Source organism: Solea solea, chromosome 8 (genome assembly GCF_958295425.1).
Source record: "Solea solea chromosome 8, fSolSol10.1, whole genome shotgun sequence".
Lineage (NCBI taxonomy): Eukaryota > Metazoa > Chordata > Actinopteri > Pleuronectiformes > Soleidae > Solea > Solea solea.
In genome coordinates, this window is record NC_081141.1 from 23842439 (window position 1) to 24995871 (window position 1153433).

The 1153433-nt window shown below is 42.0% G+C and overlaps 20 protein-coding genes and 1 long non-coding RNA gene across 38 annotated transcripts; 13 read left to right on the plus strand and 8 right to left on the minus strand.

Moving 5' to 3' along the window:
• Positions 1 to 748: 748 nt before the first annotated feature.
• Positions 749 to 8916, minus strand: arrdc3a (arrestin domain containing 3a). The gene is made up of 7 exons (XM_058636231.1): positions 8361 to 8916; positions 5603 to 5684; positions 5334 to 5481; positions 4886 to 5245; positions 4131 to 4287; positions 3886 to 4028; positions 749 to 3769 (listed from the first exon to the last, which is right to left on the minus strand). Exons 1-7 carry the CDS (start codon positions 8638 to 8640, stop codon positions 3701 to 3703), a joined length of 1239 nt encoding a protein of 412 aa, XP_058492214.1. The 5' UTR covers positions 8641 to 8916; the 3' UTR covers positions 749 to 3700.
• Positions 8917 to 12181: 3265 nt separating this feature from the next.
• arsk (arylsulfatase family, member K) lies at positions 12182 to 17291 on the plus strand. The gene is made up of 8 exons (XM_058636396.1): positions 12182 to 12383; positions 12988 to 13117; positions 13340 to 13499; positions 14864 to 15146; positions 15240 to 15411; positions 15549 to 15773; positions 16550 to 16765; positions 16862 to 17291. Exons 1-8 carry the CDS (start codon positions 12270 to 12272, stop codon positions 17131 to 17133), a joined length of 1572 nt encoding a protein of 523 aa, XP_058492379.1. The 5' UTR covers positions 12182 to 12269; the 3' UTR covers positions 17134 to 17291.
• Positions 17292 to 17707: 416 nt separating this feature from the next.
• On the plus strand, positions 17708 to 34883 carry skic3 (SKI3 subunit of superkiller complex). Of its 3 annotated transcripts, none has more exons than XM_058636645.1 (41): positions 17708 to 17780; positions 18528 to 18628; positions 18746 to 18889; positions 19502 to 19593; positions 19698 to 19773; positions 19865 to 20011; positions 20222 to 20320; positions 20458 to 20566; positions 20733 to 20873; positions 21009 to 21107; positions 21455 to 21579; positions 21724 to 21810; positions 21946 to 22049; positions 22153 to 22279; positions 22423 to 22602; positions 22743 to 22867; positions 22970 to 23220; positions 23317 to 23419; positions 23544 to 23726; positions 23819 to 23966; positions 24055 to 24133; positions 24702 to 24763; positions 24865 to 24921; positions 24996 to 25064; positions 25318 to 25392; positions 25474 to 25615; positions 26234 to 26327; positions 26412 to 26489; positions 26580 to 26704; positions 26796 to 26919; positions 27557 to 27781; positions 28080 to 28152; positions 28246 to 28299; positions 28748 to 28859; positions 29152 to 29280; positions 29362 to 29486; positions 30064 to 30228; positions 30786 to 30938; positions 31786 to 31916; positions 33110 to 33239; positions 33572 to 34883. In XM_058636645.1, the coding sequence occupies exons 2-41, from the start codon at positions 18539 to 18541 to the stop codon at positions 33650 to 33652; spliced, it is 4713 nt and encodes a 1570-aa protein (XP_058492628.1). In that variant the 5' UTR covers positions 17708 to 17780; positions 18528 to 18538; the 3' UTR covers positions 33653 to 34883. The 3 variants fall into 3 exon arrangements, with proteins under 3 accessions (XP_058492628.1, XP_058492629.1, XP_058492630.1); XM_058636646.1 differs by having other exon boundaries at positions 17751 to 17820; XM_058636647.1 differs by lacking the exon at positions 17708 to 17780 and adding an exon at positions 17829 to 17949.
• Positions 34884 to 34962: 79 nt separating this feature from the next.
• fam81b (family with sequence similarity 81 member B) lies at positions 34963 to 45575 on the minus strand. Its single transcript, XM_058635903.1, has 9 exons — positions 45555 to 45575; positions 45304 to 45308; positions 44361 to 44568; positions 42569 to 42687; positions 41130 to 41259; positions 39782 to 39888; positions 38360 to 38471; positions 37545 to 37725; positions 34963 to 35342 (listed from the first exon to the last, which is right to left on the minus strand). The coding sequence occupies exons 1-9, from the start codon at positions 45573 to 45575 to the stop codon at positions 35212 to 35214; spliced, it is 1014 nt and encodes a 337-aa protein (XP_058491886.1). The 3' UTR covers positions 34963 to 35211.
• A 4704-nt stretch (positions 45576 to 50279) lies between these two features.
• mctp1a (multiple C2 domains, transmembrane 1a) lies at positions 50280 to 216082 on the plus strand. Of its 7 annotated transcripts, XR_009241129.1 has the most exons (23): positions 50280 to 53083; positions 102804 to 102924; positions 119548 to 119690; positions 120138 to 120217; positions 122277 to 122388; positions 123967 to 124005; positions 129537 to 129701; positions 130469 to 130599; positions 130980 to 131166; positions 139129 to 139222; positions 147810 to 147912; positions 148641 to 148743; positions 149344 to 149445; positions 149986 to 150060; positions 152735 to 152854; positions 161911 to 162027; positions 178358 to 178414; positions 186259 to 186357; positions 201335 to 201444; positions 203095 to 203204; positions 204116 to 204213; positions 212272 to 213679; positions 213770 to 216082. XR_009241129.1 is itself a non-coding variant. In XM_058636127.1 (22 exons), exons 1-22 carry the CDS (start codon positions 52556 to 52558, stop codon positions 212341 to 212343), a joined length of 2766 nt encoding a protein of 921 aa, XP_058492110.1. In that variant the 5' UTR covers positions 50280 to 52555; the 3' UTR covers positions 212344 to 216082. The 7 variants fall into 7 exon arrangements, 6 of the variants coding, with proteins under 6 accessions (XP_058492110.1, XP_058492111.1, XP_058492112.1 ...); XM_058636127.1 differs by having other exon boundaries at positions 212272 to 216082; XM_058636131.1 differs by lacking the exon at positions 50280 to 53083 and adding an exon at positions 79590 to 79858 and having other exon boundaries at positions 212272 to 216082.
• Positions 216083 to 216942: 860 nt separating this feature from the next.
• slf1 (SMC5-SMC6 complex localization factor 1) lies at positions 216943 to 249184 on the minus strand. Of its 4 annotated transcripts, none has more exons than XM_058637313.1 (18): positions 249073 to 249184; positions 248224 to 248347; positions 247700 to 247778; positions 247392 to 247617; positions 247144 to 247297; positions 246499 to 246627; positions 246304 to 246369; positions 245636 to 245782; positions 245269 to 245438; positions 245053 to 245187; positions 244779 to 244932; positions 243501 to 243669; positions 243263 to 243408; positions 242414 to 242523; positions 238052 to 238131; positions 232619 to 232711; positions 231546 to 231728; positions 216943 to 217463 (listed from the first exon to the last, which is right to left on the minus strand). In XM_058637313.1, exons 2-18 carry the CDS (start codon positions 248332 to 248334, stop codon positions 216964 to 216966), a joined length of 2652 nt encoding a protein of 883 aa, XP_058493296.1. In that variant the 5' UTR covers positions 248335 to 248347; positions 249073 to 249184; the 3' UTR covers positions 216943 to 216963. The 4 variants fall into 4 exon arrangements, with proteins under 4 accessions (XP_058493296.1, XP_058493297.1, XP_058493295.1 ...); XM_058637314.1 differs by having other exon boundaries at positions 249037 to 249089; XM_058637312.1 differs by lacking the exon at positions 249073 to 249184 and adding an exon at positions 248823 to 249063.
• A 539-nt stretch (positions 249185 to 249723) lies between these two features.
• Positions 249724 to 391605, plus strand: kiaa0825 (KIAA0825 ortholog). 2 transcript variants are annotated; one of them, XM_058637336.1, is made up of 23 exons: positions 249724 to 250074; positions 255286 to 255422; positions 263980 to 264148; positions 264521 to 264718; positions 264820 to 265005; positions 265179 to 265503; positions 276600 to 276767; positions 278940 to 279013; positions 279135 to 279401; positions 284909 to 285186; positions 287222 to 287372; positions 291703 to 291893; positions 294185 to 294391; positions 294904 to 295014; positions 296620 to 296759; positions 301250 to 301429; positions 303847 to 304080; positions 304169 to 304473; positions 304966 to 305072; positions 307650 to 307794; positions 309841 to 309990; positions 311429 to 311523; positions 390794 to 391605. In XM_058637336.1, the coding sequence occupies exons 2-23, from the start codon at positions 255292 to 255294 to the stop codon at positions 390975 to 390977; spliced, it is 3996 nt and encodes a 1331-aa protein (XP_058493319.1). In that variant the 5' UTR covers positions 249724 to 250074; positions 255286 to 255291; the 3' UTR covers positions 390978 to 391605. The 2 variants fall into 2 exon arrangements, with proteins under 2 accessions (XP_058493319.1, XP_058493320.1); XM_058637337.1 differs by lacking the exon at positions 390794 to 391605 and adding an exon at positions 367404 to 367461.
• Positions 391606 to 395470: 3865 nt separating this feature from the next.
• fam172a (family with sequence similarity 172 member A) lies at positions 395471 to 558487 on the plus strand. Its single transcript, XM_058636321.1, has 11 exons — positions 395471 to 395600; positions 397275 to 397415; positions 398200 to 398301; positions 402272 to 402372; positions 415074 to 415139; positions 417006 to 417197; positions 460440 to 460658; positions 475146 to 475265; positions 503704 to 503820; positions 510967 to 511051; positions 556196 to 558487. The coding sequence occupies exons 2-11, from the start codon at positions 397310 to 397312 to the stop codon at positions 556354 to 556356; spliced, it is 1269 nt and encodes a 422-aa protein (XP_058492304.1). The 5' UTR covers positions 395471 to 395600; positions 397275 to 397309; the 3' UTR covers positions 556357 to 558487.
• A 39888-nt stretch (positions 558488 to 598375) lies between these two features.
• On the minus strand, positions 598376 to 607487 carry nr2f1a (nuclear receptor subfamily 2, group F, member 1a). The gene is made up of 3 exons (XM_058635545.1): positions 605452 to 607487; positions 603479 to 604006; positions 598376 to 599630 (listed from the first exon to the last, which is right to left on the minus strand). Exons 1-3 carry the CDS (start codon positions 605882 to 605884, stop codon positions 599356 to 599358), a joined length of 1236 nt encoding a protein of 411 aa, XP_058491528.1. The 5' UTR covers positions 605885 to 607487; the 3' UTR covers positions 598376 to 599355.
• Positions 607488 to 611467: 3980 nt separating this feature from the next.
• Positions 611468 to 617516, plus strand: LOC131463675 (uncharacterized). Its single transcript, XR_009241096.1, has 2 exons — positions 611468 to 614224; positions 614534 to 617516. It is a non-coding gene; the product is annotated as an uncharacterized LOC131463675 (long non-coding RNA).
• Positions 617517 to 628795: 11279 nt separating this feature from the next.
• LOC131463410 (uncharacterized) lies at positions 628796 to 961072 on the minus strand. Its single transcript, XM_058635095.1, has 15 exons — positions 960980 to 961072; positions 959716 to 959898; positions 956137 to 956320; positions 910601 to 910643; positions 907837 to 908065; positions 874140 to 874252; positions 835582 to 835706; positions 831763 to 831909; positions 651499 to 651536; positions 644713 to 644833; positions 641994 to 642106; positions 641621 to 641669; positions 635774 to 635886; positions 631289 to 631711; positions 628796 to 630114 (listed from the first exon to the last, which is right to left on the minus strand). The coding sequence occupies exons 2-15, from the start codon at positions 959767 to 959769 to the stop codon at positions 629896 to 629898; spliced, it is 1971 nt and encodes a 656-aa protein (XP_058491078.1). The 5' UTR covers positions 959770 to 959898; positions 960980 to 961072; the 3' UTR covers positions 628796 to 629895.
• Positions 961073 to 962260: 1188 nt separating this feature from the next.
• Positions 962261 to 968443, plus strand: LOC131464587 (arrestin domain-containing protein 3-like). Its single transcript, XM_058637156.1, has 6 exons — positions 962261 to 962649; positions 963201 to 963258; positions 963359 to 963506; positions 964463 to 964559; positions 965499 to 965758; positions 966163 to 968443. Exons 1-6 carry the CDS (start codon positions 962394 to 962396, stop codon positions 966736 to 966738), a joined length of 1395 nt encoding a protein of 464 aa, XP_058493139.1. The 5' UTR covers positions 962261 to 962393; the 3' UTR covers positions 966739 to 968443.
• Positions 968444 to 969571: 1128 nt separating this feature from the next.
• On the plus strand, positions 969572 to 974150 carry LOC131464177 (arrestin domain-containing protein 3-like). The gene is made up of 6 exons (XM_058636529.1): positions 969572 to 969929; positions 970066 to 970123; positions 970810 to 970960; positions 972147 to 972243; positions 972363 to 972619; positions 973254 to 974150. Exons 1-6 carry the CDS (start codon positions 969674 to 969676, stop codon positions 973416 to 973418), a joined length of 984 nt encoding a protein of 327 aa, XP_058492512.1. The 5' UTR covers positions 969572 to 969673; the 3' UTR covers positions 973419 to 974150.
• Positions 974151 to 975156: 1006 nt separating this feature from the next.
• Positions 975157 to 981628, plus strand: si:dkey-245n4.2 (uncharacterized). Its single transcript, XM_058635119.1, has 6 exons — positions 975157 to 975319; positions 976327 to 976730; positions 977533 to 977692; positions 978710 to 978829; positions 979155 to 979245; positions 979636 to 981628. The coding sequence occupies exons 1-6, from the start codon at positions 975268 to 975270 to the stop codon at positions 979832 to 979834; spliced, it is 1026 nt and encodes a 341-aa protein (XP_058491102.1). The 5' UTR covers positions 975157 to 975267; the 3' UTR covers positions 979835 to 981628.
• A 6998-nt stretch (positions 981629 to 988626) lies between these two features.
• aqp3a (aquaporin 3a) lies at positions 988627 to 995147 on the minus strand. The gene is made up of 6 exons (XM_058637119.1): positions 994895 to 995147; positions 990979 to 991105; positions 990689 to 990826; positions 990449 to 990564; positions 990095 to 990312; positions 988627 to 990006 (listed from the first exon to the last, which is right to left on the minus strand). Exons 1-6 carry the CDS (start codon positions 995000 to 995002, stop codon positions 989802 to 989804), a joined length of 912 nt encoding a protein of 303 aa, XP_058493102.1. The 5' UTR covers positions 995003 to 995147; the 3' UTR covers positions 988627 to 989801.
• A 5671-nt stretch (positions 995148 to 1000818) lies between these two features.
• On the minus strand, positions 1000819 to 1022985 carry nol6 (nucleolar protein 6 (RNA-associated)). Its single transcript, XM_058635637.1, has 26 exons — positions 1022828 to 1022985; positions 1021956 to 1022165; positions 1021669 to 1021785; positions 1021375 to 1021554; positions 1021092 to 1021260; positions 1020821 to 1020949; positions 1020496 to 1020659; positions 1020038 to 1020158; positions 1019804 to 1019862; positions 1019599 to 1019700; positions 1019393 to 1019508; positions 1018980 to 1019157; positions 1018758 to 1018880; positions 1017397 to 1017545; positions 1014278 to 1014353; positions 1013430 to 1013564; positions 1013120 to 1013237; positions 1012755 to 1012909; positions 1012499 to 1012662; positions 1005901 to 1006053; positions 1005677 to 1005774; positions 1005381 to 1005505; positions 1002335 to 1002424; positions 1002033 to 1002233; positions 1001151 to 1001252; positions 1000819 to 1001055 (listed from the first exon to the last, which is right to left on the minus strand). Exons 1-26 carry the CDS (start codon positions 1022864 to 1022866, stop codon positions 1000906 to 1000908), a joined length of 3423 nt encoding a protein of 1140 aa, XP_058491620.1. The 5' UTR covers positions 1022867 to 1022985; the 3' UTR covers positions 1000819 to 1000905.
• Positions 1014366 to 1017403, plus strand: LOC131463721 (E3 SUMO-protein ligase ZBED1-like). Its single transcript, XM_058635638.1, has 2 exons — positions 1014366 to 1016096; positions 1016598 to 1017403. The coding sequence occupies exons 1-2, from the start codon at positions 1014597 to 1014599 to the stop codon at positions 1017144 to 1017146; spliced, it is 2049 nt and encodes a 682-aa protein (XP_058491621.1). The 5' UTR covers positions 1014366 to 1014596; the 3' UTR covers positions 1017147 to 1017403.
• A 1447-nt stretch (positions 1022986 to 1024432) lies between the features above and the next one.
• Positions 1024433 to 1025976, minus strand: LOC131463723 (uncharacterized protein C2orf81 homolog). Of its 2 annotated transcripts, none has more exons than XM_058635641.1 (3): positions 1025353 to 1025971; positions 1025008 to 1025217; positions 1024433 to 1024894 (listed from the first exon to the last, which is right to left on the minus strand). In XM_058635641.1, the coding sequence occupies exons 1-3, from the start codon at positions 1025584 to 1025586 to the stop codon at positions 1024451 to 1024453; spliced, it is 888 nt and encodes a 295-aa protein (XP_058491624.1). In that variant the 5' UTR covers positions 1025587 to 1025971; the 3' UTR covers positions 1024433 to 1024450. The 2 variants fall into 2 exon arrangements, with proteins under 2 accessions (XP_058491624.1, XP_058491625.1); XM_058635642.1 differs by having other exon boundaries at positions 1024596 to 1024894; positions 1025008 to 1025144; positions 1025353 to 1025976.
• A 1005-nt stretch (positions 1025977 to 1026981) lies between these two features.
• On the plus strand, positions 1026982 to 1031088 carry wdr54 (WD repeat domain 54). The gene is made up of 9 exons (XM_058635640.1): positions 1026982 to 1027566; positions 1028526 to 1028588; positions 1028707 to 1028773; positions 1029054 to 1029110; positions 1029203 to 1029330; positions 1029583 to 1029683; positions 1029882 to 1030044; positions 1030605 to 1030679; positions 1030806 to 1031088. Exons 1-9 carry the CDS (start codon positions 1027342 to 1027344, stop codon positions 1030935 to 1030937), a joined length of 1011 nt encoding a protein of 336 aa, XP_058491623.1. The 5' UTR covers positions 1026982 to 1027341; the 3' UTR covers positions 1030938 to 1031088.
• Positions 1031089 to 1041734: 10646 nt separating this feature from the next.
• Positions 1041735 to 1079495, plus strand: rhobtb4 (Rho related BTB domain containing 4). 5 transcript variants are annotated; one of them, XM_058635970.1, is made up of 12 exons: positions 1041735 to 1041809; positions 1042475 to 1042644; positions 1066143 to 1066344; positions 1067154 to 1067257; positions 1071200 to 1071385; positions 1071519 to 1072338; positions 1072534 to 1072753; positions 1073887 to 1074005; positions 1077843 to 1077993; positions 1078134 to 1078222; positions 1078317 to 1078422; positions 1078540 to 1079495. In XM_058635970.1, the coding sequence occupies exons 3-12, from the start codon at positions 1066153 to 1066155 to the stop codon at positions 1078716 to 1078718; spliced, it is 2166 nt and encodes a 721-aa protein (XP_058491953.1). In that variant the 5' UTR covers positions 1041735 to 1041809; positions 1042475 to 1042644; positions 1066143 to 1066152; the 3' UTR covers positions 1078719 to 1079495. The 5 variants fall into 5 exon arrangements, with proteins under 5 accessions (XP_058491953.1, XP_058491950.1, XP_058491951.1 ...); XM_058635967.1 differs by lacking the exon at positions 1041735 to 1041809 and adding an exon at positions 1042165 to 1042388; XM_058635968.1 differs by lacking the exon at positions 1041735 to 1041809 and adding an exon at positions 1042165 to 1042341.
• Positions 1079496 to 1091922: 12427 nt separating this feature from the next.
• Positions 1091923 to 1124252, plus strand: si:dkey-40c11.2 (drebrin). The gene is made up of 16 exons (XM_058636630.1): positions 1091923 to 1092300; positions 1108586 to 1108641; positions 1108732 to 1108844; positions 1109521 to 1109595; positions 1117267 to 1117410; positions 1117800 to 1117877; positions 1118246 to 1118397; positions 1118506 to 1118560; positions 1119226 to 1119300; positions 1119556 to 1119667; positions 1119965 to 1120471; positions 1120998 to 1121471; positions 1122358 to 1122459; positions 1122558 to 1122694; positions 1122914 to 1122965; positions 1123083 to 1124252. Exons 1-16 carry the CDS (start codon positions 1092209 to 1092211, stop codon positions 1123217 to 1123219), a joined length of 2361 nt encoding a protein of 786 aa, XP_058492613.1. The 5' UTR covers positions 1091923 to 1092208; the 3' UTR covers positions 1123220 to 1124252.
• The last annotated feature ends 29181 nt before the right edge of the window (positions 1124253 to 1153433 follow it).

Sequence of the window (1153433 nt, forward strand, 5' to 3'; positions counted from 1 at the left end):
AACCCAGCTGCTTTAGTGGTTATTGTTTTTTATTATCTTTTAATCTGCTTTAGTAGAGTTTGTATTCTTCTTTCGTTGTCTATATTATGTTCCTCCTAAAAGTTGTACCATTGCAGTTTAATTTAATTTAATTTACTGTGATATGGATAGGGAAACAAAATAATCTGAATCTGTTATCGTGTGTGCACATCATTGAATATAATTTGGTTAACGTTTCACTCAAACACAACCAAATAAGCCTTTAATTGAAGAAATTTGAGTTAAAAATTTAATCACTTAAGTCTTTGTCTCTCCTGCTCTGACCTGAGCAGATCAGTGTGAGCCTTTACAGTCAGAAAAAACTAAACAAGAGGATTAAATGTTTTCTTTCCGCCTTCTTGTGCCACATTTACCTTAAATGATAAAAAACAAGGCATCCAGTGTGAGCCTTATGGCTGCACTGCCATGCAAATGTCTGCCATTGGCCTGGTGCTGTTTTCAAACCACCTCTAGGGGCACTGTTGCACTTGTGTTGTTTGCTTGACAACCTGTGTGCTTCTAATCTGAGATAAGAGGTATTTAGGGTAAACCAATAGATATTGACTAATCATTTGTATTTATCTCAGTTGAAGGGATGTTTTTGATGTCAGTCTTTCAATGATTGACCAACTACAGTATGAAAGCCACTACACATACATATTTTTTGTGTGCATGTGTGTCAAATGCTTATGTGGTGCACTTGTCGTACAAACACCCGAACCACCGTTCCTTTGTCATTTTCAAACAAAAATGTTTATTCAAATCAAAAAAGGAAGAACTAGACAAAAGGTTAAATCATTCAGAACATAGCATATTCATAGAATACCTATACACTGTCGTAATTAAAAGGACAAAAAAAAAAGAGAAGACATGAAACAAAAAAAAAAACATACAAATTGAGAATGAAGAAAAATTCAGTGAGTAAATATTGCACTTTGTCTCTAAAATGTTTCAGATCCCATCTCCTGGGTTGTTTTAACTCTGAACATTTCAGCTCCCGTCTTTAAACAGATCAGGAGTTTTTAGCTTAGTTTTGACACTGGACTACTCTGAGGCCCAAGCGAATGGACTATGGAATCGACCAACCTGAATATGTGAAGCTTATTCATTACCGTGCAGCTTGGTTTAGTTTCCCTAAGATACGATCCAAACAAATAGAAACAGGACAGAGTGTGTGTGTGTGTGTGTTTGCCATAAAAGAAGCATTTTGTCTGTTGTCCCGTGTTACCTAAATGGTTTTTCAGTGGGGAGTGCTGGTCAACAGCTGCCTACCCCAGGCCTGAGGGGGGGGGTCTACATTTCTTTACACCAATGCCCAGAAATACATGGAAACAACTGTCAACCGTCATCAGCATCAGAAAATGAACACGATTGAGAAACCTGTCCAGGATGTCACGAAAGATTATTTTTTTTTACCTCTTCCCTTTTTGTCCTTTTTGAATAAACACGGAAAAAAAAGGTGTAAAACATTAAAAGTGTTAAACATAACCAAAAACAAAAAACCAAAAAAAACGGAGAAGAAGATTTAACGTAGACATGATCAGGTCTGTTCTGTGTCAAGGCCACGAAGATAAGATCTCTTTACTAACTGCAGTTTGTCGATTACTGGCAGAAGCCGAGTATTTAGTCATCAGCTGGATCTCCATAACAGCATGCACACACACACAACACATACAAACTTGTGTCACCTACATTTAAATGTAAACTTTAAAAAAAAAGAAAAAAAGAAAAAAAGGATTAAATAATGCATTTAATGTCCTACACTTGGTTTTTCTCCAGACCTTCACCAATGAATGTTTTTTTTTCTTGTTTTCTTATCAAAAAAGTGCTGCTTTTCTTTTCTTTTTTCCCCCTGACTCTGTCAAACCTCTGTTGCAGCCGGCCGGTTTTGTCGAATGAGTTAGAAAACCAATGTATTACTCATATCAACCTACTACTACTTGTTCTGACCAGTCTGAACAGAGGTTTAGCAACGTCCCCCAGCTTTCCATTTGTGCTGGGTTTGCTTCTTGAATGCAGAAGCTGTGTCATTCGTCTCTTTTCTTTTCTTTTTCTTTCTTTCTTTCTCTTTTTTTATAACTAGCATTCTGGTTTCACTGGTCTGGTAAAAAAATCTTAGTGTTGGTTGACTGAACTGGGCAAGTGCAGCAGGACAAAAGGGAATGTGATTCATCTCAGAAAGCTGCCTTGCTTCTCTACAGGTCTGTTCTCTTGTTTTGGTAATTTTTAAAAAAAGAAAAGAGCTCGTCATTATTTTTAAACAGTGCAACTTAAAAGAAACACCTAATGGTTTGTTTTTTCTCTTTTTTCCCCAACCGTTTGGCAAATGAGAAAAACCACCTGAGACAGTGCTTTTTGGGCAGTTATGCAAACCCGGCTTGCCCTGAGATTAGGAGTAGAGGAGCTGCAGGCGAGTCACTCCACAAATGCATCGCCTTCTCTTACACGCAAGATCACAAACGTTGTCTTGTCGGCTACAGTTTTAAGCGGCAAATGCAGGACTGCAACCCTCCTAGTCCAAACCCAGAGCAACCACAACACAAAAAAAAGCTAAAAGCTATTCTATGATTGGAGCTAAATACAACAACAGAATAACAACGAAACTAAAATAAAACAAAACAGGGGAGGCAAGCCACACTTGGATCCAAGCTGAAGGAGACATTTCAAAAGAGCTTCCAGATGAAAACAGTGTGCTGCAGTGGATGTAAAAGTCCAGTCTTGTTGTTGTTGTTGTTGTTGTTGTAAGTCACTGAGGAAATGTCATAAGGAGAAAAAGAAAACTCTTCAACGGCTTAAAACAAATTCAGTGCATTGTTCTTGACCTTTTTACGTCCAAAAAATAAAATAAAAAATCAAATCCCGTTCTCAGTGACGCTCAAAGTTATGCAGAAGAAAGTCTTAAAAAGTTAAGCCCGCAGTCTTATTCAATATTCTGACACATTACAAGGCTGAAACCAAAACTATTAGTGATTTTTTTTTCTTTTTTCTTTTTCAAATTCTCGTCATTTAACGGTGCCACACAACTCAAGTAAAGAATAAAATGTGCAAAACAAAATCCCAAATGAGGCAGGAGGACATGTCTTTGCTCTGGTTATGACTGCCGTCGTTGAAAACTCCCATTCATCTGGACTGCGGTGGTTAGAACTTTGTCCCGTTTTCTGTGGGCGATTCGGCCTGGACATGATTCGTCTTGCCCTTTGCGTGAGGAGCCATGTCTGTTATGTGCCATGAGTGCAGGAGAATCAAGGGTGAAAGAGAAACACGGCAGGCCGAGAGCCATGGAGACTCTTCATCAATACCATCACCAGGGATTTGGCTACTAGTGGGTGTGTTGTTTTTTTTTCTTTTCTTCTTTGTCATATAGACTGAATGTGTTCATCTGTACACATCCCCGCCCTCAGCAGGCAAACACAGGAAGAAAGTGATACCCCAAACGTGTATCTCCTGTTTCTGTCACTGAGGGAGGGCAGCAACAGATCCTGTCCAACCCAACTCAACTCAACTGTGGTGATTTGTCCATGATTTCGATGGTTGGTTGGAGACTTTGTTTTTTTTTTCTCCGCGTGTCAACAGCGTAGCATGAACGCCATTGTTGGAGATGACTAAACAAAGCTTGAGCCTCGCAAAAAAGGTTCCTGTGAGTTCCTCAAAAATCAGTCAGGGGGAATTTCGGGGATTCCCTTCAGCGTGATGGACAAGCGTCGAGCCTGCGCTCCTCTGTACGCCTGGCATGATCTGGATTCGGATCAATCTGGGGGTAGAAAAAGAAACAGGAGGAGTTATATGGAGAACCATAACTGATACATTTATTCTGTAATGGAAAGACACATATTTAAAAGTATTTGCTCAGTGGTATGAGATGTTTACCTCAGAGTACAGGGGAGGTGGCTGGAAGCGGAACTCGTGAATATAGGCGAAGAGAGGTCCATCCTGCTCCTCGCGGGCTGCTGGAACATCTGCAACGCTCTGTCTCTGTTCTTCTGTGACGATTTCTGCATAGCTTGGAGGAGCTGCAGAGGAGGAGGAGGAGCAAGACATCACGTCAGCATTCTTGGGAATTATCTTTTAAAATAGAAATGTGATGCGATTCGTGACCATGAGTCCTAACCTACCTTCTGGTCTCTCAGGCAGACCCATTCCCAGCCAGCTCATGCTGCACTGGCTGCTGACGCTGGAGGTACGAGAACCAAACGGGTGGAGAGGGATGGTTCCGATGACCAGGGGCAGGTTCAGGGACAGATTAATTGCCCCAGGTATGTCCACGTATACCTGAACACAGACATGAAGACAACAAGATAGGTTACACTCCTGCAAGTCATTAAGAACGGACCAATTACATTTTACCCTTACTGCTTGTCCCTTGGAACTGAGATACAAGTGGTAGTGGTTGAAATCTAGCCCTACAAAAAGGTTTGCTAAATTTGCTGCAATGATAGTACACAATGTTTAACCCTTTTTAGAGGTTGTGAAGTAGTATAGTAGAATAATATGTGGGTCAATGTCTTGTGGTCAGTCACTTATCAGAGCCCTCGTCTGGTGTCCGTCTGTTCACACGGTAAAGAGGTTACAAGGACCTTCAGGGAAGGTGTTACCACATATATTCTGGGCTAATGCTCTTAGCAGCATGTGGTAATAACACCTGGTGCAATCCAAGGTCCTGATTACACTGGCGCTAACTGAGTTACCAGCGTCCTTTAGCAGAAGAGACACTGGCTTACCAAGAACTATTGATTCTGAACTGATAATGATGCTGAGTCATGTTGATAATAAAGGAAACTTTGTGCCACTGGTGGCAAACCAAACAGAAGGGCAGCTAACGGGTAGAAAGAGCATGAACGCAGCACTTGAACAGTGAGGCTGTACTCACCATGAGTGAATACTCCACTCTGATGATGCTGCAGTCCAGGATGGAAGGCGACACTGGTGGGATCTTGAGCATCTTGCCACTCCAGGTTTCCGTTTTGCCCGAGGACAAAGACTCTCCCCGCAGGTTTGCCACCAGGTGCTTGACCTCCTTCATCTTCCCTTTGGCGTAGAAGGTCTGGGTCTGGTAGATGGCTGCCTTCGGCACCACAATGCGGGATGAACAGTTTTCAATCTCAGCAAAGATCTGGATCGACTCTCCTGGTGTGTATCCCTTCCTCTCGATTTTGGCACTTAGGGAAATAGGACCTGAGGTACAGAACCAACAGCAAAGCGTCTTGTCCTTTGTGCCGGCCTGTGGTGACTGGAGAAGAAAACAGCATGTCAAATTTGCCATTCGAGTATGGGACAGTCTTTTCTTACCATGTACTGATTTATCTAAATTTGCTTACCAGCAATAGTGGAGTGTTGATGTCAATGTGCTCAAAGACTGTAAATTCCTTCTTGGTCTTCATTGGCAGGAGCCATGGTCTGTGAAGTTCTGCCTTCACCCAGTAGCGTACACTGCCATGCTTCCCTTCAAAAGAGGTAGCCAGAGGTCTACAGGAAAAAAGAGGATGAGGAGGAGGAAGCAGTTCAGTGCCAAAATCTCACAAAAGGCTGTGGTTGAACAATAACGGTCATGACATTTAACCTGTGAGTGTCACATTGAGACACTTACGTCTGTGGAAGCTCCAGGCTGAATGCATACTCATGTCTTCCTGAATGGATAGTGGTGAGTCCTTCCTCAGAGTTGTCATCGTCTGAAAGACAAGGAGGACAATATTCCAAACACATGTATACCATACCTGTGTAAAATGCTCTACGGAGACATCTGAAAAGTCATACAAAAAAGAAAAGAAAAGAAAAAAAAAAACAACACAGGGTGGGGGGGAGGAAAAAAGAGAATAAATAGATTTAACTATTGTATGTCTGTCGTTTAAAAGAAATTAATGAATTGATAGAAAAAGAGGCAAACCAATAATTAGAGCACACCAAAAAATGTGATTATTTGAGAGGAAAAGATTGAAACTGAGGGTGGAGGAAGAAGCTGTTGCTGTGTTATTGTAAGAACAAAGACTATGACATCGCATGAAACTCATTGTGCTGCCAGGGAAACTCCAAAATCCTAACCGGCACATAAATCAATCATAAAAAGGTGCAACTGTGTGAACTCAACATGTACTCAAGTTGACGATCACCCAAATTCACTTCCTGGTGCTCTTAGCCAAGAAAATACAACTCACCAAAAGCACCATTGACAAAAACGTTCAGTTTCAGTTGATGCAGAAGCTCCCAACTCAAAACTACGACAAACAACAAGTTACCAGTCTCACCATTAGATGTCACTAATTCTGATCATTTGGACCTTAAATAAGCGTTAAATTGTGTGTAGGGCTGGGCAAGATAAAAAAAATCTTTCCATATCTGAATGTCTTAATTGATGAATTTGTATTTGTTTGGTCGATAAAATGTCGGAAAATGTTGATCAGAGGTTCTCAAGTGTCTTGTTGTCAAATGTCTTGGCTTTATTTGTTATATGGAGCAAAACATTTTCATTTAAGAAGCTGAAACATCTTAGAAACATGTTTTAATCCTTTTTTTCTTTTGAATAATGGATTATCAAAATAGTTATTGAATTACAACCCAGCCCTAATTGTACGTGTTAATGACTTGTTTTGTAACTGTCATATTTTAATCAGACGGTTGTAAACATCGCCACTGGCCATAGAAAGAAAATCTGCATTGTCGACCTCGACTGATTCTCTTCCTGGGCTGGTCACTGCTGCTCATACTATCTTTTTTATTTTAATTTTAATACATTATTGTGCATTGAGTGCAATGGAGAGTTTGTTCGACAGGTCTTGAGTGCTTCTTTTTTTCTGCCAGCTCAGCGCTCCCTCCCTCCCCCAGCGGCAGCAGCAGTAGTGTGGTAAACAAGTGCGGAGCTGTCAGTCAAACGGCAGACTCCAGCAGGAGGAGACCGGCCTAAACCGGCGCGAGCAGCTTCCCTCAGCTGCTCTGAAGCTGCTCTGCTCTCATTACGTATTCACTGTGCGACGCCGCAGTAGTCACTTACTACTACAGCCTGCATAACTGGACTCAGCCAGACCAACAACAGCAGCAGCAGCAGCTGCGTTTTCCTACCGTTTCATCACTCACTCGCTCCTCACTACGTATCACTACTGAAATCGCCATCTTAACGACAACGTTCCTCAGTGCTGCTGATAATTAGAGCCAAAACCACAGTCATTTACAACAATAAGAAGCAGCAGCAGCAGCACGACAGCCGACTTAAACCGGTTCAACTGCAGCTAAAACAGAATTGTCAACGACTCACCACAAACTTGTTCAACAAAAAAACGCCACTAAACTAAACCAAACCCGCACCATGTTAATAACAGACATAATCCTAATCCGCTAATATCTATTTAGTTCCCCCTTCTCAGTAAATAATCCATTATTTAAAAGCACAATAAACAATGCAATACAATGAACATTATCCATCTCAAATGACTTTCATGTTATCTACTCTCCAAAAAACTGCACTAGGAAAATGGTCGATATTCTTATAATTAGTTATAGTTCGTATATAGTTTTACAGTTGCACAAATTAAGCCTCTTCCATGTCGACTACACACGTTCCATGCACAAAGCTGCCGTTGCATTTTCCAGCAGAGCACATTATGTGCACATTTGAATGAAAATACACTTTGTTAAAAATAGCGATTTAAATCGAATCAAGCCGCATTAACGTGCACAGCCTCTCATTTTGCAGCTGCTTTCTTAATTAAAAAGTTGCAGATTATTTTTTCTGCATAGAGGATGATGTCATTGGCCACACATGAGCACCTTAGCCAATGAGCGCACGGCGAGGGAGGGGCCTGCGCGCTCGCCACACCCCTTTCAGGTCCAGTTTTCTGAACAGGATTGAACCGCTTTGAACAATGGGGAGGAAACTTCAGAAAAACCCACCAAGAAACGCAGAAAACAACGCGTTCTGCGACGAAAACGTCCGACAAAAGGGCAGAGGCGTCGGCGTGAATTATCGCCCCAACGTCCCGGGTCTCGACAACGGTTGAAAATGTACGTTTTCCTACTTAAAACACTTTGAAAAACACGGATATGCCCACGGAGGTGCCTGTCATTCATTCAGACACCTTGACACAAACAAGTGACGACGGAGCTGAAAATGCAGCCACTGTCCATAAAAACTAACACAACTAATAATACAAACTACACAGACTTTAACCTCAAAGTTTGGCAAATATTAACAACGCTTTACGTGTGGAATTATGAAAAACAACAGCATCCTCCCGTTTACCTGAACCGCAGCCAGCACAAAGAGCATCTCTCATGGTCACGTTCTACACATCAGCTCAGCAAAAAAAATTCAAATAAAATAAAAAAGTTTTTCCTAATTTAAAAAAAACTCTTACCTCTCTCGTGTCCAATTAAGATGTCTTTGTGATTCAGATATTCCACTTCTTCTGTGTAATTCTGCGTGTAGGCAGTGTTGGAGCCAGCGTTCCTAGACTCAGTCCAGCGAACTTTGGCGAAGCCCTTCGCGTGGATTTTCAGAGACTTGACGCGAATTTCTCCCGTGACTTCGATGGTCACTCTTCCTGAGACGCAGTCCCCGCTGGAGAAGACGGGGACGTTGCTGTCATGGTGACAGTCGTAGCTCACTGTGAAGCTCTTCACCTTTCCTAGCACCATGGTGGAAAAGAGAGACACAGGCTTGTTTGCCTTGAAGTTAAAAAAAAAAAAAAAGAGCCTGTGAAAAATAAGAATTTTTCTTGTTAAAAAAAAAAAGGTGCAGGGAGAAGATACACTGATCTGTATCTCTGCCCTGCAAAAAGCAGTAGGCACGATCAGTGGCTTCTGTGCGAGCAGTTCATTGAGATGAAGGCTGCTGAATAACAGCAGTGGATGCTGTTATCGTGCGCCTCTCTGCATGATGGTCTCCAGTCCAAGACAAGGAAAACCCCAGCAGCTCTGCTCACTTTAAGGGGACAGGCTGTGTGAAAAACAACCTTGTGCACATGCGCAGGGTTGTCACTGCCCCCTCCTTCCGCCTTCTGGTTCTGGAACAAGGCAGCGAGAGAGAAGAGTGAGTGTGTGTGTGTGTGTGTGTGGCTGTGGCACAAAGCCATAATGCCAAGTTAGGCCAAACAGCTGAAACACTGCACAAAGACATGTTCACCTGCACTCAGTCCTGGCTCCAGGAGTTAAAATACAACATAAAAATGTCAGAGAACAGCTTTGCTGTAGCTTCAGAGTGTTTTTAAAACCAGAAATTGCTGTTTCAGATGTGAAAAATGTATACATTTCAATGTAGATGACATATGCAAGTGCTAAAACCAGAGGCGGGAACTAACAATTATTCTAATAATAGTCAGAATTAAAAATGTCAGAAAATCTTTGAAGAATTATGTTTAGCGAACCTGGACATGATGTGACCTCGAATGTCTTGTTTTGTCCACAAACCAAACATTTATCGGTTTCAATGATTTCTTTGTTGTAAGGAGCAAAGAAATTAGAAAATATTCACATTTAAGAAGTTGAAAAATCAGAAAAAAATAAACCAAACTCAAACAGATTAATCAAGTACCATAATAAAGAGGTCTCAAACTTGCGGCCCGCCCAGTCAAGGCCCTGTGGCCCTATGCTTATAATTCACATTATTTCATTATAACAACAATAATAATAATCATACAAAATACATTAGGTTATTAAATTTTTACACTTTTACTTTGAAATGGTGTGCAATATCACCCCGACTCTTGTTTTGGTTTGCAATATCATGATGGATTGTCAAGATATAACATTAATTTCAAATCACAGCACAGTTCATTTTCAGTTAATTCAGTCAATATCATTGAAAACAGCTGTTTGCATTTCCTCTGTCCTCCACAGAACAGTTACAGAAAAGTACAAGTGTTCTCTTATTTCTTGCATTTAACTTTATAATAATATTTTTAGATGTCTTGTCTTCATATTCGGGCTGCAACTAATGCAACTATTTTCATTAATAGTGTACCTGGAAATGACGATGTTCTTGAATGTCGTCGTTTTGTCCACAAACCAAAATGATTCAGTTTTAATGATTTCTTTCTTATACGGAGCAAAGTAACTGGAAAATATTCACCTTTAAGAAGCCAAAAAAACAGAAAGCTTGTATCAATTATTGACTCAAACCTATTATCAAAATAGTTGACAATTAACAATCAAATAGTTGTTGCAGCCCTACAGTCATTCATAAAGAAAATAAGGTACCTAGACTTACATTGCAAAACTTACTTGTTAGTCACTAGAAATAGTAATAATGATAAGTTGCAGTCATATGAAGATCAATATTAAGGTGAAAAATACTGTATGCACTTGCATGTGTCTACACATGTGTCCATATAGAAAATAATAATAATAATGATAATGCATAAGAAATAAGTCAATCTAAAATAAGATGTTAGATTATTTTAGTGGAACAGTTTTCAGGCAGGTGAGGGAATATTCTCCATAATCTGACACCCCTATGTCTTAAATTGAATCTGCAGATTGTAAAATAATCCTATATTCCATAAACAAAACCCATATCTGAAAGACAATGATGTCATAAATAATCAGGTTTGCTACTCTGACAAATTATCATTTTTAGGGTCGTAGGGAAATGCATCCCCACATTGTGTAACACTGTGTAGACAACCTTAATCCCCTTGTCATACATTCAAGTGTGATATAATCCATACATTTAGTCTGCTATACATCCAAGCTCACTCCTCATCCCAGTGCAGTGAACAACAGAGCTGCTTCTTGTTATGGCTGCAGCACAACCGGCCTGTATAGAATGATACAGGCTGATGATGTGGGCTCATGATAACAGCTGGTGGTCGAGGAGGGAGAGCAGGCTTTAAGAAAAGCTTCCTATGTACGAGGTTACATATATTGTTTTTGGATTAAGATTAGAATGATCCATGCACACAGGGGCTGAGGGGGTGATGGTGGTGTTGATGGTGGTGCTGGGGCTCTTATTGTGTCGAAGCCTGTTTTTCAGAAAAACAAGGCTCAGAGACCCTGAACGCCACCTGCTGGTCATGAAGAGCTCCTTACACAGATGAGATGCATGTGTCACCTGTTGAACAGCAAAGTCATTACTTTTATATGAACTTTTTTTTATGGGAATAGGCATTCAAAAACAATAAAAGAAGCCATTTAATGTCATTGGTGAGTTAAATTAAATTGCATTTAAGTTTATTAAATCTTCATGACACACTTTTCTCATGATAGTGTGTTTCTGTACTGTTTCTTTTGTTATTATGTATGCTTGTTCTTTTTTTTTAATAAATTAAGTGACTATAATTGATTAATAAATGTGTTTTCGGGCTCAAGTTGCAAATCTGTGTAGTTAAATCTTACATTTAGGTTCAAAAGCTGATCATTCATTTATAATTATAACTTTACGAGGCATTTACTGGTTCATACACTTCATATAGGATTAGATCAGATTAGACTTTATTGATCACTGGGGAAATTCACATGTTGCAGTGGTTAGATTAGTCCTTTATTAAATTAGTCGTTTATCAGTCCCACAGGGGGAAATTCCCTCTTTGCATTTAACCCGTCCTCTACTAGAAACCTTCCTGGAATTAGGAGCAGCTAGCAGCCACTGGAGGAGTAATGCGGTTTGGGTACCTTGCTTAGGGGAACCCCAGCCCTTTTATGAGCTTGTAGGGACTCAAACCGGCAACCCTCTGGTTACAAGCCAAGTTCCCTTTCCACTTGGCCATGGACAGAAAAAGGACACAGGAGTACAGAAAACACAATTGTACCAAAGAGAATAGAACCAAAAAACATTTACATTTTGTTACACCATCTTAATAATAAGAGGGGTTCCTCATGTTATTAAATAGGAACAATAAAAACTAAAATAAATATTAAGTTTTGCACACAGACACATCACAATAAAAAGCCTGAACTGCTGACTCAACAAAATTGTGCTGCATTTGTTTTTAAGGTAAATACTGCCCTCTAGGGCTTCATTTATGTCATTACATGTTAAATAAGACTTGATTTAAAAGGGCTTCTATCGTAAGGGTTACCAATGTTGGGAGTAAAAATGCAACGTACTTATAATTACGGGTTTGGTGTTCTATATAAAGATATTTCACCATCTTTATTGATTCTTTTATATTTTATTGTATTTGCCGCACTGAGTTTGAAAGTAAGACTCTTATTTTGAAAGTGTAACCCGGATGTTGATCAGAACCAGCATCAGGAGGCAAAAGAGGAACTTCTTTTTGAAAGTACAACAATAACGTTATTTGAAGTGAAGGAAGAGAAACGCTGCCATGAATTCATCACCACTGACTTTGACTTTTATTGTTCTACTTCAAATTTTCCATCAAAGTTTTTGCCAAAATGGAACCAAACCTAACATTGTGATGGTGATGAGTGATGCATTTGTGAGTATGAGTCATAAGTTATTACTGTCCAGACATGGCTGCAACGATTAACTGATTCATTTAAAACATGCTCTCTTATTGTGAAAAATGTTAGTGAAATTACTTTCATTCGGCACTTATTCATGTCTCTTTACAGGTGTATAGTCACTTGATTGTTGGATTTCTTGGTTTTTATAATCCCAAAATGAGTATTTTGTATTTATATCAGGAGACGGGTCATCGTGTTTTTGTTTTTTGTTTAATTCAGTAGCCCACAATGGACAAAACTAAACGTATTTTGAGATTTCATTCTAACTGAAGGCTACATAGGTTTTTCAACACTGGAATAAAGTGGTGAGGTGAGCGATATCCAACATACAACTTCACCAATACTTGTTGCCAAATTTTACACACGGTGCCTTTTTAAATGTGAATCTTTTCTGCTGCTGACAGATATTTGTCAGTATTTCCTATATAGTAAATATGTACAGCCCTAAACCATAGATAAGTGTGTATTTATGACTTCTGAGAGAACACTATAATATGATTAATCACTGTACGTGTACTGTTTATTTTATAAGTTTCTAGGTTTGATTGAATGTGCTTTGTTTTCGTCTTTCTTCAGGATGGACGGCTGACCTTTGACCCTGGCAGCAAAGTTGTACAGCTGCCGTTTATAAACTATCTGAGGCAGCTCGGTTCCACGTTCCTCAATGCGTACACTAACTCTCCCATCTGCTGCCCTTCAAGAGCAGGTGAGTGAGCCATTAACCCACCGACACACACTCAGTCTTTAGGTATAAAGTACCTGAAAGGGATACTTGAGTACCAGTACCAGTATGTGACCAGAAAATCACTTTGGTAGAAAGTGAGTGAATGAATGTTTGGTTCTAGACCTTCAGAGAAAACAACTTGTGGAAACCCTCAATTTCAACAGGTTTTTTATTTATTTATAACTATTTAATCTTTGTTTTCAGCAATGTGGAGTGGTCAGTTTGTTCACCTCACTGAGTCGTGGAACAACTTCAAATGCCTCGATGCAAATGCATCCACGTGGATGGATTTACTGCAGGCAAACGGATACCGGACCAAGATGATGGGCAAACTGGACTTTACCTCAGGGAGTCACTCTGTCAGGTAGGCAGACGCCGTCAGGGACGAATATAAGCAAACGTCACAAACGCCAACGTGACCCACCACTTAATATCAAGTTGTAATGAGTTATTGTTTTGAGTTTTCACAAATATTGTTCTTGCGACTTGTATTGCCCCCACCCCTACTGGACAGTTGCCTTTTCCCAAAAAGATGCACTGCACCAGACTCAAAACTCAGTGGCCCCCAGGTCGTTTGAGTTTGAGACCCCTGCCATTTATATATATATACATATATATATAGAGAACATTTCAATCTACAGTTTGAGTTAAAATCATCATCATCATCAAATTAAGACCAAGTGTGTGCAAAAACCAGATAAGTGCTAAAATGTTGTATGTTACAATAAATGTATTGTCTGTCTGTGTCTGGTCACTTTGATCCTGGGGCATCAATGCCATCAAAGCCAAACGTCCTTTGACGACTTTTTTGAAAAAGGAAAAAATGGTAGCTGTGGGACATCACTGTTGACAGGCTTTAAACTTCAAGCGAGTGACTTACTAAAAGTGCAGTGCAGCAGAAATACAACAGATAAATCACTGAAAGAGTTCACTGCTGATACTGCTCTAGTATTGATCTAAATCTAGTAAATAGTAATAATATTAATACTGACAATTACTAGTGCTGTACAAATAGTGCTTAAAGGTGCAGTGTTTAAGATGTTTTCATATTATTTTTATTTGGCTGAAATGGAATATAAAATAATTATATTGTACAATCATCTATGGATTGTTGTTATTGATTATTTACTACAACAGAATAAACCCTTTATATTCACATGTTGGATTATCCTATTTTCAATAGACAAACTAAACATCTTATGGGTTTTGATGCCAACTGAAGGCCAAAATTTTGTTTTTCTACTTCTTGTTAAGCATTTTGTATTAAACTTACTTGATTTTTAAAGGTACAGTGTGTCGGATGTAGCAACAGCTACTGGTGTCAAGTTGCATATTCTCAACTCATGCCATCTAAAATGAGTGAACGTCACAGACATATTGAGACTGAACAAATGTTGTATGATGTGAATTCCGAGGGTTTGTTTATTCATTTTTTTTATTTACACAATTCATAAGAATACAATTAATTAAACCAAGTATATTTTTAAAAGTGCGAGGTGCAGAGAGAGGTCACAGAGTCGGAAATCAACGTCCTCAAGATAGAAACTCAAACTCTGTCACCACCAACAAATGTTTATGTTGGCGACTATTTCTCCCAGAACACTGTGAATCATCTCTTTGATGCCCGTCCTTGTATGTTTGTTCCCACTTCCTGTTCATGTTGATGCTGCTGCTGCCACCGCCTGCATTTTCCGTGGGTACCATTGTGTGTTTGTGTAACCGCTGCAGTAATCGAATTGAGGCCTGGACACGAGACGTTGGTTTCCTCCTGCGTCAGGAGGGACGGCCGCTGACGCAGCTCGTCGGGAACATGTCCACAGTGAGGATCATGAGAAAAGACTGGAAAAACACAAAGGAGGCTGTGCAGTGGATCCACAAAACAGCTGCATCCGCACACCAGCCTTTTGCTCTTTATCTCGGCCTAAATTTACCTCACCCGTATAAAACTGAATCCCTGGGACCCACGGCGGGAGGATCCACCTTCCTCACCTCACCGTACTGGCTCTCAAAGGCAAAGGTTTTTTTTGTTGTGACAGAATCACAGACTTTTGTTTATAAAAGTCATTGAAAAATAATATCAATATTTTTGCACACACACACACAGGTCTCCTCTGATCTGATCACTGTTCCAAAATGGCTGCCCATGGTTGCCATTCACCCTGTCGATTACTACTCCACCTTCACCAAAAACTGCAGCGGGGCTTTCACTGAGGACGAAGTCCGAAGCATTCGGGCTTTTTACTACGCCATGTGTGCGGAGGCTGATGCCATGCTGGGTAACAGGAAGGAGTGGCTCCATACCACGTTATATCTTTTAAATCCATTTGGCTGTTATTTACAGTGTTGTAATGTAACAAAGTTCACTTAAGTACAATGCTCAGCGTCTCCCACACGCTGTCCTCTGTCTGACCAGGTCAGGTGATTTCAGCCCTGAGAGAAACTGGGCTGCTTAACAACACCGTCGTGATCTTTACGTCGGACCACGGAGAGTTGGCCATGGAGCACCGGCAGTTCTACAAGATGTCGATGTTTGAGGGCAGTTCCCATGTTCCCCTGCTGGTCATGGGACCTGGGCTGATGTCCGGTCGACGGGTCGACCAGCTCGTGTCTCTGGTTGATCTCTATCCCACTGTTCTGGGTACAAAAGCTGACAAAAAGATTAAAATGTCTATTAAAGACCAGAATTAAAGGGATACTTAAGGGGTTTTGTGCAGCCATTTCCATGAACCAGTCTGGGACCTGGACACTCACCCTATAAAATCTACTTATACTTTAATTTATGGTAAAACATCAAACCCAACCTTTTCTGGCAGGAAGTTTGCAAACGATCCACTCTCCCACACCAAAGTCAATAGAGAAAATTGCTGTTTTTAGCCTGTGGGAACACAGGAGCTACTACTGCTGCCCTTTTTGGTACGTTTATGTCACTCAGGTAAATCCAAACAAAGGATTTCAAACACCACTGTCACAAAATCACACTTTGGGTATTTACTGATGGAGGCAGTAGTGTATTACAAACGCCGAAATGCTGTGGTGTAAAATCGCTGATTTTCTCTATGGGCTTTGGTACAGGGAGAGAGCTGTTTCCAAACTTCAGTTCCCACACGAAGAAAATGGCTATTTACCAGCGAGATAAAGCTGCAAACATATTCTTAAGATGTCTTAGAATTAAGTAGGCACATATTTTATCAACAGATGTTATTGTTGATCAGTGTTTGGGTCTCAGGCTGATTATAATGTGTCAATACCTCGTACAACCACACATTAAAATCACTATCATGGCTCCATTAGACTTAAATTATTTACCCCCCTGGCTTTAAAAGCAACAGATGCATGTTGAGATTTCTCTTTTATTATTATTATTATTATTAGCTTTTATTGCTTCAAATATGACACATTTGTTTTATTTTGCAGACGTCGCTGGTATTTCGTCAGTCGTTGATCTCAGTGGTCACTCTCTCCTACCTCTGCTGTCCAAATCTGGTGCTCTTCCCAAGAGGCAACGTCCAGACTGGGTCCTGAGTGAATATCATGGTTGTAACGTTAATGCGTCTACGTACATGCTGAGAAGCGGCAAGTGGAAATACATCGCCTATTCAGACGGCCTGACTGTCCCTCCCCAGCTTTTTGGTGAGCATTCAGAGTCTGAACCAAAACGAAAAAGAAACCCAGCATCAAATTCTTATCACTTGATTCATTTTTCTGTTCCTTATTCCTCTTCTGTAGATCTTTCACTGGACAAAGAAGAACTTTTCAATGTGGTCCTCAAATACCCAGCTGTGAAAGAGTTTCTGGACAATCTGTTGCGCAGCATCGTGGACTATCCCCAAGTCTCTGCGACTGTCCATCGCTACAATAAAAGAGCATTTACTGCCTGGCGTGATAGTCTGGGAAGGAATTACAGCCAGGTTATTGCCAACCTCAGGTGGCATGTAGACTGGCAAAAAGATGCGTTATCACATGAGAGAGCTATTGACAGTTGGCTTTATGGCTTTTGATGAGGGTTAAATGGGTTTGGTATTTTATGAGAGATAAGAAATGGGGATAAATGCTTTTATTGTCAGACAAAGATATAAAATTGTTCTTTTGCACTTTGTTTTAAGTATGTTAAATGCTTTCCTATTTGTTTTAAAATAAAATGGATCTTTTTTTTATATATACTGTACTGTATGTATACTGTTGGAAGGGCAAGCTAACAGCAGCCCAGGTGGTCACCCAGGGTGCTGGAGGCAGATTTAAACTGTTTTAACATTTTATTTCTGCAAAGGTTGGAGCTTTTTAGATGTTAAAGCTGGGGTCCAATAACGATTTATTTGTCATCTCATTCGTGATAATAGAAAAGTGTCTGTGTTTATATAAAACAACGTATAATTCACAATAGAAATGTATTTATGATGCAAAATTAACCTATTACTTAAAAAACATACAGAAATATAACTTCATCATAACTTGATATGGAGTGGTGGGCCACCTGAAATCTATTGGAGGGCCACCTGTGACCAAATTCTAGTTTTGTCAGCGTCAACAAAATAGTTAGGCCCGGCCGTGCTCCTACGCACTCTTTTATTTTGAAAAGTGTAGCTATTCTTCATTCACTTCCGTGTCACCACAGAAATCAGGAGGCAGCAAGTTGTCAACGCGAACAGTGGGTGGCACCAAGTTTTTCTTTTACTTTCACTTAACACGTAAATAACAATGAACTGAACCTGCTTAATGTTATTAATTTTGTGCAGATAAATGTTTGGGATACGCTGTTCTTCCTCATAGCCTCTGACAAGCTAACGGCTAATGTTACACTGCGTCCATAGAGTTAGGTAAACACGGCTAACAGAGACAATAATACTCTTCTTCAGTTCGTTTTTTTTATGTAAAGTCAATATTGCAGAGGATGATTAAATGTTTAGGAAGCTTATTTTTATTTGCACTTTAAACAATACAAAAAGCTACGCAGTGTTTGTGTCTAATGGGACAGTACATTGTGTGTTTTAGGGACTAAGAACAGAAACATCAGTGGGACGCAGAGGCAGCTGGGATATGTATGACACATTGGTGTAATCATATCCCTCTAATAACAAATAAAATTAAAAAATTGAAGTTGCTGTTCGGCTTCTACAGCAACATAGAACATGAAGAGGTCCTTCATAACACTGAAACTGTCTCCATCGTCTGTATTTTACATGTTTTTAAAGTCAAAAGTAGGCGTTTATTACTAGAAAACATGTATAATGGAAAACACAGATGTTTAATGTAAAATTAATAAAAAGTAATGGTAGGGACAATTTTCCACCTCTGTGGACAATAACAGACTAGACACTTGGTAGTTCGTAAATAGCAAAGTTATAGTTTTGGTGTCATTTGGCAGTCTTTTGCTAAGTGTTCTTGTTTCATGCAGGTAATGTCAAGATGGCCAGCAAAGAAGTGAAAAGTGAGCTGAAAAGTGCCAGAGAGGCCATTAAAAACAAAGAGTTCAAAGAGGCTCTAAAACATTGCAAGGTAAATCTTTTTTGGTTTGTTTTGTTTAATCCAATGAGTCTGGATGCTGAGTGACTCAAAGCTTGTCTTGCACAGAAATATTCTGGAGTTAATTTGCTTTCTTTAATGTGTTTTCAGGCGGTTTTGAAACTTGACAAAACCAATTATAATGCGTGGGTTTTCATCGGTTTGGCAGCCAGTGAACTGGACCAATCAGACCAGTCACATTCAGCCTATAAGAAGGCGGTGGAGCTGGAGCCTGAGCAGCTACTGGCATGGCAGGTAAGAGCCTGGGTTGGGATACACGTGAGATGAAGATTTATTTGAGGGTTGACAATGAAATTAGCAGAGATCTTTCCAGCCTTTAGATCTGCAAAAGACCTCTGAACCACACCAGGGAGCTGGTTAATTTTCCAGCACAGCCACTGTTTGTGCCATAACTACATAGATCAGTGAGCGCAAACTTCAACAAAGACTGTTCACTTAATAACTTACAGTCCAAGACAATTTCATCCAAATCCATCCTTTACTTTTTGAGCTATTAATGAAACACTTACTCCCAGATTGTCTCTTTAATTAGCCTACAGCTGGTTGTGACATGACATACAAGTGTGAAGTGGGATTTTCAGTTTTCACAAAAAGAAATGATAAAAAAAACACAGAAATCGAGTGAAGGTGTATGTTTAAAACTATATCCATGAAATGAAGTTGAAGTGATTATTTATCAAACATATCTCTTGGAAACAGTTGATTTACCTAGTGGAAAATATTACTTGTTACAGAAATTGCAATAAAAGTACATATGTTATGATGTACACAAATAATTTGTCTGATTCCAGATGTTTTTTCCTATACCTCAGTATATTTAATTAAGAATTTTTGTTTGTGCTTCAGGGCTTAGCCAATCTTTACGAAAAGACAGACCAGTGGGATTTCAAAGTTGAGCTCCCTAACATTTATCAGAAGCTTGTTGATCTGTATGCAAGGTAAGATGTGGAAGCTGTTTTACTGACGCATGTTTCTCCATAAAATATTATCAAAATTGTTAAATTTCTGGTGTCATTTATTGCTCCATGTTCTCCAATCACAGCTCAGACAGAAAGAAATGTTACGAGGTGATCAAAAAGCTGTCGGACAGTTATCAGTCTGACAAAGATTGCAATAAGGTATGTAACATGACAGGCATGTGGTCCGTGTAATAATGGAAACAAGAGAAGCATGTGTTGATATATGAATGCATTTGTATGTCGTACACAGCTGGCAAAGGTTTGGCTGCAGCTCATTCAGCTGAAGGAGGAAGACGCTGTGGACAAGAAGGAGTTGCTGCAGTTATGGCACGAAATGACCCAGCTCCTGTCTGACTGCATTAACGAGGAAGAGCAGAACAATGAAGTACAACAGCATGTAAGTAAGATTTCTACAAATGTGGGGAACAAAACATACAGCTTTATTGTTTCTCCTTGTTTATGAAGATTTTAAAAACCATATTCTTTAATCTGCAATTCTAATTCTTAAAGACACACAATTTCTTCCAAATCAGACAAAAATAAAGCTCATATTATCCTTTATGTTGTTTTGTTTTTTTGGTAATCGTTGTTTGTTTGTGGTCAACAGTTAATCACGGCCTTTGAGAAGAGCTTGCTCCTCATGGATCCTGTACCAGGAGAGAAACACCAGAAGATCTCAGCTGATTATATTCAATGTCTTTCAAAAGTAAGCACACTTTCTCTCCTCTTGCTTGTATACAAAGACCATGTCATCTTTCCTTAATCATCTGCTCATTTTTCCATCTGAACAATTACATTTCACGTTTCACACTATTCATTATTATTTATACTTTTATATTTTAGCTTCCACAAGAGGAAACCAAAATGAAAGAGGCCTGTGAGTCAATGTCGTCCCTTTACCCCAAGCAAAGTTATCCTCTTGAGGTCCTTTGTTCTCATTACCTAAAAACAGGTAAGGTATTTTTTGAAAATGTACATTTTATGAATAAAATAGGATTGTTAATAGAAATATATCTCCATTAAATGCCTCTCTAAAGCAGTTTGAGGTAATTGTTGGCTGTTATAATCAGAGGGTATGTTTTTAAATGTTATGCTACATGTTCTATTTCCATTCAAAGGTGTCCTGACTGAAGACACAGTCAGCCGTTTCTCCCGCCTCCTGGATCTTGCCCCCAACTCTGGGTTAGGTCACTTGGGTCTGGGCACTAAAGCACTTCAGGAAGGAAGATATAACGACGCCATTAACAGCCTTTCACAAGGTCAGTTTGAGCTGCGACAAAGACTGAAAACTATTCTTAGTGCAAACAGCACCTCCACTCTTTATAGACATTTGTGACTTTGGTAACGAATGAGGGATGGTTATCTGTTAACATGATCTATTTCTGTTTCATCAGGGTTGAAGAAGATGAGCTGCAGCACAGCATGGTACAGTTTGGCTGAAGCTCAGGTTAAAATGCACAGATATACAGACAGTGCTGCGTCATGCTCCCAAGGTACGTGTTGCCTACGGTGTTATATATATAACTATAGCCCATCCATAACAGCACGAAATGTCTAATTTTGTCCAAAAGAATATCTCATATGAGATTGATCTAAAGTTTGAAAGTGAAACATGAAGGTTTATTGGCAGAAATTCAATATATCAATATACTTATATTGGTATAAGCTGTTGTAGCCTTAGAATAAAACTTTGATATATCTATGTTTATGACAAAGAGGAATGAGGAGTATGCCAAGGCCACCGTAGTTCTATAAATGTGCACCTTTAGCTGTCACTGCCAGTTTATGTGGAAGTCTATGAACAATCTACTGAACTTGCGTGTTTATCTGGTTCTTTTAGGTCTGACGACGTGCGTTTCTGGAGACGAGGAGCTGAGGGTCAAACTGCTGAAGCTGAAGCTTGAGACTTTAGTTAGAAGTGGAGGAGAAAAGGCTGCAGATCATGCATTGGAGACCTTTTCACAGGTTTTCACGATTAACTAATCCGCTTATTTAGCACATTTTTTAAATATCTGGACTCTTAAATAATTGCTTAAAGCATTTATTTAAAGCTTAATTGGTTAAAAAAAAAGCTTGATAAATGTCACATGGATGTTGCATATTTTTCAGATTACAGATGCTGAAAAAGACCTTTCCCTCGTTGCCTTTAAAGGTCGTGCACACCTGAATAAAGGGCAGGTTGATCAAGCACTTAAGGTATCTTTGAATTCTGTCATACTGAGTTTTATGAGTAAAACATATAACACAGTATTTCAATTTTATGTCCAAGCTATCCATAGGTGAATCTTCGTCTTTGCACTGCAAATTGTATTATTGTCTCTTTCCTACCAGGTGTCATCACAGTTAGTGGCCTCCAACCCAAACCTGGACCAGGCTTTAGCTCTTAGAGGACTAATACATATAGCTGAGGGCCAGCAGCAGCTGGCAGAGCAGTGGTAAATTCACAGCCTTTGTCTTAACCCTTCACTTAACCCATCAGTTTTCCCGTATATAATTATAAAACTAATACTGTTTCAATTGATCCAATGCTTTACGTAGCTTTTTAAAGGCAGCTGCCGAGAGTCCAAACTGTCCAGAGTATTACTTTTTGCTGGGACAACTCTACTGGGACATGGGAGAGGAGAGCCGTAAAGACCGGAGCAAAGCTCAAACACACTTACTAAAGGTTTGTCCAATAATTTAACATAATCGTTCTATTCTTTGTATATTTTAGATTAATTTAGTTCCAGGAAACCTCTCTCTCTGTTGCTATTTGTTGCACTGTGTTGAGTGTTATTTTATTCAGGAAGAGTCATTTGTCCATTTCAGGCTGCAAAGTTAGATCCATACCTCGGCGCTGCGTTCCGCTATCTCGGGCATTTTTACAGGGAGGTCGCTAATGATCGTGGTCGTGCACGTGGTTGTTATAAGAAGGCCTTTGATTTGGACAATGAGGACGCTGAGTCGGGAAGTGCCTCGGTGGACCTCAGTATGGAGCTGGAGGACATGGTGAGTGGCCACGTTGATCCGAGACTTGAGTTTTGTTGTTTGAACTTGATCACCGTTTCCTTAAAAGGCACCTCTCTCTTGCTTTATCCTGTCCTCCCTGTTTCCTTTCATCCCTCTTTCCTCATCCTTTATTCCTATAGGACACTGCGTTAGCAACACTTGAGTCAGTGATAGCGAAAGCCACTCCAGGATCTGCTAAGTGGGCTTGGATGAGACGAGGCCTTTACTACCTGAAGATTGGGGAGCATCAACAGGCTGTGGCAGAGTACGGATTTTAAAATCTGAGACAACTAAGATTCAGACCTGGTATTAAGGAGACCTTGGTTTATATGTGATGAGCGTTACTGACTCCTGACTTGTTGTTTAGTCTTCAGGCGGCTCTGAGAGCCGATCCAGAAGACTGGGTGTGTTGGGAGTGTTTGGGCGAGGCCTACCTGAACCGCCGGAGCTTCACTGCTGCTCTGAAGGCCTTTGGCAAAGCTCATCAACTTCAGCCGTCCTCCATCTACAGTGTTTACCAGGCTGCTGCAATCAAACAAACCCTGGGCAAGTTCAAAGAGGCTGTTGCAGAGTATTTGCAGATCACAGCACAGCAGGATTATGTTCCTGCGCTTAAAGGTAGGTGTTTGTTTCATTTTACTAAAGATTTAGTTTTGTGTTGTATTTTTTTCCTCTCAGTTATAATGTTGAATTTGATTTGTGTGGGTTGCTAAGGCCTTGGAGAGTGTCAGCTGTCTCTGGCAAGAAGTTTAATGGAGGACTGTAGAGATGGAGGAGCCATTGATCTCATTCAGCAAGCGATACAGAACCTCTTCAGGTGATGATTTGACATTAATGTGAATTGATGCCCATTCTGTGAGTGATTACACATCAGTGTTGCATTCCCCGCAGTGTATCGGATGACATTCTGTCTAATATTTCTCATTTCTGCGAACGTCCAGAGCTGTGGAGCTGCGTCCAGACCTTTCCTGTTTGTGGAAGCTGCTGGGAGATGCTTGCACCGCAGTCAGCACTGTTTCATCAAACAGAGCTCAAGTTCTAGTGCCTGCCCTGCTCGCTGGTTTAGACCCCAACACACAGAGCCACATGCAGAACCAGGCCCAGACTCTCAAAATTGGCGAGAGGTACTGTATGTCCACAGCCGTTTTTCAGGCTGTCTGTAATGTCAAACATAAAATACAAATACAGAAGATTGAGTGCAAATATTTGTCTGCAGGTGCTACGTCCATGCCCTGAAGCTGATGTCTGAGGTGCCCGGCCTGTGGTACGACCTAGGACTGAACTACTATCATCAGGCGAGACTGCCATGTCCCACAGAGGATGACCAGAACTCCCAATCCCTGATCCAACAGAAGGCTCAGCAGGTAATTCACTGGATTACATGCAGCAGTTCTGCATTATTTGTTTCCACGTGTGCTCTTTTAAGAGTTTTTATTTTTTTCCTCTTGTCAGTGTTTAAAAAAGGCCATCATGATGGACTGTGGGAACCACAGTTACTGGACTGCTCTGGGAGTCATTTCCACAAACAAAGGTAACAACACACAACAATAATGATGATAATAATAATTATAATGTATGTCATACTGCTTTAGAGCTTTTTGAGGACTAGGTAAGAATTTTCCCGTGCACTGAACTCAGCAATATTTCCTAACTAAAAGAAAATGTACCAATATAGGCCACATACATATTTTTTATTTCAAGAAACATTTATTCATAACTTTGAGTAAAAGTCCTTACATTGTGTTTCATTCCCTCTTTTCAATCCCTCTAAATGGACACGCACCACCTGTAGTAATATACTATGTGGCCTACACTTGTATTTATTTAAACATATTATGTTATTTGATCGGGAAACGTTATAATTATTTGGTAGTAAGTGAGTAAGTGCAGCAGCCAGCCTCCATTGTAGCGGCGGCTTGCTTGTCAGAGTCCTGCAATGCACATTATACTGCTCAATAAGCTAAGATAATTAATAAGAAAAACAAAATTAAAGCATGCAAGTTTGAAGCTGAGGTGTTGAATCAATTGCTTGAGTATGTGTCTCATTTGCATCTGAATTAGCACAATTTTGTCTCATCACTTTCTCTCTGTCACATCAGGTCTGGAGAACTTTGCTCTGGCTCAACATTGCTTCATCAAGTCCATACAAGTGGAGCCAAATGTACGTACAGCAGCTTTAGCCTGGAGATGAGAAGTATGATCAGAAAATATGCACATGTTTTTGTTTTGTTTTGACTAGATTTTTGTCATATCTCCTCCCAGAATGTTGTTGCCTGGACAAACCTTGGTGCCCTCTATTTGAAGAAGGACAATATCGAGGTATGTGTGTGATCATTTTCTGTTTTTCACTTTATGATATCTGGCATTTTCAAAGTCTGGTCTTTTTGTTGTAGCTTGCACATGAAGCCTTCAAGATTGCTCAGTCCTTGGAGCCACTGTATGTCAACTGCTGGATTGGACAGGTAATGAACTGCACTCTTATCTTATCTGACAAAAACACATCATGAAGCAATGTTTAAAAAAAGATGTATTGAGGAAATTGCCATTTGACCACCAGTAAATTCCGAGATGGAAACACACATTTGATGCATGAAATGTTCTGTAATGTAAAGCAAAGCAATGGGAAATATGTTTTGATAAGACTGAAAATGAAAGGTTTGTTATGCGAGACTTTCTATCTCTGACCCATTTTGTCTATTTCCTTCTTTGATCCAGGCCCTGATAGCCGAGAGAGTGGGAAGCTATGACACCATGGATCTTTTCAGACACACCACTGAACTAAGTACCCATGTACGTGATGTTGAAAAACACCTTTGGGTTGCTGTTGTAATGCTGCGTGCCGTTTACATGTAACCCGTCTTTCCCCAACAGATGGAGGGAGTGAAAGGTTATGCCTACTGGGTTTGTTCCACCCTGTTGGATAAGAGCAACAGAGACTCGGAGCTGTACCGCTACAACATAGTCCAGATGAACGCCATCTCTGCTGCTCACGTGGCACTCAGCAAGTACACAGGTACACATTTTTATTTCTGTGTCGGGTTGGGGTGATTGGGACCATGTAGCTCTCTAGGTCTCCATTTACACCTGGTATTTACATATTAACAACATGCAGATCGCAGCAAGTACAAGTCTTAACACCCTCGGTCCATGTCCATCTTGAAGCCACAAAATTTCCTCTAAATGGAAACAAAATTTACAAAATCATGATCTACTGAATAAGAGTTTAAACTAGCAATTGAGACCATTAACTCTTAAATGGTCTAAAGCAATAAAGAAGTAGAATTTCATTTGCTCATAGACTTCCATTCAAATGTAGTTCCTTTCTACTTTTCATGCCTCACTTTTTAAACATTTTATATACAATGTTTATGTTACAGCATGCTTACAGCTCCTCCCAACACATTTTTCTTTCCTGTCACTCACATATGCACAAACGCAATGACACGAGACTCTTCTGTACAGTCTGACAAGTTCAAAACGTCATTTTGATCTCGTCAATATGATGTCAATGTGTATTTAAATACAAGTTGGAGAAAAACGGATCCATTCTCATGTGGTCGCAGCATTTGACTGCCGGGTTTGAACTGTCCACGAGATCCTGTTGAGATGATGCTTCTCTTGTTCTTCTCAGAGAGGATTCAGTCTGACCCTGAAGCCTTCATCATGCTTGGATACCTGAACGAGCATCTGCAGCTAGAGAGACAGGCCTTACACGCTTACCAAAGGTTTCTATCCTATTCACAGTGATTGACTTATTGACAGATAAAGCAGCGTACTAAACCTAATTGTTTATAATTGTCTTCCATCAGAGCGGTTGAGCTGCTGCGGTCCATGCCCTCAACAGAAGAACTGGCCTTTGCTCTGGGCAGCTATGGCCGTGCTTTGTGGTAACAGCTAGCTTATGTCATAACAATGCGATTGAACTGTTTTTTTTGACCATTCCCAGCCTCTTGAGTACCACCCTTTGTGTTGTGCAGCACCTCAGGTCAGTGGGAAGAGGCAGTGAAGGTCTATAATTCCACTCCGCTGCAGGAGCTCAGTGATCTGACTGGACTGGCTCTGGCCTACTTCAGGGCTGGACTCATCCCAGAAAGCATCAGCGGTGAGAGAGTGGCGAGGATGCTCTGTAATCAGAGATGATGTATGTTTGTGTAACTGTGAATAATCTGCAAACTGTTGTGTTTGAAATATAGCCTATGAACGTGCCTTGGCTGTGGCTCCCAGTGAGAAGGATAAGGCTTACATCTTAACAGCTCTGGCCCTGTTGCAGCACCGGCAGGGGAATCTCGATTCAGCCAAGACTTTGCTGTTCAAATGGTGAGAGTCCACATTGGTTTTTTGTAGGATTCTGTCCTTTAACTAAAATCTGTTTTCTGTACCAGTTTGTTATGTCTGTGAAGGTTCTCAGTCAGCCATGTCATAGCCATCTTCACTAGTTGGCTGTAGGCAACTGGACTTGCTTGAGTTAATTTGAAGTTGATTCAAGTCTCATCCAAGAGGCTTCTTCAGTTCTGAAAAAGAGAGTTTATATATGATAATCCTTTATTTGTCCCCCACGGGGAAATGTACAGGGTTACAGCAGCCAAAAACATGCAAAAACAAGTTAGAAAATAGGAATATGGTAAGAGTTGGACAACATGATGCTGTCACTCTTATTTTCAAACCTACAACAGTGTCTGTGTTGTTCAGGGATTATGGAGATGCGAGTGGACAGGCTGAAAAAGACAAAAAAAATTGAGATAAAATATTGTGCAAATATGGTAAAACCGTGCATTTGCAGGAATGCTGTTAAATTATTTAGCTTCCACAACCTGTGCCAAGGAAATTCACTTAAAACAAGAACTATTGTCCTTTACGATACTGCACAATGATGATGTGTGATAATACTTGTGCTGTCCAGTACGTACTGTACTTGCAAGTTGACAGAGGGTTTCTCTTGTTTTTGTCTCCACAGCTCAGTGTTAAAGGAGCCAATCTCAGAGTCTCTGCTGTGTTTATGTGCCCTGGGTTTGGTCCACGGGGATGTCACACTATCTGCTGCTGCCCTGACTGAGCTTCTAAAGCAAGGTTCGGCATCTGGGAGTGTTGTCGAGCAGCGATGTTTACTCACATGCACCCTGCTGGCTCTACAGGGTAACTACAGTGCTGTGCAGAGAGAGGCCTCCAGAGCTGTTCACAGGTAGGCTGCTTGTTTGAACTGTTTTGAGCACATTAATGATGGGCTGTACTCTGCATCGATGAATTTGATTGTTTGCCAATTTGCCTAATACTCAAATATGCATGTTTTTGGACCGTGGGAGGAAACCAGGGAACATGAGAACATGGAAAACCCATGCAAAAACAGGAAAAATATGCAGAAAGGCCCTTGTTCAATATTTGTTTAAACAAGTAGTTGAACCTTATATAGTCGACAGTTGTGTATACAAGATGCTCTGCACGTGTTAAATCTTTCTCCGACTGCTTTTTCTGTCTTATAGAAATCCTGGAAACCCGTCTTTGTGGGCCCTGCTGTCTCGAGTGGTGCCTCGGTTCTACCCCAGGAAGGCAAAGGTAAACCTGTGTTTAGTTTCATTCACTCTTGCTGTCGTGTTGAGGAAAAGTCCTGGTGGATTTGTTCATGGTTTGGTTTTCTGTGGATTCCAGGGTGGAGCGGTCGCTGGTCATGTTGCCTGTCTCTCCAGTATGACCCAAGGAAAGGTAAAAGTTAAATGAAATACTTAATTAATTCCTAGGGGGAAAATTTGGTGCCTTTTTATCTTTGCTCCTTCAGAAAAAAAAAATAATGCTCGGGAAAGAAAATAAGGAATATGATTAAGAAAACAGAATATCAGCAACAGATAAAATAAAAACAGGACAAGAAATATGTGCTTAATAAGAGTTCTATGGCAATGAATATAACTGAATAATAAAAAAGAATGTGGGAATGTAATGCTGTAAACATCAAAACTGAAACAGAAACTGTTGTAATGTGAAATGTAATTATTGTTTGAAACTCACAGGCTGAATACACAAATAGGTTTATGTCACAGTCATGAATTTAATCCCATGCTTACTTTACTGCCTTTTTATTATGTTTAATGTATTGCGATAGAAAACCAATTTCCTCCTTGTTTGTATATTAAACGGAGGAACTGTGTTCCTGCAGAGGGCGCTGCTGTACAGTGGAGTGAACCAGCTGGCCGTTGGAAGACACTCAGGAGAGGACGGTCAAAGGAACGCACTGAGGACTCTGCAGAGAGCTGTGTTGCTCTGTCCTGGTAGATATACATGTGCACATAAATGCACACACAAAGGATGTCTCCTAATGCTATTTGAATGATTCCTCTCAGTCCATTATCATCTACAAAGCTAATTTGGTGACAAGTTTTTATTTATTCAGTCATCTAAAGCATCATTACATCCTCATCTGCTTCGTTATTAAACAAAATGCGGCAATCACAGGGAACACAGCAATCATTTTCATAGCACTACTTTATTTTAATGTGTGAAACCACCTTACGTTAAAGGAAGACTGTGAAGCTGTAACTTTCCTTTCCTCTCTTCTTTCAGACGATCCATCAGCGTGGGCAGGATTAATGGCTGCCTGTCACACAGAAAACACATCCTGCTACCTTTCAGGCTCTGCTCCCCACAGACAAGGCCTGGAGAAAATCCTTATGTCCGTGGTTTCTGAGAAAGGTGTGTGTACATTGCCGTGCGTTTATATGTGTGTGTCTGATTGTGCGTAGATGTGTCACTGACAGCTGTTTTGTTTCCCAGTGCACGGTGTGGAGGAGATAGAGCGACCTCTCGCCCAGACTCTCGAGGGATGGGTTCTACAACAGGCAGTCACTGGTCTTGTGTTGGGAGGACAACTGGAGCAGGCTGAAGCCCTCTGCTCACAGGTACTGATGTGAAAACACAAACACAGGTTGACCCGGCTATCCCTTTGAGCCTTATCCCTAACCTAAACCCAATTCTAACCCAAAAACCAGGTCTTAATTAAAAAAAAAAAGCAATTTTAAGTTGTAGGGCCCAGACGAAATGTCCCCACAAGTATAGGTTTGTACATTGTTGGACCTCACAGAAATATAAATACAAGTATATGCACATGTTTGCACAGCATTCATAGTGAGGAGGCCAGTGTATAGCAAATAAAGGAACACACAAAAACTAGTTTTTATATCTTAGTGAGGACACATCATTAAAATAATGAATTCCCTAGCCCCTTATCCTTACCTTAACCATCACAACTAAGTGCTTAACTCTAACTATTTCCCTATCTTTAACCTAAATCCAATTCTAACCCTAAAACCAGGTCTTTACCCTGAAAAAGCCCTTTTAATGCATGACAGAATGTGAGGACCAGCCAAAATATCCTCATGTAGTACACTAGGAATACCTGTTATACTCTCAGAACCAGGCAAAGTAACACTAGTTCTGTATTTATGGTATGTTATGTACGGCTTCATTTTGTCCCAGGTGCTGAGTGTTTCCCCAGAACACCCAGCGGTGATACTGTCACTGAGACAGGTACAGTGTCAGCGCCTCCTCGTGGCCAACAGTGGTACTGTCCTCCCAGACTCCGTGCTTGAGCAGCTCAGCAACGCAGTGAGGATGAACCCCACCAATATAGGGGCGTGGCATGTAAGTGGACACTCGGACATTTCACTCTGTCATACTTTTTTTCATTCTCAAGTCCCATTTTCAGTCCTGGATTGTCGCCAGGTTGAATGTTGAAGCAGTGAATACTTTCAAGTAATCGCAACATTTAATTATTCATGCGACTTCTGTGAGATTCTCCTACAGGAGTGCTTCAAAGTTGTTGCACTGTTGCTGCAAATGCCAAAGCAGACATTTGCCTTCATTCTTTGCATAATAATAATATTTAATTGAGAAGCAATTTTTGCCAAGTAATTAAAGATATTGCCGCTTTGTGCCTGTGGTTTTATAGTTGCTTCAGCTTTAAAGACGAATCAGTGCATGACTTCTCAGGGACTATGAGACCAAAGGCCATCCATGATTTATGTTAGGTTTGATCATTCCGTCTCCGTCTAACCCCACCTTATTTCCTCACTTGCCTTTTAATGATCTTTTCCACGCCTGTGTGACTTCACCTCTCATATTTCCTCTCCTACTTATTTCTGTGTAAATCCTGTCTTTTGACCTCAGCTCCCACTCATCATTTTCCTTTCTCTTTTTAGTGGCTTGCTGAAGTGTATCGTAGCCAGGGTCTGCTGGTCCAGGCAGTGATGTCTTACAGACAGAGTCTGCAGCTTGCCTCACAGCTCGGCCTGCACAGTTGCCAGGTCGCCAGTCTGCTCAGATTAGCTCTGCTCGCTCTGGGACCCTGTATGGTGAGTTCCATGAAAACACGACACTCGAGCCAAAATATTCCTACTTTCAGGATAACATAGTTTAATTGTTATAGGACTGAACTGCTATAAATATGAAGATTTTTGAATAGGGATGACAATCCTCTGCTGTGGTAGTTTAGTTCTTCCATCATCAATAATACAATATAGTTTAGTGAGGTTATTATTTGAGTTAAAATGGCCTCAATCTAACAATTTCTTTCTTCTGCCGTAACCTACATCCTCCAGAAAATTGCAAATTTCCAATTTGTCCCTTTCTTTTGGAGGTTTGATGCTGAGTTAAACAGACAAATGTTGCCAAACGCATTACAGGAATGATCTTTTAGTTGGATTTTAGAATAATTTCTAAATAGTTTCTAAGGACAGTTGCAATATTTCTTATACTATAATGTTATTCATACAAGTAGTGGCAAGAATTCAGTTAGAAATTAAACATTAGATATCAATTGAAATCCTTATAATGACGACAGTACTGCTACTAAAATAATAGTCTTGCAACTTGATCTGGGTCCTGCAGTGCTGGAGACACAGGAACCTGCACAGTGAGTCAATTTTTAGATTTGAATATAATATTACTACACACACACACACACACACACACGCACACACACGCACACACACACACACACACACACACACGCACACACAGACCTGTCTAGATTCTGGTCTGCCGGAAGGCAGAAACAAGATAGTGTGATATTGAGCAGAGGGGCTAAAAAAAACCAGAATCCTTTCCGATGCTGACATGTGAGTAAATTTGAGTGACATTCATTGGGCGAGTAATTAAATTAAACTGAACATTACGTTTATTTTCTATGTGTCTTCTCAGGCCAAGGTCCCAGGAGATGAATGGAAGGACCTGGTAGTAGAAGCCACCACTGAGGTTTTGAAGCTGGACTCATCGCCTGTGGCTTTGCTCGTACAGGCTCTGCTCCAGTATGTGACAAAGATGGCAGCAAGGTTGGTACCTTTCACAGTTTTACTTTCCCCCCGGTGTATGTTATCAGTACGTTTGATATTTAATAAAATAAAACATACTACTGCATGTATATTTTCAGTAGAACCAGATTTGGACTTGAACTGGACTGGGCCATAGTTCCCACCCCAGGCTAATACCTGGAAATAAAAGTAGAAATCAGTCCACGGAAGAATAAAACAACCCTGATTTAAAATATATCGATATTATGCCTGGGGCCAACTTTGAAATCTGAAAATCCCCCCCAAAAAAAAAAACTTAAATCACGACTCTGATCAACAGACCAGACTAGGCTCAATAATTTCCATATATATTATTGTTTTCATGTGAACATTTGCATATCCTTCAACACATGTATGTGTTTATTACAGCTGGACTCCATTTGTTTTATTCCTTATTAGTATTTCTTAAAATGTATCATACATCTTTTTTTTACAGCAATTTAAATCTTATTTACCAAACTGAAAATTTTGAAATATAACGGCCTTTCACAGCCCAACTGCAGTACCGTCTACGTCCACTAGGGGGTTATGGTTCACACTGTTGGAATCACATAAAAAATTATGTTAAATATTGGTAGGAAGACTCTGAATGCTGCTCGACAGACTAGCACTTATCAGAATGATAAACTGGAAACCGCTTGGTGCAAACGGGCAGAAATGGGAACTATCGGAGGCAAACCACACTTCACTGTAGTAGAGCTACAAACAATAGCAATATGCATATTGATTTTTATCACACCATGTGTAATATCTATTAAATCCAGGGATTGGACAAGACTTCAGAGACTTCAATTGTATGTGTCTATATATCTTTATAGTATACAGATATTTATTGAACTTCAAAGCTGTTTTCCTGCCCAGACATAACAGCCTTCTGTCACTACCTTAAAGACCTGCCAGGAGGCTTAATTAGAGTGCTGCATTCAGCAGAGACTGGAACACAAAAAAAAGAGGCATATGTTCAATTGAATTGGCCAAATTCCCCCCAAAGAGATGCGGCAAGAACTTTTCGTGCCAAGAAAAATCACATTATCAGTGACCCCTTTGTGAACCCGAGTTAGTTTATTTATGCCTTTCACTGTTTTAAAGTCTCATTTTATTATATATAGAAGAAAACGGCGAAAAGAAGAACAGTTCTGGACTCAAGCAAATGTCTTGTATGTGTCTTTTTACAGGGAAACGAGACGTTTGTTGGAGAGGCTGGTGTACGGGACGTCTCCAGACTTCCCAATGACGGTGGTTCAGGTGGCCGGCTGGTACCTTCTCAGACACCTGCATGCCAAAAATGACGAGGAGCTGATTAATGTAAGCACACACACCTGCCTCAGACACACATGTACTGTTAAAACTGAAATATAGGTGTAATAGGATTGTACGTTTCAGTACATATAGGACAGTCGCCAAGTGCATGAGACTTAATCAAGGTAATGCAGGGATCAGAATGTGTTGAGATGTGTTGATGCATTCAAAGACCCTGGTAAGTGTTATCACTTCTGCAGTCCACTAATTAAATATTTCATGCCCTTCCTTCACTTACTGTATATAATATTTTCAATTTTCCATGATGTGTAGACGGTAAACCTGTCTTATTTCTTGAGTTCTGCATTGCTTTTTGACTTTTATTTTTTTTTATATAGGTCCTTTTGCAACACGCCAAAAAGAAGGGAGATCAAAGACTGCTGGAGTTTCATTCAGTCCTTGCTTCCGCTGCATCCTGAATTATGCAAATCAACAAGTAACTCACAAATCATGTCGCTGACTGGGTTTATAAATTCAGCTGTTCTGGGTCTGTTAAAGGTACAGTAGGCAGGATTTTGTATTGATCAATAATTCCACTATAATCTTTCAGCAGAATGTAGATCAACTGCTCTGAGAGAGAATGACACTCTTGTTTCACAGTCTCACAACTCCAATCTGCAGCGTCACAGTACCTTAAATACTCTCTGAGCTGTTATTCACGTTATTCTCCTCACTTCACTTTCAGGAAGAGCCGAACAATTCTGGAAAAATATAGAATTTGACTGACAGATATTGCAACTGCGTTGGGATCGGTACCATATTTATTCAAGTAAATTTGAATTGTGTTGCAGTAAAAACCACACGACCCAATCAAAATACTAACTAATCTACATTCTTATGCAGGGTATGAATTGTCTCCAACGTGTTTGCAATTAATTTTCATAAAACGGTCAAAAATACATAATAATTGAATTAATTCAATTCAATTAACTTGTATGTAATTCAGTCGGTACCATTAAAAGTACAGTTCAGAAACCTAAAATCACGAAAGAGTCTTAAAGAAAGTCGATCAACAAATAATTATATAATAAAACACACACACCTATAGTATTAAAAAATCTGTGGAGCAAAGTCAACAATAGACTACTTAACTAGGATCCTGCCTACTGTATATTTAACTCATTGCATTAATTCAACTGGGCATTATAGGTCTGATATTTTAAACATAACATTACATGTTTTAACATCATACAGTGTTGAGCTGATCAGGAAATCATACATTTTAACATTATCATGTTTCTGTTTCTTCAATATGGGTTTAACTAAATATTCCACCATCGACACTGAGGCTGAAATAAAGGCATTTTGCTTCGTATGTAAAGAAAGTTTGAGTTTGATTGATTGAGCATGAACAACTAAAAGACGTAGATGACACCGATTCCTTTATTCTCTTTGCTTAACGTAGAAAAAACATGAAAAGTAAACCTTAATCCTTGAAGATATGTACAAGCTATTGCACAATATTGCACCACTGTGAAAGAAACAGATAAACTCTTTGTTTATAAAGTTTATTTAGTTTTCTGGCATGAAGATTGTGTGTGAACGGCCAAGAGAAGTGGACACGAACATGTGCCCTGAGGACAAAGACAAAAAAAACCCTAAATATTTATCCTCAAGTAAATGGAAAATAAAGCTGGCGATTAAGAAGAATTTGAGCTGCCTCTCCAGTTTTGTACAAATATTATTATGTAAAAGACATTGTTTTCTCTCCAAGGCCACATTGTTTTACTACACTAGAAAAATAGCCTGTTTTAATTAGAAATGCTTTTATTTAATAACCTGTTTCAAAAGGTACATAACTGCACAAAATTAGCCAGGCATTTTCATTTACAATGCAAATTATCTTTTCTTTTTGCCTTTTGATACAAGGTTTCAGGATTTGCTTCTTCATTAAGGAGGAATTAGCTGTGAGCACATGTATAAAAAAAGTGAGTTTCTTCAGGATAGACAGTGATGTTAAAAAAAGGGCGGCTCTTCTTCAGTCACTGATGTCTGCGACCTTACTGCAGATGTGCCTGATCTCGTTCTGCAGCTTCTCCTTGTCGAGGCGAGACTTAACGTCGCTTATCTGCCTCAGGGACTCGATGGCATCGTACACCGACTGGAACCCTACGCAAGACAGAATGCATCACAGTTGGAAATTATTAATACACTACAGGTAATATGAGTCCACACTGATCACTGGATATTTGCTCCTTGTTTGTTCCGATTGTTCTGTTTTAAAACCACAGATCAGCAGTTTCTGAAATAACAACCAAGTCACGTTTCAAAGTCGTTTCAAAATCGCCCGTCTTCCTCATTCGGATGCTCAGTTTTAACTTGTACACCTTTAGATGGGTTATTATGGATGCAGAGCTGAAAGATTTTGTTATATGAAAATATAATTTTCAAGTGAAAAGAGTAGTAGTGTGATGTAGCTTTTTTATTTGTAATGTATTATATAAAAAAAACAACAGGAATCATTTAAGATAAGACATCGTAGACATAACGAATAGGGCTGCAACTTGCGATTGTTTTCATAATCGTCTAATCTGTCAATTTATTTTCTCAATCATCAGAAAATGTTGAAAAAGAGATGGTGATGTTCTCAAATGGCTCAAATTTTGTCGTCAAACCAAAATTATTCAGTCTGAATGATTTCTTCGTCGTATGGAGCAAAGAAACCAGGAATTATTCATATTTAAGAAGCTGAAAATCAACCACAAGTAGTCGTGCGACCTCCTCAAACCTTTTCTTAAACTGCAGTGATTCAGACGCACTGTTGACCCTCTGTGTGCCGGTTGAGAGAAGTCTAACAAAATGGAGGCTGAAAGTTTGAACGTGTTGTTTCTAATATGAGGGAATGACTATGGCTTAAAAAGCAGTCGCACAGGTGTACCTAATAAAGTGGCAGACATGTCCAGCACCTGTCACAGTCCACTTCAGGATGCAATGTTAGAAGTAAATAATTAAAACTGAGACTGTGATGGGCAAAAAAAATTACTATTTTAGCCTATTATTTTATTTTATTATAAATTGATGGATAAAGAACTTCTTAACCTATAGTCAACTGTTCTATTGACTAAAATACAGCTAATTTTGAATTTTGCTGTGAGGTGGAGGAACAAACTTTCCTTTTCCTCCGTCTCAGCACAGATATTAAGGCAGTAATCAATTATGTACTGCTTTTATCCCGTCTTAAACATCTCCTTCCATCTTTTCTACCTCTCTGTGAAATAGAGCGGCGGTTGAATTGCTGCAGCTCTGAAATCAGCAGGTGATTCATAAAGCGGTTCACGTTTGATTTACTGAGGCTTCTTCTTCTTCTTCTTCTTCCTTCTTCACTGTGAGTCGGACACAGAGTGCGGGGAGACGTGAGAGCGAGTGCTGCGGTAATTGAACCTTCCATATACAGCAGTGAGATGAGGATGGATGTTGACGGCAGCGTGATGCAGAGTTGAGCCGCTCCATAACTTTGACTTGTTACTTTCCCCCAGGGAGGTTTCTCAAAAACAGAAGGTCATGTCGTTTAGACATAGACTGATTTACTGGTTGGGCCAAAACTCTTATGGATACCACTCTGTCTGGTACGTTAGTGCTGAGGACGCTGATATGTAGAGGTTTTGTTGGAGAACTGTGAGGAGGAGGAGGAGGGTAGAGGTGGCTAATTGATTGGTTTTGGTTGATTATTATTTATGAATTGGCCAATAAGTACAAATTACACATGGAAATCATGTTTGTAATTTTACACTGCATTGCAGGCATTAAATATAGATTGGAGAGGCTGACCAAGCTATTTTTTTGCATTATTTGTTATCATTAACCAGTTATATTTCATCAGCGGGAGGAAAAAGAAAGAAAAGAATTGGGTGGCCTTATTGGATGTTATATTAAATTTCTGACACATGGTACGTTTCTGCTGTGAGACACCAGAACAAGAGGTACGTGACTTTTTCATCCCTTATGCTTTGTGCTGCATGTCATTTAGTATTCTTGTCAATTTGTCAGTTCATTTGCGTTGTCAGAAATTAAAAGGAGGTTTTTTTTTGCTGAATTAATTCCTGTAATAAGAGCTTCAACTCACACATGATGACTACTTAAACCAAACCACATTGCAGGTTTGCTTACTTAGCATAAATAAAACATACACCTCTCATGCTTTAATTAAAGAGTCACCACTGACCTGTAATTAGTTGGATTTGTGGGAAAAATAAATAATGTCTGACTCATTAGTGAGTGATGTGTTTCCCCCTCCTGACGCGTACACTGAAGCGTACAGTGAAGCATGTGTTTACTGGTGAACGACAGCTACACAGTGACTGTGATCCTCGCCTTTGTGATATTCCTGTTTGAGCAGCTGCAGCTCCTGATGAAGGCCGCTCTCCACTGAGCTCATCCTCAGACCCAGTTTGTTCTCGGAGCGTTTCAGCCGATCCGCTTGACTCCGTTCGGCCTGATCCACACGGACCTCCAGAGCAAACAGCTGTCCACTCAATCTGGACTCTGCCTCCACCTGAACGCAGAACACACACGAGCAGTTCATTTTGTAACACAAATACTTTTTTGGATTTATGAACATTTTGTTTTTTGAAATTCTGTCAAATATCATTCTTTTGTTATCATGATTGAAAGTTGTGATACAATTTTGAGATGATATCGCCCACCCCTACTGAATAGATGCTTTTTGGACTTTTTCTCACCTGACCAGACCAGTCTACGGTTAAAAATTAAATGGTAATATGTGTATGACTGAGTTACTGTGATGCAAATACAACAGACGTGATATTAACAGTAAAGGTAACAATGTTTGTATTGTGGCGGCCATCTTAGAATTCCATGTCAGGGTCGGTGAGGTTGTTTTTGAGTTGAAATATTCTAACGCTATGTTTTTCTTTTAGTGATTATACACTCTTATATAAACACACTTATTGGTAGTCTATTCAATTTCAGCCAAAAACCCTCCTAAAAGTTACAAATATCTATTTATTTGTGATGTTTAACACTTCAAAACACTTTCTCATAATATCTCACACTTGATTAGCACTTTTCAAAATCAAGTCTTGATTTGACTGCTCAGAAAAGCTTGATACCAAAAACTGTTGTTCTTTAAAGAACTTGCAGAGGGTGAATGAAGAGGACGCTCGTACCATGTTTTCATGTAGCCGCTGGTTGTTCTGTAGAGAATCACTGAGCTGTTGTTCTGTCCACTTCTTCAGTGAATCTGTCTGTTCTTTGACTTCTTTTAACCCACTCCACATCCTAGAAAGACCTCAGGAAAAAATGTCATTATCATTAAGTGAATTGTGACACAAATGGCTCTCCATATCCTTCTTGATTTTACACTTTTTCTGTATGAATTTCTCAAAATCACCTATATCTTGTTTTATCTATTTTTTTATTTACATATTATTCCTTGTTAATATTAATAGCATTTCTATTGCTGCTTTTTCGTATTTTGTTTCCTTTCTTTCAATATCTTTGAGGAACTGTCTGCTCCGAGTTCCGCCCCCCAGTCACGTGCTCCTTCTTCAGCCAATGGGATTCTAGCATCCAACAACTCCCGCCATTAAAATAGCTGTTAATTAAAATTAATGACAGCAGAAGAAAAGATGCTGCTGGCGCTGCACGAGACGCCGTGTCGTGATTACCGCACAGGTGAGTCAGACAGGTGAACGCGAATGTCATCACAGATCGTCTTTGTTTGTTGAGATGGTTACTCGCACTGAAAAAGAACTGAACTGTCATACATAGAGAAACCAGAGCAAAGATCTGTTAAGTCTTTTAAATGAATACGTGTGAATCATTGTGGTGTTTTTAATTAATTCTGGACTGTTGTAGTCTTGATGAACTGATAAAGTCTTCTACATTCATGTCACACTTTTCTGTATATGTTGTTTTGCATTGAAATGTCATTGAAACTTCACTTTTCAATGCCAAGTTTTTTCTCCCCTGTACTGTGTTTTAAATTAATCAAAGTTTTAGGGACTAACACTTTTGGAGTTAAAATGTGACGTGTTCAACTTCTCTCTGGCTGTAGGTGACAAAGAAACTTAAACCTGTTCCATCATGCGGAGAAGAAGGAGGTGAGCTTTGATTTAACTTGTGCAAACACTCTTCATAAGTTGGATATTGGGCCTGGAAAGGTGATATATGTAGAGAGATGCCACATGGTCACGCTTTAATAACATGTGAATTGTTATTATTTGTTATTGTGGTGGTTTTTTTCTACCAAGTTAAAATGGACGGTCGGCCACAACTTCCTTTCCATCTAACTGAACTGTCCTCTTTGTGCAGGGACCGTCTACAAATTGCAACACCGACAAAAGAGGAGCACAAATCTTCACTGTCTAACCGATCTGTTCGCTGCAAAGGAAAGTGATCATTGTAAGTGCAAACTCATGATTAACAGATGACTCTATCTCAGGGTTCTCAAATGACGTAACAGACAAGGGAGACATTTACCTAAATATCAACTTCTTTCTTGCACAAAATTCATACACTTTCTATGACCCATGTCTATTTCAAATTCACAAACTTTCAAGGATTTTCAAGGGCCACTGCTTACTTACTTGTCTTCCCGTAACTCATCGCGTCTCTTCAGCTCAGACACGTCGTTCCTTTGACTCTTGGAAATCTCTGTCAATGACGTTGTCAGTCCTCCAAGGTCACGATGGAGCTGCATAAACACACGCAGGCAAACAAACACAGTTGTTACATCACATGCTGTGGCACCGACTCCATGAACTCACCTAACCCTTTTTATAGGAAATTCTGCTGAGTCATGCTTTCATTAAGTTATTGCACTGCTCCTGAGGCGAGTCGTGGGAAAACAGTGATGATGACCCACTTTCTCTGCATTTTCAATTATCCTTATGGCGGTGAACATGCTTGACCGCTGCACCACGGCGTGTGCTGCCGTCAGTGATTTACCACCTTAGTCCACTCACAGAGCTGAGTTCAGGCGGTTTGGGTGAATGTGTGTGCGTGGGTTCTTTTTTAGAGCAGCTTTAGATTAAGGAAAGTGATGTTGGTATGAAAACAAATGACCTTCCATATGTGTTATAATCCATGTTTTATAATGTTTTAAGAGCTGGGTTCCTCTACTGAAAATTGGGTATGATTTAATAGTCTTAATTCTCACACAGCACGGATCTGTGCCACAGGTGCACTCTTGGTAAATTGCTGTGGGAATAGTACACAACTTCTTATATGGAGTCAAAAGTTATGATTAATTCTATATCACATTTTTATGTTAGTGAACTTATACAGAAGTCACAAAATAGATTATTCTATTTTTGTCCATAAAAACGAGCCAAGCAAACTTTGAAATGTAACATATTTCTAAATTTCACTAATTAAATCCAATTTTTTTTTTTTTGAAAATGTAGTACTTTTTGCTCAAGTGTGTTTTATATAGTTGGTGAAAATGGGAAAAAAAAACTAATTTAATTAGATTACCTATAGGTTGTTCTGGATAAAAGCATGTAAGACACTATTGCAATAAGCTGCCTTAATACTCTCTATTTTACGGGTTAACAGTAATCCATTCTATTAATTATTTTAATAATCTATTAATCTGCCGATTATTTAATCAAGTAATTGTTTGGTCTTTAAAACTGTCAGAAAGTGTTGATCACTGTTTCTCAAACCTGGAAACAGTGACGTTCTCAAATGCCTTGTTTTTGTCCACAAACCCAACTGTTTCAGTTTGAATGATTTCTGTGTCAAATGGAGCAAAGAAACAAGAAAATATTCACATTTCAGTTTTAATTATTGTAATAACTCTAAAATAGTCGACGATTAATTTAGTTTACCATCGCATCTGTACACTGGACCTTGACTATTTTTTTTACAAGTCTTTGTACATAATTTTAATCTCGGTCAAAATTCAGCCTTTAACGCTGCACCGTCTCTCACCTTGACTTCCAGTTCTTTAATCTTTACATCGACAGCTGCTCTGAGGTCTTTCATCTCCTGCTGCAGTCGCTTCATCTGCCGCTCCCCGGAGCTCACGTCCACGCTCAGCTTCACAATGCTGGCATCACACCTGAGAGAGGGTGATAGAGAGACACTGCTGAAAGGTGTGAGGTCAGAAAGGTGAGCAGGAGGAGAGTGGAGAGGAACTAAGCTCTATACTGAAGAACCTGACACTAAAATGGCAGACAACCGGACAAGAGATTGTTGCCCTATCAATACTTTCCAAGGCAAACTAATGGAAGCTAAATGAAGGCTGTGGTGAATCTGAAGTAGAGAGACTTTATTCCTTTGAGTGCTGAACAAACACATTTAACTGTCTCATTGAGTTTGGAGGTGAATTACTGACAAACACTAATGAAACATGGCAGCGATAAAATACGTCTACTTAAAATTCACAAAGACAATCTGTCTGTGCATCTTAGTCTCATACTCTTCTTCCTTCTTCCTGTGTTTGCTTAGGACTTAAGTTTTTGTGATTGTTATTATTCTGCCTCTGTTTGGTCTTCGTAAACAGAAACAAGACAACGCGTCCTTCACCTGAAAACAGTTGCCGTCAAGCAAAACTATCAGTCCTGACTGAGGGAGTGATTGTGTGTATACAGCAGCAGTGCAGAGGCGTAACAGTATATACAGGTGTGCAAAAGTGAAAGCGATTAAATCCTCCGATATAGATCAAAAACAGGTACATTGTGTTTTTTAATGGAATAAAGTGGTTTTAAGTACACAAATGTACATTTTAAGTTTCATGCGGTGGACAACAGCAGAGCACTGCTGTATCGCTCCGTGCTTAGCCACTGCTAAATTCTAAAGTCTTCGTTCTTGGTCACATCTGCAGAACATCTCTGCATCGTTGACTGTAAGAGACCGTGTTGTAATTTGGTTTTATTTCCCCGGAGACCGCTACCATGGTAAAACCAGTTCTGTTAGTATGTGTTAAGTTTATCTGTTTTTCTTTTTCTTTGACTTGTAATGACTAACATGGAAGAGGTCATTAGACTGAGTAGGTGAGGGCTTTTCTTCATACTCTTTATTGGACTATAAATCAGCCTTTAAGTCAATAAATGTCAATATCCTCTCTCATGTCAGTGACTGACCTTTTAACCAGTGCACTTGATTCTGATATATTAAATACATGTGTACTATAAGTAGACTTTATACAAAATGACAGTGATTTTTAATCTTGCTCCTTGGAATAAGGCAGGCCTGCTGTAAACAAGCAGTTTTTTCAAAGCAATACGACAAATGAATCCCATTTTATGACATGTGAAATACCTTATTATTGTTCTACTTTTTACACACACTTTGTTTACAGACATTTGTTGGACTAAGGGCTCTCTCTGTGTCGATGTCTGTGTGTGTGTGTGTGTGTGTGTGTATACCTGGCTACTCTTGCTCTCAGGTCTCCAATGGCAGCCGTGTTTTTTTGGTCTAAGCTTTGAACGGCTCGTGTGGTTCCAGAGGTGACAGAGTCCCGCTGCACGAGCTGTCTGTCCACTGCCTGCAGCAATCAAATATGGACGATCAGTTACACTCACTGCCACTTTATTAGGTACACTTGTTACCAAGAACTTGGTCACACAATATCTACTCAGCCAATCACATGACCGAGAACCGTGGCATTAAAGCATGTAGACCTGGTCTGCTGGAGTTCAAAGCAAGCAACAGGACGAGGGAGGAAAAAGGTGTGACTTTGAGGTCTGAGAATTTCCAGTGTTTTACAGAGAATGGTACGAAACAGAGAATGTATCCAGTGAGTGTCTGTTATTTGGGTGAAAGATACCTTTTAACTGTTGAAAAAGAACAACCAGATTGCTTCATAATGACAGAAAAGGAAACACTAACTCCCTTAACGACACCGGATGCCTCTCCCTCCACTTTATTAGGCCTACTGAGTATGTAATAAATTGGCTGATGAGTGTAAAATGGCATGTTGACTTCTTTACTTTTTAATGCTGTCCTCACGTCTCCTGTGCCTGAGCAGTTTTATGCCCCCTCACTTCCACCTTTTGTGTTGAATCATCATTTACCAAAGGATTGTGAATCCCTGACATTAAAAAGACAAATCGCCGGCTTTTAACAAGATCAAAGAGCTGAGCTTCTTACCTCCTCGTGTGCAGAATTAATTAGTTTTCTGGCCTCCATTTAAAAGTTTGGATAATGTCAGACTCTAATTACGTCCATGAGCCTTTGGTTCACACTAATCAAGCTGTGGGTTTGACACTTTTTTGTCTTCTGCGTCTTTGTTAAGCTCAGTTAAAGATGATTCAAAAACATTAATTACTTTCCACTAATGATTCTGGATACTGTTTTACATGCCTCATTGCATAACACAATATTATTTTAACAAGACTTTTCCTTGCTCATATAGACAATAGTATGAGCTGATGCTGAGGAGATTTTAGATTTTTTTAGATTTTAGACTTTAGATTTTCTGGTACAAACACTGACCTTGTCTGAACCAATCGTCCTCATGGGGCAGAACTTTTCCCTTTCCAACATTTCTGTGGAAGGAAGGTTACGTTTAGGGCACAGATTTGGACTGTGGCTTGGAAATGCTCCCTTAAAGGACATTTTAAAGTGTCACAAACAAAATACTGGAGGGAATATGCTTGGAAAGTGAGCATGAGATACTTTATTACGCCTAAATTTGGTGTTTTCAGTTGCATGTCACACAGACATTTTCTCCTCCTTTTGCGGGGAGGTGGAGAAAATATTAAAGCACATCTCTGATGTAAAGCATATACCCCTGAAATACATGAATGACTTGGGCATGGATTTACAAGGAAATGGATTAGAGAGGATGTAGATAAACTGCAGAGAAATGTATCTCTCCAGAGATAAACTGGAGAAATGATCTCATTACTTGAAGGAGTGCCAGTAGGAGTAACACGACCCCAAAAATCTATGTCGTAGTAGCTGCTCAGTGAAAGATAAGGCGACAAGAAAAACACAGAGAATGACTAAAGAGACTTGAAATAGGCACTGGTACCATTCATACCAGGCCGTGGCTTTGCCAAAATTGCTTTGTTTTGGTTGTAAGTGTTGGATGCTAGGATCGTGTGAAATCTTACTTAAAAAAACTGCAAAACCACAGTTGTTTAGTTTTCGTGATTTTGCATTTGACAACGACAACTTGTCCTTCTAACTTTCACATTCTGACCATTTGCATACCTGTATCTCCATGCTCAGCTGCTTGACAATGTGTGTGACCGTCAGTATGTGTCTCTCCAGCAGCTTGCGGGAAAGTGCCTCCACCTGGACGGAGCCCCTGGTGGACTGAAGACCTGCCGCGACCTCCTCTTTGATGCTGAAAGCCTGCTCCAGGAGCACGGCCAGTGCCGTCTGCTGACCGCCCACACCAGCCTCTGAGACATCCGACCTTCATCGTGAGGTAAAACCAAGCTTTGAGTCATAAAGTAATGAAATTCCTACTATAGTATACACTTTGTTGTCCCAGTGGGGAGATGCATTTTGGGCTTGGTGGTGCCTCCATACATCACAATCATTAAATAAGTGACATATATTACAGTTAATTAATAGATGAATTGAGTAAAGGGGGAGAAAACCAACACTGTACCTTTAGTATTGGACGGACAGCACATAGAAAACAGATTTTTCTTTTTAAATCTATGACTTTTTTAATACTTCATGGTGAGAAGAGGTGGGTCAAAATATCAATATGGTGATATATCGTCTCGTCGTCCTTCCAGGCGCAGTTGACTTTTTACATGACAGATCAAAAAGACTTCAGCTGGCACCAAGTTGTTTCCATGACGAGCACCATTTTGTGTCTTTCTACCATTCATTAACTTCAAATGATTACATTTTTTGAGCTGACAGATCATTATGTTTGGTCACTGCTCTGGATTCGGCCTTGTTTTTTTCCCCACTGTTGCTTCTTATTCTTCTTGTGTGAACTAAGGGTGGATCAAAATATCGATTTGGGGATATGTATCATCGTCATTCCTCGTGCAGTACGATAATCGGTATGCCAGGGCAAATATCGATATTTTAATGAAGACATTAAGGCGCTCTAAACTGAACTGTTCCTGCCAGTTTCACTGGCCGCCATGTATCGTGTGTCGTATTGAATCTATCTATAGACGATTCCCACCTCGACTGAGGAAGGCACAAACGAGTTTTTAAAAGCGATTTAGTCTGCTTTTATTTTGGTACTCGTATCCTGTCATTGGCATCCTGTCCTCTGTGGGCAACTTATGCACTGCTAAGTTGGCATTTTTCTGGCACTGGATCACATAAAAACCTCCACAGTGTGGTTCACTGGAGCGTTCATCTCCACAGACGTATCGTGAAGAGAGTGAGATAATGTGTATTTGCTTTCAGGCCCTGGGGTCATTCTCAAACCTGATCTCTAGCTGCCTTCATGTCCACACGATTGCTGCGTCACCCTTACTTTGAGCGATTCATTTGATCACTTTGATTCGCTGCATTGTTGCAGTGTTGATTTCCCTACTATCAGCGGGAGGAAGTAGAACTTATCTTTAATTATCTGACAGACTGAGTTTTGAGGTTTTAGCTGGGTCAATTTCTCTTTTACAATGTTAGATTGCATGAAATATAATATTGAGTAATTAAATAAGCAAAGTTACCTGCTGTGTTTCTGGTGAGGTTTTAACTTTAACTCGTATGACATTTCTTCTTTCCTAAAAGGGAAAAAGAAAACATGCACATTGTAGTATAAGTGGGACCATGATATTTACTCTGCTGTATCTCTAATGCAACCTTAACTACTTTGTAAAATCATGTTTTATTGCTAAAATCAATGGAACGCTTTGCAGTTTTCCTCTTAACAATATACACATCAATCTTTCTTAAGTTCTCTTCAGTACTTACAGGCACGCTCTTCATTTGTCACTTGAATTCATGTGTTTGTGTTGTTTGTGTTGTGTTGGTAACTGTGGTTTCCCTGAGTGTTGTGCGAATTTGTCCAATTGTTGTGCGACAATGATGCCTTCATTGTGTGCGGTGAAGTGACTTAACTTGGCTAACTAGAATATCTGATGACGTAAAACATTAGTTTTTTACCTCAACTGTGACAAACGTGACATCAGTCTATGTTACTGCAGTTCTTAAAGTAGGATTTAGAGGCATTTAAGGGTGAATTTGCAACCAGAATATCTTTTTTTTTCTTTATTGTATGGTACAATTATTCATTCTTAATAGATCCCATGCAATTATAGTCTACATTTGACAGTTTATTTTACCTGTACATTCATCACATTCACATATTAAATTTATTATTCAGTTCTACTTATATACGTAATAGAATTGAAAAGTTCACAATTCTTACTTCATAACATATTCATATAATGTTCAGTTCATCGCCCTAAATTCTCTTATACTCTTAATGTTCAATAATCTTCATCCTCTACCTGAACTGAATTTCATCTGTAGTGTAATAAAACAGTATACACTCAAGCTAACTGGAATTAGGCTATTCTTGATGGTAAATCCTGATATTTTTGTTAATGTCGGGTCACATTAAAGTAAATCCATGTTAATGTGGTTCATGACTGGACATAAAAAAAACAAACACTGCAGGCACTGGGAGAGCCATTGCTTTGATTTAGATCACTGGAAACATTTCAAGGTAAACATGCAAATGCACGTCTTTGAGTTATCTGTGTCAGTGAAGTACTTTAGTTGCAAATCACTTGTACTTGCTCTTATAGTCAATTTGATATTTTCTAGCGCTGGAGCATCAAAACATTCAGGGACAAAAAACAAAATGTCTGTAAATAATGTATTTCAATGAAGCATTCGACTACACAGAAAGAAAAGAAGTTTCAATATGAAGAAGAACTGGTACATCTCATACCAGGGGGATATGGGTTTTTTTTATGGCCAATGCTGATCATTAGAAATCAGAGCAGCTTATATGGTGTTATTTAATTTAATTTGTCAACAGACAATAGAGAGAAAGGTACATCAGGATATCTATTATTGCAACTGTTCAGTAGACAATATTGGCCCAATCCTGAATCCTTGATTCAATGCACACAGTGTACGATAAAATACTTTTATTACTGTATTACAGTCCATTGACCATTCATCCTTTTGCTGGACTGAATTAATCATGAAGGGAATGAGTCAAAGCTTCAAAGTGAAAATGGCCTTGTCATGTTTCTTATCTATAGCCTTCATTATCCCACACTGTGAGTCATGTTGCTGCCATATCATCTGGGAACCGAATGCAATTGCAGTATTGATAAAGTTCAGACATATTTACTCAATAAGGCACGACACAGCAGAAATACTTGCCACAGTCTTAGGTATTATTTTTAGGTATTATGTTATAAGCTGCTAAAATGTGTATACTATAATATGTAGTAGCTACTAGATAGTAGTGTTAGCTAATAGCTCTAGCATTTGTAGACGCCACTAATGCTAGTGGTGCTAACACCACCACCGTCATTAATGCTAGTCCTGCTAGCAGTGCAAACATAAGCTGCTAAAATATGTATAGTGTAGTTAGTTTTTTTTGTTTTCGTCCAACAAAGTAGATGTTTGTTTTTTCCTATTGTTAGTATAGAATGTGAAATTGGAAAAGAGCAGAATTAAGTGGAGGTAGGAGCTGAGGGTAAAGAAAGTGGGAGACACCACTCATGCTAGGACTGCTAACACCACCAAACATTAATATATGTAGGCCTATAGTTAATGTTTTTCTTTTCTTTTTCCTATTGTGAGCATACAGTACTTTGTTTGATTTGGCAGTGAGCAAGGGGAAGATGGAAAATAGAGTGGTAGTAGAAACTGAGTATAGCAAAAGTGATGGCAGACAAGCTAGCAGCATCTGCTTAAAGCACTAGCATCAGTGCTTTAAGCAGATGCTAAAGTATAATGTAGTTATATGCTAATAAATTATACAGTGTTCTGGAGTAGCATTATTTGCAAAACTAAATTATATTGTGTTTTTGTTTGTTTGTTTTTTTCTTCGCTGTATTGGCCTAGTCCTATAATCTATTATTCAGTTTGTTTTTTTGTGTGTTCTTTTTTTTAATAACTAAAACAAGTTCTCTGTTTTTTACTAGCTTTTAAATGTGAATATTTTCTGGTGTCTTTTTTGCTCCATATAACAAAGAAAAAAATCATGATAATTTTGCTTTGTGGACAAAACCAGACATTTGAGTTCAGAATTATTTTGAGGTTTGGGAAAAACCAATCAACATTTTTCAGTATTGTCTGACTTTTAATGGACCAAATGATTACTCAGTGAATCAAGAACTTAATCGACCAATTAATCAATTATGACAATTACCATTAGTTGCAGCGCTAGTCCTATGTGTGGAGATTTGTGTGTGTGCCTGTGTGTAGTTGTGCACGTGTGCGGCCACAAACACTGTGGGTTTAGTCTCTTATCAAGTGGACCAACGCAGCATCATTAACAGGAAAGGCCTGCTCAGTGCACACTCATCAGTTATCCTCACCATAGTCCAGCAGAAAAGCCGGTGGCAGCCGAATAGAAAACTGGCTCACATGCTCAGATCCCCATCTACTTAACTGAAGGGGCTCAGGGCAATTTGTGGTGTGGCTGCCAGTGCCCTCTTGGATGTAATTAAAGTGATTTAGTTTATGGAATGGATTAGATATTGAGCAATCCTAAGCTAAAGCAAAACGTGTGATTGGGTTCAGATGTAAAATATGAAGCTGTCTTCTATAGAAATCAGCAGGAAACTATCAACAGAGGGCGCTGTCAGAGCCACTCACACCTTCAATACTCCTACAAATTATGCCACAGTCATGTCATGTGTGTCTCATGTGAATACATGTCTGTCCATACAAGGCTTTGGACTTTCCCTTATCTCTGATTGTGTAGTTGAAAGATGTCTATCTTATTCCTTCCCCTTTTATAATTGACTTTCTCAAAGTAAAATTTAATTAGTGCTGTTCACATGAGGCATGATGTTAAATCTTGTGCATGTGTGTGTCATGTTTTTCCCACACAGAATAATATGGGGATGTGGACTCACTATTGTAATTTATTACCCCTGCCAAATTGGTTCTTGGCTATAATTTGTCTATCTATATGTTTGTAAGCAGCATAATTTAAGTTCAGGATGGATTTGTTTGAAATGACTGTAGATTGTGGCCCAAGAAAGATAGAGGAACTTACTCATTAATATATCTTCTGAAAGTGTCGGTAAAAAAGAAGAACCTTAAATCCGTCAGTGCATTTAGACTAGGGCTGCAACGATTAATCGATTACTAAATTAATCGTCAAAAATGAGTGAATTGATCAAGCTTTCAGATTTTTCTGTCTCTTTAATGTGAATATGTTCGGTTTTCTTTGCTCCATTTGACAAAGAAATCATTATTCTGACCTTTTATGGACCAAACAAACACTTGATTCATTGAGAAAATAATCAACAGATTAATTAGTTAATCAGTTGCGGCTTTAATTTAGATATGGTCAAGAAGACCTGCTGAGGTTTCAATTAAATGTGGATGAGAAGTGACTCTGTAAATCACAGGGTTTTTGGTGCCAGATGTGCTGGGCTGAATATTTCAGGAACTGCTCTTTTACTGTGATTTTCAAGCCAAACCATGTCTAGGTTTTACAGGGAGTGGTGAGGAAAAAAAGAGAACATATCCAGTGGGTGGCATTTCTCTGGGAGAAAAATGCCTTTTGAAGCAGATGGTCTGCTTTAAGACGTCTTATGTATCTAACACAGTAGCCAGTGAGTGTACGTCGAAATCTGCTCTAAATGATGCAAAGCTGAGCGACCTTGGCAGAGATTTGTGCTTTCTCCTTGTCATCTTGCTGTGTTTTTTGTTTACGTGTATGCAGATACAGTGTTAACCAGAGGGGACAGCAGTGAAACATGAACCAGAGGGGAGGATGTAATGAGTTATTATTCTCATTGCAGCTGCACAGCAACTAAAAAGAGAAGAGGCTACTCCGCAGCTTTGGCTGCTCACTGCTGCATGTAGGTGATAACATTATAACATTTGCTGAGGCCTGACCCATTTGATTGGTTGGGGGTGGGGGGGTTGGGCGGACATACTGAGGGCAAAGCTACGGCATGCAGAGGCATCAATGCGACACAAAAGGAAAACAAGTCTTTTAAACCTGCGAGGCTTTAGACTCATTGTCTGGTTGTGCTATTGTTTTTTTTTAACATTAGAGGGCAGTTAAATCACAAAAGTGTCAGAGTATTAATTTGCACTTTCATATTCAAAGTGAGCACTGAGTGTGGTGGTGTTACTGAACTTGAATTAATCAAGTAAAGTCAGTAAAACTCCAAAATAACCAAAAAACAAATAACTTCAGCTCAACGCTATTTAGATTCCCAAATATATCTAGATTTCTTCAATATGTTCACACACTCTTGGGGGCCCCCTAGTGATCAGGAGGCCCCCAAGCAGCCGCTAAGCTCACTTATGCCTTTACATACATGACAGGTTATGCTCACCCTGACATTATTATTTGAAGTTTCTAAACCAACACTTAAAAAGAATCATAATAAATGAGTGTACTTCAGTTTTGAGACTTCACCCAGCTCAGTAATCTAGAGACAGACCGATTACCTTTGCCGTTTTTTAAATAATTTGCATTGGCATACTATTTATTAAGTAGTTGGTCATTTATACATACATTACACGCATTTGTCACAGAAATTTAATCCTCCTCCTTTGGCTCCACTTGAATCATCTGTCTCCATCTTGCCCTGTCCCCTGTGTCCTCTTATGTTATGCCAACTGTCCTCATGTCCTACTTCACAACATCTGGGAACCTCCTCAAATGCTACTAAATTACAAGAGCATAAGTCTTGTTCAATTCTTATGTGTATCTTTTGTTGTGACGAAATGGGAAGAAATGTGAATTGGCCAAAACAAATGACCATAGTTAACCTTTACTTTGAAGGCGAGGCTGTAAATCACAAACAATGATGGGATTATTTGGACTGTCATTGTGTTTGATGTGACTCACAGTTGGTAGGGATGACAATGTTTTGCATCTTAATTTTCATTTCCATAATTTGACATTTGTTGTCTGTCAACAAACAAGAATTAATTTTTGCCTGAAAAGTAAGATGCAGTTTCCCTCATGCATTTTAATCTTTTTAAATAATACAAAGTGACTCAATACCATTTTTGTGTCTGTGTGTCTGATACCGATATCACATCCTACATATGATACCGATACAATTGTTGAATTATGTCTTTGAAATGACTCGGCACAAATTTGTTGTTAACCCATTCCTATTCCTATTACTATGTTAAAATGTATACAGGCTATAAACATTTGCAATATAGAGTGTCTTACATCCTCTTTTATGAGCAAAAAGTACTAAAATCTTTTAAAATCTGTTTGAATTTGGAAATGCGTCACATACAAAGTTGGCTTGGCTCGTTTTTATGAACAAAAATAAAATAAAAACGGTCTATTTTGTCATTTTTGAGCTACTCCCGCTTTAAAAAAACAATATACTATATAAAATGATTCATAACTGACCCAACACATAAGAACACATAAGAGCCTGAAGATGTAACACCACAGGATGTCCATATAAGGAGTTGTGAATTATTCCTATGCTGTGTGAGCACTAAGGGTTAATAGCTTCATAGCTCATACATGGTCTAAAATGACTGTATCAAGCTATTATCGGTATAGATACTCGAGTTTCTCATATCGGTATCGATATCGCACACAAAAAAGAGGTTTCGTCCATCCCTAACTATTACACAAGGAGTCTCCTGAATCTGGAGCTGTTGTTGTTCTCTGTGGTTCATTATGTGGGTTTTTTCCCCACAGCTGTGTTACAAACATCTCCAGCAGGCCCAGTGAATGTGGGACTGGTTATGGTTATGTAACCCACCAGCATACTGATTATTATCCAAGTCAAGTGACATGTTTTGTCCAGAGGGGGGCGCAGTGCACTCCCCCAACCCTTCATTTGAATGGAGAAATTAAAGAGGAAGTTTACCTAAACCCTTTAAGCACAGCGGGGCAGAGCAGGGACTCACACACAGCAGATAACAACAGATAAGTGGGAGCATCTTAATTTCAGGTGATTCCAGCTGCAGAAGTGACTGCATGTGCTCCAACTTCTCCGCACTCAGGGTTTTTTACTTGCATGCTGCACAGTGAGAGTGAGAGTGTGAGTGTGTGTGTGTGTGAGAGAGAGACATAAAATTTACAGTGTTGCCTGCACACTAGGCATTTTTGTGAGGCTCCTCGTGTGACTAACACCCCCTCCATCATCATCATCATCATCATCACCACCACCACCACCACACCGCGCGTCTTCCTTCTTGGCGCTCTGAGGTGATCATCAGCCGCAGCAAACTGTGACATCCATCCTCAGAGTGTGCTCAGGCTGGCCGGCTGCTGCACAGGCACCATGGAGCAGAAATCACCCAAGGATGAGGGCAACACCTCCAAGGGACAGGAGTCCTACCAGCGGAGGATGTGGAAAAATTTCCAGGAGAGAACCAAGCCGTGGCTCAGTCCTAAACTGGGGTCGGAGCGTCGCGGCACCGGGGGCGCGGAGGGCAGCAAGAAGGAGTCGGGACTGTGGATGTTTAAAAGGAAAAAGAAACAGTTGGATCGAGTGTTCTCGTCGTCGCAGCCCAATCTCTCCACGCCGGCCCGCTTCGACGGGAGCAAGAAGTCCAGTGGAGGCGATGCGGTCCCCGGCACCAGCGTGGACGGACGGCCGCTGCTCCATCCGCTCGGCGCAGCCTCTGGAGCCACGGGGAGCAAGCCCGAGCTGACGGCGCACGGAAGCCCCAAACTGTCCCAGCTCATCACGTACCAGCACAAGAGCTCCTCTCTGGGCTCGGCGTGCTTCGAGAAGCTGGTGGTGGTGGACGCGGCCGCGGTGAGGGCTGAGGATGAGGAGGAGCTGCGTAAAAACACGAGTGATTCTGTGAGTAAGAATAAAAGAAAGATGGTATTGAACACTTTTATGAAGGGGGGGGGGGGGATTATGACACATCCACAGTGGTTGGCCTGGAAATGACACAGAGATGAAGTTTGATGAGTCTGTGGTTCACCGCGGGGATTGTCAATAATTGACCACTTTATTTCTCCCTTTACTCATGTCATGTAGCTTGTAGAGGAAGAGCTGCACGGGCCAAACATCAACTCATGCAAATGAAGGCCTGTATCATCAGTGACAACATGATAATCCCTCATTAGATTACAGTTACACTACACAACCACACTGAGCTTATTTCCTCTATTTTGTAATTTTATCACAAGCGCCCAACAGCTTCCCTCTTTCTATGTATTTTGTTTTTCAGAGTAGAATAGAGGATAGTTCCCCTTTTATTGTCACAGCGTCCTCAGGCTGCAAAAAAGGCTCATGTTTGCAGGAATTTTCAAAGATAAGACGCGTAAGCAGCAGTGCTGTGGATTTACAACCGGTGTGTTCCCTCATCTGCTCACGCGCTGAGTCAGGAAAATAACTTTTATGCATCCCTAAAGACATTCCTGTTGAATAAAAGATGCTACAACATTAGTATGAGTGAGTAAAAGACAAAAGAATACAAAAATGTAGGATACGTCAACAAAGGGGTCGCTCGATACCACTTTTTGTGTCGGATACAAAACCGACATCACAATCTTGAGTATCAGCGCGTCCCGATATCGGTCTGATACAAACATGGCAGACATTTCTCTTTGTCTTATTTTGTAGAGCATTAATATACTGTGTCATATTTAGGGTTTACCGATTGTATCGTATTTTACTTTTTTCCGATATCCGATCCAGTGATTTTAGCTGGTATCAGACCGATAGCGATGCAATGCACTAATATCGCCCATGAAGTAGTGATTGAAAAGAGAAAATACTATTGCGCCTAAAGCCTTTCTTTAACTAGAAAATCCCTTGAGATGAAAATCTCCCTTACGAGCGAGACTTTATAGATCAGTTGCATAATATATAATACAAAGCAGTGAGTTCCAAAGACTGGGTTGGGACCCACAGGTGGTTCGGGGGAGATTGTTTTTGGCCCTTAAACAAATCTGAAGAATTTTCCAGCCTTTTAGTGTGTATATGTTTCCAAACGTGCATAAAATAGTGTTCTAATCCATTTACCAACTGTCTTGTTTGCTTACTTCATCAAAATGAGTGTAGGTGTTACAAATGTGGCTGTAGATGAGTCATTACATTGTGCACAAATATGAATGAATCCTCCCCATATCCATATGAGGCATGTATATATGTCTGTCTGTCTGTCAGTATTACTCAGTCATTAAAGTCAATGAAGTATCTCCAGTCAATAGAAGAGACCAGTAGTGACGTGAAAAACACATTAAAATAACTATAAACTGGACTTAGGTTACACGTTTTTTAGTTTATCCTTAATATTTCCAATAATGACTTAAACTTCAAGCACACAGTCCATTTTATTTAGTGTCCTGTTTCTCCAGGACACAAATGCGGCACAAAGTCGGCTTCCAATAGATATTTGGAAGTGTTTTTTGAGCCATGATCATGAATTGGACAGATAACATAAGTAGAGTATGAGATGGCAAATTAATACAACAAGTGCTGGTACTCAAAATGGTGAAATGAAGAAGTAGTGGCCCACTTTGAGCAGAGGTCACGATAGTTTCCATCTTTAAAAAATGGGCCTGCTGATAGAACGATGGGGAAAACACTGATACGGAGAATAAAACAACAGTCAAACCTACTGTATGTACAGTGAGAGAACATGGTAGCTCAGTGGTGGAGGGAGTCGTCTTTCAACTCAGGTTGTGGGTTTGTTTCCTGGCTGCGCAAGTCTACATGTCGATGTGTCCTTGGGCAAGACACTTAACCCCACGTTACGTGTGAATGATAGAAAATGCATGTCTGAAATGGGTAAATGGCAAATCTGTAGTGTAAAGCAGCAAGACTAGAAAATAAAAATACAGACCTATAAAAATACAGACCATTTACCATAACCAATTCAATTAAAGTGGATACAAATTTCTCTTACAACAGCAGGATTATATGATGATAAACGGGTAAGAAGAGGTGTTTTTAACATGACTGAAATATCACATGGACATGTGACAGGGTTTAAGAATTAGTGACATCTAAAGGTGAAACATAATATTTAATTTATGTGTATATATATATATATATATATATATATATATATTTTTTTTTTTTAAACATTCCTGCGTTTCCATTCAGGGTTTGTTCATGTATGAAAAATACACATAAAAAACCCCACCGTATGTCATGTCACTAAACACAGTTTGTGCCATTGCTGAAGTTGAAAATGAAAAATATTAGATAGAGAGGGCGAGGGACAGAAGGACAGAGGGAGAGAGAGAGAGTGCATCATGTGTGAAAGCCCATAAGCGCCGCAGTTATTGGAAAGCTTTTCATCTCACCACGTTTTGAAATGTTCCAGAACTGCTTCGCGAGCCTCGTCCAGATCGCTGTCTGAGAGTGATTGAGCGCATGAATGCAAAGCCAGAGATCTCCTGTCCATTAAATCTCAACAAGTCCGTTGCACTCAACAGAAGAGGAAAAAGGAAGAAGGAAAGAAAGAGAGAGAGAGCGAAAGAAAGTATTAATGACCTCGCTGAAATTGATTGAGCACATTCATCACAGCACTTACCTTCTCCGTTATATAATACACAGGGATCTCCCTGGCCAAATGAAGTTTTAGCACTCTGCACTGTGAGCCGCCACCGGCTTCCTGTTGATGCTGCTGTGTTTATCAAAGCATCTGCTCTTCATTTGTGGGATTTTTCCATGTGCTTGTAAAGAGGAGAGTGATGAAGCTGCTGCTGGTGGACATGACTCTCACTGACAGATGTTTCTTTCTTTTCCGGCACATAGTGCGCGCTTTAGTTGTCAGAAAGCATGAATAATCTCTCATGTAAGATATACAGCGCAGTATGAATCTGTTATGTAATGAGGTTACAGAGAGAGAGAGAGATGAGGAAAACCGGACATGGGATGATGGGTAATGACAGGAAACAAATGTAATCGGACAGGAGAGATAATGAGGGATGATAAGATGAGGCGACGAGAAGATGTGGCGTCTGATAAAAGACGACGTTGATGAGAGGAGAAGAAGTAAAGATAAGATGAGCTTAGATACTTTATAATCAAGGAAAACTAATTATAAAGTATCGGCACGGCTTGATTTACAATGATATTAATAAAGTAGTTAATATCTTTGTGTTTCAGTTAATATTGTTGTGTTTTCCTTTGTGTTGGTGATTTGCACTTCAGGGCCACCGTACACCTGGTACTTTTTTTTTTTTTCTGAGTTTCCAAACGAGCTGAGCCGACACTGAAATGTGACGTCGTTTGTGTATTTGTGTCGCGTATAAAACAAAGTCACAGCAGTTTCATGCAGCCGTGCTATGATGGCTCCGCCCACGTTGAGGAGGTACTAAATTGTACTGTTGTTTTCTGATTTTTCAGCTCCTTAAATGTGAACATTTTCTATTGTCTTTACTCCATATCGCAAATAAATCATTAAAACGGAATCATTTTGATTTGTGGACAAAATAAAACATTCCGAGAACATCAACAACATTTTTGAATTTCAACATTTTCTGACGTTTCACGAACCAAACAAGTACTTGATGAATCAATAAAATAATAGACGGATTAAGTGATGATGAAATAATCATTAATTGCATCCCTAAATATCTTTAATGCCTGTTTGATGCATTACTGCTCGTGTTCAGTGTTGGCGGTAGTTCTCCTGAACGCTTTACTGACCCAACAGGAATCAGCGCACTGTATAAATTCTCATTACTGAAATGAATACATAAAACTCCAAGCCACTATTTGTTGAATTAAAAATACGAATATTTATTGAACATAAAAACCACAACACAAAGCTGTTGCACAGTTTGAAAATGAGTGATGATGATGAGGGAAAAATGCCAAGTTTTTCCAAGTCATTTCTTCGTCGCCTCGACGGAGAGTAAAGACACATTTCACTTTCTGCTGTTTGCAGCGCTGTCGGGTATCGTGTGTGTGTGTGTGTGTGTGTGTGATTGTGTGTGACAAGTGCAGTACATCATTGCAGCGAGAAAAGCACCTACTGAATGGAAAGTTTAATGGCGACATTTCTTCCTGGAATGAGGCTTCGGTCTTCTTTGCACACTTTCTAATTCACTTTCCTCAGGGGAAGTATACCAGGGCCTTAAGACAGCAGGTGAAGCTCAGAACTCGATTAGACTGTGTCACCAGATTGCTCAGCTTCAACTCTTCTCTATGGGATGGAACAGAATAGTTTGTTTATTTCACAGCGGTGATTTTGATTGGGACAAATGTGGCAAGAGACGTCACTTCCACGGAAGCTTAGCTTCTCTGGGAGTTAATGGCACAGTGGGCAGGCGTGGACACTGGGCTTCTGCATGACGATTGGCGGAAGTGTCTGAAAGGCGGAACCAGTGTTTTGATTGACAGCGTTGCAGAAACATACGCGACACTGGAGCCTCAGTCCTGAGTGGATTTTTGTGAGAGAAGTCTGTAGACAAATAGCTGGTCGTTGTGTGTTAATTGCTGGGCGATATACAGTAGTCTACTATGGCATTATCAGAGACAGAAACCTCATGTGGCAGCAAGAAGACAAGAAGGTCCTTTCTGCGGGTTCTCTGGTTTCCTCCCACAGTCCAAAGACATGCAGATTTGGGGATTAGGCAAATTGGACACTCTAAATTGACCGTAAGTGTTAGTGTGAGAGTGGATGGTTGTTTGTCTCTATGTGTGACCATATGATGGACTGGCGATCTGTCCAGGATGTGACCCCGCTGATCGCCCTATGTCTGCTGAGATTGGCACAGTGTCCTCCTGAAACCCTCATATGTATGTATATATATATATATATATATATATATATATATATATATATATATATATATATATATATATATATATATATACCAGCAAGTGGTATAAGATGAGTGGATGGATGGAAAAACCCCATGTGTAAAAAAAAACACGATAGACTCACTCTCTCCCTCAGTGAGAGAGACACTCCAGGGAGAGGAGGGAGTAAAAATAGGCTGATAATTAGAGAGAAGAAACTTAATATGACGTGATCTAAGGCGAGAAATGTACCATAGACCGCGCAGGCTTTAATCAGAAGAGTTTTTGGTGTTGTGTTAATGTAATTAAATCAAACTTGAAATAATTTTCACCGGAGCAGAGTTAACACTCTGACAGTGGAGATTCTTTATTACAGTAATGAGATGCACCTGCTGGATTTGACCTATGACACAGAGAGAGAAGCAGCTCCAGGACAGGTCGCTGAGGGGCAGCGGTAATAAAAAGCCACTTGTTCCTGACATGGTTATGGTGACCGTGTCTCTATGGTAATGTTACTTTGGCACCGACAGCAATGCCATTTTCAAACAAGATGGTCCAAGTATTTCAGAAACTGCTTATCTGCTGGGATGTTTCTGCACAAACGTCTCTTAAGGTTTACAGAGAATGGTCTGAGAAGCAAAAGATAGCCAGTATTTATACGTCTTAGTTTGCATATTGCCCCTAAAATACTGTACTGTTATTTCAACGATAAGCCGAGTCCTTGTTTGGTGCAGAAAATGTTGAAAGATGGTGATTATTGTTTCCCAAACCTGGAGATGGTGGTGTTCTCATTCGTCTTATTTTCTCCACAAACCAAAATGAATTACCTGATGATTAATTTAGGTTAGCTTAGATTAATAATTGATTAATAACAGATTTATTGTTGCAGCGCTTGATCTTTGAAACTATTCCTTTATCCTCAGGATTCAGCTGCTGTTGCATCATTTAGTTTCCTGACATGCCCTTTTAAAAAACAGCAACAACAGAATAAATAAATAAAAAATATCTATACTGTAGGGCATCTGGTCCGATTAAACTGTTTATTGCGTGCGAGGTTATCAGAGCCATGAAAGATAGTTTACAGATGTTGGTACATGGTGCAGGACTGTGAAATGAGACATCTGTGTCTCCTGCTGGAAGAGAAAAAAGAGCAACATCACGGCCACGTGGGAACAGTCTGGCCTCGTTCTAGAAGTGTCCTGTTGACAGCTGAAATTAGGATTCATTACAAACCCAGGGGAAAGGTGGTAACAGACACTGACAGGCAAATGATTGATACTGACCTCGAAAGGTGTCTGTCTGGGAAACGAGACCTGGGAGAAAATAGGAAATCATGCAGCAGAAAGTTTGGCAGATGTTGATAGATGTTAACTTTCACCTCGTTTCCTGCTCTGCCTGGTGTCTGTCTGCTTTCTGCTGAGCCACACGTCTGACTTCTGTGTGACTGTGTGTCGACAACTACTGATGACACTTTACACACAGTGTGTGGTTGTCATGGCGCTAGAATTTCCCAGGGAAATATTCAATACAATTGTTTTTAATAGAGGTGTGAATCTTTTTATCACGATATTAGAGTCAAAATACCATATTATCATGACATTTAAGTCATGATGCGATATTATCATGATATTTTAGTCAAAATACCAGATTATCATGATATTTAAGTCATTGTACGATATCATCACAATATTTAAGTCACCATAAGATATAATCACGATGTTTACGTCACAATATTTAAGTCTAGATACAATATTATCGTGATATTTAAGTCACCATAAGATATAATAATGATATTTATGTCACAATATTGAAGTCTTGATACAATATTATCGTGATATTTAAGTCACCATAAGATATAATCACGATTTTTACGTCACAATATTTAAGTCTTGATACAATATTATCGTGATATTTAAGTCCCCATAAGATATAATCGTGATATTTGTCACAATATTTAAGTCTTGATACGATATAACCATAATATTTTATTAAAAATACAATATTATCATGATATTAAAGTCACCATAAGATATAATCATAACAGTTTTCAATCTTATCACGACATTTAAGCCACGATTTGATATTATACCGATATTTTACTGAAAAAAAAAATCACAATATTTAAGTCACAATACGATTATGTATTACTGTCCAGATTGTGACCCTGCCATTCACCCTATGTCAGCTTGGTTTTGCTCCAGCTCACTGTAAACACTCATGTACGTGATAAAGCTGTAGTCGATGAATGAATGAGTGAACGAATGAATGCACAGAAATGGTTCAATCGTGTCTGCAGTGCTCCTGCAGCATGGTCACTTCGCACTTATTTCCCCCCCTCACTGCTCCAAAAAAAGCTCTGGTTTCCTGTCCTCCCATCACTCTGCACCAAGTCCTTGAAGAGACAACCTTAACTACGTTCTCCCTGATCTGTCTCTGACATCTGTCCTCCTCAGATCCCGGCCTCAGTCTCAGTTTCCTTGCAAGAGCTTTCTCGCTCTCTTGACAACAACAAATCTTCTTGCTCGTCAGAAGAACAATCTGTGCTCCGCAATAAGGGAGCTTTGCACCGTGACATTGCCGTTTCCCTCCAGCTGTGTTGTTCCCTCTCTGCAGGTACACACAAACACACACTCTCTAGTCTGAGGCCAGATTGGGATCTTAAATAAGGTTAAGTATGAAAATGTAGACGGGTGAATGACTTAGCAGTGCCAGTGTGCTTTCCTAAATGGCAGCTTCACTCCGAGATAAACAGAACTGATGCTTCCCTCCTCCCTCGATCTTATTACAGCAGGATCCACCCTTTCGTCCTCCTGCTCTGTCTTATTGCAGCACCGTGTCATGATACCAAGGGCGTGAATCTCTGGGTACTCTAGGGATTAGCATTAGAGCGGCAACGCACCATCATTTTCACTTGCTTGGGGCCATAAAATATCAGGAAATGTTAAATAACTGTCTATTGCATCTCTTACCACAGGCTGGCAGCAGTAGCAGGCTTTAAGTCGGTGGACTTTATATTTGCAATGGTGATGAAATTGAAGAGGTTTCTTGAATGCATCTCGTAGCTGCTCCTCTAAAACCAACTCTGCTTTATTTTCACCAGCTTTCATGTGCTGGAGTTTAGAATTTAAAGTGTGTTGTGTGGTTTTTGCTGAAGCTCCGTCACTTTTTTCCTCTCTGGTAAGGACGGTGGTGAAGATAGTTGGAAGAAAGCACACATGGCTGGATTTGAAAGTGTCTCTGTGTGTGTAAAAGTCAGATTGAAACATCAAGCGCTCAGTGCTGCGTTGCAGTTTCATAATCTCTGAATGGATCGTTTCTAATTCACTGTCACATGGAGGGAGATATAATCAATTTCTGTAGCGTGCATTTGGCCGGTGTGCAAGATGTGCATGTTGGGTTGTGAATATTCGAATAATGAACCAATAATCCCACAAATAATAATAATGCTTATCCAATAATCCCATTTACTAATTTTCTTCTTTATTCGTGAGCAAACCCTCCAATACACCTCTCTCCTCCTGCTTCTCCGCCAAAAGCTGTATAAACTCCGCTTTTTCCAAGGCACGTAGATGCAGATTCTTCATACAGATTAGTAATAAGAATTTATTTAATCTGATGCATTGTCCAAATTAAAATCCATTTTGCTAACTACAAAAAAAGAAATCCGCCAACAGGAAGTATTTGACACACACAGAGTATGGAAAAAAGAAAAATGGACGAACCCCCAATGTATAATTTTGCCACTATTTTCTAACATATATAATCTGCTTGAATCCGGAGCTACTGAGTGACGCGTGTTCTCCTACATCTGCGAACATAAGCCTCTTTATGTGAGATTATATATATTCCTGCTCAATTTGTTTCGTGTCTCCAGAGAATCCACACTTTCACTTTATGTTTTTCTATTTTGAGTAATGCACATAAAATAATTTTTTTTTCCCTTACCCAACATTAGTGACTCCCAAAGTGTGGGCTGGGACCCTCTCGTGGCCCTTCATGATACTGTAGGTGGGCCGTAAAAGGTCATTAAATATAAATAAACACATTTTTAATTTTCAGTTTTGTAATTAAATTGCTTTTATAGGGAATTAAACTAAGCCATGCCGTTTAAATTATGTGTTATTTTTAATTTATCTGACCTATGATAATACAGTATAGTGTGTTTACAGCAATATTGTGACATTTTACAGGCGTAACATATCCATATTTGCACTCAATGTTAGTTTATAAATTGTTATTTATGACAATGGATAATTAGTATCTAAGTAGTAGTATTTAAGTATCTTACCAGAAAATGACTTTTGTTGGAAGGTTGTGGGTTAAATTCCTGGCTGTGCTAGTCTAAATGTGTCCTTGAGCAAGATACTTAACCCCATGTTGCAGAGGAATTGGTTTGAAAGATGTGTGAATGGGCAGTTAGAGGAAATGTAGTGGGGTAAAGTACAGTAACAAAGTATTTTTATTTGTGCTAAAATAATAGTTCAGAATTAAAGTATCTATCCACATGTTTACATGAAAACAATAATATATTATTGGAGTTATTGATCCTAGTCTTGTGTGGTTTAATGTTTGAGTTTGGAGGATTTGTCAGATTTCAAAATGGACCCTGACACTCGTCACTTTGTGAACGGCTGCGCAACATAATTCACAGAAGCCTGAAACAGTGATTGTGATTGTCAGCTGTTAAATCAATTGATTGAACCGGGGATAACTTTATAAGTCTTAATGCTGCTATAATGCATCGATTCATTGCCACTCAGTGGAGTCAGACTACACTGTAGAGACTGTGTGTGTGTGTTTTTATGAGGTCTAATCACAGATGACGTCCCACAATAGCCTCTGATAGGAGTTGTGACATTTCTTGAATATCAATGAGGAGATACGAGCTTGCAGAAGATGAATAAAAGTGTCATTTTCTAGTTTTAACCCTTTAACACTTTGGTTTGTGCAATCAGAGCAATTCCAATGGTTTCTGAAAGCTGAGGTGTTTCACTTGTTGGTTATGGTGGTAATTTCACTGGCGCTATTGTAAGAAGTTGGCAAATCTGGGTCTTTTCACTCCTCTCTCCACACACACACACACAGAATATGAGAGGAGAAAGTTGGGCTGTTTTTGCGCATTGAGAGACAAAAACTCAAAGTTTTTGGTCGTAAATATGTTTTAAACTGTTGAAATTTCAAATTGAACATGCAAAATATCCTGTTACATGTACAACCGCAGTGTATTTTTCATAAAAAAAGCTGTTAATACACAATTCATTAACGTGCAGTAAATTGTAAACCACTGTCAGATATTCAAAGTCCTTCGTATTTTGTCGAAAAGGACATTTTCAGGCTTCGGTGTTAAAGGGTTAAGAGCATAAACAACGATATTGTGTGCATGTATCTGCCAAGCACCTGAGCGAGGACAGTGTTTGTAAAGAGGTCAGATGCACAGGATGAAAGGACAGACGGACGCAGACGGCAACGACAACAAAACGACTCAGTTTGGGGCTCGTGGGTCGTTCTTCACAGACACGTGAAAGGGCTGCGGGATGTTTTGTTTTCCTGCTCTCCTCATGTTAATCCAGCTGAGGTCATTTGCAACTCAATGCAGACCTCACTTCCTCAGCGGTGAGGGAATATTGAATATTTGCAAATGAGTCTCTCTCTGTAGCAAAGATGAAGCTCCGCCCGTGGTGGTCGAGCCGTACGTGTGTCTGTGGATCATTGTGATCAATATACGTAACGATACCTATAACAATAACAACAGTGTACAAGCACATAAGGATAAATGTTCATGTAGTCCAGTCCATTCTAACTAAAACAGTTGATTTACGAATCTGAACTATGGTACGACGGGACAATATGTAGGATATTATCGCATATTGTGATTAAAATAAATGAATTGTGATGATTTTATATATTATCGTGATGATCCTGAACGTAAAAAAACATTTATATTTATATTTGAGCGAATTGTTGTAAACATTTCAGGTGCCGGTTTATAAAATGTGCTCTTGTTTAACTGTTTATTTTCCCACTTCACTACCTAACTACTTCAATATTTCTTTTTTTTTGTCTTTAAAAAATAAATGAACACGTGTGATAACAGAAACTCATCCAAACTAAGGGTTAGGGTTAGGGTTAAAAATGCTACTTTATTTTCTTATGTGATTCCCCTGAAGGTTTTTGTTAGCTCCTCAGAATCTCCCAATTTTGGCAAGGGGGTTTTGACCTCTCTGAAGGTTTAGTACTCCAGGGAACAATTTGATTGGAAAGTCCATTTAATCACCTAAAAAGCCACTGTATTGATTCACAGAGACGGAGACAGAGACGGAGCAGCAAGGCTGGTGATGTGGTAGAGTACTGTATGAGTCGGGGACATTCATATGTCAAAGGCCATTTAATCCCACTGGTGCGTGTTAAAATATTATTGAACTTGCATTAGAAGCTCGCTCTGACTCTGGAGCTTTACTTTACTTTAGAAAAAAACGGTGCACTCTGTGTAAGTCGTCAAATATTTATAGTGCTTTTTTAATATGCCCCTGTCCCCTGGATGTTAAAACAACAATGTAATACTGTAGAAAAAACTCACTATAACAGATTATACACAGTACTACACCTGGCACCGTTTTACCCGTCTGAGCTCCTCCATTTTCACACTTCATATACTCTACATATCAGGGATTAAATGTCCTGTGTACCTAATAAAGTGGCCGTGGAGTGTGTGTTTGAACAGGAGAGGTCAACATCACTCATAATAATCAGTTGTGGAACATACAGGTCAGCAGGCACACACACCTGAGCCTCCTTCATTCATTTTTTTTACAATCTTGTTTATAAAGCCTGACTTTGACTCAAACGGAGATCAGATTAGTTTACTGTGTGTGAGATCAGATAGATAAATCTGTATCCAGCACTTTAACATCACCAGGTGATTCAGTGAGACATTTACAGTGTTTGTTTTTTCTTTTCTTTTCTTGCAATCATGACGTAATCAGCGTTTACTTTTATATCAAAATGAGGGAATTAACCTACTTGTTGCCAAAAAGAGGAAGAACCCTCAAACACACTTACACCACTTTACAGAAAAAAACATCTGGTCAAGTGTGGATCTTCCACTGACTGACTGATGTGTATCTATATTTTAAATATTGTGTTATTGAACCTTAACTCCAACAGCTGATCAGAAACAATAAGAGCACAATTTTACTTATTAGGGCTGCAACTAAGGATTATTTTCATAATCCTTTCATCTGTTGATTATTTTCTCAAATGTCCTGTTTTGTCCACAAATCAAAACGATTCAGTTTTACTGATTTCTTTGTTAGATTGAGCAAAGAAACCAGAAAATATTCACATTTAAGAAGCTGAAAAATCAGAAAAAAAAACCCACTTAAACTAATTTAGTAATCGATTAATAATCAATTCATCGTGCAATGATTGCAGCCCTACTTATTCCAGATTGTTTATTTTGTTGTTTTGCATTCATTCTGAATTCAGTTTGTTGGAGAAAATTATTCTTAATTACTACCTTAATTGAGAGGTTTTGTGTCAGTCCCAAATTCATCCCAAGTTCATAAATGTTGTTTTTGTGTGAATCTCAGTCAAACTGCCATTTTTCTCCAGGGCGTGTGTGTGTGTGTGGCTTTATTCCAGTCTCTGAATGAGCTTATTATTGTTATTTTGTTTTACTCTGGGAGTGGTACATAAGCTTGATGTGACAGTGAAGAAATCAGTGTCTGTGATGGTTCACAGAAGTCAAAGTCATGCATGATTGGCTTGTATTTGGTGCCACCTGCTGGTGCAAAGCTGATGTGAACCTCTGGAGAAAAGAGAGGATTCTTCATCTTCTATCCCGGCCACTTTATTCTGCACACTCTGAATAAAAGTCAAGACGTTCATGCATCAGTCATAGAATCCACGTGAGGTTGATTTCATGGTGTTTATGAAACCAGTTTTCAGTCCAGACTCCAAAGTTAGGAGTTATGTAAGTGACACCATCTGTAGTTGTGTGGGTGTGTGTGTGTGTGTGTGGGCATGCAAAAACATGAAATGTGTTTTGGTTTTTTTATGACCCATTTATTTTTTTTGCAGGTTAGTTAATTGTTTTGTTTTTTTAACACTATTTGCCAGTAGTTTGATGTATTTTACTCTTTGTGCCGACATCATTTGAGTTATTTTAAAGACTGCAGTTGATTATATTCAAAATCAGTCTGGCGATTAATGCATTAGTTGTTTGGTCTTAAAATGTTTTCCAGACCTGAAAATGATGCCCTGTTTGTCCACAAACCAAAACTATTCAGCTTTAATGATTTTCTTTGTTATATGGAGCAAAGAAAACCAACAATATTCATATTCAAGAAGCTAAAAACACTTAAACCGAGTAATCGATTATGAAAATAGTTGAAGATGAATTGAGTAATCATTTAATAATCGAATAATGATTCAGTTTTAATGATTTTTGTGATTTGAAGCAAAGAAAAATAGAAAATATTCACATTGAAGGACCTGAAAAATCTGAAAGTTTGTAATGTAAACTTTTAATTATTAAAAAAGCACTAAAATCGATGATCAAAATAGTCGACGATTAATTTAATAATCATTTAATAATCGTTGCAGTCCTACGTACATGACCTAAAAGTGTTGTAGTGTTACAAAATCACATTATTAACTTTGAAACGAAATTACTTATGTTTCCCAAAATACCTCAAAAACATCTCAGAGCAACAAGCTTTACAAAAACACAGCAGAATTTACCAAAAAGTTACAAACTAATTTATATCTTACCAAAAACGCATATGTAGCATTTGAAATATGTTACTCAGAGGACGTGTTATACAGTTAATTATCTGTGTTATCAATACTGTTCATCACAGACAAAGTTATTTATTAGAAGCGTCATTAGAAAAGCATCCCCACAGTTACACACACACACACACACACACACACATCTTTAAAGAAGAAGAACTATTTACAGTTGCTAATTATCCAGAACACAGTCCGTCGCCAGTGTGATTCAAAGCCAGATCCTCAGATCTGGGTCTGTATCCTGAGCGCTTCATCAGCAGTTTGGCAGCTTCACTGCTGCATTTCCTGTCCACTGTAAAGAGCCCGTGTGATTAATAACTGACCCACTGCAGCTTCATTTTGTCACCACGAGAGAATCTGAACACGTTAAATCAAAGTGGCTTCAGCTCACGGTTGGTGTTTTTGTGCCTCGACAAAGAGGCAAAGTGGTATTTTCTTCTGAAAGGAATCTGAAATGTGCACGTTTTTGTGATTTAGATTGAATAACTTTGAAAGTCTAATTAATCTCATGGTTTTTCACATGTAAGATTGATATCAGGATTAGTGAAAAATGAAAAGACCAACCTAAAGATTGTTAAATCAATATGGTTCTGCCCCCATCACTCAATGGTCGCCCAAAAGTTGTCACGGAGCGATGTCACTGTAACGACTTGCATTTCTTTTATAAGCCAGTGTTTCCCAAGCTTTTCATATGAGGACCCACTTTTAAAAGATGACCTATCAAGACACAATTGCATATAACAACATTTTTGACTATTTCTACTCAACTAATTTATCAACTGATATAATTTTGAACATGTATTTCATAATACATAATATTGTAAAGCTTCCATAGAGCTGACCTGGCTCCTGATTCATACAAACGTACAAAAAACATGTATTAAATGTTTAATATGATTATTTTATCTTTAATTTCACCTACATTTTACACAAGCAACCCAAGGAATTAAATGAAATAAAAGTACTTTCCATTTCTCATCTTACACTGATAGAAAACCCTAAAAAAAAACCTTCAAATATAATGTTTTAAACTTTAAAGAAACACAGATTGACGTTTTCTGTTGTTTTGAAGCTCGCTGAACCCTCAGATGGATGCGCATCAAGATCTCCCACGTAGATGAAAGTGTAACGTAGGCGTGCGGAAGCTTTTAATCTCCATCTCTCCCGGGCACTTTTACAGAACAGAACTCTTGACTACGTCTCTCTACTAGGACGTGAGAAGAGCAGAGTGAACTGGCTTTCTTTCTTTTTTTTGTCTAAAGATGGGAATAGAATGAGCACGAGGAAGAGAGGTCGTCTCATAAGAGACACCTTTTGTACGGTTCACAGCAGGTCGCCACCACTGAGTGGCTCATAAATCACACTGATGCACACTGCAGCGACAACACAGTGCAGAGCTGTAACCTCTTTGTCCATCGGTTACACTGTAGCTTGTATTCACTCATTCACTCGTTTTATTCACATGTTCTTCATCTTCTAGTCTCTGCCACTGATGAGACATGTGTGGATGCATAAGGTCACTGACTAATTTCTTAATTGTTGCTATTGTTCCTACTCCTTTAACCTTTTTCTTCATTTGTTTGCGTGATGCCGATGCAGGTTGTTGTTTTTCAGTCTTTCCTCTCGTTTCGTCTTCATCATTCCACCGTATCTCCATCCGCAAAGCCTCCTCCTCATACTTGGCTCTGTCCACTTGCACCCTCGCCTCCTCATATCTTTCCTTCTTCTCACTGTCGTCAGTGTTAGAGGAAAAATCTGATGAACGTCTTTGGTTTTCTACCTGAAGTAGTTGAGAACTTGTGTCTGCGTCACTGGACACGTCGCTGGTGCTACTGTGACAGGAGCTGAAGTTCAAGCTCAGTGTTTCCACTTCCAGTGATTTTTCTTCATCCTCCACATCCTTCTCTTTGGATTCCTCCATCCCCAATGGCCGCCATGATGTTCTTCTCAGCTCTTGGTCCGGAAACTCTGTGCACTGTAGAGCTTCCTCTCCTGCCTCCTTGGTCAGCTCCTCTCTCATGTCCTCTCTGAGAGGATCTTCAGATTCCAGTGTCTTCACGGCTTTATTCATCATCCTGTTGATCCAACTGATGCAGAACGTCCTGCTGAGACTGAGATGTTTCTTTCTTCTCGATGTTGCCATTTGGTTCTTGGTTCAAGGTCTGTTTGGAAAGAAAAACACACGGAAGGTGTTTCAGTTGCCATCATTCTTTGCCTTTACCATGGCTGCTATGACTCAGTGTTCATTTTCTGGACGATGTGGATTAACTTAAAGGTCTAGTACATTAACCGACACTTACTTGGTTTTAATTGCCTTAAAAATGAGCCTCTTTTATGTACTCTAGTTAATTACCTCTCTTTATGGAGGTTGCCACAGTGTTTCTGAAGCTTATGCTGAAAGATGTCGATGCTCACATAAAAACCTGATGCTTAAAGAGGAAAGAAAAAAGAAAACTACAGAGTAATGAGTAATTACTGGTACAATAAGGCTACCGTGGTTTCCTGACACACTTGGGAAAGGACGGAACGAGCAAAGCAATCCTCTGTCTCCTGTGTGGTTTGAAATTAGATGAGAAACACTACGTGTTTTCTTGTTAATCCGTCAAACTCTCGGCATTTTTTGTGGTCTTGGATTGTCTTGTTTGCACCTCATGCAGCTCTTTCAGAACTATTTTAATCCGATAAATGTCATTCAGTGCGGAGAAGGTTTGTCCAGCTGCCGTGTCCTCGGTTGCTCAGGAGCCGCTGACAGACAGCTGCCTCTGACAACAGAGATGGCTGAACAGCGGTCGAGGTCCGTGTGGATTGAAATGAATGAATGTGTCATTCAGTCATTTCGTGATGCTTGCCCTTTCACTCACACTTGACTTTTCCATGAATTCTCAGTAAAGTAAAATTGGCTCAAAGAAAAGACAACTGACGGGACGCTGAGTCAGAGGAGAGTTCATACCTTTCCTGCCTTTATCTTCCATGGAAGGAAGAAAAGTTAAATATTCCAAAAAGTATAGAAATCTGAAAAATCTAAATAGATGTGAGAATGTCCTGAAATGAAAAAAAAATATTTTGCTGATTTTCATTTTTACAGTCACAAAACATAGTGAAGCATGCGATATATAGGATTTTTAATATTAATGATAAGATGGCAATAACGCAACATTAAGTTAAATTACAATGAATTTACGAGCCAATTAAACTTCTTTCGTCTCGTCTTTATCGTTAAATCGACTGCATTTGTTTATTTCATGCTTGCTATTTTGATTCGGGCTTGCTATTTTGGACTTTAATGAGATCAGGGTGATCTGTAATGGCTGCTGTGGTGTCTCTGTGTGTGTCTGTCAGGGACTTGGCTGCAGTTGTGTGTGTCGTGCTGGACTGAAGTGCTGACCGATAACAGGTGGCTGCTATTTCTAAGTCCTAATTATGACCACAGGCCTTAGTCTCCATAATCACGCTTGGCATGTCACAACATTACCTTTTTATTTCCCTTTATTTAATAAAATAGTCTGCTCAGCGTTTTCCTATTTCTATATTTCATCTCTGTTCTTATTTCCCTTCGCTGTCCGTCTCAAGGACAAACAGCCGAGGTTCTCGCTGTATGTTGATGCCATTCTCAGAGGTGAGAGAAGCGTCGTATGGCTGTCTCTCACTGGCAGCTCCTCCGTGTCACATTCACCCACAAATGTGTTAATTTGTTCGCCTGACATTAGTGGGCTTGCGGCGTCTCTGGTGTCTGACGCTGTGAGCTCGGGCGAGGATTCCCAGCGGAGTTTACATCTGCTGTTGACACACCAGCTGACACGTGGTGTTTGGGTGATACACACGTATGCACACGCGAACCTGTTTTGGTGTCTTAGTGAGGACACACCTTAGACATAATGCATTCCCCTCGCCTTAACCAAGTTAACCCTAACAAGTCTTAAACCCTGAAAAAAGCCCTTTAAAGTTGTGGGAACCAAACAAAATATCCCCATGAAGATAGGTTTTTAGGTTTTTTTTTGGACCTAACAAAGATATAAATACAAGTACACACACACACACACACACAGGCATATATATACACACACATGCTGGACTTTAACTATTTGTCCCGTGAGAAACACTGGACACTTTCATCTATGAGCACCACGGAGTCCAGGGTGAGTTATATATAAAGTAGACTATATACTATAAAGAATGACACAATTTCTGTTGGTTGTATATTTATAAAGAGAGGTTTTAGAGACACTTCCCTGTGAAACAATTAACATTTGTTGTGTGGAGGTTTTATGATCTCCATTAAGCAGATGTTGTGAAAGGATTTATTGTTGTGTCGTTGTTTTTGTGCTTGCAGTAGTGTTGTTGCCGGGCAGAACTGCTCTGTGTGTCTCAGTAATGATGGATTTTGGTCCAGTGGATAGTTGTGACATGTAGCCTCATTTAAAAAAAGGCTTGATAGAGTGAATATTTGAGAGAATCAGCATTGAAATGCTAAATCAGAGCTTCACAAACTTGAGGCCCGGAGAAATCTAGAAACAAATTAACATTAGGGGACGTTCTATAAATGTTGTATGAAGGTTGTGACTGGGAATGTTCTGGGAACCAAGAGGTAAAATTCTCCAAAAATTAGCTTGGTAACCATTGACATAAGTTGCCAGGTAACTTTGAAATATTTTGTCTTTATTATCAATAAATAATCATCATATGCAGTGTAATCCTAATCTCAACGTGTGATTACCACTTTGGTCATAACTGAGAAGCTGACATAATATTTTGTTTAAGCATATTTTGATATTTTTCTTTGACCAATACAAAGAATATATTGTATGTTTTGATATTTGGTAAATTGGAAGACACTTTGAGAAACAGTCCATATGTTTCCATGCACAGTTAAGTCGAGCTACAGTCGCAGCTCTCGTGAAGGATCGATATCTTCTTCAAGTCTGGTTTTAGTCGGGCTAACGTCATGCAAATCTAGTGACTGTGGTAAATATTACATAGCTCCACTTTTCTGCTGCACCCAGTTAAGTCCCACGTACGAAGCTCCATCAGGAGATAAATTAACCAAAGGGGACAGACTGTGACTAAAAAAACCCAGTAAGACTGAATAATTCCTTGTCAGTGTACGTCGTGATGAACTTCCTTCCTTCCACGGACTACACCTCATTTAAATTTTAGATTCACTTTATTCCTCATCACTAATTGAGCAGTGTTATGTTCGGGAGACCTTCAAGGCCGAGACGCGTTTATAACCAAAAAGACAGCTGCTAATGTGCGACGCTTAAAAGTCAGAATTAGCCTGGTTTTAATGAGGACGTGACCTGTGGAGGCAACTATGTCGCTGAGTTTCTCCCGACCAGTGAATTCAGAGGTGTATGGTTACAAGATCACTGAACAGGTGATATGTGTGTATTTGTATTGAGTAGAAGTCATGTGACTGTAAGTTGGTCTTATGTATTAGCAAACTGTCTGAATATGGCTGAAGCAGTTGATAATCTGTAATTGATAATTAATCGATAACTATGTGAATCGTCAACGATTTTGATCATCGATTTATCGGTTTGAGGGTTTTTTCCATTATGAAAACAAGATTTCTGATCGTTTCAGCTTCTCAAATGGGAATATTTTCTGGTTTCTTTGCACCAGACAACAAAGAAATCATTTAAACTGAATAATTTCAGTTTGTGGACAAAACAAGACATTTGACAACATCATTATTTCCAGGTTTGACAGACACTGATCAATATTTTTCCTGACATTTTATGGACCAAACTCGATTAATCGATAAATGCTTGACAGATTAATCGATTATTAATATAATCGTTAGCTGCAGCTCTAGTCTTGAATAAACCTGGTGTAATAGACCTTTTTTTTTACAGCAGATATGTATATGAAATAGTAGGAAAAACACAGTTTTTACTAATATAATTAATTACTGTCCCACTCCAGGTTTAAGAGAGTCAGGGTCGTGTCATAGTTCAGGTGTAAGAGAGCGTCACACTAATTACTTGACACTAATCTGTAGAAACTGTTATTTTCTCTAAAATGTCTCATTTTAAAACTGCGTACATGTTTCTGAACATGTTGCAGTAAAGGAATTGAGGAATAACTCAACTGAATGCTCATTATAGCTTTGCTAAAACAACAAATCTAATTGTGCACTGTATTCTGAATACAATGTATGTGAAACCTGCTTACCTTATATTCTGTCTACAGATCCAAGTGCTCGTCCTTTGGTTGCTTAGTTTAGTCTGCCGTGTCTCCTCCTCCTCCTCGTCAGTGGAAAGCCTCTGTGGTGGCGTTGTTTGCATATTGGCTTTTTTGTCATCTATAACTTGTCCCCCGATGATGTGTGTCACATGCAAAATATGTCCAAATACTAAGCTGTGGCTGCTGCGTGGTGGCACCTGCACTTAAATCTCCACCTGATGTTTTTTTTACCTTGACTGTGAGCTGCATAACCTGAAAGTAAAGTGTGTATTTATATTCAATTTCCAGGGCGTGTAGGTTGTGGCACAAGGAAGAAATGATTAGATTTTGGTGCAAGTGAGTTGAATATGAATCCAATGTAAAAAAAAATGAAATCTTGCGAGGCAGGGCAGTGTGTTGACACTGGGAACCTGGAGGTGTGCATTCTCTGAGGGTTTTCTACACTGGAACTAGGGATGGGATATAGTGTTTTTGGAAAGACTGAACTTTAGTTGTATTGTTTCTTATTTGTGAAGGATTTATTGCCAAAAAGTGCTACTGCTGTAGAACAATAATTTCCCATCTATCCATCCATCGAGACACTGCTCCACTCAAAGAGAATGAAAAGCATTGAAGTTGCACCGTGCACGTGTAAATCTGCAGTAATTGTGGACAGGTGAGGGGGAAAAAAGGGTGATGCAGTTTATTTACAAAGAGCATTGTGTGGTTAAAGGCTGATTCGCCCCAAATGGCTGCTGGGAGAGAAGGGAACCACACACTGTGAGCCAGGTCAGACAGAGCAGACCTCCCTCCTGGGGAAAAAACACTGCTTCTGTCGTCTATAGATGGATCTATCGATTGCCTCGTCTCACCGATCTGTTTACTTCTGTCTTTGTCTGTGTCTTCTCTCCCTCTCTTTCTCGACTTCACCTGCTTCATCACTTTGAGATGCACAGCCTCGTCCCTCCTGACCAACGTCCAACCGTCCTCTCTCTCTCTCTCATGTCTGTTTTCTCCTGCCAGTTAACCCTTGCAGTATCTCAAACTATAAATGTGGTATAAGTGGTAAATTTCCACTACATGTGCTGAAAATGACCTCCATTTTAAATATGTTGCCGTGTTTGCTCTAATTCTACAGTGTGTCTGAGCACTTTTTTTATTGAATTAACCCCAGGCAATAAATCCTTCACAAATAAGAATCAATACAACTAAAGTTCAGTCTTCAATAATCTTCCCTCTTCCAAAGTCACCCATCCTTTTTTATTTGTTATATTTTGTTAAAATCCTCATCCACCGCAAAAATGATCTGTAAGTTTTGTAATGAGTCGAAATATTTGATGACTATACATTATAGCTGAGTCATGTTTGGGCTGTTTATTTCTTTATTTCTCAGCACAAATATGTTCATAAATGCTCTAAAATGACTGTATCCTATTAATATCTGTGTCGGTAGAAACACAAGTTTGTGTTTTCGGTATCGGACACAAAAAAGTGGCATCGTCCCATCCCTATTGAATATGTATGCAAAATCCCAGCTCACCCACTTTTGTTTGATTAAATTCAACACAAAGACAAAAATGGTAGTTGTGTTATTACTGTAATCCATTATCTTACTTTTCCCTGTTGCTTTTCATTCATTCATATTCAGCAGCTCATCCAGGATGGTGTTGCAGTGGGTTAAATTAAAACCCCGTCACTCAGTTTGACAGTGGACTCTCACTCCAGCTGATTTTTCCGCTTCTTTTCCACGGATCCCGAGGTGTAATTTGGTCGGATGAGACACATGATCCCACGCTAATTAAACAAGCCCAGGAAATCAGTGATATCCGCTGCCCAGAAGGTTTCCTAATCAGATGCCTTTTGACTCTTTCTGACACAGCCGCTCTTCTCTTAGTTCCCCTTGGACATCAGAGATCATTACCATATCCCTAAGTCAAACAAAGGTGTCACGTCCTTTTAACTTATATTATTAAGTAGAGAAATGTGTCCATATTAAATGATGACACTGACTTTTTCAAGCTTGCAACTTGAATCTTTATGTGACGTTACGGCCTCACAAATACACAAAAAGGTCTAGGGTTTATAACTTACAGTTATTTAACATGATATTATTATTATAAAGTCTTCCATAGAGTTTAGTTGGTTGCTATGCACAACTTCGCCCCTAGATGTCACTAAATCCTACACATTGGTCCTTCGGTGTTTAGATGACGTTGTGAGACAAAGCTCGTCCATGTTTAAAATCGAGAAAAACTGCAGCTAACCATTATTTTCTAACTAACAATTATATCGCGATTAATCCGTCAGTTATTTTCAGAAAATGTCAGAAAATGTTGATCGATGTTTACCAAACCTGGAAATGATGTTCTTAAATGTCTTAAATTATTCAGTTTTAATTATTTATTTTTGTTATGGAGCAAAGAAACCAGAGAATATTCACATTTAAGAGCCTTTAATTATTAAAAAAACCCAATCAAGTTGATTCATCCATTATCAAAATGGTTGACAATTGATTTAGCAATCAATTTATCGTTGCAGCCCCAAAATCTATAAAGTGAATATTGAATAAAAGCGGATTTTAAAAGATAAAACAACTGACTCAATTTCCCTAAATCCTATAATGATAATTATAATTAAAAAAATGTTTTTACAAGAAAATCCAGGCAAAATGGGCAGCACCAAAATGAACAAGACATAAGAAATCACAGTATTTTATTAATTAATAATCATTTAATAGTTTTCGTCTGCACTCTGGTGCCCATCATTGAAATGAAGCTGTTTCAGTCATTGACTTTCAACTGGAAAATGAAACACTCTTTTATGTGTGTACAAATACACAAGGACAAACAAAGCAGAGAGGCAGAAAGTAAAAGTGGACTATTACAACTGATGAGGAGTGAGAGCGATGAACAATAATCAGACCGAAGGGCAGAAACATTTGGAAAAAGCTTCATTTGTTTATCGACTATTGCATTGATCTGTGGAGAGCTGCTCTGTTTCCACGCTGGGTGAGAAGATTTTGAACAAAAGTCGGGAGCTCGCTCCCGTAGGCTGCTTTCATTTGTGCCATTGATTATATTATTTTAATCCCAGCGTAGATGTCATGAGGTGTGAGTATAAATAAATCAGCCATTGTGGCAGAACCTCTCTCTCTGTCACTTATTTTCCCTTTTCATGCGTCTGTCTGAGCTCGACCGCTGCTGCTGCTGCTGCTGCTGCTGCTGCTGCTGCTGCTGCTGCTGCTGCTGCTCCGTCTCATACTGATAAAGCCTCGTCTTCCACTGATAACACTGCGGTGGCAGAAGAGTGATGGAGGAGGAATGACCTGAGGAGAAGCTTGTGTTTCAGCTCCACTCTCATGTCACTCCAGTGATTATGGCTGAAACTGTTAAATAGAACATTTAACCCGAACAGGCGACTGGGTCTAGTAGTGAACACACAAGCCTATGGGGGATTGGGTGCCTTGCTCGTGGGCACCCCAGCCCTTGGCTCATCCCGGGATTGAACCAGCGACCTTCCAGTTACTAGCCCAATTCCTATCCATGGCCTTATTATGAAAATAGTCGGTAGCTATTTTTTTTGCTACAAATTTGTTAACCTCAGTTATTTTGCATCATTACAGGGGAATTGTAATCGTCCCCTGTCGACTGTGTGTGTGTGTGTGTGTGTGTGTGTGTGTGTGTGTGTGTGTTTGTGTGTAATAACCAGACAGATGGTGGACACCCTGGGGTTCAGTGGTGCAGACATGACAGTGCAGGAGACTCTGGGCTAGAATTGGGATTTGTTTATATGCACATGAGTGTGTGTAGAACAGAAACAGCGTGACTCATTTTAGGAGGACATAGAAATCACACATTTGTGTGTGTGTGTGTGTGTGTGTGTGTGTGTGTGTGTGTGTGTGTGTAAAAATAGTTGCTACTGCCAGAGCGAGCAGTGCTGTTTGCAAGGTTATGCTGCTGAGACAAAAGCTCCAATCACCACATGTACACAACTGCAAGAGCGGAGTGTTTCCCAAAGTCTGTCTGAAGTGATTTGACTTGTGAGGATTTTGTGATTGTTGCTTTTTTTTCCCCTCTTGATAGATGTGAGCAAAATTGACTGTAGTTTTTCTGTTTTTGTGGTGCATTCCAGGCTGTGATCATGTGTTTTGTTGTGTTGTGTTGTGTTGGACAAAGCTCAGCCACTGAGCTCATAAGACCTGCTGATGGACACACAAGAGCACACATGAAAGGGACAGCTGTCGCTCCCTCCGCTCTGACACTGTTGGAATAAAGGAAAACACACAAGCAAACAACTATACAGTATATGTATTTAGAGTAGTACAATTTTTGTCGCTTTCCTACAACCTTATCTGAACCTTTTTTTAACTGAAGCTTTATTTCTGACTTTAAGACTGAAATGTCTTTGGCAAGTGAGACCAAACCAAGACATGGTCCGATATCAGTGTCAAATACGTGTGATTTGACAATCAAGACACTAACAAACAATAGGTACTAGGACTGAATAGTTCATTATGTTTAAATCAACATTTTCGGCATTTTGATTCTGTCTTTTAAGAATAAAAACTTAAGACCCAAGAAAAAACTTGGCACAGCACCCAAAACAGATCCCTGGGGAACACCCTTACTGTAGTGTAATTGTAATTCTAACCTGAACCTGATGTAAGGCTAAATCTGTAACTTGAACTGTCTCTTTCATGTACTCTCTCTCCTGCCTTGAGTTCTTTTGGCGACTCTGTAAAACCTTCGGTGCCAGGTAGCACAGTGGCACCTGCCTGCTGCGCTGCTCCCCGTCTTTGTCTCGTCTGGCAGTCGCCCCCCTTTCTTTGCTCCACACACACTGAGCCACGGCGGGGATGAACAGAACAGAGACAGAAATTGATATTGAGTGAACTTTCCACATTTTTGCTTGTTTCGTGTTGCTGCAGTCAGAAAAATGAAGATCAGACTCTCCTACGGTTTTCATCTACGAAGCTGTACATTTCTGCAGTATTTCTTAAAGGATCTCTCTTTTGATGTGTGAAGTGAAGTGAACCCTCCCACACTTTCTCTCAGAATGAGACTCCGCAATGGGAAGTTGTGGTGAGGAGAATTCTTCAAGTGTGTGATTCTGCCTAGTAAGGAGGAAGAAAAAACACAATACTGGTAAATGCAAAAGACCGTCAGAAGGTTTGGTTCGTCGTGTTTGCACAAGCTCCTAGTATCTGCAGTATTGCTGACCGGTGCACAGATTAATAGCCTCATTAAGGCACCTTTACTTAAGGCCATCTTGTTTTTTCAATTAAAGTTAAAAGAAAAACTCACTATGTCAGCATGGTGTCCCTCATGGGTAAGAATCCACTCAGCAGGAAAGTTGTGGTTCCACAAAATCAATGGTTGTTTCGAACTGTTGTTTTTTTTTTAACACATTTGCCACGTTTGAGTTTTGCAGTAACTTTTCAAGAATGAAAACAGGGAGCTTGCAGATTTATGTGCTGTAGGTTTATTACGGGAAGATCCACATGACTGATGCTGTGAAGAGGTTTATGTGATTGGACTAATGGTGTTGAGACTTGTTTATCTGCAGGATGAATATGTGCACGGGTGTAAACATGAGTGTTTCTCCTCAAACCAACATCTCTTCAGACAATAATGGACCAAAGGTTCCAAAAATCAATTCACATCGTCATGTCAGTTGACTGCTATAGTTCGCTGCTCCTGCCGATAATAATAAATAAAAATACAGTTTCTTTTTTTAAAGTTCAATTTAAGAGCCTCCTAAAACACGACACAGCACAAGATTTATTAGCCTTCAAGTGAACACACATCAAAAGAAACTTAACTGTAATAAATGTCTTTTCAAGACTCATTATTTCAGAAAATGCTGAAAATAGAACCTTGAGATTATTTGGCAACTGCGACTTTTAGTATCCAATTTGACACCCTCCCACCCTATAAAAACAGAGCCAGTATACACTTCACATCAATAATGCATATGAATATTTCTTTACCTTTGAATTCATCTCCACATAATCTCTCATTGGCCTGTCTGCATGGAGATTGCATGTTCTCCCTGTGTGTGTGTGTGTGTGTGTGTGTGCATGGGTGTTCTCCGGTTTCCTCCCATAGTCCAAAAACATGCAGATTAGTGGATTAGGTCATTTGGACACACTAAGGTGTGAGAGTGTGAGAGTGGATGGTCGTTTGTCTCCTTGTGTCCCCGCGATGGACGGGCAATATGTCCAGGGTGTGACTCCGCCTATCGCCCTATGTCAGCTGAGATTGGCACACCCTCATGTGGAGGATACCGTGGTAGAAAATGGATGGACGGATAATCTCTCAATGTTCCTTTTTCATCTAGTCAATTAAGAGAATGTGATCTTTATTATTAAGTTAAGAGTGTTGAAGATAAAACACGTCCGTTTGCAACGGAAGCTGCTGTAACAAGTTTGTGCTTGAACCCCTGTTAAGATGTTTGGATATTATTCCATCCTAGTGGATTAAGTGGGTCTGCATTGATCTACTCCACACAATTGTGTGTGTGTGTGTGTGTGTATGTGAGTGACAAACAGAGAGAGAGAGGGAGACGGAGAGGGAGAAAGGGAGAGGGAGAGAGAGCGGCGAGTCTGAGTGACTGCCAGTTGGGTTTGCAAAAATATCGCAGCTGGTTGCTTTGTGTGTGTCTGTGTGTGTATGTATGTGAATCTGTACGTGTGTGCGTGACTGAGTGTGTGTGAGGAAGGTGGAAGGTGGAAGGTACGCGGGGGAGCCGGTCTCTGTGTGTGTGTGTGTGTGTGTCATATAGGAGAGTAAAGCAGCAGCAGCAGCAGCAGCAGCAGCAGCAGCAGCAGTAGTGGTTGTACAGTGGAGCGTGTTCAGTGTCTGGATGATAGCGTTGCCTCTCTCAGCTGTGGGACGAAGCCTGACTGTAGGTAATCACACACACACACACACACACACACACACACGTATATAAGTAGTGTACACATACAGAACACACATACACACAGTTATATAATGGCTGTATAGTATATACACAGTTTATTTTTGCTTCTTATGTTTGTGTTGAGCGTCATTCATTCATTCATTCATTCATTCATTCACGGAGACAGTTGAGTGTGACGCGGTGGAGCCGGGGTTAAAATCTGCGCTGAATGTTTCCATCACTTGTGCACGTTTGCCACATTTGCATGCAGGACATATTTTCCTTATGAGCATTTTCATAAACCTGAGCAGCTGCTTTGTTAAGTGGCATATACTCTGTGTTTGTTTGTGTGTATGTTTGTGGTTCCACTGGGATGTGTTGGGATGGAGATGCAGTGGGTGTATCATACCCTATTTCCAATGGTGTGGAACCTGAGCCGGCTGCTCATATGACATGACATAAGCCTGTGTGTCACACTCCAGGAAGAGAAGGACACACACACACACGCACACACACACAGAGGAGGAGGTAAAACAGACTAATATTCCAGCTTTAAGTATAAGAAGAATTTTGGTAATGTGAGACAAATGAATGCAGTTGAAGTCTCAGTGTTTGTGCTTCAATTGAAACCAGAAAATGATTAAAAAGAAAGACAGTTTGAGGAGAATCTTCCCATGGTTTCAGCTCGTGTCCCTGGTCCACATCCCCTTTTCTCTCCCTGGCTCTGGCAAGATGCAGTCTTGTTCCCTTTAACTCATTTTTTTCTTCTTCTTGGGCTGGGTAGTGAACGTGCTCAGAATGAGAGCAACACAGCGAGCGGCAAAAGGTAGAGGATGAGAACACACAGGTGGAGATGGAGAGAGGGATAGTCTGAAGACACTGGAGGAGAAATGATCAAATGGGGGGGGGGACAGACGGGCTTTTCTTCAAGCATCATTTAAAGTGAAGTGCAGCTTAATCCGTTTCTGAGATCAGTTCATGACATGGAATCGTTTCGAGTCATTTTCATACCACTTTCTCCTATCTTTTCTCCTGTTTTCACTGCCTTCCAGGAAAGGGCTGCAGATTTGTGACGAGGATTCCTTGTTCTTGCTTCTACAGTACATACATAATGCACATTGAAGTGAAGTTCCCCTGTGTGAGGGAAAAATGCCCGTTTTAGAAGTGAGTGCCGCATTTGCACCGGCTCCCAGATACAGTATGTGGAGTGAGGCGCGACTAAATCATTCATTTTGTCATATAAATTGCATTGACTACATCACAGAATGTCCCACAAAAGAAACTTCTCCCTGCATGCCGCGATAAATTCACCCACAGTCGATTTATGGAGATTACTCGGGCTGCTGATTGAATTTATAAAATCCATCAGACTTTTGGTCCCTAAATTGAGTCAGAGAATTTTGAAAACGACTCCAAACCATGACTGATCACCTGTCAACGAAAGCTCCGGCCAAGAACAGCCATGGCCAACGTTGGCAGCATTTGGCAAGTGTGAATGTCTCAGCTGAGGTGTCCAGAGAGGAGGAGGAGGAGGAGGAGGAGGAGGAAGAGGGTCCTGTTGGTGCAGATCGTATATGAGAGGCAAAATAAGCCTTGGGCTTTTTTGTTTAGTGATTGTGTTGGAGCTTATTGCGTCAGATGGACATCTGTATACATATGATAGTTCTCCTCTTACTTATTCACACAAGTTATGACCAAACTAATTAGTTATCCTACTGTATTGTATCGTCTCGTCTCGTATTATATCATATCTCGTATAATCTCGTATCATCTCATATCGTCTTGCATCGTATCGTATTGTATCGTATGGTATCGTATCGTACCGCACCGTACCGTTTCGTACCGTACCGTACCGTATCGTATCATATAGTATCGTATCGTATCGTATCGTACCGTTTCGTATCGTATCGTATCGTATCGTATCGTATCGTTTCGTATCGTATCGTATCGTATCGCATCGCATCGCATCGCATCGCATCGCATCGCATCGCATCGCATCGCATCGCATCGCATCGCATCGTATCGTATCGTACCGTTTTGTATCGTATCATATCGTATCGTATCGCATCGCATCGCATCGCATCGCATCGCATCGCATCGCATCGCATCGCTTCGCATCGCATCGCATCGCATCGCATCGCTTCGTATCGCATCGCATCGCATCGCATCGTATCGTATCGTATCGTTTTGTATCGTATCGTATCGTATCGTATCGTATCGTATCGTATCGTATCGTATCGTATCGTATCTGATCAATGTGATTCCTCTACTATTTTTAACTCAATAGGAAGAGAACGTGACTTGTGAGCAGAGGGTTGCCAGGTTGTTTGAGTACCTGCCAGGTCAAGGGCTGGGCTGGGGTACCTGTTAGCAAGGCAGAACCAATCCCCCATTGCTCACTGTTAATTGGACATTCAGCATTGTCCCCAGCCACATGGGGAGCCACTTCCAGTGTACTCCTAATGCTGGGCCTTAGCCTGAGTGAATGGGTGGAATTGCATCAGGAAGGACATCTGGTACCAAATCAAGTGTGACAAAATCAATTTACAACAGTGTGAAGCCCCCGGGACCCTCATGTGGAGGATTAAGCAGTCGAAGATGGATGGACAACAGAGTGAATGGCAGCCCTGATCTGCATGGCTTGTATTGGGCAGTACGGAACTTCTGGTTTTGTGTCAAAACTACAAAATTCTTCTTTATGACATATGTCCTCTGACCCCACCCCCTTGACTTGTCAACAAATGCACGAATGACAGCAACTCATATTTTATGGCAGTTGTAATAAACCGTTTTAACAAGAGTAAATCCTCCTGTGTTACGTAAAAAGATGCAGCTGGTGACTTTTAACTACAAATCAATGTCCCTGACATCCAAACCACTGGCGAACGAGTTGTGGCTCCACGTGTCTCCCTGTATTTCAGTAGCAGTGTTTTGAATCTTGTGTTACTCCCATGAGGCAAAGTTTCAGAGTTGGATTCTTCTACTAAAACAAACTGGTTGTTCAGGAAAAGGGATTTCAGCAGCTGGGAAGCAGAGGGGTGACGGTGGTGACGGTGGTGTACCTGGCCCAGGTGTATCACCTGGGCCAGGTACACCATCGGTAATTACTCTAATTGAGGGATGACAGGAGTTACGCACTGGAGCTTTAAGAGAGTAAATAGTAAAGAGCACACACTCTGCTCATGCTCTCAGCGCTAATTGTTTTTAGTGTTGAATCAGAAGTCGAGAGCTGTATTATCTCTGGGTGAATAAGTGAAACCACTCTCCTCATTATGTAGACCTCTGGGGATAAAGCAGGTGGACTTTGTTCCAGAGATTTCAGGCCAAAAAAAAACCCCTCCCTGTATTTCTCAAATGAAATGTTCTCATTCCATTAAACGTCCGACTAATTAAAAAACGTACTCTGCGCAGATATGAGATGAATGTATTGAATCAGCATTTTTTTTCCGACCCCTCTCTCTCTGTATATTCTCTTACTTCTTTACGTCTCTTTTCATCACTGGCTTCATTCATCACCTGCTCACTGCAGCATCTATACTCCCACAGCTGCTCTCAGCCCTCCACCGGAGCATTTTTTACCACAGGTAATCATGTAAAGGGTTTGCACTCCTGTCGTGCCAGTTGGTGAGTTTGCCATGGTGGCGGTTGGCACAGAGACAAACTGCATTTTGGTTGGAAGAAATATAATTTATTATTATATAGGGAAGTCGATTTACCATCTCGATTGTAAATCGAATATGGATCGAAATAGTTGTGTCACGTGTTTTTTTGCCCTCTCTCTCTCTCTGTGTGCTTGTGCATTTTTTGCATGTAAAACATGCAAACACATACAATATTTTCACGGACCGGTATAGAAACAACTAAAAACAAAGTCTCTCTGATTTAGGTGAGAGTTTGGTAAAATGACCTGAAAATTCAAGGTATTAGCCTATTTAGTTTAAATGTTTTTTGAGAAGGCATGTTGGGTCTTTTCTTTTCTTTTTTACTATACACATTTACTGGTAATGTGACAGAGAACGTCAATAATAGTTGCTCATTGTTATGCAGCTGTGTTCCATATAACAGATAAGAAAAATGAGAAGTCGTTAATGCCCTACCGCCTGGTTAATGTTCTTAACCTTTCACGGAGCAGTTGGTGCTGGATCACGTCCAAAGTGGTGCAGCTTTAAAATCTGGTCTTTTGCTCCAAACACTGTAGCTCCCATTGTTTTTCGTTGTTGACATTATTCCACCACCGTGAATTTGCACAGAAGAAAGTGATGGTGATTCAATTAAAGAAGTAGAAGGAGATGCTGTCAGACTTCTGTAGAGAGTGATTATAGAGAAGATGCTGATCTTTACTCCAGCATCACGACTCACCCTGTGTGTGGAGCAGACGTGTGGAGGCCATGCGTCGGCACGCTTACTCAAGATTATGCCTCTGATATTATAACAAAGGGGACATTTCATAACTCACATAGCAGCCGACATTCTCCTATCAGGAGAATCTCTACACTGTGTGTGTGTGTGTGTGAGAGAGAGAGACAGAATCTCCCTTCCCTTATTATTATGTACGAAAAATGACTCAGCGATTTCAGTATAATAATAGGTTTCACAGGGGAACTGCAATGCAATGGAAATGATATGATAATAGCCTTTTAATTTTCACACTTCTTTGATTTACTTCCTTTGAGGGACACAAGAGTGGTGTTACGTCATAGACGGCGCAACGGTTGATCACATGACGGACGCATACATATTCACTATTACTCACATTCACACCTACAGAGCACAGCGTGTGGTAGGAAGCCAGAGCGCTGCAGGGAAACCCCAAACATGCAAAGTCTGCACAGACAGAAGAGCCTCAGGCAACAGCACTTGCACACGTTTATTTTCATAAAACCGAGCTGCATCGTAGGAGAAGTCATCTGGAGCGACTGCCGTCAAATCAATAATGCATTCACAATGGGTGAGTTTACTCTTACCGCTCGTCTTTCAGCACTCAGTTGTGATACGAATATGATCAACAGTGACCTAAACATTAGTCTGACACGTCGTCAAGTGTAGTTAAAAATAAGAGTTTGCAACTGGTTTTCGTTTTTTTGTAACACCTACCATTGATAGCTTATACAAAAGATGATATACATTTTATTCTGTTCATTATTATGAAACTTTCGTTTGGCCATTTTCACATCTCATAGTCCACTAGACTCGGTACGATTGTGGCCTCAACAGTCAGCCTGCCCGAGTTTGCTTGCTGCACTTTAGTGAAATGAAACGCACCTCTTGAATAATGTATTCCCCTCCTCGCCTGAGGCGGCCCCGCGTCAAGAATTACTGAAGGAAGAAGACGAGACAAACCAATGAACAACATAACTCGCTCATCTGCTGGTTCATGCGGGACAACTTCTGTTTCCGCCACATAAGAGCAAATATATGACCGATGTTAGTCCGAAATATGAATCTGTTAACAACACATTTGTGCTGAGTCAGTGACATAATCCTCCAACTTTGTAACATATATTGTTCTCCCCCAAAAAGAAGAAATAAACAGCCCCAAACATGACTCGGCTAAAATGCTTTTGCTGATTTTTATTTAGATTTTTTACAGTCTGTGCATAGTGAAGCATACGATATTGTTCATTAAAATCTGTCCGATATCCAATCCCTGGTCTAAGTACATCAAGAAATGCAGGGCATGAAACAGTAGGTGGCGTCGTAACAAATAACGGAGACATTTACCTAAATATCAACTTTCTTGCCTTGAAATTTTGTTTTCAAATTCACAAACTTTCAAGGACCCATGGGAACCCTGCAGAGAATATATGCAGCGTGTTGCAATGGCAATGTTTTTTTTTAGAGCTGAAACGATTAATCGATGAATCGATTATTAATCGATTACTAAATTAATCGACACCAATCGATGAATCGGTTTGGCGCTTTTTTCATGATTAAAACAAGATTTTCGATTGTTTAAGCTTCTTAAATGTGAGGATTTTCTTCATTTCTTTGCTCTAGATAACAATGAAATCATTACAAGTCAATGATTTTGGTTTGTGGACAAAACAAGACATTTGAGAACATCATCATTTCCAGGTTTGATGAACACCGATCAACCTTTTTTAAGGTTTTCTGATATTTTATGGACCAGATGATTAATCGATTAATCGAGATAATAGTCGACCGATTAATCGATTATGAAAATAATCGTTAGTTGCAGCTCTAGTTTTTTTTCAGTTTTCTTCTCTTAAAAACCAAACACATGTGAAGTGTCTTGGGTGTGTGTTCTGCCGTGAATTTGCTGAGTCAGCAAACAGGCCCCCGGACCATGACAATGGTGCTGTGCTGTGCTGAGAGCTGCTCTGTGCGTGTGTTTTGTGTTTTTGTGAGTCATGTCAGCGTGATCTCCAACTGGCGCTGACTCCGGCTCCTGCTTGCTTTGACATGTTGGTCTGACAGTGGGACGAGCAGCTCGTCTGTCGACCGTTTTGGCGACACTTCATGCCACATTCACTTGTGAGAAACACGTGTAAAATGTGGAAAAAAGAGAAGAAGAAGCTGCTAAAGCTAAGCAGTCTGCCCGTGCATATGCTCGTTGTATGAGAAACCCCACCCCTCCCTCCCCTCCCCTTCCCTCCCTCCCCATGTCATTCATTCATTCACTTTATCTGTTGTCTTCGTGCACCTTTTCACATCTCCTGTCCTCTCCGGTTTCATCCATCATGCTTTCATGAACCTCATCGTCCAGTCCCAGGTGTTCACCGGCCATCAGTCTGCACCTCTGATGTCTCTTCCATTCTTTCTCGTGAATACTCGCTTCACTCCATCACCGTGGACCTGGATCTTTGCGTTTCATTATTTATGGAGAGTTGCTGCAGTTTTGCAGGTTGTCGTACGCGGCCGATAAGAGAGATGTTCCTCTAACGTGCAGAATTCGAATGAGTCTGTATTGGTACATACAGCAGACAGGATCTGTAAAAGAAGCTCAATACTTCTGTTTGTCTAACCTCAAATGCCAGTAAATCCAACACAATGGTCCTTTCACAGCAACGACAAAAGCACATTCTTATTATTTAATAAAAACAAAACAAAACCCATAAAAGTTAGATTTATGTTGTTTTGCGTCTCAGTGCACTTACATTTTTTCCTCCTTGGCAACCCAACATAATCATTCTTACTGCTGTGCATTTATTGCCTCAGGCAGCCGTGCGGCAGCCATTTTTCAAAAACACTTAATAAACTAAATGCATTTAACTGAATTAAAGTCATGTGCGGGGGCAGTTTCAATCTATGGACTACTGAACAAATCTCTGTCGCACAACTATAAAGCAAACCTTTATATAAGGAATACCACATCAACCATAGCGGTCGTATATGAATGGATTTAATGTAGCGAGTTAAACACACAGACTTACCATAAACATGTATATACACACACACACGCTACAACTTAATCTCGCTTATCATGAGATTGACCTCCTCTCTTCTGCTTCCCCCCCTGGTGTTTATCAGCCGATCAACTCAATTCCCCGTGACCTAAAGTGGGCCAAAGCTCAGCTCGGTCATCTGGTGCAGCAGCAGGATCTTGACACAGATGGGGGGCGGGGGGGGGTTATTGCTCCTGGTCTGGGTTAGACTGGAATCACGCACAGTGCCGGACAGCCGGGGGTAACGTTCAGAGCAGAGCGGCGGCGATAAGGAGGATGATGGTGACGTCTCTGTTGTGATAGAGTATGCCGGGGTGGGCAGAACAATATGAAACTGGGCTTATCATAATCCTGAGATCTTTTAATACAGTGTGTACAAGATTGGAGGTGACATATGTCACACCTCATGGAATTTGTCCAAAAAAACACATGAAACAGAACAAAAACCATGGTGCAGCATTGTTATGCAAAGATATTAAGACTGAAAATAAACTATGGACTGGCGATCTGTCCAGGGTGTGACCCCGCCATGGATGGATACCATTATGGTAGAACCTCAGGACTTCCACGGAATGACCGTCCAATCACAGACAAGAACTGCCAGATATCAAAAGTGAACGTTATCTTGGAAAAAGGGGCAGAAGCACTCACTCAATGAACAATTCTACAGCCATAAAATCAAAATAAATCTTGATTATCATGATGGTCACAAGAGGGTTAACGCACCTCCAATTAACTTCCATCTCTCCGCATCAACGCCATTGTTGTTTTTGTTGTTCGAGCCATAAGACACTTTGAGATCCTATCTGAGCGAGCAAGACATAATTCTGATCAGAATCACATTCAAAACCATCCCCCCTGTCTGTTTTTGTAGCTGTCCAATCAATCAAATCAGAATAGACACAATCTAAATACGAACTGGGTGTAGTTTCTCATCGAGTTGTGTCACTGCGGAATGAAAACAGGTCGATGAAGCACTCACCGCTGCGAGCCTTTATCAGAAACTCTTAAGACATTAAGGCATGTTATTTGCTGCTTGTTCTTGTCGTGATATCTGCTGCTGGATTGTCCAGGATTAATGTTTGTCTGTCTAATGATAATTCCAGTCGAGTCGTTATTTAATGAAGAGCCTTGCAGGTGTTCATTCATGCACCAACTAGCTCTTCTTTTACATCACTGACGTTGTATAAAGAGCTATTGATTGTGGTCTTTGATGGATGCGCGTTTGACGCTTGTTAAACAAAATAATCCCGTGGAAGTCAATCACCTGATAACTGTTGAGCTGCACAATTGATTATTATGGAGATCAGCATGATTTTGCCAAGTCATGATTTTTACAGCCTTCATGAGGTGGAAGGAACGATTAAAAAAACACTCACTGTAAGTTGATCGTGTTGAATTTCTATTATGGGGGTGAAGATTAATGAAGAACATATTAATATTTACACGAGTGACATTTCACGTTATTTATTCTTAAATTCCAAAGGGTGGGGGGGGGACTGCATCTTTACTGTCCTGACATGATTCATACTTGTATTAATACAGATTGTTTGTCAAATATCTTGACATGTTTGACATGTTTTTTGTATTTCTGAAAGATTACAGATACAAACAAAATGATGGTAGTTTAATTAGAACCACAGCAGAGGAAATGGCAAGCAGACAGACAGACAGACAGACAGGCAGGAGATGGGGTCTTGCATGAGGGCTAAGAACAAGAGTATATAGGTGAGGAGGTGTGTCTCGCCAGGTAGAGTGGGGGTGGAGTCAGGTGAATGAACTGTGACATTGCGATTATGACTTTTGTGTGCGCACAGTGAGTCTTTTTCACATCGTATTTAAAATCCTCTCATTCATAACAGTTATAATGTTGTCATTTCACGGCTGGTGGAGCAAAACAAGTGACATCTTTATTTTTTTCCTCTTCTTTCAGTAATTAATAACCAGATTCAGTGTGAGTTAAGTTCTCCCTCACCGCGTGTCTCTACTGCGGTCGTGAAGAACTGATAGAGTGAAATATCACCATCTGGGCCAGTAAATCATCTTGTAGCAGCAGCAGCAGCATAAAAAAGAACGTATTTTGACATCAACATCTGTGTGAGAGCAGTGACATTCACACAGAAATGTGTTTTTAATAGTCATCGTAATCTCTGCTCTGCAAAAAAAAACAAAAACAGATTCAACCTTGAGAATTGTTAATTCAGCTCAGTTTTGATGCTGTCTTTTTTAGTCCAATCCCAATCTCAATCTCAAGTATTGGATCAGAGCAGATCGGGACTCTTATCTGTGCTCCAGTTGAGAAGTCAGATATTGTTTCATTTGCGCACACAAACAGTGCAGCAACACTTCTACGGATAAATATGTAACTTTACTCTGTGCACGACAGATTTAATGTGAAATAAATTGGACAGAAGTGCCGTTATATCATAAAACACACAACATAAAATCATAAAAGGAGACGTCCAGGAACTCATAGAATCAACACACGTTGGAAATAATCATTATCAGTGTAGGTTTTCCAGTGCAAACATTTACAAAATATAGAAAAATATAGAATATAAGGAAGGGAAATCACAATATCTAGTCTAGCAGCATTTAAACAGGTGATGGCCGATGGATAGAAACATAAACATAAGAGACAAGTGAAAAAGGCAATAAGACAATTATAATAAAAGCTGCTCGTTTCTACAGCTGTGGATTAAAACGCTTAAATTGTCACTTTATGGAGTTAAGGAAACAAATTGCACTTGGAATTAAGGATTTTTTTATTTATATTTTTGGTTGCCAGGGAGCTCTTGTAAAGATTTGAGACAAAGATTTGTTGGAATTTTCCAATTATTTTGCTCATTGGTTGGTCGCTGTGTAGCACAAATGCTGCGATATCAACGAACATGCAGGCAAGTGATATTCTCACCATTTCTGTGGCAGTGACATCAACATGTCGCGCACAAATACAGAGCTGCACCAGCAGAGAAGAGAGCGCGGCTGAGGTTTCTTTCTTTACCTGCAAACACTGGTGTACTCTGCAGCTCTGACACTTAAGCAGATACACGTCATGGATTGGGACGGCGGTGAATCGACAGATAATCAATAATTGATCGTCCCTTTTTTTCCCCTCACCGTTTGCTTATTTCTTTGTCGGGATTTTAACCGTCACCCATTCACCGTCATCACTGTTGTCAGTATGACATTGTAACTCCACTGCAACAAGAGACTCATTATCCCTGTGTGTGTGTGTGTGTGTGTGAATACACGGAGGAAGAAGAAGAAGAAGCTTGTTCTTTGTGCAGTGCACCACTACACTGTTATTAAAAGAAACACACTCACCAAAGAGACCTTATTATCTCTCGCAGAGAGAGAGGCTCTTTGGCTGCCTGTACCTGCTCCAGCACTGTGTTTTGTCACATTATACATGACATTACCAGGCTACACACATACACACACACACAGAGGAGAGGCTCATTTGTGGCCCTGAGATAGTGATATTTAATGGAGCAGCTTGTGTGTCTGTGTGTGTTTTATTTAGCTTTTGTGATGAGGAAAGAAGACGTGTGCACCGAAAATATAATGTAATGCACAACTTCAAATTTCAAGCCACTGTCAAATCAAACTTTATTTATATGGCACTTTACATACAAGGCAATGCAACTCAAAGTGATTCACAGGATACACAAAAACAGAATCAAGGGAAGCCATTTGTGTATTATGCATTAAAAACCGCAATGAAGATGAGAGATAACTCTATTGTGGAACAAACAGCTGTGAGACTAAAATAGTACTGGGTGATCTAAACATGAGGTAAAAGAGAATTAGAAACATTAATAGTAACAGATAAATCAGATAAAAGTAAATAGATGAGGTACTTTGAGGGACGGAAGATGAGATAAGCTAGAACATGATAAACAAACAGGTGCAGTAAAATAGAAATTAAAACAAATTTGGTTAAAGGACACAGAAAATACGAGTACAAACAAATCATAAAACTCGTGTAAAAGGTTAATCTGTTGATTAATACAATCACATTTAATATATATTTAATATTCACTTGTTTTAATTATTGAAAAAAGACTCAAACACACCCTCTGGCTGCTTTTGTCCATGTGGACTGCCGTAGACACATGGTGGCGCAATACTGCGTCCTTCATAAAGCAAGAACCTTGACCTAAAGTACATATAAAAGGCTACAGAAGTTCCAAACACTTTGACAAACATTCATATGAGGAGTTTAAAACATTTTTAACCGATGAATCTTTCAAAATGTTCCACACTGGAGCTTTAGATTGACGTAAGAAGTCCGACATGTGGAAGAGTCTATGTGTGGTCTTACTGTAGGCGAGAGAACGACAGACACAGAAAGGAAAAGGGATGATTCACCTTCCCATTGACTGAAGTGTCACTTTACAGGGTTTCTGATGAACACCTTGTCATAAGTGACGCACTGAGTGTGTGTGTGTGTGTTTGGGTGAATAGTTTCTTTTATTGAATTCATTTCTTTTTTGAAGGTCAGGGTTTTTCAAATAAGAGAAGACAAATAGAAAAATGGAGACACATTGACGTCATGAGCTTAATCACGTGGTGTTTTCATTCTCTGGCACATGAATTGAAGAATGTTGTGATTATTTGTGTGTAATTTGGGCAGCCTGTGGCCAAGTGGAAAGGGAACTTGGCTTGTAACCAGAAGGTCACCGGTTCAAGTCCCCACCAGGCCGAAAGGGCTGGGGTACCCCTGAGCAAGGTACCCAACCCCCATTTGGGGGTAGCGCTACAGCGGGGGAGCCCACTGTTCCTAATTCTAGGATGGGTCAAAATGAAGAGCATAATATCCCTAAGGGGATATTAAAGTATCTAAAATTGTTGTCCCTCAACAAACACGGGTTTGTAGTGCAGCCTTTACTGCAGAACCCTGAAAATTCTTTGAGGTCCAAACTCAAACATTAAATCACGACTCTGATCAACACACAAGACCAGGTTGAATAATTCCCTCATCAAAATAATAAGATATTTATACTGAATTGGTGAACATAGTCAGAAAGTTTGGGGTCAGAAAACTTGTACAACAGTCCAACACATAAGATGCCTACTTGTAGCGCTCACTTCATTTCATGTAAGTTATCATTAATTAGCTTTTTCTGTTAGTTTACGATGAAAAGCCTGGATTTCACAGAAATGTGTTAATGCACATATGTACTGTACATGAAACCTATGCTATTTTGTGGTCTTGTACTTAGCTAGCTTGTAGTTAGCTGCCGGCTGGCTAGCGCGTGTGCTAAAAACGTTCCTTGTAAGACTTGTATGCGCATAGACTTTCTCGCGTGTACAGGCTAGCTTTATCTATAAGGTACATTAGCCACTTGCTAATATCATATACCCATTCTTTTATGGAAGCTGGGTCAGGCAGACTGTTGCCGTCGGCTAGTACTCATTTATTTAGGTATTGTTCGCGGTCCTTAATCAGCAAAGAAAGAACATATTCAGAATTATTCAGGGGGAGGACCGTGGACATACATGCTATTCACTATTTGTAGGTGCACCTCTGCTTCAGTAGAGTCTTTACAGAGAAAAAACTTGTGGTGTGTTGAAGGAAACAACCTCCGCCTGTGTTTCCTGTGCTCAACGGTTTGCCTCCCCCGTTTCATCCTATATTTAGATGGAGGACATGAAAGAAACGTCTCTGGCTGCTCAGCAGACCACACGGACAAAAACAAATAAACCTGAAGAGCCTTTATGTGGCATTTCCTCCTGTGTTATCAAGTTATCAATTTTTCAGCATTTAAAAACCAGTTTTAATCTGGAGAAATTGAAACTGGTTTTAAATGCTGAAAAATCCAAAATAATGTTTTTTTCAAACTCATCTGTTCCCATGGAACAAATCCCCTCAATTAGAACTTCCCATGGCAGAGCTCTTGAGCTGGTTACCAGTTATAAGTACCTGGGATTTATTATTGATGGGGAGCTATCTTTCAAAGTGCATGTTAGAAATTTGGTTTCTAAATTAAGGGTGAAGCTCGGTTTCTTTTATAGAAACAAGTCTTGTTTCTCCCTCAGAGCTAGGAAGAGCATGATATCAGCGATGTTGTGTACATGTGTGCCTCTAACAGTTGCCTACAGTCTTTGACTCCAGTCTATCATTGTGCTCTGAGTAGAGATGTTCCGATACCATTTTTTCCTTCCCGATACCGATTCCGATAATCATGCTGTTGGTATCGGCCGATACCGAGTACAGATACCGATACCAGTGTGTTAAAAAAAATAAAATCACACTATGCTTGCGTGTGATACTGTGATATGATTATCATTGTGGTAAGGCCTTGCTCAGGTTAAACCCCATGTAAAACATGAATGAATACAGCAAATGGAAGCCATTTATTTTTAAATAGAACAGTATAAAAAACAGTAGTACAACAGCAACAAATACATATAGGAATAATTATTAAAAACAAATTAAAGTGCAGCCATTATGTACTAAAATAAAAAGGCATTTAAATCTTTAAATAGTGTAGTATTGTGGTATCGGATCGGTGCCTGGACTCCAGTACTCGCCGATACCGATACCAGCATTTTCGGCAGTATCGGAGGCTTTTCCGATACTGGTATCGGAATCGGAACAACTCTAGCTCTGAGGTTCATCACTGGCTGTAGCCGCCTCACCCACCACTGTGAACTGTATGCCAAAGCTCCCATGTCTTCTCTGTCTGAAAGACGCTACACACACTGGATGACTCTGGTCTATAAGGCTCTTCTCGGCTTGGTTCCTACATATTTAAGTACTTTTCTTCAGCGGACCAGAAGCCATTATGCCTTACGTTCAAATGACATTTTGCACTTGTCTGCCTCACGCGTTCGGACCGAAATGGGAAAAAAAGCTTTCAGTTTCTCTGCCCCCTCTGCTTGGAATACCCTCCAAACTGAACTTAAATTGCATGCTCTTATTTCACTGGGAGCTTTCCACTCCATCTTAAAAGATAGACAACAAAAATCCATTGAACAGGGCCTGTGTTCTTAAATTGTTACTGTGACCACAACTCTTGCACTTTATGTTTGTCTAGTTGTACTCTTGTATTTCTATGTTTGTATTGTAGTTGCTGCTTCCTGTTTTTATTTAACTATGATGTGTGCTGCTGCCCTTCTTGGCCACGTCACCCACACAAGAGATCTTGATCTCAATGGGTCTTTTATCTGGTTAAATAAAGGAGAAAAAAAAAAAAAGGGACATGTGAGATTACACTCTGTGGCTGAAAGTGAAACCATAAAGAGAAGTAATGCACGAATAATCCCTGTATTAGCCTGTGAAGTGACATCACTCACAGCTTATCTTCATAAAACACTTCCTGATGCTGCTGTAGTTCGAGGATTCATGACATACAGTATTCAGTAGAGCAGAGTGGAGTAAACACTCCATAAACGATGAAATCACTGATAAGAAGAAGAACTAAAATGTAATAATGTGACATAGTAGAATGTGAACTTGAAATGTGAATAATAATCACTTTTATTTAGGGATAACTGGGTTTTTATTTGAGGCAAAACTCGTCAAGAGTCTTTGTGGCTGAAAATAAAACCATGAAGAGGAATAATAATGACGACTATTCACCTGTGATGCGTCACAACCTCACGCTCGACTTATCTTTATGATAAACGACCTAATCCAACTTCATTTCTCAATATGATTGAGCATTTTCTTGTGAAATGGGTGAAAGTAACTGTGCTGCATTTGTGTGAACGTTGAAACTGAAATTGTTTAACTCTGTTTTTACTCCTGAGGCAAAGCTTATCAACAGACTCTGTGTCTGAAGATAAAACCATCAAGTAATGAATGTATTAACTATCACTTTCTCTGTTCACCCTGGTAAACAAGAGGAGAATCTCAAAGATAACTAGGGCTGCGACGTAATAATATGATGCAGTCATTTCCGTGATTAACTGAGGAAACGTTTGGTCCATAAAATGTCGGAAAAATGGCCAAACCTGGAAATGATGACGTTCTCAAATGTCTTGTTTCGTCCACAAACGAAAATTCATCAGTTCTAATGATTTATTTATTACATGGAGCAGAAAAACAGAACATAAATTCACATTTAAGAAGCAGAAAACACTCAAACTGATCAATCAATTATTAAAACAGTTGATTAATCTAGTAATAGATTAGTTGAGTAATTTTTGCAGCACTAAAGACAACAAATTAATTAATTAATAGTTATTTATTCATTCATTGAGAATACATAGTGAAAATATTATTACATATTATTTTATTGTGCACACACAAATTCATGCCTTGAAGGAAACAACTTTTGTAATCTCTATGATTTACGTTTCCTTTTTAGTTTATGTGAACATTCATAATTCACATTATATTATGTTACATTACATTATATTCTTTTTTTTTAGGACCCTCAATTACAATTTATAGTTGAATTCTACAATTAGAGCTGGCCCCAAAGTCAATTTGCTGCTGATAAAAAAAACAAAAATGCATCACTTTGTGTTAGATTAATAGATTGGATCTTAATTCTGCCATGAAAACGTGTGACATGTTGTGTTTTTCTGTGTATATTTGATATATATATTTGTGCAGCTGTTTCTGGAAGTCATCATTAATCCAGCATTCATTTGGATCCATACTAAAAAGCCTTCATAACAAAAAACACTTTTAGAGGCTGGGAGTGTGCCTTTATTATGTTTGAACGAGCAAAGCATTTGGATAAAATGCAAATGCATCAACTCATTATTCAAAAAAGAAAAAGCTCAACTCGTTATCCATAAATACTCTCACTCAACCAATTAATTGTTGTTTTGCAGCAAATGCAAAACAGCAACTTCTTCAAAAATGCACAAAGCACAAAGCTTTATTTAATACTCCAGAGAACCTTTCATCCATTATACGACATTGACTTGTTTACTAATGTTTGTGTCCTCGAAGCCAAGGAGTCGAGAACCGCGAGTAAAACGGGAAAAATAGACGTTCAGAATCGATTTTAAAGGGGGATGAAGATGAGTCGTGGGTTTAATGTCGGGGCTCGGGGAAAATAGCTCCTCTACGGCGAGGAGAAGAAAAGTGTCACGATCTCCGCGATAATGAGCAAAGCAGGAGCGAGTTATTGTCGTGCAGGAAGGGAAGAGTGGAGAGCGTGGAAATGACCTGCCATAGCTGTGAGGGAAGAGTCTGTCTCTGCAGCAGCAGCAGCAGCAGCAGCAGCAGCAGCAGCAGCCGGGGCCAAACACAGGCGTCCCTCCTCAATAACTCTGCTGTCCTAACATTTAATCCAGCATAAGACTTATTTCACTCCAGCTGAAGCAAAGTGTTGATCTTTTGTTAAACTTTTACCAATCAGTCGAGTTTTAACAGCAGCAGCACAATATACAACGACTAAGTACAACTTTGAAACACTGAAATCACTGTGAGGAGTCAGTTAAAAATAAATCACTCCCTATAGATTATTCCTCTGCTGCGTCGTCTTTCACATGAACTCTTTATGAGGAAGCTAAAGGTCATGCGTGAGTCATGGAAAAAGAAAAAAAAAAAGGTGAAGAAAACGGACCAATTAAAAGTCGACTGACAGACACGTACGTGGTGAAGAAGACGTCAACAGAATTTTATTTTACGACCCGGCTCACGAGGGTGAAGTGACGAATAAGAGCAGATGGAAAAATGCTTAATTTATATCTTTATTTCCTGCAAAAATCAATGATTGCAAGAACTAAAGGTGAGGAAAATTAATTAAAATTAGAATAGAACACAAATGTCTTACTATTTTAAGTTATTCAACCAAAAATACAGAAACAACAACACTTCTGCTTCTGGGTTGACGTGTGTGTGTGTGGCAGAAATCTGTTATTAAATTTAAGGCTGTCACAACCAATCATTTTTGCCTCAGGCAATTAAATACCACAGCAACTGAGAGAAAAGTGGCCGCATCCACTCTATTAAGTCTCCCTTGTACCTAATAAAGTGGCTGAATAGTGTACAATAAATGTAAATACCTCAGGTTTCACCAAACTGTAGCTTTCTTCTGTCAAACTACACTCAAATAATGACATTAACTCACTTAATGCTGTAGATTATACAACGGAGCGACGTAGGAAAGTTTTCAGTAAGAAAACTGAAAAGTAAACAGGAAGTAAAGCTACAACAAGAAGTAACACAGCCGGAGAAAAAAACAGCTTGTTGCTTACTGCACTTCAAAATAAAAGCACTTGCATGTTTTCAAATGTAACCCTTAGAACACAGAGCATTTCATCTGCTTTTTCCCCCCATTACTATGTTAAAACGTACAGTATATACAGAGGCTATAAGAATGTGTGATGTAAAGTGTCTTATATCCTTTTTTTTTAGCACAACCCCCAAGGTTGATGAAAAAGACTATATAAACACACCTGAGCAAAAAAAGTACTAAAGATCTTTAATATCACTTTGAATTTTTTTTTTTTTTTTTTTTTTAAATAATATGCGATAAATTAATCATAACTTTGACTCAACAACACATACGATGACGAAAAACTGCGTTTTGTAAAGCCTGAAGACGTGCCCTATAAACACACACACACCCCCAGGATGTCCATATAAGGAGTTGTCTATTATTCCCGCTGCGATTTACCAAGAGTGCACCTGTGGGTCGGATCTGTGCCGTGTGTTAAAAGGCAACAGATTTGTTTTTCCCATTCACTGTAAGTAATGTATATAGGATTTTAACATCCCTTTTAGCGGTTTTAAAGCAGGTAAATTAATTCATATTAAGGAAGTTAAACTTAACGTCAAGGCAACAATTATTAATAATAATAATACAACACTGGTGTTACAGATTTGGTCCAGTCAATAGAAAAGTGAGCCTTTGTAATCTGTCTCAGAGCGGAACTAAAGCCATGATGTGCTATATCCTCATAATGTGCTGCTAATCCTCCTCCTCCTCCTCTTCCTCCTCCTCCTGCTTCAACTGTGAGCAGCAGATAGTAAACATTGTGTCAGGTGGGAGTTTGGCTGCTGTGGAATATCCTATTGAGTATCTACTGTCTTTACAGGAGTGCCATACACAATACATCATCATCACTCTTATTTATTGATGAAGAGTCAAATTCCCCTTTCCATCATCCCCTCTACTGTACACACACACACACACACACACACACACACACTAGTATGTAGTTAATGGAAAAGGGAAATTGTTATTGATTCATATTTTGAATGGATTCCAGGGAGATTCTAAAGTCTAAAGGCTTTTCTGTAAAATGCTGCAGGCTCGTGTCCAAACCCCGCGGACGCTCTCCAGCGTAATTCACCAGGGATTATTCAATGTAAATGTTAAGTGCTCCGGTGGTTGGATCTCACTGGCTCGGTGCCATTTGGAGATGTCTTCTCTTCTCTTGTGTTTACAGCACATTGTGCTGCTGATGCTATTTGTCGTGTTTGTCTCCACGGAAACACAGCCAGCCACTTACAAATCGTGAAAAAGCTACACCATCTACTCGTCATCTCGAAAGCCCTATTTGGACTATTTTGGGTAACATTGGGTAAAAAAAGGCTCTGGAAAATTGACCCCAGGTGATAATAATCCCATGCGAATAGACCAGCAGGAAATCTGTGTGTTAATAATCCGTCATATCCTGTATTTTCAAGCATGAAGAAGCATTCAATTTCGTAGCAGGTGGTCAGACAAGTCCGCGGCAAAGCCTCGGGTGTTTTTGGCAAATGACGAACGCACGGGGGACTTCTGAACGCTTTAGGCGAAGACATCTCTTTCCAAAGTGGTCGCACACTGAACCCCAAACTGAAATCAAACGCAGCCTTTCCTCCCTGCTCCAGTTTCGTGCTTTAGCTTTTGTCGGCACCATGTTGATGTTGTGATATCAGGAAGCTACGTCACACATGTACGCACGTGACAACAGGAGGTGGCGGCGGTGGGCAATTCGATTGACCCCTCCCACTTGTGGTGGTTTTACTGAGATTTCTTATCCGGCGTGAATTGGCGGTTAAAGGAGAACCTGGCTCTATGTTTATAAATGTGGGGTGTGTAGTTGGCCCAGTGGAGCGCCTCGGGCAGCAGCCAGTCTGAGTTATCTCCATAAAAAGTGCTTGTTTTTGCCAGATAAAATGCCTCAGATTATTGTTGTAAGAGTCTGGCAACATAACCAAGGGAGTAGGTTTCTTTACCAGATTTGTGGGTGACACTTGTGGCACTGCTCTCTCTCTCTCTCCCGTCTCCTCTGTGACTCACTGCGACGTTTCTGCTCGTAAAAATACGCTCGCACCTCGCACCTACGCCCTTGTGTACGTGTGCGCCGACGCTGCGAGAGGAGAGCAACCGGGGAAGCTCCAGTAACTTCACCTCAACTGAAATGACAACGTTTGGTCCACATATCAATCATTCTCTTTCATGTTTCAGAGAACAGGGATTCATTTCCTTAAGTTTCAGATCAGCCGTTCACAAACTGAAGAGTGTCGGCGCCCGCTTTGAAATCTGAAAATCCTCACTCATGACACATGAGACTAGGATGAATAATTCCCACATATATTATTGTTTTCATGTGATCATGACCTCACGAGAGGATTTTCAGATATCAAAGTTTGGAAATAGCTGCACTGCAGTTGTTAGAGGGAAAATTGAGTCGTCAGAGTTTCTCGTTTCCTGATGGTTTCAGACATGCCTCTTAATCCCGCCGACCTCAGTCAACGACAGTGTCCGTCTTAGAGCAGGGAAAATGTCACTTTTATTGGACGTGTGTGTGGACATTGGACACTCTCTGTCTGCTTGTTTTGTCCTTCCTGTACAGTTGTGTGCAGATGTGTTTGTCAGCTTTTGTTCTTTAGGACTTCAAAGATCTCGTCGCGTCTCCTGTCGCTTCCTCGTACAGCTGGTGTTTTCCGCTAATCCATTTTAAATCCTCTGGTCCCTGTAACGCTATGTGCATCTCTTGTGTGTGCCAACAAACGTGAAGAATGAAGGGTTTACTTTGTGTGCAACAGAAGCAGAAAAAACTGGCTTTTTTGTCTGCGCCAGTGTTTGCTCATCATGATTCATAGAAACACACAGTTCAATTACAGTTACATGCACTGATAGCTTTTATCCAATCACATCACTTTTATTCCGTCTGCCCTGAATGTTCACATTTGTTTTCTTTTCCGATATTTTTCTTTAATTGGTGCACCAAACAGAATCATTTCAGTTCCAGCATTTCAATTTTCCTTATTTTCTCTCTTTCCTCCCATCTCCTGTTTGACAGCTGGTGCTGGGAAACGTAATTGTTCTGCGGTTTCTTTTTTCCCCACTGAGATTGGGAAGTTGTTAACGTTACACAGCAGCACATTTTCCTCCCAGCAGTTGTAGTCTTGAGTTATGCTCTGTACGGAAGAGCCATGATCTGTCCACATTCTGGAATAAATGTATTATTCTTGCACTTTATCACCTTGCCATAACAATTATCATTATCATTTTTTCAACGGAGTTGAAAAATCCATCCAAAATCGTAATAATACATCACTTTATGTATTTTCTTTCCTTGTGTGTTTCTAGTTCAATAAAATCCATAACACAAATGACTTCAACTGTGAATTCTAGTTCATTAGTAGTAATTTGCGTCTCTGGGTTTCCTCATGTGTAGAAATAAAGACGTCGTTAAGATCCATGTTCATCAGAGTCGTTTGTGTGGGACGTGCCAGATAATTGCTCTAGTGTAACGAGACTGTGTGGACCTCAGTGGGATTAAACTCACCGTTATTAACCTGTGGCCTCAGTTTCATGGCTGTCACTCAGGAGTAAAGAACAACATCCAAGGAAGAGGATTAAGGCTACGCTCAGATTAACCCTTAGTGCTCACACGCCACGGATCCGGCACGGAACATAAAAAAATGTGTGTTTTTTTATGTCTTTATGTGTTGTTGAGTCAAGGTTATGATTCATTTTAAATCACATTGTGCAGAATTTACAAAATAGACATTTTGTTTCTCTTTTTTTTTCTTCAAGCCTAGTGAACTTTGATTTGTGACATCATTTCAAAATTTCCCATATAGGATTTTCTAAAAAGGAGTAGTTTGTGCGTTTAATTAGTTGGTGAAAATGGAAAAAAATATATTGCCTCTAGGTTCACTTCACCATGGTCTGTGGTGTGGCCACGTGACATAAGAGTAATCATATCTGAATCCATGTGAGGTCTTGGCAGTAACAATTAGTAATAATTTGAGGTAATACACTTTTATTTCTAATGCAGTTTCCACCTTTGTGAGAAAGAAAAGGAAAAGCCAGTCAAAATTCAGATGTGAAACATCAAATCTCCTCCGTCTTTGCGTTAGATCTGAGTGACATTATTCCAGACAGAAAGTGTGCATCGTGTTAATAAGGAGTCTTCCTCATGTAGCTTTTCTTCTTCCCTCCGTTTGCTGAGAGGACATTCTGCTCGTGTCTCGTGGGAGTTGCTCTGATGCCAGCCTTGATAGTTTGATGGTAGCCTCCCCGTGTCCCACCGGCATTTTTCTGCTCTTTCGCGGGTTATTCTTAGCTGCGTGTCAGAGTGCGATAGCAGGGGAGACACGACAGGAAAAGCCCACGCATGGACCGTCTAATGGGGAGGAGAGAAGTGAAGGCGGGAGATGGAGCGAGAGTAAGATTCACTGCATGTCAGCGCACAGTCCGAGTCATCGTGTGGTTTTCTGCCGAGCCTTGGGCTCCGTGGGGAACCATGTAGTGCTCGCTGACCACAGAGTTGACTTGTAAATGACCAGAGGAAAGACACAGAGCCATGGAGGTCATGCTCGATGTCACACTCCAGGACACTTGTTTCATGTTTCAGGACCAAACATTAGCTTTTTCACTGTTTACTCTTTTCAATCTGATCTTAATCCTCTCTTAGTGCTTCCTATAGTGTAAAACAAAATAACTATCAGTGAATAAGGAGAAGCAGCAGCGGGTTTGTTACGCTTAAAAAGGACAGACTTGCTTCTTGTCTCCGCCCACCCCTACACAAACGCTCCCACGTTGGCTTTTGACCCTGAACGAGCTGTTGATTTGACCAGTTTTTATTGTTGCGATTGTACGACTTGAACTTTCCTGATCTCAGAGGACCCATGTCACCGCCTCCATCACTGCTTTTAGTTACTGCCATCAGGCAGACGCTATAAAGTCCCACTGGCCCGTAAAAGCGTTTGCTAAAAGCCCTTTATTCCCTCTGCAATATCACACTGCACACGACTTTATCTGTTGTTGTTTTTTAACCGTGTTTCCTATTTTACTGTTTTTATTTTGCGAGTTTGAAAGTGTCTCGAGTCTTAAATGTATCGTATTTTATTGCTGCAGCCGTGCCAAAGAAAGATTTCTGTCACTGATTGGGACAGAGCCTATCTATCTGTCTTATTATCTGTAAGACAGAAGATTTATTATTTTTAGGTCCTCTAGGTATTATATATCTATATTTTATTTATTCTATTTATCTCTGATGTACAGCACTTTGCTTTAGCTTTTAAAGTGCTTTATGAATAAAGTTGGATTGGATAAAAACACTAGAAATGTTCTGGACTGGATAAACTAACCCGTGTCACTTCTCTCTCTCTCTCCACACAGGGCATCAGCATAGTGGGTCCCAGTAATGCAGATCCCCCACCTCGTCCTCCAAGTCCAGCCATGTACCAGCTGGACATCGTCCTAAAGAAAGGGAACAACCTGGCCATCCGAGATCGGACAGGTAGGAGGTTAATTGCGGTTTCCTTCTCCTCGCAGTCTCAAACTTGTGGCCCTCCAATCGATTTCATATGGCCCTCAAAACCAACTTATAATGAGTCATGTTTTTTTTGTGAAATTTTAATTAAATTTATATTGTTGAAATTTTCCAATTATTTGTAAAGCACTTTAAAAACAACCACTGTGGACTAAAGTGCGGTGCAGAATACAGGATCCTTGAAAAGTCTTAAAATGCCATAAATTGAATTATTCATATTTAAGGTCTTATGTCTTTTAAAGTCTGGAATTTCATGAGGTGAGGCATTACATTTCTCCAGGCAGAATGAACGTATTGGTTTAATGTTTTTATTTCATATCCCGACTCGTGGACATAGTTATGTGTTTGTTAGTGTGCGTGTGCCGTTTGTCACTGTGACCCTGGTCGTCATTTAAACGAAGACGAAGAACGCTGGAGAACTTTGAGCAAAATTTAACGAAACGTGACGACGTGTACGAGGCACGGTGTGAACTTTGTGGCAAAAACTTCAGGCTCTGGATTATGGGCTGCAAAGCACTGAACTCTCATATGAACTCTGATAAGCATAAGTGCTTCACAAACTGCCGATAGTCGTTTGCTGCTACCAGTCGTCGTGTCGCGGTACGTGACACTTCTTTTCCCCCCCAGTAATGCTCTTAGTTCTTCCTTTTTGAGGTCTTAAAAAAAGTCTTAAAAGTTCTAAACAAATGTGCAGATACCCTGAGAGTAATGAATAAAAGACAGAAACGCTCACACACGGTAATAAAATACATATAAAAAAGAATTAAAAAAATAAAACAATATGTTGGTGAGATATTGTCACCAATATTGTTGTTGCAATATCATGTTGGTATATTGTTATATAATTTAAGCTCCTGTTGCCCAACCCGAGTAAACAGTTGCTTTTTCCACTTGACCGGCCCCCTACTGGCCAGTCTAGATGCTCAGTGACCCCCAGGTCATTTGAGATTGAGAGCCCAGGTTCAGAGTGTGCACTTCATTTTCCTGTGCTCCGCTCAGTTTGTTACAAACCTTCACCAAGGAAGTTGTGTTTTTGGTCACATTTGTCTGTGTGTGAGCTGAGAGAGACATTTCTCAGCATGTAGTTTCTGGCCTCAGGGGGGAAATTAGTCATTTTAGTGCTGATCTGGGTTCAGATTGCGATTCTATTTGACACTTTCATCAATATCTCTGCTAAATAATGTCAATGTTCCTTTAAAACATGTAAAACTTCCTCATATGTCGTTTTATTATATGTAAGAACACTGCGGAAAAACACACCCACACACTTGTTTTTGCCTTGTTTTTTCCCCCTGTAATTTACTTCCTCCTCTCTGTTTTCACCTCAGATATTTTTTTCTCGCCTCTGTCTCCTCTCTCATCTCATTGCACTTTTATAAAGTCACACATCTTGTTCTCGCAGCTCGGCTCGCTCCATTTGTCAATGCGTGAAGTGAGACAGAATAACAAGGAATGATGCGCTACATTTCCTGTGCGTCGAGCCATGGGACACAAATCCAGCCTCCGGTTTAAGGTGGAACGTTGCCACATCCTGAGCCCATGCAGGCTGTGTGTGTGTGAGATGATGCTGTGTGACCTCCTCGCTGCTTTTGTGTGTTTCCTGGCTTAATCTTTCTTTTTTAACCTACCCAGTAGGAGATGCACTGAAATCAAGGCATTTTATTTATCTTTGTCTTTATTTGTTGCGTGTAAAGACGACACAACAACACTAAAATCCAAATCCAAAAACAGGCTTTCAATATTAAGTTTACAGTGGATGAGGTTGAATTATGCTTTGTGGACCCAAGTTTAGGACATGGCACAAAAATCCATATTAAATGAATTGTTCTGTATTCAGTGCACAAAAGGGCAGTCACACGAGGCAAAGGTACCCACAGACCTAAAGGGCAGAGAGTCAGAGAACAGCAAAGGTCATGCAGTACAGACTGCAGGACCACGATAGGGAACACGCCGGTAGGTCACTGACGAGATGATCTGGCATTGGATGATGGGGAACAGGTGTAACTTATCAGGGCACGGCTGCGGTCACAGCGCGACGGGAGTGGAGCTGGAAGTGCAACTACTGGAACACACGCGATGGTCATTAGACAAAAGAGGAAAACACCAGAAAGTAAGAGGCTCCATAAACACTAATGTGTTCTTACCTCGTCGTCCACACCATCCTGGTGTTTTAGGAAAAAAACAAAAAAAAAAATACAACGTACACTATATAGACAAAGTTATTTAGATACGGAGATTGTGATGACGTATTCAATTACATATACAAATGCTTTTATGTGAATTTGTGTCCATTTATTCTGTAGAGCATTTATGAAGTGAGGCAATGATATTGGACAAGAAAACCTGGCTCACAATTTGTGTTCCAGTTCATCCCTTGATCAGGTTAAGGGTCAGGGCTCTGTGTGCGGGCCGCTCAACTTCTTCCATACCAAACTTATCAAAGTCAAACAATGCCTTTATAGTCGCTGCTTTGTGCACAGTCAGAATGTTGGAATAGAGAAGGACCTTCCTCACACAGTTGTCATTGTCCCAAAATGTCTCTGTATGCTGAAGCGTTAAGATTGTCCTTCACTGGAGATAAGGGGAATTCAATACTCAACAGATTGCATTCAAATCTTTTGTCCATATAGTGTACATCGGACATAAAAACATAAGATAAAACATAAACCAAACAAAGCAAAAGCAGACAAACAAGATTGCGTACATACAACAATGTGAGAATGCGCCAAAATGTTGTTTTATTTCAGCTTGGAACAGTATGTCAAACCTGGCATATGTACGCTGGTGTGGGTTTCGTGTGTATGAAGCCATCGCTTGAACCAATGCCATGTTTATGGAATTTGAAAAAGAGCGAGAACTAGAGCGATCGTGTAATGAAGCAACTGTTTCCATGTGGATGAGGCCTTTAGGCGATTTGGTAAAAAACAAAACTAATTAAAAACCAAACACACACCAAACAAATCAAAAAGGGTCCAACAAACAAGATTGCGGGACTCATTTGACTTTATAAGTGCCGGACAGATTTCCTCCTGCTCTCTGTGGAAGCTGCTAGAACACGGCTCCTGCCCTACTGTATATTGTATTTAAGCAGTGTTTAAGTGTACACAAGGAGGCAATTATGTCTGGCATAGTGGGAAAAACCAGCCAACATAAACAAACGAGTACCTTCAGGCAGTGGTTGGACTAGTGATGGATGCAGAGGTCTCACTAATGGCTGAAGCAGTCACGATGACGACTGGTCCAAATAAGCCGGTCTGCTTTCTCGGCTGCGAGTACCCGTCCACCGGGATAATGAGCAGTCAGGCCCAGAGCGCACCTGTCCTGTCGAGAGCACATCCTAACAGCTCATTATGGAAAGGACAGGAAATATAGACGTAGAAGAAATATTACATTCAGCCAAACCCTGTAGATCTCGAGTTTTCAAGTTGCAGAAGGCTGACATGTGATTGGTGAGAGTTTCCATTCACCAATCAGTATTTAGTCTCCCTTGACAGGTACGAAGAGAGGAGCTTGATTGCGAAATGAAAGTAGTTCGCTGGGAGGAGCAATTTAATTCTGCCAAGTATTGATCTACTAAAAGCCCTGACATGAATTATAAATGGAACACACAGTCTCCACTTTTATCTGCAAAACATTTGGAGGCAGAATCTTTTTTTTTTCTTTCAAAAAACAACGACAACTACAACAAAGCATATGTAAATTCACCCAAGTCACATTTTCACGCCCAGAGAAGATGGAAAAGAAACGAAAAGTGAAAGTAGCGTATCAACACCCTGTGGCATCAAAATGAGTCACACCAAGAAGAGTTCACGCTGTTTACGGAAACATTCACCACAAAAAATAACTGCTGGGAAATAACAAAGACTTTGATACTAAGAAAGAAAAGAAAAAATCTGCTCATCTGCTGAGATTATAGGAATGAACACACATAGACTTTATCACAGACAAACAGACACACACACTTCTCATTATCGTACCTCCAAGACCGTTTGTGATATCTAGAAAAATCAAAAACTATGGACTGGTGACCTGTCCAGGATGTGACCCGGCCTTTTGCCCTATGTCAACATCCCCCGCAGCCCTCATTTGGAGGATAAAGGGATAGAAGATGAGCTGGAGCAGATAAATAGGGCTTTGCGCTCATATACTTGTCATTGCGGTGGCCCTCAGGACAACCGTCCAATCACAGACAAGGTTCACCAGTGTTTGTGACATTTTTGACAATTCTACAGCCATAAAATCAAAATAAATCCAGGGTTAAATGGGTTATACTATGTAATTATGTATATCATGTATGATAACATACAACTCATATAGTCTAGATTAGGGGTTCTCAGATACCTCTATACGGAGGCAGAATAATATCATCAACAACGCACTGCAGTCTGTCCTTTTTCACTGTACCACAGCCTGTGCTGCTTCTTCTTATTCACTGATAGTTTGTCATGTTTATATGTTTATTTCCTGCTTTGTTACTGTTGTTTTTGTGTCGTCTTTAGTGCACGTTCTTGGGTATTTTTGTTTTACTCCATCAACAGATGTCTCCCTATAGGGAGTACAGTTGTAGAGCAGCCAACTATGGGAAGACGACTAACGCAGACTAGTACTAGTAGTACCACCTGAGAAGATATTGAGCTCTTGAAGTAACTCCATTATCACCATCGTTAAAACTAGGGTTGGGTAACGTTCATAATTGAACCGATACGGTACCGGTATCGGTGTCTGGAATTCGGTACCAGTGCCAAACGGAACCTTATTTCGGTAACGGTGCCTTAGTTGTAAAACAAAGTCTACACTTCTCAATTTCAGTTATTTATTAAGAAGATTTAAGAATAGTAAATAAAAAGTTAGTTAGGTAGCTAATTACCTGAATGTGTCGATGAGGTGGATTCATCGCTCATTTCGTCATCAACGTTTCTAGCTGTTCGGGCTTCAGGGATGTTGCTACTATTAGTGCTAGTAGTAGCACCCACACACACACACACACACACACACACACAAGAGGAAAGGAGAGACGAAAGGCCTCATATTCCACACTGTCTCGTTGTCTTCCCTTGATTTCCCATCACTGACGTTCCTTATGTGATGAAAGGAGGCTTCTTTTTTTGTGGTTAAGTGAAATAATAAGTACAAGGGATGAAACTCAAATGGAGCAGTGCTCAAAGGATGTATCTGTATCACAAAATGTGCACAAATTGAAGAGATGAAAGCAACTCTTGAGAAAATCAAATAGTAATTCCAGAAGTAACAGAAGAATCATCTTTTATTTTTTACTTCAACAGAAACTATCAGCACCAAACCCCACATTATATTAAGTTAGATTAGTCTGAACAGGATGGCGTCTGTGTCAATGATAAAGTAAACGTATTTTTCCACATTTGATTTGACTTATTATGACTATGTTATTATAAACGTATATATACTTTAAATGACATGAGCATTTCAGAATTTCAGCCTATTGCACCATTTGTGCTGAATGGGCATGTGCTGTCAGCTGAAGTGTGTGAGGGTGGACATGCCTTTGCATCATTCTGCTGACACGCTCTGTTCTTCACCCAGAGAGAGATGTGATGTCATGTGACATGCTTTGACCCGGATAACAAATATACAAGAGTGGAAATGTGGAAATGGACGAACAGTGTAGACATCAGGTATTTAATGTATGCGTTTCAGAGTTGTTGTGTTGAAGTTCCGTGTGTACAGACCACACGTCTGCACTAATGATGTGGTTTCCTATGTAATCCTGCCTGTCTCCATATGGCAGGGAAATATACATTAAAGAATGTCTTGTGGGGTGATTTTGAAAAATGCCAAGAAGTGGGCTGAGAGCTGAGTGAGGCAGAGGAGGGAGGGAGGGAGGGAGAGTGGGGAGCAGTGCAGGCAGAGTGGTCTGGTAGGGAAATCTTTTATTTGACCTGCCCCCTCTTGACCAAACTAAATACTCATTGAGTTTGAGACCCCTGCTTTACACTAAACGGTTACACTGTGGGTTTCACTGGAAAAAAGTGGTTTTAGGGGTTTAGTTATGCTTCAAATGTTGTCACAAGTAGAAGCTGTAGTGATGGCCATATGGCACATTTAAAAAGTTTTAGTTGGTTGTTTATTTTTCTGGACAAGTAAATTCTGCCCAAGAGGAAAACATACTTTGAATTTCACTTTATCCCACCGGCTGTAAAGGCCTGCTGTGTCCCCAGAGGCTAAACCCTGTCATAGCTGTCACATAATGATGAGCTGCCAAGAGGAAGCTCTGTTGCTTTTGTAGATGATGTCAGATGAAAACACACCGTCCTCTTTCTCTACCCAAAGTTCCCCGAGGGTTAGGAAGCACAAGGTGAGGCCTGTCATATACCCTCTTGCAGCAGCACTGTTGCGGAAGAGGATGTATCTGAGCATCCTGAATCTTTCATGATGTGTTGTTGCTGGAGAGGTAAATATCTGGGAAGTGTTCAGAGTCGTCCTCAGGTCATAGCTGCAGGCAACTCAACTTGATCGGGGTAAGCTGACGATGTTTCACATCTCATCTAAGAGGCCTTGAGCAGGTCCAGTTTCCTAGTGAAGATTTAGAGAGAATAACAAATGGATTTTGTGTAGATTGTTAAGCTTTCTTAGAAAACGTATCTGGTCAATGTGAAGGTTAATTCTTGGTAATTGTACGTGTGAATCTATGCCACAGGCAGTCTTGTATAAAGTACCTTAGGATCTTACCAGAAAATGACTTTGGTAGAAGTTGAAGTCACTTTTTTTATAATATTACTTAAGTAAAAGTCTTAAAGTATATGACATTTACTGTACTGAAGTATCAAAAGTAATTTGCTGGTATGAAATCTACTTAAGCAAGATCATATAATATGTTTTATATCGCCCGTAAAAGAACTACAAACAAGTGAAGTGAGGACTTTGAAAACACAGAGCCGGAACCAGGGGGGGGGGGGGGGGTTCTAAGATGTCTAGTAAAAATGATTGAGTAAAGCAGATAATTAGCTAAGATACTGTACATGCGACTACGACACAGCAGAGGAAGTCAAAAAAGACGGATGGACGTTGCATTAATATACTGCTGATGTGTATGTAAGTTTAAAAACAGTAGTCTAATGTTTGATATTTAGGCTGTTCCATGGGTTAAATCAATAGATTTTAGGATTGGCACATTTTTCTTTTCAAATTTGATCTCTGATTTCTTTCTTGATTTAATCTATAAGCTTCATTTGTTCGGACTTTTCTGATATTTGACCTCGTCTGACACAGGTTTTAATGTTGGTGCCCCTCTGTAATTGAGTTTGACACCCCTGATCTTTGCCGATATCAATATAGAGGGTTTTAAAGTGCTTCCAACGTGTAGTTTGTGTATTTTATGCTTTTAAACCACATAACTTAATACTGCTGTAATTCCACTGCAGGTGGAAGAACATAGACCTCATAATTTTAACAAATCATTTTATTCATCATTTTATTCTTCTATAAGAACAATTGACTACTAAGTGTAAAAGTAATGACTAAGCGTTTTAGTGTGTTATTTTCATGCTCTTGCATATTTTGCCTTCGTTATACCATATGTGTGTTTGCAGGCATATATTTAAATGACTCTTGTTATGATAACAAGTTCTCATTCCGCAAAGTACAGCGAGACTACAGTGAGAGACTAATTATCCTCTTTTTGGCGCACAACAGTTTCTCAGAACGTGGAAGCTGTGAGAGGATGAACCAACTCTGACGGCTGATGTTGTCTCTTTGTTTTTCTCCCTCTCTCTCACCTCTGGTGTTATTCTCCCCCACGCTGCGCAGATGTCGGCGTCACCTTTGTTTCTGCTCATTCAGCGCGGCTGTGTTAAGCGTGAGCTCACACTCTGCATGTTAATTACACACAGAATTTAGGATCAGTGTCAGTGGGGGGGGAAAAAAACCAGAAAGAGGCAGAGGCTTATGTGTGTGATTATGGAGAATTGTAATATCGCACGCTCTCGTCCCATCTGCCAGCGTCCCAGTGATGGAGCGTCTTGTTTTTGCAGCATCTACCAATGCGTCTGCTCGAGCAGATTGCATTCTGGGTAATGGGAGACCCCAGAGCTTGAAAACATTAGTCAGTTCTGACACTGCACATACTATATAGGCCGTTTATGGACTCAGACACAGATGCACAGTCACACACAAGCCGAGCGTGAGGCAGTTGAAGGTTTTGCAGCTGGAGCACGACTGAGGGTTTTATGGAGCGCTTTTACAACACTTTACTCCTCTGTCGTGTCGTTCTTATCTCATTTCAAGCTTCAGTGAGCCCTCCTCCATGTCCTTCTTTGACAGGTCAACCTTCTGCACTGGACATCAGTGATGCAGTGAATCTAAAGAAGCAAAAACGTTTAAAGTTTAATGTTAGCTTGGCTCGTAGTTTGTGACTTCTGCACAATTGCACAAAGCCTGAAGATGTGACCTATTAACACACACCTCTAAGATGTCTATATAAGGATTTGTGTATTATTCCCACTCCTACAGGGAATAATACTGTGGCACAGATCCATACTTAGTTCACTGTATTTCTACAGTTAACTCAGGGTTAACTGTAGAAATATACACATTGCTATTCAAACTATTTCCCATCCATTATTTATAGGATAGAAACAGAGAACGAGAGAGGTTTTTTTGCTTCAGTGGATTCACTGTGCCGTGACTCGTCTTAAATTTACGGGGGTGAAAAGTGAGTCTTCGGGCACATTCTGACATTTGGTGCATTTATTTTTTTTTCAGTTGTAAACAAAAACAGACTTGCATTAGTGATGGATTCATCATCGGTATTATATCAGCAGGTGGTTCTTCATCCATATTTATCGTGATTTGCCAAAATGTTATCAGCAGGGGTGACGATCATGAGGTTCGACCACATTTCACTGATCAGAAATGTGGAATGTACTGGTTATTGTATTTTTAGAGCATTCTCTTCCTACTTTAATTTGACTACTGTAATATCCAAAGCAGAGAGGTAATAAGTATGACACTTATTTTTAGACCATCATATAACTCTGTCCTTTAAAGAAATGTAATTAGATACTGATATATTATCATTTAATAATTCAGGACCCTTTGTCTGGCCTGCGCTGACACAGAAAGATATTGATCATAAATGTGTAATGAGTATCTGCAGATTTATGATGATGATGGAGGGAAGTAGAGTAATTAACGTGTCAGTGTGACAGAAAGTAGGAGTTTTTTTGAAGGATTTACAGCCCTCACACCGTATTTGATCATTATCTTTCACCTTGCATTCAGTAGCAAGCACCTTTTTATTATCCAAGTAAAAAAGGACTTGACCAACACAGCGGGGCAGACCGAGTATTCCTAAATTTGGACGTGACCTTACCTGAACATTGTGCCATTAAACTGCAGCACTTTCATTTCCTCAGCACACATTTACAAGAACTATCTGCAGAAGAGGAGGCGTCTTTTGTGAAAAATGACACGAGTGTATCCTGCACTTAATATCTCATATTTGCACATACGCACAGACAGGTGCAAAGTGCGTCTGCTGCACGAGGAGACACATTTGCATATGCCCTCTGACTGTTAGTTAATCCCAGCTCTGCGCTGGCATTTAAATGAAAGCATTGGACTTTAATTAACTGTTTTGAATTGTCAGCACGCCCCCATAATGACTGTTATGTAATAACTGAACAGGGCAGCCTTATTTTGTCCTCTCAGGCCTGAATATACAGTAAAATGCGTTCATCGGGATGTCATTTGTGCGCTGATATTGGCATTTCGAAGAGCCTCCAGGCTGAATACGGAGGAAATATTGGTTTAATAATAAGGTAAACCTTGTGGTTTATGGGCTTAAGAAATGCTCTATTGTTCACAAAAACTCGGAAAAATGCCTTTGTTTAATTCTTAATGGAAAAATCCCATTCTATATAGTATAAAATGATTTTAAGGCAGATTGTAGCAACTACACATTTTTCACAGTAGAGTAAAAAAAAAATGCATTTTTGCTGTTTTACAATAGAATTTCTATGTATGTAACTTTCTATCAACCAAATGATGACTTTTAAAGGAGGAGGATTTTATTTTCCATCATACAAATCACACAATCTTCATTAGTGGACTAATCTGTGCTTTTTCTGTCATGGTTTTACATTGACTTGAATATCAAAAAATAAGGAACAAAGAGTGATACAGAACACGTCTTTTATCCTTCTTTTACAGAACTGTGTAACAAACATTGTTACATCCCAAAAATAAATATACCCAGCTAAAATGCTTTTGCACCCAGGTAGTGTGCACGAAAGATGCAGTCAGAGCAGAAGCAGAGTCCCCAAAGATGCAGCCTTTTAAAAAAAAATAATTTTTCGTGGTTGAATGTTATGCGTGATTAATTTTTTGACTTCTCACAGAAGCCCACTGAGCCAGCTCATATGTGGGTATAAAAAGGTGAATTCAGTTTATTTGCCAAATAAATAGCAATAGCATTTTCAAAGGTTTTTGATAATAAATTTGTATATTCACATATTATTGTTGTTTTCATATACGTCAAACAACAGCAACACACTGGAGCAGCTTATGATTTTTAAATGACGTGCCCACTGCTCCACCACTTTTGAAGCGACACTGAGGCAAACTGTGCTTCCTGATGCTGGATGCACAGAGAATATGTAGATGTGTATCGTTTTCTCTCTTTGGCACAAAAGAAATCAACTGGAAGTGGGTGTGATGAGGCTTTATAATGAAATGTAATTTGGAAAGGCGCGGAGTGAAAAGGAAAATGGTCAGATGAGGGAAGGACGGAGGGAGAGCTGCAAAAGGTGATGAGTCTTCAAACTTAGCAAACATGGTGCACAATTTCATTTTGTCAAGTGCATGAAAAAAGAGAGAGCGAGAGAGAGAGCGAGAGCTACTGCACAGTTAAGACAAACATTGTAAGGCAATGTGTGCAAAGTAGGAATGACTCAGCGATACATATGGACACACTACATCCCAAGTGTGTGCACATTGTTAGCTCATGCTTCAGCAAAATATGAATATGAATATTTGCATTCTGTGCAATCACGGTGTTCTTTGGAACATCTCGTTCCAAACATAGTATAACAGAACAGAACATTTTACCATGTGATGTCCAACTATGTCTCCGTAAGCAGAAAACGATTGTTTTTGAACTTTGATGGTCTGCTATAGGGACAGGATAATATACGATATTGGCGTACACAGTTATTAATATGTCGATTTCTACGTCCATTGGTCACGCCTCCTGGAAGTGGGAGGTGACTACACCCTTTCCAGACTCAGTCTGGTGTTAGGCAGGCGAGTTGGAATAAAAATGCTGCACTGTTCCCCGTGTGTGCATGGGGTTTCTCCGGGTTCTCTGGTTTCCTCTCATACAGACTTTGGGGGATAAGGGTTAGCTGCCCGTTGCTAATTTTTTATTTTTTTTTATTTTTATATGTTTATTTCGGTCATGTCAGTTAGATCACTCATCATCACACATCATCTTAGTGTAGTTCACACAAAACACATAACCGAAAGGGAAAGCAGGAGAAGCAAAAGCTTATCTAGTCCCGCCCCCATTATCCACAGACGACATATTTTCATCATACAATACATGATAATGCCAATGTTACGCTATTACCACACTCACCCTTCAACGCTCCAGGCTTTTGTAAACGAGAAGTTCACCAGAAAGTTGAAGTTTTGCGACAATGACAGGTTTGAATCCATCACTGGTCCCGTTCATTTCTGCTGCATCTTAAGTTGCCAACATGGAGGTTTATAGAGACTGAGTCAGTAATGTCTGGAGTTCTATAGTGTTGTTGTCTTTTTTATGTCTCCATTTACCAGTGAAAAATTGTGACAATAGGTTTTGTGATTGTGGGCTTTTGTTTACATTTGGATAAAGAGTAATGTTTTCCAACTTACGGTGTCTGGCAGCCTGGCCCACTGGCAGGCGGGCAGACAGTGAGCCGTAGTTTTATGGCTGTTACCCATTAGGTGTTAGATGTGTCATCGATAATGTTTTCAGCCTCCTGACAGGAAGACTGAGAGCGGCTATCAAATACAAGTCTATCAGGGGCTTTTAGGTCTGCCTGTGTGCCACACCTCAGGCACATTCACCAGCTGAGTGTGCCACATGGGTCCTCTTATAAACACGTTTCATTTTACTCTCTGCTGCATGCGAGTATGGTATTTAGTGGAGGGTGTCAATGGAATCACAGAGAATGAATACTTCAACGCCTCTATTTAACCACTCAGTGTCTCATTGCGTGTTTGTCTAATTCCCCTCGTTCACCTGCTGTCCACCCACCAGCCTGTTGAAGCAGGAAGGAGGAGAAGAAGGTTTTACTATGTCTTTTATGGTAATATTTTATGTCGGTAACACAGCCTGGCCCCCTTACTTCTCTCCTTCAAAGGGAGCTTGTGTGTTTGAGACTGCATTTCTGCATTAATATTTCTAGAAATCTGCATCTCTATTCTCCACTAATGGACCATCCTCAGCAATCACCCCATGAAACATCAAAGTGAGGGAAGAAATGTTTGATACTACTTTATTTTTGTTTTTTACATTTAATTGTGTGTATTTGTCACTAATGGATTTCATCACTGTTATTCCCCTAAAGCACAAATACACAGGTCTTTTCTTATTGTTTTCATTGAGAGACACCTAGTGGCAGAACTTGAAAAACATGAATAGAATAGAATAGAATTTAATAGAATAGGCTTTATTGTCATTGTAGTTTTACAAGAAAACATTTTTTTCCTACAGCAGTAGAAAGACAAACAATGAAAATAATAATATAGCAAGATAAAAGCTGTTTTATTCTATTGTACCACAGAAGAAATGAGCTTGTTCCTCTTATTGCTTACCCTATTTTGGAAGGGGACAGGGTCCACATGGTGATGAGGTGTCACCTCACTAGAATACGGTAAACAGTTTTATTCCCACATCAGTCGAGGGCCTTAGCTTTAGCATGATATCCCTGTGTGTGTGTGTGTGTGTGGGTTCTCTCTTCCTTTCACAGTCTAAAAACATACTGTACAGATTGGGATTAGGTTATTTAAAGACTCTAAATATGCAGAAGAGTGTTAGTTAATGTGAGTGTGAATGATTGTTTGTCTCTGTATCTTGGTCGTGTGACGGACTGCTGCGACAAATTGCACATACATAGAGATGAGAGGAGGAGTGGATATTCCTTTTCGCCATCAATCATACAGTAGCTGTAGTGACTCAGAATCTAAGATTAGTAGCAGTAAGAGTGTCGTAGCGCGCCGGGTAACCACATACAGCAGCTCCACTTTTATCCTCAATTTCTGAAACAATGCCATGATAACTTGTAATGCGATTTTGAGTTGAAATATTCAAATGGGACAAAATTGAGCAATACCACTGCAAATCGTGGGGGGCAGTATGGAGTCAATCGTCCCGTCAGTCAGGAAAATGACCAATCACATTTATTGGTACTCAGAACCCTGCAGGTCTTCACTGTAACTCACTACTGTATACACAGACTGGTCTTCTGTGTGCCCATGCCCACAAATCTTATCCTCTTTACGTCTTGGCAGCTGCGCCCTACCTAACTTTTCCACTTTATCAGTCTGTGGCACCCGTTTTCTGTTTACCCAGCACTTCCATTTCACAGCCTTCTGCCCACGAGGTGGACACACACACATCCAGACGCCACCAATCCATCAAACCCCACTGCTTTGAACACCAGACCGGTTTCAGCCGCTTGCATCAACCGCTATTCATCCCCCTAAACGTCTTGTGTTTCATGACCTCTCCGCCCAGCAGACGCACATTCATTTTCGTCCTTTTCTTTATGGACTTTACATAACTGTGGTATATATAACAAAAAAAGCATAAAATATAAATTTCATTCATGCTGTCTTTTATGTCCAAGGAAATCCCTCAATCACTCGCGGGTTCTGTGCACCTGCTGACTCATATTCAGCCACCCCCCACTTACAGCAACCACCTTTTTCATTTCATTTCTTTTCTGGCTGAGTGTGTTTATGGCACCATAAAGCTGGCACTGTGGGATGCACACACTCCGAGTTGGTGATGTGTGTCTGGGGAATATCGACCCCATGGGACTCGGGGAGAGAGGGAGAGAACCGCTGCAGTTTAGAAGATTGGCTGCTTTTGCCTCCCTGATGCAGCCACCACTTATTACCATCTATTATTATCTCATCTCCGTACGTGATACAGCATATTTCATCTCATGGGAATCGTTTCCTATCCCAATTATTTCACGCATGCCTTCTGCATTGTCTCTGGTATTTACCGTGTATCTGTTACACCTCACAGTCATGCCATCCCTCGTTGCCTCTTTTCTCACTCCCTTCTTTTGTCGTCTTCTGTCACCCGGTCCCTTGCTGCAGCGATATGTCAAGTGCACTGCGGCGTGCACAGCAAGAGTGTCTGTGTGATTCCTCCAGCTCTGCTGGTGTGTGTTAGAGATCCTGGGGTTGTTTAAATGTAAAGATAAGGACGTCTTTTCCCAGCTGGCGAGTTTCACATTTAGCTGCTGCTGCTGCCACATTAAAGCACGTGGTCTTCAGTCTTTATTTTGTACGAAACCCATTTTTTGGATCTGGTTTCAGGCAAAAAAAAACTAAAAACCAGAGCATTAAAACAAAACCACGCAACAGACAGGACTGAAACGTGACATGAAACAACAAACAAACCACATTTAGATAAATAAAAGTCCAAAACTTGAAATAAAACAAAGTGTTAGTATCATGACATTTAGGCGGTTTACGGTCTCTGATTAACATCGCTAATCTTGTTGTTTTCTTTCATCAACCATCATCATGTTGTCTGTTGTGGATGTGCTGTAGATGTGTCTATAATAACAATAATGACAATAATAACAATAATAATAATAATGATAATGATAATGATAATGATAATAAAGAAAACAGCTACACAGCTGCTAAACAGAGAACATGATCTATGATATCTCTGGAGTGTGTTTGGTTGTTTACTTTTCTTATATACCTTTTATTACACGAGTATGTTTTATCGAAACATGACGTTCATTTCTTTTCATATGCCACAATTTTACATAAGTGAGTCACTTTTTATTGTATTGTAGTAACCTTGTGTAACTGCTGACCCGGAAATGCCAAACCGGAAGTCTCTCAGAAAAAAATAATAATGGCAAACATCTACTTGCATGTTCCTGCCAAAAATAAGGTCTACAACCAGTGTTACGTGAGTGCCCTCTGGTGGTACTTGGAGTAAATTCAGAAATACTGTTCCACTGTATATACCAGGGTATGTGATCAGGGAGGAGCTGAGGCATTTTGACTGCAGTATATATATATATATATATATATATATATATATATGTATATATATATGTATATATATATATATATGTATATATATATGTATATATATATATATGTATATATGTATGTATATATATATATATATATGTATATATATGTATGTATATATATATATATATATATATATATATATATATGTGTGTATACCAACGTGTGAAGTATTATGTGAGGAAGAGGAGGATGATGAGAGAGTAAATGATCTTATTGGGAATAAATCTGCCTCCTGTGAAAAGTCTGTTGCTGACTTTGCTCGACTTATTTACACCACAGTATTCTAAGAAGATGCTTGGGTATAAAAAGTTTGGGAACCACTGATCTACAGCAACATTAAGACAGAAATGGAATATGATGGAATAAGATGGCAGACACTGAGTGGGCAGAAGAATATGTGCCCATTTGTCCTGGTAATAGAATAAAGATATGAAATTTAGAACAAAAAGATTTCCTCTTGTCATCATGATGAATGGTGAATATTACTTTTTGAGATTGAGACTCATCTTCTACTGCTTTATCCTCCATCTTATCTTATCTTATCAAGGATTTGTAAGACATATTTTTTGCACGTTTTAGGCACAGTTATTCCAAAGCATGGAAGGCAAATTAATGTTTATTCATTCATTTATTTATTCTTCTGTTATTTATTAATGCATGTTTTACATTGTAATCAAGTCCACCGTTAAAAGGTAAATCAAAGGTAAATCAATGGCACCACCTAGTGGGCAAACTGAGGCAGTATGGGGCTTGAGTTCAAGCTCAGTACTGGTCATCACATGACCTTCAAGAGCAAGAGTCATGTGACATACCCTGCGACAGTAGCATGGAGAAAAGTCTGAAAAAAGAAAAAAAAAGTTGAAAAAGTCATTGCATCATTATGTTGCAATAACTCTAACTGAATTTTCCATACGTAAAAGTATTGTTTTGATATAAAATGATATATAGTTTACAATAAAAAATCAAAAAGTATTTGTGATGCAAAATGATTTTGAAAATGAAGAAAATATAGACAGAAATGACTCATGATAATGATGTTAATTGGCGGGTCATGACCTCTGATTTAGACCGTTTTGACATGAGATCGTTAGGTTAACACAGGTGTCACTCATCACTAATTAAAGCCCCACACCTGAACACAGTGGCCTCTTAATTAGTGTCATTAGAAACACAAGATAAATGTCATTAGCTTACGATGAATTCCGTGTCAAAGTGGCTGCTGTGAAAAGACATCAATCATCAGCGTTTGTCTGTGTCTGTGCTCTTCTCCTGCAGGGACCAGTGACCCTTATGTGAAGTTTAAGATTGCAGGGAAGGAGGTGTTTAGAAGTAAGACCATCCACAAGAACCTGAACCCGGTGTGGGACGAGCGAGTCACCCTACACGTGGAAACCCTGAAGGACCCTCTCTATGTGAAGGTAATTCTTCTCTTGTTATTTAAACAGTTTTCTTTACATTTTTACTCCGTGACTTGAAGGACAACAACTCAGTGTGAAAACAAGGCACAGACAATGTTAATGACACATAATTTGTGATTATTTGTGATAATTTGTGATTTTTATCGGTAGTTTTCATATCCCCATTCTTACAGAAACACTCAAAGCAGTTCTCCTTCTCTCAGAGTGTCTTTATATAAATCTTTTATTGCTGTCCCTGGTCTTTGTCATTGTTAAAAAGCCATTTTCCCACTTTTCTTCCGGCGATGTGTCAGATTTTCCATTGTGTATATATTTCCTCTCCTATACCAATCCATTGTTTTTGACAAGGAGGAATCCACTTCTACTGCATTTCCATGTCATGGAGTTCTTATTTGTGATCATAATATCATAATATTTTCATGAAATAGCTAATGTTGTTTTTTGCAGGTTTTTGACTATGACTTTGGACTTCAGGATGATTTCATGGGCTCTGCGTATCTCTACCTGGAATCACTGGAACATCACAGGTCTCTTTATCTTTTTCACTTTACACATCTTGTATAACAACAATCGTATGGCCCTAATCTGGATTAAAAATCCCTTTATGTCTTGACTCAGTCTCCTCTTGAAGCATCTTTTCTTCAAGATTCAAGATAAGTTCATCGAGACATCAAATCGAAAACACCAGCTCAATATGTACATGGTTAAAAATGATAGTTTTAGAGGTCACAGGTGATGCAGTCATTTTGATTAAATGCAGTATATTGTCGCCCTCTAGTGGCATTTTTTGATAACTCACCTCACGCCTGCAAAAACAAAACTTAACTGATTCCATCAGTAGAATTATTTGTACCTGTGCTGTTTCCTCATATTACTTGTCAAAATATGATTTTTGTTTTGTTGTAAGTGATGTATTGGTGTGTAGAAACTGTAATATTAATATAAGAACATCCAGTGTGTTCACCTTATGCTTATGCTGGGTTTCATTCATCTTTCTGTTGATCCACATTCCTCCCTATTTCTTTTGAACTGGATTATTTTTTTACACCCTCTCAGAACATTTACTATTAACTATCGCCATGTTAAGGTTTCATAAAACTGGAGAACAAACAGGTTTCGACAGAAAAGGTTAGAAACTACCTTCTGAACGACACAAATCCCTCTCGGAAGCATCTTTTTTGATGCAGCCATTGCTGCAGTCTCCCTCCAGTGGCAGACTGTGGTAACTGTCCTAACCCTCATCGCTTGGATTAACTGTACACTGGATTGTAAACCCTCACTCATTACCTTTTGTGCATAGATTACCTGCAAACTAGCAGTTCTTAAAATGGACAGGGAGGGAAAGTATAATCTATGGAAGTCAGTGGAGCAACATATCTTACTCTTCTACATCCATGTTGTAAGACTTAAACTGGTCAAAAATATGTATCTACTGGCTGTTAAAATGGATCAGGTCTGTGTGTAAAGTCCCCATTATACACATATAACAGTGACTTAATGTGTTGTTAGGGGGGCAAATGAGGACTAAAATGCAGTTTTAGTACTTTGACCAAAAATAACAGTCGTCATTCAAATAATTAGTTTGACATGTTCAGTATGTAAGAATTGGTGACAAAACGGGAAACTAAGAAACACAAGGTAAGCAAGAACAACCAAACAACACAATCTGATAATATGATAATATGAAGACCATAAAAAAACAACCAAGAAATGTAACTAACAGAAAAAACGAATTCACTATTCACTATTTTGTCCTCCCTCCACTGGCTTGTTTTTGAGGTTCAAACTTATTAATGTGATGTGAGTCATCTCCAGACTCCTGCCAGATTAACGAGATCCTCCAACCAGTTTGTTTGTACTTTTTTTTTATTTTTTATTTATTTTTTATTAATCCCTGTAGTGAAATTCCTTCTCTGCATTTAACAGATCCTCTACTAGAAACTGTGTGCAGCCACTGAGCAGCGCCCGTGAAGCAATGGGGGTGGGGTACCTTGCTCTGGGGGCAGCCAGCAGCCCTTTGACCTGGTCACCAAAGGAGAAATATATAATATGATTCAAATTAGAAAGAAGCAGTGCAGTAAAAAAGTCTGTGCTGCTCTGACATGAGACGGAAACTATTCATCCAGGAGATGGAAAGGAAAATTGGCTTGTAACTGAAGGGTTGCCAGTTCAAGTAACTATTCCACAGACTGTAATTGCAAGCTAATTTAACTTTATTTCTAAGTTTATTTTTGATTAGTTTTACCTGTTTCTGCCGTATTTGTTGTGCCTGTGGTTGTTTTTTAGACCAGGTTTTTCCTCAATCCTGGTCCTCGGGAACCCACTGCCCTGCATGTGTTAGATGTTTCCCCGCTCCAACACACCTGACTCAAATAAATGGCTCATTTATCAGGCTTTTGCTGAGCACCATGACGAGCTGACCGCTTGAATCAGGCGTGTTGGAGCAGGGCAACATCTAAAACATGGACCCGGATTGAGAAACACTGTTTCAGACAGTCGAGGTCCATCAGGTCTACTGTTTTCATGTAAGAACTCACAGCTGTTGATGTTGACGTGAACATGGTTTTTGTCTGTGCTTCTCTGTAGGACACTGGACGTGACGCTGGACCTGAAGGACCCGCAGTATCCTGAACACAACCTGGGCACCCTGGACCTAGGTGTGACTCTGACACCGAAGGAGGGAGACTTCAGGGATGCTGTAAGAAAACGATGTGACCTTTTCAGTCAGATGAATCATTCATGTGTTTCTCTCTCTTCCTGCACACACTACAGTACATGTCCTCCTCATTCAGGGGAATTCTCCTCCTTCTTCTTCTTCTTCTTCTCCTCTATCTTACATCGTCTTTGATTTGACTCCAGTACATGTTGATATAATGTCTCATATAGTGTAAACAAATATATAAACACTGAGAATCTCAGTCAGAAGCTTGATTATGTTATTCCAGTTCAGTGAGCTGCGTCTTCGTACATCAGAAACTCATCAAGAAAGCGCTGGCTTCATTCAGCCTCACGCACACTGGAAAGTCTCCAGCTCAGCAGATACATGTGCATAAACATAAGTGTAATTAATATGTTCAGTGGAAAAGTTTTTTTGTGTTTTCAAAGAGCAGCGGATTCTCTCTCTCTCTTTTTTTCTCTTTAATTATGTTGTCTGCTGCCTCTGTGGACATGCTCCGTGTTTCACAGTTGCATTTATTTCTGTTCAATTATTTGTTTGGATAATTGGACCCCCGCATGTTCTACCCGGAACAAGGCGGAGAGTCATGGGGGAAATATTTTATTCCTTTTGATCTGACGTCTTCATTCTGATGCTTATTTGTTTGCTGCAGTTCAGAGAGTCCGCATTTGACAGAACAAATAAACTATTTAGGTTAAGCATCATTTTGGATTTCTCCCACTGTGACGAAAATGAGTACAAGGTTATGCCAGTGCATTCTTCATGGCTCTCTCTGCTGCCATCTACAGGTGTGGAAGAGTAAGGGAAATAGATTCTGTTCTTTTTTTCTTTTTCTTTTTCTTTTAAACAAAAGCACATGTTGCTCATTTTGGCATAAAATAAATATTTAGCTCCTCTAAAACAGTGACATGTTAGGGAATCCACTTCCAGTTCTTTGTGGATTCGATAATCCTTCGTTATTATTGCTGATAATCTGGCAAAATTTGACTCAGTGATTCAATAAATACAAATACTGCACATGTAATTCTTAGTTTTATATTTGAGCCTTTAGTATTTATATGAAATATCCGACTGTGTGTGTATTAAGCTTAATAATCCTTCATTATATTGCTAATAATCTGGCAATTTTTTACTCCATTTTCCTATTTGAGCCTTTAGTATTTATATTAAATGAGACACAATTGAAGCCAGCGACTGACACAATTATAATCCTTGTTGTCAGTTTGACGTGAAATGAAGCAGGTAAATCAAACAGGAATCAGCTGACGGTTGTGTCATGTTTGTCTGGTGATAAAAGTATAAACCTGACGATGCAGTAACAGCAGTAATCGTACGTACGTGTCCGTGTGTGCGCGCATGTCCGCAAAGCACCTCTCATACACTTCCTGCTTAAGTAACTTGCATGGATTGACTGTCCTGCTGTCCTTTCTCTAACCTCGCCCCCCTGCAACAGACCAGGGCTAACTTGAACGCCATGCTCCCCCCCCCCAACACAAACCCACCCCCCACATGACCTTTTAACCCTTTCACCTGTGATCCTGCAGCTTTCAGGGGCGAGACAATGGGGGGCGCTCTGTAACCGCTTTGTCTCATTTACAGACCATGCTTTTGAGAAGGAACTGGAAGCGATCTAGTAAGGTAAACTAATACAGCATGAACCTCCCCCCCACACCCACAACACCTCCAACTGTACTGTGACCTCACTACTGACCACACCTCACCTCACCTCTTCCTGCACTCTTTACTGGTGCTCTGGTACATGGATGGAGTCTCCCCCAGCCCCTTCTCACCTCTTTCCTCCCCTTTCTTCCTTCCACAGTGGTATTATATGTGTGTTTTATTATTATTATTATTTTCCACAAGCTGCAATACACCACCTGCTTTTTACATCACCCAAGAGGATGTAAAAAAAAAATTTGATTTCCCCTCTAAATCTGCAGTGTGTAACTTTTAAATGTAAACAGAGGTCTGTTAAATTTAAACCATTGTCAAATGACTTTGCACAATGTCAACCGACAGAATCCTGTTTCAAAGCCTCAAGATTCATTATTTGACAACCTGTTCCTGTTCATTCCAAGAGTGTCGTGAAAATGACACTATACGCTCTATTATTAATAATTATTTATGATTTTGATGAATAAAACTATCCACTGAGCCTAACCTTAACCTCAGTCTGGTGTCTAACCCTAACCCCATACTCATAACCTCAGATTTTATTTTACTGCATTATATGACGCTCTCTGGACGAGAACGGGTAGAATCTTAAGGTTTTGAAATCTTACATTCTTCAGCCAGGCACGTTCCGGGCGATACCAGCTGTCAATCACAATTTATCGTCTCATTTTCCCCTAAATGGGAACATAATTTACCAAATTGACACCATGTTCTTTTGAAGAAGAGCTGTGATTGGTGATTGAGACCATAAACCCCTTTTAGGAAAATGTTTACTGACGTTATTAAGTGAGACGTACAAGCTCAGAAGAGAAATCAACGACATTGTGATTAGTAAAGTGAGACGGCTGTGAACAGGTTGGATTATGACTTTTGTTGGAATGAGCGTTTCTTGCCCCCCCCATGCTGTAGTACTGTCACACAGAAGATGGCATCTCACATAGCTGTAGCTGTAGCGCAGTGACTCTAACAGTGTGAAAGTAACACTAACACAGTTAATGCAGTTCTTTACATTTATTATGATGTGGAAAATACAGCCATTGTTGCATCACATTCGATATATAAATACAAAAAAGCGGTGTTAGGGTTATGTTAACATGAAATTAGTTTAATTTATCACAAATCCTGATTCTTGTTTTGAGCTAAATTGGTGTTTCACACTAAGTTTACTGAGCATTTTCAGACGAAGGACACCAGTGTTACATCGTTCTTATATATATATATATATATATATATATATATATATATATATATATATATATATATATATATATATGTGTGTATATATATGTATATTTAAAATGCTTCACAGACCAAGCTACTGACCAGACAGAGGCAAGATGGTAACGTCAATAACAATGAATCGCCAAAACTTACACACTGCAGCTTTAACTGCAAGCAGGACTACACCCAAAGTGTATATCGTTCAAGTCAAAAGTCATATATAGTTAAAGTTTATAAATTTACACCAAAGGTGGAAGTAAAGCAGTACAAATATTCACCATTGTCATATAAGGAAATATTGCTTATTTTACTTTTTAGAACATATTGTTTTTCAGTTTGAATAAATATGGGGCTAATCATTCATGTAAAAGTTTTACTGTGCAAGAAAAATCTAACTCAGATTAAATCAAGTGTCTTTAATGTGGCTTCAAAACATCATTTTCTAACAAGTAAAGTGATCATTTGGACTATTTGCTTTTTTCATGAACCTGAGCTTCTTCCACCTTTGACCTGCTCTGTGTATTGCAGCTACTGTGTGAGAAAATAACAGCATTTAATTTGTTTTTCGGGGTTTTAAAAACGTCCTGTAAACAAAATCTACTGTTAACAAAAAAAAAGAAGAAAAGACTATTTTTTGTTTATTAACTGAGTATGGGACACTCTTAGAACCCTTGATGTCAGCTGGAAATTTTAACTTCCCATCTTCCCACATGTGAGAGAACAATGATCACATTAAACAAAAGGTTTCATGTGATCATTGTTGGCTGTCAGGGTGAATAGAAAGCATGCTGGTTGAGGCTCTGCTTCTTATTTGTTCGTGCATGAAGCGCCTACCATGTTTTTCTTTTTGTTCTTTTTCTTTAATCAAGTACAGCAACGTTAGTGTCAGGGATGATTCTGTAGTATTCTTGTTTGCTGCTTCTTCTGAGCAGGAACTTGTGTCTCTATTCTTGTCACTGAGAGGGAAACAAGCCGAACCTGGACACTTTACCAGAAAAGTTCCACAAAGAGACACTTTCAAAAAATGCAATAAAAAGTCAAATCTACAATTTGTTAATTCACTATTTTGTCGCTTTATTTAACAGACAAAATTATTACTCATTACATTCCGAAATAAAGTGAAACACAAGCAGATATTCGTTAGTGTTGCAGATGAACGAGAACGACGACGAGTGGCTTCACTGTGTGAAGTGATGATGATTTTCCATGTCCATATGGCTATGTGTGTCACCGTAGCATGATTGTGTCTCATGCCGAGGGCTCGATGTTCACGCACATTCAGCAGCGGTTTCCGCCCATGGCCTTTACGCACACTGAGATTTCCACTGACTTCCCGAAATCCTTTCACGATCTCATGAACTCTAGTAGATGGTGAAAGACCGAAAAACTCTGTTCAGTCTTGCGTTGAGAAACTGTGGCATTAGAATGTGTTTTCTGTGATCAGATTGGAGCGGAGACACATCAAGGACTCACTGCATTTACACGTCTGTTCAATGTGGTCACAACCTGTCTCCGACCAACTGATCCGCCAGTGGTTTGGCAGATGGGATGACAATCTGTTGGGTGTATTTACACCTGTACCTGTAAGTGGTCAGGTGCTGTGTGATTGCAATGCGATCACAGAAAATGCATTTTAATGCCAGATGTAAAGGAAGCCATACTCTAAGTGCTAACTTACAGTTCTTGAAGATTGGTATAAAAGTAGTACCTGTATAAGCTTTTCCAGTCTTGTAAACTGTCCCAACTTTCTTGCATGCAAAATATTCAATGTTTATATTTACTATATACAATTAGATTTGTCAGTGAAAACAATGTCAATCTTCCCATGTCCTTTTTGTCTGTTGAATTAAGGTTCAAGTCATTCAAGAAATTACAAATGTAAGTTTTTATTGCCTTTTACAAAAAGTGTCCCAACTTTTCTGGAGGTTTTCCTCAATTGCACCTACAGAGGCGCTGAACGATTCCTTAACTAACAGTAAAAAAAGTTTGATACTCGCCAAGAGACACAGATACACATTTGAAGTGTGCTTGGTTGGAGCCGGGCAGACGTCCTGCTGTATTGTGCTTCCCCAAACCAAGCCTTTGAAGCCTCCAAACTGGGCCAATCCCGCCTGTGACTCGGGAATTAGCTCAAACACTGACTTGCTACTGTGCTACCCCACCAAAAAACAAAAAGCCGCTGCCTCCGAGTTGCCTCCCTGCCTCCGTACATAGTTATTTTTACACCACCACTCCTTTTTAATGAAGCATATGTGAGCGCTGAACCCACAATAGGAGACGCAAACTATTCCTGAAGTAGTCTCAGATAATAATAATTACAAGTCGCACTCGGTTCAGGTCTCTAACTTTAATACCACGAGGCAAACTGCTTATTGTGGCACTTCAAATGAATTTCTCCTTGCAAAGGGCTGGCAAATGTTGAACCTCGTACTAGGACTGAATTAGTTTTGAAACTGAAAACTTTAGTATCTCTTGGAAGACTTTTAGCCTCTGAACATCTCGGCGCACAATCCCATTCCTGCTGTGCTCTGGCAGAGAATCCGAATTCAAATAGCCCGTGGTCGTCTGAAAGAGAGAAATATGTAGCAACAAAACAAGGAAACAATTAGGGGTTGCGCTCGAGTAGGACATAACGGCAACCTCTCATCATTAGCATACAGTGTGTTATAGGCGCAAGTGAGCAGTGGAAAGGAAAGATGTGGGAGTTGCTGTATGGGAGGTTGGCTGTATTTCAGGGAGCCATTCCCATTGTTTAATGTCTGGAGAATGGAAATTAAGAGGCTCCGTCTCCAGATCAAAGGCCTGCACTTGCAAGGCAGGGTTTGTTCAGAGTTTAATGAAATTCACCCGCAAAACAAAAGCTATGCTAATAAATTCTCCCTAACGAGGAAGGAGGAGAGAGGAAGGCAGCGCGAGGAGAGAGAGCGAAGGGGGAGTATTTGTTTGACAAATAAATACCACGCTCTTTGTTTTAGTGAAGGATACTGACACGATTCAAAGAGAGGTTAAATAGGCCTGTAAGTGCACAGAAAACTGGTGGAGGGAGGAAATAAAAAAAAAAGAAAAAGAAAAGCCGAGTTTAAAAATATGGATAATCATCAATCTGGATTTGCGGAGCTGTCAACCTACGGCACCGCCAGATGGAAGGAGAAATTTACAGAAGTACACTGTAGCAGCATCTCGGTGGTCTCCCCCCGTTTTAGATAAGACAGCCTATGAATCACTCGCCCCCTTTTTCATATTTATCATATTCAAAATGTGTGTATGAGGAAGTGAAATGAACAAACAGATGCAGTAATGTTCTTGTGCAGAGTGTGAGGTTTGTCTGCAGTGAGAGGCTGATGATGATGTTTCTCAGTCACAATACAATATTATCACGACGTTTAAGTCGCGACACGATGACTATATGCTGAATATTGTGATTATATATCGCGATCTGCGTCTCGCAACGTCCCATTTTTCTCATTAAATCTCGTCCTGCGAGACTTTCCATGGTTTTGTGACAGTGATCTCGATTGCTGCGACTGCCGTTGAAGACAGCGGGTAAACTCTGTCCACACATACCGCGCCATATGTCTAAAGTGAACTGGTCATGTGACCGCCCCTATGTGTAAATGCGGAAAAAAAGTGTTTCCCTTACGCTTGTGATAAACTTTTATACCGACGGGTTTTACGAAATGTACGAAATTTCTGTTAACAGTTTTTTTATTGCGATATTTAGGTTTTGCGCATTGGAAACCCAACTACTGTCTCTCTGCTTCATGGTCATACAATCCAAAAATACCTCCAGATGTTTGATTTAAACTCTGTCGGTGCATTTCTCACATTCATCCTGCGGCGGTACGTCTCCATCTTCCCTCCGGGCAAAATCTCGCACTTGGCAACATCTAGTGGACTGAAACATCTAATTATCATTGTTTTATTCTTATACACATAAAGTTTAAAGTTTTTATTTGTAGCATCATTTAAAAAAAAAAAACAACACTTGGTGTCTCAACAGTCACTTCCTGGCTGTTTTGGTCAGGTGAGGTCACACCTTTAAGGGTCAATTTGATTACTTTAATTTTTGTCTCATCTCGTGTGTTTTGCCTCCTCCTCTCTGTGTTGTGAAAATTGTGAATTTGTCGTTGATAAAGTTCACACAAGTTGGTTAATTACTGCACATTATGTGTGTGTGTATTGTGTGTGTATTGTGTCTGTGCATAATACCAACGCTTGTGTAAAACGTCTCTTTTACATCTGTGTGTTTGCGCGCGTGCCTGTGTCTGCTGCAGTATCAGAGTATGCGTCTGTCAGATGTGCACAGAAAAGCCCAGCTGTGGCGAGGCATAGTCAGCATCAGTCTGATCGAAGGTCGCGGCCTGCAGCCCATGGACGCCAACGGCCTCAGTGACCCTTACGTCAAATTCAGGATGGGGCACCAGAAGTACAAAAGCAAGGTAAACATCTTCATTTAGTGGTCGTAACAAATGCACATTCTGGTGACCTTGAGACAGGTCTTTTCAAAGACACACATGGATGCACGTATACTCACCGGCCACTTTATTAGGTACAGAGAACACTTGATAAAGTGGGAGCTGCTCCTGGTGTGCACGTAAAGTTCTGTTTCTGCAGCTCATCTTTTAGGTTTTAACGCGTCGTGTTTTCAGAGATGATCTTCAGTTTTCTATAATTTTTTCTCTTCTTTTGGACCGTTCTCTTTTAACTCAGGAGATGGTTGTGCGTGCAGGTTATCCCATTCCTTCTCCATTCTGATCAGCAGGTCGTCTTTATTACTACATCACTATTGAGTTCCTGTCATGCGATTGGCTCATTAGATATTTGCATTAACAGACAGTTGGTGAACAATAGAAAGTGTTTATCACTGATTCCTTTATAGCAAACTGAAACATAACTGTAACATTGAATTGGTCATTTGATATTTGCATGAGCAAGTAGTTGAATTGGTGTACCTAATAAAGTGGTGAGTATATGTCTTTCTTGGGACAGTCCAAAACCTTTACAATTTAATATAGGTCCAAACAAATCAGGCAGGGTCAAGGTAAAAACAAAACAAAAATACAAACCAGATTGAAGATTAACAGGAAAAACACTATGAAAAAACATTAGAGAGCAGTGAGAGCAAACACCTGAAAATGATTCACTGTCCTCCGATGTCATGTTATGTTTGAGCCTCATGTTGACCAACAATGCATTTGCTCCTCAGACAATGCCCAAAACACTGAACCCACAGTGGAGGGAGCAGTTTGATTTCCATCTCTATGAAGAGCAGGGAGGCTTCGTGGACATCACCGTCTGGGACAAAGACGCGGGCAAGAAGGATGACTTCATGGGAAGGTGCGGTGGTTTTCATCAGTCTTGATGAATATGCAGCAGTCTCTGTCTTTTTTTGCAGTCTGATCTGCATACAACATCTGTTGCACGTCTGTCCATTCTGGAATAGGCATCCGTCCTCTGTGTTCCATCCTTATGTTTCTTCCATTTCATCTTCTCTGAGTTGTTTCTTACTCAAACCAAGGGTTTATGAGCAGAGGATGTTGCATCATTGATATAAAGTTACATTGATTTCGTTTAAGCACAACAGGTGTAGCTTGAATGGCAATTATCTCATGTCCAAACAAAGCCACGTCTTTAATTTGTTCCGTTTTTCCTCCTCCTATTAATATACACAATTCGAATTTATTTGAATAAACACTAACTCTGCACTTGTTCTCCAGGTGTACCGTCGACCTGTCGCTCCTCAGTAAAGAACACACACACAAGCTGGACATGCCGTTGGAGGAATCGGAGGGCGTGCTGGTGCTGCTGGTTACGCTCACCGCGTCTGCCGCTGTCTCCATCTCGGACCTGTCCATCCACATGTTGGACGACCCTCACGAGAGACACCAGATCATGCAGAGATATGTGAGTCATTTTCACTTTTGCAAGAGCGACCTTGTTTCATGTCTGCTTAGCTTCACCGCTCTTATGATGTCATCAGAACAAACACTGTTTTTGCAGAAATCTGGGACGTGACTAAGTAATAATACGACTTCATAGTAAATAACAGCAGATTAAGTATCAGAGACAGAACTTAGCCGGTAGTTCTACTGTTACAGTTCCCTTTTTTTGTTCTTTTGCTACAAAGTAAAGAAAAATGCACATTCATGCTGTTAATGGGAGTTAGTTCGCCTCCATCAGCAGTAGGTGACGTCACAGAGGAAGGATAAGAAGGCAAATGTGTGCTGTGGCCATTTTGTTCTACACATGATACGAAAAAAGAAACCTTTACCCCGAACCCTGAACATTTGAAGAGAATAACTCAAATGTAAAATATCACATTATTTTTATTTCAAACTGCAGAAAATTGCTTCAACAATAACAAATAGTTTAACGATCGCGTTGCTGCTTCCGCTCGATTATTGCGGTGATAGCAGAGGAATGTTGTGGTTTCCTCACGAGGACACACATTCCCCTCTTGGTGGAAATTGTGACGTTCAAACACCATCATTCTTTATTCACTGAATCTGTTTCTGTTGCACTTGTTTCCTTTCACCTGTCATTGATACGCCAACTTTTCCACCCACCTGGGAGTGTGAACAAGTTTATGAGACATTAGAAGGCAAAAATAGAATAGTTGGGGCCACACCAAAGTGAACTGTTCCACTTGGTGGAAACACAGCTTATGTTGAAATGATGATATAGTGCAAAATGACGACCTATGAAGTGGATATAAAAGGTTTACTCTGGGGCTACAGATAGCACACACGTTTTATTTTGAAGTGATCGTACACTCGTACAAACTCTCTGCCAATAAACACTTCTACATGTTACACACCGGACCTTTAAAACCAAGTCCTACAGTATAATTCACATTTTCCCACACACAACTACAACCACAACCACAACAGTCTTTATGTCACTTACTGAGTCAACGTAGACGAATAGATGAAGTTGTATTGTAAAGATCACTGAGTCAGAGTGACGTGTCAAGCGCCCTCGCATATGTGTCATCGGTTTTGTCATCGTTATTAAGTCAGAATTGAAAGGGAGAGCAGAGAAGAGAGAGATGCTCGGTACAAGAAGGGAAAAAAGAAAGAAAGAAACAGAGATTAGAGGTCAAGGAAGGTGACGAGAACACCCTGTGATTCACGCCACAAGGATTGTGCGGCATTTGCATCAGAGTCCTGCAGCGGTGTGTGTGTGTGTGTGTGAGTGTGTGTGTGATTAATGCATGCATGTGTTTTTATTTCAGTGCAAATTGTCTTAGCTTGTTAGCCAGTTGTCACTGATCTGAGCTCAGTATTAGAGCGAACGAGAGAAAGAAAGGAAGAAAAAGAGTAAGCCCTAAGGCCCCATCTGTTCCAGAGGCCCTCCACTCAACACAATGCTTTCAGCCCGTGTCTTTGTCTTAGCCTAGTTAACCCTTCGCACCCTGTCATCCTCACTCCTCGCTACAAAGACACTCCAATACGACTCGCACACATCATCGCAGATGCTCTCAATAGAGTTCATTCACTGACAGCCTTGACATTTCTTTGCACGTCAACAACATGTTATGAGGTGTTATTCCTGAACGCTGCAGCCACACTTTCCATAGAAAAGATGAGATTTGATCACTTGCTATTTTCACCTGGGACAAAAAACAAATAGTACACGGATAACTTTAATTTGTAGAGGAGATCTTCCCATGAGCACCGCTTACTTCCACGTGTGGCTGAATGTGTTCAGAGGTCAGTAGCCGTGTATATGATCTGCTCTGCGTTTGTCAGTGTGTGTGTGTGTGTGTGTAGATGCACATATGTCGAGGCTCCACAGGACAAACACGGGTGCCGCGACCTACATAGCCGTGCCGGTGCCTTATTGGCTAGCTGCAGGAGGTCGATCACTTTGCTCTGCGCTGCAGCAACCGCCCAAGATCAGAGGGGGGAGCTCTAGGACCGAGACACACGCATACTGTGCCTCTCCTCACAAAATGACAGCAGGGAGTAGTGTTTGTGTGAGTGTGTGTGTGTAATGGGGGCGAGAGGTAAAGGGTGAGGGTTGCACAGGGAAGGGAAGGCGTGTAAAATGAAAAGAAAAAGCTATTTCACCTCTCACACAACTTGCACAGATCCCGTTTTTCTGCTCGGCTGAAGCCGAGACATTTCCCTTCCTTCTTCGCCTCCCACGTCAACCCCCCCCCCCCCCCCCCCCCCCCCCCCCCCCCCGCCCCCCCACACACTCTTTCTCCCACACCCTGCGCTCCAGTCATCCTCGACTCTTTTTCCTCTGTCGCCGCCGTGGCCCTCCTGTTATATGAAGGGATGGAGAGATAGAGGGTGAAGGGAGGTTGGGGGGGGATGCAGATGGAAGGGGGCACAGCGAGGTCGGTTTGAAGACTTGAATGGTCTCTCGCTATTAACATATTTCTTTTTCCCCTCAGACTGGCTGTCTTTCTGCTGGAGAATTCAATGAAGATGTACCTTATTAAAAAAACACTGATAAGACCAAGTACCACCACTCATTTATAACAGTGCTGCTCAAAAAAAAACCTACTAATCTGCTGTGTGTGTGCGCGCGTGCGTGCGTGTGTGTGTGTGTGTGTGTGTGTGTGTGTGTGTGTGTGGGTTATGTTATTATGCTTGGCCACAATTTGAATGTCTGGTATTATCAGATTGAAATCAGCTGACAAACATTTGCTGCACTACTACTCATCACAAACACACACACACACACACACACACACACACATTCTCGTACATCATTCTTAGTGAGGACACTCATAGATGTGACGCATCCCCTTACACTTAACTCTAAACCTTAAGTTTTAACACTGAAAAAGACCCTTAAAGTTGTGTGGACCTGCCTAAATGTCCCTGCCTTCCTCGTTTTATGGTCCTCACATACACACACATGCATACACATGCATGCAAAAACAGTAAGTACCTCTGTCAGCTATCTAATAAAGCAATGGGGGTTGGCAAGTATCACGCTGTCATCAGCACAGCTTTAAAGAGCACATACCTTCACATGCAAATGGCGGCGAGGTGAACGAGGCCATTCAAACGCCGTCCGTCGGTCTCAGACAAACACGCGTACGAGGGATTTTTAAAGTAATGTGTAGCTCTGAGTTACACAGATTAAGGTTTTAAAATCTCAATCTCAACTATGCGTTCCTTTGACGTGCCCTTGTCAAACCCCGACTGTATGTGCACAACACAGAACTCCTCACATGGTCACAGTGAGGTCACTGTGCTGCGTTTTGGTGGGATTATTCCCCCCCCCCCCCCCCCCCCCAGACACAGGCTGGCTGTTTTATATTATGATAGCCTTATCTGTGCACATGCCATGTGTGTACGTCTGTCAGCTCTGTTCTGTGCATATGTGCGCATGCATATGAATGCGGCTGATGGCTGAGCTTTATGCAACGCAGTGCAACACACACCCACTCAGTGACAATTGCCTTGGATGTACTGTTGCTCACTGTAACCTTTCTTTCATCCCTAATTACTGCTTCCAAAGGAGTAGAGAGGGACAGCGGGAGCAGGAGAAGAAGAGATTTATGCATTCTGATGGCAAAGGAGCACACGCGCTAATGGCTCTTAATGGGCCGGAGGTGGCTGCAAGATGAGTGGATGAGGGGAAGGAGGGCGTGGTGACCTCCACTGATGTGGTGGCACTTTATCGCCCAAACCCCCGTGTACTGTATTACACACACCTGCAGTACCTCTCCCAGCCACTCCGGTGCACTGCTGTATGTGTGAAGTGAACAAGTGAATGATCTCAACCCACGGTCTACAGGAAGTACGACGAGGTCCTGCACTTACTGTAGACCGTTTGACTGATTCCATGTCTACGTTTGAAAGTGGAAGTTCACAGGTGTCACATGACACAGCCAGTCACATGGTTTCCACTCATACCGGTTAACGTTATCATGTATTTTCTTGGAGAAAAATAATCAAAAATCAACACCATGGTGTATTGAAGTTAGACCTGAAACTCAAATTAGACCGTTAACTCCTCAGGAAAATGTGGGAATTAGGCAATGTTCACACAGAAGTTCCATTCAAACAGAGTTCTACTTGCAACCGGCAGTATCGCCCCCTGGTGGCTGCCCAGTAACTGTTTACAGTCATTTTTTTGGGGACTGGCCACACCACAAGATAATAAAATAAATAAAAAATAATTTTAAAAAAAGATACCGTAATGACAAGTATATGGGCGCAAAGCTCTATTTCTCTACATCTACATCCATCTTCTACACCCTGGACCATAGTTTTTGAATGTTCCAGTTCTGCTTAAACGTAGTAAATGTAATTATTCTAAAGCTCCAAAACCTATTTTCATTCATTCATCTTCTACCACTTTCTCCTCCACATGAGGGTCACGGCTGACGTAGGGCGACAGGCGGGGGGGGGGGGGGTCACACCCTGTACAGGTCGCCAGAAAACCAATTTTGTCTAAAGTCATTTCACACATAATACCAACACGCGTACGGATACCTTTATGAAATGTATAAATATTACACACTGGACCTTTAAGAGTGTGAGGTTATTGATTAAGTGGCCGAGCATGGCATTCTCTCATTCAGTCATCGTGCTCTCCCATGACATCATGAACATTTGGTTGGTGTTGTAGCGTTCACTCTGTCATCAGATCAAATGTCCCCCCCCCCCCTCCTTGACTGAATATGCTGAATGTGTGTGTGTGTGTGTCACATTGTTATTTCCAGCGCTGATGAAAGGTGACACGATGCAAAGATGACAGTGAGTCATAAGGCCTCAGCGGCAACTGCGTTGATTCATGTGTGTGTTTGTGTGTCTGCGCAGCGAGACAGAGACGGGAAGAAGACGTCACGGTGACAACATGTCAATCGCTGACAGGACGGGGGTTTGTCTTATGAAAGCCAACTCTGTCCATCCCTTTATTTTTCTCCCCCCCTCCCCTTCTCCTCTGTCCATCCCTCCTTTTCATCTCCTGTAATGCCTGTCATACCACCTGCGTGCTGATGGGGGTGCACAGAGACGTAAATTGAGGGGTGGGGGATTGGTTCTCGGCCTCCCTTCATCTCTCTTTCACTCTACCTGTCCGTCTGTCCGTCCACTTCATCTATTTCTGTCGATCTAAGGAGGGGATTTGAATCCTTGTGGAGGATGGGTACGTATGCATGTATGTGTGCGTGTACGTACCCTCCTCCAATCATGGCTGAACCTTAAATGTCCCCTCGGGGAGAAAATGGAGGAAGGGATGGAGAGTGTGTGATTGGTGGTGGGGGTGAAAAATATCTCTGCATCCATTTAATAGAAGAAATTTAGTCTGGGTTTCTTTGTTAGATCTCTTTGCCGTTGTCAAAAGTAATGTCAATTTGGTGTATTTTTTATTCAGTTTTACAATTAAAAGAAAATAATATGTCAACGTTGAATGTGTAAAACTCACAAATACACTCAAGAACTGTGTGATCCAGTCATTTAGAAAAATTGAACCAATAATAAAATAATTCCTCATGTTGGTTGAAAACTAAAACAGACAAAATAATGTTTAAAGCTAATATTAAGCCACTGTCAGTTCATAGTTTATAAAAGTTTAGCTAAAGACAGGAAAACAAACGAGATTTCAGAGATTTATTTAATAAGCTACACTACGCAATAGTGGAAATATGAATTTAAGAATATAAAACCTTGATTTGTGGTAATGTATTTATGAGGAAAAGAAGTTCATTGTAACTGTATGCGAGTTTTCTTTTCCTCTGAAGTGCAGCATATTATTGGGGCTGACTTAGAATAGACACGTTTAAGAACTTTGCTTCTGTCTGTGTCTTTTCAGTCTCTGATTGAATTGTGTAATTGTTTGTTTTTTGTCTCTACATCTGCAGGTTCTTAGATTCAGATTCCTTTCATTAAATCTTAAACTAAAGTGCTGCATTTTAAAGCCTTAATGGTTAAGAGGAATGTAGTCAACACTGAGATCTTATCAAAGGGAAGAAAAGAGAGAAGACAAAGGTTAATCTTTTTGGTTAATAAGTTAAAACACAAACGCTCCGTGAAACAATTATCAATGATTTCTCGGATAGGAAAACATCTGGGACGGAGATCAGCTGATCCACGACACCTAAAGCTTTATTATGTGTCACTTTTGCTCATGTGTTCCACACACACACTAACAGCTGCTGCGTCAATATCGTGACACGTTGTAACTGTCGGAACACAAACACCAGCGCATCCGGCCGACAGTTTGCCCTCGCCGCCTTCCTCTGTCGCCTCCTCCCTGCCCTCCCTTTGACTCTTCCTCCCCTCTGTCTCTCCTCTGTGCTGCTCCTTAATAATCACAACAAGCAGCTGTATCTTCAGAGGAAATCGTGCCTTAAGATTGAGAGTCGTCCCCTCTCTCTCTCTCTCTCCCTCCCCGCGTACGTCTCTCTTTTTCACACACTCTCCCCTCTCATCTCCTTTAGAGGGCTTTTGGACAATGATATCGCAGGAAACAGGCAGAGTCTGACAGAGTTGGTAATAATGAATTAAGTCTGTAGCCTGGCCCTGACTCTGAAATTTAAATTATAATTACTCCTGTGGGGATGGAAGGGGTTATTGCCAGGGAGAGGGAAATAAATGGAAGTGAAGTGAATTTGCACTCCGCTTTTAAGACGTGCCGACATGCTACTCAGTTTTGGCCTCAGTGAAGCTTTTTCTATGCATGTGTTTATACCTGAGCGTTTGGGTGTGAACAGAAGAGTTTGATGATTGTTTGTGTGCGTGTGTGTGTGTGTGTGTGTGTGAGACCGTGCCTCATGGCCCAGATCTCCACAGGTCTCCCTTTTTATTCGTCACATTTACAAACTAGTCTTCACACAGTCATCCCTCTTTCTCCCGCTTATTATAACCCGCTGCATGCAGTGTTTTCCTTTTCTCATTTTCAGACAATCACTAAGGCCTCATGGCAACTCCTGGCTGTGTATGTAAATGTTGTTGTTTTTTTTACGGCGTGTAAACATGCGAGAGGAGAGGAATATCAAGTGGACTTCATTTGCGAGAGGAGTGAGCTTGTTTGTCTGTCTTTTTGTTTGACTGATGTGTTATGTTTGCTTCATTTTCATTTTTTCTGCATGTGTGTGTCTGTGTGTGTGTGTGTGTGTGTTCCAGTGCCAAACACATTCCAGGGAAATCACATTACATTTCATTCACAGTTTTCTGTCATATTTATCATCCTATTCATTTTTTTTAATCATACATTTAATCACATTTTATAACATACAGTATGTTTTACTTCACTAAAAATACATTCATTTTACCTCTTTATTCACGCATCTCATCAACATAGTAGCATAGTAGTGTTTGAAGTGATTTTTAAGTTAATACCAGTTAGTATTTTTGTCAATTAAATGAAAATCAGCTTCATGTAAATAAAGGCAATTAAAATTGCCATTAATCTTTTGTATGTAGTTCATTTTATCGTTCTCCTTTCCTCCACAAGTGGCCAAATGACTAACTTACACGTTGTCAAGTTCTGTTGTTGTATAAATGTCACTAACTGATATTTACTTACTTTAAATGTTGTATTGTTGTCTTACCCATCATATTATAGTACTGTAATTGTTCAACATAAATCAATGTGCACTCTTCTTTCTTTTTATTTTTAAGTTCTGGTGAATGTAAAAAAAGAAAAAGTGCCGAGTTAGAGAATATCTTAAGTAGGCAGCAGCAGCAGCAGCAGCTCTTCAGTGAAATTAAACTCGCCCATTTGTCTTCGCCGATAAATGCCAGCTCTACATTTTCACACGCGCGCTGCTAAAGGACATGTTCTACCCTTTTCCTCTCTTAATGAAATGTCAGGCTATTGACCTGTCTCTCTCTTCGATGCTAATTTGCCGCCCTCTCTGGCCTTTCACCCCTGTCCCCTGTGATGTTGCAGAGCCTGTGGAGGTCGTTCCACAACCTGAAAGACGTCGGTGTGGTGCAGGTGAAGGTCATCAAGGCTGAGGGACTGATGGCAGCGGATGTCACAGGTAAGATGGCGTGACCCCCGAGGTCAAACTACAGGTTGCAAACCTCTGTGGTTCTCATACACAGTGTCAGACGCTGGACCCAGTTCAGACCTGGTATTAACATCCGTCCGCAGTGATTCCATCGCCACTGTGTCCTGAATGCGTCTTCAGATCACACAACCACACTTGGAGGTGGCCGGAAGACGCATGTGGACACATTTTAAGGAGTGTCGTCACTAGAGATTCATCCAGGACGTATTTAGCACTGCCTGCATGTGATCTGATCACTGAGGATGGATGTTTTTAATAATCTGAACAGGGCATTATATACTTATGTGCTTAAAGGTCATGTGACAAATCAATTAAATGTCTCTTCTTAGAGGGTTTACAGCATGTGAAGCTAAGAGGAGCAGCTAATGAGATGCATTCAAAGATACTGGTAATATGACTATTAGTATTAGGGCCACATGTAAAAAAATTTCTAAATTAGAAAGAAGAATTCTGAGTTTAAAGTCATTCAGTTGGAATTCTGACTTGAATTTACACGTGGAGCATGTTAAAGATGCATTCAAGGAACCTCTTAAAGTTCATCACTTTTGCAAACACACATACAGTACAGCACCTTAATGCTCACCGGATACTGCCTCCTTGTGGTAACCGTTGCGCCACAAATTTGGGGAAGAAAGATTCATTTCTATCACGGCAGTTTAGTGAAAAATTTCCTGATTGACCTTTTAAATAAAAAGAACATTCATGCACATCCATACCGATAGGTGACACTATCAATTACAAGTGCACGTACAAGTTTTTTTTTTCTTTGCTTTAAATAACTTTACCTGTGTTTGGGATTGTAGACATTGAACAATTTCTGCGGTGCCTTTTCCTCCACCAGCAATCGGCCATAAATCTAACCAAAGATAAAGTCAGGGTGTAATTTAGTTTTAAGGGATGATCCTGTGTGTGTGTGTGTGTGTGTGTGTGTGTGTGTGTGCGCGCGTATCCTCAGAGAGAGTTAAAGTCTACTTTGTGCAGGTCACTAAATTTGTCTCTACATTTTTAGAAAAAGACGCCGCGTGCTCATTTGAATAATAGAGAAAAAGTACACATTTGAACCAACAAATCTCTCTCCCCCCTCCTCCTCCTCCCCCTTCCTCCCTTTCTCTGCTCGCTCTCTCTGAATCCTCCATTCTCCATTAATTCTTACTTTTAATTAGGTCTGCAGTGGACAGGCCTAGTTTTTCACTCTGTATTATCTAGTAGAAAGAGGGGAAAAGTGTGTGTGTGTGTGTGTGGAGTTTTTCTCCATTTGAAGCAGCCTCAGTCCCATTAGCCCGTACAGAGTGGAGCTGGTTGATTTGGGTTATTGCGAGGTGTGACCGGAGTGCAGGGCTAATGGCTCTTGTATTTCATTTCGGAGCAGAAATTTGCTCCATGACCTCGTTGTAGAGCTCATCATTCAGTCTGAGCTTTGTGGATCCTTGTTTTTTTTAAATAATAATAATAATACTAAAAAAAAATCAAAAGTAAAGGTGTGGAAATGCACTGAAATGTCCACCAGCTGTTTGTTTGATTTCCACCGTCGTCTCTGCCGGCTTGACATGGTCGTAGAGAACATTGTCTTTACAGCCTGTGGTGGTGATTTTTCAAACGTGCTTCACTTCAGAGTGAGTGTTTTACATAGAAGCTACTACAGCTGTAAACAGACGACAACAAAGTTTTCATATTTCATGTATTTGTTTTCAGAATCGTGACACAGGACCAGTTTTACTTTGACTTTACCTTAAGCTCTTATTTTGTGTGTGAAATTAAAACTGATATTTATCATATTACACAGAACACTGAAAGACAACATGGGAAACGTCCTTTGGTTTCACATTTGTCATTTTACATATTCAATTATTTGTGTTTATATTCGGAATAAACAGTTTATCATTTTCAATTCGCAATGTAAAGCAATGCAACGGCCGACATGTAAATGTCTTATTATGACTGTTCTGTGTTCTATGCCAATTTGAAAATGGAATACATAAATGTGAGCAACAATTCACATATTTAACCCTTCCCCCTAACCCTAGCCTCTGAATGTCCATCTTGCCTTTTTTTTATGTGCTTATTTTAACCTAAAAATGTCCAGAAAATGTCCTGTGAGTAAGTGCTTTTGCCCATTTTTCCAGAATAACTTAAAATATCTGGCAGTGACTTACAATTTACTGCACGTTAAAATAGTGTATGAACAAGTTAGAATGAAGAAAAACAAAACGTTTTATTGAGCAACACCAGAATTTGCGTGGTGAATTTGAAATTTAAACAGTATAAAACATATTTAAAATAACATTTGTTTTGAGTTTTTGTCTCAAAAAATGGAAACTTATGTACACACGTTTGTCCAACTCTCTCCTCTCTGGAGACAAAGACGCTGATTTGCCGGCTTCGTGAAATAGCACGAGTGAAATTACCTTAATAACCACATGTTTCAGCTTTCAGAAACCGTTGGAACCGTTGTGTAATTACAGTAACGCAAAGTGAGCTAAAGGGTTCACCTTTAAAGGGTTCCCACACTTGCAGCTATTGTAGTTCATATTTTAGACATTATCTAACGTGGCAGTGCTCCATCTTGTGTCAAAACACAGTTAATCTTAAATCGTTTGACTTAAAACTGGTCGCAAATCAAACTGCATTTTCCAGCCCTAATTCCTATATGGTCTATGAAACCCTTGTTTTATTAGGTTTCACATTATTGTCATCAGATATGGAAATATTTTCCTCATGTTCCACAGAGAATGGGATTTTGTCAGTCAGTCAAAACTCTCAAAAACAACACAAACACACAAGCAAAGAGACTTTTCAGACGGCTTATTCATGCTGGGAGTCCAATGTGTGTGTGCGAGCGTGCACGGGCGTATGCGTGTGTGTGTGTGTGTGTGTGTGCGTGCACGCCACTGGCAGAAACAATAGCTCAGTGAGAGCCGTGTAAGAGCCCTCACCGCGTGAACACTCTATTTTAACATCCCAGACCAAGAGAGGGTCAGGAGCAAGGTGAGAGAGAAACAGGCGGACAGACAAACAGACGCACAGAGAGCGAGGAAGGGAGAGGAGGTCAGTGAGAGAGTTCACCATCTCTCTCTCTCTCTCTCTCTCTCTCTCTCCCTCCATCGCTCTCTCTCGCTCTAATTGAAGTGTTTTTGTGGAGTAGCTCTTCTCCAGCCCGAGTGGGATAACTGAAAATAGTCTCTAAAACCAACAATCCCTTTTGTCCGCCTGCTCTTGTCCCTCTGAGTGGCTGCTCTACAGTTAGAACATTTCAGCAGGACACACACACACACACACAGCAGCATCACGCAGTGTGCACACTCTTTTTCAGTCTCCGTGTGGAGAAAATACTGTGGATTATATTATTATGCAAAGACAAATTTGTATGCTTTGGTCACAAGTCCACTGTATCATGATACTGATTTTGATTTTATGGAAGAGTATTAATGAAAAAGCATGAATTCTGAGATTAAAGTCAGAATTCTGAGAAAAAAGTCAGAATATTGAGGGCAAAATAAGTTCTTAATCTCAAAATCTTGACTTTGCTGTTTTATTTTTCTACTTCTTTCAAAAAGTTTCACGTGGCCCGAACACTCTTCCGTATAAATCTTAACATGTGCAACATGTGTGTGAGATTTCCAAAGTGTGGGCCCCCCAGTGGTCTGTGAAGGTACTGCAAATAAATACATTTTTTAATTTCAGTTTTGTAAATAGCTATAAAATATATATGATAGATTTTTAAGAAATACTAAAACAAATCCATGGCGTTTACGTTATTACGTGTAATTTTTCTTTATCAGACCTAGTATAGCAGGTAATGTCATACATATATACATATATGTATATATATGTATATATATACATATATATATATATGACATTACCTGCTATACTTAATTTGTTCATTTTAATAAGTAAATAGTTATTTGTGTTGAAGTGGACTGATTATTAATCATGTCAAAACAATTATTGGTCCTAGTCCTAGTGTGTTGATCAGAGTTGTGGGTTTGGATTGTATTCGATTTTAAAGTGAGCCCTGACACTGTTCACTTTGTGAATGGCTGCCTGAACTGTTACATTGATTGACATACACTGAGGCCAAGTAGGAAAATAAAGTTTGTGTTGTAGTGTTGCCAACTCAGTGTTGAATAGAGCCTCTCTCTCAAAACATGACACGACACAAATGAACGTCCTTCACATGAAACTGAAAAAAGGGTCTTTTCAAACCTGGGATGGGAGAAAACACTGATAAACACAACTTCCTGTACTTTTTTGTAAGGTAAATTGGCAACTGCTAGCTTTCAATCTCGTTGGAATATCCAAAACTGTTTGTTTTTATCAATATCGCAATATTGTATAATTTTTTTGTTGGATTTTTTACAAAAGTATATGACATTTACTGTACTTATGTATCAAAAATCATTTTTTGATATAAAATGTACTTTGTAATGTAAGTTTGTAATGATAAGTTGTGAATAAACAACATGTTACAGCGTGTGAATGTGTATGAAAGATCATGCAGACTAGAAAAGAGCTCTATAAATGCAGACCATTACTAACTGAGGAGTAAAAGTAAAAGTTGCTAGAAATATAAACAACAAAGTGAAGTACAGAGACATGAATTTTGTACCTAAATACAGTGACAGCGTATTTGTACTTTGTTACATTATGACACTGGAATCTTCCTCATTTGACATCAGCGTAAACATCATCAAACCTTCAGGTCATTTCTTTCCCTCAGAAATGAAAACAGTTGCATCAAAAACACACCACACAAAAAAAAGCTCTAAATAATAATTAAATGTGGTTATACATGAACACCAGAGCGTGCAGTGCCTCTCTAACCTCACCCCACCGTTAAATACCAAACTTCCCGCGAGGCAAATTACAGCGCGCCGCTTCATCTCCTCCTCACTTATCTCAGGGCGACGTGAAATGAGTGTGAGCCCACTTTTCTTCTCTGTGGACCATGGTGGCACCCAGAGCTGTGCTCGGCACGTTACCTGGACGATCGCTGAGCGGCGCTCAAACCCCGAGCGTGTAATCGCTTCAGACAGCTGCCTCTGGTGCTGGTGGCCAATAAGGTGAAAGTTCATCACCGGCGACGACGACAGCGGCAGCAGCAGCAGCAACTGATTTGGAGTTGTGCTCAGTTCATTTACGTCGCTTAATTTGAGTGACTGCATTAAAATTAGCCCGATTTGTTTATACTATGGAAGATCCACCGTGATTAAGGAGGAGCTATCATTTTCCCAGCTGAGAAACTCGTGCCAAAATATTTTTCACACGTTCTTCATAGTAAATCCAAAAACCTAGTTTGCACTGAAATTCAATATAGAATGGAGCTTTATTTTGTGTGTGTACTTTGTGTGAACATTTTGTCTGGAACCCGCAACTTTAAAGGGCTTTTTCAGGGTTAAGACCGGGTTTTAGGGTTAGGATTAGGGAATGCATTATGTCTATGAGGTGTCCTCACTAGGGTTTTAAGGTTTGTGTGAGATTAGGAGCAATAATACATAATAATGTACTGTGTTGTATACACATTTCAATACTTATTATTAGATTATTAGAACGTGTCACTAGTTTGTTCTGAATCAGCTGTTTATCACGCGCCACTTGTTAAGTTTTGACTTCCACAGAAGCTCAGCTTCTCTGGGAGTCAATGGAGCAGAGGGCGGGCACAGACGCTGGGCTTCTGCATGATGTTTTGGAGGAACTGTCTGAAAGGCGGAGCCAGTTTATGATTGACAGGGAAGTGTGTAGTAGACAAATAGCTGGTCGTGGTGTGTTATTTGCTCGGCAATACAGAAAGTTTTCATCAGTACTTGTACACTGTAAATAAAAACACTATTATAGCGTTTCAGTTTTACATAATTATCACGTTTCCTTGTTCTAGTTGTTTCGTTTGCAGAATTTAGTTTTACACAGTTCTCCATTGCTTTGTTGTAACAATGCCTCAGTTAATAATTACAATGTTATTACATGTAGGCTACACAATGTATTTTATGTACAATGGATACTGGATCTGGATGTTTAAGTCATGGCATCCTCATCATGGCTCAGCACTATTACAATTTTTTTTTGTCTATTTTTTTGTGTTTTTTATTGAAGAAACCTAAACGTCTAATGTCGACACAAGTGTGCGGCGCACAGACGCATGTCCTGAGAATCGGGCTCATGTAGTTTTAGTATATTAGTATATTTTAGTTTACAGGACCTTGTTCTCCCTCTATCGCAGGAGTTCCTCGCTGTCGATATCCACATCAATAAAGCGTCACAAGCGGATATGAAAGGCAACACCTACGGCTCCGCATTGATCACAGTGACATTTACTCTGCGCCTCTCTGGCTAAATGTTCTGCCCTTGTCACAACATTCGAAGAAAATCACACCGATCAATGACATTCACACACTCATAATCCCAATTTTACTTCTGATGCAACATGTGAATGTTCTCTTTTTTCTGTGCGAGTGGGACATACCTGACCCTGCCTTTTCAAGTGATAAGCTTGAACAAACAGCTTCCAACAGCTTGAGTAAAATAATATAATAATAAAATAATAATAATAAAATAATGATCAAAGGCTGAATTAAGAGTTTTTTCAGTTCATGTTTGTGGCAGTTGAAAGGAGGTGGTGCTGGCAGGCACCGGGAGCCGCTCTCAGTCCTTTCTGTGTACAAAGAAAGTGAAATGTGAGATGAAACAAATGAAGAATATAGGGCATAGTGCAGCAGCGCGTGTTAACCTCAGGAGGACGGAATAACGTTGTGGTTTTATGTTTTACTTTTCTCTTACTTTCTTCTCTACCTCATTACATAACCAAAGACATTTGCAAACTAAGTTTTATGTAATTAACTTTGCATAAATGGCTCTATTTTATGATTAACCTTGCAGTATATCACACATGTGGTGCATGGTATCTATGGAACATCTTTTATATTGTAATTAAGTTCTATTTTTTACATGATTTATCCATAAATCATTTGGTTGCAGGTTGCATAATGTTGCCTCACTGTCTCCTTTACGCTTTCTTATGCCTCTCCTTCTATGTTTTGTCATTATTAGTGTAAGTGTAGTGTAACATGAGGAAGTCAGTGTTTAATCCTTGTGTCATTGTTGCGTTCGCTTCCGATCATTTGTATTATTGTTCATATCACGCATCATTTGACTTTAACAAATGATGGGAAACAACAATACAGAACTTTTTTTTTTGTTTCTTTCTCCCTTTTACCCATTAGACTCCGCCTCCCCTCCTCGCCATCCAATCCCCAAAACTCACATAATGAGTCAAGAGGACCTACTGCATAAAAACTGAATCAATCATAACCCGTTTTCCCCTTTTTTCCCTACCACCCAGGGAGTGGTACTGTATCATACATATACAATAGATCTTCAATGATTAATCAATTATTATATTATTTTATCTCTAATCGTTTTGTGAAAGATTAAAATGAACTCTTTGACATCTCAGCTTCTTAAAATGTGAATATTTCCCGGTTTCTTTGCTGATCAATATTTTCTGACGTTGTATGGACCAATCAATTACCAATCGATTTATGGAGACAATAATCGACACATTAATCGATAATGGAAATAGTTGTTAGATGCAGCCACAATATATTATAGTATACGATCATATCTTTATAGCAATTTACGCATGATCATTTATTTCATTTTGGGACCGTGTAATCCCACTGTATATAGTTCTTATATATATATATATATATATATAGTCGTTTTAAATATCTATAACCATGGTTCTCAAACTGTGGTACCTGTAACACCAGTGGTACACAAGGTTCCTCTGGTGTCCCTTTTTAGAAATACTGTTCCGGAGTGCCTAGAAAAGGAGTCATTTTATCTCTCGCTCCATCTTAATCTAATGTCACCATACCGGTGTGTGACATATATGTGAGGAAGAGGACGAGGAGGATGATGAGAGAGCAGATTATCCTATTGGGATTAAATCTGCCTCCTGTGAAAAGTCTTTTTTGCACCACTGATATTTCCTCAGGTGGTACTGGGTCCCTCACAGAGTGTGTTCATGACAAGCTCTCATCCTTTCATCAGCTACTACATGTCCTGCTCGTCTGTCTTCGTCCTCGTCTCTGAACTTTTCTGGCCTTCAAAACCGCACGTGTTCCATTCTCAACATCTCGTCCTCCTCGTCCTCCTCCTCCTCCTGAGTGCCGAGGGCCACGCTCGTCCTGGAGCTTATCTTCTCGTCGTCCATGTTCCCAGGTTGTTGATAGAAACGGCTCGCGGCCCTTTTTTCCCCACTGATAAACCGTTGTATAATGTATATGACAGTGGGGCTAAACATGAAATAATCATTACATATTGCAGCTGTGATAGTGTACGTGCCATAAGGGGAGGAGGATGCACTGCTCTGCATCTGTTTTGGTCGTATGAGCGACTGGAGACGGACAAAAGATGTTGGGGGTCACTGCAGATTCTTTCCCCTCTATAAGCCGAAACACAACTTCAGTTCCCACAGCACGTTTTTTTCCTTTTTTTTCTTTCTTGCACATCTTTATTTTCCACTAACAAGGTCAATGCTGTATTTTTCTTTTCGCAGGAAAGAGCGACCCGTTCTGTGTGGTGGAGCTGAGTAACGATCGGCTGCAAACGCACACTGTCTACAAAAACCTCAACCCAGAATGGAACAAGGTCTTCACTTTGTGAGTGGAGTGGTGTGACGTGCACACGGACACGCACAGCTCGCATTCACTGCACTAACTAGCCTTAAAAAACAGTTCATCTGTCTTTTATTGATTTATTTATGTATTTATTTACACTTTAAGGGACATATGTTCCAACACAGAGGGACTCCAGGCCCTAGTTTGTGTTTTTGTGAAAAAAAATAAAAAATAAAATGTAAAATACATTATAAAAGGCTGCAAATACATGACATACACAATTAAGTTTAGCAAAAATGAGTTTCTAGCCAATGTCTCACCCTCAAAGTAAAAGATTTTATGCCTGAAATTGATTTGATTGATTTTGTAAATTTAAATTAACATCTGTTATGACTTTTTAACATGGGACACTTGTTAATTATTGAACTTTAAACCTAAAAATGTGGAAAAATTGTGAGTTAAAATTCAATTTATTTACAACGTGGCTCCAGTTGAATATAAATACAGACATCCATGTAATTCTACAGGGAAATCCTATATAATCTTTCTTTAAATGCGTACATTTCTCATTTCTCTTTGCACAGTAACATGAGAAGATGCAATTCTGAGTTTTATCTATTCATGTAAATGCCATACGTTTGATTTTGCCTTGAAGATTCTTCATATCTAAAGAGGCCTGTGCACGATGTGACGACGTTCTCACAGTTTGAATTTGTAGCCCCATATTTTAGGGACACATGTCAGTGGCTTTGTCTCTGTGTGTGGTCTAGTAACGTGAAGGACATCCACTCGGTTCTCGAGGTCACTGTTTACGACGAGGACCGAGACAGAAGTGCAGATTTCCTGGGAAAAGTGGCTATTCCTCTACTAAACGTGAGTCAAAGATAGATTTCTCTGTGTGTATGTGTGTGTGTGTGTGTGTTTTTCTTTTTTCTCCTCTCCCCCGGGGGGAATAGAGAAGAGAACATAGAGGAACAGTAAAAAAAACACAGAGGAAGATATAAAAAGCAGAGGTTATTTTTGCAACTCCACAGACGAGACTGTTATTATTTCACCAAAGAGAAAGAGATGACAGGAAGGAGACAAAAAGTGGAGAGAGGCTGAGGAAGAGAAAAAAGAAAGATTGATAGGTGAGAAAAAAAAAGACAGTAAAGGGATGAAAGATGATATGAAAATGACACTGATCGAGAGATGGAACGATGGGATTCGGTGCGACTGAAAAATATAGATAGCCTGTAAGAGAGGTGCGTGTCTAATGTATCCATGCTCTGCTGTACAGTGTGATTCCCCAGGATAGTTAATTTCTGTTTGACAGAGTCGAGCTGCACTGGGTAATGAACAGGTACTTGTCAGAGTTGCCACAGTTGTTTTGGGTTCCCTGTCAGCGCCAGCAGCTGGGGTTCAAAGGTGGCCCGGGGAGCCGATTCAGCCGGGTATTGCCAGACAGACGCCTGTCATGTCCCTCTCCCACAGATCCAAAATGGAGAACGCAAAGCCTACGCCTTGAAAAGCAAGGAGCTGACAGGGCCAACAAAGGGGGTCATCTTTCTCGAAATAGACGTGATTTTTAACGCTGTAAGTCTTTCTTTTTGGCTTTTATTTTTTCTTATTTTTTGCCCTCCACCTCCATTACCCCGCCCCTCTGTCTCTGCATCCTCTCTTGTTCCTCTCAAGCATCCCCCCCACACACACACACACACTAACACCACCCTGCTGTTGTCTTTATTCTGTCCCCCCCCCTCCTCCTCAGCTGCCATCTCATCCCTCGTCCCTTGTCCCTCGTCCTCGTTTTGGCTTTAATTATCGAAGACTCCCTCTCAGGCTTCTTTGTTCCCCCCATTCACCATCGCTGTGTGTGTCCTATAGCGGCCATCTTACAGCTCTCTCTCCCTCTCTCTCCCTCTCTCCCTCCCTGTAGCCTCTGACATGGCAGCGTGCTCTACGTGTTTTTGCTGCCATGTTGCATCAGCGCACAATGTGTTAGAGAATCCTTCAAATTCATCCCATAACTGCCCCCCCCCCCCCCCTCCCCCCCTCCCTGCTAATGTATGATCTGGATCAGTGTCATTACACTCTCACCAGTTGCTGTTGATGACTGAGTGTGTGTGTGTCCAGGTGAAGGCCGGTCTCAGGACGTTGAATCCCGTCGAGCAGAAGTACATCGAGGAGGAGCCCAAGGTGTCCAAACAGGTACATCAGCAGCCGCCACTTATCCTCTACCTCTCTACCTCTCTGTCTCGCTCTCTATCTGTTTTCTTTTTTTAATCTGCGTCCACCAGTGTATCAGCCATTTTTTGCTCAGCTGTCAGAACAAAACCAACAAGCCTGTGGAGAGTGGCATCTCGTAAAGTGCAACAACTGTGTGGGCAAGATACAACAAGACGATTGAAGGGAAAAACGCCGTTTCTTTTTCCCCTTCGTCCCTCCTTTCTCTCTTTCTCTCTCGTCTCTCTCTCCTCTCCCCCCCCCCCCCACATCCACTCTGAGTGGTGAATAGAAATGTCAAGCTGTCAGCTGTGGGGTGCATAAGTAGATTGGCTATCCTTATAGTTGGCCCTCCTTTGCCACTGCTGCTTTGCACTTCATTGTCACGCCACTCAGTGTGGCGGCACCACAAAGGCTTGAATAGTCGTGGCCGGCCCACATCAGATGTGTCATACGAGTGACCGCTTGGGCTCCGCGCCGCAACACAACACAACACAACGCAACGCAACAAAAACACAACACAACACGTTTTTTTTGTCAGCGCTGCACAGTCCGTGCTCGTTTGTGTCCTCGCTGCGTCACATTCACCGTCCCACGTGCGGAATCCCCCTTTTCTTCGTCTCCACCTCACCCCTGACCCACAGAGATGACCCACGTCCGTGTCTCGCGTCGATGATGTCACCGATCTCTGCTTTAAGCTACATCTCTATCATCTCTATGTGTACTTTTAGTTCCAGTTTCACCTCGTTGTTGGTCTCAACACAAATCCTTGTCGTTCATGTCGCCATCGTTTTAAGAGCTAATCAAACAATTGCCTCCTTAGCTGAATATTATGGTTTAAATATGAGGAAAATACATTGTATTTACACTTTTTTTCATCAATTATTACCTATAACTTAACCCTTAACCCATTGCAGTAAGTACACGACAGTTTGTGGTGGTTATTGCGGTAATTTCACTTGCGCTGTTGCAGGATGCCGGAGATTTGGTGTCTTTGTTGCCAGAGAGGAGAGAGTTGGAAAAAAGTTGCCCTGTTTTTATTGTAAATTATGTTCTGTACTGTTCGAAATTCTAATTAAACGCGCAAACTTTTAGATCTTCCTTCATTTTAAATTGTTAATACACTATTTTAACATGCAGTCAATTGTAAATAACTGCCAGAGGTGTTAAAGGGTTAATGTATATAATTGTATTTGTTCCATGTTGTGAGTGGTAGGAAAAACAAATAATGATAATAAAAAATAATAATTAACATCTCGTTTACCAGTGCACCTGAATTAGTTTCTGAAATGCTTGTTTTTACCTGAAAAATAGTCGTTTTCATGTAGCCTTTGTGTGCTGACACACACACACACACATACACAGGGAAAAAAAAAACACAAGCTGCTTCCTGCCAAAATACCAGCATTTAATTGCAATTATGACATTTGATTAAACAAATGGCTTCACTGCTTTTCTAAGTGTTTTTCTTTTTTCTAAGGGGAGGGTAACTCAAGGCACTCAGTGAATTAATTCTTGAAGAATAAAAAAAAACATATATTCTTATCGAGGCACTTATGGCAATAATGAGCCTGGAAGAGTACAGCGTGTACATCAAGTGCACGCGCCGAGGAACACTGAAACGGATGATTCACCGTCTCCGCAGTCCTCAGGGTCTCTGTGTCCCCAGCAGGACACCGTACAGTCATCCTCAGTTTGGCAACAAAAGAGGCTTCACATAATTATACTTAGAGAAGAAGAAATTCCTCCTCTCATCCGGCATCAAAGCAGCCAAATCCACCCAGGAAACACACACACACACACACACACACACACACACACACACACATACACGGAGACAATAGACTTTTAAATGTAGAGCTACTGTATTTCCTCATCTCACACACTCACACAGAATAAAATCCTATTTTTTAAAACAGTGACGTGTCCTACGGGAGCACTTTCTCCTGGTGGTGACCTGATTGGGTGGTAGCTGTTCACGTTGTGTGGACCCACAGGGAGGACACTTCTCTCTCATCTCTGGCCAAATGCCTGCAGAACCCTGAGGGAGGAGAATCCAGGGGCCATGTTGGAAATGATGATTGTTATTGTTGTTATACTGAAGTTTATCCGTGGGACACGGGACATTTTGTCCCGCGTCTTCATCCGTAGTGAAGAGAGCACAGTGATGTCCTTGTGGCGTCCCGAGTGCTATAATTCTCCAGCGGTGGTGCACAGAGTGAGGTCAAGTCCACAAATTTCCAGCCATAACTTGTAAATGTTGAGAAAGTGACACACACACACACACACACTGTGATGATGATGAGACTCACCGGCAGTATGTCATTTCAAATAAGGCACTAATTATGAGATGCAACACATTTACTTATTAAATTATAAACATAAAAGACGGAGACGTGACCTTCAGCGTCGTGTCCTCACAGACATCCGAATCAAAGCGGGACCTCACACACACACACACACACACACACATGCAGATTACTAAGGAACAAAGCAATCCGTTTACTTTGCCTTTTTAAAAAGTGTTATTTCTCAATGATTTACACATGTTTAAATGTTTTTCTTTGAAACATGGCGTGATAAATTCTGCTTTATCCTTTATCCTGTGACCTTAAGCTTCCAACCACTCACTTGTATCTGTCTGTGTCCCCCGCTGCAGCTGCTGTTGCGTAACTTTAACAGAGTCCGGCGCTGCATCATGTTCCTCATCAACACTGGCTGCTACATCAACAGCTGCTTCGAATGGGACTCTCCACAGAGGAGCATCTGTGCTTTTGTGGTACGTACAAGTGTAAACCTGCAGCTGTGCAGATCTGGTCCCGCGAAACCTGGTCTGCATGTATTGACGGACGATAGTCTGGTCGCACTTTTTACATCCGTTAACACACGGGGTTTGTGCAGCTGTGTGGTCATTTGGACGGCCGGAATCGAGTGTTATCTCTTACCTTAACCTCAAATCTTAGCCCTAAACTTAACCAGTTCCTCAGAAATGAGGACCACTCATTAGGACCAGGTTTTGGTCTCCACTGGTCCTGACAAGGTCAATGTTTATGCCAGAAAAGGTCCGAAAAAAGTAAGAAATACACACACATGCACACACACGCCTTCTTTTTTAAGCAGCTGCATACTCAGCACAAGAGATTGTCAACGTCTTGAGAACAGTCGAGAACATTTTCCACGCTGTAAATTCCCCCACTGCACACTCACTTAATATCAAGAGGAGATGAGGATGATAATGATCATGTCTGAAGCCGCAGTTAACTCATTTTGTCTAGTTTCCAGCCTTAAATAAAGTAAATAAGCTCACTCACCTACAGTAAGTACACACTGTAGTTGCCGCAGCTCTTTATGGAACTTTAATCTCAGATGTCTCGGATGCCAGATCTCCTCACACCTGAGAGTTTCCAACACAGTTTCAGAATAAACAGAACACTTAACATATTTTGTCCCTATATTATCAGTCATTTATGTGCTTTAAGGTTTTTGAATCGTGAGTTCATTGTTGCCTTTTCTGTCATTTTGAACCAGTTTGGTCATTAATATGTTCTTTTATCCCTAGAGATGGTTGTGTGTGAAAATCTCAGTACTTGTCTTAACCATTCATATTGGCTTTTTAAAAAAACAAACACTTGTTGAGGTGTACCTAATAAAGTGGCCAGTGAGTGCAAGTTTCCCTGATTTTGAGGCTCACCTGTAATACCTCCAAGGCCCACAAGTGGGCCGCAGCCCACACTTCTGGGGGATCAGTGTTTGTGACTTGTAGAGGATAAAGGAGTAACAAGCTGTGTCTGCAGACTTTTGGAAATGGCAACCCTCTGTCTCCTCCTGTCTCCTCAGTGTCCGCTTTTAAAAAGGTAAAGTGTAATTGGACAGCAGAGACGTCCTCCTGCAGACCGACAGACTTGGTCCCGTGTTAGAAATGACAGAGGAGACATTTAATGCTGAGTCCCGGCTTGAGCAGCTACAGGACAGGTGGCCCTGCCCTGACCCCCCGGGCCCTTTAGCGTGGAGCGCTAAGTGTCTCCACAGCAGACGTTGGGACATAAGACATGAGCAGCATTTGGGCTTTGTCTTCTCTGACACCGGTTTCATCTCTGCAGAGTGTGTGTTTGTACAGCAGGTCACAGTGTCATCACAAGACACGGCTCAGAGGAGACGTGGTATTGATCAGTTAACATTTTCCCTCTGTGTGTGTGTGTGTGTGTAACTGGTGTTCCTTATGTTGTGGGGACCTAAATCTGCTTACACTGCGTCACAGTATGGGGACTTGTGGTTGATTTTTTTAAGGTGAAGACATGTTTTAAAGTTAGGCTGAGGTCAGGGTTATGATGAGGTCAGTAGTAGTTATAGTTAAGGTTAGAGTAAGTCTCCAGGAAATGAATGTCATAGAAAGTCATGGAATGTCCTCTTAAGTCATGGAAACACGTGTGTGTGTGTGTGTGTGTGATAGAGAGAGCCTGGCGTTTGCATTTCCTCTCATGTTAAGGCTAAAGGCTGCTATTTTATTGAAAAAGAAATGAAAAATGTCGGACAAAATGCTGGAATTCACACAAAACAAGGTCATCTCAGAATTGCCCATCTGCATGCATGAATGGAGAAGAAAGGCTTACAGCCTTGGATCGCATGGACTCCATGTCAGCACACACACACACACACACACACCATGTCCATAGCTCGTCATCCTTTAAAAAAAATAAAAATATAAATATATTGTTTATAGTGTCAACTATTCATATCCTCATTGTGCTCTTTTAAATATAAAGTATTCAGGTAACGATAAAGGATGTATCTAGGCCAAGGACGCAGCGTTTTATAGTTATAGATACAAAGTCAGAAATGTAGGTGTCACTGTGCTTTTCCTTTCACCGTCTCCCCCTCCTCCTGCTTTTGGGAGCCTGCGATCATAGGAGTATGCACTTAGCTAAAAGCATCCGAGTATTTAGGGTCTACAGGTACCCCCCCTCCCCCTCCTCCCTCCCTTCCATTTCTTCATCCTTCTCTCGTTTCTCCCTCACTTTGAGAGGCCTCTTAATCACTTTGCTCATCTCTTTAAGTGGGTTTTTATGGGGGGCCATCTGGCCAAGGTGGTGCGTTCGTGAAGGTGTGCGGCTCGCGTGCGATTACGGGGCCCACGTCTGTGTCTCTTCACATGTTCGCGTGCGCGTGTCTCCCCAGACAGATGTTGCTCTTAACTTTGCGACAGAGGTGCAGTCGTGGGCGATTCAGCCTATAATTTACACACGTAGTGGATACGGTGAAGGCCGACGGTACATCACAGTGTACTTTACATGTTGTGTTGTGTGTGTTTTTTTTCTTTTTTAGTAAATAAAACAAGCTTTGGGATTTTTTTAGCTTCTTAAATGTGAATATTTCCTGGTTTCTTTGCTCCAATTTGACCAAGAAATCATTGAAACTGAATCATTTTGGTTTGTGGACAAAATAAAACATTGGAGAACATCAATGTTTCCAGGTTTGGGAAACACCGATCCACATTTGTCAACATTTTCATGACATTTTATTGACCAAAGCAAGTAATAATCGTTAGCTGCAGCTCTAGATCATATATGAGAACAGGAAAAGTCACATTTAAGAAGCTGGAAACTGCACGTTTGACATTGTAGCTTGAAAATCTCTACTTAAATTGCTTGTTGCTTGTATAAAAATATCCGCCGGACTGTTTTTCAGCCACCGCTTCTTGGTCTTTGCTGTCTTAAAAACTTAAAAACACTGCAAACTTCTATCTCCTGTACTGAGACGAGTGAAGTGCTCACGTCCTCCTCACAGCAACTTCAGAGAACACTTTAAAATCATGCACAAACATCAGTCATGTTTGTGCATGTGTGTGTGTGTGTGTGTGGGACAGGTGTGGGGGGGCGTGCTCTAACATCCTCCCCGTTGATGAGCCGCCACTCATCATTATAACATTCCCTGCAGGAAAACTTCTCAAATATTTCCTCACGGTTCCCCACGTCTCTCTCTCTCTCTCTCTCTCTCTCTCTCTCTCCGTCTCCTTCTGCCCGGTCCTGCATTGCCAGCCGCTTATACATATCGCCTGCCCAGTGCCAGCTGTGATTAGTGTATATGTTGTGTGTATTTTGTGTGCATGTGAGAGAACACGCCGCCTTTTCACTCTCTTTCTCTCTCTCTCTCACACCCACGCTGTTGTCACCCACCCATCCCGACAGTGAATCAGCCACCGTGGCAGCTTTGCCTGAGGCGTTGGCACAATGGACGGGACTGGAGTTACCTCCTGTCCTGCATGATGGGTGGTGTCTGTGTCTGTTTGTGTGTGTGTGTGTGTCTAGGTTAAGCGTCAGCTTCCGCTCCTCTCCACACCTGCGAGCCTGAATGTCTCTGCCTTTTCAATCCTCCGGTACGATCCACCCTTGCTCATCTTTATCTCTTCCCCCTCTCCTCTCCTCCCCCCCCGTCCCTGTCCCTTTCACCTCCTGGAGAGTTGAGGCCATTGTGGAGCCGAGTGGTGTTGGGTTCTGTTCCCCTGCCTCTGCTACTGCCTCTGCCACTGCCGCTGCTGCTGCCAGCTCTCCCTACAGCCGCTGCAAGACAAGGCTGTTATTGCCCCGGGGACGGCAGGCCTCAGCAGCTCTTCCTCCAAACAAATTTGCTGTAACTTTATCTGCAATTGGACCCTGAATTGGGAGCAAATAGAGGCAGCTTTGTGAAGCAAGGGGAAGGGCGAGGGCAGCGAGCTGGGGGTTGTTGGGGAGGCAGGGGAAATGATACCAGGCTCTTTTATGTCAGGCAAAGTAGGACTCTTATCAGGAAGAGAGCCCAGACAAGGGAGCTACTTCTAGAGGAAACTGGAGCACCTATCACCTGCTTTGCATTTAGATAAAAATTCACCCTGTTGAAATAAAAAAAGGGTAAGGAAGAGAGAGCGAGAGAGAGAGAGAGAGAGAGAGAGAGAGAAAAAAAAAGCAAAGACAGGTACAGAAGCTGCTATTGGAGTGTGTGTGTGTGTGTTCTTGTGTGTGTGTGTGTTTGCTCATGTCTGGCAGTTTGATACATGGCTACACACACACACACACACACACACACACACACACACACACCACTCCAGGTCTCTTTAAATTGCTCCTTTGACTCCTCTTCAAAGAACCTGTCTAACTTTTAAAACTTTTAAAGTCTGAAGTTCGTCTTTGCCCACAGCAAGGGACAGCTTTGAAAGATATACTTTCACATTTTCTTTTTCTTTTTTTTTTTTTTTTAATGCTCTCCTGATTTACAAAATGAACGTTAGTTGAAATATAGTGGCGCGACTAACGGAGAATACCAAGTCTAGAGTCTTAATCACCAGAGATTGACTCGACACAACCCCCCCCCTTCCCTCCCTCCCTCCCTCCCTCCCCTCTGTGGAAGTCGTGGAAGTTTCCGCGTTACCACTGTTTTTAGCCATAAAATGGTGGACGCTTTATTTCCCCATTTTATTAAGACGTTTTGGTGACATTGATTTTCAGCTGCTTTTGTAGTCATGTGAACAGGATCAGTTGTGCCTGTGGAGCCGTGTTCTGCAGCAGGACAGCAGGGGGCAGTCAAGCACCACCGAATGATGGGGAGGTCCGGTCACAAACAGGACACACACACACACACAGTCTCCCCCCCCCCCCACCCCTCAAACTTAACAGGACTTCTACTTGTTATCTGGCAACACTTAGTGCCAGCATGGAAGTTGATGTAAGAAAGATAAAGGGGGGAACTCTGAAATCCAAACTTCAGTTTCACTCCACTGAGACAGAGCAGGGGGAAAGTTAGCCCGGTGTGTGGTTAATGTAAGCCAAAGTACTGAATATTACCCTCCCACAGTGCTGCGGCTCAGCGCTGTCAGGACACACAATGTGTTTTTGAAACAAATAATGCAAGATACGGCTCTCCATGTGCCGTGCTGAGTGCTTGAATAAAACATTTTGACTTTTTTTTTTTTTTCCCTGTGAACATTTTTAATATATCTATCAACTCGAGGGGATTTCTTAGTGTTTTTTTATTTTATTATTATTATTTTATTTAAAAAGAAGGCGTCAAAGATTAGAACAAAAATGGAATCCAACGTCTTGTCAGAATTATTTAGTTGCCCCAAAAGTTGTGTGTGGATGTTTTAGCCAAAATGCGTCTGCTTTTGTTCACGTGTGCGATTGTCTCTTTTAATTAGGACGTCTCATTTGGATTTTTTTGTGCTCTGATGTGAGGTTTGCACCAGTTTACACGCAGCCTTCAACTCTTGAGCAGATGTGACAGTGGAAAGTATTGTTTTGGGTTTTTTTTTGGTCTTTCACTGGAATTTACCAAAGACTTTTCTTTTTTGTGTTTAAAGGCAATTTATTTTCAATTATTCCTGATAGTAGACTAAATTATCTAAACTAAACAAACACATGAAAATGAATATCTGAGATCCTCTTTGTGTTGTGTAGACTTTTCTAGTTTTTAATCCTCAAAAGTAGATTTTAAAGTTTGCATTATCTACGTCATAGATATAGTTTATATAGTTGAGTTCTATTTTCACACTAAATAAATAAAAGACAGAGTGAGAGTTTGTCTCACAACACTACATTATGTCTCTCTGACTACACAGAACATTATTCCCATAAACTACATCTGGAGCTTCATTTACCATTTTCTTCTCCTTCAATCGAGCATGTTTTGATAGTTTTTTCTTTCCCCTCCTCTGCCTTTTTTACCGGTCACTGACATCCACAGCGGGGCTACTTCCCACTCCCTCTTCCCCAGGCGAGGAGCCTGCTATCTGGTGTAGCGAGCGATGGGGGGCTGGCTGTGATTGCCCGGTCCTGGAGGAAAGGTCCTGGCACTGCAGGGCCCCCATTACTCCACCGGGGGGTATGTGGAGACGGGGCAGAGCGTGGCCGCTGCCTGAGCTTCGGGTGTCCGGTTCCTCCAGCTGCCAGTCAAAACTTCGCCCTCAGCTAATATAGCTGAACGGAGGAGGAGAATGAAAGTGTGTGTGTGTGTGTGTGTGTGTGTGTGTGTGTGTGTGTGTGTGGTGGTGGGGGGGGAGAGACACGACAGGTTAAACAACCTCAGGGTGTGTGGTGAAGAAAGTGAGGTTTCATATAAACATCAGGAGCAGCTCATTTCATCGTAATATTCCAGCAGTCATAATTTTAATAATAAATAAATTAATGCTTATTTGAAAGGAGACGTTGTGCGTGTGTGTGTGTGTGTGTGTGTGCGCGTGTGGATTACAGTTATTTTTAGCCCGCACCAGAATAGACTTAAAACAAATGGAGCTCCTTTGTTTGTTTGACTGAAGTCATGTTTTTCTTCCACTCCAGTGTTTATGAGTTTTTTCCACATTGGATTTATGAAGTTTATTAATTTGTAGTACACTGAGTTAATTTTAATATGTTGTGTGTGTGTGTGAGAACATTTGTGACGCACATGTTTGAGTGTGAGTTTGTGTTGGAGGGAAATGGACGTGTTGTTTGTTCGTATACAAAAATGAATTATTGAACAGATTCTCTCTTAAACCCTGACAGAGCTTTGTCAGAGTGTGTGTGTGTGTGTGTGTGTGTCCTGCTGGGAGATTTGCTTGTTGCACCAAGGCCACTCCAGGTTTTTATTTGAAGACAAAACTTTTCTTTTTTTTGTTTTTACGGTGAGCGTTTATGCAAACCGTCCAAACTTTTTCCATGTGAGACAATTTTTAATTGTTGTTTTTGTTGTTTTGAGGACACATTTTGATTCAAGCCTATCTTTGTGAGGACATTTGACCTTTTTCACAAAATTAAAGGGCTTTTTTATGAGGGTTAAGGGTTAAGATAAGACTTTAAGGTGAGAGTTAGAATTTGGGTTTAGGGTTAGGCTGCACAAGTGTGTGTGTGTGTGTGTGTGTGTGTGATATAATGGCTCCACCGCAGTAACACACTCTTCATGAGCTGTTTATTGTCATATTGCACGTTAACCTTGGACTTAAAACACAAAATAGAGCTTATTTTATTGTAAAAAAAGAAAATTCTCCCTCTCTGTCCCACACACACACACACACACACACACACACACACACAATGAAAAAGAGCGAGAGGGGCTCATTCCTTTGTTGACATCATTCAATCAAACAGAATAGATCATAATAGGGGACCAATAAATCCTACAGTACAGATATAGTCTCTATTTCAGTTTGTGGGAAAAAAAAAAGTTTCCCCCGTCGCTAAATAGAAAGTAATTAATTAAAAAAAAAAAAAAAAAAAGCCTTTTGAAATAATGGATTTCATGTACTTGAATGTGATGAATCTGTTCAGTGAGAAAAAGACTCGGCGTTAGGTTTAAGTTTCACAGCGTTGACTGTAATTGCTGTTGAGATTTTTTTTATCAGCCTTGAAAAATCATTGTTTATTTAACATGAAATTATAATTATTTAAAAAAGGATAAAAAAATAGAAAGATGATTATATAAATATTATCTTTGTCTCTATCTCTATTAATGTAGATCTACAATTATAAGTGAGACAGTAATGATACTGACATTAGCAATCATTAAATAACATGTAATATTCTAAGTAACTGTGTGTGTGTGTGTGCAAACATACTTTTAGCCATAATTTAATGTTTTACCTTCGATTCTTTTGTATGTAACAAGTGTTTTTATGTAAATTTTGGTCCACAAAGTAATTTAAAATGCACAATTGACAGGTTTATTCAACTTTTACACAAAAGCAAAAATCAAAAAACTGCTCTTTATTAAGATTAGATGAAATTAAATTCACTTATAAAACCTGTGATGAGTACAAAATATGAACAGAATAAGTAATAGTAAAATATTACTATCCAGACAATTGTATTATGTATAATATACAATATTTCATGATCGAAAGCGGCATATTATTGCACAGATGTACTTTACACTTTTGTAAATTATAATTATATATAGATATATATTGTTATTATTAAAAAAGGATGTGCAGAATATTGCAGTTCTGATGGAAGGTGAAAATATATATAATTTGACTTGTATATAGTTGTGTATAATTTGAATTCTCTGGTCTGAATATAATTTGAATTCTCTGGTCGACATAAACCGATGTTAAAGTCTTTCATTGTGATATAGGGTTTTCTTTTTTCTTTCTTTTGGCCTCATGGTTCCACGTCTAATTAGCAGTTTAACGTTCCCACAGCCGCCGTCTCTTAACCTCGACGATAATCTGCTGTCAGAGGCTAAAGAGCTGTGCCAAAAAACCAGAATACAACTTTTTTTTTTGGGGGAAAGGTTAATATTCAGATGGTTCTTTGCTTGTTTGGCGATGAGAGGGGAGGCAGAGAGGTGATGGTTTTGGCAGATGGACGCGGCGGAGGTTAGAGATGGGGCATGTGAGTCTTTTGGGCTGATAGAGAGGGTATTGGGTCTTGGAGTGACAGGGTTAGGGACTGAGGGTGTGGGGTGTGCGAGGTCAGCCGCCGAGGTTCGGGGCCTCAGTGTGGAAGGGGTCAGCGCTGACGTGCTGCAGCTGAAACGGTACATGACCTCAGCCTCTGGGATGATTGGCATGGAGGGAAGAGGCTCTGACGGCTTGTACTCATCATCCTCAGTGTGCTCGTGCTCACGCTGAAGGCCCAGAAAGCCTTAAAGGGTCAGGGGATTGAACCCCCGGTGCCGCGACACCAGGGCCTGCACCTTTGTTGGAGCGAAGCCATATTTTTCCACGGTGGTTATGATTCTGCATATGAATGTGTGTGTGTCGCACATGTGGTCGCCGTACGCTCTCGGGGGTTCAGTGCGGGGGTTCAGTGCGGGGGTTCAGTGCATGTATGCGTCATTAACCCTCGCTCTTCTCACGTTTTTTTGTCCCGCTTTTCTTTTTCCTTGCAGCTCTTTGTCATCTTCGTGTGGAACTTCGAACTCTATATGATCCCCCTGGCTCTGCTGCTGCCTTTGGTCTGGAACTACATCCTCATCGCGTCGGGGAAGGACACGCGGCAAGACGTGGTGAGTCACCCCCCCGCCGGATCCTCGCGTATCCCTCCGCCTTTCTCTCAGCGCGCCGCATGAAGCCTCGTCTCACAGGCGCCATTGTCTCGCGTTGACGTCGCACTTTAGTTTTCTCCACGACGTTCATTTTGGTTTCAAACAAACAAAAATCGGAAACGGGAACAAGACAAACACACAAACTTATTTAAACTACAACCCTTTGATTAAATAGCCGTCCTAAACTTGGGAGCAAATTGGAATTTAATTAAAGAAAAACATCTCTGCTGTTTTTCTTTCCGATCCATTTTTTTTTTTTAATAACTCCATCTTCCCGTCGAGGGGCTGCGTTCTCGGCGCAATCTCACGTTTCTCACTTTGCCTCCTTTCAGGCAAAGAAAAGGGAGAAATAATAGGCTGTCACCTTGAGCTACGTTACGCCACTTACCTGGTGGTGTATTTATTTAATTCATTCATTTATTATATATTTTTTTCTATCTCTTATACCAATTAAATGATGTCAAAGCAATGTCATGGAGAAACAGACATGTTTTAATCACGGCCGAGCACATTTGGAAGAGTGGAGAGCGGGAAACCACAGACAGGACTGGACGATGGAGTGAGCGTGAACAATGAAGTGATTAATTTTAATAAGTCTCTCTCTCTCTCTTTTTTTTTCTTTTCCCCGAGACTCAGTCGGAAATAACCGGTTTAAAGACTTTCTCTATATGTGTATATTTATCTCCTTATAAGGCTTCTTGTCATTAGATTTGATTGGATTTGGACGAGATAATGAACCATAATCTAATTTCTTTGCATACATCCAATTGGAATTAGTCAAATTAAACACAGATTTAGGTTGTAAGTGCTTTTTGTATAAGCCTCTATTAACATAGTATTAGAAAAAAATACTTTTAAACTTATATGAGACAGATTCAGGCTTTCTGTTTGTTTCACAACAACCTGGTTTTGGTTAATATCCTCAAATTGAACTTATTTACAATCACTTCAATCCATAAATGAAGGTTAATATTTGCAGTTTGGGTCACAAATCCCCATTTATGTGACAGCCAGGAGTAACATTGCAGACAGCACCTTTACCTGCCTGTAGATGGCGACATTGCCTGTAAAAAGAAAAGAAAAGAAAATAGTGCACATGCCTTAAGACAAAACCCTGGCCTGATGATTTGTCCCTCATATATACCTGCTGCTTACGTTTGTCCACACATAATGGCATTCTCTTTTTTTTTTTCCTAATTAACATGAAGCGACACGTTCAGTGACACGTTCTCATGACACGCCGCATACTTCACACACAAATAAATTCATGTAACTCCCACTTCATGCAGAAATGCTTTTCTCTGGCTTCCTGAAAGGGACCTTTGTGTCTGAAGTGCCTCAGGAATTGGTTGGAACATTAAGACAAGTTGATACTGTTGATACTCTTATGGCAAGTGCCTTCTTTTTTCTCTCCCGCTTTTTTATTTTTTTTTTAAGAACGATAAAACTGTCGCACAAAGTTGTCCCTGTGCTCCGAGACAAAAACAGCGGAGATATGGACACTTATTAACCGCGCTGTCGTATGAACGCTTCACTTTCACTGATTTCAGGGTCTGATACTGAAATGTGTAGCGTCACGGCGATGAATTTGATTCCACATGTAGACCAGGAATGCTTTAAGTTACAGTAGGTGCTTTATGATAAACTTATAACATCATTTTTTTTGACTGTTTTAGTCTAATGGTTTCAGACCCAGAACAAAAGAGTTGGTATTTCCTTCTGTTTTAGTTTTGTTGTTACTTTCTTTTCTGTTACTGATTATTCTTTTTCTTTTGGTTTGTGCACCATTCATTCATTTACTCATTCATTCTCTTCAGAGTCTTTTGCAGGGTCATAGTTTTGAATTTGAAGAATGAAACGTCTTAAATACTGTAGATCAATGAAGATTTTCCTTTTTTGTAATAATAGCACTGCTAAAAAAATAATACTAATAATAATAATGATAATTTCTAATATTCTTTCAATGAACTTTCTTCACTTTATAAAGTGCATTGTTGAGTGTTTTGTTTAAAGCTGTTAGTGCTGGTATTTAGACGTGTGTGTGTGTGTTCAGGTATTACTGATGTTGTGAGGACCGCAATCTGTTGACACAGTCACATCATGGGGACTTTATGGGGACAAAAAGCAAGTCCCCATAATGTAAATGACTACATTTTAAGGTGAAGACATGTTTCAAGGTTAGATTGAGGTTAGGGTTAGGATTAGGATTAGGATTAGGCCAGTAGTAATTATGGTTATGTCCTCTGAAGTCATGAAAACCATGTGTGTGTGTGTGTGTCTGGAAGTGGGCAGGTGGTGGGATAGTCATGATGAACACAGTGTGCACTAATACGGTTTATTGTACAACCTCCGTAAACTACTGGCAAATGACTGTGTGTCTATTTACAGTGAATCACCGCGGTAACAAAGGTTACTCTGTCATTTTATAGTAAATGACTGTAAATTGGCAGCTGTTTACCTGTAACTCCACACTTTTTGGTTCCTTTCGGCTGCTCCCTCTCTAGGGGGCGCCACAACGGATGATCCTCATATGTGATTTTTATGCCCTGACACAACCCTACCATTTATCCGGACCGGCACAAGGAGTGCACTAGATGAAGTTCACCTGGAGATTAGGTACTTTGCTCAGGGGGAGTCTGACCCTTGACCTAGCAAGGACTCGAACTGGCAACCATCACCAAGCCAAGTTCTCTTTCCACTTGGCCATGGGCTCTCAGACCCTTATCATTGAAGCCAATATTCTAAATTGACATGTTTCCTTAATCTGTGGTGGTCATTTTATGGCTCAATACAAAAAAACATGTTACAGAACGTGCCTTTAATCAAGATTCAACAATATTTCATGTTTTTACTTTAAATTCACAGTTATATTCACGTTATTACTCAGCGTTTTCCCCCATAAACACTATTTTACTCTAACTTCACCGTATTAGCAGTCTTTTCCTGTGTAAATACTGTATTTAAACTTGAGGTGTTTCTTTCATAGCCATACCTACAGTCATTTTACAATAAAATAAACAAAAACAGTCATAGCCTGATCCATGATAACACTGTCATCAGTTATGTGATTAACAGTAGAAGTCTGTGAAATCTTCCCTGATATAATCTGGTATTTTCCTCCTTAATTCCAAATTAAACATTTAGGCCGAACCGAAACTACATTCACTATTTGCATGAGTGACACCAAGTGCTTGTTTGGTACCGCATGTGTGTGCGTGTGTGTGTGGGAGAATACAGGGAAGTTATCTGTGTGTGTCAATGTTTGTGTGTGTTTCTATCCCACGTCTGTTTCTGCTTGTAGCCGGATTTGTACAAGACTCTGCGAGCGGCCGCGGTTTTATGTAACAGTATCTGATGACGCTGGGATTAATTGTCAAAGATAAGAACCCATTAATGCTTCATTTCTTGCCGCTGTGACAGTCGTGCTGAACAGTACAGCGCAAGCACGGGCGACACAAAGAAGATTCCCTGACACTTCTCTCCTCGCTCGTCTCCGCGCCACAGTCTCGCTGTCTGGATACCGGTGAACGAGGTGAACCCTCTTTTTACTCGCTGGGTTATCAACTCTGTGTCTCCTTCAGTCGCGAGATCACTTGACTTTGTCAGACTGGAGTTTATATACGCAGTCAACGTCAGAGTCAACTCTGAAGGCGTTCATGATTTGCAGGTGTTTTTGTTTGCAAATGCTGCAAACACACACACACACACACACACACACACACGTTCAGACAATAGTTCCCCCGAGTCCTGTCCCTGTTTGTTTTTAGACAGTTTCCCCCTGATCTGCAGGGGGTTCAGGGGGGTGGGAGAACAGTCCCAGTCCCCTGGATTCATCTTCCGACTCTTTATGAAGCTGAAGTCTTGGACGACTCACCGTCCCCCCCCGTCCTCCCCCCGCACACTCACACTTGGCAGGCAACAGAGAAGAATAGAAAGGAAAACAATGGAAAAGGTCTTTCTAATTACTTTAAACAACACACCAAATTAAAGCATTGTGTGCGGAGCCGAGCGAAGGGTCAGCATCCGGAGCGCTGCGGTTTTCCAGCAGTCTGGGGTGAGGGTAATGCCAAAGGAATCTCTGCTGAACTTATTCTGAAGGGTGAAAGAGAGAGAAGGGGAGAGAGAGAGAGGCTGGGGGGAGAGAGAGAGAGAGAGGGAGAGAAGCATGAACTACAGTACAGATTCCTTAATGAAGTGAAAGGTCTCACTTCATCTGATGAGTTCAGGGTGATTTTACACCACAACCGCACTCCTTACTTCTGTCTATTCCAAATAAACAAACCCAGTGTTCTTTACACGCTGTAATTCACCGCTCAGGGTCACTGACTGTTGTGTGGTTACACGCTGCTTTGCAAACAGATCCCGGATCACAGCTCCTTACCCTCGCCCCAACCTTGACCGGTGCCTGCTAAGCAGTCGGAGCGTCCTCAGAACAGCGATTAAAGGAGGCGACTCACCAGCGAGGTCGCCGACCTCCCTTCTTATCGCGTAGCACTCTGACCCGCGACCCCTGACTCCTCAGCACCGTGAGCCTGACCTGCGTGTCGCGCCGTAACATGCTCGGTGAAACAAACCAACAGAAAAACGATGACCTTTTACTCTGTTGAATATATGCAGAGGATGATGCTGCTTTTACTTTTCCTGCTCGGAGCTGATCATGTACTTTCTGCATTTATGTGAAGTCCACTGTTGTTGGGGAGTGGAGAAGCACGTTGAGCCCGTTCAGACTTGTCCTGATTGATCCGATCACATGCAAACGGAACTAATTGGTGTCAAAAACATCACGTCAGGGTTAGGGCTCGATTTTTTTATGGTTTAACCCTTTAACACCTAAGCCTCATAATGTCTGTATGGAGTGCTTTTGCCCATTTTTCCTAGAGTGACTTTCAATATCTGGCAGTAATTTACAATTTACTGCATGTTAAAATAGTGTATTAACAATTTAAAATGCAGAAAAACCAAAAGCTTTATGTAGAAAAACACCACTGTAGTAAATTTGAACAGTATAAAACATATGTAAATGTCCAAAAACAGGCCAAAAAAATGGAAACTATGTAGGCCTACAGGCGTTTTTCCAACATTCTCCTGATTCGCCAGCTTCCTGCAACAGCAACATTTCTATACGGGCAACTTCTCAGCTTTCGGAAGCAGTTGGAATTTTTCCATTCGCCCAAACCATTGCGTAATTGCGGTAATGCAAAGTGCACTATGCTCTGCGTTAAAGAGTTAAACCTTATTTCATGTTACAGCGTCGTGAGTAGGGCTTTGATGCAGTCAGCTCGGACACGTGTGCAGTAAAGACTTGTTAAAAACCCTAATTTTGTTCAGACATGATGTCAGTGTGTATTTGAATAAAGGAGAGTGAATCCAGATCTGATCTCACGTGGTCTCGGGAGATGAATCCAGGATGCATTTTAACGCCAGGTGTGAACAGTCACACTTAATTCCCTCCACGTGCGATCACATCGCTAAGGACGGACGCTAGCGCCAGGTGTGAACGAGGCCTTTTAATGATGTGACCGCTTCCTTCCCATCTCGCTCTTGTTTAGAAACCCGTAACAGACCGGAGCTCAGATCCATCCCGAGCCTGCTGCAGAGGAAGCTGCCAGCAGGCTGAGCTCGGTCAATCAGAGGACAGGCAGCTCCTCTGCGAGAGGAAAAAGGCTGCAAGGCGTGTGTGTGTGTGTGTGTGTGTGTGTGTGTGTGTGCGTGTGTGTAAGCATGTGTAGAGTATATTTTCATAGCCGTGTGGTGTATTCATGTGTGTGCTGGACTGCGTGAGCAAATACGATGGGCGTTGAGATTATTGAGCGCGGAGACATCCCTGTAGAAATCCTTCCTCGCCGTTTTCGCTGGCCCAAAAAGGCTTTTACCAGATGTTATGAAGGTGCTCATGTCAGTGCAGGCTGTTCACATGAAACATGGCGATGTCTCTCTCTACCATAGGATGATGGGCAATTAGGTCTAGTCATTTTAATCCCATATGTCCATTACACTGATTCACTCACCGGATTTCCCCCCCCCACCCCCGACATATTGCAGAACAGTATTTTTAATGGTCGAAAGGATACTTTAAGTTAGAGCTGACGATTCTTCATCTTAAGCATCTATCTATAAATGCAGGAAACGTCTGTCTGTCTGTCCATCTGTCTGTCTGTCTGTGTGTCTGTTGGCTGGCAGATGACTCACTAAGGTACCAGTGTGGGCAGTGTGGATTTTTGACGTTGTTGGGTTATAAGATACAAGAGATATCAGTGTAAATGTGACATATATGTATCCCCGGTAAATGAAAGAAAACCTGTCTCATACTAGAGGAGGATTGGACAGGGGCGTTCAGATTTGAATAGATTATCATGGTCAAATTACTGTAGTTTGAGGGGTTAACAGACACGATTTTAATGTCGTCAAACGCACAATTTCAAAAGCGTAAATTTGATATTGAAGAGAACTAACGGATGGCACCGACTAGTCCTTCTGAAGTCATGTTAAATCATGCAATGTTCTGTGAGATCCCAAATCCCTGGAATCTCATCCCTAAAACTGTGCAGAAAAGTGTGTTGTGTTTTTAAAATCAAGTCAGATTTTTGAAAATCTTCGTAAGTTGCCCTGGTATGTGTTTGGGTCGGCCGGCCCTTGGTTCCACCCTTCAGTGTGCTGTTGGTTTCGGCTCGTCCACTCAGTCCAGTCAGTCCAGATTGTCAATCAGCTGCTCAACCTGTTCCGTACCTTGACCCAATCCACTGCAACTTCCTCCTGCTCTGAACACACCCCCACTTTCCTTCTTGGGGGAAGTGGTGAAGAGAGTGAAGAGAGCCAAACCTCATTAATGACATGTGTGCTTCTGTCAGGTAACAACCTGACACTGAGCTGAACACTGCAAAGGCTTCCAAGAATCGTTTGAACCCAAACAAACTCTTCTGCACAAAGACGACTGACTCTCTGGAAATGAAAACAAATACAGAGCAAACTCTTGGATGAAGTGGAGACGTCCTTAAAAATAAAACCACTCACATTTTGTCATAAACACACAGTATGTAATTTCCTAGATGGAAGATATTGGGAAGCAGTGTTGGAGTGTGGGAATTGTTTTCCTCTTGCCTTGTTTGGTGACCTTTGGCAGCAGGACTCACAGAAGTCATAAAACACACTAAAAGGTGACCCTTTTAATTTCACCTAGAATAGAAATATAGAGTTCTATGCAAATAAGGATAATGTAAGTACACTACTTACTAAATGATATACTTGTCTTGATGTTTTCAGATATTTTAATGCAAGCTTATTACATATTATAGTCTTTAAATCAACGTAGCTCTAGTTGAAGCTGTACCACTTTATCCTTTACTCTCCTGACTCACTGTGACGCCGGTGAATTGTTCAACAGTGTCAAAAACAGCAACACTGGCTCAGTTACAAGATAATAATGTTGGTTTTTATTTGAACCGTGTGCATTGGCAATTTTATCTACTCTTTTTTTTTCCCTCCTGATTTTGCATCTTACGGAAAAACAGAAAACTGCATCTCTAAACACACTGTCTGTGCCGTGACATCTGCCCTCATTAAGAGACACACAACACACGCGGAGCAAGTATTAGGAGCGCTGGAAGGAAGAGAGGGAAACGCTGCCTATTATACCTCAACTCCTCCAGAAAGTCACACTGTCACGTTTCCTCCCCCCTCCTCCCCCCCGTAAAAGAACTGCAACTCTGGAAAGAAAAGGAGAAGGGAGATGGAGTGGGAGCAGACGAAGACAGAGAGGCATTCAGAGAGAGGGGAGCATAGTAAAGCAGCGGTTGTTGGATGGCAGGCACTCCTCAGTGCCGAGTCAGACATGGCAGTTGGTGACAGGTGACAAAATCAAAAGGTCATGTCACTTTTAACTGGGAGCGCCTGTGCCCCACTGATTTCCCCCGTGCCGCCCCGGCTCCTCTCACTGTCTCTGCTCAAATGGCAGATAGGATGATGGCAGGCTGGCAGGCAGAGAGACAGGCGACGGGCAAAGTTTGAAGCGGGACGGGAGCATCGGGAGCATCAGAAATGCCACCGTGGAATCTTCTCCGTCTCACCTTGTTGTGTGTGTCTCTCTCTCTCCCTTCCTTCCTTCCCCTGGATTTGTCTATAACTCCCTTCATCACATTGAACCTTTGTAACAGTCTGTGCTCTTTGCTAACAACATCGGCAGCTCCGGGTGTCTGCCTCGCTGCCGCTTCTTCTTCTTCTTGTTGTTTTGTCTGTACTGCTGTAGCTGTTTGCGGGGTTTTTTTTTCTGTAATAGATTGAACATCAGCGACACGCGTATCAGCCCTCGGCCTCTTTCCCACGGCTGAGTGAAACAAACAAATGACACGAGACGGTATCGTGTCTCTAAAAAAAGGACATTTTTACTGTGTTTGCTGATTCTGAATCTTAACAGTGTTGGCGGGAACGAGTGAATGATCTCTGTGACTAAACACACTTGCCGATTTGTGAATGAATAAGGAATGAGGAACGTAATTTAGGATGCTTACGTCACAGAGTTGCTGCCTGTTCGGCTGTTTCAGACTAACAATCCCCTTCAGACCCATGTTAATGCCTCTTATTGTGGAATCCATGCATTGTCTACCGCTTTATCCTCCACATGGATAAAGCTGTGCCAATCACAGCTGACAGGGCGAAAGGACAGATCGCCAGTCCATCACAAGACCACATAGAGTCAAACAACATCCACTCTCTCACAGTCAATTTAGAGTGTCCTAATCCCAATCCCAATCCCAATATTGTGTGTTTTTGTATTGTGGGAGGAAACCGGAGAATCTGGAGAAAACCCACACACACGTGTACACACGACGTAGGCAGCGGCAACATTGCGCCAGCAGAGCGAGGCGGCCGCAAACAGGCTTAAGTATGACTGAAAACACAACGAAACAACCATGAAAAGTTGTAAAAGTTAACTCTACAACTTGAAAAAACCCTGGTTGCGCTGCGCGCCCATACAACAAAAAGCTACATTGTTGCTGTGTGTACAAAGACCAGAGGCAGAATAGTAACATCATCAACAACAGAAAGAAATCACCAAAAGTAATGCACTGCAGCTTTAAATGAAGGCCCCGGCATTCCTGTCTACAAAAGGCTGTGGAAAAACAGCTAATCTTTTCCAGCGCTCACAGATTTGGTGTTGTTTTCATGAATATGGAGCCACCCTTCTCACCCCCACCCCCTGCCTCCAGCTCTGGTAGCACCCTGGCCTCACCCCTATCTCGCCCCCTTGCTGGGCGAGCCACAGTTGGGGCAGTGCAGATGGAAGGCCCCCCCCCCCCCCCCCCCGTAAGGGCCATGGCTCTGACAGCTTGTGAAGGGCCTGTGTGGGTCAGCCAGGCTCCGCTAGCAGCCCTTATCAGACACACAAGCCCCCCCCCCCCCCTCGACTCCCCAGTCTGAAGAAACTGTGGTGTAGGCAATATGTACACACACACACACACACACACACACACAGATACACTCATACACTCATGGACAGAGCATACCAAGTAGGGCCTTGAGATCCCCCAGCCAGCCAGTCAGCCAAACCTCAGCAGCTGGAGAGGTTAAAACCCCCTCACGTATCAAAGAGGAAGAGCAGCAGGAGGATGGAGGGAGGGAGGGAGGGAGGGATCGAGGAATGGGAGAAAAACGGAGGAGAAAGTATATCTTCATGTTCGCTGGGATGTCTGCCTTGGCGTCAATTCCCCCTGCGGCTGTCATTGGGAAGGTTAGGAGGGGAGATAGTGAAGCTGGAGAGTGGAGGAAGTACGGAGGCATTTCAGGCAAAGGGTGAAAATAATGTGGTGTGTGTGTGTGTGTGTGTGTGTTTGGAAGCTTTTAGCACTTTTTCCTGATTTAAACGCCATGATGTGTTCAGGGGGAGTGGAAGCCCCTTAACGAGACTGCACTTGTGGGTTAGGTACTGTATATGTCGGTCAATTTCAGAGGAGTTCTCGTCGTGTAGCAGGAGTCGATCACTATCAGTATGTTTCCATGCAGAGTTGTCGCTTGTCAACACTGTTGATCAGACTACACGATATTTATGTCTGGCAACTACAAGTGCGACCCACGACCAATCAGCATGCACGACACTGCGGGAGTTCATAGGTCACGGGATAAGAAGTTGTCAATCATTATTTACCGGGTTGCTATTTCTCACCAAAATCTGTGCCGTGGTCGTCAAAGAGGCAGAGGTTCCTCAGTGTTGTTTTACCTAACAGCAGCAGCAGCAGCAGCAGCAGCAGCAGCATCCCTACGACACGTCAGAGCACTCTGTTATCCTATTGGTCAGCATCCAGGATCACGTCACAGGAGATGTCAGACTTGGCAGGAAAATAGAAAAGATTTTAACAACAGCTAGACTTCTCGTCGGGGTGTCGTGGAGCGTCCCAGATGCCAAATCTCTGTTCTTTGCGCATCGTCCCCGACAACACAACTATTTTTTTTTTTTAATTTGTTTTCTAACATCATGTAAACATAGTAAAGTAAACATAGTATTTGCACAAGGTATATTGTGTTTTATGTGAAAGAAACATCCCTCCACTTTAACTGAGGGTGTTTTTTTGTTGTTGTTTATATTGAAAATGACTCATTTCCAAAAGCTTGTTCACTTTCACGTACCACATTGATCAGGCACATGTGGTGTTAACTGTTGTGAAGTTACAGGTCTCAGAATCACTCTAACACTACACAACCTGAGCTGAAGGTCACAGTAATGACACCTTCTGTACTTAAGTGGCCTCTTCTTCTTCAAAAGGACACACGGGCTGCTGTCGTGTCACAGAGGGAAAGCAGAATATGCACATTCCATACAGTGTGTGACGATTTTTTTTATTATTTTTTTCCCCTAACAACTGGTTCACCCGTCAGTATGTGCTGTAAGGGTTCAGTCACACGGGAAAATCTAAGATCCAGTCATTCCGGGCGTTCTTTTGGACTGGAATTTTAACAGGCCTCGTGCACTTCATCCGTCACAGAGCGACAGTAAATGACTGAGACAGATCTGGCTCTGTTAGGCTGAATGTAAATCTGTCCTGACATTCAGATTACGATGACCAGACGCATCGCTTTTTTCTTCTCTTCTTCAGGATTGTCCTGCAGTTTTCAAGCTGGAATGTAAATGAAACAGTAAAATGTTTTACAGTACGCATTACAGTCGTCTAAGCGGCTCTAAGTATAGATTAAAATCTCAATGTGATGCCGAGAAAGAAACGGTTTAGCTTGGGCAAGTTGGACTTGACCGCGGAGCTAATCTGCACATCAAGTTTAAGATAGCTGTCGAGTCTTACACCAGGTTTGTCACTGTAGGTGTCAAAGTATCGACTTAAAGAACCCAGATCAACATGAACAACATGAACGACAGGACCTCTGTCTTCTCATCATTACTGAAGTGCACAAAGTTAGTTGACATCCATGCGTTAATATCACGACTATAGTATTAGATTTTTATCTCTCTCTCATCTCTGAATTTAACACTGAAATGGTCTGTGTGTGTGTGTGTGTGTGTGTGTGTGTGTGTGTGTGTGAGTCAGTTAACGTGCGGTCGCCAAGGCCGTTGCTATCGTCCATGAGTCAAAGACGAGCGTCGCAGGCTGTGACGGTGGCAGCTCGTTCTTATAGAAGCTGTGAGTGTGTCTATGGTCAGCTGTCATGGTGAATTTTGAAGATCCTGTGACGTCCGAGGTGTTGACAAATGAGCAGGAAGTTGTGCTGATGTAACCCCCCCCCCCCATTTAATGAAGTAGTTTTAGTTTTGGAGGGGACATGGAAGCTTGTTTTTGACTCCCACAGAGTCCTTAAAACAACATTTTTATCCTAAGAGGTGTATGACACGGGCCATCTTGTGCCACCATGTTTTCTACAGAAGCCTGAATGGACAAACCAGTGTGTACTTAGTGGTTACTTCGCAATTCTTCTGTAATTCTCAATGATATCGAGTAGAAAGAACGTGGAGACAAGAGAGTAAAAGCAATAACAATGTTAACAAACAAAAAGCCTTAAAATAAAAAAAATTTAATAAAGATGTTTGAATCATAACAATTTGGGAGATCTGAAAGTAAAACAGTTTAAGATCATAGTGATAAAAGAGGTGACGTGCAGCCGTCTCACCATTACAGTCTTGCAAACTGGACCTTTACGTCATTAAATACCTTTCATGTATAGGTCAAAGGTCAAATTTATTTATACAGCCCTTTTAAAAACACCCCTTGTTGTCCCGATAAGCGATTAACTCCAATAAGGAAAAACGATTTATAAAAAAAATAAGAAATAAGGAAAAATATATAAAAGCTTAACTTTTTTGTTTGTGTAGGGATCAGAGCCGAAACAGCAAAAAAACGTAATTCTTGCAAATCAGCTTCTTTTTTCTTTTTTCTTTTGCTCTCAAGGCCAAACAGACGCATTCATACAAACTCTCAATGTCATTGTACCCACTTATATTCTTTGCCCGTCTTTTATATTATTATCACTATCTTTGTGTGTGTTTACGGGGCCACGGTGTAATCTGTAGTAGCTTAAATCATCCCTGTATTATTTGAATAGGTCTGAATATGTTAATCCCCACCTCAGTAGATACTGAAATTGTCAGGAGCTGCTCTGCGGGCAACATCGGCGCGACGTGATCCCGTTGAAGGCAGAGGCTTTGATGCTGCAGTCTTGTAATGATAGTAATTCAAACAACATGATAATGGAGGGGAGGGGGATAAGCAGAGCAATGATATCATACAGCAAATATAAAGAGGTAGATGGAAGAGGAGAGAAAGACAGAGAGGTCATTTATATCCTCCCTCTGTGAGGCAGTCGTTTTCAGCGCACACGTTTAGCCGCGGCAATCTTCAGGGCAGACGACACGTTCCGCGTCTCTTTATTTATTAATTTTACACAGTGTCTCATCGCGGGAAACACGACTTCTCTCCATAACCACGGGCGATGGGAGGGAGGGAGGGCGAGCAGAGTGGAGAACGGAGGGAGACAAACGACTCTATCACTCTCTCTGTCTCTCTAGGTCATGCTTCCCCAGCGAGCGCACGCTCAAGCTTTGTTTAAAGTTGGGAGCGGAGCGGGTGCCAGCCGCGTCGTGGCAAAGCCTCTGTGTGGAAGAAGCCGTTGTGTTTGTGTTTTGGCACGGGTGAAAAGGAGGATTTTGGGGGAGGAGCCATGATGACTTTATAAGCAGTTATAGTTCATTTGTTTTAAGAGGATTTTCTGTCTTACAGTATCACGTGAGAACGTGATACACTTCCCTCTGTGCGAAGTGTTTGGTATCAATGAAGAGATTTTGGAAGTGTGAACCGTCGAGCTTATTTGTCTAGACCAGGGGCCTCAAACTAAAAATGACAGAGGGCCCAGTGAACTTCTAGTCTGGCCAGCAGGGGGGACCGGGGGCCGGTGAAGTGAAAAAAGTCCAACAGTTTAGTTTAATGAACTGTTTAGTGATTAGAAATGAAAACGATATCTTGATAATCCATCGTGATGTTGCAGTTAAACAATATTTAATATTTACATTTCAAAGTAAAGTGTTTATTCTGATACTGTTTATAGTGTTATAACATATTTATGAAGCAAAATGAATCTGTAAATAACAAAAAACAGACAGAAATGAAATGGAATCAAAACATTAAATCACAATAACATATAAAATAATATGATAAATATAAGATAATGTATTTTTTTAATTATTATTGTAAAACATACTGTTGGTCAGTATGTTATGGTATGGCATACGTGGCATTCTTCTGTGGAATAAGATAAAAAGAAAAGAGTAAAAAACACTAATATAATGCACAGATTTATAATGTACTTTACAACTGACTTGACTTTATTTCGTCCTTGGGCTCAAATGTGGGTCTTTAACAGCTCAAGTTTGTAGAAATCATCTGTGATGTCATGTGATGCAAGGTGCACATAGGGGGCGTGGCCTCAACAGCCCTGCAGTAAGTTGTGTACCTGTGATTGAGGAAAAACCTTCATATTCAACTGTATTTGCATCAAAAGATTATGATCAAATATATTATTTACCAACTATGTTGAAGTTCCCAACATTCAACTTTGAACTTTTTGAACTTTTTGAACACAAATTCCCGGAACTTTGATCCAGTCACACAGGCAACAACTTTAGAAATAAAAAAAACCCCCATAAAACTGTGACACACATGCACAGTATTGACTGTACCCTTTCAACTGTGCTGATCTGAACTCTTCTTTGTTTGTGTGGGAAGCTGCATTTACATAAGAGGCTTATGTCAGCCGCCACAAAGTTTCCCCCCTTATTCCGATGAAAAACAAAAAGGACAAAAGCCATTGTCTTGTTAAGTAATGATTTTTTTTGATTCCGCCAAACTAGTTTGTGCAGTTCTGGACGTGGTTAGGGGCTTGCGGTGATGCTGAGGCTGAACAAAGGTTCTGGTGGGTTTGGGGTGGGGTGGGGTGGGGGGGGGGGGGGGGTGACGGGGGTGACGCTGGTAACCCAATACGACAATGAGAGCAGATGAGCGCTGAGGTTGATAACTGTACGGCTTATGATATTTATGTAAATATGGGAGTGGCCATGTGACCTTGTGGCTTTGTCGTGTGACTGACACAAACACAGCGTGCGAGGGTTGAACACGGTGATCTGTGGACCCTCGCGTGGGGAGTGTTCACAAAGACACAGTCAGTAGTTATCACTTAACAGTATCGTTTCAAAGCGCTGACCCAAGTGGATCTGATTACTTCAGGGGTTTTTCATGCATGCCGAGATACATATTTATATATTTAATTATCTTTAAAAATGAAAATGAATCCCCATGTCCTGCTTTGAAACGCCTTAAAATGCCACACATAAAATAAACTTTTCTTTGGAAACAGTAGTATGAGTAAAATCATACTACTAGGCATCTTTAATATTATAAGTGCACACAGAATATTAACCCTTAACACCTAAGCCTCAAAATGTCCATCTTCTGGACATATTTTAACCATAAAAGGGCCAGAATATGTCCTGTGAGTAAGTGCTTCTGCCCTTCTTTACATAATATCTGGCAGTTATTTACAATTTACTGCACATTAAAATAGAGTATTAACAATTTAAAATGAAAGAAAAACAAAAGGTTTTATTAAGAAAAAACACTGTAGTTGTACACAAACAAGTCTTTGTCTTTATGTCCAAAAACAAGCAAACGCTCTCCTCTCCAGTGATTCACTCCTGATTCGAGTGATATTACCGTAATGACCACACGTTGGCTTTGACGTACAACTTCTCAGCTTTCAGAAACCGTTGGAATTATTCTCGCTGCGTAACTGCAGTGATGCGCGTCGTCTGCGATGCGCTCGGTGTCAAGCACAGGGACAGGATTCAGCAGCCTGAAAACAGCAAATGAAAGAGTTAAAAAAGTTATGCAGCCATGAAGGTCACTTCAACATCTGCTCACTTTCACTTTATGTTCTCTTTATCCATTGTTCTGCTACACAGAACCCGGACTCATGTTTTGTGAATGTGAGACTATAAATTTGGCCTTAAATAAAAAGGCGTGAGCTCATGACCTGAGATGTACAGAATATTTTCCCATAAAGCCTCGTCTCTGCTGCGTTTCAAAGGCTACGTCTCACATACCATTGTTTTGTTGTGCAGTATATTTATCCCAGTGTGCGTCTGTGGTTGTGAAACTGTGCACGCTTGTGTCATTTTTCCTTTTTCTCTGTACAGTATACGTTTGGCGGCGTCTTGGGGGCTTCAGGGCTACACACACGGCAGCTCCCGTTTCATCGGTTGTGGACCACTGAAGCACATAGTTGCCGTTCTTTGTGACTTGTCTCTTTCTTTCTCCTTTTATTTTCCCTCTCTGGTGGTGCATCGCTCTGCGAGAGAGGCCACAGAGATGATAGATGGATGAGCACATAGAAATCCAGAGGTGGAGGTTAAGAAAGAGGTCAGAGGTGACTCGAGCACAATGAGAAGAAGAGTTGTGATGCCTTGTCACGCCGATTGGTAGATTTAAATGCCTTTGTGATAGACTTCAATCCTCAGCGTCGTTGGAAATTCAAAGCCAGAGCGTTTATTTCCAGAAGTTTCAACACAATCCAACAAAAGAAGGTTTCTAAAAATGAATTCAAAAACCGTTTTTTGAAGCTTGTGACATGTTTGCACGCCGCTGCGCGATGTCTCCACACTCTCCTCACAGACAAACTTTAACTCGCCTCTTCGACTGCTCTGACGACATTAACCCCGCGTTATCTCATGTTTTATCTGTGCATAAACATTTTTATTTACCATCTCCCTTTCTCTCCCCCTCCCCCTTTCTTGTGTCACAACTGTCAGCAAGCGGTGGAGGACCTGCTGGAGGACGAGGATGAGGATTTTGACAAAGATGACAAGGTAATTATGTCTCGTGTCACACACACACACACACACTGCCTGAGGAAGGGTTGACACTGCTTCACAGACCGGAAACACAAACACAAAATGACTCTATCCTCCCTCCTCCTCCTCCTCCTCCTCCTCCTCCTCCCTTCAGTTATTCCTGCTGCCTGAGGCACAAACACATGTACAAAGATTGTACAACCTTTTAACCTTCGGAAAAAAAAAAAAGTTTTCTCTCTAGCACATTCCTTACCTTCTTTTTTCTCCCCCCATTGTGTCAGTCTTTTACTGCACTTTTTTTTTCTCTCCCTCCTTCATATAACGTTACGTTGAATTTATGTCACTAACATTGTCAGTTACCTGAGAACAGACACCCATATAAATGCTTAGTTAGGTATTTAGGTCCATTCACTGCTCCTTTATGTCCCAGTAAAACAGCATCTGTGCTTGTCCAGACACTATCGCGTGAACAACAGGTGGCTGCTTTACTGCCGCTCTGTGTTTGCACCGTCGGAAGAGCGGCTGAGACAAATGCCTTTGGATGGTGTGTGTGTGTGTAGGCGACGTTTATCCACCTTTATCATCTGGGTTTTGGTGAAGCACAGAATGATTTCTGTCTAATCCAGAGCAGAGGTGTCAAACTGGGGGCCCGTGGACCTCCCCGTCCTTTAAACACAGTGACACAGCTGCCGTCAAGGTGATAAAATAATATATATATGTATATATGTGTATATATATATACATATATGTATGTATATATATATATATATATATATATATATATATATATACATACATGTATATATGTAAGCTTGTTTGCTGTTTTATTTACAGTTGTCCATGTTATTATTTACTTGATTTCAGACTGAGCCACTTATAGATTATTATTATATCCATGCGATATTGGCATAGTTCCCGGACTCGTGCATTGCTCAAGGGCTCTAAGCGCCCCCTAAGGTGAAAACAGAGGCAAAATTTAGTTGTACCGAATTTCCCGAAACTTGTTGGGAAGATGTTATAGACCAAGACGAACAAAAAAGTCGACCATTACCATGGGCTCAACTCAACAGGAAGTCTGCCATTTTGAATTTTTTTAAGTGAGCTAGACACATGATGTGGCACCATCATGTGTCAACAATCTGGTTTGGTTTGCAATTACCACTGCAAACAGTAGCGGTATTTGTTTTGGCTCCAGGGGCCTTTGACCAGGAAATTTGATCAAGTATGAATTACTTTCTGCATGCAGGTCGCAGTGAACCTATACTCATGCAACTGTACGACTTCTCCAAAGCCTTTTCTCTGTTAAAGGGTCAAAAGTGCAAGTAGGCATCAAAGTGCAGATGGTCAAATAGTCATCCCGCCAGTAAGTCAGCCAGCCAGTCAGACAATCAGTCAACAAGGCAGCCAGTCGGGCGATGAGCGCACAAAGATACGTGAGCATCACATCCTCTCCCACAGAGACGAGAGAGAGAAGTTTCATGGCTGTGAAGTTCCAAGGCTGAAATGTACAGGCGGAGGAAGAGGAGGAGGAGGAGGAGGTGGAGGAGGAAGAGGTGGAGGAGGGAGCACTGAGTGAAGATGTGCACCAGACAGAGACAAACCTTGAACCATTTTCTTCACCCTTCCTTTATGCTTGCCCCTCACATCAGGGCATTTCCCAGTGACAAAAAAAGGAAAAGTACATAGCATTTGTAAAGCTGCAGATTATATGAAATACATTTTTTTCTGCACTTTCATATTTAAATAAGGTGCCGCGGCTGCAGCTCGTGCAGCCACAGTCAGTCAGATTTCGTGCCAAACTGATTATTCCACATCAGAAGGCCTTGCTCTGTGCGCTCACGCCGCGCTGGGATGCTGGATAGTAAAGCTGCCACAAAGGCTACAATTTACCAACTCTGGCTTCACACATTTTGATCTATTGCTCCTCTCAGCTGTTAGCATTTCATTTGAGATGTGGGGAAAGTTGAAAGGGGAGGGGGGGGGGGGGGCATTTTTCTTTTTCTTCACCTACATCTCTCTCGCTCTCTCTCTCCTCCCACTCTTCTTCTACCAGTCCCTCAGTCGTGCCCTCTTTTTTTTTTTTATCTTATTCTCCGACACAGACTCTCCTCTCTATGGAAGAGTATTAGGGCCACATGTAAAAAGATTTTTGGAAGAAAGTGAAAAAAAAAATTAAAAAAGTCAGAAAAGTCTGAGATTAAAGTTAGAATTCTGAGAAAATAAAAGTCATTAAAAGTCAGAGATTAAAGTCCTAATTCTAGAGATTAAAGTCAGAATTCTGAGAAAGTCAGAAAAATCTGAGAAAAAAATCAGAAAGTCTGAGATTAAAGTCAGAACTCTGACTTTTTCCTCAAAATTCTGTCTTTAATCTCAGAATTCACGCTGTTTTATTATTTTTCTTTCTTTCCAGAACAGTGTTTTTAAGCCTTAACAAATTTGTCCTTGACATTAGATGTGGATATGAGGTAACTTAAGATTGTATAAGTATTAAGGATGGGTCAGGAGAGGCCTCTTTTATGGCAAAGAGAGGTAAAAAAAGAGAAAAAAAAAGATTAATAAATGTGCCAAGTCCTCATTTTAATTGAACTTGAAGCATATGTTGCAAGTACATACAATCCATCCCAGATGTTTACTCTGACCATGTGCACAGCTCTTCCCAGTGCACCACAAGGCAGCTATTAGCTGGATAACCTTTGCTCCAGAGGCTAAATGGGGTATTACATGGCCAAAAAGTAGAGCACCTGTTTCTCATTGCAAGGAAAGGACCCCTTGCAGGCTTTTTTGCCGTGGCTCACCACATGTGTTTCGACTTAACAGATTGTTGGGCAGACGCGAAAAGTCTCTTTCTTGTGAGCGAGCGCTGATATTAGTCACTTAATCTCAATGAAAGTCCAGCATCTAGACTAATTGATGGGGACGGGGCAGTTGTTAAAAGCCGAGCAGGCAGGCGGGCGCATGACAGGTGAAGGAATGTTGGACACTTTGGTTTTTTTCTTCTTCTTCTTCTTCTTCTCCTGCTGCTGCTCCCCCCACTTCTACACATTATTGTGTGACCTTCAGTTTATGGACTGCAACTTGATTTTCATCACACACACACACAAAGTCACACGTGCATCAAAAAAAAGAAAAAATGCTCCAGTTTTTAACCTCAATTTTCCATAAAACTAATTTTAAACATAGTGGCAATAGTTGCAGGTGCAGAACATTAGTGCAACACATAGATGGAAGATGGTAAGAGAAGAAAAATGCACACTCAGGATGAACATTTATATTTATATTCAAATTCTGCAGGAAAGAATGTTACCTTGGTACACTAAAGATGTTTAGTGTAATGTAATGTGTTTTAATGTACATTAATCAAATAATTGGTTTTACCTCCGCCAAATTGAAATATTTGTAATTTATTCCATCTTTATTTGAATGTTCTGAAAAAACATTTGATATACTGCAGCTAAACACACTTCATTAATCTGATATCTGATGGAAAATATGTCTATTTTTATTCATCTCTGATATCTGTCGCATGTTAATGAGGTGCGTTTATCTGCAGTGAATCAAATGTATTTTCAGAATATTCAAAAAAAGATGGAATAAATGACAAATATTTAAATTTGACAGATACAAAATACATAAATAAAAATAGGATGAATAAATACAGTAATTGTAGAGTGTTGACCAGTGACAGTAGCAGCGGCAGATATGATGGTATATAGGTTACAGTAAGTGCAGAAGACGGTCAGCAGCATGTTATAATGTACTATCAAACAATGTGAATGTAAAAAAACAGCAGAGGTGATCATTATGTGCAAATGGGTGTGTTACGGTGCCGTTACAGCACAGGTAGTTGACAGAGTTCATGTTTTCCTCTGATATCACCTCTGCATAAAGTGAGATGAAGCGCATAACATTTATATTTTTCTTTTACTCTTTGAATTAAATTCTGTGTTCCAGTGCCTTTGTGCCTTTTCACTCCCTCCCAGTGCAGCTTGAAGTGACACTGAGACGCTGTGTGGTGCAGGTATAGCAGCAGCAGCAGCAGCAGCAGCAGCAGCAGCAGCAGCAGCAGCAGCAGCCACATGCAACTCAGTCCCATATTTACAGGCTTACTGTGGCTGCAGGGGCTTCACTGTGCAATGTAGCCTGTGATGTATCTCCTCACCTGTGTGTGTGGAACTGTCCAGAGCTGGCATGAGGCAATCACCTCAGGCCCCTGCATGGGTGCAACTGTTTCTGCGCTTGAATATGTTAGTATGAGCGTCCTGCTTGTGTGTGTAGTGGCTCAGATGCCTCCCAGAGGGGGAGCTTATGAGCATGTGTGTGTGTGTGTGTGTGTGTGTGTGTGAAGGGGAGAGAGAGAGGCTGAAAGAGTGAGGAGATTACCCTCACACGGTTGACTGGTCACTGAAGCGCTCGTGCTCCGCTCAGCTAGGCTCCACTAGCCTCAGGAGGACCTGACACCGATAAGATACACATTGCAATCATGTCCTGCTCACGGGCTTACTGCTCAGTGCACTCCCTCTCTCTTTCTCTCTCTATGTCTATATATCTCTATCTCACACACACACACACACACACACACACACATGGACCTGCAGCAGTCGCCTCCTCGTCAGTTTCTCACTCATTTCCTTCTCCCCTCCCTCCCTCCCTCCCTCCCTCGTGTGCACAGCAGATAGCAGTGGATAAAAAGTTGATATTATTATTATTGCTTAAATCAAGTTATTTTTTTATAAACACAAATCTCAACGGGATCTCATTTTTTTGTGTCTTTTAGTTTTAGTCAAAACTTGAGATAATTATTCTGGCAGTGTTTTTGACCTTCTTTTAATGGTGTAATTAGCGATAATGGCCCCGTTCAGACCTTTCATTAGCATCGATCCTCAGTGATCCATTCACACGAGGATATCGCTAAGTACGACGCTTCACACCTGCCATTAAAATGCTGACCGTGTCTCCTCCTGACCACATGAGACCAGACGTGTGGACATCACAGAAAAAAACACCTCATATTTGTCATGATTCTGACTGTTTTATCTGCGTCTGATGGCGATGGGTCAGTGGTTCTGAAATACAATCACCCAAAATAGACATGGAGCTATTGAAAGTGCTTATATTTTGTGCAAGAAACAAGTTAAGTTGATATTGAGGTAAATGTCTCCTTTGTTTGCTACAACGCCACCTACTGTTTCATGCCCTGCGTTGCTTGACATACGTAGACCAGGCCTACGCAGGACAAACATTGATTCACATGTCACTGTCCACTGTCTCTTTCTGCCGTTTGATGTGAGATTCCGCGTGAGTGGACGTATACTAGGGCCTTTACTAGTTGTCCTCCCATCTTAAGCTGTGTCAGCACATTCAGTCCTTGAATTTGAGGGAATTAGAACCTGGAAAGTCCTGGGACCCTGGGTGGAACTGGGTCTGTTCATCATGTTTTCACCCAAACGCTGGTCCAGATGAGTTATTCTTATTCTTATTTTGAATCATTTTAAGGTCCTGCTGATGACTCCACTGTGTGTTTTAAACTGATGCTTCACCGTCTCACTCCACTACATCTCTTTATCCTGACAGTCGATCCACCCGCTGCTAGTTTCCCCTGCAGGTTTTACTGATGTACACACAATCCTTGGGTCTCTGTCCAGTATATACATGGACCAGCAGGGGGTCTGCACACACACACACACACACACACAGATATCCAGTTGTCATCCTGCAGGCCTCACATTGTCTCTCTGTTGACTTTCTCTCCCCGTCTGTGTCACAGCTTCTGTCCTCGCTGTCGTCTGTGTGCCATTAGCTAAGTGCCTCAAGTGCCGCGTGGCTCTGTGCTCCATGAAATGTTAAATAAGACTCGTACTTTAAGCTCAGTGTGAACACGGCTGCAACGGTTTCGTGACTTTATCTCCAGTCAGCGAGCGGAGCTCTTCCCGAAGCCACCGGCTGCTCCTCTCGCTCGGTCCCAGTCACGATCGCTCAGATACCAACTTGCCTTAATGTAATTGGACTAAAAAGAGCACTGGGAATTAAAACAATGTTCTTTTTGACTGAAATGTTGTTGTGAGGAGACAGACCATTGAGCTTGTGATTGCAGAGGGGTTGTCCTCTGGTGTTTTCAGCTGCTGAGGAGAAGGGGAAGCGAGCGACGGGAAGAGAAAGGAAAGTTTTGAACGTCTGTGTTCTTTTCTTCTCGCCGCCTGTGAAGGATGAAAAGCGTCACGCTGTAAAAGATGCTTTTGACTTTTCCGCCTCATTTTTCCCTCCTCCCCGTCTCACTGTGTGTGTGTGTGTGTTTTCTCTCCGTAGTTCAGCAGAGACGCTGGTAGGAACTGCATTTTAATCATGTTTGGCTAATAGAGGGAGGAATGGAAACAAAGGAGGAGGGTGAAAGAGGCATGCAGGAGTATTGTCTCTCTGTGCAAAATACACTGCATTGTTTATTTGTCTTTCCTCCTTCTTTTTTTTTTGCACACACACACACATCAGGTGGATCATCCCTCACATTTTTCTATTCCCCCCAGATACACATCTCTTTCTTTGTCTTTGGCTTCCCTGTCATTTCTCCTTCAGTCTCAGACTCTCTGCTTTTCTCCTGACACTTCCACTTTAACTCTGGCTTTTGTTATTTAAATGAAACTTTGGTGGGTTTTTGTGTGGGTCTTTTTTTCCCCCTAGTTTTGGTCCACGTACCTGCAGCGACTGTTTATATTACACTCAACATTGTCATTGGAGATGATCACTGGATTCTCCTCTGCATATTATTGTCCGATTGAGCAAATATACAAACCTCAAATCGACTGTATATAGAAATGGACGTAGGAGGTCGGACAGAAGTGTGAAATCTAATATATAATATCTGCAGTGCATTTGGTGAGAGAGCTTTGCTGTCTATCTATAGTCTAGTTCAGCCATTCCCAAACTGCCGGGGCCCACTTTGAAAATCTGAAAATCACGACTCTGATCTGCACACGAGACTAGGAACAATAATTCCCATATGTACATATATATATGTGTGTGTGTGTGTATATGTGTATATATATGTGGTTATTACAGCTGGACTCCATGTCATATTTGAAAGTGCGTAATTATCCATGAACATGAACAACAATTTATTAAAAATTATCAAATTAACAGTGAGTGCAAATCCTGAAATGCTAGGCTTGTATGCTGACCGGCTGACACTGGATACTTATTACATTAAATGTCACAATTTTGCTATTACCTGCAACACTAGGTCAGATAAAAGAATCATTTAAATGGCATGGCTTTGTTTTAGTTACAAAACTGAAAATCAAACACATATTTATTCATATTTAACCCTTTTTTCCCATTTCTATGTTGGAACGTACAGTATACACAGAGGCTATAAGGATGTGCACCGTAGAGTTTCTTATATCCCTTTTTTTTCCCGGCACAACCTCTGCAATCTGGTGAAAAAAAAAATAATAATTTCCACCAACTGTATGAACACAGTTGAGCTAAAAGTACTCAAAATGTTTAAAATCGTATTGAATTTGTGAAATTTGGAAATACGTCACAGTTCAAAGTTCACATGGCTCATTTTTATGAACCAAAAGAAAAGAAAAAAACACTTTATTTTGCGACTTCTGCACAATTATTGCTACTTTATGTCGCTACTGAAAATGTGATATGAAGTGAATCATAACGTTGACTGAACACTGAAGGTGAATGTCCTTAAACGGCCCACACTTTGGGAATCGCTGGTCTAGTCATAGTCGCCAGAAAACATCAACAATCAACACCAACACCACGACCCCCCCCCCAGTTGTAAAAGGTTCTAACTTTTCACGTCAATGTCTGTGGGTTGTAAAGAGAAAATCTCACTGTAATTTATCCACAAGGACCGTAAACCAGGCCCGTGGGAGGACAGCTGTGATAAAAACCATATCCTCGAGGATATGTTGGCTTCCTGGCACTTTGAGTGGATACGGACCATGGTGGTAAGTGGGCATGTGTGTGGCTCCTGGCACTGGCCATGTGTGTCACTGTCGTGCGGTTTTTTCCTATTCGCCCCATCGTCTGTCCAGCGGGCTTCGTGTCTGCCGTCCTGTCGGGGGTTTTGTTGTCCAGCACCTTGTTTCCTGTCCGCGTCTCAATTAACCCCCACGCACTGCACGCTCGGCCCCTCCGCCCTGACCCTCACCTCGAGGCCTCCCTCTCTCTGCCTGCTCTTTAAGGTGATGGCGTAAAAAACTAAGCGGGGCTTCAGCTTCAGAGGGGGCTGCTTGTGTATTGTTTGTCTGACTTCTTTGTTATCACTTTAGAACTGTTACAGTGTAACGACACGACTGTAACAGTGTGTCAACTCTGCTTTGCTTGTGGGACTTGTGGTGCAGTTCAAGGGCGACACTGGGGGAGTTTTCACACTTGTTTGGAATATTTGAATAATATGTGAAGTGACAACAGCCATAAGGGAATAAAATCACATAGTTGTATGTTGTACTTTTTTTTTTTTTCAATGCCAAAAATACACTTTAAAATAGAGATAGTTTTTTTTCTCTTTCAGAGGTAAGAGTTCTTTTAACACTTTATAACCGTAACTGCGTTTACACGTGCAAATCTTATTCTAGCTCATTAAAATCATTCTGATTGGAAATGACAAATTCCCTTTTTTTCATGGAGCAATTGTAGTTGTAGAAGAAGTTTTACTTTATCTTTATACTTTATTTCTTTATGGTAAATAAACACTGTTGTTGCTGCTCAGCCTGAGCTCTGTGTTCCTAACCTTTTCACCATTAAAACATTCTAGAGCTGCAACTAACGATTCCTTTCATAATCCATTAACCTGTCGATTATCTCTGTCAATTAATCAACTTGTTTGATCCATAAAATGTGGCTTCTTTGTTATATGGAGCAAAGAAACCAGAAAATATTCACATTTAAGAATCATTGAAAAAACACTCAAACTGACTAATTGATTCTCAAAATAGTTGATAAGTTTAGTAATCTATTAATAATCTTTCCAGCCCTATACAGTCAAATTAATTTAATTAAAAATGAACCAACTTTGAAATAAATTAAGCAATATTTGGATTGTTTGTAGTTTTTGTTTGTTGTGAATAGATTCACATATTTCAAACACAAATTTGTCAATTTGCTTTTTAAAATTGTGTTTGACGTCGGCATTGGATGTGACGCACAAAATATTAAAACACTATTTACTCTATAGGAGCCACTGCAGAGGGGCTGAAGAGCCACATGTGGCTCTAGAGCCGCAGGTTGCAGACCCCTGGTTTAGGCTGTTCTAGTGAATGAATGTAGTGTCCTCAGAAGAATAGCTTGGCAAACCAGTGTGTGTGTCTGTGTGTGTGTGTGTGTGTGCGTGCGTACGCTTGTTCTAAATAGTTACTGCATAAACAGCCAAACTATTTCATATTATTAAAGCAAATCCCACCGCTCATTATGCTTAATGCACCAATACGTCTACTCCCTCTTCTGTTATTGTTCTGTAACACACACACAAACACACACGCACACACGCAGACACACACACACACACGTGCGGCTTAAGCAACTGAACTTTCTGACTGATGAACTATGCATCAAAGGATCATGACGAGTGCTCGTTGCACCGTAGGTGAGGAGCTCTTGTGTGAGACTCTCAACCGAACAGGATGTGGAAGATGGCAAACACACACACACACACACACACACACACACACACACATACATACACACACACATACACACACACACTTACACACACTCTCCTGGTCTCTCATTGGACAGAATGTGGAGCACAACACTTGACAGCGGTGTCGTCTGAATTTGAAAGTCAGACATGTAAGAAAGCAGCCGCCACCTTTTCTTTTAACAAGAGTCATAAATCTGTAATGAGCACAGAAAGGATGCATATTTTATTTACCTTTTTCTCTTTTTTTTTGAAGACGTGATCCCTTCACTTCATAGCGATGCACCCTCGCTCTGTCACTTGTTTTTTTTTATTTTTCTTTCTTTCCAAAACATAGTTTAAAACAGTGGCTGTTACAAGGGATATTATTCCATTTCACTCTCTGAACATGGATGTGTAATTAAAAGGTATAACTTTAAGTTTAAGTTTAAGAGTCAGGTGTAATTTAACCCAAATAAGAGTAGAATCATTTTTAAAGTCATTATTTTGCTTGTTCTTTTATGCAAATTAAGAAAAACATTAATACATACACGTTAGTTCACGTAAGATATAAACCTCTTTTGCCGGCGTCAAAATGCAGGTTTTAAATCTTTTACTGTGAATTTTGAACTAAACGTTGACTTTTGCAATTGCAATTGTTACATCTAACAAAAATGACTGTGTAGGTATGAGTCACATCTACTTTTTACTGCATCTAAAGTACATTTGTACTCTGGCCAAAGCCAAGTAATCAGAGTTTTGAGGTTGTGTAGCAGCATATGTTTGAAAGCGGTCCAGACAGAGACACACGGTAGGAGGAAGACAAAAAAGACAGACAGACAGACAGACTGACATATGGAGGGGGAGATGAGCTGCAGCAGCTAAATCAGGCCAACAGAGGACAAGAGTAATGTTGTCCCATTCATCACAAACTGCCAAGCTGGAGACCCGGAAAAGGACGGAGGAAGGAGAGAGCAGGAGCAGGGGAGCAGAGGTGAGGCTGGGTGGCATTCAGCAGGAGGTGAGGAATAAAAAAAGAGAGCAGAATTTGAGGGGTTTTAGTCATGAGAGAGAGAGAGAGAGAGAGAGAGTATGTGTCTTTTATTGGGTTGTGAGGACACATTTTGGTTCAAAGCATCATTGTGAGGACATTTTGATGTTCTAAGGACATTTAAGCAGATTCCTTGTAACCTAAAAACCAGGTTTCAGGGTTTAGGTTACCTTTAAGTTGAGGTTAAAGTTAGGTGAGATGTTAAGGTTATGGTGAGGGATAGGGATTTTGATGATCGATGAAGAACGATGAAGAAATTTGTGTCTTTTACCAGCAGAGGGCACACATCAAACCAAAGCCTGACATCGTTATGAGTAGAAGAAGTCACAGTGAAGCTGATCGATCTGCCCGGTACGACTAATGACCACAACAGTTGAGGCTAAATAAGCTGAATAACGTCCTTGACTTCTATGCTGGCGTCCTCTACAACTATTATGGTGTTTTTTTTACGTTGACTTGAGTAAAAGTACAAGTATCTTACCAGGAAATGACTTTGGTAGAAGTTGAAGTCACTTTTTTATAGTATTACTTCAATAAAAGTCTTAAAGTGTATGACATTTACTGTACCTAAGTACGTTTTATAAGTTTTAGGAGTAAAAGTAAAAGTATTAGAAAAGTCAGGAGTAATGGTTGAGCCATGGTAGCTCAGTGGTAGGGTGAGTTATCTTACAACTGGAAGGTCATGGGTTCAATTCCTGGCTCTGCTAGTCTACATGTGTCCTTGAGCAAATACTTAACCCTAGTGAATGAGTGAATGGCAAAACTCTAGTGTAAAGCAGCTCATCAAGACTAGAAAAGCTCTATATAAAGACATACCATAATACCAACTCTTCTTCTTCTGATTTTATTTGGTAGTAACGAGTAACAAAGATAGTTGGAGTAAAAGTTCACAATTTATTTAGAAAATGTAGAAGTTGCTAGAAATGCAAATAAAGTCAAGCACAGATACGTGAATGTTGTACATACAGTAACAAAGTATTTGTACTTTGTAACATTACAACACTATATTGGCCCAAGCACACACACAGTCGGTATATCAGATATCGGCAAAAGGTCCAATATCGTGCATCCCTAGTATAAGATTACACCTTTACTGGTTATGGTTTAGAATATGTCCAAGTAATGAAAGTATATCAGTGCCGTGTCCTGACAAGAATAGCTACTCAAACCTGTGTGTGTGTGTGTGTGCGTGCGTTAGCGCTCGCCCGACCGACCTTGAGTCTGATGGAGTCGCTGGTGTGGTGGAGGTGATGAGAGGCCCCAAAGGGAGACGGGGGGGGGGGAGGAGGAGGAAGATGATCAGTGGCAACCAACCTACTGCCGCCGAGACACATTAGAGACACAAGTGCACACACATAACACCAGAAAACCCTCCTCTTTAGAGGAAGCAGAGGTCAAACTGAAAATAAGTCACCACCTCTGCCTTTTATTTCCCTCTATCACTCTTTTTCTTTTTTACATACGTGTATATTTATCCTCGCTGTGGGACTCGCCTGGCTGAGGAGATTAATTAGCACTGGAGAGCGTTGTCTGCCTGGTCCACCTTCAGCTGACAAGTCTTAAGTGGAGTTTGACTTTGGTTTTTGTGGCAGCAAAACCGGGATTATCTCAGAGAAATCTCCGTGTACATCACACACACACACACACACACAGACGTACATGTATACGTAGTCTTCTCACATTCATCCATTTGGACCTGTGGGAGTGGGATTCCCATTCATGTCTTTTACTATGGCCTTTGTGAGTGTGTGTGTGTGTGTGAGCTGCTTGATGAGGACCGTGAGGACATGCAGTGCATTTCAACACATATTTGTGTGTTTATGATACAAAAAAAAAGCGTTGGAGGGAAAATAGAGATGTATTCCCCAAATTCATTAGTGGATTAGGTGTTGTATGGAATAAATTATTGAATAAAACAGCAGCCTGCATTTTCCACGCGACACTGGAAGAATGCCAGAGCGTGTGGTGTTTTCAGAGGCCGAGCGGGAGAGTGGGGAGATGCTCTTTATGACCACTGGATCCACAAATAATAACTCTTAAATCCCACTGATTACTTTGTGTTGGAGCCATGTCTCACTTTCTATTTGTGAGATTTCCCCCCCCCAAACCACTAGGGGGTTGTATTTAATTTCTTAGGTTCTGCCTGAGGCTGACACCACACCGGCCCCGGGGGTCATGCTAGATTACTTGAGGTCACCTGTTGTTTTACTCAGGTGTTGCTGATTGTGAGGGACAAACAGTTTTCTACTGCGCTCGTGTTTAAGTTTTGTTTCGATCTGTTTAATGGAAATGGAAAATAAGCATGTTAAACAATACCTACCAGTAAACAATCAGCAGCCAGTAATGCCACAGTACAGGACTTAGTTGCTACACTATGTAAGTTGTATTGCAGAATTTTCGAAAACATGATAAAGGAAAATTGTTGTTTAGCAAATATTGGGAGTTGAAGGGAACTCCCAGTCCTCACAGCGAGAAGGTTGCTGCTCTGCGTCCTGGTCCGGGTCTCTCTGCGTGGAGTTTGCATGTTCTCACTGTGAGTTTGTGGGTTTTTTCTGGGTCCTCCAGTTTTTGTCTCTGTGTATCCCGCTGTTTGCCTTATTTGCTGGGTTCTGACGGGTCCTTGAAATCCTTGAAAGTTTGTGAATTTGAATACGCCCTTGAAAGCTTTTTTTTTTAAAATATCCCCAAAAAAGACATATGTCATTGAAAGTGCTTGAATTTTAACTAAAAAAGTTAATATTCAGGTAAATGTCTCCCTTGTTTGTCACGACGCCACCTGCTGTTTAATTCCCTGCATTGCTTGATGTACACAGACTAGGCCTATGCAGCACAAACGAGGAGTCATAATTACTAGCAGTGCTGTGGACACTGTCCACTGTCTCTCACCGACGTTGACGTGACAACATTGAGCGAGTAATGTTAAGCAAGAGAGAGTGACGATTAGTGGGAAATGAAAATTCCATGATTTCGGTCTCACCAAAGAAAATTACAAAGACTGACTTTTGGCACAGCGACCCTCGTGGAGGATAATCGGTAGAATATGGATGGATTGAGAGAAATAGGTTTGCGCCTATATACATGTCATTACGGTAGCCTTTAGGATGTCCGCGGATTCACCAGCGTGTCACACGTTTGTGACGTCAGCTTCTCAGCAGCATAATTCCTTAACGGTTGAATAACTGCCAGATATCGTAAGTGAAAGTTATCTTGGACAAAAAGGGGCAGAAGAAAGAAGCACTCACTAAATGAAAATTTTTTGACAATTCTACAGCCATAAAATCAAAATGAATCCATGTGGCCTGATTTTCATGATGGTCATAAGAAAATCAAGCGTGTGGCAGAACATAATGTATGTAGCCTTCAGTTAGCATCAACACCCAAAAGACATTGAGTTGTTAAAATGTTGACGCCACAACACAAACACCGCTGTGAGAAAAGTCCACAGCATTAAGCAGCTGAAGAGCTGCAGGTGAGCAGGTGATGATGAAGAACAGGTGTGTGTCATCAGCCACCGTTAAGCTGCTTCTGCAAACTCTCAGAGAACTAAGGCTGCTGCATTTATACTGGATAGTGCCAGTGACCCAATTCTGATCTTTTTCCTCCCATGTGGCACAAATTATATATGAACGTATAAGCAGGAAAGAAGAGCACATGGATTCTGGTATCGTCAGATCAGTTTCAAGACTCATTTGTTGTGGATATAAATAAATCTGATATATGTACATTTGCTTCCGTCATCTAAACGGTGTGACTCATACGTCCCTAAAAATGTCACTGTAAACATCCACGATCGTGCAACTCCCTTTTGACCAGTGAAATGGAAAACAATGGAAAACAAGTAATAATCCACTGAGTGAAACGGTTTGGTTTGGTATGTATGTTTCTTGCATTTCCATTTGGAAATTATTACCAAAATAGCACTGACATTCTTTGGGGTACCAGAGTAAAATGGTACGGTATGGTACGGTATGGTCCGATTGAAGCTAGACCGGCTCCACCCAAGACAGTCAAACCAAGCTGGATCTCCTCCATTGTTGTCTGCTGTGTCGCTACGTATCTCGTTGACACGGCCATCGGGCACAGCCCACACCACTCCTACCAAGTAAAGATACTGTTCTCAGTTGAAACGCAAGCCTGACCCAGGGCTTTACCGTTCCAAACTGTACCAAACCGAGCCATACCATGATGGAAACACGGCACGAGAGACGGGTAAAACCACATATGACATGATGGATCATGACAAGTCGACACTTATGAAGGATTGGATTACGAAGTGACTTCACATTACTGCCAAATTATCCATCAATCAGTCCAACACATGTCCGTCTCTCTGTCAATACTGAACGTGTCTGGTTTGCTTTATTTGAAAGTTTCATATTTATCACTCATGTGTTAGTAGCTGCTAGACTGACTTGAATGTCGCCAGTTGATGTTAACGAATTAGTTGCTGCAGTGTTTTGTATTTATTTATTTGATTTTTCAGGAACATATAGCGACACAACTAGTTTGAGATACACACGAGATGCTAATCGTATGCCGTAGTTATGATTCTGTCTTTCCTGATACTCACACAGGCTTTGGAAACGGGATTTGCGTCGCCCTTAAATCGCTCACTCAACACCCGTTGCCTTTTCCTCCCCCCTTTTTCTGGGCTAAAAAATGGTGAGGAATACCCGACACACACACACGCACACACACACGCACACATTTACAATATCAACAAGAACGCGTTCGGACGCCCTTTGGGAGCCACATATTAGCATCGTGTCACATTTTATTTGACATTTCAATTTTTACTGTGCTGCCAGAGCGAGTGAGGAAAAAAGGGAAAAACAAAAACAAACAGGTGCAATTTTAGCACAGCGGCAATGAGCAGGAGCCAGTAGGGGTTCGGACTCATTTTTGTGGTGTGATGGGATGTATGCTGCTACAATATAACTGTTAGGTTTATCATTTTTATGGGGTAACCCAGCAGGGAGAACAATGCCAATGGAGGTTAAAATGCTCTCAAATGGCTCTCTCTATTTCTACCTAGTAGATATAGGACAGATATTTGAGTCTATCCTAACAGGCTCAAGTCCTCAGTGACCTCTCTCTTGTTTAGCTCTAGGCCTTAGGTCAGTAAAGAACAAACTGTCTTTGCAAAGTTTACAACTGCTCACTTTGCACTTTTGTGCATATAGATGTACTCCGCCGTGACGCGGCTACCTCTCTGAGAGAGAAATGGAGCAGTTGAGTACACAGAGGCGTCGTGAATCGCTCCTTTGTTAAATATTTAATCGAGTGTTCCAAGGAGTTTACCACAATTGTTTACCACAATTTACCAGCAAGTGCATTGTGGTTAGCCTGAGTGGGCTGTTTCTGCATGTGGGACTTTATCTTGTTTCACTAGTTGTGTTTCCATTACATCCATCCGTTCATCCATCTTCTACCGCTAATCCAAGGTCGGGTCTCAGGGGGTAGCAGCTTGAGCAGAGAAGCCCAGACCTCCCTCTCCCCGGCCACTTTGTCCAGCTCTTCCGGGGCAATCCCGAGGCCGGCCGAGAGACATAGTCCCTCCAGCGAGTCCTGGGTCTTCCCCAAGGCCTCCTCCCAGTGGTACGTGCCCGGAAAACACCTGAGCAGGGAGGTGTCCAGGAGGGCATCCTAACCAGATGCCCTCTAGATGCGGAGGAGCAGCGGCTCTACTCTAAGCCCCTCCCAGATGACCAAGCTTCTAAGGGAGAGCCCAGCCCATTTCGGCCACTTGTATCCGCGATCTCGTTCTTTCAGTCACTACCCACAGCTCGTGACCTTAGGTGAGGCTAGGAACGTAGATCGACTGGTAAAACAAGAGTTTCCATTACTGTTTTCTGCAAAACAAAAACACAATTGCTTCTTGCAGGTGTTTCCATTGGAGGGTGTTTTGCGTATGAGCCACAATTGCTATGAAGTCTAGTCTGTGGAGGAAGATGGCCGAAAGTATTTTGCGTTTCCATGGTTCTGGATATTTGAGAGGGGGCAATGGAGACACAACTATTGTGGCTTGTTTCCTTTCTAACTCATGCTAACAATGCTAACAACCAGTTTACCACCTCCACCAATGAGAGAACTCCCATGATGCAGCCTGTTCTACACACTTTTACTAGCTAAGATATTAGCATGGCTGAGATTTTGAATCAAACCACACTTTAAGACATCATGATCAAACAAGGTATCTATATTGTCCTTAAAAGATAGTTACGACATGCAACTTTGTGCCTTAAACATTTCTGCTACCAGCGCCATTAGCGTTACATTTTGTCAGAGAATTCCCTCTGCACGTAGAAACATGTCAACTGTTAAGTCCAAGAGTGGCTACAAGTATTTATTTGTGAAAGGCCACAAATAAAAGGTAATAAAGATATAATAATCTTTGAACTCATATTTACATGCAACATGCATTATGTTTTAAAGGTAAAAAAACGCTGTAGCTGTGATGTTTCACGTAAATAAATAAAAATCGGGTCGTGTTTCACAAGTTAAACACTTTTAATGTGAAGATGCCAAACTGAAATGTTTGGTCTGTATTTGCAGGAGCTTTGTAAATACACTCAATCTGACAAATCGTCGCCATGTTTGATATTAATAAAGAGATTCTTTCTCAACTGATAAAGCATTGAAAAGTAAAATTGAAGAGACAAATGTCTTTGTGTTTACAGTGCATTAACCAGAGGCCGTTTATTTACTCCAAAAAGAGGCAGAATAATAACACCAGCAACAAAAACTATAAAAACGTACACACTGTAGCTTAAAGTATAATTAATGATGTTGTCCAGAGTAGACAGCTGTACTTTTATACAGTTTTAACCACTGACATCTAAACTGTAACAAATGAAGTTAAAACATTCTTACATTCAGTTGTATTTGATCTTTCTTGTCTTATCTGTGTTGGTTGTCTTTTATAGATTCTTACCTAGTGTGTCTGAGTGTTTTATTTAGTATTTTTATCCATTTATGCACCTTTGTTTAACCTTCTTTGTTAGTTTTCTGCTGGTCTGATTGTTAGCTCCGCCCCTGATTGGATTCACCTGTGTCTAATGAGTTTCACCTGTGTCCTGTGTATATAATCTCCCTGCTCCCTGCACTTTCTGTTTGTCTCTTGGGGTTCACTGTTGTGTCATGTTTCATGTCTTTACTGTTTGTACTTTAAGTTGCTTTTAGGGGATGTTTTTAGGATTCTTTTCTCAATGAATCGAGTACTTGAGAAAGTGTCAGAACATGTTTGTCAGTGTTTCTCAAACCTAGAAATGATGATGTTCTCAAAAGTCTTGTTTTGTCCACAAACCAAAATGATTTGTTCTGTGGAGCAAATAAACCTGAACATATTCACATTTGAGAATCTGACAAATCAGCTCTAGTTGCTTTTAAATGTTTGTACTTTTTGATTTTGTTACTTAAACCCTCAAGTGTATTAAGTCTTACCATGATGACATTTTCATGAGAAACTCCTCATTTATCGCTAAATCTCTAAAGTTTGTTTATTGGTTTTTAACAGTTCTGAACAAGAGAACTAACTCCAAACATATATGCACATAAAGAGAATAAAGGAAAGGGGGGATTTAAAAAAACTGTTGGTGGAACATCACAAATGCAAAAAGAATGGACTCACACAAGCCAGTGGTAGAATACAGTTAATCCATTATATACTATTTAATCAAACTAAGGGGATCTCAGGTTTTCTGGGAAAGTCCCTCTCACTTTGTCTGCAAAGTACGCAGCATCTGTTTCCCGCTCAACTCACTCTCATTTCAGTTATAGCAGAGTTCTGCTCACGCCCCGAATCGCTGTTGAAGACGTAAATATCAAATATGTTTAATACTTGTGGATTTGAAATGGGGTCGACAATGTCTCATGATATTAAAATGACGTCTCAGAAGGCACACACGACTGTCTGAAAGGCCCCAGATTGGGACCTAAATCTGGCCCTTTATCCTCTATACATAATGCAAAACTCACCACTCTCAGTGTGATGTAAGCCGTGTAGCAGCATCCATCAGAACACTGTTTGTCAGAAGTGCCAGGATGTGTAGTGGACTTTGTGATTAGAACTCAAGCCAAGTCAAAGAGAGAGAGAGGCCTTAGCGATTTAACTTTATTAGCCTCGCCTTCAGGTCTCCAAACAAACCCACTTAGTTTCCCTGACAGACACACAGAGAGACAGCTGGACACACAGGCCTCCAGGCTCCTGTAAACACTCAGTTCCTGGTTGTGGGTGGGACTGGAAGTCGGTCCGGACCCAAAAAAACACAAAACAAAACATGCATGTTCTCATAATAAAACCTAACGTGGGATCGTGGTTAACGCATACACATGTTTGTCAACAAACCACAGAAAGCACGAGCAAACTGAGCTCTGGCTTTACTTTACAGGAGTAATGATAGGATACAGTAAATCTGCTCTTGTGAAATAAGTCAAGTAATAACAATATTACTTGTGTTTTTATTGCATCTTAAAATTTGAAAATTGTACAAACAAACAAAATAAATATCTGGGTGTTAACATATGGATGATACGTTCAATTTCCTGCAATTAGCTTTCCTTTAATGCTACACACTGGACCTTTAAATAAATCAGCAGACTGCTGCATTCTCTTCATTTTAATTATTTAAAGCTTAACGCTTTAAAATGTCTGCTGCAAAAACTTTTTCTTTTTGTTGATTAGCCTTGTGCGTGGAGTCGGCCTATAAGGCATAAGTGAATTAGGCAGCCCCCAAAAACATTTATATATCTAAATAGTGTTGAGTCATTTGGTTTTATTTTGCAGTTGAAGATTTGCTCATTTAGTGCACATTTGCACATCTGCTCTAAGTTTTAAAAACCAAGGTCATTAAACTGGTTTTACTTGTTTAGTTGCTGTCACTTTGAATACCAACTATTTTATGTTTAAAAAAAAAAAGTGACTATAAATCTAATCAAATCATAGTGTTACATATGTATCAATAGTCAAGCACAGGTGGTGGAAGGGGGGGCACCCCAAAATCAAATTTCTTCCCAGGGCCCCATAAAGGCTTGGGCCGCCCCTGCTTGTGCAGGCAGTGACTAATGAAAGTGCCTGTTTTTTTTTTTTTCCTTTCCTCATACTTCTGCATCAGGTCCATCTATCAGCGGTGACATTACAGTCCACAACAAATTTGTTCACTGTGAAAGGAAGTGCTTGTAAAAGTCAAAGGCCCTCACTGTCTGATGTGTGTCAGGATGAAATATTGTTTGTGGAGTCACACAGCAAGACCAGGTGTGCACATCAACCTTATCTAATAGCTGTAGGGTGTGTGTGTTTTGTGCATATTAGGTTGCATTATAAGAACAGGTTGCCTGGCTCCATATGTGCACAGTGTGCGGGGAAGCTGGGAAAACAAGGCTCTCCGTGGCCCTCGTGTTATTGCTACCTCCCGCCTCCCAGAGTCCTGTTTGAAGACAGGAAATAGGAGTCAGACCACAGTCCGAGGGGCATGTGGCAATGGTTTATACTCCGGTGACCTCTGACTTATCCTCTCCACCCCCGCCTGCTCTCTCACACCACTCCCCTGGCCCTTAAACACTTTCCCCTGAGTCCAAAAATAAAATGACCCGGCCCGGCCCGGCTCGGCTCGGCCTGACCCAGCACAATGGACCCTGCGTTCTGAGATTTGTTTGAGCGGGGCAATGAAAAACAGATGGACACTAAAGGAAAGGAGAGATGGAGGAAGAAAGAAAGGGAGTCTTGTAAAATATTTGCGAAGAAAAATAACCCAGGGACTCTGTCTAATTATATCTATTTGTCTTGTGTGGTTTTGCTGGGGAGGCCATGTGGTCGCCGCGACTGCTCCACGGTTCATTTTTCATATTATCTGATCTGGGATGGAGAGCAAAAAAGAAGCTGGTGGATTGGGACTCAGTGGGAGGGTTGTGGTGAGGTGGAGGGGAGGCGGCGGGGGGGTGATATCCTCCGAGGTCCTGGAGGTTTCAGGTTTTCGATTCCTTTACTGTCTTCTTTGGTTACAGTGACACGGATTAGTCTGAGTTTTTATTTCTCCTGTTTCCCTCCTTCATCAATAACCCAGCCACATTTATACTGCACATGTTATTTTCTCTGTCAAAAGAAAAGCACTGTTTGATGACCAAGCATGGTTTTACCATCATCCTGAGGTTTCTCTTTAACTCTTCCTAGTTGTGTTTTAACTTTTTGTATTTCTCTGGATTTAATCAAACCGCTTCATAAAGACTTTAAGCATAAATCTAGACACAAACTTTTTTTTATATCAAGTGCCACCTGAGAAAGTATTGAACTCTCAAACTACAGACTTTTCACACGAGGCAGATATATTCCCAATACTCTCATCACCCTCCTCTTCCTCACACTTCACACACTGGGATAGTGAAGTTAGATTAAGATGGAGCAAGAGATAAAGGGACAGCTCCAGAACAGTATTTCTGATTTGCCTACAAGTACCACCAGAGGAAGCTTGTGTACCCCTGGTGATACATGTACCACCAATTGAGAACCATGGGGTCTAGATTCTAGGGTATGATGTTACATGTAAAATAAGTGCTTCTATCCGAAGTCAAAACATTGGCGAGCGTTGTTGCCACAGAACATTTCTGCTTTATTTTTTTATGAACATTTGGTTCATTTCTGCGTGTCGGTGAAAGTGTGTCTGCTCCGAGCGTCAGCAGAGTCGCAACAGCATCCAATTATTACATGATTAGAGGAGATTTAGGCAACAATACAGAACCCTCATGTGCAGGATGAAGAGGTAGACAATGGATGGATCTTTTACAGATTATATTCTTTAAATGTTCCAAGACAACGTGTAAGAGAAGGAGAGAGAGCTATAACTTGGCTGAAGCCTCCTCTGAACCCTCCTCTTGTTGGGGGCTTTTTGAGAGGGGTTGTGTGGCTTCTTTAGGTTTGGTAACATTAAGTATTTCTGACCCATCTGTCGTTTGGTAACCTGGGTGACAAAGTGCTATGAGCTGCATTATTGGACAAAGTTGGTAGGGGGCGCATCAAGCCAAAACACAAGACTGAAATATAAGTACCTTGTTTTTTTATCAGTGAAGGTATTCATGCTGGATGCTCTTTCTGATGCAACCCTCCCATTTATCCAGGCTTGGGACCGGCACTAGATGTGCCCCCCCCCTGTGGCTGTGGTCAATTTAGACTGTCCAATTAACAATGAGCAATGGGGATTGGGTACCTTGCTCAGGGGTAACGCAGCCCTTGACCTGGCGGTGACTCGAACAGGCAACCCTTTTGTCACAAGCCCAAGTTCCCTTTCCACTTGGCTGTCGGCCGCCCCCTCCATCAGGGAAGATATTCTAAATGAACATGTTTCCTCACATTTTATAGCTTAATACAATAAATATTAAACTGTCTGACAATGATAGTACCACTGCACAGTGGACACTGTATGTTATGCCTACACCAGTCTGCGTGTTGATGTCCTCACTCAGCCACCAGGTCTACATCACTCCCCCGTCACCTCATTCTGTCCACATTCATCCTGTCCCCGCCCGTCGGCCGGTCGGTCGGTCAGACAGACAGACAGACAGACAGACGGACAGTGGGCAGCTTGTTGACTGTTGCATGACTTCTTTAAAGTGTCACATTGTCTCAGAAGGTGGAGGGAGATTTACAGTCTTACTGCCTGTCTAGTTTGTGGTTTTTGCCCCTCACGCCACACAGTGTGTTCTCGGGGGTTCTCAACCATGAGAAGTTGAAAAGGAAGAGCTGCTCTTGCCTGGCGGGTGACAGCGTTAATAAGGAGAATGATGATGATGTCACGACTGGTGACATCATCACACGGTGCCAGCCAACAGAACAAAAGAGGGCTCTACAGCCGTTCCTCCTTGCTGTCTTGGCAGCAGAGAGACACAGACAGAGAGGCTAAGGATTGATGCATCTATTCAGCTTTCAGTTTAATTCTGCCTCTGGATTCCACATATTCAAATTTTCCTGTGTGAGCTTTAGTGAGGAGAAAAAAAAACATTTTTGATTTGTTCTGCTGACTTTATATCTCTTTATATTACTGCCTGGAATAAAAGCACTCCGTCAGTTCACGCAGGATATCCGGTGATTTGGCTTCCCACTTCAAATCTCTGACGCTATTTAAAATGTATTGTTTTTCCCAAAGACGCCTTTGTCGAGACTCGTCTTTCTTCTGCATCCCTCTTCCTCCCTTTTCTTCTCTTCCCTTCCCACCCCCCCTTTTGCTTTCGGTGTCCCTCGCTTACACCTCTATCTGTCCTCTCGCAGGACTCGGAGAGAAAGGGCTTCATGAACAAGCTTTACGCCATTCAGGACGTGTGCATCAGCGTGCAGAATGCACTGGATGAAGTGGCCTCCTATGGCGAGAGGATAAAGAAGTGAGTTGTAAGCTTGCTCCTCGGCACCGGGCCCGCACCGCTCCGCTTTGCTCCGCACATCCCAGTGTTTTCCCCTCACAATGCCAGGTTGCCCCACTTCCCCTTTGCCATCTTAACTGAGAATAAGTCAGCGCTAGCTGTCAGGGAAACTCTGCCAGTGTGACACCCCAACCCGGAGACACAAACACAAGCAAATCATCACATTATCGAAGGGTTCTTTACATAGTGAGGCAGAGACCTCACAGTATTATAGAAGAGAGACCCAACACCCGGTCAAGACGAAAAACACGACCTTTAAACAGGAAGAAATCTCTGCCAGAGCAAGGTTAATAAATGTGCCTGGGCCGGTTGTGGTGAATGACCGGTTGTGGGGGACAGAGGGGAAGAAGGGGGAGCTGAAGAAGAGAGAGACTAGGAGCAGAACAGAAATATTGTAAAGACAATAAGTCGTAATATTCTTAGTGTTGTTCATACCAGCAGTAGCATGAATTGTATGAAATGTCATACTGATCTTAATCTTAAACTGAACCTCTTTAGACATATTCTGCGTGTGAATATGCAGATGTCAGGAGGTGAGGGAAAAGATTTTAGGTTTGAGAGTCTTGTGGTTTCTGTTTTTAGTTTGGTTTGACCAAAGAAAACTAGCCAAAAAAACTAGCCTTGGCTGTCAAATTTTGAATTTAACCACATTCATATGAAGAGAGCTGTCAATGGAGAGTAACAAAAAACTTCATTGTTGCCAGTTGTTCTTTGAGAACAAACATTTTTCCAACCACTATCTACTTCATCTGTGTTTCACTGAGTATTGTGACGATTATTTTTATCAGACCAAGGATTTCTTTTTTAAAGGTTCACGTCTAACCATTTAGTATGTGACATTTAAATAAGCAAATGTGCACAGCTGGGACTTTGTTACAGATAACAGATAACCTGTGTAAACATGTGTCCTAAAGCTTCTTGAGCTTTGGCTGCATCCATGTGTTTCTTCTTCTTCTTCTTAATTAAAATATCCGAGCACCAGCTCTAATCATCACTAGATGCTGACGTCAACTGTTTCTTACCGTGATGTCATTTTGTCTGGTCTGGTGAATAGAAAGGCTGCATTGAAATGAATCTCCCAATTATTCCCACTTTTGAGCCATTTATGGCGTCACTGTTAATGTGCAAAGCACTAAAGTCACAAAGTTGCCCCCAGAGGCTAATTTGTCAGCAGCCATCAGAGCCAATGAGTTCCAAGGTTGCATCTCACATAACACCACATGATCTATCACCTAAATCATGTGCATCCTTGATTAAAGACACATTGCTACTGCCGTACATCTGAAGCTAATGAAAAACAGGGGACTCGGTTTTGATTAAAGGCTGTCCTAAGTCCACGGATTCTTTTGTTTTTTTTAATTTTCTATTGTAAAACAAAACTAAAATAGCTGTGACCTGTGCTTTCTGTAAAGCTGGAGCGCATTTCCCCTCTGAGTCATTGCCCATTTTCACCCAACAATGCTGACCTGTAAAACTTTGAGTAAACTTATTTGCTTCTGTGCATTTCTGGGAGGTTGTGAGGCGTTTGTGTTGCAGCTTGTTACTGATGAAAAATGCACTCTTTGTTATCGCCTAACTTAAACAGGCCCACTTTCACGTCTCTCTTCACAGCACATTTAACTGGACTGTGCCTTTCTTAAGTTGGCTGGCCATCGTGGCTCTCGGGGTGGCCACCATCGCCATCTACTTCATCCCGCTGCGATACATTGTGTTGGCCTGGGGTGAGCTCATGTCAAATAATGTTAATTCATAAGAATACATTTCTGTGTTCCATGTTGCTCTTTTGGATCTAAGATACATCCAAGCTATTACATTACATTACATACTTTGGTGTAAAATGGCTTTTTCTGAATATACGGAAGAAGATTAGAGCCACACGTGAAAAATTTTTCTGAAATAAAGTTTAAAAAATAAAGTCAGAATTCAAGACTTGTCAGAATTGAAAATGAAAGATGTTTTATGTTCACAACTGGTTGAACGTGGGTAATTGTTTTTAAAGGTCGCCGTCATAGCAGAATTCATGCTTCTTTTTATTTCAACAGAAAAGAGTAGCGTGGATGTAGGTCAAATGTTTCTTTATAATACGTTTTTTATCATCTGAGATCTGCCGCAGAGGTATTTGTGTGTTCCATGTTTTCTTTTGTGTATCTAGGCTACATTTTTATTAGACACTACGTTAAACATGTACTATATAAATGTTTAAATGCCCTCGCTGGTCAGACTCATCCAGAGACGACAGAGCTGCAGCAGCACTTCACTTCGTTTTTAAGAGAGCTTCCAAATCCTGGCAACAAGTCTCTAGTCCTTGGATGTAGTGTCAAATGTAAAGATTATTATTATTAGTGCTATTTCATGAGTTCACAATCTTATTATGTAATGGCTGTTTTGGCTCAACCCAGACAAAAAGTTTGTCAAATTCATTAAAGCTTGGGTAGGATGGTGGCAGGTGCATGTGGAGCCAAATGTGTGTGTTTTTTTAAACAAAAACAGAGTAGAGTGGATGTAGAGAGAGTGGAAATGTGTATATTTTTGTCTGACATACAATCTGTGCTAATGTCCACCTGTCTTTGCCTGTAACTCTTTTCCATCTGCACCCACTGTTTTTTCTCTCTCTCTCCCTCTCTCTCTGCAGGCGTGAATAAATTCACCAAGAAGCTGCGAGACCCTTACACCATAGACAACAACGAGCTGCTAGACTTCCTGTCCAGAGTCCCGTCAGATGTACAAGTGGTGGGTGAACTTTCCACCTTATCTTCGCCCTGTTTTTCATTGTTGACGACACATCTGTCGGATCCAGATGGGGTCAAGGGTCAGGGCTCCTTTTTGTTTCACCGCTATCTTTTTCTCTTTCCTCCTCAAACGCTGGCTCTTCACGCTTGTATTTTATCAGGGTTTATTCATGTTGATCCAAAGTTTTATCCACACAGAATAGCAGTTTTAAAGTCGTTTTTTTGCTCTTAAAAGCTTCCACATCCTCTTCAGTTTCGGGCTGAAGCATTTGCTCGATTATTCATCGATTATGTAATTAATCGTGAATATTTTCTGGTTTCTTTGTTCTATATCACAAAGAAATCGTTCGAACTGAATCATTTTGGTTTGGACCAAACAAAACATCATCATTTCCACATTTTTCAGCTTTTTACGGAGCAAAATAGTCGTTCGTTGCAGCTCTAGTGTCCAAATACATGGCTACAGCTTTGTAGTATAACAAGGTTAAGCGAGTTAAATGCACAGTGAGTAGGCTGATTGACTCCAAACACTCACACATACTTGCTGTTTTGCAGCTTTGCTAGTAATTTGAACAGAGTGTAAACCAACAGTTAGTCAGCCCCATGCGGTTTTTGCGTCCACACTAACTGCTGTGGAATCAGATGAACTCAGAGTGGCTGACTCTGATTACAGATGCTTAGTTTGGGTGAAATATCACCGCGTAGGTGCATGTGTGTAGCATGCTGTGCTGCTCGGGACAAAGTGCAGTTTAAACTGCAATTAAGCAGCAGCTTGTGAAAGTCGTGGGGTTATCCAGGCCCGATGGTGTCCGCTGTGGCCGCTAAGCCCCGCTGAGCCGAGTTCAATTCACACGTACACGAGTGCACAAGCACACATGCGGGCTGAGGCCGAACGACCCGAGGCCACGCCGGTCCAGTCCCCCCTGCCACATCAGGGCTAACACACTTCCTCTTTGATCGCTTGTTGCCTGCAACTTCTTTCATCTTTACAGGGTCATAATCCTTGCTCCTCTACACACCACTGCCAGCCCCTCGTGTTCTGCCCCCCCCCCCCCCACCCCTTCCAGTTTTCTACCCCATACCGTTTTACAGTTTCTGGGGCCTGCTGAAGCAGTCGGCACAAGGCAGGTAGCCACTGGCTTAAATGAGCCCAAGCTGTCCCCTCTGGTAAAGTGCAGCCACCTTACGCACCTGGAGCCTGGAGGAGCTGAGTGGTGTTGAGGCCCAGACCCGGCAGGTACAAGGTCTTTACAAGGCCCCTAATGAGGGCCTGCTGGCGAGGGAAGGTGGGGGCAGACATGCTGCTCTGGTCTGGTGCCCGTGCTGCTGGAGTTGTACCTACTGTATAAGTAAGACTTTAAGTGCTACTGTAACGGTTATTGCTGCAGCTGGTGGAATGGTAATTGTTGCCAGGTTTTACTGACAGTTTGGAGGCTCAGTGCAGAGTGTGGGTGACAAGACCCGAGGAGAAGGGTAAGAATAGACATTTGTGAGGGTGGAAATGGAGAATGGAGTATAAAAGAGGGGACATGTATCGTAAGTGGAGTTGACTGATTGCCAGAGATAACTAGTTTTAATTAGGTAGTCTAATTTATATTAATAAAATACTGTAGGTAACGCTTCGATTCACTTTTTCGCTGCCTGATAAAGAACTGAAACTTTGCTAAACTCTGCCCGATTTGACTCCAATGGTTAGTTTTCTGCTCTGCTGTCATTTGCTAAAAACAGACCGGAACGTTCTGATCTACACGGCGACCCGCCGCTGCCTCCGGTGGTGGCTTCACCTCATTGCCTGCCCCTGCCTTGCTGGGTCAAAGCCATCCGTGGGGATTGAGCCCTTGAGGCTCTCGGGCCGATACGGAGGGGGTGTCAGGGTCCAAATGGAGCAACCCCTGAGGGGCAGGTGCCCATGGCACCCGCTGGCAGTGGTGCAGAGGGGCCTACTATGTCTGACACCCTGGATAATTAATGAAGTGCTATTTTAGGGCCCCGGTGTGACCTAACACACTGACACACACACACACAGCTTTAAGGTGGGTTGGAGGTGTGTCAGGCTACTGTTCCGCATCATTTGCAGGTGCTTCAGTGCAGCCAGGACTGATGAGGTTCTAATGACTTTATATACAAAGGGCAACCGTGCTGGTCCACGGTCCATCATCACGCGTGAACCTGTGCAGCAACAGCTTTCAGACGCAGCTTCTCATCACTCACATCATCACTCTGCTGTTTATAGAATCCAGATTGCATAAAAGAAACTTTGTGTTTAGCAAAGTCACGTCTCATAAATCACACGGGAAGAGGAATGTACATTGTTTTAGATCAGGTGCATAACTTTGAGTTCAGATAATGTGGATTAAGGCTATCAGCTCTATATGACTCCAGCACACAGGAAGTTATCCTGTGTGCTGTGTTCATACATCTGCCTCCCTCATGTTGTGCTGCTATAAATGAAATAAAGACTCCCTTGGTCAGGTCTGATAGTATTGCATGACAGAGCCTGTTTTCAGAAAGTTCATGCAGACCAGAGGCAGAATTGAGTATCACCACGTGTTACGTAATGCAGCTTTAAACCCAGCTCTTTAAAAACACTGCCCGTAACAGTTCTGTCAGACACACTTTAAAACTAAATCCCCCACTGGTTCATACAAGCTGCAACAATGTGAACCGTTTACTTAAATCATTACGTCCCTGTGTGAGCAGCAGTGTCAAGGGCAGGGTGTGAAGTGCATGTGTGAGCGGAGGAGTCACCGCGTCTCTCGTCTGGGAAACAGTTTCCAGTGTCTGGTTTGGATCTTTGACCAGTGTAAGCTATCTTTATCGTTATTATCAAGGAATCCTTCATGTCCTCTAAAACGAGGCCAAGCTGAGCACCTTTATAGTGCTAAGTGTTCCCTACTTGGCGTTTGGGAGGTGTCAGCGCAATAGTATGTTTTACGACACCATTAGCCGTGTGAGCTACGGAGTGCATAAATAGGGCCAAGGCAATTAGCATGCCAAGTGGCCCTTTATGATTGGTGTAAAGGAGCTGGATCAAGCCCCCAGTACAAAAATAAGCATGAATTCCAATTTAGCGTCTAATGAACGGCGGGGAGTTGGGTTAATATTTTTAGACAACATTTATGTTGGGGATGAAACCTCACCGGGCACTCAAAGGTCAAAGGCAGGGTAGTTAAAGGTTGAAACACTGCCAGACGCCATTACTCACATCTACCAGAGGTGTCTCTCTCCTTTACTCTGTCCTTCCCCCGACTTTGGCAACAAATTTAAACATTTCACTGAAACTGGCCAATTAGTCACTATTCAGAGTGTCGTGCCACAGCAGCTAACAGACAAAAACTTTCCTTACCTTCTAATTTTTCACCTTGACATGCTTTTTCTTCCCCAACAATAGACATTAGTGCTGAATCCTCCGATCGGCACTGTCTGAACTGTACACAGGAGTGTTTCCCTGGAAACATTTAATCACCCTTATGCTCCGTTAGGCGTCACACGAGATGAAACCTGCCGAGATTCTGCGCTCAGGATAACAAAGTATCATTAAAAGAAAAGTAGCTCTGTTGCCTTTCCTTTTTTCTCCACTTCATTTATTTACTCGTCTGTTTGTCTTCTTTGCTCACTGTCACCCACCCTGGTTTCACTCTGTGTGTCTGCCCACACCTGCATCATCAAAACACTGTCAAAGGTTCATTGTGAGGGAGGGAGGGAGGGAGCGAGCGAGGGAGCGAGGGAGGGAGGAGGAGGAGGTCCCGGGATGCTGTGTGTGGATAACACCGTTAAACGAAGCGCGGTGCATGATACATGGCGCCCCTTCAGCAGAGAACACTTCAAAGCCTGTTTTGCACTTGTACTGTCAACATTTGGGAGAGGAGAGGAGAGGAGCGAGGGTGGAGCAGCCTTTGAGCAGCGCTGGGTCTTTACCCACTGCCTTTTTCCTGCTGATGTTCCCTTTCAGCTCGCAGCTCGTGTACCAAATTGCTTATATGCTCGCCGCATTACCTCACTTTCTTACTTCCACCCAATTCCACTTTCTTTTATTTTGCCAACGTCTCACTTTCTCCCCTACTTTTGACTCTAACTAGCTCTTGTTGTCTACACACTGTGTGTGTGTGTGTGTGTGTGTGTGTGTGTGTGTAGGTGAGGTGAGGAGGGAGCCAAGGGTATAGCATCAGGCAGGCCTGTCACCTGTAAGGTGGAAATAAACTTGTGAGGCATAAGCCCCATTTCTCCTGGCTGGCAGCTCTTCACAGAGAAACTCCTGTTTGATTGAGATATTGTATTTTTTCTCCCCCCCCTCCCCCCCCCCGCACCCTTTTCTTTTTGTCAATCCCCTTCGCTCTTCTTCATGAGAAACAAAAACCCACTGACATGCAAACTTTTCTTTGTGTGTCTACACAAACAAAGAGTTTTGTTTTGGACAGGAATGTCATAGCACTGAATTGAATTGCCGATTTTTATTTTATTTTTTTCCTCTTTTCGCTTGCGTGCTGTAGGCGTTTGGCCGTATAATGGGACCACAAACAGCCGCTGTGATCGCGCACAAATCCCGTCCTCCTTTTGGATCCGTGGGAGCTTGAAGCAAAACATTGATTGAGGATGACGTTTTATTATGTCCGTGTTCCTGCACTACACGTTCAGATGTGCTGTTTGCTACTTTGCTCGCGAGTGAATTAAATCATTCAGCCGTTCGCTCACATCTTCCTTTCATGAGTGCACCACTGTCATTGATTGCAGCCGATGTGGGCGCTCTGCCAGGACTGTCATGGCCCCTGGACGAAACTACCACAGCGTGCACACACGTACGCACATTCCCACACACAGATGGGGTCATATAAACCCGTCTCCGTCCCCTGGGTTTTTGTTCTGTTGTCTGCTTTAGTTGGCAGGTCTATAAAAGGATCCACACCCACATGAGAAAAGTATCTGTCATCGCCCGAGTGTCCACAGTCTCACCCAGTCTCCTCCTCACTCTCCATGTTTTCACTCCTGTTTCTTTGTTAGTCCGTCCCGCTCTCTGCCCTTCCGCCCTTCATCATCCTCGATTTGTATCTTGTTCCGCTCGCCCTCCCATCACTTCTCCCCTCCCGTGTTTTCTTCACCTGGACTGCCTCCGTCTTTGTCACCTCTCAGATCCGTCCCCTGCTCCCTTCTGTCACTGTATCCAACAAACCGGTTGTATTTGTACAGCTGTTTGGTAGGATGTTAGTTTGCCTTGTGGACAGTGAGGGATCAGATCAGTCTGGCTGCCTAGTGAGGCGTAGAGAGCAGCACATGTCGGCCAAACCACCATGTAAACGCCTTAACAGGACACTGGTGACCACTGCTGTGAGTCAGAGCAGCAGAGGCTCATTTTTTTGTCATCCGAAATTTCGACATCCATTTGAGTTTGGGGGTAAAGTTCAAATTCAAGCCTTAAAAAATCCATTCAAGTTAAAACTATACAGCCTACAAGCGCATCAAGCGCCACTTGGTCCAGCAGAGGGCACTCTAAGTGCAGCTTGGCTTTGGATCCTCTTAGAGTCAACAGGTAATTTCATGGGTTGTTTTTTTTTACTGTGAAAATGGAGGAAACAGGCAAAACCTCTGAAAGCCAAATATCAGAAAAGAAAGCTGTTACTTTTTAAACCTTAAAAAAACGCGTTGAAGTTCAAAATAAACAGTGTAGACATGCATCAGACTGTTTGAAGTAATTACTACATGGTCCAGCAGAGGGTGCTGTGAGTGCAGCTTGGCCTTGGATCCACTTTGAATCCATCAGGAAAATTAAGACCTTGATGTTTTTCTGTGGAGGATGGAGGATACGAGAAAGTAAAACCGTCTTCCTGAGCATCTGACATGCAGCATGTGGAAGTATTTCAGGCTTCACACCATAGACCGCAAACATCTGACTAAATCTGCTGACTCATCTGTTAGCTTAGCTGCCAGCGCCACTTGATTGAGGCGACGGAGGGGAAGGCATCACGCGCTGATCGACCTGATGTGACTAATAGTAAGAGTAACTATAAATGTTGCATCATCATGTTAGCTGTATCATGCTAGCATGATTTTTGGAAAAAGTGACAGCCCTATTCTACATCATAGACTGGAAAAATTACCCCAGGTACCCCATAATTTTGTGCAAATAGACCAGCAGTAAATATGTGCGTAAATATTCCGTCATATGCTGTTTACAAGTACAGTTTTCTGTGGATTTTCTAGCATGGAGGCGCTTGAAGAAGCATTCAGTTTCGCACTCGGCGGTCGGACAAGTCTGTGGCAAATGACGAACACCATTCCGAACCAAAAGAACGTTGAAAGCACTTGTCAAAGACACGGGTCTTCTGATTGCTTTAGCTAAGTGCTTATGTAAGCACCTCGTCATGTAGGAAGACGAGGCTATGTGGCTAATAAGATGCTAATAAAGTCAACCAGTAGGCTAATCCCTGGTGCAGTTTTGTGTTTTTTGTGAAGCAACGTCATACACACATGACGACAGGAGAGGGCAGCGGTGTGTAAATCGATTGTAAATCCTGTCCAAATAGTGCTTTAGCTGTTAGCTCCACCCAAGTGAGTCGTTGGCATTTTTGTGACAGCCTCAGTGGATTGGTATAGTGTGGTGTTTGTTTGTGTGTACACGCTGATTTGCTGGGACTCGCATGTACAGTATATGCACCTCAGATTTGTACAGTGCAGGCAGATAACACTGGAAGGCGACACTGAAGCGACAGCGCCAAACTGCCGGAAGATGGATGATGAAGGCTCGTTCCCAGCCAGCGCTGAGACACGCTGCCGTTCTCAGTCCACGGCAGACAGAGACCCACCATGAGGCAGAACAGAGGAACCATATTGACGTCAGTTTGTTGTCTGCCTGGAGAATCAGAGAGGATGTCACTCAGTCAGGCAGACAGAGTAGCCTGCAGTACACAAGCCTTGGAGGGATCCCACAGACAATACTGGCTCTTTGGTGCTGTGACTGTTTTTTTTTTTTCTTCTTCCTCTATTAGTATTCTGATTCAGTGGCTAGTGCTTGTCAGTGTCTTGAATCTGTCTCGGCTAGCGACTGTTTTTGTGCGTGCGTACACACGCGTGTGTGTGTACATCTGAAAGGGAGAGTCTGCAGAATGACAGTTCCTGGTTGTTGACGCTCAGCCACTGTGATGCCGTTGCATCCGAGTGTCCCTCACTTGAAGAGCTGTTTCTTTCTAGACTCCACTCACCAATCAATCATGTCCAGTCAGAATCAGTTCCCCCTTAAGGATAAATAACACATAAATGACTGCAGCATGTTTGGATTCAGGTTTATTTTTTTGACATTTTTGCCCCTAATTTGCGAAAAACTTTGTTTTAATGCAATTGAATGGAACATTTTGATGTTAGGTTCAGGTCTTCCCCGATAGAACATGATGTCCATTTTGAGGATATGTTTTTTGAGGAGTGTGATTGACAGCTGGTGTCGTCCCACAGGTGCCTGGTTGCAAGTGTCAAGTGTGAACTTCCGTCTTGAATCTCATATTGGTATTTTTTTTTGTTTTATAAGCGTGAGACGGCGTCCATTTATTTAAACGTGCGGTCTATGAGCCGAGCACAGACTTTGGTTTTCAAAGGGTTACAGTAAGGTTTTCCCCCTCCTTCTCATTTCTTTGCCCTTTCTCTCCTCACCATCTTGCCATGCTGAGATGACTCTGTTGTCTCTCCAAGCTTTCCCATGAGCCCTTGCCCTGTTCTCTGTTTGTTTGTGAGATCCCTTCCCGTAGGCCACGGTTCCACATCTGTGGAAGTGTGTGTGTGTGTGTGTGTGTGTGCATCTGTGTACGAGCACAAGTGTATTCCGTGCTTTGAACAGTGTGTATGGATTGTCTGTGTGTGTGTGTGTGTGTTGTAATCAGTGTGTAATCCCTTCCCTTAGGCCACTGTTCCACACAGCTGGACTCAGAGAGCCTCTGGAGGGTTTCTGTGCTATTCAAGCATCCTTTGCTCTTTCCACCTGACTGGGTGGTGTGTGTGTGTGTGTGTGTGTGTGTGTGTGTGTGCGCTTGTAATGCGACGTGCGTGCTTCTGTGTGTATTTCTGTGTGTTTTAACAGGTGCAGTACCAAGAGCTGAAACTGGATCCCAGTCCCAGTCCAAATAAAAGGAAGAAAAACAACCCCGGGTAGATGACTTTGTCCGCCCACCGACTCCTCTCTTCTCCACTTTTCTTCTCTCCGTCTATTACTGGACAACCGAGGAGCAGGAGCAGGAAGGCGGCGGCTCTGGACCAGCTCCACGCAACTGTCCTTCCTTTTGTTATTTCCTGTTTTCCTCCACCTCACCCTGTCTGTAATAACTCACGGTGTACAGTCGAGTTTCCTGCTGTGTAACTTTTGTACAAGAACGCGACGTAGCAGTCCCCTGAGTTACGATCGCCCGCGACGCTTTTGATTGATTTTTAAAGGCGAGCGGGGAGCGATGGCCGTAGTGACCTTTTCATCCCCTCGTTTCCTCTCTCCATCACTCTGACAGCTCGGTGAACTCTTTGTCTGTTCAAGTGTCACACGATGAGTTTGAACATGTGTACTTAAAGACACGTCCATGTCCATCCAAGTACAAGCCTTATTATACCAGTATGTCACATGATTACCCCACAAACAACCTCCTCAGACCGAAGTTATCAAATGATTTTGGTAGCGTGTTTATATTTTGTAATTGTTTTTGTATTGAAGTATCGTTTGTTTTCCTCCCCTCTTGGATGTAGTAATGATGTTATGTTCACTGGCAGTAATTTGGATGGCCCACACTTAACTCAGCCTGCCAAGTTGATTAGCAATTATGGTGGTAGCCTCCAGATACGTCCTTTTAATCAAACAAACAAACAAACAAACAAACTGGACCTACAAGCTGACGACTTGTGCTGGTATCTCACTGCGTTTAATCAATAGCCAGATTATCTTTTGTTTTTTTTTAAATAAATGGGCAATCTGTGATTTTATTTATTTATTTTTTTTTAATGACATCTGTGCATTGTGTTGCCGAGATCCAAATGTACAGAAGTAAGCATTTAAGCAGCCAAACCTGACTGTTAGAGAGTCACTGTATCTCCCTGTCTGCCTTTAGTCCAACAGGAGAGGATGAAGAAGTAGCTCCTGTGAGTCTGTTGGGTCTGCGACAGTCTTCCACTCTTTCCTCAAACTTGGATATTGAAGCTGCTGCTGCTGCTGCTACAGCTGCAGCTGCTCGGTTTCCTCGCTGCCTCCCGGTCCTCGACCTCCTGCACCGGCACATGCTCTCGTCTCATTGACTGCACATGCAAACAACCTTGCAATGTGAACCTGCGTTGAGTGAACTGAAGTTAAGTTAGTTTAGGAAAACAGAAGTGCGTAACTTTTAAATACAAATGTCTGTTATAGTCACACATTCATTCACCTCTGTCAGCTCCACGCGATTCTCTATGTGTTTGATTGTTTTTGGTCGTAAAGCGGAGTGAATTCTTCTACTAGTTTTGACGATGTAAATGTGTCCCCGCCCGCCCCTGCACTGCTGGTGTACACACACAAACGCTCCCTCAGTCAGGTTTGATTGTGATGTTTGACGGCCTCTTCTCAGATTGTTTCTGTTCACAAACAAGTCAAAACAGAGGCAGGATCATAATCGCCACAAGTTACGCACTGTAGCTTTAAAGTGAAAAACAAAGCAGACCAACTACTTAGAAGGTATTTCTTAAAATAGATGAATTACTGAATCCTTAAATGGTTCTCAAAGGAAAACAGACACTTGGCGCTGGACCCTAAACACCACAGTTGTCCTGTGAGTCGTCCTCTGTACCTAATAAAGTGGCCGGTGAGCGTAGCGTATCGCTAGTGAATTCGCCGATAACTTAACCGCTTAATAACACGTCAAAACCAGCAGTTCAGTTCAGAGTTCCATGTTCTCACCATGTTCTCAGTCTGTCAGGAGGCTGTTGCTCCGTTAATATAGACGTCACCCGGTCTATGCAGAGTGTCGGCAGGCAGACGGGCCTTTAGGCAGCCGCAGCCCCTAATCTGGTTTGAAAGGCTGGTCTACCTCCCTCTCAAGTCCCCGTGTGTGTGTGTGTGTGTGTCTGGGCAGCCACACACACACACACACACACACACATACACCCAGAAGCATGAACACACGCAGCTACAGCACACACTAACATGCTGTGTGTGATGCTCTGTGTGTGATGCTGTGCCCCAGGCTGGCTGCCCTCTCCATCTGCCCCACCTCCTGTGCCCACAGCTCAACTTTGATCTGCCGCTACACACACAGACACACACACACACAGAGGCAGAGGCTCGTACTGTAACGTGTGAACTGTGCATAAGCGTTTGCGTGTACATGTTTATGTCATCAAAGACGTGTTGCTTTTCTCAGTGTCGGTGTGTGTCGCAGTAGTTTGTCCCCTCCAGCTGTAGATTGATGTGTAGATTCAGTCGTGTGTGTGTGTGTGTGTGTGTGTGTGTGGCAGAAGTGCCAGCTGTTAGTCAGTGTGCTGGTGGAAAGTGCCGTCAGCGAGATGAGCAGCAAGTCGTTGTGTGACAAGATGAGGCTCTGAGGGGACTTAGGCCTGAGATGTCAGGGATGAGGGTGTGTGTGTGTGCTATTTCAGATCCTTCTTCCCATCATGCATCTCTGCGTCTGCTCTCACCGCGGTTCCCTCGTTCGTCAGTGAGCGAGGTTGCGACCCTGTCTGAAGGGAACGGTCTCCTGGGCTTCTCGTTGAGCATCTGTTGAAAGATCACAGCTCATGCTACATTTGAGGAGGTCTCCTCTCATCCCACTGATCCCTCCACCCTTCTCATCTTCTCCTTCCCTTTTACCCCCCATTTTTTTCTTCTTTTTTTTGTGTCCCTCAACCCGTTTTGTCTCCCTGTCCGTCTTTATCACTCTGAAACCCCCTTAGCAGCGACTCCGGCTCTCTCTCTCTCTCTCTCTGCCATTTTGTCATCCTCGTGCCCCGGCCTGTCTGCTCGCCGTCACCTCTCCCGCTCGCTGGCTCCCTCCTCACCCATCCATCTCCATGCTTAAATATCAACAGGCTTGGATCTGTCACTCCAGAGAGCCATTGATTTTGTTTTGTTGTGTTGAGGAATCCACTTGATAGACAATAACAGACTGTCCCCCCCCCCCCCCCCCCAGAGCGGCGTCGCAGACTGATTATAGCTTCCTCAACAAACACACTCGGTGGTTCTTGAAGGATGTCTTTTTATAATGCCTGAAGGGACCGTGTGAATACGTGATATGTATGCGTCTCCTACTGTATGTAGTTATTTTACAGCAAATTGTTGTGACTATTGTGTGGTACTGCATCCAAATGCTGTTTATTTTTGGGTCATTTATTATTTGGTTTGCAACTAAAACCAAAGTGTTTTTTCTTCTTGTTTTATTTGTTTGTTGAGTAAAAAAAACACAAAGAATGTAAGAGATTGACAGCTGCAAAGGGTTAAAAACAACAACAACAACAACAAAAAAACAGCACTTTTATTTGCACCACATTGAAATGAGACTATTTTTTAAATGATAACTGTACATAGCTAATGACTATAATAATTTATGGTTGTGTTTTATACTGTATGCCTGTTGATGGTCTGGTGATAATGTTGTAAAGTAGGTGTATGCCTGCCTCATTTTCTAAAAATCTGTCTCAAATCTTTATGTTTTCTTCTTCTGCCTGCAAATGTTGCCTGCCTGTGACATATTTTTTATGTATGTGACCAATGACATTTCAGGAGAGGAAATACTGTAGGAGGTGAGACGTGTATCGGTCAGAGAAAGAGAGGTTGAAATGTATATTTCTAATTTGACAGATGAAATGCATCTGATGTATGTTGCTTATTTTGAAATGAAAAAGAGAAAAAAAACAAACCAAAACAAGATTAAATATTTTTTATCATCTTCAGTGTGGATTCAATTCAAGTGTTTCTTTCTTTTTTAAAGCAAACACTGGTTAAAATAGGAGACTTATGTACAACATTAAAGGGCAACTAGACACACAATTCAGGTTCAGGTTCAGACCTTCTGATTTGAGCAGATAATCTCGCCAAATGATCCGATGAGGATGAATGTGAAGCTTGTTTATTGTTTCCTGAGAGATGTATCGCAACCAAACGGAGAACTAACCCGACGTTTCTATTTCTATGTTTCTGTGAGATCCCAAATCCCTGGAATCTCCTTCCAAAAATCAGTGAAAGTGTGTGGTTCTGCGTCTGGACTGGATCGTGTCGTCTGTGCTTTCTCGGGATTAAAACATTAAAAGTCGGTGACAGTTTGTTGCGTCTGTGGTGAGATTTGAAAATCCTCTACTATGAGGCAGGATTTAACTCCACTTATCCTAAACACACAGATCTCATTGCTTCACTTCACCTGTGGTCAGCTTCAGGAAGTGGCTCAGTTCACAAGTATCTGAATCCAGGATAACGTTTATTTTTTAAGTCACGCCACTTCAGTCGTCAGCGCAAACAACTCTCTGCCCAAAATTGCAGCGGCCATTTTCCTCTAAATGACTGAAAATAAATCAATAGGCAAACTGCTAAAGTGTGAACAAACGTATTTATTTACTATAAATAACACCTACCAACATGTGGAAAAATAATTTAATCTTGAAACATTGAAACAAAATGTGTCAAAGTTAACATCTACAAATGTACAGAACAGTTTAAACAAACTAAAGAAATGATCATGACTTCAATTAGTGCGGTACAAATGTGGTGAGGGACATCTCCCATGATTCCCCACTGTACTGTATGTTAGTGTACGTTTTCTCAGTGTATTTGGAATCAGGAACCATCAACTAGCGTCTGTGCCCGACACTTCAGATGCTCCAGAATCTCCATGAGGAACTGTGTGTTCTGTCCTGTGCACTCTTTCACAGCCTGGGACACCTGACCCAGGTACATCCCTCTGCTGAGCTCCAACAGAGTCTCTACGTCCTCCGCCAGCCTCACTGCCCGCTGGTCCGTCCAGCCCGAGGTCACGGTTTGGTAGGAGTGGGTCTCCAGGGCTTTGACCAGCCTGTGGCCCAGGCTGCGGGCCCCGTCGCCGGGCTTGTGCGTGCGGCCCGGGAGGCCCCTCTCCTGCTGGTAGGAGAAAATCAAGTGGGCCAGCAGAGTGGATCCGGCCTCCAGGAGCGGGAGGTTCCAGACCTCGGCGGCCGCGTTTCCCGGCGCCGAGTCGCCGACCTGTGCGCAGTGAAGAAGCTCCTCCCTCTGACTCGGCGAGGAGACCAGATCCAACGCGGTGTGTCCGTCTCCATCGGTCTGCTGGAGGAGAGATGAGCCTGGAGGAGCAGAGGGTCACAGAGATTATCAGATTATATGACCTTTAAGTCTCTGTGATGATTGAAAAAAAATTTACCAGTTTTAAAGAAATAAGTTTTCTGATTTGTCAGCTTTCTAAATGTGAATGTTTCTGGTTTCTTTGTTCCATGCAACACAGAAAATCATGAAAACTGAATCTTTTTTTGGTTTGAGGAACGCTGATCAGCTCTCTCTGACATTTTCTGGACCAAACGATTCCTCGATGAATCGAGAAAACAACGGACAGATTCGTGGATCATGAAAATAATCGTTAGCTGCAGCCCTAGCAGTATTTACTGAAACTTAGAATTAGAGATGGGACAATAATCATGATTAAGAGCTCTAACAATGAGTCGATGAAGGTGAATTTCTATTACTGGGGTGATCGTAAACAGGGAAAATCAATACTCCATGCGTCATGAGAGGCTTTAAAATGCTGTCTATTCAGTCCTAGTGATTTATTTCAAAGTGCCACAAGTGTTGTTTTTGCTTTCTGTGACATTACAACATTTTACGACACTTTCTGGTGGCATCAGTACATTGTTTCGTTGTGTCTGTATCGGTATGTTTTCAAGAAATAAAAAACCTTTTCACAAAGCTTAGATAAAAGCTCCACTCATTTATGTACATGACACAGGAAGTACACAACTTTCAAAACAGCCAAAAGTTACACACTGTAGCTTTAAATGACCTTGGAGGTTAATGAGTCGAATGTAAACATCCTGCCGGAGCATCGGCGATAACATCACGACACAGCTCATGTTGACATACCAGCTTAAGCTACTGTAAACTGCACTATCACTGCACGCGGCCAGAGACACAGGGACGACGCATGGGGAGTTTAAGTCCAACGGCTGCTTTCCCACCGGGCCTCAGTGCCACTCACTGGGCGTGGAGCTGAGCGTTAATGTCAGCTGACACCTTGTGTGAACTGTGTGACTGCGGGGTCAGTTTGTGTTTAGGGTGAGTGACCCTGATGGAGGCTCACAGCAGAACATGTCAGTGACCTGAGACTGGACTGGGATTAGGGATTTTTACTATGAAGCACAGTAGGGGAAAATATACACCTAGTAGCACCAAGAAAGTGTTGTCTTTGGAATTTTGGAGGACAGTAGGTGGCGTCGTAACAAACGAGGGAAAAATTTGTTTGTAAATATAAATATCAACTTCATTTTAAAATTCAAGCCCTTTCAATACCCATGTCAATTTTCAAAAACTAGGGCCTCAAGGGCCTTGAAATCCTACGTTCAAGGACGGGGGGGGGGACAGCCGGCATTATTGGACATCAATGTGACTACATTAACAGCACTGAGTGAGAGTTATTTCAGCCAATGAATATAAAATGATAAAACTTTTATATTTTATCAAAAGGAGAAAAAAGAAACTGGACACACAATGGCCATTGGCTGCTATGATTTGTAAAGAGCAGTGTTGTCCATGGTCGATATAATCCTGAATCTGTATCTGTATCCTCTCATCATTGCAGACAGTCAGACGTACACACGACTTTCCAGGTCACCTTTGCCCTTTAAACCCTGCCTCCCTTCACGCCGACCTTTTGTTCCCCGTCCTCTTAAGAGAACTCGCAGTTATAATGGGCAACTTTTACCAACTCCTCTGTTGATTCTTCTGCTTTGTCTGCTCACAAGTGAAAAGCCATTTATTTCCCAGTGTCAGACGGGGCCGCGCGCACTTAGCCTACGCGCGGCGGGGCCGACTTTAGCGCCGGCCCTTTGTTTGCTTTCACATCGACCCATTTCTGCGGCAAACTGCCTTTGATGGCACTTGACTGTTCAACCTCGCCGCTGCTGCCACCGCTGCTGCTGCTGCTGCCACTTGTGAGTGGGTTTATGGCTCTGTGGAGGCGCGGCGTGACACGCAAGACAGACAGTGTTTGTATACGGATGTGTGTGTTTATCGTGACAGAAACCTCAGCGACTCAAAACACAAAAATGTCAAAAACATAAAAGAAAAAAAGAAAAGGTTTAAATGTAAAGAAAAAAAAAAAAACTGTGCCGGAAACCGATCCAAACGCCGAGGTTATGAGATCGCTCTTAGCGGGGAAGGTCGGCGCTCGTCTACCTTCCCGTGCTTGAAGCCTGAGTGGCGAAAAACTCAATCTGCATAAATTGTGGCGTTAATCTACATAAACTTTTACATAAGCGGCAACATTTCACATGCAGGGGTCAGGTGTTGAGGGGGCAGCAGTCAAGGACGTAAGAGCATCGGATTTTTATCAAAGTGGCCACAGGAGAAACGCAGAGGGGCGGGAGGCGGAGCAACATCTCCTGTGTGTGTGTGTGTGTGTGTGTGTGTAGATGTTCAGCGTGGGTCATAATCACCAGGTTTTTATAACAAGCCGTTCTTACTGTTATTACTCATCTAACAACAGTGGCTGTTAGGGCAACTATTTGGATAATTGACTAATTAATTTGAAGATTAAACAATTTCCTGGCTTCTAAAAATAGGGATATTTTCATCCTCAAGTCATTTGATATCATTCAAATTCATCATTTTGGCTTGTGGACAAAACGACGCCATCATTCCCAGGTTTGGGAAACCAAAAAAAGTCCAAAACCAAAAAAAGTATTCGATCAATCAAGAAAATAATCCACAAATGAATTGATTATGATTTAAAAAAAGAACCAGGACGCGTAGAAAGAACCAGGACCACCAGACTGTGGATTCAAAAGAAACAAGGAAAAAGAAAACACACAAGACACATGAGACACTGCGTCTGTGGAGATTGATCCGTCTTTGTCACTTAAGATGAACATTACAAAGAAAAAAAAGACAGAATGGCTTCTATAAAGCGAGGCTGTTTGTCTTCATCCCGACACACTGCTCCGTGCTTTTCCTTTGAGAGCTCCAGCCTTGGACTAAGCTCTGCGAGGGGCCTTTAAGCCCGAACCACCAGCTCAAGTGCTGGAGAGTGTGGAGTGTTTTTCAACCAGAGGTGAAAAAAAAAAAAAAAAGATGGGAAGACGAGATTTACTTCTCCTCACTCGTAGTTATTTCTTCTTTCATCAAACATGTGTATCTAGTGTAGAACGTAAAGAACAAAAAACCACAAACAAGAAAAAGGACAAAAGTTAAATACACGCAAGTAAACGTGTGTATTATCACTCGTCCTCTATGACTGAGTTCAACCCTTTACACCTGGAACTTAAACGCATCCTGAATGTGTCTCTCGTGACCGCGTGAGAAAAGATCTGACGCCTTTTCCTTCCTCAATATTGTGATGGTGGCTACAAATAACTTAATGTATGGAAACTGAGACTCGGACGACATCAGTGGCTGAGGAGGCGGTCTCTAACTGCATCCTGAGAATGGAGTCTGGATCTGAGTGAGCCTTCACGATGGATTGGGGAGAGTTTCGACTACCGTATTTAGAGCGATCTGCCCGTGACGGCATCACTCGGGACGAAACTGGGTCTTCGATTCAGAGATTGTTCTGATCAGTGAATCCCACTTGGGTCAGACCGAGAACAGTTCCTTTACTCGGTAGGCGGGGTCTGGGCTGCGAGACACGTGGCGCGATGTCGTACTGGTGCGACGACAACGAGCTACGGCATCGAACGTGACATAACCGACAACAGTGGAGGACGTCCAGCTACGAGAATAGACGGCCGGAAAAACAGGAAATTCTGTCGCCAAGCAGTTGTGGGTGGAGCCGGTCTAGCACCATCCTAATCATACCGTAGCAGTCGTGGGTGGAGCCGGTCTAGCACCATCCTAATCATACCGTACCATTTGACTCTCAAGGGAAGGGTAGGGGCCGGTTATTTTGGTACTGTTCCTAATAGGAACACAAAAAAATGCGTACCGTAATGTACCAAACAGTATATTATTCTCCTCTCATGGGAAAATACATCGTTACAGCAAAGACAATTAGAGCTAATTATGGTTGTCCTACTTGTTTACTGTGATCCACTGGAGAACCTGCCCCCCCCTTAAAACTGGACACTAAACTAAAACACTTATTTCAGGAGCAATCTGCTCTGATGTCTTCAGTGTAACACACCTGTCACTTTCCTCAAACGCGTGTACGACAAACAAAACAAAACAAACAGATCTACGCGACTGCGTGTCTTCAGCTTAGAGCTTGGTGTCGCCTGGCGACATTCCCTGATGGTCGGAGGCAACAGCAGCAAAACACAAAAGACGTGTCCATGAAAAACATCAGAACTGAACTGCACTGCACTTGTGTGTTTGAGCCACTGGAGAATAAATAGAGAATAACTGACTCCGTATTTATCATCAGTGGCTACAGACGCGCACGCGGTTCAACGGCACTTATAACACAGACATCAAAAATCACACACAAGACATGAACATAGCATCACTTGCTGTGTATAATGTAACATACACCACACACTGTTATGAGACCAGAGGCTTGGGGGATGGTTTTGGTGCAGGCACGGCGACTGAAGTGAATCCAGGTACTGCCGCTGGGTGTCAGATATGCTGCAGTGGAGATAAATACAACACCTGGGGGATTACATGAGAGCACAGGGTAATTACACCACCCTTTATGTGTGTGTGTGCGTGCGTGTGTGTATGAATTCTGCTAAACCATCAGCTCGCACTGAAGCTACAGCAGAGAGGAGAGATTTCACATTATGAGCAAAAAGCCAGAGCCTGATGCAGCAGCCAGATGCTTCACACACACACACACACACACACACAAACATACACATTCATATATATACATACTGAGCACAGAGCCCTTTGGCCTTTAGAGGGCAGGCGAAGACAAGAAATATAAAAGCAAGAGTGGAGGAAGGGAAAATTGGCGCAAAAAGAGGGAGGGAGGGAGGGAGGGAAGGAAAGAAAGATGCAGTGCTCCCTCCCCCTATGTCTCTCTGACTCTTTCTCTCTCTGGTCTGAGGGGCTGAGGCAGACAAGCTGGAAACCAAGCAGCTCCACAGCAGGGTAAACATCCTCTCTCTCTCTCTCTCGTTCTCTCCCTCCCTCCCTCCCTCCCTCACAGACTAAAAAAGTGAGGCAGGGTGAGTGTGTGAACTGCAGCCAGGGGCACGGCATCGCATATCCACGGGGAGATGCTCGCTAGCGACTAGAAACCACAGCAAAAAAACAACAAGTCAAGCACCAAAAGCAGCCAGCGGAGAGAGAGAGAGAGAGGGGAAGAGAGAGAGAGAGAGAGAGAGAGAGAGGCATCAGATGCAGGGGGGAGAGAAACACCAGCCAGACGTATATGAATATGCTAAAAAAATCTGCCTCTGCTTTAGCACCGGGGTCTGAGCCGGAACACTCGGTAGTCAGTGTGTGTGTGTGTGTGTGTGTGTGTGTAAAAAAGAAACATGGCCGGGGGGGAGAGTGTGTGGCGGTTACGTCCAGAATTACAGTACATCTCCCTTTTGAATTCTGCCTAAATTATACTAACGCAACCACATCGAGTGGAAACTGCTGTCGCCCCAGTCACAGGTGAGCATCGTCTAAAAGGGCTGTGTCTAAAGGGGGGGGAAGGACAAGGGCACCATGCAAAAGCATGGACACCAACTGCTGCAGCTGCTACAGATGTGGACTCTCGCTTATGTAACCAAATCGATGAAAACGGTTGACTTTGTTTATTCGGTTACATCCCAAAACCTTACATTTTTACACCTTATTTTTGTATGTTTCGCATTTAGAACGGAGAGTTCTTCACCACAAGAAGCAGAGGAGACATTAGCTGTTACTCGAAGCAGTCCGATTACGTAGTTCACGTAGTTTACGTAGTGTAAACAGATCTGCTCTCGAGCATTTCCGAGGGCACTGACCTGGCAACCAAAGTGACAGCAGAGACGATGCTGTGACTGCCATCGCTACAACACTGAATCCTCACATCCATGATAGTGAACTTAGTCGGCTCTGCCAGCCAGGACCAGGAGCGACTGGAGTGAATACAAATATGTGCTGGATAATCCCCAAACTGTTGAGTAGGATTTTTGCTTGAAATGCAAATGTGTCTCTAATATAGTTACTCACACTATTTGAAAGTGAAGCCAACAGGAAAAAAAAAAGAACAGAGGAAAAATCAATACGTGAACTTAAAAGAGTGTTTTACAGACATGCATTATTCCAACAAATTACAGGTGATTATAAATCTGTTTGAACTTGATTTTTAAAGTGGAATATTGTGATGGTTAAATGTCTTGTTGTGGGGAGATCTATTGTCTTTTAGTGGAAAACTAGCCTCGCAAGATCAGAAATCAGGAGGTCTCGTGAGAAACAAGAACTGCTTTAGGGCACGACACTCACCCGCCTCCGATTATAAGATCATATTATCGTAGACACTCATCGCGGCCGAGCTGCTGAAAAAGAAGTGGACCAAACCCGAGGAAGAGGAAACGACTGAATGGCAAGAACTGGAAAACAAAGACGCATGTCAAACCAATTCTGACCTGGAGAAACTCTCTGTTCCTCAATGTTTGCGATCGTTGTAAAGGTGTTTGCGTGACCGCTTTTTATGAACGATGTTCCATCAGCATCAGCATGGACAAGGCTCCACGGTCAACGGTCAGCGTCTGCGGTGAGTTTTAACGACGGTGAGGATAACGTGGCAGGCACAAGGGGGCGCTCTGTAGAGAGAAAGGCGAAAGAGCGGGAAAAAAAAGGTAAAACCCTGATGGAAACCCATTTAAATTGAAGATTCAACACTGTTAAAGTTTGTAGTTTTATACTGTGTCACACAGGTATGAATGTACATAGCTGACCCACAGTAGAAACACAAGCCGGATCCTGGTTTAACATTACAAAGGTCAAACTTCATGAAAAGCCGCTAAATTAGACGAGAGACGGAATAGCAGCAATTTCCTGTTGACACAATAACATGAATATGCAATCAGATTAATTCCTTAAAACAAGCTGCAACAGAGTCGACCTCACCGCACCCGACTTCACCTTGAAAGCGCTTCTCTTTACATTTGACGCCACACGTTCTCTCGGCGTCGCTCGCAACTCTTTGTTTTCCCTTTGCAGCGCTCATGTGAAGGTGAGCTAGAGGTGGACTTCATGGCGGGAACCATTAAACGTACGACACTTGACGAACGCTGCTGACTTCCAACACCCATTTTTTTGACTTCTTGTCAATGAATAAAAATATTATTTTTTTCTTTTCTATTACCTTTTGTTTCAAATGTACTTTTTAATTCCTTCAAGAGTTGTTGAAAGTACACGAGGCAGGAGCGCGGGGGACAGAGTACTATCATTTTGCACTCGTGGAGTGTATGATGATTTAAGTTCAGGGTTGTTGTGCAGAGACAGAGAGTGATCTTCACGCCAACAAAACAAACTCCTCTCTGGCCTTTACCCACGCTGTTATTCCTTATTTTCAATCAGCGCAGGAACTCATAAAAGAGATGAACTAAACCTTGAAACGGGCTTTTGTTTGCAGATGTGTTTTCAACAGCTCTCAATTATCGCGTCGTCCATAGAAACAAGCGTATGACTAACTGAACCTTGTCAGTGTGAGAAATAAATAAATAGAGTTTAATGTTCCTTGACCCCCCCCCCCCCCGCTCCCGTTGGCCTTCGTTCTTACTGAACGCTGTGGTTGTTTGAAAAGAAGAAGAAGAAGAAGAAAAAAAAAAGAGCAAGACCTGCGAGTTTGTACTTTGCAAAGGTGAAGCGATGAGGAACGTGGAAGGAAACCTCTGTGACGAAGAGCAACATCAGTTGTTTTTGGCTCATCTCTGACCCGCACGTATACAAACACTACAATGATTTGGAGAAAACATCTAATTCTGACTTTAGTGAACCCAGCGTTCACTGTGGGGACAGATGTTGAACATAACCGTGAGATATTTAACTGCACTGAAATTAAAGTTAACACGTTACGAGCAATTTCAGTTCACAATTCAACAAAATGTTGACACTTGTCCAACCGTTTTCAATTATGAACTCTTTCATCATGAAACACACGACTGTTGAATGATTTACCTGAGATTTTTCTGACAGATAATGGAAAAGTGAATTGATTTGTGATACTTTTTTTTTTCAAAAGTACATTTTCAGTTCATTATTTATGGTGTAAAAGATAAAGAAATTAGATTACTGAACAAACATGACTTATGTAAACATGATATATGAACACGACCTTTACATTTAGTTTGAACAAACTGATTTAGTTTGCGTTTAATGAGGTTTGAGCGATCATTCCCCACGGAAACATCAAATATTACTCTACTACTCTATTCTTCAACTAATCTGTATGATACACACCGACACACTGGGGCCGAGTGATCTGGGGAAAATATCTGATTTCGGTTTTTCTGAGAGTTCATGCAATTGCAAATTCAGTGTGGTGATTTCAGTTCAATGTTATTTATTTTATCTAACATTTATTATAGAACCAGGAAAAAGTCCCATTGGGATTAAGAACCTCTTTTTTGAAGGAAGACCTTGTCAAGACAGACGGCAACACAATGACCTCAATTTGAGTTCATTGAAATCAAGTGTTTCACAAACACAACTTCATATAACGGGGGAGTAGATAGCATGAAACAGGCACGGTGAGAGGAGGAAATAAGAAGTATATAGTCGGAAAAAAAAAGTCCTTGAAATACAGCCTGGAGAAACCTGCAGCTGAAACATCAACACGCGCGAATGAAGCCGAGCGCTCCAAACACAGTCTCACCTCTAATGGTACGAGAGCTCAGCTCCTCTCAGCTTCCAGTTCAAGACCCACAGGGAAATAAGTGCTGAGCGGAATGAACTTTCTTTACCATGTTGACAGTGAAGAGGCCCAAGTGGGTCGAACACGCAACCTCTGAGTGTGTGTGTGTGTGTCGATGACAGAGATGGACAAACAGACACAGACAAACCATGACAGTCTGCGGCGGTCCGAGGGGATAGTGTGTTTCCTGTGCCACTGAGCAAATGACATTTTTCTGCTCCACAAACACTTGTTCACGTTAAGGTCTGCAGGGACCGACGCATGCATGCAGCGCGGCGAGTGCGAGTGTGTGTTTTGGTGTGTGTGTGCGTGTTCGTGCGAGACGCACAAAACTCCACAAAACAAGACATTCAAGACGGGAGTCGTGCAGCAGCCTCTGCTGTCGTCTGACAAACAATAATAATACTGTGCTTCTATACTTCTATAGTTTTGTACTCTTCAAGCCTCTAAACGAATCTGAGTGTGTGTGTGTGTGTGTGTTTTTCTAAGTCTAGGCGGACTCCATGTGCTTACTAACACGGTGGGCTGTATTGAGAGGACGCCATCAGCGATTACAGTCACAGGGCCGAGTGGTGACAGCTTAAAGGATCTTTTCTTTATTTCTCCACCCCCTTTGCTCACTGACACACCTCCTGTGTGTGTGTGTGTGTGTGTGTGCCAGGTCTGAACTGCACAGTTAAAGGCTGTGGGTTATTTTCCATTCCGATCAGAGGTACAGGCTGCCTTGGGCCACCCTGCAAAATTTGAACAACTCAACCAGCTGAGGACGGGGGGGAAGACGAGGAGCATAATTTTTGTTTCGTTTGCGATACTTATGAAGCATTTTTGTGTTACGCTGCAGTTAAGCTGTAGTTACGACGTGAATGGGGACAGCAGCGAAGATGCTTTGCAGAAGCATGAAACAAAAACACCTTTTCTCTATCGTCCTATGGCCTGAATCATCTACGACAGTGTGTAACCTCAACTATCTCTGTAACGTAGCATGTGAGATTCAGGGAAAACAACATTTGTGTATATGTAAACATACAGCACAATAGCCAAGGAAACACACATTCTTGTAAAGCCTCCTGAGTGAGGACACTTACATACATTCTCTGCAGCTCCTTGGCCTAATTTCAAATCATCACAACTAAATGTCTAACCCTAAAACCAAGACTCAACCCGTTAAAAAAAAAAAGCTCTTTCAAGGTGCGAACACCTGCGGAAACATCCCAGCAAGGTCAAAATGTCCTCACAAAGATAGGTATGAATCAAAAATGTGTCCCCGCAGCCTACTACAGACATGTACACACACACTTAATATACACAGGGTCATGTGGGGTGGCCATGGGCAAAGGGAGGAGGAGGGGAGTCAGCCTTGCCCTCAGCCATGGCATCGTTTCTTTGCCAGCTCTATAAGCCTGGAGGGACTGAGGTAGAAGGGGGTAGGAGGTGGGATCCAAACCCCCGATCTACAATTCACCCTAAAAACACACACACACACACACACACACATACACAAAAGCCTCCATGCAGACAAGCTTACAAAGGGGGTGAGATCACTCCCAAATAAAGCTTTGTTGGTGTGCCAGTGTCAGAGTTGCCCTCTCTCTCTCGCTCTCTCTCTCTGGCCTGGCAGCGAGGTTCAGCCTGTCTGTTGGAAACAACTAGGACAACAACAGGGTGAATGCCTAAATAAAGTAAAAAAAAACACACAGTTTCTGGAGATGTAGCAGGCACACTGGAGGAAAAAGGAATGTGATAAATAAAAACAAAAAGAATACAAAAACTAGACTGTTTTCAGGAAGCGTTTTTACGGTGCAGCGAGTCTCCCCGGCCAAACAAACTCATTTATGGCTGCTTTCAAAAAAACAGCCACGAGCACAAGAGTCCTGTCCGAGTAAAAAACTGACATGAGTCACAACATAAGGAGGGTTAATGGAAGTATGCGTGATGCAGCCATCCTCCCCAAAGCCAAAGACTTTTTTTTTTTTTTTTACATTTTACAACCTGGACTCGCCAACCACATGAAGATCACAGGAAAGGGAACAAGAGAAACAGTTATAGCCTAGAGTCAAGAGGACCACCTCCTCAACAACTCCCTGCTGTAGCCTTTGGATACCCCACCATCAAGGTGTGAGGAAGAAGCAAACAGTCAGGACCAGAGCGAGGGGGGGGAGAAGTGTTTAAAATTCAGAAAATCCTCACTCCTATTGTTCTGCTCGGTCCTTGCAAAGAGACCAGGCCGAGACAGCAGGCCCAACGTCTACACACGGTCTTCTAATTTTACTGATAGATAGCTGCTTCTTCGTCTGACCTCTTTTAATTTGCTTTCCCCTCCTGTTACTGAACGAGGGAGGGAGGGGAAAAAAGAGAAAAGGGGAGCGCTCTCTTGTTTCCTCTCCGGGACCAAACAATCCCAGTCTAATTTATTTTTTGAGGACAGAATATGTACATGTGTTAATGGGAAAGTCGAATCAAATTAACTATAATTAGGCAAACTGAGAAGTGAGCAGAGGCAGACGTACAGTATACGCTACATGGGAGATTTGTTCACCGCGAGCAAATTACACTCCTCCCTCAAAAACACGTACGCGTGCATCTCCTCCGACACCTGCTGCCGTACACCTCGCCGCGTCCCCCGAGCTCCGACACCCGTCGCGCTCGCTTCAACCCTCCTGAGCGCCGAGTGTATGTGGCACGCAGACACGCAGACATGCAGGCGCCGAGCTCGTCGTGTCGTGACACATTACAGAAAAAAAGAAGGAAAGAAAAAACTGCATGGGAATTTTGACGCGTCCTGACTCCTTAAATCTTGTCAAAAAAGACATTAACAGATATCTTATGAGGTAATCTGTTTGGACAGTTCTGTGTAGTAAAGAGACATTATACATGATCGAGGATTAATACAGCGGGAAAAAAACAAACAACTGCTCAAGCCTCTGGGGCCCCAGTATCATTTCTGTGAGCACATCATTCTTTATGAACACAACGCAAGAACTAGTTTGTTATTAATGTATAAAGCATTGTTGTCGTGCTCTTAGCAAATCCCTCAAATAACAATAGAATAAACAAAAACATTATATACACTCCAATTGATGGCAGAGCTGAGTGGGAAATCCAAACTGTTTACTCTTAAGCAGTGCGTTAAGAGCCCAGAGTTAGAGATGAGCAGACTGGACATCCATATCTGTATCATAACAGCGTCTTTTGGGTCGTGACAATAAGGATAATTAGTTGATATCCTTTCAAAATTTGAATCGTCTGAGTTATAACTCGTTAATTGTTGCTTACAGATTAAATCAGCAGACAACTCTTGTTTACTTTCTTTAAACGTTAGCATTCACGGGAAAATTCAAAGACTTACAACTAAAAAAACAGTGTAGAAACATTGAATCATGGGTAAATATTCCGATATTCTACTGTTAAGGTAAATTGTGCAGTAAACTATTCAAAAACCTAGATGTGGGTGCTGCTGTCTCCATGTTTGTCGCCGGGGAGGATGCTAGGCCCATGAGTAAGAAATTAGGAAGTCATTTAAATCTTTAAAAACAACAATCACAATATTATCTTAGAAGATATGTCTTATCCACTACCTAGTAAATGCCTCAGTCAGTGTCACGCTCCGCCTTCTTCTCCGCCTACATGCAGCTCTGCATGCAATCAGCTCACCTGCAGCAAGAGCACACCTGCTCCCAATCCCTTAATCGAGCACCTACTTATTCCCTGGTTCTCCAGTCACTAGTGGCCACATTGTTACAGACCTCTGTGTGGTGAACGTCACAGCTCTCTAGAAGTTATCTCAGTGCTCTGGTGCTAGTTATTTGCAAGTTATATTCTGCCTTTGTTAACTCCTGTGCTTAGAACTTGAACGACAATTTAAAAAACAGTGTGTATGTTGTGAGCAGAATATTTGTAACACATTTGGAGGGTTTTGTTTCAAAAATGAGCTTTAACAGCTTAGTTCAACTACATCTAACCAATACAGTTATTGATGGACACCCAAGGTTGTGATCTCAGTATCTAAATCAAGCAATCTCCCCCACCATCAACAGGTCCTTCCCTGCTCCACCGGGAGGCTAGTTAAGATAAAACTGGCCTTGCTTATAAGGTCACAACAGCATTCAATCTGTCAGTAAGCGCCGCTACATTTGTTGGCTGCATTAAATTGAAAGCTCGCCTTGGCTTCTGCAGCAGCAGTGACACGCAGCCCACCGCTGCACTAAATCATCGGCTAAATGGCTAATTCTACAGATTAGCTCTCTTGGCAGCCAACTGGACAGACAAGTTAAAAGTGTTTTATTTTAACATTATATGATTCCATCAGCGTGATGGAGACCATTTGGTTTAATGAATCGTTTTAAGGAAGATGGATTACACAAAGACGTATAAAAACAGTTGGGTATATCCCATCCACTTAGGAAACATAAACATGCAACATACAGTTAGAGGAGCCATTTTTAATTGAACCGCCCAGATTAATGGCACTTGCAAAAATGAAGCACCGAGACCAATCTCGCAGTGAGAGAAACCTGTAATAAAAAAAAAAGAAAAAACATGCTCCTATTTTGATTGGCAGTCCCAGTGAAAGCAACTGGCCTGACCTAATTAACATGCACCTGGACACACAAAGGAATTGATTTTTCCATTAATTTACAGCCATCATCCACATAATACTGCAGTATTTTTCCCAGAATCCCAGTGTCCACGTGATGGCACGACAGCACAGCCCATATTTGTTAAACTCCAAACAGGCTTCAATTTAATAATCATAGTAGATTATTAATGTTTGTCTTTTGTACCTTAATTTGCAGCTTTGACAGCTCACACTGATAATTATGATAGTGTGATTTTAGCAGCAGAGCTCAGTAATAGTAGTTGTGGCACATCGCAACATTACACTGTATGAGAGCAGACGAAGCACAAATATTAGCATATATTGCAAGACAATCGTTGCGATAACTCACGATATCTGTCGAACAAATCCATACAGCAAATTCATTCATCTGCAATCGACTTACGAATGCTACAGCAAGATTTAAAGTAGCGCTGGGTGTTGCTAACAATTTTCCTTAATTGATTCCATTCATGATTCAATTCCTTATAGATTCATTGAGCGATATTTCCGTAACAACATTGCTTGGTTATAAAAGAGATTCTCACAGAATGTATCCTGCAAATTCAATAAAAATGTAAAATATGAATTTTTAAACCATTAAAACATTTTCCTGAACATTTTTGGACCAAACAACTCAAATAGAATCAACCGATTACTGGATTATGAAAATCTTAAATTGTAGCTGCTTTGTTTCGGTAATTCAAACTTTGAATTAATTCAGCCTAGAAGCGTAAAATACATGTCCTGAAGACTGAGTCTCAGAGTGTATTACTGAAGTCTACCCACCTGCGTGCTCCAGTAGCAGTTTAGCTATGTCCACATGTCCATTCCGCAGGGCGTCGTGAAGTGGACTGACTCCTCCCACCTGGTGATGGAGCACAGGTGCGGGGAGGTAACGCAGCAAAGCCTCCACACACGCGGTGCTGCCGTGATTACACGCTTCATGCAGCGGCGTCCAGCCTGCGTAGTCTACATGTTCACACACACACAGAAAAGTTTGTTGTTATCTGTCACAGCTAGCGCTCTCCAGTGCTAACTCAGTTAGCAAACAAGCTAGCAAGCTTAATTTGGAGGAACTCACACAAGTAAACCTTTGAAAAAACGCAAATAATGTGAAGTGACGGAAGCCGTAAACACAACACTGTACATATAACTTCATTTTAAAAATGTTAGAACAAAAAGCACAATGATTTAGACAACTTTTACAAAGCCATGAGACATATGACCGAGAACGTGTTGAAACTGTTAGTTTTCATTTTTGTACATTTTCTAAGATATATACCAAAATGAATGGACTAATATTACAAAATAAAAACATAATGACATCAATGTTTTATCTGAAATTAAAATTCCAATGGCCACAAATGTTCTGCCGCATTTATGGGCTCCTCCAGTCTGACAACTGCAAGGTGTCAGCGTTAAGTGATTTGATTTCAGACCTCCCTACAAAGGAACATGTTCATTTAGGCAGCTACTAAACGTTGATAACATTTTACGCACAAAGAGGACAAGTTATTATATTTGACCTAAAGAGAAGAAGAGAGGAAATCCCCCTGAAATCTCAAAATTGATTCAATTCACTTAGCAAAAAAGACCATAATGTATAACTCTGAGCCTCTAAACCTATCCTGCTCTTCCTGGACACACCCTTTACATTTTAGTTAAAGGTTAACCTCGATGACGACGCGCACACACACACTCCTATTTTTTCTCACCCCCCTCTTTTTCTTCCTCTTCAGTGTTAATCGCTCCTCGAAAACCCAAGAGCAAACAGTGAGAATGAAGCGAGATGACAGTGACACAGAGGTTACAGAGACACGGAAAACGTTAAAAAAAACAAAAAAAAGAGGAAGTCTTACCCTTAATGTTGACGTCCGTGCCAGGAAGCGCCAGGATCTGAAGCACGGTTTCCACTTGGTTCTTCTTGCACGCTCTGTGTAGGAGGGTCTCTCCTTCGTCCAGGACACACAGAGTGGACAGAAAAACACCCATAAGAGAGAGAAGAGGCGGAAGAGAAGGGAGAAATCCAAAATTAGGGTGTGTCTGATGTCCTGCCCATTGTCCCCCTCCGTATGGTGAGCACACCAATAAAATATCACAGAAATGTCCCCAAACACTGACAAAAAAAAGAAAAAAGCCTGACCTAAAAAAGTACAAGCCGCCAATGAGGATGCGATTTAAGTGATGAGAAGAGAGGGGGGGGGGTCTTTCAAAGGGGAAAAAAAATAAAAAATGGGTGGTTGTACTAATTCGCCTTTACTTCTTTTACGGACGCAGAGATTTTCCACTTACACCCCGAGCCCGGCAAAGTTAACATCAGGGCGGTCGGCGAGTGAGTGAATGTGGTGGTGAGAAAGAAGACTTGCTTCCTGTCCGCTCGTCCCTATATTGTTACTTGAGAGGAAGTTATGGTAGAAAGCCCACGCACAAAGCCTCAGAAAAGGATTCTTCACAGATCCAGGGTTCAAAAGCTCCGCTGGGCATTGCTAGTGTCACCACGTGATATTTAATCAGCAAACGAGCAGCAAAAGAGGCACAGAAAACACATCTCATTTACATTTTTAAAACACAATTTTCAGCCCCTCTTTGCTCTTTTTTTTTTTTTTTCATCTTTACCCCACAATGCCTTCTTTTTTTCCTGATTCAATATTAAATCGGGAATATATTAGTGGAGCGGAGCCCCCTCCTTTCATGTATGGCTGAACTTCAGAGGGAAGTTAAAGGCCAAGCATGAGTGGCTCTGTGCTCGCCAGTATAATACAGAACTGCAAAGCCTGTAATAAATGCTTTACTAGTTCTCCCCAGGATGCCACGCCTGTACAGGGGCTCCACTCCAGTGCAACAGAGCACAGACGGGGGCAAAAAGAGGTGTGGGGGGGGGGGAGTGGAGGGGGCAAGAAGGAAGAAGCAGTGGAGGAGAGAGTGAAAGGGTTTCCTGCATTTCAAAGCAGATAAGGGGGGAAAACATAGAAAAAAGCCGGGACCTATTTATTCTGAAGAATTCCTTTCTTCCAGGAGGTGTCTTTGAGGATGTAGAAGATGTATTAAATGCCATCCGTCGGTGGTAAAGAGGTTGAACAGGGGATGGGAAACATAAAACGTAGAGATGGAAGGGCTGTTTATCAAAAGGAAGATCATTCGCATTCTCTCCCGAGAAATCCAACGCAAAACCTAGCAAATAGAGGGTAAGGTAAAAGTGTGTTCAATGTGAGTTCCATCCTATTCAGGATAAATAACTTCCAAATCTGTCTCAGTTATAAACGTTGGAAACCTCTAAAAACTGTTTCGATTGAATAACTTGTTCAGATGAAAAATAATAATTAAAAGGTGTTCAAAAGCCAAGTTGACAAAATGTCAAGTGGAAATAATTATATATTGGGGAGACTGGGACAGCCCATGGGTGAATGGAAGGGAATTGGGCTTGTAAACGGAGAGTTGCCAGTTTGAATCCCAGCCAGGTCAAGGGCCTGGGGGAACCTCTGAGCAAGGTACCCAATCCCCATTGCTCATTGTTAACTGGACACTCTAAATCGACCTCAGCCACAGGAGGGGGGGGCCACATCCAGTGTACTCTTCGTGCTGGATAAATGGGAGGGTTACATCAAGAAGGGAAGAAGCCAAAGAAAAAAGAAATCTTATTGGGGAGACAGCGACAGTGGCCTTCACATACCACTTCCTGTGCCATTTCCTCAGTCTCCTTCATTGGTTTATGTCTCAGATTTATTTGCATAGTAGGCTTCTGCATCCAAATGTTTATTTTAAAGCGATAACACACTTACACAACTTTCATTTGTGTTATATTCAATTTCCACCAATAAAACCAAACTAAATGTTACACACAAATGACACTGGTACAGTGAATGTTCTGCTCTGCTAAAAAAAAAACCCTAATGACTGTATGAAATTACATCGACTCAAACACAACAGTGCACAGTTGCTGGCAATTTGTAATTTGTCCGAAAAGCAGACACTTGTGGTTGAGCAGCATCAGCATCGGTGACAATACTGAAGGCAATCAATGAAACAAACCCATTTGAAACCCAAACAGAGGGTGGAGCACAAACCAAACAACAGTCTCTAATGAGTAAGTTGTACTGTGTGCCATGACAGTGTTCTACATGTGCTGCTCTGCTATTACTGAGCTCTAAAACGCTGTGATTAAACACCCATTCCCCTACACCCCATGTGTACACATCCTCACAAATGCCAGGACCAATCCATGCACTGTTAAATCACTTTAATGGCTCCAATTTGGACACAACGCCTCTATTATAGGGGTAATTGCATGCTCAGCATTTACAAGCACGGAAAGGATAAATCCGCCTGTCCTTTTCTATAAATCCCCCGTTTCACACTTTAATAGAAAAGTTAAATGTATGTGTTGCTCTTTATGTCCTTTAGTCTGCTAACTACAGTTCTGTAAAGTGTCGCTCGGCTTGCCAATCCCTGGACCACAAAGCTGTAACAATGCCATTTGTCTGGAATGTGTTAGAAAGGTATTCTGTGCCACTTTAGTGGATATATTTAAAACTCAAAGACTACTGCTGTTCACGGCTCTCAGAGCAATGGTTGCACGTTAATGCCCCCTACTCAAGTGTACCGCGGCTTTCACTCGGCCTCTAAACGAGTGAGTGGCCTTCAAGTAAGTGACCATCATTTAAAAATTCCACCGGTGAAGATTTTAATGCGCGATATTTTCGTTTAAATGCTAAAAAAAAACACAACATGGGGCAGCAACAAAGGCCCCGTGATGCCAGCAGGAAGTAATGGGACCCAAACACAAATGTCTCTGGAATAGACGCAAATGCTAAATATAAAAGCTTATATTGAAGCATACGTTAACAACAGATGGTACGTAATCAATTTTCACTTCAAATAATTCCTTTTATTCACTGTGTGGATAGTTGGCTCATGAACTGGAGTTGAATTAAATGAAGAGACACACTGTGAGTGTTCCTCCACCACACAGACTTCTCCGTTTAATTCTTCTGTTACCTAGTTTCTAATAACCACAGAGTGCTAATTCTGTCTCACGTCAGTTCCGGTGTCCATGAGACGATCCGACTTTAACAAAATGTCCTGTACTGATGTGCCTCAGGAAACACATGAAACACTCAATACAGTCACCACTTACCATCATAGCTGTGTAGAGAAAAGTACTGATCAAATATTTGTGAACTTTCAGTTTCAGAAACACTTTCAGTTCTGCAGCAAACTTCTCAACTAACTATTTGCGAGCGGCACGACTCAAACTAGATTCAGGTGTTTTTTTCAGCTATGATAGTGGCTCGTCGAGACATGGTGGGTAGTGGTTTTGAGTGCTTCCTCAAGTCTAAAAAGAAAAACCGTGTCTGTGATTTCTGCGTCCATTATGGTGTTAAAATGATCATGTTTTGGTGAATTAAAGGTGCAGTGTGAAGGATTGTCAGTATTGGAAAGACCTCCTTATCCTTGTGTTGGGTCCTTTTTCTCTGGAATCCAGAATGGACAAACCAAACACTGGCTCAGCAGAATGTTTGACTTGATTTTTGCGCTGCCTGAAGGCAAACTGTAGGATCTCTACCATACTGGGAATGGAATGGTGAGGTGTGGGTTTGACAGTACAGGTTTAGATGCTTCAATACACCAGGTGGTACTTCCCATGCCCGTATACGCTCAGAGGTCCACTTTAGTGCGTGTGACATAAGAGTTAGGGTTAGGATCCGTGTCCACCTGTTGATCGGTGTAACCAAAAGTATTCCGTTGCTATACGGCGCAAAGAAACCAGAAAATATTCACATTTAGGAAGCTGAAAAATCAGAACGCTTGTTTTAATTATTGAAAAAACACTCAAACCGATTAATCGATTATCAAAAGAGTCGATTCACTTCAGTAATAGATTCATCTAATGATCGTTGCAGCCCTACATCCATGTCCATGCACATGTGGAAAGCTACATGCATTAATATGCAGCGAGCACGGCCTGACCCTTACAGTTTCCATTCTTTGATGGAAAAAATGTTGCCTTGTGAAGCTTAAGTTCACAAGAACAATCAACCTGGCCTTTGGTGGATTCTGCGGCATGAACGACGACTTCACAAGTTTGTCTCAGGAATGCCGGGAAGCTAAAAGCAAACACATTTTAAAGTAGCGGGGAGAAAAAAAAACCCACAGCCGTTCTTGTCTGACACCCTACATGCATTACAGTCGGGGCTGATTTAAATTGAAACCTCTGCTGAGCTTTCCGAAGCAAATATGGAACTGAAAAAGAGAAGTTGATCCCAAAATCCCTCAACCCCCTCTGAGCTGCTGTGACAAAGATACTGAGGGTGCAGGAGGCGAGAAAGATGCTCCAAAGCAAAGAAGTGCAGCAAATAAGAAAGTGAGCTTACATATGTGGGAGAAAGAGCCTGTAAGAGAAAGAGAGGGAGGGAAGAGAAAGGAGGATGAGCGGGCGAGAGGAGAGGATGCTGTGCCGATGGTTCATCAAAAATTAATGCCGACCGCATCGGTATAGAGATCACGTAGTGGAAAAACAACACATGCCAACAGCCTTGAGTCTCCTGCCTCAGCCCTCCCTCTCCTTTACCCTCCACCCCTCCTTCACACCAGCAGCGGGCCTTTCTGATCAGGTGGAGGAGGGAGATATGAGCTCTGACATCTTCCAGAGTTCACACAGAGTACCATACCTCTAATTGCAGGAAGTTCCACCACTCCAGTTGCTGTATATCTGCAGTGATAGCCTAATTGCTGCATTTAATATCCCTAAAATGGAGATCTGACGTGCGTGTGTGCAAGCGTATACTCATATGTGTCATTGTTTTGCGTGAGAAAAGGCCATTATTTCTCTGCGGGGCCATTTATTTATTTATCCGTTACTTTAAAAAAAAAAAAAAAAAAGAAGGTAAATAGCACATGAGGAAAAAGACGTGCAACAAAACAGAGTGCGATGTCGAATTTAAATGTGAATAGAACAAGCGGAAAAGGAGGAGGAGGAGGAAGATGAGGAGGAGGAAGTGAAACAGTGGCGATACAGTCCACACTCTGCCCTGAACGTACACATCAGGCGTACTTATGCAGCAAAGTTGCCCTTACAGCTGACGAGATGGAAGTGTGGTGTGGTGCAAATCAATCACTCTGCCCATATATTATGTGCTCTTCATTAAACTGAAAGTGATGACAGAGCGATCATGTCCCTCTTTACTGATGACCCAGTGCAGTGCATCAGTCCATTACAAGTCTGCTGCTTGCAAATGTGAAGCTATACTGTCAAGCACTCTGTGTGTGTGTGTGTGTGTGTGCATGAGCCGAACCTGCTGCATTGACTCTGTTGAAACCTCGGGGGATGTTCTCCTTCTCCACACTTGTTTCCTTCTCCAGCGAGCTCTGGCTTCTGTATGAAAAGAAAAAAAGGTTGGAGAGGAGGAGGGGGGTTAACGGGCGATGCACACACCACATGTACACGCATGTACTAATCCTAATTCGATAAGAGATTTCCCATGATTCACAGGAGCGAGCCGAATGTTTCGGTGACTGACCGTTCCGACGTGACAGCGAGGAAACCCAGAGGTACAGAAAAGTGGAACGGGCATTACTGAACTGTGAGAAAGTGCCATTAGCAAATGAATCCCTCGGGGTGCTTTATCATCTCTTTTTTTTTGAAATATGACAATATCTGTCAAAACCGCACCGCATCGGCCCCACACACACACACACACACACACAATCCTGCAATTTCATCTCCAAAGTACTTTTCCTCCCACTTAACACCTCAAACACAGAGCCGGTGAATACGATGTGAGCAAGCACATTAGGAGGAATAACTAGTAAAAGAAAGTGAAGCCTCTTCAAAGTAGTGGCGTGCTAATAGCTGTGGGCTGTCACTAGTCCTGCGAGTGGGTATAGGAGATGTGCCTGCATGGAGCCTGACAGGTGTCGCGTGTGTGTGTACGCATGTGTGCGCGTGCGCGTGTCGCGGCGAAGCGCAGTGCCATCCGTATTACAGGGAAGAGGCTTGTTCCCTGGTAATTGGCTTGTTCAGAAGCCAGGAAGAAGCTCCCAGCAGTGAGGAGGAAACACACGTCCTGTCACGCATTGCTTGTTATTAGCGGGGACAAGGCTGAGAAGAGATGAGACAAGCTCCATGTGTACGAGTGTGTGCTCGCACATATGTATGCGTGCGTGTGTGTGTGTGAGAGAGAGTCCATATGAGTGTCTAGGATGAAGGTGCATCACATCTCTTTTTCAAACCACTTCACCCAAGTGTCCCGTGTCCATATAGGCTGGCAGTGAAGCGGTGGAAGTTGACAGAACTTGGCTTGTGTACGCCTCCTCAGTTTCTCCTTCCCTCATGGCCTACTTTAGGACACCAGTATGCTGTCAGTGGCCCAGCGTTCATTTCTGAGCCTGGGGCACCATGAACCCTTGGAGGACAACTTTCAACAAAGCTATATGGAGGGAGAGATGAGGAATATTGTATATCCAATGCCACACCATGAGGATGCTACACATTACGCAAACAAGGCCACAACAGAAGAAAATCTACTACTGTATCTTTTTATAGGGTTGCAAAAACAATCAATTATTATAATAATCTTCAACTAGTTTTCTTACCTTTATGCCGCACTGAGAAACTTTTAAAGAGATACTTCACTGATTTGCATTTAGCTTTGTATTACTAGAATAGGGGTAGTATTTTTATTTTCTTCATTCTTTTTTTTTTGTTACGTGCTCCCTCAGTTATGAACACGAATGACAGAGCTTGTTTTCAGATGACGGATGCATCACAGAAATCATGTTACAATCATGTTCACAAAAGCCCAAACAGAGGCAGGACACTAACATCAACAACCTTAAATGTATGTCAGTAAACTGAATATCTTCAGACAGAACAAGACATTTGAGGACACTGCCATTTTGAGGTTAGGGAAACAGATCGAACCATTTTGACTATTTATGGACCAAATAAAAAGATCGATCTTAACTATGCGACACCGACCCGGATAATACACAGATTTGGTCAGAGGAGATGGAGCCAAAGTAGCACAGGAAGACGGTTTAGTTTAAAAAGGTAGTCGACAGGAGGAAAACCTCCATTTAATTACCGCCTCCCTTCTGCTAAAATCCCTCACTGCCACGGAGTCAAGCGGTCATCTAAACAGTCGGTCAGTCAGCCGTCCTGTTAGCCTGGCATGGCTTGGACGCGTGCCCGAATGCACAGGCTGTGTGTCGGTGCAGAAGAAGCTGAAACCGAAGCGGCCGCAAGTCACCGTTAAAAAAAAACCAGCCAGGAATGAAATATAAAGGAGGGTCATGTGGCCCCTCGCAACCTCTGTCTAGAAATCTGATACTAAAAAGATCCTACCTGGTTTGTGTCTCATCTACACGTGTGGACACACATTAAAAACACAACCCCATTCAACTGTTTTTAAATCTTGTTAAACATTATATTACTGTGTTTAACAACGCAGTAGATGACCGTCAACAACACTGAAAACACAAGCATGTCAGACTAGAAGCATTAACGTATAAGTATTAACAGCATCACAGAAAATATGTGTCGTACCGAGAATTCAACCTTGAAACACTTTTAGTTTCCGTGCTTGATTCATCACTCGCTTTGTCGTTGTGATTTCTTTCCTTCTTTAAGGTCAAATTATTATTTTATTATTTTTTTTTTTACATGCCCTTTGGCATTTCTTTATCTCACCAATGCAGACTGCATTCCTTATTTTTATTCCCGTGTTAATCTCATGTCTGTGTCAAAGTAAGCTAAATATTAAAACTAGAGCTGCATGATATGTTCAAAAAAATAAATAAAATCATCATACTGCAATTATTTTTGACAGATATTGCAATCGGTACATGACTCAAAATATAATGTTCAATTTGGAAACTTAACTGCTATGTTCATGAGAGGAATTGAGTGATTCTACTGTTTTTTTTGAGTCACTTTCCAAAAAAAAAAAAAAATGATACTGATACTCTGATACTCAAGAGTGTCTATCAATTTGGGAACGTCAAACTGCCATCTCAAATATTTAACGACTCATTGTTTCGAGCTACTAAAACAAGCAGAGAGTGATGGAGGGATGAGGATGAACCAGTAGCCTTTCCATGAACTTGCTCCCTGGTGACTCCTGGCCTTCTCCAGGCCAACTACCTGCTGGTGGAAGAGCAGATGTCTGACTCAGGGTATGGAGAGCAAATGTGTGTGTGTGTGTGTGTGTAATTGCATTCAGAGAGGGATTTAGTATGCAAGAGGGAAGATCAAGAGAGGCGGAGAACAGGGGTGAAGGCTGAGAGCTGGTGGTCGAAGACAAAGGCCTGATGGGATATCAACTTCATGTCCAAATCAGACCTAGCCGTGTGTGTGTGTGTGTGTGTACTTCTCTTTAGGAGCTTTTGTCTGGCACAGACACTGACATTGTCAGTACCAGTAGTCCTTGTGGAGACCAAAACCTGGTCCTAATGAGGCAGAAGTTTGGATGAATTTGGATTCCAAATGAATGGAAGTCAACGCATATCCTTAAAAGGATAGCTTTGTGATCACGTGTGTGTGTGTGTGTGTGTGTGGAGGGTTCTAACCTCCCGTTGCACCCCTTCTGTCAGCCCGCACACACTGATAGGATCAGACCTGGGCATGACCCATCACATGCCAACTCCTCACACTCTGTCTGACCTCCATTTGCCTCTCTCCAGCTTCCCCTCGGTTCCTCCTCCATTCATGCATCTACAGACACACACACACACACACACACACCCTCTCTCCAGGTGTTCCTTTGTTCCTTTTCCCTCTCATTTGTCTTTGAAACTCAGCATTTTGACTCATTTGGCCTCATTTTGTCTTAAATGCCTTAAACATTATTTTAGCCATACAACCTGACAAAGGTGATAGAAGCAGTCATTTGACAGAATGGCAGATGTTTTATTACGACACCGATGGACTTGCACACTGTGCCTTTAAATCACAAACTTTGTTTGGGAGGCAACAAATTCAAATGTACAAGAGAGCGAGGAGAACAGAAAAGAACTTTTAAAATGTTCTCCATTCTTAATTATATACCCATTTAAACCCAGGGTTTTTGACTGGTGGGAATGTCTTCACCAGGCATTCACTCCTGGCTCAGATGACTCAGATTTTCTGCTTCAGAAAAACCAGGATGAACATGCTCGTTTCTTCCTCTTTAATTTTGGCAGCAATGCAAATTCCTGTGCAATGCATTAGTCTCACAGCCACGAGCACGTAAACCGCCATGAATGTTTGTAGTGAACCCATTTATTTATTTATTTCATCATTCAAATCAACTGAAAGGAAGGACAAACAACCCACTGTAACCTTGTCGCTGAGCTGAGCTGTCGTTTCCTTCTTCCTCTGACTCGTTTTGTTTCCAGTTGTGACATCACAAGTCACGCACGGGTAAAGCAGAGGTAAAAAAAACACACGTGGCAGAACAACCACTTTCAATGGGGAACGGTGTTAATTGCCTTCTTTAACAGCTTCACAAATCCCTGGGTGCACCCGCTAATTTTAGTGTGAAAGAGGCTTTATTGTCCTCCGCGCCGTCCCCACCTCTGCATGTACTGTATGTCATCACATGTTCTGCTTGAGGCATTAAATTGAACCAGCGGGGAGACTTATCAGCGTATAGACAGACAAGCTGTGTGCAACTGACCTGCAGTCGGTCTCCTGGCTGGTGCAGCTGTGGGAGGTGGGTCCGGTGCTAATGCGAGCGCCGCTGGGGCTCTGGGCTAAACTTCCCAGAGCGGGCAGGTAGGACAGCACCTGTCAGAAGTCACGCAGACACACAAGGTTACGCGGCGCCTTTACATTTCCAGTCGAATATGCATCTTTAGGGGACTGGGGACTGCAAGAACAAAGAGAGAGCCAGATGTTCTACCGCAACATTATACCGAGGGTCGACCACATCAGCTATTTTTTCTCTCTCTGTGACAGTCAACTGGAACATAATCCGTACCGTTTTTTTTTTTTTGCAAGTTAACTAAAGCAGAACATCTGTGCTTTATGATTTGACCAGAACACACACAAAAGAAGCGGTGAAAAAGCTAAAAGATTAAAACTTCACATCAGTTTGACTGGAACAATCTGCTTATTTATGAAGGTCAATTAAGACACAACACCTTTTTAATTAATTTTGCCCCTTTAGTTTTGTACTCTTTTGTCTGTCGATATCATCATTTCAACCTCTGGTTTTTACAGTAAAGATTAATGGTTGGTTAAGGGAATGCGAGTCTTTAGGTATTGATGAATGTGATTGTGTCACATATTGTAAGTTTCATCAGTGTGTTGTAGTGTATGTTTTATGTCTGACCCCCCGAAAACAAGATGTCTCATCTCAAGGGGCTATAATGTTACACAGAGTTACAGCAGGAGTATTTTTAACTGTGTGTAATTGTGTAACTACATTTTCTAATACCAAAATAGTCACGAGACAGAAAGACGCCGAAAATGAAGCGATGGGAATTTGATGTTAAAATGAAATGAAGAACACATGTGTACGCACCATCTTCTTGAGAGAGAGAGGTTCATCTCCCAGAGTGAGTCCACTTCTGCAGCAGAGATTCCTGAATATGGCGTCAGCCATCACCACCTTCAGTCTGGTCGAGGAAACCCTTACGACCAGCTCCACCACAACTGCAGGAGTCACATCTGCAGGAAAACAACAACACAGGGAAAACTTACTGGACTGTCAAAAATGAATTCAACAACATTCAGCAGAGCATGCAGAGTCTATTCCGTACCCTGACTGATAACGGTTAGGTGCTCTGCTAGGTCTTGGAGGCCCTTTTCCACCAGGTTCTGGTTCAGTTTGAAGTTCTGCTGACACCAGAACTCCACCAGCACAGACAGGAGCTCAAGCAGAGTGTCGGCCAAACACGGCCTCTGCTTCTCGTCCCTCTCGTCGTACTCCTTCGTTGAAAATAAACGACAACATCATCAGGTTCACCGTCACACAACGTAATGGGCAGGTTATACAAATACTATACAAATTTTTATATCCAAGATTATTCATTTCATGTATGAATATTAATTATTTAATCACTAAAATGTGTAGTAGATCCAGTCTCTCTTCATATCATTTGCAAAAGCTCATATATTACTACATTAAATTATAACATTTTTTGACTTAATAGTAGGAATGATATCATCATGACATCACTCCTACCATAGGATCACACAATATATTTCTTTCTATACAATCTTAATGTCTATAGAAACCTATAAAAAAGAAAATGGATTTTGTTTTTGATGTCTTCATGATGTCACAGCAGGGTTCCCCACTAATTACATTGACTGTGGCAGCTTGCCACTCAATTTGGTCTGCCAGCGTTTCATATAATAACTACAGAAATTTCTAAATTTCCCACGCTGACATTCCCGGGACACATAGAATGACATCAGATCATGACTCTGCCTCCGGTGGCATGTGTCAGAGAGAAAGTTGCACTCCCACCCACTGCATTGACAATGACTTGCTTTACGAGGAGATGCCAGTGGTCTGCAGACGTCATTGAAAAATGCATGAAACTCGTGGACCTGTTTGTCACTCGAGTTGGTCATCTTGGTAGTCTTTAGTGTTTAGTCTTTACTGCTTCGTTGGAGAGCCGCACACTCTTTGCTGTCACGTTCACTCACCGTCTCTCGCGTGCAAATACACTGTAAGACTGGTCATTTGCGGCAGTGGCAGAAACTCTGGCCACGTCCAGTTAAAACATTCATAAAAGGTTTTACTGTCCTCGCTAAGCAGTCAGAAACTCTGTCCCTACCACTGTCACTGTGCATGTTCAAGCAACAAGCACACAGTTCTCAGCAGGCAGGCAGACCTGTGTAGCCTTGTCGAGTTATTTTGTGCACACACACACACACACACACACACACACACAGACACACACACACAGACACGGGTGAAAACAATACCCTTGCTCCCGGCTATGGCTCCAGAGCAGTAAATACAAGAGAGAGAAGAAAAAAAAATAAAAACATCTAGTGAGACTAACAATGTACAAGTTCCACATTACCTCACTGGCAGCATGTACCAAAAGCTGGGTGAGTTGTTTCACAGCTTGAGAAAGCAGCGTGGAACGCTCCCACACAGTCCAAAAGGCTCCATAGAGCAAAGACCCTGACGCTGAGGCCTGAGAAACCGCGGTTCCCTGAGGCTGCACAAAATCACTGAGCGACAGAAAGGCAGGGGTGGATAGAGGGAAAGACAGGTCATCTAAGTAAGTCGAATATGATTTATTAAGGAATATGCATCTGTATTTAGGTGTACTATCATTTCTAAGTCGGTACCCTGCAGTGATAGAGTGCAGCTCCCCCTGGAAGAGCTTCAGGACAAATGCCACGAGGTCATGATGGAAACGTCTCAGCGTTGGCGACGCAGGTGCAGGGAGTGGGTGACATGTGACCTCGCTGGACAGACAGTAACTGAGAACACACAAATAGAGACAAGCGGTAAATACGCTGCATGAGGATATTTGTTTGAATAATCTGTGACATCGGGATTACCTGACGGCCGTCTGCAGGAACGGCCACAGGCCCATCTTACACCGAGGACACTGCAACACCTGGGAGAAATATTTTTTCATTCTGCTGGGAGCCATCCAGGGAGGGTTGGTGAGGAGCAGGTTATACATGACCTGCAGGAAATTTCGTTGGAAGAAAGGCGTGGCATTTTCCTGCCAAAATAACGCACACACGACAAAAACGGGCTGATATCAAATTACAAAGAAGTCCGAGAATGGAAATGTAATTACAATATATGGTGGAAGCACATAATAATTCATTTCTTTGCTCTATATTTTTGTAAACTAAACTGGGTTTAGGATTTTAGCACCAGGTGTCATTTTCTGCAGTTTCCTAATTCTGCTCCTACCTGCTGTGCATACTCTAAGAGGGAGGTGAGATGCGGCACCGGTGGCAGCAGCCCGGGGAACATGGCACTCCTGACCGAGTCCAAGGCTTCAGTGAAGAGACCGCATTCTATCATCGTGCCGACATCGCTGAAGTCTGTTTCCGTCGCCTGGGGGAGGGGGGGGAGAATAATAGAACTATGATGAAACGCAAGAGGTTTATCGGAAGGAGGAGAAAAACATGGCACTCAAAGAGACGGGAGGCAGAAAAGGGAGAGAAAAGGTGAGGGCAGAAGGGTAATGGAAAGAGGAAGTGAATGGGCATCGCAAGTTCTCGGGGGGTCATTTCTGACTGTCACTTATTGGCAAATAGCATATGGACTCGCGAAATACAGAATGGAAATACATGAGCACTTATAATAGCAGCCTGATGGAGATCCACTTGGGTAAGGTATAGACAGGACAGTGAGGAGTATTGTTAATAGGGCTGCCAATCAAAACTCTCCGATCACCTGACAGCGGTGGTTAAATCGGTGACCTGCGTATGACGCTCACTTGCTCTGCACGTCACTTTCCATTGAAATGTATGACACAAAGAAAATTGAATGACCCGATCTCCTTGATGAAATACATAGTTATTTTAGAGATGTATGGCAGTGATGAGGAGAGCGTGGCGTGTACGCATGTCTACCTGTGACTGTGGACAGTGAGGGTCATGGTAACCCAGAAATTCCAGGAAGCTCAGTCTCGAGCGGCCCTGTGGGAAAATACACTGTTAATAATAACGTCAAAAATAACACATAATGCACGCAATCACCTCAGTGCTTTTTGTTGTTGTGTAGACGCAAAACAAGACCAAACGCACACACACACACACAGTACTCACCTGCTGTTTAACGACATAGTCCTTGAGCTCCATCTCCAACTTAGAGAAGTCAATATCGACGACGTCGGCCTTCGTCACTTCTGCTGGATGATCATCTGTTATGTTGAAATTCATGTCTGTGCAGTTGCTCTGCCACGGAAAAGAAAGATGTTGTAGTTTAGATGTTCAAACTAAAATTCCAAGCCAAACTAAACAAAAACAACTTAAATAAATGATAATAAAGAAAAAATAAACTAAAGAAAATCCTATTGTGCGCTGTCAAAATGTTTGACCGCTACATGAAGTAAAATCCCAGGTGTAAATCATCACATTAACGATGGCTTAGTTCCATTTAGCTTCATCAGCGTTGCACCGTCCTGGCTCACATAAACGGAACACAGCCATCATTAACGAGATCAGTAACATGTGCTCCTATGTTGTGAAATTCCATTATGGCTACAGATTGAATTGTAGCTTTAAGTTTTTTGGTTTGGTTTACAGGGTAAAGGAAAAATGACTGTTGTCTTAAAAATACGAACTAAAAAAACTAAGTAGCATCTCTGCTTTTCCTGCTAAAACATGTCAAAACGGCTGCTTTGCAAAGAACCCAAATGTGTAAGAAAAAAAACCAACTAATCCTCATAATCAAAAATTGGTCTGACTTACTCCAAAAAGGTGCTGGACAATGTGGGTCACAGGATAACAAGGTGCATTGTAGAATGTTGAGTTCTCTGTGATGGGTTTAGCGATGACATGAGTGATGGAGACGTCACCGGGAGGAGGGATGTTGTAGATTTCGGCCTTTCCAGCTGTTAGCAGCCTGCAGAAGATTAAAGAATAACATCCAAATGTTATATTTTCAAATTTTCATTCTTTGTATTTTAGAAAGAGTGTTTTTTTTTTTGTCTTTGTACCGTTTGAACATGGCTCTGCGGGAGGGCTCTTGGACCATGAGGAGAACCTTCCACCCTTGAAAGGCCCCAGTTAGCCTCCCACTGGCCACCTTCTCCCTCCACTGTCTGGCAGGGTAGAACACAGTTGGAGCACCTGTAGAAATGGCCACCTCATAGAGTCTCTCCACAAGCCAGGAACCATTTTTAACACTCTCCAACACGTAGTCTGGAGTCACAACCCACTTTCCTGCAGGAGACAGGATTACATTAGAGTTCAGTGAAGTGCTGAACTGAATGAATATAAACTATTTATGAACATCATAACGGACCTGCTGCACAGGCCGCAAAAAACTTTTCACTGGACAAAACCTGAGGGATTATGAGATGGGTGCTGGCTTCCTGATAGACCTGGAAGACAATCATTGCATCTATTTGTCAGATAGTTAATCAACAACACTATAGAGTAAACACAGTCAGATCTGGGTCATATGTTACACAGACATCATGACAAGACAGCAAAGTACAACTAATATCAAAGTCATGTTGAATGGAGGGACGATATCAGTATCAGGCGATATTTTTTGCTTTAAAATGCATTATTGGATATTATCAAACATGCCAAGATCCCACCAATATGATTATTGAAGCTACATCAACATGTTTAAAGTACATTTGTTGCATTTAAATACACCTTGAATGACTTCTATCTTTTATAATATAACAAAGGACTGACCACATTTGAGCCATCACAGCTGGATTGAAGGTGATCTCATAACTAATAATTATTATTAGAAATATAATAAAGGAAGCTTATTTTAAGACGCTGAGATGTTTTGGAGGGATCCTGACTCACCGAGCCACCTATGTATTTCCCTCCCAGCTGCTGGACTCCCTGGATCAAAACCCTCTTCTCTTCATGGGTCTTGATTCCAGAGATCTGGAAAATGTGAGTGCAGGTCTCCATTCAGAAGATGAAACTAAAGAAATGAGGAAAAAGACAGTTGTAATTGAGCAGGTGAAGGCTCAATTACACCTTCACCTGTGATTTGAACCAGTTACAGGGATAAGTCCTTTCCTCTTGGCCACAGGCTGTCCTAAAACTTGACCTAAGCACCGACTTTTGAATTGATAACTATTTTAGATGGTTTTGTTTTGTTTAGATTTGTACAAAAACATTTGGCATATAAATATGAATAGCTACATTAATACCGTTCCATATCTATATTGGGATTTTAGTTGTTACATAGGTGCACATAAAGTTTGTTGTCCATTTTTTGGCTGTTGTGTCACACATTTAGTGAATTATTTTTGAAATGACACGAAAAGCTGTGTTTTTTCGGTCTGATCACTGGGGACTCAGGAATCGACTCGGGCTCGATCACAACACTGCCTGCATGCAAAGTATACGAGCTGGATTTACTTCCTGTCACGGGAATCTTATAATAATCTTACATCTTTCTAGTGTCGATAATCGGCCATTTGCAGATCAAAACACAGCTCGTTGATCAGGTAACTGTCTTATTGATGCGACCGGTAATAAATCAATAAGTCTCCCACCAGTTATGCACAGTTGCGCCATATCTGACGCTGACACATCAACATGCTGAACCCTGAGCAGTGTTTGGAATCACTACTTATCTGCTGCTCCGAAAATATAATGTTTTACTCCGTGGAAACACGTAATCCGCTCATTTGTCTTTACCATGCGTAGAATTCGTGTTCGATCCTGGCGCCTCTTGTTCCTTGGTTGACAGCGTCGTCACTCCGGCACAACCAACTGTAGAGCGAAGGGGGGGGTGCTCCTGATATTTTTTATAGCTTGTGTACGCATTAGCAACACTAAAATGGCCACGTATCACAAGACGTGTAAAATATTATGGAGAATTCGTGTTATATTAAATGCTTCATGTTCCAGGAGTCATAAATCGACGCGGAATAATGACACGACCCACCCCCGTTTGTTTTATTCAGTTGGACGTTCCTGTTTAGCGGAAGTTTTACGTTCCCCCTCTTTGTTTACATTATGAAAATTAGTACATTCTTCGTTATATTTACATGAAACCACATTATTAAAATGAGTCAAACAATAAACAAACACGCAAGCAAAAAAACAAGAACTGACAAAGACGAGGTCTTGTGTTTATTCAAAAAAATGTTTTAAAAAAATAAATAAATTTAAGGTTTTGTTAACATTCACAGCGACTTTTTAGTCGTCGTTTTAACGTAACTTGGTTGTTAGGTATAGGGAAATTAAAAGGAACGTTTTTCACAAGATAATTTTGACGTTTGTTATACCGGAAGTGTTCATCTACCACGTCCGGGTTGTTGTCACGGACGCTTTCTAAAACCGGAACAATCACCACCGCGCGCTGTGATTAACGGGAGTATCCGATTGATCGATTTACATTCACTTGACTTTGATTGGAACGCTGCTCATGAAAACGCGTTTTTAAACACACGGTACATACACGGCGTTGTTCGGTGGACGGTTAGTGACAGAGGCAGACATTTGCTGTTTTTTTTACTGTGGTGGGGAATGGATAAACACTGTATGTGGTGTTGTTAAGTTGCCCTGGTTTGCAGCTTTGTTGTAGGTTAAATATGCGTCATAGACGAATGTCATTAGCAATATACACCACTGCTAATGCCCAAACTAAATGTGATGGATTCATTGTGAGGAATAAATAAAAGGAGCTTGTCAAAGGTAAGATACAAAAACACCCCTCTTTACAAAATAGTGCAGGTTATGTGTTTGTTAAAGTTTTAGTAATTTTATATGACCTTCCCAAGTTTATTAGATAAATGTTGATTTGTAATGATCTTATAAGATTGTCTGACGATTATCTATCTGAAATATCACTATTTGCTACCATGTTCCACTCCATGTTATTGTCATTTATCCTAAACTGTTATTTAATGTCTATTTTGTGAGTTATTTACCATATTTAATCAAAAATACCCTAATTTCCCTGGTCACATGGCAAAACACCTGAAAAAACAGGACTATAGTCAACAGCTTCACTCTCTTTAAGATATGTTGCTCTCATGTGACAAAGTTTTAAAATAAAATGCAACCAAATGAAAATGTAAAGGAGATTAACTCTAATTTCAAACAGTGAAATGATTACTCAATAATTGAATGTGCAACACTCAATCAGTCATATATTAGTCATAATAACAAAGAAGGGAGAAAGATTTATTTTCTTAGTTAATTGAAAATAAAGTCAGTGTTTGCATGCAGATTTATTGAGAATTATACATGTTTGCAATATAGGATATGCGGATGTGTTTGTTTTGTACTCCTTTTCCTCGCAGTTATCAAAAACAGCCACGTAACCTTTGCTGAAATCATGACAGCTGTGATGCAACAAGCATTAAGCTTTAGTTACACAAGACAATCTGCTCCTATCGTGTCAACATAGTCTTGTTTTTCAGTGGCTGTGGTTTACTCCTTGCGCGTGGTACTTTAATACTGTTGAATGATGATGATTATTCCCCAAAACAGCCACAGCAAGTAATATCGGGATTAGATCATGTATTATTCATTCCCTCTGCGTAAGCTGATCATACAGGCATTTGTTGGCTGTTGCACTGCAATGTTCAAAGAATCTCACGCCACATAGTATTTCAACAAGATATTATGTCCACATATTTCCCTGTAGTAAAGAGGAAAGGTGATCAATACATTTTAATAACGTACATTTAACAGCAATATCAGTGTATAAAGTCTGATGAGACTAAAGCTCACAACTCAGCAGACAAACCTGACTGTAAATAGAAGGGGGCATTATATCAATATTATATATCAATATAGTGATGTTAGACAAGATATTGTCTTGCTTTTGGATATTTACATATTGTGATGTGGCATCTTTTCTTAAAGGAGAGGTCTCAAACTTGCGGCCCATGGGCCATATGTGGACCCCTAATTGATTTTATGCATTATTTAATGCCCCATCCATGTTCAATACACATACTTTATGCACTTTGTTCTCTATGTTGTGAATAAATAGAGAAATCCTGCACTTTTAACCTTTCATGGACGTTTGGTTTTCAGACAGATATCGCTATATGATTGTCTTGCAATATATTGATTATCACATACAATCGTTGTATCGTGATATTATTAATATCGTGGACCATGTATCTGGCACCGTATCGTACTCCTGCTTATTCAAATATTATGATATATCGTATATAATAAATAGTAATGAAAATACATCGTATAGACAGAAAACTATATAAGGAAAGTCAGTCAATGACTTCTTCTCTTCAGTTTTACGCCTACGACTATTTGTGACCACCTTAATAGGCAACTTCATTGTTTCTTCCACAAGGAAATTTCCTTTATTGAACAATAAAAGCCATAGAATTACACCACATATCATCTCAAATGAAAGGCAACAAGTGCATTTTGAGTATGCCGTACAGATCATAAACAGATAGAATGTAAATACCAAGGTATTATTTTGCCCCGGCCTCCACCGTACAGAGGAAAATCAGCGTTCCAGAGCAACAGAGCCACGTGGTTGCCATGTGTCCTCCCTCCCCCCCCGGGTGTACATGAGATAGTTCTCAGCAGTGCTGTGATTTCAGAATATGCACCTATTTAATTTATTATGTTTCCGTTCCTGCAGACTGTTAGGTACCCCTTTTAAAATAATGTTGACTTTAACTTGACATGCTCTAAGTGGCTTTAAAGCGGCGGCCTGGGGGACGTGCTGCTAAATATTTCAGGACAAACTCATTACTGTAAATAGGCCTATGTGTTAGCGAAGCTTGGGTAGACAGGCAGCAGCAAGAGAGAGAGAGAGAGAGGGGACAGTGATGTGTGTATGTGTGTGTGTGTGTGTGTGTGTGTGTGTGTGTGTTTCTTCCCGTGTTCTAATAGCTGTATAGAGCCGGTGTCTCAGGCAGGAAGCGCCTGGCCCAGTTGTCCCTGTTGCAACACTGTGAAACGCACAAGGGCTTCTCCAACATCTGCTTTGTAAAGAGCTAATGACAAGACAATGGAGACTGGTTGATTTAAAGTACACTACTAATGAGGCCCTGTGAGCTGCCAGGAGAACCCGACACACACACGCACACACACACACGCGCGCAAATGTACACACTCACGCTTTAGATAACAGATGATATGTTGGCAAAGCAGGAGGTACAGTAGACGCCTACAGCAGACGTCTACTGTACACACACTCAGACCCTCTGTCTGAGATGTATACAGTACATACATACACACACTTTTCTCTATATAGTTATAAGTAAGTAGACCAATTAATGTCTCTTTTTTTTTTTTTTTTTTTTCACTACATTACATATTTTTGTTCTCAGAAACTTGATAAATGTTCCCAAGAAGACAATCTTCACAATATGTTACGCAATTATCAAAATATCGGCATCATATATCGGCCACTGACTGCCCTGTTTCCTAAAGATCAGCGCATAGAAAAAAAACATATTGTTCGACACCTTGTTATGAGGACATTGCAAAATGAATCCCTTCACCCCTGACTGTAACCATCACCATCTCATTTACATGCCCATGTTTTTTTAACGAGGGCCAGATTTGATAATGTGAAGATGTCCGGGGACCAGTGGTCACTTCAGTAACAGTAACTTTTACATACAAAAGCACTGTTTTATTAAAATGTAATTTTCATTGTCACAATTATCAGTTTTAAATGGAAATGTAACCACATCTAGGCCACGCAGGAGTGAGAAAAAAAACCAGGTGGGTTTCAAACCCAGGGCTCTAGTTCCAGAGTGCAACTCTTTACCAGCTGAGCTAATTGAGGCAACATATGACAAATGCTGATTTTTTTTTAGGCCATAAATAATACATTATAAAACCAAGGCTGCGTACAAAGTCTCACAGGGGCCGGACTTTGGACATGTCTGCCCTACACCTAATTAAAACCTAAAACCGACAGGATGTATGTAGTCTTCTGGTTTGCCTAATGATGCCAACCAGGAATTAACAATATATTGAGTAGTCCATCCATCCTTCTGTCTTCATCCTCCACATGAGGGTGGCAGGGGCCGCTGTGCCAATCTCAGCCGACATAGGGTGATAGGCGGGGTCACACCCTGGACAGATCACCAGTCCATCACAGGGACACATGTAGAGACAAACAACCATTCACTCTCACACCTACAGTCCAAGTTTACCTAATCCCCATTATTGTTTTTCGACTGTGGGAGAAAACCCATGCACACACGGGCAGAACATGCAAACTCCATGCAGTGAGGCCATAGTTCCGACCGGGTCGCTACAAAGGCAAGAGTGCTGGGGTGAAGCCACTTGTTGCTAAAATAAGTCAGTTTGACTGGGCTTCTATTCTTTCCCTTGATTTATAACATCTGTAAACGTTATTCTGGAGAGTTTCAGTTCTCCTTCAATAGAACATGATGTTAATTTTATAAATGATGTTCCAATTTAGAGGAAAATAGACGATTAAGCACGGCACAAATCGGCACGATTGACAGCTGGTATTGTCGACTAAGTGCCTGGTTGCAGGAGAAGTCTGTGAATTTCCCTCAGCAAAACTTTAGATTCCAGATTCTAATGCGTGACACCACCACCAGTTGCCACTTGTCATAACCCGAACAAAAGTGTTAACCCTCAGAATGCCCTTGGAAGTTGTGAGGACCTGCTAAAAATGTCAAATTGTCCTCACAATGACGGCTTTGAACCACACTTTGTCCTCTGAGCCTAATAAAGACACTCACACACACACACACACACACACACGCACTGGCTCAGCCCCGTATAATTACAATGTTGAGTTCCATAATCCACGGATTGGAAATCTTCTTCTCTTTCAGTAATGGCTGTGTACAGACGCCCGTCTCAGACTGTGTCGCAGAGGGAGCGTGATGATGAGGGGGAAACAGTATGAGAGAAGAAGAGCGGGGGGGGAGAAAAAACAATAAAGGACAAGCTTAACTGGTGGGGCTGTCAGCGGAGGAAAATAATATTTGTCCAGCTGGACAGGCCTCCCTTTGTGCACGCTAAATGAATGTTGAGTTCCCTGTCTGCCCTGTCAGGGAGAGTGGCATAGACGGCATGCAGCAGCGAGGAAGCAGAGCGGAGTGCGGGGAGCTGTTTGGAGTTTGACAGGGATTATTAAAATCAGAGCCGATGACGAGCAAGGGGCGAGAGGCGGAGTGTGAGAAAGCCAAATTGACATCGACACTCTCCATTACCTTCCACTTGACTCGTGTTGATGACAGTGTTGATATGAGAGCCAGCAAGACGGCACCGGCATGGGATTGGCTGTTAGCATGAGCGTTAAGCACCATGGGGTAGACGGTCGGGTTGGTGTTTGGGTTGGGGGGGGGGGGGCGGCGTGTCCCCCCCAGTTTTAAGAGACGCAGAGAGATGAGTTGTTTATTTAAAGCCTCGACTGAAGAGCATCTCGCCTCATTCTTTATTTATTTGGTCTATTTTTTTTTTTCACCCCCTCCTTCCGTGTTAACTCACGATAGTGTCAGTAGGTGGAAGTGGTTAGAGGCTCAGGCAATGAATTTTGATCAGAGGGGTCTCCTCCGACAGCAAATTATGCTCCGAGGGAAGACGGAGGGGAACTGGAAGAAGCTGTTTCTGTTGATGATAAGCTTCGTTTTGTTTCCGGTCCTCCAGGTGCAATTGATTTGTGCCTGCGTGTATAGAACTCCTGTTTGGAGGAAATTTCAAATTACTATAGACCACCTGACTGTGAGTGAGTGGCTGGTGTCTTGACACACAACAATAATAACACAGCTCTCCCAATTGGTATCAGGCTACACTGACACTGGTGATTAAATTCCTGACACTAGTCTTTACATTAGTTTAAATATATGTACATCTATAGTGTTGTTCTTTGCTGTAAGGCTTCGATATCTCTCATTCTCTCCCTGGTTCCTTTCCCTGTAGATCAGCATGGAGTGGCCGGCTGACTTTCCAGATGATCATGCCTTTGTGGAGCTGCTGCTTCCAGGTGTTTCCAGTGACCTGGACTTTGAACAGTTCCTAAAAGACACGGAGGAGAAACTCAATCTAAATGCCAACAGGTCAGTCAGAGAGATGCAATATGTAATTCTGCTCTTACACAAACAAACAAACTAAAAAAACTAAATTCGATTAGTTCAGGTCAGTGTTTTTATGCCATTTTTTGAATTTAAGAGACACAAATGTAATCAAGCACTGGATGATTATTATCCACGTAAGCTTACACATTTTTCTTCACAGAAACCTGATCCACGCTGAGTTTCTATACGATGTATTTAATATTTCGTTTATTATGTTCCACTGCAGTGTGGACACAAAATGCAGATTGGAGAGACAAGACCGTTAGTGTTGAATTAAGCTGTTATAAAATAAAAAAAATAAATTGGCGCCATTAGCTGCACCCATTTGTAAAAAACCCATATTGTTCAACCTCTAATTTCAAGACCCAAGTGGCATTAAATGCTGCCACAGTCGACAGAGATACCGCCTATGGGAAACCCCATACTTCCATCTGACTGTCAGGTGAATGACAGCGAGGAGGGAGAGAGAGATAATGCAAAGGTCAGTTTAAGAACCCGAGCACACAGATATTCTATATAATTCTAAATCTGTAGCTTTGACAAAACAACATTTGATGGATCGCACTACTTCTCAGGCAGATTGTTCAAAGGTTTAAGCAGAAAATGGCTCACAATGATGGGAAATAAGCACTAATATTGTTTACAACTGTGGCAAGAGGTAGAAACATGAAAGCATGATTAAATGCCGAAACACCGTATCCATCTTTCTGTTGGACCATCGATTGTGCGTGCAGCACTGATTTACACTCTCACTCTCTCTCTCTCTGTCTGTCTGCCACTCTATATTTACTGTCTCACCATAAAGTTCAACCATGTCAGTATCCGGAGTGAAGAATGTCCAAATTACCAGTCACGTACGTTTGATTTGTTTATTTCTTGAGTACACACTGCGGACTACTTTGAAGAGTGGATGACAAAATGAATCACAATTTGTTCATATGTCATCTGAAACCATTAAAAACATCAGAAAATTGCGACGGGGGGGGGGGTGTTGTGTTTTGTACCAGGTCATAGTCATCTTCTGTAGTTGGCTGTAGGCAACTAGGCTTAATTGAGTCTCATCTTCAGTATTTTATCCCCCTCATTTTAAGCTTTATGCATCTATAGAAGACTATCAAACAACAAAATGACTAGACAAGATACGTATGACAACGGGATTTCACTGTTATACTGAAAAGGAGTGGACAAGACAGGAGAAAAAGGTTCCTCTGTGCCTCCTGCTGCTGATTTAGACTGAAGTCATCAGGGTTCCCACAGGTCCTTGAAATGCTTGAAAGTTTGACAAGACATGGGTCATTGAAAGTGCTTGAATTGTGTGCATGAAAAAAGTTGAGTTGATATTTAGGTAAACGTCTCCCTTGTTTGTTACGACGCCCAAGATCCCGAGGACCATCACTTGTCCAGATGCAGAGCGTGCTGCAACTCAATAAAAGTGTGTCAGCACATTAGGTCCTTGAATTGGAGGGAATTGGTCCTGGAAAGTCCTTTAAAACCAGGCTGTGGAATCCCTTGGTCTTATATAAATAAAAACAATATTAAGTGCTTTGCTATGTATATGTTCTATTTAGGTATTTCCATTAACTGTATATTATTATTTAGCCTGTTCTTCTGTTGCTTCATTCTGTCACTAGATATGCGCAGACCTTATTTGGACACACTGCGCCTTAACACCTTAACACAAACACTTTCCAGTCCACATGGTGCCATGCTTTCTGATGGAAGACGTCAACAATTAAGAAGATGATTACCATTTAGACTTGATTTGAAGCGAGATCTTGCAAGGACGTCTGCCGGTATACACACAGCTGGACAATCAATTGCTGAATATCACAAGGCCATTAAAACTCAAACACCTGGGGGAGAAACCACAGCAGTACATGACGTGGACACTTTTCTTGGTATGAATTGAACCACAGCCTCGTACACGCAAGACACAGAATGTGGAAAGCATGGAGGGATAAGACTGTAAATGTTACTGTGTGCTAGTGCAGTATGATTTATGTTCTTGAATCTAAATAGCAGTAAATAAAAAATAAACTAAAGCGACAACATCAGTTTGTAAAATTGACATTTGTTCAGCAGGAATAAAGTGTACTTTGTGCAGCATGCACGGAGGAAAAACACTCTCTTGATCGGCAGCGTCTTGAGTATCTGGGAAATAAGCATGCATGCCACTGTGCAGTATGGTAGTTCACAGATAAAATCTTGGATGTTTTGCTGTTTCTCATGTTCATATAAGCACAGTCTGTTTTTGAGGAGTCTTAGTGGAATAAAAATGTGGTTACTCTTGTGCAGGTCTCCTCACTAGGTCTCATAAGAGTCACTAAAATGAAAATCCATCCTTCAGGGTCAGCATCAATTCAACTAAAATGTGGTTACTTTCTATTTCTCCTTAAGTGGATTTGGGAGTGAAATAAGATTCTTAAAGATGGACTCGTTTTCTTGTTACGGTTTCGGGTGGTAGGAGGACTTGGAATGGTGCTCAACATGCTAACACCTAGCCACATGCTAAACCAGAGACCCGCCAAGTGCTGAAAAGCAAAAAGGGGGTCATATCTTTTCCTATTGGAGCAGAGGTGACACTTGTATACTGGGACAAGGGCAGTAGTCCAGTTGAACGTGCATGAAGATGTACTGACTGAGAACAGAAACACACATGTCCGTCAGTGATGGCAGAGAAAAAGAAAATAGAGAAATCTTTATTTCAGGTCTTTTATGATTCGTGAGGCTGAGGGCAGATGATGAAGGACAGGCTAAATGTAGCAAGTGAACAAAGCCTCACTCTGGCACCATTAGTGTCTGGGACTCGTCCCTTCTTCCGTCTACCTCTCCGTCTCCCTCCCCTTCGGTCTCTCTCTTTCTTTCCTTCCTCTTTCTAAATGGGCACATAATAATTGAAGATTCCACATCTTGAAACGAAAACCCTTGGGTAGATAATTCAAGGCTTATTACCAAAGGCCAGGCCATTTTTCTGCTTTCTAAGCATTAAAGGGTTATTTTGTGTTCCTGCAGATGGGAGAGGGATAACCATTATGAGAACAAAGCGTCCGGATAATGGAGAATAGGGCTAAAAATAAGGCAATCCTCCTTGCGCCGTGGGGGACCACTGGTCAGTATTTCTTGCTAACCTTCCTCCGGCGCTTTTACCGTCAGCACACACAGGCAAACAAAACCTCACAGGACCTTTTTCTGGCTTCAGCCTTGGTGGGCCGCAGACGCATACACACCCAAACACACACATCCAGCTCACTCACCTGCTTCCTAATTGACTTATCAGTGTCTGGGACAAATTACGGAAGTGGAGGAGAGGAAAGGGAAACCCAGAGATAGGGGGACATGGAGCTGCCCACACCCATGAAGCACTTTAGCCAGTTTATGGGTCAGAGTGACTGGCCTGCTCCCACCTCTCAAATGTCAGAGATTTTCCTACTCCCTAATTGAATGAGATTAAGATAGGCTGACAACGGAGCAGGCTCCCCCAAATTGAAATGCTGTAATCCATTAGTTTTCATCAGATGGGACAGTGGCATGGAGAAGGGCTGAGTAGGGAGTGCGGAGCGGGAACGGGGGGCCACCAGGAAAAGACCTATAATGAAGTGTCAGTGCAGGCCTGTGGACTGCAGACAGGCCTCCAGTTTCACACTGACAAGGCAAATGGCTCTCACTAGTTTGCTGCCAATCTTGATCAGTGTACAATATCAATACTTTTAAATTTGATTCTTTGTGTGTAAGGGCTTTCGGATAGACCCGGCGAGTCGAGAGTTCCCTTTCACCGAGCAGAAATACTGATCTGTAGTCCTCGCAGTATGTCGCTAGATTTGTGTTTAGCTGTGCGTGACACGTGTGTCAAGTTAAGTAAGTATATCAGCTGTATCGGTTCTCCGGTATCATTGGCTGGGCGGCCGGGGGCGGCTGGGGGCACTAAGTGGACGACAGGCCGGGCCAGAACGGGATCTGTTTTCAGCCTGTTCATTCAGGCCCATTCACTCCTTTTCGTCTCGCAGAATGGGGCCCTTTGATGGAGGAGATATTTTGTTCTCAGGCGACTGGTTTGGCACCGACTGGAGCTGGAGCTTATTTGAAAAGGATCTTCCTGCCCCTGTTGCCTGCAAACCCCCCTCCTCTTCACCTCCTGTAGGCAAGCAGAGGGGAGCAGAGCGCAACAGACAGACAGCCCCACAGCAGCCCACCCACGTTAAATTAATTCTGACAAGGAACTTAAGATAACGTCAAAGCGCTGACTAATCGCGGGATTGGGTTTCTGTAAGTCAGGGAGCTGTGAAATGTGCCATCATATCTAATAAAAGACCTCCGGTTGCTCCCTTTCTCTCAGCGGTGGCAAGGTTTGGGGGGGGGGGCACAGTTGCCGTGTCGACTGTCTAGCTAGACCGGTCTGAAAAACAATTAGATTCCACTTTAGCAGTGAATGTGTGTGTGTGTGTCAGTTAGGGTAAGATGATTGACATGTTTGTCAAGAGGCCTAAAGAATCCTTTCCTTCCAGTTTCCTCTCCCTCTTCTCTCATTCTCCGAGTCTTTTGTTGATTTCCGCGCCGCCATTTTTGCCATTACGGGTCGGTCCATTGTCGTCTGCGCTCGGAAAGCTGAGCGGTTTTATTTTCTGTGACTCCTCTGTTTTCTACCCACTTTGACTTTCCTCTGCTCTCATTCTTCTCTCTGTCTCTTCCCTCTGCGTCTGAGCTGTTGGCAGTGGAAGTCATCAGGTTTGGAGCTAATCCGGTTCCAAGTTGATTAGGCTGCAGGTAGCTTTGGCGCCGGGATGGCAAAAGGTCACAACATTGTAGAGAGCTGGATGGACTCCTTGACACAGACTCTCCACAGTGACTTTACAATTTACAGCACACGGCCCTAAGGAGGGGTAATTGAAAGGCTAGAGTAAAGAAAAGGAAATGAGGAAAGTTTGGAGGAGGAAGGAGGAAAGAGGGTGGCGTGGTGGGGAGGGGTGGCACGCGGAGACACAAAAGAACTGCATGTGCTGTTGCTGAAGCCAATAACGCACATTGTTTTGATGAGTGAAGGCAAGACAGAGATTATTGGAAGTGGAAGACGCCTGAAAGCCATACTTCTTCCCGCAGACGCGCTGGTCAGAAATCTGTTTCGGTTATGTCCTCATATAAATTGAGTTCTAGAGGCTGCGGTTATATCTCGTCACGTCTCAGGCTAACGAGGTGGATGTTCTTAAACGCTGCAGTTTAATCTGACCTCAACGTTGCAGTTGAGCGTACCTACATTTTTAAATTTTATTCTAAATGAACTTCAGAGAGTGTGTGTGTGAAGCGAGCCACAGATGGAAGCCCATTTGGAACCTGCTGTCTGCGCGAAGTCCTGGGGTGGAGCCCAGAACGAACATCCACGTTTATGACGCACTATAAACACACATACAGCGCTCTCCGCTGCACTTTAATCCGCAATTTCTTTGCAAGGCCTGGCATATGACAGACATCTATGCCAGAATATTAATTTTATGACATTTCCTACTTCTGCATTCATTCGTTAATGTGGATTTCTTCTCTTCATATTTACCCTCAGTGATCTTTAAAAAAAGGGGAATGGGATAATGTTGAATCAGTATTTTTAAGTTACTGTAACAACATTTTCTGAACAAACAAGTATCTGAACAGTCAATGCTGGTCATTAAAACGTGTGTTTCATGGTTTTGAATTGAATTTTATGACACAAGCAAAGTAAAACCTAGTTTTTGGTATGTGAGGGCCACCATCGTAGGTCCCACCATTAGATGTCACCAATTCTAACACATTGGACCTTTAGGAGTTGCTGTGAGGACACAGTATTTTTCCTATACAATGCAAAAAAAAAACGTTTACCCAACCATAGAGGTTCTACTTCACCAGAACCAGGTTTTGGTCTTCACGAGGACAGCTTGTCCTGACAAAGTGGGAAAAAAAATACAATAAAGTCCTATTCTAATGAAAGGATTAGAGTATTGACCGGGAGCAAATCACTCCAAACACACAAAACCACTTTATAATCAGGGTTTCTGTCAGTCGTCAGCAAGTTGGCATGAAGAGATTAAAGTGAGCTGCATCATTTGGCCGGCCTAAAGAAGAAGAAGAAAGGAGGGAGAGATGGAGTACGATAGTTAAAGCGAGAGAACGATAGCATTAGGCAGTGTTCAGTCTAGAGGATAGTGGTTTGAAACAGTCTATAACATTTTATCCTCTCCCGTTTTTTTCCCCCTCCACTGAAACCGAAGTGTATCAGATTGAACGGTTATTTAATGTGTTGCCATTGTAAGACATCTGGATGCGTTCATGGCCCAGGAGCAGGCAGGAGGTGGTTTATAGACCTGCAGTAGGGGATGAGCTGTCTGATGGAGGCGAGGTGCTTTGGTTTTGTGTCATACACACACACACACACACTTTGGGAGTCAGACATGCAACTGCAACTGAGTGATATTTGCATTATTGATTGATTTCTGAGTAGCCTTGTAGGGTTTAGAATGTGATTTATTATCTTTGAACGGAACATCTTAGTGATCTAACTGCCATCTTTTGAGCGGGAGGATGGGCAGCCGCTAAAATCCACGCAACGTCATAACCAAAGACATGAAATGGTACTTGCTTCACTCGACATAAAGGCCGGTGTGGGGGTGACACTCTTTATCTACTCATCCAGGGGAGGAGTTGAAACACTCCTAAACCCTGTTTCCACCAAGTGGTAAAGATTGGTATGGAGCACTACATTTTGATTTGATTTGATTGTAGTCTTTTATTTTGAAAGTGAAACGGAAGTAGCGGTTAAATAACTTCTAATTCTGAATTGATTTATAACGTCAGTCAACGTTTTGTCTCAATCACTCTTTATCAGTTTCGGCTCTTTATCAATAACATTTGCTGTGCATGTTATTACATGTAAATTATGTATGTATATGTATATATATATGTATATGTGTATATATATATATATACACATATACATATATATGTATACATGTATATATGTATATATGTATATATATATATATACATAAACATACATAATTTACATGTAATAACAATAATTGTGTAGTGCTCCATACCAATATATATATATATATATATATATATATATATATATATATAATGTACATATATGTATATAATGAATTATGACAGAGAGAGACTTCAAATATTGCCATCTGTCCTATACGTCCCGTGGTGGAAACATTAGGGTTTACCATTCCAAACCACACTGCACTACTGCTTTGTGGAACTCTATTGGCATTAGAAACTGGAGATAAGCACGGACTGGATGCCCGTTCATGTGTGAACCCGTCATACAACTGACTTACCTCCACCTCTCTTCTATTTTTAAACCCCTACCACTATATGTACTACCACATACACATGTTCGTGCACGCAGCTGTGGGAGCACGAGTACATTTCCAGTACACACAAAGTCGTACAAACACAAGAGCAGCACTCATGTTTAATTATGCAGGTATGAAACGTCCCACCCCACCGCCGATCCCAAACACACATGCACGTGCACACTAGCGCTCGCCGCTTACATAAATATACATGCAAAAGATTTGCATGGAAATGACTGAACACATCGAGCCCGAAGATGTCATTTCTAATCTGTCATATAACAGCGGGGAAACGGAATAGCTGATGCAGCCTGTTAAAATCAAAAGAGCTGTGTTTGTGTTATTTGCGTGTGTGTTTGTGTGTGCGTGTGTATCAAAAGGAAGACGTAAGACGGCAAGCGGTGTACGTCTGAGACGCCTGTAACGCCGCTCCACGCCAGATGCTTAGCACACACTCACACGCTGATATATTGATGTCTGAGTTCATTACTGTTGATGCTTCAGTATCCGTCTTCTCACGGCACAGACACTGAAGGAGAGAGCGAGGGGAAACCCAAATATGTTGTGCTGTGTGGGTCCATGTTCACTCACCTTCAGTATAGAGTGTGTATACTGTGTGTGTGTGTGTGTTAAGGCCCATTTATACTAAATTTCTGTCCATTCTCCGTCCATCTGTACCAAATGTGATCTCCCTGACTACGCTACATACCTCCGTGTTTCTTCCTCTAGAGGGCAATACCAAGTAGCAGACATCATCTTGCATGATCAGAAATGAACTGAAACACAAGCGTTTTCTGGCTGCAGGGATAAACCACCAAGCACTGTCAGCCAGTTTTAAATGCTCATATTTCTTGGCTTGGATTGGACTATTGACTCTATACTGCCCCCAGTAAGTTCTGGTGGTATTGCTCCATTTCGTCCATCATCATACACACAATGATGGACTCAATGAACACAAAGGCTCCTTCCATCTTTGTCTTTTGCGTAGAGTATAAATGGGCCGTTAGAGTGGTTGTGAGGTGACTTGTTTCCTGTGTTGCTCCTACAGTATGTGCAGCAGCAACATCTGTATGCTTATCCCAGCTGATATAAGGCAAAAGGCGGGGCATACCCCGGATAGGTCGCTTTGTATGTAACATTTAGGAGGGCTTATTGGCAGGAATTGAATACACCATCCATAAGGCTTACCCATGCATTTCCTTTTCACTCAGCATTGAGCAGCAGCTGAAGGAGATCCAGGCCAAAATGGGAGACTCCCGGGCAGGGGAGCGTCCGCCGAGTCCCTCAGAGTGCCTCCAGTGGTTAAGCCCGAGAATGCACAGCAGTGGCAGACCTGCAGCCGCAGGACAACAGGAGTTCCTGGACTTCCTCAGAGCTTTGGTAATAATAATACATCACAACGCTGATGACTCTGCCTCGTGGTAATGATAATAGTGATAATGATAACAACAATAACGCTATTTGCTTTAAGTATTTCACGGACGATTAAAGTGTTTGAAATGACTGATAACTGATGATCGTGGCGATTTCATCAATCAGCGCTGACGTTCCCTCAATTTCCCAATTAACAGCACTGACGGTCTGTTATTAACATAAAGCTATCTGTTGATCTGCAGCTCTGTTTATTAAAATTACCTTCAGTTTGCAGGGGACATGATCCTGTATTGGTTAAAAACACATTTTATGAGGACCCACTCGATCCACTCAACTACCATTTTGAAATAAACGTCTTTATTGCTCTGTCCCTTTCAGCAACAGTACCTGAGATCGGAGGAAGACGGGAAAGAGGAAGCCACACTTCAGCTGCTGCTGAATCTTTCTGCCCAGTGTGGCGCTGGCTTTCCTTGCACCCCTTCTTCCTCTTCTTCCTCTTCTTCCTCCCTTCATCCTCAAGTGAACTCACCCTCCATCAACCTGGTTCATACAGTCAGCGATAAAACCTCAGAAGAGGTAAAGCATTTCATGTTATCAGTAGCCGAATGCATTGTTTATGTCACATGAACGTCAGAACGTCCTGAATGTAACGGCGTTGTTTATGTAATTCTTCCAAGATCCAGGAAGTGTGGGAGGACGTGCGTCTCCAGTTACGCCGCCACCTCCTGGACCGACTGTCTTCTCACAGCCCAGCTCATCAGGGCCCCGCACAACTTCCTATTCTCTCCGTCCCTGAGCGTGTCCGCTGTCTGCAGCAGCTCTTCTTTCTTTACCCCGAGTCGGAGGTTCTCACACATTACCAGGTGCTGTGAAATAATTCCATAATTTCCTCCATGGATTAAAGACGTTTGCATTCGAAATACTTATTTCCACCATGAAAAATGCAGTTGTTTGTCTTAAATTCCAGATAAGATATGATACACTACTATAACAGTGATTTTGTCACAATATTCATATTTAGATTTTATTCATCCAGGGCCTAAGAAGCCAATCTGTGCAGGCTATTCTGCACTCGACGCTGAGCTCCAGCCAAGGCGGTGAGACTGGATTTGAGAGACTTGTTCTGGGTTTCTGTTCCCTGATCCCCGATCTGACTCAGCGGCTCACAGAGGAGCTGCACGTCCTGTGTGGACTCGCAGAACCACACACCGTCCTCGCTTTCCTTAATGCGGCTTACTTCAGGACCGTGGCCCAGGAACTGTCCTCCCTGGTGGATCAGGCGTGTGAAATGGCCCTGAGGGACAACACCACGCTCGGTGGCAAGATTAAAAAATATTCAGCCAGGTCACGGGCAACTGTGGGTGAGTTGATATTACCCCGTTTTGCTAAGTCTGTTTTTGTTTCTCTCAGTTGTTGTCAGAGTTTGAGCAGATTTGGAAATAAAGGAAATAAAACAATAGAACAAATAGAACAATAGAACAAAACCAAAGTCAGTGAGACTCCAAAAAAGACATATTTATCAAAAAAGGTGAAATTCATATTCATTTCATACTCCCCTTCCTTCCTTTATTTATTAATGTATTTATAATTCTTTAAATTCAATATTTAGTTATATCGAGTAAACAGCTGCTGTAAACATGATGAGTGTTGAAACTGAAATGAAAGACAATCATGATACATGAACAAAGACTCTGTAAAATGAATAAAAACTACATATTCAGTCAATATACATTGAAAGAATACTATTAAGAATGATTATCACTGACCTCTGTTTTTTCTCTATTCTCTCAGTTGTGAGACTTTAAGTACATTTTTGTAATTTATTCCAAGAAACCGGTGCAGCAAACTTAAACGCTCAAGTTCATTTTTGACTCTAATTAAAATTCGAATAATTTCCACTCTCTCCCTCCCCATTTTTGTCCATTTTGTGTTCCCTCCCGACTGTAGTGGTGCCGTGTTTGTTGTGAGCCACAGCCGCGGCCTTTGTAAGTGATTGTCAGTAACTGCTGTTCCCTCTGTAATTGCTTTTCTTTTTTCCAGCCCTCCTTCCTGTCTGCTTCACTTTCCTCTTTACCAACAAAAAGAATAGAGCAGCATTTCCAAGGCCAGTGCTTCCGTTCAAACTACTTTCGAAACACTTACCACATACTTTATCTCTGACTCTGATAACCCTGATCCCCAAGTAGTATTCAAGGGTTTGTCGACGGCGTGTTCAAGCCAGGGTTAATTCACTTCAATAAAAACCCTATTTGGTTATATGCATCTTTACAGAAAGCCAATTAAATCTGAATGAATACGTGGAGTTTACTAAAACAGAAGAAGGCCAGCGTCATCACTCAACCACTCGACCACAGAATCTGAATAATCTTAACCTTCTTCTTACTTCAGAGCGGCGATGCAGTTGTTAAGTACGAGCAGTAGAGGGTGGGAACTTTCTTTTGACCCGGTTGTAAAGTGTGGGGGGGGGGGGCGGAGGAAAACAAAAGCACAATGTGAATAAGTGTATTTAATATTTGCCACCTTTGCCGAGGGTGTCACTGTAATTGAACGTGCCGTGATGTTATTGACTGAGACTAGAGACGAGCTCGCGCCGTCACAAGCGGTGTCACTTTTGATACGCACTTTCTCCCACATTCTCTCTCTCTCTCTTTGTTTCATATTGGCCTATTTACGGCTCGCTGGTGGGTTAAAAAAAAAAAAAAAAAGTGCGTGAGCCATTGTTTACTTTTTTTTAGAAGCGCTGCACATGTCAGTTTCCCTGCGGAACGGTGAGAGGAGTGCTTTTACATCTGCCATTCTTCGATAAACACACCACCAGCCTTGCTTCTTTTTCTCTCTCCCTCCATCTCTCTCTCCTTCCATCTCCCTCTCTGGTTTTTTTTACTTTGCCTCTCCTTAAACGCGAGATGAGAGGAGGCAGCCAGGATAATTGGCCATGCGTCAGTTGGGCTGTTTGATCACGTAACGTGGCGGAGGCTACACACCTACGTGCCGCTCAACAAACCGTCAAATGTAGCACCGGAGGCAGAACACGGCTCCAAAGGGAGCGGGGGACCCGTGCTGTGTAATGATCGTAAAATGGAGCAGTTTTGCCTGTGCTGGTTTTTACGTGTGTGTGTGTGTGTGTGTTTGACTATCAGCTGCAACACAGCTTTGAGAGCTACAACTGGGATTACATTTTTGTGTTGTTCATGTTTTAACTCCTCCCCCCCCCCAAACAATTCAAAAACCCACATATACACCACCCCAAAAAACGCCCGTGGCTCCTAAAGAGCCAGAGCTTGAACATTAATGCGTAATCTGCTTTCACACTTTTACTGTCTCTATACTGTACGCTACGCCCATAATTGTCATGTCAATTATAACGGTGGTTAGAGAAAGTGAGGCATCCCGATGACTCGTAAGATCTCGCCCTCCTTCCCCCGCTGTGTTATTGTTTATTTCTGCAACAAAAAAAAGAAAAAGAAAGAAAGAGGCAGGCGGTAGGTGTATTTTGATAAGAGCGATGCCGGCGGAGACTTGTGCACACTCCCTCCCCAGAGGAGCAGCACTGTCTGTAGCATCAGCCACTGTCAAACCACTGAAGCATTTAACAGCGTTCATGGCGAGATCTGCCTCCTCTTTTAACCCCCACTGACTCAAAGGTAGGCCCTGACATTGTGCCTAGACAGATGTGAAGGGTCTCACCCTGCCCCTTCCTCCTCCCCACCACTCCTGTGTTCAATTCCTCTCTCTTTCTCTTTCTTTTTTTTTTTGTCTTCCTTTCTTGTCCTTTTCCAATTTTCCTGTAGTTTTCCAAGTGTAATGGGGTGAGCAGTGAGGCCGGGGAGTGTGCTAGACAGGTTGGCTGGTCAGGAACAATACAGGCTTTAAACCTTACTGACACACCTCACTGCGTCTACAGGGGAGTGGGTGGGCCAAGTCTGCTTGTTACTGTTTGTGTGTGTGTGTATGTGTGTATATCTCTTTATATGTGTATATATCTATATTTATATATATATATATATATATACATATATGTGTGTGTATATCTCTATATATGTGTATATATCTATATTTATATATATATATATACACATATATGTATGTATATATGTATACATATATATGTGTATACATATGTATATATATATATATATATATATATATATATATATATATATATATATATATATATATAGTATTTTTTTTATATATATATATATATATATATAAATATATACATAATTTATATGTATGTGTGTGCACCTGCAACTTAAAACAAATACTGGATTGAACATGATGTTCAACACAATTTTACACCTTTTCTCTCAACAGTCCAGCACATTACTGGTGACTGTAATTTCAATAATGTTAAAGTGACACAATGTCAGATTTGCTCTTTGGGTTCCCTCCACAGATGGTAAAAGGTATTGTTTGTCACAGCTGTTGTAAAATATACAGTACACTGCGGTGACAACCATCTCTTCAGACCAAGTACATTAGCCTATTTCCTGTTTCATATTATACAAATATAATTACATGTAAGAGATGTACATGACACCAAGGAAGAACGATCATCTTTTCCAAAACCTTCAACCTTTGTGCAGTGTTTTCACATTTACTTTCACATTTTAAATGCACCTATATTTGGTTATTCTGTGATCATTTCAATGAAATGTAAAACATGCATGTTGGGTACAAGGATGGAGCTGTTAAAGGTCCAGTGTGCAAAACACGGGGGGGTGGGATTCACTTGATTGCAGTATACACCTCCACCCCTAGATGCCACTAAATCCTAAATACTGATTCTTTAATGTTTAAATGGTCATTTTGAAACTATTACACTTACAGACTATACTATATAGAAAAGTGAACATAGACTCCTGGTTTCTACGGTGAAGCCAATCAGGAAGTAACAGTTTATTTAGTAGCCACCAGGAGAACTTGGAACTTGAAGTTTGAATGTAAGTCTATGAGAAGGTATACACTCACTTCTGACTTCATTTGTATTGTCAGTAAACATTTTCCAGAGGAGTTAATGGTCTCAGCTGTTAGTTTCAGCCTCTCTTCAACAGAACATGATGTCAGTTTTGTTCATTTCCTTCCCATTTCGAGGAAAATAGACAATAAAGCACAGCAAATATGGGTTTGCACTCGTGTGATTGGCAGCTAGTATTGTCCAATCAGAATGTGGGTGGCAAAATATCAACATGATACTGGCCAAATTGTAATTTTGGAAGATTCCAAATGAGTTCAGATTGTTATGGCGGACATCTCGACCGGTTGCCAGATCCTTCTGCAAATCCTTCAGTCTTAGCGTGTACATTTTCTCCCTGTGCATTCAAGTGAGCGTGCATGCAGCCGAGTGTGTTTTCAATCACCTTTGAGCATATGTCATGTGCATATGTCTGCCCTGTTTGTCTTTGAGTCTCTGCTGGTGTGTCTGTGTGTGTGTGTGTGTGTGTGTGCACTAATTGCAGGCTCACACAGAAGATTGTGTGATCAGAACTCATTTAATGCCTCCCTTTTAAAAAAAAAACGTGATATCGGTGATTTGCATATGCATGTGCGGGAGATCCCTGTTTGTGTCGCACATCAAAAGCTTTTATTCCAACTTCTCTGCACAGACACGTACAATTTATTCCCCGACAATCGAGCGCAAGGGGTGACGGCGAGGTGGTGAATTCCTGTTCAAACACTTTGCAGCCTCATTCTGATAGCAATAATTCCAGTCCCACTTCCACTAATTTCCCCATATGACGACGTCGGCAGCTCCCTATAGATAAAAAAGGATTGAGTTAGAAGAACATGTATAGCAAGCACAGTCACCCCCACTGCGCCCCCCCCCCCTTCTCTTCTCGCCCTTTCTGGCTCTTTGAACTCTTTCTTAGAGAAAGCACAGCAGCCTATTCAGCGGGGAGAGAGGTTCTGCAGTGATGCGAGATAGCTCGGCTGAAGCTCTGACTGGCATTGGAGGTGCTTGTGGGGATTGAGGCTACTTGGGAATGGCGTTTGTTAATATTTAATAAGAGCAGCTCCTCACTAGATCATATCTCTGCCTGGGTTTATACACACTGTCAGCCGGGAACGTGCACCCGCATGCTGCCATGTAATTATGTGCAAGGTAGGAGGGTTTGTGTGTGTGTGTGTGTGTCTGTGTACATGTGGCATGGTTCTTCCAGTTTATGGATGGTGCATTTTCATGCAAGCTCTCTCTCTGTCCTTGTAGATGCTGAGAGGGCCTTGTTTAAGAAAGTTACCACGCGGCGCAAGTGGTTGTTTACTAATCTCGACGAGAAGAGCTGGGTCGTTGCTCTCTGTTTGTGTCCAGGTGTGTGTGTGTGTGTTTCATGCGTCCGTGCTTATTTTTTCCTCTAAATCACGGATCCAATGAAATCACAGACAAGAATATGTTTCATGGCCCTTGAGAATGTGTATTATGCATGCCATTTATTTTTTTTCCCCCCCATTTCCTCTGAGTGGTCACAAAAGCTTTTGTGTATCACTCTTGAAAAGCTCAAGGATATGAACATTTTCCTGGCACCTTCGATTGAGAAAGCTCATAGAAAAATGCCTGGCATATTGAGAGCAGCCAGCACTGATGAAGAGTAAGTGCGAGTCGCCTAGGGCTTGAAAACAATAATGCGAACAAGGACGCTAAACAAGTGGGTTTTAATGAAATGCTCCCATCTAGACAATACATTCCTCCCTGTTCTTCATCCAGGCTGTTTGGTTCAAGTATGCGGAGGAGGCCAAAGAAATTGTAACCCCTATCTCGCTGTCACTGCAATTTTCACCACAAAGAGAACCAAACACAAAGACAGAGCCAGAGGAGAAAAGAAAAACAAATATAAAGTGCAGCAAGGTTTGTCCTGTTCCTCTGCCGCCACAAAAAAAAAAAGACGTCAACACAGTTACACCTCCTTCGTGGCAAGGCGACTTAATTGAGATATCACATAATGCTACTTTCCCCTTCTTTGAAGGGCAGGTGGCCCCTGCTGTGGACTGGTTGGACAGCACCCAAGGATACAGCCTCAAGAGACTGGGGCTTGGGTGGTTTGTGTGTGTGTGGGTACGTGTGTGTGTGTGTCAGAGTGTGTATTTGGGAGTCACAGCAGGAGGCCTCCCATAATAAGGCTGTCTGAGCGAGCAGTGGGCCGCAACTGACGAAGAGGACCCCAGCTGTCACAGGGCCTGGCAGGCGGTCCACAGTGGCTCATAGCCTCCTTCTATCCACATACGCATTCAGACATGCACAGAAGTACCCCAAGGCACCCACACGACCCTGCTTGACATCCTATGAGATGAGCACACAAGGAGGCAGAGACACAGAGAAAACACGGGGACAAAAATAAAAAAAACACACAAGTGCTCAGAAGAAGCATCAAAACCAAATATAGAGGGGTACACAAGTAACGACGTGCACACAAATTCACATCACAGGGACAAACCGGCCTATTTTACCGTGTAAATACTTCGTTATAGTGTCTATAGCATCAATGAAGTTATTTATCACACATAACTTTCCATCCTCTATCACACACTCTCTCTCTTGGCTGAAGATCAGGAGAATTGTGCTGAGTCATGTCCAACTGTCTCATTTATTGTCAGTGCCAATGTCAAAGGCTTGCTCTGTCTTTAGTGGCACCTCTTTCACACTTTGTGGGAACTGTTGAGTTTCATTTAGGAATTTAGTTTCTGACCATGTCATTGTATCTTGTGGGATCCCACAGGGGTCAATACTTGATCCTCTTTCATTCAGCTTCTCTTCATGCATTTACAGGGGAAATGCACCAGTTGAAAACGGTTGTATAGGTTTTTGGGTCTTACATGCTGTGTAAATGAAAGTTGTATGACGAACTGCCTCAAGGGACCTGACCCCATTGTTGACCACAGTTCTGAAAATGACTTGAAAATTGCTGGCTCTTTATCACAGCTTGAGCTTTTCTTCTTAAAGGTCAGGCGAGTAAAATTTTGGTTGAAATGATTTTCATTGGGCAGGAATTGAAGATAAAAATATTAAGTTTTTATAATTGTATACCTTTATTGTATGACATTTTTCATTACAAGGCCGTCATTTTGGACCACCGTGTTTTTACAATAACCCACAATGGACAAACATGTTTTGAGTTTTGATGCTAACTGAAGGCGACATAGTGTTTTCAACACACTTGGATGAATCTTACACTCTGTGCCTTTAAAACCACATTTGCCAACATTGGGTTACTAACTATCATAAAGCTTGTCCATGCTTTTTTCTTTTATTTGCTTGATGATATAAACAAGCACGTCTTGTCCTTTATGCCTTAAATGCTGGATGTAAAGTGTCTTCTCTTCCAAGAATATACGGTTTGTGCTCTCTGGAGAGGGCATTGCACAACACACAGAAAAGCCATCTTTACATATTGTGATCACATGATGACGATGGAGGCCAGTAGGGAAGTGTGCTAAGTGAGAAGCAGACCACCCCTCTGCTGGTCTGATTTACACTACAGAGAGACGGAGTGAGAGACAGAGAGGAAAATGAGGGCCAGAGGATGAGAGGGGGAGAGATGCTGTGCTAGAGAGAAATTAAATCAGTGGCTAAATTATTGCATGATTGCCCATTCCCCAAAGACTTGGGCATCATTTGGTAGAAAGTGTCTAATAATTGGTTTTCGGCCATGTCAGACACTTGCAATTCCCCCCGCCTAATGGCTCTGTTAGGAAAACTGGGCCTCCTGGGTCGGAGAAAGACAGAAAATCGCCATACGGCAAAAAGCGGGCCATCACCCTTCTACTTTTTTCTCCTCAGACAAATGAGGGAACAACAGAGAGGAGATAGACAGAGAGAGGGGGGAGAGAGAGAGAGGGGTAGTAAGATGGAGAGAGTGTGTATGTGAGTGAAGAGGAAATGAAGTGGCAATAAGTGCAGCCAAAGGGGAAATGCTCTTCACCATGAGTTTAATACATCAGACTGGGGATTTGGCAGCCCGCCACACAGCAATTGTTTACCTTTTTGCTCACTGGCTGCATCTGTTCTGTTTTGTAAACGGCACTAAACTATTCGCCCGTAAACACCGGAATCAATAACAACTGCTAAGGGAATTCCCTCATCCCGCCTTTCCCTCTCCTTCCCTCCCTCTCTTCCCTCTCTTCCTCATGTTTTCATCCCTAACCACCACCCCTTTTCCTTCCCCTGGATCTCCTCCTCCTCTCTCTCCTCTCTGTTCCCTGCCAGTCATCAGCTGTGTGTGTTGTGTGTGTGCTGTGGAGTTGATGGTGGAAGCCACAGGAGACACAGACAAGGAGGAAAGTGATGGCTTGCCAGAAATACCTGCTCCGCTTGTTTGTTTTCTTTCTTTTGTGTTGCATTGTTGTCATTGTTAAATGCTACAAACCTGCGACTGGCCGCCGTAGACCCTCGGAGTTCGGTGTTTCCAGACGTTTCCTGTAACGTCTGACAGCGTCACATCCTCTGTATCGCCATGCCAACGACAACAACTCGTGCAATCGTACGGGCTCCTCTTTGCTTTTTCAAAGCGGGAGAATTCCTCTCTGACTCCCCGTGTCACTACATCGCAGGTGTATTTACACCTGTACATACAAGTGGTCAGGAGTTATCCCACAGCGATCCATTCACAGAAAATTCATTATAATGCCAGGTGTAAAAGCTCCACTTTCCAATTTACACATTTTGTTTTACGACATTGCGTTACATACTGTAGGCTTGTTGGCCTCAGAGAAGATTCATAATTCCTCATGGTTATCACAGTAATAGGACTAAGCATTGATTTTCTTTTGTGTTTAGAACTACATCCTCTGACTCTAATGTCATGTGGAGGAGCTTTTATATTAACATATCATTTTTGCTCGGCTCTCAGCACCGGCAATCGTTTATTGATTCTCAGTGCACTAACCTTTGTTTGAACTCTCCTGCCTGCTCGTGCCCTCCCTCATCCCCGTCTATGAGACATGCTACGCTCGATGCTATATGACACACCTGGGTGCTTTTAAGCACACCCTTTCCATCAACTGGCTATGAGAGCCTCCATTTGGTCTCACTGTTGTGACAAAGGTATAATGAGGTTTAGATGGCTGTGTACTAGACTGCGATGGCTATAAGGCTATTTGGCTAGGGAGGTGACTATAAATACCCATATAGCTCGGGCAGCAGAGCTCGATGAGAGGCTGAGGCATCGCTAAACATCAAGGTCATGTGCAGCAGCTACTTAGAGTGTGACTTAGTGTGTGAGTGAACCAGTTATGGGGTCACAGGTTGAGGGACTAAACGGGGAGAAAGGCGACAGGCAGAGACGACGCTCCTGATCAAATGGCGGTTAATAGCTGCTCTGCTCATATAAATAGTAGATGGGCTGGTTTTTTTTATATATATATATATATATAGTGCTTTTTTTGTAGACTTGATGTCCACACTGCAGTTTACCCATTTACAAGCATTCACTCACACGTTCTCACAAAGCAGCTGTGACACATCTGTCATGTCCATTCACAGTCACCAGGAGCCACCCGGGGTTAAGTCTGAACTCTCCCAATCCACCTTGACTGCATCCGCAAGTCATGATGACAAAAACCATGCTTGGACGTGGTTTGAGGATGCGTACTACTTTTTTACACTAATACGCGCCAATATGGCAATTTCTTTGTTACCACTGCCACAATATTAACACAGATTGTCATGTCATTTATTTTTTCCTAATGTTTAAAATCAAATGTACTACTAAACAGACATGATGTCAGTGTGGGAAGTCAGATCCAGTCTCACTGTTACAGGCGATGATGTCATACAGGTTCAGCCGGTCTAGCTCCACCCTGACCGAACCGTGCCATTTTACTCTGGTACCACCAAGTGAAAGGTGCCAAAAAATGAATGGTTGGTGCTGCTTATTTTGGTACTATTTCTAATGGAAACACCAAAAGATGACGTACCAAACCGAGCCACCGTTGTCTTGCCCAAGGACACATTGGCATGTAGGCCCGCGGAGCTGGGGATGGAACCCTGAGTGTCTCCACCCCTGACCCACCCTTTCCCCAATGAATGTGTCTCATCTGGTTTTGAAATGTTTACTGTTGAGTTGTTGACAGCTTTAGTTTGCCCCCTGCATTGAGGCATGGTTTGCCCATGACTTCAGAATTTGACATGATCAGTAGTGGGTTCGTGCGTGAATGAATGTGGAAGCTGGAGAGAGAGAGGCTGGCATGTTGAGTGTCAGCCAGGTTGCGCATTTAAACATGCGGTATGAGGAAGACTAGCACAGACTCCCCCTGGACCCCATTACAGAGGAGCTGTCTAGCTGTGTGGACCCTTGCAGCTTAATTACACAAACACACACACACACACATATGCGCGCACATGTGAAATAATTACACAACTATTCACATGTGATTTCATACGTACTTGCACATAAATGCATGTATACACAACTGAATTGCAAATACAAGTAAACTTAGGGTCAGAATATTATTCCGTGGTGGCCACGGCGTGTGGTTGCAGTGTGGCAATTATCCCACAAGACTGACACATGCAAATGTGTGTGAAAATCAAGTCACTTATAATGACCTGTATTACATGCACATAAACACAAACACAGAAACTCATCCACTCACACTCATAATCACACAAAAAATAGGATACACACAACACACACACACACACACATACATTCTGAGTTGAGCCTCATGCATGATTAAACCAGGCATCCTTGGGGACAGCGTGTTGTCATATTGTCGGATTTTGTTCAACAATATGGCAAAATTACATTAGGATCCAGAGGCGATGATGTTACAATTATTGAAGAAGGGCCCCACTCGTCTTTCTTTCCTCCTCAACGACGCTCAATCATCTCCGTGCTTTCAGAGTCAAGGCTAATGCTGAGTTCATCCATTCCCAAATGCTTTCGCAGTGAAGGAGCTCATTTAGGCGGACACACAAAAGTATTTGTGCATGTGTCTGGAAGTATGGCAACGCATCTCCCAGCCGCCCATTCTCTGGCTTAATGCGGAACATCCCCTGGGTGATGGCTTTGGCAGCCTCCAAAATGGGAAATCCATATTTGCCGAGGGGGTCATCGACGGGTTAGGGGGAGAAAAAGTTTTGTGCTGGGAGAGGAGGATGTGCATGTGTGACTTCTCAGGGAATAAAGTTTTGCATATTATTTTTTCTTTTTTTTTCCCACTGTCTCTTTGTTTATGCTGTGTATTGGGAAAACATGAATGGGTCGATATTTATACAAGGTGTCATGCAGGGTAAGACTGCCGGATGGGGCTGTTCTCTGATGGGGGGGCATGTAATGTAAGTTAGGAGGTTGGGTTGAAAACCTGTTTTCATGAAACTGACTGTTGCTTTGCTGAACTGTAGTGCAGCGCTCGTGCCTCCGTTTCACTGTCAGTCACATAGTCACAAGCGTATGCACAGTTCTTTCTTTTTATATATGCCGTTATATTCAGAGTATTTTGTTTGTTTGTGTCTTCACAGCACCGCTGGAGCTTCCCATGAAAAACAGGAGCTTTAGTCTGACCTCCCACCAGTTGAGGGCGCTAACCCAGCTGGCCGGCACTCTGTTGGGGTTTGAGAGCGATGTTAAGGAGCTGGTCAGAAACATGACCTTCACTGACTGTGCAGGAGACACCCCCTGTGTAAAAGGTACGACTTACCATGTGTATGTGTATACACATTAGAGATGCAATAAAGGGTGTAGTTTCTGGGAATGCTGAGGTCATACGTTGTTTCTCAGAAGTTCTTGGTGATCTGAGGTGCATTTTCTGTATTACAATTTAAAAAATGAAGATTTAAAGGCTGACTTATATTCTTAAAACTCCATACGTTGGCCAAAAACTGTAAAACTGCATTCAGTGCAGATTTTAAAACACAATTTTCGAAACCAGTCATTCCCAGGGACTGGGTCAGGACCCACAGATGTGAAGCAGATTTTTTTCAAGGGTTGCCAAATACAATTGCACATTTTTCCCCAACCTTTTTACCTCAGATTTATGCACATATAGTATGTTTTTGATAACACACGGTTAAAACGAATATTGGATTCATTTGTCGAACATATATCTCCTGGAACTGTCTGGTTGACATATCTAGAATGATATTCGCTGTTACAGAAAGGGCAGTTAAATAGTCAGAAAAGTTCTCTATGAAGTTTGCACAGATTTGCTGTTGCCAACATTTATATTGTGAACTGGGTCGCGACTGTTTACCATCTTCAAAAAAGTGGGTTTCCATATTTTAATCGTGAAATAATCCGATTTTTTAAAGACATGTAAACATGTTCGTGTGACTAACATGGAGATAATGCTTTTGGGAATCGACGGCTGCATATACACCTTCAGTCGGACCAGAGTCGGACTAAAGGCTCATTTATACTTCATTTTTGTCCGTTTTACGGATGAAAGGCTCCGTCCATCTCCATCTTCTGCGGAAACAATAGAGGAAGCCGGGAAATCAGCAACAGAGAATGGTGAAATTCAGGCTGGTAAATTGATGAGGAGACAGTTTTTATGCCGTGTCAGCTCAAAGAAATGTGATATTCTTAAATTAATTAATGGTAGGAGGCTTTGGAATTTTGGACATCTTGATCTTCAGCCGTAGCGTGACTTAACTGTGCATGGACAAGTACTGGCTGATTGAGACCGTTGAGTAATGGGCAGAATTTGCAGAAAATGATAGTTTTCAGTGGCAGGCTGACACATGAAGTTACATAAATTAATACAAATCTGACAACAGTCACACAAACAAACCCTAACACACACATTGTTCCTTGTTCCACAAGACAACCGCGTCGTGTCTGAAGAAACGTGTCATTAGAGTTGGGCCGTCATCTTCGGTGTTTCAGAAGTGTTCTCGTATCCTTTTCCCTCTGTCTACTTTGAACTGCTGTTGCATAGATGTTAAATGAAAGCTTTCGGTGCATGGAGTAATTTCCATAAAGGTTACATTTACAAAAACAAGACTTGCAGAAAGGCTCAATTTACAGAGAGGTAAACAGCCTTTAAAGGGCAGTTATCCAAATCATTAATTCCAGGCAATCAAACAGCTTAATTACCAGAAATTCATCAGATGGGCTTAAAGGTCAAAAAGTGATGCGTTTTCTGCTTCCTCCTTCTTCCATTCCATGCAGTCTTGTTCGGGTAAATTGCCTCGCCTGGGGTCTTACTCCTCGCCTTCTGATTAGGAAACTGCGGCCTTGATGTTCACGCTTTTTAATTGCAACCCAGCCCAACATCCTGTACGCCTGTCTTCACATCACCCCCCCCCACCCCCCTTCCTTCCACGCCCCCACGCATACACACAATCTTCCCTCATGGAATTACTCCATATATAGTGGATGCAATCGGGGTTCAAATCAAAACTAACTCCCAAATTTAGACTTATAAAAGCCACCGACATTAGCATTTTCTGCCTATTTCTGCTCCGTGTGCAGATATACTGTGGTCACCGCATCGTCTTTCAGCTTGTGGGGTGGGGGGGGGGAGAGTGGGAGCAATCTGACCCATATCTGACTTACATACATTTGCTTTCATGTTTCTAAACTTGGCATTTATTCAGGCCTTTTAACGCACAACATCATACAGTGAGTTTTGTGTGAAATGGAAATAGTCATGCTAAATAATGCATAGATTGCAAAGATGCAAGGGGGAACGCCCACCACAAAGGCTTTCTCTTTTTAAATTGGAATGTCTACTGTATAATTACGAGTCTCCAGTGAAATTTCACCAACATGAATTGAGAGCTTGACCTGGCAGAGTTACTGATTAAGATGTATTTTACACACTCGGCGGACATACATTATGTATATTTGTCTCTCAGGGATTTCGAAGAAGAGTAGAGAGGATGAAGACGTGATAACAGATGGCAAGAAAACCACGACAGAAACACCAGAGGTGAGAAAGTCATGATATTATTCAACATACTTACATACTTTTTATATACTTACAAAGAGGCCAGAGCATTTGTTACAGTTGAAACGTTAGGCTGTAATTGGCTGTTCATTTGTTTTTCCAGGCCCAGGTTCTGGAGTTCAGCTGGAGGTCAGCGTTTAAGGGTCTGGTCCCTCACATGGAGCACTGTGTTAAAGTGCTGCTGGATGATGTTTGTGCCAAGAGTCTACAGCATGAAGAGGCCCTTCACTCTGCAGGACACACCTCTGTCACCCTGTGTAGCACAAGCGGACACACCACCACCACCACCACCACCACCACCCCGACCAGTCTCAGAGAGGACTCCTTCCACATGTACTCGGAGAGGGACACTCCCAAAATGATAGCCAAGGTACTTTGGTCTGAAAGGTTTATTTTAAGTGTGACTGGATGAGGCCCTCACATATAATCCACCCTCACATCACTGTATGTGCTGTCCTGAGTAAATCCAGCCTGAGACATGAGGGACACTCACCCTTACTGAAAACATGGCTGTCAGATTTTAGTCTTTATATTATGGCACACAGGAGTTATGGATCCACTGTTGTTTATAGTTTGGATGTGTTATTTTGTGGCTTTACCTTAGTGACACAAACTCACCAAATGAGGCCCTATACTACAATCTCATATATCCCCACAGGCTAAAAATGTTGATCTTGGTGCGGGAGAGTGAGAGATATTCAAGATATTCAAAAATAAATCGGGTATAGATTATTTTAGGTCACTTTTTGGTGATGTCTCTGGCCAACAAAGGTGGCACACAGTCACAGTGCGTTTACATGCCTGTTAAAAGTCCAATTTTAGTTGGACTAAGAGTCAAATCGAGCTGGTCTTAGTCGGACTAACATAGTTAGATCTCACCGTTCCCTGTTTTTCATGTAAACGTATGGCAGCTGTGTGTCAGTGTCTCACACACCCACAAAACACACAAAAAACAAACGTCAGGATTTTATTCTGTACTGAATAACATGGCATCTAGCAGAATTAGTCAGACAGATGTGAGATCATTTTCTCGGGTGATCTGCTTATACAGTGCATTCATTGGTTGCAGGGATTATTGATGATGCAATTCAATCCTTCAAAGATTTTAGAAAACTATCTGTTCTAAAATACCCCGTCGTGCACGAGCCTGTTGTGTCTCTTTTCTATTCATCCTTCTTCATCCACCTGGCTGAACAATGCAGGTCCACACACACACACACACACACACACACACCACCCAGGCCCCGGGGTAGACTGATGAGGGTTTTTTTCTTTTTTCGCCTTAGAGGAAAGCACCCTTCATAATAGAAAGCCCAAATGATTTGGTCCTGACACAGTGGACACTCTGGATCAGAAAGGGCCTTGGGTAGGGCCATCAGTATTACTTAAAAGGGAGGACTCGGGGGACAAAGGAGAGACAGGAGCAAAACCAAGAATCAGTGAGGGTGATATTATGAGATGGTGTGTGCAGTGAAGGGTGCTGAATGGGGAGAGAGAGTATACACACGGTACAGATGCATACAGAGGACGGATCACAAAGGCAGAGAAGCGAGGGTGGAGAGCGGGATAAAAAAGGGCTCGTGCGAGAGGGAGAGGGCCTGGGAAATGGCAGCGAGAGGTGAAGTAGACACCACAGATGTGTTTTTTCTCAGGAGGAATTCCAGCGTCGGGTGTGAGACGAGGCTTAGTGTCTAAATCTAGGAAGGATCTCCAGTGTTTGACACTCTACCGTTCTCTTCTCTTCCCTCGCTAATTTCAACCGAGGAACTTCTCCGGGAAAACTTTTTATAACCCACATCTCTCCATCTCCCCTGCTCCCCCACTCTCCTCTACACTGTGCAGTCGCTTATCAGTACTGTCTCACCTCCCTCCTCCTCCTCCCTCCTCCTCCTCCTCCTCGCCAGCCCTTTACGCTGACAGTAGTTGTGGCTTTCATTGCTAACGAGTGTCAGAATTTGTCTGTGCTCAGGACCTGTACAACATATTTACGTGTAGGTCAGTGCTTTAAAGATGAGGGCCTTTCAGCTCAAAGGTTATACATGCATTCATTTGCATTCAATAACACCGAGCCAGACAGACGTCCAAGACAAGACAGTTAGATGCATGTATATATTTACCCCGCCCCCCCCCCCCCCCCCGTTCACTTCCCCTGTCCTGTCCTTTTTTCTCTCGACACTAGTGTTTGCGCAGAGAGCAAATTACTATACAAGATGTAAGCTTGAAATATGGCCGATTTACAGGCATTATGATGGATCAATATTTCACACATTTATATTCATATGGGGGCCCCACTTCACTGTCTGGGTTACTATACATATGTAGGCTGCGGTGATACTGTTCATCCATCAGAGCGCTTTAGATAGTGTCCTTTTTTTTTAAACTGGCAGTCAGATGTGTGCCGAATGCCAAATAGCCGGCGCTGAGCAGCTGGAACTCGCCCTCCTGTCAGAACCTGGAATTGAACTCTACTTGTTTGGGGTGGGCCCCCTCTAACCTTGATGCTAGCGCACTATTACAGCAACAGAAGAGCCTCTTCTGTATTCACACTCCACTGACGCTCTCACCTGTGCGTTCGGCTCTGCACTTGTCTGTCTACTCCAAATTCAGCACACACACACACACACACACACACACACACACACACAAACAGGTCTGCTCTAACACTTTAAAAAAAACAAAAAAACACACAACTTCATAAAAATCTCTTTCACCTTGCTGCAATAGTCCTGGTGGGTTTGCAGGCTTTGATCTTTGCTAGTTAGGGTTTCTGGCTGACTTTATCATGGATGTGTGTGCGTGTGAGTGTGTGTGTGTGTGTGTGTGTTCAGGGTTCAGAGCTGGTTTTAGGGTTAGGCACTTAGTTGTGATGGTTGATGTTAGGATACGGGTCTAGGGAGTGTTATTATGTCTCTGATGTGTCCTCACTTTGATATAAACGGAAATTTGTCTGTGTGTGTTCTTGTAGTTGTAGTTTTGTGAGGACCAAAAATTGTATAAACCACACGGAGTGAGGACATTTTGGGTAAGTGGGGACATTTTGGCTGGTCCTCACATCTTTGAAGGGCTTTTGGGGGGTTAAGACCTGATTTTGGGGTTTGAATTGGGCTTAGGTTTAGGTTAAGGTTCGGGGCTATAGGGAATGCATTGTGTCTATGAGGGTCCTCACTTTGAATGTGTCTGTATTTATATCTTTGTGAGGTCCATAAACGTACAACCCTCTCTGTGGGGACATTTTGACCTTGTGGGGACCTTTTTGTCTGGACCCCACAATTTTAAAGAGCCTGGTTTTTAGGGTTAGGGTTAGAATTGGGTTAACAGTAAGTGTCAGAGTTAGACATTTAGTTGTGATGCTTAAGGTTAGGGTAAGGGGCTAGGGGGTACATTATTATTATAATAAGTTTATTATGTGTCCTCACTAAGATATAAAAAACAATGTGTGTGTGTGTGTGTGCGTGTGTGTGTGTGTGAGAGAGTACATGTTTATTACCACTTTTTTCATAAATATTGACCTTGTCAGGACCAGTATAGTCCTCGGGGAGACCAAAACCTGGCAGAACCTCATTTCTGAGCCACTGGTTAAGTTCAGAGCCAAGATGTGACTTGTTGGTTAGTTTAATGATAGGGTTAGACATGAAGTGGTTATGGTTAAGGATAACTGTCCAAACGAATGGAAGTCAATGCGAGTCCTTGGAAGGATCGCTGCACAAACCTGTTTACTCTGGATTATCCAGGTAATGCTGAGTGCTGTCTGCCTCTTCCTCCTCTCACCTCTAAACTAAGCTTCTAATGACTACGTACAGTCAGATATTGACTTCATTGTCCAGACGGCCGTTGTTCTCAGGCCTTTAAAGCGCACTGGAAGCTTTTTACCGGAGAAAATAGTGTAAAGAGATTGTGAAATTGTCAATCGTGTACTCATGCTCAAGCCTGGATCTGACAGAACGTCGAAACTTTTTTTTTCCACTCCGCTGTACATTAACTCAAGTAATAGCGCGCAGGACTTTAGACACAAGGAATACACGCTGTGATTGATTGATTGATCAAACTGGCATTGATGTTTCAGAGTTACAGTGGTGCACGTGTGTGTGTGTGTGTGTGTTTTTTCCCCCTCCTCCTCCTCCTCCTCCTCCTCCTCCTCCTCCTCATTGAGACTTGGCTCGCAGCACAGCGGTGGAATATGGAAAATATGCTTTGTTTCAAAGAGATTTAAAGAGATTTCTTTAAGGAGCCGGCCGACACATAACTCTTATGTATGGCTGTATAAATTTGGATTTGAAGTCGTACACATGTGTGACTCCTTGGCACTCGCCTGATCATCTTTCACTGAGCTCGATGTGATGGCAATAAGAAGCACATGAGGTAGAGGGAGCCGTGGTGTGTGTGTGTGTGTGTGTGCGCGTTTCGTCGAGTGTGAGGCTGAACACATTTAAATCAAAACGGTTTTAAACAATGCAATTTCATTGCTTTTATTGATCTGTTTCATATCTTAACAATTCTCGACTTCTCATCCTTATAATAGAGAATTTTCTTCAATCAATTTATCAAAGGTTAAATATATATAGATCGATTTAATGTTTATGCTGCTGCAGGTTTGTGAAATGATGATCGGTGTTGAAACCACAGTTCACATGGTTTCTTCTAACTTCACTCAGGAGCGAAACTCAATCTTGAACAGTTTGACTTTCTCTCTCGATAATTATAGATATTGACTGATTTGAAACGTTTTGTTTCCGTCACGGTCACGTTTTCTTTGGTTTTCTTTTGCCAGAGAGTTCAGCCCCGTTTTAATGGTCCTTCATGTCATTTATATATCTTTTATGTCGCAATATGACGAATGAATGGAGTCTTTATTTTCAGAATGTGAAACAAAAACATTGTTGTCACATCATGAAAACAAGAAAATGAGACAAAAGGAGTCGAAGGAAACACAGAATATATGTTTGAAAAGGAGAGGCCTTTCACTTATTAGTTCCCACTTCTTTTTCACCTGCTCATAAGTGTTATTTACAACCAAATGCAATATGAATATTGCATTTGACTAACAATTTTTTTCATATTGGATTCATCTGAAGTTTGGCTCATAAAAATGTCAGAAAATGTTGATCAAACCTGGAAATGATGATGGTCTCAAATGTCTCCTTTTGTCCACAAATCAAAATGATTCAGTTTTAATGATTTCTTTGTTATGCGGAGAAAAGAAACCACAAAATATCATTTATTTATATACGAGTCAATACTGTATTATCTACCAATTCCACATTACGCATATCCTCATCCACATTTCTCTTAACATATGTCTTTTTCTAAATCTACAAAAAAAAATTGCAATTAGCAACTTAACCCAAACCATTCGGCCCCGGTCTTGTGTGATTTTTGACGATTTCTTCCTCGTAAGGGCTTCAGCCGCGCTGATTAACCGCATTAATTAAAAGATTGAGACGTCACCGTTAAATAAATGCCGGTGCGTCTCAAGCAAACTTGCACACTCAACTTAGTGAAAGCGCTTTGATCAGCCAGTTTCCCGCTCCCCGGAGAGAGAAAGGTGCAGCCAGCTCTGTCCCTACAGGCCTCTCTTCAGGACAAATGTGGATAAAAGCGATAAGTCCTCGCTGATGCTCCAGCAGTTTATAGAATAAGCTGTAGGTCTTTCACTTTGCTGAAACAGCTCTCTCTTTCTCTCCGTCTCTCTCTCTTTCTCTCACCTTTCCCTGACCCTTTCTTCTTCTTCTTTCTGACTTCCCACCTCTTTTTTACATGTATGTGCTGGAACATTTCTGTGTGATGTTATAAAGTTAGACTAAATAAACGTGTTGAGCAGTAACAGTGTTTGTCCATTTTTTAAGATCATCTTGTCCTCGTCTTATCTCACCCCTCTAGTTCTGTGGAACAATCGTGTCCGAGTTGGAAGCCTTGCTTCCCCTGGCAGCGGCCTGCGGGGAGAGCTTTCTCCTGGAGGTGCGGTCGAGCTTTTTGGAGGCTTGTGGCAGGGCAGCGTTTGCCATGTTGGGCCGTTTGCAGGAGAGGGCCCTGGCAGTGCCGTCCTGTGCGCCTGTGAAGAACCTGCCCGCTCTGCTCGCCACCTGCATTTATGTTCTCCAAAGACTGGAACACTACCATGCCAGGCTGAAAGACTCCACTGCTACAGCCGCTAAAGTGTAAGGAGGAGGGGGAGGAATGGCACACTGCAAAAAGTGATTTTTAAGAATGTACAATAAACCAGGTTTCTGGGACATTGTGCTCATTTTTAATCTTACTTTAAGAAAAACATTGTTTCAATCAAGTATTACAGCTTACATTATGTGTAAAAAATAGCAGACTTAAAATTCACAATCATGGATAGGTATAAATTCTTTGAGTCATCTTAATCAATAAGCATTTCTACGGAAGAGTATTAGGGCCACACAAGAAAGAAAAAAACAAATAAAATGGCATGAATTTTGGGAGAAAAAAAAAACAGAATTCTGGAATTAAAGTCAGAATCCTGAGGGAAAACAAATCTGCATTCTGAGATTAGAAGTCAGAATTCTGACTTTTCTTTTTTTAAAGTAAGAATTCTGAGGTTGTTTTAAAGAAAAGTCAGCATTCTGATGACTTTAATCTCAGAATTCTGACTTTTTTTTTTTTAAATCTCAGAATTCATGCTGTTTTTTTGTTTTTTTACCCTAATTCTCTTTCATACATTTCTTACATGACATCATTTCTCATTTTTGGCCTGTTTTTTTCTTGTTTTAAGGCTCATTACAGTCTTAAACTGACTAGAATTGTAGGCTAGTTTTAAGAATTCTAGCCAAGCACATTTTCATTTCCTTATTGGCACATTCTGCTCCTTAAAACGAGGCCATTTAAACCAATTAGATACTATTTGGCTTATTTCTAGCCGGGTTGTTATTTGCAGTTGCATATTGGCTGCATTGAATGTGTACATACAGTACAATACCTGGCCAAAGGAAAAGAAAATAAAAGGATCACAATTGAATTTGAGTTGGACCGCTTTTCGCATCAATCTTCACTCAGACCTTGTGTTTATGATGAAGTTGGAGCACATACTGCAGTTTAGTCTTTCTTCTCCAGCACATCCCAAAACCGATCTCAATGGGTTTAAGGTCTGGACTCTGAGGCGGCCAGTCCATGTGCGAAATTAAGTCTCCCTCAACCACTCTTTTATAATGTGAGCCTGAAGAATCCTGGCGTTGTCATCTTGGAATATTCCGGGAAAAAAACCTAGTCATTTATTATATATCAGTCGGCAGCTGATCTCATTTCTTTTTGGGGCACATTATTGTTGCTGAACTTTGACCTGATCATCTGCCCCCACATGCTTGTAAGGTTAGCATGAAGCAAAAATATTAAAGTATGTGCTTTTCTTTGGCCTTGCAGTGTATAATATGTACAATATGTAGAATTCAAGCAGATTTAATGTGTATTATAACTTCTTTTTATCTGTCCAGCGTTCTATGGCAGAGGAAAAATGGCGGATTTCTTTAAAAGCCATCTTTGTTTTGCTGTTGTGTTGATTATGTTCATTGCTTAAGTTTTGTCATTTAAAAACTGGTGTTTTTTTTTAAGAACAGTCAGTCAAAGACAAACCAAAACTGTGTGTGTGTGTGTGTGTGTGTGTGTGTGTTATACAGAGATAAATCTCTGTTACTGTTACTATTTAAATTTGATATTATGAGGGAGGGTCTATAAAGTAAAAAAAAAAAAAAAGGAGTGGAAATGATTGACAGGTGGTAATGGCAGCCATATTATGTCTACATATGGCGACTTTTTACGTCCTGTAATTCTCCCTTAACCTCTGCTCTCCACAAATCCCCTCTAAAGGCATCTGCGCTGCCCTCTGTGCTCCCGGTGTCCCACCTCTTGCACTGTGCCCCCTCTGGTCATAAAGCACTCTCTCTCTCTCCCTCTCTCTCTCTCCCTCTCTCACTCTTTCTCTCTCTCTCTCTATCCCATCATTCAGGCCTCCTGTTTTTTAAGTGTCCTGCACTCCTGTTAAACTCTTGCCTCTCTCTGGAAAGTATCAAGGCCCCGGGCAGATTTAAAGGATACAAAATGTCACACTGAGCGTTCGGAATAAATCACATGCTCTTTTATTGAATCGGTTCACCTCATGTTTGTTTTCACAGGTTTAGTCTGAATCTGTATTCATTCTGCTCTGTGTTTTTTTTTTTTCCTTTTTTTAATTTCTAGACCCTTGACTCTGCTGCCAATACAGAAGTACCAAGAGATGGTGGACGCCTTTAGAGATCAGCTGATCCGCTATTGCATCCAGGTCTGCTCCGCGTGCATACTTCAGGATGCAGAGAGTCACCACTGGGCTGATCCTAAACCCTTTTATGAGGTAACATTTCCCCCTTTATCGAAGCAAACGTGAAATATAAATGGACAAAAACAACTGTAAAAGATTAAAATACACCTCTTAAAGAGATAGTGCAGTGTTTTTTATTTTTTTTATGTGTTGACACGTTATCAACACTTATTTCGCCAAGTGCGCCGGCATTTCCATGCATCCACTGGGAAACTGAAACTGGCTCACGCTGATAACATGGCAGTCATCAGGGACAGTACAGAAAATCAGATTTTCACAAAAAGGATCACCTAATTAAAATCTATGCCTGCTTATTGTTATGATTCTCACCATTAGACAGCCTTTTTTTTTTTTTTACAGCTGGAACGTGGAGTTTGTAAAATTCCCTTACTCCCCCATGCACACCAAAGTCCATAGAGAAAAAAAGCAAAATTTTTATCATGCAAGGACACTCGCTTCTCCACTGTTGCCTCATTTGGTAAGTGTGTGTTTTTTGGCTTAATTTAATCATAAAAGGGCCAGAAAATGTCCTGTGAGTAAGTGATTTTGCCCATTTTTCCAGAATAACTTTTAATATCTGGTTATTTACAATTCAAATAGTGTATTAACAGTTTAATATGAAGAAAAGCAAGAGGTTTTATTGAGAATAAACACCATAGTTGTACACAGACACCAGATTTTGCGTGTTCAATTTGAAATTTGAACAGTATAAAACATTTCAAATGACATTTGTTTGAGTCTCTTTGTCTTAATGTCCAAAAACAGGCCAAAGACGCTAATTCTCCAATATTAATCTGTAGTTACTGATGGAGCCAGGATCGGGGTTGATAACTCATGAGGAAAAATGACTCATTTTCTCTGTGGACTTTGGTGCAGGAGAGTGATGCTTCAAAAAGTTGAACTTTCCCTTTAAGAGTGCCTGGCGTTGAAAGCAAATCAGTGAAGCCAATAACTTGTAAAACAGTCCCTGTGTAGTTTGGCGTTTACTTCATTAGTTTCATTGTAAAAAAAAAAAAGAGAAAAAAAGTGAAACATTTTTAATGCCAGGCTTGTTCTGTATAATTCGAGGCACTCAAGGAATTATACTCTGGAGTCTTCTGGCTTCTTCTTTTCATTCCCACAATACACCTTTACCTCCTACGCTCCCTTGTCTAACGGAGCCTTCTATACTCTGAGCTCCCTGAGAACATCTGTGGCTTCCATGCTGCCCCGGGGGCTCCAGGGATTCAGCTGTCTGAAGTCTGCAGTCTACACTGGGACCGTCTGGAAACAGCATAGGGCCCCTGGAACTTTCCTTACCTTCATGCCCTTAAACCAATCTAAACCTCCCCTCTCTTTCTTACTTTACCCCTGCTTGTGCCTTTTTTTTCATCCCTTTGTTCCTCCCTCCTTCCCTGGGTCACTGGTGTCAGACAGACCCGCTGTGTGCAGGTGTGCGCTTTTGTTCAAGCATGCCTGTGCATCTGTATAGATGAATGCATGTGTGGGTGTGCAGCAGCAGCAGCAGCAGCAGCAGCAGCAGCATCTCAGGATGTGCGCTTCATTTTTTCTTATGTGCACGTATGTGTGTGTGTGTGTGTGTGTGTGTGTATGTGTGTCTTCATTTTTGATGTCTGTAGTTGTGTGTATCGGGTTTCCATCTTCTGGATCCCCAGCCCTGTGTCTTGGCTCAGTGCTGCTCCAGAGAGACCCTTCTCCAGCTTGAAATGTTCTCTCTTTTCTCCTTATTTTACATCGATATCGACACATAAATAGCTGCTGGCACCGACGTATTTAATATGCTATAATAACAACGTATGAGATCATGACCATGGCCAACTTCCTTGTCACGTTTTTTGACTTCAGATTATAGAGAATGGAAGCCCGGTCATCATTCTCAATTGTTTCTCCTGAGCTGACTTGGCTGGTTTGATAAAGTTTTCTATTTCGATATTTGTATCCTTATTACGAGTGTAGATTTAAAAAAAAGAAAAACATCCACTGTAAATGAAAGATACATATGTACACTCTACTTCTAACTATTCATTTAAATGAGTTCATTTATGAATGTATCGCACCCATTTGACCTTAATCTGAGGGAAATGTACCCAGGAAAATACAAATACAGACTACAAAGCGACCATAGCTCAGTGGCAGACACGGTTGTGGGTTAGAATCCCAGCCCCCGCTAGTCCACACGCCGATATGTCCTTGGGCAAGACACTTAACCCCACGTTGCACTTGACAACGTTGTGTGAATGGGTATGAAAGATGTATGATAAAAAAACACAGATGACATAAATTCACAGTATGAATGTGTGAGTGAATGTGCATGAATGGGTGAATAGCAGAAGTAGTATAAAGCAACTTTGAGTGGTCATTAAGACTTGAAGTGCTATGTATGTATATTAAAGCCGTATGTCTAAATATAATAAATAATGTCTAAATATAATAAATAATGTCTAAATATAACTGAATGTCTACATTCAAGTTCACAAGATGCTCCACACGACTCTATCTGTGTCAACCTCTCTCTCAGTATAGCACTGTTTTTTCACACAGTTGCACTGAAAACACCAGGAAACACTGACCAAACGTTTCAGAAGTGGATTCTGCTGCTAAAAATAAACCTGCATGTTCACTCACACCCTTTAGTAATCACGATTTTCAAATCGAGCAGTTCTTACCAGTGGCCTGACTATGGGCCTCCATGTGCAGCTGCTGCTGTTTCCTTCACCATGCAGCTCCAAGTTCCTTTGAAGCGCCCCTTGCTTGTGTCCAAGATAAACCAGGCTGCAGAACCCGAACCCCTGTCCACGCACACACACCAAAAGAATAAAGTAAATAATTACAAATGTTTATATGCAAAGATACACAGCAGTTGTATGTTTTGGTTCCTATTGTCACGGTGTATATGGATAAAAACATCCATAAAATCAAAACCAAGGCCTTTGGCCTTTCTTATTTGATACCAGTGAGTCTTTGGTACTTTAAAGTTTCCCGGTTTCTCGACATGATATTTTTTGTTACGTTATAGCCGCTAACTAACCTGACACAGTAAAGGTCAGAGGTCACAGAGGCATTGGTAATAAATAGCTTAATCAATTTAAAAAGTGGACCAAAATATGGGTTTTAATTTGGGTGTTACTGAGTTCTGATTATCCAATAGAGTGTGTGATTGGGACTTTTAAAAATGTAATATTCATATAACCTCAGAGCAGACAATGTGCCCCCCATGTGATCTCTGGTGCCCCCAGGTTGGGAACCATGGCATTAGAAGACAGATATACATCACATTACATAACACACTGTGTATGTGTTAGAGTAGGTAGACTGTACTGTCCACAGGGGGCGATAGAGGTTCCACACTGGAGCTTTTCAGTTAACCACACACTTGTTCATTTTCACAAACACAAACAAACAATACGTGGAGGATTATAATGATAGACATAGTCACCGCTCTTAATAAAGACCGTTTGGCCCAATCTGTACTTTGATAAAGTTGATAAAGTTTAACATGAATGAATAATAAAACCGATAGCAGCTGCACGTGTAGTTGCAGCTGGTCTTGTTGGTTTCCATCCAACGTCTGCATCTGCTCCGCTGAGTCCGCAGGCAGAGGATGGCCGGCTAATCCCGGACATAACTCTCGGTCACGCTCCCCATCAACGGGCAATCCCTAAATGACTCTCTCCAGGGAGGAGAGAGCGAGGGAGAGGGAGAGGGAGAGGGAGGAGAAAACAAAAATATGACATAGACAAAGGTAAAGTGGGGAGTAAAATGAGAGGGGACTGAAGTTTTTGGAAGTGTCAGTAACCTCCTTCCTTCCACACACGCATATCATTCTCCTGAGCAGTTTATTATTGGAGGATAAATGTGGATTTTAGAAGCAGAGGAGGTGAAGTTCAATAAAGGAAACCTTTCCTGATAAAGCTGCAGGATGCCAGGATAATAATCTCCCTCTCTCCATCTGTCCTCCTTCTTTTCCCCCCCGTCTGTCTCTCTGTATTTCTTCTCAGTCTCTACTTGTCTTACCTCACTTTATTCAAAAAAAATCTTCTTTTCCATTCACTCTCTGCATGTGTGTGTAAGTGTGTGCCAGTTGTGATGTGTTCTCCAGTTCAGGACTTTAAAGCTGTCTAAAGTCCCGGTGGGGGAAGAAGCCCAGGTGCAGAGTGCAGGTGGCGTGACCACCGAGACATCCTGGCGTTGACAGAACTGTCTCTGTCTCTCGCTTTCTTTTCCCCTTCATGTTTTCTCTCTCACTCTCTTTTTATCTTCTCTTCTCTGATTCCTTTTCTTCTTTAACGTCACAGTCCATATCACAATATGTCTTCATCTGTTACTCTCTCCCTCTCTCTTTCCGAACCACTTTCTCCCACAGGGCGAGCGCTGCTCCTTCTCGGTGCAGATGTGGTTCTATTTCCTGTGTGGGCTTCGCAGCGACCTGTGGTCAGTCCTTCCAGCTGATGTGGCCTCGGAGGTCCTTGGCCAGGTGCTGTCGGAGACTTTACAGCTGCTGGTGCAGAGATATGCCAGGGCCCGGCCATCGTACAAGAGACATCCGCAGATCAGGTACTTTATCGTGGACCATTCTGACCTCACAGATGTCTGAAAAAAGTATTTTCTCTCATATAAACAAAGCCCTTCTCTCCCAAACTGTGCTATGTGGGTTTGGGTTAGGTTTCCTTGGAGGAAATACTGTCAATACTGGTCAATGTTTTTCAGCTCCACTCCCATCACATACCCTGGTATATACAGTAGAACAGTATTTCTGATTTTCCTCCAGGTACCACCAGAGGAAGCTTGCGTACCATGGTCTATGGGAAAAAAAATCTGTACACCATCACTATATGTACCATAATTTCACGATATAAAGTTGTGAATAGAAGTAATAGAACTTTATCCTTGCTGCACTGCAGACAGACTTCCTACTTTATACCAGAATGGTAATTAACAGAGCACACTCACCTGCGGGTCCTTCATTTTCAAAGACTTCCTTCAGCACAAAGTTTATTCTTGACCTCGGAAACGGTAGCAGCTGAGGAGACGAGTTCAGCCGCAGCTTTCAGGCAAACAAGGATAAGAGGTGCTTCAATGGGAACATCTCCAAGTCTAGGACAGAGGACAAAAACTTGATCATGTGACCGTTCTCAGTGGCCCGTTTAAGGGTTAAGAGTGAACTGTGAACCACCTTAAGTGATTCCTCTGAATTGTCAATGACCATAGACCTTACGTGTTTACCTCTGTGAGTGATTTTACAGCATAATATCCTCTTTAGCTCCACCAGGGTTGTCACATACTACAATTTCAAACTTAATATAATGATGATATGAATGATACCATCATTTATCTGACCTAGAATACAATGTCACACACACTCATTCAATGTTCATTTGGCGTCATATTGTCATCACTGATTGAATAGTTGACACAGTCCACGTTTCTCAGGTTAAATCCGCTATTTTAAGAGAAACATGACACTTTCAGTCACAGGTTATCCTGTTAAATATCACTATCTGTAACACTGAAGATGTTTTGACACGCCCATCTCCTTCGCATACACTGTTAACGCTGCATTAATGCAGACATGGCTGTGCGCTGTATGATCGCCTACTTTCACTTTTCAGCACCTGCGGGCCCGGTGGTGGAGGTCACAGGGTTAGGAATGAACTCAGTGTTAGCATGTCTTAAACACCGTCTGCACAGGTTCAAATAGTCGTCCTCCCGATCCTCCTCTCTGTCTTTTATCCTCTGAATGACTGAATGATGACAGTGAACAGGTGAAACCGTGACACATTGAGAGGATGAAAGAGTGACGGAGACAGTGAGCAGTGTACGTATAATGTAGCACGGCATGATGTCAACACAGGGCCTGGTTTGTGTAGCTTGTGACGGGTGGGTCGGTGGTGAGTGTAAGCCTAGTCTAAGCAGATCGCCTTTTATGGCTTCTCCATGTTTCCTGTCTGTGTGGATCTCACATGGGCACCGTGATGCTTCCTCGGCTCTCCCCCCAGTGTCACTCCATCTCTGTGTGTCTGACATCGATTTGGGCCCACGGGGAAACGGGAACGAGGAGAGGAGTGATGATGAGCAGCTCTCTGCAGCCGATTGAGGAAACAGATTTATGGACGTTTAAATGTAAAGCCAGTGACATTTAGGAGTGAAATCCAAAACCAGCAGTTTCATTTACTGTATGTATCTAGCACTGACATCACAGAGATGTTCTGCTGTATCTCCGGAAGGAAATATTAACTTCATACGGCTCTGTTTTCTCCTGCATCTGTGGCAATATCTCAAAAACTAATCATGGTAATTTCATGAAATCAGTCATGAACTAATCATTTTAAACATGTAGGACCAGGAGTGGGAAACAGTGTTCTATAATCTTTTAAAACAATGTTCCTTCCACTTTATTTGTGATTTTCTCGTGTGCTATATATATATATATATATATATATATATATACTCACCACAGACGGGAAAGGAACCACATGGTACCTTCATGGACCTTGATTTTTGACACTCTAGGGTTGAGATGTTTAGTTTCCAAGTATTTCAATGATTGACTCTGTAAAGGGTTAAGTCTTCACCAGTAATGGTTTATGGGTTTGAGGTCTGGACTCTGTGGTGGCCGGGCCATGTGTGAAAATGACGTATCGTGTTGCCTGAATCATTCTTTCACAATTCTGGCATTGTCATCTTGGAATATGCATGAAAAACCTGGTCATTCTCTATATACTTAGCTAGTAAACGGGCACATACTGTTACTGAGCTAAAACAAATAAAAAGATACATGTGTGTATCTTTTTATTTGGCCAGGAAGTCCATCATCCAATCTCATCTTTTCTGTTTTTCTGTTCAAGGGTTGACATCACGGCGATCCTGCTGTATGTGGAGCAGCTCCTGTGGAGTTTGTGTGACAGTCCCGAGGCCTTGGTGCGCGCAAACCCTTCCGTAGCGTTCACCATAATCGCGGGTGGGTCAGAGTGGCCGTATTACATCCACGGCCTGTGTGAGCAACTCCTGACGGTCCTCGTCGTTGTCACGGCACCTCTGCCTTTGCTGTACAGGTGTGTATGCGTGTAATGTTTGTGTTCTTGGCCATGGTTCGAGTCCCCACCAGGTCAAAAAAGGCTTTCTAGAAAAGTTTCTAGTATCTAGTATCGCCCTGACCTCTGTGGTCTTGTGGACGTGGGAAGTATGAATCCGGCCTCATCCGGCTGCATCCATACGACCCATAAAAATGCATACATTCTGTTCTGGATGTTTAAAAATGCTGCTCGCTCCATTTCAATTTAAAAAACTTTAGGGCTGCGTTTTAGTGTGGATGTGTGAAATTCTCCAAATTATTGAGGTGTTGATTACTTTTAAATAAGAGCTAAAATGCTCATCTCTGCACAGATCGTTTTGATCTTACAGTAGTATGCATGTCACCTTAGAAACTAGCTTTTATAACCACATGAGAGGATTAAAATAAGGCATATATGCACTATGGCACCACCTGAAGTACGATATCGTAGCTCTTTGTGCACATTAAAGATGCATTGCTTAAAAGTGCCACATGTCTTCTCAATCCCTTCAGGACATTTATGATTAATCCAGCGAAGGAGTCGGTGCCACTGCAGCCCGACTGCTCTGTTGTACACTGGTTAAACGCTGTCAACCCTGACCTCTTCACAGAGCAGGCCATACGGTATGTAAAGCACACGCATCGCGCCATCTATCACCCGTCATATGTACATGCGCTGCACATTATGGTATGCTAAGCCGTCAACACACCCACTGTGTGCAGAGAAACATATGTGTGTGTGTGTGTGTGTAGAGTCTTTATAATCAGACGCTGCTCAGAGCCTCAAACTGCAGTTGCTCTATTAATGTAGCACAGATGCAAGCGGAGGAGGGAAGAGAGGAAAAAAGAAAACACTCCACCGTTGCCACTGAAGCTGATTTTGTTTATGTTTATGATGTTTGATTTACACTCGAGGTGTCAACAGACGGCGCTGTGAAGTATACGTGCTTTTGCATGTACTGTATATCCGCGTACATGTGTGTCCAGTTACCGCCGGCGGCCTCAGCGCCGCAGTCCCCACTCATCTCCCTCACAGCCAGAGGTGATGTCATGGCGTGCTGATGGAGCACAAATCAAACTAACCCCCGCGCTCGTGCGCCTAACTTTTGCAGGGCTGAAATTAGTTTATTTTTATGACCTCTTTATTTCTCTGCTCCCACCTCCTGCCTGCATGCAAAGGCGCCATGGGGCCCCAGCCAGTGGCCCAGGGCCAGATCCACTGGGTCCTCATCCAGGACTTGGCCTCTGTGGCCAGATATTTCCCCAGGCTATTAAAAATGAAACCCATTGTTATAGTTATTAAATAAAACAATAATAAAATCACAGAGCACATAAATAAATCACCCGGCATTACAGGCTGTAAAGTAAGCATCTGAGGTTATGTTTTCTGGTGTGTGTTTCTGCGTTTGCACACACTCACACTTTGTGTGTGTGTGTGTGTGTCTTGGTTCTGTAAGCTGACCCTGTGCTGTAGACGGGTAGATTTATCAGAGCAGTTAAAAGAGGATTTCTCCTGGATTTGCAGTCCCAGTGACATCATAAATTGTGCTGTCAGATCGGGGAATAGTTTTCCTCAGTCAAGCAGCAGGGTGCACCGTGCTCCAGCTCCCCGGCTCAAACAGAAAGGCTAATTTCTGGGCAGATCCCCCCTGCACCGCCTCCCGCGTCTTCGCTCCTCAGACAAACTCGGACCGTTCCCGCCGTTAGATTTTTATTGAGACGTATAAAGTAACACGCAGGCACACACACACACACGCACATGTCAGCGTGCTCTCGCACTTCACACGCACTCATAACAACAAGCACAGGCACACACACACACCAAGGATACGGCTCATTACCCACAGCTGGCTGCCGCCTCTTGCTTATACAAAAGATGTAGGAGTGGGGCAGTGCTGTATATTCATGTATTTGGCCGACGACCAAACGTTAATTTGCTTTTAGCTGGCCAAGATTAGAGCTAATTCCTTCCCGGTGCACACTATAAGTCAGCGAGAGTGGCAAGAATTTGCCGACTAAGCCTCGTACTGTGGAGTGAATGACACGGGAGGAAGTTACGCTCGTGGCGAGAACATGTCATTTCCTCCCAGACTGTCATCAAACATGATCTCTGTCTTTGTCTTTTCCTTTGTTGTTGCAAAACAGACTGCTCTCTGTCTGTACGCTCACCTGACTCTGCAGAACTGTCACATTTTTGCTTTTTCTCTCCCCCACCCCTCCGACTCTCAGAAACGGCTTTGAGGGCAAGTCAGCCCTTGCATGTCAGCTGAAACTGCTGACCTCTGACCCCGGATGCAATCCCAAGTTGCTCCTACGAATGCTGCTGTACAGAGATTGTCACCTGCTCCGAATACTCCTGGAAAACTCTTGTAAGTCTGCATCCTCACAGTGGATGTGTTGGTAATAATACACTTTGTGTGTGTGTGTGTGTGTGTGTGTGTGTGTGTGTGTGTGTGTGTGTGTGTGTGTGTGCTGTCTGATTCCTGATTTTTGGATTTCCTTAAATTCCTTAAATATGTGCACCAGTGCATTTAAAATAGTTGTGGTTCCCTAATTTTCTAAAACACAGACGTGTTGTTTGGAGCATTATTTGGCTTAATGGCTTAAATGTAGCATAAATGTGTTAATATTAAAATGTTCTACACTGCAGTTTTTGATCTAAACTTTATTTTTAATATAAAACCGGGCCCTCGGAGTGGACGCTGCCGTTGCCTCGTACGGAAACATGTTTACCAGTGACTTAATTATGGTCGCTTTAAGATCCTAAGCGAATTATATAGACCTCAGATGAGCTCTATCAATTTTATGAAGTTATCATCAGCATCTTTGCCATCATCATCATTTTCACCTTGGTCATCATCATCACTAAATCAATAGAGCGCAGTAATAAACACTCAACATGCCCGGGCGGAGCACACACGCTGACCTTTAAAGATTTTCCCTTACTTCTACTCTCCTCCGCACCAGCAACAGTCTAACCTTTAAAGACTGTTGTGCACTCGCACATTAATTCACATTATAGCGACCTCATTAATAACAACTCTCACTGTCTCATTCTCTCGCTTGGTCTGAGTCTGGCTCAGAGGCTGTGCGATGCTTCGCCCCGCACGCCGCCGTAAATCAACGCTGGAAGCGCTGACTCTTGCGCGTTATCGCGGTGACGGGCTAATTAACCAGGAAGCAGACAGACAAAAGGAACAGCTTGACGGAATGTCTACACTTCCATGAGAGACTTGTATACGCACTCTTCGGCCACTTTATTAGGTACACCCGCTGTTCAACTGCTTGTGATGGCAAATATCTAATCAGTCAATTAGAACTCATGTAGTTCTCCCTCAGGGGGCACCAGAGATCACATGGGGATTATTAAAGTTTAATAGAAAATAGAAAATACCAATCACAGACTCTATTGGATAATCATAACTCGGTATCACCCAAATTAAAATAAATGTTTTGGTCTGTGACCTCTGACCTTCTGTGACCATTAGACTCATCAGGTCAGTTAGCAGCTATACCCAATCACGTTCCTGTTTCCCTTTGTTTTTCATTAAATTAAGTATTTTTTCTTTTACAAAACAACCTAAAATTTAAATTCAAAATAAGTGCAATTTCAGCGATATTATGCCTTAGTTTACCATTTACTAAGGTACAAAACATTAAGCCACAGGTCTCTGGAACTGAAGAATATAATATTAGATTCTAATCATAATGTAAATTTTTTCTCAAATTCATTTGGGTGGGCCCGGATTGGACCGGCTCTGGTCCACGGGCCGTACGTTTGTCAGCCCTGGCTTATGCCTCTGATTTGTTACAACCAAGATATGCACCAGTTAGTCGCTCATGTCGCTTTATTAGGTATCTTTTGTACCTAATAAAGTGGCCAGTGAGTGAATACGATGTTTTTATTTAAAGTTAGAAAAAAAAAAGTATTCACTGATAAATAGATATGTAACGGAGCATTGCATCCCTGTGACTCATAACACGTAAAGTTAATGTATTTGCAGAGTGAGATAAAACTGATTTATTAAAACTGTTTTTTTAGTTTTGTAAAATCCCTCAAACAAACACTACCTCTGGTACACACACACACACACACACACACAGATACACACTCACACATGCCCGCACAGCCTTTTTATTATGATCAGTGTGTCTGCTTCCAATTACTGTGGTTCACAGAGAGAGACAGGGCCTCTGTGACTGGTTGACTGGTTGTCCGGAAGATAAACAGGTGTATGTATTGGCTATGTATCAAGGCTGGATAAGCTTAAAGACAGGGAAGGAGGGACAGAGGAGTGAGGAAGAATAGAGAGAGAGAAAGAGAGAGAGAGAGAGAGCAGCTGACATATTGACAGAGAAACACCAACACACTGGAGTTATTGTGCGCCGCCGCTGCAGCACAAGTGGAGACTCTGCAGAGACGTGGCAGAGCACTGTCATCTGTTTCTCTGAAGTCATCTGCTGCTCCATAATGGGATCATTATTAAAAGGCACCTAGTTAACCTGTCATGCTCTCCAGAACCCCAAGTGGAAATTAATGTTAGTCACCCCTGTTTCCTTTGGACCAGTGCAGACGCAGCAGTGATATCCAGATAACCCTCTCCTTAAGGACCAATTACCAGACAGGCAGGGAACAAGATGCCAGTGGAACCAACATAATGCTGCTGACTAGACTGATTGCAGGTCAGGGTGCTTGACCACGTGTGTGTGTGTGTGTGTGTGTGTGTGTGTGATGGTGAAAGAAAAAGGAACATAGTGACAGAGACAGCAGCTGTGTCCAAGTGACTCGCGTCCAATTTCTCCCCGCACATGTGACTCAGATCTGATTTCCGTTTCATGGCTGTGTGGACGCAGGAATCCAAATGTCAATTTGGATTTTCAAATCAGATTTATGTTTATATTTATTCTGACCTTAAGTTTATCTAGTTTGATGTTTTGGCAGTCTGGACAGCTAAAAAAACCCACATTTTTACAGATCCGTGTCAGTCTGAACGTCTCGGTCGATCAGATGGGATTTCAAAGTGTCTTCTGCGTCCGTTGTGAAGCGGGAAAACTGATCAACAACAACAACAACAACAACAACAACAATGGAGTAGATCCGGAAGTTAATTGGAGGCGCGCTAAACGTAACTATAGGACCTGATGATCGGACCTGATGACTTGCAATATATAATGTGAACAGTTGGTCAGGAAGATCACATCTATCTGATCTAGTGTTTCTAGATCAGATATTTATCCAATACAAGGCCACGTGACATGAATACATGTATCCATGCGGCAGTGAAACGAGGAAAGAGACGTCCATGAATGAATGAATGAAAGAATGAATGAATCAAAATAAAGAACAAATACTGCCTTCAACAACCCAAGGTCAGTGAGACAAGACAAAAGAGAGGAAAACCCGTATCACAACCCATTCTCATGGGTTTCTCTATCTCTGTTAGAAATGTTTTACATGTGAACTTAAACCAACCTATTCCATAGTTCCCCCTTATCCTCTCTTAATCTTTATTTTATCCTCTCTTAATCTTTATTTTATCTTATCTTAATCATTACTTTATCTTCTCTTAATTGTGTCCCTCTTCTTCTCGCAAATATGACATCAGACTCTTGTAGTTGTGACTGCGAAGCACTAAATCTGATCTGTAATTAATTCGATTCTAATCAGGTTTGTAACAATGTGGCTGGTAATCTGAACACAGCCATGGGAGACAGAGGGAAATCATGTAGACCTTCGGTGGCGGTAATGTTTCTCTCATGTCTGGTGCTCACGGATATTATTCCCGACGCAGGAGCTAATCTGGCCTTGTGATTTCTCTTCCTCCAGCACAGCGCCCCCTCATTGGCTGCTTGCATTGCATACATTCTCGTAGTCTGATAGCTGTCATCTCCCACACTGCAGACTGACAGACGGCTGGATGTCTGCCACCTCTGGAGCAACGGGCCTTTCCTCAAGAACCGCTGTCAACTTACCACACACACACACACACACACACACACACACGTATACATAGAAATACATATGGGTTACAAGCGCACACGCCTCCATCCTCAGTCCATGTGCTCAGACGGCAGCCCCCACAAGGACACCTTGTCAAAACCTCTTCCTCTTCACTTCCTGTCTCCATGTGCTGTAGATCCCAAAGCCAGGGGGTTTGAGTTCTGTTTCTTTTTCTTTCTCGGCCTGTTTTTCTTTTCTCCGTCGAACACAGATGGGGTTTTTTTTTCCCCTTCCCTTTTCTATTCCACAATGCATTTTGTTCACCTTCTCTGTTAACATGTGTCAGGTATGGCAGCCTTGACATTTTCCGATGTGTTTTTGTGCAAAGAGAAATCAAGTTTGCTGTTTCACAGGACAGAGGTTTTACATCCTTCCCCACTGACCTCCACCAGGCATGAGATTTTCTGAATCATTATTCAAAGAAACAGAAAAAACAAAAAAACTGCGCCGTGAAGGTGATTTTACACTCACCAGCACACTGTTGTTGTGTTGTTATGGAGTTGCCTGCTCCAGAATATCACATTTCATAAATGCACTTCTCTCAGGAACACTTAAACTTTCCGTGGGAATTATGTGGATTAAATGTATCATTTTGTATAATTGAAATATGTGCAAAATTATATTAAAAAAATATATATAATATATATATATATATAATATATAAATATATAATATACTATTTAAAAAAAAAAAAACCATGATGCACATTAATTTTTTATATACATACTGTAGATATATACAGTATAACTATCTTCAGAGAGAGGTTAGCTGAACAAATGCAATGGTCTTCAAAATAAAGTTTACAACTTTACAAAATTTTTTCGGTGAAATTGCAGATTATTATTTAATCTCTTTCAGATTTTACCCAGGACAGTGCCTCAGAAGTATCCGCAGAGAGTTGCCAAGGAGGAGACGACTTCATCGTCGCACTCTTCCAACTTTTCAGTGGCTTGAGTCATGTTCCCAAGGCCTTGATTCAGGCCCTTCTGCCTTATCTGGAGAGCACACGTGTTTGGGAGCATCTCTACACACTGGCAGGTACGTTACAACTTGATGTTGTACTACAAATAGGCAACTTGGTGTCCACTCTTATATGCTGTGCTTTATCTGTGTCTATTTGACATCATTTGCTGCATCACTTGAACATAGTGACTGAGACCATTATCTCTTCAGGAAAATTGTAAATTATGAATTAAATGAGGGTTATTTCCCCGTAGACTACATTCAATCTGTGTTTTTTTTATTTTTTACAACCAGCAGAGTCCTAACTCTTTCTTCCGTCCTAGCCTGTGCTTTTCAAAACCTATTTATATACTAGAGGTGCATATTGTGTGTTTTCATAGTTGGTTAATTAGGTCGATTATTTTCTCAATTAATGGTTTGGTTTGTAAAATGTCAGAAAATGTATGGAAAAAATGTTGGTCAGTGTTTTTCAAACCTGGAAATAATGATGTTTTCCAAATGTTTTAATGATGTCTTTTTTATATGGAGCAAAGAAACCAGAAAACATTCACATTTAAGAACCTGAAAAATCAGAAAAGTTCTATTTATAATGAAAAATAAAAATCCTCAAACTGATTAATCAATTATTAAACAAAAATTAGTTTAAACCTTACTCTACTATACTACCTGGTAGTAAAATATGATGTTACATATAATGTGTTAGTTTAACATTAACTCTACTATGACCATATTGTTACAGAATATTACATTTAATTCAAATGAAAAATTTGCTTTATTTTCATAGGTTTTTTTATGCTCATGGTGTATTATTTATCTTCTCTTTGCTGCAAAATAAACTGATAAAGCCCCCGAAAAAGCTCATTATGACATCCTCATATCATAATGAGAATAATGAGAATCCAAAATATTGTGACCAAGCTTTTTCTTATTTTGAAAACAGGAAATGAAACGGCTGTAAATGCGTGAGTAAATGTGCTCATGACTAATATCTACTCATCTTTATTTTTTCCTTTTTTGCAGCCAGTGTTGACATTGTATGAACGTGAGCTGAAGCCTGACTTTAATATACTGTTACAGACGCTGCAATTACTCCCCGACTCTTTCGCCGAAAGCCTCTGTCTCTCTCTCTCTCTCTGTCTCTGTCTCTGGTGCAGAGCTTAATCAGAACTCTTGAGGAGTTTGGAGCTTCTTTTTGCTGGTGATTTTTATATCCTGTGTGAGTGGTAATTATCGTAGCATAAATTAGGATGATTGGAAGAAAAGTATTTTGGATGGAGACGGAGCGAGGGAGGGCTCGGCGGAGGGAGAGAGAGCGAAAAAGGGAGATGGATTTGAGCTGCAGAGAAATTCTCAAAGTCATCCAATCAACCATTTATCCTCGCAGAGTAATTAGTTTAATTATTGGCCTGTGACAAAGCTTTGTGTTCTAATTTTTGGGTACAGGATACCCCCAGTGCCCTTATTCCTATTTAAAGTGTTCAGCGAGTTTAACTTTCAAAGATTACACACTGTAGGTTTCACTATTTCTGCACATGTTTCATCACACTGCAGCAGCTTGCTTCCAATCAATACACTTGTCAATACGGGAGCGGGCGGCGTGACGTGTGAAAACTTTGAAAAACGGGTCTAGGTCTCACCTGCCACAGATTGCTGTGCAGTGTTCTGTTGTGGGGTCTAAGGTGAAACGTCACAGGTGACCCCAGAGATTCCAGTGCATCCTTTGCTTTCTTGCTGCTGACCTGTGTTAATGGGTGCCCCAAAAATTCCTGCTGTAAATGCTCTAAATGACCATGGTTCTCAAACTGTGGTACGTGTACCACCTGTGGTACGCAGGATTCCTCTGGTGGTACTGTATTGATTGTTTAAATTGTATTTTTTTTACCCCAGAATGAGGCTTTTATTTTTATAATCAGCTCCACAGAGGCCGTCATTTTACAATACCATTGTGGTCTATTGTTTTTACAATAGACCACAATGGACAAACTAAACATCTTTTGAGATTTGATGCTAACTAAGAGCTAAATAAGTTCTCCAAAACAAATGGAAGTGTAAGGTGAGCGATGTTCAGCAGCAACATGCAACATTCACCCATAAATGTTGCTCCATTTATAGCATTTTTATAGTCATAAAATAGAATTATAATAAAAATACTATTAAACGTTCTCACCTGTAGCAATGAGAGCCCCCTTTCCGCTGCATCTATACTTTTGAAATAATTAAAAACACGGTGTTTTCACTGCAGGCAACACACACATATGCTTATTAAATTCAGCAGAGTGAGATTACCTTTACCAGAAATAGAAATAGACTTCCAGTTGACAGTCTCAAATATGGCTTGCATCCTCTAATAGCGCCACACTGCCCAGGGCCGTACTTTAAAACTTTTTGCCCTCCCTAGATGAAGTCATTAAAATCAGTTTCAGTGTGGCGTTAAGTCTTAAGGCCAGCCATCTTTACCTGCTCCTCTAATTCTAATTTACCCTGTTTGTCAGACACAACGAGGACGGCACCGGTGGTGATAAGCTGTGTTCGGGCAATCGTCACCAAATCTACCCACGGCCTCCTGGCACATCTGGTCTCCATGGTGATGGGTTGGCCATCCGCAGAGGGGCTGAGTGGAGCCTTGGTCAAGCAGAATCTACCAGGGAGTGTCCTGGCGAAAATACCCAAGGAGTGGAACTACACACCAGCGCAGGATTCATGCGGAAAAGAGTCCGCCACTAAGAGTACGCGCAGACTAGGTGTCAAGCTTTCATAAACTTAAGCACTGTTCTCCAACTCTAACAGCAAACACTCCTTTCTTTCTCCTTTCAGCGGTCGTATCCCTGCTTGTCCAAGCCATGTCTTTCGTTTTCACCAACCTGCCCTTGGCTGTAGCGTCCGTGCCTCTTCCCGTTCGCTTCCTGCTCCAAGAGGCAGAGAAGCACCTCGCGCAGCATTCCCGGCAGCTGCGCTTGGTGGGCCTTCCGCTCTGGGCCTTGCTCGGCTGCCTAATCCAGAGCTTGGAGGAAGCAGACACACTGGAACGAATCAGCGGGTTGACACTGGACCGTGGGGCAAAGGATCGACTGTCTCTGCTGGCTGAGTGTCTCCAGGCTGCCATGGGCATTCAACAGAAGGTAAGGACGGAGGATTAGGGGCTGTCACTTTTTTTTACCCCCCAAAAAAAAATCGAGTTTGAACAAATATAATGTGACAAGCTATTCCTTTGAGGATATTTGGATATTATACAAAAACACACACAAAAATATGAGAGGGTTAAACTCTCGGAAAGAGATAATAACTAAACTAACATGTGAATACTTAAAATACTGCCATGCGCATGTCTGCTTAGGAGGAAGTTTTAGCTTTTTTGTGCCGCAGCAAATCCATATAACATCACTTTTCTTCTTTTTCCTGATGAATCAAGAAGGCATGATAAAAAAACAACAACTAAACAATAACAATTTAATCACATTTGCTGTTAAGATATGATATACTATTCTCTTTTAAGCTTAAAATTAAGCTTAAAATGTACTGCTACATAATATACATTTAAAACACTGATAAATAATGATATTAATGGACTCACTCGTCCACCTCGGTGGTCTCTTCTCGTGTCTTCTCATCAGGGCGTCCCCAAAGCCACGGTGCTCAAAGTGCTGCAGGCTCTGGAGGAAAAAAGACCCAAATGGACAAACATGCAGCTGCAGAAGGCCCGCAAGCTCTGCGCAGACAGGTGAGAGGTCAACCGCGGGGACCCGGCGAGAGGTCAAGGTCACCGCGGTATCGATGTAGCTTGTATAAATGTCTTCATTCATTCATGAAAGTGCTGTAAATGTGTTTTCCATCATTACTCACAGTTAGTATTGATTATTCCCGTGCACATTCAGCAGAAAAAAAATAAGCATTTATTTTATTCAGACTATCTCTCTCTCGCGCTCTCTCTGCTTTTTATAAAATGAATTTTGCAGCACACGGTTTTAGTAATTTATGAATTTAAGATGTAAAGGATTGATAGTGCGACGAAGGAGGAGGTTCAAGCCGATCAAACTGACCGGCCGCTGCATTTAGATACTTGCTATTCAATATTGATGCTAAAACAATAAGAGAGCATCAAAATTCTGATGTATCATCAAGATCATTTTTCCACTGAAAGCTCTGTGAGTAGGATTAATGAACGTCAGATGTGTTTGTTGTGGTAAATGATGGACATGCTGTCTGAGTGAGTGGACCGCGGGCTGCAGTGATGGGAAAACAGCTTTCACTTTGGGCTGATCTGTGACCTTTGGCTCTGCATTTTGTTGCTCATTCCCAGAAATTGCGTCTCTGGTCGCTTACTTCATCATAACAGAGTCTGGACGCATCCATCCTCATGAAAAGGTGATTCTGTGCCATAACACAACATGTGCAATTAAAAGAAGAAGAAGAAGAAGAAGAAGAAAAAAAAGAAAAACACTGAGTGGATTATGGCCGGTTCTAGGAAATGCTGTCTGTTTCAGTGACAGGAACTTGGGGATGACACAGAGGGGTGGAGGGGCCGGAAAGCGGGAGGAGGAGGATGAGGAAGAAGAGGAGGAGGAGGAGGGGGGCTGAGTGGAAAAGTGAAAGAACAGTGATTATGTATCACCTGTCGGAGGCATTCAGCGGGATCATTACTATTCATTAAACTAACCTTCACAGGGATGTGACGCCTGGCTTGTAAACAATCACAATACATTGTCAGAAAGAGCGAGACAAAGAAAGAGGGAGACTGAGAGAGAAGTGGATGTCACAAGTCCCAAAATAAGTAGCACTTCACTTACAAGCTCGCTCACTCTCTCTCTCTCTCACACACACACACACATGCAGGTGGCTTACACATTTTACCTTTAACCCTAACTAATAATGCAGAAATTAGATTCTGCCTCTATCGGACCAGGCTTTGGTCCACAAAAAGTAATTATTTAACCCGTTAATGGTCCTAAAGTGTCAACAAAACAAGGACACTTATTGGGACATTGCATTGACTTTTATTCATTTGGACAGTCTTACTAAAACCCTTAACCGTACCCTTAACCATAATCACCTAATGCCTAATCCTAACATTTTCCTTAACTACAATTCATATCTTATTCCAAAACTTTACCCAAAACTGTCAGAAATTAAGTTCTACACAAGTCGGACCAGGTTTTAGTCCCCATGAGGACAACTGCCCCCCGAAAAAGTCAGCGTTTGAACCGAAAAATGTCCTTAAGTGGCAACAAACGCATGCACACACACATAAAACACACACAAACAAGCGGTTACAAAGAGCACTTGCCCCCTCGCGAGCCCTCCCATCTCACTTTCCCTCCTTCCTCTCTCAACTGTAATCCCCCCCCCCCTCGCCACCCACCTTGTCTTTGCAAAGTAATTTGTAGAGGAGAAGATTATTGTTCTCCATCATGGTGACCCTGGCTGGGCTGACGGGATGCATACACAGATGAAGATGAATGCAGTTATTCCTTGGCGGAGGTCTGCCTCTTTCAGGGCACATTGGCCCTAATGACATGATTGATAGGCTGTCCCAAATCCAGAGGGGCCCTCATTAATCACCCCGCTGACTGAATCCAATCATCTGCTTCACCTGCACAGTGATGGACAGGAAAGGATACAGTGCAGGTGCTGACACGGATGCACAGCCACCGTCGCCGACAACGCCGCCGCCCGGGCCACCGCCGAGCGCCGGGAATGAGGGGGATGTACGTACGCGGACGAGACGGGACTCCTCTTCCTTTGCCACTCTCAATGTCAAGCAGCCAATGGCGGCCTGACAGGCAACACCATTTCTGCCACCTTATAATTACAAAAGGGAAGCGAGCGAGAGGGAGAACAATGACAGGAAGTGTATGTGAAGGAGAGGGTTTGATGGACGGTGGTGTGATATCCATCCATACCAGGAAGGGCAGGAAAATGATGCCGGCGTCTGCCAGGGTTGGGGACTGTACATGCATGAGGACCTTGACACACAATTACACACACACACACACACACGCGCACACTTACCAACACATACACAAATCATCTCGAGTGCGGCAGCATCCTTCGGCCAAAATCCCCCCCCCCCCCATGTATGTCATGAATAGTGATGGAAAGAGTGAATTTGGTCATGTGACCGTCAACAATCTGTGCTCACCTTGATTTCTTTACACTTTCGTTTGCTCTCAAAACCAAAAAGAATACTCGCGACATTGCTCTTGAAACCGGAAAGTACTTCCTCTGCCAGTTGTGTTGTATTCAGATTCTTCCTCCCGCCCCCCCGCCCCCCTTCTCCCAACTCTGTTTCTCTTTTTAGCGTCTTTGAGCGAGATGGGGAGAGCGGAGTCGCTGCGGATGAACTGACTGAGCAGAAAATAGGCCTGATGCTGCTGGAGCTCTGCCATAAAGCAGGTGGCAGTGACTACCTGAGGCAGATCTATCACATCATCCAAGGCAATGAGGTAGGGAAGCACTCCTTCTCCCCAGCAATTAGGTGGCTGCTGGCCTGAGGCCGCAGGCTGTTCAGGAGGGAGAGACAGAGGGTGCAGGGCTGTGTGTGTGTGTGTGTTTGTGTGTGTATTCTGCTTGTTCTGATCTTCTGTTGCTCGGGAGACCTCAAGAGTGCAAACCTACTGCGATTTCCGACGTTGTATGCTCTCCACATGGAGAGTTACAGGAGAAGTTCCCATGGAGGAGGCCAGATTAAACAAAATGAAACATATTATTTGTGCTAGGACTGTAAAATGTAAGAGTTAAGTGACACGTGGTCTTCAAAGATCCAGTGTGTGGGAAGAATTAGTGACATTTTACCACGTTCTACATCCAGGGAGAGCAGATTACCACATCAATCTAACCTTCTAATCCTGCATGCTCAATCTCATATTCCATTTCAGTAGAGGCGATTTCCCACCAGGAATGTCGTCCTTCTTTGATGACATAGACATAGCTTGAAAACATGGAAAGTGTTCCCTGACCGGTTTGTCCATTTGAGCTGCAGTTGATACCGTGATGGACAGAATTGGAATTTTGAGGAACAGCTCAGGTTGAATGGTTTGGAAATAGAGTAAGAGGGTTGATATAGACGGAGCTTGTGTATTTTTTACACAATATTACATGTTGTAGTAAAGATAAGAGTATCGATAAGTATCGGTACCGATAAGGAGTATCAGTATCTGTATCGATATACATCCGTACCCCTAACAGAAGTGAATATACAGTAAGAACCTTATTCAAGGGAAGGGTACCAAAGAATGGAATGACTGAGGCCGGTTATTTTGGTACTGTTCCTCATGGAAACGCCAAAATAAATTGGCACATGGACTTAAACTTATCTGTAACTCTCTGTCCTTGATCCTTGAGGGAAAAATAATGTCCAGAAGAAAAAGCTGAAAAACGAGTTTGACTTGCGGCCGTTTTGTGGCGCAGAGACTGACTGTGGCTCGGTAAAGTTGGGTGCATTTGTCCGTCAAAGTTTTAAGGAAGGAAAAAATTTTGCAAGTTTGATTTCACTCTCGTATACAGTTCATTCCAAAGTTACATTAACAGTGTTGTCCGAAACAGGGAGGCGGTGCTCGGAGTCACTGACACGGTCATCCTACAGGCCGTCTGTTAGGCCGCAGTGTGGAATAACACAATTATTAGCACCATATACATTATGCTGCTGCTGATGGAATCCATAAACAGCTATCACCCTATGTAGCAATTTGAGAGAATGTGAATTGGATATGGGAGAGCAGAGCGGGCGCCGACTATCTCCACCCACCCAAGGTCGAGGCAAGAGCACGCAGGTCAGGGACAGGGCCGGGCTGCCGGTGAGGTGGAGGGAGGGGGGGGTGGTTCGGAGGCCATGTCAGGCTGACGGATGGGAATGTAGTGGATTCACACCGGGAAGCCCATGTACACGCAAACACACGTTGAGACATACTGTACACACACACACACACACACTTATTATTTTACTGATGTGCCTCGTGAGGCAACAGCAGGAAGTTACTACAGCAAATGTTCCTAAAAACCAAATTAGAAAAAGTAAGTAAAGTATCTTTCCCTTTACAAGTTGTATTTTTTAGTATTAGTATTTCCAATACTCATTATATCAGAGTATATCTCTGCAATAACCAGCTCTATGTGAATTATCTTGGTATCAAAATAAAGATAACACTTGTGAGATAAGTTTCACTGTGGATGCCACTGTGTCAGATGCACATGGAACTCAGCATAAATGAAGGTGTGTCCCCCCCCCCCCCGCCTTAAAAAATATTGCATTTTAAAGTAAATATCACTTTTAAAAATATGCAGTAGGAGCTTAATGCACTCTGATGCGGCTGAAGTGAAGCAGAGCAAAATTAGAGAGGTTTTCGGAAAAGAGATTCCCAGGCATTCTCGTTTGGCACAGTTTGGCACAGTTTGGCACAGTTTGGCACAGTTCAGTCTATCTTTGTCTATCTACACCTTCATTATCTCATGTTTTTCTCTCTGTCTTTGATTCTTTTAACTCTTGGATGCAGGAAGTGTTGCTGTCGAAGCTGAGTGGCGGCACAGACTCGACAAACCGTCCTCCGCACTGTGTGAACTTTCACCTCGTCTCTGACCCCGATCCTGTCAAATTCAACCCTCTTCACCAGTTTGACCACGTTGGCAGGAAAAAGTTGGATCAGGTTTGCCAACACTTTATTTTGAAGTCATCATCTCACACCTGTATCTGAGCAGCCTCAGCCTACACATGTGCCATCTTTATTTCATTTTTTTTGCTCGGCAAAATGATTTCATACTTAATTATTTGAGTTTCTTCATGCGGATGTTAACTTTCTCCAAAGGTGAGCGACTTAAAGTTGAAGGTTAGAAACTGTTGTGAGTCTCTAGTGAACTGGATACTGTGGCACTCTCTGAAGTCTGCGAGGTCTTTTCTGGGGCCTCGGTTTCCCCCTATTCTCCATAGGTCGCTGCCTTTTTCCCCGTTGCAGGAGTCAGGGTTGGCAGAAAGAAAAGAGCACAGTAAAGGTGAAAAGATGAGAGAAGCTCCCTTTTCCATAAAAAGTGATTAATGTTAAAGGCAGAGTGCCGTCTTGAAGTGCACTTCTGTGGGGGCTTTGAGCTGTATACCCTTTTACCACACGCTTATCCCCAGGAGTACCACCACCATGTTAACCTAATTGTTAGATTATTTTTTTTCCTCTTTCTTAAAGGGGACACATCTTCTTACAGGTTGAATAAGGTTATTTTTATTGTACTATCAAGGGGGAATACACACTGATATCGCACGGAATGATCAATGAAGGTCAGTTTTTCCTCTTCTTTAAAGAAATGGATTGTTTATACAGTGTTTATTTATACATTTGTGATGCCTTGTAATGCAGCTGTGTCGCCGCTATTGTTTCCGAGCAACAGACACATTTTTAATCCTAAGGCTTCGCCTGCTTTTTCAGCTTATCACGGGGCTGCATAGCTTTGCATAGAAACATCCTATTAAGAGAATGATTAAAATGCCTTCTCCGCTTCAGGTGCCTGTGTTGTTTGTCAAATAAAATGGAGGGAGGAGGAGGAGGAGGAGGGGGAAGAAAAAGTTCCATCCATCAATCACCTATGAGGAAAGAGCACAGAGAGAGAGGGATGGATGGAGGAAAGAAGTGGAAGTTCTTTTACTTTTAGTCGATAAAACTCAGCCTGGAGTTGAGAGTGACATTTTGGCAATCAAAGCAATCTGATTTTTATTTGCTTTCCCAATACGGTGCGAGTACATCTGTGCATGTGTGTTTGTCTAAGTACAGGAGCGCGAGAGAAGAGGGGAGGTCCATGTCTGAGTGGAAAAAAACAAAAAAAAGAACAGAGCATTCAGAAGAGTAACGACTCCCTCCCAAAATTGATTTATCTTCCTATAAATGATGGCTACATCCCCCCAAATGGATTTATAAATTAATTGCTGTCTTATTGGAATAAAAACCTTCTTGTGCGGACATGATTGATCGCCCAGTGTCAGTGGCCTGCACTGGGGACCCCCCTCCTCCTTTGTTAGTGGGTCCCAGCTGGAGCAGTAATGCACTGATGGTATTAACCCTGATTAATAACTAACAATGTGCTCTCCTCATACATCAACAGAGTGCCGTGGTGGACTGGGCATGGGACTGGCCGAGGCTGCTGTCGGCCTATGAGGGCACGAGTCAGGTCACCTTCAAAACTCTGCTCGCCAACAGGTAAGACAGAGATTTTCTCTTGTTACACAAACGCACGCTCGCTGACACTAGTTTGTGTCCATCGTGCTCCTCACAGGTGTTTTTGTTTGACATAAAAAGCCTCACTCCTGCACAGAGGCATGTGCTGCCTCTGTAACGTAATAATAATCCTTATGATCTTTATTTATTGAGCACATTTCATGCAGAGATGCAGCCCAAAGTGCTTTACACAGTCAAACAAGCAGTTGGGCAGTTAATTAAAGGTAATACAATTTATAATAAGTATTATAATTGTATTTAAGATGAAGCAAAATATTATCCTCAGGGATAAACAACAACTAAAACACTGGCAAAAATGACATATTCAAGTATTCTTTATTGTCACTGTTATGCATATACATTAGGGCTGAAACAATTTGTAATCGTCAACTATTTTGATAATCGATTTATTCAGTTTGAGGGTTTTTTCATGACTAAAACAAGATTTTTGATTGTTTCAGCTTCTTAAATGTGAATATTTGCTGGTTTCTTTGCTCCATATGAGCAAAGAAATCATTTAAAACTGAGACATTTTGGTTTGTGGACAAAACAAGACATTCGAGAACATCATCATTCCGACATTTTTCAAACGATGACTCGATTAATGGAGAAAATACTCGACAGATGAATCGATTATGACAATAATCGTCAGTTGCAGCTCTAACATACACGTAGCGACATTTTGTTTCGGTAACTCTCGGCTTCAAAATGCGTAATACTCTAGAACACACGGCACACTATAAACAGCTACATGAACTGTCCAATAAATGTATATAAAAGACATATCAGCAGCCATGTCACTGGAAAACAGATGGCAGCGTAGAACCAAAGCAGAACTCTGTCGAAAATAAATAAGAAGACGTCAGACAAAAAGTCAGCAGAGCAAATACAAGAATAAAGATAAACGGAAAAAAAAGAAGTAATAAACACACCAGAGATTAGCAGATAGGAAAAAAAAGGATGACATCACAAAAAGGCAAGTCGGTAAAAATGGGTTCTAAAAAAGTGATTGAAAAGAATTCACTGAAGCCTTATCTCCTCAGATCGAGAGAGTCTGACAGAAAAAGCCCAATTCCCTTCAGATTCTGGGAACGCTTGACTTTGGGTCTAAGAAATCTAACAAATAACAAATATTACATGAAATAAGGTCATAATATCATGGTAAAAACCGAATTAAAAGCTGTAGTAGTGTCGTAGAGTGAGGGTTTTCGCTCAGAACACGCGAAGAAGGATTTTATTTCCATCTCTGAATCCCCTCTAACTTTTGGCATCAGCTGGAGTCAGTGGGGGATTGTGTAGCCTTGCTGCTCTTCATCAGACGCTCTTGTCTTGCACTGTGTTCAAAGGGCCCGAGAGCTGCACAATAGAAAGTGAGCTGTGGAAGAAAAAAAAAAAAAAAATTAGATTACGTTACTATACTGAATCACGCCGTTGTTCCTGTCTTTGTAAATGCACACATGTGAGTGATTGTCGTGGACAAAATCTCTTGCAGATTTTGGCATTTGAGGTATTCCTCCTGTCTGAGTTCTTTAGTGGCCTTGAGACAGATATAGGAATAGTTATGGATGGGAGGGGAGGGGAGGGAGGGAGGGAGGGAGGGAGGGAGGGAGAAAAAAAAAAAGAGTATCTGGCTGCTCAGATCTCGGTGTCACCTGATTGAAGAGTTTTTCGCCCAAGTCCACCTCTCTCGTCCCATCCTCCCGCTTCCCCTCTCCTCCCCCCCCCCTCTCCTCCTCTCCTGTTCTGCTCTGCAACGGGCATAAATATTTATGCAGGTATGTGACACATATTAGATGGCAATACTTCAGGCTGTTCCCTGTTCTCCATTCACAGCTGTCACGCTGCCAGCTATCAGGGAGCCATGGGGCTACTGCACCTTGTCTCCACGCCTACGCCCAATCCATTCTAAATCACCGTCATTGTAACACACACACACACACACACACACACACACATATGCAAACACACACCTTTATAACAAAGGGCAAGCTCTGCATCTGCCAAGGACACAGGTCTAATAAGGGTGAAGTACGCAGCGCTGTGCTGTGACGAGCTTTGTCGCCGTCATGCCTCTACCCCATCTTCCCACACACACACACACACACACACACACACGCTCACTGCTTTTTTTCCCTGCCCCTTATATGGTGCTCCGTTGCATGTTAAAACAGATACTGTCATTGCTTGACTGAGCCAAATTAGTGTTGGGGCATTCATGAATAGAAACCGAATGGAGTGGAGTCCGAAAGGAAGAGAGAGAGAGAGAGCGGGTAAAGAGAGATTGGACTCACAGTTTGAGACTGTGATTGACATGGAGAGAGAGAGAGAGAGAGAGAGAGAGGGAGAGAGAGAGAGAGAGAGAGAGAGCAGTCACTACTGACAAAGCACCAAAAAAGTGTGAGGAAAGATGGGAGTGTGAGGGGTGTGTGTGTGTGTGTGTGTGGGGGGGGGGGGGGTTGGGGTAAAGGTTATATAATTCACCCTAATCTCACAGAATCAGAGTTTCTGAGATTCTGTCATTTGCCTCATTAGCTCCTCTTTTGTCGGGACAGAGGGGGCAGATTTCATGGAGGATTTGGAGAGCGGCTCGAGACGCTCTCCGCGCGCGGCGCAGGAAGTTAGTTCGCGGCTGGCGACGTGTAAGCTGTCAGGAGTTCTCCTCAGATCCATCTGCGACTCAGAAATATCTCCCGAGCTATAGAAGGCCATTCGCGGGCTAAGCTCACTGATGTTGAATCCTCTGATCCATTTGTTAGTGCAGATAAGGATAATGCTCGCCGCCGCGGCGCCGGAGACTTGAAGTGCCCTCGGCAGTTTCCACAGAGGTTCCACAACAAACGCTCCTTTGGCTACGTCGTGTTGCCGGGCAAACTGCAGGTTATATACTTGCACACTTTGACAGCATGAATCATAACGACGTTGCCTCGCGCTGTACTGAAAGACCCATAATCCTGACCTTGTGGTGATCTGTGTTTTCTAACTTGCAAGTTTTCGTCTCCTTGAATGACTTTTCCTTCAGCCGCGCAGAGCCAATCACGTTGTGTTCCTCCTCCCCAGGACTTAGCGGTGTGTCTCATTGGCCTCCTATATATTGTTACAGTGGCGGGACAGTTATTGTGCGCAGGGTTTATATCACATTCTAATGGAGCAAGGCTATGAGTTAAGGGCGGTGGGCTTTTACACCCGGGCTGTTAAATCACTGCTCAGATGACTTCATTAGCAGAGCAGGACACATGCTGTGACACTTGCGCCTGCAAACACATAAACACACACACACACACACACACACACACACACTTTCGCCCTGCTGCCTTGACAGTGTAACATCGGGGGCCAGACGGGAGGGAGAGTGGATTTATACAGGTGTGTGTGTCCTTCTGTGTCACCTGTCACTTTACTTCCCTCAGTGTGATGGCTCATCCATCATGTGCAGATTGAGCTTTTCAGCAGAAACCAGACTGATTAATACTACCCCAGGACCCCCAGGGTTGACTGGCTGACTCGTCGGCTGGCTGACTGACTGGCTGACCTGGCTTCTTGGAAGTCTCTTTGTTGGAATGGATGGATGGAACTTTTTTTATTTTTTTATTTTTTTTATCCTGCTATAGTTTGCTGAGAAAATGGAAGACGGGCTTGTGGTGAAGTCGTAATCAGTTGATGTTTAGCGAGCGTTTTAACACTATCCACGGTTCCCGCGCCTTGGTGGACATCAAATTCAAGGACCTTTCAAGGACTTTCTAGAACCACTTCCCTCAAATTTTAGGACCCAGTGTGCTGACACACAACTTAATATTGGAGGGCAACTTGTAAGAGTGTCCACCTTTATTGATTTGCAGCACGCTCTGCATCTGCACGAATGGTTGTCCTTGGGATCTTAGTCAAAGCCAGTCTTTGTCATTTTCTTTGGTGAGCACAGAGATCCTGGAATTTGCATTTCCCAGGCATCACGTCGTCATTTGCTCTCTCTTGCTTAATGTTACTCACTCATTGTTCTGCATGGAATCTCAATGTCAATAGTGGAGGGACACAGTGGACAGTGTCCACAACACTGCAAGTGATTGCGACTGGACGTTTGTTCTGCGTAGGCCTGGTCTACGTACATCAAGCAATGCAGGGCATGAAACTGTAGGTGTAGCACTTTCAATGACCCATGTCTATTTAGAGCGATCCTTCAAGGGCCTTGAAATACATTTTTCAAACTTCAAGGACACGGGGTAACCCTGCCCTGTTTTCATATCTTGCTCTGGGCACTTCCAGCAGAAGCTGGTTGGATGACCTCAAAGCCCTGCTGTGCTCATGAACATCTATCAATCTCAGATAAATAAGATGGGGCAAGGCCATTAAGTTTAAAGTTTAAAATACTGATGAATACACCAGTGTAGTACACCAGTCAGCATCTCTTTCACTTGCTCACTCATCCTCCTCCTTCAGCGAGATAGTGTGAACGTGTAGACTGCAGATTCAGAATGGATGTGGGATTGCATTTACCTCCTGAAGCCAACCAGGGAATAAGAATATATTGAATAGCCACTAGTGGGCAACTCTGCTGGTTGCAAAAAGGACAGAAGTCTATGGGAAAATGTCAGTAAGTATGATTGACAGCTGGTGTTGTCCAATAGAAGCTTGGTTACAGGTCACCGAGGGATAAATGGACACTTTTTTGTTCCAGGCCTGAATAGGACTACAGAATATTTCTGATTTAGCCGCACTGATGTGTATTTGCTCACTTATTCTAACACAAGTCTCAAGTTTCCTTTTCCAGATGCCACAATCAATGACACTGAATGCCCAGGTTAAATATGTTCTTGACATTTTCACACTGAGGTTTTGTGTTAATTTCCATGATCTACAGGAGGAAATGTGTCTCACTCTCTGACTCCAAGTTATGTGCCGCCCATTGTCTCCAGACAGAGAACTAACTGATACCAAATGGTTTCTCTTCATTTGGTGATCTATGAATGACACTCTTGGATGACACTCTACTATGTCCTTGGACGCCCCCTTCTTTACTCGTCAGTCTTTCACAACATCGTTTTTTTGCACAAAAAGCAACACAACCTCTTTGGGATTAATCAAAGCGATGTTGGACCATCGCTTTCTTCTCCGACTCGGTGTTGCAAGGCCTTCTTGAACTGTCGTCATTTTTCTTTTCCGTCCAACAAAAGCAACACAAATCTCCTGTGCAAAGAGGACGTGCGGTGCGTTGCACACAGATGGAAGTCACATTTGAAGACAACTGCCATCTGCCAAGGTGACTTTTTGAGACTTTTTCTTTGAATCTTGTGTGTCAGTGAAGGTCCTCTGACCCGGCGGATAAGGGTCAGCCTGGAATGAGAGATGAAGTCTCATGTGTCACAGGGCGCCTTTTCCACTCCATCATAAAGCCCTAATCTCAACCAAGGACATTCATCCTGACATCTACACGACCGGTCCAACTGCTCCAGGTACTGTCTCCGAAAACCAGTGCGGGACGTTATGAAGACTACCTAAATCAGCCATTATTGATATTTAAAGTTCGATATGTCATGACATTCTAACACTTTTATTTCAGTGCTAGCAGCATAGGTTTGCTCGCTTAAAAATGGTAAGCTACTCTTTAAATACTGAACACTTAAGCATTTCCTTTGCATTCTCTTATTGTTGCCGTTACCCCTCAGGTCCATAACAATAGCAGTTTGTGGAGAAATGCCAGTCTGTGGCATTCTTTTGCTTGAGCGGCTCCTTAAATTGCGGCAATAGACACTTGTGCTTTCAGGAAGTGGGCAATCGCCATCTGTTCCTGGGCGCTGCCATATGGCGGGTCTTTTTCTCAGGGAATAAAATAAAAACAAATATGTCAGAATGTTCGTCTTCCTCCACGGACTCTGATCAACCTGGGGAGAAGCTGGATCTCAGTGTGTCTGGATTAATGGTCTTACTTTACGCCTCGGGGAACGAGGGAGTGTGTGCTCGCGGTCGGTGCGGCTTTGTGTTTGTGCGCGTGCCCGCGCGAGGGTATGCACGTGTTAATTCACATTTATGTACCTGGATGTATTTCGGGAATCATTTATCTGACTTAAAGGGTGATGTTGTCGTACCATTTTGAGCAGCTGGTTGCTGTAGTCTTGGAAGCATTAAACAACACGGGAGGAAAGAGCTTCAAGGTTAGCCAGAGTGACATTTCAGGGCTGCTGCTGCCGCTGCTGCCAAAATAACTATAGAAGAAACACTCTTGAACCATCATCAGGCTCTCCATCTTGCGAGGCCAGAAATTCAAAAGACTTGTCACTTTTGAAAATCAGGAGAGTGTGATGTGTCATTGAGGAAGGGCTTCTTTCTTCTCCCGTCGATCTCCTTGTGTGTGTCCCCTCCGCTGACTGACAGCTGGGGACGCGGGTTTGTGTTGGTGTAGACAGAATACATCTTTTGTCGGCTTGGTTATACACGGCGTGTTTTGTCTTCGCTACCCCTGGACGGCACTGACACAGTGAGGTTTTCATTAGCCATAAGCAGGTGGTGGAGGGAAGGGACGAGCTTTGCACGCTCAACTCTTGTTTCCATGCTTGCCGGCATGTATCTGCACTGCGATAACTTCTATACAGTTATATGCAAAACACCCGGGTACATGTGGCTTGACTGTGTGCGTGCGTACATGTTCACGCTTATATTTCTGTGTGTGTGTGTATGTGTGTGATATTTGGAGGTTTGCTCCAAAGGCGAATAAATCAGTGATGCCTGGGATAAGGCCGTGGCCCCTCCTCAAACTGCACAGACAAGCTGAGAGGCTCATTAATCAAACGGCCAGTCACAGATGTGATGGCTTCCACACAAACCGCCAGCAGACTGTGAAAGTCACATCCAACAGAGTCAACTGTCAGCCAGGCAGGCGGGCAGGCGGGCGGGCGGGCAGGCAGGCAGGCAGGCAGGCCGGCCGCACTTTCCCTCCCCTCCCTCTCTCCTTCCCCTCTGTTGTATTTATCTCTCAGTCTCGCTTTACCTCCACTCACCTCCAGCGTGATGCCTCAGTGTGATACATCTGAAATATTTGTCTTGTCCCTCTAAAAACGATCTGAGGGGTCGAGGCAAATCCATCTTCTCAGAGAGTGGTCATGGTCAAACCATTGTACAGACAGGAGGCATCAGTCATCACTGCGTGTCGCTACGCCGACTGTAGACGCGGAAGACTCTATTTTGTGGTCCCCCTACAGTTGATAAATATATTTTTCATCAACTAAATTCTCATTAAAAGCAACTAAAGCTGTATATTAATTGCTCATCAATACGTAGTGCATACACAGTGCGTTGGTTCATGGTTGCAAGCCTCCTTCATGGAAATGCAGTCATGTGAAAATGACTTTTCCATTCCCCTTCTGGTTATGATATTACATATCATCACCATTTCACTCCTGCAATCTCAAATCCCAACGGGTTTAAATTGGTTACAATTGTGAACAATGCTTACAATAATATCACTATTCACTGACAGCACTGTTAGTGCACAGCGCTTATGCCACAGAGCAAGCGTCTCAACAGGATTATCTGGTGATCCCCCCGCGTATTGTGAACTTCCCGCATCTGACCTCAATAAATTTCCTTTTCTAAAATTGTCATTTCGGATGATTTCATAACATAAATAGCTACATCTGCGATTGTTCCGACTTCCAACCTTGAGTGAATAAATAGTTGGAGAGACTCGGCAACACCAGAGCTAAAGGAAAAAATACCATTTAATCTATGGTAAAGCCCCCAAGGATGGGGTAGAAATGCAGGATGGAACAGGGACAAGACAAAGCAACTGTTCCTGATTAAAAATGGCAAGTCCCAGGGCTCTTCGGATACACTGGGGTATTTGCTGGTACAAATATAAAGACAGTGCTCCACAGGGCAACAGAAAGCTATGCTTTTGTCTTAAGTATAATGCTGTTGGAAGGGAGGAATTTCTCTTGTTCTGATGCCAGGATTTTGATGATGACTTCAGTGCAGTTGGAGCCTCTCGCATAGCTCGACTACATCTTGAGAGATCAATTTCTTTTTTTTGCTACATGAACCTTGCGAGCAGCTATTTAACCCAGGTTTTTATAAATATGTGTGTGATTAAACACACAAGTCCAGCAAATGTTTTTAATAAATGCATCTAATAACACAAAGGACTGGTTTATATTAATGTAGAGTTGAGAGACATGAGCAATCTGTCCATCATTCCCTGTTAAGTCTTGTCAAATTGCTTTGAGCAAAGCTGGAAAAGTTTTTACACTTGGGCAGACCGTGACGGGGAGTGATTATTAGACCGTTTCTGATTTGAAAATTAGCATTTTCAAATTATTTATGACTCATGTTTTTAAAAATATTTTGTGCTAAAAATGGTCGTCGTTTGCAGGAAACTGGGCCATTATCAAAGTCTGACAAGAACAAATGAGTGATGTAAAGAAAGTGATCAACAGTGATTGCTATAATGTAATACTATATATATATTGTATATATATATATATCTTTATGTATATATATATATATATATATATGTATATATATATATGTATATATATATGTATATATATACTGTATATATATGTATTGTTTGTATTATTTGTATTTAAATAATCATAGACATGCTCAAATATACATGAGTGGGGATTGTATGATATAGAATGTAAAGGGGGAAACCCATGGCTTTGCTTCCACTATCTGGATTTCTCTGACTAACGGGGATGCACCACTTGCACCATGGCAAATACAAAAACAGATTTTTGTCAAAGCACAGTGGTCGGTCTGAATTCCTGGAACTTCACAGCTATTTCGGATTCTCTGGGTATTTATTTTTGAGCTCGATCAGCAAAAGATTTCCATATTTTGCCCCTGGAACCAGTTTTGTCGACCAGTTTAGTTGGACTGTCTGGGACCCAGATCAAGACATTGTTTGACGTGGTTGCCATACTTCCTGCTGATTTACTGAGTTGACTTTTTAGCGGACCGCTGCAGTCCATTGTCAAGAGCCAGACTGTGACCGTCTGTTCAAGTCCTCTTTCTTCTTGCTATTCTGTTCCATGTGCCATCATTATTCAGATGCTCTGGAGGTGACACCGAGTTATGCTTTCGGGTTGCAGAATATGTTTGGTTATTTGATTGAGTGTTCTGAAGGATAACACTGCACAACTTTCCATGTTGAACTGGAAAAACAGCAATCACATTTTGTTGACTTTGCCAATAGTGCAGTCCCGCAGATTAACATGTACAGTATGTCTGATTTTATTTGGTAGTAACAAGAAACAAAGATAGTTCAAGGAAATGTAGTGGAGTAAAAGTGAAAGTTGCTAGAAATATAAATAACAAAGTTAAGTACAATTTTGTACTTTGTTACATTACAAAACTGGGTGTTACAGATAAAAATAATCCTCTTTAAAATATTAAATTCTTCGAGTTTGGCAGAGTATAAACACCCTCCCCTCGCCAGCTCTTTGAACTGACAAAGAGCGCATAGGCCAGTTTCCAGAGTTGACCAAAGTGCTGTACATCACATAAATACATGAAACAGACAGGATATAAAACAATGTAAGCTAAAAACAAACAAACAAAAAACCCAAAAACTGCAATATAAAACCAATAAAAACAGAATATAAAACCAATAAAACACTCAATACAAGAGCGATAAAAAAAATATAAACACAAAATGGTCAGGGAACGCCAAGGAGAAGAAGTGGGTTTTTAGTCCAGATTTAGGGGGGCAGCTTGTTCCACACTTTGGGAGCCACCACAGCAACGGATACAACAATTGTGATTTTTTAAAAAGTGAACATTTTAATTTAATTCTAAAATAAATTTGGAGCCAGTGAGATGCCAACACAGGTGTTATAGGCTCTTGTTTATCTGTTCCAATCAGAGACTACGGCAGCCTGGCTAACATTAACATAGAGGGCGTAGCAGTATGAGCCTCTTAAAGTCATTAAAAGAAAGGAAAGGCTTGACCTTCACTAAAAGCCAAAAAGTGAAAAAAGCTGTATTTTGACCACTGAATTAATCTGTTGATCCATTTTAAAATTAAAAATTTAACATATATACTTTATATACAGTAGTACTTTCCTCCCAACTGTGTTATATGGGTTTGGTAGACTTTGAGAACTTTGATTTCGTAAGGTTTATCATACTAACATGTTTACAAAAACACATTGGTTTGATTTATCCAAACATTTAACATGCTCGTCACACTGGACGGAGGAGACATCAGCCAAATTCTTATGACGTGTGTGAGAGACGGTGGAGGTTTGTTATTTGGTGGTACACCATGAGGTTATATATCCTGTCGCCAAGCTCATTAGCCCGTCGGCGGTGCCCGAGCTGTCCCGGCCAATCGCTGCGCTCCGCTCGGCTCTGCCATTTGCATGTGGTCCAAGAAGAGATAATTAGAGGGATCTCTGCCTGTCACTGTTAATCTGGGATTTAGTGAAGGGCTGTGACGGCGACATGCTGATGGACTGACACGCATGTTGACACACACACACACACACACACACATCCAGCAGGGTGGCACTACATACTCACACCAGCATTCAATGTACACACGTAAACAAACGAGTAAATACCTGAACACACATAAAAACATATACATTTTCACCAACTCTATAAACTCGGTGTTCTTGACCTCTGACCACAGCATCTTCTCTTTTTCATCTCCAGAACTTCTCTGCGTACTCCGCCGCTCCTCCATTGGTATGTTCGTGATCACATGTTGACTCAGGGGCTGTTTACACCAGTTGTACTCTGCTGTTGACACAGGTTTTAGATCCGTGTTCAGATAGACTGCGCTTGTCGCTTCCAAAAACGGGCAGAATGCTCAGTAAGCCTCTTGAACAAGCCCAGCTGTCAGCCGTATATACTTTCACACGCGTGTGTTCCGATGCGCACGCTTGCCAGCAAACATGTACATGTTGCGTGCGTGCTGGCACGCCACCAGCCGCACACAAAGTCACTCAGTCACACGTCGCTGATTGGCAGGCCTCCCATTCCCCCCCCCCGCCATCATTCCAACTGATTTGTCCAATCAATCTCACTCGGAGAGTCGCTAAAGCGTTGACTAATATTAAGAGTAGAACATGCAACAATTAAAACATCCTGCAGGTAATTACAGAGCTGGTTTAGCAACAAAATGCTGCGTGTTTTCAGTCTGTTTTAGCATTTTAAACGGTCACTGTGATCCCATGTCGGTTTTATTTGAGATTCATTTTCACATGACAGAGATTTATCACATGATGTGAGGAGACAACAGGGCGACAATAACACGCTGTTAAAATATGATCCAGCAACAGCATGTACATACGAGAGTGTTGAAACTTTCTCTTTTGCTTCCTGGCATCTCTGTCTTCCACTTCCTCCCTGCTGTATATTTCAAACCATCTCCACTGCAGACCCTCGTGTTTTCTTCTCCTCTGGTCGAGACGTTTTTGAGAGGTGTAGTGAGGCTTTTTTTTACGTTTGGTATCATTCTGCAGCTCACTGTGCTCAAGCAACTCTTCTGGCAACCTGTATGTCAAAGTGCCGCAAGGTGCATTATTGGATATTTGGCAGTGGGTTTGAGCAAGAGACCAAAACCAAAATGTAAACAACGGGCCATAAATGAAAATATATATTATGAATATACTGGCTACATCATTGTTAACATTGAAGCCAATATTTCCTTTCCTATCATCATATAAAACTTCATAAACTGGCCTTTTAAATGCATGTCACAGAGACAGTGTTCTGTCCTGTACAAGAAAAAAAACCTGTTGTTAAAAAAAAAAGCTGAATCGATGTCCTCGTCACTGCAAAGCTTGTTTTTCCACCCGAATGACAGCTCCGTGTTTCCGTGAACTGTTTAATGGTGCATGTTGAGAGAGGGTGAGCGCCATTGCTGACCCCATCCATCCTGCTCTGTGACCCTGTGTCACCACTGATGGCACATAATAGTTGACACTTGACTTTAGGGGCTTTTAAGAGCCAAGAGTTTCCGAGGGCCTGGATTCAAATTCTAATGCGGTCATCTTTGTACTTGAAGCCTCTGCCTTTTGTCCGGGCATGATCTTAACACTGGTTTCCTCCTTCTCCTTTGCTTTTCTTGACCGTTTTGTCTCGCGCTCTATTTTTCTCTTGTCTCCCGCTCACAAATACTCACATGCCTCACACTTTAGACGTTCTCAGACACACTTTGGCTGAATTGAAATAGCCTGTCCCGCCCTCCTGCCCCTGTGCCATTACAGGTAAGAACAGGGGTGCACTTGTCTTGACACCTCTCTTGACAAATCTATAGACAGACGGAGCGAACACTTCAACGGGAATCAACCCTTTCCTTTCAACCTTTCCTCCCGTCTTCTGTCCTCTCTAATGTTGGCATACAGTACTGTTTGAGTCAGGAAATATAAATATTTGACTTCAGTTTTTTACTTTTTAATCATAATGGGCAACAATGTAATATGCTCTACACTGACTTTCCGTAGCTGCAGTGTTTTTTATGGTTTAATGCACCAGCATTAGCTAATAGGGCATTATGCCTGAGACTGGTGTAATAAACCCTCTGCAGTAAATGCTTTGGCATGTCAAACTGAATTCCTGTCTTGCGTCATATCATTTTCGCCCAGTGTTTACATTCTGTTGTATCACGACTGTCTCCTCCAAACCTTGGCTTTTCTTTTCAGTGAAACAGTATCTCCGGCGTGATTAAACAAAAGCACAGAGACATGTGGTTAAAAGTGGAAGCGCTGTCAAATAGATCTTTGCTTTAAGGAGAGGGGGGAAAAAAGCATATTATTTTTAACAAATGCCATGTATTAATGAGGCACAATCATGATAATCCACACATGGGCAACCTACAGCCTCAGGTACTTGTTTACCTGGTCCACGACCAAGAAAACAACAAAATGACCCCCAAAAATCAATAAAAGACCTCATAACCTCAAGTTTAAGGACCGTGAGTCTGCTGATTACCAGTTACCGATTACACCCATTATGAGATAACACTCAGTATCTGTAGAGTGCTATAACAAGTTACTGCAAATGACTCAGTTCCTAATGTCGAAATGTCACAGTAAAAGCAAGCAACAAGCCTTTGAACTGGAGTATTCACAGGAAGTGAAACGTGTGTGCTTCCTTTGCGTATGTGGATGTTTTTGTTGAGGATGGCTCTTATGTGGACTCATATGTCTGTTATTTATGGGTTACACTTGACTCTACAATTCATTTTACATTTGAAAATGTGAATGTGATGCATTTTGGGGATTAAAATCTGATATGTTTTCATAATTTTCTCCACCAAGAAAGACGGTTATGTTTTGGGCTGCTGGTTGCAAAACAAACACCCGATCGTCCAGTTTTTTAAAACTGGACATTCACAAATGTCACCAGGAAGGTACTAGCTGTCAGTCACACTGATGGTCAATCATATGGGCTGTGCATTATCATCTATATTTTACTCTTAATGGGCACATCGTTTATGAAATGGACATAATATGCTATTAAAGAAAAACTAAAAGTAGCAATTAAATCCATTAACTGATCAGGAAAAGCTTTACTGACATTATATGAATGAAGTAAGAAGTAACCTCATTTTCCCATATACTTCCATCCAAATTGAATTCTGCAAATACTACCAACAGAGTTGCCCAGTGGCAGCTAAGTAAAAAATAATTTGATTTTGGTGGTGACACCCAACAACTGTTAAGTTTGCAACATAATGGAGTGTATTGACGGTGTGGGAAACTGAGCAGCCTTTGTCCAGTCTTGTGTTCTCTGAGTGCTTCCTCTGTCTCACTCTGTGGCCTCTTGCTTAATTTCCATCCATCCATCCATCTTCTACCGCCTTACCCTCCACATGGGCGCCGCTGGTGCCAATCCCAGCTGAGCAGGGAACATCCTGGACAGGTCACAATTCTATCACAACACCACATAGAGTCAAACAATCCATCCACTCGCCCACCTAACATCAATTTAGAGTGTCCAATCCCCAAATATGGATGTTTTTGGACTATGTGAGGAAACCAAAGAGTCTGGGTCTTCTTGCTGCAAAGGTAAGAGTTCCAACCACTGCACTACACCAACCATGTAGCCCTTTTGCTTAATTTAGCAAGAGTATATTACTACTGGCCACCACTGGTATACTGTATAGTGTAAATGAAGTGATTGTAAGCTGTGTATCTGGGGCAGATGGTAAGTGTGTGCTTACGCTCTCCTTTACTTTTGACTCTCACTCTCTTTCCCCACCTTCTCAGCTTTTTGCGGTATGCTCCTTTCAATTCTCCCTCTTTTTCTTACCTGTTCTGTCTTCTCCTTTCACCTATCTTCTCAAAGAGTCCACCGTGGGTCATGTTTTCTGGAGTCTTTGATCACTGAGTAGTCTGAGTAGTCACTGACTACAAGGCCTCTCACCTCCCCAGTGGTTGTTGCAAAAAAAAAAGGGGGCTCACTTATCTGTCGTCTATGATGTTGACGGTTGAAAGCATTTGCTGATGTTTGAAAGTGTGTGTGTGTGTGTGTGTGTGTGTGTGTCCACTCAGACATGATGAAAGACTTTGTTAGAGCACCATGTTGTGATCATGTTGCAGCTACATTGTAGCTTCTGTGTGTTCTCTGATGGTTGATAAGCAAAGTATTCAACGACAAAAAAAAAGTGCATACAATTTTTGCATTTTTCTAAAATAGCTTCAAAATGTTGGAGTTCATATCTTCTACTACCCCAAGAATTTCAGTCATATCTATTTGTTCAGGTGTTGCATGGAAAACATCCTTCATTGTGCCATTATGGGTTTGTCCTCAGGCCACAAACAGTGGCTTAAAGAGAGGAAAAAGCTTCCTTTTTTTTTTTTTTTGCCTCAGTCTCTACACCTCATGTGTGTAAACGGTGGTTTGGTGTCTGGGAGCTTCGCGGATCCATCCAACTGCACAATTCTCCCCCCTTTGTAAGATGCAGGGGATGGCCTTGATGTGACAGCTTGCGATGTTAGCCCAAGTTGTTTTTGACAGAAGACAGAAGAAAAGTGGAGAGGAAGGAGGGGAAGCAAAAAAAAAGAGAAGAAACATAAAAGCAAAGCATTGAAATTTCTCTTCTGAGGTGAATCCCCTTCACAGAAATCAATTCTTTATCTTTTTATATTTTGTTGAGAAAAAACCCCTCTTTATTTCCTTTTGTACCGTTGCTTTGTTGTGGCTGTTAAGAACAATCTATTTGATTGAATTTGCCTTTGGAGACATTTAGTGATCTTGATGGATTCTTTGGATGCAGGGCCTTGCTTTGCTTGATGGAAGCATCTTTTTTAGATGTTTTTCTCCCCCCGTGACATTATGGAAACAGGTCTACCCTTTACAGCAGACTGAACAGTGAGTGGTATCATTTGACATATTGTACTGCTTCATGCCAGTCTATCAGAATGCCAATGACAATCATAGGAAAGGACATTTAGATTACTGTCGAGGCTCCCTGTCCTGTCTCTTCCTATCTGGTCTCCTATCACTCCACCCGTTTTGTAATCTGTCTTCTCTTCATCTTGAGTTTGACTTGTAATGATGAAGAGCTGGTCTGGGGGGGTAGCAAGTGTGTGTGTTTTATGTGAATGGGTGGGTCTTGTCAGCCTGTGTGTGTGCATGTGTTGTGTCCAGTATCTCTGCCCTCTCTGACTCTGAGTGTGACCCTTGGGTAGAACATTGCAATCAGTCAGCCTGCCCAGCCCTCCTGTCTAAGTGTGCTCCCTCCAGCCCCTGAAAAGAGCCCTTCTTATCACCGTGTGATGGACCTTCTCTCTGCCCCCTCACTGTTCTCAAGGTTAGCCTCCATCTGCGGCTTTTTCGGATTCTGTTATCCTTCATACTGGTATCTACAATCTATCCGCCGTTCTCTGCTTTTTCTAAGTCTCAGGAAGGACTCTGGATGTTGGAGATTTTTACTCTCCTTCCAGCTCTTCCTCTCAAGGTGAGCCTCTCCCAGTGCTCTCCATTTAGCCTTCCACCAGCTCTCTATCCTGTACTTACACTCGTCTGACAAAGGAGTGGAAGTTTAAAGGTGGCTCACCTCCCTCCTTACTCTCATCCTCACTTTGTCTCAAGGTGAGTCCCATCCTACTCCTCTCGTTTCTGTATCTCTTCTTCATCTCCTCCCCTAAACCCCCTCCTAGCGCTCTCACACTTTCACACACACACACAGGCTTGTGCAGCTAGTCTTGTTGGGACTCATTTGAACCAAAACGTTTACCACAACATTAATTAACCCATAACCCTAACTATTCTCTCTCGAATCTGAACTGCTTGCCTAACCCTAACCTAAAGGTAGATTTGTCCCTAACCCTAAAACCAAGTCCTAACCCTCAAGAAACCCTTGCAGAAACCTTGTGAGGACCTGCTTAAATGTCCTCACAATGTCAAATTGTCTGCATAACGATGGGTTTGAACCACAATTTGTCCTCACAGCCTGATAAAGACCTGTATATACACACACACATGCACTTTCTTACTTCCTCAAGAAAAGTTGGACCATACTCAAGTCTCTCTCCCTCCCTCCCTCTCGCTCTCTATCTTGTTCTTTCTTGGAAGCTCTTCCCGCCTCCTTCTTGAGGGCATCTGTAGGGTCTGTACAGTTCTGATGCCCACATGCCTGTTGGAGAGGTCAAAATGCCTGCAGTCGTCTCGCTGCCTGCCAACAGCAAAGTAGAAGTTTCAAGGAGATTTGTTCTCTGTTCTGTATTTACTCTATTTGAGTGCGATGAACTGAGCACTGCTGAACACCTGCCAGAGCAAACAAACACTTAAAAATAAGCCCTCTTTTTAGTTTGGACTCTACGGTGCTATACGTTGATGTGGGTTGTCTTCCAACCAGAAGGACAGTGATTCGATTGCCAGCTCCATCATAGTCTAGATGGAAATACAGTATGTGTCTGTGGGCAAGACTTCAGATTTAACCCCAGATTTCCTAAAAAGATCAAGACTGGGGGCGTCTAAGTTTACTCCTGTTGCCAGTCCTAAACCTGGATAAATGGACAGAGTTGCTTCAGGAAGGATGGTTGGTGTGGAATCTGTGCCAAATCAACAATGCAGATAGGAAAAAAACTGCTGTGGCGACCTCTAAGGGAGCAGTCGAAAGAAAGATAAATGTGATGGTGTGATTTTAGATTTTTGAATAACTTTGAAGATACGTGAAGCACTTACAGTAATAGCAATGTAAAAAATAGTGTTTTTTCCATCATCTGAAACTCCACTAATCCTTTAAGTTAAGTAATTAAGTTCATACAATAGTGTTGTGGCTATAATGGTTCGGACTGGAGTCCTTTTCCCACAGGAAACACAAAAAAGGTTGAATTGTAACATTCAATTTGTATTCTCCGTATGATGTCGTAATGTTTCACAATGGTTTAATGGATGGGTGCCATGGTTCCAACAAGAACGACATATAATGATTGTTCAGTTGAATATTAATTCAACATTAAATGAGGTTTAATACTTGCAAATGATACATATCATGTGTCAAATGAGGATTAGCTGAAAAATACTAAATCAGTCTGGCATTCCACACATTTATTCCATCCCTGTAGCAGATCTTTCTCACCTTTGTATATGTTTCCTTATATTCTATGAGCACTGAGTAATACATGAGTGGGTACCAGTAGACTTTCTTACAGTATATACATTTAACCTCACGCAAGTTTCCATTGTTACCGTCGTCGTCCAAAACAAGAGTGTTGTGCTATGGAAAAAATGCACAAAGTATGGAAACTGGAGTTGCTTGAGGATTAGTCCATGTAGGGAGCGTGCAGACCAACAAGGAAATAGGCAGATGACGAAATTTACACATTACACATTTGACACAGAAAGTATGATCCAGCCCCTAGTTTTTTATTTATCCTTCATATAGGCCATAATTCTCCTGACCTGTATCCAATGTTTGCCTGGTTTGAAGGTTTGGAAGGTGCTAGTGGGGTGTATTGGGTGCCTCCTGCCTAGAAGTACAGTTTACTTGAACTGGCGATCGTCGGGCCGCCCCATAAGCAGTGTATTTTTAGTCTTTTAATACCCATTTATTTAATCTAACTTTGAAGAGTATCATTTTACCTACAGTGGCATCACATTCAATACCGTGAGCTCACCAAACCCTCTGGAGGTGGTTGGGCCCATGCAGAGGGAGACCAGTGTGGGCTGATACCTGTCTCTCTGTATCTGTATAAGTGAGAGCAGATGTGGCTGATATCGCTGTCATCTCAGAGCTGACACCACCGATCACAGTCGGCGCCCCCCCTCCGGCTTTCCCTTCTTCTATCCGTTTGTTGTCTGCATCGCAACGTAACCTGTGTATTATACCAGGTGTATGTGTATTTGTTTGTCTCCTTTTTCACTATTCGTATCTTTACAACACCTCTCTGCCTTTTCTCTCTTCCGCGCAGTAATGGTGCACTTTGGGAATATGCACTTTATGCAAAAGGAGTTCGTGTAGGGAGTTATTTCCGTACAGGATACTGTGTGTTTGTTTGTTTGTGTGTGTGCGTGTGGGTGTGTGTCAGAGAGCATTTACAAAGGGATCGGCCCTGGGGGCGTCGATGCATCGCCGCAGTGGAGGGAGAGCAACAGAGGGTGGAGGCGATAGTTCATAGCAGATGTAGCAAACAGCCAAACCGGCTCGAAAAACCCCTCGCCACACTTGGCTCTGCACTGCACAGTTCACTGCTTACTTATTTATTTATTTATTTATTTATTTGGGTTTGGGGGCAAATGTATGTTCAGTGGCGTTGGATATCAGTGACAGGAAGGATCAAAGAGCGACGCCACAAATGAAGCTGTCAGAGTGGCCCGACAGCTGGGTCCCGAGGCGATCATCCCTCGCTCGCACATTTTGTTATGATCGCAGTGAAACCTCACAGCAAGAAGCAAAGAGTGAAGGGGGAGAGAGAGAGAAAAAAAGAGAAAACCATCATCTCCCCAACCAGAGAGAGAGAGAGAGAGAGAGAAAAAGAGACAAAACGAGTGCCGCTCGCTGTATCATCGCCGTCCATGATGGAATGAATTATGAATGTGTGGAGGGGATTAGGAAACAATGGTTGAAGTCACTGGGATCCTCGCCTAGTTTCCTCACCCTCAGCCTGGCAACTAATTAGCACTTTCAACACCAGTGTATGATCTCATTAATGTGATTTCTGCTTATGTAACGTGCGTGTGCACGCACACGCGCGCGCGTGTTTACATACAAAACGCGATTGCGGTATTATAACATAAAGCGACTGAGCCCGTGAGCGAAAATGTATTGTTTATTGTCGTGCTAATGCAGTTAAAGCGATGAATCAAATGCTCCTTCTTGTTAATGTCGAGGCTGCGGTAACACTGTAAGGTTTCGTTGACGGCGCTGTATTTAAACCAGGCTGCCCCCCCCCTCACTTCTTGTAATTATCTTAGCTATCTGATATTATGTGATGAATATCATCAGTCATGGTGTCATAGTAACTGATTGGTCCACAGCAAAGGCAGTTTCTGTCTGCATCACCTTAATGGGGGAGGAAAACATTTCAAGATCATACTGGAGGTAGAAAAGTGTAATGTTTTAAGAAGCAGGAATCACAATTTTTTCACTTAATTGCACAATCTATTTGTATAGTAGATACAATTCACATCAGCTAATTAGTATCCACACACTGAGATACAGCGAGAGGGAGAGAGAGAAAAAAAAGAGGGGGAGGAAGCAGGGAGAGGGTAAGGGTAGATAATTAGACAGAATTAAGCCATCTCTTTTAATCTAGCCCCTGAAAGAAAGAGAAGGAGAGAAAGAAAGAGAGATGGGGGTTGGAGGTTGGGGGGTGTCGGGGGGTGAGGCCGGCACATTCACCCCTCTGCTCGCTCTCCCTCTCTTCCTCACTCACTCGCTGTCTGGCAGAGGGTGTGAATGTGTGGGAAAAGAGGGGCCTGGTGCCTTCGCCTCGGCAGAACGGATCAGCTTGTGTTTCTGAGGCTCTCGAAGTGTCCCATTGTCACGATGTCACTGCAACTCAAGAAGGCTGACCTCTGACCCCTATGGATTCATGGCAGTCCACCGCGGCAGCACCCCCACAACGCCAAAAGGGCCAGATTGCCACTAGGCGCCCACTAGGGGGTACTCAATCCTTTTGCAGTGGAATTTTGAGGTGCTTGCCGCTTTTAGGGTGTGCAATTCATAGAATATGTGCCAATGGATCTGTCCGTCTATGTCCCTCTGATTAGGGGGTCCTTTCCCCTCACTCTTTCCCACTCTTTTTATTTCTCCCCTCCTGCTTTCCCTCAGTCGCGCCGTCATCTCAGGCAACGATAGCTCTTTTTCCCCCCTTCCCTCGCCGTCTCTCCCTCCTACATGCGCTGCATCCCGGTACCCATGAATATAGCGAGCGCCGCCAGATGTCGCAAATACATCATCTGAGGGATGTGGTGGTGATGGAAAAAAGTCAAGGCACGTACGAGTGGGGGATGTGAGCTGACTTGAGCTCTCTGTGCGTCTGTGTGTGTGTGTGTGTGTGTGTCACTGTACACCAGAATTCATCTGTGCATGTTTATGCTTGTGTCTGTTTTCCAGGGTGTGTGTGTGTGTGAGTGCCTTTTGTGTGTGCATGTGTGGAGGTCACAGCAGGTCAGCATATTGTCCCTCAGATGTTTGATATTTTATGTATAAGAGCGGCGGCTAGAGCAAGAGGATAAGCACGTTCCTGACAGAGGCATCTCTCTGCCACAATCCGCCACCTCAGCAATGTACAGCCCAGAGTCAGATCAACAATGGAGGGGAGCTGACTTATATCCAGAGAGAGGGCTGATGGGAGAAAGAGGGGAGAGTGTAAGTGTGTGTGTGTGTGTGTGTGTGTGTGTGGGGGGGGGGGGGGGGTGTTAGAAGACCAGGACTACAGCACTTGACAGCACTATTGCAATAAAAACCTCTGCCATTATGTACTGTGCTGTGTTTACATATGCATGTTTTCTGTCCCGCATGCAGCAAGTCACATCATAAACACAGAACAACAACACATAAAAGTGCCCACCCCTCATTTATTCATCGACATGGAACATGTGCATGCGTGTGTGTGTGTGTAGCAGATCTTATGTCTGGTCCTAACGAGGCACAACCTCATTTCTGAGGCTCTGGATAAAGTTTGAGGTAGTATGAGTCCTGACAAGAATAGCTGCACAAACCTGTGTGTGTGAGTGTGTGTGTGCTTTCATGACTTTGTGAGGATATTAATTATAAACCTGAGAAGTGAGGACATTTTGTGAAAGTGGGGACATTTTGGCTGGTCCTCATGTTTGAAGACCTGGTTTTAGGTTTAGGATTAAATTTAGTCCAGGTTAGGTTAAAGGTTGTGGTTAGGCATTTAGTTATGTCTGATTGTTAACCCTTTAACACCTAAGCCTCAAGATGTACGTCTGGACTTGCTTATTTTAACCATAAAAGGACCAAAAAATGTCCTGTCAGTAAGTGCTGTTCCCATTTTTCCAGAATAACTTTCAATATCTGGCAGTTATTTACAGGATTTAAAGTAACATTTGTTTTTGTCTCAATGTCTAAAAACAGGCTAAAAACAGGCGTTTTTCCAACTCTCTCCTGCTGATTCACCGTCTTCCTGCAACAACGTTAGTGAAATCACCGTAATGACCACATATCGTGCTTTGACTTGCAACTTCTCAGCTTTCAGAAACAGATACGCTCTGCGTTAAAGGGTTAAGTTAAGGGGCTAAGGAACACATATGTCTATCAGTGTCTTCAATAAAATAGATGTACGAGAATGAGGTATGTGTGTGTACTTGTATTTACATTTTTGTGAGGTCCAAAAAACATACAAATCGAACTTATCATTGTTTTAGAGTCAGGGTTAGGGTAAGGCACATAGTTGTGGTGGTTAGGGTTTGAGTAAGTGTCTAGGGAATTCATTATGTCAATAATGTGTCCTCGTGAAGATATAAAAACGAGTGTGTGTGTGTGTTTGGGGGGCCAGTTGCACCCTCAGATCAACCCTTAGCACTGAGGACGTTCCCCAGAGAGGAACTATCCCAAACAGCACTCCTCTCTCTTTCTCCTTCAGGGGGAAAAGTTTACTGCCAGCTTGCTTTTGTAGTCGTCCTCAAAAGATTTGCGGCCGTCAGCATTAAAAGGCACAGATCTAAGGAGAAGTGAAATACCTACAGAAGAGGGAGAGAAGGAGGCGAATGAGATGGCGGCGAACTGATACAAACACTGAAGGCAGACACTAAATGCTCCTCTTTATGTCGGCTTTGTACCCCAACAACAACAACAACAACAACAACGACAGTACCAAGAATAATCCAGACCATCATCTCCTGGTGCTTCGTTCCCCCCGCACTAATACTTTTATGAGCTGCCCCTTTTTTGCCACACAGATAGTATTTTTTATTTTATTTTTTTTCCACACAATCAGGCACATGTAGGCCGGTTACCAGGGCGATGATGTTGCAGATGACATCATGCGCTGTCCGTGTTGTGAAGTGGGCCGTGCTCTGGCAGGGTTGATGGGATGGTGGCGTGAGCTGGCGCAGCACTCGTCAGTGTCTCTGTGTGTCTCTGTGTCTCTATCTCTGGCTCTGAGCGGCGGCTTGTCCAGTACGCCTCGTGTTCCCTGGGAAAAAGATTAATTATTCAACACACAGCCTCAATTAAATTTGAATTTGGCAGTTCAAGTAACCTTTTAGCATGGCACATTTATTATTAAGGCGAATGCGTTGGCCCTGTTTAGATTTAGAGCTTATCGGATTCTTTCAGCCCCTTATCACATAGGCAGTTTACTCGTGACGGCTGTGAGTCTTGGCCTTGAATTGGCCGGAATGCAATACAAGATATATTTTCTCAAACAGCTTCTTGTAAACATTTGTCACTATAACTATTCCTGCAGTGATCCTGTGGTTTATTACGCACCCAAGCGCCGAGTAGTTTTACGCGTGACTCATGCGGAGACACGCGAGGCATGTGGCGTGAGCTGCTTTCACTCAGCTTTGTGTCTCCGGTTAGGACTTACACTATTTGAAGTGGCAATCGAAAAAAAACAAGACGGAGTCGGTCTGACCTGCGTTTTCAACAAAACTACGAAACCTAAATGTCTTTCTTTCCTTTTTCTTTTTTTCGTCACGGTCCTTTTTTGATTTCCCAATTTCCCCCCCGCTGAATGGAATCGAGGGTCAGGAACAAAATAATGACTCACATTGGAGAGAGAAATAATCAGGTTTCAATTTTTCCAGACACACACTCTGTCAGTCTGTGCTGACACATATTCAGCAAATACTCAACGTGTAGACGCACATGGCCACAAACACACAAACGCTCCGACGCAACACAACACAACACAACACAAGGCATGACAGGAAACAGCCTTGACGGTCTCTCTCAATGATCCCCCCCCCACTCCTGCCGCCTCCCCCCCAGTTCCTGTCTCCCCATTTCTCTATTCCTCCATAAGAGGAGGTGTGCCTTTGTCAGACAGGAGCACAGAGACCTCACAAAGCGAGGGAAGATGTCACAACAAACAAAAACAGCATAGTAACCCCCCGAAATCTAATCAGGAGCCATTGATTCATGCGCTGAATGGAGACTGAGTACCTTGAGAGTGGCTCATCCAATAAGGCCATAGACAGCCTGACAGGGGCCTTCACAATTCAGCTGTATAGTTCCCTATCATTCTGTTCTCACCTTTAGACTCAGCTCGACAAGCTCACAGATGATACAGTAATAACTCCACTCCATTGCGGCGTTATGAGTTCTTTTTTAGGCTCACTAGTGCCTCAATCAATGTTTTTTGATTTCCTCTCTAAATTAATGTGTGGAGTAGGTTTTTTTTTTTTTGGAGTGTACACTAATAGGATTGAGTCTTTAGTGCTTCGTTATAGTGATGGTACTTATGGAGTATGTTTTAATGGAGCAATTCAGCGCAAGGCAAACTTAATTCAGCAAGGTGGCCTTGGATTGTTTTTTTGTTTTGTTTTCTCTTAAAACCGAAATAGTAATGTGCACAAGCCGCACATACTTGTGTGTTTTCTCCCTTCCTTTTTCATTACATTATCAGCATCAGCATCAGCATCATCATCATCACTGTGTTGCTTCTTGGTCTCTTTGTCAGCAAACAAAAGAAATCACATTAACAACGTAACTCCATTAACTCGGCGCGCGCGTGTGTGTCTGTGAATCTGTGACATTTCAAATGAAATTATTTAATCTATACGCGCATGCCCTTCTGTGCCTTTTTTTAAAAAAAATGCTCCATATAATGCAACAACTTTGCTCTTATTATTTGTAATGATACTTTTGGCATTATGGAGTAGATGTATTGATTTTTTGACCTAAAGCATTTATCGTGGAGGTAAATGTTATTATTTTAATATTGGACTCATGCTAATTTAATAGAGCAGAACATGCACGTCAGGGCGTGAGCCGCAGGGTCTTTCTCTCCCTTTTTTCTCCCCCCTGTCTCTCGCATTCTCTCCCACTTTGCTTTGTGCATTTGTGCAATAATATCAGATAATGCCACAGACTGGTCATGGCTTGTCCCCAGTTTTGATTTATTTGCGTGTACGTTACAAACGGAGCATGTCCGGGAACATGTTTGGAGACGAAATGTGGTCACATGTCTTGCTTATCAGTCTTTATGTGTTGTCATTTAGTTTGCATGATTTTATGGTTGCGTAATTTCTCTTCACTCCTCGGTCACAGAGATGAGATTTTGATTTCCTAGTGAGATAAAGTTAAATAAAGAGTTCTACAGTTGGACAGACAGTGGGAAAAAAATAAACTCTCAGTTTCTCCACCTCTCCACCTCTCCACCTCTCCTTTGCTTTGCTTCCCTTGTGTGGTCCATCTGGCAGTCGCTCCCTCCATCACTGCTCGCTCCAGCCTTATCCTATATATCCTCTTCTCATCATCTCGGTACAGTGTATTAATATTTAATTGATTATTGAAATATTCAAGGGAGTGCACCATCAGCAGGGGTACAGTACAGGAAACACAGTGTGGCCAGGTGGGCTATAGGCTCTTGGGAGGGTCAAAAGGTCACACTATGTGGGGTTATGCAATAAACAGTTTCCAAACCCTGGATGTATACAGATACAAATCTGCCATGTTGTATTTGTCTGCTGTAGGTTGCACACAATAAGTTCGACTCAAAAGTCTCAGGGTAGCATTACATTGTTTTAGCAACACTGTAATGACCGTATCACTTTATTGGAATGCAGTTTTAAAGTAACACATGTTTCAGGAGAAAAAGCCCCCCGACAGCTTCTAGGTGTTAAAGTGTCAAGTATTAAGTGTGACCTGCCCCTTATACTAACACCCCCCCGGCTCTCTTACTGTAAAACTGGAGTGAAACCCTACGGGCCGGTCCATACGGGAATGAGTGTAGGTGTTTTTTGTTTTTATTGTATTGAGCCGTGAAACCTGTATTTTTTTTTACAAAAATCTCAAAATGCCGCCCTTTGTGTTTTCATGTAGACAACAAATACACTACTTTGGGAAAATGATGATGTCATAGTCCCACTTCTCTCCCTCTCTGTATCTACAGTCAGACCAACTCTTCATAGTTAGTTAGTTAGTTAAATAGTTAGTTTATCGTCCACGTATTGGGGAAATTCATTTTTGCAGTTTCTGTACGTTTGCATGCCTCACGTTGCAAAAGTCATGGCAGAAAAACTGTACTTGTGTAGAGTGTGAAAAGAAAAGCATGTGACATACGTTACATAATATGGCTTTGTTTTGTTTAAGGTGGAGTTGGCTGAAGGTTATCAGGCTTCTGCTGAAGCTAAAGCAGGCTTTATTGTATTTCATACTTTTGAATCTCCATTGTCATGGTTGGAAATGATGATTGAGCGTGGATCTGAAAAGTCACTAAGTTGGCAAACCAGTTGTTTGGTCTGTTTGTTTTATACTAACTTTTTATTTCCCTTCCTTTCCCTTGGTTTGGTTTATTCTGCCTCTGTCTCTGCAGTTGTATACATTGTAATGTGCACATGTTTGGTGTAGCAGCACTAAAGCGCGCTTCGTTGTTTCGTCCAGATGGAGGGAGACAGTTCCTGAAACGATGGCGTGTTTGCGGGAAACTGCGTCAGACCTGTGTTTGTCCGACCAGTTCATGTCGTCAAATATCTGCTGTGAAAAAGGTCTATCACTCCAGGCTTAATCAAGCTTTACATACACATGTTGTACAAGCTGAGACCCAGCTTTCAGTCACGTCATTCCCATCCAGCGATCCCAACAAAGCCAAGACTTTTGCACAGTGCTGTATCTCGTCCAGTGCGAGTTGAATGAGTACATATGTGGGGATTGGAAGGGGAGCGGAGGGGGTGGTGGGTGGGGGTGAGTGTCTGCTTGTCTTAGTAGACCAATGATCCCTGGCCTCTCAGTTGTTGCCATGGCAACTGACCCATTTGCCTGCTGCATAAGAAAGTGCGGGGCGAAAGATGTTAAGTGTGAGACGGGGTCAGGTGGACTTGACAGACAGTTCTAGTCGCAGAGTCTTTCCACGCGGCTCTCGACTCTTCGCCAGCGTCCTCCCTCTGTCTGTCTGTCTCTCTGTCTGTCTGTCTGTCTCTCTGTCTCTCTGTCTGTCGCTCAGCCATCTAATCAGCTGTATTAACACAGGGACACTTGCTGAGCAGGGTTAAAAAGGGCATCCATTCACTCAGCACAGACACCCTTCACTGCTCTCCCTCTCTGAGCATTTGTGTGCATGTGCATTGTTTAGTGGGTCTGTAAAAACTTATTAGAGTGGGTTGTAGGTGTGTGAGTGTCTCTGTGTGCTTACTCATGCTTGGACAAAGAGGTGGGGCCTTGTTTTTTTTAACACCCTGTCAAAGGCGTTACCAGTAGAAAGGAGGATTTTGGGATGCCCACCCCCCCTCAACACCACCACCACCGCCGCTGCCGCCGCTCCACCCCACAGATATGAAGCTGTCATGTGAAGAATAGCTGCATTCATTGAATGACACTTATTTTCTCCCACTTTACACAAGTGCGGCGAACAAAACAGGCAGAGGAGCAGCCGAGGAAGACGTTCCCTTCGCCTTCATCGTCAGTGACAGACATGCGGCAATTACCTCGAGCCTAAGCAGACACCTGGAGAACTGTCGCTCCCTGCCCAGCTTTGTTACTGCAAATTTGCAAAGTGCTGATGTTTACTGCGCATGTGATCTATGTTTGTTTGTTTTCCGTGTGTGTGTGTGTGTGTGTGTGTACGGAGTGAACCCCCACACAGTCTGTCTGTGTCCTGGTCTGATCTCTGCTGCTGTATATTGTGGTTTTACCTTTAATATTTGGACCTTGATGCTGGATAATGATACACATAACACAACCTTGAGTATCTACCAATACTTTAACAGATTAATAGCAGATTAATGATAACAAATAATAATAATAATAATAATAAAAAAAATGCCCATACATTTCTAACTGCAGCTTCATTACAGTATGTGTGTCTTGTCACTTTGCCCATTGTGGTTACCTAATAGCTTGGCAGCGATGTGCCTCACCACCTATGCCTAAATTAAAAGTCTCTTTCATGCGTAGGTGGCGCGGCAGTGTTTCCCTGTAGCTTACCTTGCCTCCCACCTGCCTGTCCTTACCGCTCTCTCTTCACCTACTCTCTGGCCCTGATGGCCCGTAGCCCATGTTCCCACTATGACCAGGTGTCCCACCTCACCAGAGAAGTGAGAGTGTGTCTTAATCAGTCCCACACACACACACACATGCGCACACACACTGCTAGGGACACCCTACTGTCCCCCAGCCTTATGTCTCGTAGTGACACTTGGATGACACCAGCAGCAGGATTATAAGAGCATATTTATTAGCCTTAGCACTGGCCATATGCAAGGTAGGAGGAAGAGACAGGTATGAAAGGAACAACAATGAGTGAGTGAGTAATGCAATTATGATTTAACCCCAATCAGTTACTTAAATGGCTATAGAACATCAGTTTTCATTACTCTAAAATCTCTTTTCCTATGTTCGTAAGGGCCTTGCTTTGCAAAGGCCATAATAATCACTGTCCCTCCTCTGCGCATGACCAAGCCATTTCAACCTTGCCTCTCATACTTTATTTCCTAACCGTTCAACCTGAGCCGTCCCTTGAATATCTTCATTCCTTCATTCTCAGCATCTTCAGCTCTGACATCTTCCAGCTCCACCTCCTGTCTTTCAGACACTGCCTCTGTCTCCTAGTCATACATCATAGCAGGTCTCCCGTAGACCTTTTGCTGCTGTCCTTCTGTCACACAGACACAGAAGCGTACCATGCAATCAAAACATGGCTCAACCCACATAACCTTGATGCATGAACCAATGAAGAAGAGGCCAGAGAGAGTGGTATGGGATTATTCCACGCTGGACAATAGTTTATGTAGTTTAATAGTTTATGCGTCAGGTTTATGTGGGCGGAGTCATTCCACTTCATCACACAAATTTCGGCCCATGAACTGTTTTGACGCCCTTACCTCAGGCAGGAGACCGTACTGTACCGTACTCTACCAAACCATATACTGTACCAGTCAAGTCTAATCTGCATGAAGTTGAGCTCAGAGAATCTGGGAGATGAGGGTTTTAAAATGGATCCCCGAATTATATCTTAAAAGTGCTTTTTTTTTTTTTTTTTTTAAACAAGAATATGAACATTATTGACAGAATCGTTAAACTATTGCTAATAATACAGAATTTATTGTGAGTAATCACAATTTCACCACATCTTTTTTGTTTGATCTTAATACTGAGGCTTTAAGGGTTATTAAAAGTATATGGTAGAAAATCATTTCTTGTAATTACTCATATTATTATTTGGTGCAGCTCTTCTATTTTACGCAGCGAATATGGTAGTTTCCAGTCTTTCAGAGTAAAGTCCATGTGACATCCAAGGAACTGTCATCACTCACAGAAGTCGTGTGAGAGTGTTGACCTGTGTGTGTTCAAGATTCTTTATATAATTTGTGTATTTGCACCAGTATTAGTGTTAAGTCCTTAGTCCCTCTCGAAGGTTGAGTAAAAAGATCAATTTGGACTATTTCTCTCTCTTCATCTCTCTTTGTTGTTTTGTGTTTTGGTGTGTGTCTGAGATTTGTATCAAAGTGTCATTGAGGCAGAGAGGCCCAACCCCAGTAATGGTAATGAAATAGAACCATCTGAGACGGTTCAAAGATGTGCATGTGGGATCATGGGCTATGATTCTGGGTGTAATTTGAATCAGTTCTGCAGTGGGACTTGTGTGCGTCTGCATGCCCACTTGCATGTTCATGTAAGTGTACGGTGTCTTCGGGGAGACTGCAGTGTAACTACATAGGACATAGAACACTGAACTGACTGAGCGTAGCCCTCACTATCAGACCTCCACTGAGGGTATGGAGATTACAGTATGGCTCTGGGGTTGGGAAAAAGGGAACTGTACAGTATGTGCTGGGGGCAGGGAGCGGCTCAGCAAGGCGAGGCCCTTCTGTCTCGCTGTCATCGCCTGGTGCCACTGGGGGTTGAAAGTGCCAGCGTGCATGTGTGTGTGTGTGTGTGTGTGTGTGTGAGCAATGCAGTGATGCGGGTGGGCGCGCAGCCGAACGGGGCACTTGACTGGCACTGTGGCACTTAGCTAGCGAGTAGCTGCTGGCTTGGCGGCACTCCAGGTTAACTCGGCGTGCTGTGAGGTTTTTTGTATCCATGTGCGTTGGGTGATGTGGCACCAGATGCCACTCCATGTGCCCAAATCCTGTTGACATTTGGAGCGTGGGCAAAAGCAGGCACACAGGAAGGAAGCTGAAAAAGTGGAGGGAAATTTAATTAAGATGAAACGGCATGCGATGGCCATTGTGGGCTGTGATCAAGTGAATCATGCAGGCTAACAAATGCTATGAAGGCGTATATTCTTGTGTCACCTGGATACAGGTATGGAGTTTTATAGAGAGTGTGTGGGGGACAGGCAGGTGAAGAGTTTAGGAGTGGAGAAGAAGAGGGAGCAAGGGAAGGTGATTGAGAAATGGGCTTGTGTGTGCATGGGTGTGGGGGGGTAATTTGATTAAGCAGACTGGCAGAAGGAGGAAGTGGGAATGGTAGGGTGACAGGTTGATGCCAGCACCTCCTGGCATGGCCTTCACCCTTCATTCCTGACTGAGAGGAGATGGTGTCATAAAGGGAAAGGGTTCACAGTGTTTGGCCCGAAATTGCAGCAAAGTAGGACAAGAAATGGTCAGATTTAGATCGACGTGACGAGCGGAGACAGTGAGAGAGAGAGGGTGACGGTGGGTGCCAAGGAGTAGCGAAAGAAGGGGTAATGAGGAGAGTGACATGGGGATTAAAAGAAAAGTAGGTGAGACAGAAAGATGGTGAGTGGGTGGTGATATGAGGAAAAACGACAGAAGGCAAGTGAGTGGAAGAGTAGGCAGGTGTAAGGGGCAAACTGATGACACCATGTTAAAAAAAGCCCTCCACAGTTTTTATTTCAGTTTCACACAACCTGCTTTCCAAATCACTTTTTCTAAAGGCCAATCATACTTTTTAATCACCATATTGTGAGTAATCAATGGGAGATTGTTGGGTTATATCAATGGGCTACCAACAAAACACTATGCCGGAATGAGCCAAGTGTTTATCCTCCAACACTTAGAGTTGAACACCGCTGATGAGCCAGTCATTATGATGAGCATAAAACAGACGGAGAGACATATTGTATTTTCAGAATACAGTTCCGAGCAGTGTGACAAATTAACCAATACGAATTGGTTATCGGTTATAATGGCCTGCTTATTTTAAAGTTATGAATCAGTTTAATGCTGCCGCTAATGCTGTAACTTCTTCAAACTCTCATCAAAGACTTTCCCTAGACTTATATACATGTGAGACACTTTTTAATCTATATCTGACTGTTGTGTTCACTTACTTCTCAAGTTTCCATGATTTCCTTGGAGTAATTTTTGCTGTTGTTGATGTTATATTTCGGCCTCTGTTTAGCCTTCATGAACGGAAACCATGTAACATTACATATATATAATATATAATATATAATATATACCTCTGTGCAGAGAGGTAAATGTCGACATGAGATCTAAACACAAAGAGAGAGTTGTATGGAGATGACAGGCTGCTCAATAGAAGTATTTTTCACTTAGACCATCAGTCTAAGGTGCCTCATCGGACTGTTCCATTATACAGTTCTAACACTACTCGGCTCAACTCGACTAGTGTTTTTTTTGCTTTACCATTAGGGATAGTACCTGCTACTTGTTGCTTTTTTGGTACCTGCTCTGGCGACGTTGTAGGCGAGCTGAGCCCATACTAAAAAGTCACGTCCACAGCTGCTGTCTGCAGAATTACACCGTGGTCCGTCGACAAGGTGCTTTCACGTTCCTGTGTTTGGTGGCTGTTACTGTAGCCCCTTCATCTACATAGAGTCATCCTCTAAGGGAGAGATGCACAAGCCTAATAATTACTGTCAGACTTCTAATAGACACCGTTATCACTTCAAAACACTCTTTTTTTTTTGCACTGTGGCTCTTTCAGGTGTGTAGCTCATAGTATCTTACAACCCATGAAGTCAATACTGAAACAGTCATTCTTCTCAGTACTGTAAAACATAACTGCAGCAGAGGTTCAGGAGGCTTTGGGGGCCAGTTTGGACAGTCCCACAACATGTCTCCTAGTGGGTTAACACACGCACACACACACATACACTCACATATACGACCTCATTTAGATGCAGAAAGCCGGGGCTGATGTCTAGCATCAGGTCTCACAATAATTATTTTAAATTGCTACTAGGAACACAGGTCCTGGTGGGATATATTACCGCTACTCTAACCAGAGATGAATTTCAACCTGCACATATACACAGCGACCTTCTGGGTTTATGTTTATATAAAGTCTAATAGAATGTGTGTATAAATGTGTGTGTGTGTGTGTGCATGAGGCCACAAACAGCACATGTCTGCATGCAGGTGGTGGTTGTTCCTTTTTTTACCCTCTATATATCAATGTTGTGTATATATAGTATATCTCCCTGGGAGTCTTACATTAATGTTTTTTTACATGTTGAGACAAGGTCATATGACTGCATCTGTGTGCTTATGTATGTATATATATACAGCTGTGGGGCTGCTGTGCTGAGTGGGTGTGCTGTGACTGCTCATCTGTATAAGTGGTTATTGTGATCAGGTATCAGACACCGGCATGATGGAGACTAAGTGTGTGTTTGTTGTGTGCAGAATCACCTCCATTCACCCGTCTCCTCAGACTAGACCCTGAGTGATTGGGTCAAATGGTGTGTGTATGTATGTTTGTGCATCCATGCTCTAAAGAACAGTCTGGCACTCACTCACTCACTCACTCACTCACCGAGTTCTCTGAACATTTAAAGCACATTTGAACTATTTAAAATTGCTTTTGGACAAGTTAGTGCCCAAAACCAGAGTGTCACAATGATCCAATCAGTTGTGATACTCAACAGGATATCAGCTCTGGTGTTAGCTCTGATGTTAGCTTTGCTTTTAGCTCTGTTATTATCCTTGCTGGTAGTTCTACTATTAGCTTTTCTTTTAGCTCTGCTGTTAGCTCTGTTGTTAGAGCCTTGCTTTTAGCTCTGTTATTATCCTTGTTTGTTAGTTCTGCTGGTAGCTCTGCTGTTAGCTTTGCTCTTAGCTCTACTACTAGCTCTGCCTTTAGCTGTGCTGTTAGCTCTGCTGTTAGCTTTGTTGTGAGCACTGCTTTTATCTCTGCTATTAGCTTTACTGTTAGCTCTGCTGTTAGCTTTGTTGTGAGCACTGCTTTTATCTCTGATATTAGCTTTACTGTTAGCTCTGCTGTTAGCTTTGTTGTGAGCACTGCTTTTATCTCTGCTATTAGCTTTACTGTTAGCTCTGCTTTTTTACACTTCACAAACAGACAGAGCTTGATATTAAACTTAGGTTCCATCACTTTTACTGTGACATAGCTGCAACATCAGCAGACAGACACATCTGGACTCGTTGTGTGTACGTGTTTACCCTGACAACTATAGAATGAATCATTTTATGTAAATAATCATTTTTTAAACAAAATATATTAAATTGAATGAATGAATTTGTTTTGTCGTTAAAAACAACAGTGTCGTTGTTGTGGAACAGTGGAGGCTCTCTCTCATCATCACGCTAATTTTCTCAAACTTCCCTGGTCTTTCCTGGTCGGCTGGATGGTTTTAGTGCCTTGAAGTTCCTGGACCTATGTACTAGGCTATGCCTTTAATTAGATAGTTCACTATGAAGTCACAGAGGATGTGTGTTTTTGTGTGTACAGGTGTGCAGGAGTCTCTCCTCATTGTATCCAACCAGCAGTTACTCAGCAGTACATGGAAATGCCATGTCCATTATCTAGTAACTAAAACAGAGGGTTTTCATTGAGTATGCCACTGACACCATCCCTACATAATACAGGTGGCATACTGTCATGGTATGACTCTACATGGCTGGAGAGGAGGTAATGGTGTGAGGTATATATGGATTTAACAGTCCAGGTACATATGCAGGAGGATGTACAGCTTCATAAACTCAAGAGAAAGAGAGGGAGAGAATTATAGAGTTAGTGAGTTGGAGAATGAGAAACATCCCTTCCCTATATGTGTGCATTTCCTCCGTCCTTCCATCCATCCCTCTCTTTTCTCCCCCTCCTTTAACCCTCACCTGAACCTGTCAGCTCTGTATTGCAGAGAATTTTCCGGCAGCTCTTCGACATCTCACTCTCGCCCTGCCTGTCAAAGACCGCTGAGGGCAGAGAGGGAGAGTGAGAGAGAGAGAGGTTGAGGGAAAGGGAGCGAGTGGATGTACTGATGAATCCTCTCTCAGAGCAGAGAGTTCACCTCTCAGGTAATCCTATAAAAAGCCAAGGTGAGATGCTCCTCTGCCTCCTGCTCATTATAGCATCTTTACCCTGCACCGCAGCCACTGCTCTCTCCTCCTAGAGGTATGTTGGGATGGTGGTGCAGGGCGAGGGAGGTGGGGGTGACAGGGAGCTGGGCAGGCGGGGGCAAAGAGGAAGGGAGGCGTAAAACCTCACTATGCACATAGTTGCACCGCATGCACCATGTCTGTTAGAGTTTTTTGTACCTCTTCTTCTTCTCCCCCTTTTTCTCTCATCCCTCTCTCTCCTTCTCTTTCGCTCTCTGTCACCCTCTCTCTCTCTCTCTCTCGTTCTCACCCCCTCCCCTCCTCACCGCTCCCCTCTCAGTTCCCTTTTTTAATCTTTTATTCATAGCTTAGCAGGTAATGAAAAATTTATGCCCTGAGTCTGGCATTGAAATAAATGCAAAACGAAAACAGAAGCAGTTTATACTGACAGTCTGAATATCTCTATCTAGAACAAGGCTGCTCTCTGCAAATCAGGAAGCCCGGTGCTCTCCTGTTAACTCCGCCGTGTAAATGATGCTTTGTGGCTTCCTGCGAAGCCAGAAGATTAGTGTGTTTTGTTTTTCCCTCTATACTCCCGTCCTGTCATCTTGCCCCGAGGGGAGGGAAGAGGGCAGTTTTTATTTCTTTCTCATGTGCATCATATCCCCAAATCTTTCCAGGAACACCCCCACCCGCCACCACACCACCCACACCCACCTGGTCCAACCCTCGTACCAGCCCCCTGTCTTGTTTTCAGGTAGTCGATCAAAGTGGGCAAAGCGTTGGATTTGTTTTTCTACATGGTGATTGTGTGTATTCTCAGGTGTATTCTCAAGTGTGTTTGTGTGTCGGTGTCTGTGTTTGTGTGTGTGTGTAAGCCCCACTTTCGTCCCTCGCCTGGCTTAAACAAAACAAAACATATCCACCCACACATGAACACACACACATACACACACATACCAGTCGGCCCTCACGGCTTGTAAGTGGGACTGTGTCTCTCTTTGGAAGTGTTATACAGAGGCTAACTCTTCCCGCCAGCGCTGGCATATTGCTGCTGTTGGTTTTGGAAGTGGTATCCCCCCCCCCCCCCCCCCCTCCTCCCCTCCTCCCCCATCCTCACCCTTTCATATCAAATCTGTTTTATAAAACCCAACCAAGCTATCTGTAGTAAAAAAAAAAAAAAGATCATCTGCGTTACTGAATTTGCATCATGCAAAAAGTTGTTGAATCTTTACAGCGCGGTTGTTATTAAATGTGTGGAGACATGCTTTTGTGTCGGTGAGTGTGTGTGTTTGTGCGAATAAGAGAATGCACTTAAACTGTGACTGTAGCGTGTGTCTATGCACGCTTGCATACGTGTGTGTGTGTGTGTGTGTGTGCGTGCGGTGTATTGTGAAGTCCTGCTGTCAGCTGTAATGATGTGTTGTGGTAGAGCGCTGAGAGCAGAGAGAGGCCGGCTTGGTCTCGGCCATGGATCTAACTACTGATCTGATACTCTCTGACAGCCAGGGAGTGGGGGAGAGAGAGGGAGAGAGAGAGAGAGAAAGTGATGGAGAGAGAGAAAGAGACCAGATTCAGGGCAGAGAGCAGGGAGAGATGGAGAGATGTTCAGGTCTAGAGAGAGAGAGAGAGAGAGACAGCAGTCAGTGAAGAGAGCAGGATGAAGGACAAGCCAGAGCTAAAAGAAGGGAGAACTGACATTTCACTGCACAACCATTCATGGTTGTTTCTAATGGGCAGTTTGGGGGTGAACATACAGCACCCTGCTAACCCCTGTAAAAAGTCACGCACTCGAATGTTTTGTTGGACGGCCTTTCGCTTGAATACGATACACATTTGTCACAATATTCATTTCAGTGCACAGTTGTCGTGGGAACTGTTTGCCAAGGTCTTGTGTTTATGGTGGAGTTGGACCACTGTGTTCAGTCTTTTCCCAACAATGGGTTTAATGACTGGACTCTACGGTGGCCAATATGTGTAAAAATGATGACTCATGCCCCCTGAGCCACTCTTTTACAATATTGGCTTGATGAATTCTGGCATTGTCATCTTTGAATGTGCCCCCCACCCCCACCCCCCAAAACCTAGTAATCGGTGTATTTAAGAACTACAGGGTTCCAATGGGCCCTTGGTAAGTTTGTGAAAATTGCCCTTAACAGACATGGGTCATTGAAAGTGCTTGAATTTTGTGCAAGACAGAAGTTTAGTTGATACTTAGGTAAATGTCTCCCTTGTTTGTTACGACGCCATCTACTGTTTCATGCCCTGCATTGCTTGATGTCCGTAGACTAAGCCTACGCAGAACAAACGTGGAGTCAAACTTACTAGTGGTGTTGTGGGATTCCATGCAGAACAATGAGCGAGTAGCCTTAAAATAATGACAATGTGATGCCTGGGAAATGACAAAATTACAAAGACTGACTTGAACCAACATCCTATGAAGGGCAATCACTTGTCCAGATGCAGTGCGTACTGCAAATCAATAAAAGTGGACACCATGGACAAGTTACCCTCCCATCTTAAGCTGTGTCTGCACATTCAGTCCTTGAATTTGAAGAAATTGGTCCTGGAAGGTCCTTGAATTTGATGTCAACCAAAAGTGTGAGAATCCTGGACATCATTTTTTTTAAAGGAGCATAACATTTCTGAACCTAGACCTGACCCACTGGAGCAACACTGCCCCCGCAGGCTTGTAAAGTCGACACAAGAGTTCAACTCACGCATCGGACTATCTGTGAAACAATGGTCGCACGGTCCAGCAGAGGGCGCTGTGAGCACAGCTTAACCTTAGATGCCCTTTGAATTGAGTGGTCAACCCAAATTAAATATACTTACTTTAAATAATATTGTTTCATACTTTATTATTAAATTGTCAACTCGAGCACAGCAGGGCCTTTTCCTCATGGGAATTATCATTAAGGAGAGCCTTGTTTTAGTGTGTGTCTGTGGGTACTTTATATCTTTGTGAGGACATTGTATCTTCTTTAAGTTAGGGTTAAGGGTAAGGGTTAAGCACTTAGTTGTGATGGTTAAGGTTAGGGTAAGGGGCTAAGGGAATGCATTGTGTCTATGATGTGATAAAAACAACACACACACACACACACACAGTCGCTGGCAGAGCATGACGGTGTGCAACGAGGACGAGTCGCCCAGCAATTAAATAAAGATCTTTAATTGGCTGCTTCATATTAGGGTCAACAGCTGCAGAGAGAGAGAGAGAGAGGCTAGTCGTGTGCATTTCAGCACATTCATAATACGCATATGTGTACACACGCCACACGCGCATATGCTCACAATGATATACTCGCACACACACACACACACACACAAACACGCACGGCTCCCGAACAAAAATTCAATTATTAATGGACTGATTGCTCGAGTGGAGCTTCTCTGGGAATCTGAACCTGCCACACTGAATAAAATAAAACCACTGCTTTACATTTTCATTATACCAAACCGTGTTTTAAATTGCAAATGCGTCTCGGAAAAACCCACCGTCGCCCCTCCCAGCTCCCCTCCCTCTCTCCTCTTTTTTCCTTGCTGTCTCACTACAGCAGCCCTCTCCTCCTTTCCCTGTCCCCTTCCTCACCAGTTACACATACACACACACACATTTTTACTGCTGTGGCATGTGTGTGTGTGTGTGTGTAGCTACCATTAAGCAGTCTTATTAAAGGGAAAGGTTGTGTGTGTGTTTGTGGGAGAGAGAGAGAGAGAGAGGGAGAGAGTGCGAGAGGAGTTGTGTGCATGAGGAAGTGCTTCTGGGCCGCGCGGCACAGCTCCTCCGCTTATTTGCAATCAGGTCAGACAGACAGCACAGCCACATACACCACTGTCACCTCCCTCTAGACTTCCTCCTCTCCTGCTCCCTCTCTCCTCTCCTCCTCATCCCTCTTTCCTGTCTCTCCTCCACCTCCCTCTCTCTCTCTGTCCGCTGTGTTTTTCCCCAGCTCCTGTGAAATAGCACATTTTTGTCAAGAGTTGCATATCTCAATTATCTCCTTCATTACACAAAGGACATTCTCTTTTTTTTTGTTTTTTCCAACTCTCTTTCTTCCCCTGACCTCTCCATCTCTCTCTCTCTCTCTCTCTCTCTCTCAATTTCCTATTCTAATTTATGTCCATAGATTTAATTATCACCTTGGTGGCCCTCACTCTGTCGCAGGTTAATCTTAAAGCCCTAACAAAGTGTTCTTTTTAAAATGAAAACATATCTTTTTGTCTGTGTTTTTGGCTATTTTTCTTTTTTTTTTCTTCTCAAAAATCACTTGTTTGTTTTTGGTCCCACAGATTCACTGGAAGATACTAAAGTATGATTTTTGAAGTGATGGCACTTTTGTTCTTCCCACAGCTATGTAACTGCAGAATGCTCACCACGCGTCTCCCCTTATCATTATTCTAATCAAACTGCTGTTGTTGCTGCCGCCGCTGCTGAGAATTTAAAATGCATGTCCTCATACGCACGCACACACGTCTATGTGTGTGTGTGTGTGTGTGCTCCAAAGGAATGTTCCCATGAATGAGCGGCCTGACACCTGTGTTTATTTGAGATAAGTTGAAAGGAAATGAGAGAGAATGAAGTGGCCTTATAGGTGGAATTAGTATTACCTGTGGTAATGGGATGGGATGCAGTATGGGGCGAGGACGTGATTTAACGTGCTGTCTAAGCCGGCGCTAACAGTCCAAACACAGCGGTGTATGTATATTGTGTGTGTGTGTGTGTGCACTTACAACAGCAGGTTCCCCCCCACCCCCCCCCCTCTATTATATGTACATGTAATCTCTCTACGGGAGCTCACGCATCTGCCTCTCACATGTTTTTTGAAAACTATTTGTGTCTCTGTGCGTTTGTGTGTGCACATGCACCGGGCGACCACATATCTTGTCAGCAAGCATGTACAGTGTGTGTGTGTGTGTGTGTGTGTGTGTGTGTGCTACATTTTTATGCACACCTCCCTCTTTCTCTTTGTGCTCCTGTTTCCCTTTGCTACTCCTTTTTTTCTCATTTGTGTATATTCTGCCTGTTCATTTGCCTGCGTGTGTGTGTGTGTGTGTGTTTGTATGTGAAGAGAGTGACAGAGGTATAGAGGGAGAGAGAGAGAGTGAGAGAGACTAGTAGTGGTTATGGAGGGGGCAGAGAGGCTCATGGGAGTTGCGCTAAGGGCCATAGTATCACTCCACTGTCTCTCAGGGCACATTGTTTATGCATGGGGCCACATATGCAGCAGGCACAGATACTCACTGCATACTTTCAGAGACACTGTGAGGCGGCATGTGTGTGTGTGTGTGTGTGTGTGTGTAAAAGTGTGTACAGAATGTGTGTATGTGTGTGTTGGCATGTTTAAGTTTTTTTTTTTTTTTTAAGTGTGCATGTGCGCATGAGAATGCTTTCCGACGCCATTGCAGCCCATCGGCGGGACAATGATCTCATCCCTCTCTTGTCTCAGCACCCTGCCGGCCATGTTGTTCACCTTCACACCGTCGTTTCCCTCTTTGTGCTCTGAGGGAATCTGCTCACACACACACACACAACCTGTACACTTTTGCATATGTATGTGGCTGCTGTGGTTCGGTTTGAGTGTGTGTGTTTGTTCGCGTGTGTGAGTTGGCCAGTCAGACAAGTGGAAGGTCAAGTACTTATGGCTGCTGCTGCTGCTACGGCTGCTGCACCACCACCTCCACACCTCCTCCTCCCTCCCTCCCTCCTTCCCTCCCTCCTTTCCTTCTGCCTTCTCCCAGAGAGAAACAAGCTCGTGCCAGATGTCCTGTTAACAATCACCCCTCGGTCCTTCCTGAATTCGCCTCCATTTCACTTGTCGTCTCATCCTGCGTTTCCTCATTTAATTAACTCCATCATCCAGTAAAAACGCAGTGACAAGGACCCTGCTGCCTGCGTCCTGCCTCCTCCCACGTAAATGCAGCTTTTACACCGTGTTCTCTCCATTTTAGGGACCTTTTAATCCTATGTATGCCATTAGCACATCTATGCCCTCACACCTGTATTTGATGTCCACTGTCTAATGCTCGTGGCCGGGACTCATTTTTATTCAAATATTTTACACCAGTTGTTCTCAAACTTTTTTTATACCAAGTGGAGAAAATACTGAGCTCTTATAGTAACACCATTATCACCAACGTTAAAATACAGTGGTGTAAATAGGCCGCGCAAAGTCAGCCTCCTCTTCCTCACATATACTTCACACAGTGGTGTAGTGAAATTAGATTAAGATGGAGCAAGAGATAAAGTGACTTTAATAATGATTATTTCATTTCTTGTTATGTTTTTGGTATTTGTTTCATTTTCTCCACACAGTATTTCTGAGTATTTTCTTCCACTAGAAGAAGCTTGTGTACCACTGGTGGTACACGTACCAGAGTTTGAAAAACATGGTGTTAGACAATTTATATAGCTTCAGTGACATTAAATAAGATACTTTAAAAATTGATGAATGGCAACTAACATTTTACAGAATTACATATATAGATATGATTTTTTTTCAGACTCATTTATTCAGTTATATTATAGTAGTATAATTAATAATTTGGTGTAGTGTAATGTGTAATTTACACTGCAAATTGTTTCTTCTACAAATCACACACACACACATAAAAAAAACATGTTAAAACAACTATTTTAACATTAAAGGGCAAATTATTTCATGTAAAAAGTAAAGTTTTAAAGAAAGGATTCATGCGATAGTGGCCAGTAGGTTTTCATTTACGCATAAATCTACCTGTTTTTACACTTGAGGGAATAAATAGAAACAGATTCAGCAAATGAAGAATGACATTAAGAAATGACGGACGATGAGAGGTGGACGTACGTATGGACTCATAAGGAGACCAGAACATCGCTCAACTCCGTTATAGAATCAAATATTAAGACAATAATAGACGGAAACAGCGATCACCCGTGATCTGACCATGATTTCTCGTCATCTAATGCTTATCTCGGTGAACTGACTCCCAGTGCATGAAAACATTTCTCTCATCGTTGAAAACTGTGTTATTACATTAAAATATTGAATGTAAACCAGGTGACAGGAAGTGTACGTGTTTATCAAACGCACTGTCGTCAGGCTGGAGGGAACAGAAGCATGAACGGTGAGTCTAGAAAGGCATAAAATATGACCCTCTTAATTAAAATGCAGTAAAATTAAATTTGAAAGATCAGGTTAAGGTGTTAAACTTGTCAGAGATGGAGATTTAGCCAGTGGCATAAGATGCCACGAGGTAATGAAGGTCATATCTGAACTACTACACTCTTATGGCATAAATTGCGGAGCCCGCGGTCAATCCACCTCCACGTGTACCCCCCCCCCCCCCCTTCCTTTTTCATCTTAATAAATATCATAGCAACCACACATGTATGTATGTGTGTGTGTGTGTGTATGTGTGCACGCGTGACACTGATGTTGCAGTGCATCGTGACATGACATTTCTCCTCTGTGAGCGTCTGTCAGGAGGTGTCATTGCAGTTTTGACAACAAGGTGGCACTCTGCACCAAGACAAATCCCCTGAGGCCCTTTTCTATTCCCTAGAGGACACCTTTACCCAGTCAGAGAGTGAGGGGGAGACACACACACACACACACTCACATGTTCACACAGCTATCCCTTTAAGGACTCACCTATTTGAAGCTTTATTCTTAACCTTAACGATTCATCACAATTCAAATCTTAACCCTGAACCAGCTCCTCAGAAATGAGGTGCTGCCTCATTAGGACAAGGTTTTGTCTCACTGACGACTACACACACACACACACACACCCACGTTGGCACAGCCTTCTTCGTGAGGACACTCATTCATAGACATAATGCCTTACCCTATACCATCACCAAGTGAAAGCTCAAACCAGCCTCAACCCAATTTTAGCTGCAGCCCTAAAACCCAACTTGTCCTTGACAGTTGTGTAAGGACCAGATTAATGTCCTTACAAGGTCAACATGTCCTCACAAAGATAGGTTTGAATGAGAGTTACTCCTCACAGAACACACACACACTGGTTTTCCGTGACTTCAGAGGACATTGCATTGACTCACATTCATTTTTTGGAGACCGACTCATAATTACTACTGGCCTAATCCTAATCCTAACCTTAATCTAACCCTGAACCTCAAAATTTAGTAATTTACATTTTGGAGACAAGCCCCCATAATGTGACTGTGTAAACAGATTGAGGTCCCCACAATATAAGGAATACCAGCTACACACACAGAGTGGTTGATTACTGTGTATGTGTATGTGACGCTGCAAAGATAATCTCTTTACAAACATTCTCTTTGTGCTCTAACTGCTGTCAGTATATTGTGCATTTATTTGTGTCCATACCATAATCAAACAAACAGCATACACTGATTAATCCATATTTAAGAAATGTCCAATTAAGTGGGATTATTCACTCAAATGCAGACATATTGCATTATGTTTTCTTTTCTTCATATAAGCCTCACGTGTGTGTGTTTATTAGTTAAGTCACGTTAATGCTGCGTGTAATATTTTTGAAACTGAAATGTGGCTGAGTTTGGTCAGTGAGTAAATTGTATAAATCTCTTTTTTTTTAACAGAAAAGACCTATTTTCAATAGAAAAAAAGAGCAGTCTGTGTTTTTATTACAAGGAAAAATGTGGAAGTTTCAGAAAAGCTTTTTTAAATTAATTCAAAATAGCTCTTTTGTCAAGGAGGGTAAAAAAAACAATGGGATGTTTTTGTGTAAATGTGTGTCCTCGGTGGTGGTCTGTGTGTGTGTGTGTGTGTGTGTGTGTGTGTGGCATGTCTTTTCCTTCCCTCTAAACAGAGTCCAGGTAACAGTGTGTGAGGATGCTGCTCTCACTGGAAAGAGATCACTGGCAAGTTTGCCCAGAGCCATCTGTGCCAGACCTCAGACTGAAACATCTGTGCCTGTGACACACTGACACACACTGACACACACTGAGACACACACACTTGGGCTTCTTTGTCTTAATGAGAACACTATTTGACATAATGCATTCCCTGTCCTCATATGTTTAACTTTACATTAAAGCGAGACGTCAGTCGCCCCCCTGAAGAGTTTGAGTAATTATCAAAAATACTGCTGGAATCTCAACCTTTAAACGTCTTCAGGTTTTCTCAATTAAGTCATTCAGGGAGTAACAATGTATTGAAGAGCCACCAGGGGGCGACTCCATGCATGTCTATGGGAAAATCAATCCATCTATCCATCCAACCCATACCTATCATCTCTTCCTTCCCTACTGCCTTCCTTCCTACTATCCATCCATCCTACCTACCTACCTACCTACTTACCATCTCTTCCTTTCTTCCTGCCTTCCTACTGTCCATCCATCCATCCTACCTACCTATCTACCAACCATCTCTTCATTCCTGCCTTCCTTCCTTCCTACTGTCCATCCATCCATCCTACCTACCTACCTACCTACAATCTCTTCATTCATTCCTGCCTTCCTTCCTTCCTACTATCCATCCTTCCCAACCTACCTACCTACCTACCTACCTTCTCTTCCTTCCTGCCTTCCTACTGTCCATTCATCCATCCTACCTACCTATCTACCAACCATCTCTTCATTCCTTCCTGCCTTCCTTCCTTCCTACTGTCCATCTATCCATCCATCCTGCCTACCTACCTACCTACCTACCTTCTCTTCCTTCCCTCCTACTGTCCATCCAACCATCCTACCTACCTACCTACCATCTCTTCCTTCCTTCCTGCTTCCTACTGTCCATCCATCCATCCATCCTACCTACCTACCTACTAACCTACCTACCTCATAGACATACATTCCCTAACTCCTTACCCTCACCTTAACCATCACAACTAAGTGCCTAACCCTACCCCTAAACCCAATTCTAACCCCAGCCCTAAAACCAGGTTTTAACCCCCAAAAATCCCGTTAAAGATGTGAGGACCAGCCAACACACACACACACACATCCCATGAGACACGTACACATTTCTACATTGTCACACTGCTTTGATGTAGCTGTCACCCACTGAACATATGGCACTCACCCGTCCTCCCCCCCCCCGTCCTCCCTCAAACCTTAAGGTCCAACGTCAGATATGACGAGCCGCGCAGAATCAGCCTCAATTCTTCTCCGTAATAAAAGGCTAGTTATTCACATTATGCCGAGGTCACTCTCAAAGCAACTGTCAAATTAGGCTGCATTTTGATCTGATTGCCGAAGCGCGTGCGGGCGGCGCGGCGGCGGCGCCGAGTGTTACTCAGGCTGCAGTTCAATAAAGGCTGATTTGTAATGGCTGGGTTGTGTTTAGTCAAAGCTGAGGTCATTCAAAAACTTGTTCCCGCGCTCTCGAGTCACATTACGGCGAGTCAAAGCATGTAGCGGTGTATGTACAGTGATTTATTTCTTATTTAAAACTCATTGAGTGACATGCCCATGTGCTGAATACAGCTACTTACTGAGCTGATTGTTGAGGTGAATGATGTGCAAAGTGAAGTGAATGCTATGTAATTTCTCATGTCGGGAGCATGAAGAGCTCTGCTCTGTTTTACAGTGTTTGTATTAAGATTTATCGATCGACTGATTGGGTCTTTATTTACATGTCATGCACAAAAATTTAGATTTGGTTTCAGCGCAAAAATCACTGGTTATTCAACTTTAGTGCACAGAGCATTTCAGCTACTTTTTTTTACATTACTACTTTTAAACATACAGTTTATTCCGAGGCTATAAGAATGTGCACTGTAGAGCGTCTTAGGTCCTTTTTTCATTTTCACCAACTATATAAACAAACCTGAGCAAAAATGTACTCAAATGGCTTCACAAATATAATCTGCCCTTTAATTTTTTATCCTATCAAACCAAGATGAATCAGAACACATTATGAGGAATTTTACTAAGAAAATGACATTATTGTTCCTTTTATAGAGCGACATAATAAATCATAAAATGAGAGAAATCAGAATAAGACTGAGAGTAATATCCAAAACACACTGCAATTATAGATGTAATTCTACACTAAATCAAATTCTATAGAGCCGCAGGAATTCAGCACAAAGAATCTTTGTTGTGTCCAATAACAATGCCGATATCAAAAACCTGAGTATCTACAGACAACGATATTAGTCCAATACAATCATTTTATAGATGTATTAATGCTGAGTCATTGCTGAGTCATTTCAAACATGACTCAGCTAATATTATTTTTTTCCCTGATATTTATTTTCTGTGAATGTCTGTGCATCTGTGCGATTTTTGGATTATATCGGATTTTACATTTTGTATCTGACTGATATCCGATCTAATGATTCTGACCAGTATCGGACCGATACCGATACCGACCAATACTGATTCCATCCCTAAAAACAGCGTGACATGAGATTTAGACCACATCATGCAGCCCTAATTTCTTGAAATCATATGTTTTCTGGCATAAACACTGACCTTGTCAGGACCAGTAGTCTTCATAAAGTCCAAAACCTGGTCTTAATGAGGCAGAACCTCATTTCTGACGAACTTTTTTATGTTAAGTGGCTAAGATTTGAGTTATGCCCGAGGTTAAAGTACTGGTGATGGTTAAGTTTAAGGATAAAATGAATGGAAGTCAATGCAGCGTCCTGAAAGGGATAGCTCTGTGTGTGTGTGTGTGTGTGTGTGTGTGTGTGTGTGGCCCTGAGTGTACAGTTAATTGTCAGAGACTAATCACCTCATTGTCGTGGCGCCTGTAAATTCAAAGGCTAATTCCTGTGTTGCTTTAAGGGTCGATATGTCTGCTCACTCCATCCTTTGTTTGACTCTTCCACTGTTTCGCCGCGATCACTGTTATTACAACGCGATGCTGTTGGTGAATTAATAGGGTCTGATTGTTCACTGGAGTCAAATACGACCACAAGTGTGGCAACAAGGCAAAGTATTGTCCCCGTTATCACGACTCACTGTCTACTTCTATAAGCTGTAATTAGACGCTACAATTATTTCCTTCCTGTTTTCCTTCTTGCTTTTTTTTTTTTTTTTTATTAATTTCCTCGCGGACTCCATTAGCCTTTTACAATTCAATAACCAGTTTTTATATTTCATCATGGCCAAACCTTCTTTCATTAGTTATGAGAAAATGTCCAACAGAGAGGTTTGAATCCAGGATGTATTATACTGTGGCTTCAATGGGTAACATCCAAATAAATGAAGTTCATTCAAACCAAAGTTAGCAAGTCAATTAAGGACTTTAAGTGAAACCTTTTTTTAAAAAAAAAAGTTTGTTAACCATTTTCATTTTTCACTGCAGTGCACATTTAACGTCACCTCACTGGCTCTTTTTAAGATTCTTACAGATGTTTTACAGCAGTGGTCAGCAATTGGTGGCCCGTGGGCCAAAACTGGCCCGCCAGCATCAGTGTCTGGCCCAGCAGGCAAAAATGAACAAATTTAATATCCAGTTCAGAGCTTTTATTCTGAAGGAATGATGAACTGATTCAAATAGATTATGTCGCTAGTACTGACAGTTAACCTAAACTCAATGTTTGGTTTGAAAAATATAAATAAAAACACTGCTGTTGTCATGGTGACAGCCAAGTTTGGGTTAGTAAATGTCACATGTTTGTCTTCGTAACAAGCTGGTTTGATTATTTTAGTTTAAGGCAGCAAAAACGTTGGGTTTTGTTTTTAACTGAAGAAGTTGGAAGGCACTTTGCCTGAAAAAAAAACACATTTTACGGCGAGATCATCGCGGTGGATCGAGCGGCACGTGGCAAACGTGACAAATATACAGTCAAATGAAAACAACACTCGAAGCAACAAATATTATTATTTTTTTTTTGCTCCAGACATTAGAACAGAGACAGTAAAGCAGATGGCGTCATTAAAAGGAAACCAAAAATTAAACGGTCCATTACCTTGAAGGGAAATATGGATTTGTGTGTATTTAACAGAGTGTTTGGAATGTTTTTGAGTCATGTACAGCAAGTAAACTACTTTACAGACATGTCACACTTATATGTGGAAAGTGAATTTTTTTTTTGCTCAATTTGAAATCCATAACATCAAACACAGTGTTTTTAAAATCTTCTTTATCCCCATCTTCCCCTCTGGTGAGGCGTCCAGTCCTGACTCAGTGTTTACCCTCCTTCTCCTCCTGCTCTTCACGCCCTCCTCTCCCTCACTCCCCCCAACCCCTTCTCTAAAAGTGAAAGTGCTGATTGCTTTAAAAGACCGCACAGACACGTTGGCAGCCATTATCTATGGTTAGAGAGAGAGAGAGAGAGGACCGAGGAGAGAGCCGGGGCCTTTTATCCCGACGACTCCGCTCCACACCCCCCCCCCCCTGCTGATTTGTGTATGTCAAAGCTGCGTAATTTGGCCCAACGTATGGCCCAGCGTGCCACAGTTAATGAGGGGCTGTTTGAGAGTTAAATGCACATGAATAATCATGTGGGAGCTGGAGCCACAGAGTAAAACAGAGAGAGGGAGAGATTTGAGGGGACGGAGTGATCAGAGACAGAGCCGTGTGATGCTAACCGCGCCACAGGGCCCGTATCAATATGAACATCTGTTGTGTGACGCTGTGCATATGTTTTCATACCCATGTATATCAAAAATGCATGTGCGTGTGTTTCCTCATTCGTACAGGTCAGCAAAGTACCTTTAAATTCCATTATTCCATCAAATGTGACGTGCTAAAGTAAAACTGTCCTGTCACTAGGGTACAAACATTTCTAATTATCACAATAAAATATTTTAAAGTGATTTATGGAACAAAAATGTGTCAAAAAGTGTGCGTTTGCACAATGCAGACACACTATCAATACACAGTGAACTGAACCTTTGTTACACTGATTTAGAAGGAAATTATAACGTTATATACGTCCATTTTTTCTTTTATTTATTCAGTTATGGTTTATTTTTATAGGGACAGATACAATAACATATATATATATAGACTCTACTGCTAACACTTGTCCTGTGCATGCGCCGTAGTGTGGTTTTATCATGAGATGAATGGTGATAATATAAAAGTAATCCAAGTATAAAATGCCTTATTAAAAACAATACTTGTGTTTTATTGTTAGGTAAACTAACAGCTGTAGGAATGACTTATTAAAAGGCATAATAGTATCTTATCCCTGGTATTTGTGTTCGATTTTTTCCTTTTTGTCTGGACCTTACGCCACGTTTTTGTCCTCCGTCACAGACTGCAAAACAGGAAGTCATGTGACAGTGACATAATGTATAGAATAATAACCAATATTGAAGAGTTGTTGGGTGGAAAGAAAGAAGATTTCTCTTCCCTCCTATGGATCAGCACATGTGCGTGAAATGGACCTCCAGGAAGAGAAAAAAAACAAACCAAACAACTGAATAATTGATATAAACGTGATGTTTAGCAGTGCTGCCCTAGGATACGAGACTCCTTAGTGGCTGCAATTAGCTCCATTGAAACGCCGGTGTGCCGGCTCCGGCTGCTAAATAGCCTTTTGTTGACATGTTTGTCAGGTGTTTGTAGATTCATAGTTTCCTGGCGGTGGGAAAGAAACAACATGGACCCCGACACGGTGAGAAAGTACAGTGTGTCCAAGCGAAACAGGAAATGGACGCACATGATGTCTGCTTCATTTTAAAAGTGGCAGCGGAGGAGGAGCCAACGCTGCTTTTGTAGCAATGTGTTGACACTTGAATTCAATTCCAGCTCAAATGAGGCCCGGAATCGCGGGGCCCGAGCAATGAATCCATATATTATCCAGCCGCTGATAACACACTAATTAGGCCCTGGTGCGGGGGGGGGGGGGGGGAGGAGGGGTGTTTAAGCATGCAGGGATCCCTATGTGCTCCCACAAAGACCCACTCTGCCCAGCACCAGCTATCAGGGAGAAGGAGTGTAATGGTAGAAGTCAAAACAGGGCCATTCATTTGCTCTTGTTGAGCTAAGTGCATTCTTGGCTCACAGTCGGGGGGCCATCGCGGCAGACTGTGCGGCTAAAGCCAGAGAGCCCATTTGTGGAGGCAAATGTCACCGTGTCACACCGCCCCGGCATCTTTGTCTCACTGGGCTGGTGTCCTGCCGTGTCCTTCAGCTGGAACACACTCTCTCTCTCTCTCTCTCTGTTTACATCTGTTTCACCTTCTTCCTCTTCCTCTCTCTCTCTCGCTTTAATTCAGCATCCCTCCCCTCAGATTTATGTCTTTCACATCAGTTACTGCTCAGCACTCGAGCTGCAGAGCTTTTTCGTTCTCCACCTCGTGTCGAGAGCCAATTCATCAGGACAATCTCCTGGTTCTTCAATGAGCCAGCGAGGCTATTTCCGGTAAACTGTCAGACAGCGACGCACAGATGTTCTGCAGTCGGCGTCTGCAGGAGTTACACAGAGTGTTTGGATGCAGCACTGCTGTTGCTCTGCTGCTGTTGCTCTGCTGCTGTCCCCCCCATGAAGCTTACATTTAATTGTAGGCCATGTTGAATCAGGGTTAACTAGAAAAACGTCTACTAAAAGACAATATTAGCGTTTTCGAGCTGTATCGGAAATTCTAAACGCTTTCCTGTTACCTTAAAAGTCCAAGTTTACCCTTAATGACAACTGACCTAAAGGGTTTATTTATGTATTAAATTTTCATTCTATAAACTCGTGTGGTACGAGCATTTCCTGTTAGGGCTGCACCGATAATTTGATTAATCGTCAACTATTTTGATAGCGGATTAATCAGTATTGATTGAGTTTTTTCAGATTCTTAAATGTGATTATTCTCTAGTTTCTTTGCTCCATATCACAAATAAATCATGAATTGGTTTGTGGACAAAACAAGACATTTGAGAACATCCTCATTTCCAGGTTGGAGAAACGCTGATCGACGTTTTCTGACATTTTACGGACCAAGCGAGTACTCGATTAATCGATCATGAAAAAGAATTGTTAGTTGAAACCCTTAAGGCTATTTATTATAACATGATGACTATTATATTATAACATTAGGTTAGTAACAGGTGCTTTTTGATGAGAAACAAATCAACAAGTCCAAGAAAAAACTGTTTTGTTTTTTTGAAGCTATTAAAATGTCTTCAGTACAATGCAGAGACAACAGAAGAAGTGTTGTTTGATAAACATTTATTTGTGTATTGCTCTTATTAAATTGTTGTGTTTTATCAGATGGAGAGGAAATGAGAAATAAAAGATAAAAACATCAGCGTCATACATTGGCTGCACTGATTGTTTACATGTTGTTTTGTTTGTACTTCTATTCCATTTGTCCGAGCTGAGCTGCATTTTTCCATATTTTCATGACCCTTAAGTTTGGACTTTCATGATCCTGGTTTGGGGTCTTAGTTTATAGTTTTTTCTCCCTGTGTGTCCAGTGTAAATTTTGCCACTAGGGGGCACTAACAAAAAAAACTGAGTGTGATTACACTAGGAAACAAAAATTTAGTCTCATCTTGTTGAGACATTTTGATGCAGAAATGTTTTATCTTTTAACTTCCTGTTTTATTTTGAAGCTGTTTCTCTTACTTCCTGCTCTGCTGAATTACCTTCACCTGTGCAATATCCTGTTATTCTCTGCTGGATTTGTCATGCGTCGTTTAAAGCTTTATTTGTACAGCACATTTTATACACAAGGGCAACTCCATGTGCTTTAAATCAAAAACAAACTAACACTTAAAATGTGTTAGGATAAAACCCACTTTTAACATAAATAAAACCAAGAGGAAGAAAACAAAAAGTGGGACTCGTGCAACCCCTGTGCTCATAGTTTTGGATTCTTTTTATCGTGTGACTGCCTTTTTATGTCTTCACCCTGCGTTGCTTCAATAAATCTGACATCATTTTTTTGGACTTGTTGCCCTGCACTTGGGTCCAGTGTTGCAAAACACACATATCATTGCACTGTCCTCACCCAGAGTGTGTTTGTCCACTCCTCTCGCCTCCTGCCTCTCCTCCGTCCGCCCCCTTTCTTTCTTCGCCCGTCAGCCGGCGGACACTTTAATTTGTGCATTTATGAAACACAAACTTAAGCTTTACTGGAGAGGAGTGATTTAAGGCAGAGATGGAGAGTAATCTCCTTCATCCTTTCTTCTTCCTCTCTCCTTTGGCTCTTCCTTCCCTCCCTCCCTCCCTCCTTCATGTGTCATAGCGACTGCTGCTTTCATTTTTCCTGTTGCCTGTTTGCCTTGCAACTACAGTGCGCCCCATGGTTTACATGTTGCCACTCTGTCACAGACCCAAACAGAGCGTGCGTGTGCTCTCGGCCCGGAAAAATGTTTTATAAGGCAGTAACCGTGTGTGTGTGTGTGTGTGTGTGTGTGTGTGGAGCTGCCAAGATAATGAATCGGCGACGCAGCTCATGCATGCTAATGTTATGTTGTAAGCAGTTTTGTTGACAAGTGCTAATACTTCTTTCATACTATCATCAAAAGCAGCTAATACAACAGCCATTACTCCGCAGCACTCCATGCAAGACATGATGGATTGTGACCTTAATATAGGTTAGCTGAGTTTTGAAAGTTAAACAACCCGCAATAAATCACGGAATTATTACAATGCTCTTTAATTGGTTAAGGACTGTTTATTTCCTAAAGAGGTAGCGGGAAAAAAATTGGGTTTCGGCACTTTTTAATTTGCAAAGTGCATTTTCATTACAAATGGCAGTTTAATATTACCCTCCTTTGTCATGCAAAATACGCAACACACTGGCAATCTATTAATTGGGCAAAAATGCGGTGCAAGCGTAAATCCCTCTCCCCTCACACTCTGTCACTCTCTGCTCTCCCCCTCTCCCTCTCTCCCCCCTCGCTCTGTTTGGTGATAAGGACTGGTAACATCGATCAGAACCAGAGACCAGGACGTCAAACTTAAACACTTACTCTCTTATACACTGCGCCAGTCCAGAGATGAAAAAAGACGACATTAAAACAAGAGTAAAATTAGATTCAAAACACAGATGACAGTCCATTGTCTGTTATGTGGCGGCAGCTTATTAAGAGATGGTAAATATGAGGGCTCGGTAATTATGTCCTGCCCCCTGTTGGTTTTGGATTTCAGCTCTTCTTCTTCTAAGCAGACAGACACAGTTTATACGACTCCTCTTCCATTTCTAATGTTGTGAGGACAAAAAAAAAATGCTTATCAGGTCATATTATTATAAAGGTTGTAGCGTTGTTTTAATACACTTTAAAACATGTAGCTCCTTCGCTTTTGCTTAAAGAAAAAATAGTGCAGTGTTTGCTCACGAGGGTCCTTGAAATCTTTTTGAGTTTGAAACATTTTGAGTTTGAAACATTTTCTTTCAAGGCCCTTGAAAGTTTTTGAAAATCGCCCTAAATAGACATGAGTCATTGAAAGTGCTTGAATGTTGTGCAAGAAAGAAGTTAAGTTTATATTTTGGTAAATGATTCCCTTGTTTGTTACGACGCCACCTACTGGTTCATGCTCCCAGGGTTGCTTGACGTACGTGGGCTTCGCAGGACAGACGTCCAGTCATAATTACTAGTTGTGTTGGGGACACTGTCTACTGTCTCACTCTCTCTCGCCGCCGTTGACGTGAGACTCCGTGCGGAACAATGAGCAGGTAAAGTTAAGCAAGAGAGAGAAAAATGAGGATTAGTGATGCCTGGGAAAATGACAAAGACTGACTTTTAACTTGTCCAGATGCAGAGCGGGCTGCAGATCAATAAAAGTGGACGCCATCATGGACGAAGACACTCTTACAAGCTGTGTCAGCACATTTTGGTCCTTGAATTTGAGGGAATTGGTCCTGGAAAGACCTTGAATTAGGTGTGGGAACCCTGATTAATATGTGTATATTTTTCTAAATAAGAAATCCCAACTGAAACACTGAAACCAGTTTCCCGGCATCCGTGGTCCGTGTCCCTGTAGTTCATTTCGACATCATCTCAGTCAACTTTACTCACAACAAATGAACTGAGCAAAAACCGCTCTCATATTTTTATTACCCATGAAATCCGGCCTTTTAACAGAATTTTTTGTGGGTGTTTTTTTCTTCTTTCCCAGAGTTGGAGCAGCATTCAAAGAAGGGCGGAGCGGGAGAAAAGCCATAAATGAGGATGCAAACCTCACACGGAGTGTAAAACACATTATGACCGTCATACAAAGCATGAATACATCGAGAGGCGAGATTCGTTTTAACAGCTTTTTTTGCCCTCCCTTTCTTTCTGTTCATTCTTTTCTAACAGCGTATGTCTTTTCATTTCTGCGCTTTCAACAGAATGAATTCAGTGTGGAAGTTATTTTTGCCTTGACCCTGTTGACTAAACCACTGCGGTCCTTGCATTTGCTTTGACTGTCACGTTTGAGCTTGTTTCTGTTGTTCTCTAACTTTACAATATTATATACACTTTTAAGAACTAATAATGTCACTTTTTCCGACGCTGACCCTCCTGCACACACACACACACACGGAACATTGTCACTCTCAATAATCTCATGGGAGCTTGAGCTCTTCTCGCTGTGTTTGGCTCATCGGTATCTTTACATGACGAAACAAACAAACTTTTTAAATAAATGTAAACGTGTCCGTTAGACCGAAATTATACTTTCTGAAGGTCTCACTGATACGTTAACATTAACAGTTAATGAGGGTCAGGGGTCAAATTACTGGCCTTGGCTCTCTGCGCATGGCGTAAAGAAGAAGAAAAGACAGTAGGGAGAAAAACGTGATGAATCATGTTCATAATCAATCAACCTGTTGATCATTTTCTCGATTAATCCAGTACTTGTTTGCACCGTGAAATGTCAGAAAATATGGAAAAATGTTGATCAAACCTGGAAATGGTGATGTTCTCAAAATGTCTTGTTTTCTTCTTTATATGGAGTGAAGAAATCAGAAAATCTTCACATTTAAGAAGCTAAATAAAAAGTCAGAACGCCACCTAGTGTAGCGGAAGTAGCCGTCTTCTAGTCTGCTGTGCTTCTAGGCTGTATACATTTTTTGGACTCAAATGGGGTTTTTTTATGTTTATTTTTTTTTTAGATATCTGAATGATCCTTAATGAGCACACGTGTTCATGTGTACGACAAATAATTTTCTTTGTCAACCTTTATTTGAATAAAGTCGTGGGGGTTCAAACGACGTAAGTCCTGAAAGCGGAGACTCGCAGCGACTCCCTGATGGCAGCGCTACGACATGTAGCCAGCTGGCTTTGACAGGGTGCCACCTAGACATGTCACCGTGCTGTCCTGTGTCTCTAACCCCAGCCAACAGACACATCACACACACGCACGCACAAACATAACACTCCACGCACACACACACACACACACATACACGATATCCCCCCCGAGGCCATCACTCACCCGTCATTCTTCGATGCCTCGTAGACCAATCAGGCGTCGTCTCCTGAGACGCAGTGTCACACATTTATGGATGCATGACAAAGTGCTCCTTGATTTCCCAGTGGCCGCTTTCTGCAGCCTGCTCTAAAACACGCGCGAACATACGTACATGCACACACACACACACACACGCGCGTGTGCTTACACACGCAACACATTTCATATGTGATACAGGATACATGTCAAAGGACATTACAGCAGGAGTAAAGTGAGATGTTGTGAGTTTCGATCAGAAGACAGTGGTCCGTTTGGTGAGTAGAGCGCGGGAATGTCACTGTCATTTCTGACATTTACGCATCAAATGAAATCATTTCAGCCGTTACTTTGCACTTTGAACGTGACCGTGGCGCTTTTCACACGCCGTACGCGGCGGTTACAGTGTAATGCAGCAAACGAGGCCGGTCGCTGGGCACTAAAAGCATGTGGTTTTCGACTCGTAGGAGATGTGAGGCCATAACCGCCCCGTCACTTCAGGCGGCTCTTGCTTTGGCTTTGGACCTCGATTCATTCTGCAGCAGAGAAACATGCGCGGCCCACCAGCAACACTCCCACCTACGGAGAGGAGCTCCTCTCTGATGTTGACATTTAAAAACAAGGAAAAAAAGCTCTGTGGTTGACCCGTGTTCCGCTCTCCCCCCTGTGCTTTTTTCTCCCGAGTTTCTCTCTTATTTTTCTCCGTGTTTGTTGCATGGAGCCGGGCTAAATGAAGAGACCTGTGCGCTGAACGATTTCACTATTAGAATAAAGAGAGCATAAGAGAGAGAGGGAGAGAGAGAAAGGAATAAGTAATAGCAGTAGTTCGTTCAAGTTGTTCAGGGCTCTCAAAGTTGCCTCCAGCATGACCCACAAAAACAGTGATTTTGTTCCTGGGAAAAGGCATTTTGGACCCATTACTCAAGCCATTGAGGTTGTGCACTCACATGAAACAAGGCTGGCAGGGTGGGCGTCAAGGCAAGGAAAGGTATAGCACCAAAGCTCAATTGCAAACATAGCTTTTATGCCGGATGAAAGCAGAACTTCAATTGCCGAGAGCTTTCAGGGTCTCGTGTACGGGGTCGCGTTGGAAGAAAGGCGTACAGTAATGTCACAAAGCCATTTCTGCAACACTTTTGCACAATTACGGCCCCCTTTTCTCTAAAAATCCCGTTATTTATAATAGGCCGACCGACAACAAATGCACAGGAGCGGCTTTGAAGCTGAGGGAGCTGTGTGCGGAAAACATGTGACAATGAAGAGAGGAGCATAATCTTCATAAACCAACAGCGACTCACCATTTAACTGTGTGTGTGTGTGTGTGTGTGTGAGAGAGAGAGAAAGTCTCTGTTTTCAAACCTCTGTACGTGTGAAAGTGCACAAAATGCAGTGAAGACTAAAATCCCTCCTCTCTCCAAACTCTTCTATCAGCGCGGAGTATTTATCGCTCTCTCCAGTAACAGGAGCCGCGGCGGTCTGATGTTGTGACACCAGCTGCTGCGAATTCAACATTTTCCTCTTCTTTTTTTCGTGCTTATACGAAGCGGTAATTGTTTGTGACACAAAGCCTGCTCTTATCCAAAAACCCGCGACACGATTTTAGGCTTATGTGCAATAAATCAGTCATAAATCAATTTACCAAACGTATATTCTGAGTTGGCTTTTCACTGTGGGCATGTTTTGGTGATGGAGTAATCCTTTTTAATAGAAAATACACACACACACACACACACCACACTATCCTCTTTTTTTCTCCTCCTCTTCTTCTCCTTTTTCCTTTCCTTTTTTTACAGAGTTTGATGGATTAGCTTCTCTGCTGAAAATTCCACGGATGACATCCTGGAGTGGAAATCCAGGTGTGGTGATCCTCTCTCTCCCCCCCCCCCTCCTTGAATGCGGGAGCTGCAAATTGCAAACTGGGTGGGCAATATGCCATCTCAAGCTGAGAGAGAGAAGGATAGAGAGATGGAGAGAGGCTTGTACATGCAGGGTTTTTGTCTTGAATTCCTAATCAAAAGTTTAATTATTGAAATTATTATTATTTGTCCATGTGTTACTTAATAGCCAATCATTAATCGTTTAAAAAATGCCATCTTCAGTCCACCAATTAACCGGAAGGGGTGAAAATGTTGTAAAGGTTCACGGCGCGTCGTCTTCTGGCAAAAAGGGGCCTCACACACCTTTAAGATATTTGTCTTTCACTCCCCCACTTCCCTCACTTTACCACTTCATCCTCCACGTCCACACGGCGGGTGAGTGGTGGGGGTCAAGTGTAGCTCAGGTGTGCCGCAGACAAAAGCTGACGAGAGTAGAGAATGGAAGCTACTGTGCACACGTCTTTTTTCAACTCCAGCCGCCTGTGGCTAAAACACTGGCCGTGGCCGTCCCGGGGAAACAACGCACCGCTCTCTCTTTGTCCGCTCGCAGAGGCGTGACGTTTGGAAAAAGTGAAAGTACCTGCAGCCGCGTTCCGGCTGGCCTCAGGCGTGACGGACAGGCGTGTCAGCAAGCGACACGAAACACCTGGGCAGCAACATTAGCTCGGCAGACGCTCGTGCTCTGTTGCTGACTGAATCAGCGATTCGCTTGTTTCCGTCTTCTCTCTCGTCGGATTAGGGCGGATCCTGTGCAGCCGGGACGGTTGAACTCCTTTCGGCGGGTTCGTCCCTTTGTGTCTCACCTCCCGCGTCCCGGAGTTGACATGCAAGTTACTCCTGTGCTAGTACCAGCAGATACAGGCACATACGCACCTGTCATAAACGTGTGGGAGACATGCCGACATACCTCTCCGTGTCTCGCACACGAAACACACCCACAGAGACACCTTCTCACACACTCATGCACCTCGAGAAGATCACCATCCCGAGGATTTATAGATCCTAATAGACATTCCTCGCAGTGCCCTGGATGAGACGTCAGAATTGATGGCATGCAGACTTTTATTACCTGGTATGGTGTGTGTAATTAGGTTAAATAGATGGGGTTGGACACGCATGGTAAAGGCTACATTTCCTGGGCCCCGGCTGGATTTATTGGCCACGCTCTGCTCTCCGAGGTCTGCTCTAATGCACTCATTTGCATGGGGGCACATGGAGCTGATGTGTGTGTTACTTTGCCGTCAACTGCTAAGCACGAGGGCCAGCTTATGAATAGTTTGGTTCAGCGGTTGGCAACAGCCCGGGCCCGCCAACTGTCTATTAGCTATGATATGAAAGCTGCCTGGCAAGTGTTAGATTGAAACTTGACACGTCGAACAAAGCTCATTGTCATTGTAATTACTATACGTTGAGTCTTAATTTCATGGTCGTCCATATTGCGAGTGTGATGGGGCTGTCTGTTACTTACATCTTCAGTAACAGCTGTCTATTCAGCCAGTGTATCCATCCGCCTTTCATATGTTCAACAGCCTCAGAAATAACGACTTCCTAATGACTGTAATCACTTCAGACGTAATTATAAAGCATATCCATTGGTACAATTAAACAGTATTTTTCCGAAGAAACATACCACTTCTTTTTTTTTTTATCCAGATGTCCAATCAAGTGTAAATCGCAGATAAACTAATAGCAGAGGACTATATGTGCTCTGACCCGTGCATTGAATAGGCTTTAAAAGGGATCACTTCATACCAGTTACTCTGTCATTTGCTTGAGGGTCCGTCCCATCTGTCTGTTGAGGACAAGCTGATAATGAAGTGTATTAATGAAGTAAGTTTGATAATGAGAGCGAGCTGGCCAGCAGTAAATGACAGTGTAGGAGCGGAGGCGGAGGCGGCGGCGGTGGCGGTGGCAGTAGGCGCCTGCAGTGGTGGATGTTGCCGTGCAGACTTTTTGTGACCTTCACAGGTTCCAGTTTCCCCTCCAATACCCATCATCAGATTGAATCATTGAAGGGGCGTGTGTGCTTTTGTGGGAGTGTGTGTGTGTGTGTGCGTGCAAATACGGCACGATGATCTCATTCACCAAGGTCTCCCTCCTTCCTAGTTTGAGGGGAACAAAAATAATCTTGCAAAGAGGGACATTCTCACTCACACGCATTCCTGCACACGGCCCACCTCTGACTTCAAGGCCAGGTAGTCGGGCTTGGAGCAGCTGAACCATGTTACTCACACACACTCACACACACACGCGTGAACATTTAAGTTGAATTTCCCTGTGCATTGGGACGAGCACTTTAAGTGCTCCACAGGGAAGTGACTTGCTGCAGTTTGACTGATTCTCCCTGCAACCTCTGTTGGGCTGCATGTGTTCAGATTACAAGCCACGCTGATCATATCCAATTCAAATCTGATTCATTGCAGATCACAGTTGACAGATGACGTTCATTACCACAAGTGTCTCAAACAGCCCACATGCACACACACACACACACGTAACTTTTTGCATGCTAGTGGCACGATACCACCGATATCACAAACTAGACTATGTACCGATACCGGTCTGATATTGTCCATTTTAGACCTTTTAAACTACGAAGCACATTTGTGCCGTTTCAAGCCATTTCAAAAACATAATTCTACAAGTCTTAACATTATGAGAATGAAGTTGTAATATTCTGAGATGCTTAATCTCATTATCTAATGTATTATGATTAAATAGCAACAGAACACAGATACAGTCTGCTTGCTCTTTACCCACCAGCCATGTCCTCCTCCACAAAAGAGATGAGGTCTGTGTTTCTGATTCCTTCTTCCAAAGAGACTCAGTTTGTTGCACAATCAAAAGTCCTGATGCTAAAGATGATGGTGCTGATGTGCTAAACATATTATTCAGTATTTCTTTATTTGTGAAGCTCCAATTAAAATGTAACTTCATGAAATGATCCGCGTTTCTCATCTCGACACAGGTTTTCAGCTTTTATTTTAGATATTCTCATAAGATTACAACTTTATTCTTCTAATATTACAACTTTATTCTCCTAATATTACAACTTTATTCTCGAAAGATTACAACTTTATTCTTCTAATATTACAACTTTATTCTCCTAATATTACAACTTTATTCTCGAAAGATTACAACTTTATTCTTCTAATATTACAACTTTATTCTCCTAATATTACAACTTTATTCTCGAAAGATTACAACTTTATTCTCATAATATTACTACTTTATTCTCATAATATTACAACTTTATTCTCGAAAGATTACAACTTTATTCTCATAATATTACAACTTTATTCTCATAATATTACAACTTTATTCTCGAAAGATTACAACTTTATTCTCATAATATTACAACTTTATTCTCATAATATTACAACTTAATTCTCATAATATTACAACTTTATTCTCATAATATTACAACTTTATTCTCGAAAGATTACAACTTTATTCTCATAATATTACAACTTTATTCTCATAAGATTACAACTTTATTCTCATAATATTACAACTTTATTCTTATAATATTACGACTTTATTCTCGAAAGATTACAACTTTATTCTCGTAATATTTTGACTTTTGAAGGTCAAAATCTTCAGTTTGACCCTAATACTCAATACTAAGCACGGGATATATTGGACTTTTGGATTATTTTATCCATTCGATATCCAATCCAATGATTTCCACCAGTATCGGACCGACACCGACATTGAATATCGTATCAGCTCATCCTTATATCATCATCGACAACAAGAGAAAACATCATATTTGTGAGACCACTCAATATTGAGGTGGGAGATATGCAAGTTGTGATGTACCTGAACTGAGGGGAAATCCAGAAACAGGAGCTATCATAGTGAATCTCTGTAAACGAAGTCTCTCAAAGAAAGACGGTATAAAAAAATCAACGTGGATTCTGGTTTGACCTTTCTCATTCTTGCAACATGGCCTCATACTGAATATTTGACTCAAATCTGATTAGAAATATGCAATTGATGATCAGATGTGTGTGTCCACACACAGAAATCAGATCTGAGTCACATCCATAAAAAGAAAAAGTCACGTGAGTCACTTGGTGATCTGAAGGTGGCCTTGTTCTTTCTGTCTGTCCATTAATACCTGCCTTTATTCTCTCTCTCTCTCTGGTGCATGCGTATGTGCTTTTCACCTTTCACTTTTTTTTTTATTATTCCCCTTCCTCCTCGGGCTCAACTTCTATATGCTCGCCGCTTCTCTCCCTGTCCCACCCTTCCTTCCTTCCTTGCTTCCTTCCCCCCTCCAGGCTATGAGACAGCACAGAGGGGTCTGCTGAAGACAGGGCCCATTGACAGGCTAGAGTGGCAGTAACTTATTGTCTATTGATGGAGTGTGACAAATCATGTGGGAACGCAGGGGTGCGTGGCAGTGAGAGCCGGGGTGTTGAGTACGTGAGTGTGCCTGCATGTGTGTGTGCGTGTGTGTGTGTGTGTGTGTGCCCGCATGTGTTTGTGCCTTTTTGTGTCTATGTCTGCGCCTGTGTTTGTGCGTTACGTCTTAGTGTGGGGCAGGCGGGCATAGCCGGGACCCTTCACAGCTCATTTAGCCCAAATGGGGCCACCTGGGTGGTGAGGGGGCTCAGCAGGGGAGGGCCCTGGCACTCCGGAGCCCCGCTGACAGCCTCCAAATATAGGGGCTCCATCGGCCTATTAATCAACACAGCCACTCTGACAAATCACCACAACTATGACCTAATGAGAGGGGGAGAGAGGAATGAGGGGAAGTGCAAGAGGTAGAGACGTAATGGGGGAGGTGGAGGGGAGTGTATGCGGGCGAAGGTGGACAGGCTGTAAGCGCGGAGGCTCGGAAGTGACAGCGAGAGCAGTGGATTAATGAAAAGGAAATGAAAGAAGGAGTCGCCGGACGGTGCGACTGGCAGTGCAGGCCGTGGGGGCATATGCCACGGCCATGAGGTAATAAGAGGAGAACACTACCACAGTTGTCATCAGTAGCCGATCTTCGCCCCCCCCCAAATCATGCACTCATAAATGTAAGTGTGGATTAGCAAGCACCAGCTCAGCCGCACCACTTCTCCTCGACTGGGAAAAAGAAATGAGACTACCACTACTGCTTTCTTCCTTCCTTCTTCTCCTTTTTTCTTTTTTTCTTTTTTTTTGCAGACGCTTCAGTGCAAATTAGAGGTGAGAAGACATTTGAGTTTGAAAGCAAACAACATTGATGTATGTCTCCTTCTTTGGTTCCCACCCTGAGGTGAGCCAGCATCTAATCTCCCCACTACAAATCTCAGGTCCAAATCACATTAGCCAGGATCAGAGGTGAAACTGGAGCTTTTCAACAGCAGCCTGTTCTCACTAATGAACCCCCATGGCCATCCACTGCATATTACAGCCACACTGAGTGAGGGGGAGAAACTTTTGCAATAATCATTATGTAATTGCACAATGCCTGGGTTTGCTATTGCCCTGACATTTCAAAAGCTCGATAGCAATATCTTTATGCTCCTCTAGAGGGAATATGTTTGAAATGGCTGTACTGTATATGATTGATGGTTTTCTGAGGCTAAGCAATCTCCTTTATTGTAATTATATAATGCAGTGTCCATCTGAAGTTTATACTCGGCAATATTAGTTTATTTGCAATGAATTTTGTGTTGTGAACCCAGATCGAATTAGATCACATTGATTGTGTTTGGTTCAAGTGACCCAGCTGTTAAGTCACTCAATCAGGAGAATAGAACCCCACCTATCACCCACAGCCAACAACAACAACAACAACATCAGCAGCGTCATCACACACACACACACACACACTGAGAGATAGGGTGAAGTTGTCTCAAACTTTACTAACACTTCAGCGACAGCTCCTTCTTTCCCAAGGCTACATCGCTCTGTTTACACGCCGCTCTGAATATGCCTGCTGTCCACATTAATACAGCGAGTCTGAGTCACAGAAATTGAGAAGTTTGAAAAATGCTGCTGGCTCAGTTATCATTGTAAAACTCCGGGGCTGCGTTACAGCCTGCACGGGCAGAGACGAAGCAGCAGCTGCCCACATTCATTTCCTGTTTGAAAGTATTTTTCATTGGCATATGATGATGATAATGTATACATGCAGGGATGGAAGCTCTGGAGTCAGTGATGAGTTAAGTTGAACGATTTTATATGTAAGACAGCTCACATACAAAAATCCCGGTACAACCATTGTCTCATTTAAGTGGATTAAGAAACCCACATTAAACTCCTGATCGGTTCTTATCAGCAACAATTCCATTATCAGCTCCTTTGACTTTTTCTTGTCGTTTTCACCATTGTTGGTTCCTTTTAGTATTTAACGAAGCAAACTGAATAGGACAGACTGAGCTTCCTGTATGTGTGTGCCGAGTTTACCTGAATGTGAAGCAGATAACTCCTGATAAGGAGCTGGAACGCTCGTTTCGACGCGGATTGTTTCGTTTTGGAGCGATGCAAAGGAGTATATGGACGCCCACTTTGTTGTTGGGGGGGGGGGGGTAATTAATATGCAGCACGCCACTGAGCACTTAAGTGAATATTCAAAAGCAGCACTTACATATTGACTCGTATCTGTCTGCGACGCTGCCCAGCCACAGCCATGGGATCTGTGTGATATACTAAGCCGCAGCCTGTCCGGTCCATCGACTGGACCAGGATGGAAGGCCCATAGAGAGGATGCACAACTGCATGCTCTTCCCATCCATTACCGACTTATGGTTAGACTGCAACAGCTACTACAGCCTCCAAGTGTGAGCAAAAGAAAAGCCCCACACACACACATACACACACACACACACACTGACATCTTGTTAGGTATGCACACACCATCTGTTTCAAGTTCACACTGACTGAGGCCCGCCGATGAAAGCGTTACACATTGTGTGCAGGTGTGTGTGTGTGGATACATTACCAAAGGATTCTTCACCTACTCACATAAAAGGGACTCATTAGGCCAAGGTGACTAAAGAAAGGCTCTTTCCCAATGAATGAGAAACATGTACTTTATAGGCTATTATTATAATAATAATTATAATATTAATATTAATAATAATAATCTGCTGCTTCTTGATGAGCAGTTTGTGCAAAATGGCACTTTTTCAGAGTTGGGCACCATTTGCTTATTTAAACTACCACTTGTTTTTTTTTAGACAAATGATAAAAAAAAATGCTCCTAAATTAAAATACACTGATTATAAGGATTAAAATGTGTCTTCTGATCCAGTGTTCTACCGGACTGTTATTGTACCACCACCCCCTCCAGCTCTGTCAACAGCTGCAGCTGTACAGAACATCATGCTCTCTGAATGCAAAATATAGATACAGCAGCATGTATTCATTCTCACTTTATCTGTCACAATAAGCAATTTCCTATGTCGCCAATGCCAAATATTGTCACGAGGGATGAGTATAATTATCTTACCGATGCCAGTACTGCTTATCAATTCTTATTGATACTTTTCCATAATGTTGGATATGTTACAGAGCTGTTGAGGAGTTGTGTATTCCTTTGTTCACCAGCAGAGGCCTTACTCCTCTGAGTGCAGTGAAGGACTGGAAATCGTTTATGAACACCAATAATAAAGCAGTAAAGGACCTGATGCTTTGGGAGGAATTCTGCACAGTTGTAGCTGTGTTGTTTGCATCATCACAATGTTCTTACCCTTATATTGACTTTAATTTCAAATGTTAGCAATCTCCGAAGAATGGTCTTGTGTTGATGTTCACTAAGTATTCAAAATGGCACAATAACAAGAGGTGAATATGCTGCCTGCTTACTAAAAAGTAACAAAATAAAACAGAAGACAATACATTTATTGTAACCATGATGATTTCCTTACTATCATTGATATGAAGAAGAAGTTCCAATGTACAAAAGTGCAACAACAAAGACCTGCAAATAAATGATTATATTATATTATCATTAAATATTAAAGCAGAAATAAAAACAAACACTACAATGAAGCTCAAAACATGTCAACGCACAAAAGACTAAATTAAATAAAATTAACGAATACTTAAATTGTAAATAAAGATAAGTAACAAGATTACAAAATGATTTGTTAAGAACTTCAGTCGGAAAGCTATAAAATGTTATCATCATGCACAAAACAAAAAACAAGGTCATGACATGCTCAAGGGGGCCCCCTAGTGTTCGCTTATGCCTTGGGCTGGATAGAATTAATGTAACGTAAATATTAATGGCAGTATCATTTCAGTATCCAGATACGTATCGATACTTTAGTAGTGATCAATGAGGAACCAGCGTCAATTCAATACAGGTTATCAATACCCATTTCTACTCATGACCCTGGTTATCAGTATTAACAGGAATCTGTTCTGTTTCCATAGTGGAATTTATCTTTGTGACCGTGATATGAATTGAACCCTCTTTTTCTTCGTGTTACCTCTGTCCCACTGTCTTAACTGCCCCCTAATTTGATCTCACATAGAATCCCCATTGAGTCGTGGGCAAGGTTACCAGAGACAGACCCAGCGACGTCCAGCCATTTTTGTTCTCAAAAGAGACAAAATGACTGATGCGATGTGACATTTAGTGTCGATGATGGCAGCCCCAGACAGTAAAGTAGCATATTAGTGGCCCTCACCTCCCTTTATGTGACCTACACTGCACAAGTACATTAATGTCACTAATGTGCCTGGTTTTCTCTGGCACACCGGCGCTGCAGAGACACGACAATGCGAGTCAGCGGATGAAGAGCAAAGACGACTTCCTGACAAATCAGGCGGCGTTTAAAACATCTACTTGTCATGTTTTTGTTTTGTGTGCGCGTGTGTGTCTGCAAAACAAACTATGAATGATGTTGTTACCCCACTCTTTTCATAGAATTTGACAATGTTTGTATTTCGGTTGCAAAGAAATCAACAGTGCCAGAGGGCTGTGTGCACACGAGTGAGTGAGCGAGCGTGTGTGTACGCTCTTCTTAGCTGACAATAGACCTTTACAGAATCAAAACCCTACAAGGTGAGGCACAACTTAAAAAACCTCCTTTCATCGCCGCGCTTATCTCTCGCACACTGCTGCTGGCGGCACGAAAGAGAGCGAAGCGTCGAGAGAGGCGGCGTTATTATTTTATTATAAGGACAGAGAGGGTAAAATGGAGCACATGCGATACGGATCTGGAGATTAGAACCAAGCAGAACAATAAATTATGCAAAGTATTTGAAAACACATACAGCCATAATTAAGTGACATTTGATTTTAAATGAGGTGACAGCAGGGATTTATTTATCTCCTTAACCCCCTAAAAATGCCATTAGCATTGTAGAAAATGAACTGTTTGAAATGGTAAGAGAATAAGGGCCCCGATCTGATACACAGTAATGAAGAACCCCCCCAACCAAAGACAATGAGGCTACACCCATAAATTCTGCCGTGTATAAGCTCGTCATCCACACTATCCCAGCGCTTCAGAGCCCTGAGAACTGAGGGATTTTGAAAACACTGCTGGCTCTGTATTTGTTTGAAAACAGCTTTGTTCAGGGGTTTGTAGTCGGGATGGACAGAAACATTGACCCACATTCCCGTCCTGATTTGTTCTTATTGCCACAACTCAGTTATCAGCTATGAAAGAAAAGCTCTGTTAAAACCTACTTTCAGTTTCGTCTCATTTTACCAAAAATTCCCACTCTTTTCACCATTATTGTTTCTTGTTAAGCCTGCTCTACACGAGAGGATCATTGGCCACGTTTCAGTCCCGATCCGGCACTTCCGACAATCATGGGCTCCTTCAGATTTGGGGCTGGTTTGAACAGAGGAGTTAACAAGCCCGAACGTACGATTAGGATTTGAACAGCGATTGGGGGCGTGAGCAATAACCCAGCATCGACCATTGAGAGCGAGTTGACCGGGAAACGGATGTTGCGTACTTTTGTTTAGAACTGAAACAAGGATAATGTGAAGACCGTCTCCTGAGGCCTGGTGGACGGTAGAGAAAGAGGACAACCGTGTGGATTTATGTCAACGGTATTTCTCACACACACACACACAACAGCTACTAACTCATGAGGCCAACTGTCCGCCTCCGTGTCTGTTTACATTCTGAAGTCACGTTAAATCACGCACGTTTCTCGGAGATCCCAAATCCCTCGACGAAGTGTGTGGTCCTGCGTCTTCACTGCGATCGTGTCGTCTGTGGTCTCTCATGTTTTTAAAATCAAGTCAGATTTGAAAGTCCTCTAGTGTGGGGCAGGCATTAGTCGGAAACCAAGCAACCAAATCTGCTTCCTGTTTACACCGGCACGCTCATACTCTGTGTTCCTGAATTATCCGTTTATATACGTGTTGAAGCAGATCGTTTTTATATGAACGTGTTTTCCAGTGAATGAATATCCTCATAAAGAGGGAGAAATGGACGAGCAATGTCTGCATAGATGCATCACAAAGCTACAGGATTGTCATCACTTCAGTGTATTTACAAGTATTTGCATTTGCCGGCATCTGGAACTTTTCTAACTGAAATTGACAGCTTGGTTAGGCTTTGTTTAAGAAAAGCAAGATGCCCTGAAAAGGAGCCTGTTCTGTGCTGAGAGGATCCACTTGTGGGATTAGACTCGACTAATACCTGGAGCTATACGGTAGTTAGCCTAATGTAATGTGTGGGTGCTTGCTATTGCAGCGCCCTCTGAGAAAGCTTTTACTGCTGCTCCTTCTACTCCGGAGCAAGTGCCTGTAATGATAATAGTCATTTAGTGGCGGTTATCGCTGCATGTATGTTACATTCAGCAATTAAAATGTGCATCAGGCTTAAATTCCTACACACACCAAACGAGATTAGCCCTCAATAGAAGGATTTATTTGTTTAAACTGCACAATACTGCGTTTGATTGATCGTCAGCATCAATCGCAGCAAATCAATTTTAATTAAACAATTATTATATACGGCTACAGCGCAGATATAGTTTTATTGTGTTGTCTTTTTACACCGCGGCGCTCGCACGTGGTCTTCGCGGTGCTCCAGTTCCTTTTATCCCAAGTTTTACTCCCAACATGTTCTTCAGCTCAATCACTCACTCACTCACCATGAAATCAACCACACGAGCAAGTCACCCAACTAAGTCACTACATAAACCATAAAAACTAAAGAAAAGTAGCGTATGCTGAAATATGCAATTTATTCATAGCGGCTAAGGAAATGATATATAGCTGAGTTTGAATAGAAGTTTTGCCAGATCAATGTCTAAGAGCGAGGCCTTTGTCTGAGAGCAAGTCGCAGTTTCTCAACCCCCAGTGCTCCTTAGTAGATTTCACAGTTTATATATGCACAGACGACAAAGAGAAAGTACTGAATAAGTAATAGGCTATTTCCTGGTAGCACACTGAGGTGAAATCGCTATGAACATCTTTTTCTCCCCTCTGTGTGCTGTTCAGTGGGGAGATTGCCTGAGCGAATGCTTGTTCTCGGTGTTTGCGCTTGTGTGTGTGCGTGTGCGAGCAGGGCGAAATCTGAAGCTACTGACTGTTTATCTGAATCACCTTTGTTCATTAATTCATGGCTGATATTTTATGCATTTGGTGGCAAGGTTTAAAGGAGTATACCCCAAATGCAGTCGCAAGACGTGGTGGGAGATGGTGCGCACTGGCGGGCGTTAATCATTTTTTGTCTTTAAAAGAAGTTCGGAGGTCCGACAGATCGCGTGAGTGGCAGGAGAGACTTTGACATGTTTGGATCTCAGTGGGAAGCTGAAGGTGAGCTTAGGTTGGCTCAATGCTGTGGCGCTGGCAGAGAAATTACCCACGGCAAAAGGGTTGAGGGAGACTTGATTAACCACTGAAGGTGGAGACAAGGCTTGATGTAGACTGAAAGAAGCTCAGGAGTAATCAGAGAGACATCCATAAAGATGTTTGACACAGAAGACGCAGCTGTATCGTCCGACACATTCCGCCCTGACCCTATAGGGTTAAGTTTGAGGCTCTGTCTTCGCTCGTAACTGTTTACCTCTTCTGTCCGCCTCTCGATTTATACCTCTCCCTCTGTCCTTCTCCCTCTTTTGCTCACGGAGGTCAACGGTGGAAGACAGATTGTCTCGTGTAAGTTTTTTTGATTCCAGAGACCAGCAGGTAACAGGTATACATGCCCATGCCCGCCTGACTTACTTCTCAAAGGTGCTTCTCAAAGTCAAGGAGAAATCCTCAAAGGGCTGAATCTCAAGGATGTCGTGTCATTGACTCCTACAGAAGGACTCCTCCGACCTGGAGAATCCATCAAAGTCTATGCATGATTCCTTCACATGGAGAATGTTCATTTTTACCCTTATTTCGAGATTCAGGAAAACAGTTTGAGTAATTTTGAGTAATTTAACAGCTGTCTGGTTGCGGAAAACCGGCCTTGGAAGTTCAGGGCTGCTGGCCTGGAGTCTTCAGAATAAGAAGGTCTTACAAAGTGTTTGGTTTTGTGAGGAAACACCTATTGCTTTATCTTCATCCCGTTTTACGTTGATAACGGTTCTCTCTGCTTCTTTTTTTGCCAGCTTTTTTGTGAAGGGGAAGCGGTAACAGTGAGGATACAGCAGTAGACGATGGATGGATTGATGGCTGAACATTTACGGCGGTTTAAAAATAAGTACTTCCGAAACTGTAGGGGGAGCTCCGTAGAGAAAAGGGTGAAAAAGCGACCAGAGTTGCAAAGTTCTGTTTGAACGAACATGGCTGATTAGTAAATGCGACGGCTAAGCATTATGTAACGTACGTTATTTCGTCTACTAAATTGATTACCGACTACCAATGATGTTGCACTTGCTAGCCTGCTCCATCTTTGCCTTTCCAGAATGCCAGGAAGGATTCTTGTCTCATCTCTGAAGGATCCGCTCTAATTAGGAAGAACATCTTGACTCCGAGAAGCACCTACTGACTGTCCCGGCTAACTTAGTCTCCAATTACTGTAGGAACATACGAGAAGAAGATGAGAGAAGGAGGTAGAGGGCGGTCATAGGGCATAGGATAAAGGTCCAGTCGTGTTTATACTTCATATTTTATTTAAAGGCGTCATTTTACACGTGTCAAATCATGTTAGCGACATAGTGGCAGTGGATTACAAAGGCTGAGTGGAGCTGAATTTATTTTTTTCACAGTAACTGTCACGGCCCATGTGGTGGGAGTTTGAGCAGCAGTGTAAGACAGTTGTCAGGCATGTACTGGGCAAGGCTGCAAGGTGCCAAGGTGGTTGGCTTCCTTAATGAAGGGCCTTGCTTTAATGATTTACAGTCACTCAAGGGACAGGGGTCACACATAAACACAAACACACACACACACACATATAAGAGCATACACATGCTCACATTGCTCGGTGTCACAACCTCCTCTTGGCTGCTGTTTTTGGTGAGAGGTGCCAGCCTGCTCAGCCAAGCTGAGTTCCTAACAAGAGCCAAATAGTCATGAGAGTGAGAGACGGAAGAAAGGAGAGGTGAAATGAGGAGGGGGGGGGGCGGCGGTGGAGGGGGCTGAGGTGGGTAGATGTGAGGAGCAGAGAGCTGTCAACCTCCTGGGACATGTGCAGAGCTCGCCGTGTCTGTGTGGAGCAGTCAGCTGCACTGCACTGACCAGAAGATGTTGGCAGGTGTTTGGTTATTTCCTGTTGTCCCTATTTTTACTGCATGTAAGAATACATTCACAAACAGCGGGGATTCTAAATTGGACCTTACCTTGTCAAACACAAACATGGCCCCTCACTCTTTTTTCCCCAGAGCTACACATGATAGATCTCACCCACAGAAGCGGAGCGAGCCTATCTGAGGAATGTACCAAGCTGTGTCCAGTAGACTGGTGCTCAGTCACACTGTGGTGGACAAGCAGCCTAATGATGTCTGAAATACCAGCACAACTGCTATGATATGCTGTGATAATTGCCACCCTCCTGTCCGCAGTGCAAATAAATGTGGAATCGGTAGGCAAACACATTAATATGGAAATATCTACATTAATTTGGAGCATGGTCTAAATTATTCAGTAATTAAGCCACTGCAAATTTGCACAAACTTTCCTCCCGATGACTGGAGAGAATAGTGAGGGGTTGGAAACAGTATTTGAAGCATGTGGTCACAGTTTTGACGTATTGAGCAAGATAATAATAATAAAAAAAAAAAAAAAAAACGTGTTCTTCTGCACAAAAGTGGAATTGGCCCACAGAACGCACACACATTCATGCACTCAACCCGAGCTAAGAGATGTTTAATGGAGGAAATATGTCGTATAATAATCATTTCAATGCATCATTTTCCCATCACAAGCTGCTATTTTCAGCAGACTTACACTTTAGTGATTCCCCAAACTGGCTAATTCTTGAGTTACAGCAGCGTGGTATCAGGCCCATAACAAATAATCATATAAAAGTTGATGAAATGCAAAAATAAAAACTGGAATGTGTAAAAGAATAAAAATATAACAACCTACCCAACAACTATGTCACTTGATTTGATTTGATTTATTTGACCGACTAAAATATATATAAACACTGTAAAGATGTATACGATCATCAAATAGTCAAAATGTTGACCAAATGAAACAAATAATACATAAAAGACAACACAAGAAAACAATTATGAATGAGTCAATTCTTTGTTTTTTGTCTAATATCCATTTCTCACTGGCCTTTTTTAAACCTTGATTAAGATGGTCTTAAATCTTCATGGTCCGACAAAGTCATCTTTGTTTTCTCCTCAAGTCTACTTTCCCCACATGTGACGCACTTGACCAGAGTGATTATGTGTTGGGCTTCGAGTGTTTACATAACGTGGATGACCTACAACTCGGTGCTGCGACTAAACGCCTCCTTACAGACAGAGACGGAGCACCTGAGCCACTCCTACGCCTTTTGTGTGGACGTGGTGTGAGATGAGAAGATTGATGCTGATACCGCTCTCTCCTGTCTCTCCTGTCTGTCTGTTCAGTACCAAGCAGTATAAAGACACGGAAACAAGTGCGGGGAAACTGCCAATCTGGCTTTGTTCAACTGTAACAAAATGTGTCTGGCTGCACACTTGAAGGTTACTAAATAACACATTAGCGTATGCATTTGTTTGTTCACGTCCATACAAATGTGTTGTACAAGTGAGCGAGCTTTACAAGTGCAAGTGGGTGAGTTTTGTTTTCAGGTTCTCATCTCAGAACAACAACACGACAACAGTAAGGCTAGTTCACTTGTCGGCTTGCTGAAGACACTTCAGCACTTCAGCATACATTAACCCTCTTATGACAGCTATTGTTAGTCCACATATGCTCATGAAGTTGACAAAAAAGACTTTAGTAGACCATATTTGTCTCTCAAAAAGCTGGCACCACCTCAAGTTACCTATGGCATTTACCGCTTTATCCTCCACATGAGGGCCGCAGGGCAGCTGGAGCCACACCCTGGACAGGTCAAACATATAGATTCACCTTTACATTCACACCTATGGTCAATGTAGCGTGTCACATTCTCATGAGTAGAACGTGCAAACTCTATGCAGAATGGCCCTCGGTCGGACCGTGTCGCTAACCTGGGTCTTTTTGCCACAAGGCAACAGTTCTAGCCACTGCTCCTCTCGAGTTAACCTGTTTTACTCACTCCTTTTCCTATATGATACAAGATGCTGCGTTTTTTTTGCAAAATTCAGCAAGTGAGTCCTAACAATTTGTTTTTGCCATGACAGCTAGAGAGTAAAAAAAAAATACAGCACAATGTCAAATGTACTGTAAGTCAGCATCTCTGCTTTCCATCTGTTCTACTGTGATGTAAGAATAAAGATAGAAAGATGATACTTTGTTACTGATGAGGAAACAAGACCTATTTAACACCAGGTCCTCAATACACATCCCTATGACCCCATGACTAGGGTTGCAAAGGGGTGGGAAATTCCTGGTAAAATTCCAGAAACTTTCATTGGGAAATATAAAAAATTGGAAACGTTCCATGGGAATTATGGGAATTAATTGGACTTTTTGCAACCCAATTCATGACACTGAAGTGTGTGTGCCAACTGACGCGTTAGCTGTCTTGTTCCTCAGATTTATACTTCAAAAACCGTGGTGTTATGTGGTTTTGTGCGTCCTCTCATGTCCCCCTAAGTTTCTTCTGCGTGTGTGTGTGTGTGTCTGCCAAATCACGTACTTGTGTAACTGTGGATGTCCCTTCAAAGGGACTTCACTGATCTGTCCGAGGCCCTTTGATCAGCCTGTCCATGACTCGTCTGCACTCAGTGGCCCTCGAGACAGGAGGGTGTGTGCTGGGTGTGAGATGGCACTGGTTTGAAGTTGGGGAGACTGTTGTTGTGACCCACATGCTCCCTCTCTCTCTCACACACACACACACACACACATATTCTACAGCATAATTTGAAGGTAGCCTGTGTGTAGCATACTAAGATGGCTCTTTATTGTCATGTTCAACATCCATACTGTTATTGTAGTTTTAGATGCATGGAGCCAAAATGGCATGACAAGATTAGAGGAGGTTATGGAGGTTTTCGGTGCATTTACGTTAAACGTAAGGATTCATGTTTCCTTTTAAATGCATTTGCTTTGTTGCTGCATACTTTTGTCCTTTTTGATTCGCGGCGTGTGCGTGTCTCGTCGCTTCTGAGTGGACGTCATTTTGGATTGAGATGAATTTCAGGTAGGGCACTAATACTGAGTGGCGTCGCCGTGCCACGCGGACATACTGTAGACCTGACACTGAGTTGATCTGACAATTGAATGGATCATTGTAGCAGCTAGCAAGTCAGAAGGTAGAGCATAATCCCTTCTGTCAAGTCTCTGTCTCGTCAATATTCAAATCCAGCCGGCTGTCCAATGGCTGTCAGTTACAATCTCCCTCTGGCTCATGGCCTAGCACAGGCACATATCTAAATTGAATTGGATGTTTGCTTCTCAATGGAAATTGAGTCAAAGAGATGACCTCCCCACCCCCCACCTCCTGTCCCGCATTGTGAACTTGTCACTTACCCTAACTGAACTAGATTTTAGTGTACAATATCCATTCCAGGCAAACTAATAACTATTTTAGTCCGCATTGTGAGGAACAATGTAGCTTGAGCTTATAAGCTCGCACAGATTTGTCTCACAAGTTGCGGTTTCGCTTCCTGAACGACTGATGCACTTTATTTAAAAGCACTGACAAGTCATGAGCTCCCTTCATGCGCACGTCATTCCTTAGACGTACTCTGCCCTGACTCTTATTTCCATGCACCTGAAGCACTGCAGTGTTTTGAAAAGTGAAGGCCAAGTTGAGTGGCAGGAAATGACATTGTATGAACCTATAAAGTGGTTCTGCAGAACAGACACAGACATACAGGGAAAACTCGTATGTCTATCATTTACCTTCGTCGACGGAGTCTTGTCTTCCTCAGTGAAGTCAAGAAATATAAGAATATACTGAATAGCCACCAGGGGGCGACTCTGCTAGTTGCAAAAAGAAGGCAATCTGAATATGGGTAAATCAGCCTTCTTCTCTCTTGACTTGTTTACCTATTTATTTTTGCTTTTTCGACTTCGGGCTCGCTCACAGCGGATGATCCATTTGATTTGGGCAGAGATTTTTTTGCTGGGTGCTCTTCCTGACCCAAACCCTCCCATGTTTCTGGACTTGGGAACGGCACAAGGAGTACACTGGAAGTGGCTGGGGTCAATTTGGAGTGTCCAATTAACAATGACCAATGGGGATTGGATACTGGTACCCCAGCCCTTGATTTGGTGGGATTCAAGTTCCCTTTTCCTCTTGGCTATGGGTGGCCCTCTCACTTGATTTATAAAGTCAAAACCATTGTTTTCAGGAAAACCAGCTGGTATTGTCCGACAGGGACCTTCCATTTGCAAAATGGCATCCTAGCACTGGCCACATCGCTATCCTGGAGGCTCCAAAGCAGGAGTTCAGATTCTTATGGGTGGTGTCTCAACCCCTTTGCCACTTGGTTGTCTCTAAACATCTCTGAAGGCTATGAAGTCTGACATTGCCAAGGCTTATCTTAGTCAAACATTTTTAGGACCTATTTCCATCCAGGTAGCTGTCGTAAAAGAAAAACTTCATCCGTCTTTGTCCAGTTTTCAATTGTCAGGCTGCTCGCTCGCCACTCTGGCGGTTCTACTCGTCTCCAAAGTTTTTGAAACATCATCCCTTGTCTTTCTTTTTTCAGCGGGTGAATCAGAGTGCCTCTGGTTTAGCGGGAGACACTTGTCAGCTGTGCAGCCCAACTCTGTCATGTGAATTGCCGTACATTCAAAAAAAATCTCTTTTTGAACTCGTCTTTCGCTCTAATCGCAGGTTCTAACCCCGAATGAGACGTGCAGAGACGTGACGACCACACAGAGTGATGTCTGCTCATGACAACTAACCAGATTTGAAAGGTCTGAAACTGAAAGTGGTTTTCACAAGGGTGGAGAAAAAAAAAAGAAGAACATTTGACCACAGTTTCTCTCTATCGCTCTCTCTCCATCCAGCTCTCTGTCTTGCTCAGTCCGTCTTTTCTTCCCTCTCTGACACATGTCGCCCTGGCATGCATGGAAAGCCGTGACCTTTGGAAAGTTTAGCACTTTAAATATTTAGGCTTGGGTTATGATGGATCCTCCAGGCCCTGCGGCAATGTGCGAAGCCTCTGATTAGGACTGCTGTCAGAGTCATTTAGCTGAGTGTCTGGCAGCTAGTGGCGCTCTCTGTTTGACAGGCGAGCCTTTTAAACAAACAGCGGTCCCAGTGGCAGAGCAGGCGGGGCACCCACTGCCACACAAACACCAGCTCTGTGAGAGAAACCACTCAGCCCACTGACAGCTGCAGAGGAAACCACTGGCCACTCTCTCTCTCTCTCTCTCTCTGTCTCTGCAGCTCACAATCTCCCAAGCACTTTGTCTTTTGGGGTCGCTCATTTTCCCTGGCACAGTCTATACTTGCACTGCTGCCTGATTTAGTGTGATGCTGCTTTTTCTCCGTTTGTCTTTCTTACCGGCTTCTTTTTCTCACCTATTAGTGTTTTTTTGGTATCAGTTTTGTTGTTGTTGTTGTTGTTGTTGTTGTTGTTGTTGTTGTTACTGTTCTGCCTCACTTTGGTCTTCATGAAAAGGAAGAATGCAGCATTATTGTGTGCTGCACACTCCAACTAAAAACTAGCAATACTTTCAGACCTTACTGAGGGAGCATCTGTGTGTATACAGCGGCAGCACAGAGTGGGCAGGGCAAGAAGCTGAAAGGCTGTAATAATAATAATAATAATATTATTATTATTATAATAATAATAATAACATGTGGACAACTGTAATTAACACTTGACGCGCTGATATATAATTAAATGTTGACGGTAATACATTTAATAATGTGATAAATACAACCCTACGTATTATTATTATAATAAATACTGATCATGCCAGTTGCTAACGCCCTGTGTTTCCTTGGAGGAAGAGGAGGAGGTCACAGGCCAGTTTTTATGATCCAATCCAATTTTATTTATGAAGCACATTTTTAACAGCAGTTAACAGTTGACCAAATACGTATTAGAAAAAATTGTAAAATAAAAATAAATCAAAACAGAAAAGACATAAAACACGTGAGTAGACACGACATCTCACCCAGAAATTGCAAAAAGGAGAACTGCCTAACGTATAATTTATAATAATTATAACTTGATCGTAACTGTGGGGCTGCATGTGGCCCGTGGGCCGCAGGTTTGACACCTTTGCTCCAACCTCCAACCAAGTTGTTTATGTTAAAACCAATCAGTTCCTGTGTGAAGACACTCGGTGACATGACAAGCTGATAGGCTTAATCAGCAGTGTACAGACTCCTTTGATAATGTTTATAATGCAAATTACTTTTGTTTATTTTCACAAGTTGTGCTCTACAGTTTTATTTTTGTCATTCTGTGTCGCGTCAAAGTTTCCCCTGTGCTGCATTTCGAGTGAGCTTCAGTAAGTGCGTTTGCCAGATGATCTCTGGGCAAAGCTCATGCTCTTAATTTGTCGAACATCACTTCTCATTATCAGCTGGAAATCAGGATAGATGCTCTCCGTCTCGTGTCTGCTTAGTCCCGTGATTAGCACCGCTTACACCGAAATACATCTGAGGGAGCCTTTTCATCTCACTCTGAGACAATCTCCCGTGGCATCAATCCTGTAAATATATGAGTCTTAATATCTGTGTCCTATTCTGTATTCAGAGGAAGAGCCGAGTCAGCAGCTCCAGTATTAATGCATGAGAAATGAGCAGAGCCCATAAGAATTAAAGGGTAAGACTTCCCTTATTAAGATGTAAATTCCAGCGAAAACTTGCCGAAATGAGGATACAGTGAAGTTATTGTCAACTTTAGCCTACTTATGCATTTCTAAGAGGCAATGTTGTGTTGTACTTGTTGAAATTAGACACACACACACACACACTGAGCAGGCCGCACCTTGTGTGTGCGTCTCTGTCCCATTTCCAGCGGCAAGATCTCACCGAAATCTCTACAAATATACAACTTACACTCGACGGAACAATTTACACTTTTGGCAGCGTTATCTAGTGACAGCGTACATGGCAACTATTGTGGTAATTCAATCTCTGTCTCTGTGTGCTCCTGCTTTCTTCCACACTCTCTCTCTACCTCTGCCTCTCTCTCATTTCAAATTTGCACTTAACACCTTCCTGGGGAAAGGCTTCTCATTCATCAACGGTGTTTGTCCCGGTGACAAGCAGGGCGCCTCCTGCATATCAATATCAGCTAAGACAATGCTGAGCCTGTAACCTTCAGCTAAATGTCATTCTGCTTAATCCTATTTGAAAATTAAACATTGAAAAACCTTTAGCGCACCTTCCTGTCTCGCTCTCCTGTCTTGCTCGCCCCCCGTTATTGGCCACCATTCGTCTCTCTCTCTCTCTCTCTCTCTCTGTTTCTGTTTGGCTCCCTGTGTGACACTTGTATTGTTTTGTTTGCGTGTTATTTGTGTCCCATAATGGCTATTTAGCACAACTGATTTTAATACAGGGGCATTTTGTCTGGCCCGCAGTCAGCAGTCAAAGGCATGCTTAAAGCTGCACAGCGTAACTTTTAGTGTCATTGTTGTTGATGTCATTGCTCCGCCTCTGTTTGGGCTTCATGAGCAGACACGATGTAGCGTTATTTGAATGCTGAACTGACTTATATACTAGACCCACGGTTCTCAAACTGTGGTATGAGCTTTCTCTGATGGTAAAATCAGAAATACTGTTCTGCTGTTACTGAGTGGAGTTGAGGAATTTTGACCAGCGTGCGTAGAAAATGAAACAAATAACCGAAAGATTATAATAATTAGCGTCACATTTTCTCTTCACTATACCGTATGAGGAAGAGGAGGATGACGAGAGGGCAAATGATCTCTTTGGGAATGAATCTGTCTCCTGTGAAAAGTCCGTATAGCTGACATTGCTTGGCCTATTCACACCACTTCAAGAGCTCGATATCTTCTCAGGTGGCGCTTGGTATGAAAAGTTTGAATCAGGCAATATTTCAGACGACTCTGTTTTCATCATAACACGGGAGAACTCTCTGGCTCTTTACAAACTCATTAGAAGTCTGTCAAGTTTTGTGATATATAGGCGGATCTCCGTTGATTTAAAGTGACGGTGAACTCTGACAGGTTGGCGGTTCGTCGGGACCGAGTCACGTGACATCCAGAGCTGTGTGCAGCAGCAGGGCAGACCGATGGACGAGCTAAACGTCTTTTGAGTTTTGATAAAAAAAGAAAGAAACCAGAAGCTGCTTCATCAGAAGAAACCTTCCTGTCAAAGCTACATATTTACATCCTGTAGATCTCTGGCTCCTCACTCACAGTAATTATCACTCTGATAAGTTCTGGTCAGGAAGAGAAATCTGAATTGACCACACACACTGTGACGGAGGCTGAAATCGTACCTGTTCTGCATTGAGAGGCGCTCCCGCTTTCTATTATTATCCTTGAAACATGTGTGATATATTTGGTCCCCCCCCCCCCCCCCCCCCCGACCCCCTCCTTCTGCTAACACACATACGCCTCACATCACATACACATGCACAGAGCAAACGTATATGGTACATATTTGAAGATACAGCGAGGCATCGGATGGGAGGGAGGGCAGGATAAAAGGAGACGCAGAGATTGCAATGAAAATGCAATCATTTGCAGTCAGACAGATATAATTCCCCTCGGAGGGAGTGTGATGCGGCAGCTCAAAGACAGCCTTCACCCTAGCTCTCCATATGGATTTGATTGACCACAGTCACTCATCTAGGGATTCCACTGAAATACTGCGAGTGAATTACAACGTGACTACCTTTGATGTCTTCATACTAAAGCCCTCGATCCACTCTGTAACTTAAAGAATTAGAAAATGACGCACTGTGGAAGTGTGATTCAACGGGACGGAGGAGCAACAATTTCCTTCGGGGAAATTAGTTGCCCCGGAAAAAGGCACGGCTCTGCAGCTGTTGTCCTGTGACTTGGTCTCGGTGACAAAAGAGGAAGGAGTGTTGGGTGGTGTTAGGGTTAGAAGGAGGAACTTCTGTGAAGCTGACCCACTCAGAAGGAAAGAAAGAGAAAAAGGAGTGAAAATGTAACTTATATATCTTCTATTCTCTCGAGTCGGAAAAACAACTCATTATTTTTGTGCCATTTTTAAAACATAATTCTCTAACTGTCTAACAAATATTCTTCAACATAAAGACACAACAAGACTCAGCTTAAACGCGGATGCAGATTTCTATTAACATTCTTACAGTCTGTGCATAGTAAAGCACGCGATATACAGGACATTTTTATCTGCCCGATATCCGATCCAGTGATCACCGATGACCAGTATCGTACCGATATCGATACCGATACCGAGTATCTTATCGGCTCATCCTTATCAATTAAACTGAAATAAAAATAATCGACCACCATAACATTGTCACAGCAGAGCGATTTGAAAGAGCCTGAGAGTGTGTGAGATGCGTTTTTTTGAGCAATAGATTACTCATAATTCCTCGGAAGCAAAGCTGAGTCCAATCCTTTTTTTTTTCGTCTGTGAAACACAAATAAATGTGGTTCAAAAAAAAACATAACATAAACAGTATTCTGTTGCTGTGCTGATCTTGTATTTTGTGTGTGTGTGTGTGTGTACAAGAAGAAACCGGCGCCGCAGGTGTAAACATCCAGCGCGTCTCTTTGTAGCTACTGCTGGATGCTTGTTTTCATTTAAGACTCGGTGTCAAATGTATGTTAATATTAAAAGAGCTCATGTTCTGTCTCTTCTCCTCTCTTCTCCTCTCTTCTCCTCTCTTCTCCTCTCTTCTCCTCTCTTCTCTTCTGTCCACCCACTCCCTGCGCTGTCTGTGCTTTCCAGGTGGGAGATGCAGGAGGATGCAGAGCTGGAAGACAGAGAGAAAGCGATGGTGGGAGAACTTAAGAAAGCCTACTTTGTTTGCTGCTGCAGTCGGGGACCACGGGATCCTCCTGAAGCTGATGAGGCAGCAGCGGCGCAGACCCAGGGGGAAACACAAGCATCTGATAAAAGTCCTGCCCAATAAAAAGTCCACGCAGTTGGAATTTTTTATCAGGTTGCAAATATTTCGCTTGTAACACGGACTGGAATATCTGTGACTATGTGTGAGAATCAGCCGAGTTTATACGTATATACTCTGCACGTATACATTAAAATGTGAGTGTGTGAGATGATGAGAAACAACAAAAAGAGAGTGAGGGAGACAGTCGTCATGCACGTGCATCACACACAAACTCCCTGTGCTTTCCATCACATGCATTTCATCTTTATAGAAGCTCGCTCTCAGAAAAACCAGATCTGGGAAATGGAGAACCCCTGACTTGTTTGCCTGGAACAGGATGTGACTGTGTGATCGTTGTGGAAGTTTTTTCTTTCTTTTTTTTTGAGACAGTGAATGTAAAGACATTGGTGTCAGCAGTCTTCCTCCTGGTTCCTGGCAGCAAACATCAAAAATAACGGTCGGGGAAGCAAGAATTAGTAAGTTCTGACTATAGTGTGTCCCAAAATCAGTCAGTATTTTGTACAACCTGAGAAAACGTGCATATATGACGTGTAGCGCCAACTCAACTGTGTCTGTATTTTCTTATTTATGAGATGGAGATATTAATGCTTTAGATTTTGAACATGAAAATAAAATTACAGCCTTCCTTTTCTTTTGTGTGATCCCAGTGTAATCAATAATTTACAGTGATTTAATGCTGTGGAGTTAGTATCACATTGTTGAATACATACTGTACATCATGTGCTCTTCCCGCTTATAGTTTATGATTTAATTTATGCCCTTTCACTACAACAAGGATATTATTTTAGCTTGCGGTGGCTAAAGCTGAGCGATAAGGAAAACATTTAATTCTCTATAAGGAATCTATATAATATATATATATATATATATATATATATATATATATATATATTATTATATATTACATATATATAATATATCACAGGAGGCCGATGTATTCCCAATAAGATCATTTGCTCTCTCATCATCCTCCTCTTCCTCTACCTCAGTGTTCTATACACACTCTTCCTCAGCTCCACTACGATCACATACACGTGTAGCACAGTATTTCTGTTTTCTTCCAATTACCACCAGAGGAAGTACCACAGTTTGAGAACCATGGCTCAGAGAGATATGTCATATTTTCCTTGACTAGATTTTCATTGCAAATTTGGAATTACTCTCAATGCCAAACCATGTACGGGATAAAGAAAACGACAAAATGTCCAGCAGGTGAATTTTACTTTTGCCTCTAAACCAGAGGTGTCAAACTGGAGTTTTAATGAAAACATGGCCCGCGACCTTCTCATCCTTTAAAAAAAAGCACTCCAAAATATTATTTACTTCATTTTCGATTTATTTATCTCTGTTTTTGATATGTATGGATTTATTTTTACTTTGAAATTCTGAATATATTTATTTGCGACATTAAGTAATATCAAGTAAAGATCATATTGACCCGACTAGACGCTAATTGGCCCTATAAGGACATTAGAATTTTAGTCTAAATAAAGACCATCAATCTTTTCAAAATTAACGTCATTTAACACAATAAAGTGTATTATACTGTGGGGGGAGGGAGATTTTTGACGCGTCATATTGTTGTGAGATTAATAATGCTTTGATGTCTTTTCTCTTTGACTCTCCCTCCCCTCCATCTTCCTATTGTGGACAGGTGATAGACTCGGAGGACAAGTGTCAGTCAGGCTGACAGAATCATTCACAACAAATCATCACAGAGAGCGATTCGTCGCAAAGCGTGAATTGAATTTTCTATTATCCGCGATTCATTTGCGGATTATCAAGCCTACGCGAGCACTTCTTGAATCCGGGAGCTCGTGCATGGTGACACATTTATACGGGATAAGCGGTTGAAGGTTTTCTGATTCCATTTCAGCTGAGTTCCCTCATGTGTGCATTTGTCTACATCGACAACTGTCACTGCAAACATGTGGTTGTGTTTGTATGTTCAGCCAATGAGCTCAACAAGCTGTGTGTCAGCAGACAACACAACACAACACAACACAACCAGCTCTGTCTTCTATTGTATACACAGAATTTGATGTTGCTTTAGACACAGAGGTGACACATTTATAGACATTATTCTTAATCGTAACCATTTCATTCTGTCATCAGTTCAACGGAATCCGGTTTTAAGGAGACATTTAATTCAATAAAAGTGTTCCTAATTCATCCTTAATGTGGAAGAAAGTGACTTAAATTCACGTAATTCACACAACCTGTTTTCTTTTGTAAACATTTTTAAATCTGAGAGCGAGGAGAAGGATTCCCCCTCGCAGCTGAGCAACTAAAGACTTCAGACGTCTTTATGAGTTTGCTTGATTTAAATAAATGTTCTTTTACCTGCCAATTTTCTTTCAAATTTAGCCATAACGTACTTCAATTGTGTTCATGATTTGGGATAAATTATTGCGATAAATATCCTGTTAAATCAAGTGACTTCTTTCTCTTTAGCCCACGAGTGACTGTGTGATTTACTCCAAATGGAAATCCTATTTACTCTGTTTTCTAACATATTAAGCCAAAACTCTGCATTGTTTGGTCAAAGGAAGATGTCATCAGGTGGTTCCCAAATTTCCCTGGATGTCCTCTCCTTGGCAGCTCTGCAGCGATGGCCAGTCACTGTCTATCTTCTCCTGGCTTTCAGCCCATTTCATCCCATCTGTTCTAGAACTAGCAAAAGGGCGTTGTCTTCTTCTTCTTCTTCTTCTTCTTCTGCCTCCAACAACGTACAAGCTGCTGCTCTCCTTTCCATTCCTGCTATTACCAGGGCTGTGAGGATTGTCAGAAGGCCTCAGCAGCTAAGTTGCTTGTCCCTACATTGCTGGACCAGACTGTGGTTCTTGGTGGTCTTCCCTTCTGAGGGCATCTCAAACAGGATGATCATCTTTGCCTCCTTAGACCACAGACACAGTTTCCTCCTGAGGTCCACCCTAACAGATTCTCCTCACTCCTTACAGCCAAACACTTTCTTCCCCTTGTGCTGTCATTCTTATGACGGGAGCTTTTGGCCAGGAGAAGCTGTCATTAGTTGTTTACAGACGTTCCTTGAGCTTCTTGACCCTCAACCACAACTCCCCCGAGTGTGCAGCGAGAGCCAGTCACTGCCATTCTTCTCCTCATTATATCGAGTGAAGTATATGGGTGAGTCCATTTTGTAATGTTTAAGTTCCAATCATGTGACCTAATTGGACTCACATGCTGCACTGAGTGAGCCAGAAGCATCTCATCTCCTTTGTCTTGTCAAACTCAGATAATATCAGTGCCACAATATGTCATCTCTGTTTCTTATTTGGGTCTGCCGTCACAGCATCTCCAGTGCTCTGCTTGGGGAAACAGGGTAGCTCAGCTCCCCAGGGAAACAGCTTTAACTTCTAGAGGCCGTCCTGAAGTAGGGCACCCAGCCTAAGTTTAACCATGAGGCTGTTACATCAACAGCACATGGCATGACGTAAAGTTGCAGGTAAATGGCACACGGGAACATGGTGTGTGTGTGTGGTACGTTGGTTTTGAGTTAAGTGGCCTTTAGAAAGGCGACCAGTCCTGGTTCCTCTCTCTTTAAATGCTCAGTAATGTGCTTTGACCACATCAACAGTTGTGCATGAATGATCCAAAGGAGAGACCTGTGAGGAGCAAAATATCTGACATCTTGAGTAGTTAGTTTGTTGAATTTAAGAGGTGACATTTGCAAAAACCTGTGCTTTACGAGACTTGTTGCTTTTAACAGAGCTCACAATGATGACACACAAAACCAAAATTATAAGACCATATTATAAATTGCTGTATTTTTTTTTTATTCATTTACTCCTCGGGATGTTGTGCAGTAAGTGAGAAGTCAGTCATTTTCCCTCAAGACTTCCATTCAAACCATTGCTTTTATTTCTTACAAGAGGCCGGCACTCAGTTTAGATTAGATTTAGATTATTCATTTCTCAGTGTGCACTTTGTGACGTTCACCTGTTCTCACGAGAGTCTAGTGTTTGTTTCTAGTGTCCAGAGATTAAGAAGAATAATATTTTTATTTTAATATAATTATAATTATTTATTTTTTTTACATTTTTTCACCAATTTTGCCTCATGTGTGTCCTGGTGGACAGTAAAACAACAGGACCCCAAATAAAAATGGATTGTGTGCATGATGTTCAAATCATTATTGGAAATTATGGGGTTAATCAAAATATACATATTGGCAAAATGTGAAAAATACGACCAGTTTTGTTGGTGATTTTAATATATAGTTATAGTGAATATATACTGCTTTTCTTTCTCAGAATTCTGACTTTGTTTTTTTTTTATATTCTGTTTCCAATTTTTTCCCCATGTGCCCTAATCCCCCCCCCCCCCCCCCCCAATCTATACAAGTTATAGATTGGACCTTTATATATCTGAGCGCACCCCTGGATGAACAGTAGCAGCAGCGGCGGCGGCTGCTGCTGTGCTACTGTCTCTTTAAATACGCCTTACAGGCCGTTGCCCCGGTAACCCGGAAGCTTCACGCTCTCAGACCTTTGCACGGCTCAGAGTTCTTCCTGTTTTAGAGATTTCGAGGAAGCAACAGCAGCAGCAACAGTAGCAGCAGCAACAGCAGCAGCCAGTGGACAGTGGACAGTCACGTATGTGCTGATGGTGCGTGAGTCGAGTAGAAAGCGTGCATGCTTCTCCTGTACACGGTTGTTGTTCCCTCTGCGCGAGCCTCGTCCTCGGTTCCATTCGGGCTCCTGAACCGAGTGTAAAGTGAAACAGCACGCATGTGTCCTACTGTACAGAGCGACCGCACACATTCCAGGAGTTGTGTTTGCGTTATTTATTTGCGTGTTGTGTTGTAATGATTCGGGAACGACACAAACAGCCGCTGACTGCTGCTACTGTTGTTGTTGTGTTGACACGAGTGACTGAGCAGCGTGAGACAGCTGAGCGTGGGAAAATGGCTGCAGCCTCACGTTTGAATCAAGTGTACCGTTGCTGTGTTGGCGTAATTAACTAAGTTGCTCTCATGTCACATAGCAGCGTTAGCTGAAGTGTAAACTCACTGTTGTTCTGGCAGCTACAGGTTGTGTTGCAGAGCAACTAGGACCAGTAGGCTACATATACATTCTGTTTATTGAGTGCGACCTTTATTTACTGTTGTTAGTAAATGTGTCATTTGGACAGCAGCCATTTTGACATGCTACATTTAATCCCAGGTGTCAACAATCAAATTAATTCAGATTAGCTTAAAATAATTGTACGTGGTATACCTTAAAAGCTAAGGTTTTCCTCGTCCACTTGTTAAAAACTATCCATGCTAAGTTCTCAAAAACATGTATACACAAAGAAGTCAAGTCAACAGGTAATGATGTAACCATTACTGTAAATCAGAAGACAGACAAAAGTCACTATGTTCTAATAGGCAAACAACAACATAAGCAGTAGTCATGTTAAAAGTCCAGTTAGCAATGCTAACACTAGCATAAGTTTGGCTACGTCCAAACGCCATGATCTCGCACACACAGTTACTGGACAAAAACAAATTTTTTCCCAGTTTTAAAAATGACTATATCATTTACAAGGATGTTAGTTGTGTGTCCTCAGTGCAGTGGAGGTACCCACAATCCTTTGCAAATGTATGCTTTGCCAGGCATTTTTAAAAGAGCTAGTGGATTGACAGCGGAGTATTTTCCATATTGTCCGTAGTTAATTTTTTCATGAATGTAAATGTATGATATCAAATGAAAGAAAAACACATAAATGACTGGATAAGTTGATTAATACTCAGGTGAAATTGCTATCTATGTTAGCTGATGCCACTGCTTAGCATAAACAATGCTAGAAGTCCTACATACAAAATATAATATTTATAAACATAATCTCTCTGTAGGAGGCGATTTGGAAGGATTCTCGACTTTAAAAGCCGCCAAACGTCGCACTGTTGTGACTTTTATGAATTGAACAGCACCATTGCTAATGTGAGCAGTAACCACAGTGAGTTCCCGCTAAAAAATGGCTGCCCTTCACAGGGCAAATATCAGTGTACTGAAATAGAAAATCATTTGACAGACTTCATACATTCAAATGTTATTGTATACTGTATTTATAATCTTGCACTAGGATCAATTAACAAAATAAAACATGTTATATAATATATTTTTTTCCACCCCATCACAATCGTGACTTATACAGCATTTGTGGGCTTGACTGGTCTTAATTTAAAGGTCTTTTTATGACTGAGATCGAGTCAAGAATTTGTGAAAAAGTGGTCTCGAGTCTATGCGGGCAAGTATGATTTAACAAGTTTCTTTTTTTTTCTTCCACCTATAACAGGTTGTAACTCAGTGATCTGCACGAGCAGAGGACCCATGATCTCTCATCCTTGTGCTACCTCACTTGCGCTGTACATATTGTGGATCACCATGGCTCAGGTTGCTGGCCAGGAGGACAGAGAGAAAACTACTGCACTCAAAGGTGAGTGAAGAAGACTTTTTTTGTGAGGGATATGAGCTGCAATGCTGGGATCAGACTACACATTTTGACAATTGCAGTGGGACATTGTTTGACTAAGACAAGAATCCCTGGAGGATCCAGGTGAAGGATTGTCGTATGGCTTGAAACTGCAATATGCACTCTCTGTGGATCCTCCAGAGTTTCTCCTGCTGCGTTCTCACCATGAGCTCACCTGAGCACGGAGAATATACCAGGGACTTCTGCAGACATTTACGTTTAACCGATACAGCCCCGATGGAGGATCTTTGTAGAATCTCTGGATTTGATTGCATGTCTGGAAGCAGCTGGTCTGATCCAACCTTTTTGTTCTTGAAGAAAAAAAGCATTCCTACTGCCTCCAGAGATGCAGCACCAAACTCTGCTGCAGGAATAAAAAAATGAAAGAATTTTATCTCACATTTTCATAACCAAATGTTTGCTGCTACATTGGCCCATGAACTAGAAACTGTACTCACCTGTTAATGTTTAAACTTTTAGTTGGCTCCAGGAGTAGATAACCTTGAATTAAATATATTCAGGCACCCGTCCTTCTTTTTGTCAAAGTCAATAGAGATTTTTGGTTAGTATTTGAAAATCTTCTATCTTCTCTTTTTTTCTGCCACTTGAAGATGATGAAAAGCTCTTGGTTTTAGTGTCACGGCACAGTGTCTTCTTTAAATCCTTCATAACTTAACAAAATAGGGAGAAATTATGAAACGGGTATTTCTTGTCACCTTTGATCTTCCCTGTTCTCTTTCTTGCTTAGATTTGCTGTCAAGAATAGACTTGGATGAACTGATGAAGAAAGATGAGCCTCCTTTTACTTTCCCTAAAACTCTGGAGGAGTTTGAATATGCCTTCAATGAAGGTAAGTTGATCTTTAAGTCATAAACCACAAGTCTCCCAGTGAGTTCATTGGCTTCTTAAGAAGCATGCAAAAGACGTCTGCTTTAATCAAATAAACAAATCTCATCAAGTGTTTACAACAGTACTGTCAGTCTAGGTTAAATACGTCAGCTCAGGTAAAACAGAAGGTCAAATCCCTGCTGCTGAATCTTAGCCAAAACCATGTGAGCTCTGGATAGAAACAGGAGCTACTACAGCTGTACTTAACAGTCTATTTTCCATGTGGCTCCTCAATAAGAGTAAATCATCGACACCTGATGCAGTAGACACATATTTTCCTCTTTATTTTCCTTTGATCAATCACATTTCATTGATATTGTTCAAACTTGAGTGGGGAAGCTCGAACGCGAACCTTAAAAAACAGTTTGAGTTCAAAATATACAGCCTACAAGTGCTTCAGACTGTGTGAAGCAATTACCAATTACCTGCTTATCAAAACGGGACAACAGAGTGTGTGATCTGTCAGTTAAAGTAGTAAAATCAGCCAGTATTCTTTAATGTGCTACTGATTTATCCTCCACATGAGGGTCTGGGGGCCTAGAGCCAATCCCAGCTGATGTAGGGTACGCCCAGGTCGCTTGACCATCGCAGGGCAAACATTTAGAAATGAACAATCAGTCACTCTCACTCACTGAAGCCAGTTTGTCAGTTTAAAATGTTTCCTTGTCATTCATTTAAGACATTTTGTCCATTGTCTACCACTTTGTCCTCCACATGAGGGTTGCGGGGCAGCTGGTGCAAATCCCAGCTGACATCGGGCGAAATGGGGGGTGCACCCGGGACAGGTCGCCACTCCATTGCAGGGCCAACATATTGAGACTAACCATGTTTCAGTCACACACTCACACCTATCAGCAATTTAGAGTGTCCAGTTGACCTCTGCATGTTTTAGGACATGTGGGAACCAGCAACCGTGCTCCCCATTTCTCACATAATTTAAAAGTCAAAAACTTTTTAGTCAGCAACATAAGTAACTCATCATCACCTGAGCTACAGTGTATCACCTTGTGCAAATTGACAGCACATCCTTCCTAGGTTTGGTAGTTTGCCAACACCAAAATAATAACAAAAGGCTCTTAGATCATTGTTTTGAAATGAATGACCTAAAAGTGTCTCTGCTGTCCTCTGAGATGTTTTTCTTGGAGATTGAAAGTGTGTGTGTGTGTGTGTGTGTGACTTAACAGTGACAGCAAAGAGCAGAGCTCAGCCTTGATTGGTTTGGTGTCCAGATGATATAAAAGTCTCTTTAGGATTCTCACTTTAATCAAACCAGGTGGAGGGAAGGAGGAAAGAGTTGGAAAGGTTGGTGGTGGTGGTGGCTCTTAGCTCTTAGCATTCCCCTGTAGTCTCTCTCCCCCGCTCTCTCTCCCGCTCTGTTCTCTGTCAGAGTCTCTGCTGGCTGTCTGCCTGGCTGAGTGGGGGACATGTTGTGTACTCTACGGCCCGTCAGTAACCTACTCAGCCTTGCCCTCCGCCTGACGGAGCATTTGCATAACCTCGCTGTGCCTAAGAACAGAGACACGCAGGCTCACCCCCCACCGGCCACCGTGCCAACACCCACCACCCCCTCCACTGCGCCCCCAAGTACCAGCTCAATCTCCCATGGAGGAAGGAACACACTCTCCATCTCCTCACCCTTTTGTTTCACCTTACCCCCCCCCCCCCCCCCATATATACATATATATATATATCTTCCTCTTCTTTTCCTTTTCCTACTCAAGAAAATACCAAACCCAGCTTACCCACCTCCACACACACACCTACACACTTGGAAATACACACTTTTACCCATCTGTATGTCCTGTCAATTTCCACTCAGGCTTGTTTTTGAAGGATAGCATTTCTATTAAAGCCACGGTGGCCCTCAGGCACTGTCTCTGGTATGATGGCTCTCAGTTGCTCTGGCTCGCAGGCATTTCTATAGCTACGCCAAGGCTACCTCTGCCTAAGACAGGTGGAACAAAAATGTTAATTTGACCATGTAATGATGTGAATACAGACGAGTCTGTGTACAATAGTTTGCAGGTATCTTAATCACTGAAGATGATGGCTTCATCTTGCCAGCCCTCCGGTTTTCCATTACTGGAAATCCAAGGTTATGTACACCTAATTAAGCGGCCAAATTGAGAACAGAATGCTAATTACGAAAGAAAAAGAGGAGAAAAAGTTGAGAAAAACCTTATTCCTCTGAGAGGATGTGTTGGGAGAGGCAACGGAGCCCACACACCTACACACACACACACACATACATACACCCACTCTTTTCTCCCTCCCTCACATACACACACAGACACGCACATCCCTCTTTCCTACAGTAGGATTTCATTACAGCTCCCGTCTTCCTTCTCTTAGGCAGTAGTGTTTAGATCCTCACCCTTCCACGAATGCATAATTGATTTTCTTCAAAGGTGCTTATCATACACACACTGCTTCATCCTAACTCCTCACTCATCTCCTTGCTCTACCTCTCAGGCACAAGTCGCCTTTTTTAATGGAACACAATGTCAAACCCGCATTCGAAAATCACAAGTTTATCAAACGGCACCGCGCTGTAACGCACACAGTGTGTTTAACAATGTGGGATTCATCACACTGATAGAGGGGTGAAAATGGTGGCAATTTAGAACGAGATGAAAAAAAACTAAACAAACCCATGCATTGCTTTATCTCGCAAAGATATTACATTTATTTATATCTTAGATGGGTTTTTCCTCACATTGTGCAATAATTGAGAAAGTATGAGAAGCCCTCTGGCTATTTGGGTTAAATATGTGTACTTTTCAATGGCTTAGTTCTCACAGATTCTGCAGTCATAAAGGTCAAAATTAAATTTAACACTGTTTAGCGCTTTATTGTGTTGCAGTGTCAACGGCAGGATCGATGGGCTCATTGCTAAGGTAGTGGCTCCACAGCCACGCGAGGGTAATTGTTTATTAAGACAAAGAGTATCGCGCCATTTCTGAGCAGCTTATGAAATAAAACCTGGCTGTGTTCAGAACTCCTCTAGTTTCCCTGAATTACAATAAATCACTTAAAGCATGATCCCGGGGCGCGATAGTGTCTTCTCAGTGGGTGAATGTGCGTCGTGATGGCAGTGTGACTCACTTGAAACCGTTTAGACAAAACCCAGTGACACTAACTCCACAGTATGTCTGCACCTGGTTGTCCTGGCTGGAGCTGCTGGTGCGTCAGTGTGCCTGAATGTATGTAAGCTTTGCTAGTTAGGGAGACTGGCTGATGCCCAGTTGTTGCAGTGTGACTGTGTGCCAGCTCACCTTTTAAAAAGGATGCAAGCTCACGGGGACAACACAGGCACACGCTCGCAGACGCCACCAAGTTCTTTTTGCCTCTGGAGATTTCAGGTGGTGAAGAAAAGCGGGACAGACCTGTGGCGTGGTGCCAGAGTGAGTGAGCGAGGAAGAGGAAGAGGGAGAAAGAGATGGACACAATTAAAGAGGAAGGGGAAGAGGGGCTTTTTAGACGGAGGAAATTTCTGAGGGAGAATTTTTGCCATACCAGCTGTCCAGGCCCGGCAATGCCAGACTACCCAGAAGGCCGGTGGAGTCGTGACTGGAAGAATGCTGCTTCATCCACAGGCCCTGCACCTGCCATAAGGGGGTGGATGAGGGAGGGTTAGAAAACACAAGGAACCCAAAAAAAAAAACAAAATTAAAAAATGCACACAAAAAGTTGATTGTTAAAACTTAAATGCACAGTGTGTAATTTTTTGATGACGTCGGGTAGCAGCCCGGGATCGTGGGAATTGTTGTTGTCTTGTTTGATAAGTAGTCCTGATCCTGTAAGCCACGTTTACTGAACACTGAAGCACTGAACCAACACCTAACCGTACCATGATGGCATTTGTGACAAATACACACCTAAATGAAACTCCAGTAGTACTGAATATACTTCTTTCTTTCGTTCTTCCACAGATGGCCAGCTCCGACATATAAAAACAGACGAACCGTTTGTGTTCAATGCCAGGGAAGATCTTCACCGCTGGAACCAGAAACGCTATGAAGCTCTCGGAGAGGTAACACCTGACTCTTTCAACTATCTATTCTATATTTTAATAAGCATCTCTCAGGTTATTCATCCCTCAGCAGCGTCAGCTCTGTTTCTGGGTCTATTATGATATTTAATTCCGACCAGCTATTTAACACGACTCCATAAGATGTACCAATTGATTATTTGGAGAGGGGGGGAAACAAAGCACATAATAAGCTTTTATCACACATGGAACACGGGATGTTGCTGTAGTGTATTGTGGATTTTAGCATTCATATACTATATTATAGACACATATACAGCATTGTGAAATGTTTTTATTGATCATGAGTGCACTGCAGAGGGCCGAGGTAAATTAAAAAGAAAAGTGTTTTTGGTTCTCAAATAGACTGTCTAGTTGTTATTTTTTTAAATCCATACTTTCACAGCAGAACACTGTGAATGTTCATAAACAAGGTTTAACATGCTGGATTCATGCTGGAGTAAAATGTGCATATTTTTGCTTACAAATGAGAAGAGTTGCCACCTTCTTTTGGTGTAATATGGTGTCGTCAATGCCTCTGTCATATTAGAAGGGGAGTCGTAGTTTCAGGCTGCTCCATGAATCCTCCATGTGAGGGTCACTGCTGGTGCCAATCCCAGCTGTCATAGGGCGAAAGGTGGGGCACACCCATTGCCAGTCCATTGCAGGGCCAACATTTAGATAGGAAGAACCAATCACTCACACACTCATGCCTATGGGTCCAATTAATGGATGTTTTTGGACATGGAGGAAACCGGAAAACCCGGAAAAATACCCATGCAAGGCTGATTTGGTGATTTTCAGGCTAAATTTGCCACCAAAAAGTCAGATAAATGTTTCAGTTACATTTAAATGTGTAATCTGAACATAATCTGGGCAGTGATCCATCTACTGAGTCAGGTGCACCAGAATCTGAGCATAGGTCAGCGAGACGGAGTCTGCCTGCTGAGAACTCAAACACAATCAAACAATCAAATTACATAGAAAGTCAACGTGAATGCCACTTGTGTCACTTATGTCGCGCGGCTCGATGGACACAATAAATCTGTCGTTTTCGGGTCAAACATTGTTGGGTCACATGTCGTCCTGAAGTCAGAGACAAAATGATAGTGGCAGTGTGCGCTCAGCCGGAGCTCTACGACAATTCTGCTCTCTCAGGATGACTTCAGCCATCGTGTAAAGAGAAAGTCACTGCTCCTCTTCTCCTCAGATTTCAGTCGACTCCTTTTTCAGACTTTCATTTCAAAGTTTCCGTGCCACCTTTTGAAGTTCTGAGGCTGCCCAGCTGCATCATCATATACCATATATCTAACTATACCTCAGTGTTAGAGTTCACCTCGAATTCACTCCCAGTTTTCCCCTTCATGCAAAATGCATTAAGATAATGAGACAAATGTTCTTTTGTAATCTCTTTTATTTGCATCCCCCGCTATGTTGCTTTTAATTGTTGTACGCATTCTTTGAAGTTCAAAGCAAAGTGATAGACCCATTTGTGGGATTACCTGTGTGTTTTTTTGTTGTTTCTAATGCAGGTATACAGCCGCTCCTTTGAGAGCCTGACTTCTGTGAAGGCTTTTTACCCCCCCCCCCCCCCTTTTTTCTTTTGCCTGCTCAGGCATTATCTCCCGACATCTAAAAAGACTGTAGGAATGAATATTTGGTAGCAGGGAAAACAGTGGCTCTGAAAGAACACAGAGACATTTAAACTAAGTGAACTCAAACATCAGAGGGGGGCCAAACATTTGGAGAAAACAAATGCTCATCAAGCGAAATGTATGCAAATTTTATTCATCCTGCTATTTAAAAAAAAAAAAAAAAAATGACAAAAGCGTCTTCTTTAGGGAAAGAAAAAAAGCAAACAGTGTCAATCAGAGTTGATATGAGCGGCTGTAATGAGAACAGATACTGTGTGCGTCGGGCTGCGGGAGACGAAAAGGAACCCTACCTGAATAAGCAGTCGTGTCTGTCTGTTGTTTTTAGGCCACAGATGACTCAAGAAAATGAATACTGTACTCCTCTTATACAGCGTCGCGAGAACAGATGTATTGTTTTTCCTGCTAAGAAATATGCTCCATTATAAATAGACGCAGCCACTGAATTTCTATGCCTTTTCGCTGTAAAATTAGGTTATGCTGCTTAGTCAGCCTCCATATGTGCGAGTTCCAGAGTGTGTGTCAACCCGGCGTACCTGCGTGATTATTTCTGTGTCAGTGTAGCAAACACATGCAGATCACTCTCCGAGCTTGGATTTCTCTTGCCATTGTTTGTGAGTCTAGTCATTTCTCCATCCCTCTGCTTCATTTCCGCGCGGGCAAGGGGGGGGAGCGAATTAGTCGGACATCTTGATGGTTAGAGGTAAAACGAGCTTCCAATGCGGACAGGCCTCTTATTAGCCAGTGCCACTCCACTGCACACCCCGGTGCCCTCCATCAACCTACCACCTGAGACGGTCTGAGAACTCGCCGCAATTCAGCCCGAGAGCTGTGAGAGATGGCACAAGGACACGGGTGCACGCGTTTGCCCCTGGCAATGTATGAATAGAATGGCATCATCATTGCGCCCTAATCTCTCCCACCGTCCCTCCATACCTCTGTCCACCTCCCCCTTATCCTGTCGTCGTCTCAGTGTCTTTATATCCTCATGGTTCTATATTTTTCGTGAAGGAGTATGCGCGCGTGCGTGTGTGTGTGTGTGTGTGTGTGTGTGCATTTGTGCGTCTCTGTACATGTGTGAGGGGGGCTGGGGGGTGGCGGCTGTATTGTCAGACACATCACAGCACCAGATGTCCAATTTGCACTTCAGCCTCGTCTGAATGGAGGGACGGATACAAAGAAGGAGAGGAGAACGAGGATGTTGGTGTGATGGCCTCCAAGCTAAAGAAGGAGACGGGGACCAAATTTGGGTTTGAGCACTGAAGAGCAGTAAATCATTTTCCTCTTCTCATCTTTGATCTATATTAAAAAAAAAAAAAAATAATAATAATAATCAAAAACATTTATATATATATATATGTCTGCCATGATGTGCAGAGTTCAACTCCACAAATGCATTCTAACTCGTAGGACTTGCTGGAAAAGGTTTATGCAGCAGGTGGAATCGAACCAAACTCAGTACACTCTCAGTACAACTGAGAGTGGAAGTTTGCTGAGGGAAAATGTATCTTTTGAAAAATATGAGAAAGCTGTACATAAACATAGTGGCATATAGTGTATCTTAGTCTATGTGATTATGGGGAATTAAAGAAACACACATATTGGATGTTTGTACAATGCAAGTTAAAGAAAAGAGAGCCAGTAAACCAAATTATTTCTTGATAAATTGACTAAAATTATAACAAAAACAATCCTGCATGTGCACTAAAAATCTTTTCAGTTTGTTCTTGGTGTTTAATCTGGTAGTTGGCATCTGTAATATTGCGATATTTGACCCTTTCTTTTGCCTCTTCTCTGTCGTCCAGTGAAGTCGGTCTTATCCTGCACTTTCACCGTCCCCTGAATAAGTTCTTGCATAATACTAGTGACAGGTAAACAAACCAAACAAACCGACACTGCAAACAGTTACAGGTATAAATGTTACCTCCTATCTAAAGGTGACAGTTACACATATTGGACAGTCTGTTGATTCAGTGCAAACATACAGAATATTGACGATATTTTCTCCAACAATTACGTATTACGTAAGTTTATTCAAAGGAAAGCTTGATCAAAATTGACTATGAAGCTGTTTTCCTTTTTTGAATAATATATTGTCGCATAATCTTGGCTAAAATAATCTGATATGATACAAATACAGTTGAATATCACTTGTGGTACCGCAGCAAAAAAAGGTATTTTCTCAAAGACAATAGTACAGCTAGAGACATGGACGTAGGCATTTATACGCTATATTTTCAATTCACTCTTTGTAAAAACCTACTAAAGCCCAGAAAAATCTTATTTGCCAACAGTTTCTTCAAATTTTCCTGTAAATTCTCATTAATTCCCATCAATTTGAAACTATTTTGAGTATTTCCAAAATTCCTGAACAAAAGTTCCCATTGCAAGTTTCTGGAAAAAAACGGTAATTTTCCCACTCCTTTGCAACCCCTAAAGTCCTCGCACCACATTTGAATGTGCTATTTGTCATTAGATCAAGCATTACTTAGCGTGTTGTGGACCAGATCTGGTCAACATCATTCCAACCATGATTCCACCTTCTTTGTCTTTTATATTCTGCGTTGTGTTATAATTATTCTATAACTGAAACACAAACTAACACCCGGAAAGCTGTCGCTCATTGTCCACGGTGGTGGCCGTATAGCTGCAGCTGCAGGGCAGTGGCAGTGCGAGCTGCAGGGTCACCGGTGCCTGTGTAGGTATCAGTCGTCGTCTAATTCCTGTGATTCAGTGATGAGTCTCTCTGATAGAACACAAGCATAGGGTCTGGCCCAGATGGAGCTCTATTAAGCTGTTAATAAATGAGGATTCTTCTCTGCTCTGCCTGCATCTGTGGAATGGAAGGCATGCACACATTTGTAGACACGCACACACACTCACACTCACTCACACACACAGTCAGAATATTATAATGAAGTAAAGCTAGCCAGATGGCTGAATTAGAAAGCTGTCTCTCTCTCTCTTTTTCTCCCTCTCTCTCTCTCTCTCTGTGTCTCTCTGCTGTCTTTCTCTTCCACTCTATACTGTCTCTCAGTTATCTTTTTTTTCTTCTTTTTTTCTTTTCTTGTTTCCACATTATCGATTTTGGATGTTGCTATAGCAGTGACCAGCTGGCCGAGGTTCGAGGCCCTGCTAAAGTGCCCTTGAGCAGCAAATTCTGAAGAAAAGCTTTTATTCTTCTTTTCTATTCTATTCTAAGAAACTGGTTTTCCTCTACACTGTGCAGAAATTTCAGTATAGTTTTCTCAGAATAAATGTGATATCCAGTTAAAATAGTATAATGCATTCGAATCATTTGTTCACTGGACAAGACGTGTGGAGAGTAGATTGTTGTGTAAAAACAGAAACAATTGGAGTTGACTTGCAGACCATTAACTGCCAAACCAGTCAAATATGAACCTGAGTAGATGACATCTTACAGTTTAACGTTGTCTAACATAGTGTCAGGCAATAATGTGCGACTTGGTAACGTATTGCTTTACCCAGTGAAGGGCTTGAATACAGTACAACAATCACAATTACTAAGCAAATGAATGCTGTTTTACTGAGTAAGTAGATTGTGTCGTGCAGCAGGTCCCGTCATGGAGAATATGGAGGAAACAGTAAAATCTGGGAGAGACAGATTTTTTGCTTTGGGAGCTTGTGTCATGTTTGCAGTTCTGCACTTTTACTGCTCATTTTTGTTCCAGTAACATGGTGTCAGTTGGAAATTAAACTTGTTTTTGATCACTTTTTGATTATTGCGTTCACAATACAAATATAGTCACGTAATGATGACGTTGCTTGACAGTTTTGATCCTCATAGGGCTGCAACTAAATTAATAAACTATTTTGTTAATCAGTTGATTGGGTAGAAGAGTGCCCAATTACTTAGAAATAAACAATTAAAACTAGTTTTGGTTTGTGGACAAAATAAGACTCTGAAGAACAACAGTTTACCGAACAATTACTCAATCAATTGAGAAAATAAGGAATTGATTAATTTATTATGAAAATAATTGTTAGTCGCAGCCCTGTACTTTTTTTTAAAGGAGTAACATTCAAAAAGCGGACTTATTGCGCTTGCTGTCTAACCTGCCCGTGTCGTTTCTTAGGTTAGATGCTGTATATCAGATGTTCTTCTCCGTATCTATAGCACTTCACATAAACAACAAGGGTGACGTTATTAGGTCGAACAGATCCTTGAACGGAAAAGTCACGGCCCAGTCATGGAGACACGGCCTTCATAGTGTACTTAAAGCACCAGGAGGCCCTACACCAGCCACAGAAGTTTGGGAGCTAATGGGATCTCTCGGAAGACGAACCATAAATGACAGCTGTCTGCCCTGATTCACTGACTGCCATCACGTCTCCATTCCCCCAAAACACTTAAACACTGCTGCTGTAGCTTCTGCTGAGAGCAGGGAGAAGGAAACAGACACAGTCAGACAAAAATGGTTGCGGGGTATAAGTGAGGTGGATTAGAGTTGATGAAAGAGAAGGGAATTGGACAGGGATGGAAGTTAGAAGAGAGGGGGGGGTATTAGAGGAAAGACAGGAGGGCTGGTAGTTACAGCACTGGCATCTGTCACGACCGCCGGCACCCATGGTGGCATACAGTACTTTACTTTGAATTAGCCCTCTGCCGGCTTCTCGGTTAACACCTGAGGAGGTCATTATGATGCTATTAGGATGAGTAGTGCACGGAGGGCAGAGAGGCAGCGTGGAGAGGGAAGGAGTATCTACGCTAAGTGTAAACAGTCCGTCTGTCAGTCTGCGTCTGAGAACTTTCTTCCTTCCCTGAAGAGCCCTCTCACTCTCTCTCTCTCTGTCTCTCTCTCCATCAACGACAGAGACCTCATGGGAATTACACCACACACACTCACTCTCTCTCTCTTTGTTCCCACATGGACTGACGGATCACAAACTCACAACAAAAGGCCCTATTTTAATACCACTTTACGTTGGTACACGAGGCTGACTTTAAATAAACAACCTCTCCGCTGCCTCGCGCCGTCTCTCATTTTCGCAGTCTGTCTCCGAAGTATGCTCTGCTGTTGTCGCCCTGCATTGTTCAGGGGGATTTTCTTCTTTATTTTCTTCTTTTTCTTCCTCTCCTCTATTCTCCCTGGAGAAGGAATGCTTTCCCTGGGTACAGTCAGTGATACGGCGTGGAGCGGCTCTTTCAGTGTCATTATATAAACAGCTTTGATGCCTCTTTTTGCTCCCTGGTTTCTATGGCTAAGTGGCTTTTTTTTTGAGCGAGGGCTCTGGACTAGTGAGACAAGAGATGTGCGTGTCTGTATAGGAGTTTCTCGTATATGTATAAGCTTCATATGCTACTGTCATTGTTACCCATAGTTCACGCCTCACAATGCCTTAAACAGCTCTGTGAATATATCGCTCTTGCAACTCGAGAGAGCACTCGGAGAGCACAAACCTCTGCCAAGGCTGCTCCGTTTCCCATGGTGCCATCGCGCTCTCGTCTCTGCGTCCGGTTTCACACCACAATCGGTTCTTGGGTCATAACCTACGTCCCCCAGAAAATGTCACCCCCTTCCGTCCTTTCCCTTTTGAGTTATGCTGCTCACACACAGACCCAACGTAATTGAATGCTGCTTGTGCACAGTACGGCCTTTTATCACTAGTTTGATGTTCATCTCAATTTGCAAGGTGTATATTTCACTGTAAGTGATGTTAAATGGGTTGTAAAGAAACATAAATGTTTCGTCGAGGCTCGCAGTGATCCTGGTAAACATCTGCTCATATTTGTGATCGTCTCCGAAAGGTGGTTTCACATCATTGCTTTCCAGTCCTCCCCTGTAATTACCTCAGTCAACCACTGCCCCTTACCCTCCCTGCCTTCCTCCTGATCACTGTAGTGTCTGGTTATTTTTGTTTTTCATCTTATTCTCTACCCCTCCTCTTCTTCATCTGCTTCTGTTTTTCTGTGCGTTTCCTTGTTGTGTGTGTTGTGCACGGGAAGGATATCCGACCCATCTCCTCAGGTGTTGTTAAGCCAAACCACACAGCACACATTAAGCGGATATATAAAAGTTGTGTTTACAGCGTATTCCTCATATTTTCATATTTAGTACCAAACTAACCGGCCCCAACCATTCTATTCCTCGGTCCGCTTCCCTTGGGGTACCAGATTAAAATGTTATGCTACGGTCAGGGTAGCTCCACAAACCGAGCAGGTAAAAAAAAGGACTTCTTGGAACCAAAAATGAACGTTCCCCACCTAGGGGAACCATCCTGTGGGTGCCATGGAAAGTTTCCCTAACATTCCCCCAAAGTTAGTTTTTGGTTGCACGTTTGGTTCCAGATCCATTGTTGTATGTCGCGTTGTGTCACGGTCTATGTCTGCGTTTATTGTCATTGCACCGGTGCAGCGTTGTGGTGCTATGTGGCCATCGTGGGTACAGCCCACACCCCACCTACCAAGTAAAGGTCCTGTTCTCAGTCAAACATCAAGCCTGATCCAGGACTTTACCATTTCAAACCATACTTCTGTACAATCTCATACTTTTGGACAACATTTTGACATGATGATGGGAAGACAGTGAGAATGCCCACTTATTAAGAACACATAACATCTTGTTCCCTCTTCTTGGTCATCCCCTCTTCCATTTGCCGCTTCTCCCCTCAGCTGTTCACCATAGTGGGATCTGGCACGAGACTCCTGGCTCCCGGGGATTACTTTTCCACGTCCCCCTGCCTTGTCTCCGTCCTTTCCGCCCACTGAGCCCTCCTCTAAGTCTCTTCCTTCCTCGCTGATCCCACTCTTCTTGCTTCATCACCACGGCACTTCCTCTTCACAAACAAACCACAGACGCTAAAGTGACCTCGGCTTCAGAGGAGACTCTTTTTTCAGACTCTCCCACGATCACTGTCACTGTCGTATAGAGAGCTCGCTTTCAGAATACATGATTATACAGCTGTCCTGGTTATTGATGTGTGTGTGTGTGTGTGTGTCTGTTGGTGTTTGGAGATTAAATTGTGTAGTCTGGCAATTAGGGCTTGGGGTTTTATAGTTAGATTGACAGTCAGGGTAATGTGGCACCCATATTTTAAGCCCAGTACACAACGCCATGACTAACCGCGACTTATGTTCATTTAAAAACATTATTAAAGTGTCCAATGACATCAGATCCTTCATTTTCAGATCATTTTTGTAGCTTGTTCGTCAAAGGAAGCCAGGTATTTAAATGCCTTTTTCCCCCCTGTTCAGTGAAGACCTTTGGTACCGATAAAAAGATCCTGTCCTGGCACTGAAGACTGTATCTCCCTGACATATGTAGGCCTAAAGATACGGAAGCAGGCAGAAGATGGACTTATAAATTAGATAATTATATATTCTTATAGAATTTTATGGACGGCCCGATGACTGACCATCGTGGCTGTGCGTCTCGGGCTTTAAATGTGTCTTCAACCTGACTAATTCTGTCATTTATCCTTTTGAGTTTCTTGATCGCCCGACATGTCTGTTGAACTGTCCCACTTAAGTCGGTGTAATTATTGGACAGTTAAAAATTGTAAATAATCCCAGTGAATCGCAGACTAAATGCTGACTTTTACACTTTTTTTTGTTATTGGCAAATAAAACTTTTATATTGCTATCAGGAGCTGGGTCTGATCTACAGAGGCAGACATTTTGGACCACCATGTTTTTACATTAGGTTTCTAGAAGTTCTCCAACACTCTTTAAAAAGAAAGGAGATGAGGGATATTCAGCTGCAACATGCAACTTATAACCAGTAACCACTTAGCAGGGGTCTTAAACTCAAATGACCTTTGACCTTTCCTTTTTTTTAAAAAAGGATAAACTTTCTCGGGAAAAAAGTGATACGATTTCAGAATTTTGTCACAATATTCCATCCGGTTATCACAATATTTCACAGAATTTCAAAATTGAAATGGTTTATTTTGAAATGGAAACAGTTAAAATGTATTTATTATGCAAAAGGATTCTGTAAATAAATACTTTCTGCCTTAAAGTAAATGTATAGTACTACATTACAAGAAAAAAGGCAGAGCTGCAATCAGTGACAAATACTTTTTTATTGTTTGTAGTATACAGTGTCAAGGACATTATAAGCATTTCTGTGGTCAAAAAAACCCTATTGATTTGAATCGACTTCGCCTCTCTCATCCCTTTAATCTTCCCTCACTCACTCTCCAATATTCTCCTCTCTTTGTGCGTCTTAATATTATTTGGCAAATCCACTCACTCGTGTTTCTCCTAGCATCCACTGCTGACAATAAAGGCACTAAGCGTCGCTTCCTGCAGGCATTTCATTAAAGCACTAATAGCACATTGATAATTAGGTGACAAAGAGGCTTTTCCTATTGTACTGATCAGCTGCTGAGACGTAGTCCTCAGAGGCCCCGCACAGAAGGAGGTTGGCTCCGTGTGTGTGTGTGTGTGTGTGTTGTTAGTTTCTGCGTCCTGTGTGTCTGCTTTCAAGTCTTTGACATTGCTTCTTAAAACAAAAAAAACTAGATTTTTGTCTCCTTTGCCACTCTGTTTGATCCTGAATCAAAAATACAGGGTCACATGACTGCAGTCCACGTTATGAATTGAAACATACAGATGCCCGCCACTATGCCGTATGTATATTTGATTCTTACTTATAATCTTCAGTGTCCACGTATCAGTGGAAATGAGTTTTCACCACAAAAATATTGCATTCCTTCGAGGTTTTTTTTTTTTTCTTCCCCCACTCGGCCCCTCGTTCCTCCATTAGTCTCTCTTCTTATTCTATATCAGATGGTTCTCGCGCCACCTGAGGCACTGAACAAATAACATACTGCAAATGAAATTTCCTGTGAGGCTTATTGATGTTATTAAACACTAGCATACTGAGGCCCAAAATCATTTTAGTCTTCATCAGAGTGGCTGACATTTTACTGAATTAGCTGTTGGTGGCTTTGGGTTTGGCGGGGTTTGTCCACACACACACACACACACAGAGAGTCAAATGTTGGAGTAGATCTTCTCATTTGGTCGATGTGGCCTTTGATTGGCATCTATAAGGCTAATACTGTACACGCATAATGTTATTCCTGCATGTTGTTCTTTAAGAGACAAATACAGTTAGCCTTCGGAGATGAAAGAGAATCACATTATCGTAACGATCATGAGGAATTTCACATTTGACTTCAAAGCAAAGAAGCCGGCCTTGTTTTTTCGTACTTTAAATTTAAATTGCGTTTGGCCTTTTGTTGTCCTTTCAGTTCTGTGTGAAAAATCAATTACGCGCGTACCAATCTGCCACCCCGGAATGTTGAAAGCATGGAATATTGTATAACCTCGACCTGTTCTGTAACATTTGTAACATGTAACTCAGGGATGTGCACAAATTTGTCGTCACAAGGTTGACATTTCAGAACTTTAGTTTGTGTTTGTCAAACTATGACATGTCGGCTGTATTCACTTTTTGTCTTATTTAAGTTTTTGAGTGTTTGTGTTTGCATTTAAAGTGCAAAGATACAATTAGGTAAGTTGTCATTTGTACAGTAAGAAAATCCGTTTCTCTGTGCAATGAAATTCTTTCTCGGTGTCCACACAAATGTCGAGTTAAAAGTCAAAAGAAATAGACAAATAGTTATAATAGATAAACCGTTTAAGTCATAAAATAACACACAATAAGGGCAGGATAACTGGAAATGCAATAGAAATAGACATCTGTTATACACAATGAATTATAAGTGTAGCTGTGCATGTTGTGCAAACCAAAGTAGAGGTTCTAGGTATTAGCTGCAGGGAAATCTGCAATGTTACAGCAGCACAGTAATATATGATGTGATTTAAGCACCAATAAGTATAAAAACTATATAACATTTTAAATATTTAGAATAATAAAAAATAGAATATCACATACGATGTAAACAGTGTTTAACCCATCTATTTACAATTTGCTAGCACAGAAACTTTACAAGTAAATGCATCTTTCAATGCAAGTTTGACGATGTAAAAGATGAATGCCTCTCATACACGTCTTTAAATAGTTAAATGTTAATTCATGTTCATATTTTAAAAGAAAACTGTCATTAGCCCATTTACAAATGTTGTATTTGTTAAATTCCCTCATGTTAAATGTAACGCTACTCTTCCCACACATCGAGGCCTGAGCATCGCGTCACCCCTAAGACATGACCGTCCCCGTCTGATGCTTGTTTGTGTTTGGACTCTTGTGTCTGTTGCTCAGTTGGTCTCTGACTTCAGCGAGGACACGCTCCGCAGCATGTGGCACCGCCGCCACTGGCCTTTAGTTTCTTGATTTTAGTAGGTGTTTCAAAAGCAGCAGACACGCGGCCACATGTCGCTCGCTCCTCCCTCCCTGTGGTCCATCGACGCAGACGTGATCGGGACAAAGACTCTTGTCATTGCACGTGTTTGGGAAACATTATTACGGCGACAATAGCTGCAGCACGGCTCGCTGCCGGTGGTCATGTGTCCCCCCCCTCGTCATCTGTCATCTGTTATCACTCTAAACTCCTCCGGCTTTCCCCTCACAACTGATCAAAATATCTGAATGTGCTCCACAACGTGCTCTCTCTGTTGTCAGCTGAGCTGTACGTGAAGAAAAGAAGGAAAGAGAGAAAGAGAGAGAGGGGGGAAAAAAAAGAGAAAAGGGAAAATGGAGAAGAAAGTTGTTAATGTCACTGAACCATGAAAGGCTTGGCCTGGGGTTGGAATGACTCGGTATACAAGGTTCTTTAGTGCTGTGGCTGCGGGGATAAACATAACTTACATCAGCCCTTCGCTTGTACAGGAGATTTCCTCTCCTGGCACTTACAACTACAACACTCACACGGTGATACACACACACGGTACAATCCAGACACACACACACACACACACCAGAGGGCAAATGAGGGTTCTGAATAGTATTTTTTATTCTGTTTGCCAGCATCACAGTTATTGCTATTACTTGTTCACACACAGTCACACAGGTTGTTTGGCTTTTGTTGGATGTATTTGTATCAACAGCAGTGTAAAAATAGACCGTATCATCAGTGTAATGTGTGTTCTTTGTCTTTTTCCCCCCTCTTTCTTTCTAGATCATCACTCGGTATGTTTATGAGCTGTTGGAGAAAAAGTGCAACATGACTAAAGCTTTCCTGCCAGTAAGTACCTCGAGTGAGAGGGAGAGACAGAGCGCGGCGTTTTTTTGCCTCTTTGATTCATGCCCTTGAAGATTAAAGGGAGTATTAAAATATGAAAATTGACGTAAATGCTTTGGCTTCAGAGTGTGATTATATTGAGTCCCCTGTTTAAAAAAGAACATAAAGAAAAGAGGATTGTCAGGAGTCGGCTCCTCTCATTTCTCTGTCAGTCTTTGTCTTTTCCTTTCTGTCCTACTCACTTTCCCTTAAACTCTACTTTCTCCCCAACTCTCTTTTAACCCCCTCCTTCTGCGCGCACACACTCCTTTGTGCAAAAGTGTCCCCTCAACAAATTAACTGTATTGTGACATGTCATATCAAAGGCGCAGAGGCGCAGCATGCTGATGCTTAATCTGTTTTGCATTCATTTGCAAGGAGGGGGCTTTCTCAGCCATCATGGAGTTATTCTTTGCCCAGCTCATCCAGGCTCAGAGCACACACTTGATCCCTTTTATTTGTTGTTGGAAGCATTTTTTGTCTCTGTGTCGTCCTCCCCCCGCTCCTCCTCCTCCTCTCCGCCTTTACCCCTCCATCCCCTGCTCTTTTTTTTTTTTTTCTACCCTTGTTCATAAAAGTTGTGATCATTTTTCAGGCCGCGTTTATAGGGATGTTAGGCAGCGCTGGTGTTTAGAAGCACAGCATAGTTAGCTCCGGCGCTAACAGTGTCCATAAATCACTTAGCCAGGGACTCAGCTCCTTTCATTAGCCCCCATACACTTTCACTGGTTTATCTGCCTGCCCTATTTATCTCATTATTCCTCTGGAAAATTGCTCAGTTCTGGCTTTTCTGCCGCCCACCCGGCCGCCTGCGTGCATGTCACACTTGTGTGTGTGTGTATGTGTGTATTGGTGTGTTAGCGGTGGGTCCGTCCACCTGCATGGCATTGAACTTGTGACCACAGATTTTAAGTAGATTAACTGCAGCCAAGTATAGGGCGAGGGGAATGAGGGAGCACAGGAGAATAAAGGGTAAGACTTTCTACCCCCCCCCCCCCACTCGCCTCCCTTTGTCTGCTTGGATTAAGTTTTTGCAGCTGCCACCCGTGGCTTTTATGGACAGTGTTTGTCTCCTTAGAGATTCTTGCAGGGATGCAAAGATGCATGGGATATGGACAGAGCACACACACACACACACATACGCATTGATTGTCCCTGTGTGTGATATTTTCTCCCTCAGTTTTAATCACACAAACACTGGTTCCAGATCATGATTATTGATTATTTCCGTACTAATGCATAATGTTTTTTGTTTTTTTTATTACAGAGGCCACAGTGGAGAAGCCTGTTTCTCCTTAAATGCTTCCATGTTAAAATAAAAGTACACATTTTATTGTTTCATTTAGTTTTTTTTAATGACTCATTTTAAAACAACAGAAATCAAAGCTGCACAGTAAATAATGCAGTGTTTAAGTCACACTAAAGGAGTCAATTTTACACCAGTTCCAGTAAAGACCAATTACACTCGTACTCGTACATAGTGTTAAATTTAACAAAATCAGTTGAATTTAGCACTATTTTAGTGTGTTTCTAACTCTTTATATTAAAGTTACATCACAGATGTTGAATTTCATACTATCTTCAGGGTCTATTTAACACTTTAATGTTAAGGTAACAATAAAAAAAGCTATATTTCACACTATTCCAGAGGGTATTTGGTGTTTAAGTGTCTCAGTGTCACTTTAACCCTGCAAAAAGTATTGTGTGTAATTAAAAAAACAAAAAATCACAAGTCGCTGTGGCAGGAATCAATATCAATGTCCCAAGTGCCTAAAAATAAAAATACATGCACAACTAAAGTGGCAACTTCTGTTTCTCTGCAACATTAAGGACGACGCCACAGAAGATGAACCCACCAGTTTTATTTACCTGAGCCCTGATGCCTTGTCCAACCCATCGAAGCTGCTGGTGATTATCCAGGGTAGTGGCGTAGTACGGGCCGGTCAGTGGTCCCGGAGACTAATCATCAACCAGGACCTGGACTCGGGGACACAGGTCCCCTTCATCACCAAAGCAATGGAGGTAAGGAGCACAACAAAAGAAGCGCAAGTGAATGTGTTGGATGTTGTATTGATGTTCTTGTCTTATGTGCTGTTGTGTGCCGAGTGCACTGAGGACGTTGCAACTTTTTCTTGGCGTGTTTTTCAGCACAAAGAGTTTACATAGAGACACACTGCACCCTAACCCTAACCCTGCACAATGAGCACCAACATGCAATAAAATAAGAAAATAAGATTTAAAGTCGTTGTCCCTTGGCCCGTTATTGTTGCAGGTAACAATAATGGCTAAGGAAATAAGATAGGGTTGTTTTCCAGTTACAAGAAAAACAGGAAATAAGGATCAAATGCTGTTTTTCCATCACAATAGGGTTCAGTTTGGAATGGTAAAGCCCTGCGTTAGGGTTATCTTTTTGACTGAAAACAGTACCTGTACTTGGTAGATGGGGTGTGGTCTGGTCTCAACAGTAGAGTGCTATTTAAAGTTGGTGAAGTTACATGATTAATTTGGTAATCCCTCACTTCACCCTTTTTTGCACGAGTGGCCAGGCTTTTATTTTGAAATACTCACAGGATAGGAAATGTATGTCACAGCTTTAACTAGTGGCCAGGCTTTTATTTTGAAATAATCACAGGATAGGAAATGTATGTCACAGCTAAAAAAGGTTTGTGTTTTTACAGCATTGTCATTTTTGGACGACAAGGAAACCAATGGCTTGATTTACAAAGTGCTTTAGGGACGAAAATCTAAAAGTGAACCTGATTTTATTACTGCTCGCTCCAATCGCTCACTTTTGAGACTTTTGTCTTTTCATACACTAAACTCTGGATGCACTGTGATTTAATACACTTCAAACTTCAGTATACTGCACAATTTTACACAAACATGTAACAATTAGTCATAAAAATGGTCCAGAGTCTTACTCTATGATGAGATAATATGATGATCTATGACCTTAAATAACGAGTGAGCCTTATTCACATGTGCAAACATAGATTTTAATATTAATACTGCACACATATGGTAGGACCTCAATGTTCCATTCATTGTACAAGAAAACACTGACGCAAGTCCATTTTTTGTGATGTGTCATCCCTGTACATTCACGAGTGACTGAGTTGTGAGAGGTAACGTAATATAAAATGTAAATCTGCTTTTCTTTACCCTACTGAATGGTCACGCGCGTGTGTGTACGCCCGTGTGTCATCGCGGGGGAAAAGGTGTCTCTGACTGTCTTGTTCTTTTCATCCCCATCTCTTTGCTCATTTGTCAACCTGGCCACGAGTACCTGTGTAATTTCATCAGCCTGCTGTTCAAATTGACTTAGGGAAGATCCTGCTCTCCCTCTCTCCCTCGTCAACCCCCCCCCCCCCCCCCCCCACCACCACCACCTCCTCCGTCCATCAGAATGCCATAAAGACTTTCCACTGCTGTGTAAAGCCAGAGCTGCTAAGCACAACAACAGGAGAGATTTGGGTTGTGTGAGTTTTGGGCTCATGTGTGTACTAACGGATCATTCCCGAAACTGCCTTTTACAGTCAGCCTCTCGCTGGTGTTACAGTTGTGTTGCAGTGAGTCCAAAGTGACAGCTTAGATATAGAGAACATGGGATGTGTGTAGTGCACAGTGTTGCTCATTCATCATCGTAAACAGGAAATCGTGTTCTTACACCCTGACAAATCATCATCCAGGCACTTACTCCACGCAGTCCTTGTTTTGTGTGTGTGTGTGTGTGCGTGCACGCTCAGACATCAACAGTCAATTCATGCTGTCTTCAACTATTACGGGCATGTTTGTGGTTGGTCGTGTCATGCCGTGTAATTGGTGTGGATGGGTTGTGCGCGTGTGGAGGAGTTACAGCTACCACATCATCCACAGAGAGAGTTTGTCTATGGTTGCCATGTTTGCTGTTTGAAATGATCAGCTGATCTGAATGTTTAGTGCCTCATTAATGTGTATATTTTGGCCGTAAGTATTTATTTCTTTTCATTTGTGGTAGTCTCCATTTTAGCATGCACAACTTCACTTTTTTATTCTTTTTTAATTTACCTTACTTTTTATCAGATTTTGTATATTAATATGCACTAGTGGCCAGGCTTTTATTTTGAAATAATCACAGGATTGGAGATGTATGTCACAGCTAAAAAAAGGTTTGTGTTTTTACAGCATTGTCATTTTTGGACGACAAGGAAACTGATGTTGTCGGCTTCAGGAGTTTAATATTTTAAAGTTCACGGACGTAGGAAGACTATGAAGGAGGGGAGATTTGATTTATTGACCGTGTACGTCTGAATCCACCTCCATAGGTTCTGTATGTTTCATACCTGCTGCTCTTGCCATGGTGTTGTTTGTTCCTTTCCAGCAACAGTGCTGCAGTTTATACGTAAATGTTGGTGCGTGCGCAGAACGCATGCTTGGATTTGTTTACGTGACACTCAGAAAAACAAACTCTTGTCTTAGTCCTACTAAAATAGGACTTCTAACACGTAAGCTGTTTCACATTTCAATCCTGTTTACCGCGATACAAAGTCTTGTGTTGTTACTGCCGCTGTGGTATCACTGTCACCGTCTCCACCTACACACACAAGCCTCAGCTGAATACAACTTTCACACTGACTTTTCCACAGCCATTGTGGTAAACGCAGGAGATGACAAACAGGAGGAAGAATCTCATGAACCAGCTTGAGGAAATACAAACACTTGCTTAATTACTAATTATACAGTAAGATATTACAGTGTTGACATCCAGCGATGTGAGAATATGTAAACGAGCACTCGTCGTCTAAACAAGCTCACTGACGCAAACAAAAAAAATCTCAAAACACATGTGTGCAAATGTGTCACTAAAGCAGTCATAACCGCTGAAGCGTCATATAACTTTGGCAACATGACAGTTACTCAATATTTATGATTTACAAATGTGTTTGAGTGCAGGATTGTGTAAAATGTTGACATTTTGAGGTTAGGTTTTATTGTGTTTAGTTGAGACTCCCATTTGTTCTTGAGTGCAGCTCATGTGGATGTACTCACGGGAAGTTGTTTGGAAATACAATGCCTGCAGGGAAGGGTCAAGTTGAGCACATTCAGGGAAATATGGTGGGAACACACACACACACACACACACACACACACACACACACACACTCACAAAGCACTTCATTTGACTGTTGCAACTATTCAACTGCAATGTGTTTGGGTTTACACCAGATTTAAGGCTATACCGTTGAAAGTCTATGAGTATGGATGTGTGAATATTGGATTATTTGTTTGACTGTATATAATAAGCCAATAAGTTAATATGGCTATTCTTAATTATATAAAAAAGATTGAAAACTGAAAAATGATTTTCCAAAAATAAGACAAAATCTACCAACCCCATGGATGACCTAATTTGTGGCGCATCTATTATCACAAGAGGGCACTAGCAGCAAACGTTAAGTTTGTGGACTGCAAGTGTGTTTGCAGAAGGGATTAAATTTACCGGGGTCTCTGAATGCATCTCGTTAGTGTCCAATTTTAATTTAACACGCTGTGAACCCTGCATTATTTTCACTACCTCTCATGCGTTGGTGTTTAGAATAATCACCAAATATTCTAATTATACTTTTGGTTGAGATGCCCATCTCTTTACCACGCTTAAGTATAATCAGCCTTTCCTCATTTCTGATTGTACAGTGCAGTAGAAACTTACCATAATGGTAAAATTTGTAATAGTGTCCAACGGTTTGAGACCACATTCCCGTGCACTTGAATGGCAGACTCTTTGATTTAAGGGTCCAATGTGCAAGAATAAGAATTGGTGACATCTAATAGTGAAACTGATGGACCTACAGTGGTTATCAACTAGTTCAGCGAGTTGTCTGTGAGCTTATGAGATTCCCATAGATACAGATGCTATTAACCATGTTCTTTATTTGTATGTTTATGTATGAGAATGTATGTGGATGGAGCAGTTCTTTATGTAAGCTTCTGCCTGCTTCTTGCATGTGGAAAAAGTACATGTAGAAGACTTATTTTAAGGCTATGAAAACCACACTAACAGTACACAATTCCTGCCAAATAACTTCCCCTCTGGACCTTTAAAGTATACATTAAAAACTTTATTATGCCCATAGGAGACAGTTTTCAGTGAGTAAAACTTGTCAAGTCATTGTTGGTGTGATAATGCATGCAAGTCAATACATTTAAGTCACTTTCAACATACAGTTTAGACTGTAAGAAAGTGTACAGTTAAAGGACGTTCCTCAATTACATCCCCAGGCATCAGTCCACAGTCATCATACAGCAGCAATTAAAAGTTAAGATTTATATTAAAATAATACTATAAACATCCCATTAAGGTGGAATGACAATTGTTTTCCAGTGTCTCGAAAAGCATGTTAATAGTTACAACTCAAATAGAGAAAAACTCAATGGGCAAAGAGTATATGCTTGAGACTTTGAGCAGAGTTTAACACCAGGTTAAGGCAAATCTTTTAAGCTTTATCTTTGATAAAAGGAAATCTCTTCACATGCATGTGTGTGTATGTGGCTGCACACATGGAAAAATAGCTATTCCCATAGCCTAGAGGTAAGGTGACAGGTGAGAGGAGGATGTTGCTCAAGCAGCAACTAGTGAGTGGGGGAAAGAGGTGGAAGGAGAGAGGAGTCTGGGTTTGGGGGAGAGGGGGGATGCAGCGAGGACGAGGAATTATGATTGGTTGGAAAGGGACAGAAGAAGAGAGAAGTCGAGGAGAATAGAAAGGATTGAAGCAGGAAGAGAGAAATGAGAGGAGGACTAGGACTAGGGAGTGACTGCAAATGGGGTGGGACTGGCAGAGGACAGACGGGAGTATAGAGAGAGAGTAGGCAGAAGGCAGGCGTCTGACAGCTCCACTACTGGGAGAGGGCCTCTTAATGACAGCTTATTCCTTCATGATTTCAATTTCTGACAGTCGACAGGTCTGCTTGTTGCATCATGGCAGCTGTATCATTACCTTCTGGCCCTGTCACTGCTCTGCATCCTGAGACTGAGTTGGTGGAGGTGGAGGGTGGCGCTACTGGGATTGGGGGGGGGCAGGAGAGAGGGAGAGAGGGAGAAAAAAAGAAATAGAGAGAGAGAGATTGTGATGCTATAGCCAGAATAATTGCAGAAGGACGACACATTGGAAGGTGGGATCATTAGTTAAAGCAGCTGGTGGACTAAAAGTGAGGCTTCCGGCAAGTTTGGAGCCAAACTTGTTGATCTCTCCCGCTTCACTTATTTGTTCTAACAAACATTTTCTTAATTTGTCCTTTTCCCTTCACTTTATCTGTTTCAGAAAAGTTCTTCTACGCAATGCTTTCGAATAACTTGGGTTAATAAAAGTTCATCTCTCGACAAAATTCGGTTGTTGTCAGTCTTTATCACTCTTTGGACAGGATTGGACCAGGGAGGAAACGATGCGTTTAATTTCGGTTTTAACGTCGGTTTCAGTTTGTGACCATGGTGCATAAGCACACTATTTTAAAAAAGAGATTTATTTACCTAAAGCAATCGGAAGTCCCCGAGTTTGCTGAAAACATCCGAGGTTTGCCACAGACTTGTCCGACCGCCTGGTGTGAAAGGGAATGCTTCTTCAAGCGCCTCCGTGCCCCACGGAAAACTACTTGTAAACAAGATATGACGGAATATGTTCACAGGGGATTAGTATTACCGGGGGTAATTTTTCCGAGCCGTAATATTTACTGACATCGTCCGGTATTGATTACTGGACGATGACACATTTAGACTGGACAGAGACGCTCTGGTAATACCCCCCCCCCCCAACATATCTACATGTAAAAGTGTAGTATGTCATGTAATATGGCTTTTCTTAAGAGGAAGAGTGATATGATGAGTCAGTATTGCGAAGAAGAAAAACATAAAATCTAACAATTTTGCATTAATGCTTCACTAAAAACAGTCTGAAAAAAGTTTAGTTGTTGTTGTTTAGTTGAAATCAGAATCAGTGTCCGACACACATACACTGTCTCGTATCTTTTAGCAACTTGTTTATACATAAAGATCTATACTGTTCATTATGCCTCCCCTCCTTATCACCCCCCTCTCTCAAACTCTCTCTCTCTCTCTCTCAATAGTGAGTCAGGCTCGACACTGGAGACCCACTGGAAAGAAAGAGGGGGTGTGGTGTTTTCAAAAGTGTGTCAAAAGCCTTGGGGTTTGTATCTGCCCAGAATTTCAATGGGAGGCTGAAAGGGGGCAGCGGGGCAGACAATCTCAAACACAGAAATCCTCTCTTAATTTCTGTCATGCACCCCCCACCCACCCCCTTTCTCTCTCTTTTACACCCCCCCCCCCCCTTTTTTTTTTCCTCGGAGCTGGATGATGTCTTGTTCAACATCAGATTCACACTCTGGCATCGTCCTGTGTTGTTTTGTGTTGTGGCCTTGTGTGTGTGTGCGTTCTCTCTCTTTCTGTCTCTCTCTCTCTCTCTCTCTCTCTCCCTCCCTCCACTCATTCTGTCTCTCCATTCACAGTTCGTCCACTTCCTCCTTTCTCATTAGTTCCTCTAATTCCCCCCGAGCTGTGAGTTAACCTGTGTGTGTGTGTGTGTGTGTGTGCCAGCGATAACATTGTGTGTGCACCGGGTATCTTGAGGCATCAGGTGGCTACAGAAGTCAGACACGTATCATTCTGTCCAGCTTGCCAGGTTTAGCCTGAGGACAGTGTGTGTCTGTGTGTGTGTGTGTGTGTATGTGATAGGGTCAAAAGATGCTCTGCCTAGCCATGGCCTTGTAATGGTAGCCCTGCGAGCAACACACACACACACACATGCACAAGTCCAGGTGGAAAGGTCCCAGCACATCCCGAAGCTCAGATCAATGCACTTGACACCTTCAAAGGCAGGTGTGGGGCCTGGACTTGCTCTGGGGTTAAACCTCTTTTAAATAGCCTCCCATGGGAAGGCAGCTGTCAATAACCCACCATAATTACCGGGGCCAGGCCCGCCAAGGGCTCGGCTGCACGGGCCAAATTAAAAATTGATCAGAGGGAGAGAAAACATTATTTTGTGGTGGTATTCCCTGTCCTAACAGCGCTGCTGCTGCCGTGTGTGAAATCTCATCAACCCCAGGTCCAACGTAGATATCTAGAGACCTATTTATCTATCTATCTGACCCCCCCCCCCCCCTCCCCGTCCACATGAACAATAGAGTACTGTCCCTGTTGTAAAAAAAAAAAAAATGTATTTGCATATTGAGTGTCTTTCAGCCTGCTTTTCTTGAGTGTGTGTGTTTATACACACTCTGTATGTGTGTGTGTGTGCATACTGTATGAGCATGCGGCTGATTGTTATGTGCTCCAGGTAATCGTACATCATCCCCTATCTGTGTAGCATGTGTGTGTATTTGTGTGCGCACCTTGTAGCAGTATATTGATTGTGGTCTCATTGAGTTTCTCTTGGCAGAGAGCCTTTATTTGTCGGCCCGAGAACGATATAAAGAAGATATGTTCGTCCTCGGGCTTCCTCTCGGAAAACACACCGACTATTGTTTTCACAAGACACTGATGAATGAGACTGACAGTTTATAATCGGTCTGAGGTATTTACCAAACACACCGTGGGTCATATCACATTGCTTTTGTTATCGCGGAATATGTACAGTGTGTCGACGATGCGGGGAGCTACTCTTCCCCTTTACAAATGAGGCTCTATTTAAAATACGTGTTCTTTTGGGAGGTTCTGCCAATATTCTAATTACCACTGGCATCTGTAATTTCCACCCAGCGCAGAATCTGCCTCAAAGATGATTCACACGAGTGAGGAAATGCGAGCACACGTTATGACATTTCATATTTGGGCTTGGAACAGAAAAGAAAGACACATAGTCAAACTCTGTGGTGTTGATAAGTGTTGATTAGCCACTGTAAACACAGGAAGTGTTGATTTGGACACTTTGAGTGTAACAGTAAATTAAGTGTGGACTTTTTTTTTCCTTTTTTCTTTTTTTTACTCGTCATTTAATCCAGAGTTCCTTTGGATTTTCCAAAAATGGCACAAATCAAATTGCTTTTACTGGAATTCCCCCTCCTGCAGAAATCCATCATGAATAGTATGACTGAAAATAAAAACAGTCGAGGCATAAAAAAAGTGGTCAGGGATTTGTTTTGGTATTGTTTTGTTGTGTTTTTATTTAAAAAAAAAAAAAAAAAATCATAGCACACTTTCATCATGATAAATATGCCGCTTTTCCACTACATGGTCCCAACACGGCACGGCACGGCACGGCCTATTAGTCATAGCACCTTGTACTTTTTTGTTAGTACCTGCTCTGGCGAGGTTCCAAGCAAGCTGAGGTGATACTATGCCGGGCGTTGTCATACTGCCGGCCTCTGTTTAGTCAGAGTATGAAGAGCCATGAGCTCACCGTCCTACACGAGAATCAAACCTGTAGATCAGTTAAAAAGACTTGAGAATCCTGAAAACGTGTGTTAATCTCTAAATCTCAATATTTCACAGAGGAGTCTGGTATATTTAGTCTTTTAAATTGACTGCGTATGTACACTTTGTTGTTTGTTGTGTCATTTTCTAGGCTGGCACTGCCACAGTTTTGCCTGGGGGGTGGGGGGGGGGGAGATAGGAACATGATATACAAACGAGGACAAGTGAGAAAGGTTTTGATCTAATTGTGAAAGATTATTTGGGAGGAAACATTTATTAGTGTGATAATTGACTTTATATTTTTTTTCCCCCTTTAAATTAACACATTACACTATCAAAACGGCTTTGTTTCTCCGTGTGTGTGTGTGTGTGTGTGTGAGGTGGGTAGTAGGTCATTTGCTGCTGCAGGCTGTGTGTGTGCGTCCCAATGGGAAGGTCTTGTTTAGTCTCTCTTCCAGAAGCCCCCAGGCAGTGTGTGGTGGATACCTCTTCACTCTCTCACTGGGAACACTCGTCTATGGCACACACACACACACACATACACATATAGAGAGAGAAAAAAATGAAACCTTCACAATCTCTTGCACAGTTCAACCTGTGTGGCAGCATGTTAACTGTGTGATGAAGCTTTTACTTCTGCACTAATCGGCCATAACACTACCTGTGTTAATGCTGATACTGTCGTGTGCAACTTTTAAATATAAAGACAAAACAGTTGAGATCATTGCAACACGCGTTCACCCAACACTGATTAAGCTTATCAGCTCCACAAGACTCTCATCCTGTCACCTGGCGACATTCCCGCGCTGCACACAGGAAGTCATAAGAGAGACTGAGGCTTCAGTCGCTTTCCAACTGTAAAGTTGCGTGTTCAACTCTCAGTTCCCCAAGTCTACATGCCTTATGTGTCCTTGGGCAAGACACTTAACCCCATGTTGGAAAAATATGAAAAGTACTAAATAAAAACAGACTATTTACCATTAATACTTCTTCCGCCCCTGTTCTGCCATTGTATACCCACAAACGCTCCCTCAAAACAGAGGCAGAATAACAACAACAACAAAAGTTACACACTGCAGCTTTAAGCAATATCGCCCGCAGACACCGACACACAAATTCAAGGCTCTCTTTCATCCTCTTGCAAATGTTTACATGTATCCTTCATCTCAGCAGGTTTACAGAGGTTAGAAGTTGTTTAGCGGTGGACGCTACGGGAGGAAATTGAGTTTTGTGATGACACCACACGCGCTGCACTACAAACACACACACGCACGCTCACACGCTCACACAATCAGCCACTGAGCATCTCGCGGGGTCAAAGTTGAAACCTGCTTTAAGCTCTACAGTGCCAGTGTCACGCTCCTGGACTGTGTGCGCTACACTTTGATCGATGAGAGGAAACCGGGCTCTTAAACAAGGGTGACCAGGGTTCTAGAGGGTACTCTAGGGTTACAGGCAAACAACAACACATCTTTCCGTTAATAGTTTTAGTGTCGGCTTTGTGGTTAGAAATGAAAATAGATCCCGGAGGGCTGGAGTGTTCCTTAAGAAACTGTTCTGGTTTTGTTTAACCACAAGAAGCTGCTCAGACATCTATTCCAGTTTTTTAATAATTGTACCCACATTCATATTTGTCATCCTGAAGAGATGATTAGTAATATACTATGGATTTATTTGATACTTCTGTTTTCATCATATGCGTCCATATGTCTTGTAGTTGTTCACTCTCTGTATGCAACCAAACATCAAGGTGTAATCTTTATTTAAAGGTTTATCTTTAAACCTTTAAATAAAGGTTCATTGTAAAATATGATAACCTCTGATAATCTATGTGTAATAATTTTTTTTTTTACCAAGAGTCGTCCATTGTTTTTGGGATAAATAAATAACTCAAAAAACCTGAAAACCTGAAATTATGACGATCTTTTAGTCACGTCAAGTAAACAGGGAAAACAAAACCTATCTTTGTTAATGTTTAAATTGTTTTTTTTCTTCACATTTGAACGAATGAGTTGTATGTTGATTCTGTGTGACGTTAAGGCAAACTTACAATAAACGAGGAGAAAATCTTAGTCGAATCAGTTTAACATCAAAAGAAAACCAGCAGATTACTGCTGTCGTTACTTTAATTCATTTGTCTTTACTTTACTATTTACTGTCCATATAAATTTGACCCTTGTGTAAAAATCTGTACATTTGCAGAGGAAAGAGAAATTAGAGTTTCCCTGCAAAATACTGAATAGGCATGTCAAATGTGGACATATAAACAGATGATAATGTCAGGTTTAATGTCTTAATGTCTTCTGTCTTCTCGTCCCAAAGTGCTGAGGCTGAGCTCACGACACAACACCTACACATGCGACTTGTTAAGATCGGCTGCTTTTGTCACATTACATGTCACTTATAGTTTCATCTGCGCTAACACCATTCTGTGCATTTGCTCTGCATCACCTCCCCTTTATCTGATGTTACGGTGCTTGGTGATAGGTGTTATTATCCTGCAGTATGCTGACAGCCTATCCCTTAACCCTCCTAGGAGCACACTATGCTGCGCTTGGCTGACTTGTTTGCGCTGATGTCAAGTTTTAGCGGTTAGCAGGCGGTTACCATATGCCACTGTGCTGCTGTCGCCCCTAATGTCACTCAAACGAATGTCAGCCTTAGCTCAGAACACAGAACACACCCAGAGACGCGGCGACAGTCACCACAAAACACACACGTACACACACACACACACACACACAAACAAAAGCAAACTTGCCATGAAGGAAATGGAGATATACTGGAGTAAGAATAGAGGAGTCACATTCTGTTTGAGGTGCCATGATAGGACAAGCTAGTCGACGAGGTATTTTGCCAGCTGATGGACGGACGCTTGAAGTGAGAGAAGCCATGAATGACACAAACACAAACCTTAACGTACACTTAAGTGTGCAGTAAACTGCTGGTTTCACTGCAGACATACACTTTAGTCCAAAAAGAAAAGGCCCCTTTAGAACAAGGGTGGACTCAACGTACGCTGTGCACTTGACAACTGAAATGCTCCTTGTTCACTACAAATGGAGCAGCATCAAATATACCAAAAATAAAATCACTTTTTTGTGTTTATCTCAAACGGAACTCTCGCATAAGGTTGTTCTAACTGATAGAACATTATATTACGACACATTTATATTTGTACAAAAGGCTTGGAGTAAATGCCAAACATTAAAAGCAGATACTCAGGGGTGTAGATATCAGGAACTTGGACTTGCTTTAGTTTTCGTTCAGTTGTCTGTATCTGCGCTCGTGAGGATACAATGACTTGGACGACTGAGGACCTTCAAAGACATGAGATAGAGACGTTGATTTGCACATCTCTATGTGCATGGCCAAAACTCAGTAACAGACCTTTCAGCAGGTCCTCACAACTTTAAGACTTGGATTTATGTTCAGATTTAGACTTGGATTTAGGGTTAAGGATTAGGCATAATGACAATTGTTGTCCGTACTGATAATTCTGTCTGACTTGAATTTGTTACCTCTTTAGGACCTTTTTCTGGCATGAACACTGACCTTGTCAGGACCAGTAGTCCTCATGGAGACCGATACTGGTCCTGAGGCTGAACCGAATTTTTGAGGAGCTGGTTAATTTCAGCACTGAGTTAAATTCTGGTTAGTTTAAGGTTAGGATTAGACATTAACTGGGTATCGCAAGTCTTTAAAAGGATAGCTACACAATATGTGTGTGTGTGTGTGTGTGTGTGTGTGTGTGTGTGTGGCTGCATTATAGCTGATAACCTGTCGTGTCGTCCTCCCCTCTTTATCCATCTTAAGATGTCGGTGGCTGTTTTCTCGTGTTAACCGAGTTGTTGTGTTTTGCTTGGCATTCAGGGTGGGAACACGGCCCGCGGCTCTCTGTTCATTTTGACCTTCTTCAAACTTGCCCTTCCCTTTTCCTCCCGAGTTTTTTCTTCTTCTCCCTTTTTCTTTCTTGTTTTTCTAAGGTTTCTGTTTCCTCTTCATCTCTCGGGCTGCCTTTGTGGCTGTTTTATCCAAAGTGCGGCACAGTAGCCTTTGGAGTCGCTGTCTCTTTGGCCTCTGACAGATCAGGATGGCAGTGTGTGACCACGGAGGATTTAGCTGCTTCTGCATTCCACTTGGAGACTCTGACTCACTTTCTGTCTCTCCCTCCCGCCTCCATCCCCATTTCTCTCACTCTCCGCGTCTAAATTAAACATCAGTTAAATTGCTGAGCAGCAGCTTCGATGGACAGTGATAAAGTAGTAACATTATAGCAACAGTGACATGACATGGTGCTGTACAACCCCAGGGAATGACGAGAGAGAAAAGTGCTATAATCCATTTTAATTTCACTGATATCATTGTATGAAGAGAGGGAGAGAGGCAGCGGTTGGCAGTGAGAGAGGAAGGCAGAGGGATAGAAGTGAGATGTCTCCGACCAGAGACTGCGCTCCAGCTGACTGCAGTGTCTTCTGGTGACCTAGTTGCAACCTCTTTGAAGTCCTCATGCTGATCTCTCTATAGGCTGCAGAGGAGAACTGCTGCATAGACCCGATTGAAAAAAAAAAAAATGATTAGGTGAATCACATTCATGGGTTTTTTTGCCTCTGCTCTAAATCTCTGTAGCCACAGATATACTGCACGTGCACATGTATGTGTCTGCTTTTTGAGGGCTGTGTTTTCGCGTATAATGCACGTATTCCTCTCGGAGTGTGTAGCTATAATGTCGGGCCAAACGCAGCCTTTATCCTTTAGCCCACCGCATTATAGGAGACAGTGGTGCATTGTCAGGAGAGCTGACCTAGAATAGTCCTATCACTCTACATTGAGCTCCACGTCTGCCCTCTCCTGTGATCACTATGCTGCCAATGCCGCAGTCTATACTGTGTATATGTGTGTGTGTGTGTGTGTGTGTGTGTGCGTCTGTGTGACCCAGTTCAGTTGGAGGTGTCGCCAGTCTTGCCCCTGGTGAGGACATGCATGTTAGGGCACCAAACCCTTTAGATGTGTGTATTCTGTTCAAACACAGCTGTGTGTTTCTGATATATAAACACTGATGATGTGACTTGTGTCATCATTACAGTATAATGTAGACATTTAAAGCACAACTATGCAGGATTTTTACCCTAATTTAACGGCCTTGGAGAGTCGGGGGAGATTGGAGCGGAAAACCGGCCTTCCAGGAAGCGGGCCGCCGACCTGGAGTCCTCAGAATCATAAGGGCTCATGTTCACCGGCAAACTGTTCAGCTACATACTTGATTGATTATTGATTATATGATCGTCCAAAGGTGTATTCACGCCACAAGCTCTACAAGTAAAGCAAAGGTGCATCATGTCATGTGATGTCACGAACACCGAGTGACGCTGAGAATCTTCCCATTGTCTCACTGTTGTGTCAGAAATAGAATCCCACATGAGCTTTAGGAGACGAGGCTTTAGAAGAAAGTGAGTCATTTGTTGCATTGTTGTTTGGCTCTATAGCATCAGCCCCAGGAGAGTAGTTCATGTTGTGTTTTCCACGTGTGCGAGACACACAAGATAGCAGAAATGTAATGTAAAGTAAATATCACAAGCAACACACAGAAATAATAGCCTCATATTTGCTCTGAATGCATGATGTGATTATATAAGAAGCTGCTTTAAGACGCCGGATGTGACAGGAATGCTAAGACGCCAATCCAGACACGTGTCACTCGCTCATGTTCGAATCTTTCTGTGCACAACACAAATGATCGCACAAGTAACACAGCATGAAAATGTCTTTTCCCTTCTTAAGAAGAGCCAGAGCTAACGCCGAAAGCCACAGAGCTCTCGGATACACATACGAATGCACACCGTATACCGTATGACATGGCCACTCTGTGAACTCCCTCAATTATCCACAGCCTTTCTCCTGCACCCCTCCATCCCTCCGTCTTCCCACCTGCTCCCCATTGAAAGCCTGTGTGTGTGTGTAGACGTTCACTCTGCTGGGGGCATGCTTAACCTTCTTCCTGCTGCACAACACAAGGAGACACGCATGCTCGTCTTCAAGTTGGGCTTCAATTAAAACACCCACTTCACTTTTTTCCCCTCTTCCTTTCTCCTTTCCCGTCTTTCTTTCATTCCCTTCCTTTGCTTTCTTTTTGAAGTTAGCCCGGGGCCTCGCAGAGCCTCATCAACCCTTTGCCTTGGCTAGATTGCATACAGGTACCCTCTGTGGCTATTTCAAATGACTTAATTAGCTTCTGAGTGCAGAGGGTTTGCAGAAGTCTCTCACTCTCTCTCTCTCTTCTTCTCTCCCCCCCCACCTCACCCCCTCTGTCTGTCTCTTTTTCTCTGTCTTCAGAGAGAGAGAGAGAGAGAGAGAGAGAGAGAGAAAATGATTGAGCCCATGTGACACATTTAGTCCCTTGCCGTGTGGTTTCACTTTCTAGGTCATGCTCTGGCTGTGAAGCTGACTGCCTATTACCTTGTAGCATAAGACGACACACACTGAGAGACACATTGCAATGAACTGTGCGCCACACACACACACACACACACAAAGTGCAAACACACACGCTTGATCCCACTGTATGTTTACTTTGATTGTCACCCTGCATCTTAGGCTGTAGGCAACATTCACCCGGCAACCCCCCCCCCCTCCCTTGTAATTGATGTTATTTTCATTGATGCAATATTTATTAATGCAGCAGTCAAGTAGCATGTGAACTGGTACAAGTGGAAATGCGGTTGCTATTTGCTCAGCTGGTTTGGTGTTTGTTTGGAGGCGGAGACACAATCCAACACTGTTTTTTGTTGTGTTAAGTCCCCGAGCGTGAATTCCCATACACACACACACACACACACACAGAGTGATCAAGGTGTAGCCTTGTGTTCTGACTGTTTTTTTTGTTTAGTTTTTTTGTCTGTGACGATAACGTCAAGGGCACGGCCCGCCGCTGTATGAAAAAAAGAAAAAAAAAGAAATCTATGTTGCCATATCCATCTTAGCCACGATACACACACACACATATACACAAAGCAGCGTATCGTCTCGGCTCTCCTTCAGGGGGACACAGAAAACAGCAGAAGCATGTTGGATATTGCCGTGTTTGTTGTTGACGACGGCGGCTTGAAAGTAAGAGTCTGTCAGACTCCTATGCAGCAAAGCAAGAGGTAGCAGTCACTCTCGCAAACAATCACAAACCGTGTCAGAAGTTTTGTCAAGTGACAAGCAAATGGTCCCTGACTGTACCTCCTTTGGCATTGTCAACTGTCAAGGTCTTGAAAGTCGTGTGGTGGTGGTGGTGGTGGTGGGGAGGGGGTGGAAGAGGGAAAAAGTTTTTTTTGCTCCATAAAGCTTTATTGTAATGAAGTGCCTGACGGAAACATATGACCACAAGGATGTGATCACTGATGGTCATCAATGACTAAATGAGTTCTCGCAGCCCTGGGGCCGCGGACGAGATCTCAGGGGGTTGGGCAGAGCAAAGTGCCTGTTAACTTCTGGCTCTCTGGTCCAGCTATAGCTTGCTGGCTAGCTCCGGGCCCGTGTTAAAAACCTGGGCCTGGTAAATTAAGTTTGGCAGCGTGGACAGCCTGTGGCACCGCACACATTTGCACGTGCACGCGCACAACGCGAGTGCACTCACAGCCGTTTGATGTCAGGCATTCACACACACTCACATTCACTCTCCCATTACCCAATCTTAATTGGCTACATTCCCTCTTCCTCTCCTCTCTTTCTCCGTCCCCCTCTCTCTCTCTCTTTCTCTCTCTCTCTTGGACAGGCCTACAGGCCTGTTGGTACGCTGGCACACTCAGCAGCCGAGTCTGGGCATGCGAGCAGGTTTGAGGGCATGGAAGAAATTGGAAAGGGGGAAGCAATACAGATGGGTGCAAGGATGAGGTTCAGATTACAGTCAGGTAGGGCTGCATGATACGGCCAAAAAGAAAAAAAGACATTTATAACGTAACGGTCAGTACTGACTGCAGTAGTTGTCCGATTTTTAAAGACTGAGAAACCAGTGGATAGTAGTTTTAAAGTTCTTGTCTTGTCAAACAAAGAGACATGTGACACTTTTCTGACACGTAACGTTGTGTAGTTGTATTGTGAGTGAAGTTGCACTTATTCAAATTTTTGTCGGACTGCCTTTTGCATTTGGCGCAACATAGCTGCGATAGGCTATGCATTAATTTTCAGAGAGATGGATGGATGGATGGATGGATATGTTGAGTCTTTTCCAGCATCCCATAGTTTCTCAGTGGGGTTAGAGTCTGGACTCAGTGGCGTCCAATCCATGTGAAAATGATGATTGTCAGCACAATTAAGTCTATGCATTTTGAGTGAATTACTGTCCAAGTTTACGAGCACTAGAGGGCAAATTGTTGAATGCTAACACTAGGTGGCGACACACCCTCATTACAGCTTATTGGTATTAGCTGTTAGCTGCATGCTTGACCTGTTACATCACAGACCAAAACGATATTAGCTGGTAGAACCATCACCGTCTTGTGCTCCCTTTGCTTGAGTCCAATGCAGAGAGTCTTAACGATTAACGATATTCAGTTTTTTGAGCCATGTCTTCTGTCGCTGTCTTTTATTTCCGGGTCAAAGGGAATTGTGGAGCGTGAACACCAGTTTGGGTCCATTTGAATGTACATGCAATAGTAATTTGACTCGCAAACAACATTATCTGTGTGTGTTAGTCCGAAATTTTGATTTTTCTTACATCGTGTAAACAAATAAAAGTCTTTCCCAGTGCATCAGGACATTTTCATCTCGGTTCAAAAACTTACCTCAGAAGCGAGACACGACCAACTGAAGCAACTCCAAAGCGTAACACTTTGGGTATGTTACTTTATTTTGGCCGGGCAGTGTATATTGTTATTGAATTACTGCTCAGCCCCACAATCAGGACATGAGTGAAGGAAGATGATAGCGATGCCTCAGCACAGAGTCACATTGAACAGAAAATATCTTGGATTTTTCTTTTTTTTTTTTGCACATTTCCAGGCTACTTATTACAGCCACAGTCAGAAAGGAGATGCTTCTCTCCCTTTCCCACTAGCTGAGGAGTTGTCATGTGCTGTCAGCCAGCTTGTTCTCCATGTGCCTGTCACTGCTCTGGATAGGAGCTCTGGGTCCCAGCCAATTGGTGAACTGTGTGTGATTGTGTGTGTGTGTGTGTGTGTGTGTGTGTGTGTGGATGTTGCCCTCAGAACACTTTGTTGATTCTGCTCTGCAGTGTCAGTGACACATTGAGTGGATTTGGTGGGAGTCCCCTGGTTTCCCTCGTGCTGAGTTTACTCCATCTGTTTACTCCCCAAAAACACTCTCAAATCTATTACCCATCCTTCTCGCCTGTTCCCTCTATTTTTCACCCTCTCTCTCTCTCTTATTTACCCCTGACTTCTCTTGACTTGTTGTTTCAAATCAGTACCTGTGTGGTAGTCGGATGGTGTGCCTGCCGACAGCCAGCGCTTGTCTCTGCCTCAGCGGGAGGTGGGATTGAGTTTCTCTCAGCCATCCATCTTTTTACTTGAAAGGCCAGAACACACTATTTTCCTGGATCAATGTTTGCGCGTCTGTGTTTTTGATTAACAGGATAGTTGAATGAGAGACTGCGGGTTAAAAATAAGTAAATTACACTGTGTTGCATCTGGCATTTGTCACAGATCAATGGAGAGCTGTGGTGGTTGTTCTGGAGGTATTTACATGTCCACCAGGAGCTCAGGTTCTTCGTCACCCCGTCATACCTTATTCCTCCTGGTCAAAAAAAAACCTTTACTCCTGAGTTTATACAGGGTTCTGACCAGGGTTTTATCGACATAATTCCAGGGTCAAATTACTCCGCAATGCACAGCAATGTTTATTATTGGCTTTGGCTCCGATTGGCATTAGTGGGAAACCAGGACTTGGTTGAACATGCTCATTTCTTCTTTTTCTGCTTCACTTTTGACAGCGAGGCAAATTCCAGCCTCATTTCCAGAACATTCTGGCTATTAGCAAAGCCCTTAGTCAGTGAGCCTTATTTTTTCCAACTTGGGACAGTGCTCAATATTTTTTTTTTTTATTTCATTTTATTAGCATAATACAATCACTCATTCACCTTTGAGATACCAAAGATGTTAAATAATAAGTGTGAAGTCACATTTTAGACACGTTAGCTACGTTAAGAGATGCTCCATCCACGTTCAATACATAGACTTTAAGCACTTTGTTCTCTATGTTGTGAATAAATAGCAAAATCCTGCACATTTAACTTTTCACGTTAACAGATATTGTGACGTATCACTATAGTATTGTCTTGCAATATATTAATTATCACAGGGTTAGGGTTGTGTTGTGAAATTATTGGTATCGTGGACCGTGAATTGCGTATCATATCCCAGGTATACCGGCTCATTTTAGTGTAAAAGAATTCACAAAATGACCTATTGATCATCGTTATTATTTTAATTTAGGAAGTAATGCCGCATAGTGACGTGAAAATAAGTGAATGATACTTTCTGAGTGCACTGTATATCCTTTGTTTTCAGGATACATCCCACTCTCCAAAAGGTTATCTTTGAAATAACACCCACCAAATTACACCAGTATTCACATTAAATAAAATATCTGTGTCAGGATTGTGAAATAATCATTGATTTTTCTCCCCCCTTTTTGCACACAGCATCACATCTGAAACAACTTCATTAAGCTCATTATGCAACCCCATGGTACGGTTTTATAATGCTAGTCCTGAGTCTGTGTGCGATGCTATGAATTGATAGTTTACATACCCAATGCCAAGGGCACGACCAAGGGCTCATGAATGAGAGATGAAAAGAAGTAGAAGTGGAGCAAGGGAGGAAGAGAGAGAGATGTGTTTTTTTTTCTTCTTCTTCTTCTTCTCATCCTTGCGACTGCCTAATTAGCCTGCTACACAGCTGCAGGGATGAGGTTCAATAGTTTGCCATTGAGATACAACCATGAAAAACCTGGATTACCTGCTTTACCGTCGACCAAAATCTGGTATTACAAGTATCTGTCTTGTTCAGCAACCTGGAAATCAAAGGCAGTCTGGCTATAGCCAGGTGGATGTAGATAAAACCTGTTGTTCTCTGAGAGGAGACACGGTGGCTTACTCGGGGTAGAAGACTGGAAAAGTGGCGTGGAAGCTGAAGAGCTTTCATGTGCAGTGTGAGAGACACTTTTAAATTGAAATACAAAGTGGTAGCAAGATCGGGATTATGACTCGTGTCACTGAAAACAGAGAATAGTTATGAAAAGCATCGGACATGAGCTCTCATCGTTATATTTGATATTTAAAGATGCTGAGTTTTGTTGTTCTTTATGTATTTGCTTTTGCATCTTTTTTTTTGCAGAGGTCAAACTCACTTTTACTAATTGGTGTGCGGGTGTGCGCAGAAATAACTAATTATAATTCAGATTCAGATTCAGAAAACGTTATTGGTACCAGGAGGACAATTCATCAGTAGCAAATGTAGTAAAAATTGATCCTGATCCGAGTTTAGTTGACGTGGAGTATCTATTTGTTCTGCTCAGGGTCAAGAGAATCCGGCGACCTGAGGGTAGGAGCTTGACCTCAGATGCCAGGATGTGATCTTCATATTCTTTACATTGAATGTCACAGATGTTTCGTTATATTTAAAAGATACAGACTGCAGCTTTTAAACAAAAGCATTGAGTTCATGTGAAAATATTTGTTTCCAAATCCTTGCAAGTTATTCTCCAACTGAAACCAAAACATTTAATGAATCCCATCTTTATCTTTAAGTTTTGCTAAATGTAAAAGTGTGTTACAGCAGGATGGTGCAATATAGGAAGCAGAGGTCATTCACCTGCATTTGTAGTCTAATTAAAAAGAGCACTATACATGATTTAATGACATGCAATGAGCAATGTGTGTGTGTGAGAAGATAGATACAGAGATGCCTCTAATGTATTAAACCATAATAGAGAATGGCATATTAAAATTCCATTTATCTTTCTTCCCCAAGTTCATTCTGATTAACTCATCAGATAAGCAAAATAATCACTTATTACTCTGATAACACAGATTCACCTCGCTGAAAGCTTCATTATGGCACAAAAAAAAATGATGTTGTGATGTTTTTACATCTAATTATGATTCATATTGAGATTTAAGGATGGAAACTGCACGGAAAATGTCATGTTTTCCTCTGGATGTGGGTGTTTTGTTAGTGTTCTCCTTTTATTTTAAATTTCCCCCGAACAACTAACTGTGGTGGTGTTTTTTCGTCTCTCGCTGTGTAGCGGCGCTTGCTTCCCTTTTATTACTGGCACAGAAAGAGTATAGCCGAGTGTAGACTTGGAGGGTTAGATGGGGCTAATGAAGTTGTCAGAGGCGTGTAGCACTGAGGCTGATGGGAGGGCCTGCCACGCAGCCAATAGCGAGACTACGCCTGTGATCAGTGGAGCATGATGGGAGACCACCCTGCGCAGCGAGTGCTGAGGCCCGGCACAGCCCGGCAGATCAAAGAGCTGGCCCTCCAACACACCAGCAATTAGAGAGATGCAGCAGCAGCAGCAGCAGCAGCAGCAGCAGCACACACCTTATACTTTGAGTAACACCTGGATGTACACAAACACAAATTTATACCAAATCCGTGACCGTTTCCTGCCTGCTTGCACTCGACTTTACTGCAAGCAGGGAATAAATCTAAGTACGACTTTATAAAACAATTAAAAATTCATAAAAGTATGTCTCACTTTTATATTGATGTCTTTAGCCTTTCATTCACCTCCTCGGGACAGTTTTGCACTCTCTCTCTCTACCAGATGATCTGTTTCCCTCCTCCAGGTCCATGCCCCTCTCCTCTCTTCCTCCATCTCCTTTCTGTCTTTTTTTTTTTGCCCTTCTTTGGTTAAAATATCTCATTAATAACTTCTCCTGTTAGCCTCCAGTGTTAGCGTGCGGCTTGTTCTCTCCCTGCCTGTTCTCTTGCTCCGCTGCCTCTCTGTCTTTCCTCCCCTTCCTGTCCGCTGCTCTCTGCTCTCTGCTCTGTGCTCTGCCCATGGTTCTTGTTTGAAATTCACGAGTGGTGCAGTGAGACTGCAATGAGCTCCGTACAGCACACACTGCCCTCTGTTTCATTCATTTTCTGCCTTCTCTTTCAGAATCCATCATTATTACCAATTATTTCCATAACCGATTCATCCGTCGATTGTTTTCTGGATGAGTCGTGTACAGAAAATGACGATTGTTGTTTCTCAAACCTGGGAATTATGATGTTCTGAAATGTCTCATTTTGTCCACAAACCAAAATGATTCAGTTTGTAAGATTTCTTTGATATATGAAGCAAAGTAACCAGAAAATATAAAATATTCCTAATCATTCAGGTTAAGCACTTTGTGGAATTAACTTTATTCTAAAAAAAATTTCAACATTCTATTACAAACTCTGACTTACTGTTTCATTTTTTCTCTTTGCTTTGGGAGCAAAAAAAACTCTCTGTTGTTGTTCTTCGTTTGCCTTTGGTTCATTTAAAATGCTGATGAATTTTACCTCCACTTTATCTTCATTTCTCCTTCCCAGTGTGTGCACTGCACTGTACTGTATGTGTTGCTGGAGGCATAACTGCTGTTTGCCCTTCTGACTTCTCATTGAACTCTTCTGTTGCAAACAGACACCAAGGAAGAGGGGAGGTGAGAAAACTCTATGTATTAGATCAAAGATCTCAAACTTTTTAAACCAAGTACCACCTGAGAAAATATCCAGCTCTCGAAGAGTAACACCTTTATTATATACCAACGTTAAAATACAGTGGTGTAAATAGCTATACGGAGGCAGATCTATTTGCTTGCTCATCATCCTCCTCTTCCTCACAGATGTTATTTGTTTCATTTTCTACACACTCAAAATCAATGGATTGGATATCGGACAGATGAAAATTTAAAATCCGATACAATCCCAAAACCCTTTGTACCACGTGCTTCACTATACACACACTCGGTAAAAATGTAGATACAACTCAAGCAAAAAGATTTTAGCTGAGTCAAAAGTATTTGTTCCAAAATGACTCGGCACAAATGTAATGTTCATAAAAGTTCACAAGTAGTCTGAAATGGCTGTATCGGACTAACAGTATTTCTGATTTTCCTCCACGTACCACCAGAGGAAGCTCGCGTACCACCGGTGGCACACTAACCACAGTTTCAGTACCATGGCATTAGAGAAATTTGGTATTTCAGAAACAAAATATGATAAATGTGCAAATGTGTTCTATGGATTCTGTGTATGTAAGGTGTTGATGCTCCTCATCACGAGTATGAAAGAACTGTCGTTGCCCTTTAATGACAGCAGGGACATTTTGTTCCTCTGTGGTATTTCCACCTGAGTGATTATCTGCCACTTAATACAACTTGTTTATTTGATTTTTTTTGTGTGTGCATTTTCCCTACACTCACTGTCCTCCATCTACAAACCCCCCCCCCCCCCTCGTTCTATCTGACTCCATGCATCTGTGTGTGGGTGTGAATGCACATTTGCTCTGATTAATAACCTAATTATTCTTCGAAAGCGGCAACTCTGGGGCAACGTTGCTTGTTTTTGCGTGGTCATATCGGTCTGTTTAAGGAGATAATAACACATGAAGCAGCGCCGCGCAGTATTCAATAACCATATACGTCGCAGCATCGTTTTCTTTAACGTCGATACAGATACAGAGAGAGCTTCAATATGCATCTATCATATTTATGCACTTTGCAGACACACTTTGTGATGTAGCGGCGATAACTGTGGCCTCGGATTTACAAAAATGATTCTGTTTAACAAGAACAAAACTCCAAACTGTTGTCTTTTCGGCCACAGATGTAACAATACATGCGCAGTCGTGTGACGCTAAGTCTCCAAGGGAGTTTTAAAGAAAAATAAAAGAGGGAGGTGTGGGAGGGCAGATGGCACGCCATGCTCCTCTTCTCTCCTCTGTCCTGAATAATCACCATCCTTGAGATGATGGGATGCTGTTTCAAAAAGACCAGCGTATGCATGAACTGTGGCTGAACTGGAACCTGCGTGTGAACCACTGCTGGTGGTGGTATAGCTCAGCCCAGCAGCCATCCATGTCCCCTATAGCTAAGGGAATTCCTTAAGCGGATAGATATTGATATTGGTGGAGGTGGAGGAGGAGGAGGGGGAGGAGTTTAGTGCACGTTTGCGTCCAGCGGGCGCGACAAATATTCAAATCCTTAAAACACTCCGTTTCAAGTGAAACTCCTGCATGAAGTACATATTAGAGGCAAACATGTAATGGTTTGCTCCATCTGGAAGACATCAATAGTGGATTATTATTGAGTTATCAGTGTGTTGGCTGCTTGTGTCTTGAGGAGAGGCCATTTCATATGAATATTTATTTGCACAGGGACATTAGATAAATGTGTGGGATTATGAGATGATTAATGAGAAAGGAAAGAAAGCAGGATTTGATAAAACAAATCTGTTTTTCACTTGTTGAAGTGATATTAGGACATGAAATGAAATCAGTCAAAATGGATTTCAGAGGGGGGGGGGGGGGCGCAAAGCACCATTCGGTGTCGGATGTGAAATGTGACCCCGCCCACAGGGGTTTCCCCTCTAAAATGAGTAAAATACCTCAATGAGTACTTCAGTGCTTGTAAATGTACTATAAGTTTGTAGATGCATGCTCATTATGGCATGTTTGATGTTAATGAAATGACACAATGTTTATTGTACTTTTGTTTTGGTGCAGTCAACAGCAGCAGCAGTTTGTGTGATGTGGACTAGAGAAGCAGAGGAAGATGGCGAGTGAGAGGCAGAAGTATGACATACACACATAGAGAGAGAGAGAGTGTGTGTGTGTGTGTGGGTGTGGGTGATTTGGTCAGGCTGGTTTGGCAGGTGAGCAGACGTTAGCTCCAGGCTGCTGTGCTACCTTTTGATACAACAGGCTTTGTGGAACACACATGGTTTTCCTCTTTTTTTTTTTACACCCCTCCATCCTCTCCTCATCCTCCACTCCCTTAAACTGTCACTGTCTGCATGTAATCTCTTTAGGGCTTTTATCATTTCTCTGCCTCAGATCTTGCCTTTTCTTATACAGTTGCATTTTTTTTCTTACCCTGAATAATATTAAAACTGAGCGACAGAGCAGCCAGGAGGACAGATGTGTTTGAGAAGCAGGAGCTGTCGTACCACATCAGACAGATAGGTGGCAGTATACTGTCAGGCTAGATCAACACTTTCTTCCCCATTTCACTCCCCTTTACTGCCTCCTCCCTCTTACTTAATGAGATCCTATCTATCTATCTATCTATCTATCTATCTATCTATCTATCTATCTATCTATCTATCTATATATATATCTATCTATCTATCTATCTATCTATCACATATTCATTATTATTATTGTTATTATTATTATTATTATAATATAAAGTCGTGGATTTCAGCTTCAGCCTCCACAATCACTGTTTTTCATCATTCATCATCACTTCTATCCCTCCTCTCCATCTCCTTCCAGGCCATCTCTCTCCGTTCTCTCAGTCCCCGTCCCCCCCCCCCCCCCCCCCCCTCTCCCCCCGGAGGTGCCACCTGCTTAAATGTTAAAATGTGGCAGTGTTAGCACTCGTTAGCATAGACGTGGCTATTCATTTCTCCGCGTCTGATATGAGGTGCATAAAAGGATGGATGGATAAGAAATTGTCATACTGCGTACCAGCTGTGACTCAGTACCAGGAAATGATGTGAGCAGATAAATACACGGGCCCGTGCGCGTGCGTGTGCACACACTGTCGCACGCACGCACACACACACACACACGCACGCACACACACTCTGTTTGCCCAGATCAAGGCCGAGGCTCTGAGGGACTAGAGGGAGATCAGGCACAGAGCGCCTATGGAAATAGATGGCTTTGTCATAGAAACACCCACGACTCTTCCCCAGAGACGCACTACTGTGGTGGTATCCTCAGCTCACAGACTTTTATTCTTATTTTCCTCCCTCCGCTTGTTCTTTAACTTGCAAGTGACACACACACACACACACACACACACTCTGCTCTCCCTCCACTCTCCACCTACCTACCTTTTCATTGTTCCTCCCAAGCGAAGCAGCTAAAGTGCAACTTTCCTGTACTCACTACTTTTGGCATCATTTACTTTACATAGGAATGTACTTTTCAATGAATCTACACAGTGATTAAATTAAGATTAAAGTGTATTATCATTGAGAAGTGCAGGACCTGGAAGTGTAGCATCTCATCTGAAGGGCAAATCTGCAATATTGTGCAAATTACAGTTTAAATAATAAATGTTAAGGTGCAGGTTCATGAGAATCAATGGTAGTATATACTTTATTATATGTATATACACAAGGTGGCGCTGACACATGAAATATACAGCAATTAATGAATGTTTATTTGTTAGTTTTTTCAGTGTATGTGTATTATTCTATAAGCAGCTTGAGGTTAGTTTACTGACGTTAAAACAGTTGTGGAAATGGTCATGCATGTATGTATTGGTCTCAATATTCAAATGATCCAATATTTATTCCATTCATATCCAGCTCCTTTTCATACACTCAGAACCTGTATGATGTGCTGCGTCACATGTCCTTTTATCACATTTTGTTTCCCTGCAGTGCAGAATATTGTTTCCCTTTTTGTAGTCTTTTCTTTTTTTTTAAATAAGCCACCCAACATTTCAAAAGCTATCTTGCTGGTTATTAAGTTGTTATGTGTTTTGCAGTTTATAAATTACACCCCCCCCCCCCCCCCCCTCCCCCTGCCAACACAAGGCCAGTACACAACATTACACAATCCAGTTAAAGTCTGTTAAATATCACGTCCGCTGAATAATCAACAAAATGAAAGCTTGTTACGACGCTTTATTATTTCCCCCTGCAGTTTATTTCTTTCTCCCACTGTATTCACTTCCATTCTCTTCTCTTCTCTAAATGCACTGGATTCAACAGTTATTTTCATCCCCTATCCGCCCGCTCTTTATCTCTTCATTATGTTTTTTGAAGCTCGGGAGCGAAGGCAGTTGTGTGAAACGTCTAAGCCTCAGTGTGTGGTAGATGAAAATAACACAAAGTAAAACCGATTCAGCCTGGACTATTACTGGACACCTGGAGATCGTCCTTTCTGTCTTTCAGGTTCCCTCGCTCTCCGCGCGTCTTTCTCTCCCTCTGCTAATGTTAGCAAACCCCACTGTAGGGCAGCATCATAAGGAGATTATGAGTAATTGTAAGTGTGTATGTTTTTTTGAAGGGGGTGGTGCGCGAGTGAATGGCGGGTCCCTCCCCCCATCAAGTGGCTTTGCCTCGCCCGCCTGCCACCCCACTGAGCCGGGGTTTGATTCTGGCAGTGGCTGCTCTGTCAGAGATCACAAAACGGACACTCCCCCTCTTTGCATGGCCTCTGTCTCAGGAGTAACTATGCATACGCGTGAGTGGACCAGGTCCTGAGTTTGCCCACATGCTGGTAATTGTAAGCCCATATGTATAAATGCACACCATAGTTTAGAAGTAGAGAAACTTATAGCTGAAACCAATATGGTGTGAGAGATATTGCAACTTTTACATATATGTGTGTGTGTGTGTGTGTGTGTGTGTGTATATATGTATATAAATATATATGTATATATATATATATATATGTATATATGTATATAAATATATATATATATATATACATATATATAAAAATGTGTTGCCTTTATCATTTTAAAGATGCAATATGTAACATTTCTGCATTCAATTTGTACATACAGTACACTGTTTCCAACAGTGCTTCCAACACTGTTTCCACCTTTTCCCACCTCCCACCTGACAGAGCTGAGGGTCTGCGGTGCCGGAGGTGACCACATGTTTGCAGGGTCAGCCAGAGTAGCTGGGTGAGAGCCAGCCTGTTGAGAGTCAGGGCCACTCGGGGAAGACCAGGGTTTTTGGTCAGACAAGCAGCGAGACCTGAAGTGTGGGCAAACTGGGTGAGGGGGAGGTGGGGTGGGGCGGGGCGGGGCCACGGAGCTTGTATCCTGCAGATTAGAGTGATGCACCCTGCCATACACACAGGATGGGCTTTTCAACACAACACAGTGCCCTGGCCATGACTCTGCTGAACTGAATTGTTGCAATTATGCAAGTGTGTTCATGTGTGTTCGTGTGTGTGTGTGTGTGTGTGCTGATGTCAGAAAGAGGCATGCAGGCTTGTTCTGATGGGTAACGGCTGCATAAACTTTTCACCCCACTTTCTCATGTGATCAGACTGAAACAGCATTCCACAGAGAATGCATGCGCCTTGCACCTGTGTGTGTGTGTGTGTGTGTGTGTGTGTGTGTGTGTGTGTGTGTGTGTGTGTGTGTGGCTTTTGTGTGGAGCTAATAGCAATAAGAGCAGTGGACTGTGGATTACCTCTCGTTCAGACAATTATCTTTCCACCGGTCAATTCAAGGTCAGTTTTACAAATGCGTTCACTTGCCAGCAAACATGCTTCAATCAAGTGTGTCTGAATGAACACGCTGTTCCAGAGTAGACAGACATACATGGTGCTGTGTCACTGTTTTTGCAGTATCTTATTTCATGTATATTTTTATATTTTTACTCGGGAGGAGCGAGGGGGCTGGGGGGGAGGGGGGGGGGGGTGAGTTGTGGGTCTGAGTTTTTGCTCACTGACCCGCTGCAGACCGGTCACGCGGAGTGATTTACATGTGCGTGTGCTATTCTTTGATTGTTTTTTGGATGGGTTTGGCAAGTGAATGAGGCCTGATGTTTGGAGCGCTTTTAATAGGCCGTGCGCGTGCGCGTGCCTGTGCCCGTGTGTGCTCGGTCTTTAGCAGTGTGCCGCGTCTCAAGCCCCTTATTCCTGGGTAATTGTGCTGCAAGTCTTCAGCCTCCCCTTTAGCCTGAAAACCAAGCTCATTGCGGCCCCCAAAGAGCCCCCCCACAAGGTAGAGAGAGAGCGAGAGAGAGAGAGAAAAAAAAAAAATCCCAAGTTGTCCTTGTGCATAAAAGTAGATTCTACTCTCCAACACCTTTTCAAATTAATATTTGTGATGGGCGCCATTCTGCCAGCCCCAGTTTCTGTTCCCTGCCTTTGTTCCTGCGTTTGATGTAATGGAGGCAAGGACAAAGAGGAGAGCAGGCAGAGTGTGTGAAAATGGTAGTTAAGTGGGCTTAAGGGCTCCTTCAGTACCTTCTGAAAGGCCTGGACCCTGAATAGGACCCTCGCACCGCTAAGCTGTAGTGCAGTAAACAAGACAGGTCCGGCACAAAGGTGCGTCTCAAATGAGCACAGACACCCTCCTCCTCTTTTTCCTCACCCCGTCTCACCCCAACCTCCCACCCGACTCTGACATCTGGCCAATCCCAAGATCTGTCTAAGTCTTCACTCACTCCCCCCTCTTTTTTTTTTTTTTGAAGGAGAGCATTTTTTTGCTCTCCCTCATATCTTTTCTCTTGTTCTTTAGTGTTTCTTAGCACTCTCCTCTGGTGTGTGTGTGTGTGTGTGTTTGTGTTTTGTTGTACCGGTCCCGGCTGGGCAGCCTGCTCCCCCTAGCCAGCCTTGTCCCCAGTGCTTGGGCGGTTCGGCTCTTTTGTTGAGTTAATTGCAATGAGTATAATGTACTAGTCTCTCTGAGGTCCGCGAAAGACAATTAGACAATCCCAAGAATTTAATGAGACACCACCAGCACCAATCCCCTACACTCTGCTTTGAGAAACACCCTGCTCTCCGTTGGCACTGCCTGTGATGTTGCGAGGAGGGGGTTGCGATGCAGGTTGCCTGTCTGTGTCTGTTTGTGTGTTTACCAGATTGTTGGTCTGCCCATCATTGAAATTACCACAGGGAAAAGACCCAGTAAGAGATAAGGTAAAAAAATAAAAAAAAAACCCATCAAAGGAAATGGTGTGTTCTGAATTCTGCCTATATTTTAATCCTGCATTTATGTGGCACATTTCCAGGCCTGTTACACCACGGGATTCTCATCTGAAAAAATTGCTCTTCCTGGACAGGACAGGACAGACTTTCTGGGAATGTCCGTGTAATTATTAAGAGCGATTATCCTGTTCACCCAGTGAAGGGACGGAGCACTTGACAGTGTCATCCTCGAGAAGAAGAGGGATTGCTGGGGGGCCTGGGTGATAGACGAAACCCTGGGTGGCCCTTTAAGGACTTCTCCCCTCTCCTTACTCTCACTCTCGCGTTCCGTGTCTATTCTGTCTCTATTATTTCTCCCATGGTGTTCCTTCTCGGCCTTTCTCCCTTTTCTCTTTTCCTGTCATACATTCTATCGTCAACTCCTTTAGGACGGCTCTTTGGATCACACCGAGCTAAAGCCATCCTTTAACTTCATAGGAAATATCCATAAGTGATTCATTATATCTCTCCCCGCCACCTCACATGGAGATTAATTAATAATATCACTTTGCCCTTGTCAAGTACCTGTAATTCACAACCTTAAAACCTACACTTGTACCACGTCATGAAGGAAGGAGTTTTTTTCCTCATGTTCCTTTTGTTTTCTTTCTCTCATTCTGTCACTCCTGTGCTTTTTTCTCTCTCCCTCTCTCTCTCTCTCTGTCCCTGGCTAATCATGGTGTTACAACAAAAGACGGGGCTCCATTATTGCATGTGTGCGTCCCAGAAGAAAGGAAATGAGAGCGGGACAGAGGGTGGCCGTGCCCTGACACCGCACTATTAATCTTCCAGTAAAGCCTTGTCAGGCAGAAACGGACACAAATGGATCACTCCCATTAACTGGGGGAGTGTAGGTAAGGGCTTTAACAAGCGTTTACCAGAGTCCATTTTCTCACTAATGAAGAGGGGGAATACGCGACCTCCCAACCAAACCTGCCAGACCGCTCTTAAAGGTCTGGATGAAGAGATGGGGGGAGAGGAGAAGGAGGTAGGAAGAAGATTTGGAGGAGGAGAGAGGGGAAAAGAATAAATGAGCAGAGATGAAGAGCTCTGCTCACCATGTTGACATGTTGTATCAAGCGTGATGAGAGATTAGAGTTGTGGCACCTCCATCCTCAAGGCCTTCTCCATCTTCTCCATGACTTCTCTGGGAACTTGGGTTTTGAACTTCTTACCTGTCACTCATCACAATGTCACCCACAAATATGACGCCTGAGTCAAAACTACGACAAAAAACCTAGTTTGGTGACGTCGGAAAGCAGTTTGAGCTGGACAACATTCAGCAAATTGCAATGAGTCATGAAGCATCAGGAACAAAAACAGCCGATAAAATAAAAATAATACAAAACAAACAAACACACACTGGCTAATCAGTAGTAATGAATACTTCCTCTCATGTTTTATAGGGGGTTTGGCCTTTAAGTTATAGCAGAAACAGGTAAAAGGGATGATGCCATTAAAATATGATCAATTTGACCTGGTCCCTTATCTTAAATAGAAATTTGTGTTTCTTTGGATTGTTTTCTGAGTTTGACAAAAGTAAGTACACTACTTAACAAAAAATAAATAACACTATTCTTGTTGTTTTTAGACATTTTAATGCAGAAATATTACATATTACAAAAGTCAAGCTTCAGTTCAATATGCTGTTTTTGTAACAGCATCAAAGCTGCACTCAGAGGAGTGAGTCCGTGTGTGTGTGTGTGTGTATTTGATGCCTCTTTAGGACCGTTTAGAGACCAAAATCTGGTTCTAATGTGGCAGAACCTCAGTTCTGTGGATCTTACATTTGAATTGTAGTTAAGTTAAGTTAAGTCTTCAGAGGAGGAGTGTCATAAACACTGACTCTATCAGGACCAGTTGTCCTCATGGGGACAAAAACCTGGTCCTAATGAGGCAGAACCTAATTTCTGAGTAATTGTACAAGACTTTACATTTGAATTGTAGTTCAGTTAATGCTTTGTTTAGGCCCATGGTCCTCAAACTGTAGTACGTGAACCACCAGTGGTACGCAAGCCTCCTCAAGTGGTACTTTGAGGAAAATACTGTATATACTGTAACTGTATATACCAGGGTATGTATTATGTAACAACAATAATAATGATAATAATAATTGGAGTCACCTTATCTCTTGCTTCATTTTAATCTAATGTCACTATACCAGTGTGTGTGAAGAATATGTGAGGAAGAGGAGGATGATGAGACAGCAAATGATCTTATTGGGAATAAATCTGCCTCCTGTGAAGTCTGTTAGCTGACTGTGCTCGGCCTATTTACACCACTGTATTTTAACGTTGGTGATAATGGTGTCACTTCAAGAGCTCAGTATCTTCTCAGGTGGTACTTGGTATAAAAAGTTTGAGAACCACATGAATGAACGGAAGTCAATGCAGTGTCCTGAGAAGAATAGCAGCGTAAAACCCCGCGTGGTGCGAGTGTTCTGCGAAACGAGAGGAGACTTGAATTTCCCGACGCGTGATGTCCCTCGATGCGAGCCGGATCGGTGAATAATGGCTTTTGAAAAGCCACATGATAATAAGAGATGTGCTGGAAACTTATCAAGGATCAAGCTGTGGTGCCACAGTGTAATTCATCACCACCCCTACAGATGTCACAGTGTTTTTAGTTTAAGTCAGTGAACATGCAAACACATTTTTACATACTCGCAGAATTCCAGCGTCGTCGTAAACACTGGATGTCACCGTAGCTCTCTCTCCCTCTCTCTCTCTCTCTCCCTCCCTCTCCAAAAAATGATGCATGTTGTGTGTGCTGCCTGATTGTCTTTCTTGATCCTTTCCAACCATGTGTGAAACCCTCTGGATAGGTTTCTTGTGCATCAAATGGATGATAAGGCGGCGATATCTGGAGATGGATGTGTTTGGCTTTTGTTTTCCTCTATGTCAAGCGACTGTTAACAGTGAGACCGGTCTCCAGACTGAGGCCAGATCAGTGGAACCAGCGTTATTACAGAGATAGCGGCACTCGCTGACCTGGGTGATACCGGAGAATGAGCAAGAGTGGGAGACAAGGGCGGCCCAGTCCATGTGTGTGTGTGTGTGTGTGTGTTATCACTGGCTCTGTCTTCCACCGGCTCCCCGGGGAAACTACGAGACGAGTGGAAGACTTCACCTTCCTCCTCCTAGACAACCCCCACCCTGTCTTTCCTAACACACACACACACACACACACAGACACACACATACCAGCAGCCTACCCCCCCCCCCCCACACGCCCCAAACATTTTTAATTATATCTTCTCCCAAGTAGTGCGGCTCAGTAACCAAGGAGCTGACATTGATGCATGTGCTGATAAATCCGCAAACACTGGAAACAAGATTAACAAAGATTTTGAGGAAAGGGTGACAGCTAATTTTGCGCAATGGTCGGCGCCTCATTCAAGAGTGATGTTTTTGATAGAGCGAGCCACGCCTGAGAATTCATGCTCTTTGCAGGGGAGGGGGGGGGAGAGGACGTGAACACTGCACGTGGAGTTCCGCGGCATTTGCACTTTTTAGATTGTTCTCTCTTTTTTTTTTTTTAAATCTGTCATTCCAGTCATCCTTTCATCCAGCCTTGCTCGTATGTTTGTTTTTCATATATTTGTCGTGTACAGTAGCACATGACCATAAAGCAGGATGACATAAACTTTCAAACTTTTTCTTTTTCTGGTCTTTAGTTTCACAAATATGACACCTTGGCGAATCTTTGCCACAGATATTTACTGGAGAATGTCCAATCTTTATCTGTGTGTGTTAACTTGTATTTGTTGCCTCTTGAGGACCTTTTTCTGGACACTGACCTGGTCCTAATGAGGCAGAACCTCATTTCTGAGGAACTAGTTAAGTTTAAGGCTAAAATTTGAATTTTGAGGTTAAGTTGCAGTCGTCCATATGAATGCAGTGTCCGAAGTGTGTGTGTGTGTGTGTGTGTGTGTGTGTGTATTAGTGCCATTCTAATCTGTGTGATCTAATCAGCGGTGTGTATTGTGGAGTTGGTGACATGCCACTCCAGGCCCATGGTCTTTGCTCTCAACTGGATCTCAACCCACGGAGACACTGATACACAGTGCTGTGACAGAGATATCAGTCTGCCTCATCACACACACACACACACACACACACACACACACACACACTAGGAAAGAGAACAAGATAACAATCATACTTCCACAGCTGATTCCCTATTTCTCATTGAAGAAACCACGCCATCTTACTCCCTTCTTTCCTCCTCCTCTCTGCAGCCAATCTCAGGTCTCTACAGGAGAAACATCTTGTAGATTCCTTTTGTTCTTTTTTTTTTTCATGCCAATTTTTATTTTTTTAGTGCCACTTTTTTTCCCCCCTTCCCCTCTTCTCTTCCATGTCTTCCCCACCTCTTTATGTGCCGTCTCCCCTCTCAGAATCGCCTCCCCTGTCTTCATCTGTAGGCAGCTGACAGCTTCTTTCACTTTTCTTTGTCAATTTCTTCTTCTCCCTCTCTCTCCCTGTCTCTCTCTAGCCCTCTTTTTCATCCCGCCTCCCCCCCACCACCCACCCCCCCATCTGCTTTCGCTTTTGTTTGCCTGGCCCCTCTCCCATCCCAACTTGATAATGAGGAATGCGGTGTGACCCTGACCTCCATCGGCCCTGCGACCACCTCCGACCCCTCCAGGTGACCCCCGGTCCCTGTTTTGACAGCTTGATTAATTACCCAGTGTTATGATTTATGAGAAAAGCAGTATGTAAAAATAATAGACAACAGGTGGTCTTAAAGAAAAGTGGTAGATCTGAGCGAGCTCCGAGTGAGGATTGTGGTGGCAGTGGGGCCGAGGGTTGAGCCCGTGTGTGTGTGTGTGTGTGTGTGTGAAAGAGAGCCGAGGAGAGAGCGAGGATGTATTTTACAGCCGCTCTCCATGCTTAATTGCTTTCAACCGTTTTTTTTGAAGGCTACATCGGGTTAATAGGAAAATGTCTATTGCTCCATGCATGGTTTCCTTAGTCGCCACAGCATGGATTTCTCCGTGTGTATTTGGCCGTATGGCGAGAGGATGAAGGGGATTCCAACATACATGCGTAGCTCCATGTGTGTGCTGTGGAGCATAAACCCGGCCATGTGGTAATGACACTATGGAAAATGTGCAGGAACACACACACACACACACACACACATACACATGCGGCGTACACACAGAGAGATAGACTATATTCTCTGCCACCTCTTTTCTAGGTTGCATCCCATGAAAGTAAGCAGAGTAAATGGCAGGGCAGTGTTTACCCTTCACACTTCAAACATAGCTTGTGATTGGCTGTGGCGACCTACCATGACTCATGGACCTGTAGTGCAGCTCCACTTAGAGAGAGGTCAGACTCTTGGACTGTGCGCGTGTGTTTGTGTCACTGCGAACGTCTGTCTCTGTGTGCTAATACCGTGGCCTTCAGATTTATTGCCAATTTCGTGAATATCGCCCGTTACACTCTTGACTGTGTACAATACCACTGCAGATAGAAATGAATATTTTACACATTCTGTATAAGATGGCAAATTTCATCTCATGAAAGGTCACGCTTAACATGAAATATAACACACGCACACTTCTTCTCCCATGGCAGCAGCAGCAGCGTTGGCAGGACCACCAGTTCTCTCTGTGGCTCTTCCTATATAAGGTCACAATAACAGGGCAGGGGTGAAGGGATTCCTCTTTGACCTCTGGCCCGTAGAGGTCGCGGCAGTCCTGTGATGTTCAGTAAGATTAATACCCCGTGTGCAACAGCGTAGTCTCATTATTCACTCACACAATGACAATTACTGGTGGATGACACTTGCAGCAGCCCACCTACAACATAACTTTGCAGTCTATTGGGAATTTACCTGCGTAAAAGAATACAACGATTACCTACATGAATAATACGCACTTTATTAGGCACACACAACACCTTAAGATGTGGCAGGAGAGGCACCTGGTTTGGTTTTCTGTTGCTGTCAGAGTTATCACAGTCTTTGGAATAACTTGTTGTAGGTTACTGTTGCCTTTCTATCGTTTTAAACCAGTCTGGTCATTCTCCTTAGACCTTTTTGCATGAAGAAGGCATTTTCATGCAGAGAACTGCAGCTCACTGGGTGTTTTTTTAAGTGGATCAGTATTTCTGAAAGAGTTAGACCAACGTCCATGCCACTTAAGTCACCCTTCATCGGTCTGAACTTCAGCATGTCGTCTCGACCGTGTCTATATGGCTAAATATAGTGAGTCGCTGATAGTTGACTGTCTGATATTGAGATATTTGCGTTTGGAACCACTTGAAACAGATGTACCCAGTAAAGTAACTGAGCTAAGAGTTGACCATGACACACACATGTGCTTTCCCCCCCCCCCCCCACTGCTGTGACGGCTGTGTGCAAATAGGTCACTACATTCACACGCATGCACGTGTTCATGTGTCTGTGATGTTTAGATGTGACCCTGGTCGACTCGCTCTGTACATAATGGCCGTGTGTGTGTGTGTGTGTGTGTGTGTGTGTGTTAATGCACTAACTACCTGTCCAGATGGTGAGGCAGAAACATTCATCGACGGTGCTCTTTAAGAATTCACACTGTGGTGCACCTTCTCTACTTCTTATGCCTTATTTTTTTACAGTCATGTTCAGACTTGAGATTTCAAAAATAAGCTTATTCTTTCCTTACAACCATCATCTTTGTCTTCCTTCCTATTCAGGCTTTGTCTTCCCTCCTTCTTTCCTTCCTTCCTTCCTTCCTTCCTTGGAGTTATTAGTGGCCTTCAGGACAGGGTTGCCCCTGGGATGCCTCCACTCCTGACTTCCCTCTTTTTGTAGCTGTTCAGACTCCCCCTCTCTGCTCTCCCTGATTTATACATTAAATAGTTAGGCAGGAGGGCAGGGAGGCACCTATCGTTCCATGATCTATATCTCTCTGTGCCCTCATTAAAAATACATGTGTATGCTTAGGGGAGACAATATAGAATATATAAATCAAAATGCTAACGGCATCAGAATAAGCCTCCTGTATTTATTTCCCCATAGCTTTTCCTCTGTGGGCTGAGGTCTCTTCCTTCCTCACTGTATCCGTGGATGTACCTAGCACATGATATTAGAGCACACTGTACATTTTTATCAATTCATTAAGCAACATGATTTGATTATCCGTTGGCCCCGAGACGTGACTCATAGTTTAACTGTTAACAGATTTAAGTCGACCACACATCTGGTCAGTCGGCTCTGAGATCTGAAGTGTCACTGGGTTTACATGCACAGTTGTATCCTTTGCAAATGACACACAAGTCTGTAAAGGTGCAGGGGAGGGGAGGGGGGGGAGGTTGTGGGAAGAAAAAAAATTGATAAATGACTTGTGTAACATTTACTTGCACAATCGATAGCTCTGACAATTTCCACCTGGACGGTGATTAATGCTACATCCACCCTCAATCTAGCAACCCCCAACGCCACACCTCCCTCTGTGTGTGTCGTGCTGAGAACAGATGAAGCAGGCCTCCCAACTCCACTGCTCCACTGTGTGTGTGTGTGTGTGGCAGCAGTGTCTGTCCCCACACTTGGATGCTTGATCAACCATTGAGCATAAGTAGTGGCTGAACAAAATTCACAGGCTCACAGACATTGATGATGGTAAATAATCGCCACATAAACTGACTCTGGCATCGCACCGAGCGGGAAACTCCGCAGCGTTTGTGCCAAAGTCTTCGCGTCTTTCCGCCGAAAATAGACAGGTCGAGGCGAGGCGAGGCGAGGCGAGACGGGAAGAGAGAGAGAAATGGAGAGTGAAACAAAGGGGGAATAAATGTAAATGTGAGCAAGAAGAGAAGCTGAGGCATCAGGGATCAGGGATCAGACGCGGTGCTATTCTCTCTCTCTCTCTCCACACTTCCACCACCCACACCACGCCGCTCCACTTTGAACTCACGTATAAATATTCAGCTCCACATATGAACGCCGCCTAAATGAGCCTAGACATTAATGCCAAGGTTAAAAACCTCGGCCGCCATGCTACAAACGCGACGACTAGACTAGGCTGCAGAGGTTAGCCTCGGAGTCTGACCCAAACTATTTGTGCTCATTAAGATCAAGAGAAAAGATAATCATTACCACAGTCTTATTTACTTTGACCAAATTAGTGTGCGACTACATTAGCACGAGCAAAACGCACGCACAACACAGTCTTTGAACTTGAAGGGGGAAAAAAAGTTGTCTTTTAAGGGAACTTAATTAAACGTGCACCCTTGCAGTGGGCGATTTGTTCAAAATTAACTCGGGGAAGACGGAGTTTGCCTCAGTTTTCCTGCGTACACGTTTGTGTTGGCCCGGTCACTTGATTGCTTGAACACACAGGGATGAGGACTGAAGGTTGAGCGTTTGTATGCTGTGTCAGCATTCTGATTTTCAGTGTGTTTTAGTTGTAGCTCGTTATCTTATTAGTGTTTTACTCAAGCAGCCGTAGATTAGTATTGAACTTAAATTCCTTTGTGATATGGATTGGAAATTCCTCTATCAGTGGCACCTTGGGAGTTGTCAACGAGCCAGTAGGCGTGCGGCACACAACGACGCTTGGGATTGGCCAGGAGACTCGGAGCTCATTCTTCAAGTGCACAGAAAAAATGTGAGAGCAGAAAGTTGCTGCATGTCTTAAGAAATCTACGTTAAAATATCAGTGTAGAATTCCACATATTGCCCTTAGTAAGATAAGTAACATGTTGATCCTTTAAGTACTTGCGTAACCACTTGGGCATCAAGAGGATGATTGACAGGGTGATGACAGTCCAGTCTCATCACCACATACAGTTTGTGTCTCTCCATAGCCTCCGCGGTACAGGAACTACTCCTCCCTCCTTCTCTCAGAGAAACATAGCTGAGTGCGCGGTGAGTATGGATGTGTGGAGGGGGGGGGGGGGGGGCGAGTTTCCAGACTGGTGCTGTTAAGATGAGAAAGGGGGCACCGTGACTTAATCTGACAGTACTGTGCGATCTGTGTGGTATGTCAGCCTCAGGGAGAAAAGAGAGTGGAGGAAAAAAGGGAAGGAGAGAAGAGAGAGAGAGAGGGGGATCGGATGGATAAAGGGGCCCTGCATGCAAGAAAAGCTCACGTAGAGACCGAGACAGACAAGGTCACACAGAGCAGGGTGGCCCTGACAGAGAGGGAGAGGAAGAGTGCACTGGTTATTACAGTATTTACCGTCCCGCTCGGCTCCTTCATACCTCTTCATTTCATAGGAATAGTTGTGTTTTTCTCTGTCTTTCTGTGCACATTTTACTCATTAACTTCATAGTTTCAACATTAACTAGTGTTAGATTCAAGCCATTGTCCTGCGAGTTCACACAATGCTGATTAGGCCCGACAGCAGTGACAGGTGACATTCCTGCGCTGCACACAGGAAGTGATTCATTTTAGGCAACTTTTGCAACTCTTCTTGTCCCCGCCCGCTCATGCACTCCTGCTGCATACACACAAACGCTCCCTCTGTCAGGTCTGATAGTTTTGCTCGCCGGAGGTTGTTTTGAGATGGAATACGCAGCCGAGGCAGAATACGCACTGCAGCTTTAAGTGTGATTTCATTGTGATGCTAAGACTTTGCCCCGTGCTTATTTTCCACCTTGGCCTTTCTTCTCTGTTCAGACCTCAAACCCAACTGTAGCCTGCAGACATCCCTCCCTCCCTCCCTCCCTCCTCCCTCCTCATTCTCTTCCTTCCCCTCCTTCTCCTCCTCCTCATTGGGTCTGTTCTGCTGGGTGACCCTTTCCTCCCTGTCAGTCAAAGCCCCGGTAGCAAATCAGGCGCCGCGTACTGCTGAAACAAGGAAGTGGAGCGAAAAAGGCGGCGGAGAGAAGGAAATCGCCGCTCGCCCCCGATCCTAACAGCTCCCTGTCAGAAAGCGAACAAAGTGGGAGCTGCCCCGAGAGCCAATTCCAGTCGACACCCTATAGATTACACGCCGATTCTTGTGACGCAAGATGCGTGGGTCGGCGAATGTATTGAAATACCTGTATAATGAGAAGGAACGACATTTACATGCTCCCCTTTCAGAACACAGCCGCACACACACGCCCTCGAATCCATACAACCATCCACTTTTCTCACTGCATGCACCCGTGACCGCTATCAGCCGAGCTTTGTACCTGTCAAGTGCTGTCCTTTTCCCTGTGCCCAAAGCCCTGCTCACTACATGAGAGCTCTCACATCAAAGCGTCGCCGAGCTCCACACGCACAGATGAAACACCCTCTCACCGCGGCTGCCTCTCTCCCCTGCTCCCGCACATTAGACACATTTCATTTCATTTCATTGCAACGCCGGGTGGACAAAAAAATAAAAAAAATAGAGGTGCCGCTGTCTTAAAGGGACGTCTTATTTACTCTCCCTCGCGTCTGTGTCGTCGTCCACTGTTGCTTTTAAAAAAACGATGCAAATGGAGGAGAGAATAATGATATATCACGCACCCGAGTCTTCTACACACCAGTGTCGTCAGAGTGTGCACATGTATGTCCGGGTTTATGATAACGACATTTAGAATGATTCAAAACCCATACAGAGCTAGTGAGGCGTTGTTGTAGAGTGTAGAGGAAGAGTTTCGTCACGACGATGAGACAAGCCGCGGTCTCCGTAGCAGCGGCAGCCTTTGTTGTGCTATCTGGCGCAGGACAAGGCCGACAAAGGAGCGCTAAGGAGAGTCCGGAGCAGGGTGATGGGGGGTCTTACAGGGGTCGGGGGCGAGCCTCTTGACCGCTGGCCCCAGGGCAGAGACTCAGTGTGGTGGTGGCACAGGGGCACCCGCGGGGCATGGGAAGAGACAAGAGCGACCCAGCAACCAGAGGACTGTGTTGTGTGTGTGTGTGTGTGTCTGCTTTATGTGAGACACAGTGTGTGTGTGTGTCTGTGTGTGTGTGTATAGGACAAAGGCAAAGTGACCCGGTGTTAGCAGAGTGTGTGAGAGAGATTTAGCGGCATAAAAAGCAGGCTGACCCAAGGTTTGCAGTGTGCGTTTGTGTAAGATTCACACTTTGACAGCTCGTCACAAAACAAAACAGATTTAGCAGGTGTATGCAGTCCGTGTGTGTGTGTGTGTGTGTGTGTGTGTGTGTGTGAGAGAGAAAGAGACTTGACAGTTGGCTTGAAACACAAAGACTAAATGACCTAAGTTTAGTCTCTACGACAGAGAGATTTAGCCGTCACAAAACAACACAGGGACTGGGATAATAACCGTGAGCTCTGTGGGAGCAGTGAGTTCTGTGGGATTCGGACAAAGCGGTTTTTATTTTGCGTCTCTTAAAACATTTCATTTATCGTGTTTAATGTTTAGTCTGTTTGATAACGGCAACACATTATAATTCTGCATTATTTACACGAGGAAATCATCATTTTATAAATAAAATAATCCCAAAAAAACCCCCAAATTATTTGAATGGAGATATATATATATATATATATATATATATATATATATATAAAAAAAAGGTCTTTCCTGTGTGCAGTCCACCAGCACCAGGCTGAAGAATAAGAGGAGGAAGTGACTGGAGCTGGTGTCGAGACACCAACGCGGACCCCTCAGTGTTGGAGTAAATGATTGCTTCCGACACAGAGACGCAGTCGACGTTCCTCTAAATACACCGATGTCCTTCTGGGTGACTGGACGGCTGAGAGGGTTAGCACTGTTAGCTCGCTTAGGTGTGTCATAGGCTATAGGCCACTACAAGGTTAGCATGAGGACACTGAGGGCCACAAACACTGGGCCCCTTGAGGTTAGTATAAGTCCATTTGGGGCCAGAAAGCAGTGGTGAGTGTAGAAGAGACTATTTAGAAGAAAAGTTGCTAAACCGTTAACTTTTGGCCTTGTGGCTCAGGATTAGAGGAAAGGGGATATGCACTCAGTGATGAAGTGCATCATTTATTTTTTTGTGTATTTTTCTGTTTTTAGTTTTCTGAATTTTATATTTAATTCATTTCAAATCTTCTTTTATTTTTTTATTATAATGTTGTTGCCATATAAATGTGAGCTGGCTCTTGTTAGTTATTGTATCAGGCTGCCACCAGTGGGCAGTGGCACAAAGCTGGTGTGGATGTGGTGAGGCTGCATTTCTCTGTCGCTCTCCTCTTCCTTCTCTATCACTGACTGTTTTATCATTTGAACAAACTCTCTCTGATTTCTGCTCTCTGCTTCTCACTCTTTCACTCTCTTCTGATCTCTTTTTCCTTCCGGCGATTCGTCCTTCTGAACGTCTGAATATCTCTGTATTAGTGCGCAGATGTCTCTGTGATGTCAATTTATTTTTATAATTTTTTTTTTTTACTGCATTCTCACACATAATATACTCATTTGGGGCTAAAAAAAATAATAAAATAAATAAAATTAGCCGACACAGATATTACATGGGCTTTTAAATAATTATTTACATTTTTGCGATTAGGTTTACTGTGTTGTTTTTTTTTTTGTTGACATTTTCAAAAGAAAACACGTTTCTTTTCTCAGGGTTGTCTTTTTCTCGAACGCAGATTTTTGCATCACAATGACATCGAGCGAGGGAAGAATGTCCAAATGTGAAAGGGAGTGAGAATCAGACTAATTTTATAATCCGAACAAGTGTGAAAGTGTCATTTTGCTGTTGTCAACACACGGCAGGTGCGAAGGGAAAGGGGTGTGTGGCAGGTTTGATGTCGGTGGGCACAGGAGGACACACACACACACACACACACACACACACACACACACACACACCAAGACGAGCACACAATGTGTTAACACTTATTAAGAAAAGAGGAGACGTGCAGCCTTGAGAGGACGGTGCGAGCAATGGCGATTTGCAGTAAACGCCGAGCTACGCTGCCTCTTTCTCCCTCTTCTTCATCTCCTAAAGGTCTTTTTTGTCAGCACCACTGATATCTTTCCTTCTCCTTAGTGCCGGGACTCGTCTGTGATGTGTGTGTTTGCACAGGCTTGTACCCATGAGTTTTCCGTGCTGAGTGTGTGTGTGTGTGTGTGTGTGTGTGACTTCAGTGAAACAGGAATCTCTCCATTTCCTGCTTTAGTTTCAGAGAGCTTGGGACAATAAACACAGTTAATTAAAAGTTGAAGAAGTCACTTCAGGCTACAGGAAAACTTCCCTTTATCCACAGTATGTTTCCCTTCTGTCATTAGTTTTTAATAATCACTCGGGTTTGTGTTCTGTTACATTCTTCCCTCTCTTTTATTTCTTCATTTTTTTGAAGTAAGACGATGATTATTTAGTGTATTCATTCAATTTTTTTTTTGAATGGCTTTTATTATCTTTAAAGTGACAGCCACCTACACACACACACACACACACACATAGAGATGCAGCTGCAGCCAACTCTTTTGTTGAGTAATGGTGGAATCGATTGAGTTTCATATTAAGTGACAATTGGCCTTTGGAGTTACTAAATGCTGCTCACTGACTGAAACCACTGAATTGTGAACCCTCGTTACTGATACACTCTCCTTTCTCCCACTCTGCCTTTTCTTTCCGAGTGAATTCACAGCTGTAGCTTTTAACTTTACACATTTTGTATTCATACAAAGTGAATATTGTCTTTTTTTTTCTCTCCGATAAAAGAATGTTCTACTTGAAAAATGACTGAATTACATTCAGAGTTTAGATTTTTGAGTGCGAATTGATGAATGCATTTATTTGTAACAAAGAAATATCACAACAAAATGAAGGGATCTAAATTAAAGTGGAACAGAAGCACATATACAGTAAGAAGGACATTGTTCTGTGTAGGAAAGTGTGAATTATGTTTAATTAATACAGGAAATAAATAAAAATAAAATAAAAACACTTAATGGATTCAATACAGATTCCTCTTCCTTTCTCACACACAATTCTCTCAGTACGCGCATATTATTTATTTATTAAGTCCTTGTCTTATTTGGTTATGAAATCCTTTTTTTTTTTTTTTTGTTAAATTGTCATATAAAAAATAAATGTTTAAAATGTCTGATGATATATGTACAATGATGTTTCTTCTCCGTTTCAGGACGGCTACGGCGTGATGGTGCTCAACCCGAACGAGAACTACCTGGAGGTGGAGAAGCCGACCGCGTCCAGCCCGCTGCCCTCGCCCACCGAGCCCACGGACGAGCCTGCGGAGAAGAGGGAGCGCAAAGACGACAAGGAGAGCAAAAAAAAGAGGGAATTCTATGAGAAGTACCGCAACCCGCAGAAGGAAACGGAGACCGAGCGGATACCTATACGGGTACGTTGGTGCACGCGAAGCTCGGGGTGGAGGGACAAAAGGAATATGTTGAATCAAAAAAAAAAGAAACAGGCGTGATGGGGTAGGCGGACAGAGTGACAGTTTAGGGTCATCAGAGGTTGGACTAGCGACTTAGGTGAGAAAAATGGGAGGGAGGAATTCGGGCAAGTTTGGAAGAGACAACAGGGGAAGAAGGTGCAGGAGGAGGAGGATGGGAGGATGGGAGGTGGCTATAGCCGAGGAAGCGAGAGAAGGAAATGTTAGGCAACAAGGGATGAAGGGAGGATGGGAGGCAGAGGGAGAAAGAGAGGCTCTTGTGTGGTCAGCCTGTGTGTGAAGAGGTTGGCCGTGCTCCAGTCGCCTCTTAGTGAGCAAGTGTTAACCACATGGCTACCTCCCTCCCTCCCTCCCTCTCTCCCCTTCCCTCCCTCTCTCCCTCTTCCTCTCCTTCTTTCCCTCTCTCTCTCTCTCTTTTCTCTCTCAGATGGTGGGCTGGTCAGTGCCACTCTGGCCCTTCACTCTTGTTGACCGCTGGGATTATTATCTCGCTAACACACACTGTGCAAACACACTGCAAAATTCTTATCATGTTACACGGACTGTACACCCTCTAATCATACACCCACGCGCACACACACACACACACACACACCTATCGCGGCCAGTTTACCTTGTGGTCAAACACACAAAGCGACCCGCCCCCCACCCCACCCCCCTCTTTTGCATTAATCGAGTTTTATTGTGAAAATAAATATTGCCAAATTGATTGAAATTAAAACACTGTTGTCCTCTTCATAGATTCTTTCATCGCTGCCAACAACATTCATAATTCACAGCTCGCTCCCGTTTGGTCCAGAATGTTTTACTCTGGAACGCTTTCTTTCAATTTAGACATTTAAAAACTCATTTATCTTTGATTTTGTTGCATAGTAAAGTTCCCACGTGGATTATAACTGTGTCACACTTTGGTTGATGGCCGTAGCGTCACAATAATGTGTGTGTGTCTTTTATTTTCCACTTCTTTAGGACTTTTTCTGACATGAACACTGATCTTGCCGGGAGTAGTCGTCCTCATGGAGACCAAAACCTGGTCCTAATGAGGCAGAACCTCATTACTGAGGAGTTAATGGAGTTTTAGAGCGAATATTTTTGAATTGTGGTTAGGTTGAGGTGTGGGTTTGACATTAACTGATTGTAGTAACGTAAGATTTTTAGCCACTGGGTGCAGGCGGAGATCTGGTTTAACGCGCTTCAACAAATGGATGTCCAGGCAAACTTGGTCTTTTGGGTTGAATTCCCTTTGTTTATTGTTAATATTGGTATTTGTAAAATTATACAGCGATGAGTCTTTTAAAGACCCGATAATCAGGATAAATGATTGGCTCCCACAATAACGCTAAGGCTGTCCAAATCAATAGAAATCAAAGTTGTCGGTGCCTGTTAATCTGTTAATTTAGTCGCATTATGGGAAAATATTCACATTTCTGTGAATACAGTTCTTATGGGGACATGTTTTAAGGTAAGGATTAGGCAGGTGTTGGTTATGGTTTAGTCAGCCTCAAGGAAAATAATATGTCAAAGTGCATGTGTGTGTGTGGGTGTGAAAGACAACAGTCTCTGTTGGAGGGTTATAGGGTTGCTGTGGGACAAGGAGTCAGTGTGTGTGAGCTGTCAGCGTAGGCTTTAAATTCTCACCCCCTCCCCTGCCAACACACGTGCACACTGCTTCACCATCATTCAGCTGCTTTGCACTCTCCGACACAAAGGCCTCACAGTCGAGTCCACCGTGACTTAACAGTAAATCATATATGTCTTCTTCTCATACACACCTGTGCACCTGCCCACAGTGGTACCTGTTGATCCTAGTCGAGGTCAGAAGAGACAAACCCGATTAGTTGGACCAAAGCTATAATAACTCAAAAGAAATTGATGTGATGTGATGACTAAAAATCTGACCACTGCCTTTACTTGTTGCAGACCGTGTGCATCCTTTGCACAATCCTCTATCCACTGCCATATTCCCAGCATGATAATGCAGTATGTCACAGAGTGCACCTTTGGGATGCAGCAAAATCAATGTCTAACTGTCAAAGTGGAGTAGAATCTTAAATACTGGACAGTTTGACAGCCTTTTGACAGGATTTTCACCGCTCATAAAGACCGGAAGAAAAAAAAGGACTTGCAAAACTGGAACTGAAACAAGTATCAGCTCAGGGACATTTTCTTCTCCTTTAAACATAAAAAACCCAGCACAACGTTCTCTGTCATGACACCTTTAAAGGGATTAAATATCTTAACTCTATCTGTTTGGTTTTTCGTGGGGGTTTGGCAGAAGGTTTTCAGCCAAATACACTTGTCCTTTATAGATGCAGGGATTGAGGAGACACAGGATGAAGATTAATGGCTGAGCAGCTCGGCTCTGTGTGGTTGCCCCTTGAATTTTGACCTGCGACCCCCGGATTCAGCCGCATGTTGTGTGTGTGTGTGTGTGTGAGACCTCGCCTCTGTCGGCCACAACAGCGGTGTCACTCACCAGAGTTGTGCCGCTGTGCAACCTCGGAGGAAGCTGTAACAAGCACACACACACACACACACACTTATATGTATATTGTAGAGTATAAAAATGAAGGTTGTTTATACATTACAGTACAGTAACAGTGTGGTAATAGGTTGGTAATAACTGGGAGGCAATATTATGGTACAACCATCTTATTGAATGTCTGTAATCAGTGTGATACCTTCATATAGGAATGTTTGTCAATGAAAAATTCCTAATTATCATATTAGAATGTTGAAATCCATCCCCTCTTATGTCCCACTCGCCGTTTTCTTTCTTTTTACCAAGCGACTATGTTGCACCTTGTATAGAGAAACAAAGCCGTATTAGTATTACCATAATGTTGCAAATATCACCATACTTTTTACATTATTGTTCCAATACTGTAATGTAAAGTGTTTCTCCTTTGCCTCTTATAGTCGGGGGGGGGCGGGGGGGTGTAGGCAGTGGATCAAAACAAAACTCTCATGCAGGGCTGTTTTCATCTCTCTCTCTCTCTTTTTTTTTATTTTTTAACAACACCCACCAAAGATCTGTACACTCTGTACACACACAGGCACACACTTACACATCCAAAAACCTTTTTTTTATTCACTACACCTCTCACTGTAACTCCAGCTGAGCTGCCAGACCACCTGCACGCAGCCACTCAGAAACAAACGCACCCAATTATAAAGCGACTTCTTAAAATATAATAACGTCCAACGTGACACAGGACAAAATATTCTAAATTTGAATGAACACCTGGCTTGTTCTGTACTTTTTTTATTTTGTTTTTGACTCACAACGATCGACACACACACACAGCAGCCCCCTCATAGAGTTGAGTTGATTAATACGCTTCCTTACGCACATTAATAAGCTCTTAACTGCTTTTAGGATTCTTACTTTTTAGCCCTGGGTTCATAGTGTGCAACCTCTCAACCTTATCTAATCCCTCTCCTCTGCTCCACATCGCACACCACTGGGCCATTTTAAAGGGGGGGATGTTGATTGAGGACAGAATGGAGGGATAGAAAGTGTGATAGGAGGGATGCTGATGATGATAGTGGGATAGTGGGCGGTGGCGGTGGGGCAGTTCCTTAGCACTTTGCCATATAGAAGTTTGGGAGTTCACTTTACTCTGAATTTTAGCAGTAATCCAGTTAGCTATTTTCTGTCAGCCAAGCGGAGGAATGGCAGGAACAAAAGGCACATTCATGGGCTTAAGAAGCTTCCAAAGAGTTCACCCAAGGCTGGCTGGCTGGGATTAGGCCAGCAGGCCCTGGAAAGACGGAGGGTGGTGTAGGCGGGGGGGGAGTAGAGCTTCACCTTTTTTTCAGCACCACTTATTTTTATAAATGATAGGAATAGATTGACTGATTGGCCCTCGCTCCAAGAGCATTTTGAAGTTGTGAGTGAGTGAGTCGGACTATGTGGCTAAAGATGGGTATCAAGATAAACATTTTTATTATCATGTAATTATCATGTAATTTACATGAATACATGTCAGAGTGTTAATGACTGATTTATGCCCTTAAGTGAAAATTGAGCAAACCAGTAATTTGTGGTTTTAAACTTTTTAATGGAAACATATCTGGGCTACAACAGTGATTACATGTGTCATACATGTCAACATGTGTTTCTGCATAAACATAGTGATGTACGCTATATGGACACAAGTATTTGGCCACACCTGTTAAGTTTTGACATCAGGTTTTTTCAATCAGCCCCTTATCTCCAATGAAGGACAAACGTAATGCTTTAGCATACTGAGACATTTTGGACAAAGCTATGCTTGAGGAAGGCCCTATTCTATTCCAACATGACTGTGATTCCTGACTTCAACCCCATCTGGCGCCTTCGGGATGAACTGGAACGGCGATTCTGAGTCAGGTCTTCTCGTCCGACATCAGTGCCCGACCTCATAAATGCTCCACAGAATGAATGAACACAACGTCACATAGACACACTTCAAAATCTTGAGGAAAGACCTCCAAGAAGAGTGGAAGCTGTTATAGCTGGGTAATAACCTAACCTAACCCTAACCCTTGTCCAGCCCTAATGGCATCATCAACTACACAGCTCAAGCTCCCTCTAGGACAAGGTTGTTCTCCTTGTTGCTGAGGTTTTTTTGTGCACCCAAAAATGGTGGACAACACCATCACCCAAACTTTAGCAACATTAGCAACTCTTGCTATGTAGTAGTTAGCCCTGGCAGACCCAGCTCTGCTAGCCTCAGGTAGCCATACCTCCAGCACCTATCGTCAGACCCGCCTGCTGTCGAGCGTCAAAGCTGTCAAGCATAAGGCACGTCCTATATTTCTCTCGCACTAATCTTCAGTGCTACGTCAGGAAAGAGAGCTGTTTGTGTTTGACTGAGTGTGGAGGACACTGAATGTTTTAACAATGACATCTCTCCACTTTTCTCTACAATTACTCATTTGGCACAATCACGCCACAATGGGTGTGCTAGTTTTCCCACTCGAGGCCTTTTTATTATTCCTCTGTGTTTAACAGTTTCACCCCCCTCCTCCTCTTCTGGTCAGAGTTGATGTCAGACTTTCCTCTTAAGGGTGGGAAACAATTTCTTTGTGATGTATGAGGGCAAACTGGAGGTCTTGTACTATCGCATACTTATCTGACTCTTGTGGACTGTAGAGAGTGTGTATGAGTATCCATTATTTAGCCCACTGCCTCTCCAAGACCCATTATTCCCAGCTGCAGCTGTCCACAGGGGCCGGCTGAAATCCATGTCCTTGTCTGTGCTCAGCAGATGATGCCCTGTATCCACCATGTTCTCGCTGCACTACAACATCCTGAGGATGCACTAATGTATGTGCACACACCCACAGAGCGAAACTTGATTATAAACATTAAGACATGGACACACCAACATGAACACAGGTAATTGTATTTGACACGGCTCCACAGTATTTCTCTATGGAAGTGGGTTTATTTGCTCTTTGTCACCTTCACCCCTTTGCCCCAAACTGTGGTCCACAAGCAATTACACAGACAGGGTTTATTTGACCTCTGGCCTGTGGTTGTGCCAAAAGGTATGGCTCAGCATTTCCAAGGACAGGTAGGGACTTGATTAACCTCTCAACTTGGTCAGAGGAGCAGTCAATGACCAGGGCTAGAGGGCAGCTGACCTTCTTGCTGCACAGAACAAATTGGCTAGATGCCATCTTTATTTTTAGGTGTGTGTTGTTTTGTGAGTGTGGTGGAGAAAAGAAGAAGAAGGGGGAAAAAAAAGAAGCTTTGGCCTCTGCATGTGTTTCTGTCCTCACGAGTTTAGATGGAGACCACAGTGTGCTGTGTTTTAAATCAGTACATTTGACCTCTCAAAGTTTTAAAGGGGGGTGGGTTCCATGATTTTTCAACCTGGACTCTATGTGTGTAACTGTGTAGGTGAATAGAGCTAATGCCTTGTTACCAATAAATGACTTAAATAGTTTTTATAAGCGAACTCAAGTTTTACCGCCAAGTGGAAAGGTTTAGCTTGGTACAATACGGTACATATACGGTACCAGAGTAAAATGGTACGGTTCAGGCCAGGCGGAGCTAGGCTGGCTCCACCCACAACAGTCAGCTGATTGGGCGACCGCCAAAAATGCCACTTCCTTGCGACTGGTGTTTCTTCACCGCCCACAGTCTATTCTCATATGATTGATTGTCGTCTTGTATATTATGGGATATAACAAGCTGCTGGATGTCCTACATTGATGTGTTTAGTGTTGTCGTCCGTTGTAAAGGTACCGTTCCCAGTCGAAATGCAAGCCTGACCCAGGGCTTTACTGTTCCAAACTGTATTTACCTTGATGGAAACAACACAATGGATTGGATGTGGTGATGCAGCTTTGTGTAGGGTTGTGACTTTCATCCTGTGGGCGTAGACTCACAGCGTCCACAGTTACACCCCCAGTTTCCAGAATTTTGCGTCCTTGCGTTTCTTTGAACTCCGACTCAAACAAGTAGGGATGGCCAGTGAATTGAAATCCCTCATCTTTATTGTCCTAATCGGCTACATAATGGTACTACAGCTTCACTAATGTCTTCAGACTATTACAGCAACAATTTTCGCCATTAATTGACAAAAAAAACTTCCAGTGAACATAAGAATGTCACATTTGCCCCATGACATTACATCGTAGCCATAACTGCTCTGTTGCGACTGCCAGTAGAACTGATCTACTGGACTAGTTTCTGTAAGTATTATTCCACTCATTTATAAACACAGAGTTTTAAAAGATCCCAGAGTTCCCCCTTTAAATTTTGTGCTCATCTGTGTGTGTGTGCGAGCCTTCCTGAATATGTGTAGTGCATAACTCTGTGTGTGTGTGTGAACACATACCTGTGTGATTGTGTGTTTGCTCAAGGCAGAACCCGTGTAGCTGGTCTCAGATCCCTGCTCCCAATCTTCTAGTCAGGTCAACCATCAAACACATCCATCCTGCCCTCCCTCGCACCTCCCCACCTTCTGAGCTCCCTCCTCCCCTCCCTGCTTCCCGTCTTCCTCCTGCCTCTTCATCTCTCCTCTCTCCCTCTGTCTTTTCTGTCTCTGCACACCAACGCTGTTGTGGCCCCGAATAAACGCACATACACACATACACACACGCGCGCATGCACGCACACAGCACCTCAGGGTCACGCAGGAACAAACACAGCCTTGTCTGGCTGCCTGCTCTCCTTTGCCTTATGTCAATTACGGGCTCGCAGTAATTTCACCTGACAATCCGGGCGGCAGCACGAAGACTAGCCGAGATGTCACAGCGATGACCTTTCTGGCCCGCAGCCGCTCTTTTCTAATAAAGAATCTCACAAACCTGCAGCAACTTCCTTTGTACTTTGTTAATGAGTTATTGATTTGAAACAATGCCCTGGCAAATATTGTCAGAGCACACTGACCCCGCCAAGGTCATGCTATTTTATTGCATACAGTCTGAGCACGCTAATCTGCACGTGGGATGACATGTACGCTATTGTTTTTCTCCCCCCCCCCCCCTCTCTCTCTCCCTTTCTCTTTCTTTCTCTCTCCTTCACTTACTCTCTGTCCTCTGTACTTTATATACCCTCACTGCATGTTCAGTAAAGTCTTATTCACACTTAAACAACCCGGTATACTTACCTGTGATTTCTACACCCATGCAGGCACAGCTGCTAAATATGGGATTTCTGCTGTGTTTCCTTTTTGTTTTCACCCACGTGTGAAAAGTGACGACAAGGACATGCCAAGAACGAAATAGGTCGTAGGAATAAGAACACAACAACACAACAGAGCTCTAAGACAGTGTTATAGTTGTTACAACTTTGTATCTTTTACTTTGTTCAAACAATTCTAAGTTGTACAAAGTGAAGTTAATAAAAGACTTTCGTGGACGATGAATGCATGTCGCAGCGTTGCACCAGAGATGACACTGGAATTATTAATTACTTAAAATACTTAAGAATTTGCCAAAAATGTGCCAGGTCATTTAATCCCGGGATTAAATGTTTTTTTGGAACATTAATCTCTCTGTCACATACAAGTTACACATGTTTTTCCACCTCGTTCTCCCGTTTCTCTCTCTTCCTCACTGACTTACTGCATTTGTCTGTTCTTGTACTTCATATCCCCTCATTGCAAAGAAATAAGACTCCTCCACATACATTTCTCTCTCTCTCTCTCACACACACGTGCCAGTGTGACCCCCCCCCCCCACCTCCTCCCCACGTGTTAGACGACTTACGCACATTTTCACCTCATTCTCCTTTTCCCCTCTTTTACTCTGCCCTTATATTTTATATCCCCCTCATTGCAAAGTTAAGTAACACACCTGCATATACATGTCTCTCTCTCTCTTTCTCACCTCCCCCCTTACCCCACCTCCCCTGGAGTAAGACAACTTACACACGTTTTTCACCTCATTCTCCTTTTTCTCTCTCTCTCTCACATCATTATATTCCCAACTCTCCATAGGCACCGTACCTGCTAATTACCCACAATGCCACAGTCATTATTTTCCCATCTCTGACGCTAATTTGCTCCATACCTTCCTTCCTTCCTTTCCCCCCACTCTAGCAGAACCATCAGCTCGCAGACAGCTCCTAGCTAACTTCACCTCCTCTCCGTCTGCCTTAACAGCCAATAAGGAAAGAAACAGAGACAGGAAGCGAAAGGAGAAGAAGGAAAGGAAAAAAGAAAAAGGATGGCGAAGGAGTACACATCCCAGACATTGATTAGAATGCAATTGCAAACAGGTGTCGTCAAGGTTCACGTTTTAATTGCGCGCGCGGAGACGTGTACGCAGTCACGCACATGCAGACCCGACCCGCTCTAATAATCTAATTTCCAACACCAAACGTGTAATTACGCACATTGCTTACTTAATATTTAGTCATTAGACCAAATGAAAACAATCCTGCCCCGTGCTGATCAGGATGGATTATCGTGTATAATGAGTCGAGATGGTTCAGTGGCCTGAGAGCAAGAGGAGACGGGGGAGATTGAGTGTGATCGGTCAGTTTGTCCGACAGAGTTGAGTCGCCGCGTGTTTATCTTTATTCCGGAGGTTTTGAGCCGAGAGCGAGCTCCTGTGTAACGCGAGTCACTTCTTTCTCCCGATTCTTTTCGCAGGAAGGAACTCGTAAGACAATATTGTGTATAGTGTTTCTTGTGTGTTTCTGTTGATCCTGCCTCGGCTCCTCACTCTCGCACCTTGAAATGCTTATTGACGTTATTTGGAAGAACTGGAGCCAGAAGTTCAGACCCAGTAAAGTTGTTTAGGAATCCTGTGACACTGTTCTGACACTCCTGGCTCCCATTGAAAGATTTTCGAAGTGTGAAAGGTGGACTGGCTCTTATCCACTAGATTCCTTCCGGTCCTCAGAGCTCACTCTCTCCTGACAAGAAGTCCCAGCTTCCTCAGAAATTTTTCCAAGGTTGTGTGTGTTTTAGACGACCGAGGAGGAGGAGGAGGAGGAGGAGGAGGGAGGCCTGAAGCGGCTGTTTGTCAGAGTGTGTTGATGTTGTTAGATTCATTGTTTCCTGTGTTGGTCAGACACTGGGTTTGTGTTGGCGTTGTGGCTGTTATTCTGGCTGTAGCACACTCCTCTCATCCGCTTTCCCCTCTCTGCTTCTCATTACAATGAATAAACACAGGGCCAGTATTGGACCGGACAACTTCTGAAGAAACAGGAGTGTGTGTTTGTGAGTTGTACTCTGTGGATTTGAAGCAGTGGACCATGACTCTCTCTACGTGTGTGTGTTTAAGGGTGCAGGCAATTATGTGTGGCATTGAAATCGAGTGTGAGTTGTTATTGTGTAAGTAATGGAAAGATCTAAATTGAACAAATTCTTGAAACTAGACAGTTGGAAGCCGAGCACATCCAACAGTTGGAACCACTTACCGACCGATGCCTGGTCCAGCGATCTCTTAAGATCACTTCGACTCACGCTGTGTGACACGACGCTAATAAACTGGCGTACGATGTGTGTACACGGTGCAATAATGACGCCAAGTGAACGGCAGGCTCAGAAGCTAACACACTCTGACACTGAGATGTCATTCTAAATCTGTCAGTCAGAAAAAGATCCCACTTTGGTCACATGACCGTGGCAATGGCCTCTGTAAACCTCGATGTACTATCACCACGTTTTAGGAGCCTGACAACAACTGAGTGATGTACACTGCACACAGTTTTTTATAATCAGATTAAACACCCTTCTGTTGATGGGGAGCAGAGACTTGCATAAAACCTAATTTCACCTACTTAGCGCTTTGTGTATGTATACACTTACACTGCCACTTTATTAGATACACTTAATCTGCTTGTCAACGCAAATATATCATCAGCCAATCACGTGGTCAAGATGAGTGGAAGTTCAAACTGAGCATCAGAACGATGAAGAGTGTTTCAGAAACTGGTGGTTTGAAGAGAGTGGTCCAGTCAATCAACCACTCATTACAAATATAATATCCAGAAGACCATTTCTGGATATAGACGTGCTAAAGCAGCAGACCACATCACTTCTATCACTCCTGATCTCTCTGTACCTAATAAAATGGCCAGTGAGTGTATACTCAGTATACAGCAGCCCATACATTATATTTGGCATGAGTTTTACACACTGAGCAATCCAATTTACTATCACCCCCAATCACCAGCTGTGTGATGGAGGTACTTACACAAGATTATACTGTTGCAGCTGTCGGCACAAGAGGTCACGATGACAGACAAACACAGTTCTGTTTGTGGTGTGAAGGTTCAAGCGCGTTTGTTTGTTTGTCTGTCTGTCATTGGCAGGCTTCCCTCGTGGGGATTGATTTTTTTAGACTCAAGACCAGTCAATTGTCCAGTCAGGAGTCAAGGAGTCAAGATATTATGTAGCCATTTCAGGAAAAGATGATTTTTTTACACAAACTAGTCTATTTCTAGACCTGTAGTCCTCTTTGGGACTTTTAATTGGTCTTAATGAGACAGGAGAACGGTTAACATATAGGGATAAGATTTTGGTGACGTTGTAAGTCATTGCAGTACCCTATAAAGAATAGCTGTGCAAACCCGTGTGTGTGTGTGTGTGTGTGTGCTGAACACACCTGTCAATCCCCTCACATGATCTGCTGCGTCTCTGCCAGACACGCTCAGAAATGTGATATAGCCTCCACAATGTGTATGGTGCACTCTTGCTCCCTTCCTCTTTCACTTTCTCTCTGCCTTTCTCCCGTTACTCTGTCGCCTTTCTCTCTCTCTCTCTCTCTCCCCCCTCCACTCCTCCTCCCTCTGTGCCTCTCTCACCATTTTCATTTCTTTTTGATACTAGTTAGCTGTCAGCATCTGGAGACTGTCTCGTCCCGAGACTGTCCTCGGAGTAGATTTGTATTTCATATTCTCTGTGGGGACAGTATGGATCCCTATGTATGTAAACACACACAAACAGTGCACTCCCTCAAATGTCCCTTGACAGTCATGGCTGAAGGATGTTGGCAACAGGTGTGCAGTTGGGATGCTATTCTGACAGTGCTGGCAGATGCACTCGCAGCACACACACACACACACACACACACAAACAAACTGGAGGGAACTGTGGAAAAATAAATAAATAAATATATAAATAAATAAGCTAAGATACTGTGTGAGAGCTGGTGACAGGAAGACGGTCTCGCAGGGCGGAGAGTGTTCCACCGCAGCTAATTAACCCCAGGAAATAATTGCTACAATATGCAAATGCCGGTGCAGATAATTCACTACACTGCCATTGCCAGGTAGTCAGTCACTCTGTCGCCTGCCTCTGAGGGTGCAGGGTAAAGAAAGATAGTGTCCTGGTGTGAGGGCTGTTTGTGTGTGAGGTTGGGTTAATGCGATCGGGAGTGCGAGGGGACATATTTGCCACAATGAAGACATCAACTGTGTGAAATGTTTCCTTAAGTCGAGAGTATTATTCATCGTGTACAATGAATAAGAAATACCTTTGTTTTACTTTTATGGGGGAAGCACACGTGCTGATTGGATTGGGGCTGATGACGCTTGTTGCCCGGAAGCGTAAGAGTTTGTTGCGTTGTGTGACGAAGTATATGTATATATATATATATATATATATATATATATATATATATATATATATATATATATATGTGTGTGTATATGTATATATATATATATATATATATATATATATAAACATCTTATTACATCTTATATATATACTGTATATATAAGATGTAATTTTACAACACATTGTTTTCTCTTTGGCTTGTAGCTCAGTTTGAGATGTTGGCTTTTACTATTTTTTTATTGTGTTTTATTTTACATTTTTATTGTGTCCAGCACTTGTCAACTGTGTTGTCTTTAAAGTGCTTTGTAAATAAAGTTAGATTGGAAGTGCAGCAGGTACGAAACATACAGAACCACGGCGCGCGATCCGTCGCACCGATCGCTGTTTTTTCTGTGACGTAAAAAAGCTCAACAGGAAGCTGATTCAGTGGCACGAGCTTATGGAGAGATACAGCGCCACCTATGGAGGCGGAGTCTAGCGTAAACGGTCAATACATCGAAATTTTGCTCCGTGTGTATACTCTAGCCTGACTGTCTGCCACACAGTTACAATTTCAAGGTTGTATCGTATCGGACACGAAAAATAAGATACAAACTGATTTGGAAGTTTACACACGTGCAGGAAAAGTGTTTTTGTACAGTAGCCTTAGCCTTTCCTTACGTCTCCATAGCGGACATTGTCACTAAAGAGTGGGTGGATAAGTGGACAAAACAGAGACGCAGTGTGAAGAGAAACTAGAGGAATCAGCAGAGGAGAAAATAGAAGCTAGGTGAGAGGAAGAGGGACGAGGGAGGCTAATGAAATGGACTTCACAGATGAAGGGTGACACGGCGGAGGAGAGAGGAGGGGAGACTTCAAAGGACTTTGATGCCACAGCCTTTCAAACGGACAACTCTGCTCCAGCGGCCTGCCCCTCCGCACGCACACACAAGATAACACACACACACACACACACACACACGTCCGTGCACAGCACTGATGGCAGAAGGGCAGGGCAGAGCAGAGTTGCTTGCTCTTGCATCACGCTGTGTGTGAATGGAAGTGGGTTCTGACACTCCAACCCCCACATGCTAATCTAGCAGTAAACACAAACACTCTGACAGGTTAATTTACCTCAAGACAAACACAGCAACAAAAACACACATCAGCACATCATCAGACAGTACAAGCACACACACACACACACACACACACACACACACAAGTGAAAATCTCATCAAATCACAAGCTGCCTCACTTTCTTCTCAAAGTAAACACCACCATTTCTTTTTAAGTGCATATGTGTGTCCTGAATGTTGAGGTAATTATCTTCCTGTAATAATATACTGTATCACTTTGTAAAATACAAACAAATCCGCAAAGAGAAAGAGAGTTCTTTTAGACATCCTCCTCTGTCCTTTACCTCATATCACTAATTATTTGTTTTGGCATCACACGGAAGAGTTGGACACTCAATTATCAGATGAGGTTACATTATCTCCATAGTCCGTTAGTGTGTTTGTTCTCTCACTTTCCTTCTTCTTTTTTTTTTTTTCATATGTACATATCTATGCTAATTAAGAGAATAGTGTGTGCTTGTGGGTGTTTATATACCGCACATCACATCACACATCACAGTGTGTGCTTTCTTTGGCACAGTATGCTGGGATACAGGTGTTTTTCTCGTGTGTAGTTTAACTTCTTGTGGCGATGTATTGTTGAACCGTGCAGATCGATAGGAAATCAAAGACTAAAATCAATGTCACAAGTTCATTAACGGATCCCTGTTCCTTGTCTGTACTTTGACTATTGTTCTCCCTGGTCCTGGACAAGCGCTGACATGTCTGCTTAATTAAACACATCTAGTTCTGTGTGTGTGTGTGTGTGTGTTTGTGTATGCAGATAAGAATGAGGACACATGTTGTATTTCTTTGTGATTGTGAACACCTGTGTGTGTGTGTGTGTGTTTTGTATGTGCGTGTGTACATGTGTTTTCCCTTTGACCTTCCCCTAGTGTCGTCCCATTATGCCTCTACTGGTATAGATGGATCATCGATTCAGCAACGGGGTACAAATTAAGATTTAAACGTTACGTCTCCGGAGTTATTGAGTTTTACATTTAGGGCATTTGCAATATGCAAGACTTATTGATCTGCTGGAGTGTGGCTCTTTATAGAAATCACCTCAGGCCACCAGCACTTTTTTTTTGTTTCTTTTTTATACTTCTCTTTTGGGAACCAGTTTTGACGCCGTAGCTTTAAATTTCTCGGAGTCTGACATCTGTATTGACGTTGAAGTCTGAATGGCCGGGACGTTTTAAGTGTTTCTTAATTGCGCAGCCGAGTTTTTTGACAGAGTTCAAGCTCATGAGGGCTTTACCCCACTTACCCCACTTATTTTGACTTTTTTGTGTGTGTGTGTGTGTGTGTTGCAGGAAAATGCCTCCTCCGAGGAACACGTGCTATACGTGTGGGACAACTTTGTGTCCAGAGCCGCAGCCAAGAATGTCTTCATCATGGCCCACAGCTACGGAGGGCTGTCTTTCGTTGAGCTGGTGAGTGTTTTATTTTTCCACCTACCTCCTACTGACATAAAGACACACGGATGCACACAATACCATCCTGTCAGCACAGCAATCACACTCACACATGGTCACAGTGGAAAATCTGCATATTCCATCCCCTGTACGGGCTAAAAGTCTGCACACACACACACACACACACACATGCACACGTTACGCACAGATATGTGTGTAGAAACACGCAAAGCAGCGCGAGTGTCGGTCACCTCAGGGAGACGGGTCGTGGAACATGGTGGAACAATTAAAAACAAATAGCATTTTGTTTCCTTGAAAAAGTCTCGCTTCTGTAAACAATCTGGTTCATCCTTGTCCTTGGGCGCTATCCACCTCCTCTACACATCAAAAACACACGGATTAAAGCAAAAGAAAGAAAGAAAGAAAGAAGAGGGAATGGAAAATGCTGGATAGCTAAATCTAGGGATGGCGAATACAACAACAACAGTGTTACTGTTAAACCAGATCTCGCCGCCTAAAGAGAAGACAGAAGATAGTTTGAACAATGGTGGGAGGGGGAGCAGATTTAAAAGAATTAATGGTTCACAGGGGAGGGTGAAAATAAAAGTTTTGGCCGCAGCCTCTTGGCTTTATAACTGCACCCCCGGGCTAAACGGGTCTACAGTGTGTCTTTCGCAGGTTATATGGCGGCTCCTATAAGCTTAATGTTTGATTTTCTACCGTTTGCTTTACCGCGGGCGTCCACCTGGGACCCTGCATCACATTATTGATCATCACTTTCTCTTTTGTTAGTGTCTTAATTAATAGAGTTACTTAATAATAAAGTGTGCAGATAGCCGATACCATCACGGTGAGTTATTCTTACGTGTTTGGTGAAGCAGTAAGGAGCGATGTTTGATGTCGTACCCCGCTAGTTTGCTTAAGTTATCCTCTAGTCAGCGACTGCTCAAGAAGTGACTTGAATGATTCATTTCCATCCACTTAGAAATGTTAAAAATGACCAGTTCACTTCCGAGAAGACGGCGCGGTGTGTGGTTCACCCGCTGCCGGCGGCTTCTGTTAGAAACAATCACAGCAACAGCAGCAGCAGCAGTAATCGAGATCGCTGTTGGACAAGATTTTACGAGAAAAATGGAAAAACCTGCAAGTAGCACTTTTAGAAATAGCACTTTTATTTACATTACATGTACAGGATATGATGTGTTATCCCTCTTTAATCTGACCTTTAAATAAACAGTCTGGGGACCCGTGTATAACAGGTGTCACCACACTCAATGCCCCCTCTCATTCACAATATGTCTCTTGTGATTGGCTGGGATCAATAATAATAATAATAATAATAATAATAACTTATAGAGCACCTTTAAAGAAAAGATCACAAAGTGCTTTAATGAAAGTCAAACACGACGACAGACGAGTAAGAAGGTCACTGGTCGGGATTCGGCTTCGATCGTGGAGTTTGCATGTGGGTGTTCTGCAGCTACTTCAGTTTCCTCCCACTTTTCCAAAACATACAGAGTAACTTTACTCTGAGAGCTTTGATTTGAGAGCTTGGTTACATGACCAGTGCTGGTTTCTCGATCTGACGGATTTACTGATACATCTTTTATTATTAAGGACATACCTCTCCTCTTTTCTTGGGAGGAGGAGAGAGGCAACAGAGTGAGGATGTGGCAAGTGGGGGATTAAAGGTGGGCACTTGTCCCAGCGGTGTTTTCAGGAATATGCTATTTTCTCTCTTTTTTTTTTCCTTTCGTCACCTACTCTTTTTTTTTTTGTTTAGTATTTTGTAATTTTAATTTGGCTGCTAAATATTCATGCAGTGTTTTGTCCATGACAGCTTCACAATCTCCTGGGCTTTCTCACAGTGTGACGAAGAAGACGAGCTATTCTCTCTGTTTGTATCTCTCTGTCTCTCTGTGTTTCCTTCAGTCAGAGGGCTTTGTACGCGCGTGTATGGGTGCGTGTGTGTGTGTGTTTGTATGTGTTTAGAGGCCTCGACTGAGGCTCTAACTGCAGTCTTTTATGTGATATCCCTGTCATGTGAGAACCCTCTTAAAAAACACGCAGACAGTATGTGCATATATAGCAGATTCACGGTATATGGTGAAGATAACATCAAAACAAAGACTTGAAAGACCCTCGTGTTCGCTTTTCACTTACAGGGTGTTTCGGATGTGCCATTGTCACGTTTCCCCTGGAGGCCGCTCCAGCGTCTGTTGTCTATCAGTGTTGAAACTCCTTCACCTCTTTCAATATAACACAGAAAACTCAACCACATAAGTGTATTCATTAGTAACCTTCAGTTGCCTTTATCTGCAAACTTGCTAAAAGAGTTTTTTCTTTGTATATATGATTTTCTGTTTTCGGTGCATTGTCCATGCAGAGTATTCTACTAGGCCACTGGTCGCCCACGCTGTGCCTGCGGGCACCTGGTCGCCCACAGGCAGCCACTAAGGTGCCCGCAGCACAGTTCTAATAATAGCAAGAGTCACCAGTGGAACTCACTGACGAAATCTAGCCCTTTAACAACCTCAGTCCACCCCCCTTCATCATTTATATATAATGTAAAAAAGAAATAATGTCACTGATTGTGAATGAGTTCCCTGACAGAAGTGATGTAGATCTCAGTTTCCGGGCAGGTTTTTTATCCAGCGCTCTCACAGGTCTGTGGACGTGATGCTGTTTGTTAATAAAAACCAGTAGGGAGACGCTGCTGAGCAGTGGAAGTGGACCTGTTAATAAGTGTTAATTACTGTGATCAGTCGCCCAACATGTTTTCAGTTTAGCCTCCTGGGCATCACCTGAAAGTTTTTCTCACCTCGCTTCATCAGTGACGAGTTAGACAGCGGGTCATAGTTATTGTTTTAGTCCGTGTACAACTAGACCTTTCTAAAATACAAGTAAACGTGTCAGTCCATCTGTAATTGTTCTTAATTTGGACTTTAAGTTGCACTAACACACCCCTGTTTAATTGATTGGGAGTTGAGCTTCTGCTACATATGAGTTGGACTCACGCTGGCCTGAGTGCAGGTCAGTATTCCAGTTGAGTGGCATCAAAACGCAATGAATGATGGAGAGAAAGAGATGACAGAGAGAACGTTCTCATATTCTGCTGCTGTTTACACATTGATCTTTGATTGCAGGACTTGTTCCTACTGTCAGTTCCATCCGTCTGCACTGACTCTGAACAATCTGGTGTCATTGGACACAAATGAATTGGAGGCGGAAACATATGTATTTTATTGAGTAATTGTGGATTTTCTCTGTATATTTTAAGTAATTTATGTTATTGTATTTTTATTTATTTTATTTGTGTATGCTTTCATGGTTGCATCTCTGCCCCGACCTTTGCCAGGACCATCTATCAGAAGAGATGTTTCATCTCAACGAGTTTTTTTAATCCTTGTTAAATAAAGGTTATAGTAATTATTATAATAATAATAATAATAACAGTAATATATAAAACAACTAAATGGAACATATCAGTCTCTGCAGTCTCATGCTCTGCTCTATAGGTTGTTTGGTATTTTATCCAAATGCACTCAAACCACATATACTGTACATACTGTATGTGATGTCATGTAAAGTGGCAAATAAACATTTCTTCCTGTATTTTGCTCTCCCTCACACATACTGTAAGCACACACACACACATTCATACACACACCATCTACTTAATTGAGGAGAAAGTGGTCCGGCGGGACGGGATGGGAGGTGTGTGCGCATGAGCAGGCGAGAGCAGTTTGGAGCCTTGCGGGATGAACCGTTTGACACATGAGAAGACCCAGAGAAAACAAGCTGTCTGTGGGTTAATTACTGCTCCCCTTTGCAGTTAATAAATACATTTCTGATCAAGCACATCAAAAAGGCCCGCCATTAATTTCCCCTGCTCCCTCCCCTTGCTCCGGAGCATGTTAGCCCCTGTTTGGAGTGCTCAAGTGTTACATTGCAATTTGATTTCTTTTAAAACACTTTACTGTGTGTACGGACTAATTATAGATACATCAAAGGGTGTCTAACTGCCTCTGAATGAGAGCGCGAGGGAGAAGGGCAAGCTTGTGCTGCAGGGGGAAAGGCTCGTTCTATGCTTCACCCCCCCACCTTTATTTTTCACCCTTTTTCACCCAGAATCCACGCATCCATCTCAGTTCACTGTTCTGTACTCCTGTCCTTCACTCTGTCTCTTCTTTATAGAGTGTGTAGTCCCTTCTGACACGTGTTTTCATGCTTGGCCAGCGTGTTCTTCCCCGCCGCTGCTCCTCCTCACGCTCCCTCAGCTGTATACTTTTAAAAGGGATATTTCACTGATAGCACGTCTGCCAGTCGCGACACAAGACCCGAAAAATCCCACTTAACTAAAAGACTCACCTGTAAATTTTGCTTAAAGAGACAGGTTTGAACGTCTATCGCCCCCGTGGCCGTTTTCAGCCATAGTCCAGCTGTGTGCAGCCGTCTCACTTCAGACTAGTGATATACTGTAGTATGTAGCTGTTGTGCTCCCACTGTGTGCAGCGTGGGGATGTCTCCACAGACACAGGCATTATGTGAACTCATTTGATAATGTTTCAGTGTGTGTTTGTTGTCGTTTAAGAGTTATGTTGCTGCTTTTCCTGGACTTCACCCTTTCACTCACCCATTCCAAAGTCCATAGAGAAAATTGCCGTTTTTGATGTCACTTACCCCGAAGTCACAAGATATCACACTCGAAATAACAAGAACTCCTCTGTGCCTCACGTTATACTGTCTTCACCTGTGGACATACAAGCTCTAAGTTGTAGTGTTGTAGCACTTATTAACAGGTAAAATTGTATGAAATAATGAAGCCCCTGCTATCCATCCTTAACTTCTATATTGATTTTATTTTTTTAAATAAATTCCATTAGTTTCAACGGACCTTTAAGGAAATGCTATTGTCCTTGAGTGCTGCATTGCCACACAAGTGAGACTAAAATAATAGAACCATACAGAATTAGGGCCCTCAATCAATCAATCAATCAATCAATCAAATCAAACTTTATTTATATAGAAGGCAATGTAACTCAAAGTGCTTCAGTATAATCACAGAAAGCAACAAAACCCTCACCCCCCCACCCACTGGTATTACGTGTTAAAAACAGAAAAGAAGACAAAAAGAAGTGAAGAAGTGAGGAAACACTGAGACTAAAATACTAATGGGTGATTTAAACAGGAGGTAAAAGAGAATGAAAAAGAAACATAAATAGTAACAGATAAAGTGTAATGAAAAAGACAAGCAAATAAGTAAGTAAATAAAGAATTAAATGAGGTACTGTGAGGAACACATGATAAACAAAGAGGTGCAGTAACATAGAAAATTTCAAATTTGGTTAAAGTACACTAACCGGTAGAATAAAATCATTTGCGTCAGACATTTTCCTTCCTTTTCATGAGCAGAAGTGAGGGCTGGTTGAGCTGGTTGAGGGGAGGTGAACGTATACGTGGTGGTTATGTTGAGGACAGGTTGTCTAACCCGCGCTAACCTTCTCACTCAGCGAGTGAATAAGGAGCGCCGTTATTGGACAGGACAGAGGGCAGCGTTATATAAGGTCTTATGTAAGAATGCATCTGTCTCCCAGTACACAAACGTGTGGGTGCCGAGCAGCCAGCTGCCAAAACAGCCCTTGAAAAACATTATTACAGATTTGAAGTGCCCTCTATGTATACGCCACATACAAACAGTATAGAGCATGCTTTCAAATGATCTGTCTGTGCACTTTCTGGATTGTGCCATCTGTTTCAATCTATAACAAATAGATTCTCTCAGCCGTCCTTGGTTTTAATGTGTGTGTGTGTATGTGTGTGTGTGTGTTGTGGATAAGCATCAGATGTGGGAAGACATGCTTGAGGTGAGACAGACAGATACGGAGGATTTCTTCACTCCTTGTGGACTTCATCGCTACTGGTGTGTGTGTGTGTGGAGGATGAAACACTGCTGGGTGAAACAGAATGAGTCAGAGAAGTTTGTTTTACATCGTTGAGACTTAAGAAGTGATTAAATTCTAGAGATTTTTTTTTTATTTCATGGCTGATACCAATAACGATACTGATACTCTTTGATGATTCTTTAGGGCGACATTGGTGCCAACTACGCCCTCTCTGCAGTCTCTGACCATTTGCCCGTGCAACACGGCACCGACCACACGGAGCTGCATGTGCAAACATCAAGTGCACATCCTTTTACAAGTATCTTTCTGGAAAACCACCAGAAATGTACATTTGTTGTGTGCATTTGGTGTAAAACAATACTTTTCTTTCTTAAGCAAGACAAAATTGGCTGGAGGTTGTTTGAGGTTTTCCGTCTCGTCGGAAGTGAGCAGTTTCCACGCTGCTGCCGGTGTTTGTGCTTTGGAAGACGTAACAAATGGGTCTTTTGAATGGCAGACACAACGGGTATTGATCTTCTCATTGCATTGTGAAGTCTGGAGTGGTTCAAAACTATTGTCAATGCTGCCTAAGTGGAAAATGATTTGTTTATGTCAAGACAGACAGCAAACAACATGGCACTAATAAAGCAAAAAAGGTTGGAATATGACTAAAAACACAAATAAGTAATAAATATGAACTCTATCATCACCCCTGCAAGTCCAACAGGCCACATACACACAACGTTACATTGTTTCTGTTCATGAAGACCAAACGGAGGCAGAATAGTAACATCAGCAACATCAAAAAACACCACCAAAAGTTATCCACTGAAGATTATTTCCCCCAAAAACTTTAAACTGTGTCAAACCAATTTCCATCAGCGTGTATCCGAAATGCTCTTAAAGCAGCACATCAACCTTCACCTGAGTTCGTCACCACACGAGCACTTTAATTTGTTGACAGAGTCGTCCCAGTGCAGTGAAAATGTCCGCACACGGGCTCAGAAGAAAAAACCCCCCCCTCGTCTAATGTTGTATCTGCCGCCTCCGAAAACTCCGAGCACTGGCCTGTCTGTTGCTTCTGGAGGGGGATGAAGAGAAGGTTTGTTTTCATCTCAAGGTTCTCCATAGCTAGCGGCAGCTTGCAAGTGATTCACCGAGAGTGCGGTTTCCTGTGTGAATGCGTGCATGTGCTTCCGTGTGTGTGTGTGTGTGTATATCTGGCCTGTCTGTATCTGCAAATGGGTGCACATGTGTTGTATGAGGCTGTTGCTTGAATGTGTGCGTGTGTGTCAACCTGGAAAAGCCTCAGTTGCTGTTTTCCATCATAATGGAACGGTAAATCCCTGGGTCAGGCTTGCATTCTGGCGGAGAGCAGCACCTTTACTTGGTAAAGCGTGGCGTTGTAGCGGTGCGGCGACATCCAACAGCTCTTTCTTTTCCTGCTCGGTTTGTGGCTGTTTGTCTCAACAAGACGTCAAACAGACTGCGGGCGTTTGCCTCGGTTTCCATGGGATATTCACACCAGTGGCGGTTGCTGGTTTCCCCTGGAAACAGGGGAAAGCTCATTTCAGGCCCAGTTATTTACACATAAGTTCTTACATAAATTCTGCAAACGATCAACTACTAGAACTAGGAAACGCGATAATTATATAAAACTGAAATGCAGACAGGACTGAGGCAGAAAAGGCTCCGTTGCTGTGTATCTTTCTGCAACACTGTCAATCAAAAAACTGGTTCCGACTTTCGGACAGTTCCACCAATCATCATGCAGGAGCCCAGCTGTCCTCCCACCGCTCCATTGACTCCCAGAGAAGCCGAGCTTCCATGGAAGTGACGTTTTTTTGCCGCATTTGTCCCAATCACCGTCGAGCGAGTGGTTTTAATGCGGAGGCTGCTACGGGAATACGAAAATCACGTAAGACGAGCTGTCATCCATGATAGACAGTCTAACGCCCGTCTATCCATACCATACCATTTTACCCTGGTACCAAAGAATAGATAGGTTGGAGATTGGTTATTTTGGTACCATTCCTCATGGAAAAGAATGACATACTATACTGTACCGAACCGAACCGTTCCACTCAGCGGAAACACGGCTAATGATCCTGAGCAGAACCAGCTTGTTGGAGAGCAGCTATTAGAGCCATGTTATAGGGAGGAGAGGAGGAGAGGTGATGATAAATGGCCGGGGCGCACTAGCAGAAATTAGTGGAGCCGTATGCAAAGCTGTGGCATTTTGTTTGATGTGAAACAAAAGGACCACCGTGACAAAAGTGCCTGCCAGCCTGCACAGCAGGGCAGCAGCCCTTAGGACGTACACCATCTCTACTGATGGTAGAGAGAGTGTGTGTGTGTATGTGGTAATGCATGCATATCATGCATGGGCCTGTTTTCTAGCCCTGTCTATATTGTGTATATTATCCCTCTCTGTGTTTTGTGCTCCACTCGTAATGACAGACAATGCCGAGCCCTTTGTACGCCAAGAAAAAGAGAAGAAAAAAAAAACCATGGCTTGTTCCTCAGTGCAGCTACAGCATATTTGCTCTATTAAGCAGCTGAAATATAGACGTCTAATTTCTTTGTGAATGAATAGGCATCTTAGAGAGCGGCTCTCCTCTTAACATAAGGATGTAAATTGAACTGTTTAAATGTCACAGCGAGCAGTGCTGATTTGATTTGAATTGATTTGCTTGTTTCTGGAAAGGAAAGAAAAAAAAAAGACTTTCTTTGCCAAACCTTAGCTGCGCTGGCTGCCACAGATAGACCAAGGTCTTTCTTTCCACCTCAACAACACATTGTGGGGCTTCTGAATTCTTCTATCTGCTGTGATTATGTACAAATGGCCTTCATTTGCCATCCATTTCAAAGCTGTAGTGCTGCATTGTGACTAGAGGCAGATGACGCAGACCAAATTACAGCGGGTTTGCTGCCTGAAAAGGATACTCGCACAATAGGCTTTGTGAAGTATTCCCTTCAATACGTCGCCATTATCCTCACCTTTGTTGGTGTTTCTCTCAATGTTTCAAGACCATCTTTGGTTTCTAGATTACATTTGTAGTGTTGAGGAAAAGTGGGGCGGGGGAATACTTTACTCTTCTGTGTCTCACACTATTCCGTCAGTATCTAGAGACATTGATTCTGTTTCTTTTTTTTTTGTTATTTTTACTATTAATGTCTTGTTTTATTCATAACATAAACGCAGTCTGTTGCCGTTCACGGTTCATTACTTTCTCAGAGAAGGTTGTGTGTATGTCTGTCCGTCCGTCTGTGAGCGACATAACGAGGAAGGACGAATTTTGATGAAATGTTCCGGGGGATGTTGGTCACAATGCGAGGAGGAAATTATTAGATTTTGTCGATAAAGACGGTTTTGATTTCAGGGATGTCTTTTAAACGTTTGTTAATCTGAGCAGCCCTGGCAGAGTTTGTGTGCTTCCTATGGTTTGAATTGTTTTATTTTTGTGATGTGCATATCCTTCTTATTCTCTCTTGAGGATAGAATAAAAATCATATTAATCTGTTTTTATTTGGCTGTATCTTTCATGACGCCGTCTCCGCCAAACGTGAGATGACCATAGAAGCTTTACACAATTCAATGAAGAACAAGCACCAACGTGTACAGCGTATACAGTTCTAAATGTTGTAAGAAACCCCTGAGTGGTGCAGCTTGGACACATCCTCAGTGATGAACCCGGGGACATTGGGTGTTTCGGGTCTCAGGTGATCAGACACCCGGGGGTGCGGTCCTTAGTGTGTGTCCACTACTGTTGTTTAAAAAGAACGGGTTCTATTTTCTATTTAATGACACTTTTATTCTATTCTGCTGACAAATCTCTGCACCGCGATGTTCTCGCTACGTCACGACGCCATCAAACGAGGTCCTCCTCTTACTGTTTTGCCTGAGATGTCCCCAATGGCAGAAATGATGTGCCGCACCTTTTAAGTTCAAGTTCTTTGATAATATTTCCCAAAAAATGTGAAGAGAAGAGAAGCAGCTTGGGCCCAAAAGGCAGGACAAACTTGGCGAGAATACAGAGTAAACCACATCTGTCCTGTGTCCCCACCCCCCTGTTTGCTGCTATAGCTATCTTTTCATCCTCGGAATTCTTCGTACATCACTCACCAGCAACAATGAAGCGTCTGGAGTTATTGATGAACAATAATGGTGTCTGTGATCCGTCTCTTGTTTAGTCTCTTTTGATAAAGGGAAAACATGCATTTCCCAAAGTTCCACCGCGCCTATACCGCCACCTCCTCACGACCACGGACACGAACTGTCATCATCCGACGTTTTTCCTCTCTTTCCCACTGAATGACTACTATATTGAATGAGTGGAGTGATGGAGGTTCTCCTGAAGGGCTGTTTGAACTGCGAAAGCGGTGGACTGTTGAGAGTCGCTCTCAGGGAAGTGATTCACCTTGTGTTCAGTGTTTTAACAGCTGCTTCCCCTGAACTTTTATGTGAAGTGCTACAGGTGACGGTTCATAGAAAGCATTCGCGATTCAATGCGAAACTTTTTTTGTTTTCATAATGAACTATTCGCGGGTTAGAAAGGTCAAGCGAGACATCACCAACAACCAAGGGCAAAATTAAGGCATTAAATTTATTTCTGTGTGTGTGTGAGAGGTAGGAGTGTGTGCCTCAGCGGCCCAGAGGCAGATATGGAGCTGTAGCTCTCACCTCGAGCTCTGACACTGGAGTGTTCAATAACGCTTCAGGATAACTTGCACCGTCGAAAACCCCATCTTTCTTTATATGCGTCTTAAGTCCATATATCTCTCTCCTCTCGGTGGTTGTGAGTCGTGCGCGTGCACAGCTGTCTGTCTGAGCAGCCCAGTGAGTCTTTCCCCTCGGCCGCTTCACTTTCCCGCGAAAGTGACAAGAAACGACGTCTTCGCCGCTACTCGCGCACGTAATTAAGTCACGCACCACTTCTAATTGGTCTCTTACCCGATTTTAAATGGATAACACATTTTTAGATTCCAGTGTATAAAGATACAAGGGAAAATGTCACTTGTTAATATTCAGTAGCTCGGCTCCTTTTGTCTGACCATTGATGGCTCTGAATGACCAAGCACGCTTTCACCAGGTCATCGCACTCCGTCGCCTTCCTTCCCTCAAAACACTCGGGCGTTGCCATGGTGACGTAATTGAAAATCATTACATCTCAAATAAGTATTGTCGAGGTGACTATTCATAAGTCTCTCACCTTTTTGTCTTCCTGTGTGTGTGTTTTTTTTCTCTCCCTCTCCAGTGAAAAGGAAGTGAAAAATCCATCTGTCCTCAGTGCATCATTGTGCCGAGGCTCTTTCTAATCTCTCTTGTCCTGCTCCACCCTCCTGCTCCTACCCCACCTCTTCCATGCATGGTCCTTTTTGTGTGTGTGTGTGTGTGTGTGTTGCCACTTTTATGATATAAGAAACCACGCTAGTTGAAGTTCATTTGAGTTCAGTGAAATCTTGGGGGATTCATCATTACATATTTACTGGCTGAGGCTGATCTTGCTGTAAGGTTCTACCCTCGTCCCATTGATCTAGTGCGCATGTTCACTCCTGAGGTTACGGGACGTGCTTCCATTTGCATAAGGCCCTGGGCAAGGTTCTTTCCACCATTGATTGGCCTGTCCATGAGCGCCCCGTGCCTTCTCACATTGATCACTTTGTTTTTTCCCGGAGACAGTGCTACTCAGAGTTCAGCTGCTGCTCCGGCACATCAGACCTGCCGGAGGAAGAGTGAGAGAGAGAGGGAGAGAGAGAGAGAGAGAGAGGGGGAGAGGAGTGAGTAGGAGTCAGAGGGCGTTGATGGAAAGGTTTGGAGCTAATATCTTGATATTTCTGAATACTTTTCATTAAAAAAAGTAAAAATCAATTCCAGTTTTCACCCTGCCGCCTCCGTGTCCTTACACCTTCAGTAAGAAACAATGCAGTGCAGCGAGCTGCAGCACAATCTCTTGTGTTTTGAGACTTTCCGTTGCCAGTTACACACGTGCAATAATACATGGTAGGAAACAAGTTGTCATCCGGGCGTTACAGTGTAGTCTGGTGGTAATGATTCATCTTCTTATGGCAAATATTGGTCAGAAAAATCACTATTTGATATTTAGCGCAAATTGTCCATGCGTGTTTAGCAATGGCATCCAAAAATGAACAGCCCTCCCCCTCACAGTATACATGTATTCATTTATATACACTGTACATGATATATAATGAGTTATTGCAGGTTTCATGGCCAAATAACCGAGGTTAAATAATAATTACATGAATCCTTCTGTGTGTTTTTGTGCACGTTTCATTGTGTGTGTGTGTGTGTTATTCTTACGGCATGGCGTCAGCGGCGGCGTAAAGGCTCAGACTCCCATGATGCACCGCTTCCTCCTCTTTGTTCTGCGTGGTGAAAGCAGCGTGCGGCTTTGTCTGCCTCCGTCTCTCGACGCTCTCTCTCTCTCCCTCTCCGCTCGTCGCCTCCAGAGGCAAGGTCTCCCTCTCTCTCTGTCCTGTACTCCTGTAAAGCTCACTCACTCACTCACTCACTCACTCACGCTTTCATTCACCCTTCTGTGCCCATTGGGCTTTGCGTTCCATGCGTTCTTTTGCCCCTCTCCTCGCGCTGCATTTGTTGTGTTTCACTTTCCCCTCTTAATTCGCAATGAAACGCACTTTCTTTCTTTCTTTCTTTCTTTCTTTCTTTCTTTCTTTCTGTAACCCCCCCTCCGCCACCACCACCACCACCTACCCCCTCCCGGCCCCTGTTGTCAATCCACTCCACATTACTGTTCTTTTTTGTGACACTCGGACACTCGGAGCTTCTCTGGTTGCGCTCCTCCTGCCGACTTCACTTATCTATAAACTTAAACTCTCTGCATATTATGGTCTGTGCTCCGTCCTCTGCCTCCGGTTCACTCGTGTTGTTTTTCTCTCCTCACATCAGCCTCGCTCCTTCATTCTGTGCCATCCACGACTGACTGACAACAAACACAACTTAAGAACAGTTCCTGCCTAATAAAAACGTGACCTCTGAGGTTATGTTGTTTATTTGTTTGTGTGAAATCTTTAAATGGGGGAGAGAAAAAATTCAACCTGAAAATGAAAGAAATAGTAAATAATTTTTCCGTGTTTTTTAATACCTGGTAAAAGCACGTCGCTTTCAACACTTTATAAAACATTTTCCGAGCAGACGTCACACTTTTTGTCTATTTTCCCTATTATTGGTCCTTTTACTCTTAACTTACTCGTCTCATTCTTCCCAATTGCTCTCATTCACCGTTCCCACTGTGGCATTTCCATGCATTCACCTGCTGTGTGTGTGTGTGTGTGTGTGTGTCAGCTGGTTACGACCTTGGTCACCTTCAGCAGAGACGGAATAGGAGCGGCTTACGTGAGCTTTGAATGTGGGGAAGATGACATGTTGACAGCTCAAATGAATCGCTCGTCACACGTCATCTTTTTTTTTTCTCCCCCCCCCCCCCCACACCCCCCACACACCCCTTGTTAATTCTGCCGTAAGAATGCACACAATATAAGAGAGAGGATTCTTGAGGACATATGTGGTTGCACATTGTCATGCTGGCATCACTTGAATCTCACTCCTTCCCACCCAGTTTTACTTCTCCCTCTCTCTCCCTCTCTCCCTCTCTCTCTTCAACGCTGTGAATGGTCTCATTCGACAGCAAATGTAGGAGGAAAGAATGAGTCTCAGGCACTGAAAGGAGGGAAAGTGTTGTTTCTGAAAAGCTGTGAGGAGCAGCAAGGCGGGCCCTGGTGCAAATGTCAGTGAACTCACTGACTCTCGGGTTGAAGTTTAAACCCTCTTTTCCCCTCCTCTGCGTCTCCTCTCCTTTTTCACCTTCTCCCGCCTTAAAGTCTGCATCTCCATCCACGCCCGCCTCCTTCACTCCCTCTCTCTGTCTTTCACTGCTTTTTAAAGTTCACTGAATGGGGAGTTGGTATTCTGTGGTGTTTTTTTTGCCTACTCCAAACCCTCCAAATACCAGGGTCACAGCATTGTTTTTAGCGAGTTTGTGAGGAATTCTTCAGTATCGGTGCTTCACCTGCAGAATACGCTGCTTATTTCCACAGCGTTTGTCTCTCCAGTGTTTTAACAGAAGACACAACTGATGTTAAAGGGGAAAAAAAACAAAAACAGGCCATTGCAGTTTCTCAGTCATACATATTTTGCACTTCAAGCATGAAATACCCCCATAGTGACTATTCAGCTGATCTATTCCCAACTCTGTAGCCTTTGATACTTATGGAAAACCGAGTTTGAATCCATTATGGCAATTTTTTTTTTTTCCAGGGATGTGTTTTAGTTATGTACCTGTAGTAAAACATATTTAATTTTTGAAACCCTCGGAAAGCTGACAGTGAAAAGAGATGAACTGTTTTATGTGCCATTTTAAGGCTTTATGTGCTGTGAAATACGACGGGGGCTATGAAAGAGCAAAAAAAAAAAAAAGAAAGAAAGAAAGAAGGGGAAGGAGAGCAGAGTGAGGAAGCGGGGAGAAGAAGAAGAGCAAGCGAGAGGCTCCTGGTGAGGAAGTAGCCTTTGATGTCTTTGCCGGGTTTCGGTGCTGAATGCGGGAACTCACTGAAGGGGAGTCCTCGTTTCATGACGGGCGGAATATGAAGCTGGATGTCCGAGGAAAAATGTAAAACACACATAGATTTGCACAGATTAAAAAAATAATCCATTCGTGTTTCTGTGGATTTGCTTTTTGCTCGATTTCTTGACCAGTGAGGTTTTAAATGGTCGCCCTGTCGTGTCACTCGTTAGTGAAGACTCGTTTGTGGTTTGTCATGTTAAGATTTGTTATATCTCTGTGTGTGTGTGTGTGTGTGTGTGTGTGTGTGTATTTGAGGTCTTTTTCCGGCATAATTACTGACCTTGTCAGGACCGGTGGTAGTCACAGCTGGTCCTAATGAGGCAGAACTGGTTAAGTTTGGGGCTGAGATTTGAGTTGTGGTGGTTAGGTTCAGTTCAGAGTTAGGAGTTTGTTTAGCCCGTCCACATGAATGGAATTCAACGCAGCGTCCTATGAAGAATAGTGTGTGTGTGTGTGTGTGTGTGTGTGTGTGTCCCAGTCTCATATATATTCTGCTTTCCTATTAGATGTCTTCACAGTCGGCGGGTCCTCTGGACTCCTCTGACATCAGCTGTCATGCATGGCCTGTCTGCCGCTCTCCTTCCCTTCTCACTTTTTTCGCTCTCTCACCCCTCGAATATTAAAAACATCTTGGTCATGTCAGACATCCTTTAACCACACCACCCCCCCCTCCCCTCCTTCACCACCTACCAGTTAACATGTACGATAACCCCCCCCCCCCCATCTGTGGTGCCCAATCCCCAACCTCGACGTCCATCTCTTCTTCCTCCGCCGCTCCTTCCTTCCCCGGTGTCCTGGGTGTCACCCGCCCTCCACCCCCCTGTTCCTCCCGCGTGACAGCACTTGCGTCCTCTTCACCTCTTGCTCCCTTCATGTGTGTCTTGTTTTTGTGGCCCTCACTCGTGGTGATGCTTAGTTGATTTGGTCTGATTTCTCTTTGATGAAAACACTAGGGGGCACTGCCTGTCCTTTGTTCCCTTAGCAGGATTTGATGCATGTGTATTTTTTGTCTGTATGCGTGGTGTGTGTGTGCGCCCGTGCGTGTGTTCCTGTTTGTGTTTGTATTTTTCCCCGTCCTCCCCCCCCCCCCCCCCCCCCCCCCCTCCTCCCGTCTGTAATGGATCTGCATTCAGATGGACAGGAAGGCAGGAAGACAGCAGGTCTCTGGTGGTGACCAGGGTTAGTCCACACACACACACACACACACACACACACACACACGCGCCCTGTGTTCCTGTTTGGTCAACCCAGGGGTGCAGGTTAATGAAAAGGTCTTGGACCACAGAGAGGAGCGACAGTCATCTCACAGACACCTCTGCTCACCTCCAGCCCTCCGAGACCCTCTCTCCATCCATGACAGCCAACCCTCCCTCCACCTCCCTCTCTCCCCTACGTTGACCCTCTGTCCCTGCCCCCCCCCCTCCCTGGGTCACCCCACATCGTCTGGCTGCCCGGTGGCCACCAGAAACACAGCTCGCCCAGTGTGGCGTTACAACGGAGGTAGATAAACTCAGAGCGTGGTGCTGTTTGTTGAGGGGGTGACAGGGGGGAGAAAGAGAGTGCATGAGAATGAGAGTTATCCGAGTGATTTTAGACAAGAGGCCAAAAAGATGCCATCATCTCCTCCTGACACCCAGAGTTGTTTACTGCTGATATATCTGCGATTGTTTTTGCGAAAAAAGAAAACTCCAGAAAAGAATTATTGATTTGTTGTGGTATCCTTATTATTATTATTATTATTATTTATTTTTTATTTAATAATAAGCAGACAGCTGATGAGGGATGTTTGATAGTGCTAATTGGCAGCTCCCGTCCGTGCAGTGGGTTGGGGCTGGGCGAAGTGAAGCGCCGCTATTGTTTAGAGGTGTCAAACCCGACGCAGAACAAAGAGGACAGGAGAAATGTGCTGCGCTTGCCTATCAATGTGCTGAATGCAGCTAAAGAATGCACACACACACACACACACTTATAAATATATATTATATATGTATGAATGCACACGTGTATGTCCATCCATGCACACACACACACACACACACACACTGCATTACCTGGAGTCGTACACCACACCAGCCTCACACACACACACACACACACACACAGAGTGGAGACAAACAGCCTGAAAATGACAAGATAATCACCACATTCAAACTTACCTTCAGCTCCGGGTAAATGTCTCTCTCTGAGACAAACTAATAAATATACTGTTTTCTTTTCAAATGCTCGCCACTGAAGGCCCTAATTACCATACGCTGACAAAGACCTGACAGAGGTGTAATAGTTAAAAAGGTAATTTGACTACAAGTAGGAGTTTGGGTGGGGAAAAGGGTCAGCGTGCCTGTCCCCCCCCCCCACTCGCCCGCACCACCACTACCTCCTCCTCCTCCTCCCCTGCACCCCATCTGCCGTTCTCTTTAATGGTTTATTCACGCTTTTTCGAGGACTTTTTTTTTTTTTGCATGATTGACTGACAAGGTCTTTTTCCGAAATAGCATCTTCAGTAATGAGAAATAATTGACTCCCTAATCAAAAAAGGGGTTCACGGAATCCACAAACCCAACTGTAATCTTCTGTGGCATTTCCAGCAGAATTGACAGTCCTCATAGCTGCGGGCTCTATACCACTTTGATTTAATTGCTTTTTTTTATAAGATTAATAATATTCTTTATACCGTATTGGGTGTGTATGGTCCGTGTGTGTGTGTGTGTGTGCTGCACACTCTTCTCTCAGGCTTTGTTTTTAATCAACAATATCACTTGAAAAGCACTTTAACTGGTGTACTACTTTTTTTGTGTGTGTGTGAATTTTTACATTTAATTCATTAAGGGAATCCTTGTGGTGATTTCATTATGTACTTCAGAGTGTGTCACCGTGCTTGTGTTTTTTCTTTTATAAACCGTGTTACGAAACACTCACCGCGACAGTAGCAGAAGAATAAAAGTACATTTTAACCTAAGTCCACGTCCAAAAAACTTCATTTTTAAAGTTATGTTTATTTGCTATATTTTTAATTAACACTAATGAAATTATTTTTCTTAATTAGATTTTTCAGCAAAGTTGAGCTTCTACTATCTGTGGTATTAAAAAAAAACTTATATTTAAGGCTTGAAGAGGAACTGTTTTTTTTTTTGCTCTTAAATCTGTTTTAATGGAACATCATCATGATTATTTAGATATTTTTAATGGCTTTACTCTGGCTGTTTAATTGACTAATTGAATTGCTTTATATTTTTCTTAAAACCCTACATTAGTATTATTTTTAATCTTTAATTCTCGTGTCTTGATTACTCTGGGCATAAAAGTAATAATTTTGAAAGTGAGTGTAAGTTTTTTAGAAGACGACGGGGCAAATTAACTTGTAGCTTCCTTCAGTCTGTTCAATTTGCAAATATGGCCTCAATACCTTTTTTTTCCCTCTCTTTCTTTTTCTGACTCATCTTTTCCTCACGTTTTAAATCGTAGCTCGTGGCGATGAGAAGTTAATTTCAGATCGTTATATATTTCCATTAATTTCATTTGGCCTTCTGTAGTTCTTCCCTCACTCACTCACTCACTCACTCACTCACGCTCATCTTCCTTTCAGTTCAGGGGGATCACACAGTCTCTGTTTTTTTTTTTTTGTCCTTTTCTTTTCTTATTTTCCCCTTTTTCAAGGGTTTGGTCCCGTCTTACCCCCACGGCACTGGAAACAAGCAAATATGAAGGATGATAAAGTGAAGAGAGGAACTCTCTCTCTTTGTCACTTTTCTTTTACCCCCCCCCCCAACTTTTTTCTTTCCCATGAGCGCTTCACACTTAGAGACGGGTCGAGTGGCCCTAGAAGTTTGTACAAAAACACCTCCCCTAAGAATCCAACTCCTCCAGCCCTGAAGGGACACACACACACACACACACACACCTGATTTGCCAGTAACGTGGAGAGCAGCAGGCGCCTCCAGATTTGTTGTTTTTGTTTCATTTCCCTTCTCTTCTCTTCCTCCTCCTCCTCCTCCTCCCCCCATTCACAGCTAAGGTGAAAAACAGTCCACTGAGATATTTGGTGGATTTTGCCATCAGCTTACCACCACAAAAAAAAACTACACATACACATACATTAACTGGACTTCATGTATTGATTGGTGAAGCGTGAAATAGAATTTGTATAGATCGTCTTAGAAGGTTAAGAGGAGAAAAGAAACGAAACGTGTATAAATATAATAAATGAGCCAAAGTTGATGACAGCGAGTCGAGTGAAGAAAGTCACACAATTGTTAAAAATCTTTGCACCACTTCACATTTTATCACCACAATTTTAGACAAATTTAGGGAGAATTCCACGTCGTGGCATGTTGAAGTTCCTCACTGTACCCCAATTTAGAAAATTTTGGCTCCTATGACAGAAAATGGGCTCAGTTAGTGCAAGGAATTTGTGTGTGTGTGTGTGTGTGTGTGTGTGTCTGAAATGGACAGCAGTACCCGATGGATATTTAACACATTAGCTTTGGCAGAGCTGTGAGTGGTGTGAAAACACACTGATTTCCTAAGTGGCAATCATATCAGCCTTGCCGTCAGAGAGGCAGCCGAGAGCAAACATCTGTGTGTGTGCGCGTGTGTGTGTGTGTGTGTGTGTGTCTACAGCACTGCATTAAATTTGATTCAGTAAACTTTTTATTGTTGTGTGTTATATTCACCATGAGGATCATATGTTTATTTGGCTCCTGGAAAAAAAAAGAAAGATTGTGCCTCATATTTTCCACTTTTTGTGTTTTCTGTGTCTTTTTTTTCTTTTGGTGCCATTAACTCAATGATTTATGCCATCAATCTGAAGTTTTTATCAACGTTTAGGCCCAGAGTTTAATTCTTTCTTGTAGTTTTTCAGCCTGCTCTGTCTCTGTCTCTCTCTCTGAGACCAGGCTTTAAGCTGTCTCCTCCCTGCCAGGGTTCAGGGATCTCTTGGTTCTCCTCGTGTCAGCATAGCCCTGAGTTACGACACAAAGGTCTCAGCCTCCTCCTCCTCCTCCACCCACCCTCGTTAGGCCCTCCGTCAGTCTCCTTCTCCCTCACCCTATCCATCCTCGCCCCCTGCTGAGAGTCACCCATCCGAAACTATGTTAAAACGGGTCGTCCCCCGGCGTGCACTTAAAGCCGTCCCTTTAACCTGCTCCGAAATACTTACGGCTATTATTGTAGCTTATAAATCATTAAGAAAGTTTAATTATACGAAAATTTCATGGTGGAAATGTGCAAGCTGACACATGGGAAGGGGAATTTAATGGGCCAGCAAGTCCCAGCACCGTGAGGGAAAATATTGAGGTTAGGTTTCTATTTTACAGCATTGCCGGAGGGTTGAGAGACAGGGAGGACAGACAAGAAAGGAGCACTTTGAGAGTGAGCCAGAGAGAGAGAGAGAGAAGGCGATTTGACGAGGACTAAACTGTGTCCGACATGCAAAAGTAACTTTCTCATTTCATTCACTCTCAAAGGCGCTAATGTGGCCTGTTGATTTGGGAACGATGGAGACGCTGCGGCCACTATAGCCTGTGCTGGTTTCCTTAACTAGGATTTATTGTAATTAACACTTTAATTAGTCACCACGCCGCAATTTCACGATATTAAAGAACGCCGTCTAATTAGGAATGATCATATAGAGAAAACAACATGCGATATATGTGTAATGTTATACTGGCTTTACAAAAGTTGGTCCACTTTCTTAATTGCGTCACTTAATTCACCGTTGTTACGGCTTATGTAACTCGAGCGGACTCGTTTATTTTTTAATTTAGACACAAATGTAAGTCAATCAAAGTGTTTGGACTTATTAACACTAACCGCCGTGTGCAGACGTTAATTAGCAATTAACAAACGTGAAATACCGATATCCGTTTCGAGCTGATTTGAATGCACGAGCGCCGTCGCAGTAAAAAGTCGTCAGTCAAGTTGAAACCAAGAGGATTTCACTCGTCTGGAATTGGCTCGTTATTGTTTTGTGGAATTACAGTCACCGGAAGGAAGAAAAAAGTTGTTTTAAAGTTGTTCTACAGAGTTAAATAAAGTTGTTTTTAGATGTCATAAAGAGACAAATACGTTCTTACATGACTCATCCTGATAAAGTCAATTGTATATAGAAGTCTAACAATATACCTATTTCTGTTATGGATTTTCTTATTATCCCCTCAATAAACATTGCTTGAACAATATTAAATTATGTTTTAACTAAATAACACAAAAAATAAGTTTGTCAAATCAACTTTTCAGTGCAAGAAAAATCCAGTTTTAGTGTCTTGGCATTAAGGGGCCGGGGAAGAAAACGGTGTAATCTCACATAAATAAGAAACACGTGGCAGATCCATTAAATAATGATCTGCCACTCTCCATTATTAATAAATGGCAAAAAGTGGCCTCGATTAATCAGCCTGACAGGTGATCCAGTCCACCTCGAGTTGCGTTTACCCACTACGCTGCTATTGTTTAACCACAGCCCACATCATTCATCCCTTCTGCTCTTCCTTTTCATCCATCCTCTCCCTGTCCCCCCTCTCCCTCTCTCTCCCTCTCTCTCTCCTCGCTTCCCGTCTTCCTCTTGTTTTCCACGCGGGCACAAGCGAGGCGCAGCGCCCACAGCCGGCAGGTTTCCTGGCACGCCGCTCCTCATCCTCTGCCTTTTGTTTCCACCAGTGGACGACCATTTTCAGCTTCTGCTGTGTCAGTAAATATTTATTGGCCTTCCTTTTCCTCCTCACTGCCCCCACTGATGTCGGTGTGTCTGCACATGTGTGTGTGTTAACTCTTCAGTGGCGTAAACTCTGACCTCGTCAGGACCTGTAGTCCTCGTGGAGACCAAAACCTGGTCTGAACTGACTTCAGAACCTCATTTTTTGAAGTTTACACAACGTTCCACGACCACGTGTCTGTCGCTGTCACTCACCACAATTCTCCGTCCTCACTCCGTCCTTCATCATCTCCTCTTCACTCCATCATACATGTGGACAACAGAGGAAAGAAAGGAGGAAGTTATTGCAGTTTTCTCCTGCTCTCTCTCTCTCCTCTCTTCCTCCCTCTCTACACCTTCACCACAGCCAGAGTTCAGGGAGGGGAAAAACCCTGCGAGTGAATTCATGCGACCTCACTGAAAGACGCACACACACACACACACTCTCCCTCACACTCCCTAGGGCCCTGTGGCCTCGTGCTGGAGAGGGCTTCCTTCCTGTGGTTAAGACAAAGGAAACTGGGGACAGACAGGGGACCTGGGACCTCTGCTTCAAAGCCACAGGAAGTGCTGGTGTTGTCTCTTCCTGTGGAGAGTGTTGGAGCGTGGGGGGGGGGCGGGAGGGCAGCTGCCTGTGTTTTCACAGTCAGGAATGACTGCTTCTCTTTGACCTGAGATCAGTTACTCGAAACATACAGGAGCAAGTGCGATTGCATGCACACAAAGACCGATCCTGCGGTGAAACCACTCAGTCGCTTGAAAGCCAAATCCGGCTGAGGATCATCAACTTAATCACTGTTTATCTATAAGTCTATTGTCCTTATTGATTTACGACAGAAGAACATCACTGCCAGAGCATCTGCCACCCGTCATGTTTGTTTTTTTTTCCGACTGTCTTTGCGGTCACGTGCGCTGTGTGTGTGTGTGTGTGTGTGTACTCGTCTGTATGTGTTTGTGTTTCTGCTGCTGTTCCATTGTTGGCATGTATTATGGGATTTGTGTGTGTATGTGTGTTTGTGCGTCTGCACCATGTGTTTTCCAACCTTGCAGTGTTCACGTGCATACATGTTTGTTTGTTTTTCCCGTGTTCGCCCTGGCTCTTCTGGTGCTCTCTCCTCTTACTCTCTGGCACCGACCGGACAGTTAATCAATCAAATATTTAAGCAGTGCTTCAGTGCTCAGTGGGAAGTCCTAGACTATCTGTGGCTGTTGGCAGTGGCACATTATAAGCCTCGTCACTGGCACCAGCGCGGAGCTTCTCTCCCTCTTTCCTCTTGGCCTGTGCTCAATCTTTGTGCACTCCCACTAAAAACTCTATATTTTGTCTTCCTTTTTTTTTCCCTTCTCACTCATCCTCTGTCATTCTCCTATCTCTTATTTTTGCTGCTCTCTATTCTCACCCGCTCTCTCTGCGTAATTGTGGCTTTTCACACCGACTATCTGACAGTGAACAAGGTCTCTTAAAGAGCTCCCATCTTTCCCGTCTTTGGTTTTTTCCCCCCTCTCTTTTCTCTCACACCGCATTCTTTCCAGGGATGAGTCTGCCTGTCTCCCCGCAGGGATCTCCATTGTGGATTACCATTCACTTTTCGCCCAATTATCTAGTGGCTTTCGCTGCCTTTGACACATAATTATCAAAGGCCTAAATAATTGTCTTTATTATTGCCGGTGTTTAGATGTACCATCAGCGGAGCTGTCGCGAGCAGGGGAGCGTCACAGGGAGAAACGAGAGACAGAGAGGGAGAGAGAGAAATGAAATATTTATCTCCACCAGAGATTAGCTTAGCATGCTGTTAAATGATGTCCCGACGCTTATTTCCACTCCCTCGCCCAGACACATAAACATGATTAATATGCGGCCTGAAATACATATCGCCACATTCACTGTCGCACACCCATCATCACATCCCGTCCGACGTTTGTGACGAAAATAAAGATTTATGTGCGACAAAAAGAGCGCCGTATAGCTGTAGCTTTGTGGCAGGAAGCAGCTGTACTTTAGGTCAGGTTAGAGAAAAGTCTTTGTGTGTACGTCTCAAAGAAATCCACCTAATGCCCCCATGAGTGACCTATGACTGTCTTGTCTGTTGAGTAGAAGTGCACAGTTTGAATGTATGTGGGCCGGTCTGTGTCATCAGCTGTGACTCAGCTGTGTATCAAAGGAATGCAAATATGATGCGTGGTTGTGGTCAAATGAAAAACTACACCACACCGAGGGAGGGTTTTTTAAAACCAGCTTGAGCATAACTTTTTTTTTTTAAATGTGTTGCAGCAAAGTAAATGATGAACGTCGAACCATCCATAATGATTATTCAACTAAATCAGGTCTATGAGCTTAAAATGGTGCAGGGGATCAAATATGTCAGAGGGTAAAAGGCATTTCATTAAGGCTACATCCATACGGCCACATTGTAATTTAAAAAGTTTCAGTTTTTAACTAAAACTATGATGTTTAACTGTCATGTTTGTACCAGCGTAAACCGGAAGTCACTTCTCTCCTCTGTAGTTGTTTGCTTAGTGTCAGAAAGTATTATCAACAAGAGACGGAAACTTAAAGTAAGCGTTAAATGCTTTGGTTGTTCAGTGGGTAATCGTGGTCTCGTCAATAATAACCAGTCGCAAGGAGAGCGTGGGTTTACTGTGCCATTTTTTCCTGGTGTTCTATCCATCCATCCATCTACTGTCTACTGCTTTATCCTCCACGTTTGGGTCGGTGGGTGCCAATCCCAGCTGACATCCCAGACCCTGGACAGGTCATTTGCCAGCCAGCCCATTGACAAACAACCATTTAATCCCACGTGTCCAAAAACTCAGGAGAACCCGGAGAAACCTGCAAACTCCACACTGAAAGGCCTCAGACCAGGACGCGAAGCAGCAACCTTCTCTCTGTGACGAAACAATGCTAGTCACGTGCGCCACCGTGTGAGTTTTTAAACAAAACGAAAGTGAGAAGGGTCTTCAAACTCCTCTGTTTCAGTGGTTTTTAAAACATCACGGCAGTTTAAACGGAAAAACCTAATTAGAACATTTGGAGTTTCTATTTGTTAGCATGTCAAGCACCATTCCGAGTCTTTCTACCACCCATGAACTCATTAATAACCAGTTCTTTAAGCTTCGTCCAGGTGCCTCAGTCAATAAAACATAAATGCATCGTCTTTTGTTGCGAAACATCTTCTAATTTTCATTAGCATACTCTTTTGATAGCTTCCTCCTGTAACCTTCTCCGTTCCTGGCAGTTTTGTTTTTCCTCTCACATGCAAGTCGTCCATGTCCGAGCTCCACCCGAGCTTCTTTACCCTGCACATCCAGCTGCTTCAGCATTAAAGGGAAGGCCAGGAGAGACACTGCAAATGCCTCAACATCTGTGCGTTGGTTTTTAGCTCAACAAGTATTTCCACATGTTTCCCTTTGTGTTTTCCCTGTCCGATACGAGACTGATCACGACAGCTGCTCGGTTTCCTTGTTAAAGCTGCAATCTGTGGTTACTTCGCGGATTAGCACATTAAACGTTCCATTTTTTTAATTTTTTTCTGACTAACAGTAACTCACAACATTACGACACGACGAGTGATACGTGATAAGGATCTACTGCTGTAGACACCGCGAGAATCAGCCACCGAGACTCAGACGAGCACAGATTTTCCTTTCAACATGCAGCAATCCACGCTCGTCACTGTGGCTTGTTCAACACGAGACCCACTGGTGTCAGAATGATTGTGGTCGAGGGCCACACTGCACTCATTATTTGTCAACCTATTACCCCAACTGTTACCACAGCCAACCACATGTGTGGAGGCAATGTGGCAACGAGGACCTGTCAGGGGGAGTGATTTATCTCGCCAGTGTTTTGGTCTGTAATCTGTGGTCGAGGCGTCATCGGGAATACGGACTATTTTTTTGGTGAGGGTTCGTGATTTATGTTACTTCATCACATTAGCAAATGTGTAACAAAGCGACGCTCATTGGCAACAACAGCAAAAATGGTGTTTATCTTCCTTACAGAGTTTTTCAGTCGATACAAAATGATATGAGTCTTTTTTATTTACGTTTACGGTTGTTATTTTACAATTTTTTTACGAATTTTAAAAAATATGGTTAACGTGTCATGCATCTATGCATTTCATATAATAGTTATCAGTGTAATTTCTCATGTTACAACCTCTACACTTTATTTACACACTGTGGTCTAAGTATATATAATATATAATATTTAGAAATGTGTTATATTTGAACGTGTTATAGAATAATTGAATGTCAAACTAGAAGTTTTGAAGTGGTTAAGCGTGAGCTTCTGTTCAACAATTACAGAGAAACTTGAGCAATAAAAGTTAGTTAGAGACAAATGTTTTTTAAACCATTAAAACTTACTCGGGGAAACTTGTTTTTTACCCACCAAAAAGTATCTTGTGGCGCTGAATCAAATTAATTTGAATGACTGCTTTCGGATTTCCAAAGGTCTCATTATCTGGGAAAAAAACAACAAAAAAAAACTTTTTCCCTCCCCTCATCTGTCAGCTTGATGAGACAGGCGCGTGTGCCTCTGCACTGTCTAAACACTTAGGTTCAGTATTTAGGTTCCAGACTAGCACCACCATCTAAAAAACCCCAGCTCCACTCCCACCTTAGCAGCTGTGCCTTCCCTTTTGTTCCTGCCTCTATCTTTGTGTAACCACTGTCTGTCAGTCACTTACTCCACCACCAAATTGCCCTTCTGTTGTGTGCTCTCCCTCATATCTGCTCACATTCATTCCTTCACCCATATGCATATATCCACGTGCGCGCGTACCCACACATGACGACATGCACACACACTTCCTCCGGTCATTGTATTTAGTATTCCTATTCTGAGTGTTTTCCATTTATCTGCATATCCTTTGTTGAGCGCTCTGAAGCACTTTTGTTTTAAAAGTGGCATGTTGAAATGCTGTAAACAAAGATGGACTTAAACAACCTGTCACTTTTTGGAAGGTTGGCAGATACAGTACAGCTCACTCTGGCACAAGTTGCATTACAGTTTTAATGATTTCCAGTGAATTCAAGTACAGAAGTTTAATACCAAATGTGAAAAGTATTATATAAACTATTGAAACGGTATAGGAGCAAGATAACATATCTTTATTGCTGTCCCCACGTGATGTTTTCGAGCGGATTGTAGTCGTGCGCTCAGCTTCCTCCGCGGGCGCTCGGTCTACTGTCTTGCGTTTCCTGGCCTCTGTTCGCAGCCCTTATGCTCAGGGACCGTCCCGTTTGGCTGGCACCAGAAAACAAGACCTTGACTGACACCTCCAGTTTTAAAAGGTTGACTTCTGCTGCTCCCACGGGCCCAGTTCTGCCAGAGAAAAGCTTTTCAACCAAGCGTGGATGAGGAAGGGAGTACAGAGCGGGGTCCGTGTCTCTCTGTGTGTATGTGATGGCATGATTTTGTGTGAGCGGGGGGGATTTGTCTGCGCATACGTGTCTCCTTTTGTTGTCTATCTCTATTTTTCTTTTTTCCTGCTTGTGGTCGTACCTCCCCATCTCATTCTGCGGTGAAGACGCTCCGGTGGAAGCCTTATCAGCCGGATGATGCATGAGTCCTTAGCGCCTTAATAGATTCCATTTATCTCTATACACTCCCACTTTAATTTGGCTGGGTGAGTGAGGATGTATTCAAATGCCCACTGTCATTATGATGTACAGCCACCCAGCGAGAGCCTGCGTCTGTGATTGCGACAGCCTGAGTGTCAGACACATGTTCATTCGGCTTAAACTCTCCAAAAAAAAAAAGTGGTGTTTTATTACACTTGAGTGTATGAGATAAGATTCATGGCGATCATATTCTTGCGTCTAACCACCTACTAATGCCCGCTATTCCAGTCCCGGCCTTAGTTACAACATTACCTCAATCTCCCGCTGAAGTGCTCGCCTTACTCTCAGGCACCAAGCCATAAACACCATCACCATTTTTAAGCCCTGCAGAAGTCAGTAGTCGCGCACACTGCCAAGAATTTGTCCCCCCCCCCCTCCAGATGACACTTAAGATGAAGCTTTAATGCCGTTAACATTTGTTCTGCACAGCTGTAGCACAGTGTGTCAATGACCACACACCCACTGCCCATACTTAGTGCTATGCCGCAGCACTGTGGCCATCCCCAGTCCACCAGTCCTTTCCCCAGCCTCACTAAATCTATACAGTAAGTGATTGTTAACCTATTGTTGCAAGTCCTGTTCTCCTTTCTTTCCGTTTTATCTTAAAGGGAGGCTGAGTGAAACGGCTCGTTCCCAGTGCCGGCTATGCTGCTCCTCAGGGTAGGGCCGGCGGTGTGGGAAGTCTATTGTACTGCGGTAACAAGTCCTTTGTGTGACATTTTCCTTGGCGTTGACATTCAGAGGGGAATAGGAAAGACGGGGCCTAGTGATGCCACGTTCTCTGTGACATGTGAAGGGAAAGGGTATTAAGAATGGGGGGACTGAGGTATTTGAACGTGCACGGGGAAGGACATTTGCACAGGACGTGACAAGGACACGCCGCTGATGTTGGGAGCAGCTCTTTCATATTTCACTTTATAACATTATGCTATACACCAGGTTGAATCTGTATGCGCCGGGTTCAAAGCTGTCCACTGGGCCGGTGCTATCATGGTCTGAGGAGAAGGCTGACAGCGCGTGTCACACGGGGGATAAAACTTTTATTAGGCAACTATCTACTGACACAATCACCGTGTCGTATTAACATGATTTAATTTGTGTCCGTGCATTTCAACAAGCCCATTTTTGTTACTTATCTTACACCAGTCATTCTCCATAGAGTTTTCGTTATGAACCATTTTATTGTCAATTTTTGCCACAAGAAACACACAATAACTAAAAATACATGAACATAAAACTACATTAAGAAAATACAGTGCAGACCCACATATGGGTTGCAATAGATTTTTTTCCTAGCCTTTTATATTAGATTTATTTTTATTTTTTTAAATTGCATACATAAAATGAAGTTTAATTTCATTCATCAATCATATATCTTGGAGTTGCCTGGATAACCAGTTCAAAATAATAGTAGGTATTCCATAAATGGCGATATAAAGAGTCAAAAACTTTGAATTGTGCACTAATTGTTAAAGTATATTGTTTAATTAACAGTTGTACACAAGCTACCTCTGGTGGTACTTGGTGGAGAAAAATCTGAATTTTGACCCGAGTGCATAGAATGACGATGATAGAATGATCTTATTGGGACTAAATCTGCCTCCAGTGAAATCTCTTGATTTGATTTGCTTTCTTTCTTCTTTCGGCAGATGAATCAGAGGGAAATGCAAGTGAAGAACCGAGTGTGTGCCGTGGCTCTGACCGACTCCGCTCACAACATCTGGCTCCAGGAGACGAGCAAAGGCACGCAGGACTGGATGCAGCAGGTGAAATATAATAGCCACACACACGTACACACAAACTCACCCTGAAGGGAGAACATGCTAAAGAAACTGTGCTGCAGCCAATTCCCGAGCTTCCATTATCATCATGTAAATTCATTCACGTGAGCTGAGGTCACTCGTGTTCTCCTCTTCTTGACCTACACGGGCTCCTCTGACCGACTATAGCCAGACTCTGAAGTCATCGAGAAGCATTGTTTGCATGTTTTCCTTTTATATTTGTTATCAACCCCACCCCCCCCACACTTTCTCTTCCTGGGTTCATATCAGTGAATAACCGGAGACGGTTAACCCTCGACGGTGCGTGTGCATATAGCAGCTCCGCGGCGTTCGTGTTAGCGCACACGCGTGTGCGGTCCTCCGTGCTCGCGGGCGAGCGTGTGAGATGGGACGCACGCGCATTTGTGTTAGCTTCATTTTAGCACTTGCCCTTTCTGATGTGACCTCTGCGCCATACGCAGCACCTGGGCTCACTCAGTATGCACATACTGATGAGGACCAGCCAAGACCAGAGGTGCTCGAGAGCCAGAGATGCAAATGTCACACAGTCACACACACACACACACACACACACACACACCACACACCTTTATCTGTATTACATCCTCTTTTATGTCCCTTGCCTTTTGTTTTTCCTATTTCTGTCATTTTTGTTCCTCGTGTGTGTTTGTTCGACGCACTGCAGTGTGTGTTACTCGGCTGCGGATGTGTATTTATGTTCGTTAGAGTTGTGGGGATTCAAGGTTGCACTGGCCCTCTTCTCCTTGTCTGGCATCTCCTATTTTTGATTCATCTAAGGGATGGGTGTGGCACGGCGTAATTGGAATGTTAAGTGATTTTCTATTTGTGACGATTACCCAGAACAATAAATCTGAAATAACCTTCTTTGTCCAGGCGAAGGCAGCTCGTACTCATTAACCCTCAGTCCTTTTTTTTGGCAGAATTAAGAGATGGAGACTGCCTAATTAAGGGGATTTTCTACAGGGAAACAGTTGTGCACCTATGTTATGCTCTCTAGATTTCTTGTGCATGCAACCAAGTGTTTTCTGTGCCTCTATTGCATAAACTGTTCCCTCACTGCATCAACAATGATAGCAGAATACTTACCACTGATGCTTCCTCTGTTAGTATTTCTCTATTGCACTGTAGTTAACTTCAGTTAACTTCACTTAACCACTAAAAGCTAATCATTTTAAAGGATTTACACACTTCCCGCTGGTTGGACGTCAGTCAGCTCCTAAAGAACTTCTTGATTCGGTGGATCACAGTAGGACTCTGATCTGCTTACGTGAGAAACAAACACTGTGTAAGTGCAGTTATTCCACCTAAAGGTCAGAGTGATCTTCTTTCTTACCCAACATCCTGGACCTGTTGTTGGCACGGCTTTCGCTCGTTTTCCTTATAGACTTTTCACACAATCCACAGTCGAAAAGCACATGCTTCGATCGGTGCGGTGTGTCACGCCGACTCTCGATGCCTTTTAAATGCTCACTTTTAAAGCAAATCTTAATCAATAACCCGTACAATGCTGGATCTCGCTTGTGAACGACACTCAAAGGCAGGACGTCACATCGTGGCACCGGGTAACGTACGAATCTGTGCACGTGGGGTCTGGGCACCTCGGTCGCGCTCTGTTCTCTGTTGGACAGAGATAATGCCCTCCCTCCAGGGTTCAAGAAGTCACTCGGTGGTGGGATGGAGAGATGAAGAAGCGGAGGCTGAAAAGGAGAAGATAGGATTTAGAGATCAGCACCTGCTGGGCCGAGTTATATAGACCAAATGGGTCAGATGAGGGGCACATGACGTCACTGCCCGGAGAGGGGGGAAAAAGCGATCAAGAAAGAAGAGGAGCAGAAATAAGAAGAGGCAGAGACAGAAAGATTCAGCCATCGACTGAGACAGAATAAAATAGACGTAGAAATAAAGTATGAGAAATGTTCAATAATTTAAATCCTATTGACTGCTGCCGAGGAAGCGCAGGTTGGAGCTGTGGAAAAAGGAAAACAAAAAGACAGGCAGGGTGTGAATGGAGTGAATACAGATGGAGAAGAGGAGATGAAGAGATGAATGTGGGCAAAGATGAGTAGAATAGTGAGGAGAAGTGAGTGAGAGAGGGAAATGTGAATGATGGTGTACAGCTGGCAGCCTGTCACAGTCTCCAAGGTGTCTCCTGTCACCGTGCTGGCCTGCTGTCACACTCTAGTGGCCTGCCCAGAGCGCACACATACACACACACACACACACACACACGCTGAGTACACTACAGTCATGAATAAACCATCCTAATCCACAGAGATTATACAGCAACTGGATGAGGTGGGAGCCACAGACACACAGAGAGTGAAATACTCGGAACTACTTTCCGAGAAGTTAGGTTGCAGACTGTCATGTGTGTTATGGTTCAGGAGACTTTTGTACACTTAGCAGAGAGTTTTTTTTTTATAATGAGGCTTTTACCGCAGGTGCTTTGAAGAAGAGTTTAGAGACACGGCTCACTTATACAAATCAGTTTCCTGGAAGATCAGTTTGGAATTGAAGATACGCGCACAATTTTTTAGTGTTTCATTTAATTCCAGCTCACAAATCACGAGTAAAGCAAAACACTGTACATGCAAAGAAGGGCCAGTGGTCAGTTGTCAGTAAAGATTTGTTTGGACGACACCACACACACACACACATGTTTTTTGGAAGATTTCTCAGGAGAAATTTTAAATGGACCAGCTGTTTGTACACAGATCTGTACTCAGGTCACAGGGGCAGTGAAATTTCATCTGCCATTGATCTGTGTTCTCCAATCTTTTCCTATGGGAAATTTTTCACTGTTTTTTTTTTTTTTTTTGCAATTTCCCATGCTGCAGTTACGCACAAAGCTTAGAAAAACCATATCAAGGTATTCCTGGCAGAGCTGCACGTTTTGATGTATAATTTGTGCCTCAAAAGAGGCAGGGCGAGTTTTGCGGGCGAAATCCTGGTGATCGAGGAAGAAGAAGTAGTTCCTGCTTTGAACTTTGGACTAGCTAACAACACTGGCTATTTCCTGCCAAAGTTCCTCTCGTCCTGATCGGAGGAGAAAGGTTACGTCAAAGATGCAAGAGTGCTGTTGCCACAGTCCAGCAGAGCTCAGCCATCTTGGCCTCCAGACTTTGCGTTTGCGTCATTTCTCCAGGTGCCCTCTTCCAGATGTTCTCTTCCAGATGCTGCTTCATGTTTTTTGTGCGGTGAGAAAAAAAGGCACTTTCCTGACATGTCAGGAGTTCATCTGACCATCTGATGATTGTTCAGAAGCAGATGATCGGTCCTCACGCCACTGTGCTGCACAACAAACGGCACATTCGGGCTCAGGTTCTGAATAAACCCTAGTTTTCCATCCATCCATCTTCAAATCTTCATGTTTTTGCACTGTGGGAGGAGAACGTGGAGAAAAACCCACGCACACTCGGGGGAGAACATGCAACCTCCACGCAGAAAGGCCCTTGTTCGGTCCAAATACAACGTGTTATCTGTTACTTTAATGCAGTTTCTGGAAGTTGGGGCTGACGCATCCCCTTTAAGGAGCCCCGTGTGTTTACTCCAGTGACGTTTGCTGTGTAGTGGATATGGACTCACTCACACACACACACGCACAGGAGACGTATTTGGTCCTCATGATGGCTCCATTAGATCAGACTACCATCAGCTAAGTGCAGAGGTTTTTGGGTCCATTATCCTGTGTCCCTGTGCGCGTGAGCACGTTGTTTATGTAATGGAAGCAGAGTGGCCTGCTCTCTGACTCGCACAAGGCAGCAGGTGGTGGCTCACACACATATACAGGTCAGACTAGGCTCAGAAGCATCCTTCACATTTTGGGGGGGGGGGTTAGATGTGTCACCTGCTTGTCATTTACACTCTCACACCATGTTGATATCATATACCCCATTCGACAAGCTATTTTTATGCAGGTTTAAATGTTTTTTTCACCAGTGGGAATGTGTTTACATCATTTGTGGGTCAAATGACACTGAAATGCATGTGGATTTTTATCGGCTATGGTTCCAACAGGTATTTAAAACCCAGATTAAGTATGATCCTAATCCCCTTTTTTTCATATTTTTGTTGTGAAAGATGCTTTATTGGTTACCTTTCAATACTTTAATATTTGTTTTTATACCAAACACCATTATCACCGACGTTAAAATACAGTGGCATAAATAACTCGAGCAAAGTCAGCTATGGACTTTTCACACGAGGCAGATTCATTCCCAATATGATCATTTGCTCTCTCATCATCCTCCTCTTCCTCACATATAATTCAGACACTAGATAGAGATGGAGTGAGAGATAAGGTGACTTAATTGTTTATTTGTTTAATTTTCTACTTCCTCAGCTCCACTCCGATCACATACAGTTGAACAGTATTTCCCACCAGAGGAAGTTCACGTACCACTGGCGGTACATGTACCACAGTTTGAGAACTATGGCTTTAAAGGACCTTTCAGAAGTTTGTATGTGCGTGTTGTTGACACACGCAGAGACACAGAGGAAGGGAGGAAGAGTCAGATGTGTGTACATGTTTGTTTCCGTCTGCCTTCGGTTCAGCGGAGTCATTGATCAGTGGACGACGAGCTGCTTGAAGTGACGACGCGATGCGTCAGAGGCAGCCGATGGTGATGCGCCATCCTTTTGTCACGTCGCCCTCCTCTAATCCCAGCCAGCAGGCCTTGTCTTTATGTGACTGCTGTTATGCCCGCGGTCTCTCACAGCACTGGGCCTGTGCTGTGTGTGTGTGTGTGTGTGTGCAAGACTTTGTGTGCACATGTGTGGTTGCCTTGACAAATCTATTCAAACCCCGGCCTCCCTGCCTCCATTGGTGGCGATGGTGGAGATGAAGGGGCGAGGGAGGAGGGTTGTTTGAAAGACTCCACTCCTTCGCCTCTCTCCAGCCGCCTTCAGCCCCGCCGCTCCACAGCCCAGCTGACATCTTCCTTCAGACAAACTGAATGAATTAAAGGAGGATACAATGAGACACTTGATGTAGCAGTCAAGCAGCCCCACTGCTTCTGTGCCGCTCTACACCGCTCTGCCCTCAAGCCAAGGCTCAGAGGAGAGCACATCTAGGGCAAAGCAAAGGATCTAAAAATACACAATATGCCACTGTTTACCAAGATGACTTGTCATCTTACCCCCAAAACCTAAACCTCCCCCACCCCCCTCCCCTTCTGCCTCCCCTCCGTACCCCCTCGTCTCTAGGCTGATCTTTCATCAAACCTCTTTTGGCTTGTTCTCCTTCTCGCTGCTCGCACTTTTTGATTGACAGGGCTGAAGAAATGAAATATAGAGTAAGGGAGTGAAGCGGTTTGTACTTCAGTTCATTTTTATTTCTTTTGATTGAAAAGCTTTTTTTTGTGCTTTTTTTTAATAAAACACAATCCTGTACACATTTCCCAACTGAATTTTGTTTACACACATGTTGATATCACTACCACATAGTATTTGATAAGGGTTTGTGTGAGATGTTTAATCATAGCAATTTCATGCAATCACTTTCCATGACCCTACAGCTAAGAAATGATTGTAGAAGAAGAAATCTTCAGATGATTTACACCTCTAGTCAAACATACAAACAGGGGCTTAATCAGGCAACGACTTTATGTCCCAGTGCAATTCAAATGTATTTATATTGTGCCAAATCAAAGCCAGAGACCAAGATCAGTTGTATACATTTTCAATTAAACATTTTAAACTTGTTGTAGGTTATCAGTAATATTAATTACTATGTATTTTGACAGAAAAACATGATCATCTCTGGGTGTTTGTGAGTTCATGTTGGATCACGACTCAAACAGAATGACTTTTACCAAACGTAACGACACAAATGTTAGTTTAAAAGTTTAAAAGTTACACCCTGACTGTATTTGCTACTTCTCTGTGTCCAGTCCCTCCTCTCTCAGGGCCTTGGGAGTCCGGGGGGGTTGCCGAGGGCAAAAAGAATGCTCAAGTGTGTGTTTGCGTTTGCACGTAAACGTGAGTTTGAAGGGTTCACGCCGCTCCTCATCTTCTCAGACCCCCCGCGGTGCAATCAGTGACCCTCACACACGGGCAAACATGCACAACACTGTAATGGCTGTCAGGGTCCAGGGTGAAAGCAAAACAAGGGCAGATAAGGAGTGATTCAGAAGGACGCCAGCTGCACATTCTAATCTCTTTACATTTTCTCTTTCTTCTACTGAACTTTTATCTTATCTGTGGAACGTCTTCTCCAAGCATTCCTCATTATACTCCCTCTGTCTCTCTCTCTCTCCCTCCCTTTTTCCTTGTTATTGTGTACTAACCTTACACGTCGCAGCATACCAAACTTCATTACACCGTGATATGTTAGTCATCTGCTGACTTGGTGAAAGAAAACTGAATATTAAAATGTTTTAGGAAAGGTTTCACAGTCCCTTTGAAGTAACTCGGAGGGAATGCCACACAGGCGGGAAGATTAAGACAGCAGAAAAGTGGATAAAGAGGTCTTCTCTTCTTTCTGACAGTGGAGTTGTCAACCACAGGGGGGTTTGAGAGGACGTGGGGTGTTTGCAGGGGGTTATGGGTCAGCAGGCTGGGCAGACACCCTCCCCCAGGGCACCAACTGATCCACCATGGTAGAAGGCCTCAGCTCTCCACCACAAACAAACGCCAAGCTGTCTGAGCAACATGTCACAGAGCTTTTAATTGCTTGTTCCTCCCTCTCTTTTTCTCTCTCCCACTCTCTCCCTCCCCCTTCTCTCCGTCCACCTCACTCAGCCCCACACACACACACACACACACACACCACTTTCTCACTTTGTGTCCGTCCCGTTCTGCTCCCCACCTGTCCCCCGTTTCTTTGTCTTCCTTTATCTTCCCTCCTTTCTCTTTTTTCCCCCGTCAAGTTTCTCTTGTGGCTTTTTTCTTTAAATGTAACTTTCAAGTTCGATTTTTTTTGAAAAATGTCATATTTCCATGTCAGTCAAAAAGTGCAATATTACATATTTTATACCGTATATGTATTTTACATACACATACCCTCCATAGGGTGTCTATGTCCTTACCGTGTCTATACATTAGAGAGTTTATTATCTTTTGGAAAAGTATAATGATGAGTTTTTAATATGGCTCCCCTTTCCTGCACAGCACTGTTGTAACTGGGTGTCGAGTTCGGAGCCCCTGGACGCGCCGCTGGACGCGATGCTGCCCGACTGCCCGCGAGTCTCTGCAGGTATCAAACATACTCACTTCAGCTCCTATAACGCTCTCTCTTCAACAATATAATATGCTCTCTTAAAGAGTATAACATTGAATGTTTTCACTTTCCATGGCATGATTTCAGTCTAAGACTAAGAGTAGCCTAAAATGTTAATAATTGCTCCTTCAAGGATAAGCAAATCAATTCCAGGTTCTGTTCTTCAACGGTGGTGTACATGTGCAGATCATCAACGTTCACCTGTGTTTGTGCGCTTTACTTTGAGATCTTAGTACGACGTCGCAGCAGATAATCTTGAAAACACACACATGCAAACGTAAACATTCTCTCTCAAGCCGTTTGGTTCCGTTTCTTTTTTTGTCGCTTCGTTTGTTTTCCCTCCTTCTTTTCTCCATCACCGGCGCTGTCTCCTATTTTCGTTAATCTGCTCCTGTGGTGTTTGGCTTCCCGTCCCCGTGCCCTTCGCTGTGGTCGACTGGCCTTGATGATGTCACGGGCCATCGCGAGAATGTGTCCTTAATGTCGGATTAGGGATGAAAGCTGTAATCCTCAACATGACAGTTGATAAGAGATGATGATTACAGTGTTGTTTGAAGAGTGACCCACATGGAGGCATGTTCGTACAAGCACTCAATGAAAAACAAGGGAAGTCAAACCTATATGTATATATATATATATATACATATATATGTACAGTATATATATACATATATACAGTATATATATACATATATATGTATATGTGTATTTATACATATATATGTATATGTGTATATATACATAGCTTGCTTACTGCTTTAGTTCTACGTTTTGCTTTTGAGTGGACGTCCACAAGTTTAAGTATTGATCGTTGGGTATCGATTGTTCACACGTGCTCTCTGGAGATCACACTTTTCTGATTTTATTCTCTTTAAAGCCCCTCGGTGACATCATTCTGAATGTGCAGACCGTCTTACACATGCTCCACGTGTCCGTGAGGACATCTCAAGCGCTGCTATCTCATCTCGGCCACTAAAACACCATGTTCCACATGCATCCGTGTGGGAGGGTGGCCTTAACATCTTCCAGTGAATCAGCTCCTTAAATGTCATCTAGCCTTCAATACAAAACCCATATTGTATTTCATGTTCAAATGTCAGGGTTTTTTTTTTCATTTTTTTTTTTCATACTTTAATGTTTAATGTCTCCTCTCAGTGGCTGCTGTCGGGCCGAAAGACGGCAACCTTTGAGCCAAGATATCTCGGTCTACTTTTTTTTGAAACTGCTGGCATGCCTGATATTGTCCCAACACCGACCTGTTTGACATTGCGTCCATCTGTATATATGCTCTATTGACTCGTGCTCTATTGACTTTTGCTACTTTAACCAAGCTGAAAAGATCTGAGTCTCTGGCCTGTTAACAGAGCTGCCAACTCAGCTTGTCTCTGGTCTTTTGGTGGCAGCTTCTGATGTCAAAGGTTGACTCGGTTGTCTTTGTGTCCTTGGCAGCCTGGCAGGTTCACAGGCAGCTGCAATTGTGGTGAGAGTCACAGCAGAGCAGCAGAGGTGATGAGGTTGAGAGAAGGTTGAGGGAAGGCTGTCATGGTATCGCGGCCCAACCCTTCAATCAACACTCTCTCGGCCCCCAACAGTCGCTTCTGCTATGACCATGACAGCTGTTGTGTGAGTTGCCATGGCAGAGTATGTGTGTGTTGTATCTCTGTAGGTGGGGTTACTCACCAGTAAGCGAACAGACCAGTGAATCCTCGTTGTCGTGCATGCACATACACACACACACACACACACGTGTAGCTGCTGCTGCTACGATGAGTCGAAAGTTTCACTGAAAATTAGTCAATAAAACAAAAATGCTTGTGTAAATGCAAGTTTTCATTCCTGTTACTTCCTGCCTCTGCCTCTGAAACCTACTAATACGTGATAATGAACTAAACCAACATAGCAACAATGCTAGGTTAGCATATCTCCTTACAGTGACAGGCCTGGCCTATAACACTAATTCAGCTAATTCATTCTCTGTGGGTTGTACTGAAAATAAGTCAATAAAACAAGTAGAATGCTTGTGTTAATACAAGTGTTCACTTCAGATACTTCCTGCCTCTGCCTCTGAAACCTAGTTAGACGTGTTAACGAGCTAAACTAACCTAGCAACGATGCTAAGTTAGCGTATCTCCTTCAAAGGACAAGCCTGGCCTGTAACACTATTTTGTCTGTCGGTTGTACTGAAAGTATGTCAATGAAACAAGTTGAATGCTTGTGTTAATACAAGTGTTCACTTCTGTTACTTCCTGCCTCTGCTAAGTTAGCATTATCTATTTCAAGGGACAGGCCTGGCCTGTAACACTATTTTGGCTAGCATTAGTCCGTGGGTTGTAGCATATCAATAATATAACTTCATTATTTAAGATAAACTACTCAACTTGTGATTAATAAACACAACTTTCTGTTGTGTTCTGTCTGTTATAGCAGCAACATAATCGCCATTTGCTATATTCATCAAAGAATTAACAATTAAAAGCACTTGCTCATCAAGAAATGTGTTTGTTAGATTACTCAGCTAATTGTTAAATTAATCATCACATTAATCATTTAAAAACAGTCTTTTGGGACTGCCCAACAGACACACATCACAACGTGAACCGCTGCTCTTGTGTGGAGCCAGACTGAGCTTGGCCTGGGGCAACTCGGCTGCTACGGCAAATGGCAAGTGATCAGACGCACGGATGTGTGCTTAGACATGGGTAAAGGGACCAGTCGGACATCGCGATTCAGGGGGAATGGTTATGTTCTCCCTTTCCTTACTGCTCTCCATTCCTGACTTTCCATATGCAGCTCCCTCTCCCATCGTCCTCTGCTTGCGTCCCATCTCCACGTGTGGTGCAGCGATGATATGATGAGTTTGCTGCTGGTAGACTCTTGGCAGAGGGAGAAGTGTAGGCAGAGCTTGTCTGTTATTCCTAATCATCTGTGAAGTGACGATGGTGAGGCAGCATGGCTCTCAGGCAGAGCTGCCTCTGAGGACTCTGAGAAAGGATAATGTGTAGTGGGTGGTGTCTCCTATAACGTCTCCATTTCTTGTTTTAAATGCGATAAAACCTGGACCCATTCCCTTTGAAATTTCACTGGCTACACTCCCTTCTTTTTTATTTTCACGTTTGTCTTAATCTTGTTTTTTTTTCTCCCCCCGTGGTCTTTTTTCCATCTCACAAAAGGAATTTGTGCCCCCAAGAAGGTCATTGCTCTGGCATTTGGCAGTGGCCTGGCACACTTGCAGAATTTTATCAGTTAAGAGCACACCAAACACAGGCTAAATATGCAGATAAACTGGAACCAGTCTCCTGCTGGAAAACCTCCCTGTGTGTGTGTGTGTGTGTGTGTGTGTGTAGCTCAGCTTCAAGGCCGACACAGGAACGAGTTAGTGCTTTTAAGTGGGGATGTTGAGGTCTAACCTTATGTGGAGGTTTTTATGCTGAGATAAATCAGGTGCCAAGAAATACAGTACGGTTGATTAAAGACAGAAAAAAAGAACATTCAAAACATTCAAATAGTTATTTTTTTGTTTTTTTCCCCCTTGTTTCTGTTGCTTAGCGTATTGACTTTTCTTCCTGTGGTGAGATTGATGATCGTTGTTTGATCAGGAAAGATGCTTTTTCAAAGGTGGGAAAACTCCTTTGGCTAATAGAACACACAGAAACACACACACACACACATGTGCACACAACTTCCTCTTGGGTGATTACTCATTGTCCAAGCTGATTATTAATTACAAAGGGGGAGCTCTCTGAAGGTAAACACTGATTAATGGCTAACAAAAGTAAGTTAATGTCTTACCTGTACTTTAATTACCAACCCTGCTCTGTTACAAGCATCCGAACACAAGGCTGTAATTAACCCTAATGGACTGCACAAAGACTCACTTTCATTTTCTCTCGCAACATAAAAACTCTACTGTATGTTATTTGGTGATGTGCCCACTGTTTTTTGTTTTTGGGAAACACGAGAGAAATCTCCTACTGTATTTACCCAAGGCTCATCACATGCTCACACACACATTATTCGCAGGGCAGTAAAGTCAATTTATTATTTACTCTGTGACGCTAGTTGATATTACTTGACTATTACCTTCACCTCATTTCTGACCACAAAAAACCTCTGCTTGTCTGCACCTCTTAATCACACACACACACACACACACACACTCAGTCCAATTGGTGTTTGTGTGACTTGACGATAAAAGAGGAAACACACTCAAATTAACCTCCAACAACAACTGTTTTTTCAGCTTGACAAAGTGGAAATCCGCTACATCAATGGAAGTGTGTGTGTGTGTGTGTGCGTTTTCACATAATGTGTTATCTTAGTCTGACTGGCACACGTTTGTGCTGGTGCTGCAGGAAATAGACAGGTAAACTGTGGTGAACCGGACCTTAACCTCTGACCTGGATTCACTGATGTTGGATCAGGCTATTGTGTGGGTCACATTTGTGACAGACACAGTGTGTTGTGGAAAAAATGCTGACACAGACGACTCCTGATGTCAAGGCCTGAGGGGTTTGATAGAAAACAATAATAAATAATAGTTTGTGACATTTATTTACAGAAATAAGTCTGTGCAATGTGTGTTTTGACATTATAAATTATTATAACCATATAATAATGTCATAAAAAACAGCTTGTGGTGGATTTCTTTCTAAGGTTACATTTCCCTCTGTTATTTTTCATTTTGATACCCAATGTTAAAACAGTGTTAGTTGATTTTTTTTTTTTTTTTTTTTTAAGTATAGGAAGTTTTCTGCTTTATTTGATAGAGTCAGGAATTCTTGGTAACATCATCCATATTTGAGGCAAAAAATATGAAAACGAGAGTGTTTGGTATGAGAAAGAATGATTTTGTGTTCAAACTTCGCATAGAATTTTCCTTTCCCATAGTCCCTTTTTTCTTCTTATTGAATTTGTTGTGTGTGTTGGAGGCTCTGATGGGGCAGGTAAAGTTTCACAAGCTTCCTGCTGTAAAAGTACTTGTGGAAATAAATCTGCAACATCTTGACCCCGGTAAGAGAAATGGTTTAATTTTACAAGAAGAAGTAGGGTTTTTTTGTTTTGGCTTGAAGTCACTTTTAAAGGAACAATTTTAGAATCCAAGCAAAATATATTTGTGGTTAGTGATGGAAAATTAAGCTGGAAATAACAAACTTAATGTGAAAAGAAGTACACCTGCTCTGATGCTCCCTCTTTTGGGAAAAAGATGGATTTAGGTGGATTTAGATCTCTATATAAATCTATACTTTGGAACAGACAACAGAAGTAAACCTACTTCCAAGTTCCAAATTTACCAGGTAAATCTGATTTAATTTTTGTGTTAAAAAAAAGAAAGCTTGGAACATTTAAGATGTGCAAGCTGAAGAAAAGACTTTCCCCAGCAGCAGTAGAAGACAGCCTCATCTTTCAAAGACTAAAATGTAAGAAATCTTGGCAGCGTTTCTCTCTTTGATGTGTTTTAAAGTTGATTTAGCTTTAGATCACAGGAGTGGGAGAAGTGGTTTTGAGTGTGTAACGACTGCACATAACACGGACGGACACAGATACAGTATCACAGCAACCATTAGTACAAAACACGTTAACCAGTCTTGATTTTCTGTCTCGCAGGTAATATTCCCCTCAGTCCACTGTCAGGTCACTGTATTGTCCCAGGGTGACGGGCCAATCAGTTCTGTCATAACAGTGTCCACTTCTCAGGGACATTGTCTTTGAATCAAAGACTTGATCACTTTGATTCAGTTCTTTGATTTGTTTCTAGTTGACTGTCCGTGCTTATTGATCCATTCCAGTGCTTCTTTGCTTTGTGTTGAACTCATATCTCCGTTCGGATCACAATCAAAGATGTGTTGACACGGTCAACGGACGACACATCACACAACAAGACGTCTGTCTGACTTAACTGGCAAACAGGAAGACATGAAGTTGATCAAAATGCTAGTAGAAGTAGTAGAAGAAGAATTATTCAATGACGTGAAAAAGTTGTTCTACTAGGGATGTGAAGTGCACAACATGTTTTAGGTCCAGTTTGTAAGAATTAGTGACATCTAAGGGTGAGACTGCAGATTGCAACAAATGATGGACTCCCCCTGCTAACCCCTAAACGCTCAAAGTCGTGGTCCGTTGTCGTTTTTACATGAATTCAAAGCTGTTTCATCTCTCTGACTGTATATTTACCAGATTTGGGGTAATTCTGGCATCATTGTGTATCTTCTAGCAAATGGGAATATTATTTACTGGTGTCAATTTCATAGTTTTATGGGGAAATCGGTCGTTTTAAGGGTGGCACGCAGAGGGCACACGAGGAAAAACAAGAGAGCGCAGCGCCCCTGTTACCCACTTTATATGATATGATATGTATGTAATATATATCCATGCATCCTGACAAAAACGTGACGTGTGATGTATTATCACATCTCACACGCGGGGTGGGTTCTTAAACAGTCGAGGCTATTGTGATTATGCTAACTAGAAGCGTGTCTGGAAAACCCAGTCTGTGGTCTTGGGTTCACCCCTGCACTGAGGTAAACTCTATCCAGGAGGCATTTTTTATCCTCTCCTCCATTCTCATGCTCTACCCATCATCCCGGAGAAAAGAAGAAAGGGGAGAGAGAGACAAAAAGGGAAAGAGCCTGGCATGCATAAATGAAAGTTCAACAAGGTTCAATGAAACACTTATACAATTTGCTACAATATACTGGGGTTTTATAATCTCATTATCATCTTAGTGCCAGATTTGCCCATGAGGGCTGTTCCGTATTCACTCTTATTAGCTCCTCAGATTTGTCCATTTGTCCTTCTGCTACCCGCCTCGCAGCCAATCACCGGGAGAGAAACTCTAATAAATACCCCCTCCTTCTTATTTTATCTCCGTTTTTATTTTTTCTTCCACTAACTATACCACCTACTGCTTCATATAGTTATTTATTTTTTTTACTTTTTCTTCTCCACTAATAACTGTACATTTCTCTTTCTCTATGTTATTTTGCTTTAAACTCCGTTTTCAGTAAACAATACGATAAAGAATATTTAATATGCTTTGACTTGAACGCAACAAATGACTGGGATAATTTATTTGGAACAAAATTGTTATGTAAAAAAATGGTCACCACTGAAAAGTCTGAGCACATTTTGAATAAACAACATCAACAAAATTGTACAATACACAGTATTTGCAATAATAATAATAACATTAATTTGTATAGCACCTTTCATACAAGGACTGCACAATAAAAGGACAATACAATTTAAAAAGAAAAGAGATGCAAATATAAAACAATAAAACACAACACAGTGTGGAATGAAAAGGAAAAGTCTAAAGTCAAGAGGTTAAAAGCCTGTTTTAACTTCAAAATAAACTAAAAATGCAATTAAAACACAACACAAGGTGGAATAAAAAAGGAGCTATTTGAAGGCTATAGATAAAAAAGTTAGGTGAGCTAGTGAGCTGGCTTCCCTGATATTTAAGTGTAGTGTCTTCCATCTCCAATTTTCTTCCGACTGTTGTTGGGAACCTTCAGCAGACAATCGCAGTGTTTTTCGCGGTACGTAGCTATCAAGGGAGTTGGCAATAATAATTGTTCAAGACCAGAGACTCTGCCCTCTCTGAGTTTTCAGAGGCTCAGTTGGGGGAGCTAACGTACAGGCTACAGTAGAGGAGGCCACAGGCTGCTTTCGAGTCCCCAAGCCGCTTAGCCGTTGTGTGTAGTGTCCATCCCTGGTCACTCAGAGGGCATTTGCAGATTAGTGCTTCACAGACATGGATCTTATTTGCCCATATGGCCTCTTCTCATTGAGTCAATATAAGTTCTAATCTTCCTAGCCTTTACCCCTGACCTCAACATGTGGCAAACTACTTAGAAAAAGAAAAAAGAACACACAAACCACACGTACACATACATACATACATGCTACATTTGATGGCTGCGGCATCAACGGGATCAAGCGTAAAGACGAGGATGAAAACCGCACACACCGCCGCACTCCTGATCTCCAGTGGCTGCGGGGCATTACAGCGACTTTTCTAATATCGGGGTTGTGGTGTACCATAATAACAATGTAGGTTCTTGTGGCGCTCGACTCGTCTTTCACTGGTGTCGAGTGAACCCACTAAACCCTAGTGGGGTGCAGGAAATCCTCCTGACCGCTGCTCACATTTAAACTCCGGTGTCACGATGACACTTTTAAAAAGTACTCCTATGATGCTAAATTTAATTTTTACTTACACTTACGTTAGCCTGTGTTAATATGATCAGTTACCATTATGCATCTGAAATACATGATCGTTTTTATTATTATTTTATAATATTAGGCAGTAAATATAGTGTTCCTGGGCAGGGGAAAGTATTGAGATAATTTAGATGATGGCTGGAAGAGGTTTGTGTAATGTGTCAGAACATTTGACTAAACTGCATGATTTGCAGCCATTTTTTTCTTAATTTTCTAGTTTAAACTATTTATTTTCTCAGTTTTTGTTAGTTTGTTTGTTCCACTGGTTTCCTGTTGTGCTCTGTCACACACACACACACACACACACACACACACACACACATAAACGCACAAAACTAACAGAATTAATTGACTGGCTTTTCCAGATGTTGGATCTCAGCATGTGTTCTTCAGTCCAGCATTTAGGCACACAGTACGTGTGCGTGCGTGCGTGCGTGTGTGTGTGTGCGTGTGTGTGTGGGGGGAAAGGATTTGTACGTTTAAATCCACTGCTGCCGTTTGGCGAAACATCTTTAATATACCGTGACAGAGATTTCAACTTCTCTCTCCTCTTTTGCACAATTAGGATATAATTAAATGCACATTCGAGATAATGTTTATGAATTCGAAAAGAGCAAACATGAAAGTGGCGAGGATGTATTTGGAATGCACATCGTCGTCAAAGGAGTTATTTCAAAATATGGAGGGGAGAAAAAAAGCACCCTTGAAAGTCCTTGAGTCATAATCAGCCTCAAATCATAATTTTCATTTGTCTTTTTTCCTTTTTTTTTGTTACAGAGAAAAGAAAATTACATCTTATTTTCCATAATTATGTAAACAAAAGTGGTGGATTCAATGACGAGCCCGGTTCTGAATATGCAGCGGTGACCTTGGATCTTCCCTCGTGCTCCTTTTTGACAGATAAAAACTTTATTAACCAGCCATCTCCGAGACAGGAGACAAACAGCCCGTGAAACCGATGTACACTAGTTTAAGAGGAATGTGGCAATTAGAGGAGTCTTTTTTTTTTTTTTTCTCCCAGTGAAAGCACAGAGGAGGAGGAGGAGAAGGAGAATGATAGTAATAGACGAAATAAACAACAGTAATACACGGCTTGTTTGTGGCCGAGGAAGCAGCAATTATAAAGTGCTCGGCGAGTTGTGCTTATTGTGCCTGAGCGTAATGAGATGAGGCTGCGCTGATCCCTCACTGATGCCATGGCTCATAATCCCAAACCCTCTTTTCCTGGGTTTATCCACCAGCGTTTTCTGACTTGTCACTGGCCTGTCACTGCTCCGGGGTGGCTCCTCGTGACCTTTAACCTGTGAGTGGCCTGACTTTTTTTTTTTGGCTTCCAAAGGCGCCTGGCTCTGAGTGAGTCATGAGCTTCGAAGGCAGCAAATGTGTCATAAAGTGCAACTGAGTGCGTTTGTTTTACGTCCAAACCAATTTCTCCGTTGAATAAAAACGTGGCTCCGACTACCACGACTTTCAAAGTCATACGATCCCAGTGCAGGTCACACTTAATGACTTGTTGTAAATTGACGACGGAGGTTCCAAGCTACACTATCATTCACCTCGTGGAATGATCAGGGAAAGCAGACTTTATTTTTCTTGGTTTCATATCTGCAGGTCAACGGCGCTGAACTTAAATTGTACGAGTTCAGTCTGTTCTCTCTGTCAGTTTTTGTTTTCCTTTGTTTTTTGATGTTGTATTTCTCCTTTTCCCTCTTCTTCATCTTCTTCATCTCTGGAGAACCCGTCTCGTTGCATTGCCGTCAGCCCAGCCTGTTCTCTGATTGGCCGGAGGGTTGGCTGGAGTAATTACAGGCTGAAAAATCAAATCAGGGTCAGCGACGTGTCTGGGAGGCTTTTTTTAAACATATCTGAATATTTCACTTGACTGCCAAACAGGTGCCGATCATAGGGTTTGCCGCCAAGCATTTTCTCTTTTATGATTATTTGGACTTATATCCAGGACATAAATCTGTTTTTAAACTATTTTTGTTCACTTTTCTTTCCCCCTTTTATTTATCGTGTTTTTACCGAGACCTGAAGATGCATGGTACATAAATTAAAAAACAAATACAAGAAAACCATGTAGCGTGAACTAGAATTTGAATTCCTTGATTACCTGCATAATTTGGTCTAAAACCCTGTGTTTCAAGCCACTGAGTTTTATTATATACTGTCCTGATTCTGTCTTTATCGAGACAAAGTTCTGGAGTTTGTCTTGTGACCGCTTTCTTTTCCCCCTGAGGATCTTTAATCATGTCATCTGTCACAGGTCACGTTCATCTATATTGTTTACTTGTGACCCTCTGTACTTGGAGAGACACACACACACACACACAGATACTCAGCGACACTTGTACGGATCCACCCAAGAAGAAAATTGTTGTGTGTGCAGACGAGTTATCAGGGTGACCTACAGACAGTGTGGTTATCACCTCTGTGAGCCTCTTAGGGCTAAACTACAGAGCCCTGCAGGAAAAACACCACTCCTGCCTTCCTCCTGCATTCTGCGCGGGGTCCACTGGACAGTCAGCATGTCCTCCCGTCTGCAGAGCTCACCTCTTATCTAATCAACACGGACAGGCCACCTCTCCACATACGCACGCACAAGCTGCATACATGCCTGCAGATACACAAGCGCTCATAGATAGTCCTACACATGTTAGACGACACTTAGTAAAACACCCTCAAAGACACATGCACCCACATGCTGATAATGACTGACAAACTCGCATTGATCTGGGCATGCTCTGCTCTCCCAGATAGGACTTGCTGTTACAGTGAGATGTGGGAGTGGCCCAGAGGGCAGTGAAGAGGGTCTAAGGCCAAGTGGTAGACATGTAGATTAGTTAGTGGAGGGCGCCAGCAGGTTGGACGGGCGACCTCAGGGCATTTAGGACATAAATTAGTCCTGAGTGAGTGAGTGAGTGAGTGAGATTCCCCTTCCTCATCCATGAGGCTCCGTCACTTGACCGCCGTGCACCTCTGCCCTTCCTTCCAACCACATTCATCTTCACCTTGTGCTTTATTACCAGCCGCAGACGAGACAGTCGGTCTCATACGTCGTATAACCTTGAGATGAAATCCATCTTTTTGGCGCTATTTTAATCCTCTTTTGTTTGGCGTCTGAAATGCTTTTTATCCTCCGGCGTTACAGTACATGCCAGCCAACCTTCTGATAGTCAAGAGCAGCCTTCTGAACAACATGAGGCCAGATAACAGAACCCTAAACAAAAGAGGTCGCTTGCCAGAGCGGGTACTGTGTCCGAAACTCCCTTCATGAGTGCTAAGTGAGGTTGGCACCGGCGGTTGGAGCAGCGTCGACGAGAATCAAGGGGGGATTGGATTGAGTTTGGCACCAGGCAGCTATCAGGCAGTAATTAGTATAGCTAACATCCCAGATGAAGCAGTCAAGTCTAGGTCAGGGTAAACAACTTCAAGGGTCTTAACGGGTAAGGGTTGGAGGCCAAGCCATGCCCCCTCCCCTCTGTGAATGTAAGTTCATGCCATGCCTGCTCAGATTTGCTGAAATCTGTGTTGACCTCTGACCTGGAGGTGTTGCAGCCAGTCACATGTCAGACTGGCTCCTGCGGACGACACTGAATGTGTTCTTATTAGATTATCTCAGTAGTTCTGCCTTGACGCGACCCAACTCGGGAGATTTAGCCTTACACAGGATGAAGCTTTTGACATAGATTTTACATTACGGCTTAAACCCATGCTTGGCATTCCTGACCTCAAATTGCCCCAGGATCAACCTTTTTTTTTTTTTTTTGTCACACAGCAGGCTCTTAAACCAATAAACAGAAAAAATTGAATGCATGCATGGATGAACAAGAGAGCCAAATTAATCTGTAATCCCTTTTTTTACTTATGGCAGGTTTGATGTAAACGTTCTGTATGAATATGCTGCTGTATGTGTGCGTACAGACGCACAAGAGGGGGCGGGGGTGAGTCACTCGCTCATGTATTCATTCCTGGTTCCTTAAAATACCTCTAATCCTCTAATGCAACCATAATCTCTTTTGAATACATTGAATATTAGTCGACAAATCACAGTAATAAAAATGACACGTGAGCGTTTCTTTGGGATGACGGTGTTCACCGAGGATTTAATCACAGGGTCTAATCGCAGCTGACGCTCGCTGCTTGACCATTATAATAAGGTTCATGTCCATTTAGTCTTTTCTAACCTCGACACAGTGAGACGTAAAATGGCCACCGACCCACTGCAGACATGGAAGCCAAACCTTATCATGAGCGTATCAGCGATACATTACAATGAGCAACGGTATGTTTCGTGTTCCATAAATTGTAATCATGAATTTCCTATTGTTCTTTACACAAACTAAATCATCTTCTCGCTCGCTTCGGTCTCACAGGAGTTGTGTAAACAAGGTGCTGCTGCAGAAAAAAACCCGAGGTTTGAACCATGTGAACTTTGGTGCATTTCATTTATTCGCTGTGTGCTATTTGTGGCGCTTTTCATCTCTCGTGTCCTGCCCTACTTTCTGTACCTTGTTTTTAGTAAACACGAGCTAAGCCGCGCGCTGCACAAACTACACAGCCATTAGATCACTGCACTAAGTTCTGACCTCTGACCAGCTAAGCCCCTGCCCTGCCCCCTGGTAAACCCCTCACCACACACACACACCTCACCCTGTCCCATCTCTGACCCTTCTTGGAAGTGATATTATGCCTTTGGATCATCCTCCTTACCTTCCTCTCTACAGTATTCCTATTAGCTCTGTCATGTGTTGGTGTTCACAGATGGTGTGTTTGTGTGTGTGTGTGTACTTGTCTTTATATCTTTGTGAGGATATTTTGACCTTGTGGGGACGTTTTGTCTCAGTCCCTCAACTTTAAAGACCTGGTTTTAGGGTTAGGGTTAAAGCTGGGTATAGGATAGGGTCAGGGACTTGATGGTGAAGGTTAGGGTGAGGGAATGCATTATGTCTTATCATGTGTCCTCACTAAGATATAAAAAAAAGTGTGTGTGTGTGTGTGTGCTCTGAGGTGGCATGAAACAGAGATTCACTCACAGCTGTTTGGACTTTTTGCTCATTGGCCACCATCGTCTCCCCCACACATCCCTCAGAGGGTGGTCTATCACGGACACACAAATGGCCATGACCACCCGATCGTTCAAATGGGTGTCAAAATTTGAAATATACACTCACTCAGCCACTTTATTAGGTACAGAAAACACCCAATAAATTGACAGAGTTATGTGCACTCTGTTATTCGGCTGCTCTGTAGCACATACATCTGCTTCAAGGTTTTTGACGCCGTGTGTGCATTCACAGCATTGGGTGTTTTTTTATAAAAATTTACATATTTTTGAAGCCTCAAGGAAGGCTTTGCAAAATCAGTATTTGCAACTAGGAACCCTACTTCCTGCTCTTCACTATATGTCCTTTGTTACATACTGTGTATGGTTTAGAGGTGGGTTTCTTCGTAGCTTAGGTGTGGTTATTTGGTTTACATTAGTTTGTACCAGCATCAAAGCTACATTTGGAACTTTCACTCACTGGATAGTTTCTCTTTAGAACTTCAGAAGGTCAGCTTGACCATGTCTACATTCCACAATGCGTTGAATCTTTGCCGTTTTGATATATTTAGTTGTTTGCGTTAAGAAGCAGCTGGACAGGTGTGCAGAATAAAGTGTCAGGTTAGTGTATATGAGTGTGAAATTCTTCTTCATTCCTCACCCTCTCCTCCTCTGCGTTCCCCCTGCGTTTGTCATGATGAAAATGTTACGCTGACTGACTGAATGGGTGTGAAAATAAGTACGGGTGTTTTTGTGTGTTGGTTGGGTCGGTCTTTGTCAAGTCTCGGGGCAAATGGAGAGAGAAAGAGAGCGTGAAAGCCCAGCAGGGTGAGAGGTCCTTGGCAGAAGTTGCCGTCTTGACGTCCATACTTAGTTCCAGCTGAGTGCCCACAGTGGGCACGGCCACACGGCCTTCACTCTAACCTCTCAATTGAGGACCACTGCTTCCCTGTTTCCACCTCCCCTTTTTTATTTATTCTTTTCTTCTCTTTCTCCTCCCCCCTTTGCCTCTTTGTACTTTGGAAATGCTTCAGCAGCCAAAACAGAGAGGTTTCAGAATTGATTTGTCAAAGCAGCGGGGCCAGGTTTGTGATCAGACAACCAATCGGAAGTTTTTTGTCTTTTTTTTTCTTCAGTCATCTCTTAATCAAAATAGAAATCATTAAGACGAAGATGTTTTTAACTGAATATCAGAAAACACGAACGGGTTCATTGTTTGTTTTCAAAGAAAGGACAAGTTTGTTTTGTGCTCTCATTGTTATTTTTTTAAGAGATTTCCTTGTTAGAGACTTAAAAAGTCTCATCTCATTTTCTCATGATTCATATTCATAAAAAAAGCAGTAACTTTTAAAGTGGAAACCACGCTGAGCTTGGTTTCCAGAGTTTCTGTTTTTATTATTGTTCTATGACCTTGTTCCTCTACGATGCACTGACGCAGAATATTAAGGTGCTTCCTGAAATCATGTCAGCCTCCAGTTGTTCTTCCATTATTTGTATTATTTCTTTTCTTATCGTCTTATATCATTATCTTTACTTTCTCACTTAAGATCTATTGATTTTTATTTCACTTCTTCAATCTCCTGTGTTCAATTCTTTGTTTTCACTGTGTGACTTTACTATACAGTGATGGTTCGAGTGTGAATGGAAAACTGAAAACCATTAAGTTATGCAAAAATGCTGTGAACATATGTGAAACATGAAGTAGCTTTGACATAATGTCTTACTTGGTATTTGACTGATTTAATTAGCAGGTTGTAGTGAAAGAATTATGTGTTGGATTGTCATTAAATATGTCAATCAACAGCGATTCATATGTTATGAATCCTTTCATATAGCACACATTTTTACAAATTAAAAAAACATATTTTTAAAGCCATTTCATATTCTTTTTTTTTTCTTTTCTTCTCAGATGTAGAATTTGAATTGCAAAAAGTTTGGTTCTGCTTCTGGAGCATGCCGATACTGTTCGGCTGCAGAGACGCAGAACAAGACTGGCGTCGGTCCAGCCCAGAGAGGGTCAATACAGCTCTTTTATAGGCAAACGTTTGCAGACGAGCAGCTTTTTGGCCAGGCCTAATGAATTGCGGCTGTATCGATCTCCATGGGAAATGCTCATATGATACAGGAATAAAAACACTGGATGAAGAGGCGAGGTGGAGGTGATATGGTCGGCGATGGGGGAGGGAGGCAGGGCAGGCGTGTTTGTGCAGACTTTGTCAGGATGCAGATACTGAGATCAAGATTGGGTATTGACGAGATAGCGGCGGCCGGGTGACTGAGCCACACAAGCTTGAAATAAACTGTCGGAGGCACATGGCCAGTCATTACAGTGAAGCTGCCTGGCCCTGCTCAACCTTGAGCCAGTCGATAAGCTATTATAACCATGCAAATTGTGGCCAAATAGGAGACCTGACATATTGGTATTATATTGCTGTGCAGCCACCGGGTTATGCATCGTTATTGGGAGCCGGCAACAATGTGCATTATTCTTTCTCGTTGTTTAGACTCGTAACGGGGGAAAAGACAGTAGGACAATAGTGTGGTGTGTGTGTGTGTGTGTGTGTGTGTTACGAGGGCCACTGTTCTGCCAGTCTCACTTTTTTTTTCCAAAATATCACAATATCATATCTGACTCCGCCCTCCCCACACACACACAAACACACCTCCCCTCTTCCTCTCTGTTTCTCCTCTCTTCCAGCAGGACGGCAGCCTGCCAGGTCATTTACTCCCAGTGACAGTGAGACACATCCAGCAGGCCAGAGTTTGGATGATGTAATTTGGGCTAAAGGCTGTGTAAACACTGCTCTGACCTTGGTTTTAGATTTGTCAATAGGGCTGGGTTTGGAGAACAGAGGAGGGGATTGTGTGGGATTGAGAGCAACATGCCCTGGCTGTGATAGCTGGAAGTCTCTCGCTAAATGACTGATATGATAACCTGAGCCTTACCTCTGACCCGCGCTGCACCGCTTTAACCATCTCCCTGCTCTCCTTTCTCTCGACGTCAAAGCTCTCCGATCACCTCTGCTCTACTATTTTCTGTTTGATACAGAAGTACTTATTTTCTCTTGAGCTCTTATTGCCCTCTCCTCATGTTCTCTCTACCCTCCTCTTTCCTTTCTTCTTTGATAGCAGCCCAGCTCTGCACAGCGTGTCCACTGTCTGCCCTCAACTTCTCTGCTGTGGTGTTTTACTCCATTTCTGCTGTCATCTGTCCTAAGCGGCTCTTCATGAGCTTCAGAGGTCAACACAAGTAAACACTGGCCGACAGCCCAGACAACACAGACCTATTGATCTGGTTTGGTTGGAGAGGTGAGGGGTCTCCTGGTGGGCCTCGAGGAGGGTTATGACCCGCAGGTCTAGACTACACTGTTTTGAATCCTTCATTTTGGGGAGGTTAGGGAAAACGGAGTATCAGGCCAACAGTCAGTCAATGCTGATCCGCTGAGAGCGCCTCGGGGCTGCCAGGGATGCAGGTGCATGGCTTCAAAATTTGGTCCAAAACAGAATGAATGATACGAAACACAGGATGTCTTTTTGTTGACAGCCAGAATATTATATTAGCATCGCTGTTGTCATAGTTCAGATACAGATGTCGAAAGAGGCTGGTGTCAGTTTGGAAAGCACAAACCTTAACATTGCTCAAATTCTTCTCCATCGTCTTCTGTGGGGATTTTGTCCCATCACGGAACGCTAATCACACTGCATGCAGTAATATCTGCTCTGCCTGTAGATCATAATACACCTGATTTCCTCCTGAACCTCCTACATTATCTCTACCCAACTTTTTTTACTGAAGCCAGTGTATTGTAGTGTACGTGCTTTTTTTAATCTCTGGTGGTGGATTCTACATGCATGAAGAAAAATGTTCAGTTATATTTTCTGTTTGTCTGTGAGCAACATGACTCGAAAAGTAAAAGACAGATTTACTGGGGATGTAGATTATGGTCCAAGCAAAAAAAAAAATATTCAATTTTGGTGGTGATTTAGAAATCGATATGAATTACTTTTACGAGATGTGGAGACGTTCTCAAATTTTAATCCATAATTTCTTTGGAAATACACTGTTGTCGTCGTCTCTCTTTTTTTGCTGCACTATTCTTTGAAACCATCCGGTGCCAAACAAAGCACTCCTTCCGAGATTGTGCAATACCAGTCAAGGCTGTGGCACAATACATTTTATGGGTTGATCATTTTATTAGCTCAATTTTGTAAGATATCCCCCAACTGCACGTACAATGTTCCGTGTCAGAATCTTTCAGGGTAAAACAACAGTGGGGATGAGATCCATAACTGATATGGCCAACAGTGTTAGTGCATTTATATGACATGAGAACAATGATTTGGAATCATGGTGTAAGTCTGACTAAACCTGGACTTTAAACTGGGTCAGTGTCAAGTGTTTCCAAACTGTGTTATGAGATTATTTTGTCACTTGGCTCAATCAAGCAATCACTGTACATTATGCAAATATTACAGGCAATACTTGATTAATTGTTTTGAGTGTCTTTTTTACTAATTACAACAGGTTTCTCAGATTTTTCAGCTTCTTAAATGTAAATATTCTCTGTTGTCTTTGCTCCACATAACAAATAAATCATTAAAAGTGAATTATTTGGGTTTGTGGACAAGACATTTGAGAACATCATCATTTCCAGGTTTCGGGAATAGATTTTACAGACCAAACAAGTGCTCGATTAATCAGGAAATGAATCAATTATGGAAGTAGTTCAAGTAGTTGCACCCCTAATCACATTTATGCATTTATAGTAGCTCTCAAATACTACACTATCCACATCACCATTCATTCTGGTGCTGGTAATTTTTTTGTCCGACAAACTACTAGACATCACATCACCATCGTTTTAGCGACATTAGCAACTCATGTCACAAAGTCGCCGATAGCCCCCTCAGGCATCATGCTTGCCCACTGTCAAGCATTAAAGTCAGTAAACATAAAACAGCTTGATAATTAGTATATTATTGCCAAGCAGCTGGCTTTCGAGATAAGATTTTGAATTTGTACATTTGAAATAAAAGATATGAATGGTGATGTTGTGCCGTTTTGTCACCTTTTCTTTAACTATTTCCCTTTGGGAAGCGTAGTAACAAGTCGCCAAACTTTCCAATCCACAGTCCTGTGGGATCAGATCGTCAGGCTCAGCTCACAGTGGCGTCTTTGTGGCTTTTTTGAGACTGAAGCCCATGTCTGCTCTGAGTGGTGCAGCTGATAGTTGGGAATACACAAATTTGTTCCACCAAGTTCTGCGTGCAATGGTTCACAGATGGGCGGCGATTAATCAGAGAGGTAACTGTGAAGTAGTTTGCAATTAAACTGGAAAGCTCTGAGGCATGCTAATTGAATCAGAAAATTAGCGACAGCGCTGCACCGAGCTGTAATAGGCTAGCTGTCGCTTGCAGCAGGTGCTAGCCCACTCAGCTGTGGAACAAGGTATTTAAGTCACATTAACAGCAGTAAAAATATTCCTTGATTTGGAACAGGTAGATTTTCTGCTCGCTTTCACCACCCGTGTCACCGGGATGAGCCAAACTTAATTAATGCATTTGGAGAACACACAAAGAAATTGCGGTGTTAGTGATCTCTTATTGCAAATATTAGTCTGCCTTTTTTTTTTTTCCATTCCTGTCAATTCCTCCTCCCCATCTTTTTTCTTCTTGCCTGCTCTTTCCTCATCTACTACCGCCCCTCGTCTTCCTCCTTCCCCTTGCCTCCCCAGGGGTCCTGTTTGCTGACATCTCTCTCTCTCTCTCTGACACAACATGAAAAAGTGGTTGGAAATTAAAAATTGATCACTTTTGAGCACAGGGTTGCCGTCTCCTCTGCTTGTTGAATAAGAGAGTGAAAGACAGAGTTGTTTTTTTTGTTTTTGGCGGGCGGGGGGGGAGGAGGCTGCACCAGCTTAAGTTCTTTCAGGGTTTCTGTGGAGTCAGAGTTAGGGGAGGGGAGGGGAGTGGGAGTGGGTGTGCAAAGGTGAGGAGAGTGATACAGAGGTAGAGAATTCCCTCGGGCACACAGTGTTTGTGGCTTTAAAGCGTGCAGCCTGTCACATATACAGTAAGAGCAGAGGCCATGACAGAGAGGGTAGGGGTATGTTTGAGTGTGTGTGTGTGTGTGTACTCTTTAAGCAGACGGCATCCTCTTTTCTGCCTGTTGAGCCCCCCAGTCCTCCTCAACATTCCGATCCTGCCCCTGGCTCTGCTCACTCTGATATCTTCATCAGACACGCCTGCCTGTAAACACACACACACACACACACACACACAGATAGATGCCTTACACTGACACTCTCCAAGCACTAGAAAATACTTCGACAAATACTGTACATGCAAACATGCTGCCTTGTGCACACACACACACTCACACACTCACACACACAGCTGTTCATGTCGTCCACATCTCATTGACTCAAACATGTTCCGTCTCTATACGACACATGTACACCTTTACACATTCTCAGCTGCGTTTGATTAGGCTGTTATAGGAATGATTATGTTGCAGTGTAGTGTTTCAGCATCTGCTCCAGTCAGAAATAAGACAAGAAATAAGAATAAGATCTCAGGCTCCGATAAAAAGCCGTCCACTGTAAACTAATGCCGTGCATTGATTTTTTTTTTTTCCTCATAATGAGTTCCCAGAATGTAAAGAAGCACAAGAGGCATTGAAACATTCACATACTGTACCCTCCTCTATAATATAGTTACGCTTCTCTCTTCATGGAAACATTCATAAAAGATACATAATGAGAGTATGTGTGTAAGTGTTTCAAGGGCTTGTCAGTAGGTTCAATATCAGCATGTCATCAGAACACCTTTAAGTCGCAAGGCTTTTGCACACCAGATTCTTTCTCATTCAATTTATGTGAAATAGTAATAATATTTTCTCAAACACGTATCCAGTCAGTATGAGCTTTCACATTAATGGAGGAATTGCACTCCTTTTTAGAGCGAGAATCTTTTTAAGTACACTTCAAACCAATCAGAAAGCATGTTTTTGATCTGACATATTAAACCCTTAGTGCTCACGTGGCACGGATCTGTTCCGCAGGTGCACCCATGGTTAAATGTGCCGTGGGAATAATACACAGCTCCTTATATGGACATCCTGGGGGTGTGTGTTTATAGGTCACATATTCAGGCTTCAAAGTTATGATTCATTTTATATCGCATTTTTTGTAGTGATATAAAGTAGCAATTATTGTCACAAATTAGACTGTTCATCTTTTCTTTTTGATCATAAAAACAAGCCATGTGAACTTTGACCTGTGACGTATCTCCAAATTTCACAAATACAATCCGCTTTTACACATTTTGAGTACTTTTTGATCCAGGTGTGGGTTTTGCTGAAAAAAGGATATAAGACACTCTATGTTGCACATTCGTATACCCGCTGTATATACTGGACGTTTAAACATGGTAATGGGGAAACAAGTTTGAATCCAAATTCACCTCCAAATTATTCGCAATTTGGGGCCTTTTATTCTTATGAAACATATATATGTGTGTGTGTGTGTGTGTGTGTGTGTGTGTGTGTGTGTGTGTGTGTGTGTGTGTGTGAGTGTGTGTTTGTGTGTGTGTGTGTGTGTGGATTTGTCCCCAGTGCCGCATGTGCTTTTATGGCAAATCATGCTGTGGCATAAATCCGAACTCTGTACTGTTCACCCCTCCAAAATTAGTCAAAGGAGCCTTGCTTTCCTAAAGACTCTTTCTTCATCTCCACACCCCTTTCTCTTTCTTCCTCTGCTTGGTTCTCCCCCCTGCTGAGAGGATAAGGTCACTCCCACTCTTAGTCAACTGCAGGGCATTTACACTGAGGTAACTCTGAGGTTAGCTTGATCAGCTTTTAGTTAGTGGAAACTTTGGCACCTGCCGTGAAATACTCCCTCAGGCACTTTAGTGTACTTTGCCTAAACTTTTACTTTTCCGTGTTTACCTCAAATACCCAGTCGAATGTGTAGCATTATTTAACTCGGTTGTGAAACAGAAAAGAAAGTCACATTCTGCGCTTTGTGTAAATGGATCAGTAAATATTTTCCTCCCTTTGATGCTCTGAAGATAATTTCCTCTGACATAGGTCATGTGGTTTTTAGGAATCTAAATCAAATCACATTATTCCAGCAATCTTCATTCTTAAGAGTGAAAGGAAGCTCCCTCCCTTTACAGCGACAACAGTTCAGCTGCCGGCAGCATATACGAACACCAGATTGTTAAACAATTTCAAATTTCAATGCCAACTCTGGCCTATTCATTCCCCCCCAAAGTGTTCCCTCCATCCCTCCCTCTGTCCCTCCTCTGATCCCATTTCACAGTGGAACCATCATGAGCTTATCCCAATCTCAGCCCTGGCCCGGGGCCCAAAGCAGTGCAGGGCTCGCCTGAACTCAGCTGTGAACTCTTAACCTTTCCTTCAGTGCCCTTCACTCTCTCGTTAGCCGCCTCCCCCCATTCACCCCGACTCCATCTCTGCCTATTTTAGGAGGGTTTTGGATGAGGGCCTCTATGTGCAGTGGATGCTCTTATGCACGGTTTACAGGCCACGTCTAAACACACTCAGGGTGTCGAGTAGAGCTCAACAATAACATAAACTCTCTGCTATTATCCAGACTGCAGCCAACACACCAACAAGCCACCCAAATTGGCAGCCAGCCAACGAGTCGGCAGTCGAGCCTGGGAGTCGCACTGCTGCTCGCTGTCAGTCAAACAATTATCATAGTAGCCGTGTAGCTCATCAGCCAGTCAGGCATCGTGAACGTTACAGAGCTGGGCAAACTAAAACCATTCTAACACTGAAAATGTGTCCCCTGAGGCAGTTGTTTTTAAAACTACACACTGTGTTAGCTGGCACTGGCTAGCGGCTAATGATAGCACAGCCAACACTGCAGACACTTAAGCCTTGTTTCCGCCAAGAGGTACAACGCAGTTCAGCTCGCCACGGTGAGGTTTGGAGCGGTTAAACCCCGATCTGACTCGGGTTTGGGGTTGGGGGCGCGTATGCTGTATAGCGATAGCTGTACGCTAAAAGCACGGCACAATGTAGCCCGCCAATGAATTCCGTTAAGAAGAAAGCAACACAGTGACCAAAGGGTAACAACAATGGAGTGCATCCAGCGTTTTGAGTTCTTTGTTCTCACCATGTGGCTCTTTATCACATGAAGATGACACGTTTGTTTGAGAGGAAGCTGCAGGCTACACAGGAAAAACACCGCCGTCAAACACAATTGACAGTTTTCAGCCAGTCAACACATGGTATGGATCACTTATTCTTGGTAGCCTTCTCAACATTTCAGAACAGAAATGGGAGTAATTCCATAATGTACTTAACTAAACCGAATTGTACCACTTGGTGGAAACAGGACTTAACCAGCAGCTCAAACCTTGTCAATCTCTACTTTCCATGTATTACTCAGCTCAACTTTCACTCTCCCTTTTCCTTTTTTTTCCCTCTACGTCTATCAGCCAATGTATTTTTCCGAGTTTTAAGAGTTGCAATAATGAGATTGAGGTTTTAAGGACCTGAGCTCAGTCCACTCAGTCCATAGTTGTTTGTGCCACTGGTCATGCCGTTCTGGTCCCCTTAGCCCTCCACCTGATAATACTCTGCTGGGCATTTAGGGGTCGTGAGAAGGTCAGGATAACAGTTCTGGTCTATGAATGGAACTGAGCATTTAACCAGAACTTGAACAGAAACGTGAGGGATTGCAATTTTGGAATATAGATGTACATAAAAGACTGAACACAAGCTCAGTAAAAATGCTCTTGAATGTACAGTACATTCTTTGTCCACAGTAGGCAGTGCTGCTGACGCTTGTAATGTCAGCCAGTATATCTTACCCTTACTGGAAGTATAGCACATAGCCAAAGTGATGACAGGATGGAGGTGCTCCATGGCTTTACACTTCTACCTTTGCCCCAGCCAGAGCTAAAAGTGCACATCATATCAGCTCTCAACTGTACTCGCCGAGGGATGAAAGAAGAGAGAGTAAGATAGGAAGGTGGGAGCAGCGGACCTATGCTCCATGGGAAAGAACTTGTAAGAGCTTGTGACACTTTGGTGGCCACTGTGTGCATGTGTGTCTACACTGGTGTATTCTGCGTAGAATTGTACACACGTGAGCGTGCGTGCATGAGTGAGTGCGTGTAAAAGAGAGGGTTCGGGGGGGGGTCTCAGTCGCAACACATCCCCCTCGTGAGAGGCACATCACACTGCAGATGACCCTGTCCAATGGCGATGGCCCTTTTAACTTCAGCACCCTGATGCAATCCGCTGTAAATACATTAAACCAAGCTGCGGAGGAGGAAGCTTCTTATCCGTCCTCTCTGGCACTTTCTCCATCTCCCTTTATCTCTTTTTCACGCCCTTACCCTCTTTCACTCTCATTTGCTTTAAAGCGCTTTCATGGTATGTCTCTCTCTTGTTTTTTGTCTTATGCACTTTTTGGTCTTCTCTCACCTTTGCTGCCTATAACTGAACGTATACCACATGCAGATACTCCCTTAGTTTCTAAGCTTCTCTGACACCGACACTCTGGTTTATCGGCTCTCCTTTACCGCCAACTGCAACCGCTCATCCTGCTGCAACCTGGCTGGACACAAGCCTCAGACCAAACCTGCCTTAGGGTCTCAGCGAGTGCCAAAGGTGTGTTGAGTGACGTGGCACTCTGGCTGACCCTTGACAGCTTGGCAGGCCTGCCTCCCTAATGAGATTAACCGGGTAATGCCGACTTTGTGTCTGTTTCTCCTGCCGCCCAGCTTGGCCCACCCTGGGGCTATTTATTGAGCCAGCAGCAGGACAGGGTGTGCCAGCACTTGCAGGTTGAGGGAAGGACAGCGCCTACAATCCCACTGCCCTCTCTTGTCCCTTCCAGCCTTCGACCTGGGTCATACTTTCAACTTTCTGTGTTCATGGAACAGTGCGAGTAAAATCCACATGCGCATACAAGGCCGCAGTCCATTAATACTAAATTGAAGGTCTGCATCATTCCAGGGTTCTGTGCATACGCACACATGCCATTCCAGTAGCCCCAATTTCTCTCCAGGAGTTCACCCTCATTTGAATGTCTTTGTATTTGTATAGCAATGTGTTGTACATGTGTGGGTATCAGTGGAATTTCCTGCATTACCTCAAGCAAGCATCCATTCTTTGTTGTATTTCTTTTGACAAAAACAAGACCGGTGCTGTGGTTGTGGGTACATAGTGGACTCACGTAGCAACTATGACCCAGGCATTATGCATGACTTTTGTCTTTTTACATGGCTGTGTGTCAAAACTCCAAAAGTATATATCTATTTTCTGTCTTACGTTGTCTCTGTGACAGATTAGCAGGCTAAAGTGAGGACAAAGAAATTCAATCACCAATTCAGAATTTCGAATCAGGTCGAATCAGTATGTGCTCCTAGATCACATGGCCAACATGATTCTGAAAGTTAAACAACAGCGGAGGGGAGTGCTGTCCTGTAGAACTAAATCTCACTCATGAATAAACTGTGATAGCTGCCATTTCTTCTATAGGGGTCAAAAATGGTAGCTCTAGTCTTTTCTTCCACATGTACAGCTTCTATCCTGAGTGGTCACACAAAATTGTTCTGTATTTCTAAGGTATTTGTATCTGATCTGAATGGCTCACATTTGAATTGAATCATAACAATGAGGCTGGTAATCAGAAGGTAGCCTTCGTGTCCCACTCTCCAGAAACACACACACACAGGTTTGCACAGCTGTACTTCTGAGGACTCTGCACTGACCTCTATTCATATTAGACAGACTTAATAAAGCCTTATCCCTAACCTGAACCATAACCAGTCAATACCGTACCTTTACCTTAACCCAACCACAATTCTAAACTCAACTAGTTCCTCAGAAATGAGTTGGTTTTGGTCTCCATAAGGGACTACTGGTGTGTTTGTGCTAGAAAAAGGCCTGAAGGGGTAACAAATGCAAGTGCACAACCACACACACACACACACACTACAACAAGCCAGGGAACCGATCAAGGAACCCCGGAAACCTAGCTCTCATGCATGCGTGTGACGGGCTTTGATGATTGCCCACAGCAGCGTAAAGTGCAAAGCTGCTCACTGTACCGCCCTGTGAAGACACAGAGTTACTAAAGCTGTAGCCACCAGCCTGGAACTAGTTAGGCAGCAAGACACCTACTTTGTACATCCAATTATAACATTTGCAGCAAATTTAATTCAGAAGTTGACAATAAAATCACTTTCTCTGTATTAAATTAAGTTTTGTTACCTCCCTTGTTACCTCCTTCTGGTCTTTTGTTTAGATGATTCTGGGAGATTTTATTTGACCCAATTTTATGCCAGCATGAGGGTTTTAATATAAGTGCCTCCCATGGTGTCCACCCTTTACCTAAGGGCAGGTTCAAGTTCCATCCAAACAATCATCTCGTACCAGTCGTTCATTGTGTACGTTTCCCTGCCTGCACCTGGCAAGAAGAACGTGCACGTAACGAACATACTAATGCTGTATGCCCTCTGTGCTCATCGTTTACACTGAAGGATTGTGTTAGAGAAGAGTGAGCTCGCTCTTCACCTTGTGAATTGCTCTCAGGTCTCACGTCTGAAATTAGACTCTGATATGTTGTGTGTCTCTGCTCATTTCTGTCCTCATGAGAGCGCCATGGACAAATGTGTCATCCTCCGCCAAGAGCAATACTTAGAGGTGAACTTGCTTTAACCCGAATATCATTTTCTGGGTTTCAGTTTAACACCTTTCTTTCACACACACGCAGCCTGAAAAGAACTCTCTCTCTCTCTCTCTCTCTCTCTCTCTCTCTCTCTCTCTCTCTCTCTCTCTCTCTCTCTCTCTCTCTCTCTCTCTCTCTCTCTCTCTCCTTCCATTTCTCTATCTGTCAGTTCGGCACAGAGGAATCACAAGATGCACGCTGAAAGGAACAGACATACACATGCACACACCCGCACACAAACACACTAACTGCCATCCGCCCCCGTATCACTGCTGATATGAACCTTTAGAAAGAGAGAAAAGAAATCCTGCTGAATGAAATGAAATTGTGGATTTAGAGGCCGCCATGTTAATCTCCAAAGAGAACCACAAACATAATAGCCATGCAGTTGGACGTACAAGAAACTTAATTAACTGGCGACCCTGTCCATAGATGACAGGTCAAGGGAAATCGCACCCACACAGAACCAGACCTTTTCATGGTTCTGCATTTTCCACAAACCGAAAATGTCCCTCAACCTTTTAAACTCTGTTTATGTCTTTATATCTTTAGAATGCCCGTAAACAAATACAATGTTTTCTTGCATACATCAATCATTTACTGTGACATTAAGAATGTTTAATGTGATGGCTTATATTCAAATGTACAGCGATAATGAGTTGATACATACTGTGCATACAGTCTACCTTTATACAGTATATATATATATATATATATATATATATACAGTATATATACACATAAATATGTATACCCTGGAGTTTGTTAGGGACTACTTGTGAATGAGTGACCTCATGTTTATGCATGTCAACACAACCACAGTGCATGTGTTGTTGCCTGAGTGCGTGTGTGAGGGTTTGGGTTTTCCCTCTTTACCTCTGTGTGTGTGTGTGTGTGTGTGTCACTCTGAGTGTGGTGCCCAGTACAGGAGCTGTAGTTTGCCCCTTACAAGACCACCGGCGCAGGGGCAGCATATGGTGGGGTCCCTGGTCTGTGGGGCTGACAAGTAACATTTTGACCACAGCACAAGCACAACTTCCACCTCTTTAGACACACACACAAGACTCAGGCTTTGGGCTGTGTGGTATAGTGGCTCGGGACTGCGAGTTTTAAACCTCTTTCACACTAAAATTAGCAGGTATACCTGGGATTTTTTAACCTAGATATAGGGGAGTACCACTGACATCACAGTCATTACTGTATTGTATTAAGTCGCTCATAAAACGAAGCAAGATGACATAAAGTGTATTAAGAGCTGTCTCAAGTTGTAAAAAGTAAGTTAAGGTAAGACATTCATGACAAAAGGTTATGCCTGCTCTGCTTGACTCAACTCTACTCCAGAGAGTCTCGTCACTGGAAGAGTCATGAGCGTGACTTCCAACACAAGAATCAAACCCAACATTTTTTTTAAAAAAGACGAGCCATACAGCGAGCAAACATGGCTGCAAAAAAGCAAAGAAAAAAGAAATTCATGTGTGCACTTGGGTTTTTCCCACTAAAGCCAATCAGAGCTGAAGCCAATAAAACATGTGTATTGAGTTTAAATCTGATCAAATATCTGTTTAAACCTTGGTCATTTATATTTATTTATCAACTTTATTTTACTACACAGTAAGGTCAAAAACTTATTTACAAGTGAGGCCTAAATGAATGGCGAATTAAAGACGCCTAAGTACCCCAGAATAACTTAAGGACATTAAACTGAACTGCACTGGCAACTAAGATGGATACAATTATTTAAAGGACTTACATGGTATAGGCCTTGGTTAATTGACTAATTTGAACATTTTCCTGTAGGATTTTTGTTTGTTCCAACAATTGCACTTGAGGGACTACGTCTGTCAGTGCCAGAAAAGTAAACAGGAAAAAGGGCGTAATTTTTAAGTGTGCCTGTGTCAGTGGGGTGAAAGAGAGGAAGAGAAAGTGCACATAAGGTGCAAAGTGTCAAGAGGGCCAAGAGTCAGATAAACAGATTAAGAAAGTAAGTGAGGAAAAAGAAGATAAAGTAGTTAGAGACAGGGAAAAGGAGGGCACGGATGTCGTGTCGAGGAAGAGAGGAAAAGAGCAGCCTGAGAGGGAGGAAGATAGAGGGAGGATCCCACTGGATGGGGGGGGATTGTAAAATCACACTACACGGTCCCTTTTGGGACAGCTGCAGACGGGAGCACACTCCCTGCTGCATGCAGGAAGAGGAAGCTTTGCCAGCATGGAAAACATACAAGAGACGAACGAGACACGAGTAGAGCAGAGAAAAACGCAGTTCTCCCCAGAGATGAAGTGGGAATTTTTCTGCTAGCGCACACACTATGTAGGCAGGGAGCACAGAGAGAGAAGAAGGGAGGAGATGGCAGAGAATAAGTTAAAAAAAGAGAGATGCTGAAGGGCGGGAGGGAGGGAGGGAGCGGCATGATGAATGGATGGAAATGGTGAGACGTACATGAGAAGGGTTCAGAAAGCAAGAAAAGCAGGGGTTAGTAAGTCAGATACAAAAGATCTATAACATCATTGTGTAATGAGACTAAATGGCAGCTCTTATGGTCATTCAGCCATAAATCTAAGTCATTATTATCATTGTTATTATTATTATTATTATTATTATTATTATTAATAATAACAATAATAATTATAATAATTATAATAAATAATTTGCACTTTCCAAAATGCCTCAACATGGCTCACTAAGATGTATACTGTAAATGTATTAAAATGTACATCACTGTATGAAATGCTCACACTTATACACTATTATAGTACTATAATATAAATGTTGTACAATTAACAAAGTACTATCTGTCCTCAAAGGCTACTTTATGATGACGACTCAATATCTAATATAATGATATCTGATAGCCTATATCAGTCCAATACTGTCATTTTACATTTTTTAAACTACAAAGCTATTAATCTGCAAATTACCACCCAGCCATTTTAAAACACACAATTCCCTCAAGAAATAACTATAAACCTGAAACATGACTCGGCTAAAATGTTGTCTGTGCATAGTGAAGCATGTGTATATATAGGATTTTTGGATTGTGCTGAACTTCAAATATCTAGTCCAGAGGTTTTCGGACCAAATTCTGACACAGTGTAGCGTATCAGCTCATCCCTTTTTTGTTTTTGTTTGAGACGCTGCCATTTCACAGTTCTGCAGTTTGACTGCAAATTTTTGTTTCTATTTAAGTGGATTTGCTTCCCAAAGAAACTTTGTTGACATCACTTTTTGATAATCACATCATTTTTTTTACAAGAGTAATGTTTTAAAAGTAAGTTACTTCACTTCCTGAGTAACTTCAACATTAGGTGAAACCCGGCATCTATTATTTACGACAGGGTTAACAACCCCTCTGTGTAACAACATACTATAGGATATTCAGATGTGTGTGTGTGTGTGTGTGTGTTGAACATGAAAAGTGTCATTACACCAAAGAAACCTAAGTGGCGTATAAGTGCAACTCAGTTAGAGCTGGGGGGGTCATGAGAGTGGCTCTGATCAGAGGTCAGAGTGTAGCGCTGTGAAATGGGACATTACCGCTCACCAACACAGTAATAAATACAGAAAGAAACTTTAACTGCTGTAAAATATGAGGCAGCGTATGCGGTGTTCATGTCTGTGAGTGTGTGTGTGTGTGTGTCTGGGACTGCAGTTTTGCTTGCGGGAGGGAAGAGGATGGGGGTTAGGAGGGGTTTTAATATGCTACTTTAGCCCTTGGGGGGCTCTACAGTTGAAAGTCAGTGCATAAAGCGTGCAGAATCACACCAGCCTGCTTTACAGAGGGACTGTGGTGGTGGTGTTGGTGGTGGTGGTGGTTTGGACGGGTGTTGGGGGGGGGGCCCTGCTATAAAAAAGTGAAATCATATCACTTAGCAGCTGAGTGCAGATGAAGCTGTGTTTGAACTGGGAGGCATAAATTATACATTGTAAACAGAGCGTTGGGAGACTACGGCTCGTTTAAATTATGACAGAGGGTAGTTTTTCCTCGCCTACTTTCTGCCTTCACACACTTCTGTTTCTGCCGCGCTCACTCACAGTTTCCTTCCCCTTTTTCCCTCAGTCCCCGTTTCCTGCTGACTTTTTTTACCTCACGCCTCCCTCTTTGCCTTCTTCTCTTGACAACTATACCTTAACAAGCATCCACTGTCATTGTTTGCTGTTGAGGATGAGCCATTTCCTCCTAATGTTTTCTTCTTCCAGTGCGGTCAAAATTAATGATTAATATCTAATGTTGTTGGTTTTTTAAATGCTATTAAAGCAGCTGTATTTTGGTAGCTTTCAGTGCCATTGCACCACAATGCACCTTCACATCCACCCTGGCTAAACACTTCTATAAGCTCACTTTAGAATGCATCGGTCTCGCTCTACTCTACCATACTTTGGCTAAGTGGATCGCTGAAACCTGAAAGCCGTGTTTCCACATACCAAAACGGTTCAGTTCGGTATGGTTTGATGTTTTTGTGTTTCCATTAGGAATAGTACAAAAATGACTCTTCTTGTGTGACATCATTGGACTGTGACGGACTTTCTACAGTTAATTTGTTGGTGGAATATTTTTTTAATCCCTTTTATTTATTCCCACCGTCCTTCACTAAGCCCTCTGCGACTCTCGCATTATTGAGAAGTTACTTCTCGTTCATGTCGTGGCTGGAGGACAAAAACTGGGTGAGCAGTCGTGCAGATTTCTACATGATCAATGGTTCCTCTCCCGCATAGTTCAAGTTGGGCTGGCTGTGTTTTCTTTTTTAAAGGTGCCTTCGTCCCCACTGACAAGTGCGAGGTTATTGATCAGTTTATTCTATTTGCCGCTGACCGCTCGGCGCGGTCTCTCTGCTCACAAGTCAATAGTGGAGGATTGAGAGGGTGAGTGCCTCGCCTGACCTCTCCTCCCTCAATCTCTCCGTCTGTCATGTCCGCCACATACACACACATGCACGCACACATTAGGACAAAACACACACGCGCACAAAATGAATGACTCTCGCTGCCCGTTGTACCCACACCTCTGATCCCAGCTACAATTTTGATTAATCTTGAAGTGCTGCAAGGTCAGGACAGGACTGTGTGTATATGACGTTAGCTGATGCTGTCAGAAAAAGGTCTTAAGCTCGGCCGGGGTGGGTGCAGACTGTTTTATTTTGTTTTATTGTCAGTGTGGCTCTGAGTGCAAGTGTGTCTGTGCACTGGTGGCAGTAGATTGTGTCTCCTGTGGAGGTCATTGTTGGGATCAGTGACCTTGCCCATGTGGTTCCGTGTGTGTTTTTGCATACATGTTTGTACTGATTTGGAGAGTCGTCCACATCAAGGACTGTTGAGCCATGTTTAAACAAACAAATACAAAGAGCTCTGTCAGACTAGGGCCACATCCACAGTCTTCCATATTTGTAGAAACCCCGTACCTTCTTCTCCAGATGTGCCTGCCTACATGTCTGATCGGGCATACATTTGGAAATTATGACGACACTGCTTGCATTCACTTCTCCATTAGTTAGATTATTAGCCACAACTCAGCTTATCAGGCTGGCACCATTCAGTGTGCGGCTGCTGTCACTGACGCGCTGCATCTCACACACCTCTGTTGTTCAAACAGGGAGCGTTTCTGCTCTGGCTGTTTCGGCATCTGCGCCTTTATTTGATAGGATAGTAGCACGAGGGGGAGCAGATATGCTTTAAAAATATACTTTTAAAAAGGTTTTTATACTCAACTAAAAGCCTGTAGTCTTCAGTATAAAACTGCATTATCCGTCAATCCTGCAAGCAATACATTTAATAAATAAATCTGCTTTAGTTCTAGTTGGCATCATTGGGAACATAAGACCTGCTCAGCAATGTTTACATTATAAAACTTGGGGCAATGGTTGATTTAAAGACAGACCAAAGTAAAAGATCAGCATTATAATTATTAAATGATTTAGTTTATGTGACATCATAATTCACCCACAGGTAACTAACTGCCTTTTTTCATGGTTTCACTCAGGTTTAAAAATCCTGGGTATTCCTTAGTCTCACTCGTCATTCGTCTCATAAAAGAAATCCCTGTTTCTCTGCCATTTTAATTTGTGGCAGAGAAACAGGGATTTGTGGTTCACTTTACCTGAATGGTCATGTTATACATTTAGTATGGATGCAGTTTACTGAAATGCTCCTCTGGACGCATATAGTTTTTATCCGTAAACTTCAAAAACTCTTCTGAGGACACATTTTTCAACAGAGGCAATGATCATCAATGATCATCTCATCGTTTAAGAAGTGATGGGCCAACACACTGCAGTGTCAGAGGCACTTCTCTGTCCTAATGCATGCTCACAGGTACACGTACATAGAGTTGTATTAAAGTTAATTCGACACTGTGATAAAATGAAATATTGTGGTGACATTTCTTGTATATTTTTGGGGGGAATTATGAATTCGCACTGATCAGTCTGTCCCTGTGCTCATCGGTGTTGCTTCATTTTATGACTTTGTTCATTTTTGAAGAGCAGACTGGGGCCTGCAACCCACTGCCTCTCCACAGAGCAAGAGGAGATATAATTATTCTCTTTCTGACTCATACATCTCGATGACTTATTAATTTGGTAACTTGAAGCAGCTTATCAAAGGGTTAACTCTAGGCCACAGTTGCCTTTATGGGACTATTTCTGGTTAAGAGGGTAACACCACATCATTTTGTGTCTTTCTGCTGTTGATTTTTCAGCAATTTTGAGACCTGACAGCGGCTTGATGCTTTCTCTTTCCTGAAGTTAAGAGAAAAGCAACAGTTGTTTGTGTTCAGTCTATCATTTCTTATGTGGGTGTAGATTCTATAAATGAATACACAGCACACAGTTACTTCATATCAACTTTATTCATCTTTTTTTATATATATATATATAAATCTCTGCTTTGTTTTTTGACCTATTTATCTCTGATTTCTTTTTTTTTTATTATTATTTGGCGATCGTAAACAATGTCATTTTTCAGTATGCACATCATTGTGCCTGATTGCTCTTTAGATCCTCTCATTGAGATTCAACATTCTCGTGCCTTTTCCACCTTCACGTACACTCTATTCCCACATACACTGCTGTCATTCACACACACACACACACACAAACACACAAAGACAACACACACACACACACATGCACACAGAGGCCTGATGTGGAAGGAGTGCTGCCTGGAAAGTGATAGCAAGAGAAAAGAAGCTCTGGAGAGTGAGTTATCTCTTCAGATGTCATTGAGGGGGCGCCTCTTTTCTCTCCCTCTCCTTCCCTCTATCATTTTCCTCTTTCTTCCCTTCTCTCTGTCTCCCTCCCTCCCTCTCTCTCCCTCTCTCTCTCTCTCTTGTTCCCACTTGCTCTCTCAAATCATGTTCACCTCCAGTGGTATTCAGACAGTCCAAGGACAAAGTAGAGATATGCTGGGAGCAATGGACTGTCCGTCAGTGTGTGTGCTTGTGTGAGTGCATGGATGTGTACAACAGAGAGAGAGGGAGAGAAAGGGCTTGTTGCTGAGTCTTGAAAGCTGCTCTTCCCTTGTCCTAACAGATTGGAGTCTCATCCCGCTCCTATTTAACCCCCTCCCCGCCGAATACGACACCACACCTTTGCACACAAACAAGACGCACACTGGACGTGGACGTGGACACATTTAACAGCACAACAACGCAAAGTTTAAGATTCACAGAGAGCTATCGTCGAGGTCACGCCCTTGTGTTTAAGGACTGTTACACTTACTTCATTTGATATTTATTGACTTGTCAAGGTGACTCTAATGGCATTAAATAGTTCATTTCCATAAAGACGTAAGATGTGTGTGTGTGTGTGTTTTTAAATATTCAGTTGTCTGAGCCTTGTATTTATTGCAGCAAGCCAAGGGTCTTTATATTATTAAGTCATGCAGTGTGTTAATGTGGCCTTGGCTTGTCTGACTAAACCAGACTGAAGTAGATGGCCACAGGGTCTGTGACCCTGAGAGAGGGAGACACACACACACACACACACACACACACACGCTACACAAACCTAACCTACTCTCTTCATGACACACACACACACTCAAGCAAGAAATCCATCCCGGAGACAGACTTCTCCCTCTGTGTATGTGACGAGGCAGCTCCGCTCTCTCTCAGACAAACAGGGGAAATCCTCCTTGTCTTGCCTTGTCCATCACAGGCCATCTCACTGTCCCAGCGCACGTGGGCGCCTGCAGACCTCCTCCCCATGCAAGACATCCAACCAACACACACACATACACACCGCAGGCCCCTTGGCTCCAGGCGGGTTCCCCTGACGCAGGGACACACGCAGGCAGGAAGTTTGAGTGGAGGTTTGTGTCAGTTTGCTTCTCTTAGAACACTTCAAGTCTGACCCTCTCTTGACCAGGCGGCTTCCTCCTCCTCCATCTCTTCGTAAACAACCACATCCCAGCGACAGAAGGCGTCCCGGCTCGCCAAGTGTAATAACATCATTCATGTTTTGATGTGAGGTGGGAAGTCTTTGTGAGTTAGGGAGGAGGGCTGACTCTCGGAGATATGTGTGTTTGTGTGTGTGTGTGTTTCCTTTTGGATTTGCTCTGATTGCAGGGATGGATGGCAGATGTTCGTCATGGAGAAAACCATAGTAACCTGTCACCTTAGCGGTCTTCTCCCACTATTTATCCTCCATGTATCATAGAGACAGACAGACACACCCATTCCTGCACATCCTCGCACTCAGGTTATGTCCACACAGCGTTTGTTTTCATTTTCAAAAAATGCAAAAAAATGATGCTCCAGTTATGTCGGCCGTCCACACCGTCCCTGCGTTTTAGAGTCAAGAACATGGAGAAGTTTAAAAACACTCCTTGTTCTGTTTTTATTTGAAAAGCAGCAAAAAAAGCAGTTTGATGGTGTATGTGTCAGCTCTTTCTATTATGTGTCACTAAAATGTAGTATATCTGTGGTATATGTCGCATATCTGGTGTTTCCGTTCCCTGAGCAGCACCGATTACTGCATACTGAAAAGTCCCAACACTGTATTTATTGAGTACAATCTACCTAATCCCCATATTGCATGTTTTTGGACTGTGGGAGGAAGCCGGAGAACCTGGAGAAAACCCACACACACACAGGGAGAACATGCTAACTCCACGCAGAAAGGCCCTTGTTCCAACCGGGGCTCAGGTCTTCTTGCTGCAAAGGCAAGAGTGCTAACCGCCACACCAACCGTGTGGCCACCTTTCAGCATGTGATGTATGGGATTATCCCCACAGATTGAACAGAACGTAAACAATCTTTTTCTTTATCGTTTTTGAAAACGTTCTCCTAAAACACAGTCATTGATCGATTCAGTTAATATCTTCCTCCATGCATAAAAGCTGTCATACACATGCCAGGCTGCTCTTCTCCAAAAACAGAGAAGAAGACGTACCTGGATTGTCATGTGATCTAGGTTTTCAGGCCATATTAGTATAGATGCAGATTTATTCTGAAACAGAGCTAAAAAGCAGTGTGAAATCACCATTTTTAAACGATGTCGCCCCTCAGACACACACACACACATATATAAAGAAGCGTTGTCCACTGATGTTGTTGAGTGTGCGTCAACTCCATTAGCACATTCCCAGATAGCACCAGAGCCCTCTTATCTGTGGCGACCCATTAATTACACTTTGTTCCTTTAAGTGATCTATTTCAGACCTGCCCCGCCCTCAACACCCACTCCGCTATCTCCAACCCCCCCCCCCTGAAATGTGTTACAATGCATGGGATCAAAAGGTCATGTGACAAGTACCTTTATGCATGATATACTAGGTGCATGTATGGTAATTTATTTGAAACAAAAGGCAGCATTCTTAGATTTCTCTCTCTCTCAGCCCAAAACTGTGTGGAAAACATATAGTCAAGTGTATTCCCTCTCTCTTTATATTGGTCACCTTTATTATCGTCTTGTGTTTTGTGCGTGTGAATGCCGCCCGTGGATATCTGCATGTGCCTGTGTCCTCCTGCATGTGGATTTATCTTTAGAGATATGTACAGAATGTGACCTCTGCTTCCAGGAGATGCCAGTCCGTGTTCGACAGTCAAGCAGTGCTGGAATAGTTGCTGAAATCCTTGTGTGTGCGCTTATGCTGTTTACGTGTGTGTGTGTGTGTGTGTGTGTGTGTGTTCTGTTCGTCTCCACATCTGTGTGGTCGGAGGCTAAATGTAAAAATGTGCGGCTTTTGCGACTGTGATCATTTGCATTCTGACTGTTTCTCTGCCCTGTGGTGTTCCTGCAGCTTTGTTTATGAGTGACACATCACACAGAGGCTGAATAATCGTTGCCTAAAAGCTCTTTTTTCTTTTTAAGTTGTAAACTGAAGAGTTGCAAAGTGTAGCGTTGGGTATGATCGCTGTTGCTATATATAAACATTGTCAAATCTGCTTCATGCTTTTTTCATACAGAAGCAGCTGCTTTGTTGTTGCAAGGCTATTGTTTTTCTTCATAAACATGGAAATTGCTTAGCGGTTACATGTCACATTAAGAATTGTGGGTTAACTACAAGATTAATATGTAAGTTAGCAGTTTATCTACTCAGTTGTTTTGCTACTTTTTTTAAAAAAAAATTCATTCTTCATATTTAAGTTTACTAACTTATTTATTCCTTGTTTTGCTTCAAGAAAAGAAAATCTGCAAATTTGCACCATTTCCATTTCTCTCATACTCAGACAGACAGACAGAAGTCTGAAGTACTCTGATTACTGAGTTACTGAGTTCTGAGAAGGCAACGCTGTGATGTTTCTGCATTCCTATGCATCATAAGTGTTGTTGTCCTGAAGGCGCTTGGAAGACACCATTGACCGTGTCAGGACCAGTAGTCGTCGTGGAGACCAGAACCTTCTCCTAATGAGGCAGAACCTCGTTCCTGAGGAACTGCAATTAGGGCTAAGATAAGATTTCAATTGTTGTAATATTATGTTATGGTTAGGGTTAGTGATAATGGTTTGTTTGGGCATATTAATGGAAGAGCACCAAAAACTTGTATTGATATATTTGTGAGGTCCAAAAAACAGGACATTTTGTCCAGGTTCCATGACGTTAAAGGGCTTTTTAAGGCCTGGTTTTAAGGTTAGGCTTAGGCACTTAGTTTTGATGTTTTCGGTAAGGCACTAGGGAATGGATTATGTCTACGATGTGTCCTCACTAAGATATAAAAGCAAGTTTGTGTGTGTGTATTATAGGGTATAGTACAGATGTGCCTGGATTTGATGATGTGTTTTCAGCGAGGGTGTGTGTGTGTGTCTCCAAACCTTGGCCCAGGCGTCATGATGCGTGTGTGTGTGTGCGTGCATGTTGTCCTATGTCCGTGCACATATGAGCATGCGTGCAGCGCCTCCATTAATGGACAGTCTTTGTGGGGCCCTCTCTTTTCAGCCGTGCTGCTTTTGAGACACATTGTGCCCGGGCATAGAAACAGAAGCTCTCCATTGCCCCTCAATGGGCCAAAAACAAAACCATGTCAGGCGAGCTAGCAGCCCCCGAGTGTTTGCCATTTAAGTCCCAACCAATGGTTGCGCAGATGGAACAAAGGGCCTGGACAGGGAAGGAGGCCTGCACTGTTTACAGTGGTAATGTCTGGGTGGCTCGCTCAACAAGGCCCCTCCAGACACATGCATGTGTGAGCACACTCAGTCACTCAATCTCCTCTTTTTCTTCCTGTGAGAATCAACAGGTACATGTGCAGATTAATAAATCCTGGACATGATGGAAAACTTTGTTACTTGGAGATCTGACGTTCAAAATGAGCTTTTTTTTGGTTTGTTTTCTGGATCTTTCCTATTTATAGAGAAATGTCCACCCTTAGTTATTTTTTTTCTTTTCATCCAAATCTCCTTTTCAATGATTATATTTGAAAAACAAATTATTGCTCTGTCTTCGTGGAAATAGACAATCAACACTTTGATTCAAACAAAATAAAAGAAAGAAAGAGGACAAAGTGAACAAAGAGGTGGAAAATAAATGAGATCAAATGAATGAATTTACAGTGAAAGTACAAATAATTCAAATAGATAAATAAAAACCAATAAAGTAAGTTTTTAAACTAATATACTTTACATAATTCATCATTAGACATTAAATCTGGATGGTTTTGTTAATAGTTACCTCTCTTTTCAGCCACATCTACAGTATAAATGTAATTTTTATCAATAAAAAAGATTTGTAACTGGATTTTTGAGATTTGTAAAGAGATCATTCGATTATTAATTTTATATATATTTCTTTGGACAATAAAATGTTGAAATGATGACGTTCTCAAACACCTTGTTGTGTTCACAAACCAAACGTTTTCAGTTTTAATGATTTCTTTGTGAAAATATTCACATTCAAAAAATCAGACGTGAATTCCACATCTACAACAGCACAGGCATGAGTAATGTGTTCATAAGCTGCATAAATATATATAATGCTGACTTGATTTGAATAATTGAGTGCATCTGAAAAAACAAAAAAAAGAAAATCTGCATCTCTGTTATTATTAATTTCATTATTATTATTTCAACGTTAGAAGTAAATGACAAAACGGCGCAGCAATGTGTTTGCTGAATGCCAAACACAGCTGCCTCGTCTCTTATTCAACGCGCCTCGTCCCCCTTTTCAGTGCGGCCGAGTGAAACAACTGACATTGAGAGGTGCTGTCACAGGCGAGGGTGTGTTTAGGCTTTTGATTTTTACTGAAGAGGAGAGGGGAGAGTCTGACACTGGTATCAAATAGCCTGCGCCGTCCTTGGACTGGGGTTATCTTGTAAATACTCTCGCTCCAAGTCTATAAAAGCGAGGGTCCTTTATGACGGCCAAGGCCACTCATTCACGTTAAAATAAAAAAGCACTCAGTGCTGCCTCAGTGTCTGGGTTGGGAGGCGGGGAGAGTGGGGAAGGATAGATGAAGGGAGGGGAACGGAGGAGAAAGAAGCAGAGAGACGATGTACTGTTGCCACAGTTTTTTAGGAAGGAGGCCTTGTTGTCACAAGTTTAACTTAAATATAATGTAGTAGCTTACTTTGAGTGATGATTTGAACGAGTTAATGCAAGATTCTCCCCTGTGTCGGCTCTTGTTTGATTTACTTTCTTTGCGTCTCTCTGTTCTGTTTGTGTTTCATCTCCTACCCAAACCCCCCTCCCCTCAGTGGCCCATGTAGCCAAGGATTCCGGTTCCTCATCTCTGGATGTGTAATGACTTCTGCCTTGTTTTTGTTTAACAACAACACATAGTAATGAGCAAAGTAATTAAAAGCAGTGCGAGGGAGACAGAGGGGGAAAGCAGCAGCCCCACTTAACCGACGAGCATTAGAAACGAGTTGCATTAGAGAAGCAGCGGCGCTACCACTGGTGTGATGAAATGAGCTCTGTTTTGAGTTGTTTCTCTTTTTTTTTTTTAATTCCTTCTTTCTTGTGCGATGCATATGTCTCCTGAGCTCCCGTGGACGTGGAAAGACTTGGCACTATGTTGATTTTATTCAGGAAAAAGAAAGAAAGAAAAGTTTGATTATACTTGATTATACCCGTGCCGCCTTGAGTGTTCACCTTAAGTGGAAATTGAGGAGCAGCGGTGGAGTAAATTTGGACAGAATTAGTGTTTTGACTATATTTTGTTACCAGGGACAGAGTCGGACGGGCAGTGCGGCTGACCGCCTGTCACCTGCCTCGGCCTCTTTGACCTCGTCTCCAGTGGCGTCATGTCCGGATCTTTGTTTGTGTCAGCAAGACTAAAAGGTGCCTCTAATATAAGCAATCACAATAAGAACTAATACACACACACACACGCTCACACACGGAGAAGATCATCTAATATCAGTGAGCGTCGGGGACGGACATCCGATCATCTGACAACCAGGATACAGATAGCGATTCCCCACCACTGATCCATGCAACAGATAGTTTTCACAAACAGCAGCCCGGCTAAGGTTTCAGCCGGCATCGCCGCGCACTGCTCCGCCTCACATCGAGATAAAACAAAAAGCTCAGGTTACCCCTCGATTGGTAATCGATAAGGAGATGCTTTGTTTGTTTTCCCATTTTGATGAAAACTTTGACAAGAGGAAATGAGAAAATGCGTGCTCCTGCATGCAGTAATATCAGTCCTGTTTTTCTAATTTTTGCTCTGTGATCGTATCATTGCTCATCTCCTTTTTTTTTTAATTGAAGCTTATTAAATGTTTAACCCAAGTGTCTGTATATTTGATTAAACCCTCATCATTGTTTAAAGAAATTAAATTCACCCGAAGTTAAGTATCATCACTTTACATTTCCCTCTCCTCAAAGTCCTCTTCATCGTTTGAATATTTATTTATGTTATAAATGAAGTAAAGAGATATGGCCCCCTTCATATCAGTGTAATTATGAGCCACAGAAAAGGAGTTTGATTCAAATAAAATAGGCCATTTGTACACAAGCAATTAACTCGCGCGGCTTTAAATAATGTAGCCCAGACGGAACCTAATTATAGTCGGCGTGCTTTGATTCAGGCTTTCTGTCGGAGTATCACTCGGGGCGTCACTTTGGCTTTTCAGTCACCTAGCGTTTGTTTTGAAATTTGTGACAATCAGAGCCGATTACCATTTGTAACAGCGTGTGGTGTTTGGTGCTGAGGGAAGAAAGCATGGCCCATAGCTATGGAGGAGTTTCATTTGGAGTTTGTTCGCTCTCTACACTGCACACAAATGATAACAACTCTGTGTGTGTGTGTGTGTGTGTGCTGGATTGCTTGGTGTTTTGGGGGAGGGTACAGTGGGTATGTGCTGCATGTTGTGTGTGTGTGTGTGTGTGTGTGTGTGACATGTGTCATTGTCTTGTAGCGAGATCAAACAGTCAGTCAATTACCTTGAGAGGGCTCCAGTGGCTGTGACAGAGAGGAGGAGGAGGCTAAATATCCAGGATCAAATGCTCCAGCTCTGTCTGTCACATGACGGCGAGACGGCCTCGGCCCGGAGCTCAGACGGCACACGTCCAACGGTCAAACGCGGGGCGCGGGGGTCAGCCGCTGGACTGACACTCTGCCATGACCTGAGCAAAGAGCACGGCCTTCACCTTCACCACAGACGTTGTTCCTCCACCTGTTCTTACAGTGAAACATCATCATGGAGCTGTGTACTTGTAGTTATATCTTTGTGAGGTCCAAAAAAATGTAAAAACCCATTTTTAAAGGGCTTTTTCAGGGTTAAAAACCGGTTTTAGGGTTATGGTTAGAATTGGGTTTAGGTTAGGCACTTAGTTATGATGGTTATGGTTAAGGTAAGTGGTTAGGGAATGTATTAACTCCTCACTAAAACATAAAAACAAGTATGTTTGTGTGTGGCCTCTCAAGGTTATAACAGTAGTTACAGTCTGTCTGTTAAGCCTGCTGTTGCCTTATACTAATTATAAACGCATTGTTCAAATAAAAGAAAAAGAACACGTAGTTCCCTCGACAATACTCAGCATTATGGAGCTCACACTAACATCATTGTATTTACAATAAATGAGGACGTTATTGCATTTACACTAAACTCTAGATTAGCGCAATTACAATAAACACGTTAAAATTGTCGCACGAGGCTTAATTGATTTATAGTTAAGGCAAGAAAGCGCACACATAAATACACAATGTACAGTACTTTATTTTCAAACTTGGACCAATTAAATACAAGACACAAGATCTAATTAAAGTCGTCTTTAAATTAATGATGGATGGAGCACTCTGTTATAACTTGTTTTTACAGTACATGACATCAATTAGCCCAATCTGTAGAAAAAAACTTTCAACAGGGGACTAAAACTGAGGGTAAAGTAGTTCTCGCCGGCTGTTTATGGGCCCACTTTACCCGGCAGATACAGCCGCACGACACTTCATCGATCCACACATCTTATAAAGATATTACTTTGATTTGTGGCGTAGCTGAGGTAATTCTCTCCCGCTCTGTCTGCGGCGGGCCAGTGAAGCCTGGCAGTGCAGGATCCTCCTCTAAATCAGTGGTCACATCTCCGCTTTGACAACATCCATTAGGTTCGACACACTTTGGCTATTAAATGAAGAGTGGACATAAGCTGTTTAAGGTCTATTTAAGCCGATGCAAGGTTGGGTTTATGTCTCTGTGTGAGTGCAGGGGGTGGATCCAGAGTCCAGAGTCATTGGAGGGGCACAGTCTCATCTGCATATTGGCACAGAGACGCCCCACTGGTGACCCCGAACGGCGATGGGATAGGGTGGAGAGGCTGGCGGCGTTCCGCGGGAGTTCACCGCCAGTTCAGGGTGAACGGGAGAGCGCTGCACCATTGATCGCTTCTGCGGGAGAAGAAGGAAGAAGGGGAGGGAGAAAAAAAAAGGACAAAACAGACGTAAAAACTCGAGCGTTGAGACGGGGGAACCTGGAGGAGGAGAGGAGGCGGTGGAAAAAAAGATCACAGTGACTCAAATTGGATATAAATGATAGATTAGAGGTGTGAGAGGGCTGTGTCTTTGTTTTCCAGGGATGGGTGTTATGTTGAGCCCTACATAGGTAGCACAGTCACAGAGTACCAGGTTATTGACTCCCATGATTGCCAGGCGAGTAAATTTGACCCAAGGCACTGACTGCAGTCTGGCTGCTATATAACGCGCAGCACAGGCCCTTAGCTCGGACTGATCGAGAACCCGAAATGCTCATACACACAAATGAAACGCACAGCCATCGTCCCAACATCAGCCCCAAGACCCCACAGTTACACAAACACACACACACACACGTACGCACAACATCTCCATTAATGTGTCCAGGCAGGGGTCAATCTAATAAACATGGGGTCAGCACAGTGGTCATCAGAGGCCCGTCTATGGTGAGAGAGCCTTTAAGGTTCCTCCTAATTGTATCCCTGCAGCCTTCTAGTCTAGCTTTTTATAGCTGATAAAATGTACACAGAGGAGAAGAGAGGACATGAGGAAGGTACTGAAGAAAGGAACGAGGGGTAAAGAGGTATTTCTAATGTAACCGCTGATCTGACTCATCCAGAGGGGTCACAGTGTTCAACCCTCCTCCGCTGGGAACAGTTGTTTTCAGGAATCTTTCTGCTTAATCTTTGCTTTAATCCTCACGGGGAAATTGTGGGGATCAATTTTAATATTTTTATCTCACAAACAAACACAAGTCAAAAACTCTTTAAAATGAAAACTCATTACTGCTCGGCCTGTTTTTCACTCATCCCCCGGTCTGTAAACATGTAAATTTTTCCTTGGATCCATCCATCAGGGGATGGAACGCTTAATATCGCCTTGCAGCAAACCTATTCTTCCCTCGGGGGGGGGGGGGGGAAACAAGGGGGCACCTCAGTGCGGCTACTCAAGTCCAGTTACAGTTGTGTTGCTAAGCAGCCGAGCTGTTAGCCAGCGGCAGAAGTAACAAGCCATTATCTGTTAGCGCTGAATGGTTAGCGAGCAGCAGTGGAAATGAATCGGGCAGCAGCTGCGGCCACGATCTACAGTATTCTCATCAACGATGCTGTGATGCGGAGCCGGGGTCTTCAATAGAAGGAGTTCTGAGTTAAAGCTCTTCCGCTTAAAGAAAAAAAAAAAAGCTGGCCTGTGATATCTTAACCCCAAAGAACCTGAGGCACATGTACCAGATTTCAAGCTCCAGCGTGACCCCAACTTGGGAACTAGCTAACCCAGAAGAAGGTCAGAGGGAAACCCAGCACTGCTGCCTGTCCCCCCCCGCTCCACCGCCACCACGGCCAGACCACCTGATATGTTAGCTGGTTTCCTCTCTCCAGCTTCTGTCTTGCCTTTCCTCAATCAGCCCTTTAGAATGAATGACTACCGCTCCACTGGTTTCACTTAGAGCGCCCATTGTGCATAACTCTGGTTTTGTTGGAAGGGCCGAGATGGAAAGAGCGACATGCGGTGGTGTTGATTATCACGTATCCACTTGGATAACATATTAAAACCTGTCCCATTGGACTAATAGGTCATAGGCTGTCATGGCTCTCATGCTGAGGGTTTTTGGCTCCAAGTGCGGGATTCAGTGTTGTGGAGTGTTGAGCCTGAGACCTGATCCACAGAAGAGGACTTTTAGATATTACCTGATGTTAAAACCTTTAAAAAAAAAAGGAAACCAGAGACTCCTAATTTTTAAATATCCAGTGTGTTTTATTGACAAAAACCAAGTATGTCTTGGTTTTTGTGGCCTCAAAATAAAGCTTTTATGTACTTTAGGTATAAGTCCTGCTCTACAGAGGCCACCATCTTGTGTCGCCATGTTTCTGCAGCCGCCCCAAAAACTAGAACTTTGAAACTGAAGCTTACTTCACAAACAAAATAACACAACATCTATTCTGGTATGCGAAGGCCACCATAGTTCCTCGACATCCTGCATGACCGGATCACAGACTCAGCCGGTCACGCTAAATACACCAGACTCCTCTGTTAAATAGTGAGGTTTTACAAATTTCCTTTGCTAAATGTTGGAGATTAACGCATGTTTTCGGGATCTTTTAAGTGTTTTTAACTGACCTACAGGTACTAAAACAAAAAAACGAGTCGAGCCGTGCTAGTTTCTGTATTTTTTGTAATTCTGACACGTTGAACCTTTAAGCACGAGAAAGCACACAACAGATGATCCAAGCAAGATGCGGACACAAGCACACTTGGTGTTTGAACGAATCGTTTCAGAGTCCAGAGATTTGTGATGTAGAATGAAAACAAACATCAGGCAGCTAGCTGCTAGCTGCTAGCTGCTAGCTGCTGTGTGTGTGCTGTTTTGCACTACAAACAGCAAAAAATAAAACTGGTTGGAATCCAAAATGGTTCATAAATGTTGCACCGTGACCTGGAAGTGATTTGGAATGATTGCTTTGTTGTTTATTGTTGGTTACTAACTGGGCTAGTGTTAGCTACTGCTAAAGGCTAACAGACATAACATCTGGTGTCGAAGTTCCCTGGTCAACTTCTTTTTCCTTGAATGTATTAATCAATTATGAAAACTGATTCAGGTGTGTAAACCCCTCACACTTCATGCTCATTTAGCAATATAATCTGTTCAGGAGGAGGCTTGAATCAGGCCTGAATATCAGGTCTGTTGTCCTCGGTTGTGGGGCCAACATTAAAGGACTACATTGGTGTCTTGTATGTTGAGTCCCACTGTAATTTATCTTCAAATATCCACATACAAACTCCTCCGTTTTGTGGACCCGCAGGCACGGAGAGACACGAGCTGACCTCCTGGATGAGCTTCAACTCCATCTTCAGGTTCTTCAGTGAGGTCCTGGAAGCCAAAGAGGGCGAGGAGGCGGAGGAGACCTCCAACACCGTCACCACACGCAGCAGCTCCCTCAAAAACAAACACCAGGATTTGTAGGCGGGGTGGACGACCACGATTTGAAGCACGGAGGAAAGGGAGGGGGCGCAGGGCTGAGGGATCAGAGGGCTGAAATGGAGAGTGGGAGGCTAAGGTTCCAGATCCTTTCTGCTATTTCTTTCTCTTCCTTTTCACCTCCATCTTTCCTTCCTCGCTTTGCTCCGTGTCATTTCTCCCCTCCAGGCCTCTCCGGCTCTCCCCCCCCCCACACACACACACACGGCCTTGTTGTTGTAAGAGAGAAGAGCGCGGGGTCACCGTGTCGTGTATACATCACAATAACGTTTTGCATTACTTCTAGATGAGCGCAACTGTCAAAGCAATACGGGCCCGAGTGTTGCCGCTTTCCCGTGGGCTGCGGCCCGGTTGTGGGTACGGGGCCGCGGCAGCAGAGATTAAGGCTGACAGGCGCTGTGCACAATGCACTGTGGTGCACCTCTAATTGTCCTGACATCGGCCTGAACTGAGCTAATGCCCCTCCTGCCCTCAAGTCTGCACCGCTCAGTCTCTCCTCTCTCTGAATCTCTTCAGAACCTCCTCCCCGCGGTCCTAGAGCCTGCACGAAGAATCGTCCACGTCTGTGGGAAAATCTGCTAAGATTCAATACTTATTTTGACCCGACAAATGCCTGTGTTTGTATTTCTTTTAGCCCATGCTCAACATAATTGACTTTTCAGAGTGCAAACACACTTCACCCGTGACTTGTTTTCATGACACACACAAGTCACCTTTTTTTTAAAATTCAGCATTGTTTAAATTATGTATGTCTGGAATTACAGTGATAAGAGAGATTTGTTTTTGAATGCAACGTCTCAGATTTTTTAATACTTACATATATATATATATATATATATATATAAAAAACACTGTGGAGAGTCCACCTCTTTGTTTTGTTATAAATCACGTTCAGACCCTCGGAATTGATGCCTGCGCGTGATCGAATGCGATGAAACAAATAAATACAAACCCGTGCTGAATGTGGAGAAATCCAGGAGCATATTTAAAATCACTTAAAGTCAAGCGTCGGAACGGGTTTGAGGGATATCTCATTTTAACAGGAGCCAGAAGTCAGCACACAACACTCATAAAGCCTCAATATATCGACTTACACATGTCAGGAAATCCAAGATTTCAATATTATTCTAAGCCTGAATGATATTTCCTTAGATGTTGGCATAAAAAAATGTAACATATCTATCCCCACCTTTTCTTCCCCCCCCTCCTCCTGCTCCATAAAGCACTCTTCATGTGTACTTAGAAGTGACAAAGTCAGCTTCCTGCTCAGCTGGACTTAATCTGACTATGTGACACAAACATGATAATGAAAAAAAAATCCATAAGTCTGGTGTGGGTTATTTCATTTTTTTTTTAATATATAAACCACTCAAGGCTTAATGGAATACATTTCTAATGTGTCATGACATTAGTAAAAAAAAAAAACTAAATCTTATGATACCTTAGACACTTGAAATAGTTGTTAAAGTTGAAACGTGTGGTTTAAGGCTTTTATGGATTATCTGTCTGCTGTAAATGAGACAAGTGTGGCTGATGGTTCGAGGCCTAATTTCACTTTTTAATTCAATTCAGATCTCGCTGTGTGTGTTTCACTCTCTCTTCTCCAGGTTTCAGGAAAGAACTTGGCTCATTGTTTGACTTGATTACTTTCATTTTCAAGATACCGTTGCTCTTGTTTTCCCTCTCCCTTCCTTCCTGCCTTCCTGTTTGTTTTTCCCCACTTCATAATTTGTATATTGTTGCCTTAAGAAGAAACAAGACTCTGCTTTACTGTTGTTTTTTTTAATAATATCCAACAAAGCCATATTATGTGAATGGAGCTGGAGCACAGTGTGCAAACAAGGGGGAACTAATTATGTGTCCTTTAAATGAAATGTGGAAGGTTTTATGTGCTTTTTTTGTATTTGAAAGTGTCCTGCCAGGTCACTTTTATTTTTAACACATTCTCAAAGGTTCTCACTCATTCTCTTTTGATTTTTTTTTAAAAATGTGTTAACTGAACATTTTACATGCTACAACTCTTTTTTTCCTAAATAGTTTCCCTGGTTTGTAATTAAACCATTAAACATATTCAAGGAAATAAAAACCAACTTTTTGCATCTTGGTTCATAAACAATCGGTGTTTTCCTTTCAAATGATGAACTGTTTTATTGTGAATATTTTTTGCAGCTTGTGCGCGTGTTGTTTGGGTGAAAGTGAATAATGAATAAAAGTTTGTGAGTGCATGGAAAGATCCTGAAAGTGTAAAGTTGCAGCGGGGACGAGAAAGTCGAGCAGCGAGTGAAAGGAAACCGATCATCTCACATGACATGTATGAAATCTGAGTGAGGAGGAAGACAAACAAGAACTCATATTCATTTCCCAACAAACAAACAAACTTGTTTAATTTACTTTCACACATCAGACTAATCTATGAGAGAAAGAGTGACGTTTTTAAAACGGATTATATTGACAATAAGACGTGTGTCTACAGGAAAACAACCTCCAAACAGTAATTCTCTTCTTTTTTTGCTCATTAATTTAGGCAAAGTGAGTCCCTTATTTTTTCTCTCACACACACACACACACACACACATACGCACACACACAGTGTGGTTTTACAGCATCATTTGTTTTCACACGGTGAAACCGATCAGGTCATTAAACGCCCCCTCAATAAATCTTTAGAAACCTTTTCCATTAACCCCACGAACAGCAAGTGGAACCAGGCGAGTCTCCCCCTCACGCCGCGTCACAGCGCTGATTAAAGGGTTAGCCATTCAATCACAGCGACACACACTCACTCACTCATTCACTCACTCACAGGAGTAACATTTGTCTCAACCTTTTTATGCCTTTCATAAAAATGTATCCACCGCAAGTTATTTTTGACTTGAGGGAACTTGTATCCAAACTTCACAGGACTCTCACGTGAAGTTGAATTAAATACTCACATGTTCACCATTTATTGTTTTTAATGTTACAATGTGTCAACATTTAAAAAAAAAAAAGTTGTGTAAAGTGAAAAGTTTGTGCTTCATTCCTGCAGAGAAACGTGTGCGTCATGCTTCATATGTAATACGCCCATGGAGCCGAGCCGACATGGTCACCTGGTAGCTGCCCCTCGTGTGTCACATGGTCACGTGGTAGCTGCCCCTCATGTGTCCATCCGGTGTTGGTTTATAGTAAGGGCTCTTTCTTTCAGTGCTTCCTTAAAAAAAGAAGACAAAAAAGAGAGATGTTTCCAAACCAGAATGATAAGTGGCGTCGTGAACGCAGCGCGTGGATGTATAAGAGGTATGACTGATTTGATTATGGCTTTTACTCATCGCAGCTTTTGTGTAAAGACAGTAACAGACACGTCCTCTATGGATCATATAAGAAAGAAAGAAAAAAAGAAACAGACATCACGGTCTCTGAGATTAAGGGTGAAATCCTCTGTCAAACTCAGAGAGAGAGAGAGAGAGGGGGTAGGGAGGGGGTCTGTTCTGTAATTCCAGGATTGTAAAGAAGTAGGTCCACATTAAAATGTGTGGAATTAAGAGTCAATTCAACTCTAATTCAGGTTTGGACCAAATACACTATATTAGTTTTGGATTTAACAATAAAAACAGTGAAATTTAACACAATTTCAGATTATTTACCAATTTTGCTGTTACAGTAACACTATCCATTCTTCCATGATCAACCACTTTATCCTCAACCAAAGGGTCGCTGGGGATGCTATGCCAATTTCAGCTGACATAGGGCGATAGGCGGGGCACCACCTGGACAGTACGCCAGTCATCCAAAAAGTCACCAAAATGTCAAAGTTTAGTACGTTGTCCAAAATCACTCAAAAACGTCATAGCATAGTATGTCGTCCAAAATCTAAAAAAAGTCATAGTATAGTATGTCGTCCAAAATTGGTCAAAAAAGTCATAGTATAGTATGTCGTCCAAAATCACTCAAAAAAGTCATAGTATAGTATGTCGTCCAAAATCACTCAAAAAAGTCATAGTATAGTATGTCGTCCAAAATCTAAAAAAAGTCATAGTATAGTATGTCGTCCAAAATCACATAAAAAAGTCATGATTTTGGACTACATACTATACTATGAAGTTTTTGACCGATTTTGGACGACATACTAACCTATGACTTTTTTGTCAAATTTTGAACGACATACTATACTATGACTTTTTTGACCGATTTTGGACGACATACTATTCCATGACGTTTTTGACCCATTTTGGACCACATACTATACTATGACTTTTTTGACCGAATTTGGACGAGATACTATACTATGACGTTTTTGACCGATTTTGGACGACATACTATACTATGACTTTTTTGACCGATCTTGGACGACATACTATACTATGACGTTTTTGACCGATTTTGGACGACATACTATACCATGACGTTTTTGACCGATTTTGGACCACATACTATACTATGACTTTTTTGACCGAATTTGGACCACATACTATACTATTAATTTTTGACCGATTTTGGACACCATACTATACTATTAATTTTTTTGTCAAATTTTGAACAAAATACTAACCTATGACTTTTTTGACCGATTTTGGACGACATACTATACTATAACGTTTTTGACTGATTTTTGACGACATACTATACTATGACGTTTTTGACCGATTTTGGACGACATACTATACTATGACGTTTTTGACCGATTTTGGATGCCATACTATAATATGACTTTTTTGTCAAATTTTGGACGATATACTATACTATGACTTTTTTGTAAAATTTTGAACGACATACTGTACTATGACTTTTTTGTCAAAGTTTCGACGCCATACTATACTATGACTTTTTTGTCAAATTTTGGACGCCATACTATACTATGACGTTTTTGACCGATTTTGGACGACATACTATACTATGACTTTTTAGTCAAATTTTGAACGACATACTAAACTTTGACTTTTTTGACCGATTTTGGACGACATACTTTACCATGACGTTTTTGACCGATCTTGGACGACATACTATACTATGACTTTTTGACCGATTTTGGACGACATATACTATGAAGTTTTTGACCGATTTTTGACGACATACTATACTATGACGTTTTTGACTGATTTTGGACGACATACTATACTATGACTTTTTTGTCAAATTTTGGACGATATACTATACTATGACTTTTTTGTCAAATTTTGGACGATATACTATACTATGACTTTTTAGTCAAATTTTGAACGACATACTATACTATGACTTTTTTGTCAAAGTTTCGACGCCATACTATTACTTTTTTGTCAAATTTTGGACGCCATACTATACTATGACTTTTTTGACCGATTTTGGACGACATACTATACTATGACTTTTTTGTCAAATTTTGAACGACATACTAACCTATGACTTTTTGTCACATTTTGGACGACATACTAAAGTATGACTTTTTGACCAATTTTTGACGCCTTACTATACTGTGACTTTTTTGACCGATTTTAGACCACATACTATACTATGACTTTTTTGTCAAATTTTGAACGACAAACTATACTATGACGTTTTTGACCGATTTTGGACGACATACTATACTATGATGTTTTTGACCGATTTTGGACGCCATACTATACTATGACATTTTTGACCGATTTTGGACGACATACTATACTATGACTTTTTTGACCGATTTTGGACAACATACAATACTATGACGTTTTTGACTGATTTTTGACGACATACTATACTATGACGTTTTTGACCGATTTTGGACGACATACTATACTATGTCGTTTTTGACCGATTTTGGACGACATACTATACTATGACGTTTTGGTGTCATTTAGGAGAACATCTTGTGAAATAGATCTGTGTGGTTAGTCTAGTGGTTAGCACTCATACCTTCGGAGCCAAGGAGTCAAGGTTCGATTCCCGTTTGGAACATTTCTGCAGGGGTTTTGGACGACATACTATACTATGACCTTTTTGACCGATTTTGGACCACATACTATACTATGACGTTTTTGACCGATTTTCAACGACATACTAACCTATGACTTTTTTGTCAAATTTTGGATGACATACTATACTATGACTTTTTTGTCAAAGTTTCGACGCCATACTATACTATGACTTTTTTGTCAAATTTTGGACGCCATACTATACTATGACTTTTTTGTCAAATTTTGGACGCCATACTGTACTATGACTTTTTGACCGATTTTGAACGCCATACTATACTATGACGTTTTTGTCAAATTTTGAACGACATACTAACCTATGACTTTTTTGACCGATTTTAGACGACATACAATACTATGACGTTTTTGACCAATTTTGGACGACCACTATACTATGACGTTTTTGTCAAATTTTGGATGACATACTAACCTATGACTTTTTTGTCAAATTTGAACGACATACTATACTATGACGTTTTTGACCGAGTTTGGACGACATACTATAATATGACGTTTTTGACCGAATTTGGACGACATACTATACTATGACTTTTTTGACCGATTTTGGACGACATACTAACCTATGACTTTTTTGTCAAATTTTGAACGACATACTAACCTTTGACTTTTTTGACCGATTTTGGACGACATACTATACTATGACGTTTTTGACCGATTTTGGACGATATACTATACTATGACCGATTTTGGACAACATACTATACTATGACTTTTTTGACCGATTTTGGACCACATACTATACTATGACGTTTTTGACCGATTTTCAACGACATACTAACCTATGACTTTTTTGTCAAATTTTGGATGACATACTATACTATGACTTTTTTGACCGATTTTGGACGACATACTATACTATGACTTTTTTGACCGATTTTGAACGACATACTATACTATGACTTTTTTGACCAATTTTGGTCGACATACTATACTATGACTTTTTTGTCAAATTTTGAACGACAAACTATACTATGACGTTTTTGACCAATTTTGGACGACATACTATACTATGACGTTTTTGACCGATTTTGGACGATATACTATACTATGACCGATTTTGGACAACATACTATACTATGACTTTTTTGACCGATTTTGGACCACATACTATACTATGACTTTTTTGACCGAATTTGGACCACATACTATACTATGACGTTTTTGACCGATTTTGGACGACATACTATACTATGACTTTTTGACCGATTTTGGACGCCATACTATACTATGACATTTTTGACCGATTTTGGACGACATACTATACTATGACGTTTTTGTCAAATTTTGGACGACATACTAACCTATGACTTTTTTGTCAAATTTTGAACGACATACTATACTATGACTTTTTGACAGATTTTGGACGACATACTATACTATGACGTTTTTGACCGATTTTCGACGACATACTATACTATGACGTTTTAGTGTCATTTAGGAGAACATCTTATGGAATGGATCTGTGTGGTTAGTCTAGTGGTTAGCACTGATACCTTCGGAGCCAGAGAGACAAGGTTCGATTTCCCTTTGGAACATTTCTGCAGGGGTTTCGGACGACATACTATACCATGACATTTTGGACCACATACTATACTGTGACGTTTTTGACCGATTTTCAACGACATACTAACCTATGACTTTTTTGTCAAATTTTGGATGACATACTAACCTATGACTTTTTTGTCAAATTTTGGATGACATACTAACCTATGACTTTTTTGTCAAATTTTGGACGACATACTATACTATGACGTTTTTGACCAATTTTGGACGACATACTATACTATGACGTTTTTGTCAAATTTTGGACGACATACTAACCTATGACTTTTTTGTCAAATTTGAACGACATACTATACTATGACGTTTTTGACCGAGTTTGGACGACATACTATACTATGACGTTTTTGACCGAATTTGGACGACATACTATACTATGACTTTTTTGACCGATTTTGGACGACATACTAACCTATGACTTTTTTGTCAAATTTTGAACGACATACTAACCTTTGACCGATTTTGGACGACATACTATACGATGACTTTTTTGACCGATTTTGGACGACATACTAACCTATGACTGTTTTGTCAAATTTTGAACGACATACTAACCTGTGACTTTTTTGACCGACTTTGGACCACATACTATAATATGACTTTTTTGTCAAATTTTGAACGACATACTATACTATGACTTTTTGACCGATTTTGGACGCCATACTATACTATGACTTTTTTGTCAAATTTTGTACGACATACTAACCTATAACTTTTTTGTCAAATTTTTAATGACATACTAACCTATGACTTTTTTGTCAAATTTTGAACGACATACTATACTATGACGTTTTTGACCGATTTTGGACGACATACTATACTATGACGTTTTTGTCAAATTTTGGACGACATACTAACCTATGACTTTTTTGTCAAATTTTGAACGACATACTATACTATGACGTTTTGACCGATTTTGGACGACATACTATACTATGACGTTTTTGACCGAGTTTGGACGACATACTATACTATGACGTTTTTGACCGAATTTGGACGACATACTATACTATGACTTTTTTGACCGATTTTGGACGACATACTAACCTATGACTTTTTTGTCAAATTTTGAACGACATACTAACCTTTGACCGATTTTGGACGACATACTATACGATGACTTTTTTGACCGATTTTGGACGACATACTAACCTATGACTGTTTTGTCAAATTTTGAACGACATACTAACCTGTGACTTTTTTGACCGATTTTGGACCACATACTATACTATGACTTTTTTGTCAAATTTTGAACGACATACTATACTATGACGTTTTTGACCGATTTTGGACGACATACTATACTATGACGTTTTTGACCGATTTTGGACGACATACTAAACTATGACGTTTTTGACCGATTTTGGACGACATACTATACTATGACTTTTTCACCAATTTTGGACGCCATACTATACTATGACTTTTTGACCGATTTTGGACGCCATACTATACTATGACTTTTTTGTCAAATTTTGTACGACATACTAACCTATAACTTTTTTGTCAAATTTTTAATGACATACTAACCTATGACTTTTTTGTCAAATTTTGAACGACATACTATACTATGACGTTTTTGACCGATTTTGGACGACATACTATACTATGACGTTTTTGTCAAATTTTGGACGACATACTAACCTATGACTTTTTTGTCAAATTTTGAACGACATACTAACCTTTGACCGATTTTGGACGACATACTATACGATGACTTTTTTGACCGATTTTGGACGACATACTAACCTATGACTGTTTTGTCAAATTTTGAACGACATACTAACCTGTGACTTTTTTGACCGATTTTGGACCACATACTATACTATGACTTTTTTGTCAAATTTTGAACGACATACTATACTATGACGTTTTTGACCGATTTTCGACGACATACTATACTATGACGTTTTTGACAGAATTTGGACGACATACTATACTATGACTTTTTTGACCAATTTTGGACGACATACTAACCTATGACTTTTTTGTCAAATTTTGAACGACATACTAACCTTTGACTTTTTTGACCGATTTTGGACGACATACTATACTATGACGTTTTTGACCGATTTTGGACGATATACTTTACTATGACCGATTTTGGACAACATACTATACTATGACTTTTTTGACCGATTTTGGACCACATACTATACTATGACGTTTTTGACCGATTTTCAACGACATACTAACCTATGACTTTTTTGTCAAATTTTGGATGACATACTATACTATGACTTTTTTGACCGATTTTGGACGACATACTATACTATGACTTTTTTGACCGATTTTGAACGACATACTATACTATGACTTTTTTGACCAATTTTGGACGACATACTATACTATGACTTTTTTGTCAAATTTTGAACGACAAACTATACTATGACGTTTTTGACCGATTTTGGACGACATACTATACTATGACGTTTTTGACCGATTTTGGACGACATACTATACTATGACTTTTTGACCGATTTTGGACGCCATACTATACTATGACATTTTTGACCGATTTTGGACGACATACTATACTATGACTTTTTTGACCGATTTTGGACAACATACAATACTATGACGTTTTTGACTGATTTTTGACGACATACTATACTATGACGTTTTTGACCGATTTTGGACGACATACTATACTATGACGTTTTTGTCAAATTTTGGACGACATACTGACCTATGACTTTTTTGTCAAATTTTGAACGACATACTATACTATGACGTTTTTGTCACATTTTGGACGACATACTAAAGTATGACTTTTTTGTCAAATTCTGAACGACACACTAACCTATGACTTTTTTGACCGATTTTGGACGACATACAATACTATGACGTTTTTGACCGATTTTGGACGACATACTATACTATGACGTTTTGGTGTCATTTAGGAGAACATCTTGTGAAATAGATCTGTGTGGTTAGTCTAGTGGTTAGCACTCATACCTTCGGAGCCAAAGAGTCAAGGTTCGATTCCCGTTTGGAACATTTCTGCAGGGGTTTTGGACGACATACTATACTATGACCTTTTTGACCGATTTTGGACCACATACTATACTATGACGTTTTTGACCGATTTTCAACGACATACTAACCTATGACTTTTTTGTCAAATTTTGGATGACATACTATACTATGACTTTTTTGTCAAAGTTTCGACGCCATACTATACTATGACTTTTTTGTCAAATTTTGGACGCCATACTATACTATGACTTTTTTGTCAAATTTTGGACGCCATACTGTACTATGACTTTTTGACCGATTTTGAACGCCATACTATACTATGACGTTTTTGTCAAATTTTGAACGACATACTAACCTATGACTTTTTTGACCGATTTTAGACGACATACAATACTATGACGTTTTTGACCGATTTTGGACGACATACTATACTATGACGTTTTTGTCAAATTTTGTAAGACATACTAACCTATGACTTTTTTGTCAAATTTTGAACGACATACTATACTATGACTTTTTGACCGATTTTGGACGACATACTATACTATGACGTTTTTGACCAATTTTGGACGACATACTATACTATGACGTTTGTGTCAAATTTTGGACGACATACTAACCTATGACTTTTTTGTCAAATTTGAACGACATACTATACTATGACGTTTTTGACCGAGTTTGGACGACATACTATACTATGACGTTTTTGACCGAATTTGGACGACATACTATACTATGACTTTTTTGACCGATTTTGGACGACATACTAACCTATGACTTTTTTGTCAAATTTTGAACGACATACTAACCTTTGACCGATTTTGGACGACATACTATACGATGACTTTTTTGACCGATTTTGGACGACATACTAACCTATGACTGTTTTGTCAAATTTTGAACGACATACTAACCTGTGACTTTTTTGACCGATTTTGGACCACATACTATACTATGACTTTTTTGTCAAATTTTGAACGACATACTATACTTTGACTTTTTTGACCGATTTTGGACGACATACTATACTATGACGTTTTTGACCGATTTTGGACGACATACTAAACTATGACGTTTTTGACCGATTTTGGACGACATACTATACTATGACTTTTTCACCAATTTTGGACGCCATACTATACTATGACTTTTTGACCGATTTTGGACGCCATACTATACTATGACTTTTTTGTCAAATTTTGTACGACATACTAACCTATAACTTTTTTGTCAAATTTTTAATGACATACTAACCTATGACTTTTTTGTCAAATTTTGAACGACATACTATACTATGACGTTTTTGACCGATTTTCGACGACATACTATACTATGACGTTTTTGACAGAATTTGGACGACATACTATACTATGACTTTTTTGACCAATTTTGGACGACATACTAACCTATGACTTTTTTGTCAAATTTTGAACGACATACTAACTTATGACTTTTTTGTCAAATTTTGGATGACATACTATACTATGACTTTTTTGACCGATTTTGGACGACATACTATACTATGACTTTTTTGACCGATTTTGAACGACATACTATACTATGACTTTTTTGACCAATTTTGGACGACATACTATACTATGACTTTTTTGACCGATTTTTGACGACATACTATACTATGATGTTTTTGACCAATTTTGGACGACATACTATACTATGATGTTTTTGACCGAATTTGGACGACATACTATACTATGACTTTTTTGACCGATTTAGGACGACATACTAACCTATGACTTTTTTGACCGATTTTGGACAACATACTAACCTATGACTTTTTTGTCAAATTTTGGACGCCATACTATACTATGACGTTTTTGACCGAATTTGGACGACATACTATACTATGACGTTTTTGACCGATTTTGGACGACATACTAACCTATGACTTTTTTGTCAAATTTTGGACGCCATACTATACTATGACGTTTTTGAACGATTTTGGACGCCATACTATACTATAAAGTTTTTGACCGATTTTGGACGCCATACTATACTATGACTTTTTTGTCAAATTTTGAACGACATACTAACCTATGACTTTTTTGTCAAATTTTGGACGCCATACTATACTATGACATTTTTGACCGATTTTGGACGACATACTATACTATGAAGTTTTTGACAGATTTTGGACGACATACTATACTATGACGTTTTTGACAGATTTTGGACGACATACTAACCTATGACTTTTTTGTCAAATTTTGGACGCCATACTATACTATGACATTTTTGACCGATTTTGGACGACATACTATACTATGAAGTTTTTGACAGATTTTGGACGACATACTATACTATGAAGTTTTTGACAGATTTTGGACGACATACTAACCTATGACTTTTTTGTCAAATTTTGGACGCCATACTATACTATGACATTTTTGACCGATTTTGGACGACATACTATACTATGAAGTTTTTGACAGATTTTGGACGCCATACTATACTATGACTTTTTTGTCAAATTTTGAACGACATACTAACCTATGACTTTTTTGTCAAATTTTGGACGCCATACTATACTATGACATTTTTGACCGATTTTGGACGACATACTATACTATTAAGTTTTTGACAGATTTTGGACGACATACTATACTATGACGTTTTTGACCGATTTTCGACAACATACTATACTATGACGTTTTGGTGTCATTTAGGAGAACATCTTGTGAAATGGATCTGTGTGGTTAGTCTAGTGGTTAGCACTCATACCTTCGGAGCCAAAGAGTCAAGGTTCGATACCCGTTTGGAACATTTCTCCAGGGGTTTTGGACGACATACTATACTATGACCTTTCTGACCGATTTTGGACCACATGCTATACTATTACGTTTTTGACCGATTTTCAACGACATACTAACCTATGACTTTTTTGTCAAATTTTGGATGACATACTATACTATGACTTTTTTGTCAAAGTTTCGACGCCATACTATAGTATGACTTTTTTGTCAAATTTTGGACGCCATACTATTCTATGACGTTTTTGACCGATTTTGGACGACATACTATACTATGACTTTTTTGTCAAATTTTGTACGACATACTAACCTATAACTTTTTTGTCAAATTTTGAATGACATACTAACCTATGACTTTTTTGTCAAATTTTGAACGACATACTATACTATGACGTTTTTGACCGATTTTGGACGACATACTATACTATGACGTTTTTGTCAAATTTTGGACGACATACTAACCTATGACTTTTTTGTCAAATTTTGAACGACATACTAACCTTTGACTTTTTTGACCGATTTTGGACGACATACTAACCTATGACTTTTTTGTCAAATTTTGAACGACATACTAACCTGTGACTTTTTTGACCGATTTTGGACGACATACTATACTATGACGTTTTTGACCGATTTTGGACGACATACTATACTATGACCGATTTTGGACGACATACTATACTATGACTTTTTTGACCGATTTTGGACGACATACTATACTATGACTTTTTGACCGATTTTGGACGACATACTATACTATGACCTTTTTGACCGATTTTGGACCACATACTATACTGTGACGTTTTTGACCGATTTTCAACGACATACTAACCTATGACTTTTTTGTCAAATTTTGGATGACATACTATACTATGACCTTTTTGACCGATTTTGGACGACATACTATACTATGACTTTTTTGACCGATTTTGGACGACATACTATACTATGACTTTTTTGAATGATTTTGGATGCCATACTATACTATGACTTTTTTGCTAAATTTTGAACGACATACTAACCGTTGACTTTTTTGACCAATTTTGGACCACATACTATACTATGACTTTTTTGTCAAATTTTGAACGACATACTAACCTATGACTTTTTTTTCAAATTTGAATGACATACTAACCTATGACTTTTTGTCACATTTTGGACGACATACTAAAGTATGACTTTTTGAACGATTTTTGATGCCATACTATACTATGACTTTTTTGACCGATTTTAGACCACATACTATACAATGACTTTTTTGTCAAATTTTGAACGACATACTATACTATGACGTTTTTGACCGATTTTGGACGACATACTATACTATGACGTTTTTGACCGATTTTGGACACCATACTATACTATGACTTTTTTGTCAAATTTTGAACGACATACTAACCTATGACTTTTTTTTCAAATTTTGAATGACATACTAACCTATGACTTTTTTTTCAAATTTTGAATGACATACTAACCTATGACTTTTTGTCACATTTTGGACGACATACTATACTATGACGTTTTTGTCAAATTTTGAACGACATACTATACTATGACGTTTTTGACCGATTTTGGACGACATACTATACTATGACTTTTTTGACCGATTTTGGACGACATACTATACCATGACCGTTTTGGTGTCATTTAGGAGAACATCTTATGAAATGGATCTGTGTGGTTAGTCTAGTGGTTACCACTCATACCTTCGGAGCCAAAGAATCAAGGTTCGATTCCCGTTTGGAACATTTCGGCAGGGGTTTTGGAAGACATACTATACTATGACCTTTTTGGACGACATACTATACTATGACGTTTTTGACCGATTTTCGACAACATACTATACTATGACGTTTTGGTGTCATCTAGGAGAACATCTTGTGAAATGGATCTGTGTGGTTAGTCTAGTGGTTAGCACTCATACCTTCGGAGCCAAAGAGTCAAGGTTCGATTCCCGTTTGGAACATTTCTCCAGGGGTTTTGGACGACATTTTTTTTATGACCTTTTTGACCGATTTTGGACCACATACTATACTATGACGTTTTTGACCGATTTTCAACGACATACTAACCTATGACTTTTTTGTCAAATTTTGGATGACATACTATACTATGACTTTTTTGTCAAAGTTTCGACGACATACTAAAGTATGACTTTTTTGTCAAATTCTGAACGACATACTAACCTATGACTTTTTTGACCGATTTTGGACGACATACAATACTATGACATTTTTGACCGATTTTGGACGACATACTATACTATGACGTTTTTGTCAAATTTTGGACGACATACTAACCTATGACTTTTTTGTCAAATTTTGAACGACATACTATACTATGACTTTTTTGTCAAATTTGGACGCCATACTATACTATGACGTTTTTGACCGATTTTGGACGCCATACTATACTATGACTTTTTTGTCAGATTTTGAACGACATACTAACCTATGACTTTTTTGTCAAATTTTGGATGACATACTATACTATGACTTTTTTGTCAAAGTTTCGACGCCATACCATACTATGACTTTTTTGTCAAATGTTGGACGCCATACTATACCATGACGTTTTTGACCGATTTTGGACGCCATACTATACTATGACTTTTTCGTCAAATTTTGAACGACATACTATACTATGACTTTTTTGACCGATTTTGGACCACATACTATACTATGACGTTTTTGACCGATTTTCAACGACATACTAACACTATGACTTTTTTGTCAAATTTTGGATGACATACTATACTATGACTTTTTTGTCAAAGTTTCGACGCCATACTATACTATGACTTTTCTGTCAAATTTTGGACGCCATACTATACTATGACTTTTTTGAATGATTTTGGATGCCATACTATACTATGACTTTTTTGCTAAATTTTGAACGACATACTAACCTTTGACTTTTTTGACCAATTTTGGACCACATACTATACTATGACTTTTTTGTCAAATTTTGAACGACATACTATACTATAACTTTTTTTCCAAATTTTGGACGTCATACTATACTATGACGTTTTTGACTGATTTTGGACGACATACTATACTATGACATTTTTGACCGATTTTGGACGCCATACTATACTATGACTTTTTTGTCAAATTTTGAACGACATACTAACCTATGACTTTTTTGTCAAATTTTGAATGACATACAAACCTATGACTTTTTGTCACATTTTGGACGACATACTAAAGTATGACTTTTTTTTCAAATTCTGAACGACATACTAACTTATGACGTTTTTGACCGATTTTGGACGACATACTATACTATGACTTTTTTGACCGCTTTTGGATGCCATACTAACCTATGACTTTTTTGTCAAATTTTGAGCGACATACTAACCTATTACGTTTTTTTAACGTTTTTGGACGACATAGTTAAAATCATAATATAGTATGTCGTCCAAAATCACCCAAAAAAGTCATAGTATAGTATGTCATCCAAAACCGTTCAAAAACGTCATATTATATAGTATGTCGTCCAAAATCAACCAAAAAAGTCCAAGTATAGTATGATGTCCAAAATCGGTCAAAAACGTCATAGTATAGTATGTCTTCCAAAATCGGTCAAAAAAGTCATAGTATAGTATGTCGTCCAAAATCACTCAAAAAGTCATAGTATAGTATGTCGTCCAAAATCACCCAAAAAGTCATTGTATAGTATGTTGTCCAAAATCAGTCAAAAAAGTCATACTATAGTATGTGTCCAAAATCACCCAAAAGGTCATAGTATAGTATGTCGTCCAAAATCAGTCAAAAATGTCATAGTATAGTATGTCGTCCAAAATCACCCAAAAAAGTCATAGTATAGTATGTCTCCAAAATTTGACAAAAAAGTCTGTTTAGTATGTCGTCCTAAATTTGACAAAAAAAGTCATTTAAGTATGTTACACTATTTCAGAAGTATTTAACTATTTTAGCTAAGTTTAACACTATTGTAGAAAATATTCAACTATTTTAGTTAAATTTAACACTATTTCAAAAAGTATTTAACTATTTTAGCTAAGTTTAACACTATTGTAGAAAATATTGCACTATTTTAGTTAAATTTAAAGGGGACATATTACGCAAAATCAACTTTTTAACCATTTTAATACTTATATTTGGGACTCTGGGGGCCCTACCAGTCACCAAAGTGTGGAAAAAGAATACTCCGTCATGTTTTCGTGGTTCCCCTTAGTGTAAGTATAGGCGATAAAACACTCGATGTTGAATTCCCTGCGTTTATGACGTCAGCATGCGCATTTCACCGCGAATGTTACCGCCCCACCAGTAAGTTTACTTCGAGAGCTCCACCTTAGCTCCACCTTGTCCCTGCGAGAGTGCAGGCGAGGGAGGAAGAGCGGTATTATGTCAACGCAGAGGGACAAGTGTGCTGTTCGTGGCTGCACAGTGGAGCACAGTGTTTTACACAAACTTCCACAGAGGATTTGATATATGAAGCTAATGTGCCGGATAAAGTCAGCAAACGTGTGTTCGCACTAGACAGCGGTCGCCGTATTTAGTCAGGGGACGTATTTCACCGACGTACAAACACACACACGTTGTTAAGAAAAGGTCACATAGAGCTCATAACTGACCATTCTGACACGTCCTAATTAAAAATATTTGTTCAGTACGTCCCCCATGACCGGAGCACAGACTCAGTCTGATGCAATCACATATACAGCTGGCGATCAGCGGTGCTGCACTCTCTGTGCAGAGGTGCTGCACTCTCTGTGAAAATCAGCTGATCGCCACCGCTGATCGCCAGCGGCGAGCCGCCTAAACGGCCGCTGTATGCGACTGATCGGCAGCTCCGGTGCAGACCGGTGACTATGCTCCGGAGACCTCGCCACCGCGGCACCGCTGATCGCCACCGCGGCACCGCTGATCGCCAGCGGCGAGCCGCCTAAACGGCCGCTGTATGCGTTTAGGCAGCTCGCCGCTCGCCGCTGGCGATCAGCGGTGCCGCGGTGGCGATCAGCGGTGCCGCGGTGGCGATCAGCGGTGCCGCGGTGACGAGGTCTCCGGAGCATAGTCACCGGTCTGATACAGTAACATACAGCGCCAGCTTATGCAGCTCGCCGCGCGCCGCTGGCGATCAGTGGTGCTGTTCCTAAGTGTTTTTAACTGATTAACAGTTCGGCACTGTTCGGCTCGATCCTTATGTAGAACGTCTCTTCCTGTGACGGCACTCTGGCTGTTTTCTGCGCACGCTGCCATGTTGATATTGTCAGAGAACTAGTGGAGGGAGGGGGAGACGAATAGAGCTGTAAAGCGCTGTAACGAGGACAAATCAGAAACCCCCTGGAAGAAGTGGGTGTGTGTTTGCCTGTGTCTCATTTGCATGTAAAGGGACCATGCACGAAAACCGAGCGTTCTGAAAGGGGCGGGCTTAGCAGGGTTATTGAACTGCTATGATGCTTCATCCTTATGGTATTTTGACCAAGGCATGTCACTGACATGTTCATTAGGACACCAGGGAACTATTTTAATGGGGGAAATAGGGTATAATATGTCCCCTTTAACACTTTTTCAGAAAGTATTTAACTATTTTAGCTAAATTTAACACTATTTCATACTACTTTTGTAGTGAAGTGGTGTCACATTAACGCTTTAAAAAAGTGCATGATTACGTGGGTTGGGGGTGGGGTCTCTGACATGGAGAAAGTTGGGGATATAAATATACATATATATAGATATACAGTATATATATAGCTATATCTATATGTATATATATATATATGTACTGTATGTATAAGCTGCCACAGCCTGATATTTCAATTTTTACTTGAAGAGAGTTGTTTTCACGCTTGCTTGCTCCAGGCCTCGCTCTGATGTGGACGCCATCCGTGCAGAAGATGAACTCTCTCCAAAGAGACCAGGCGGCAGGCAAAGTTGGAATGTCACCCCCCACCACACACACACACACACACACACTCTCTCTTCAGCGGATCACTGTCAGATCACTATTTGCATAATTATATGCTCGGCTCAGAAGAGAAAACTAACCCCCAAATTTTACGGGTCAGCTAGCTGCAACAATCAATGTTTTATCGGGTATACTAAGGGGGAAAAAAATATCTTTAACAATCATGATGGAGGAACTCTCCTTCTTTCCTTCTCTCACTCCTTCTCTCCTTCACTCCTTCACTCCTTCTCTCCTCAGTTCATTTCAATTACTTTATTGGCACAACTGCTTTATCAGAAACAATATTTCCAAAGCAGATTAAAAAATGTAAATTCACCCTTTTGGCTTTAAAATAAAAACTCAAACCCCCTCATTCTCTCTCTCTCTCCCTCCCTCCCTAAGTGAGCAAATACTTTTTCATCTATTGACTGAGAGAAGAATATCTGGCTTAAGCTTTTGGAGGTGCATTCAAAGATTGTATCCCTTCTTTTCTTCTCCCTGCTTTTCTCTGCTCAGCTCTATACTGTGTTGTTTTTTTTTCTTCTCCTCTCTCAGCAGAAGAGCTCTTTAATATCATATATGTGTGTGTGTGTGTGTGTAACAGAGAACTCACTCACTCACTCAGTGGCCGGTTTTTCGTTAGACGTCATTACATATTCATTGACTTGCAGAGAAAACCCATTTAATCCAGTGGAAACAACTCGTCTTCAATCGCCTTTTTCGCTCCTTTCTCTATTCTAATCAGGACTCGGGGACGGAGACACTGAGCACTCGGGGCCTCAGACATCATCACATTTAGGGGAGGGGGAAAAAAGAGGGAGATACTTGCATGGGCTTTATTCCTCTAAAGGGCAAGGACGGTGAGGCTTTAGAGATGGAAGCGGGGGACTCTTGGACACAGGTGTTGCACCAAGTGGGGGGTGGCTGGGCCTCCGTGTGACTGAGTTCCCATGGAGACACAACGAAAAGAGTTTATTTTAATGTCACCGTTTCACGAAATCAGAAAACACAAAGTTTTCAAGAGGTGGGCGCACAAATCAACACCAATTCACTAAAATTGCTGTTTTACTTAAACACATTTTAACAATTTCAAGCACCTGTGTTGCCTATGTTCACTTTATTCAGAGATCTCAGAGACCAAATGTGACACAAATGACCTCTCTCTTTGTTTTTATGGTGTTTTTTTTGGTTCCGGTTTCAGAGAATTATCTCCTGAGACGATGGAAAACTGTGCCATGACCTGAAAGACAGAAAGTTTGCTTCTTGACTTATGAGTCCACACTCAGTCGACACAGAGTAACAGAGAACTGGGACCCACAGGCAGTCACGGGAGGATTTTCACCCAAATAAATATGCAGAATTCTTTCCTTTTTAATTCAGATTTATGTAACACTGGGGGGGGAATGGCATAAAAATAGTCAAAGATGTGAGATGATGTTATATAGTTTTAGAGTAAGAAAAAGAAAATTAATTCAACACTTTTTCAGTGTGTATTGAACTCTTTTAGTGTTACTTTTGCACTAAAAGAATTGAATGCAACACTCTTCCTAGTGTCCCAGTAACACAAATAATTGAATTTAATACAATTTAAATGTGTTTTTAACTCATGTTAAATAAACCGCAAAAAACTATTGAAATATTGATTTCAACACTATTTCAGTGTGTATTAAACTTAAATTTAGTGTTAAAATAACACACAAATAATTGAATTTAACACTATCTTAGTGTTTATTTAAGTCTTCTAGTGTTAGAGTGACACAGATAATTGAATGTATCGCTATTTAAATGTGCATTAAATACATTTACTGTTAAAATAACACCAAAATAAATGAATTTAACACTATATCTTGGTGTTTATTTAAGTCTTCTAGTGTTAGAGTAACACAAAATAGTGTGTATTTTACACTTTTAGTGATTAAAATAACATAAAAGAATTATAAAAGAATTGAAGAATAAAATAATTGAATTTCAAACAATTTAAGTGTGCTTTTAACTCCTTAAGTGTTAAATAAACCTCCAATAACTATGGAACTATTGATTTTAACACTTTTTCAGTGTGTATTTAACTCTTGGTGGAGACTGTATCGTGACTCATGAGTTCACTCTCAACAGGCTCAAAGTGTAACATGGGTCAGGACCCACAGATCAGATGGGTCACGGGGGGCGGGGCCCATCTGTTTTAAATAGCATGCATAAAATCAGGTTTTGATTCATTAATCAAATGTGTATCTCTTGGAAACACCTTTTCAAACTATGGCAAAAATAATTGATTTACATGAACAGTTTAGGAAACACTGACATGTGACATGGCTCGACCCTGTCAGAGGCTTTTTTTGTGGAAATGTAACTAGTGAAAGTCTGTGCAGATCACAAATGACTGAGTGAATAACTGTGACATGTTTCAAACTTGGTTCAACTCAGCGACGAGTCTTCACCTGCTGCCTTAAAACAAACCTGAGCAAACTCGTCTTGACAACACGTCTCGTCTCGGGCACAAAAGGTTAAGTAAATTGTTTAACTTGTGTTTAAATTAATTGCTGTTCAAACCTGCAGGAGCTTGTCAACACTGCTGCACGTCAACTCCCCCATGATACTCTCACTGTGCTGCTCTCAAGTTTCACAACAAAAAATATCATTTTAAGTGAATTTGCCATTGTTTTCAAATTGATTTCAGAGAGTTCCCTCTTTGTATTGTTAGCACGGTTTGCTTGTTGCATCACACTGACTCAATATGTACAACTTATTTATTTATTTTTAAATTAAGTTTCTCTGTTGTTACACATCATGATAATTAAATAATAATAAAACTGGCTTCATTTTTTTAATTTAACTATTTTAGTAGGTATTCAGGCTGTTTTAGTGTTATCTTAACACTAAAACGGTTAAATATTCTGTTTTATATAGAGTTTTATATTCTGAAATATATTATTTCAAAATGAATTTGAAATAAGTGTCAGTGTGAACTTTTCCACATTCATATAATGTAATGTTGGCATGTTTTATGGCCTCATTTCTGCTTCTTGGTCATGAATGATTGATGAACATGACAAGAAAAATAAACAAACAAACGGTATGTCTAGTGTTAGAGTAACACAAAATATTGAATTGAACACTTTTAGTGGTAAAAGAATACTAAAAGAATTGAATTGAACACAATTTAACTCCTTAAACAGCCAAAAACTATGGATTTCAACTTTTAAAGCGAACAATCTCCACAAAACATGCATGAACTTCATTGACCGACTGAGCTGAACACACACAGAAACACACACACACATACACACACACCTGTCTGCAGCCTCTTATGAAAATGCAACATTACAACCGTCACACAGCCGTGGAAATGAGCAAAGCAAACCGCGTCTATTGCAGCACAATTGCAACAGCTCAGGTTATTAGAGGAGGAGGAGGAGGAGGAGGAGGAGGAAGATGCCAACAGTGTGAGGCTGAAGTGGAATATAATAGGAATATTGCCGGGATATTGAAGTGGTTATTCGTTTGTGATATTTTCTTTTCTCGCCTTTTTTTTGCTGTCTAATACTCATAAGTAGCCACTACAGCAGCAGCAGCAGCAGCAGCCTCACGTGCGCGCGCGCGCGTGTGTGTCTGTGTGTGTGTGTGTGAGTGTATTGCATGCTTGACGATCCTGGCATATAATACTCCGATTGTGGGACAGCTGTTGGCAGAGCCGTTTTACGGTGCTCACTCCATTTGGCTTTAATAGCAGCTTTCAGGCGGAGCGCTCTCCTCTGCAGCCCCTCTCTCTGACCAACATCCCCCCCCCCGCCCCCTCAAGTACACCTCCTCTGATACTGTGCTGGCCTAAAGACTCCTGCAGTAAAACAAATAAATGTAAAAATAAAGAAATAACAGCCTCTGAAATGCAATACCTCACTTGAGGAATGGACATTTTTGGGGGGTTCACGGTCTCTGATGGTTTCAGTAAAAGTCAAGTTTCAGGGCGAGCAGGAGTGAGAGAAGGGAGAGAGGGAGGGAGGGAGGGAGGAAAGACAAATGGAACTCGGCCCACTGGCCTGGTTAACAACTTATTGGAAAAAAAAAACTTCTGTGTGTCGATAAAAAAGGATTTTAAAGACCTGTGATCGCGGCCTTAGACGCAGACTGGCGAACACAAGCAGACCAATGATGCGTCTAATAAATAAATAAATAAATCATTAAATAAATAAAAATAATTTGCGCGTGTGTGGTGGTGGGGGGGTGATTAGCAATTGTTTTATGTGTGTGAATTGACATCACTTTACATTTACTTTAATACACTATAATTCCGTTTTAGTTTCTTTTTTTATTTAATCCTCTAAATTAAAAATACAAATTGTTCAAGAAAATGTCATCCTAAATAATACAATCAAACTTTATAATTCTGTGAAAATGTGTACTTCGATGCAATTAAATTATAAATAAAGTCATAAGGTAGATTTACACACACACACACACACACAAAATATCAGTCAAAGGGAAGCGATTGTGCATTAAATTCACTTAAAATACAGTTTTAATAAATGATTTTATTTATATTCATCTGAAAGTTATTTAAGAGTTTGTTTTTTCCTGTAAAAAACTAATAATGGCATTTTCATTTGAAAAAAGTGTTTTATTAGTTTTATTATCATCGATGAGCAGAACACAAAATGCGCAGTCTTATTTTAAAGCACTGTATTAAATCGAATGAGGTCGATTGTGTGTGAAAAAAAAATTATATTTTTATTGCACTTAAATAAACGAAATAATGAGGTGAATTTCCTTGAAATTAATAAAGTACAAAAACTCCCTAAATCAATATCATATTTGAACTGCAGACGATATCGATTAGTTTGTGTTTAGAAACATTGACTAACACTGAAAAAAGTCGTTTTTTCATTGCCTATGACATTATTGACATTACATATTTCAAACATATAAATATATAAAATACGTAAACGACATAATTCGAGGTAAAGTTAAATTAATAAATATAATGTTTTTACTTTTTTACCTCAGTGTTTCCACTTCCTGTATAATAATTAATATAATAACAAATAATAGTTGTATTTACAGTATTTTAAAAGAAAAAGGGATTGAAATCTTTGTTAAAACACATTTGATTTTATTTATTTATTTATTTTATAATGTAACCCTTTTGGGTTTAAAATCTCTGACGAGGAAAGGAAAAAGAAAAGGAAGAAAGAAAAAAGAAACATTGAGTGCAATGCGATATTAAATCACACATTATAGATGAGTTTCATCATGTGGACGCAGCCCTCCGAGGATAAACACGGCGGTGCGTGGGGTGAGAATAAGCTCCAAGTTATTATTACTGCTGAGGGAGAGAGAGAGAGAGAGGGAGAGAGAGAGAGAGAGAGAGGCCTTTCAGCAGCAGCAGCAGCCTCGGCCTCCATCCTCATTACATCCAGCCCCCAAAAAAGAGATGAAGGTCTAAATGAAGTTATTGCCATCCAATGAACTCAAATTAGCTGGGCCACACCATGACAGACAGCTCAGAGAGAGAGAGAGGAGAGGAGGGGGGAGGGGAGGGGAGGGGAGAGGGAGTGGAGGCATATAGGTGGTGGTGATATTGGCAGGTGTATGTTTTTGATGTGCATTTCATGGTTTGCGGGCTCCATAAGTGAACTTGAGCTCATTTTGAATCTCCGTGGTTAAGCGAGTTAATAACAGCGACTTGTGTGATTATATTAAAGGGCCTGCAGTCACCTTGCAGCCTGATCTGTGAGGCCTCACCCCCTCCCTCCCTCCGTCCTCCCTCCCTCCCTCCATCATCCATCCTTCAATCCCGACGGCTTAGACTTCCTTCCCATCTTTCTCTCCATTCTCCACATCAGCCATTCAAAATAAAATAAAATAAAAAAAAGAGAAAACGTGTCTCAGCCTCTCTCAGCTCAATCGATGCCAGATAATTAAATAATTAAAAGAACAGACAAATAAAAAGAAAAGGGGAGGATAAATACATAAAAGCAGACTTAAAAGATTATAGAAGATAAACAGTTTCTGTTGGCAACTTAAAGTTTATTCCACAAAGGAGCAGTGCAATCTTTCTTTCTTTCTTTCTTTCTTTCTTTCTTTCTTTCTTTCTTCTCGCCTCCTCATCACATCACTACTGTGTTGTCTATCCCTGAGTCAGCAGCAGCAGATGAAAGGAGGACAGAGAGAGAAAGAGTGTGACAGAAGAAAAAGGAGTAGTTTGACATGCAGGCAGCGAGACAGAGGCGATGATGGGCGAGGGACGGGTGGGAGAGTGGGAGTTGAGTGAATTTACCTGCTCCTCTGGTGGCGAGATGTGTGTGTGCGTGTGTATGTGTGTGTGAAGTTAACGACACAGCGGCCAACTCTACTTTATGCTGTTTATCCCTGCAGCAAAAGCTGTCAGGTGGTGACAGATTGGCAGCATCTCTAATCAGAGCCCTTCTCTGTTCCCCTCTCTCTCTCTCTCTCTCTACTTCCCTCTTTCAGTCTCTCTCTCTCTCTCTGAAATCTCTCCCTCTCTCTCTCCCCCCATTCATTCACTCCTGATCCTCCACAAATGGACTGTTACTAATGGCATTTATTCTTTGGAAAATACATATTGTGTGTAGATAAAAGTCTCCAGGTAAACTGTTCAAACAGAAGCTGCAGACTGTGAATGTTAGGGGAGATTCATCAATGTAATTATTTAGTATTGGATTAGTTTTTGTGATTGTGCAAACGAATTGAATATAAAAGAATAGAATAGAATAGAACAGAAAGACTTTAATGTCACATCTTTTGAAAACTAGTGCATTAAAAAGATTCCAACACACAAAGACAATTAAGCATTAAGACATATACCATTATAGTACTAGAGTAGAGTAATTCATAATAAGAAATTTAAAATGCAGTAAATTAACACTTTAGTATTGAGCAAAATCTAATAAATTCAATTTACGTGAAGTGGAATTTAAAGAAAAATTACATGGTTTAATGTGCCCATTTGAAATTAAACTTTTTGTTGTTATTTTTTTTTTTTTTGGATCAATCACACATAAATACATCATATTCTTTGATGCTCCATGAAAGAATATGATTATTTGATATTAATATTAATAGAATGATCATAATACAACATTTTATTTTTACTTTTGACTGAACTTTCTATATAAAGTGCATGTGTATTTTTGTTAATTTTCAAAACAATAATAAATGAAGATATGTGAGTGTACGTGTGTGTGTGGATTTACTCGGCAGTCTCCCCACACTCACACACATACACACGGATTTCACTGGGTCTGCTCTGATCCACGCTGTGGTCAGGAGAACATGAGTGGACCTCTGAGTCTCTTGCTGCTTATCTCGCTGACCTGCGCACAGGAGCTGCGTGTTTGTGTGAAGGTGTGAACCTGTCAGAGGGGACTTGTTAGGACTTTAGCTCTGACTGCTGCGCGCGCTCCAGACATCCGGGGGTGGCATCGATTTGAAACTTGTCCTCTGTCTAATTTGATGATAACATCCAGAGTCTGGGCCCCCGCCGCAGCACCATGGACAGCGCACTGTCCTGACCTCGCCTCGCTATCAAATTACCCCCGTGTGTCTGCCACGGACTGTGGGAGACCACGCAGCACCGAGTTATGGAGCGAGAGAGAGAGAAGAAAGGGGGGAGAGAGAGAGAGAGAGAGATCTTTGAAGCCAGTTTTCTTAAACTCTGTAAATCTGTGGTAAATCAGCACGAGGTTGGTGGTTTACGTCTGCTGCTCTACACAAACCCTCTGTATAAACAATATCGTCACATCTAAAGGGCTGCTCCGTATAATCACACAACTCTTCTCTCGAAAAACTACACACTTGCATCAGTTATTGCAGTAAATGAATGGGTGTGTTTCTACAAATAAATAATATCAGGGGCTGCATGATTATTTATTATTATGATAAACAAAAATAGTTTCAAATCAGTCACTATCTATAATCTGATGTCAGATTATTTATTTAGGAGGGGGTTTAAAAGTTAGATAAACGTGAATTGTGGGTTGAAACTTCTCAATAAACATCATACACGTGTTAAACAGAAAAAAATTAGTTAAATCCTTCAACGTTTTATGTCTTATACACACTGCATTAACATTGGTATATTTGCTATTGATAACAAACGATTTTGCGATTTATATTGTTGATTTATTGTCTGTTCATTTATTAATTTATTGTGGATTTTTTATGAAGTACACTATAAAAAGGTCCTGTGTTGAAATGTGATTTAGGTTAAGTAAGTGCTGTTTGAAAATGTTTGAAAATGTACTTAAAATACATTAAAACTAACAATAATCCAGGGAGAACATGCAGTGCATTGACACTACAGAGACATCAATGCTGGTCGAGTTAAACCAGTGCAAACCAGTCAATATACAGCTGGTGGTTTAATCCACCTATCGACCTATAAGTGCATCATATTGACACCAACTTGTGAGTAAAAAGTGCATTTTCCCTGAGTTATAACGAGTTTGTTTTTGTGTGTTTTACAGGTGACAAGTTGTTAAAAATCCCTGCTAAAAAAATCATTTTGCAGCATGAATGACTGCTCCATCACGAGTCCCACTTCCTCGCGCCAGCCACAGTGGCAGTGCCTTGAAGTTTTGTGGACGGTTGGTGGAGTCACGCGCACACAGACACACACAAACACACACACACACCAGTGCATGCAAAAAAAGATGCTACAAAAACACACATGCAGGGACCAAACAAGCAATTTATATGTTGTGCAGATCTTCTCAGAAAACTACACACTGATGCTGCACGTTCTGTGGTAACAAGTTGATGGTGGGAGAATGTTTTAAGTTTGAGAGAGAGAGAGAGAGAGAGAGAGAGAGAGCAAGGGAGAGAGAGAGAGAGAGCGGCTGTTTGATGGAGCTCTACAGCTTTGAGACAGCTTGTTAATTAAAACCCCAAGAGATGAGGCTCTGCAGCCACCGTCCATATCAGAGCTCTGCTAACTATACTGACAGCAAGTTACTTAACAAGCGCGCGCCTCAATCCCACTACCTTTTTTTTTTTTTTTTTTTTTATCACGGGTGAGCAGTGAGATATTCTAATTCGTTAAAATCCCACTGTGGCTGTGAAATATCTTGTTTTCTACTTAAGAAATTATGACACACACATAAAAACCCCATCGTATTGTCTGTCATTCCTGTGAAGGATGGAGCTTCCAAATAGAAGCTTATGCCTCCAAATCCACGCACACATCACCGGCTTAAATGTGGCAAATTCGATTAAGGAGGCAAAGAAGGGAATGTCAAAAAAAAAAAGTGAGTGAGTGAGTGAATTAAGTCTAGACGCAGGTTTTTGGGGGGCTGGTATTAAAATATTATATAAATACTTTGTATTCAGGCAGTGGAATTATATATATATATATACATATATATATATTGATATACATACATGTATATGTATATATATATATATATATATATATATATATATATATATATATATATATATATATATATATATATATATATACATATATATATGTATATATGTATAGTTTATTTTATTTTTTTTCCAGAATAAAAGTAGCTCGTGATTTCAGATGTGATGTCTCAGTGCAGGTACAAAGGAGTCAGAATTAAGTCAAAAACAAAAGAGGCAGCAGAAGCAAGCACGCGCATATGATGTGTGTGTTTGTATTTCTTCGTGAATGCGTTTTCTGATCACTTTTCAGTCGAGGTCATCACGCGCTTTGTCCCATTATTCCACCTTAATTGAACCCCTCTGCCTGCGGGGTCTCCGCGCTCAGACGATGATGATGACTTGTTTAGTGGAGGAAAAAAACAAATACCAGGAGAGTCTGATGTACTCAAACATGTATGATGGGGCCCATCATTATCGTCATCATCATCATCATCATCATGTGTGCCGATTGTTCATAACATCATAGTAGTGACAGTCACTGAAATGCTGCTTTCCTCTTTCCTTGTTAGTCACGTGTTCGAGCAAAAACTGTTGGTAAAAATAAAATGGCAGCGAGAGAGAGAGACGTGGATTTGCAGGGAAATGAAGTCAAGTGAAGCCTGACTGGGTTTGTTGTTGATGTTCTTCCTCTTCTTCGTGTTCTGAGGGCGGCAGGTGCAGAGATCCCGTATATACAACATGCAAACCTGCTGTGCCACACCACACACCACCCAACAGGGGAGTGTGTGTGTGTGTGTGTGAACGGATTAAAGCTATACTGCTCAATCATCACTATATGAAACGTTGCCTCTTTTATTGCTGTTATGTAAACTTTGTGAGGTGTGTATGTGTGTGTGTGTGTGTGTGTGTGTGCGACTGTGAATCCCTAAAAAATATAATTTAGCAAATGTATACTTGAATGAAAGTTTATATATGTAAATATACATTCCTCTATTAAAATAATAAGAATAATTAAAATTGACTGTGCGTGTACACAGTTGTAGCCTGTAGAGAGGTTTTTACATGAGGATAAAAAGGAAGCCACTGTGACAGTAGCCAAAACCATGGATTGTTTTTTTTTTATTGTTTTCATTTCACCAGTTATTTGGTTATTTAGTTATATATTTAGCGTTGGGGACATGGCATATATATATATATATATGTACGTATATATGTGTATATAGATACATATATATATATATGTACGTATATATGTGTATATAGATACATATATACACATACGTATATATATATACATATACATATATAAAGTGTATATATGTATATATATGTGTATATATACATTTTTTATACGTGCATTAAAATGTCAGTTTGCAAAAATTTGGACCTCAGATCAAAAAATATTGTAACGTTCATGGTTAAGATTGAAGTTAATAAATCAGAATGAAACGTTTGCAGAGTTTGTTTCCTCACCCTCTGTGTGTGTCTGTGTGTGTGTGTGTGTGTGTGTGTGTGTGTCTTTGTCACTGCCGCATCAAGGCCCCTGCACCTGATGTGTTTGCGCCTGTTCTGGGGCCACGCTTTCTTCTGTTTTTTTTCTTTTTTTTTTACAGACAGCTGTAAAAGGCTCTCCAAGTCTCCAGCACATTCATCAACGTCAGACTCCGACAAGCCGCTATTTAGTGAAAGTGTAACTGCAGCAGTATATTTTAGAGCAGAGTGAGCCACTCAGCAAACAATACAATGGACTTTTTTTTCTTCTCTCCCCTCACCTCCTCTCATTGGCTGCAGCCAATTTAAAACAGATTATAAACTCTCTCTCTCACACACACACACACACATACAGAGACGAGTTCTGAACTGCTGAAATAGAATTATTGAAAAATTGCTAAATTATAGAAAGTTACATTTTCGATAATTGTATGATTTTTACCACATGTGCAGCTCCTCCACAGACACATTATGTGTCATTATATTTAACAGCTCATTCTAAACATTTGCTGCCAACGCGGTGTTTAACATTTCTGCTGTGTTTATGTTATACTTGATATTATTTCTCTTTTCTCTCTCTCTCTCTCTTGCATCCACAGATCATAATAATTACATCCTCTCTCTCTTTTCTTGTTTAATTAATAAGACGGAATATGTATTGTGTATTTGGAAAAAAAGGCAGGATAATTTGAGTCCCTTTTCATTCGCTGCAACATTCAAACATGACTCCCCGTGTGTGTTCTGCAACGCTACATTTGCTAAAACAAACAATTCATTATGTGAAGCTCAAATAGTGCGAGAGAGACTAGTCTGCGTTATTATTACTATCAGCAGCAGCAGCCCGCGTTCGAAGGGAACGCTCTGCTGCTCGCGCGCACGCGTGGCTTTAATCGATGCTTAGCAAAACCAACACAAATGACAGTAGACATGTATATATATCTATATATCTATATATATGTGTATGGATGAAGGCATTATTTAAAATGGGGGGGGAGAGAGGAAAGGAAAGAGAAGAAATTCCACCATTAGAGCTGAAATCCCTGGTTTGAAAATGCCCCTGCACGGAGACGCTGGAGAGAGGGAGAGAGGGAGAGAGAGAGTATGAGGCGGTCCTTGTGTCAGAGGGTCCCACAACAGAGAGCGCCATCTAGCAAACAAAGGTAGAAACAATAACAGCATGGAGGGTCTGAGGGAGAGAGAGAGAGAGAGATAGAAAACGAGAGTAGCAGAGCAAGGGAGTGACAGCGAGAGAGTGTGTGTGTGTGTGTGTGTGAGAGAGAGAGAAAAAGAGAGTGACAGTGTGTGTATGTGTGTGTGTGTGTGTGCGTGTCTTTACGCACACGGCACACAGAGGCGCAGAGGGACGCCACAACAAAGCGCGGCGGTTTTCTGCGCGCTCTCTCTCCAAACACTTCAAACTTTGTGTATCATTCACGCCACAGCGCGTTCAAGCGTGTGGTTTGTACAACATTACAAACCCACGACACACACACACACACATTTGAGGGTGATTTATTAGTTTTAGAGCTGTGTCTCCTTCACTTTTTTATACTATTATTATTATTATTATTATTATTATCATTATTTTCATTATTATTATTCCAAAGGATCATATTTTAATGGGCATCCAAAAGGGTCAAGATGGCTAACCCAAAGCGTTCAGTGCAGGTCCAAGTGAAAATAAAGAGAACTTATAATGTCACAGAGGGAGAGGAGAGAGCGACTTGTGACTCCCCCACTTCACAAAACCAATCGATACTTTTGCTCTCAAGCTCCATCACAGCGTTTTACTCTGTGTGAGTGTGTGCGCGCGCGTGTGTGCGTGTGCCACAAGCAAACAATGCATCTTCTGTCGACTACATATAGTTGCGAATCAATTTTACAGTATTATACAGCACGTGTCTGTTGTTCCACCGCTGCTGACAGGTGTAAAGAGCACACAAGTGCAGGTTTGACCGCAGAGAGAGGGAGGGAGGGAGGGGAGGGAAAGGGGAAAAGAGAGAGAGAGAAATGGTCACTGTGACGTGTTTCCAACAAGCCCCACGCGCCGTGTGATCTCCTCCACTCATCCTCAGCCGCAGCCCATTGTTGCGCACACAAAGACACAACCAAGTTGTCAAGCCTTAAACCTCACGGCTGATAATGATAGTGTCATAACAGCAACTGCGGTTACAGCCACGGCACATTATACGCAGTAATAATAATAACACACACACACACACACACATATATATATATATATATATACACATATAGGATTATTAGTGCAGTAATGAGTGCAGAGCTATAACCGTAATAGCTGCATGTGGGTCATTTAGTGCATTATTCTTATTAATTACCTGCACAGTATCGTATACATATTGTAAACTAAAAGGTTTTAATGATTCTACGTCATTTTTATTTTTACGACATGCACTTTCACAGGCAAAATTATTATTGTTATTATTATTATTGTTTTATGTGGTAGGAAATAAAAGGAAAGAAAAGAAAAGAAAATGTCTCTTCTTGACACATCACTTAAACGTGACATTGAAGTGGAATAATACTTAAGGCACCACGTGAGTGATTAGTCTGCTTTTGCAGTGATATATGAACCGAGGTGTCAGGCAAAAATTCGTTATCTTGTCACTCGCTTCCTCGACAACCAGCAATTTGTGACGATTTTTTTTTCTTACTAGCTTAAGGCTTTCAGCGATAATCCTCCACAGATTCAGCTCCACGCAAAGTTTAGACAGACAGACAGAGACTGCACGGCCACGCGCACAATAATGTGGCTACATAGAAATGAATACAATTGAAAATTATCTTTTTTTCCCCTCCCCTCTGTAATGAACTTAATAACCTTATTTTATTATATTATTTTATATACATACATAATGACGGTGTATGTGTGTGGTCGTCTCATTAAAAAAAACATGTTACAGTTGCACAAAACAATTGTGACGTGTGTAATATTATTATTAATTTAAAAAAACTTTATATCCACTTGGACACTGTGTGTGGACAAAGTTAAATTACATAATCCCAACACGTTTCATGTATCAGTGTGACGCACTGCCTACAGTTCTCTACTTATCACTTGCACACCTACATTCACACTCGTTCTCTTTATTTATTGTAATTATTTCTTTTTTTTAATTCCCAGAAACAAAAGCCTTAATCCTTAATCACAATCACACCGTAAAAAAATGTAGTATTGATAGCAATACTCTCTCTATCTCTCCGCCATTGTGCTGCTGCTCCTCTAAACAATACTGCGAGATTCCATTGAAATGCTGCACATCAGCAGAATTAAAGGAACTTTGTGACAACTTCCCTGGTCTCCTGAGCTGAGTTTATCCACCACCACATTTGCACGAATCACAGGAAAACACACCGAAGCCGGTTCTTTGTGGAGCACATGTTTGGTTCATGTATACATGTGTATATATATATATATATATATATATATGTATATATATATATATATATATATATATATATATATATATATATACATACACACACACACATATGTATGTATATAGAGGAGAGAGTGAAGATGCGACAGGGCGTCTTTTTTATTTGAAGTATGACGAGCTTTGTGGTTCTGGTCTGGTCTTGGCTTTTCATTCGATGATTCCACACCAGCTTTTCAAATAAGCTTCTTTGGCAAACCAATGCCGAACCCCCCCAACACACACACATACACCCCCTGCCACCCTGACATGAATGGGCGACTGACCTTTAGGGCCGTGTCCACTCTGCAGTCCAGTTCTATCCAAATAAGCTCTTCTCTACCCCCCCACACACCCACTAACCCACCCACCCTGCCTCATATGGTGCCAGCAATTCCTCACTGATATCATCAGCGGATGCAAATGAATTTTGACGGGGTTGGGGGTGCAGGAGTGGAGGGGTGGTGGTGGTGTTGGTGGTATTGGTGGTGCAGTCGTGGACAAAACAGCACAGTGGCTGCATGGGGAGAAGATGGGGAATATTGAATACCCCGCCACCAGCAGAACCATCCCCCGAATTCAATATTGCAGAGTGACAGGGAAATAAAAAGAAGGAGGAAAAAAAGAAAAAAGAAAGAATACTCACATTCCTATTCCAGAAATGCTGGGCTGTGAAATACCACCAAGAAAAAAAATCGCCATTCAAATGAGATGCGTTTATTTCTGCATGGCCTTTGAAGAGAGGAGAGGGGTCGTGTCACTCAAAAGAAGGAAAGGGCCACTCGCGCTATAACCCCCTCCCTCCCTTCTCTCTCTCCCTCTCTCCCACCCTTCCCCTTTTCTCCCGACCCCCACTCCTCACTCTTCTCTTGCGCACGCACGCACGTTTTCACTGGCGTTGGGGGGCGACACCGAGGCTAGATTAGAGCTTTGCTCCTTTAACAAGGGAGAGGAGGCACTTCTATAATCACAGCGGCGGTATGTGTGGGGGCCACAAAGGAGTTTGCAGAACATCCCCAAAACACATCAGTGCTACATCCAAAAAACACAGTGGTTATTAAAGAAGCACTTCTACCTCAGAGCTGGAGACTATAAGAGCTGGATTAAGACAATTCACTATGAGCAGATGATTTAGGATGAAGAATAGGGTTGAGGATTTAGTCTCCACTGTCATCAGCTCCTTCCCTCAAGCACATGCACGGACATACAAATGTGATGGATGGTGCCGAGTAAGATGGAGGGAGGAGGAAAAAGAAAGACATGTATTTATCAACATGCTGCATGTATGTCCTCTGAGGGTGGCTGAGAGAGAGAGAGAGAGAGAGGGAGAGAGAGAGGGAGAGAGCATATGGAGACTAAAGGGAGTCAATGGGGAAACCTCACCACTGTCACGAGCGGTTTCTCAGTGGCGCAGATGAAAAATGCCCTTCAGTGCATCGTTACAGTAAATCATAATAGAGCCACAGCAGCTCCAATCCAGCTAAACACAGGCAGACGTACAGTAGAATAGATAGATAGATAGATGGATAGATGGATAGATGGATGGATAGATGGATAGATGGATAGATAGATAGATAGTCTACACTAAAGCAGTGAGAAAATAATATTAAAACATCACAAACAAGACATAATGCATTAACCTAACCTTAACCAGCATAACTAGGTGTCTAACCCTAACCCTTACCTAATCCTAACACAAACCCAATCCTGACCCTAACCCTAAATCCCTCAACAAAAAACCTTTTAAGATATGAGGTCTAGCAAAAATGACGGGTTTTCAAGAACACACACGCACACATACACACGCATATGCTGTCATAATAAATCTAATATCGTAATAGAATATAAAGAGAATTAGTCCATTAAGTAGATCCTTAGAAAAATGACATTCAGAGGAATGTTTAGTGGTTATAGAGGCTCGTGGGTGCATATACCTGGTAAAAAAAAAAAAAGCTCACATATTCATTGTCAGTGGATCATAAAGTAAAGGAGCACAGAGGTTATGGACTCAGTGGATTATATCTTTACAAGCATTATTCTGCCTCAGTGAAACTGCACATGCAGACTCCAACAAAGATTGGTCAGAGGCATGAATGAGGCCTGTGTGTGTATGTGTGTGTGTTTTTGTTTTCATAAACATGAGAATCCATCAAACCATGAAAGTGAGGACTGTATACTTTATTTTATGTATTTATTATTCCTCTTGAAAATAAAGTCGAGTTCAGTAATGGTCAGAACTTTTCTTTATTTTATTATTTGCATCATATAATGCGGGGGGACTGGGGTGAGGTGGGGTGGGGAGAAATGGGTCAGTGATAAATTGTGTCTAAGCGTTGATGTAATTGCAACAAAATGCTGCTGAGTAAAAAAAATAAAAATGAGGAACTCACTGAGTGTGGTGGCACACACACACACACACACACACACACACACACACACACACTCACCATCTGGAGAGTATTAGAAAGAGAAGCCGTAAATATTGCTGAAAAGCCCGGGCGTTATCAGGTATGTAAGCCCGGGCATTAAACTGCATGGACTCCCATATGTTTGACATAATCACCCTGTTGTGTGGATGTTTAATGAAAAAGGAAAGGATCTACGTTTAAATAATGATCACTTGTAATTAAAATAAATAAATAAATAAATGAATAAAAATGTATGTGTGGATATTTCCCAGTGTTGTGTGTTTACGTTTTTTTGTTGTTATTATTTGGATGAATTGCTGCATGGGTCGTGGGATGTTTGCAGGAGATGCAACAGGTTCAGTGAACTTCAGCTCCAACTTTCCTCCTCTTTAATTTGGACAAATTTAAGAGCAAAATCATGGTGTATGGAGTTTTTTTTATAATGACACGCGCACACACACGCACACGCGCACTGAGAGTTTGACTGAAAACGAGAAGTTCCTCTTGGGCTGCAAACAATCTGTTACATCCGATTCACGCTTTTCCCCTTTAAAACCAAGCACTTCCTGTCCGACTATTTGGATATTTGTCTCTCTCTCATTGTTTTTTTTTTTTCCTGGCACAGTGTGATTTATTCCACGCAGGGGGGGGTTTCTACATTTCCACGCACATGTATGCAACATTTCTCCAAATGCTATTTTCCCACGAGCTATAGTTGGTGCACAAACAACTTTCACTGTACAGGTTTAATGCCACGTGCTGATTAATTTCTTATTGATGACAAGTGCGCGCGCACACACACACACACACACACACGGACACACGTCCATCCTCTTTCACTTTTTAGGTATAAATTTATATCCCTCCTCCCCTTTCTCTCACATTTTTCTCTCTCTCTCTCTTCCTCGCTCACTCCCCCTGGCTTTATCCGTTTCAGAACACACAAGAACACTGTGCAAAAAGACACACACACACTCACACACACACGCGCGCGCACACTCACATAGAGAAAAGAGAGAGAGTGAGAGGAGGAGGAGGACAGAGAGAGAGAGAGCGTCAAAAAAGAGCCTTACTTTTTTTTTTCTTTTCCTGCCATGAATCTTCTTCATCCATCCGTCGCTGACAGAGTTTGACTTGATCCAACCGTGTCTTCCTCGCTGCTACAAAAGTCTGTGCGGCTGCGCTTTAATTAATATATTTTCTAGCCAGTGTCCCCGAAACTGCGGAAAGCTTTGGAGAGGGGAGAGGAGTGCAGATTGAGACATATTGAGCCCGCTTTTAAAAGGATCATTTCATCATGTGGGAGGTTGGGACACACAAAGTTTGGACCCGTGACTGGCATTCCGGAGAGACATGCATATTTTAAAAAACAACAAAGCAAGACAGAGACCGGGGGCCCCGGGGGTGGGAGGGGAGAGAACTTGGAAAAGAAGTTACTATCAGATGAACAGCTGTCATTGTTGGGGCAGAGCCTGAGCGCGTATTGAGATATAGTCATCTGAAAAGAAAGGGAACGTCACATTTTAATCCACTCAATAAATGTGTTTTAGCTTGAAAAGAGATAACAATAATAAAACTATACATAAACTTTTAAGCTCTTTTCATGTTATTGGGAGTGTTTACACATTGTGTGGCTTTAATTTAAAGGCAAACTATTTTTTGGTTTCCATTTTTGCAACTCTGACACTACTAAATATTGACCTGCAAATTAATGAACACTCTCATAATAACCCTTTTCTTAAATGTCTACATGGAAACAGGTCAGGTTGCAAACATTTCCCTCCACTTCGTCGTCTTTGTTTTTTATTATTTTTTTGTCAAGTCACACACACTCAGTTGTATATCTCTCTCTCCCAAGTAAAGCCTGTGTGCTTAGCGCTGTCACTTCTGCACAGCTTTTACAACATCACCCCCTCCTCTCCCTCCTCCCCTCTCTCTCTTACACTTCTTTTTTTTTCTTCTTTCCCTTCACTATGCTTTACTGAAAGGTTTTTTTTTCCTCTCTTGTGCACGGGGTCCATTCGTGTAAAAAAAAAAAAAAAAAAAAAAAAAAAAAAAGGAGTGGAGAAGGCATAAATAAAAATGTGTTGGCTGTGACGAGAGATCTGTCCGCTGGAAATGAAGGGCCGGGGGGATGAAGACAAAGGGGGGAAAATGCATGCAGTGGTGTAGAGCTGGATATCTCTGTTAGTTGTCAGCGTTTAGTCCATGGCTGTGGAATGCTAATGAGTGAGCTCTCTCTCTCTCTCTCAACCCCCCCTCCTCCTTTCACCTCCCCTCTCTCTCCCTCTCGGGGAGGAAAATCGGATCGATAGCTGACCCGATGGTTTTGGCCAATGCTTTATTTATCTGGCCAGGCAATGATATTATCAGCCTTGAACGTTATATACAGCAGACGTCTTCCTAAATCAACACAAAGGGATCCGCTTACACAGCGATCCAGGCTTTTCTCACAACCACCACCTCTCTTTCTCTCTCTCTCTCCCACTCTCACTCAGCCAGTAGCGCGCGCGCGCTCACACACACACGCGTACGTATACTCCTGCTGGATACACGCTTTTACGCACGCACATAGAACGACCTCACACACACGCACACATATAATATATATAAACCAAAAGCACTGACTGCGACAATAATGACCAAACTTGACACAGGGAGGAGCCCCCCCTCCCTTATGTTACATTTACAACCAGGGATATTTTATACCCCGCAGAGCTGGATTTGATCCACGGCTTAAAGGTTGCCTCGAAGGTCCGCGGACAGATCTCACAACAGCACTGTAATTATAAGATATGGCCTCTCTTCATTGACTGTGTGTACACTGTGTCAATACAGCGAGAAAACCCGGGCTGTTTGCTGAGATATAAGGCAAACATCTCACGGGGGGAATCCATTTAATTTTTGGACATGTGTCCTCCTCCATGTATCCTTCCCCTCTCTGCCATTTTGCGTAAAGCTCGTGTGTCATTAGGTGTGTGTGCATCATTTTTTATGTGCGTGCAGGACAACATGAGAAATAAGCCGTGTCATACTTCAGAGGGCCCCCCATTCATTCATTCATTCATCCATCCATTCATTCACACACACACGCAGCAGCCGCTATTTAGAAATTGTTATTGTCTCAAACAACAGTATTTGTCAAATGTGCAGAGCGGGGAAACGCAGACTATAAAAGTCTAAAGTGAAATGAAGTGACGTGTGACGCCGATGGGACGTTTTCCACTGCTGCGTAAAAACCGTTGGCATGCCTCGCACTGAGTCTTCTTTTTTTTTTTGTTGGAGAAATAGGTTCGCTGACAAGTTAGGATAATAAATGTTTCGCTTTCAGACAGATATCTCAAACGTGAAATCGCACCCAGCTGCTCGTGTAAAGCAAACAAATAGCCCCCCGTGTTTGGAGTCCTCCACTTGTGGTTTGATGAATGAAACCAGACAAAGGTAAATGGTTATTTAACTCATTTCGTAGTAACACTTTGGTAACCGGAGTTTCCGAAATTACAGACACAAATGGGGCCTATAGTGTGCCACATATCCATCTCCCTTACCCACCGCAGCCTCAGCACAACCTGACGCTGCATTCACTCCCACATCCACTGCACTTCATGCAGAATGTTAATACAAATCATTAAATAAATTGTCCTCATAAATAATAATAGACAAATGTGAAACGTCTCATTTCAACATTTATAGACTTGCATAATCGTTTGAGCTTCATAATAATTAGATTTATTTACAAATCGTCCACAGCCTGAGACAAAAATACCACTTTTTTTTTTCCTTTAAGTCCGCGTGTTTTTGCTCGTATCGCCTGCACAGAGACGTTAATTAGAAACACATGCCACAAATTTCATCTGTTTTTTTGAACTGTTGCTTTATATAGCCCGTAGTGTAACAATTGTACAACAGAATGCTCCTCTCAGCGAGAGGATAAAAGATAGTCACTCTGGAGGGATTTAGAATACATTATGTGGAAAACAAGCAGCTGAACGCTGCGTTTAATAACCCAGCAAACAGTTTAGTCTACACAAAACTAAAATGACCTATTCCGTGATGGCCATGGTGACGCCATATCCATTCTCTTACGAACAGAAAAAAACACCAAACATTTATTCCCACATGCTGTCCAGGAAACAGACCATTTGGATTATTCCAAAGGAAAAGAAACGCGCCAAATAATCCCCGAGCTCCACTAATTGTCTACTGTGATGGTTACATGTGTCCATTTATTTTCAGTTTCAGTTTTTTTTATTGAAGTTTGTTTCAACATCGTTTTGCCTCCAGTATGAGGCGGGGAAAGGGTGGGGAGAGCCCCCTCGTGTTTTTTTTTTTTTTTTTTTTTTTTTTTTTTAAAAGGTGCATTTCTTCTTCACCTGACCTGCGGCTGCATGTGGGAGGATTATCTCCACAATAAACAACGATCCAACCTGAAGAAATGTCACTTTCATGTCTGTGCGGTGAGCAACAGCCCTGACAACTGACCCAGAGCTACAGACTTGGTCGAGGGGAGGTGGAGGGGGGGAATCTAACAGGCACAATATGTCTGGACAGACATTAATCATGAGAGTAAAAACCTGTTCTCCTGAGACACCGAGAGCATCCGAGGACAACCTATACAGCATCATTCCAACTAATGAATACTTAAATACTGTAGCAGCCTTTTTGAGCAACACAGCCAATACAAGACCAATGTAGCAGGGATTTCCCCCTCCCCCACACAGTCTTATAAGTCAGATAACAAATATGGCGTTATGAAACCCAGGCCCTTACATGCAGTTCCTCTCCTCTCCTCTCCTCTTCTGTCCTCCTCCTCCTCCTCCTGTCCATCATCACTGCTGCTGCCAGTCAGCAGATGAAGATGTGGGCAATATGGCAGCTCACACAAGCAACACGTCTGAGGATGATGAGGAGGATGAGGAGGAGGATGAGGATGAGGATGGGGACTAACAAGGCAAATTCAACCACTGTCACACCAAAGAAAACACCACATCTCCCCTCTTTCATATACATATATATATACTGTATATGTAACGCCTTCCACTTTGTCACTATGTAGGTGAGAGTGTACGTAAAAAAACGACATAGATGTGACTCCATTACTGGGCTTCCTGCGTCATTTCGGAGACAAAAACGCGCGCGCACACACACACGCACACACACACACACAGAGCGACAGACAGAGAGAGCATCGCAAGGACAGAAACTCCACGTAACCCATCTGACACATTGAGGACTTATCGATGTGCTCGTTACACTCTAAATGTATCAGGCAAACCAAGGCCACATCTCTTTCTCCCTCTCATACACACACACACACACACACACACACACACACACACACACACACACACACACACACACACACACGTGTGTTACCCCCCCTCCCTCAGTTGTGTCTGCACTGCCTCCTTATACACCCCCCCTCACTCCTTCCCCCTCTCCATTCCCACACAATGCATCACACTCGGTGTGTTCCTATCGACTGGCTTACATGCTGTAAAATACATTTTCCAGATTGATCACGCATATCACAGCAGCTTTGCAGCGGTGCCTAACCCTTTTGCCAAACGACGCCCACATCAATACTGAGCCATGTATGCACTATCAAGGCAGTGTTTTTTTGGAGAGGAGAAAGAGGGGAGGGAGGAGAAGAGGAGGAGGAGGGAGAGAGGGAGAGATATTGTTTGTTTTGTGCAGAGAATCACCTTGATTAAGCCACATGCAGGAGGTGGTAGGATACAGAGGTGGATCGCAGTGTGTGTGGCGCGCAAAAGGCTTCCCCTTTGCTGTCTGGGAAAAATATGAAACATTAATGCGCTAACAGGCTGGCAGTGGCAGACTGGCTCAGTGATGTAGCTTCCTTCTCACAGCCTCCCTCACCTGCTTTGTGCTCGCAGTTATGCAGTTGTGTCTTCAGGTATTGTGTAATTATCACACTAATGTCGTGTACCACCAAGTTTTTTTCTTCTTCTCCCCACTGCTGCGTGTAACCGAGGTAAACAGAATTATATGTGCGTCAGTGCAGAATTGCTGCCTCAGTACTCTCAGATTCAACCCTCAAATGTGTGTGTTTAAAAAAAAAAAAAAAAAAAAAAAATCAGCCCGAGTATTTTATGACAAGTGCTTCCAGGAAAATGCTTGAGAATGAGACATCGGTTGCCTATTTCTTTTTTTAATAGTACAGTCACCATCACACAACTTCATCAACCGACCCTTCTGCAAAAAAAGCTGTATCATGGAGTAAGCAAATTGAAGGCAACAACCAATAAAATTCAAGAAACAATTGAAAAAAAAAATTTCAAGACGAAACAAACAAAAAAATTGTATTTGAAATGATATATTAAAAGTGCTTTTGATTTTCATGTCTCTCCTCTTTGACTGATGATCGACTTCCACGCGCATTCAGGGGTCCGGGGAAAAGGCGCCCCAGACGTCCAGTTAAAAATGTCCTGGAGGTCAGTTTGCTGCTGTTGCAGGTCCATTGTTTTCAATTAGGGGAAAAAGTTCAACCATCAGCGGTGATATTGTCATAGCGATTAGACTGTTTTCTTATTCGTCTAAATTTCCTTTATTTTTCTGTTTTTAAATTCTCACTTCAATTTTAATTCTTGGAGAACATAGCTTCGACAACATATATCGCACTCATTATAAGAAGCAAAAGGTTATATCAAAAAATTATTAGTATAGAATCACAGAAACCCTGGTTTAGAACCAGAAAAAATACAAAACAGAGAGGTACATAGACACAGGACAAATTCTTATAATTGCTTGGAAACATTATTTTCCCGCTAAGTCTTGATTCTTTTTTTTTTCTTACTGCGCATATGATGTTTTTCATTTTATTTGTATTTTTTTACAAAAAAAAAAGAAAATAAAGACTAGTATTTTACAAAATGAAGAGTATTGTTCTTGAAGATGAGGGTGGATTTACACAGGTGTAAAGTCCAGATCCGATATTTTTCTGTACATAATGTATTCCATCACAGTCCCAGAAGACAGAAAAAAGTAATGTCTTCCAAGTTTCTCAGAAAAGGTCCTATATATAGTCTTCTTGGAGGAGGATGGGGCGAGGGCTGCTGAATTTTGGTCCTTTTTTTCCCCTCTCTCTTTTTTTTCCACTTTCATATAAGGATCATTGGATGGACATGTAAGGCCAGTTGAAGCTGCTCCCGGATAATAGCATATCCCTGATGAGGGTTTCAATAGGAGTTTTACCTACCAAGCGGACGAAGAACAGCTGCTCGATTACCGATGAGGAGACGGTGCGCAGAGAGGGCAGCCGCAGCAGGAGCTTCCCAAAGCGGCTGGGCTGGTTCGGGTACTGGCTCCTCACGTACTCCTCCAGGGCGCACTGGGATTTCTCCTGTAGGCTCTCGATGTGAGCAGCGTCTGACAGGCCGCAAGCGTCTGAGACAAACACACACAGACACACAGCAGAAAACACTGTGGTTAGGAATCATCGTGTCTCTATAAGCCCCCAAGGAAGTGCATGCTGTGGAAAAGTACATGAATCTGATATGAAGACTTCAGGATTTAAGCATGCAGACTTCCACATTATGATCTTTGTGTTGTTTGTATAAAAAAATAAATCACCCTCCTGGGTTACATATGTACACACACATAGCATAAATAGTAGTGTTTGTTATATAATGTTATTATAAATAATTTATACGTCACGCCTGATGGATTAACATGAAATACAAAAAAATCACGTGGTGACTTTTTTTTTTGTCCAGCCCCACTAAAGTGCACACTTTAGACACCAGACATTCCAAATGTATGTATTTCCTCCAGAGAACTCTGTGGTTATCATTCAGCATCAGCCTTCACGTGTTATTGACAAAGTGGAATGAACAAACACGCTGCCCAAACATGCTACGTCACACTCCTGCCTGAGCCAGTGGGGACTGTCATGCAGAATAAACAGCGAGCAAGATATCTGTGTTTGTATGACTGCTCTTACAACAGTCAACAAGAATGTGGAGCTAAATGTAACGAAGACAGCGACGGAATGGAGGAAGGAGTGTGGGGGCAAAGAGAAGGCGACAAAAGGGACACTGCAGGCCCACAGGCCGCTGCTCTGCATGTCTGGACTCTGGGGATTTTTCAAGTATAAGGAAACATAAACGGCACTGATGAATCTGAAATTGCACTGGATGTAATGTGACCTAATTATTCTTGCAGTAAGCTGTTAAGTCATTTCGCTGCTCTTCTCTCCATAGACCAGACTTGGCCTGTTTTTTTTTTGTTTTTTTTTTGCACTGATGGAGCCTATAGGACAGGCCGCTGGAAGCAATCACATTTATTAGCGGAGGTGAAGTCAATAGTCACGCGGAACAGGCGACATAAAATGTCAGAGAATGTGCCCCTGCGTGTGCGCAAACAGCGCGCGTGTTTTTGGTCGCTCACCAGTGGGTTATATGTGCAGCCACGCTTCACTATAGACAAAAGCATAAACAAGCGGTTTTGTTGCTGCATTACTGCGCTTCAGCCTGTTTTCCACATAACTCAAGCATGCGTGTTCTAGTGCTAATAAAGTGCTGTAAAGGCAGGCAGCATAACCTCTGGCGTGTATGGTCCCACATGGAGCCTGTGCTGCTGCTGCTGCTGCTGCTGCTGCTGTTTGTCCTTAAGAGATTCTGTATTGACCTGTGTGTCTCTATACAGACTAAACAAGACAGGCAGCCTTAGTTTTCCAAGCACTATACTACATTAAAACAACGGACACATGCTTTTAAGCCTATTCGCGATTCCTCGCTGCTATAACTCACTATGGCCAGACACAATAACCTTATGAACCCCGGGGGCAACGCTTGCAATCTCGGGGTGATTTAGTGTGACCTCTGCGGCCGGTCAGTGCCCCACGTATATGCAAATCCCCCTGTGGATTAACGCTGAGTGTCCCTATTTTTTTTCCTTTTTTAAATCTACAGCAATCAATGCAATAGTGTTTGGGGGTGAATTCAGTTTGGGGGATTTCTTCTTTTTGTGACGCAGAGATTTAAGACTACAGAGGCTACAGTTGAGTGCATATGTGTCAGGATATTTCTCCACAAGGCCTGCAACCCTGCAACCCAGCAACCCCTCAACAGACTGGGACACGAGAACAGATAGCTTCCAGATTTGCAAAAACGACTATTTCTGTGGTTGAGTTCGCTGCGAACACACACTCTGCAACCGTGCACACGTGGAGAGAGAAGGAGTAAATGTTTGGAAGACAGTGATCCTGCACTGTGGTGAGATGGTTGAGCCTGCATGGCCATCATTATTTATGCATGAAAATACTGACAAGCTCCGCGTTATTAAAAGCAAACAATCCACGCCGTTGTTTGGCAAAGTGCCACGTGATTTTGTAATAGCCCAACACCACGTTGTAGCGTTTGAAAACTCAAGGATGTGTCAGGAAACATGGAGTTAACCTTAATGCGCGTATGGAGTTTCGCCGGGTAATCTCGGTTGAGTTACTGTGCAAAAGGAAAATATGGTCAAATATGTCAGTGCACGAGGAAACATTATAGGATGAGCAGGCTAATAACAAGTAAAGTGAATCTAACAGGCTGTCACATTACTTTAATGCGGCATTAGAGGCAAGAGACGTCTTTATTTGTGTTAAAAACGCACGTTTATTTCCAAGTGTGCATCCAACATTTTGGCGTTTCAAATGAGCCAATCGGTGCCAAACCTCAAGAGTGAAAGTGGTTATTATGGTTGTCCTGAAAACTAAAAATATAAAATCAGAAAGTCCTTCAACTGAGTAGGAAAACCTGCAGTAATATGGTGATGTCGTATTCGCCAGAAAAAAAGGGGGAGAAACTAATGTTGATGGTGGTTTTTAGAAGCTGGAGAAAAATCTGTTTGGTGAGAAATTAAGTTTAGAAATAATTAAAATCTTGTGTCTCATTATCACATATTATGACTGTGTAACATTTGAATATAATATAATATAATATAATATAATATAAAAAGTGTTAAGTTGATGTACATATGCAGGTGTGGATAAGTAAATAATGAACAGTAATTACTGAAATATAATAAATGACAAGTGTGACAACTCCTCACATAAAACTGAGTTAAGACGCTTTCTAGGATTTTTTGAGGTTGGGGATTATTTCTATATAAATTCGAATTTGAAAACCCCACTAAAACTTAATATTTTATCATAAAAGTGTCCAATTATAGATTATATGTGGCCATTTTAGAGAATTTTGTAATGAGCCCAATTTGAGACAATGGGCTGCAAACTTTGAGATTAGTTCACAGATAGTTTTGGGGCCTGTGCGTAAGTGGATTTAGACTCCTTTCCCTTCCATCATCACCACACTCCCCTGACATAACAGGCCTAATGGCACCATGTGTACACAACTAGCTCCAAAACAGCATCTAAATTACGCACCGGGGGTAAGTGAGGACCTTTAGGACCTTGCCCCAGTCAGCCATCAATTAAGCTATCAACAATGTAGGCTAGTTTTGAAAATGACTGCTGATGACTTCTCAGGAGAAACTCTCCTTCGGAGAAAAAGAAAAATACAACTAAAGGAAATTAATAGGTCATGAAAGATTCATCTCCACACATCATGTGAGACTCTGCAGTCTCCTACAGAAGCGCCGCACTGACATATGAATCAACTCCCATCAGCGTTTTGATCTCAAGTCTGCTAAGGATTATTTCCTGCCCCTCCAAGACATGTGTTTGTGCACGCAAAACAAGGATAAAAGCACGCAACAACACTCGTAAACGCATCAGCTGTCATATATCACCCACTGATGGACTATTTCATCTTTACGCTCAATTATTTGACACCTGTTCCAAAATTTATGGACGCGAAATCACAGCGTCAGCCTGGACTCAGGCGTACTCAAAATATAATTCTTGAAAAAAATTAATTTAATGTCAACATTTAGAACATATTTATATATACGTGATTGTCACTTGTTACCTATTTCTGTTTTTTTTTATGTAGAATCTAAAAAACCTGACGCGCTCACTCAATCTGGATTTGTTTACACGTCTTATGCTGCGGCTACAACTGACATGGGAATGCGTGTAAGTGGATATGGAGCAAGCTGTTGACAAAACAGCTCTTCCACCGGCAACACACACATCTCGTAAAGTCAGATTTGTGACCGGGCTTTAGCTGACAAGCCATATCCTTGATGCCACGGTGTCATGCGTCCCCCCGCGAGCCTCGCTCCCACTAACACGGGTGTAAAAAACCTAGGCCCCATGTTCCTGTGTGACATGTTTGGACACCCACCTGATGTAAATAGCACGATGGCCTTGAGGCAGCTGTACTCTGCCGAGTCTACGTGCAGCGTCTTAAGCTTCTCCACTTGCTCCTGGAAGATCCGGATGTGATCCATGAAAGCCACGACGCGGTCCGCGGACATCGGGGAGGCGTGGAGGCCCGCCGCGGCGAGCAGAGGGGCCACATGCAGAGGCATGGAGCACTGGGCCGCGTTAAGCACAAACAACTCGCTCCACGTCAGCCTGAGAAGGGACACCTGGTCGGTGATCTGCAGGTCGGGAAAGAAAGGGATGTTCCTCGCCCACTCCACGGCGCTGAAGAGCAAACGAGCAGCCAGCTCGCAGATGTTCTCGATGCCCATGATATTGTTGGGCTGCATGCACTGGCTCCCGTACCGGGACGTCGGGTAAGGCTCGGCCCGCAGCAATAACGAGATGTATCCGGACAGATAGCAGTGGCCGTTCAGAGGGTCCCCGTTCGTCAGCGCGTACTGGCCTGGGTTGGGCTGAGTTGGCGGCATTCGTCCTCGCTGAACCGCTGACAAAAAGATAGAGAAAAAGAGGAAATGTGCATCCAGGACTGATAAACATTGTTCATGAGTTATAGTACAAAGCGTCCAGAAAGCTATAGCTACAGTGTGTGTGTGTGTCTCTTCTCTTCTCCTCTACACTGAGAAAACGGCAGGATTCAGTAAACGCTTTTCCTAAACACACAGACTAATGTTTTTTTTGCCGTTTTGCGTGACAATATTACAGATTACACATTACGCGTAAATATCTCATGAAAACAAATGTGTTGCTGTGTCCCTGAACATTACCAGGCTACTGACTGCATTTGCATTGAGGTAAACAGGCTACACAACACATGGCTGAGTGCAACATGGAAATACAATCACACGTAAAACACATCTCCAAATATCCAAAGTAAAATTGCCTAATTACTATTACCATAATCAACATTTCGAGGCGTATTTTGACAGTGCATGTGCTGCCATATTTATATTACTTTAGCTTTGTGCGTTTTTTTTTGGTTTGTTCCTGTTTATTTGAATAATTATTTATCGTGCACACACATGTCACAAACATGACTGATAATTACTGTTAATTGCAGCCACATTTGTACATTTTGCCCACGCGAAAAAGGGTCAGCTGCGACTCACAGGGACCCAGCTATTGTTTTAATATTAAAATTAAATATTAATATGCAGCCAGTGTGTATTATTCATGCATGGGCTTTAGGTTGTGCAGGGTGCAGATTGTAGATTTTAAATGAGGGGATGTTTGCATAAATTGGAATAAAACACCTAACATTAGTGGGGGGAAAGTTACACGGCCCTGTATTACAGCAGGCAAAACAATTAGCCATGAACAACTTCAGCGGCGTTGTTCAGTGTGTGTGTGAGCTGTCTAGTCAGCAAAGGGAGCAGGAGAGAGACGTGGGGTTTGTAGTGTGTTCATTTTACATCCACACACTCAGTATATGTGTGTACAAACCCACTATACTATACGGTGTATATAAATTAATGAGCTCCTTCAAAAAAGAGACTAATAGCTTTGTGTGTTGTGTGTACACACACACACACACACACACACTTTAACAACACTATCCTCTTCTCCTCTAAAATCTAATGCGTAAAAATCGGCCTGTTTTTGTGCCTAATGCCTCTGCCGGATAATGGTGTCGTTTAGACTAGAGGAAAAACAAAATCAGAGGGTCAGCTCGACGAGCCGCTTTGTTCACGAGACCAGCCGTTTACAAGCACAACTGCTCTGCTTTCGCAGCGCTGGCCTTTCACCCTCTCACATATGAGCATTCATGCAAACATCCCCTCAGAAGAAGGGGAAAAAAAAACATGGATGGAGACTGCAGTAAGCCCAGCCATATAGCCTGTGTGACCTTAATGCAACATGGCAGCCCTGTTTGGATGCGTAATCATGTGTGCGCTTTCATATGTATACGTAGAGTTGTATATATATATTCACCTTCCCGGCGCATTCCCACTTTTAAACACTTCTTCAGCCGGCAGTATTGGCACTGATTCCGGTGGTGCTGGTCAATGGGACAGTTCCTATTGGCACGACATGAGTATGTTAAGTTCCTCCGTACACTCCTCTTGAAGAAACTTTTGCATCCCTCGCAGGTGAACTGGCCATAGTGTTTGCCGCTCGATTTGTCTCCGCAAACCACACATTCAATATGCTGCTGACTCTGTCCAGAATTCTGACTTCCCTTTTCCCCGGCGGTCCCCGGTGTGGACGGGGGTCCCGGCTGAGTGGGGGTCTGCGGAGTGTGCGGCGCCGCCGACGCCGCCTGCTGCTGCTCCCTCGCCGGCTGCGCTGCTGGGTTGGGGCCGCTCGGAGGTCCACCGGCCACGTCTTCCTGCGGATCTCGCCACACGCTAACTACCATTGCCATATCTCGGCCCCGGAAAGTGCTATAAAGCGAAATGGTCGCCGGTGTTTTATGAAGCGCAGCGGAGAATAGAAAATAGATCTCAAAAGAGCGGGCAGTGCAAAGTCAAATCGGAGCACGCAATCTCATACAAGGGGGGTTAGAAGAACGCGATCAATACATTCAGAATACAGGAGGGCAGATTGAATCGGCACCCGATCAGGATAAGCAAGTATCGGGAGGCCAGTTCCAAGGTAAATTGCAGACAGCCATTCAGGAATCCCTAATCTTGAAGGAAAACCCGAGTCCAGACGTAACAAATTGCAGCTTGATATAAAATAGCCACAAAGGGAGAAAAAAAGGTAGGAGCGATTCACATGGACGCAGGAGCGAGTAAAAAAAAAACCTTTTGCTGGAAAGACACGCGATCCAAAGTGCTGCGGAGATAAATTCCTTTCTCTTCTCTTCCCCTGGCTCCTTCACGCTCCCGTCTTCGTCTCTCTCGCGCAGGAGGGCAGGAAAAAACTGAAGAGCTGGATTTTTTTTTCTTTACATCTATATTCTTAAACAAGCCTCATCATCTCGCCCAGCAGCAGCGAGAGAAAACCGCGTCGCCGAACGAAGTGCCCATGTATAGTTTCACCTCTCTCCAGCAGGAGGAATGAAGATACGAGGAGGAAAAAGATTAAAAAAATAGAAGAAGAGGAGGAAAAAACACCAACAACTAATAGAATATGCAAGAAGAAGGAGAGACCCAAAAAATGAATGCGCTTAAACGGGAGGACCAGCAGAGCAATGTTTCCGAAACGGGGGATCTGCGCGAATGTCTGTATATAGTGAACTTTGACACTACTATTGAAACTGACACGTTTCTATGGAGATCGCTGCGCCTTATATGGTGCTCATGTCAAGGAGCCAAGAGAGGGGCTGCTGGAGACTGATAATCAAAGGCGACTGACTGGCCAGAGCCCCGCATAGAGGAGGAGGAGAGGAGGAGAGGGGGGTGATAGAGGGAGAGCGAGCGAGAGAGAGAGAGAAAATGGGAGGCTAAGGTTATAGCCAAGCCCTCTCTGCTTCTCTATTGGTTAGTGCCCCTCCGTTCATTCACTGCAAAAAATGTCCATGCCGATAAGCCACAGAGTCTCGTGTTCGCGTCTCAAAAAATATAATTGTTTCCTGAAAAGTCATTAAATGTGCAGTCATCACAGATTCCCACTCGGTGTCCAGTCGCTGTCCGAATGCGTTGTAGATTTCCCCACAACCCTTTCTTTCTCTCTCTTTTTTATTTTTTTTTTTAGGAATCGCTATCTTGAAATAAGCCAGAGATAGAGGCGAGGAGATCCATTCAAAAATAAGCAGCTGATGCAGAAACAGTTGCGGCGATGAGTGATGGAAGCGTCTCACAGCCGCTGGATGGATTCAGTCTCCTGGTTTTTTGAGGGTAAATCCGAGATTTCCATGCAGACTCAGAGCTGAAGCCACTGTGAGCGCGTACAGCAGGGAACGGACATTTCTTGTAGTGTTGCCATCCACGACTGGAGGGGCTGTGGGGGCTCTGACAGGCACAATTTACATTGAGCTCGCCCCGCGCTGCTATTTACTTTGAAACCTGATTAGTATGGGCCGTCTATTGTCACCAAAAAGAGGAAGAAACCCTGGATAGAATAGCTGAAAAAGCGGGGTAAAGGCAAAGAGGGGAGGGTGTGGGGGGGCAAAGGTTTTTACGCACGACAAATAAACCAAAAAACTGTGCGCAGCGGTGAAACAGCCACTCTGACACAGATATTCCTCAAACTTTCAAAATGGTTTGCCTGCGTCCACTATCTTTATTATAGCACGAACGTGTGTCATTATTCGCTTTGGAGCGGATTTACATTTCCACACGTTGTTCCGTCTTTGGCATGCGCATTGCGGTAAACCCTTGTCTGTAATCGGCACAGTCTCGCTGATTAAAACTTACAATTTAGTTTAAAGGCGCTTATAAAAGGGAGGAAAAATGTCAATGGGAAGACTGATGCATGAAGCGAGCGTGTTGTACAAACGGCGTGTCGTGCCAGCGGCCGGAAACCTCTATAAATAGACGGAGCAATAAGCAATATTCAATAATTACCAAGGTCCTGCAGTCTGCACAATCACTGAGCTGGTGTCACATTATGTCTTAATAATGACAGTAATTCAAAATCATGTGAAGTTGCGGGGAATTTGCATGGGGATTCCGGCTCTTTTTGTGTGAGGGGCTTGTGCAGCCTCACCACCTCTCCAACTCAAAAATGTCTGGATCGCGCTGCCATCTAGCGTACAATGTACAATTACAGCCTCGCATTAGTGCAGGCACAAGCCATCAAACTTGCAGTTTTTACACACTTAAAAGTTGATTTCGCAAATATTAAAAAACGAGACATTGTGTTGCGTGAACTGTGTTTCCTCCCCTTTTCTAATGTTTTTCTGGGAAATGTACATTTTATAGTTATTTACAGGTAAACATTGTTGTAAAAGTAACTTACAGAGAACAATAAATGAACAATAATAGGACAAGGAAAATGAAAACAGAGTCAAAACTACACCACCATTTTAATTAAACTTGACTCAAATGGGGGCACGGAGTCAAAAAATGACGTTATTGTTCCTCCAAATGCTTTATATTTGCACAGTTTTGTAAAGGACTAACACATGAAGTGACTGCTAAACAGAAAGTATTCAAAGAGGCTGAATGCACATCTTTAAACACGGAGATATTAAGGAGCGCAAACATGCAAGTTCCCCCCTTTGGAGACGCGTAAAGGAGGGATGGGTTGTTTTTTAAGTATTCAACATGAGAGCTCTCTCTCCCGTCCCTGTCTCGGACACTCCACTCAAAGTCCCCGGCCATGTCTCCGGCTCTTTTGAAAAGGTGAAACCAATAAGATTAAATCGGACAAAGATTTCTCTTTTTTTCTCCTTTCCTCCTCTCTCTCCCTCTCTCTGTAAGTGTATCATTAAGATTTAACTCCACAGATTGGGGAAAAAGGGGGCTCCGCAGGAGAAGAGAGGAGAGGAGAGTGAGAGTGAGAGGGGCAGCGAATGGGAGCAGGGAGGCTCTAATAGAAAGCTGGGGAAGCGGAGGGAGAAAAGGAGAAAGTGGACAGCAGGACATTAAAAGAAGGAGACGCAGCAGCAGCAGCGGCGGCAGCAGCAGCGGTGCTGGTGCTGCTTGTTCACGGCGGAGGAGCAGCTTTGTGTCTGGGATAAAAACCCCGCCGCAGATGAGGCAAGTACACATTTTTTATTTCTCATTTCCCCCACGCTGCACATTCACGCGCCGCGCTCCTCTCCTCTCCTCTCCTCAGCGCAGAGCCACGCTCCTCCGCGCGCGCCTCCTCATTAACTTCAGACTTGTTACAACTTTTTTTTGTATTATTATTTTGATAAACCGCATCTTTTCTCCTCATAATGACGGATTAGACTCGTGCCTGCTTTTCGTCAGCGGCGCGCGCACCACACACACACACTGAGATCCAGAGTTAGAACTATACAGGCTGGACTTGAATGAGATCAACCGCGCGTTCATTCACCTGCACGAGGCAGATTTGTGGTTTGAACACATAGTAAAAAAAAAGAAAAGAACGATCGATAACAGCCTGTTTGTCACTGAGATTGTGTCACTGGATTGAAAAAGGCTGCAGTTTGTGCTGTGATGATGTTTTCCATGTCAACTGTTAAACAAACCAATAAAGACATGGACAAATAATTAAAAAAAACTATTTGTATTTATGTAAAACGTCATGATGTGTGTGTGTGTGTGTGTGAGTATATATATATATATACACACATATATATATATATATATACATATACATACATACATACATACACACATACACATACATATATATAAGCTATGTGATTCATCACAGCATTATTGACATTAATGACCCCCCCAAAATGTTAAAGTAAAAAGTAAATAATAAAATAAATAATGTAACAAAATGAACCACATCAACTCATTTGAAAATTTGTAAAAAAATAACACTGACATGAATCCCATTAAATGAATGCTAATTATTAATAATAATGTATTCATTAAAATATTTATAATATTACATTTTCACCTATTTTACCTCTGTCTGTTCTCATTTAAGCAGAAAATTACTTCTAGAGCGAGAACACATTGAATATAACACTCTTATTATTATTACCACATATGTCTTTCAGCAATGGAGGCATTTACGCTTCACACAGCAGTCGTGTGTCACACACACTGCAATTTAATTTGAATATTTCTGAATAAATAGGACTAATGCAAAATTAAAAACACAAACACACAGATTGATTATTGAATAATCTTGAAATTGACCCACCTCTTTTACTCAAATGACTTCACAGGTAAATTATGAATGAGGATAATATTATAATAAATAAATAAGAAAGCAGATAATAGTTTTACCCTAGAAGTGTACAGAGCGTATTAGTTTTAAAGTGTGTCACAGTGAGCTCTCCCTCACACATTCAGCTGTAGTGCATCTGAAACCAAATAAGCAGAACTATCAGTTAGAAAAACACTGAGGTCACGAGTGCAAGGCCCCCAATAAAACAACACATGAGCACGAGGAGCCGTTTGTGGAGAGCACTTTTTCAAATGATGCAAAAAAACGGACGCGGGGAAGGAAAAACATTACGAGCAGGTCGAGGTTGTGTTCGATTATTGATGGTGAGTGATCACGTCAGAGGTGTAACCACAGTGGACACTCAATGAGACACTGCACGCAGCCTGAAGGGCCCTCTCTGCTGTGTGTGTGCGTGCGTGTGTGTGTAGGGTCACAGAGCTGAGGGTCACATCACCACTTTAGTGTCTGTCAGCAAAAAATTTAAAAACAATCCGACAGACACTACACTAAGAGTGTGACACGTAACTTTACGCATCTGCCACGTCGGTCCGGGCTGTTAGTGTGTTTGTTTGAACAACACGCGCACACCAACACGCGCACACACACAGATTCATGTTGTCATCGAGCAATGTGTCGCAATAAGACGTAAAGAACTTCACACCAGTTGGATTCACTTCTTTTTTTTGAGTTAGTTTTGATGCATGAAATAATAAACACGAACATGCCAGGACTTTGCCTGTGAAGCTGCTTATTGTAGATGATTATTTGTATTATATAAAATATTCTTTTTCAGTAATTATCCGAGCATAGAAGTAACAGGAAGTAAAACAACAAAGAACATATATATATATAGTTAGTTGTAGGCGTTATTTTGCCACCGACACACGCACGTTTAGTCCTTTGTGTTTCTTACAACATTATTATGTTTTGTGTGTTCATCCTGCAGGGGATTTTTTTTTGTTTTACTCTACAAAAAGTTGAAAATAAAACCAGTTAAAAAGCTTCACAACCTTTGGAATCAAAAGTAGCTATTAGTTAGTTTATAGTTTCTAAAGTGAAGTCACTTTTAATGAGACTCTAAAGTGACTTAAATAAAACAAACACTCATACTCATATTTTTGACAGACCCCGACTAATTCTGATGTTTGAATTGAAGGTTTTGTTGCTTTGAGTGGTTGTGTGTTGAAGAGGGAGGAGGGAGGGGGGGTTGAGGTGTGTGTGTGTGTGTGGTGGGGGAGGTGGGGGTCGCTTCTTTTTTGTCCAGATCTGATCCCCAAATTATTCCGGGGGGCTCAGATTGGTGTGAAAGGGACGAGAAGGTCACTTGAAATCGCCTTTTATCCTCTGGCGTTTTTTTCTTTCTTTTTCTTTTTTTTTTTCCTATGGATCAGCAACTTTGAATGGACATAATCTAATCGCTGTTAATAGAATGGCCATTCATGAGAAATGGTGGAAATAACGTTAAAGCCTTGTGTGTATTATGGGCTGCAGCCATTTAAGGCATATATGAGGCATTTAACAGGCAACAGGAGTTCACCAGAAATTAATTATAAAACCCTGTTAAGTTTAATTTACATTTCAAAATAAAGGCCACGCATATACAAACAGCAATCAGTGTAAAATAAACACATTAATATCCTGTTTAAATGTTATATTTTTGGACTAAAATGAATTGTAAAATTGCATAAACATGATCTTCTTTCATATAACTATAGATATTATTGTTGGGGTTGTTTCCTCATTATTTTTAATATGGCTTGAGGTCCTTCACATCCAATGCGAGATGAATGGGAGTCTTTTTTTCCCCCTTTTCCATCCCACACTGTAATTGACGACAATAACTGCAATGACTTTGCCAATTAGGCTTGAGGTTAGTGTTAAGTTGGAGGGACTGTCAGTTTATTCTATGGGCTCTGGCTTTATTGCTCACTAACCATCATTTTCTTTGGAGTCCACGTGCTAATTACTCTGGATGGTCCCAGAGACGGAGATTATAAATCCATTAGCAGCCAAACCCTCGTGGTTCCACTAGTGCAAACACTGTAATTTTGCAGCACAGCAAAGTGTAGCAGGAGCTGGGTTTTTCAGCTGCGTGTGTGCGCGTGTGCCAGCGTGTGTGTGCGCGTGTGCACTTCTTACAGTGTGAACGGGAGCCTGGCGTGTATCAGTCAGCAGCTACACTGAAACACAGAGTAAACTAAGCAGAACAGAAAATGAAATGACAGGGGAACATGTTTGACTGCCAATGGCTGCTGGTGCTTATTTAAAAAAAAAAAAAAAAAACCCTCGTCATGTGACTGCGTCCACGGTGAAGCATCAGCTGTAATCATACATGATCAACACGACAGCCTCTTAATACTGTGGCACCAAGTTAAAGGGAAATTATTATTGTTATTATTATCACCATTATCCCCTAAGTGCGCGCAAATACGTAGCGCGAGCCTTAAGGAATAACACGAATTAAAAATAAGACAGACTTAATATGTGCTTCAAAAAAAAAAAAAGGAGGCAAAACTCACAGAAAACGGGACCCACATGGGCGGGTGCGGGTGTGGGTGTGAAGGCATCTCACCCTTAAAGTAATTTATTTCAGGGAAACCAAAGGGCAAAGGTGGAATTCTTGAGAAATTCAACAAGGATAAGGGAGCTTTAGGAATTCTGCACGCAGATTATACTTTCATCCCATCCGCACATTATCCGACAACACACAGTAGAAAATATAGCTGCGCGACAAAAGACGAGAGAGAGACAGATTAGCCTCCGACACAGAAGAGTGCAAAACTATTTTTCTTTTTCTTTTCTTTTTAAAGGAGTATTGCGAATATAAGCAAAGGGGGGTCAACACAGTGGAGGTGTGATTCCCTGTGTGAGCTCCCACAAGAGGAGGGAGGAGAAGAGATGACACAGCACTAAAGGCTCCAACTTGTTCTTACTCTCTCCTCCTGTCATGAGTGAGGGAACAAAAGAGCTTTTTCATGCATGCATTTATATTAATAACACACGTATATAATGATATTAAACCCAGAGCAAAGCTGAACAAGGATTGAATCGATTATGTGGAAACGTATAAACACATTAGTCTACTTTCTTAGCTTTTTTTGGCCAAATGTGAATGTAGTTTTTCACTGATTCTCTGTGTGAGAGTTTAATAAGAACAGTAAAGGACAATGTAGGAGTAAAATAAGAGAGGTGGGGCTATTAATACAAATCCAAGTCCTAAATCCAGAGAGTCCTGACATGAATCCTGACACTACTAACCCCTTTTTGGTTCAACTTGGCTGTTAAACTTCTGCTTTTCAGCCAAACTAAAGGGCATCACATTGACATTAACACTACATTGTTTACCGTCATAATATAATATATATGTTATAATTTTTCTCCTTTGTCATTTAGTCCGCTGCAAAAACAACTCACAGTAAGGCCATGATCATAAATGAGCAGTTTATAAATATGTAGAGAAGAGAGAAAACTGTTTACTGTGATAAATAATAAAAAAAACATTTATTTATTGTACTTAAGTGCTTTGATTCCATTCAAAAATATACACATTGCTGTATAAATACATGCCCAACTCTCTAAAAAGTATAATTGTGTAATTTTTAACTAATGTGTCTCATTAAAAACATGCATTTTGAACATTTAGCAGCAGACCACTCACACTCACACACAAAGAAAATCCCTGTTGACATGAAGTGAACGTGGGCCTGTGTTTAGTGTCCAGACGTTGGCAGATTGTGACCTTATCAATGTGAAACTTTTAAAGATAAATTATTCATAGCACCTGTTTATTAATGTGTCCGGCCAAAGAATGACGAAGGTGTAAGATTCAAGACGCGACTCAAAGCTGCGAGCGAGCATCAGCATCAGCCCCGAGGCTGCTGTGCTACTTTGTGTGTCTCCTTTATTCAGCACTGAATATGAAAAAAAATAATAAAATTAACCACGTGTCTCCTGACAGGAGGTGAAGAGGAGAGAGGAAAAAACAACAACAACACAGAAAGTAAGAGCATGAATCTCTTCTTCTGGAACTCAATCCGCCATTTTGTGTGTGTGTGTGTGTGTGTAAGGTGCAGCCACAGTCTCAACGTCATGTGACTCACAGGTGTCCAGTGATTATGTCGGTCACTAAAGTGGGCCACCCACATTGTCGTCCCCCCCCCCGCCTACTTTCTCCTTCGCTGTAATTTGAAACGAGAAGCAGCAGAGTTTGTGAAAGTGATTCAGTGCATGATATAACGCTATGTTTGCTTTCTCTGTGTAATCAGGTTTGTGTGTCGTGTGTGTGTGTGTGTGTTTTTTATCCTTGCAGGCACAGAGTGACGTGGACGTGGAGGCGAGACGGTCAGAGAGACAGTGGGACGTGTCGTTGGTGCGACGCAAGGACCGAGACTGGGATGAGATGTAAATTATGGAGAGTGATGTTTGGTGCCGAGTGTTAAGATCACTTTGCCTGACAATCAAAGCACTTAAAAACTGTAGTGTTTAACTTGTTGATATGTACAAATGTCAGTTACATTTTGAACCATTGCTGCTATACACACACAAACGCCCCCTCAGACAGGTCTGATAGTTTTGCTTGACAGGCCCTGTTTTCAGGTGAAAATCCAGAGCTGACCCAAGCCAAATTAGATTTTGGGGCCCTTTATCCACGTAAATGATATAGTGGTTGTCACAGACAGGATTCACCAGCTTGTCAAACGCTTCTCAGTACTCTAACTCCTAAACGGTTGAATAGCTGCCAGATATCGAAAGTGAAAGTTATCTTGGAAAAAGAGAGCGAGCAGAAAGTCACACAATTCTACAGCCATAAAATCTAAATAAATTAGGGTTAACCTTATATAGTCTTTCATAGGAATCTCAAAACAATGGTCTTGTGTTGCTTTTCACGTAGTGAAGGTTTTCACAAGTATTCAAAATGGCACAATAAAAAAAAAAAGAGGTGAATATGGTGTCAGTCAACAAAATGAAACAATAACAATGAATAGAACACAGTATAATATTATCTTGCTTATTGTGTTTTTGTTTAACAATGCCATGTCTTGGCTTGGGTAATGTTTGTGAATGTCAACATACACAAACAATAAAATAATGTGTAAAAAAATAAAATAAATAAATACCGCAATGAATTGCTCTATGGGGGGGGGGGGGGGGCCCTGGCCCCTGTTTGCTTAAGCTTTGGTGAAAGACGCAATGTACAAATAGTGCTACATTACGGTTCATAAAAAACAAAAAAAAAAACTGAATAATATCATCAACAACAAAAGTTATGCAGATAAAGAAGCTGGAAATGATCAGAATGCCAGTGCTTAGTTGTTGCTCAGTATTATTGCAGTAGATCAACTGACTGTTGTTTATCATGTTCACAAGAAGTTCAAAGAATGTCCTCACTTAAATTTAATAGTGCATTTAACCCAATTTATACCATTCGTTTTGTTATTTGACTTGATTCTATTGCAGTTTTCACTGTTTTTCCTTCTCCTACATGCTTGTTTTATTTAATAATACAAACTAGTTTGTTCCAAGTTTCAGAGCCGGGCTTCCCAGCATGCTCTGAGGCAGGGTGTTGAAGTCAAAATTGTGTTCTAAATCATCACAGATGTCGCTCTGTACTCGGTTATTGTTGCTCTTATGTTATGTGCACATTTAGTTCACCGTTCCGCCGGCGGTGCGTGTCGGACTGAAGCTCGAATTGTCACTTTTAACTTGCTAAAACATAAATAATGTTTTTCACTTACTTAAAAGTTTAAGACTTTCTCTTAACTTGCATATGAAGACACATGAAATGCTCAAGTAGTATATAAACAACAAGCTACTTTCTAACACCAACAGTTAACTAGGTAATAAACTAACTCAACGCAGAGACAAATCCAGGCTTCCTGGAACTCAAATTCGTTTTGGATCCCTTTTTTTTCTGTCTTTCTTTGAAAATGATCACAGGGCGCTTTTCGGGAAACTGGCAGCTTATTCTTTCATAGCTGGAGGTCAACATAACACTCAGCATTAATAAAACAAATATGACTGGGATGGATATTCACGATGATCTATACAGATGTACCGGGCATGAGCGTGAATCATGTGTGTGAGATAGTGCTGAAGGAGAGCAAAGGGGAGACACTCACACGTCTCGTCTGTTTACTCGTCTCTGTGTTTGTGTGTGTGTGATAGCCGAGTCAGTTTCCCTCAGATGTTCCTTTTGACCTCTGACCCCAGAGTTGGGGTCAAGCCCTGACAAATGAGATGGTCGAGTTCTGGCCAGAACAGCAAACATTCCACAACAATCTTCTGTCCTCCTCCCCTCCCTTCATATCCGTCATTCCTCACCCCTTCACTCCTCTCACTCTGTCTCGTCCACAAGTTGCCAGAGGAAGTTCTCATTTCACACAAACGTGTTTTTTAGTTTTTTTATTGTACGTGTTCATTGCTGGCCTTGAAAAAGAAAGCAACAACCCTGACATGCATGTGGCTTATTTACAGGACAGAAAACAACAGAGTACATCTTAGAGGAGAGGTTGTGTTGAGATTACAGGCTTGTAGTTGTGTGTGTGTGTGTGTGTGTGTGTGTTTGGAACGCTTGTCAGTGATGTCAAAGATGAGAAATGTTGCAGTGTGGTTTTTTTTACACATGCTGCTGGCTCTAGCATTTCCGGCAACATTTCTCACTCGGCCTCCCTCACACCATCCGCTCTTCTGCAATATCCCCACATTTTTCCTCCCTCCCTCCCTTCCTCCCTCACTCCTTCCTCGCCCGCCTCATCTCTTCTCCTTTTACCCTGCCCCACCCAAGCCAATCGTAACCTCTCCCTCCACCTCCTCACCCCCCCACACCCTTTTCCCTTCCACTCACTATTTTCTCAGATTTTCTAACATGCCATTCCACAGAATACCTACCACCTGTGTCTCTAGGGGGGGAAAAAGGGAGCTATTGTTATTCCTCTTCAAGAAACTGGTTAAGGTAAGTGGCACCAGCTATTACAATGGTTCTGGTTGTTGTGTTTCTGCATTAACTTTTTTTCTCACGCACTGACCTCGGCTTCGCAAGCATCACCACCCTCCATCAGAGCTGTAGCTACAAGTCACTGCTGTAAAAACACACACACACACACACACAGTCACTACCAATGAATGTCAGCACCGCAGCCACGGTGCCACGACGGAGCCTGGAGACCAACAAAGCCGGCTGATACTGTAACGGCGAGTGGATGGTGCTCTTGAACTTGCTTTCATAATGATGTAATATGACTAAAAGGCAATGCAACTCAGCAGAGATCTTAATAAAAACATGTCAGTCTCGATATGTGTGTATGTGTGGAGTTTTTTTTTTTCTCCCCCCCCCCCCAACCCCTCTTCACTCCCAGTTGAACTGTGATATCATTTGATGTCGGTTGTTGTGTGATTCGCTGGAGGATACGACTGCTTCGCATGGATCCCGGGCCTGGACAGGACTGCTGATCACGTGACTCAGTGACATGGACAGATCTGCAGCTCTAAGTGTCTGTGCAGTGGCGCGTCGCCGTGGTCAGTCTGGGCGTTACGTGTACAAACACTCTGCTTTGAATAGCAAGAAGGGAAACGATGTGATTGAGTGCAGTTTTGTCTTTTTTTCAGCCCTGTGCTTCCTTCATGTCTGAGGGTGGGGACACCTGGACTGTGGTCTGTGATGATGAATAACAATGGTAGTTACAGCCACAGACTGTAAATAAAAGTGGACACAGTCTTCCAGCTGCATAAGGAACTCAGGAAACTGCAAATTCAGACGTGAATGGACGACAGCAGCTGTCAATCACACTGGTGTCCACTCATATTATCATCCATTTTACATAATAAAAATATATATATATATTACATACATATTCTATTTAAGATGATTTGGAACTAGGGATTGACACCATTAACTGCTCAGGAAAATGTTTAATGATTCTATAAATCCACTCAAAGTGAGTCTCCCCCTGCTGGCCTTACTTCCTGGGCTTCTTGCAAACTGGAAGACCATTTGTAAATGCAGTGTATTGTTACAGGTGGGAATGTTATGAAAAACCCTTTTCACATTGCAGTTATGTTCACAAATTAATGACCAGTTTTGCCACTCATCAGCTCCATTAGTCTGGATATGGAAATGGATCTAACCTTCCAGTAAAAAAAGAAGAAGCCTAGAAAGTGGGATGGAATTAGCCCTTAGCCACCTGGGGAAAACTCCACTGATTACCAAAAGAACGCAGTTTGAATAGAAGTCTATGGGAAAATGAGCCCAAATCTCACTTGATGTATAATGTCCAACATTTTCTTGAGGCCAGACAGTTTAAGGCCTTCTTCAATAGAGCATCAAATCTGTAAATTATGTTTTCATTTAGCGGAAACAGACGATGTCACGTGGTTGCAGGTGACATCTGATGGTCAAAATCCGAATGGTCAAATCTCCAACCTCAAGGCTTCATAAAGGGAGTTTGTCGTGCAATGGGAAGACTACATCCACGTTTTATACACAGTATGTGGGTTAAACCAAGTGAAAGGCTACAGGGAAAAAAATGTCTTGGAATATGTGTGTAATCATGTCAATGTCCATGGTGCAGATCAGCTGATCGTATTCACCTCCCTCTCCTCCTCCTCCTCCTCCTCCTCCTCCTCCTGCTCTGTTTGTCCACAGGCACCTCCACGATGTAATGCAAAGACTCAGAACCACTTGATTCCCTGCCACCACCCACCGTTACCCCAGTGTTACTGTAGCATGGATGTCTTCCCCCTGTCCCCCAGGGCCTTGGTGGTGCTGCTCTCCCCCACCCCCTTCCTCAGCCAGCATCACCCACCAACCCAGTCTACCACCCCACCACCCCGACCCCCAATCCCTCCACCTCCTCGCCTCGCTCCCTGATTCTGTGTGTAAAAGCACCCCCTGAATGATGGATTACTGTGTCACCGCTGCCTGCGAAGGATTAATTTGTTTCATTGATTTCTCTTTAGGCAGAATGCCAGCGTCTGCCGCTTCCCACCTTTTCCCCAAGACTCGCAGATGTAATAGACGGTAATGGCCTAAGACAAATCAACCCGTTTCTTGTAAAAATAGCACCAAATAACCCTCCCCACCCCGCCAGCCTGCACTCTAGTCACGAGCACATCAGGTGGTGGTGGTGGTGGGATATTGGAGGTGTTCGATTCGTCCTCATCCTCCATCTTTATCACTCTATCTTGCTATCCCCACACCGCTGTCTCCCCTCATCCAGTACTGAGCCAGAGGAGACCATCCAGTCACTCTAACAAAGCCATAAGTCTGCTGTACTTACAGCTCCCTCTCAGGCCCAACAATGGATGGGTAATGACAGCGTTGTCTGGAGGGGGCTGTGGGAGTTAGGCCATTCTCTCCAGTAATGGAAGCAGTTACTGCCATTCCCTACACACCTGCAGGAATAGCTAACTGTTAACCACTGTGATCTATGGCGAGGCCTTACCACACTCGGCTGTGGTTGAAGTGTTGTACTGACACCGGTGAATTAGGGGAATGACTGCACAACACATCTTTGTGTCTTTGTAACGGTGCATGAATTTATCCCACTGTCAGGTAAGAGGCTTATTTACAAATAAATCTGTGCCAGTTATACAGTCGGACCTGTTTTTCTGCACATTTACACATAAAAAAAATACCAGAGTGGATACAGAGGAGGATCGGAGAAATATGGCAGGTGGAAAAGATGACGTGTCAAAATCACATGACTGAAAACCTCCCTCCCACTTCCGCACATTGTTGGATTCAAACCACAACATTCCATCACTCCATCACACACACTGCTTATCTTACTCCCAACATTCACTTTGCAGCAGTGGATGGAAACACACAGATTTTCTAATACAGAATATAATTTGCGACACATTCAAATCAATACCTAGCAAGCAAATAAGAATCGGTACAACTCTCAACACCATAGACTTACAACCCAGCAGTCCTGACATTAACACAGACATAAGATGCTGCCACATCTTTACTACCCTGTCACTGCTTTGAACGATGGGAAACCCAAACTGCCTGTAACATTAAGCACACCACTACAGGCTGACTGTCCTCCAATGCTTTCCAATCCCACATGAGATTTATGAGCAGAACCAGATCCATTAATCCATTGTTGATTTGCTGTGGCTGCCCTGCAGGGTTTTTGGGATCAGATATCATACAGTGCTGAAACTCACCCCGTTGTGCAGCAGGGCAGACCGTGCAGCACCCTGACTGTTGCCATAAATGCTGCACCAGGCAGTAAAAAGTAAAAAAAACAAAAAACAACCCAGTGTTGTTCACTTTTTTTAAATGAATGACACATTTGAAGCAGCAACACATCCTCCTCCCGCCTCGTTCAGACACAACACGGCACATATGTGAAGTTTTTGAAAGAAAACACTGTCACTTACATTAAAAACGGCAACATAAAACAGAGTGACAAGCCATAGAAGGATCAGTATGAGTGAATTAGAGCTGATACGCAATGTGATAATGACCCAGGCGGCAGGGAAATCTCATCAGCTCCCTGCAATCAATTTAACCGTGTTTACAAAGCCACAGACTGAGGTTTGTGCTTGGGGACAGAGCAAATGGTCACCTGGTGCTCCACTAGATCCCCCTGCTAAGCTGGCCTCTCCTGGGTAAACCTCCACAAAGCCCCCTCATGTCTGACACCACCGGGTCCTTCAAATACTCCTCTCAGACAGAGGATTAGGTAATCTCACCATGATACTGTCTTTTTCTCCATTTCTATCATTCTCTCCCTCTCCCTCTCTGTGTCTACACCCCTCCACTGTCATATATTACATTCTCCCCTCCTGTTCTGTCTCTGGACTGTTGAAGTGCTTGTTCTACTCGGGGCACATCTATCCTCAGGGGTCCTCGCACTCTTAAGTGCCTCGAGAAAAGGTTAGTTGGCAGGTAATTGTCCAGCTGTGGTCGGGCTTATCTTAATTGTGGGCGCTTCAGTGTGAGCTACAGTTCCTTTGATGAAGAGACTTATGTGGAATAAAAGGAGGAGACGGGAGGAAGTGCCATTTTAAATTGTGTCTGGTGTTCGTCCTTTGGTTGTTTGTACTTTGCACATAAGCAGTAAAAGTTGAAACATAAGGTTGTCATAATTTTGATAGGACATATAGTTATGTACAGCTCCAGTGCATAACTTGCTGATTCTTTGTTGTTTATGATGTTGTTATTCTGCCTCTGACATTATTTATATGCTGCGTCCTTCATCTGAAAACAGGTACCGTCAAGCAAAACTATCAGACCTGACTGAGGGAGCATGCGTGTGTATATACATCAGCAGCACAATGAGCAGTAACATTCATTTCTAAAACTTTCCATGGGTGCTTCATTCATAATCCACCATTTAAAAGTGTACAATAATTGTTGATTTTCTGTGCATAACTGAACAGCTTCTTATTATAACAAGATATATCAAAGTCAATATACATGTATATATGTGCCAGTGTGTGTATAGCCTACATGCATATGTCAATAGGAAGCTTTGGGGGGGGAGGGGGTAGTGTTTGCATTACCCCAGTCAAAGGTCATGACTGGCCAATAAAATATTTCCAGAGCACCATCAATAACTGCGACATGCAGACTAATACAGTATGGGATTGTGGGTAGGGGGAGGAAGCCTTCTGCATTAGCTTGGAGCAGAATGGATGAACCAGAGGCCAAAAGGTTACTGGACAGACTTCAGCCCCCCCCTGGCCCCGCAGCCTCTTGATATGAGCGTTTGATAGCGGCAGGCGCAATTATAAAGGTATACTTCAGACAGGTCAAATGGGAGAGGGCAAAGTGCAGAACCTTTAAAGCACTGGCTGGAGTCAAAGGTTAGGGTGGACAGAGGACATCATAGAGTTCCCACTGGACAAAGGCGTAATGGAATCGGAGATGTGGAGAAACAGGGTAGGGAATTACGATCATATTTTGTCTTTGTTTTTTTGTGAATTCCTATAGAAAATTACAAGAGTTGGGTGAGTATGAGAACATTATTTCATTATGTTCCTGGAACATGACCTTATTTTAGTGTTAATTGTGAACAATGTCATTCCAATGATCTCTTCCCTTGTATTATGGATGCGTGGGTGAGTGTGCTGTATGTATGTGTTTTACATCTATTGGACGAGCATAATGTAGCCTTACTCATTCATTTCCCACAGCATTTTTGACTGGAAACAAAAAAAAAACAAGCAGAGCTGAAGCTGAATAAATCTCTCAAAATTCAAAGAAAGTGGTGATCAGCAATTCTATTTGTTCAGATGTGAAGTGTAGAGAATATGACGAGGTTTTGATGCAATAAGATGAAAAAAAAAAACACATTACAGTATCTATTCTTTAGGAAAGTAGTAAAATCTGTCAGATTAGACCAAACACTTGAGGAAGGTTAACAACTCTTTGGTTTGACTACAGGATGTACTTGTGTGTGCTCATGTACTGTGTGTTATCTGAGGAACCATCGACTTCATGGCTATTAAATATGAATAGCCCAAGGTCAGGGAAGGTTGTGGCATGTGTTTAGCACCAGTGACCAATGCCAAATGTAAAGGTCAAAGTGGAATTGCCTGAGTCGGACCAATACGCCGTTTGCTCATCCACATTTATGCATCCCATCGGCGGTGATTTATGGCGTGAGATAAGCGTACGGATGGGAAGAAAACACTCTCTTTCTCCTATCCCGTCAGACTCAGTAAATATACTACTCACTTATATCAATCACCATGTCACTGTGAATCGCCACTGTATGCTTCCTGCTCAGATTAAAAAGTGCCTTTGTCTTGTCTTGTGCCTTCTCCCTCCAGCTCTGGGGAACACACTGACACTATTGTTGCTATTTCACAAGCTTAATATTAGCATTTCAAACAGCTGTGGTATAAAAAAGTAGCGAGCATATTCAAAGTCAGCACAATACTTTAGAATATGCGCCATCTCCCATGGATACATCAAACATATATATCAATCATACGCGATCGAAGGTCCTTGATTGATTTCAAAAATACTGAAAACAAAGAGGCGCGTTTGAGAAAAAAAAAAAATTTCTCTTCACTGACAAAACGTCACTTTAAAATATAATGTTGCCTCCTTTCTGTCTATTCCAAAAGAATAATGCTGTTTTATTTGCTTTTAACAGGCTTCCATGCATTTGGTTTTCATAAGAAAAAAAGACTAAAACAAGTCAAACCTCCATGCTGTTACTTTCGTCAGATTTCCACAGCATTTGAGAGGGTTCAGACTGAAACAGTTTTCATGCTTATAAAACAAATCACAGTCGATTAAGATCAGTTTACCCTCTTCTGTCCTCGGCAGGACAAAATTCCAGTGTCGCAGCCAGACGAGGCTGTTCGGCATTTTGCTGCAGCAACCGCTCTGGGGGGGGGGGGGGTAACTTGGCCGGGGCCAGCAATTAACTCGATATCCCGGCTTTGGCCTCCTGAACGTGTTCCTCCTGTCCCTTTAGCTGCTTAAATGTGAAAAACAGCCCGTCACCGGTGCACCACAGCCCCTGCAAACTATCCCCAAGTGGTTCAGAATCCAGCCAGAGAAAAGTCCAAAAAGAAAACATGCGTTTGAAGTGCTGGCCAAAGCGGAAACACGGTCTAGTGGGCTGCTTTTTAACCTGAACCATAAAGAAATATTTTCCCTTTCCTCCAATAGTAATAAATTTGCTCTTTTCCTTTATTACACATGTTATGTTTTTCCACGGGAAGATCAAAAAGTGATAATGGTCAACACCATGCAGGCACCGGTGTAAAATACCTGACACTTTATGTTGAGTTCTCCATTTGTATGCATTTCACTGACATGAACGCAACGAAAAAAACAATGTTTGCCAAGGTGTAAATGCTAATATATACTGTATATAAATGTATATAATGGGAAACTTGTCAGCGCTTGAAACCAGAAGTTCACTGATGTCACCTGCAACCAGGCTCCTATCAGATGATACCATTGTCTATTTTCCTCTTAATAGAAACATCATTTAAAAAAAATGAGAGCTGAAACTAATGATTGAGATATTTAAAGAAAATGTTTACTTGTGAGATGTAGGCTAACTTTACGAATAAACCTCAATTCAAGCTGAGTTCTTTTTGAGTCACTACTTGATGGGTAACTGCTTCTTGGGGTTCACTTTTCAAACTACTGCACTAATGTAAATACTGTCTATAAAATATAGTGGCAGTTGCTGGTCTTTGAAACAGGGGAAGCTCATTTCAGGCCTAGTTATTATTTATACATAAATTCTGAAAATCCACAACTAGAACAAGTGAATTACCGATAGTTATGTAAAACCGAAATGCTATAATACAGTTATTATTCACAGTGTATATGGACAAATGAAAATCATCTATATTGCTGCGCAAATAACACACAACACATCACCATTGCTCACAGCTGCGCGTGAAGGTCACTAAAGACATAATAAACAGCTGATTCTGAACAAATACGTTCTCGCGCATGTTCAAGTATTGAAATGTAAACACAACACAGTACATATTTGTGACTGACTGAAATAGCGCGCACACCTGCCGCAGAGCGCACAGATGCGCGCGCACACACACATACCCGCTGACGTTACGCACACACAAACGCTGTCGCTTAACTTGAAACCACAACCAACTCTGTGCAATCATTATTTGACCAACAAAGGGTGCGCACTTTGGGGCTCAGCTTTCCAACAATTTCGGACATTTTCACTCACCTGCTGCTGGGGCGCGCCTCCACTCCACGCCACGCCACCTCCACCCGTCAGTATGTCAAACATGATCGTTTCCACTTCCGCACTAACGTAGTGTAATTTCGCGCGCTTTTCATAGTCAGGTGACCATTTACATTTAACGCCTGATGGGCGGGGCAAGAGGTTTTAAAAGGACCCGCAAAGAGCCTCATGGAGCAGTGGTTACGGAGAAAGTGACACCTGTATTTGCAAGTGCAGCGTTGGATTTTGTTGTTTGTTGATGATATTAAGAGTTAATTGATATTACTGTTCATTACTTTCTTGTATATACATACATTTATTTATTTTTTTCCTATTTTTGTGTATTTTTCCCACCTGTAAATATGTTTTCACTGTGTTCACCCTAAGAATTTGGGACATCAAGTCAATCAACTGTGCCATCATTTTTGTTCTTGTTTAGAGAAGAACCCAGCGACAGTATTTGACTGGAGCTGTCTTGGAGCAATCGCGACTGATAAATACTATCACATCTATTTCATCACACTGACTGTACAGTATGCAGGTCAGCTTTGAGGAACAAATGACATTTTCCCCGACACACACACACACACACATCCATTCTTCCCTCCCTGTGCGAGCAACAGTTCGAAAAGGCTGTTTATACACAAGACGAGTCCTGTACGACGTGTCACATTCATCTCTATTTCCCATCCACCATGGGGCATTTGAACCACATTAGAATCTATTACCACCATGCAGATTCAGCCCCTGCTGACAATACAAATCATGATAAGATGGAGCAGTGACTCCATAAACACCCGGGCTTATATATCACACCATATGAGCTGGGGCTGGATAGCAGATCCTACTTGTCATCCCTATGTGATCATCTATTCATATGGATGAACTAAAGGTATGGCTATCATTACATCTCTGTCTATCTTTAACCTGTGTCGTCCCATTCAGACAATAGATATAAATAGTCATGCGTGCGTGGACGTGTGTTTATCCGCGGGAGCATCCATCACTCGGCAGTCGGATTTCCAACTCAGCTGCTTGTGAGGAGAGATTTATGCTGTAATGCATCAAATCAACAGACCTTTACAGTAAAATATGATTTTATCAATAGGCCTGATCGATAGTGCATGCAAGACGCTGTGTAATTATTATAGAGGTCTGGATCAATGGAACTGTTGTGCATGACCTCCTGCCAAAGGCTATGGAGGTGGTAGTCACAGACAGTAGAAGAAAGGTTTGTGTCGTGGCCCCCGAGATGTTTGATTACATGGACTTAAGGTCATATCTTCCACGTGCTGTAACTTATCATGACAAGCCTGTGGGCTGAAGCATGATACAGGCAAGGGAAGTTGTTTTTTGTTTTGTTTTCTGTTTTTCCAGAGCAACGTCTGCGTAGCAACTGAAAAGAGAAAAACATAGCACTCATTTTTGTGGAGAAATTAAAGAAAAAAGTCTTTATAAGTGCAGGTAATGAATGGCAACGTTTAAAAAGCTGTGGCAAACTCAACAAAATCGGAAACAGCATCATACACCAAACAAAAAAAGGAGAGTTTAAACAACGAGATAGAGGAAAATTATATTTAGAAAACTTCATGCACGACAAAGACAAAAATAATCACATCACAAGAAAGGAGTGTAAGTCTTCATCCGTCTTTATTGTTTTTTTTTGTCAAGATAATTTTGCAACTAATTATTCTCTATAATTGTTTCTACTTTTTCCATTGTCTTGTTACTGGATTTTGTTTTACAATTTATAAGATAATTATAATATTGTCATTATTGTAATGTAATCTCCTGTCTTGGTCTAAATATTGTAAATAGAATAGAGTAGAACTACCTTTATTGTCATTGTACATGCAATTATACAACAAAATTGGTGGAGCAACTCCTATCAGTGCACCTAAAAATACAATTGAAATGTAATAAATAGTAAAACTTACAGTTACTTACTTCAGGTGTTTCTGGCCTGAGTGTGCAACAGGTTTTAAATGTTGTGTTTTAACTTTTCCACAACAAAAAGAAGACTTTGTTTGAGATTTATTTTCACTACCATATGCCCCTTTCCTCTTTTTCTTTCTACCTTCAACACTATATATTTATATGATGGGTTAAACAGGGGAATTAATGGCGCCAGGTCTGTTTAAAAAACAGTCATTGTCACTGAAGTGAGTTTCCTCGCACCTCAGCCGACGTTGGAGATTATAAATGATAAAGACACACATGACTGTCTGTACGGGAGCGGGGATCATTTGTCCTGAAGCACAGCAATCTAAGAGTGGAAGGAAAGACTTGTCAAAAAAAAAAAAAAGAAGAGTTTTGTGTTAGGCTGTGGTTTGAGAACTCTGCATTAACACACTCACTCAGAGTCACACACACACACATACAGTACACCAGAGAGAGAAAGTGGGGGAGACAGAGAGCGAGGGAGTGTGAGGCAGGGACCAATGAGGCAGTTTATATCAGGATTTTGTTTCACAGCCACGGCCTCCTGGGAGAGTGGGGTCTGCCAATAACACTTAAGAGACAGAGCAGGAAAAGTAAGTGCTTTTATTACATCTCATCACTCATGTAATTTCTGGCAGCATTTGTGATTACAGATCAAGTGATTGACTAACTACACATTCGGCAGCTGAGTTATGAACCGGGTGCCTACCACTCGAGCCCCGGCAGATTCTCCGTGTCAGCTGTAACTCATCCTATCCCAGGGTGCTAAATCAAAGAGCACACTGCGGCCGGAAGAGTTAAATAATAACTTGAGCTTTATTGTAAATCTGTCAGAAATTACACCTGCACAGACATCACAGCCTTGGCCCTGATGTTGTACTGCATGGGGTGAAGAGGCTAGATGGAGGGGGGGGGATCAATAGAGACCCCGATGGAGGTATTGACGGATGACAGGTGAGGTTGGTGTCTATGCATGCGTGTGTTTGTTATGGGTGTGTATGGATGTGTAAGGGGTAGGAATCGCCCTGGGGTTAGGCAGAGAGCACGGCTCAGGGTGTTTAATCGACAGGCCTCACCTTGAATCGATTGGCGCGAATCTCGCAGAGGCAAAGACGTGATACACAGCCGGCACTTACTCACTCGCGCCGAAAAACAAACCGCGGGGAGTTGAGTTGCAGAGATGATGCGGTGGGATGGGCCGACGTCTCACTGCCATCAGTGGACTGCATGTGTTTGTGGTCTGTAATGAACGTGTTACTCACAAAAGCAAATCAATGAGTGAATGAATTAAGAAGATCTTTTAATATTTTATTGATTAGCCTCTTGGGTGCAGCAATGCGATAACCTTCTTAAATACCTTTGTTTGGGTGCACACAATTAAAATGAGTATTTTTTACTTATTCTGCCTCTGTTTGGTCTTCATGGACAGAAATGATGTCACATTATTTCTATTATCTATTATCTTTCATCTGAAAACCGGCTCTGTCAAGCAATACTATCAGGCCTGACTGGGGGAGCGTTTGTGCGTATACAGTGGCAGTGCAGGGCCGGGTGGGGACAAGAAGCTGCTGAACAACCAGGTTTTTTTCGTGACACATGATCTAAACACAAGTTGCTAATATATAAAAGTTACCAATTACAGTTTTAACCTTTCAAAAATCCGGAATCAAAGAAACAAACAGCTTCAATGCATCCTATTTATTATTTTCCATGATATATATATATATATATATATATATATATATATATATATATATATATATATATATATACATATATACACAGTGGTGATAAACATTGAAGTAAAAGTGTTAGGAAAAATGCTAACTATTTTGTAACTAGAAAAACCAACGTGAGCTACTTCATATTAAATCCCGACTTCACAGAGCGCAAGGCTAATGAAGGACTTCTCTCTAAGACACATGAAAAGTGGAGAGAGAGAGAGAGAGAGAGAGAGAGAGAGCGAGGCTCGGAGCACAGAAAACTCAAAGGAATGATCCTATTTACCAAGAGAAACCTCGTCATATAGCATTATCTCTGCAACAAATCAATTTCCTCACACTCAAAAGAGCCATAGTAGCAGGCACATGTGACTCATACAGCAGAGATGGGCAGCCATGAAAACACTCCACCGTGAAATGTCTTACAAGAGGCCAAGATCTGAGAGGGCGTTATGTCTTCAATAAACAACATACTGTAAGTATTAAAATCAATGTGGCTTGGTGGTGTGCAGGGGGAAAAAAAAAAATCCTCAACCCTCTCAAGTTCTGTCGAAATGTTCGCGGACTGTATGCAACTCCTACACGCAGCAGCTTTCACCGCACACACAACAACAAAAGCCCAGATTGGGTCAAGGTTCACGAGTGTCAGTTACTGAGGTGGTTTATAATAAAATCACAGTTTTGGGGGTAAAGTGTTGCCCTTCAGTGCAGATCTGAATCAGTCTTCAAGAGCTCTCACGGAGCCGACGAGGCTCTCAGACCCAAACGCGTTTCTTTTTGTGCGTGATTAGTGTTTGTGTTGGATAATGGAGTGCGCAGCGACGCCGTCTCTCCCAAGCCAGAGTTGCGTAGAGCAGGGGTGTGATTCAATAAACATCATTTGATTTGGAGTGGTTCGCATGACTCGACATAAACGTCAACAGTGAGACTACATAAGTATAGGTGGTGATCAGAGATGGGTGAGTGGGGTTGTTTTATTAGGGCGTGAATGAGTTATATTATGTGTACAGATCTCATTGTGTGATTTACCATCAAAATATTAACTTTTTTCAAAACTTGAATCGCCATTAATGAAACCATATAAACCCTGGGTGAAATATGCTGCATCACATGTGTCTTACCTTTGCACTGTTTCAAATTGTGCTTTTCCATTTGATAACTGTCAACTGCTCTGCTCTGCTTTTTATAGATCATTCCAAGAAAGTGTCACAGGAAGAATCCGCTCCACTGTGCTCGGAGCCGTACCTGAACGGTCCAGGAGAGGAACGAGACGGAGGACGCGAGGCCTGCAATCCCGGCCGGGAAGACGACGGCGACGTCTGAAGTCAATGTCCAGGGTTCAGATGGGGAGAGGAATTATAAATCGGAGACTCGAGGCCAGCGTGAAGTCTTGTTCTCGAATAGTGACAAGAGGCTCCCCTCTGAGCCCCAGGACATGTGCATCTGCCAGGAGGTCTGGGTTTTAGTCTAAACTTGGGACTCTGTGAAATGCTGCTATCACTTCCAGATTTTTGGACCAGCTCAGTCAGATATGTAGATCTTTCCTGGAAAGACAAACACATGTGGAGGGGAAAAAAAAGATGTTTAAAAGAATATCCTGCTTTGTACTGTTTGCTCATGGGTTGCCGCATGGGTAAATTACTTGATGCCTTACTGCAATAAAATGTGGGCTGTTTTTTTTCTTTAAATAAAGCTAAAGTAATTTAATGGTGCCTCTCAAAGTTCAAGCCACTTTACTGTAGCTCTCTCAGACTTCCATATAACAAATAAAGGAGTGAGTGCCAGCAGCCTTGTGGTGTTGCCAGCTCATCATGATAAAAGTAAAAGTGATGTTTGGATTATACCCACTGAGACAAAAGAGGTGAAGGAAAAGGAATAAAATTTAATGAGTGCAAACGTGGATGTATGGTTCTGCCAATACTTTCATCCTGTTAAAAGAGTTTTTCTCTCTCCACTGACACCCAGTGTTTGTCCATTGTGAACTGTTTGGTTTCCTCTTTCTGCCCCGAAATATCGTAAGGGTCTGGACCTCATGACGTTAAATGCCTAGAGATAATGTACAGCATGTCGGGAATATGTGTTATACAAATGAAATTGATCTCATTGGAGTTGACCCTTCCCACGCAAAAAAGGGACAATCTCAACCAGTCGAGCCTCTTCCACATTAAAATAAGTGGGTATACAGTATATGGGATTTTGTAACAATAGTTACATTCATCTTACATTACATTTATATATATATATATTAATTTGGCACTTTTATCCAAAGATACCTGACATAAGCTACCAGCACTGTCATCAGAAGCAACTTTTGGTTATGTGACTTGCCCAGAGACCCATCACCATGTAGAGTAGTGAAGCCAGGGATTGAACCCCTGGTTGAAAGACAACCCACTCTACCGTTGACCCGCTGTCACCCCTCATAGAAATGTTGGAAATGTCTCTTACTGTGCCGGAAACCTGCCACCGAATCTCCTCTTCGCCCTCAAACAAGAACATCCCTCATCTCACTGTCTGGCCAGTGTCACATCTGTCCCAAGTTGTAAAAACTAATTTTCAACTAAAAAAATTCCTATTTGACCTGTGACTGAGTGAATGCAGATTAAAAACATTCCTGCTGATCAAAAAAACAGCGATAATACAAGTTTTTGATCACTTGACCAGTGGAAATCATTAGATTTGTTACAGTATTTTGTAATAAACCATGAAAACGCTCACATTCTGAGCCTCGCGTCCTGTCCGGAGCCTTGGCAGAGTGCTGGACATCGGCCTGCACTGCTCTCCCGCCGACCTGGGTAAAAGATGCAGCGTGGTGAAGACGATGTCTCGGCTTGGTCTGTCTCTGCGTGCAGGTTCTTTCCTCAGCTCCAGTTGCCCTGCACTTCTGCAACCGCCTCCCTCTTTCACCGTGTTGGATTTGATTGATGAGTGGTCATTTACTCTCCTGTCCATCCCCATTTCAGACCTGGATAAGGTAAATGCTGAATCGTGTAACACTCCATCTACTTCATCGTTGTTAGGTCTTTCTTGACTTCCTTCTTCTTCTTCTTCTTCTTTGTCTGCACAGTAACTTTTGTCATTGTTCTGCTGCTCCTCAGTGCCTGCTTGTCTCTCCACAACCTGACTCCTGTGCTCGAGGTCCTGTCAGGAAGATAAATACAGAGTAAATAAGAAATGATATCTGCAATAAACAATGTCAATTCATTATGTAACATTATGAGACATCTAATAAAGTGGCAGGAGTGATATCTGGCATCTACGGGGCATTTTTAAGCAGAGAACTGCACCTCACTGGGCATTTTCTCTTTTTTGGACCATTGGACCAAAACCTCTGTTTTAAACCCTAGATATTGTTGTGTTCAAAGTCATTTAAATCGCCACTCTTCTGGATTGCGATGCTTGCTTTAGACTTCAGCAGGTCGTCTTGACCATGTCTACATGCCGAAAAGCACCGATGTCACTGGCTTATTAGATATTTGCATAAATGAGCAGTTGGACTGGTGTTCCTCATGGAGTGGCTGGGCGAGTGAGAATCTTAAAAGCACAGTCAAATGAATTGAATCAGACGTTTCAAAGTATTGCTGCTATTCTGAAAATTTCACTGGGTACAATTTGAAATTTTAAGTGCACTCCATTACGTCAGATATTATGTGTTAGCTTGTTTGCCTGCTGTACTAACAGAAGGTCAGATATCAGTTTTCTCCCACTGGATTCTTTATAGATAGTTGTGTTAGCTTGGCACAGGGACTGAACATGTGCACATACAACAAAACAACCTTTTGTCTGCTAATTATTGCCAGTGGCATGGTTTTTGTTTAGAGTTAAGAGTATTTTGTTGAGTTACACATATAATGCAAGAAGTATTGTAACAAATATTTCTCTTTTTTTTGAGGATTTGATTAAAAGTAACTTGTCTGGAAACACTGTGCCACTAAATTTGACCCTTAAGGATGGCATATCCAGCTGAAGTGTGTGTACAGCAGTGATGTGTACATACAGTATACAGTGCATGTACATGTACCTCAGTGTATGTGAGATGAGAGAATTGCCCTGGTTATGTTAGATTTACCAATGCACAGTATAATTCTAATTGGCTTTATTAAGGGGGCTTACATCTAATACCTGCTTGGTGAATTGCTGAAGGCTTTCTCACTGTGTGTGTGTGTGTGTGTGTGTGTGTGTGCGTTTGTGTGTTCTTGTATGTGTCTCTTTGTGAGGACCAAAAACATTTTTTAACCATAGGGCAGGGGTGTTTTTTTTGTTTTTTTTAACGAGGGCCAGATTTGATAATGTGAAGACACCCGGGGCCCAATGGTCCCTTCAGACCTTTTTTTAAAAAAAAACAGTAAATGTTACATACAAATGCACTTTTATTTTCATTGCCACAATTATCATTTTTAAATATAACAATGTCACCAAATCCAAGCCACACTGGAGTGAAGAAATGAAAAAAAAAGTCTGCCTTTCTTTCACTTCTGGAGTCAGATAACATGATAAAATAATAGCTGCAGGCCGTACAAAATCTCACCGAGGGCCGGACTTTGGACACATTTAAAGGTCTTTTTGAGAGTTAAGAACTGGTTTTAGGGTTAGGGTTACGTATTTAGTTGTGCTGGTCAAGGTGAGGGAGCTATGATGCTACAATTGCTGCACAAACATGAGTGTGTGTGTATAATATGTGTATCTGTTACCTGACCTGATCAAGAACAATAGTCCTCATGGAGATCAAAACCCGGTGAGCCTACCATAATGAGGTAGAATCTCATTGAAGAGGAACTTTAGGGCTATCGTTTGAATTGTGCTTAGGTTAAAGTTAGGGTTAAAGCTTTGTTTAGGCTGTCTACACGCTAAAATACAGTAGTGTAAATAGGCCGAGCAAAGTCAGCTACAGACTTGTCACAGGAGGCAGATTTATTCCCAATAAAATGATTTGCTCTCAATTTGCTTATTTAATTTATTCCAGTTTGTTTTTTTTGTCTCTCGTCAAAATTCCTCAGCTCCACTCTGATCACATACCCTGGTATATACAGTAAAACTGTATTTCTGAGTACCACCCCAGGAAGCTCACGTACCACTGGTGGTGCACGCACCACAGTTTGAGAACCGCGGGACTAAATGAATGCAAGACAGTCCTTAACAGGATGGCTGCATGAACCAGCGTGTGTTCAGTGTTCCCTGTGTATCAGACATGAGTATAGATATAGACACACAGTTTGACTGTGGCAATAAAACCAGACTCCATCCACTCACAGCTCTGTGCGGAAGCAGCATTTCAGGGTTCAAGTCCAATGAAGCAGCAGCAGATGTAATGAAAGAGACTTAAGGCGAGAGGAAAGCTGCATGAAACTGCACCACAACATTTGACCCCATTTAAAAACTTGATACCAATTAGAGAGTTGTGGGTGTAAATTATTTAGGAGATCTCTCACACTAAACACACACAAATAATTTTAAGGGGCAGGCATGCGTGAATGTGCACGTGAATCAACACAGTCTTGTGCGTGCACACACACATGCACAAGCACGCACACACACACACACAGATTCCACCATGCTCTGGAAACAGACTCCTTAATGAAGCCTTCCCCAAGTGAAAGTAGAGCAGAAATATATACTGGCCCATTTCTGCCTTCACTTCACCCTCCTCTCCTCACTCACTCACTCGCTCCCTCACTCACTCACTCACTCACTCACACACACACTCGCTCACACACTCACCTTCTCCACATCATTTGTTTTATTCATGTTTCGCTGTCGTTCTCTTTTGTCTCAATGAGTTAAATCACAACCCCCTAATTTATGGCTACAGGCAAAGACACTTCTACAAACAAACCGGCTGATGAGAGGGGATGACTGAAAACATACAGCGCGCAGCGGCAAGCGACGCGTGTAAATCTTAAAATGTCTGTTTCTGTCTTTTTTATCTGTGGTTATTTACATAAGAAATGACAACGTGTGTGAAAAGAATGGCTGTGATGCAAAATGGAAAAGGCTGTGCACTGGAGGAGAGAGGAAGTGAAAGACGTGGAGGAGGAGGAGGAGGTGGTGGAGGTGGTGGTAAATCCAGTGACACTGAGTGGGGAGCACTCAGGTGTGGTGAGAGGATTATACAAAACCCTGAGAATGAATGACAGTAAACACCTGAATGACAGAGATGGGGAGTGGCGGGAGCTTTGCTCTGTGTGTGTGTGTGTGTGTGTGTGTGTGTGTGTGTGGGGTGGGGGGTACGCTGGGTGACAATTTAGTAGTTGTCACTGACATTCTGAGAGGTGAGTGAATATATTCACTACTTCATGCTTTGAGAGCTGTGCTGTTTACTCAAGTGCAACTTGTTAAATTGTTTCTCTCATTACTGCATGCATGAAAACGAGACTAGCAAAAAAAAAAAGGAAAACAAATTTGGGTTTGAGAAGTAAACAACAGATGCATGACAATCTCAACAAGGCAGACAGGAAGTGTGAAGGAAGAAGAAGAAGATATCAATCACTGCTGTTGAGTTAGCAAGTGAGTTACACATTGGCATGTACAGTATGTGAGGCACCTGGTATTAACATCCAAGTTTAGGTTTTTGAACTCTCCCAGTCTGTCCTGAACGCGTCCTCAGATGTGGTCACAGGTGCCACAGTTAGAGGTGCTTTGAGGACACATGTGTCCACAGTCCTGAGCGTGCATATGATGAATGATTAAATAGTCTGTCCTGTCTATACTATATTACTACTGGTACTACTCCTGCTGTCTTGGTCAGGGATTGTTAATCTCACCGAGCTTTATTACTGCTTAAATAATGGCTAAATATAGAATAACCCTAACCCAAACCCTTGTTATTCACACGTATCAGTGCTCATACGCCATTATCGCAATATAAACGCTAATCACCGGATTATTTATTTGAATTTTAATGATTAAAATGTATTTTATGTTACAGCAGCGTAAGTAGTGCTTTGATCTGAGCAGTCAGACTCGATTAAAACATCAGGTTGACATCAGTGTGTATTTGAATGAAAGGCATGGACGCCAGATCTGATCATGTATATAGTCACAGGACACATTTTAATGCCAGGTATGAACAGTCCAGTAGTTAAGTCTGTCCACAGACGATTAAACGAGGCCGTTAGGACGTACGTTAAAACGAGGTCTGAACGATGCCTAAGTAAGCCAATAAAGGGGCCATAGAGCGAGACGGAGGAGGTGTGTTTGTCTTACTTTTACCGTGTTTTCTTTCTCTGCGTGCTCTGTCAGGAGGGGATTGCTGATGAGGTCTCTGAAGACAGCTTCATATTCTGGTTGATCACGTTCTCTGTTCGTCTCCCTGATCCCTGAAACACAAACAATCTTATCAGCATCTCCCCAAAAAAAAAAGAAAAGAAAAAGAAAACTAATCCAGTCTTCCGCTTGTAGTTGTACATGGCTATTTAAATGTAATTTACCAAGTGTGTATGTCAATGTCTGTGCAGATGAGCAGGCTGGGGGGGCGGGTCAAACTAGCTCATGCTGCATTGTTAAATACCACGCTGCTGATTTCTGTTAACTTGCGTGGATAAGTTCTTGCAGCTATCACAAGGCGTGCCAACACATTCGCCGCGGTCTTGTGGAATACTCAAATATGTCTTTAACCTTTGGCTCGGGGTTAAATTCAGAAAAGAGCAATACATGTCGATTCCTAGATCTGTGCTTAGTGAAATCCCTCACCTCTAGAGCTATATCACTGTACAGTGCTGACTCTACATGAAGCGTGACCCCGTTTCCCTCACGGCGACCCCCTCCTCCTTTACACAGCCTTGGAAGATAGAGGAGCACAGGGGAAAGGCATGCCAAGGCAGAAGACACTTTTAAGCAAAGATTAAAGGTTTTTCTTTTTAATCAGGCATTTGGCAGCAATGTTAGCATTTCACCCTGGTGCGGCTAAGGATCAATTTTTAATGCTGCTATGCAGAGAGCAGACAGGGTGATTGGCAAGAGAGAAGCTATTTACAAAGGATCTATTTACAAATTTTCCATAGAAATATGCAGAGGGCACAAGTGACACCTCTTACAGAATTTTAAAGAAGCGTTCTCCTTTTCTCCACTTCATCACGAGGCACGACCTCTGTGAGCCCCCCCCCGATGATCGCTTAACTGCGAGTGTGTGTGCGTTCGCTCACGTGTCTCACATGTAAGAATAATAAAAGAAGCTATATCTCTCCCTTGTGTTGCATTGTGTTACATTTCTCCATGTTGTGCTGCCAGGGGCTGGGTAACTAGGTCAATCAACCCTGGTGTAAACACATCACAAGGATCCATCAAGAACATGCTAATGACAATGACTCTTTTTTAAAATTTATATTTGTATATCCGCGTTGCACCGTGGAAACTTAGTATGCACCGTGCAACTCCCTGAGGGACGTAAACTTGTTCAGCTTGTGTATATATACAGTATACGGGGCAAATGTCTGAGGCCACTGTTAGATTAGCTGTTTTAGCAATGCTCCAATGACCATATATATAATTATTTTCAATCTCTTTATTGGAAGGCATCCAGAAAAAATAGGGAACATGTATGCGGTATTAAAATAACTGAACATTTTCTGACAAATAAAGCTTCTACATGGCTAAAATGTCTTAGTATTTAGTGTGACCTTTCCCCAGGACACTGGCTCCACTCTAAATGGAGTGGAACCCTAATTAATGTCATTGGTAACACCTGTATTTGTCATGTATAAAAAAACACAAAGGTCTAATACACTACGTTTATTCAAGACTCTACATGAAGCGTGACCCCGTTTCCCTGCATACACACAAAGCTATACATGCTAAACTCATTAGAAGCTCGCTAATACAAGACCCGCTTTCAATCACAGCCAGACAGAATGACAACCATAAAATCATAATATAGCATCAGCAAAAAAAAATATTCAAAAAAAGGACAATCTCAAAGGGAAATCAGCAAACAAACTGCACCATCAAGATGTGATCTTCAAGCTAAACAAATGACAGCATGACAATGATGGGGGCTAATGCCATAAAATCATATTTGGAGAGGAAAAAAAAACTAGCTGATAAATCAATGACAATCAAGGGCTGTCCTCCACAGAGTCGAGAGCTGATTATTAAGAGGGAAATCACCTGGACAGAGCACTTAAACAGGAACTCAGTGATGTAAGAAGCCTGCTAGTATTTACCTGAAGATTATTCAAGAAAAAAGATTTAAGATAAGCTAAGTGCCAAGGGAGGTTACACTAAATACTGACTGTAGAGGCGTTTGTTCTGAAAACTGTTAGTATTTTCCATCCATCCATCCGTTTTCTACCACTTTATCCTTTTCCACATGGGGGTTGCGGTGGGCTGACATAGGGTGATAGGCGGGGTACACACTTCGTCAGTCCGGACCACATATATATATATATCTATTGCATGTTTTTGTACTGTGGGAGGAAGCCGGAGAACCCAGAGAAAATGCACGCACACACGGGGAGAATGTGCAAACTCCATGCAGAAAGGCCCTTACTCCAACCGGGGTCTTCATGCTAACCACTACACCAACCGTGTGGCCTATGTTGTCATTAATGCAAACATAGTTGCTGAATGTTCTGGTTGTATCATAATAAAGTGACCAAAAAAACGGTGCTCATTAGAACTGCGGAAACAACAAAGCTAGTGGTGGCCTATATGTGTCTATATATGAAAAGTTAGACTTCAGACTTCAGAGTCAGACTTTCTAACTACTAAATGTCATGACCAGGAACTAAAACTTGGCCATGACAAGGTTATTTGTTGTTAAATTAGTCAGCACTATACAGTGAACCCACATTGAATGTGAGAGCAGGTAGTGACCCTTGAATTGTACGAGACAAACAAAATCTCAACATGTACACAAGTTCAGGTCTGACCCCACTGTCGCCCCGTGTACCCGTCTACAAATGCATCCCTGAATTAATCCATATATCCATTCACCCATCCATTATTCAGCCGTCCATTCATCTGTTATCTAGCCGTCCATTCATTCGCGCATTCAACCGGCCTCCCAGCCGACCAACCCACATACCATTGATCCAATGATTGACCCTGCACAGGCTGGATCAATACTCTCTTAAATGGCATCATTGTAAGCGCTTAGGCACAATGGCCCGCCGTTGTTTGTGCAGTTCATTTCCAAGGTAGCGAGGCCATGCAGGGCCCTAACCTGAGTCAACTCTGCTTTCTCCTCTGCTTACATGATCACACCCAAGAGAAGCGAAGGGGACACTGCCAAAGGTATTGAGCCTCCTGAGCCTCCTGAATACATGCAACAAAAGGGGCAGTGGTCCATGCACACACTACCTGCAAGGACTGACAATTAGATCCGACGGTTTATGTGTCGGTAAAGTGTAACACGGGCGCCTACTGGACGATACAGCTGTCAAAAAACTGGCATTGTGTTCGATTGAAGCAGACCTGAAACTAGCGACTGGGTCCAGTAACTCCTCAGGAAAACGTTGACCAATGTTATAAATGAGGTGAGAAATAGGCTCATCTTCACACGAGTTCTTTAGGCAACCGGCATAGTCGCCCCCTGACGGCTAACTTCCGCCCTACTTCCTGTTTATATACAGTCTACGGTCCCCACAGAAGGACACGACGGCACAACGTAACGACATAAATAATGAGCCGGTAGCTCATCGTGATATATAGTCGTGTTTCACTGCTGCCTCCATCCGTCTTTGTCGTAACATTTGTTTCTTACGCTGAGTGGAGGAATGTTGTGGTTTCCTCATCAGTTCATACATTTTCTTCTCCTCTTGCCTGCACTGTTATCCACCGTTAGTGCTACTCTGCCAGTGCAGCAAACTGCAGTTTCTATTCACGTGTTTTGATGAGCAAATATCAACTATTTAAACATTTACAGAGGAACAAAATCCCAAGTTAGGGTGAAGCTCAGCAAAAAAAACCTCATGTTTCTTCTAATAAACTATAATATGACTATTTATTTAATTGCATTCAACAGATATAATAACTGTACGTCTCTGTCATAAAGGTATTATTTTAACACCAGTGACCTGGAGGAGTTGTAGTATTCAGTGCACGGGTGTTCAGTATCTCACTGAGTAGTCTATTGTGGCTTGGTGTGCATACAGAAACCCTGCTGGGTTAGAGCTGGGGCTGGGTCTTGGCATTAAATGACTGGGACTCTGACAAGTCTCTGAGTTCTGTCACTGCGGTTCACAGGTCTTGTTAGCCAAGGTGTCGGCAAGGGTGGAAATGACTGTGTGCGAGTGTGTGTGTGTGTGTGTGTGTGTGTGAGAGGTGAACATAGACAGCACTCCTACCTCCACCTCCTCACCTGACACCAGCAATAAAACTAAACAGACCAAGGTTCCGTGTGTGTGTGTGTGTGTGTGTGTGTGTGTGGATGTGTGCATGGTGAAAAAAAAGGGGCTTGTGTGCTGCAGGGTTGCTGCTGCTGTCACCAATTTGCCAGGGCCTCCAGACGGGAGTTGGAGCAAGGTGACGGAGCTGTAGCTTGATAAACACAGAAGCCCTGCTTCGATTTCCCATCCAGTCCACTTTGGAAACACATGGCTCTTCCTGGGCGCTCCTGGCCCAGGGATGGAGGAGGAGGAGGAGGGGGCAACAGGAGAGCAGAGAAGGAAGTAGGAGAGCCACAAGAGAGACACAGTAATGGGTGTGCTATGAGGAAGAAGAGCAGTCAGGAGGAAGGCTGAACAAGGGAGTAGTGGAGAGGAGGTAGAGCACGTGTTAGAGATAGAGAGAGAGGGTAGAAAAGGGTGACAGGTCTCTGGGGATCAAGTGTATTGACTTCTAACCACATGACAGAACTTCCTGGCTTATACTCGGCAGGAAAGAAAGAGCTACAGTAGGTGCACTGCAAGAAAATACTTACAAAAGATTATTTAGAAAGTGAAAACACAACAGAGAGATACGGGCTCTCACTCTTAATCTATCCTATTCCCTCCGTCTTTTCTTTTTTTTTTTGCTTTCGCTTTGAAACAACTTCCAGCTGACAGCCGAGGTTTAAAGACCAGCTCCAGTTGGAGGAGCAGTGAAATGTCAGCGAGGAAGGTGGGGCACCAAACTCCCCTCTGCCCCCTAGAGAGTTAAGGAGATCACATATTAACCCCCCTCTCCCCAACAAACCCCACCCTGCTGCTCCTCTCCTCCATCCCTCAACAGCCAACTTAAGAGGACAAGTGTGGGCTCTAAGCACCAGTGATCAAACACCGGCGGCTGTTGGGTGTGCTAGGCTCAGGACGGTTGGCCTAATAGGATTGGAAGCCCCCAGGTGAGCCAGAGGACACCTCCAATCAGCGTGATTAGCCAAAGGCTGAGCAGCGTTTCCAGCTCCAGCGCTGAGTGATGTACGGCACTAAAAGGATCACATGTGTGGTGCAGAATATAAGCAAGTCATGGAGCGTACGACCGCGTTAGAAGGTGCATGTCTAAGTTTTCCACGGATTGATGGAGTTTAAAGGTTGCGTGCCGTTTGAATGCGTCAGAATGATCTGGTGATTTGTTGACGGCGTGCTGAGTGCACAGATGTGTGGAGCTGTGGAATAATCTCGTGTTTTTGGGAAGACTATGCAAGGACCTGCACGCTCACACATCACAGGTCTCACCGACTACACTTTTTACGAACATATACTGTACAGCGCATTCATGAGTAAACACACACATTACACACCCAAGTACACACATACACACACACAAACGTACAGAGAGGCTTTTATAAACTCATCATATCCAAAAAACAATTACCAGAGACTAAGCTCATCACTGACTAAGCAAAAGTCATCCAGCGTGTAAAACACACAATATAATTAGCACACATCAAGCTGCTGGGTCCTACTGTGCATTAATGATGCTTCCCTCTGAAGTGAATTATGGTATGATGAGTGAAAAGTGAGTGAGGAGGGGCTTTGGGGAGGAGCGAGACATAATTTAGAAAAATGGAAGAAAATAGAGTGTGGAGGAAAAGAGGAAGAATTTTTTTTTTTATGGGGTTCATTGATCCACCGTCATTTTCAGATAGAACGCTTAAACAGATATGAAGTGGTGTGTATGACAGGGTGAACTCACCTGTGGCGAGAGCCATCATGTGCCAGGTACCACAGGCGACATCGCACACCTGCATAGAAAGATAACAAAAACAAACATGTATGATAAAAGTATGTGATGATGTGTTCGTTTTTGCTGTGAGAGGCTGAACGGCTGCTGTGACATCACTGATTGCTGTCCATAGTTTTTCATTTATTTATTTTTTAAAGCCAGCGTTTCTCAGCTTCACCCTTTAAGAATTTATGCATATCCACCTCAAACTCATATACTCGGAAAATCCTGAGGCTTTCATCTACTTGAGACTTGAAGAGCCTTGAAACATAATTTGCACAGTCTTTTCACACACACATGCACATGCAGAGGCGCACGCACACACACACACACACACACACACCTTTCTGCCTCCCAGTAGAACAGGCTGAGGGGTCCGGAGCTTTTTGAGGCCTGGACGATCACTGCCCACGGACAAACACGGGACCTGACCCCAGAGAAACAGCTCTCCACCTGCTGCAGGTATGAAAACAATGAAATGTTTAGAAAACCTTAAAGTTACAGTGTGTAACTGTCGTTGTTGATGTTAATATTCGGCCTCTGTTTGGTCTTGATGAAAAGAAATGACGTAACATAATTTATATGCTGTTTCAGACCGACTGAAGGAGCGTTTGTGAGTATACAGCAGCAGCGCAGGGGCAGGTGGACACAAGACGTGTTGATCCCATCAAACTGGGGTTTTTTTGAGCAGTAGAATTCACTTCTGAAACCTTTTCTCTGTGTATTAACTCATTTTGCATTGAATCTAATGGACATTTGTATTTAAAAGTCACGCACTAAAGCATGTCTTGATTACACTTACATTAGATTGGAAAAATAACATACAGTGCAAGAAATGGTTCTCTATATCCAGTTGCCCCAGAGCCAGGAATGATCCTGACCACAGTTCACCACTCAATACTGAATCTTATAACTCTGATTTACTCTGAATCAAAGAAAAATATAGCAACTACCATTAAGAATGGTTATACTTGACTGAAAAATACAGCTTATCCTAAGTTTTCTCAGTCTTGCTGACCTCAAGTGCCTATACCCTAACCATAACCTAACCACAATTCAAATATTAGCCCTAAAGTTCCTCAGAAATGAGATTCCGCCTCATTGGAACCAGGTTTTGGACTACTGGTCCTGACAAGGTCAGTGTTAGTGCCAGAAAATGTCCTAATGAGGGAACAAATATAAGAACAGAGACACACACATCACACTGTATGTACTCACATAGCAAACACTCAAGCATCCACTCACTCAGCCACCTCAGTCGGCCTATTTAAACCTGCCACTAATAAATTTATATTTACTGCCTGCATTGAGGACTTTTAAATTATGGCATACAATAAACCTGGCACACACATCTCAAAAGCTCTTTCAGGGGATGTTAAAGCAATATAGTAAGCAATTTTCCAAAGTGGATTACAAATTTCACATCCAGGTTTTATTGCACATTACGATAACTTAACCACATCTAAATGTTCTGCATAAATGGGAAATATGTGCTGCTTAATATGCTATTTTTCATTTTTTAAGAAGCGCTTTGCAAACCCTGCCAAGCAAGGGAGCACGCTGGTTTGTATGGTGGGGGAGTCAATAATCTTTATGAGGTGGATTTTAATTACAAGGAGATAACTGAGTATCCTCCTCACGGCAGGCCTCCATCAATCTCTATCCTGCATCAAGCTGCACGTAGACTTCACACACACACACACACACAGGCGCGGATACCCTTTTCAGACATGACTGATCAATCAATCAGTAATGTATTATTTTCATTTCAGCAAAGCAAACCTTGTAATAGCAAGGGAGGCAGGCGTTTTTAGGTGTTTTACCACACACTCAGGCACATGAGCATAAACCGCGTGGGCACACACACACACACACACACACACACATACACAAAGGCTGGCAGGGTAATCCAGCTAAAAAAGGTTAAGGCTGATGTTTTCCCAAAGAACGACCGTCTGTGAAAGGTCAGATCAATCATGTGCTAAGCATGCCTCATAAGCAATCCATAAAGAGCTTGTTTTAAATAATAACATTTTATAGATCACCTAAAGACATAATGTACCACAGGCGAGCGGGGCCCTACGCTCTCCAAATAGTCCTCATCGCCCCAAGAATTCAAATGGGACCAAAGTTAATATGTTCACTGCAGTTCATTTAATGAACCGGTGGCATTTCCAGCGAGAAAGCCGCACGCGCGGTGCCAGCAGACGTCTCTGTTCAACAATAGGCAATTCTTTTAACAGAATATTGCAGTGCAGGAATGTGCTGTAAATGTGCCCCGGTCCTGAAACAAGTCCAATGTGTTTTTCTCTTTAAGTGGCTGATGTTACATTTGTTGTGCAACCACTTTAATTCCATCTGTCTGACAGAAGGAAAGCAGCGATTGAAGGAGAAGCGATCGCTCGACACTGTAGCGGTGCAAATGTATTGGAACTAGTTTTCCTGGCGGTTCAGTTGCTCTCTGTGACGCAGAGGGGAGGGGGTGAATCGGATGGGTAAAGATCATACAGGTAGACAGAATAGGGTTTAAAAAGTACATTTAGTTTGACTCAGTCAGCTGAGCTTGTGGAAAAAAACTGATGCAAAGAGGTGTTTCTTTATCTCCGGAAGCTACGGGAACAGCTGTATCTTGGCAGCATAGTTCAGGGGATATCTGGTTGAACAACAAACCAGTTCATTATGTGCCCCCGTCTAACACAGAACACTGAAACAGGGTGCACTATTGCACAACTTAGCTCAGATGGTTTCAGAGATATCAAGAGCTAATTAGGGTTGAATTTGTGCTCCGAGTGATGTCATTTGAGGACACCGAATCCTTGTTGTGTTAATTAAAACTCAAAGAAATGATGTAGATGAAAAATTAGCATAGCTCACAGCCACAGTGAGGGATACTGCTGGGAAAATGAGTTGATATGTTGTTTTGTATATTATGAGCAGCGAGTGGAATGTTTAACGACGGAGAAATACATCACAATGAGATATCTGCATTGACTTTAGACACGTTTTAAGAAACACACGCAGCGGGAGAGACACTATCGTACTTTGTGGGATCCTTGTCTCACCTGTGACAGCTGCACCGTAGTTGTCCCCTGCTTGTATCTGTGTCACTTTGGCTAGCCGAGAATAGCTGAGAAGACAAGGAGAGGAGACGGGATTCCTGTCCTCGCCGAGTCCAAGCTGTCCCTGCGAGCGATATAATGACACAGTGTCAGTCACAGGATTAAATAAAAGTTTAATCCCAGTGATTCCAGTGCTTGTAGATAGAAGAGTTAAATTAAGACACATGCCAAAGTGGTGTTTCAATTTGAGAGGAAAGAGGAGGTTTTTTTTCTTCCTCTTTAAGCGATCTAGAGTATTTTCCCCATGCACCTCATCCTAATTCACGCTGCCCTGCCATTTCTGAACGTAAACATGCTCGTTAGGTGTGACTTGTGTACCGTCTCCGCTGTGTCATAATTTAAGTGCATCTTTGTAAAGCCCCCGTTGTAATATCTGCTGCGTGCGGTTAAATATGACAAGGGGAACTGGCAATTCATCTTGGCTGAAATGGCTGTCACCGAGCAGGAAATACTGTTAGAAACAGCACACTGCATATTTCTTCCACCAGACAAAAAGTCCACTGTGTTTCATGTTTCATTTACCCTCATGTGCAACCGCCTGGCAATGCAATCCCTCATCGGTGAGAGTGTCTGTGTAAAACCTCTATTCAAACACAAAGGCTTAATAACCACAGCATCTTGTGTAGTACAATAGAACGCACTGTCCTCAATTTACATCTCTTGCTCTGTGTTACAAATGGTGAGGGTGTTCAGTTTGACTCCTCTCAGCTGTCCTGCTTCTCTCTCTCTTTCTTTCTCTCTTTCTTTCTTTCTTTCTTTCTTTCTTTCTTTCTTGTGCACTCCTGCAAGACACAAAGGGATTTCTGCGCTGTGCTCATGTGCACGTCAGCATGCCCCTGGCATATGTTTGAAAGTGAGCACAATATGTGTGGGTTTACATTTTAACTGTTGGTGTGTGTGTGTGTGTGTGTGTGTGTGTGCGGCAGGGATCTGCGTCTTTAATTGCTTATTCGAATGTGTGCTACTGTGAGGATTTGTACAGCGCTGCAGCATATGTTCCTGCTGTGTGAGAGTGTGTGTGTGTGTGTGTGTGTGTGTGTACGCCTGCCTCTCTATCAGACTGTTTAAATACAAGTTTACTTCTGTTGAGGTACAATAAGTGAGCAGATGTGTCCATAGGTTTATGCATCGCCATGCCTTTATACTACGTATGTGTGTGTGTGTGTGTGTGTGTGTGTGTGTGTGAGTGTGAGTGAAGGGGCACTGTCAGGTGCTGCTCCATGCTGTGCCAGCTGCATCTGGAGCCATCTGTGTCGGGGCTCAGAGGGAGGGATGGGATGACTTTAATGTACTTGAACCCGAGACAGACCTTTTCCCAGACAGTTGTCAGTATGAAACCAAGATAACTGGGCCCAGTCAAGCTGAACTGGCTGATGTGGGAGGTGAGCAGGAGACAGATGCTTTGGTTACACTGTAACCCCGGTCAGACTCACCAGGGAACCTCTGGCAGTCAGATACACACAAACACCGGAATCCGTTTGTTCCAATGTCACAATTCGGTGTTTTATATCAAAGGCCACCCTCGCTTTTTATTTTTCTCCAACTTTCTACAGTGTAGTGGCATTTGGTACCTGCTCTGGCGAGGTTCCAAGTGAGCTGAGCCGATACTAAAATGTGCCGGCCAGCGATCGGCGTCATGTGCACGACGTCCGACACAGAAATCAAACCCTACATTTCTAAAAACGGGCAAGAGCGTTACAAACCGCGTCGAGTCGAGCCATAAATTAGCTGTTTTTCCCACATTACCTTTGTCTCCATACCTACTGTTGATGTGACAGCTCCAGAACCAGAAGCCTTATTTTCTATGTGAAACCAAGCAGCACACATCTGTTTTTTCTCTACAGAATGTGGTTTTTAAAGATATTGTCCTTTCATGTTCATTCATGGAGGAAAAAAAAGTGGCAGCAAGGCAGGCCAGCATGAATCATAAATTGAATTACTTAGTACAAACATACAGCATCATTGTTCTAGGTCTCAGAAAAGGGATGTAGAAAGAGCAAGTAATGCTCTGATGAGGCTTCAGCCCATGTTTTCATTTTATGCTGATTTATCTCTTCTTTTTCATGACAATACTTTAATATACGTTGGTGTTTACATTTAGAAATGATAGCCTCGACTTACACCTCTTTTCCCTAAGCACTACAGGAACCTACAGCAAACAGAAATGATGTTATTCTTTGTTTGCTTCGCTTCAAAATGCAAAACACACATTACACACACTCCGGCAGTCTTCTCTATTCAGTCTATAGATACAACGCACATCACAAGATGGCAGACTTCATATAACAAGCCCCTAAACTACCTACATATATATATATAAGGCTTATTCTAAAGCAGTGGAATTGATTATGCACTGGAAGACAACAACGAGTTTGTAATTTGAAACCTGAAGTTTACACATGGCCATAATTGTCACGATTTATTTGCATGCAATAAACTATCACATAATAGAAACAAAAGGGATATCGATTCAAAAATCCTAACCACGCTGCACATTTCGCCCACGAAAAAAAAAGTAAGAACAGCACAGTGCCTTAGCAATAATCCTCCACCACAAAGAAAACACAGAGGCCTCGTAATGATCTTGCAGCAACAATATGATTAGTGAAGCACAAAATCAATTAATGCAGCAGTGGAATCAATAGGTGTCTCTCAGCATATATGTCCTGCAGTTAATTAATAAACAAAAAAGGACATTAGGCAGCAGAGCATCAGACTGTGGCAACGACTGTCATCAGTCACATCGTGTGTACTGATGGCATCAGCAGGAAGGAAAAGGGGGAAACACAGACAGATACAAATGTGAGCGTGGCAAAATACCAAACACACCCAGAGGCAAAGATGCTTACACTATGCACACGTGAACATGCATGCACAGACACACACTAATGCACAAACACAGGGCATGTGTAGATGCATGGGATCAGTAATGCTCATTTTACTCCACTGCTGCAGCTCAGGCCATATCAGCTTCAATTTGGAACGGGTCCAGGGTTCGATGGGGCCTGAACTGAGTTGGAACTAGGCCCGGGGTTTCCACCACCGCCACCATCAGACCATCTCCTTTACAATTTGCCACGCCTGATGAGTCACCCTCACATTACACCACAGACAATTGACAGGTCAAAATAACACTGACTCTAAACTGTACCGCACACATACAGTATATAAACACGAGTTACTGCTATGTAAGGTTATATCTGTATCAGTGGTGATTGTTCAGCTTCAGCTGTTCTCTATGGGACGGCACAGAATAGTTTGATTTTTTCACTGCGGTGAGCTCAACGGTGATTGGACATATGCAGCTAAATAGTCACTTCCAGGGAAGCTGGGCTTCCGTCAAAGTGGATGAGGTGGTGGGCGGAAGCCAGACTCCTGCATGATGAAAACGGAGAACCAGTTTTTGACTGACAGCTTTTCAGAAACATACATGACAGCGGAGCCTTTTCTGTCTCAGTCCTGGGTGGATTCTGTCAGGGAAGTCTGTAGACAAATAGCTGATTGTGTGTTATTTTCTCAGCGATATAGACCATTTTCATTTTTACATACACACTGCAAATAGAAACAATGTTATAGTATTTCAGTTTTACATAATTATCACGTTTCCTTGTTCTAATTTAGCTTGTGCTTCTGTTTTCATTTAAAAACAATCTGTGTCCAGATTTAGCTAATTTACCTAATACAATCCATTCAGGTACAATATATTACGCAGGCACATGATTGATTCTGTCCTCTGCAGTTGTCCCGCATAGTTGTATGAAATGGTTAAAAATAGTACAATTATTTCCTTTTATCAGATCAACGAAGAGAAACTGAAAGTAAAGGTTTTTCATTCACAGCTGATCGTCTAGACATGGCTGTAACCACTCAGGGAAGTGAATGAGGGCAATATTGTTTCCAAAAAGATCAATTTTGACCATCTATACAAAAATGTATCCACAAACAAAAATAAAGCCAGCAGTTTTTTGTTTGTTTTTTTGTTTATTGTTATTGTTTTTAGAATTTATGTGTGTTTTAAACAAAAAAATGAGTGTTCTGCTTAAGCTTCATGTAATAACGGTGAGTTGAGCCATTTTCTGACATAAAATCTGGGAAATATCCAAATCGTGTAACGGCTGTAACTCCATGTTGTCGTTTTCTTCTCCCTTCAACTTGTTTTGAGTCTGGTGCATTTATGATGTCATAATTCTTGCATGGATGACAGAGTAGTGGTGGAAAAAACACCACAGAACAAGATCAGCTATTGGCAAACAGAATGGTGTTAATCATCTTCTTTTAGCAGATTCACAAATGCCGTGTACGAGCCCTAATTTTAGTGCAAAAGAGGCTTTCGTTGGACATCAGCTCGGTGCAGTTCATTGCCAGACTCAAGGTCCAAATAATTAAAAAAGCAGACACAAATATGAGCAAAGAGGAAAATGACAACATAAATCAGACATGCACGTTATTTGTGGTTCTCAGGCACACACGCAAAGGCCAGACCTTTATTTCCTGATTTGTTTCCCTGAGAAGCGTGTAATGTTATCCGGGAGGAATTTTGTTTTGTAGGTTTTGTGCGAGTCATCGCTAACGCAGATATACTGAAATCTCCAGTTCATCTCGGTGCAAACATTATCTACTCTGTATGAGAGCAGTTTTTCCCCCTCCGTCCACCTCATTACCGAGGCTGTTTATAGCCCGGGTTTTAAGTCGATTGGATTGCACGTCAATGCAGGTCTGTGGCCAGTTGAACTCTTGTGTCAGAACTTTGGCAGAGGGTTGACCCCGCTATCACACCGCTGACATTACAGATCCAGACATGACTCTAGACTGCAGATGTATTTGTCTTTATTGAATTAACTGTATCAGCTACACTGGCTCGCTGGTTAATTTAATAATCTATAACGTGAATAATAGCGGGCCGATATTTAGATATGCGTGCTCTACGTTTAAAGAGCGAACGCAAAAGTGATTGTTTACTCTACGAAACAAATACATCACTTTGAGTTCACTTACTTGCTTCGAAACTCACTTGCCACCGCTGTTATGCTGTTAACATATTGATTCTGGCTGTGGCATGCACTTCCTGACATCATTCAAATTCCTTCTCACCTCAATCATGTGATACAGCGCAGGCCGTCCGTCTTTTAGTCTCAGTAGAAGGAAAACAATGAGATTTCTATCTGTAATACTATTACCAGCCGTAATAGGGTTAGAGCTGCCTGGGTTTACCTTGGTAAGGCAGCGGAGAACTTTATTAGGTTTAAGACCTTTTGCTTTTATACGGCTACTGATACATAAGAGCCTTTAAGCCCCAGAGAAGGGAAGGTATCCGCTTAGCAAAAGAAAGAAGAAAAAAAAAAAAGAGTTCACGATGGCCTCTCGACTCACGTCTTCTCCAGCGACAAACAAAGTGTTATCTTTCAAGAGGTGGAAGCATTTTTTTTTTTTTATTTTCACATGTTGATGGGAGTAGTTTCAGTGTGGCACTATGTGTCTGATTACAGAGGGAGTCTTAATCAGGTGGCGCAGTCTGCGAGGGGCCCCTGGGGCCGAGAGTGTGCTACATCCTGTCAGACTGCACAGAGAAACAATCAATCATCAGAAACGGCTCCAAGACGGAGGATAGAGAGCGAGAGGGGGCAGAAAGACATGAAAGATGGAGGACGAGTGAGGAAAAAATTGGGGAAGGAAGGGTACAAGTGGAAAGGTACAAGGATGGAGGAAAAATAGAGGGAGCGAGGGGGGGGGGGGGAGGTGAGAAGAGATAGGAGAAGCAGGAGGAAGACGGAACGCGATGAGGGGAGAGAAGAGAGAAAATTGACTGTGCCCTTGCAGAGACTAACTTGGAGTTATATAGACGTGCGGACGCTTATGAAAATCCAATGAGTCCAGTTAGACTAGACGCCAGGCTGCAGAATAAGAGTGCAGTGTGGAAGCCAAGGCCACGTCAAAGCTCATAACAGCTGATATCTAACATTTTCACTGCTCCCTCCGTCTCCCCTAACCTTCACCTACGCGTTTGTCTCACTGTCCTGACGCAGCCTCACCCAGCGATCGCATTTCCGCCGCCGTTTCCAAACGACCTCGCGGATAAACACGGAAGCCGGGGACCAAAAGAGAATCAGAGAGACAGAGGGAGGAACGGAGGGATTGAGGTGGGCCTAGGTTTTACACTCCCAGGGATCTGTCTGGAGGCTGTGTAATGATGCGGCACTTTAAAGAACGACTTAAACGAAAGGCCAGAACAATCCTCAGTGACAGGTGGGATTCTTTATCTAGCAGAGGCGGGGGAGACGGGACAGGTCCAACAAACACACACACACGCTCACATACATTGAAAAGGGCACACACATGCATAAACTACAGTCCATCCCACAACGAGGATTTCCTGCTCTGTCCATGTGAAGCAGAGGAGTTGAAATGGACAAACTGCAGATCCCATAAAGGTGATTTATAGAATTTAAGAAGATGTGCGTTCTTGGCACAACATGAAGGATATTAAGTGCTTGAAGGGAGGGCTCAGACACAATCCCCCAAAACCTTTTAATCTGTACTCTGGAGAGAATAAAGACCTCAAAATGTTTTCGAAAAAAAAAAAAAAAAAAATCCGGGAGAAGTTTCCATGTGTGTGTATTTGTAGGTGTGTAAGAGAGAGAGTTTGTGCAATATGAAAAAAGGCTGCAGTCCAGCGTTGTTCTTATTCCGCTTCTCCTGGCAGAGCCAAAAGTGGAAAAATGTTTGGCTCACCTCTTGCCCCATTCCCCAGGAGAAGACATTCCCACCATCTGAGGAAAGAAAGAACAGGAGAGAGAGAGAGAGAGAGGGAGGGAGAGAGAGAGCACAGTGAAACAACAATTTAAGTGAGGCAACAAACAAAATCCTGGGGTTAAAATAGAAAAAAAAAAAAAAAAAAGTGAAGGGAGAGGAGGGAAATGCGTAGCTGACAAAAGTGGCTCAAGCATCATACATCAAGCACTTGTTACCTCTCTCGGTGCTTGTGATTGCACATGACTGCAAACAAGTCAGTGATAAAAATCTGAAGAAAGATGAGACCGATCGGGCTGGCTTTAAAGATCATCAATCACAGCCCTGTAAGCTCAGATATTATTAGTTCAAGTAAAGCTGCACTCTTCCATTTTATGGACATCATAAAAGACTTTGGGAGGGGTGGAGGTGGTGCGGAGGAGATCCCCCAGTGTTTTAACTAGGACCGGGATGGATGTGTTTGGAAAAGCAGACCGGATGGATGGACAGCTCTAATGTATGTAGTAACGCTAACTGAATCACTCACACTGCACTTGGCTCCCCAGGGGAAGGAATGTGGGACCTGAGTGGAAGGCCCCACTTACACTGTGTGTGTAAGTAAAAGTGTCGTGTTGAAGGGGCAGTGCGTGTTGTGGCGTGTTGGTGTTTTCTATGACCTTGTGGAGGTTTTTGGTGACAACACATTTGGACCTTAGTGCTCATTAAAACCTCTCTCACACTGAAATTAGCAGGTGTATCTTGGATTTTTTTAAACCTGGGAGAGTTTCTCAATAGTTTCTCAGGTGGTACTTGGTATAAAAAAGTTTGAGAACCATGGATTTTGAGGATCTGACTGATGAAATAAATGTCCCCATGTTTTAAAAAGTAAGGATTGCTATAAACATTAAATGGAGCAGATGAAGAGGAAATGAACACGTTCACCTGGGTCTAATGTTTATGATTTGTATCTGTATTAAAAAAATAACCTGTGTGCTTTGCAGAGTAATTTAACTCAGGAGTGAATGCCAATTAAACGAATGGGTATAAAACACCGCAAATTAGGAGATTATACTGATCGTATAAGACGAGTATATAGACGGGACTGTTGCTGCTGCTGCACGTGTTGATTCCAGAGGTCAAAATCAAAGCAGGTTTAAGACAGAAATAACAGGTGCACACATTCTTACTGTCAGAACGAGACACTTTTATGATTCTGTTGACAGGTACTCCATATTTCTGTTCTTTCTTTTTCTGTAACAATAAAGAGTGTCATGACTGAGACAAATGACTAATGACAGTTCGTAAAAACGCCCATGTGGTCCTGTGTGGTGAAACACTGTCAAAATACAAACACACATAAACGGTGAAGTTTGCCTACATTTGGAAATATGACAAAAGAGTTCCCAAAGAAAATAGGTTGCTTGAGTTCTTATGAAATAGATGAATTTGAGACTGCATGACACTTTCTTTGTATTTTCTTTCTCCTCACTATAATTAATTAAGAACACCAGGATCTGTGTCTATAAAATGGCTCCAAAAGAACATAAGGAAGGTTGATTTGTTTAATACTACATGCAATAAACAGCATATTCTACTCTTTCTTGCTGCTGTGTATCTTTGCTGAGCATATTTTTTACGCACGATACAAGTGCTGCAACGATTAATCGATGAATCTAAACTATTTTGATAATTGATTTGCAAAAACTAACACAAGCTTTCTGATTTTTCAGCTTCTTAAATGCGAATATTTTCTGTTTTTTTTTTGCTCCATATAACACAGAAATAATTAAAAAAACACATTTGGTTTGTTTGTGGACAACACAAATTTCAACATTTTCTGACATTTTTCAACATTTTCTGACATTTTACGGAACGAAACAAGTCGAGATGAATTGAGAAAATAATCATTAGTCGTGGCCGGACAAAACAATAATCAAAATCATTCAAAATCATATAGAAACTTTGGGGTTAACCGACCACACATATACTGTATATATCTGACATGATCACTGACTACAGCCTAGTCAGTCCCCTTCAGATCTTCACACGAGTCCCATAATATACAGACATGTGTGTGTGCATGATTCAGTGTTTCGTTTTGGTCTTTCACGTTCATTAATGTGATTTTATTGCGAGGCACACTGAGTTCACTTGTGTATGACATCTGTTATATAAATAAAGCTGACCTGACATTGACTGTAGCCCTGCGTTCATGTGTATTTTTTAGGGTAAATGACCACACTGATGTGATTTATATCACACTACAAGCTTTAAATGACTCGGCGACACCTGTTGACTCACCATTTTCAAACGATTCCCATCAGTCGGCCATTACTAATACGATATTACAATGGGTTTAAAAATACAATAATCAAACGAGGATGATAGAAACGTGTGTAGGACTGCCTGTGGCTACAGTTATTATTGCTTTCTACTAAAACATATTTGTCAGTCTATTCCACTGCTCCCTTGGCAATGTCTGTTTTCTATTCCTCTCATTTCAACTTTTCCCCCCTTCTCTCTCTCTATCTCTCTCCCTCTCTCTCTCTCTCCCTCTCTCCCTCTCTCTCTGCCTGCCAGTGAGGACATAAAAGCTCGTGTGAAGTCCATCACTGCCTGGTGAATAGCTGCCCTTTGTGCCTCAGAACTTAATTCACAGGCTGAAAGGACCCCAGCCCTGCCATAGCACCTCTGTGTGCTGCCTGATTCAAAAGAACACGCATGTCCGCCGAGATGTGCCTGAAAGGCTTCTGTTGCGTCGAACATACCAGCTTTAGTCAATTTTAGGGGGGTGGGGGGGTGGATTCGAATCGAACATCACAAGGCAGAAAAGTAAGGGGGGAAAAAAGCAATTCCAGCGTCAACGCCGCTCTAACAATCACTAACGTCTGTCTATGTTGTTGTCAAGGAAACCTGCTGGGTTGTTTTTTTTTTATTTTTTTTATTTTATGGTTGCCTTGACCTCATTCAATATATAGACCATTCCATGCATTACCATTTTAACGTACCCAAAGCAAAGTCACCGGGTGTTACCGCCAGCTCAGGGGCAACAATGTCACTTGGAGGTTGTGCAGTAAATTTGTATTACCATTTTGAGAAACATAACTTTCCTTTTTTTTTTTTCTTCTTCTTCTTCTTCTTCTTTCTTTGGCATGTGTGAAAATGGATTGTTGCAGAGGACATCAATAACACACCAACCTCTCTCTCTCTCTCTCACTCTCCTCCCTCAGAGACTCTCGCCAGGCTTGTTAGGCCTGACACTGGTACCCAAGTGAACAAAGGGACTGCACGGCTTAGGGCTGCCCTGGAATGTCAGCGGGTTCACATTTCACATGCAGATGCGTGACCCCAGAGCCCTTCAGTGGGAAGGTGCGCTTTAACCTCACAGAGAAGCAGAGGGGAGGGGGGGGGGGGGGAGAAGAAGGGGGGTAAGGGGCACCTTATGGGGAATCTGGGATGGGGGAAGGGGTAAAAAAAAAAAAAAAAAAAAAAGAATGTCTGCACTGCTGTATCTGTTCTTATCGTGCTATATGTCTATCTCAAGCTAGGTTTCCAAAGACAACTGATGTGAAGTGAATCTTGAGTACGTTCATTGAGATAATCAATAGGCCGTGTTACCACAGAAGAATAAAAGAATAAAACCTCACGCCGTAAATAAAGAGCATCAGCGGTTGTTGATTCACTGCTGATTCCATTAATTATTGAAGTCATTTTTGCTTCCACTTAGTGAAGGAATGTGTTTTTTAACTCCTCACTTGCGCTGTACTTTTCCAGCGCGGCAAAACGTTTTATTTGCTGACTCTATTTCCATTACACTGTTATCGCACTGTGTTTTCCGCCTCCATGACGCTTTAAAACCTCAATGTTTCAAGACTTCCAAATTGTCACTCTTTCTGTTCAGGGTGAAAGAAATCCACCTTCAGTTCCTGTCCTTTCCTCTTTCTCTATGTTCATTCCCCCCCAAAGAAACTGCTGCATGCTGTTAAATTCAAAATTCCGCTCATTTACCTGATAGAGGAGTATCATTTTAAATACTCTGAAAACCTGTCAGAGCCAAACCCTTTTTATATGTGATCTATATTGCGCCCCCTCTCTTCCCTCTACAGCCAAACACATGAAAGTATTCCATTTTTAAAGTGCATACTTAAGGTTTCTCCCCAAATAAGTGAGGAGAAAAAAAAAAAAGCACAATGGGAGGGGTTATGTAAGGCAAAAGTACTGTGAGCTCTACAAAAGAAAACCAAAGCGACTGTCATCTGCTCTCTGTAGGCCCAGCACAGGCACAGTTTCAACTCAAGAGCTTTGCACTTGTGAAACATCGTCTCTCTCTCTCTTCCCTCGTTACTCGCGCTCTCTCTAACCCAACTCTCCCTACACCCGTTTGCCTCTCCCTCCTCTCCTTTGCACTTGATAGTGAAGACTTCAAAGACAACAAGATCTTCAGCAAAGCACAAAAACTTCAGGCACGTTTGTTTGTTTTGACCCCGGAGCACCTCGGTGCAACCCTCTGCCTCCGACTTGCAAGTCCTGCAAAATACATGAGGAAGAGAAAGAGAGAGAGAGTAATTCAGAGCTGCAGCTTTTTTTTTTTTTCTTTTTTTTTTCATCTACCTGCCTGCAACCCTCATTCTTCTGCACGCGCGCGCGTGTGTGTGTGTGTGTGTGTGTGTGTGTGTGTGTATGTGTAACTAAAAAGCAGCTCTGGCATATGGCACTGCATCGACTACGGCGACCTCACACAGAACTGATGACAGAGTACAAAGTACTAAAGTTTCCTGAGAGGCAGAGGACTCTGAACTTTTCAAATTCATTTTATATATTTCACTAAGAAAATGAAAAAAGGAATCAATAGCGCACACACACGGGCGCACGCGCGAGCAGGCGCGCGCGCACACATTTATGTTTCCACACTGACTCATCGAGCTTGGCCTCTGTAGGTGTGTGGGTTATGATTTCTTTTTGGGAAGTACAAAAGGGCCTCATCTATCAGCAGGTGGCTGCCTCCAGCCAGGCCCGGATCTGTCATAACAAGGAAGTAGAGACGATAAAAACCTTGTAAAGAAAAAAAAAACAAAACACAACATGGTGCAGAGAATGATGCTAAAAGTTACCTAAGATGACCATAAAGCTAAAACAACAGAGAGCACTTCAGTTCACCATATCCTCTCATCAGGAAAATGATGTTGGGCGAGCGCAACGCCAGCTGTGGAGCTGGGTACCAAACGTGATTCTGACACAGACGGAAAATGTTCTCTGAACTCTGAACTTTGAATGAATGATTGCATTTTCTTACTTAAATTAAAAGAAAACACATTAGAAAAACTATAAATAAAAGAAAAGGATAACAATAATAAACTGTGTTCTGTAGACCGCCACTCCTGCTTTACATCTCCTGTTACCATAGTGATTCATTCATATAGGTTATTCCAACAAATTAGCAAAACATGTGAGCAGAAATAAAAGTTCAGCCAACTTTTGTCAGTGACTGATATCTAGCTTTGGTTGATGTGTCAGAGTGCAACATATGACCCAGCATATACAGAAACTGGGGGAATTATTGTGCAACTTTTGGATTTGACCAGTCAAATAAAAGTGAATGGAAACACAGAAAATGAAGAAAATGTTATTCTTTTTGAAATATCACATAATAGATCATAATATAATAAGGACATTCAGAAACATCACTCCAGTTTTGGCATTTCACAACACTGCAGAAAAAAACTAAAAACTGATGAGGACATCTGTTGACGTAAATATCTTTTTCTAGTAAGCAGTCATTAAATGTGTCCATGTACAATATCTGCTTGCTTGGTGCTCTTTCTTTTTACATCATCAAGTTCTTACGTCTTTGGTGACCTGGACTTCAAATTCTGTGTAAATGTACTCCTTATCTCTGTAACTTATCACTCTCAGTCATTCGCTTAAGAGTAGTGAATAGAAACTGTTACCTTCATTTGGAAAATATGGTTCAAATTTGCTATACATATTAATGGAAAGCACACTAGTATTTACATAAAGAATCAAATATTAAGCTTTAGCTGAGAGGTGAATTCTAATTCCATTAAAAAAACCAACCTATTATCAAAATATTACTATTCATTTCTGTGTTTTCCCCGTGTCAGAGATTCTCGATCCTTCCATATTCACATCAGAGTGTGCTACATTGTAAATCTGCGTCTCTGTGTGTGCACATACACACTGTGTTTAGCAGCTCTGCCCTCTAATAGTTGAGACATCTATAGCATCCAGAGCAAGGCCAAGGGAGCAAGGGAGCAATCCATAGGCCTGCGTAGCCATGGCAACTAAACAAGGAATAGGCTAGATGTCAGGCGAGCATGGCTAAATTACCCATTAGAGAAAGCAGGAAGGGGAGAGGGGGAATACTGGTCAGGGCACAAGAGGCTAATGGGGAGATAAGATGGCCAACATACAGACTACACACACACACACACACACACACACACATAAAACAAAGGAAAAACAGACAGGGGCGTCACATAAAAGCGCTGGTGCAAACACATACTGGAATGGGAAAACACAATTGTGTACAAACGCACAAATAAAAAACATCCGCACGACACGACGCGCACAAATTAACACATGCTGACGTGACGCACATACAGTACAGTACAACACAACACAACACACACACACACACACACACAAAGGGAAGACAAAATGGTTTTAATAAAGACGCCCTCTTGGAGAGGTTGCTCATGAATGTGAGGGAGATGTATTTATAGGAATCCTCCTGTGAGTGAGATCCTCAGCCTCACATCTGCTCACGAGAGAGAGACAGAGACACACAGAGGACAAGATCGATTGATCAATCGGATTAGATAGATAGATAGATAGATAGATAGATAGATAGATAGATAGATAGATAGATAGATAGATAGATAGATAGATAGATAGATACCTGATGCAAGTTCACACATAAAGACCAAGGACAAATTGATGTTAACGTCTAAACTATTGCAGGTGTGAAAAGGTAAACGAGGTGTTAGCCTAATGATTTATTCCTGTTGTGCACAGAAATGTGCTCATGCACATCTGTATCTAAAACAAGCTCACTCGAAAGTCTGCACGCACACACACACACACACTCACACACACACACATACAACCTCACACACGCACAGACACACACAGTGAGAGAGAGAGAGAGAGAGCGAGAGACTGCACAGACTCCTCCTGACTTTAATGCTGCACATTCATTTGCATGTGCCATAATTAGCGTCAGGCGCACAGAGGCTGGTCCTGAGGGAGCCCTGTGATAACCGCTTCCCCTTCTATTAGGGCTCTCATTCCAAGAGTGTCAGACATTGCACATCTTCATTGCGAGGCCTGCAGCACGGCGGCTCAGTGGAACCTCTGCCACTGTGGCTGCTGCTGCTGCTGCTGCTGCTGAGGTGCGCAGGATGCAGCGGGCAAGGCTGTGGGGATAAAGGGGGCTGCATGGAGGACAACTGGAGGATGCATGGGTTTGTTGGAGGGTGCGTTTAGAGGCGGGCGGGGGGGAGAAAGCGGGGACTGAGGGACGTGAGAGACAGAAAAGGGAGTGAGGTGATAAGTTTGGAAGAGAAGGAGGGAGAAGGAGGGACAAAGAGAGGTATAGTGTATGGCAGAGGCGTTTGCACATTGTGCGGCAGACAGACAGGAAGACAGGCCGGACAGAGGTAATGAATGCAGTTATTAAATTGTTTCAGCTGCAGAGAGGTCTATTCTTATGCCATTATAAAAGGAACAATTTATCCCCACTGATCGGCCCTGTCTCCTTTCTCCTCGCTCACTTTGATCTGCCAGCATATTGCCTTGATGTGTCCTATTCAATAGCGAATCTGGGGCAATTTTAATGCTTTTGTACCTCGCCACCGCTCCACTTCTCCCTCCCTGTTTAAAAATAGCTGTTAATTATAAGTGCAGTTTAAATGTCTCTAGTGACCCAGAAATGCAGGTTGGAGTGAGAAGAAGGGATTGAGCATCTCCAAGTTTAAAAAGGGCTACACGCCATCTCTTCCCTTCTTTATCATGCTTTCTTCAATCTCTCCTTTCTCCTCGCAATCCCCTCCCAGTTCTTTGTCTTCTCCAATCACACCCCCCCACACCCCCCAACCTCCAGTTCTACTTCTCCATTCCTTTAGTGTTCCCCAACATTTCTTTTACTGCATCTCTCGCGCTCTCTTTCTCCTCTGTGGTATTTTTCAGCTTGGCGGGAGTGAGCAAGGCTAGAGGATAGGGGATTCGGTTCCTTTCTCTCAAGCGCACAAGAGAACTGCAGCGAGACTTTGGAGACCATGGCGATGAAACCGCTTCAGTCTGCAGATTGTATGTGCGTTACACTGCGTCTTTGTATCTCCCTCCTCAACTTCCTCCACTTTTGCAGCCGTAGGAGTGGGAAGTTGAAAGAAAAGGCATGTGAAGGTGCGCTAGGTAGCACTGCACACGGCAGAGGCGCAGAGTGTATCTGTGGGGAAGAGAAAGGGCTGTGCAGGGACCTGGGGTGTGCACCTGGGGGGTGCAGTGTTATAAATAAAGTATTAGCCTCTTGAAGGGAACAAAGATGTGAGGGCTTGTCTGTGCAGCTCTGTTTTCCCCACTAACTCTAACTAACAGTTAACCCACAGGCATGTTCATGTACGGCTTTCATCGCTGCGGAGGTACACCAACCAGTACAAAGTAATCACAAGAGGTGAACTGTAAGATTCTCCTGTCAAAACTCTGGACACGCCTTCTCACTTAGGAGAGGTCAGGTAGCCGCGTCCATCATGTCCTCCGTCTGACACGTCTGACACGTCTGACTGATTCATGTCTTTGTGTGTGTTTTGAAGAAGTGACGTGCAATAAAGTTGGAAAAGTTCACAGTTGTTGGATTTTTGATGGTAAATCACTAAAAAACACATAAATGTCAATGAGAACAACACGTGTGTATCTAACATGAAGAAGTCAACCATGTTTTATGGCCAGTGTTGATCTTTAGAAATGAATCTACTGATAAAAATTTGTAAAAAACAACAACAAATAATACTCAAAATTGCTTATATTAGGTAGTCAAAAAGCTAACATGTAAAATCTTATATGAGAAAATAAAATTTTACTGACTTTATCTGAGGGAAAAAAGTATAATTTACACAATTCTTTGCCAATTCATTAATAAAATTGGCAGAACCCATAAAGTTGTTTAAAAAATAGTAAAAAAAAAAGAAATAAATTGCCTCTATCTGTACTCATGTCCTGTGTTGTAAAGCAATACAAATAAATAAACTAACTTACTTTAACTTACTCACAACATCCTCTACTTTCATCTTTCTAATACGGCTGTAAAACAACACAGATTTAAATTAAATTATGACAAATCACAATAAAGCTCCAAATCCTTTTTGGTTTGTGTAGCTGAATTTATTTACAGGTTTGCGCTCCACGTTGCTCTCATTGTTCGTCTGTTTTGGCTGACGCTAAATCAAGCTCAGGTTTGTGAACGTGACGCCAGATTTGTTTGCGAGTGGAGCAACTTCTTCTGTTAGCTCCATTAATCAGTCAGTTCGTGAAGAGATCACACCCTGTTTAATATTGTGTCGAGATTCATGCTCACTTTATGGTTCGCACAAATCCTGGTGCAAACAATGACATGAAACTGATTAGTAACACTTGGGAGATTGAAGATGAGAAGACTACAGATATTGTGAAAATTGCTCTAAGCCAATTAAACAGTCTGCTGCCGCACATTAATACTCTTATCACACCTCCTTCTCTTCCCATTCTCAAGGTGTGCGCGCCTAAACCTGTCACTAACCAAATGGAATGCAACAAATCTCATATTACGATGGTATTTTCTCTCTCTTGTCGCCGTTGCAAATGAGTCGCTGGAAGGAGCAAAGGTCTTCCTCCAGTCATGACAGTTTTATTGTAGCTCCAGACTTCCTCGGCATTTCCTTGTTTATGAATGTAGATCCACTGAAATGGCTATTGGAGGACATATGCTGACCTCAGCACACTGTAACCTACACTATTGGCTCCAACTAAAAATGAATATGACCTCTCTGTCTCTCCACTGGCCCCTCCCAGGCAATGATATACAGTATATCTCCATCAGTATCCATGGTCTGGACTGACAATGGAAATATGTACAGGGGATGACTGAGCAGCGCTGAAACAAGCACTCAGTGCAGGTCCACTCACTCAAGGCGGGCGAGGGCTTGATAGATAAATGAGAACAACGTATTGGTTTGTCCACAGGCGTAGCGGCACTGACACAACTCATAAAACAAAGTGTTAATGCCGTCCTTGGTAGGGAACGCGTGATAGTAAATAAAATGTTATCTCGTCGCTGCGTGTGAAGCACCTTTTAACATCAGCACCGCCTGCAGAGGAAACCACACAAGTGTCAGTGGAGAAAGTGGCTCTCTGAGCGAGTCCAAGTTAACAAGGCTGGTAAAAAAAAAGATTCTTTCATGCTAAAAGGCAAAACTAGTAATCACACTAAAAGTTAGTGTGCCGTCAAACAGTTACAAACAAGCAAATGTGCCATTTTATTTTGTCAATAAATATGCCGAGAGTGCGTGGATAAATCAGGTGACATCCTCACGCAAGAGTTTTCGAAAGTGTGACGGTAAATGTCCGTGGAGCTCGGTTGACTGATGTCTGTTTTCCAAAACACAAGGATGTCGGCGGAAGAGAATTTTATGCAAAGTTAGATTGTGGAGCCACTATTTGCCCTCACAGGCAAGACATTGAAGTCAGTTTTTAAAGTCCGTTTTTATTCTATGTCCATCATGAAATCAATCATGACTGGAAGCGGTCTCAACTTAATTTCCCTGCAACCATTTTGCAATTCAATAACCCAATTAAAATAGTCTTAAAATGCAAAAACAAAACCTTCAAGACACCTTATAAATAAAGAGCAATGGAAGGCAATCAAGGGCGAAAGGGAGAAAAGACGATGAGATGAACAAGGATGACAGTGTGGAGATGGGAATAAGAGATGCGAGTTAATGACCTTGATCGGACCAGGGACACGGAGAGCCTGAGGAGGAGGAGGAGACGTAAGATGTGCTGCCGTGACAGTGGTGCAGCAGCGCGGGTGACAAGAGGAGATGAGGAGCCCGCACTTCTTGGCTGGTGTTACACATTATCATTGTTGTTAGCCAGGGGCATCGGGGGGGGGGTTGTGTATGGGTATGAGCTTGTGTGCTTACAGAGCGAGGTACGAAGACATCCCGGTCGAGGTCTTGCATGGTGACAGAGGCTGATACCAATCTAATGAGATAAGAAACGTATGCAAATGAACCTGGCCACAGTTCACACTAATCAGCTTAACGCCCCGATAGATATCAGCCACATAAACACACACACACACACACACACACACACGCACACAAGCTTTTCAGAAGTTTAAACCAATCAGCGAGAGGATTTGCCACGTACACATACACACATACACACACAGACTCACTCACGCAACACTTATAACAAGTCAAACTGTTGCTCTCACCCTTTTTTATATGTTTATTCACTTTCAAAACAGGGTCATACATTCACACCACATTCAGCACGGTGTGTTTTAACATTCACACAAGAATGAAGACTTCATGAGGTACTGTACACCTGTCCAAACCGCTCGTTAATGCAAATATCCAATCAGCCAATGGCGTGGGCAGCCACTGTCTGTTTGCATTTAGGCACAAAGACGTGTTCAGGGTGACCCAAATTCCAAGCGAGCATCAGAATGGAGACGCGAGATGATTTATCTGACTCTAAACATGGCAGCGTTGTTGGTGCCACATGGGCTGGGTCTTCAGAGACTGCTGATCTACTGGGACTTTCAACAAAACCATCTACAGGGTTTACAGGAAATGTTCAGGAAAAAGAAGTAAAATATGCAGTGAGCAGCAGTTCTGTGAGTAAAACTGCCTTGTTGATGCCGCAAGTCAGAGGAGAATGGCAAAGACCATCAAAGGAGTGGCCAGTGAGTGCATACTGCAACCAAAATAGATGTGTGGATACCTGCCGTGTAGGTGATCTGGTTCTTGGGATCATGTCTTTCACTAAACACCGACTTAAGACGAGGGGCCCTGGCGAAGGAATGCAGGAATCCAAAACAGCTCAGCGCAACAAGGTATTTCATCTATATGAGTCTAGACGGCAGTCAGGAGTGACCCATTTATACGTCATGTCCTTTGAAAATGATCAATCGTCATGTACATGACGCACACACAAAGTTATCTTATCTAAACTTACCTTGTCATCACCTAATCAGTATATCATTTCAGAAACACAGGAACGCATAGTTGCATCATTTACATCACTAGCTAACTACAGTCAACTTTAGAGAGGAAGTCTGTGAAAGAGCAGCCCAGTGCAGAGTCTCAGGGTGTTGTTTTAAACGGTGTGTAGTCACCAGACGGAGGAGAAAAGTCATGGCCCAGCTGTACTCCTCAACACATCCCCCCTGTAGCTATTATTGTCTGTGAAAATCCAGGGCATCCTACATGGTCCGGGTGCAAAAGTGTGACCAGAGTACAAGACTGACCATGAATATCACAGATGCCCTTTATAATGTGACCACTGACCTTCACACATGAAGACGAGAGAGAAAGAAATAAGAAGTCTGAAAAATGTGATGATACAGAAATGCACTCATTCGTTTTCATCTCGTTTCATTTGATGACACTTGATGGCTCTTATAGAAATCAAGCATGTAATTGCTGAGCTAATTCTATAATGTGGACAACAAGACACTTGCAATTAAGTGTTGCAAATAGGTGCGGAACAATACGTTAAACCATATCTGTTGGCGGCAAGCACGTACTACAAATCATATGTCAACAGCTGCAATTTAGCGATGAACCCTTGAATCTTTTCTATTTCTGCACGTCATCTTCGCACATCCCCTCTTCTTTTACTCATCTCGCTCATTCTGTTTCTCTCCGTGTCTCCCCGCCTCTTGGATCTCTCTGTGACATTTACCACTAAGCTACCTATTTCAGTCGACCTATTCTTAAGCAAAGCTGGCCCAAGACATCTTTATGGAAATCACCGCTCTGAGTGTGTTGATTTGCAAAGGGCAAGGAAGCTTTTCCAGACCGGTCTCACCCTCTCTCTTAGGTCGTACAGCGAGAGACAGACGGCGACTTCCACAAAGACAGACAGTGACGTCGAGGAAGCGGAATAGAGAGCACCTTGCTATAACTATATTGGTTGGCTCCAGCATGTTGGCGCCCATCTTATCTGGCTTCAGTCCCACAGCATTCATCTAATGAAAACCTGGCTGGCCGGCCGCTTGGCTGTCTCATCAAGGCCCATTGCCAAAGGTTCCTCTCCTCTGCATCAAAGTCACTCTGCTTTAATGTAGCTTTTATCAATGGCCAAGTAAAAGCAAATAACTTCACTAAAAAAAAATTTGAAAGAAACCATAAAAAGAAATCTAAGCACAGAGATGAAGGGAGAGGACTAATAATTCTTTAGGGGCACTCGGGGGGGGGGGGGGGGGAGTCGGGCTGATTGTGGTAACAATCCTATCAGAGAAAGGATGTTTATTATGGTTCCACAGCAATGCGCACACGCAGGCACGCACGCATACAAGCGCTATATTCTCACAGCCAGGGACACAGAAGAATGCAAACACACGCGGGTATGCAGACACACATAAAAAGGAATTAACTACCGCATATAGTACACATGGTACAAGTACGCGACATAGTCATCACGCTTTGAAAAATCCCCAAGTGTCACATTACAGTAGACTGCTAAAACGGTGTTGGCTGGTGATAGCTCCGAGACCACAGCCAGACTACAGTAGCAGCCAGTCCCCCGGTGGATGACTGGGCTCTGAATATGAGTTCAGTCACTGTAACAAACCCCCACTTAGTCACTGGCTCTATCATGGGCTCGCTCTCTCTATAGACACTCTATGCAAACAGGCCACTTAAAAAAAACGCCATTACCAGGAGATCGCTCGAGCCTTAGTGAGCATTTCTGAAGTGCTGCGTGTGTGTGTGAGCGTGCGTGTACGTGTCTGTAGAAGGCTGTGAGAACAAAGTTTGATTCAAACCCGTCTATGTGAGGAAATCTCGACCTTGTGGGGACATCTTGACCTTGTCCTCACGGATGTAAAGAGCTTTTTGAGGGTTAAGACTGGGTGTTAGGATTAAGGTTCGGTTAACCCTCTTATGAGCATCATGATAATCAGGCCGCCTGGATTTATTTTGATTTTATTGCTGTAAAAAAATGTTCAATGAGTGAGGTGTTCATTTCATCACCCACCCAGTCCCACCATGTTCCATGCAGATCTAACGTGCACACCTCGAGTTTGAATCCACGACGACCGTACATTGCCAGCTGTGCAGGCTTCCCTTTCCAGTACAGTTGATGGCACACTCTTGTTTTGGCCAAATACGACAACGAAGAGGACGGTAACCATGGAAACTTGCTTGAGGTTTTATGAGGCAGTCCGCTGGTACCCACACGTGTGCAATTCAGTGCTCAAAATAGAATAATGGAAACGCCAAAGAAGACAAACCCCAAAATTGGAACGTGAGATCAAATACGGCATGGCCTGGAACGCAAGATTGACAGAAAACCTAAAAGCCTATGTCACATAACCAGGCATGCATGTGTCAGTGTAGACAGGAAGCCGATTCTATCCTCTTCCATCCTTGTTTATGCTGCAGTTGTCATGAAAACAATGGTGAAAGATAAGCACAAGGATTTCCGTTATGTGACAAACAGGTCAGTAAGTGAATGCAGGTAACTGCGTCATACCAAAGTTTCTAAAGAACTCAGTTTCTGCTTGACCAGAGATTTCAAACTTCTCTATTTGTCTGGACACTGAAATGTCAGGGTAGTGTGGACTGCAGGTGTATCGTTATGCATTTTTCATACAAAAAGGGCTCACATTACATTGTTAAGTAAACCCAGGGACACGTTATTGGCTTAGCAAACAAGTGACAGTTGACACATTGATTACTGTTTACACTCTTCTGCAAGAGGTACAAAGGTGGATAGAGATACCAGAGAGCAACAATGGGGCTCTGTGTCGAGTCGATTTCTGAAGCAAGTGGTATATTTGGAGGGAAGTGGAAGACATAAAGTCTAATCTGGTTGCAAACATTTTACATGCTTCTGCTTTTTGTTAGAGCGCGCAAACGTGCACAACGTGTTTCACTTTAAACAATCAGACAACGTGTCTCCAAATCCATTTTCTCTGGAGAACATCGTCGTTTTTTTTTTCAAGAAAGAAGAGTTTGACCCATGTGCTGACCCACACTGCCCTATCTTCACCCTCGCACTCCCTCCCTCCAGGTCTCAGACTCCACTGACGCCTCCCCCACCCATCTGTCTCTCATCCCTCTCTCGCCCTCTTCCCATTTCTCCCATTCCTCTCTCAACCCCTTCACATCTTTCTCTCATCTCTCTCTCGTCCAGCCTCTCATCACTTGTTCATAACTTTGCAGCAGTTGTTAAGCCAGAGTCATAGTTTCCATCAAAGAGACCATGAATGGATATTTTTAGGTTAGGGGGATTGTGAGTATAGCCTTTCTACAATAAACCATGTCATACCATTAATGCCATGTTACACCGAACAGGGACCTGTCCTTCTTCTTGAGGGTTAGTCGTACCATGAGTGCACTGTATCAATATGGCCGTACCCCCTGCCACCTTCACTCCCCTCTCGCCGTCTCCTGGATCATTGTCAAACAAGACAGCAGATTGGGAGTGGGCAACGGGTGTATGCCAACGTATTCTGGGAAGGGCTCCAAAGAACATATTTGTTAAGAAGGGAAGAGAGCGGAAATAGCCTATAGTGTTTGAAGGGAGGCACGGCTGAGAAAGTTGGGTAAAGGAAGGGTGAGTGATGTGGAGTGAGGTGGGAAGTTGAGTCAGTGGGTGAAAATGAGGTCGGCCAGCGAGAGGGAGGATTGCTCGTGTGTGAGGATTGACTCATCACTCACATTTCTGAGTCAACACACTTGTTAAAGGTGCTATTTTGTCCACTGCTTAAAAAAAAAAAAAAAAAAAATACAACCTTGAGGTTTGAGAGGAAATAGAATCTGTTGCTGTGCAACCAGGCTTACAGGTGTTTTCTTGAAATGACATGTTGATTTTAATAGTGAGGAATATGTAACATATGAGTACATATTTAATTGTTAAGTCTCTGTGGAGTTCGCCCTCACCAGGCTGTTGATATACTCTGTGTATGTGTATGTGTGTGTTTTCCATGTTATAGGCCTCACCTGTGACATGCCATACTTCAGTGTCAGCGATTTTGTGGGGTCAGTGCTATTTTGCACACCTCCTGGAAAATGACTGACCCTAGAACAAAACACGCCGCCCGTGACAGCGCGGCCTTTGGACACAGTTTTTGCAACCGTGGATGAGGACTGTCCTTTTAAAAACAAGTATAGTAGAGTCCGTAGTTACAGTATCAGGCTCTTGTTTTGATTAACGACCCCGAAGGGAAACATAAATTAAAGGAAAAGTGTGGTTGTATGAGGCACTGACCTCGTTGAGCAGAGAACAAACATGTGAAATTGAGGGTTGCTTTCCCTGAAAACAGGGCTGCCAGAAGGGTCACAGGAAGAAACAGACTATCGCTTAAGTCCATAATATTTCAAGAATATGTTATATACAGTACGTTTTTAGCTCAGGGGAAAGAGGAGCTGCTTGACTACTGCAGTTGATCAGTTAGCGTCTGATGAACAGATGAATAAAATCAAACTAATGCACAAAATAACATGTTTGGACTTACTCAACAACACACCTGTGTGCTGTGATGAAAAAATGCTGAATTCCTAGTAGATGATGTTCCTTCTTTGCCTGTTGGCAGCCATGTTGTGAGTGAGTATCTATGTCTCCTGCTGGTGTTGGTAGAGTCAGTGGTGACAATGTGTCAGTGTTATATAAGTATGTCAACATTTTTCAAAGTAGAAAAAACTTTAACTCGTAATATCTCAGACGTTACACTGTGGCCAGTTCATGACAAAAGAGAAGAAGGCGACGAGGGATTAAGAGTGTCCTATCCGGCCCGCGCGATGACCTCTAAAGATGACAGTGAAATAGCTAAGCAACTTGTCAAACGCCATCATGTGACAAATACGTTCCAGCTCTACGTTTTCCTCGTGCCACTGCAGCTAAACTTTGAACAGGATGTGTGTTCACACAACTAGCAAGGTCAGAAGAGAAACTTCAAAGAGATTTTTTGACTCTTTATAGGATCAAGCTTTCTTTTGCTGTCTCTTGTCTTCGTTCTCTTCCTCACACACACACACACACACACACACACATAAAGGCAGTATGAGAGCAGACATGCAACAAATGCATAAATATAACACAGAGACACGTACACGTGAGAAAAGGGTTAATAAACAACCTCGTACACAAGAGAGTGCAATAAGAGGTGGGATGTGTGCACATGCAAACTGCCCCCAACACACACACACACACGACCCCACATCACACACATGTACATAACATGTGCACTCGCTGACATGTGGGGGTTATGCACAGCCCATAAACTGGAAGCGGCACCTTCATGCGAATTCTTCCCTCTTGACAACAGAGCATTCTCATAAGCTCCAGTAGTCAGCTGTCTACTGCATTCTCTGAGGGGCAGGCATGACATTATGTTAATTTAGAGGCCCTTCGAAGTGTGTGTGTGACTTTGTGACTTTATGCGAGTTTGTGTGGGCCGGTGCCTGCATGTGTTTTTAAAGCTGTGCTAGATACGAGCAAGAATGTGTAAAATACATTTCACGAATAACGCTTACAAGGTAAACGCTGTATTAACGTCTCCTTGACGATGAACGTATCTTCATCCATCTGCACGGCTCCGCTCCCCACTGTGTGGCCACAAATAGACGTGCAAAGTGGCTCAGTCCTCGTTGAATGTTTATCCAGGAAGGTGGATGATAGCAAAACGGACATCTCTGTGCCCCAGTGTATGATACTCCCCTCATAAGCCCGGCATTTCCTGCCCTATGAGAGTTGTAATTAAGAGAGCGCTCGACAGCGTCACAGCCGGCAATACCCCAGTCCTTTATATATATATATTATTTTTCTTAAGCACGGGAGACGAGAAACTATAGGAGGTTCCTCGTCAGTAACAGCTCCCTGATTAAGACAACGCTGTGGCTCATGAATGATTGGAATTCCTCAAAGAGAGGGGCGGGTTAGTGCGCAACGGGATCTGAGAATAATATCACACACACACACACACACACACACACACCTGTCAGTACCAAGCAAGCAAGCCATCCTCTCACACCCTTCTTACCCTTTGCTTTGATCTAGGGCCGCAACGATTATTTGAATAATTGATTATTAATCAATTACTATTTTGATAATCGAATAATCAGTTGCTCAGTGCTTTCGGATTTTTCAGCTTCTTAAATGTTAATATTTGCTGGTGTCACAAAGAAATCATTAAAACTGAATCATTTTGATTTGTGGACATATCAAGACATGTGTACTGTGTCCAGAAAGCTTCCTCAGATCACACAAAAACACTTTCAGAGGTGGATTTAAAGATGCGTTTGTCCACATTCCAGGTGTGAACAAGTCCAATTTAACGCGATGGGACAGATGTTAATACCAGGTCTGAGTGGAGGCCAGAGAGCAGTACACATGACTTGCAAGGAGCAGCACAGGGGAGGGCAACAATTAGTCTGTTTGTAAACAAGTCCGTCAGTTACGACCCCACATACCCGCCTCAGTGCTTTGATCGCTCCGCCCCAACCCAGGAGGGGGTGCTTTGTAAGGGAAGGTAGAGAATGTCAGAGCACTTGAGCTCCACTTCAGAGTGCACAGGGAGAGGGGAGAGAAGTGGGACTGCCCACCCCGAACTTGGAAAAGTTACCATGAGCACTTAGGATCACAATGCAGGACACAAGAAAATGAAATGCACGTTCCTCAAAGGTTATACACTGGAAAAAGAATGTAAGACATCAGTGACAGTAAGAGAAGAGGAGGTTAATGTAATGTAATGGTTGAGATGTAAAAGAAATGGAGGAGAAAAAAAAAATCCCACCTCTTGGTTAAATTAATGTGGAACTGAGCAGATTCCTGACAGCTCTTTATTGCCCTGGTGAGAAGTCAGTGGCAGGTAGACAAGAATAGATTAAGGTAAAGCAGGGACAAAAGGCAATCTCCATAAATGCCCTTCTATGTTTTCTCATCCCCCGTCTGTGTGACTGTCAGCCCAGAAATGTGTGTGTGTGTGTTTGTGGATATATGTATCGGCCTCTTTTCATTTGTGTGTGTCACTACATGATGTTAGAGGAAATCTAAATTATTGTATTAGCCCAACTACAACCAGTAGGGCTGGGACAATATGCTTGACTATGCCAATTCAATATGTATTGTTCTATTCTATTATTGTATAGGAACTTTAGAATCGATAATTTCTTGAGACAATAACCCTCGAGTCGTATTTAAAAACCAAAAAAAAACATGCACATCACATGTAAGTCAATCATTATGATATTTATCTATGAATATATTGAATGGGACAGTGGTACATAACTTCATAAATGATGTCTTTTAGAAATGCCTACTTTAGGGTGGGAAACAACAATACTTCCACGATACCCGATACTTCCACGATACCAATATTATCACAATACAACAATTCTGTGATAATAAAGATATTGCAGGACAATCATATAGCGATACATCACGATATCTGCTTAACTGAAGAAAACAGAATGTTGAGAAGTTAAAAATAGTGCCGGATTTCTCTATTTATTCACAACATAGAGAACAATTATCCACTATTATACCGCTGTAAACTCCCTCTTCTCCGGCCAGGTAACTTATCACCAAAGTGTAGCAAAGTAGCGACGCCGGGCGAGTAAAACGTAGTCTACTCTGCGTTCACTGAGCCAGTGCTGTAAGAAAACAAGATAAAGAGCCTCTCAAAACATGTCTTTTCAAACCCTGGAAACCAGAAAACACTGATAAACACAGCTTCCAATACTTTTTGAGGCAAACTGGCAACAGCCACTTATAGCTGTTCCTGTTCAACAAGCTACTGCAGTGCAAATATCACAATTCTAGAGACATTTTTGCAATTCAATTTATTTTCACCACCCCTACAAATTGCCCTAAATCATATGTCTCATAGTCAGACTAACACACAAGATAATACAATTGGGAGTTGAATTACTGGACTCAATTGTAGCTTCAGCACTCAGCGTATGATCCACAGTTCCCACCCCCCCGAGCTCAGAGCTTTGTCCCAGAAACATTAGAAGAAGAAGAGGAAGAAGACAATTGGGTGAAAAACATGACTCAGGCATTTTCGGACTGACGATGAAATCAAATTTAGGCTCGGTCACCTTAAAGAATCAAACATTTTTAAGTTAATGGATGCTAGAAAAGACACACAATGGTGCTCTACATGCTAACAACTAGGTCAACCGGAAAATGCCGAATACGAGCGAGCAGAAAGAGGGCAAATCGCCACCAAAGCGCAGCGAGTCAGGCACACTTTATTGAATAAATCGATTCCCCCATAGTTCTTGTACAGCGGGATAAGGGCAGTAAGTCAGACTTGGTACTGTGCGTGGAAACACAGTGTGTGTGTGTGTGTGCTTCTGAGGTAAGAGTACGGGGCAACGAGGGCACAGGGTTCAGGGAAGCGTAAGGTAATCCTTTAAGTGGAAGACTTTAACTCTTTCAGAGAGTAAACAGCCAAGCAGTTGAGGGAGTATTGTTGTTGGGTAGTGTTACAGAACTGCAAGACTGCCCCGGGGCACAGTGTGTGAGTGACTTAGGAAAGAAATGTATGCAGCAGTGTGTGTGTGTGTGTGTGTGTGTGTGAACCTCTCAAGCCATGTTCCGTGCAGGCTGCAGCCTTGAACAGCTCTGTGGCAGGGAAAAAAAAGAGAGCAGATGCCTCTTCACTGGGGTGCATCGGGCCACCAAATCGGAAATATCACTGATCATGTCCCAATTCAATTACAGGCCACCAAGTGATGCATAACAGAACTGGCTTTTGTGTGTGTGTGTGTGTGTGTGTGTGATTGGGTGTGTCCTTGAGTCCATATGTATGTGCCTATCTGAAAAGTGTGTGTGTGTGTTATGTGTGTGCGGGCATGCGTAGCTGGCGTGTTAGTGTTCCGGGGGGTTAAGGGGGAAAGAGGATGACCTCGCACAGCTGACGGTCAGTCATGCAGGACAGAACAACACAATAACACTCTTGTTAACCAGGACATGGCATAGCTCCCACCTGTTACCCCCAGAACCACACACAGGCAGACACATGCTTGCACATGAGCGAAGAGACTTAAAACACACACGCACGCACACACACACACACACACACGTACATTTTTAAGCACAAACCTTGGGAAAGTATTTAAAAGCCCATACCGGGTGCTTCTCTGCGATGGCTCATTTGAAGTCTCTCCCTACTTCATTTAGCAGCACACCCATTTATCTCCTGGGCTGTCGGGGAAGTTCTCATCGCTTGGCTCACTTCCTGTCTGTCTGTCTCCCTGTCTGTCTGCGTGTCTGTGCGTGTGTCTGTCTGCTGAAACATTGTAAACACGCTCTTCAGACTAACATGTTTAGTCTGGATCCCGCCTGGCTGCAGAGGAGAAGGGCTGTGGAAACGCTGGCATGCTATCACCCGAGTGTATCGCGAGGGCAAAAAACAAACAGAAACAACAATTTGGTGATGTTACAGTATATATACATATATATATACAGAGTATAATTACACACTCTCACACCAACTCACACACACATACTGTATGTTATTGCAAATAATGATCACCAATCTTTAAAAAACAAATAACGTCTTTGCAACTGATTAAGAGGCCATATAGGGAGTGAAGGGAAATATTAACATGCGAGTGTAGTTATAACCTGGATAAGGACAATAATGTGTTGCTGTTTTGTGTTGTTGCGTACAAACAACAAACCATCTAAAGCCATTAGACAGTTTGAAAAAGAAGCAAGAAAAGGACCTCCTTTCATAAGGAATAACGAACGCTGACGCTCGTTTGTACTCTTTATTTATCTTTATCACACTCATCTTGCAGTGTTATTATATTTGTGTGGTTTGTGTTACAATATGTATACTCAACTCCTCTCTGTGTTTAGACATCTCCGCCATGGGAAACACTGTGTAGACTAAATCCATCCAAAGATGGAGACTCGACGCGTTGCTGAGCGAGTTGGTGAGAGATTGAGTGGGTGAGCGAGTCCTCCAGTCTGTCAGAGATAAGATACAATCCTGACTATAAATAAAGGCTCAGTGACGACTAATTAACGAAGTAGACGGGAAGACACAGTCAGACATGGCTGACAAACGATGAGAGAAAGTAGAATCTCGTCTTTGTCAGAGCCTGTGCATATATTATTCCATACATCGAAGATATGTTAAGCTCCGGCGTGCAACTTTTGCAGATGTTTGTCGTTGTTTTTCCTCTGCCTGTTTGGTCATTAACAGAACCCACGTGTATGCATCCTGCATCCTTTATCTAAAAAGGACTCTGTCAAGCAATATAAGCAGCCCTGACTGAGGGAGCGTTTGTGTGTAAACAGCAGCAGCACAGGGGCGGGCGGGGACAACTGCTGAACGACCAGAAATTTGGAGCATTAGAATTCACTTCTGAGACTTTCCTTTGTGTTTTCAGTGACACCGTTTGCAGCCATCTTGCTTTTAAAGCACAGTGTTGCTGTTGCATCCATCTGTCTTTATATAAAACCTGTAACTGCCCCATATTGTCAGTTTTTTTTGTTCCTACTCATAGGCTGATTCATTATTATATAGAGTAGAAGAAGAAATCAAACTACAGATTTGACATTAAAAGTAGAAAAATTAGACAAGATTGCTGTGTATTTAAGCGTTTCATTTAATATTTGTGTATATTTATAATATTAAATATATTTTTGAAGTGACCAAATCTTCATATATAGGTAAAGTTTTGTATTCTGATTTCATTTACTTTATTTACTTATTTATTTCACAGGTTCACAGGTTTGTGGAACAAGCCCCGTTATTTAACCATGATCTTGAGCCTTGTGCTTGAAACTGGAGGGAGCAACACAACCAATAACTAAGCTAAGTGAAGTGTGAGAATCTATGTCGAGAAACAGAGAGAAGATTTTGACAATGATTTGAATCTTACAAACAAAAGTTATGCACAACAACTTTAAGGTCACTTACTAGGTAAGGTAGGTATTTACTACCAACAACTTTTATCCAAGGATAAAATAGAGAGCTAAATCGAAAATAAATGCGCGAGAGTGTAGGGGATCATGTTTGTGTGTGGCAGTCTGGGGCAAAGGGGCACAGAACAGGGAGCAAGCAAAAAAACAAAAACAAATTCACAATACCAGCTCAACTTCCAAAAGTGTGAAAATCTCTATAAACCCATCAGCTCCAATAACAGGCAAGGCTGAATAGATGAGAAACAGAGGAGGCGGGGAGAGAGGCAGAGCTGGGCCATAGAATGAACTGGCCTCCACCATTCACTTTTAAATTTCCTCCTCCACAGTCTCCTGCACACTGTTAATTACTGGCCAGGCATTCCCCTGCCACCTTTTCACACATAACAAGCCCCCCATCCAGACCCACCAGTGGAATATGCCTGCAGCCTAAGGATCAAGACCAATTATGGCCCTAAGCTGGACCTATTCCTGTTTAGCCCAAGGGGGGCACAGAGGGCGTTAAACAGCGGAGAGGAGGGGAGCAGAGGTGGTGGAAGTGTTATTTTTCCCACAACATAAATGTGTCTGTTTATTTCTGTGTTGCTTGCAGAGTTTATAGTTCACTGTGAAATAACAAAAAAAACGCTGGTAAACTGGACCTGGAAGTGACCGCACACAGGACTGTGTAGAGCAGGGGTGTCAAACATACGGCCCGGGGGCCAGAACCGGCCCGCCAGAGGGTCCAATCCGGCCCACAGGATGAATTTGTTAAAATTTCACACTACGATTACAATCTAAACGTAATGTCAAATACAATATTTTTCTCTTCCAGATACATGTGACGAAATGTTTGTGCCTTTTTAGATCCAGTGTGATGTGTAAATAGTACATTTATGCACGATATTGTTGAAATTGCACTTATATTTCTCAAGAAATTTCATGTTTTGTAAAAATATCCTTCATTAAATGTAAAACAAAGGAGAAAAAAAAGCAAGGATTTCTTATTGTTTATAGGTTATTAGGCTATTATTTTACTATTTTTACTGGTCCGGCCCACTTGAGATCAAATTGTGCTGTATGTGGCCCCTGAACAAAAATGAGTTTGACACCCCTGGTGTAGAGAATGAAAACAGGCAAACAGAGAAACAATCACACTGTCATTACAAGGTGTTGGATTAAAGTATTTAGTTATTCAGCGTGTCTTTTTATGTATGTTGCCGTAGCGATGATGGATAATCAATGAGACATGTAGAGGGAGAGAGGCAGAGAGACATAAAGAAGGAGCAGAAAGTGAAATGGAGGGATATATTGGACAAGAAAACACCAGCCTTCATGAAAATGTTCATTTGCTCTCCAGATAGAGGACAATAATCTCTCACTCTCTCTCTCTCACACACACACACGCACACACAGATGCAAATCCATGGGTGGAAATATCAACATAAAATATATGGATGGATGCACACAAACACACACACACACACACACGAGCACTCTCGAATTACAGCTTCGAGAAGCCATTAGTTTCCCATATAAGCAGACCTGCTGATGAAAGCTCATAAAGGCGGCTATGTAAATAAAACAAATGAAAAGCCAGTGCTCTGAGGTGAGGGGGAGACGGAAACCAAGGGAACCTCTGGGATTTATTGTTTGTGAAAAGCTGCTCCATTTACTCTCGCCACTGGAGAAGAGTGAGCGATGCCAGCGAGGAGGCATTACCCAGTGTCTTCTAATGGCAGGGAAAGCAGCACACCCGGCGTCGGTCTCACAGCTCAATGAATCGAAAAAGGTGAGCGAGAGAAGATGTAGGTGGTAACAACACGTGCGGAGAGGTTACGACCCTCTCACATGCACATGCACAAGGTGGATACACAGAGACGCACACATATAGGCAATCATGTTTCAGCTATTACACGTCTTATCAAGGGGATTTTCCGCATGAGGACAAAGGGGGCGAAAGGTTGTGGCTCGGCCACGCTCTCTCTCCGCAGTGTGCCGCGGAGGAAACATCCCGCGGTAATGAGCAAGTTCAGGGCTAATAGGGCCAAATACGACCACTTTGTATCAGTGAAAACACAACTTGTGGAACAGAAACCATGACTTTTCTTTTTTTTTTATTTCACTTGGCTCATCCTATGATCATCTCTCATCAATATCTGAAATATAAATCAGGCCGGTAATCAGCAGCTCCTCAAATGATCAGCACGCATTCAGTCATGTGTTTATGCTTTTACATGAGTGGGAATAAAAGTCACCGGCAGTGTAAATAAAAGAAAATGCCAGCTTCTCCTATACTGCGCACTTATTTATCCATACGTGTTTCAGCAAGTCACTTATAGTCACATCAACAAGAACGGAGTGAAGATTGATAGGAACAAATTATACGTGGCGCTTGCAGTGCGATATGCTGAGTCAAGTCAGAAATGATGTAGTGCCTGAATGTAATATTGTACTTATTCTCTAAACTCCAGTTTTTACCATAAAAGGCTTTGAGGAGTGCATAACGTACACATAGAGAGGACGGCGTGTCCCCAAGCTATGACTTTCATCATATGTGTGTGCATTACGTGCACAACTGGATGTTTTTCTGTCACTGTAATGTTAACATCTAGTGTTTCTGTGCCTTAAAGTCCATCAGTCACTTTTAAGTGGGCGCTGAGAGACTCAGAACCCCGAGCTTCATGACTTCATGTTAGTATAGGGGCCAAAGCAGGACTTACACATGCTTTAATCTCAGAATCAACTCTTTGGAGTGTTCAGGGATCCAGAGGTTAAGGGTGCTGCAGGAATCACTTGTATTTTGTAAATGACATGAGAGGGGAAAAAAAAAAGAATGTAATTGAATCAAGCAAAATAAGAAACAAACGTATCAATGAGCCAAATTATGAGGTAATGGGATACAGGAGGTTAAGTGAAAAAGGAAAGCCAATAATCTGTAGACCACATCTGATATGTGGATCACAGATAAAGGGTCTGACAGTTCAGCAGAACAGAGCCAGCCGTCGCTGTGAGCCTGCACACGGTGAGAAAAATGGGTTTCTCTACTTCCCGTGACACAAACGCGCTTCCCATGGTGTGGCATTTAGCATAAACAGATGAGCTAATCTGAGCTGTGGATAACGCACCTGCCTCATTCCACTAAATAAATAAGCCCGGTGCCCCAATCCTCCTGCCCGTATGCGCCGCTCCCTCTGCACTTCCGTCGCCGCATCCCCTGCTGTGCCGCTGCTCTCCATTTATTTCCCCACCTCTCCATCAGTCAGGTGGATGGAAAGAGGGAACGAGGGAGAGTAAAAGTGGAGAGAAAAAATAGAAAAGGGCTCATATCATCGGTGGGGCAAAGGTGAATCGCCTGGGGAGGCAGCAGGAATGAAATTCTCCCAGTCCCATTTTACCAGCCATTCAAAGCACATTACTCTGGAGAAGGGGAAACTTATAAAGCCCCTGCACTTGAACACATTTCTGTGTGTTTATGGGAGACAGAAAAGGGGGCTGCTGTACCCATACCACAGTAATAGATTCCCAATTTTAGGCTCCCCCCCCCCCTTTGTCTTTCTCTCTCTCTTTCTTTTGCTTCATCGCTTTCTATCACACACCTCATTCCCTGTATTCTTATACTCTCTCTCTATCCATTTCTCCATGGGCATGCTGTCCTTCCCTCTAGCTGGGGGGGGGGGGGGGGGGGGGGGGGGCATTGCAGCCCCAACTGTTTGGAAAAAAGAATATCAGGAAAACTGTTTGTTTGTGTCTGCCCCCGCAGACACTGAAAATGGTTTCACTGAGGAGGGCTGATGGAGTTGATGATATAACTGTCATCTCCCTAACATGATGGTAGTCTATGATATCTGCACCGTGACTGTGGCCAGCTGCAGGTAAAATTGCTGCTGGAGCACACACTTTTTCTGAAAATGATGCAATGGCGTGCAGCAAAATGGGGGCAGTTCATTAGAGGGTTAGAATATAAGAAATTGGGATCAACCTCTCCACTAAATCCTTTAAGAAAAAGAAAAAAGGGGGGAGACAGATGAGGAATGCAAAATGGTATTTCTAGAAAGGGAAAGATATTTATGCTGGGACGTTTAAAATCCCCACACTTTTCAAGTGTAACTGTGCCATTTTCTGGGTTAGTGGCTTTGCTTAGTGCAACATGCTAATAACGGCATCACTCTTTAAACGGTGAGAGTGGAACCATGTGGGACAGCGCTGTCACTGCCGTAATTACAGGAATACTTTCAAGGTGCAAGGGCAACCTTCATATAATAGTTACTAAATTAGCATATCTGTAAGGAATAATAGTGATCAAACACCTCGTAGCGGTAGCACACGCGCTCATTATTGCAAACGGCTGTACACGGTCATTGAAGCAGGGGCAACATGGCGCATAATTATTGTGGATATTTTCCGCGCCGTGATGTATTGGATCGGGCCGAGGCTCTGCCATGTGTGTATTTTTTATCGACACAGATAAGTTTGAGTAAAACTGAACTAATTATCATATGATGGCTCCATTACATGAAGCTGCTCACAGGCTATGATTAACCTATACACCTCTCCCAGTTTCACAATTGTGGGGTCATTGGGTATAATATCTACCGCCTTTAATTAGGTTACTGTGTTAGTCCTTTCTCGTTTCCTATTGGCTGCTCGGGGATAAAAGTATAACATAAACACCTATTTTATGGTGATACGCTTCCCTTTGTGCTCATTTGCCATAGCTGAGTTACAGATGTCGCGGCGCTCTGACCGCTGTGAAGTGACAATGAGTGGAATCACAGGTCAGCGCTAGTCTGGAGTATTGCACTTCACATTTTACTGGACTAACTCATCAAATATTTCCCCAGTAAAACACTTTATTAATTGTGATATGCCGAGCTTTATGACAGATGAAAAAGGAAGCATGAACCGAGTAGGGAAATAAACATCTCGGTGTCATGTCAGATGTTGTTTCAGGCAGAGGAGAGGAGAATGTCTTTGGAAGCCGGCCGTTTAGACGGGACGGCAGGCTGCCCATCAGTGACAGGCCCCAGGCCAGCGTACGACTGGAGGAGCCAATCGGAGGTGGCAGGTGAGACCTGGCCTGGAGTCAGATCAGCCGAGTCCAGCTGGGGCCAACACGTCAGTAGACGGTAGCACCGTGCAGGTGGCCTGACACAGACGTAAATGTGACCTGCCACTGATGGACTCTGACTGAATTCGGTTTGATACAAATCAGGCTGAATTTGCATTAAAAAAGCTCTGTGGGAGGAAATGTGGTGTCAAATGCTCACAGGAAACAAAGAAACGTCTAAAACCATTATTATTATGAGTCTCCGTAAAATGTGAATATTTGATATATTGATAATTCCCTTTTCTTCATTTTATCAACATTACTGCTTATTTTTTCCCCTAATTTCCTTCTATGTTATTATTATATTTTCTAATGTGTGTATATGCATGTTGTGTGTGTGTATGTGCAATTTGTCTCTTTTAACCTTTATTTAACCATGGAAAAAAAAATCTCTTTTTCAACTACAACAAGTCAGCAGCCATACATACATACTATACAAAAACATAAAATAATCAAATGTGCAATTATTTAGGATCACAATCTTAATCATAAACCCACACAGAATCATAAAACCCCCATAAATCAGCAAGAACATCTACAGACTGATGTGCCTCCAAGTCTTGTCGGAGATCTTCCTGCAGTTCATCCAGGCAAAGGGAGCCACAAACATAAAAGCCTTTTTCCCCCAGTTCAGTTTGGACCCTCGGGACAGACAGTATATGTGTGTATGTATATATGAGTATGAATTATGTGATGAAATGTTGTAGAAAGATGTCATCAGGAAGCCCTGTTGATTAATCAATTCACATTTCAAGGAGAAGAAGAGATTACACATGCTTTAAACTTCTTTTCAAACATGAGAAGAAGCTAATGAATGTAAATGATTTGGCTTGTATGTCCGCTTGTGAATTGTAAATGTCTTCTTCTTTATGTCGAAATACACTAAACTAAATATTTGGAAAAAATAGATTTAGTCTTTATTGTATTTTTAAAGGTGCAATATATACAATTTGGTGATTTACTTGCTGTTAATGTTATTATTCTGCCTCAGTTTGGTCTTCATGAACAGATATGATGTATTATGTATATCTGAAAATAAGCTCTGTCAAGCAATACTATCAGACATGATTGAGGGGACATTTGTGTGTATATACCAGCAGTACACGGTAGAGCGGGAACAAGAAGCATTATCTTTAGCAGACATTTTGCTTTACCAGCACAATGCTGCTGTTGCCTCCGCTGATTGGCTTAATTAGCATTGTGTGACCTCATCTCATGATGGTTTTAACGTAACAGACAGGTGTTTATAGTTTAAAAAAAAACAGAAAAGACCTCACCATCGCAATCCCCTCAACTCAACTTCTCCATTACTCAACACTTTACCTCCAAAGTAGAGGGAACAAAATGGCCCGTGCGACTTATTTCCTGAGTTGATAAGGATGTATTTTAATCAACATCGTGTGCAAATGAAATGTCACGCCCTTTAATGTGAGAGCACTGTGGGAAATGTCGATATAAATGTCAAGTGGTTGCAGGGATGTGGGACCAGAGGGGTTGATGTCATCTATGGTACAGTAGACTGAGAGGCCAGTGGGCATTCCCAACCTTAACATGGATATTGGAGTGGAATCATTGCTCTGAGCTTGAGCCCTGATTGTACCACATTTGAGTAGATAAGCGTTGGCTTTGTTTACAGAAAAAAACGCTGAGAAAAAGTTGTGGATGGCCAACAATCACATTTAGGTTGGATGACAAGTTGTATCACAGAGACGTTTGTTGAGATATTAAATTAAAGCTAAGTTTGAGCTAAACTAATTCCATCCAATTCAAATAACCTTCTTTGTCCCAGAGGAGTCACTAGCAACATTTTAAAACAGCTTAATATTGTATGTAGGTATGGTTTAATAATTGACAAGAAGTGCTTAGTTTCTGTTATTTTACTTCTTGACTTCTGTGTGATGAATTGAAATCGATGTGTATTCATACATACTCTATTTGTGTGTATCTGTATTCTGAAAGCTTGAGTGAGTGTTTTTTCTGCAAAATATTATAGAACTGTTGTGATGATTTTATTCTAACCTATTGTTATTGTTGCTATAGTTTAAAAAAAATCAACTAACCTGTGACTGATAGTTATGTTGATCACTTGGAGCCACTTTTGCCACATTTCTGTCACTTAGCATCTGTCGTGATGCTTCATTTGCTGTAGAGTAACTATAGTCGCTTATCTCACTAAATTTATCTCGTATGTCTGCCCTCCACTGAGTATCCATGTACTCCACGTCACGTCCACTCAAAATAAGTGTGATGGTAAACACTCATTGTACTTTTGCTTTGAAAAAACCCAACCAGCTCTCTAAATAAAGCTGCTTTAAATAAATTTCATTAACTGATGGGAGCAGATTTAGTTAAGAGGCCTTTCTTTCCTGCTCGTCTGCAATCATCAACTAAAGGGCTGAAATTTGCTTGCCTTAAAGTAGAGGGGGATTATTTTCCCTCGCAGATATAATGGTCCACCTGTCAGAGGGAGTTAGAGATGACGCCCTATCACTGACAGGTATACTATCACCCGGGCCAAAATTCAATATTTCTCAGTGGAAAATTAAACTATAGGGAAAATAAGGACATGGAGTGTGCACCTACCAGGGGAGACATGGCTGCTCATATCTTGCTGACGACATAATTCCACTGCCAGAGAGAAAGAGGGAGAGACAGAGGTGGTGTCTGGGCATGTACCTATGCAGACCGATTGTGCTGTGTATAAGTATGGTGTGCTATAGTAGAAGGGACTTGGGCTCAGGCTCAAATTAACTATGTGGCAGACTGGACTGTCAGCTGCAATTACCTGCCTTACACCTCCTGGACCATCCTGGTAATTTATTTCCTCTTCCCCCTCCCTCGATGCGTCCCTCTCCTCCTGTCGGCTCCCTCTATGGTCCCTCATTCCAAATATCAGCCGCGAATGTAAACAGGCCTTCGCCACATCCCTGTCAACTCAGAGGGCCTAATAATGGGAGCCTTGCCTTGCTATTTAGAGGCTATTTTCCATGAGGAGATGGGCCACGACCCTGTGCTCTCTGCCTCGTTCCCTGCCCCCCCTTCCATGGCCTCCCGACCGCATTACAGGACAATTATCTCAAGCCCGGTCGCACAGTGTACGGAGGTTAAGTTAAATAACCACTGGCAGACACTGATTGCTTTTTTTTTTTTTTTAGACTATTCTATTACAAATTAATTTGGAGGACTTGGCATGAGCTGGAAGTCAGGAGGTTTTCCACTTTAGAGAGAAATTGTGTGCATGTGTTGTGTATATGTTGTATTATTTGAATTTGTTACTATGGATATCAAAACACTGTTTTGGGGGTTTCACATGTTGCCAAGTCCACTTTCGTCTAGTTCTGAGCTAGGCCGAACTTCTCTTTGTTCTCTTTTTTTTGTTGACTCCTGATTTCAATTAAACCCGATCGATTGTTTCTCATTATACCTCATCATTGTGAGTCGGGAGCATTACAGGGGCTATATTTAGGTTTTTGCTATTTCTACATAACAAATTCAACATCATCAAATCTCCTTCCTTGTATTGCTGCATGTAGCAGTATTGCTGAAAGGGAGCATTGAAGCCTCTCGCCTTTCAAATGCAACAGTGTTAGAAGCTTGAACGATCATCACCGCTACCTGCTCCCGGGAGAAAAGGTCTGTTGAAAGAGAAAATGAATCAATCGCACCTTTAATGACACAGGTAGGGCTGGGCAGCAACGCTGTATGATCAGTATCTACCTGACTGAATCACAAAGCAAATTTGGGTGATGGAGCTATTTAAAATAAGCTGCTGTTTCATTCACATCACCTTCTTCAATTTTGCAGCTCTTAGCGCCGATACTAAAATGTGACGTCAACAGACTGCCGGCCACTGATTGGTCAGAGAGTGTTATCACTGGAAGAGTCACGAGCGCGATGTCAAACCCGAGCGTTACAACGAGCATACATGGCTGCTGTCCGCATTAATAGTCCACCGGACCAGAATTGTGTCGAGCCAAGCTTAGTTATAAAGACAATAGACACAAAGGAGGGCATAATACAAACATGATACATGTTACCTGAACCTCACAGAGTTAACCTGAACATAACGTTACAAGGTTACAAGTACTGGCACAAATAACAGAACACAACACTTAAAACAAAAAACAACACACCTAGCCTATCTCTACGAAATACTCTAGAGAAGTGTTTCCAAAATTCTATTTGTGGGATAACAAGATGACAAACTATCGTGACCCAATTCAGAATATAAAAATCGGGACAAGTGGTGGATTTGAGCATAACACACAAGTTGTCTGACTACTTTTAATGGCCCACACAGATATGTGTTTGAAAATGAAATCGAAAGTTAAATTTATGAACGTTATTTGATTATTTTTTTTAAGAAAATGACCTGCGTCCCATCTGTGCGTCTCTACCCAATGTCTGACAATTACACCTTTATCGTATGTGTGTTGGTTATAGAGTAAATGTGCAAGCCTCTGCTTATTAAAGACGGTATGTGTGTCCTGGCATCTGTATGCACCATTGCAGACTGTATACACTGACGTCAAGGCCAAGATCCACCACAGTAACATGGCTGTGGTCATGATTCCTAAACTCCAATGAGAAAAACACACATTTAGCCACGATGAAAAATCAAAGAAGTCAAGCCGCTGATGAGCTAATGTGTGTTTTTATCTCGCCGCATCATAGCATGTGAAAGAAGAAGTGTCAGCCTAGGCAATCCAGCCATGTAGTCACACAGTTATTCAACTATGCGTATTAGCTCCGGGCGAATTAGCTCTGGCTCAGGGATGAGGCTTTTACATGAAATCTATACATCAGCTCTGGCTCGTCCACCTCGCAGTATATGATCATCAGCTGATTTGCTGAAACATTACACAGCTACACACCTTTTTCTCTCTGGGAAACATTCTTTTTTATTCTCCATCTCTAACTCTCTTTCCCCTCTTAGTAGATCCAAATCATTAAAAAAAAAAAAAAAAAAGTGGTGCAGATGATTACAGTATTTCCTGTCTCCTATGAAAATATAATTTGGGGCAAGGAGGTTATTAGCTTGTAGGTTAGTCTCTAGGTGATTTAAGAAAGTAAGAAGGGAGAGTAGGTCTACAGGGGAAAAACTCAGTAAGAAGGGAGAGAGAGAGCGAGAGAGAGAGAGAGAGAGAGAGGGGAGGGGTGGGGGGTAGAGATAGGGCCATATTGCCGGTTCCACTCTATTTCCAGCCCAGTGTCAAAATGAATTTCCCATCTTAATATGGAGAAAGTGCTTACTCTCTGAAATACCAAAAAAGAAGTGTTGGTGGTAGCAGCAGTAAAGGAGAAGGAGGAGATGGGCTCAAGAAGAGGGGGATGTAGAGAGAGAGGGATAGCAATGAGAGGGGGGTATAATGCTGACAGTAAAATAAAGAAAAGTGAGGACTCAATTAAAAGCCGGGAGTTGACAGAAAGGGGGCTGGCCCTAAAGGTGCATCGCGGGAGGGACGGATAGTAGAGGACTCTCCTGCCTTAATGAGCTGAGCCCCGGGGCTCGACTCGCTGGTTGACCGGCTGAAACCAAATGACCGCACGCCTCCTGCTCAGCCGACGTGAGGAGCAGCAAAATCCTCGATGAGCTGATAAGTGGAGATTAATTAAGCAACGAGTCTAACATTGTCAGTTGTGAATTAATGTGCTTGTGTCTACTCAGTATGGCATGCGTGTTTAACTGGGTGTGTTTGTGTAGTGCGCAAACAGCCTCTGAGGGATATAAAAAAAAAACTATTCATAGCTTGGATTTCCAGGAACATTAATGACTGTGCTGCTGCCTATATCCCAACCATGACATCAGCAACAGTTTATGGTGAAAAAAGGCCAGGTTATGGGATGGAAATGACACAATTTAGGCAGCGGGTTCTCAGCTCAGTTTATAGGCTGCTAAAAACAAATCCCAAATCATTTTGTAAACCTCTTTTTTTCACATTTAGATTATTATTATTATTATTAGCCCCCTCAGCTAGAAAGCCTCCAATTATTTCCTCCCATTATTTCCATGCCTGGATGGAAACCGCATTTATTTATTTATTCCCCCCCCCTCCACAATTTGTCCTCGCAGACTCTGTTTCCACTGACGCTGCTCAGACGGAACATGAAGCACTTCATTTTTTACAAGGAGGGGAAAGTCTCTCCTCGTGATCCTGTATGTATTTTCTGTTCTCTTTATCACCACTTTAACAGCAGGAGTAAAACGAGAGACAAGCAGAAAAAACCTCCCGCGACTGCCAAGTGGCAAAGTTGAGCTAAAGCTGGAGCGTGGAATCACATGAACTAAAACCCCTCAAGGGAGAGAGTGAGAGTGAAAGAGAAACAGAAAGGAGAGAAAAGGAGATAGAGGCAGTATGATGGGCTGCTGCTGTTCAGTGTTGGGGATGATAAAACAGTGGGGGTGAATAAGGGCCTTGAGCTATGATAAACACATGCACACACTGATGCCCCTACACACACACACTCACTCGCATCACTGTCTTACCACTAAAGCACCTGCCTCTCCGTGGATGGGGTTGATTGCAGAGCCCTGACTCATCCTTGGCTGCATGTCGAACCCTGGGGAGCCACCGATTGGCATGAAGATACTAATGGAGGAGAGCGGGCGAGCTGCTGGGAATGGCAAATCTCCGGCTGTGGGGATGCAGCGGAAGTCTATGTGGGATCTTGCTCTCAGCCCGGAGTTTTGATCTACAATGAGGCACAGCTTTTGATGTCTTAATCATCTCCCTCAATCGAGCTCAGGGAGGTAGGGGAAGGCAGAGCAGGAGAGAGGAGACGAGAGGTGGGAGGGCACGGAGCGATGCATCGGGGGAAGCCCAAGGATGTGAGCCCTCTCTGTGTGTCGAAGGATCCGAAAAGTTGTTTTTCTCTGGATGGCTAAGTCTCAGTTGGCTCTGTAAACCCCGAAACCGAGGTAAATCCTAACTATAATTGTAAATACAATGGATGTTGTTCACTAATGTGTGTGCAGAGAAGTTCTTAGTCCCCGCGGTTAAAGAAAAGTAAGTGCATGCACACCTGTCACGCCTCTATTTCTCTATATAAACGTTTTGAGGTGGATGAAAGTGGTGCGCTGAACAGAGAATTTGAAAGAAGACGAGCGATGGCCCCAAAAGATAAAGACAGACGAATTTCACAAGAGCAGAAACTGAAATAATTGTGTCAGAGGTGGAAGCCACATAAGCCACACTCTTCCATAGTGTGTCCTCTGAAGTGACAATGTTTTCAAAGAAAAATAAAAGTCTGGGACGCCATAATTCAGGCAGCTAATGCTGTGTCCCCTGAGGTAAGGAAGTAAAACAAGGGGTTAACATTAAAAAATGAATCGCAGCCTTCGTCATTCGTGTATGCGTGGTTTCAGGAAGTTCTAGATTTGTTTGCAGAATACAAACAAATTTAAGTTGGAACATATTGATGAATTCCAGATTTTACGCCTCAAACGTTCTCATACACGGTTTAAGCACAGACTTGTGAGTACACGCTCTTTGTGAATGAGGCCCGTTCCTCGCAGCTTTCTCAGCCTGACGTGGGTTTTCATTCAAACGCACTTTTGATTCAAGTAACAACAGACTTTCTAGCTAATTTACCAAACTCCTCTGCACGGTGTACCTGAAAAACCCCAGAGTCGAGGCGCCGCTTTGACAGATAGCAAAGTTCACACGACGTTACAAAGTCAAACTTCACAGAGGGCCTGAGTCAAAGCGCCTCCGCCATGATCATAAGAGATGCAAGGGAGCCAGAGTTCAGCGTAATCCAATTAAATCAGCAGCCACTGTCTTGGGCGAGGAGCAGAGGCCAGAAAGAGAGGAAGAGAGAGAGAGAGAGACGGAGAAGTTCAGAGTGGGAGGAAATGAGAGATGGAGAGGGAGAGAAACAGAGTGAGAGTGAGAGAGAGTCAAGATTAAACAGTCAGATGAAAGAGGAGTGAGTCAGAGATGTATTCATTCATCAAAAGTTACAGACCCCCACCCACGGCTTCTCCTCAGGGCTAAGTGTTTCCACGGAGAAGCCTGATGAAGTGATGAGCTGAGGGAGGAATGAGAGAGAGAGAGAGAGAAGGAGTGAAGTGAAGAGGAAGCCCCCCCCCCCCACACCCACAGCCTCACTCACGCTCACGCCCTCCACCGCCAGAGCCACCATCACCATCTAAAGATCACATCCCATCATGCTGTATCATCTCCACACAGCTCCATTAGAAACAGACACAAGAAATTAATAAGTTAAAAACATTTTTTTTTTCCAAATTCCATGTCATAGTTCCACTGACAGAGAACAAAAAACTAGCACCGCAGTGTTCCCTCTTCATGTCGAACACACAGAGCCGGGGAATCATCTAATAAGACGTTTGAAGTTTAAACTGGGGTCTCTAATGCAACAAAAATACTTAATTAAAGTGTAACTGCCATGGTGAGGACGGAGCACAGCAAGGGGTAATAAGCACTTGTCGGTGAAGTGCAACAAGTGACAAGTCTACTCTCTGTTACCAGTGGAATGGTATGCACCAGCGATATGAAAAAGAGCCTTTGTCTCTCGTTTCACTCGTCATTGGCCCACTTTTTTTTAATTGACTAATCGTAGCCCTCCATCGTGACCCTTGATTTGACGTTGCGTCAGTGTGACATCGACGCTTAGAGTCGCTGATTTATTGACAGAAAGATGCAAAAGTGACGTGACGTAAAGTTTGTAATCAGCCCTATTTTAGCGCTCCACCCTCCATGCACACCTCCCATGTGATTCTGCACCAACCATACACCAACTGCACATGTGAAACACAAAAAAAAGAACAATCACATTGTAGATTTTACCTACATCTCTACTTGAGTATGTCCTTTCAGACACTTCTCTCACTTGGAAAATGTGATAAATATGTGAGGTGCATAGATTTTTGGAGATGTTACCATTAGTGTGAAAGGCAGACAATGGTGTGTAATCCATGTAAATTATGCCGGGAGACTCAAAGAGCACCGAGTTCAATCATGAATCTGCTTTCCTAATCCTGCGCTCTGATTGGGCGGCTAGACTTTGCCGAGACTTTGCACATTGTGTGCAGCGATTTTGAGTAACTCTGCTATTTGGCTTAGAGTGAGAAGAGATCAGCTTTTGGACCACAGTATAAGCAGCAGCTCAATGAAACAGGCATAAAAATGTGTCTGGTCTGGGCTCAGTAAAATAATATTACATTTACACTTGAGACTTCAAAAGGGCGTCGCATGTTCCAAAAATTGGAGATTGGCTCTATTTAGCACCGGAGAGAGTCTGCAGTCAATAAATTGAAAGATAAACACCAACGATAGAGTCCTCAACTGTCACCCTTGAGACAACATTAAACAGTATAAGCCCAGAAATTAGGTGTTCAAACATAACAGCGAAAAAAACACACATTTCCTTAAATACGAACCCAAAAATGTTATTGAGCTTTCTTTTTCCCCCTAAATTATGGCACACATTAACTCCAACCCCTTAGCCACTGAATTTAATCCATCAATTAAGCAAAGAGCTGTTGCGAATTCTGCTCATTGCCGGCAAATTCGCACACACACACACACACACACACACACACACACAGTATCATTGCAGATTTGCTGCTTGCTATATTTATCTGGTACTGATGCATATTTATTTCTAATTCTTATATGGCTGCAGGCTGTGCCGTGATTCGCCATCCTCAACCGGCATTAGTGGCCCTATAATAGGGCTTAGAATTACATGTGAAACCCTGTTGGAGTCTCATGGCTGGATTTAAGGTGGGATTTATCATGTTCAGAATTATTCACTGCTCAAGTGCCTTTCCACTTCTCTATGAAGAAAAGCCACTGGGTTGCGAGACCCAAAAAAGGGCCAATGTGGAAAGAACGGGGAGGGTGGGAAGTCGATAATGGAATGGCATGAAGATTGGGGAGGAGTGGAGGTACGGGGGGGGGAGTAAAGCATGATGGAGGAATGACTAAAGAGAGAGAGGCAAAATAAGGATTTGGAGGAAACTTAATTTCAGCTGAGCAGGCAAAATAAATCGATGATGAGAAAGAGCCAAAGTGCTAAGAAGTTTCCTCAAAGAAATATGGCTCGGGACCGTCTTAATACCACCACTTCATTCACTGGTAAAATTACATTTCATGCACATTTAAACTCCAAGTCAAATACCTGAATTGGAATTTAGTCTAATGATCTGCTTTTACAGAGAGTTTTACAAGTAGCAAGTCTGAGAGAATAGCCATGATTTTTGCCTGTGTCTCTCATTCCCAGCTTTGTTTTAACCTCCATCCTAAAGCCAAACCATACATTCACACACACACACACACACACACGTAGAAAACTGGGTTGTGGAAAACATAATGGAAAATGAAAAGTCCTGAAGGCTATAGAGTCTCTGTGTCTGTGCTGTTGACACACATCAGTCTTAAGTGTGCTCGGTTCACCTCTCAAGAGGAAGAGGGCAGGGGATGAAACGCATACACACACCTTAGGGGTTAAAAGAAACATGCCCGAGGACGTACATACTGCAGACGTACTGCGAAATTCACAAATAGTGCCAGAGACTGTAAAACAACTTCAGCAAAGTTGGAGAGAGACAAAAACTAAACACGGTCAAAACAAAACACAGTCCCTTTATTTTATTTAACACGGACCCTGTCAAGGGTCAACTGAGGCTGGACGCTGTTTATCCACAAAGAGGCTGGTGGTGGATTATTCAGAGTATAAAGTTCATGATTATTGCAAAGATGGCAACACTTTTTTTACATTATGAGACTAAATACTGTGTTGGTTTACAGATTCTTCATAATTTGACGGCGATTAAAGCTTATCATGTGTAACAAATGTCCCAAACAATAAAATCCTTTTCAAATGAGTTCACACAATTAAGTAGGGCTGCAACTAATGATTATTTCCATAATTGATTGATCTGTCGATTATTTTCTCGATTAATTGAGAAATATTGATCAGTGTTTGTCAAACCTGGAAATGACGATCTTGTTTTTGTCCACAAACCAAAATGATTCAGTTTTAATGATTTCTTAGTTATATGGAGCAGAGAAAATTCACATTTAAGAAGTTGAAAAAATCCCAGAAATATTTATCATTTAGTCATCGATTAATAATCGAGTAATTGTTTCAGCCCTACAATTAAGTTCCACACCACTCATCTACTCATTTATTTCTCAGTATTGCGGCGTATCGATCTTGTGTCGCCTGGTAACATGTGAGACGGCTGCAAAGAGGTTAAAGTATGACAGAAAAACACAGGAAACAGCTTCCATGAAAAGTTTCACATGTGAATTCTACCATTTAAGTGCGTCTTGCCCCCGCTCTGCTGCTGCATACACCAAGTAGCAACTGACCTTTCTGTAAACTAAGGTGTCGCTTGCAAACAGGCTGCGATTGGATGATACCATCTGTCAAACACTGAGCATTTATTAAACTCATATCATGTGCTATTGAAGGAGACTGAAACTGATGTATGACTGTGGCTCATTTTCCCATAGACTTCCATTCAAATTAGCTTCTTTGTGCAACCAGTGGAATCTGATAGTCGTGCTTGACAGAGCCTGTTTTAAGATGAAGCTGTTTTAAGATTTTTTTCAGCTTCTTAAATGTGAATATTTTCTGGTTTCTTTTCTGCTCCATGCAACAAATAAATCGTGTTTATTTTGGTTAGTGGACAAACGTCATCATTTTCAGGTTTGAATAACAGTAATTGACGTTTTTCAGCACTTTCTGGATCAAACAAGTACTCGATTAATAATAGAGAAAATAAAAGACGGATTCATCAATTGTGAAAAAATAATTATTAGCTGGAGCCCTGGTTACATCTTCTGCTCACAAAGACTTAACAACAGAGGCAGAATAATAACAACAAACAACACAACCTTTTTTAGCACTGCAAAAATACTGTAAAAACAGAAGCAGCAACCTTTTCAACCAGTAGCACTGACCCTGGATTTCCACTGGACGCGGAACGGCCGCGGAACGGCCGCGGCGCGGTAGCCGTTGCAAATAGCTTCCATTCTAATCAATGTGAGCATTCCCACCGGCCGCGCTGCGGCGCGGATCAGCAGCGGCCCAGAAGCGGCTCGCCGCGCCGCAGCGCTATCGATAGGAATCAGTTCTATTTTTTCCGTTGCCGCTGCTGAACCTCGTAAATTTCAACGAAGCAGATCGCACAAGACAGGAAGTCGGACACAGTATCAAAGTAAAACACTTCCGCCCCCCTTTCAAAATAAAACACAATACGCAGGTCACAACTTCACCTCAACGTTACGTCATAACCGGTGCTCCCAGGTCAACAGTCATTTGATCCGAGGGTCTCGGAGACAATGGACGACGAGAGACTGATTATGGAAGTGGAGAAATGAAAGAAGCTGTGTTGTTGTTGTTTCCTTTATACACACAGTCTATCGCGGGATCTCGCGTCCGTTCGAGATTATCGCGCGATCTTCCGTGAATACCGCTGGCTCCAAAGGCTCCGCGCCGCTGCCGTAACGCGCCCGGTGGGGATTGACGTTTGGGAGAGGACGAAGCAGAACCGCGCCGCGGCCGTTCCGCGTCCAGTGGAAATCCAGGGTTATACTTGCTCATAATTCACTCACACCGTGACTGGCCAAAGAATTGGAATTGCAAATGTGCATATGATAATCCCACATGGGCTTAGGGAGGAAATTCACTTTTGTAGAACATCTGTGCATTATGTTCTAATCTATTTCTTCATTCCTTAGTTTCCACCCCGGCTTTGACAAACAATGTGACTGTACCGAGATTAGACTAGATATCATCAATCAGCATTTATTCCTGATGAAAACAGCTGCCTTACTAAGCGTCACAACATGAATATTTACAGTCGCATGACGCCAAGGACTGAATTGGGTCAAACGGCGAAACATTTGTGCTTGCGATCATTCGGGGTGAACGTTTCTTCTGTGCAGAAAGGAACTTCTTCCTTTGTCTTCTTTTTACATCACGTTAATAATTAATGACACACGCCTAATAATATCTTTTTCACTGCTCATTGTTTCACTTGGGACTTTCCTTAAGACTAATTAGTTCCCCTAATTTTTAATCAGCAAAGCTGCGTTTTGCTCTTTCTGGCAGCAAACAGATAATGCTTTTATCTGAACACACCTGCTGTAAGGCTCTGCAAAATGATGTTATTTCTGAACATGGCTGTTTCTCCTGAATATAGCGACTCAGATACAATCCAAACAACTCCGCGCTGTTAAGAGAATGAAGATTGTTATATAAGCTAAACAAATACAAGGATTGCAACTAAACACGCGCTTAAAAATAGGAATAAACAGCAATCTGCCACATGCAGCTCACACCACCCTCCATCCCACCAACCCACTGTAATAATGAAACATGGGATTGCGGTGGAGGACAGAATACAACCGTGACTCGGAGGAAACAACAACAAAGAGCACAGAGCAGCTTGACCTTTGCCACCATTGGCAGCAAACCAATCACTAGCACCCATATCTGAACATGTGCCCCAGGCCAGACTCACTCCTCACACAGAGCAGAGGAGGAGAGGAGAGGAGAGGAGAGGAGAGGAGAGAGGGGATTTGGTACAGCCACATGATGGTGGTGAGAATCAGCCTCCTCCCTCCCCACCACTCATAGCTCTCCTACCTCTCCCAGCCAGAGGGCTTTTCCTTACTCCTCCACACTCTTTCTCTGCTATTCATTCCTTTCTTTCCTCACCAGTTTGGAAAGAAAAGAAAAAAAAACAAAAAAAACTTGTTTCTCTTGCACTCCGTTGAAAGATCAGCAGACTTCCCAATGTGGTTGAAGCAGTTTTGTTTTGTTATTTCTGCATATCATTGCTGTAGGTGAGGAGAAATGATTTTTTTTTTTGGTGTGTGTGTGTGTGTGTTTAGCAATTCTGAATCATCTTGTCCTTGGCCTATAGGCTTTGACTTGGCTGTGAAGCAGTCAGAGGGTAGTTGGTGGTCTGGATCATGTTACCGGACCAGCTGTTTCTCTGCAGAAAGGAAACTCCGGCAGACACATCAGAATAATAAGACCACAGCGAGTGTATTGCAACATGACCCTAATCTTCTCCCTAATAAAATCAACTCCATCATCACTGGGTATGTTGACTCTCCCAAATAGTCAGACATAAACACAGATCCCAGGCATGCCGGTGCTCAGACACAAGCATGCGCACGCTCCAGCGCACAAATAAACACCAAACAGCCTAGTAGAAATTTAATTGTTGTAAGTGAAGCCACACACATGATCCAGAATATATTTGGCTCTTTTCCACAATGTGCTATGTGCATGTCGACCAGATTGGCCAATTACCCTTGTGGAGAAAAGGACAAGGGTCATAGTGAGGTTTCCATGGGGGATGAAACATCATCAGCTTGCATGGACTCTGCTCAAATCATCTGCTACAACATGTTAGATTTCCCTGCGTGTCTGTGTGTGTGTGTGTGTGTGTGTGATCCGATGATTTTTTTTTTTCCCAGTGTTTCATTATCAGGGCACGGTGACAGATGGTGGAATGGGATTCTCCATGGGAGCAAAACACTCAGAAAGACACTGTTATCATTTCCATGTTGGGTTAGCGGGGGAACAGATTTACTAGTGGCCACAGACTGATGGTGTAAGACAGACACCATCCAGTTTGCCGGTTGCAGGTTCGAGTCATTGTCTGTGGTCTTTAATCATTTATAGTGCGTGAGACGGATCGTGCATCTCCCCGCGCCTCTCGTGCACCTCTGTCATGGAAGTAATCAGTTTAGCTGTGACATTCTGTTTTTCTGTGGTTTTCGCCGGATTCCATGTCAATATTTAATTAATTTGCTTGACGCGGAGGGTAAAGATTAAAGAAATGTATATTGGATTATCAAAGGCACAGAGGCAGGCAGACAGAGAGGTTGACTCACTGCAAAAAAAATCCAACCAATTACAGTGGATTACGAGACTTGTTTGGCTCACGTTATGATGCTACATCCCGTGCTATTATCACATATATTAAGCGTCTGGTCGCTGTAAAGACACTCGTGAAAAATAACATTACAGAGGCTGCCATTGCCAATTCTGGAAAGTGTTTAATAGACTGTGAGTGATGCTAATCCACCGAAATCCCAGTAAAATGTGGAACAAAACAATAAATTCATAAATAAATGAGAGGGAGAGGGGGAAGGACAGTGCAATGAAATATGCAAAAAATATCAAATCAACACTTGGAGGATTTATATTAAAACAAGCTAAAGCTTCTTTCACACTAAACATTATTATTACCACTGTGGCGGTTCGTCCGCCGAGTCTTTTACTTAAAACTTATTTTAAAACTCAACAGCAAGTGTTCAAATTAAGGTGCTAATGAAATGAAATTAAATGAAGTAAGAGCAAGAAAAAGACGTCGTGCTAAAAACATTTATGGCTAAAGGCTATGCTAACAGCGGGAGGATTACTGCCAACATTTAGGCCACAAATGAAGCAGACGAAGAAGCAATTCACGTGGGTCTTGCGTTCCACCAAATGGAAGCCAATAAAAACACATTCCCACTCGTCAAAAACCAATATAAACTCTTCTTTGGACCAACTGGAACGGGTTATAAGGGGAGTTTACCAATTGTCCTACATAGACGGTTACATACATACACACATACTAAATTCATACACGTAAAACACCAAAGTCCTGACCTCTAAAATACCCACAAGGTGTAAGAAAGGTTGTGCAAGCAATGACAGGGGTGGAGGAGGGGGGCGGGCTGTAGACCCAATTAATCGGACACTTTGACTCCACTTCCGTCTCTTCCAATTTACCAAATCTGCCAGACAAACTATTAATGTGCACACTGCCAATGTGAAAACTTCTTTAACCCCCATTAAATTCAACCAAGGTCATAGCAAGTGTATGCTTATGCTGGCGTGGGATCAAACTAGCCCTATTAAATGTGATTTGAGGCAGGGGGGGGGGCCGAGGCGGCAACAGTGTGGCTGCTATATAGCCGGGATCTTGTGTAAACAGCTTGTATAAGGGCATTATTTTCTAAATCCAACTTACCGAGGGCTTAAAGGTATAACATTGAACAGCATTAGTGTCACTGTTTTTTTTTTTTTTTTATGGGAGAGGTTTGAAAGTTCACAGTGAGGTCCTTCCAGTGAAAAACCCATGTACAGTGTCAGTAAACATGTCAGAAGAGTCCAATAACCTTTTTTTTTACCAGTAATTACAGTAGGAGGGATGGCGGGCAAAGCTGTGTGTAGGCATGCGCGCATTTGCTGAGCGGATTGTGTTCATATTTTAATTATGCGCGCATGTGTGCATTTTCTTAAGCGGTGAGTGTGCTTTTAAAGCAAGGGGGATTAATTTGGAGTGAGGTGGACCTTGGCAGCGTACAAAAACCCTAACTGTTTCCGCGCCTCTGAGTTCAGGGCTTGTCCACATGTTCAGAACAAGGACACACACAAGGAAATTAATAGATGTGAACAAACTCAATAAAGCAGTGACATCTGCACAGAGAGATGCACATCCTCACACACACACACACACACGTACCGATCTGTGGTATTAGCGCAGTCTAATTTAGCTGTAATAACGTATCGAGGCTGCTTATGAGGCTGTCAGGAGTAGACGGCGATGATGTCACTGGAAACAAATGGAAACACACCTTCACATGTCTCCTCCTATTCTGGAGGAAAGAATACTGATGATTTCTGTAATCAGTGGCGTTTTCCACAGAAACGACGCTACGTGGGAGGGTCAGCAGCTAAAGTTGACCACAGTGGATTGTTTTAGCCAGCAACATGTGCCTGAGATAGAAGTGAAATATCACTGCTGTTGAAGCAAACACACAAAAAGAAAAAGAAAGAAAAGTAGTACAGATGCTAAATGTTTCTCAAGTAAAAGAAAGTCCTGTGGTAAATGATGTGTAAACCGTTCCCTCCCTCTGAGATCTGCTTAAGTGTCTGGGGATTATGTAAAGTGTTGTGTTTAGACAACACCTACATTAGACCCTTTTCCGGCAGAGGTGAGGTGAAGAATGTATGCACCTCTCTCTGCTTCCACGTCCTGTTCCAAGCTTTTATTACTCCAGAGTTGGCACAGCAGGTGCAAAACCAGAGAAACCAGAATTCCTCGCACACTCCTCCTCCACCTTCTCTGTTTTATCTCAACATTATTGTTACTATTCCGTTTGTCGTCGAAGGTTGTCCGTGAAGAGAAAATAAAAAGACTGTTGTGACACATGCAGCCAGGAGGCCTTTCTTTAGGTTTTATGTGTCAAGCTATAGAACGAAGGGCAAGGCCATACTTTCAATAATAATAACAATAATAATAATACAAATAATGCATTTTACATATAGGCGCCTTTCAGGACGCACAAGGTCACCGTACAAAGTATAAAGACAAAATGCAAATGTCAATAAAATAAGATACATGACTGTATGTGCTGAATGCTCTTTGTAGCCATGGTTCTCAAACTGTGGTACGCAAGCTTGCTCCGGTGGTACCTGGAGAAATCAGAAATGCTGTTCTCCTGTGTATACACCAGGCTATACAAATAACTAAATAATAATATTTGATAATAATAATTAGAGTCACCTTATCTCTCACTTCATCTCAATCTAATGTCACTATACCAGTGTGTGAAGTATACGTGAGGAAGAGGAGGAGGATGAGAGGGCAAATGATCTTATAGGGAATAAATCTGCCCCCTTGTGAAAAGTCCGTAGCTGACTTTGCTCGACCTATTTACACCACTGTACTTTAACGTTGGTGATAATGGTGTTTCTTCAAGAGCATGATATTTACTCATGTTGTACTTGGTGTAAAAAAAAGTTTGAAGTTCCCTAAAAGCACTTTCCAGTCTACAGAGTCAACGAAGAAGACAGTAACCATAGACGCTCGCTTTCATTCATCCTTTCAGAAGCCATGCACACACAGAAAGTATGACCTTGCTCCACAAGTCCACATGATGAAACATTGGGGGTGTGAGTGTGAATGAAAGAAAGAACATATGAGTAAATGTAATCTATAAAAACACATTTAAAGTGAAAAGCAGAGGCGGAACATGATCTGCAATTGACTGTACATGGAGTCCGTGGAGAGCACGTCATTTTGCTGTTCCTGACACGCATGTCTGCTAGTATGAACCAACTGTTGGAAGGACGCGGTCCAGTAACCCAGCACTGCTCTGTGTAGACAACAGAACACTAATGGCTTCCCTGAGAAATCAAAAATTCACAGTGGCAGCATCGAGTGTGACTCAGTGCAGTCCCATTGGATGACTGAGGGACACATGCAACATGAGAAAGATACACTCACAACTGTGCTTTGAAGAAGGCTGCGGTGGTGGTGCACAAACCTCTCTGTGAGTCGTGTGTTTGTTTACTACAATAGTCCTTTGAATGTCGACAGCCCATCTGAACAAACCCAGCAGTCCACAAGGATGTTTGAGTTCGCGAAATGTGGCCGTCGCTGCACCATAAATCAGACCAACTTGTACGTGAGATTATTTGATCTGAGTCCAAGAGCGATCATAGCTCGCCGACTGTGTGTGGGCTCCCTTTCTGGGCCAGAGTCCATAACTGTGGATGAACAATGTATCTCTGGTCACAAGGCTACCCCTACACGCAGCAACCACACACACTGTTCGCTCACCCTAACCTAGAAAGCACAGCTGAAAATGGAAAACAACAAGCGGCCAAGCCATTAAGGGAATTACAGGAATTAAAGCCATAAAAACTTTTTTTGGAATGGCTCCAGTTATAGTTTACAAGAATTAGGATTAAATCTAGAATGAAGGGATGAAGCTTTTTAAACCGTGTATGTATGTCAGCAACCATTTAACCTGGTGCAGATGTCTGTCTGTCCAGTAAACAGTGCATTTAGAGTAATGGAAACTAAAAAAAACACTGTTTTATTTTTAGTCTTTGTGTCTGTGCTTAGATGTGAGGATTATAGCCATTACTCTGACCCATTCAGCTCTAGTTAACCAGATTAAGAACCTTGGGTCATACATCGCTGCCTCATGTCACCCAGTGACATTACAGCATGAAATTATCACACGCTCACACACAGAAAGGCCAAACAGGCATCTGAGGACACACTCTCAGGCTACGTTCACACTTAAAATGAATCACTTTTGCCGTGTTAATGTCTGGTGCCCACACAATTCCAAAGCAGAATGAATGAATTGAAGAATATGTGCACATTAATTGAGTAATTCTTTGCGTAAAGCTGCTTCACTAACTGGAAACAACTCATGATGGGTCTGAACTACGCATACATTAAAAAAAAAACAGATGACTCAGCAGTTTCTCTGGTCCTCAGCAACACAAGATGACAAGCTCTGTACCAATCAGACGAGCGGATGCTGAGAAAATGGAAGGAAGAATAATTCCCGTTTTCATCCGTACAAAGTGGTTTGCATAGCGAGGTTGTGGTCTGTGGACGCTTCCGCCTTGTTACGCTGTCAAAGTGTCAGGCGCAATGTTCTCTGCTCTTTAACACAAACACGGCGACGGGCGAAGGCAAACACATGGACACATCTCGACACGCGGCTCTTTGTTTGGCGCTGTGTTTGCCAAAGAGAGGAACCCGTGTTTGTTTCCTTAGCCACTGTTACGCGAGAAGGAAGGAACTGCCGCGCTCTACATGCCATCACTCCCGATATTCGTCACACCGCTCAAACTTAGTGGAGAGAAGAAGGAAAAAAAAAAAAAAACCAAAACCCATGTGTTAACACAAACGTGTTACACACACACACACACATACACACACACAGACCGATACACTTGAAATCAATTTCACTTGCCCCTTGTCATGCCTGTCCAGATGATGGCCCGCCTTCTTTTGTGTGAAGGACCAATCATGTTTATTGTTGTTGCCTTGGGCATGTGGTGAGGTGGTGGGTGAAGTGAGGTAAGTGGGTTATAGAGAGAGAGAGGGGGGGATAAAAAGAGGCTGAGAGAGCTGTCAGTGCTGGAAAATCTCAGAATTCAATAGTGTCTCATATACAGTTTTACCCTATCATTACCACGGCGCATCAAGTCCACTCCAGTTTTGGAGTTATGCCAAAATAAAGACTTGCTGTCAGACAGTGACTGTGTGTTTGTGTAGTTGCCTTTCTGTCTGTAATTTCCTGCATTATTGTATGAGTCATTAAGACACAGCTATTGACGTTGTTTTTTGTTTGTTTTTTTCAAAAATGCTGTCCCTTGTTCGCAGAACAGAATAAAAACTAAATATAATAGAATATCACTTTATCAATCCCCCGAGAGGGGAAATTATTTGTGTTAGAGCAGTGGAAAAATAAATAGGCAATAATAAATAATAAATACAAACAAGTTTGCACCAAAATGCCAGCGACTGAGGGAAGAGTGGATTAAAAAAAAAAGAATGAAAAAAAAAGAAAAGAAGAGAAGATAAGAAAACAGAGAGCGTGGGCATGATGGGAGAGTTACTCACCCGATACAGGGAACATTCTGGTTCAAGGCTGTCAATCAAATGTGCCCCTCACCCCCTCAACCACACACACACACACACACACACACACTCACTATTGTTCTTCTCTCTCTGAGTCCAGATGCACCTGGAGGAATCCAAGCAACCCCAAAATGCACAGGATCCCAAATGTGAGTGTGTTTCTGTGTGTGTGTGTGTGTGAGTGAGAGAAAGAGAGAACCCAGATGTTTCCTTGCCCTTGCCTCTCGCTCTCCCTCTCCTTCACTCTCCCTCTCTCCACTCGCCTGGTGGGGTGTCTGTGGGCCATGGACATGTGCACTCTGTTGTGACTAGTACCAGATGTGCTCCATTGACCCAAATCACCTAGGCAGTAGACATGCCACATCGGCCTGACTCTTCAAGACCCACCACACAATCACACACACCTGTTTCCATTCATGAGCCATGCCGGGAGAGGTGCATCCTGGGAAACCCTGTCAGCTTTTTTTTTTTTCATCTGTTGTTTATGTCTCTTTTTTTTCATTCTCTCGATTTCTTTTTCCTTTTTTGGTCTTTTTTTTTTATTGTCAAGCTCATCAGGGAGATGTTTGCTCTGGGGGATAAGTATGGCCAAAGAGAAATTTCAAGGCTTTGTGAAAACAGAGCTAATGACACGGTGGATAGACATTAATTTAATTTCCAAACACAAAGAGCTGGTACTTGGTAACCAGATATTTTGGGGAGGGGGCCTGTTTGATTTGGGACCTTGTTTCATGTTACTGATTCTGAATTAGCTTAAGTAAATACACCTGCACGACCTCCAAGTACTCCAGAGTTCAAAGTCATTCAAACATTTAAAGAATGGTAATTAAATTACCCCTGGTGCTGAATAACTTTAATTTGGTAGCTACACAAATTGCTTCCAGCCTTTGTCTTCTACAAAGCTCTCTCTTCAGCTGCGCTTTAATATTTTATCAGGCAGAACTTATGGCAACAAACGGCCACTCATTTTCTAAATCTTAAGTAATCATAGCTAATTCTGGCCATTTAAATGTGCTCTGGGTCTCTGTTGTTTTTGCCGTCGGTGAATAACATAGGCAGATGTACAGGGAGAGGGAACTTTACGACAGGGGCTAAAGCTAACATAAGCTTTTCTACGCCAAATGAACTTCCTCGTCCTGCCGGCCTGATTTATGAAGTGAAATAAAAATGAGTCCCTGCGTGGTATTAGTGGGTTTTTCAGAGCGGGCGAAGTGGGACTTAAAGTCCATATTTCAACTGCCTTGTGGGAAGGTTTTGGCCCATGTGGGGCCCCTTAATATGGTTAGAGTGAGGTCCACGTGAAATGCAGCCACAATGCTCTACAACAACTGTTCATTTTGATTCTGGCCTATTGCCAGCATATCTACTACCTGAGTCTCTTTGAAGAGCGACACATTGGCCCGGGTATTTAACCATGCTGTTTGAGGTCCTGGTTCTGGGAGCAGAGAGATAGAGAGATGAGGAGAGAGACTGGGAGACAGACAGAAAGAGATAGAGAGATAGATGTGGAGAGGATGGCACAGAGTGAAAAAGACTGCAGTGGCAGAGGCAATAGAGGCTTGAACTCTGATGAAATAATCTAGTTTGTGAGCTGACAGTACAGACAGACAGACAGACAGACAGACAGACAGACAGAGAGCGGAGCAGAAGCAATACCAGACCCCTGGTGGCCTGAAGTTGTTTCAGAATCGACCCATCAACCCATTATTTTTCAATAATGTGTATCTGTAACACACTTAATAAAGTGGCAAAAGTGGCACCATGGTGCGGCCTGCTGCTGTGGTTTATCTGCTTTAAGGTTTGACGTGTTGTGCCTGAGGGATGAGCCAATACGATACTCAGCAGAGGTCGGATACTGGTCAGAATCACTGCAATGGATATTGGACAGATACAAATTTAAAATTTCAGTTCACAATTGGAGAATTGTGTCTTTTAAATAGCTTGAAATGGCTGTTAACAGCTTCATAGTGGATAGTAGATGACTTCATAGTGTATAATGACTGTTTGTTAGATTGGTATCGGATGTAAAAAGGTGGTATTGTGCCACTCCCATTGTGCATTCAGATATCTTTGCATGTTTCTGAAATACCCTTTGTATTCTGAAATACTCTTCAGTTTGAACTTCAGCAGTATGTCTTGACAATTTGCAAGTGAACAAAATCCAAGCTGTGAAATAAATGAATAAAAACTAGTGTGATTCTAACACGTTGAGACACACACACACACACACACACACAGAACTAACATTAGAACATCAGTATGAAGCTGAATGTAAAATCAGAAAAAAAACACACCCTTTATTTAAAATAATAATAGCACGTTTATAAAATCTCATGTCGGCAGATTCAGTGTGTTTATGCCAGCCGGCTTGCTACAGAAAAGGAGTGAAAGGGCTCTGCTGGATGGAGCTCTTGGCTTTGATATAGTTTCTGGGCTGGAACTTTGGCAGCATGTTAAATATTAATAGCGATTAACCCAGTTCAAGCTCTGCAGCAGAGAGTACAGACAGAGTTCAAAGAGCCTTCTGCTCTGTGCGGGCACTCTCTGCTCTCCAGCAGTTTAGCCCTGCTATCAGGAGGCTGCTGCTGCTGCTGCTGCTGCCGCTGCCGCTGCTGCTGCTGCTGCTGCTGCTGCACTGCACCACAGACCAGACTGGCCTTTCTCACATCGGTTCAAATACAAAGAGGGAGGCATGATAGAATGCACACAACATGTGTGAACAGTGTGTACAGTGAAGTTCTCAGAGGGTTTAAAGACATAATTAGCCAATAATGAAAAGGCAGGCTGGCTAAACTCTCTGTCCCGCTCTCACTCTCTCTCTCTCTCCAGCTACAATCCCCCCTCTCTCTCTTTCTCTTGTTCTCACTTGCTGAACTCCTGATAAACTCAGCCTTTCAGAGCAACAACATTCCTCAGCCTGGCACATTCACCCCCACTAAATAGGCCTGGACACCTCAGAGATCAAACACAATCTCCATTGTGCTGCAATTACCCAGACCTCTGTCTCAGCTCCCCTGCCCTTCACCCCCACCTAAACGCTTTCCTTCTTTCTCTCTGACTCTCTCGCTCTCTCTCACTCCGACTGACTCTCCGCCCACCCCTACATCTCTCCTCCATATCCCTCTTGCCCTCTGGAGATGATGGTTCTGACGCAGTGGGCCTCAACAAAAGCAGGCTTTGTTTACAGAGAGTGTCTTTGGAGAGGAGTCCAGGGCAACCGAGTGCTGTCAGAGGGGAAGTGTTGGCTGGATGCTTCGCAGAGCGCCGAGCATGTGTACATTCGTTAACACACGATCCTGCGACCCTTTCTGCTCAATTGCATCAATTTAACCGTGTTAACTCTTTGTTGGGTAGGTCAAAGTGTCACACTTGTAAGAGCGCTGTTTTTAATATAATGTATTCATGGAAAATATGAGGTCACGCCGGCAAAGTCCATGGAGACTTGTTGAGGTTTGGAGCGTTGCATTGTTATTTATATTTGAGCAAAAATCTAAGCCAAATTCAAAATGCTGTCTCTGAATGTGGTTTTTAATTTGTAGTTGAAGACAGTGGATTGTCTTTTTTCCTTTTTTTTCCTCCAGTTGACATTACCACACTGTACTGGCTCAGACGGTTGCTCTCATCCTCTTTGCTTCTTAGGCTCGTAAATCTTCAGTGTTGAGAACAAAGTGTCCTTCAGGACCTTGGGTACTTTGACCATCAGTTACACAAACATTCTGTTTGTTGGTTTAGACATAAGTGAAAGCATATGCTGCGCAAACTATAATTTACTGGGATTCACATAAATCCCCGCTGAATAAACTGGTGCTGAATAATGCTCCCACTGTTTCCGTTCAGTGTGGTGACATCATTCCAAATTGACTGGTGACTTAGTGGCCCATTAATTGATCGACTGTTTGGGGATAAAATCAACTATAAATAAGATTGTGAAAAGAAGAAAAAAAAAACAAACAAACAATAAACTGAAACCATATTACAACTGAGGCAATTTTAATGTGAGTAATCCCAAAGCAAAGGAGGGTTAAAATTCCTGATGTCTGGCTCTTTCCGCCTGATGACTCTGAAGCGGTGAGAGCTGTGGTGGGAATGCGAGGTCACGCTGTCTGCGTTGCGTCCCCCATGATGCATCTGCCAGCGAGTGCGGCCCCACTGTTAGCCATTATGTACCTATTAGCCTTGATTATCTTCTGATAGCCGAGCGCCAGTTGGTTTCACTCAGCCTGACAGTCACAGCACTTTGTTTAACCTTTCGACTGCCGGAGCAGCCGCCCCCTCGGCCCCATCCAACGGGAGACACAACGCAGGGGGACTCGAGCAGAGGACCGGGATGGGTAGAGGGAAAACAAAGACAACGCGGAGGCTTGACGATCATTAAGAGACACACTTCCAAGAGCATCTTCTCAGTGATGTCACCAGATGTTGTGTTGAAGGAAGAAGCAGCGTTCCTCTAATCTAATAAATACGTTTTATTTTAAGTGTAATACTAAAACAAGCAGGATAATACCCCCCCCCCCCCATCACCCTCTACACATTCCTTTATGTATGTTGCCCGAGTGTCACAATGTGGACACATACAGTCTGCCTTCTCTCGCTAACATCCCCCATGAGTCTTCACAGATCTGCCTGCCAGACATATTCAATTTACAGCTCTTCCTGGTCCCCAGTCCACAAACGTGAGGAGTTATCTGAGACAGAATGAGAAGTGAGAGTCGAGGCATCGAGTGTGGCTGGGATAACGCGGAGCAGCACAGGGCGGCTGAGTTCCCCCTGTCCCTGCCTTGTGTTAATCTCTCTGGAGAGACAGAGGTGGCCATGTTGGGTCAAAGCCTCTACATCAAGAGCAGCGGGCCTGGACAGCTGACCTTGGTCTGGGAGATGGGAGGTGACAAGAGAGGTGGGAGTTAGGAGTATGTATGTTGGGTTACAGAGGGCAGGGGAAAGGGGAAATGTGCATGTGTTTGAGTTGCAAAGAGATAGGGGGAAAGAGTGTCAGTGTGCATTTCAGTGTGTTGGTGCTTTATCTGTTTGTAAATGCTCACAGTGACACAGCAGACCCCCTGTGGAAAGGTCTGTGCTATAGCATTGAGGAGTTATGCTAAGAAGTATCCAGCTTGTGGTCTATGCGTGTGTGTGTGTGACCTGTGATAAGCCCTGTGGAGAGAGCTGGACCCCCGCTCAGTGTCAACCGCACAGGAATATGAAGAGGGCAGAGGGGGTCAGTTCACCACCCTTTAATGGGCCTTGGGTGACTGAGCTAGGGAAGAAGTTGTGAAGAAATAAATTACTGTCGCGTTCTGACGTTTTTAAATGCCTCGTCCTCAGCAACTGTAAGCTTGTCGTCTATTGTTGTTATTTCTGAAAACAGTGTGACGCTGTGGACATTTCATTCATGTACGTTTTGGGTCAAATTAGCTTTAACCTTTTTCATTTTAGAGGGTTTGGGCCTGTTTTCGTTTTGTTTGGTACATGTACTGTACATTGTATTTTTAGTTTTGTAGTTGTGAATTGTGGATCACTGTTTTGTTGTTGTGTATACTGTATGGATTTTAGAAGAATCTACATTAAGTAGAAAAGTATGACTTCACTCATTCATGCGTCACTTCTCATCCTTTTGCTTCTGCGCGATACAATTATTATAAATGCTCACGTGGTTCAATCATCGAGTGAAGTAGATTTACTCGACAGAAAATAGATTTAGGAATGTTTGAACAGACCGCCGGCGTTTAAAATCACAAACGTCCATGTGTTCCATTTTAAAAGCGTGCATCTGTCAGTGGCCATCCCGACTTCAAGAACACCGAGACAGAAATTGCACGAGGTTTTTGTTCCTGTATTTCATGTTCACCTCTGCACCTGTTAACCTTTGTCCACCACGTTGCCCTCTCGCCTTCTGTCCTCCCACCAGGGACAGTCAGAAAATAAGCATCTATTTTGGAGAACAGTGCTAAGTGAGCACGAGTTTCTATTAATATCACAGTGTCCAGATAAAAGGAATCTGTAAAAGGCCAACCAGCTGCTCGAGCTGTCCATCTGTGTTAACCCGCCCTCTCTCTCTCTACTTTTTCTTCTCAGTTCCTACGTGTTATTCTGTATACCTGAGTTCAAAATCCCTGAAGCTGTTACAAAGATCATTAACATCACACCACTGAAGTGGTTACTATGGTTACTACTTTGTTCAAACGAAACACAATATATTGAGTGTTGCATTTCTTGCTACTTCACTACGTATATTAATGGGTTAATGGCCAGGTCAGCTGCTGGGCTGGAGGACGATGCATCACTCCCAAAAATGAAACGGAAGAAGAAATAAGCACGTTCATGTGGGTCTTGCATTCAAGGGAAGCCCATGACCAAGTGGAAAGGAAACTTGGCTTATGACCAGAAGGTTGCTGGGGGCTGGGTCACCCCTGCGCAAGGAACCATTGCTGGTTGTTAATTGGACACTCTAAATTGACCCCAGTGGGTTGTGTCAGAAAGGGAATCGAGTATAAAATCTCTGCCAATTCATATGTTCGGATCATCTGAGTCTTGCATTCCCACTTATGTCAATCAAATCTGATAAAAGTCCTGAGGTATTTGACTTGTACTTAAACACATTGCCACAGGTAAAAAAAAATCCAGCACAAAAACTGTTTAAACCCGGGTTAAAAGAGTGTGTACGCATGTGAGTGTGTACTGTATGACACTGTTTTGCTGTGACACAGACTGAGGTCATGAACTCTGGACTAACTTGGCCCAGCCTGCAAATTTCACAGCGCCCTTTATTTGCAAGCGTTCGAGTGTGAGTTGTCTCAGGCACTTACACACACATGTGCTACAGACACAGAAGAGCACACACACACACACTCACTCAAACATCTACTGGCACCCAACAACACAGTCTCTGCAGTCTTTAATCCTTCTCGTTTAGTCAGCGGCGGGGGGGTTTTGTGTGCAAGGTCTCTGCCCTTTGTATTGATCACATTGAACATGAGAAGGACTTTCCATGCAAGGACCTGTCCTCTGAGAGGAGACATGCATGAAGAGAATGAAAGGTCAACGGGAGCAGGAAATAGATTGGCAGGGGACACAGTGGGACAAGACAAGGCGACATCAGAGACAGAGTGGGTTACCAGAGGTACGGGGAAAAAACTATGGACACAGTGAAATGGCAACAGCCGGTGCCAATCCAGTTTTATTGTGTGTAAATGAATGAAATGCTGTGGAGGTCAGAGCTCTTCCACCCCGGCAGCGACGCGCTGATCTCCTGAACCATGAGAAACTGAGGATTGCCCACGTGAAGCGTCAGCATTAATCTGATAATCTATAATCACAAGGTGGCACAGGTGACGAGTGCCCCGACATGGCCTGTGAACTCATGCGGCATCACGTTCACCTTATCAAACTGTGTCAGGTGCATTATGGAGAGTGAGACAGAAAGCTCACACACTGTTTCCTCCGCCTTCCTCGCAGTACACACAAGCGTGTGTTTGAACGAATGTCATTATCGCGAACAAACGTCTCCCTGTCTGTCATTAACTAGGGTTATGTCTCTTAACCCACATCACATTTACACATTACTCACTTATTCTATTAGTTGTCACAACCACAGCAAACCACAGCAGAGGGCTCGTCTTATCTCTCAAATGTTCAGCAGAGTGAAACCCTGCAGTCAAGTGAGACGAGTGTCTGTTACAGTCTGAAGTGTTACAGTATGTTCTGTCGGCCTTTGTAAGTTTTCTATGGTGTGGTCTAAGCATTTTATGCTTAAAATTACACTACATAGCATATTGTGACAAATACGACTTTTGCTACTGGGCTTGCTGACGAAACATTGTGATTTTAGGTTTGCCAAATTGTGTCATCATTGGGTTTTTAAATGGAATGATATGACTGAATGTTGGTCGCTATATATTCTATTCTATTCTTATTTTAACACTGCAGGCATATTTTCTTCATTATTTTTGGGTCATTACAGCATTGCCTCTACTCTAATAGTGACTTTTGCACAGTACCGTACACTTTTTGTTCCTAAAAGAAAGGTTTCTGTGCAGATGCTGACATTTTTGTTTTCTGAAATTGTTCATAAGCAAATGAGAGAGAGGGGGAAAAAAAAAAAACTACAGAATCGTGAAAAAGTCGGGGAAAAAGGCACGGAGGTAATGAACTCTTTTAAGTGTAGTTTGTTTTAATTAATCAGATTAAGTAAAACAACCTCAGCTACAGCCCACCTTATGCTTTGGAGTGGCAGCATCTTATGGGTTCCTGCATTCCGTTAAGCACTTTACGCTGATCAGTGCCCCAGGAGGCCGATAAGCAGATTAGGCCTGATTAAAGTCGTATCAGTGGAATTTGAGCAGGGGACCTGCCAGGACAGACACACTTAGTGGTGCACCCCTCCTTCCCTGCTCGCCCCCTCACCCCTAAATTCAACCCCCTGCTTGTTTATGACTCAACCTGGCACCTATCCAGATGCCATCAACCCAAGCTCACCACAGAGTCCGCCAATACATGCTGTACATGCCCACAGCAGGATGACATACGTGCACACATGACACGCGCACACTGAGGGTGTGTTTTTGACCTCAGGAACTAGTGCAACAGCTTCTGAGTCACCAGCATAAAACAAGGCTAAACAAGGCTATAAGTGGATGCGCTCAGTTCTCTCAGAGGGGTGCCATGCCCCAGGGGCTTATTCCACTTGCTACCTACATATGTATTAATGCACATGACAGCTTCTTTATGCAGACCAAACACACCCTGTAACACTTTCACTTTCTAGTTGGGAGATCAGAGAGAGAGAGTGAGAGGGAGGGAGCGAGTATGGAGGGGTGGTAATAAAGTGGTTGAGAGAGGAGGAGCAGCAGCAGCCAGAGCGAGAGCAATAAACAAATTAGTAAAAGCTGATTTGTGGATTTGTGCCCTTTTTTTTGCCTCGTTTAGAATAAAAGGGGCGGCCGGTTGAATGAGAGATAACAGCAGGTTGCATTCCCTTGAATGCGGCACGGTAAATCACCACTGTCACCATCCCCTGACTGGCTGGGCGCGAGACAGATTGACAAGTTGACAAAGTACATGGAAACGGAAGCCTCATTAGCATGTCATACAGATACAGCGCCAGTAAGACAAAGTCAAGTGAAGTTCCGCCTTTAAAGAAACGGAAAAGCTTACACCTCATTCCCACTGGGGAAAAAAAAAAAGACAAAATACTTTAAACCTGTGTTAAAATGTGTTTTTGTGAGAATGTGATGCATCGCATGCACATTGGTTTTTGTCCGCTTCATTTCCAATCAGCAATAGTAGGAACGCATTACTGGAAACATTGATAGACATTAGCCATGAATGTCTTTTTTATAAATGTCATCAATCAAATCATCTTGTTTTTCATCCAGGTTCAATAATAGTTCAATTTAGTGGGAAAGAGGCTTTCAGTGGACATGTTTCAGTCCGATTTAGCATGAACCAGCACCTTCAACTTCCTCAGCTGGTAGGGCTGTGTCCCATCATAAAAGAGGGCATGCTCAGTTGTCTTGTCCTTTACTAAGGGGTGGAGACATGTCTTTGTGCCAGGCCATGAGAGCTCTTGGAGGATGCTGTTCCCATATCTAAACCACATGCTCTGTGTGCTGTGACAGTCCTCCTCACAACAGAGCAGTAAAACCCTGGGGGTGAATTTTTAAGTACTGCTGGACCATCTGTGGAGGTGGGCTCTGAGCTGCAGACTGACAGAGTTTGGCCACTGGCGTTGTCGGTAACAGCCACATTAGCACTGCTCCACGTCTCTGTACATCACTTGGCGTATGAGGGGCTGGGAATAGGTTAAGACCCGACCGAGACCAAGCCAGATCAGGCTGGAGTGGGCCAGATCTGCCAGAAACCTCCATGATTTCCTGGAAGTATAAATAGCCCTTCCTCTGTGTTTGTCTAACCTCCACAGGCCTTCTCTGACAGACTAGTCATATACATTATACACACTGTAACATATATTCCAAATGCAGCTGAGCAGGCACACACACACACCACTGTCTCCGGTTCATTTCTCATTGAGTGTGTTGGCCCTGCAGCCTGTTATCCTGACCTCAGGAGGGAATGGGTCGGCTTTGGGGCCAGGGAAGGTGTTTCTGATGAACTGGGTGCTTGGTTTGTACAGACACTCTGAGTGATGTCCACATGTTGGCCCCAAGAAGGATGAGGTTGGGAAAATTAGGGGGATGTGATGATGCAGGGGGAAAAGCCTTCTGTAGTTTCTCACATGCTTGCATGGAGGTAACATTTGTCTCGAGCCCCTTTGACACCTCGATAGCTGATGATTATTTACACTGTCAGTATCTGACCTCTCTGTTTGGACCTACAAACTTGTACTTTGGTAAAAAAAAGTGACAAAGAACCAAAACAACAACAACAACAATATAAAAAAAAAAAACAGAAATGTCATATTTAATTATTAATAACAGCAGCAAGAAAATAGGATTACTACAGGTATTTTGTCAGATGCTTGCCGTCATGGATTGTGTTTAACTTTGAAAAGCTTAAGTAGATGGAAGTCAACGCAAATCAGGTGTTTAGGGATTAAACAACACCTGCATCCCACTTGGGATCTCATCACTCAAGGTGCATTTAAGGGTCAACAGCCACAGTTTCTCTCACTCAAACTCTCGTGGCAGCTCGCTGTGAGGGTGCTGCTGTTTATGCCTTGGTGTGAACACAGCTAAAGTGATGGCTGTGCAAGGATTGTTTGACAACTGTTTAGAGGAGTCCGTGGAGCTCATTAGAAGGATAGATAGCCAGCCTGGTGGCTAGGACAGCAGAGACAGATGAATAGCAAGGGAGATAGGATGATAGGATGATAACAGAGATAAAAGAGGCAAAGGCAAAGAGAGACGGGTATGGAGAGGGAAGCATTCAGTCGGAGTAAGGCTGTCAATTGCTGTGTGCAAAGAAACTTTGTATTTAGCATATGTGTGCTGTAGAGACGCGAGATTGGATAAGGCTGTTTTCCAGAGGGTAATCTGCAGGTCATTCATTCTGAGCATTAATTATAGATCAGAGGCTATTTACCCTGTATCTTTACTATCTACACCCTCTGGCACAATCTCACCCCCCCCCCCCCCACCCAACCACCACCACCACTCCAGTGCCAGTGACCTGCAATTGACCGTTTGAACCCTCGTCTTGAGGTCAGGTGGGGTCCCACACTCCAGGGTCAGGGACTGGTCACTGAGCACCGCCCTGAACACTTTTGTACTAATGCCCTTTATTACCCTGATTTATGTAATAAGCAGGTTGAGGAAAACTAAAGTTTACAAAGAACCGCTGATGGCAAAACACAGCCAGGCTTTTCTCGCTACCTCTTCTCTACGGAATAATTCCCCCAGGAATTGCAGACATGCTCTCAGTGTGCTGCAGAGAATAAATTCTGGCTGTCTAGTGGGGTCCCAGCATTCTTGTCTCCCCTGTGGTTCTGACCATGAAGTCATTTAGCCCACACCCCTCACACACACACACACACACACACACACTTTCTCACTCCCCACACCTCTTGTGGTCTTTAGAAGAATGCAAAAAGCCACCCGATTCGTCGCGAAGCCTCAAATGTTCATTGGTAATGAATTATTTTAATGACCGGAGACTCTTAGAAAAACAAAGCTCTTAAATCACCGGACTACTCAAGACATTGTGAGGGGTTGTTTTCATCCTGTTCAAAGCACCATTTGGCTCCCATGAGCTGAATCAATGGACAAAAGAAAATTGAAAAAAAATGTAACTCTTCTGAAAAGCGTTTGTTCTAAAACAGTTTACACTGTGAGTAAAACCCAGTAGTTAAAGAGAAAAGACACTTATTCCTGTGTCCTTCATTTATAAATTGGAGCGCAATGATTTTTCTTCTGATAAACGACGCTGCAAAATTTACTGTAAATATACTGTATATCAAAGTCTCCAACAGGCAAGTTTAAGTTCTGCAAGCACTGGGTTTAAAATGTAAACAACATTTTGGAATAGATACCTTTTTTTGACAGAAATATTGACTAAATAATCAGTGAAATATCAAAAACACATTTTTATATAATGCAGTCAAGAGCTACAAAATCCCCACGTATCTGATAGAACCTTGGAGTGAAAAGGAGCAAAAAAAAGAGGTCTGAGGCTTCAACTAGGTAAATAATCCCCAGTTACCTTCAAAAAATCAGTCATATACAGACCATACCGTGTACTACAGTTGGTAATACTCCCGGGTGATGCAAAGAAAAGCCCTTCACATGCCAACGAGCTAAACATCTGGCACACAAAACGCAAAAAAAATACCTTGACATTTTAACAGTTAGTCATACCAGAAGTTTCCTTTCATAGATTACATGTCTTTTCCCGTGGTGATGTCTTGTCAACACCAGCACGGTTATTGTTTACGTTGAAAACTGTTTACAGGACGCTGATCTCAAGGATCAGCCTCACACACTATACGTACATAACTGCATACAATATGTCCACTCACACAGAGATATACTGTATGAATGAGTGCACACACACAGATGCAGTTTCACTGGAGAGTCAGGCTAACATCCCCTAATCCATAGGGCACAGCCACTCTTGATAGCATCTTCATGCCTGCTGTGGACAGCCCACACTTATTACCTGGGATATAATCATCTCCCGACTCTCTTTGCCTCTCCCTCTGGCTACACACAGGAGCACCTGTCAATCAAAGTGGCCACTAATGCACTCCATATGAGACACCACAAGCGAGGAATTCTGGAAATCCCATATTCTGCCCTTTTATTTACCCTCCTGATAGGTGGACAAATTTCTTTATTGACACGAGTAATGTGGTGAGGAAGGAGGTTTCTGGGTTTCTTCTTCTTCTTCTTCTTTTTTTTTTATCAATCTAAACACTGCTTATTTAAAGTAGAGGTGATGGAGCAGTAGATAGGGGAAGCATGATGGTATGGATCTGTGGGGTCTGGTTGGGGCTTCTTGTTTTGAAATAATTAAATGTGATCTCTCATGCCCTTGATCCTGGGGGGTAAAGGAACACAAGCAGGTGAAATGAACCACATAATTGAAAAATCCAGAGTGCAATCCAAAACTAAGTGGCCTTCTGAAACCATACCACGGTGGGCACAACAAATTTAATAAATAACTGCTGGGTACCCCAGGAGGGGGGGGGCCTCTGCTGTCCTGTCAAAGAGGCCCAATGTTTCCAGGGGTTGCAGAGCGTCCGCCGGGAGCGGAGGTGACACCGAGTGTGTTGTCAAGCGTAAATCCCAATGCAGAAGGCCCTCGCGAGATGGGTGTCCATATATCAAAGGTCTCACTGACTTGGCCTGCCATTTGATCTCCGCTCAGGAAATTCAAAATTCCAGGCAGATGAGGGGTGAAACTGAGAGGCCCTTAAGCCCAGCTTGTGCTAGTGATTAGGGGCAGCTGTTTCGATTCACATTTCGAAGGACTTGAACTCCGCAACCTGCCACATTTTTACGGGGTTGGAGGGGCTCGGACAGTCCAGAGAGCAAGGCGGTGGCCGTGGCCGTGGTCGTGATACGACAAGTGTAAGGGCAACATGGGGAATGATGAGATTTGACAAAAGTTGAAATGTAGTGAATTGTGTGTTTAAACCACAGGTTTGTTAAATGTCCCGTTTCAATTAGGCTGAGATTTCCTGTGAAAACTTAACGAAGATGTGGTTTAAATCAATTATTAAATTGTATAAAATGTAGATCAATAGATTAACCTTCAAATTGTTCACCCTATAACCATTATTTATGTTATTTTGGTTGCATTACTGGAATCTACAAATGTACTTTAGGTTTAAACAGTACAACTTATGTGTGTGTGTCTTGTGTTTCCATGTCTGGAGATAGTTTGAAGCAACCTCCTCTGGTATTACAGTACAAGCCATTAGCAATGAGATAACAGGAAAAGAAACAACAGTACAGGCTGTCAAATGATACACAGGATACATGCTAAACAGAATGAAGTGGTAAAAGACAGGACATTGAGTTTAAGGGAGTGAGAGAGGTGTGTGACAGACACAGAGAAAACGATGGAACAGGCGCAGAGTGGTGCAGGCACATAAACGATTAGTCCCAAACATGAGTTGACAGCTGGATGCTTGACCTTGGCTGGGTGTGAGCACAACAACCCCCAGTGTTCATTTACATCCTTTCCATGCCAAGTCATTTAGACACAATCCTTATTCCAGTGAAAAGCAGGAGGAAGAGGAGGGAGCCTTTAGGTCAACTCTTTTTATAAGACCTCCGATTGTCAGCCAAGTTTAGAGGTGTGGCTTAGAGTGAGGTGCTGCTGGCATTACAAACAACCTTCACACCCCCCTGGGGTCCATTTGGGCAGACTGACACGTTCACATTCAGAGTCATATTACGAAGTGTCAATGATGAGATGCTTAGAGGTGTTAGTGGGGAGAGTCTCGGGCCCCTATTTTTATTGCCATGTAAGTTGGGGGGATTCCCAGCTTATTAGACCATGATCTATCTGCTCTTAAACAGGCTTGGAGGTCATTGAGCTGTTGTGATCTGGGTCAAGGGTGACCAGCTGATATGTCAATCAGTGGATGGCTACACTAACTGACAGAGGTACAGCTACAGCTATATGGAAAATATGGAAAACCATGTTTATGGCCTCTTTCGCCATTCAGATTTCCACAAAGCAGTACTTTCGCAATTCTTTGCATTTCCATAGTCACAAATGAAGATTAGGACCAAAATAACTGATCCACACCATTCCAGTTATTGGCACCCTCCTGTTGGGGTATCAGGTCACAGTGGTCCAACATCTAAATACAACAGAGAACCATCACTTTCATTTAAAGGTGGGGAAAAGACAAACTTAAGCTTTTCTTCTTGTGATAAATATCTGCATGGCAATAAGTCCACAAAATACTGAATGTCCTCCATTCTATACCATGTGTTTACTTGTTTAATGTATTGGCAGGCTGCACTGTGTCACGCTGGTATGATATCGCACTATTTAGGTAGCTGATGTGGCTATCACCATCCGCCCTGCACGCTCTGTGGAGGACGTTTAAGCCAGATCAGGGTGAACCATTCCAACTGGAACCCTGACAGAACGAACAGCAGTTTACCGCCTGGTGGAAATAAGACTATAGTGTGGCCCATATAAACGGGGGGGGCGGGGCACACCAGAAAACAAATGAACAAGATGTCGATACAAAAGTGACCTTTCACTCCTCTTTAACCTTTTGAACTGCACCTACCTGTAGATGATTCTTAACAAATGGTTCTCTTATCAGCCAGCAGCAAGAGGGGCCGGTGACCTCTTGACCTTTCTCAGATACCTGTAAGTGATTGTTTGAGGACACTTGTCGTGTGAGAACATCATCAAGGCTCATCACAGGCCTCACTCAGGGTTCACCCTGCTCTGATCTACAGACCTAAAAGGTGTTAAGGGGCAAAACTACTCCGACTATATTTGTGATTACCCCACTCTTGATATTAAATCCTGTCTTTGACAAATGCCATTTATCACATTATATCACTAAGTAGCAGGCAGTAGTGTTCATAATTTGAAAAGGAAACGATCCACCGGAAAGCAATGAATATAGTTACACAGCACTTAATTGGATCAGCTCTGTGAACCGTGCCTTGCCGTTCACACAAGTGAGAGGCACCCTCTGCCAGGCCTTTCTGTCACCCTTATGTGCTGCGGGCCGTGCCCTGGATTTATTGTACATTTCACACTCCACCACCACACAGAGAGCCAGTGATGTGGCCCTAGCATTGGGGTGTTAATTGGCACAACCTCTGCCAAAAGCAAGACAAATAACTCGTGACTTCTTCTGCTTTCCAAAAGTACAGTAGATGACATCCCTTGTCAGTGTATGCACGGTGGTTGGGATGTGTGTGTTTGTGTATAGCTTCATTTCAAGTGGCGGTTGGGTGGCTGTCGGGGGGGGTTTGGGGGGCTTCCAAACTTTCAGGAAATGAGAAATGATGTGTTTCAGGTATTACCAGCGCCATACTCCCATCCCCCGGGGCAGTATTAGACTCGCATCTGACTGAGAAGAGTAAGAACAGAGCGGTGTCTGCGTGTGTGTGTGTGTGTGTGTGTGTGTGCATGTGTTGGTCAGTCAGCTTGTTCCTGCACCTGTCTGTGTTCCACGCTGAAGTGTACATGTGTGGGATGTGGTTTTATTCAGGGGAGCGGAGAGAGAGAGAAAAGCAGGATTGGTGTTTAAAGCTCAGCACTGACATGATGAGTGTGTCAGAGTGATACTACAGATACACTGTGGTGCGCACTGTTCTTTTTTTTGCCAAGCAGTGGGCTCACTTTGGTTTGTACAACTGGAAAAGACATTTTCTGTAATAAAGCCTGACTTGTTTCCACGCGTTACTTTCCACCTCTCTCTCTCTCTCCACCCCTCCACCCCCCCACCCATCCCTTTTGCTGTGTCCATTTTCATTACATCCAACATAAACAAGAAAACTTAATTTCACGGCAGGTGAGGAAATGTGACCTCCTTTACTCTGCACAGTGTGTGAGTGTGTGTGGGGGAGGTGCACAAGGACTGTGGTGATTTAAAAGAATATTATCAGCTCATACTTCCTCTTTTTTTTTGACTTATTGCCTTAGACAACACAGCACTACGAAAAATGCCTTACATGTAAGCTGTACCGTCCTGCACAGATGTTCATATTGTCCCGTATACTGTACAACCTTCTTATCTTGGTCTCCTATTGCTATTGATACTGAGATTTATTAACACTGTTTGTTATGTCCTTGTATGTTTAAAACCTGGTCAAGTTAAGTCAAGTTCATTTCATTTTCATAGCCCCACTGAGGCCTAACTATGCCAACTTAACCCGGGCTCGTGGTCCTCCAACTGTATTGTGTTAGGGCTAATCATCTTTAATGTGCTGCGTTGTAAACTATTAACTTAGGAAGAGCCTGTTCTAATTACCCATGGGCCTGTTTATATAAACTTGGTAAATTGGTTAACATCGGCATGAGCCTCGCGCTCTCTCATTCACTTTGTCAGAAGGGCCCGAGTCAAAGGGTGTTTGTGCAGATGCAGATGGGCAGTAAATCAAACTCACTGTAGCATTAAAGCAAAGCCAAGACTCTGGCTTTTGTTTCCAATTGAGAGTATGTACGCGTTTGACCCTGAACGAATGAACCACACTCCACTTCAAAAGAGGTTGCCACTGAAGTTGATTTTACAATCACAAAATGTACATCACTCGATACCCTGGCGAAATTACAGCTTAACTCAAACAAGCAACACATGTTGAGTTTTTTAATGTATGAAAGTTGTGTGTGTGTGTGTGTGTGTGTGTGTGTGTGTGTGTTGAGCGCAGACAGAGACAGGATCAACTACAACTGAATCTAAAAATGTATCTTTTGTCTCGTGCTGGCAGTCGTGCTGCTTCTCCATTGACTCCAATGTAGCGGTGACAAAAAGAGCCATTGATATAATCTTCGACCATGACAAGCATTAAAGGGCCTAATTCTGCCCGCTTCTGTATTAAGCAACTCTAAAGCTGATTTCAATTGCCAGCTCCTCAGTGGGGGGGCAGCAGGGAAGTAGACAGACAAGGGAGGAAAGGGAAGAAGCAAGCTGAATCTAGCTGGCAGGCAGAGAGTGGAGTACCCACCCTCAGACCAGAGACTGTAAACTCAGATTAGGGGGTGGATCAAAGCCTGGATTTAATCTGGGCCACTGGGCAAGGGTGGGGATTATGGCACTGTGTGGCACTGACAGTTGCCCTCACTACACACACACACACATTTGAAAATGCTCATAATCAACCCATTCATGTGCAGTAATGCATGTGTGTTTATAAACTCATATTGTATACAGGCTGCTTTGAATAAAAGGGAAAAAAAAAGAACAATCTAAGAGGTGAGCTGAGTTTAAACCCCAATCCATCTCTGCGAAATGGCCACAGGCAGAGGAAAGACGACCGAGACACCGCAGGAAGAGGAAGAGGAAGAGCAAAAGGCGAGGTTCCATAACCTCCAGTCTCCACCCACGACTCCATCGCAATCTCCTTAACACACCATTACAGTCACACACACACACACACACGTAAACGTAGTATCACACTTCTGTTGTGAGAATGAGGATATAAAAAAGTAGTGAAACTCTTCTGAACAGCCTTACCAAAGTCTCTCCCCCCCCCCCCAAAAAAGAGACCTGAGAGTTAATTTCATCCAGTGTGTAATTCTACACTGTACGCCCTCACTGCCACTAGGCTAATCCACCGTTAAACTCAGTCTGTGACACTACACACTGTGCTCACTCTTGCCTCTTTTTTTTTTCTCTTCTACATATTTTTTGTCAACGTTGCTAATCAGGTTTTTAACGTGACTGTAACACTTTTGAATTGGATCATTTTGCCTTTGTGGGCTGTGTGCGACTCATCCATGTGTTTGGTTGGTCCACAATAAAACAATGCAAACATACACATTACTGTGATCTTTCATTCACACCAGTGAAGCTATGTGACACAGATTAAATTAGCTTTTTATTCCAAAAATATTTTTTCCTGAATTGTGAAGACCTCCCCTTGTTAGAGGTGAAATTCACGGGTTGTTTTGATCGCTGAGTCAGTTTGTAATATGCCTTTAGGGTGTATCCGAGTTCAGCTCTCCCCCAAATCTACCCACGTACCCCTAAGGCAAAGCTCTGAATGTCTTGAAAGAAGTAATGGGAAGACGTGCCAGGGTAATGTAGTGTGCTGACTTTTCTTCAGTCCTCCTAGACTTCTCCCCCTCCCCTGTTTCTCTCTCTCGCTCTCCTTCTGACACACACACACACACACATACACAGACACACAGTGGTTTAAGAGCAGATGCGCACACACTCACACATAACTCTCACACATAAAAGAGGACCCTTGCTTTGCTGGTTTTACTTGATTAAAGTCGGAGCACTGGGGTCTTGGCTGTGCTCAGTCTGGGACAAAGAGCAATATTTTTGGGGTCCGTTCTCCCTCAAAGACCCTCTTGTCAGGGGAGGCCCGGAGAGAGCACTGGGGGAGCACAGACCAGCTAAAGGCCAGGCCATTTATCATAGTCCACCAAATGAAAGAATCTAAATGTCTCTTTCTTCCTCCCATCTTTCTCTCTCTCTCTCTCTTCCCATCTCTCCCTTTCAGCCTTCTCTCTTCTTTTTTTTCCACTCTCCTTCCCCTCATCTTCGTCCCCCCCCCCCCTTTGTCCAGATCCGGTGGGAGTATAGGGGTAATAGAAGCTTGCCGGCGTTGCTTGCAACAGAGCAAAGATTGGAGGAGCTGCTTGGAACTGGGCCCCTCTCACGCTGGGGCCCTGGCGCTTTTTTTGTGTGTCGCGGGGTGATTTGTCAGGCTGCAGTGGCAGAAGTCGAGCCCGTGAGGTTGAAAGGCTATGACCCCAGGAGTGCTCGCTCTCTCTCTCTCTTTCTGTGTGTGTGTGTGTGTGTGTGTGTGTGTGTGTGAATTGCTGGAGACCCGCCCCAGACTCGGGCCATAATAGACCTGAGTCCAAAAGAATGGGCATCCAGGCTGGGACAGGGGACCACAAAGGCCTCATCTGCATACTTCAGGTAGACACACTGTGATAGGAACTGACAGGGGCGTGACAGACTCAATGGTAGTGGGGTCCTGTGGAGGGGCCAGACTCTGTGCAAGTGTGTTATTGAGAGAGAGTGTGTGTGTGTGTGTGTGTGTGTGTGTGGGTGGGTGAAGATATGGCCACTGATGGGAACGTTTACCACTTGCCTCCACTCGTCTTGGCCCTGACTGAGAAAAATCAATAACAACTAATCTCTCCCAACATAATAAAAAAGCAAAATAGTAAACAATGGCTTTGTTTACCCATCTGTGTGTATGCCCCCTCTGTGCCTTTTGTGCGGGCTGTTGGCCTGCATACAAACAGGGCAGAGGGCACACGCACACGCATGTGCACGGCGCACACACACACGCACACACGGCGGCTGACAGCTGACACACTGGGCTGCCATACTTCTCTCTCCCCTTGCCTTATTCAGCCTCTCCCTTTGTCATTAAAGAAGGAAACACTTCTTCACTTGGTTTGTTTGTTTACTGGTTCCCACCTCTCTTTGGGGAGTTAGGAACAGAAACAGAATTCAATCTCAGCTGGCCGCCTGCCTCATCCCTGAACACACCCCACTTCTCCTTCTCTCCCTCTCTCAGCATCCTCTCAGCATGGATGAGTAGATTACATATGCTTCCTTTCTGAATGAGTTCACTCGTAAATAATGAATTGATTTATTGTGCGTTTGTACGACTCTCAAGGATCTTTTTTCCGTTGGAGTGTCACAGTGGTGGGGCTGTCTCAGAGGAAGAGTTAATGTGGAGGCTACGCAAACGCGCATGGAGCTGCTCCGAGGATGTGCGCTGTGTGGGTACACAAGCACACACGTGCGATGACACACATCATAAAAACTACAATGAGGTGACTGATGAGTCCAACAAGTTTTTCACTCCAACTCGGAAAGCATACGGCGCACGAACCTTCATCGAAAAAGGCTTGGCTCGGTTATTAAACTCCTTCACCCGTTCCAAAAAATCAGCAGCATTGGAAGCAGATGCTGCATTCTATAAATACAGGACGAGAGAGTGGAGGGTGAAGGTTCCCCTGTGTTGTCCTTCAGAATACTATCTGGAAACATTTATAATCCACCAACACGAGATAGAATCGGAGCACAGGAGGAAGAAATGAGCATAAAAAGGCATGAAGGAGTAATGAGCAAGAAGAGAAAGCACGATGGAGAACGACTCCGGCATAGGAGGAAAAAAAAAAATATGTTGCACAAAAACTGACGCAACCAAAATGGGAATTTGTTTTTTTTTCCTCTCCCCAGTACAGGAATGCTGTAGTGCTGCCAGTGCTCACCAAAGGCTAAATGCTGGTGACCCTGCCAGTTGTTGGTCTTAGGTCACACACTGATGAGCAGAACAGAGTGTGTAACAGGGCCTGGATGTTCTCAGGAAATGGGCTGCAGCCAAGGCTGAATTATTAAAGCAATTACTGCAATGATCTCCAATGAAACCTGTGATGGCATTGTAAAGGCAAGAACAAAAGCATGGGCATCGACTAATTGTTGCACAGACTGTACTCCATTCAAATAACCGGATAGAGAGAGAGAGAGAGGGAGAGAGAGGGAGAGTTCTCTCAGAGACAGGGGCAGCCGGGGGAAGATTGAGAGGAGGAAAGAACTGTGACCTGTTCTTGAATTTCATGTGTTGTAGTCTGTGTCTGTGTGTGAGCAGGGGTAACTAGGCAGAGACGGACTTTGATACAGTGTTTAGCAAAAAGGCCAGACGGATCTAGAAAGAGAGAAGGGGGTGTGGGGGGGTGTGGGGGGGTGTGGGGTTCATCAGAAGATGAATGGCCTCTAAGATAAATGCATTCAGGCCAAAGCAGGCCGACCCCCACTCTATACCCGGCCCACTACCATGACATCAGAACAGAAGGGGAAAACATCTCCTCTTTGTGGAAGAGCCTAATTTAATTTGTACCTTCCAACGAGGGGTAAATATGTTTGAACTGTCTCGCTGAGCCAGCGGTGGCCCGATCAGGTTCTCACGGGAAACTGCTCCGAGCAGGATATCAAGCCCGCTGCATCACAACTTCACTTTCTAAACTAATCTAATTTCTGGGCTCTTCTTTTCTTTCACTCCCCTCCCTCGCTCCATCTGTTCCTATACTCCTCTCCTCTCGCGAGGCTGTCACTCCCTGCTGTCCGTGCTCCGTGTCATTCCGGCTCCCGGCATTCCCCGGGGATGATCCCTGTGACCTTCTCCATGTCTTACTGGAATTTGACGTCAAAGGTCCTGTTGCTAAGAATGGAGTTTTGTTTAGTAACAAATATGACCCTTTGCCATTGCTTAGAGTCAGTTTTGTGCTCACTCTTCCCTCACTCTGACTTTATAACTTGTTTATTAACTCTCACACTCTCAATCCTCATTTTCCCTCCTTTTCTCTCTCTCTTTCTCTCTATCCATCGCTTTCTGTCTCCTCTTTTCCTGCACCAATGGATCTTCCCTTCTCTCCCTTTCTGCCCCCTGGTCTCATCTCTCGTCTCTCCCTGGCTATCTCATGTATTATTTCAGTCTACAGGGGCTCAGGGTGGAAATGAAATATGGCGGCCAAGCCTCAACGGGCATGCTCATATTCTGTGTAATTACCTCAGGCTGAGGACCAGGGCTCAGCTCAGTATCTATAAATCTGTGCCTCTCACTGGCCCCAGCCGCCTTTTGAAACCCTACCCTGCCGACGCATCGTGGTGAGACTCTGACCCATGGCCTTTCACACCGCTAGGGCTGCTGGGAGTGACCTATGACCCCGCGTTGGGCTCTCACAGAGTCTGCTCAGTCTGACCCCTCCGAGCCTCGTGACCTCCCAAGTCACAGCTGTGCCTGATCTGTCCTTAGGGGCCGGAAAGGAACACGTCAAATGTTTTTTTTTTTGTTTTTGCTTTTTTTTGTTTGGTGCAAGCGTGCGTGGGTTCACATGTGTATCCTGATGTGTACGGATGGGACTGGGGTGTCGGGTGTTGGTGTGTGACTGTGTTTGTGCTTGGATCTGTGCAGCCTCACATGTCTTTGTGCCTTCCATCTTCAGCGACCCTTACTGGGGAGTGTATACATAAAGGTAGGTGGGTTACAGAAACAACGTGCCTCTAACGGCGAAGGCTGCGACACGTAGACAGGGTCAGACAATCTATCAATCACGCACACAAAGGTCAGGGACTCCTAATGGCAGTGTGTCTGTAAGTAATGCTAATGTCATCTGTTAAAAACATATAGTCATAGATGATTTATCGCCTCGTATCGATCAGTAAAGATACATCCAATCTACAATTGTGGAAGTAGTCTCTCAAATCTAGACATATTGAGATTTAATGACGCGCACGGGTGCAGGTCATGTCTGGTAGTTTGATTCTGACCTCTAGGCCTCTAGATGTCATTTCAATCTCCAATATTGGGCTTGGGTTTTAAAGGTAAAGCCCAGGTAGGAGGAGTGAAGTTACAGTTAGCCACCAGGGGGCAACTGTGCTGGTTGCAAAAAAAGAACTTCATTTAAATAAAGTGTGTGGGAAAATGAGCATACTTCTCATGTGATTTATAACGCAACATTTTCCTGAAGCGTTAACGCTGGTTACACGTCGTCTTCAATAGCACAGGATGTTTCCACTTCACACTTAAAAAATAGATTAGACAGAATGTGACACATGAGTGGACACCAGTGTGACACCATCATGACGCAGGTCAAATCACAATCTTAAAGCTTCACAGTGAGAGACTTGAGGACTATTTTTATAAACAGTCCGTGCATTAAAATATTTCCTGATCTAACATGGATGGCTTCATGGAAATGGATGGCTTTCCCCCACCTCTCTTCAACCAGTTATTTTAGCTTTTTGAGTTCTGTCTGCCCTCTCTGCCCCCCGACCTCCTCCTTCAGTCAGCCTTTGACAAGAAGAGAGGGGCACATGCTGGACCAAAGAGGGGTCTCCTCTCCTTCCTGAACACTTCCTCTTTGTCTACAATACACTTAGTCTCACTAGAGTAGAGCTTTCCCCCTCTCCTTGTACCTTCCCATTCCTCCATCCACGCTCCCTGCATGCTCTTTCCCCCATTGGCCTTCAGAGCGCCGTGTCCGACCAGAGCGGGGCCTCTGTGACCTGCAGCTGTGTTTACTGTCAACACAGACCAGTGTTAGGACAGCTGGGAGAACAAGAGAAGGCCAGACAGTAAAGAACATGAGTGCACATAGGCTGGGCAGCACATACACACCCCAAAATCCCACACAACAACCAAACATAAGTACAAAAAAAATACTTGCTGTCAGAATTAATGTCATACAGACACTTTGACCTGCACACATGACCAGTCGCTCAATATGTACCAGAATCCAATGGCTATCAGTGCACACGTGACAACATGGCGTCACTGCCACCTTTTACAGTTTCTATTTTGTGGTGGTGTTGAAAGCATCATGACTCTGGAGCCCACACCTCATGAAGGTCGAGCCCTTCTCTGGCAGCCTCATTTCAGCAGAATGAACATGGGGGTTTCATGGAACTGCCTGTAAGAGATGTGAGGGGACAGTGTGCTGCTCACTTCTCTCCTTCCTTTACCCCCCCCCCATCACACACACACACACACACACACACACTTAATTCACACGCAACAGTGACAAAATGTTGCAAACTCAAATATCCTCTCGCCCTTTTTATGTTTCCCCCTCTTCCTGTGCGCCAGCTGATTCAGTGGGACAGACACTGGTTCACACACTCTGCATCCTGTCCTGCACACATACTCACATACATACACACACACACACACAAAGTTCATACTGGTGTTTAAAACATTTCCCTGGGATTTAAGATTTCCCTGGAGCCTGTAAAACCCCACCATAGTTGTGGTATGACTCTCCCCATGGGTCCTGTCAAGCCTGGGAGAGAGGAAGCTCCACTAGTTTGCCGTGCGAGGGAAAGTCCCCCTCACAAGAACGAGCAACATCCTACTGATGATAATTATAAAAAACATTCCCATTAATGTCTCCATCACAACTCTCACACCGATCCACCGCTTCCCTGTGCTGCAGTGACTCACCACTCTCTGGAAACAGTGAGTCAGTACATTTCTCCTCACAGGACAACCAATCATTCACGTCTATATCATCTATCTATGTGACCAACTCTATCACGGCGATCCTCCACTCCTAAAAAGGTATCGACACTCCCTCATGACTATTGACACAGCTTAACAGGTGTCAAGTGGACCTTCCTGAGAGGATATTGACATCCTGCTTTTAGTTCCACTGATGCACTGTTGCATATGCTGATGACACCTCTAACACCCCGCGTGTTCACCACAAACCAACTTAGCAGCAGATAAGTGAACTCACATGAACCCTCATCACCTGTAAGTCAGACTTTCTCTCTTCTCTCTCTTCTATGCATCTATACTTTCTCCCTCTCTTTCCCTATGGTATGGTTTCCATGGAAACAGAGCTAGCAGAAAAGAAAAAAGTCAAGAGTGAGTGAGTTATTTTTTTTTCTAATTTTTTCTCTCTCGCTTGCCCTCCTGCACTTTTGCTTTCTCTCTCTCCCTCTCTCTCTCTCCCTCTTCCACTCTCCCGTTCACTGAAAGTCAAGCAGTGTGTGGAGCGATCAATATCATTAATCAACACAACTCAACACCACTCAGCTCTGCGGGGAGAGATGAAGAGGCACGGGGGAATGTCAACATGCCGGCCTGGAGTAGTCTTAACCAATGATACATATCACACATCACATGGATGAGAACAGGGGCGAGGAAGGAGAGACAGAAAAGGACTGGAGGGACAGACAGAGAGAGACAGATAACTGAGGAATGGAAGTATGCTTTCTAGGTAGAGATGGAGAAGAGGCGGGCGAGCAAAAAGAAAGGGGAGAGATTGAGGTGGAGAGATAGAGGAGTTATTACTTGGTTGTCACCTACAGTCTAAAATCCCATATGACATCAGCAGTGAAGTGGTGACAAGAGGTGGAACATTCATTTATCTGACTCACTGTGAGATATGAGTACAGTCAGTAAGTACAGTCACTATTACACCATCTACTGGAGCTGCTGCTGAAACAATACCTTCCCATCACTGTCCATTGATGAAAACACTGCTCATTGGTCAGTGCCCAACCTAAACACTAAGATTAATACAACCGTGTTTTCTGTGATGGCTGTCATTTTTCAAGTGCAGCTCTGTGTTTGTGTTGCTTTTTCAATCATACAGTACATACTTTTATCTGGGAAAAGACTCCCGAGGATATAAAATACATTTACACTGTAAAAACAATGGTCTACCTACAGGATATACTGTAAATGCCAGCCCACTTACTCAGTGAGACGACTGGAACAGAGCTAACCAAACTACTCTGTGCACTGGAGACCTATTTAAAAAAGATGAACAGTTATTTAACGACAAATATGAACGCGCTGAATTTCATTTGTCAATTTGTCCGAAACAAATGAAAAATATTTTTTTACTGTACTATTTATGCTCGACGCAAAAGACGGACACAGGTGAGGCTTTCATCAGTACTTTGCTTTATTTTTGTCCGTCATTCTGAGAAAACGGAGCAATACCAGCAGGAATCCTGGGGGCAGTAAAGAGTTAATAGTTTAATCAGTTAGGAAAACGATGCAGAAGAGACTATACATGAGTTTATAAGAGCCTTTCCATGGTATCGTGACATCGTAGAGTTGTCAAAAGTGGTGGCGGACATATAAAATATTGAAAAAGTGAAAAAGTGAACTCACAGCATGTGCAAGGGCTTGATTTTATAGGAAGCATAAAATTTGGTTAGGGCTAAAAGTTGACGCAGCCTTTGTATTATTTCTTTTCAAGAGACGGGAATAAGGAAAGTAGCAACATCGCCTCCATGTTTGTAATGTTTGACATATGAATGTTATGGGAATGATAAAACCATATTTACATAGGAAACCCAACCCTTGTCTCAGAGAGTCAGCTTTTCATCATGGAGACGTCTCTGTGCGGGTAAAGAAACAAAGATGTGGTTTCCTTATAGTCAGTATGACCTATTAGACACACATATTACTATTATTATATTACATTTTTGCCTACAGCCTTAAATCATATCATCAATAGAGGTATCCAGGCACAATATCTTGACTGGATACTGTCAATTTTATACCTATATTAAGTATATAATATAAGAAAACAGGTTTTGGTCCCCATAAGGACAAGATCTTTTCAAATATTTGACAAAACTAAAATTGACATATTCGTTTTAGACGGTCAGGAAAATGTTTTCAAAAGGTCGAGACAAAAAAAGGGCGCGGATGGGATTTCCAGCATCTCACTCACTCACTCACCAGATCCCTCATTATCTCACTCATCCCTTCATTCCCTCTGTATGGTTCACTGTCTCTCGACTTCGCTTACATCTCCTTCCTCTTCAAGTGTAGGACAGATAAGTACAGCGGAGTTGACAGCAGTAGTGGTCTTGTGCTGTGAGCCGGGGTGGGAGGTGAGTGGGATGCTCGGTGTAACTTGCCAGCTCAACTTAGCGCTGCCCTGAAACAACTCAAACAACTTTGAAGTAAAAGTTTTTTTTTCCCTTCATATAACGCCTCTAAATCAAGACTCCCGTCAAATTTTCATTTCAGAATACTCTACACTAGACAATAATACCCAAAACCTAAGTACAAGCACACTGCAAAATGTTAAGATCAATAATTCATGCAAATCATTTTATTACAATGATCTGTAAGTAGTAAACTACCAGTTGAACAAATGTGTTTTTCTTTATGCAGATAGTTCTGTATTTGTCGGTAACCTCTTGGAGGCTAAAGCTTAGACTGTAGTGTCAGCAGTGCTGCATTGAATCGCTGGCTCTTCAGCTCAAAGCCCAGCATTTGCTTGTGTAGGATTGGGCTGCGCATGGTACACATGCTCCAAGGGAACACAGCTCACCCAGGCAGATTTAGAGACTTGTTTGTTTATTTCCTCTAACTGTGCGAGACAGAATGCTTTCCCGCATTAATATTCAGCATCAACGCCGCTCACAACAAGGAAGAGGAGACGAGAGAGCGCAGGAGAGGGAGAGATGGAGGTATGGAGGCGGACCTCCTCGCACTGCTGCTGCTCCGTGAGGAGGCAGATTATTTAAAGACTGATTGAGACGCCAACGTCAGACGGATTGGGAGCGTGAAGGCAATCAGTGAACAGATAAGGAGCTGTTACCTGAAGACGCAGCACTGTGCTGACTGGTTGGGTAGTCCTCCCTGCACTGTCTGATAACAGCCGACTTTTAATGACCAGTGAAAGCTGGCAGGAGACGGACACTAAACAGATCAACCTCTCCTCCCCTCCGGCTGCGCCTGGCTCTGCTCACTAGATATACTAACCCCCTCCTCTCATTCCATCCATCCATCCATCCTCCTGCAGTCTATCTCGCCATCCTGCCATTCCTCCATCCGTCCATCCACCCCTCAAGCTAAATGCTAAGAGCGATGCTAGCAGCGTACACTGCAGCCAAGAGCCATGATGCATGTAAACACAGGAATGCATCTCGATGTGCGCAGATATCCAAACGCAGTGATGAATTCGTCTACATGGGAACAATTGTCATATTTTACCCTTGGGATCTCTGTTTTTTTATTTGTGCATCCATTAGACTGACAGAATTCATAAAACACAAAAGTCTTCTCCTTAAACCTCTTGGCTTTAAAAAGGTAGGCACTTATTGTGCTCGCCCTGTGTTGGTGGATTACAATTAGCCAGGGATTCTCCTGCAGGGCATAAATGTGTTGCTTTCAGATACAGGGATCCATTTGACTCTAATGTAATTATTGCACGGGGGCTCCCACTGCCCTCGTCAGCCACAGATTAAGGGCGCTCTCGCCCACTACTTGCTTTCACCTTTGGCTCCTCTGCTGACACCGTGCGAAACAATCTTACTCTCGCGCTCTCTCTCTCATTCCATCCCTTTCCAAACTCTCTCCAATAAAATAACCCTCCTGACGCCTCTGCCTTTGTCTATTTGTGCTCAGCCTCCGGGCCGAGTAAGCTGATAGGCTGTCAGGGGTCAGCTGGCTCTGAGTGACTGGCTTAATGGGCAAGGCCGGAGCCTCTGCCTGGGAGCCAATGAGCAACAGCAGCCTGGGTCCGTACCCCCTTGTTGACCCCCGTTAGCCCACAGCAACGGTGACGTGCCTCTGCAAACACAGCCTGGGGTGGAAGCGCCGGGTATCTGCCAACAGAGGTCCCCCACACACGTACTGACGTACAAGCAGTCATGTGCAAAATCTCTCTCTCTCTCTCACACACACACACACTATGAGATTATACATCTGGCTGCCAAGTGAGGATCCCTCACATCTTTGCCACCTTTTCTTTTTCCTCTCCTCTGTTTTTATCCCTCTCTTTCTTTCATTCCCTCTGTCTTTTCCTTCGCCCCCTCATCCTAACTCCATCTTTGTGAAATACAGTTCTTGACATCAAAGTGGCAGAATATTAATCCCACCAGAAGTATCTGTTTCGAATGTAGGGATCAAGAACCAGGTCGAGGATGGGTGGAGGAAGGGAGTAGTGGTACATGTGTGTGTGTGTGTGTGTGGTGCAGGGTGACAGACAGAAAGACGGAAAAAAGGAAATGGATGGATGGGGGGGGGTAAAGTAGAACATATTGCTGCCTGAGTGGGAAGCACCTACACAACAATTACTGTTCACTAATCTCCACGTATAATACAGGTCTCACACATTATGGCGTTCTGCCTCGCAATTAGCATAATCACACATCATACCACTATAGAGGAGCATCCAACACGTGATTCTTGATATAATGGAGCAAATGTTTCAGATGGGTGGACAAGAAAAAAATAACATTCAGTGAATTATTCCAGTGCATCTTATTTCAAAATGTCTTTCAAAATATTATGAAACGCTGTCAATCCAGACGTGATGTAAGCTGCTTATCCACTGAGGGTCACGTGAGCTGGAGTCAATCCCTGCAGACACTGAGTGGAGAGGCATGATGCACGCTGGACCGGTCATTAAAAGGGAAAAACTTTGTTCCCTTTAGTGTAACATCGTGATTACCAACAGCTTTATTGATCATCTTTTTCCAAAGAGCAGTGGTTCTCAAACTGTTTATACCAAGTACCAGCTGAGGAAATACTGAGCTCTCAAAGTAACACCATTAAAATACAGTGTTGTAAAAATACAAGGTGGCAGATTTATTCCAAATAAAATAATCTACTCTCTCATCATCCTCCTCTTCCTCACATATACCTCACACACTGGTATAGTGACATTAGATTAAGATGGAGCGAGAGATAAGGAGACTGTAATTACTATTATATAACAATACTTATTTAATTCATTATAACTGCTTTCATTTTCTACCCATTCCGGTCAAAATTCATCAACTCCAAGTACCACCAGAGGAAGCTTGTGTACCACTGGTGGTACACATACCACAGTTTGAGAACCATGGTTTTAAGTGATTTCTGCAATATGCAGAGTTGTATTTTTAGGCAATTCTTCTACATATACTTGGAATTGGAATGTATATTATTATTCTTTTCATATTTGCTTTAACAGTTTAAAAATAAAATACACTTACAATCACACACTGTACAGTACTGTATAGATTAAATGAAAAAAATAGACATGGCCAGGCCTTCTATAGATCATAGCGTGCAGGTGTAAGTCCTGTTTAGTACAGGGACACGTGGAACGGCACAATGGCTGCATTCAAAGACACATTTTTCTTTTCAGTACAGTAACATATGCGATCTGCAAGTGTCCAATGCTCTTTTTTGTTTTTTCTTTACAAGCAACTGCCGAGGTAATAAGCGAACTGCGAGTGCAACCACATTCTAACCAACCTTCCCATTCATTTATGATTGCATGAGTTGCCAGTTAGCGCTGACGTTCATTAAACTAAACATCAAGTAATACCACACTTAACCCCAGGGAAAACACATGGTTGGCCACAGTGTAGACAAAGGCATTTACAGTGATTGTCAGAACATCTGAACCTCCCACTTTCCCTCGTCAGGACTGACCTTGTGTAAATACTGGAGGAACGGGTAATGCTCCTCAGATGTGGTCTAATTACAGCGTGTGTGTGCGTGCGTGTGTGTTTGTGTGTTCTCTGTTTAGCAAGTGGTGGGTCGCACAAAAGGTGTTAATCTGTACAAACCAGCAGAGAGGTGAGGGAGGTTGAGCACTGTCATGCACTCACAGTGCAGGTGGGAGAAAGAAAGGGAAAAGAAAAGCAAAAAAAAAAGATCTTTATGGTATTGCAAAAAGAAAAAAGAAAAACGTTTTAATCAGACAAACAATTTCCTCAAACCAGCTGTTCACTTTGAGGAGGTCAGCACAAACATTCTTTCATTAAAGCATTATAATGATTCATTAAAAAAAAGAGAAAAAAAGAGGATAGAATTTAACTACATGGATGTTTGGAGGCCAAAAAAACAGAAATATCTACTTTAATTAAAATATCTCTTTACAATGATGTTGTTTCACATGTTTGGGAAATTACATTGTCAATAAAGCATAAATCAAACATCTTTTATCCACAAAATCTAGGGTTGTAAATGTGTGCATTTTTCCTAACTGATAGTTGAACAGGTTAATTATCAACGTTCAGTTAACTTTTAATAATAAATCCAGTAAGATAGTTAAAAAAAAGTATTTTTCTCTGTTGCATTTTTTAAACGTTGCACATTAACCGCACATTGGTTATGTGACAAATCAGAACTTTGAATAATATTAATGAGAAAAAGTAATACAACTGGGCTCATGTCAGGCTGCAGAAAACGGATGGATACACAGATATCAGGGGTTTTTGTTGTTGTTTTTACTTCTTGTTAATCGCTGTTAACTGCACGGCTGTAGTCGCTGCTGTGCCCTGGCAAATTTCAACCAGACATCTGTTTCCCGGCACTTTGAGTTCTTCTTCTTCTTCTTCTTCTAACTTCATTAGTACTTCACCTGATGAGCGCCCTCTGCTGGTATGAACCCTAATTCCACACAGCCATTGTCAGTTAATTATTAAAATGACTTTGAATCAGTAATGACGAGTCAACTAACTAATGGTTAACATATCTTAAATAAACACACAAGCAGAGGCAACCCATGTTAGCAATTTGATTGATTTATTCGGGGCTTATGAAACACCACAAACAGGATACAAAGATGACTTTTTCATAGTTGTAGTTCTAGAAAAAGCAACAAAAAGGTACCAACGGAACATATCACAATCACAAAGCCGAAATAAATCCGGGTTCTTTCCCTGCACTTTTTCAAACAAAATCTTCCTCTCGCCTAAAACTGACCGTACAACGTCTCACCTGCACAAAACTCCCACTCTCCTGAAGTGACGCAAGCAGGAATCCTCTTATCCACACAGGCACAATTAACAAAACAAACACACCTCATTGAGTCACAGAGACGGCGAGCAGAATTAGCTGTTTTTCTTGGAATCGCTGCATGGGATTAGTTGGATCCATAATAAGTTTACACACCGTGGTGCCAGTGAAGCTGCAATGCATTAAACCCTAAACACAAAACCAGAAGGACAAATAAATCCCATGTAAGGTAAATAACCAAGTATGACAGAGTGGACCAAACAGACTAAATATTCAACTGAGTAAATAACGCTCGCGCGGCGCTTAGTTTAGATTTCAATTCTTTTTTTTTTTAATCATGTGCTTTCGGTTACAGATCTGATGTACTAACATAGAGTGCATTTGTTTTATTTGTTTTGTAAAGATCATGCCTGCCTTGGCATCAATGTGCTGTGTCTGTGTTTGCATATCATATTGTGTGTGTGTGTGTGTGTGTGTGTGTGTGTGCATACGGAGCGAAGAGGTTTCCCATCTGCTTCTTCAAAAATGTTACCGAGATCCATATCAGACCTGGCTCGAAAAGAAACAAAAACTCCAAACTTGTTCTTTTCCAGACCCGTCTGGAACAAGTCAGACTGCGCCTCAATAGACAACAGACCCACTTCACGGTTCTAGATTGAAGATGCACACTAAAGTAAAATAAGATGGCTTTCGCAGGAGCGAGGTGAAGCTTTCAGACTCAACAGGGAATTCTGAATGTGTTGGGAATGATGGAGGAGTCGAGCAGCACAAAAGAGAAAAAGTCGTGGGCGCTGGCCAGATGAGGTCAAGATGTGGGACGCTCCTCATGAGCCTCAGCAGGCCACTCAAAACGGAAACAAAAGGAAAAAGATTACAAACATATTCATATACACACGCACACAACTGTGAGCGAATGCTCTTTGTATATGACAACACAGATTTTATCTCCACTGGTCATAAGAAGACAGAGAGGTTTGTCTCTTTTAACCTTCTCGGGGCACAAAGGAAGACAATGACATAAACTATATAAAGGACAACACTTTGGGGTTTTGTAGCTCAGTTTACGACATGTCAGAAACAGAGGAGGGTGTACTCCCTGGCTCGTGTATTTGAGTATCTCATAATGCAGCTCTGAGCCATAAATTTCGCCAACAGGAAAGTTATGGACTGGGCTCACGAGCAACATGCTTAAATGTGGCCCGTATCAAATGCATGGGGATACATTCTCCAGCGAGAAATGTGACACAGCAGGAAATGGCGTAACAGATATTTTTCTTCGGGACAACGGGGGCCAATAACTGTCACTTTGGTTTAGGCCCTCGGACCCTCAGCTCCGTCTGTCTGGTCAGTCATTTCTGGAGGGAAACCGCCGTATTAAAATGCCATTTTGCAAGGCGGATAACATCTTCCCAGACCTGGTCCAGTGTTCTGACTGCAAACGGGTCCCAGAAGAACCCAGAGTGTGAGTGAGAGGTAAGAGCAAAGGGCAGGGAGTATGAGGTATCCTTAAAGTCACTCTGAGTTTTTGGTGAAAGGTAAAGTGAGGGTTGGGTTTGTGGGGTCTCGGGTCCCTTGGCTCCTCCTGGCCCCCTTTTACTGGTTCTGGCATATATTAGGCTTTATGTTGTACACTTAATCTTTATTGGAATTTACACTATGAACTGACCCATACTAAATATCAGCCCTGGGAAATGGAATACAGCCCCCTTGCTTGTTCTCAACCACCACCAACTCTCCCTAATGTTTACACAGTGGAATGAATATACGCTTATGGCATGTAATGACATATAGTGGAAATAAAAACCCAAAAAAAAAAAAGGGTAGTTTATATCATGAAATATCGTTAATTCAACCCAACACGTGTTATCCCATGGCGAAGTGGGGAAAAAAAGAGCTTTTCCAATTATGATCTGAATTTGAATTTAGTAGTTTGCCGTCTACAGTCCAGATCCACACACTGCGTTTCTGAGGTTTAGCTTCTTCCGATGCGTAAATACGGCACAGACGCTCTCAGCGCCCTCTGCTGAACGACTTGGTAATTACTTTAAACTGTCACATAAGCTCTCAGGGCTTCATATTTTGATTCTGAGTCCAACAGCGTGTTCATATTAAATAAAAATAGTGCAATGATGTAATTACTCTGGGGTCAAGTCTTAAATGTTAGCATTGCTATTTCTTTTGATGCACCAGGTTGGAGACATCTGATATTTTGTACAACTTGCAGCTTTAATTCTGTGAAAATTTGTTTCATAACCAAAACAAATAACGTGAATTGGACACTGCTTTGAAATGGGAACTTGTGTATCAGAATTGACTGGAGGAAATCGGCATGGATACTCCTATGGAGCCCTATGGACTGAGGTTAAAAGTGTAATCATTTATCCTTTTGTTTCTGAGGTCACATTCATTAAACTTTAAACCTCACTCCCGGTGTGTCGTCGCCATTCTGCTCATTTGCTTTCATACGAACGTGTGAAAAGGCATTAATGTGAAAAAGCAAAAAGGGGAAGGAAAAACAAACACTGCGGTTGAGAAACAGGCGGAAGCTAGTAAAGCCCAGTGACCGAGGTCAGCTATCTCAGATACACATCACTTAAGAGGAGCCATAAAAGTTCAAGAGGAGGTGTCTGTGTCGATCCAGAGAAAATAAACCCAAGCCTGACTATACAAGGACATCAGCGCGGAACACACAGAGGCCCAGTCGGAGTAACAACAACAAGCAACAAGGACAAAATCTACATCCATCATTCAGAGGCAGATACAGTATGTCTTACATGGAGGAACACGACACAATTTGTCCAAGTGGATTGCATTCACACGTCTTCTTCTTTTTTTTTCTTCCAGAGGCATGAACACAACCACGTCTTCAGCTTTCAGTCACTCTCACATACTGTAGGAAGGATGTTTGCACTGGGATTTGGAAGCGTGAGGTATCCATGTCCTACTGCATGTTCCTAATATCTGAGCCTTAGTAAGAGGTTAACCAGACATCACATGTCCGTGGTCTGCAGGGGCTAGTTCAGGTCCACTTCATGCTACAAACACCGAAGAAAAAACAACAACATGTACACAGAGGCTTAAGAAGGACACATACACATGGAAAACCATACAACCATATCCTCATAGTAAAACCACAGGGACTGGGCCTTACAGCCGGCGTAAAGAACAAACAACACAGGCTGTTTATCATTACTTATTGGTGTATGTACATGCCGGGTGTTTGCCGGAACATGATTGGTTGGTGCATTCATCAATCTGATAGTGATCAGTCCCATATAGGGGAGATTAATCATTAGCTCTGCAGGGGCAAATGCATGGCACGGCAGATAGTGATTATTGATGGGTTAATCCCAACTCCATGGCTTTGCATTCAGGCAACAGCCTCAGGGTCTATCATGCTAAAAAAAAAAAATATAATGGTATCGCTTTCGTATTAAGGCATTAGGGTATGGTGGTAATATGCAGAGTGGTAATGGTGCAGTGGGGGAAAATTAGGCCCATTATGGTTAATGCACCAAATTCATATCAATATATTAGTGCATTTACCTGCTGCAGACCACAAATCTGCAATTTTCAATACAATACGGGAGGGATGAACACATTCCGTGGGTCAGGGTAATATGACAGTGTCACCGATGGAAAAATACAATTCCATCACCCTCCTCTTAGTTTTTCATTATGACTTTTCTTTCTCCACCTTTCCTTTTCTCTCTCCCACTCTCTCCCTCTCTCCCTCTTGGAAGTGATGTTTTGCAGAAGTGCTTTTAAAAGCCCCAGAGGGTAAATAGTGCTCGGAAAAGTAAACAGAAATGAGCTGACCTTGCCAGAGTTTTGGCTCTTGACAGCAGAGCTGCTTTAAGACTTCAAGCAGCAAGGGTCACCACTATAAACAAATCCATTCCAATGCCAGCAATGCATACACAAAGAGAGACCGCAAACAAGTTTCTGGCAAAAAGAACATAATTAATGAAAACTCCAGAGAGAGAGAGAGAATGAAAGAAGAAAGAAAGGAGGATAGAGACAGTGAAGAAACAGACGATGGGGGTGGGGGGGGGGTGTTCTCATTGCTGAGGAGTAGAACTGGTGGGAAGTGCAGGCGTAGGAGATGAAGCAATAACACTGCAGAGAAAAGGGTGAAAAATTCCTCACCAGTGTATTTAAAGCAGGATGTGAGTCAACTCACCTGGCATCTGTTTTTGTTTTAGCTCAAAGGGCAAAGTTCATGGCTCTTAGGGTTTCTGAGCAACAAGAGAACCTTATCAGCTTTAACAATAGACGGTACAACTAGATGGAGTTTATTTCCATATGCAAATTTTCTCTCTCGATACGTCTGCACACTTTTGTCTTGTTCGTCATTTGTGTTTTAACGACGTGCAAATTGACAATATGGAGTATGTAAATATTGGATAAAAAGCCAATGATGTGATGGGAAGGAGTCATTATAAATTAGTTCAAACTTGATTTTTGGAAAAACTGACAGTCCTAATAGGTCCATACACTATTAAGTATTAATATTCTTTTCTATTTGACTGGAAAGTGTTTCTTTCTCTTGGTATATTTTGTTAAAGCTTAATTTTTTAGACAATTAATAAGAGTTGGTTCCTTTAATATTGTGTCCATGGTGTTTTCAAATGTATTGTTTGGTCCCCAAAGCAGTGATTTAGTTTTAATGATTTCTTTGTTGTATGGTCAAATCAAACTGATTAAACGATTATCAAAATAGTTGACGATAGTCATCGATTAATACTCGATTAATCCAATAATCGTTGCAGTTCTGAACACAACTACCGTGTGAAGTTATTTCACTCTGGCATTTTCCACGGTGTTTTGTTCCAAGCAAAGCAATTTTCATTTTGAAGCGGTTGATGGTGTTTGGTTATTGTTCCACAAGAGTGTATAGGTCATAAAGTGAGTGTGAAAGCCAGCAAATGTCAGCACCTGGCTCTGTAATTGTGGCGGCACTGACAGTGACAAACAACCCCATCGGATCTTTGATGATATATTATGCGTCTGCTATTCTATTGGACAGTAAAATGTCACTGCACTTACAGCATTTGTCAGTGTGCACAGTACTTGGCATCAAATCTTATAAGTAGTAGAAAACATGCACCTCCTTTCGCTCCCGGATGCGTCTCCGCTGGTGTTTTATTCCGGGGAGAATCCTCCACTCCCGGTCCTGGATGGCCTGGTTTGGGGCGGTCTACAGTGTGTAATGTGTGTCTCCTCAGGGCAGTGTTTGTCATGTCGGAGAATCTTGTTATATACTCCATGTTCCTCAGCCCTGTGATAAGTCATCGTTATGGCTGGCCAACCTGGCAACCCTGTGATAAGGGAGCCATGTTCAATCACTGAGCTGGCTAATATTTCAAATTCGATATTGTTTGCCTGCAGTCGAACTTCCCTCCCTTCAGCCTGTGTGCACGCACACACACACACACACACACACACACACACACACACACACACACACACACACACCTACACACACACCTACACACACACACACACACTCTGCTGCTCTCCCCTCGTCTTTCTATCAGTCTCTCTGTCCGTCTCTTACATGAGGGAGTGTGAGGATGTGTGGTGTCTGTAACCAGGAGGAGGTAATGTTAACACAGTGCAGTGCCGCTGTCATGCCAACATGACATAATGCCATTTATTTAAGATGGTGGAAGAATAATTATTAACAAGAAAGAAAAAAGGAGATTAACCCACGATTTTAACTGATTTTAACTATTTTCTTTTTAACTGATTTAACATTGCTCGCTTTGATTCTTGTGCCGGATGTCGCGCTCACGCCTCTTCCTGTGCACGGCAGTCTGACGACGTCACGCATAATATCAGCTCAGCAGGAACTAAAAAAAAGTACCAGGTACGATCACTAATGGGAACGTAAAATAACCGCAGTGTGCCGAGGTGAGGCGAGGCGTGCCGTGCTAGAGGAAGAGGGGCTTTACACTGCGAGGACATTTGAACATGCTCACAGCCCTTAAGCAAACATTCCTACATTCACAGGCCCCCGTGTGTGTGTGTGTGTGTGTGTGTGTGTGTGTAGTGGTCTTGATGATACTCTCCAATCAGCCAACCTACAACCACATGCTTCAGGTGAGGTCTGACCACAACTGACATGAGAGCAGGAGAGAGAGCTTTAAGAGCGCAAACCCATCAATACGGTGTCCTCCAAACTTCTTGTGAGCTCTTTCCCTTCTCTCTAACTCTAACTAAAAAAAAAAAAAAAGAAAAGAAAAGAAAAGAAAAAAAAAAGCTGATGGGTTTGGTTTGGGAATGGCTCCTGCGGCTGTGTTTATACAGCATTAAGTGAAGGCAGTTTAGCAGGTGCATGGTGCTGTAAGTACAACCGCAATCCACCGCTAAGAGGATTAAAAGCTAGGATGATATCTTTCTAGTAAATAACGTTCCTCTGGAAAGAAAATACAGCAATAATGGAGCTCTTCTCCTTCCCCTGGCTTCATCCTCTTTGCATTAGAAGACAAAAACTAAGCAAGAGGGAGGAAGAGAATGAGTTTATATGGAGTGAATAAAAAGAAATTAAAAAAAAAAGGAAACCAGGTGTTAAGCCCCTCCAAACTGGCCTGTGTAATAGAGTTCTGTTCGGAGGGTGTGGAGCCAGCGGATAAACAGCATGCTGGTCGATATATTTGCTTCCCTCTACTCTATAATCCCGACAGTATTACCAAAAGAGTATGCATTATAAGCATCAGACACGTCTCAAAACATACACTAACTTCTCTCACAGAGCCCCTATTCAGGAACAAGCTAAGCTCCTGTGCTGTATCGCTTTCCAAACTGGCAGAGATAGGCTACTCAAAGCAAGTAAATGAGGATGAATCATTGAGAGCTCAATTTCCATCATCTCAATGGGCTCTAGAATCACCACAGGAGCTTCCCTGTGCTGACAAGTGTTGCCTCTGCCACTAAATGTTGTTATTTATCCCCGGTTTCCACTGCTGCGTTCAGTTGTGCTGTGTTGCAGCTGTCCAGCCACAGGAAAGTGATCTCAGACTCAGTCGTGGATAGAGAGGTTATCTGGCCCTCACAGCAGGGCTGTGGTAACTCTTATTGTAGGAGGAGAACACCTGGTCCAAGTCTCTCACAGTCCCCCTTTTTTCTTCACTTTTAATTTCACCATTTCTCCGGGGCAGTGCTGCGTGACTACCTGGGGGTTCCCCTCTGCCTGCCTACTTATAAAGAGACAAGTGCTGGGTGTTTACACCTGCTAGGCCCCACTGAAAGCCTATGGGTGGAGTTAGTGACCTGCCCACTCTCTCCACCCCGCTCCTCCCACTCCTAAAGGAAACAATCAGCCTGTTTGGAAGGCATCAATGGCTCTCCCAGCTGGAGTTTCTCTTTGGTTATTGAGCACACACTGGACGCCACTGCGTGCTTGTGTGCGACTACGTGTGTGAATGTGCGCGACCAGTGTTGTGATGAGCGCTGCTCAAAACACACTCCAAGGCCCAAGTGGATGGGTGGGGCAGTGGACTCTTTTCCACCTCATATCACACAATGCAGCCAATTCTGCTGGCCACTGAAGTGGATAGAGGAGGGTAAAGTCCCGGTCTTGAGTGGGTATGAACCCCTAGATCAGTGACCCGGCGGGACAAAAGGCCCTCTCACAAGCAGACCCCTTCACTAACCCTCCAACACGACTAAGTTAATCCCCTGAGCCGACAGTCTTACCATTACTGCTGAAGCACTGAGTTAGCCTAATTACATACAAAGAAAAAGACATGTTTCAAGGAGCGGGGCAGCCAGTAGCAGAGTAAAATCTAAGTGCAGTGTTGTTACTGCTGTGACTTGTAATTGCAAAGTTACTCAACAGAGAAGTTCCTCATGGGAAAACATGCAATGCTTGTCGAACAAGGGCCACTGTTGTGTATCAGCCGTCCAATCACAGAGGAGGAGGTTCTTCTAACATAGACAACCTTTTTGGGGTGGTCTATGTTTAATGCCTAATGTGGCACACAGTGATAGTATATGAAGATGTGTTATTTTACAGTTGCCTGAAACTCAGAATATAAAATCAGTTGCCAGCTAAACATGAGAAGTGGTTTTAGGCGGGGTATCCATGCCACTCTAGGCTCATACATAAAAGCAACACATGAACACAGTGTGTGCCACAGTACTTTCCACTTTATCATGAATGCAGAAGCAGGATTCAAAGAAAGAGGAAAGTAAAGGGAAAAAACATTTCAGTCATAAAAGCAATAATCTTATCAAATCCACAGAGGGCCATTTGATGGCATCAGAACCTCAGCCAGCAGGGATAGACTGTTGTTACCAGATCAGAACCCTTCTTCTTTAGCCAAAGGGGAAATATTCAGAACTACCGCCACTGTTTTTTTTATTATTATTATTGTTATGATTATTTTAGAGCTGAAAATTACTGGAGAAAAGTTTGAAAACCCAAAGGTGGCCTGAACTTAATCTGCAAGTAAATGATAACAATGAAAAATGGAACTTTCTAGGCTAACACCCACCTTTCCCCCCCAAAAAAAACAATGTCACATTCCTGAAGTGTTTTTCTTTTTCACCCTTACATCAGCTACCACTTCAGAGTGTCAACAAAATGATGAGATAATACCGAAATGGAAAGGTAATGATCGAGCGTAGCAGGGATGCTGTTGGACTCAAAGGCAGTTCCTCTTCTCTGCATGTTTTGGTCGGGAAATGTTCACTTTACCCACCTGAATTTTGATGAAGTGACGTGATTCTCGGTTCATATTTGATTGGACAGAACCCTTTGCCACATTGATTAATTATTCTTCCCCGTGGAGGTGACGGCTTATTTCAGATTAGACTCGTGACGGCACAACAAAGTGCAGCCCTTCCGTACCCTTTTCCTGCTCTTAGCCCTCCTCTTACCTTTTTTTCCCTTTACTTTTTCAGGCCGACACTGTGCAGCTTTTTACACCAAAGGTTTGAAAGGTTCGCTTGTCTCTGAATACAAAACACCACTGCCTCTTGAACTTTTGATGGTGGCTGAAAAGCGAAGGGAAAAAAAAAAATCAGAAACACCTCTCTATAAAGACATCACAGGCAGGGTTCAGGTGTAGTTCACCTGAACTCCATCAATTTCAAAGGGTTGTGCATCTGCTCTTCCTCCCTTTTCTTATCTAGCTCTGGCTACTGAGGAGAGAATGTCATATGCAGGGGTAGAACTGGAAAACACAGATGTATTCAAGGTCATTCTGGCCTGGTGGTTGGCTATGAGGGGACACTGGAAAATAGGGGTGCTCTAGTGAAGCTAACAGCTAAGCTAGCAGCTTTTGTAACTCAAACTGGTTTTTAATGTTATCCAGTTCATGGGTTCATCACTTAAATAGTCCATCCGCTCCTGGTCCCTTTTCTACAGATATAAATAGACGGAAAATACAAATAACACATGGTCTCACATGTGGATGAAGTGTTGCTATTCATCAGCGCTTATGAGGCAGGGAGGTAAAGACTACTAGAAAAGGGCCGTGTTCAAGGGTCTTGGGATAAGCCATTGATTACTGCTTCCCATGTACTTTAATCAGCCTGTACTGACACTCAACCACTGCTGGAGAAGGACACCCCATTGTCTCAGAGACAGAAAACACAGAGTTTAGGGGGTCCATATGCCACACTAATTGTTTATTGACTGTTCACAGCAAGAAGGAAGATAATTAGGGTCATTAACTAGTGTAACTAAGCAGACACAAGTTGTCAATTCTGGATCCCACCAGGCTCGTTCTCTCTATTGTAACAGGCTGTGTAGGATAACCGGTGTCTTTCCATGGGAAAACAGCTGGAGAAAGCGTGGAAACACGTTCTCTTCTGTTTTTATTATTCCTCCGCCTCCTCTCTTCTTCTTCTTCCTCCTCTTCATTCCATTTTTGTTTATTTTCCTCCTACAGAGCGGGTCGTGTACATCCCCTCATCGGCCATCGTGTGTTTTTTACTCCCTCTTTGGCCTCTGTTGTACTTCAGATGTTGACATGAAGACAAACACACTTGTGCGCAAACACGACAAAGTTTCCGTGTGAAATGTGAGGAAAATGACACAAAGTAACTGCTGGTGAGAAGCAATAATGGAGTTAAAGAATACAAGTGACACGGGGTGAAAGGGTGATGTCATTTCACTGTACATTAATTTCACAGTTAATGTAATGTTAAGTTGATGTTCTGCAAAGGAAGTAGCATTAAATTTGAAGAAAACTTCATCATTAAAACAGCCTCACACGCTTTCTCCTCTTAGTTTCTCCTGTATGTCATCTCTCAGAATCCCAGGACAGGCTGCTATGATGTCTCGATAACCTTGAGTCTTTTGGAGGTCAAGGCACTCGTGACATAACTTCAAAATGAGAGAAACCGTGTTTTCACAGTGTCGTACTCCCCGCCTCTTGTGTTCTCCGGTGTTATTTTTTCCAATTTTACAAAGCCAAAATGACAAGTTGAGTAACTGGTCAGGGAACTTATTTATTTAGCGCTGACACAAGTGGTGACTTAACAAACACGGCAGTTGCCAAACTCGAGTGAAACCTGACAAATTTCAACTGTGGGAATTTTTTAAAGCAAGCTCTCGTTCCTTCTGATGGAGGACGGTGCAAATCAAACATGTCAACATGGAACACGGTCTCCGAGGTTCCTCGCGTCTCTCGCCACGCCTCGTCTCGCTCTCACACACAGCGACAAAAAACTTCCACTTCAAAGATCATGAGAAATGGTCAGAAGCACAATCTGGGTCTTTTTAATAAGACCCAGATTGTGTTTGGATTTTCACTAGAGGAATCTGTATTAAGCGGGTGTCGAGGAGGTGTTGAAAGGCTCTCAGGCAGACGGGCCCTCGCAAGGACGCCTGTGGGGTCCTGAGGTTCCAGAGCATGTGGGCAAAACCATCAGTTACTCCCAGATTTTATCAGGTCACTACAGCAGCTATGTCTGGACTCCCCAGGGACACACTAACACACAGCTGTGGAAGGCATTAGGGAGAAGAATATGAGCCACAGCCAGAAAGAAAAGGCTACAGGGGATTTTCTCTGTCGTGTCAAGTGTGTGCTAGTGAGACTAAATATGTGGGTGAGTGAGAAAACATAAGCAGCGAATAGTGGAGTGTGGGTCTCCTGTACGTGCATGTGTGCAAGTGTGTGCTGCTCTCATCTGTAAATTTATCTCTGCATGCAGGACCGGGCCGGCTATATTCTGTGCCATGAAATATTAGCAGGTGGGAAAACACAGTTCTGGGAAGCTTAGAGGAAAAGGAAGAAAATGTATGAAACAAAAGGGGAACAGACTCAAGGAAGGGGTTTGTGAAACAACAGAGGAAAGTCCTACATGAAGGAAAATACAAAAATAAACTTGCTGTAAGACCCTCTGTACCTTCCTTCACTATTTGGGAATCTGTGGGGCTCTTGGATTTGCATAACAGCAAAAGGCAATCAATAGAAGTGGGGCCCTTTGTCAGGAACTGTCAACGGGGCAGGGGCCGCGAGCCTGGAGCCCCCGTGTCAAAAGTGCTTAGTTGGGGTGCCACTCGGACATGACAGGGCCTCAAGGACAGGGGCGAGGGGTTAAACTGCTAACAACATTAAATGTCACCCTGGCCCTACTTAACTATGAAAGAAATACAAAGTGCCTCACATCGAGTACTGTCACCAAGCTTAGGTGATATATTACACTTCCTGACTCAAAAAATCCCTGCATTCATTACTTGTTACATTCCACATCCAGTGAATCTGAATATTATGTCACACACGGGGCCGCGTTTTTGTGCTGATTCCATAAAATGTGATACTATTACCACGGCTTGTGTGACTTAACCTCAAAGTTTTCGTGGATTAAACCCGTCTCGAGTGTCAGCGAGAGGCAGCTGACAAAGTGTTGATGTTTGTGTCTCCCCGTTCGGCTTCTTCCCTTTCCTAATTCTTAAATAATGCTGCTCATTCAAAGTTGGCTCTTTCATCCATTATGGATCAATACCATATTTGATTTTGTTTGTTCTGTGCCAAGTGTCAATGTGCACAAGTCAAAGGGAAGCAGCCCTTTGTTTCATCCCGTTAATAAACACTAAACCAGTTAATATTTCATCTCCTCCACTGAAGGGCCTCTGAGACGTCACTGTGTTTAACACCCACTGTCTGTAAAACTCCCAGCACTTTTTCTTCCTCTCTTTTTCTGTCTTCTGTGTTTGGTTGCAGCTCAGATGTCTGTGCAGGACTATGTTCTGTGACTTATTTAACAAGGGTTCATTCTCTTGAAAGCAGTTCCACCCGCAGGACCGACCCAGGCTTTGACTCAACTTTGTGTACGTCTATTAATAAATTAACTATTCTGTCACAATCTGAAGGAAAGATTCAATTATTCACAAATTGTAATGCATAATTCCATCAACCATGTTTTAAGCAGGGCTATGAATAATTTTGCCATTTTACTTTGGATAATTAAAGCAGTAAATCTCTCTGTGCGGCACGTAACAGCCTTTACTGACTCTGTAGTTCAATTCATGTTACAATGGAAAAGAAAACAAGTCACATATTCTGTTATGGTAAAGCCCGCATTAATCACGAGCTCCAGGTATGAATATGCATGGAGCGATTTAGTTAACAACGCTTATCGGAATATAAATCACTCATTTATTGGCAATCTTTCAGGTGTGGAGGATGGGCGGAGGCGGGCGAGAAAAATGGGGTGAAAGAAAGAAATAGAAACATATTGAAAGGGCGAGGACTGAGGAGGGCTGTTGGAGAGAGAGAGGGTGGGCGTGAGAGATTTGGAAAGACAAAGGATGTTGTGTGTGTGTGTGTGTGTGTGTGTGTGTGTGTGCGCGTGCACATGTGAGATAGAGATATGGATAGGGAGATCAGTTTACCACAGCAAGTGTGTCCTGTGGCTCTTTTTCACTCAATTTGGGGATACCACATTAATTTGGGGAAACATGCCTCCCTCTCTCTGCCTCTCACTTTCTCACACATCTTCATTCAGTCCCTGTAGATGAAGACTGAGTGTGCTCACAACTCCTCTGCCATATGTCTCTGCTGAGACAAAAGTGCCTCTTAGGGTTTTTCTCACAGTATTTTTCTCCAGTCACACGGTTTGCCCCTGGTCACTGCTCTAACCCAATTAACAGGCAGCCTGTGGCTCCCCCTGGTCAGCTAAAGACACCACCCCTTCCCCTTCCCCTTCTCTCTCTCTCTCTCTCTCTCACACACACACACACACACACGCACTCACAAAAGCCCCTCACTGTGCTCTATGCTGCCCCTGCTGACCTTTCTGAACCTTACAAAGATAACAGCTGCTCACCATCCACTTACATTGATAAGGACAATGGTAACAATAGCCCCAGTAAAAACAAAAGTAAACCATAACTGGGCGTTGAAGCCTTATTTAGGTAAAATAAAATCCTATGACACAGCAGTTGGACTGGTTTTTGTGTCTGGAATGTGTGCTCCTGGAACACAAGATTTTTAAATAAATACATCATTTAGAAGATTGCAATACATAATAAGAGGATTTCTTTTTTGTTGTTTCCACAAATCTTTGCCAAGAGAGTGAAAGAAAAAAAACCCTGACATAGGTCAGGTTTGATCATAGCCCCCTAGTGTTCTAAAAGTCAAACAACAACTCAAAGTGTGACCAGCACATCCTGGAGAGGCAACTGACCAGTAGGTAGAGAGAGAGAGAGAGAGAGAGGAGCAGGATGACTTGGAATACTGCAAACACATCAATCAACCAAGTGCCCATCCTCCCTCCTTTTCTTTCTCTACCACTTGCTCAGGTCCTCTGTTTCCCTGTGACACTCTCTCTCTCTGTCTCACACAAACACACACACACACGCACACAAACACACAGACACACACATTTCCACTTCGGCTGTCTCAATTAACCCATGGTTAATCTTGGACCTCCCGTAGCAACTTCTAAAAGGGACCCGGGTAGAACGGGAGATGGTATCTGCCAGGAAGATTACAGTGCGACAGGCAGATCAAAGAGGGCTGGACTTTGGGCCCCAGCGATTAGCGGTAATTAAATAAAGTATGTCTGTTTAAACTTCATTAGCAGCTGGGCGTTTGCTCCACCAGAGTGGGCACAACTCAACCATCCTTAATTAAAAGATAATCCACGGGATCGCCCCCTAATCTCCTTCCAAAATATGCTCTCCTCTCCCCCATGACGGAAGGTTTTCAGTCCGCTGCTGCTACAGAACAGGCCGGTGGGTGGAGGTGAGCACTAAAGCGGCCAACAGTCTGAATAGAAGCCAGGCGAGTGGGTTCCTCCTCTCTCCCCTCTTCCAACCCCCCGACCTGAAGAGGAGTAGAGAGGGGGGAAGAAAAAAGAAAAAAAAAAAAAAACCTGCCCCCGATAACATCAATTTAGCATGCTATTATCTCCAATGGTGGAAAACTACACTCCGGCAAAGTCTGACATAAATCTTGGAGAGCTGGGGGGACATTGAATATGCATGAGCTGAAACAGATATGACACTGCTGGCACATTAATATTCTTGTCACTGGAGGTTTTCAAACTTTCAAGTCGATGACTTGAGCGAATCCAGTCTGGAGTTTCCATAAAACAGGGCAAAAGAATATTATACATAATTAAAGACCTACAAGCTTCTGAACTCTGAGGGCGAAGAAAGAAAAGGAAGAGAGAGAGAGAAAGAGAGAAATGTGTTGCCGCGGATTCCGCAGAATTTAGATGAATCCACAGTTTGAGTAAGTGTGAAGAAATACAAACGTGCGGATCAATCAGCTTCTCTATCAGTGTCGGTGTCTTGATACTTGGGGCCAAGGAGCATGTGCTTGACACTTAAGTATTTCGTAAACCTACAGCACGCGTGTGTGTGTGTGTGTGTGTGTGTGTCTGTGAGTGTGAGTCACACAATATTGCCACATAAAAGAAGAAAAAAAAAGTTGAGCTATTTCAAACAGGCACACATACAGTTTAGTTGTCAAAGTCACTCAGTGACAGGGAAGTGACGGCAGCGACGAGGACTGATGGCTAGATTGCAGCTTTGTTCCGAAAATGAATGGATATTGATCTGAAAGTTGTGATAATTACATGGTCATGGCTTTCGGGCTAGAAATCTCCAAAGCCCTTATTTACGTCACTCACGACATGCAAATGAACAGTTGGAGCATCCACGGCCCGCTTTTTCCCTCCCCGTGTTTGCTTTCCCTGGCCCACTGCTAAGTACCCGTGTCATAATGCTCTTTCCGTCAAACTTACCCTTGCTCTGTAATCAAGGGTCATCCTGGAATCATTTCATTTTCTTACTGGATGGTTTGTCGCCGCTCTCTGTTTGTATTTATGTCTCCAAAACAAACTGGCCGTCGTGCGTTTCCCCTGGATGCTCTTTTGCAAAACTGTTTACTCACCCACTGTCACTCTCCCATTTCCTTCCGGCCCATCTCCCACAAACACCACACATGTATATATATATAAAAAAAAAATAAAAAAAACACACAAACCGGCTGCCCCTGAGCCCTGGTTGTCCCAGATTACCTTCGGTTCACTTAAAGGAAGACACACAGTGTGACCCCTCTCCACCAAAACGCTTTATTAAACTCAGATGTGCAGCCACTTTCCGAACAACATGCTCTTATCCTCCTCTCGCTCTGGTTGAACCACGGGGTAAGAAAAAAAAGAGAGAGATCCACTCAAACACTATGATATCTTCAGACTGATCAGACATGCTTTGAGGTTTGACCCAAACTGTGTGAACACTGAGGTTTCCAACAGGAGGATGGAGAGATGGATAGAAAGATAGATGGCCCACTGATCCTCCTTTGGTTTACTGACCAAGGAAAGGGCTGCAGGGCCCGGTGGCACAGCAGCGATCCAGACCACAGTCTGTCTGGCTTCCCAGACAGTCACAATGAGATGGGGAAAGAGCAACAAGCACTGAGCACCGTCGAAAATCACACAATACGTTAAAGAGTATCATTATAAAATGTGCAGTGTCTTTCAAAGTGGGAATTAGGCAAAAGCTCTGGGTGGATTTGAATAGAAACTGACGGACTGTATGATAGAGTGGTGTGGTTGTGTTGGCTGTGGTGCAAGGTTGTCTGAGGTCCAGCCAGAGACAGTCGAGGAAGATCTTCTTCAAATTTACTTCAAAATAAAATTAAAAAAATTCACTTTAAATACAATTTACTACGACTGTGTGATAAAACAGGACTGTGATACAATTTGTGATAAGAGCGATAAGATTTAGACATATTTACCACACACAGCAGTTTTAAGTGTTTGTCAGTTTCGGCCTGTTCAGCTCGCATATGCAGGATACGCCCGTTCCTATTATGAGCAGAGTCTATCTTACTTGTGAGAGAAAAGGGATGAATTTGGGAAAGATGGAGCCAAATGAAAAGTGGAGCCAAGGAAAAGTCAAAGAGTCATCCTCGTGTCATCCACCCAAACTGACGACATTGTTGATTAAAACATGTCAGTCACACACACATCATTTTGCAAGAGCACTGAAGAGCAGATGAAGTCAAGTCTGCACGACGTCGGTGCCAACCAGGACGAGAACGACACCATCGAAACATTTGCACCCTAGTGTAAAAATCCAGATAATTATGTATAATTGTACAATATTAGTTGTTGCTTTGTGCTATGACACGTCAGGGTAAGTGGTACGGGAGTTTTATGCTGTAACTTATTCATATATTGTGTTATGCTTTTCTTGTAAACTTATTTTTATTTTTTTATTTGTTTTACAGGGACTCCATAGACAGCGTTTGTCTGTGTGTGTGAGCCTTTCTTACATACCTAAACACCACCTGTGGAAGGGTGCGTTTGATTTATTGTTCTGGGAATTTTCACGTTAAAAGGTTGCACCTCAACCAAGTATTTCACTTAACATTAATTGAATTCCTTTCCATACGGTCTTTTTTAAGCTGAGGAGATGACGGCTATGGGAGGACAATAAACTTGTTGCTACAGTGTTGATATGCAGGTGGCATCACACTGTAAATAGGCCGACTGATCCATCATATAATTAGGCCCCTTTGGATGTATGAACTGCCATTTGGTCCATCATGTTATGTAAAATTGACTCAGTACCAATGACCTGTCACACTAAAAGCAAACACACAAATACATTGGGGGCACATAAATTATGTGAATTACACAATATGCATATTGCATAAATACAATGCGGCGTATGCACAGTGACACATTAGTTTAAAAGGCGGTAGTCAATCACAGCCGCGAGTACAGAGCGGACGTCACGGGTACGTGCGCAATGTGGAATTGAAATATAATACGCCACTTTCTATCGAGTTACAAAGGAACCCACCTCTCTTTGTGCTATTAAACAATAAATAACGCAACGCCCCTCCCCGCCCCCGCTTCACCGACATAAACCCTTAAACACACTGATACTGCAATCACGGCTGACAGAGCCTCACTACCCGAGAATTACATTTGTCACGTTTACTTCTTCAAGGAAATAATATACTGACCTCTTCATCCTAGAACATTGTAGCAACCGCAAACGAAAATAGTGCCGGGGTTACCATGGTCACTGCAGGAGCACTGGCAACAGCAGGAGCAGGAGCAGGGCGAGGGGGTGGGGGAGAGCGAGAGAGACACTACATCGGCAACATTGTTAACAGACATATTTCATAAATTGATCCAGTTCACATAACAAAGCTGTGGAGCAGACACATAGCCTGACCTTCACCATCTCTTAAGCAGACCAACAATAAATACATAAAACCTTGCTCGTTTGACAGCCACTATCTGTAAACCTGAGCCAGCAACCGCCAGGCCAGACCCCCAACCCCCACCCCTCGTACTTGTCTCTCTCGCTTCCTCCCATCACCTCACCCCTCTTCCCTCTTCATCGTTTGTGGAGTATCTGTGCACTTTCGGGTTATTCATCATCCGCCGTAATATATCCCCTCTCAGGTCTCTGTGTCTCCTCTCCTAGCTCTACCTTTTCCCCCCCACCAACAAATTCATTTTGCCCTTGACAGGGCCCAGTCTGTGTTGTGACACCGGACACCCCATGTGTAGCCACTCCTATGACACTAGGCGACAGGCATTTAAAGGCTGCCCGTTCTCAACTGGACAAAGTTTAAGATAGTGGCTCCAGTGTGGCAGAAAAGGGAGGGAAAGAAGAGCAGGGACAGTAGAGCAGGTGGGGGAGGAAGAGGGGAGGGGAGTCAAGAGGTGTGCAAGGACAGCTCAGCCTTGTCACACCATTACAACCGGCTGTGGTTATATCGCCGTCTCCCTCCTGAAGGTGTTTTTCGGCTCCAGCTGATAAAAAGCCCCTGGGCAAGGTGCTTAGGTCAGGTCTTTAAACACAAGGGGAAATCTATCCCGCCTCTCGGGTTCTTCCCCCGCTGATGCCACTGCTCTCATTTCCCCACTCGTTGCCTTAATTTGACGGCGAGGCCAGATCCTGTTGGTGTTGGCGAGCTCGGTGAATGGGCAAAATGTCACGGAGTCACAATAGCGCGAGGAATTGTCAAGCACCTTGTATGGTACATGGCAGCTGCACAGCAAGATAATAGATTAATTCCACGAGTGTCTGAGCCCTACAGGACAATATTGCTTTTTCTTTCACCCGTCCTATTCTCGCCGGATTGTCGTCTCACACTGATACACACACATACTGTACACTCAGATTCGTGTAGACACACACATATATATATATGTTCAGCCTCCATTCTTTCTGAATTTATTTAGTGACACACATTTCTCACTTTTTCTTTTTTTTTTTTTTTTTTCTACACAGAAGAGGTTAGAGTGTGCTGGAGGCAGAGCATGACGCAGAGCGGGTGGGAAGGAAATTGCAAAGACAAGTGTATGTGGTTACAAATAGTCTATCTCTACGTGGACTGGAGCTGGATCCCCAGCCAAACACATCAAGCAATTATCAGCACTTTAGCTGGGAGACCTGTCTGTCCTTCTTACCACTATCAGCCCACCACAAGTTCACCTGCTGAGGAAGCCATATAGAAAAAAAAGTGTGACCCAGAAGGAAAAGATGGGAGAGAAATGCAGAAGATGTCAGTCAGGGTAAAAAAAAAACGTGTCTTCTGGTTAGAGACATGTATGAGAAGATGGACTGATGGGCAGTCACCTGTGCTTTACATGAGCATGTGCTCCCAACAAGAATTACCAGAGCAGAGCATATCTTCTCTGGTGTATGTGCATATACAAAGGGGATGGCAATTAAGGCAGACTGACAGGCCCACTGCACTACAATCCCTGCATTTATGAAGACATGTGAGCAGACTGAGAATGCATACGACGAGTAGCATTTCATGCAAATGTGTTCCTTTCTGCAGAAACATACTGTACATAATATGAACAAATTCACGTGTTCTCTTTTGATGCATAATGAATCACAGCACACGATTACTTGGTCAGAACAGCCTCATTTGACCTCGGCAGCCTTGGAAGCAGCCAATCGTGTCGTGTTGTCGCGGAAAGCGCAAGTAAATGTGGCGTCTCCGCTGTCATCATTCATGCGTCTCTCTGGGTTGCTATGACGCTGCCCGGCCTCAGTGAAGAACATCGGTTTGGTGCTGGAATGATGCTGCCCAGCCAGGGCATTTTTGCGGGCACAGAGCTTTTGGCCTCGCTCCACAAGCCACAGCGGCGCGCACACTCAATCTGCACTTCAATGAAATCTTTTCATGCCATTAGAAAAGACATGAAATCTAAAGGGCTGCTTGCAGCTTTTTTTTCCCCCCTGACTGCACCACAAAAGGAAGGCTGGAACAATGGAGGCATTGGGTTGTTGCAGCTCTCAATTGAGACGTACTGCTCTGAAATGCACAGCATTATTATGAGGACATGCCAACTGTGGTCCCCGTCTCAGAATGATCCACATATTTAGCATTACCCGAGCTTGGCATTTCCCAATAGGAGTAAATATCTGGAATTCCAGGCCGCCTACTAGAGGGATGCCATGCTAGCCAAGCGAATATTAGCCTCTGTGATGTCACCACGCTGCGCAGTGCACGGCAGAGCGAGGATGAACAAGAGAGGCACTCTGGAGAGTTATTTGCGCTATCCATAGGAATCCTGCATATATAAGACTCATGCAGCCACACACTGAGCTAATTAAGTTATGCATAATTAGCTAAAAAAAAAAGAAAGAGGACACACGTACGTCTCTCCATATAATATAATCACTTACAAAAATAAGTAAGGAGCGACAACTTAAATTGTAATTATTTTTGTTTTCAGCATGCTTTTAAGGTCCAACGTGTAACATTTACCACGGTTTATTGGCAGAAACGGATTATATTACATATTAGTATATAAATATTTTTTAGGCTTTCATCACTTTTACATAAAAATTGTTTGGTCTTCCGCTCCATAAATGAATTAATCATCGATCAACGAATCTATTTTATAATCAATGAATCGCTTTGAGTGTTTATTAAAGCACTAAAACAAGTTCTCTGATTTTTCAGCTTCTCAAATGTTAGTATTTTCTTTCTTTCCTTTACAAACAAATAAATCATTACAACTGAATAAGTTTGGTTTGTGGACAAAACAAGACTTCACCATTTCCAGGTTTGAAAACATTTTCTGACATTTTCTGGCATAAATGATTACTCGATGAATCAAGATAATAACTGACAGATTAACTCTAACTCTAACTCTAGCCTTCCTTTAGTAAAGAACATTGCTTGACAAAGGCCGACATCGTGCAGCCCAAAACCAGACAGAAATACTGCACTCTCACAATTAGATATGACACATTATTTTAAACACTGGAAAAAACTGGAGTCTGAGAGAGAAAAAAATAACAAAAACAAAAATCATTCAGTTGATTAGCACAAGGCTTTTTACTAATTAGCTTGTTTAGGAAAAGCTAGTCCTGCACAGGCCACCATGGCAGACTTATCTGCTGGGTGCAAACACGGTTGCTCTGAATGCAAACTAAGGCAGACTCTCGACAGAGACGTCACGTGCCAGTGACTCAGTCTGATCCAGGAGAAAAATAAGCAAAACAAAAGTCTATTCAGACCCAAGCCCATGTATAGACTTACCCACCCCCTTATTAATATGCAAAAAAAGAGGAACGAAGACGAAATGAATGAAAGTAAACACAGAAATCTCTATTGCACAAATCAAATGGCATGGTGAATGAAAAGTGTCGTCATGACTGTTCACTTGTGATTATTCTTCAAGGTAGTTTCTTTATGACTGTAGCAGAGTAAAGGTGCATTCACTCGTGTGCTCGTCTTCATGTGAGTGTTTGTGCATTTGGGTGATTGATGTGCGATCGGGGGGAGCTTGTTGGTACATCAGTGCTTCTGGGTTGCTTTGCCACAGGATGCCCTGATCGGCCCCACAGGCAGCACTGATCTCCTCGCAGTGGTCCCCGAGCAGTTGCCATTAAAGCTGTTGTGCTGCCGACTTTAAAAGGAGACCGAAAAGTTTCCCAGACACGAGAACAGCTCAGAAATGTTCAAACAGACAAACTAATCAGTTAAAACCAGACAGTTCTTTCCGGTATTATCACACACAATTCTGCTCCCCACTCTTATGAAGAAAACTCAATCACAGCCGCTCATTTCATTTACTCACTACAAACAAAATTATACACAACTGTGCCATAGGGCTGCTTTTTTTTTTGGATATCAGTTTGATTTTGGGGGAAAAGTTCAAACTCAAACCTTAAAATCCCATTGAAGTCCAAAATCTACAGCCTAGAAGTGCATCAAACCACCTTAAGTAACTAATGTTTCGCCCAGCAGAGGGCGCTGTAAGTGTAGCTCGACCTTTGACCCATTTTGAATACCCTCTTGGCCAATCAGAACGTTAAACCTGTATAGAGAAGGAGGATAAATCATATGTCAGCGAAACAGGAATAGAATCATGAACTTTGTAAGCCATGGGCCATAAGGTTGACAAAGGGTCAGTGTATGTCAACCCAATGGCTCCTTTGGAGAAGTTCAACAGTCCACAAGGAAGTACGACATCATATGAAGAAGTTCAACAGTTCATATAAAAGGAACAGGACATCTATATGTCAATGGAGAAACAGGACCGTCCTCCTGAAGAGAGAATATCAACACCTGTGAAACATGTGACAGTATTTCAGGCTCTACAGCATAGATGGCAAAGTAAAGACCAAGTCTGCGGACTCTGCTGTTAGCTCCACCTGAGTGAGCCGGCAACAACAGTTCAAAACAGTGCGACTAGTAAGAGTAACAATAAAAAAGTCAACTTTGTCTATGTGTGTGAGTGGGAGGAGAAATAGAATATCTACAAATAACTAGCACGTCACATAATATTCAGGCACAAACCCCCATTAACAACACTGAGGGTTTTTTTTTTATAAACTTTGACTTGAAAGTAAACTAAACTACACAGAACACTGTTGTTGTCTGAGCGGCAGTGAGGTCAAACTCACCAATGAAACGCCACATCCTGGACATCTATGTTTGGACTTATTTCAAGTCTCCAGTCACCTGAAGATAATAGAACACTGCCTGCCTTCCACTCTGCTCTCTGACAGTTATTGTTCCTCTGCAGCTCATAAATCTGCAGCGCTGGGATGTTTGCTAAAAGGGGGATCTGTGTCAAAGGTCACTGAGCCCTGTCTTTTGGCCCCCTCACACCAGATGGCACCTCAAGGTTTCTCAGGCTGTCAAGAGTTTTCTCTCTACTTCCCACCACCCTACTTCACTCAAAGTGTACCGTCACCCCTTTTCCTCTCCCAAAACCCCACCCATTTATTTTTCCCACCCTTTAGCCTCAGACCCGCACGGCTAATCATCCTCTGTTTCAGAAAAGATTGGACTCTTTTTTTTTTTTCTCCTGGTGGTAGAAGACTCCAGTATGAGGTAAACAGGAAGAGAAACCTGAGCGTACGCTGGGAAATGGCTGTCAGAGCCTAGTCAAATACCTACAGCGAGAATGTGGGAAGCTCACAGCGAGCACTGGCATTATTGTTATTCACTAATTACAGCATTTGGAAGGATTTTTCACGTTTTCTTTTTTTAACCCCTACTTCATTTTCCTTTCCTCACTCCTATTTTGTTTAGCAAATAGCTTTTTTATAATCCTCACTGAATCAATTTTCTGTGTCAAAACGAGTAAATTAGCTCGCTTTATTTTGGAATAAACCATTAATACAGGAATGGCTGGTAATTAATTTCTTGTAATTGCCCCACTGGGATTGGTGTCAGCTACACCCACTCCATGAAAATGCTGTATATTAGCTTAACCACGGCTCTTACTGTGCCTCGAAGTGTCTCGGGTACTACTTTTGGTAAAGTAGTTCATACATATAGCAAAATGAAGTCTAGAAATGATAGATTTCTAAAGACTGGCAAGAAATGTATGTTTTTTGTATGTTATCAGTTCCTCTTGAACAAATTAGATGTAGTTAATACTTGAACTTAAGCCTAAGCCTGAGCTTATAGCATTGCTGCTTGTAGTAATAACTCTTTGAAGGCACATAACACACCCCCCCCAAAAAATGCTTCTTTAGTTGTAATACCTACACCAGGCTGTTTAACATCACTAATTTGTCATTTCCAGAGGAACGGCCTGGAGAGCAGAATGAAGTGCCTTCTCTGGGCTAAGCTCCTTATGTTCACTTGTACATATTGGAGGATTTGTGCGAGCGAACTCCAGTGTGTCCAGGTAAAGTAGTCCCACTCCACTGACTGTGTAAACAAAGGATATGAGGGAGCAGCTGCCTTGTAGCCTCACTCAGCAAGAGTCCGTGGCTCCAACTCTGTGCTTCAGACCTCCAGACAGCACATTAACATCCGTCTCCCCAGCAGCCTGATTTAGGTATCTTCTCCAACAGGTTTACTCTGCACCCAGTGCCCCCATTCAGAGGCAGAGTGCTGTTTTCCTGCGGCGTCAGGGCAAGGTGGCAGAATGTTGGCTGCTAAGTGTGTCACCCTGGCTGAGGTTGGGGCACTGTGGCACAACGGGAGCATTTCAATTCCCTTCCTCCATCTTCTTTCTCCCACTTCCCGCCACAACACACACACACACACACACATGAAACCAGGGCATGCCCCCAGTGAACAGTGGAATAGACAGCTGCCACCAGTGGGCCTGGGAGGGCCTGACTTAAAAAGAAAATTCAGAGAAATAGCTGTAACCCAAAAACAGCCTCAGCGAGCTGCAAGCCTCCATTGGTGTCCCTATTTTCCTATTTGAGATGAAGTGATGATAACTGCAGTGAGGGAGGGCAGCGGTTATGGAGCCTGCCAAAAGACAGACAGATTCTTCCCCCAGGTCAGGAACCATGGGGAATGGGCAGGATACTGAATCATGAGGCTACTCAAGGTTCCATTGTCAGTGTTTTTTGATGTCAAAAACACACACTTTAATACAAATGTTCTGTCTTCATGGACATATTTGTCCGTCTGCATGCACAAGTCGCCTCGGACTCGCACACACACAAGCACATTTACGGAATAGGATTTCCAGATACGGCATCTTAGGTTGCAGTCGATTGATGTACAGCTGATTTAGTGCAAGATTTGCTCCATCTGACAGAAATAGCTTTCCAATATGTAATCAAATAGACACATTTGTTCCACTCTCACTGTACATTGTGAAAATGGACGATGAAGGGAAAAACAAACAATGGTATCCTATGAAGAAATGTGCAGGGGAATGTATTAAGGAAATTGACATGAGGTAATCTCCACCCGGGGATGCAAAGTTTAAAGGGGGTTCAATAAAATGCCCATGTGAAAACCAACACATCTCCACAAGCTTCCTTCTCTATTCATGACAGTGTGGGATGATTATTCACAGCTGTAAAACTAGCATATACTGCAGACACATCTGCTTTTTTGTCCCGTTATGGGCAAAGTAATGGACGGCGCTCAGTAAAACAGTTGAGGAAAAGGACAATGTTTCTGCCCTAAAGCAAGAGAAATATTACAAACCAAAAAAGGCCCAAATCTAAGTGAAACCAGTTATTAGAAGGGGAGGGAAAACTAGCAGAGAGAAGGCCTTTTTTTCCACGTTTATTCACAGGCTCGGCGATTCACAATTTTAGAAAACGTGTGTGTATATTATTGTATAAGTATGTGCTACAATCCCATGTAAAGCCTCACAAGCAGCCACTGAGATTGATGAGGGGATAATCTGCGTGAGGTGTGTCGCGTTGGAAGTCCACGCTCAACACTTAAGGGGAGACACTCAATCAGGATTTAAAGTTGAGAAATAAGGTGAGGTCTAAAGTGAATCAATACCTCGGCTGTGGAGTGGCAGCCACCTGCCAAAGCAACTGGCACATCCACTGTGTCTTCCTCTGGACATCAGGAGTGAGTAGTGAGTCTCCTTTAAAGCAGAGGAGTCTCCATATGCCCTCTACTCTAAATGTGGGCTTTGTTTCTTTGTCCTTTATGTTTCATAAATAAAGTCCTGTTGCTTTTCTCTTACCAATCAATCAGCGAAGAAAAACATTCACTTCTTTTTTCTTTTCTTTTTTTCTCTGTGCAATTTGACTATCTCATCCATGACATAAATACACATAAACTCTGGGAGGTTTTTGGGGTCTCATTTATATTCATTCCGAATGACCTCAGAACAATCTTGGGAACTCTCCCGAAAGTCTGAGACAAATAAATCCAGCATGGACGGGAACCAGAGATAAGGAAACGGAGAGCGATAGCAAGAGCAGGAGTGTGAGATCTGTAAGCCGTGTTAAAGCGGCGGGGTAGGGCACTGTCATGGCTGCGTGTCTGAAAGGGCTTCAGCCTTTGGCTTTCTTTGCATTTTAACACGCCATAAATCACTCTCCCAGCTTGGCCCCGCGTTACGTGAATGATATATTTTATTTACACTATAGAGGAAAACACACATGGTCTTTATTAATCATCTCCCACCTTTAATAATGAGTCAACTTCCACTCATTCATCACTACTTCCAAAGCCATGCCTGCAGAGGAATATGGAGGGTGGGGTGGGGAGGGGGCGAGAAGAAGGAAAAACAAACATAGTTGGCTAACAAGGCTGCTCGAGATGGGATAAAAACGCTTGAAAATGCGATTGTCACATTCTTATGACATTAGGAGCCAATGCTGTAATGTGAGTGTGGTGATTTTATCCTCGGGGATTCAAGCTACTTAGTTTGTCACTCTTTGAAAGTAAAATACCTCGATGACATGAGAACTTTTCTGCTCCCTGACATGTTTACACAAGCCGGCTTCAACACCATTACTCATTCTCACTCGTCTCCCTCAGTAGTCTCTTCTAATGTTCGAGCGGAGGCGTAACCGCAGCGCTGTGACACGGGTGTCGTAGAAATCTGCAACATGTAATAATAATAATGTGCCAATGTGGCTGCATTACTGTCAAGGCTCATGAAAACGAGGCAACCTTTCTCTCTCTCTCTCTCTCTCTCTCTGTCTCTCTCCACCCACTGCAAAAGATGTGCGCTAAGCGATAGCCGATTTCTTGCCTTTGTGCTTAAAATAGACGTTGCCCTGCTGTTAGAACGCCAGTCGGATGCAGTGCGGCGTTGAGGAGTGGTTCCTCATGTTGGAAATCATTGTGAAATCTATCCGTCTTAGCGGCAGTGTTTTTTAAAAAAAAAAGGAAAAAAAAAAGAAAAAAGTTGTACATTAGTCTGTTTGGAGTCTTTGGAACTGGTCCAAGTCACACAAGAGAGGGAAGGGAAGCTGTTGAACACATCTCTACTGGTCTCCACTGTGGGAAATATAATATGACACTGAGATAATAAGTGACAGTGGAGAAGTGTAACTAAATTCTTATATGAGGGGAATATAAAGGCTTTGCCATGCGAGCAGCGAGACAGGAAAACAGTGGCAGCAGAAGCTACAGTAGGATTATTGATGTCTGGAGATTGTTGTAGTTCAAATGCAAACACAGGCACACCTCAACCTGCATGAGCTGAAAGCATGAAGGACAACACATTGTGTTTTACCTTCTGGTTTTTTTCCAACAATGTAAATCTACATTTAAAGCCAAACAACAGATTGTTTCTAGATTTACATTTGTTTTTATTTTAAACTCACTCTTCATGTATGTATATGTATCCATTTAAAGCACACCCTGGGGCCGGATCTGGCCCGCAACACCAGATTTATCCGGACCCATGGTGTCCTCAATCACTCAGCTCATGATTGTAAAATTAGCAGTGGTGATGATAGAACGGAAGCTAAAAAGTTGCCTCAGAATAAGGGCTGCAACTAATGATTATTTTCATTTTCATTTTTTTAATCTCGACAGATTATATTCTCAATTACTTCATTTTGGTCCATAAAATGTCAGAAAATATTGATTGTTGCTTCCCAAACATGGAAAGCTTCTTTAAATTATAAAAAGAAATAACAGTCAAACTGATTAATCAACAATCAAAATAGTTGATAGCATTTAAATAGCATTTAACTATAAAACACAACCAAACGCTCATTTTTGAAATAGGAAAGGAAATGTATCAGTTAGGTAACATGTCACAGTTACAAAAAAATAAGATTTTAACATAATTTTTGCTTTTAAAATGCATTTATGTTGCATACAAATATGTTTAATGATTATATTTTCTCTAAAAAGCCCTTTGCTTCATTTATGTCAATGTAGCCCAGTGAAAAACACAATGGTGAAAATCTTTGATACTTTTCTTTGAATTTCTGGACCAACAAATAGATCCACTGCAAACGTGTAGATGGCGGCACTTATCATGTGTAAATATAAGATATATAAAAAGAAAAGCAATAAGTTTTCTTTGCACTATTTTGCAGCGAGCACTCTGTCATTTAGTGAATAGTGAAAGCTTAGATCTTCTCAACACTGAGGCCTGTGTTTGTGCTTAATGAACCAAGAAAAAAGGTCATTATAAAATAGCAATATCATTTCTTTGAGAGCGCTATAGCTATCATAAAGTGAGTGGGAAAGTAATAGAAATAAGATTTAACACTGGGCCCTGTTAATGTGTGCGAAAGAGGTTAACTGCTGTGTTTAGTAACAAGCAAATGCTCCTCCTCCCATTAAAGGTGGCTGTCTCTTTTATTGTCTTGCTTTAGTGAATCGTCACAGCTTGGCACTGGCTATATAGCATCAATAAACATAATTTTATGAAGTAGCATATAAGCAATAGCAGGTTCAGTGATTAAAATGATTTTGTATATGGCTGTACAATATAAAGCCACAAAATAACTAATAAATTGTGGGAAGAGAACCATTTTGGAGTTTATTTACAAGGACGAAATGCCAAGTTTAATGATGTGTTGTGGTTACCATCCTTTCTCCCTGCATGTCCTTTCTAAAAGTTAATTACCTCAACACACCCCAGTTGTGTTCCTATGAAAACTTTTTTTTTGTTGGCATCACAGTCCCACCTCTTAATGATACAGATTTAACAAATTGCCGTTAAATTCTTTTCTCCTCTCCCCTTCGTTTCAGTAAACCCTGACATTTTCACTCCCCTCTCCAGCCAATGATTTATTGAAATCTATGAGCCTGTAATCCTATTAATAAAGCTCTCTTGTCCATGTTACATTTATTCTCCTTCTCTTCCACTTTTTTTTTCTCCTGCTCATTTCTTCCTCTCTGACACTTCCCCTCCGTATCTCTCTGTATGTCCCTTGGCTGACCCCTGTGAAAATGTTCCACTCGCGAGCCTGAGAGAAATTCAGATTGATACCAAATATAATGGCCAGAGTGGGTTTCACACGTAACAAGGTTGATGGCCGTGATCACGGGTCATTGAGGCGGACTGACCATTAAGCCAGCCGTCTTTACCACCGTCTCACCTGAGACTACATCTAACAGCATACACCTCCTCATACACTACAAGACCATTCTTTTCTTATTCCCAAAAACTACCAGAGAATTTGGCTGCTTTTGTCTGGAAAAAAAAAATTTCTTTTAAAAAAGGCGGCTCCTTTTTACCAACTTGGTATTTCATTCTCTCAAGAATTGAATGATGACTTCTTGCCGTTTTTAATTTGTATTGATTTGCATGTCTCTGTTTCTCTCAGTTAAATGTCAATGTCATTTCAGTTTCTGTGGTAAACTGTACTTCTGACTAAGTGGTCGGGTTATTGCAGGTTCTGTGAGTGTGGGTGTGGGAATAAGAGCCTTGATGTACACTATGTTGAAATGTAACTCTGTCACTTACTGTATGTTTTATGTTGAACCCACTCAGAGCCGATACGGTTTATGTGAAGGGGGGGCTACTGGATAATTATGTAAATCTGAAACAAGGAAACGCGATGATAGAGTTTTTATTTACAGTGGATAATATGTCCGAACGTAAATGGGCTATATCGCAGCGCAAATAACACACAACAGGCTGCTATTGTTTCTAGACATCACTCGTAAACGCTGCATTGATAATAATTCGCCTTTCAGACACTTCCTCTGATCGTCCTGCATCAGCCCAGTGTCCACACCCGCCCGCTGCTCCATTGACCCACAGAGACGCTCTGAGCTTCCCTGGAAGTGACGATTTTGGTCTTCTGCTCTGTCTCATAGAGATCAACTAATGGTTTGAATGCACCGCGCCAGATGATCTGTGATAAACGGCTGATTCTGAACAAACTGGTCATATAGTTCATCCGAGTTCTATAGTGTACATACTGTTACAAATACACGGACAGGTAAATTCAGAAGTTTTCTTATCCATATGTATACATATATATATACTGTATGTATATATATATATATATATATATATATATATATATATATATATATATGTATATGTGACAGAAGCAGGACACGAGCCATGTTTGAATAATAGAATAGGGAGATATCCTAAAGCAAATAGCGAAAGTTACGACTTATTTATCTCGTCGCGTGATAAAAGAGGTGGAGACATTTATGAGTTGCATGGTTTTGATTCAAACGTCCACATAAACAATAAAACGTCATTCACTAAATCAGTATAACAGGAATTTAAATGTGCATGCTGTGTTTACTGTTGATAAGAAGTATCTAAATCAATCAGGATATTTGTTGTTTTTTTTTCGTCCTCATTAAATACAATGAGGGGTAACAGTCCCGGAGGCTGCATAAACTACCCGTCTACTTGTCTGAACCAAGGGAACACGGCAATATTTATTTTCATATTTCAAAGACCCAAGGAATTACATTAATTGAAGGAAACACTCTGAGCTGTTAAACCCTCGAGTGGACAGGGGCTGCAGATTTGTCAGCAGGCATGCTGGACAATAAAAGTGAAGCAATGATGGAGGAAGTGAAAAGTTTAATGTGGCTCTCACTTGGCTGCATAATGTGTCGTGACCGATGAAACATTTCCCAGCGGTTCACACGGCTCTCTGTCAGCGCTGATGTAAAAGCCCTGGAGGCAGGGACCTGGGTCTGCCCTTTAAACTGGCGCCTCACTCTTTCAATTTGGTCTTCACCACAAAGAAAGAAAGAAAGAAAGAAAGAAGAGGAGGAAAAAAAAAGCAAAACAGAGAACAAGAGGGAGTACAGAACAAATATGAAAATGTATTCCTAAGTTGAGCTGTCGTGATAAATGTGGATCAAAGGGTGAATCTAGCGAGAAAACATGTTAAAAGGATCCATCATGGTTATTCAAACTTTTACTGTGTAATTTACACGGGACAGACCTCTGAAGTGTGTGGGCTGCCTCACAGAAACTTAACAGTAGAACAGTATACTTACTGTTTAGTAGTAAAATTAAAAAAATTAGATAAAGGCAACTTTTGCTGCCTGTATATATGCCTCAAGACAAAAAAACATTACAATCGTAAATTAATGTGTAACTGTTTGGTGAAAATTGTGAAAAATGTCAATGTATATCTCTGATATCTCAAAATGAAAAATATCCCCAAATATCTCCTCAAAGCAAATCATGTTTAGTTTAGTGTCACATCAGAGCAAAATCACAGAAAAAAAAGAAAGAAAAAAAAAACTACTTAGGGATTCATTTAGCAATTGATTGATTTATTCATACATTTCATTTATTTTTGCAGGGACAGTGTGTGCACAATTAAATGTAGTTAAATGCATCTGTTGTCCCCGGGCAGGTAGGCAAGAAAACATATTTCAATAACAGTTCAATACTATCTTGTTCAGGAAGAGGATTAGGGCCACATTTGATTTTTTTTTTTAGTTATTTGGGGGAATTTCTTTTTAAAACAAGCCTGAATTCTGAGGGAAACAAACTCAGAATTCTAGACTGAAGTCACAATTAATCTCAGAATTCTGACTTTAATTATGGCATTTTTCTCAAAAGTCTGAGATTAAAGTCAGAATTCAGGCTCTTTTTTCCCCCCAAATATTACTTGGCATGAATTAAACAATAGAACACATAAAATACAAAGCAGTAAGAGCTAAAACTTAGTCAATCCCGACTTTAACCACAGTTCAAGTGATGTTTAAATGCAGTAAAACCTAATTGTCTCATTGTCTCAATTGTCTCTCAGGTACCCAATCACCCCTAGAGGACGCCCTCGTTATTGCAGTACTGCCACTACTGGGGTAGAACAGACATTTTTTGATCAGTTTTTGCAGCCTTACATAATAGAAATAACAGCTATTATACATTATGCGTTACATAATATATGTTTGTTGAAAAGTAAACTTATTGAAGAGTTGCTGTGACTTCATGATCATTGTGTGTGTCTGAAAAAACAAAACAAAAAACATGCCTTGTGCCATGTCTTTATTTCAAACTTTGTTTATGCATGGCAATCTTTATCCCCCACTTGTTAAACAGGCCTCACGTGAATAACTAATTTTAGAAAATTAGTACACTGGCTCCATTGCACACAATTGACTCATTGTTATATTCATGAGAAGTGAACAGACGTCGTCCAATTGCAGCCACAAAGGAGGATTGAGATGCTTTACATGGAAATCTAATAGGCAATTTACATTTAAATTTCTACTGTCTCTGTTATGGGGGGATTTAAAAGAGCAAGGGCCTGCTTTTAATGCCTCCATGCTGTCTCCATACCACCTCTTCATCTCTTCCCCCTTCTACATCACCCTCTCTCAGCCCCCTGTGTCGCCCACAAAGGGCTTTCATCCTCACCTTTAAGGCTATCCAATCAACTGTGCACTCCACGTAGCTTTTTGTGGCGATCCCTCACAGGCAACCAGAACCCCCAAACAAAGAGCGTTCATTAAAATATCTCCAACAGTAAACCTCACGGGTTCAAACGGATACATTAGCCTCTCTGCTAACGCGTGTCCGAGATCAAACCGCGAGTGTGAGGCGGAGAACAGGTGAGGTTTGCCAGCGTCTTAAAGCCCCAGCACTCGAACCAGGAGACGGTCGGGCTCACAGTGCCTCTGCAGGCAGTGACCAAACAGACTTGTCTTTTGGGTCAGAACACTAATGACGTGAGGTAAAGTGGGCGGACGAGCGCCTGTTCAGAAAAATGAGTGGGTGGCCAGACGTGGCTTTTGATGCACAACCGTGTCGCAGTCCGATCAAACCAGTCCCTAATCCCTTTTTATTAATACAGCGGCTAATGATAGCAGCTCACGCAGTCTGTAGCCTTTCACATGAACACTACTAGGGCTGCTTTTTTTTTTTTCTCAGTAGCAGCATATTGAAAAGTGTGCAGAGTAAAGGCAGGGCTGTCAGTCGAATGAAGTATCTGTCATCATAGGGATATAAGATGATGAGATGTCAAGGTGTCAAAAACAGCTGTGGCAGATGACAGTGTGGCTAACTAGCTCGGCCAAATACTAAAAAGTTTTAATAGCAAGTTCACGTAAAGGTCAACAGAAGACCATGTTCTTATGTTGTCAAACTTTTTAGAGCACTAACACTTACACACGACACCGCGATTCTGTGACATCCACACAGTTCAGGGATGTTAGCTGTTCACAAAAACACTCTTATTTTCTCAAGGTTATTGTGTCTTTTTCATCACACGGCACCTGAAACGCCGAGCAAATGTTCTCGCCGAGTAAAGAGGACATACTTTTCTCTCAAAGAAGCCAAATGATGGAGGATTAGTAGTCATCCTAATATGACAATAGTTCTCATGCAGCTACGGATTAATTTGTTCCTTTGTGGACCGGGGAAGGCGGGGAAGTGTGGAGGGTGAAAAGCTACAGCTCCATAAAAATCCAACTTTACTGCATATAGAATTATACACCTTATGTGCATCATAAATGGTAGGTAATTCATCCACAGACGTAATAAAGCATAGAATATGGAAGGCATATATTCCACCAAACAATATACTTCAGCGCGGAAGGAAGTAAATATGGTAGTGTGATATACAAAGTACACCCGTAAATTATTGGGCTATTTAACGAGTTAAACATCGCGAGGTGTGATGCACTGGCGCTGCGAGTGCACTGCGGTTGTCATTCGAAAGGATAATAGTGACTATATGGCGCTGTAAGCGTCTGACGACTCGCGGACACGCTCTGCCACGAGGAGACTCTGTGCACTGTATCATCCACGTCCTTAATAAAAGGCGATGGCGCCTTCTGAGCATAAGGAAAGTTATGGAAAATATCTCTCACCCAAGGACACAGCGCCAGATGTGCTAAGACTTATGGGAGCAATCATAGGTGGCCAAGGCTCTGGTGTGGGCCTTATTAAGTTAGGCTGCAACCCAGCACCTTCAACTTATTAAGCTGTCAAGAGTTGCAATGATTAAAACCAAAGAAAGGTCAGTCGCAGACCTTCAGCATTGTGCAGACCCTGATATTTGCTTTTAGGCCCCAGACCTAATGAAGATGTTTTACTTGATACATGCAAGGGGAGGGAACTAAAAGAAATAGTTCTTTTGTGGCACTTTTTTTTTCTCCCCCTCCCCAACTTCCCTTATTCATCCTAGATGGCTTGTAAAAATGTCCATTACTCCTATTTGCTCTTTCTCCACAACTCTATCCTTCTACTCGTCTTCCTATCCTCACCGTCTCCTTTGAAATTAATTTAATCCATGACAAAGAAGCAGATAAATAGGGAGCGATAAAAGAGGGTAAAAGAAGAGGAGAATAAGTGAGGAAATCAGAACCGTGGGTAACTGTGTGCTATTTTGCACTATCCTGCTCTTCCTATTCAGCAGTTTTGCATAATATCAGCATGTGTGGGGATCAAAGGGAGTAGGTTAATGGGAAAGAGGCTAGGGAATAATTACAGGGAGGGGACAGGTCGGGGAGTGGTGGGTCCAGGTGGGGACACCCCTGCTAATATGCTCCCGTTATGCTGACAGCAGGATTCCGACGTCTGCCGTCTGAGATTAAAAAAGAAAAGAAGGGGGGGAAGAAAAAAAACAATCTTGGAGAGTTTATTGAGAGCTGTCATGGGCGTCCCTCAGATGCTAGGCGACGGTGGCCGCTTACAGATTTATTCTCTTGTCATAGCCGATGATGCCAGGCAGGGAGTGGGAAACTGGCAGATGCTGGGGGTGGGGGGGGGGTTTGTTGGAGTGAGAGAGGGAAGAAGAAGAGAGGAGGAAGACGGTGTCCAGTAAAAGGGAAGGGTTCAGGGATTACAGCCCCAGGGCAGAGAATCAATCACAGTGGATTGAGGTAGGGTGATTTGGGATGTAGTGTATGACGGGGATGGGGGGTCTAGAAATGGCATAGTCTTCAACAAGCGCCACTCAGTCACACCATTTCAATTTTAGTGCTCATGGAGAGATTGTATGTGTGTCAGCTCTGGATATGTCCCCGTCTTTCTGTACAGAGTATACATGCTGCTCCAGCTGCATCCACCTGCACAGGTAGATGTACTGTAAGTGTGACCATGCCAGCGGCCACACTATTAGCATAGAGACCTAATGCTGACATGCCTTTGACAACCTGTGAAATCAGTGTCATTAGCAGATCCAGGGATGAGGCTATAAATGATGGATAGGGGGCAGTGGGAGCGAAATAAATGAATAAAGGACGACGGGGCAAAAAGAAGTGAATCTGTGCGAGTTCAAAGCGTGCCCTTGACTTCAGAGGGGGGAAAAAAGAGTGGAAGTGGTTTGAAATAGAGAGATCTGTCTGTTTTGGCAGTGCTCTTCAGGACAACCTGTGCGCGCGGCAAATTGCAAATGATGTAAAACCGAGGGGGTCAGGTAAAGTTCAGTTTGGCCTCAGAAGGGATGAGAATCGAGCACCACGTCAGAACCTGCTCCAAATTGTCAAAACAATCACAATCACTCTCCTCTGACTGATGTCATTTTGTTGTTGTTGAAGACAGTTGAGCATTGTTGCATTGAAAAGTGGATCTCACACTTTAATTAACGCCAAGAGCGCCACGTCACTTTCTGAAACCACAAGTTCACCTACAACCAGACACCTAGTGGACGAAACCAGCTGTCAATCACACTGGTGATCGGACACATGTAATTAAGACCATTGAGTCCTCAGGGAAATGTTAACTGATGTTATAAATCAAGCAAGAAGTAGACTTGTTTTCGCATAGACATACAGACCATATAGATGTCTATAAAAAAAGATCCAACTGCATGTTTCTCTTTCCTTGTGACATTGCAAAACATCAATTTTAAAAGTCGTGCATCTGTAACGAAAGAAAGCGAGAGAGAGGGAGAGAAAGAAAGACCACCCAGGTAGACGGATACACACCTGCTTTATCTCAGGTGACTTTGGAAGTATGTGATACTCGCCCACTCAATAAGCAGACAGGTTTAATTGTGCAGTTCTTCAGCATCAGAACAGTGATTCTGAAAGACTGGGACATGGGAGATTTTTGATTTAAGATGTATGTGTATATGTTTTAAAAGACTACTTACTACTTACATAACATGAAGCTGTAATTCAATTACAAAATTATCTCCTTCAAAAATGAGTCACTAAATTTGACTGATATTTTGATTTGGGTCATAAGAGTTTGCCATTTTTACAAGGGGGGGTTCTCCATGTAGAAAGGTTGGGAAACACTGTATAAGAGCACTAAAACGAATGGGTTTTTTTTCAACTTAGGTGGAATATTACTGATATATGATAATTATAAAAATACAACCTCTCATTTTTAGATTCTTATCTAAATTCCCTGATTTTTTTACACATCAGATTCTTCTCACATTTTTCAACGTGACAAAAACTTGACAAAAACTCAAGGACATCCACGTGACAAGAGGCAACCAGCAGAGCCACAGGTCTGAGATCAGCCTTTCCTACAGATACCATAACCATGGCCATAATTACCTCAGTGACAGACTGAGCCTCAGACCTGCTTCTGGAACCACTGGGACCACCATCCTGATCTATTCCTACCATGACTGCTGGCAAAGTCTGTCTTAAAGCTGCCCTCCTGTCCGAGCTGTAGGCCGCCCCAGCGGTTTTAGTCACATGTCTGTCGGTTTTAAACTCATTATCATATGTCCTCTAAACCTCAGACATCGGCGTGTGATGACTGTCTCAGTCGACCTGAGGACTGCGGGCTAAATCACAGTCGTCTGCGTTAGAAAAACCTGTTCCAACCTCTTGTCTCTCCGCTGCCCTCCATGGAATCCGTGCCCTAAATAGTCATGTTTTACCTGAGGCCTCCTCCACCTCCCCTCTTCCTCCACTGTCGCACCAGACTCCCAGTAGGTGTTTCAAATACCTGGGTGAGGGGTGTTCGCGCAGACTCTGACGGTGAGGAAAACAAGTCCAACTCGCGGCAGTCAGAAGCTGAGCAGAAACTTGTCGACACTTTTAAGAGGATCCATACAAAACTGAATATTTAGCTGCTCTTGCTTGGAGCTTACTGTATGCTGACTGTGCACTGATTCAATTCAAAGATGTCTGGCAGGAAAAAGAAGACGTATACAGCCTGTAGCTATCCCAACAGGAGCAGTAAGTGAATAATAATGTGCTACTGAGAGCTCTTTTAGCATCACATCTTTACTGCTGGTAAGCATTGTGTTTGGCTCCCTTTGCTCCCGCGTAGCACAACTCCTGTTCTTAAGGAATAAAATAAAAAAAAAACCTCATCCGTCTATCTTTGTGATCAGTTACAAGCTCATTATGTCGGATCCGTCAACATTTTTGAAAAGCTTGAACGCTCTCTTTTCTCCCTAATAGTTCCCAGGATACACTCAACTGCAGTTGAAAGCTCCAGTTACCTGAAACAAATTGCCTGAAGAAATCTGAACTGCTTGCTCGTCTGCAAACGCAAAGAGAGAGGCATACAAGAAGCTTCAAAACATTAAAGCACACAATACTCCTGTGTTTTCAGCCTTCTTTCTTTTTTTTTCTTCTTTTCTTTTTGAATTGTCCGCTTAAAAAAAGAAACGAACAATAAAAAAAAGTAGTCGTAGTCTGTGTGTGCATTCACGTTGAGTTTGTGCTTTGGGCAAAACGTTGTGTTTCACCACATCCCCACCCCCCCCCACACACACACACACATATTCCCGCAGTATAAAAAGAGCTTTGACACAGAGGTAAGATAGAGTTTCACAGTGTGTTTGAGGAATTGTAATACGTTAAGATGTTACCAACATGGTTTCCATTACAGCGGAATAACATATTCGCATTTTGTAGTGATAAGCACTGAGGGGGCGTTCGGAGCGTAGCCTGCTGGGACACACTGAGTACGTATGTATGTCGACTGATGATGGGAGGACGGAAGAAAGACGACTGGCATGTGTGTGATGAATGAGAGAGTCAAAATTAAAGAATTGACACATAAAAAGGGACATTACATAGATTAAATCCCATTTTTCAATCGTAAAAGCAACAACAAAACACATAATCAGAAGCGGACCACCCTGATATTCCATTCCAATGTGATGTGTTTATTTTTAAGTCTCTCTCTGTATTATTCTACATCTCTTTGGCCCCTTTGCCTGTGCCATGTGAGGCCTTATCGAAGGCTGTGGAGCCCAGGTTGGGTTTGGCTGCAGACTGCTCTGCCCACTGGGACAAGATGATGGAGCACTACAGCCAACACAACTGTTTACATCCACCCAGAGAGCCTGTGCACACGTAGATGTCTCAATCAAAACAAGGCCAGCACATCCACAGTATAACATTTTTTTATTTTTTTTTGCCTTTAACATGTAAGAATTATGTGAAATTGAGTTTGGCAGAAGCTGATCACAACCAATACAATAGTTTGTTCAAGGTTCGGGGGCTTTCTTCAGGTAACAATGTGAAACAACTCAATTTCTGCACAACTGTGTAGGCAGTGTCCTGCCCATATTGCCTGCGTGGCCTTGAGAACCTCTCAGGAAAAAGAAAATGAATCTTCCCTCTTTTCCATGAATGCATCTTTTGTGAAGCATCGTATTCAGTTGGTCATAGAGTTGGTCAAACCATATTCTCCAAGGTTTTTACAAAGGTTTGGCAGAGGCAACCTCTGCTGGAGAGAACAGACTCGCAGAACAAATCAGACGAGAACAATAAAACACAGGGGAGGAAAATACTGTGCAGTGCAGAGTCAGAATTTGGGTAGTGACACATTTATATTCTTTTGGTTTTGGCACTCCAGGACACTGATCTGGGAATGAAACGATGCATTTGAGGTTAAAGGGCTGATTTTTCAGGTTTAAGTCGAGTGTGTTTACATCGACAAAGCACGAATTGTGCGGAATGTGATGACTGCCTGAAATCGGCGAGACAGAAAATGGTCAATTTTTAACCTCACTTGTCGTTGTTTAGAGAGCAGAGCAAACAACAGGGAGGAAAAAAAAACCTCTGTACATTCACAAATCCCTCAGTGTGTGTGTGTGTGTGTGAATAAAATAAGATAAAATGAAAAAAATAAAGAAAAAGGTCTCAGCAGATGATTGCAAGCAGAAAGATGGGGATGGATATAAATAAAGAGACATTTCTCCATTTCTCTCCCTCTGCACCTTTCTTTTTCCCCTCTCCCTGACTCCACCATCCCTGAACTTTCTTGTTGCTAGGTATAGCTAAAATGATTAGCTGCCAGCAATCAGCCCCTGGCCAAATCAGCTTTGAACTGGTCAGGGCAGACTTATCACATGATGGCCAGTCCCTCGGCTGGCCATGTGCTGCGCGTTGGCAGGTGAGACCTGCATTACAGCTTGCATAATTCCCCAGATGGGTGCGATGAGTTCACAGCAGCTTTAGCAGGAACCAAATTGTGGGGATTGCTGACATATAATCGTTTCAGAGAGCAGAGAGAGAGAGAGAGGGGGAGAGAGAGAGAGAGAGAGAGAATGAGGGAGAGAGAGAGAGAGCGCATGTGTGTTTGTGTGTGTATGAGGGGGAGATAGCGTCAATACAATTTGTACTGTTTTTGGAATTCCCAGACACACGATATGTATTACATGCACGTACACACTCATGAAGTGAAAAGTCTACTCATGAATTACACACACACACACACACACACTCGCATACAAACAGAGGTGAAGAAGACAGAACGAGGTCAAGCACAGATGCAATAAAAGCCGGTGGTGTCCGACTGCTCGTCTCATCTCGGGTTCATCACTTTAAACAGGCTGAAACAGCAGGAGAAGGATGCAGTGCTGAGCCCGAGACTTTCCCAATTAGGATGAGTCATGCACAAAGTCCTCTACGCGCACACACACCTCACTCTAGGAGACAGCCTGTCCTCTAAGAGGTGAACATGGCCTAGGCAGTGTGATGTGATGGTAAGAAGGGCTTGCATTTTGTGGGTTGAAATGCAGAGTATCATCTCAGTGTGCCCCCTCACTCGCTCTGACTTCTTTTCCACCACTTGTTTTTTTTTTTTTGTTTGTTTTTTTTATAGCACACTGTTGTTTTAGTGGTCTAACACAAGGCTTTGACCGCAGACACCCACTCCCAGTGGGACCGGTGAACTGACCAACTTCCTCACAGCCCTGGTCTGATGTGTCAGTAAGCAGAATCGCCACAAACCCTCTCACTGCTACTCATCTGTGTGTGTGTGTGTGTGTGTGTGTGTGTGTGTGTGTCACGCCTCCCCAGCCCTTCTCGCCTGTCCTCGGCTCTGCACCCCAAACACCCCTGGAGCAGCAGTCGGCTGAGCTCTGCTTCCGCTATCATGTGTACCTTTTTCCTTCTATTTCCACACTCTCTGACAGCTCATCTACTGTGGGTAACACGCAGCAGAGAGAGAGTGGGGAAGAGAAAGAGGGGAGACAGGTGCAACTGTTGACTCTGGGATACAAAGCAACAATGTCCTTTTTTGTCCATGCAAAAAAAAGAAAGAAATCTATTTAAAAAAAAAAAAAAATCTTTCTGGCTAAAAGAGTTATGCTAAAAATTCAATAAATTAAAGATTGTAATATGTGGTGGAAATATTTCAAACTAAAACAAGCCTGTCTCTACTTATATTTGCCTTTCCACTTCCTAATGGCCTATGTCACATCAGCCTGAGTGTGAGTGTGTCTTGTTTTGGCCTGCTGTCAGAACAACTCTCCTGCTAAACAGACATATTCGTAGTGGCACATTTTAGGGCCCTGAGGGTGGGGGGGGAGGAAGTCCCCTTCAGTATTTAACCACTATTCTCACGTCAAATGCACTCTTCATCCTTTGCCCCCCTCTTCAAACACACACACACACACACACAGTAATGTGCACACGCATACATAAATACACACACCTTCCTCCACACACATACACACACACCTGATCCAGACAATCACCATGCCACTACTGATCTACAGTCCGTTGAGGTCACGGCAGAATGACAGCTGTCACAGAGTCCCCATTACCCCCACGCAGCAGGGAATTAAAGACAAACAAACCTGCAGCAATAGGAAGAGGAGGTGAAATTGTGTGTGTGTGTGTTCTGTGTGCATGTCCTTGTGTCCCTGCTGCAGAGTTACAGTGTCAGAAGAAGAGAGATGTCATCCTGTTTCCTGTGTTTAAAGGGGCAGAATTCATTTATCTTTATATTCAAATTATGCCCTTGAAATTGTAGTAAATGTGTATTAAACGTTACCAAATGCCACTGTCGAACCACTGTGAGATGGATTCTGACAATGCTGATCAAGCCAATCCGCTCCATACGATTAGCAATGAGTGTTTCTCAGAGACTTTGCAAGACCTCCGGATTCTGAGGACTCTGGGTAGGCAGTCCCTTAGATTGCAAGACACAACCAAACAAACCATTTAACCATCGCAATGACTCTGAAGCTGATAGATGACTGCTAACAGATGGGAGTATGACTGAAAACACAAAGAAGTTTCAGGTCTGATAGTATTGCTTGACTAAGCAATAATGTTACATTATTGTTTCTGTTAACGAGTAATAATAACATCAAGATCAACACAAATCTGTTATTTATCCAAGTAGAACTGCACGTGTAACTAACCTGAATAAATCCCTCCAGTGAGGTTAAATATTATTCTCCAGCTTACCATCTATAACAAGAGATTCCTCAAATTAAATCTGATACAGCCTGCACCGATGGACTCTAACAAGCACAGTCCCATTTCTTTGTGACTTGAACCTGAAAATCACCCAATTGCTCTGGCATTTACAAGTGTAATACTCGAGTCCACGCTCCTCCGTGCGACGGCTTCGCCCGCAGTTTGTGATTCCTTGCTAACAGCGCGGCTGCTTTGTAGTTTACATGTGTTCCACATCGTTTAGCATGCAGCCAGGCACAGTGCCACCGTGACTTTTAACCCCTGCTGGGGGGTTGGGTTGGTCCACAGCCCCCCTCAAGGGAGAGCATCACTCTAATGGTAATTTAAGTGTAAAATCTGGTCCCTGAGAAAAAAGGTCACCGAATCTGCATAAGCCCCTTTAGCCAGGCTTAGGACCATGTTGGCCTTCAAGAGGATGGAGTCAGATGATTTGAGGACTAGCTCCTCTATCCCACTTTCCTTCCATGGCTCTCTTCTTCACCGGGAAAACCCCTCACTTCCTTTTCACCTCATCCCCCCCCCGCCATCCAAGTCCCTTGACTCTGAATTTTCACTTGGAGCTTGAGCTGTGACTGTGAACAATAGTCAAGAGACGCAGTGGAAGCAGGGCCAGGGGAGACGGGATGAGACCCTCGGTTATTCCGCCTTAGCTGCCCTTTACATCCTAAGGGGGGATTCAACATTGAAAAAAAAGATCAATACTGTCGTCATGTGTGCTTTCCATAAGCACGACATACACGCCCACATTCATGTTCACCACACGCACACTGACTCACTCGCTGCTCTTGTCCTCGTGTAATCAATCCAGCCCATTTACTGGCAGATGGGAAAAGTGCAGCTGAAACAAAACAATGTCAGTCATCTGTGGCACCACATATTAGCGAGGAACTGCGGCTCCAATTCTGAACGTAAGCATGTGTTGTTTTGTCTTTTTGATCAGGGTTTGTCGTCGTCGTCCGCTGTGTTGCTCTACTTCAACTGCTGCGAGGCTCCGAGAAGCTGAGCTCCTCTTTCAGCAGATGGCAAAATCAGCTGTGGGCAAATCACTTTGTGGTTCTTATCTACTAAAATAGTAAAAGCATGTAGAATCAAATGCAGTATCTTCAAATGAAGCACCACTCACGGAAACCAGTGCGTATGGGGATGAAAATATGTTTATACAATTATCCACTTGTGGCACTAAGCAATGAAAGCATAAACACTTACATGTTTGCATATCATTTAAAGAAAAAATTTAAAAAAAATCTCATTATTTAAGTAGAGTACAATCCCCCACAATAACAAAGTGCTTTTCTCGTCATGAATAAACATTCACACTCTTTTCCACAGCAGTGAAGAAATAAAGAAAGACAGTGGAACTCTAACGAGAAGAGGAGGAGAGGCAGTTAAGTAAAGTTGAACCTCGAGTCTGAACCAGCGTTCATCACACTTCAGAGTTTCCGTTCATGCATGCAGCGCTTTTAAGAAGTACAATAATCGCCAGGGCAGGGCCGGGCAAAATGGTGTTTTCAGAATCAAAATAGTGTCAAGCTTCATTTCCTCCTCTGCTGCCACTTAACAAAGCAGTATTTTGAAGCCGTGCAGGACGCAGCCATGACAGTCCATCCCTTGAGCATTTCCCCCCACATTTGAAAACATGTGGGAATGCTTTCTCTCAAACATAAAAGGATCAAGCCTCCCTGTATACTAAAGGGAAACAGAGCTGCCTTGGCACAGTGTTAATTTTAACAACTTCTCCCTTTATTTGCTACGGCATTAACCTTGAGGCCGCTGGACCTCTTTTGAAGTGGTTGCTAGCTAAAATGAGAGAATCCAGAGTGAGGTCAGCAAGTCTGTTATTAAGAGTTATTAATGTACAGAGGGCTCTGACTTTGAGTTATGACTCTAAAGTTTTTAGCAGAGCTCAGTTCAATATACAGTATACACGCATGGGTAAGAATGACAGACTAACTTGTAAGCAATAAAAGGCTATTATTGGTAAGGGAAGGGATTCAATGAATATGGGTTTTTTTGAAGAAGGATTTAAAAACAGAGACAGTGCCAGAAGACTTAATCCTAACCGGAGTACTGCTCAGAGATTGGGTGCCAGAGCAGCAAAAGTTCAATCACCCTTTGATTTTTTGACTCGGTTTGAACTCTGACTGTGAGGGAGCCAAAAGACAAACCTGAGAGGTCTCCGAGCACGGCGGGGAGTTAAAAGTTAGAGCTCATATTTGACATATATTGCGTCTTTTTTTTCTTCTTCTTCTTCTTCTTTTTTATTTTAATGTAGACCTAAATGATACAACGGCACATCATATAATATAACCTAAGGGCAAACACGCAGTAAGATCACTGACGCTTTGGCATTTAATAGTTTATGTCATTTGAAAATATCTGGTATGATTACCACATTTTTCTTCTCTTTGAAAATAAATACAATTTTGGGACACGAGCCCACAGTACACAGCAGGATAAAACATTCTCCACCACCCAAAAGCCGGAAAGGAAAGTCAATGTGGCCAAGATCAATGTGACATTTGTAATGGATGACGATGGATCACTAGTTTAATATTACGCCGGTGGCGACACTGGCCCCTACGATATCTCTTGATGAATAAATGTAAACTTGTAATCGGTTCCTTAAAGAGCAGGGCCATTGTTTGTCTTCTCTCCCTCTAGCCCAACCCCACAATTGATCGAGCCTTTATTGAATGCTCAAACGCTGCATGCAACAATTGATCACTCCCAATTAAATGTGCACTGGATGTTTCCTTTCATACCTACATCCCTGAATACCAAATGCTCACGGACACCGCTTTTTTTTGTTGACAGAATGACTCATAGATCCTGACACAAAAGCATGGAGACGTAAGGGGATAAAAAAGAAAAGAAAAAGCCTTAAAATTAATTTAGAATTTGATTTCCCCTGTTATTTTCCTCCCTCTTTGTTTTCCTTCGCTCTCATTCTCCCCTCTCTCTTTCTCTCTTATTCTGTGCTGTTGTTGGCTTGACCTCTGCTCTCGACCCCTGACCCATGACCCTGAGACATCTGACCAGTCACCACTCTGGGGGAACCAAATTAATAGAAGCGTTGCTCGTTAATTGCATAAGGGGCCAGCTAAGAGATTCATCACCTCAGTCATTGCCATTGCTTTACTTTGACCCCCCCTTCTGTGGTTTCCCAGAGGGCATTTAGGGGCAGGCCCAGCTGTGCTTTTCCTATAACCCTCCCTGTGTTTGCTGTGTAATTATTCAGCATCAGCCCTTATTAATCAAGTCGATGCCCTTACGTTTTAAATGGAAATTGCAGGGATTAATACAAGCATTCATTTTGTCCAGGAAATCTTGATGGCTTTAGCCCACTAATCGAATTGGACTAAAGAGGCCACGGCGATGGGAGGGACTTGATTGAATTAAGGGAGAGGCAAAAGCACACATTATACTGTATCAGCCGGCAGCATCCTGAGCCCAACACTAACATAGCTACAGTGACACAAACACAGAGGTCGCAGAGCACGGCCCACCGCGACACTTTGATGAGTCATAAGTGCATCCTGCATAAAGGTGTCATTTGGCCTCATTAGGATTAACGATTCTGCAAATAAATACTCTGATTTTATAAGAACTACACTTCACTGCATTAAAATACTGTTAAACAATACTGTTATATACAGAAGAGAATCAATTGTAACAGGTCACTTCGTTATTGTACTTTTGCAAAAGAAAGTCTCTGACAAAACCCTAATGCCAGTGATTTATGTTTTTCACCAGATTATTTCACAAATTAAAACATGTGCAACAGGCACAAGAAACAGACAAATATAAGAACTAGCCACTCTGTTGTCGTCGATGTAAGTAAAGGTAAAAGGCATCAATGGGAAAATGAATGGTGAGTTACAAACAGAAGCATCCTTTGCCTTGTAACTCAGCAGCCAGTTCATTCTTTCACTTACAAAAATGTCCAGTCGAGGCAGTCAAGCACTCACTGTCAACGCTTGTACACAAGGCAGTGAAGGAAGGGACTCCCTTCCCTCGCGGCCTTTATTGATCCTCTTGTAGGTCAATGTGTATTTGCTCCAACAGGTAACCCTGTGCACCTGCACATGTGAGTGGTTGACCAGCAGCGTTTACACTTCAGAATCCTCCTTCAGTATTTCACTGTAGCTCTGTGGACTCAACAGTTTCCCTCAGGTGCGTGTTCATGCTTTCACACCGGCATGGACCGGCACCGTTCTCGTTCAGGCTCTAGTTCCATTCAGATCCCCTGGTGCTCACTTTCATAACAGTTAAGACCCAAAGTTCCACTGTCCTATAGGATCAATGTCAAGGGTGATCAACATGGTGGATCGCAGCTGGAATTCAGGGGACGCCAAAATCGTCTCACCTCACATTTTGTATTTTCTTGATGTTCTTGGGAAGCAGAACCATGCCGGAGCCGTGTTGGTGTGAAAGGGCTTAGGTTAGTATCATCAACGGTTTCTGCTGCCCTTGCAATCGAGGAGCTGATTTCTTTCATGTGAGGTCTTTAAAAGGCGCAAGCAGACTCAACAAGTTATCAATTAGCCTCATTAAAGCGCGCTGAGTGTTGCTGGCAGGTCGTGCTCTGCAGTGCATGCCCCCAGAGCTGCTGTGTCAGCGATTGCGGCATTTAGTAGGTGCTACTCCATCTGGTAGGAACATCTCGCTGCTGTTTTTTAATGTTTCTCAGACTGACCCAAATGTGCCTGAAAGTTGCAAGCAATAAGAAAACAATACATGTCGCTCCACTGGGACGGCAGAGCCTCTGCCACTGCCAGCTGTGGAGTACGCCATGCCAGGCAAACTTGCCAATAAGTTGCCGTGGTTTCTTCACATGTCTGGTGTCGGTCTCACACTGTGGCAAATGTGGCTGTTGGAAGTGGTATTTCATGAAGGTGTCGAAGGACCAGGTGTTGCTGGAACTCTCATCTACCCACTGAGTGGGCTTAACACTGACATTAGGTGTATGGCATGACTTGATTACACAATAGCGATCAGGTAAACATAGGTGTGCACCCTGGACTCCCTCCACTCCCAACTTGATCGCCTTTTGGCTGAATTTGGATTGGCTCCATGACCCGCACAGGAGGGTAATGGTGTTTTAATAGTCTGATTAAGATTGTTGTTTTGAATGATTTCATGGTTGTTACCTCATGGCTTTACTCTGGCCTTTAAAGTATTGCAATTTGCAAGCTTCGTCTACTTTAGTTACTCATGGTGAAGGACAATCCTCACAAACAATGTGAGCCACTGTGTGGCATTATGGTTGTAAATGACCGTCGAATGGTGGTTAAGGAGGATTTTTATTTTCCAGAGATGAGAAAGTGAATTTTGGAATTCATCTGCACTCATACGCAAACTTGCATGCACATACATTCCCCCATGCAGACATGTGCACACCCACACACATCACCATATTCATGTCTCCACTCATACATAAACAACCCCCCCCCCCCCCCCCCCCCCCCCCCCAACCCATTCTTGTATTATAAATGTACTCAGTCCGTCTGCCATTAGATTGCACTAAGTTCCTCTGTCTCTCTGCCTTTCTCTCTCACTTTGTTGCAGCTCTCGGGGTCAGCGCAGGCTGCTAAGAGTCAGACCATGATGCCAATTATCCACCGGATTCACTGCTGGATACATGACACCCACCCTGCACGGTGCAATACTGATCATCTTCAAATGTGTAGACACACACATGCAGACAATCCAGGAATAAATGCACAAATCCATTGTACAACAAAGTGCCACTAAAAGCAAAGATAAACTAAAAACAGCTTTAAATGACTTAAATCTGGGACATGCATGTCAGTAATGCGGAAAAACAGCACATGAATCCTATTTTTACGCATTAATCGATCATAAAATACCAACTGATCTTTGTCTAAGTCACAAGCAGCGCAATAGACTTAAGTTAATAAAGTACGATCGGTCCAATCTTCTTCAAACATAACCGCTAAAGGTCTAATGTGTAACATTTAAAAAGGTTAATTGGCAGAAATTAATTATACTATATTATACCATAATTATGTTTGTATAGGACCTCGTTCAGACTTGCTATTAAAGGGCAGGAATTATGATCGAGATTATGTCAAAATCTCAGTGGAGGGATAAAAATCTCTCTCGCGTCTCTCATCCCTCCAATCTCTATAAACGTCTTTTGCTGCAGAAACGATTTCAAATCTTCAAAATTATACTGAGCCCTCAACTCCACAGTTCAGAAAACTAAAGGTTCTAACAGGATCTGATATAAACATTCAACAAATGTATGTGTTTATGTATAAAAGCATGTTTTTGCCTTTATACTTACCTTTATCATTCAGGGACTTCCTCAAATCTAATTCCCTTGTTCCCTCACATAAACACCCGACAGGCTGATCAGACCTTTATCTTCCTTTTTATAAATCAAAACACGGACATTTCCCGCTCAGATATTATGGTGTACAGACATGGAACTCTAACATTCATACAGAAGAGAGATTGTGTACATTAAAAATGTGTAACTGAAATGTGTTATTACTTTTGATTCATGATGTTTGATCAGGTTTTTGTGTTTTTGTAACTGTAAAGATTTGTGTTTTATTATGTTTTTTTAATACATTTATTTGTTTGTTATTTGTTATAACTTTTCTAATTGGTGCAAGTTTAGTCTTTTTTTTCTGTTTCCATCTTTACTTTTCCTTTGTATAAACTTCTTAACCTCTCCTGGCACATTTTTAAAACCTTTGTTTTGCTTCTGGATTTTATGGCTATTTTTGTGTGCAAAGTAAACTAAACTAAACTAAACATCCATCGTGAGCGATCCAATGACATGCAGACAGCCGTCAGTGCAGGTCTAAACACTCCAAACCCTCCAAACCCTGAACACATCCTCAGATGTGACCACAGACATCGCATTCGGAGGTGGTTTGAGGACACATGTGTCCACATTCCTGAGCTGCATGAATGCAATCTGTCCTCAGGACGGAGAGGAGACACATTCTCTAAGCTGTCGTCCTCTCAAACACTGAAGCTTTACAGTATGTGTACACTAACCAGCATTTGTAACAACTGCCATAAAATTATACCTATCATCAGGCGACTTGTTTTTCTCATGATTAAAATCTTATTTCATGTTACAGCAGTGTGAGTAGTGCTCCTATACAACGCAGTCATGAACCATGGATTAAATATGCTGGACTGATGAACAGAATTGTAAACCAGCGGCGTTAATTATCATCACGTGTTGCTTCATTTTAACCTCATAGATCATTCTGCGTCTCTGGAGACACGGACGCCGAGTGCCCACTTCTAAGGGAGAGTAGCCACAAAAATCATCTCCATTTAAAGACAGTTAGTCTAACTGCAAACTAATGAATATTTAAATGGTGTGGGGATTACTTTGTAACCCTTTCCAGCTTTATGCAAATCAACATTTTTCTTGATCACGCGCGTCCTCCGAGACGTGTCTTTTGGGAGACGTCAGATGTTGCTTGTGAACAGAAAACTCACATGTTTTTAGAAGTTACCTCTGACCTAAACCACGGATCCGGTTTGATTGACGGGAATCAAGATTCACTTATCTTTGACTTCAAGTCGATTTCTTACTGTGGATATTTGAATTATGGATTCAGTTTAAACAAGAAACATACAATGAATTTAATGTTTCACGATTATAACTCAAAATATTTGATGAAAAGTTATTTTTTCTTGCCACTGCGGTTACTGCGTTGTGTAAAAGAAAAAAAATGAAAGAACCCCTTCCATCCGTTTAATCAAGTGCAAACATGTTAAGATACCGCCACAGCTTTAGCATCAAATCCTCTATCCAATCCAGCAAATCCACCTTTTCTCTCCCTCCTTACCATTCCACCTCTCCGTCATCCTTCCTTTAACCATGTCCTCACTCCCTGCAACCCAGATTGACAGACAGATTAGATTGGACACAGTTGACGGCGGTGGAAGCAATCAGATCCGGTGTTTGGCAGAGGTTTTGTTTGTGTAAAATGACACACAGTCTCCCCCCACCACCAACACCACCACCATACTCCCCTCCCCTCCCCTCCCCTCTCCATAAGAGACGCCATTGGCACAATTTCACAGAGCGATTACTATCGGGCCTGGTGGAGGTGTTCCAACATGTCATTTGTCTGTCATTTGTTTGTCAACTCATGACAGTTCCATGTCTCTCCAGTGTATTTGTGTGGGTGCACGCGTGTGTGTTTGCGCGCACTGGTGAACATGCACGTTGTTGAATATTTCCTCCCTCCAGCACCTCTCCTTCAGGTATCATCGTCTCCATTTGATATGTCAGTGACATTTTTTTGACAGCATGTAGATAGATAAGATTTGTTGCGCCTATGAACCATCGAGGGATTAGAAATGCACACTGGCAGGCACTGTCTAGATAGCTTTCTCTTGCCAATGTGAGATTCAACCAAACAGCTTTTGTGATTGTGATCTATGTACTGCTCCTTAGTTTTGCATCGACTGTGACATGGAAAAAAAACCCTGCCACACAGCATTTACTGTGGCTGCTCCACAAAGCTGTATGCATTTCCAATTATAGACAACAGAGGGGATTTTTCTTTCTTTCTTTCTTTCCTTCTTTTTATGGGAGCGATGTTTTCAGCTTGCGATAATGCAATTTCCAACTCATTAGTTAATTATATGTAAATGGAATTATTTGGGCTCTGAAATAGTCTGTATATAAGGACGTGACAAGAGGAAGGACTGTGCAGCGCTAAGGCTCTACCACTTCAGTCCAAAAGTGTTCTCATATCTTAACGATTTCTGTGTGTGTGAAAGTTCACACTGACCCAAAACAGAAGTACTAATGCCTGAAATCCTAGATAATTGACATAGAATTACACCAACTGACCCTTAGAAATACTTAACATCTGTTCAGCCTCCCCTCCCACACCCCTCTATTCAAACATACAAATGGGCAGAAGTGTTTTTCGTGGCCCATCCCTCCCATACGAAGGTTCCAGGGCCCTTTCTATTCATAGGGTATTGGCCAATGAGCAGTTATCTCACAGCCTCTGTAAAATCAATCATGTCAGATTTGTTTAGATCCTGGCCCAGAGAAGACTCGCGTGTTTATGTGAGCAGACTATCACAGCGAGGGATGAGGGATGTGCGGCTAAGATTCATGGCATTCACATATCCACAGAGAGCAGCTTATCAGTCGTGTTTGGCCCAAGTCTTTGATGCCGCTGAAGTACAAATGTTACCATGTGGCTGTTGAGTATTAAGACAGGGAAAAAAGTCATGTATTGCAAATCAGCTGCAACTCCCTCTACTGTATATCTGAGAGGAAAAGCAGCCATGTTTATTTGTTATTTTCTTTTCTTTTTTGTCACAGCCCTGCGCGCTCTCGTGTCTCACACTTTATTTCATGCAGATTAAAAAGAGTCGAGCTTCGCTTTGATCGGATCTGGCCTATCTCAGCTTCTATAACCCCCCCCTCCGACATAATCTGGCATTCCAACGGTCTCGTCAGCCTCCTCCTCATCCTCCTCAATGACCGTCATCTCTGTAGCAGCCCTGAAACATTACCAAAAACCCCAGCGTCACTTGGCCTGATTTATGGTGTCATTAATGTCAGGCTATCAGTGGACATGAGCGCATGAGACAACAGACGAGCCGCCCCAAAAACAAATAGTTTTGATTAAAGTCAAGGACATTCCGTGCAGCTTTTCCGTAGAAAGGCATTCATCACATTTGATGTTGACCCTCCCCTCCTTCCCTTCTCCCTCTCTCTCTCTCCCTCTCTCCCTCTCCCTCTGCCTGTCTGCATGTTTGGTGATGGAGATGACAGTAAAGGCTGCAGACAAACCAATGGCTGAGCTAACATAGATACAGACAGCTTATGCGAGAGGGGTTATACAAATCGGTGTGTAGTACAAAGTTGGAACAGCAGTGAGTGGATTAATTGAACACTAAAGGGATTAACTGTGTAGAGGTTTATGCGGACAAACAATGGGTCACAGAGAGAAAGAGCTCCATTTGGACTGAATCAGGTGGCGAGCCCCACTTTTTAATTTACTAGATCATAAATTTGCAGTAACGGTCATATTTTACACGCAGGGATCCCGCATTGTCGTCCGCTTCCTAAAGACAGCATGTGCTATGTTGCCTGTTACACACGACAAAGTTTTATGTTTGGCTTGTCAGCAGATACGAGGTCCGTGCCAAGATTTTTATATGACGCTTTGAGAGTTGCAGTAATAAAGAGATAACAGAGATGGAAATGCAGACATCGTTTATAGTTTCCTAAAGCAAACATCTGTTAAAGTGACAGGAGAGGGCCTGATGTGAGGTGGATTCCGCAGACGATGGGAAAAGCACTTTAACGCTGTTACCCACTTTTATCTCCCACCAAAAAAGCTTCCCGTTTGTGTAAATAGATCCCAAAGAGTCTGCGCAGCCTTGCTTCTTTCCTGTCTCTCTGGCCGGGGCCACCCAGCCTGCGCCCCCGGCCCACAGGACTCGACAATGACTCACAAGGTCAGGGTTCAAGAGGAGAGTTTAAAGACGATGATATGAGAATTGAAAAAGTCCACAAACAAATTAGCTAAAGAGGGTAGAAGAAAACAGAATGTGCGCGGTCGCTGAGGTGGCGTGTAACACGCGGACTAAACACTACAGAGCCTGAGCCACTCATATCTGTGCTTATCCTTATCTAATAAAAAGGGAGACTTAAGTTGTATTATTCTAATTCACGAGTGTGTTAGTGTAAGGCTGGCTGTTTTTAAGTGTCATTTTGTCACGGCTCGGGAGGAAAAGTGTGATTTTAATCAGGGTAGCTTTAGGTGTTTTCCTGCGCTCCAGATGTTCCAGACCCTGTCTGAGAATGCTCTCTTTTTTTCCTTTTTCTTTTTTGCTTTATTCCTACCCCTATTGTGCTCCTCTCAAGGTCTCTCTTAAACGTCTCTCCCACTCAAATATTTGGACAGTCACAAGAGGAGAGAAATGAATCAGGTGCAACTTGAAGAGACAGAGAGAGAAAAAGATGCTTGTTGTGAGATGCGGCACATACACGTGTGTCAGTACAGTGTGTCCACACACACAGATACATATACACATAAAGAAATATATATATACTGTATATATATACTGTATGTAGAATATGTACAAGTATTCACTCGTGTGTGTATTTCCAGTATATTTTTCCCATTATGACCACCATGCTCTAATAATTGAAGTATCACATGGTTGATATGAGGTTATAAAATGAGAGACTCCCCCTCCTATGAAAGCATATGAGCATTCATATGTGCATATGCGTGTGTGTGTGTGTGTGTGACTGTGTAGGTCTAGCCCCCGATTTAACCAGCGCCACATGTGACACTCAAAGAGGGTCTGATCTCCTCACCCCTGCTGGGACCCATACACCCCTGGTTCTCATTGACTTTGGTTTCATGCTCACAGGGCAAATGCAAAATGGCAATAGAAAAAAGAAGAGAGAGGGAGAGAGAGAGAGAGAGAGAGAGGCGGGGGGAGAGGATATGTGGGGTGAGAGAGAGAGAAAGAAAATAAACATAAAACAGAGGATAATACAGGGGAAAAATCCAAGCCATGTGGTTCTCCTGCCAGTAAACAACAAGCGGCCCTGGATGGAGACAAAATGAGGTATCCAAGGGTTTTAATCCTGCAAGTGATGTTTGTCTGTAAACGCTGCTACGTTTGTGAAGATGTGGAGTTATGCTGACTCCAAGAGAAAAAATAATGAGTCCCACTGGTCCATCACAGGTCCATGATGCAAGAAATTATGTTCCAAACTTTCTGTTTGTTTTTCTTTTCCCCTTCCTTTTTTAATGAAAACAGACTAGGGAAGAAGAAGGGGGAAAAAAAAACGGTTTAGCGAATAGGAATATTTACAATGAACACAAACAACAACATTATGTTCCCTTGGAAGTCATCCATATCTATTAGATTTGGCTCATTGTACTTACATCTTGAATGAAAGACTTGGCCACGATTCAGTCAGAAAATGTGCACAAGCCACCAAAGCAGTGGCATAAATCTAAAGATCAGGCTGTATTGATAGAGCCTTGGCTACCGATTTGGGAACACGTGTGCATATCCATTTCCCTGACACAGACTGATTGCACATGACTGGAGAGGTAATAGAATTGTCTTTAAGAGGTTGGACATCATTTATTACAAGAGGAAGGTAGGCTACACCTGCGGTGTGTCCCATTACTCCAAATATCACTCCTCCTTTTGTCAAGGGCTTCATCTAATGGCTTAAGGCCATATCACCCAAGTCAAGTACCCTGCCATAGCTAATCAAACACAGCAATATCGCGTCTATATTTCTAATCTGGGACAAATTAGCAAACATCTGTAAGAATACACAAGTGCAAATGTTTGTAAATTCACTTTACGCTTTAGTACGTTTGAGGTTTTTAAATGTTGTGTATTAATGAATTCATATAATTGAGATTCAACTGTAGGCTGTATGATTTTCTGATGAAACATGAACATCTAAATCCGTTTATGACACAATTAGGGCTGCAACGATTCATTAATGCATTAGTACATGAATCGTCAAATATCTTTTGATCGGTTACATCGAGACAAGTTTTTTTGATTTTTCAGCTTTGTACATACGACAAAAAACATCAATAAAATTGAATCGTTTTTTGGTTTGTGGACAAATACAAGACATTTTAGAACAACATCATGTTCAGGTTTGGTAAAGATTTTAAGATATTTTATCAATGCATCGAGAGAAAATAATCGCCAGATTAATCGATAATGAAAATTATCATTAGTTGCGGCTCTGGACACTATATTTACGTATTAAACACAGACTGGAATCATTCCATTTAGTCAATAATGTGCACGCGCTGCATCCTCCATCCCGAAAAATAAAATTAACTATCAATGTTATAAACTTAAACGGTAAATCAGCCAATGTCTTCGTCCATGTGGCTGACTTGAGACACAATGTAGGCATTATTATCAAATGCATAGACCTCACAACCTCCCCTTAATTCCACATGTAACACCTGGTATTATTACAAAATGTCTCAAACTTGGGCAAACACCCAGATAATGTGGTTAGAGGTCAAATTATTATTTCATGTTCAGTCATGACTCAGATTTATAAAGCTGTACATCTGCTTTTTTTCCTACGCCAAACACTTTTAGTATCTGTGTAATCTTTTGTCTTGCAGCGGAGAAGATGGTAAAAGGAAAAAAAACATATTCAAATATAAATTTCATACTACAGAAATGTTTCTACATGGAACAAATGATGTTATTGTTGTGAACGCGTGCTCTGCGAGACTCCAACAACTGCCCTACTGAGATAAGCCAAATACCTGGAATTTAATGACAACTCATTGAATAAAAGTAGCTTTTATGTCTTTTATTAAAAATTCTTCACCCATTGCGTTGTCATCATTAATACTGATATGCTGCATGTCCCAATTTCCCCCCTCTCTCATCATCTCCTCTCTTCTCCTCTCCTCTCCTTTCCTTATCTCCTCAAAGTTTCTTACTGGGAGGGAAGGCAGCAGTAATAAAAGTGTCGGGATGTACCCCGGGGGAACTTATTATGTCGAGAGAACTAACGGCACAATGTTTTCTGCTGCCTGTCTACCTGTTGGACCGTCTGCCATTGATCTGGGAGGCAGGTGTCAATACAGGAAGAGAAGACGAGACATCATTATTGTCACAGAACTGACGCCGCGACAAATGCATGCAGAGTCTGACATCTGACACGCCGTGAATTCCATTCTCCACAAACCTTTTCATGACCATAAGGAGGAGAAGAGAATAGAAGAAATTAGTGCATAATAAATGTGCACTAATACGAGACAGTGGCACTGTTTAAAAGACAGGAGGCGCCCGAGCTGAAGATGCTGGGATTTTTGGGAGTGACCGGGATTAGAAACGAGCCTATTCGAGGGACAGCTCAGGTTGAATGGTTTGGAAATAAAGTAAGAGAGTCATGGTTGAGATGGTTTGGTCAAGTTGCACAGGATGTTGAAGATGGAGGAAAAGAGGAAGACCACACAGAAGATCCATGGATGTTGTGAAGGAGGACATGAGGACAGTTGGTGTAACAGAAGAGGACACAAGGGAGAGGACAAGATGGAGACAGGGGATCCGTTGTGTAGTGACGGATGTGATATATAAATATATATATATGTAAGATTTTTAGATTGTACCAGATTTTATGCTCATCCCTAAACATAAATTATTTCGAACTTGACTTTTTTTCAATGCCACACTGACTCTCCGCTTCTTTTTTTACTTGATACCATGAATAAAAAAAACAGCTTTTCCCCCATTTCTGTATATAAATCATCACATTTGTTGTTCAGTGAATCGCTCGCGACAATACACTGTTGTACGCTTTGTCGTGTCGCTACTGTATGCAAATTCAGCAGCGGCTATTATGCGTGTAAAATATAAGCGATTACAGCATTTGTCCCTCTATAAGGGTAAACGTGTGGCATGAACTACAGTAGAGTGCCACAGAATAACTAATGCATGGGGGACGTTATTAAGAGAGAGAGCAGTGTTTGCATGTTCAGATGTTTTCTTGCTAAGCTAAGTCATCAACATTAGAAATGCAAATCCAGGTAACACGTCTTCCTTTATTCCTCGCCTCCATGCGCCGCGCGCTATTATTACGCCGCTGACATTCCCTTCTTGTCCTTAAATCAACATCTTACAGCCTATTAGCTAAAGCTTTGGGGGACAATGGCGACAGTGGACGAGCCTTGAATTTCACAATGCATACATACGTACATAGCTCTCTGAATACCCACTGTACTGTAGCTCTTATAATGTGTGTGGAAGAAAAAGTCACATTTTGGTCTTTTGATCACTGGGATGAGTTCCAAGTTGTATGAAAAGAAGCAAATTATTAGCATGCCTTTTTGTCAGATACTCCTGTGATGGGTGTGATTTTCTGGGTTTTGACAGATGGTAATAAACCACAATTTATTTTACAATATTTAAAATCTTCAACTCATCCATTAACAAGGCCCAGGGAGCTTTTATTCAGTATAAAATAGCACCAAACGAGTTAATCTCATCAGCAGCAGTGAGCCAACGAGCATGTAGCATTCTATTTGACTGCAATTTAATTGCTTACTTACTATTTTGATCATCGATTCATTGGTTTGAGTGTTTTGTTCAATAATTAAAACAAGTTTCTCTGATTTTTCAGCTTCTTAAATGTGGATATTTTCTTACTCTTACTTGGTTTGTGCACAAAATGAGACACTGATCAACATTTTTCCACATTTTAACAGACCAAACAAGTACTTGAACAATCGACCGATTAATCAGTCTCAAAGAGTGCGCTTGTGTAATGAATGAAGGTATGTGGAAAAGATCTGAAGTGACGCGAGAAAATGAAGTTAATACACAATTTTACCATCATATGGAATGTAATTATTTGGTTAAAATAATAATAAAATTATTTTCATAACATTGCTTTTAAGGAATCAAAGTATTTAATCAATATGCAGTCCTACCTGTACACAGATTATGGGCTGCAGGACCCATTTACCCTACATCCAATCTGTCCTGTTGCATTGTTTTTGTACAAGCTGAATAAAACATAATACCCTCCTGAAGCCACTAGGGGTGTTATGAGAGAAAAAAAAACACACGCATGTTAACACACACACACACACACACACACACACACACACGCACACACACCACAGTCACCAATCTCAGGCTGTTTTCCTTGCTAATGAGGCTTTGTCTTTGAGGGAGCTTGGAGGACAAGAGGTCATACAAGGTCGGACTGAGACGAGGTCAGTCCACTCATCAGAGCTGCGTTAGGAAGTCTGGAGCCAATGTCAGTCCAAATCATATCTTCTTGACGCAGACAGGAAAGAAACGATGTGTGCGTACGTGTGTGTGTTCCCGTACAACTGTGCGTGTGTGTGTGTGTGTGTAACTTTTCCGTACAGAATGTCATCTTACAAGCAGCTGCACAATCTGCCAACCCCCCCCCGTGTCATATTTTACCTGTCTGTCACTTCACCTTGAAAAAAGCACATGTTGAGTCTGTAATTCCACAACTCGTGACGTGGTTGAAAACAGGGGAGGGGGAAACAGCAGCACTAATCACTCATTAACGGTACGAACAAATATCTGTGCCTGTCATCCCACAGGGAGGCGGTGGAGGAGATGAGAGGCGGTGGCTCGGACTGGTAGACAAACACAAGGATGAACACACACACATTCTCCTAATTACCCAGGTCACAGTGCAAGAACACACTCCTTTTTTTTCCCCTCTTCTCCTCTCCGCGCTGACACCGAGGCTCCTGACTGTGCCCTGAAAATACACTAACTCCTTGTTCCTGTCCTGTCTCGTTTGGCTACCGGTAACTCACACGAAATATTCTAGGAGTGTCATTCAGCAAAGGTGGAGGAGGAAAAAAAGGCTTATTTGGAGAAGTTCCCTGTGCGGTGCGGTGCCGTGTCGCACTGTGCAGTCAGACTAGTCAGTGTCTTTAACTTCAATAATTGTGATTTATGCCCCGGCCTTCGGCAGCGCGCGGTTTTGCGCAACGCGGACAAGTGACATATATTTTCTGCGCTCTGAGTGACCTGACCTGTCCCCGGTGCTCGCATACTGGTCCTTCCCAATTCATCTAGACCTGTCACCCACACACACACACAGAGAGAGGAAAAAGGAGATATCAAACACATTTCTAGGAGCAAGAAGGAGCGATGGAAGCTTATTTCAACTCAAATATAGAAGTACACCACAAAAGAGAAACTAGGGCATCAGATGCCCCTGTTCTTTGATACAGGCAGTGGTGACACTAAACTTATTTCTTTTTTTTCCCCCCTCCCTGTGTTGATTTTGTCCTTGCTGCAGGATGCCTTAGATACCAGCGGCGTGTTCTCAGAGGAGGACAATTTTAGCTTGTCTAAACCTATGGGCTTCAAGTGGAACAATGAGCCTACAGTATAATGACCAGGAGGACGGAAATAAAGGGAGCGACCTCGACAAATAGTCCACTGTGTTTGGAATTCTCTAAATCAACTGCAATTTTATTTCACTTGTTATTTGACGCTCAGGGCTCAGAGGAGAGACAAGGATGGACAAATTAAACATGACTGTATGAAAGTGAAACTAAATGTCCACTATCAAATTCACTCAGCATGACTCTGATGACCTGTACATCAATAAAATCCTTCTTTTTTGTTTCTCCCTCTCTAGGGGACGACACAGAGCGGATGATCGGCATGTATGATTTGGCAGAGATTTTTACGCCAGATGCCCTCCCTGACGCAACCCTCCCATTTATCTGGGTTTGGGGCTGGTGCAAGGAAGGTGGCCCCCCTATGGCTAGTGTCCAATTAACAGTGAGCAATGGGGATTGGGTACCTTGCTCAGGGGTACCTCAGCCCTTGACCTGGCAGGGACTGAAACTGGCAATCCTTCAGTCAAAAGACAAGTTTTCAGTAACATTTTCCTAAAATGCTGTCATGTATTATTGACTGAGGGCCTATAGGTCAGCAAATGACAATTTAAACACTCACAACAATGCACTGTATTAAAATATGGGTCAGTTTCTTTGTTTAACTTCAGGTTACATAAGCTCCAGAGATGCTCAACCTGGAGATAATCCTGCCAGCTCCTTCAGAATAACCTTTAGTTAACGTCAGAGGGATTTCATGTGAGAATGCAGCAGTGAGTGAACGGGTGAGTGTCCTCCTGCTTCCTGCGTGCTCAAGCCAGGTGCAGAGCCGAGCCACCCCCCCCCTCGCCTGGATCCTCTGGAGATACTCCTGCTGTGTGTTGTGATTAAGTCTCACCCAGATAATCTCTGTCAAGTTGTCAAGGCCAGGTAGATTTGTCTTTATAAGTAGCTGTTTAGACACAAAGAGACAATCACATGCTTCTGGATTCTGAGAGAGGGCAGAATTGAACTGTGTAGCCGCGTAAAAACAAAAGCTCAAATGTGTAAATGAAAGAAAGTTAGAACGTTATCCATTATCCTCGCACAAGAATGAGCAAGGCTTCATGGGTTCACTGCAACGCATTAATTACTACCACAGCTAACCTTCAAGTTTGACGCACAAAAACAAACCCACAGTAGTATTCAGGTAGTCGTGTGTGTGTGTACTTAGAAAACACGGAGAAGCGTCACTTTTATCCACACGCTAGCATGACAGAACATGCACCTGAATGAAATGAGGGGGATTATGCATTTTATCTACCTGCAGCACATAAGAGAGAGACAGGCCAAAAGACACCTGACACATGAGGCAGGTGAGGAGGGTTAAGGCTGATTGATCCTCTGTTTTCCTCTGACAACATTTGAACGAGGCAACATTCAAACTTGCACAAAGCTCTGTTTCCTCACCTTGCATAAACAGCTCTAAGCACGGGGAGAGCACGAGGTGTTGGGATGGTGGCACAGACTGTGCACCGCACACAAGCACACCTCACCTTTGGAGATCTGATTGAGTACAGATTCAAAACAAGGGGAGTTTTTTGTTGTAAATTACGTCTCTCAGACAGGACTTTTCACATCACAGAGAGGAAGGCGGGCGCAAAAAAAGAAAGGAAAAGCTAAATTGAGTTTGAGTCCAAGGTCAGTGTGTAGCTGTCTGAAGAAAAGTCAGATATCTCCCACAAAATATCTATCAAGTTGGGAAGAAGGCGCCCTTGTCCCGACCCCTGCAGAGTTGCTGGAAAGAAGGTTTCTTGTAAAAAAAAAAAGAAAAAAAGAAAAAAAAAAGTTTATCCGAGGGTACAGAAGATTAACGATGGTGTTTTCATTGGCTGCTCTCTCTAGTCGTCTTGCAGTACTTAGAGGTGATAAGATCAGAATATTTATCGAGCCTCCTCTTCAGGTCATTTGCTATGTTAATTTTATGAGCTTGATGTTGCCTTTGTTTTTCGGTCATGTGTTATTTCTCCTGAACCCTGGAGCAGAGAGAAGAAAGGGGGATTTGTAGACTTAGCATGCAGTGTCTTCAAATTAGTCACCCATGCATAATTATTTATGCTGTGCAGATGGGGGGGGGGCAGTGGAACAACTAATTCTACTTGCTCCCTGTGAAATTTAAAATCTATTATTTTTCAATCAGATCTTGTTTTCACAACTTTATTTATTTATTTATTTCTTTATTTGTGATAAAGTATCATTATAAGAGTAATGTGTTGCCCTTGTGGAGTTCTCAAGGCGAAGACAATCTATGTTTTCTTATATTGAGTCAAAATCTGTACGTAAACTGGATTAACACCGGCCAATGATGTTATCTTTATAGAAATATGCCCTCTTAGTTCTTGTGCTACAGCAACTGCTTCCAATCCAAAAGAAACTAACAATCATATTATTAATATGGGGGAAAATCTCTTGGCAACGCTGTATCTCTCTTCTTGTTCTGACCACTGTCAAGTTCATTAGGTGTTGTGGCTGAATGGATGGAAGCCCGTGAAGCCTAGGCAAACTCCTTTGACCATAAATCAAACAGGGAGGGTCAGGACATCGGGACAGATACGGCAGCACAAGCCAGAGCATCACAACTATGACCTCATCTCAGCTCCCCGTGAAAAATCTGTTACTCTAAAAAAACATAAACATTTCAACAAAGATAAAGGTGATATTATGATGCAAACTCAGAGAGAGGCAGATAACTATTACGTTGATGAAGCTTTTTCTGCCTGAGAGAGAGAAAGAAAGAGAGAGAGAGAGAGAGAGAATCCTCTACCGTGACATCTGTGGGTTATTCATGTGAAATTACATAAATCTTTCAAACTGTTTTAAATCACCGTCACCCTCCCCTCCTTCTCTCTCAATCCGCGAGCACTCACCATTAATGCCTATATCAACCGCAGGAGCCAATTGTTAAAGAGAGGTTCTAAGTGCACCGCCCGATCGATATTGATAATGTTGAAAATGTGGCAGGAAAGAGAGCGAGAGTGAGGGGGGGGGTAAGAGGGAGGGGAAAAAAAGAAGAGAAAGAGAGAGAGAGAGTCAGACATAAATCTGTATGCGGTGAATAGGGGAGAGCAGCTGCAGTGGCCTCCGAGTTGTCCCCTTCACCTCTTTGGAAACATCATCAGCACTAATCAGGGCCCTGCTAAAGAAAATGGTCCACTTGATTTACACTTACTACCCTCTGCTGTGTATGTGAGAGAAACTGAAAGAGAGGAGAGAGAGAGAAGAAAAAAACACAGAGTGAAAGGGGATGCATGGTAAAAAAAAAAAAAAAGAAAAGGAGGGAAAATGAAGGGGGGAAAACATGATTTGGAGGGCACTAATAATAGCAGACGTATAAATTTGGAGCGCCACATTCCTTCAAGGTCAACCTCAGGTGAAGCAAAAGGTTGTCTAAAGGTCATGCAGGATGAGGGCCGTGTAGGCCTCAATGAGAGTCAATAACACCTCCCAGTCTGCTGCAGACGTGTGGGGGTCGCCCCTGCTCTCACATCAATTTGCTAGGCATGGACCGAGGCAATAAAAGAGATGGAGAGAGACTTAGCCAGAGAGAAAGGGTGAGAAAAAGGAAAATGTACAGGCAGATTGTGAAACAGCTCGCCTTTCAACTACTAACTGCTTTTCATGTAAATGTCTTGGACTGACACTTCTTACACATCCCTCCCTTTAGCCTCTCTCTCTCTCTCTCTCTCTCTCTCTCTCTCTCTCTCTCTCTTCCACGTGCACGTACAAACGCACGCACGCACACACACACACTCCCTGTCTCTCTCTCTTTCCATCTCTTTTACACCAGTATACTCTCTGTCAGCAGAAGAATAAAAGAGAGGGGAAGGCGAGGGGAAGGGGCAGGAGGAGAGAGTGAGAAGGGAGTGGAGGAGGAGGGAGAGAATGAGAGTGAGAGAGAGAGAGAGAGAGAGAGAGAGAGAGAGAGTGAGAAGGGAGTGGAGGAGGAGGGAGAGAATGAGAGTGAGAGAGAGAGAGAGGAGGGAAGAAAAAAGGAGAGAAATAGGAGAAATCAGACTCTTGCCGGGGTTGGAGAAAGGTCAGTCCTGACAGGCTCGGAGGTTAAACTGCCGAGTTAAAATACTGTTCATTATCCTCTGCAGCCTCTTCCCAAATTCCCCTCTTTTGTGTCACAGTCAGTGCCCAGCATCAATGTTCCCCACCCCAGGATTTATTAGACATTGTTGAGCAGCGAGAAAGGGGACCTTTTCTGTACAATAGTAGCAGTGATCCTATGGCAAGGACAATACTGCTGCCAACACAATTACAGAGCCTGGCTTGAGTTATAAGGGTTGTAGGGCTGACACTACAGTGTGTACGTGTGTCTCTCTCTCTCTGTGTGTGTGTGTGAGTGTGTGTGTGTGTGGAAGCACAGGGTGATGATAAATACAACCAGCGTGTGGTACATTAAAAGTACAGTTTGTTTATGTTGACCTCATCTGCAAAAAAAAAAATAAAAAAATACTGAAAATTGATAAAACAAACACCAAAAAAAAATTACAATTTACATAAATTTCCGCATATTTAAAGCCACCTTATTCCAGTTCAGGGAATTTAATTAGTACACATGAAGAGAACAAAGCAGGGGAATATCCATAACACGAATTAGGCTGAATCACATCATTCATTACTCACCAGAGAGCAATGAGATGTGGCACATGGCAACAGAACCCTGCCTGAACCGGACAAATTAAAAACACTAGTAATTAGCGCTATGCAAAACATGGTGTAAGTTTATTACCTGATTTATGTGGCTTCCTGTTTATAAGGGCACAGTGAGCTGGCTATTTGTCTTTTGCCTAGCATGCTTAAGATTCAGAACGGGTTTAAATGATTTATTAAATGAATAAACAAATAAATCACCTCACACCTAATTTCCCTAATGATATTAGAAATGACTAACACTACAAATTGTGCAAAATATAAGCCACTATTAACCCGACGCACCTTTCATTTCGGGGGTTCAAAACGTCCATCCATTTTCATTTGTGGAGGAAAACAAAAACATGATTAAAGATTTGACTCCTGACATGGATTCCACAAATAAAACACTCCACGTTCCAGTTGCCGGATAAAAGCAGGTCACACACACACACACACACACACACACACACACACACACACACACTCACGGCTGTCAGCAAGACGTCAAAGCCGACCTATGAAACACTCACTTCCATGTGAGTCACAGAGAAGTTTACCCAACGTAAGGCCCACGTGCCCACGTGCCCCCCCCCCCCCAAATTCAAACTTTCTCATTCTGTGCCACTCGCAAACACATTCCGGATCACCCCGACCGTCGTCTGAATTGTATATTTCTATTTAAAGAGACATGCTGTTTTCATCTTTTGCCCCTCTATTCCCAGGAGGAACGAACAGAATATAAAAAAGGTAGACTTTAAATAACAAGAGACTGCCATAAGTTCCCCTGCTAGTTCGCACATTAGCCTCATCTGTGAGTGAGCGTCTGACACCTACTAAAATGTTTCAGCTCCGTACGTATAAGAGCATAAATAATTCAAAATTAATCCCCGCTGAGGGGGACTATGGGATTCATAAATTACCCCAGTCAAGTCCCTAATGCAGTCCCCCGGATTGGAACACCTATGGTAACAATCGAGCAGAGGCGCTCATTACAACTGGCGACGCGATGTCTTAACCTTTGATTATTAATTTCTCTGGAAGCCGGTTATACTTTCTCATTACTTACATACACAATATACGAGATAATAATAAACATCTAACACAATACAACGGCTAAAAATATGCAGTATATACAGTATATGGGAGGGGGGGGGGGGAATGTTGTAGGGGAATTCTAAATTGTAAACAAGAGTTAAAACAAAGCATTTAATGACCATAATACTCCATATATCAGAATCAATTACATACTTAGCACAACTTATAGACTAAACACATTGTGTGGGGGCGTCAGTTTAAATGGCCCTATTTATATAAATAGTTGACATATGCATCTTTATGTCAGCTCACAGAAAAATAATCGCAAAAGTAGAAGAGAATACAGAAATAAATATAATTTAATGTGTGTACTCTCACTTTACAATAACTTCAGGTTGTTGTATTTAATGTTAGAGAGAAAATAACAGTCAAAAGACGCAACAATAAGTACAGATTTATAAAATGTATACATTTAGACACAGACACAGATACGGCACACAGTTCAAACTGTGGTGCGTGTACCACCAGTGGTACGTGATATTTCTCTGGTGGTACTAGGAGAGAAAATCAGAAATACTGTTTTACTGTATATACCAGAGTATGTGATCAGAAGCGAGCTGAGGAATTTTGAGGGCGTAGAAAATGAAACAAATAATAATTAGAGTCACCTCGTCTCTCGCTCCATCTTAATCTAATGTCACTATGTCTAATACTCTACTATGACTAATGTCACTATACCAGTGTGTGAAGTATATGTGAGGAAGACGAGGATGATGAGAGGGTAAATTATCTTATTGGAAATAAATCAGCCTCCTGTGAAAGGAGTGTTAACACCACTGTATTTTACCGTTGGCGATAATAGTGTTACTTCGAGAGCTCGGTATTTTCTCAGGTGGTAAAAGTTTGAAAACTACTGAAATGGACCTTGAAACAAATATGAAAAACATGGACGCAGCCATGGATACGGCACTCATCCGTCGAATAAAAGGCGCTCAGTGCACGTTCTAAGTAAAACATGCATTGAATCACCTCGTATATGTTTATAATATGAAAGACTTGAAAGACGAACACATAAGCACAAGTAGAGATGAAAATGCCAGTCTGAAGGATATCAAAGCCACATTAGATGTATCCACTCAGAAGATGTGGAAACACAAAAATGATCCTCTAAAAAAAATAAAAAAAAGGGGGACGACTGTAGCAGTTAAAAGAGAGTGGCGTTTGGTAGTGGTGGGGGGGGATATCCGATTTAGAGAGTGGTTGGAAATATACATATCAAAGGAAAGACATGGAGATTTCCTTCGCTCGTGCATCCCATCATACCATGTACACCCCCCCACCTTCACTCTGTGAGTGAGCCGAGAAAGGGTCTGTTGCAAATTCTCAGGTAAGAGAGCCAGAAAGCGACTTATGACGCTCTGCCGTTCATAATCCATAGGTTCTATCAGCAGATTACGAGGAAATAAAGTGTTGGGAGAGACGTAAAGCGGGACTCCCCGTGCCAGATGAGACAATGCGGGTTTGAGTCTCTACACTTCACTCCAATTCACATAATTAACTACCGCAGCGTAGATAAAAAATGTTTCCCCCTCCAGGATACAGCAATAAGTTATTTATGTCGCAATGTACCATAAATATCTGCTGCATCCAATATGGAACCTATATTAAATCTAAAACACTACAACATTTCATTTGTTTGTAGAATAAATCCAGGAATTTTCATTAAACGCACCACGCCACGTTTAATATATCGGTCTCCCAGTCATTCTTTCCTCTTTCCCTCCGTTTTTCTTGACTTTCCACCCTCTTTAGCACACCACTGGGTGTGTGTAGGGCAATTCATTCGTCACACGGCTTTTCCCATTAGAGGCAGACTGCTAAATGCTTCACCTTTTGATTTTGAGGAGGAGTACAGGATTTGTCAGGGGAAATTGGAAGGTGCTTTATTGCTCCAAATTTCATCACAATATAAAGGCTTATGTGGAAGGTGGCATAATCGTTGTCCTATAAATGTCTCTGTGTAGATTACATGCTTCTTGCCCGGCTAATCCCGGTAATTGATGAACTTCTATGCCCGAGATTTTTTTTGTATATTATTTTGTAATTTGTTTATTAATTAAGATAACACTTATTTTGGGACCTCAACCAAGTAAACATGATTATGTGCTCTGCGGGGTGAGTGTTCAGTGTGCTGACGTTCCCAAAGCAGCGAGCTTGCCTGACTGGCTGCCTGTCTGTCTGGCTGGTTGGATGGCAGGCAGGCAGGCAGGCAGGCAGGCAGGCAGACAGGCAGACAGGCAGGCAGCAGCTGCCAGGGAACGTCTAATAGTCTTCCACTGAGAAGTTTAATTCATTTGCCATAAAGCTAAAAATAAACACAGTCACACTTAATTGGGCTCTGAATGTGAGCATTATTGGGCTTTTGAAATAAGGCAGGACCACAAATTATAACCAAGGACTCAACGTTTAAACAGCCGAAACACGGCGGCGAGCAAACAGATTTTTAGTTATTATAAAAGGGGAGATAGAGCTATAAATACTAGACAAAATAATAAGGAGGTTTAAAACATTGTGATTATATGATTTCCAATGTCTGTGGGGAAAGCACCAGCAATTTGTTAGCGGCTGATCATAAAGATACAACAAATATATTGTGAGTGCTAAGAGCAGATAGTAGTATTTCTTATGACTATGATGTCCTTATGGAGTTTATATTCAGAGATGATTCAAAAGGTTGTTTTTTTTTTCCTTGGAAGTATCATATCACGGGTTACAGTCCTGGGATGAAACATCAGTGTTTATTCAAGTTTATGATGTAGAGAGACTTTGAGGCAGGATGGAGGAGGAGGGTTTCGGATAAGAAGAGAAGAGAGAGGAAATCAAAAAGATTTACATAAAAAAGTGGAATAAATAAGTGCCTGGGATACAACAACTTGGATTTACATACATTACCCCGGCTCTATCTCTTTGGGATATTTTACAGTTGTGATATGCGAGGGAAAGGCGGGAGGAAAAACTGAATATGACCTATGCTCTGCAGGCTCAGCCAGAAAGAGCAGATGCCTGTAAGAATACTCAAGGAGCAGAGGAAAAGGTTGAGAGGATGACAACAAAAAAGCCAGAGGAAGGAAGAAAAATGACACTAAAAGGCAGGCACGAACTGATTGATGCTCTCTCTGTATTTGAAGATCAGTGGCAGCCTTGTGGTGGCAAGCGCAGAGGTCAGCGAGTGTGTGTGTGTGTGTGTGTGTGTGCTTACTTATAAGGGTGTGTGGCTGTCTGGCTTGTGCGTGTGGATGTGTGTGTTCAGAAAAGTGTGTCCAGATTCTCCCTCCCTCCCTCCTTCCCTCCCCTCTAGCTCTCCATTGTAGGAGCGGAAGATCCTCAGTCACTGGGTGGCGGGGGGAAATCAGATGTGAGCACAGAATATCATGCTCGATTTGGCCAGGGACTGGAGCCGGGGCTGGAGGAGAGGAGAGGAGAGCACCATGATGTATCGAGCCGTTTGCCAGCCGGATAAGGCACATGGTGGCGGCCCTCTCTCTGCCTGTCAGCAAATACACATTTTTCACCCAGCAGGAGTAGTGGGAGTCCTGCGTATGTTTGTGTGTGTGTGTGTGGGGGGGGGGAGTAGAGGGGAACCTGTGCTTGTTTTTGTACAAGAACAGCATTTTATTGTTGGACATGCATGTGATGTTTACTGTGTATTTTGGTGTGACTGTAGTGCATGAATACATCTGTGGATGTGAGCATTAGGTGTGTGTGTGTGTGTGTGTGTGTGTGCTGAGAGGGGTATGAGCAACACACTGCAGACACAGCTGTTGCATTACATGGAGGCATGGAAGCAGGCCGTTTCATCTCGTCACGGCAAACGCCCAAGCTTCTGCCGCTAACAAATAACTCCACACAAAGAACAAGTGGCTCTAACAAGACTAAGTTTGGGTGTGGGTGAGTGTATGTGTGTTCTTGTATTTGTTGCCTCTTTTCTGGCATAAACACTGACCTTGTCAGGACCAGTAGTCCTGATCCTAATGAGGAAGAAGCTCATTTCTGAGGAGCAGGAAGATTGGAATTGTGGTTAGGTTAAGGTTAAGGTTGGGCATTAATTGGTCAAGGCTTCAAAAATGAATGGAAGTCAATGCAATGTCCTTAGAAGAATACAGTAGCTGCACAAACCTATGTGTGTGTGTGTCTTATAACTCTGTTGTCCATCGTCATAAGAAAGGAGGAAACACAGCTGTGACTGACAACTTCCAACCTCTCACTTATACTAATGTGAGTGCGCTTTCAGAAAGCAAATGGAAAACTGCATGAGTGGAAGTGTACACTCACTTTATTAGGTACACCTGTTTTACACAGCTTGTCAACGCAAATATCTAATAATATGATCACACGGGAGGCAACTCGATGAATTAGAATGAGTTATTTTTGCACACACACACGTCAATTAGTGATTGAGTGAATTTGACCTCTGCATTCAACCCATCATTATTACACACCAGAAGTGAACACACACATGGTGGGCACAGCACTGGGATTTGAACCGGTGACTCTACAGTTACAAGCTCAATTCCTTTCCTCTTGGCCGTGGATTCTGAGATATCTATTGCAATCAAATTCTGTGGATGATTCTGGACCTGTAGATACAGTAGCTGCTGCTGAGGACTGACGTGGACGTGGCCCGTTCATGAAGGGAGATTATTGTGACTGAACACGTTCACACTATAATCTAAGTCCTGCACTCTGTGGCAGCGATGACGACGTGTCAACGTGCACAGATGAAAGACAGTTATCCAGAAATGTGCCAGTTGAAGACACTTAAAACTTTCTGGATGTTTCAATGATCAACAGGATTTATGATGACAGTGTCAGACAGGTGTGTGTGTGTGTCTCTGTGTGTGAGAGAGATCAACGCAGCTGCAGGTATGTAGAGATGAAGTCATTTTCTTTGCAAACCTATGTTTTTCTCTCTCTTTAATCTCTCATGTTTTGTAAAATCACTGAAATCCCATGTTGTTGCCATGGGGATTATGCAGAAAACAGTAAAAAATAAAACGTTTCTTGCTTTGAGAGACTGCCATGTTCACAGCTTTGCAGTTTTACTGCTATTTTCTGTTTGAATAAAGCGGGGAGTGATCTTAGGGCTGCAAATAACGATTATTGTCACCATTGATTAATCTGACGATTATTTTCTCGATTAATCAAGCAGTTGTTTGGTCCATAAAATGTCAGAAAGTGTTGGAAAAACGTTGATCAGTGTTGTTCTCCAATGTCTTGTTTTTGACAACAAACCAAAATATACAGTTTTCATGATTTCTTTGTTATTTGGAGCAAAGAAACCAGAAAATATTCACATTTAAGAAGCTGAAAAATATTAATCAACTAATCATTGCCGCCTTACTTGATACTAAATCATAATTAAAGTTATATAACGTTTCAAAAGAGTCATGCAATACCCTCAGCACAGACAGTTTTAGGTGCACCACATATTGGCAGCGTACAGGAGGTTTCTGTGCAACACACACACACACACAGTGTTCTGCACACAGGGACAAGCCTTCACACTAAAGACCTTTTTTCAGCTGGCGTTGAGGGAAGTGGGCTGGGAAGGCCCTTTGATGTGGGAACACCGAGGTCAGCGAGAACAGTGTGTGCAGCACTAAATTCCATCCCCCACAACAGTTCCTTTTGCACGTTGCTAAGCCTATCTTCAAAACATGTTTATAAAAAAAAAGTTTTGTATGTAGGAGTGCAGGATGGATAAATGCCATGTTTCAGGCTACAGTCACCACGTTCCCCTCAGAAATCTGCAGTCTGTGTTGCATTTAGGAATAACTCTCTCATACACTTTTTTTTTTGGGGGGGGGGGCTTTTGTTTCCGGAACCAAGGGAAAAGGCAAAAGGTCTAAGCGGCACATAAACTAATCTCAAATGTCATGTTTTATTAGACGCAAATAGAGGAAAAATGTTCGGCTCACTCAGCCTGCTGAGTCAATGAATTTGTCAAAATTTTATGATAATTCATTCAATTACTCTTTAGACATTTAAATGATGTGGAGAGTGAGGGAGGAGGTGACGAGGGTCAGTTGAAAAGTGAAGAGGAGGAGGAGAGGGAGAAGAACGAGGGGGGGGGGGGGGGGGGGGGGGCTGGAGGAGGAGGAGGGGGAGGAGAAGAGGGATTGGGAAATAATCCTACTCTTGATATTACACTCCCTCCAGAGGCCTTTTAAGAGCTCCATATCACAGTGTGAGGCCTCCTAAACTTCTCTCCCCCTACTCACCAACTCATCAGCCAGTCAAACCCCAACTCTCCAAACACCACTCCGTGCACATACCGCACAAATAAATATCAATAGCCGAGCCCCATGTGCATATACTAATTATAACATGCACATGAATTTGAAATATTGATCCAGTGTTTAACATTACATTTAACGTTAAATCCCGGATCCATATGCAGTTATGTGTAGGCACAAAAATCACATAAATAAACATAAACACACATTGACAGTTTTCTTGTCTTTTTCTCTCTGATATACACCCACGCTCAAACACTTCCCCTTTCGTTCCTGGGAGAATGACAATAAAAAGGCCCGCCGCTCTCTTCGACCCTTGACCTCTGATCCCTGAGGGTCACCCACCGACTGTGCTGGAAGTAAGGGGGGAAAGAGAGAGAGAGAGAGAGGGAGGGATGGATGGATAGAGGGGTGATAAAAGGCGTGGATGTAGTGGGGCCCTGGGAAAAGCTCCCTTTTGACAGTGCAGTTGAGCTCGGCATCATGGGTAAGCTCCCCCTCTAGTGTTCACTGGCCTCCTCCATGTGTGTTTTCCTTCACAGGAAAGTTTTCAGTCACTGTCCAAAGCTGTTGTAAATCTGAATAGAGACACCTGCTACAAGCAATCTGCTTGGATTTAAATATCGCGCACCGCAGGTGGCCCACAAAATGTTCCCGCATATGTTACTGAAGCTGGAAACTTATTGCGTTCACAAAGTCAGACCTCCAAAGACAGATAAAGTTCTACATAACTGAACATACGTTTTTACAAACCGTCTCAATCACAGCTCTCCTCACTATTTATGTTTTCTTGTGTAATTGAAGGCACTATATTGATCTTGACATATTATGTCAATATAAAATCAGCCCATGACCAAGAGGAAAGGAATTGGGCTCATAACCGGGCGGTTGCTGGTTCCAATCCCGGGAAGGGCCAAGTGCTGGGGTGCCCCTGAGCAAGGCACCCAATCCCCCCATTGCTCGCTGGGCCCAGATAAGTGCTACCCACTGCTCCTGCACCCAGCTGGTATGTAATAATCTGAGATCACTAATTGGTTTGTTTGTGTGTGGAAAAATAACTCGTTCTGATTATACTATGTCATTTTAGAATAAACTACACAGTAGTGAGAAAAGCACTCATGATTCCATTCCTTGCATTTGACATCAAACTAACTTCACCAGAGGTAGAAGAATGAATCAAGGTGGTCTAGTGTGACTTCATTCATGAAGTTTATAAATGCTGCTTAATCTTTGGAAACTCAAAGTTTCACTTCATGTCATGTGTTAAGTGCACTGCATTGGAGACACACAATCAGATTGGAGAGACAGACCATAAGTATTAAACTGTTATATTTTATCAGATCAGAAGAACTGGCTAAATATATCGGCCAAAAAATATCGGCTACACTGATGTGATTCCTGAAGATCGCTATCTCTACCGGCCGTAGAAAAGCCCATGTGGTAGTATTCTTGCCGGTGGCTTGGCTCTAGCAGCGAGTGGATTCACAGCATCTGGTCGCCATTGCCTCAGAAAACAAGCACAGTGTTCCCCCATTTATATGTTCTAGCTTAGCCTTGCCTGAGGGCATGCTAATTACCTTCACTCTCGCTCTAAATTAACCAACTTTCACTGGGACTATGTCGCCACTTTCAATCCAGTGTTGATGGCAGACGGAGGTAAAGGGAGGGAGGGAGGGAGGGAGGGAAGGAGAGCAAGGAAGGGGAGGGAGGAGCAAAGGGCAAAAATAGAAACAAACCAATAATCTTCTGCATTGCCTCCTAAACGAGAGCCACTCTGTCCCTAATGTAGACAAGTCATTTTGTACAAGCCGTTAAAGCCCACTGGGCCAGGCGAGCACGCAGTGCAGCGCCGCCTGTTTCAAAGATCTTTTGCAATCAGTTACACAATGGACCCCCTCATTTTATACTGCTACATCATAAAAGTGCTCCTTTTGTTACATTTCCATCCTTAAAAGGGTCTTAATCCCCATCCTTTCAGGCCGGTCTATGGCAAATTCCTCAGGGACATCCCATTCGCTGCAAGGGCTGGAGTGACCCACTCAGAAACCAGCATGCAGGACTTTGAGCTTTTCTTCTGCTGCCACTCTCCAGAGAACATTAAATCGTACTTTTCATCCCCCTCACCATAGGGGGAAGCCCCTTAATGATGACAGAGAAAGAGAAATTCCTCCACTCGGTCCTATGACACCATTCTGCTGTCAAGCAGGCGTCTCGGCGGACAGAGAATCAAACATGGCTTCCTGCAGGTGGAACGCCAATGAAGGTCACAGTACAGTGCAAAGAGGAGAGAAGGAGGGAGGGAGGGAGGGAGAGAAGGAGGGAGAGAGAAAGAGAAAGAAAGAGAAAGGGAGGTAGATCTTCAGAGGGCGCCGAGCTTTTCCTGTGCAAATTAAGTCATCTACTGAAAAAAAAAAACATCATACGACGTTATTCAACATTTCTAGGTTTCAACCTGTTTCACCAGGGCTCAGGATAATAACCTCTTTAATGGGGCTGTATGCTAACATCTAACTATTTAATGTCTGATTTTTTTTGTGTAATGTTTTAAGTACAATTCTTTTTTGTTTGCCTGCTTCTAGCTCCTTAAGTTTGCGTGTGTGTGTGTGTGTGTGCCTTTGTGTTGCCATTTTTCTCGCAGAGACGGTGCATTTAATCAGGTGGAAAACCCTCTGCTGTCCAACCCCCCGGCCTGGCTCCCTCACCCGCCTCTCAATGAGAACATTGTGCCAAAGTAAGACACGTCAATCAAGAGCCAAATATTCTTGTCAGTCGGTCAGCTACAACATTCTCCAAAAGTTAATGTTTGGTGAGAATGTCAACCTGTTTTTTAGTGCATTGACTTATTGACTCATTGACAGCATGAGTCTTAGCTACCATAGCTAACTTTTAGGAAATATTATTTTCCAGGTATGGAGGAAACTCAAGATGACTAGTTATTAAAGGACAATATCATCAAAAACATATTGTGAATACTATACAGGATATTATGATTAATAATTGCTATAACTTTCATTTTCATGAAAAAATATAGATTCATATGCATCATAATGATGCTTTGACAGTTTTTGGCACATGTCAATAAAACAAGTTTATTTATTTATTGTCTTCTGTTAGTTTTGTTGCCAATTATAATCACAATGGGGGTTGTTTGCCTGGTAAAATTATAAAAAATAATAAAAAACCAGACAAGTCTAGAATTCAATAATCATAAAGCTGTTGTGTCAATTTGGATATTGTACTTGGTCATATTGCAACTTCCATTATGTTGTGATTAATTGTGCAGCCCTGCTAGAGTTAATCAATCTGCAAAAATTGAATTCATCAGTTTTTCTCATTTTAATAGTAGTAACTGTTTGAATTGTGATGTTTTTTAGCCTTTTGTGGCATCCGTGTCTGTGTTAGTGCCCTTATTACACAAGCTGGTCAGTCAGTTAAAGGCACTAAAGCTGTGGGATTTGACAGGGTGAAGATGTCACTGATAGTTTCCAGCATGAGACCAACAATAGTCCATAATCCGCCGGCTACAAGCTTCACCCCTCTGTAATGGCTTTTTTGACCACTCGGCTTAGGCCGACACAAAAGTCAGGGAAATGTGTACATGGTGGCACAAAGCCACCTCACATACTCGGCACTACCAGGAGGCTGCAACTGGTGCATTTTAGCACAGATTTGTACCAAAGTTAAAAAATACGTCCTTCACTTGTCCAAACTGAGAGAAAATACACACACAAAAAAAAAAAAACAGGAGATGCCATCAAAAGCAATAATTACATGCAGAGTCAGGGAGGGGCTAGAATGAACCAATAATCACAAGCAGCACTGACGCTAAAGAATCTGATTAAACTGCTAATGACCTGTCACTCAACAGTAGGGGCAGATGTTTATAGATGCCCAGTACCAACCACACAGCTCATCAGTCAGAGTCACAGCCTTGGCAGCCATGTCACCTACCACACCCACTCACTTAGCATTGCAACCACACCGTGCTGGGGAAAACCCCGACAACAGCCACCACAGCAGCAGCAGCAGCAGCAGCAGCAGCAGCAGCAGCAGCAGCAGCAGCAGCAGCAGCAGCAGCTTTCACGTTCATGATGGAGGATGCTGAGTGGTCACTATGTGCTTTCACACAATCAGAGACAGAGGTCAGCCGTGTGCGTGTTCATTTATTGTCGTTATTTCTTTGCCATTGGCACCGTCGTGCTTTGGCCGTGGTGAAACGCCGTTGCCCCCCCCCCCCCCCCCCCCCCACCTCACCGAGCCATTGCCACCGTTTCTTCCACCATTTGTGATGCGAGGCAGCCATTTTCTTGCGACGGCGGCGGCGACTTCCTCAGCTCTCACCCTGACGCGTGACACTCATGACAAATTGGATGTGGAAGTGAAGGTGATGGGCTGTGAAAGCATCCACACCTCCCACCACCACCACCACCACCACCACCACCCCCCATACACACTGTGCACATACACACACAGAGGCAGCCAGACACACAAACACATGAATATTGTCCATGTGTTTACACAATCTCTCACACAATACACTTAGCCACTCAGGCCCTGCCCCCGCCACAAAGCAAGAGGTTGTGTTGTAAATAGGGTGACGACCTGGACGTGTAACACACAAGGAAAAGGAAATTGAAATTTTGACTTTCTTTACCTCAAACATTGACTCGAAAATGTGTTTCCCTCTACAGCCTAATGTCTCCTAATAATGGAAAAGAAATCCAAACCTATTTACTCATCATTCTGATTTTACCCTTGGTTCAGAGGAAGATTCCCATTTTCCACTTAATGTGGAACCAGGATGATACACTACCAACCTTGCTCGACTATATTATTTTCAAATAAATTATAAACCAATTAAAAAGCCTCGTGTTACCCACCTATACACTACAAAATTGAGCAATTTCAGCCAGGGGAAAATTATTATACCGAATTGTACAGCAATTATCATAACATTACACTAATTCCCATAGAAGTATTTAAATTATATGGTTGGTTGATTGCATGATGAATTAAATAGCCTTTTTTTATCCTTACTAAGAACCTCATTCAACAATCAGAATGGGAGCTCTAAGGCACCTTCAAGACCAGACAGGCCGGAACCGGTATAACCTAATAAAGTAGACATATTATTAATATTATCTTCACCTCCGGGGACTTAATCCAACCTGTAGCCTCCCGCCTGATCTACAAGTGCTTAAGGAACATGTCATTACACTCACACTAATAATGCAACAAGATGTTACAACTCCACGTCATGAGACTTAATTTCCTGCAATCACCTGGAGTTGTATTAATTAACGTCTAGTGAAATGTGACGCTTTCAACAAACAGCCACGAGTTTGCCGTTGTGAATCTGACAGACGAATGAAAAATCTGACACAAAGATGCTTACAAGTGCAACGGAAACGGCTGCAGGGAAAAACTACAAACACCAACCAATGTTAAATATTTGTCTGTCTGGTTTACATGATGTATGATGACAAAGGAACACAAAATCTTTCATCTATAAGGTAAGATATGACTGTTTAAGTTTGGTTTTAGAGTCATGACGTCCTAGAACTGAGTGATTTTATCAATGAAATGACCATTAGTTTGCAAATACGAGTAGGGCTGAAACAATTATTCGATTATTAAGTGATTACTAAATTAATAGTTGACTATTTGCAGCTTCTTAAATGTGAATATTTTCTGGTTTATATGCTCCATTTGACAAAGAAATCAATACAATTGAATCATTTTGGTATTGTGGACAAAACAAGTCATCGGACAACGTCATCATTTCAAGATGTGGGAAACGCGGATCAACATTTTTTCACATTTTATGACATTTTATGAACCAAACAACTACTGGAAAATAATTGACTGATTATGAAAACAATCGTTAGCTGCAGCTCTAAATAGGAGCAAAGTGTTAATTCTGTGGATGAAGTACATGAATCTTCCCGAAAGAGAAAACAGACATCTGTGTCCCTAGTGATTCTTGTTTGGACATTTGATGTGTCGTAATAAGCACTCCAGATAATTGGTAACTTTTAGTTATTTTGGATACAGATTAATGCATTCCTTTTGTGTCATAAATGGAGTCGCCGTTTGTTTCACTGCAAACCCCAGTCCCAGTGACAAATATACAACAAGGAGGTTTATCGGAGATCAATATAAACATGGATGATGTTGTTTTTTCTATCACCATTACACTGTACAGTGCAGTTTTAACCTCATCATGATATAGTGAAGCAAAAAAAAAAAAGTAAAACTCAGACATAACATCTGGCTTAGTGAAAGCACATGATAAAACATTGCATCTTATTATAAAATGTCAACGAAACATGCACACTCATGTCGCAAAGATCCAGCGTGTGAGAATTAGTGTGAGCGCAACAAACTTTAAGACTCCTATGCTCAACCCACCCTTTCCGAATCATGTCAGCAAACTACAGTGGCCTTCAAAAAATTTACTTAAAATGACACTAATGTGTGTAAAATCTGACTCATATCGGTATCGATAGATGGATAATCGAGTTTGTGATATCAGTATCGGACACAAAAAAGTGGTATCGTCCCATCCCATTAATATGCTACACTATAACAAACTGGACCATTAAATATACAAACGTTTATATATATAACTCACACAAATCATAAATCTATGTATAGATAAGTAGACAAAAGGCACAATTACACACTGAGCATGGTGAGAATAAGTCTTGTATTTCATAAGGTATGCAACTACATACGGCAGCTACTGAGCCTGAAAAGGAGTGAAAAAATGGGAAAGTAGTAGCAGTTTTTAGTCACTACCTCAGTTTATGCCCAATTATTAACACTTTGTCATATGTAGATCCAAAAAATGTTGAAAAAACGCTCTAAGCAATCAAACACACAAGCGAGCATATGATTGCATGACCTTACATGGGTGTGGTTATCGAGAAAATTAAAGTCCACAGCTGGAAAGGCCATTCATAATGTGCTTAAAACATCGCTGAGCTCGACAGAAACTAATCTCCTGAATACATCCGACTATTTGACAATTTTACAGCTACAGTGCTGTTTCTTATACTGTAACAAGGCCATCACGTGGCACAGACTTCAAATACACACAAATGAGGGAGGTGGAATTATTATTAGATTACTAAGGTGAATGTGATTAGCAGGAACTATAGCTTTGCTTTTTGAAAACATAATTGTGCGGCGTATTAAGCTGCGGGCTCACATTATCAAAGTTGTATCAGTCAATTGACAAGGCTTTTATAATTAGGCATGCGGCTCTTTGAGAGACGAACAAGAAATTTCAGCTGCACAATGCACAGCAGGCTATATATTCACTTACAACCCCTACAGGCAGCGCAGAGCAGTCGTGTTGCCTTTCATCCCTCCACACTATTGTTTATGGAGGTTGTAGAGGTCCCCAAACCCCTCTGTATGAGGCATAACTTCAGTTGATGAGCCGGGATGCTGTTAAGGGAAGGTAGAAGAAGGAATATCCATCATGCTTGGCTGCTTAAAAATGATTTAATTGGTGTAAATTTACCAGGCTGTTATAATCTGTACAGTATGTCTCAGGTTTTTTTTTTTTTTTCTCCTGAAGCCATGTCCCCAATTTCCCCCTATAATTCATTCACCCATCGAGACATCAGTTATGTGCACATCTCTCCTGTTGATGGTTGCGGGGAGCTGAAGGAGATATACAAATGTTATGAAAAAGGTCATTAAGATTTATAATTGTTATAATTATTGTCATATTTTACATTTTATTCGAATAATTTATGAATTTCTTCATCCAATCGTCCATCGTGTGAACCAAAAATAAGAGGACAATGTGGCAACACGATGATGAAGCAATCCAATTAACATCATCAGTGTACACCGACTACAAAATGTAATTACGCTAAATGATTTTCGCACACTGATCACAACCAACACTGTACTAAGTATAAACTTCCCTTCAGCCATATCATTTCCTCTTAAACATCGATGCTGCCAAAATCTGAAGTGCCTCTATTCCATGTTTACACATACATTTTCTCTAAGACACTAGGCATCACAAAGCTATAGGCCCCGTCTGTGCACGGTGGCCATTGTCAACCCATCAGGCGAGGGCTTTTTGTGCCATTGTGCTCGGTGACAGCTGAATGAGAGGGAGTGTTTCTCAGTACCAGGATGTGTGGGAGACACCTGCTGGGCCGGGTTGCACCGGCCTGCTCTGCTCCGCCATTAAAACGTGTAGCACTGGGGGCTCCTTTGTTAGGCAGGAGCTGTTGGTGGCGACATGTTTGAAGTGTCACAAGTGTCAGTCTTTATTAGATCCAGAATGATATTAGGGGATGGAAGGGTGTGCTTAGTCAAGGAAAAAGGGGAATGATAGATGGAGCAAGATGGATAAAGAGCATCCTCTTTTTTTTCTGTGAAAATTGAAGTCTGCCAAATGGTGAGTGAGGCTAACCTGAGATAGGATTGTCCTGAGGGCTCGTAGTTGGAGACTGTCAGTGTTAAGCAAGCCCTATTTTAGCCGGACTAAGACAATAGTTTGGATTTCTTACATGAGTGTCATGTAATGAGTTTTTTAGTTGGACTAGCATACCAAGATAATTCCATTCAGTCTGATTATTCTTGCACGTATGCATGTTCTGCACATGCACCAAAATGTCCTCGCTGGTCTTTGACCTGGAAGTTAAGATAGTACAATCACCATGGCATCAGCTATAGCAGGGGCCTCAAACTGCCCGGGGGGGGTCATCACAATATTCCATCACGATAACGCAACTAGATATTCATGATTATATTTCACAGAATTTCAAAGTAAAAGTGGTTGTTATGATAGTTCACAATCAAAAAATTTACTTACGATGCAAAATGTAATGAAAAAACATGATCATATAAATTTTCATGACAAGCGCTAACAATCATATGTGGTATTATATTCTGTCTATAGTCTAGCTACAGGTGGAGGAGTTTGTGGGCCAGTTCTTATTATAACTTGATATTAAGGGGTGGGCTGCATAAAAATCGAGTGGGGTACCACGTGTGGCCCGCAGGCCGCGAGTTTGAGACCTCTGGGCTGGAGCAAAAGCTGTGGAGAAGACCCATTTACGATGAACATGTACAGCAGTTACGAAACATCCAGAACCACAAAACGATCCATCTCACGTCTGCTGTTTGTTTGTCTGTGACGTAGAAAGGTTAACAGGAAACTGATTCTATAGCACTAGCTTATAGAGAGATACAGCGCCACCTATGGAGGCGGGGTCAGACAGGGCCAATTAATTGAATTTCTTCTCCACATGTACATCCCCGGACATAAATGTTCTTCCTGGTAGAAACACACAGCTCAGATGTCAAGTGAAGCAGAAGCAACAGGTGCTAACAATAATTAGCATCAAAGCAACATCACACTTGGCGACAAAAACTGAATTTAAAGAAAATAGGCCAAAAGTTACATATATATGGTAAATATCGCACACTGTTGCTAGAATCCATCACATAATCATCTGAGGTAATGAAGCATCTACTTACCATTGTTTTCATTAGCATACTGTCTCACAGAGTGGAGATATTTTCACTGTGCGAGTGTTTGCAACGCCCTTGTCTGCATGCATTTCCAAAATAACTAGAGAATACAGGGGGAGATAATTTAGGGGGGGCTGCTGCTGCTGCGGTACAAATACGGAGGTTGCTGGGAGCACACATCAATTGACATCTGCTCAAATGTTCATCGACAAAAGGAGAAACACTGAGGAAAAAAAAAATACAGGAGAAAGGGGGGGGGGGGGGGGGTCCTGAGAGGGGGGAGAAAAATCCATAATTGCTCTCATCGCCATATGATTTTCTGCAGGCAATTTTCAGGGAGCACACACTGACCTTTGCCTACTTAATTCCTGTGCAGTAAAGAAACAGAGAGATGATCACTGAGGCACATAATTACACCCTCATCGATACATGGATCTATGGGATGGGCAATGAATGCAACCCAGGGATGCAAGTACAATAGACATTACACTCACTCACACACACACACACTGTACTCTGACCTACATGCACACACTTGGAAGACAACACATGCCCACACACTCATCATCACGGGCAGTGGCATATATTTCTATCTGGATGCAAAGTCGATGTGAAATGCATGGTGGGTAATGATGATGTGAGGGTTTGAAACTGCAAGCTGGATGGAGGAGCCCCATATGGCTCTCTCCGTCCGTGTCATTACCTTGTTACGCCTCTGACTTCCATTCAGCGAGAGAGATGAAGAGAGAGGGAGAGAGAGGGAGAGAGAGAAAGAGAGAGAGAGGATCACCCAAGACCACGCTACATCTGAAATTGTCTGGGGTCAACAGTGCCATAATTACTTTAAAATGTCAGCCTGCAATAAAATACAACAGTTCATCTGGCAGAAAGCAAATTAGCTTTGACCATGCCGTAATTACCCTTTCCTGCAGAACCATTAGAAGAGATCAAATCTTCACATTCTCTGTTTGAGGAAAGGCCATCAGAGTACACTCCACCTGACAAGGATGCACATTTGCCATTTTCCGGGGGTAATTAATTGTCCTTATAATAGAAATTTTATATTGGACTTTGAAATGGAAAAAGTGTAATAACCTGACAGTTTTATCTGAACCATTTGCTGACACCCTTTACCTTATTCCTGCTGCCTGGTATTTGACCGAGTTGTATGTTCAGATCCTTTTGACAGAGGATCGGATGAAGATGAGGACGATGGCATGTGTCATGTAAAGCAACTGATTGCCGGCAAGAGCTGCATACTGGAATTTTGAAAGGCTTTCAAATTGACAAAACCATGTTGACCTTTTATTGTACCTATATTGTACCATTTTTGTCTAATCCCATGGTTCAGAAACTTGTCCCCTTAAAAGTAGACGTGCTGTTAATCAGGTTGTCAAGCGATCAAGTCGGCTGGCGATGACCTCACCATCCACACAGTGAATTTGAGCTTCTATCCTCTGGATGGAGTTTGACAGACCTGAGATGCAAAGCAAAGCAACATAAAAGTAGCTTTGTTCAAGCAGACATTCAAAGGTCAACAAGTAACATTGAATATTATCTAATTTCTATTTATTTAGCTAGTTTTTGTTATTTTCATTTCTTGCCATATGTTCATTTCCAGCATTTTTAGCTTTCTATTCTACTTACTTTGTCAATTTGAGCATTGTGCATTTATTTTTGACATGAATTCAAATCCAGCAACACCTGTCCTTGCCTTGTTATGTTAAACATAATAAGCCTGAATCCTGTGAAGCCCTGATGTAAATCTTCACAAAAGTAAGTTTCAGCCTGTGAAATGAAAATTAAAAAAAACTTTCTAGTGATCCCTCCAAGCTGTAATTGCACTCCCTGTGCACATGACTACAAAGGGAGTGAAAAACCCCAATCATCGTCTTTACTAATTAGAATAACAGTGATCTTGAATGATCTAATGTGTTCGCCAATAACCAAAATGCTCGTTGGTCAAGTTGATGAATATTTTAACAAGGCGTTAAGTGCCATGGTCCTTCTCCATGCCCCCGGGAGGCGAGTTTGATCCGCCCGAGCAAACGACACTGGTGTACTACATATTTGTAGCCTCTCCCTGGAGTAGAGCGCTACAATAAAAGCAAAAAAATAAATAAATTTGCCATTATTTTGGCAGATATTGTCACACCTGATCATTTATGCATCTTGCCTGTCACTTTTTGGAGTGTGCAACAACAAAGAATTGATATTTTCTGTAGTTATGTGGTTAAATGTGAAGCCCGACTGGTGGGGTTACAAACTCTGACTATACCATTTATACAGCATGATGTGAAAATTCAAGGATGGACTTCTATGAAATAATATGAAATGAGAAATAAAAAGGCAACTTAACTTAACCTAACTTAAGCCTTAATCTAAAAATGAGAGCGACTGCTTGGTATTGAAGACTGCACACACACAACATTGAGTGATGTGATGCATGTGACTACAAGTAAAGCAACAGAATAAAGGGCAATTACAGATATAGTCACAAATCTAGAGCTTCTCAATTCAACACTTTATGCAGTACAGACAGTGCATCATATTATTTGACTGATCGACGTGGAAATGGACAGAAAACTCTAACCCTAAAAGTAAAATCACATTTCCTGTGTTAGTCACAATAAAAAAATACAAAATACAGTGTTATATTGTGAAATATCGCAGCACAATTCTGTGAAATCATAATTATGTCACTCATTGTGAATGTTACCGTTAAAGCCTGTGAAATCCTTGAAATAATTGAGGGTGTACATTTGGAAGATGATTCACTATAATGTTAAATTACATTCCTCACCCAGAGCTCAAACACACACACACACACACACACACATACGTATTTAGTGCTTAGCGTCAGAGCCTGAGAGAGATGTTTCCGATGCAGCCAACACACGTGAATAGAGATTAGGTGTAGAATAGCAGGGCGTGGACGGAAGCCCAACACAGACAATTGAGACTCTATCTCAGGTAGCTGCGTAAGCCGCTCTACTGCCATTTCCCTGCTACTGCTGCTGAATCTGAGTCTCGGCGCACAGGCATTGTAACCTTATCAAATTAGCTTTGGGCCCAGTCTGTCAGCCAGTGCTGCTGGGTTGGCAGCCACGACCATGATTAGTCATATTGAATTATACATTCAGAGCCTGTACGACACCTTCCACATCAACACAATACAACACACATGCACACACACACACACACACACACACACAGGAAGCCACAGACATACTGTTTTCAGAATGACACAAACTCGTAGTGATGACAAATAAACACACACACACACACACATCAATGTAAAAATGCACACACATAAGCACACAGCCAAAAACACACACTTTTCTGTTTTTTGGAACAGGGTGATGTGGATGTGCGTAAACAGGATTAGGAAAGACGGTTCCACTGTCACACACACATCCAGATTGTAATTCTCATGCCTCTCTGACAGCTTGGCACGGCACTAAGTCACCTAATGTTTGCCATGACATGAAATCCAGACCTGGGCACAGATGAGGTTATCAGTGGGAGAAGATCTGTAGAAGGGAAACACAACTTATCCAGGGAACTGTACTCTGGTACTAATGCCTACACGCTTGGATGACTGGGGGTCGAAGGAGAATGGCACAGGGCACAAAAAAATACCCAGCATAAGTGCCGATGGCACAGCTGTTCTGGTGGCCGAAGATTCCGATCGTGCTGTCCTTACACACGTGTGAAACCTATCTAAAAGTAGCTGAAAGATTACAATCCTCTTCATTAAATTTATCTCTCGCGACATAAACTTTTAATATGCTCACCACCAGTGTGTATGGGACTTCCAGGGCAGCTTAAATGACTGCAACCTGTAATTACTGTTCCGGCGCTTGATTAGAATAATCTGATTGCAATTATTCAGTGACTTTAAAATACAAGCCTCGAGCTACAGAACAATAATTCAAGGGCAGTGATTGGGAACGTGTTTCTTTTTTGGCTATAAAATGACGTTTTAATCGACACAGAGTGAGAGAGGTTCCCTGCTAAGGAGCCGGCTCCCTCAATTAAAGACCATTTATGCAGTGAGGGGGAAGACGTTGTGCTGCGATGTGGAGTTAATCACCAGCCAGTACACTTACACAGTTCTCACGGATCAGGGAACTAACCCCTCTAACGGGTAAATAGGCAGAAAAGCAGCACTCCAGCATGGCCACAGTCACACACACACACACAGGTCTACACATTTATCCTTTTAAGGACTCTGCACTGAAGTCCACTCATCTGGACGGTCGAAACTAAGTGTAATCCCTCACCTTAACCACAATTCAAATCCGAGGCCGAAACTTAACCAGTTCGTCAGAAATGTCTCCATGAGGACTATACTGATACTGGTCCTGAGAAAGTCGGTGTTAAGGTCTTGAAGACCTAAAAAAAAAAAAAAAAAAACATACACAAACCAAGTATTAAAAACAGTCCTATCACTTTTTAGACATGTCAACACTAATGTAGCTCATCACTCCAAGGAGTTTGTCATAGATTAATTTTTAAAAAGAAATACTGTATGACATGATCCCATGGTCAAAGTCAAGGACAAACCTGGTGACTTAAATCTTTTTCTTTCTGATTTACCTGAGGAAAGGAGACTTCCATGGCTCCCTTCCAGGCTGACCCATGATTAGTGATTAACTGAGCTGATTAGTCCTTTAATACACAGAGAGATTTTTTTGACCTCCAGCAGTGTAACGTCATATTTTTGTGCACCAATAAATATGTAAGAAACTGTCGCTTCAGGAAAAAGGAAAATGACTCCTACAGGGGAAGAGTCTTTAAGGAACTCGTAAAACAGCGTAGCCTCTACCACAAAAATATGTTATACTTAATAAAAGCAAGTAATAACTTCAAAAAACTAAATCACACAAATGTGCAATATTTACCGAAACAACCAATATCTGAATTTAGAGAAATTAGATTTTTGTGGAACTGATGAGGAATCAATTAAGCATTGATGAAAAATTAATAATAATCTTATCTAATAATAGACTTTTTGCTCACTCACATGTCCAAAAACATGACCGTAGGTGTGAACGTGAGAGTGAATGGTTGTTTCGTCTCTGTGATGGACTGGTTGACCTGTCCAGGATAGTGTACGCCACCTTTCACACTATGTCAGCTGGGATTGGCTGCAGCGACCCCTGTGACCCTCATGTGGGGGACAAAGTGATAGAAAATGAATGAATGGATAAATAAATAAATATAGCATAGACATAAGTAAGAAGCTGTTTAGTGCAGTTTACCTGCAGCGGGAACTTTCTCTTAAAAATAGGGAATCTTAATTGACATGCACTGTATTTTTTTTAAAGCTTAATCGTTACCATCCTGAATGATTCTGTGTCTTAATTGACTGTGCGATATTAACAAACGCACTACCAAGGGAGCATTAATCAGAATTACTCTGCCTTAACCTCGGTAAGTGGCACAATAAGAGACGTGCCCTCTCTAATCAGCTTCATTGTGTTATATCACCTCCGCTCTAACTATATCACCGAGAGTTCAAAGACCCCACACTACATGTTATTGCCGAAACCATCTTTAATCAGCGACATTGGTCTTTGTTAGATCACGGAGGTCTGCGTTGTAATGAAAACGCCAGCTAGCTCTGATAGCAGCCTAATTGGGAGATAATGAGCCAATAACATCAATGGCTAATGACACACAGAGTCTAAGTCACACCCCCCTCAGGCCACACAGAGGCTCATTCACCACTGATGGAGTGCGGAGCTGGGAAGTCTGACAGAGCTAGACCATGCTCTGTACAAACATGCTGTCTTGATGGCTTCATTAGGGCTGATGAAAGGTGGAGCTGATGCTTCAAAACTGTTCTAGTCGACTCTGGCTGAAGGGAACACATGCAGACACTAGTTAGTCAGTTAGTTAGTTGTCGACTTGTATCCCTCCAAAGCATCATTAGTGTATTATATATTTAATTTAGCGATGCAGCAATTATTATTTCCACAATTGATTCATCTGTAGATTATTTTCTCAATAAATCCAGTAATTTTTTGCTCTGTAAAATATCAAAAAATGTTGAAAACTGTAAATTATGTTTTGCACACAAACCAAAATGATTCAGTTTTAATGAAGCCGAAAAATCTGACAACTTGTTCTAATTATTGAAAAAAGACAAACTGATTAATAGATGACCAAAATATTTGACGTTTAATTTAGTAACCGATTAATCATTGCAGCCCTAATCATCTCCAGGGGTAGAAATCACCAGACACCACAATACGATATATCACAAAATGTTCACGATACTTAAGTCACAATACGATATTATCAACATATTTAAGTCATGATACAATATTATCATGATATTTAAACCATGATACATTATTATCACAATATTTAAGTCACGATACCATATTATCACAACATTTAAGGCACAATACGATATTATCAACATATTTAAGCCATAGTAGAATATTATCACGATATACAAAAAACGATACTTGGTGTCTTTAAAGTGATTTAATATTATCATGCAAAATACCACCCCTAATAATTTCATTTTCAAAAAGTTAAATGTGTACTGCTTTTCAAAAGAAAGCAACACGGAACATTATGTGTTGTTTTGTTTTTTTTCCAAGTTGACAGCTTAAGCGTTGCATGAGTGTGTGGGCGTGGGCTCCCGTAAGTGGGTAGAAGAGGGCTGAACTTTTGTCAGGTCTCAACAATAAACTAGCTCACAGTAAACAAGCCTGATGATGTATAATCCCATTACGAGAGGAACCAAGCATGGAATAAACGACCCCACTAATCCACACTATCCTTACTCTGTAACCTGCACATAATCCTGGAGAGAGAGACATATGAAGAAACTGTTCTGTGCTCAAATGTTAGCTTTTTTATTCATTACAAAGTTGTATGCGAAATAATAAAAAGCTGGAAAATAGACTCTATATCACGGGGACCGATGGTTTAAAATTATGCCAATCCTGTTTGTTAGTTTCAGACATTTGTATTCATGAAATACTGCATTCGGACGGGATTACTTTTACATGGGTACGTGGAGTAATGTCATTTCACCACAGGACATTTGTAACATTAATGGCCAATTTGCATGGGATAAGAAATCACAGTAAAACTACTACAATTGGGAGGAGTAAATCACTCCATCTGACCCACGACTTCCCAGACACAACTAGCGCTTGATTTATGCACCGCCAGCACCTCCGGTTTTCATGTGCATACTTCGCTGCTTCTTGATATCGCAAGTGAAGACATACATCAACATAGCGCCTCCATCCATGCTTGCAAATCCACGCAAAAACTACTTGTAAACAGGAGATGACTGAATATTTACGCACATATTTACTGCTGATCTATTCGCACCGGATCAGTATCACCTGCTGGGGTAATTGTTCCGGACAATTTTACCCCAGGTAAGTCACCATAATCATCATCTGGACGGGGACTAAGATCACTGAGAAGCTCTGGTAATAATTACTTTACCCCACCTCCTCATGTAAAACTAATCCCACCTGAATAGAGTTGAAGAGACTGAAAAGTTCACTGTTGTCAGAGAAACAAGTGTTTAAAAGAAATACACTCAAGGTGTTTTTTGAGACTATTTTTATGACAATGGTACAACAGCATGACATGTTGTTGTAGTGTCATTAATTGGACATACTCTTTAATCAGATTATAAAAGCAGTTACTCACTGAGGTTGTGTTTATACAATGATGAAACCTGAAACATATTGGTTAAACACATCTGCATCCTGATAAGTAATCGAAAAATGTATAGTTTTTTTTAATGAATAATTCTGAATAAATGTATCTAAATCAAAGAAACACCATCACTGTGACTGTATATATACAGTATTTCACATCCCTTAAAACCACTGAACTTCACTCCTCGTATCTATTATTTTTAGATTCTGCTGACTGAGGGACATCGGCCATGACCTTTCAATTAAAAGAAACCTCAGCCAAAAATCACTACTCGCAAAGCCAGACGATGTAAAGCGGTCTATGAATAATCTAAAACAGCAGAGTGATGAAAAACAATTCTTTTTTCAGGAAACAACAACAGAATGTTTCTTTAAAAAGCTTATTTAGCAAAAGACATGGCGGAGATGTTAAATGAGGAAAAATGGCTTTGTCTTACAGAGTGCTCGTGTTGAACTTGCACTAATATCATAAGCTGCACTCTCTCTGCTTTACTTTCAAAACTTTGCTGAGCAAACTTTTTCTGCCAACTCCTGTACAGCTGAGGGAAATTCATCATTATCAGCCAGTGGATCAAAAATGGAGAGGGGGTGAAAATGACAGATACAGCAAAAGTAAAGAAGGGGAAGGTGGGTGGAGATGATGTGGGGAGTGAGGATACAGAGAGATTGGAAGCAGACAATGAGCAATGGTGGAGAGTGTATGTGTGTGTGTGTGTGTGAGAGAGGAACTGAGAGGTTCCTTGAAGTAGACCCTGAAAAACCGGGGACCAGCTGGACTCAGAGTACTGTGTGCTGATTCTGCCTGCCCTCCCGATCCCTATATCCCTTACCCTCCTTTCCATGAGTTCTCGCCATCCAGACACTCTTGTTCTCTCTCTCTATTTTTCTTCCTTCTCATTCTGTCCTTACATTTTAACTTTAATTGCACCCTGCACTTAACTCATGCCCTTGTACCTTCAAATGACACATCTAACATCTAACATCAACTTCAAAGAAGTGCAACTCAACTCTGCTGTTTGTAAAATTGCTGATTCTCCAACCTTTAAAGTGTAACGTGATCAGTAATCAAGCACTAAATATGCCACTTGATGTGGAGTATCAGAAGAATATTATTGACATCAATGCTGACACTAGCTATGTTTACATGGGTTACATTTCTTTATTCCAAAAATATTAATTCTGGTTAAAAGTGACCTTCATTTACATGGACGCTGAAATGAAATGATCCGATGTGCTCAGTTGGAATGAACTATTTTGAGACGCACAGTGTTGTCTAATTCTCGGGAAGTAGAAGCAAAAGCATTTGTCTGCTCGTCCCCTTGCTGTCCACTATCCGTCTTATTTTCCTCCTCATCTGGAGGAAAAAGTCTGTGACTTTAGTGTCTGTTCATTATTATTTTATGGAATGAAACAACATCAGTAACAAAACGGAAACACGTTTACGTGGATGGTAGCACCAATAGGCATATACCAAACCTCTTGATGGGGATATTTATCAATAGTCTTGTGATACTTCTCTATAATTCAATGCTGAGGATGTCTGAACAAAGAGTTGTGGTGGAGTGCGTTAGCAGTTCCCAATTATTCTGAAGCAAAGGTATAAAAAATACAGAAATATCGACATCTTTTGTCCAGACGTCTTACTGATTCTCTGATACAGACCAGTGAAGAACAAATACCCCTTTAGTGCCAGTGCTTGATAGACATCCATACATGTGAGAGAACACTAAGATTCTGGGTACTTTCTGGCTCAACTTTCATCTACATGATATTTTTGTCTTTCACAACGGTCACCGTATCAGATTATTAATCACGGTGGGACGGACTCTCGCCGTGTGACCCCAACCAATCATCGTTCATGACACTGTGCAAGTTCGTAGGCCATTGGGGAGTTGTCAATCATCACTGGGTTGCTGAAGTGCCAACATTGTTTTTTAACTTTGTGGTGGTCATCCCTTGAGAAGGCGTCAGAGAGGCAGAGGTACTGTTGCCAAAGCTCAACGAAACGTTCTTTGGTGTCACTGTTTCACCTAACAGCAGCAGCAGCAGCAGCAGCATCCGTCTTCCTCTTCGCCAGGTTTAGGTCTGTATGTTACCCCACGTCAGAGCACTTCGTTGGAAATGTCAGACTATGCAGGAAAATAGAAAAAATTCTAGACTTCTCGTCAGAGTGTCATGGATCGTTGCAGACGCCAAACCTCTGTTTTTTAGTCATGTTTCACTACACGTCTGTTCATCGTTCTTGACGCTCATTATCGGGTCGGACACTGGAAATCTGTCGGTCGCGATGGCTTGAAAATCGGCCTGAATTCATGTCGTCTGATCCCTGCATTAATCTTCCTCTCGGTTAGTCCATAAGTCTAGATCTGCTTTCTCCTCCAGGTCCAGCACAGATTTGCAGGGGGAACAGAAACAGTCAGCGGTGTGCATCCCACAACATCAGCTTACACAGTCATATTTGACCTCACCGTGGCAGCAGCTGATGTATTACAATACTCAATTTGCTATGCCTGACCACACTGGCAAGTAGCTACAGGACTTTTTATTTATTTGATACAGAAATAACACTTCTCAACGGCAAGGAATGTTGTTTTAAACCCAATACTGTTAAAAATGACGCTTGGCTTTACAACAGGAATCATCAACAGCTACAAGACTTTATAAAACAGAAGCTATTGATGACTTTACATCGTAAATGATGTATTTACAAACTTGCCTGGTTTACTCACAGTAACCAGAATGTGTATATTGACAGTAACATCAGAAAGAGTTCAGAGGAAAAACACCAGGCAACACTGCTCACCGAGTTAAAGTTTTTGTATCTTTAAAAACCAACCAAGCAACCAGCTAAACCCATAAATAAAATAAAATAAAAGCTTATTTGTCAGGAGGATATTGTTTTACTTATAATGTAATACATGCCCTGTTTCAATTTTGTGACACACACTATAAAAGACTAGATTTTTCTCTCAGTATTTTGGATTTTTTTCATTTCACCGCAGTGTATTAGAGAAGGCAAAAATAAGCCTGCGTGTTTGTATTTAGTTTGCTAAAGAAAAAGGCACAATGCTCTGAGATGAAGAAAAGGAGCAAAGAGAAGGAAAACAGGTTCTTGAATCAAAGCCAATCACTTCAAGGGCCTGAACTTGGCCACTGAATTCTCGAAAAAAAATGTTCTTATACATACAAGAAAAAGAAAAGTGATAAATAAAATAAATAGAGGTGCGAAGGTAGAGAAAGTGAGGTGAGGAGGAGATTGGAGTTGCAGCCTCCACGTGCAACTGACCTGTTTCCAAATAATCAGCGAGAAGAAAAAAGAAAAAGATTTATTCCTTGAGAACAGGAGCAGTTTTCACACTCTACCGTACAACAAAAAAAAGAAAAAGAAAAAAGAAGGAGCAGAGATGAGAGGGTTGGCTGCATTGTACTGCCCCACTTAAATCTTACTTTCAATTCACGAAAATGTGTTATTTGACTTGGCAAAGGAGTCGGTATGTCCCATGGAACAGCAGGGAGTCTTACCCGGACTTTGCCAAGATCGCTGCAGCCCTGCCGAACAGCCTTCGTCTTGGCGAGCCAGTGACCTTAGTCTTAGTGGGTGGTTCTACTCAGTGGTGAAGAAAGAAAGAGGGGGGACATGCTCAGAGAAAGGAAAGAAATCACGATTGAGCATAACCTTTAGTTGCTCAAGTCCAGACTTAGATTTTGAACTTCGCCTCGTTTTTTTATAAAAAGAAAAAATACAGACAGAATGAGATGATTCGTAACAGACTTGAGAGGTAAGAGTGAAACAGTGTCTAACACTCTGAGGCCCAAGCTACGGTTGTTAACACTGGCCCGGCCTGCCCAGACCCACGGATCCGTCAGTATAATGTGACAACCAGAGGTGGAAAATATTTGTTTTGCCTTGTGAACGCTGGAAAGTGACGACCATGAGAACAACTTAGTAGTATATACTGGTGCTGTGAAATTAAAATAATGCACTTATTAGAGTGGTGGAAAAATCCAATAAAACTTCTCAGTGATTGGCCTATGACAGAAATCCTATTATTTCACTTTTCTGAGACACTAAATCAGCGCTTGTTATGGGGACTTGTCAAGCCAAATGTCTTTCTAAACTCATAAGCTATATATTCAACACAAGCAATTAAAGTGGAATACAGCTGATCCCGCATTTGGCTTAAAGAAACCCAAACAATAAACCGCTTCGGTGAAATAAAACGTGGCTTTACATTTTGTAACACGCGCGCCAATTTCATTGAAAACAAAATCTATTACTTTCCATTTTGTAAAGTGCAGTTTACAAAATTATTGTGCTCTCCTTTATAGCGAAAATTTCATTATAGTCCCCCCCGCCCCCATTAAATAAAAAAAAAACTAATAATGTGATCATGTTCCATTTCGTTTACAGCACAGGGCTGTGTGAAGTCAGCACACAGTCACTACATGAAAACACTTACTATAAGCACTGCAATTAAAAGTGACCTTCTCCGTTAATGGCTCTATTTGTGCACACAATTTGCCAAGGATTCATGCTCACTGTGGTTGAGAGGTCCAGACTCAGAGGAGGACAACTCTAAAAAGGAGCCATCTATGACTGCCAACATTATAAACCTATAGGGAGGAGCCCCAGACACCCGGCTGAAAAAAAACCAAGTCTTTCCATCTTGAACTCGTAGGATTTTGAAAGCTAATGCACCCCACACCATCCTTCCTGTGGCCCACATTGGGGAGAATAAAAAGAGAAGAGAAGCCCTGAGACAAAGAGAGATGTTGTGAGGAGGACAGGAAGAGGGGATGAGGAATTATGCCAGGGCCTGAAGATTCATTTTGAGGTTGGATTTAGAGAAATGGTGTCTGGCAAAATGTGCAGGGTCAAGCCCTGCAGGCCTGGAGCTCAAGCAGCCATCTTGGCAGTGACTCCGTCAGCGCAGTGAGACGGGAGGAGGGATTGCTTTACAAGATACATCAGTCTACTGGGACCCACCATTTCCTCTTTCCCAGTGTTGCACTAATGCAGCTTCTATTTTTCTTTCGTGCACTTTATCTTTGATCAGAAATATACTGCTTTGTCGACAAGCAGTGTAAACATCCACATAATTCGGAGCAGAAATCATTACTTCCTGTAGTTATATTTATACTATTAGGATGATGATACTCAGAAGGGAGCAGATAATCAAGGAACTCCCCCCTTCACCCCCCCTGAAGGGCAGAGAGCTCTTCTCCCCTTTGCTTCTTGTGAATACTTTTTTGGTATATATAAAGGATCAACCTTGGATCGGAGTCACTTTCAATAAACATAGGAATTCAAATAACCATTGTGACATATTTCGCTTTCTCCCTGACTTTCTTTCTCTCTCTCTCTCACAGTGCACTTCCCCTCTACAGGGGCCTCCTGCATGGGAAACATAGACGTGCCATAAAAGGCATACAGTGTTGATCCAGCCGATAAGCTGACCAGTTGGGTTCATTTATCAAGGAAAACCTTTTGCTCAAATGCGATCCCCGTGTATGATGGAAAGCCCGCTGACAACCCAAGCTCATCCACATCGCTGTGGTTCTTGGCATGGTCTTGTTGCAGAAACCCTAGCAGTGTTATTACAGATCTTTAGTGGCCTACAACAGGACATTAGTTAAACCAAACATGTACAACTGAGTAAGAGAGAGGGGGACGAGTCTGAGTGATGTATACCAGATAAACCCAGGAATGACCTTATCTAGCTTCACACTGCAGTTTACATATGAAGAAGAAAAGCAGTGGCTGCTCAGAGACACACAGAGACAGTAAATAAAGCTCATCTGGAACGGGTTTCTGTCTGTCTCCCGTACAAGCTGAAACCCAATATTCATATCAGATCTGAATGCAGCGCAGCGATAATAGCTGAATATTCATTTTGGTGCAAGCGGAAGACAAACATTCCCGTCCTTAATGACATCTCCTGGGAGGAAGTTCATTTCGCTCGGTTGTTGCGCAACAAAACCCTGTCACTTTGAGAGGTCAGAGGGGGTTCACACTGCTAACATTAACGCAAAACCCAGTGGCAAGTGGGTTCGTGACACTTCCTGCACGCAACAACAACTTTAAAGGACCGGGGGAACAAGGAACATCGGTTCTCCAGGTAGACATGATAGCACTGGCCTAGTTTGTGCAACAGCGACAAACAACATCATCACAACACACGAAGACTTGGAAAAAATGTAAATTTGCATTTTACATATTCAATTTCAATTAATTAAATCTCATTCAATCACTTTGAGAGTTTTACCTCAGATGTGGTTCCTCTATTGAACACGTGTTTGTTGTTTTGGTTTTCTTTTCTCCATGAAGACATTTAAAAGCACAAATAGGCTCTTTTCTTTCAACTTTCCCTCAGGAATAAAATTACATTTTTAATCAAATGTGAGATTTGTGTATTAGCCTCAGACCTTTTTAATGGCATATTTGTCACTTGTTAATTGAGCTTTGCATGGGTTTATTGTTTGGATACACAGTCTGATAAATGAAACATTCTATTGTTCTCCTTTCATCAGTTTATTCACATGACAAATCTCAAAATCAGGTGCAAAGTCACCTACGGACAGATGTATTCCCAATAAGATAATTTACTCTCTCATCATCAAATTAGATGAAGATGTAGTGAGAGATAAGGTGACTCTAAGTATTATTTGTTTAATTTTATACGCACTCAGCTTCACTCCGATCACATCTACGGGTATATACAGTAGAACTGTTTTTCTTAAGTACCACCAGAGGAAGCTCACATACCACTGGTGGTACCCGTACCACAGTTTGAGAACCATGGGTCTAATTCTTTTTTCTTATTTTATCAGGGTTTTTTTTACATGACAAATAGTAGGTTTCACAAAATGACATCACTTCCTTTGTGAAAGGGAACATGATTTCAAATCAATCCACCTGGGGCAATTACAGAAATAGTAATTGTGTACGTGTGTGTGTGTGTGTGTTTCCTGCATATGTGTCTGTCCGTGTCACTGGATTTTGTGGAAAACTAGTGGTGTCAAAAAAAACGGAACTCATCTTTATGGAATAATATGATAAAAAAAAAAGAGAAATAAATTTTAATAATACTGTTTCGAGTCTGTATCTCTGGGTTAAAAAAAAAAAAAAAAAAAAAAACTGCAGCTGTAGTTACACACTCTTGTGTGCACTGATTGATGGTTGCTGTCCATACAGGCCTACATTTGAGTGGATTGGAGTCACAGCACATGAGCAAACACAAGTCGGAAAGAAGACTGAGAAACTCTCCACTACAAAGAATAGACTCTCTGCACAACACACACACACTGCAGAGAAGCACACTCACACACACACCACACCCACAGATCCACTTCCCCACCTCCAGCGCTTGAAGATCTACCTGCCAGCTGCTGCCAGTCGCGGGGAAAGATGGGCTTTGTTGGTTTTGTGAAACCCACCGACAAGACCCCCCTGGAGACTGCGGGTCTCCAGCAACACAAGCCTCAGCCTTATCCACTCCGCCGCACAGGCAATCTGTTTTCTATATTACCAGTCTGTATCACTGTACTATGCACTATAGAACAGCAATTGAGCAGGAAATTAAGTTAGGGGATCGGTATTTGGCGGAGGAGAACGAGCTGGTGTGGTCTTCCCTCTCCACATACAAGGATCATTAAATATCACACGAGTTTCTTGATAAATTTCCTCTTCTCCTCCTCTCTGCTGTTCACATAAACTCACTCCCCCTCTTCCTAACCCACTACCCCTTCTTCTCGGTCTTTCTGTCTCTTTTCCTTCTTCCTCAATTTCCCTCTCATCATTTGCCCGTTCCTCTCTCTTGTCTTGCAGTATTTGTAGTGTGCATGAAACAAAACATCCTAATGGATGTTTGAACAGCTTGAGATGTGTCGGCCTGGGAACTACCTCCCTGTGACAGGGAGCTCTGGCAGGGAATTGAGACCATTACACGGGGAAAATAGGGGACATATTTCTTTCTTTTCCTCTTTGTTTATTTTTTTTTCTCCTCTCGCCGTGTCCTTCTGTATACTCCTCCCTCACTCCTCTGTCTATTTTCACTCTATTCTTTCTCTGTACATACAAACAGAGGATAGTTTTTTTTGATTAACAAAATAAGAGGAACTTTTCCACCGTCCTCTTCTACCTTTACCCTTTACTTTTGCTTTTCTCCTATATATATATATGTATATATATATATATATATATATATATATATATATATATATATATATATATATACATACATATATATATGTTTTTTTTCCTACAGTTTTCAGTGAGTTAGTGTAAAAAGTTAGAATGTAACTGGAAGGAAAAAAGAGACCGAGAGTGAGCAAGGTCTGTGCCGTCACTATCCAAGAAACTTTCACTCAAGCAGTAGTTCTCACACAAAGATTTCTTCCAACTCCTTTGTGAATTATCAGTATTATTTTCTAGTACAAAAAGGACTTTTGTTACTTTTATTAACTTCTTAATCATGATCCTCATTATCAAACTAATAATTAACTTATATTTCAAATTACATTTAGGTTAATTTTGGGTATTGGAGCGACCCAGATCTCGTCTTATTAATGACATGTATTTTCATAGAGGACATTGATTCCATTCCCTCCACTTCTTCTTCTTCTTCCTTTTACTTTTGGGAAAAATCTTAATTCAGCACGACTCGAGTGGACCACAGACCAATTAGTTGGATGTATTCATTTGACAGCTCAATTTTTTTAATGTTTTCACCAAACTACTAAAAACAAATGTGATTTAAAATTCAGATTTTTTACGATATTGAGTGCTTCATTTTTTTGTCCACCAACCAAAACAATTCAGTTTTAACGATTAATCGATTATAAAAATAGCTGATGATTCATTTAGTCATCGATTAATCAAATTATCGCGTGCAGCCGTTACATTTTTGTGCATAAACCCAGAGCAAAATACACATGGCTTCCCTGTATTCATCCAAAAAAAGAGAACAGCACAAACTCACTAAGAGCGATTTCTTACTGCCCGGGGTCAATCAATAGTGGTAGCAGCTAAATTAAGAAGTGATACAAGAAGCATTGCTTTTGGCTCCTGGTTGTACCGTGCACGATGGATATATACTAATACACAGTCAGACAGATAATCAAATATGTGTGAACAAATGAATGAAGAGAGCAAATACATATACATTGTTGTGCAGATAGATTTATGACCATCACTGGCCACATGGAACACACGCAGCACTACAGGACCGCGCAGTGGTCAGCAGGTAAGTGGGAGGCAGTCAGAGAGATAAGGCACCAAACGGGTCTAAATCCCTCCTGAAGCGGTCGTGATGGACAGACAGGCCACCGTTAACAATGCGGTGGCTTGTGAGAGCAGCAGCTGATGGAAAGATACTCTGGCATTTGCCGTGTTAAGACGTGGCCCTTAAAGATTTCACACTTCCAATTTCTTTGAATTATCTGCCATCTCCAGGCTGTCACTCAGCGCTGACAATCTCAGATTCTTGCTCAGTGCGGCAGCAGCAGCATGTGTTATTGACAAAGCAATCCGCCGCGATGCAGCGACGCCTGATAAAACATTAGTCAAACAACACACAACGTACGACTGTAGGCGCAGTTCGCAGGTTGGAGGAACGCTGCCTCTCTCTCTCTCCATTTCTCTCTTACTTTCTATTACTGTAGGTTTTAATGCAACGTACAGCGTAAAATATGTGATTGTAGATTCACAGAAAACCACAGACGACGAGATGCAGCACTTCACAGCCAATTAATGTGTATATTTACAGTACATTACTCTACTTTCACAGTAGTCTTCTGTATCTTTTCAAAGTATTACTTTACGTACTTTACCAAAGATTACCACTGTTATTTTGCAGTATTTCCCAGTACAAATACAGAAAACAACGGTATTTTAACGTAACTTTCCGATGAAGCCTCTGAAATGACAATTAGATATTTTACGGTGAAATTTACAATGAGAAAATATTTACCAATGAGCGTCTAGTCTGGTCGAGAGAGGAAAAAAAGTGAAGAAAAACAACGTGTTTGTTTCAATGTGGAATGGTAATAAAAAATGCAAAATAAATCTGGTCATTTCTAAGTGAATAAAAACAGATAACTGTAATTAAAACAGTAAAAAAAAGCATTTAATATGATAATTATAACCAAATGTCTATTCCACACGTGCACATATCGTCCACTGTTAGCTTGAGATCTTGCATATGCTTGTATCTTTGTGAAATACCATGATTCGGTGCAACTTTTCAAACTTTGAGGATCTCCTCTAAGTATACAAAGATTTGCTTAACCTGCAGTACACAGAACATTTGTTCATAATGTCCACCTAAAGCTGTGGTGACAGCTACAGAGCAACACTAAACAGACTGCTTATCAGATCTTTACCGCACTCATTCGCTGAGTGCTACAGACAGGCCATGATAGAAATATCACAACACCCCATTACCCTCAGTATTCGCTACATAGTACACAGCCTGTGCTCTCCATGAATTATTAAAAGCAGACAGATTAAGCTGCAAGGCTGAAAGTCTACAGGCACGCTACAGATGTTGCTGAGCCAAAACAGTAACATCAGAAGGGTGTTTTCGTTCTTTTTCTTTTGCTGATAGAAAGGGCATTTTTTAAGTCTGAGGCAGATTAGAGAGAGCGAGGGTGGCTCTTTGGATAAGTGTATGGGTTAAAAAAAGGGGGAAAAAAGAAAAAGGGAAATGGTGGGTGGGGTTTTTGGACGTGTGTGCACATGCATGCGTGTGTGTGTGCATGTCTGTCTGATGGGCTGGAGGTTGAAGGGCACAGTGTCAGGGCTTGTCTGACATGTGGCCTGGTGATTTGGCCGGATGGTTGGTTTGCTGTCGAGATGGCTGGTTGGGTGCAGTCAAGCTCAAGGCTGGCAAACCTCTCTCTCTCTCTCTCTCTCTCTCTCTCTCTCCCTCTCCCTGGAGTGACGGGCTGAGACATTAAGACAGGCGTTTTAATTAACTGTGCCACTCTTCCACCTGCTGCCCTCAATATGCTCCGGCCCAGGCAAGCTGTCTCTCATACCACTGACTCTTGTGCACCCTTTTTGCTTTGTCTTCCCTCTTACTCTATAATGTTTGATACTCTCTCTCTATCCCTGTACTTTTCAACGTATACCCTCTGTAACCTCTCTGTCCTACATCTATTGACGTCCCGCTGCAGTTTGACTCTAATAGATGAAAACTCAAAACCAGTAGATGAAATAATTCTATGACAGAATTAGCCAATTTCTTTTTTTTGAACTTGGGAGAGAATTAATTTCTACATGTGTCCTGTTCCACTGACCCTCTAACTATACCCGCAATAATACCACACACACTCTCTGTCTCTCTCACACACACACACACCCATTTCAAATCTAACTGGTAATTCAGTTCTGCTCGACACTCATCAGGCTATTCATTAAGGCCTGATTGGAGATGGATATTTCTGTTCCCTCATGACAGAATGGAGCTAGGGATCAAACTGGGGACATAACAGGATTTAGAAGACCAACTGCAACACACGGCGGCTCTCAGAGTCTGAGTGTGTGTACACATTTGCACATGTGGGTGTGAATACATGCTACAAATGTTTGCATTAATATGTGTAAATGTATGCTTGGCCGTTTAAGGATCTCATTCCGAGGAGGTGACTTCTGTAGTTTAATCATTTAGATCATAAATTGAGAATTAATTCAAACAGAAAGGAGCAACAAATGATCCACTTTCAGCACTTAACTTAAATTGTATTACACTTTTAATGGGGTTAATAATAGACGCATTAGCAACACAGGAAAACGACTCTACAAAGTGTTGTATTAAAAGGATTAATGTCCTCCCTTCAGAAATAAAGCCAGGTCTCGGAGATACAGTTAAAACTAACAAATGACTCGGCTCTGGCTCCATGATGGGGCCTCAGTCGCAGGCACACTACAGTAAGAAGACAGCAACTGGGGCCAATATATCAGCCAAGCAGAAAGGGAGCATTCATCTGCCGTGTAAGGAGAGGTGACTTTGAAGTTCTCCGCAGCGAGGTGAAAGAGCAGCCGTGGCCTCAACCTCTGTGTTTATGTAGCCCCACTAGCCCTGGGAGAGCTCTTAATGAATGATGTGGATGGATGGACACCACAGCTAAAAGCACACACTCACACATCTGTGTGAGGGCCAAGACACACATCAAGGATTTAAGCACATATTTCATGTGCAGGTCGCGGACGTGTCAGCTCGTACGATACACGATACGTGGAAACATGTACACGTATGTGTGCATGTCGGGAACGGAAGATGCATAAAACAGCGGGTAAAAAGACACGGCTGGATTTAAGTAAGTGTAATAAATGCGTGTTTTTTATCGCCTTGCGCTGATATGTTTCAAACATGTGCGGGGACTAACCTGTCAGAAGCATGCTATGCCAACATCCTCCAGCAATCTCTCGTACTGGCGAGCTCGGGGGCAGCGGCACCTCCTCTGGTGACAGGATGTTTTTCTTCGCGTTCCCACACGCGCGTCCACAGCCCCACTGAAACAGCTTGCCCTCACCTGCAAGTCATTAATAAGTAAATGAATGCACTTTACAAGTGAAGCCAAAATAAGTAATCATGTGCTTACAGATTCATTTCTGCAAAAGGTAAAATATCATATCATACAAACTGTAGTGCTACTGCAATAGCTTGACTTAAAGGTACAGTGTGTAAAATTTAGCAACATTTAATGGTGCAGTTGCAGGTGAACGTCCGACGAATCACCAGCCCCTTCCACGTGTGTTGGTGGACATATGTTGCTTTTAGTTAGCACCAAAACTCAAAAGATATTCGGTTTACGGCTGCACATTTTCATAACTTATTCTGGTTTCTTTGCTCCCAAAAAATCAAAGAAATCGTTAAAACTGAATAATTTGGGTTTGTGGACAAAACAAGACATTTGAGAACATCATCATTTCTGGATTTGAGAAACAGATTCAACATTGTATGACATGATATGACATTTTATGGACCAAACGATCACTCTGTCAAAATAATAATCTTAAAGATATTAACCATTTCTACCATACCCTAATGACTACTTATTATCAAATAACCAGCTGATTATTTTCTTGTGTAATCGAACAGTTGTTTAAGCCATAAAATGTAGAAAATTAAAAGGCTCTGTTTAGTCAACAAATGCTTATATATCCTATTCACATTTAAGAATCTGAAATCAAAGAATTGCCTTTTAAAAAAAATGTACAACACACGCACTTGAACCACTTAATCGATTATCAAACTAGTTCTTCATTAATCTAGCGGTCTTTTAATGATTTAATAATAGATTAATCATTGCAGCCTTTGCAATTTGATAACTGCCCTTGGATTAATTATTCATTCTTAGATTAAATGCAGCATATGCAAGACTATTGATATTTTAAGTTCAAAACAAATGGGTATGGTCATGTCATATGGCATTTATATGATAATACTAAGAGAAGATGACGTTGGAGCCAGTGCAGTTCCTTTATTGATTGCAAAGTACTGGTTCTACCCCATGCAGATTCCTCTTGCATCTCTCACCAGCAAACCTCATGTTGTCCTTGTTGTGCTGCTGCTGCAGCTGCAGATGCTGCTGCAATTGGCCTCCGGTGATAAATTATGGATGCAACGCAAAAGCTGTAAAATTTGTTGTATCTTCTATTATCTTCATGTTAAAGGCCACAAAAGCTCTTCAGTGAAGTCAGCCATTAAGAAATGACAGGTATTGCTATCAGGCTTCTTTATAGCCTATTACCTGCAATGACAGCATCTGCTGCTGCACCACTGTACGGCCTATCACATTATTTGCAGCTAAAGTCAGCTACTGTGTCATTTCGCCTCATTTTCTTGACAGTGCTATCATAAATCCATTGGGCTGCAGGGGAAACTGTCGACTACCTAGATTATCTTCATAGCCTGAATGAATTCTGAAATGTATGTAACAGGCAATGACTGTTATGGATCAGAAGACAGGGCCATATTCTCACTAACTCTCTCTATCTCCTTCCATCTCTCCCTCTCGCTCAGGTGATATGCTGATCGAGGGCTCGAGGGCTACGATATTCACATAAAACTGAGTAAAATGGCTGAACTTTGAAGCGCACAGAGACAGGTCGTGACTGAAGCTGGGCCGTCGTCCGCATTTGTTAAATAATGTTGAATTGCTGAATTGTGTATTTTTAAAAAATAAAAAGTTCGAAAAATATAATTAGCCCTCTTATTTAAACACTGAGAAACGAGACGTTCAGTAGGGCCCCCCGGGGGCTTTCTTTCTGTTCTGCAGAGTGAGAAATTTGGAGGCACTCTAAGGACTGCCAGTAAAAATTCTATTTATTAACAGTCTGGACAAAAAAAGAATCAGATTTTTCTGTTTTTTGGATGCCAGAGATGGGGGCTGCTCTGAGGTTGTGAGGTTATTAGAATGCTCTTTGTGCATATTAAATTTAGAAAATCACTCAGCATCAACCACATTAAAACCCATTTTCTTTGGTCAACCTTGAAATTTATTAAGCTATTTATGACCAACACCTCTGTGACCATTACTGTGTAAGTAAGTCTCATCAAGGTCAGTTAGCGGCTATACATGATCATGTTCCTGTTGTCTGAGAAGCAAATACTCAACGGTATCAAAGAAGAAAAAAAAAGCAATATCTCAGGAGCTGCCTTGTTTTTGATTTTATGGAAGCACAGGACACAGTTTTTATCCATATACACTGTGAGAAAAGGAACACAAACCTACAACTGCTGTTTATTTTTGCATATAAATGTTTGTAATTATTCACTTTATTCTTTTGGTGTGTGTGTGTGGACAGGGGTTTGGATTGGGGGGCCCTGGTTTGTCTTGGACACAAGCAAAAACAAAGGTTGTGAACCACTGCTCCAAAACACATTTGTAGGTTGTTTTAAAATGTGATTCGAGTCAGTGAAAACACTCTCACACTGATCTCCAATCGCATTCTGGATCACCGCTAACTTCGACGCACCACTGCAAAGTCAAAACCGTCGACAAAAGTGCCCCGAAAAGCACCCACTCAGCAAAGCTCGCTGTGACTAAAGCACGGAACACTGCAATAAATAGCAGCTGCACCATTACTTGAGGGGGAGATTGTTTTTACACTCAGATGATGCATCACTTGCGATTAACAGTGTGGACACTCTGCCAGAAACAACCTCATTTCAGATAAAATCCTATTTTTTCTGCAGTCTGAACACAGCCTGACAGTAAGTTCCAGTTCTAGTTATTATAGAGTTGTACATGGCGTGGTTGTTGACAAGTGGGCACAGTAATCCATACGCTGTGGCCCGGCCATGTGGTTGAGTCCTTCTGAAGAGAAAATGTTCACTTCATATCAGTAACTTTACAATGTCTGTTACACAGTCTCTTAACATTTTTGACAGCTATAGGATAGGATAATTATTCTGTTGAACTGTGAGATTCATACGATTTTTTTCTTTTTAACAGAAACCTGATTAGTTGATTTAAAAAAAACAAAAAAAACCTTCTTGGCATGAAACAGATCGCATCAGCGATAGTAACCACGCCTGGGGAGTGAAATGGGATTAAGTAAGGAGATATGTTTCAGCGGAGCTTATTTTTAAATTAAATCATACAGACCTGTTCTGTGGAAGCAAATCTGAGACGATTATGAAACCTCATAACCTCTTAAATACACTGATATTGACTAAATACAATACATTTATTTCAAGTGAGAGGATGCATTGTAATTCATATATGTTATGTAGTTGACAAGCGATTTTCTATTTTGTTGATTTTAATGTGTATTTAATATTAACGACAAAATGTAAATATAAAAAGGAAATAAATGTATAAATGTGCAACAAACAATTATTTTCATATTCGATTAATCAAGTAATCTTTTGGTTCTCAAAATGTCACTCAGTGTTTGTCAAACCTGGAAATGATGATGTTTTCGAATGTCTAGTTTTGTCCACACAGCAAAATGATTCAGTTTTAATGACTTCAGTGTCATATGGAGCAAAGAAACCAGAACATATTCACATTTAAGAAACTGAAAAACCGGAAACTCAAAATATTTGAAGATTTTCATGAGGGGGCATAAAGAAAAAAAAGGTATCTGGTGCAGTGTTTACTGTGGAAAACAAATTACAAATGGATTGATTTATGCAAAAGCAAATCTTATAATTATTTGATGACAACATGTTTACTGGATGTGCATCACCGTACCTGTCAGCACAAGATTGTGGTTAGCCCCACAGGTGACCTTCGACACACGACCCACACACTCCACAAAGCGGGGGATGACCACACTTTCATTAGAGCCGCTGCCTATTTGTCCATAATCATTGTGCCTGTGGGGGGAGAGGAGTACAAACACATAATTAAAGACATAATTAATTACCTGCAGGCATCATCGTATCACTCAACCCGACTCGCATCACTTTGAAAGCGTGGAGATATTACACAGCTTTCATTTTCTATAGGGTAAAATAAATAATCAAGTCAATTAAACTATTGCGGTGAGCGGGTTCCACTGGGGACCGCGGAACATATGCGTTTCCTCCCATTTCTCGCGAATCCTCTTTGGGACAATAACGAGACGCAGCCCTATCAGAAGTGAAACACCTCAGTAACTAATTAGACTCTCAGGCTGCAGTCTGACAAAATAAAAAGTGCTTGAAGGAAGACTTGCTCTCCTGCAATTTGCATCTGCCACTTTTTTTTCCTTTTTTTTTTTTTTTTTTACTGCATCTGTTCCAAGTGCCATTCAATGCTTCTTTCTCCCGTCTTTTGTTGAGAAGTGTTGAGCCCCAACTATTTAAGCTCACCTCCTACCTACCCACAGCTTTGTTCCTGCTCCTCTGCAGACCAGTAATGAGCCAACCGCCACAAAACCGCGAGGAAATTATGACTCATTACGAACGGGGGTCTAGACCGCTCCACAGCCTCTCCCACTCACCCCCCACTCCACCCCACATGCCCACGTGTAATCCCCTCTCCCCTCTTTTTCTTACTCTCATCCCTTCAGCCCATAGAGAAAGACCCCAACACCTCCCTATCAATTAGAGCCTATTACAGAACTCCCATGCTAGCAGGGCAAAGGAAGAGGGCCTTCACAGCTCACAAGTGTGTGCAGGAGAGATTGGGAGAGTTGAATGAGGAGCCTTAAGGTGCTCCTTTCACACCCTTGCCCTTATCCATTATGCCAGTCTGTAGAGCCGCCTAGGAGAAACGTGCAGCCCTAAAAAGACTTGGGAATGAAAATAAATCAAGGCAGGGATTCTTTGTCACACCTCTTTTTCTCTCTACTCCAGTGTCAAATTATATCATAACTAGTAGCAAAGCCACATGGTCACTGTGCTCCTCCTTAACATGGAGTGTTAAAAAAAGAAAGAAAAGAAAAACAGCTAGTTATCTCCACCGAGGAGGTTATGTTTGTCTGTTTTTGTTTGTGAGAAGCAATGACTCGAAAAAGGAAAAAAAAAAAGGAGGACATATTCTTTTAACATTAGAAAGAAATGAGAATATTTCAGTGGTGATTCAGACACAGATCCTTCACCTCTATTCAGATTCATGAATAAAAAATAAACACTTTTCAAGGGCTAACAGTGCATTCAGGGGAGAAAAATCCAAACAGTTTGGGAAAAACTAAAAAAACACAACAAATACTACTTACTCTGTTCTGTTTTAACCTCTTGTTTTATTCTAATTTATAATTACTGACTGGCAAATGTGTTAAAAAACAGCTCTGCAAGAAAACAACAACAAGCAAACAAATAAAAGGAGTATTGAACTGCAAGGCCATAACAAACAATGTGCAAACTGGCAGTGTATGTATGCATACTATGTGTATAAAACAAATACGTATATAAACACTGAGTTTAGTGGGGGGAGATTCTCTTGGTCTTATTTGTATGCACGAGTGAAACACTCTGTTTGTGTATTCATGGATCAATAGACATTTTAACATGATAAGATAACACACACACACACAAAGCCTAAAGTGTGGGTGAAGTGCATCAACTTGGTTTGTTTTAGTACCGCAAAGTATCTCTGTGTTGTTTTGTTTACCACCTTATGTCTAAAACACGACGGGGCTAGAATCCCCCGCCTTGCTTATAAGCCCATTTTAGTTTGGAGATGAAGCTCATAGTGGACGAGAATTGTGAAGATCCTGATTTATATACTGTCTATTTATATAGTTTTATTCACTCGCACCCTCCATCAAATTTCATCCCGCGTATTAATTGGACTGTTGCTCTTTATTTGGACCAAAAAAAAAAGAAGAAGCTATTTTTCTCCCCAATATGAATCATCCTTTCAGTCAAACACGCTACGTTCTAGTGTCTTTTGAAGCTTCATTGCATTTCAAGGCAATCCCTCAGAGAGCGAACGGCTGAGATCACATGGGTTTGAGGTGGTTCGGAATGGCAAATCCTGCTGAAAGTGCCATTTCCAGTCGGAGACATCAATTTGGTGTGTGAAACGGGGCCCCGGGAGAGCCTGGGAGATTCCTCTCAAGAGCAAAAAAGGGCCTGGGGATCAGTGCGTACTCACCTGTATAAGATAGGAATCTCACAAAAGGGTTCAAATACATGGAAGCAAAGAGAGCATGGAGGAAAAGAGCAAGGGGAAAAAAACGTGATAGACAACTTTTAAAAAAAAGTGAGTGTTAGAGTGAAATGTTAACCCCTTTATACAGAACACATTAAATTTACTGTGATGTCATTAATCTATTTTCTATGATAGAGGTTACAATAACAAAGGAAAATACAGATGTATCATGATAATGTATGCATTATTAAAGCAAATAAGGCTACAACTTGTCCTTATTGACTTTGATACTATTGTATACAGTTAGTTATTTGCATTAATAAAAAAAGAAAAAGGCACAAAACAGGCAATGACCTCCATCTGGGAGATTGTCAAAGCCCATAAGTATGGTTGATAGGGTTATTAAAATGCTGACATGCACAAATAAAAATCTAAATTACTGGCAGTACCATTTCTGGCCAAACATTTTGATAACTGTAAACCAGTGTACATAGGCAGCGCTATTAACTCTAATATAAAGCCTCAATTAGCCTAAGTGAGAGCAAAATGGCTGATAATTATTGCACCGACTCATTAGACTTGTTTTGACACTAAAACCACTTAAATCACCACAAAGGCATAAACACAAGCGCGGAGGCAAGTACACACATGCAGATGTTGGAGTTTATTTCCATCATAATGAGGCAGATACGATACAGGTTGGGTTTTACTTGTTTAGACTGAAAAAGCTAAACACTTCAGACTAGATTTAATGGGGTCTTGCCATTCCCCGTGTAATTTATTAATCAGACTACGGGCGGTAAATTTCATGAACTACGAAACACAACAGTAAGGAACAGTGTCACAGTGTGCAATAGCACGTGTTTTTAACCTCACATGAGTTGAATGTCATGACTAAGCACAAAAAAAAAACCTTATGTAGTTTTGTGTATAAAGAATATTCCTGGATATTAATCAATAAAACAGAAGTAGGTTAGAAAGTTATTGAACTCGGGGGAGAAAACTTGGAACGGGACACTTCTCTCGACTTAAATGAAATTACCCCGAGTACAAAAGCAAGCAAAACCCTCCTGCTTTACCACCTATACATCTTAGCTAATAATGATACAGACTCCTTAGGTATAAAATCCTTGGGGCTGGCCATGAAAGTTTAAGATTCAATGCGGTAAAATACAATGTGCCATAAAATATTAATGCATGTGGTAAAATTATGCTGGTGGTAATATTTTAGATTGCCGCTGTCTGTAAAAGAGGCATATATGTATTTATTTACAAGCCAGGATAGTGGATGGGGGCTTTGTTTGAAGTCATGTTTATGAATATCGACTCAGGCTCCGAGGTAAGTGGCTATAAATCTGTGAGAGGATCTTTGTAAAGTTCCCTTGGAGGACATAACTTCAGGTCTAACCGCCTCCTTCCTTCACTTGACTTTTAAACATTTAGATGTAGCCCGGCCAACTGCATTTAGAGCAGCTTCTAAATTATAAAGGGCTCATTTCTGAGCGTCCGAGTGTTAACCTATCAGAGTTGATAAATTGTCGTAATAGATTTCCCGAGGATGGGAACATAGGTGCGTTTTTGGCCCTTGATCTGAAGTGTTTATGAACATGGGAAATAGTCAAATGGGTCTTTGCACAAACTGCTACGTTCCAGATGTTGACTCGGATGCACTCATCGGAAGAAGACCTCAAAACCCTTGGAGAAGCACACACCTGCACTCCTTTACACACACTTACATACACTATAGTGGTTTGTTGTTTATCCAAACATGAATTCGCATTTAAAACCTCCCAGTCTGATCTTCCTGCGCTAGTCTCTCTGGATAAAAAAAAGAAAGATGAAAAGTATAAACTACCTGAAGCCATGAGCGTGACCCCGTGCTAACGTGACGTGCACTGTCGAAGCGATCAGAACCATCATGTATTGTATAGCTCATATCACCTGAGGCTATGGAGACCATCTGGAAGAGTTCTGTGGGTCCGTATAGGATGAACCTTTCACATATGACTCATTCACAATCTTTCCGTTTTTTTTGTCCCCCCCTTTTCTCTTCTTAATCGTGTTTATCTACTTATTAAATACTTTAAGGTTCAGATTACACTGCATTCATAACGCTCTACAGCTGAATGACCCCAACGAACGATGGACACGGAGACAACTGTATCCTCTGGCTACATGACGATCACACTAGCAGTCGGGATAAAGACGGCTAATTTCCTTCCTGTCTGGGTTCAAAGGACTCAATCACAGTGTTTTCACCGCTGTACTCATGCTACACTCTTAAATACACAATGACAAGTGGTGATAAGGCTGAGCTCTGTATGTACTGTAGTGATGGCACAGCTGATGTCACTTCACAGTCATAAAAGACTGTAAAGTCTGAATTGATCCAACCGTCTCATTTCAAGAAAAAACAGCTTCCTCCTGAGCTAAATTGGAGAAAACTGACAACACCCCCATTAGAATTCCACCCTATTCTGTTTTAAGGCATATATTTTTAAGAAAGCCTCCCGCTTTCTTCACGGCCTCTCTCATCTCTTCACCATTATGTCTGTCCCTGACACGAGCTGCCACTAGGTATATCAGTTCACACCCTAAACAGAGAGCGAGAGAGAGAGAGAGCGAGGTGCTAAACAAGGACATGGAGACATGTCACAGCACACTTAAAAGCCTTCGTAGACATACAGGAGTTCAGAGGTGGCAGAGTGAAAAGAACGCACTTTGTGATTTGTACTCGCGACACAAATTATTTTTTTTGAAAACTTAAAATGTCAGTTATTTACATCTATGGATGCCAATTTCATAGGATCACGAGATCTCAAAAGAAAGGCTTGCAATCTTTCGACTAAAAAAAAAGGAAAACTCCCTCCTGTAATTTGTTTCTGAGGCTGCGTGTGTTTGCTGTTATGCTGTGCGAGATCTAATGCAATTAGGCTAAGTTCAGTGCTTAATTAGTCTTGATTACCTGTTGAACGTCGCAAACAGGCAGCCCTCCTGGCTCCTGATGACACGGAGGTGGAGTTGTGCTAATTACTAAGTAATGTGGAAATGAGCAAAAACTGAAAATAAGTCACAAAACCCTGTTGTATAATGTGTGTCCCGCACCAAACATCCCCAACCCCTCTGTTGTGTTGTTAAAGATTTAAACAGGAATTAGAAGGTAGAGGGGGCACATGGTTGCTCAGTGGCTAGCATTGTTGCCTCACAGCAAGGAGGTCATATATATTATTTGGACTCTCTACTGTACATTAAATGTGAGAGTAAATGGTTGTGTTTGCCTGTTAGCTCTGTGAAGGACTGGTGACCTGTAGTGGCACTCCTGATGCAGATGCTCAGTTACAAAGTATAGAAGCAGATAAGAAAACAAGTGTTCTGGGAACATTTCCATTGAGGTGTTCTCTTCCTGTTTTTAAATTAATCCATGTTCCTAAAGTTACTCTATTAACAAAGATGTTTTCTTTCCTTCAAACATTTCTTGTTTTGTGACTGCAAATCACGAAGCCCACACCACTTTAAGTCAGTATTTACAGTTAGGATGTGGGGTGTGCTCTTTTTTTTTTTTTTTTTTTTTATTTATTTAGCTGTAAGGCAGAGTGTGATAAGACAGAACGAAGACTTCCTTCATAACGAAGCACAAGCCAAGTCTGACATAATCCAATCTGGTCCATTTTCCATCAGCTTTTGTCTTGTGTTTTTTGCTTCTCTTTTGGACTTTCCTTTGGTTGCGACGACAGCTCACAAACCTGAAATGACACAATTCGGTCGCACTTGTATGGCGGTGAGGCTGCGATCCAAACGGCTTTTCTGCGTAGAAATCCTTGAAGACCCACACACATTTAAATCTGGCCCCGGGGGCAACAGGCTCTAAACCACTAAAGATAAAATAAAATAAAAAAAAGCCCATCCAGGCCAAAAAGCAGAAATATATATTTTAAGGAAGGGCTTACCATGGCAACAAAAAGGCATGTCAAACTTGTGGAAAGGAGGCATTCTGACTGAGGAGTAAACACAGAGCACTGTGCCCGTAGGAAAGCCTCGGAAAAGCTCTTTGCATATTAAAGGGCCCAGCCTCACACATGTATACAGCAAGAAAAAGGGAGACAATGATGGTAATAACAGGCGAGGCGTCAGGGTGCGGAAAAGACGGTTAAACGGTCATTTGTGAGAAGAAACGTAACAGGGCCTAATAGAGGCTGCGCCATAGGCAGGGTCTTACAGAGAGAGAGACAGGGAGAGAGAGAGCCAGACAGACACAGAGAGAGAGAAAGTGTTTCCTCCTAAGTGTTATTGGGCCCCAACAAGAAACATTCCCTCTGCTTCGCTGGTCTGCATTGAGTCAAAACATTAACCATTTATTAAAAAAGCTTATTTGCTTTATCAACACCTGCTTCGACAGAGACTCCAGATGTTCCCATGTAATTGAAGGGAACAGACACTGTGTCACACTCTATAAGTGAGTGGAAGTCTACAGAAGGTGAGACTTGGCAACTGGAACTTTCAGGAAGAAACGGAGGCGAGAGCATCTTTCAAAACAAGTGCCACGGAAAAAAGCAGCAGACGTGTGCTGAATGGTAGGGCTGGGGGAAATATCTTACTTGTTTATATAGATATAAAATGGAAGTTTTAAACGTACTGTTATATATTTAAAATTAGATGGAGCATTAAGACACGAGATAACATCAAAATATTAACTATATACTCTAACGCAGTGGTGCCCAACCTTTTTTCCTTGTGTCCAAGACAAACCAGGTCCCCCACACACAAAAGGATAGAAGTGAACATTTATAAATGTTTATATACAAAAGTAAACAGCAGTTTTTGTTCCTCTTCTCACAGTGTATAAGGATAAAAAAAACAAACTGTCCTGTGCTTCCATAAAATCAAAACCAACGTAACTCTTGAGATATTGCCTTGTTTTCTTTTGTAGAAACCAGTGAGTCTTTGGTACTTTTGCATTTCATAAACAACAGGAACACGATCAGGTATCACTGCTAACTGACCTGCCTGACCTGATAAGACTTGCCTAAACAGTAATGGTCACAGAAGGTCAGAGGTCACTGAAGTGTTGGTAATATAATAAATAAATTAATGAATTTATAGGTGGAACATAGAACAAGCAAAACAGTAGGATTAAATTGCAGCCTTTGCAACTCACAAATTGTGTTGAATCTAATTGTGAATTTGTTTTTGTTTTTAAAAACGATTAATTGCTGAGCCTTCTACAGAATGCTTTGTCAAACACTTTTCTACTTAAAGATGGAGAGGATAAAAATCTATCAACCTGTAGCTTGGCGACATGCTGTGGCACCATCGCGGTGAGACGCTGATATGCCGTGAAGATATTTTCAATCCTGAACATCTGACCAAAACTGGAAGGATTTCCACAGAGAAGTGAAAGAAGGAGGGAAAAAAGAAAGTGTGGGGATTCTCACCAAATGAAACCTTGCTATATTCCTCTTCCTCACTCGCACTCATGCTGTGAATGCTTATATTTCAAGTGTAAACACAATCAGTGCTGTGCAGGAATGATGAAAAGCCGTTACTCTTATTATAGGGGAAAATAACAAGCTCTCATGAAGGGATTGATTGTTTTCAAATCGTAGATCTTTGTAAGAGGAGTGTAAAGTAGAGCTAAGTCTCCATTATAGGACGCTGCTGCTACATTGCTTTTGATTTTCTGTCAACATCCCTCTTACCAACCAGGCACTGTATTTACTAAATGCATCAGGGCCAAGAAATGGATTAAATATATTGTTCGTCTTCTGCAATCCAAATTGTGTCAACCAGTCAGCGGTATTGCAGGTCTTTCATCCTGTACGTCTCACTCTGCCAATGTTTATAGATACTAGACTCTGTTGAACAGTCGACTGCACAATATGTGCTACTGTAACAAAACTCAACATAAATTAACTGTAAAGCATGCAAGCAGGCTACTCACTACTGTAAAGCTCTTTACCTCCGATGTGAGGATTACACACAGAAAAGGAGGAAAAGGAGGTTGCCCAAACATGTGCCTCCACAAACCAAACCCTGTTTTTGTTGTTTTCGCTGGCTTCATTTAACCAGGATGATTATTTTCAGAAGAGTTAGTACGTGAAAATGTCACGTCAAAAAAAGATAACAGGGTGTACAATGATTATACCGAGATTGGAGTTATGCCAAGATCACACATTCAGGCCGATTTTCAAATGGTCGTGACCGACACATTTCCAGTGACAAACAGACGTGTAGTTTAACATGACTGAAGAACAGAGATTTTCTTATATTTTCCTGCCTAGTCTGACATCTGCTACGACATGCTCGTTAACGTTGACCAATAAGATAACAGAGTTGCCGAAAAGGAAGAGGGATGCTGCTGCCGCTATTACACAGTATATGAAGTACATGGTACTATAATGGGTCCACAATGTTTCTTTTTCTTGTGTTTATGGCACAAGACCATGAGCATCACCCACAACGCTTCAGTAGCCATGACTGACAGCTCCTTGCCCCGCCTCCCCAATGACCTATGAACTTGCACAGTATCGTGAATGACGATTGGTCGCGGTCATACTGGAAGTGTTGCCAGTCACCCCCGAACAAGACATTGCAAGAATCCGTGCCACTTTGACTGATAATCTGACACAGTGACCATTGTGAAAGACACAAATATTAAGTAGTCTGATCCCGGCATTAGTTATTATATTTTGGTAGTGGTAGGTAACTTTTCGAAAGGTATTTCGAGTGCAGTATGAGTCATAATTATCACACTAAACGCTACCAAAATGATGATGATTTTTTTGGATTCTGTCAGAAAACCAAAACCAATTTTCCTCAGCTGAAGAAAAGGATTTTTGGGCTGTTGAATCCTTGCAGCTCTACAGAATTTCCTCATATGGCCATTTTATCGTACATTTAATCATGACTTTGGATATTGCAGTCACTTGTATCGCAATTTTGGCTATTTTGTGATTAACAGGGTTCCCACACCTTGGTTTACATCAAATTCAATGACTTTTCAAGAACTTCCCAGGACAAATTTCCACAAATTCATGGACCGAATGTACTGACACAGCTTAATAAGATGAGACGGCAACTTCATCCATGGCGTCCACTTTTATTGATTTGCAGCACCCTCTGCACCTGGTGATTGTCCTTGGGAGTCAGTCTTTTTAATTTTCTTTGGTGAGTCAGAGATCTTGGAATTTGCATTTCCCGGGCATCACGTCATTTGCTTTCTCTTGCTTTACTTTACTTGCTCATTGTTCTGCATGGAATCTCACGTCAACAGCGAAGCGAGACAGTTGACAGTGTCCACAACACCGCTACTAATTATGACTCGACGTTTGTTCTGTGTAGGCCTAGGTGCATGAAACAGTAGGTGGCGTCGTAACAAACAAGCCTAAACATTAACTTGTTTTTCTTTTCAAATTCATAAACTTTCAAGGATTTCAAGGACCTGTGGGAACCCTGGATTAATTGTGCAGCCACAGAGGTGAGGATAGGTATTAAAATAAGGTTAAAGCAGCAGCTTCCTCACCTAGGCTTCTATCACTCTTGACAAGAACCTTAATATAAGTATGCACGTATTTGAGCACGTACACGAGATCCTTCTCTAGCTGTGGAATATATCTTTGGCGGCTAAGTTGCCCTGCCCAACTGTCTATTACAAGTCCGTCATTTGCCCCCTTCCCCTCTCCCTGAGAGCAATGGCCCTGCTGTCCCTTCTAAGTACCCCAATAAATTCAAATGTAATGTTCCTAAATGAGATCACTTACATGTGCCATTTCTCTTCGACGATATTTATCATCTAACACTTTGGCCTTCATTAACAAATGGCACTCAAGTGGTGCATGATCCCTCATCCCTGCAGCGGGGTAAAAAGAGACACAGAGGGAGACAAGGTTGTCATCAAATGACACAAAGTCGCCCGGGTGGAGGTTAATACGTCACTCTGTGGCCCAGGTCATGGAACAAAGTGTCTGTAGGTGCTTCATGAGGTCAGCTAAATAGCCGACCAGAAGATAGTGTACGCAAACGTCACAAAGGCAAAGGTGCACTCTGTGTCAATTAATGTCTGGACATTCACAAACTGTTATAGTACACTATTGTTGTTGTTGTTGTTGTTGTTGTCACTCAGCAAGTCAAAGATGTAAAAATGACTCATCCCTGTTCACAACAGTTCAGAATCAGACACACATGCGCACTAAAAAACCCTTTGTCACAGCACAATCAAACATTCAGTGCAAAAATCCAGCGGCCCCCGCACTGTCCAATGAGGATCCGCTAACTGGTACGTCCATTTACATGGATGGATTTAATTGGCTGCCAGTGTTAGACAGTGGGGCGCTCCATTTGCATGGGACTACTCCTGTAATATAGCAGCGTTGTTCATCACTTAAGGTTAAGCCTACCTATTGTTAAATTTATAGTCTCAACTATTCCTCTTGCTCTGGCACTCTCTCCTCATCTGCATTGGCAGAGAAAGTGCTCAGTTTAGCTATTAATTATTACGACAATGGAAAGATGCACAAAGCAAGGGTAACCCCTTTTTTATTTCCTTTAATAAACATTTTAAAACAGCTTCATTATAATAATGTATTTTGATTAACGATGTTTACCACAGTGCTGCTAGTGAAAATTGCTTTCCCATAAATTAAACCAATAAAAGTTAGTTGATGAATTATTGCCTAAATGTAAAATGTTACAGTCTAATTCATTCGCGGCAGCGCCACTCTGTACAGTATCCACAAAATCTACATATTCAGAGAATAATAAACATAATTAATTAATTTGATTTACTTACAGCTAAACTGAAACATTTTTGTTTCCTTTCATTTTCAGATGCAAAATCACACAAAGCAGGTAAACGTGTTTAAGAGCAGTTTAGTCGTGAAACTTAATTCCAGGAGTTCAGTTTTCACTTCATTTGTACCATGCAAAATATATAATGTACCTTAATACCTTATCCTTATACGTCAAATTATACAGTAACATGTATTTAAACTAGATTTGTATTTAACAATTTTAGTGATTTACTGTGATAAAATAAAAGACACCGGCACATAATTGTACCAAAACAGTTTAATTCCAGTGTGTTTAGATTTGCACTTTTCTCAAAAGTGGATATTGATTGAAAACTACTTAAAAAGAGGCCAAATTAACACAATTAAATCTGAGGAAAAAAGCTGATGTATTGACATAAAACATGTCAGGTAAAAAAAATCATGTCACATGCAAATATTAATTTGTACTCCAGCTTACATGATTCTTTGATTTTCTTTCTTTTTCATCATGGCCACTTTAGGGTTGTGATATCGCTTGTTCATGCTGATTTCAAATAATGCTTTGCAAGTGTTTAACAGAGCAAAAAGGGCCGTACCCTCAAGGTAAATGTACTATCTCGCTCAAACAAAAAAAAACAACAAAAAAACTGCCGTGAAAAAGAGTTGGGGGGGGGGGGGGGGGGGGGGGCGTAGGGGAGCTTTGTGGGGCAAGTCTAACATTTTAACATCTCTGTGTTTCATCTAAATCACTGACAACAAAATAGCCTCTAGCATGATTCGCACTCGCTCTCTCTCGCTCTCTCTCCCTCAAAGTTAACTATGACATCTGGCATGGGCTCTGAACACCATGACAACAGACATCACGGCAGCATACAACTGTAGTGCAAGAAAACAGACAATGAGGAAAAGAGGAGGAAAAGAGGAGGGTGCGGGGGGGTGAGAAACACAGCTTGTTAATGGGAGAGAATGCAATGTAAAGAGATCAGTAATTACCATTATTTAAACAACTCCCAATAACAAGTGGATTATGTAGAGCCTTGCTGTTGTGAAGACGAGCTTTGCTCCAGTGTTTCTGATGTAAATCCCTTTCTCTTTTTTTTTTTATTCCCTTCCCTGAGTTTCAAAATCTAGGAACTATTGTCTTTACAGAGAACATACGCTAGTGACGTAAAAATGTACAGTAAAGTACATAATGGGCGCAAAGCTAATAATGGAGGACACACACACACACACACACACACACACAGTTGTTTTACAGTGGATATTTGTATGCATTATTCATTTAAGCATAAAGGAACCAGAGGAGATGGTACAAGAGCCCCTCTGTGTGCCCTGCGGCTATTGTCATGGTGGGCATAATGGGAGGGGATTGTAGTGCAAATGTTGTCATCTGTACATCCTAATGCTGCAATTTGGGACAGAACGAGCCAGGTCTGAAACGATGATGTGTGGATGAAGACAGACGGAGAGAGAGAGATGACAAAGTCACAAAAAGAGAGACAGTAAGAAAGAGAAGGACGGGAGGGACAGAGAGTCTTATCTTCAGTGGAGTGAGAAATACTGTGGCAGGTAATACTCTGGACACTGCCACTCACTTCCCCAATCAGGCAGAAATTATAATTTTAATAGACATTCAATTAGATTCATTATTTTGCATTTCTTCCATGTGTCGGTCAAGACCCCTCTCCATTCAGATTTATCTCCGAAACACATTTTTGTTCAAGTAAAACGATGGATTGACAATGCGAGGGAAGAGTGAAGTCAATTCTGCTTGATGTCACCGACGACTTAGCATGTAATTACTGTCACACATGCATAATAGCAGTACTTAGAGAAGTGCAAGGACAATCAATTTAGCTTTTAGGACTGCAACTTAAGTACAAGACCATAACTTTATTTGAAGAAGTGAGAGTGAAGGCTGTTAAAATGTGAATATTTATAAATATATGTAGTGTTTTGGAATTTCTTCTCCCCCCCACTTCTGCTTTGTGATTCTGGATGCATTGTCCAGCAGCACTCTCTTGTGGAGGCTGAGTATAATGCAGCCTGTGTTCTGTACTGCAGCCACTCTCCTATGCAGCACTTCTCCTCTGGCTGGATCTTCCCTCCAGCCTCTTCCTGTCGGAGACGTCCAACCACTTCCCCTCTTTCTCCGTCTGAATTTCTCGCCGGGGCCCGGGAACAATCTCTGTGACCTCTTAGTCAAATATTTAGATGGTCGATTCCAGGCCCCTTTAAGGAACTGCCTCGAAAAAAAAACCTCTCGCCGTAAAAGAAATCGATGGGATGAGTTCAAATGCCAGTGGAAATGTTCAAACGTAAACAGGTTCATGGAGAGACGATGGGGAGGAGTGTCGGCAGAGGTGGGAGAGTTGGTAGAAAACGTCGGCGGGGGGAGAGTCGACACAAATGTATGCACAGCCATAGAGTGGCTATGCATATGCATACGGGTGGAGAGGGATTACACACAGGGATGAGCACAGATACTGAGAGGGTTTAAAAAGAGGTTGAATGCTCAGGACACAATGAGGCAAGGCGGGGCATTTATGTTTACCAATGGAGGGGAGGAGGGATGATTGGGAAAGGAGATGAGGGAGGAGGGTTGCGTCCTGAGCAGGGAAGGAAAGCAGGAGAGAGTATTTGGTACATCATGACAAAAAATGGGCTTCGCCTCTTGTGCTAAACAGACTGACCTCTAGTTGGGGCCTTGAGAGGAGGAGGGTGTGTGTGTGTGTGTGTGTGTGTGTGTGTGGAGGGGGGGTAGAGTAGTTAGGGCAGCCAACTCTCACTGTTCCCTTCAGGGAGCGACACTGCACCAAATAGCATGGACAAACCAGGGCATTAATATCCTCATAGTAACCCCCTGACAATACCCCATTATGTATGTATGCCTCTGTGCATTACACACCTTGAACTAGAAACAATCGCGCCCTTTTTCTTTCTTTCCCCTCAGCACTTGAACCACAGCCAAGAAACGCAATGAGCGCATTTAATTATATATTTTTTTTATTTCAGAAAAAGGGTGTGCACATGCACACTCACACACACACAGCCGAACACCTTCACTGTGTTCTTTACATAATCAGTTACCTTCTGACACCTACCTTTGCAGCAAATGACTGTTTGCCTTTTATTCTACTCTGTGTTTTCTCTCTATCTCTCCCTTCCAGCCATGTGTATCATCTATAATTACAATTCACACTGAATCCAGTCCGCCATGCTTAAACCCGGCATACAGTGTTAAATAAGAAAGCACCTGGTATGATGCAAAAAAAGGGGGGGAGAAATGACAAGAAACACCAAGGGGAGGGATGTAAAGAGGGGGGAAAAACACATCTAAACAACAAGCTCTGGCCGTGAGGGTAACAGCATCGGCAAAGTATTATGATGTTTCTAATGGGGAGGCCAGTCTCGTGACACGGGTCCCTGTCCAGATATCGATTGCTCCAGTGGCTGCAACACTAACAGTGTTGGAGAGCCATTGAACTTAAAAGCAAATAGTCCTTCTCCCCCGCTCAGCGTCCTCTCGCAGACGATCAATACAGGTCGGCCCGGCACAGCTAACACCTCTATCTGGAGTAATAGCCTTCCTCGTATAGTTACTGACCAGAAAGAGATACAGACAGGCTGGAACAGGTTAGGGAAGGGGGTTTGAAAACCCAGAGAAAAAACATTTACAAGCAACGTTACAGGACGGCTCAAATATACACTTAATCATTATTTATCACTTTAATGCTTATACCGAGGACCACCTGAGAAAATATTGAGCTCTTGAAGTAACACCATTATCACAAACGTTAAAATACAGTGGTGTAAATAGGCCAAAAAAAGTCAGCTACAGATCCTCCTCTTGTGTTTGAGAACCATGGTGTTATGCTTTTTCGATGCAATTCAATGTCCTGAGAGTATATTTTGAGAATATTACTCACACATTCAAATACTGTCATCTGTAATACAAACACTAACATGTTCTGATATTTCACGAGCAGCTCAGACAAGCAGTAAAACCAGTGGTGCTTGAACACCGACTCCCCGCCTATTGTCCTTTAAAAGTCTTCAATTTACTCGCGTGTTTAAAAAGGTAGGAGGTGGGACGGGCATCTATTTGAGCCACATTAGCCGTGTATTAGCCACTGTGACCCTAATGTTCCCCACTCCATTACACCCTGCTGCATGGAGAGCAGCGGAGAGGACGGGCTCTAAGAAGTGAGGAAGGCCGTGGGGTTCAGCATGGCTGGGCAGAGATCAAGTGTGAACGGGGAGAAACGCCCATTGCCCATTCTGGATCACCCTGGAACCTCTCGGGGACCCCCCAAAGGGACACACCCTGCATTCAGCTCGGTCCTGTCCAACACGGCGAAAAATAAGATATGAAGTACCCCTTTGCATGTATGACACAAACAATTGTTCGTGTCCATGTTCAAATTAAAATGTCTTTAATGAAAGGAAGTACTTCCACAAAACCCTTAACTGTCAGCAAACAAGTGGTGTGGATCTTATAGTTACGTATAGTGGGCAAAGACCATCAAAAAAAACATTCCTTTTTATTTAAGTCACTCAATACCAAAGAAAATCCCTTTTATTCTCTTTACTGTAAGGGGATATTTTTGCTGTAAGTGCTGTTGGACAAATCTGACTCTGTACAATGGTTTCTCCATCACCGGTCTTTGTGTTTAAGGGTATTACTGTAAAACAGGCAACTACATAATAGCAGGGTTGAAAGCAATACGCAAAAAAAAAAAAAATGAGTGCAGTTTTTCCAGCTGAAATCATCTGATCCCTTCCATGCCTGAATCAGCTTCAGCTGTAAGCCAGATCGCCGAGGAGGAGGAGGAGGAGGAGGAGGAGGAGGAGGAGGAGGAACACAAAGGGGAGAAGAAGCAAGTGAGAGTGAAAAACAAGAGACAGTGAGAGATATGACAGAGACAGGGACGAAGAGAAAATTTGAGAAAATGCAGCGTCGTCTGGAGTGTTCCAAAGATGGCTGATGTCAGAAGACAGTTCCTGGCATTAGGACTTTAGAGTGAAGCAAATTATATGCACTGGCCAAGGAAGAGGCCAGTGTGAACATGGTATGAAAAAGAAGCCTCAAACATGGCGGCGCAGAAACTCAAAATCTCTTGGCTGGTGGATTTCTGCAGCAGCAAGCGACTGTGTGGAGAAGTGCTGACTGCTGACTGCAGGAGTTTCACTTCTAACCGAGGATCAGAAGGAGATCCGTCGTGACAAAAAGTCCCTCATTAAAGGCTCAGGCAGACTGTGACCAAGATTACGGCAAACGTGTTCGTTAGCAAGTGGGCACGTTCGTGCCGGAGTCAGGCAGAAATCATGACTGAACTTTAAAGATTCTGCCGAGAATTGCACTCTGTGCAGCGCAACACACCATGTTCATAGTTAACAAAACGTGTGCACACACAAGCTCGCATGTATGAATCTACAAATATCAAGCAACTTAATCCAGGTACTATTCTCAAACAAACGTCAGGAAATGTTTCTAATAGTATAATATGTGGTTGCTCTGGTCTTTTTCTTACTTTAACATATTATAAATACTTTTATTTCCTTACTTTTTTTCTATTTTCTTCTATTTTCTACCTTGTTGTGATTTGTGGGAAGAATAAAGAGAATCTTATGGCTCAATAATGAACAATAGCACCAACATTATTATTATTATTACAAAGTTACAAGGGTGTCGTGTCTAGTCTGCTGTAGTACGAGAGACTGTGGTCTTAGAAGAGAGAGAGACAAAAGTGAGTGCACCTGAAGTGGTGAAAGCAAGTGGCTACACCTGTGTGAGGGAGCGCGTTGAAAGAAGCAGAGTCAGCAGACACGTGCGTCTCCGGGGAGCAGCGCTTGGTGAACACTATGGGGGGATGTCCAGCTGAATACCAGAAATAAGAGATCCAAAAAACAACTGTCTTGAAATGAAAGTTACATTTTCAGAATAGGAGACATTTACTCATGTAAACACAAACTACAGAGGCCTAGTTGGCATCGGCTGGCATCTGCTGTTGAATACCCTTGAATGCAGCGAGTGTACAGTAGATCTATATAAAGATGGAGATGGTGAAGAGATTATTAGGGCATTGCTGCAGATACCTGTGTATTTATTCATTAAAAAAATAATATAAAAAAACATATGTACACTTTTCATGGATTGGAGACTTTCAATGGGATAATCAGATCTGCGAAGTTGAAGTTAAATATGTCGTATGATGTGAGCATTCATGAAACTATTTTAGGCATTTGATTGGCTTGGCATTTCTGCGTTAATCCGAACCCACATTTGTGAGTATCTGTAATTGCACTCAATTTGCAGCTGTACACATTGGCAAAATCTTATTTTCTGAATTATGTAATACACATCTGTGACCAATTGCACTCTAATTCCTCTCTGTACAATTTCCTACGAACATAAAATGTCTGATTAAGTGATGTGTCACCCACAAAAATGAAGAGCATATTTAAATATCAAAAGAACAGCTCCCAAGGTTCAGCCTTCCCAGTTCTTAATTGTGTCTTAACTGCTCTGGCCTATATTAACGGGCAGAAGTGGGCTGGTCCTCTATCTGAACTCCATTAGCCCAGTATTAGCCGTAGTGACCGTAATGGTCCCCACTTCATTACTCTGTTACTGGGAGAGATGAGATGATGGCCTTGGGAAGAGATGAAGGCCTGGGGGTTCAGCATGGCTGGGCAGAGCTCAAGTGTGAACAGAGGAAACGCCCCTCTACCCATTCTACAAGTCCCAAATTCCCTGTGAGACCGCGAGACGGGCACCAGCCTGCATTCAACCTGCCCCTATCCGACTCACATGCCTCACACAAAAGAATCCAGCAGTTATGAATGACTCTTCTTGTCATAACCACACCCCTCTCACGCATCAGAAGACTCCGCAAGCATATTAATGACTCGTGCCAACAGATAGCAGTAAGCTACAACAGACAGTGATCCCTTAATATTCATGTATTTACGTTCACCTCATTCAACCAGAGAGAAAGTTTTTCAAAGGATGTGTACCTAACCACTCCAACATGTGCTTGGTAGGCTACAGGTTTCGTTTACCGACCCCTCCCCTCCTGTTTTTCTAGTAATTCCCAAAGTTATTAGGTCTAATTGCACTAATTGCTGCGAGGAGTGGCCACAGGGCATCTGTAACAGGCTGTCTTTGACAGCAGTGAACTGTGCGTGTGAAGAGAAGTCAAAAACAAGTGGCACTGTCCTACGGCTGAACCCAGAAACTGCTCTTACACATGTCTCACCTTTCATCCTCTGACCCCATTATTTCTCCTTCCATAGAAACCTCACCAAACAGAACATGTTTGATTGCCCTGGCCCTCCGATCTCTCTCCCTCTCATAATGTTATCTTAAGAAATGTGGAAACGATTGAACCCCCATTTGATTTTGGCGGCCAAAATGACTACCACATTGGCGTTTCTCCGTGTGTGTGTGTGTGTGTGTGTGAGGGGTTCCCCCCAGAGATTCCAAAGTGAGATTCCAGAGGGATGTGCGATCCAGTTGCTCTCATCATGGCAAATTGACCATGTGCACTTGACGGCCAGCTGAGTAATCTCCCGACACGTCGGATTTAACACACCACTCTGCAATCACTGAAAGAAAAATAACTTTGGGGAAGAAAAGTCATAAATAACCTGGCAGAGAGGGAGCTTCACTCTCTACTTGCCCTCTCAACCTGGTTGAGAAAACAGTCAATAAGAGAGGAGCCACATGATTTTCACTTGAGTTATGTGGTTGCAATCATTAGGAGAGCCATTATATGCCCGGGAGTGTAATTCTAACCTTGAATGCTGGAAGTTGTCAATAGAAGAACATAGTTATTTTTGGTAATAAGGGCTACGGGGAAAATTTAAGGTCTGGGGAGGAGAAGGATTTTTTACTGATGCATTTTATAAATTGTTACAAATTCATTCATCCAAATAAATAGAGCGCTGTAGGCAGACACAGGTTATTATAATCAACTAATCAGATCAAGATTGTAAAAAAGGATGCATATTTCCCATAGACGTATACAAAAACGGATAGAGTCTTTCAGTTTTCTTGGTGAAGTCAATCAGAAAGTAAGAATATACTGAATAGCCACATAAAAAATTAATTTGAATGGAAGTCTATGGGAAAATGAGCTAACTTCTCACTTGATTTATAACATCAGTAAAGAGTTAGTCTCAATCGCCTGTTTAGGGTCTTCTTTCATAGCACAGGAAATCAATGTTGTTCCCATTTAAAGAAAATATCGCACAGCACACTGTACAGTATGTGAGATGATTGACAGCTGGTATTCTCCATTAGGCGCCTGGCTGCATGTGACATATGTGTGCGTCCGTTTGCAAAATGTCAACCAGCCAAATTTCAAGACCTCAAAAAAAATATCGGACTTCAGATTCTTATGGGTGATGTCGCGACCGGTTCCCACTCGATATATCCTGAAGAGCAGTAGCCTAAAGCGAAGTTAACTGTTCGTGCAACAATGCTTCTTGCTAAATCAAACTGTTGAAAGACACAGATAGAGAGAGTGTCAATACATAATGAATAAAAACAGACAGACACTGCCAGAGATAGTCATTCCTCATTGGCAGTGTGAGCAGGAAGTGGTCTGGAGCCAGACGGATGTAGGCAATATTCTTTGGAAGCAAGGATTACAGTTGGCTCTTGTAAGACAGCGGACTTTTCATCACACAACCACACTGAGCCACTGATGAGCTCCCAAATCTGTCACCAGAACATCAGGAGTGGCCCTCCAAATTAAAAAAGTCTGCTGCCATAAGAAAGAGCATAATGAAAGATGGTAAAATTGAAAATGTGTGTATGCTTGTCCACATTTACCCTTTCACTGGCCTGTCTAAGAGTGCCCCTGTGTGAGTGTTACACTGTACTAAGAAGAGAGGTTGAGATGAGCAGGCAGGAGAGGGAGATGAGGAGAGTGAGAGGGAGGGAGGGCAATTGAAAGGTTTAGGGGGGAAAAATGTGGTCACCGATTGTTGGCAGCAGATCCAGGGAGAAGATTATTGGACGGTAACCCAGCGGCAGATGTCTGATGAGTGTCTATTAACCTGCTTCCTACATCTCGTAGGCCATGTTGCTGATGAATTCAGACCAGGAGGCCTTGTCCCGCCCAATAGGAGGGGTCGGTAATCCCTCTCCAAGAAATAGCTGCCAGAGACCTTAGGACCTGATTGGCTGTATCTGTGCTGCTCTGGCACAGATAACAGGAGAGGGAGGCTATTGAGGAGATGCAAGTCAACCCCTGCTGCTTCCTGTCCACTCCTCCTCTGCCATAATATCTCTCTGCTCTTTTAGCCTTCATTTCATTCCCTTCCCCATATTTTTCCCCTGTGTTTACATCCACCCATATCCACTTTATTGGATGATCTGATTACCCTTTCTCATTTTCTTCTACCCTGGCCTCTACCCTTGTGCAAATGCCTCCATTAATACCTTACATTCTTGCTTTACTTGACCTGAAATAGTAAAAAAAGTAGACAGACTGAACAGGCTTGGCCACAGAGAACCTCATAGGGTGTCTTGACTGCGGTATGGCACCGTCTCTCTCCCTAGTCGCTACTGGTTCAGGTCCAACAAATTAGTGCACAGACATGGCAGAGTCTCTCCCACCTGCTCCCCACCACAGACTTCTGTACGGATGTGATGGAGTTGCTGAGAATATTAATAATTCTCGGGGAAATGGTACTCCCTCAGTATTGTTTAAACCATACTGTATTTGGATGGGCAGCATTCTTTGGGCCAACGCGGCACATTTTGGCCACAGTTATCACAACTAAAAATTTATGATAAACAGCTGATTTGTGACGAGATATCAACTGAAATATTTCTCTAAACCTGTTACGGCCCATTTGGTGTTTTTGTAAGAGAAACCATGTCCCAAATGGCTTGATGATAAATGAGTTTGGTATCATCTGCCAACAATTCATTTTTCTGTCATCACCTCTTCGACTTTTGCCTCCCTCCCCTTTTGCTCTCTGTGCTGACAATTCTACAGGGAGGCCATGTGAAATAAAAATCACGTCCACCCGACCATCTTAGTATGCCAGTTAGTTCCCATTAAACCTAAACTAGCAGCCAGCTAAGCATAGCCCAGGACAACAGGGCTGGCTCGAGTAAGTGTGGAGGGCAGAGAAAGGGAATGAGAGGAGTGAGAGCTCAGGGTCTCTGCTCCACATCTGTTCCTGTATTAAAGGCATATGGGCCGGGCCGGGCCAACAGCTCATGAGCATGCATGGATCCCCATCCTGAGCCCAATCAGTCTTGATGGGGGTGATGTAATGGACCTGCCTTGGCCTCCCTTGTCCTCCTCAGCACAGTACAAACCTCACAATCCTGCATAGTAGGCCTGACAACATGCCAGCTCACTGTCAACACCTGCCCTTCAAATGCTGGTGGGATGAAGGGACACATGCAGGGGAAAAGAAGGGATGGAGATAGACTGAGGGAGAAAAAGAGAAGGGGAAGGGGGGGTGGTGGCCAGTAGGCGCATTCAAGTCATGGAAGGCTGTAAAGAAAAATAAATTGAGCCAGAAATAATAGAAGCAGTAAAGAAATGATAGGTGGAGAGGGGATATTTAAACTCAATAATTTTAAATAGAAATGCAGCTACTCCATATTGATATCAAATACACCTGAGCCAGATAATTCCAATGTCAAGTCAATTTTATTTATATAGCCCAACATCACAAATACAATTGGCCTCGAGGGGCTTTTCAGTTTGTACAGCAAGTGACACCCTCTATCCTTAGACCCTCACATCGAGTAAGGGAAAAACTCCACAAAAACCCTTGTTCAGGGAAAAAAAATGGGAGAAACCCCAGGAAGAGCCACAGAGGAGGGATCCCTCTCCCAGGATGGACAATAACTCCAATGTGGTTGTTTTAAGCATATGCCAAAGCATGTAATATTGGCCGACTAATAAATGTGTGTGGCTTGAATGCATTAAATTTGATTTACAAAAAAAGCTTCACTTTGGTCAGTAGAATTCTGCCTTGGTTGGAACAAGTGATGATTTGCATTATTGTTGGCCTTTTTTAAATCACTCACTGGTTATTCTCCGATGACCCCTGGCATCAACAAGGCAATTTCACTGTCACTCATTGGATAGTTTCTCTTTTTTGGACCATTCTCTGTAAACCGTAGAGATGGCTGTGCATGAAACGAAACTTGCTGGTAGATCAGCAGATTGTGAAACACTCAGACCAGCCCATCTGGCACCAACAAACATGCACTTAAATCACCTTTATTCCCCATTCTGATGTTCAGTATCAACTTCAGCAGGTCACCATGTCTACATGTCTGCACATATTGAGTTGCTGCCATGTGATTGGCAGTATGAGACGCCAGACAGACAATGGGCCATCGATACCCTGATCCTGCTGCTCTAACCTGGCTATGTCAGAACATTTGGAGCCACTAGAACAGGGTCCCCTTGCACATTTATCAGTAACACTGCCATGCCCAATTGTGTTTTCATCCGCCTCTACAAATGGCCATTCATCTTGGTCATAGTGTAACGGAGGACAAGTTAAGGGAAGGTAACAGGATCAAGGGATACTATGCTTTGGTGGACAGGTATGGCAGGGAGGAAAAGGTTCCCTGAATGCCTGACTTGGTTGACTGAGTGTCATCTTGGGGTGGGTGCTTGTGTGCAGCTTGGCTTCACAGAAGGATAAGGTGTAGTCACTCTGTGGTGACCTGAGAGCTTGTCACAGGGGATGTAATGAGGTCAGATTACAGGCTAGTCCACAGACTGGCTGCAAAAGGTTGGCCCGTAATCCTTCAGTCATTAAAGGAATGCTTTGTTAAAAGTGGATGGAAGAGAGGGGAAAAAAGAGATGGAGAGAAGGCAGAAGAGGGGGGAATATAAGAGGTGTGTGGGGAAACTCAATAACACTTGATTCAATATGAAAAGCCTCTTGTTGCCACCCAGGAGAACCTGACTAGGAAGGATGTGAGAGAAACCAGCCGAGAGACTCCTACAACCAGGAACAAGACTTGCCTTGTTCCGGGTTTAAGGAGCAAACAGATTAAGATGAATTGATGCAAGCTTAGTGACTTTGGAGAATGGGGGAGCGAAAAAAACGCCCACAGATCAATAAGGCTTAGGAAGCAAGCAACCAAAGACAGAATCTCCACTCACATTCAGGGGGATAACACTCAATGAAGGAAAAGGTCTCAGATCTCACATATCCCTATTTTGTGTGGTTTAGATTAAAAGAGGTTTAGGTATAGAATGACAGAATTTAAAAAATCAGGGGAAAAACAGGACAAAGTGAGATTTCAAAGAATAGGGTTTCCGGGAAACAAAAAGGCCCATCATTTTTAATGTTGACATTTTATGTATGATGTACGTCAGAAAATTATTTATTGAAGTATGCTAGGCCCACCTACATTTAAAACAAGAACAATGAAGCAAGATTAACAATTCACACATGCCTATTTTATGAATATTTGCATATTGTCTTTAGAATTCATTTTTTGGCGGGGAATTGTGAACATAAGCGCCTGTTACTAAGTTCAAGCCAAAAAAAAAAAAAACACACAAGGGGTTTAAAATAAAGCATATGCAGACCATATCAAAGGTCCTTTTGCTAGCAAGCTAACATACATCCAGTGTCCCACAGTGCACTGTGACAGATCTGTGCTGAAACCGGCCTGGCGGGGCCTGTGCCCTGATGTTTGCAGAGATCAGAGAGAATCATCTGGGTTAACGTGGTAATTATACGGCAAAGCCCTGCTATCTCAGGCTGGATCTGATACTGTTTTTCTCCTCTTTACTCAGAGATCTCAGGCCTCCAGTCAGGAGAAGCGACAGATGTCTTCCAGAGCTAATCCCTGAGGACTTTTTCCACCACTGTCAACTTAATAAAAACAGACCGACCTACAGAAATTGCATGAGTTTGATTTGAGGGAGAGAAAAAAATAGACCTGGACACCCATACTTGATTTCACTTCCGATTAGGGCTGCAACTATTGTTCAATTATTAATCGAAGTTTGAGTGCTTTTGAGTGTTTTCTGTTGAAGCTTCTTAAATTAGTATATTTTTGGACAAAGCAAGACATCTAAGAACATCATCTTTCTAGGTCTGGGAAACACCGATCAACATTTTTTAACTTTTGCTGACATTTGATGGACCAAACAAATACACAATTAATCGAGAAACAAATCGACAGATTTAATCATTACTCCACTGTGACACTGTGTCATATTGCCAGGTTTTAAACAGTTGCCAAAACTCACTTCTTATGTCCAGCATTAATAGACAGATTGGTTTATCAGAAGAGTACTTTATTATTACTTTCTGCAAATCAATCTCTGTCCCGTTAGCTAAAAGAATATCTAACCAAATGCATATTGACTGCCATAGTGTTTGGTGACCCTGACATCTGCTGAGAATGACCCCATGGCCATTGTTGAACCTGAGTCAGGTAATTTGGCCCACACTTCAGTGTCCTGACTGAGTTATGATTAAACAGAGGAAACCATTGGGCTGACCCCAAACTAGAGAGACCACTGGCTGAAGCAATTATGAAAAGGGCAGCATGAGTATCATTAAGCTGCTTTGCATAACATGGTAAATGTGATGAAAATGTCATTTTGTTTTGTGGAGAATTTAAATAATAATAATAAAGGAAAAAAAACAGCTGACCTCTGACAGTACTGAAATTAGTGTATGTTCTCTGCCTCTCATGTAGTGTTTAAAATACAACCTGCAACTGACCTTCAATCAATTTCAATTTGGAAAAATATTCAATAATATTGCTGCACCCTACAAAGAATGACCAAATATAACAATATTATTACTGTATTAATCACAGTTGGGCTAACCAATAAACCTGCATGGGGGGCAGGAGAGTTGTACGGCGATGACTGTTATTTCCCCATATGTTTGTTTATGTTTTTCCGTATTTATTGTATTGTGTATTGTTTCTGTGACCGCAGGTGTGCCCTTTAACCCCAAAGTCATTAGCCTTTACAATCTGTGTCTCTAAACCGCGCCACGCCGGTGCAAAACACGTGCAGAGAAAGAGAGAGCGGGAAGGGGAGGAAGGCTCCAGGGCCAATTACAGCCCCAAGAAAACAAAGGGCTATATTTCAATGATTCCTCCAGCTGTGCTGTTTATGAGCTGTGTGCTTAGTCTCTCTGTGACCTTCACCTCCACACTTGCCCTCTCTGAGGGAAAACAAGTTAAAATGGTCTGACGCTCAATCTTTCATTTCCCTTGTTTTTTTCTCCACTATTTCCACTGTGTTCCTTCAGCCGCTAGCTGAAAACATATTGTTTATTTGATTCAGAGCTCTGTTAATATTTGTTATTTCATTGTTTTTCATGGTGTAGGACTTTTAGTGCCACCTTGACGTCCTATTGTGCCATGTATGAAATACACTTAGATGTAAAAAATAAGAAAAAAATATGGACTAATCTAAGGCTTAATAGCAAAATGTGTGTCATATGTAACCTTTATAACTTTGCTTGTCAGTCAGTCCCCCTGCCACACACGCACACACACACCTATTATGGACCTCATAAGCAGGGTCTGGGTATCAGTCACTGTGGCCCTTTGACAGGTCTAACCTTCCCAAGCGGCAGGATACACCATCTTCACTGCACTCCTATTGACCAAAGCAATAAGCCATTCTATATGGTGTATTAAAGTCATTTTCCACATGCTACCTCAGCACGATCCATTGTTCATGCAAGTTCCTGCTGACCATGAAGGTGGAAAGAAAGAAAAAAAAAAACCTTCCCCATGCTTCCGGACCAAATTGCAACACTTTGCATGGTTTACATCATTTAAAGAATAAGTCCTCTGCTGGAAATGTTATTTTTTTTCCATGAGGACATAAAAGGTGGAGTCATTATCACAGTCACACACAAGGCAATTTTGGACTCTCAAAGGGGGACAAAGGTCCCTGAAATGGCACAACACTTGGGAGGGCATGTGTCCTGACAATCCAGTGAGCATGTTCCATTTATGTTCTGAATCCAGTCTCCCATGTCATTGCCCTTAAATTTGGGGAAAAAAAAGGATAAAAGGAGAGGGCGCTTTTGTTGGCAAGCAGGTGCAGTGTAATATGTAGAGGCCATCTGCGTAGTCCAGTAGCTGCACTGCTCCGCGCCCCGTGTCAGAGGTGGTGCTGGAACCGCTGTGTTCCTCAAACGGCCTCTGCTGAAATCAGCTCCAGTCTGAGACCATGTGACAAATGATTCCAATCTAGGCTGAGCGCCCTTGACTTGACCCTGACCGCTGTAGACAATAAGGGCAAGCTCAGTCACTGGAAAAGATGTTCTGCGCTAATAAACCCGAATGTGGACCAGCGGTAGCAGCGAGCAGAGGCACGGCGGTGGGGGATTGTGGGGGTGGGGGGGACTGTGGGTTCAGGTTCTGACCTCTCAGGTGCAGGTTGATAATGAGTCTCCCTGTTTGCTCTGTGAAAATGACCTCTGAGAGATGAAAGGAGCCAGAGCACAACAAAAGAGCCCTATTCTCTGCTCCCCTGAAATGGGATTATTCTGGAGGATTGGCTTATGAATGCACTTTCTATTTCATTGCTTTTTAAGGGCACTTAAGCCAAAATACAAACATGTAAAAGTAGTTAGGCTAGATGCCACCATACACGAGTGGCTGAAACCAAGCACACCTCCCGTCAGACCCCACACATGCAAACAGCCAAACACACATTAAAAAATGAACTATTGCACAAACACACATGCACCGACAATATCCCAAATCCTGCTTGTGCCTCCCCTTGTCTCCTTAATAAACCCCATAAAATGAGTGTGCTCGTGCCAAGTGTGGCGCTGTAAACATGCCACTCCAGAAAGGTTCTGGGCATCCCGCTAGTTATGCTAATGAAACCCCCACCCTCCTCTGTTTTTCACTCTCTTATCCTGCTGGCACAGTCTTCAGTCTTCCGCAGTACACCACTCCATTGTCATCCCCTGCCCCTGTTCTGTTGGCATCAGACTAGATAATACACAGCAAAACGAAGATCCAAGAACCCTTGTAAAAAAAAAAAAAACATGGCAAGAGAATAATGTGGTTATTATTTCTCTGAACTCAAAACCAGGCCATTGTTCTTCATTTTTGCGCCCCAATTTGTACATAAATATGGTACAAAATATTTTTATCTCAACAATGTGCACACACAAACGCCTAATTATTATCATAAAAATGACTCCTCCGAGGTAAGCAATAGCAGAAACTCAAGATAACCCTCACGTCTGTCTGTTGAGCTTCAACTCGTCAAAAGTTGTCAAAAGCACAGGCAGGAAGTAGAGGTAGGACTTCTTGTTCCAGTTCTGACACAGTAGAGAGTATCAGCAGGTTCTTTGTCATGGGGACTTTGAGGAACTTAGTGTTGAGAGGGGAAAGTGCTGGACACGACAGGAACCACTGAAGACTGCTGAACTCTGCTGAGTGTCAGTGTGGAAGCCAGGATTATACCTCCATCCTCTGGCTGCTAAATACAAAACCCACTTGTCAGTGCCTCCCCAAAGTTTTGTTTGTGTGAATCAAAGTCTGAGTAGGTGAGAGAGAATATACTGTATATCCGTGTGTCTCTGTGTGTGCGCGAGTCCTCATGGCCTCACGTGCATGTTGCTTTCACAGAGTTGTTCTCCGACATGTGGATTTGTGGCTTGACTGCAGAGGAGTTTATCACAGATAATTACGTAACAATGTGCTGGAAATGGCACAAACCACGGACAGTCTGAGGTGGCAGATGCTGAGACTCGGCCAGCCCACACAGTGCCCCATGCTCCCTTCACTCCAGCACCACCAGGCCACTCTAAGCTCGAAATGGCAGCAAAGAAAACACAGCTCACGTCGACTTCTTTTATTTCTCATCCTGCAGACCTTTTCCCTCTCTTCTGTCCAACTCACTTTACCTATGTTTATACGTTCACACAAAATAAAATGGGCATTTCTTTCTAGAAGTCGACTGCCACAGTAGTGTGACAGACGCACACAAAAGGTTGGCGAGTGTAAAACTACACAGTGTAGGGAATGTGTCCTGACAGCCAAAATCGTCTTTACACGTATCCATGAGTCTGGTGCAGTGATCTAATCTTAAAGTGTTGACATCTCTGCTCAGTCACAGTAATAAAACACTCTTCTTCAGCGACCACATATTTTTGCTAACAGGACAAAAAAAACAAAGGCAAGATGTGGTACAACCATTAAACACATAAACGAAGTGATCCGTCACCAAGTTAAAAAGCAAATAATAAACACACATTCTCAAACACTGAGGCCATCCACATTACTCCATGTTTGTTTAATTTCTTCTGCGGATATGCAGGCCATCCACCGGCTGTTAAAGAGCCTCGAGAATGGAGAGGCTTGAAACCGCTGTTGGCTCCGTTTTTGTTTAAAAACACAAGTCGACTATGAGCTGTGAGTGAGAAGCTTTATTAACACATCCAGCTTCAGCTTCAACCCCTTCATTGGTCTCATAAAAGAAACCCATATGCTGATTTTTCATCATTCTTTCTTGTTAAGCCCCGCCCCACACTAGTGGATAGTTGGCCAGATTTCAGCCCCAATCTACCTTCTGATTTGAGGCTGGATTATCTGGCCAAATTATCCTGTACTGTGAGGAATTAACAGACGCGATTTAAATGTCATCGGACACATCAACAGTAAGATAGGCAACACACACAACAGTCCGCCTCCATGTCTGTTTACACTCTGAAGTCACTTTAAATCACTCGATTTCCAGTGACATTCCAAATCCCTAGATCTCCACCCAGTAATTGTTTGATTAAACGATTGATTGCATCGTCTAGTTTGTGCTTTCTCAGGATTTTAACATTGAAAATTGGTTACAAAGGTTGTTGCGTCTGTGGTCTCCCACATTTTTAAAATCAAGTCAGATTTGAAAATCTTCTAGTCTAGGACAGGCTTTAGTAGGACTTTCTGAAACCTAAGAGAATCATGATCACATGATCACATGATATAAGTTCACTCATCTGGACGTAGAATATTTCTTAAACTGCTGTTTTCAAATGAAAAGGTTGCGGTATAAAAGACTATAACCACCATAAAAATGCACTATATATGCAGGAAGCAGTTGTGGGTCTAATGGTGAAACCAAGAGCTGAGGAACCACTGACGTGCTGTTTGCCAGACTTTGTCTCCTCCTCTACCTGAGCATTCTCTGAATCGAGTGTGTGACCTTGAGGTGAACAAGGCACCACATTGGACAAACCTATGACAGGTTCATTCAGCCATTCATCCACAGTAGACATCATTAGCTCCATATTTTACAGGTGTCCAAAGTGATATGGCCACACTGTGTCAGTCTGTGTGTGAGACAAAGTCTGAGATTGTGGCACCAAAACGAGAGAAGAAGGCAATGAGCTGTAAAAAGAAGACATAACCCATACCAGAACCTGAATGGGTTATATTTTTAATTTATATATTGTCTTTACATTTGCAGGTATCATTAACTTGCATATTACTACAACATTTACTAGCTGGCATACGCAGTAGTTCATTATATTTACAGAAATTTTGTTCTGCTATCAATAAATAGTGGAACCGGTTTGTCGTGTAAAGTTATTTTTTCTTTTTCCATAATCCAGTCCTCCAGAAATGAAATTTCAATTTATTCTGCCATGACCCCCAAACAAAATATGAATAAGAAATAGTGTATGCTGGGATACTCTGCAATTAAAAAGATTGCCTCGCAATATAATTTTTTTTTTTTACTTGAATAAATTGCTTTACAAAATAAAAGACTTTGGCTGCTGAGTTATTAGAGACTAAATTTCAGTGTCTGCATTTCTCACACATTCTGTTAAGGTTGCCTTCACTACCAATGTGTGGTAACGTCTATATCACAGATGGTGGTGGTGTGTGTGTGTGTGTGTGTGTGTGTGTGTGTCTGTGTGTGTGTGCGTGCGTGTTGGCATACCAAAGTGGAAATGGAAGTTTATAAGGTCACTGGCTAAAAGGTTCTCCTCTGCCCTCTTAAGATAATGAAAACAGCGAAGCGAGAGCTAAAATCTGACCACTGCAAAACTGAAACCGCACCAAGGTAGGAAGATGAATAACCTTGCAGCACCAGTCCACTGATTTCTAGGTATCAGTGCCTTTTCAATTCACTTACTTTTTGTAATCATCAAGGTCAAAAGGCATTTTCTGCAACAGCAGAAATAAATAAAACAGGTTGGCAGCAAATTAAAAAGAAGGGAGAACAAAGCGATGCCTCCAGCTAGTAACAGGGAAAACAAGGTTAGAAAATCTCACATGAAAGCTAATTTTAGATAACATCAAGCATTGCCATTTGACTAATTGGAAAACACTTAATACTTCACACAGACACAACACTTGCACTTAAACAATTGCAGTAAAGGATTTTTGTTGCGCAAAGAATTATTTCCCCTCCCCATCAATGCCTGCATGACAAAGCCGTTGATGGTGAATGTGGTGACTTAATGCAATGTAACCTTAAGACACTTAACAGTCATGCTCTCTGCAGTAATTTCACTTTAAATAAACATGTTTTATTGATCATGTTTAATAATGTTTTAATTATAATGCATGTTTTCAAAGTACCGGCAATGTTCCATCTTAAGCTGCCATTTTTTTTCATCTACTTCTAACCTCTGACTGGGTACAACAACCACAAGTAATATAGAAGGAGCCACTCACTCTGCAGTCCATTGATTTGCCAACAGTGAATCATTACTTATGTGTGATGGTAGTTAGGGCTGAACAATTAATTGAAATTTTATCGAAATCGCAATACATAATAATAATAATAATCGCACATTTTTTTAAAGCCAAAATATGTCAAAATATCATTTTAGATTAATTACTGTCTTGATCTATACACATAATATTCTGCAGACTGAAGAGAACATCTTTGTTTCTCACAGATCTGCACAAATATCACACAGTAATCACAGTCATTTTTAATATGTTTTTCGAATGAAAAAGAGGGTATCGATATATTATGAATCATATCAATTCCTGTCAAAAATAATCGCAGTTAGGTATTTATTTTAAAATTGTTCAGCCCTAATGGTAGGTAAAAACAGCAGTGTTTGCCATGCAGCCCAAAAAAGCTTGTCTTATTCTTGTGATAAACACGCACATGACGAGAAGAAAGAACACAAAATGCTGAAAGCTCTATTGCAGTGGTTCTCAAGTGCCACCAGAGAAAATATTGAGCCCTTGAAGTATCATCATTATTGCCAATGTTAAAATACAGTGGTGTAAACAGTCCGAGCAAAGTCTACTACGGACTTTTCACAGGAGGCAGATGTATTCCCAATAAAATAATCTGCTCTCTCATCATCATCCTCTTCCTCACATATACTTCACACACTGGTATAGCGAAATTAGATTAATTCGATATACCATGGAATATACAGTCGAACAGTATTTCTGACTTTCTGAAGTACCACCAGAGGAAGGGTACGCGTACCACAGTCGATGTTACACTATTTACGTAGCTGACGCACATAACATAAATAGGTACGTCGTTTACGTAATTCCTGTCGACACACACCACCTGTAGTGAAAACACAAGTCACATCACGATGCACCGTTCCAAAACACACCATGGCGAGCAGAACTGCACTGTGCCACTTTGTGGAAATGAGGCATAAAACCCTAGAGTACTGCAAAATTAGTAATATTATGTAAAAAAGTAAACAAATTGCAGGGGTCGTGTAGTTTATTCCTCAAGGTTGTAATGCACTCCAACCTCCAGCCTCCTACAACACAGCCAGAGGTCTCTCATTTGTCTGGCTCTCTGGTCAGGGACAGATTTCTCCTGGCTAGCAGGGAGACAGACACTTTTATTAAGTGTTGGCACCAGACAATGTGGCCTCTGCCTGTTTCTAGTGCTCCTAATTCTCTCAGTCCGTGACAGGATTTTGGGTCCATTCGAGCAAACCATAAAGCATACAATATATATATATTTTTTTTTAGGTTTAAGGTGCAGTTTAACAGAATTTCAAAAAGGGTTGGAATAGTTTATTACTGTTTAGAAGCCTCCGTCTGAGAGCAAAGCAAGCATGCGGGCGAAAGAGTAATGATATGCTCTGGGTCAATATTTTACACAATGATGCATTTTGGGAGGCGCACCTCTACGGGGCATGTGTGAAACAATGTATGTCATAACTACCCTGTGCAGCTTATTAATCTTCCCTCACCCTTTCATCAATCTGCTTCCCCCCCCGCGCAAACACAGGTTACATTCGCGCGTTAAACGAGGGGCCATTGTTCAATGTGGCACGAAAAGGGTGGCTCCAGGACGGTGATGTCTCTTTTTTGCACAAGGCAGCCAGGAGACACAGCAGCACAACACAGACTTCCCCTGGATGTTTTTAAATCAATGACGGTGTGATTACGCAGGGAGAATGCTAGTGAGAGGCTAATGTGTTGTCAGGCCTGTGCGGCAGGGAAGTTTATTTTCTTTCAAACTGTGTATGAATCAGATTGCGTAAGAGAAGTTATTTATTTCATCGTGTTGGGATTATTTGCTTTTTTCCTCACAGCAACATTAGCTACACTTGTAGGGCTGCAATGAGTATTGCATTAATTGATTATTAATTGATGACTGAATGTATGGTCAACTATATTGGTACTCGATTAATCTGTTTGAGTCTTTTTTCAATGATTAAAACATGTTCTCAGATTTTTCACCTTGTTAAATGTGTTTTCTGGAAATCATTAAAATAAGTCATTTTTGAACAAATCAAGACATCTGTGAACAGGTTTGGGAAACACTGATCCAATTTATTTTTACTTTTTCTTACAATTGATGAACCAAATCTTTTCCAGGTTTGAGAAACACTGATCAACAATTTCTGACATTCTATGGACCAGATGATTACTCGATTAATTGATTATGAAAATAACCCTTTGTTGCAACCTTATACAGTAATAGCTTTACATGACAAAACTAAAAGCAGACGACTTCCAAGCTGTGTGACATTATGCTATGTTTGGTTATGATCAAACTTGTGCAGGGTTCATATCCAGTGAAATAAATGTTGTCATGCTAACAACTGGGAACCATTTGAGAGGTATGTTGTGAAGTCATACAGTATGCGCCGGGCTAAAATAACTCCACAGATGACAGCGAGGGAAAAGTCGCGGCTATTCTTGTTCCTCCACATTTGAACAGTCATACTGCAGCAATTATTCAGAATCTTTGATTAACCTCAAAAGAGGCAATGCAATCATGGCTGAAAATCAATTTCAGGGACATTAGGAGAAATCAAAAAGCTAGCACAGTGCCAACAAGGCCAAGGGCTTGTGCAAGAGAAGAGAGGGGATTTCTTTCTTTTTTTTCTCATCATTGCTTCAGTTTTCCTTTTGCTAAGAGCAATCAGCCAGCAACACCAGAGAGATGGCTGTTTGTCAGAGCCATGTACAGATTCTGTTCACAACTGCGAGTGATGTGGAGCCAGGTAGCATCCAATTAGTGTTTAGTGTAACTTAATGCAAAGTGCTGGCACTCAGCTCACCGAATCCAACTAGTTGTCACAGAATTTCCACGCTTCTGCTGTCAAATTCATGAACATTTGCTGATTTGTTTTGCCTTCTTGAGGAGCCATGAAGTTGAAATGAGACATTTCCATCAATGCCGCGCCGTGTACGGCCATTTTCTGCTAAAGCAGATTGGCCTGATTACTTATGAGACAGCAGGCACATCACCAGCAGCGTCTTGATGCTTATTGACAACTGTGTTGCTTTAGAACAACATTTGTTCCTTTTACATATAGAGCAATTTGTAATGGCACAGGTTCCAAAGCTCTGAAATAGATGTAAATCCAATGAAAAATGGTCATGATAAACACAGAGCATGGAACATTTCTCATTTAAAAAAAAAAAAAAAAAAGAAACTAGGTGAAAATACTGTACATATTTTATGCTTTATGTCCATTCAATGCAGGTCTTATTCAGCCTGATAATTACATATTTAAAGACCATATGTCTTTTTCATAGCTGCCCGATCTGGTAGATGAAACAGAGAGTGATATGCCAGAGACATCACAAAAAGAGAGATGATGGGCTATATCTTATTTGTCCCCATTTCATGTATTTCATCCCACCTCCATCTTTATTTGTCATTTTCTTTTCTTTCCCTTTTCCCTTCCTCTCCCCGAGTGTAGACAGCTGCATTGAGTGTCTCCACAGACTGTGGTCTCTGGCAGAAGGCGGACAATTGAGTTTTGGAAGTGGCATGGAACGAGACAAAGGGAGCGTGGGGTGGCTTCCTCCCTCTGTCTTCCTCCCCATCAGGGCTGCACGGGCAGACTGCCCACTCTTTCATAACAGCATTAGCAGAGACCACGCAGCAAAACACTGGAAACTCCACCACACCATGTATCCTCATCAGCGATGTCTTCTCTCTGACCTCCACCTCAGTTTCAGTGACTCACATGAATATGGGAAGATGAATATGGGCCAGCATCTGAGGTTACGCCAAATCCAACAAGAGATGGGCTTGTCAACCATGAAATCATCTTTGCAGAGGGAGTATGGACAAATTTGGATTGGTTGGAGGTACTTTCATCCCTGGGAAATTTCCTGACCTTTATTTTATGTTCTAGGCCATAAAGATCAGGTAAAATGCTATCATAACAACCAGTATAAAGGAACATGGTGGTCTATTATCCCACATAATTCCTCTCTGGGCATCTATCATGATTCACTGTCTACTCAGAAGACATCGCAGAGCACCTCCATAGTTGTGCACTCTGTAGCTCTTCTCTTTGCCCTTACTTGGTAACACCCCCTATGACACACTTGGCTCAGCTTCCTTACACAAACATTAACACACACACGAACACAAACACACACACTTGGGTTTGACCTCCAAGGTTCAGTGAGAGCATTAAATACCAATTAGAGTTCAGATAGGCCAAGCTGAGTCTGAGGTTGTGGAAAAAGCCTTGAGGAGGCCTGTGGGAAGCAACTTATTGGTCCCCAGGCTTAAACCTGCGCTTGTGAGTATGTGTGTGTGTGCTTACATGCTACCAATGCTGGACTGAACCAATCATGGATATTTTATTTTTCCTAACTCATGCTCCCATTGCTCATGTCTCAGACAAAGATTTTCACTGTTTCAAACAAGGAATACATGGCAAGACATTAAGGCAATGCTGCACAACTTGGGTAACACAGGTGAAATAATATAAGAGGACAATACAAGCATAATTTTACAATATATATTTATACAATACTATAATAAACTGTACCTTATATATCTAGATCTACATCAAAACTAATTTTACAAAAAGTCTGGGACGTATCAACCTCACAAACACAATTTGTGACATGTAATTTAAGTATCTTAAACACAGACTTTGGAGACTTTCTTCAATATTGGTTTCCCTCTTCACTCGTGTTGCATCCACTACTTTTCACTTTATCAAACATGTCACTGCATCAAAGATGTCTCTGTGTGTGTGCAGGGGTCTCTCTGTTTTCTTCCTTTTCCTCGATGATAACTTTCATTTCAGTCACATGGGTGATGCTGTAATAACTCAGCTTTATGTTGAAAATAAAACGGCAATACAGGAGAGAGCATATTAGCAAACGCTCGGAAGGCAACCCTCTGAGAAATATCCGTTCTCGGCAGTGAATCTCGAGACTGTGTGTGATGATCTGCTGTGGTTATCTGGTGGTTTAAGAGTCATGCCCTTTGCTGTCCCTCTGTTATTTACCCACCAGACACACACAGTTTGATAAATGTTTTGTATGACCTTCTAAATTTGTTTTCCTTCCTCTTAACTGTGATTTTATTTCCCTTGGACAGGCCAGACAGTGTGCGTGTGTATGTGTGTATGTGTGTGTGTGTGCGCATGTGTGGCTGTGTATGTGTGTGTCTGCTTATTTGTCTCTTTTGTGGGGGGAAAAAAACAAGGTTTATATCCAGAATGATAAAATCTACCCCTTCTTTATTGCAAATGACTTCCATCAGTTCCACATTTAAACAAACAACAGAACAGAATCAGAACAAATACTAATAGCAGCGCTCCCACAGCCGCTGACCATCCATCTATCATGTGTCTCCTTCGGAGTGGAAAGGGTTAAATTCGCCACAGGCCAGAGCAGAGTCAACATCGGCCACAGCTTGGCTGGCCTACCCTGCCAGATCAATATCTGCAAATAATAAATTAGCTCCCCAGAGGGTCGCACTAAACCTTCAGCAACACTACGCTGGAAAAGTCCACAATTGGTGTGTGTGAGACTCAATAAGCCAGGTGAATGACTGTGCAGGGGCACATCTTTAGCACTCCATAATAGAAAATTAATGGTGCTCAAATCAGTGTTGAGGGCACCCTGAGGGTTACCTAATAGACCTAGTTAGAACTGTCATCCCTCCCAGAGTCACCTAAAATATCACATGCAAACACAGGAAGCCAAGAGGAGAGGGAAGATTCAGAGAGAAATGGGAGTGTACAACTTCATGAGTGTGTGTAAGACGACAGGTATTGCCAATTTATTTAGGATATTGATTACTTTAGTAAGAATGTTGTGTGGTGGTTTGGTTTTCTGATCAGTGTAATTATACCTGCTTTTATCTTCCTCCGTCTCCTTAAATATCCAGTTTCTCTAAATTGACACTATCCAAAAAGGCGAACAACCACACTAAAAAATAAATAGACACATATTTTCAAATTATGAGTATCTATTAACCTACTGGCTCATTTAATTCTTTCATTAGCATTGGCAGCAAAGGCCCAGTCTAACACAACTCGGCACACTGTCCACTCATCTTGACAGAGATATTAGTTTGATTTTTTTTAAGAACATTTTCTGCCGGTGGTGTTTTACTTCAATTGCACTATTCAGTATTCTGCTCGTATTCAAATGCAAGAATTACAGGGTTCCCACACCTTGGTTGACATCAAATGCAAGGCCTTTTCAAGGACTTTCCAGGGCCAGTTCCCTCAAATTCAAAAAAGTGCTGACACAGCTTAATAAGATGGGAGGGCAACTTGTAAGAGCCACTTTGTCCAGGGTGGCGTCCACTTTTATTGATTTGCAGCACGCTCTGCATCTGGACAAAGTGACTGTCCTTGGGAGCTTGGTTAAAGTCAGTCTTTGTAATTTGTCTTTGGTGAGACATGAGACATTTCCCAGGCATCACATCACGTCATTTGCTCTCTCTTGCTTAACGTCAATCGCTCATTGTTCTGAATGGAATCTCACGTAGAGAGACAGTGGACAGTGTCCACAACACTGTTAGTAATTAAGACTGGACATTTGTTCTGCGTAGGCCTAGTCTATGTATATCGTATGTATAGTATGGCGTCATAACAAACACAGGGACATCGACGGCGGGAGACTTTTACCTAAATATCAATTGAACTTCTTTTGCACACAATTCAAGCACTTTCAATGACCCTTGTCTATTTAGGGTGACGTTTTTCAAGGACTTCACGGACCCCTGGGAGCACTGTACTCATTACGAAATAGTTCATAGCCCTATGCAAACACATACATCTCCATTATGGTGGCTATAATCTAGTTTCATTTCAGAAAATGAAATGAACATATCATTCATTAACTTAACTCAAGAACCAAACTTTAAATACAATAATAATCAGATCATGCATGTTTATACTTGGAACTCAACTACATAATAGCAGGGCAGACATGGCAATTTAAACTATTTTCTTCTGGGAATAATTGTAATAATACAATAGCTGACCAAAATATTGTACCAAATAACCTCAATCTAAAAAAATGTTGGACCTAATATCAGGAAAAATACATAAATAAACCTGAGCTGCTCTTAATAACAACCACAGTGATTACGCTAACAAAACTTTCAGCAAATAAAGCCTGATTGAAGGAATGAGTTGTACTTGGTACACAGTATAAATATGTTGCTTAAAGTACATTATGTTGGCTGTGTTCAAGCGTGAACTTGTCCATTCCACAGTGCTGCTGTTTAAAAGCAGATCCATATGCCTGACAGGCTGGTAATGAGCCTTAAAAGCAATTCTGATCACTTATTCCAGCTGGTTTATTCCCCTTCCCCACAAACACAACTATTGGATTCAATAAACACACTTCATATTGATTGTGAACCACACAGCAGCACATGCACCTCTTACCCGCACTCAACAAGATTTATTACAACTTTGCATGCCAGGCAGAAATGAAGAGACACAAACACAAGCACTTGCACACACATATCTGCTAACAAACGAACACACACACACACAAACACACACACACACAAGGCACAAGTTTAAATACCCAATGATTTCTCATCAATGTACGCACATGCACACAACCCTTCGATTTTTTCCCCCCTGACCCTAATTTGCTTATGCAGTAATATCAGCGGGGTTGTGGTGTGTGTGGGGAGGGGTTAACCTCCTCATTTCTCCTCCTATCCCTCTTGGGTATGGACTTGGGTAAACTGTCTGCTGCACTGACACTGAACTTACCCACATGCCGCCACACTGCCATCCTCCAGTGCAAACAGGGTATGTCGCTCTCCACAGGCCACTTGTGATATTTTCAGAGATGATGGAAGACTTTGGAACAAATGTGGTGCCAGCTGGGGGGGAGAAAAAATAAAGTTCCCAATGAGGTGAAGAAGCAAACTGTATCTCCAAATTGCGCTGTAGTCAAGTTGCTATACTCCATCAGACTGGAAAAGCATCCCAAAGATAGGCACAGCAACAGTAGATCCTCTCCGGGTAAATGAAGACAGAACAAGGTGAACAACAGAGGCAACAAGAAAGAAAACGCAGACTCCTTCATGGCACTGAGCTGTGTAGATCTGATGTTTTTAAGTCCCTATGTGTATGTCTGTTTTTCTGTGTGTGTGTGTGTGTGTTCATGCCAGTGCCACAAAAGAAAAAAAATGAAACAGCCTATGAGAAGAAAAGAAAGCCTGGTTCCTCATCATGCGCTTGTTAGCTTGTCCAATCTATGGCAATCAGCACAGTCCCAGGGGTTGAAAGACACGAGATGCCGGGGAAAGGGAAGCTGAGGCTGAGGAAAAGATCAATACTGCACTGTGAAACAAGAAGTGTGGGCTATTTACTCTCCATTGATCTGATGATGCTGGAGAAACACCTCACTCGGCTATTAAATTGAGGGTATAAGTCTACTGGTGAGGGATTTTTCTTCCTCTCTCTCTCTCTATCTTCACCCCAAGGTCAAGAAAAAGCCAAAAACATCCATGAACAAAAAAAATGGATCACTTGGGCCAGGGAAAGTAATTAATCTGCATTAGAATGCCAAGGGAAGAGGCACTTACTACACATCTTAAGTGAAGTTTTGCTCAGAGCGACAAGAGACCCATGGCAGCAAAGGATGGACGACTAGAGGACACAGTGATAAAAACAAATAGACTTCTAGCAGGGGGGCAAGTAGAGCTTCGCCTGAGCTACTTTAATCCTTGGAGTCTTACCTACATAAAGTGGTAAAGAAGAAGAAGAAAACACATCTTTTTAGGTATTTTTAGAGCAATGAAATTAGTGGCAAAGATAATCGGTTTAGGTGTAGGTAGGAAAGGTAGATGCAAAGATATTGGAATATTTTACCTATAAATTAATAGCAGATTAAGGTTTATACTTTGAGAACATTTTTCCATACGGTCAAAGATTACACCACTGGCAGGAAGGGTCATCACTGTTCCACAAGACATTCAATCCAGATTAATTTCAATACAAATATTTATTCTTCCGAATTTAGGCCAATTTTGTAATTCTACAATTTCTATTATATTCAAACCATTGCCAAAATAGTTCACACAATAATAAATGACACACCTATTGGCTCCATGCTGTGTTCCTCAACATCGCAGAGTTTAGAGCTTGTGTTAAGCCTGCCCCCATTAGAGGATTTTCAAATTTGACTTGATTTTAAAAAAAACGTTGGAGACCACAGACACAACAAACCTTGTAAACGATTTTTTATGTTTTAATCCTGAAAAAGCACAGACTTGACGATCCAGTCAAGACACAGGACCACACACTTAATTTGTGTGATTTAACGTAACATCAGTATATAAATGTACAGGTAAACCACCAGCATTGTCAGTTTGTAGCTGTTCAAATCAACTTCAAATCAGCCTGAAATCTGAAGGCCCCAGGATTGTCGGAAGGGCCCGATCGGGACTGAAATCTGGTCAATTATCCTCACATGTGGGGCTGCTGGGCTTTACAGATGACATTCCTGTGCTTCACACACAAAATCACTTGTGTGTCAAGACGGCCACAGTAATATTAAGACAGTAAAGCGACACGACTGCAAAAAGGAAGTTTGACAGGCTTCTTGACCTGCGACCCCACGCTGCTGCTGCTGCTGCTGCCACTGTATCACAAATGCTCCCGAAGTCAGGTCTGATAGTTTCAGATTACATCGTTTGTGCTCACAAACAGAGGTGGAATAAAAACAATCAATAACAACGACAAAAAACATAATGAATCACCACAAGTTTCACACTGTTGCTGATATGGCAGAAGATAAAAATAAGGCCTTCAAAATAGATATCTGATGCATGTACAGTGGCAGAGCTGCTGACATGCAAACATTTCTTGAGGTGTGAACTCATCCCTCCATGTCTTTCTTCTACTCCTCAGAGGAGCCTTATTGACTGTGTGGCTGTATTACAACAAGCAGTCTCTAATGACTCCCTGAAGACCTCTCGATCCCAGCTGCCCGCCCGCCCGCCCTATTCTCTCTCTCTGTCTCTCTGTGTCGCACTCACAGCGTCTCCCCTGCCCGGCCTACTCTTCAGGCTCCAGTTCAGCAGCTAATTAACCCTCTCTAATAGCGTAGATTACATTAGCTTTGAGCGTCTCACACCCTCCACTGGACTCGCACTGCCACACAATGAACCCAGCCTTGCTTTACAAATCTCCCCCTTCACAAGAGCACAATTATGAATTCAAACAACTTCTTATCCACACTCACTCATCCAGGGACAGAGGCCCTCCTCTGCAACCACCCCACTCTTCCACTGCCACCCACCTCCCATGCCTTCACACGGAGAGTAATGAGAGAACTGAAGAGAGGAGACCACACAACAAGATGACCATGATGGGGGGGGGATATCAAGGGGAGAGGGGAATGAACTGCTTTTGGGGTAAATCAGAGAGGTCACCATAGGTGTTTCATTGGGTGAGCCTACAGAAGCCCAGTGATAACCCTCCATCTTAACATTCCTATTCAGAGCAGAATGGAATCTTAATTACTATGGGTGGGTTTAGAGCCAGAGGGGGAATACCAGAACTAAATGGAGGTTTACGCTAGAAGTGGCCAAAGAGAGGGGAATTAGATGCAAGAATGAATGACTTAAGCCAGTGGAAGGTGTTTTCTACACAATGGCACAATGGTCAGGGAAACTTGAAACCTTAATGACATGTAAAACATGTTTATTATTGGTAATATTACCGACTGTGACGCGTCATAGCACCCAAATCTTTAACATACACAAATACTGTACCTCTCGATGTGGTATAAAGGAGGATTACATCATGTTCAGCTTTGTGCTTTAAGAATGTAAGAAGGTACTATGGTTGGTTAGTTATCTTTGATGTGGTAGAGCTAAGGAGCACCATCACCATTAAACCACGGGAGTCCAACCACACTGTAAGTGTTCAAACCAATGGAGTAACCCGTGAGGAAGGCTGAATCAATGATATATATATATATATATATATATATACACACATATATATATATATACATACATACATATATATATATATATACATACATATATTTATATATACAATTTGAAGTTTTTTTTCTTTTTTTCCTTTCTTTTACAGAACTTAACAGTGTTTTATGAACGATAATGGAATCAGATACAGGAGGGGGGTGAAAAAAGAAGAGCAGGAAGAAATAAAGAATGGTGGAAATGGATGTAATCTGCTCCGTCTAAATGTAAATTGGTACATTTGTAGAGAAAGGACATTCTCATGTTTCTTTGTCCGAACAAGTAATTTTCCCTCTGTCCCTCTTCTGTAAGGCTTGCTATAGCAGCATTTTCTGCAGCACAGAGCACTCTCCTTTCTATTTCAATAGGACAGCTCATTTGCTAGACTCCTAGGCCAAACTGCTGACTGGGTTTTTCAAGGCCGTGTACTTTGTGTGTCTGTGTGTGTGCGTGCGCGTGTGTGTTCGTGCACCACAGTACTCGTGTGTATGTGCACAAAGCTTGTGTGAAAAGACAGAAAACAGGGAGAGGATGGCATGAAAGAAAGATAGGCAAAATGGAGGGAAAGAGTGGGAGAGAGAACACATTGTATCATTAGGGCACTCAGAGATCATTAGATATATAAGGGCTCTGCTATGCAAGGTCAGGGCTGCAGTGTTTTTCTAGGTCGGCAGAGGAAGAGTAAAACCAGTCTAATCAGCCACTTTGCTCCCATCTCTTCTCTCCCATCTCTCTCTCTCCCCCCGTTGCACTCCCTCACCCGTCGTTCCATCCAGGGGTAGTGTGGATTACAGCCCACTATCCATGCTCCCCCCCGTATGTATTTACTAACATCATCAAGGCTTATGAGGCAAGGACATGGTAAAACTCACAAAAGCAAAGAAAGGCTTTGAGGTAGAGATTGGCCTCGTTATGAGGTAAAGTTGTCTCGCTCCCAGGATCTTCAAGGCTGCTTTAACAGGTGCAGTTCGCCGCCTGACAATCCAGTATTTTTTCATTAAGGCCATCTTTTAATGTGGAGTTCAGCAACTGGCAGCCTGCCCCAGTAAAGTGTGTATGAATCTGTGCGTGTGTGTGTGTGCGTGTGAACACATGTAAGGGAACACTTTTTTTCGGCTAAGTAGATGGACATGGATTTTATTGAGAGATAAATCCAATAGGCTTTAGCAATTAGCTTAGGCTTTAATGCTGCGGAATGTGGCACTGCCATATACTTGTCCCTACACAACTAAACATCAATAATAAACTTGAATTATTGCCGTGTGGCCTTGTCTCTGCCAACCCAGCCACGCTGCAGTTTATATCCATGTTTGTCCAGACTTGTATAATATATGTTGTAAAGACTTTAAAGCAATTAAGTTAAAGGTGTCAAGTGTATTTCATCTTAATTGGCGACAGGGAGTCTTGAGATATGACTGAAAACGTATTCTGTGAGGTCACACTGACCTTCACTTTTGACTTAAACAGTTTTGTGTCAGATGCCGTGAAGATTGCACCGGGCATTCCACATGTATCGCTCTCACAAGAATGTAATGAATGTGAGGTCATACTGACACTGACTTTTAAAATATTTGATAGATAAACCTGGAGAGATTTTCTTTAAAATTGATAAAGAACTCATAGTCTGTATATATAACATATATAAAGTATATATAACATATACTTTATGTTATATTAAAAAGTTATATGGTAATAAAGATTCAGCTCATACTTTAGCTGCCTGGCTCTCTTTTGGTTTACTCATCACCACTCTGGCAGTGTCATTATCAGCTGAAGAGATTTAACAAATTAAAAATAATTACCCAAAATAGGTTTCTCTATTTAATGCCAATTTTAAAAAATCTGGGCAGCAGATTTGTTTTTGGTTTTGCCTTGTTTATTGTTGTTTATTAGGATACCCATTAGCTGACATGGAGCATCAGTTATACTTTTTGTGGGGTCCACCAAAAACAAAGACAGGAAAAGATAAAAATTCATTAATTCATTCATTGTCGACTACTTTTATCCTCCACATGAGGGTCAGAGGGCCACCCAGCTGACATAGGGTATGAAAGATAGGGTACAACCTGGACAGGTTGCCTGCAGGGGCAACACAGAGAGACAAACAAACATTCACTCTCACATTCACACCTACAGTCAATTTAGTGTCCAAATAACCTCTCCATGTTTTTGGACTGTGGGAGGAAATCCATGTGCTTAAAACACCACAAAAAATGTCAATTACAAACATTAAAGTAGATAAACAATCTGATTATAAAAATGTCCCTCTAATCTTATTCATATGCAGTAGCTGTATGAATGTTTTCATTGATCTAACTCTAAATATAAAAGCCAGTTTTTTGAATCAAATAGGGCTGCAACGATTATTAATCAATTATTTAAATTAATCATCAACTATTTTGATAATCATTTATTCAGTTTCAGAGTTGTTGTTTTTTTTAGAACTGAAATCAACTTTCTGATTGTTCAGGTTTTTACATGTGAATATTTTCCGGTTTCTTTTCTCCATATCACAAAGAAATCATTAAAGCTGAAAAACAAGACAACATGACATTTGAGAAAATGATAATGTTGAGGTTTGATCAACATTTTTCAACATTTCCCGACATTATATGGACCAAACAAGTACTCGATTAAGCGAGAAAATAATCGACAGATTAAGCGATTATTGAAATGCTCATTAGTTGCAGCTCTCGTATCAAACACAGGTAATAAAGTCATGCCTCACCACTTTGTGCCTACAGTCTCCCACATGTCCACTGAAGGACAAACTGCTGCTGGCTGAGGATGACATGGAGGCCATGCCGCTGGTAATGTGTTGCGTTCATCATGATCATGATGGATAGCTTTCAAACGGACCCTCGGCTTTATAGAGATGAATGTTCTGCTTGGCTTCTTACTCAGCACTTTGGCCTTTCCCCCACTCATTGTGTGCTTCATCACACAAACACCCTTACCCAACCTACCTAAGATGGAGATTAGCAAAGCCTGTCTGGGAAATGGACCCAACTAGAGTCAATCAATCAATCTTGTTAATCAATCAGGAGTGAGAGAAAAAAAATCATATGCAAAAGCATCTTCTTATGCTCTTTGTTTAATGTGAAGTAACTGTGATACAGTGTCGTGATAGGTGGGCGTTTGTGCGCTTGTATGGCGTGTGATAAGAAGATGAAGGCGGAAAGAGAGAGGGAAAAGTGTAAAAGAGGAACAGTGTGTAAAAGAATCCCCCTGCTGCTCTCGACCGTCTCATTAGGCTAATGTTTTTTTATAAGGCACTTCAAATGTCAAGGCATTGGTGGATTTAGTGTAAACTTAAATTCCATTACCTGGCAGGCATTAATTGCTAACTGAGCCCAGGGATCTATCCCGAGAGACCTCTACGTTTCCTCTCTGTCATCTGGCTAACTATTCTGTCTAGACTAACTTAGAGCACCATAATCCACCATGGGGATCAATAAACTGCACATAATTCAGCTCCAATAATGAGCTTTCACTTCAACACGAGCGGCAGCCCTCTTCCCAAGGAACCGGCAGGGGCGTAAAATGATAATGTAATTATTAAAAGGACAGACAAAATGAGTAAGCACTTTCACACAGAGAGGGAGGGTGAGCCCGGCCTCAATTAGACACACTTAAAGCTATCATTGTTATTCGAGACAAAGCTAATCAAGGAGGAGATACAGGGGCATCCATTTCAGCAGGTAATGGAATGACGCTTGCTAGCTCTCCCATTTCCCCCAGCTCGTGATGTTATAAGGGCTGCACTGCAGTCCCGCGTGAGTGGGCACTCTTTAATGGACTGCAATGGATGTGGTCTTGTCCACCAATCAGAGACACAGAGATGGGGGGGTTGGGGCGGGGCGGTTAGAATGGAGAAGTATAAGATTCTCACTCCTTAATAGCAGCTGTAAATGTGAGGAATAATCGTAAAAGGGATAGTTGAGGAAGTGCAGTTGTATTTGGTAGTGACACATCATTGGTGCAGTTTTCGTGAACCAGTGTGTACGGTGGCCCTGAAGACTCAACACGAATGCAGAAGTCACAACGGAAGTCAACAACCCTGTATACTGTAGGTCTACTTATCTTAATAATATTATTTGCCACTTTATCTCATTATTTGACAGCCTTTGCCAGCTAGAAACTGACGTTTGTCAACACCTCACTCTCCTGCACCAAAGTCCTTCGAGAAAAAAAAGCTATTTAAGCTCAGAGGACACAGGAAATTCCAAACACCAAAGTCACAAAATAAAATAGTGATGGAGGCAGCAGTGGATTAACAACCCGTGTGTGTTGTGATGTCAAATTGCAGATTGTTTTAAAACTATATTTGCACATGTTGAGTGTATTGAAACAACTTTAATTACATGCTTAAATCTCTATATTTATTTGCACACTAGCCTTGCCTTGGCATCCAATGATCAAATTAGCAGCTGCCTATTAGCCGAGCATGAGAGATCATCGGGTGTGTGACAAAGTAAATTTTAACCTGGAGCCTTATCTGCTAACTACTCTTTCTCCAATTATATGCATCCTTGAACTCCAGTGAAATCAAGAGAGGCTAGTTCTTTTTTTTCTTCCCTTTTTTACACCCAAGCGCTCCTAATTCATCTGCAGGCTACAGGGGGTCCAGGGTGGATAAATCAGGCCTTCATGGAAGGGTTGTTCCTACTGTTTATCTGCTGGTGACATTTGCTGCACAGCCCCAACCACACCATAATTACCCCACTTATTCACTAAACAGGAATCATGCCTAGCAGGAAGCCCTCTGTCACAAAGGTCGCAAGACTTAAGGCAATATTCTGTCTCCAGAGTTCAATGGTCGTGGATTTGTGAAAGAAGTCCATTCATTTGGACATCAGCATGAGTTCACTTCAGCGCGGTCCAAAAAGAAGATGGGGACTAAACTGACTCTCCTCGATCGCTGGAACAAAGAGCATCAAGGCTGATGACGATGATTAATTTACAGCCGAGTGCACATGCACTCACACGCGGCACACCTTGGCACACTTCGAATGTCACTGCTCCCATAGAGGACTGGCATTTGGAGTGGATTCTCCTGCCCCTGGAGCGGATAGCTCTCCATATCCCCCAAGAAAGTGAGTGTCAAGAGAGAATGACACGGGAAAAAAAAATAAAAAAAAGAACACATTGAGATGATTCTGTTTGGTGTAACGTTCAGAATATATCATGTGATTGTAATCACAAATCGATAACAGGGAATTGTATTAATTGACATTATTTCCCCCTCTATCTTCATTAAGTAATTTTCATTTTGCAGGACTTACGAAGCTGAATGTTTTAAGAAAATCCAGATTTGGAAAGTGCCAATTAAAACTATAGATAGTGTTTGTTACTTTCTGTGCTTCAGCTGCCGAGAGTTCTGCATAGTTTTATCTGTCAGAGACAGGAAGCACAGATGGATGACGAGTGACAAAGGGATATTTGGTCGAGGTTGTGCAGTAATGAGCGTCACGTGACTCCCACGTCGAAATTTCAGACGGCCTCTCCTGATCTTAAAGCTGCAATCAACACTCGACCATCTGCAACACCGCAAATTACCATAATTGGTGTACATTACATGCTTATAGAGAGTACATTTCTACCCACTATTCTTCGCCCCTTAACAAGATGAGCGGCGGAGATACTGGGAGAGCAACGCTGTTGATTAGACACAGATAGCAGAGGCAGACAGCCACACTTGTTGTCTCGGTGAAAATGGATAAACTGACAATCAGTTTGGTGAAGAGCCAGGTGTTTGGGCCAGAGTGCAAGTAGGCCAGTGCGCGTCTGACACAAGCACCTTCCCTACACCTGGAACTGGGGCCGAGGTGATCGACAGCCTCGCCGTCTCGTCAGACAGCTCACAGACAGAGCACAGACAACACTTAGGCCTCTTCCAGCTGCTCTACCCGAATAAATTGAACTTGATTAGAATTAATCACACTCAACCATGTGCAATTTGCAAATATTAGGGAAAATATTCAAGAAAATCTGTTTGAAAGACGGTGGGGAAACTCTGCGAAAACCATTCCAAACTAACAATGTGGCTGCATTTTTGACTCTGAGATGTTAAACTAAGAAGCAACTATTTTTTTATGTTAAGTGCACTCCATGTGTGGGCTATGATGGATTGAATGAATTAACAACAACCACACAGAGTTCCAGCATTGGTTAAAAGTAAACTGCTTGTGCATCAGGTGAGAAGGTTCGTACAACTTTTGCAAGGTCAAATTCAGCACCTGTTAATTAAGCACTTTCAATTACGGCTGCAACGATTATTTCATTAATCTATTATTAAATTAATTGTCAACTATTTTGATAATCAATTTATCAGTTTTAACAGTTTTCAGCTTCTTAAATGTGAATATTTTCTGGTTTCTTTGCTCTATATAACAAATAAATCCTTAAAATTGAATCAGTTTGGTTTGTGGACAAAACAAGATATTTGAGAACATCATCATTTCCAGGTTTGGGGAAAAAAATTCCACATTTTATAGACCAAACAAGTACTCCATCAATCAAGGAAATAATCAACATACTAATGGATTATGAAAATAGTATAAAGAAATGTGTTTCATAATAACATAGTTATAAAAAAAAAAAACAGATGTAAAGACTGGCAATGACTGACCACTATGTTAGGCACACCTCTTCGACTGCTTTCCAAAGTAAATATCTAATCAGCCAATCACATGGCAGCAACTCAATTCCTTTCGACATGTAGACATGATCGAAACAGGCAGCTGAAGATCAAACTGAGCATTAGAATGAAGAAGGAAGGTGAGTTAAGTGACTTTGAACCTGGGACACTGATGATCTAGTCATGGTTATTCAGACAGCCAGTTGTTTATTTCAAATTCAAGCCCTTTTCAAACCTTGAAAACACGACATTAAAAATTCATGCTCTTTCAGGGATTTCAGGCACCCGGACAAACCCTGAACTGAAGTTATCTTTTAGTGACTTATTCAGCACAAGTTGTATTAAAAATCTAAATTGGCCGTTGAAACCACGCCAGCCACAGGGAGATTTCGCTGACAAAATCACCAGCTGCGGTCCTACATGACACATACACAGACGTATATAAGCAGCCACTTGCCATATCGTAGGTTTCACTACACCGCACATCAAACAGCGTTAAAGAAGGTGTACAATGAAAGCATCATGATAAGGTTGAATCACTCACATTAATAGAATTCATTCAGGATGAAGAGAGGGGGGAAAAGTCAGCATAAGTTATCTGTCTCCTTTCCTGTGTATACCATGAAAAGATGAAGTATGCAAACTGCCCAGTTTTAAACTTGTATCTAATTGTCTCACGTCATGGGTCCGGGCCGGGGCATTGTTGCTTGAAGAATAAATTGGGTAATTCAATTAAAGTGCTTTCCAAAGACACATCATAAGTGATGGAGAATGACTGTAACCCAGGCCTGAACTCCGTGTCCCTCCTCTCCCTCCCCCTCCATCGCTCTGCGTGCCTGACAAATGGATGGCGGTGTATAATTGAAACACATTGCTGCCAGCGTAGGTCAATAACATCGCTCTCTCTGTTCACCGGCACCAGATTAACAGACTCCATTTTATCTTCGCTCGGCCTGTCCCAGCTTGACAGAGCTGGAGCGTCAGCTGCTTATCCATAAAAGAGGCCCCTTATCTTGAAAATAAACAAATACATAAAGTGCAACAGCCTGCTGTCTGTCCAAGCAGTTAAGGGCTACTTAGTTTAGGGCAAACATGTGGGCAGTGTTTTGTTTAACACATCATCATAGGAGATGGAGCACAGCTGTCACCGGCTCATGTCATTCTCCATTCAGTAGATATTTACATGGATTCACTTTTACTTTTCAAGATTTGTTTTTGAGACGCAAACTCATTCCTCGGTGTCATTTAATGTCACTCATTGATGTTTGTCTAAAAACAAGGGCAAATGTGCAGTGAACAAAAATCCAATGGCGATGAATAATTAACATGTTTGATTAAGAACATTTTTAAGACCCTTCCTTCTGTAGATGTGTAAAGCACATCACTGTTTATGCATGATAAACATTGAGGATTAATGAGGTTTAGCACAAGTGTAATATGAAGCTAAAATGGGTGATTATGTGTATTTAAGCCCAAGCATAACAAATCTACTGGCTTAAATTAATTTGATAAACAAATGGGAAAAGCGGGGTTAAGGTTCAAGGGTATAAAAAAAACTCCATTATCCCCCCCCCCCCCACTCCTCACTCTGTGCTTTCATGTAATTATGTGTTAGGTTAGACAGAATTAATTAAATCTAGTCCTTTCAGTTTGTTTACATTTTAGTAATAATTCCTGACTTTCAACATTAACTAATTGAACAAGTAGCCCTCAAAATTAATTCTAATACGGGGGTATGTGCGGACAGAGATTTGTGTGTGTATGCTTGCGTGCAAACACGTCTGTGTTAATTTTGTGCGGATTTTATGTATATAAGCCTATACTTGTGCGTGTTCCCACATACAAAATTAGCCATGGACGGATATTCAAATAAGTCCTTTGTCAGATGGGACTGTGTTGGGCTGGGACAGGACGCACTGTACAGTACAGTAATCCATGATGCACAACAAGGTGGCAGCTCCATTGTCTGTCTGACACGGAGAAATTATTTGCAGGCGTACTCGACCAACAGATTAAACCACTGTTGGGGGGTTGAGATAAGATGGCAGCCAGTGGTATGGAAGGCACCTCTTCCAGCTCAAACAATGCCTTTTAAATCCACTCCCTTCTCACAATCAGGGTGTTTGACATTACTCTTCAGCCTCCCACACATTCATTCTCTCCCGACATTGCACCTTTCATTGAAGGGACGGCTTAAAGCTGAAGAGACTTCATCATTTAAACTAATCTGCGCATTATACGAGAGGCCACAGAGACAAATGTCAGAGAGACGCTCACTGTACCTTTTTCAAATGCACTAGATTCCCACCATTGTGTCCTATTTGGCTTTTTAGGTGGAGTAATGTCAGGGCAGAGAAGTTACGTGGCACATTTTCTCTTTTAATTCAATGCTCGCTGCTTGCTTGTCGGCGAGCCAAAGAGTTTCTGTCCTTCCTGCCATTACTGTGCGTTTTCTTAGTGTTTTATTAGTTAATCGTGACCTTGGCAGGGTTTCACTCTGTCAAATTAAATCTCTACTCTATAGCTTCATACTGCAAATGACTGACCTTAAACGCTCTCAATAGAAAATTCAACAATTACACTCAAAACAATATAACGTCCTTGAAACACAGAGGAATTATCAGTGTGAAAATTATTATGGTTCCCTTTTACCTTAGTCTTAACTATAGACACTCGAACTGAAACATTATGTACAGTGTCCACAATGATTTAGATTTACCTCCATTTGAACCATCATGAAATTACAAGTTTTCTGGATACACATAATAACCTGTTTCACAAAATGTCAACACCTACAATTGCTTTAATACAAGATGTACTCACTCACAGACCATTCACTCAAAAACTTCAACAACCTTCAATAAGAAGTGTGATACAAGTTTACCTCAAACACAACATAGGCCATGATCGGGTAGTTCTTCACCACATGCATATACACCTGGGTTTTACATGCGTCTACGGTGTCCACATCAAGATCCGATTGCTATCTGATCATCCTCACCTTACATCCCCTGCCCCGTTAATGTATGGACTCCTCTTTTCTTTTCGAAACAGGGACAGAAGTCGTAAAACTGACAAAAGCAGAGGAGACACTTTAACGTTAGCTGTGATGGAGCGTAACGTATTTCTGCTCATGTAGTTGTTGTAGGTGGAGCGGGGACACATCAGAGACGCATTGCATTTTACAGTTCTGTTCAATGTGATCACAATGCGTGGCAGACAATGTGTCTCGGGTCTATTTACACCTGTCATTACAAGTGGTCAGGTGCTATGTGATTGCAATCCAATCCCAGAAAACACATTTTAATGCCAGGTGTATCACATGCTTCTGCAGGCTACACACAATAAATTCACTAGCCCTGTTCAGAAGGGAAAAACAGCGCAGTTGTTTTCCAATAGACGGGAATGCAAGTGTTTTTGTATGAACCAGCCCCCCCCCCCCCCAAGCATTGATCAGCCACTTCCTCAAACATCCATGCTTTATTGCCAGAAGGTTTCACCAAACAGCTGTTTGTTCCAGGGGCAACTGCCTACTCTAAATTTGCTTAAAAAAGATTATTGCCAATTAGATGCCCATTAATTGTGCAAGCATGGGATGCTGCCAGATGTTTACATAGGGGAGAAAAATAGCCCTTATTTAATTTTTCCCTCAAAGCCAACAGCACAGTCTCTAAGTGCCACTGTGTTTTATTACACACAAACACAAATTGTAAATTACATTTTCAAATTTTGCATATCGAATGAGCATGAGTGAGCTGTGTGCTGTCCAAGGAGGGTATTTCTTCAAGGAAGAATTTTCCTACAGTACAACCATTAAACAAAAACAGTAATAAGTGTAATGCTTTTAGTCGCTTTTAATTTACCACTGGAATTGAAACTGTAGTGTAACTTTTCAAAATAAACAAATTTCTGTTTTCAAGTAAGTTCACATAAGACAGAGTGATGAGTTTTACATCACGAAGGATAAGATCTACGCTAGTAAAAGTCAGATGGCAGAACAATTTAGGTCAAGGAATTAACCCCAGTTCACAGAAACATGAGTGAGGTAGTGAGATAATGGAAATAAAATTTGAAAGACATAGACATAGAGGCCCCCTTTCAGAAAGCTCTGCACGCTCACCTGAGGTGGTGGGTACGGCTTTGGGTATTTCTTAAGTGATAGAATTAACACCCTGGAGATTGAAGGTAAAAAAAATGTAAAAGTTTTGGACAAATACAGAGGTCACTGTAGAAGACCCTCTAATGCAGAGTATTTAGTCTGGTCAACAGGGGGCTGGTCAAGTGAAAACAAGGGCAATTTGTTTGTTTATAAGTTGGTGGGCAATATTTGTGACAATATTTCACAGAATTTCACAATAGCCCGTAGTGTCTGTATTGACATGGAACAATGTCTTGTTCACAATAAAAACCCATTTATGATGTAAATTGCAAATCTTTAACTTCAAAAACATATAGAAGTAACTCAATAACGACTGATGCTCCAGGATAAATTGCTGCCTGCCAAAGTTCCTATATAAGTAAATGTAAAAACATACAGTGCAGTCATAACTTCCCCACCTTCTGGAAATCCACTAAAATCACTATTGAAAATATGATTGAAAAGTTCTGGGCAACAACCTAAAACCTGCAAAAGCAGAACTTTACAGCTTTACAGTGCTCATCTGTTGGTGAATTGGTGATGTATGGCTGTCAGCTGCTCTAGCAATATGGAACCTGACCCCACAACAATAGCCCAGGACCCTCAGCGTCTGCTCCAAACTGGCAGAAAGAGCTGAATGTAGTCCTTTCACTGGTTAACGTCTGACTCAGGTGCTGCCTGCCCGAGTCCCAAAGCGGCACACACTTTTTTATTCCCAAGCCCAGTCCCTGCTCAGCCCTTCGCTTAAGCTTCCAGGAAGAAGCATCTATAGGAGGCATCGTTAGTTTACCTCTGACCCTCTTCTGAGCCTACCTTATTAGAGGAGCAGAGCACACAACCTGTCTCACCTCTGAAGACGGGCGCTCAGCTAGCCCATGCTGCAACTGTGAATAAGACAAGAGGGATAAATAGCATTCAGAGTGGAACGTGAAGCCCTCGCAAGAGACTGTATGGAGAAGACAAATGAATGTTGAAATCAAGGGAAATTATTCAACCATTTACAACCCCCCTGCTAGCACATCACAGTTATTCTATTTGTCTTTTACCACTTAAACTGTAAAATCATACAGAGCGCGGCGACCATTCCTCTCTCCGGTTTGTTGCCTCACTTCCACAAAATAACACATCATTGGACAGATAGCATCAATTCTGCCCACAGTAATCCCAGCACCTCTGGTTGTATCACTCATTCAATTTCAGCCGCTGGCTACAGCAAACATTACACACTGCATCAAGATTACCAGCGAGAGAGAGAGAGAGAAGGGGGGAGAGGGCTGTATCCATCATGCCATGATGCTCCTGTTATTGTGACAGATCAAATTCAGTGTGTGTGTGTGTGTGTCCTGTGAGTGTGGTTTCTTGGCAGGCCTGGTTAGGATTAGGGCTGAATGGTTTAGGTAAAATATATTGTCTGATATACATTGCAACTAGGGCTGCAACTAATAAATATTTGTATTTCTTTGTAATATGGAGCATAGAAAACAGAAAATAGTCACATTTAAGAAGCTGAAAAATTATATGTATACATAAAAAATTGATTATAAAAGGAGTTGACGATTACTCGATTACTTGAAAATGGTAGCACTGAAGCTTAAAGTAAAATAAAACAAGTTATAAAACAAGATCACCACATAACACCATGAAATGCCAGGATGGGAACTTTTATGTATTTAGTTATTCTTTTGATTAATTAATTAGCTGTTTTGGCCATAAAATGCAGGTTTACTGTCATCAAGGCGCAAGTTAAGTGGAATATTCACAAGAAGCTGAAATAACAATATTGGCTTTTTTAACTTAAATTGGCAAAGGAGCCGGCAATTAATTAGCTAATCATGTTAGCAATTGATTAATTGGTGCAGCCCTGCCGTTCAAAAATAGAACGATTAAAATTGCAGCCTTTGCAATTTGGAACTTGTGCTGTTTGCGGTTTTTGATTTAAAAACAACTAATTGTTTAACCCTCGTCAGCATCCGTGTGACTGCGAAACGCTGCTCTACTTAAATGACCTCTTTAATACAATAGCCGAAGCCCTGGTAGCCACACTTGTATTAGCTGCCGCAATTAACCTTGTGGAGTTATAACCCGGAAACCCCACCCACATAGCTGCAGGGCAGAGGGAGGAGAAAAAAAGAAACCTGGCAAGAAGGGTGATTGAAGAACATGGAGGGAAGACGTACATGAGAGATAGGTGAATTTATAGGGCAAAGATATAGGGCAAAAAAATTCATGGGTAAAATGAAATTCCTAAAAAACAAAGGAGAGTTTAATTTCAATGATGTGGGGATGCTCTGGTTGTTTTCCTGCCTGCCTGTCTCACTGCTTTGTCGGCTGTGCTATGTCTCTCTCCTCTGGGAAACAAGGGTTTGCAACACCGGCCTTTGAGAGCAAGGGGGGGGAGAAGATGAAGAGGCAGTGTCAGGCTGCCTTTTAATGGTCAGGAGTGTGGTTAGTTGCACTGACTCAGGCCTCTCCCCTGTGACGACAGGTCCACTCCACATAACTGGCCATAATTCAACTCATTTGGCAGTTTGAGGTCTTGGAGGTCTAGGGATAAAAAGTGTGGAGAGGCCTAATGGCAGATGGAGGCACCAGCTGAGGGCACTTCTTACGAGATGTCCGCAGGAGAACATTTCTGCAGCGGCCCTTGGAAACCACACCGGTCCATTAGCTATTGAACAGGAGGAACAGGCGAGAGGGGAGCAGAGGGAGACCAGGTACACTGTTGTAGAGCCACAGGTATGACATGGCTGTCATACAGAGGGGACATAAATGCCCTCTCTGCCTTTATAGCAATCTGAAGATATTATTAAAATATCAAGTGGGGCTAAACAATGAGTCATTTTCAAATCCAAATCAACTTGAAACAATGCAATCACCAATCCACAAAAATGAAATTTTACAGTTTTACATTTCATTCTATGCCCATGTTTCTCAAACTGTGGTACAGTACATCTTTCTCCAGTGGTGCTTGGAGGAAAATCAGAAAAACTGTTCTACTTCAGCATCAGAATATAGAAAATGTCCAGTGTTTAGAATTAAGAGGGAAATTATAATTTCAAATGATATTTTCATTACTTTGTTATTAACTCAAATTTAACTATGTTTGTGTTTTAATTACTACAGTATACAAAGAGTCCTTTATCTTACACAGTGGGTCCTTTTCCATGGACTTCAGTTGGTTGCAATATACAACTTCACCCATAGATGCCACTAAATCCTACACATTGGTCCTGTGATATTGCATGGCACAATACAACAAGTGGACGTAATTTTCTGGTTTTCAGGCTGAGGACAACCCAGAAGTAAAAATATATTGAACAACCACCACCACCAGGAGGTGACCCTGGTGGTGGCAAAAAGAACTACGCAATTGATTTATAACATAACTAAACGTTTTCCTGAGGAGTTAATGGTATCCATTGCAAGGGTTAGGGTTAGTCTATTATGTTTCCATTTAGAAGAAAATAGATGAGAAAGAATCATAAATATAAGTGGACACCAGTTTGATTGACAGCTGGTATTGTCCATTCGGAGGTGAGGTCAAACCACAAATCTCGAGGCTTCAAAATGGAGCCTTAGATTCTCAAGAGTGACGTTATGTTTTAAATCCATGACTTGTATAATACAGTATATCGCTCAGCCCTTAAAACCAAGCTATCAAAAATCTAGATTTCATTTCATTAACACGATCACATTAGGACAAGGCAATTGACATCGTCAAGATCTACTGCCGTCTAACTTTATATATACAGTCTCTATAAAGTACATTCATCATTTTAAGTGTTTGCATACTGTACTCAACCTTGAGAAGATTTTTTTTTTTTAAGTACCCAAACCGTCAAAGCGGACGAAGCCTTGGACAAACTTTATCATATCTGACCACTGCTCATGAACCAATTAATTTAACCTGGTAAGTGTTGATTAGTTAAGAGATAGTTCAGTGATGTGGTTCAAAATTACAGAACCGCAGCATCTGTGGTGAACGTTTACAGGGGGAATATCCACCACGTCTGTGAGTCTCTGTGGCTCTGCGGGGCGATATGCCTCCTAAGGGGTATTAATTAAGATGTTGAAGGAGTAAGTGGGAAGGGACCGAGATGAGGCACAGTGTGTGTTTGATAGGAGAAAGGATATTTTGGCAAATTCCAGTCTGGGCATGTTTTTTTTTGTTTTTTTTTATTCGGGGAAGGGAGGGAAGGGGCATTTGAGAAGGCATAGAGAGAGCATCTGGGAGGGAGAGAAGAAAAGAGATTTCTGTGTGTTTGACTGTGTCCCTTTCTCTGTGTGTGTCTCAGTGTGTGTGTGTGTAAATGAGAGAGAGAGCCCTGCTGACCTCACGTTGGAGTCTTCCTGCTACACAATTAAATGGTGTTGGAGCACGAGAATGAATAATCAGTCGGCTTTATTATCACTGATGTACAAATTATAACACTGGTGAAAATGGACAAAAAGAAGGGGGTTCGGCTTGCGTATCTAGACTCACACAAATGTGAGAACGAATTGTGTGTATTTCATTTGTATCATATTTTGTGTCTGTACACACTTGACCAAAAATATTATTCTGTCTGACAGAAAGATGTCAGTGAGTATTACACGCTCCCGACATTGCCCGATTCGGTCATCAGCAGAGAGCAGACTTCATCATAGCACGATATTAAGATGAGAGGATGAGGAAGGGAAAAAATGTTTAAATTTGACAAAGGGAGAGGTTTTTCCGGCCCAAAGTGGGTGTAATTTTGGGATTAGGATTGGCCGTATGCTGGTTAGGGGACATGTATATGATGTGAAGGTTAATCACAGGCTGCCGTTTTTGTAATGCTAGTCACTGCACTGCCGTGCAATCAGCACTGTGCGAAAATAAGTGGGTCACAATGTGAGACCTTGATTAAAATCGCAGTGATTATAGTGCGGCTTCGGCTCTGATTTTGTGGGTTTCCCAACATCTGTCCTCTAGAGAAGCAACCCATATGAATGAAAATAGACACAGACTATAGAAGTGTAAGCACGCCTACGACGATGCTCCGTGGGTGCACACTAACACACGCACGCACACACGTGCCTGCTCCCCCTTCACAGTGTGCACATGTGCACATGCACACAGAAACAACCACAAAGCCTCTGACATACTGTACATTCTACGGTTTGTCTATCCTCACCCACACACACACACACACTGACACACACACAAATGCATTGTTTCTATAGTGATCCACTTCTCCTGACTAATTACTTCTCTCGACTATTGAGGAGCATACTAAAACAGCATATAATGACAATTATACTGTGACATTGACACCACGTTAGCGTCTTCTATTCTGAAAAAGCAAAGGGGGGGAAATGGATACACTATCTATTTCCAGAGACAGGTTTTCATTTTATACTAAATGCATACGCAACGCCTCAGGTGAAGAAAAAAGTACTTTCACTTGCTGTAGTAAACATAACATGTCCTACAGTACACTGCAACATGCTAAATAAAAACACACAAAAGGTAAACACTCACAAAGCTGAAATAATAAATAATAATAAATCTATTTGGTTATAGAGTGAAAAAGGGGAGTAACTGCGGGATCGATACAGTTTCAGCCCTGTTTTCCCCTGTTCCTGTCAAGTTCACTGGGAGTCTGTGTGTGTGTGGGGGAAGAAAACAAAGTGCAGAGTGAGGGGGGAAACAATGCTCATGCCATTTAACAGCAATGTGAAATCAATATATGTTCTGAAATGGCAGGAAAAAACATCATTGTAAACTAGTTATTGACGTGTTAAAGTAATTTACACTTGCTAGTACAAGACAGATCGTGGCAATATTTATTTAGCCGGCAAGCTGGCGGTGGGAAAACGATACGGCAGCTGCAGCTATCACCAGATGCTGGTGTTACAATGTCCGTCCATCAAACCTTCCCCCCGCCTCCCCTCCCTTCTTCCCACTCTCTACACCCTCCTCCTTCACTTTCCCCAAATGGCTGGCTCCCTTATCCCTGCAACCTGACAGTCTTAAAACAACTGTATAATTAGAGCTGCATCTGTCACACAGGTTTATTCTGGCGCTCTGTTGAGGAGTCGGAGGCTGTGTGCGAGAGACGCTGGAGGACACGGCACCAGAGCACAGGGAGGGACGCATGACACAAGTCTGGCCCAATAATACCGTTTGTCTACTTGTTTAACGGCTGGAATTCAGGGTTGTTTTTTTAAAAGCACACAGCTTAAAAAAATCTGTTTTAAAGTTTTGAGTTTTGTGACTTTAATTCATCTTGCTATGGAACTGCCCTGCAGTTAAATCTTTTTCTTTTTTTTTTTCATTTGACATCTGTATTTTTAAGCACAAAACTCCCCTCCATGTCCTGTTATTGGTATGTTAGGCTGAGAGGCTGCACATGTAAGGTAAAAAAAAAGCAGGTTGATATGGAAATGTACCTGTATTCTTTTCAGTGATGGATGAAATGAGGGGCAGTGTTGAATAGCGTGGCACTTGCTTTCTTTTGCAGGTTACGTGGGTCAAATAACACTCATATCACACAGATAAAAGATAAGTAAGACACGGTACTATAGACACACACACACCATATGTTGTGCATTTCTTATTATTTTTGGTTGGTGTTACATAAAATGACTGTTTGTATGTATCAATAAATTGTAAATGAACACGTAACACAATTTAAAAAAATTAAGTTTAGGTTAAATTAATGGCAGCACGGCATCAGACAACAAGTGAACAATGCAATTAGTCTAAAGCAGTACATCACTCCATGCTTGCCACCTCTTAAAAAAAAAGGGTGGGGGGACACAGAGAGGACAAAAGAGGAAATATGCAGCTGTATCATGAGCTATTCCAGTATCAGCTGCTGCAATTAGGGAGCACAATGTAAAATGTCACAGCGGATCTGTATCATCGGCAGCCCTGTCACAGCAAAAGGCCAGGAGGAGCGGAGAGAGAGAGGAGAGAGACGAGAGCAGAGGAACACAGGACAGTGAATCCCATCGGCCCGACCTTGTTTTAGTAACACGAGAGGGAAGATTGAGTAAAGTTACGGCGGGACAACTCTGGGGCTCGGGTTCACAGGCTGCCATGTCAACATTCCCCTATTAGGAAGGGACACATGCAGGCAGAAGAAGAAAAAAATATATGATTAATTGGCAATATGCATGTCTTTTCTGCAGGTGAATAAAATGTAAGAGTGCACACAGGTGCACATCCTGGAGGGATAAAATATGCATGTGTATCTTTTACTGTGTGTGTAAATCACTGAAGAAAAAAAATACAGTAGTTTGTGAAGAAATGCTTTAGCTAAAGTAAGGCTGAAACAATTACTCAATTTTCATAATTGGTGTGTTAGGAGTGTTTTTGAAGAATTTTTAACCTTTAAATGTATTATTTTCTGGGTTTCTTAGTTCTCTTTGACAAATAATTTATTTTGGTTTGTGGACCAAAAAAGACTTTTCCAGGTTTGCGAAACACTGATCAACATTTACTCAACATTTAATCAAAAATGTTAAACATTAAACATTTTCCAAACAAATACTCGATTAAATAAGAAAATAATGGACAGATTAATCGAAAATTTTAAATAATCATTAAATGCAGGCCTAAATTAAAGATGCAACATGCAAATGTTAATAAATATCATATGCAGACTTTTTGAAAATTAAGTTTGACATTTTAAATTCTATTTACTACAATTATATTATTGAAAATAAATTATCTGCATGAAATGGAAACAGATCAATTTAAAACAAAACAAAACAACATGCTCTAAATTAAACCAGATAAAACTTCTTATTGTTGTTACCGTCCTGACTAAACCACTTTCATGCTGCTACTTTCCATCTATATTAGGGGAAGAAGGGGAAGGGGGAAAAAAATGGTGACGAAAGATGCCGTTTAATTTTCGGCTCAGCATCATTTTGACATGTGTAACTGATGAATCTCCACAGGATGTGATAAATCATTTGCAGATTTCTTCTCTCTTTTTTTTTTTGATCACGTCGGGATGACCAGACTTCTGCCCACACTCATTACGCTCGGGGAGCAGATTGAAAGCACGCCCGGGCATGCTCTCTGTTATTGTCATTATAATACCCGCTCAAGCTTCTGAGCAACTGGAGAATTATCACCTCGGCACACGCACACCCACATACACTCCGACGAGAGGAGGTCTGTGCTCGCCCACAAACAACGCCGCAGGCAATTATTGTGCTTGTCTGAAGGTAAAGCACTCTCCTGATCTCAGATCTGTCCAGAACAAACTGCAGGACACATGAGCTTTTCTTTCTTTTTCCTTTTAGGGGCAGAATGAGGAACATTTGAATGGGGAAGATTTGAAAAGCCTTCTGACTGCACTGTGAGGGACCACAGCACAATATAAGCTCCCTCTAGTGGCTTCACAGTAGATTGCAAAAAAGCAAAAGAGGCGGTCAATATAGAGGGTTATTTTTGTTATCATATTAAAACTTTACTTCCATGAAAATAAACATTAAACTAAGAACAAGAGATGTATTTGTGAAATATACTATATATATATATATATATACACTATACTAAATATAATTAGACCTAATCATGTATAGTATGTAAATGAGAAAATATTTTACGTGTGTGTTTCAATGTTAAGTCTAGTGTGGGGCTGAATAATTAATCAGGTTTAAAAATCAAAATGGCAGTTTTCAACAATGCAATTAGCAAATTGCAAAGGCTGCAGTTTATTTGCCTTTATTCTGCGTTTCATGGCTTTCAAAAAATGTCCAGCCCCACATAATGTCTTAATGTAGGGCTATATATATATATATATATATATATATATATATATATATATATATATATATATATATATATGTATATATATATATATATATATATATATACACTCACACACACACACTGTGCCTCAGGTTTGTTGGACACATCAGTTGAGCAAGAGTTTGTTGCTTTCTGTCCGTTAATAAATTTAAAACCACAGTTTCCACTGGTTTTCTAACAAACTATCTGACATTTTATCACGATAGCTATTGATACTGACCGATTTAAAGCCTTTTTATGTCACGGTTATGTTTTTGGCCAGATAGTTAAAGACTATCTGACTTGTTTTAAGTCTATTCCACACAGGAAATGTTGAACTGAAGCTGGACTTTTAAAAAAAAAAAGTTATATCACAAAGGAAGTCGCACAACATGACGAATGAATGAATTCTTTATTTTGAACATGTAAAACTAAAACAGCCTGCAGAAGGAGACGTGAAGGTTCACACACAGTACCACACAACACCCCCAGCTGAGCTTGCCACTAAGGAATGGCAGCAGTGCAGGGAGAAGGAGGGGAGGATGTGGACAGAGTGCGAAAGAGGGAGCAAAAAAAAGTATATGATAAAGAGGGAAAGTGGAGAAGGGACTGTGCGTGAGTGTTTATGTTTTGCCTATTTTGCTACAAGCTTTTCAAAGTCTATGTTTCGCCTACAACACATCTGGGAATGAGAGTGAAAGGTGACGAGTTCCTTCTGCTCTTTTTCTCTCAACCACCAACCTCCAAAAAAAACGCATTTTCACCGATTCCTTCGTTTTTCATCGACCTGCATACAAATATCTCCGCAGCTGCTGCCAGCTAACCTCTCCCTGACATCAATTACCTAAAAATAATCATCATCATTCCACCAAATTTGGGTAAAATTGGTTAAATTAATGACAACAACAGAAACAGAAACAACAAAACTAAAGTGGGACAGTGTCTAACTTAGAAATCACCTGCACAGGCTGTTTTAAAAAAAATGAGACTGTCTGGAGCAAAAGACATCAGCAGATCTAAGTGTTTTTACTATAAACACTGAACACAGCAGAACATTCAGAGAGTGAATACTGATATGGAGCTCTGTGATTCCTCTGAAGAGGCGTCGGCAGGTTAAGAGGATACCTTTTTCTCTATATTTTCCTACTGTTTTAGTCACGGCTGTGTCTTCTTTCCAATTTCACTTTTTTCCCCTCTATCTTCCTTCCTTGCAAAGGTTTATCCCTGAGGTGTCCTCTGGGGCTACCTACTGGATAAGCCATTTGAAATGCATTTTCTAAAGAACCTTCCATTCCCTTTTTCTTTTTTTTTTTTAACTGCTACTATCTCTCAAAATGTCCTTAAGAAAAAAGTGTGAGAGAACGAAACACGAGCAAACGTTTTAAAGTACAAAATAGAGTATGCTGCACTTCTGTGTGGAGTTTACTCGTGCAGAAAGCGTGATGTGGACTTCTAAGACTGTGGTATGTGCCAACGGGTGCTGCACACTGAACTGCTCAGAAAGATGCACCTAATGATGCTTTACATAATCTAATAATCTCTCGATTATTTTATCAATTAATCGAGTAGTCGTTTAGTCCGTAAAATGCCGATCAGTGTTTGTCAAACCCGCAAATGATGATGTTCTCGAATGTCTCGTTTTGTCCACAAACCAAAATGATTCAGTTTTAATGATTTCTTTGTTACATGGAGCAAAGAAACCAGAAAATATTCACATTTAAGAAGCTAACAAATCAGAAAAGATCGATTGTCAAAATAATTGACGATTAATTTAGTAATCAATTGATTGAAGGTTCATCATCAGCTCATACGGTTGGTAAAGCTGGCTCAGGGATGTCCCTAATCCTTTAATGATGGAAGTTAATATTAATCCAAACTTATTTCAAATCACTTAGTGACTTCTAAAAAGGTCCTGTATTTGAAATGTACGAGGGTTGAATGGAAGAAACAGAAAATGGCTCCCGTAAGTATGTTTATATATGTGTATACTTGTTTTATTTAAACACACACTATGTAATTTTAGCCTTTAGAGGTCTCTGAATCAAAACATTTACCCAAGACTTAGTTTGATGACATGGCGAAGTAGTGTAGGATCATGGGAATTACTGTCCTGCTGCCACGAGGCTCTCCCTGTAAAGTGGGGGGGTGGCAAACAACTGATAATGAGTAGTTGTGATCCATTAATGACAAATAACATACAATGGAATGGAAAAACAAAAGACAACACACTAGCTAAGTGGTAGTACTGGATATTTTCTTCCTCCCTGTAAACTGTAGCAGAGATGAGTTGACGTTATTAAAAAGTAGGGATTATTTTCATAATTGATTGGTCTGTCGATTATTTTCTCAATTAATCGAGCACTCGTTTGATCAAAGAAGCAAAGACGGAGCAAAGAAATAAAAAACACATTCACATTTAAGAAGCTGAAAAATCTAAAAACACTCAAACCGATAACCAAAAATAGTTTAATTTAGTCATCAATTAATCAAATTATCAAATATAAAGCGGCCAATATGAATTGGTCCACTGCATTGAAGAGAAATATAGAGCTCTATGGATTTAAAGAGTGTTGAGAATGTTTTGGCTAATGTAAGTAATTGGTTTTGTCATTTGTGATATTGTATCATACTATACCTTTAGAATAGCTCTTTTTTTTTTACATGTACTAAAGGCAAGAGCCTGACTTTTCTGAGACCGTCATGTTCCTAAAGCAGCATGAACACCAAAAATCAGCCAGAGCCTGCATTTCACATTTTAAAGTCAAATGAAGAACGACATCCTTTATAGTTGAAGCACTTGAGGAAGTGAGGGGGTGAACGGAGGAGTTTGTTCAAATCTGCAGTCTCACCATTAAATGTCACCAACTCTTACACACTGGGCCTTTAAAAAGTAAACATACGACATGAAATAATGGAAAAACAGCACATGAAACAAAACCGATTCTAAGGTTGAGAAACATACCGTGTGTTATGTTTGTATATTAAGTAATGACGCAATATCTTTAGACATTTTAAAAAGGGCAATCTAGACAACTAAAGCCATTATCAGTCTGTTACCATAAAGTGCATCACTGTGCCACATCATGGACTGCAGTCTGCTTTGTCAACGAATTATGCCAATTACAGCCAGAAACCCCTGTGGTGTTTTGATAAGACCTTCCACCACTTCTCCCAATGACGCAATTTGTTCCAGTATTTGTTTACAGAGAGAGGCTGTGACTCGCAGCGAAAATAATATTTGTTATCTCCATTTGCCATCAGAGCCGAGTGAATCCACCACTGGCTAATCTTAACCTGGCTTTCTCATTGAGGTTTAATCTGGTCACGGCAACTTGGCATTTGCTATGGTTTATGTGTGTGTGTGTATGCATGAGGGTGTGTGTGATTATGTGTGTGTGTCCTACAGTGAGTGTTTGCATGTTTTGTTTTCATTTGAGGAGGGTGCAGAGGAGAGAGAGAGGGAGAGAGATAGGCAAGCCAGTCATTCTCTTCCTGTCCTCCTCCTCCTCTTCCTCCCCCCCCCCATCCATGTCAAGAACCAATCACGTGTGAAAACTTGCCTTAACTTCACTTGCCTGTGTGACTACAGCGTCAGACAGAGTTTGACAGATCTGTGCGCCACAGAGGCGTCTCCCCACCATTTGGCATGCCATGCGCGTCTGGTGCGCTGGAGACTGCCTGTCAAACGCCTATGAGTCGGTGGCGGAGCCAGGGACCCTACGGAGCACCAGATGGGCCATTAAGGTAGTATTAATGTAGATGCCATCGCTTTTCTCCTCTGACTGGGACATGCTCTCTCGAACTGCGAGCAGCTGCTGCCATTTACTAGGACAGCTTCCTGCTAACTTTGGCCAACTGGCATCAGTGCCGACTGCCTCTGAATGTAATGATACACTTTTTTTTCTTCCTCATATACCTGTGACTGTTGTCTTTCTCTTCACCATGCCCCTCCCATTCCGGAGGTTTTAACTGGATAAACCTGATTACTTCCAGCTTTTCCTGCATCCAGTGTGACACGCACAGACACACTGGATGCACGTGGAGACAGCGATTTCCTCCTCTCCCATTTTCTCATACACGTAAAAACATCAGCTCTCCTAATAGGTGTGTAGAGGATGGATCCATCTGTACATCCTCTCTTAAGTTCATAATCAAGGCATGATATTCAGCTGTGTACGGTTATTTCTGTTTAGGCCCTACTGAGTGCTAATATCATGCTTTAATTGAGAGAAAATTGGCTGTTGGCAAGAAACTGAAAAGAAGGTTACCAAAACCCCAACCATGGATAAGTGTCGCAATCAGTAATATTCTATTTAGTTAAGTAGCCTAAAATGGGATGTTTTGAGATCATTATTCAAATCACATTGACAAAATCCTATTATGAGAATTAGTTTCCAGAAGGAAATGTACAGAATTATTGATGTGTAATAAATGTGCTTCCAGCGTTGCATACACTGGGGGCATATTAGGAAACAGTGGCGCATATGATTTAAACTCAAACAAGGTCACAAACACCATATTCTCTTTCACGCTGAAAAAATAATTCATACGTCAAGTTCAAACTTTTCATTGCATGCACTAAAAAAAAAAGAAAAGGAGAAAAGAATGACAAACAATGAAAACAAACCATTGTGAGTTCCAGAGTGCAGCAAAAGTATTGAACTATTTCAACACTGTGGCCCTAATGTCAGACAGATGGCTTTGTCTTGGTATCTTTGAAAAGACACACATCTCCAGAGGTGCAGGTTAGCCTTCCAACACAGCAAAGACTAAATCTCTCCGTTCCCTCTCTTCCCCTTTTCTCACTTTCCTCTCCTTTTTTCAGGAGAGCCCAGGGCCTGAGTGGAGGAACAAGAACAAGCGTCCTTTGAGGGGCCCCTAGGGGAGATAGGTATAGTAGTTGAGGTCTCTGTACACCCACACTTGGCTCCTACGTACTGCATAACTTGTAACTGCAGTGGAACAATAGACAAGTGATAGAAGTGTATGCTCTCTACAGCGACTTTGCCAGCCGCGCACTTGCTTTCACCTTCTCTCAGTAGCGTCAGCCCGAGTGAGAAGAGGGGGGGTGGGGGCCGTCTATGTTTGCGTCTCGAGGGGCAGCTCAGATGAGGACTACAGGGCTGGCATCACCGGTGGTCAGTGTTCAAAATCAAACGCACCGTCACCGAAGCGCAGCAAACGCTTATGCTCTTGCACAGCCGTTAGTGTACTCGTGGTATCAAACTGACACCTTCTCCCTTGGCTGCTCCTGACAAGGAATTTCCTCATTTAAAAATTTGCTGTACTTTGCCAAGAGCACAGCAGCAATTTGTACAGTTGTGAATACATTTGATTCCGAGCAGATCAGATAACGGTTTATTGTGTCAAACAACAATATGCAGGTCTAGACATTACAAATACATGGCATTCTCATACGATCTAAACTATAGACAAATAATAATATTTCTCTTGTTTAATGACCTTAAACTGTGGAATGAACCAGATGTCTGTCAACTCAGCCCGGATTAGGAGCATATTCGCAAAATTACTAAAATCACAAACAATCACAATTCCCAAGGATCCAAACTAATTTCTTCACAGTCGATTGAGAACAGCAATTACTCCAATGGTACTGGTCAATGAGTCGGGTCAACCTTCGATATGGGTAGTTAAATACTGGAGAAAAAAACGCAAATTGCACTAATCTGTCCCATCTACCCAGTAACCAATGCAGCAGGGAGAAGCACATGTATTTGCATGTGTGTCTCTCTGACAGCAAAGTAAACTTGACAAGAAAATGGGGTATGTATATCGACGTGAGATGGTGAGTGGATCCGTTTCCCACAGATTTACCCAGGAAATCCAACCTGCGATGAACAGGATCAGGCTCCTTTATTTACAAGGTGCAAATTATTGCTTTGCCATGCAAATGCTTTCAAAAGCACTGTAATGCCATCCCGCTTTTGTGGGGAAATGATCGCTGCGGCAGGACAAGCACGCCAGGCTTTGATGGGTGCAGAATAACGGTGTTACAGAGCCTCGCAAATGTGTGTGTGTGTGGGTGTACTGCAAATAGGTTATTTTGGATGTTTCTTTTTTAGAAGAAAGGAGGCATTACTGAGGCCCATTGGAGCACTGAGGTATACTTCCAACCAAGGCGATTAACATGAAAGGCGATATCTAATGTTATTCTCCACTCCTGTGAAGAGAGAAGCAGAGAAAAGCCTGTAATCACATTATTATTTGTGTTGGAGATCAAGATCAATCAGGGTTAAAGCGTGTCACAATGTTTAACAATGACAATGGATGGTTGCTTATGTAGGAGATACACACAGCACATTACTGCGTGATATGTGTGATTGTGTGATACTGGGGCTGGGGTGGGATTTACATTATACCTGAATTTTGACAGAATATACTCAACATATACTGCTTCTATATACACGCAGAGGATTATGGAGTCATGTTTGACAACTGTAAAACATGAACAAAAAAGGAGGAGTCACTCATAAAGAGACAACAACAGAGAAGGCTTCACTCCCCTCAGAAGCCTGTACTGAAAGCAAGGCAGCGTCGTATCACTTAGGGAGAAACTCAAATACAAGCTATGGCAGCATATGCAAACTACAGAAAACCCAAAGCCTTTAAATGAAGGAACAGCATCAGAGGGCTAAAGATGGAATTCATTCATACAAATATACTGTAACTGCAATTAAAAAATGCATAGATTTCATGATCCCTCAAGCAAACAAGCACACTGTTCCTGCAGCATAGCTGACTGCCAAACATGGATGTCACTTTTTTATCTGCAATTCAAATATCTGTTCGACCTAAAGAGGGGATTTCAAAATATAAAGCCTAGAAGCATGTCAGACTGTCTAAAGCAAATACTAAAGTGTCCAGCAGAGGGCAGTGTGAGGGCAGCTTGGCGTTGGATGTACTTTTTACAGTTTATGTTCAGACATCACAAAACCAGAGCATCTGAAAAGCGACACATGCGTAAGTATTCCTCTTTCTACACAGTAGGTGACTTAGTCAGTGAAGTGGCAGAAGAGACCTCACAGAATGGCAGTGTCATGAGTAACCAACGTCACATGACTCTAAAGCAGTATTTGGGGAAAATATGGAGTAAAGCCCTATTCGGACGGGATTAGTTTTACATGGAGGTGGGTTTAAGTAATTAATACCAGAGTTTCTCAGTGATTTTAGTCCTGTCCGAATGTGCCATGTCAGTAATCATTATCGGACGATGTCAGTTAAGATTACGGCGACTTCTACTTTGGGTAAAAAGGTCAGGAAAAATTACCACAGGTAATACTAAGCCAGTGCAAATAGTCCAGCAGTAAATATGTGTGTAAGTATTCTGTCATGTAGTAGAAGTAGTTTTCTGTGGATTTTCAAGCATGGAGAAGCATTTCATTTCCCACGAGGTGGTCAGCCAAGTATATGGCAAACCTTGAGTGTGTTCGGCATACGACGAACACCATTCTCAACACGTTTCAGATGCACGGGACTTCTGATTGCTTTAGGTCAATAAATCTTTTTCCAAAATAGAGTGGTTATGCACCACAGTCTCAAACTGAAACCAATGTTTTTTCCCACACTGAAATTAAACACAGCATTTCCTCCCTGGTCCAGTTGTGTGTTTTAGGAATTGTAGCTTTTGTCTGCTCTATATTGATGTGTGTCTGCACTTGTGATATCAGGAAGCAACGTCATACGCACAGCTATATCAATTTACCCCGTCCACTTGTAGTAGTTTTGCTGAGATTTTTTATTCTGTGTGAATTGGCCCTTAACATTACAGTTGTACTGTTGCAAATTTACATTACTTCACCTACACATATCAAACTAATCAAGTCCGAAATAGTGCTAAATAGTAAATAAGTCTGTCACGTCAAAAGGAATAACTTGCTGCGTAACTTGACTTTTGGAAAAGTGACAACCCTACTGCTAAACCTCAGTCATGCAAGGTTTTGAGCTGGTTGGGCAAGCAAGTGGTGAGAGAGAGACAAACTCAATGAGTGCATTGGCAGCGTGTGTAGAAAAAGCAGGGAGGCAGGCAGTGATTAACGGAACACTTCAGAGTACAAGGCACAGCGGTGCTCAAAGAAAACAGTGATGATCTCCACTTAATCGCGGAGAAGCCTGGAGCATCTGCCGCCAGAGCAGGGCAGCGGCAGCGGCGAGCTCCTGCTCCGCTAGGCTGTGATCTCCAGAGAGCCGCGGCCATATGCTCGGCTCTGCCGCAAACTCACAGGAAGTTAATTTTCTGACAAAACACGGGGATAAATATGACATTCAAACAAGTTGTGCTCAGCCAGGCTGAACACAGATGCCATGCCAAACTCAAGCTGCACACGTGTCACACTTAGGAACCGAGTTTATTTTCATGCTCCCACAGTCACTTTTCTGCCTAGAACTGATGAAATGCAGACAACGGGTGGTACGTTTTCAGCGAGGAGGTGTTAACCTACTTTGAGACTGAGCTACACTTTGTATACAGCCAGGAAAAATCTCATAACACAGCAAAACAAACAGACCTATGGTATATGATACGGGGCATGATGATACTACCGAAGCTACCGCAAAAACAATCATGATGACTGCTAATTCTTATCAAAATGTTTGCGTAGGAGAGCACATGGAGAACTTGAGAGGGACTGTCCTGTGTAAAGAACAAACACATCCATCAAAAGCACAGAGATACAGGGCAAAAAATGACAATAAGATTAACTTTCATTTCCATCCAGACACAGAACCCAATGGTGTGACGTTAAAATAATGCCAATCAAACAATTTAAAAGGAGCTCTGTCAAACCTTGTCTGTTGCAGGTGAGATGCCATAACGGGCCTAAACAAAGGGCTCACAGGTGTGAGCAGAATCTCAACACCTGACCAGTGGGCCAATAAAGAACGGAATATAGTGTTTCTCAGCTCTCCGCTGTCTGCTACCACTCAATCTCAGATTGGTAAGGAGAAACGAAGCCTTGGGGGTGAAGCTGGCAGTTCCAACCTATAGATTCTTTACAACAAAAGCCAGTATCATATAGTACACGCTGTCTGGGGGATAACTAGAGGTGGGGCAGCTAGTCTGGACCTAATGGAAAAAAAAAAAAACAGCAACGCACACAGGGAGGCAGTAGGGATGAAAGAAGTTGAAGGTGGGTGGTTGGAGGGCAAAGTTTGGGCCTCCACCTGGGGCAAACAGATGCTACTAGTATGGATAAAATGAGAGAAGGGGTTGATGATGAGATACACATACCAACAGGTCCTATTCTCTGCCACTGCTGCTGCATTTCCCCCCCGTCAGTATCAGTTGCTTTTGAGAATAAAAAGATGAGGGCTGGGTGCAGTCATGCGGATCTTGACGGCCTTTATCAGGCAGAAGAGGTGAGAGCTTTGGCCCCTGGGCCTCCCTACTACTGCTGCCAGGTGGCCAGGTACTCTGTGCACCCCCCTCCCTCCCCACTAAGCATGAGAGTACCAGTACCATGTGAACTGTGAAGCTCTGTTCTGGGCATTTATGTCTACGTAAATATTATGTGACAAGAAAGCAGTAATCTGGAGAAAATAAAACACATCTGAACACTTTTGGTGATTTCGGCTTGTGCTGATGCTATTATTCCATCTCTCTTCGGTCTTTGTGAACATACAGTAAACAAAGATATATGATTTGTATGCTTTGTCCTTCATCTGAAAACAGGCTCTGTCAAGCAAAACTATCAGACCTGACTGAGGGTGCAAGTGTGTGCATACAGCAGCACAGGGGCCTAATTCTTTCCTGATATAAAATAAATTGCTTCCTGTGTGGAATGAGAAAATATCAGCAGGCAACACAAAACCTTAATACCCCTATAACTGAGAAATACAGAGAGAGAGAGAGAGCGTAATGCTTAATCAGCATTGTGTGAACTGATTTGACAGTTAAAAGCGACGCACTACAGTTTTAAGGTGTCACCTAAAGATTGAGAGGAAATTGATCTTCGAGGTAACCGTCTCCATATGGACTTGAGCACAGAAATAACAGATAAAAACTGATAATATTCCCGACCCTCTTTTTGAATCCATCCATTACAATACGTGGGAGTAAGAAACTGAATGTCCTACTGTATAACAATGCACTAATGTAACTGCACAAGACTGGAAAAATCTGTCGTGAGATGTAATATATCCACTGCACATGTGCACAGAGCTACATATCCATATATCAAGTGCTGAGTGGCAATCATTCACCTAGACACTGTCACGTTGCAGTAAATGGGCTTATTTTGCATGAGAAGGAAGATGGAGTGATGGGCCGCAGTAAGCAAAAGAGCGTCTGAGGGACTGAATCAAATCATATGAGTAGGCAAATTTAAGCTTGAATGCAAGTGGAACACTTCACTGGAGAGCCAATTGCAATTCCACAGCACTTAATATAGGATTTGTATGGTTTAACAGCATGCTACTGTATGGTGTAAACCATGTAAGGAAAGAGAGAGAATACCACTATTGAGCTATCCAGACCCTTAAGGTAACTCATGCCTGCCTCCATCAGACCCTCTCTCCTTCCTTCTTAAAGTCGAATTAAAAACGAATGGTTTTATTCAACAGAATTTATGTAGATGTTTTAAATAAGGCATTATGAAATCCGATGTTTGAGTAATATGAAAGTGTATTATTGTGAGAGTAGTCAGTGCATTGACATGCATGTAAACAGTCTGATTTTAGTCAGACTAAGACAATAGTTTGCTTTTCTGTGTGTCATGTAAATATGTTAATCCGAGTAAAATTGAACTAATCTTAGGTGTACAAACATACCAAGATAATTCGATTAAAAGTCTGATTACTTCTGCATGTAAACGCTTAGTCAGACTGGAGGCGGACTGAACTATCCCTTCAATTATGTCCTTATTTTGTCATTTACGTAAAATACACTATCATCTCCATACCTGGTGTTCTTTGAAGTCGGCCCTCTGGAAGTCATAGCCAAGCTGGGCGTAAAAGTTGTTCCCGAAACTGTAGGCCTGCCCAGTTTGCGTCCATATGAAGGAGTGTCTGCTTCCACAGGCCACCCCAACTATGTTGTCCACATCCATATCGCTTCCTTTAACTTTTACTTCCTGTGGCAATTTAACCTCGACGGGATGGTCTTTTACTTCTCTCCGTCCATCTCCAAGCCTACAAGTAGACAGGAAATACAATTTTAAAGATTCTTCTGTGCATGACATTTAGGTGATTCAATATTTAATGTATTTTGTAATATAAAATATTATATTATAGTATTTTATATTAGTTTTTTTTTGTTTTTTGTTGTTATCCCAAAACCTTTTAAATGTAATACACAACAGTTTTTTTTACATGGCATGAGCTACACTATTAAAATGCATTAGGGCTGCAATGATTGTTCGAATAATTGCTTATTAATTGATTACTAAATTAATCGTGAACTGTTTTGACAATCAATTATTCGGTTTTAGAGGTTTTTTTAATAATTACCATACAAATCCACAATTGATTAATCGATTATGAATTATTGCTAGTTGCAGCTCCAAAATGTAGACACAGATGACATATGTAGGTGAAATTGTATTAAATCAAATTGCAAAAATGGACTAACACACCCAAATAATGCAATTTGAGAGTCAAGTTAATACTGTATGTTCTGTTGGACTGCATACGTTCAGTCGGACCAGAGTCAGACTCAAAATGGTCTGGGCTCTCTGCGCATACACCACAGTTTCCACCCCTAGCTAACATTATGGAAGAATAAGACACCTAATAGTACAATAGTACATTTTGGACTGACATGGAATCCAACTTTATGCTCTGTCAGCTTAAAGAACTTGCTTTTTTTCACTTTTGGATGATAGGAAGACATGGAGTGGTCCTTCACATGCTAACAACTAGCCGCATGATGCTAAAATAGAAAATGCCTACTCATATGAAGCGGAAGTAGACACACTTTACTCGATAAATGAATTTTGTACTGGGACAAAGACAGTCGCCCAACAGTGCATGAATAACACAGTTTACTGCACTGAAAATGTTTTTATAACAGTGAGTAATTCTAACTTGCATGCGACAGCAACACTGAACTATTGTCTTTCTAGCTTGTTTTCACCATACAGAGTCACATATATACAGCATGTCCACGAGGCATATTTCAGTGAGGTCAGTTCTTGTTCCAGGGGAAGAAATAATAACTCAACCTCAACTCAATTTGTAGCTATACAAATGACTTTACATAAGCCTACACGTAGCTGAGAGTTGTGCTTCTGTCTCTGTGTCCCCAGTGTGAGTGAACAAAGAACATCCAAGACCCCGTTTCAAGATGAGCTGGTCAAACGCAGCCCCAGCACCCTGTGACCTGTGTGCTCCCAGCAGCTTCAAACAGAGCTCCACTGTTTGCTTCTTGATAAAATGCTCTTCTTTGTATTTGTTTCCCTGAGCCAGCGTCATAACCTGCAATGCCCCAGCCATATCTGCTAGTTGGCTGCATGTCTGGGAAAAATAACAAACGGTCTTCTCCATTATTTCCACAAACGGGGAACGAAAGGTCCTCGCCCGCTATCCCCACAGGAGCCTGTATTGATTACAACAATGCTTCAACTCAAGACAAGACCACTCTGGGGTCACTGCTATTTCCATCAGAAAGTTTGCCAGTTTAAATTTACACATCTCCCATGTACTCTCCTCCTCTCTCTCGCCTCCAGTGAGACACACAGGAGAGCTGAGGAGTTTTCAGATATCAGAGTGCCAGTTGTGTAACTGAGCTCACCCTTTGCTCTGAAAGTGGGTGTTGTGGAGCTCCAACTATAGGCTCCTCCAACTATAAGCTCCCCACTAGAGCCTCGACCTGCTTAGAGGGGTCAAAGCATCATGAGAGGAGAGAGAGAGCGAGACACAGAAATGGGAGAGCAGTGAGAGAAGTGGAAGAGGAAGGGACAATGGGAGACGGTGAGAGTGCGAGAAGTGATGCCTTTGTTTCTTTTATGCATTTAAGGTCTGCGGTGCTGCTGCTGCTGCTGCTCAAGTACCTGAGGGCCACTGAATCACTGTAGCCCTCCGGTTTTAAGATGTCATTACGGGCAGACTGAACAAGTTTTAACAAGTAAGCTCACCAGGAGCAAAACAACTATGTCTGTTTGTTTGCATCTCTCTCGGACTTCTTTCACTGCTACATTATATTACTACAAGAAAATGACAATTAGGGCAGAACAAATCCAACCTCAGACAGCTAAACTTTCATTACACAACCAACTTTAATTTAACACTTCAGATACAAATTAACTATAACACCATTAAAGCTCTGTATCAAAACAACAACAAAGTGGCAACAGGTGTAACAAATTAAGAATGGCAATAGGTAATCATAGTTTGGCATGTTAGTAAAATTAAAACTAGCTCATAAATGCTTATTCTTATTTAGTAATACATTTGTTTTCTTTAATGTGATGATGGCATTAATTAGAAAGTTATAATATTTGAGACAGAAAATATGTGTTAAAAGAGTGAATGCTGTTTTCAAACTTCTGTTTTCATGGGTCCAATGTGGATGGAGCCTGGGTATAATTTCACCTTATGAAATGCAGGTCATATTAAGTTCCTGAGTTGTGGTATATCAGCAAAAGGGCATTTTCAGAAGATTTTTTAAAGATATTGTTCAAGTGAGATTTTCTCATAAATAGCAAATGAAGTCTTGGATTTACTTACTGCCCACTGGTGCCATTTCCCCATGCAAAGATCTTGTTATCCACTGTGAAGAAAAAGAACAGGACAGACTGAGTTGAAAGAAGACACGATGCCTGGAATTGATATTCTTGGCTGTAAAGTAGTTTATAAAGAAGAAGAATAAATATTTGTCAGCACTTCTGCTTTTCAAAAGACACAGTAGACCGAGCCAGCACCGGTAGTATAGGGAGAGCGAGAGAGGGGATGACATACAGCATAAGGGTCAAGCTGCACTGAACCCAGGTCAGTGTAGTAGGGAATAACTAAGATTATACAGTACTGCGAAAAAGTCTGTTGTACAAGTTAAACTCATTGACAACTTGCTATATATAAAAAGGGGAATTTTAAGTCACATCATTTCAATACAAATACCAATTATCACAGAATTTGACAAATATAAAAACAACTCATAATTCAGATACTGCATTTAAAAGAATGGGAAGTAGGACTGCAACTAACGATTACTTTCATAATCGATTGATAATTTCTGATTTCTTTGCTCATATAAATGAGATTGTTTTTTTAATTACTAAACAAAACACCCAGACCAATCAATCAAATATCAAAAACAGAATATAGCAATCAATTAATAATTGGTCAAATGATCTGAGAGAAAATAGCTCAAAAAGCAGCAGTCGTAAAAAAAACAAAAAAAAAAAAGGTGCAGTGCTAATATTGAGAAAATAATTAAGCGGTTATCTTCAAAAGCTTGAGATGTTTCACAGCACTAGCTCAGGTTGCGTTTTTCCCTTTTGTCCTCAAGTGTGGAGTGAACGGTGCCGTGTCAGTGGGCGGACTCTCTCCCCGCTGTGTGAAGTTTGATTAATACAGCCTCGACAGAGAGTTCAGAGACTGGGGCCACCTCTCACACACCCTGCTGTAAAATAATGAGCCTTCAGCGGGAAGGGATAATATACATGGGAGGGGAGAGACACTTCCTTAGCCCGAGTCCAAGCAGAATGTATTCAAATGAAATGAGCAGAGGAAGCCGTCCTAACTGATTAGACTTGTCTCAAAAGAGTGGGAGAAGCCTACATATTTCTCCCTCTATGTACATGTATTTAACTGTCACCTTTCGGCACTAACAATCCAACGTGGCACTGATCTATTTGCATATGGTTTCTATAAATACCTGGACCTCTACCTGTTCCTGCAGTGGTTCCAGTCATGTTGGAACACAGACGAGCCTTATTGGTCTTATGGGATCTCAAACACCTCAGGGGTAACAGCCAATAGCAACAGACTTTACTCATCAAGCCAGCAGAATTCTCATATATTATAAAATATGCTATATGATTTACCTAAGCTTGTCAAAAGAGAAAAATTATCAGGCAAATGTGGGGTAATAAATTGTATATCCATGCTGCATATGTTTGACTTGTGACCCTTGGCATTTTAACAGTTGGGTTGTATGACAGAGTTGCAGCAAAAATGTGTGAAAGGAAATAACACGACGAGCAAAAATACTGGAAACTTAAGGGAAAATGTGCAAAAAAAAAAAAGGTCACTGATTTCTATAAGAAGAACTGTATTTTACAAAGAATTCAAACTTGATGTTGTATCAATATATATTGAGATTATCCAGATACAGATATAGAAGAATGGTTATATCATTATATTTGGTCAGGTGTAGCGTATTGTATCGTTGTGACAAGTGTATTATCAGCAAAGCCTGTTTGAATTTACTGCACACCAAGTATTGTCAATCCACCTTTAGTTAAAAGTTATGAGCAGAACCAAAAACTACAAACACAAACTAAAGAAATAAAGAAGAAATAAGCAGTCCACAACATGACTCAGCTTAAATGCTGCTACTGATTTGTATATGCTTTTTTTGTATCAGATTTTATATTTTTCTCTGCCCGATATCCGACCCTGTGATCAGACCGATACTGATACCGAGTATACCTTATATCAATATTTTGTCCAAACCCTACTATACAATGGTATAGTTAGTGTGTACATACAGTACAATATAGTCATATTCTGTTGTCTTGACCCCACAATAAATATGAGAAAACACAACTTCAGTTTGAGTTCCACTATACACGGGCACAGCGAAAGTTTTAAGTGTTGCTCAGAAAACTGTGGTCACACCACACACACGTTATGAACTAATGTAAAATACTTACATCTATGTACTGTCACTACGGTCACATGAATACTAATAAACATGAGAAAATACGAGAAACAAAGCTACTTTTAACAACACAGACAGAGACAGACGGAGTGTTGTTGTGAAACTCATCTGTGAGCAGCTGTGAGTCTAGAGCTGTTACTGTCATGCATAAAAAATAAAGACACAGTCCAGGATTTTTAAGTTTACTTTTACAAGCATAAGAGTCCTCACTGGGATAATGAAATAATAATTAGAGTGAAAATGCAATGGGAATTAAGACTGCTCTTACTGTTCCAGAGTTGTATTTCGTTGTTTTGTATTTTTTTTTTTGTTTTTCTTTTCTTTTGCTTCTTTAGCTCTTGAGTGCTATGTGGGAGTACGATAAATAACAATGCTTAGACTGTGTATAACTGAAACAGAACAATATTGGCAGCCCAAGGTTTCCTGCAACACTCACTGTTGCACATAAGCACAGTGTTAACAAAGCCTGCTTGTTTACACCAGGCGTGGGTCAAAGAGTACAAATAAATAAAAAGGAAATTTACTTTCTTTACACTGATTTGCATCAGTCGATGTTGATACTTACTGCCATAATATGTCATATAATTAATTATGCTTTGCTCCTGATTTGAAGATGCCATTTAGTTGTAATTATAAAAATCTTCATGGAAAGAAAACAACAAAATCTTGTTGAACAAAAGTCGAACCTTAGTCGTGGGAAAGATTCGCTTGAGTTTGGTTTGTTCTTTAGACACATGGGGGAAGGCCCGCCCTTCAACACACTCTCATTGGCTATTGTAGGCTGTGGGCAGAGCAGGGAAGCTTCTCATAGGTCACATGTGGGGTCAATCGAAGGTTCGGTGTTCAGCACCATTTTGAAACAAGACAAGCATAATTAAAGTTAGAGAGACGTTGGAATTTCAGCCACTGTAAGTTGGTATTTATCGATGTAATAACGTGTTTTAGACTAAGTATTGGATCGTCAGTTGGATCATCTGGACCTTTGTTGATGTAGCAGGACCATTTTTTGTCTGGATTTTATGGACTGTTGCATTTATTGGGGGCTTCACCCCTGAGTTTGAACTGTTTGTTTGCTCGTTGTTGGGTCTGGCAGAAGTGTTAATTGTGCCTGATGTTGTGATTGTATCTCGAAAATGGTTTGCCGGTTTCTGTGATCATGCCATGCCTGTCAGTATGTTCAGTGACCTGTGACGGTGTCTGTTTCGGTTACCGTGATTGGCAGAGCGTCAGGAAGTGGGTGTGTATGTGTATGGGATGACTGGGATGGGGAGAGAACGGCGATATGAGGGAGCGAGTGAACCGAAGAGCAGGTTGTTATTGTTTTGGAGTTGGCTACGGTCTACAGTAAACTGTGTTGAGAGAGAGAATAAAGTTGCAGTAAAAACAAGGTAACGTCCATAGCTTCCTTATGCAAGGGCTGCTACATTATGTTCTCTGACGGCCCAAACATTATTGTGCAAAAGTCCTATGCCACCATTAGATTTGTCATTTAAGTAATTATTTCTCAGAACAGATTTAAAATAAAACACTTTTGTGTTAAGTATTTAGTGTGACGTACCCTTACACATAGCACAACCCTGGCTCTCTTAAACATGGAGTGAACCCTCATTGATGCTATTGGTAAAACCAACTACTACATATCAACAAAGATCTGCTGTGAGAAGGGTCTATTACCTATACATGTTGTATGAGTTAAACTCATTGACAAGACCAACTTTCAGATACATCACTGCAATCCAAATGCCAAGGACCACAGAAAACAACAAAGCTGGTGGTGCCCTGAGACTTTTGCACAGTACTGTACATAACTGTGTATAAATATATATAGTTATTAAACTATAGCCCTACTTTAAAAGCTTACAATAAGGTAATAAGAAAGGACTGCCACTATTAACCGAGCCCAGTCGTCACCGTTTATGTATGGCCACTAATGTGTATTCATCAGAGTATCCAGATGCATCACTTCACTGCGATAGCCCCCCTCACCTTGTATCTATGAGTCCTCTGTTATCCTCAGAGTGGCAGATGTTTCTACCCCCCTCCAACCCCACTCATCCACCCACCCAACTCTCTCTCTCTCACTGTGGCAAGGGCAGCGGCTGGCGCGGGGGCATGGAGGCCGGAAGCGGTGCATCAGGCTGACGTACAGAACTGATGGGCAGTGCTGAGAGCTGGCAGTCTGGCAGGTTGAGTGTTCACCATCCTTTGCCCCCCACTAGCCCCCTGCTAGCCCCTGCTGCTCTGCACCATACCCAGGCACCAGCATCCCAGCAGCGGGTAACCCATTGCTTTGCTCCCCCATAAAAATAGCCCATCCCATTATTCTTCTGCATCCCTGGGGGCCACAAGGTCTCCAGCATCATTACCAGGACTAAGGATCTGACTCTGCCATCACCACCACCACCACTTGGCAACCCCCCTCCTCCCCCCACCCTCATCCTCTTGTCTAATTATAGGTCAAGCACTCTTTTTGTAAATCATAAAACCTTTGTTCTTATCAAGAAAACTAAACCGGAGAAAGATACCGCGGATGGAAGACGAGTGGAGCGATAGAAAACGTAAATCAAGAAAGAGGAGGGGAATTTGTGTAAAAAATAAGAAAGGGGGGAGAAATTTTTCAATTATAAAACCAAGCTAATTTGGTATGACCAGCGACTGTCATGCATGGTGACAGAGCTCCATTATGCAGTCATTTGAGCTCTTTCAAATTAGTTATGTTAATGTCCTGCGTGTGAATGTAACACTTGGATGGGACAAGATTTCAGCAATTAATTTCTACAGTCAGCGGAGAGACAAGCAAATTTATTTTCCCCCTCTCAGGGAATTGGTGGTGGAGGGAGTGAGGAGGGGAGAGAGCATTCTGGAGCAGGGAACAAGCTAAACACAAGACCTAAATAAAGCCTGAACAATGGGAGCCAATGCCTCCTCATTCATTCAATTGACAATGTTTTGCAGCTTAAACCTGTTTTATTAATTATGTTTGACATTTCCTTAATTAGTTTCATTTACACCAAATCAATCCCTGCTGCTGTACAGCGTCATTTATCATTTTAAAAAATTTGCATAGCCAGTGCTGACTTTTTCTACTTAATTATACATTAAAAGTGTCAGCCGCGCTTGCTGCCTGGCATTATCTGAGGCAGAAAGGTTTGTGGCTGGACGGGGGTGGCATTAATCATCAGGGCGGGAGCGGGCAATGGGTGCTCCCAGTCGCCAGCGGGGGAGCTAAGCGGGACTTCTCATTTTCCAAGCTTGATGCTTTCGGGGCCACGGTGACCTCAATGACCTACGGGGAGAGGCAGACAAATCAGCGACCTCCAGCCCCAAAAACAACTATAGCTTGTTTATAAAGCACAGCGAGAGGAAGGAGGGACTATTACCTGGAAAAGTAAAACGCTGCAAGATATGTGTAGCCAAATCAAACATGCAAGACCACAGCATGCAGGAAGTACTGTAAAAGCAAGAGATATACTGTATGTTTTGATAATTTTCAGCCGTTTAATGTACCAGTAATGCAGTCACTTACACTGCTGACGCTCTGTATTTAAGATTAAGAGTTTCAAAAAGTTTCAAAAACCATTAAAGAGAGATGTGTTTTTAGACACTATTTTTTGACGGCTTTTTAAAAACAAAATATATAATAACAAAACTAACGGTAGTGTAACATTTGTGTGGGGAAAAGTCTTTGACACAAGTCACCCAGTTTTCTCTTGATCCTTAGTGAGGAAGTGTTCTTAAAATGAATCTTGAAGAAAAGGGTCAAACCTGTCCTCCCTCAGTCTACAAGGTCATTTACCACTCTCTAGTTTTCCTGTACACATTTGTTTTGTGTTTTTAGAATATACCCTACGGATGACTTTTTACATTTCTTTTGTTGACTTTACTTTAGCCTACTGCAACTTTGAGCTACATGTGAGCTTTTTGTGTGTAAATTACTGTTGCGTCAACAAAGAGGCAAAGAGTCAACAAAGAGGCATTCATTCATGTTGATGTAAACCTACTCAAATTAAAGCCAGCAGCATTAAATTTGAGGTCAAATTATGTTTTCTGCATTAAAGTGATATGTGCTTACAGGCTGAGGAGTTGGCATGAAATAATTACCTAAAAATAACACTAGCGGTGTAGTGGCTAGCACAGCAAGAAGGCCACCAGTTCAAATGAAGATCTTTCCGTGTGGAGTTTCCAAAATCTCCAACTTTTGAATATTAACTGACCTCATGTTAACCATTCTTCATAAAGACATGAATTGTTAACAAAATTGATCTCTTGATATCTTTGTCAGAAAGAAAGTTATTTAGAATCTTTCCCAAAAAGGTTTTTTATTCAAAAGAAAAAGTCTTGCATAATTTAATCATCAGGAGAAAAAAAAAATATCACTCTATCTCTTGCAGCATCTTAATCTAATTTCACTATACCAGTGTGTGAACATATTATGTGAGGAATGATGAGAGAGTAAATGATCTTATAGGGCATAAATCTGCCTCCTGTGAAAAGTCTGTAGCTGACTTGTCTTGGCCTATTTACACCACTGTATTTTAACGTCCGAGATAATGGTGTTACTTTGAGAGCTCAGTATTTTCTCAGGTGATATTTGATATAAAAAGTTTGAGAACCACTGACTTAAATAATTAAGGCAGAGCCATTTGACATGTTTGTCCAGGCAATGTCTATCTTGGGTCTGAAATACTTAAAACTTTGTGTAGAGGTCAGGTGGTTCCTGGTTTGATACCTGGCTCTTCCAGAATGTGTCAACATACCTTTCAGCAAGACACTGAACCTCTAACTGTGTGTGGGGAATGTGTGAATGAGGCATAATTTGTAAAGTTCTGTGCCTATATGACTGCAGTCCATTCTAATTTACATGTCAATAGTAAGAGCAACGTATTCCACCATAACTCTAATAGCAATAGTTGGCAGAGGGTGGCTATTACTTTCCCTTCGGCAAGTTTGCGAACATGCAGCAAACTGACAGCTCAAACACCTGGCAAGCTTGCTCCTGAGTAAATCTTCAGAGTGTTGAGGTGAACATGGCTTTACAAATCACCCATTCAGGAACGAGACAGAAATTGGCAGGTAGGCAGAGCCGTGGTGTCAGGAGTGAAAATTACTCTAAAATGCGAAGCACAGCGAGAGGCTGACTGAGTGAGGCTCTGAATGGGGGGAAGCTACGGGTGTCACCGTGTACTGTGTGTTCACTTGGGAAATCGAACAAGTGTATTTGTGAGGCGAGTCAACGCTGTTGTCCTTTGAAAACTAAAAGAAAAAATAAGTCAGGTTCTGATATACACAAAAAAGTGCAGCCCATATCAAGCTACCTGCTCATTAGGGCTGCAATAACAGAAATAGATACAAGGAGTCGCTGATGAATTTAATTGTCGATAATTGTCAGTTATGTCATCAAAGGTTTTTTCATAATGTGGACAAAGAAATCTTTTTTCAATACGGAGCGAGACACCTCACTTTCTACTAGGGCTGCACACGTTTGCTTTGTTATGTAATGTATTCTAAACAGCAGCAATGTTTATTAACAGAAATATTTAAATTGTCTTTATTTTTATTAGGCCCAAAACTACCTCAAGGTAAAATAAAAAGAGTATTTTTTTCATTCTGTTCAATTATTAATGACTAGTCGACAAGTCAAAATATCACTTTTATTAAGTTAATCTTTTAAAATTAGATCTCCATTTAATTTAACTGATACCATATGAATGTACGATATGTCAATCCTAACATGGTGAGATGCTTGAGCCAGAATCATTGAGGACATAAAGCAGAAAAAACTAAATAAAAGCCTTTATAAATCCACTGATTTACTCAAAAAAAAAAAAAACTCCCCTGGAGAAGCTGTATAAAGATGTAAAGGAGGCTGTAGCTATGGCTTTGCTTGCAACGTCCTTCAAGGGGTAACACAAAAGAGAGGCGGGCAACAAAAGGACCTGATGAAGTGGCTAAAGCCCTGGCATGCCCCAACAGGAGCTGCAGGGGGGCAGCAGCTACATGCGCATGCTTCACTGCCCCGTTTGGCCCCAGCTGAAATACTAACCATCCTCCCAGGGTCATTAGATTAAGAAATACAAAACCAGAAGCAATACCTGGAGATGAAACGGACCAGAACAATACTGAATAAGAAAGTGGAAAAAGTTATCCTTGCTAATAGCTGGGGGGGGGCTACTTACGAATTAATTCCTGAACTTAAAGGGGATGGAAAGTCTGAGTGTTTTTTATTCTGCAAACTTCCTCATCAGCATGGTAATAGTGGCACATGGACTGTGGGAGTTTCTGTTAGTTCAAAGGGAAGCAGTTGAAATAAGCCACAGTCTCTTTTCACTCATGAAAATATTATAATTTATATAAGTGATCACTCTGAAAACTAGAACTTTCCTTTCTCCATCTACGGCTCAAATATCGCGTCAATTCCCCAACCAAAAGCACCCCTTTAAATGCAAAACATTCCCACTATCAAGGATTAGGCTTTTTTTTCTTGAATATATGAAAAAGCCTTTGTGAAAATATGATGATGAATTCATGGGCCTAAAACTACGGGGGTAAGTTTTTACATCGGCGAGAGAAAAAAAAATGAAGTGTGGGGAGGAGAAAAATCACCTATTTGGATGGCATACATTACCATTACTCTTGTATTGTGTCTCCACTTTTCATAATGAAGGGGATAAGTGTCCTGCTCCGAATGCGTATCCGTTGACAATGGAGGCAGACATTACTTGGTTAAAAGCTCAGGGTCCTGTGGGTAAAGAGGCCCAGAGAATAAAGAGTATCCGTCATGGCTAACGAGCTATAAGGATAGCACATTGCCTTTATAAATCACTAGATCTTGCTGTTTATTTAAATTCATTGGTGCCTCATTATAACTGAGCTATGCACCTTTAGGTCCAAGTTGATTAGGAGTGCCATAGCTCAAAATGGCTTTTAATTCAGTGAAACGTAGCTCTGACCTTGGTGCCGTAACCCTGACTAAAACACGCAGCGACTCCCACATTAATAATGATGCTACCTTTACTGGGCCACAGAGCCGCGCTGCTGCTACTTAAAATATGTATTATTAGTTACCAGCGACGGCACATTTATCACACCAAATTACCCTTCGGTGTAAAACTGCTTAATTCTGGGTCCCTGTACCCCTCTGCACTATTACCTGCTCTTTAGAAAGGCCTGGAATTAAATGTAGGGATGAAATGTCAGGGTAATGGGGAAGATGCGGGTCGATGGGATGCACACTTGATCATTCCCTCGTGGCCTTCTCCACATCCGGACGATATACTGTATGTGTCTTACTCATAAAAGGCAAAATTCCATTGAGTCTTTCTTTGCAGACCTTTAAAGATGTAAATGAAGGGTAGTTCTTTGAAAGTGTACTTTTTTTTACACTGTTCATTAAAATTACATGCAAAACATTATCTACTCCATGCTAAATGGGAATTTTATAGTGTCAAGATTTCATGAGAGATTTATCTCACAAACAGAAACTTTGGACGAGCGGAGAAAACTGAAGCGACCATAAACTTTTTAATTCCCTAAGCCAATGGTTTTCAAAGTATGGTACATGTACCACCACTGGTACGCAAACTTATTTTGCCGGTACTCGGAGGAAAATCAGAAACACTGTTTTACTGTATATACCGGGGTATGTGATTGGAGTGGAGCTGAGGAATTTTGACCAGAGAACAACAAACAACAAAAAAGATTATAATAATTAGAGTCACCTTATCTCTCATTCCATCTTAATTAAATTATCTGAACTATATGTTAGGAAGGGACGATGATGAGAGAGCAAAATAACTAATAAATCTGCCTCCTGTGAAAAGTCTGTAGCTGACATGTTGGTGCTCAGTATAAAAAGTTTGAGATGTCTTAGCAGAGTGACTTTGGTTGCACATACTGTACATAAACAAGGACCTGTGTGCACAACCACACATACTGTAGCTCCACCCACCAGCCTTCTGTGGACAGACACAGGGAAAAAAAACAAGCCCGAAGCCACTAAACACTTGTCATTGTTTATCCCATGTGTGTCCACCAGAGACTGATTACTTTGAATGACGGGTAAACGATTAGATCAATTAGGAGTTACTTTGGAGTGGGCATCAACGGCGGCCTTCTGCAGATTCGAGACCTGTGGGACTTGGCCCATCAGAACCGCCTCATTAGGTCTCTGGACTCTACCCAAAACCACAGCACAAAGACAAAGACAGAGGACCAGAGGAGATGAGAGAGGGGACAGAAAAAAAAATAATAATAATAATAGAGAGAGGATGCATCTTCAATGGGTGAATTAGATGCATTCCTACTGTAAAGCACCTCTGGGATCAATTGTTTTTATGTGGTGCAACATCTCAAAAACATGTTTAAAAAAAAAAGACTACAAAGTGATCTAACAGACACAATAAGTGGGAGTATTTTGAGTGTTGGCCATATAATCCATTGTTATGGGACCGATGGGAATGCATCGGTATACAGAATTACTTTGTCTCTGAGGAAAACATCAAAAAGTCCAGTAATAATTTAGATTACCAGGGACAACGCTACGTGGGGCTGACAAAGGAACACAGTCAGTGCTGGCATAAACACATTCCTCATATCAAACGCCGCCCGTACAGGACATAAATACACTGTATGCACAATACATTAATGGAGCCTGCTTATCTGAGCAAGTGGCGAGGCTGGCGCAATGGGGAAAAGAAGACGTTACACACGTTCCATCAGATGTCGAATCAATTAGTCACGACCATCTTCTAGAGTCAGAAATAACCACTCGTCCTCCCGTCTCCGGGGAGCCGGGGATGGGCCCGGGCAACAGAGGAGAGACGGGAAATGTTCCAGAGACCCAAAGGGGGGTAAAAGAGAGGAAAATTACAGAAAAGGAGGAGGAAAAAAGTGGATAAATAATGCTGTCTGTTCTATACTGCACAGACTAGCATCTCTATTTTCACTGGATTTCCATACATGGAGAGAAAAGTCTGCACTCTCAGCGTAAGTGCTTTGCATATCAGAGGGCATTCGTTTTGCACAGTGCAAACAGTCTGGTCATTAACATATGATGACATTATCTCCCTAATCACACTACAGAGGGTCTCCTGTATAATATATACAACACAAGTGTAGTGACTATTTAAATCCTTCTTCTTTTTTTCTACAGTATTATGGTCCTCACTGGGTTGTGTTTGTGACTTTTTCCTCTTCACAAAGCTTTTAATCTTTTAATCTGAAGCATAAAGTCTATACCACTTTGCTAAAAAAAAAATAAAAAAGGTAAATAGATAATTATTCTGCATAAATGAATCAATGAACTTGAGCTAAAAGTAGATGCACAACAGCCTTACACCTGAATAGCACTCATTATTACTGGGATAGTTAAATAAATCTGTTTCTGTTCATTGTGGTACAGAGAGGTATTTTGTGGCTGCTGAGATTCCTTTCTTGCTTTGGTAATCTCCCTGAACCAGCAGATTACATGGCAATGTATGATGTGTAGAAGAGCGCAGTATACAGACTGAATACAATCCTACTTTTATTTAAGCTTATGAATGTATTTTCTGAAAATGTAGATACATCATTTATGTTATTTGTAGGATTATAGTGGGCAAAACGTACAGTTAATTTGTTAAAAACAAAAACTTCTCTTGCAATTCCATTTCTTTTTAGTTTAGGTAGAGAAAAGTTGCAAGTTTTCATACAATCAGGCAAGTTTAAGTCTCTTAATATTGCAATTATTGGGATTCATAATTTGTCTTCTTTTTTCCAGTGGACAAATCTGTCAATTAATGGATGGACCACGTGGGATTTATGACAGCAGATTTTCTGCAGATTTAACAGAGATGCTGCTTTTAAAACTCATAAAAGTTCATGCTTCGGTTTTGTTTTTCCACTGACTATTTCAGACGCTATATAGTGTTTGGTTGATTATTTCAATCTGCTGATTATAGACCAGAGTGCTTTTAACAGTACTTCAGAATCTGACCCTTTTGTGGGTCATAGTAAGGGCATTTAGTGCAAAGAAAATGTATTTTATACAAAACCAGGTTGCTATGTTAGAAAGAGGGGAGCAATTCACAAAGTATGCATGTGGACTGTTTAGGTTTATAGTGTACGAATGTGGCCAGATAAATTCTCCTCCCCACAGTCCACAAGCACAAACCAGCCCTCTGAGTCTAAGTGTTGTTGTTTGCACATGGCCTTAAAAAAGAGACAAACAGAGATGGACACTTGAACTTAAGAAACCACAGCAGAAGAGGCCACGCACAATCCCACAATCCCCTCTGATTCCTCCTGGTTTATTTTCCCAGGTTGCAGCACAAAACTCCTTATTGGTAGGGGTTGGCAGCAGAGCATCAACGAGCGGCATCACAACGCTCTGGTCTCCGCTCCGAATCCACCACATTAGATGGTGTGTGTTTGTGCCCTAGGGATCGCAGCGCCTCAGCCTGTGTTTGGGGTACTTTGTCAGATGCCTCAGTGTGTGTGATTTATGAGCTCGGGAAAGGTTGCATTTCCAGCACGCGTGGACGTCCGCATGGTAAATGGAGAAATTCTGAATTTATTAACATACAATGAATGATGATTAATGTTTTGGTATAGATCATGCTCTCTTTTCAGATGCCTCAGTGTGGGGGTGATATATGTAGCAATAAAACAATATGTATGTACTCAAAAGCACATTGTACGAGTGTCGAGTCCATGACTCTTTTAGACGCGTTCGCCGTGTCCCTGTGTGATGACAGGTTATGCAAGGCATCATACTGTTGTCTGAACTCCGTGGACATTAATGTATACACATATAGCACCGCTATACCTGCTCTGCATACATTATCCTCCACACAAAGTGAACTGTTCTCTTTGGTGGCAGCGGCACCTTGCATAGTCAATGAGAGACGGTATAAATTAAAACCACGGGGAAAAACTGGGAGCAAAAGAATGCAATTTAGACCGTTATCAGTATACATTTAGAGGTCCATTCGTCAAAATCCCCACCATTATTAACTTTTCTATTCTACAACACATCTTGTGTCTCCCTCATCAGCTTTTTCAATATCTTCTCAAATACATTACTGCAAGTGTCGAGCGTATATGTTCACCCAGGGCCAATTACTTCACCGAACCATAAAGGTAAGCAGTGCCGAAGACGGTTCTGTCATATATTTGCCTCTGTGTCTCAGCCAGACCCCTACAGTGGGAGGTGGGAAATACAGGGAATATCAAACATCTCTCGCTCTCTCTCTAATCACAATGACAACAGAGGACTCAATATGCAGGCGCATGTTTCACACAGGTTTTTGGGAATACGTCCATAAGGGTGAATGAATGTCTGCCCACATGTTTAAATCTCAAACTGGTGACTCATGGACGACTCCTACTTATGCTATGACCTTAGTATTTCACCCTTGAATTGAGGTTGAGTAGCGCTTTATGCCTGCATGTGAGCAAAGAGAGGAAAAGAGAAGAGGTATCTGCGTAGTGTGATCATTCCAATGCGTTAAAAAAAGAAAAAAATCAAATGTGTGTGTACGCATATCTTGATGCGGCTGTCAATATGTACACTCTATATGTGTGCACGTTTTTGTGTTTGCTGCATATGTATGAATGCGTGTATATATACACACAATATACCGTCAGAGTGTGTGTGTATGTGTGTGTGTGCACGTGCTTGTGGACTAGCTTCATATGTATGTGGTTGCTGTCAGAAGGAGTTGACTGGTGATGAGGGATGGAGAGAATCAGAAACACATTGGGCTGGGAATGGGGTGTGAGCCGCAGGGTCGCCCTGGCACAAAACACAACTGCCTCGCACATCATTACCCTCATCCCCCTAATGCGCACAACACTTAGAGCTACAAACAGGCTCCAGAGCGCGCGCACACACACACACAAACATTAAGCACCATGGAGTCACACAGGATACCACACACGGGTATATACACTTACAAGTCCATATACACACCGACACACACAGTGATGAAATCCTGAATAGTTTGAACTACTAAAACTCTAAAGTGACAAAACTTTGTTTGATAAACAAAAATTTTTTTTTTTTTTTTTTACACATTCAAACTATTTAACAGGCTGTTGGCAGATTGCTATCAAACTTGCGGCCCTCGGGCCACATGCAGCCCACCATTACATTTCACGTGGCCCGCCACAATAAATACATGGTTTATCGTGAATTATATATATTTATATTTCAATATAAACACTTTCATTTAGAAATTTGGTGAAATGCTGTCACATATATAATTTCAAGCTCATATCATCCACCTCGACCGAGGTTTTTCCTAAAAAAGTCTGACCAAGCTCAGTGCCATTTGAGTTTGAGACCCCATTACCTAATGGGGTATGCGTCAATTAATTTATTTCATTTAATAGATTAATAATTTGCTCCATTAATGCAATAAATGTCTCCCAAAGCTCAAAATGTTGTCTGCCCTCAAAAGCAAAGACACTCAATGTATTATCATGGAGGAGCAAAGAAACCAGAACATACTAAAAGTATAGAGCTAGATTTTCTCTTTATAAGAAAGAAACTCACTCAAACTGATTAGTCGCTTATAAAAATAGTTAATTTAGTGATTGATTTTTCATCAAAGAATGCAAAACTTCACACACACACACATCTTTTCCCATTTCCCAACTCAATGCAGGATCAATTCAAACAGGATTAAGCTCCACTGGGAAAAGTATACTTATTCAAGTACAGGACCCCCATAAAAAAAAAGAAAAAAATCACAGTAGTTTCACACTGTTACGGATGCCTTCCTCGCTTCTTGCTGCATGAAAGGTTTTAAGGATGGTGGGATCGGGGGAGCGGTAGGGCAAAGAGAGGAAAAAAGACAGAGGGAGAGAAGAGAGCAGAAGATATGATGCAGAAGAGTGGAAGAGAGAGGTAAGCCAAGCATAAAATAACTTCAATCTAACATCCTCTCAGTGGGGCGGTAGGAGGCAAATAGCAATCCCACCAATGCCGTGTACTCAAGGGGGATCCCCCCACCTCTCACTGACCCATAGAGAAGAGGATCATGGGAGAGCAGGGACGAGACAAACCCACTTCAATTAAGGCACGGCGTTGTCTCGTCAGCACGGCAGATGAGGTGTCAGAGAGTTCAGCCGTGGATAGATCTCATGGAAGGGGAAAAAAAAAAAAAAAAAAACAGTTCCTTGCTCAGCACAGTCGGGGTCTTGCACGCTTCGGCCGTTTCTGTGTTCTCCTTTTGTATTTTTCCTTTTCTCGCTACCTCACTTTCAGTGGCCGGCAGGCGTTTATGATATTAAGACTTTTTTTTGGGGGGGGGGCCTTCCTGCAGGGTCAATTTGGCAGGGAATACAGCAAACCCACTTGTGTCTCTTCACAGTGGCCTCTTGGATTCCTGGTAGATAAACTTCTTATCAAATTTGTGCATTAGCAGCAAGCCGCCTCAGCACACCTGCAAATGACATTTAAAGGTCAGAACAACATGTACGGGTGGGGAGTCTCATGCTACATATTATGGAGCATCAATACTGCTGGAGCGGGCAGAGGAATGTTTTGGAGAGGGAGAATGAGAAACAGAGTCTGCTTTGAAACTAAAATGAGCTGTTTTCAAGGGGGGGTTGTCATAAAAAAAAACAAAAAAAAAAACCTTCACAAAGAACAGTGCCAAGTTGCCAGGTTGCCTAAAACATCGAGGGAAATCAACTCATTGTGCTAATAAAAAAAAAAGTGTGACATTTTTTGCTACACATCACACCATCCACTACTGCAATGGGACAAATGTGCCATCCTACACAGAGATTGTATTTAAAATGAGAGAGAACAGAGGAGGGGGGCAATAGGACAGGGGCAGACACAGGGAGACCCTGAGGTATTCATGAGGCAACTCCTCCAGCCAAGGATTTCCCAGAGATATCTCTCTCTGTGATTAGATTGACATTACCATAATATCGGCTTTGTCACCTCGCAGGCCAATTGTTAACGAAAAGTGCCATCCTGTCCTCTTTTCCCATGGAGGCATCAGGCAGAAAAGCAGGCAGGCATCCCAAAGCAGAGAAGCCGCTTTCCCCCTCTCGCTTCACCCACAACCCAAAACCCCACCCCCTTCACCACCACCACCACCAACACCATCACCACTCCCTCCTGTGAAGCTCCGTTTGGGAGATACAAGCTGGATTTGGCTCTCGTCCTTGCCTCTTCCACAACACTCTTGCATGGCTGCCTGGTGTCAGAGCGCCAACTCTCCCAGCCCAGCTGCACTGATTAGCACAGGCAGATTATTAGCCAGGCATCTCCTGGAAACGCTGCATACTTCTTCTCCCTTCTCCTACTCTCTCTTTTTTTGGTTCTCTTTTTTTTGCTTCACTATCAAATCCTCGTGTCCAGCAGAGTTAATTGTTTGTGTCTAATCACCCAACAAGGAAAAAAAAAAACAGTAAAAGGAACAAAATAACCCAGACAAACAATACGTGTCACATGTATAGAGGCAAAGTAGGCAGAGTTACTGCTTGTGAATATATCAGCAAAAAAATGAGCATTGTAAAAAAAGAAAAAAAAAAAATGCTCACTCATCTTTCATTTTATGATTCTCTTTCTCTTCACCCCCCTTTTCCACCTCCTCCTCTACTGTCTAGCACCTGTCCTGCTGCCAAGATTTCACCTCCAAAACCCCGGGATGTGGGCATCCCACTCTCAAACTTGTGCACTGCCTTATCTGTACCCCCACACACCAACATCCAGCATCTGAGGCATCCTTCCCTCCCTGTGCCAGAAATATGCCGGCATCTCTCTCCCTCACTCTCTCTCTCTTACCCCATTCTCCATCATGTTCTCTTCTCTTTCACCCTCTCATTCTCTCTCTCTCTCTCTCTCTCTAGAGCTTTGCATTTGAAATTGAACAGACACACAGCCAATTTATCATAGGCTGACATGTGTCATGTCCAAGGCCTAGCCACGGGGACTTACAGTAGGCATTGCATTTATCCCCTTTGTTGTCAGCAAGGACCAAGACAATACCAGGAGCTATTAAAAAGGCGTAGAGGAGAGAGGGAAAACAGATGTGGAGAACGCGAGAGGTGAGAACACACCAATAAACATCAGCTGAAATTGCATATACCTCTGATGTTTACCCCACTGAAAGGTTACGGACCCCTGCAAGGTTGAAGCCAGCACATTTTGCTAACCAACAATCAAGTATTTGGTGATGCATGGCATCCCTGTATAACCCTGAAACGAAGCCAGAGCAGAGACAGGAGATGGATCGGGTGGAAAGTAAGCACAATATGGGGCTGGACTTTTATGCTGTGTGTCCATAATTTAATTTTGTTCAAAATGTAATATTACTTTGGAGCAAATTGTGGACTGCAGACAAAAAATTGACGTAGTCCTCCAGTCGCGACACCAAGTTCCATTTCGAAAAACTCAAGATTTGCGAGTTGACCGACACCATGTCCCCCGCAACCAGTCACCTTGGACAACACAAGCTGTGAATCCCTGGTTGTTCACTCATGTATTGTCCATTTTCCTCTAAATGGGAAAATAATTGACACATTTGATATTGTATTTTACTGACTAAGACTTGAAACTAGTGATTGAGACCATTAACGTCTCCATAAAAGGTTTACCGATGTTATAAATCAAGTGAGAAGTTGGCTCATTTTCGCGTAAACCCTTCCATCATACTTCCTGGAATATGTCCATTTTTATGGACATATTTTCTACTGGGAAAACAATTACAAATAATGTGAGATACATAAAGGAGCCTCAAAAACTTGCACCCATTTGCTGAGCTGTCATTTAAATGTTTTAATAAGCTCCAACAAAGACCAGGAGAGATACTTAAGGTAATCATTCCCAAGAAAAGGGGGACAAAACTGTAATGTGCATCATATAAAACCTTTTTCTGTCTAATCACTTTATCTCTACTTTAATCGCCTTTCTCTTTGAACAGTTTTCTTTAAAGTAACACATGTCCTTATCGTTACACTGTGTGAAAGAGGCTTGAAGGATGACCTCGTCTGATAACACCGTCACTACAAAGAATGTATATATTCTCCTTATGCAGACGAGTTAGAAGAGATAAAGAGTGGGTACAGAGGCCAATGAGATGAGGTGTGTGTGTATGTGTGAGTGTGTGATAATGTTATGAACCAGAAGGTTATTAATTGGCATCTCTCACGTTCATAGGCTTACATTCATTCCTCCTTAACACCATTTTGTCTGAATGTTGAATAGGCTGCCTGTAGGGACTTTATATTCAACCAAATGACTGACAGACAATCCTCACAATGGCCAAAGAAATGTGAAAGACAAAGTAACACCCTCCTCCTCCTCCTCCTCTTCGTCCTTTTACTCAAAGCTAGCGTCTACATTACAACATCATACATCCTTACACAGCGACGGCAGCCTACTCAACCAACAAACAGGCAAACCTGAGAGCTTCTGAGACTGTTCATCACCCAGTGGTAAGTGACCTTTAACAAACTAGCTTTGGAAGCCATTTTAGCTCTCCCAGTAATTAACAAGTGGTTATGCACGGGAGATAATTATGGAAGGTCAAGTGTTTGCCTGCTACCCTTTTCTAGATGCCATTGGGCCCCTGACACAGAATTTGAAGTTCAGAGTCCGTCATTTTCCTGTCAGGTTTTCCCGAATAATGCTGGTCACATGGGAATAAGTCACTTCTGTGGTCTGCAGTGTGAGGTAGAGACGGCTCTTGGTCGCTGTCTAGACTTGGAGAAAAGAGGCCATAATGTGGCCCTGTGGCTAAATATCAGATATGAATCTAATAGAAGAAAAGAGAGGGGATGAGACACTGAGAAGAGACCCAGGAGTTTTACCGTTTAATGACAAATGCCCTCACTATGTACACCAAGGCTTTCAAATTTAGACACAGGCTGAATGATAACTGAAATAAAGGCTAGCCATGAATAGCTAGGTCCTATTGCCTTAAGAGAGTGAGAGATACTTTACCACTTACACATCCCGAGCTACACAGGCGCACTGTTGAAGTATTCCGCTCTCACAGCTGTGTATATTTACCCTATTTTTTACTTTCATAGTGTAAAGGCTGATGTTGACTGCTATTAAATTTCCCTGGAGGGCACACTCCTTCACTCTCATGCTCCTATCAAATGAACCAACAAAGCATATCAGGATGTCGTGTCTGTGAAACACTGCATCACCTTTGTTCACCCTTCATCAACCCTCCGCCCCCATGCTATTACCTCAGGACTATTCCCTATTCCCTGCTTAACCCTTGTCTACAGGTCTGGTGTCACACAGAGCAGCACTCCACCGCTCTCCATATTCCACAGTCCCTCACCTCGGCTGACATCTAACACTCGCTTGTCGCCTCTGACGTGCACGCATGCATACTAACGCGCTCCAACGCGTAGCCACAAACACTGGCTGCATGACAGCACAAAAGTGCTGCTACGCTGTAAATTACGACGACAGATACAAAGATGGATGATAAGCCAGCAGAGGGCTTTGATGCCTCCACATCTTTGCCCTTTTTAATAGCAAAGAGGCACTTGTCTTTCCAACTGAACTCTGACCCTTATACTCTTCACAACACACAAGCACTGGCACAGTATGGAGGGAGTTAACAGTGGCAGGAGAGAGTGGCACTGGGAACGCCCGTGCCAGTTGCCTGCCGACAGCACCTTTGGGACTGCTCAAGTTTGATTTGATGGCTTTCCCCGTTAATTAGGGTTTGGAGGTGACTCCAGAATTGGAATTGGGCAAAGTGTTCAAAAAGAGATGTGCCAATTCCCACACCCACTCCAGCTCCACCTTCCAAACCGCATGTGACCCATATACTGCGGTGCTTAGCGAAGAAAAGTAGAACAATCAAGTCATTTGAAGTTACAGGCCACTTTGTGTTTGTGTGTGTTTTCTGCCAACGTAGGCAGGGCAGTTCAGTCAAACTAATCACGTGAAATAGGCTGAAAGTGTGTACGCGAGCAAAGTCAACAACAAATAAGAGAACAAAGAGGAGAATGTTCCTTAATTAACAGTGCATACACATTTGTTCAAGCATATCAATATACATGTCAAGTAACACTGTACCCTGCTGGTGTGGAGAAGACTTACAAGCATTTTGCACTCCTGAGTTTTCCCTCTTAAAAGCAGTATGCAGTGCTGTGTAAAGACGATACATGAGAGAAACACTGAGATGAAAGAAAAGAAAGCAAGGAATACCTTATTTGTAACTTGTTGGATGACATTTGATCACAGTAAGGACAAGGGTCAGGAGATGCCCAGTCTCTCTGACACAGATCTGATCAACATCCTGCTGCAAGGCCTTCACTGACTGCAGTGTGAGACTCTTAAAACACATACAGTGCACAGTGTGGCCCGGCTATTTCTGATTTACTGTGTGCATGCCGTCGTCCATTTTATTTTACAGCTGGCTGGGATGCCACCGCAGAAGGATACTGCAAAAAAGCCCCAAGGTCAGGCCACACATTCACTGAGATAAGAAGACACATGCACTCATATTAACACATATAACATCATGTTCTCACTTTCTGTCCACCCGACATCAGTGCTCATTCTGCTTTGTCCCCTTCAAGACTGCAGGTCATCTCTCTATCAACATTTCTCTGACCTTTCTAGATGAAAGCCATTTTTTTTTTTGTCTTTTGTTCAATCCAGAATATCACGGAGGACATCAGTGGTACAATAGCATTAGCAAAATAAGACAAAATAAATAATGGGCACATCAACATTGTACGGAGTCAATAAAACTTGATGGGTAACTACAATTTGAAACAACACTCGTAAATCGTAAAGGCTGCAGTTTAGGTTCTACATTATATACCACATCTGATCCATGGTTTATGCTTAGATAATCTTCCTATAGAGAGATTTACAGAAAGGACCGATTTATTATTATTATTATTATTATTATTATTATTATTATTGAACAGTGATGACTTTTTCTTCTCATCATTGCATTTAAATATAGAGCAGTGATGCTCTGTCATGTTTTAAATCTGTTACTAAAAGCTTGACAAATCACATTATCTGTCAGAAAAATTGCAAATAGGTCTTTTCTCTGAATCATCCAGCCCTAATTTGTACCCATATAGTGAGATTATGTCATGCACGGGTGAGGGAAAAGTAGAACGAGTGCTGGGTTAAGTCTCGGCGATGCCATACAAGAGATGGGAGAGTTGTAGAGAGAGAAAGGGGAGAGAGGAGGTGTTATTGGGGGTGGGAGAACACTAACAGTGTAGTGACAGCATGTAGAACAGTCACCAGATACCTTTAATCAGTGAAATGTATTTCCCTCCTGCTCTGACCGGGAATTGTTCGGCGGTCAGACCTGCTGGGGCGGCACAAATGAATCTTGGCGGAGGTGTGGACAAAGGCGGCCGTAAGGTTATGGCATGCAGATGATTGGAAACTCTGCCGCTTTCTAAGGGAGCTGCCACATCCCACAGAGTGGGTGTCACCGGCAGATGATGGGGACAGGGCACACCCGCTCCCCGACCAACAACGGCATGGGCAGGGCTGCCACGGTGTGGATGCAGGAGTGTGTTTGAATGCACACCCACACACATATAAACCAATCATACATAACCAAAACTGTACAAATACGATCACATTCAAACAGCAAAACTGAAGATTGTGATTACTAATTTATAGAAAAGCTGTGTCGGGCATGAAAATCAAATTAAAATATTTTAAAAAAGCAACGATTCTCGTATTCCCACTCTTACAATTTTCAATTACCTGCGATTCAAGTGCTTGCAAAAAATAGTAATGCACATCATTACTCCAAGGGCAGGAAGCCTTTTAATCCCCCTTTGACCTCGCAAATGCTTTTATAACCTTAAGCTAAAGAGTTCTAAAGAAAATCTCCTTTTATCTGAGGGCGTTTATTCTTTTTTAACCCCATACAAGTGGGTTTTGGTTATGAACTTATTACGTCTGACTGGATCTTAATCTTGTTCAGGTGTAAAACCATCTCTGTTTATAATATATAATATGCAACATTTGTCCGATACTTGAGGTTATCAAGAATGCTATTTTTTCTCCCCATATGATATTATTTTAATAACTTATTTTGAAAATGATGTGACCTATTATTCATATTCCTCTGTTCAGTGAAGAGCAAGAGAAAGCAAATTTAGGGCTTCCCTGGCCTCACACTGTTACCCAATCAGAATGCAGTGGGTGTGGGTACAGGCAGCGTAGGGTGTGGCTTGTGATGCCCTCTGACCTGAGCCCCTAAGGGAACCTCACTCACACAGATGTCTGTACTCCACACTCTCTTCCTTCACAAGCTTTGCCACTGCTGATTGTCGATAAATAAAAAGCAAATGAAAAGCAAAGAGCTTGAAGATGTTGTGGTGGTGGTGTTCAAGGTTTTTACAGATGGTAGGCAAAAGAAAAACAACAAAAAACACACACGCACAGTGAGAAAAGGGCAAATCCAAAGCATGGGTCGGGGGAAAAAGGGTAATACTCCAGGTGTAGAAGTGTGGGTAGTGGAAAGGAGAGAAGTATGGGTGAGTGGAGAGGAGGATAGTGTGTGTGTGTGTGTGTTTTTGTATGTGAAAGAAAGAAAAGAGAGAGTGAGAGATGCGTGCGTGTATGTGTGTATGTGTGTGTATGTGTGTGTGTGTGTGAGATTGAATGCTGAGGTGAGAATGTTCTTAATGGGATACAGGTGACAACATGCTGACCAAAGCCACTGAACAATGATTACTCAGGAAGCTGTAGGTGTGTGTGTGTGCGCGCTTGTGTGTGTGTGTACGTATGTGTCCGTGACCAAGAGAGAAAAAAAGACGTGAAGCTTTAAAGCATAAAACAAGAGGGATAGACTCTAATAAGCACTACTTTCCCCAAAAAGGAAAATCTGCATTTATATACAGTATATATTTAAAAAAAAAAAAAAAAAAGCAGTATCCCTAGAGATAGTTGCATCAAAAAAAAACAAGGAGATGGAAAGTGTTGGCTCACTATAATGTTAAGACATGTTTTTTAACTGAACTAATTTTACTGATATTTTGTCAATTTCTATAAGGGTTATTTAAAATTACAATTTTTCTTTTTATTGATTTAAACTGTGGATTAGCCATTTTACTCTCAGAGTAAATGGTGACAATTGTGTGTTATTCTGCACTTAATAATGGCAATGCAAAATAAAATATAAATATAAAAACTCTTACCAATAGTGGTTTTAATTCATATGAATGTCTTGCTTCTTTTGCTCCACTAATAATTTATAATTAAAAGCAAAAAAAAAGTCAAGGTAAAAAAATGTCTTTCATATAGAACTACTTCAAAAATAGTTTAACCTTGCTCTCTTAAATCTATTTTTGATCTTATTAAAAAAAATTGGAATTAGGATTAAATGATTACTCATTAAAACCAACATGTTTAAATATCTCGTTGCCTAAAAGCTAATGTTTATATAAAAATTGCTGTGCTGTTAGAAAATAAACTGAGGTAAGAAGTATGTTAAAAAATGAATTAACTTACCATTTGGAATTTGGTATAAATAAATTAAATGACCATAAAAATAAAGTCATGGTTTTTTAATCGTTTCAATTTTCTTAAAATTTGATTAAGAAGCAAAACCTTGTTTTATGGAGCCCGACTTAAAAAAGAAAAAATGAGTGAAAGAAAAGAAATGAATTTTCAAGCCAAAGTTAAACTTGGCTGGTTAATTGTTCACTTTGACTTCAACGTCGCCACATTAAAGATTTGTATTAACGACTGATAACTGGAGATTGTTTTCATTAGTGTTTCTTTGTGTGTACCTTGACCTCAGGTCCTCCACCAGTCATTTTCCTCTGAAAAGAGAATTATTCAGATGCCGTAATGCCAAAGCAAATTTATTTACTATGTCAGACTGGAGTTGAATTCTTCTAAAAGGACTTGACAAAATTAATTAAAAATATTTTCCGGGGTAACTTTGTCATTCCTCTTAGTTGTGAGCTCGCGCTGCGTTGCCAAATTTACATCATTCATCAGAGCATGATTCGCACCTTACCAGCGGTGTCCTCCTCCACAACAGCAACAACATTGTGTGGAACACTGGTGCCACCTAGTGTTAATTATGTGACCTTTTGATTTGATCAACAATAATTGAAATTATGTCCAATCAATACAAGCTGGCAGGAAACACACATTCATTTACAGAAGCCTCCTGTATCGTGTTTTTTTTTTTTTTCATTTTACTCACATATACTGGATGGATCAGAAAAACACGTTTATTTTCATTTTAAACAATTCATTTTCAGTCAATAAATGTTATTTCATCTGATGTTAAACTGGGACGTAGAATAACAATTGCAGGTCTCAAAAATCTATTTTGTTTTATTAAACATGGAATGATTTTCACACATAAATACCTCTGCTGGTATCAAGGGTCACCCACACCCACAAAAAGACGTTTTGTCCAATTTAAAACCACACCAGGAATTGTCCCTTTTCTACATGAGACTGTTTATATTCCTCAGTGAGTTGAGAGGGAAAGAAACTTCCACCAGTGCCGACAATTCATGACATTACAGTTCACTGGAGTTAAGGGCTGCAATGATTATTAATCGATAACTAAATTAATCATGAACTATTTTTATAACCGATGAATTGCTTTGAATGTTTGTTTTTGTAATAATTGAAGCAAGATTTTTCAGCTTCTTAAAAGTTAACATTTTCTAGTTTCTTTGCTCTATAACAAATAAATCATTAAAACTGAATAATTTTGGTTTGTGGACAAAACAAGACATCATTTCAAGGTTTGGGGAAACACCAGTGATGTTTTTCAAAAGATTTTTTTTACAGACAATAAAGGACAGATTAATCAGTTATGAAAAAAATCGTTAGTTGCAGCTCTACTGGAGTCAACACAACTTGACCACACGTTAAAACTTCATTTCACAGTATCATCAGTTCATAATAAAGGAGATGGCTCTCCAAAAAAAAAAAGGTATAAGAATTTCGGACACGCATATGATAATCTTTTTAAAGTCCATTGATAAATGCATTTTTCTTATTATATCACAATTTTAAGGTTTTTTTTGATCACGGTCTCAAATTATTGGCAAACAAAATGTGTGGTCTCGTGTATCTGAAATCTCAGCAGGGTTTTGATGTGGATAATTGTGACCATTTGGCGTTCACACACAAACTCTCCGTCTCTTTGCCACATGAATGCAGAGACTAACACACAGACACACTGTATTTTTTTTTTCTTTTCCCCTTTTCCTTGTTGCCTGAGTGAGACTGCATCATGAACTTATACCCTCAACTCTCCTCTCTCATCTTGGGAGCTTTGGAAATTAAGTTATTCTCATCTGGCAACCCTCTCTACCCTCAATCCCCTTGATCACAAAGAAGCCGTCAAGCCAAAGATATGAAAGCACCCCACAACAACCCCCGAACCCCCCCTCCAATAAGCATGCAATGTTTCTTATGCAAATGCAAAAGAGAAGCACTTACAAGAGGACTTTTAAAAAGTATGGAGACCCCGTCAATGTGGCCGGGTATTATAACGCTTACTTGCTAATTTCTATGGGTCAGCTGTGAAGGAATAGAGCTGCCAATCATTTTCACATGTAGCAGAATTTGTCTGTCTACAAACAGGGATACTTTGCTGTTGCTATGGCGACTAATCCGAGTCCACAACTCCCCGCGCACACCCTGTCCACTGTCTGCATGTTGACACTGTCAGGCAGTTTTTGAAACTACCTGATCACAGAGTTAGCTGGAGGCTGGCGGAGCCACAGGAAAGCTCCCAGAGAAGAGTTCACCGTTCTTGAGGTTTGTCGCAACTTCCAACAAAATCCAACATATACAGAAAAGGGAAATGATTTACCGCCCATTAATCTGTTGCTCACTGAATATTTGTCATAAATTTAACAACATCGTCTAATATTTTTCATAAACAATGAAATCTTAGGGTTTAATTAATATCATTCTGCACAGTAAAACAAACATGCTATGAAATAATCCCTCAGACATAAACAGGGCTGTTCCTTGAAAATATGCAGTGTGATATGTTCCCGTGTTCAAAATAGTCACAACGACGTGGGGGGGGCAGACAATTAAAAAAAAAAACCACACACACATTTGCATGACGGTAAATCTCAGTGTATAGATTTTCGCAAGGAATATTGTAGGCTTGTCTGTTTAAAATGCTGTGCATAGATCCTATACCTTCTCTCTGCAAATCAAATATTCATGCACTACCTTGTTGTCTCTAGTCCTGAGGGTAGAGCTTGAATTACATATGCCTCACACACACATCTTCATGAATCATATATCACTGTATACCAACACACACTCATAGTGGCCATTATGGAGTCCACACACAGGCACACACACACACAAAAGACATGTATGAATACTCATCTACACGTGGAAAAACAACTGTCCACCTCTTAAGGTTTATTTAGAGCTAATGGAGAGGATTGCACTTCTCTGCTAAAAAGGAACTAGGCGATGAAACCTCAACACTACTATAGCACTTTCGTATGAATGAGATGCTGGTGAGGGAAGGGGAAAAAGAGAGGAGGATGAGGAGGAGTAACCTGAGGGTGGACGGGTGTTTTCAGGCCTTTCTTGGTGCCAGGGTTTAGGCTCTGCAGCCCCCACCCCCTTCATTTAAGCAGGAAAATTGATGTGTATCATTAATTATGTCAGTAATATCATAAATCATCACTGGGTGCAGTAATTAATTATTTTCAAGTCATGAAGAACATGACGGAGAAGAGATAAATAAGGGGAGAGAAAGCTATAGGCTGGAGTAGAATGAAAGTGGGGGGAGACGAGTGGGGGGGGGCAGAGAAAAGGAGAGGGATGTGTGTGGGGGGGGAGATGGGGTGCTATTCGTCCATCAGTAACTGGGGGGGTACACTCACACGCTCTATTTACCAGACCATTGGGATGTGACGGGAACGTGACAGCCCCCCTCCTGCTCTCACTTACCAGCGTTCTCATAGAGGACCGACAATTAGGCCCGAACGAGACAGGCACTTCCTGGAACAGATGCTGGCATTCCCTATGAAAATCGACCATGTCCTGCCTCAGAGGTTAAGGTGTGTAGCACCGTTACCAATCCCCTCTAAGAACTAAGAGCCCAATGATGGACCATTTATAATCAAAGGGCAGGGGAGAGTACGCTTATATAAGGCCAGCAGAGCTTGTCCACGGAGCTGAATGCATTTTATTGTTTGAGTCCTGCCCACCACTACAGGAGATGTGAGGTTTCAAGTATAGAGTGTCTCAGATGTCTTTCATACAAAGCCACAAAACAAGTGTTTGTAGGTGGTTGGCAAGCAAATTAAATTAGTATTGTTAAGCCATTTTTATTATTAAATATTTATGTATTCTCAAGAGTATTATAGAGACTACTTACTTACCAATTACTTTGATATATAGGTCCACATTGGGACATTTATTTTTATATATTTATATATTCATGTAGTTAAATTAAAATCCAAAAATATAATTATTGCTTTGACAATTGCCGTCCCGAGTTTTATTTGACTGGCTTCATGATACTTGTACAACAAGCAGAGTGTGACGTTCTCCCCTCTTTAGTATTATTTGATTAAATGGCCACTTGAATGGAAAGCAGTTCAGTTAATTAAAGAATAAAAGAGCAAATGAAGAGCTCTCTCTAAAAGGTTACACAAGCACAACTCGTAGCTCTATTTGTAGTCTATGCACTTGGGGTTTTTTTTCGGAATCTTTAAATACAGTAAATGGCACCTGTACTCTTTGCCTATAGCTAATGAATCAACATTTTTTAAAGGATATTTAAACTTAGGGTTGTACACCAAAGTCCTGGGTTCCCATATTTTACCTCATGTCACAGTTACTTCACTGAACAGGTGTAGCTCACACACATCTGACAGTTGTTAAAAACTAAAAACTGTTTGCTTTCAATATTGACCCTCACAATTATGGATGCAAAATTCAAAAGTGGAAACTTTCAAAAGTTATTACCAGGAATTTATAGAAATAAATGGAAATTAAGTTAACTGAAATTCAATTTTTCCAAAAATATAAAAATATTTAATATACTGTAAATATAGATACTTATATGTCTTTCTATATACAAATATGAGTCTGCATTTGTATATGGCACAGTTTCTTTAAATCGTCCAAAAGTCCCTGTTAATTCTCATGGAAAGTTTTTCCACGGGTATTTGCAAAGCTATACTCACAATAAATGTATCATTGGAGTTGTCACCAACAATCAGACGGCAAAGTTGCAAACTACTGCCTGGTCTAAAGTTCTGCTGACATACCAGAGTAATGTGATTATGGCATGGATTTTATTGGCAGCAGCAGCAGCACAGTGTGGACAGAGGTCCAGTTAGCAGTGTGGCTCAGGTGGATGCTGTTGTGCCAAAGCACAGCTGCTCCAGGCTCCAACTATTTGGGTCGGTGAGTGCAGAGCTTGACATGCACACTTGTGTTTTTCTTACTAGAGTAAATTAACTTCTGTTTAGATTTGGCCATTACTCTTTATTTTCTAAAACAATATGTATTCATTGAGACCCTTTGATTGTAGACTACAGTACTATCCCTTTTTACACTAAAATACAAGTAAATAGTAATAATTTGAGTCATTTTTACTTTGTTAATGTTCACTTACACACACTTAACATGTGTTTTAAATAAAACATTTTGTTCCATCAGCATTGTGCCTCTTTGTGTCCGTTTTTTATGACAATGGTGGAAGTGATAAGAAATGAAACTCAAAAGATACCAAATCCAATTGAAATATGCTTAACAGCTACAATAGATGACAGACATTATGCTGTTTTTTTATGGTAGTATAAGAAGACACTTCTCATCATCCCACCTTTACTACACTCTATGCGTGCTACATCCTGACTGCAGAGAGTCTCAAAGTGGGAGAAAAGGTGATAAGAACACTGACCGCAGCCTGGGAGATTTCAAACTCTATTGACTTCAGCTTGGTAAGCGTCGACTGACTCACAGGCTTGTATGCTTTCTCCCAGACCTTTGTGGATGCAGAATATCGATCTGGACGATGGGGAGGAGATGAAGGGAAGAGAGCCGGTGCTGAGAAAAAGTAAACACCGCTCTAGATGACAAAACACTGATCACCCCAGAGACCTAGACCTTCCTTGCTCCCTCCATCATTCTTCCTGACCTTTGGCACGTCGGCCTAAAGCCGGTCCGTGTCTGCCGAAAGTCATCCAATCAGATATGTGAGCATTTATAACCGACAAGATTTTTGTTAATGTATACATGCAGAGGACAGTCAGTAACAGTTGTTGAGCAGGAGTGGGGTTCAAGGAACACCGGCATCTAAGCCAGTGTTTAATATCAAGTATGCGTGGCAAAGTTTAATCAATACCAGGCCTTTTGTTCCCAGCCTTGCTGAGGAGCGCAGCGACCATTCACTCCAGAAAGGTTAATGCTGAGGGTCAAGTGATTTCACACCCACACCAGGATCCTCCATGTCACCACAGCTACCACGCCTCCAGCCACCATGGCACCAGCATCCTGATTTATGGGTTGAGAGAAGGTGATGGGGATGGTGGCGGGGGGGGGCTGTGTTATCTTATGATAATGCTGTCCCTCTGTACTCCCACAAATGAACGGAGTGAGACAGAGAGTGAGAGACAAGACAGCACACTCAAACTCCCCTGCGCCCACGTGGGTAATTTCTTCTATTTTCCTCTGCCGTCTCTTTGACATGGTCCTTTTGTTTCATCCGAGCAGCTCCACACGCAGACAGAATGGTAATCTTTATAATAATAATTGCTCTAAATTTGCGTGTCCACTTGTGAAAGGGTAGCGACGCCTAGTTCGACGGCGGCGAGTCATGATGGATTAGAATATCAATAATATCATTGGCAGAAGACTACAAATCTGTGAGAATTGTTTATAATGCCTGTCAACAAATCAGACAACATGTTGGGGGGGGTTTTGCGTTAGAAGTGGGAAAAGTGAGGCTGTAAATATGAAGTCTGAAGTCTTGCTGTCTATGTGGATAAATCTATATAATGGGGGGTGCAGTGGTTAAGAAGGTGCCATGAAAAAAAAAAAAAAAAGGAAGAGGTGGGAGAGGAATTAACATAAGGACTTATCTCACATGGGCCATTATTTAAACCCTCACCATTCTAAACACACCACCCCTCCAATGAGAAAGACAATAAATAATACTTTCAAATAAAATCTATTCCCTGCAAATTCTCTAGGATACAGCCCATCATTATCAGTAGGAGGGGACAGACAGCAATTAATAACACAGCCACTCGTCTCTCGGAGAGCATCCATCTTATTTTCATTAGGTCTATTGCCGTGTGTATACGCTTGTGTGCGTACTTGTCCACGTTATGTGTACATAGAAGAGGCAGTGTAACCAAGTGCATATGTATGCGTTGAACGGTACGTTCCCTTATAGCCCAGCCTTTGCTTTGTGACTTCTGGATGTATCCCATTTGAAATTATTGTTTTGTGATCCTGCCTTTAATATTTCTAATGCCTCATTAATGCTCGACAAGCACCACCTTTGATTCGCGTCTCTAGTTTTTCCTTGCATTTCTTTTTTTTCCCCATCTCATGTTTGGAGGCAGTATTCCCTCTACAAAAGGGCAATTGCGCTAGCATTAACATCCTCTCGGTCTCTGGGGTTGACAATAGCAATTAGCTTCAATGACGGAGCGATATGAGAGGCTGCTGATTGACAGTTGCCCCCAGAGAAGGGGCTGACTGAGGTGACAGCTGGGCTCTCCACTCCCTCTGGCTGCCCCAGGCTCTGGCCCTGTGTCATCCAATGCAGCAGCCAAATCCTTCCCCAGCACACAGTCACGTGCCTAGTTACATCCTGTGCGGTGGCCAAACCCTTCCCCTTCACTCAAGCTCAATGCCTTGTTGTATCCTGTGTGTCGGTTAAACCGTTCCCCTTGGCTGATGCCTGGTTCTTGTTACGCTCACTACACTGAATTTTTTTTTTTCTTCCCTTTTCCCCCTCATCATGCTGTATACGTGTGCTTGCACAAGCACAGTGTATATGTATGGGAATGTGTCTGTTTCCATCTTCTCTGATATAGTACAGCCTGACAGTTTGGTATCTCCTCTATGTCAAAGCAACAACTGCAGCATGCAGCCCTGACACATCAGTGACTGTTTCTTCACTGGAAGCCTGAGGAAATGAAGCGCTCCACGTCTATTGATCCCCCTACACTCCACTGTGCATCAGGGAGACTTTGTTTTCACTGCCTAACAGAAACACAGCTCCATCAATACAGTACAGTATTCCTCGGCACCAGCTACTCTTCTCACACAGTAGCGTCCCAGGAGGCCTGTGATAGACTCCACTAACTGTACACAAACTGTACAGAGAGAGAGAATACAATATGTTTGTGTGTGTTGTGATGTGTTTGTCAAAGTGCAGAGGGGGCCCTGGGATGGCAACGGCAATTTAAGGAGTATAAAAGACATATTGGCAACAATGCTTTGTGAATGATGCATTATGTAATCTGCCCCCGGAGTATAGCTATTCTCCTCCATCTCCCTCACTTTTTCCTCCCCTTACATCTTTTTAGCTCTGTTTTTCTGATCTTTATCTTCCTCACTCACCCTCCACGTGTGTCTGTGTGGTGGGGCTTTTAAGGCTTACTTCCACACGCATCAAAATAAGTGCCAATAAACAAATCACTGCACTAAACGGCATCAAGGTCACATCAATCTGAGAACAACAATGCTGACTGGTTCCTATTAGTTGAGGGGGGGGGAGACCAACCAGGCAGTGGGCCAGTGTGTGCGTGTGTGTGTGTGTAGGAGAGCGTGCACATGTGTTCCATCAGTCAGCACTGAAAGAACCACACCACTCTTATTTATAGCATACTGTACTTCACGTTCAGCCTTCAACCTGTAAACCAGGACAATGGTACAGAGGTCTGACCATGTGAATGTGTGAGTGAGTTTGGATAAAATACACACCGTCTGGTGTTAGGCTGTCCAAGGATGAATGTGTTTTTTTTTAAATAACTAAAACAAATTATTTGATCTTTCAGCTTCTTAAATGTGAATATTTTCTGGTTTCAAACTATTTTCGTGTTTCTTAATTTCGATTTGTTAACGAAACAAGACAATTGTGAAATTTGGGAAATACCAATCAACATTTTCTGACATTCTATGGACCAAACAACTAATTAATTGAGTTAATAATCTACAGATTAATCGGTTGTTGAAATAATTGTTAGCTGCAGCCCCACAGATGACCAATGCAAATAAAGCATGGCGATTTGTTCATGACTTGTTACGGTGTTGAAAACAAAGATGGCTTGCAAAAAAATTCTGATATCGTCAGGATGACCATGATTTACCAGGGTGTATGTGCCGCTACTACCTGCTATTACGTTTCCTCTTCTGTACCAACTTGCATTGTAGCCTACAATTTAGTAGGCGACATTATCTTACAGTCCACAGACAACAGACTTCACGTTTGTACCCAAATTTATGTTTGAGGCCTTGCCATTTCTGATACTTTTTACAATGAGCATTAAAGTATTACGTAGCTGATGTTGCGTCTTTAAAACTAGCATTATACTGACGCCTGATTGGTCAACCAAAGCAACAGTAATTAACCAAATCACAGAGTGACAAATGGGAGACCTTTTAATTACAATGAAAATCAAGCTTGACAGCAACTGATAAAATAAAAAAGGCACTGTGATAAGGAATAATTTTCTAATAATAATAATAATAATAATAATAAGATCTCTCTCTCTCTCTAAATGTGCTGTTGTACAGCAGCATCAATGCACTTTTGATGAAATGACCATGACTGTGCGGCACATTTTTGTCAGTGACTTTTAGCTTGTTCATTGGAGCAAAGTACATTTCTCCTCCACTTGCCTGACAAAAACCCACTTGTCCTGGACAAGGTGACACGTCTTAATGTCAAGCACAGCAGAGAAATCGCCTACACACAAAACATGCCTCCAAATGGAATGGAAAATTATATAATTGTTGTAATGCTGTAAAGTTGTTCAAGTTTGCTTAACAAAATAAATCTTTCTGTGAATAGAAAGAAAACATGTATTAACCATCAGCCTATTCGTCTTTATTTGTTAACCTCCCAGCATAACCTAATTGTGCAGTTAGGATTCTCTCTGAGGCTTTTTCTTGAAGTAAACATTTAGGCACACACAGAATCCCCCTCTAATAACAGCACATGGTTAACTTGCAGGGGAGGGAGCTTGTGTGGGTCAAATGGCATCATTTAACTTGTGTTCCCCTCCATTTCTTTTGCCATCAATAAAAAAACATGCATATTCTATTCCACTCACCTCCTTCAGTCACATGAGGTGAGACACAAGACAAATAATATCAAATTTTTTAGTCCAAGCAACATAGTAAACAAGTAGTTTTAACTTGTGTATCATGTCTGTGTGGTTGAGTTTGATTCTACAAGACACCCCATACAATTGATTGTCTCCTCAAGTGAAGTACAACGAAAACAATGAGAATATACTGCTGTAGTGGCAGCAAAGGCATACAAATGCATTTGCTGTACTTAAAAATAGACAAGCAACCTAAAAGATCCGCGCACACGCACGCAAGCACACATGCAGGCACCGGTAAATGTTTCAGTCTGTCTCCATTAAATCGTTTCTCTAATCACAATTATTGATCAAATGAATTCATGAGCAACTGGCCCATCTTTACTCTCTTTACTCAAGCCAATGCAGATAGAGCTCTCAAAGTCTGACAACACAGAAAATACCCAGGCCACTGCTTTCATTTAACTAGACATACATTAAATGATATTAATAACACACCACTTAATGGATCAATTCACTCTATGTAAAGTGGAGTGGGAAGATGGGAGGGAAAGGAAGGAAGGCAGAGAAAGAGAAAGACAAAAAAAGAAGGGGGGGATTACAAGGCAAATGAGGTATGGTAGGATAGGGAGAGATATTTCTGTGTGTGGGAGAGGTGTGAGTGGGAAAAAAAACACCTTATTAAAATGACAAGCTTTTCCTGGTTTGTGCTAATTAATTGTGCACTGCCACTGACTGCTAATTTGCTGGGAAAAATGCATCCCAAAAGCAAAAAGGGGGGGCAGGGGGGGGCTCCTGCTTGAACTTTGCCTCAGACGCACCTAATTCACCGGTGACTGCAGCTGTGTCCCTCTCCTGGACGGCAACACTATTAAATTAGAGCGCCAGGGCCATCAATTTAATAAGCGCTGGAGCAGATCATTTGAATAAGGACAGTATTAGTATTCTAGCTGAGCACAACTAAGAGCAGCTGACCTTTTTCACCGCTGAGAAGATCCTTGAACACATCCAGCTGAATCAGAGAACACGGTAATAAGCCCGTCAATGTTTAACAGTGTCAAAAGGAAGGATTTCTTTTTTTTTTTTTGCTCTCTTCTTCATCCTACCCCACCCCCCTTGGTAGCGCCACGCAATTGTCCATCAAGCAAGCAAGCAAGCAAGCTAGGATCTCTGCAATTTCAAAAGGAGGGATAGACGATGGGGGGAAAAAAAGGTAAGAAGGGAAGAGGAGGGAATAAAAAAAAAATATACTCACATAATGCTGAAAGAGATTTATGATTAATTGTGCTAAAGCCTGGACAGGAGTCCATTTGTGCATGCATGTGCATGTGCATGTGCATGTGCATGTACACACACACACACACACACACACACACACACACACACACACTCAAACACCATGTGCGCCCACATACAACTTCTTTCCAGATGCAGAATTGATTTATGTGCATGTTGAGGTGTGGAATTGATCAGTGCACATCAAAATTCCCCATGAACTCCAACATAACAAATCAGATCCTGACCTTTGGCTCCAACATCTTTAGCTGCTGATGCACACCTGGGGGACAGCCTATTAAGTACTGTTTTTGACCCATGCTGTAGGTGTTTTGAACAGTACCAGGGTGAATTGGCAGGATAGTGAAACATTAGTGGTAGTAATGCACTGGGCTGTGAAATACATCATCTACAGTGACAGTTATGGTGCCTGTCGGACCGTGGAGAAAGAGATTTAACTAGCCTTTTGTCTGCATGAAATAAACATTGCATGGGAGGTTAAATGCTCCAACATATGACTGCCTGGCCACAAATCAACCACCTCCTAAGTACCTACCACAGTAATGAGCATTTGGTAAATAGCACTGAAAAACAACAGCGACACCAAGTAGAAATACTGCACATTATTGTTTGTTTCTACACTTAATTTCAAGCATTGTTCCAGGATGTATTTAACTGCTCCATTCTTTGCATTCTAACCAAGCAGATTTAGAGGTTTACAGAAACACTTCAAAGTTCTGTAATATGACAGAAAACACAATAATCAACAGAGGGTAACATTGAAAACAAGGTCTGCGCCTAGTCTGCCACTTCTTGGGCTATCCACTAGATATAATTAATATACAAAAATGGCGTCTCATTCACTCTACATGCAGCACTTAAACGCAGAGGACAAGAAAGATCCATAAATAATGGGGGAGTGAGATGGTAGATATGTGTTTGGCCTGGGAAACGGCCAGCTCTGTGTTTTATGGGGCTAGTTGCAATGTTGATGAATATTTGCCGGTCCGAAATCATAGCTTAATGTCAGCCCACAATTTGTTGCAATTAGTCAGGTGATTTATAGGAATGCCGGCCGAGTGCATGGTAACAATTAACACAGCTTTCTTTGGGCTTTTTTTATTAATGGGGTGTCGCACCAGAAGGAGGTTTCGACCAGAGCTAGTGCATCTGCAGGTCTCTTGGTGTGTGGCACCACACTGCAGCAAAGTGGAGGGCAGACTAACACAGCAGAAGCCACAACGCCTACACAAAAGGACTCACTCTAGCCCCGTGAGTGTGAGTGTGTGAGTGTGTGTGTGTGGTCAATTTTATGTAGATTAGGAAGATATTTTTTTTACACATTTAACAACTTAAACTAATTTATGATTATTGCTTCTTCTTGTTTTTTAATACAAGTGTTTTCTAAACAAAACGGTACGAAGTGTAATTTACAAATACACTGCAATATTTATCCGTATTTTCTGAAATATAATCTCCATTTTTTGATTCGGCCGCATTTGGCATTGAAGTGTGTACTTGTGCAATAAGACAAACAGTTAAAAAGGACCCAAACAGCTGTTCCGTCTGGCAATAACAGGGTTCAAGTGGAGCGATGTGCCCCTAAACGGCTAATAAACGGCACAAAATGAGCCTGCAATTAAATTTATACACTTGATTGCACTGCTGTCATGTCCACTACAGGCTTATCGAACACCTGGGATCTATTTCCTAATAGAACCTTGGGGAGAGTGGGAAGCAGAGAAAAGAGGAGGGAAAAGAAATGAACAAAGCAATCTTTCTTCTCTAGTATTTTTGGCTGCTTTCTCAGACGTTTGTAGCAGATCCTCTTCAGTCATGCAGAGGGTTTGAGGTTTTTAAAAAGGAAAGACAAGAGAAGGGGGTTTTCACAGAACACTTTTGCTTGGCTCTAGCACATGAGCTTTATATACTTAAATGGCTATATTCATTTGTAGTCATTAGTACGCTGTGTTATGACAGGTCCTGATAAAAGGTTTGTGTTTATAGCTTCAATCAATGTGAATACTACAAAAATATGCAGAGAAGGGCTGCATCTTGTAATATTAAATCCCTTCTAATTTTCCAGTATTTTGAACAATTGTGCATGGAAAGCAGAGGGTAGCATAAATGTCTATATATGTTATTTGCGACCTGTCTCACCAAGTTACATGCGTCAGAACATGATAATGAATAATGTTGTTGCAAATCTAATGAAATGACAGATTCTATTCTAACAGACTCCATAAGCGCTGACACCGCACTGCAATACCTCTCAGCCCGGCCTCAACACTCCATTTCATCAAGGAAAAAAAAAAGGTGTCAACGCAGCAAATTATAATCGCTAATATACCTTTATTTCATGGTGTTTGACAAAACTGTGACATTACTGTGAGCATGCTCGTCTTTTTATCATGTCTCGTGTACTCTCCTCACTTTCGCACTAGTCTCAAATTCAATTTAAAAAATATCCAAGTCCAAGGATTTCATGTCCTATGACACACACTGACTATGATTTTAAGAAATGAAAACAGTCTGGAGCATACTTACAAAACTGTGAAAATGTATTTCAATTCAAAAACATTTAACACCAACATTTCACCTTTTTGCCAATATAAATAGTAAAACACCATCTTGCTCTTCCACAGTATGAGTAGGGCTACAAAAATGACTTTAATTAATCATCTATTTTGATAATAGAGTAATCAGTTTAAGTGTTTGTTTTTTTTCAATAATTCAAATAAGCTTTCTGATTTTTCAGCTTCTTAAATGTGAATATTTTCTGGTTTATTTTGCTGCATAGAACAAAGAAATCATGAAAACTGAATCATTTTCGTTTGTGGACAAAACATGACATTTGAGAACCTCATTAATTTCCTGGTTTGAGAAACACTGATCAACATTTTTCAACAACTGACATTTTACGGACCAAGTACTCGATTAATCATAAAAAATTATAATTTATTATGAAAATAACCGTTAGTTGCAGCCGTAAGTATCGGTGGGAAAAAGTTCAACCATGAACAATGAGAGTGTTCACCGCGTTCTCCTCCAACTGACTCGATTTCCATATTGAGAACAAGACATCCTTTTCTATAAGCTTCCCTCAATTTGCTAATTGCACAGGGTAATTGCAGAGAGCTGGGTTGATAGAGAATGTCACGTTTTGTCGGCCATGGGCCCACAACCCCTCTCTGACCACTATTGAGTCACATTATGTATGTGGCAGGAGGCCAACTAACCCCCTTTCCTTTTTTTAAATGGTGGTGGGGTTACTCAAAAATACGCAGCGAGAGTATTAGCCACTGAACTAGGACTGACAAGGGCAGTTTTCCCACCATCAAAAGGCACCTCACAGTCAAGCCGAGACGTCAAAAAAAGTTAAAGTCAAGTTAAAACCACCCTTTAATGCAAGCTGGCACCAGTATCAGCATCTTCTTGTGCTGAATGAAAACTTTAAAAAATTGGAAATTTAATGGGGACTAACGTGTGACATTTCTGTGCTAGGAGCCAAAACCATAAATAATTCAGTCAGCCTCTTACTTGATTACGTTTGCTAATTTTGTGACCTTGTCAAGCAATTATTTGTCAATCTCTGCCTTTTTCTCTACTTACCTGGTTCATTGGTTCACTGAGTGGCTAACGGTATTTTAACTCGGGCTAAATTATGAGTGCTTTCTGAGGTAGCCGCAACACAATTGGTTCAGCATGTTTCACATTTAAGAAACTAACAAAGCAACTTTTCCTGGAATTCACTTTTTTTTTTTAAAAAGGACTCATCACCAAGAAACGTGGAAATAAAGAAACACATTCTTTTATCTGCTTTACTTTAATCTTAAATGATCCCTTCTGACAACTGACTAACGATTATTACAGCTCAAACAGTTACCTGTGAGAATAGCCATAAATCATGTTAAAATAACCAAGACCGTCAAGCGCCTTTTTCCCCACAAGAAGCAACCTGTCTGTAAGCGCGCACCATCTGTACATAGTTAGAGCTGTATGCACACAGATGGCAGCCAAACACTCCCAAAGTTGCTCCGTCCGCACGTCTAACCTTACAAAGCAAACTAATTAACAGTAAAACTCGGGGAGAAGGAAGGAGTGGTTTGAAAGAGTTTGCAATGACTCTAATGAGGAGAGTGAGAGAGAGAAGGGTCATCTATATAGTGAGGCCAGAGGGGTGGGAGGGACTTCGGCGGAGGCTCTGGCTTTACTGCCCTCTTAAAGATCCACATTAAATGAGGGCTACATTTCGCCGAGCCTCTGTCCCGGCACACAAGCCTTTAACAGCATGGCGCAGGGCAGAGGGCAGGCATCTTAAAGGAGGGAGACGAGAGTGGTGGCGGAGCTGGGAACGAAGCAAGGAACCTTGATTTGCCAAATAACGATATCACTCCAAGCATTTCCTGTTCCATACTTTATTAAGACCAAAAGCTCATAACAGTGTTACTGTGGGGTTCACTATTTTTTTTACAAATGCTGTGCCATGCATTTCCATCCACCTGTTGAAAAACAACATTTTAAATAACCTGCATGGCAGCTATCCTTGCATTTTATTTCTTCCCGTTAAATGACAGGCAACCAGTTAATGTGTTATTTTTTCCGGATGTCTTTTCACGAGTGTGTGCACTCACACTTTTCAGTGGCTTTACAGGCTGATGAAAATCATTTTGTGAAAAAGAGGACAACCCCTTTGGAAAGTTAATTAGTAGGAAACAAGTGGAGGGAAAAAACCAGGAAACGAGAAATGACCCAGCTGCCAAAAGTAATAACGTTTTCATTATTTATTTAATTTTTCATTTATGTATGTGTTCAGACAGAATTAATAATAGAAATCCCTGAGAGAAAATATTTGTGCTGGAACCCTATTAGGATCGGGCCAAGTGCAGTGGCATAGTTAGTTAACATGCACAAATGTAATGCCCCCCCCCAAAGGGGGGGGGCATTAAGGTGGTACTCAAACTGCTACCCCATCCTACCTTTAAACAACACAATTTAAGAAAAAAGCTAAAGCAATAAAGCCATCATGTGTTTGCCAAACGCTGGGAAACCTATCGCAGTAATCACCCTGACATCTATTTAAATGTCTGTTGCTCTGCTTTCATTATTAAAGTGAGATGTCCATTTTTTTTTCTCCACGCCGAGAAAACTCGTAATGAAGCACAGAATCAATTAGACGTCCCTTTGGACAGTGGAGTTTGTGCTGTTCCATTTCTCGTCCAAACATTACTCTGCATGATATTCCCTGATCTGGCCTGTGTTTGCTTTTTTTCCTCACTGTTTACTGCAACACTTCCAGGCCAACTCGCATATGATTTTTTTCCCCACTGAGATTCCAAACATACTGCCCATATTTCGCTCTGGAGAAAATGAGGCCGGAAAGGAGTAGTGGCGAATCATTCAAGGCTGTCCAAAGATCTCTATTACAAAAGCAGATTTTACTTCCACTTCCAACACAGACATCTCAGATAAAAGGCACGTCAGAGGCAACTGGTTTTTCTCATGGCGCATTATTTTTACTTATCAAACATAACCACCCGATTCTTGGCTCTGCTATATTAGGGTTTATATGCTTATTATATACACTGTACATATGTGGGCCTGAGATTCTGTGTCTCAAATGGGGATGACATGAAGAGGAAAAATGAAATTAAAAAATGAGATGAGAGCCTTGGCCATGTGTCAGCTGAAAATTTTACACTAACCATACGTAAGGTATTTCTTTCTTCCTCTATTTTACCGCTCAAAGCACAACGGCCACAGCCATGTGTGAATAATCACACAGAGGGCCTCAGCAGTGCCCTCACTGCCTTACAAGAGGCTCAGTGCAAGGGCAGATGGGGGGGCCGCAGGTTGAAGGACTCAAGAGATGGGGAGGGGACGTAAATGTTAACACGTTGAGGATTTGGATATCCTCACAAGCTTGTCTCATTAGCTGCTAATTGGCAAGACTTTCCTCCCCATCTTTTGTTCTGCATACGGTTTGTCTTTTTTGGGATGGAGACAGAGAAGGTGTGTGTGGTGGTGGGGGGGGGGGGTGGTCTAGCAGGATGGTGAGCTACATATTTCAAGTGCTTTATGCTTCGCTAGGAGAGTGTTAAGCCCATATTACAGCAATATAAACACTCCGGTCCTACCATTAACCTTATAAAGCAACTGGGTGCAAAAACTAAACGCTCAACCTGCTCAACCAAATTAACAGAGATCAAGGAGGAGAGCGAAATGGAGTGAAATGGAGAAAGAAACAGCGAGTGTGAGAGTGGGCGAGAAGCAAGGACACAGGTTATTTTTCCCCCCTTTTTTCCACTCATTCACCTTCCCCAACTGGGAAATTGTAGAAAAAACATCAGCACAGCTAAACGGTGAATTATTACCAAAGCTCCCCTCAGCGCTGGGTACAAAGCAGACATATTGGAGTTGTCATGCAGGGGGATGGCCAATACTTTCCTCGAATTATTCTGAGTATTGCACTCCTTGACAAACATTAAACAAGACAATAAAATACATAGGTGAAAGTGTAGTTTCCTACAACACAGATGGCTTGACAGACATGAAGAAAAAGAAAATAGGTCTCCATATTAACAACACAGCTTCCTGACAGTCCAAGTGCATTATTCATTTCCAGAAGTAGCCACTCGAGTCCATATGAACCCCATCTTGGAGGCAGAATGATGCCATGACTGGGGGGAAAAAATGAAGGGTCATGTGGAATTTTCTTTGGCCGTCATTGTCGACGGTGTTTTCATCTGTCTCTCTTTGCTTATATCTCCCTCTCTTTTTTCTACCCCTTTAGTACTTTAGAGAAACGACTGTGTGCTGCATGACAATTGCAATCAGATAGATAGGTCAATTGTCCAACTCTGTTACTTCAGAGGACTTTTTTTTTTATTATTAAAAAGGTATTGGATTTCAGGTCCAAATAATTCTGAGCAAACTCTGTCTACTGTAATCTATTTTAATGGACATCATTAAACTGAATAGACAGAGCTATGCGTCTCCCCCTGTTTGCAGAGGGATTTTTATGATAAGGCAAAGAATAGAGGCTGTATCAATACTTGCTTTCACTAACAAGTGGTATAATATTATGCTCTGCAATAATTCAAGACTCTTTTCTTCATTAGCAACAGGTGCATGAAGTCATTGTGTTATTTGTATAAGTTTTTTTAGGTTAAAGAAGAAACTATGTGATCACAGCTGAGGAGAACGGGTAAGAGCTTGAGGAATGTCTGACTCATAAATGGCGCAGTGCTTATCAACAGCATGCAGGAGGAAATATTAAAAAAAAAAAAAAGAAAGAACAGTGCAGAAGCAACATGATGGTTACAATTACAGTGAGAGAAACAGCTCTGTTTTATGTTAAGAAAGATGTCAGAGAGGAAGAGAAGGTTAGGAAGCTGGGTCACAACCCTCATATGCTGCTTAACACCTGACACCAAAGCCTTACCAAGGTTCATAACTCATAGAAAGAGAGGTGAAGAAGAAATGAAGGGGGTAAATAAAAGGAGAGGGAAAAGCCACGCCCTGAGCACAGCTCTTCTTTTTAGAGCTGGTATACAGACTTCCTGTCATCTGTCACAAATATTTTCTTACAACCTGTTAGAAATCATTAGCCATAAAATATACTGTATATATATATATATATATATATATATATATATATATATATATATATAGTCCTCACCAACACCCACTCAAAGGCCAAATCAAAGTAACCATTTCTGACCAAACAAGTTTGACTTCTACCACAGTCCATTGGGCTCACAGCAAAGCCGCCAGTAGAAGAATCAGAGCAGGTCACAGACAGGCAGCACGTGAGTCCTTGGCTTAACTACAGCATCCAGCAGATCAAGGGCCTTGAACGAAAGCAGTACTGACACCGACCTCTCCGAGACCCGGCAACTGAAACAGCCGTAACAAGGCATTAGCGAGCACCTCTTTGTACCCTCCAACTCTCAGCCTGGGTCTAAAGAAACACAGCTGCACGGGGCGGAGGGCAAACCTGCAAGCAACGTGGTGCCCCTGGCTAAGCTCAAGGGTGCAGCTGGGGGGTCAAGAACTCAGAGCAACGCGAGCAAAGTTTACCAAGATCCATTTTTTCAAAAGTAGCACTCGAGCTCTGGATGTACATTTTACAAGTAATCATGTCAGTTTTTAATTTCACATTTATTTAAATGACTATTGTATAAACATATACAATTTCCTGTTGCGAGTGAGTACAAGTTTAGCTTGCCCTCTAAGAATGCAGTAAAGCTGTGTGTGTGTTTTTTGTGTGTGTCTGCATGTGTGTGCACGTATGGCGGTCGTCTCTGTGCGACTGTGGGCGTCTGGAGGAGAGAGAAGCCTCATCTGTTACCAGCCCAGCCCGGCCGGCCCACCACATGAAGTAGAACGACAGGGTGTCACCGCCGACGACAGTGATGGATGCCCTAAATTCTGTAGGCAACTTGGGCAATTGGACACATTAACAACAGGCACCTGCTTTCCCCCGTACAAATCTATTAAAAGATAACAGCGATGGCGGCTCCCGCACTATTAGTAAATTATAGCTCTGTCTGAGTGTGAGGTAAGTGTGGGCCTCCCTTCTCACACCTACCCCCCACCCCACCGGCTCCTGCTGCACTCTCATTGGCAGTCTCATAGTGCCACCCAGTGGCAGCAATTCGTAAAGCTCAATATTTGAACATGGACAAAAAAGTAAACAGAGGAGACTACATTTTCTCAAAGGTAATTATTCCGCCTTATCTGAGACCCATGTTCTACAAACTAAATGACAATTTAATCTATAATTTATAGTGAAATAAGATATCATTACATTACACACTTAAACAAATATGTTTAATAACAGTTTAAGTGTCAATTTTAAAGATGTGTCAAATAGCAGCAGCTATTCATTGTTACATCTACAATTGGAAATATTTAAATCAGTTTCTTTGTCCCAGGATGTTGTGCACTATTGTGTGTATTAATGGGTGACGTGACTGAACAATTAATTGTTGTCAAAACAAAATGGTAATTTGACACAATGCACTTAGCAAGTCCCATAGGATGTAATTTAGGACATATCTGACCCAGAGTTTATACTTTACTGGCAATGGTTTGAGTAATGGAAATGCATAACCTCAAGTTTTCATCCTCCGAGTATATCGAGTAATTGATTAATGTGGTAATGCTCCATTATATTTTAAATCTATTATGTTAATATCAAACTGAAGCTTCACTTAAAAATTCCAATCGCAAATCATATTGCAACTGCAGAATCTGTCCGCTTATTTTTTTTTTCACAAATGGTGATTGTTCTTCACCTATGTGAGCATGTCATGGTTTCTCTTGCAAGCCATTTTTCCATAAATAAGCCTTCCCTTGAGCTGACTGGGGCCAAATGGCCAGTGATTGGAGACAATGTGGCCGACATAAAACCATTATGATCTACTCAAGATCTCCTCTATTAAAACGTTAACCACAGACAAGTACTCTCCGTCTCCACATGACACCGTGATGACATATCTCAGGCTAGAGCTCAGGTACGCCACATAAACGTGTGTCACATAAATTTGCTGCGGGGTAAATATTTCTGTCTGTGTGGAGGGTATGTGTTTGCGAGCTGACCAAGAATAAAGGGAGGACAAGAACCAGTAAATACTTTTACAACAGGCAATTTGTCAAGATGCGTAAATGTCTTCAATTCCCAACAGCACTGGGGTAAAATTTACAGTCACTCGGGAAGTGACAATGCACAAAAAAGGACCACTTTTTACTCTCTCCCATCTCCCTCAGACCACTAAAACCTTCAATAAATCTCCTCTGGTCCCTCCAGATGTCTGCCGTTGTCAGATATCATGCCTTGACAATGCCTTCTGCCATCATTGTCTCGACAGAAATATGATCTGTGAAACTGCAGTGTCACATCACTTAACATGATTTAGCCTACGCTAGCTTGCACCATTTTAATCAATCAAAAATGTCACCTTTTTCCCCTGTAATGACGGCGGAGGTATAGGATTCCTGTGTTGGGGGTGATCTATAAGACTTATCTAGGCTAATGTTTTATGACTACTGCCAGCTAACGTACTAAAGGATACTCCTCTCCTCCTGTCACTGGGGTTTCTATCAAAGTGGGACAGTGTTCCCTCACAGGAAGTGAAGACAGCACTATTTATTTGACATGACCTATACAGAATTTAACAGTACTAACTGATCTGTTTTCTGTATGCCGTGTGTTGTATGTGCTCCACGTAACTACACGGTAGAGCAAGGTAATATGGACAAATGTGTCAATAAACACTGTGTAATTTGGACTGAATTACATGGGCATGGTTGCTTTCTCATGCAAATATAACTGCTCTTATTACATATTTGAGGTTATTGTATCTTTTTACTATAACTTTTGCAAGACCATCTAGAAATGCACTATGGACTTACTGAGCTTGGGTTGAACAATGAACAGTGTTTTCTTAATTTTGGACAAAGTTACTGAATCTTCCTGATATTGGATAAAAATAATAAAAATCGATTTGTTACTGATTCAATGAATTATTTGATAACAACTACTACTGATTCAACTACACTATGACATGGATGAATGGAAGCCTACATCCCACATCTTGCCAAACAGAGACACGCTCTGTGTAGTGTGGGAGTATGAAAGGACACCAATAAAACCACAAGCCCAGCTCCTACTGATTCAATTTTTTTTTTGGGAATCGGACCACAGACAACCAAAAATCATGCTTCGTATCCATATCCATTTTAAAGATATTAAAATATTATTATTTACATTTAGAGTGTATTTAGTGTGCAGTAAAATACAGAGTATGTTATACAACTTTACCTGTGACCACAATGGAATGACTAGATCCACATGCCAGCAGCTTCACAGTGCCCAGCCTAGCCTGCGTGAACTCCCTCCGATGGGCCTCCTCTGGAGCGATGCCCTCTGACCTCCCACGTTCAGACTGGCCAAGCTCCCCACTACCCCAGCAAAGCAGATCTAAATCCAACTCGTGGTCTATGTCCTGGGAACACATACAGTACAGAGAACAAGCAGAGGAAAATAGTTTGGATTTTTCTCAAATTCAACATTAATTTGTTCATTAAAACAACGAGTGCATGCATGCAGCGCTTTCCCTTGGCCTCGGGAATATGGATGTATTTTTCTACGAGTAAAGAAAGCACTCAGAGAGGGCAAACCTCGGCCAAGGTGGCTCAGTTTCCCACAGTGTCAATACACTCTGCTATCTCACGAGGTTAAACTCACTGCCGTGAGGTGTCTTTCCATCAAGCCAATAAAAAAAAGATCTACTTTGATGAGGTCAGGAAGCAGCATAGGATCATGGGAATTGTTGTTTTGTTTAGTTCCCTTATCCTTTAAAAGGAAGAGCTTTGGTGGTAGAAAGCACTAGGACTGCAACAAGCAATTATTTTCATAATTGATTAATCTGTCAATTATGTTCTCCATTAATTAAGCAATGAAAAAAAAATGTTGATCAGTGGTTCTCCTGGAAATGATGATTTCTTTGTTATATGGAGCAAAGAAACCATAAAATATTCACATTTTAGAAGCAGTTCTTTAAAAGGCACCCAAACCAAGTAATGGATTACCCAAAGAACTGATGATTAATTAAATTATCAATTAATCGAGCATTTGTTTCAGTCCTAGAACGCAGTGAGTTGTGATTCAAAGAAAAAAATATGTACAACAGAAGGCAAACTAGTAGTATCAAATACGTCTTTCCTCTCTCTGATGCTTCATAGGTTTGTCTTTGTAGTTAAAGCAAAGATTGAGTGGACAAATTAATTAGAAGTGGAACAAAATTAAACTGATTTCAATGGCAGCACTGGAATGCAGAAATATGATATATTCTATCTTTAACAACTGTTTTTTTTCCCGTATCACTACAAAAAATCTAATAATTTCTTCTCCTCAAGCCACAACAAATTTCATCAAAATTGGCTTAACTTTTTAAACCATGTTCATCACAGACAGACAGATAAACAAACAAACAAGCATACAGATATAGATAAAATCCAAGCATTTGACAAGACTCTTTCCCATCATCTACATTTACACACCAATGGACATGAAATACATCTTTAAGTTTTCAAATGTCACAGCCATACATATATATCCATCATTTATTTTGTAAATGAATAAATAGAGGATTTCTAGAAGGCATTAAGTTCTCAGCCTTATCTATAACAAACTGTGGATCTGACGCAGATCACCAATATTCCGCTCAACGTGTTTATTTACATTCTGCCCTCTGTGCTAATTAGAATGTGACCCCACACACACACATGCAAAAACAAACATGGAAGCCTGGTGTATATGTGCACACGTACGCTCATACACCCCACAGCCATATTACCAGCACAATTCCATCCGACTGATATTGGAATTTTCCCAAAGAGCAAACCGATAGATAACCTATTACAAAACTATAAGAGATCGATAGCTAATTTCTTTGCATTGATTACCACTTGGACATTTAACATGCGCCCTGTGGCCACAGTGTGTGTGTGTGTACCGCAGGCTCAGATCCCCATTGGCCCTCATGAGTATTAAAATTATCGATTCAGACAGAGGACTAAAAATGTCAAGCTGTTCATTAATCTTAATAAAGACTGGACTTGACCAAGGCACCTTTTCTCCCAATGCAGGGACACAACCTATCCAACTAGGAGCACATACAAGGCATAGATTAATGAGCTTCTACTGAGGGATGTGATTTAAGTCTTTGCCATTAATAGATCAATTACAAAAGAACACGTCTTTTTATAATAGTACTTACTTTCACCTCAGTGCATCTCCTGCAAACATTTAAATACATATTGAATATGGCTTCACCATATGAGGAAAACATGCAGTAATGTTGTTGATGTCAACGTAATAAAGCTATGGCATTGTGCTTCTGCTTTGGTTTCACTGCCAACATAGAGCCTGACAGTGAGCACTAGGGCAGTGTGACTATGTGAAGTAATTAAGAAGTTGTCCAGCAGAGGGCGCTGTGAGCACAGCTTGGCTGGCATGCTTGCCCCATTTGCTCATCAGAAGAGGACAATAGTCATGTTATGCTGTTTTGAGGCTTTCTCTCTACAGTAGAGTATTTCTGGTTAGAAATACAAGTTAAATTCATGTTAACACTTTAATCCAACTGCAACATCTCTTACTGCAGTTATCTCTTCCATTTTCTCTGCCCACTGAGTAGTTTTGTGTTTGCTAGGTCTGGTCATACTGAGGGAAAGTTATTAAAATGAAAAACAAAAGAAAGACAATCATCTACCTTTCTGGAAAGTTCATGACCAAACAAAACTAGTGCATTTCGATATCGCAAAGAAATGACAATACATTTTAAGATACATCGTGCAGGCCTAATATTAACTATGTAAAAGTAGTCAAGACAAGATATCATGTGTTTGAGCAGCAAAGATATTTTTCTTCTTCAGGCCCTGTGTTTCTTTCAGCACATCAAAATTCAATTAAGTTCATTTTTTGGCCAGCGTCAAAATGCTCACAAGGGGATGAGGGTTTGCTGGCTGAAAAATTGCAATTGTTGGGCAATAATAGGGCAAAAGAAGGGAAAAATCTCTCATACAGAGGTAATTTCTTTCCTAAACTTTGCTGTGTAGAAAAATAACTATGGGTCAAAGACGTTCACACCGGGGCTAACTACAAAGGATGTGTCTAAATTATTAAATATGACAATTTCAGATGCGTTTTCAGGTGCAAATTTCAAAGACACTTCACAAAGCAAGCAGTGCTGCAGTAATGAGGTCAATGCAGCTGATTTAAAGCTGCATCTGTCACGATGGCTTTAAAAGGTGGCTCTCTGCAGTGGACAATATATGTTCACAGGCACCGTCTGATAGCCAGTATAATGTCGATATGCAAGTTTCAAAGCACGCACGGCCGTCTTTAGCTTAATGATGGCCCTGAGCAGAATTTCATTTGCTCACTTTTCCTGCTTTTAATTAATTTCATATTTCTGCCATATTCACTCGTTTTACCTACTCCCACGTGGCACGAGAGCTGTCATGATTTGCTACTATGATGTCCAAAAATAAGGGAAATAGATACTGGATCATTTTGAAATAAAAATAAATAATGAAACATGTTTGTCTCTTAAGAATTATTCCAACAAACAAGAAAACATAAATAACAACAGAGACCATTTTTCATTGGCCAGACCATTCTACCAAATCATGTGAGTCAAAAAAAGGTTTAAATGTTAGATAAATTCCGAGTTCAATCATGCCTAGACAAGACATATCAATTCAAGTAAACAAAATCAAAGAAAAGACTAAAATGCAAGGCGTATTTACAGCAACAAAAAAAACGAAGAATCCAAGAACTGTATACCAAACATACACAAGAGCAGAAAAGGCAGAAACACAGCTTCTCAGAACTAACCTGTGTCGATGTTAAAGGACAAGAACTTTCACTGCCTTCTATGTTTCCCTTCATTTTCTCACATATGTCTGCTTTTCTTGTGGCCTTGACTTCATTTCCTTCTCCCACTGTTGCACTCAGAGCATTTCCACGGTAACCATCTCCATAGCACCTTGTGTTTACTGTTGTCTAAAATTGGGCAAACTTTTAAAACAGAAAAAAAAAGGTAGAAAGGCACCGACTCAGTATTTACCGTGCTGCATTTACAACTTTAAAATCACAGGCAAAGTAACATTCGTTGACTACTACAACAGTGGACTGTACTCCCTGTCTAAAGTGAATGTCAGTGACTTCTTTTCAGCAACAACAGGAAACCTTCAACAAATCTTCACCTGTTTGCTGTAAATCAGTTTTACTCAGTGTTGTAATCTAACAAACTATGCTGTACTTAAGTACAAAATTCACATATCTGTACTTTTTTTGTTATTTATAATTCTAGCAACTTTTACTTCACTACATTTCCTCTAACTGTGTTACTCATTACTACCAAATAAAATCAGAAGAAGAGTTGGTTATGGTCTGTATTTATATAGGGTTTTGATGAGCTGCTTTACACTACATTTTTGCCATTCACATGCTTCAACTTGGGGTTAAGCGTCTTGCTCAAGGACACATATAGACTAAAGGGGCTGGCAATTTAACCCACAACCTTGCAGTTCAAAGATAACTCGTCCTACCACTGAGCTACCATGGCTCAATCCTAACTCCTCACTTGTTTAATACTTTTACTTCTAAAACTTAAGTATACTTTATATCAGAAAATTACTTTTCAGTACTTTTAACAGTACAGTAAATATCATATACTTTAAGCCTTTTACTTATGTAATATTATTTAAAAAAAAACTGACTTCAACTTCTACCAAAGTAATTTTCTGGTACGATACTTGTACTTTATTTAAGTATAACTTTAAGGTACTTTATCTTCCTGCTGCGAAGGCAAGAGTGGAAGAATTTATGAAATAGAAAATAGAAAAATAAAAAACTTGGGATATGAGTTTAATGAAGCCAAACTACCAACCCGCTAGGCTAAAGGAATTGCTAGCCCCAACGAGGAATGTTTGTTTTCAAACGTTTGGCGCTGGCACGGTCAGCAGCCATTTTGATTGACTCACAGCAGGTGTAAGTAATCAGATTAATGACGACTGAGTTCACTTTAACGTCCGTTGAAAACATATTCAGGGGGTAAACACCCAAAAAATAAAATAACAAGGTTGACAACACTTACATGAGTCCACACAGGTGAGTTTACGAGCGGAGGGAAACTGACAGTTACCGACACCGCGAAAACGGAGAAACGGCTTTTTTCACTGGGGGGCGTGATCGTGGTCTCGGCTGTCCCCCCGATGCCCCGCCCACTTTTAGACTTCTATTTATTGGACGTCTATTTATAGTTTTAAGTTTATTTATTTTTTACATCTGTGGAATTTCAATTAATACCATATCATACATATAGGAACAATAAAACCAAAATGAATATTATGTCTTCCTGCTATTTTTTCTTTATTTAGTTTTTATTAATGTAAATTTATTTAAAAACAAAAAAAACAATGAACAATAAATTCTGTGAAACACATCATTGTGACCTTTATTTTTTACATTCCACAAACAGTTTGTTATTGAAGTTATACGAAATCATTCTAAGTGGTTAAAATAAAATATTTTATTATATTTCTTTTAAATCACAGAAAATCAAAACCTTTTTTACTTGTGTGTCATTATTGTGTGTGTGGGGAGAGGGGGTTCTCATTACTGTAGGTGGCAGTAGAGGTCTTTGAGCAGACTTGGTGGACGTTTCCATTAGGCTCCACATACGTCACGTCGCCGCCATATTGGTCCGGTAAAGACCAGAGTCGAGTCCATGCATGGTCGAGTCACACAGAAGAATGATTATTATTATTACTGTTTTATAACTTGCAATTGTAATTGTATAACACACATGTACAATTCACAACTAATCATTATTTTATGTTATTCTGTATGCAATACAAATAAAACTTATAAAGTACTTGTATATTGTACATTTGTAGATGTGGAAATACGTTTATGATTTATTACCCTCACTGTCTTTGCTGCTGTATGTACATTTCCCCATTGTGGGACTATTAAAGAATTGTCTTATCTTATCTTAACTTATCTTATCATATCTTGTATTTGTGTTTGATTACAGCGATTGCAGCCTGCATGTCAAACAAAAGTAACTTCGGAGCCACGTTTACAGACCTACTCCACAGAGATCACAAGTATGTTAGTGTACTGCATTCAATTACAATTTAAAAGATTGGCTCTGTTTTTCTGAATTACTGAGATTACTTTTTTTTTTTTCTTTTTTTTTTAAATTGTATGTACTTTTTTAATTATTGTTTTAAGCAGTCTTGTGTAACGAAGTATTTGTACAAAACTGGTTTTAAGTGAACGCTTCCATAAACAAAGAGTTCTTGCCCGGACCAATATGACTGTCCACCGTTGATTCCATATGGGCGTTCCCTTTTTCCTGTCTCGCTGCACACAATTTCCCAACAACACGGGCGGAAGTGACAGTAGAGGGGAGGGTGAACCTACACAGAGATTTTTCAGCCGTTTAAGCGACACGGTTAGTAATAACGGTTTCGTACGTATTTCGTTCACGCTTGGCCGCAAACATGCCTACTGTTGACAACCTGACGATCATTTACGACGCGCTCAACGAGTACGAAACGTTTTCGCCCGGAGACACGATAACGGGAAAAGTCGTACTGGTCCTGTCGAAGGACACCAAAGCGCAAAGTCTGTATATTAAAGCCAAGGGGGACGCTAATGTGCGGTGGACGAGAAAGTCCGGAGACAAAACTCATACATACCATGCACACAGGAGATACTTCAAACTGAAGCAGTTTTTAATTCCAGAGTCTTCGGCGGGTAAGTGACAGTTCAGTTAGACACCTTCCACAAGTCGTCACCTGTTTGCTTTAAGTCAGTTTTACTCAGTGTTGTGATGTAACAAAGTACTTACTCATGTTACTCATTACTACAAAATAAAATCAGAAGAAGAAGCGTTAGTAATGGTCTGTTTATATAGAGTCTTGAGCTGCTTTACTCTACAGTTTTGCCATTCTTACATCTTTTAATACCCATTCACACGCAGCAACATGGGGTGTCTTGACACATATAGGCCGTTTCTCAATATCCATACTTGTGCGTACTTGTGAAAACGTCATCAACCTCAGTCCAAGACCCTTTCTCAATACTCCGCTATGCAAGGATGTACTCAAGTACTCAAGTACTCTAGTACCCTAGTACCAGCATTATATGCACACACACAATACTTTCTCTGAGTATTGAGAAAGGACCATAGACTAGCAGAGCCAGGAACTGAACCCACAACCTTCCAGTTGAACTTGCCATACCTCTGAGCAATGATTGGTCCAACCACCCTGAGTGTTAACACCAACATTCTCATCTTCTTTTAGAAACTGACATTTCTCGAGGGAGCCATGTCTACCCATTCAGATTTACCATACCATCACAGTACGTATTGTAAAAATGTGTGTAGTTCCACAGTGTAAATGACATTAACAAACGTGACGGAAAACATTAAACATTAACCTGCTTATATTGTCCAACACAGAGAGATGCCGCCATCCTTCAAGGCAGCTCATGGATCCATCATTTACCGGCTGGACGCTGTACTGTCCAGGAGCTGGAGGATGGACCACAACGAATCAAAGGAGTTAAAATTCGCCTCAAAGTTCGTTTCAAACCTACAATCACTGATGGTGGGTAAATATGTGACCATGCATTGACACATCCATCTATCTACCACTTTATCCTCCAGATGAGGGTCGCTGTGCCAATCACAGCTGACAGGTTAGGGTGATAGGTAGGGTATAATGAATCGGAAATCAGAAATCTAGTAATGAGATTAGGCCCTGCTTTGCCCTAATCTCATTCAAAAGTATTAAGAAACACTAGGATTGTTACACAACAATAGTGTGTAAGGTAGTAGTTGATGTTGTGTTCTATGCAGAATTGAGGCAAACATAATCAATTCAAGGCAGGTTAATTAAAAAGTAATTTGACATGGAGGTTTGGAGTTGAAGTTCAGGTCCCACATGGCAGCAGGAAGTGGACTTAAGTCTTGAACACATAGTAAGAAGAATGGCTGAGCAAACAGGGCAGGTGTGGGTGTGGGTTTGTGTTTTGGGCGTTTCAGCAGAGAAATGTAATTTGAGACCTAATTTTTGAAGACGGGGCAACTTTTTAAACAGGACAAGGTGGTTAGTAACACCACATTTTCCTGTGGGGTGACACAGAATGCAAAATACCACAAACCATGATCGAAATACCAAGGTGCATGAAAATTCTCATGCTGTCTTGAAAAGAAAAGGCAAAGGTTTGGTCTCCTTTTCTTCATCATCTGTGTGTAGACCAGAAAAATGTATTATTGTTGATTTTATTATTGTCATAACTATTATTATTATGGCTGTAATAGTCTAAAAAATAAATACATGCTAAGATAGGCTCACTGTATTGTTGTATCCTTACTACAGATGTTGAAAAAAATCAGCTGAAAATGACTCAAATGGAATTATTGTTCAGTAGGAGATTATATTTAAAGGTCCCGAGTACATGTGTGTCTTTCCCTGTGTTACTTTAACCATGCACTACTGTTGTTTTAATTATACAAGTGGACCAGAAGTCATTTTTATGTATCTTGTTTATTGCATTCTAGGCTCCTCAAGTTGGTTCCACAAAAAAAGAGATGGGGCTCTTCTCAAAAGGACATGTACACATGGACGTCACTATAAACAAGAGAGCGTATGCTCCAGGTACATGTCAGCACCGTGATCTGTTGCCTAAAAACACATAACTTGTTTTGTTCTTGTCACACCCAGTCATTTGAACACACTGCAGCAACAGGTATTTTTTGTCATATTTGAATGGTTGTACGTTTTTGGACAGTCACGATGAGATGGTGTCACAGGAGAAGCAGGTGTTTCTAATGACATTATTTACATTTAAGTACATTGTGGTGTCACAGCTGTGAACTGGTACTTGATCACAGCTGACCCACCACGAATGGTATCATTAACACCTGTGTGTCGTGGAAATGCTTTGTGGCTCATGTAAAGCAGTCAAAACAAACAGCTGATAGGCAATCTTGGTCTAATTTTAAGCATTTTGGTGGCTTTCGCTGACCTACATAATGATTAACGTCATTAAAATTTCGCCTTCAAATGAAACTGTGTGCTTGTGGTTATAATGCGGGTTGTAAACGTGCTGCGAAAGGTAATAGCAACATGAACAGTACTCTCTGTCTAGAAGGTGGTGAACAATTTAGACAGAGTAGGAAAAAGTCATGACAGAGGAAAAAGATAGCAAAATGTCAAAATTTCCTCAGACATTTGATACTACTGTCTGGAAATTGAAGTTTCACTTGCTTTCAAGTGCTCACTCCCATCCACCAAAGTCCACAGAAAAAAATAATTCTTAAATACCTACGGCCTCCACCAGTAAGTTCAAATATGTAATTTTGTGATTTTGGCTTTACCGAAGCGACATGTTCTTACCAAATAAGGCAGCAATATTTCTGCAGCTTCTGTGTCACTTTGAGCTAAAAACACAGATTTTCTCGACAGACTTTGGTGCAGGGGAGTGAGCAGTTTACAAACTTGAGTTCGCAGTCCGAAAAGGTGTCAAACCCCCATAATAGTAATAGTAAATCTGAATTGATTGTAAATATTGTTTGGGTTTTTTTCACTTCATAGGTGAAACCGTGGTGATTGCTGCAAAAGTCAACAATTCCTCATCCAGTGACATGACGCCCAAATACAGTCTGACCCGGAGTTTGGTGTACCGCGCCAACGCGAGTACCAAACATGAGAGATACGTTGTCCACAAAATTGTGGACGACAAGAGTATCAAACCCCAAACACAGACTGAGGTCCAGTGTACCATGAAGATTCCCGATGGTGAGATGCCGACGATCCAGAATTGTGAGATCATCTCAGTCGAATACGAAATAAAGGTATGTTTGAATTTGTAGTCAAAAGCCCCGGTATGCTTCCGTGCACAGATGCGAATAATGACGTCAATGTGCAACGCACAGGCTGTGTGGAGTACTAAGCCCCTCTCACTAAGCAGAAAAAACATTAGACAACAGAAGAAGTAGTCGCCAAACCAGACGTGTACGAGGGAGCTGTAGCATCGTTCTCTTCTTCTTTGGTAGTCATAGTTCTTTTAGCATCCTATTCCGTGTCCAGACTTGTACCGCCGCTCAATGGTGAAGTGGGTTACTACAGGACCCTGACGAGCAAGTACACCAGGGTCCACGATATTCAACACGCAATGCAGCATGCACGGCAGTATTCCAGGGCCTTAAGTCCATCGACAGCGATATCAATGCTGTTGTGGTTTTTTTTTTCTTCTCAGGTCTACCTGGACATCAGTTTTGCATCCGATCCAGAGGTTGTTTTCCCAGTGGTCATTATTCCTCCGCTTCTTCTTTCTGACCATCAATCTGGTGGAGCTGTGGGTCCCTATCCAGCTGGAGCTATCGGTGGCCCTAGTAACAGCGACTTCCCTCCCCAAGCTGTGGGTCCGTATCCTTCACCCTTCCACCAGGGACTTCAGAGCCATCCAGCTCCAGCACCTGCATACCCACCTGTTATGTACCCCGCACTGCCGCCACACGTAGCTGGAGGCTACAATAACCCAATGCCACAGCAGCATGGTCCCTATGCGTCTCCGTTTTCGTCTTCATCCTCCGCCGCTGTTCTTCACCCACCGCCTTCTGTCCCGACATTTCATCCACCCCCGTCCGCCCCAGAGATCAAGCCACAGCTTCCTCCATCTTACGACATGTCCACAAATGCTCCACCCACTCACAACTTGCCTCCTTCTGCGCCAATGATGAACGTGGACTTCTTGTCTCAGTCCGACGAAGCTCCCCCAGCATATAACTTCCTTTTCCCACCATTTGCGCCTGAAAACTCCAATTCAAAATGAGAGTGACTGAATCTGTTAATCAATTACTGGGTAAGAATGTGTAATCAAAGTTTTAGTACTATTTGGGTGGGAATTTTTAATTTCGTCATGGGCTTATGTCAAACTCAGGAGGGGGCCGGCCTAAAAACAACTGCTCAGTAGGGGGGTGGGCAACTTGACCTTACAAAAATCACACAATATTCCATCGTGATATTGCAGTCACTAAAATTATGATTATTTCACAGAATTTCAGAGTAACATAGTTTGTTTTGATACTGCATGACGTATAGTTTGAAACAAATACATATAAAGAGGAACAACTTTAATTAAGCCTCTACGCAAGTTACAATTGCTTGTATGTGTTAAATATAATCAAATGTAGTATTGTAGTTTTATTATTATTATGAGAAAACCTGTCAACATTCTGTCGCCTCGCTGGCAGTTTAAAAGGAGGAGGAGGCTGCCGGCCGGTCATGTTTTCATTAGAACATGATATTAAGTGGTGGGTCATGTGAGATTCGTTAAAATTAATTTTTTTTTTTTTGGCATTTCATTAGCCAGTGCCTACTACATAGTGAGGTGCTTAGGTGTCGTGCCTCTGACAAGTGCTTTCCGCCTTCTTTCAGTCGGGAACGGTGTTTTGTCATTTGCCGAAAACACCGAGGTTTACCGCAGACTTGTCTGACCGCCTTGTGTGAAATTGAATGATTGTTCACAGTGCCTCTGTGCTTGAAAATCCTCTGAAAACTATTTGTAAACAGGACATGGCTGAATCTTTATGCAAATCTTAACTGACGGGACTAAAATCACTAAGAAGGTCAGGTAATAATTACTTTATCTCACCTCTCTATGTAAAACTAATCCCATCAAAATATGGCTTTAACGGTAATTTCACTGGAAATGCAGTCGTGTTCAGTCATAAGTGTTTGCATGTAAGCAGCTATAGAAGGAAGAAGGATGTCTGTGATTTTATTGTGAGATACAGATTTAGGTTTTTTTAACGTGCCTTGTTCAAGTTTAGTGTTCTAGACTGATCCCATACCTCATTTTTCTGCACTGTGACTACTTAAAGACGATCAAACTCAAATCTCCTTTTCACTGAAACATTGAGTTTAATCAGAGACTGTTATTGTTTTTAGTCTAAGGGTGCTTTTCGTGGACACAAAATTCGCCTGGTGGACAAATTCTACAGAGGAAAACTGGTGACAGAAGCCTCATGTATTTAGACATCCATTTAGGAGTTTTAGACTGGAGAAACCATCACTTCCTCTGTTGAGTGAACCAAGACACCAACTATCAGCCACCTACAATGCTGTCCTGAGCACTCCTCCAAAAAGAATCAACAAGCAAACGCATAACAACAGTGAAGTCCAACAGCCACACAATAGTAGAGTCTGTCTCTCAGGTGACCCACAGAGGCTTGCTGCGTGAATGGGTCTGCCATCTCTGATAGCCTTGTTTATTTTCTGTCATTACACGGTACTTTGGATTATTTGTATAATATTTTGTTATATATTTGTTTTTATCTTTGCATGAAACCTAATTCATCTGATCTTTCCGTCTTGAATGTGATGTCACAAATTATACATATATATATATATATATATATATATTACTATAACAGTGTTTACTTATTGACAGACTGGTGATATTGTGTCCCCTCAGGTCTTTATACAATATGTCTGAAAAATGCTACATAAATAAAGACGAAACACTGAAAGATTGAGATGTTTGTCTCATTTTATGCTGTGCATCAAATAAAAGTAACTACTTTATACATAAGTATACATTCCCTTAAATGCTAAAAATTGTAATGTCAATTGTTATCAAGTGTCATTGGTCCTCTTTGATGCAGATTTCAGATTTGAAAATCTCTGTCACCACAGAGCAATGTAGACGACACCTATTGCAAAATGTTATGGGAGGAAATACCCAGTTTATTTCTACCAAGTACTCTCCCTTCTTTTAAAATTTGGGAAAATTCAGCCATTTAAATCTATGAATTAATTTCAAGTAAATGAATTCAGTAGATTAATTGTAATCCTGTTACCTACAGACAAAACAAACACAAACAATACAGTGTAACCTGTGAGTCACCTTACGGGATTTCACAAGATGTGTGAATTTCCCCATAAATTAATCATTTTTATAGTTTCACAAACATTGTCCATGTGACGGTGAACAATAAAATACCGTTTATCTGTGTGTTGATTGTGAGGTGTTGCTAGTTAGAGGAGTGCCTCGTACAGTAAAATGCACACTCTATACAGGGAAATACTGCTGAATTACAGTAATATACGGCACTACCGCCTGAAAGATACATTAAAATACAGTTTTTTATGTAAGACATTACTGTGAAAACACAGTAATATATGGCATTATATATATATATCACCGAAATTATTAGAGTGTTTATATCTCATCATTATGACTTAGTATATCACAATTATGACTTACTTTTCATAATAATGACTTAGTAACTGGTAATTATGACTTAGTTTCTCACAATTGTATATTAGTTTCTAAAAATGTTGAATTACTCTTCCCTAATCATGACTTATTATATAATTATGACTTATCATATTATAATTATGACTTGTTTCCCCTTAATTATGACTTAGTATATCATAATTATGTGTTAAAAACGTTAACAAATAAATCCAATCTACTGCAGCTCAGTAGATCCAGTAAATCCACTCACTCCCACTTTAACTCGCAGATTTTAGCAATAAAACCCTTATAATCACTGTTGATTGCGTAAACGTGGATGTTCTGTTGTTGCGCAGCGTGTTATAAAGACACGTAAATTCCCTCTGATGGTCTTATGGGCGGTTGATAAACAGTCAGTGCACTTGTCAGATGTCAAACATCATTGTTTGTACAGTATCAACTTACTTCACACGCTCCACGCACACGCTGCGCTCTGTGGAGCAGCAACAGGACAGACCGGAAGACCATGTCTCCGATCAAGGACCTGTTTCTGTCATATGACGCCGTCAACGCGGAGAGAGTCTTCTCCGAGAGCGACATCCTCACCGGGACGCTGTCCCTGACACTGTCCAAAGACACCAGAGTGAAGGCGATCTTTGTCAAAGTCAAGGGGGACGCGCGCGTCAAGTGGACAGAAGGAAGTGGAGAAGACTCGACCACGTACTCTGCGCACATTCGATATTTCAAACTCAAAGAATACTTATTGGCAGAAAGCGGCAAAGGTAAAATCTATCCCCTCTTACTATGATCTTTTAGTATGTAGCCATTGTAGTTTCTTAATCTTATTTTCGAAATCTTTATATTATTATTTTATATTATAGGACGGATTTTAAACTTAACCCACACTTTCTTTTGTAGGCACTGCACTTTCCAAAGGAGTCCATCTCTTCAAATTTACCTTTCAAATCCCACATGGGTAAGTATAGGAATGTCCAGCCTCCAGTATGTTTCACTGTGACTGAAGGGTTGCCAGTTCCAAGCCCAAGTATAGATGGAAGGGTTGCATCAGGAAGGGCATCCGGCATAAAATGTGCAGATCAGCCGCTACAGATGGCGGAGCCAAAAGACAAAAAAATGATTACTATCATTATTATTATTATTATTGTTATTAATATTATTACAAATCACTGCATTCATTTGAATGTTCATATCGTTTTATCCTTGATAGATTCCTCATTGGCTGCAAGCCATTTTCAGAGCAGTGGTCGAATTGACGTCTATAGCAGTCAATGTCATAGTAATGCCACATAGATTTTATAGATTTGGATGCATTACCGATGTGAGTTGAGACCTTCTGATTTACCATTACTACTTTGCTTACTTAGTCAAATGCACATTTATGATATCCCTTTATTTTTGTGGCAAAGATCCATCATCATCATTATCATCTATCATTCATCTATCCGTCCTATACAGCTGCAGACCAGTCTTATATAAAGTACCTTGAAGTACAAGTATCTTACCAGACAATGACTTTGGTAGAAGTTGAAGTCACTTTCAATCATATTTACTTAAAAGTCTCACAAGTATATGTTCAAACAGCTTCCTGGATGCAGTGTTTAAACCATCAACCCCCCCAGTCTCACTCTCTCTGTCTTACAGGGACATGCCGTCATCCTTCAAGGGTAAACATGGAAGTATTGTCTACATGCTTGAAGCCAAGGTGATGAGGAGCTGGCGGTGGCCGTCCAAGGTACAAGCCGAGTTTAATCTCGCCTCAAACGTCTTGCGATACTTTGGACTCACTGCAATGGTAAGTGGAACATGGTGACATGGCCTCACAGGCAAAACTAACGCACACACACTTTTTGCATCTCTGGAGTCCGTTTGGGTGCTGAAAATAGAACAAACACATTAAATCACACGATATTTACATATGATTGGGAAGTTCAGTACAGGAAATAGGAAATAATAATCTGGAACTTCCCCAAGAGGATGAATGTGTTTTTTATGGCTCATAATGAGAGTTATTGTAAAATAATGTGGGGGGGGGGGGAAGAACCAAACGTGTGTTAAAGTGTGTTGTCAGTAATTGTGACTTCAACAGGAAGTGCTGGTGGTTTTTGTGAAAGTGCAGTTAGATGTAAGAGGTTGAAAAAGGGGAAATTGGCTGATTGGTGACTTTGTCAGTTTGTATTGTGTTTACATAGATGAGGCTAGCTTCAAATGAAAGTGACAGGATTTAATACATTTCTGCCTTAATGAGGGATTAAGTTCACATTAATTATTAATTGTCAAGGCAATTCACATTGCCTTGCAATAAGTACTATATCAGAGAACCTTTTATCTTTACCTTTGTAGCCAATCCAATATGAACAGTGATGGTAAGGTCAGTGCTAGGACAGAAGATGCTCTTGGAAGAGCTGGGTCTTCAGGAGCGGGGACATCCCTGTTGACAATCCCCCTCTGTGGATCTTCCGTATTCCCCCTGTACTAGGGCTTTTGTGGAGTTCTTCTAAGGACAGTGTGAGTCACTTGCTGTATACACTGTAAAGCCCTTCGCGGCAAATATTGTGTTTGTGATGTGATGTGATTCATGGTCTGAATCAGCTTTGGGAAACGTTTTTTTAGCTTTCCAGGCTGCACAAAAACATCTAGCATCTATCTATCCGTAGAAACTTTTGGGGACAGAGGCTGATCTGAACTGAATCTGTGCTCCATGTCTGTTTCTCTGAAACTCTAAATACAACTTTGCCTCGCTCAAGGCTGTATTACTTCCCATCAGTCTTCATTGTCCGTTATTCCCCCTCAACATAAATAAAGAGTGTAATTGTAATCTCATACTCTGGAGATGCAGCAGACTGTCTGACCCTCTTGGAGAAGGGTGTGAAGAGCACAGTCTCTAATTATCTGGACGACAGGAAATAGTTGAATAAAGAAGAATATTGTGACTTTGCATTGTGACTGGATTTGGAGGTGATATATCTTTTTGTTTCTAGTGTCCACAGGGTGGTTCAGTGGAAAAGAAGATGGGTGTTTTTTCCAAAAGCGTGGTCCAACTGCATGCTGTCATGAACAGAAAGGTTTGCTCCCCAGGTAAAGCCACTCTAGCTCTTCTTTCTGTTCCATTTCCTTCAGAAAATAGTCTTCATTTTCTGTGAATGAAATGAATGTAATGTAATCTAACTTTGATATAATTTTCCTTCTTTTATTAGGTGACAGCTTTTCAGTGGTTGCCACAATCCACAACCCGTCTTCCAAAACGATAAAGCCAAAATGTGGCGTATATCAGGAAATAGTGTACCGCGTCAAAGGCTCCCACAAAACCTGCGTTGAACGTCTGTGCAGAATGGTCGGGGATGCGATCGTGCCAAACTCAGACAAGACAGTCTTCTGGCAGATTAATGTTCCCCCCAACGCAATCTACACCATGATCAATTGTGATATTGTCTCAGTCATATATTACGTCAAGGTATGTGTTAATTTTGTCTCGCCTTTACTGTGGTATAGTTTTCGTTTGTTCAAAAGGGTAAAATACTGGCAAGTAGGAAAATAAAAAGGAAATATAGTGCAAAATAAGGCTGCAAAAGCAGTCTTCATGGTTTGTTTTAGCACCTGGTTGATGAGGGCATGCGCACAGTATATGTCTTATTTTACATTGTGCGTGTTTTGAGTTGTTTTTTGATGTTGGTTAGTACTTTATAGAGACTCATGTTCATGTGAATGTACTTCATTAGCATCATCCTATACATGATTTATTTGCACAGGTAGCCCTTTACTTATATATAGAATTTGAAGTTATTTCAGTGGGTTTATATGCACAATTCTTTAAGAAAGTCTTTTATTTGATACATTTTATTATAATATTCCCATATTAAATTGTTGTTTTGCTTCTACGGTGTGTTGCTGTGTGAGTCATGAGTGCATGTCCGACACAGGAATCTGTATTTTTAGAAATGGGCACACGTGACTGCTGTTGAGGACGTACTACTTCGAATGGAAAAGACGAGCTGAGTAGAGCTGACTTGTGCTCGATAGCACAGAACAATGTACGTATAAATACTGTCACCGGTACGTAACGTTATGTTGTTGTTGTTTTTTTCCAGGTGTATTTGGACATCAGCTTTGCTTTCGACCCAGAGGTGGTGCTACCACTGGTTGTCATTCCCGCCACCTTTGCCCAACTTGAGCCAGGTGAAGTTGAGAGGGGCCCAAGTGACAGCGACTTCCCTCCCTCTGCTTATTCTGCTGAATATAACAAAGGGTCATAATAATCACTGGCCACAGTAGACCGCTCCATACCAACAATACACTTCTGCTCATTCTCCTGTACACGGAGATGTGAAAATATGTACATTGGTGACTTTAAGCATTTCAAACGGTTTGTTACACACACAACTGAGCCTGATTGCACTTTACTTTGAGTGTGTTGACAATCTGCCAATTTTATATTGTATTCTCTATATTTTACGTGTATTTTATTATTTTTGTATTGTGTTACCCTGACATTTTCTAAAACCTATATGTACTACTACTGCCTGTCTTGGCCAGTGCACTGAGAAGATACGTTTTCATTAGCATCTAATGCATTTCCTCTGCATATGCATCGGCAGTTTGTTGTACTTGAGTACATTTCGGAAACCTGAGAGTGTCGCAACAGACCAAAACATCTGCAAACGGCAAAAATAAAATTGCATTTGTGAATAAAGTGGCTGTAGTGACTAGTAATGACGACAAGCGCAGAAATAAAGTGAAGTGGACTGATTATTAATCTCTCCCATGTTGATCCTAGTCTCGTGTGTTGATCAGATTTTAGGTTTGGGTGTGGACCCAGAATCTGAGGATTTTCAGGTTTCAAAGTGGGCCCCAGCACTCTTTCAATTTAGGAATGGCTGCAGTAGAGAATACAGTTTGAGTCCATCCATGTCTCCTGAATTTCATCAAGGCCTTTCCGCATTCTTGGCTGAGCATCATGACAGAGAAAAACATCACGTGACCTTGCAAGTCCTAAAAACTGTCCCATTCCTCACAGTAACGAGTGGGTAATCCCATTCAGCCTGGAACAATGCTTTCACCCTCTAACAGATTTATGACCTTGAAGTCTAATTGGTAGTCCATGGAGATGATGCACACTGGTAGTGAACACGTGTTTTTTGCCTGCTATAGTGGTAAACAAGAGTGTGTTTTCCAGTAATGAAAGACAATAGCTGGATATGTAGAGCAGCACACACACACACACACTATGCTCTCACATTACCAACCACTAAGTGTCTCTTAAGCATTCTTTCCATTAATGTGAAAGATTTCAGAGAAATCAATTCCAATTTTTAAGTCAGAAATATGATACTTCCATATTAAGAGGTCCTAGACAGATATACATCATCTCGAGAACTTTGTAGTTATGGATGTGAACAGTCAACTGATCTGTATCGAACTTGAACTGAACAATATGGATGGTAATGTAAACATAGCCGCATGGACCCTGGTGATTGATATTTATTTTGTCCATATTAAAGGTCCGTGTTGACAGACCACTTGCAATATAATGGCAGTTCATAAATGTACTAATTCAAATGCTGGTCATGTTGAGGCAGAACCTCATTTCAACAAACGGTGGACGACAACTAATAAGACAACGAGACAGAAAACTACAACAATGAATGACAATACGGCGATGACAATGAATAACGACAACTAATGTCGACATCCATACTATTTCACTCTGGTACCCCTAAGGGAAGGGTGCCAAAAATGGAACGGGAGGTGGTTATCTTTGGTACTACATAATGAAACAAATATGTACTATACTAGCATGGAAAAACAGCTCAACAACAACAACACAAAACTACTATGAAGAAAATTCCATGCTTTAAAGAATACATCCACTATCACGCCACGAAACATGATATTTGAATGTATAGATAATACAGTGTCCTGACATGAACAACTTTGCGTGTGTGCTTGACTTCACTCACCCATCCATCACACGGAGGCACACAGGGAGGTTCCATGAGGTTTTTGTTCCCACCCACTTTGCACTTGCTGCTGCTGCTGCTGTAGCAGCTTTATACAGTAGATGTGGAGGAATCTTTAAAATCTCTGCCTGTCATCGCCATCGTCATGGTTAAAAAGCTGCTGTTCGTCTGTTCGCTCGCTGTCGCCATTTTCACAAGTAAGTAAGACAAATAGCAAAAGTTAACTTTTTTCTAAGTAGTTAACTGTCTTTAAATGTAGTCGGTTTGAATTGCGTAGCAAAGTTAAACGGTCCCTGAGGCTAAAAAAGTTAAAGTTAAAAAAAAAGTACGCTATCTGTCCAACTAGATTCACGTCTAAACATACGTAACAAGCCTTAGTTTAAGGGGCTGTACGTGCAAGTGAATTCATGTTCAGGGGTTCGGTAAAGGTGACGTGATGACACAGCAAACTTTTCTCTGTTTAGGCTAATTTAGGTGGATATTAGCTAAAAGTGAGCTTAAATGACGTTACGTTCAGTACCACCGCGGTGAAGATACATTTGACGGTGCTTTATTGCCGACATTAACCACGTTTAATAATGGGGCTCTGATTTAGGGACCGTCAATAAATTTCCGCTTAAATAGAAGGAGATAACTCCACTGCTTTGAATGGCCTGCGTGTCACGTGCCCCACTAACTCACAAATCAAAGCCTAATGGTATTTGTACTCTAAACACGCTTATATTTTATTTAAGTTTTTTATTTATTTACTTACTTACAATTGTGAGATAATACGTTATAAGCATGCGACAGTAAATCACGTGCCCCCCAATTGATTTAATGCAGCCTGCTACATTAAATAAAAAGTTCTAATGAGATATTTATGTCAGTCTTTGATATTTATAGATTAATTTTGCACCATAAATGTGTTTTATTGTGGAATATATATAAAAACAAACGCTTTGATTGTGAAATCCTGTGAAATATGGTCACAAATGTCATTATTTTGATATCATAATGGAGAATCGTGATATAATCTTAGCTCATATTGTCCACTCTGACTGAACAGTTGTTGAAAGTTGGACTTTTTTTCACTTGACCGACCCTGTCCTTTTCACTTGACCGACCCTGTCCAATTCAGCAGAAGTATTACTGTGTTAAATTACCTTAATTAACTCACATTGAAGCTAAATAATATGTGCCATTGTACCTTGTTTTTCCACAGCAGCCTTGGGCTTTAAGATTCAGAACAAGCTTGTAGGCAAATGCCTGCAGGTGCAAGAAGGAACTTGGGGAGGTCGAGTATCCTTAGGGGAATGCAGCCCATACTCACCCATGCAGGAATGGCTTTGGATCCCAGAGAGCCAAGCTCTCAGCAGTCACCACACTGGAGAGTGTCTGACGGCACCCGAAGGAGAGTATGAAGGTGTCCACCTGCAGCCCTGCATGTTTAAGATGGACAGTGATGAGACTGGTGACCGAGTGGCAGCTGTGGATGTGGACAGTGAGGAGAGCAGACAGACGTGGTCTTGCTCCAAGAAAGGCCTCCTCACTTTGACTGGGAGGGGGCTGCACCTTAGTGCCTCTCCACAATCCACTCTGGTTTATGTGTCACGAGATCACAAACAGGTAATGACATTAACTGTAATATCTCATAGAATATTCAAAACCAGGGCCTTAGGTTTATTGGAAATAATAAGTTAATATTGCTTATTATGCTTTTATTTTGAAGTCGATTTGTTTTCCCAATTTACGTATATACGTACATGTGCTCGAGTTTGCGTGTGTAAGCAGCTTCACGTAGCTTACGTGAGATGTGTTTAATTTGTGAAGAACAGGTCGCCATGTTTGGGATTACAATTGGAATTGCAGTTACACTAAAAGGTATTAAAAAAATGGCATGCAGGTTTTGGTTACTATTGTTTTGGGGGAATTTTGATTGAATAAACAATGTAATGATGGCATTTTTACTAAGCCTACTTAAAATGTAACATTGCTCATTCATAACATTTACATACAATTTTCTGCTTTTTTTTATAAAGAAATACAATAAATATTGATTGATCTGGCCCTCAACAATATTTTTTTTGTTACATTAACATGTTTTACATAGACATCATGCTACTTTAAACTTATTGCACTTCCTTAGATATAACTTGATCAAATAAATCTAAAAGTCAAGTACATATAGCAACTTTCTTTGCTTTCTTTCGACTAAGAATCAGGATACACTGGCTTAACTTAAAAAAATGTATCCTTTAATATATTTTAATCAAATTAAAATGCTATTAACTGCGATAAACGATTGAACATCTGTGATCATTTGTGATAAAGGAACATTTAAAGGAATCATTTGACAAATCCAATCATTCTTAATGCATTAAAACTACTATGTTCTTGATGTTCTTTGGCTCACTCCCTTTGCAAACAGGGCAGCAGGTGGCGCACACTTGACAACCAGACATTGTGCAATTTGAGAGATCACAAACATCACCAATCGCAGGACCAGTCCCACCACTACATTGGAAAATCACCGGAAGCTAGGATTTTTCCGAGTTCCACTGCTGATCTTCACAAAGAGGCTGAACCACGTAAGGACCTAAGAGTGTTATAATAGTTCTAGTGTCCTGAATTCTTTCTTATTAACAGACACGCTGAGTTAGAAAGGAAAGCAGCTTATATACACAGAGGAGGGGAAAAGAGACAATGAGACACAGGTGTGGAGAACCTTATCGCACAAGCAGGAATGTCTAATGCTGGGATTGGATTACACAAATTCAGGCAGATTAACATGTGATTTGGTCGTGACCCAATTATGACGCAGTGCAAACATACAGACATAAACATGACAAGAGGAAGAGGGGATACTGTATTGCTGCTTTTACACAGTGACACCCAGAAGTGAGTCCACCATAATTATTTCTTTTTTGTGTTTTTTGAGCACAAGACGCAAACATCAACCACACCATGGTTCATTATCTGCACGTGGGAAATTCCTTCAGGCAAAGTCTGCAGAGATGCCGATTTATGGAAAATGGCCACTAGATGGCCCTAATAGAGTTGATGATTTCACACCAGGAGAGCCCTAAGCCCTTATTGACTTACCCTGAACACGCCTCAGAGTCTGTGAGTGTATAAGGGTGGACCTTGGGACCTGGCTTAACTTGACAAAACACTTAAAGTCGTCTCCTCATCATGTGGTAATTCGTCACTGCTGCGCTAAAGCAAACACACTTCAAACACACTTGTCAGTTGCCGCCTTTTGTTGACATGTAAACCTAACTGAATAGGTTCAATGTTTATAAAAATTAAAGACAGACAGTTGTGTATAAATAGTATTTTTGTATTTTGGAGCATATGCTTGTTTGTATTTATACAAATTACATCAGCAGTACTTTAGATTGATTTCTTACCTCGGTGGGAAAAAAAATTATACTTTCCTAGGTGGCTATGAATTATAAAAATATAAAAATATATATTATGTAAATATAAAATCACCTTGGTGACATTGAAAAGCTTTTACTTGAAGCAAGTTTGTCAATAAAAAGATAAAATTGTAGAGTTGCATCTAACGATTATTTTCATAACTTTATTCCCTGGACTTCCAGTTGAGGACAGAATGGACAACAAGGCTCCAGAAACATATCTCTTCACAGACGGGACCGTTTTGTCTCAGAGCACCAATTCCTCTGCAGATCCCAAAATGATTTTTTTAAGTATGGACTATGGTAAGTTTGGTTTTAACGAACGTCAAACATATTCTCGATAAAGTTTGTAAAATGAAAATATGTTGTAAATAAAATAGTATGTAACCTGACACAGTGAGACTATATACTGTGACACCACTAGATGGAGACAGGTAAATGAAAAATGAGCACAGTTTGTGGCGGGTGTGTCTGTTTGTCATGGAATTTCAATGGACTTTTGTTTTGCAACTTGAAAGCTTTGACAGAAACACATGAACAAGAAAAAGTGGTCAAGGAAGGAAGAATGTGGCTTTTACCAAGTTAATTGTTGTTTTTGCATGTTCATGTGTTCATACTGTTTATATAGGGATGGCCTGGAAGATAACCATGCTGGTACTGAGCTCTCTGGCTCTGGTGCTGGGGACTGTCATTCTTATCGTAAACGTCCACTCCAATCGGTGAGTGCGCGACACCGAACACGCTGTCGTTTTACTCATATTTTGCTTGTCATTGTTTGCATACCATTAATGATTCATCAGGTTATAGTGAATGATGAAATACAACACGATACTAAATAATATAATAACTTCACTTGAAAAAAACACAACAAATGGAAAAACCGTGTTACCCCGCATATATAGAACAATTCTGCATGGTTTAGCACGTATTAAACTTTAATGAAAAGACTCCCTGGACTATTTTAAATAGGAGAATGTATAAAGGTCAACTTAAAACCTTTTAATGTGGTTTCATGCGGCATCAGATTGTACATCTTTTCTTGAGTTCTGGTGCAAAGTTAAATGATTTACCTCCGTGCATCTTCCAATCCCATTGTGTCTCAATGCCAGACGGAAGAAGGTGGTGTGCGTTTTGAAGTCGTACGCCGTGAGGCCGGAGAGGAGCATCCCTGGATCCCCGGCGCCCAGCGAAAGGGCCCCACTGACGGAGCACGCCATGCGTCTCCCACAGTCGTCGCCCACATTGCAACGGGGGGAGATCCTGATCCAGTGGAAGGACGGCAGTGTTACGCCACTGTACGAGGCCTGACCTGATGCTGCTGCAGGTTTGGACATGGGTACGTGTGTGAGGGAGAGAGAGAGAGAGACAGAAGGTTAGTGCGCATTAAAGAGAGAGAAATACAAGTTTAGTGGGTACTGTAGACAGTTTGATGGAATGAAAATCTTACAGATCAGAATCTTGACATCTCTGTGACACCTGGTTCACACCTGTTGCTCTTGATCATCTGCCTCACACGGCAAATACGATCAAGACTTCATTTTCTGATTTACCTCTGACATGTGCACCTGTGCAGGTGCTAAAAACAGTTTTTACATGTATTCAGATTCAATCTGGACACTAAATCCACAAGGAAAGGTGTCATTTGTATGTAATTATGCTGGTAGAATGTCAGTTTCATTATCAGTAGGTCTTTTATCTACTTTTTTACACGTGTTACACTCAAAGTTTGTCACGTCTGAGTCAAAATGTGGTATGTGAACCAACAGTGGTACTTGGAGGAAAATCAGAAATACTGTTCTACTGTATATACCAGCGTATGTGATCGATGAGAGGAGCTGAGGAATTTTGACCGGAGTATGTAGAAAAATGAAACGAATAATAAAGGAAATACTAATAATTAGAGTCACCTTATCTCTCGCTCCATCTTAATCTAATGTCACTATACCAGTGTGTGAAGAGATCTTATTGGGAATAAATCTGCCTCCTGTGAAAAGTCTGTAGCTGACTTTGCTCGGCCTATTTACACCACTGTGTTTTAACGTTGCCGATAATGGTGTGACTTAAAGAGCTCAGTATTTTCTCATGCGGTACTTGGTATAAAAAGACGGAGAACCACTAATTATTTTAAAGAAGCTAATCTGAAATTGCAGAGGAACATGCACGAATGGGACCACGTCGGCCCCCCGCTTTGATGTGAGCTCACAGACACACTTTACTTATTTACTTAACTTTAAGACTAATTGAATGGCTCTAGAGTAGATGATTTTAACTCTGTGCTGATCTCACACATGGTGCAATTCTTCACAACATGCGTATCACGACACGCCTCGGCTGCTGAGACTTGCACTTTCAATGTTAGGATTAACCAGGCTATTTTAGGGAAAGTGCAGCCAACTGTGTTGAAAACACAGGAAACACTGGTGAAAGTTGTTTTTGTGGCATTTTTCAGTATTAGAAAATCAACCTAGTTTAATCCAGCATTTGGATTATAGTTTAATTTGAGTTCATTTAAATTGTTGTTGAATGGATTGGATCTTAACAGTTGTTACAGCAGTATTCAAAACAACCGATATCCAGATTTCTGGAGGTTTCTGCTATATTTAAAAGGTAAAATGTGTCAAATTTAGCAACATTCATCAGTGACGTGTCGGCTGAATATTCCTCACCTTACTGTTAGCCTTCACCAACGATGTAGCCTTCAGTTGGCATCAAAACTCTGTCCATTGTGGGCTTCTGTAAAAACATGGTGGTCCAAAATGACTCATTCTGGGATAATGAAAAACAGCAATTTATGCAATCAGGTAATTTAACACTTTGTCTTCAATTTCTGCCATGGGAAAAAAACCCACCTCAAATTTACACTCTTGGACCTTTAACAGTCTTCATTCGTACATAAACATTGAGTACCATGTTTAAACTTTCCATTATTCTGCTCTCAACACTGTTCATTTATAAGTTCTGTATGACGACGACAGAAGCAGCTTCTGTGGAGCATCTACTTATGTGTCACTGACATCTTGTTGTCATTAATTTGTCAGAAACTATTTTGTAATTCTGTGAAATACCTAATAATAAATATCATATTGTATTTCTATATTTCTATATCTTGTTTTGTTGCACAGCTTCACATGACGCCTAAGGCAAACTTAAGAATCGACAGGTTTTGCTGTACATCAGCAACCATTTTTCCTGTGGTTTATTATGACTATCCGGAGTCAGACGGAAAGGGAATGGGTAGTTAAATTAATTACATCAGTAATTTCAGGTATGTTAAGTTGATGATGATGATGGTGGTTCCAGAGGACATGGCATTTCCTCCTGGTCTGGAAACTTCTCTCCTCCCAGCTGGAGAAATCCATTTACAGTTTACAAGGATGTTTTTTTTGAGAGGCCTGTTGTTTGGCAGGTTAATTTGATCTCTTCTTTATTTCAACAATAGTGAGCAGATCTGTGTTTTGACTAAACACTGCCTGAAGGAAAGACCGCATCAGTGTTCACCAGTGTAAATGTTTTGTTTTAGTCAAAAGTGCATTTGCAAGCAGAACGTCTAGTCTCTCTTTATGTGCACTTTAAATTAACATTTTTCTTTCTTTCTTTTTTTTTCAAGAGGAAGTAGCACCTAACCCTGAGCTGAAACCCTGTCTCCCCTGCTGGTAACATTTACAGTAATGAGAGGGTACAACTTTTACTGAACATAACACAGCACCCTCAAAAAACATGGCATCCTACGCCCTTTTCTAAACCGCAGCCACATGCTGTACAAGAGAGAAAAGATGTGTGTTTTCACTCTTTTCTTTTTCCTGCAAAGAATTTAGTTTGCAAAAATAATTGTTAAATATTTGCATTTTCTAATGACCATAAACCTGTGTGTAAAATACAGGATACACCGCATGTCTACAGGTTTCCCACAGGTCCTTGAAGGTTTCTCAATTTCAAAGTGCTTGAATTTTGTGCAAGAAAGAAGTTCAGTTGATATTTAGGTGACTGTCTCCTCCTGTTTGTTACGACACAACCTACCGGTTCATTCCCTGCATTGCTTGATGTAATGTATGCAACGTGCAGAACACTGAGCGAGCAAATTACTATGTGGTGCCTGGGAAATGCAAATTCAAAGATCTCTGTCTCCCCAAAGAAAATTCCAAAGACTGACTTTGACCCTGTTCCCAAGGACAATGACTTGTCCAGAAGCAGAGCGTGCTGCAATTCAATAAAAGTGGGCAGAGACGCTCTAACAAGTTGCCCTCCCATCTTAAACTGTGTCAGCACATCCTGTCCTTGAATTTAGGGGAATTGGTCCTGGAAAGTCCTTGAAAAGTCCTTGCATTTTATGTCAACCAATGTGTGGGGACCTTTATTTTTTTTTGCTCTGCAGCTTTGGATTGCAAATAAAAACAGTGACTTGAGGGTGAAGCGCTTGACGCTCTATAATTCTGAGGTTGTTAACATACACATGGTGTTTTTCCCACACGCATAGTGTGGGACTTAATCACCACTCAAAGACACCCTTAAAACACTCTGATTCAATTAAAATCCGGTGTGCTGGGTTACTGAGCCAAAACAACACAACGCGCCTCTGTCCAAATACTGACGAAGCAACTGCGCTGTATGTGTACAGACGTGTCTTTTCGCAGGTGAGGTCAGAAGAGGCCGGGAAGAGGGTGGGAGCGACACCTACATGAATGAGAGGCGTGACTGACTGACTCAGCAACTTTCAATTCACGTTTCATCTGCTCTCTACAAAGGATTATTCAGATCGGGCCGTTTATGAGACACTTGGATAAACCATGAATAATTGTTTTCATGGTGTTTCTGCTTGTTCTGCTACCCACTGGCAAAACTGTGCCAAAAATGTCCATACTTTACAGTATGTAGAAGTAAATGTAATAAAAAGGGGACCATCAAAACACTGTAGCCTCAATTGTTTAAAGCTAACAGGTTCCTTTGTAGGGGTGGGTAAAAAATTTACCCACCCCTGCAATTAAATTTAATTTAATTGCAATATATCGTTGATTTTTTATTTATTGTACCAAGTATTTTTATTAAATATGATATTGTGGTTTATTGTCTCATCATTCAATTTTGGTATATGTGGAGAAAAGAGGAAATCACCATTTTTGATACTATTGAATCACAAAACTCGTAGAATTGCAGTAAATAAGAATTGCAATCTTCCTCTAAGACTAAGCAACATTGCTGCATGCACACACAGTGGAGAAATATAACATATACAACATATATGTGTGTGTATATACAGTATATAGAGAGAGAGATGTATACATATATCTATATATACATATATATACATTTGTGTTTAGAGCATCCTCTGCTGGACCCTGGTTATTACTTAAGATGGTCTGGTGAGCATCGAGGCTGTATAATTTGAACTCAAACAAGATTTTAAGGTTTGACTTTGAAATTTTGCCTACAAGTTCAAACGGATATCCATACATTTGGATAAAAAAGTGACAGCTGTAGTGTAGCGGGTCATCATTGTGTTTGTTTTTCCTCTCCCAGTCTTACTGAAATGTTCCTGCTGTTTGTCTTGTTTGTGGGAAATCATCATGCCTGAGAAAACTGCTCAATCACAGGGATATATATACACAGTGTATGTTGTTGTTGTTGTTGGTAGAAGAGTCATCTGACTGGGAACGTAACCACAGTAATATCCTGCTCATCCCTAAGCATCAGACTGAAACAGGTACCAGATGAAGTCGAGCTCGCGAGGCCACTTTAAAATACCAACGCTGTAAAATCTCTGCCCTGTGAACTGGTGTGAACAGCGTTTCACCTCTGACCACTCGGATAAAAGCAGAAGAAAAACCAAAGGAAGCAACCGAAGCAACGACAAACAGATGTGTTTCTAAGGACTCTGGGATTTATAACCATCTTCTATTTCCCTCTCGGCTCTGCACTAAAGCCATTCTTCAATAGAAGTTCAAATTCCACAAAGAGATGGTCTAACATCTTGTGAGCATATTTGTTGTTCTTGTTAAATCTCTCCCATCATCGCGGTCATTGATCGTCCAAGAATCTCACAATTTTGTAATAGATAGTTCCATCATGGTTCTTAAAAGCTTGAATAAATCCATAAAAATTGAACTTGTTTGTGATGTAGAGCAAGATCAGAGTGTACAGAGACCAAGACCTTTATTTTACAAATCAACACTAAACTTTATAAAAACTATGGCAATGAAAATGCTACGATGGTCGCCAGGGCTAACACGACTGGACACGGTTAGGGAACGGCTTGGCGTCAAAAGAATCGCAGAGAAGGCCCAAGAAAGAAGACTCTCAGATAGTACGGTCATGTTGAGCGAAGGGGCCCAGATTACGTAGTGCAAATTAAAGGAAACAAACGTAAGGAACGATATGAAGTTACGGAATCTGAAGCCTGAGGACACCGAAGAATAGAAGAAATGGAGAGACCTGAGTCACATGGTGGACCCAAAGTGGACAACGCCAGGACATGATGATGACGATGAGTAAAAAAACTCTCCAAGGTGAGAATACAAGACCTTCAAAAATTGCTATTGACACCAAATACCATACCAGTCTGAAGTAGTGCAACATTCGTAGCGGCCTCATTTTTTGGATTTGCCGTGGCTTTAAATTCCAGAGTAAATAATGCAGCTATCACACATGGCCTGCACATGTGTACCAACTCTTCCCCCGGGGGTTGGAACAGACTAGACATCACTGTGTGTCCCAGTCTGAACCAGACGCTCCATACGTACGTACAGCAGTGTGACATGCATTTTATTACGCTGTTAAATGTCGGTTTAAAAAGAGTGAAGTCAGCAGCTCCTCTATGGAATCTTTCTGTTTGCCCCCCCCACCATATGCTTGTCTTTTCTGTTAAAGTGTAGTATAATGTGCTGAAATCTCACCAGGTGCAAATGTTTCCATGGAACTCTGGCATGTTCAGCCGGGCCGAGGAGGGATATAAATGAGATTTCTGAGGTATACTCAATACCAGGTCCTGTAAACAAAGAAATATACTTGGGTATGTGAAATGCTGTATTGCCGGTATTATATTATTATAGCATGAAAGCATTCTGTTTTGGCAAGACAGGGTCCTTTTTTCTTTCTTTGTTTTTTTAAATCAAGCCTTCATGGGATCTAAACATACCCCCTTTCCACGAGATGTAATGTTAGAAGCTCATGTGCTCTGAACCCCGTGATTATTATAAACTTTTACACCTTTGTTTTCCTTGTAAAGCTGAGGAGGATTTCGTTCCATGGTATTTTGTGGCTGCACAGCTGTTTGACTTGTCTTTGTCTTTTCTCGTCACATAGGAAATAACATTGGCACAAACTGTTCTCTCAGCTATTTTCTACGAAATGATCTGTATGTGTGCCCTATATAATCTATATCAGCATTGTGTAACTGTTTCGTGTGGAACCAGGTAAACCCTACTTAAAAAAGAAAGAAAGAGATGATTTAAGAATATAAAGGAGAAATAAATGTTTAGAACAATATCTTATACAGTCATAATCAGACCTGATACAGTAGTAGAATTCCACTGGAGCCGCAGGCAAGACAATTCCAGATAGAAAACACATGTCTGCAGCTATAGTAATGTCAGTTATTGCAGTTTGAATCAGCTCTTTGAAAGACCATCCTGTTGGTTTGTGGTGTTTCAGTCTGTTAACTGTAAACAATATTTTTATTTTTCGTTTTGAGAAATTTCTTTCTTTCCATTGTTTCTTTTATAACAGTTTACAATTTACAGTCATTTGAAACTTCTATGTCCATGTCTGTTGTGGGGAGAATAAAAATAATAATATTATTATTATCATTATTAATATTATCATTATTATTATGAGTATCTTATCGTATACCACTATGATTTAACAGGTGCAGCATTTACAAATATATAATAAAATTGTGTGGCTAATTGTATATATATGGTACCCAATCCCCATTGTTAATTGGACACTCTAAATTGTGTCTGGCAAATCAAATATGTAATAATAAAATCGCTGTGACCCCTAGAGAGAGAGAAGCTGAAGGAAAACCTTCGTTTGGCGTGTCTCACTAGATACTTTTTCCTTGTGATTCAAAGTATTTTACGCAATCGTCTCCATTTGTCATCAAGATTAAAGTAAGTTTGTATAAACCTCACCTGTGTCAACAATGCCGTGTGAGTCGTTTTGCCGTAATCTCTCCTCCACATGCAAGGTGACCTGCTAAGACCTGTTGGAAATCATTTTCACCAAACAGCTGATTCATATTGGCTTACCAGAGACCAAACTCTTAGCTTTTGTGAGAATCTCTCTGTTTGAGGTTATATGCACTGAGTGGGTGTATTGTGCACGTGCACGACGTGAGGAAATTGTAAAGTGCGCAATAATATGTAAGTAAGAAGATATGGTTGTCTACGTCTTTTTAGCAAGCGAGCTAACTTCTCAGCCACCACCAAATGTACACAATCTGGGCACTTCTAGCCTTATATTCATATTCATACATTCAAATGCTAGGTTATTCAGTGGTTATGTTAGCATTACAGCAAGGTTCGTAAACTAGCTAATCAAGTTCAATTGACAAACATGTAAACATTAAATTACTCAAACAAACATAATTGCCCTGCTGGTGTCTGTAGTCATGTTACTAGAGTGTTTTTCGGTATGAAATGCCTCAAATTTATGTCAATTAGACTATATTAGCTTGCTAATTAGCCGCTGGTTAAATAGAAACCTTACTGTTTACTTAGTTAGGTTTCAGTATATTCAGTTTATTAAGTGGCTGTTAATCAACCACAGAATAAACTGAAAGCTAACTGATTAAACAGTTTATTACAGTTTTGTAATATATTTATGTTGGTACAATTTGCCAGTGGCAACTGCAAGAAACACACTAGCAAGTTATTACAAAACTCTTAATGCGGTTAGCTTTTGAGGTTATTCAGTGAGTTAAAGCTACAGTAGGTCCCTTAACTAGCTTATCAAGTTAAATTGACAAAAACATTTTGGAAGATTTTTGTCTTTTTATTTTTAACATAAAAACTAGTTAATGAGTCAAAAACACAGTGCTGTCAAACTGGAGTCTGCGTTGCCCATGTTAGTGTTTTTATGTATAAAATACCTCAAATGTATGTCAATTAGACTACATTAGCCCACTAATTAGCTTAGTATATTGATTTAACAGTTTTGTAATATATTTATGGCACAAACTTGACAGTGGTAATGAGCCCGGCTATAAAAACCAGTAGTAACTTTGTTCCAACACACATTACAAAACTGTTAATGTAGTTTCAGGTTAATCAGTGAATGAAAACAGAGAATAAATCAAATGAACTTGTCAAGTTATGGTCATTCCTGTATACAGTGGTAAGCAGTTTTTAACTACACCCTCTATTTTGACCCTCTGACGTACACTTTGGGTTTTGAGTTAGTCTTGTTTACAGCCATTTTGGCTCAGGTCTCATAAATGGTATTGAAAATCCTGTATGAACCTATGACATATGAAGTAGAAGTAAACTGCATTCATCTCACTGAAGACTAAACTTGTCGAAATGTCGCTTTGTTGACAAACAGCAAACAGAAAGAACTTCTGAACTTTTGGTCAAACAATACTTTGATTTATGTAGTGAAGGACAGCGGGCCAGTACTGAGGCATGCTTGGAAATAGAGTACAAAGCCTTGAAATAGCAGTGTAAAAATACTTCTGTGCACTATATAATGATGGAGCAGGATTACTTTTGGAAACATAAAAACATTATTACAGAGCACAGCTGAGTGAAGAGAGAGTCACAACATACTATATATAGAAAAAGGCTTTTGGGTTGTTGGTGTAAGAACTACAAAATCTACTTTGGTTACAAATCTTATGACCATTGTATTTTTTAAAGAAAAGATTGAAGACTTAATTGAATCAAACCAGTTATTTCAGTCGAGTGAAAGGTGAATTAACATGCATCTTTTCCACCTGATTCCACCAAACCTAATGTTGTCCTATCATAGTGCAAATAGTGAATAAGTGCCGTGTACATAGAGGTGTAATTTAGTGGCTAACTGAATGGTTTTCTGATGTAATCTGATTAGCGCCTTTTCCCGGAAAAGAGAAGCAAGAAAAAAGAAAGTAATACGAACCACAGTCCTGCAACAAAAAATGAGCACTTTATTGTATCAATACAAAAGCATGTTCTCTTTGACCTACTTACAAAGTATATAGGTGCACACAGTCCGGTTTAGCACCAAACCATGGAGTCAGATAGAAACTAGAGCTGCAACTAACGATTATTTTCATAATCAGTTAATCTGTCGATCATGTTCTCTATTAATCAAGGACTTGTTTGGTCCATAAAATGTCAGAAAATGTTGAAAAATGTTTTTCAAACTTGGAAATGATGATGTTCTCAAAATGTCTTGTTTTGTCCACAGACCAATATTTATTTGTTACATGGAATTTCACATTTTCACATTTAAGTAGCTGAAAAATCAGCTTGTTTTAATAATAATAATAAAAAAAAACTCATACCGACTATTTGATTACTGACAATTAATTTAGTAAAAGATTAATAATCGCTTAATCGTTGCAGCCCTAATACAAACACATCAACAGTTTTAAATGGACGTGATTTTTAAGCCTGATAGTTCAAACTACGTGGCTACAATAGCTTCTCATGGCATTTAGTTAATACAAAGGGTAGTCAAGTTTGCAAGCTGATGACATGTTACAGTGGATGGTCAGCTTGTTCAGGGACTGCTGGTCAGAGAGAGACATCCCAATAAACAAATCCCAATATCTCAATGTAAATCACACTTTAGCTGTGGTTGCTTAAAAATATCAGTGGTTACGTGAATCGACATGGTCCGCACATAGCTAGACACAGCTTCTTTCGCCGTACAGTATTTAGTGACAGACCATTTGTGCGCTCGAGGGCTGGAAAAAAAAAACGCAGAAAGATGCACTGTACATATATAAAACAAAAGGTATAACACTACGATACTACATACAATACTGCTCAAACAGAGTACTATAGACACTATGATTCAAATGTTCATCTCTGAAAAGAATTAATGTAATTCTATGTTTCTACACAAACTGTTCCTCTACACTGTAATACAATCACATGATAATGTTAAAGAGAGTGGCCAGTTTTCACTTACACCGAGCTATCTTGGAAGTTGTCCCAACAGCTGTTAAGGTTTGGAAAAAAAGCACTTGTGGTTACCACAGCTGTATAAGGACGAAATGCTGATGTGTGTCGGTATTTACTAAATGTGCATCTTTTATTTTCTCCCCCGTCTGGTGTGTCGCGGCGAAAGCCTCTCAGTGCACTTCCTTGGTGTTGTTGGTGGAGTTGTTGGCGGAGACGTTGGTGAGTCGGACATTTTCCTCCTCTGCACTCTTTATGTTCCTGTCACGTGCTTCTCCCTCCACGTGGAAGCCGACCATCAGCTGGTAGATCATCACGCCGATGATGGTGCCAATAAATGGGGCAAAAACGGGGACCAGGAACCAGCCATTTCGGGTCCTGCAGGAGTGACACAAGAAAGATTGGATTACAAAATGAAGGCATGAGAGTCATTAAAAATGTAAGCGTTTAAAGTCAGTGCACTCACGTGAAAACTTCCACTCCCCATCCGGCCATAGCAGTGAAAATACGTGGTCCGAGGTCCCTTGCAGGATTGACGGCATAACCCGAGTTAAAACCCATAGACAAACCAATAACCAGAACGACAAATCCCACGGTGAAGGCCTCCAGTCCTGGGGGGACGGAGTTGTTGTGTGGATCCACAATGGCCAGAATACAAACGATCAGCGTTGCTGTGCCAATTATCTGGAGAAAGTAAGCATGTAAGAATAAAACTGTGAGTGAGCCACCTGAGCTGTGTTGTCATTTTTCAACAGTGGTGTGTGTCATGTGATAGCTATTATTAAATTTTTTTTAAAAAAAGAAAAGAAAGAAAGAATACCTGATCAAAGAAACCGTTGACAATGGTGAGATGTTTTCCAGGGTAAGTGGCAAAAATGCCAGCTGTGGCTTTAGGACCAGTCACATTGAAAGCTCCAGGAAAGTCCCACAATGCATCTATACATATAAAGCAAAACATATTTGAGTTGAAAATGACATTTTAGAGCCCAAAATGAGAACATAATTGTGAATTTTGACAAGATAATTACATAAAAAAAATCTGTCATCTGTCATCTCTCACCGTAATACATGCCGAAAATGATAGCAGAACCAAAAAATGCACCGATTGTCTGAAAGAGGAAGTATGTGGGGAATTTTCTCCAGCGCTCTCTTCCAAGTAGACACAAGGCGAAAGTCACCGCCGGGTTCAGATGACCACCTGTGAGTGCACATTGATGACAGTATGTGAGTAAATATCATAGCACAACTGGCACTCATCCGTATAATCCATGTAAAATATGGTCTACAGTGAATACAACGAGTATTGATTGTGAAAGTTTGGATTTATTTGCAGTAAATTTGTGGTTTTACCTGATACCTGGCCGCAGACCAGGATGCCTAAGGTGGCAGCAAAGCCGAAGGCAAAGTTGACGGTGAGGAACATTCCATGGGAACCACCACTCAACACGAGCTGAGCCACAGCACCGCAACCAAACATCTGCAGAGAGAAAAGAAGAGCAAGTTTATACTAGTGTTTATACCAAATCACATTTAAGCTGATGAGGTTTTGTCAAAGACTTGGACTTTGAAACTGATATTCAATACAAGTATGTGTATAAACAATATCTTGGCATTGTATTAAAAAAAAACATGAATACACTCTTTATCAGTCAATCAATGTCAAACTCAGGTGTGAACTGTGACAATGGGATCATTATCAGTGAAAAGCCTGGATGTTAAAAACCCATTCAATGAGCTTGGCACACAGGAGTTTAATATTGCGCAAGTAGAACTTCATCAAAAGGATGAAAAGCCAGACTGATTCTGTCAAAACAAGGTTTTTCAAAGAGTATAGTGAGGTCACACCATGTGGTGTCCCTGGTTCCTCTCTGTATGTTAAGCTTTTCAGTCAAACCACACGACTAAGAGGTTGTGGTTAGCTGGAGCGAGCCGCTCTCAGAGGGACTGGCGCCTGAGGGACGCTCATCTTCACCGGGCTTAATCTAAAGTCTTCTGCACGTCTGATGACACTTCAGCCGTTGTTGGAAAAATACTAGAGTGCATAAATCAGCCCCCGTGTAAGAATTGTGCTCGTCTGTTTTGTTTTTGGTTTGTGCAACAACATCTCGGTCTCTCCGTGAAATGACGGGCCCGTGTGATGCGAAAATAAAAATGTACTTTTCAGCAGGTTTTAATGTCAGAGGCATCAGTTTGCCAATGATAGGCCATTAGCACACAAGTGCCAACTTCCCCACTGAGATCACATTTCACCCGAAAAGGTTTTATTTGAATCTCTGAGCCATTAGCATTATTACTGACTGAATTGCTCATGGTGGATTTACGAGTACGCGGTAAAGGTGTCCGTTCACTCCACTCCGTGGTTTTGGTTGCATCACTTTGCTTGAACTAAGTGTGGGCAAAACTTTCCAAGCCGCAGCGCAATCGGTTTATGTTGTACAAATGTTCCAGCATTCAAGCTTCAAGAGAAAACTGCTCAACTGGATCTTACAGACAAGGCTCTACTTATTTCTGACCGCCCGCTGTCAAGCATGAAAGCACCCCAGTGCAGCTGGTCATGCATCTACAACCAGCTTTACTCTTCTGATGATGGGAGCTCAAGCTTGGGTGCTGCAATCCCAAAATGTTAGTGTTTTAACAACCTGCAGATGAAAGTCAACAATGAACTATTATTGTATTGATCCTGCCTAGTACAGCTTTAACTGCACTTGCCCGTGAGGATTGCTCCTGGCACCCGAGAGGCTTTTTCAATTACCTGGAACCCAGGTATTTGAGCTCTGTGGGATGTTAGAGGCACTACAATCATCTGTTTTACGCCCTTACGTTCTAAAACGTTATCTCCTTCACTGTATCTCCATGTCTTTTGCATTGTGATGGACGTTTATGCAATACTTCCTCTAGAGGGCAGTGCCGAGTACAAAGCAAATATGTTGTTATTTTTATCACGCTCGATCTGAAATAGATTTCACGGCAGTGGAATGCAAGACCACTGAATTACTTGTTGGGTGTTGCTGATGAGAGAGAGAGAGAGAGGGAGATATTTTTACCTCTCTGTCTTCTGCAAATTTTGACAACTTGCTTCGCTGGATAACCTCCTCGAATCAAACACGCCACGTCCCACAGCGCGCTAGTGAGTGAAGCCAGGCATCTGGCAGTCACTCTCTGTTTTCTGGCTGCAGGGATAAGCCAACAAGCTCTAGCAGCACATTTTAATTTGGGCAACGCAACTGTGGGTTGCATAATCGAGGAGGTGTATCGGACTGGAAAACTCTCTGCCATTTTTAATAGACTTATCTTGTCGTTTTCCTGACTCATTGGACTCTTGACTCTATACTGCCCCCCCATGATATCCAGTGGTATTGCTCTGCTATATATGTATATGTTTGTATAAATGGGCCTTTACAAACATCCACAGATGTGAAACACCTTAGGTTTAAGACGTAAATAAATTTGAACCTCCACACAGTCAACGAGTTTATAAAACACTTTCTGAAAAACACGTGTGGCATTTCTTAAGGAGTTAAAGGCAAACCGAGTGAGAGGGCATCGGTTACGGTAGGATAGTCAAATACATTACCTGCCTATAGAAAACCCTTCGACAACACACTGGTCTGTGTCTTAAAGGTCATCAGTGTATGACGGCTCTTTAAAATCCTCTCCACATAAACTGAATTTGAGAATACGTGGTCCAATGACCAGAGCTGATCTCCTGATCTACACTAACTGACACCGTGTCAAAACAGGAGACAGTATGTACAGACACACACACACACCTACAGTGTAAACAACCTCACACATGGTGTGTGCCTGCAGGATGTGTTACACAAACACAATGAGACCTTTAATTTGTGACCAGAGGAAATATGTATTGATGTGCGTACACAGAGATAATAACTATAATGACAGAGAAAAATCTATGATACAGGAAGTTAGAATATGTCAGGTATGTCTATGATGCGACGCCTATTGTTCCACCACTGACCCACCCTGTGCTACCATTGACATGTGTCACCTGTTAAAAGCTACACCACACCCCTTCTCTCACTCTCTCTCTCTATCATCATTAATCCCATTTCAAAGAAACTCATCAAACCAGTGTCAATTATAATTTTTTTTTTTTTAAAGAGTACTTTTCCACTGCATATAATTCCAGTGTTTGTTTGTTTGTTTGTTTTTTGTATCCATCGCCTTATCAACGCGAAATTCTAGCTCGCACAACTGGCTCCACTCGTTGTGGCATTGAACTTGGATTATCAGTCGGAATAAATCTTCATAAATTAAGAGCAAACGGAGTGAATTGGGAAAGTTAAAAACAGGATTACAGGATCCTTCGCTTTTGCCCGCTAAGCCGGCTGTTGTACTTGTTGTTGCAGTATTTAAAGTATTAACTGTAAAACTCAATTTACCCCAGGTGTCATTTTACTGCCAGAACAGGGGTAATTAAAGTAAAATGGCAGCCTTTTGCTATCCCTGCTTTTTGGTTTGTTAATGACCAAAAAAAAGAGAGAAAATATATTTAAATTATATTCACTCTTTGTTGTAAATAATGGCTTTTTTCTCCAACTCTTTTCTATTATATTTTCCTTATATTATTCATCTCTCTCTCTCTTCTTATCCTATGTGTGCATCACTGACAAGAACAAACTATTGTGTACGGTAAATGTAACCTGGCAATAAACCTGATTCTGATTCTGTGCATGTGCAGCTGACGGATGATCCAGGATCCTGCATCTCATCTCCAAGGAAGCGCTGTTTTCAAGTAACACGATACTTTACCTGTTTGTTCTAAACTCAGTTTGCCTGCGTTGACCTCACACACCTTTAGAATAATCCTCACCTTTGTTTGAAATCCACGTATGAATTGTGTACATGTCACACAGTTCTATATTCCCCCCCCCCCCGCAAACATACCGATGCAAAAACACACAAAAGAGAACACAAATGCTGTCATACGAAGGGTTATTGATCATACTGCACCACCAAAGGGTAATTGAAAAATGTAATAGTGAGGGCACTTCACTGCAAGAGTGAATAGAGGTCAGTTATTATCAGCAGATAGTAAAGCATTAACTTTGCAGCCTATTCATTTTAAAAACTGGGCATCTACAGAATTAATATTAGTCATAACAATAATAAATTGTATTTATAAGTGCCTTACATGACGAAAAATAACGTTACATCAGACAAAACAAGTATAAACAGACAAAATGTATTAAATAAGTGATACAAAAGAAGATGATGCTCAAGATGTATAAAAACACACACTTACCACAAGGATGAGGGTGCCGAGACACTCTGCCAGCGCCTGTCGAAGCAGCAGGTTACGGATCTGGAAGAAGCGGGACAGTTTGTCCAAATACTCCTTGTGTCTGCCCATGTTCTCCGTTCAGAGGTAAGAGGATACACTAAGTATGCAAACAGGTTCTCCTGTGTGGTTGTGAGGCTGAGAGGACCAGGCTCCTCTTATAGAGCTCAGATGGGCTGGGGCTGGGCCTGGGTTGGTTCCAGAGTCTGAACGTAGCCCCACCTTCTGCACCACGCCTCCCCGCTGTCCGTCACTGTGTGAATCACACTGTGGTTTGTTTTTTTCACAAACTGGTTTTACGCACACACGCACAGCTCTGCCTGTGAGCTCCCGTCATACCTAAAGACTTAGATAGATATTATATATATATATATATATATATATACATAATCTAGACGTTTGAATATAACATTTGGTTGAATATTTAAACTAAATTTATCGTCAGAAATTGAAAGTTGTATGTATAATCACTTTAAAATAAAATTTGTTTGGATTTCAAACTTATTAAATGTACTTTTTAAGGAAGCCACCAACTTTCGCTGCTGTTTTTCTACAGCAGGCCAAGTATGATTTTTGTGTCTTGAAGATAGAAAGCTTACACTGCAAATATAAGATTGACATTCTTTCTGGTATGCGGAGGCCACCGTAGTCTCCCCGTCACTCATTCTTACACACTGGACTGCGGTTTTGAGATGAGGGAGCCACAGGAACGGAAACAGAACAGCAGCACCAAGTTTTCCGAGGACTGTAATAAGCAGTGTTTGCATTTGGTAATTATAGTTTTATATTGTGATTTTGGTCATTTACAACCAAAAGTAATATTATACCCCATTCCCACTGGTATGTTGTCTCCCACAATGTTCGATTGACATTCATTTATCACATTGTTTGCCACTTTTCCAGCCAGTATATCTTAAACATGCAAATGCATATATGGAAAATAAAAAACAGATGGGAAAAAAACACCTAAACTTTTCTCCTCCTCCATGCACTGAACACCACATGATCAGAATGAATGTAGACCTGAATCTAACCCTTGGCCTTAACCCAAATATTGCATTTTTTTAAAAAGACCCATAAGAGATGTTTCACATTCTTATGAGAGATATGGTCTCAGATATAAAACAGACAGATGTGATGCATTCCTGCCTGCAGGCCTCTGCTGCTTCATTCCCACCCATTAACACACACATCCTTCTCTTCTTTTTTTCCCTCTCTGTCCCTCACCTCGTTTTCTCTGGCCTGTTCCATTGTTCCCCGTCTGTAACCTCATCACTGCATTTTAAACCTTCTTTGTCTGGATTCAATAGAGGTGTGAGAACACTTTTACCAGCTCGCAGCCATGAGCTGTGAGCCTCTATCGGCAGGAATCAGTACATCATTTCTTTATGATGATTTTGTTTTGTTTTGGAAAAAAACGAATAAAAATACAAAGTTCACTCATTCTAGATGACGCTTTACATTTTTTTAACACAGTGACAATAAACGATGTGCATACAATTTAAAAACACAAAATGCAGGATGTCAGTATGGCATCAGTCAAAATAAATGATTGCATTAGTCCGACTGACATTGTACTAAAGTGAATTTAAGTTGGACGAACATACCCCAGATACTGCAAATGGAAGTCGAGCTGCTACTGCGTTCAGTCGGACCAGAGTTGGGCTCCGGGCCTGGCCCAGATACGCCACAGTTTGCCTGGTTTATACCTGGAAATAACAGAAGAAGCCAGTACACAGATTGAGAAGACAACAGCAACAAAAATGTAATAATTCAGGCAGGTACAAAGACCTATTTGTTTAAGCCGAGCTCAACAACTAGCAACTAGCAATTAGCAACGCACTAAACCGGAAATGACTGAATGGAGCAAAGGTAAAGTCGCTTCATACAATAAATTAATTCCTCACTAGTGTTTGTATAACAGGACAACGGCAGTATAGTCCAGCTGTTTATCATTAAAAGTGAATAAAGTAGTCGGAGCAGTTGGAGCCATGCTAACACGCTAACAGGAGAACATTTTATTGGATCCCAGGTGTCTGGTCTGTGAATTTCTGACAAAAAAACTGTGGATCTTGAAGCTTCACAATGGAAGTTCCTTTATCAACTGGAAGAATTTGTCCACTTCAGTGCCAATCACATAATCACACAAAAAAAAACCTAAACTAGCTCTTTATAGCAAAAATCACAAAGTTACATAGCGCTGCTTTAAGTATACCACTATAAACTATTGCAACAAATTGCTAAGTCGATTAAAGTAGGAATCTTCCACTGAATCTACTGGGGAAAAAAAAAATGGTTCAGCAAATTACAGATATGGGGCATGTTTCATCACCGAGGGAGCCCGAGGGGATCTGAGTCACATTAGTCACCGCGTTAGTGGCGACGATGCATGCGTCACAGATGTTGTGCAACTGGTTCGATCAAATGCAGAGATGAAGACGAGAAGTAGGTGAAGTCACCCGATTTTGTAAACTGAGATTTACTGGAGTAGAGATCTGAGTAGATTTCAGTTTAAGTACGTTATCATTTTACAGAGAAACCTGCCTCAGATTATTTTCAATTCCAAAGGAAATATTCAATAAGAAGGTAGAGTCTCAGGTTTCATCACAAATACCCACCCTAAGGTTCCACCCACAGTCCAGTAGCATTAGTTGGCAACACCCATCCACCCAGTGAACGCAGATAGATTTAAGTGACCGTGGTGAGTTTGGCATTTTACAGAACTGTTAAACTTGTAGAGGTCACACTGGACAATTTCTTCTTCACAATGTGACGAGTCTTCTTACTGCTCGCGTTCTCAATTAACTCATTCTGTTAAATCTAGCCCACTGCAGTTTCCCACTGCGTTTAAACAAAAATAAAAACGATTATCACTGCTGCACCTCAGCCGTTCCTCTCTATTTTTTATTGTGCAGTTTTTATCTTTTATGCTGCTGTATTTCTATTTTTTCTTATTGTGGAGCATTTTAAAAATGCCTTGTTGAAATGTGCTATACAAAACCCCCCCCCCCCCCTGCTTTGCCTCGTCTTTCTGTCTCAGTTGACCACTGCGCTCCTAGAAGGAATCCAATCTCACAGGCCAGAGAGGCTGCCGTTTTGGTTTTTTTCAGGGCCATGTGGTTTTGAAAATCTTTTCCTGGAATTGCTTGGCTCAAAAAAAACGGACAGAAAATGCTAATCAAGTGGAAAAGAATGGTGGTATTTACAAATATTAAGCAAAGTTTGGTCATTTTCTGTCATCTCAACAATGGAGCTCTGCTGTTATCTTCATGTTCATGTTCATGTTTTGGTTTCTCACCCACTCCACAAGTATTAGGGTTCTAAGGAAGATGCAGCGATTTCTGTTTCTGAAGAATTTATGATGGATGCGCAGCTGAACCATGTTCCCACCTGTGTTTGTCTCCAGTGCCAGTTGCCGCTGGGAGACGGAGCTGGTGCAAACAGGTAAAGAATGATTCATGTTTCTGAGGAAGATGGGGGGGGGGGGGGGGGGGGGGGGAGGGGAGTTGACAACAAAGAGAACATTTCACAAAACAACCACACATTCAGATTAAAGGATTATTCTAAGTCAAATCCTCCAAATCTCTCTTACGATAGAGCGGTTGAAAAAAAAAACCCAAAAACGAGCAGGTTGTAGCGTTCCAGGTTTTCCAGCTAATTCTCAGACACATCAGTCTACTGTCAGACACTTGTTAGGACCTTATTATTATTACGTGGTGACAAGTGCATGTGTGGCCTGGCAAAGAAAGTGATGTCTGCCCAAACTGTGTGAAAGAGAAATCCGCAGCCAGATATCAATGACTAATGCACGACATTAATTCAGTGGTCACGTCTCGCCCTCTTGCCTCATCGTTTTCCTGAAAACTGACGATTGTTCATCACCGATAGTGTCACTTAGAACGTAAACATAAACGATGATAAAAAAATTCTTTGTATGGTGCCAGCAGCCTTTGGTTTTGGTACATTTCCACTTTCCCCTGTAATTAAAGTGGTCCTGAATGAAAACATCCTGGTTTGTCTGTCAGCAGCCGCCACACAAACACATATACGTGGTATGAGACGGTTAAACATGTCATCCTGTGAGAGACGGCAATAAAAATGTGTCAGAGGAATTCATCATCAACCACAACAATAAATCAAGTCAACCTGTGTCGAGCAGTTTCGATGCAACAGTTGGACTGGATCGAGCTGTTCTCAATCTGAAACATTCATGTACTATACGATTAATCGTATAGTAATAAAAAAACATTTTTTAGCTTCTTAAGTGTGAATATTTTCTGGATTCTTTGCTTCACAGAACAAATAAATCCTTAAAACGGAATAATTTGAGATTGTCATCATTTCCAGCTTTGAGAAACAACGATTCACATTTTTCCACCTTTTCCGACATCTTACGTACCAAACGATTAATCAGTTAATCAAAACAAATGAATTAAATCAGTACTATTTATGATACACTGAACAAAACAGACCCTTGGGCACTTTTTTGGCCACATTTACACGTGGTATTATCACGCGACTGCGGTGTCCTCATCAAGATCTGATTGCTATCCGATCATGGTCGAAACAAATGTTTAAATAAAGAGACCTTTGGGTTGAGGAAGTCGCCAGGTTCTCTGAAACACGAGCGAGGTCGTGAGACACTGATACAAACGCTGAAATAGAATAGTGTAAATAGAGAGCAATGGAACTTAAACACGGGAGCTTTAAAGATGACGAACGACAGTGATCCAAGCAAATCTGTGCAAACTGTGTCTGACATTTCTATGAACCAGAACTTTAAACATGTATTCGTTAATAACTGAAATTAAAAGTCTGTTTGCCAACCCAAAGACAAATCCAAACCAAGTATATTGTCTCATGGTTTATCCAAACGTATCACATAGACTAAATTACAGTATTGGATTTCAATACTAATCTCACACACACCTATTATTGCCCTCCCTGTAACTGGTGCAGGCTGTTTGGCTGAAATTTTAGACTCACACAGAGAATCAAGAGGAGAGAGATAAAGAGTGACGGGAGGAGACTGTCACGCTATGAAACACTCTCACTGCACAAGTGAAATAATATATTCCTGGATCACAGATAAAGTCTCCTGTATTTGTAGTTTAACACTATCATCTTCTTGCAGAACAGTGTTGTATTTTATATAAACTCATACATTTTTTTTTTGCAGTGTTTTGTTGTAGTAAACAGTTTTGATGATGTACAAGCAAACAAGTGGGAATATAAAACTCCAAATTGCAAGAATTGTGAGAATCATCCACTGCCCAGTTTGTCCAGGAAACAATCCATTTTCTAAAACACCATATTAACGACACAGAAAACGGCAATAACTGAGACTGGTTGGTCCACTAATCCAGCAGTTCCCAACTCAACTTTGGAATAAAGTGAATAATTACAAACATTTATGCGCAAAAATAAACAGCATTTGTAGGTTTTTAATTCCTATTCTCACAGAGTATATTAATATAAACTTCCTTAAAGTCCAAATCAAGGTAACATTCACGATATTGCTTTGTTTTCTTTTCTGATACTACTTTTACGAACATGATCAGGTATCACTGCTAACTGACCTGGTGAGACTTGTTTAAGCAGTAAAGGTCACAGAAGGTCAGAGGTCACAAAGGTGTTGGCAATAAATCATTTTAATAATTTTAAAAAGTGGATTAAAAAATTGGGTTTTCATTTGGGTGATACCACGTTCTGATAAAACAAATACCCTCACAACCTCAGAGCAAACATCTGTGCCGCCCCTGTGCATGTGATCTCTGGCGCCCCCCTGAGGGGCAGCTTGGCCCCCAGGTTGGGAAACACAGCTCTAATTTACAAACACGCCGATTCGTAAATGTACAATAACATTGAAGGATGCACCGACAGGCGAATGAAAAGAGCAGACATGTATTTATTGAACACGACGCAGCTACATCAAAAAACAAGCGTGGCTGAAGTTAAAACAGCAACAGCGGTTTTTAAAACGACCACTTTTCAGTCCTTGCGTGCACTGATTTCACCAGCCCCTTCCCCATGACACTGAAGTCCTCCAGTATCGCCTCCACGTTGGGAAGCGTGCTCACCTCGTCCCCGGTCACCGCCGCACAGCGAGCGGACATCTGCGACGTCTGTGATGAAGGGTGAAGAAAGAGTTCACATGAAATACGTTGACATGAAATAGATGGAAGACGGATGCATGATGGAGCTGAAAATCTGCCGTCACCTTGAAAGGCATCGAGACGAACGCCTTTGGTTTCCATAAAACTGCAATCACTGTTCCGCCATAGGGGTCGCAGAAGAAGAGAGCGAGGTCCCCGAACGCCTCCTGAAAATGTACAGAGTCGTGGAGCGGCACAATTTCAGGACTGTTGTTGCCTTAATCTAAGGGAAAAGCAATAAGTCTAATACGTTTTGGAACATCAACCTGTAGTGATCTCTATCAGGAGATAGAGTTTTTGCATCGTGAATGCTGTGGATCATCAAAAACCTTCACGTTCACTGTTATTGGTCGTGTAATGTAGCACACGTTCTCAGGTTGCATTAACGGGAAACACAGAAAAGGGAAGCTGTTCGCTGTCACGTATAGAGTTCTCTTCTGAGATCAACAGCAGTGATTTTAATGCTTTGAAATCATAGCTACAAACACTTGTCCTTAAAAAAAAAAACACCCTTCCCTTAACCCTTTTGTTACCATCTCTCGTCTCTTCTCTTTGCAGCAACTCCTAGACCATTTGTGACATCTAGAAAATTGAGGCAATCTGCCCAGGGTGTGACCCCTGCCTTTCACCCTATATCAGCTGAGATTTACATAGCAGCCCCCCGCGAACGTCGTGTGGAGGATAAAGTGGTAGAAGAGGGATGGATGGATGGATACCGGAAAGCAGAGAAATAGAGCTTTGCACCCACATACTTGTCATTACGGTACAATCAAAGTCAGCTTCCCAGCACCGTAATTCCTAAATAACTGCAAGATAAATAAAGTGAAAGTTATCTTAAAGCCCATTATGGACAATTCTACAGCCATAAAATCAAAATAAATCCAGGCAGCCTGACTATCATGATGGTCATAAGAGAGTTAAGCACCGTATGTGCAGGTTAGACTCACCCTGAGCTCCGTGAGGTACAGTGTCACCGGGTTGTAGTCGATAACGGGCAGGGCGCCTCCAGGCACAATCTTACCACTCGCCCTTGTGCCCCTGCTGAAGTTGATGGAGGGAGCGTCCACTGCTTGGCTGAGGAGGGGAACCTGCTTTGGGTCCAGGTGAATCAACACATCGTAGTCTTCCAGAGGAGGACGCATGACCACCTACACAAACACAAACCAGTGTTATGTATATATATTAATATATACCTGACTTACAGTATGACGCGGTGAAGAGGTGAACGAATGAAAGTTGAAGTACTGACCCTGACGTCTTGTATCTGGCTGCCGTCCATCAGCTGATGTTCCAGCACCTTTAGACTCTCTGCGGCCACGATCACCACACGCTGGAGCATCTGAGGCCACGACAGAAGTTAGAAAGGTTATTGTTTGCTGCACCACCGTGTTGTTCAGACCTGTGAATATGTGAATATAAACCCATTTGTACACCCTGAGATAATGATGATGGGCTGGGGGCCAGTATCCATGCCACCAAAAAAAAAAAAACTGGCAATAAGACAAAACCTATTAAACGCAGAGTAATTATTACAGGGAGCAGCTTATTTCCATCCCGTTGTTGAAAACACACCCTTGGCTTTCTTTTTTTTTTTGCTTGAGGGGGGAAACGTTTCTTAGACTATGTTCAGATATGTTTTCCCCCAATCGAAAACGTAGGAGTGGTTAGCACAGGTTACCTCACGATACAAGATACATGGTCCACGACACCAATAATATCACGATTCTGTGATAATCAATATAGTGCAAGACAAGCATAAAGTGATACGTCACAATATCTGTCTAACTGAGAAAACGTAATGTTAACGCGAAAAATCCAAAGTGAAACTGGCAGCGCCATAATTTATTAATTAAAATACAGATATTTGCCCTGGCGTATCGATTATCGCATTGCGCGAGGAACGACTTTGCACGGATTGCACTGAAAACGCCACATTTGTTGCGTGGCTTTCAAACGTGGAAGCAGGAAAACAAAGGTGCATTACGCAGCTCTGCAAACACTTGGAGAGTCAAGTCAGCATTCGTAGACTTTGTTTTGTGTGCACTGTTAAATGTCGTTGTGTCAGAGTCAGCTTCAACAACAGCTCAAAAACAACTTACAAAGTCTGGAAGCAACAATCAATATTACTTAGCATGAATTAAATAGAACAATAAAATAAAAAGCAGGAGGAGCTTAACATTAGTAAATAAAAAACAAATAAAAAACTGGACCAGGCGGAGCATTAAGACTGAGACACATGTGCAGAAATCTGATTTGAATGGCATTTCAATCCACCTCCAACTTTCAAAACCAATCTGGACAAAAATCCAGAGAATAAATCAGATTTCCTTTCTTCTGGCAGTGACATATACAGTTGGATAAAAACACAAACAGGTAGTATGAGGCAATGTGTTCAAACACATTAGAATAAAATGTGCCTTTTCTGTGTGGAATGGTACATGATTAGTTAAAGTGACCTTTCAATGGATAAACTGTCCTCCAAGTACAATAGTTGTTTTGTATTTTGACTCGTCTTGGACAGATGGGTGGAATAATAACCCTTGTTCATCCATTAAAGGATAATGTTCTTTAGTCAATAGTTTTCTGAATTCAGAGGTCTGGTCAGTGGTCAGTGGGCACGGTCAGCATTTTTTTCTGACCAAGTATTTTGTGAATCCACCAAGGAATGAACCCGTGTCCAATCTGATTCATTACACCACAGTCTGCCCCCTAGTGGTCATTTGGTTGCATTGACAAAAGCACACAAACATTCTTCCAGGATCAGTTATTCTTAGAGCCGCAACTAATGATTATTTTCATGATCAATTCATCTGACAATTATTTTCCAGATGAATCAAGTATGTGTTGTTTGTTTGGTCCAAAGCATTCTTAGAAAATGTTAAAATATGTTCCCTAAACCTCAAAATGATGATGTTCTCAAAATCTTTTTTGTCCACAAACCAAAAGTGAGTGTTCAGTGTTCAGTTTGGAGCAAAGAAACCAGAAAATATTCATATGTAAGAAGAGAGTTTGTTTTACACACAATACAAGAGATTCATTTAGTAAATGGTTATTTAATGATTAATCGCTGCAGCCCTAGTTACTCTACTCATCTGTGCGGGCCTGTTTGTTTTAAAACACACTGGGGTTGCTACGATTAATCGGTTAGTGTGCTTTTTATGATAAATAAAACAAGCTCTCTTCTTCCATATGAATATTCTCTTGTTTCTTTGCTTCATATAACAATGAAAATCATTAAAACTGAATAATTCTGGCTTGTGGACAAAGCAAGACATTTGAGAACATCCATCATTTTGAGGTTTGGGACAAACCAATCAATAAAAAATAACTGAGTTGCAGCGCTTGCAACAAACCTTCACTTACTGGAGTCTGTGAAGGTGGACTGAACAAAAATCCAAATAAGATAAAATAGAAGTCATCCTGAAGTTTGAAATTAGACAAAGCAAATTAACTCCACGGTGACGTCAGGGGGACAAAGTTCCTGCCAAAGTTCCACCGTTATAAAAGGGGACGCTGGCAGAGGTTCAGTGTTAATGTTGGGCACGTAGGGGAGCGAGGTGAGCGAGAGCAGGAAACTTATCTGGGTCAACTGCGCACCATGGGGAGCTGCTGTGTTTATGTTTTCTGTACACTACTGTGTGCGGCTGGACTCACTCGCATCCAAACAGAGGAATACAAACATTTGCCTTATTTCACCACGACAGGGAACGGTAATGAACAGCAACTGGTGAGCTAAACCAACTAAGTGCTTTTTAAGAGTTTCATGTATTTATTGATGCAAAAACATGATGATAATTCAGAATATTGTTTATTTTACAACAATCTGGTTATGGTTGCAATTTACCTTTAAATTAAAACATTGTCTCCCAGATCAGTGATTTACACGAGGTTTTGGAAAAACTTCAGTACAATCAATATCCATCTCTGAGAAAAAAGCATGGCTATCTGCCGTTGGTAAGTCATGCAACGTGTATGTAATGAAATCTGTGCGGAGAGAAATACATTTCTTGGAAATTCATTGTTCACTTATAAACAGTAAAACCATTCATCCATCATCTTGTTTCAATACAGTGCGATCCAGGAGACCTGTGTGCACTGAGGAAAGGCTCCAGGATTGGGAAGCTTTGTGACTGCCCTCTGCCAAGAACATGCAACTCTTTTTTACACCGTTGTTTGTGATTGTTAAAAAAGTACTTTTTTTGTATTCCATTTTTTTTTTTTTAAACCATTTTCTGTTAAATATTCACTGAATCTATTGAATGTGTGACTGCACTTGTATTTGTGTGTCCACTGACCTGTACACTGGGTGCTCTCTTGGTCCACAAAGACATCTTTTTGTCCTTAGGCGTAGCTATAAACATGACGGGCAGGGACTCCCTGGAGGCCATGAAGTCATTCTTGATTTCTGTGTAGTCAGTGGCTACACGTGACAAGAAGGTGAACAACAATTAAACTTGGTGTGGATACAGCAACACATACAAGCAGGATGTTAAAGTATGTCATGTGTGTGTAAACAGAACGAGGTCAGGAAGGATTTGTTTGTGTGACACACATTGTGTGTGTGTGTGTGTGTGTGTGTGTGTGTGCTTGCCTGTGAGCTGGTTGTTGAGATTGACGACCAGTGGGCTGTTCCTCCAGTCAAAGGACGAGAGCAGATGAAGGAAACGCAGGAAGCCCACCTGAGGGGAGCTGAGGAATGAGGACAAATACACTCACATGACCGACTGAACAAACACTGGGAAGTGAACAAAATGTTTACCCAAATGAGTGTGACGATCATGGGTGGATTACTGAGAAAGAAGAAGTGATAGTTACCCAGGAGGGGTGAAAGGTGCGGGCTGCAGGAAAAGCGACGCCACCAGGAGGTCGGCAGTGTCTTCCGTGACGTCTTCACTGAAGAACTGAGCCCCCAGCCAGCGTTTGGCCAGACGACACACTGCCCCAAAACACGGGTGCTCCTGCTGCAGCCTAAAGACAAAAACAAGTAAAAATGTATAAGAAGAAGCAAAAAGTGGACAAAAACTGTGTACATGGGGGACTTCCCGTTGGCTGCCGCATGGAGTAGACGCAACGCGCGAGCGCTCCCGTTTACTCTGCATTTTTCTCACTTATTCGCTCCGTTATTTTGCAAATGTACAATTTATATTGAGCTATTACCTTACATACATTTTGTTTAACATACACCTGCTTCGAAATGACTTCACATCGCGGCAAGTCGGGGAAAAGAGACGACCAAGCCTTGACCATGGAGGCTATTTCGGAGCTACTTGAGCAGCACAGGCAGTCGCTAGCCGACGACTTTAAAACATCTTTTAACCAGCTGGAAAATAAGTTTGACGAGGTTCGCTCCACAGTTGACGAGCATGGGCAGCGCCTTTCGTCGTTAGAGCTCGCTGCGGATGACCTGAGTCAGCGTGTCGGTGAGCTGGAAAGTGTCTGCGCTAACCTACAGGAAAGCAACTCCAAGCTAACGGCTAAAGTTATCGACTTAGAGGGTCGCAGCAGAAGACAAAACATTCGCATCTTGGGTCTAGCGGAGTCTATTGAAGGTGGGAAACCTACAGCCTTTTTTTCTGATTTGCTGTGCGAGGTTTTTGGAAAGGAGACGCTTCCATCTCAGCCCGAGATTGACAGGGCTCATCGCTCGCTAGCAGCAAAACCAGCCCCCGGTCAGAGACCGCGTCCTGTCATTCTCCGTCTGCACCGCTATCAGATCAAGGACCTTCTGGTCCGCGAGGCCCGCCGTAGAGGGAAGCTGGAGTACCGCGGCCAGCAAATCCGAGTTGTCGAAGACTACAGCCCTGACGTTCAAAGCCAGCGTGCCGAGTACAGAGCAGTCATGGCAGATCTCTACAACCGAGGGCTCAAACCATCTCTCCTCTATCCCGCACGGCTCCGCATCACACTTCCAAGCGGAGACAAGAAGTGGCTCCGCTCGACTGATGAGGCGCGGAAATACATCGATGGCCTGCCTCCATCTGTTCCACCGTAAATGACTGCTTGACGACTATGCCTGGCTGTTTGCAACCGCTAACATGCTATCTTTATTCTGGTCATTACCATATACGATTTCGGTGATCAGACCACAGCTGGTGTGGAGCAGCTTTCTTAATCATTAGTATTACACTCACCCTAGCTGTAAGTATGTGAGTATATCACCCAACGTTGAACTTAGTTTACTGCTACATGCCAGTGAGTACAACCTGCCAGAGTCTGTTAATTCGTTGAAGCAGCATGTTTATTTATTTTTGTTCTGCTATATAACTTTATATGTATATGCATATATATATTTGTTATTATGTTTATACTCGTGGAATAGTTCAAATGTGGTCTTAGGAGTGTTGAGTGCATTCTAACACTTCAATAAGGAGCTGAAGATATGGGGGGTAACTGACAAGAAGTTCGTTTTTGAGGGTAAATAATGATTGCTTTGAAGAGCTTGCTGCTATGTTCTTGGGCAGCTGTCTTGTTGTGGGGTGGGTGGTTGAGGGGTTTCTTTTCCTATGCCAGTACTGGTTTATTATCCTACATAAGCTATGTACAGCTCATTCCTGGTTTATTATGTCCTTTATTCGCCTGGAGTTTTGATTTCTTCTGTGTTTATCCTTCTGCGATTTCAGTTGTAGACAGTGGATAGGTCATTAAAATTTGTTAGCTGGAATGTAAAGGGTTTGAACCATCCTGTTAAAAGGAGGAGAGTATTTTCGCATATAAAACAATTTAAACCGGCATTTATTTTTTTGCAAGAGACACACATTCGTGGTTCTGATAACTCTCGCCTGATGTCACGGTGGGCGGGGCAGCACTTCCATTCCTCATTCCAGGCAAAGGCCAGGGGGGTTTCAATCCTTGTTGATCAAAGTATCCCGTTTGTGCATCACAATGTTGTATCAGATACAAACGGTCGTTTTATCATCGTCTCAGGGAAATTATACAATACAATGATGGTGCTGGCCAATGTCTATGCTCCAAATGCGGACGATGTGGGTTTTTTTGAACGCTTTTTTAATTCTCTCCCGGATTTGAGCTCATACTCTCTTATACTTGGTGGGGATTTCAATTGTTGGTTAGATCCCGTGCTGGACCGGTCTTCGCCCAATCCTGTCTCAATTGGTGGGTCTGCCTTATTCATTCAATCCTTTTTATCCAATTTCGGTGTCTCTGATGTGTGGCGTTCCCTCCATCCGAATAAGAGAGAGTACTCTTTCTTCTCGCACGTTCACCATACCTTCACTAGGATTGACTACTTTTTCATTGATAATGCACTGATACCTTTGGCGCGTTCTTGTACTTATCAGGGCATAGTGATATCAGATCATGCTCCTGTTGTGTTAGCTTTGGCACTGCCTGACCTTCCTCAAGCTAAAAAACACTGGCGCTTTAATTCGACTCTCCTGTCGGACAATGATTTTGTAAACTACATGAAAGAACATATATCCTTCTTCTTTCAGACAAATACCTCCCCGGATATATCCAGTCTAGTAGTTTGGGATGCTTTTAAGGCATACCTTAGGGGGCAAATTATTTCCTACACCGCAAATATGAAAAAAAAGGCCCACCGTGAACGATTAAAATTAGCCGATCAAATTAAGGACTTAGATAATCAATATGCTCAAGTTAAAGACCCTAACCTATATAAAACGCGTGTGGAGCTTCAAACCAAATTTGATTTGGCCTCTACTTATCTGGTTGAACGCCAACTCTCGAGGAGTAAGAGTTTGTTCTATATTCATGGTGAAAAATCTGCGAAATTGTTAGCTAATCAGCTGAGAGGACTCAAAGCAAAGGGTCATATCACAAATATTAAAATGGAGGATGGTAAGGCTACTTCGGATCATGTAGAAATTAATAAAACATTCAGGAGTTACTACTCGCAGCTCTATACCTCTGACTTTTCGAATAATGCTGTATTAATGGATAATTTTCTGAATCGACTAAACGTTCCCACGCTCTCCCCCAACAGTAAGATGAGATTAGATGAACCCATAACGACAGAGGAGATAGATGCTGCCATTTCCTCACTGCAATCAGGAAAATCCCCGGGACCTGACGGGTTTCCCACAGAATTCTTTAAGACATTTTCCTCACTACTTTCGTCGCAGCTAAGCATAGTGCTGTCTGACTCATTCAAGCAAAGTAAGCTTCCGGCATCATTTTGTGAAGCATGTATCACCCTTATTGCAAAGAAAGGCAAGGATCCGACAGAGTGCTCTTCATATAGACCGATCTCTTTATTAAATGTTGATGTTAAGATTCTGGCTAAAGTTTTGGCCCGAAGGTTGGAGAACATTTTACCCTCCGTCATATCTGAAGACCAAACTGGCTTTGTCAAGCATCGTTACTCTTATTTCAACATACGTCGGTTATTTGACATTTTATATCTCCCTTCCGGTGATACTCCTGAGTGTGTTCTTTCTTTAGACGCGGAGAAAGCGTTTGACCGGATAGAGTGGGTATATTTATTTGAGACCTTAAGGAAATTTGGCTTTGGTCCGAATTTTATCACCTGGATAAAATTACTGTACTCAAACCCCACTGCTTCTGTCCTTACCAACTCTCAGCTGTCACAACCATTTAACCTCTATCGGGGAACCCGACAAGGGTGTCCTCTAAGCCCCCTGTTATTTGACCTGGCCATAGAGCCATTGGCGATAGCAATCCGCAGTTGTGAGAATATCTCTGGTATATGGAGGAATGGAGTGGAACATAAAGTGGCCCTATATGCAGACGACTTGTTAAGTTTTATCTCACGTCCAGATATCTCTCTGCCTGCCATGTTATCCCTATTGAATGATTTTAGCCAGTTTTCAGGATACAAATTAAATCTTAATAAATCTGAACTTTTCCCTGTCAGTGAGGGGACACCGGCATCAGACTACTCCAACCTCCCTTTTAGGATTGTGGAAAACAAATTCACTTACTTAGGTATTACAGTTACGAAAAAGCACAAGTGTCTTTTCAAAGAAAATTTTCTTACCTTGCTAAACCACACAAGGCGATGCCTGACCCAGTGGTCACCCCTTTCTATGTCTTTGGTTGGCCGAATTAATTCTATCAAAATGAATATTCTTCCTAAATTTTTGTATGCTTTCCAATCAGTACCAATCTTCATTCCTAAATCATTTTTTGATACATTGGATTCTGTTATATCATCTTATATATGGAAAGGGAAGCGTCCTAGGTTAAATAAGGTCCATCTCTATAGACCTAAGGGAGAGGGGGGTATGGCGCTACCTAATTTTCGTTTTTACTATTGGGCAGCCAACATTCGTTGTCTAACGTTTTGGTCTTATTTTTACAATCGATCTGAATGCCCTTCATGGGTGGCAATGGAGTTGGGTTCTGCTAAAAGCTGTTCAGTTCCAGCACTTATTGGATCTAGACTTCCTCTCCCACCAAATAAACCCATAGATAATCCAGTTGTCTGGCATACGTTGAGGGTGTGGGCTCAGTTCAGGAGACACTTTGGCTCCTTCGATTTTTGCCTCTCGAGTCCCATTTCTGCCAATCACTTTTTTCAACCTTCCTTATTGGACACAACATTCCAGGAATGGCGGAGACTGGGTATTGAGCGTTTCAGGGATCTTTTCATAGATAATAATTTTGTATCATTTGAGCAACTAACTGAGAAGTTTAATCTTCCAAAGTCTCACTTTTTCAGGTATCTACAAATAAGACATTTTCTTCGCTGTCAGATACCAAGCTTCCCTCAGGCACCTGATGTGAACGTTGCTGATGCACTTCTCAATTTACAGCCATCACGCAGGGGTTTGATCTCAATTGTCTATAATAAACTGCTAGGTATAAGACGGGCCCCACTCGACAACATTAAAATTGCATGGGAGCTAGATCTGGGTTTGTCCTTGTCAGAAGAAATGTGGGACACAATTCTTAAATTGATAAACTCAACTTCGCTTTGTGCCCGTCACTGCTTGCTGCAATTCAAAGTTGTACACAGGACCCATATATCCAAAGCCAAATTATCTCGTTTTCGCCCAGATGTGGATCCCTGGTGCGACAAATGTAAGAGAGCAGAGGCTTCGCTCATCCACATGTTTTGGACATGTCCTAGCCTTGAGAAATACTGGAAGGAAGTTTTCCAAACCTTGTCCCTGATTGTCAATTTGAACATAGAGCCCAACCCTTTGGTCGGTCTTTTTGGAACTGTGGGTGAGGTCGATGTGCGCCTGACCCCAGCTAAACGGCGAGCTTTGTCTTTCGCCTCTCTCCTGGCCAGGCGTGCAATATTGCTGCGATGGAAAGATGCTGTCCCGCCCACCCACGCTCAGTGGTTGAGAGATGTTATGTCTTGTCTAAATCTTGAAAAAATACATTACTCAATCTGTAACTCCAAAGAAAAGTTTCAGAAAGTGTGGGGACCCTTTCTGGAATACTTTCATAATTTTAAAACAGCATAGGGACTGGATCCCTCACACCTTTCTTGTTTCGATGCTACCAATTTCAAGTGTACAAATTGGCCTGATGCCTGCTTTTGACCCATTTGTGGGTTCATGATTTGTATGTGTATATGTATATATATATATATATGTATATGTATATGTGTATGTATGTTTATGTATATATTCTCTTTTCTATCTTGTTTTACTTTATTTTACTTTTTCAGAGTAAAACCCGACTTCCAGCTGTTACTTGTACCACTCCAGGAATTAAGCACAGTTGGTGTTTATTCTGTTTATTTATTTGTGAATGTGTCTGGCTAGGTAATGATGTGTTCTGAGGGGTGGGCTTGGGTTAGATAAGGTTTCTTCTTTTGTGATTTTGTAAAATGTTGAAATTCAATAAAAATATCTTTGAGAAAAAAAAAAACTGTGTACATACTGGAAGCAAGATGACAATAAAACATGAAAGCAGCAAAAGTCTGAAAAGTAGGTGACAGTTGAAGATTTCACTGCATCACTGCTGTCTCACACATAAGATTTATAAGCTCTGAGAATTTATGTTCACTCAGTATATGGAACAGTGAAATCATGGTATCTGGACTAAACCAAAACAGCATGCATTTAGAGAGATTTAAAAAAAGAAAAGAAAGAATGTTAGGTTTAAAACTATATTGCACATACTTTATCAAAGAGCCCCGCCCAGTTGAGATCAGATCAAACTACATTATATGTCAGTCATAGAAGAAGAAAAACTATTTGATCAATGTGCTGTTTGAATGTCTAAGATCGGTGGTTCTCAAATGTATTATATATACACCAAGTACCACCTGAGGATTTATTGAGCTCTTGAAGTAACACCATTATCACCAACGTTAAAATACAGTTGTATAAATAGACAAATCAGCTACAGACAAATTACTTTCTGTAAGAGATTGTGTCTTATAATCGCATGATGGCAGGGCATGACACAGATCGATAAAAAAAAAATGACGGAACTACATATTTAATGTTACCCATGTAATGTGCTTGTGAGTAGAGGCTTGCGAATGGTGACCGTCTCCAGAGCCTGAGCCTCCTCGTTGTCTCTCACAATCAGAAGGCCAGCCTCGTTCATGCTCTCCCTCAGCACCTGAGGCTCCCGGTGATAAGCCACCTGGATGCGGAACAGCAGGCCATCCTAGACACAGACGCAAACACAGACGAGAATGTAATGCAATTAAAATTAGAAACGGAGAAAACACGTTTCTAGACAATGTGACTCAAACTCACCTTCCAAACATCCAGGTGAGAGGCACAGGGCCTGCACGTATAATCATGGTGCTTGTTCAGCAACTCGCCCAGGCTGATCTGGAAAGCAGCTCGGATATGGCGGATGGCGAGGCGGTCGTGAGGCCACTTTCCACTGCCCTCCATGTGACAAATCACTGCAATAACACGGATCAGCAAGATACTAGTAACTGGTAAGCTTGCTTGGCTTCATGTCAGTGTTCAGTTGCTGTAATAATGCTGCTTTGATTACACACGTTTTGACTGAGATCTGAGTAATCCTGACAGAGCTGGGAATCTAACCCACAACTGTAGCGAGACATTAAAGCCAGGAGAGAGAGAGAGGGGGGGGATAGTGAGGCACTAACCTGTGACAGGGGTGACATAAGCAGGACATGGTTTGCCTTCCTTTGGCAACAATGACCTGGAAACCTTTTCTCTCTCAAAGAAGGAATAATCCAGCTTCAGTGGTTGAGGTGGAAAAACCTGCAAGGCACAGGCAAAAAATAAATTCACTACTTGCAATCATCACAAATACCAATACCTTAAAAACACCTGCAACACTGGAGTTGTATTCAAATTAAAATGAAGCTGCTAATAATAATAATAATAATAATAATAATAATAATAAAACAGTAAGCGCACTCTGCATGTGAGGAACAAAGGGGCTTCCTTTACCTGTGTGTATCTGAGTGCAGGGTGAGCTCCTTGTACTGATGTGATGGAGAGAGGAAGACCTTCCAGCTGCCACAGTTTTCTACTCAAGTCATCGTAAGCCTGGACCACCAGCAGACTCTCCTCCTCTCCTGTACTCTGCACCCGAGGACCAAAACACACAAACACAAGTTATTAACAGAAAATAATCACTCAAAGTAAAACAGTATGTGCACAGGTTTTGTTTATGTAAGATTTTTCTAAATAACCCAAATCATGAAAATATTGAAAATTAGAGTTAATGTTTTCATATTTATAACAAACATACAAAATAGCAGATACTGTACTTCTTAATACTAGTATTATTACAGTATTGGACGACTAGAGAATATAAAAAAAATAAAATACAGTATAAAAATGTGAAAAAAGAAATTAAAAATATATGTATAAAAAAGAAAACAAAAAAGCCCCAAACATTAATCCTTCACTTAAGAGAATGATAGAAATGTTTCACTCTTTAATTTCCTCTTTTTTTGGTATTACTCAATATGTGATTTTTTTGAAGATGAGACTAAAATGAGGATATTCAATAGAAAAATAAGTGTAAGAGATTCTGGTGCAATGTTACAAAATATGTTTCCCATGTCTAGGAATTTAGAGAAGTGTAAGTTGGCCAGATACATAGTGTGTATGATTTTATTATGCAAATCTTTCATTTTGTTATGAATACCAAACCCATATGGTAAAAATCCATATCTTTTGCCAAACAATATTATCTTTCCTCTTGGAGCAATCCTCTCAAAAATAAATTGCATATGTTCAATATAAATTAGATTTATTGTGTATTTAAGAAAAACAAAACAAGGATTTACCTCATTTCCCGTTTTGATGACGTCATCCACCATCGCCCCCATATACCGCATACAGGACTCGGGGACATCTGCATGTCTGATGGACAATAAATACATAATGCGTTTGTTATTTATTTAAAAAAAAAAGAGGAAGGCGTAAAAAATGACCACACCCGCACTCACACCACGGTCACGTAATAAGCTGACGTGAAAGAGGTCGCACGGTCGTTCATTTATTATTATTATATTCCAAAAAAAAGCATTTTCCGGTGAAACTTAGCGCTAGCATTAGCTAGCTTGCTAACGTAAAAAAGAAAAAGAGAAAGCGGCCACGGGAGACATGAAGCGTGCGGGGAGGAGACGGAGCTCCGTGTGGGACTGCTTCGAACAAGTGGGCAACTTCGTCCGCTGTATGAAATGTGACGCCATGCTCAAGTACTGCGGCGGAGCCACTAGCTCCATGATGCATCACATGAGCAGGCACCATCCGTCCGCGGCGCCGCTGGACGAGGACGAGAAGCCGCTGGTGTGCGCCGTTCAGTGCCTGGAGGAGGAGAGCGCCGCGCACGCCGACATCATGCAGGTGGCCGTCATGTCTCCCAGCGTGAGCGTGACGAGCAACCCGCACGAGCGCGACTATGGCGAGAGGAAGCGCTTGAAGCGCAGCTCCGTGTGGGACATCTTCATCAAAGTGGACGACGAAGTCCACTGCACTCTGTGCGACACCAAGCTCAAGTACAGGAGCAGCACCACAAGCATGATGTACCACATCAAAAACAAGCACCCAGACACCATGCCCAACGACGGCGTGTCCCTGGCAACACATGCTGAGGTGACTGAACTGATCTCCAGGATGGTGGAGAAGGACATGCTTCCCATCAGCGTAGTTAATGGTGAAGGCTTCCGTGAGCTTCTGGCATTCACAGTGCACAATTACAAAATGCCCTCTGTGGGTGATATCACGCGCCTCATTGAAGGCCACTTCCACGAGAAGGTGGAGGAGCTGGTGGTGCAGCTGAGCAGAGTGGAGAAAGTGGCTCTCACTGCTGAGTTCTGGACCGCCTTGCCATTTCAACGGTACATCACTGTTTCCTGCTCGTTCATCACAGACGACTGGCAGGGCAGGTCAGCTGTGCTGCAGACGCACAAGCTCTCGACAGACAGTCAACCTACTGCGGACGGCGTCACAGAGAGGCTTCTCGGCACTGTGAGGACGTGGGGTGTCACTGGGAAAGTGACTGCATGTGTTCATAATGACACACAGGACATTGTCTCGGGCCACGCACGTGCCCGGGTCACATGGGACTATGCCACTTGCTTTGCCACAACACTGCAGCGTGCGGTCAGTGATGGCCTGAGCGAGGATTTAGTCCGCATCATTATCGCTGCCGGGAAACTGGCCAAGCATTTCAGTCACAACATGCTGGCGAGTCAGGCCCTGGAGCAGAAACAGGTTCAGATGTGTCTGCCACAGCACAAACTCATCCAGTCGAGCAAAGCCAGGTGGGACACCATCTGCGACATGTTTGAGCGGTTACTCGAGCAAAGGTGGGCGATAAAAGCCGTGCTCTCTGACCGCACGGTCACCAACAAACAGGAAGCCCAGACCCTCGAGATTGAAGACGACTGCTGGCAAATCATTGAGAATTTTACACCTGTGCTGGCGACGCTGAAGTGGGCCACAACTGTCATATCCGCTGAGACAGAGGTGTCCATTTCAAACATCTACCCAATCACGTTCAGCCTCATTCAGACTCACCTTGTACCAAAAGAGAACGACGTTGAACAAGTCTCGGAGTTCAAGCTCAAAGTTCAGACGTCTCTTAGAAGATACATGGAGGTAGGGATGAGTGTCACATTGTGCTTCAGTTAAAACTAGGGCTGCAATTATTATTTTCATAACTGATTAACCTTTGTTATATGGAGCAAAGAAACCAGAAAATATTCACATACAATGGCAGAAAAATTATTTGACTCCAGCAGCACTTATTAAGGCTACATCCATTGTACTTTTCAGATAAACAAATCTGTGTCTCGAGAAGCATTTCAGCTTCATATTTGAAATAGTCTGTGTGGATGTGTTGGTGTAAACAGGAAGAAACAGGGAACTTTACAAGTCTGTCCTCAGTAGTTGTATCCTTAGTTTAAGATAATACGATTTACGAAACACGCTGAAATGTCAAATCAACGATTTCTGTATTGAGAACTGCGAATAAGTGAAAGTAAGTGTTAATGATAGACAAGTCATGGCTCATGACAAACAAAAACAGCCTAAGTGAAAGAACAATCTTCATCCTCTTCATATGTAAATTCCTAATGACCGTTATTTGACTGTTTGCAGGTGGACTCTCATGACCTGTCCTCCAAACCAGCTCTGATCGCCTCGATGCTGGACCCTCGTCACAAACACCTCAGCTTCCTGACACCCACGGGGAGGTTGGCGGCGAAGGTTAAGCTGCATGAACTTGTTTCAAAGTTAGATGTGATCACGACTATCGTGGGCGCCAAGGACGAACAACACGAGACCCTGATTACACCTGATATCAGCCAGGTGGCTATGCCCTCACAAGGGAGAAGTGACACCAAAAACACTATGATGCTGCTCCTCGGAGACAACTACAGCTCCTCCTATGCCACAGACTCTGAGGCTCAGGTCGATTACTACCTGAGAGACATTGCTCCATCACTGGACATAAACCCTCTTGACTGGTGGAAGGTAAATGGACCAAGATTCCCCAAACTAGCCACTCTGGCCAGACACTATCTGTGTGTACCTGGAGTGTCAAGGCAGTCTTTATTGTCCGAGGCCGGACAAGCGTTTGCAACAATGCGTACGAGACTGAACCCAGAGCATGTTGACATGATGATCTTTGTCAACAGGAATGTGTAACTTAAAGAGGTCTTCAATCATCAAATACCCAACAGTGTATTAAAAGTTTGGAGTAGATGCCATTATACTCATCTACAGTTCATGGAATCATCTGTAAAATATCATAACATCTCTGTTACAATGACAGCAAACCGATCATCTGTATTATTAACACAGCTAGTAACTCGCTCAACTAAAACACTGTATCATTATCAGTATTAATGTGATGACTGTCTCTCAGTATGATGTGCCAAGATATGACAATACATACAGCTGCAGCAGGTGTGCGATGATCTGTTTGGGGACCAGTCGTTTTTGGCACATGCTCTCCCCATCCCACAGCACTGCCTCTGTGATGGCACCGTCCTGGAAGCGACGCAGCTCAGAGCGGGAACCCCACATCTGACGGAACTCGGCAGCCTAGCAGAACAACACCAGTGTTATTATCAACGACCCGTTGCACAAGCATGATAACACAAAAATGGCAAAGTGGGCAATTCAACAAGACTGTTGTCTTAGTTGGTTCTGCTGTGCATTTGCAATTTATGGGAAGAGACTAGTCGTGATCCATTAGTGACACACATACACAACAAAAAATAAATAAAAGGTGACACACTGCGTAACTAGAAGTACTGAATATTTCCTTCCTGACTCAGACAGGTAAAGCGGACGATGTCGATAAAAGGGGACCGAAGAAGACATGTTATAAAAAAAATTCAAATTATATTTTGAATAGAAATACTGATTTCTATGGCTTTATAGAGCATTGGGAATGAAATCAAATATTACTATATTAGTCTTGTTTAGATATCGTAATGCAGAATTGTTACATATATCTTTATTTGCCACATTTGGTTTAAGTATTACATATATTTATAACCACATTAACACTAAAAAATAGAACACCGAGCAGGTCTTAAAAACATTAACTGGAGTGAAAGGTACATGAAATACACTGTATGGTACAGTCAAGTACAAATGTGCTCCGTATTTGTTGATATTGCTCTCATTCTATAAGAAAAACCTTAACCCTAGGGGGGAAATGAACTTGAAAAATGAATGCTGCGACACAGCCGAGTTCTGTTAAGTTCCTGTGGTGTCTGTTCAGTACCACACCATGCTATCCTTAGAAGAAGACACTGCACCTCCACACCCACTCTTGCCAAAGATGGATGCCAACAACGATGGAAACTCTCACTCAAAATAGTTGTCCAAAAAAAACAACAATCTCTGCTCCAGTAGGCATTACTCACGGGAGAATAAAGAAACACCTAATTACTGTATTGAAACTAGTCATATGCACTAACTGAACAAACAGAGAAGCACCTTGAAAATGTATACACAATTAATTATTTTATTCTACATACCTTTAACAGCTCTTGAGTTTGGCCTGGGTTTTATTTCTTGTGTTAATTTATATAAGTGCATATATGTAATGTATGTGAATACAGCTTTCATCTGTACTACACAAGAGATAATTGTTCTATTAAAGAAAAGCAAGTTCATTTTAATTCACATATTACAATCTTCAGAATTTAGATGATAATAAGCCAACAATCATAATTAATCACTGAATATTCTGTGATTAAATGAAACCACACATGTGGAAAAATGTGGGGCAGGTGAGGATACCTTGGGGCTGTCGGCAGGTGGGCCTCGTTCCAGCACGGAGGATGCCAGCTCCGGCCTCAAGAGCAGACCAAAGGAGAGTGGAGGCTGCGCTTTGTGTTTCGGGGCATCACTTTCCACAGACCACTGAAACAAAAATGGAATCATGTTTTGCCACTTTAGGAGTTCAAGTGTAAATGTGACAGTGAAGCAAGTACTGTTGTTATATTGCAGACTCGTTCCCACCTCAGGGACGGGAGAGAGGGAGTTGGTAAGAAGGCTAATCCTTTGACCCAGTCCTTGTTGAAGCAGCGACAGTATAAACGGGAGCGCGGCATCCACATAGTTTCCGCTCTGGTCCATCAGCTCATTGAGGAGATTCGCCTTCTTACAGGTGGACTGAAGCTTGACCAGCTCACATAACCTGAGCGGAAGATGAGAAGCAGTGACAGGCTGAGAAAAAAAAACTGAGCTTCTGTCGTGCACAAGATCAATTGCATGTAATTAGCTACTGTTTGAGGGATTTTCACATGCAGCAGCTCCCGGGTTTTTAGTTGCTTAGTAACGAAAGGTGTGATCAAAAACTCCCTCTGGCTTCTTCAAGTGTTTTTAGATGCTGCATGTGAACAGCCCCCCTTAGGTGATAATAACAGTCATACTGGAATACGTGGTCGCTGGTCCTTATCATGGGTTTGGGGGTCATGAGGAGGCTGTGGAACCCATCCACTGTAGGATCGTCCCAGAACTGCATCGACACAGACGCCTCATGCTGCACCTGAGACGATGTTTTTAATGAAAGATGGTTAAACAGCTGTTGATTAACACCAGGTGAAAAATGACGATGTTTTAACACATATTTGCATACATGTTTGTAGGTACAAGCGGTCATGTCGGCACACAGGTTGAGATGTCCCGAGGGATCGACAAACACCACCTGGAAACCACTGTGGAACTCTGCAAGAGACGGCTGCAGGGAAAGGAGACGCCAACAGAAAAATGTTAGTAACAAAATAAAGAATAAATTACAATACAAGGTTTATATTCTTTTTAATTCCTGCTCCATCACTCACAGCTGTCGAGTCAGGATCTTTGGCTAAGGTGATCCCATTCATCGTCAGGTCTGTGGAGGCTGGGGGTTAAAAGGACAGGTGGTAAGTTTCAAGGAATTCAACACAGTCCAACTGAATGTCATGTTATTAACTGTGGTTTAGAGGGAAGACTCAATAACACTTTTTCATATGCGATATTGATAACACAACCTAGAGAGTTGACGGATAAGTTTGTACAATTTTAAACATTCTTACCCAGAAAATTCAAGCTGTTGCGAAGCAGCTGATAGGCGGTCATGGTGTTACTGATTCTGTGCGTGGTCAGCAGATAGGCCAACAGCATTGACGCCAGGAAGCCATTAAAGCAACCAGTGCCCTGTAAGACAACGAGGTCAAAACAGAAGGTAAATAAAATAATCAACAAGGAGAATTAAAGCTCTGTGTAATATGTAAACAAGCATTATAAGAGTAGGTACACGCAGTGTCCAAGAATGTGTGAAAAATGGCTGGAATGTGTTTTTAAGCAAGATGCTTGAGGGTCAAACTCCTGAATTGCCTGTCGTCGCTAAGCAACCAAAAATTTGTCTGGCTAAAGTATCAAAAGATGTTCTGTAAGTGCTGCATTTGAAAAACTGGATTTATTTTTTCATTACTATTTTTTATGCATGCATCTCCAATGAAAACTACATGTGAACAGCCCCTAAGACTCTTACCTGGTCAAGCTCTCTTTGCCGCAGCCAGACTTTGAGCAAAGCCACTCCTTCTGGGAAAGCTGAGCACTGGGAGCGGATGGCAGAAAGAAACTGCAGGTGAGCCCTGGGCAGTAAATCCCCCAAAATAGAGCTGTTGTAATGTGGAGTGGGAGGTTCGCTGCTCTCTGTTACAAACAAAGAAAGACAAGACAAACATTTTGATTAAAAGTGATATTTTCAGCATAGCAGCTGCTGCAAAATCATGTGGTTGTGGATTTGCCTGCAACCACTGTCTGAGAAAAAGTAAAACGATGATGGATTATACCTGAAGAAGAGCTAGCCTTACCAGACTGAAAGTTCTGTAACCCAGTGTACCACTCTGTCCGGATGTTATTCCTCTGGGGATGGAAACGATTGGGCTTGAAGAACCCAGGAGGAGGACAGGCATGAAGACGCACGGTGAAGCTGGAAGAGTCTTAAGGAACAAAAAAAAACACAATCATAAACTGATTAAAACATTACGGCTCAATATGCACGTGACAAGACAATGAGTTACAGCTAAAGGCCAGTAAAATAAAATACAATGCACGTGATAGCTATTATGAGAAGGTAAATACCTGGAGGAGTCAACAGTAGAACGGGTCTCAGGCGATTCCCATGTAGACAGGAATAACGCATTGGTCCGATGTCATTGCAGGATGTGAGATACTGGGCCAGGCCTGCGAGGTAGAGAGCCCTTTTTCTTGGATACCTCTGATTCAAGACGTCCTTCGGGTGGAGGACGTCCTAAAAAACAAAGACAAGCAGACAGAGGACGCCAGTGTCTCTTAGGATCTAATGTCTGTTTTGCCTAACTAAATTCAGTGGTTCAAGGTTACAAGCAATGTAGTTAAGACTTACAGCTGGGATAGTGACAGCCAGGTCCACCATGATGCGTGGTTTGGTGCAGGTGCCCAGAGGGTAGCTTCCGATCAGATCGACAGAGGCGGGAGGTGTCATATGGAACTTGCCTTTTGTTGTTTTAGGCAGCAGTAGAAACGGAATCTTAACTGCATCCGATAGCCAAGACAGGTCATTTACCTGAACACGGAGATATTGAAGTAAAAAAATGGTTATTTGTGGAGAGATGAATGAAAGAAATACTGCTTATATCCCCAGTCTGTAACCTTTCCTGAAAGTCAAAGTGCTACAAACCTCAACTTCTGGAGAATCTGGCACAGTCTGGAGCAATTTGGTGACCGTCTGAACGAAGGAATCTATTTGCAGTTTCCTGTGCTCACTGAGGGCAACCTCTTTCAGCAGCTCCTCCATCTGTTATTGGTGACAGACCACAGATATTAACTGTGTGAGTGAAAGCTTGAAATCAAAGAGCAGTTAAGAGAATTTAGAGGGAGTGGGTGGATGGATGGAATCTCAGATCAAAAACCTATGGAACAATCATTAAATAAGAATTAGGTCAAGAGGTGAATCAGAGGCCTCACCTGCATTTTCAGCAGGCTGCAGTGAAACAAGCTCTCCGCCTCTTTCAGCTGGTTCAGCTCCTCTGCAGTGGGAGGTCTGTACAGGTCACTCCGAGACAGCTTCACCGCGTGATACACAACGTCCTTCTCATCACTGTCAGGTTTGCTCCGTTTGGCTTTAACAGGAGCATCACTTTCCTCCTCCTGAGAGGCATGTAAGGGACTCATCTTCTGTAAAAGAACAACAGTGAATATCATTGAAGACGTTTCCTAACTTCAGACCTCCCTCAGTCACTACTATCTCACATGCAGATGGTACAGAATGCAAACAGCAAGGCTTTTAAGTTTTAAGTCTAGACCCAAAACCCACCTTTTTACACTGGCTTTCCCAGCACCCTAACATTCCATCTACTGTTATACAATACATGCATGCATTTTCCTGTGCTTGCTGCCGGTAGTCTTCTGGGTGGTGTTATTGTTTATACAGTACTACGTGCCTGCTTCGTTTCCCCTAATGTATTTATCAATTAATATTTTAATATTTAATTTAATATTTTAATAAACACGTTTTATTTTTTATGTACAGCACCATGGCCTGTGTTTTGTGTGCTCTATAACAACATATTACTTGCTTACTATAATGCAGCTAAACGTGCCCAAGTGTTGTAACAACACAGAAGCAGGATAACATCAAAATTAAAAAGTTATTACTCTATTACTTCTAGGGCATTTGCCTGTTTGCGAGAATGAAGTCACGATAAGGGTATGAAATAAGAACAGGGGAAGCTAACTGGTGTAACGTGTTCCAAAGTATACAAGTAAAAGCAGCCTACGGTGTGCTACACGGTAGTTAGCCTAGCAGCTAATGCCGCGATACCCGTCACGTAACTCACCTCTTCTTCGTCTTCTGCCACCGGCTGCTTCTTTTTCATCTATTTCGCTGTCAGGCCGATGATAATCTCCGATACGTGAAAAGTTATCGATAAACACCGCTCTCACTTCTTTGCTCGCTCACATGTGCAAAGGGTCAGTCAAACTTGTCCATCCCTGAGCAGGCAAAAATATTTGTCTGATTGGAGCAGAAGTGGCTGTGGTGAGCTCTGATTGGCTGTGCTGTGTTGGGTGTGACGTCAGGTTTAGCAAGATAGGTTGCAGGAGCACCGTAGACGCCACGCTCCGGTCTCTCCGGCCCCCATCGCAACGATACGTCAACTTTGCCGCCATATTGATCCGGGCAAGAAGCAGAAGTTGTTTTAATGAAAAGAACGATTTTCAAACTATTTGAATCCGTTGCTTTTATATTAAAGGTAAATATAAGAATTTAATGCAACCATTGTGTTCCAACATTATAATAATAGCGATGAAAAGGTAGTGAGCAGCAACTAAAACTAAATAATCTTCCATTTTATTTTTCCATTTCCCCCCGATGATGTCTGATTATAAGTAATATGAGTTTTTAGAGTTCTTTATGACAACACATAATTCAGTGTTCAGAAGTGAGATGTGAGATGTCAGCAATGATGGAAATATTTGTGGCAAAAGATGTCAGATTATTGTTTGTTTTTATTGGTGCTCTTAGTGTACATATATTCAGTAAGTTTATTACGAACATCAAGGTATTGCAAGCTGACTCTGTTAAATCCTGTGAAAATTAAGTCTTGTATGATGAAAATTAAGTCTTGTATGATGTATGTTGATGTGATTGGGTTACTGTATGCAGTATATAACCAAATAACGTTCTTAACATATAAAGTTATTTGAATTAAACCAAATCAATATTTGCCTTCACTAAGTTCGGTAAACTTCAAGTTTTAACAATTTATTTTGCAAAACCATACATTAAATTAGTTTACTGGCTATTATATCTCGCAAAAGCAGCATATGTCACAAATGGCTTGAGTCAAAATCTGTTCAAAACATGTTCAAGTATTATTTCTCACAGCATAGCTCAAAGACATTACCCGGTATGATAATTCCTTTACAACGATAGCTCACTTTGCTCAGTAAAGTTCTTGGACTTAAACAATGGTGGGACCTGAGGTTGTTGATCTCTGGCAAACTGGTCATGTGAAAACAGTGGCACACTTCTTCTACTGGCCTCAGCTTTGAAGGTTATTTTCCACTGCCAGGAGATGTCCTCAAACTAAACCATTGTGTCCAGCTCTCCTGACTATGTTCAGGCTCTAGACGGAAACATAAATGTGTAGCAACATGTCTGTGAAAGGTCTTCAGTCCATTCATCTATACATTTTCTACTGCTTTATCCTCCACTTTAGGGTCGCAGGGGGAGCTTGAGCCAATCCTAGCTGACACAGGGTGAAAGGCGGGATCCACCCTGGCCAAGTCACCGGTCCATTGCAGGGCCAACATACAGAGATGAACAAGCATTCACCCTCACAGTCACACCTTGTATCTTCGAGAGTGTGGGTGTTTGGTTGAAGAAGTTTCACCTCTCAACTCAAGAGGCTTCTTCAACTCTTCAGAGAGACATCTGTTTCACTTTGAAACTTTGCTGGCTAATCCTTGGAGCTGGTTAATGGTGGCAGTGTGGCCATGGTCCGCTCAGTTTGTGGCTTGGTAAACTTTGATTCTAGTTTGGAAAATCCATTTGTTATTCTGGGATTGGCTTTTGTGTAGTTATTATCAGCAACCTTAGGTCTAACTAAATATATTCTATTTTTACTTTCTACTTCCGCTTCCTTTTTTCGTGCTGAATAGGACAAAACCGGCAGCAATTTCCCTTGCACAGGCCTGGGAACTAAACTTCCCAGCTGCTTTTTCCTTTGGTTGGTCGTTGGTGGGGGACGAGGACTTATACCATTACAATGTTTGTCGCTGCCAGGCTTCTTAGGGCTGGTTTCCTTATCAGGTCGCTTTGGAGAAATGTTTGTTTGGCCCTTGCCATTACATTGCTGGTTGCCTGTTGTTTCTGTTTGTGCTGGGACCTGAACACCTTCATCCTGTCAGACATGAATAGAAATACGTTGATATCCTACAAATATTGATACAAACAACTTTTTGGTTGAAATCTGAAGAGAGGACATCCAGAGGAGACAAGTCGAGAGCAGCATACCTGTTGTGAAACCATGAGGTAAGCTTGGCGAGTGGCGGTGACAACAGGGACACTTCCTTGAGCCCAGGGATCACAAGGAGCTGGGAAAGGCTCTGTGTCTTCAGGTTTAGGTGCTTCCTCTGGTTCTTCACCTTCATCTGGGCACATGATTTGTTGCTCTAAAATCCGTGTGAAGTAGCTTTGGGCCCAAGACGTACAATACGGTACAAGCTTAGGAGCAAAGACAAGCAACGTTATGGACATTACATGAAAATGGATGAAAGCAACTCATTTCATGGGTCTTTTTTCCCCACACTTGGACTTGGTGAAAATGTTCAAAATGAAAAGCATGATGTCGATCTTTACCTGGCCTTTAACGTGTGCCTTCAAACAGCCTTCCATGACCTTGTTCAGCAGATCATCCACAATCTCCCCCACTATGTCATCTGTATGTTCTTGTCTTAACGCCTTTGTCCACTGGGCCTTAGTTAAACGACCAGGAACAATATATTCCGGGTCTTGCACTGGAGGCGGGGTCCCTGGTCCAGATGGCGTGGTTATTTCCTTGCTCGCTTGGGATTTGACAACAGAGCGAGGCATCTTTGCTCAGAGGCTGTCATAGAAACACTTGAAAAACAACACAAAAACGTAATGAATTATCGATGGAATTATGAATGACAGATGGGATGGAGGTAAACAAACACTCCAACCAGGCAACAATAGCAGCCTGTAGTTGGCATACACCAACTGACCAGGAAATGTGAAAATGCTGTGTGAATGCTGAGTGACACTGTTGACTTTGATCTATGTGCAATCAAAGGCAGATGAGATTACCTAAAAACAACAGTATGGACACCGACTCAGCCTTCACACCAAGTAATTCTGAAAAGGATCGTTCTGTTTTCTTGTCTGTTTGTTTCAATATTTTCTCGTTTCTTCTTATTGTTGTTTCATTGTAAGAAAATGAACGGCCTATACAGGTTTTCTCTGAGTGTTTTCTCTAGTAGATTATTCAAAGCTTTTGAAACCAACAAAAACGGTATGACTGTCTCCTTTAATTGTAGTTAATTATACTGTAATTTATTAAACAAAGGAACTGATGGTCCACAGACATCCATGGAAAATTATAAGCATCATTCAATAATTTGTCACTTTTACGGGACAGGACTAATCTGTGGGAAATGTTTTGCAGTTTTTTTGTGATTGTCTTTGCCATGGTTATTCTAAAAGAGTAGTGAAACTAAGGCAAAATTGCACATTTTGGTGCATAATCTGTGGGGATTTGATCAAAATTAGGAAATAATAAATTGCCTAATGCAGTGGTTGTCAAACTTTTTATACAGTTTTTATACAACATTAAAATACCGTGGTGTAAATAGGACGAGCAAAGTCAGCTGCAGACTTTTCACAGGAGGCACATTTATTGCCAGTAAGATCATTTGTTCTCTTATTATCCTCCTCTTCCTCTTCCACATATACTTCAGACACTGAAGTATTACAATTACAAACCCTAGTGTATACAGTAGAACAGTATTTCTGATTTTCCTCCAAGTACCACCAGAGGAAGCTCACGTAACGCAGTTTGAGAACCATGGGCCTCATGAAATTATGAGTGTCTGCTCCACTCCTCATATCCAAGATGTATGAATGACCATCTCTGAAAACACGCCAAACTATATGTAATGGCTGTATGAATTCTGGTTACGCACATATTGTTTATACAGTATTATTATTATACTGTCCCCATCACTTCCCGGTAGTTACAACAAAAACAATCTGTGCTGCTGCACAGTAGCACTACTTATTTCCCTGTCGTGGGACAAGTAAGGTTTTGTGTTATTATTATAAATGATACACTACAGCTACACACTTTGCCACAACATTACTCTTTTTGTTTTTTAGCGAATGATCTTACAACAACCTTAAATCAAGTCAAGTGTCAAACCTTACCGTACTCCTGTTGTTTTTTGTCGTTTGCTCTGCACCGAGTCTACGGTTGCCAGGCAACCGAGCACGCAGACGTGACGTTGTACGTAGAGGTGGACGCTGTCTCTATGGCTGCGAAGGACGCGGAGATGTGATCCTGTTGCTAACGGTCGCTAGCAAAGTGTTTCGTTTACGTTACTTTTGTACGTGTTATAACAATCGACCACGCCAGCACCAGTGGAGGATATAGACCGGAAGCGAGAGCACGTATGATTGTTGTGATGCTGTTAGCATCCCGCTAACAAAGCTAAAGTTACCCTACGAAGTGTTTAGCTTTATCTTGCCCTAAGCTAAGGTTTAAATAGCTAACTCGCCCCCCAACCAGACTGTGTTCGTGCTAACTGCCATTAACACTCTATTATTTCAACGATGTATCACAAAGAAAAGAGCATTCAGATAAAAAACAGTGCGTCGTCGCTGTACAACAACCTGGGAGTGCTGCGCATCGGCCCGCGGCGCCTCACCTACTTCACCGTGGTCCATGCTAACGTGGTCAACATGGTCAGTGCGTCCTGGGACGGACTCAACTACTCCCACCGTCAGCTTCAGTCCAAGGAGCCCAATGTCGCCACAAGCACGTCGCTCATCATTCAGGTCAGGCTTCAGCACATTGTTGTTAACGTCTCATGTTGGATATATTGTCTAAATATAGAGAGTAACTTTCATGAATTCAACAGAACTTATAGCGACACATAATTCTCACAACTCACAACCTCCTGAGTTACCCACAGAAACACCACATACACGTATTGTCACGACATTTAAGTCACAATACGATATTATCACAATACGATATCAACACGACATTTAAGTCACGATACGATATTATCACAATACGATATCAGCGCGACATTTAAGTCACAATACGATATTATCACAATACGATATGAGCACGACATTTAAGTCACGATACGATATTATCACAATATGATATCAGCACAACATTTAAGTCACGATACGATATTATCACGATACGATATCTTCATGACATTTAAGTCACAATACGATATTATCACGATACGATATCTTCATGACATTTAAGTCACGATACGATATTATCACGATACGATATCAGCACAACATTTAAGTCACGATACGATATTATCACGATACGATATCAGCACAACATTTAAGTCACGATTCGATATTATCACGATACGATATCTTCATGACATTTAAGTCATGATACGATTTTATCACGATACGATATCATCATGACATCTAAGTCACGACACATCACAACATTTAAGTCACGATACAGTATCATCATGACACAATATTATCACTCCATTTAAGTCACGATATATTATATTATCACAACATTTAAATCACAACATGATATTATCACATTTAAGTCAGTATTATCACAACATTTAATATTGCCAAATAAAATATTTCAATATTTCACAGTATCAGTTTTTCCCCAACGCTGAGAGCAAACATTCGGAGCTGAGAGACACAAATAAATACCATGACTGCATTGGAATTAATGTAAAACTCTGGATTAACAATTTAACACAATGTGCTGCTAAAATAATGCTTTTTTGGAACAGGCTGCATTTTGTGTCCTGCCCTCTCGTGAGCTGCTGGTGGTGACCTCTCAGAAAGGCATCCAGGTACCTTTTTGTGTCTCTACTTTTCCTGTTGTTACTTGTGATAAATGGTGATAAAATTAAACGACAGATTGTAAATGTTTTGCAGCCTTTTGTTTTAACATGAATCCACTGTTTTAAGATGTATGAATCTGATGGCTCCATCATGGTGTACTGGCATGCACTGGATACTCCGGAGACACCCACAGGTAAACGTCACATGCACCCACAGGAAGACTGAGCCATCTCAATAATTTGCATTGAAATTATTATAAGATATAAGAGTGTTATATTTTATTCTTTTTTACTGCTGGATCAACACAATCACAAGTGTTAGTGCAGAGTCATGCACTTAAACAAGATCTTTCTCTTGACTCATAGATGCCGTTTGCTTGCTAGTGCAAGTGCAGATTTTTGTGTGAAAGAAAACGATTAATCCAGAGTTTAATACTAATCCCAGGGCACTCACAGAATTTATTTGTGTCTCAGCTCAGGCTGTGTTTGCTCGAGGGATCTCAGCAGTTTGGGACAATTACATATGTGTGGGTGAGTTATCCTATTCAATTACCTTTACTTACTGGGAGTATACGGACAACACAGGGACTGTAGTCAACTTGTGCTTGTGTATTTCTGTCTAGGCGTGTCGTCTGGATCAATTCTCGTATTTGATGTTCCAAGTAAAGGCAGTAATATCACCTTGTCTGAGGTTCTGGAGGAGCACAAGGAGGCGATCACTGACATGGCGTCAGAGTGCTCTGGCAGCCAGGTATATATACCTGTGACTTTTACAATTTTAAGCATTTATTTAACATTGTATTGTCTGTGTTTTCCCGATTCTTGTACAGTAGTTGCTCTTCTTTAATCTTGAAGCGATCTTGAGCCTTTGTTACACTTATTGTCTTGTTATTGTGTTTGTTAATGCACCAAAACAATGCAATGTTTCTCTATCTTTGGTCTTTGGTTTCCTGGTGAATTTACGCAATCCCTTGCTGTTGTGTTTACGTCTTTCTCTCTTCAGGAGTGCATCGCTGATCTGGTCAGTGCAGACGATGGAGGAAACCTGTGTATATGGAAGTCTGGGGAGGAATTTCAGCTGCTCAACAAGATCCATGGCTTTGAGTAAGTGACGCACAACTCATGCTGACTGATAGTGAAACTCCATTTAACCTCGTATACTCTTCGTTTCCATTTCCATCTTTCCGCTGTGATTTATTTTCCTCTCTACTTTCCTGTCCTTGCTATAATCTAATGTCCGTGTTCCTCTTCCGTTGTTGTTCTGCGATGGCGATGATTCTTCACGCCGCTCGCTGCTCTCAGCATGAGCTGCTCGTCAGTCAAACTGTGGAAAGGCACGGTGGTGGCAGGTTACGGCACAGGCCAGATACGTCTCTATGAGGCAGTGACGGGGATTCTGCACGCCGAGGTCAACGCCCACGCTCGATGGATATACTCACTTGACATTGCTCCTTTGTCTGGACTGGTGAGTTTTTTAATGAAACAAATGGATAAGAAAGAAATTGTACTGCTTCAGCCACTTTATTAGGTACACAGAACACCTAATAAAATGGTAGGAGTGGCATCTACTGTGTTTTTTTTTGTTCTTCTGTATTCAGAAATGGATTTTTATAATTTCACACCAATCAGGCTATTTTCCTCTGACCTGTGGCATCAGCAAAGCATTGTTGCCTTGTATGGCCCCCTGAAAAATGTGAAATTACGGAATTTCCACTAATCTTTTCTATTTTTCGGACATTTCCAGCAGACCAGTCATTTCTGAAATACTCAGACCAACCTGTCTGGCATCCACAACGTTCCACATTCGCTTAAATCCTCTTTCTTCCTCACTCTGATGCTCAGTTTGAACTTCAGCAGGTTTCTTTCATGCCTACCATGTGATTGACTGATTAGATTTTTGCAATTAACAAAACCAGTGTTCCTAATAAACTGGCCAGTGAGCATATTTGAGTGTCATTCGTTGGCATTACTCATTAGAAAACACTCAAAACATGTCAAACAATGTCTCAAACCTTTGTGTTTCAGCTTCTGTCTGCAGCCGAGGACTCTCTCGTCAGGGTGTGGCACCTGAATATGACCCCAGAGACAAACTGTGTGGAGGTAAGTGGTTTTAAAATTCAATACAAGCCCAAAATCACTGCACAATTTGTATGTTTTCCCTCCAGGGCTTTTCCTTCGTATTCTCAATGAAACACCGACTTTGTGTTTTTCCTCGTTTTCTCTCAGGTTGCCCACTTGCACAATGAGTGTGTGACGGACACGCAAATATGTGGCGCCAAGTTCTGTGACGCCGACGGCTACGCTTTTGCAGTGACGGGCTACGACCTGAGCGAGATCATTCGCTACACGCAGACATAGTGGGACCACAACGTGAACAGGGAGACGTTTATTTAGCGTAATATCTTTTTTGTTGTTTGTTAAGAGTCACAGTTTCTATAGATATTTTATGTACAAATGTTTACATGTATGTGAATGTAACTTTGGAGACTAATACAATATTGTGCTATTTTTTCTGGTATAGTTCTTTATTTTTTTAACGACTGTAAATTGTGCACTTTGCAAAAGTGCCAGCAGATGGGGCTGTGGATCAATTATTTATTGGCAGGACGGGGACAGTGTAGTGCACAAAGAGTTCACTAGAGGGCAGGGTGGAGTCACCTGAAAGCATAAAGAGTGAGGCTCAATCAGAGAATGATGAGAATGATAATTTGGTTATCTTTCAGTCATGTTTCTTTGTCAGTGAGTAGTTAATTTGTGCAATACTTAAAAAATAAGTCCTTTACTGAAAACAAATGCAAAATTACAACCACAGATCAATTTTGTGATGCCAAGCCATATTGAAAAATAAATCTGGGCTTTTTTATTCCATGCACAGGATTTTTTTTTTTTTAAATCAAGTCAGGCAACCAGGTGTCATTGTAACCCCGCCCACCTTATCAGGACAAGATAAGAAGAAGAATGAGGTCAACCAGGCATTGTGTGCTGTTTGTCAGTCGAGGGCTCAGCGTGTATTAAATCCTCTACTCGTTCATAGTTTGCAGTCAACACCGGCCTCATAACATCATCTGACAAGATTTGTTTTGAAGTGACACACATTGCTGATTATGTAACCTACACTATATATTTGGCAAGTGATGGTGATGAAATTACCAAGCTGCTTCGGTGACCCACACAGACACAGACTTTTATTTTTTTTTGGGATCAATTGTTTATACCGTAGGCTATGACATGTTGTGTCATGCCTAACTCTCTTGCCCGGGCTGGAGTGGCTAAACAGGGACAGTGGAGGATAAAGCTGTCAATACCAGGTCCCAAATGACACGGACACTGGCATTATTACATAACAATCGGGAGCAGTGTGGATGGAGTCAAAAGTCGGAGTCATGAAAGAGGCAAACCTTTAGGGTTCATGCTTCAAATCAATGAAAGAGCGTCAATTTTGAAAGAGAAAAGTAATTTTTTTGTTTTCGGTACTAGTTTGGTTCATGAAGTGCCAGAAAATATTGGAAAATGTTGATCAGTGTTTTACCAAACCTGGAAATGATGATGTTCTCAAATGTCTTGTTATAATGATTTCTTTGTTACATGGAGCAAAGAAACCAGAAAACATTTAGATTTAAGCTGAACACTCAAATCGATTAGTCATTGCAGCCCTAAAATATTGAATGAAATGCTTGAAACTGTTACTTCAGTTTGCTTTTTACATGGAGAAAACACTCAGACAGACAGGTGGTGTAAAACGTCTGTGTTTTCATTTAATCTATTTTTGTTTCTAAAACCAATTTGGTTGCTTGTAGCATATGCAAAAGTGGTATTTTTATAAAGTGAAATAGTCATTCTGAGCATGTATTGTCCACATTTGTGTAGATATTTTAGCTGTAAGGGGCCGAACAAGCGTCAGAAAAGGTGAATGAACCCTGAAGGTCTTTTGTCAAAGAGTCAAATGCGAGGTTGGGGGTAGAAAAGAGGAATATGGCATCGCTTAACTTGGATAAAAAAAACAACCCAACAACACGCAGAGACAAACAACAGCACTCATTTTGTTTCTTGTTAACTCAGTCAATGGTGCCTTGCAACACTCTGGTCTTGTACACAGCCTCAGGGCCACTCACGCTGTGTACTGCTGCATTAGTTGTCAATAGTCGGCTCTTAGGTGTTGGACACAGCTGAGCACACAATGTTGGGGAGATCGGACGTCAACAGGACTGTTCTCTCAGATGTGGACGTGTGCATATGTGTCAAGGAATTATTTCTTTAGGGCAACATTTGTCCTTCTCATATTTTCCTGAAGACTAGAGGTCTCAAACCCGCGGCCACCTGATCAGTTTCATTTGGACCGTCAATTAATTTCAAGTTATAATGCAGTATTTCTGTCTTTACATTCATTTTGCATCATAAATACATCAATTATTGTCCAAAATTAAGACTTTTATTTAGAAATTTGGCAAAATATTGACACAAGTGATGGAATATTTTTGAAATCTTTGATCACACTGCTGAAAAGTTGCTTTCCCCAGAAAATGTTGATTTTGATCGGCCCTACAGACCAGAATAATGTCCCGTCCAGGTCATTTGAGTTTGTGACCCCTTCTGTCGATCCTTCCACCCCCAATGTGTCACTTTAATAAAATCACAGACCATAATATGACAAAGATTTGTTCCCGCAGACAGAAACTGTCTGGGACCTGCCTTTCATTCGTCTGTCTAACTCTTAAGGTTTGCAACCAAGTTACCTCTCGTTCTCAAAAAGTAAAATTGAATAACTGACACAACAAGTTTGTCGTCATGCACAAACCCACCTGTCAGGATAGTCAGATACTACAGTATGCCACGATACACGTTTACCCCGTCAGGGTCAGTTACACATCATGTGCTGTTGTGTGGGTGTGGTTAAGTTTCTGTGCTTACGTGAGCGCCACAGCATGACAAATCTGCCAGGCTGTGCCTGTACGTGCATTTCTTCATTATTCTGATGGACAACGAGGCAACTTATCCCAAGCCCACCCGGCCGAGTGGCAGCTGCCTAGCCTGGTGTCGCTAAGCCTGCTGGGATAGAGTGTCACCGGGAAGGGGATGAAGAGCCTAAAGCCCCTCCAGCCTGCTGCCACTAACAGACCTGCTTCTCTGACAAAGCAACTAGGAACCCAAACACGCCGTATAAATAGATGTTCCATTTTAAAACACCCTGAAACGAGGAGGAGAGGGCGAATACTGTCTGACAGATGTGAACGGTAAATATAGCGCTTAATGCAAGACAGACAGGGTAGACAAGGGGTCAAAAGGTTATTAGGTTTTAAATAAATAAATAAATAAATATATATATATATATGTGTATAGTGATGAATTGTCACTAAACACAGAAAATCTCAAATTGTATAATTGAATTTTCACTATGGGAAGCTATCTGTATTATATTAAGGGATAGTTCAGGTTTTTTACTTACTGATACATCATCGACACTGACTTCACCTTGCACGCCATCATACGCACCATCTTGTTTTGGTACAGGAGATTAAAAAAACAACAGATTTTAATCACTCACATTATATAATCTCTGGAATACGTTTGCGCCACTTTTTCTCAGCATAGTAAAATAGTCATATTGTGACTTTGGTGCTTAAAATACTTTGGTCAGTGTGGCATAAATTTAAGAAATCAGGTATTTGAGTAGGCCAGCAGCATGTGTCCCCATGACCAAAAAATGTTGATTTTCTCTATGGACTTTGGTGTGGAGAGTGAGCGGTTTACAAACTTAAATTCCGAGTCAGAAAGCGCTACCTAATGACAAGAAAAACAACATACTACACTCCTATGAAAGTCTTTTTAAATTTCAATTATGATGGCCACATGCGATGCAGCACAGTAACAGGTTTACAAGGTGAGGCAGAAATGACAGAGGGTGTGTAACGCGAATTTATCATGACGATTATGAGCGGAATGTGACTGATGTGACCTGACGACTCGGACGGCCCTCAAACAAACACACGCCAGTGGCAACAGCGAGTGGATAGGGTGGATAGGGTGGAGGACGGATTGTGGTGCAGTATAGGGTGGATCTGTTCTATTACTACAAAATAGATTAAGCCAAGCCAGCTGACCCTCCTTGACAGACACAGCTCTGTGGAAAACCACATCCCTCATGTCATGCCAGGACAAACCACTCATCTTGTGTGTGTGGGGCCTCGGACGACAGTTACAGTTCAGACTAGGGGTGGATCCTTCTCATGTGATGTGATAATCGATATGTCAGGTATTTTATTTAACAAATTCACGCGCTCTAAACTAAACTGTCCCTATGTATAGTATATCAACACAGACACAGACACAGACACTAGCTCGGGGTCCTGAATTTCTTCGGTTTGTAACATTAGTTTACGCACTTGTGCCGCAACTATAGGCACTGCTTTCTCTGTGTATTTTTTGTTGCTTTTGGGTTTGGGTTTAGAAATAGCGAAATCCTAGAATGACGCATGACGCACAAATTATCAGTCGCGATAAAAAAGGAGAAAAACAAACAAATAACCCCCTTAGTTTCTAAACCCACCTAAATGTTACATACTGTATCTTTAAGAGGCCTTGTTGTTTTCTGGGACAAATTGTTTTGTGTTAAAATTGGATTTTGGATCCAGTGAACACAGGATTAGATGGTCCATAATGCAACAGTAAATTAGCAGGTCATTTTCTGACCTCACACCACACACACACACACACACACACAGGAGAGATAGAGAATGAGAGAGAGAGGAAGCGCTGACTTGTGTATTCCCAGTAAAGTCATTTAGAAAGCATGGCTAGGCACTGGGACTTAAGTGCATTAGATTAGAGTAAAATAAACATGATCAGACCTCACCATCTGCACTGGGATGGCATGGTTGCCTAGCACCGCACTCTGTTTTGATTGTCTCTGACGCTGCTGTGCTGACGCTGGTGTGTGTGTGTGTGCAGATGGCACCATCCAAATGATGATGAATTCATTTTGCAGACATATCTTGAAGATGAAGTTAAATTTGCGTCAGTGTGTCACTTCTTTTTTTGGGTGATGACTGATTTCATCGTCAAAGGTAAACATAATTTCTTTTTTAATTGCATATTAAACACAGGGAAATAAAACAATAATAGATCACACTCAAAGACGAACCTGCTCTTCTTCTCCCTCTCGTTACCTCGGGTGTTTGCGTGAGAGAGGTATTGAGTCTCTAAAATGGAGTCACGGCAGTAATGACAGCAATATCCCTAGAAAGACTTATTACGGCTGTGCTCCGGCACTGAGGCTGCTAATAGGGTTAAATATGAAAGAGATGAATAAGTGTCTTCGGGGCACAACCTGAAATTCAAAATACATAAATGTTTCCATCACACACACACACACACTGTGTTTATGTGCGTTTCTCCACATCACACTGCACATGTTTTGCATCTGTGTGTGTGTGTGTGGCAGAAATTGAACCAGAGAGAGAAATGCAGGCTGTATAATTGAACAAACTTGACATTCACCTCAGTGCACACACACACACACACAGGTTTCCATGACTTCAGAGGACATTGCATCAACTTAGATTCATTTCCTGGGGACCACTGGCCTAACTTAATAACATGTCTTCACCTGTATGTAGTAAATTATGTTACGGGGACTTGATTTTCGTCCCCATAAGGAAGACAGTTCCCCATCATGTGATGGGGAACTTTTGTTGTTCCCTGTAGTGGAAAATTCAGAAATGTAAGATACTGCTGGTGCAGGTCAGTGACGTCAACTCTCAGCACAAAAGGCTGCATATAACTTATGTTACATGGCCACATATGTGACATTTATATCTGATCTGGGTCAAATTATTGTAGTGACGTAAATCTGATTCGAAAATCGGAGCAGATGATCAGATTTTCTGTGACATTACAGCCCTGAGAAAGAAAATTGTCACTTGTGGAGTTTGTAATTTTTTTGTCTCATTAAAGATGTTTTTTGTTGTTTTGAGCTCTACATTTGGGTGCTTCCTTTCCACCCTGACAACTGAACTTTACGTTGAATATGCAGCCCCCCCCCCACACACACACACATTAGTTAAGATAACAAACACACACTGTACATTTGGCTCTCACAAATATGCACTCGCAGGTTTTCACATGAGAAACGCTGCGCTGACGCGAAGCCCTACTGACCCTTTTTAACCCAAACGTTCCCCAGCTGTTCTGTCACTCAACGCGCACCACACACACGCACACGCACACACAGAGTAAATGTTTGTCCATATACAGTGTACAAACCCACAAACACACAACTTATTACAAACTTGTAACCATGCTGTTTGATGTTGCATTCTGATTACAGTACATACACTCTGCCACTGGTGAAAATCCAGGTTTTAAATGGGTTAAATTGGACCATGTTAAGGCTGGGGATGACAAGGGACCTGAGACCCCTCCTCTCCTCCACCTCCTCCTCCTCCTCCTCCTCCTCCTCCAGGCCTTTAACCTGTTCACCCGGACACAGGAGATGATGTTTGATCAAACACAAAGTGATAAATAGAGCACAAGTGCAAACACTGCAACATGTGCTCATTTGTCCTGGGAACCATGTCAAACATCTGTTAAAAAAAAAAGGAAAATAAGAAGTGCCCCCCCACATACACCCTCTTACACTTACAATTAATTAACTCTAATATAATTAATGGAAATGTATTGTATTTGTACAAATACAACTACAATTTAAAGTAAAATGTTCTGTCTTTTATTTTCTTACAGATTTCAACAATACAATGACTGTAGATCTACAGATATTTGCAACTTTCCCTTAAAATACAATTACAATGATCATTAATATCACATATTCATATTAATTTTAACATTTTAAATAAAATGTGGTGTCATTTTACTGACCTTTGTTAATTGTAAGGAAGAAATGTTGATAAAAGTACAGAAATCTGTTGTAATTTTCCTTAAAACTGCAGGATATTGATGTTTTTTTTAAGGTGTACAGATGCAGAAGTAATGTACTGTAGTAAAACACAGTTTTACGGATAATATTTAGCTCTTTTTACAAAAACAAAACAATAAATAACCTTTAGATTTGGAGATAGTCGTAGTAATTGAACTTTTTGCCATCATTTAAGATTATTAATGGCAATTTATTATGTTTTTTGCCAGGAAATAGAGTTTTCTTAAGACGTGACAGTTACAGTCACTCCGACATCACTTGTCTGTGTGGATGAAGAAAATATTTGCCGTGAGAGAAATTCAGAGGTGAAGAGAGACAAGACGTGAGACGGGAACTGTGTAGAAGACTTTTAACAATGAGCAAAACCCCCCTCTTCCATTTCCACGTTGACCTTCAAACGTCACGTAAAGAAAAGAGGAAAAAAACAAAAACAAAAGAAGGGATTGAACAAAACAAAGACAAAAAGAAATGGAGATATAGTTTGTTTTTCTGGAAAGCACAACCACCAGTGGATGTAAGGGCAGAGGTAGCTGTGCTCGTCCCTGTTTCCATGGCGACCCAAATGTGCTGTCGGTGCAGTGACGCCAGCCAGTTGGGAGCGTTCTGCTGTGGCCGTGTTGACATGAGCCACACGTGCCAATGCCCAGCTGACAGCGCCGAGTGTACGTCAGTGACTATTCATAGCACCTAAAGTGACGCCCAGGAGGGACACGAGTGTCAACCAAGGAGGTGAGGTGCCCTAAAAGTGGCTGGGTGTTGACCTGGACCTGAGGTCTTGATGGGTCTCGGTCAAGTGGCAACCAGTCATGACGTCAAATGTTAGAATCTTAAATTCAGAGTTTGTGATCTGTGCCATGTTGCAGGTCATAGATGTTCACCTGCATCCAAACACCTATTGGACCAGCTGTCAATCAAGCTGTCTTCTACCATGAAGTGTTCCAGTTCCATGGTTCTCAAACTGTGGTACGTTTACCACCAGGGGTACACAAGCTTTCTCTGGTGGTAAAATCAGAAATTCTGTTCTACTAATTCTGTGAATTATCGTCATAATTATAGTTATTGCAATATCATGATGGAATATCATCATGATAATAATCAGTTTAAGATCATGTTATACAGAAGAGTATTAGGCCCATGTGTAAAACATTATTTTTTTGAAAGAGAGTAAAAAATAAATAATACTGTATGAATTCCGACTTTTTTTCCCTCAGAATATACTACACAAATAATAAATAAATAAATAAAAATATCACTTGTTTCAACAAGAAGTTGACCAATGTTCACTTGTCTAATAGTTGCAGGCAATGCTATTTTTAGTCTGAATAAACTAAACTAAACTACAAAAGTAAACTTTTCAAATAAACTTAAAGATTAAGTGCACTTAGCAGCATTTATTTAGTATCTTAACAACAGTATCTATAAAACAAACAAAATGCATTACTCACATTTCTCACAAGAATCCAGAATATTATTTGTGATACTTAAATTCATTGTGAAATTAAGAGAATATTACAAGACCACAAAGAATATTCATGTACTTGGACACTGTGTTGCCAACACTGGGGGTGCAGTCGGTGAAAGATCTGGAAACAACGAGTCAGTGACTCCTTTGTGAGCGATCGCCCAAGCTCTATTCTGTAACACGGCTTTGTCTGAGAGATCAGGCGGCAGAATAGCAGAGGCTTTGAGGCAAAGAGAAGCCCTATTGTGGTCACTCACAGCCCAAAGTTAGATGTCATTATGGTCGCTCTGTGGCCGGAGTCAAAGGCCATTGTGGATCCTGAAATGCCCACATCGGGGCTACAGAGTTGCTGAGTGAAATCGATCTGAGCAGGATAAAAAAAAAAAAAAATTGTCGGGGTACAATGTGTGTGTAGAAATGTAGCTGATGTGGAACATTCACAGCCCTGGGATCAGCAGTTTGCCCCTCAGGAGAAAGACTGAATGGGGCAGTGAATGATGTGGACGCCCTCATTGTGCCCGTATGGACCGCATCAATGGGGTTATAGCAGAATTCAGAGGGCATTGCTAATGGAAGATCATTGGAGATAAAGGTTTGACCATCACTGTATCATACTGTACAGTGGACCGGGAGAACAGACCAGGAGAGTAGTAACGATAAAGCATCCATCTTCTCTTTGAACGGGGGATTAGTGGTTAGCACTGTTGCCTCACAGCAAGAAGGTGCTGTGTTCGATTCTGGGTGTGGGACCTTTCTGTGTGGAGTTCTCTCTATGTCTGCATGGGTTTCCTCCCACCATCAAAACATACCTGCTCTGAACAATACCAAAACATACCAGGTTCCAAGCGAGCTGAGCGGATACTAAAATGTGACGTCGGACGCAGGAGACAAACAGAACAATGCCGAACTGTAGATCAGTTAAAAAGAATGAAAAATTCAGCAAAACTGGCGTTAATCTCCAACATTTAGCAAGGAAATGTCTAAAATCTCAAAATTTAACAGAGGAGTCTGGTGTATTTAATGACAGCACTGCCAAAAAGTGAGCTGAATCGCAACCCGTTCAGCTGTATTTCAATTCAGTTTGGTCATGCAAGAAGTACTGAACAATTCTGTGAGCAAATCTTTTTAAATGAACTGATTCTAATGATTCAGTTACACCGAAAACAACTGCTAAGCCTGTCACTAGTTTGTGTGTGTGTGTGTCGTACTATATAGTAATGGAAAATGATACCAAACTGAGTAGAGACGAGCCGAGTCGTGCTGGAACTGTATAGTGGAAAAGCGCCATTAGGCACATCCGGTCAGGTTGGTCCAGCACGCTCAGTCGCAGCGGCTCCGATCAACCCTTACATCTGACCTCGTAGTTTTGTTGTGCATTGTCGGTTGTGTAATGACAATAAAGATCCTTCCCTTTTCCTTCTGTCTGTTCTGTTCTGTTCTGTTTGTGCATCTGTGTTTATGAGTCCCATGCCTGCTGGCCGCACACTGAAGACGGTTGCCTGGTACTTGCATGCATGCAAGCCTGGGCAGGTTGCCCTGTTCCCTTCACATGACAATGGCTGTTTCAGATGCTTGGCTTAACAAGGGTGTCAAAGAATCTGTGGGGGGGGGGGCTTTTGCTTGCTCTTGCCAAGTTCAAAATGCACATACAGAGCCCATGCTGAAATATTTTACTGTACAGATGTCAATCTCATCCCTGCACCGTATAATTCCAAAAAAATGTTATACTGACAGCCCAAATAAACAAGGTGACACAGAGGCCTGGTTTCTGCTCTTGTACTGCACATCACTGTTCTGTTTCTCCTCACACCAAGTCACACCATACAGACACACAAGGAAACTGACACAGAAGGATGCCGCATTATCGCAGTGTGACCATAAAACACGACAAGTCACTTACGGCACACTTAAGACCTAAAACATGGAGTCGTGTCCTATTTGTCCCATTATTGCTGCCATGAGTCATTTGTTCTAAAGATGGTGCACACACACGCACACACGTGGCTGATAATTAAATGTTAGTTAATAGTTTCTAGTTTACTCAGCACTAGAGTAAATGGCTGTTGGGAACGTCCTTCTTGTGGGCGGGGACCTACTGGGTGTTTGTCTTAGACTTAAACATCCACCCAAACTGCCTCAAAATAAACTGGGTGTATCTGTTTGGACAAAAACAAAGGCGTACAAAAACGCTAAACTAAAATTAAATTGGTAATTGTGCAACCTTAACACAACCTTGCACGAACAGGCAGGATCGGCAGCCTACAGTAATGTGTTTCTAGATGGTTTGAAATTTTTTGATACCAAGTATCACCTGAGACAATATTGAGCTCTTGAAGTATCATGCCAAAGATGTCTTTTATTAAGGGCCCCATCAGATAACATAGCCTGAGAAGCTATGGTTGTTATTTTGGCTTCCAGGATGAATAACGGTGAGATATCGGGGTAGTTGTGCAGTAGACTTGGGCTTCAGGTCCCCCTGAGCACTTGGGCTCCTGGGTGTCTTCAGTAATCCATTGTTGCTCATTTGCATATTTATGAAATTGAAGAAGAAAGTTCACATTTATGTATGAATATTTCTAAGGTCTTACTCCTGGCCTGCACTTTATGAATGGATGGGTGTGGCACTGGCGACTCGCAGTGACGCTGTCGTCACCGCGTACGCGCTGCTCTGTGAGAGAAACATCACTGTGCTCTGAGAGAGACACCGAGAGCGGAGAGACACAGAGAGGGAGGGGGAGAGAGAGAGGCAGACAGACAATGAGAAAAAGAGAGCGAGAGACAGCGGCGGCGTCAGCCCAGTCCTCATGAGAGAGGACTGAACTTCTGGCGACAAGATTTGGTGAGATTAGGCACTTATATGGATGCATTATTATACATATTATGATTAGGATTATTATTATGAATAATTGTGAGGTCGGTGAGTTGCGACGAGGATAAAATACGCGCGAGCTGACCTACATTCTCGTGCGCTATTTGTAAAAAAAATATTCATGTATTGTGGAAAAACAAGAGACAAAAGAAAGTCAGGGCAGATGTCCCCCCCCCCCCTCCACATCCCCCCATCTCCTCCTCCTCCTCCTCCTCCCATTCCCTTCTCCTTGTAGGTGTGACAGAATCAACAAAGGGACGTGGAAAAAAGAAACTCGCATCAGGACCACAGAGAGTCTGTGTGTCTGCAGGTTTTTACAACATGCAGCAGCAGCAGCAGCAGAAGCAGCAGCAGCAGCAGTCTTCATGTAATTACATTCCTCCTGGCGTCTCTCGGCTCCAACAGTCGGGGAGTGTTTTTTTGTGCCAGATTCTCACCAGACGCGCGCACTCAGGCACACACAGAGAAGACCCACGATGATTTGAGGACGCGCAGGAATAAGGTCCAGGCTGGAGACGCAAGAGCAAGTGTTGGGGGTGTGATTAGATGGTGTGTGTGTGTGTGGGTGAGAGAGGGAGTGTGTGTCATCCAGAGGAATGCTCTGAAGTGATCGCGCGTGTGTTTGTGCCTTGCAGTTGAACAGGAGGAGACACAGCGACAGAGAGAGAGAGAGAGAGAGAGAGACAGAGCCAGAATAAAGAGTGAGTGGGACAGAGCAGTGGACAGCTGTGAGTGGAGTGGACGTCGTGGGGGACAAACCAGGACCAGAACTGATTCCAGAGGTGCATGTTGGTTTTTTTTAAAGGTATGACACACGCACACACGCACACTCACTATGTTTTTAACTTGTGCTGTGGACAAAGTGTTGGGTTACATAACGGTTCAGTGGGTTTGGACAGTTGTGCACTTTTTTTTTTCTGAGGCTGAACTTGGAGCAGCCTGGTTTCAAAACTTCTGTTCCGGACAGATTTGTTATCAAAAAAGCTGTTACTTTTTGGAGACATTAGCTCTAAACTTCTTTAAGTCATCATAAGTACATCAGGGTGCTGTTTAAGATAAAATAACATTGTTATTTTAAGAGAAAATTTGCAGTGTTACTGCAGCTCAAAAGAACACAAGGTAGAGGAGAGAAGGAAATAGATATATGGTATTAAATATGTGCAAGAAAAACATTGTGAGAACAAAATCAACTTCAGTTTATACAAGTGAACAGTGCCCTCGAGTGTACAAGACAAGACCAAAGTGCAAACATGTTTGTTAATGCTCAGTCCAGGGTCAATTAATGATGTTAATTCAAATTAAATGTCACTTTGAGACATAATCTGCAACAACATTGATTAAAAAGTCATGTGGTTTCTTCCCTAGAGGGTCAAATCTATTTTAGGGGGTGAATCAGCCGTTGTCTTTTGCCTTCTTTAAGTATTGATATAACCATGGTTCTCAAACTGTGGTTCACAAGCTTCCTCACGGTGGCACTGTATATACCAGGGTATAGAAAATGCCTCCTGTGAAAAGTCCGTAGCTGACTTTGCTCGGTGGTCAGAAAACTCTGGATAAAATAAGGCATACATTTTGCTTTTTATGCAGAAGTGGAGGAAATGACATGAATCTGTGGGAACTATCTTTCCTTTTCTTTTGGGCCAGTCGTGTACGTCTTATTATGTTTATCCAACAAACTAAACCTAAGTATTGAAATACTGAGTGTCAATATACCAAAACCTGTCATCTCATGTCATTATAGCTTTCATGTAATGTACTATACATTTGCCCCGGGGGAAATATTCAAACATGCATGTGTGCTTTTAATCCGGTTGTCTTTGGTGCTGCAGAAAAATCGTTCAGTCTGCTTCTCTGACTTGCTCAGACACAGGATCAGGGACGTAGCTGCGGGCGGCACCTGCTGCAAGCGGAAAGTATCCGCTGCTGCATGCATGTGTGTCCATACATGTATGTGCTAAAGCTGTGACACCATCCAGTTGTCAAGCAACGCCCACATGAGTCAAAAATGTCCAGATTGTTTTTGTTCCCGTCTCTTTTTTTTTGTTTAGTGGTCGGACACAGCTGACATCAGTTCCTCCTCGCTCTGTCCCACTCTTCTGTGTTTTTCTGTCAGCTGTGGAATTCTTCCTTTTTGGGGGGGGTGAGGCTCATAATTCTGTCATGCTCCTGCACACAGGAAAAGGTTGTCTTCAGGGGTGACTGTGTGTGTGTGTGTGTGTGTAACCGGGGCTTTCCAGTAGGGTTGTTGCACACCAAACATTCCTGGCTGCTGGATGGCTGACTCGTGGGCCAAGTCCTCACAGCTGGGAGTCATATAAGAAGCTGTGTCTTTGTGTCTTTGTGCGAGTTCAGCAAAAAACTACACAAACACAGTCCCCCCCCCCCAACTGTGTGTGTGTGTGTGTGTCTGATGTGTGTACGGACAAAATGGTTTGGATCGTTTGTCCATTGTTCGTCAAAGTATGTGCATTCATTTGTGTCTGCATGTGTGTGATGGACAGTTTAGACTCTTTTTGGAAAACACACACACACACACACACGTGCGGATGCCAATACACGCATTCACACACAGAAGAGGAAAAGAGAAACACACAGAGTTGTTGCACAACAGCGTCTTCTTCTCTTACCAACACCACATGATGTTTGTCCTTTTTCACAGAGTTTTCAGCAAAGGCAAAGAGAAAGAGAGAGGGAGGGGAGAAGGGTGAAGTTTACGTTTTGTTTCTGTCTTTGTGGCTTCCTGTTTGGCTATTTCGGTAAACAGGGCGGCACAAATAACACGTACATACGAGAGAAGAGAAGAGAAGAGAAGAGAAGAGAAGAGAAGAGAAGAGAGGAAGACAGTAGAACGCTGAGGTGAAAGTTGTCAGAAAAAGACGAGTGTAGATCCTGAGGAAGAGGGACTCAAAGGGGCGGATGGATGTCGGAGCCAAACAGACTTGAGTGAGTGAGTGAGTGAGTGAGTGAGTGAAAAAGCCAGATTGGGGAGAGCTTGTCAGTCGCTGCTGTTGCACACAAATGTAAACACAATCAATCAGAGAGCAGGACACTTGGTGCACTTACCCCTCTCTACTGTAAGTCTGAACCACACAATTTGTGAAAAAGAAGAAGAAATTAGAGTATGAAATGAAAGTAAAAACCAATAAACCTAAATAAACCAGAGGAAGTCTCAAACTAGCGGTCTGTGGGCCACATGCAGCCCCCCCCCCCCCAAATTGATTTCATGTGACCTCATTATAAATCAACTCTTTTCATTTGGCATCATGAATATGTTTTCGTGGTGGACAAAGAAAGAAATATCACAAATATCATAGTTGCAATTTAATTTTAAGCTCTTATCGTGGACCCCTAACTGAACTTGACCGGCCCCCTATTGACCAGACAGTCATTTGAATTTGAGAAGTAATAATAAAACAAAGCTCTGAATAACATGAAGTCTCAGTCTCTTCTCTCAAAGTTTCCAAATGTAAAACATCTTACATTAACGTCCTCTAATGTCGTATACCCCGCTGCGCTCTCTGCAGCAAACGAGCAAACCAATCATCATTACAGTATTGTTATGAGCACATATAGTTCAGGTTTTTTAAGTAAGGTCGTACGAGGTATCAGCCCTGACCTCGCTGTGCACACTGTGCGATGTGTGCCGCCGCTTCCGTTGTGAGTGGGAGCAGGAAACTCGCTCTCACTGATAACGTGGCTGTTTGCAGGGACAATGGGGGAAAAACTGATTATGACCACCTAACAACAGGCTCACCTCATGGAATCAAGGGCCATTCCGTGATATATCTGTAAAAAAATATGTTCACCGCTTACGTTAGTAAAACACACTTACGAGACCAGACAGGACATGTGTGGTAGGATGGGTTGTTGGTGTGTTTTGAGTGGTTTCGATAAAAAAAGTGTTGTGTTGCCAGTGAGGACAGGACAGGGCAGGGTCCGACCAAGAGGGTGAGACGAGATAAAGGAGCCAGCTCGTTTCAGGAGGGGAGCCCTTGTCAAGTCGCAGCTGCTCGGACAGCTCCTGGCTTGGCTGAGGCTGCGGTCTGACACTGGGTTGTGTCCAGAGATCCAGGATGGCTTCACTGATAGGAAAACGTATCGTGCAACTGCACCGGGGTCAGAGTTCTGGTGTTAAAGACTTTGTCACTGCTGGAATGCATCCAATTTCACCTATTCAATTGAATTTTTCCATGCCTTGGTTTTGATCCTCCAGGTTTGGTTGTATTGTGCTGTGTGATTTTTATGTCTGTGTTTTCGTTGCCCATCACGGTGTGGATATCACTGCAACAGATATGTCTGTCTGTGCATCCATGTGCACATGTATATTCTTATGCATGTGACTGTGCATATGAGATTTGATCCCTGCATGTCTTTTTTTTTTAGCATCTGCTCCTCTGCTCCTCTGGTCTGGAGCAGAAAGCTGATCCCCCTGCTGTGAATTGGCTCCAAAGTCATATGACTGAGGAAATGCCAAGTAGGTGTTCGAGTGTGTGTGTGTGTGTTGCAATCACAGATTGCATTTCACACCATAGGAGGTCATGCTCATGGTTACTGGTCGGGACGAATCGATGGGATGTTCAGTATGAGATTTGGTCAGAAACGGGTCAAAATGACTGGATCAGAAAAAAAAGTGACATTAGATAAAATCCAAAAACTTTAAATATGACATAAACACACACTGTCTGCCCTGTTACACAAATCATTTCACTTGTGTAGACTTATTTTCACAGGCAGGTGTATTTTTTTGTGAAGAAATGCAGCATTGGTTGTGACACACAGTCTTTGCTTTGTCCTACGGGGTTTCACATTAGGGGGCGCTACTGAGCCATTTTGCAGCACTTTTTTGATTTATTTTATATTATAAAAATGTGTCACCAGTTCTGACTTTTGTGCCAAACACCTCTAAAATACGATTCTTTCGGAAGAGAAAAGGAAAAAAAATATATATATTATTATTATTATTATAATAATAAAAAAATAATTCCATGAAAGCCGATAGGTCCCCGCAACACTGTATGAGTGCTTCAGCCCAGTATCAGTGAGCATGTTTGTGTTCTGGGGTTCTATAGCAGGGTTGAATGGATCTTTTGACCCGTGCACCGCCTTCTCTCCTGACTGTAAGCATCCAAAAAGCACCATATGTGCGAGGTCTGTGTTGTTCACATGTTGTGCTAAATCTCTAGCGTCTCTCATTGCCAGCACCAGCAGGCCTTGGCTGTCTGTCTGTCTCTTCATCTTCCTGGTGGGCTTTTTAACATCTCGTCTGCCTGTCTTTCTACCTGTCTTAAAAACCCAATTTGCACCTTCAGTGACACCGGTGATTGGCTACGCTGGGGGTGAGATAGGAAGTGAGGGGCGGTTTGTTCACAGTTTCAGTTTCTCGTGTTGAGGAACAGTGAACAAGAAGAAAAAAAAAGAAAAAAAAATGATGTGGGAGGTGCCACAGCATGCTTCATGTCACGTAGACCTTTGCCCTTGTGTTATTTTAGCACTACCAGTGGTTGATTGCTGGTGTGAATCTGGCACTTGTCGCCGTGTGACCTTAACTGCAGCTGTTTTGTTGATTTCATTGTCCCCATGAAAGCGTCTAATTTCTCCATCATACATTTTCCTCTTCCTTGCCCTCTCCTCATCCTAACAGCATCGCAGGGGCACGTTCAGAAGTCTTCCAACTCGGGCAGACTCATTAGCGGACATAGACAGACACCGCCACGATGACTCACACTTCTGTGTGCGAGTTCTTTATATGGACATAAACACAATGACACATGCGAATGCTCTCTGCCCGTCTGTGTGTTTCTGTCTCTCCTCTTCCAAGAGCCAGAGGCTTTAAACTAATCTGTAGAGTGAGAAACGCCCAAGGGTGCCATTCTTGTTAATCAGGGTCAGACCAGTTTCAGTGTCGGTCCAGCCACCGACAAATCCACAGGGCTTCAAATTGTAATTACCTCTGCCGAGGAGGTTACATGTGTAGCCGGGTTTGTCTGTTTGTTTGTGAGCGGCGTAACTGAAAAACAAAAGGATGCGATTGAATGGAATTTTACGGGGATGTAGTTTATGGACCCAGGAAGAAGTTATTGTCAGGATGGTATTGACACCATGCACTTATTGTGTGTACATTTATACATTTTTGTATCCACTTTACTGGACATATCTGGAGGTAAAGCTTATCCACACGGAAATGGAACAAAACATGAACAATCTTTTTCTGTCTTTTGTTTTTTCGAAGAAGTTTCAAATAAACACGGCGTCAAAGCAAGCAGGCCAAACAACAGTGTTGCCAACTTGTTGCCAAGCTTTAGCGGTGTTTCCATTATTGTGACGTTGTAGCTGTTTTGTCTAATTTTGTCGCTGAAGAAAGGATGCGTTCTAGTGATATTTAGCGTCTTTTCAGGATGATTTTTAGTTTTAGCTTTTCATTGACAGTAGTTGGCAAAAAAAACAATCTCCAAACACAAGAGTATGATGACGACAACGACGACAAAGATAGGGGCAGTGAATGCCAGCGCAACACAGAAGTAGTGTAGTAGAAGTAGTTTGTTGTCTGCATGAAAACTGCAAGGGCAGCATTTTGAGATTTTCCCACTCTGGGACCAGTTTTCAAAAAATACTCCCAAAACGGCGGTTCTGTGTGGACGAAATGTAAAAAAAACCCACAAAAAAACATTCACCTACATTCATTTGTGTGCGGACAGGCCATTAAAAACCTAAATTATATTTAATTATATATATTATATATACTAATTGAAATGTGTTCATTCAAACTAAAGGAATAGTTTTATCCACATAACTTGGTGCGATTTATTGTCTTGACTTCAGCTCTTGTTCTCCTGTTTGTTTTTGTTATCAGGCACATACTACACATCGAGAGCTGTTTCAGGAGGCTGATGAAACCTGACTCTCACTCTCTCTCACAGCAGAATGTATGAATCAGACGTGATAACTCACGGTAGCAACGCTGCAAATGAGAATTCTGTCATCATCCCAGTCAGTGCTCGTCTGACTCCAGCGTCTGTGGTTTTCCTCCCATATGGAAATCTGAAACTGACTCGCCACATATTATGTGGTTTGGTTAGCCTTTTTTCAGCTCAGATCTATTTTTAATCCGTTGCACACTTCCAATGATACTTTCCCCCAGTTTGATACCGACTGAAGTGAAATGTTAAAAAGTGGAGGCTGGTGCCAGACTGTCATCGCACTTTTAAAGAAGTTACCAGGATGTGTTATATCCCTGTGTCTTTACACAAAGACAGCAATTTACTTTATAAATGCTGGCATAAAGTGAAGAGATGATGAAATAATGATGTCTTATTTTGGCCACACACCAAAATGTTAGAAAAAAATCAGTTTAAATGATTTAAATGGAGCAAAGAAAACTGAAAATACTCATATTTACACATTTATAAGCAGCTGGAAAATCATTAAAGAACCCCTCAAATGTCACATGTCTCATTTCAACATACATGCTCAATCAACATCATCAGTATCATTCACATGCTACTCAACACTGATGCATTTCTCCACAAAGGTCATGCTATGCAGAATTATTGACTTCTCGAGTCCATTGCGGATGTTGGGAGTTTAATGTTAAGTTGCCTTTTAGTTCTCCCCTGACGCAGTGATCTGCGATAAGCCGGAACATACCGGAAGCAGAATGGCTAGAATCCATACAGACTCCTCCAGGATCCAGGAACATGTTGAGATTACATTATGTGTGTGCAAACTGCCAGATTAACACAGTGTTGTAATATTTTTTTTCCGTGTGTGTGTGTCTGTGAGAGTGAATGACCTCTCTTTACAAGTGTTTAGGATTAACTGTGATTAACAGAAAATGCACCGTCCATCCACGAGAGCTTCCACCCACTTGCCCCTTGAACCTTTATTCAAAAGAATAAAGTCTGTGTGGCCGTAGCTGCGGCTTGGCTCAGGTTAATGACATGTGGTCACAGTGTGTGTGCACTGACTGTGTTGTAAGCCTGCTTGCAGCACCAGGCAGGCTGCTGCCGCTAAGCAGTGCGGAAATAACTGGACACCCGTATAGATTTTTCCATCACACTATTTTAGGATGCCTACTGTGTATCACCTATATACTGTATGTGTGTGTGTGTTTGTGTGTGTACTTGTGCATCCATCTTTGTGAGGACCAAAGACGTATATACACCACAGAAGTGAGGACATTTTGTGAAAGTGGGGACAATTTGGCAGGTCCTCACATTCTGTCACACCTTCAGAGGACTGTTTTATCGGTATTAAGACTTGGTTTAGGGTTAGGGTCAGAATTAGGTTTGGGCTAAGGGTTAGGCCAGCGATTCCCAAAGGGTGGGCCGCGGTCTCCTAGTGGGCCGTGACGTTACTGCAGGTGGGCCATGAAAGGTCATTAAATATGTTTTATAAATATGTAATTTAATTTTAATGTGCAATAGATTTTAAGAAATACAAACAAAGGAATAAAACAGAGCCGTGGCATTTAAATTATGTGTTAGTTTGCTTTTATCTGACCCAGTATAGCAGGTAATGTGTATATATATATATATACATACTAATACACTAATATTGATTAGTGATTAGTGATTTAAGGTTTGGGTGTGGACCTCAGAGGATTTTTAGAATTCAAAGTGGGCCCTGGCACTCTTCAGAATGGCTGGGTTAGACATTTAGTTGTGATAGTTAAGGTTATGGCTATCGAATTGAGGGTCTATGAGTGTGCTCACTAAGATTGCTATACAAGAAAGTGTGTGTATGTGTGTTTTACCATGCATGTGCTGTCTTGTCAGAAGACAGCACATGGAGATGACCTCCTTCCTGACAGATTTGAGCAGCGCACAGGCTGCTGCATTCCACAGCTGTCAGGTGAAGTCGAGTCTCCACATTTGGAGATTTTTGGTGTTTGCAGGCCCAGCTGAAGGATTATGATCACGGCTTCCCTCGTCTAAAGCTTGTAAAATCCTCTCTCTGCCTATTTGAGTGGGATTCAAAGCTGCAATTGAGACAAATGCAAGGTTTCCACCTCACAAGTGTGCTTGTTTGCTTAAGAGGAAAACAATATGAGGAACTTGAACCAACAGACAAACACAAATAGATAAAGAGCATGCAGGCTATTTGAAGGAAAGGACCTTCCTGTTATGCTTCTACTTCCTATTGTTTATTTATCTCTGTGTTTCAGTCTGTGTCAATTTTTTTTTTGAATGCTTCTCTTGTGTTTGCTCCTCTCTATTTCTGTATCTGTGAGCAACAGCATGTTTGACTGTAAACAGAGGCAGATGGATATTGGGTTTGTCTTTACTTATTTAGACCTAGTTATTTCAGATTAAAAAATGGAATTGGACCTGAAGGAGGAGGACATATTTCATATCCAGATCTTACATTATTAATGGCCAAGGATTGCTCAGATTTCTTTTAGGGTACGGTTTACAATGAAATAAACACAGTATTTATTTCGTAAATATGAAATGTACATGCTACAGTTTGAAACATATAGTCAATGTACACTAACTGTCACGTTATTCAGTTGCTTGTTAATGCAAACATTTACATGGCAGCAACTCAGTTTATTTAGACACATGGTTGACATGACCGCCTGAATAAAAGTGATTTATGAGACTTACAGCCATCTTTAGTGTTTACAGAAAATGGTTTGAAATTCATTTTTGATGCCAGCGATCAGAGGAGAATGGCCAAAATGTTTCAAAATGACAGACAGGCAACAGTTACTGAAATAATCCCTCGTTATAAGCAAGGATCAACTCTGAATGTACAATACTATGTCACAGTATGATGGAAATCCGCTACAGCAGCAGAACACAAAGTATAGCTGGGGTCTGTGGTTCCTAAACCTGGGTGACTGGTGACTGATTTATGATTCGTGAAGATTTATGGAACATGGTCGCAGTTAGTGGTTGTGAACAGTACTCTACAGAGTGGGTTGATGTAGTGACTGTATTCAGTGTGATCACGGCGGGGCAGCAGCGATGCTTCTCCGTGCCAGAGTGAAGTCCAGAGGTGTTTGACTTGGCGTAACTCTCTGTTTGATCAAGCTGTTCCTGGAATACTGGCTGACCTGTGCTGGGGCTCAATGCATCTCTCACAGCTCCTATTTCTCCTTGCATTATTCCGGAATTTGGTTTCCCCACATTTGATGTCCAAAAGTGAGAAAATACATGCAGTTAGGATTGAACATTTTCTCTCATGCAGTATTTAAGTGGAATGAAGAATCGATCTGCCCTCCCTCACCTTCTCCTGTTTGCTGTGTGATCATAACCCCAGTTAAAGGTCAGTCTATGACATGTGAGCGGCTGCCGACCTGGATGAGACTCACAGAGGTTACCAGCATCGCCACAGGTAGCAGCAAGATGTCATTTTCCACTGATAGATTACATGTATCGGTGGAAAGATCTCGATGGCAGGTTACAAATGACAGTGCCAGCCTTTGATCTGTATATATGACACTCTCCGACTGCTCCAGTGGCAGTGTCACCGCTTCGAAACAGAATCAAGACATCTGTCGGGTCAGCTGTGGATTATATTTCCCTGCAACACTGTTACAAAGTAGTACATGCTGCTGCCAAACAGGTCATCAGTAAATGAGAAGATATAGATTAGTGAAACATTTTTTATACCAAGTACCACCTGAGGAAATATTAAGCTCTTGAAGTAAAACCATCATCATTAAAATACAGTTGTTTAATCGGTCCACGTACCACCGTTTGAGAACCATGGCCTTAGAGTGCAGTTTATTTGTTACCTCTCACGGACAAATTTCCAGCCATAAATGCTGACCTTGCCAGGACCAGTAGTCCTCATGGAGACCAAAACCTTGTCCTGATGGGGCAGAACCTAATTCCTGAGGAACTGGATATGTTCAGGGCTAAGATTTAGGCATCAGGCGGTAATGATTATATTTGGGGATAAGGCTTTTTTTAGGACACAAACCTGTGTGTGCTTATCTTGAGGGATTTCCACTTTTAAACATTTAATTCTAATTTCCCTTCCATTTACCTTACACCATTTTAACAAGCTCCGGGCACAAATACTCACTTTAAGCAGATATACTCCATGATAAAGTCCACCTTTATCCCCACTGATGGATTTACGTATTAAGGACGTATTAAGACTTTAATAAGGAATCCAGCGGGAGGATTAAGTGAACTTCGCACTGACATTGTTGCACTTGTATCTGGGGAGTGAGTGTTTTATAATCCAATCAGAGACGACACAGAGGAAATGTTAAATGGATTACGCCGTTTAAATTTATTAGAGGTGTATTTTAGCAGGCTTTTTTTTTGTATCCCATCTGAATGTACAGATGCCTCACCTAGTCTCTTATGTTTTTCTTCCTTTCTGTCATTTGGGTTGTCATCCAGCATCTATATGGAAAGTGTAGGATGCTAAATTACCTATGGAATACTCACATTTGCATCACGGCATCCGCACACTCCCTGTTTTACTGTCCTGATAGTCGATGGCTTACTGATGTCACTAAATCCTGGCCTGAATGTAATGTTTTTACCCTGTGCCCCCACAATCACGTCCCTCCTGATCTCCATGTCCATATCTGTCTCGGACTCGTTCCTCACCATGATCATTGACGTCATTTGCAGCCAGACCTTCACTGTGAAACCACTGTGCCCCGAACTGACTCAGCACTCACTTCACATGGTAATTAAAAGGGATTTTTCCTCCTCGGCGTCACATTTTAGATATTTGTTTTCTATCTAATGTCAGGAAGGTACTGTATATAACTCCGGCTCTGAACATACGCGTGTAGATTCAAAGGGTGTAATTTAAACATTTAAAGTGACTTATCACTTTAGGACTAGTTACCATCAGCTGAAGAGAGCCTTAATAAGATTAAACACTGGTACTTGACAGCTACAGCTCAGGAGGCACCTACTGACCTGTGTGTCTGTTCCCAGCAGAGAGAGAGAGAGAGAGAGAGAGAGAGAGAGAGAGTATCTACCACCACTGTGCCTGTTATTTTTTTTATCATGTGCTTGTTTATCTTGTCTTTTGTCGCAATTTTGGCTATACCAGTGTGTGAAGTACATGTGAGGAAGAGGAGGAGGATGATGAGAGAGCAAATTATCTTATTGGGAATAAATCTGCCTCCTGTGAAAAGTCCATCGCTGACTTTGCCCGGCCTATTTACACCAGTGTATTTTAACGTTGGTGATCGTGGTGTTACTTTCTCAGGTGGTACTTGGTTGAAAAATGTTTGAGAGCCACTTCCCTAATCAGACGTCTGCTCATTCTCAGACAGTTGAGAACCACCATCCCTTCTATCCTTCCCTGTTGTTTTTCTATCCCCATCTTTGTCCAGCGTTTTGCCCTTAAGCCACTTTACATTCCCAGAATATTTCCCCATCATGGTCAATCATCACCTGCACAGACATGACCTGATTATACATCACGATAACAGCAAACAGTGAACAGAGCTTATCTGCAGCCAGGGACAGAGAGCATGTCAACTGGACCTGTTCTACTCTTTGGGACACATGAGCTCATGAATCTTAATCGTACGTCATTTAGCTTTATGTTTTTCCCTCTAATTTTTATGAAAATATTCCATTATACCAAGTGTTCACTTGACATTGAGAATCATAATTAGATATAATCAATTACCCCATTCATCAATTTTCAGCCTCTTAGATGTGAATCATTACAGCTTGTGGACAAAACAAGACATTTGAGAACATCATCATTTCCAGGTTTGGTAAACACATTTTTTTCTGACATTTTATGGCCCAAACAATTACGACAGATTAATCGATTAAGAAAATCATTTGTGTATTGTCTAAACACTTTCGAGCAGTTTGAGATCCGACTCATTCAGTATATATTTTAATTCATATGTTAAATGAAAGATTCTTTGTAGCATTTTCACTTGCTTCTCATGGTTTTTTATCTTGTGAGCAATTAAGCGTTAAGTCTTCATCGGGAGATAATGAGCAAATAACAGCTGGCCACACACACATGGAGTTTTCCAAACTCACTGTAGATACGGCAGCTCTACCCCGAGATCTAAAACAGCAAGTAAACAACAACCCGCGCTCTGTGTGTGCCCGTCTCCGGCCTTATCGAGTGTTGAATGTTTCCCATTTAAACTTGCTCTCTGCTGACATGCCCATCACCCACTGCTAAATGGGCTCTCTGTTACGAAACACTCCGTTTCATGCCAGGGTGCCAATTTTGGCAACATGTCTCAGTCACTTGCTTGTGTTACAGCGTGTGTGTGTGTGTGTGTGTGTGTGACAAAGTGAATAAGAGATTCAGAGATGGACATGTCAGTATATTTTTGTGCATTTGTTTGGTTTCCACAGTTGCTTGTTGACATTTGACCTCCGAGTATTGCTCCCAGAGGATGAAACTGGTGTTACGCGGAATGAGGAATGAAAATTTGTGTCAAAGGTTCCCTGTCAAACAGTTTAAGAACTTCATGTTGTTGATCTGCATGTGTGTGCGGGGTAAACACAGTGTGTGTGTATGTGTGTGTGTGTCAGGTGTGAAGGAAGAATTTAATCTCTGATACTGTTATCAGTCCCACAGTGACAGGGGACTATTTGGAGGACCCACCAACAGATCTGACCTACTTGTGTCCGCGTACAAGGTTCTACATAGACTGTTTTTTCATTGAGTGTGTGTGTGTGTGTGTGTGTGTGTGTTTGTGTGTGTGTCTCCTCGCCCCTTTGTTAGTGTGTTTGAGGCAAACTCTCGGTGGACGTGTGGAGTGTGAGAAGCTGGGTGTTTTGACAGCTTTAGACCGGTTCCAGTGCAGTGCTAGGGGGCGGGGTGTGTGTGTGGGCCTGCTGGATATCCGGGCGAGCTGTAGGGGTGAGAACAGGGTCAGCGCAGGAGTGGACGGGAGGGGAACGAGATATACCGTCTAAGATAATACCGTGATCATCAAGTATTAGAGCGACTTTGCAAAAAGCGACGAAACGTGCGCTAAAACTGCACACGGCAGCAGCCCTCGTTGCTGCAGTGGTGAGCGGGATTCAGTCCAATGTTTCTACACTGTAGTTCACTGATAAAACATTTGAATTTTTACTTGAATGCAAATGAAATGAAAATGAAAGTTTCCCGCAAACATTGTGTCAGTTAATGACTCATTATTACTCATTATATTAGATGACCATTAAAATCACATTTTTAAAGGATATCGACGAATTACCTTTAGCATCAAAATCCCCCCAAAAATATCTGGATATTATTTTTGATATACATTTTAAATAAACTCATGCTGTCATTTGAAATCAATCCATCTGCGCACAGGTGAACAGGTGTAACATTTACAAACTGGAAATGTGTGATGAAAGCCAGATGAAGATGGTTTACATGAACATAGAAATCTCTTTTTTTATTATCTGCAACTAAATACACATTTTTAAATAGAAACAAAAGTCTTTTACATCCAGACTATTGTCAAATGTGTCCACACAAGCCCAGCGTCACCGGGCGACACTGCTCTTGCACACAGGAAGCGACACGATTCATGTTAAGATGGACGGAGGCAACAGCAACGCTGCGCTAGTAAAGTTATACGCCTGCAAACGGGTTGGAGTGTGACTGAAAACACATGGGAAAAAATTCCCCCAGTCTGCTCCGGTGCTGCTGATGTATCCACAAAAACACGGCCTCAGTCAGCTCTGATAGAATTGCCTGACAGAGGCAGAATAACAACATAAACAACAACAAAAACCACCAAAGGCTATGCACTGCAGCTTTAAAAGTACTGTATGTCCAGCCAGCAGGGCGCTCCTTAGTGACGCGGCCTTGCCAAAGAATGCTCCAGCTCTTTCTCCTAACTTCAGTGTAAAAACGATGGGAGTGAACTTCCCACACAGTTAATGAAAGAGGGATAGAGCCTGTAAAACAAAGCCACACAGTCTTTTTTTGTACTAATGCAGCTGGAAAGGCCACACATCCCTTCAGCCTCTGCTTCTTGAGAGTTCTCTCACAAGTCCACCTCTCCCACAAAGGGGGCGACCTCTCCACATTTCTAAGCCGCTCTCAGTGCCAGTGCTGTTGATTGAGCCCCTGCTTTCTCCAGCAGCATTCCAACCCATCTCTCATGCTGTTACATTCTGGCCATGCCAGCCAGGTCATGGGCCAGTGTTTTCTCAGGGCCTTTTAAGACAACAGGAGAAAAAAAAACACACACACACACACGTAAAACACACATCTCCACAAGTTGCACGTCGATCTTTTGCTCCCTTAATTGTGGTGTTGGAGTTTGGCTACAATGAATGTGGGATTTTGCGTTTTATGGTCAAGAGCTTACAGCACGGGTCTACAGGATTTTCCTCCTTCAGTAAAAGTGACATACAGCAGTTATAACAGACTTTACTCAAGATTTTGGAGTGTTTCTATGTGAATTTTACATGCATTTATGATGTCAGGCACTGATGTTGGACATGAAGGCCTGGCTCACAATCTCTGGTGTCGCAGTACCAGGTTCAACCAGCAGATGTCTGTCTTCCGTCTTCCACAGTCACAGGGGGGGAAAGTTGCAGATCACACAAGTCCCACATTCAACAAACACTGTTCCAAGTGAAAAGTGCTCAGATAAAATGTAATCTAATGCCACTTTCACCTCTGATCTCAAACTGCAGCCTTAGCTCTTATGAAAAGTATGTGGAGTTATTAGAAATATCTACAAAACATGTCTGGGCAAAGTCTTCAATTAAAGACAGCAGGATTTCCAAAGCAACTTGAGTTCACACGTTAAAATAGCTTTGTGGGCAGAACAGAGAGGTATGATGGCATTTCGTTTTTCTTCTCTGGTGCAGCTTAACATTCCTGAAATGAATTCCCAGACACTGAGATCTTGGAAAAAAGTATGTAAGAGAAGAATGTCGAGCATTTTCCACCACACCAATCCATGATATGGCCCTTTTTTTTTTTCTCCTTTCTCTTGGCTGCTGTATTTCCTTTTTTGTAGCAAGCGGTTTCGCAAGTGTTGCTATGTGGCAGCTAGTTGCTATGCTTGAACACCCAGAAATAACCATAGAAGAAAAATGATCTCCATTGCCAATGAGTATTAAATACACTATTGCATTATTGATGTCAATTCAATTTTTGATAGGTACGACCTGCACGAAGACGGATACAATTATTTATATTTAGCGTCTATTACGTGTATATGTAGATATTTATAAATCAATATAAATATGTTGTTCTCTCTTGGTAAAAATAATTGAATTGAAGAGTGAACAATCTGCACTGAGGTGGACAAAGGCTGCAGGATGCTGTGAGTCAACAGGATGACAACTAGGCTACCACATACGTATGTGCAGGTCTTCGGTCCTTATCTTTGAAGAGATTTTAAATACACCTCCTCAAATCTACAATCAAACATCTCTTCAGTAATAACACCTGCTGTGCACAGTGTTAAGCAGCTTTCGGTGGGGGAAACAGCTGCGGTAAAATAGTGGTTAAGTGACTCAAACAGTGCAGCAAAACTAAAAATGAGAGAACAGTAAAACATTCACACATGAGGCTCAAAGTGTGTCACGCGCACAAAACTGCACTCAAGTTGCTTCACTTAAAAACACAGAGATAATTACTTTCAATTCATGCAGCGGAGGTTAGAGGGAAGGTCACTGGGAATGGAAATTACACAAAAAAGGGAGCTGAGGAAATGATAGTTCATCAGTTTGTACATGAGTGTAGATTCTCTGACTGGGAGTCGTGATATTTACCTGTATGCTCAACTTCATGTTTAATGACGCCAAGAGTCAATAACAAGGACACACAGCCACTTAATGTTATGCACGCACTGAGATCTCGTGAGACGTTAGCCGACTATGGCAACGCTCTGTTGTCAGGAACTCAAAGTGCAACTGTCTGCACACAGAGTCATGAATAACAAGAAAGAAAGAAAGAAAGAAAGGAATCAGACCTGAGCTAAAATAGACGGATAAAAGTCAATAAAAATCAAATGGAATAACACGTCCAGGTGATAAAATAAATTCATTCAAAAAATGAGATGGAAAAAATAAGTAGGTCACATCAGATAAGAGAGATACTTTTACTGATCCCTCGTACGGGAGATTACCTCCAGCAGCACAACAGAGAGCAACCAAGGAAATGTAATTTAGAATAAATAAGAATTGATAGTAGCAAAATATATGATATATACATGTATAAAGCAGTGTACACTGTACAAAATAGAGACACAGTATACACAAATAAACGTGAGAAGAGGTGGATAAGAGTGAGTTAACCCTAACAACTAATACAAATAACTAAACAAAAAAGCAATAACATGTATATATATATATATATATACATATATATATATATATATATATATATATACATATATATGTATGTATACAATAGAACAGCATTTATGATTTCTGATAATTCCTAATCACATTATGATTAGAATCTAATCATGATGTGAAATATGATATTTTTCAGTTACAGATACCTGTAAATGGGCTTAATAATATTAGGCATAATATTGTTGAAATTTCACTTATTTTTCTCAAGAAATTTCAGGCTAATTGTGCTGCATGTAGCCACTGAGCTAAAGCTGAGTTGGACACCTCTAGTTTAGCTATCAATTCTATTTTTTTTCCAGGATAAAAGCTCTGAACTTGATATGAAAGTTGTTGTTGTAATTTAAGATCAGATTTGTGAGATTATCTGCCGGGCCAGATACTGATGCTGGCGGGCCAGTTTTGGCCCACGGGCCACCAATTGCTCACCACTGCTTTAGGAGATTGATATGAAAAGATGAGCAGGGTAAAAAAACAACAACAACAGAAGGATAAATACTGAATGAATGAATAAAAGTGGAAAAGTCGAAACAGAAAGTGATCATTTCTTTCTTCCACGCCCTCCAGTCATAGAAAGCTAACGGGACGTGTTGCACGTGTCTGCTGCGGGCTATTTATAGCGTCTGTTGATGTTTTTTTTTTTGTTTTTTTTGGGACTGTACCTGAACGCAGCACAGAAGCAGTTGGGCGACTTGCGCTGTGACGCGCAGCCGCGGCGGGGCGGAGGGAAGGGGGCGTGTCTCTGATGAAATCAGCTGGGGAAACAAAACAACCGAGGAGGAGGAGGCGGAGGCTCGTTCCACCTCAGATCTTTGAGGCGAGTTTTGTGCAACATTCCAGCGGATTAAAGGCGTCAGTCACAGCGACACGGCGTTAACTCTGTGCGTCGGCGGTGGTGGGGTGTTTGGAAGATAAAAGAAAGGATCAGAGGAGGACGAGGAGGATGTGACAAGGGAAGGAGCGCCTGTCCTCTCCTGCACGCGCTACGTCCACTGTTGCCTCTTTGTGTGCGTGTGTGTGTGTGTTTTCTGCTGTCTGACTGACATAAAAGACGGCGACCACGTTCTGCGCGCGCGTCTTTTGTCCGGTTCGAGTGACCGGCTGAACCACGAGCACAGTGGCATGTGGGTCAACTCCGGAACTGTCGGAAGGTAAGAAAAACACTGCAGAAATACTAGGTCACATGTTCCCCATTCACTTGTTTCTGTGCACAGAGGAAACACAGTTGACAAAAACACCCTGGAATCAGCATCATCATCATCATCTGCAGCAACAGCGTTTTTAATCTCCTCTTTACAGATTAAATATGTATGTCTGGGACTATACCCCCACGTGTGTGACATGCTTATTCCTGTGTAGGCTGGTACAATGGGAGATTAGTGAGCCAGCGTGCCAGTGCAGTGCATGGATCATGGATGGAGGGATGGATGGGCTTGGCACATTACGCAAGACTATATCAGAGCGCATCCTTTTTTTTTTTGGGATGTGCAGGGGCTGAATTCATGTCTGAGTCTACTCTGTGTCTCATTTCCACAGACATGATGATGGCTTGACATAACACATTTTAGGACTGTCGTTTTTTTTTGTGAATCGGTTTTTCAAGAGACGTGAATGGACCAGGTGCTTATGAATGGCTGCTGGGGGAGGAGGAGGGATGAGGGATGGAGGGAGGAGGAGGAGGAGTGGGAGCACACACGAGGTGCAGTTTCATTGATGCTACAAGATGATTCAGTGGAAACAACAATCGCGTCAAAACTGGTGACAATAGACCAGGGATGGCTCTGATACTCATACTGCGCCGGTATTATTCCCAGGCTTTTACCCCCTTTAACGTAACTGAAAGTAAAGAAATACTTTTAAAATGTATTTTAGAGCAGATGCAAGACTCGTTATTCTGTGTATTGTTCAGCAGCTGTTGTAGCTATTTTGCCTGAGAAGAATACATTGTTTATGACTTATATATATGTGTGTGTGTGTGTGTGTGTGTGTGTGTGTATATATATATAATGATTTATTTATTGTGGAAAGTCAAAAACGCAGGTTTCTCTATTTATTCACCACATAGAGAACAAAGTCTCTTAATACCGAGTGACACTGACAACATAAACAAACGTTTCTATTATATTGGCTTAAAAATGTTTATCCAAACATTATTGAAGTGTTTTAAAAGATAGTACATCACAACAAAGTCTCACAAAGTTAGTAAAGATCTGTAGGGCTGCAACTAATGATTATATTCATAATCAGTTCATCTGTCAATTATTTTCTCAATCGAGTACTTGTAAAGGTAAAAGGATGACGTTTTCAAATGTCTTGCATTATACACAAACCAAAATGCATCCGTTTTAATGATTTCTTTTGTTATATGGAGCAAATAAACCAAAAAAAATTTCACATTTAAGAAGCTGAAAAGTCACAAAACTTGTTTTAATTATTAAAACTAAAAAAGACGATTGATTAATCGTTTGTTCACAGATATCCTGTGTATAACCTACTGCCCCCTGCTGGTAAGTAAAGTAATCTCCTCTCTGCCAGGCTGGTTCTTAATGGACAAATATGCCAAGTGAGGTAGCATCACAGTTGGATGTTCTATGCCGTCTGGCAACACACACACACACACACACGCACACGCACACACACACTGCAGTGCTCGCCTTGAAGCTATGACATCACAAGGTTCTTGTCGTGGGCGAAGCTGCAGATTTTTGTTATCTGACCATATTATCGTTTTTAGTCATCAGTCAGTCGTCATATCTGCAGGATGTAGTTGTGTAAACAGTTTGGCACTCTTCTCGTCCATATTGTGCAATATTTTGTGCTTTGGCCAAAACTTTTTCTTCTTCCAGGAACCATGAGTCTATTAATGGGAACCCGGCAATTGTGACTCATCCTTGTGTGGAAGAACCAAAAACCAACTGCACACAATCCTCCGTCCATATCATGGTCAAACTGACCCTGACGGTGATGTAGAGTTATCACTAAAACACTGTTAATGAATGAGTGATGGGGGGGGGGCTGTAATGTTATGTACAGTAATACCTCCAGCTGGATCTAGAACAGAGCTACTTATTGTCCTGGTCAGGCACGACGCCCGGCACTTTGACTGTGTCAACAGCCTTTGTGATAACATGGAGCAGCAGCGCTGACCCACATGGAAGAGTATAAGCCAGCATGGGTGACTGACTTGAATGTTCTGGCCTCAGTGTCAGGCTGTTGTAGTGGAAGGTACACGAGGGTAATCGAGCTTGCAGTCGCGTTTGATGCCGTACGCGTGCGAGTGTTACGCATAGAGAGTTTCGGTGAGAAACACAAGTCAAGCCTATATTTGGAGTGGCACGTGTGGTTCTGTGGAGGAAAATCCGAAATACTGTTTTACTGTGGTCGGAGTGGAGCTGAGGGATTTTGACGTAGAAAATGAAAGAAATCACAAAATAATAATAATAATTAGAGTGGAGGAGGATGATGAGAGAGCAAGTTATCTTATTGGGAATAAATCTGCCTCTGGTGAAATGTCCGTATAGCTATAAAAGTTTGAAGAACCACTGTTTTAGGAGAGAAAGTTAAGACAGGAAGAAAACAAGGGGAAGCTCTTCTAATGAGCGCCGATCCGCCGCTCCCAAAGACCCACTTATTAAATTGGTATAGATGTGATCATATCATCGTCTGCCAAGGGCTGTGCATTAACACCAGTACCATCTGCAGTGGGTGAAGCAAGTGAAGTACGTGCAGACGTGCGTGCGCGTGTGTGTGTGAGTGAGTCTGAGGCCTATACGTCATCCACGGAGCCAAACAGAAGAAGAAGATAAAAAAAAAAAAAAGGCAGATGGAGGCGATGGAGGCTTGTTGGGATGAGCGGTGACTGCCAGTGAATTGGTAGAGGTATTACATAATAGAGAGGAGGGTTAGTAAACTGGGTGTGGGAGGGTTGTCTGCTGACTTCCTCTCTTATGACTGCCATCCAGTAACGTGTATAAATGACTATGAAAACAGGGTTAGAGAGTGCATGATGTTCAGTGCAGGGGAAACAGTGGGAGAGAGTTCAAAAGATGCCGTGACCTGTAAGGCATTATTATGTTCGGAAAAGGAGTACAGAACAGAACGTGAGCGTGGAAGAGAGCGAGGGAATTTGTCAGTGAGTTGCCACAAAACAGACAGACAAAGATAAATAAAAGAATTTGAAAAGGTGTGTGTGTGTATAAAACGAAGCTCTGCAGTGACAGGAAGCTGTAAGCCATCTCCTTATAAACCCTCCCGGCCTTAAAGCAAAGTCACACTGAGACACACACGCTGTTCAAATTATGCATGAGTTCTTTTGTCTGTCTGCTTCTCCTGCAACTGACACACACACACACACACACACTTGCTCAGTCCATGACTTTCCAGGGTAAACCGGAAGGTCGGGGTTAGTGGGTTTAGTGGGTATTTGAACTCCTGTCACAGTGTTCCGATCATGGTGGTGTCACCAGAACCCATCATTATGTCACATAACAGGAGTCAAAGATTAGCACACACACGCACACACACACACACACACACACACACACAGTGCTAATGGCCTGCTTTGCTGCTTTGCTGAGAAGATGACACTGGGCCGGCAGATGAAGTCTAGACACCTGTGTACAGTTCAGTGTAGGTCGTTTGGCTAAAAATGAAACCTGAGCTTTACAGCTTGTCTTTCCGCTCGTCTGAGCCGCGCCGCGCTGCTCTGCTCTCATGGTCTCCACCGCCTTTGTTCCTTGTTCTCCTCTGGCTCAGTTTTCCAATACCAAAAAGAAAAGTTTATTATAAAATTTAAATACAATTTCAAAATAAAATTTGCATCACATCCTGTGTGCGGCCATGTTGACGTTTTGCAAACAAGGCTCCACCACACTGATGTCCACTCCTATGTGCCTGACATTATTGTTTATTTTCCGTTCCCTTGCAATAACTTATATATATAATAATATATATATATATATATATATATATATATATAAAATAATAATAATAATAATAATATATATATATATATATATTTATATATATATTATATATATATATATATATATATATATATATATATATATATAAATAAATATAAGATAACAATATACGAAGCACAGTTCCCTCGCAAAACAAGTGAGAAGTCGGCTTCTTTTCCCACGGACCACTTTTTTTGCAACCAGCAGACGCCCCCTGGTGGCTTTTTAAAAATATTTCTTAACTTCCGCACTGGCGTCCTTTTACAGACCTGGAAAACTAAGTCGACTTTTTCTACATGGTCTATGGTTCCATCACTGCTTGCATCATTCCATGCCTCACAGGCTGCCCTTAAGCTTATTACTAGGTGCTTTACACTCACACATCATTCTCTTTCTTCCAGTAGAAGATTTCAAACTTTACTTTACTGTATTCATCTCCAGAACCACACAGTGTTTTTGATCCCCGGAGCATCACCGGCTGATTCTAACGCTGGGGCTGTCAGTCCCTCTGTGTCTCTCTAAGACTCTAATAATCCCCTCCCTGCCTTGTCCATCGCAATCCCCTTTTGCTTATCCACTCCTACATTGGAAATGCTGGAAATTAAAACAACTACACATCCGCTCTCTCTCTCCCTTAATCTGTCAGTCTGTGTCCTTTTTTTTTTTTTTCCTTTTCTTTTTTAGTCTCTTCCTGCTCTCATGTCCTTTGGCACATATTGCAGTGCGTTAGCTCAGGCTTCACACTCGGCCCCTTTTTTTTTTTTTCCACTTTACTGCTTCACCAGCTGCCCGTAACCATTAGTCAAATAGGTTGTGGTCTCATTTTATTGCTTCTTCTATCTCTCTCTCGCTCCTCTTTACTTGTGGTGCAAGTCTCCTAAGGCGTCACAGCCAGATTGGGGGCAAGGGCAAAAAAAAAAAAGGAGTATTTATAACTCTGAAAGACACTTTCTGTTCCATGTGGTCTGAGACAGGCTCGACTCAGAAAGACAAAGGTAGGCTCCTCGTGCTGTAGCTACTACCTGGGAATTCTTTGGGAATTCTGTGTGTGTCTCTTGGGATGGTGTAGTAGCATTGAACACACAGGCTGCAGGTGAGTGAGGATGGAGAGTATGGATGCACACACACGTCTCTTGTGTCCAATGAATGGATGCCATTTATAGCCCCTGGTGTCTGTCACTGCCACGCCGGCATCCACGTCAGTGGAATAACAAGCGGAAGGATCTAATGAATGTTTCAGAAAGTCTATTTTTGGGATCTCGTGGCTGCTGCTTTGAACAAGTTACAAGGACAGACGGGCTGATGAATGGACTACAGGTCGAGCTGTGTGTGCGAGAGGTTTGGTTATGTAATTCTGCAGATTGCGTCGGCATTTATTTTTATTTTTTCCATATACTAACGTGTGTTTTTTGACATGTCCGACGTGTCTGTGGACAGGGGGATTCTGCTAAGCTTTTTTACAGGGATGTGTGGTTTTTTAAAAGCAGAAGTCACTTGAGGCTGTGTTCATAACCACCTGCGTGTTGTGCTGCTGTTAACCCTGTCGCGCTCTCTCTCTCTCTCTCTCTCTCTCTCTTAGACAGGTGGTCAAACATTTTTTTGCTGCAGCTGTGAAAACCTGAAGTAAATGTAGTCGACCACCCGACGTGATTGCTTTCTGAAGCATAGATGATGTGGAGCAGATCAGGACAAAAGAAAGACAAGAGACTAGCCTTGAGCTCACTGTCCTTTTCTCTTCTCTTCTATGTGTGTGTGTGTGTGTGTGTGTGTGTGTGCAGCTACAGAAATAGCTCTACACTGCCTGTGAACCATGTGTTTTATTGAGAAGTTCGTCCGAAGCCCCTGAACACCGGTCATTACAGCTAACTTAACAAAGCCTGGAAGTGGGTACAGATAGACGCCGCTGTGCCGAATGCCCGTCGCTTTTGTGCTGTTGTTGTCTCACAGGACGCTTTATCAATGCCATTTTAATTTCCCATAAATATTAAATTAACCTCTTTTCATCCTCTCTCTCCCTCTCCCCCCCTCTCCTTTTCCCTCCTCCTCCTCCTCTCCAGGGCCCTCTCCATGGATATAGACACAGACTATGAGCGGCCCAATGTGGAAACCATTAAATGTGTGGTGGTTGGGGATAACGCTGTAGGCAAGACCAGGCTCATCTGTGCCCGGGCCTGCAATGCCACCCTCACACAGTATCAGCTGCTTGCCACCCACGTGCCAACCGTCTGGGCCATCGACCAGTACCGTGTATGCCAGGAGGTGGGCACACACACACACACACACACACACACACACACACACACACACACATACAGAGTGTGGAAAGAGCCACTTCAAGACAAACTTGGACTCACCTTTAAAAGATAATACTGAGGCTTTTGTTGTTGTTTGTTATTCAGTTTATAGTTTGTTGTTAATTATCCTTTTTTTTTTTTTTAGTGGTTATAATCCTTCAATTCCACCAAAGCCACTAGGGCCATTACTTTTTCCAAAACTCGCGGTCAAATCATTATTGCATGACTTTTCCTTCGAAGATTTTCAGATAAATCTCCCACTGCACACATGACAGCATTATTTGTTATTACTCTGACTATTACAGCTTTTTTTTCATAATTAAAACAAGACTTTTCTGAATGATTTCTGGAGAAATTCTGGAGAAATTCTGGAGAAATTTGTGGACAAAACATCTGAAAACATCATCATTTTGACGTCTGAGAAACACCAATCATTTTCTGACACTTTATGGACCAAACAAATGCTCGATTAATTGAGAAAATAAAATGCAAATTAATAGATTATGAAAGTAATTAGTTGCAGCTTAAACGTGATCCTCATCCGTTTCCTTCCTGCTTACTATTATTTGTGTGCTAAAAGTTGGATCTAAGGCCCTCACTGCACTCATAGCGCCCTCTGTTAGACGATGGGGGGTAATTACTTCAGTCTGAGGTGCTTCCAGGCTGTATCATTATAATTTATTTTTTATTAAAACACATGAATTAAAAGCTTCAGAACTCTGGATAAAAATCAGAGTCTGATGCTGATTCCAAGGACGTGTGTCTGTGTCGCAGGTTTTAGAGAGATCTCGTGATGTAGTGGATGAGGTCAGCGTGTCCCTGAGGCTGTGGGACACATTTGGGGATCATCACAAAGACAGACGATTTGCCTACGGCAGGTGAGTACCTGAACACACACACACACACCCACACACACACACACATACAGAGACACACACACACACACACACACACACACACAGAGGCCGCCTGGCAGCCAGAAACCTAGTTACTGACCTAATAAAACAGTTGCTGGTTGACCACAGTATTAACTAACCTTCGTAACACATTCCCTCTTCACAGCTGGTTCAGCCAAGTGATTGTTAAGTCTTGGCTGCACAATTTGTAAGGAATTAACACAATTTCTTCGGGGGTAACATGAAACCTAAGTTATTGTTGGCAAGTTCAGGAGAATCTAATTTATAGTGTAACCAGAATGGAACTAATCTGTCACACACACACACACACGTAACATTTACTTGTCCAAAAGTTTTGTTTATGCAATCCACCTGCCATGCTTTTTTTTGAGCTGAACTCTGGCCCTGACATGATTGGATCATAGCTCTATCCTCTTTCTCTCAAAGCTCATTGACTGACCTGAATGCAAAAGCACTTATTAACTTGCAATGCAAAATTTAGGAAATGACCAAACTTGACCAATGACAGTAACGTGCATAATTATCCCAGGACACTCATTTTGTATATGTATTTTTTTTTTTTTTTAATTCTGAGACATTTGTTGTCACTTAGCAGTTTTAGTAATAAAATTTACTCTGGTATCAACAAGGCACGTTTGCCACTTACTGGATATTTTCTCATTTTTGGACCGTTCTCTGTAAACACTAGAGACGGTTGTGCATGAAAACACCACGATCAAAGTTACTTAAATCACCGTTCTGTTGCTCGGTCTGAACGTCTGCATGTCTATTTGCTTATACATTAATACACATTACATTGTTGCCATGTGGTTGGCCGAATGGATATTTGAACGAGTACCAAATTAAGTGGCGTGTGAGCGTATTATCCCTGAAAACGTCTTCCTGTTGCCATTTTATTCCTTTGTTTTAATCGACTCTTTCTTCATTTACTCTCATAAGACACGTCACATGCATCCACAAACACACGCATGCACAATTGGCACTGAGTTTCGTCAAGGGCGTGTTGACAAATAACACAGCGCGTGCTCATTTCCTTCTGTGATATAATGTGTATTTTTGCCTTTGTAAGTTGTTTGCGGTTCAGTTCCCCCCCCCCCCCATTGTCTGAGTGCCTGTGCGTTTGTGTTGTGATCTGCCTTGTTTGTGTGAGTGTGCGTGTGAGTGTGTGTGTGTGCACGCCTGTCCACATGTCCTGTATGCTTTGTCACCTTGCAGTCAGCTGATAACGACAACAGTGCCAGCTCAGCTGTTTTTCCGCTCGCCTGCTCCCTGGAGCCTTCAAGCCCAGACATCAACCCCTCTCTCCACCTACTTCCCTTAACAGCTCCTCCTGTGACTCTGCTCATCCACTTGCTCATGAGCATCAAGCACTCCCCTCCACCTCATGTCTCCGTCATCACCTCGTTACTCCCACAGTTATCCTCTGCTGTGCCCTTGACACGTTGCTAAGCCTTTGCCCTCCTCGCTCACCTCCTCTCACTGCGTGGCCCTCTGTTGATATCAAAACTCAAAGCATCACAGTGTCAGACAATACCCAGAATGTCACATGCTTTGTTGTGAGTGGAACGCTCAGGTTGAAGGAAAACAATCTCAGCCCGGGAAAAGCCGAACTCGACCTTAAGCCTCCCTCGAGATATTTTAACAACAGTCAGCTGCGCTGTGAAAAGAACACTCTTGTGTTACACCTGCAAACAATGTTCTTGCACTTTTAGTAGCACATTATCAACTTTTATGATGCAGTGATGACAGGATTAATGACTGATTAGGGACGTCCCACCAGGCTGCGCGGTTGTTGAGTAATATATGTGACGGCATGGGACGGATCGGTTTATTTCTTTATGAACACACTTTACTGGAGACACTTGAGGTCATCTCTGTTGTCTCTCTGTGTGTGTGTGTGTATGTGCCACTTTACATTGCCTCATTTCTTACATAACACTGTAAACCAGCCATTCCCACACCTAAGAAGACCGTGGCCCAATTTAAATCTGCTGCGACCACCTAATCATCACAAATGCTCATGCCTGACCCAACCCATATTAGAGTTTTCTGTCAACTACGATAAATACGACAAATAGAGTACTTTAATATGGAGTTGCTCACACTTCCACACTTCTTGGAAGACTTTCCTCAACATTTTCTATGTGAACTTGTGTCCATTCATTTACACAGAGCATTTATGAGGGCAGACACGACACTGGTGTTTTGGACGAGAAGGCCTGGCCCTCAATCTCTGTTCCAGTTCATCCCAAAAGGCGCTTGATGGGGTTGAAGTCAGGACTCGGTGCGGGCCAGTCCAGTTCTTCCACACCAAACGTGTCCAACCATAGCCGCTTTGGCATGAATAACAGTGCCGTGCCGAGGCTAGTGGGAACACGCCACATAATCTTTATAGTCCTTTGTGCAGCTGCTTTTAAAAGACAGACACAGACTGAATGGGCTGAAAAAGTGTTCATTTCTCATTTCTCTGGCCTGCGTAAACCTTTTGTAAAGCTGTTTTCCCTTCATCTCTCCCATTATTGGTGGCAAGTACAACATTGTGCTGGAAAACGAGAGCGGCCCAAACCATGTTTGCAAGTCTTCGATGTAACCACAAGAGCGAATGCACATACACATAGTCAATGACCTCAAATGGACTGAGCCATAGTAATGATCCCTTGACAAAGTACTAATGGGAATATTCTGTACGTGTGTATAGGCCTGTGTATGTGTGTGTGTGTGTGAGAGCTGTGCTATAATGCTTTGTCAGTGTATATTATGGCCTTGGGCACAGGAGCTTTCAACAGATTACTTTAGCAAATGTAAAGGTTGAGTATGTAGAACATGCCTACACTGAGGCAAAACATCAATAGAGAGTCGGTGTCGGTTGTGTGTTACATTTCAGGTAACAAATGTCAGAAAATGCATATATTTCCATCATCTGCGGGTTAATAATTACGATTCATGCAGCACAGAAGTTGCTGAAGTCAAAACTATCTTGTTGTGTACACTTAGGAGTTTTAGATTTCTGCTCCGTCAGCATTATTGTGCCGAGGCAGAGCTCTGTCAAACATTACTGAGACAAACATGTGTCAACATGCCACAGAAACACAAACACCGGGGGAAGCAGCTGCAAGTGCGGTGGTCTTCCATTACATTGGTGGAGGAAATTAATTTGTGTGTCTGTGTGTTCTGATCTATTGTCAGTTTTCCTCTTTGTGTGTGTGAGAGCGAGATCACAAACTCAGAGGCCCAGATTCACACACACATTAAAAGATCCACCCACTCATGCACCCGCCCACCTGTGACCATCCACGGTGTTGTTCATGGTTCAACAACGCCATGCAACAGCTGAACACGTTTTTATTTTTACACGTATCCTTCTCGTGTGAACACAAAGGCCCTGTGTGTGTGGCCACGTTACAGAGCACGCATGAATATAAAACTGTCCTCACGACACATTAGAGACCAATCCCACAGCTGATGTCCGGGGAACTGCTGCACTTTCACGTTAACCTCAAAGGTTGGATTTTGCTTGATTTTAGTGTCAATGTGTGAATTCATTTGTAGCCGGGACCACAATGATAGCATCGATTGCCACATGATTTGTATTTTGTAAAAGATACATGATCTTATTTCACGTTACAGCAGCGCGAGTAGTGCTCTGATTCTCTCTGTTCCTCCCAACTCTTGGTCTCTCTACAAAAGGAAACTGATTCAACAGCACCAGGATGTCATACTCAGGGTCACTCAGGGCGGCCCTGAGTGTTTTGTTCCCACTTTTCTATCCATATCATTCAATCAAATATTTCATGTCTGCATTCTGCTAATGAGGTCATCTCCCTCCCCCCCATGTATCTGTGATCTCTGCAACTTTGTGAGGCAGATGAAACAAAGACTTCTCCTCTCCTTCCTTCCCTGCAGATCCGACGTCGTGGTGCTTTGTTTCTCTTTGGCCAATCCCAACTCCCTGCGCCACGTCCGCACCATGTGGTTTCCGGAGATCAAGCACTTCTGTCCGCGGACACCCATCATCCTGGTCGGCTGCCAGCTGGATCTGCGCTACGCCGACCTGGATGCCGTGAACCGTGCACGACGACCCCTTGCCAAGTGAGACACTGGACACGTTTGGATAGAATTTGTACCGTTGCTTTTTTGCACATGAAGATGAAGACCACTTTATGTCATTTCTAATTTGCTTTCTTTTCAATACGTGTTTGTTGCGTCTCTTTCTGACTCGCAGACCAATTAAACCGACAGACATCCTTCCTCCCGAGCGAGGCCATGAGGTGGCAAAGGAACTTGGCATTCCCTACTATGAGACCAGCATTGTTGCCCAGTTTGGAGTGAAGGATGTTTTCGACAATGCCATCCGAGCCGCCCTGATTTCCCGTCGGCACTTGCAGTTCTGGAAGTCCCACCTGAAAAAGGTCCAGAGGCCCCTCCTCCAGGCGCCCTTCCTGCCTCCTCGTCCACCACGCCCCATAGTGGGCATCCCAGACCCCCCTCCCACAGACGGTGAAGGCCCCGATTCCCTTTTCTGCCTGCCACTGTGTGCAGATGTTCTTTTCCTCCTGCAGGGTGGCACCACTCGCGTCTTTGCACACAAAGTCTATCTGGCCACTTCCTGCTCCAAGTTTTACGACCTCTTCTCCCTCGACTTTGGCGCGTCCTGTGTGGTGCCATGGGGGGAGGAACAGGAGAACACCGAAAGCGTGGAGAGCGCGGAGGAAGAAGAGCAGAGCAGGAGAGGAGCAAAGGAGCAAGCTGGGCGCACTAAGAGCCTGGACATTGACAAAGACGGACTTGATGGAGGCGTGCACGGCCTGAATCAACCCCAGCTGCTCCAGCAGGGCTCTTTGAGGACGTCCCAGAGCGATAATGCACTCCCATCTCGAGCCCAGTACTTCCTGGGAGAGCAAGGGACGGGCCGAGTTCTTTCAGGATGGGGGAGAGGTTTCCTGACTGTGTATCTGGAGCATGTTGATGATCCAGTGACAGGAAGACCACGACTTATGACTGTGGTAGCCATGGATGCACTTATACAGGAAGAACCATTCAAGGTACTTAAGAGCAATACAATTATATCCGGGGTCAGATCCAGGTTCATGACCGAGGTCGGAACAAGGGCCTTTCTGCATGGAGTTTGCATGTTCTCCCCGTGTGTGCATGGGTTTTCTACATTATCATTTAAATAAATTTTTGTGTGTGTTTTGCAATTGTTCCAAAGCTGACCTCTAGGCTCCCTCTGGTTTCAGGCGGTGCTCCAGTACCTGTACACGGGCAGCCTGGATGAGGGCCGGGGAGATCTGATGCAGGTGGCCACCATCGCAGAGCTCCTCGAGGTGTTTGACCTGCGCATGATGGTGGCCAATGTCCTGAACCGAGAGAGCTTCATGAACCAGGAGATCACCAAGGCCTTCCATGTCCGCAGAGCCAACCGCATCAAGGAGTGTCTCAATAAAGGGACCTTTGCTGGTAAACCAATGTGCAGATCGTTTTTTTAACGCCGCAATTACTTTTAACAGCATCCATTCCACTGTAACATAAAATGTTTTTCATGTATGCATCAGTAGGTGTTTTGTGTGTGAGGGATTTTGACATGAAGATGTCTCCTTCTGTCTCTGAAAATGTAAACTCTTTGTCTACATTTCCTTGTGCTGTATCTTCTCCATTTGATGTAAAATATTCATTCTGTGTGGTAAACTGTTTCCTGAAATGGATGACCGCCTGTTGTTTCAGTCCTGCCTGGTTGTCTGGTGTTTGCTCTTCTGTGCTTCCTGTCTCTTGTTGTGTTTGTGTGGCGGTGTCTGTTTGTCCTAAATTCGTGTGTGTGTGTGCATGTGTAGCTCAACACTTGGCCGTCTCTCCTTTCTTGTTGTCTTAATGGTTATACCAATAGAAGTGTTCCCCTAAATTGCATCTTAGAGATGTTATTGATAAACGAAGCTCGCTGACCAACTGTAAAATCTACTTCATCTAGTTAACGCTGTAGTGCATAACTAGCTTCGACATCAGCTCCGTGTTTTCAGTAACGTTCACAGCGAGTAAGTAGCAATTCCAGACCGTACCAAGATATTAAAAATGTTGTACAGTGACAATTTTCAGCACATTTTCGGACACGGCTTACAAATAATGTTATGACACAGCAACAACAACAACAAACAAAAAAAAAAATCACACGGCAGCTCTAATTACTCAGAGACTGGATTAGCAATCTATGAATTTCCTTGTTACAGATGTGAATTTTGCTGCTTTATTGGACAAACATAATGGTTGTTGTGTTTTGGGTTTGAACACTTTCACTCTTGACGCCTCAGTGTCCACAGTCACTCAGGACGTGACCACATGACGCCACTACCCTGCGTCTCCTCTCCGTCCCTTACTCTGTGTCAAAAGCTGTTCAGTCCTTTGTCAAATTATCTCTCTGTCTGTCTGCCTGTGTCTATGTCTTTGCGTGTCTCTGTCTGGCCCTGTGGCCTTTTGTCTGCTTGTGTGTGTGTGTGTGTGTGTGTGTCCGGGCGACTGCCTTGTCTGTCTTTCCCCCTCTGTAGCTTGGGCTTCTGTGGCAACTCCACGAGATGAATGCTCTTTTCCCACCCCGGTTTTAGATGTGGTGTTCCGACTAGACGATGGCTTCCTCCCGGCACACAAGCCCCTGCTCATCTCTAGCTGCGACTGGATGGCCGCCATGTTCCGTGGCCCCTTTATGGAGAGCTATGTCGAGGAGGTGAGCTCAGACATACTGGGAATGTGTAGACACTGAACTTGTTGTATTGTAAATGTATTGTTTCTGGGTCCTGAATTCTACGGAATTGACCATCCATTTACAGTTTACCAAGCGGCCGTTCAACGTATCAACGTATATGATCAAGATAAAGAGGTTATTGATAAGGTTAACTGCTTTGGGGATGTGTGGCTTTCACAACATCTCACAGAGATCCTGTTTTTGTATCTGTGTGCTTCTATTACGTGAAGGTTTACAGCTCACAAGCCTGTTATCAGATTGACCTACAGACTGTTTGAATTGATTGTAGCTGTGCAGTTAGCAGACCTGCTTAAAGCTTACAAATACACGTACACACACTTGTTTTTTATATCTTAGTGAGCACACATCATATACATCTTACCCTAACCTTAACCATCACAAACCCTAACCCTAAAACCAGGTCTTAACCCTGAAAAAGCATGTTAAAGTTGTGGGGCTCAGACAAAATGTCCTCACAAAGATAGGTTTGTACCTTCTTGGACCTCACACACACACACTTTCACTCATTTAAATTGCAGTTTGAGTCACATAACTTCTCATATTTCAACTTCCTTTTAAGACAAAGAACTCATCGCCACTTGTTTATCACAAGCGACCATCACAAATAGCTTTTGAGGTAGCACTTCCTTCCAGTGACTCTTATCCACAGATCACTTTTAAAGACGGCCTCATGTTTGAAAGCATGGAGTATTCTTGTGTGAGGGTTCGAGTTTGCTCGCACTAAGCCCAGAAGAGCGACTCTCTTCCGAGGTCGGCTTTCCTCAAGCGCCGTGTCCAGTTACTTTGGTTTTGTGCTCACCTGAGGCTCAGCTTCTAGTCGCCCTGTGCTCGTCTGCGGTTTTAGAGCCTGTGCACTAACCAGAGAGGAAGTTCCCGTCTCTTTACATTGATGCTCCCCGGACTGTGTTTCAGAACCAGATCCCCTGAGGTATAGTTACTTGCAACGTCACAGGATAAAGTTGCAAAGCTTGAGGCACTCAGTTTGACTAGAAGAAAGGGAAAAATACAAGGAATAAAAAAAAAAAAAAACAGTTTTGAAGATTGAAGTTTATAGGCAGCATTATCAGAAAAAAGAGCTAAGTGCGGAAAGAAAAAAAAGTGTTTGTGTTTCCACGTGGATAACCTGGATTTTTCCCAGAACACACCGTCCGTGTGAGTGGGTGTGAAAAAGCCATCGCAACCGTTGTGGCTGAGAGTGAAAGTATGACAGCAGCGTCACTGAGGGGGCACGGTGTTTGCGGTGGGCTGCTGCTGGTGTCTATGGTTACTCTACTCAGTCCATGAAGCTGGCTCTGCACAGGAGGCAGGTGCCCTGGAGATACAGACTCAGAGGCTGACGGCACGGTGACGCCGTCAGCGTTTACATTCATTACGTCTAGGAGTCTATTTGTATTTTCTTGTGCATTTATGCTGCTAAAAACGCTTTGCAGCTTTAATTTCTCTCTTTCTTTTCCTACATCTTCATTAAAGTGAAAGTGAGAAGCAGTTTGAACTGGAAACAAAGGCTTTTTAAAGCACTGGTCCTTTAAAATGAACCCAAATGAACAGTGCATAGTAAAGTATCAAAAGTACAAAAGTATCAAAGTGCGTAACTATCTATCAACGCGAATAAAAATTTATGAATTTAAATGAACAAATTAACATTCAGTGCAAACACTGAAATGTTAGGCCTGCGCACTGACCGACAGACACCGGATACTCACAGATTAATGTCACCATATTGCTATATACAATCTATTTTTACAGCTATTTAAGACTTAATTACAAAACTGAAAATTAAAAACACATTTATTTATTCATATTTAATTTAATTTAATTTAATTTAATTTAATGACCTTTCACAGCCCACCAGCAGCGGTGGCCCACATGCATTAGGGTAATAAATTACTATTATTGTTTGTTCCATTAGATTCAGATGTCAGCGATGTGGTGGTTTTACACTCGTTTGACGGTTACATACGTTATTTATATCGCATCGATTGAACCACTTGACAACAGGATAATACCACAACTGTTCTCTTGCTTGAAATCTCAAACAAGCTGTAACTCTGTAAGAAAGTGAAAGTAACATGTGATCAGTCGGCGCCGCTCTATTTTTGATGCTGAAGTCACACTTCCCCTACAATATTTTTAGGCTCACACATTTTCAGTGTTCATGCTGTTGGGTGATAACAACATGCTTTATTCTAATTGTGCGCAGAGCAGCATCGAGACACCGATTTAACAGGATTCTTGTTGTTTGTGGTCTTGTTGGTGTAAGAGGTTTTTGTTCATAAACCTTGTGTTAAAAACACAGTTTAAAACAGTTGAGTTGAAAAATCTCTTCATTCTTTTCTTTGTTAACGTGCCCACCAGTGACACTTGGTCCTGTTAGCGTAACCGTTAGCAAAGATGGCGGACACTGTTTACATTAGAAATCTCTTCATTCTTTTCTTTGTTAACGTGCCCACCAGTGACACTTGGTCCTGTTAGCGTAACTGTTAGCAAAGATGGCGGACACTGTTTACATTAGAAATATCTTCATTCTTTTCTTTGTTACGTGCCCACCAGTGACACTTGGTCCTGTTAGCGTAACTGTTAGCAAAGATGGCGGACACTGTTTACATTAGAAATATCTTCATTCTTTCCTTTGTTACGTGCCCACCAGTGACAACTGTCAACAGGAACTCAGACAAGGACTAACTTAGTGGAAAAATAATGACTTCAGTTTTTATTTGTGGATTAAATCAACTTTGTTCTTCATTTTTGTTTATTTTCCTTTTTGTCTACATTTAACTCATTTCTTTTCGGGTTATCACATGTGTGTCCTGTTGCTTGTTGAGCATTAGATTCCATCTTTAGTTTTCCACTAGGGGGAGCAAAAGAACTCCCTCCAGCACAGCTGACTTATCGACACACGTCTTGCCACTGAGAGTGTGTCCACTCATTAATGCTTCCTGGCCCCAGCTGGGGGCTCTGAGCATCCAGAGACCACCCTTGTCTCGATGTTTTGATTTGTTTTTAGTCATAATGAGAGGTGACACCACGATGACATTCTCCTAATTGGTTATTATGGGGTTATAGATTGAAGACTCCCGCAGTGGGAACACCCTGAGGTCATTTCATCACTCTCATCATCTTTTCTTCCGTCCTCCCTGAGCTTGAACTGGGTAATAATGTGCTGCTCATTTGTATACCTTCTCTGGTTGCTTTTATATTAAACTTTGTTTGGCATTATTAACAGTACATTAATAAACATTAACAATTAGTAACAAATGGTTATTTAAGTTCCTGTCGGGAGTTGTTGTCGTGCTCTTCATCATTTTTGAACCAGTTTGGTCGTTCACGTAAAAACCAATCACCTTTCGTCTCCATTTTGGACGCTCAGTTTGAACTATAGTATCTTTACATGCCCAAATGCGTTGAGTCGCTGCCATTTGATTGCCTGGCTAGATATTTGAGTGGCTAATGATGAGTGTATTTTCATAGTTTTTGTTATAAGAGATGAACGTCACAACTTGTGTAACTGTGTGAAAATGGTCAGTGGATTTTAATTCACATTTACAGTGGGGTCTTATGTGTCAGCCATGTCAGTTACATCATCAACAACCTCTCCCTCAGTGTTTTTCATCCGAGACCAGATCAAAGAGAATATGCCTAGAACAAGATGTCCTCTGCCCTTTACCTCCAACTACACACGGCACTGCTTTCATATCACCATTTTCATAGGAACTCACTAGTTTCTAGCCATTACACTTAAAAAAAGTCAAAAAGTCTGTGATTAATGTAGTTCATTCTCATTACCTTATTTCCCACCAGGTGTCCATTCCTAACACCAGTGCATCCTGCATGCATGGCGTTCTGGAGTTTCTGTACTGCGGTCTGCTGACACCCTGTCCTGGTCTAGAGCCCATAGAAATGATTATTCTGGCCAACCGCCTGTGCTTGCCGCGCCTCGTTTCCCTCACAGGTAAAGATGCCTGAAAGATCCATGAAAACAGTCCTTTGTTTCATAGTAAAGATGTTCATGCATGTCTATAGAAGGTTAAAATGCAGGCCCGTGTCAGCACAGTGAAGCACATACTGACATCATTTTGTACCCGTCTGCAGAACAGCACGCTGTGGATGAACTTCTCCAGTCGGCAGTGAAAGGAATCGACGTTGACGGACAGGTGTTGGCTTACCTCGAGCTCGCACAGGTCTGTTCCGTGACTGTAAATCTAAAATGGCTCATTCTAAATGATGCTGCCGCACAGCTGAAGTGACTCCTCTCTTTTACTGTTTTTTTTGCAGTTTCACAATGCCAAACAACTATCAGCCTGGTGTCTCCATCACATCTGCACTAATTATAACAGCATCTGCCGCAAGTTTCCCAAAGACATGAAGGCCATGGCTCCAGGTACATGCACCGATTATCTGCCTCTTTTAAATCTGTGAAGCTCTCTTTCTCTCTGTCTCTATCAGAAGAATTGATTTCAAAAAATCTGACACTTCTGAAAACATTTCCTCCCTGTAGAAAACCAGAGGCACTTTGAGAAGCAGCGCTGGCCTCCGGTGTGGTTCCTGAAGGAGGAGGACCGCTATCTGCGCTCTCAGAAGGAGCGCGAGCGCGAGGAGGAGATCCTGCGCAAGCAGCACACCAAGCGGGGCTGGTGTTTCTGGAGACACACGTCGTCCTCGCCGCATGTCTCCTAAAAGACGCCCCCCCCCCCCACTGGCCGCCTCGGTCATCAGTGCTTCTGTGCCTGGATTTCAGCATGTTTGTGCCTCTTGATAATCGTGGGTGACTTCATGAATGCATTTTTGGTATGTCTGTGTGACAAGTGTGTGGGGGCGCGAGTATATGCGCGCCGCTTCTGAGTTTAGTTCTTCCCAGATGCCCCGATCTGTAAAGGGCCTGTGGCGTTGCAGTGCAGCCCTGTCCCCCCTCCCGTCCCCGTCCTGTCCCCGTCCACAGCAGCTCTGTCCCTTCACCAGCACTCACAGTGTCTCAGCCTTTGAGTGATTGGACTGGGAGCAAGGGCTCTCTGTATCTCTCTCAGTCTGCACCCTTCACATTGACCTTAATGACTAAAACATGTTAATACCGCGACCTCTGCCTTCACTTTCTACAGACTGTTAGACGTCACATACAAACCTGTGCTCAAAGTCCCCCCACCCCACCCCCCCTGCCTAAAACCAGCACTGGATTCCCAGGAACTGTTGCTGACCACACAATCATGATTTTGCTATGATTTGATCTTTTTTATATAGATGTTTGCACCTTCTTGGATGCTCATATCAGGGGAAACGGTGCACACTGCTCCCAGGAAGAGCTTTAGAAAAGCAATGTGATCGTAACTGTCATCACCCTCTAGTCTTGTCCCAATGTGGTCTGACACATCGTCGTCCACCCCTGCATGCCCCGCCCTCCTTGAGCACTTCAGAGACATTCAAAGTGACCACTCTATAGCAATGTTGGGGGGGGGGGTGGGGGGGTGGGGGGGTAAAGAGGTTTTGAGCCTTATTGGATACTGTCACAGAGGGGCAACGACGATACAGTATTAACCACTAGGTTGCATTTGAGCACCTCAGCCAGCCTGCCTTTACACCCCTACCACACTAGGGGCAGCACTGCTCAGGGCACCTACCACTAACCCTCACAGAGTGTTAATAATGCCTGTATGTAGTTTTCAGTCATGTCTTACTCGAGTTGTTGCAAAGTGTTAGAAAAACAAACGGAAAACATGCACAGTGTTTTAGAAAACGATGAAAATGATTTCCACCCGATTCCGAATGCCAAAGCTGCGACGCATTTGAATCTCTTTTCTTCCTCGTCATTTTTTTTCTTCATTTCTGCTTCCCTTGCTTTTTAGAGAAGTGAAGAAAAAGTGGATTGTGGGTGTGACGTGACATTTGAGTCCCCCCCCCCCCGGCCCCCCGTTTGCCTTCCGTTCCTCTTGCTGGAATAGAAAACGGTGCTTTCGGTGTCCACGGAAACTCACAAACAAATATGCGACGTGGTGTTCGCAGGTTTCGTGTTCAGTGGTGAGGAATGTGTGGAAACGTTATGTTTTAGTGTTGGGATGTGTCGAGTTTTTTTTTTGCTTCTACCATAGAGGGGTTGCGTTTCTATTTAGGAAGAAAAAAAAAATAGATTCCCCATCCTTAACAAGGAAAATAGTGTTACTTAAGTTTGAATTTGCAGAAATGTTGTCATAAATGGCAAATCTAATGTTTTTTTTTGCTAAGGGTGCTAATTTCTTTGGGCTTAAGTGGTGAATGTAAAAAAAAAAACAAGTCTGCGCGTTAATGAGCTTCTATTAGCATGTTTGTGCTATTTGTGTTTTTTTTTTACGCCCCTTCAGCTCTGCCCGAGGTTGATGGACGGATGGTGTGAGGCATGTGGAGTGTGTGTGTGAGTGTGTGTGTTGCGGTGTTCCTCCACTGGAGGTGTGTGTGAAAGTCATTGTCAGCTACTGAAATAGACGCAGGAGAGAGAGAGGATCTCACGAGACCCAAGTGAGAATTGAACTGATTCCGTTTTGGGGGGGAAAGGGTGAAAGTGGAGTATTAAGTGCATCACATGGAATTATTCCACAGATAGTTAAACCCATCCCAGTGCAGAGCTGTGGGTATTTAATTGATATTGACAGCTGACGAGATATAAGTTGGGTGTTTTTTTGTTGTTTTTAATTCCCTGCTTATTAATAGTTGCCTCCTCTCTCGGTCCATGTGCCTTATAGTTGGATGAAACGTAATAGTTTGGGGTTTTAAGCAACATCTTCAATCACACCTGCAGACAGGTTCTGTGGTGACACTGTAGACAATTGCCATGATGATGATGTCACAAGTGCACGACGGATTCCCGGCTTCCGTTCATCCGCGTTGATTTCACGAGGCGACCCCGAGTCGCTGACTTCATTTTTGAAGTGTGACTGTAGGAAAAGCACAGGTGCAAATAATAAATTCAATAACCAGGGGCTGTTAAATAGAACAGAGCCGTTGTTAAAGTCATCAGGGACACCGGCGGCCTTTTCCTACCGCGACGAGACAAAATGTAGTCGTGCCCCGCGACTGCTCGTTTCCACGCAGACAAAAATGGCCTTAAATCAGTCTCTTAATAGAGTACAAGGCAGTAGTTGTTCTAATGTCATGGCTTTAGATTAGGGAAGAGTTTTCTACATTTTGTAATAAGTAAGATGTAGAGGAACTCTAAATCTGGTTGATTTGTGCAATGCAAGTTCAGAACCACTGATTTTTAGGAAGAAAGGTTGTTTTATTTAGATTTTTTTAGTTTTTTTCTTATGAGCACTGGCTGGCCTGTGCACTGGGAGGGTGCAGCCTCTTTTGGAATGTGGTTAATTTGCATGGTGGCCTATCTTTGTCATAATATTGACACTTTGGTGTTAGAATGCACTTTTCTATGTTGTTTCTTTTGTTTGTTTGTTATTTTGTAGTTCATTTTGTTTTTACTGTACCTCTTTGTGCTTAGCATGAATTGCTCCTTTACGTACGATTGTTTTCCAAACTTGAATGACTGTAGCACAGTATTGTCCCCCCCCACCCCACACACACACACACACACACACACACACACACACACACACAACTTGTCCGGCCCTCGTCACACTGAACTCCACAGTAGCTTCCCTGCGCGCCACAAGGCTTAAAGCACAAGTCAGTTTTAAGCCGAGCTCGGCTTAAGGTAGCATCACTAAATACTCGCCTTTAATTAAATAAAATGCTAAGACGTCCACACACTCTCGCTCACTTGAAGGAATTAAAAAACAACAAATGCAGGTGTTTGCTGTTGTTAACACAAACAATCAAACACTGTCCCGTGATGATTAGGACACAGGGTACAGGTGTTGATAGAAATGTCCTTAATGGCTGAAAGTCGAGTTTGTTGTTCGTTAACGTGCATGAGATGGCAGAGGGGATTAAGTTAAAAGCATGATGCATGTTTCTGGTGTTAGACACAGTTTCTTAAGCTTAAGGGTTCTGACCTAAGGGATTCTATGGGAAATAAAAACAAGAGAGTTTGTATCGTGTTGGTCAGAAAATGTTACGGACAAGACAGTTACCTTCAGCCAACCCTCAATATTATCACCACACTGACCACTAATCGCAGGATTTTGTGTTCCGTCTCATCTCGTTTTATTTCCTCCTCCTCGACACGTCCGATCTTCTGATCTTCCTTTTTTTTTTTTTTTAAATTGTGAGGCCTCGAGAACACTAATCTTTGGTGTCTTAATCTTCTTTGTTGTTGTTGTTGTTGCCGTGCCTTCAGTGAACTCTCACTCTCTTGACTCCGTACAGGCTGATGGCACTTCACCTGCGGCCTCCCGAGCACAGTAAAATATTAGCAGGCAGCTTGATTCTTTCGTTGTACAGTATCTTTTAACGCTTTTGTAGTAGATCGGCTTGTGTTTCGTTTTTAAGACTTCACGGTGACGGCGACCGGTGATTTCATAGGATAACGAAAAAAAAAAGAAAAGAAAAAGAGAACTTATGAAATGACCAAGAAACCCAGCAAACCAGCAGTTTTATATATATTTTTCGCACTCTTTCAGGTGCCTGCACTTTCTATTATGTAGCCTAATACTACTTTTTTGATAAGTATGCCAAGTCTTTATACATATTTACCACTTTTTCTTGATCAAATTAAATCCTCTTATCCACTTTCTCATGATTTCTAAGCCAAATTCTGTTGTGCGCCCTATCGCTTCCACTGTTTAGTTACAATTTGCTGTGTTGCACATACATATGTGTATATGTATATATGTGTATATATATATATATATTTATACACATATACACATGTATCTGCATATAGAGTCAGTGTATTTCTGTTTGGGGAACAGCATCTGTGAACGACTGGATTAAAGACAGATATTAGCTGTGACAACTACATATATTATTATTATTATTATTATGCTTTAATGAATAATAGTTGTTATCCAAAGTACAGTACAGTGTTGTATATCTGACACAAGCCCCGGCTGGAATTTTAACCTCTGACCTTATAACTGCTCACCACAATGTATCCATTTGCTAAGCTGGTGTATACATAGGATTTTATGCACGGAGTGGCCCCAGGCCAGGGATAGTGTTAATAAAGATTAACCCCTGGTCTATACTGTATAATTAAAGTGGGTCGTACATACTGTATAGTATTGTTATGCACTTTTGTTTCATTGGCTCATGTGAGTTTTATTAATATTTACTGCTCATGCTTATTGTGTTCATTACAATAATAATAAAAAGTAAAAAAAAAAAAAAAAAGGCAAAAGAAAGAGCATACCACTCTCAAACCATTAAGGGCTTTCAAGGAAAAAAAAGATACACAACAATCAGAATGTTTTGCTGCTCTGAATGTTTGCAAAAAAAAGAATAATAATAATGTTTTGAAACTAAAAATTTGTAATATTTTTGAACCACTGTGATTTGTACAAAATTTCAAAAAAGAAACATTTTTTTTTTCTTTTTTGCCATTTCAGTATTTTGATGTTTGACATGGATTTTAATAAAACGGTCAATCTTTTCAACTCGCCTCACTCATTTGTCCGCCTTGGTTTTTTATGTTCCTAATGTCGTCGTAGTAAAAGTTTCAGTGCCAGTGACAAATAGTGCAGACAAGTAAACAAAAACATGTAGTATTATAATAATGTATAATAATGAAAACTAAGGTTTACAGTTAAAATGCCAGACACAAAAAGTTGACAATGTGACGACTCAAAGCTGCTTTGCACTACAGTTTTTGACATTTGTTCATCAGAGCCAGGAATCCAATGCACGACTATGATGACAACAAAATACAAATCAATAGTCCTCTAATTAGTTTATCAAATAACAAATATTCTAATGACTGACTCGGAACATCAACATTTCCAGATGATAATATTATTATAATATATCAATAAAATACAGCACTGTGTCCACCATTAGATTTGTTGTTTTAGAAATGTTGCAATGACCAAACTGTATAATTTTCACTTTACTGAAACATTTTATTTTATTTATTTATTTTTTTTAAAATACCCAGGAAAACGAACACCTCTTCCACACGTTTAAGAGTCAAGTATTTATCCAATCCAAAGACTTTTGCACAGTACTGTAGATGTGAAATAATATGTAATATAATATACCTTCACATATTACTTCAACTTAAAATATACCTATTACATTGTGTATAAAAGTAGTATGTAATAACTTAAAAGAATCACTCTCTCCAACAAGGTGTGTAAAATACTGTTACTTTTGATGCAGCTATGCCCCCTAGTGGCAAAAAGCAAAAACGGTCCTGCCTTGTGAAATACATATAAATTGCATATTTCTTACATTAAAATAACCATCCAGCTACAGTGTATTCATAGACAATCCAACTTTCCATTTCCATTTCTGACCATGCTGCTACACTTACTGTAACCTATCATCCATCTATGTGCCTTTAATTAATTGCCCCCCTGGGAACAAATGAAGTTTTATGAATTGAAATGAATACTAATCTATTTTTTGTTGTTGTTGTTTTACGATGAACAAACAAACATAACATCGATTGGAGCCCGACATGAGAGGCCACCAGTGACTGTTTCAGAGCCACAAACTAATAACATGGTTTTCCCTCATTATCCTTCACTGGTCTTGATTAAAACAAATTCCAATGAACTCAAAGCTCAAACACATTTCTTAAGTTTAACTGCTTGGTTTCAACAATAAAAAACAACAACTATTTTCCAAACCAGCAACCGTTTGCCCTCTACATGTAAAGTATTGTTCAGTGTTTTTTTTTTACACGTTTTTATGACTCTAAGCAACGCTCACCATGTGTCTCTCCCTAAATGCATCAAGATCAGCATGCTGAGATCTAAGACTTTAAATAGAGCTTGTCTGGTGAAGGATCACACGGAGCCGCAGAAACATGGGGGCCAAATGTTGCCATGGTGATGCTCAGTGATGTGGTCGATGATGGGTAACTTTTGGAGAATGACAAGGGGAAGGTAGTGGTTGTGGGTAGTGGAGGGAATTGATGTCCATGCGTCTTATTGACGTGTGTTACGAACAGCACCAACATACCCGTACCAGTCTGTGACGTGCACCAAGTTTTTTCCCCTTTCGCTCTCCAGTAAATGGAGGAATCTGCCGGGGTGCGTTTGTGATCGTGACCTCAGCATCTTCCATGGTCGCAAACACGGGTTTGAACACTGATTACAGACCTTTTTACGCCGCGTCAGCCGCTTGATCCGTGGGCTGCGTTCACATTTCCCAGCGACCTTGGCCCCTGCTCTCGCACCGCAGCCTCGTAAGAACATGAGTCACAGGCACGTGCTGACATCACCACATCTGGCACTCATTTTCCAGGCTTCCCTCTGGAGCAGATAAGAAAAGCATGGATGTGAGACAAGAAGAAGCCTAAACATATAGTAGTTGTACATGTGAGAAAAGTACAATGTGCAACACTGTAGTGTTCTTGTCAAATCACAGCCAGTAAAGACAGAGATTAAATTAATCTGACTGTATTTGTACTTCTTCAGTGACCAAAAGGGTTCTTAAATAAATGATACAATAAAGAAAATATCATAAATGCAAATGATGTTATGAAAGCAGAAACATCATGGTTGCTTTAACCAAATCATTTGTAATATAATATTATTTTAGCTTTTATTTTATTTTCTTTTTTAAACATCATTGACATCAAACTGTTGACTTACAGCCGTGTAGCTACGTGTGAGTACTGACACCATCACAGCATGCTTCAGAAATGTTTGTCAAACAGGAAGGAGCTAAACATGGAAGTTATTTATACAGGAAGTGACCTGAAGGAGGAAGTGACATCATATGAGGAGAAAATCTTATAATAAATCTTAGCCCTGAACTTAGCCAGTTTCTCAGAAATGAGTGTCTGCCTCACTAGGACCAGGTTTTGGACTCCATAAACACAACTGGTCATGACAAGGTCAGTAATTATGTCAGAAAATGTCCTAACGAGGCAACAAATATAGCAAAAATGTATACAAGTAAGCACACAAACTTGTTTTTATGTCTTAGCGAGGACACATCATTGACATAATGCAATCCCCTTAACTTAAACTTAATCATCATAACTAAGTGTCTAACCCTCACCTAAACCCAATTCTGACCCTAAAACCTTTTTTAAGCTACCAGATTTTCCACTAGGGCATATTTTGCTTATTTTATTATTTAACACTATTGTTTAGTGTTTTTATTACATAACTTTTACTTTGAAAATCTCTGAAATACCACCATGAATATGCATTATCGTGATGGAAGATTTAAAGCTAATTTGCCACATAGTTTTACTTTTTTATTTGAGTTTGAAAGACCTGCTTTACCAGGTCTTAACTCTGGAAAAAAGCCCTTTAAAAATCCCCACAAGGTCAAAATGTCCTCAAAAAGATGGGTTATAAAAATATAAATGAATATATATATATATACACACACCTGATATTATGAATCTAACTGGTCCTTGAGGCTTTGAGGAATCTGAACGTGGAAAGAGAAGAAGCTTGACATCTTGTATAAGTGTCTATACCTTGGACAACACTTTTTATAGCTCAGGGTTTATAAGCAGTGAGTGTTTTGATAGTGTCAAAGGTTTCAAGGCTTTAACAACACACACGCATATGTTTATAGATGTTTTACAAAAAAAGAAAGTGGACCAGCTATCACTGTGGAGGTCCACTCCTGGAGGAGAGACAGCACATTCCTCTGTGCAGCTCACCCTCCTCCTCCTCCTCCGGGCTTGCATCATCGACTTGTTGTTGGTCTAGTCCTCTCAGCTCTGCTCCATAAACAAAAAGTGTCTGCCTCACCGACACAAGAAATCTAAATCTGGGCGGCCTCCCTCAGCCCGAGCACTTTATCATCCTGACACAACGGTCAGATACAAGATCTGAAATTAGATTTTTTCTGTGGCCGATTTATTTTCTGCCTATTGTTGTTATGTTTTCATAACGACTCAAAAGTTACGAGGAAGAGAGAGAAACATGTACCCGTGTTGTTGTGAAGCTGCATATCTGAGCGGTGACATCACCTGGAGAGCTGGAAAACTGTTTTTGGTGTTTAGTAGTATTAGATCACCGGGAGTAATAATAGATCATAATCTTTTTTGGAAGCCATATGTATAATACATTCAACTAAAAATATCCTAATGTATTGCTATTCTGCACAAGAACGAGGGATTTGTTGAACAAGAAATGTTTGTATGTACTGTTACTGTTATTACAACTATTAGAGCCTATAATTAAACTTCAGAAAAGAGCTGTTATTAGAATCGTCAATATGCTTTTATTTAATTAAGATCCTCTCTTCAAAAATGTCCAGATATTGTGTTTCTGAAATATTATTTTGAGTTGCAAACGGAGGAATTCTAGACTGTATTCAAAATAAATTAAGATGAAGAGAAGGAAATTATAATGTAAAAAACAAAAAACAAACAAACTTTAACGTTAAACCAAAATAAGTACAGATGTGTTTCAGTTAGAATTGTGTAGCTCTCTGTTTTTTGTTTCAGAAAAACCTTAAAAGGCAAAAATAATTAAGGATTATCATTAAAATTAAGTGTTATTGTTTACTGTTGTTTTGTTTGTTGTCTTTTTAACATTTTAAATTTGGTTTTCGGGGTTTTATTGTTGCTGATATTCTGGGTTACTAATTGTTTTTAATTCAAGAACAAAACCAATTTATGTCATAAAACAGAATATCTTCTTGGATTAAACATCTGTCGTAACCCCTGGGTGATCCATGGACTTTTTTTTAATTAATCTGTTTTCTTTACATTCTGCTTTTTGTTCTATGTGGTTTTCAGTTCCTGTTTTATTTTGAAGTTTTTCCTTGTGTGTACCTTGTTGAGTTTTGCTTCCTGTCCTGTCTTCCCTGTAGATCGTGTGCCTTCGTCTCTGAGTGTCTTTGTTGGTTCATTTTGCTTGTTTGTTTGCTTTATGTCACATTTCAGTCCCGTCTGCTGCTCTGTTTCTTCATGCTCTGGTTTTCATGTGTCCCTGCCCCAAAGTTATTTTCTTTCAGTTTGAGTTTTGTTAGTTAGTTAGAATACATTACACAATGAAATCTGACATAAAAGACAAATGTCACTCAAAGTAAAACCATCCTCTTCTTTAATCTGACAGTGAAACTACGAACATCCCTAAATACAAACTCGATGAGCTTTTCTGTAAACGGTTGGACACATTCCAGCAGTAAATTCACAGAACAACACTATGATGTCATCGGAGGGCTATATTTATGACAATTACAACCGTTGCATCTGTTCACACACGCAAACACAAACAGTACACGCTCACACACAAAGTGGTACCATATGGAGGATCCTGTCCTCTCAGCGAGGAGCGACGCAACGACACGCGGGGCCGACATGGAGGAACCCCTGAACCCAAACACATCTTTGACCTTTTAACACTGACCATCAGGTTTCAGTCAACACACACGAACCCCCCCTCCATGCAAGCCTAGATTTAACTCAGGAAAACAGGATTTGTACAAATCCATGTCTTCAAGGATGTGGTCTATTTAGAGACACGGGTTTGTTTGGTCAATGCAGAGGGGGAAGCTTGTTATGCAACGCCACATGTAAAATTAAAGTCACACAAACAAGGACGCCAGTGGCTCCATGAGGTAAAATTGACATATTCTTCTGAATTTAAAGACCCAGTTTGCATAATTAAGAAGGATTTATTGGCAGAAACTGAACAGACACAACCTGGACAGAACGCCAGTCCATCGCAGGGCCACATTCACTTTTAAGGCCCATTTATACTCAAATTCCATCCATTTTACGTAAGTACGTACATCCCAAATGTTATCTTTTGTGTCTTTCGTGTCGGTATGGACGTTTAAACGCAATACTTCCTCTAGAGGGGAGTGCCAAGTACCGATTAGCAAACTTGTGAAAGTGATTTCACTGAGCTTGTGGCAGTGGTGTGTAAGACTGCTAAATGTAAGCCATCTCATTATAGCGGCATTTTTAATATTTCTGTACGTCCTCCGCAACTTTTGACAACCTGCTTCACCACCTGACAGCCTCAGTCACTCTCTGTTTTCTTGATACAGGAATAAAATGGCTGTACAGACTATTGACTCTCTACTGCCCCCACGATTTCTCTTGGTATTGCTCCATTTTGTCCAACAGTACAGAGGAAAGTCTCCTTCCATCTCTGTCTTTTGTGTCGAGTAAAATTGGGCATTTGTTCAATTAACCTCTGCATGTTTTTGGACTGTGGGAAGAAACCGAGCATAATTGAACATAATTATGTCCGTGTCAGTAACTTAAAATAAGTTTTTTTGTAGCCTTTAAAAAAGCCTTTTATACAGTATTTACTTTAATTCTTACATTTTTAAATGACAAATCCACGCGTTTCAGGAGACGTGCTCATGAATGGACCCTAAAGTTAAGAGTCCTGTGGGAGACGCTAAGAGGATGTTGCTTGAGACTGGACCACTCAACACTGTGTCACCCACACGCTGCTAAAGGCAGGAAGGCAGGAAGCCGAACAATTAGAGGACTTTCAGTGGAAGAAGAGAAAATTCCCCCATAACCACACACACACATACATACACATCCAATTGCTCACTGGACACACACAATCATTCCCACATTTAGACCCCATCTCCAACAACAGCTGCCACAGCGCCTCAGCGGAGGAAATGCCAGAGTTCTCTGAAGTGGAGGATAACAGCACTGCAGTGAAGATGCTGAGAGGCTGGAAGGGCCAGGAGAGCCTCTAATAGCAGGAAGTTGTAAGAATAATAGCGGCATGAGGATGTCATGGCCCTTGGCCCTCAGACATGTAGAGCAACAGAGTCTTTGTATGCCCAGTGCTTTCATATCCAAACAATTCTGATAGGTGTTTGCAAGAATTGATTTTACTTCTTCTTTCAGGTTCTTCTACATCCTGGAAAAGCAGCTGCCAGTTACGCTGGTGTGTGATTTATCATCTATTTCCCCTCTAAACGAGAACATCATTTACAAAACTGTCATCACGATGTACTGAAGAAGATCTGAAACTGAAGATCTGAAACTGAAGATCTGAGAAATAGGCAAATTTTCTAATTTTAGCCCTCTCTGTTAGGTCTATATACTAACAGACATGTGTTTATATCTGAGAGTTACACACTGAAGCTTTAAATGGAACAACGACACAATAGGACTTCAAGTTCTCGCATTGAAGAGCTTGGCATGGTATGGAAAATGTTTGGGGAAAAAAATGAACACAAATCAGGTCAAATCCAGCCTGAGCCTGACACGTCTGAAAATAAAAAAAACCTGTGACTTTTATCCACTACATCTGTGCCGGATTATCCAAGAGTGGCTGCTAAGTAAATTACAGAGCTCAGGAACGTCTGCGTAATCCGGCGTCTTCAACCCCCCCACCCCCCGTGCCACTGACGCACAGCGTGTGTCTGCATGTTTGGGGGGGTAGAGCTTGTCCCGGAGTTCATGTCCCTGTGTATCAACACATGGCAGTATTTTCTTGTGGGTGTGATCCAGTGGTCAGTTTCAGTGTGTGTGTGTGTGTGTCATAGCCACTAAACAGACCTCCAGCTGTTCTCACACTGAATCAGCCTCCCCCTGCAACTTGTTCCCCCCCGCCTCAGACTCCAGTTCCCATGAAACTGGGCCATACCGGGGCTTGTTCAGATACAGCCTGCACTGTAAATGCCCTCTCTGGGGTCTGTGAAGAGCCAGTGGGGGCCAATTCGCAGGCAAAAAAGACACAAAGAGAGACTGACAGGTCCACTGCTGCACCACTGCCCCTGTAGCCCCTTTAAACAATGTCAACAGTTCATATTCTGTATTGCGGCTCAAAAGAAAACACGACATTTAACAATCGGGTCTCCCAGACTGTGAACCTGAGGAAATCAGGTCTGCTTTGGTAACAAAAACCAGGATGACTTGGTAAACAAATCATTTCACAGAGATGTTTGGTAAATTAATTAGGGCCTGAGCACGAATGTAACCCGGGGCAACAGAATTTGGGATTTTGCGATGTCATATTTGACACCTTTAAAAAAAACACTCTTATGAAACTTTGTTCCACATAGAATAGGAGAGACCATGTACACAACACCGTTAATAATTACTATAATTCAATGTGTGTTCTGCTCAGGCCTAGTCTACGTACATCAAGCAATGCAGGGCATGAAACAGTAGGTGGCGTCATAACAAACAAGGGAGACATTTAGCACCTAAATATCAACTTAACTTCTTTATTTGAACAAAATTCATGCACTTTCAAGGACCCGTGGGAACCCTGTGTATCACTAGTTGGGTTTCCATTATCCCTATAGAAATGTGCAAAACTTAAATATCACAATAAAAAAACGATAATGGAAACACCCAAAGCTAATCTCTTAACTGTGGCTCTGAGGTGGTGGGAGCGGGGCCCCCCAAATCAGATACTGCTGAGGGGCCCCATAAAGGCTTGGGCCGGCCCTGTAGCAGACTGTATTTTATTGTGCAAAAGTAGCAAAATATTTATACATGAGCTTCACACGTTGTGTGCATGCTTCTGTTTTACACACATATATATACATATATATACATACATATATATATATATATATTTATTATTATTATAAATATGCAAAATAGTGGTGACGAGGTGAACTCCCTGTGCTGTGTGGCGGTGGTCGACGTGTGAGGTGAGGCACTGGACTGATGATGGTCTGTCTGGTTGCGTCTCAGTGGAGACGATGGTTACCCTGTAAACACAGAACAATGAGGATGCGCGAGACTGCTGCTTTACGAGCTGCGCGTGTGGCTGCGAGTGACCCAACAGCAGCAGCAGCAGCAGCAGCGAGTGAAGTCATTACGCTTTCCACTCTCTCAACAGGAGGTGGGGCTTTTTATTGAAAACTTATTCTCCTACTCCTGCTGCACAAAGAGCAGTGGCGCAGACGCAGTCTCCCTCCGCGCTGTGAGTGACGACGCTGCTGCGCCTGCACACACACACACACACGCAACTTGGCTCCAACTTGGACCTAAAAAAAACCCACGGTGCATGAACTTGTGCACATTTGCTGGACTTTTTCTTTTTCTTGTTTATTATTTCCGGCCCAACTTTGCCGCTGTGGCCGTTTTCCAGCACTCAGTCCGCACCCGAAAACCGTCGGGGACCTGTGAAGAGCTGAGAAGCTGCGGGAGTGGTCTGGAAACTTAAGTCATCATGGGCACGCGAAAGGTCAACCTTGATACCTACAGCCTGTCGCTGCTCACGGCCAAAGAGGACATCATCAACCCCCGATCCTCCACCAACTGGTAACACACACACACACACGCACACACACACACAGCGCTCCTGCGCAACAACTGCGTGTCCCTGTCATAGTGGAACCAGATGTTTCTGCATCACAACAAAACAGCATTTAATGACAACTCAAAACAATATTATTATTATTGTTAGAATTATTATTACGCGTGGTTTTGTAGAATCAGTAACTTTCTTGAAACGTCCATTTTGTTTCACTGGATGAGTGTGAGTCTGTTGACGCACATCCACATTTGAGCTGTTGCGTAAGAAGAAGCTTGATTTCAGTTAATAACAGTCACATTTGAGGAGGTGGTACTTTCCTCGCACATGCATGATAACATAGTTGAGTGGCACAGTCACGGTCACAGGAATGCATTGACTCAGTGTCCGCTCCAGTTGGAGAGCTGATGTGAATAAGCACCACTGGTGTGGCTGCAGACTTTAGAGACACCTGGCCGGCGGCCCGCACTCCTCGCCCGGGACCTGAGCTCCGTGACTTTGCTATTCTCCCCTCGGGAGCTGCGAGGCTTCGCTCTTTGTGCCTGTGAGGATCATGTTTCTGATAATGTGCTGATCTCTGACAGGGGTTCGGCTTTCAAGGAGACGCTCCTGTAATTTGACAGATGGCTTAGCCGGGGCATGCACGAGTACCATTAACCAACAATAGCCCACCGATCAGTTAACTGTACGTTTAAAACTGTAGTAGTATGTCACTTTTAGCTTTTACAATATTAACAAACATCTCTCACATTCACACTACAGCACCCTTGCTTTTGCAGCAACAAGACACGGGTTCACAACAGTCCAAAAACATCCAGATTTAGGGATTAAACATATTGGACACTCTAAATTGACCATAGGTGAGAATGTGAGAGTGATGGACTGGTGACCTGTCCAGCGTGTACTCCGGCCCTCATGTGGAGGATAAAGCGGTAGAAGATGAGCGAGTGAGTTCAGCTCCCCACAACTCTCTCACAGTGGTTTTCTAGATCTTGTGTTGTCCAGCGTTATAGTGAATATCGACTCTGACTAAGAAGACAATGAAGTGCCCACGAAAAGTTTAAAAAAAACCTCTGTTGTGCAGCCTTTCTACGGGATCAACACTGCTTGGCCCCTCCCACCTCTGTGCTGCTGCTGTACACGCACAAACACTCCCTCAGTCCCGTCTGATAGCATTGCTTGACAGAGCCCATTTTCAGATGAGGGACACTATTGTAGAGTTGCGGCTAATGATTATTTTCATCATCGATTAATCGGTCGATTATTTTCTCGATTAATCGATTAATCGTTTAGCCCGTAAATTATCAGATGATCGGTGTTCGTCAAACCAGGAAAGGATGATGTTCTCAAACGTCTTGTTTTGTCCACAAACCAAAATGATTCACTTTTAATGATTTCCTTGTTATCCAGAGCAAAGAAATAAAGAAAATACTCACATTTAAGACGCTCGGAAATCTTGTGATCTTGTTTAATCTTGTTTTAATCATGAAAAAAAGCTTTGAAACGATGAATCGATTATCAAAATAGTTGTCGATTAATTTAGTAATCGATTAATCGTTTCAGCTCGACACTATTGTACCCAATCCTAAACAAACTCAATCAGCCTGTCTCGTCCTCTTCCTGCTTTTCTTACGCAGTGTGTATTAATGTGTGTTATGATAATTGTCAGACACCGACATGTTGCCACTGGTTCAGAATTAGCCCAAATATGCCCACACTTGCTCTGATGAAGATACACTTCACAGGTCACGTGTGTTCAAGTACTGACTCCTTCCTTCTCTTTTTCATCGTCCTCCGACCCACAAATTGTCTCTCTACCACAGGGGTTTTTTTTGAATTTTTTTTTATTTCTGCCCACTTTCCTCCCACTTTCTTCCTGGCTTTTCATGACGCCGTGCAGACTTGAGGAAATGAGTTTCAGAACACCATGTGTTATCCTTGACAAGCTGAAATATGACATCTTCACAGACGCGGTGGAAAGAAGTTCCCCCATCCAGGCGGAACACAAGTCAAGTTTCCATTCTTTTTTTACATCTGGAAAAAGATCTGTCAAAGTTTCCATGTTCGGTATCACTGTGGAGCTTTTGTCGCGTCGCAACACCTCCGTACTGAGACGTAACCGATCCAGCAGTTCCTCGTGCAAGAACATTTCCCTGACTTTCAATCAGGGTTTCAGTGAACAACAGATCTGGGACTGTGCCGCTGCCAACCCACTGCCTGTGGAACAGCCACAGTCTCTCTCCCAGCATTCATTGAGCCCACTTTAGAAGGCTAAATAACTCTGTTGGGGCTGAATAGAGGGGTGGGGGGGGGAGACACACAATGATGTGACGATTCCCTCTGTCCGTGTGCATGTGATTGAGCATTCATGCAAGTTTGCATGTGAAGATATTTCTTTTCTGGGTGCACGTACACTTCCTGCAGAGGCCGTTAAAGTGCGTCGGTGACGTGAAGAAGTCTGTACATGGAGGGGTGTGGAGCTTGTGTTGTGCCGGATGATCCCGCCCCCATTGTGTGGCCTTGAGGTCCCTGTGTGTGTATTATCTAATGACCTTGTGTCCTGAATGGGAAACAGAGCCTTTGTGGGTGAGACTTAAAAAGAAAAGAGGAGTCATTTCAATGCATCCTTCTCTCAGACCTCGCTGCACACAACATCCAGCCTTGGCGGTCTCTCCACGGAGGACTACAAAGTGTCTCGCTCGGCGTTGTGCGCTGGAAAACCAGCACTGTTGTCTGTTTTGTGCGCTTTTTGGAAACAGAAAGAAAATGCATGTTTTGCAAGGACACTGTCTGACCCTCTGAGCAGGAAATACCTCTAATTCCTAGTGGCAGGAAATCATGATTTACGTCCAGTTTTACACCAAAATCTCACACACACACACACACACGGACACAGACACACGCGCCTTAGGTAACAAAGTACAAACGGAAATTTGCAAAGGCCCCAGTACACATGAGCCTTTGCTTTGCATTTTGTATGAAAGAAAGGGAACACGTTTTGGTGGCAGTGTAAACTTAAACGTGTGCCACACGTTTGACAATTCAGTAAAATAATCAAATCAGACAGGAAGCTGTACCGCTGAGCTGAGGAAGAGTTTGACCTCTTTTCATTAGAATTGGGTGTGGGTCTGTATCCAGACACCTTCTTCATAAGGGTTTCTGTTGTAGGGAATATCAGTCGGGCAGTGACGCATTAAGTAAACATAGGATTTTATTGTTGCAGCGGAGTGATTCAGTTAAGATTAAGTACGTCTTCATCCATTCACACTAGAAAGTCCAGTTCCAGACGTTTGGCAAGACTCTTTGTTTACATTGACGAGTGAAACACTAACTGTAGCTACTGCAGCCGTATTTCCAGAAGGAAAACACACTACTTATTACTATATATATAAATTAAACATGCAGTAATATGTGACAAACATACACATTTACCTCTGGAAACATTAAAGATGTTCTTTTGAAGTCACTCAAAACACTTCTTCAGTGTTGTAATGAAACGTGTCATTTAACCCGAGGATAATTAGCTTTATTTTAAGCTCAGTTATGAGCTTGAACAAAGTCAAGTCACGTGACTTGTCACTCTCCTGATAAATGGAGGAGGAGGAGGCTTCATTTCAGCATCCGCCCGAGCCGTTTGTGTTTCTGCTCTTTTCCAAAACGTCCACAGACTCATGCATGATTAACAAAGCCCTGTGAGCTCCCCGAGTCTAAAGTTGCACGCCAGATGAAATGCACCTGTGGGTGTGGGGGAGAGGATGGGAGAGAAGGAGTGTGCTGTAGGTTGCTCACTCGTTCTTGACTGATATTATTATGTTCAAGAGCATTAAATCAGTGATCTTGTGAGGGATGCTAAACGACCATTATCATGGCACTGTAATGAAGAAGTTCTCCACTGCCCAAACTTCTGCTTTTTTCTTCACTTCCTTAATTTTCCCACAAAGAGCCTCCTGTTGAAAAGAATTCATGCTTTGTGTCGGCACACAAGCTGTTAAGATTTAGTCAGTAGTATTTTACAACATTGTTTTAATGATTCTTTCTAGAAACTTACTGATGATCATCTGTAGAGCTGAAACCATTAATCGATGAATCGATTACTAAATTAAACGATAACTATTTTGATAGTCGATTAATCGGTTTGAAGCTTTTTTCATGATTAAAACAAGATTTCCAATTGTTTAAGCTTCTTAAATGTGAACATTTTCTTCATTTCTTTGCTCTGGATAACAAAGAAATCATTAAAAGTGAATCACATTGGTCTGTGGACAAAACAAGACAGTCGAGGGCATCATCATTTCCAGGTTTGACCAACACGATCAACATTTTTTAAGGTTTTCTGATATTTTATGGACCAAACGATTAGTGGAGAAAATAATCGACAGATTAATCGATTTTGAAAATAAGCGTTAGTTGCAGCTCTAATCATGTGTCTTTCACAGGCCACAGAAGGAACGCGCCAATGTTACGCTGCGTCACCACTATAACGTGCTAGACTTCTCGTCAGGGTGTCACGGAGCGTCCCAGTTGCCAAATCTCGTCTTCAGTTATGTTACACGACACGTGCTCGACGCTGGAAATGTGTCGGGTGACTCGGTTCACAGCCACATTTCTTTAGAATCGCTTTTTCTGTGCCATTCACACACTGCTTTCTTGTTATAGCTGAAGTAGACTTGAGGTGTTGCCGTGCTGGAGAAAGCATAACAGCTACAGCTACCTGTAAACCTGAGTAAACCTGAAAACACCAAGACGTGGATTCTCGCGCTAAGAAGACGAACGTTCAGCAGTTTGGGATTAATGCTTACTTATTGTCATTGGGTAGCAGAGGAGTGGGGGGTGGTGTATGCTCACATCACACCAGCACCGTTATGGTGCGCAGAATCCTTTAGAAAGGTGACAGAACTTCTGCAGCATTTTAAATGATTGCACAACGTAATGACAATATCACTCTCTCTTATCAAAACTAGGGGCTTGAAATGTGTGCACACCAACATACAATAACACATACAATTCAGGGATGTGCAATACCATCTACGCGGTATTGGAACCCCCCTGGTGGGGTTCAAGTCCCCACCAGGGGGCCAAGGTACCCAACCCCCATTGCTCCCCGAGCGCTACTCAGTGTGGCAGCCCACTGCTCTTAATTCTAGGATGGGTCTAATGCAGAGAAACAATTTCCCTAAGGGGATTAATAAAGTATAAAAAAAATAAATAAAAAAATAAAAATCTATTTGTACCGGTAGATATTGGCGTTCAAATGTTTTAGCAGATATCGGCAAACACACCAAGATCCACCGATATGACTAATGACTACAACAGTAGGCTAAATGAGTTTCTACCTCCTTGACTTGACAACTATTATGTGTTATGTTGATGTTATCTGCGGCAACATGAGTATGAAAAATATTACGCCAAAAGTGGGATATCGTTCATCCCTGCGTCCTCTGGAAGGCTGCCCCTCCACTTGGCGTGTTACTCGTGTGAGCATGACTGTGGGTGGCGTGTTGGAAGATGACAACAATAATGGCTGTTATAAGAGTCTCTGTTTAGTGCACTCAGAGAATGATTCGCGCAGTAATCGCTAAACAACTGTTTACCACTGCCTTAAACATTGTTTGGAGTCATCTGGGGCTTTAGGACAAACCTGCAAAATAACAGTCTCAGATACGATGAGAGAAGGCTGCAGAAGCTTACACTTAGTGTGTGTGTGTGTGTGTGTTCCTGAGCAGGCAAACTGCAGGGTGCAAGACTACAATATGACACCACGTTGATGTGTGTGACTTGTAATTGCCCTATGGAAGATGCAATTAATGTTTCATGACTTGCGGGCCCCGCAGTGCTGTTATTGTTCTCAGTGTCAGTTTTCCATTGGAAAAACTTAATAAACCTAAACTTTATGAACCTCAAGGAGCTGCTCAGCTATTTTCACCAGGATTTATAGCATCTGGTTTACTGTAAATTAAAGAGTGAACGCTTTATATGAAGGTTGTTGCAAACAATAAGCCTCAAAGTCTTGTGTCAGACCCCGCTATCAAGCCCTCATTTGTTCATTCAAGCAGTTGACCTTGATCTAGATGCCCTTTACACATTGTTTCCACGAGAATCTGTGCTTTTTATGCCGTGCTTTTATCTCCAGCATCGGACTAGACAAATATGTTATTGTTGCTCGTTGCAGCTCAAGAGAAAGGCTGAGAAACTGTGCTGAAAACTGTATTGTGCAGAAATCGGATTTTTTTTTTCAGGCTGATATGAAAAATGGAGGCGGGGTTGAGGTTAATTGCTTGTTTAATCTAACTAATGGGCCTTGAGTGGAGCACAGCGGCGTTTCCATGGGTGTGTCAGATAGCTGTCTGAAAACATCTGTTTTTCAGTAATTGCTAAATTATTGGCAAGAGGATGAATATGCTGCAACGTGATGTCACAGAGATAGTTTTGGGGATGTTTATGTGTCTGAGCTGCAGGGTTTTTGCTTTTTTTTCTTCTTCCAAACATGAATTCTGTTGTGAGACAAAGCTTTTTGGTACTCGAGTGCACTGAAACTCATATTCTAGACCAGCAGATGTGAGAGTGGCCTACTTGTCTTCAAATTGTTGCCATGCTTGAGAGTCTTGAAGCAGATGGTGCGACGGTGTTCTCTGGTGTTGATTACGCAACTTGTCCAGTGTGAGTATCTTCTACAGAATCTCCTCACCAGTCATTCCCTTTGAAAAATTGAATGAAACAACCAAATATGTGCCATGTTTCCACCAAGTGGAACGGTTTGGTTTGGTACAATACAGTACGTATTTTTTTGTGTTAACATTAGGAATAGTACCGAAGTAACCCGCCCCCAACCATTCATTTTTTTGTGCCCTTCCCTTGGGGTACCAGGGTAAAATCGTATTGTTAGACCGGCTCCACCCACGACAGTCAGCTGATTCACTCCCCGAGGCAAACATTTCAAACAGCCACAAACGGAGCGGGTAAAAAAAAAGAGCTGCTGGATGTCCTCCTTTGTTGTCTGTTGTAGAACCAAGTAAGGGCTGGACCGTACCATGATGGAATCACAGCATTAGAGCCATCTAATGGTTAGACTGTATATTTGAATAGACAAATGACTCACCCCTGTCTTTCCTACGTGTGTCAGGCAGCTACGGCGGCCTTTGCATAGAGAGGATCTCCGTCTTTGTTTGCATAGGAAGCTTCTGCTTAAAAACTATCTGTTTTGTGCAGTTTTATGGGTAGTTTGTTCAATATCTGCCAATAAACTCTCCCAAAATGTTCCATTTGACAACACTTGTTGTTTTAAAGTCTCTCACGTCTCTCTTGCACCTTTATTTCATGGCTGTTGAACATATCGGTGAAGGAACTGAAGGAATAATGCAAAAGTATAAATTTTCCTGTTAATTAAACTTGTGACATTATCAGACATAAGATGTGACACCTTCATATAGACACATGTACACATCAAATCCCCATTTTCCCATCCTCACAGCTGAAGTTGCTAAAGTTGCTTGAGCAATTGCTGCCACTTCACCATGGCTACAGAAGAGCACCGCATGTATTATGGCTACTTAAATCCGTGTTAACGATCACCGTCTTGCACTCGAGTCACTAAAGTTAAGGGCTAAGACCTCCGCTTTTCTTCCCCTTGTCCTGTTTGCTCGCTGGCAGGTGGTGGGATTGCGTTTTTGGTTGGTGGAGAGAGTCGAGGGGCCCTCCGTCGTCCTGGCGACCATGGGAAAGCTAGGTTGTTTGTTGAGAGCGACTGAATGGGACATGGGGGGGGGGAGACGAGTGTAGAAGGAGGACTGACGAGGCTGGGAAAGAGTCGCAGATGAATGGGCAAAGAGGAAGAAATGTAGAGGAATGACGAGATGAGCAAAGACGACGACGTGAGGAGGGAGAGAGGCGAAAATGTGGCAAGTGCGGATGTGTTTGGCGGGGCGGGGCCGCTGGAAAGCAGAATTAGCAAATGATTGAAGTTTGGCGAAGGTGGCAGGATGGAGAAGAGGCAACGATTATGGAGTAGCCGGGGAGGAATGATAGACAGATCAAAGCTTTAACAGAGGCCGCAGTCAAGGGAAGATGGGCCAAGGGAAGTACAAGTGGATATGTGATACTTGAAAGATTGCTTTGTTTAAGTGAGGGAAACGGGTTGGAGATAAGGTGCCATCATGTTTTTAATGATCCTGTACTAAAGGAGGCCAATTCTTAGTGTGTGTGTGTGCGTGCAACGCAGTGTGGGACATGGTGAACAGGAAATGCCAGAGTAATCCCAGAGGACAACAAGTTTAGAGGGTTTATCATTGCTCATTCCTTTCTCCTCTCCTCCACTTTTTTCGTGCATGTCAAGTTATAAGAAAGAAAATAGATTCTCTTCCCTATAGTTATCTGGAAAAAACACACCTCTCTGTTAGAGTCATAACAATTTACCCCATAGTGACCCACAACAAGGAAAACGTGACCCCAATAACCACATACTCTTCTTCGCCCCCTCGAAACCTATAGGCACTCTGACTGTTTCCCATTGTGAGTCATTGTTAAATTTGACCCTCTTAACCCGTCTATTTGGTATCTACATCCCCTGGTGCTTTTCATCCTTTGGCACAGTGTGAACCCTAAATCTTAAAGTGGCTTTACTCCAGCCTCTCTCCATGTGCCCCATCACTGCACGCACACACCCTCATTCTGTTCTGCTTTCATCCCCATTTTGTTGTCCCAAGCCGTTAAAGATCCCACATATCATTTTTGATTCATTATTGTCTTGATCTATACAAATCTTATTCCACAGACTGAAGAGAACATCTTTGTTTCTCACACATCTGCACAAATATCACTTCGAGGGAATCAATTTATTATAATTTCAGGTTTTTTATGTATTTTAAAAGTCTGGTTTCAGTCTTACAAGTCCTGGTTCAGTCAGCTTCATTTTGCACGTAGACATTCCAGTTTAAATATGTTGAAAACATGTTTAGCAATTCAAATCTCAAAGGAAAGGCACACGGGTAAATACAATTAAATAAACAGTGTGTGATCTTCTCGATGAATTTCACAGTGAACCGGTCTTGTTCCTTGAAGTGTAAATATACCTGCATCCTCTCATTTCACAGCTTGTACGCCGTGTCGCACACACACACACACACACACACACACACACAAACTTGTTTTTTATACCTTAGTGAGGACACATCATTGACATAATGCATTTCCCAATGCCTTTACCCTAACCTTAACCATCACTAACCGTAACCAAATTCTAACCTTAACCCTAAAACCAAGTTTTAATCCTGAAAAAGCTCATTAAAATGGCAAAATGTCCCCACAAAGATAGGTTTTTTTCAGTTTGTTTGGGACCTCACAACGATATAAACACACCAGGGGAGGTCTAGACTGCTTCCTGCTACTGAAATATGTCACAGAGCTTTGAGAGGAAGGATACTGTCTCTGCAAATCTCTTAAAAACAAGTAAAACTGCCGCGTGTCCTTTAAAGAAACAACACAGATGATATGGAAATGAACGTCTTTAGGCTTGTGTTACGCAGACGGAGATGTGGCAGCAGAGTCGGCGCACGTGCGGCTCTTTTTACACAGTGTCTAATGTTATCCGCGGGGATGAAGTCATCGCCCGTAACAAGAGGCCGACTGTTGTCGGCGCGATCCGCTCACTCCTACATCCACGGCCTGACAGTTCATCACCTGACAGCACGTGTCAGCCCCCCCCCCCTCCCCCTCCGGTGTAAAGGGCGTGATGATGTGCTTCGTCCGTCTTTGTTGTTTCAGGACATGGGCTCTCTTCTTCTGTGTCTTTTGTCCGTCCCCCGCTCTCTTTTTTCCCCCTGCCTCAGCACGGAGGAGGCTGTTTTCTGTCACTGGTCCATTGGCAGTGATTTAATTACTTGTTTGTTTAGTTTGTCACATTCTGAACTCCTCTGGCTCGGCGTTTTGCAGAGTAAAGGGCATTTTTCCTCCCTCGTCTCCTCCTTTCAACATTCCATCCATCTCTCACCTCACCCCCCCCCCCACTGACTGATATATTATGGACTTTGTTTGTGTTTGTTTTGTTTTTTTAAACCTGTTTTCCTGAAATCTGATTAAGCTACATGTTATGTTCTGTCTTATAATTTCGTTCTCCATCGCCTCTGTCATTTCCTCTGCTATTTACCATTCTCTCCAACCCAAATAGCTCCAGTGACCTGTAATAGTCTCCAGGGGAGTCAGATGTGTCCTCCACCCAGTAACATATTATACAGATCAGTCAGTGTTACTCAGAGAGTGGCTTTGCACAAATAATCTACTGGTCAATGCCGTTATATTCAAATAGACCTGAGTTTAAACACATTTTTATTGTCATTATGACAACAAACAAAAGGACAAGGCACCTAGAATATGAAGCTAAAGTAAAAGAGACTTTCGACTAACAAGAGGTCACATTTCCAACCAGCATGTCTCAACATTTCCACAGCCGGACTGTCAAGGTTTTGAAAAGTATCTGAAGCATTCAAAGCAAACAGTGTGTTTCTGATTTACTTTGTTGGCTGTGGAAATGAGTCCTGCTCGTTTTTTTAACCATGAATTGATTATTTGTTTGGTCCTTAAAGTGTCAGAAAATGATGACAAATGTTGACCGGCGTTTCACAAACCTTGAAATAATGATGTTCATGAATGTCTTAAATAATAATGCAGTTGAAAGGATTTCTTTGTTATATTGAGCAAAGGAACCAGAACATATTCACATCTAGGTAGTGCAGTAGTAGTGTGTTGCATCATGACATTACTAACATTCGTCATGCAGTAATAATGCTGCTGTTATGAAATGAAAAGTGTAGGCTTTAAGGCGTGTAAATCATGTTTGTGTGTGTGTGTGTGTGTGTGTGCACTTGTATATATCTCTGCGAGGACCAAAAAACTGAAAAACCACAGGAAGCGAGGATAGTTTAGCTGGTCTTCAGGTTCTGGACTGAAAAGGACTGTTCCTGGGTTAAGACCTGGGATTAGGGTTTGGGTTAGAATTAGGCTGATGGTAAATTTGGGTTCCACTGTATTGTTAGGTGTTTATTATTGATGGACAAGATTAGATTAAAGATTAAAGGGACTTGGATAAGCACGAAGGTCAAGTTTAATGAAAAGTAGGTAGTTTAAGGTTAGGGTAAGCGATTAATTGTTTATGTTTAAGGTTATGGTGACAGCTAGTCAATGGAAGTCAAGGAAGTGTCTGTCACTGTAAATGCAGGTGATTGGTACATGGCACAGTTTGGTTATTGGATCATGGTTATCACACGTTATCACTCTGTTTAGCACTGTTGTCTTTTCGGATGCTTTTTTCAAAGTGGTTTGAGTTGATATGGGATTATTAATAAGCAAAAAAAAAAAATTAGACAATGGTTAACACAACAGTCTGTATCGTTCGGTTAAACGTTTTGTCACTAAACGAGGAGCCGGAAAAACAAAAAGCCTGATTTTGTGTCTCGGGTTTTAATAATTTGTGGGATTTGCGGTTGTTTGAACATGCCTGTGGTTTACTCTGCCACATTTCTGAGTCATGATCTTTGCAGCGATTACACATCATCATTACAGAAAACCGCCATGTAGGTCTTTACAAGCCCAACGATACACCATGATCTTCTTTTTTCCTTCAATACTTCATCGGCCTCTTTTTTTCCCCCAACAGTTCCTCTCTCTTACTCACAGTTCTCTACCATTAAACCCCTCGATTCCTCCACACAAACAGAGGAATGTGTGTAACGCTGGGGTCATTACGTGGACACTATATGAGCAACATACCGGACGGGGGGCTGGGGGGCAGGGGGGGGGTGACTTTTTCAGTGGCTGAGTCTGGTTGGACTTATTTTGCCCATGTTTGGCAAAAGGAAATGAGCTCTGTGTGCTGCAGGGACGTCTCTGAGCTCCCCACGCCAACGCAGACACAGAGGTAGACTCAGAGACAGACTAAAAATAGCAAAAAACTGGGAACTCAGGTCAGCTTTGAGCCAAGAGTAAGACATTTTAGGGGGGGTTTTACCGATAATATTACCTGAACAGAAAAATACTTTTCTGCAGAGGACGCTTCGTGAAAATGCAAAACCCGAAGAGCATGAAATAAACATGTAATGTAAAAATCAGCAGTGTATAGAGTATGTGTGTGTGTGTGTGTGTGTGTGTGCGCAACAGAGCATAAGAATGATCAGATGGAGTGAATCCAGGTGAGATTCACTCCATTCTCACATTTTCTGTCTTCCTGCACAGTTGTATCATTTCACAACAGCACAAATAACCACAAATCTTTCACGTCTCCCCCCCGCTGACAAAGCTGGAATGAACAAATGACCTACGAGTCCGCAAGATATTTCCTTCAGAGAGGCACAGGACGGGAAGCTGAGAACCAAGGGGAAAAGATTCTGTCTGGGTTTGCAAAATAGACATGGTGTGGAGGGGGGGGGGGGGTGTTGTTTTGTGCTGACATTGTTTTCAGATTTAGAGAAGTTTTGGTTTAAAATGTTTTTATTGGCCGTGCACAAGTAGGGCTGGGTGATATGGAAAGTTTCTTTATCACGGTATACTGTTCTTATATATCACGATATAAATCACATTCATATTTCGGTCAAACTTAAAGTAGCACATGTATGTGCCGCCACCCCCCCGTCACATGACGTGACCACATGATTGGTCCAAAGCACCGTTTCTCTCGTTGTCATTGGCTTTGGTTTGGGTTGTCGGTGAAAACATGGAGTTCTATCGAGTGCGTCTCGTTTTTCTATCGAGGACAAGTACCATGAAATATACAGAGTGTCAAAATAATCATAAACATCCATTGGGAGGTTGATGTCCAGCAGGGAATGAGTTCATGTTTAACAAAAACTTTCATCAAAAATGGGTTAAAGAGGGAGCTGTAGGGCTTCGAGAGGCAGGAAGAATTGTGTGCAGTGCACCACCCGGCCGGGATTTATTAGAATGGGTGGCTTAAATGGGACAGAGCGCGTGTCTTACGTTTTTATAAATGCTATATTCTTATTAGAGGTTTCAGTGCTGTGTGCATGTCGTGTGGTTCAGAGTTAAATCTGGTGTGTGTGTCGAATCCCTGGACGAGTAAAAACAAGGCCGCCTCCTCCAACACAGCTCACCATCTGCTTCTGTTATGTTCCTCTTGGAAGGCTCCAGTGTAGCACGTTTGGAGGTATGACAGCGACTCTGGTTGTTCAAAACAAACCAATCCTTATTGTAACTGGCCCAGGCCGCATAGTGTTCATGTGTTCATGTGTGTGTGTGTGTGTTTATGACCCGTACAGAGGAACTTCATCTCTGTATACTCTGAGCGGAGCGACTGTTTATTTGTTTCGAAGCTTCGTCGAGTGTCTCGCCGCGTCGGGGATGTTTTCAGATTCTGACATCATTGTTTCTTCACGCTCCTCATTCCCCTTAATGATGGTCCCATTCCTCTTCTCTTCTCTTCTCTTCTCTTCTCTTCTCTTCTCTTCTCTTCTCTTCTCTTCTCTTCTCTTCTCTTCTCTTCTCTTCTCTCCTCTCCTCTCCTCTCCTCTCCTCTCCTCTCCTCTCCTCTCCTCTCCTCTCCTCCCTCTCTCAGAGCTGAGGTCATAGCTGGCTGATTCTGAAGGTGGGCTGGAGCACAGACATTGGGGAGTCTGTTTTTCTCATCAGTCGGTGAAGCTTGAGCTAGAGAAACCTACATGTGTGAAAGCATGGATCTGTGTGTGTGTGTGTGTGTTTAGGGGAATTCTTACTACTCTTAGAAGTGCTGATGCAACAGCATTATGCAGCTGTAACAAAGATGATCAAAAAGGGAACGACGTCCTACTAGTTTCGCTGGGGTTTAGGGTTAGTTGTGCACTGTGAGACCTGTAATGTCTTTGCGTAACATTCTTGCGGAACTGTGAACATTTGCTTTCCCTCTTGTCAAACATAATCAAATCATGTCGTGTCAGCGAGAACACTGACGTAATGACAGCACATTCAATTTGAGTTGCAACCACACGGCGAATCTGTTGATTAAGCTGTTAACAGCCAATGGGATGAAGCTTTGAGGAGAAGAGGTGACTTCGGTTACGTGTGCACGACCGTACGTATTTGTTTGCATGGAGACGGATCAAGCGAGAAGAAAAACGTCTGAAAATAGAATCTTTACAACAATCCGAGTGAAAGCTCTGGCAGAACAAAGAGTCTCCTACAGCTCTGCGTATCCTCATGTGCGAGCCTGTTCCGTGTGGGTGGAGAATTTGCACATGCAATTAAGACTCCTTCTCCCTTCAGAGGCACAATGACCTTTGTCCTTGACTGGTTGTGAATGGTGACCTTTAGGGATTTTTTGGATCAGTAAATGTCTGCAGTCTGCTCGGTGTCTGAGCTGCGGATGCTGGTAATGAGTGCTTTGTTTAGAGACTAATCCACGACGTGATGATCCACCTGACGCAAAACTCACAGGATAAAGTTTCCATAAGTTGCAGTATATTATTCTGATAAAATCTCATTTAAAAGAGCATCGTTTTGATGGATAACATCATAGATTAGATTATTAAAAGCCCAATAAAATAATAATAAAATAAAGGACACACAGAGTAAGTAAAAATTGAAAGTGCTGGCGTTTTTACATTTTCTGTCATAGGAACAAAGTTTTAAACTCTCTCTCTCTCACATAGTCCCTCCTCCTAACACACCCACAAACAGACACACACACACACACACACACACACACACACAGACCATTCACCTTTGGCCCATTGTAATAGCTACTCATGGCCTTACGCTCTCGCTACCCAGCTCCAGATGTTATTGACACACCCCCACGAGTTCCACAGGGAGACATTTACACACACACACACACACACACAGACACACAGTCAGACACACAGCCCCGTAGGGACACTAACCCTCACCCTTAAAGTCGCCATGTGCAACAGCTGCACACAACAAGTAGCGCATCGTATCAGAGAATATATGGGTCTTTTCTTCTTTATGGCAGAAGAATATTTGTTTTTGAAATAGCTTGAATTGGCACAAATGTGTTGTTAACAGCTCCATCATTTAAAAGGTCTAAAATGACCGTGTCGCACTGATATCGCACTGGGATCCGCAGATCGAGTTTGTGACATCGGTATCAAAAAGTTCCAAATCAGTCAACATTGATAATTATCATGAAAAAAAAATAGTATTGAACTCAAAAAACCTTATATTAGGTACATTTACATTGTGATATATGTGGTTTATGAATTATTGCTTAGCCCCAACATTAACTTTGCCTCTTTCCAGGGGCCTGGGCAGGTACGATGGCCCCCTAGGCTCCATCTGGGCGTGGGGTGGTTCAGCTCATGTTGGTTACTTGATGACTGTAGTTTGGTATTTGTTTACAGTATTTGTGATTCAAATGACTGTCAATGCCATTACTGTTATTGTATCATGTGATCAAACTCTGGCTTGGTCCCAATCCCAAATATCAAAACCAAAGCTATTTTTACCTAAATGTCCCACACTGATTGTGCAATAAAAACAACACACACACTGTTTGGTGATACCCACTCTGCCAAAGCAATCATTTAAACATGAGAACACATCAAGAGCTGCCGAGTTGCCACAGTGACCTGTTGTTTGATTGACAGGAAGGGTGCGGTAGGACAGGTTTTCACCTGCAAAATGTCAAAAAAAAACAAGCTTGTTTGCGGCAGCAGAGCAGCAGTGAGCAGCAGCAGCGGCTGTATTTATTACAAGAGCTATCACTGGAGGAAGTTAACGCGGTGAATGGAGGTTATTGTGCTGCTTTTTTACACAGGTCTGTGTAACAAGGGCACGGAGGAAGTAAAGAGTTGGGAGTGTGACGTGAATATTTCACAGACGATGAATAGGTTTCAAAAAACCTCTGTCACATGAAAATTGATTCATTTATTTGATCTTCTCAGACACGACCCAAGTATTAGTAAAATACGTTAAAACCTTAAAAACGAGCAATAAAATCTTAAAATCAATCCTGAACCAGACAGGAAGCCAGTGCAGGGAGGGCAAAATAGACAACCGTTCTATACCCACATACAGAGAATTACAGTAGTCCGGTCTTGACTGTAATAAAAACACACATAACTCTCTCTCCGAGTCTTTGTGGGGGAGGTAAGTGAGGTTTTATCTTTGCCAAGAGACATTAGCTGGTGAAAAACTGTATAGAAAAGGTAGGCGGCACCTGGTTTCCTCAACAGTTTATCAAAATGATATAAATAGTCAGTCAATAGTCTTTACAGCACACAAATCAAATGCAGGAAAGTAGACTCCTACATATGTATCTGACATGTTTCTCACCCGTGTGCGTCTCTGTGTCCACAGGGCGTTATTTGCATACGTTGGAGTGACCGACAAGTTAAAACTGGCCGACTCAGGAGGTAAGGTTGCCTCTTTTTTTGAAATTGAAATACTTAAAAGTCGTCTTATTGTTCATGATTTCTCCCTTCGTCTGTGTCCTTTTCTAACAGCGGGCGGTGTCGGCGAGCTGGTGGAGAAGTTTCACGCAGCCAAGCCACAATATGGACTGTGCAAAGTGGGGAGCGGGGAGACGGGAGGCCTCCGGATTGCTATGATCATCTGGGTGCGTGGCAGATGATTCACAGTCACTTAGAGCAAAGATGACGGTTCTTAACACGTCGAGAACATCTTAATCTGCTTGTCTTATTCCCATTTCTATGCTCCTGTTTTGACAGAGGCTTACTTGGCATCTGACATGTGGGAAAATGCCGTGGGAATGTGCTATGACATCATCGTAGTAACAGGAATTTATGAATCACGGGAATTGTGGGACGCGGCAATGACTCGGTGTAATGTTTTTTTTGCAGAGTCGGAGCCATGTACATATACACATATACGTGTATGAAGCTCTGTTTAAAGGTGGCCACTGTTTTCATTACAAAACACAAAAAGTATAAGATTTAGCTGAAGTTACTTCCATTCTGAAAAAAGGACATGATTGTTTTTAAAGTGCACAATCATCTGAATGTATGAAATTTGATGTAAATCAAATGTAATCACACATATTTCACACACTGCTGGCACAGCATCATGGGGTTAAGTGTCTTGCCCATGGACACAACGGCATGTATATATGCTCGTGAAGGGAAAACAGAGAAATTCAGCTGCGACATCACCAACAGATGAAAGACCACATTTGGACATTTTGGCTCCTATTGTTCCCAGGCCCTACGTTGTTTTCTTTTTTTAGTCTTGGTATGACATGAATGCAAGTGTCTACATCCTGTGTTTGTGTGCAGGTCGGACCAAACGTGGACGACTACCGCAGGACAGAATGTGCCAGCCACGTCCCGGCCATCAAGAGCTTCTTCAAGGTGCGGTAGCTACAGATGATTGATAAATATTGAGGATGTGCTCCCACATTGCTTCCTCAGAGTAGATTTTCAGATGATTCCACTCTACGTGTCTTTGTATTGTTTGTGTGTTCCCTGTCCTTCATGTACTTCCTGTTTTGTCATTGTGCTGGTGCTCGCTGCGGTCTTTTCTGCCATGTCACGACCAGAGGTAGTTAAGGTTGCTAAGCTTGTGGTTTCAAGCTCCATTGTCTGTGGCGCGACCCGTGCTCCGATGCCACATTCACACAGAGCTGATGGCAGAGACAGGAAGTTACAGGGAGTTCATCCATCACTGTGTTTGCTGCAGCCTCTTCACATGTGTGGCCCTCAAACAGAGTTTGACTGACGAGCAGCTGACCTCTAGGTTTATTACTTTCCATATAAAGTCATCACCCAGACAACTGCACAAGCATCTGTGGAATGTTTGTTGTGGTTTTTTTTGTCTTTTTTTTTTAATAGTAAATGTTGAGTCTGGGATTTTGTGAGCTGCTTACTGAAAACCCCAAACCCCCCTGTGAGACTGTGTGTGTGTGTACTTGTAATTGCTACCTCTTGAGGGCCTCTTCTGTTGTAAACACTGATATTGCCAGGACCAGTAGTCCTCACGGAGACGAAAACCTGGTCCTAATGAGGCAGAATCTCAATTCTAAAGGAACTGGTTAAGTTTTGGTCTGAGGTTAGATTTGTGGTTAGGGTTAGGGAGTAACTGTACAATACTGGGAAAAATCAGTGAGTTGGAAATGAGAAAAATCTGATCTAAAAGTCATCCAATGCTTCACTGAACACTGAGTGTAAAAATCATGTTATGCACTGCTTATTTCTTATTTATGGGACAAGAATATTTGTTTATTTGTTTATTTAAAAGATTTGATATACAGTTGGAGAATTCACTCTTTGAAATAGCTTGACACGGCACAAATGTGTTGTTAACAGCTTCACAGCTTAAAAGGTATAAAGTTTACTATATTAGACTGATATCGGCATCAGTAGATACTCCCGGTTGCGATATCGGGATCGGTATCGGACATGAAAAAGTGATATTGTGCCATCTCTAGAAAAATGTTTTGTTTCTCTCTTCTCTTGTGAATTGTGGGAGAATTGCAACCTTTAACTTTTATATTTGCTTCGTTTAAGACAGATGATTATTGAGTACAATTTACCACAAATTATCATCCGTAACCAACTAGCCCTTTGTGTTATTTTTGACTCCGTGCAGCGTCGTTCTAAACGGTTAATAAGAAACTGTTTCTTCCATCTCTGAATTGAAACCCCTTGTGTCTCATAAGGATCAATTTGAGATGATCATTCACGCTTTTACATCCTCACGTTAGGACTCTTGTAATAGACTCTCTACCTGTCTAAATAAGAAGGACCTTGACTGCATTCCGGTCGTCCAGAACTCTGCTGCAAGGCTTTTTCTTTTAACTGCCTTGAGCCTGGCATGGTCCAGCTCCTCCTTACATCTGTGACCTCCTACAACTTCACACCCCGACCCGCAGTCGGAGGTCAGCAGGGCCAGATGTTCTTTGTGCTCCCAAAAATGTCATTGTGGAACGCTCTAGCTCTTTCTTTTTGCCGCCTAGACACTGTTATTGTATTTAGATGTATTTAATTTTTGCTGTTTTATGTATGTATTTTACTTGTATTGCCTTGTGAAGCCCTTGGTGCTATATAAATAAAATGTACGTACTTACTTAACACCAGAAAGACACATACATAGAAATCCAGAGCTGTGACATGACAATGCAAATAACCCAAGGTCCTTATATCGTATCTGCTAAACTTTATTCTAAGTCAAGACCAAACTGTTGCTATTTAAGCTGAACGGAACAAATTGGGGGGGGGGAGTCCGATATTTTATCACTGAGCAGTTCAAACTTGGATTTATTACCAAGGATGATTCAGACTGGAAAAGCACAATGGATATTAGAACTAAACATATGGATTGCATTTGCAGAAATATTCGGAACCCGAATGTATTATTGTGCTATTCTTCAATCAAACTTTGCTCCAGTACTCGAGACATTTTTCACACTCATAACTGCCTTCATCACCTTTTCCACCACGCACATTTTTACATTAATGAAAAGCTTCTTCTTCTTCTTTTCTTTTTTTTACAAAAACATCAAACGTTCTGCGTCACACTTGTCGGCTCAGAAAATTGTCTGTGGTTGGTGAGTGATTAGTTCTTGGAAAATCATTACTCAGGGTTCTCTGTTTATATATATATATATATATATATACATATATATATATATATATATATATATGTATATATATATATGTATATATATATATGTGTATATATATATATATATAAATATATATACACATATATATATATATATATATATATATACATATATATATATATATATACATATATATATATATATACATATATATATACAGTATATATATATACCAACACTCAGCCACCTCTAGCAAATGACTTGAAGAAGTTACAGTTTGAAATGAAAGCCGCCTGACGCTGATGTTTGGGAATACCTCACAGTAGCCATCAATGAATTGATCAGTGGTTAGTAAATAATTAGCAAATCAAATGGGAAAAACGTGGGTCTATCTCAGGAGACTTGGAGCGGATTATAGCGCAAGGGTCATAGATACTGTCGTTGCCAATATTGCCTTTGCAGTATATCACTCTGTCTCAGATATATCCTTCAAATCAAGTGTATATTTGTCCACATTCAGCAGACAACACCACACGTGTCTCGAACAATCCTGATTGTCTTGATTTTGTGTGATAATCTGCACACTAATGATAACAAGCGGGGGCTCAGTCTGTGTGATTTGTATACTGTTGGTTAAACTTTACAACACAGTACGAATGGCTCAATATATCATCAGTCCGATACAGTCTTTAACCTTTAATAAGCTCTTATTAGGGCTTCCAGTTAAAGTTTGTTCTCATAATTGATTCATCTGTTGTTTATTTTCTTGATTTGTCGAGTTCTTGTTTGGTAAAATGACAGAAAATGTCGAAAAACGCTCATCAGTGTTTACCAAACCTGGAAATGATGTTCTTGAATGTCTTCCACAAACTAAAATGATTCAGTTTGAATGATTTCTTGTGACAACCTAAGAGAATAACATATTATTCAACAAAATATATTGTTGTTATATTAAAAATCTGTGGGATTAAAATGTTAAATAAATTCATAAGTAGCATTTAAGGACCTATGTACTGGGGAGCTTGCGGTATTTTCCTCATTCGAGCGAAATCCTTGCGGAGGAAACATCACTTGTGTGATTATTTCTCCTCTATTTTCAGGTATGATACAGGTTATAAACATATTTGTGTGGTTTGCTATCATATTCGGAGAGTAGGAGGAATGTTTTAGAAACGGTTTTAGTAAACTAAAGCTAAGTTTTGTCCCCACTTCTTCATAGAGACATACTGTAGGTATTAACTGTACGTGTTAATTTCCATGTACACATATGGTGATTTAGTTTGTGTTATTTGTATGTTTTTATGCACTTTATGAGAAGAGTTGATAGTTAACTCAGCAAACTAGTTAGTTTAATATGACATTTGTGCTTCTGCATACAATGGACATTATCTGTAAACTGCATGCTGCCTGTGTTTAGTCATATTTAAGATTTAGGGCTTGGCTATTATGAGTCCGACACTGATATTTTCTTATTTCTTTTTCTTTTCCCACTCTCTGTACCCTCGTACCCTTCTTCTTTCGCTGCCTGTCCCAGCTGGCAGCGAGGGCGTTCTGTCAAGGCGAGTAGATTTGGGCGTGTTACATACTGTACGCCTGCGTAGCATTGAGTAATGAAACCTCCAAATATGAATAGAGTGCAGATGTTTCCATTGTTCCGCATGTCCATGTTGACTCAGACTCAGGCTGGTTTTGGTTGTGTGTGTGTGTGTGTGTGTGTGTGTGTTTGTGTGCACGCGGGCACGAGAGGTTAAATGTTACTTTGAGCAAATACGCTGCAGGAGAGTGGAGGGGAGATGTAAGAGAGTAAGAACAGGAGGAGTTGTGATTGTAAGTCATCTGTAATTAATCAAAAAGTATAATCTTCTGTGACCACATGACAGCTTGGCATAACGTCTGAAATCTTTCAGGGCGCAGCAGGGGATTTGAAGCGCAACAAAGAACAGTGCTCCTATTGTTGCGTCGGGAATAAAGCAACACTCTTGGGTCAAGGCACTGAACCCTGGAGCACTTTGGCTCGCTCACGTCTGTCATCTCACCTTGACTCACACTCGGTGAGAACAGTGGCTTTTAGTTTCACGTCAAGTTAAACCACCAACACAAGGCTGTGTTCATCTGTGTTATTCTTCAGTTCTCATTTAAAAAAAAAAAAATCAAATGTCATGTTTTCAGGAGAAAAACATGCAATTATTATAACAAGAGTGTTTTTCAGGGGTGTAACCCTGAAAGGGAGGAACACTATTGTTTTTGCTCAGGGTTATTTTTGTATTTTTATTCACAATAGAAGGAAACTATAAGAGCAATAATACAGTATGAGTGTATTTTAGGTAATAATATATTCATTGAGTTGAAATAATACAGTCTAAAAGCCAGGAGGCGGAGCTGAAGATGCTGAGATTTTCGATGGGAGTGATTTGAAATGAGCCTATTGTAGGGACAGCTCAGGTTGAACAAGGTTGAGAGAGTTTGGTCGCATGCAGAGAACCACAGAGAAGGTTCATGGAAGACAGTAGGTGTAACTGAAGAGGACACAAGATGGAGGCAGATGATCTGCTGTAGCGACCTCTAAAGGGATAAGGAGTAGAAATTATTTATAGCACTGTAACAAAACAACATTTGTAGAGCTCTACATTCAGATGATGACATTTTCTCAGTGTCCCGTCATTCTGTTGAGACAAACTTCAACCGGGGACACTTGAGTATCCACACACATGGCCCTACTGCCTCTCACAGACTGTGAACAACTCAAGAGAGAGAGAGAGAGACTAGCAGTTCACTTCCAGAGCAGAGAGACAGTTTGTGCAGAATTGAGCCCAATTATAGGAGGAAGTAAGTCTCGACCTGTCACATCACCCTGAGCTCCTTTTCCTCCCCGACTTTATGATCTCATTTCCCACAGCGACTTTTCGTGTCAAGTTCATCAATGCCACGAAGCCTTAAAAGGATTGTGCGCGCACCTCGCCTGGCCACTATTTTGAGATTTCCCGCATTTACAGAGAGTACGTAGTCTGTTTCTTTTGTTTTGGTTTTACTCTCAGGGATGCACAGCAATACAGAGAGCGTGAATGTAAAGAACTTGGTCTCGGTTTGACACGTTTGAAGTCACTACAGTGCTGGTGAAGCTACAGTGTGATCACGTGATTGAGGGAACATGAAGTAGGGATGGTACAGTACGTATAGTGCAATGAAACGACAATAATTGTCATGTAAATTTCCAATATTGTGATGATTGTGAATGCAGAATCTTTTGCGTGAGTGACTTGAAGTGCCACAAGGGGGAGCTGGAGTCTTTTCAGTCATGTGTCATGTGTTCATTCACATTCATTTAAATTCTGTAGTTTTTAACTTTACATAGAGTGTCCTTTAAAGCAGAGGTCGATTTCACTTCATGTCATTTTGTTTTTTGAGTAATAGATTCATTCTGCAATCCAACAACAGCTGAAACAAAGTGCTGTCCATCAGAGATAAATAAAACAAATACAATCTAAAAACGTGAGACCTAATCGACATAAGAACAAACCATAAAACGTACAATAAAACAATAAAATACTGTAGAAATAAAAAAATATTGTGAACGATATACTGTTCCAGTATAGTAAAACTTGTTGATAAGCTTGTTTTGCCCACCCCTACTGAATAGTTCAAAAAAAGTTGGAGTTGTTTTTTTTACCCCCTAATCTACAGACTAGATGCTCGGTGGCCCCAGGGTCATTGGACTTTGAGACCCCCGCTTTAACGTATGTATTTAAGTAACATGTGTTTGGTGATGTAAGCTGTAACTTTATTTGTTCATGTGCTCATCTGCATTCAAGTGAAAGTAGATCACAGAAGGAGCTGCTGTCCTCATTTTCTTGAGGAAATAATATAAAACAGATTCTGTTCATGGTCAGCGTCAGGAAGGGTCACTTTGGCAGGTCATTTTCATATCATCCCAGGCCTGGTGACACACTGAGATGAAGGGTACTGTAGGGGTCTTCCTGCATATGAACTACTTTGAATTTGACACTGACCATGACGGTTTATGTACCTGTACTGAAAGAAGCTATATGTTAGAACTGTATTGTATTACTCCTCGTTACTGTAACTCCTACACCGTTTGTGATATCTAGAAAACCAAGGATAAAGTGGTAGAAGACGGATGGATGGATGGATGGATACCAGAAAGCAGAGCACTAGAGCCATATGTACTTGTCATGATGGTAGAACCTCAGGACTTCGTCCAATCACAGACAAGATTCACCAGCGCGTCACACGTTTGTGACGTCAGCTTCTCAGTACCGTAATTCCTAAACGGTTGAATCGAAAGTGAATTTTTTATCTTGGAAAAAGGGGTGTATCTTTGCGTCCTTTCCGCCTCTATGGATCCCTGAAGCTTTCACAGCAAACGCCTGAGCCAATCACAAAAGCGTGAGCTAGTTCCACAATCAGCACAACTCATTTGCATGCAAACTCCCTCCCACCAGCTCCTCCTCCTGTTCTGGAGCAGGGGCGTCACAACTGCTTGTTGTAAGAAATAAAATGATGTGCATGTTGTGGAAAATGAGGCCTAAGTGCAGGTCCTCGTACAGTAGACGTGGGTTGTTGACGACTGTCTGTGATTTGTGCACTTTGCAGAGGCGAACAGGTCTCAGCGCTGCGGAGAACTTGTTGTGTTGTTGTGTCTGTTTCTTTGTCGGCAGTGTTTTTTTGTGCTGCTTGCCTGGTCTGGTCTGGTCTGGTCTGGTCTGTATGCATATGCACTTGGCAGTAATTGCAGCAGTGATATTTGGGATATTTGGTGTCAGCGTCAGTCTTGTCACTCAGATGAAGCTGTGGTTTCCTGTTGGAGGCCGAGAGACCTGGCCCTCCTTCAACAAGCCTCCACTTACTCTCCAGGGAAATGATTGTGAGGCTGTGGCCACATACTGAGGCCTGTGTACAATATTTGCAGTCATGTTTGATGTATATCTGTCCTGAAAAGCTGCAGTGGAGCACAGTGTTTTGGTCTATAATTGCTGACAATGCTTCTTTTTTTTTTTTTTCCTCGTATCTTTTAATCTCCCCTGAGCTTGACTTCCACTTGTTGAGCAACAGTTGCGTATAACTTTTCTTTTTCCACTGTTTTTCTCCACACAGTTACTGACACCCTGTTTTTCACAGTTTCTCCATCTCAACCACAATATTTCTTCTTTTTTTTTTTTTTTTTTTTTTTGTACCATCTTCCCCTGTGCTATCTTTAAGCATCCAAAACCAATGCATTCCAGTCCTCACACTAAAACCAGGCGGTGTTTTTGTTCCCCCAGTTGCACAACTGTTTCTATCACCTCAAGTCAGACATAGTAGAGACATGGATTTTTAGCCTTTGTGTGTGTGTGCGTGTGTTGTGTGTTTAAGAGGCTGAAGCAGAGCGTACTGTATGAGGGGCTGGATTAACTTCACGTCTCTCTTTGTCTGCTTGTTCGTCGTCGTCTACGTGTTTCAGGAAGCACACGTGTTCATGAGTGCCGAGAAGGTGGAGGACGTCACGGAGGAGAAGATAAGAGCGGAGCTCGGCAAATCTCACGCCCAAGACTCTTCGCAGTGGGCGAGGAGGAGCTCCAGGTCCAGCGACAAGGAGGAGAAAGTGGTGAGGCTCGTCTCTCGCAATACAGCCGTCGTCCACGAGATGGCGGCAGAGACTTATAATATACTTTGAAGTGAAACTGTTCACAGTGGAAGCTCAGTGCAGTGTCCTCATGCTTCCACTTTAGCTTCCAGGATGTTACATGTGAAGATAACACTGCTTTATGAAAAACATCCATGCTGTTCTACAGTTGTTTATATTATCTTTGAATTTTAGATTCATATTTATTAGATTGTACTGTTTTTCAGGTTGTTTTTCTTCAATTAACTCTGCCATCATGTTTCTTTAATCCGTCTTAATCGTAATTTTTTTGTTAAAATACTCGGTCATTCTCCCTTTTTCTCTGATCCATTTTGTCTTTGTATTCTTTATTTCTTTGTCTTTTCCCACAGGGAACAAACTACAGAAAAACCAACGCTGCAATGGAAATGAGACTAATAAACAGAGACAACTTCTGGGCACGTGCAGAGGTATGTTGCAGTTGCCTTTAATCTATTTTTCCACATTTGAGTGACTAAAATGTGCTACAGCCCAATGATTGCATTTACAGTTGGAAAAAAAAAGAAAGATATATTTTCATTACCTCCGCGGAGGAGATTTTGTTTTGACATCTTTCTTTTTTAACTCTGAGCAGCTTTACTCAAAAATTAAAGGATGGATTTTGATAAAAAAACATTTCCAGGCATGTAGGTTATGGACCAAGAAAGTAGTATTCCAATTTTATTGGTGATCTGGAAATGGGTAACCACTTCAGTGCAGCCTTGGTCGGACTCTCTGAGGGCTTTCTCTAGTTTTAAACTGTACAAAATAGTTATAGTTACTTTTGTGTGTGTGTCAGCGTGAAGAGGAAGCGAGGAAGGAAGAGGACAGGAAACGAGCGGCAGAAGAACGGCGGCGCCTTGAAAAAGAACGAGTGATGAGGGAACGGAAGGACGAGGAGGAGAGAGACAGAAAGATGAACGAGAAGCTGCAGATGATCGAGGAGCAGAGGTTGGAACCGTGCCCCCTGCTGGCCGCCTCCTCTCTACAGATGTACGACAGATGTGATTGGATCAGGGGAACAAGTGATGCTATTTTATTTGCTTTTCTGTCTCGTAGAAGGAAAAGGGCGGAGCAGGAAGAGGCGATGCGCAGGAAGGAGAAAACAAAATGGGTGCGTGGAACGAACCTTTGCACGTGAAATGAACTCTCTGGTTTGAAGTCTTTCGCCTCCATGAAAGAACCGAATTGACTCTCTTATTTAAATTCTTTGATCAGTGTGACGCGCGCGGATTAAACGAGTAACAGTGGACTGATTTAAACGTACCCACTATGTAAAACAACATACTGTAAATGTAATATACCCTTAATATTGACTCTTATCTTTTTTTTATAAATCTCAACAAATAAACCCTTCACTGAATCTCCATCCCACACACACACACACACACACACACTGTTTTACTCTGCTTATATGTTGCCAGAAATAGGAATTCGTCTTTAGAGTTTGTTAGAGTTTGACAAACAGTTACAGTGTATGTACGAACCCTTTGAAGTGTGCAGCTCTAAAGAGGATCAAATACAATAAAGAGATAGTGCTGCAGATTAGGAAAAGAGCTGCCCTTGGAGGCGAGCTGTGAGGATAATCACGGTTGGGTTATATGGTTATACGTCTCTTCCACATGTAAAGGTCATTATACTTATTCTATGTCGTGAAATAAGGGCAGATTTCTGTATCATTTTAACGTCTTAATGTAAAACTCTCCGGCATTGTTCAAATTCAGATCAGTAAAATGTACGCGAGTGAAAAGCAGCGCTGCTGTGTCTCTGTTCTCGTAGGAGCTGCTGCAGAGAGAGCACGAGGACGACATGAGGGCCCGCCTGAGAAGGAGCGAGTCCATAGAGAAAGCAGCAGTGAGTGAAACTTCACTTTTGACTTCACATTTGAGCCCTTTGCACATCATCGGCTCATAAATGAGAGGTGATCACTGTTCACATCCAGCAGTAAGTGAAGGAGCCTATTTACACCACTGTAGTTTAAATGCTTGGTATAATAGCTCCATCATCTGATGTGCAGAAGCCTTCAGAATACTACATTTCATCTCTAGTCTGTTTAATGATTTCACCGCCCTTGTCACATGTACGGACTGTGCACTCTCTGACCTGTAGGAGGCAGCAGCGTTAGTGTCCCAGCGCTCCATGAATCCCAGGGAATTCTTCAGACAACTCTCATCATCGTCATCATCTCAAAGTCCCACCAGCCCTGGATCCTCCCGCTCTGGTAGGTGGTCGCCACGTTTCATCTCTGTTTCACTTTCTTAAAGGAACCACACGCCGCGACGTCCGTGGGATATTTGCACAGATCGCAAGGGAGTGGCCACTGTCGTGGGTGGAGCTACCATACCATACTGTACTGTACTATTTTACTCTGGTACCCCAAGGGAAGGGTACCAAAGAATTACCCGTACCTTTTACTGTACCAAATCAACTGTTTCCCTCGATGGAAACTCAAGCATCAGTGTAACGTATCTGGATGTTATTGTATGTATTCTTATGCTGTGTGGTTTTTCCTCTCCAGGCAAACCGTTGCGACGATACCAGCGCAGCCTGACGGACACAGCGTTTATCTTCTCTAAGGCAGAAGAGAGAGCGCCACTCTCCCCTCGCAGTCCTCCGCTGGTCTCGCCCTTCTCCCGAATGCCCCCCTCACCCATCTACCACACCACGTCCCCCCCCAGAAGCCCCGACTTCCGCCCCGTCACCTCCCCTCAGAGGCCCACAGCCCCCGTGTCCCCGCCGACATCACCTCTCCGCCCTGCTGCTGCTGCTGCTCCGCTTCCATCCCTGACCAGTGAGCCCAGGGCTCCGTCACCTACAGAACCGTCCGCACCCCCGGCCTCGCCCAGCCTCTTGGCTTCCTTGTCCCCCGCTTTAGTCGAGGACATCCAGCCACACCTAGAGGTCCTGCCCGCCTCGCCCCCAAATACCCCGACTCAGCCAGAGCAACAGACTTTTGACTTTGAGCCTGGTTTAACTCCGCAGGCTCCGACTGCGCCTCTTCCCGACAGACCGCAGCCAAACACAGGTAGTGTAGCACACGACGAAAAGTATTACACTGGAGTCAGTTAACACTCTATTATATATATAACAAATCTGCTGAAAAGATGTTTTGTTCTAAAATAGCGACGTGAACATTCAGGGGGTGAGTCAGTGTGAAGAGGAGTAAATGACTCTGCGTTTCTTCGTTTGTTTACCAAAGACATTAATCATATGACATAAAATAATGGTGGATAATTTTGTTTTATTACAGGCTAAAATGACTTTTAACGCGTCTGCCAACAGACTCCTTCAAGTAGCGCAGACTGTCTGAAGCGGCCAAGACATGTGAATCAGAGGCTCATTATACAGAAATGACAGAGTTCAGAATGTTTTTACAGTCCAGTCACAATTAAATATTCCTAAAGCAACCACATACACTCACAGTCAGGCCAAGCGTCACTGAAATATGCACCGGAGACAGTTTGTTCTTTCTGCACAAACTTTCACAGGCACCTTTTCAACGTGTATGCTTATCAAATGTTTTTATAATGATATCATTTTCCATTGAACAGACCTCAACACAGCCTCTCATGTGCACACTGAGCTGGTCTCAGACACTTGCTTCAAAGTACAGGCCGCGCTGGTGGAGGAGGATGAAGAACAAGAAGAAGAAGAAGAAGAAGAAGTGGATGTGGATGAGCCTGAGGAAGAGGAAACCGAAACACACCCTGAGCCGTGTGTTCGTGTCGCCACAGAACTGGTCCGGACCGAGGCTGAAGCGCAAGAGGAGGAAGGAGAAGAGAAGCAAGATGTAGAGAAGGACGAGGAGGAAGAAGAAGAAGAAGAAGAAGAGGAGGCTTCAAAACAAGAAGAGGTTGAGACTGCACCACAGGAGGAGCTGGTGGAGCTAGTGCAGGATCTAGAAAAGGCAACGGCAGATAGAGATGAGGAAGAACACTCAGAAGAAGACAGTCAGGTGCCCACTGAGCCTGTTGGGCTTTCAGAGAAAGAAGAAGAAGGAGAAGAAGAAGAGTCAGGAGTTACAGGTAACTGTATGTTCATTGCCCGGTCACAATATTTTGCTTCGTGCCCGTGGGGCCAGCGTTATTATCCGGAGGTCTAGGTTCAGCAATGGTACGCGGGCCCAAAAAGTGAGGTCAGCTGAAATACCTGAACACACTGGATGACCACACAGGATGGGTTTTTTTTTCCAAGATGATGATGAGGCCAAGCTTCATCAGGCTCAAAATATTGTGAAAGAGTGGTGGAAGGAGCATGAGTCATCGTTTTTCACTCAGTCCAGACCGTAACCCCGTTGAGATTCTTCAGAACTCAACACAGCACTCCCAACTCCACCATTAACACAAGATCATGATTGTAGACTGGATATGAGAAATGGATGTAGACCTCCCGTTAATTGGCGTTCTCAATCAAGGGTCTGACAGAGTAGATGCTGACCCCCCCAGTCAAATGACCTGGGGGGGTCAGCATCTACTCTGGTCAGAAGGTCCATCTTTTCTTGAGGTAATGCAACTGTTCAGTAGAGGTGGGCGATGATATGAGCTTCAAATTATATCACAATATTCTGTCAGTTGTGTCACAATCTGTGGTGATATTTCTCAGAATTTTTAAAATAAAGAAAAAATATGTTTTGATATGGAATGATAAATAGTTCACAATAACAAAAAAAACAAAAACCTTTTCACGATGCCAAATGAATCTGTGAAGAAAGAAAAACATCCAGAAATAGCTCAAGTGATCTTAAGTGGTGGGCCGCAAATCTGAGACCTCTGTTCGACTGTTGCCATGTCAGTTTTTTCACAAACATCAGCAGCAACTAGGCTCTTGTTGGGCAGTACAAGCGACCCACAGAGTCGCCCCCTGGTGGCAAACTGCTGTTTAAGGCTGCATCGATTTCTTATACTCCTCCAGATGCCGAGGCAGCTTTTCAACAAGTGGAACGCGAGAGCGTCGTACTGTCGGCCAATGGGATCACAAACGGAGAGGACGCGCAGGAGGAGCAGAACGGCATAGGTCTGACAACAATCCCATGATTACATTAACGTCGTACTGTATGTTAAATTATTATTTTATTCTTTTTTATGTTTTGTTTTGATTGTCTCTCCCTTCAGAGCGCTCCCTGAGTCCGTCTGACACGGAACTGAGCTCACCCGAGCTGGCGGTGTGCTACGAGGTTCGCGGCACGCCAGAGAAGGACGAGGTCACGAAGGACAAGGAACAGGACATCTCGGAAAACGGACAAGAGGAGGTACTTTGGTACAATTTGCAATTTGCAATTTTGCAAATTGTAATTTTGCAATTACAATTGTAAAAACATACAGTACGTCTTATCAAAAACCATCACGTTCATATTTAAAGCGGCTCCACGAACAGATTCTGCCTCGCGGATTTGAACATAAACAAAAATGTACAATTCATGATTACAGCCTCTCTTTAAACCCACTTTCCCCCCCCCTCTCCGACTAAGGTTTTAATGGAGCAACAAATGTGCGTCCGCGCTCTCTATGACTACCAAGCAGGTAAGTAGCCGTTTTTAAGGGAAAATTGCCACGCATGTGCACATAAAGCGGCTCCACTTAGCGGTAATTGCACTGTGATTAGCGGGTCTTCACCATGTTATCTCGTGGTTCCCACAGAGGACGAGTCTGAGATCTCCTTTGAACCCGGTGACATCATCCGGGACGTGGAGACGGTGGATAAGGCCTGGTGGAGGGGGTGGGACAAAGATGGCCGCCAAGGCTTGTTCCCCGCCAATTACGTGGAAACCATATAGAAACACACACACACACACACACACACACACGTACACACTCAGGGACACCATCTCCCCTCACGTCCACGCATGGTTTTACTTCCATCCTCCCACTTAAACCTTGTACTCTCTATTATGTAGAAAGCATAAAGGAAAATGTGACTGTGTTTTGATGAGGAAATCACAATATTCTCACAAGTATGCAGAAATTACCCAGCCTCATTTTCCTGGATAAAAAAGCAGAGGCAATTTTTTCTTTTCATTTTTTCTTTTTGTTTTTTTCCCTGGACCAAAATAACTTATTTCCTTTTGAGATACAGAAGGAATGTTGGAGGGAGAGATCACATTCTGATGACAAATGATCCCAAACTTGCTTTTCTTGTGAGAAAAACAAACAGATTTCTTTGTTTTTTGTTGTTGTTGTTGGTGTATATTCCTCTTTTTGTTCCACACATATAATAATAACAATAATAATAATAATAATAACAATAATAAGCATTCCACTCTTCACACCATTCGCTCTGTGTGTGTAACATTGCTAAAAAAAATAAAGAAATAATTTACTGCTCTTGACTGGTATACTCTGTAATCACGATTCATGTATCAGACATCATGTTATAATCATTCTTCCTGCGTTTCCTGAGTTGTTGTATGTGGATTTGTTCCTGCGTCTCTAATTAGAGCAGCAGCAGCAGCAGCAGCAGCAGCAGCAGCAGCAGCATAAGGACGCCGTGTTGACGCCTGTGTTTCAGTGTCAGACTTATGATGGGCTTCATTTTGTTCATAATGTCCGTCTTTACATTGTGTGATCGTCTCATCGTAAGAGGTTGTGTTGATACACGGTGAACATGAAACACTAATCCTCTGTAACATTTGAATCATATGCACTGTATATAAGAATGTATAAAAACAAGATCAAAGATCTTCTACGTTCTATCTTTTTCCCGTACTTTTTGGCTTTTTACGTGTGTGTATGCTTGATCGATGGATTTGTACGTTCTTCTTTGTATTTACCCCAGACTTACAAAAAATATATAGCTTTTACCAACTCTAATTGTTGAAATGGTTGTTTTTTAATTCAACACACACACGCACATCTGTGATCCTGTCTCATGGAAGACGACTGACTCGCCTCTACATAAATAATATTAGTTTATATTATATGTATTGAACAGATTTTCAAAATAACAACAGGAAGGAGAAAAATATATATATACATACACATATATGTATGTATATATATATATATACATACACATATATGTATGTATATATATATACATACATATATGTATATATATGTGTATATATATATATATATAAATATATATATATATATACATTTGCTTTTTCTGGATTTCTGCATCAGTTGGTTATAAAATGTCATCTGAGGCACAACAAATGATCTTCTGAAACTAACAATGATATGTGTTGGTGTTTTTCATGAACACACAATGTAAACGTGCACAGTGCAGGGTGGAAAAACCTCCTTTGGCAGCAATAACTGAAGTTTGATACACTGGATTTCAATAATGTGCTTTTTCTTGCAGTGTATTGATCCAGACATACTGTATATAGTGGTGGAAGTGAACTGTAGTGCTTTATTTTAACCTATAGGTGGAGACATTGGCTTTTCCCATTTGCTAATGAAGCCCTTACACACACAGAGAGAGAGAGAGAGAGAGAGAGAGAGAGAGAGAGAGAGAGAGAGAGAGAGAGAGAGAGAGAGAGAGATCTCACCGAAATGAACTGATTCCTCAGGACAAAAGGCAAAATATTTTGACAGGCAGAGAAGAAGCTCATTGTCGCACACATTTCAAAAGCGGGAAATCCAGACATTTCCAAAAGCTAAAAATTGCTAATGCTGCTACACCTCAAACAGGATTTTCCCCCTCGGAGAGTAATGATTGATTGAAAATGACATTAATATGTCTTAACCACACACACCTTTAATATTTATGGGGGTGAGGTTATGCTCTTGTTGTGCCAGTTCAGTAAGCGTATTTGGCAGCTGTGCCTCTGTTCTGAAATAGAGAGGTAATGTTTGACATTGGCCTCATCCTGCTTGAACTGATGCCTGCTGACACACTGACTAATTCTATCCAGCAGGCTCTTCTGTCAAGGTTGTCCCAGCAGACTAATCATCAGTGATATGTGTGAAAAGGTGATGAGCCTCTTATGAAATACTAATTGGGACGGGAGAAGGAGAGGGCGTGAAAGCCTCACGCGAGGAAGATAGAGAGGTTTAAAATAAAAAAAAAGTTTTAAAGACCCAGTAAAAATGGCAACTTAAATAAAAAAGCAGCATAAAAGTAATGATGGTTGTACACACTTAGAAAGTGGAGTGGATCAATACACCGCAGACCATAATCAAGAACCTGACTATTCGACCTATTTTGGTTCAAACAAGAGTCTGATTTCCCAGCCTCTGAAATGTGAATATTTTCTGGTTTCTTTGCTCCGTATATCGAAGAAATCATTAAAAGTTAATGATTTTTAAAGAATTTTTAAAGATGGTCATACTTGAAACTGACGGATTCACTGCTCCGCCACATGTGAGGCTCAAAATCAATAATGGAGGTATTTCTACATATTTAAGAGTGGCCCTTTGCGACCTTACTCAGCGTCTTGATGGTGTAACAGTATAAAAACAAGCCTTTTCGTTTCTAGGTAATCTCACAACTTTTATTCCACTTTATTGAAAACTGGTGCTGGAACAAAAGTGATCATGTTTCTGGTCACAGTTGTGCGAGCGAGAACGACAAATGGCAACAGAATAGGAGAGAGAGAGATGACATCTGTGCGCAGAGAATGGAAAAGCAAATTGGTATGGACACTTGCCCCCCCCCTCATGTTTTCATATCCCCATTCCCATGGTCGTCCCCCACAACTCAAGAGATGTGTTGTCTCTTCCGATTAAAAAGAGTGATAGGGAGACGCAGCGCTAATGTGCCACTCAGCTTCCCCCTCCCCTTTTTGTCTCGAGGCTTGTTCCTTGTGCCCGTGACCCTCGTCAGTAACAAGAGACCCTCCGACTGTGGGCGCTAAACTAACAGAGAACACCGTCAGCCACCAACTCCCCTCCTCTCCTGACTTTCCTTCTTATCTCTTATTTAACCGGCAGAGCCTATGTGACTGTTTGAGCCCTGACAAGTGAGGGATGGCTGAGGTGAAGTGGCAGTAGGGAAGTGCCACTCATTGTCGTATTATCAGCACAAAGGCCAACGACAGAAACCTAATCCGACCTGGCTGCTGATGGCTTGTGGCTTATTGGCCCGGTCTCTTACTCTCAGAGCAGATCCATGGCAACATGTATGAACAGACGACCGCAGATTCACTATTCTTAGCCCCCCTCCCCGGTTTCTGACGCAGCCTCCTTCTCCGTGCAACTCATTGACCCCTGCCTTGCCCGTCACTGTCTTAACGAATAGTCTGCTGCAACTTTTTCGCGTGATTAATTATGTGTTTGGTCGACGTGTCACTTTTCACGCGAGACAAAAAGTCTTACCGCAGCAGTCTCCTGACTTTATTTTCAGCCTTGCCTGCTACAACTGGCAGGCACCTGCACGCCGCCCAAGTGAATGAGACTTTTCCTTCTTGGAGACATGAAGGACAGGGTAACCGTGTGGCTCCTCCAGGCAAAAAGAGATGCTTTGGCTGGAGTTTCCCCCCCCGCTCCAGAGTCTGCCGTGTAACCCACAGCACCCACAGTGCTCTGCTAACGTAAAGGTTGTAAAGGCCGAGCTGGAGAAATCTAGTGTTGTTCTTAAAATACTTTCTCCTGCTTTCCTGCTCCCCTGCTGAAACAGAGATCAGCGTTTGTAAGCACCTGTAGTACAGGGGAACACTTGCTGAGAAAATGGGTCTCATTTTCTTTTTCTTTTTTGTTCCATGAGGGCAACAGATACCACAGGATCGAACATCACCCCTCTGGCAACAGAAGCTCCAGTGCGAGTCTGACTGTAGTATCGTCTCAAAATCTGAATCCACCACTGATACTCTAAAGGCAAAGAATTCCTCTAAACTATTACGCGTCGGCAACATAAATCAGCTTTAGCTCCGTGATAATTCTGTCTGGTGTAAGTCTTGATTAAACCTTTGCTTTTTAGACGTCTCTCTTGTTCCAGATACTGTCATTTTCTGTTTCCTCTTTTAAAGATTATCTTCAAAAAACCACAAAAAACGTTGGGAGTAGATAACGCCGCGGAAGCTTGTGACGACTCCAGCCAAGATTTCACAGTCACAGCACAGAAACCCGGCCCATCAACTTCTGAAGCCCTCTTTGGCAAAGCTCCCTTTTCCCCCTACGTTGCCATCAAATAACTATTTCCCTCGGCCAGTTCCTACACAGTGCTAACAATGAGCAGAGGATTAGAACATCTCTCTTTCTCGGAGAAAAATGAGTACGAAATAAAAGGGTTTTTTAACCAGTCACTGGTGAAGACTGCTTGGCAGCGTTTGGGATTTTTCCCAGACATTGATTTTCAAGAGCGTTTTTTTTTTTTTTTTTAAATGATTTTACAATTCCTGCACTTGCAATCAGGCAGCATGTGGTATTGTGATCCAATCACAAGGTATTGTTTTCCTCCCCTCCAATTCCACACAACGGTTATAAGTCCATTGTGAAGGAATCTTCAAAGAGGTTGGGAAACCGCAGGAGATCCAACGGCAGTCGTGAACGAGTACATGCAAACGCACCATTCCTCTGATTCTAAGGATGTAAGAAAAATGTGTGTAGCAATATATGTATACATCTAATCAAGTGACATTATTACATTTAAAAAACAAACAAAAAAAATTATTATGTCAAAGGCCAAGGAAAGTGGCCCCAAAAAGACGATTAAATCTTAAGATTCTTGCTTGTGGGTTCTACGTTTTCACGTTTTCTTTAATTAAAAGCGACAATGGAATTGCACTTAAAATAGAGAAGCATTCTGAGAGTAAATGAAGACCTTAAACCGAGTAATAAAACTGGCAGAAGTCGTCAGTTAAAGCCTAAATGCAGGTGGAAACACTCGGAGGTCAATAATGGGGTGAGCTGTCTCTTACCCTAAAGACTGTAAGGGGTGAAAATCCCTGTCGCCTTGTGACTCACACACACACACACACACACACACACACACACACACACGCTGCCTGTGGCACCACAATCACTGCCAGATGCTGTGACTTTCCTCAGACAATTCATTTCACAAGTATCTCTGAAGGAGCGATGCTAACGGTGCCATTTCAGGGGAGAAAGATGTTTATGTGTGTGTGTGTGTGTGTGTGTGTGTGGAGGATGTGCCACTGGCAGCGCATGTTAAGGACACATATACGATCAGATAGAGTTGAGACTAATTCACAGCCTGGCCTGAGGACACGGAGCAGGAGGATAATGTGAGACATCTTTTCTCACACCATTTAGGCTAAGCCCATGGGGACATGTTGTTTATTCCTTGGCTGAACCGCATGATTTTAGGTTTTAGCAGTTTTGGAAACACACGGAGAAAAGAAATCGTGGCATCATTTTATGTCGCCCAAAATAACACACTTACACGAACGGCAGCAGAGGCACAGGTATAATGTTTTTTTTTTTGTTGTTTTTTTTTTATTTAAGCATGCAGATATTGCAGTAATGTGCACCAATGTGGAAGAACTCGGTGGTGGTGGTGGTGGTGGCTGCTGCTGTTTCGGTGATTGTGATGTTAAACATGCAGATTTATAGTGGATGAGACATCCAGAGCCAGCCCTTGGCAGCCCAGGCATGGTGCCCGCCCCAGGGGAGGGAGATGATGGAGAGCAAACAGCTAATAATTAATACCATGATTACACAGGCTGCAACAACACAGGGAGACAGAACCTTCGCACAACCCGGGCAGGGGACCTGACCAAGACTGATAGCACAGGAGCACACACACACACGAGCAATACCACAACATCTAACATTACTGTTCACACAAAGATCTATTCTATTCTATTCTATTCTATTCTGCTGTGTCACTGGTCCCTCTGTGTCAGTTTGGCTTCTGTGAGACATTAAAATAAATAAACTCAGCTTGCTGACCAACCACTAAACCCTACCTACTAGAAGCACAGCTGATGCTATATTTCAAAAGCTAAAAAGACCGTTAAAAAAAAAGTGTTTAGGCTGTAACAATACTGCCCAGACCCCCCCTGTGTGGGTGTGAGTGTGTGTGTGTGTGTGTGTGTGTGTGTGTGTGTGTGAGGACAAAACCTCCCTTCCTATACGGCCATTACCTAAGCCACACAGTAGGATAACAACATTAAAACGTCACGCTCGCCCCTCATTACCAGCTGGGCCGCAGCTCTTTTGATTTGTACGTGCGTGCACGAGGCCTGCGATGGCTTCCATATGGGCACTCTTTCATATTTTTTTTTTTTTAAATTTAATATACCCAGCGTCACGTTACTCCAAGATGAGGTGATCCCAATTTCTCCGAAACCTCAAGTATTTTTCTAAATGTGCTTGACATGTCCAGGATTTCCTACCATTTGAGGAGATGCAGGGGCGGTGTGTGTGTGTGTGTGTGTGTTTTCACTTCAGTGTGGCTTGCCTCGCTCCCCTTGTACTGTATATGTGTATATGTGTGTCCAGAACGTTTGTGTGCAGTAATGTATATGTGTAAATGTGTATGTATATGTTAATGTGTGTATAAAATGGGATGCCAACCGTGGAGGGATGCAGGCCCACATCCCTCCCTTGGCCACCACCACCTCCTCCTCCTCCTCCTCCTCCTCCTCCTCCCCCTCCTCCCTCTCTGTGCCACATTGACTCTGTTTCCATTACCACAGTGGAAGGAACAATAAAGGGCTGATGTGTGGATGTGTGGTCTACTAACACAGCAGAGGCCTGGACAGCCCGGGACAGTTTGGTGTGTGTGTGTGGGCATAGTGAATGCTGTACCTGACGACAGCTTGTCAGATACAGTAGAGTAGAGGACTACTACAGTAATCATATATATATATATATATATATATATATGCTTACTGTATATATATATATATATATATATATATATATATATATATATTTTTTTTTTTGTCCAGTCTAATTTTAACACCTCTGCCTGTTCAGCTCAGACAATAACCCAGCTCAAGTTTTGAGTATTGACCCATCTGCTGTATAATTATACTTTGATATTCAATTTTCCCCATTAAAATGGCTGTTTTTGGGAGATTTTCCATACTTGAAGCGAGGGTCTAAGGACTGCAATGTATATAGAATTTGCACAATAGAAATACATTTTTTTTTGGTAGTTTTTTGAACTTGTATTAGCAGGGTCCAAGGATAATCGTAACATTCACAAATATTAACACATTTAGAATATTTACTGTGGAAATTACAAGAAAAACACAAATTTATTCCACTATTTACATCAGTTGAGCTCAGACAATAACTCAGCTCAAGTTTTGAATATTTGACCCATCTGGTGTATAATTATGCTTTGATATATGATTCAATTTTCCCCATTAAAATGGCTGTTTTTGGGAAGCGAGGGTCTAAGGACAACACAAATTGAAAATATTTACTGTGGAAATTACAAGAAAAACTAATTTATTCCACTCATTTTATCAGTGTAAGAGATTAGAAACAAACCCTTGCTTGCATTTTCCCCGGAATGCATCAGAAATGTGTGTTTATTGTAAATTTATAATCTTTAATTTGTGTCTAAAAGAGGTTGCTACTGAGTCATCAATAAATAAAAAAGAGAAGACTCACTCTCTTAGTGCCCTGCCTACCTGTGCTGTTTATCACAGGTCAATCATGGTTAAGTGTTTTCTTAGCATGAACTTGGCAACCAGCAGTCGTCAGGCAGTTTGGAGGGCGGAGCCTCGGCGAGAGAGCAGACAGCATAGGTGGTAAGATGGACTGTTTGCATCTGTTGTATTGCAGCCTGCAACTGCAAGCTTTTTCACACTCCTGCAACACCTGGGCGTGGATATAGGATTTCAGCAAACAAGCTTTAAAGCCAAAATATACAAAAATAAAACAAAACAAACAAAGAAAAATTCAATTTTATACTTAAAATTGGCTGTGGTATCACTGGAAAAGGAGGTTATTGTACAGAAACCGGCGCCTCGCCTCTTTGTTTCATTGTTTGAGGAGATGATGACACATTTGATCCTGTCCCGTAGCATCACATGTCAACATCCTTATGCTCCGTCACTCTGACAGCTCATAGCCCGTGAGGCAAAGGATCATGGGTGCTGTGTCAGACGCAGCAGGGAGGATGGAGAGAGAGGGGGAGAGAGAGAGGCAAGTTAAATGCATGATGTGTGTATGTCAGTGTGTGTGACTGTGTGTGTGTGTGTGTGTGTGTCAGTCTGAAGGGATGGATGCATGCCAAAGGCGAGAGCAACACCATGTCAGAGTGCTAGCAGACGATGCCCGTTTCAGATACACTAATTCAAACAGTCAGCTTAGCCATGAAACCTCCACTCACTTCCTCCCTGCTCCATGTGTGTGACAGCAGGATATATAAGCAACAGTCATACCTCAGTCTAAAGTCGTAATCTTTTTTACATTGTGGCAGTGAAATACTGAACTTCACTGTTTTTTGTTTTTTTTTGAAAGAGTCAAATCCCTGATTTGGATTAGGTCTTGATTTTTTGAGCCAGGATTCAGTTCATACTTCATGTTCAATCTTAGCTGAGAACATCTATATTTACAGTATCTTGTCGTCCAGAATTATCATGACACATATATACAGCTTTTCATTTAACTCACGATTATTTTCATAATCGATTCATCTGTCCATAAAACGACGATGTTCTCCAATGTCTTGTTTTGTCCACAACCCAAAATGACTCAGTTTTAATGGTTTTCTTGTTATGTGGAGCAAAGAGACTGAATTCTTTTTTTTAATAATAAAAAAACAATAATCAGAATGGAAAGATTCATTTATTGATTAATGGAGTAACTTCAAGTGTTTGATCATTAAAGGAAAGAAAGCATCTCCAGTGGCGTAACTGTATCCTTCTTACTCAATGCTGTATATTAATTCAGTAAAGTAAGAAAGACATGACGTGATGTCAGAGTCATTTTTGTAGAAGCAGTCGCAAAAGTAGTTTTTTCCTTATTTTCTCTCCTTTTGAATCTGGTCATTCTCCTCTGACCTCTGGCACCAACAAGGCATTTTTCCTCTGTGATGATTTTCTGTGAATATCCTTGTTTAAATCTGCAGATTCTGCAGTGACTGTATACCACATTCAAAATTGCATAAATCGTCTTTCTTCCCCAATTCTGATGCTCGGATTGATCTTAAGCAAGTCGCATAAACCATGTCGACATGCTGGGACTGTGTGTGTCTTCACTGACTAAGCAGATTTAATGTGGTCGGGATGATCATGTCGACATTTTCGGGACGTATTGCCTCACAATCTCATCGTATTCAGTCAAACTGACAGTTTTTTCATTCATCAATATAAGCAGACAGATTTTCCATAGAATATGTTTTATATAAAGAGCCTTAAACTTAAAAATCTACACTAAGATACAGTTAAAAAGAAAGAAACGCAGTGTAAGTGTCTTCCTTTGACAGTGGTGCGTCTCACTCACGCTCCTCTGCAGATATGGAGATTTTCAGAGAATCAAACGTCATTGCCATGGTAGCGATGATGTCATTAAATAAATAAAAGACTGGACCTATCATCATGTAATTGCCCTTTAAAGCCTGGAACACTGCACAATTATGAGATCTGTCCAACAAAGACCATTCTGTAGTTTGAACCGGAGAGCAATCGTATTACATACAGACCTAGTATGGAAATTATGATGGCCTGATTCAGTGCAAAGATATGAATAGGCCTGTAATCGTTGTGGCTTTGCCTGAACGATCCCTTTTGAACCAGCAGTTGGTCAGAGCATTGCCTTAAAATCGCTTTAGCCGTCTGCCACTGTCAGACAAAAAAAGAGTATACCACCTACGTCTCAGTGCTTGGGGTCAAGCGATGATGCGTTTCACAGGTGTGCACGTCTTGGAAGTCATTGGTAATGGGCAGCGGCAACAGGGGCCCCCCGTGTGCCACCTGGAGGATCGCAGTACGCGTGCCAGCCACCACCACCCATTACTCCTCCACCATTCTCTCTGAGATACTCTCTCTCTCTCACACACACACACACAGTAGTCACAGAAGGATGTTCCTTGGAAGCAGAAATGGTGAAAACTGGCTCTGCAAGTGGAAGTATAAATAGTCCACAGCACACACAGCTCAACATGTTCTGTTTTGATGTAATTATGGTGCAGGAAGAGCCTGGTTTAGCAGGGAGCGCTCTCGGGCGACCATTGTAGGGTCTTTAGTGAAGGATTTGGTAAGAAAAAAAAACACGCGCTCGCACCTGGCTGAGCATGGAGTGATGTGGAGAGGAGAGTTAAAGTAGCAAGGAAAATGGAAGAAATGGGAGAAAGTGCGACACACGTGGAGTAAGAGAAGGTGAGAGACAGAGAAGGCACACACACACACACACACACACACACACACACACACACACACACACACACACTCTCACTGGGAACACCTGGACTTGATGAGGGCCAGATGTTCTGGCCAGTTAGGCCTGCTGTAAAGTGGAAAACAAAAACGATTGCGGGCTAACACAAGCTGTGGCACGAAGCAGATACTTAATCTATAATCTCGTTTAAATGGATCATTTAGGCCCCCCCCCCACATCACTTGGCGTCACTTGCCAACATGTTGGATTGATTTGATTTGCGCAAATCTCCCGAGAACAATTGGCTTGTTAACAGAAGTTGAGGAGACGGACATGTTATTGGCAGACCGTAACCTTTTTTTTTTCAGATGATAAAATAGGGGGATTACATGAGGTAATGCTTCACTGTGCTGGGGACGAAGGGAAGAAGCGAAATGTGATGTGCAAAACATTGTGCACGTATCCATGGTGACAGAATGCAATATCGTTTTTTTTATGTGACCTAGAGTCCCCCCCCCCCCCTCCGTCCAACCGATATGGTCATAGTTTATGAAACCAGACTGAGACAGGATTAGAAGCAGAAGTCTGTGTGGCGAACACAAGGGGGAGCACTTATTCTTCCCCTGTGTTTCCCAGGCTGCACGGCCTGACATCACTTCAGAGCAAAGCAATCTTTTTTAATCCATTGTTCCTTCTTATAAATCATGAAGTCCTGAGTCCATGTACTGTATGTGAACATCGACCAAACGCCACCTATCAGTCGAATCAACCTGGTCCCGCCCACTCTCACACATTGTAATAATAATAATAATAATGATAATAATGACGATAATAAAAAACTCTGTTCCCTTCCAAACTTTTCTTTAAACACTGGGCTCTCACCTTAATACTGAAAAGAATGGTACACTCCATCAGGCAAAAAAAAACAGGCACAGTGCAAATACTGACATGAAAGCTGGAGCCTTTTGAGGCAGACGCACGGCGTAAGAGTGTCGTAATTCCTAAACACAGTGGACTTCACCGTGCTCCCTGTTAACACTTGTTCGGGCCCGTGGCACTGAGTGATTTGAATTCTTACTCTGGTGAGTTTTTCCCTCCTCTATGAATTAATTAGTCTTTGCCAAAGCGGGGCCACATTTGTCATTCGAATTTATGCTAATGAGAGCCGAGGTCTCGCAGAAGAGCTGATAGGCCGGAGCAGCTGCTCTGTCCTTGCGGGGCCTAACTGTCTCTCCCCCCCCCCCCGCCCCTCGTTTCCACTGCTCCATCTCTCTGTCTACTCCTCTGTCTGGTTCCTCATCCCATTTCTCTCTTTCAGGTTTTTGTCTCCTTGTCTACGACCCCCCCCTCCACACCTCCACCTCTCTCTCTCCCTCTCTCTCCTCCTTATCTCTCCTCCTGTGGCCTTATCATCCCACCTCCTCCTTGTCTCCAACCTCCCGCTGGTCCTGGGCTCCATGACCTGTCAGTGGAGAGGAGGCTGCCTGTGTCCCAGGCTGATAAGGCAGCTAATTATCCAACACTTCACACACTATGGGAAGCGGATCGGCATCGAGACAGCCACACACATACAGAACTATATGAACTGCAGGGGAAAACATTGTCAGACACACTGTATATGCACACACACACACACACCAGTGGGCTATGACACAGTCAAAGTAGATAGATAGATAGATAGATAGATAGATAGATAGATAGATAGATAGATAGATAGATAGATAGATAGATAGATAGATAGATAGATAGATAGATAGATAGATAGATATTCTGCCGTTGCAACTGAAAGCTGGTTGAGTAGTCAGTCAGTGGCATACTGTATTTTGACGGCAATTTTGGGAGACCGAGCACTCCGGGCTCAGCCGCCCAGACTCCCAATTTGATGGAGTAGAAATAAGCACTTTGGTGATCTTTCCACAGCGTTCAAATGCATCGTTGGCGGAGAGGGAGAGGTCCACATTCTGTAATGCTCTATTTTCGAAAAGTTTGTTTCAAGAAGCGATTGAGGCGGCGCGTGAAGTCCGAGGACTGTCCACCCCAGACGATATCGCGATCAGGAAATTTCCCTTTCCGTCTTCTTCTGACTTAGCAAATGAAGCGCTGTTTTTCTGACCCGAGGTTTACTGCCGTGGTTTTTACTTGGAGGAGTGCATTATAGAATACATCATGACATGTCGTCTGAATAAGTCATTTCTCCGTAATAAAAACTTAGGACTTAAAATGACCAGGCAAGGACAGTATAGTAAATGTTCACTTTTTTATTTCTTTTAAAAAAAAGACACCTTTTTCATTGCTTTCTGAAGTCAAGTCTAACTATCATACAAGCACAAATTTCATTTACTGTAGAGCTCCTAATTGGCTTAGCATGGAATGCTAAACAGACACCATATTTATACTTTTTTAGACTTAATCAAATTACATTGGGAACTTTATCACATCGTTCCCAACACCCTAGAGTGTCTTCAGTAATTTGGCTCTGCTGCATTCCACCTACTCAAAGAGGAGAGTGAGGACTAATGTCATTTCGAGGGGATTATTGTGATCTTTCAACACATCTTTGGGGAGTTAAGCATGTTGTTAAAAGAGAGGAAGGGAACGGCAAGAAAAGTGATAAAACCCTACCATAGATCCTCTATTTTAACTTTCACATTTTCTCCACTCTCTCTCTCTCTCTGCCGATCGCTCTCATTTTCTCCCGCACAGCACCAAAAGCCATATTATGTGCTTGTCAAGATGGATAACCCCCTCAGCCAAATGTTCAGATGAAAACAAATAAGTAGGAGACGTTCATGTAATCGCTTCTGCCAGAGAAAGGCTTTAAGAAGAACATAAACACTTTCTGGAAATGTGCCTCGCACATACTAATTCCCTCACGCTTTTGTTTGAGTCTCATTCAACTTCAGGACCATTTCATACTGTGCAATGATGAGATGTCACCATCGGAGACACGCTTAAAACTACTTTGCAACACGGCTTCGCGGCGCCGAACAAAAATACAAGATCATATTACCTTGCTGCTCATGAAATTGCCATGATTATATTCTGTGGGAATTAAGAAAAAGGATTCTTTAATTAACCTGGCAGCAGTTGGAAATGTGTAACAGGCACTGCCGCTTGTTTTTTTTTTTCGTTTTTTTTTTTAAATGATCAAACTCAAGAGTTCCTCATTATCAGGGTCACGGAGGCTTTTTTGTTTGTGGTGCAGTGTTTTTCTACGGAGCGGCTGGGCCCGTTTTTTTTCACATGAGAAAAGTCCCCCAACTGTCACTGCACTCCCACAATCTTTCCAGCCAACCCCTCCAGTAAAGTTCCCATGGTGGTCCTTGGACGGCTCACAGACGAATGCTCCAACTGCCTCAGTCAGATATGGAGTTTGCTCGGGACGTCACACCACAGTGCGATTTCAAATTCTGGTAGAATTGACTGTGTACAAGCTAGTGAGGCATATTTATAGTGTGAATCCATGCTCTAGCGTGCTCTAAAGCCATTTTTTTTTTGATTTATTTCCAACATCCTGCTTCAAATATGACTTGATTTAAAAAAAGAAACAAAAAAAAAAAAACGTGGGAGACCACAGACACAATGAACTTTGTAACCGGTTTTCAGTTTTTTAATCCTGACGTTTAATCAGGATAATTTGGCCAGATAATCTGTTCAAATCTGTTCAATCTGTTCAAATCAGCCTACAAATCGAAAGATGCTGACGATTGTCGGAAGGGCAAATCAATTGCTTAATTGAACATATTTTGTGGTTCCTTTTCCTCTGTTTCTGATGCAAAAGACTGCGTCCTGCAGTGAAGCAAGGTAATGCAGAAATAGCAGAGGGAGGGTGGGGAACAGTGACCAAAAGGATGGTGAAAAGTTGAATATAAAAAAGCTCTCCTCTGGTTAAATATTAACAGGACATGCAACTTCCCTGACAACTTCCCTGAATCTCTGGCGAGGTGTACATGCAGCACATAAGAGTCCCTTTCTCTTCTGAATCCCAGCCTGAAGCTAAAAGCTGAATCTCGGCCTCGCCTCAGTGCTCACGATTAAAGCTTCAGAGCGACGTCTGCTTCAGCTAACTGTCACATCTATATCAACAAATCAAGTAAAGCGTACATAACTTTTAAGGCTAAATCTACAATCACCCCTGTTTATACAGTGAAATGGAGCAGGTCGGAGAATCGATCCCTCCTCGGAACTCAGACGCAGAAGAAGGAAAATAATTCCATATGATGTGGTTGGAATTTCGAGGAAAACTGTAAACCATGGCAATGGGTAAATCCCAAAAACTAACACTTGGCTTGTTAAAAAGGGAGCATTGAGACGTCGGAGCTCTCGACTCGCCAGATTTCAAAGTGATGTAATACATACACGGAGCGAATGGCAACTGGATGATGGACTGTGGCCATGACCTCTGTGTCTAGGGAACCCATTTTCATAGTAACTAAACACCAATGAAATGTCTGCCCTGGAATGAGCCAAGCCAGAGCACAAGCCGTCCAATAAAAAGGGATAGGGATACATAAATATGCTGAACAGGAAATAATATTGGGAATGTAAAATGAGACTACACAAACCTCTACTAATGACCCCCTTAATTTCCTCAGAACATTTTATCTGTCGCTAATAAATGTATCAAGACTGGAAAAGTCTGCTGAAATATGAAAATGTCTGCTCTGTGAATCGGTCCAGTTTTATAGCTCCAGTTTTGACGTGTACTTGTTAATACAGCAGAGTAATTACCTTTGACTCACAACAAACCTCGCGTCCATAAATAACAAAATCACATTGTCATGTTCTGAAAACACGACGACACAAACGTTTACGACGACTCCATTTCGTTCAATTACTCCTCAATAGGACAGCCAAAGAACCCCGGGCCATGCAAGCCTGGTTTTAGCCCTGCGGCATGTTAACTGATAAGCAGGCAGAGCATGTCAAGCTTGTGGGCCAGCTGGCAGGGCTCGAGTGTTTGTGTTGTGCTAGTTGGGATGTCAGTGCTAGTGTGGGCAGAGAGGGGGCTGGAGGGGCTACAGGAGGACCAGGCCTCCTCCAGACTTGGCTGCTCCAACTAAATGGACCAGATCAATCACATTGGACGGCCCTGTGACAGTGAGTTAAGGTTCTACGGCGCGGCGCAGCGTTTTTGGACGCAGAGGCCCCCTCAGCGTGGATAGCTGGCTTGGCTGGCAGACACACGTGCCACGGTTCCTCTCGCTTTTCCTTGGGCTCGGTGAGCAGATGGCGATGGCGATGGCAAGGGGGGGGGGGGGGGGGGCGGCGGCAGTCGCAGAGCCGCACGTCAATCCCAATCCCCCCCCCATTCGTCCGGAGACAAGTGATGAGAGAGATTAGAGTGTGGGAGAAGTGGATGGTGTTGTCGGAGAGTGGACTTGTGTCCACACACACACACAGCTGGGGCAGAGCTTGGCCTGGCCCGAGGCTGCGTCCACGAGGCGTGGCACTGGATCGTGGTTTGGGGAGTACGGTGGCAATGGAGGTCCCAGACAGCAGTGCAGTATGGTAACATGTCTGAGGTCTGCCTGGCACTGCTTCTGTCGGGGCGAGTGCATGTGTGTGTGTGTGTGTGGTGTGTGTCCCAAGTGGCCGGCTCTGTGTTTGGTGGCAGGGCGAGCCTCATGCTGAAACACTCAAGAGGCAGAGTTGGAGGAAAATATGACCTATATTGCTATAAGGGAAGGAGGATGCTTAGCTTTCAAAATGTTCACTGTGAACACTGTAATCTGAACGTGAGGAAAGGAATACACAACATTTAAGTCTTGGAAACAGATATTTCTATGAGCTCGTCTTCTGTACAGCCGTTCCACCTTCTATACTTCAAAGTGACCGCGTCGTTTGTCAACTCTGTTCACAATGTCACAAAGCAAGAGATATATGTTGGAGAGTCTGACCTGATTTCCAGCGAGTCTATAGCACACAGAGTGCCATTGTTTTCCGCGGATCCTTTGTAAGTTCCTCGGGCTGAGGCTCCAGAACGTATACAGTTGGACGGCGCGTGCAAAACTGCTGCAGGCATGTCGATTCTTAATCCTGAGTTTGATCTGATTCTTTATTGTTTTACAGGAAACAGTGAAGAGGGGGTATTAGCTTGTTACACTGCTTTGTTTATTTCTCTGACAATGAATCCTCCCACTTGTTTCTATACGCAAGAGGCAGTTTTCTGAGGTTTCTGGGAATATGTGCATTACTTTCTTCTTGCGAGAGGCTTTTGCTGTTTGCTGTAATAATGTTGTTTAAATTGATTTGAATTGATTTGAATCACAAGAATCATTGTGATTGAGCATTTCTAGTTAATTCCACTGGCTACTATGTGTCTCTGAAATTATTATCAGCACCAAGGAGGTTTTTGTTATTGGTAAAGTAAATAACTTTTCAGCCTTATGATATGGATTCAGGAACAATCTTGAAAAAATGTTCAGTCTTGATAACTAAGCTTTAAAAACTGGTCCTTCAACTTACGAAAAGTCATCAATTTGCTTCTCTCTTACTATTTTATGGGGAGAAATAGGCACAAGCAAAAGAAAAAATAATAAAGAATACACAATAAAGAAAGAAAACATTAGGATTCACACAGACCCCTCCTTCAGTGTAATTATAACTTACTTTGAAAAGCATTGGACATAGAACATAAAAAATAAGGCAGCGTTTTAGCGTTTTAAAGATATAAATAAGCACAAGAAGAAAAAAAAAGTGCTGGCGTAATCAAAACAAAGGGATTCACATAGAGGCCTCCGTCACGGTCATTACAATGCACACTGAAAACCTTTTTAAGAAGCTTTTTACAACTTCCACGCGTCCCCTCAGCGGTCGGAAAAAAGCTAAAAGTTTTGAAAAGTACTTAACTCCTCCCCTCTAATCACCGGCGCCAGTAACCAACGCGTTCTACGGCGTCACAAATATTTATCAGAACCGTCTCTGGACACTGTAACTAATTGGAGATCCTTTTTTCTTTTTTTTTTTGTTATCACTCCTCTCTTGGTGGTTGAAATGTAAACAGGGTGTTATGAAAGTGCCCTTATGGCGTGGAGGGAAGCGAGCGAGGCCACTCTGGCACTTACACGGCATGCCTTATAAATAAGTAATGGTACTGGACGTGTAGCGGTTAGTCATAGTGAGGGAAGGTCTGCGCATCAACCCCACCTCTGTTTGCCTTGTACATATTTCATAAGATGCTGGGCTGGAGGGAAGTGGGAGTTGTGGGGTATATGGAAGGGTGGCTGAAATAAAAGGGAGCTCACACAGGCTCCTCTCTGTTCACTGTCATGGCTCTGTTACTATTAATAATACCAAGTGTCCTCTCTCGCTCTACTGATACAATTTCATGCTGTTTTTCTCCTCCCTTACCTTCCTGTGTTTGACAACAAAATAGAGCCAGCTGCCACCGTGCCTACTGTAGCACGGGGGTAACACAGCACAGGTTGCACAGTGTTAGTTTTAACAATTAAGACAAAGTTTCCTTAACACAGTCCAGATGACCATTTCCCTCAAGGGTCCTGATCAAAGTTGGCGTGGAAAAGCACACACACACACACACACCAGGCTCTAATTTTCGAGAGGTAAGACATTGCAGTGGCGTGTAAGACTCATCTATGATCACGCACAAGTTTACAGTGTGTGTTTTGTTCTGCACGGGTCTTTAATTCATTTTCAATGTGAGTTTGTAAACAGTGAACTATTTCATTTGGTTAATGAGCTTTGGTGTATTGATTAGAAACACACGAAGCAGCTCGACTCTCACTAATGTTTCCTTTGTGTCAGTCAATGACCTTCAGGTCTTTATGATGGAGGTCATGTTTTCCTGGATGGATTGGGATCGTGTTTACTGTTTAAAGCAACACCTTGAAGTATTGATATGACGGTAGAGAGAGAGGAAGCCATACAGCGCAACATCATACTTAAAAGAAAACAATTGGCAAAAACCAATAAATAAAAGTGGGATTATGTGATGATTAATAACTATCACAGACAAACTGGCTTATTTTGCCTGGATAGATTGTACTTCATTATAGCTCATTTAAACAATCTTACTCCGCTGAGAACACATGATAAGATGGTAAATATTCAAAATATTGTCCTCCAATATATTTTTCTATTAAAATCTTTTCTATTATTCATGTATATGTATATATATATATATATATATATATATATATATATATATATATATACATACTGGTTATTGTTGTCTAATTGTGGTCTTTTGTTAATGTGCATTTGTTTTTTCCTGTGTTTTCTTGCACTTTCAAGGAGTTGCTATCCATATCTAACTGTACACTGTATAATGACAATAAAGGCATTCATTCATTCATTCATTCATTAAAAGGTTCTCCACACTAGATCAGACGTAGGCTGTCAGCCATTAGCAGGTGACAGGGATCACTTAACCACTGAGTGGATTCTAGTGACAGGTCATTTAAATCACAGATGCCTTTTAAACCTGGGCGTGTGTGTTTCTAACATCAGTAGAGCTGATATTGAAAGAGGCGTGGCCTATCTTCTGCAGTGAACTAGTGAGGATAAACACCCAGATGTGAAAAAAGTCATGATTTGGGAAGTACTGACCTACCCCTTGTTGCCATCATGGAGGACGAGGTGAAAACCCTGTAGCTGCCACATAATTCCATCCAGGCGAGAGATCCAGACACAGATGAGAAACTGGCTGCCGGCCAAATATTCCATTAGATATGCATCATTTGGTGGACATTGCTGTGTACAAAGTACATACAGCAAGAGCTAATTACAATTACCTCTCTGTCCCGACCAGCTAATTCTATATTCAGCGGGTAAATGAGTGTATTGTGTGATCAGTTAACCTTTCTTAAAACCTCTCTGGGCCACATGCACCGACTCCATTTTGAACTGGCACTGTCCCTGCTACATTATGACCTTCATGTCATTCTAGATTCTTCTTCTTCTTTCTTTTATTTTTTTTTTTATTTTTTTCATGTGAGTGACAAAGCAGTGAAAACAGGAGTGGTTAAAAACTGGCTTTTTATTGACTCCAAAAAAAATGGGTGTGTGTCCCCTGCCCCCCTCCTCCATGGCAACACATGGTTCAGTCCAGTCAGCTGACTCCACCATTTTGTTCTCCTCAGCCCCTTGCCATAGCTTTTGGTGAACCAGGAGGAGGCCTCACATGAGCACAGGTAAGACAAAGAAACAGTGGATTAAAGTTTGCAAAAGAACACAAAACTAAACTAAGTGTAGTTCATTGAAAATGGAATTGTGAGTTAAGGTGAGGTTGTAACTAATAAGGTGATTGAGTGAGTGTGTGTGTATGGAGGCACAGGTGCTACCAGGTGTGGCCTTGGCCTAGGCCTAGGCCTTTCCCCATTAGCCATTCCAGTCTACATCACTGACGTGGTCTGACTGTGTGTGATTAAATGACAGTTGACCATACCACCAATCAATGGGCAAAAACATTCTCCGCTACAAATGCTGCACTGAAAACAAATGTGCAGGATAGTGTTTCAACCAGAGCAGTGGAGCAGAGGGAGTATGACTAGGTCACAGATCTGAAAACCATTTACTTTTTTTAAAAGTAAATGTGCTCATCGAAGCCACAGTTTTAAAATTACAGCTAATATCCCTGCATGTGCTTTCTCTTTCATTAAATGACGTGATAACTTTTGTTTGGCGGAGTGAAAGTCGTGTTAAAAGAAGAACATATATCGAGGAAATGGCTCCTCTTGATGATTTGATTAAAGTTATACTTCATGCTGGGATGCCATTTCACTCCCAAAGCATGTATCAAACACGACAACATGACACTATTTACATCGTAATTGGACAATTTGTCACATTATAAAAGATATTGTGTCATGATAAGGTTGTACATGATAAAATGTAATGTGAAAATATATTGTTATAACTTGTAATACGTCGAATTACATGAATTTTTTTGTGAGATTTAGATTAGATTTTTTTTCTGCTAATCTAGTCGTTCCATCTGAGAAAACACTGAGCTCTTGTGACGCAATTATCACCAATGTTAAAATACAGTCAGAGAGGTGACTCGAGTTATTATTATTTAATTTGTTATAATTATTTAATTTAATCTGATCACATACCCTGGTATATACAGTTGAACAGTACTTCTGTTTTTTTGTTATTTTTATTGGAACCATGTTTCTAATCAATTTAGCTGTTCCCTGTTTTGTGAGCTTACCTGTTTGTTTGTTTTTTTCCATCTGGCAAATACTTTATTTATCTGTAAAAACATATAATAAGTGCAGAGCACCTAACCTGTTGCCAGGTTACTGATAGCCTGCAAGCACTGCCTCTGAAGGTGGAACAAAGCCAGAGCAGAAAGCTCGCCGAGCCCCAGCAGTACACCTCTAAATGTGTCTGTTTGCAGACCTCTCCTCTCTCTTTGGAGGAGGTTAATGGGAGGCAATGGTCGCATTGGTCCGCTGCCATGGGCAAGTAAGCCTCAGGTCACCACAGACCTGACTGCACTTTCTGTGTGTGCGCATCTGGGTATGTGCAGTTGACCAGAATATGACCAATGTAGGATTTTGAGCTGCTACATGAACAAAGTACTACACTGAAAACTGCAAGCTGGTTCACAAATTACACATTCTGAACAAACATGGTGATTATTCCTGCATTTTAATGTCACTGGCCAAGTCAGGACAGCTTATTTTAGACATGTGTGATTTCGCCACACACTGCCGGGGGGCATTTGTTTTGCGCAATATTCAACTCGATAAAAAATCATGAGCTTTATTTGTGGGTTGAGCGTCGCAGAGCAGAGATATCAGAAGTGTGAGCTTAACCGCAAGTAAAGTGCTGTGAAACTTGGTGTACGTGTGCATTGTATTGTACCTGGTGTTGAGTTATGTGGGTCAGACATTGTGCTCCTGGGGGCCAATTCCAGCCTGCAGCTGAGGGATTTGGCTGAGTCAGCATCTCCAGTCCACTCCCAGGGACCAGGAAGCAGCGCTGTGTTCCACTGTGACTAGGCAACCAGCCTCAATGTTATGTGCATGCATGCAACTGCCTCTAATTTAAGTCTGGCTGTGTCCCACTTTTACCTCAGGCCGTCAGGACAAAAAAAAAAAAATACTTTGCAATATCAGTCCACAAGGTGACTTATACATAGAAAACAAGTGTACATCCAGTTTCACTCTTTAGATGCTGTATTGTTGAATACACTCTCTTCTTCTTATACTTACTTTCTGTGCCTATATATAGATATACTTGGAATTTAACGCTCTACATTATCAATGACAGTATAGCAACAATATTGGAACATATGTTGAACAGGTGCTGCCAGAAGACCGACCTCGTTTTCTATGTTACATTTTCAACTTTCCTGACTTGAGATTTAAATAAATATTATTTATTCTCGTAGACACTTAAAACCATCTCTCACCTCTTTGTGCAGCGAGCTGTGTGGTCGCCTGGAACCAGTGAAAAGGGCAGCGAAAAGTCAGCCAAGCCTTGCCCACGTACCTCACTAATTAAGCACTTACTGTGGTTAAACTCAATATTGTAAGACATGGTGTCCCTGTGTCCAGTGGTGTAAAATGTAAATAATGAAGGTGTTAGATTAGAAATAAAGTTAATATATAGAGTATAGAGCAAGTATCCAGACATAACATGATTACATTTAGTCGCTAGAAAAGTTCAAATCAAAGAAAGAGAGTTGTCTTGAGAGAGATGCAGAGGTTCAATATACGATTATATAGAGCTCAATTCTTAATGCCGGGCATGACAGAGTTGTTAGGGTGATGCAAATGGATATATTGTGTTCAGTCGTTCACACCGCCCATCCTGTGATGAATAATAAAGTTTTATTCATTTTTTCCATCTCAGGTTTCATGTGATGGAACCCCCCCACACACACACACACTGACACTTCCCACATCTCTTCTTTATGACGGGATACGTGCAAGTGTTATAGGTAAGTCAGACGTCCTAGCATCTACAGCAGGGGCCTCAAACTCAAATGACCTGGGGGAGAAAAAAACAACTGTTCAGTCAGAGTGAGCAAAATTAGCTTCAAATTATGTCACAATATTCCATGATTTACATCGCAATAATGATTTTTCTGGTGATATTTCAAAATAAAAGTGCCTGTTTTGATATGGAACAATAAATGTTCATGATAAATGTATATGTGACGCAAAATTAGACTGTAAATAAAGAAAAGAACAGACAGTAACAGGCTGAGTGCCGAATTAGTGCCATCTAATGGTGAGACTGCAGGTTGCGATAAACAAATATAATTATATGTAGTTTACTTAATTTCTGCCAAAATGCTACACACTGCGTCTACAAAGATTTTTTTTATATATTAATAATATATTCCTTCAAATGACTTATCATGTTCAGTGTTCTCTTGGTCACAAAGGTGTCAGACACCTTCTCTCTGGTCTCGCCGTCTCTCCCTCTCTGATCAGATGGGGCCACATTATTACTTTTCTACTGAAAGGTTACTGTGGATACAAGGCTACTACTTAATCGCTCAGCTTGTGGCATTTAGAGCCACCGCTGCCTGCCCCTATAATTATTCACTCCCAGCCATTCCATTCATTGCTCTTGTTCAGCTGCGATATGAATAATTGTACAGTGAACCGTCTCTGGGTCCAGTGAAGTGCCCTGGATCCTGTTATGGGTCATTGTGATTAAGAGGTATGGAGAGTAATTGTGGGAGGTTTTTTTTGAGTCAATCGAGGTTGATAGCATTGGCTGTCATTGGCCATCTGTCGCTCTTGCTGAATCAAAACATTGGATTATGGAGTTTTGTTAGACTCGTGCAGTTATTTGGATTGAGCCAAATGTGCTAAAATTTCATCTTGGACAAGAGACATACAGTATGTTGTTATGTACTAATCTTCTTGGTCATTTTTGTTGGGTTTTTCAGCACGTCTGTGATCGGATTTCCAAATGTTTCTCAAAATAATTGTCTATTTATGGTACGGTATGATCCAAAAACATGCAGATTTGGGGATTAGGCAAAATTGGATGCTCTAAATTGACCATAGGTGTGAGAGAGAATGGTCGTTTGTCTCTATGTGGCGCTGTGATCGACTGGCGACCTGTCCAGAGTGTACCAGCATTGGCTGTCATTGGCCATCTGTCTCTCTTGCTGAATCAAAACACTGGGTTATGTAGTTTGGTTAGACTCTTGCAGTTATTTGGATTGAGCCAAATGTGCTGAGATTTCATCAGAATTCAACAAACATACAGTATGTTGTTAGGTACTAATCTTCTTGGTCATTTTTGTTGGGTTTTTCAGCACGTCTGTGATCAGTTTTCCAAATGTTTTTCAAAGTAATTGTATATTTGTGGAACAGTTTGGTACGATACGGTGAATCACATGCAGATTTGGGGATTAGGCAAATTGGACACTCTAAATTGAGTTGTGAGAGTGAATGGTTCTCTGTCTCCAAGTGGCCCTGTGATGGACTGGCGTCCAGGGTGTCAGCTGGGATTGGCACCAGCGAAAGTGAACCTTGGCATTATGGAAACACGGCAATAGAACCCCCCCCCCCACTATATACACTATATATTTGTCAATTGGAGCACATGTCTTAGTTCCCAGTTCTGATGTAAATCAAGATAACAGCAAACAGCAGTGTTTCATTACATTTTATGCCTTTATGGGCCTCAGAACACGTTTTTATTGTGGTTTGGCTACTGTTTTTTTTTTTTTTGTTGTTTTTTTTCGTGTGTGTGTGTGTGTGTGTGTGTGTGTGTGTGTGTGCGTCAACAGCTTATGTTTCAGAGGCTGGCCGCTTTTACAGTAACTCCTGATGACAATGCTGTGGTGCACAAATTGCATACACATTTTTTTTCTTGCAGCCCTCCCCACAGGAATAACAATTTGTTTCACCCAACATAAACACAATGCCATAATAAGGGCTCATTATGAGGCGAGCAGATTCATTTTGTCTGTAACAGGAGAAAGCGCTCGGGAGATTTAACATGACAGCTCCTTTACAAGGATAAACATTTGTCTTTGATGCATTGCTGGATTTTTACATGGGGTGCTTTCTGTGCTCGATAGCGGTTCACTGAATTATTTGATGGGGCAGGGGGGGGGGAAGTATGTATATGCTTCTCTTTTGATGAGAAATGAGAGTCATTAAGCACTTGATTCAGTTCCTATGGTTACATCTTAGATCAGTCTTACACGGCTGTGATGTAGTGGACTGAGGAAAGGATGACAGGTATTCTCTACATGAGATGAACGCACCATCTGCAGGTGAATTATGAAGGGACTCTAATGTGACAAAATGGAATCCAAGTAACCCAGATACAGTGAGCGTTAAAAGCTCTTAGTGGACTTAGACGTCTTTAGTGGATGGAAATCAAAGACACTAGTACTTTCCCTCTGTGCGTTTGTCTCTTTCTGAGCCAGCGTTAGTCCTCAGCGTTGAGGGGCAAGAGGCTGCTCGCTGTTAATACTCTCCAGCAGAGAATTCATTTTAGCCTGGACACAGTGCATCATGCCAAAGGGAGGACTTCCTGACCCACAATCCGCTTAAGCCCCAGCCGAGGGCGCAGTGAGTAACGTCTCCCCGCAGCTCGGTGTCACGGAGAAAAGCATGGAGAAGCGAGAGGTCTCGGGAACAGGGAGGCATGTGGCAATCGATTTCCCCTTTGGGGGGGAACCCGACACACACGCCGCTGTCGCCTTACTGATTCCTGTCTTCCACCTCTCGCTGCCCTCTATCGTTTGCTCTCTTTCTCCTCACTCCTCCACCGTCATCCACTCTTCCTCACCTTACCCGAGCCCACCTGCCAGACTTATAGAAGGATAGAAGGGGGGGGGGGGGTTTATACTCCAAAGTATCTGCTTCCAGTGAATCCAACAGCCTGAGCTGTGTGACTCTGGCCTGACCCAGCCCTAATTAAACACAATTAGATAAATCCCATGGACTCTGGCATAATCCTCTGGACTGCAGCAGGAGCAGGAGGGAGCACACCAAGAGAGATAGTTGAGGGGAAAGAGGGAGACTTGGCAGGAGAAGGGACAGCACATCCCGACAGAACAAAGCCAAGCAGAGCGTCTAATGTATCAAACACATGGATTAGCGGTTAGCTGGGAGAGCTGGGGCAGAGCGAGAAGCCTGCGGTTTCCAGCTTTCTTGGAGGCTGACTTGGCCCAGTGAGAGACGGAGGGCCCCAGTTAGTCTTGTGGGAGGCAGCAAATCCATTTTTGAATGTGTAAATTGACAACTTTATAAAGATAAGTAAATATATCATAATTCTGTCCGGGGAAGATTTATTTTTGTTTGAAAAGACAGGTGCTGTGATTATTAGTTTTCCACATTTGTGTAACTAGAACCCCATGATGAAACATGGGGGTAAAAAAGGGGAAACAGAAGGCAGGGGTAGTGGGGCTGCAAGTTTGGTCATGCCATGCTGAATGGAAGTCAAGTCAAGTCACACTTATTAGCCCACTTTCAGTGAAAAGTACTGCTAATACATTTAAAACTGTAGTGCATAACTTTTAAACTTATTTTGATAAACTTTTTGAGTATATTTTCAATATTGAAACCAGCTTTCTGATTTTTCAGCTTCTTAAATGTGAATATTTTCTGGTTTCTTTGCTCTACAAGACATTAGAGAACATCATCAATTACAGGTTTGAGAAACACCGATCAACATTTATCAACATTTTACTGACCAAACTATCGACCGATTAATTGATTCTGAAAATAATCCTCTCTCTCCACGACATTCCCGTGCTGCACACAGGAAGTGACCTGTTTCATGTCAAGACAACGGCATCATGAAGCTAGTGAAGTGACACGAGTGCAAACAGGTTGTAGTATGACAGAAAACACAAAGAAAAGTTTCAGAAGTGAGTTCTACTGCTCAGAAACCCAGTGAATCAGGACCAAACAGAGATGGAATAAACACACGAACAACAACTGTCATCAAAAGTTATAAATTGCAGCTCTGAACCCGACGTAGGTTGCAATCTGAAAGGATGAAATGTTATCTCTCCTCAGAACATGATTGAACCAGCCTCGATCAGCATTTCAGGAACAACTCGCGGCGTCCAGAACAAGTTTGATAACGGATAGTTCATACGGAGCAGTGACTGTGAGCCTCCTCGCATACGATCGTCTTTACCGCCTCTCCTATTGTGTTACGAGGGCTGCAATATTTTCATAACCGTGGAAAGATAATCTCGCACTTGACTGCCAGTATTGAGTCATTTCAACAGACCCACTTTTAGCCATGTATTATTCACGGGTATTCAAGCCCCACTCTGGCCCAGGGAGGAAGTGCTCTCTCCCAGTCTCCGTCACAGGATATCAGCCTCTAATTCATTATTCAACATGCTGGAGCAGGGCCACTCACTCTAACTCAGTGATGCTGCCTGGACAGGAGAGGATCGTGTGGGACTACACAGGCTGGTCCAAGGCCTCCAGTGATTTCTTTCTTCTGGTATCTGAACATGTCTTTGCCTTGATGGACCGATGGATGGACCAATGGATGGATGGATGGATGTGGGTTTCAAATCTAGTTGCAGATGTTATGCTGTGTGGCGCCCGGCAATCACAGTTGTTTACCCACCTGAAGATGGCGAAGACGGTGCAATTAGTGACTCTAATGATAATGGGGGATGCAGCTGTGGCTTGCTGCTGCTATGACAATACAACAACAATAATAATAATAATAATAATAAAGAATGCTACGTTAAACGGAGAACTCCATGATTAATAAATGCCACGTTATTTCAGCACGCTGCTATTTCTCAAAATCACTTTAAAGCCCCCATTTCCACCGTTGGTCAATTTTGGTTCAGTTCATTACGTAATGGTATAACATTGAGTTTTCATTGTAATTTGTTGGAGGATACCAACTGACTTCTTCCTTGTCTTCTTCAAAAAATGCTCGATGCTCTTGATTACTGCTCCGTTCACTGTGTTGCGTTCCTCTCTGTTGTGGAGTTTATTAGCGAGCTACCCTGCATCGCGCCGTTTACCGTAAGGGTCACAGCTGCGTAAGCGGCTGCATAATCTGGCCCAGCCCCCCCCCCCCCCCCCCACGCACTTGTTACAAACACCCTGACACATGTCCATACACAGATTTTTACATCACGTGCGCCTGACTTACTGTTCAGCGTGCTGAGAAACCGCGGGGTTTGTTATATCTGACAACTGTGATGCCTTGCAACGTGGAAAAGGTGAGGGATGTTTCCCGTTGTTCTGTACTATAATTGCGACCGCTGTAGCTGTCAACTTGTTTTTGTGAGAGGGAAAATTGCAATCCAAAAAAAATCGAGCAGCGTGGTGGAGAAAAGGTCACATTTGAGAGGCTGGATGGAGATCAATCAGTGTAAATTGGGTCAGTACCGTGGTGGTCTCAGGAGGTGGATGACAGCAGGGAAACTTTCTGGTTTTGGGGTCATCTGTGCCCCTGACAGAGCTGGTTGGAGACCAGTGGGCGAGTAGCTGACCACCATCCATTTCCATGACTCCGTCTTGAGATTATCTGCCTTGGTTTCTAGAGCTGTGCTCCAGTGCGTCATCTATAATCTCTCTTTCATCCTTTCCTCTCTCCAACCTCTTTTTCCTCATTCACCTTCATATTCTATTGTCCTCATCATCCTCTCCACATTTCTGCTGTAACCTTTTGTCCTATATTGGAGCAATGAATGAAGTAAATTTAGTAATTGTTAAAAAATAGGATTGAGGCACTTCTTTTATTCATTGTCAGACATAATCTCCAAAAAGTAAGCCTGACATACATAATTACCTGTGCCAGTGTCCCAATATTTTAATAAAGGATTATTATTATTGATTAGTTTACCATAAGAAGGTTTTTTTCAAGTGTTTGTACATAGTAAGCTTTAAGCTTGATATTGTATATATATTGTTGTGATTTATATTGTGATATATATCGATATCGAATGATATTAGATATAAAAAAGTATTTTAAGTAATAAAATAAGATTTATTTCCATATCTCCCAGCCCTGTATAACACATAAACAGAGGGCTGTAGTTCAGCAGCAGTCCTCCACCCCTCTCTCGCTCTCTCTCCCTCTTCCTCTTTATCAGCAGCACCTGCAGCCTCTTTCTGTTCTTCTTCTCATTCTCTTCTCATTTCCTCATCTGTATGAATTTTAGATCAAGTGTCAGAGTTTTTTTTTTTCTTCCCTGTGTGTTACATCTTACATCCAGGTACGTTAACATTTTCAGGACAATGACATCTGAGCTGGCCAAGGCGCTAGTGCACTGTCAGAGCAGCTGCGGTGAACTCGCAGTGAACCGATGGAGTGTGCCGATGATTTTTTTTTTTCATATCGTTACAGCGTTTGAGGCGGAGTTATGAAAGTAAGGCTTGTGTGCATCATGAAATACTCAACAAAGGACTGAAGAGTAAATGTTTTCACTCCATAATCCTTTCACATGTTCTTCGCTTTTCTAACATGCAGTATATAATATGTCGAGAATACATTTGCTTTACATGGTCTTAACCCATTATCTTTTGGAGTGGTCCCTGAAATCCTTTTATCAAAATCTGATAAAAGCTGTGCGTATGCATATCGATGAACATCAGATGGTTAGAAATGGCAGAGTTGGAGTTGGATGTCTACACACCGTCCCTGAGCGGCCACAGCACAGGTGCAGTGAGGAGGGGGCAGGTACCAGATGTGTCCTCAGCCACATCTTCCCCCTGAACAGAGAGGCGCAGGCATCTCCACTTGCCTTTCATATCATTCACGGCTCATTAGGTCCACGCTGTACAATGGACATCTGCTCCACATGCACGTGACGGCTGTAATGTCTGTATTCTGTTTTACACTCGACACACAGTAATGGCATTTTTATGGACTTTTGGATGTGCTGCTACATCCAGGCTTCAATGGAGAGAGTAGTGTTGAAGACGGATATTGACGTGACAGGATCGTAGATTAGTGAGGATTCATGTCGTCCGTGAGTGATCTTATTCTGATGGTCTCTGTTGAAAAAGGCTACATGCTATACACACTGTATATGTTTGTTCAAATAAACTGTCAACAATTGTCATCTTAACTATTGGGAAGACACATATGTTTCCTATTTGAATCATTTAGGGCTGCATCTAACGCTCATTTTCATATGAATCTATGAATCTGTCAATAATTTGTCCGATTATTAGACTTTATGTTGTCAGAAAATGTCAAAAAACGTTGATAGTTGTTTACCAAACCTGGAAAAGTGTCTTGTGTTGTCCGCAAACCAAAAGTGATTCAGTTTGAACTATTTCTTTATTTGACACAAAGAACCTGGAAAATATTCAAATTTCAAGAAGCTGAGAAGTCAGAAAACTTGTTTTTATTTGTGAAATAATAATAGTCATAGTAATAATCATAGCAGGCGATAATTTAATAACAATATACATTACTAACTGCGTCGCACAAACACATTGTGACATGCAGTCAAACTAATATAGTAATCTTAGCAAATTAGCAAAAGTCAGTCTTAATCCATGCAGCTCTACCTGTACGTGAGCCGTCATCCCTTCACATAACTGGAGTCGCCGTGGATAAACTGACGTGAGAAAAGCAACTTGGAGAAGAGAAATGTGGAAACAATTCAAACAGCAATGGTTCATTTCATTCCGTCGTTTACAGCATGAATCTATCTTTGCAGAGGAAGTCGCCACAGCATGCTTCTAATTACCCAGCGACATGTGCGTGAGGGTTCATAAGGACTCGGTTAGCAAATGATGTGTTGATTTGGTATCATTGTGCGCCAGTACACTCTGGTGTCAGTGGGTCTACTTGTTCTATAATGTCAGTTCATTTGCAAGTGAGACTGGGTTAGCCAGAGGA

Bases quoted from the DNA above. Each gene is read 5' to 3' on its own strand.
- si:dkey-40c11.2 (XM_058636630.1), top strand. From the start codon at position 1,092,209: ATGGGCACGCGAAAGGTCAACCTTGATACCTACAGCCTGTCGCTGCTC. The intron at 1,119,301-1,119,555 runs GTGAGTGAAACT...TCTGACCTGTAG, and splicing joins AGTCCATAGAGAAAGCAGCA to GAGGCAGCAGCGTTAGTGTC. The intron at 1,119,668-1,119,964 runs GTAGGTGGTCGC...TTTCCTCTCCAG, and splicing joins CCCTGGATCCTCCCGCTCTG to GCAAACCGTTGCGACGATAC.
- arsk (XM_058636396.1), top strand. From the start codon at position 12,270: ATGAATTCATCACCACTGACTTTGACTTTTATTGTTCTACTTCAAATT. The intron at 13,118-13,339 runs GTGAGTGAGCCA...CTTTGTTTTCAG, and splicing joins CTGCTGCCCTTCAAGAGCAG to CAATGTGGAGTGGTCAGTTT. The intron at 15,774-16,549 runs GTACAAAAGCTG...TTTATTTTGCAG, and splicing joins TCTCTATCCCACTGTTCTGG to ACGTCGCTGGTATTTCGTCA.
- LOC131464587 (XM_058637156.1), top strand. From the start codon at position 962,394: ATGCCTACTGTTGACAACCTGACGATCATTTACGACGCGCTCAACGAG. The intron at 963,259-963,358 runs GTACGTATTGTA...TGTCCAACACAG, and splicing joins AGATTTACCATACCATCACA to AGAGATGCCGCCATCCTTCA. The intron at 963,507-964,462 runs GTGGGTAAATAT...ATTGCATTCTAG, and splicing joins CAAACCTACAATCACTGATG to GCTCCTCAAGTTGGTTCCAC.
- fam172a (XM_058636321.1), top strand. From the start codon at position 397,310: ATGATCTCTCATCCTTGTGCTACCTCACTTGCGCTGTACATATTGTGG. The intron at 402,373-415,073 runs GTAACACCTGAC...CTTTCTTTCTAG, and splicing joins GCTATGAAGCTCTCGGAGAG to ATCATCACTCGGTATGTTTA. The intron at 460,659-475,145 runs GTACGTTGGTGC...TGTGTGTTGCAG, and splicing joins CCGAGCGGATACCTATACGG to GAAAATGCCTCCTCCGAGGA.
- nr2f1a (XM_058635545.1), bottom strand. From the start codon at position 605,884: ATGGCAATGGTAGTTAGCGTGTGGCGAGATCCGCAGGAAGACGTGGCC. The intron at 604,007-605,451 runs GTGAATATATAT...TCTTTTTGTCAG, and splicing joins AGTGGGAATGCGCCGGGAAG to CGGTTCAGCGAGGACGAATG. The intron at 599,631-603,478 runs GTGGGTGTCCAA...TGTTTGTCTCAG, and splicing joins CATCGTGCTATTTACATCAG to ACGCTTGCGGCCTGTCAGAC.
- nol6 (XM_058635637.1), bottom strand. From the start codon at position 1,022,866: ATGAAAAAGAAGCAGCCGGTGGCAGAAGACGAAGAAGAG. The intron at 1,021,786-1,021,955 runs GTGAGGCCTCTG...CACCAATAACAG, and splicing joins GCAGCCTGCTGAAAATGCAG to ATGGAGGAGCTGCTGAAAGA. The intron at 1,018,881-1,018,979 runs GTGGGAACGAGT...TTTTTGTTTCAG, and splicing joins CCCTCTCTCCCGTCCCTGAG to TGGTCTGTGGAAAGTGATGC.
- arrdc3a (XM_058636231.1), bottom strand. From the start codon at position 8,640: ATGGTGCTAGGAAAGGTGAAGAGCTTCACAGTGAGCTACGACTGTCAC. The intron at 5,482-5,602 runs GTAAGTGTCTCA...TTTTTCCTGTAG, and splicing joins AGCCTGGAGCTTCCACAGAC to ACCTCTGGCTACCTCTTTTG. The intron at 3,770-3,885 runs GTAAACATCTCA...TTCTACCCCCAG, and splicing joins CACCTCCCCTGTACTCTGAG to ATTGATCCGAATCCAGATCA.
- aqp3a (XM_058637119.1), bottom strand. From the start codon at position 995,002: ATGGGCAGACACAAGGAGTATTTGGACAAACTGTCCCGCTTCTTCCAG. The intron at 990,565-990,688 runs GTGAGAGATGAC...TTATATGTATAG, and splicing joins CATTTTCGGCATGTATTACG to ATGCATTGTGGGACTTTCCT. The intron at 990,007-990,094 runs GTGAGTGCACTG...TCACTCCTGCAG, and splicing joins TGGGGAGTGGAAGTTTTCAC to GACCCGAAATGGCTGGTTCC.
- wdr54 (XM_058635640.1), top strand. From the start codon at position 1,027,342: ATGTATCACAAAGAAAAGAGCATTCAGATAAAAAACAGTGCGTCGTCG. The intron at 1,028,774-1,029,053 runs GTAAACGTCACA...TTTGTGTCTCAG, and splicing joins TACTCCGGAGACACCCACAG to CTCAGGCTGTGTTTGCTCGA. The intron at 1,029,111-1,029,202 runs GTGAGTTATCCT...ATTTCTGTCTAG, and splicing joins GGACAATTACATATGTGTGG to GCGTGTCGTCTGGATCAATT.
- rhobtb4 (XM_058635966.1), top strand. From the start codon at position 1,060,244: ATGTGGGTCAACTCCGGAACTGTCGGAAG. The intron at 1,066,345-1,067,153 runs GTGGGCACACAC...TCTGTGTCGCAG, and splicing joins AGTACCGTGTATGCCAGGAG to GTTTTAGAGAGATCTCGTGA. The intron at 1,074,006-1,077,842 runs GTGAGCTCAGAC...ATTTCCCACCAG, and splicing joins TGGAGAGCTATGTCGAGGAG to GTGTCCATTCCTAACACCAG.
- skic3 (XM_058636645.1), top strand. From the start codon at position 18,539: ATGGCCAGCAAAGAAGTGAAAAGTGAGCTGAAAAGTGCCAGAGAGGCC. The intron at 20,321-20,457 runs GTAAGCACACTT...TTTATATTTTAG, and splicing joins ATATTCAATGTCTTTCAAAA to CTTCCACAAGAGGAAACCAA. The intron at 25,065-25,317 runs GTAATGAACTGC...TCTTTGATCCAG, and splicing joins TCAACTGCTGGATTGGACAG to GCCCTGATAGCCGAGAGAGT.
- mctp1a (XM_058636127.1), top strand. From the start codon at position 52,556: ATGGAGCAGAAATCACCCAAGGATGAGGGCAACACCTCCAAGGGACAG. The intron at 102,925-119,547 runs GTAGGAGGTTAA...CTTCTCCTGCAG, and splicing joins GGCCATCCGAGATCGGACAG to GGACCAGTGACCCTTATGTG. The intron at 120,218-122,276 runs GTCTCTTTATCT...GCTTCTCTGTAG, and splicing joins GAATCACTGGAACATCACAG to GACACTGGACGTGACGCTGG.
- slf1 (XM_058637313.1), bottom strand. From the start codon at position 248,334: ATGGAGACCTGCACTCACATTTTCCAGATCTCTGGAATCAAGACCCAT. The intron at 232,712-238,051 runs GTTCGGCTCATG...TCCTGGACGAAG, and splicing joins CAACAGAGTCAATGCAGCAG to GAGAGACCCTCCTACACAGA. The intron at 231,729-232,618 runs GTAAGACTTCCT...GTGAACATGTAG, and splicing joins CACGGACGTCAACATTAAGG to ACTACGCAGGCTGGACGCCG.
- LOC131464177 (XM_058636529.1), top strand. From the start codon at position 969,674: ATGTCTCCGATCAAGGACCTGTTTCTGTCATATGACGCCGTCAACGCG. The intron at 970,961-972,146 runs GTAAGTGGAACA...TTTTGTTTCTAG, and splicing joins ACTTTGGACTCACTGCAATG to TGTCCACAGGGTGGTTCAGT. The intron at 972,620-973,253 runs GTATGTGTTAAT...GTTTTTTTCCAG, and splicing joins CAGTCATATATTACGTCAAG to GTGTATTTGGACATCAGCTT.
- LOC131463410 (XM_058635095.1), bottom strand. From the start codon at position 959,769: ATGAAGGGAAACATAGAAGGCAGTGAAAGTTCTTGTCCTTTAACATCG. The intron at 831,910-835,581 runs GTACGGTGATGC...AATGACTTGCAG, and splicing joins CCACAATCTTGTGCTGACAG to GTGAGGGCAAGCTGTTTCAG. The intron at 642,107-644,712 runs GTGAGACAAGGA...TCATACCTGCAG, and splicing joins CTACGGTGCAGCTGTCACAG to CAGGTGGAGAGCTGTTTCTC.
- fam81b (XM_058635903.1), bottom strand. From the start codon at position 45,575: ATGAAGGCAGCTAGAGATCAG. The intron at 41,260-42,568 runs GTATACACACAC...ACCCTCTCTCAG, and splicing joins CTGAGAGCAAGAGTAGCCAG to GTGTGATGCCAGCATTGTGA. The intron at 35,343-37,544 runs GCGAGGATCACA...TGTCTTGCGTAG, and splicing joins CAAACAGGAATATCACAAAG to GGTTCCAGTCGGTGTACGAT.
- kiaa0825 (XM_058637336.1), top strand. From the start codon at position 255,292: ATGGAGTGGCCGGCTGACTTTCCAGATGATCATGCCTTTGTGGAGCTG. The intron at 265,504-276,599 runs GTGAGTTGATAT...GTGTCTTCACAG, and splicing joins CAGGTCACGGGCAACTGTGG to CACCGCTGGAGCTTCCCATG. The intron at 305,073-307,649 runs GTGAGAGGTCAA...TTCTCTTTTTAG, and splicing joins CGCAAGCTCTGCGCAGACAG to CGTCTTTGAGCGAGATGGGG.
- LOC131463723 (XM_058635641.1), bottom strand. From the start codon at position 1,025,586: ATGCCTCGCTCTGTTGTCAAATCCCAAGCGAGCAAGGAAATAACCACG. The intron at 1,025,218-1,025,352 runs GTAAAGATCGAC...TTTGCTCCTAAG, and splicing joins AGGCACACGTTAAAGGCCAG to CTTGTACCGTATTGTACGTC. The intron at 1,024,895-1,025,007 runs GTATGCTGCTCT...CATGTCTGACAG, and splicing joins ACCTCATGGTTTCACAACAG to GATGAAGGTGTTCAGGTCCC.
- LOC131463721 (XM_058635638.1), top strand. From the start codon at position 1,014,597: ATGAAGCGTGCGGGGAGGAGACGGAGCTCCGTGTGGGACTGCTTCGAA. The intron at 1,016,097-1,016,597 runs GTAGGGATGAGT...GACTGTTTGCAG, and splicing joins CTCTTAGAAGATACATGGAG to GTGGACTCTCATGACCTGTC.
- si:dkey-245n4.2 (XM_058635119.1), top strand. From the start codon at position 975,268: ATGGTTAAAAAGCTGCTGTTCGTCTGTTCGCTCGCTGTCGCCATTTTC. The intron at 975,320-976,326 runs GTAAGTAAGACA...GTTTTTCCACAG, and splicing joins CGCTGTCGCCATTTTCACAA to CAGCCTTGGGCTTTAAGATT. The intron at 977,693-978,709 runs GTAAGGACCTAA...CTGGACTTCCAG, and splicing joins TCACAAAGAGGCTGAACCAC to TTGAGGACAGAATGGACAAC.